The sequence below is a fragment of the Mustela lutreola genome, chromosome 8, assembly GCF_030435805.1.
Source record: "Mustela lutreola isolate mMusLut2 chromosome 8, mMusLut2.pri, whole genome shotgun sequence".
NCBI classification, from domain to species: Eukaryota; Metazoa; Chordata; class Mammalia; order Carnivora; family Mustelidae; genus Mustela; species Mustela lutreola.
Window position 1 is genome coordinate 64,090,349 of NC_081297.1, and position 1,004,057 is coordinate 65,094,405.

Below are 1,004,057 nucleotides of genomic sequence, written 5' to 3' on the forward strand. Positions count from 1 at the left end.
AATTTTTTAAAAATAAAATAAATAAATAAAAATAAAATAAAATAAAAATAAAAATAAAATTGCAGTCTGTACTCTAATAGTCTCTTTTGGTGGTGGGAACTGAATTCCAGTTGCCTTAAGTGATCCAAGCTGGACAAAAGACAAGAAAGTACTTGTAGTAATTCCTGCCTAATTAGAAATACATACCTAAAGAGTAATTAAGATATTCTTTTTGAAGTGAAAAACAAGAACTTGCTGCCAATGTATTTTAGAAGAGTTCCTTAATATTAACATTCAGGGCTATCAAGTGAATCTGAATGGTACTCAGGTGGTATAAATAGGAAAAGACTAACACATTATGCTGATTGCTATGCAAGCATTACTAAGTAATTCCTTATAAGACTTTGTTAATGGATAACCTGGGTCTCTTTTAAGAAAGAACAGTCAGTATCCCAGCGGTGTTGCTTATAAGCCTGTAAAAACCACAGTCTTCGACCTCCTGAGCATTAAACCAGTAGTGATCCCTAAGAGAAAATTTTTTTTTTTTTTTTTTGGGAGGGAGAGAGAGTACATGAACTTAGCTGTGTGTGTGCACGTGCCCGTGAGCACAAATAGGGAGGGGAGAGACCAAGGGAGAGGGAAAGAAAGACTCTCAAGCAGCCTCCACATTGAGCATGGAGCCCAATGTGGAAGAACTCAGTCTCACGACCCTGAGATTATGACCTGAGCCGAAATCAAGAGTTGGATGCTTAACCCACTGAGCTATCCAGGTACCCCTGCCAAGAGAATTAATAGAGGGAAAACTCAGGTTTACTTTCAGTTAAACCTTGAAATTGGGCTAAAGCAAAACAAAAGGACAACAACAAAAACAAAGTGCTTGATTTTAGCTAGTTGAATATAACCAGTGGACCCACCCAGATGACTCTTACTAGTTAAATATAAAAACAAGGATAAGGGGCACCTGGGTGACTCAGTGGGTTAAGCCTCTGCCTTTGGCTCAGGTCATGATCTTAGGGTCCTGGGATGGAGCCCCGCATTGGGCTCTCTGCTCAGCAGGGAGCCTGCTTCCCCCCTCTCTCTCTGCCTGCCTTTCTGCATACTTGTGATCTCTCTGTCAAATAAATTAATTTTAAAAAAAGGATGAGAAAATAATTTCTCTTTTAGTACATGGGTTCCCAAAGTTCAAAGGAGAAGTGAATTTATTAATAGTAGATACTAATTCAATCAACTTGTTCTTTTGTTTTAATAATTTAATTTATAGGTTAGTCATCATAAAATTTAGCCCAGGTTGGATTCCCTCTTTTACCCAGCAGCATTTTAGCCACCTTCCCTCACAGTTCAAAGAGCCCAAGGAATATAAAATTCAAGCACAGGATTCAAGAAAATAGGTTTAGAAAGTAGGTGAAAGCTCTAAGAAAGTCACATTATAAATTTTTTAAAAAGAAGTGAATTATTCGGGAGGGTATGTGCTTTGGTGAGTGCTGTGAAGTGTGTAAACCTGGCAATTCACAGACCTGTACCCCTGGGGATAAAAATATATTATATGTTTATAAAAAATTAAAAATTAAAAAAAAAAGAAGTAAATTATTGGGGTTGTCTAAATCATCATTCTTTTTTGGCCTAAGGAGGGAAGTATTAATATTTTAAAAATTGTTTCAATTAGAATTTTTTAAATAGGCAAATACTTTCTCCAAGTATACCTTAGAACCAGAACCAAGATGATAATTAAAAAATATATATCAAATAAATGGCTTTAAATAAAATCTAACTTAAAAGGAAATGGTTTTAATTTAACAAAAGAACAGCTTTTATTTTAATTATAAACTCTTTATTATTTGACATTTATATACATAAGGTATCTATTTAATAACTGAAAATTCTATACAAACTCTAGGAAAGTATTCCAAATGTGAAATTATGATTATAACATAAAAAAATAATCAGAATACATCAAAGAAGCATGTGATTCAGTGCCAGATTTATAATTACATATTTAATATGTCACAATCCTTTTGTTCCAAAAAATATTCACATGAGAACTGTAAAATGGGCAATTACTTGCCAAAAGAATAAGTGATATTCATTATATAGTACATGGAGAAAGACAAAATGCAAAATAAAGATTCTTCAGAATTTCATTATGGAATTGCTAGTAACACAACAGAACCTGAGGCTACAAGGACCTGTCCAAGTAGAATATTTATGTTAAATATGCCTTTATTGCTTGCCTGGTAGAGGTGATCTGTCAGCCACTTTTGGTAGAAGGATGGCCCACAGTAGACACCAGGAAAATTTTTTCGACCACAGCCATATCCGTAACTGGTAATTCCCATTACAAAAAATCGTTTATGTTCTGGTAAGTAGCACATTAATGGTCCACCACTATCACCCTATTAAAAAAGTCCCAAAATAGTGTTAGTTGCTTCTAGTAGTCTTTATATGACAGCAAAGCTAGAATAAATTAATCACATTAACCATACACTTATATGAATACACATCTTTAATATACCTTCAAGTTATAAAGATCCATAGGTTTTCAGTCTTATATTCCAACTCAGGCAGGAGGATTTCAGGCTGGCCTGATATTTAGAGGAGCCCTAAAGCTGGTGAATTAACTTCCTGTCTGCATGGTTTTGAACCAGAATTGTACAAATCACATTGTTTGGATTTTTTTTAGTACAATTACTTGGCAGAAATATAATTTAGGAAATGTGCAAAATACTGTAACTACCAGTAGAATACTTCTGTTGCTTAATGCTGAGTGGGAGAAGTGTAACTTTAAGATGGGTAAAAGAATCTTTAAGGTGCGTGCGTGGTTCGCTAACTAGAGGAGAGGAGGAAACTGGCGCTTGTAAGAGGGGCCGTCTTTCTACGTGTTCACGTTGGCTGGTGCAGGGTAACAGGAACAAATGGCTAAGGCTCTCAGTTCTACTACAAATCAGATTGTGTCCTGGTTTCTGCACGGCTGTCAAGGTGCCAAACACTATCGCTGAGGACTCTTCTTAATCACCGAAAACATCAAGGATGCTGAGATAACGATTTCAGCACCAAAGATTAAAGACTGTATTTCTAAGGTGTTTTCAGTTCTCTGTAGAAGGCATTGTATTTTTGGAGAATGAGGAAGTTTTGCTTATGAAGACAATTCAATGCTACAAATGGTAACATCAGGGAAATGAAAAGAGAGACCACAGAATGGGAGAAAATATTTGCTAACTGCCTATCTGGTAAGGGACTGGTATCTAGAATATATAAAAAAATGCTTATGACTCAATAATAAAAAGATAATTTTAAAGTGGGCAAAGAATCTGAATAGACATTTGTCCAAAGATCTACAAATGGCTGGCCCATAATTACATGAAAAAATGATCCACATCACTAGTCACCATGGAAACACAAATTAAAGCCATGATGAAATACCACTTCGTACCCAGGATGGCTGTGATCAAGAAGACAAGTGCAGACTAGTATGTGGAGACACTGAAGCCTTCATACTGCTAGTGGGAATGTGGAATAGTGTGGCTGCTTTGGAATAGAGTTTTGCAGTTCTTCAAAATGTTCAACATGGACCCAGCAATTCCAGTCCCAGGTGGAACTTCCAAGAGAAACAAGAACCTACTTACACATAAAAAACGTATACTCCAGTGAGTAGAGCGACATTATTCATAATAGCCAGAAAGTGGAAATAGCTCCAATATCCATCAGCTATGAATGGATAAAATGAAGCACATCCATACAATGGAATATTATCTGGCAATAAAATGAATAAAGTATCAATACATGCTGGATGAAACTGGGAAACATGTTAAGTGAAAGGAGCCAATCACAAAAGACCACACGTTGAATGATTGTATTCATACGAAATTTCCAGGATAGGCACATCTCTAGGGATTAGTGATTGGCTAGGTCTAGGGGTAGGTGGGAGGAGAATGGAGAGTGATTTGTAATGGGTAGAGGCCTCTTTTTGGGGTGATAAAAGTGTTCTGAAATTAGATTATGATGATGGTTGCACTGGTCTATAAATTTATGATAGACCCATTGAGTTGTACATGTTAAATGGGTGAATTGCATATATGTAAATTATACCTCAATAAAGGTAGTAATAAAAAAAAAATCCAAAGCAAATTTTGTCTAAAGTGGACCATGAAACCAAGAAAGCAAGAAGATTTGGATTGTTGGTCTGTAGTTAAAAAGGAAAAAAAAAAGAGTTCAGTACTTGTAAACTTGATAATTAAGACTTCACCAGAAAGTGATCAAAGGCCTTGATGAAGTTTCCTTCTGGCTTTAGAAAAGATTTCAAAGGAAAATTATTTGGTCTTACCCTGCAAGTATCAAAAATCCCATCTTCATGACCTGCACAAAATGAAGTGTCAGGAATCATTTTCCCATAACTCCACTCAGAGCCACAAATCTTTCGAGAGATATAATGCACTTCCGCTTCCTGTAACACATCTGTAGCATTACCTGTTAACAACAACAAAAGTACAGTAAATGATTTCAGAGAGCAGGCATTTGACAGTTAAAATATAAATATATGATATTTATAATATATATGAATATATAGCATTTATTATATAAAATATAAAAATATAAAACGTTCGTGTTGAATAGGTTTTCTTTCCCAAGTGGCTCAACAATTGTGTAAGACTGTCTCCGTACACGCATGTATATGCCTGAGGAGACTGTGGAAGAATGGTCGACAAACTTGTTCATGGCCGTTATCGCTAGACAAAATTAGAATTTCAGGTCATTTTTTTTTATCTTTGTTTTTCTCTATTACTTGAAGGTCTCTTAGAAGGATCTATATTTTTTTTAAGATATATTTATTTACTTTGGGGGAAAGGGGAGAGAGAGTCTCAAGCACACTTCCCACTTAGCCCTTGTGGGGCTCAATCCCACAGCCTTAAGATCATGAGCCCAGTGGGAACCAAGAGTTGGATATCCAGACAACTGCTCCACCAGGCGCCCCAGGGACTTAAACATTTTACAAAATAGAACTATGTAAAAATTTTCAAGGGGGGCACCTGGGTGGCTCAGTCAGTTAAGCATCTACCTTCAGCTCAGGTCATGATTCCAGGGTCCTGGGATTGAGCCCCGCAGCCGGCTCACTGCTGGGCAGGAAGCCTGCTTCTCTCTCTCCCACTCTCCCTGCTTGTGTTCCCTCTCTCGCTGTGTCTCTCTCTGCCAAATAAATAAATAAAATCTTAAAAAAAAAAAAACTGTCAAGGGCCAATGCTGAAATCTATCTTAGGTTCTAAGTTGTGAGCAATTTTTATTAAGTTTTCTAAGAATGGGAAGTTTTGAAGATGGTCTACATGAAAACAAAACATTTTTAATTCATATACTCCCTTCAGTTCTCTGCTAATCCCTGAACATAAGTGGTTCTCTGCTACTAAAAAGATAGGAAAATACAGGGCAACACTTCAGGAACTATTAAAGGACAGATTATTATAAGATTTATCCACAGAAAAGCTTCTGTAACAGCAGCATCTGATCTTATGAGCCTCAGAGTTGCAGTGGTCATATGTGGTAGCTGAGTATTTTGTTGGCCCTGCATCCTTCCCCATTGTCTGTAGGTGGGCTGATGACCTAACCATTCCATTTTCCTGGGACACTGATTGGTCTGGAAGTATGTATTATATTGTATTAAGTGCAAGTCTAACCAGCTGGAATACTTCTCTAGCACTGTTTTTTTTTTTTTTTTTAAAGATTTTATTTATTTGACAGAGAGAGAGCACAAGCAGGCAGAGTGGCAGGCAGAGGGAGAGAAAGAGGCTCCCCACCAAGCAAGGAGCCCGATGTGGGACTCGATCCCAGGACCTTGTGATCATGACCCGAGCTGAAGGCAGCCGGTTAACCCACTGAGCCACCCAGACATCCCTTCTCTAGCACTGTTTTAACTGGAGCTGCCAGAGGAAAACCTTTTTTCACAGTAGTCACATGATTGCTTAGTTATAAGTTCAAAGCCACTGCAGCCAAATTTGAACTTTTTAACGACAGGCAGCCTGAGAAAATAGTCTATATGCAGAAAGAACAGGCACAGGAAATTGAAATGAAGTATGTCCTAATGACATTCAGATTCCTAGATAGAGGCTTCTTAAAGGCCAGCCACATGTTTGCCCTTTATTTAAAAATAATTAAAATGATACTGGCTGGGGGCACCTGGGTGGCTCAGTGGGTTGAGCCTCTGCCTTCAGCACAGGTCATGATCTCAGGGTCCTGGGATTGAGCCCCACATCGGGCTCTCTGCTCAGCAGGAAGCCCGCTTCCTCCCTCTCTCTCTGCCTGCCTCTCTGCCTACTTGTGATCTCTGTCAAATAAATTAAATAAATCTTTAAAAAAATAATGCTGTATATAAAAGCATATTTGTAACATAGAAGTTATAGAATATAATAATGAAATGAACACCTGCAAACCTACCACCCAGTTTGTGAGTCTGAACAATATTAACACAAGTATGGTACTGGTGCAGTACTATTAAAAGTAACTAGAGATTTTCAAAGTGAGTAAGACAGCTGAGAAACAGACGTCTGGTTTTCTATTCTGTTTGCCACTTAGAATATCCTTGTGCAAATATAACAGACACTAATTACTGCAGCTTTAAAATAAACTTTGATTTCTGGATGGCAACTCCTCTAACATATTTTTCTTCTGGAGGAGTAACTTGGCTATTCTTAGGTCTTTTAGAATGAGCTTCTTAATTGTCTCAAAACTCATGTTAGGGTTTTTCATTCCCTGTTTTTGTTTTGTTTTCAGTTTTTCGGATAGAACTGACATCTTCATGTCAACATTGATTTGTCCTCTTCAAGCATAAAGTATACCATTCCACTTACTTAAGTATTTTTTTTTTTTATGTCTTAAAAACATTTTAGAATCTTTTCTGTAAAAGGCCTGCAGTCTTTTGTTAGATTGTTTTAAACTGCCTAATCAGTTCGGTATTACTGCACATGTTAACTTCTGTTAACTTTCTTCTCCAACATTTTTTTTTTATAAGATTTTATTTATTTGTCAGAGAGAGAGAGAGCACAAGCACAGGCAGAGAGAGTGGCAGGCAGAGTCAGAGGGAGAAGCAGGCTCCCTGCGGAGCAAGGAGCCCGATGTGGGACTCCATCCCAGGACGCTGGGATCATGACCTGAGCCGAAGGCAGCTGCTTAACCAACTGAGCCACCCAGGCGTCCCTCTCCAACATTTTATTATGAGAAATTGCAAACATAAGGCAAAGATGAAAGAATTTCTCCATAAACAACCATTTGCCCGCCTCTTATAGATTCTTCAATATTTTTGTTTGATCTGTTAACTTTTTTTTTTTTAAGTTTTGTTTGTTTATTTATTTTAGGGGGGTTGGAGGAGAGACAGAGGGAGAGGGCAGAGAGAGTCTCAAGCAGACTCCATGCTGAATGTGGAGCCTGACCTGGGGCTTAACTTAACAACCCTGAGATTATAACCTGAGTTGAAATCAAGAGTCAGATGCTTAGGGCACCTGGGTGGCTCAGTGGGTTGAGCCTCTGCCTTCGGCTCAGGTCATGATCCCAGGATCCTGGGATGGAGGCCGTATCAGGCTCTCTGCTCAGCGGGGAGCCTGCTTCCCCCTCTCTCTGCCTGCCTCTCTGCTACTTGTGATTTCTCTCTCTGTCAAATAAATAAATCTTAAAAAAAAAATAAAAAGAGACGCTTAACTAACTGAGCTACCCAGGTTCCCCTGTTAGCTTTTTAAAAAAATTCTGTAATTATTTTGGCAACTTTTTATTTAGATTTAATTTCAAAATTAAAGAGAAGTAGTAAGAATAGTACAAGGAAGTGTAAAATGGCTTTTACCCAGATTCAGCAATTACTGACTCTTGTCACTCTTGCATTATCATTAGTACTCTGTATATAAATTTTTCTGAATCATTTGAGAGTAAATGGCAGACCCTATACTCCTATATTCTTAAATACTGTAGTGTGTATTTCTTAAGAGCAAGGGCAGGGGCACCTGGGTGGCTCAGTGGGTTAAACCTCTGCCTTCAGCTCAGGTCATGATCTCGGGGTCCTGGAACCAAGTCCTGCATCAGGCTCTCCGCTTAGCAGGAAGCCTGCTTCCCCCTCCCCCTCTGCCAGCCCCTCTGCCTACTTGTGATCTCTCTCTCTCTGTCAAATAAATAAAATCTTAAAAAAAAAAAAAAAAAAGAGCAAGGACATTTTCGGGGCACCTGGGTGGCTCAGTTGTTGAGTGTCTGGCTTCGGCTCATATCATGATCACAGGGTCCTGGGATTGAGCCCTTCATTGGGCTCCCTGATCAGTGGGAAGCTTACTTCTCAGACCTCTCCTGCTCCCCTTGCTTGTATTCCCTCTCTCCCTGTGTCTCTGTCAAATAAATAAATAAAATCTTTTAAAAAAATTTTTTTTCTTACATAACCACATTTTCTTACATAACCATGGTACATTTATCAAGATCAGGAAATTGAACACCGGTACAATACTATTAGCCAATTCATGTTTAATCTCTAAGTATTCTTGGATTTTCCAGCTATCTTTCAGTTATAGATTCATAGTTTAATTCATTGTTTATAGTTTAATTCCTTTAAGTTACATCTCTATGATTTGTCCATTCTGGGCATTTCATCATATAAATGGGATCATACAGTATGTGGGCTGTTAGGTCAAGCTTATTTCCCTTAACATAATGTTGTAGCATGTATTAGTACATTGTTCCTTTTAATGGCTAGATGATATTCCATTGTATGAATATACTACATTTTGTATATCCATTTATCAGTTGATGGAGCTTTAGGTTGTTTTGTTTTGTTTTGTTTTTTTGCTCTTTTGAATACTGCTGCTATGAGCATTTGAGTACAGGTACTTGTGTGGACATGTGTTTTCATTTCTCTTGGGTATATACCTAGGAGTGGAATTTCTGAGTTATATGGTAACTATAGATTTAATTTTTGAGGAACTACCAAACTGTATTCCAAAACCCCTGTGCCATTTTATATTCCTACCAGCAATGCATGAGGGTTCCAATTTCTCTGCATCCTTGTCTACACTTGTTCCTAAAGTTTTGATCATAGACATCCCCATGGGTGTGACATCTGTTAACTTTGAAAAAATTACATTTTCTAACTATTGATAGTGTATCAGAACGAAATAGATTGTGGTAGTTTGGCTGTATATCTGGACATTTTACGAGACTCTCTTAATTTGGTGTGTTTTAGATTCTTTATTGTAGGTAGTTGTATCACCTGTGAATAATGAGCGCTTTGTGTTTACCTAAGACCTATGTGTTTTTCCATCTTTTCCCGGTGTTACTGCACTTGGTAGAACCTCTACCACAACACTGATGGAAGTAGTGATGGTGGGGGAAACTGTTCCGGACTTTAAAAGAAATGTTTATCTGTAATAATGATATTTTCTGTAGCCTGGAGGCAGATGACCTAATCAGGCTGAGGAAGTTCACTTCGTGTCTCAATTGTTACGTTTTTAACAGGGCTTCTTCTGCGCCCACTCAGATAATTTTAAAAAGAACCCTTTAATCAATCAGTTAATGAGGGAAACTACCTTAAGAGACTTCTAACATTAAACCACCCTTACATTCCTTAAACTCATCTTGATTATGTTGAATTCTATTTACACTATTCTTGATAGATTCGGTGTGCTAATAATGTGTTTGGGATGTCTGCATTTATAATACTGGCCTTCCTTGTACTCTGCTCCCCTGACATGGGAATCATATACTGAGTTGGGGTGTGTTCTTTTTGGATTCTTTGGAGGTATTCAAAGGAAATTTAAACAACCTATCTCTGGTAATTAAGGTAGGGCTCACTTGTTCTGAATTCTGGTGTTTTATTTTTGAAAACCATAATGACTGATTCAGGGGTGCCTGGGTGGTTTCGTCACTTAAACATCTGATTCTTGATTTTGGCTCAGGTCATGATCTCAGGGTCATAAGATGAGCCCCGCCTCGGGCTCTGTGCTGGCCATGGAGCCTGCGTAGGATTCTCTCTCTCCCTCCGTCTCTCCTCTTTCTCGCTCTCTTAGAAAAAAAAAGAAAAATGACTGATGATTTCTGTCACTATGGGTTTACCTGTTCTAGAAATTTTGTCTTAATAAACCAGTTGGCCATAAATATAAGGTGGGTGGTCTCCCTCCTCGTCCTCTCTTTTTTGGATTCTATTGTGTCATGTTGATCTCTGTGCTCTCATTAAAGTAAACAAACCAGTACCGTACCGCCTTGATGGCTATAGTTTTATAGTATATTTTGAAATAAGAGTAACTCCCTCAGCTTTGTTGTTTTTCAAAACAATTTTGGCCACTCTAGGTCTTTTGCCTTTTCATATAAGCTTGTCAATTTGTATGAAAAGTCTTGCTGGGATTTTGATAGGGATTGCATTGAATATATAGGTCAGTCTGGAGAGAACTGTCATATTAACAATATTGAATCTTCCAATACATAAATGTAGTATGGCATTGATTTCTTAGGTGGTCTTTAATTTCTCTATGTCATGTTTTGTAGTCTTCAGTGTTTAGACCTTGCCCATATTTTGTTGACTACAATAAGTGTAGGTGTGGATCTCTCTCATTTTAAAAAAAAATATTTATTCATTAGAGAGAGAGAGAGAGAGAGTACAAGTGGGGGGAGGGGCAGAGGGAGAGGAAGAAACAGACTCCCTGCTGAGCTGGGAGCCTGACGCAGGGCTCAGTCCCAGGACCCCATGGGTCATGACCTTGAGCCCAAGGCAGGGACGCAGCTGACTGAGCCACCTTTTTTTAAACCTTAACTGGGTATTTATTGAGCTCCTATAAACTGTTTTTCATAAAATTTAGGAGTTTGGGGCCATATTTTCTTTGAATATTTTTTCTTCTCCACTTTCTCTCTTTACCCTTTGCAGAAATGCCATTACACATATCTTGGTCTACTTGATGTTGTGCAACAGGTCTCTGAGTGTGCATTCATTTTTCTTCAGTATTTTTTTCTACATTCTTCAGAGTAGGTCACTTCTATTGCTGTGTTTTAGTTCACTGATTCTTTCTTGTGCCATTTCAAATATCTAGAATTTCTATTCAGTTCTTTTATAAAATTGACTTTCTCCATAGATAGTCCCTATTTGGTAAATCAATTTCATTACATTTCCCCCTTTAATGATTTGAACAATAGTTACTTTACCTTATTGTGCATATTTAAAGAGCTTCTTTGAAGTCTTTAACTGCAAAATTCAATATCTGAGTCTATTCAGAGTCCATTTCTATTGGCCGCCCCTCCCCATAGGTGACACTTTTGGGTGTTTTTTTTTTTTTTTTTTAAAGATTTTATTTATTTATTTGACAGAGATCACAAGTAGGCAGAGAGAGAGAGACAGAGGAGGAGGCAGGCTTCCTGCTGAGCAGAGAGCCCGATGCGGGGGCTCGATTCCAGGACCTTGGGACATGACCCGAGCTGAAGGCAGGCGCCTTAACCCACCGAGCCACCCAGGTGCCCCTGTTTTTGTTTTTTGTGTTTTTTTTTTTAATGCATGTCTTATATTTTTGTTGAAAATTGGGTGGTTTAGATAATATAACAACTCTGGATTTTTATTCCCTCCTCAACAATGCTGTTGTCATTCTTAAAATGATTTACCTGGGCTGAAACTGTACAATCTGTCTTCCCTACAGTGTGTGACTGTTGATGTCTCTGCTCAGTGTTTTTAATTCTGATTTTTACCTTTAGTTTAGCTTCATTGGGCTTGGCTCTATATCTGCAGAGTTTAATGGTCAGTGCATGATTTGGGCTGTTGGTGAATGAATCTGTGTGTGGGTTGGGGAATGTGTTAAAAAAAAAGTTCAGTCAGCTTTTTGTTTAATTTTTAGAAGTGAGGAGTGGCAGAGGAGAGGGAGAGAGAGAATCTCAAGCAGGCTCCAAGCCCAGTACACACCCTACTCGGGGCTCTATCTCACAACCCCGAGATCATGACCTGAACTGAAATCCAAAGTCAGATGCTTAACCGACTCAGCCATCCAAGGCCTCTTCAGTCAGTTTTCAAATCTACTTTGACTTTCACTTTATTGTGAGTTCTCTCAGATTTTCCCCACACATGTATGGTTTTCCAGTAAGCCAAAAATATTTGGAGAGCTTATTGAGTCATTCTATAGCTCTCTCATTTGGGGGATTTTTCTGTCAAATTTCTGACTGTCTTACTGCTGGCTCTATCTAGGTCTATATTCCCAGGCCAGTAGAGCTGTGGATTTTCCCTATTCATCTCTTGCTGCTGAGTCCACTATTTTTTTTTTTAAGATTTTATTTATTTGACAGAGAGAACAAGCAGGAGGAACAACAGAGAGAGAGGGAGAAACAGCCTCTCCACTGAGCAGGGAGTCCAATGTGGGGGTTCAATCCCAGGACCCTGGGATCATCACCTGAGCCAAAGGCAGATGCTTAACCAGGCACCCATGGGTTCACTACTTTCATTAGTAATGCTGCTAGCCTGGATTTTCAACTACTTTTCCAAATAGAGTTCACCTTCTGTGGCAACAAGGCTCTTCATAGCCTTGGTAAAACTACTGTACTGACTAATCTGAGAGGGGAGCTGGGAGAACCCACAAGCAAGAAAGCTACAAATTCCTCTTTTTACCCAAATGTATAGCTGTTATAAATATTCCTCAACTTGTTGTGTACTTTGGTTGATTTTCAGGACCCTAAAGTAGTCACTTTTGATGATTTTGTCTAATTTATATTTATTTGGGGGAAGAGGATTTGCCAACCTCCCCATACCATCACAGCCAAAATTTCTGTTCCTTTTATTTGTAAATTTATCATAATCAGAGTTCACAGTTTGTACATTAGCTATCTTTGAACTTGGAGTTTTGCTTTATGGCCTGATAAGTGGTCAGTTTTTTTTTTTTTTTTTTTTTTTTTTTAAGATTTTATTTATTTATTTGACAGAGAGAAATCACAAGCAGATGGAGAGGCAGGCAGAGAGAGAGAGATAGAGAGAAGCAGGCTCCCCGCTGAGCAGAGAGCCCGATGCGGGACTCGATCCCAGGACCCTGAGATCATGACCTGAGCCGAAGGCAGTGGCTTAACCCACTGAGCCACCCAGGCGCCCCAGTGGTCAGTTTTTTTAAAAGATTGATTTATTAGTTTGAGAGCAAGTGTGTGCCTGTGCAAGTGGGGGGAGGGGCAGAAGGACGAATCTTCAGGTGACTCCTGCTGAGCGAGGAGCTGGACTCAGGACTTGATCTCATAACCCACGGGATGATGACCTGAGCTGAAAACCAAGGGTTGGATGCTTAACCAACTGAGCCACCCAGGTGCCCCAAGTGGTCATTTTTTTTATAAAGATTCCACCTACACTTGAAAAGATAAAAGCCTCTAAATTTTTGAATGTACTGATTTGTCTATTAAATCAAGCTGGCTAATTATGTTGTTCAAATATTCCAAATCTTTACTAAGTTTGATAAAAAAACAGATTTTATATTGTTAAATAAAAAGAGTTCTATCATAGAGGAGTTACAACATTTGCTGTAAATTCTATTTTTTCTTAATATTATCTGAGTCCTGTTTATTGGCTCAGAAGTCTAGAATTATTCTATCTTGGTGAGTTGAACCTTTTCTAAATAAAAATGATCTTTTTTCTCCTTTTGTCTTAAAGTCTATTTTGACTGTAATTTGCATAGTGATACTAGCTTTCTTTTCATTTTAATTTACTTGATATATTTCTTTACTGTTGTTTTACTTCAGTCCTTCCATATCCTTACATTTTAGGTATTCCCTTAGATAAGGTGGATTTCCTACTCCCCAATCCAATTTTATGTCTTTTAACTAGTGGTTTGGTCCGCTAACATTTATTGTGATTATGGATATATTTGGGCTTGTTTCTACTGTCTTATTTTATACTTTCTATTTTTCTCAGTTTTCCTAGGCTTATTTATCCCTTCTTGATTTTTTATTAAGATGTTGTCTTTATTTTCTTATTCCTTAGGTTTCTTATTCTATTCCAAGTTATATCCCCTATTTGCTTAAATCTAATGTTAATCAGTATGTTAACACTTCTGAATAATACACAGACCTGAGACTACTTTAACTCCAATTACACCATTTGAAACACAGCTTCCCCCCCTAATATTTAAGTATCGTTTTTTAAAATCCCACAAATTATACATTATTTTCATTGTATTCCAAGGTTTCCCAGTTTCAGCACTATTGACATTGTAGGCCAGATACTTCTTTGTTGTGGAGGGTGAGAGAACTACCCCATGCGTTGAAGGATGATGAGCAGTAATCCTGGCTTCTACCCACTAATATGCCAGTGGCATACTTACACCCTGCCTAGTGGTAACAAAATTTTCTCCAGACAGTACCAAGTGTTCCCTGGGGACAAAATTATCGTTCATTGAGAACCACTGTTGTATACAATATTTACCTATACAGTTATCTATTTTTTGCTCGCTTCTGCATCACGTACCTCCCTTTTGGCATCATTTTTTTTTTCTGATCCATTTCTTATTTACTTTGGTGAAAGACTATTGGTGGTAAAGTCAGTTTTAGTTCCCTTTTATTCCTCAATGATAGCTTAGCTGGGGACACAGTTATGGGTTCATTTATTTTCTCTCAGTACTTTGGCCCTGATATTTCATTGTATTTTGACTGTCATTATTGCTATTGAGATGTTTTCTGAAAGCCAACCAGAGTTATTTTGTAAGGATTTTTCTTTTTTTCTTTTTTTTTTTTTTCTGGCTGTATTCAGACTTCTTTGGGGTTTTTTTTTTCCCCCCCTACAACTTCATTACAGTGTTTGAAAAGGAATTACATTTTGTTCTGGATATCCATTTGCATTGGAATATAAATTTTTACTCATGGATATCTGGATTCATGTTTTCCATCAGTTACAGAAAAATTTCAGCCCAGACCCATTGAATATTGCCTCTCCTCTATTCTCTTCATTTGTTCATTCTTGCACTCTCATTAGATGTATATTTGACTTTCTTATCCCATTTATCTTATATCTTACTTTCTGCCATCATAATCTCTTCTTTTTTCTCTGTGCCACAGTCTAGGCAGTTTCTTCAGATATATCTGCTGGCTCACATATTTTCTCTAGAGCTGAGTCTAATATGCTTAACTACATCGGTGAGTTACAAACTTTAACAGTTACATTTTTTTCATTTTTAAAGATCCTATTTTGGGACGCCTGGGTGGCTCGGTTGGACGACTGCCTTCGGCTCAGGTCATGATCCTGGAGTCCCGGGATCGAGTCCCGCATCGGGCTCCCAGCTCCATGGGGAGTCTGCTTCTCTCTCTGACCTTCTCCTCGCTCATGCTCTCTCTCACTGTCTCTCTCTCAAGTAAATAAATAAAATCTTTTTTAAAAAATCCTATTTTATTCTCTCTCACTCTCTCTCTCTTTTTTAGTGGTGGGGGAGGGCCAGAAAGAGAGGGAGAGAGAGAATCCCAAGTATGCTCCATACCCAACATGGGCCCCAACACAGGGCTGGATCTCACAATCCTGAGATCATGACCTGAGCTGAAATCAGACTTACCCACTGAGCCACCCAGGCACTCCTGGTTCTCTTTTAAATCTGCCTGGTCATTCTAGATAGTCTATTGCTTATTTCTAATTCTGTTTTTTAATTTCTTCAAACAATTTACATATACTTATTTTGTATTCTACACCTAAAATATTAATATCTGAAATCCTTGGGGGAGCTGTTGTTTTATTTCTGTTGACTTTCATTATTATGGCTTTTCTCCTAACGTGTTTGGTGATCTTTGATTGTAAGTGGATATTTGGTTGATTTTAATCTGTGGGAATCCTAAGTATTTTCAGACCTGGTACTAATTTAGTCCATTGAGTTTATTTAAATTATTGTATTTTTTATTAATTTTTTTTTTTTTTTTTTAGAGAGAGCGATGGAGAGCACACACATGAGCTGAGGGGGAGGGGCAAAGGAAGAGAGAGAATCTTAAGGAGGCTCCACACCCAGTGCAGACCCTGATGTGGGGCATGATCTCACAACTTTGAGATCATGACCTGAGCTGAAATCAAGAGTCAAACACTTAACTGACTGAGCCAACCAGGTGCCCCTCAATTATTTTATTTTTAAATTATCATTGTTTGGTTCTTTTTATAGCTCCTTTTTATTCATATTTTTAAGTACATCTTTTATTTTTTGTACTATATTAAACACCTTTTTATTATTTGATCCCATTATCTGACATTTTTGCAGGTCTTCTTTTAATGTCTATTGTTCCTGCTGACTCTTACTCATAATACCTTATTTGCTTTGATGTTTAGTGATTTTTAATTATAATCCATTTTCATTTAAACTTTATCAGGTGAAATTCTTTTGAGGTCTTAGATGAAATTCAGTTTCTTTACAAATGATGTGCATTTGATTCTCTCAGCCATCTAGAGACCTTAACAGTCTATGACCTATTTAACCTAAATCCTAAGCCCGAGTCTTTCTATTCAGAGTGATTTGGGGCAGCAACTCCACATGAGTGGTATTTGCAATTACATGTTTTCTGGGAAAATTCCTACATTTTTCCCTTTAATGAAGCAGTTTTCCTAGAAATCCTGGGGGTGGGGGTGGAGGTTGAGGATGCTTTGGTTTTATCTTGTTCTTAAAAAAAATAAACTTTATTTCATAATAATTAGAGTCACAGGAAGTTGCAAAAGTAGTACAGTGAGGACAGGGTGCTCTTTATCCTAAAATGGTTGCATCTGTGTAACTGACATTGGTACAATGTGTGTCATTCCACCCCACTTAATTGTATGTGTTAATTCTTACCATTACCTCCATAATTAAGATATGGAACTATTTCACCATCACAAAGATCTCCTTTAGGCTACCTAGCCTGCTTACACCTAGCAACCAGTAATTAGTTCTCCATCTCTATAATTTTGTCATTTTAGGAATGGTATATAAATGGAATCATATAGAATGTGTCTTTTAAAAATGGCTTTTGTTTTCACCTAGCATGATGCCATCTAAGTTGATGCACATATCAATAGCTAATTCCTGTTAATTGTTTATTATCATTCCCAGTTAAGGATATACAACAATTTGTTTAATCATTCCCCTAATTAAGTACGTTTACTTTTTCCCAGTTTTGGGATACTACCAATAAAGCTTTTGTGAATATTTGTGACCAGGTTTTTGTGTGGAAATACGTTTTCACTTCTCTGGGATAAATGCCCAGGAGTGTGATTGCTGGGTCATATCATAAATGTATGTACGTGTGTGTGTGTGTGTGTTTTTAAGGATTTTATTTATTTATTGGACAGACAGAGATCACAAGTAGGCAGAGAGGCAGGCAGAGAGACAGGAAGGGAAGCAGGCTCCCCGCTGAGCAGAGCCTGATGTGGGGCTCCGTCCCAGGATCACGACCCAAGCGAAGGCAGAGGCTTTAACCCGCTGAGCCACCCAGGCGTTTTTAAGAATTATATCTCTGGGGGTGCCTGCAGAGCACAGTTGGTTAAGTGACCTACTCTTGGTTTCGGCTCCGGTCATGATCTCAGAGTCCTGGAACTGAGCCCTGTGTCAGGCTCGGTGCTCAGCTTGAAGCCTGCTTGGGATTCTCTCTCTCTCTCTCTCTCTCAAAAGGAAGGAAGGAAGGAGGAAATGATATCTCTGGTGTTTGGTGCATACACATTTAAGATTTCTATGCCTCTTTTGTGGATTTACCTTTATATCATTGTTAAGTTCCTCATTGTCCCTAGTAGTTTTATTTGCTCTTAAATCTACTTTATCTCATGTTAATGTAGTCATTCTTGGCTTTTTCTTTTTTTTCTATTCCAGTTTTCTTTTGATTAATGTTGCCATGATATATCTTTTCCCATCCTTTTATTTTCAAGCTGCCTGTATTGTATTTAAAGCGAACTATGTATAGATGAACCAGACACTGGGTCATGAGTCTGACTGATTCTTGTTGTGTAGCCCTCTGGCTCCAGCTTGATGAGAATCTCCCCTCACACACTTGAGCGGCTTTGTTCTTCAACACTCTCAGGCCCCATGAGACCACAGAAATTCATATTCAGTGTTACTACTGGAAAATACCCTCAAGATAAAAGCCAACTTCACTGCTTCAGTTACCTAAGTTCCCATCTTCACATTCAGTCCTTGACCTGTGTATTTTCTCCGTTAATAGTTTTCACAGGGGGACGCCTGGGTGGCTCAGTCGGTTAAGCGTCTGCCTTCAGCTCAGGTCATGATCCCAGGGTCCTGGAATCCAGTTCTGCATTGGGCTCCTTGCTCGGCAGGGAGCTTGCTTCTCCCTCTGCCTGCTACTCTCACTGCTTGCATGCGTTCTCTGACAAATAAAATCTTTAAAAAATTAAAATAGTTTTCACTGGGAAGGTTGGTGTGTGCATGTAATTGACTGTGTTGCTGGAGAGCCAACTCAGTCCTTAAAACAGCTCTCTGACAGGTGTTATTGCTCTCCCTTACAGATCATGACAGTGTATGACAGTGTGAAAGATGGTATAATAGAGTGGAAGCAAGAGTTTTGAGGCAGACCAACCTGGGATTGAATTTTTACTCCTCACTTAGCTATGTAACTTTGGACAGCTTGCTTAACTTCTTTATTTTATTTTATTTATTCATTTATTTATTTATTAAGATTTTATTTACTTGTCAGAGAGAGACAGTGTGTGTGTGAGCACAAGCATGGGGAGCATCGGGGAGAGGGAGAAGCAGGCTCCCTGCTGAGCAAAGTTCCCAATATGAGACTTGATACCAGGACCCTGACATCATGACCTGAGCCAAAGGCAGATGCTTAACCAACTGAGCTACCTAGGCATCCCTCATTTAACCTCTTTAAATCTGTTTATTTATCCATGTCATAGTACTTCTCATAGTGTTATTGAGGGCATTAAATGAGAAATGCATTAAGGCGCTTAGCATTTTATTAAGTACCTAGCCCTGAATTAATGGAAGCTACTTGGATCACTGTTGTTCTAACTGTTGTTAAAGAGTCAATAATTTGCCCATGGTCATTCAGCTAGTATATGGGAGGGCTGAGATTCAGGCTTACGTCTATGATTCTAAAGCCATAGTCTTTTCCCTACACATGTTGCTTTCTTAACTTGTTTAAACAGCATTCACAGAGGAAAAAACAAAGTTCTTCAAAGATCTTTCATACATTTATCTATATCATATCTAAATAATCTACACTTATTTAACTATTTTAAAGTTGAGGGTTTTTTTTTTTTTAAGATTTTATTTATTTATTTGAGAGAGAGAGACAGTGAGAGAGAGCATGAGCGAGGAGAAGGTCAGAGGGAGAAGCAGACTCCCCGTGGAGCGGGGAGCCCGATGCGGGACTCGATCCCAGGACTCCGGGATCATGACCTGAGCCAAAGGCAGTCGTCCAACCACTTGAGCCACCCAGGTGTCCCGAGGGTTTTTTTTTTTTTAAGTTTATGTATATATGTATGTATGTAATACCTATACCTAACATAGGTCTCGAATTCACAACTCCATGATCAAGAGTTGCATGCTCTTTGGACTGAGCCAGCCAGGTGTTTCTAATCTACACATATTTTTTTTAAAGATTTATTGATCCATTATAGAGAGAGAAGAGGGAGTGTCAGAGGGAGGTGGGGGGAGAGAGAATCCCAAACAGACTTCCCACTCGGTGGGGAGACTGATGTGGGTTCCATCCCAGAGACCTGAGATCATGACCCAAACCAAAATCAGGAGTCAGACGCCCAATCAACTGAGCCACCCAGGCGCCCCTCTACACATATTTAAATGGATAATTTCCATAAGGAATAGAAAAAATAGTCTCAGCACTTGAACTCATATATTGCTAACTAGACTTTGATTCCATCAAGAACAGTTGGTACTTAATACAGTACTTAGCTATTCAGGCTGTAGAATAAGGAAGACCTTCATTTGTGCCCTAGCTTCTCATCCACTCAGATCCACAACTCCTGGTCTGTTAAATGGGAATAATGACATTAACTTCCTAACAAGAATATTTTGAAGATAAGATAAAATAATATATTTAGAAAAAGGCCTAAAGCATGGCAAATGCTCCCAAATGGTAACTATTTTTAGAACCAAAGGCAGAGACTATTTTCTACATTTATTTGTTCATAGTTCATAGTAGTTCAACCAGTCAATAATTAATGCTCATTTGTGCACTAAAGAAAATATAGGGCACTCAACCTGTTTGATATTAAACAGGGTATTAAATTAAAAGGACACTAAATTTGATTCCTGACAGCCAGAAGCTTATTATTTATGATAAGCAATCCTCTTACAGAGCTGGTTCTATCATCTATGAGTCTCAGAAACCTACAAAAACACTTAGAATCATCATTCTTTCTGAGAATGGTAAAAGGTACAAATATGTTAGCAGGCATAACTGGAGAAAGTCTCTATTTCTGTTTTGGAAGATAACTTTCTCTTTCCTACAAGGAAGAAAAAAAAGACAGGTAAAGAAGACATTTCCTGGGACGCCTGGGTGGCTCAGTTGGTTAAGCAGCTGCCTTCGGCTCAGGTCATGATCCCAGCGTCCTGGGATCGAGTCCCACATCAGGCTCCTTGCTCGGCAGGGAGCCTGCTTCTCCCTCTGCCTCTGCCTGCCATTCTGTCTGCCTGTGCTCGCTCTCTTTCCCTCTCTCTGACAAATAAATAAAATCTTTAAAAAAAAAAAAAAAAAAAAAAAGAAGACATTTCCTTTTCAATGGTTTATAAAGACCTATTGCTCAAACTCATGACATAAAGAGATGAATATACAAAAGGGTTCACCCTCTCCAATAACCAGGAAAAAAATGTATAAATAAAATTCAGACTGTAATTACCTTCTTCTTCTGTTCTTCCCCAGCCACTTATAAAACACTTTGTGTTTTGGTCCAGTTTTTGGAAAACATCAAAAGGCAGACAAATAGGCTGAATATACTCAGTATATTTCACTGCTTTTTTTAAGTGAAATAGTGCAATATCATTTACGTAATTTTCCAAATTGAAGTCTGGATGGATAATGATTGCTTTAACTTTTATCTTCTTGGAGTGTGGATGATGATACCCTTTTATATTATTAGTTCCAATCACAGCTCTCCACATTAAAGGATCTCTGAAAGAGAATAAATGTTATTATAAACATGTTATTTAACAAGGTAACTATTCTCAATCTCCTAGTTTTTCATTTTTCTTATGTTAGATTAGAATAGAATCCTACTTTCATGTACATGAGGTCACACCAAATAAAAACCAATATATCGTGATGTAGGAAAGGAGAAAAAGATCGGTAGAACAGAGGGTCCCCAGGTTTGAGTATATGACATTTTAATATATGATTAAGGTAGCACCTCTTATTTGTGGACAAAAGAATGAATGACTTGATAAATGGTATTGGGACACCTAGCTAACTAACTAGTTTGAAAATTGAAATAAAATTAAATCTCTGAAAAACACTAAACAGTAAAATAAACTTGATATTGATTAAATGTTTAAATATAAGAAATTTTTTTAATATAAAAGTCTTTAAGTCTTCTTTTAGAAATACATAAGGTGGTATGTCTGAGAGTTGCTTCAAAATAATGGGAGGAAGGGGTTGGTGAGGATAAAGATGAAATAAGTTCAGGGATGTGTTGATAACTTGAAGCTGGGTGATAGGCTTATGGAAGTTCATGAAACTATTCCCTTTACTTTTGTAAATTTTGAAGTTTTAGAATGAAACATTTGGATATTAAATTAGCATAAGAATTATAAAAATTAAACCAGAAAGAAAATGTAGATGAATACATAACAATGGTAGCACTGATATAAAACAGGAAGCAACTAATGGATCATGACAATCTTAAAAAAAAAAAAAAATAAAGAACAAGTAAAAAACCAAACTGAAAAATCTTTTGCAAGTCAAAATCAACAATTAAAACCTTAAGCATTTAATAGTTGTTACATTTGGAAGTGGATTGGGAAGGAGGACTTTTTTTACTTTATACATTGTTTATAGATGCTGAAATTCCTTTTCATCCTTCAAATTGGCAAAGTTTATGAGTGTGTGTGTGTGTGTCTGATAACACTCAGGACAAACAACAGTCATAAAAACAAAGGAATACTTATTCATGTGGAATGTATAAACAGGTATCTTGTCAGCATGTACCAATAGTCTATAAAAGTTGCATTGTATTTTGTTTTAAGATTTTATTTATCTGAGAGACAGAGCAGAGAGAGGGGCAGGGGAAGAGGGAGAGAGAGAATCACTAGCAGACTCCTCCCTGAGCACAGAGTCCAACTCAGGATTCAATCCCAGGACCCTGATCATGACCTGAGCCAAAACCAAGAGTTGGAAGCTCAACTGACTGAGCCACTTAGGCACTCCAAATTGCACTGTAGATATTTAGCTATCTTAAAAATGGTTTAGGCGACCTCTAGAAAGTTTACCAAAAAAATTTAAAGCCCTAGTTATATTTTGTATAAAAACAAATCACTGCTTTAAGCTACTTTGAAATAATCATTGTTCTTTTCTTTTCCAAACTTATTCAACTTATATTCCTTATTCACTTCAATTTATATCAGACCATAAGATTCAAAAACAGGCTGTGTACACTGAACACTGCAAAACATTGCTGTAATTAAAGAAGACCTGAATTGGGATGCCTGGGTGGCTCAGTTGGTTAAGGGGCTGCCTTCAGCTCAGGAGCTCAGGTCATGATCCCAGGGTCCTGGGATCGAGTCCCACATCGGGCTCCTTGCTTGGCAGGGAGCCTGCTTCTCCCTCTGCCTCTGCCTGCCTCTCTGTCTGCCTGTGCTCACTCGTTCTCTCTTCCTCTGTCTCTGACAAATAAATAAAATCTTAAAAAAAAAAAAGAAGACCTGAATAAATGGAAAGACATCCTATGTTCATGGATTGGAAGGCTTAATATTATTAAGATGACAGTACTATCCAAGGAGCACTACAGATTCAATGCAATCCCTATAAAAATCTCGATATTTTTTGAAGAAATAGAAAAACCCATCTTAAATTCATACAGAATGTCAAAGGACCCAAATAGCCAAAATAATCTTGAAAAAGAAGAATGCAGTTGGAGGACTCACATTTCCAGACTTCAAAACTATAGCAAAGTTACAGTAATCCAAACAGTATAGTACTGGCAGATATATACACAGCCCAATGAAAAAGGGTAGAGAGCCCAGAAATACAGCCCTGCATATGGGCTCAAGTGATTTTCAACAAAAGTGTTGAGAAAATTCAGTGGGGGAAAGGACAGGCTTTTTCAACAAATCGTGCTGGCAAAATTGTATATATACATGCAAAAGAATGAATTTGAACACTGACCTTATACCATATGCAAAAAATAACTCAAATAGATAAAGGCCTAAATATAAAAGTAAAACAAGGGACTCCTCAGTGGCTCAGTTGTTTAAACGTCTGCCTTTGACTCAGTGTGAGGGGAGGTCCTTGCTCAGCAGGCATCCTGCTTCTCCCTCTACCTGCCACTCTCCCTGCTTGTGTTCTCTCTCTCTCTCTGACGAATAAATAAATAAAGTCTTTAAAAAAAAAAAACCACTGGAGAAAACCTTCATGATATTGGATTTGGCAATGATTTCTTAGATATATCACCCAAAACACAGGTAACCCAAAAAATCAAATAAATAAATGGAACTTCTTCAAAAGTAAAAACTTTTGTGTGTCAAAGGACATTTTCCAGGGGCGCCTGGGTGGCTCAGTGGGTTAAACCTCTGCCTTCAGCTCAGGTCATGATTCCGGGGTCCTGGCATCGAGCCCTGCATCAGGCTCTCTGCTCAGCGGGGAGCCTGCTTTCTCCCCCTCTCTCCCTGCCTGCCTCTCTGCCAACTTGTGACCTCTCTCTCTGTGTGTTAAAACAATAAATAAAATCTTGGGCACCTGGGTGGCTCAGTGGGTTAAGCCGCTGCCTTCGGCTCAGGTCATGATCTCAGGGTCCTGGGATCGAGTCCCGCATCGGGCTCTCTGCTCAGCAGGGAGCCTGCTTCCTCCTCTCTCTCTCTGCCTACTTGTAATCTCTCTCTGTCAAATAAATAAATAAAATCTTTAAAAAAAAAAAAAAAAGGACATTTTCCAAGAGAGTAAAAAGACAACCCACAGAATGAGAGAAAAACTTTTCAGATTATATATTTGATAAGGGATTGATATGAAGAATATAAAAAGCACTCTTACATCTCAACAAAAATCCCAATTAAAATGGGCAAAGGATTTATTTATTTATTTTTAAAGATTTTATTTATTTATTTGCCAGAGACAGAGGGAGAGAGAGCGAGTGAGCCCAGGCAGACAAAGAGGCAGGCAGAGGCAGAGGGAGAAGCAGGCTCCCTGCCGAGCAAGCAGCCCGATGTGGGACTTGATCCCAGGACCCTGGGATCATGACCTGAGCCGAAGGCAGCTGCTTAACCTACTGAGCCACTCAGGCATCCCGAGGGCAAAGGGTTTAAATAGATACTTCCTTTTTTTTTTTTTTTTTAAGATTTTATTTATTTATTTGACAGAGAAATCACAAGTAGGCAGAGAGGCAGGCGGCGGGGGGGGGGGGGGCCGCGGGAAAGCAGGCTCCCTGCTGAGCAGAGAGCCCCATGCAGGGCTCAATCCCAGGACCCTGAGATCATGACCTGAGCGGAAGGCAGAGGCTTAACCCACTGAGCCACCCAGGCGCCCCTAAATAGGTACTTCGGAGAAGATATACAAATAGCCAGTAAGTACATGGAAAGATGTTTAACATCATTAGTCATTAGAGAACTGTAAATCAACCACAGTGAGATACCACTTCACACTCATTAGGACAGTTATGATAGTAGTAGTGTAAGTGTAAGTAGTGTAAGTGTAATTTTTTCTAATCTGTGTGGAGCACTGGGAAACAGAAGAAACAAATTTAAGAGATACTGTGTAGAGAAAGCAAATTCCCTGGGTCACAGAGCTGTTGTTGATGCCATTATCTGAAAGAGTAGAGAAGGAACAGGATTGGAGGAGAGATTTTATTCATTTTCCAACTTACCCAGACAGTGACTCCAGTAAAAACATATATCGTAGGGAGCTGGAAATAGAACTCAGCTGGAAAGACTTGGAGTTTCCAGCACATGGTGATTGCTGGATGAGACATCTCTAGAGATTGCTGGATGAGACATCTCTAGAAGAGCATACAGATAAGGCAGGAGGATAAGAGTGGAAATTTTGCCATTTAGATGATGACAAAGACTCATCAAGGAAAAGGAGAAAATTAGAGGGGACTTAGAAATCAAGAAAAGAGATAGTTTCTAGGAGAACAGGGGTCAGCTTTGCCACATTATGAAGATCAAATAGGATGGGGACTGAGAAGAGGTCATTGGATTTGGCATGGAGGGGGATCTCTAATAGTGTGTTCAGAGCACAGAAATAAGACTGCAATTGGCATTTTATGTCAGTGCAGATGAAGCAAAAGGGAGTCTCTCAAATAGAAGAGAAGGGTTCGTCGATAGGTTGCTTGGGTTTTTAAAATAATGATGGAGTGACCTAAACATGCTTGAGGATTGTAGGGAAGAAACCATGGAGAAGACTGGAAAGTACTAGAGACAGTGAGGTATAATGCTACAGCACAGGTTGAAGAACCTTTGGGTTGGAGGGCTGTTATTTAACAGCAGTGTGAGCGTGGGCAAGTTACCACATCTCCCTCACCTCTGGATCCCTCAAGTGTAAAACAGAAATGATAACAGCTATCTCAGAGTTACTGGGAGGGCTTTTTTTTTTTTTTTTTTTTAAAGATTTTGATTTTATTTGAGAGCGAGCACAAGCAGGTGGAGGGGAAAAGGAGAGGGAGAAGCAGACTCACTGCTGAGCAGGGAGCCCGACTCGGGACTCAATCCCAGGACCCTGGAATCATGACTTGAGCCCAAGGCAGACACTTAACTGACTGAGCCCCCCAGGCTCTCCAGGGCTTTTTTTTTTTTTTTTTCCACACAGAATTATACGTAACATCCTTAGTACCTAATCTCAGAGCAAGTCTTTGATAAATGCTTGTTCTAAGAAGGAAAAAGGGATAGTTGATGGTGCAAGGTTTAGGAAATGAGGGGGACTGGAACAGAATGTAGCAGTTAGTCCTCTGAAAAGTAGAGAATATGCCTCAGTAATGTCTATTGCCTCAACAGCTAGACCAGTCCCTAGCATATAACATACATTCAGTCAATGTTGAATAAAGGAGTAAAAACATCAATAAAATTTAGTCTTGAGAATTGTTAAGTGGAATATGACAGTATCTTCAAATGCTTGGAGGAGGATTTGGGTTAAATATATATGGCTTCAGAAAGCAGATTTTTTTTAAAAACCAAGACATTTACTTCAACATAAAAACTTCCTAAGAATTAAAGCTGTCCAAAAATGAAATTATATTCTTCCCAAGGTAGCATTCCATCATCACAAGAGATGTCTCAAATAGAGAGCCATAGGGAATAGTTATGGTTATGTGTGTGGGTTTTCATTCTGGCAAACCTGGAGTTGATCCTTGATTTTGTTGCTCTCCAGCCATGAGCAAGGTACATGAGAATGTCTAAATCTGGGATGTATGGGAGGCTCAGTCGATTAAGCATCTACCTTTGGCTCAGGTCATGATCCCAGGGTTCCAGTATCAAGTCTCACACTGGGTTCCTTGTTCAGTGGGCAGCCTGCTTCTACCTCTGCTTTCTTTCAAATAAATAAATTTAAAAAAAAATCTTAAAATAAAGATAGCATTTTAAGGGTGCCTGGCTGGCTCAGTCAGTGGAGCATAGGACTCTTGATCTTGGGGTCATGAGTTCAAGCCCCATGCTGGGTAGGGACTCCACCTAAAATAAATAAATAAATAATAGCATGCTGTACAAGCATTGTAAAACACCCCTGAAAGAAGAGAATCGATTCCAAACTCTGAAACTCTTCTTCTAGATCTCTTTCTGTACCCTTAATTTATACCTTAGTATCTTATTATTTTTCTGCCTCTATTCCTAAAACTGAAATGTATGTTTGAAAAATGTAGTATACGGGGGCGCCTGGTGGCTCAGTCAGTTAAAGTGGCTGCCTTCAGCTCAGGTCATGATCTTGGGATCCTGGGATCAAGCCCTGTGTCTAGCTCCCTGCTCAGCGGGGAGTCTGCCTGCCTCTCCCTCTGCTCCTCCCCCATTCATGGGTGCATGTGTGTGTGCTCTCTCTCAAATAAATAAAATCGTAAAAAAAAAAAAAAGCTATGATCCAATGGTGAGAAACAAAAACACATGGTTATCATATAATAATTTTAAAAGCTAAAGACAATTGTCATTATTTAAAGCACAGTCTGACAAATTCCCATAGGCCAAATCTGACTGTCTCCTATTTTTTAATAGTCCATGAGGGGAAAAAAAAATATTTTTTATACTCTTAGACAGCTGGAAAACAAAAACAAAATACTATTTTATTCAAATTTCAGTGTTCATTAATTAAGTTGTATTGGATCCCAGCACACTTATTCAATTTTGTTATTGTATTGTCTCTGGCCACTTTGGTCCCATAGTGGCAGAGCTGAGTCATTGTGACCGAGTCCTTAACATTTTTACTATTTTACAGAAAGCATAAACTTCTGATTTATAGAATTCATTTCAACAAACAGTGTACTAGTGTAAAGCATTATGGCTACTTGTAAACACACAGCTTAACTGAACATGGCTGAAATCAAATGGTCCTCTACTACTACAAAGTATCCCCCAAGAGAATAAAATAGAGGAGTTGTGCTCCGAATACATACCTAGTGTCCTTAGTGCAGTGGGCAGCTGTGAGGACCCACTTACTTTTCACTAAGCTTCCCCCACATATATGAGCAAGAATTTTGCCTGATTGAATCTGCAGGCTAACTACCCATGGCCACGCGCCAGTTTGAGCTGCTGTGCCCCCTACTATCCTGGACCCTTCCAATACATCCGCAAGCGGTGCTGTCCCACAATCTAAAAATAAAAATCATATATTATTTGTTATGAACATCTGATGATAGTATTCCTAATCTTAACATACTGACAGAATCTTTTAGATTCCTATTCAAAAAACAGATAAAGCAATCTGGATACCTAAGGCATTCCCATATTTTGAGGAAAAAAAGAAACTTGAAGGAGTGTTAAGACAAATATGCCTTAAATGATCACTACAAATAGAAAAGCATTAAATCAACACAGTTCGTTAAAACTATTCCCCCAAAATCTAAAAAGAAAGTAAGTGTCTCTGACCAGGTGTCACGTTGCTTCTGGGACAAAATGGCAATTAAAGAGCCTGGGACTGGTGAAGCAACTTCTAATATTTGCTATTTGACTTGTTGGGTGAATTTTTCTCAAGTGTAGTAGGGCAAGGTCACCCACCAGCCTTTTCAACTTTGAATTCCTAACCTTTAAAGTGGGAATGACAAACCTCAGAATGTTTAGAGCATAAACAGCAGCAGTCTACAAGCATATGGCATTTTTGCTACGATGACTACTACACTGTCATAATTAACCAGACTGCGTAGGTCTGTACATTTTAAAGGCAGCTGGGCAAGCAGAAAAGGAGGGAGCCAAATTCACAAACTACAGAAGCGGGGAGCACGCACAGGAGGCTGTTCAAAGAGGGGAATGAACGGATACTACCCTCTGCGGCCCCCGCCTCCTTCGGGGCCTGGAGCGCCTTCCGCCCTCCTTGCGTGGCCTCCCGCCACCCAGGGGCACCGGCCTGCTCCCACCAGGAGCTGCGCCCAGCCCTTCGGGGCAGTGAGTGGAGTCCCGAGTCGGGGAGAGCGCTCCCCACGAACAGCAGTGCGGCGCTCAGGAGCCCCAGCCCCATTTGGGAACTCCTAGTGGGCAAGATGGCGGCAGGCATGGGCTGCCTGCGTGGGCCGCGAGCTGCAGGCTTAGAAGACAGGAGCGCCGGCCGGCAGGCTGGCGCGTGGGGTGGGAGGGCCAAGCCTGCGGAGGAAGCTAGGGGCGTGGGGGCGGGAGGCCTGGGAGATTGGTGCGGTTGCTGGGATGCGTGAGTCCTTTGGGCGGTATCCCAGTTGGCGTCTACTCATTGGACAGATGCCGGGGAGGAGCCTGCGCCCCGTCGGCCTCTAAGTGCTCATTAACGGGCTAGACCCTCTGGCTCCTGCCATACAGCCGGGCTTTTGTGCTGGGAGAGGAGTGGATAACAACTGGGTCCTGCTAACTCAGACTTGTAGGGCCCAGAAGGCTTCCAGAAGTAAGGGCAGCTACACGGAGGCAGGTAGGCTGGGGAGGGGAGACAGAAAGCAGAAGACAAAGCAAGTGCAGAGGTTGGGATCTGATAGGAGACAGACACCAAAGAACCCAGATTCTGTGATAGATATCTGTCTCCTTATTGTTCCGTAGTAGTTTTCTTCATCCCATCACTTCAGGGTGAGCTGATAAAATCAAATGGAAGAACCTGCAAAGTTAAGGACAGAAGCTGACTGATGGTAACTACGTGCACTCTGGCTCTCCCACTCGCTCGCTCGCTCGCTCTCTTTCTCCCCTCTCTCCCCCTGCAGTCCCTAGCCTGAGAGATTATTCCTGGCCCCTCTCAGAACCCCTGAGATGCCCTCTGACATTCTAAACTATGGGGAGAGGACGCGGGTAAGTGGCTCCAGTTAACTGAACCACTGAACAAGCAGGCATCAGCCTCACACTGTGCACGCATGCTGAGATATCACATCACAGGAGGGCTGCTAAGACCTGGCCCTCCTGGGGCACCTGGGTGGCTCAGTCAGTTAAGCAGCCAACCCATTTTCTGAGTGGGTCATGATCTCAGGGTCGTGAGACAGAGCCCCGAGTTGGGCCCTGGGCTGGGAGTAGAGTCTGCTTAAGATTCTCTCTCTCCCTCATTCTCTGCCCAAACCCCTCCTCTAAAAAAAAAGAGAGAGAGAGACTTGGCCCTCTAACCCAGAGAACATTATAACTTGGCCAGCAGAGAAATCACATGGAAGACAAGTAAGTGGTGACACCTAAACCAAATACAGATTCAGACACAAGGGATTGGTGTGGGCTGTGACAGTCTGGGAAGGATCCCCGAAGGTGGGGGGTATGAGTTGGCCTAGATTGAGGGGAAAGATCAAGAGGAGGAAGGAGATGTAGTGAAGACCAGTCCCATGTCAATGTGAAAGGGAGAGTTTACCCGTCCTCTGGGCCCTCACTGGATTGTATTGAATGACACATGTGTACATTGGTGAGGACAGATACTCTTTCCCCCCATCTGTGGATTTAATGCTAAACTCTTACAGAAACACTCTCACAGACACACCCAGAAATAGTGTTTCAGCAGCTATCTGGGCATACTTTAGTCAAGTTGATACATAAAATTGACGTTCACAGTAATAATAATGTAGTGCGTAAGTATGACTTTACTATTGTTTTTACTGTTTGCTATTGTAAAGACAAAAGAGAGAAGCCATGCCTCAAAATTTTCCACCAGGATATGTAAGAGAAAAAATAAAGTTAAAGACTTCTTCCAGATTTTGTATTTGATTTCATTCTGTTTTGAGTCCAGAATCAACATGTTTGGCCCTTCTTCCCTTTCACGAAGTCATTTAATTTGTTTTTTAGATATGCAAGAGTAAGCCCGGAACTTGCTTCTTCCTTAGGGGTAAGGGCATTTATTGCTCAGTGTAATCGAAGAGAAATTTTTCAGTGTGCAGCCCGAGGCCCGGGGAAGAGGGAGGAAAGAAGCAGGCAGTGCAACAATGTGGCAGAAAACCAGGCCTGAGCTAAAAGAGACATCTATGAGAGTTCCACGGGGTTAGGTTGGCATTAGCAACAGTGATATCTAATGTCTGGGGTTTTGTTTTGTTTTGGTTTTTTAAGATTTTATTTATTTGACAGAGATAACAAGTAGGCAGAGAGTCAGGGAGGAAGCAGGTTCCCTGCTGAGCAGAGAGCCCGATGTTGGGCTCCATCCCAGGACCCTGAGATCATGACCTGAGCTGAAGGCAGAGGCTTAACCCACAGAGCCACCCAGGTGCACCTAATGTTTGGTTTTAAATAGTGTTATTGTTGCTATCTTGAGCTGTGCTGAAGGTTGCTTCTGTTAACGCCACACCTTCAGTAACAAGGGAACAGTGTGGGCTGTAGTAGTCTAGGTGGTTGGTCACATGATGGGGAATTAAAGTAGGGGTCAGCAACAGGACAGCTGCCTTGCTCATATTATCTCCCTAAGGTCGTCCTGGTTGGCAGCACTAAATCAAAGGTGGCTATTAGTTGGGGCTTACAGGTGGTAACACATGGGAGAGGGAACAGATCAGGACAGGGCTTCATGGGAATCAGTGGTTGAGGGGTAGGTGATATTGAAGGAAACAAGGTGCAGCTTGGACTGACCCATGAAAGATTTCCTGTTCCCTAGATATTTCAGTGGAAGGTGATACTTGAAAGGGAAGAAACACAGTTGAGGTGTGTTTCTCTGCGGGGGGGGGATGTGATCAGATCGAGTATGGATGTGAAAAGTCAAATGACAAGTCTTGCTGTGACAGATAACAGAGACTTAACCAATTTCTTTGACATATTCTGATCAAAGACAGGTGCATGTAGCCAAATCATGAAAAGACATTGGAAAATCAGTGGACCAGGAACTGCAGAGGTCCTGTGCCTGGATTTCCTCTGCATTTTCTAGATCTTCACTCTTCTCTCCTGTACTGTCACCTCCCTTCTTTGTGGGGTCACTCCTATCAGCAGACAAATGTCTGGAGGTGCAGGCAGCCTTCCAGATTACCTCCAATTAGCCCTCTTCTGGTATTCACACCCTCATTAAACCGCCGCTCCCCACTGCCATTAGTGTTAGCTGGACTTAGTGACATGTTTCTAGCAAATGGAAAATGGCAGAAGTGATGGGCTATCGCTTCCAAGATTAGGTTACAAAAAGACTGTGACTTATTCTTGATGGTCTCCCTACCTCTCTCAGTCGGAGGGAAGCTGGCTGCCTTGTTCTGATTTGCTCTGTGGAGCAGCCTGTAGCAGTAGCCAGTGAGGGACAGAGTCCTCTCTCTTACTGCCCAAGAAGAACCCAATCACTTAGCACACTGCATGAGTGGGATGGGAAGCAGGTTCCCCCTGGGTCAAACCTTCAGATGAAACCACAGTTGTGGCTAACACCATAATTTCAACCTCATGAGAGACCTTAAGCCAGAGGCACCCCACTAAAGATTCTCTCTCCCACAGAAACTGTAAGCTAAGTTCCTAACTCATTTTATGAGGCTAGCATTACCCTAAGCCAAAACCAGACAAAGATATTACAAGAAAACTATAGACCAATGTTTTTCATGAACAAATGCAGACATTCTCAATATATTAGCAAATAAAATCCAACAGTGTATAAAAAGAATTGTACACCATGACTAAGTGCCATTTATCCCAGGTATGCAAGGCTGGTTCAACATTTTATCTTTGAGAAAAAAAGAGGGAGGGAGGGAAGATGGGGGAGGGGCAGAAGGAGGAGAGAGATTCTTTGTTTCTTTCTCTTTTTAATTTGTCAGAGAGAGAGAGAGTGAGTACAGGCAGAGAGAGAAGCAAGCTCCCTGCTGAGCAGGAAGCCCGATACAGGATAGAGGACTCAATTGCAACACCCTGGGATCATGACCTGAGCCGGAGGCACACATTTAACCAACTGAGCCACCCAGGCGCCCAAGGAAGAGAGAATCTTCAGCAGACTCCATGCTGGGGTTTGGGACCTGGGATTGGCTGGGGGTTTGGGGGGCCGGTGTCAGGGCTGACTAGGTCTGGAGTTGTACTCCACTTGGGGCACATCTGAGTTAGTCCTAGAAATCTTTTTAATACACATATTTTATTATGCAGACTTTAAATATTAACAACAATGTGCATATCCAAAAAAAAAAAAAGAAAAAAGAAAAAGGAAAAAACATTGATGTTACTCTTGAAATCCCCTGTATACCCCTTCCTGATTCTCTTCCTTTCTCTTTCCTTCAGAAGTAACCAGGATTCTAAATTTTGTATTCATTATTCCACTGATTCTTTTTTTTTTTTTTTTTAAAGATTTTTTCTTTATTTATCTGACAGAGATCACAAGTAGGCAGAGAGGCAGGCAGAGAGAGAGGAGGAAGCAGGCTACCTGCAGAGCAGAAAGCCCGATGTGGGGCTCGATCCCAGGACCCTGGGATCATGACCTGAGCCGAAGGCAGAGGCTTAACCCACTGAGCCACCCAGGTGCCCCTCCACTGATTCTTTTTATAACCCTGAGAGTATAGTATGGTAGCCACTAGCCACAGGTGACAATTAAGTTTATTTATTTACAAATATTTATTTGAGAGAGAGAGAGGGCGTGCAAGCAGGGCAGCAGCAGGCAGAGGGGGAAGCAGGCTCCCCACTGAGCAGGGAGCCTAATGTGGGGCCCAGTCCCAGAAACCTGAGGCCATGACCCAAGCCAAAGGCAGATGCTCAGCCGACAGAGCCACCGAGGTGCCCCGACAATTTAGTTTAAATATAAATAAAATAAATATTCAGTTCCTCAGTCATGTTAGCCGTATCTCAAGTGCTTCATAGCCACATATGTCTGGTGGTTACCATACTGGACAACAAAGTTATAGAATATTTGTATCATTTCAGAGAGTCCCATTGGATAGCTCTGCTCTGTGCAATATATTGTCTAATTTTGCATGTTTCTGAACTTTATAGAAGTCGAATCATACGGTGAGCTTTCTCTTGCAGCTAGCTCTGTTTCATTCAGTATTAGGTTCTTGATGTTCATCCATGTGGTTATTTATAGCTTTAATTAATTTACTTTACCATGTACATACTGAGAATAGGACACAATGTATTTATCTATTTTGGAATCTATTGGTGATGGACATTTGAGTTATTTGCAGATTTTTGCTATTATATCTAATACTGTGGTACCTGTGAGCATGGGTTTCTCTGGAAGGTATACCAAGTTGAGGTTGCTGGGTCACAGAGAAATACCATAACCTTCTCTAAATAACATCAAACTATTTTCCAAAATGTTATAAAACCTACTCTCCAACTAGCAATGTATAAATGTTCCCATTGTTCAGATTATCACCAACTCTAACTTTTTACAAATCTTGTGGGTATGAATTGAGAATTCATGGTTTCAATCTGCACTTTTCCTGATTTTGAATGAGTTTGAGTATTGGAATATTTTTTCATATACATATGGGACATTCATTGATTATTGCACAGTAAGTGTCTGTTCAGGTCTTTTATTTCTTTATCTTTGTCTTAACTGATTTCATTAACCAGTAGCCCCTGATCTTTCTACTGTCTCCATGGTTTGCCTTTTCCAGAATGTGATGTGATTGGACTCATACAGTAGGTACCCTTTTCAGATGGGCTTCTCTCACTTAGAAATATGCATTTAACGTTCCTTCATGTCTTTTCATGACTTGATAGCTCATTCCTTTTCAGTGCTGAATAATATTTCATCATCCGGATGCACCATGGTTTACCCATTCACCTTCTAAAGGACATCTTGTTTGCTTCCAGGCAATTTGGTAATTCATGATTTAGCAATTATCCACGCTTTTTAAAAAAAATAGGCTCCACACCCAGTGCAGAGCCCAATGCAGGGCTCAGTCTCACAGCTCTGAGATCATGACCTGAGCTAAGATCAAGAGTTGGACGCTTAACCCACTGAGCCATCCAAGTGCCCACGTAATTTGGCAATTATGAATAAAGCTGCTGTAAACATCCATATGCAGGTTTTTGTGTGAACATAAGTTTTTAGGTCCTTTGGATATATACTAAGGAGTGCAATTGCTGGATCATATGGTAAGAGTTTGGTTAATTTTGTAAGAAACTGCCAAACTGTCTTCCACAGTGGCTGGACTGATTTGTATTCCCACCCACAGTGAATGGTGTTGCTCCCCATCCTTGTTAGCATTTGGTGTTATCAGTATTCTGGATTTGGACCTGTCTTTTTCTTTTCCTTTTTCTTTTTCCTTTCCTTTTTTTTTTTTTTTTTAAGAGGGAGCAGGGGAAGGGGAACCAGAGGCAGAGGGAGAAGAGAATCTTAAGCAGGCTCCGTGCTCAGCACAGACCCTGATGCAGGGCTCGATCTCATGACTCTGAGATCCTGACCCAAGCTGAAATCAAGAGTCAGATGCTTAACCAACTGAGCCTTCCAGGCAACCCAGGATTTGGGCCATTCTAATAGGTGTCCAGTAGTATCTTGTTTTAACTTGCATTTCTCTGATGACATAGTATATGAAACATCTTTTCGTATGTTTATCTGCCATCTGTAGATCTGCTTTGATCAGATTAAAGTCCATTAAATTCTTTGGCTTTAAAAAAAATTTTTTTTATTATTAATTTTTTTACTATCAAGTTTTAAGCGTTCTTTGTATTTGGGTAACATTCCTTTATCAGATACGTCTCTTGCAAATACAGCTGACCCCAAAACACTGTGGGGGTTAGGAGTGCTAATCCCTACACCCAGTAAAAAGTCTGCATATAAATTTTGACTCCCCCCAAATTTACTAACAGACTGCTATTGACCAGAAGCCTTACTGTTAACATAAACAATTGATTAATACATATTTTGTATGTTATATATTTTATATGCTATATTCTTACAGTAAAGTGAGCTATAGAAAAGAAAAGTGTTATTAAGAAAATCATGAAGAGGGGCACCTGGGTGGTTCAGTGGGTTCAAGCCTCTGCCTTGGGCTCAGGTCATGATCTCAGGGTCCTGGGATGGAGCCCCACATCAGGCTCCCTGCTCAGTGGACAGCCTGCTTCTACCTCTCTGCCCCGGCCCCCCTCCCCACTCCTGCACTCTTCCTCCCTCATAAATAAAAATTAAAAAAAAAATTGTGAAAAGAAGGCGATACACTTTAAGAAAAAAAGCAAACTTATAAAAGAGTAAGAAAACGAACATTATTAATTTTAAATATGCTTGTGTAAGGATCGGCCCTCCATCTCCACGCAAGGTTTGCACATGCTGAGCCCCGGGTTGGATGTTGAGACAGCGACGACGACGATGACGACGACGGGGACAGGGAAGCGCCTGCGAGTCCTTGCCCTACGGGTATTTGCCCATGAAGACCGCACACGACTGACACGCTTATTACCTGTATTTACCTCTCGCTGCGTGCAAGTGGGTCATCCTAACGCTCTTCATCCTCGTGTCTTCGTGTGGCGCAGGCTCAGGAGCCCGGGGCGGCCTCGGGTGACGGCAGCGAACAGGCGGAGAGGGGGCAGGGCAGGCGAGAGGCAGGCGCGCCGCTGGTGACATTTGCGGGAAATACCTGGCAGTTTCTGCCTGGTTTGCTTTTGCATTTCTCTGAAAAGGTTTCCACGCGCTGCCAATCCTTCTCCTGCCGTCTGCTTTTAGTTTCGGGCCGGTCTCTTGGAAGGGTCCCCGGCGGAACTGTAGCGCAAGCAGCGTGACTCAGGGGAGCCCTTCTGTCAGGTTCTCAGGCGTCCGGTTGCTTCCCCGCGCGTGGCCGCTGCTCCGGCTTCTCACTGACGGCCGGGGCCGAAGCCGAAGCACTCGCCTCCGTCAAGTCCTCTGCTGTTAATTCCTCCGGCGTGGTGTCTGTTAGCCCCTGAATTACTCCAAAATTCGTCTCCTGATACCCTTCCCCACCTACCTTTCTTGCCAGATCCATATGCGCCATGATTTGATCGGCTCTGTCGTAAATCCAGGGTCCGACATCTGGACACAGTTCTCCCCAGCAGGAATCGGTTGTTTCGGGCTTCGTGGCTTTCATGACTTTGTCTGTGACAATGATGGCCTCTTCCAAGGCGTGATCCTTCTAGATCTTTCATCATGTTCTGTCAGGGTTCTCTTCCATAGTGCTGACCATCCTTTCCCTCGAGTACCACAGTAATGATACTTAAAGTTTCTTCTCCCCTGATCCACAGGCTGAAACAGAGACATTGTGTTTTAGGGGCAAGTAGACCACTTGGATGTCTTGGGCATTGAACTCATGGGGTTCTGGGTGGTCAGCGGCATTGTCTGTTATCAAAAGAGCTTTAAAAGGCAGTCTCTCACTGGCACAGTACTCCCTGACTTTAGGGACACAATCAAGAAAATCCAGTTCTTGTCCACGCCTTTTTGTTGTACAACCAAGATGGCAGCGGTGTGCTTTTCCCTTTAAGCCTGGGGTTTATTGCTTTATAGATAAGGGTGGTCCAGATCGCAGATCTGACTACATTTGCATGAGAATGTAAAGCTAGCCTCTTCTTCCAGCCTTGAATCCTGGTGCTTGCTTCTCTTCCTTACCGATAAATACCCTTTGTGACATTTCCCCCCCAAGAATAGGGCACTTTAAGCTGCATAAAAAACCTGTTCAGGCAGCTATCCTTTCTCCTCAGTAATTTAAGATTTTATTTTACTTGACAGAGAGAGAGAGAGAGATCACAAGTAGGCTAAGAAGCAGGCAGAGAGGGGTGGGGGGGGGGTTGGGGGGTGGAAGCAGACTCCCTGCCAAGCAGAGAGCCAGATGCTGGGTTTGATCCCAGGACCCTGGGATTATGACCTGAGCCAAAGGCAGAGGCTTTAACCCACTGAGCCGCCCAGGCGCCCCTGGGTGTGCCTTTCTTACAGCAGTCCTGCAACAAGATGGAAAGGTATTTCACAAAAAGTGCAAGGTTTTCTGTGCCTGCCACTGTAGCACAGCGATGTCTTCATGAAATTCAGTGCTCCTTACACTGGTTCATTTATCTTGAAAAGGGGCATTATAATCAGCCACAGACCTCAACGTCTGCTACCTACCAAGCAATTAAACGTTTTCTTGTCATGTCATGACTTTTCTCTGCTTCTTGGGAGCACTGCCAGCGTCACTCGTGGCATTTGTGCAGATCCCATGGTGTCCTGCAAATGGCTTAGAGTACTGCCCTAAATATGGCGAAAAAGACCAAGAATCAGGAGAGATCACTTTTACTCTGATACGCAGTTTACAGAAAAGATGAGCTGCTCATGGGGTGATGGTGATCAGCATCACGTGCTGGCTTAGGTTGATCCTTGCCACATTTGCGCTCACTGCAATAGCAACAGGAGGTGGCTACGAAATTAACAGTAGTGCCGGATATAAGGGATATATGGATATACAGCTGTTAACCTGCAGTCAGGATTTAATGTTGCATCTTTGTTTACATTTCTTGGCTGAATGGCACAAGGACAGCCTGTGTGTACATTGTGCCCTATTTGCAGTATGTACATGGTAAAGTAAATTAATTACAGCTATAAACACGTGGATGAACATCAAGAACCTAATACTGAATGAAACAGAGCTAGCTACAAGAGAAAGCTTACCATATGATTCGACTTCTAGAAAGTTCAGAAACATGCAAAATTAGACAATATATTGCACAGAGCAGAGCTATCCAATGGGACACTCTGAAATGATACAAATATTCTATAACTTTGTTGTCCAGTATGGTAACCACCAGACATATGTGGCTATGAAGCACTTGAGATACAGCTAACATGACTGAGGAACTGAATATTTATTTATATTTAAACTAAATTGTCGGGGCACCTCAGTGGCTCAGTCGGCTGAGCATCTGCCTTTGGCTTGGGTCATGGCCCCAGGTTTCTGGGACTGGGCCCCGCATTAGGCTCCCTGCTCAGTGGGGAGCCTGCTTCCCCCTCTGCCTGCTGCTGCCCTGCTTGCACGCCCTCTCTCTCTCTCTCAAATAAATATATGTAAATAAATAAACTTAATTGTCACCTGTGGCTAGTAGCTACCATACTATACTCTCAGGGTTATAAAAAGAATCAGTGGGGCGCCTGGGTGGCTCAGTGGGTTAAGCCACTGCCTTCGGCTTGGGTCATGATCTCAGGGTCCTGGGATCGAGTCCCGCATTGGGCTCTCTGCTCAACAGGGGCCTGCTTCCCTTCCTCTCTCTCTGCCTACTTGTGATCTCTGTCAAATAAATAAATAAAATTCTAAAAAAAAAAAAAAAAGAATCAGTGGAATAATGAATACAAAATTTAGAATCCTGGTTACTTCTGAAGGAAAGAGAAAGGGAGAGAATCAGGGAGGGGTATACAGGGGATTTCAAGAGTAACATCAATGTTTTTTCCTTTTTTTTTTTTTTTTAAAGATTTTTATTTATTTATGTGACAGATCACAAATAGGCAGAGAGGCAGGTAGAGAGAGGGGAGGAAGCAGGCTCACTGTGGAGCAGAGAGCCCAATTCGGGGCTCGATCCCAGGACCCTGGGATCATGACCTGAGCCAAAGGCAGAGGCTTTAACCCACTGAGCCACCCAGGCGCCCCTGAGCCACTTTTTCTTAAGTGAGTATTATTCTATTGTCATTCTTTAAACTGCACATACACTGGGGCAACCCCCTAGGGTTTCTTCCCTCCTTGGGAGTTTTGTACTATCACTTTGCTGTCGCTCACTAGACCTCGCTTTGCTGTCCACCAAAAATAAACAAACTGTGCACACACTGTACTGTATTCTTTGACACGGTTTAAACATTCAGTAAAACCAAAGTAGTGAATGAGGTGGTGGGTATGTGGATATGCACATCGTTGTTAATATTTAAAGTCTGCATAATAAAATATGTGTATTAAAAAGATTTCTAGGACTAATTCAGATGTGCCCCAAGTGGAGTACAACTCCAGACCTAGTCAGCCCTGACACCGGCCCCCCAAACCCCCAGCCAATCCCAGGTCCCAAACCCCAGCATGGAGTCTGCTGAAGATTCTCTCTTCCTTGGGCGCCTGGGTGGCTCAGTTGGTTAAATGTGTGCCTCCGGCTCAGGTCATGATCCCAGGGTGTTGCAATTGAGTCCTCTATCCTGTATCGGGCTTCCTGCTCAGCAGGGAGCTTGCTTCTCTCTCTGCCTGTACTCACTCTCTCTCTTTCTCTCTGACAAATAAAATTAAAAAGAGAAAGAAAGAAAGAAACAAAGAATCTCTCTCCTCCTTCTGCCCCTCCCCCATCTTCCCTCCCTCGCTCTTTCTCAAAGATAAAATGTTGAACCAGCCTTGCATACCTGGGATAAATGGCACTTAGTCATGGTGTACAATTCTTTTTATACACTGTTGGATTTTATTTGCTAATATATTGAGAATGTCTGCATTTGTTCATGAAAAACATTGGTCCATAGTTTTCTTATAATATCTTTGTCTGGTTTTGGTTTTAGGGTAATGTGAGTTAGGAAATATTTCTTCTGTTTATATTTTCGGAAAGAGTTTGTGGAGAATTGGTGTAATTTAATTAGTGTAACTATCATTCCTTAAGTGTTTGGTAGAATTTACCAGTGAATCCATTTGGATCTAGTGCTCTTTACTTTGGAAGGTTATTCATTATTGATTTCAATTTCTTTAATAAATATAGATCTATTCAGATTGTCTATTTCTGTTCATGTGAGTTTAGATTGTGTCTTATTTTATCTGGTTGTCCCATCTGTTGGCAGAGTTGTTCAGACAACTCTTTATTCTTTTAGTGTCTGTAGAATCAGTAATGATGTTCCTTCTTCCAATTTTAATATCAATTTTTGTCTACTTTTTTTTCTTAACCTATTTAGAGGCTTATCAATTGTATTGATTTTTTCAGGGAACTAGCTTTCTGTTTTGTTGCTTTTTCTCCATTGATTTCCTGTTTTCAATTTCATAGATTTCTGTTCTAATTTTATTATTTTTCTCTTATGCTCACTTCTAACTGAATCTAATAATGTTTCCCTGTGTTTCGGGTTTTTTTGGTGACTTGTTTAGGGTGTACTTCTTGTGATCCACTTAAGAAATCCTTCCCTAAGTTGAGGTCTTAAAGGTAGTCATTACATTACCTTCTAAAGGTTTTTATAATAGGTTTTGTCTCTCATATTTAAATCTTCCATTCACCCAGAATTGCTTTTTGTGTATGGTATTTGGTAGGAATCCAATTTCCATTTTTCCTATGTGAACAACCAGTACTTCCAGCACCATTATTAGTTTCTAAACTTTTGATATGGAAAAATAACATAAAGATAGAAGAATAAACTCCATGACAATTATCATTTCATGGCCAATCTTGATACATTTATATCCCTATCTATTTTCCCCCACCACCAAAATTATTTTGAAGTGAATTACAAAAGTTAAGTAGTTTTAAAATAAGGTATTTTAAAACATAATTGCAGGGCCTCCTGGATGGCCCAGGGGGTTAAGCCTCTCCCTTCAGCTCAGGTCATGATCTCAGGGTCCTGGGATTGAGCCCCAGATAGGGCTATCTGTTCAGTGGGGAGCCTGCTTCCTTCTCTCGTGCTCGCTCTCTGCCTGCCTCTCTGTCTACTTGTTCTCTCTGTCAAATAAATAAATAAATAATCTTAAAAAAAACATAATTGCAACACCATTATCATACTTAAAATAATTATAATTCTTTAATAGCAATTCATTAAATAAATACAGCACTACCCAGATACCCACAAAAGACATTACAAGAACACAATAGTGCAGACCAATATCTCTCATGAACAGAACACAAAAATCTTCAATAAACATTAGTGGATCAAGTCCAGAATTAATAAAAAAGATTATACATCATGACCAAGTGGTAGTTCTCCTGAGAATGCAAGACTGGTTCAATATTAGCAAATCAGTTAATAAAACCTATCATGTACACAAACTAATAAAAGCTACATGATTATATCAGTGGGTATAGAAAAGCATTTGATAAAATTCAACATCTGTCCTTGATAAAAAAAAAAAAAATACATACATATATCATGCACTAGGAACAGAATGAAACTCCCATAACCTGAGAAGTGGCTTCTATAGACAGAACAAAACAAAAATCCTACAGCTAATATCATACTTAATGTTAAAACTGAGTGGTTTTGCCCCTTAAGACTGACAGAAATTAAGAATGAAGTAAGTCCATTCTTATCAATCTTATTTAACATTGTGCTACAAATCTTAGAAAGTAAAATAAAGCAGGATAAACTAAAAGCATACAGGGTTTTTTTTTTTTTTTAAGATTATTTATTTATTTATTTATTTGACAGAGATCACAAGTAGATGAAGAGGCAGGCAGAGAGAGAGGGAAGCAGGCCCCTTGCTGAGCAGAGAGCCCAATGCGGGACTCGATCCCAGGACCCTGAGATCATGACCGGAGCCGAAGGCAGCGGCTTAACCCACTGAGCCACCCAGGCGCCCCCAGGTTTTAAAGATAAAATTTTGTCTATTCACAGATGGCATTATGGACATTAAACTCCCCTGCCCCACTCCCAGGGCTATAAATAGCTGTAAGAAAAAAAGTAATAATTAGGTATAAATCTGAGAAAATATATGCATGGTCCCTACGCCAGAAAGAAAAAGAACAAGAGAAAAAAATCTGAGGAAAAATATTTATAAAACGATCTGGGACGCCTGGGTGGCTCAGTGGGTTAAGCGGCTGCCTTCGGCTCAGGTCATGATCCCAGTGTCCTGGGATCGAGTCCCACATCCGGCTCCTTGCTCGGCAGGGAGCCTGCTTCTCCCTCTGCCTCTCCAGGCCTCTCTGCCTGTGCTCGCTCGCTCTCTCTCTTCCTCTACCCCTGACAAATAAATAAAATCTTAAAAAATAAATTTTTTTAAAGATCTGAATAAAGGAGATGTGTTTATGGATTAGGAGCCTAAGTATTGTTAAGATGTCAGTATTTCCCCAGTTGATCTATAAGTAGGTTTAATGCAACCCAGTAAAAATCCAGCAGGCATACACACACACACACACACACACACACACACACACAGAGGCAGGTTGTAGTATTTATTTATTTTAAAGGTTTTATTTATTTGACAGACAGAGATCACAAGTAGGCAGAGAGGCAGGGAGAGAGAGAGAGAGGAGGAAGCAGGCTCCCCGCCAAGCAGAGAGCCCAACTCAGGGCTCGATCCCAGGACCGTGGGACCATGACCCAAGCCGAAGGCAGAGGCTTTAACCCACTGAGCCACCCAGGCACCCCAAGTTGTAGTATTTATATAGAAAGGCAAGGGAACTAGAACAGCTGAAACAATTTTAATGGGGAAAAAAAAAAACCCAAAAACAAAATATAAGACTTAATAAGAATTCGTACTACTTGATTTCAAGACTCACTATAAAGCTACAGTAATCAAGACTGTGGTTTTGGGTGAGAGGATAGACACATCTAGATCAATGGAACATGGTAATATGAAACCAGTCCTTTGAAGAACTTGTTGAGACTTACTGCTCAATATCTGGTTATTTTTATAAACACTCTTACGTGTTTGAAAAGAATGACTTCTGGTTTGTACTCTACGTTGAATTTCACTGATTTTAAGATATATGTTTTCATGTTTAAACATCTCTGATATATTCCTCCTCTCTCTCTCTGCCTGCCTCTCTGCCTACTTGTGATTTCTCTCTGTCAAATAAATAAATAAAATCTTTAAAAAAAAAAAAAAAAAAAAAAAAGGGGCACCTGGGTGGCTCAGTGGTTAAGCCGCTGCCTTCGGCTCAGGTCATGATCTCAGGGTCCTGGGATCGAGTCCCGCATCGGGCTCTCTGCTCGGCAGGGAGCCTGCTTCCTCCTCTCTCTCTCTGCCTGCCTCTCTGCCTACTTGTGATTTCTCTCTGTCAAATAAATAAATAAAATCTTAAAAAAAAAAACAAAAAACATCTCTGATATCAGTATGCATCTGGCCATCAATGGCCTGTCACACTTTTATGAGCGGTGGTTTTCACTTCTTCCTGGTACTTAAGGGGCGTGCCTGTGACTGTCGGTTAAGTCTCCAACTCTTGATCTCAGCTCAGGTCTTGATCTCAGGGTCTTTCTTACTTGTACTTAAAATAATAGTATGCCTGACAATCAATGGTGATTTACAGCTGATGAAGTTCAGTATATTAGGTCAAGTTTTTTACTTGTTCAAATCAATGTCTTTACTGATTGTTTTCCTGGTTTTTGCATTGATCATGAGAGAGAGATGTTATAAACCTACTAAGATTGTTCCTTTTTCTTTCTCATTGTATTTCTGCATTTTGCTTCACATCCTGACCCTGTATTATTATGATCATTTAAGTTTAGATGTTTTATCTTCCAGATGAATTGAATCTTATTTTAGAGTGATGGTCTTGTCCCCAAGTAATGTTTTCTTTAAAGTCTATTTTGTTGGGGTGCCTGGGTGGTGCAGTTGATTAAGCTTCCTACTCTTGGTTTTGGCTCAAGTCATGATCTCAGGGTTGGGAGATCGAGCCCTGTGTTGGGCTCCAGGCGCTCAGCCTGGAGTATAAGATTCTCTCTCCCTCTCCTTCTGCCTCTCCCACTTGGTTCACTCTCTCTCAAATATTTTTAAAAAGTCTATTTTGCTCAATATAAACATAGCTATACCAGTGCTTTCCTTTGTCTAGTATTTGGTATAAATTTTTCTATGTTTTTCCTTTTAACCCTTCTGTATTGTTAACTCATAGAAATTGCATTTGATTACTTATGAAGATAATGAGTAGTGGGCCAAGAAGTAATGTGGTCTTCTCATTTTCCTTTTTGAAATTCATTGCTCTAAGTCCATTTTTGTTTAGTTTTTTTGTAAACTTAACCTAAGTGTTATCTGCAGAATGCTTCAGGAATTAAGAAACATTTAGAGGGGAAGGAAGCATTTTTTTCCAGCTGTGATATTAAATATCTAATTATTGTCGGTAGAAAATGAAAAGCTTTGATGTTCATTTATTTTCCCCAAAACAAAGTACTGTTGCCATAGATAAAATCCCAAGTCTTGTATGGTCTTCTTGACCTTTTATTTAGAGAATGGCACATTATTAAGATACCATTTATGGACTTATGAAAAAGACAATTATCAAATCTGTTATTTATGGATTCATGTAGTTAATATAAAAACACGAATTTGGGGGCATCTGGCTGGCTCAGTGGGTAGACAATGTGACTCTTATCTTGGGGTTTTAAGTCCCAACCCCATGCTGGGTATAGAGATTACTTAAGAAAAAATTTTAAAAAAAGGGCTGGACCCACACTAAACTCAAAGTAGTGGTCTCCTTTAGGAAGAGAAATTGGACTAGGGATCGGAAAGTGGTCAGAAATAAAGATAACAGAATGTTAACATTTGTTATTCTGAATGATGGGTATATAAGGATTTGATATGTTAAACTTGTGAAAGTTTGTAAAACTTTCCTGATTTTAAAATGAAGGCTGCCATCTAGTGGACACATTTAAATAGAACTTTAAAAATCTTTGCTAATGGGTCAATACAATGAACAAAGCTTTTCAGACACTTCAACACAGATCAGAATGTACATAATGAAGGTTAAGACCACAGACTTTTGGAGTTGATCACACCTAGCTCTGAAGCCTAGTTTTGTTATTTACTGTGTGATTTGGGCGAAGTATCAAACTTCTCTATGCCTTCGGGAATTAAAACCCCAGACCTTTTTTCCTTTAAACATTACGGTGCAGCCCTATGACCCAGATAAGCACTGCTCTGGACTGTGGGGATATGGGAAAGCACAAGAGAGCCTCCCCCGTAGGGTCTAGTAAGGAGGAGAGACTACTATTTTACTTTTTAAATGGAATTAGTGCCCTTTTCTTTATCTTTCAAGTTAAGCCCCTACCAAAAAATAAATTTCAAGCTCTAACCCAACATGGGGCTTGAACTCACAACCCTGAGATCAAGAGCTGCATACTCTACTGACTGAGCCAGCCAGGCACCTCAAAACTACTAGGATTGAATAGTTAGATACTAGCTTTAAGTCCCAGATCCCTGGTTACTAAAGACTCGATCTCTAATGCCTAATGTTTGCTATAAAGAAACTTACACTAGGGGATAGAATTAACAGAATGTGTCTCTTTAAAAAAAAAGAAAAAAAAAGTTTAACTGGCCTAAACCTCCTCCAAATAACTGTCCTTGGAAAGATTCTTGCCAAACTTCCTAGCACAGGCTTCTGAACTCTATAACCTGAATACAAGCATTCCTTTACTTTGTTTTACAGTAAAAACAAGCAGTATTTATTAAAAATAAAAACCTACTTTGTGTAACAAAGTAATATAACTAATTAGATTTTCATATACTTTGACATTATTCTGTTTTACTCTAATCTGTGACTTTCCTTTAAATCACGCCTAGTCCAATTACATTGATTTTATATCATTTTTACAGCATCTTTTCTGAAATTAGAACTGCCATTACAACTATATAATTATAAGCCATAAATACTTATTTTTCTGTCATTCCTATGTCCGTGTGTTTTCATTGGAGAAAAACACATTTAACCAAGAACTTCAATAACTGAATGAACAAGTATACAGCTGACCCTTGAGCAACACAGGTTTGAATTGTGCAGGTCCATTTAAACATGATTTTTTTTTCAATACAGTACTAGAAATGTATTTTCCTTGTGATTTTAATATTTTCTTTTCTCTAGCTTTCTTTTGAGAACAGTTTATAATACATGGAACATACAAAATATGTGTTAATTGACTGTTACGGGTAAAGCTTCCGGTCAACAGCAGGTTCGTAGGAGTTTTGGGGGAGTTAAAAGTTGTGCGTGGATTTCTGACTGCATGGGAGTCCATGCCCCTGACCCCTGCATTGTTCAAGGGTTAACTGTAGTAAGATTTCCAAAGCTCTAATACATGCCACTCAAGCTCTGCACAATAAAATTAAAAGCGACAACTTATATATACAAGCTTTGTTCATGGGCAGTAATTATTTCCATCAACATATAAATAAACTGATAATAAATTTATGTAGAACAGTAAATTGAACTAAGGAAATAATATGTCTATTGAACTTCTGGAGCCTAATTTAGGTTTAGACTGTAATCACTTTCAAAATTTCATAAACCCCTCATTGGATTCAAGTTAGAAAAACATCTTGAGAGATAATTTGGTACATATTTATGGAATCATTGGTATGCTTGCTCATGCCCATTACACACTGCTAGCCTAGGTAACTTGATTTAGTGAGAGCAAGGCCCTACACCCGAAGTCTGCAGACAGTGTTAAGTTTATAAATATTTATGATGTCCAGCTGTTAAGGCATTAAGAACTAAATAATCCCTGGGACAGCCAAGCATTACATCTACCCTATATTATCTTTTAAAATTCTCTTGATATAACACATTGAGCCTGGACCTCCTCTTGGCTTTATACCAAATAGTAAGTGATATAAGTAATCCCACGGGTGATCAAACTTTTTTTTACAAACTGCTGCCAAATCAACAGAGTCCCAATTTCTTAAAATACCGTTAATAAAATTTTTCATTTAAGATTGCACAAATTTGGGGGTGCCTGGGTGGCTCAGTTGGTTGAGCCGGCTGCCTTTGGCTCGGGTCATGATCCCAGCATCCTGGGATGGAGTCCCACCATCAGGCTACTTGCTCGGCGGGGAGCCTGCTTCTCCTTCTGCTTCTGCCTGCCACTCTGCCTGTGCTCGCCCTCTCTCTCTCTCTGACAAGTAAATCTTAAAAAAAAAAAAAAATTGCACAAATTTGTCAATTAAGGTTTCTACATAATAGGCTCGTTAACCATGTCCTAATAAACACTTGCAGAACAAAAAATTTAGTCACTGTTAGAACTGGTTCTGACTGAATCAAATATATAAAGATATCCTCTCTTAAAACAAGTTGTATGGACCAGAATTTTAAATTTATTCTCATTTTAAAACTAGAAAGGTACTATAGTTAGTGTCATTAACAGAATGGCTATCAGGAAGCTTGTTGTTCACATATCAAGCAATGTATTTTACATTCAGCAAACTTAATTTTATCAAATATCCTTTAATTTCACAGACAACAATATGATACATATTGTGTAAGAAGCGCACAATAGTTTTGCATTACAATTTCAAAGTGTATACAAACTGGAATACAGAGGTTAAACACTGGTGTACTGATGGACATTCTTGAGCTTTGGATAAATCTGCATACAAAACTTGCAATTCAAATGTTAGCCAATCTGGAAACTTTTCATTATATAAAAATGATACTTTGAGATGCAAAATATTTTTTTTTTACTAAACAAACTATATAAACATTTAAAATAATCATTAAAAACTCAACTTTAGAATTTATAAAGATTAGCTATAAAAATATATTGGCAGTCACTTTTCTTAGAAATGTACCATTCACTACATTACAAAATAGACTCTAACATAAAATTGCCTTAATAATTATACTTTTTAGAATCTGATAAACCTTACATTAAATTGGTTATAAAATCCTCTTGGAAAACTTTGGTATGCATCTTCAGAAGGTTTTTAAAAAATACTCTAATATCATCTTAAGGGCCTGTAAACATTCCATTCTATTAAAGCACAACAGAATAAGTAATGTATATTCAACTGCATACTGAATACAGAATCAAAAAACAATTTATTATATATTTGTAGAAAATCTCCATTCCCAGAGTAACCAAAAAAAACAAGCTATTTAAAAGTATCAAACTTTTAAACAGAAGTTCACTTTCCAATCTGATAAAAAAAAAAAGTTACAAAATCACCACACTCCATTCATGTACCTTAGATGCCTTTTAGGACAAAGCCTCAAAAATAGTTCACCCAAGCAACTCTCAAAACCCCTCTCAAGTCCAAAAAACAAACTTTAAAAAACCCATTTAAAAGATTGGACAATAGAACAAGTATACATAATCAGAAAACATAATTTATATATTTAGTTATGTATTAGCTTTTCTATTTGTAATTTAGAATTTATTGGCAGAAATAAAACAGATACACACACACACACACAATTGAAAAGAAATTTAAGAAACAATAAGAAAGGCAAACCTACAGGGTAAACTGATTTATTTTAAAAAACCAGTTTACCAGATTTCATCTTATCTGCCATTTCTGGATTCTTGGTATTTAGAAGATTCAAACTGGTGAAGTTCATTTCCTGCTTGTTGAGTAGGTTTAATTTTTAGAGTTTCCAGTTGTGCCAGTAACTTTCTTGAGGTCATTTTCCATTTTATCTTCTGTCACCACATCTCTTGCATAAGATATTTATCTTTGAGTTGCAAAAGCCTAAATAAAAAGCTTCATTTTTGACCTTTTAATTTATAAACTCCACTAAAAAGAAAAGAAATCCATCTAATTTTTAGGCAAGTCTGCAAAAATATTTTCTTTCTTAATCAAACACTTTTATGGGAATAAAGATCCTTCAAAGTTTTTAACTCTTCTATTAGAGTTTTGTTTTGATTTTCCAAGACCGCGACTCGATTTTCCAGGCATTTCACATATTCTTTCTTCTTTCTGCGACATTCTCGAGCAGCTTCTCTAAATATAAGCATTAAAAACCAGTGTTAGAAAAGAAGTTCACATTCTTTAACTGGTAAATGCACCTCGGTAGTCCTCCCTGGTCATCTACAGACACCGAAATACACTGATCTTAGGTGCAGAATTCATTCCGTTTGGCCAAGGCATGTACCTGTATAACCCACACACTTATCAAGACAGAACATCTATGTTGTCCCAGAAAGCTCCCACAGGCCCATTCCTGGTCAGTCCTCTCCCCAAACAACTACTGTTTTGATTTTTATCACCCCAGATGAAGCTTTTCCTATTCTACAGCCTCCTACAGAATATAGTCTTGTTGTCTGGTCCTTTTTTTTTTTTTTTAAATATTTTATTTACTTGTTGGAGCGAGCACTCACAAGGAGGGGAGCTGCAGGCAGAGAAGCAGGCTTCCCACTGAGCAGGGAGCCCGATGCAGGGCTCAATTCCCAGGACCCTGGAATCATGACCTGAGGGGAAGGCAGACGCTTAACCAGCTGAGCCACCCAGGTGTCCCTGGTGTTCTTCACTCATATTTTTGAGGCTCATCGATGTTGCTGCACAGTGGTTTTTACCTTACTGTTGCTGGTGTATTCCACTGTGTGACCATCACCACAGTTTATCGATTATTTGGGCTATTTCTAGTTTTAAGCTGCTATGCTTATGTCTGTCTCTTTGTGAATAGATGTCCCATTTTTCCTGGATAAATACCAAGGAGCAAAATTTATGGGTCCTCCAGTTAGCTTTTACACAGTTTCTTTAATTTTTATTTGGGTTTGTTTGTTTTTTTTTTAAAGATTTTATTTATTTATTTGACAGAGAGAAATCACAAGTAGATGGAGAGGCAGGCAGAGAGAGAGAGAGAGGGAAGCAGGCTCCCCACTGAGCAGAGAGCCGGACGTGGGACTCGATCCCAGGACCCTGAGATCATGACCCGAGCAGAAGGCAGCGGCTTAACCCACTGAGCCACCCAGGCTCCCCTTTATTTGGGTTTTAATTACAAACAGTGCTTTACACTCAGCTTTGTACATGTCCTCTTAGAATATTTTTTTAAAAAATATTTTATTTATTTGAGACAGAGAGCACGTGCAGGGGAATGGGGAAGAAGCAGACTCCCTGCTCAGCAGGGAGCCTGACACGGGGCTCCATCCCAGGACTCTGGAATCATGACCTGAGCTGAAGGCAGACGCTTAACTGACTGAGCCACCAGGCCCCCCCTAGAATATTACATACATATAGTATTAAAAAAGTATTTTGATTATTTTTCTATACTATATAATGCAGGTATTATTTGAAACTTGCTTTTTTACACATACAGTTTTAATGATACTTCTATGTTGGTAGAGATCTCTGCCGTGTCAGTATTTCATTGTTAATTCATTTTCATTTCCCTAATTAGTACTAGTGAGACTGAACATTTTTTGGATTACATATGTAACCTGTGTATTCATACCCCTTTTTCCATTCATGCTTTGTTTTACGATGAGAAATTACAAACAACCTAACACTCTCTCTGTGCATTATACATATTAATCCTTTATCTTTTTTAGAAAGGATTTATGGGGCGCCTGGGTGGCTCAGTGGGTTAGAGCCTCCGCCTTCGGCTTGGGTCCTCCCGGGGTCCTGGGATCGAGCCCCGCATCGGGTTCTCTGCTTAGTGGGGAGCCTGCTCTCTCTGCTGACTTGTGATCTTTGTCATGTAAATAAAATCTTTAAAATAATAATAATAAATAGATAGATAGATAAATAAATAAATGGGATTTATTTGTTTGAGAGAGTGAGACCATGCCTGCCCATGTGTCTGCACATGTGGGGAGGGGGCAGAGGGAGAGAGGGTCTTAAGCAGACTCAGAACTGAGTGCAGAGCTCAACCTCAGGCTTGATCTCGCACCTTGTGATCAAGTCCCAGGCTGAAACCAAGAATCAGACGCTTAACCAACTGCCCAGGCACCCCCCTGTTATCTGTTCTTCTAATCTGCCCCTTGATTTCTCACATTTTTAAATCTTAAACCATAAATGTTTCTTTTTTAGTCTTTTTCTTGGCTTAGATTAAAATTCCATACATTGTATCTTCTTCTCTTAATTTTGAAGATTCTATAGCTTAATTTTTTCACAATGAAATCTTTAATCCATCTGGAATGACTTTTGTATGTGATATAAGATAGGAGTCCAGTTTACTTTTCTTTCAGATGTGGAGCTTTGTCAGCTAACATTTATTAAACTATCCTTAAGAAGTGTTGTACTTAACTAACACAAAAAGCTATTTCTGGGCTCTACCCTGTTTGCTAATATTACTGTCTGTCCCTTTGTTTATGTAAATTTGTGGTTTGTGGGGGGTTTTGGGTTTTGTTTTGTTTTTTTTTCCACCCAGGTGCCCCACTTATACCAAGTTTTGATTATGGTGGCTTTAGAAAGTATGTTTCAATGCCTAACAGGACAAGTAACCTCTTTCTTTTCTCTCTTTTTTTTTTCTTTTTTTTAAAGATTTTATTTCACAGACAGAGATCACAAGTAGGCAAAGGCGTGGGCAGAGAGAGAGGGGAAAGCAGGCTCTCCGCCGAGCAGAGAGCCCGATGTGGGGCTCTATCCCAGGACCCTGGGACCATGACCTGAGCCGAAGGCAGAGGCTTTAACCCACTGAGCCACCCAGGCGCTCCAATGTTCTTGACCATTCTTTTTTTTTTCCCCAAAGATTTTATTTATTTGACACAGAGTACAGGAGTGGCAGGCAGAAGGAGAAGCAGGCTCCTCACTGAGCAGAAAGCCCAATGTGGGGCTTGATCCTAGGACCCTGGGATCATGACCTGAGCTGAAGGCAGATGCTTAACTGACGGAGCCACCCAGGCGCCCCCGTTCTTGACCTTTCTTGCATACTTTTTTCTTCATGTAAACTTTCATCTTATTTTGTCCAATTCCATGGAGATCTACAGATTCTAATTTGAATCACAATAAAATTATATGTGAATTTTGGAAGAACTGATATTTTATATTAATAGTCCTCATCGAAGAACACTGATATTTTCTCTATGTTCCAACGGTTTTAGCTCTAAATACATTTTAAAAATGTGGATCCTATGCCTTTCCTATTGAATTTACTAAGTAATTTATGATTTGTCACTAATGTGAATATTACTTCCTATTATATTTTAAGATGTTAATTCACAAAAAAACTTAGTAATTTCCTTATAATCCCTGTGGTTTTACAATTTATTATGGATTGGTATACATACAAAAGACTGTATGTGTTGTAAGTTATAGAGCATAATGACAAAATGATTATGTAAACCCAACACCAAACTTAACCAAGAGAAAATATGATCTATACTGTTGAAGAACCCGCTGTGCTTATTTTCTAAACTTATTTTAAGAAACTTAATTTAGAAAACTGCTTATTTTCTAAAACTACAACTTGTTTTCCCTCAATTTTATCTTTCTAATATTTATTCATGTTAAAGTGATCGTTCACTCAGTCAATACAAATGAACACTATCCCACTGTATAAACATAACCACAGTTAAGGCAGCCCTTCTGTTACTGATGAGTATTCTGGTGGTTTCCTGATTTTTGCTGTGTGAACTTTTTTTTTTTTTTAAAGATTTTATTTATTTATTTGTCAGGGATAGAGGGAGAGCGAGTGAGCGAGCACAGGCAGACAGAGAGGCAGGCAGAGGCAGAGGGAGAAACAGGCTCCCTGCCAAGCAAGGAGCCCAATGTGGGACTCGATCCCAGGACACTGGGATCATGACCTGAGCCGAAGGCAGCTGCTTAATCAACCAAGCCACCCAGGCGTCCCCTGTGTGAACATTCTTATGCACACTTCCCACAACAGTTTCTCACAGTCACATGTGCAGAGTAAAACAGCTAAATCGCAGAGCATATCCAGGTCAACCATACAAGGTAAAGCCAATTAATTTCAAAGTGGCCATACTAATTCTCACTCCATAAGCAGTCTCCGAGTTCCATTGTTCCAATACCTTGCCAATTTCTGGTTAGACTTTAAGATTTTTGTCAGTTGGGTGGGGATAAATGATATTTAAGTACATAGTACTAATTTGAGCTTCTTTGCTGATAAGGGCAAGCAATCTTTCATATGATTAACCACTGTGTTTTCTGAGAAAGGCCTATTCATCTTCTACTGGGTTGTACTTACTAATTTAGAAGATATTTTTATTTTTTCAAAGAAAATCTTTTTGGGGGTTAGATCTGCTACATGTATGCTCTATAAGGTTGAAGCTTATATTTTCACCCCATCTTCTAATGAACAGATATTATCAATGAAGATTCACTAATCTTTTATGTTAATGATGTTTGGGTATGGGAGGGGTTCTGAGGTGTTTTAGGCATCTTTCCCTATTCCTGAAACCATTAAAATTATATATTCTCACTGAAAATTTTCAAAATGTCACCTTTCATATTTGCGTTGTTAATCCATTTGCAGTGATTTTTGTGTATGGTGTGAGAAAGAAATCCAGTATTTTTTCATGTATCAATAATTATCCTAGTACCACTTACTGAGGAGTCCCTCCTTCCCCTGATAATCTGTCCTGTCATATCAGGGCTTCATGTGTCCATGTACCTATTTTTGAGCTATTTCTTTGGTCATTTTGTTTTTCTCAATGCCAGTATCACATTGTTTCAATTACTACAGCTTTAAATAAAACTTGGTATCTCCTCACCTTATTCTTGCCTGGAAATATTTTGGCTGTTCTTGGCCCTCTACTCTTCTACAAATTTTAGTATCTCTTGTAAAGTTCTTCAAACAACTTGTCTGGGTTTTGAGTGCAACTGCATTGCATCTATGGATCAACTGGGGGAAAAACAGTCATCTTCATAATACTGAGTTTCCACATCTATGGACACAGTCTTTACTTCTACATTTATTTAAATCTTCCTTAATGTATTTCAGAAACACTATACAGTGTTTTTCATAAACATCCTGGACATCTTCTGTTAGATTTATTCTCGGGAATTTTATTTGTTGATAACATAAATTATATCTTTTTAATAATTATTTATCAAGCCACTGCTGATGTAAAGAAATATGGTTTTTGAAAATGGGCTTTACATCTAGCAATCTTACAAATTTATTACTTCTAATAATTTTTTTTCTAAGTCCATTTTAAAAAATAGGCAATTAGGGGCACCTGGGTGGCTCAGTGGGTTAAGCCTCTGCCTTTGGCTCAGGTCATGATCCCAGGGTCCTGGGATTGAGCCCCACATTGGGCTCTCTGCTCTGCAGGGAGCCTGCTTCCTCCTCTCTCTCTGCTTGCCTCTCTGCCTACTTGTGATCTCTGTCAGATTAAAAAAAAAAAAAAATCTTTAATAAAAAAATAGGCAATTATATAAAAAAGAGGTTTCATTTCTTTCATTTAAATCTTTGTAGCTCCCCCCACCAATCCTTTTACGGTTTTACTAAGCTGTCAAAGATTTCCAAGACAATGCTGAAGAGAATCATTTCTTCTTCTTCTTGTGGATGACTGTCCTCGATATTCTAAGCAGATGAATATGTATTTGCTAATAAGTTTTATCTTTCCCAATTTTTATCATTTTTATAGCCTCTCAATTTTTGATGATTTTCAATGACATCCCTTTTTTCCGCTTCAAATATAATAGATAACTGAATACTTTATATAACTCATTCTTCTGTCTCTCTTTCTGCTGACTCTAGCTCCTGAAAGGTAGGTAGTGTGTGGTATCTAAGTCTTTGGACTCTGGAACTTGGAGCATGTGTTCATGAAATCCTACCTCTACCACTTATTAAGTAGTTTAACCTTGGGCAAATAAAGTAACCTAAGCCTCCGCTTCCCCATCTCAAAAAACACTGAAGTAATACACACACCTCAAAAATTTCTGTGAAAATTACATAAAGGTGTTGGCACATATAATGATGGAGGCCTAATTAATTCCTTGGGTAGTCTGTGGTTTTTCAACTTGTATTTGTTGGAACTCAATGTGCGGGAATTTGTTAAAGCCTGTGTTGAGAATGCCTTTTTCCAAAACGTTGGGGGCACTATGGACCCATCTTTATATGACAGCTGACTCTTGAACAACACAGATTTCAACTATGTGAGGCTATTTATATGCAAATTTTCCCAATAAATATAGAACCAAAAATGTATTTTCCTTATGTTTTAATAACACTTTTTCTCTAGTTTATGTTAAGAATACAGCATATAGTACATACAACATATAAAATACGTGTTGACTATTTCAGTAAGGATTCTGGTCAACAGGAGGCTAAGCTTTGGGGGAGTCAAAAGTTATATATGAATTTTCAACTGTGAGGGGTCAGTGCCCCAATCCCTATGTTGTTCAAGGGTCAATTTTAGAACCCCTGTGTTTGGTAGAACACTTCTTGGGTGCTGACTTCATGAAGAAAAATCTCTGATCCAGTGTCGTAGCCTACACAGACCACAGGCTTTATCCCTGGTCCCCTCTGAGTACCAAAGCTGTAGCAATCACAAAGATTTGAATTTATCACAGAATTTACAGAGGCTACTTCAGTACTTATTAACCTCATGGTCTTGTGCTTCTGGTTCACTCCTAACCTCAACAGATATTTTACTTTCCTGTAGGCTCATTCAATCATTTAAAAGGGTGATTTTTATGTTTCACCAAGCTTTTAAAAATATTACATAACCTAGGTCATATTGTCAGAAAGAGAATTCTCATTCTAATAATTTTTTAAAAGTCTTTTGGGTTTCCTAGGTACACAATCATATCAACAAAAAAACCCACAATTTCTTCTAATATTTACATAACTTACTTCAGTTCCTTGTCTTAGGGCATTTGTTGGAACCTCCAAAAACAAAGTCCCTGCTATGTCAACAAGTTCATTTATGATGATGCCTTAGTTTTTAGTAAAGAAACTTTTATCCTGAAGTAATTAAATGCGTCTCTCCAGTCCTTTTATGATCATTTTTATTGCTTTAGAAAATCATCCTTTTATTCTAGCTGTCTTAACTGGTGAGGAGCTGAAAACAGAATCCTACTGTAATTTTTCTTTTCTTTCTTTTTTTTTTTTTTTAAGATTTATTTATTTGACAGAGATCACAAGTAGGCAGAGAGGCAGTCAGAGAGAGAGGGGGAAGCAGGCTCCCTGCTGAGCAGAGAGCCTGACATGGGGCTCGATCCCAGGACCCTGGGATCATGACCTGAGCCAAAGGCAGAGGCTTTAACCCACTGAGCCACCCAGGCGCCCCCTTACTGTAATTTTTTAAAAACTGTTTTATTCCTGGGTATTTACCCTTTTTGGTTCCTAATACAGTTAGTTTACTGGTATTCTTTTTCTCCCCCCCCACCTTGTACTCACTGCAGAAGGCTACCCATTATCCCCTTTTCTCAAAGACTGGTGGTTTTTCACGGGTGATGTACATATAGCTCATAAAGCTATGTTTAAAATACATTTAAAATGAGCGGTGCCTGCAGGGCTCAGTCATTAAGAATCTGCCTTCAGCTCAGGTAACGATCCCAGAATCCTGGGATCAAGCCCCACATCCCGCATGCACCCCAGTGTGCACCCCGTGTCTACCTCCCTGCTCAGCAGGGAGCCTGCTTCTCCCTCTCCTCCCTGCTCATGCTCTCTTGCTATCTCTCTCTCAAATAAATAAAAAACCTTAAAAATAAAATATGTTTAAAAAGAAAGTAAATATTTCTGGAGGTTAAATCACTTCTATATATTCATGGGTGAATTTCATTTTTTAGGAGCATTTCTGTGTTCATCAGTTTTTGTAGGAATTCTTCCCTCTTCTTGCTGTCAATGGCAAGCAGTGAATTATTACTTTCATTTAAGTTCTGTCAGCCCAACAAGAACAAAGTTATTGTTTGAAAAGTTTGCTTAGGGACGCCTGGGTGGCTCAGTTGGTTAAGCAGCTGCCTTCGGCTCGGGTCATGATCCCAGCGTCCTGGGATCGAGTCCCACATCGGGCTCCTTGCTCGGCGGGGAGCCTGCTTCACCCTCTGCCTCTGCCTGCCATTCTGTCTGCCTGTGCTCGCTCTCTCCCCTTCTCTCTCTGATAAATAAATAAAATCTTAAAAAAAAAAAAAAATGCTGAAAAGTTTGCTTAACAGTACTATTTAAAAAAACAATATATTAAATAAAGAGACAGCAATGGGACATACCAATCCACTGGAAATAAACTAGACATAATAAACTGGAGATAAACTAGACATAAAACTCAGTTAAAAAAAAAAAGCTGATACAAATCTCTCTTTTTTAAGTAAGCTCTATGTCCAACGTGGGGCTCAAACTCACAACCCCAAGATTAAGAGTCAGGTGATCCACCGACTGAGCCAGTCAGGCACCCCACACCTCTCTCATTTTTAATACACACTTGCATTTAACCCATGGTTATGTTTTGAGATTTACAGAAACATTACCTATTCTGGCAGTACAATTTTACCACCTACCTGTTTTTCATCAATCTTATTTCTCTTTTCAGCTGGGGGTCATCCGTCTTGGTTGTCTGAGACGTAAGAGTCACAGGAGACGTCATCACCACAGTCTGCGGCAGTGAAGTGGCTGAAGGCGTGGTTCGGATCTGGTACGTCTGCATATCTCCCGTTGCAGCTGTGCGGTCAGAAGAATGAATGAATGCCTAGGTGTCTTTGAAAGGATGTCGGGAAGTTCTCCACAGACACTTAAGCATACTTACTTTGTACAACTACCTGGTTGCTGGGCACAAGTATCTGCTGTCCATCAGAGGTCTGTGCATACTGGAGAATTGTTGTACCTTGCTGAGTACTGCCTGAATTTGTCATGGTTAATGTCTGAAGTCCCTGTACTCCATCTGTGCCTGGACTGGCCAGCTGTAAGGCTCCATTTGGGGCAATGGCAACTTTAACCAAAGAGAGAACATAGCTATTGTAAGGCTAGACAACACACTAATTGCAAAGGATTGGTGAAAAAACACCCAAACACCACTACTTATTAAAACAGGTTTGCATGCAGTTCCACTTGCTACCTGTTGACTACTCTGAGTGAACTATATGTAAAGGAAATAAAATGGCATTTCTCCATAAAATGTTATAGTTCAGATGCACTAATCTTAAATTTAGTCTCAAACTATACAATATAACTGATTAGTCAAAACACATCTTGGTCTCCATGAAGCACTGCACACTAATTCCCACTGTGGTCACAGCAGTTGTGGCGCATTAGGAGAGGGTACCAATGGCTAACTTTCAAAGGAAAAATAAGTAGAAAGAAACATTAACATAGCTTGTGATTTTTATTCAAATAAGCTCAAAAATATTTTTGAATAGATTAAACTGTGCCTATGGAAAAATTTTAAATAGCATTAAAGTTACACAATGAAAACAAAAATCTTCATACTGTTTCTGAGCTCTGCTGTCCTGTGTAACCACTGTTTAAAAAGTACTGTTATTTACATAAGTGATATTTTAAAAATGTAATCTATTCAAGTCATTTCCTAGTGAACCAGGAAGGTGGTCATGAGAAAGCCCATATACAGACCACATTTCTTTGTGCCCCCCAGGCATTTTTCAATAAATTTTACTTATGTTAATGCTTTCCTCTCAAACCTTAAATGAAATACCAAAAGGTTTGACCGAATAGAAAACATTTCAGCATTATACAATTCCACACAATAAATCCCCTTTAGAGGGCGCCTGGGTGGCTCAGCTGGTTAAGTGTCTGCTTTCAGCTCAGGTCATAATCCCAGGGTCTTGGGACAGAGTCCTGCATAGAGCTCTCTGCTCAGCGGGGAGCTTGCTTCTCCCCGGCCTGCTGCTCCCCTGCTTTGCTCGCTTTCTGACAAACAAATCTTTAAAAAAAAAAATCCCTTTTAGAATTTAATGCCTCATCTCTGTACCCCCTTATCAGACTATTATTGGATTTTTTCTTTTACACTTTGGCTATCAGAAAGCCAAAGCACACTTGTCTGTATTTGTGCGTTTTAGGTGAAACTAATTTCTTTCAGGAGTTTTTTTTTTTTTTTTTTTTTTTTTAAAGATTTTTTTTTTTTTATTTATTTATTTGACAGAGAGAGATCACAAGTAGGCAGAGAGGCAGACAGAGAGAGGAGGAAGCAGGCTCCCCACTGAGCAGAGAGCCCGATGCGGGACTCGATCCCAGGACCCTGAGATCATGACCTGAGCCGAAGGCAGCGGCTTAATCCACTGAGCCACCCAGGCGCCCTCTTTCAGGAGTTTTTAAGTATCCCTCACCCACAGGCACACAACCAATACTCCCATATACTTTAATTTATATGACTAGAAGTAATGGCAGTGTTTAGATACAGAGGTTTAAATTTATATTAGCAATTATTTGCAATCTCCACTTCTGTAACACACATTATAAATAAAAAATAAAACCCCCATTCTCTATTTATTCCACTGGCCACCCCATACCCTCTTCCAGAGGTAACCATTATTTTTGGTATACATCCTTCCTAATCTTTTCCTAGGTTCACATAGACTGATATATTAATACATACCAAAATATGTGTATCCATACACATACACGTATAGACCTACATCTTGTGATGTTAAGTATATGCAATGATACAGAACTGTAACATTTTTGTAACATATCTTCCTATTTTTTAAAAAGATTTATTTCAGAGACAGCACGCATGAGTGGGGGGAGGGGCAAAGGGACAGCGAGAAGCAGACTCCCCACAAGCACAAAGCCCAACGTGGCCCGATCCCAGGACCCCAAGACCATGACCTGAGTGGAAGGCAGATGCTTAACTGACTGAGCCCCCACAAGGCGTCCCCTTCCTGTTTTTGTTTAACCTATGTATTTACCTGGTTGAGTTTACTCTAAATCTGCACTGATACAGTAGCCATCAATGACTTAAATTAACTAAAAAAACAAGATAAAAAAATTCAGTTCCTCAGTCTCACCAGCCACATTTCAAGTGCTCAGTAGTTACACTAGCTTAGCGGCTACTGTACTGGCCAGTGCAGATACAGAACACGTTCATCATCAAGGAAGTTCTATTGGATCATGCTGTCTTAAATACTAGTTGGTATTGTACTTATTTCAATCATATATACAATATTAGCCTAAGTTTCTATATAGTTTTCATAATTTCTAATTTTGTTTTAGAATAAGTCATATTAACATATAATTTTGCTAATATGCTGCTTTAAGAAAAATTTTTTTGAAAACCATAATGCATGTATACAGTTAAAAAAAAAAAGTTTTATTTAAAAGTGAACTTCTGTTTGAAAGTAAACTTCTCAACCGCCTCTGATCTTGCTCCCAGGTATCCTTCCTTGCAACCACTGTTCTCAGTTTCTTATGTGTCCTTACTGCGGTCTTCTTTTAATATAATCTTTAAGTATTTATTCATAACAAACATCACTGAAAGCCTACTGTGCCCCAGGCGTTCTATGCCTGGTGTTCACAGTTGTGAACAAGACAAAATTCTTGCCCCTCAAGAATTTATCCTTAAGAACAGATCATAAATGAGCTAATAATTCTATATAATCTAGGATTAAAAAACTAATATATACTTTTTTATGATTATTTTAAAAATGCTATAAAAATGCTAAGAAAGCTAACCAAAAAGTGTGTGTTAAAAAGAGTGGTCTCTGAGGAAGTGACACTTAAGTGGAGCAGGGGTGAGGATGCAAGTCCTGTGAGGCTCTGAGAGAAGAATGTGCCAGGCAGCAGGGAGGACGAGCCTGAACAGCCTGAGGCAGAAACAAGCTGCATGTGCTGGAGAAACAGCAAGAAAGTCTGTGGCGCCAGATGCCATCCAATGGCAGATGAGAGCGGAGCTGGGTAAGTAAGGCCAGGTCCTGGATATAACCTCCCCATACAGAACTTATCCAAGGTGTGATGGAGCGCCACTGGAGGATCTGGAGCAAAAGTGTTGTGATCTAAGTGACATTTTAAATAAATGGCTTTGGCTGCAGTATGGGAAACAGTGAGAGCAAGAATGGAAGCAAATGACCACCACAGTACTGAGACCAGGGTATAAAGCAAAGGGGGTGGCAGTGACTGGAGAGGTGAGAGGGGGTCAGATGGGACACAGATTTTGAGGCAAGAGTCAACTAGACTTGAAGAACAGGAGTTAGGAATGGAAGGAGACATCATCCACAAATGAACAGAACAAAGAATTCGGTGGGCGTGACAAAATTATATCTTGACTGTGGTAGTGGTTAGACAACTCCATGAATTTGTCAAAAATCCAAAGTAAGTGTATCACTTATAAGCTATGTGACTGTAGGGACATTATCTAACCTCTCTTAAGGCTCTATCAGTTTCCTCATAATTGAGTAACTGCCTATCTGACGAATTATTGTAAGAAGCAAATGTGATCATGCAGAAAAAGTACTTCGCATTATTTTTGGCTCAAAATGCTATTCTTAAGTTATCCTCACTATTAAAGCATGACTGTCTTTCTATATACCACTTCTTTATCGAAGTTAGTTTTTGTGTGCCCATCATGTAAAAATTCATTCCTATACGTACTGTACTGTCCACTGCTAGTTTGATAGATGGGAGTTGGAACAGACATAGAAGTGACAGCAGAAACTCCAGGGTTTTCTCCGTCTCCTTTTCTGCCCCGTGTATCTTCAGAAGATAGATCTTTCAAAATTTTTCTGTGAAAAATAAAACTCTATTAATTGGTAATGAGGACAGCTTTACAAAAACAAATTGCTACAACCTTTTCAGTCTCAGGTTAGAAGTTTACTCATCTACTAGACATCTGAACTGTTGTGTCAAGGAACCGTTTTAGTTTAGCACAGACTACTGTATGATGTGTACTGCAGACTCGTTACGCCTTATCTATTGGCTACCTGAAAAGAGACACTGAATAAATACCCCTTACAGAGGTAGGAAAGGTCTCTTTCCCCTACAAAACAGAAGACTCCATTGTAAGGTATTTCATTAACTAACAAGAATAGTATTCATTTTCTAAATAGTGACCTTCATTTAAAAAGACCAAATTAAAAAAAAAATTTTTCAACCTTCAACTCTATAGTGAGAAGCCCACAGTTCTAAGAAACAACAAGAAAATTTAAAATGCTACTATAAAAAAGCACACAGTATTAGTGATAAGTGAAATTATTTATGAATGATTTTTTAAAAAGTAATCTCTATATCCAATGTGGGGCTCGAATTCACAACCCCGAGATCACGAGTTGCGTGCTCCACTGACTAAGCCGGCCACATGCCCCAATAAAATTGTTCATATCAACAAGAAGTAAATATAATTCCACCGATATCCTCAGACTTGGTAAAATGAGACTTAAGCAGGAATACAAGGATGGAGAAGGATTCCCTTCTGAATCTGAAAGGAAAGATCTTCAAAACACAACTGGGAGTGCAGGGACAAATAAGAATTATTTGTTTCTAAGGGAAAAAAGAAAAAAGAAAAAAGAGAAGAGAAAAAAAATCTTTCCTTAAGAATTCTATGTTCATTGTAGAAAAATCAGAAAACTGAAATACTTGTATGGAAGCAACAAAAAATAGTCACAAAAGGGGAAAAAAGCCCTTAGCACTAAAAAGGATCTTCCATTTATGTATGCCAACTTTCCAGCCTATGCAGGAATTCCCTAACATTCCTAACAGCCTCTATTTCCAGGAATAAGGCACCCACAACTTCCAAACAGCAAACCATTCAATTACTTATCCCTTTCTTACTTAGATCCAAAGCTGATTCCACCCAGTGAATGAAGCTAAGAAACTAAGCTTAACTCTAACTATATATCCATGCCCTAACTGCAGTATTTGACAATTGCTACAGTTCTTTCTTTGAGGCCAAATAATTTTAGTTCCTTCAGCTCTTCTATAACATGCTGAAAATTGGTTCTCCAATGTGGTCTCCTTACCAATCTTCCCAATAAGAGCTAATACAACCAAAGAGTATATCAACAGATGTCCACACGGAGAATAAGAGAAGTGGCAGTCCTATAGGTCTCCGTGTTAGGCATCTGTAAAATGAGCATGCTGGCTCCTAAACCTGCTTACGTATCAGAATCTTCTGGAGAGGTTTACTGAATCCACATTCCCATCTGGTGTCCCTAAGGGCTGAGGGGGTGGGTCAGGACAGAGCTCCAGAATCCCTTTCACAGATGCCCACATGGCATTCTGCAGCCAGCCTTACCAGAGACTGTGGAATACTGTGCCAGTTTCTTTTCACTTTTAAGTTATGAAACATTTTGAGCATAAAGAAAAGTACAGAAATTAAAACACCTATGTACCATATACCAAGAATCGACAGATGGTAATCTATCCTGCCACCTTGATGAATTCGTTAACTACCTCTACTACAGTGGATTCTTTAACATTTTCTTCTATATATGTAATCATGTCATCTCATCCTTTCCAATCTGGATGCCTTTTATTTCATTCTCTTGCCTAACTGCCTGAATACAATGTTAAACAGAAGTCACGAGAGCAGATGTCCACAGCATTGTTGGGTTTATGACCCTAGGAAGAAAACTTTCAGTCTTCCACGATAACATATGCCTTTGGTTACAGGCTTTTGCAGAGGGGCTTTATTAGGCTGAAGCGCTCCCTTCTATTTGTTTGATGAGCATTTTTATCATTAAAGGGTACTCAATTTGTCAAATTTTGGGGGGTGTCTATTGAGATGACCATATATTCTTCATTCTTATTCTATAAATATCTATAACACTAATTGATTTTCAGGTATTGAGCCAATCTTGCATTCCTGGCATAAAATCCTACTTGATAATCATGTATAATGCCTTTTATATATTGTTGGATTTGGTCTGCTTAGCTCGTATTTTGCTAGGGATCTCTGTGTTTATATTCATGAGGAATATGGGTTTATAATTTTATAAAATCTTTGAATTGGTTAAATTCATGTCTTAATATAAATATTGGTATCACCTGATCTACCTATTATTTGCTTTCTGTTTTTTAAAAAGTCTTCTGGGGATGCCTAGCACTCTCGACTTTCAGGGTTGTGAGTTCAAGCCCCACGTTGGGCACAGAGCTTACTTAAAAACAAGAAGTCTTCTGTATTCTTCTGGGTTATCTGAAGGTTTTTCAGAAGTCCATTTTAATTAATCATATTTGACTAAATCTCCTAATATTTAGTAATTGCTCTAAGCAGTTATAATATAGATACCCTGTCTACTTAGAAAAATCTTGTCAAGATTTTTTATTTATTTGCCAGAGGGTACGAGCACAAGCCGGGGGAGGGGTGGCAGGCAGAGGGAGAAGCATGCTCCCCTCGGAACAAGGAGCCCAGTGAGGGGTTCATCCCAGGACCCTGGGATCATGACCTGAGCTGAAGGCAGATGCTTAACCACCTGAGCCACCCAGGCGCCCCCGTAGTTGTCTTGTATGTTACATCTGCATACACTGAAAGCCACAAGACAATGCCATCTTTTCTTGTCAACCAAACACAGTTTAAAGAATTCAATAGAAGGAGAACAGTTCATTATACTTGCCCAGGTCGTGCTGTTGCTGTTTCTTCATTCCTAACCTTCCAGATTTCTGTCTTCAGAGCTTTCTTAGCAGTTACGTTAGAGCAGGTCTGCTGTCAGTGATTGCTCTAAGTTTTCTTTCACCCAAGAATAATGACCTCACCTACCATTTCTGACAGATATTTTCACTAGATACAGAATTCTGGATCCATTTTTTTTCTTTCAACACTTTAGAAATATATTTCACTTTCTTCTAGCCTCCTTGGTTTTGATGAGAAATCTCTAATGAATCACAATGTTCCCTTTTAAGTAATGTGTCATTTTTCTCTGGCTGCTCACGAAAGTGTGCTTCATCTTTACTTTTCAGCAGTTTGATCATGACCTGTCTGGGTAGGGGTTTCTTTGTGTTTATATATGGCTTAGCATTTGTGGAGCCTTTTTAAAAAAAAGATTTATTTGAGAGAGAGAATGAATGAGCACCAGGGAAGTGAGGGAGTCTCAAGTAGACTTCATGCTAGGCCTAACACAGGGCACAACCCCACGACCCTGAGATCATGAACCGAAACTGAGAGTCTTGACACTTAACCGACTGTGCCACCCAGGTATCCCTGCTAAGCTTTTTCAATCTGTGGGTTTCATCAAATATGGGAACGTTCTGGCTATTGTTTTCTTTAAAGATTTTTTTCTGCAACACACTCTTCCTTCTCCTATGACCCATAAATGTTAGAACTTTTGGTATTGCCTCACAAATTCCTGGGACTTAGTGAATTTCTGTAATCTTTATTGAAATTAGTGAGCTTGTCTAATCTCTTTTGTTTAGACTGGATTGTCTCCAAAGAACTATCTTTGAAACTGGCTACCTCCTTATCCTTAGTCTCCTATAGAATTCATCCAGTGAAGTTTTATTTGTTACTACATTTCTCGGCTCTAAAATTTCTATCTGGTTCTCTTTATATCTTGTACTTTTTTGTTAGGAGTTACTATCTTTCCATTCATTTCAGGAGAATTCACGCTTCTTAGAACGTTTTAATAATAGCTCCTTTGAAGTTCTTGTCACATAATTCCAATATCTATGGCATCTGCTGACAGTCTTCATAAGCAGTTAGGATTTTTCCACGTTCTCTTGTATGCCAAGTTATTGGGGACATTTTCAATATTATATGATATGGTTCCTGTTTAAATTCTCTGGAGAGTATCTGATATTCTTGTTTCAGCAGGCTCAACCTAGTTGGATCAAACTAGTTGTGTCCAGGTCACAAATTCTGACAAGCATTCAGTGGACTGTGATTCCAACATTAGTTCAGTTTTCTAAGCCTTTTTTTGCAGTGTTATTCAGATCTGGTCCCTATGTGCACCATGAATTACTGGTCAGTCTGGGACGTGAGCCATTATCTGTCCTATGTATAGTTCAGTTGCCCAAATGCTAGGGATGCCCATTTCACTTATCTGCTGAACATTTATGAATGGGTGCTGAATTTTATCACTTTCCCTGCATTTACTTGTATGTTTGATGATTTTTCACTGTGAATTCGTATCCGGTTGATCCTAATCTAGAGTAATCCAGAAAGCTTAACTTGGGGAAGCTTCCTTTCAGAGGCCTACTGCAGGGATCCCAGCATAAAACAGAAATCTCAGGGGCGCCTTGGTGGCTCAGTGGGTTGGGGCCTCTGCTTTTGGCTTGGGTCGTAAACTCAGGGTCCTGGGATCGAGTCCTGCATCAGGCTCTCTGCTCGGTGGAGAGCCTGCTTCCTCCTCTCTCTCTGCCTGCCTCTCTGCTACTTGTAATCTTTGTCAAATAAATAAATAAAAATAAAATCTTAAAACAAAACAGAAATCTCAGGTTCAGGGTTCCTTCCTGCAGGAGACCCAAAGTAATGGGTGTACCTTGGTTTTCATGCTTGCTTCTGCTTCCCAATCTGGTTTTGGCTCATGTACCTGTATTGTTAAAAAGAAAACCAGGGGCCCAAAATGGCATCACTTAGGCCGAGTCCCCAACCCAGGACTTAATACCTAATCTAACTGCAGTTTCAACTTCCCTCAGAAATGTGGTGTTAACTAATTAGCCAGAAGTTTTCAAATCAGTGCCAGTGAGTACTACATGGGCCCTTTCCATACGCCAAATGAAGGAAGGGTAGTCTGCATCATAACCCATGCTCCAGGCCACCTGGGTGGCTCAGTCCATTATGCCTCTGCCTTTGGCTTAAGTCATGATCCAAGGTCCTGGGATCAGACCCTGAAATGGGACTCTGCTCACTGGGGAGCATGCTTCTCCCTTTTCCTCTACTGTGCTCTCTATCAAATAAATAAAATCTTAAGGGAAAAACAAACCAACAAAAACCCAGGTTCTTCCCACAAAGAGAAAGAGACCTTGCCTGGGACAGTCCATTTCATTTGCTAAAAATTTCTTGGAAGAAGAGTGCCCCACTCTTCTTCCCATAAAAGCCTTCCATTTTGTAAAGCTCCTCAAAGCTCCCCTCAATTCAATTATTTATTTAAGTCCATCAGACCTTCAAATTTACGCGGCTGAATTCTGTTTAACAGATTTGGTGGTGTCAGGATCAAAAGCGAACTTCTGGCAGCATCTGGGGACAACAAAAAAAACAGGTGTGGAGCCCCACAAACCCTTCAGAGTTCACGGTCTTTCTCACCGTATCTGGGGACCCTTGGTAAGTCCCTTTCAGTTTTAGCTCTGTTCTTTTTGTATCCAGCTGCCAATATGAATTTCTAGTAAAGTGTTAGCGGGTCAGGCTAGACCAATGAGGTTCTAAGGGAGTACCAGTCCTTAACCCCTGATTCAGCCCACACTTCCACCTTGGAATCCTTCCCTAGTTCCAGTCCATAGGCTGGCTTAGTTCACACTGGGAATTGCTGTTAGTAAACAAAGAATTCTCTTGGCTGTGACCATTCCACAGTGACTTGTTTTACGTAAATAAAGGTTAGCTAGTGGGGATTTCAGAAAATGGAAAGCCCCAAGAATTGGTGGGCACTGGTCAAAGCATTCAAGAGCTGTTAGAGCACTTGCCATCTAACTCAAAGACTCCCAGTGTTCGTATAAGCTGGTCAAAGAATAGGTTAGACTGACGGTAGTTCACCCACCGACCTCACAAAAACTTGCACGCAATGAGGTACACTGTAAAGCAACCTGTGAATCTCAACCCCACGCAAGTCCCTCTTAGGTATCAGTTTGGGGAAAAGGTCTAGTTAAAACAGATGGGGTCCTTTCTCTCTACAGAGCTGAGTGTGCTGCCTTACAGCACACCTGCTTATTTTACGTCTAAGCACTATAGTCCCAAAGTTACAGCTGCTACCTAGGAGGCTTAAATTTTTTTTTTTTTTCACTAAAACAACATGGAATTACTATGACTGTTATGAGGAAGGTTGAATTAGACAAGATCATCCATCCATTTAAGAACCTTTGCACTTGAAAGTTTAATTGGTAAGAAGCCGCCTCCGAAAGATTTCAAAATTCCAAAATAGTCTCATTTAATAAGATTCATGATTCAAGATTCATGGCAAAAAGGTATCTAAACCAAGACTGTAAGACTGATGTAAATCCTACTGTTCCCGTCTGTCCTTTAGTTACTCCTCTTAGTGAGCTTCTGTTTGAACTGCCTTTCCATTCTCCTGAAGAGATTGAGACCTTTGGAAATAAGACCACTTGGGGCTACTGGTGAGTCTCTTAGTCCTTGCGCTAAGGCTGAACTGAAAGCCATGGGTGAAGATTTTCTTAAAACTCAGGAGGACCCTCAAGAGTTTTTTTTTAAATAAAGAGATTATCTCCTGAGACCAACTGAAAGAGGGGAAATAAAACTTAATCTTGTCCTTCTGTTTCCAAATCCAGACCCGGTGGAAAATGATCCTTTGTCTTTCTTGTTACCTCCTAAGAACATGGCTTAGCTTTCTGCCTGTCTGGGACATGAGACTGAGTGTTCTTTCTTTGGCTATCTTTGGGAGTGACTCTAGATCTTCCTAAGATAATGTCTTTTACTCTCCCATTGTAGAGGCATTTGGGTCCATAAGGTTACCAGAAATATTTACTCTTTTCCAAGCTGACACCTGATGAGATATTTGAAAGGATTTAGTAACTCTATAATCAGAAATGTGGCCAAATTGGAAGCTGATATGGAAAAGCTTTTTTTTTTTCCTTTAAATTTTATTTATTTTATTTATTTGTCAGAGAGAGAGAGAAAACACGGGTGAGTGAGTACAAGCTGGGGAGTGGCAGGCAGAGGGAGAAAGCAGGCTCCCTGGTAAGTAAGGACCTAATACAGAACTCAATCCCAGGACCCTGGGATTATCATCATGACCTGAGTCCAAGGCAGATGCTTAACCTACTGAGCCACCCAGGCATCCCTGAGTGGAATTTTTTTTTTTTAAAGGCCTTATCCCCTAAGCTTACCCAGAGGGAAAGAAGACATTTCCCTAAATGGGATGGGAAGGTCAGTCCTTTGGTGTCCTTCAATCGCCAATCCAATTCTTTTGAGGAATTAGAAAGAGCTGTCCTTATTCTAAGAATGTAGTCTTTACAGGATCAGAGATGTCATTCCAAGAACAATTCAAAGACCAAAGTCCCAAGCCTCCCCTATTTATCTCAAAAGGCTTACAAACGTAAAAATTCTGGTGTGGGGAAACAGAAGTTCTTGTATTTTTCTCCTGTGTCTTTAAAATGTAAGTATCTGGCGCACCTGGTGGCTCAGTGGCTTAAAGGCTCTGCTTTTGGCTCAGGTCATGATCCCAGGGTCTTGGGACTGAGCCCCGAATAGGGCTCTCTGCTCAGCGGGGAGCCTGCTTCTCCCCTCCCCTCTCTCTGCCTACCTCTTTGCCAGCTTGTGATTTCTGTCTGTCAAATAAATAAAATCTTTAAAATGTAAATATCTGCACTTGGTTGGCTCCTTTGGTAAAGCAATTCTTTTTTTTTTTTTTTTTTTAAGATTTTTAATTTATTTATTTGACAGAAAGAGATCACAAGTAGGCAGAGAGGCAGGCAGAGAGAGAGAGAGGAGGAAGCTGGCTCCCCGCTGAGCAGAGAGCCCGATGCGGGGCTCAATCCCAGGACCCTGGGATCATGACCTGAGCTGAAGGCAGAGGCTTTAACCCACTGAGCCACCCAGATGCCCCGGGTAAAGCAATTCTTGATGCTGGGGTTATAAATTCAAGCCCCACACTGGGTATAGAGATTACTTAAAAACAAAACAAAATAAAAACATAAAAATGTTCAGTGCTAAATCTGGTCTTCTCTAGAAACTCGTATCTAGTCCACTCTTTAAAATACAAATTTAGGGGTGCCTGGGTGGCTCAACTGTCTTTTTTTTTTTTTTTTTAAAGATTTTATTTATTCGACAGAGAGAGATCACAAGTAGGCAGAGAGGCAGGCAGAGAGAGAGGAGGAAGCAGGCTCCCTACCGAGCAGAGAGCCCGATGCAGGGCTCGATCCCAGGACCCTGAGATCATGACCTGAGCCGAAAGCAGAGGCTTTAACCCACTGAGCCACCCAGGCGCCCCGGCTCAACTGTCTTGATCCCAGGGTTCTGGGATCAAGTCCCACATCAGGCTCCTGCTCCACGGGAAGCCTGCTTCTCCCTCTTCCATTCCCCCTGCTTGTGTTCCCTCTCTCACTGTGTCTTTCTCTGTCAAATAAATAAAATATTTAAAAATAAAATAAAATACAAATTTAATGGAGGTAATTCTTATTTGAGAGAGAAAGTGAGAAAAGATACCGACAGGAAGCATGAGCAAGACGAGCGAACATGGGGCATGGGGTGGGTGTGGGGGAGAAGCAGGCTCCCTGCTGAACAGGGAACCCAATGCGGGGCTTGATTCCAGGACCTCGGGATCATGACCTGAACCAAAAGCAGATGCTTAATGGACTGAGCCACCCCGGCTCCCCTTAATGGAGGTAATTCTTATCAAGAAAAAAAAACAGAAGGGGGAAAGGCTGTGTGGACAGACAGGTCATTAGAATCATCCACATTAATTAGGAAACTTACTCTGTGTAGGTCCCTGATATCTCTTATTGTGTCAAGAAAAAAATAATAGCTTAGGATAATGGCTGGCTTTGTCTAATGTTTAATGAAATTTTTGTAGATAATCTATACATAATTATAAAGACAAATTAAATAGATGTATGCAAGATAAAAATTTATAATTGAACTTTTCAGTAATATTAGGTCAATTTAAATAGTTTTCCCCATTTATTGGGGGGGAGTTAATCTTAAACTTTCAAAGTTTTACTGAATTAGATTAAATGAGTTAAACCTAAACTCAGTAAATATCTGAATCATTCCAAGTAAGACAAAATATAGCAACATTAATCAAGGTTTATCTACTTCTGGCTTATTACAGAGAGACTAAAAGATACTTAGATATGATAATGCTACACTGGAAAGATTTTAAAGATATGCTTTTGAAAATTCTGAAATGTATTAAATTATAAATTTAAAGAATGCTTATAAACAGTTCACAGTTAAGAATTAAGGCTTCTAAAGGTTAAGAATTCTAATTAATATGTGTAACTAAAACTAATAATAAGGAAAACATTTCCATATACCAGGAAGTAGGATATGCTTTCAGTGAAGGAGAAATACACTTTTTTTTTTTTGGTCCTAAAATGAGGCTGGTTGTCTAAAGAAGAAAAACACAGGACAAAATCATAATGAAGAAAAAAAAGTTCTAGAAGTTTTGTGGCAGAGGAATCTTTGAAAAGGAATGTGTGGTCCAGCTCGTTAAGATTAAAATACATTTTTTTTTTAAATGAGTTTTAATATCAAAAGTAACGGTGCAAAATTAGAATTTGGTTTTCTCTCTGGTCTGACATTGGTAAAATTGTGAAAATTTCTTTACCTTTTAAAGTTTCATAATGATCTATGTTTCTGTTTAGGCAAGTGCTTTAAAACCTATTTTTGAGGGGCACCTGGGGGACTCAGTCTGTTGAACGTCCAACTCTTGCTTTTGGCTCAGGTCACAGTCTTGGGTTGGTGGGATGGAGCTGTTGGGCTCTGCTCGGCGGGAACCTGCTAGAGACTCTCTCTCTCTCTGCCCCTCCCCCTGCGTGTTTGCTCTAACTAAAAAAATAAAAAATAAAAAACCTTTCAAAAATAGGGTTTTCCTTCTCTCTCAAATAAATAAAAAATCTTTTAAAGAAATAGGGTTTTCTTTTCCTTTTCGAATGTTTCTATATATATATATATTTAAGATTTTGTTTATTTGAGAGAGTGAGCTGAGACTGTGTGTGCATGGCAGTGGGGTAAGCAGGAAGAGCAGAGATAAAGGGAGAAACAGGCTTCCAGACAGCCCTATGTGGGACTCAGTCCTGGGACTTCGGGATCATGACCTGAGCCCAAGGCAGACGCTTAACTGACTGAGCCACCCAGGTGCCCCAAAAGTTTTCATATTTTTGACAAACTTCCCAAAATTAAAGTGTTTTTTTTTTTAAAGATTTTATTTATTTATTTGACAGAGAGAGATTACAAGTAGGCAGAGAGAGAGGGAAGGAAGCAGGCTCCCTGCTGAGCAGAGAGCCCGAGGCGGGAAGGCAGCGGCTTAACCCACTGAGCCACCCAGGCGCCCCCCAAAATTAAAGTTTTTAAAAAAGATTTTATTTTTAAGAATCTCTACATCCAACATGGGACTTGAATTTATGATCCGGAGATCAAGAATCACAAGCTCTACTGACTGAGCCAGCCAGGAATCCCCCAAATTAAGTTTGAAAAAAAGTCTTTTTGACCTGGAATATCAAAGAAAAATTTGTTAAACTAATTAGGTTTATTTGATATGTCAAGTACATGGTAAGCACTGTTAAATTAAGTAATTTTAAGCCGCCTTTCTACTGTAAGACTGTGGGCACATGTGGATAAAGTTTATTCTGCTTCTGCAAAAATGGCCCTTCAGTGCCAGACTTCTGCTGTCATGATGTCCTTAAACATGGCCCACAGCCTACTCCTACATCAGAGAAATTAAGATGGAGTAATTAAGGCTATGAGAAACCCAAGATGGGCCACTGGGTTCTTTTCCACTTTCTGGCAAATCTATTCTTTCGTTTTTACATTTCTTCACCCACCATGTTATCTTTAAGACTCAAATTATAAATAGACATTATGGTGTGGAGACTTCTCTAAGACTGCAGAAACAGTTTACCATCAATGTCTAACCTGGAGATTTTCCATAATCCTAGAAAAACTTTGTTTCCAGAGGCTTCAAGCCTCCTCCTTCCAATGACTCTGAACACCTGCCGCTGGACTTCATTGCCACATACTACGAGTCATCAATATACTCTTATTATTGTGTGTATGTTTTCTGGAGACAGACTGAAGTTTGCCAATGTGAGGGCATTAGTCTTGCAGCAGGGGAAAACGAACAAAACCTTTAGAAAACATGTTTCCCGCTTGGGCTATACATTCCTTTGAGGCACCTACTTCACCAGGCAAATCACTCAAGCCTTGATAAAGGCCTTACAAGCATCTTGGAATTTATCACAGTCCCTGTCACCCTCAATCATCAGGCAAGGTTGAAAGAACTAATGAAATTCTCAAAGGCTCTAAGCTTGAGAAAACTGCTGGACTCCCTTGGCCTAAGGTGCTGCCACGGGCTCTGCTCAAACTCCCTCCAGAGACAGTCGCTGGGACACTGGGGTTATCGGCATACGACTTTCTGCTGATTCCTGGTTGTCTCGTGCTAGTATGACCAGTTCCTGTGAAGTCTTCAATGTCTTATACTAAAGCCAATCATCAACAGATTAAAGGAACTTTCCCTCACCTTATTGAAGGATCCTGTTGGTCACAGTCTGGAGCCTGGTGACCAGTATTTTGGAAAGATTATAAAATAAATAATCAAAACAAAACAGAAACACGCAGCTGTAAAGCCCTGCTGGAAAGTACCTTACCAAGTGCTCCTGACTACTGACACCGCTGCAAAACCAGAAAGCAGCTGTGGGGACACAACACCCAGGGGGTGCCTGCGTGGCTCAGTTGGTTAAGCCTCTGCCTTTGGCTCAGGTCATGATCTCAGGGTTCTGGGATTGAGTCCGACATCTGGCTCCTGGCTCAACGGGGAGTCTGCTTCTTCCTCTACCTCCTCACCCTTGCTCGTGCTCACACTCTCTCTCTAATAAATAAATAAAATCTTAAAAAAAAAAAAAACCCTTCAGGGCGCCTGGGTGGCTCAGTGGGTTAAGCCACTGCCTTCGGCTCAGGTCATGATCTCAGGGTCCTGGGATCGAGTCCCACATCGGGCTCTCTGCTCAGCAGGGAGTCTGCTTCCTCCTCTCTCTCTCTCTCTGCCTGCCTCTGCCTACTTGTGATCTCTCTCTGTCAAATAAATAAATAAAATCTTAAAAAAAAAAAAAAACCCTTCATACTTTAATTGCATTATCTGTTGCTAAAGCAATAGCAAACCCTCTAGCCAAAGTTATCCTCGATAACAGAATAGCTCTTGATACATCTTTTAGCTGAGCAAGGTGTCGTCTATGCTGTAGCCAGTACGACCTGCTGCTGGGCCTGGATTAACACTTTTGAAGAAGCTGAAAGTCAATTACAAAACACCACAGAACAAGACAGTTGCCTTAAAAGGTGACTCCTTCCATAAAGTTCTTTCTTTGACTTATTTTTGATTGGTTTAGGTCTATGGGGACCATAGCTCTAAGATGCACTTCAAATATTGACAATTATTCTACTTAGAGTAATCACAACAATCTACTGTGTGCACTGTATTCTCTAAAAAGCTATTTATTTATTTGACAGGGACAGTGAGACAGGGAGAAGCAGGCTTCCTGTGGAGCAGGGAGCCTGATGCAGAGCTCGATCCCAGGACTCCAGCATCATGACCTGAGCCCAAGGCAGATGCTTAACGACTGAGCCACCCAAGGTGCCCTTTCAAAAGCTCTGAAGGGATGTTCATAGCTGCTAACCACCAAACAAATGCTCTCACTTAAGACTGAAATGTAATGGGCACCTGGGTTCAGGTTCAGTTAACCATTTGCCTTTTTTTTTTTTTAAGATTTTATTTATTTATTTGAGAGAGTGAGTGAGAGACAGCATGAGAGGGGAGAAGGTCAGAGGGAGAAGCAGACCCCACGGAGCTGGGAGCCCAATGCAGGACTTGATCCTGGGACTCTAGGATCATGACCTGAGCCAAAGGCAGTCGCTTAACCAACTGAGCCACCCAGGTGCCCAATTGTTTGCCTTTGGCTCAGGTTTTGATCTCAGAACTCTGAGATCAAGCCCCACATCAGGCTCCCTGCTCAGCAGGGACCTTATTTCTCTTGCTCCTCCCAAATGAATAAATTTTTTTTTTTTTAATCAGAGAGGGGGGGGGGGGAGAGAGCGAGCACAGGCAGACAGAATGGCAGGCAGAGGCAGAGGGAGAAGCAGGCTCCTGCTGAGCAAGGAGCCCGATGTGGGACTCGATCCCAGGACGCTGGGATCATGACCTGAGCCGAAGGCAGCTGCTTAACCAACTGAGCCACCCAGGCATCCCGCAAATGAATAAATTTTTAAAAAAAGAAAAAAAGACTGAAACACAAAGCAATGTGAATCTGAAGCTGTGACCTGTGAATATCACAAAGATTAAAAAGAAGAAGAAAAGGGGCGCCTGGGTGGCTCAGTGGTTTGGGCTGCTGCCTTCGGCTCGGATCATGATCTCAGGGTCCTGGGATCGAGCCCCGCATCGGGCTCTCTGCTCCGCAGGAAGCCTGCTTCCCCCTCTCTCTCTCTGCCTGCCTCTCTGCCTACTTGTGATCTCTGTCTGTCAGATAAATAAATAAAATCTTAAAAAAAAAAAAAAGAAGAAGAAGAAGAAGAAAAAAAGAAGTCTGGATATCACACAAAGGGAAAACAAAAACTGTAAGAACGTTCCAGTGCTGAGAGCAGAACTAATGCCTTAAAATTTGATCACATCTCAGTTAAGCTGAGACTGATCAAAAGAAAGGAGCCGTTAAAAAGAAAACCAAAGGCCCAAAATGGCATCACTTGGCCAAGTGCCCAAACTTGGACTTAATACTTAATCTAACTGCAGTCTCAGCCTCCTCCCACAGAAATGTAGTCACGACTAGTCAGTCAGAAATTTTCAGATGAGGACCAGTGAAGTAATTTGTCATATGGGCCCTCTCCATCCCCCCAAGAAAGATTCTAGAATCTGCATGCTAAGAACCCCTAGCAGTTCCCCCTAAGGGAAAGAGACCTTGACTGGAACAATCCTTTCACTTCTAACTCTTGCCCCACCCTCCTTCCTATATAGAAAACTTCCATTTTGCTCCCCAGTCTCCTTTTGTAAGTAGGCTCCATGCCCAGCGTGGGGACAATGCGGGGGGCAGGGGGACAGCCCTGAAATCAAGAGCTAAGCTGAAATCAAGAATTATATGCTTAGGGGTGCCTGGGTGGCTCAGTGGGTTAAAGCCTCTGCCTTCAGCTCAGGTCATGATCTCAGGGTCCTGGGATCGAGCCCCGCATCGGGCTCTCTGCTCGGCAGATAGCCTGCTTCCTCCACTCTCTCTCTCTGCCTGCTTCTCTGCCTGCTTGTGATCTCTGTCTTATTTATTTATTTATAAATAAATAAATAGAATTTAAAAAAAAAAGAATTGTATGCTTAACTGATTGAGCTGTCCAGGCATCCTGAAGCCTTCCATTTTGTATAGCTCCTCAAAGCTCCCTTATACTTGCTAAATGGGATGCTGCCCAATTCATGAATTATTTAATAAAGCCAATTAAACTAAATTTTATATTATGAATACGATTTTTATGTTTACTGCGGGCAGTGATATTTTTATTATTTCCTATAAATGCAAAATGTATTACCAAGCATTTTATCCAGGAGTTGTTTTGTGCTGGGAAAGCCCCCTCGTTTGGAGACTGCACCCAATAATCTAAGGTTAAGTCTAATCAATACCATATAAGTAAGCACATGTTTCTGCCTGGTAAAAGTCCTTGCATTAAGAAATAATAATAATAAAATAAAATAAATTAAAATTATTATTTATTTATTTATTTATTTGAGAGCGCGAACACAAGGAATGGGAGGAACAGAGGGAGAGAGACTCCCAAGCAGACTCAGCGCTGAGCAGGGGTCAACCTCATGACCCTGGTATCACGACCGGAGCCGAAAACCAAAAGTCGCATGCTCAACAGACTGTACCACCAAGGTGCCCCTGTATTTTGTTTTTAAGCTACCAAAATTGATTATTCTTATCGTTCTAAAAAATCAACGGTTCTTATAAAAGTCAAAAGTCAGTGCATCTGTTAGCTCACCATTTTCCCTTATATTCACATTCCTTCCATTTGGATGGAATTTTCTTCTTCCTGAGGTTATACCCTTTAGTAATTTCTTACATTTGTTTGAAATGATTTTTATTTCACCATTATTTAAGAGTGATTTTTCAGTTGGGTATAAAGTTCCAGACTGAGAGTTACTTTCTCTTGTCATTTAAATATTTTCTAGGGGCACCTCGGTGGCTCTCAGTTAAGCATCTGCCTTAGCTCAGGTCATGATCCCAGGGCCTTCGAATCAAGCCCCATGCTGGGCTCCTTGCTCAGGGGGCATCTGTTTTTCCCTCTATCCCTCCCCTTGCCTGTGCATGCACACATGTGTACTCTCTCTCAAATAAATGGAAAATCTTAAAAAAATAAAGATTTCCTAAGCCCACTGTCTTCTAATACTACCATTCAAAACCTGTTGTCAGTCTAATGGTCATTCTTTTCTAGGTAATCTTTTTTTTTCCAAAAGCTTTTAAGATCTTGTTATCTTTGGTGTTCTCCAGTTTTACTTAATAAGTTACATCTAGGTTTATTTATCTTGTTTGGGACCTTGCTTTTTTGAAGCTGACAGATTCATGTTTTAGAAACTTCAGTCATTAGAGAAAAGCCGCTGGCAATGGTCTTCAACACTCTAGGTCACTTACTTGGAGGATAACTCCCAGGTCCCTAATTCTCTTAATTATGCTTAATCTGTTGTATAACACTTAGAATTCCTCAATAGTTTTTAGCAATTGTGCTTTACTCTCTGAAGTTCTTTGGTAGTTTCATTCTATTTATGTATCTCTTGCTACTTGCTAAAAATGGATTTGTTTCAACTTTTTATAATTTCAGGTTATAAGCTCATTTTAAGTAGGGTTTCTTTTTCAACACCCCCCCCCAAATTCAGAGATAAAATTTGTCTGTTCATTAACCGTTTATTCAACAGATTCCAAATTCCTTAACATGGTAATAAGGTTCCAAGAAATTTGGCTCTTGTTTACCTTTTCTTGCTAAACATCCTCTTCCTTAAGTTCCCAATTTCCAAAACAGGCCAATCTCTTTCATATCATACTGTGATTACACTGTCCCCTCAGCCGAAGCCCTTCTCCTGCTACAAAACTCTTCCCCATCCCTAAATTTTTCAGATTGCTGGTGATCCAAACGACATCTTTTATGAAATCTTTCTTATTTATTCTACCAGGCAGGAATGACTATACCCTAAAACAGTGTTCTTTTATATCTAAAATCTTAACTGCATTTGTTTATATGCTTTCAAAGACAACATTTCATCTCATCTTTTCCTGTCTCCCTTTCTTCCTACCTTCTAGCTGTTTTCATTCAACAAGTAATCACTGAGCATCTACTCTTACATGGTCACTCTACAATGCAAAAAATTATTTAAGAGCATGGCCCATGTATTTTTTTTTAGTTTATTTCTTTTTAATAATCTCTTTATCCAACATGGGGTTTGAACTCGTGACCCCCAAGATCAAGAGTCGCATGCTGTTCTGACTGAGCCAGCAATGGCACCTCTGGCCCATGTATTATTAGCTGGTATTCCAACAGGAGGAGCTAAATATTCTAACAGGGGTCAGTAAAAGAAACGCCACCGAAGAAAGGCCTAACTTGGTCTAAGGAACTGGAAAGAAGGTACTCAGAAGACTTCCAGGAAAAAATAAGGATTAAAGTATTTGCAGGAGTTACAAAGAATGCAGAAAAATGTATTTCAGCAATGGGACAAAGGCCCAGAGTTAGGAAGCTAAGAAAGGGAATAGAAGCTAGTTCGGTTCCTTAAGTCTACAGTCCTCCTTTCACACAACTCTTAAAGTTAACTATCTAAAAGTAAATACTGCAATCTAGTACTCTGCCAGAAGATAAGACTAAATTCCTCTTCAGGACAGGCCCTTCATAATCTGGCTCAAATCTCTCTCTCAACATTTCCCACTTGACACAGACAAATGCTCCCTCTTTATATACTTCGCTTTGCACAGCACCACTCCAACTTGCTGGTGTGGTATCACATGTGCAGGCTCTGAAACATGGAGCACTCACCTGTAAGACGGGCGCCGTGCTAGGATCCCGTGAGCCTTCTGTGAGGAGCCTATACTGTCTGATGAGTCCTGAGACTCCTCACTCTCTGATAAAGATGATACCTGAAAAACAGAACTGGTTTTACGGTGATGAACAATGCAGGTGGAAAACAATTTAATTTTTACTCTCAGAAAATATGATCTGTCTCCTGCCAAACAAATTCATTTGTCATTAAATCTAAGGTCTGAAAGAAAAAGCAACATTTATTTCAGAGACCCAAACTAGTTAAAGGAACATACAGTACAGCATGCTCAGAACTAAGAAGAAAATCTATCCCTAAAATAAAGCAATGCTATTTTACTAGAGTTATAAAGACCAGTCTCTGATCTCCACCTCTTCTAAACTGATACACATTACTCCGTTTTTTAAAAAATCAATAATCTGATTTGGATTCTGGACATGCCAACTTTGAAGTGCTATTAGAAATCCAACAATTTTCAAATTATTAATTAATAACATTGCAGATACTGCCAAATATACAAGCCTTTGAGTCAGGGAGAGGTCTTAGGCTAGACATATAAACTTGGGAGAGCTCTTTAGAAATCGTTAAAGCCATAAGATTGGATGAGCTCAATATACAGAGAAGAGAACCAAGGACAAAACCCAGGAACACATTAATAGTGGGGAGGAAGGGGAGGAACCTGTAAGTAAGACCAAGAATAAGCCACCACTGAGACAGAAGAATACCAGATAAGCGACATGTCCTAGAGAGCTAGCAAAACCAGCCTATTAAAAAGAATGATCAACTATGTCAAGTGATGCTAACAGGTAAAGTGAAACATGGACTGAGAACAGCTCATTAGGGTTAGCAAGATGGCGGTCACTGGCAAGGGTGGATATAAACATGCAATTTAGAAATCTGTACTAATTATTAGGCATTATTTCACTTGATAATTAAATGAGTTAATACATGTAGAGGACTTAGTGCCTGGCATGTAGCAAGCACATATTAAATGGTAACTATTAATAAGCCCTTTAAAAATGTGTCAGCACAGCAGCCACATGCAAATTTGTTACAACATTCTTACTATTAACAAGTTATTTTCAACTTCTAAAATATACTGAAAGTCCCCAACATTAATCCAAAGTTGCACTGTGACACCTGACTTCATCTTTATTTTAAAAAATAAAATAACCCAAACAGGCTTCTAGAAAGGACACTAACAAATCAGTGTTCTACATTACTATCTACAGAAAGCCTTCCCCTAAAGGAATCAGACTTACATCTTAAGTTTCCAGGGAAATTTGTTTTATATTATATAATCTTTTCAAAAACAAGTTTAGGGGCACCTGGGTGGTTCAGTGGGTTGGGCCACTGCCTTCGACTCAGGTCATGATCTCAGGGTCCTGGGATCGAGTCCCGCATCGGGCTCTCTGCTCAGCAGGGAGCCTACGTGTGTCTCTCTCTCTCTCTCTCTCTGCCTCTCCGTCTACTTGTGATCTCTCTCTGTCAAATAAATAAAATCTTTTAAATAAATAAATAACAAGTTCTAGTGTGCAACTGTTTATATCTTATTTGTATCTTATATTAAATCTGTATCTTTTGGTACAAAAGCATGAACTGGTCATGACCTGTAATAATTAACCAATAGTAACGATATTATAGTATTTCCTCAAGCATCATGGATATACCAATCTAATCTAAACCTTTAACTCTTCTCACTGTCCCTAAATTTACTCCAAAGTCTCCTACTGAACTCAAGAAAATAATTTTTGGAACTAAGAGATTACTTATATAACTAAGATCAAGTATTTCTTTTTAATGAGAGCACTGGCAAGCAAGAGTAAAATCTTCATATGAAATTCAAAAATCCATGCAGTAGCCACCTTTTGTACAGGAAAACTACATTCAAGACACAGCTGTAGAGCAGACCACAGAGCCAGGTACTTTATAAATAGTCAGCAGGAAAAAATGAGGGATGACCAAACGCATCAGAGACCCAGGGAGCCAGAAGATAAAATGAGGAGAAAGAGTAGAAAGAACGAAGAACCCGGGATCGCTTTCCTTTCTACTGCTCTCAACTGGTAATATGAAGGCAGAGAGACCTAATTAAGAACTTGCCTCTACTAGAGAGAACTCTCCTATCTGACCTCCACAAAACATAAGGGACGCATTTTTCTTACTTTGCTGACACTAACACCATCGCCCTTGCTTCAGAATTCTCCTTTTCATGAAAGATACCACTGGGACAAAAAGGTGTTTTCCCTTAAGGAGGTCTCATTTCTGAGCAGTAACTTCTCCCCAAACTGTCTTACTTTTTCACTGCGCAGTCTATACATGAAAATAGAAATTCGCAAACTTTTCTATTTGCCTCATTTGTCCTACCATCTAATTTCTAAGACAACTTTATTATCCTGGTTTATAATATTGCAATACAGCAACTTCACTGTGTCCAGAGACTCAGGGTATAAAAGTCTCCTCTCTCAACCACTAAGTCTTTGAATTTTTGTACCGTTTGTGTGTGTGGTGGATGAATTACAGAAGACTGAGCTGTCTGGATGACCCCCTGAACCTGTACTTGCTCTCCAGGAAGAGGTATAACTGTCACTGGCACAGATCCTCTTAATGCCATCTAAGAACAAATAAAAATTCAGTTAACAAATACGTATTATACCTATGCACGTAAGATAGCTGAGTTTTTAAACACTGGAAAACACATTTCAGAGCTTACTATTTAACCACATCTATTAATTAAACATTAGGTATCTTCTAGGGGCCAGACGCTATACTAGGGGGTGGACATTACAAACAAATTACAACAAACTAAGAGCTATAATAGGAGAGAAAAAAACAGAAAATACTGTACTACAGGAGCAAAGAAAGGGCACTACTTCATCTGTGTCTCGAAGGATAAACAATTCCCTGAAGGTGCATAATGCGGTTGGGGGTTGGAAGATTTTAGGCAGAGAAATGATTGTGCAAAAATGTGGAGGCTCTTTAAAACATGTTAATCTGAAGCGATCTGGCTGAAAACCAATCCAGAAATCTAGAGTCAAAAAAGTAAGAGAAATACCTACTTTGAGCCATGTTTTTAAAGAAAAATATTTAAAAAAAACTAATCCAATTATGAGATTGTAATTTATTTTTATGGAAATCTGATGGGGTTTCACAGATATACCATAATAAAATGCTAAACCAAGAAAAGCCTACCCATCATTCTTCAAGGTTCAGCTCAAGTTCTTCCTCTTCCAAGAAGCTTTTTCATATTTTACACTTAACAGTGACCTCTCACTTTCCTGTGGATTACACTGGTTCATACTATTCATCTTGGAGTTAAATAACAAAATAAAATCCAAGGCAGCTTTCTCAGGTCCTGTAAGTCCACTTCCTGACAGCTCCCCAAACAATGCCTTATTCCCTTCACTGAAGGTTCTTTTCCCCCTCCCAAGAAGGGATTAAATTCCAGCCTCATCATTCCCCAAAATGTCCAGGTCATGAAATTTTGTATATAAAATGTTATCCAGGTACTGAGAACTGCAAACTCTCAGGACAAACAACTCCATCAACTTCTCCCATCACAAAGCTTTTATCAGCTTAAGGCCATGTCCCTAGGATCACCCTTACCCCCTTAAAATGCCTGCCTGAGAAGGCTGAATGTTCCCCTCAAAACTTACTGTTTGTTCTCCCGTAAACCTGACTATAGGTCCCTGACTTCACTTTGCTTAGAGCATTTACTTTAGAAAACCTGCAGTTATAAATCTCTTCTCTGATCCTTCAGATATAGATCTTCTACAACCCAGAAATCTCTTTTCTCAAGAACTGGGGAGCCATCCCTTTGAAATGTAATCAGGAAGAATAGGGCCCTTGTCTCCCAGTCTCTGTGGGACAGTAGAAGTCTTAACTTTGATAAACATCAATTAGCAAACACAGATGGCCCAATCACATTGACCAACCAAACATCTTCAGTACTTTTCCTTTAGTACATCCCAGCATTTAAAAAAGTTCTTGGGGTGCCTGGATGGCTCAGTCCTTAAGCATCTGCCTTTGGCTCAGGTCATGATCCCAGTGTCCTGGGATTCAGCATCGGGCTCCCTACTTGGCAGGAAGCCTGTCCTCTCCCAATCCCCCTGCTTGTATTCCCTCTTTTGCTGTCTCTCCATCAAATAAAAAAATAAAATCTTTGAAAAATAAATAAAAAGATTCTTACCTTTTGTTTCAGTACATCTGAACTCAATTTCTGCTGCAGTCTCTCTAAATGAAATCTGTCTTGCTACCTCTAACATATGTCTGGCTCTCTTTCTCTTTGACAGCACCCCAGTAAGGGGATACAAAAATTAAAGAGTTGAAATAGAATTCACAAATCTTAAGAGTCAAGCTCTAGAGTTACCATTATACTCAGAAAAAAATAAATGAATGCCCCTCACCTTTTAGACCCAAATTGAAACCAGTCACTCAACGAACAGGGAGAGCTTGTGGGAAGATTAATCTACATTTCTACAAAGATAAAAGCAATCATTCATCCAGGATTTCTGGCAATCGTTGTGATTTTTGTGTGGACTGTGGGTCTGGCAGGTGGGAAAAAGGCACCAGGTTTTGTTGTAGCTATTAAGAATCCCTCCCCCTTATTTTCACTGTTCTAACCTCACAAAATGCTCATTATTCAGGGTCCCAAGACCTGGCATTTTCCCACCCCCTACTCTCAAACTTCATAATTTAAATCTGGGATCACTCTGAAAGCTGCCCCCACAATTTTAACATAAGGCTGAAACACACATGACTACCTCCACACACTACGTTTCAGGACTAACCACTTTCCGCAATGGTAGAAGTGTTCTATATTGCAGGATCCAATACAGCTGTCACTGGCCGGCCACATGTGAATACTAAGCATTTGAAATGTGGGCAGTGTGACTGAGGGACTGATTTTCAATTTTACATAATTTAAATTAAAATGGAAATATCTACCTGTGCCTAGTGGTTATCGCAGTGAACAGTGCCCTTCAGTACACTATGGCTGCAACCTCGAACTTCCCTTAGGAGAGAGGTTAGAAAGAAAAGGACTTTTCTGGAGTTGCTCTGGTTAAACTGGGAGCTGTTGGACGAACACCCCTTGATTTCCTCTCACTCCCTGGGGTAGATGAGCCCTAAGTTCCTCTTATATATAGGCAACTAGACAAAAATTAGTATGCTCCTTAGCCACCTGATTCCATTCAGGAATCCTTGGACTATAAACACTTGGGTGAGGGAGGGCAGACAGCTAGTAAAATGTCATGGCAAAGACTCCTCTGTTTCGTCAAAGTTTGAATCCAAAGTCTTTTTTTTTTTTTTTTGGAAGGGTAGGGGAGGCAGAAGGGGAAAGAGAATCTTAAGCAGGCTCCATGCCCAGTGCAGAGCCTGACACAGGGCTCTATCTCATACCCTGAGATCATGACCTGAGCTGAAATCAAGAGCTGGGACACTTAACCAAATGACAAATCTAGGTGCCCAAATTCAGTCTTTTAACTCCATAAAGGCACACAGGCTTCGGAGACAGATAAGCTTGGGCTGATTTTCAGCTAAAGGCACTCACTAACTCTGTGATGCTAAGAAAATTCCTTAACCTCTCAGGACCTCAGCTTCCTCCTTTGTAAACAGAACTAATACTATCTTTTTCACAGTTACAGAGAAGATTAAATAATAAGGTAAAAACAACAGATGGGGGTAAAGGTAAAGAGAAAGAGCCTACATATATGTCTCTTACTTGGATCCTGGCTCAACAAACGGCTGAAAAGTGTATGTGTGTGCACTGTGAGAAAGATGGCAGAGTAGAAGGACCCTGAGCTCATCTCATCCGTCAGACACACGAAGCTAACAGCTTCATCTGTGCAACCAACTCTGAACACGACCTGAAGACTGGCAGAACAGACCATCCTGGAGAGGAGGCCACCTTGAAAGGGGTAGGAGGAGCAGAGACGTGGGTGAAAACCAACACCCCGGGGGAGAGTGACAAATGGCAGAGACACTGAGAAGCACAGACAGCAAGAGGATTGGAACCTACTCGAGACACCCCATGCACAGGGGACCCACATTGGGAAGACAAGTCTCCATAACATCTGGCTTTGAAAACCAGTGGGGCTTAACTTCAGGAGCTCCAAAGTGACTCCTACCCTGGGGAGAGGGGAAGATAACCACATAAATCAGTATGCACACTTCCAGCACCAAACCTTGTAGCGGGCCATGCAGGGAGAAACAGACAAATCACAGACCAAAACCTCTCGGGTGGCAGAGGACAAACAAAACCTTTGGTGGGCCTGAAGCTGGGGAGACAGACTAAGTGCAGACAGCTAGCATGACTGCGGACCCCGTCTATCTGGAGAGGCTTCAGACAGACTCCTCAACAACGCATGGACAGAACTCTGTCCAGCAAGCCCACAGCAGGAAAACGGAGTCACTGCAGTCAAGCGGGGTTGAAAGCAAACAGACGTCAGCCACAATAGCTCTAAAAGAAAATTTGTAACAAAACAGGCCTCTCTTAGGGAAAAATGAAAACAAAACAACCACAATCTAACCTTACACCTGAAAGCTTGAAAAAGAACAGAGCCCAAAGCTAAGAGCTACAAGGAAATAATGAAGACTAGATCAGAAATAAATGAAATAGAGACTTAAAAAAACAAAGCAAAACAGAAAAGATTAATGAAACCAGGAACTGATTATTTGAAAAGATAAAACAAAACTGATAAATGTTTAGCGGGACTCATCAGGACAAAAAAGAGGACTCAAAATCAGAAATGAATGAAGAGAAATAACCAACACCACAGAAATACAAAGGATTTTAAGAGAATATTATGAATATGTATATGCCAACAAATCAGACAACCTGGAAAGTGGATAAATTCCTAGAAACATAAAATCTTCCAAAATAATCAGAAACAAATAGTAAATTTGAACAGACTGATTACTACTACTGATATTCAGTCAGTAGTTAAAAAAAAAAACCTCCCAACAAACAAAAGTCATGGACCAACTTCACAGGTCTATTCTACCAAACATTTAAAGAAGAGCTAGGCACCTGGGTGGCTCAGTTGTTAAGCGCCTGCCTTCGTCTCAGATCATGATCCCAGGGTCCTAGGATTCAGCCCTGCATCAGGCTCCCGAAAGCCTGCTTCTCCCTCTCCCACTCTCCCTGCTTGTATTCCCTCTCTCAGTGTCTCTATCCGTGTCAAATAAATAAATACAATCTTCGGGGCGCCTGGGTGGCTCAGTGGGTTAAGCCGCTGCCTTCGGCTCAGGTCATGATCTCAGGGTCCTGGGATCGAGTCCCACATCGGGCTCTCTGCTCAGCAGGGTGCCTGCTTCCTCCTCTCTCTCTGCCTGCCTCTCTGCCTACTTGTGATCTCTCTCTGTCAAATAAATAAAATCTTTAAAAAAAAAAATAAATAAATAAATAAATAAATACAATCTTTAAAAAAATTTTTTTAAATAAAGAAGAGTTAACATCTATTTTTCTCAATTCCAAATTCACTATACGAGGCCGGCATTATCCTGATACCAAAACCAGACAACCAGACAAAGACACTACCAAAAAAGACAACTACAGGTCGTATCTCTGATGAGCACAGATGGAAAAATCAAGATATGAGCAAGATATGAGCAAACTGAATTCAGCAATATATTAAAAAAAAGTCATTTACCATAAGCAAGTAGGATTTATTCCAGGGATGCCAGGGTATTCAATATTTGTAATTCAGTCAGTATGATACATCACTTTAACATGAGAAAGGATAAAAGCCGTATTACCATCTCAGCAAATGCCACTGTATTTGACAAAATACAATATCCATTCATGGCAGAAACTCTCAACGAAGGGGATTTACAGGGCACACACCTCAACACAATAAAAGACACATATGAAAAGCCTACAGCTAACATCACACTCAATACTGAAAAAGTGAGCCTTTTCTCTAAGATTGGGAGCAAGACAAAGATGACCATTCTTGCTACTTTTATTCAGCATAGTACTGGAAGTTCTAGTCACAGTAATCAGACAAGAAAAAGCGATAAAAGGCATCCAAATTCATAAGAAAGAAGTAAAAATGGCACAATTTGCAGATGACATACCATATTTGGCTAAAAAAAAACCCACCAAAAAACTATGAGAACTGATAAATTCATTAAAGCTGTAGGATATAAATTAATATACAGAAATCTGTTGCACTGCTATACACTGATGATAAAGTAGCAGAAAGACAAGAAATCAATCCTATTTACAACTGCATCAGTAATAAGCACTGGGGTACATGTTAGTAGAGCATTCAATTCTTGATCTTGTGGTTGTGGGTTCAAGCCCCACACTGGTTGTAGAGATTACTTAAATGCTCCCTTCCCACAAAATAACAACTCTGTACCCATTAAGCAGTAACTTCCTATTCCCCTCTCTCTGGCTCTTTGGTAACCCCTTGGCAATCACCATTTAAAAAAAAGGGGGATCCTGGTGGGCACAGTCAGTTAAGCATCTGCCTTCAGCTCAGGTCATGACCCCAAGGTCCTGGGATCCAGCCCCACATCGGGCTCCTTGCTCGGCACAGAGTCTGCTTCTCCCTTCTACCTGCTCTGCCTGTTCTGCCTGCAGCTCTCCATGCTTCTGCTTTCTCTCTGACAAATAAATAAAATCTTAAAAAAAAAAACCTCTGAAACACCTAGGAATAAGCTTAAACAAGGAGATGAAAGACCCATAATCTGAAAACTATGAAACACTGATGGAAGAAATTCAAACGACACAAACAAATGGAAAAATAGGCCATGTTTATGGATTGGGAAGAATCAATACTGTTAAAATTTTCATACTACCTGAAGTAATCTACAGATTCAGTGCACTCTCTAACAAAATACCAACAGCATTTACCACTCTACTAGAAAAAATAATCCTAAAATTTGTATGGAAACACAAGAGACCCCAAATATCCAAAGTGATCTTTAAGAAAGAGTAACAAAGTTGAAGTTATCTCAGATTTGAAAAGATACTACAAACCTACAGTATTCAAAAACAGTATGATACTGGCATAAAAACAGACACATAGATCAATACAAAAGAACAGCCCAGAAACAAACCTATGCTTAGATGGTCAATTAACCTACTACCAAGTAAGAATATACAATGGTGAAAAGACACTTTCTTCAACAAATAGGTTGGAAAAACAGGACGACTACATGCAAAAAAATGAAATTGGACCGCTTTCTTACAGTACACATAAAAATAAACTCACAGTGGGGCACCTGGGTGGTTAAGCCTCTGCCTTCAGCTCAGGTCATGATCTCAAGGTCCTGGGATCAAGCCCCGCATTGGGCTGTCTGCTCGATGGCGAGCCTGCTCCCCCCCACCCTGCCTGCCTCTCTGCCTACTTGTGATCTCTGTCAAATTTAAAATAAATAAATAAATAAATAAATAAATAAATAAATAAAATTAACTCACAGTGAATTAAATACCTCAATTTGAGACCTGAAGCCATAAAACTCCTAGGGGCACCTGGGGGGCTCAGGTCATGATCCTGGAATCCTGGGATTAAGTCCCATATCAGGCTCCCTGCTCAGCGGGGAGTCTGCTTCTCCCTCTGACCTCTCCCCTCTCATGTTCTCTCTCTCTCTCTCAAATAAATAAGTAAAAATAAATCTTAAAAATAATTAACTTTAATAAAAGAAAAAAACCTAGGTAATAATTTTCTTGACATCAGCCTTAGCAACATTTTTCTAGGTATGTCTCCTCAGCTGGGTGCAGTGGAGCCCGCCCGAAGTCCCAGCCACTCGGGAGGCTGAGGGAGGAGGATTGCTTGAGCCCAGGAGTTCTGTAGTGCGCTATGCCGACTCGATATCCGCACTAAGTTTGGCATCAGTATGGTGACCACCCAGGAGCAGGGGACCACCAGGTTGCCCAAGGAGGGGTGAACCGGCCCAGGTCAGAAACAGAGCAGATCAAAACTCCCATGTTGATCAGATGTGTCTCCTCAGACAAGGGAAACAAAAGCAAAAATAAACTGTTGGGACCATACAAAAATAAAAAGCTTTTGCACAGCAAAGGAATCATCAAGAAAACAAAAAGGCAACCTGCTGAATAGAAGATATTTGCAAATATATATTTGATAAGTGTTAATATCCAAAATCTACAAAGAACTTATATAATTCAAAACCACGAATAATTCAAGTAAAAAAATGAGCAGAGGACCTGAATAAACATTTTCCAAAGACATACAAGTAGCCAACAGATATATTAAAAGATGCTCAGAAATCACTAATAATCAGAGAAACAAACACAAACCATAATGAGATACCATTTTACACCTGGCAGGTGGCTACAATCAAAAAGACAAGAAGTAACAAACACTGGTGAGGATAAGAATAAAAATGAACCCTCACGCTCTGCTGGTACAGCCACTGTGGGAAACAGTATGGAAGTTCCCAAAAGATTAAAAAGTAGAACTATTTTATGATCCAGTAATTCCACTACTGGGTATTTACCCAAAGAAAACAAAGACACTAATTCAAAAAGATATATGCACCTCTATGTTTACTGCAGCCTTATTTATGACAGCTAAGGTATGGAAGCAACTCAAGTGTCCACAGGCAGATGAATGTTAAGAGTTCTGCATCCGGCTCCCTGCTCAGTGGAGAGCCTGCTTCTCCCTCTCCCTGCTGCTCTGGCTACTTGTTATCTCTCTTTCTCAAAAATAAATAAAATCTTTAAAATACATAAATATTGTATTTTTAATTTAAAAACCAAACAATAATAATTTTTAAAAACCTACTAAAAAACTCTTTACCATGATCTACAAAGCCCTGCACAGGCTGGCTCTTTCCTGCTTCATCTCTTTTTGTTTTTGTTTTTTTTTTTAAGATTTTATTTATTTATTTGACAGAGAGAGATCACAAGTAGACAGAGAGGCAGGCAAAGAGAGAGAGAGGGAAGCAGGCTCAACCCTGAGCAGAGAGCCCGACTCGGGACTCGATCCCAGGACCCCGAGATCATGACCCAAGCCGGAGGCAGCTTAACCCACTGAGCCACCCAGGCACCCTCTCCTGCTTCATCTTAAACCATGTTCTCCTAGTTCTGCCCACAGTGGAACCTGACAGTTCCTTTCACTTCTGCTCCTTCTCAAGATATTCCCCCACGTGCCTAGAAAGGTCTTTCCTTCCTTCCTGCAAAGTTAACACCTATTCATCCTTCAAATCTCAAATAAAGCATCATTTCCTTAGAGCTGTCTATTCCCCACACGCTCAAATCACTATTTTATTTAAAGATTTTATTTATTTATTTGACAGACAGAGACCACAAGTAGGCTGAGAGGCGGGCAGAGAGAGAGAGGAAGGGAAACAGGCTCCCCACTGAGCAGAGAGCCTGATGCGGGGCTTGATTCCAGGACCCTGGGATCATGACCTGAGCCGAAGGCAGAGGCTTTAACCCACTGAGCCACCCAGGTGCCCCTCAAATCACTATTATATAGGCTCTCATTAATCCTCTGTACTTCTCAGGGTTACACCTGTACATCTGGCTGAATATTTGGTCCATGTGTTCTCTCTTCCACTGGACAGCAAGTGCTGTGAAGAAAAGGAACTTTCTTCTTTTTCGCTCCACAATGTATTCTCAAGCTAGGGTCTGAACCCCCAACTGGCACATCTGACACTAAACGAATGAAGTTTTGCGAACTGATGAAATATTTTCTGATTCTGGACATTACAACTTCGTGAACTTATTACTACACTTTCTTCTGGCTGTATCTTTGACTATTCTAACTTAAATTCTATCTACATCTCCTCACTTCAGGGCACTTGGAACAGTATTTTTATTTCCAACCAAGCAATATAAAGGGTGGGGAACACAAAATGATGCTAACTTTCCCATCTTTCTCAGGTCAACATAGCCAGGGAGAAATGTTTTGTGCCCTAAAATATAGCAGGACCATTTTCATTGTTGACAATCCATTTTGTCCCAACCAATGTCCTAACTTTCAAAATAAGCAATCTGGTATCTTTGAATTCAACACATTAAAATAAAAATGTCCACCCATGCACCACTTAAAGAGAGCTCCAGAGTACCCCAGTGGTGGTATGTATACTGTATTTATTTTTATTTTTATTTTTTAAATTTATCTATTTGACAGACAGAGATCACAAGTAGGCAGAGAGCCAGGCAGAGAGAGAGGGGGGGAGCAGGCTCCCCGCTGAGCAGAGACCCGGATGGATGCCGGGCTCAATCCTAAGACCCTGAGATCATGACCTGAGCCGAAGGCAGTGGCTTTAACCCACTGAGCCACCCAGGTGCCCCTCTATACTGTATTTTGAGAAACACTGCACTAGAGAATTGGAGTATGGGTGGGGGTGGTTAGATAAGCAAACCTAGGCAACACTGTTGGGAATATAAGGGCTAAGAGTTTGGATTAAACAGATAAGGACCCAGTGAGTGTCACCTCCACGTCAGGTGCTGTGCTACACCTTCGAAATAAAAAGGACAACCAAGATAGTCATTGCCTTCAAGTCAGTAACAAAGCAACCAATGAAAATTTTAAATACGTTGTTTCAGTACACATATGCCTCAACATATGGCATTTATTTGTTCTTAAAAGTCTGCCTGGGATAGCTGCATGGCTCAGTTGATTGAGTGAAAAAGTCTGCCTGGGATAGCTGCATGGCTCAGTTGATTGAGTGACTGCCTTCAGCTCATGAATTCATGAACTCCATGATCCTGGAGTTCTCAGATGGAGCCCGGCAACCAGTTCCCTGCTCAGCAGGGGGTCTGCTGCTCCCTCTGCCCTTCCCCCTCTCATGCTCTCTTTCTCTCACATTCTCTCTGTTAAATAAATAAGTAAAATATTAAAAAACAAAAAAAGCCTTAAAAAATAGAAAAGTATGCCTGAAAAAGAAAAATTTCACACACACACCTACCTCCTACCATCCTCAAAAAGTATGACAGAGTATATGGGGTATGTGTGGGAAGAGAGATATGCGTGACAAAGAAGAGTAAAATCATCTAGTTTTCTGTCATCTAGGAAAAAAAATGCTGGGAAGACTGGAACAAGTCGAAGGCAGGACAAAAAGGATATATTCTTCTATCCTTCTGGTTGAAACCCAATTCTCTTTTGGTCTCTTGTGTTTCTACATGTCTTCCAAACAGAGGCAACTTTTGTTCTAGACTATCTCTTCAATGATGTCTGTATGGTACACAGCTTTCGAAGACAAGTACGTATTTTCCTTCAGGACAAAGGGCAGAGATGTTTGCTGTCCAGAGTAATAAAGGTAATGTCTTCTCCAGGGCAAAGTTTGCACAGCCATGCTAGCAGCTTTCCTTAAAAGCTTGGGGTTTGGGGCGCCTGGGTGGCTCAGTGGGTTAAGGCCTCTGCCTTCGGCTCGCATCATGATCCCAGGGTCCTGGGATCAGGCCCCGCATTGGGCTCTTCACTCAGCCAGAGGTCTGCTTCCCTTCCTCTCTCTCTGCCTGCCTCTCTGCCTGCTTGTGATCTCTGCCAAATAAATAAATAAAATCTTAAAAAAAAAAAAAAAAAAAAAAAAGCTTGGGGTTTCAGGGCATGTGCGCCTGGGTGGCTCAGTAGATTAAGCCTCTGCCTTCAACTCAGGTCATGATCTCAGGGTCCTGGGATCGAGCTCTACATCGGGCTCTCTGCTCAGCAGGGAGCCTGCTTCCCGCTCTCTCTGCCTATCTGTGATCTATCAAATAAATAAAAAAAATCTTTAAAAAAAAAAAGTCTGGGGTTTCTGGACAGAGAGAGGCAAGATGGCAGAGGAGTAGTGGACTAAAATAACATCAGGTTGCAGGAGTTCAGCTAGATAGTTATCAAACCATTCCGAACACCTACAAACTCAACAAGAGATCAAAGACAAGAGGAGCAGCAATTCTAGGAACATAAAATCGACCACTTTCTGAAAGAGCTCTACTGACAGCGTTCAGTGAACAAAAACTCCTGAGAGCAAACTCCAGCAGATTTCTTAGCCTGGCCCCTGGCAAGGGAGGTGCAATTCTGCTTGGGGAGACATTTGAGAATCACTGCAACAGGCCCCTCCTGCAGAAGATCAGCAAACACATCCAGCCAAGACCAAGCTCACTGCTCAATAAGAACAGCAGAACTCCAGAGAAAGGGGAAAACAATGCATGGAATTCATGGCTTTCGCCCCATGATCCTTTAGTCTTGCAAAGTTAAATTTTTTTAATTTTACTTTTTTCTTATTCTAATTTTTTAAAACTTTTCCTCTTTCCTCTTTTAACGTTAACTGTTTATCTTAACAATACCTTTCTAAAAAAAAAATCTTTTTAAACCTTCATTATTATAGTCATATTATACACTTCATTGTATCTTAACTTTATTTTTTGTATACATATAGAGATTTTTCTTCTAAAAAATTTTGGGATACAATTTCTTCTAACAGATCAAAATATACCCTAAATCTAGCATAGGGCTTTGCTCTAGTCTCTAGCCTGAGCACATTCTCCCCCACACCTTTTTTTTTCTTTTTCTTCTTATTCCAACCAACTTATCCTATCAATTCCTTTTTTAGAACTTTCTATTTTCATCTTAACAGTGATATTCCATCCCTTCATCGTGTTTATCCTTACTTTTGTATATATATGTTTTCCTTTCTTTAAAATTTTGGGAGGTAGTTTCTTCTAAAAGACCAAAATACACCCAAAATCAAGTGCGTGGCTCTGTTCTATTCACCAGTCTAATATATATATATATATATATATATATATATATTCCCCCTTTCTTAAAATTTTTTAAAAAATATTTTATTTGTTTATTTGACAGAGAGAGAGAGAGAGAGCGCACGCGATCACAAGTAGGCAGAGAGAGAAGAGGACGCAGGCTCCCTGCTGGGCAGAAAGCCCGATGTGGGGCTCAATCCCAGGACCCTGGGATCATGACCTAAGCCGAAGGCAGAGGCTTAACCCACTGAGCAACCCAGGCGCCCCTTAAAATTTCTTTTTACCCACTCCTTCTCCCCCAAGTTTGGGGTCTCTTCTGATTTGGTTAGCGGCATATATTTTTCTGGGGTCTTTGCCACCCTTTTAGTATTTTATTTTCTCATTCATATATTCTTATCTGGATAAAATGACAAGGCAGAAAAACTCACCACAAAAAGAAAAACAAGAGGCAGTACTGACAGCTAGGGACCTAATCAGTAAAGACATTGACGATTCCCAAGGTGCTGGCTGGGCTTGAAAAAGGCATGGAAGATATCAGTGAAACCCCATCTGAAGAAATAAAAATCCCTTTCTGGAGAAGTAAAAGAAAATCTAACCAAGCTGATATTAAAAAAGGAATTAATGAGGTACAATCAAGAATGGAGGCTCTTACTGCTAGGATAAATGAGGCAGAAGAGAGAATTAGTGATATAGAAGACCAAATGAAGGGGAATAAAGCAGCTGAGCAAAAGAGAGACAAATAACTACTGGACCACATGGCGAGAATTTGAGAGATAAGCGATACCATAAGACGAAACAATATTAGAATAATTGGGATTCCAGAAGAAGAAGAAAGAGAGGGGCAGAAGGTATACTGAAGCAAATTATAATAGAGAATTTCCCCAATATGGCAAAGGGAACAAGCACCAAAATCCAGGAGGCACAGAGAACACCCCTTCAAAATCAATAAAAATAGGTCCACACCCCATCATCTAACAGTAGAACTTACTAGTCTAAGTGGCAAAGAGAAAATGCTGAAAGCAGCTCAGGACAAGAAGTCTGTAACATACAAAAGTAGAAATATTAGATTGGCAGCAGATTTATCCACAGAGACCTGGCAGGCCAGAAAGAACTGGCGTGATATATTCAGAGCACTAAATGAGAAAAAATATGCAGCCACAAATATTATATCCAGCTAGGCTATCATTGGAAATGGAAGGAGAGATAAAAAGTTTCCAGCACGGGGCACCTGCGTGGCTCAGGTCATGATCTCAGGGTCCTGGGAGCGAGCCCCGCATTGGGCTCTCTGCTCAGCGGGGAGCCTGCTTCCCTCTGCCTACTTGTGATCTCTCTCTCTCTGTGTCAAATAAATAAATAAATAAATAAAATTTAAAAATAAAAAAAAAGTTTCCAGCACAAACAAAAATTAAAAGAATTTGCAAACACCAAATCAGCCCTACAGGAAATATTGAAAGGGGTCCTCTAAGCAAAGAGAGAGCCTAAAAGTAATAGACCAGAAAGGAACAGAGACAATATACAGTAACAGTTACCTAATAGGCAATACAATGGCACTAAATTCATATCTTTCAATAGTTACCCTGAATGTAAATAGACTAAATGACCCAATCAAAAGACACAGGGTATCAGAATGGATAAAAAATCAAAACCCATCAATATGATATCTGCAAGAAACTAATTTTAGACCCAAAGACACCGCCAGTGAGAGTGGAAAACAATTTACTATGCTAAAGGAAATCAAAAGAAAGCTGGGATGGCAATCCTCACATCAGATAAATTGGATTTTAAGCCAAAGACTATAATAAAAGATGAGGAAGGACACTATATCATACTTAAAGGGTCTGTCCAACAAGAAGATCTAATAATTTTAAATATCTAGGTCCCTAACATGGGAGCAGCCAACTATATAAACCAATTAATAACAAAATCAAAGAAACACATTGACGATAATACAATAATAGTAGGGGACTTTAACACCCCCCTCACTGAAATGGACAGATCATCAAAGTGAAAGATCAACAAGGAAATAAAGACCTTAAGTGACACACTGGACCAGATGGACATCACAGATATATTCAGAACATTGCATCCCAAAGCAACAGAATACACATTCTTCTCTAGTGCACATGGAACATTCTCTAGAACAGATCCCATCCTGGGTCACAAATCAGGTCTCAACCAGTACCAAAAGTTTGGGATCATTCCCTGCATATTTTCAGACCACAATGCTCTGGAACTATAACTCATTCACAAGAGGAAAAGTTGGAAAGAACTCAAATACATGGAGGCTGAAGAGCATCCTACTAAAGAATGAATGGGTCAGCCAGGAAATTAAAGAATTGAAAAAATTCATGAAAACACAACTATTCAAAATCTGTGGGATATGAGGAAGTACAGAGCAATACAAGCCTTTCTCAAGAAACAAGAAAGGTCTCAAGTATACAACCTAACCCTACACCTAAAGGAGCTAGAGAAAGAACAGCAAAGAAAGCCTAAACCCAGCAGGAGAAGAGAAATCCTAAAGATGAGAGCAGAAACCAATGAACTGGAAACCAAAAGAACCGTAGAACAAATCAACGAAACTAGGAGCTTTTTCTTTGAAAGAATTAATAAGGTTGATAAACCCTTGGCCAGACTTATCAAAAAGCAAGGAGAAAGGACCTAAATAAATAAAATCATGAATTATAGATAAATCACTACCAACACCAAAGAACTTATGAGCAACAATACGCCAGCAAATTCGACAACCTGGAAGAAATGGATGCATTCCTAGAGACGTATAAAACTTCCAAAACTGAACCAGGAAGAAATAGGAAACCTGAACAGACTCAGAACCAGCAAGGAGTTTGAAGCAGTCATCAAAAATCTCCCAACAGGGTGCCTGGGTGGTTCAGTGGGTTGGGCCTCTGCCTTCAGCTCGGGTCATGACCCCAGAGTCCTGAGATCGAGTCCTGCATTGGGCTCTCTTCTTGGCGGGGAGCCTGCTTCCCCCTCTCTGCCTGCCTCTCTGCCTACTTGTGATCTGTCAAATAAATAAGTGAAATCTTAAAAAAAAAAAAAAAAAAGAAAAGAAAATCTCCCAACAAACAGGAGCCCAGGGACAGATGGCTTGCCAGGGGAATTCTACCAAACATTTCAAGAAGAATTAATATCTATTCTCCTGAAACTGTTCCAAAAAATAGAAATAGAAGGGAAACTGCCAAACTCACTTTATGAGGCCAGCATTACCTTAATCCCCAAAACAGACAAAGATCCCCATCAAAAAAGAGAATTACAGACCAATACCTTTGATGAACACAGATGGGAAAATTCTCACCAAAATACTAGCCATTGGGATCCAACAGTACATTAAAAGGATGACTCACCATGACCAAGTGGGATTTATTCCTGGGCTGCAAGGTTGGTTCAACATCCGCAAATCAATCACTGCGATACAATACATTAATAAAAGAAAAAGAACCATATGATACTCTCAATAGATGCTAAAAAAGCATTTGACAAGTTCTTGATCAAAACTCTTCAAAGTGTAGGGATAGAGGGCACATACCTCAATATCATCAAAGCCATCTATGAAAAACCCACAGCAACTATCATTCTCAATGGGGAAAAACTGAGAGCTTTTCTGCTAAGATCAGGAACACATCAGGGATGTCCGCTATCACTACTGCTATTCAACATAGTATGAGAAGTCCTAGCCTCAGCAATCAGACAACAAAAAGAAATTAAAGGCATCAGAATCGGCAAAGAAGAAGTCAAACTACCACTCTTTGCAGATGATATGATATTTTATGTGGAAAACCCAAAAGATTCCACTCCAGAACTTCTAGAACTTATACAGGAATTCAGCAAAATGTCAGGATATAAAATCAACGCACAGAAATCAGTTGCATTTCTATACACCAACAAGACAGAAGAAAGCGAAATTAAGGAGTCAATCCCATTTACAACTGCACCCCAAACCATAAGATACCTAGGAATAAACCTAACCAAAGAGGCAAAGAATTTGTACTCAGAAAACCACAAAGTACTCATGAAAGAAACTGAGGAAGACAAAAAGAAATAGAAAAACGTTCTATGTTCATGGATTGGAAGAAGAAATATTGTGAAAATGTCTATGGTACCTAAAGTAATCCATGCATTTAATGCAATCCCTATCAAAATACCATCAATTTTTTTTTTAGGAAATGGAACAAATAATGCTAAAATTTATATGGAACCAGAAAAGACCCCGAATAGCCAGAGGAAGGTTGAAAAAGAAAGCCAAAGTTGGTAGTATCACAATTCCAGACTTCAAGCTCTATTGCAAAGCTGTAATCCTCAAGACAGTATGGTACTGGCACAAAAACAGAAACACAGATCAATGGAACAGAATAGAGAGCCCAGAAATAGACCCTCAACTCTATGGCCAACTAATCTTTGACAAAGCAGGAAAGAATGTCCAATGAAAAAAGACAGTCTTCAACAAATGGTGTTGGGAAAACTGGACAGTCACATGCAGAAAAATTAAATTGAACCATTTCCTTACACCACACACAAAAATAGACTCAAAATGGATGAAAGACCTCGATGTGAGACAGGAATCCATCAAAATCCTTGAGGAGAACACAGGCAGCAACCTCTTTTACCTCAGCCACAGCAACTTCTTCCTAGAAATATCACCAAAAGCAAGGGAAGCAAGGGCAAAAATGAACTACTGAGACTTCATCAAGATCAAAAGCTTTTGCACAGCAAAGGAAATAGTCAACAAAACCAAAAGACAGCTGACAGAATAGGCAAAGATATCTGCAAATGACATCAGATACAGGGCTAGTATCTAAAATCTATAAAGAACTTATCAAACTCAACACCCAAAGAACAAATAATCCAATCAAGAAATGGGTAGAGGACATGAAGAGACACTTCTGCAAAGAAGACATCCAGATGGCCAACAGACACATGAAAAAATGCTCAACATCACTTGGCATCAGGGAAATACAAATCAAAACCACAATGAGATACCACCTCACACCAGTCAGAATGGCTAAAATTAACAAGTCAGGAAACGACAGATGTTGGAGAGGATGCAGAAAAAGGGGAACCCATCTACACTGTTGGTGGGAATGCAAGCTGGTGCAGTGACTCTTGGAAAACAGCATGGAGGTTCCTCAAAAAATGGAAAATAGAGCTACCCTACGACCCAGCAATCGTACTACTATTTACCCTAAAGATACAAATGTAGTGATCCGAAGGGGCACATGCACCTGAATGTTTATAGCAACAATATCCACAATAGCCATATGGAAAGAACCTAGATGTCCATCAACAGATGAACGTATAAAGAAGATGCAAGACACACACACACACACACACACACACACACACACACAGGGATACTATCCTGCCATCAAAGGAAATGAAATCTTGCCATTTGCAACAACATTAATGGAACTAGAGGATATTATGCTGAGCGAAGTAAGTCAATCAGAGAAAGACAATTATCATATGATCTCCCTGATATGAGGAATTTGAGAGGCAGAGTGGAGGGTTTGAGGGGTAGGGAAGGAAAAAATGAAACAAGATGGGATTGGAAGGAAGACAAACCATAAGACACTCTTAATTAAAACAAACTTGAGGGTTTGATTAATCACTCTTAAAACAAACTGAGGTTTGCTGGGGTGAGTGGGGATATGGAGAGGGTGGTTGTGTTATGGACGTTGGGGAGGGTATGTGATATGGTGAGTGCTGTGAAGTGTGTAAGCCTGACGATTCACAGACCTGTACCCCTGGGGCAAATAATACATTGTATGTTAATAAAAATAATAACAAATTTTTTTTAAAGATTAAAAAAAAAAGTTTGGGGTTTCTTAAGCTTGGAGTCCCCCTCAGCAATGATGCAAACTCTACAGTACTCTCTGCAATTTGGAGAGCAAGGGAGACTGAGCAAACATGAAATTCACGCTATTTGCTATACCATGAGTTATAAAACCCCTTTTCTCTGAACCAGGATTCTCATGTCTTCTGTCAACAACCATGAAATTGAGGCACTCTACCTTATTAGCTTGCACTCATATTTCTTGACACTTCTCTGTCCTTCACTTATATTAAGACTCTAGATTCCAAACGACCAGGGTAAAATTTGAGCTAGTGCAAGATCGAAGAGTAAACAGAATTGCTTATCAAGATAGATCTGAACTGCTCTCAAAGGATAGGGGGATATGAAAGACCAGGGGTTTTTTTCTAGGTAAAGATAGGAGACCCTCTTCCCCCTATTAAGCTGGGACTTCCAAAGGGCCTTACTGCTTTCAGAGTAAGGTAATAGAAGGAAAGTTGCATGGATATGGGGAAGGAAGGGCTGAAGCCTGAAACCCTTAAAATGGTTCCCCAGAGACCTGATAACTCTAAGTTCTTTCCAGAGAAAGGCACTCTGGGCCACAAAGAATTTCCATAAACAATTTTTCAATCATTACACAGCAAAGAATAAAAAATAACTAATCACACAAAGTACCATGAGCAAGAAGCAAAAACAAAAGATAGCAGAATCAGACATATTATAAAAGAATTATGCTTACCGTGTTTTAAAGAAGATTATGCTTCAAGATAAGCTTGAAAATATCTTCAGGAAAGACAAAACTACAGTAGACTGAAAAATGAACCACATACAACACATTAGACAGAGCTAGAAGAAAAATCAGTGTACTGGATGACAGGAAAGAGACTGTATAAACTGAAACAGAGAGACAGATGCAAAACATAAAATGCTAAGACATGAAGGATAGAGTGAGAAAGACAAAGAGAGTTGTTCAGAGGCAAAATGTGAAGAGATAATGGCTGAAATGTTCTATAACCAATGATAGACACTGATCCATAGATACAAGAAACTTACTAACTGCCATGTGGAATAAATAAAAAGAATTCTAATAAAAACACAACATAATGGAAGCTGCAGAACACCTGAAGATAAGGACTTTATAAAAGCCACTGAAGGAAAAAAACCTGACTGATTATATTTAAAATAGCAGTAGTCAGAGGACTTCTCAAGGGCAACAGTGAAAGAACCCAGCACAATGTGGAGGGAAAAAAATAAAAAGTAGAATTCTATGCCCAATTAAAGTCCTTTTCAAAAAGAGCTAGGTATTTTTAACAAAGAAAAACAGGCACCACTATCTGCTGAGTTACATCAAATGAAATTTTAAAGCGGTAGTTCTCAAATAGGAAAAATTTTCACCCTCACTGACATCTGGGTTGTCAAAATGTGGGGTGCTGCTGTCATCTAGTGGGCAGAGGCCAGGAATGTTGCTAGCCATCTTATAATGCATAGTCCTTTACAACTAAACTACCCAGCCCCAAGTACCTACAGTGCTAAAGTTTTTCTAAAGCATATTCTTAAGATTTTAAAAAAAAAGTAATCTCAAATGAAATTTTAGACATGTATGAAAGAATGAAGAGCAAAGAAAGAAATATGTGGAAAAAAATCAAATAATTTGACTGCATGAAATAACTATGTCTTATGGGGTTAAAAGAGAAAAAGATAAAATTAAATCTGAACAATGACAGTAAATTAGAAAGAGAATAAATGAAAATAAGTGTTCTAAGATTACTAGATTATCTGAGAGTAAAGGTATAACTTTATACCTTGCTAAGGAAATGTTCTATAATTAGGATAATCACTACATCAGTGGGAATCAAGTCTACGTGCAGTCCAAACTGATGTAAGTAATGATGAGACAGAATGAGAAGAAATGATTCAAAAGAAGATAAGAAGTTAAAGAAAAAGAAAAATGGAATCTGTGGGTCAAAAAGCACAAAGAAAGATGGTAGGTCTAAACTTCTATGTGTCAGTAATTACATTAAATGTACATGGACCAAAGTTCTGTTAAAAATCTAGGAGACTACAGGGGCACTGGGGCGGCTCCGTCAGTTAATCATCTGCCTTTGGCTCATGTCATGATCCCAAGAACCTGGGATAGAGAGAGTCCTGAGTGGGGCTCCCTGCTGAGGTTCTCCCTCTCCCCCCAATCCACTCATGCTCTCTCACTCTCTCTCTCTCTCAAATAAATAAAATCTTTAAAAAAAAAAAAAAAATCCAGGAGACTACAACGGCATTACTATCTGTAGTAACATGAATGTACCTTTAGGGCATTATGCTAAGTGAAATTAAGTCAGAGAAAGACAAATAACCTATGATCTCACTTATATGTGGAATCTAAAACAAACAAAAAAACCTAAACTCACAAAGAGAACAGACTGGTGGTTATCAGAGGTAGGGGGTGGGAATAAGTGAAATGGTGAATGTGGTCAAAAGGTACAAACTTCCAGTTATAAAATAAATTAAGTCAGGGGATACAATGTACAGCATAATGACTACAGTTAATAATACTGTATTACATATTTGAAAGTTTCAGAGACTAAATCTTAAAAGTCCTCATCACAAGGAAAAAAAATGTAACTATTATGGTGATGCAATGAATTTTTTTTTAACATTTGATTTATTTATTTGACAGAGAGAGAGAGAGATCACAAGCAGGCAGAGAGGCAGTCAGAAAGAGCGGGGAAGCAGGCTCCTCGCCAGAGCAGAGAGCCCCGCTCGATCCCAGAACCCTGAGATTGTAACCTGAGCCGAAGGCAGAGGCCCAACCCACTGAGCCACCCAGGTGCCCCTATGGTGATGAAAGTTAACAAGACTTACTGTGATGATCATCTGGCAGTGTATACAAATACTGAATCACTATGTTGTACACTTGTAACTAATATAATGTTATATCTCAAAAAAAAAAACAAAACACCAAACCCAAACACACCAAAACCACAATGAGATACACATATCCACTAAATGGTATAACTTAAAGAAATAAGAAACAGTACCAATTTGGGCACTTAAGTGGATCAACAATTCTCATACACTTTTTTTTTTTTTTTAAAGATTTATTTGAGAGCGAGAGCAGGCACATGCAGGGGTGGGGTGGGGAAGCACAGAGCCCGATAGCAGGGCTCCATTCTTGAACTTGAGATCATGACCTCAGCCAAAATCAAAGAATCAGAAGCTTAATGGACTAAGCCACCCTCGCACTCCAGTTCTCATGCACTTCTGATGGTGTTAAAAACTGGCACAAGATTTTAAAACTGTTGGCAGTATCTTCTGTAATTAAACATTTGCATACCCTATGACCAAACAATTATGTGTAGCACAGACATATACAAGAACGTGCAATAAGCACAATTCAGGGCAGCTGGGTGGCTCAGGCATTAAGCATCTGTCTTGAGCTCAGGTCATGATCCCAGAGTCCTCGGGTAGAGCCCTGGAAAGGGCTCCCTGCTCAGCGGGAACCCTGCTTCTTCCTCTCTCACTCCCCCTGCTTGTGTTCTTCTCTTGCTGTGTCTCTCTTTGTCAAATAAATACATAAAATCTTTTTTTAAAAAGCACAATTCACAATATCTAATAACTGGGGGAGGGAGGGAAATGGGTAGTCCAGGAGACTAGATTTTTTTTTTTATATGTAGCTTCAGGTGCTAACAAGAGATACATTTAAAATATAAGGACACAGGAAATTTGAAAGTGAAAGCACAGGAAAAAAAGATGCCATTAAGATACTACCAAATTAAAGCCAAGTAGTATCAGATTAGACTTTAAAAAAGTATTTCTGGAAATAAAGATACAAAAAAAAGGACAATTCTCCTGGAATATTCAATAATTTAAAAACCTATTAATCAAGTGCCTTCTTAGTCCAGTAGGCAGCACATCATCGGTCTCATAATGTGAAAGTCCTAAAAACCTACAGTCATAGAATAACATGGCCTTGTATGATATACTCAATCGCACAGCAAAAACTAAAGAACCCACTAGAAGAAATCAGTCCACAATTATACTGGAAGATTAATACATTTCTCTCAGCCTTTGAACAAGCAGACAAAAAGTGATAAAGATACAGAAGATTTTAGAAGATTTATTTGTTAGAGAGCAGTAGAGAGAGCAAGTTAGCAAAAGCAAGGGGAGTGTCAGACAGAGCAAGAAGCAGGCTCTCCACTGAACAGGGAGCCCAATTCACGACTCGATCCTAGGACCCTGGGATCATGATCTGAACTGAAGGTGGATGCTCAATGACTGAGCCACCCAGGCATCCCAAGATACATAAATTTTTTTTTTATTTAATTTTTTATTTTTTATAAACATATATTTTTATCCCCAGGGGTACAGGTCTGTGAATCACCAGGTTTACACACTTCATAGCACTCACCAAAGCACATACCCTCCCCAATGTCCTTAACCCCACCCCCCTTCTCCTAACCCCCCTCCCCCCAGCAACCCTCAGTTTGTTTTGTGAGATTAAGAGTCACTTATGGTTTGTCTCCCTCCCAATTCTATCTTGTTTCATTGATTCTTCTCCTACCCACTTAAGCCCCCATGTTGCATCACCACTTCCTCATATCAGGGAGATCATATGATAGCTGTCTTTCTCTGCTTGACTTATTTCACTAAGCATGATATGCTCTAGTTCCATCCATGTTGTCGCAAATGGCAAGATTTCATTTCTTTTGATGGCTGCATAGTATTCCATTGTGTATACATACCACATCTTCTTGATCCATTCATCTGTTGATGGACATCTAGGTTCTTTCCATAGTTTGGCTATTGTGGACATTGCTGCTATAAACATTCGGGTGCACGTGCCCCTTTGGATCACTACGTTTGTATCTTTAGGGTAAATACCCAATAGGGCAATTGCTGGGTCATAGGGCAGTTCTATTTTCAACATTTTGAGGAACCTCCATGCTGTTTTTCAGAGTGGTTGCACCAGCTTGCATTCCCACCAACAGTGGAGGAGGGTTCCCCTTTCTCCGCATCCTCGCCAGCATCTGTCATTTCCTGACTTGTTGATTTTAGCCATTCTGACTGGTGTGAGGTGGTATCTCATTGTGGTTTTGAATTGTATTTCCCTGATGCCGAGTGATATGGAGCACTTTTTCATGTGTCTGTTGGCCATCTGGATGTCTTCTTTGCAGAAATGTCTGTTCATGTCTTCTGCCCATTTCTTGATTGGATTATTTGTTCTTTGGGTGTTGAGTTTGCTAAGTTCTTTATAGATTTTGGACACTAGTCCTTTATCTGATATGTCGTTTACAAATATCTTCTCCCATTCTGTCAGTTGTCTTTTGATTTTGTTAACTGTTTCCTTTGCTGTGCAAAAGCTTTTGATCTTGTAAATTAGTTCTTAGTTTATTAATTTTGGAATCAAAATTGCACATATTCTACTACTTCAAAGGAAGAGGCATTAAGGAACCACAAAATTGGGGCACCTGGGTGGCTCAGTCAGTTAAGTGTCTTGACTCTTGATTTCAGCTCAGGTCATGGGACAGAGCTCTGTGTCAGGCTCTGTCCGTACCAGATTCTTCACCTCCACCCCCACTTATGTACTCTCAAAACAAATACAATCTTTAAAAAAGAGAACCACAAAATTGCTTCTCAGATAAAATACTCAAACTTATATCATTATTTAGAAAAATGCACTGAATATGAAAAATCTGAGATATAAACTTAGTATTTTTTTAATGAACACACCAAGGGTGGGAGTCTTAACCTTAGGAACAGAAACTTTCTGATTACAGTGCCTCTGAACTGTTGTAGGTGATACAATGTGGTAAACTTTCTTCTAAGGCCCAACTGTTCATAGTTCTATTATCACAAAGCCTCTTTTATCAACAGAATGCTACCATGTATACTCATATTTCCTTTGAAGAAACTCACATATAATCAAGATCTCCTGGGTTTCCAACATCCACACATTTTCAGTAAACTCACCAACTCTACCTTACCACATTATAATACTACTATCACACTTCAGTTGTGGATGAGAATATTCATTCTGTATTTGGGGAAATATTCACCTCTTACCACAGATTTTTAAGATGAGATCTCTCATGTCAAATTCTTCCATATACATTAAACTTAAATTATGAACCTGTCTACTCTATTAGTTCAAACATATTACTTTACATAATTTGGGGCAGTTATCTAATATATTTACAGGCCAGCTCCAGAATATTTTAACACTACAGATACAACTACTACTATAAGATGATGTATCTAAATTATCCAAAAATGTCTAGAATGGGAAAAATTTCATTAAAGCATGATACCTGCAAATTGTATCTACTCTCACATCCCTCCAAAGAAATCAAATATTCTTTATAAATATATTTTCTCACACTTTCCCAAGCTAAGAGTCATCCATTCAATAAATAACTCATTTCATCCTATCTGCAAAATAAACAGATAGATGATGAGAACAACTGAGCTGTTTATAACTCTTAATCTGCTTTCAAAATGAAAGACCTTTTCAAGCATCCATGGAATATTCAAAATACCATAACCCAGATAAAAAAACTTTAACAAATTTTGGGGCGCCTGGGTGGCTCAGTGGGTTAAGCCGCTGCCTTCGGCTCAGGTCATGATCTCAGGGTCCTGGGATCGAGTCCCGCATCGGGCTCTCTGCTCAGCGGGGAGCCTGCTTCCTCCTCTCTCTCTCTGCCTGCCTCTCTGCCTACTTGTGATCTCCCTCTGTCAAATAAATAAATAAAATCTTTAAAAAAAAAAAAAAAAAAAACTTTAACAAATTTTAAAGAATTGTATTGGGTGAGACTGGTGGTGGGTATTATGGAAGGCACGTATTGCATGGAGCACTAGAGTAGTACATAAACAATGAATTCTAGTACACTGAAAAGAAATTTAAAAAATAAAAAATTAATTAAAAAAAGAAAAGAGGGCGCCTGGATGGCTCAGTGGGTTAAGCCGCTGCCTTCAGCTCAGGTCATGATCTCAGGGTCCTGGGATCGAGTCCCGCATCGGGCTCTCTGCTCAGCAGGGAGCCTGCTTCCTCCTCTCTCTCTCTGCCTGCCTCTCTGCCTACTTGTAATCTCTCTGTCAAATAAATAAATAAAAATCTTTAAAAAAAAAAATAAATATTAAAAAAAAATAAAAAAAGAAAAGAATTGTAATCACGCAGAATATGTTTTCTGACCATAATGGACTCAAACTAGAAATCATTACAGAATTACAACAGAACATCATTAAACACATGGACACTAAACAACACACTCCTCACTAAGCAACTGTCAAAGAGGAAGTCTAAAAAGAAATTTAAAATATACACAGAAGTGAATAAAAATGGAACTGCAATATACTAAAATTAATATAGCATTAAACGTTTTCAATAACAAAGACAAAAGATCTCAAATCCTTAATGTAAATTCTGGGAGCACCTGGCTGCTTCAGTCAGAAGAGCATGCAACTCTTGATCTCGGGACTGAGAATTCAGGCCCCAAGCGGGGCACAGAAATTCCTAGACAACAACAACAACAACAACAGAACACAAAACAAACAAAAAATATGTTCCTTAGTCAAGAAACCAGAAAAAAAAGTAGAAAAAGATGAACAAAATAAGCTCAAATTGAGCGAATGGAAGAGAATAATAAAGATTAACAGAAATCAATAAACTGAAAACAGGAAAAAAGAGAAAATCAATAAAACAAAAAGCTAGTTTTCTGGGTGGGGGTGGTGGTCAATGAAATCTATAAACCCTGGAAAGACTGACAAAAATTAAAAAAAAAAAAAAGAGAGAGAGAAGACACAAATCACCAATACGAGTAAGGAAACAGGGGTATCATTATAGACCTGTGAAAATTAATTAAAGGAAACCTTACTAAACTGGAGTGGGAGGCCAGATTTTGGGGAGGGGGGTGTATTACCCACTCAATGTCAATTACAGGAAGCATTACCAATTATAGGCTCCAACAGGGAAACACACTACACTGCATTTCCTAGAAGAAACTATCCCTGCATTTCAGCTAAGGAGAAACTATCATTACCCTGAACTCATGCTTTTCTCCAATGAACTTTCTTTCAAAACAACCCTTTCCAATTTCCTCCTCCTGCTCCATAAAACAATGTTCTTCTCCTGTGTTTGTGAGATGTGTTTATGGTTTTGCCACAACTCTGCATGTCTCAAATTGCAATTTTCTGTTATTCCCAAATAAACCCACGTTTGCTGATAAAGTAAATATTTTAAGGTTAATTTTTTAAAAAAGATTTATTACTTGAGAGAGAGAGAGAGAGAGCGCGCACATGCAAGCTAGCAGAGGAGAGGGAGAAGGAATCACAAGCAGACTCCCTGCCTGGCAGAGCACGAGCCCAACACTGGGGTCAATCCCATGACCCTGAGATCATGACCTGAGCTGAAATCAAGAGTCAGATGCCTAAACAAATGAGCCACTCAGCCACCCCTAAGGTTAATTTTTAATAATTTTTAATATCATTTGGTGAAGAGAAGTGAGGTCAAGGGAAGATCCCCAATAACCGTTTGGTAAGCAAACAGGCACCCAGTAACCACAGAGATAATTGAGTTCAGTACTTTCTTACATACACTAGAGTTTGAAGGTTAAGTTTCCCCCTATATTCAAATTCTGCTTTGTGTGTTTGGTCTCTCTAGGGTTTCTTAAAGATCTACATTAAGGCTTTGTCTTTTCTGAGAATACTCCTTTGGCCTTCAGTCCATCTCCTTTTTAGAACCAGAGTTTTCCCACTAAACTGTACTAAATTTCAGTCTGATTCCTTTGGAACTGGGCTGTTCCTATTGGAATGTACTGGCCTTTGGTCTGATTCCTTTTGGAACCAGGCTGTTCCTCTTTAAACAGTTCTGTTTAGGAATTGGTTTTTTCCTCTAGAAAACAAAGAAAACCCTAAAAAATGGGATCTCTATCATCAAATTGCTTTGCGGAACCCCCCCTTACTGGGACCCCAGCCTGATTTTATATTTATTTTAATTTTTTATTAAATTTTTTTAAAGTTTTATAGATTTATAGGTAATCTGTAAACCCAACATGGGGCTGATACAACTCTGAGATCAAGAGTTATATGCTCTTCCAGGGCACCTGGGTGGCTCCGTGGGTTAAAGCCTCTGCCTTCGGCTCCGGTCACTCCCAGGGTCCTGGGATCGAGCCCCACATTGGGCTCTCTGCTCAGCGGGGAGCCTGCTTCTTCCCCTCTCTCTCTCTACCTGCCTCTCTGCCTACTTGTGATCTTGATCTGTCAAATAAATAAATAAAATCTTAAAAAAAAAAAAAAAAGTTATATGCTCTTCCAACTGAGCCAGCCAGCTGCCCCCATTTTATATCTCAGTATTATAGTCCTTCCTCGTGCACATTTCTAATAAACAGACCAATTTAATCAAAAGTAACTCAGGGGGTACCTGGGTAGCTCAGCTGGTTAAGCGGCTACCTTTGACTCCAGTCATGATCCCGGAGTCCTGGGATCGAGTCCTGCATCAGGCTCCTGGCTCCATGGGGAGTCTGCTTCTCCCACTCTGAACACCCCTCTCATGCTCTCTCACTCACTCAAATAAATAAATAAAACCTTTAAAAAAAAAAAAAAAAGTAACTTAGAACCTCAAATGACCATCAGAGGGAACTTCCAATCCTTCCAAACATACTTTCCTCAAAACTGAATTGAATAGTTAAGGCTCTAAAATTGTGGAAACTGAATGGGATGTTTTGATTCAGATTTTGAAGCTTCCAAATGTTATCAGGAATCTAAAATTGCCTCTCCACGGGGTGCCTGGGTGGCTCAGCCCTTAGGAGGCTGCCTTCAGCTCAGGTCATGGTCCCGGGGCCCTGGGATCAAGCCCCACATTGGGCTCCCTGCTCAACAGGCAACCTGCTTATCCCTCTCACTCTCCCCCTGCTTGTCTTCCCTCTCTTGCTGCATCTCTGTCAAATAGATAAATAAAACCTATAAAAAAATTTTAAAATAAGTAAAAAATAAAATTGCCTCGCCACAAAATAGAATGTCTAGACTAACTGAGGCAAACCTTTAAAAAAAGACAAGAAGGCTTGTGAGGCCGCTGTTCCCCCCTCCCTTGTCTTCTATGCCTCAGGGCTGCAGCAGCCAGAGCTGAGGCCGCACTTCCACCACCATCCACAATCCTGACCTCTTCTCTGTGCCCCCTTCTCCCCCATGCTAATTCTTTCACCAAACTTCCTTTTTGCCCTGAACCTCTCTCCCCACTCCCTTCCCCTGAGCCTATCAGAATCTGTCCCTTTAAAGTTATCTTTTGAGGATCCAAATGAACCCCCAATTTCTTAGGTTCTCTGGACAAAGGCCAAATTGAGAGTCACAGTTAGAGTTTTGCTAAAGCGATGAAGGACCACCCCTACAATAGCTTTGCTAGAGAATTTAATAAAGCTATTCAAATTCATAGTTTCTCAGATTTTTTAAAAAATATTTTATTTATTCATTTGACAGACAGAGATCACAAGTAGGCAGAGAGGCAGGCAGAGAGAGAAGAGAAAACAGGCTCCGTGCTGAGCAGAGAGCCCGATGCAAGGCTCAAACCCAGGACCCTGAGATCACGACTGAGCCAAAGGCAGAGGCAAAGGCAGAGGCTTTAACCCACTGAGCCACCCAGGCGCCCAGTTTTTCAGATTTTTATCAATTAGTCCACATGCTTCTGGTAAGGACCAGGCTAAAACTGCATGAAGCCAGCCTGATGGGAATATCCTGAAGGGGATTTAGAGAAACAAACTCCCAACTTTTGGCAGGATGCTAGAACACTTACTGTACATCTCCACTGAGCCACGGCAGTAGACTTTTCTAAGCCGGTTGACTAGAACAAGATTCAGACTTGCACACAAAAGCCTGATGAACCTGTTTTTTGGTTTGGTTTTTTTTTTAAGATTTTATTTATTTATTTGACAGGCAGAGATTACAAGTTGGCAAAGAGGTGGCAGAGAGAGAGAGAGAGAGGAGGAAACAGGCTCCCTGCTGAGCAGAGAGCAAGATGCGGGGCTCAATCCCAGGACCCTGGGATCATGACCCGAACCAAAGGCAGAGGCTTTAACCCACTGAGCCACCCAGGCGCCCCATATTTTTGACCACTGCAATCAACTCCAAATTGTCTTAAAAAACTTCTAGTCCTCCTTTAGATGTTCAATCTGCCTAGGTAGCTTTTAACCATGTTTATTAATGGGCTGAACCAGTTCTCCTGGGATGGGAAACTATGCCTACTCCAGATTTAGTCTAAATTTAGCAAACCAGCTTGCTAGTACCCCACAGGAGTCACCTAAAATAAAGACTGCTAAAATTCTCAACTTTTAACTCTGGCAAATGAAGGATGTTCATCAAAGCCCCCTAGTTTCTGCTATTATCGCAAAGGATCATGACACTGGAAAAAAGACTATTACCAACTTAAGTGCTCCAGGAGCTTCAGCCATTGAGTCAGCCTAACGAATGCCCTCCTAACTCCCAATGAAGGAGCTCCAAGAAACTACTGAGTCTCTTCCTAATCTTCCCTCTTAACTGGCTTGGAGCAACCACTCTCCATACTGGGAATGAATCTCTTTCTGTCCTTACTGACATGGGAGCTACACTCTTGGTGCTCAAGCCCACTGCTGTAAAGCAGCCTCTGTCTCAGAGTACTAAAACAGTTCAAATAGTGGCGTCTCTAATGAACCTCAACATGTTCCTGTCTTTGAACCTATTCCCCCTTGTTTAGGGCTTTTGAGAGATACACATCCTTTTCTCTCTTAGTTCCTCTACCCTTTTCATTTGTCAAGTTGAGATTTCTTAGAAAAATATCATGTGAAATTTCTCCCAAAAGGGGAAAGTAATTCTAGAATTTGACAGCAGTAATCAAGATAGCTAACAAGGGGATTAGATTACCCCTGCCATCTTTTATTTGCTCTGTCTCTGATGGTACTACAACTGTCTGGGAACACTGTCATTTGTTCCTATTGGATCAACTACTTTCCTCTTTATGAGCACAATCTTCAATTTTTATTGGCAGCATCCACAGTACACCTCCCATCAATATTCAGATCCCTCAAAACCTCTCCCCAGAATGAATCAATACCCTATAAATAAAAAAAACCTTTCAAGGCATCAAGCTCATATAGAAGATTACAAAGCTCAGGGCTTCAATATCCCCTGAACGTACTAGTTGATACCTTGGTTTTGCCCGTGAGAAAACCCAATGGCTAAAGATCAAGGCTTGTCCAGGACCTGTGGGCAATCGATATCATCATTATTCCTTGGGACCCTGTTGTTCCTAATTCCCATATGTTACTGACATTCTTTCCCACTGAAATTGTTCACTATGTGGTGATCTATTGATCTACGTGATGAACTGATCTATGTGGTGAATTTTCTGGTAGTCCAGTTGATAAGGGTAGCTGTTTTTCTTTCACTTGGGAAAAACAGGCATACATTGGGACAGTAATGCCCCAGGGTTACATACACAGTCCTCTGACTTTTCACAATCCCTGAAAGCTGATTTGGATGATATGAAGTTTTCTGTAGGCCCTGCTTGGTCACAATAAGGAGATGATTAGCTTCTCTGCTGTCTTCTCCAATCTCTTCACAGGAGACAGCATCACTAGTCAAAACTTCCAGCTGTAAGGGGATATAAAGTCTCCAAAATAACCAAAAGCAAAAACAAGAAAACCCGGGGACGCCTGGGTCGCTCAGTGGGTTAAGCCTCTGCCTTCGGCTCAGGTCATGAGCCCAGAGTCCTGGGATCGAGCCCCACTTTGGGTTCTCTGCTCAGCAGGGAGCCTGCTTCCCTTCCTCTCTCTCTGCCTACCTCTCTGCCTACTTGTGATCTCTGTCAAATAAATAAATAAAATCTTTTAAAAAATTAAAAAAAAACAACAAACAAAAAACAACTCTGCAGTTTGCTCCAATTCAGGTTCGATACATAGGGCACCTGATCTTGAAACAAGGTGCACATTTGGATCCAGGAAGGCTTCATGGCACCCTAAACTTTCCAAAACCTAAAACTACACCAATTATAAGTTTTTCTTGGACTGGCTGTCTACCATTGAAAGTGGATTCCAAACTTATTTTTTATGGCTCAATCTCTATATGCTTTACCAAAAAAATGACCAACCTGATGCTACTATTTAAAAGGTCAGGAGGAAGGCACCTGGGTGGCTCAGTCAGTTGGGCCTCTGCCTTTGGCTCGGGTCATGATCTCGGGGTCCTGGGATCAAGTCCCGCATCCGGCTCTCTGCTCAGCAGGAAGCCTGCTTCCCCTTCTCTCTCTGCCTACTTGTGATCTCTCTCTCTCTGTCAAATAAATAAATAAAATCTTAAAAAAAAAAAAAAAGAAAGGTCAGGAGGATATAGATTTTGAGACTTTTATAGATTTTTAAAGAAGATTTACTTATCTATTTGAAAGAGAGAGAGCATGCATGCAAAAGAGCATGCAGGGGTGAGAGGGGGCAGAAGGAGAGGAAGAGAATCCTAAGCAGTTCTGCACTAAGCGTGGATGCCAACATGGGGCTCTATCTCATGACCCGGAGATCACAACCCAAGACGAAACCAAGAGTCAGATGTTCAACTGACCGTGCCACTCAGGTACCCAGCTTTTGAGACTTTAAAGAAAAGCCTAATAAAGCCCTCGGCCCTCAGACATCCTAATTATCAACTTCCTTTCTCCTCTTTTTATGTGAGAGGGAAGGGAATGTCTTAGAGTAGTCATCCAAAACATGGGAACCATCATTGACCCATGGGTAATATGACCAACAACTGGAGCCTGGGGCTCTGAGCCCCTCTGCCTCAGAGCCATTCTGCCACTTTCCTTTTAGTTAAAGCCACCGAAGAAATAATCCCAGGGCAATCCCTTTAACCTTCTGTGCCCCATGCAGTAATTCCTGAATTCTACTCATGCTCAGCACTTCTCAGTCTTCTCACCTCCTAGGACATCCTGCTGCCAACAGCTCCTCACAGAACTCTTCCTTGCTGCAATAACCTTAACCCTGCTAGTCCTCTCCCCTCCTTCACTGACGAAACCCCTCATGACTGCTTAATGCTGACAGACCATCTTCTGACTCCGTGTGACAATTTACACAAAACTCCTCTAGTCACTGCAGATTTTTAACGATTTACTGATGGTTCTATTTAAAGGATGAAAATGCAAGGTGACTGGGTGGCTCTGTTGGTTAAGTATCTGCCTTCAACTCCAGTCATGATCTTAGGGTCCTGGGATTGAACCCTGCATCAGGCTTCCTGCTCAGGGGATAGTCTGCTTCTCCCTCTGCCCCTTCCCCCTATTAGTGCTCTCTCTCTCTCTCTCTCTCAAATAAACAAAATCTTTAGGGGAAAAAAAGGATGAAAATGCTGAACATCATGCTAGGTATGCTATTACAACTTCCTTTGAAGTCACTGAGGCAGCACCTTTATCTCTGGCTATTCAACAGGCTGAATTTTATGCCCTCCCTCTGGCTTGTACAATGGCCAAGGGTATAAATGCAAACACTTATACCCATTGTCAGTATGGCTTTGGGACGTTATGGGAACTAAGGTTTCCTTACCTGTAATGGGAATAAAATTAAAAATGGCTCCTATGTCCAAAATTTACTAGATGCCATACTTTTATTGCTTCTCTGGCTATTAACTGCTCTGGCTTTATTGCTGCTCTGGCTACTGAACCTCTGAGAGGGAGGTTCCTGGGCATTCCAGACTTGACTTCCTGGGTCAGAGTAAACCTTGCTGATATAGTCATCAAAAACACTGCTCTCAAGGAAACCAATAGCCAAACCTCTGTCATGGTCCAAAGGGATGTTCTCCCCAATTATCATTTGAGAAAACTAAAAAGAGATACCCAGCAATTAGTCCCAGAGAGGGAAAAACAATACTAGAAATCTAGTAATTGTTGTTTCAATAAAAAGAGAATGCTGGTTTGGACCAAATGATAATCCAGTCCTACCCAAAATTCCAATGTTCCCACTTTCTACTTTGTGTGCATTAAACTATTCGTCTACAAAATGATAAGATATCATTCATGAACCAGTATCAGTAGAGAAATACTAATAAGGTTACAAAAAGTGCCTATCCTCATGTTCTGCCAGGCCAAAGAACAACTAAGAGGAACTGGTTTGCATAAAAGAATTTCATATGCTTCCCTGTCTCATGGATATGTGAGTATGATTTAGTTATGGTTTGCATACTTTCTCAGTGGACTGAAGCTCTTCCTCATAGAGGAGCCAGTATTTCTGATGGAAAAGATTATCCCTACTTGGAGAACTTTTCTCTGAACTTCAGTGATTGGGAAACCCATTTTTCTAGTCAAGGGCTTCAACAAGTCTTCAACAAATGCTGTTCGGCCATTTTTATACCCCTTTCATTGTACATACCACCTTCAATCCTCAGGGTCAGTCAAACACATATATGGCACTATTAACTGGCAAAATTTGTAGAAAACCTCCAAACACCCTGGCTAACAGTACTGTTAGTCCTTCCAAATTTCAGATTCACCCCCTTTGGAATTCACAGATTCTCATTTCTTGAGATAGTCACAGGACATTAATACACTTGGCCCCTGACTCCTCTGAACCACAGTTGATAAAAAAGATATACTCCAATGTCTAAAGGCCTAACCGTTTCTATTAAAAATAACCATGCATTGGGATGCCTACGTGGCTCAGTCGGTTAAATGTCTGCCTTCGGCTCAGGCCATGATCCCAGTGTCCTGGGATCAAGTCCCACATCGTGATCTTTGCTGGAAATGGCCTTAGAGTTACTGCTAACCACTATGTGCCACCAAACTCTAAGAAACAGATTCTTGGACTCGTGTGACACATGTGAGGAAAGCACCAAGCCCTGACTGGTCCTGCACGCCACCTGGAGGAAACTGAAGCAGGCGACATCTGACAAGACAGATTTCCCAAGAGGTTTGGACGAGGCCTGTGTACCTTTTTCTCACTACTGCTTCTTCTCATTTGTGGAAAGACAATGAATGCCCTTGTCTGCATTTCCCAAACCCTTGTTTGAAGGGAGGGAAACCTCTTGTTTTGATATGGCCTTTCAGAAACAGCCTCACTGTGATCCCATGACAAATTAATTTTTCACTAGCTTCTTCTAAAAGGTTCGGAATTCACAAAAGTCTTTCTTTCATCTGAACTACTAAGTGACTCTGGATTCTTATCCAAATTCATGGTTCTCTGAATTTGCAACCTCACCAACTGCATGCAACACGTTGGGTTCCAAACAGTTCTTTCAAGATAACAATGCTGTGTTAAAATGTCTTTGATAGGGTACCTGGGTGGTTCAGTCCTAAAGCATCTGCCTTCAGCTCAGGTTATGGTTGCAGGGTCCTGGGATGGAGCCCCACTCGGGTTCCCTGCCTAGCAGGGAACCAGCTTCTCCCTCTCCCACTCCCCCTGCTTTTGTTCCCTCTCTCGCTGTGTCTGTCTCTGTCAAAAAAAAAAAAACTTAAAAAAAAATAATAATAAAATAAAATGTCTTTGAGGTTTTGCTGTTCTGCAAAAAGTTTTTCAGCTTTTGCTTCATGTTTATACCTGCACTGTATCTTCTAAAATGCACTGTTAATTCCTTCAGTGTGCTCTTGCTATATTCACTATTATGCTTTCATAGCAGCTTGAAGTGGAGACTTCCAAGAAGCATCAACAACTTCAGGTTTACTTCCACAGGGGTAACTTTTCTCCCTTATGCTGGAAAAAGTGTCAATAAATGTTTTTAGTTGGCTACTTTCAGATCTAGGATTCCAGTTTAAAACCACTACACAATTTGGAATCGTCATGTTACTTTCTTCTGTATTTGCTGCCTATCGAGCTTTTGTAAAAATGATGTTCCCAATAAGGATATGATCTTCGGAGCTTACGATCTTCGTAAATAAGGACTATAAGGTGGGCAGTGCCTGAGAGTTCTTTCGCCTAACCTTCCTAGTTACTCAAATGTGACCTTAACTGGTTTCTAATTCGATGCTCTTTGCGTCTGATACCGGCCATGACAACCAGGAAAACATCTTTCCTGGCACTGAGGGTCAAAAGGTCACTGAATTAAGAAAACCTGACTTTTTTTTTTTTTTTTTTTTTTTGGAAAACCTGACTTTTGATCAGCTATGCTTTCAGGAAAGATCTTGATCAAAGGGGGTAAATATGAAAATTAACAAAGGGAAACCTCATTAAAGTGGAGCTGGGAAGCCAGAAGGGGGAGCCCTTCCACTCAGCGGCAATTACTCCAAAAGAATGTTTAACAGGAAGGAATTCGATTAGAGGCCCCCAAAGGCAAGATGCACACTACACCTCCTACAAGAAACTGACTAGCAGGGCAATTCAGTCAATGAGAAACAATTATCACCCTGAACTGGTGCTTTTCTTCAAAGGACTTTCTTTCAAAATAACCACTCTGTGTGGTGGGGGAGGATGGGGGGGGAGAGACACCTGAGTAGCTCAGTCAGTTAAGCATCTGCCTTCAGCTCAGGTCATGGTCCTGAGATAGGGCCCCACATTGGGCTCTGGGCTCCCTGGGAGCCTGGTTCTCCCTCTCCTCCCAGACTGTGCTCTCTCTCACTATCTCTGTCACTCTCTCTTTCTCTCAAATAAATAAATAAAATCTTAAAAAAAAATAAACAACCACTGCCAACTCTCTCCTCTTCCTTCTCCATAAAATAATGTTCCTCTCCTTTGTTTATGGGACCTTTTTGTCTATGGTTTTGCTAGAGCCTGCATGTCCTGGATTGCAATTTTCTGTTATTCCTGAATAAACTTATTTTTGCTGGTAAATTAACTGACAGATTTTTAAGGTCAACAGACCCTATAGCCATTAAGCAGGAAAGGGTAATACTACGAACAACTCTACATTCATAAATTTGACAACTCAGAAGTAATGCATCAATTTCTTGAAAACCACAAACTACCAAAATTCAGTCATGATAAAATAGCCTGAATAGTCCTGTAAAGAAATTCCAGGCTCTAGTTTCACTGGAGAGTTTTATCAAACATTTAAAGGACAATTAATGCCAATTTTATACAATCTCTTCCAGAAGAGAGAATAGGAAGGAATATTTCCCAACTTGTTTTATGAGGCCCAAGGCATTACAAAAAAAAAGAAAACCACAGACTCATGAATTTAGTTGCAAAATCCTCAACAAAGTATTAGCAAACAGAATCTAGCAACATATAAAAAGAATATACCATCATGACCCAAATGCTATTTATTTCAGGTATGCAAGGTATTTCAGGTATTGATATTTAAAAATCAATCAATGTAAAAAAAAAAAAAAAGTAAATAAAATAAAATAAAAATCAATCAATGTAATCCACCACATGAACAGGCCAAACAAGAAAAAAGTCATCACTGCACACCAGCTGATGCAGAAGAATCTCATTTCAAAAAATTTAATCTCATTTCATGGGGAAAAAAAAACACATTTTAAAAACTAGGAATAAAAAAAAGGGGGGGGGGCACCTGGGTGGTTCAGTGGATTAAGCCGCTGCCTTCAGCTCAGGTCATGATCCCAGGGTCCTGGGATGGAGCCCCGCCTCGGGCTTTCTGCTCAGCGGGGAGCTTGCTTCCTCCTCTCTCTGCCTGCCTCTCTGTCAAATAAATAAATAAAATCTTTAAAAAAAAAAAACAAAAAAACCTACAGCTAACATCAGACTTAGTGATGAGAGAATGTACGTTTTCCCTTTAAGACGGGTACGAAGAAAACATATCCATTCTCACACTTTATTCAGCATAGTTCTCGGAGTTCTAGAGAGTGCAACAGGGCAAAAAAAAAATAATACATACTGTTAATAACTGGAATAAATCAGAATAACTGGAATAAAATTGGAAAAAAAAAGTTTTAAGACCATCTCTATCTTTAGATGACATTACTCTCTACATAGAACATCACAAGAAATATTAAAAACAAAAACAATCATCACTCCTAAAACTAATGTTCCAAGATGTAAGATCAATAAACAAGAATCAATTACATTTCTATATCCTAGTAGTAAAACCAAAATCAACACAGTATCACTTACAACAGCTCCAAAGAAAATAAGCATTATTTACAAAGTGTCCCTAAGAAAATGAAATGCTTAGGTATAAGTCTAACAAAACACATACAGGATCTGTATGCTGAAAAAGACAAATGCTATGGAAAGAAATCAAAGGAAATTAAACAATTGGAGAGATTCAAGGGCTGAAAGATTCAATCAGATATTAGTTCTTCCCTAACTGATCTGTAGGTCTGTAGAAACGGACAAGCTTACTGCAAAAATTTATATGGAAAGGGAAAGTCCCTAAAGCAACTTTGAAAAAGAAGAATAAAATGGGAGTAGTCTTTCTTCTGGATGTTAAGGGTTACTATCCATAGTTATCAAGACAGCACAGTACTGACAGAGGGACACCACATAGATCAATTGAACATAATAGAGAAGGAGGAGGAGATAAATATGCTCAAATAATTTCTGATAAAGGCACAAAAGGAATGCAGTGGTACTGTAGCAATTGTACATCCAGAGGCAAAATAAAACAAAACAAAAACAACCCAAAACTCTCAAATCTATACAAAAGTTAACTTAAAATGAATCATGGACTTACATGTAAAACATAAATCTCTAAAATTTCTAGGAAGAAACAAAAAATCTTTGAAATTTAGGACTAGCAAAGAATTCTTAGACACCAAAAGCACAATCCATAAAAGGAAAACTTGATAAATTGGACCTAGTCAAAATTTAAAACCTTTGGCTCTATTAAAGACCCTGTTAAGCAAATGAAAACGAAAAATCATTCTTCCACTCTCCCAAGCCATCCATGCTGGAAACATCCAAATAAACTTACCCAAATTTCTAAGTTACTCTATAGGAGAATCTTTCTCTATCAGAAAGTGAAACCAAGATGACCTAGAATATCCAAATGTTAAATAGAGTATCTCCAGGTAAGAAAGGATTATCAAAGGCACTGATGCACCCACATTCTTAGCTTCTCCCTAGATGAACCTTGAGTTAAGTCCTCATGTCAAAAATATGAACAGCAGGGCACCTGGGTGGCTCTCCTCTGCCTTCGGCTCGGGTCATGATCCCAGGTCCTGGGATGGAGCCCTGAGTTGGGCTCTCTGCTCAGCAGGGAGCCTGCTTCCTCTTTCTTTCTGCCTGCCTCTCTGCCTACTTGTGATCTCTATCTGTCAAATAAATAAATAAAATCTTTAAAAAAATAAAAGTACAAATGGCTTGGGGTTACCTGACTGCCTCAGTCCTTAGAGCACGTGACCCCTGATCTTGGGTTTGTCAGTTCAAGCCCCACAGGGGTGCAAAGATTACTTAAAAATAAAATCTTTAGTGCTCGCTTCAGCAGCAAATACACTAAAAAAAAAAATAAAATCTTTAAAAAAAAAAAACGCATGATGATCAAGCTGGTTTTTGGTTTTGTTTTTAAGATTTTATTTATTTATTTGACAGAGAGAGATAGCAAGAGCAGGAACACAAGCAGGGCGAGTGAGAGAGGGAGAAGCATTCCCACCTAGCAGGGAGCCCGATGCACAGGTCTATCCCAGGATCCTGGATCATGACCGAAGCCAAAGGTAGATGCTTAAGGACTGAGCCACCCAGGTGCCCAGATCAAGCTGTTTTTTAAGTGTTTTGGAGCCAAGCCTCTGTGTAATTTCTTCCACTATTCTCATTTATCCTCATACTCTCCCTGGAGGCAACAAAGGACTGGGGACTACAGATGTTGGTGTTGTGGTGGGCACTATGATCCAACTCAAAAATCCCATTTCACTAGTAAAAGATTTATTCCCCAGCTGCTGGAGTATAGCAGCTGGCAGTGTCCAGTTGTCAGCCCTCTTTGGAATAGACTTGGCTGATGAGTCACCTCATTTAAGGTCATATACACCCCCTTCCCAGGTCACTCAAGATCCAATGACAGGTGCATGCTGGGATATGAAGGCCTGGCTGGCCCCTTCCCCCCATTTTGAAGAGCCATCTCATTTTCAAAGCTCTCTATGGGGTCAGCTGAGGCCCTCCCTGAGACTGAATGGCAGTTCCACTTCTCCCTCTGCCCAATCCTGCTTCCTTCTTTTCTTTACTTTTCACAGGTGGTAATCCCAAAAGGACTCCCTAATAAACCTCCCGCATGCTAACCTCCATCTCACAGTCCACTTCCCAGGAAACCCCAACTGTGACAGAGGTCAAACTGCTGGAATTCAAATCACTGTCTCCAGGCTTACTAGTTGTGTGGCAGTTACAAAAGCACAGTAGGAGACACAAGGTTTGAAGGCATTAAAACACGTAAAATGCTCAGAAATGCACCTAGCACACAGTGGACACTCAACTGTTACTATCATCTTCGTTTTGCCTATTCACACTTGATACACCTATTCTCACCTGGTAATTTAATACAAATTTCTCTACAATATGAGAATTACTGAAAGTTATGAGCTGGAAAAGACCTTAGAGATCACCAAGTCTGACACACAATTTCCAGATGATGAACATCAAGTCTTCTTAAATAAGTGACTTAGTCAAAGTTCTAGAGTCACTAAGTGACAAAATCCAGGTTCCAACCCAGTCTTCTGACGGCTTCCATCATTCTTTTCATTAAGCAAGACTACTTGCCTCTCAATCTACATATAATGTGTCATTAAATGAAATTCAACAGTACTAAGTCCCTCCCTTTCACCTTCCTGCCATAACTGAACCTCAGCTCTCTTCTCAAGAAAACTGTCTCTCCTACAGCTCTTTCCTGCACTCATACAATGAGCCCACAAATAAGGTGCATGTTTCCTTTGCTTTTCATCAGTACTTCCAGACCACTGTCCTTTCAAAGTCCTCCCCTAAAAGCTCCCAACTTCAAGGCTCATAGCAGCAGACTGTCCTTACAGCAGTCATGTCCCCTCATTTCTTTAAGACATTAGCAGCCAAACCAACCAGTCCTGATATGATTTGCGGTGATTCCCATATGCAACATTCAGTAACCTTCCATACCCAGGCCTTTGTCTTTTATTCTTCTCCAAAGCCCTGTGTTCCACCCTCCTCAGCTACCTGCTCCTGCTGTCATACCCTATAAGGTTTCTAAACAGGCACCTGGGGCAGGATGATTCCTCCCTGTGTAGGAATATCCTGCTCAGCGCAAACCATTTAGCACTTTTGGTCCCCACCCACTGAATATCAATGGCACCCTCCCCACCCCCAAACACACATTTCCAGACATCTCAGTGGGGAAGCAGTACACTCCAGTTGAGAACTACTTACTTAATTAAATCTTATCACTGTCAATAAATGCACCCCTTCATAATATCAAATTCAAGCATCCCTCTGAGTCATCCAACTCATTACCTCTACTATTTGGACTCTCAACAATTCCTGGACTCCACAGGAACCCATAATCCATGAAGCCCACTATGTTTTTTCCCTGCTCTTGATCCCATCAAGTCCCCACTTCCTTCCCTATTCAGCTTAAATTTTGTGACCCAGCATCATAATCACCCTATCACACACATCACCAATGTTGTCTTTTCTTGCTTCATTATAGACCCTTAACTTGCTTCATTATAGACCCTGTTAGTTCCCCTACTCTATGCCTGTAACCTGAATACAAACCTTGGGTCCTATACACACACACAGACATATACACACATGTACACACACAGAGGCACATATACACACACTTGGACACGTGCTCACGCACACTTGTTCTTAGACATACACTCATCCACACACACACTGGAGAAAAACACATAACTTAACAGTCTCACTTTAACGACACCTGAGTGGCTCAGATGGTTGAGCGTCTGTCTTCAGCTCAAGTCCATCTCCAGGTCCTGGGATCCAGCCCCATGTCGGGCTCCCAGTTCAGTGGGGAGTCCGCCTCTTCCTCTCCCTCTGCCTCTCCACCTGTTTGCCTGTGCTTCCTTCCTCTGCTCCTCTTTCTCTCAAATGAACAAATAAATCCTTAAAACAAAAACAGAAACAGTCTCACTTTAAACTCATGATCAAACCTCAAGTGGACTGTTCATGAATCCCATCAATCCTATTACAGATCCCGAAGTCCACTTCCATTCTCCTACTGTCCCGGCTGACTATTTCATACTTTCTCCTCCTTCCTTATCTTCTTAAAGCATTTTATTTCACTGAAAAACAAAGAAATTATCAAAAGAGGGGTGCTTGGGTGGCTCAGCTGGGTAAGCATCTGCCTTGATCCCCAGTCATGATCTCAAGGTCCTGGTATCAAGCCCCACACTGGGCTCCCTGCTAGGCAGGAAGCCTGCCACTCCCTTGCTTGTTCGTGTTCTCTCTCTCAATCTCTGTCAAATAAACAAATGAATAAATAAATCATGTTTTTTAAAAAGTTATCAAAAGAAAATTTTCAGAGTCTATCATCCCCAATCTACCCACCTAACCTGTATTTACTTTCTTACTGTGAATAATGTACCTCTGGTCATACAAAATAAATTTTTCCACTTAAAGACTAAATCTTGTTCCTGGCCCTCCTCAAAGATGTAATCCCAGGACTGACCTCTCCCCTTCCTGTATCATCCAGTTTTCCCCCTCTATTTAATCAATCCCACTGGTATACCAACAGACTGTTAATTCCTCCTATCTTAAAAATAATAAAGTAAAGCTTTGGAGTTTTGACCTACAACCCTCTCCAGCAACTTCATTTCTTAGCTCCCTTTGTAACAAAATACCTTAAATGAGTTGTCTTTTCATTCTGTTCAATGAATGTCTACTCTTCTCCCCCAGCCCATCTCTTTTTCCATGCTCTCTTGGATCTAATTATTTAGATTTTTTTATCCCCACTCCCATGGAAATAGTTTTTGTCAAGGCTGTCAATAAACTTTATGTTGCTAAATAGTCAATTCTTGCTATTTGTGGTTATTATATTCTATAAAGTTGCATGTACATGGAATTAGCAAATACTGAATCATTGCTCTGGGGAGGGGGGAATATGCAGGTAGGCTCCTGCAGGCTTCTGGGCACATTATTTTCATCAACTGGTCAATATATAACCTTGTTTTAAGTGTTTCTGTTTAAAGACACCTTTTTTAGTATATATATTGCTAATTCACTAATACTGAACTCACAGGGGCGCCTGGGTGGCTTGGTGGGTTAAAGCCTCTGCCTTTGGCTCAGGTTATGATCCCAGGGTTCTGGAATCAAGCCCCGTATCAGGCTCTCTGCTCAGCAGGGAGCCTGCTTCCTCCTCTCTCTCTGCCTGCCTCTATGAACTGAACTCACAGACAGCATCACTATAACCCATATTTCAATAAAACTTACCTAACACATGTATTCTTTCCTCCTGGCACTCAATACTACACCTCGGAGGCCATTTTAAACAACAAAATCACTAACAAAAATGCAAAAAATATGCCACTAATCAGACCACCAAAAGAACTATTTAAAGCATGAGAGATAAAATAGGACGACAAAGCCCTGGTGCCTTGGTTCACGGTCAGCTGGAAGCTGTGCATCAAGTGACTCCAATCTGTCACCACTCTGGGCAAGGACCACAGAAGTACTGAGCTGATTCTGGGCTTACATATAAATTTTATCAAGTAGGCAAATCTGCAAAAACAGAATCCTTCAATAATGAAGACCAACTGTGGTAGCAGCTAATTTTTATTCCTTATTTGACCTGCCAGCAGCAATATACAGTTGACCATCACGTTATTCTTCATTTCCAAGATTCTTTCTCTAGAGTCTCCTCTTAACTTCACTGACTATCCCTTGTCAATCTTCCCCAAATCCAACAAATGCTGGAGAGCCCTAGTCAAATCCACAGACTCATCTCTAAGTATGTAAGACCCCCAAAAACTCATGTAGTTCCAGGACTTTAATTATACTTGTGTTAAATAGTTACTGTAAATAGTTACTGTCCCCCACAGCTCTGAGATGCTCTGTTCTGTTTTCCTCCTACTTGTTTTCTCTTTGTTTTCAATTTGGATATTTTCTGTTGATCTTCAAAGTCACTGAATTGTCTCCTTGGCTATGTTCAGTCTACTAATAAGCCCCAAAACATACTTCTTCTATATCAAATTTTTCATTTCTAGCATATTCATTTGACTTTCATATACTTTCCATTCCTCTGGTGAAATTTACCATCATACATGTCCACCTTTTCCGCTAGAACCTTTAATATATTATTCATTATTATTTTATTTTTTAAAAAGATTTCTTTATTTGACAGAGAAAAAGAAAGGAGCGCATGCTCACAAGTGGGGGGGAAGGGCAGAGGAAGAGGGACAGAAAGAAACAGACCCCCAGGAGTGTGAACCCAACAAGGAGCACTCCCGGGTGGGCTCAATCGGTTAAGTATCTGTCTTCACCTCAGGTCATGAGGGATTGAGCCCCACATTCGTCTCTTTGTTCCGTGGGGAGCCTGCTTCTCCCTCTCCTTCAGCTACCGCTCCCCCTGCTTGTGTGTTGTCAAGCAAATAAATAAAATCTTTAAAAAAATAAATTCAGGGGTGCCTGGGTGGCTCAGTTGGTTAACCCGCTGCCTTTAGCTCAGGTGATGATCCTGGAGTCCTAGGATCAAGTCCCACACCTGGCTTCCTGCTCAGCAGGGAGCCTGCTTCTACCTCTCCCTCTACTGCCACTCCTGCTCGTTCTCTCTCTCTGTGTCAAATAAATAAATACAATCCTTAAAAATTAATTAATTGTCTGATAATTCTCACAACTGTGAAATCCTCAGTCTATCGGTTATTGTGATTTTTATTTTGATTTTTGAACAGTAGGCTATTTTTATCTTGGATTATGGATATCGTGTATAACACAGGAGACTGAGGAAACAGTATAAAAATGGCTCTTTTTCTGCAAGCTATTAGTGGGAGCTGAGGGGAGAGGCTGAGTCAATCTCTTTAGGAATTAGGCTGGGTCTGGGTTCTATTGTTATGATTAACTTAAGTGTACTACCTACTTCAAATTCCTCTAGGGCAACCTTCTGCTTAGGGTGGAAGCTGGTTTGCCTGAGGGTTTTTCTCAGGGTTCTTCCTCCACCCTCCACTTCTGGTTTTCCCTGCCTCCCCTCCCAGGCTAGTCCCCAGGGGCGGAATGCGGTTGTTTTACTTGAGTCTGAGTCTCAGGCAAGCCATTATCCCTGGATCTCCAGGCACAGGGCTTTCTCCCAGCAGTAGGAAAACAAAAGGTCTGAACCCAGAAGTTTCCTCACCTTCCCTCAGGTTGTACGTGTTTTTGTCTTTTCACTCCTCCCAGCCACAATGTAAAATGGAATTTATTCCCTTCCCCCCAGTGACTTAAAGCTCCTCCTTACCGGAAGGACTGTACCACCTAGTGGGCCTTACCCCATCTCCCTTGCTTCCCCCAATCTTCCTCACAACAAACTGCTAGGAGACCTTGAAGAAAAAGCCTAGAGGTAGGTGTTCCCTACGCTGTGTCCGCAGCTCTCAAGGATTCTACAGTCTCCTGCTAGCCCACACTTAGACTTCAGCAATCCATTAAAAACTTAGCCAAATTCTTCTCTATCCTTGTACCACAGTGCTGCCTTCTTCCTGTGCTGTTACAGATGAGCCAGATCCCACCTCTGATGAATCAAGAGAATTTATAACTTTGTATATTACAGCTCATTCTTATTTCAAGATGGGAACAATACTCTTTGCAGCTTTCTATATCCCAAGTGGAAGTCAGAAATCACTTTGTGAGTTTACCACCTATAAAGCCACAATTCCTACATTTACATTTCTAGTCTGGACTTCTCCTCTGGACTCCAGATCATATATCTCCAGCTGCCTACTGGACAAACCTATTTTTATGGTTTGGCAGACAAACTTTAAGGTGGCCCCCATGACCCCCACCTCCTGGTATTCATGCCCTTGGGTAATCCTTTCCATTGAGTGTGGGAAGGACCTGCAACTTTCTTCTAATCAGTAAGGCAAAGATGATGGGATGGCATTCCCATGATTACATTTTTTTTTTTAAGATTTTATTTATTTATTTGACAAGAGAGACATCACAAGTAGGCAAACAGGCAGGCAGAGAGAGAGAAGGAAGCGGGCTCCCTGCTGAGCTGAGAGCCTGATGTGGGACTCGATCCCAGGACCCTGAGATCATGACCTGAGCAGCTTAACCCACTGAGCCACCCAGGCGCCCCCCATGATTACATTTTATAGCAAAGGAATGGCATATCATTTCCTTGATTAGGTCATATGGTATTATACAACACTCTGTCTTGCTAGCCAATTCACTCTCATCCTCTTGCCAGACAAAATGGAGCAGACTGCCATGCTGTGAACTGCTTATGAAGAGGGCCACATGGCAGCAAACTGCAGATGACCTGTAAGATCTGAGGGTAGCCTCCAGCCAACAAAAAACTCAAGCTCTCAGTCTCACAGCTGCAACAAAATGAAGTCTGCCAATAACCTGAGTCAAGTTGGAAGTGGATTCTTCTCCAGTTCAACCCACAGGTGAGAACCCAGCCCCAGCCAATACCTTGACTGCAACTTGAAGCACCAAAGCAGAGAACCTAGCAAAGAAGTTTCTGCCCTCACAGAAACTGTGTTAACATGTGTTGTGAGCAATTAAGTTTGCGGTAATTTTAGTACAGAAAAGTAATACAGATAGCATCACCAACTTTTTTTTTCTTTTTAAAGATTTTTATTTATTTGTTAGAGAGAGAGAGAGATACAGAGCGCAAGCACAGGCAGACAGAGTGGCAGGCTGGAGGCAGAGGGAGAAGCAGGCTCCCTGCCAAGCAAGGAGCCCTTTGTGGGACTCGATCCCAGGATGCTGGGATCATGACCTGAGCCGAAGGCAGCCGCTTAACCAACTGAGCCACCCAGGCGTCCCAGCATCACAAACTTAATATGCCTAAAAGCCGAATTCCTGACTGCCAAAATTACCCCACAAAACTAAAGAAAAATATGCTCGTGTGTCCATCTTATTAAGTGGCAACTCCATTCCTACAGTTATTCAAGCCAAAAACTAGGGTCTATCTTAACCTCTTTTTTTCTCTAAAACCCACATCTAATCTGAAAGTAAACACTGTTGGCTTTAAAACCAAATTATATCCAGAATCTAAATTTTATCCACTACCACCTTGGTCCAAGCCACTATCACCTCTCAAGCACATTATTCTAAACGCTTCCTAACTGGTTTCCCTGCATCTACTCTACAAAGCAGCCAAAATGATCCTATTAAAACATCAGGTAGGGGCGCCTGGCTGGCTCAGTGGGTTAAGGCCTCCGCCTTTGGCTCAGGTCATGATCCCAGGGTCCTGGGATCGAACCCCACATCGGGCTCCCTGCTCTGTGGGGAGCCTGTTTCCTCCTCTCTCTCTGGCTTGCCTCTCTGCCTACTTGTGATCTCCCTCGGTCAAATAAATAAATAAATAAAATCTTAAAAAAAAAAAAATCAGGTAAGTTTTTACTCAAAACACTCCAAAGGATTCCCATCTAACCCAGCTTAAAAGTCAAAAGCCTTACAGTGGCCTACAAGGCCTACCTTACCCGGCACTCTCCCTTCCCACCCCAAACCTCTCCGCCTCATCCTGTATCATTCTCCCCTCATTCACCTGTCTCCCACGACACCAGTCTCTGTGCTGTTCCTTAACTATGCCAAGTATCTACCAGTCTCAGCGTTTTACAATTGTTAGTTCGTGTAAATGAAGAGTTCTTTCCACTAATGGGACTTCTCTGACCACTTTATATACAAAGACAAGTCCACCTGTCCCCACCAATCCCCATCCCTCCCGCCCTGCTTTGTTAGTCCCCAGAGTACACACTATGAACTGATACCTGTTTTATTGCCTGTCTCCCCAAAATTAGAAGGAAAGTCCGTAAGAGCTGAGGCTTCTGTTTATTCCTATGTCCTCAGCTTATACTGAATGACTAAATAAATATCACTGCTGTAGATACGGTTTCCTTACAGTATTTAGAGTCTAATGAAGTAAGTAATCGTGCCACAAGAATTTGGACATGAAGTCAGTGAAATTATTTTTCAAAATCACTACAAAATTACTTACCACTTAGAAATATACTCATTCTAGGGACGCCTGGGTGGCTCAGTTGGTTAAGCAGCTGCCTTCGGCTCAGGTCATGATCCCAGCGTTCTGGGATCGAGTCCCACATCGGGCTCCTTGCTCTGCAGGGAGCCTGTTTCTCCCTCTGCCTCTGCCTGCCACTTTGTCTGCTTGTGCTTGCGCTCACTCTACCTCTCTCTCTGACAAATAAATAAATAAAAATAAAATCTTAAAAAAAAAAAAAAAAGAAATATACTCATTCTACATCTCACTGTAAATATGCTTCTAAGAAAACGTGGAGAACATTCACATCTAACCAAAATAACTGAAGTATACAAGCCAAGTGAATTTGAACATTTCTGTGAAGGGCTTTATTAATACAAAGATAGCTGAAAGTCTCTATAATTGTTTTTCCAGCATCATCTGGAGACAATACCATTATTCTACACAGATATAGCCAAACAATAAAGAAGGATGCATGAAGTTTGAAGGATTAACCCTTTTGGACCTCGCTTCTCAAATTTTCTGATCTCAAGACTCTTTACACTCTTAAAAATTACTGAGGACCCCAAAGAATTCTTACATATGTGGGCTTTTAATCTACTAACACGTTTAAAATTAAAACAGAAATCTTAAAAATATTTAACAGTTCAGGGCGCCTGGGTGGCTCAGTGGGTTAAGCCGCTGCCTTCGGCTCAGGTCATGATCTCAGGGTCCTGGGATCGAGTCCCGCGTCGGGCTCTCTGCTCAGCAGGGAGCCTGCTTCCTCCTCTCTCTCTCTGCCTGCCTCTCTGCCTACTTGTAATCTCTCTGTCAAATAAATAAATAAAAAATCTTAAAAAAAAAAAAAAAATTGCAAAATCATAAAAAAAAAAAAAAAAAAAAAAAAAAAAATTTAACAGTTCATTTTGAAGTAATATAAATCTATTACGAATCTAATTTTCATTTATGTAACTAAACTTCCCTCTCCCAAATTAGTATAAGAGAATGACATTTTAGATTTCTGCAAATTAATGTTTGAGTTAATAGAATATGGCTGAATTCTCTTACCTTCTTTTACATTAAATATTTTGCCATATGTTGTTCTGGCTGAGGTATATAAATGAAGCCTGGCCTCACATATATATGAAATTGGAAAAGGGAGGACTGTTTTTAATAGTATTTTCAGATAATTGTGGATATTCTTCTTTGATACAACTTTAAAACTTAAACAGATTGTAGTTTCTTAAAGGTTGTTTGCAATATACAATCTTAATGTTATGTTTTTTTTTTTTTTTGAAGATTTTTATTTACTTGAGAGAAGAGAGAGGGAAAGAAAATACATACAAGCAAGCACAAGAAGGGGTGGGGAGTGGCGGAGAAGAGGGAGAGGGAGAACAGACTACCTGCTGAGCAGAGTCCAACACGGGACTTGATCCCAGGGCCACCTGATAATGACTTGAGCTGAAGGCAGACACCCAGCCAACTGAGCCACCAGGCACCCCGTAGCGTTATATATTCTATTAACATCAACATCCATTGGTCTGCGGTGCCTGGGTGGCTCAGTCAGTTAAGCCTCTGCCTTGGGCTCAAGTCATGATCCCAGGGTCTTAGGACTGAGCTCCATCCACATCAGGCTCCCTGCTCAGTGGAGGGTCTACTTCTCCCTCTCCCTCTGCCCCTCCTCCATGCTTCTGCTCTCTCTCTCAAGTAAATAAAGAGATCTTTAAAAAAATAAAATAAAATAAAATCCATTGTTTACCTTGCACTCTGAATGAATCTTATACCCGAGCATGATTTTGTAACACAACTTTGTAACTAAAAAGTCTGTCAAGTACTGGGAAACAGTCAAGCTCACAATGGTGAATACAAGTCTTCCAAAATTCTCATTTTTGCTTGAAAGTTCAAGTCTTATCACAGGCAACAAACACCTGTCCATTGTTTTCCTTGAAGTGGGTGACGTGCATGGATCAGACCATTTGAAATTTTAAAATATCAGTTCTGCAATATGCATGCCTATCAATTTAAATTCTCTAATGTATAGGCCTATTTTCCAGTTCAGCAAAAAGATTTCCTATGTACCCACAATAAATGTACTGAACTGAAGATGGTTTGCCTCTTGAAACTGTCAGTCTGTTTCAAGTTAGCACAAAGAGATAAATAATTTTTCATTTTTCTTATGCAAAAACAAAATCCATCTGGAAAAAATCAAAATAATCATGCACCACAAAAAATGAAATCTACTTCAAGTTTTGTAAAGTATATACCTATTTAAAACAACACTAAAGGTACTTTGTATAGAGGAAAATAAAACTGAAATAACCTTGCCAGGATGTTTAAATCAAATCTACCTTCCTTTCTTACACTTCAACATTTACGGCTCTTTTTCCTTGGTTCTTTTTCATAAAACATTCCTATTTAGCTCAGTATTTTGGCTGGATCCTGCCTTACCTGTTGAGCAATATGAGAAATATGAGTTCCCTGAACCGCTGAACCAGGCTGCGGCGCTGCCTCTGCAGTGTTACTCTTGTGGGAATCTTCCATAATCAACTATAAGCGGGAAAAAAGTCAGTTAGAAGATGCTTTTCAAGAAATCCTAAGACATTTCTATCCTTAACATGTGTACGTTTTCAGAGGAGCAAGATGAAGTTTCTCTATGCTATGAGCTAGCTCATTTTATCCAGACTCATTGTCTTCTCATGTTCTGTTCTGTGCAGAGATCTAATTACAAGATCTCAAGAAATGGCAAATAAAAAGCACTACAGAATATGTATAATATGCTGCACAGTTGTATAAAAATTGGCAACCTGGTTGCTTCTGTAGAAGAGAACTGGCAGTTATGGAACAGAGATACAGAGATAGAAAAGACTATTCCTTGCATATTCCTTTACATTTTAAAATTTTTGATCCACATGAACCTGTTAAAATTTAATAAGTGGCAAATACATACATAAATATTGTGACTAAATTTTCAAGTGTTATCCCACTCACGAAGTATGGTAGTCTTCCTGTCCATGGACACAAGAATTCTTCTTCATCTAGGGAACAGTTTCTAATTGCACAGATAGTGCTACATAGAGAATTCATTAAACAGACGCTGAATTAAATAAATAAGCACAACCACACCTAAAGAGATTCTAAAGATCTAGATGATCTATAGAAAGAAGCAAGTGCAGGATATGCAGGCTAGGTAAAAATGAGAATAAATGGCTTTTGAGAGATGGAATACGCCAAGAGGGAAGACAACCACTTAGACTGCTAAAAGATTTGGGCAGAATTTAAGGTTTTTTAATGATTACAAAGAAGAAAGAAGAGTTGACCAGCAAACATGAAAAGATGTTCATATCACTAACCATTAGGGAAATCTAAATCACAACTACAATGAGATATCATCCCAACATCCCATCATTAGGATGGGTATTATTTTTTTTTAAGATTTTATTTATTTATTTGACAGAAAGAGATCACAAGTAGGCAGAGAGGCAGGCGGGGGGGGGGGGGTGTAGGGAGGAGGCTGCCTGCTGAGCAGAGCACCTGATGTGGGGCTCCATCCCAGGACCTGAGACCATGACCTGAACCGAAGGCAGAGGTTTAACCCTCTGAGCCACCCAGGAGCCCCTAGGATGGTTAATGTTTTTTTAAAAATTAAAAATAAAATAAGTGCTGGTGAGGATATGGAGAAACTGGGACATTTGTGCACTGCTGTTGGGGATGCAAAAAAGGTGTAGCCACTATGGGAAACACTATGGTAGTTACTAAAAAATTTAAAGATAGAATCACTGTGTGATCCAGAAATCCCTCATCTAGGTATATACCCAAAGGAATTAGAAAGCAAGGTCTTTAAGATATATTTATACACCCATGTGCACAGCAACATTATTTACAATAGTCAAAAGATACAATCAACCCAGTTATGCATAGAGATGAATGAATAAACAATATGGTATATTCAAAGTCTACATTAATATTCCAACCAGGGAACATACGTAATTCTTTTTTTCTTTTTAACCAAACAAGATAATACTGTGATTAATATCTTTGGTACATAAAACTCTTCCAGTTTTTATTAAATTTATTAAATTAAATTTATTAAATAAATTTATTAAATTAAATTTATTAAATAAATTTATTAAATTAAAATTATCTCCACAGAACATTTCCCAAAAGGATTATTACTTGATCAAGGAGTATGATTATCTAAGGTTTTCTGGGGAAACCTGGGTGGCTCAGTCATTAAATGTCTGACTTCGGCTCAGGTCACAACCCCTGGGTCCTGGGATCAAGCCCCACATCGGGCTCCCTGCTCCTCCCTCTCTCCCACTCCCCCTGCATCTGCTCCCTTTCTCGCTGTGTCTCTCTCTGTCAAATAAATAAATTAAATAAATAAAATCTTTTAAACAAACAAATAATAAAAATAAAATTTTCTGAAGGAGTTACAGTCCATCGGAAGTACATGAGAAAGCAATGATAAGTGAAAAATGACATACTGTTTTACATTTCTTTAATTCTCTATTAGTTGTGTGAACTATATGTTCGTATTACTTATTCATCCATTTATCACCAAATCTTAGTGTTTTTCTTATTCGCCTCTTTCTTTTTTTAAAGTATTTTTAAAGGTTTTATTTAGGGGCGCCTGGGTGGCTCAGTCATTAAATACCTGCCTTTGGTTCAGGTCATGGTCCAGAGTCCTGGGATTGAGCCCTACATCAGGCTCCTGCTCAGCAGGGAGCCTGTTTCTCCTCCTGCTTGTGTTCCCTCTCTGACTGTCTGTGTCAAATAAATAAATAAAATCTTAACAACAAAAAAAGGTTTATTTATTAATTTAAAGAAAGTGACAGAGGGGAAGAGGGTGTGCTTGAGCCGGTGGAGGGGCAGAGAGAGAAGGGGTGAGAATCTTTGAGTACAGAACCCAAAGTGGGGCTTGACATGGGTCTCAGGACCCTGAGAGCATGACCTGAGCTAAAATTAAGAGTCAGATGCTCAACAGACAGCCACCCAGGCATCCCAGTCTGTATCTTTTAAAATTTTATTTGCCAGAAAGCGAGCACATGTGCACACACAAGTGGGGTAGCAGGAGAGGGAGAAGCAGGCTCCCCACTGAGCAAGGAGCAGATGTGAGACTCAACCCCAGGACCCTCAAATCATGACCTGAGCAGCAGGCAGACACTTAACCGAGCCACCCAGGCATCCCTAATATTTCTTTCTTTCTTTCTTTCTTTTTTTTAAAGATTTTATTTATTTATTTGACAGACAGAGGTCACAAGTAGGCAGAGAGGCAGGCAGAGAGAGAGGGGGAAGCAGGCTCCCTGCTGAGCAGAGAGCCCAATATGGGGCTCGATCTCAAGAGCCTGAGATCATGACCCGAGCTGAAGGCAGAGGCTCAACCCTCTAGGCCACCCAGGTGCCCCCCTAATATTTCTTAATACAAATTTCATTTCTATCATGTGGATACAAATACCTTAACAATGACTTAACTATGATTATTTTTAAACTTTTAATTTTGCCAAATTCATCTAATGCTTCCTATGTTGTTTCTTCAACTGCTCTGAATCTCATACATAGTCCCTTCTTTAGGAAGAGCCGTGATTTTTCATCTCCACTAATACAAGTATAATATCACAGACTAAACACAGAAATAGCACCAAACCTGCAATTCTGTATTTTCCCCATACTATCTGTATTGAAAATGCCTTTAAAAAAAAAAAAAAAGATTTTGGGGCACCTGGGTGGCTCAGTGGGTTAAAACCTCTGCCTTCAGGTCAGGTCATGATCCCAGGGTCCTGGGATGGAGCCCTTTGTTGGGCTCTCTGCTCAGCAGGGAGCCTGCCGCACCCCCCTCCCCCTTACTTGTGATCTCTGTTTGTGAAATAAATAAATAAAATCTTAAAAAAAAAAAAAAAGATTTTAAGCAATCTCTATACCCAATGTGGGGCTCAAATTTACAACTCCAAAATCCAGAGTCACACGCTCTACTGAGACAGCCAGGCAGCTAAAACGCCTTTTTTTAACACTCCCCATTTCAGAAGACATAAGTTAGAATGTAGAAAAGAAAAAAATATATATAGTGCTAAAGCACTGAAAGAAACTATAAAAGACTTTTCAAAACCTTATTAAATTACTGGAAATGATACTTTTCTATTTCACTGTGACTCACTGATTTCTGCTCCGTAACAGTATTACGAAGAAATCCTAAATCTAATGGAAACTAACACAATCAACACAACAATACACATTTCCTAGTAAAAGCCACTACAGTCAGCAAGTAAGATTTTTGGCTAATTATTACAACCACATTTCCTACAGAAAATAAGCCCATTTTCTATAACTTTTTAAAGAGAAATCAACTAGGGGCACCTGGGTGGCTCAGTGGGCTGGGCCTCTGCCTTCAGCTCAGGTCGTGATCCCAGGGTCCTGGGATCGAGCCCCACATCGGGCTCTCTCTGCTCAGCAGGGAGCCTGCTTCCTCCTCTCTCTCCGCCTGCTTCTCTGCCTACTTGTGATCTCTCTGTCAAATAAATAAATAAAATCTTTAAAAAAAATTAAAAAAAAAATAAAGAGAAATCAACTAATCAGCTTTTTTCCCAAAATGAAGACAGCTTTATAGTTGTATCTCACTGTAAACTATACTATATATTTTTTATGTTGGCGTACAATCTTCATTTGCTCACTCTTTTCAGCTATTACTCTTAAAACTGAGGTTAAGATGAATGATCTGTTAAAAATTGGCTCAACACAGAATATGCTGTCAGTATACAAAAGCATTCTCAATGAAAATAATATAGCTCCCTGCAGCAGATGGAAGCTTAACACTAGACACCAGTAAGTAGGCCAGAATCACAGGGGTTAGTGAAACACAGCTTCAAAAGTGCCATCAACGAGATGGAATTTGGGAGACGGATAAAATGCAGCAGGCTGTGATCTTGCTGACATATAAAGAATGTAAGTAAAAGACATGGTGCTTCTAAGAAAACTTGCAAAGAAAGGAATATTATATCCTAGGCACTAAATGAAGAGCTTTTTTGTATCATTTCCTAGATTCCCTATTTGAGAGATTTATAAGTGAGGCTCAAGGAAATTGCCATTTTCTATGAATCTCACAGTAAGATGTGAATACAAGACCTGAAGGCAGAACTATTTTAACTCAAAATCCATGTTTTTTTCTTCCCCCCATGCTGCCCCTCTTCCTCTAATATTGCCAACTTGTTCATCTGGCAAACTGCTACTCTTCAAGTTTCATCCTAAACATTAAGTTCGCAACTGCTCCAGGTCCTTTCTTCCTTCCTACTTTGTGTCCTCTACGTATTTTTAATGAGGTCACTTAACACTTGGAACTGTGTTTATTAGCATGTCTGGTTCCCCCAGTCTTTTTTGGGGGTGGGGTGTTGTTTCCCCCAGTCTTAAGGTACCTAAGGACAGTGCCTATAGCAGCCCAATAGAGACACTCATCTATGCTGTAAATAAACATCAACAAATACAGTTAGTATTCTCATTTGACGAATGAAGGTCTTAGTTTCCTCACCTACAGAGAATACAGAACTATGATAAGCTTGAGGGCAAGGAATCTCTTGCTTGACACTTCCATACTGAACTCATGATCTTCCCTCAAAATTGTTCGTTTGCCATGCTGAATTTCTTCCAGAACTTCCCATGTGCCTACCTTGCTTTCTCTCACCTTTAGGCTTTCACATATGCCATTCCCTCTGCCAGAAACACTACTCCCCTCCTCTTCGTGTGGCCTATTCCTATGAGTTATTTATTCTTCCAGGCAATCTTTCATGAATCCCTCAGATTAGTCGAGAAGCTCTGGCTGTATCCCCAAAGCACATGTTACCCCCTCTTCACCCAGTATTGTAATGGCCAGTTTTCTGTCTTGCCACCAGAATGCAAGCTTTAGGGAGCCAAAGACCATATCCAGTTCCCAACAGAGCACTAATACCTTGCACATTCATTAATGCTGACTAGATCAATGTGTTTAGTAAGGTTTGTCTAGCTACAGAAAGAAGTAATGGTTAAAGAAATATATTTAGACAATTACTTCAATTCGGCTTTGGAATCAAGACGCCACAAGCACACAAAAATCCTACTTTAGAGAGATAAATTCATTATACTTAAGTAGGATATGTGAGGAAAAAGCATTTTTGGGCGGGACTACCACCTACTGGTGATATAGTAGTACTGTACAGATTTATCACAGACCAAACATAACCTTAAAGGATAACAAAATTAACACATTCAGTGATAGGACAAATGTACTGATTCTATTTGGGACACCGAGGTACATGCATATTACAAAATCTACCGGAAAAACAGCATTTTAATAAAAATGCTTAGATATGCTGGTAACAAAATTCTCAAGATGCATTTTGCAAACAAACACAGCAACACAAACTCTCATCACAAACCATGCCAGTTTGACAAAGATGCTTGCCAAATCTATGCTGAAAAAGCCTCAGAAGGGCACTCTCAATGAGTATCACAAGTATCCCCACTTCTCAAAAATTCGTGTTGCATCACTGCAGTTTGACAAAAAACACCTGAGTTCACTAACAGAAAGAAATCTCAAGGGGATTTTCAGTTTCAGGAAACAAGTGAAGGGTTTGTTTGTTTCACACCCAGCCATTACAGAGGCAGCCTGGACCACAACAGCAAGAGGGGCCTGCCAAGCTCCTTCCCGTAGAACTATACTCAGCATCTCAGCATCAAGTCTCCATAGCTTTGAACTGCGTCGGTGGACATCAGAGCATCAGGGACTTTATCTCGATTTATTTGGTTAGTTAAGATGGGTCCGTATGAAAAGCCCGAGAGATTATTTGGGGGGTCTGAGAACACAGAAAAAAATTTCCCTATAAATTAATGGTAATCTCTTCTTCGCTTTAGGTCATTTCTCTTAAGGTTTCACAAGAATGCCCTTTCCGATGGCTGAGGAAACCAGTACTAGCCCACAGCTCCTCAAAAGCTAATAAAACCACAATTATTCAACACCTACAAAGATTTTTAAAGCAGATTAAAGGGCACGCTCCAACGTACACCTGATACAGGAAACCTGCATGCTGGGAATGACCATGCTTAGTTTCTCGATGTAGGAGAAAATCAGTTTCCTCGCCTTGATCCATGGTCCAGGAGCGTCTATCTTCCCACACGCTCCTTCTCCTTCACCAGCTACACCTTTCCATTACTGTTTCGTGCGTCTGTGGCTTTACTGTCTATCTCCCCACTGGACTGTGAGCTCCCTGCGGGTAAGGACTGTTCTGCCCTCCACCGACAGCCGGCCAGGGCCTCGCACGCCCAGGCGCCCGGTGTGCTCTGCGGGATCCCTGGCGGACATAACCGGTCTCGGGCAGCTGGGCGGAAAACGCGCGGAGGCCAAGGCCACGCCGCCCTCCCCGCCCCGCCCTCTCCGCCCAATTCCGAGACCTTCGACTGAGGGCGCTCGCCGACGGCCGCACAGGGGCCGCTTCAGAGGCGAAAGCCACCCCCGGCGGGAGGTCTCCGGTTTTATTTTGGTTGGTGGAGGCGCAGTTGGGAGGCAGGGGAGACCGACGACTGCGGGAGAACAGCCGGGCCAGGCACGAGAACCGGAAGGGCGCCCGGCGGAGGGACAGCAAGCAGCCCCTCCCCCTTCCGCCGCGCGCCCTCCGCGCCCCTCCCCCACCGCTGCCGCCGCGCGCGACCCCCACCCGGCGCGAGACTTGACTCAGCGTCCCGGATGGCGCCGAGTCCCCACTCCCTCCCTCTGCCCGGGAACACGGGGACACAGGAGCACGTCCCACCCCCGCCCCCTGCTTACCTGTGGCTGCAGCTCGCCGCTCTCCGGGGCGGGAACTTACACTCCCCCCCTCCCAGGTGGATCCGAATTCTCTGCCCACTTCCACCACCCCCTCACACGGCGGGGGACGTCCCTCTGTCTCAGGGGTCAGGCGGAGCGGGGAGAATTAATGTCACTTAATAGCCAGCTGTCCTAAGATACCGTTTCCTCGGCAGTCAGGGCCGCCACTGGCGGCATGATCTACACCAGGCCGGGGGCGGGGGAGGAGAGGGGGGCAAAACTGAGTAAAGTGAGCGTGGGGGGTGAGGTTAAGGCGGTCCGTCCGTGCGGGCCGCCGTCCTACGTCACCACGTTGCTCACGTGATGTGCCGCCATCTTGTGCCGGGTCTCCTGGGATGGAAAAGTATTACTTCGGAGGGGAAGGTTACCTGTAGTCGTTTTTCTCTTCTGGAACTCTGTCCGCTCTCCTCCTACACTTCTGTTTTGGGAGGCCCCACCTGGCTTGGTGGTGTCAGGAGGCCTCTCGGTGTGAGGCTCTTTTCATGAGTTAGTGGCGTCGCTCTCAGCTCAGCTCCTACTTTCTCCGGGTTGGGTGATGAGACCCAGAACCGTCGATCCTGGCCTTGACTCACGCCTCACCTGTCCGGACCTGGTCGAGAGAAGGGACTGACGCATCTTCTCTTGGTTTCCCCAGCCTATTTTTAACCGCATAAAACTGCGTGGAGTTGCATCCTTTCTCCCCCGCCAAAGGATTTTCTCCAAAGACCTATCAGTACAGGCAGGGTGTTTTGAGCGCCACTACGGGTGTCCCGCTGAAACAGATTTACCTCAGCTGTTACAGTGGAGCGTTGTCAAAATGTTACACGCCGTCATTATAATACATTGCAAAAACTTTTTTAAAAAATTAACATTTTGTTTATTTATTTGACAGAGATCACAAGTAGGCAGAGAGAGAGGATGAAGCAGGAACTACAGCCATACTATTTCAGATAACTCAGCTCTGAAATTGCTTGGGGCTCCATGTTAACTATGCTTGAATTGAACATATAGAACTAGTCTGTGGGCCCTGAGAGTAGTGGACAACTATCTTTCTCTAGGTGAATGGACCTAAAGCTCAGGAGGTTTGTGATGAGCCTCGTCCATCTGTGAACAGTGCAGATGAGCTGAGGGAGCAAACAAGTGGCTTTCTAGGCCCTAGTTTTAGACCCTGAGATGCAGCTGCCTGCCACAGCTCATAGGTTCCACAAGCCATCCTCTGTCCTTGAAATGAATAGGACTTTTTAAATTTAAGCTAGCTTACTTTGGTTGCTGTTATTTCTAGAGTCCTACCTACTACACCTGGATACAGGAGAAATAATTTCCTTTTGACTACCTCCCCTTCTCTGTATCCCATCACCTTAGTCCAAGCGGTCATTACTTCTTGCCTTGTATATTGTGGTAGCCTCCTAGTTGGTCCCATTAATAAAACCCTAAAATGAGTAAGTATTGGTTACAGTTGTGTGGTTGGATTGTATAAGCAAACAAATTATTTACCTTCAAGATTATTATTATTATTAGCAAGACAGCTTGGAACTAATATTCAGCTTACTGGAAGGAACCTTCTTTATGATGGTCAGAGCAGCCTGCAGGTGTCCTGTACCTTTGTAACCCCCAGGTAGGGACACTGAGTGGTGCTCTGAGGGCAGGAGAGTCAAATCCTTACACCAAAAACATAAATCTGTTCACATGAGAACAAATCACTGGTCCTTCTAGGATGTGAAGAAGCCCAGTGTTGTCCCCTATCAAGTGGCCACTTCGTCTCCTGCAGAAATAGTGTCATTTGGGAGTTCAGTATTGGTTTGTGTCAATGTTTAATGGAAGATTCAGAGATAGCTGTAGCTAAATATGCCTTGGTAAATGGAAGTCCATGCTTCTGAGCCCTGACATAGTCTCCATTTTTGCTACAGTGGCTACTCCATACACGTGCTCATTGTGTCAATTCTGAGATCCTTGGGGGCTGGCTGACATCAACCAGTCAAGTCGTTTTGTTTATATGGATGTTCAATGTCTCTCCCGTAGTGGATGCTTTATAGTGGGCATTGACATGTGAAGCAAAGATCTTCATACTTTGTTCTCCCTCCTCTGTATCTATCCATATACTTCTACTCCAGACCTTGTTGTATCCAGTCTTCCAGTCTTTTTCAAGACACTGATCAACTGGTTAGGCCATTTGCCACTGCCCACGAGTCCATTTATATACCCACTTTGAGCTACTTCTTGCACAGAATGGGTGATCATTTTAATATTTGCCTGTTGGGGGCACGTGGGTGGCTCAGTTGGTTGGCCATCTGCCTTCGGCTCAGGTCATGACCCTGGAGTCCCAGGGTTAAGTCCTGCATTGGGCTCCCAACTCCATGCTCCTTCTGACCATCTCCTCTCTCATGCTCTCTGTCACTCTCTCTCTTGAATAAAAAGAAATAAAATATTTTTTAAAAATCTGCCTGTTGGGAAGATTTCCCTTGAAACAGAATGGCCATAATTCACTCATGGACCCAAACCATAACTTACCTATATACTAAACTTGGGCTTTTTCCAACTGCTTCAGTAGGACTCTTCTCCCATGCTCCATTACAGCCATAGGTATGAGCTGAGTGAAGAACACTGGTGCAACAGTAGTAGGTAACATGGGTTTCTGGTGGCCCTGCTCATACAGATTGTTTGTGTCCTCTGACGCTGCTTAGGTTTGATCCCAGGTGTAACATTTCCATCTTATGATGGATTGGTGCTGGGTCCATCTGACTTTATGATTTGGTGTGTCTGACACCAGCCAGCCAGTGATGGAAAATTTCAGATGCATGGTCACTTGGTGTCCCCTGGTCAAGTTTTCCATCTCCCTTGTGGCCCAGTGGCACATGAGAAGCTGCTTTTCAAAAGCCATATAATTTCGTGCTACAACTCCCATGTATCTTTTTTTTTTTTTTTAAGATTTATTTATTTATTTATTTATTTGACAGAGAGATCACAAGTAGACAGAGAGGCAGGCAGAGAGAGAGAGAGAGAAGCAGGCTCCCTGCTGAGCAGAGAGCCCGACATGGGACTCGATCCCAGGACCCCGAGATCATGACCCAAGCCGAAGTCAGCGGCTTAACCCACTGAGCCACCCAGGCGCCCTCTTTTTTTTTTTTTTTTTTTTTTTTTTAAGATTTTATTTATTTATCAGAGAGAGAGAGGGGGAGAGAGCGAGCACAGGCAGACAGAATGGCAGGCAGAGGCAGAGGGAGAAGAAGGCTCCCTACTGAGCAAGGAGCCCGATGTGGGACTCGATCCCAGGACGCTGGGATCATGACCTGAGCCGAAGGCAGCTGCTTAACCAACTGAGCCACCCAGGCATCCCAATTCCCATGTATCTTGTTCCGGAATTTTAATAGTTTGCATTGTGATTCTTCCACTGGATCTTGCCATAAACGTCACACTTTTCTTTTTTCCACAACTATCACCTCCACCACCATGGGTCTGCCATATCCTATGTCTCCAAGCCTTACTTAAAGCTGTCATCTGGTATACTGTGCTGAGCAGTATTACCAGGGGTGGAACATGTTGTCTTTACCACTTAAGAGGCCTATTAAGGACTGTTGCCTTCTTAGAGAAAGAGGATGTAAGATGCATTAACTTGTTGTTGTCATTGTCGAAGTAAGCTATGCCTAACATGGGGCTTCAACTTATGACCCAGAGATCAAGAATCGCATGCTCTACTTACTGAGCCAGCCAAGTGCCTCAGTAATTTGCTTTTTATGTCAGGAGCTATGTCAGCCTGCTCCTCTGACTCTTCAGTTTCCCATCCTCTGCACTGCATGCAGCTTACCAAGACCTTCCGTGTACTAGTTCTTGTTCCATCTGTCTCACCAAAGTGATGTCATATAACTCGGGGACAATACTATAAATGTATATTCTTATCCTTTCTATGTGAATGTGAAATAATTCTGATTCTCTTATTTAAAGACTTAAAAATTTGGGGCACCTGGGTGGCTCAGTCATTAAGCATGTCTTCAACTCAGGTCATGATCCCAGAGTCCTGGGGCCCAGTCCCACACTGGGCTCCCTGCTCAGCAGAGTCTGCTTCTCCCTCGGCCCCTTACCCCACTCTCATGCTCTCACTCTCTCTCCCTCAAATAAATAAATAAAATCTTTAAAATAAGTAAAAACTGTCTTAGTTTGACTTTGATATCAAGAGGAGTTGGATGGCTTTTTCTTTTGTATGTGAAACCAGAATTCTCTTCCTTGTGGGTTTGGTAATATCCAGATTTTCTCTTTCTTTCTTTCTTTTTTTTTTTTTTTAAAGATTTTATTTATTTCCCAGAGATAGAGAGTACACACAAGCAGGCAGAGAGGCAGGCAGAGGCAGCGAGAGAAGCAGGCTCCCCGCCAAGCAAGGAGCCCGATGTGGGACTCGATCCCAGGACCCCGGAATCATGACCCGAGCCGAACCAACTGAGCCACCCAGGCGTCCCCAGATTTTCTCTCTTTTTTTTTTTTTTTTTTTTTTTTAAAGATTTTATTTATTGGGGCGCCTGGGTGGCTCAGAGGGTTAAGCCTCTGCCTTCAGCTCAGGTCATGATCTCAGGGTCCTGGGATCGAGTCCCACATCGGGCTCTCTGCTCAGCAGGGAGCCTGCTTCTCTCTCTATCTCTGCCTGCCTCTCCGACTACTTGTGATTTCTCTCTGTCAAATAAATAAATAAAATCTTTAAAAAAAAAAAGATTTTATTTATTTATTTGACAGAGAGAAATCACAAGTAGATGGAGAGGCAGGCAGAGAGAGAGAGAGGGAAGCAGGCTCCCCGCTGAGCAGAGAGCCCGATGCGGGACTCGATCCCAGGACCCTGAGATCATGACCTGAGCCGAAGGCAGCGGCCCAACCCACTGAGCCACCCAGGCGCCCCTAGATTTTCTCTTTCTTGTATGAATTTTCAAATTGCATAGTTTACAGAAAATTATCCATTTCATTTAAAATTCAAGTTTACTGCAAAATGACAATAATCCCCTTAGATTAAAAAAAATACCATGGCTGTAGTTATATCTTTGTGTTTCCTACTAGGTGTGTGTGTCTATACACACAAGAATTTTACTACAGATTTTATTGGTTTAATAAATTAGCCTTTGTTGAACCATTTCTGTTTTCTATTTATTAATTTCTGTTTCCCTTATTTCCTTGCTTCTATTTTCTCAGAGGATTTTTTTCCTTTGCTTAGTTGAATCCAATTTTTTAGTTTTTATTTTGTAATAAATGCATTTAATAAAAATTTCCCTTATATCTGCTTCTTAGGAATTCCCATTATTTGCAGGTTCCATGTTGTATTTTGTCAGCATATTTATTTACAGAAATTATCTCAGAAATGAGTATTCATCTTCATAAATCGAAAACAGAGCTTCAGAGAAGAGAATGAAATCATCAGGTGACCTCTATTAGCTTCCTGCTTTCAGGATCTTGCCTCTACCCAATTTTACTTAAGAAAAAAAAATGCTTCCTCCCCTCAAAGGCTAATCCTTCTACCTGTTCTCTGAATCTCTGCCTCTCCTGCTTCCTCAACAATCTTTTTGGGTCAGTTACCCCTTACTGCTATATTTGGATGTTTTCCCTTTCTTTCTTTCGAAGATGTTTTCCCTTTCTTTCTTTCTTCCCTTTCTTTTCTTTCTTTCTTTTGAAGAAATGCAACTCTTTCTTCGGACACGAATATTTAATTTCTTTCATCTTTTTAAAAAACAGCCTCCCCGGATTCTACACCCCTCATTTAACTACAGTACCACCTCTTTCCCATGTGCAGAAACTTCTGGAAAGAGTAGCTGTTCAGTCTTCAGTCACATTTCCCATCACTCTTCTCTTGAACCAATTTCCTGGCTTCTGCCCTCATAGCTGCAACTGCCACTGCCCTGACCAAAGTCACCAGTGACTACCCCATTACCAGACACAGCAGAGGCTAGCCAATCTGTATACCCAGCTTCACTGTAGACTTTGGCATTGTTGACCACTCCCTCCTTTAAACTCCTATGATTTCTTTGCCCATGTTCTTTCTTGATTTTCCCCCTACCTCTCCAGGCATTCCCTTTCCTTCCTCCACCAGTCTTCATATACTGTTGTTTCCCATAGTTCCAGTATTGATCCTTTTCTCACTCTACAGGATCTTCCTTGGCAATGTCATATCATCCCTACTGAGCTTCATCTGCTTCATGGGCTTCAACTACCAGTTTAAAAAGGATGTCTCCCAAATATCTAGTTCATGGCCAGCAGCTGCCTGTTGCCCTTCTTCACTTGCATGTGCCACAGCACCTCAAATTAACATGACCAAAATGGAACATCTTTTTTCCCCACATTTGTTCCTCTTCTTTTGCTCCCTGCCTTGGTAAATGGCCCCAGGTCTACCTAACTCCCCAAGGAGTTATTTTGGATTCCTCCTTCCTTAGCCTGAATACCCAGCCATTGAAATCTCACTTGTCTCCTCAGTTTGCAGGCATTGCCTTGTCTCCATCCTGTCACTGCCTTGGCTGAAGTGTTCTTGTTCTATCCCTGCATTTTCTGCAAAGGCCTCCCGACCCCCGCCTTGGGTTTTATCATTCTCCCTACCGACACCAATCCACTTCCTATACCACCGGCGTAGTTTCCTAGGTTGCAAATTTGAGTATATCATTCCCTTGCTATAAGGGAATCATTCCCTTCTCTCACTGGCTTTCTCTAACCCTCTGGATAAAAGTTCAAAATTCCTAGCAAGATACACAAGGCCCTTGGCAATCTGTGCTTGCTTCAAGCCTCCACAGACAACTAGCTTTAACTTTTCTCCCTTCAAACCCTCCATCCTAATAACGAATTGTTAGTTTGCAGAAAATGCAACTCTGTCTTTCTGCTTGTTGCTTTATCTGGCTGTCTCATCCTTCAAAACTCAGTTCAGGGGCACCTCAGTGGCTCAGTCAGTTTACGCGTCTGCCTTCAGCTCAGGTCATGATCTCGGGGTGCTAGAATTGAATCCCATGTCGGGCTCCCACCTTAGCAGGGAGCCTGCTTCACCCTCTTCCTCTGCCCCTCCCCCACCTCATGCTCTCTCTCAAATAAATAAAATCTTTAAAAACAAAACTCGGTTCTGATGTTACCTCCTCCAGTATTTCTCATTATTCCCCCTCATCATTGGATTGGGTGCCTGTCCTAGGTGCTGCCACTGTCCACCCCTACTCATAACCCTTAATATACTATACTGTTTTCCTGGATCTCCTTGAAAGCAATGACTTAATTTTCTCTCTCTAGCCTCAGTTCTGTTGCAGTGCCTTGGGCCTAATGCAGACATTCAATAAATGTATGGTGAAAAAAGTGTTCTCGGCTCCCTAAATAGGTTGGACAGCAGTAGTTTAAGGGCCAGTTTTAGCGTCGGAGAACACGCACAACGTGATGGGCTCCCATCAAATTTCTTGAAACCAAGACGTGAAGAGCAAATGACATCACTTTAGTGAAGGCTGAAATCCAGTCCAATCACAGATTAGGAAAAAAAAAATTATGATCCATAGTTTAAACCTACCACATGCCACATGGGCAGGAGGAAAACGAAACTTTAATTGTTCCTGACAAAGTCTTCTTAGTTTTCATCATGACCCTCTTGTGTTCCTTGATTTGTCTTCCTGTCACAGCACTGATTAACTATAACTTTGGATCTCTGTGTTCATTTTCCTTAGACTACTCTGGCTATCTTTGGGTCTTACCATCTGAAGTTAAATTTAAAATTTATCAGTTCCGGGGTACCTAGGTGACTCAGTTATTAAGTGCCTGCCTTTGGCTCAGGTCACAATCTCATTGTCCTGCGATCGAGCCTCACACTGGGCTCCCTGCTCAGCGGGAAACCTGCTTCTCCCTTTCCCACTCCCCTTGCCTGTGTTCCACTCTCACTGTCTCTGTCAAATAAATAAATATAAAATCTTAAAAAAAATAATATTTATCAGTTCCAATTTATCAATCTCCCAATGTGTGAAGCATTAAACACAATCAGGCATCAATATTTATTAACACAAGACAAAGGAAACACATTCAATGAGTTAATAGAACACTGTCCAGCCAGATGTTAAATTTAAAAATGTATATCTAGTCTAATTTCAAATAAATAAAAAAAAACTTTATACATAATTACACAGTACTATAGTCTGAATTTGACACTGGTAAATATCTTGACAGAAAGTAAACAAAACATCATTTAGGACTAAAAAATTATTCTTATATCTTTACACTCTCTTCCTGTGGACAAATAACATGGCCCATCTACATACACCTAGACCAGAAATGTTGTATGAATGATAAAGAAAAGGCCTATTGTGTATTTGGAGTACTGCAGCTTTTTGCTCCAAATACTCTTGCTTTTACATCAAAGCACACAACAAAAACAACACTAAGGCATAGGTCATGTTGGAGTTTGAGGGTGAGGTGATAACTCCTCATTGCTTTAGTCTAAAAGATTGCTGGATATTCAAGGAAAGTAATTTATTTGGCCAAGATATTGAGCACCATGCCTGGGGCAGAGACCTTACAAAAGAAAACTAAGGCCTCAGGCCCTTTGTTGATTCAACAGAAGCATTAAGCAAGCACTGCCCAGGGACTAAAGAAAGGAGATACACTTATATTACCAACAGACAGGCAATGGTCCCTAAACAGCCTGAGGCAGCACAACTTCATGAGGAAAGAACTTGATGGTGGCGGTGGTCCTCAACCGGGCCCCCTTTTTGAGGCAGCAAGTAAATAAAGGCTGTGGATTCACACGGATGCCTGTTAGCATGCCGGTCATTCCCAGGGTCTCACTGACGCAGGAGAGGACATTTGTGCAGCTCTAAGAATCCCTTGGGCTTAGGAATTTTCCTGAGGCAGCCCCTTCCTGATCTACCTCAGTTACTTCTGCTGAGAGGCAGAAAGAGGTTCAAAAGCAGTTAGATGCATGGATTTCTCTTACCTGAAATGGGGGCTTGCTATTAATCTCGTTGTCTTTTTCACAGGCATAGAAGAAAAACCCAGACAGAATGTGTTCCAGAGTTTTGGCTAGGCTGTTTCTATTGGTAATGGCCTTCTGGGTCTGTCCTAAGAGTCCATTCTACCACAAAGGTCCTACTTAATGTGGAAAGGGCAAGAGCACTGTGTCATCAAGAGAAAGTTCTCTTCCAAGTCTGTAACAGACGAGGCATTAAAACTACAGATGACCCCTCAAACACCCACAGGCTAACGACTGGGCTCTCTCCCTCTTCCAGAGGCTCCTTTACCACAGTTACTGAGAAGTTCAGAAAGACACAGCTCAGCTCTCCTCCACTAGCACATTTTGGCTTTGGGGAATATGCAGAAGATCCACAGAGCAGCCACAAGGTAGAGAGCAAAAGCTAAAGCTAAATCAGAGGCCTGAGGAACTACACATCCAGATAATCAGACCCTAAGTAAATGGGAGTTGACCATACTCTGAGACTAATGGAATATCTTATTTGAAAGAATGAGTGCCCATTATTGTAGCTACTAGCCACATGTGGCTACTGAAAACTTGAAATGTGGGTAGTCCGAATTGAAATGTGCTTAATACACACTGGATCTCCAAGACTTCGTACGAAAAAAAGAAAAGATCTCGATCACTTTTCATATTGATTCCACATGGAAATTATAGTATTTTTGATATACTGGGCTAAATACAAGATATTAAATTCAATTTCATTAGTTTCTTCTTACTTTTTGAAATGTGGTTACCAGAAAATTTAAAATGACCAATGTGGCTCACACTATATTTCTAGCAGACTCCCTAACTTGTGTAGTGAGCATTTTCAAAACAACCCATAGGATAAGACTCTGCCTATATTTCTTCCTTAGAACTCGTGGATTATGGAGATAGAACTATTGAATCCTCAGGATCCCTTGCTTTGTTTAGTGAGTCACTAAAAACTATTGTAAGAAAATTACTTTCCAAATAAGCAGGCTATTTCTTTCTGCAAACTGAACCGTAGCTAGTCACTGGGATTTCCTGCCCCAATGTAAGTGCTTTTTTTCTGAACATCTTAGAACCTCTTCCATCATGTGTAAATTAATTTCATCCAAAATGTCAAAAAAGAGATCTGGAACTGGAAAATGTCTTGAGGTCTGCTCTCAACGGAGAAAAAACCGGGAGGAAAAAAGGCTTATGTAAAAGGGAGGCAAGAAAAGTGGCTTAGGAGCCACAGACTGAAGGGCAGCCCCCGAGAGTGATGAAGGGCCTGGCCTTTGCATTATAAACCTTATTTTCAGGGTAATTACAAGTCTTAAAAATTGTTTAAAAACATATTTAGTTTACATGATGTTACAGCGGGGTAAATAATATGTATTATTAAAATAGTCTAAATAAATATTTACACAATAGTGCAGAGTGGGTCAAAGAGAACCATTCTGATTTGACAAGTTAACTCTGTTCACTTGGAGCTTTTTTTTTTTTTTAATTTTTAAAAATATTTCTGTAAGAAAAAAATAATAAAATTCAACTATATTCAAATACATGAAGTATCAGACCAAAGAAAGGAAACCGAGCCAGAGGCCAAACTCAGTCCCACGCTCAGTCCACTTGGCCTGGGCACCACAGTTATTTCAAAAGAGTTTCTTGCATACATCAGACTTCCCCTATTTCAGCATAAGCCTACCTATTTTGGCAACCCAAATCGGTCAGTTTTGAGATCTGTAGTTATATTGCCTTTACAGTTTCCCGTGACTGCTGATCCCACTGCCTTCCCAGCCTGTCATTCTTGTTCTTAAAATCCCTGCCCTCATGAACTGGAAGAACAGAGGACCCTTCAGTTTTCCAAAAAGAGAAGATGTATATATAAACCGGAGACGCAGTTGACAATGAGCCTGGAAAAAGAGGAAATCCTAAATTCTTATGCAGTCACTCTAAATTTGAAACATAGTTTCAACACTGGGGGCCAGAGTGAGTTATTGTGGTTCCTTAGGATAGGGTGGGATCTAATGAAGCTTAGCCTTTTCATAACAGTTTGATTTTTAAACTGAGATTTCCAGCCTGTAGACATAGGCTGAATTCCTAAAAGCTTAAGCTGATTTTGGGAACGCAAGCTTTAAGAACAAACATAGGCAGCTTTAGTTTATAAAATACATCAGCCAACAGAGACATAGTACAATGTGCAGCGGAACCTGCAAACAATTTGCACTTTTTAGTTACCTATTCAATTACACTGCAGTAAGAGAATATTGAAATTCTCCCAAAGTAGGAAGGTTTCTACTTCACTTGTCATGACTACACACACCAGTTCTTCAATTGTTTAGCTGAATTGCGTGTACTCTTATTTACACATTTAAAAACACTGGTCAGAATGTGTTACTCTCAAGAATTATATATATAACGTAACTCTCATATTCATGGATTATTTGATTTGCTTACAGGTCAGCGGAAAATAAGCTGAGTAGTTCCACGTTAACAAAACCTGCAGAAAGTCCAGCTATGGCAAAATGGCAGAATACAGTACAGAGCGGGGAACTGGAGAACTCCGTCTACCCCCTTCATGTGAATTCATTTAACTCCCTTACAAAATTCTAGAACAGCATTAGATAAAAATACAAGTATATACAACAGATGAAAAAAATGCAACATGCATGTAATTGCTTTAGTAACGTGCTGCTCACGCTATGTCAAAGCTCATGACTAATGGACTGTTAACATTTTTTTCATTTGCTACCATATGATTCCCCTTTCCTGTGTGTCCTGTGATTGCAGAATCCCACAGGATGAGATGAAGGATATAATGTAACCATCTCAGCTTATTTCACATCATTGGAAAACTTGCTCCTAGTCACTGGTCTTTGGTCCTTGTGGTTTTTCAGGATGCACCCCCGCCCCCAGGATCCCCACAAGGCTGGTTACATGTTATAAGCCACATAGATGGGGTCCAACTGGTCAGCCAGGAAGCTGTCTCGGAGGTGCATCCTCTGCTTCTCTCCTCTGGAGTTGATGGGGATAACGCCTGGGTCCACCACCACCACGACGCCGACGATGAGGTAATGCTCTTCCAGGACCACGTTTGTCACTAAAGGAACCAGATCGAGGGCTTCCTGTTCAGAGCCACACAGTTCCACAACCACCACGAGCAAGTTGGTCCATGTGAACACGGCACTGAAATTGCAATGACAGTCAGTTAACATGTCATCACATTTACCAGGTAACTTTCATAGTACGCACTCAAGACTTATCCCAGTTTCCCGGACAACCGCCTTCTCTCTTGGATGCAACCAGAAGGCTAGCAGCCATGTGTGCAATGACCTTGCCCCTGTGATCACAGCTGATGAGCTGAGCCACCCAGAGTCAGCAGGGGTTTGGCAATGGGGTTGAAAGATGTTAGCTGGCCACATGAACTAAGCACATGTCAAAGTTTGGGGGTGGCCGGCTGCCCAGAGCAGCACAGGTAATGGCTCTTCACGGACAAGAGAAGAATGAAGTGGATGCCCTTATGGCTCTAGAAGGTGAGAAGACAGTGGTTCTTTTTTTTCTTTAATTTTTTAAAAAAAGATTTTATTTATTTATTTGACAGAGAGAGAGCACAAGCAGGCAGAGAGGCAGGCAGAGAGAGAGGAGGAAGCAGGCTCCCTCCTGAGCAGAGAGCCCGATGCGGGGCTCGATCCCAGGACCCTGAGATCATGACCTGAGCCGAAGGCAGCGGCTTAACCCACTGAGCCACCCAGGTGCCCCAAGACAGTGGTTCTGATGGCCTTCCCATCCCTTATTTCTACGTTTCTTGAGATTTATAGAGACTCTTAGGAACCTCTGAGGTAGCCAGGTATTCTTTTCATTAACTCTCTCTTTTGCTTAGGTTTTTTTGAAGAGAATTTCTGTTATTTGCAACCGAAGAACTTTGACAAAATAGTATTCTTAGGCCCAAGAGGAAGGGAGTGGACCTTTCCTCATATGGACTTAGTGCCCCATACAGGTGACTCTCCCATTATGCCATAAAAGTGACATAAGGTAGAAACTTGCCTTACGTGGAGTGGGACTGCTGGGTTAGAAAGTATGACCTGACCTGTGATATGAAGTGTTAAATAGCTTTAAAAAACATATTCCAATCATTAAAAAAAATGTATACAATATTTGCTTGCATAAAAAGTCAGAGGTCTAAAATTAGAGGGTAACCATGGCACTCTACTTCTCTGTATTGTTCTGATAATTCATGGGCATTGTTCGGGTCTGGGGAGAGACTCTGACCAAACTGAGTTGAAGATGCTGATAAGGAGGCATCTAGAAAGCGTGAGCAAGCATGGAAAGAACTGTGGCTATTTGGCATGGTTTAAAAAAAAGAAAAGGAAAAAAACCCAACAACAAGGAAGGACCTACTGCATTAAAAATGTAGAAAAGAAACCGGGTGGATTCTGTATTGTCAGGAATCCAGAATGAAAGCCACTAGGTAAGAACTATCAAGTTTTAATTTTAAAGAAGTTTTAGTCCATGTGAGGCTGGATATTCTTTCATCAGGGACGATGTGGAGGGCGTTCTTACACTGAGAGGGAAACTGGATGAGGTAATAATGACCTTTCTCATCCGCTTACCATTTGACAGCGTGCAAAGAGGCACATTCCCATTTGTTTCTCCCCATGATTAGGAAATAGCAGAACAAGTACATGAGAAAAACCGCCAATGTGGGAGGCCTGGGCCTTCAAGTTGGGCCTTTTGAACTTAAAGTCATGGTTCTTCCCACCATATTACACTGACTTTCTAGAGACAGATAATCAGATCTCTTCCAATGGTAAGAATCGATCAGTAGCGAGGACTTGACTCTACAGTGGTTCCACGGAGCCTGTTCTGGTGTCCCCACGGCCTTATCTGCCACAGTGGACAGCCCGCCAAGACAAGAAACAATCAGTCCATTTACTTTCTTACTCCCCCTGGATTCTAGGTCTGTAGGGGGTATTTGGTACAGACAGCTGACTACTTAGATTGGTTTTAACTGACACTACGGCTGCAGCGGGAAGCCTATTCTGTACAAGGGTGGTTACCATTCAGCAATGCTCCTGTGGATCCGGGACACGGAGGTCTCAATGTCTATCGGGTGGTATCGTAATCCTCGCAGCTCCAGTGTCTCATCCAGCGCTCCCACTACATACAATGCATCATGACGCTCTGATGGAAAGAAAAAGAGAAATCTGGTTCATCACACATGATGAGCGCAATGCAATGTTGTGTGAAAAGCACCCTGTTGGACTGCCTGCCACGTCACTTGACCCCACCACTCACCAGCCATGTAACTTTGAGCCAATTACTTAAGTGTCTGAGTCCTGCTCCCCACTCTGTGAGACAGCGAGAATACTAAATGGCTGCTGTGACTATTCAATGAGATAATCCCTGTGGGGAGTTCATTTGATGCCTGGTATACCGTAAGTGCTAAAAAAAAAATTAGCTATGATTATTATTATTATTACTACGATGTCCCAGGAACTGTGTCCAGTGCTGGGAAGATGATAAAACACAAGTCCCGTTCTAAAGACACTTACTGTGTAATGGGGGGAGAAGGACACACGATAGGTGCTCCATTGTCCACTGCAACATGGTAAGCCCTGTGCTGGGAGCATGCATGAAGTGTGTGTGATGTGACCGGGGGACACCCCCATACCGGGAGCTCAGCTCAAGGGTTCAGAGAAGGAAAAGCGGAAACCAGGCTGAGCTTTTACGGATAAACAGGAATTAGCCAGATGACAGCTGGGGGAGGGGTGGAGTGGGGAGAGAGGGTTTGCGAGGGAGAAGAAATGAGCATGTGTTGTTATTCCTAGACATCTGTAAGGAGTCCAGATATAAGGAGTAGGATTACAGAAAATGGAGAGACAGTTCTGGTTATTAACAGGCTTGTAATCCAGCTAGAACATGGCAGAAATCTTTTTTGTTTGTTTAAATTATATGTACACACCATATACATAAGGCTATATAGACATGGTTTATGTCTATATAGATACTGCATTTTAAAGAAAGACATAATTTTACTAGGCCTACTAAATAAAATAGTCTCAGGAAAGGGTAAATTTCTGAAAAATCGAATAAAGCAAAGTGCTAGAAGCTGCTGGAGAGAGGATGAAGAGGTCTAGCAGATTCCCACCATATAAGAAGAGCTCATAAAGACTGTAATAATGAACATGACAGAAACACAGCAGTTAATCTCACATCATTTCCACCAGCCAGGGAACATTATCATTCCCGCTGTTCAGGTAGGAAACTAAGAGGCTCAGTGATTGCTCAAGGTCACAAAGCAAATGGCAGAGGTAGGTTTCAACACCAGGGCACCCGGTGAGGGATACCTCCCTTTTCCAGTTTGTTATCCTGCCTCCCCGTGAAACTTGGAGAAACTATGGATGCTGGTCACTATGGAACAGATGCTAGGAGCTCAGGAGAAATGATATGGCTCTAATTCAGGCCTTTAAAGCCCAGTGAGTTATTTGTAGCTGTTCTTTGAAGTGATGATACAGCTAGTGTTGGGTATTTTAACATGGCCATTAATGCCACGGGGCAGAAAAGCTGAAGGCAGGCATCAGTGAAGGCATGACAGTCAATGGAGCAGCAGGTAATGGGAGGGGACTGCTCACACCAGAGCCTTGCCCAGCAGTCTCGCATCTAACATGAGACGCCGAAGGGACACAGTGCTTCAGTGACATGGCTCCCCGCACCGATCCCCTGCTCTCAGGGGTCAGGTTTATTCCTCTTGAACCCAAAATGGTGTGTGGGTGTAGAAGGGCTACAAGATGACACCGACACCCCCATCCCAGGAGCTTGTGCAGGAGCTGGGAGTCAGCCAGGGGCACAGTGAGCATCAGGCACGTCTCCGTGACCATTGGCTGTGCTCACCCACAGTTCAGAGATGCAGACGTGGTACCCTGGGTGCCTGCCTCCTGGTTACTCCTCATGGGGCAAAATATCTTACTTTAAATGAATACAAATTCATGCATGGGTTCAGGAACCGCAGAAGGGAGTAATTAAATACACACACATTTGACAACGCAAAGGCAGGCTGAGGAAGGTGAGCCAGAGCTCCTGGCTGAAAGACAAAAGCAGGCAGAAGGGGAAGCGCTGGTGAGGAAACTACCTCCAGTGGCCGCTGTGAGCTCCGTCCGGCGGACAAAACCAAGGTATCCTGTCCGAGCCCAGAGTGTCTGAGCAGCATCCCCGAAGCTGAGGCGGGTATTGAAATGATCCGCTTGAAGAGTCTCACTGTCATAGATGGTGTAATAGCCACTGGCTGTGTGGGGACTGTTCACCCAAATCTGCAACAAGAAAAGGGCATCGGTCACATTCCGGCAGGGACACAGAACTGTATCAATTCAATTCTCTCTGGATGGATTAACATTACTATTTTTTAATTCTCATTGCTACAGTAACAATAATAAACCACAACAATAAAGGCTGCTGACATTTATCATGTGCTAAATGTGCTAAACAGAGAATTAAGTACTTTATACGCCTTATCCCCATAGGAATCGACATACATGGCAATGCGGTTCTGTAGTATTGTTACTCCCATTTCACCGATGAAAAAAACAAGGAGTTAAGTAACTTGTCTAAGAAACTGGGAGACCCACAGCCAAGCCTGTGCAGCTGCAGAGCCCATGCTCTTAACCACTAAGCTACTGTCTCCTGGGCTCAGTCCTCTGCCTCTTCCTGAGCCCTGCAAATACATCGAGGGGTCACTTCTGTGCTTCTGGGCTAAGGTGTAAGCCCTCAGGAAAGCACTACCAGGTTATCTGAATTTGCCCTGCCAACACAATAATACCTAACAACAGCAAGAACACTTGTATTTATTGAGAACTCATTAGGTCACAGGCACTGTCCCATGTGCATTACAGATACGGTATTAGTGTAGTTAGCTGGCGCACCATTTCATCAGGTGAAATTAGGTGGGTGCAGTTATTATTTACGGATGAGAAAACTGAGACCCAGAGAAAGGAAGTAACTTGCTCACTAGTTAGAGGCTGGGAAGTAGCAGAGTGCAGGCCCTCTGACTCCCGCACCTATGACCTTCGCCTCCTGGTAAACCACGGGGTGAAACCTCAGTACTCCTCAAATATTTGAGGGAAGAAACATGAAGTCTTCTTAAAAAAAAAAAATCTGGGACGCCTGGGTGGCTCAGTTGGTTAAGCAGCTGCCTTCGGCTCAGGTCATGATCCCAGCGTCCTGGGATCGAGTCCCACATCGGGCTCCTTGCTCTGCGGGGAGCCTGCTTCTCCCTCTGACTCTTCCTGCCCTTCTGTCTGCCTGTGTTCGCTCTCACTCTCTCTCTCTCTTACAAATAAATAAATAAAATCTTAAAAAAAAAAAAAAAAAAAAAAAAAAAAAATCTTGATACGAATTCCAATATACACACATTTTAGAATAAGAATAGAAAATTTCCATGAATTTAAAAAATTTAGTATTTGGGGATCCTATCAGTTCCACCCCTTAACAGGTGGAAACAGGTAGGACTGGCTCATTTCCTTTCTCAGCTAAGGGAATGTGGGTGGACAATTCTGGCACTAGTTCTAATCTGCATGCTGAAATCTTTCCTCCATCCTGGCCTCAATGTCTCTCGTTTTAGTTTTGGGCCTTACAGAGAAAGATTAAACTCTTTAAAAAAAATTTTATTTGTCAGAGAGAGCACAAGCAGCGGAAGCAGCAGTCAGAAGGGAAGAGAGAAGCAGTCTCCCCTGCTGAGCAGGGAGCCCGACACAGGGCTCGATCCCAGGACCCCGGTGAGCCAAAAGCAGACACTTAATGACTGAGCCACCCAGGTGACCCAGATTAAAACTCTTTTAAAAGAGGACAACTCGGGCGCCTGGGTGGCTCAGTGGGTTGAGCCGCTGCCTTCGGCTCGGGTCATGATCTCAGGGTCCTGGGATCGAGTCCCGCATCGGGCTCTCCGCTCAGCGGGGAGCCTGCTTCCTCCTCTCTCTCTCTGCCTGCCTCTCTGCCTACTTGTGATCCCCCTCTGTCAAATAAATAAAATCTTTAAAAAAAATAAATAAATAAAATAAAAGAGGACAACTCACAATGGGGGAAAAGTTAAATCCACCGTTTCACTGACTTCTCAAATGTGAACCCCAAAGTCTTTATTGCCGACTTTTCAGAGTAAAGATAAAAATTATACATACCTCTCCAAGATGAGAGTCTCCAACAGGCCCTTTGGTCTCAGGATTAACAATAACCACTTTCACTCCAGGTAAAATCTGAGCATCAAAGGGAAAACACAAAGACTCAATCAACTCTAATAACCCCTCGGAAATGCAGTCCCCCGCCACCCCTCCTTCAGAGAGGTAAGCGAGTGTACAAAGGCAGGAGCTAATTGACACGCTGTTCACTGGACTGTCCTTCGTGGAGACCAGAGGTATAATAATATTCATCCTCAAAAATAAACCAGAGAGCCAACCAGCCTACCTTCCCTTCAAAAGGATGAGAAACTGCAGCCCAGAACCGTTAACAGTAGGAATCTGTAATGTGACTGCCCTTTCTCATTTTCTTTCTCCATCCTGTTCACTGCAGTGATGGCAGGAAGACCCCTTAGTGCAGAAAGGACAGCAGGAAGGGACCGCCTGAGTGGCTCCACTCCCGTCTGCAGCAATAGCTAAGTGAGAGGAACTTGAAGAGCAAGAGAGGATGATAGAGGCTTTGCAGGAGAATGAATCCTGCCCCTGGGATCACGAAATACATCACGCTTGCTTGGGATCTCCCTGAGGAGAGAAAAGGAATGTGAAGAATGTGGGGAGAAAAGGAAGAAGAGGTGCTGGCTATAAGAACGGCTCACGCCTTCTCTGGTTAGCCCTATTCTGGGTTTCTAGAGTATGAGGTTAGTTGAGAAGCGCTACAGTGATTATCCAGGGTCATACATCTAAGACTTCAAGGAAGGAGAGAAAAGACCATTCGCGCCCCAGACGGGTTGGGCACTGGGTGAAAGCTTCTGAGGCGCCCAACCACAAGCTGAGGCAGAGGGAGATCTGACGATGCGCTAAGATGATCAGCCCAACTCCACTCGAAAGTGTTTAAATGGAAGAGACAAACTACAATAAGTGCCCCATGGACTCGATCTGCTTGATAGGTTAGACAGGATCCCCTTTTATCTATATAATTTCCCCCTCTGCTTTCAGAATTACTAGAAGGAATTCTGAGGCATCACTGTTACCTCTTCAAAAGAATGGGAAACTCACTAACTTATGCTGATATTCTATCACCCTTAGTAAATGTTCAAAACTGCTACAGACTTATGTCGTGTCTCCCGAAACTCGCATGTTGGATATAATCTACCTAAATCCCCGATGAGATGGTATTAGGAGCTGGGGCCTTCCACCGTGTGAGAATACAGTAATAGGACGCCATCTATGAACCAAAAATCGTCCAACGGAATCTGCTGATGCCATGATCTTGGACTTCCCAGTGCCCAGAACTGTGAGAAGTAAGCTTCCCGGTCTATGGTATTCTGTGATAGCAGCCCAAAGGGACTAAGACAGTAACTGTGTCTCTTCTGGAACATTTTTTTTTTTTTTTTTAAAGATTTTATTTATTTGTCAGAGACAGAGAGAGCGAGCGAGCACAGGCAGACAGAGAGGCAGGCAGAGGCAGAGGGAGAAGCAGGCTCTCTGCCGAGCAAGGAGCCTGATGTGGGACTCGATCCCAGGACCCTGGGATCATGACCTGAGCCGAAGGCAGCTGCTTAACCAACTGAGCCACCCAGGCGTCCCTCTTCTGGAACATTTTAAAGCCTCCATCTCACCTAAGAAATCTTATTCCTACAGACACAAACTCTATATATCCGTAGTTTCTTCCCCGTTTTGATTTCTCTCTCAGCTTTAAACACATGTACGCCTTCCCTGATCTTCAACCACACCTCCCCACTGCCACCCTGTTTTTCTCCTTACAATATTTAAAGATTTTATTTATTTATTTGACAGACAGAGATCACAAGTAGGCAGAGAAACAGGCAGAGAGAGAGGGAAGGAAGCAGGCTCCCGCTGAGCAGAGAGCCCGATGCGGGGCTCGATCCCAGGACCCTGAGACCACGACCTGAGTGGAAGGCAAAGGCTTAACCCACTGAGTCACCCAGGCGCCCCTCCTTACAATATTTATAAAGATAGAATTGCCTCTAAGTGCTGTTTACCTCTCCACCTTGAATATAATGAATACTGGATTTTGCTGATTTTTCAAATAAGAATAACATATCAGTGGGATTTTTTTGGAAAAAAAAAATCTGTGAGAATTAAGAAAGTTCAAATCTAGAATTCTTCTTCTCTATGTACCCATACGAATTTGAAAGTATTAGATAAGGTGAAACTGCTGAATTATCTCCAGATTTCAATTAAGGCTTGCCCTGGGTACTAACACATTACATGGCTTCAAGTTTTAAAATGAAACATTTAAAAAATAAAATAAATAAAAATAAATAAAATGAATAATTTCCCAGGCAGACCAACTTCCAATGGTTAACAGACAAATTACCTTTCCAGACTCTGAGAGGAGCAAACTCTGGGGGGCACCCCGTTCCACAAGACGAACCCTGAAGAAGAAGAATATTTACTATATACGTATAGGAATGTATACATATTTGAAAAAATGGCCGCACATCTACTACAGCTATATACTGCCCTCTTGAGACCTCTATTTTGTCTCTCCTTCTCTTACCAGAGCAGTTTCTCAGACTTGGGCACTACTGACATTTTGGGTCGGAATATGTTCTTTTATAATTTTTTATGAGGGACTGTCTATCTTGTGCATTGCAGGATGTTTAACAACATCCTAGGCCTCTACCCCACTAGATGTCAGTAGCAACCCTCTTGTTGTGACAACCCAAACCGCCTATGGACATTGTCCAGTGTCCTCTGGAGGGCAAATTCTCCCCGGGATAAGATGATGAAATTCTCCCTGGGCGCTAGAGAGATGCTCTACCTGTGCCAGCTGGGTCAGTGCCATGGGGCACATCGATGCACACCACCGAGGTCACTGGGACCTGGCAAAGGTCCCAGAGCCCTAGGGCTAGGTGCTCACCTTGGGACATAGCTAAAATTCCCCTCTAAGCTGATGCAGAGGAGGGCTTTTATTCCTGGGGTTTAGATAAAGTGTTGTTTCAAAAACCCTACTCTGCCTCATTTATCTTGTCTGTTCTATCTTTTATTTTTAAACTCCCAGAGGAAACAGTCTATCCATTTTAGTTCACTTTATATCAAATGTCACAAAATATTTTTACACAGGCAGGAACTACGTATTAGATTTTAACCCGCTGAGCCACCCAGGCACCCCTTAAGTATTAGATTTTAATGTTAAAGAACAGCATAGCAACTCTGAGAATTAAAGCTTCCTTGTTACAAACACAAATCTTATCACATATTAATAAAACAAATTCCTTCCCTCTTCCTATCCCTCCCTGGAAGACACAAACAAAAGGAATGAGGGAAAGTGACAGCTTTCCTGGGGCTTAGAAATTTTTATGCTTAGAAACCCAAATAGGGAGAGAGCATAATAAATCTATTGTACCTGTCATGTCTCAGTGATTTCAGATCTACATATACAGTAGTTGGATCAGGCCCTGAGGTTCCCTAAAGAAAGAGAAATCAATGCATTGTTTATTTAAAATTTAAATGAATTATATTTCCATATTTCATATTCTCAAATCAAGAAATAGGTAATTTAGCCATATACATGAAAAATTCACACTCTATTTTGAAAGTTCACTCTCTCTTCAACTAGATGAGGCAGGGTTGCAGGGAACACCCGAAAGAGACTCATGGCCTCGTGTTTCTTGCCCTCAACCCCTGGGAGAGCAAGCCAGGGGCCTCGTCACAGGGGCTGATGCAGCCTTGGAAGGTTGCCAGGCTGAGGAGGGTTCTCATCCCTGGACTTGAGGCACAGGTGAGACAGGCCAATATCCACAGGATTTTCAAAACCATCACTGGCCTAAGTGGACAGCAAGGAGCCTGTGATGGGGCTCCAAGGTTAAATCATCATGATGCTACTTGAACGTCCCAGAAGGCCTGAAAGTACCCATCCATGTATGCCATATTCTCTTACTCTCTCTTGTCTATGCCTGTATTTACCGTATTAAGCCTCCAAGCTCCCTAAAACCAGACTTAGTTCTTTACTATTATTTACCCACCAACAATAACATGGCAAAGTTGCCATCTGGCTAAAGAAAAGAATACAGGCTTATTGGTGCTTCTTTTGTTTAAAAAAAAAAAAAGGGGGAGACAGAAAAACAGAAGGTAAGATACTAATAGAATTCAAATAGGACTCAAAAATCTTGATTCATCATCATGTACCATTCAACTACTAGAGTAAACTTTTAATTGGGGGCTCAACTGCTAGGCATGGCTCCAAATATATCTACCTAGTAATGCCCCTGTGAAGAACAAGTCTATTATCTTCACCCTACAGGGGAGCAAAACGAGGCCCCATGAAAACCAAATGAAGAGCCCGCGGTCCCAGAGCAAGTGGGTGGAACTGGGCTCCTGCCAGGCTGCCTGGCTCTGACGCCTCTGCTGTCAAGTACCACATACTCTGCTGTCATTCATTACCCAGCAAGATTTCATGACAGTCACCTGTAAACATATCGCGACATTGACTCTCGATCCGAAAGTGGTGCTGACAGCCCGAGGGGACAGCCCGATGTCTTTGAAGAGCTTGGAGAAGGACTGCTGGAGGGCAATGCGGGGTCGTTCCTCGGCCACCACCACACATGTCCGGATGCAGGAGAGGTTGATTCCTCTGGTCTGTAAGACACCAATGGCCCGGGAGCTGAAGTTAGCAGGAACTTAGAAAGAACTGAATAGTAGGGCCATAGTTCTATCTCTTGGGTCAGGAAGAGCCAAGGAACTGTGTATTGTCATCTCAGACATCAAAGCAAAAGGCAAAAGTTTTCAGAAATGCCAAGGCATTCCACTAACATCACTAATCACTGGTAAGTCTGCTCATTCTCTATTTCTTTCCTCTTTTATCTAAAATCTTAGATTCTTCAGACACCTATTTTTATACCTCTCCATTTCTTTTTTTTTTTTTAAGGGAGGGACGGGACGTCTCTTCCCTTCTTTTTTTTTTTTTAGATTTTTTAAAATTTTTAAATTTTTATTTATTTGACAGAGAGAGAGAGAGAGATCACAAGTAGGCAGAGAAACAAGCAGAGATAGAGGGGGAAGCAGGCTCCCTGCTGAGCAGAGAGCCTGATGTGGGGCTCGATCCCAGGACCCTGGGACCATGACCTGAGCCGAAGGCAGAGGCTTAACCCACTGAGCCACCCAGGTGCCCCATATACCTCTCCATTTCTGTACTTCCTATTTCAAAATGGAGAGAAGGAACTGAGAGAAAAAGGGATCTAGCACTCTAGAGATAGAATCTTCTCTCTTTTCATCTTGGGGTCATAATTCTCTTAGGGTCATAATTCTCTAGTTTTATTTATTTATTTATTCTTATTTAAATTCAATTAACATACAGTGTATTATTGGTTTCAGTGGTCATAATTCTTAGGGTCATAATTCTCTAGTTTTATTTATTTATTTATTTATTCTTTAAATTCAATTAACATACAGTGTATTATTAGCTTCAGCGGTAGAGGTCAGTGATTCACTAGTCTTAGATACGATCCAGGGCTCATTACATCCCGTGCCCTCCTTACTGTCCCTCACCCAGTTACCTCATCCCTCCACTCCCTTCCCCTCCAGCAACCCTCAGTTTGTTTCCTATGATTAAGAGTCTCCTATGGCTTATCTCCCTCTGTGATTTCATCTCGTTTTATTTTTCCCTCCTTTCCCCTATGCTCCCGTTTTATTTCTTAAATCCCACAGAATTCTCTGTTAAAGAAAATCAGTGTCAGGGCACCTGGGTGGCTCAGTGGGTTAAGCCTCTGCCTTCGGCTCGGGTCATGATCCCAGGGTCCTGGGATCGAGCCCCACATCGGGCTCTCTGCTCTGCAGGGAGCCTGCTTCCTCCTCTCTCTCTGCCTACTTGTGATCTCTGTCAGATAAATAAAGAAAAAATCTTAAAAAAAAAAAAGAAAATCAGTGTCTTCTGACTCTCTCCTACGCCAGTCACACATGACATCACAGTTCTCTTTCATCTTTCCATGAAGTCTTTTCCATTCCATCTCCCAACTAGTTTCACCCTCCTCTCCACAAAGTAAGACTCAGACTAAATTCTGAAAGAGCGCAGTAAACTAGAGAGTGGAGGAAATAAAAATTCAAAGGTTTACAAAATGTTGACTGGCTAGAAAGAAAAAGGCAGACACACCTGTCCAGCCCTAGTCCGGTATCAGCACACTTGGCCCATTTCTTTCAAATCTCCCGGGACCAGCTACTTGTGTAGCTGTTTCTTACCTTCAGCACCTCCACTTGGTTTCCGAGCCCTTTGGTGCAGAGCTCCATTACTGAATAGGAGCAGAAAGTGTCCCTTATTTTGTACTGGTTGACAGTGGAAAGCCAGAGGAAAAGGTTGTTTTCTAACTCCATAGGAGGAATTAATATGGACTGGTGACCTGAATAGACACTGCAATGAAGAAAGGTGAGAGCTGACATTATTAATTCATTCTAGACATCCTGATGTTTTAGAATACCATCCACTCAACTACTATTTGCTGCACATGAAGGTTATATGAGATACAAAGCTCTAAGCATCAACTCTGTTCCCATCTAACTCATAAGACACAATAACTAAAATAAAGTAGACTGTGGTACATACCGTAACTGAGGTGTGAAGATCATAAAATCAAGATCATAAAAGAAGGAGCAAGTCACTCAAATTAGGAAAGCTGGGGCCAGGGGAGAGCAGTGTTTCACTGAGTAGGTATCACTTGAGCCGGGGCTTAAAGAATAAGCAGGAGTTTGATAATGGCTAGAGGAAATGAGGGTGATGGTGAGAGCATTCCAGGCGGAGGAACAGTGTATGCAAAGGAAAAGAAATGTAGAAGTATACGTTGTGTTTAAAGTTGTCAGAGATAGCATCCTAATATGAAATCCTATAGCACAGGATGCATGGGGGAGTGGTGAGATGTGAGGCCAGAAGGGTTGGGGCCAAACTGTAAAAGAGAGAAACTATGGTCTGAAGGAGTTTGGGCTTTAGCAACAGGCAGTCGCTGCAGCTTTAAGGTGGGGTGAACCCAGCACCATGGAGAGGGACTGTAGACACAGACACTGGCGAGGGAGGGACAGGACAGGTGAGAGATGATGATGGCTTGGATCTCGACAGTGCAGTCAGGATAAAAAGAAAGGAATGACAGTAGAGTCCCATCCTATATGTAGTTCACAGCCCAGGAATCCTCAGTTTCTTAAACCGAGGACAGATCTGAATGATGAGGAGCCCAAGAACCCTGTATTTAAAGAATACTGGAATTGTGGTCACCAACTCTGGAGATCTAAGTTATTAGTAAGTCTGAGGAAGGCTCATTATTTTGCTTTTTTAAAGACCCCGAGGTGACAGGTTTAGGAACAACTGAACCACAAAAGACAAGACACTTAATTGGCTGTGAGACACACACATAGAGAAGTTGAAGCTAATGCTCAAGTTCCTAGTTTGGGCCCCTCAGGTGAATGGTCCCAACAAAGATGAGGAGAATGCTGAGTTGTAGGTGTCTCTGAAGCATTCACGGGGACATCTACTAGGGAGGTGAAAATGCAGGGCTGAGAGAAGGTTCCCTGGGAGGAGTGGGGATCTGCCATTCCAGTAGACACAATCTGGACAGGACAGGCATGCTACTTTCCAGCCACATGCTGTCATCCAATCTCATTATACTCCTTCCTGCCAAACCTAGGGGGTACGTTCTGGCTGTCAAAGCCTGACATATTTCACCCAACTATCATCCTTCTACTTGGCTCTGCTTCTACAATAAGGATTACAGGATGAAGCAGAGAGCAATAGTAAGATCACTCACTTTATGTACGAGGCATAAAACTAACAGACAAGGAAAAAAGGGAATATAAACAAAACTAAATGAACTTCAGAGATATATCAGGCACCCACATTTAGGAAACATCAGCATTTTATTGAAACATAACCAAATTAAGGAAGCAAAGGTAAGGATGAGATGGTTATAGCCCCAAAGACATCCTGTTTCTTTGTTTTTCCATTCCTACCTGCAGAGACACCAGAGTGCAAAGCCAAGTCCACAGTAAGGGTCAAGGCAGATGGCGATCTGCCGAGAAGAATACAACTCACACTGGAGCTTGATGGCTCTACAAAGAGCATTGACTGCAGAGTGGGACATCTGGAAAGTAGGGAACATGGAACAGGATGGAATTGGCATCCTCACAGGCAGAAAAAGCTCTAATGACAGTTTTGAAAAGTTTAAATTTCCCCCAAACTCTTCAAAATGATGTCTGTTTTTCATTGTTTCAAAAAGCCTATCTAAGTCTGGAGTGCCTGGGTGCTTAATGAGTTAAGCATCTGACTTTTGGTTTCAGTTCGGGTCATGATCTCAGGGTCGTGAGATCGAGCCCCATGTCAGCTCCAGCCTCAGTGGGGTGTCCTGCTTGAGATTCTGTCTCTCCCTCTACCACTCCCCACCCTCTAAAATAAATAAATAGACCTTAAAAAATAAAAAAAGCCTACCTAAGTCTAACATAAGGTAACATACTTTTGTTCATTAATTAACACGGAGTTCTATGAAATATGAATCTCTGGTTTCTTACTGGCTTTAACTGTGACTCAATTATTACCTAGTAGCTTCTAGGCCAGGTTCAGAACACTTCATAACACACATTCCTTGGGATAACTTATTCCGGAAGAGCCAATGCTTTTACTTAAATATAGCAGGGACCTCTGATCCCCCGCCTACTGGTCTCTAGTACAAGCAGCTGGCATCCACATCTCAAGTCCCTGGGGCAGTGGTCATCTCTATTTTTTGCAGACCTGGCATTTTACCAGCATCCAGAGACAGTCAATATCTCCAGCCCACTCTACCTTCACTCCCGTCAGCATGCCTGTTGTGGAGACACTAAAATCAAGATACGCCAACATCTCAGGAGTGGGCGGTTTATACAGCTGAGGTAACCTTTTCCTGGGTAAATCATCTGCAATGAAAGGAAAAAAACCTGATATTAATCAGACAAACTGGAACACAAAAATCATGGCTTTTCAATTGGTTTTCTATGGCTTTGCCATGGACAAATAGAGGTCCTGGGATTTGCAAAGCTTAGGCTTCTCCTATTTAACCAAACAGCTCATGTAATGTCACTCTGGGAAGTGGGTTGGGGCTGAGGACACCAGTGGGTAATATAAACAAAGCAACTCTACATCAGGCAAATGTATTTTCTAGAAGGTTGGTGAGAGTAACGTAACACAACAGTAGAAGACATGAACATGAAGCAGATCACTGGTGTTCAAATCCTGCTCAGCCATTTACCATCAAAGTGCCTTTGGAGTTATACCTCTTTGTGTCTGTTTCCTTATCTATAAAATGGGAATAATACCTACCCTCACAGGATTGTTAGTTAATTCACATAAAGCACTTTTCAAACAACTCAAAAAGCTTGAAAAAGCCTTAGTTGTTATCATGCTGGTTCCAAGTTAAGGTTCGTTATTTACAGTTTAGTAAATGCAATATTAGACGTGGACAGCTTTAAAAGTTGTTTTTCTTCAAGATAATATGTTAGATTTTTAAGATGGAAAACCTAGAATTAGGGATTATTTTCCTTTGCTCGTTTATATACCTCTCCTTTCCTCCCATATTTGTTTTGTAAGTGAAGTGTGTCAAAACCAAGGATGTCGGGGCACCTGGGTGGCTCAGTGGGTTAAGCCTCTACCTTCAGCTCAGGTCATGATCTCTGGGTACTGGGATTGAGCCCTCCATCGGGCTCTCTGCTCGGCGGGGAGCCTGCTTCCCCCTCTCTCTCTGCCTCTCTGCCTACTTGTTATCTCGCTCTGTCAAATAAATAAATAAATAAATAAATAAAATCTTTTAAAAAACAAACAAACAAAACTCCTGTGGCTTCCTGGATCAGGAAACAATTCTGACTCTGACTTTTAAGTCTCTATATTGTTGGGCACCCATCTCTGGTCAAACCAAAGACTTTATCTATCACTTTTTTTTTTTTTTTAAGATTTTATTTATTTATTTGTCAGAGAGAGAGAGAGAGCGAGAGAGAGCGAGAGCGAGCACTGGTAGATGGAGGCAGAGGGAGAAGCAGGCTCCCCGCCGAGCAAGGAGCCTGATGTGGGACTCGATCCCAGGATGCTGGGATCATGACCTGAGCCGAAGGTAGCTGCTTAACCAACTGAGCCACCCAGGCATCCCTATCTATCACTTTCAACCTGGTTTTGTATAGGGGAGGGTCACTTATGTCCCAAAAGAAACCTTTCTGTTGTCTTTATCACAGCCCACAGGTTCAGGTCTTCCTGAAATGTGACTGAGTCTAATAACCACAGTAGATCTAACTGCATCATTAACACCAACACAATCCATTTTTGTTATACAGAACTGTGCTTCTGTACTTAAGCAACATACGTAAAAACATCTAGCTCAGCACCTGGCACAAAACCACCACAAATATCTACCATCCCTGAATTTAAACCCACATAAATGTTCCTGAGTTGGATAGACACCATGTGGTACTTACTGAAAACAGGGAGAAAGCACATGAATGGTTATGAGTCTAGGAATGTAGCCAAATCGACTGGGTTTGAATTTTAATTCTGCTACTTATTTAGCTTCTCTATACCTCAGTTTTCCTATCTATAAAATGAGGACAAAACTCACACCTATCTAATATGGTTGATGTGAGGATAGAATTGGGCAATATACATTAGATGACTGGCACATAGCAAGGGCTTGATAAAAGATTTTATTTTTATGATCATGTGCAAGGTGCTTTATGTCATTTAATCTTTACAGCTCCATGACGTGGTTTTTGCAACTCCCACTTTATGGACAGTTTTGGCCCAGTTAGCAGGGATACAGGAGAGGAACAGAGTATCAGGATTTAAACATCGTCACCTGATTCTAAAATCCACTCCCGTTCCTCTACCATTCACCAGGTATCCCCACGTCTTCTCCCCCATGCTTTTTTAGCACGGATAACACTTAAATGAATGTCCTTTATGGACTTTTTTAAAAAAAAGATTTTATTTATTTACTTGACACAGAGAGAGATCATAAACAGGCAGAGAGGCAGGCAGAGAGAGAGAGAGGGAAGTAGGCTCGCTGCTAGGCACAGAGCCTGATGTGGGGCTCGATCCCAGGACCCTGACATTATGACCTGAGCTGAAGGCAGAGGCTTAACCCACTGGGCCACCCTGGTGCCGCTACTTTATGGTTTTTAAAGTACCTTGCTATTATGCTGTACTTGATATTCTCAAAAAGTATGTGAGTCAGGTAAGGGTAGGTAACATTTGAGGGAAGGGTAATCTCAGAGAAGATTATATAAAAAAAAGTACTTGAGCTTGAAATAGAACTAGGTCTTCTGACTCCTAGTCCAATGCTGCTTTAACTAGATCATATCTGGAAGTCAAGGATCAGAGTGTGTCAAGCTTTTACATGGCCTTATGTGTATACGGTTATATTCTGCATAAAAACCTAACCATTGTTTGAGGATGTCAGGAGTAAGAGTAAGACACTTTTTGGTTTCAAGAGCTCTTAGCAGCCTGTGATCTGCATCTTTGGATCTGGTTGTTGCAGTACCCAGTCCTTCAGTAACACAAGTGAATGGACAGGAGGTTCTGCCTCTCTCAGTAGGTGGAATGTGTTGCAACCTAAGAGTTGTATAAACATCTTTGGCATGAGAATCTAGAGAGCTCGGGGCATGAATGTTCTTGTTCCTTCAAGAGGTCTGGAGAAATCTCACTTTTACCTGTGTCAATGATGGTTGGCCAGGTTTTCACATCCACAGCTGCTGCCGCCTCTCGGGACCTCAGCAACCTCATTAGGGTCTGTGTGGTGAGAACACAGGCTGCTTTGCTGACCTAGAAAACAAATGGACAGAAATAAGCACCAGGACGTTTAGTCCCCATGTAGTCCCACAGGCTCTGGCTGCTGCTAAAAGCAACTCATACTGGACTAAAAGCACACCATACCGGCAGGACAGTATTCATTGTTTAAACAACATACAATAGTACAATGGATGTTGGTGTGTCCCCTCCATTTGTCCTTCTGGGACTGTGTAACACTGACTTATCTCAGAAGAATGGACCTGTTCACAACACAAGTTATTGTTTTTAACAGTGTGGATGCCCACATCCCTTGATTTCATGAAGACCATGATAAAGTAAAAACGTGGATTTTTTTTTTTTGCTCAGGGAATGGGAGGAGTCAGAGTATCACTGCCGCAGGAGTTAGTGTTTGCCACAGCCTAGTGAATGGAGAAATTCACTAGACCCAGAACATATCCTGAATTTGAGGGATGCAGAGCTGTCAAGAAAACTAAGCTCTCCCTCACACCTACACAAAGCGATCAACTTCCCCTTAAACCATCAACAGAAGGAGACTCCCGTCCCTGCTGCTCTGGCCTACTTTGCAGACTGTAAAAAGGGCATTTTGCTGAACTGAACTTTGTGATAAAATCATCTTTGGTGAACATGGCTTTTATACCCCAGGCTCTATTTGCTGACAGAACAGCAGTCCTTAGAGAAACAATGTTACACAAGTTAGAATTCTGCCTCTTTGTTGTAACATGAATTAGGATACAATGCAATACAGATTTATGTTACTTCCTTTGATTCTCATATCCCCTAGAAACTTCCATTACTTCCAGGGCAGGATCTGGATACCTCTTAGTGCTATACCAAGTGAATTTATAAAACTAACCCAAATAAAAATGACCAACACTGGGGAGAATTCAGTTTGGCATATAAAATTACCTTGGCTACTGTGCAGAAAAAATGAGAACATTTTTTAAGAAGGGAGATAAAACAACAACAACAACAAAAAGTTTTATAGAGAATTACTAATGTCAGCCTCACCTCCTTAGTGTTCATGATAAAAACACAATTCTGTACCTCACCAATAATCACTTTCCCACATTCCTTCACTGAAAAATGCTAGTCATTTTAGTCAGGTAAGTGAAAAGAAGACGGCTTTTAGGGGACAGATTTCACTTCCTGACTCAACAAAACCGGAAATTTAGCAAGGATCTGAAGTTGTCTGACTCTGGGTTTTATGAGATGGGGACAAGGCAAGATATACTCGGTACTTACATCAACAATCATGCGGACAGTGGGCAAGGTGGCCGTAAGGTTCTGAGCATGAGGAGGTCGGACAGTGACAGGTATGCACCCGGCATAGAGGCAACCATAGAATGCAGCTATTAACTCGATGCCTGCAAGACAGAGTCACTTAGCTGACCACTATCACTGAGAAACTAAATGGCAGATCTTCTAAAGCCAGTTAATTAAATCATGTGCCAGACAGTTTACTGAGATCATAATTTAACATAGATAATAACAGAAGAAGTTTTTTAAATCAAGAAGAGTTTGAACGTAAAGAAGGAAGCATATAAAACAACTTAAAAAATAAAGAGAAGCAAAATATAAATAACAAGAAAGGAAGTCAGAAGTAAAGAAAACTCTTGAAAGACACCCAGGGAAGGTATTCTGAGATCATTACTTGATACTTAGTAGAAATAAAAGAATGGGGAAAGGTGGGATGAGGAACACCTGAGGCTTAAAAAAAATATTTAGAAGTCTGCTGTGTGACAAGCAATTAGACTACTGAGATGTCCCTTCACCTGTAGGTACAAGTTTTAGTGAGGCAAAGTGTGACTCAATTTGATGAAGACTCTCCCCTGTCAGGACACGGAGAGCGGCCCTCTCCGGAAGTGCTCTGGTCTACCACCAGGTCATTCACTGGTGAATGCAAGACAGTCTCACAGGAACACCACAGGAGGGATTCTTTTACCAGATGACCTTTTAAGGAATCTTAGTATCAGTGTAAATAAAACAGAACAAAATGAACTAAGGGGGATAAGAGATCAGAGAAAGCCAGAGGTATGTGCGGGTAGTGTGACAGAATAAAAAAATGAACAACTCAACTATTTCACTTAACATTTTGAATATTTACACCAAACTGTCATCAAAGAATTCTGAGTCCCTCTTACTGTGAAGAGAACATTTTTAAATTAAATGAAAGCACAGAAGATAAAATCAGCAATAATGAAGACTACACATCAATCAGGATATAAAAAATGCAAAGTCAAAAGAGTTCACACACAATATTCTTTAGGAACTGGGTGAAATGGTCCTATTCCTGAACACTCCTAGAAACAAAGCACCTCGGGGCACCTGGGTGGTTCAGTGGGTTAAAGCCTCTGCCTTCAGCTCAGGTCATGATCCCAGGGTCCTGGGATGGAGCCCCACATCAGGCTCTCTGCTCTGCAGGGAGCCTGCTTCCTCCTCTCTCTCTGCCTGCTTCTCTGCCTACTTGTGATCTCTGTCTAATAAATAAATAAAATCTTAAAAAAAAAAAAAAAAAAAAAAGCACCTCTTTTGAGGGTTTCCAAAAAGTCAGAAAGTCTTATTCATTTGATATTTACCATAGTGCCAGGAACTATGCTAGATAGGGGTAATACAAGAGTAAATACAACAGACACAGTCCCAGCAGAGCCATGGCACTGCTCAACTCCAGGGTGTGAAGCTTGGTTCCTACCTTAGCCTGGGTGCCTGGGACTCCCAGAGCTGGGAGCTGCATAGCCTACATGGGCAAAGATGGCGGCTCTCACTTCCTGTCCTCTCATACTCTGTAGTCTGGTAATGGAGCTTGAGTCTAGTTTACCAACACAAAACCTACCAGGTGGATAGAGCAACACCACGTTGTCTCCTGCATTTAGATGCCCCTTATCACCAAGAACTGACGCAATCCTCTCTGCTCGCTTATGAAGCTGAAGGCAACTGGCTGTGCACACAGTAGTTCCCTTTAAAGAGAAGAAAGTGTAAAAGGGTCAAAATTCAGGAAATAAAACAGTGACAAGTACAAGCCAATTCCATGTTATACTGAAAAGGCTGGTGCCTTGGTAGATTCTCTGTAGCAAGTTATCAATTCAGGCAAAAATTCCCCTAGTACTTAAAGACCTGTGGTAGTCCTTTCTTTTTCAATGCCTGAAGGTATTTAGGGAATAGCAACATTAACTTAAATCGAACAATGTATCTATAGTCTTTCCTGTTTAAGACAGCTTCAAAAATATATTCGAGTTTTTTATTTAAACGAGGAAGTAAGAGTGGAAGGAAAATAAAGGAAATAAAAGAAGAATGAGGGCGGGAGTAAGGTCGGGACAGTCACTGCAGGCCGTGTGGCCATGGGCATTGCGTGCATTTTCTGTGCGTCACACGAATTTGGCTCTGAGTATTCCAACAGCAAAGATGTAAACAAAACAGTAACACCGAATCAGAGTCCACTAGCTGATAATAAAGATTAGCAGATCAGAAGATGGCCAACTACTCTTGATCCTGAGAATAATTTCTCCTTGTGGTCTTCATCAATTCCTGAGTGTCAATCCAAGTTTCACTGAGCTGGGCTTTTTGAAACCCTTTTGTGTGTAAGATAAACCACACAAATATGAAAAGCACATAAAAAAATGAATGTATTACGTAACAGAAAAATCACGAAGCAAGCATCAGCATAAGAACCAGCATGGCATGAAAAACACCACTGCCAGCAGCACAAAAGCACCCTTAGGGGTCCCTCCACCCTGGCCTACTCTCATCTTTTCCTTTCCTCTGTATGTAACCACTATTTTGAGTTTTTAATCTTAATCACTGATTTCCTTCTCTTCATAATGTTACCACCCATGGAAGGTTTCGTTTTATAGAAATGTAACCATATGGTATAAATTTCTGTGTTTTGCTTCTTTCTCTCAACATTAATAGTCACCTCTGCTGTAGTGCCCGGGTGTAGTTCTCGTATTTATTGCTGCGTAGTATTTAACTGTATAAACACACAACAATTTATTCATCCATTCTGCTGCTGATGGACAATAGCATTTTTGTATATGTACCCTCATGCATAAACACATGAGTTTTGGTGGAGGGCAGACCTAGAGATGGAATTGTGGGGTCACCGCATATGCCTATCTCCCACTTCACTAAATAAAACCGAATTATTCTCTGCCTATTGTGCTAATACCACCCTATCTTAATTATTGCAACTCTATAACTCAAAAAGTCTCACAAGAAAAACAAATTTTATTGAGCTATTTTTAAAATAACTTTTAAGTTTCACTAATATAAAATAGTACATGTTCAATATGGAAAATAGAGACAAGTAAAATATAATTCAGATGTAACCACTATCAACATTTTGCAATGTATTTTCCTGGCTTTTAAAAATTGAGTATAGGGACACCTGGGTGGCTCAGTGGGTTAAGCCTCTGCCTTCGGCTCAGGTCATGATCCCAGAGTCCTGGGATCGAGCCCCACATCGGGCTCTCTGCTCTGCAGGGAGCCTGCTTCCTCCTCTCTCTCTGCCTGCCTCTCTGCCTACTTGTGATCTCTGTCAGATAAATAAAGAAAAATAAATAAAAATTGAGTATATATTATATATAAATTCACATGCGACATTAAAAAAATTACCATATTTTACTATCTGCCTGAAGCTGTGTATTGCATTGGTAAAGAATGTGGGCTCAGAAGTCAGCTTTGAGTTCAAATGAAAGAGCTTATTTCCTAGTCCTACCACTTGCTAGTTCTCAGGCAAGTAATTTTATGTCTCTGGGCCTCAGTTTCCTCAATCTTAAAATGAACTATGAAATATACAGCCTCCAGAAAAGGGTCTAGTAGGTACTTGATTATTGACTATTTTTTAAAGGTTTATTTATTTATCTCAGAAAGAGAGAGCAAGTGAACGAGCATAAGTGGGAGGGGTAGGGGAGAAAGAGAGAGAATCTCAAGTAGACTCTGCAGGGAGCATGGAGGCCAGCGCAGGGCTTGATCTCACGACCCTGAAATCATGATCTGAGCCAAAATCAAGAGTCAGATGCTTAACCAACTGAGCCACACAGGTGCTCCTAGGTAGTAGATTATTTTGCTGAAGTCTGACATGCTATTTTTTACCACTTACACATTATGACTATTTTCTGCATAATCAAATATTCTATAATACTCTTTTGAATGGCTGTATAGTATTTCATGCTATAATTTTATATGCCATGATTTACTTAGTCAATTGTCTATTGTTGGACAATAAGGTTATAACACTAAAGTGGATATCCCTTTGGCTAAAATCAGGGTTAATCTGTATGGCCATTTCTTATATTTTACAATATTTCTCTTTTTGATCCATGGTACGGCAGTAAACTAAATCTTAAAAAAAAAAAAACCAAAACCAATTTTTGAGAGGGTGCCTGAATGGCACAGATAAGTGTCCGACTCTGGGTTTCAGCTCAGGTTATGATCCCAGGGTCATGATGAGCCCCACACTGGGCTCCACACTGGGTGTGGTACCTACTTAAGAGTCTCTCTCTCCCTCTTCCTCTGCTCCCCCAACTCCTGCATTCTTTCTCTCTCTCTTAAATAAATGAATAAATCTTTAATTTTCTTTCCCCCTGGGCATGAGGGAACAATGTGATATGGTCACCAACCTTTCTGACCTTCTGGGCTAATCCAAGGTAAAATACTAGAATATGCAGAAGAATAAATGGACTAAATGTCTTTGAGTCAGCACATATATTATTTCTCTAACCAAGAAGCAAATTTAAAAGTATGCCTTCTAACCTTCTAACAAATACCTGGGGTACAGGTTTCACAGGGCTATAGCTTTAACTATAGCCCAGCCTGGAAGTGGAGTAGGGATGTAAGCTGGACTGACAACTTCTTACTGAAATGGAAGGACCCTAATGAATTCACGAGCTTGGAGAGAAACCCACTTCATTTAGAGGTAGAACAAGGAAGTCAAAAAGTTTTCTACTGGATAATAATGGTTCTTTAGATTTTTAATGACTTTTCACTAAAATGTGCAGCATACTCCCCTCATGAAGTTCTATTACTACATAAACTCTCAAAGGTGGGGGCGCCTGGGTGGCTCAGTGGGTTAAAGCCTCTGCCTTCAGCTCAGGTTATGATCCCAGGGTCCTGGGATCGAGCCCCGCATCTGGCTCTCTGCTCAGCGGGGAGACTGCTTCCCCCTCTTTCTCTGCCTGCCTCTCTGCCTACTTATGATCTCTGTCTAATAAATAAATAAAATCTTAAAAAAAAAAAACACACACCTCTCAAAGGTGTGTTTGAATAAAATACATCAGAATCTGGGGGCACTGGGCAAGGAGACAGGTTGGGTGGCCCAGGAAATTTCAATAGGCCCTATAGTCCTCTACCTGATGACAGGAAATAATGCTACGCGCCATCATCACAATACTTTTAGCCTCTGATTCAGCCATTAAAACAGATCCCAGCATATGCCTACAAAACGCCTAACTTAAAAAAATATTACATTCTGATAAAACCATCCATTAGGAAGCACCACTTAATAAGGTTTGAGTAATTTTCAATTTGTTTTTTATGGGTTAGCAATAAATCATTTAAGTATATAGTAAAAATAACTTTGTTTCAAAAAATATTTATCTATTGGGCACCTGAGTGGCTCAGTCCATTAAGCGTCTTGCCTTCATTTCAGGTCATGACCTCAGGGTCCTGGGATCGAGTCCTGGACTCCCTGTTCAGCGCCCTCCTTCCCTCCTTCTGCCACTCCCCCTGTTTATGTTCTCTCGTGCTCTCTCTCTCAAATAAATAGTAAATAAAATGTTAAAAAATAAGTATTTATCTAAAGTCATTTTCTTCCTGGTGGAAATCCAAGAATTAAAGCTGGGTAAAAAATGACATGCATGCCATAATACGTCCTACATATGTGTAGGTCTATGGAATTGCACCGTTGGCCCCACTGTTCCTATCAGTGTTCCTATCACTGTTCCTATCAGTTATAGTTAGGACTGTAACGCGAGGAGAGCTAGCATTAGATAACACTCCAGGAGGTCTCCTTTCAACCTTGAAGTGACTGCACAATCTATCCTCATCTGTCAAAGCAGGGAGAAAGCAGTAACTCTGCCCTCCGAGTTGACAACGGAAATTTTCTGATGAAAGGGATTGAGAGTGCCTAAGATCCTCCCATAATGTTCATCTGATTAGATATATACAATTGGATTTTCAGTACCTTGGCATTTAACAGCATGAAGAGTACATGATCAGGAGTTGCCTGGGCTCGCCACTGTAAAATCTCTGCCAGAAACTGGTGCTGAAGTCAAAGCAGAAAAAAGAATCAGGGTCAGTAACTTCGGAAAAGTTGAATAATGCGTCTCCCATCTACTTCTGGATGTAGAAGTTCTGTTCTTGACTTGCTTATAAAAATCAACACATTTGAACTCGTACCTTCCTCACTAAGTCATTCTCTTCAATTTGCCCAAGATCTCTTCCTGCAGCTTGCGCTATGCGTTTTCCAGCAACCAGATTTCCAACCATCACAGAAGCAGGGCCCACACCTGTAAGTAAAGGCCAGAATCAACTCTCTAGTGGTGATAATTCAAACTATATCCCTGAAATATTTCCAGACTGACCCAAACTAGTTCACATATTCACTCAGCAATTCAGACAGCGCATTCTTCTAGGCACTAGGGACACAACAGTGAACAAGACAAACCGCCTGCACTCTATTGAGGAAAGGCAACCAGTAAGTACATGCACAAATAAATCACGTCAGGTAGTAGAAACTGCTAGAAAAAAACAACACGGGGCGCCTGGGTGGCTCAGTGGTTTAAGCCTCTGCATTCAGTTCAGGTCATGATCTCAGGGCCCTGGGATCGAGCACCGCATCTGGCTCTCTGCTCACCAGGGAGCCTGCTTCCCCTCTCTCTGCTGCCTCTCTGCCTACTTGTGAACTCTCTCTGTCAAATAAATAAATAAAATCTTAAAAAAAAAAAAAGAAAGAAAGAAAGAAAAGAGAAGGAAAAAACAACACAGAGCTAGAGAAGAGACCGGAATCTGGAGGGAGGAGAGGAGCGGGTGTTCCTATAGCTTGGGTATAAGGGATTTTTCACTCCTAGGAGGGGACAGTTGGTTGTACTAATTCCTACCGATAAATAATTTCATTAGCTCCAATCACAGTATAACCCTAAAAATGGACTTAACAGTAAGGAATATCTGGTCTGGAAAGAAATCTGCCATCTTTGAGAACTGAGAGTAGGTTCATGAGGAATCTCAGAAGTACTTTATTAAACGAGTAATGACATCCACATTGTGGGACATTCTATAAGACAACTAGCCTGGACTCTTCAAAAACCATGTCTTTAAGAGAAAATAAGGCTAGGAGCTTCTAAATTAAAGGACATGGCAGCCAAATGCAATGCATAACCTTGACTGGATACTAAATTTTAAAAAATGAGTTGTAATAAACAGGTGAAGAAATCTGAATACAGACTGTATATTACTAGATGATAGCATTATATTAAGGTTAAATTTCTTTTTTTCTTTTCTTTTCTTTTTTTTTTTTTTTAAGATTTTATTTGTTTGACAGAGAGAGATCATAAATAGGCAGTGAGCCAGGAAGAGAGAGGGGGGAAGCAGGCTCCCTGCTGAGCAGAAAGCCGGATGTGGGGCTCCATCTCAGGACCCTGAGATCATGACCTGGGCGGAAGGAAGAGTCTTAACACACTGAGCCACCCAGGTGCCCCCCCCTTTTTTAAAGAGATTGCGTGTACAGGAGCAGGGGTGGGGGAGGGGTGGGGGTTGGGCAAAGGGGGAAAGAGAGAATCCCAAGCAGGGTCCACACCCAGTGTGGAGCCTGAGAGGGCTCGACCTCTTGACCCTGAGTTCATGACCTGAGCTGAAATCAAGAGTCAGAGCCTTAACTAACTTAGCCACCCAGACGTCCCAAGGCTAAATTTCATAATAGAATAATGGCATTGTTGTTGATTAGGAAAACTTTAGAAGCTTTTTTTTTTTTGTCTTTGGAGATACACTACAGAATATTTAGGGGTGAAATGTGATGTCTGCAATTTATTTCCAAAGAGTTCCGTAAAACAATGTCAACTACTAATCTAGTAACTACATTAGTAAATAAACTAAATCTAGGGGAAGGTGTGCAGGTTATTCACTGTGGTATTCTTTCAACGTTTCCATGGGTTTGACACTTCCAAATAAAAAGGGAGAACTCACTGAACTCTACCTCTGAAACTAATAATACACAATATGTTAATTAATTGGATTTGAATTAAAAAATAAAATAAAAAGGGAGAACTCTCCCTTTCTTCAAGAAAAAAAGCGCTAGGGTGCTGAATGCCTTTCTTGACAGTCACTTGAAGACTCTATGGTATCAAACAAGGCAGATGGCTAAAAGATAACTAAACTTAGTACCAGCCAAATTTTTAATAAGGCTGATGCTACTGCATTTGAATTAATATTAAATATCTTTTATTGCCAAAATCTGTTGATCCTAAATATGCTGGAACAAAATCACTTAAATGATAAGACTCTAAATAATGGGGGAAGTATGGGTAGAGGGTATAAGGGAATTCTCTGTAATACTTGGCAAACTGAAGTGTGAAATTATTTCAAAATGAAGAGTTTAACTTTTTTTTCAAATTGAATAAAAAACCCAAGAAGTATAAAGTACCTCAACACTGTGCTGAACAATTTTAGTCTACAAAGAGTCTACTGCAATTTTAAGTGTAATATGCAAAACTCTTTCCTAAGAAACTGTGTAACAAGTTACATACAAGATATGTCATACTGGAGACAGCCTTTTATACAGGGAAGGGAGTCAGAGTATATCTGTGTTAGCTACCCAATCTCAAATTATACTGTAAAATTAATAAAGGTGGTGCATCGTTAAAAGTGAATTTTTTTTAAAGATTTTATTTATTTATTTATGTGACAGACAGAGATCACATAATAGGCATAGAATCAGGCAGAGAGAGAGAGAGGGGAATGACACTTCTGCTGAGCAGAAAGCCCGACGCGGGGCTTGATCCCAGGACCCTGAGATCATGACCTGAGCTGAAGGCAGAGGCTTAACTCACTGAGCCACCCAGGCGCCCCAAAAGTGAATTTTTCAGACTAGTTTTAAACAGCAAAAATAATTAAGCAGCAATTTCTTGAGGTCCTTCTGTGTGTATTCTTTAAGTCTAAGGATCATAGAAAGTGAAAAATAATTGGAAGCAGTAACATCTGGAAGGCTAACTGCTGATACCTTGCTGTACCTGTAAATACCCCTTCCTGTTTTCCCCCACAAGTTATGCAAGTTTCCTATGGCAAAGAATACCAGTCATCAATCCCAATATCTGGTCTCCTCTTCCTCCTTAATAAAAGACCCCCCAGTTTAAGGCTGGGCAAATAAATACCTGGAATTAAGATTATATTCTTTTAGTGTGGGAGACTAATATGTAAGAGAAAGTAATATGTGCAATTTCTAGAAAATATGTTTAAACGGCAACAAATATTTAAACAAATATGTTTAAAGGACATTTCCTTCCTTGTCTTTTTTCCCACTTAGCTGGAATGTAAAAATGATGGCTGGAGGTCAGGGGGCCTAACTGGGCCCTGAGGCAATACGCTAGGATGGCCATGGCAGATTGTTTTATTTTCTTATAATCCTTCCTTTCCTTCCTGTTGTTGCTATGATTATATGACAGGAGTATACCTCTCCACTCCACTGACTCTGGGCATGGTCTGAACTTGTTTTGGACAATGACATGTTAGGAGCCATGACACAAACAGAAGCTTGAAATATGCTTGTGTGGTTTGGCTTGCTTTCTTGCTTTTGCCATCTGCCTTAAGAATATGGCACAGTAGCTGCTGGTCCCATGATGAGGAGACACACGGAACAATTCTGAACCCAACCTACAACCTGGAGTCAGGCCAAGCCCAGCTGGTCCCAGCCAAGTTCAGCAGAGCCACATCCCGTGAGTGAAAAATAAGTGCTTCTTTGAAGCTATCACATTTTTACAGCTATTTGTTATGTGGCACGGCTGTAATAAAAGGTGACTGATACAATGCCAGAGCAAGAAGATGGGAAGCTGGAACCACAGTGACAGGGGAGCTACCACTCGGGTCCCCCACTGCCCAGCTCTGAATTTCTTTTACCTGAGAAAGAAAAACTTTGCTCTTGTTTTTTAAGCTGCTATTAGGTTTTTCTGAGATTTGCAGCCAAAATCAGTCCTATCACATTTCCCATTCTTTACACAATAGCCCCAACAGGCAGCTCACTAGGACTTTTGTCACTAGGCTGCCTTAACATCTTATCCATCTTCCTTTTCTTCTCCTTTCTTACCTCACTCCTATTCATCACCATTTTCCTGTATTCTTCTTGAATCCCAACCTCTCATGTTATCCCCACATTATGTCCCATGGTTTTCAAACTGCTTTGGTCCAACCCATACCCATCCCACTAAGATCTTAGCAGGCAATTACAACAGATGGCAAAAATACAGAATCCAAACCCAATGCTTTCATTAGACAAGGCAGATGCCATACCTGTGGGGGCTTAGGAATAAGTCTTTTATATATAAGTTTTATCATTTAATAAAATTGAACTCTGGCTAACAAAAGCAATCTCTTAAGCATCTACTATGTCCTAGGTAGCATCTTTTAAGCATCTACTATGACATGAAAGTTTTGTTAAAAGAATCCTAGATTATGGGGCCCCTGGGTGGCTCAGTCATTAAGCATCTGCCTTCGGCCCAGGTCATGGTCTCGGGGTCCTGGGATCGAGCCCCGCCTTGCTCAGCAGGAAGCCTGCTTCTCCCTCTCCCTCTGTCTGCTTACTTGTAATCTCTATCTCTCTGTCAAATAAATAAATAAAATCTTTTAAAAAAAATATCCTAGATTAAATGCTATTTATTATTAAAAGTACACTTACCATTATGAACACTGAATAAGGTTATTCAGAACTGCTGAATCATTACATTGTACACCTGAAACTACTATAACAATGTATGTTGATCATATTTCAATTAAAAAAGATCTTTCACATATTAAAAACTATTTACTAAAATAGGATTTTAGGGATGTTTGGGTGGCTCAGTCAGCTAAGCATCTGCCCTTGGCTCAGGTCATAATTCCAGAGATCTAGGATCGAGTCCCGCATCGGGATCTTTGCTCAGCAGGGAGCCTGCTTCTCCCTCTGCCTGCTGTTCCCTCTCCTTGTGTGCCCCCTCTCTCTGACAAATAAATAAAATCTTTAAAATTAATAATAAAAAAATAAAACAGGATTTCACTCATATGACAAATGAATGTAGGTCTTCAGTAAATCAAGATGTGAGTTGGAGAAGGCGTTGTGTGTTATACACATCTGCCAGATGTGTAGGCAGGCAACAGGAAGACAGTTTTTATATATTTTTTGATGAATTATTCACAGACTTCTTGATTTTGACTGCCCCTTCAGAATATGACTCCATAAACTCTTATTTCCACTAGCAGAAACTGATAAATATCATACATACTTTTAGCTCTATACATGCTGTTATTAAGGCTAATGGATGAGTTGATAATAACATCTATCTAGATAAACTGTGACATCATCTTCAGCCACCAGACCAGGGAAGTAACTTTTGCAAAGCAGAGTATATTAAAATTTCAATAGTGTGAGGATAATGTCTTGAATAAAAATGTCCTAGAAAGTAAGAGGCTAACCTTATATTTTATTGTTGTACATTATGTTTACCTTTCAGCAAAAGCTATCTTACAGAAATATGATTAAATGCCACACTTCGCCTTCCCTTCCTAATCTCCCCAATAACTTGTCTCTTCCCAACACATTTGGAGGCCAGTGTGCTGATGTATACTGTGTGTGTGTGTGTGTGTGTGTGTACACACATGTGTGCATGGTGGTGGCACAATCTATAAAATCCAGATTTTGGATCTCATGTGTTTTCAGGCATTCAGAAAACTAGGAGCTTCTTATTAACTTCTCAATTAAAACAGCATCAAAAAACATAATGATTTTATGTTGGGTTGAACAGATATTTCAACATAATTGACCATCAATTACTCCTCCCTTTAGCCTCTTACTTGGCCTTGTAAACCGTCTGCTCAGAAATAAGGCCAAAAGGTGAAATGGACTATTTGGGTTTTTTTTTTTTTTCCTCTTTTCCATATGGCAATTCACATATACTTACTTGCATCTCAAATTCACCGGAACACGGCAAATGCAAAATATGCTATTTATCTTGTGATTATGACGTAAACAATTTTGAAATTATCTTGCTCCCCAGAGATATTACAGGCCCAAACCAGACCCCTAAAGCTTAGCAGGACTGAGGGATGACTCTCGGTGATTCCCAACAGAAAGGCAGTATAATATAGTGATTCGGAATGTGGATTTTAGCATTACAACCGGTGTGGGTCTCAACTCGGCCACTAACTAGCTATGTGACTTCGAGCACAATTCTTAACTTTTCTGCACTTTATTTTCCACAGCTGGGGGCAACACTTTCAAATCACACACGTACATGTTTAGCTTGTATTTGGCTTTTAGTAAGTACTCAATAAATACTAGCTATTCTATATTATCAGAACCTACTCTTAGAGGACTTGTTTTATTCTAGTTCTAACAAGTGAGATTTTGATCATCTTGACCTCAAACCTTACATGCAGAGGAAATGGAAGCACACTACAGAAGTACTCAGAAGAGGAAGCCGGTAATAAACTCAGAGAAGGCAATTCTGCAGGCTCTAAGTCCTCCCTGCTTTTGGTCATCTCAGGCTACTCTTGTGTTACCCGTCTTTGTAAAATCCAACTCTCGAGAAAGCATTATGCCACCAAAAGTCAGCTTCTTGAAGTTGTAATTTTCACGCAATGTCTTCAAAGATAGCGTATTACCTGGCTGCTTCTGTCGGGGTTTTGGCAAATTGGTCACACATGTATGTGGGCACATGAGGATATTGCAAGGATGCAGAGATCCCTCCAGAAAGAGCTGTTTCGTCTGGGATATGTGGATCCCTCCTAGAGGAGTTTTTGGCAATGTATTGGCAGGCACCAGAGCAAGACAATAAACACCCACTTGATGAATGCTATCGATCGCCTAGAGAAACACAAAGAAAAATATTCAGTAAGATTAATTTTGCTGTCTTTGACATCCTCCTAATGTAATCCATTATTCTACTCTAGGATTTTTCCTTTTTTTTTTTTTTTAATAAAGATTTTATTTATTTATTTGACAGAGAGAAATCACAAGTAGATGGAGAGGCAGGAAGAGAGAGAGAGTGAGAGAGAGGGAAGCAGGCTCCCTGCTGAGCAGAGAGCCCGATGCGGGACTCGATCCCAGGACCCTGAGATCATGACTTGAGCCGAAGGCAGCGGCTTAACCCACTGAGCCACCCAGGCGCCCCAGGATTTTTCCTTTTCTATCCATTCTAGGTCTAGAATCTCCTAGATTATTAAGATCTCATACATGTGAAGTTTCATATTTCTTTAAGCAATGGCAGAGATCAACAGAGGATGGGTAAGATACGATCTAAATGGACAGCGGTGGATACTGATTCATACACCTCAATATGCTCTCTCTTGAATGCTAATGTCCAAAACCCAGAGATTTGTTTTGGTTCTTTTAATATACAACACAGCTCAATTCTGTAGAGGCAAAGTATTTTTATTATGAACACAAGAGAAACCCTGGAAGTGGGTTCTGGCTTAACTGGCTCACTGAGTTACCCAGAATCCCGTCTGCAAAACACTGAGGGGAGGCCCACTGCACACTGAACCCTGGAGGTCACTGGCCCCTTCACTGCACCATCGCTCCCAGCCACGCACCTATGCTCCTGCTGAACACCAGCTGTGCATGCTTCTACACCTTTTGTGCATTTCTTGTGTTCACATAATTTAACTATTACATCAATTGATAAAAACAGAGTGTAAAAGGACAGAGAGAGTTGTGGTTTGTTTGGAAAGACTCGTTAAAAAGCTATTGCTGGTAAACACAAGTTAATTCTAAAAGGTAAGGATTATGTGTTCCAGTCCCTCTGCACATACTTGCATTCTAGTCTAACTTACAGGAAATGAAAATAGAAACCACAGACCATCCAATTAGATGTCGCTTACAGACGCAGGTTAACATGGAATGCAAACTGGTGTACTCCTACACATACTGCTCTATATGAAATGAATGCAGATATTTGTATGCTTCGTGTAAAAGTTTAATACTTGAAGAATTTCTCATTTTTATGATTCTCTGCTTCAACCACCTTTTAAAACTGACTATTAATACTAGTTCCAGGGGCGCCTGGGTGGCTCAGTAGGTTGGGCCGCAGCCTTCGGCTCGGGTCATGATCTCAGGTCCTGGGATCGAGTCCCGCATCGGGCTCTCTGCTCGGCGGGGAGCCTGCTTCCTCCTCTCTCTCTGCCTGCCTCTCTACCTACTTGTGATCTCTGTCTGTCAAATAAATAAATAAAATCTTAAAAAAAAAAAAATACTAGTTCCAAACACACCTGAGAGAGTTCAACTGCATCACCCATAAATCTTACTGAAAAGAAGATACAGCCTTAGAAGAATGGACCAATGGTCATAAAAGACTGACAAGGCTTTTTATTAAAACAACTTAACAGTGCAAAGGAATAAACCTGAACATCACATTCCTCAGACTATCCTACTAATCAACAGAGACAACTGGAAAATAGAAAGTCTGGCAGGGTTCCCAAGTCTCTGGTATTTTAGAATATATAGACAGTTAGTAAATCTATTACCTGTAGCCTGGATTCCCCCATGAAAATACACTACCTGGCAAGTCATCAATCCATCACCTTCTTTAAAAGGTGCTGAGTTAAGTATTTAGTTTATATTATACGTAGATCCTCTGAGCTCTAACCTACCAGAACATGTAGGGTCCTTATTGCACTACTGTAGATCCAAATACTCTAAGCTGAGAAGCTAAATTACTGGGGAAATAATGCCCTCTCATTTCATACCCAAATCAGACTCCAAATGACTTTTACAAGAATTTGGATTAGCAAGTGAGCAGTGCATATAATTCCTATAATTGCTTTCTAGGGAAAAATAAGAAACATGTAGGGAAGTTTCAGTTTCTTTAATAGGGAAAAAAAATGTGCAATTCATCAGAACATTCTACTATCATGCCTCACAATTCATTCCAAATGAAATAAGCATTTTGTTTGTTCGAAAACATGAATGGTATGAACAATATTCTCTGTGCAGGTCTGATTCTTAGCCATCTCCTTTTGGAGATCAGCCCAGTCCCACCTCTTCATAGTCTTTTCTGACCAGCCAATGCTCAGCAGATTATCTTCCTTGTCTTTTTGCTACAAATAGCCCATGTTCTATCAGCTGATAATTCAGAACCACAGGCCCCAAAGATAAAAAGAAATTTTGAAAGGCATCTAGCACTATCACTCATCTCAGGCTTGCATCATTTCTCTAACATTACTACTAAGTGGCATGAATACACCCAAATGCCCCAAGCAGACAAGCAATAATGCTGGGAACACTTCCAATAACTTAGAATCTTCTTTGTCAAAGACAGTCCATGCTTTCTTTGGACCACAAATATTTACTGGGCCTACTATGTGTATTTGCTGACATGACTCTCAGTATACAGTATCCTGTCTACTTCAAATAATGATCTCACTGAATCCCTCCCACAGCTCTTTTATCCCCACTTTACAGGTTGGGAAATAAACTCAGTAAGGTTAAGTAACATCTGGAACTGAGGGGTGCTGCAATTCAAAGGCTGTAATTGCAAATGAAGACCAGACTCTTCTCAATATGCTACCCGTGCTACTAGTGCAACTAGTGACATATCCCTTACACAGAACCCAGGTCTTCCTCCTTCCCTAACAGCTTATCTCACCTAGCTCTCTAACTCCACAGGAAAGCTCCTTCAGAGTAAGAACAACATCTTACATTTGCTTGGACCCCTGCATGCGAGCCACCCATTACAGAACATATGTAGTAGGACTACAGCTGTTGACAAGTGGATTGATTCCTGTCACAGATGTGTTCTGCACACGGTCAGTTTAAACTTTCCTGGTTACCACACACTCGGGCACACAAAAAAAGGGGAAGAATTTGCTGAGGCAGGTCAATTTAATTGTTTTTGGCAACTTGAGCAGAAAAATACTAGGTAGTCCAGAGGGAGAAACGGTACTAATTATATTATTTTGTTAATGGTACCCGGAATGTCTGAGTACTGACTGGCAAGACAAAAATAAGGTGTCACAACTGGCCCAATGAAGAGAAGACTTCCGCAGTGGCTGCCGCCACCTGTGACGGCAAAGCCAACCTGCCCGGACAGGTCCCCTGGGTGTGTGCTCACCTGCAACACTCGGCTCATCCACTGGAAACTGTCCTCCTCGGAGGCGTCGGGTCTTTGTTCCGCAACCACCACAATGCGCTCATCATAAAATACAGACACAGAAAACACAGCAATTCTAAGAGAGACAGATCAAACACATCAGGACTCCCTTCACCACCAGACCTATTTGCTTTGCTCAGTTGGAATAACAGAGAGGAGACATCCCCACCACACTACCCAGAAGTGAGTCGTTTAGAAAAGAAAATGCCACAGTCACTACCATTAAAACGAGGACTCAGAACATGTACTAAAAACCACCACTGGCATGAACAGTGGGACAGAGTGATAAAAGGGACACAGTCCCTGTCTTCATGGAGCTTGCATGTCAGACACAGAACAAATAAATATAAAATAATGTCATGTTGGAGTACACACTGGGAAGGAAAGCAAGGCAGGCCAAGGGGCAGAGCGGTGTGCGGGGCAGCCGCACCACTGAAGGCAGGGTGGTGGGGGAGTGCCTCCCTGAGGAGCGGACACTGGAGCAGAGACCTGAGTGAAGTGAGGACGCGAGCCATGCGAAGATCTGGAGGAAGAGGTTTCCGGGCAGAAGGAACGGAAAGCGAAAAGGTTCTGAGGTAGGAACGAGCTTGGCAGGTTTGAGGAACAGCAAGAAGGCCAGTGTGCCTGGAGCAGAGTAGTGAAGCAGAGAGTGGTGGGGAGAGGTCAGACCCAGGCCAGGGCAGGCAGGGGAACCTGGCAGGCCAAGGGGAGGAGGATGTTCTGAGTGAGGTCTCCGCTCAAACGTCCCCTTACTAGTGAGGCATTCCCAGACCACCCTATACAAACCAGCAAGCACACTCCCACCCAGCCCTGTGTTCTTCCTACATGGCACTTAGCACCAGCCCATGTGTTCTTGACTTCTCTGTCTCTACAGTTACTGTCTGTTTCCCCTAATGAGAAAGTGAGCTTCACAAGGGCAGAAACCTGGCCAGTTTTGTTCACTGCCACATGCGTCCAGAACAGTGGCACACAGCTGGCACCCAATAAATATTTGCTGAATGGATGCATGAAACAATGGAAGTCACTGTAGAGCTAAATATGCCCTTCCTTCATTCCACATGTATTTATTGAACACCTACTGTGTGCCACGTGCTGTGCTGAGTACTGGGAATACAACAGTGACCCGAGAGAGAGTCTAGTGCCCCACTAAGTTTACATCTCAGAGGAAGCCACGTCATCACAAAAACTATGCATTTTAGGAACTGATTCTCTGTGGTTTTATTAATTTTTCCTACTTCCTAAAAATCTAAAGGGACATTGAGTGCTTTAAAGATATATCTATATCTATAGATATAGATATAAAGATATATAGATATATATCCATGATTATAAATTACTAGATAGACATGAACTGCACAAATATGTACCAAGTATCTTTTCTTGTGTTAATAAGCAAAGATAAAAGGATTTGCAATTGACTTTATCCATGGAATTTGTAATTAGCACTTGTGTACTATGTCAATCTCTGTGTTAAAATGTTGTAATAATTTAGTTAGAGAAGAGTAAGAGAAACAATTCTCAGATGTAAAATTCCTACAGCATAGCATCTATCTTAATTAGCCTGAATGGCACCACTTCTAATTTGATGGACTGCAGGAAGTTCAATGTTTTTGTGGAATTCTCCAGAGTCCTCAAAATTCCATAAATAGTAATAATTAAAAACTGAAGTACAGGATATGGTTATATCTTATTCCTCTCAATTCCAACCAAAGAAGTTGCCATGTTCAGATAAATATTCAAAGGCCAATTCTTGCTGTGGTTAGCCAAAAATAATCCAATCACTTAGAGATTCTATAGAATACGACTCAAATCACCCTGTAAAGATACATTTAGATTCCACTGGAAGTGCTAACATATAATTTTTACTACTCACCTTCCTCTATAAACAGTCTTTATTGATTCAACAGCCAATCCAGTAGCAACAATGTCATCAGCATTATGTCTTCGACCACTAACCATCAGTAACCCATCCATTTTTCCAACCACGAACACCAAACTGCCCTGAAAGGTAACAATAATTTACCTTGATTTCCATTATTTAAATACTAAAACATATATTTTACTTGAAATGGAGCACATCAAAAATATAAGAAAACAACACAATATTTTATGGATTCTAAGAGTGTTTTATGCCTCAAAAATCAGGAGAGGGGGAATGAGTAGCATATTACAATTAATTACAGTATAAGAAAAGAATTAATTTATATTTATTCTCGGAGAGGAATTTTATAAGAAAACAACTAGGATTCTGCACAAGTATAGTTTCTTTCCTTACCCATGATGCCAGATTATGTATCTATTCACAACACGGATGCAAAGAAAAAAATTGTGAACCATTTAATACTGGAATTAGGAAAAAATTAAAAGAGCTGAATGTGAGAATGCTTGTTTTAGGTCTATAAGGGTAATGCGGTTCCCATCTGGCAAGATTAGAAACAGGTTATTAAAGGTCTAAGAAACAGTGGAGGAGCCTCTCCTTTCCAAAAAGGTAACACAGCTGCAGGACACGTTGCTGTCAATGCCCTAAAAGCATCACTGTACAAGTAATACTTCTCAGTAATTCTCCTAGACCCATTTGCTATAAATTGATTTTTCCATTCATTACACAAGTCCTAAATTTCCTGGCCAATTCACACATACTCAATTATCTGGTAGTCATCTCCACATGAACGTCAGTCATTGAGTTATCGCACACAATGTAGTGTGACTCACCGATGGGGTTATTTGAATAAAACAGAGCTTCTAGCCTCAGGAAGCTACTGGTTAATCTCAGAAGATGGAAAAGAAATTTCCAACATAGTCTGAAAAGTGCTATGGTGGAATAAGCAGAGAGAAAGACAGACACAGATCTCCACTTCTCCATTTCCTTCACAGCTGAACTTTCAGCTGGGTGTGGCTGACCAAAATAAAGAGCGTATTTCAGTGCCCCCTGACCAATGAGCCATAAGAAGAAGTGCTGCTCAGGATCTTCAGGAAATCTTCCTTAAGAGATGGTAGGACTGTACTCTATTCTGTTTCCTGGAATGCAGATGGGATGCCGCAGCCCCCTCTTGGACCTCAGTCATGAAGAGGTAAACTAAAAGGGTCTGGGTTTTGCAGAACTTTTTGGTGCTGAGAGAAGTCAAGATAGTAGCTCTAGATTTCTCCTTCTAGGACAGCTAGATAGGATACCTCCCCTTAGAGGTAAGCCATCAGGTATGCCCTGCCCCCACAAATGGTGGGGAAGAAATAAAATCAGATCTTTCCTCACGTTAACTTGAGTCGGTAAGAGGATAAGAAAGACTAAGGAGGTCATTAGAGTTGGATGGAGATATATGGACTTAACTATGATCACGAATGTCTGTTCCTCATAAAATACAATCAAACTTCCCACTGTGTCATATAAAACCCTTCATGATCTGCCTCCTCTCTACCTTCCTTGTTGGCTCATGAAGGTAACTGTGAGCTCTCTGAGAAGAGATTTTTGTCTCCTAAATGTCTCTGTAAACTCAGTGCCTGTAAACACCTTTTGCTGGAAAGCACACTGATTTCAAGGTGTAGTGCTTCTAGTTTGTATGAAAATGACTTGTGCACTATTTATGATGGTTTCCCTTTGCTAAGATAACTTTTTTCAGCACTCTTCTAACTTACTGAAACACAGAAATCAAATCAAAGAAATGGAGCAAGAATAAATGAAGAGGCTTTTTTTTTTTTTTCAAGATTTTTTATGTATTTATTTGACAGAGAGAGAGAGAGAGAAAGAGAGGGGCTGGGGGAACACAAGTAAGCGGGAGTGGGAGAGGGAAAAGCAGGCTTCCCATCAGGGAGCCTGATGTAGGCCTCAATCCCAGGACCCTGGGATCACGACCTGAGCCGAAGGCAGATGCTTAACAACTGAGCCACCCACGTGCCCTAAATGAAGAGCTTTTTGAAAGTTAAAAAGTCTTAGTTTGAAGGAGTCAAATTAACTCAGGTAACAAAAGCAATAAATATTAACTCAGTTTATGACATTCTTACAAAAACTGCTCTAAATCTAAGAGAGGCCCTGTAATACTCTTGAATCTAAAGTATTGGATTAATATATATATTTTTTTAAGATTTTATTTGTTTATTTGACAGACAGAGATCACAAGTAGGCAGAGAGGCAGGCAGAGAGGGGGGGGGGGGGAAGCAGGCTCCCTGCTGAGCAGAGAGCCCAATGCGGGACTCAATCCCGGGACCCTGAGATCATGACCTGAGCTGAAGGCAGCGGCTTAACCCACTGAGCCACCCAGGCGCCCTGGATTAATATTCTTTTTTTTTTTTTTTTTTTTAAAGATTTTATTTATTTATTTGACAGAGAGAGATCACAAGTAGGTAGAAAGGCAGGCAGAGAGAGAGAGGAGGAGGAAACAGGCTCCCTGCCGAGTAGAGAGCCCGATGTGGGACTCGATCCCAGGACCCTGAGATCATGACCTGAGCCGAAGGCAGCGGCTTAACCCACTGAGCCACCCAGGCGCCCTGGATTAATATTCTTAATCCACACTTGTTCTGTTCTGTGACAGAAACTTTTGTAAAGTACAAATATCTGGATCAGATACACCAAAACAAACATGAATCTATCACTTACTGGACCCACAAACCCCAAGAGTCCTGACCGGATGAAGGGCACATCCCCAACAGGAGAGCCCGCAGAATTCACTGGAATCACCTAGAAGACAGAAAGCAGTGAAAATATTTGCTTTTTCTTAAAATATGTATTTGATTTTTTTAAAAGTCTTTAAAAAAATTACAGTAGTGATATATACACTTGTTGAAAACTTAAAATTATATAAATAGTGACTTCAGTATTACCACCTTTAAGGGATAAACATTTACAATTTGTTGTGATTCCCTTGGACTTTTCATAAGTACATATATTAACATATTAAGAATTTATATTTGTGAAAGAAATACTGTTTCGCAACCTGCTTTTTCCCATACTATATATTTTTCACATAACATGTCTTTTGGATATCTCTACAAGTTTGTGATTGTTGCTCTAGCTCTGTTTGTTCAATAGTTCCATGATACATCACCACACTGTGGACAGGATAGTGTAGTCCTTGAAGTCAGATGTGAGCTCAATTTTTGGCTCTGCCACTTACTAGTAAGCTCCTGGACTTCCTGAACCCTCGGTTTCTTTGGCCATAAAATAGAACTCCCAATGCCTCTCACACTTTTAGGGTAAAGATTAAGGGAATGTAAACAGATCTGCAGATGTAAGCACAGTGTTTGGCCTAGAGCTGGTCCTCAGGAAACTATGAGAATTTAGTACTATTACAGTGTAAGCAGTCTTTCTGACTAGGGAGGCCATCTAATTTTACTATTATAAATGTGCTTCATGGAATCCTGCTGTATAGATTTCTGTGTATTTGTACTAAAGGCATGAGCCCTTTCAAGTTTTTCTCACCAATAGCTCATTTTTATTTAAAAATAGATTTTATTGGTTTATTTGAGAGAGAGAGAGGGAGAGGGAGAGAGAATCTCAAGCAGACCCTACACCAAATACAGAGCCCAACATGGGGCTCAATCCCGCAACCATGCAATCATACCTGAGCCCAAACCAAGGGTTGGAGGCTGAAAAATCCTTTTAGGATTTTTATTCCACTTCACTATCATCAAATTTATACTGCAAATTTCAAAATCTTCTCATCATTACGGACCTAGCAGTTTGATATTAAAGTCTGAGAATTTTGACTAGGCAGCTGCTCTTGTATGAAAGGCAGCGTAATAAAATATTCAGTATCTTCAAACACTGCTTGAGGATCTTGTTTATAGTAAGGAAAATGCAATAATGAAAAATTCAGATATTGGAAGCCTACGTACTCCAAGCATTTAAAAAGAAGAGAAGTAGCACGAGATTTAAAGTAGTCAAATGTACAGACACTCAGCACAGGTAATTAGTTACCTGTGAGAGCAAATCAAGAGTCTGGCAATAAACCTGTTAAGAATTTATCAATTTCTTGATTAAGGTGAATTGGTCACAACTCTTGAAGGCAGGCCAAGATTGTAGTAGCAATAATGATGATGTGATGCGTGATGGTAATAACAGACATTTCATAATTTATATTCTACTAGGCTATGTAAACACAGATGATGGTCAGCTCAGGAGTTCTTAACCTTTCCTGGCTACTACATCATTCATATAGATAACACTGTCCCATCAGTTACATCTGTTGCTACATAATCTTATAATGGTACGTACCAATAATGGTAGGTAGATAAAGATGTGCCCTGGCATACTGAGACGGAGGAGAATCAATTCTAGAAAAAGGAAGCTCCAAGAACCGAAAATTGGTAGTGCTCATATAATAAGCCCTATCTAATTATAATGGTCCATAGAATGGGCATAGAAAGTTTTCTGTTCCCTAAAAGCTACCCTGAGGCAGGTTAATCCCAATTATGAAATACAGGCAATTTATTATACCTGTTCTGATTTCCAGGCTCACCAGGAAAACTTTCATTACCATTTGTCTTCACATGCGCAACTGTCTGCGGGACAACAATGTGCTGGTTCTACTAGAATATGAGCTATCTGAGGAGCTTTGTTTTCCTGATATACCACAAGCCTCTAGGATACTGCCAGACACCCAGAAGGTGCTCAGTAAGTATTTGCTGACTGAAAGACTGAATAATGGGAGTAGTCAGCCCCTGGCACAGGAGAGTTCTTCATTAGTAACCTGGTATTCTGGTTGCTACCAGTCTTCACAGGCTTAGGTTAACAGAGTCTACTCTGGAGAGAGGAATCCATTGTCAACATATTCTTAAAGTTAAATATATGGGCTTTATACAAAACTCAGATTCACCAGAATGAACTTTAGTGAGGCCTCTTACTCTTCCTTTACTTTACAGATAAACAGTACTTCCCATGTGCCAGGGCTTTTCTAAGCCTTTTTCAAACTCAATTAGTCCAGGACAATCCTGTGAGATAGGTATTATGATTTTTCACATTTTAAAGATAAGGAAATTGAGGCACAGAGAGGTTAAGGAACTCCCCCGAGGTCAGCTATTAAGTGGCAGAATTAGGATTTGAACTCAAGCAACCTAGCTCCAGAGTACCCTCTCTTAGCTGCTCCATTAGGCTACTTCCTGCAGGCCAGCTCATTTGACTTTGTGATACCCTGACCCCATCAAGTAAGTTTCCCCCAAAACTTTCATATCATGTACCTCAAATGTATTTTTGGTCACACCAGCAAGCCCAAAGTACATCATGCCTCCTGTTCTGGAGCTCACACAGATTTCTCCAATTTCATCTGTCCTGCAGAGTTGGGGAGGTCCATCAGGTCTCACAATGCACATCACCCCTAGTGTGTAGAAAATATGGTTAAGGGGCAGAGATTCTGGAAAACCTTTGTAAAGTAACAGCTTCAACCCTGCGAATCCAGGAAAGCTTTGCATTTACTGAGTGGCAGTAATTAGAATACCAAACAGGAATGTCAAAAATAGACCTGATACTATATAGATATATTTCAAATGTCCATCTTTTAGCCCTCGTGATAAACAACTAATTTTTAAAATTCAGCAAATAAAACTACAACAGATGTGGACCAAAGTTTCAAAGACCATATTTTTTTTCTTAAAGATTTTACTTATTTATTTAAAGAAAGAGAGAGAGAGAGAGTGTGTGTGTGTGTGTGTGTGAGTGGGTGGGCAGGAAGAGGGGAAAAGGGAAAGGGATAGAGAGAATCTCAAACAGACTCTGCACAGAGTACAGAGCCCAACATGGGGCTGGATCTTATGACCCCAAGATCATGTCCTGAGCTGAAGTCAAGAGTCAGACGCTTACTGACTGAGCCACTCAGATGCTCTTCAAGACAGTAACCTATTAAAAATGACTACAAAGTCCAAAGAAACAGGTTAAATCAAACTCACTCAAGGAAGCAGTACGCTCTAACTTTCTGCCAGCAGCAATGTCTTGGCAATTAAGTGAAAAACCAGACAACTTTAGCTCAACTCATACTTAAGCTTTCCATATGAAAAATTCTATCAAATCATTCAATTAAATCATACAATACTACTGGAAAGTAAGTACAATTAGAATCACTGAACCAGTAGAGAGGTTTTGAGAACTTAAATGGCTCAGTGCTAAATTCTGTATTCCTGGGTGAGGGTATCATATTTTATCAGGCTTTACTACTATCTCTAATGACAAATCTTTATGGAAAAGCAAAAAATGCTATGGAGTACTCACCACCAGGCATTACGTGGCCCACATCCTGGACTGTCAGTGCTGAATTTTTATCTTCAGTATTGACCCGTATTACCCCATAGCTCAATCCATTCATTGAGAGAATAGCTCTTCCTGGCAAAGGGGCCCCTGGAACTCCAGGCCTGAAATCAAAATAAACTCATCAAATTTGTCAAATTACATATTATCAAGATAAAAGTACAAATATGTAAGAAAGCAAATTTCCTCTAGCTACCACACATCAAAAAATCCTTTTCTCTGCCAAAAACATGTCAAATTAACTAACATCACATGTACAAAGCACAGGCCACATTTATTCAGTCGGAAAAAATAAATTTTAAACCCAATATTAAGAATATATTGGCTCGAGTGTACTTTCCATACTTAAGCTGTAATCAAGAATAGCTTATTTGTAGTCTAAGATGCTAACGAAGGAGTCTGAAGAGCAAAACAGCACAGAAAAAGAACTCATTCACAAACATGAGATGAGAATAATTAAAGTAAATTTTCAGTTTACCAGTTACTCTTAGGGCAAGAGTGGGGAAAATAAACGAGATGCTTCAAACTGCTTTACCAAGTCAGTTTCACTTTTAGGCTGCTGAAGCAGAAATTAGCACCCCTTGTCACTGGCTGGTAAATACTGCACACCTGATTGGAGTTGTAACATACATCAAGGGCACTGACATTCTGGACAATACCTGCGGATTGCAACAGTCATGGCTTCAGCAGAAGTAGCGCACGGACAGATGGCCTCGGGTTTCAGTCCATGGCTTTGGAACAGACTCAGGAAGGCATCACAGGACGACACAGACCCTAAGGAGTTGGAACAGATCAACTTGAAAGCTGAAATTGTGATTTTCATTACTGCGGAAAACTGGTAGAGTGGAGAGCAGACACATTTGCTTTTCATGAGAACTCTCACTGGGCATCATGAATTCCATATGGATATTTCACTTGTCCTGTGAGATGGTGGATATGTTTCAAGGACAAATAAATGTTCATCCAGTCCACAAAATAGGTCACTGATGCTATTCAAAGTCACAATTTGGGATAGGGCTGCTCCTATCAAACGGCCCGATAGATAGCAGAGATGTGCTGCAGCCCACAGGCAGCTCGTTTGGAAGTGAGCAACCCTTCCCATAGTAACTAGTTTAACTAGTATAGTGCTAATATTCTCTTCAATGTGCTATTCTCCAATCTGTTTCTTATTAAGGTCAACCCCACACCTGTATTTATACCAAGATGACTACTATACCACTGTGACTACTGACAGAAATCCATTTATGGCAAAGAACACACTTTCTAATGCTTTACCTAATTCTACTTAGAGTGTTGGTGCTTGTAGGGCAAAGCAGGTAACATGGTAAGATCTCTAAAAGCTTTCCCAAAGTCCTCTGATTTGTTCATAGCAGGAATATACATAAAGTCCTGACACCTGGTCATACCAGGTTACCATCTTATCTCTCCTTGGAGTCACATGATAGAAAAAGGATACAAATGAGTGAGCGAGAAGGGGTGTTTTTGAAAGCTTATAGGAGATGTGGTGTATCTATTCAGTGGAATGTTATATGGCAATGAAAAGGAACAAAGCACGAACACATGTTACAACACAGGTGAATCTTGAAAACATGCTACATGAAAGAAGCCAACTGAAAAAGACCACATGTAGTAGGACTGCATTTATATGAAATGTCCAGAGCAGATAAATCTGTAGAGACAGAAGGCGGATGAGCAGTTGCCTAGGGCTAGGGGACAGAGAGGGAGAAATGGAGAGTGAGTACTGATGGATATGGGAACTTAGTTCACAGCGATAGGTGCATAATTGAGCATCTTCTGAAACCACTGAACTGTACACTTTATTTATTTATTATTTATCTTTAAAAAGATTTTATTTATTTATTTATTTGACAGACAGAGATCACACGTAGGCAGAGAGGCAGGCAGAGAGAGAGGGGGAAGCAGGCTCCCTGCAGAGCAGAGAATCTAATGTGGGGCTCGATCCCAGGACCTTGGGATCATGACCTGAGCTGAAGGCAGAGGCTTAACCCACTGAGCCACCCAGGCACCCCATATTATTTATTTTTTAAAGATTTTACTTATTTATGTGACAGAGAAAGAGAAATCACAAGCACGCAGAGAGGCAGGCAGAGAGAGAGACGGGGAAACAGGCTCCCTACTAAGCAGAGAGCCTGAGGAGGGGCTCGATCCCAAGACCCTGAGACCATAAACTGAGCCGCAGGCAGAGGCTTAACCCAATAAGCCACCTAGGCACCCCCAAACTGTACACTTTAAATGGGTGAGTTTTTTTTTTTTTTTAAAGATTTTATTTATTTATTTGACAGAGAGAGATCACAGTATGCAGAGAGGCAGGCAGAGAGAGGGGAAGGGAAGGAAGCAGGCCCCTGCTGAGCAGAGAGCCCGATGCGGGACTCGATCCCAGGACCCTGAGATCACGACCTGAGCCGAAGGCAGCGGCTTAACCCACTGAGCCACCCAGGCGCCCAAAATGGGTGAGTTTTTCGGTATGTGAATTACATTTCCATGCAGATATTAAAAAAAAAAAAGAGAGAAGCTTATAGAAAGGGGGCAAAAACCTCAACCTACCAAAGGAAAGGATATTCCCAGACCCACAGTCTAGAAATACTCACAGGGATTAGCTCCATCAGTTACAATTAACATTCGGAGGGAACTCAAGCTCACATCTCTTTGGTCCCGATGTGCCATCATAGCCCAGTGCAAGTCTCGACATTTTACTAAAGCTACCTTGGCTATAAATTCAAAAGGGATAAAGTTAACACACACGTACGTGCTAAAATTGGTATATATTTAATATACTACCATAAAAACACTTTTACTTATTTTAGGGATCATGATTCTCACTTACAGAAAATATAAAAGGCTTCAAAGAGATGGTGCCAGGTGCACTGAAGCACTAACAGCTGACAGGACACACAGTTATTTTGTTTACTGGGATCTGTGGGCAGGCCACATAGCTCAGCAAAGGCAGCTTTAAACACTGAAGCACCCAATGAATCTAATTCGGGGCTCAGATTTAAGCAAATTCATCTCAACTCTTAAGAAAGGACGTCGAGTGAGGTGAGACAGCCAACACACCTGATTTTAGAGCGACTGAATTCTAAAACCTGTCAAGCCACCAAGGCATAGAATTATGTCTCTAGAAGAGCAATTTGAAAATCCCTGAAATCTTAGTTCAAACAGGCAAATAATTAAAGCTCATATGCTATGTATAATTACCTTTGTGGGCATGTACTCTTTGGACCCAAGAGAGAGGGCAAGTCTTCATAACAGAGTAGGGTACGCTAATTGTATGCATCTTATTCATTACATTCTGAAAAGAGAAAAAGTAATCAATACCCAATACATACTGAGCATTTTAAAACCGAACAGATTTTTTTAAATGATTTTAATCATACAAATAATACATGCTCTTTGAAAAAAAAAAATCTGAAATATTAACTCTAAGGTTAAAGTCTCCTTCGCTACCCATCCTCAAGCTTGGTTCCCTCCTCTCCACCTCAGAGATAATCGGTTATGAATCTGGCATTAATCCCCCCAGTCCTTTTTCTAAATATTTACAAACATATTTGTCCCCATAGAAAGATTAAATGTATTTATTTTATTTTATTTTTTGATTAAATGTATTTTTAAAAAAGATTTTATTTATTTATTTGACAGATAGAGATCACAAGGAGGCAGAGAGGCAGGCAGAGAGAGAGGAGAGGGGAAGCAAGCTGAGCAGAGAGCCTGATGCGGGGCTCGATCCCAGAACCCTAAGATCATGACCCAAGCTGAAGGCAGAGGCTTTAACCCACTGAGCCACCCAGGCACCCAATTAAATGTACTTTTAACATAAAAGGCATCATATCATCATATGTTGGCAGCTTGCTTTTTTCATTTAAATTGCTTTAGGGTTAAATCTATGCATATCAGTCTAAGAGATCGACAGAATTCTTTTTGAACTGCTGCATACTATTCCACAGTATGACTATATCACAAATTATTTAGGCCATTTCCCTGTTATTGACAACATTTTTGCTATTCTAGACAATGTTTCAAGGGATACGTTTATACTTACTTCTGGGTGCATATGTGCAAGTGTTTGTCTATAGTAGACACAGAAAAGTAGTACTGCTGGGTCATAGGATATGTGCTTTAAACATTCTACAGACACTGCCAAACCGCCCTCTAACCCACGAGGCGCTTTCATCAACCACATGCTCATCACACACCACAAAGAGGTGGGTATTACAAAGCAAGAAATCGGAGTTTCCCTGATTCTTAGAGGAGGCCCTCCTCAGACTTATTATATGTCGCGGAACATTTTACGGCTGAATGAGCTGACAGGGTCATGCAATTTGTGTCTCTCCTGAGCCCCAAACCACACACACCCAGGACTCCCTGTCCCCAAAGAGATCCAGAGCACAGAATAACTAAGTCTTGGTATTTAGACCGGCCATTTTATTTACCACCTAAGTGGCCCCTCAAGAAGATACTGTTGTAAACCTCCCTCCCCCAGTTTCTAGCTATGGTGACAAATTTTTGGATTTCAAGGACAAAATGGTGTTAATACCAATTCTTTAAACATGTCCCTAATTTGCTCTTTGTATCACAAAGAGAAAATTCCCTCTAACTCCTTGAAAGGGTGTTCTAACCTCTGATCAAAAAAAACAAAATGGGGGGCGCCTGGGTGGCTCAGTGGGTTAAGCCGCTGCCTTCGGCTCAGGTCATGATCTCAGGGTCCTGGGATCGAGTCCCGCATCGGGCTCTCTGCTCAGCAGGGAGCCTGCTTCCTCCTCTCTCTCTCTGCCTGCCTCTCTGCCTACTTGTAATCTCTCTCTGTCAAATAAATAAATAAATCTTTAAAAAAAAAAAAAAAAAAAACAAAATGGGAGGGGCTTCAGAAATGAGCTAGAAAGTACGTACACTCAAGGAAGAGGCTCTTACTACTTTCAGGTGTCCTGCGAGAAAGGGAATCCTCCTCCTCTTCCCCCAGGCTTCACTGTCTATTCTTTGTCAGATCCCCGCAATGCGCAGGGAAGCCGGACGAGATGTTCTCTTGAAGGTCCTTTGCAACTCTCAGATCGTTTATCTCTCAACATGCTATATACACGGTAGCTTTTCCCACTTCAGTGGCCCTCTCTACCTCTACCCCCAAAATATCTCTATAATGGCTAAATCTTACCCATTTCTCAAAGTCCAACTCAACTGTCACTATTCTAGAAAATGGTGATCCTAGAGCTGGGAGGAACTCCCCTTGGCCTAATTTCCATAGCATGTTACCTGTTCCTCTATTACAGAAGCAGCCTGATCTACCTTGTTACTCTATTAATTGTTGCATTGAGTCATCCAATATATTTCGCCCAATGGAAAGATCAGATGCCACGTTCTAAATACATTTATGTAATCCTTTCTTCAGAAAAGAGAAGAGGTAAATCTCAAACATACTTTTTTTTTTTTTTTAAAGATTTTATTTATTTATTTGACAGAGAGAAATCACAAGTAGATAGAGAAGCAGGCAAAGAGGGGGGGGGGAAGCAGGCTCCCTGGTGAGCAGAGAGCCCGATGCGGGACTTGATCCCAGGACCCTGAGATCATGACCTGAGCCGAAGGCAGTGGCTTAACCCACTGAGCCACCCAGGCGCCCTCAAACATACTTTTGTTAATCATAAATAAATATATAGTCATTTGCAGGAAAGTGGGACTATGATGGTTGATATTTTAAAAAAATGTTGATCCTAAGTTCTCCCACAAACTGCTGTGTGAAACGTATACCCAACCACACACTGAAGAAAAAACAGAATTACATTCTCCTTGGAAAAAAGTTACCATTTGTATTATAAATCCTTCTAGAAAATGTTACTGATCTCTAGGGAGCTTAAATTTCAAACAAGCACAGTGAGATGCTTTGATTAGATAGCACACACACTGGCCTAAATTATAAGCACAATTTACACTGAAGGCCATAATTCTTTTTTTTTTTTTAAGATTTTATTTATTTATTTGACAGAGAGAGAAATCGCAAGTAGGCAGAGCAGCAGGCAGAGAGAGAGGGGGAAGCGAGCTCCCCGCTGAGCAGAGAGCCTGATGTGGGGCTCTATCCCAGGACCCTGAGATCATGACCTGAGCCAAAGTCAGAGGCTTAACCCACGGAGCCACCCAGGCACCCCTGAAGCCATAATTTTGAGGAGCTTACCGCAAACATGCCATGCCACAACCCGGCATCCTTCTTAAAGTCCAAAACATTTACTACTGTCTCCCCTAAAATTTAAAAAAAAGGAAAAACAAAAGGAAATCATCTTTAGTGTTAATCAGCAAAATTGTCTCACCTGTCTCTATTAAACAACTGATTTGATACTTCTGAAGAAATCACTTAAAGCTCTCACAGTCTTTTAATTACTTGAGGGACCCCCTCACACTGGTGAGGGGACTGAACATTGGTCTCAGAAAAGATAGAGTTTGAAATTCCTTATGATGTAGAGACTGTCTTCCAAGAGATAATATTTTTTTCCTAATGATATAGAGAACACATGATTATTTTAGAAACTTTTCAAGTTTCATAAATATGTGTAAAAAAAATTTACTTCCTAGAGAAAATTTAAAAGTTGGTATGCATGTGTAACAACACACACACACATATACACACAAGCATAATTCTATCTAGACAGATCCCTACCATAATAAAATTGGCATACTGCTCTATATCTAAATTGTTTCCATTTAATGATATATTGAAACAATTTCCCTGTATCTTTAATATTCAAGAACAGGAGTCATAATGCCTCAGGGAATAACACACTACTTGAGCACATTATAATTTAATCAATCCCTATTTTCTGGCATTTTGATTGCTTCCATTATACATACATATATACATTTTACCAAACAAGAATGCTGCTCTTTAATGAACATGTATTCACTTGTTTCCTCTTATGAAAGGAAAATTAAAAAGGTAATATTATAAAGAACATTCTAAGGCAAACAGTCATTACACTAGATCAACATATCTAAAGTTCAACAATACAGAATAGGTTTTTGTGTTATAATTTGTGCCTTTTGGTAGTCAGATTTCTTTGACTCTAACTCCAATGTACAGCTGACGTCAACTCCACATACACAGGAAGACAGGGATATCCAACATTCTGCAGCTAGTAAACACATGGTTTTAATTTGTTTTCTATTTCTACACTCTAGAAATCATGCTTTACATATCTGGTTTGCCCAGAATTTTAGTTCCTTTAAATTATAGCATATTTGTGAAAAAGAAGAAAGCAAAAGCAAGCCAAGAATGTGTCTTAGAGAATTTCACTCTGAATTTGGTCATTAACTGGAAATGAGTCGTTGAGCACTCTGCTCACAGTCACATATATCTGAGGCTCACAATGAGGGCAGTCACGGGATGAAGTCTGACCTTCAGAATAATTGCAGGCCTGGGACAAAGCTTGGCAGTGAGACAACATTGCAAGGCGGGACACTGTAACTCCCATTACACTCCCTTCTTTGCTTGTTTTATACTAGAAAAAAAACACACAAAAAACAACAGCATAAGAAAATACAATAAAATGGGTTATTTCGGATGACAAACCAGAATTCAAATATGAAACCCAGATAAGACATGGTAATGGGCTGAATTTAATATGTTTCATATGAATATCTGAGGCTATACACTAGAGCCCCAAACTCTAATCATGCAAAGACAGGACTGAGGAATGATGAAGCTTGACAAAAGTATGTGTGAAAAATTCTTAAAAGTTTAATTAGTCATCAGTGTGAAGTGGCTGCTAAAGAAGCTGGACAAACAAGGGACTAGAGTTGCCCTGACAGAAGCATCAGGTCTACTCAGCAAGCAGGGCGCCGCAGAGTGAAAGGTGGGGAAGACACGGCTCCTGTCTGTCAGAAGCTCCCACATTGGGAGGGGGAGACCTAGAAATGGCCTATTCCCTCCTACAAATCAATCAACTCTCATTTTGCCTTTTACCTCAATGGTCATCCAAGTTACTTTTTACCCAGATCAGCAACTTCTGTCTGTTAAATCAAAAGGATATATGACATAGTTGATTTTATCCTGCATTTCTGTAACATTTGATAACTCCCTCCTTGACACTCTCTCCTTCCTTGGCTTTGTGATACTCTTTTCTCCTATTCATAGTCTCTCCCCCTTTCTCCCCATTCCATTTCCTCTGCCCATCCCTTTAACGTTGGCATTTCCTGAAAATTCTGTTCTGCTTTCTCTTTTCACTTCATTCCATCGGGTACCACTCGCCTGATGGCTCCCAATTCTCGATCTCCAACCCAGTCCTCCTTCCAGATACCTAGACTTATATAGTCAATTGTTACCCTTGAACGACCTGTAGTCCTATGAAACCCAATGTATCCACCACAGTATTCCTCATCCTCAGCCTGTGCCCATGAACTCTTCTTGCTTTATTTTCTTTTTTCTTTCTTTCTTTTTTTTTTTTTTTAAGATTTTGTTTATTTATCTGACAGACAGAGATCACAAGTAGGCAGAGAGGCAGACAGAGAGAGAGGGGGAAGCAGGCTCCCCGCTGAGCAGAGAGCCCGATGCGGGGCTCGATCCCAGGACCCTGAGATCATGACCTGAGCGAAAGGCAGAGGCTTTAACCCACTGAGCCACCCAGGTGCCCCGCTTTATTTTCTTAATATAGGATGCCATCATCTACCCTGTCACTGAAGTCAGAAACCTGAGAGTCTTTCTTGCTTCCTCCCTCTCCAGATTCAGGCCCCAAATCCTGCCTCTTCTACTTCCTTCCTGTCTCAATTCCACCCTCTTTCCTCTATCCTCATCTCACCCTGAACTTGGGCTTACCCAGATAACTGTAAAAAAGCTGGACTCCCTGTTTACCTTCTTAACCCAACCAAACCAGATACATCTTTTAACAACATATTTATTCTTGTCAAACTCTTCTCACAACCTTTTAATAGCTCCCTATGACTCCTAGGGTACATTAAACTTATTAGAAACGGCCCGTGGGTAATAAGAGGGTCCTAAGTGAAAACTCCAAGTTAATTCGGAATAGCCAAAGCCCAGAAATGTGGAGGGCGGTAGTTCTACATGAGGTCAGAGAGCCAAGCAGGGGACTCAAAATGAAGTGCCCTTCACTTTTTTGGAAGACCCAGTAAAGAAGCCTTAAAAGGAGCTGTGGGTGAAGCAGGAGCACTGATGGAGTGGTCCGGGAAGCCAGTGAACAGAGGTAAGAAGGTTGGTGTGATGAACTATGTCCTCACTGAGAGACGATATGGACTGAGAACTGATGGCTAAGTTTTAATTCCCTGTTTACTTGTCTGTCATTTAAACATACTCCAATCTCTTCCATCTTTCAAACCATCCAACAAAAAACACATCCCCTCTCAGAGCTACTGCCCACTGTCTTCCCTTTTACAGCCAGTTATTACCGCAGGGCTCAAGGCTGGGTGGATTTTTTCCCTCCAACTTTTCTCTTTTCATGAATTTATCGTTAATTTCACCAACAGGTGGTGAGCATTTACTAACATGCCTCCAGCATGATGCAGAGTCATCAACAGCACAGCTTTTAAAGTGAAACAGATGGGAGTGCGAAGTCCCAGCTCTGTCATTTTCGAGTTATATGGACTTTGTACTTCAACCTGAGTTCAAACTAAGTCTTGGTCTCCTTGTCTCTCAAGCAAATTTGGTAACAACCCCAACCACACAGGGTACTTGTGGGGACTGACTGAGATCATGCGCTGGAAGCAGCTCTCAGCCTGGCGCCTACTACACAAGAGGACTTACTCCCTCAAACGGCATGTTGTCGATCACTCGATGTCCTACGCTGACCTTCAATATCAAACCCTCTAGCCGTTTGTTTCTTCTTGTTCTTTACCTTTTATCTGTTAAGTTGTTCTTTTTAAGCACAGCTGTTTGCTTTCCTTGTTTCTCTATTCTCTCGCTTCCCACTCCCCTACCTCCCCAAAAGCAAAGCTGTATCTCTGCCAGTTGATCATTTCTTAAAGCCTTGTACATCTTCAGGTCTTGTTTAACTATCTTCCATGACAAGGATCAAATTATTATTATTATTATTATTATTATTTTGGCTGTCTTTCTCTTGAATGGGTATTTATGTTAAAAACAATTAGAAGGCCCACTACAAGGATTTTACAAGCCAGAAGATGAAACTCTAACAAACCAGGAGGCTTTTCTAAAATTAAAACTGCAAAAGGTTAGTTTTAAATTTTATAAGATGGCAACTGAAGCCACAGGAAGCCAGAATGTATGTTCTAGCCCCAGGACTTACCTCAATGTATGCTGGTTCTGTACCAGCAGGAGAGATGTGGGGCTGCCAGTCTTTCGGTGGCTTTGAAAGGTACTTGGAATCTGTTACAACCCACTTGAGCCGGGGCCAACCTAAATCAAACCCAAAATAAAAATTGAATTGCCTAAGCTATAAGGGAAGGAGTTCACACTGAATTGGTTGTTGTAAGTATCAAGAGACCAAATCAAGATCATTGTAAAATCAATAAAAGACTGTATTTTTTAGTAGTTTTTAGTGATACACCACCAGACAATTATACCTTCTTTCAAAAGTACAATCGTTCCACATGCTATGTTTCAGGCCTTGACATTACCTCAACAATTGGAAGGTCCATTTGGCAGTGGAAGTCCACTGCAGTTAGTGTTCTTTCCTCTGTCTCTACATGTAGCATTTAGCTTTAATGAACAGAGTGGTAGCTTTTTCCAACCATTAGCATAAAGGTTAAGGGTTTGGGCTGTGGAATCAGACAGATTTGGGCTCAAAACACTGCTCTGTCATTTATTAGCTATGACTTTGGGCAAATTACTTAACCTCTCAGTTTCCTCACCTGTAAAATGGGGATAATAATGGTACCTACTTCATAAGAATGTGAGAATTACATAAGAAAATAGATGTTAGGTACTTAGCTATTATTAAATTAAAACACTAATTAAAGTATAAGCTTTAATTTTTAACTGATAATTCAAGTATAAATATTACTAACCTTTAAACTGTACAATTTCTCCATTCTGGGTTTTTGGCAGCCCCTTTAGACAAACTTCACTGGTGAGAGCTAAGGCAATACCACAGCTTCCTAGCAAGAAGCCAATCTGCTGCCCTCCAGCATCCTGTGGAGGAAAGATAATGAGCACAGTAGGGGAGTGAACGTGAGCACACCCGTGCCCCAGCCCTAACACTGAGCAATGCTCTGGCACTTGTGTGATAACACTCATGGAACCCCACTGACACCTGGCAATTGTATGACAATATGTTCTTCCAAACAATTTCTACAATACAATGGCTTTCTGAGTACGAATCAAATATTCTACTAATCTGACATTGCTAATGATGAATCCTACCAGCCAATGTGACCATTTTACTAAAAAATCAGCAATGTTCCCCTTTTAAATTAATTTCAGGCCAGTGAAATGGATGTGATGTGAACATGGTTAAGTTGTCTTGACCTAGCCATATCCCCAAATTCAAAAGCAAAGCAACCCAGGTCAGAAGAAAATAATCTAAATGGACAACCAAATGTCCAAATTTACAATGAAAGTGAATGGATGGTTATACTCAAATCCATATACTCCTTACTATTTTAAAGGAGGTAGGATTTAAGCCTTATGACCACACAAGAGAAAACAACAAACGACATAGTCTGAAGTATTTCTATTAAAACATCACCTTGACAGTATCATTATGAAACCACACAAAAACAGCCGACTTAATAATTTAAGAACAATCCTATGATTTCCTGACTAAAGACACTATACCCCATCGACCAGAGTTTCAGGGATGCTATCAATTCGTTTTTTTTATTCCTTTCCGAAAATAACCATTTTCTTGTAAATCCACAGTCTCTACCATATTTGTCTTTATCATGATCCCTCAATAATAAACTGCAGGAGAAAAGTAGGGTCAGAGAGTTCACAGAGAAATCTTTTTGGTTTAACTTAAAAATCTGTGACATATGCTGCATGGGCTAATGTGTCAGTAAAGTAAAATCTTATTCCTCGGAGTTGTAATATCCTGTCTCTGTATCATCCTCCAACTTCAGGGAAATGCCCGGTTGAATGATATAGTTAAAGGAAATCCCTTCACAAAGGTCTCACCTGTTATAAATGTGGATCATCTATAGTCTCAAGGAAGTAACAGGGATCCTCTTTATAAATGGTAATTGTTGAAAAGTAAGGTATGCCCCAGGGATTTTTAAATTTTATCCATGAAAATTCTAACTTAGTTGAAAGAATACTATTTTCCTGAAACTTATAAATAATAATAACTATTATTTGTCTACAAGTCTCATGGTTTTAGCAAGTGAAGCTGAGTACTTAAGAAAATGATTACACTGTTTCTAATGTCATGAAGGAGTCAATTGATCCAAGAACCAGATGCCCACCATGTCACATCAGGCTACATTCCTCTTAAATTTAGCAATGTTACCTTTCTGGTAAGAGGTACCTCTATAGGCACTGGAATCACTTCTGCCAGGAGACATCCATAAAAAGCCACCATAAACATGACTGGATCATTGTTGGGGTAAACCAGGGCTACCTATAATGCATAATAACATTCAAAAACAGAGGAATAAAACCAGACTAATACTTTCAATGTCATTCTTTAAGATAAACATTTATATGTAACATGTCTCAAGAACACAATAAAACTATGTAAGAGCCTAAATTAAATTAAGTTACTGAGAAAGATGCACACGTCTAAAAGGATCTCTACCATCCCCATGATTATACTAGACACGTTTTGGAAACTATAATGCAATTCATCATCATCATAAGAAAAATTTTTCACTGAATTCTATTGGTGATTGAGCAGTTAACAACTCACCTTAAGTAGTAAGTTAATTACTTGTGAAACCTAAGGCCTTTACTTTAATGCAGGATTAAAGTAATAAAATAAATGTAATGGGTCTCTCTAGATAGGCCAGCATATTTGAGAATAGCCCTTACAACTCTCAGAGAACTCATAACTCGATTGCCACTATAGCACCAACACAACGTTTCTTATTCTTTTATGAGTTCACTGCATTAATCTTTACTCACTTAATCAGCAACGCAAGTACTCTAGCATGAAGGCACAGGTAATGGGTGCAAGTAATACTAGCACAAGCCATCACAGATAAAACGTTAATTCATCTACAAAAGATAAATACTGGAACCCATGTACTATGTTCAAAACTGTGATCTCACCTGTAATGCATCACAGGGATAAATGACCCTTCCTAATTTACTCCAGAAATGCAAAACCATTATCACTGGGGAGCTTGTTACTTGGCTTAGAATTTTATAGATTAACATGTGAAAATTAATTATGTCACCAGACTCTTATTTCCCCTTCTTTTACTTTCAAATTCTTTTTTTTTTTTACTTTCAATTTTTTTTTAACTCACTCCCAAGATAAGGTTAATCCTGAAGCTGCTAATCCTTTCTAGAGTTCTAAAAAATGTTAATTCCAAAAAACATTTAAGACAACCTGTTTCCTTCCTGCACACAAGTGTCCATGGTGTTAGGAAGACACAAAAATTACCTTCTTAGGGTTCAGTGAGGACCAGGGAACCCTCATGTGTCACAGTTTTAAGTAGAAGCCACCCTTTAGGTGCCCTTTGCCACAGTGCAAAAGTATTTTTAAAAGCCTAGTCCAGGAGGTTCTATATCATGAGCCTACTAAAAAGAAGTCTGTTGAATAGGTGCTTCATTCTACAAATACCAAATAGAAAGTAACATCTGATGGTAAGAAGTCATTGTATTTTCTTAGAAAAAGTCATTGGTAGGAAAAAACTCTTCAAAAAGTTAGAAAAAAATTTTGCTTAATGTCACTTTCAATTAAAGAAGAAATTAAATGATGTCATTTTGTTTCTTTATAAAACATGGGTGTCCCTCTCTTTCCATATAATATAGAAACACAGAAAAAGTTTTGAAAAATGTTTATGGGGTAATTTGTAATGAAAAAAAATCAAGAGTCAGCTTTATTGCTATTTTTATTGTCTGGTTATTGAAATATTTATTTCCAGAAAGAGTTAGGTTCCTCTTTCTTTGTGTTAGCACAAGAATTTACTGAGTAGCAGCTACAGAAAGGGACATGTGAATTTCCTTTAATCTATGAATACAAGAATTATCACCTGGTACTGAGCTAACCTGGGTTGGAACCAAACCATTTTCATTTTTTTAAGACTAAGAGTTATATAAATTGTGCTGTTGTGCATTAAAAATCCAGAATGTGCATATTAGAAAACAATGAACCATCACCTCCCTAAAACCAAAAAACCAATTACCCTGTCTCCAGGTTTTAATACAGGTTCATTTTTGGTCCCCAGTTTATTAAGCAGTGTGTAGGCCAACTTTAAACTTCTGCTCCACAACTTTCCTGGAAAAAGAAAAGAATCATATAGAAAAAAAAAACCCACAGGCCTACCTCAGCGAGGCAGCATTCAGTTCATGAGCACATTTAGTAAGACAGTGGCCCTTCCAAATGACTCATTAGACAAGTGTCACCACCCCCTCACCATACAAAGCCCCATACCCACCAAAAAATCCTTTATATTCACTTGAGTTTCAAAAGCCAGTCCTATTTCCAAACAAAAAGAAAACAGTACCAGATGGCTCATTTTGGTATAGATAATATTTCAAATTCTTTTGTGAAGTAATCTGAATATCTTTCTTTTAAAAAAGATTTTATTTATTTGACAGACAGAGATCACAAGTAGGCAGAGAGGCAGGCAGAGAAGAGAGGAGGAAGCAGGCTCCCCGCTGAGCAGAGAGCCCATTGCAGGGCTCAATCCCAGGACCCCGAGATCATGACCTGAGCCGAAGGCAGAGGCTCAACCCACTGAGCCACCTAGGTGCCCCTAATCTGAGTATCTTTAGAAACAATCTGATGTGAGCTGATCACATTTAAAGGGAGGACAACAATTTTTTTAACAGGCTAAAAATCAGAAGACTACTCTGCTCTAAGCTTCCTCTGAAGAAGCACTTACATAAATGGCATCAGATAGTTGAGGTAAACTGCAAAGCAAAAGTATGACTCAAACGATTAAGTATTCCATGCCACTGTACTTCAGTGAAGACAATATGGAAATTAGGTGAAACGTGGATATATTCATAGATGTTAAAAAACATGTAAAGATTTGGTCAGCTAACTGCTTTAAGGGTTACATGAGTGAAATTAATATATAAGTTCTGAAATGAATGCTAAAAGCCACTTTTTGGGGAAAAAAAAGTTTATCTTTATCTTTATCTTCTTCTTTCCCCCTCCTTCTGAACACCCTTAGAAATTCTTATCTTAGACAATGTAGAAAGTGAAAAAGCAATCAATGTTATTCTGAATAAATGTCAGTTTTACGTATAACTCATTCAGAGGGGCAGCTAGAGTTTTAAACTCACATCAAACTGTCCAGTTCTTTAAATAAAAACTTTTTTTTTTCCTAAAATTATTCTGTATCTAGGTCTGTGGACAATGTGGTTCAATTCTGAAGGGAAAAAGGAATATGTCTGAATAAACTAGAACAAAATCTCACAGCCCAGGTTGAATCCATCCTTCTTCTTGTTAAAAATTGAAAAACAGGGGCACCTGGATGACTCGATCGCTTCTGTCTGTCTTTGGCTCAGGTCATCATCTCAGTCAGGGTCCTGGGATCCCTGCTCAGTGGAGAGTCTACTTCTCTCTCTGTTCCTCCTCCCCTTCTGCCCCCACCCCTGCTTGAGCTCTCCCTCTCTCTCTCTCTCAAATAAATAAATAAAATCTTTAAAAAAATTAAAAATTGAAAAATAAAGTTATTTTAGAGGAATTTTTAAAAGAAAAATAAGTTACCCTTAAAAAAAAAAAAAAGATTTATTTATTTATTTGACAGAGATCACAAGCAGGCAGAGAGGCAGGCAGATAGAGAGAGAAGGAAGCAGGCTCCCGGCTGAGCAGAGAGCCCGATGCGGGGCTCCATCCCAGGACCCTGGGATCATGACCTGAGCCAAAGGCAGCGGCTTAACACACTGAGCCACCCAGGCGCCCCCAAGAAAAATAAGTTACTTTTAAAAGTTCTTTAAAAAAGAAAAATCAAACTTCAGTTGGGGTATAAAACTAAATGGAAAAATATCAATTCTTTGGGGGTTTGTTTGTTTTAAATATTTTTTAATTTGTCAGAGACAGAGAGAGAGCGCACACGTGCACATGCAGGGGGAGCAGCACACAGAGGCAGAAGCAGGCTCCCCGCTGAGTGAGGAGCTAGATGCGGAACTTGGATCCCAGGACCCCGGGATCACAAACTGAGCCAAAGGCAGACGCTTAACCGAATGAGCCACCCAGGTGTCCTGAATCCTTTGCTCACTGTAGAATTTTGTGCCTGTTCTAGCAAGAGTAGAATGAAATGGCTAAGATCTAAAAAGAAAAAAGTTTCAATTTTTAGATAAAACTATTGGATTTTGGGGGGCAACTGGGTGACTCAGTCAGTTAAGTGTCTGCCTTCAGCTCAGGTCATGATCTCAGAGTCCTGGGATGGAGCCCCACATCGGGCTGAGCAGGGAACCTGCTTCTTCCTCTTCTCCCAGCTTGTGCTCTCTTTCACTATCCTCTCAATTAAATACATAAAATATATATTTTTAAAGACATTTCTTTAAACACAAAAACAAACAACTATTCTGCCATATATCCTGCCCAAATGTCTTCTCCAAATCCCCTTTAAATATTAAATCATCAGTGGATTTACAAAGCCTCTTTCTTCTTTCTGCTCTTTTAAATATTAGCTGCTTTGCAAATATTTAGCAAATGAAAATATTTGACAACAGCTCTACTTGACAACAGCTCTACTCAGAACTCAAGATCCTATTAAAATAATTTAAAAAAAAATCTGTTGGAGCACAATGACCAGCAATCGCTAAATATCAAGATGAAAATACCACCCCTGATAATCTGCAAAACTATTATGAGAAGAGGGAGCTGGGGCTCTTACAAACTCACCGTATGTGAGGGTGTAAACCGGTTTCCCCGTCACGTCCAAGGCAGTCAGACAGGGGCATTTCGCTTGCGTGGTGCCCCAGCGCTGCAGGGCTGACTCAAGAGCAGGAGGCCAGTTACAGATGACTCCTAATGGCTCCCCCTTGACAGGAGTCATCTGCCGTCCCTCAGGTTTAGGCTGGTTGGGGTCTGGCTGAGGTACTGTACCAAAAAAAACACCCCAGGGGTTATAAAAATATTATCTGAAATATATACAAAGAAGTAACGACTCACACAACTCAGGTCTCTAATCTCAAATATACTTCCCTTTTCATCTTTGCTTGGTTTAAACTCTGAGGAAAGAAATTATATTGCTAGAAATGGCAATCCACAAACTGGGGCTGAATTCACCTTCCCACATAATAGTGAAATCACATTTAATATATTTTATGTAATAAACAAATCTAGACTCTAACAAAGCAAATCACTGAATGTACAGAAAAGCACAGAGCATACATTCCTTTTTAGCCATTTTATAATTCTACTCAACTGGTTTGTATTTTTGTCTGTTTGTTTATTTATTTATTTTTAAGATTTTATTTATTTATTTGACCGACAGAGATCACAAGTAGCCAGAGAGGCAGGCAGAGAGAGAGAGAAGAGGAAGCAGGCTCCCTGCGGAGCAGACAGCCTGATGTGGGGCTCAATCCCAGGACCCTGGAATCATGACCTGAGCCGAAGGCAGAGGCTTTAACCCACTGAGCCACCCAGGCGCCCTCAATTGGTTTTTAAATCTTTAAATCCTTCTAATCCAGAAGTGTCTGATGTTAGAGAGCCAGGTTCCACTGCACTGGATTATATTTAATGAGAAAGCATTAAGCTTTGAGTCAGAAAACCCAAATTTACATTAACGTTTTACCAGTGTGACCTCAGGCAACTTGAGTCACTTGAACCTCATTTTTCCTCATCTGCAAAATGGGGATAGTAACACTTAGACCACAGGGTCATTATTACACTTGATTTTAGCCAAAAGGCCGAGATGGGATCACAGGGTTATTATTAAACTCAAACAGATAATGAGCATGGATGACAGTGTTCCAGGTCTCTGAACCTTTGTATACATCTTATCTGGCCAATCCCTTTGCTCTGGGTACACTTGCACTCATCCTTGTCAGGATGCAGCTCAAACAGCAGGTTCCCTGGGCAGCCATCCCCAGTCATTCCTTCCTTCGTGCTGCCCCACTGTGTGGTAGTCTACCCAAATGAAAGCACTGAGGATCCTCAAAGGCTTCTTTTCCTGTGTAAGTTTTTCTCCCCTTAAGCCTGACACCTTCTAGGAAGAAGGCTTGGTTCTTTGTCTTCTTATTGCCTATGGTACCTATTACATAATGGTAGTTCAAGTGATGTTAACCAATGACATGAATGAAAGTGCTAGATTATTAACAAGGTCATTCCAGAAACTGGAGGTGAATAGTATTTCATATTTTTTCTTTTTTCTTTTTTTTTTTTTAAGATTTTTTTTTTTTTTTTTAAAGATTTTATTTATTTATTTGTCAGAGAGACAGTGAGCGAGAGCGAGCACAGGCAGACAGACAGAGAGGCAGGCAGAGTCAGAGGGAGAAGCAGGCCCCCTGCGGAGCAAGGAGCCCGATGTGGGACTCGATCCCAGGACGCTGGGATCATGACCTGAGCCGAAGGCAGCTGCTTAACCAACTGAGCCACCCAGGCGTCCCTCATATATTTTTTTTTTTCATATAAATAAAAGTCCTCCCAATTTTTCTAATGAACAAATATTATTAAAATAATAAAAAGCAAAAAAATTCTACTTTTTTAAAGATAATTTACAAATGGAACAAAGTCAAGTTATTTACTACCAATGATATACACAGGATTTGATAAACACTGAGGAAATAAATGCTGTACATATCATTCTTTGAGTAAACATTTATTGTTTCTAATAGGTGCTACGTGCAAGGCGCACAGAGGTATCTGTGTCCTCACGAGGTATCTGGAGTGTAAGGGGGATGAAGACACATACTCAGAACTAAGTAGAGAAACATGAGCAGTGCATGACTAGAGACATTATAGGGAGGGCAGAAGGAGGCCACATCCCTTGCTTAGAGCACTGAGACCTCCACGTGAACTGAGTCTTAGAGGAAGGGTAAGAATTAGCCAGGTGAGTGGGAGATAAGAGAAGAGGCACAGAAAGGAAAAGAAACAGAAGAAGCGGCAAGTATTAGATGGATAAATGAAATGAGAAATAAATTTTATTTTAAAGCCCAACTTAATGACAGACTTGGAAAATTTACTTAAAATGTTTTGATTCTTTTTTCTACTAACATAAAACTAATGAAATGGTTTCACTTCCCAATTCACCGCCCGAGGTAAATAATGTTTCAGTTGCCTTTCTGCTTTGTATAGTCCCAGACTCTAAACCACCATATGAATTAAAAAAATAAACATGGGTGATTCTAAATAGTTTTGTTTTTATGGACAGGCTGTATCTATGGTAGGTATAGTCTTCTGGTCATAAAAGTGTGTTTTTTATTGCCATCTACTAGGCCTCGATGCAGACCCTGGGGGACACTCTTTCAAAGGTTTGCAAAGACATGAGGATATTTTTCTTATTTAAATAAGCAATTTAAAAAAGCAAATCTTGCCTATTTATAATAAGCGGAAAGCTGTTAGTGCTATTCTGCCAATGAAAATTGTTCAAGTATGATTCCTTTTAAACCGTGATCTTCATTTGCCTGGTTAGTACACAGTACTAGAAATACTGGGGAGGCTATTACTAGTATGAGTCTCTTGAATATCAATATATGTAGGAAGACATCCATAGTTCAATGAATTTAGTGACTCCTGAAGGAACATAAAGTCATCTTAACCCCATATGTCAGGTGGCTTGTTGGTTCTGGCTGCATAAAGTGGGCTAAGACCAGATCTAGACTCCAGATGTAAAAATGAACTACAAGCTACTAACGCTCGGCTCGGTTCTTTTTTTTTTTTTTTTTAATTGATTTATTTATTTTCAGAAAAACAGTATTCATTATTTTTTCACCATACCCAGTGTTCCATGCAATCCGTGCCCTCTATAATACCCACCACCTGGTACCCCGACCTCCCACCCAGCTCAGTTCTTTTGACAAAACCTTTTGTTAGGAAGATCTGTTCATCATCCAGCTTCAACAATTATCAAATGGCCACCTTCATTTCATCTATACTCCTACTCATCTGCTCCCAATCCCTCCTATTAAATCCTAGACATCACATGACTTCATCCATAAATATCTGTTAAATTATTAAATAAAGAAATCACTATTACCACTTCCTTTATGAAACTTTCCATAACCACAGAGGTGGGACTGATTTCTGCCCTTCTCCCAGCTGTTGTATTACTTGATACATAATTATTGGTTAAACTATGCTTTCATGTGTACATATTTTAGTACCAGTCTAATGTGTAAACAGTATGTAGGAGTGGTTGTATTTTCATAAATCTCTGAACTCCTTTCACCATCCACCACACTATCCTGTAGAAAGCAGACATATGTATGACTAACTCATTTAACAAAAGGATTGTATCAAAAAAGACTGGGCTGCGGGGCACCTGGGTGGCTCAGTGGTTTAGTCTGCTGCCTTTGGCTCGGGTCATGATCTCAGGGTCCTGGGATCGAGCCCTGCATCGGGCTCCCTGCTCCGCGGGAAGCCTGCTTCCCTCTCTCTCTCTCTGCCTGCTTGTGATCTCTGTCTGTCAAATAAATAAATAAAATCTAAAAAAAAAAAAAAAAAAAAAAAAAAAAAAGACTGGGCTGGGGTGTCTGGGTGGCTCAGTTGTTAAAACAGCTGCCTGCGCTCAGGTCGTGGTCCCAGGGTCCTAGGATCGAGCCCTGCATCGAGCTCTCTGCTCGGGAAGAAGCCTGCTTCTCCCTCTTGTGTTCCCCCTCTCATTATGTTTCTCTCTGTCAAATAATAAAATCTTAATTTACTTTTTTTTCAAAGATTTTATTTATTTATTTGACAGACAGAGATCACAAGTAGGCAGAGAGGCAGGCAGAGAGAGAGGAGGAAGCAGGCTCCCTGCTGAGCAGAGAGCCCAATGCGGGACTCGATCCCAGGACCCTGAGATCATGACCTGAGCCGAAGGCAGCGCCCCCAACCCACTGAGCCACCCAGGCGCCCCTAAAATCTTAATTTAAAAAAAAACAAAACCTGGGCAAGTTTTGGGGGGGTGTTAAGGAGAGACTTTATTTGAAAGGATTAAGGCAAAGTGGGAAGGAGGGGAAGGACTGCTACAATAGGGAGAAGTTGGGGCGCCTGGGTGGCTCAGTCGTTAAGCATCCGCCTTCGGCTCAGGTCATGATCCCAGGGTCCTGGGATCAAGCCCCGCATCAGGCTGCTTGCTCAGCAGGAAGCCTGCTTCTCCCTCTCCCACTTACCCTGCCTGTGTTCTCTCCCTCACTGTGTCTCTGTCAAATGAATAAATAAAATTTTTTTTTAAAGATTTTATTTATTTACTTGACAGATAGAGATCACAAGTAGGCAGAGAGGCAGGCAGAGAGAGAGAGGAGGACACAGGCTCCCTGCTGAGCATAGAGCCTGATGCGGGGCTCGATCCCAGGACCCCGGGATCATGGCCCGAGCCAAAGGCAGAGGCTTTAACCTCTGAGCCACCCAGTCACCCCAAATAAATAAAATCTTAAAAAAAAAAAAAAAAGATAGGGAGAACTCTCTGACAGTAAGTCCTGCAAGTGTCTCCAACTGGGCAAATTTTTGCATATTCTAGGATAATGCAAAATGCAAACAATTTAAAAATTTTTGTATTTAGGAAAGTTCCTAACTTCAGAGAGCGTATTTTCCAAGGATAGTTCTATGCTTCCATAGGTATCTCTGCCTTTCTCTTCCCCTTCCTCCCTCTTTCTTTTATGCCTGAGATCTGAAATATAAATGATCTTTAGGGAAAGAGGAGCAGAGAACTACAAATTCTTTCAACAAAAATGCTGCCTTGTTCACCCTTAAATCCTATGGTACCTGACAGGCAGTAATTGCCTAAGACATGTCTGTTGAAGGAATATATATCTTTGGTATTATTAGTGCTACCTTCCACAATTTCTTCTGAGTCATCCACAAAAAATTCTTTCAAGGGAGGTCTTTTGGGTCGTTTCAGAGTGTTGAGAAGCTGCTGAATTTTGGTGGATACTCTGCTACTGACAGGAACACCTAGAAGGGAAAAAACAGTAAGTTACAATTCCATTGATTTTAGGGCTATTTCAGCTTCTCGATCCACTTAGGTGTTTTTATTTCTAATGACATTTGGCTTGGGCCCACAGTCTTACTCTATTTCAACTGGGCCAAATACATATAAAAATGTATGTGACAGGTTTTACGACAACACAGAACAAATATGGTTCTATTATCAACACCTGCTTCCAGATTTCATCTAATCCTCCTCTTGTCTTATAGCATTCCCCCCACCACCACTCATTTTTTGTTCAGAGTATCTTTTGACAATGCAGACTGTCTGAACAAGTACAGTAATGCCACGGGGCAGGCTGTTGAAAAGAGGGGGCTCGAGAGGCCACGCAGACCGTGTTAGCGGGCCAGCTGCCGGGGAGTTCTGCTCAACCACTCAGGCACTGCTACCAGGATGTGAATTTTTTCAGTTTAACTAATATTCCCTATTTAGCTGCCCATAAGAACTCCCTACCATCAGCTGTATCCATAAGGCTGGACCTGTTGGATCCTTTGTGCATGCCTTTAACTATCCCCGAGGGGGGCAGATCAATATTTGCTGGGCGCATTGAGGAAGATGATGAAGAAGAAGAGGTAGTTGTAGTGACATCAGGGGGAGCAGAGAAATTCTCTAAGAGGGGAGAAAACAAAATTTAGAATTATATTACATTAGTAATAAAAAGAATCTTCAAACTTTTGTTGTTTCTTAACAAGAAAAAACTACAGAAACGGCATCAACTGTTATAAAATAACCTTTGATATCAAATTCTACTAGGAAGGTATAATGAGAGAACAAGAGGTTAAGGACAGGCATATCAAAATTACTATTTTCAAAAACTTGAATAGTTTTAGTAAGAGCAAATCACATATCAAATATTCCTGAAAGACATTCTTTCCTACACAGAAAGACAGACTAGTAGAAATTCAATATTAATAATCAGAATAAGATTGTGAGCAACTTCAAAATGAAAACAAAGGGAGTATGGTTGTAATGCTACTAATATTCTAGTCTCAAGCATTTCTTCATGTTTATGTTGGCTTATTATGTTTCTTCTTTCCCTGAACATGGAAGGAACATGGAAGGAGTGGCCAGTACTCTGCTTCAGGTAGGATTCTTAATATTGAGAAACTGAATGACATAAGTTGGAGGAGAGCTATTCAACAGGGATGTGTTGCAAAAAATTTAGGAAAACATCTGGAGAAGAAAAGGAAAATTAGAGGAAGTAAAATATATGATTCACAAGAGTAACAACAAGCCATTCAAAACTATAAAAAAGACAAAAAAGCATTATATAAACAATTTCTAAAATAAATCTGGGGGTAAGGTCTCTATGCCCCAAGAGTCTGTTATTACTAGTTCAACAGTTTTTAAAGTTGCAAATATACTAGCACAATATGTTCATTCCAGAAGTTTTTATTAATAGTAGAAAATTGGATACTACCTAAATGTCCAAAACAGGGGAATGGCTAAATAAACCAAGGCAGGGCCATATAATGGCATACCTGGAAACCATAAAAATATAGTATTCTATATTATTCTATATAGAATATTCTATATAGAATTCTATTCTATATTATTCTATATTAATGACGTAAAAGATGTTTGTGATACAGTGCTAAGAAAAGCAGGTTATGAACATTATGTTTAGTACAATTTCATTTTTGTAAAAACAAGACCAAAACCCTACATATTCAATATGCAAAAAAAAAAAAAAAGTCTAGGAAGATACACATTGAAGTGTTACCCATGGGAAGTGGCTTTATAGATGACTTTATCATTATCTGTATCTTCACATTTTTCTATTGGGAAGATGAATTGCTTCTGTTAGAGCAAACATCCAAAAGGTAATACTGTTAGATAAAATGGTTTCTGCGAGTACCTGAACAAAAAACTTTTCAGAGACTAGTAGAAGCAAGAGAAAAAATATCAGGTCAGATGAAATTATCTTATGAACAAAAATCCAGACAGTTAACTAGGTATTAGAACAATGTTTTTAGTAAGCGAAAATGCTCTCTTTTAGACAAATGGGGAAATAAAACCTGATCCAGCCATGGCTCTGCTGCTTGTCCTTCCTAAGAGAAGAGATGATGAGCAGCGCACCTGTAGTGTGTAGGTTCAGTGAATTACAGGGCAGGGCCAAGAGTGCAAGACAAGGCACCAACTGTTGGCACTTAGCCTGTTAATGTGGGCAATCACACCTTCCAGGTAGCTATATTCCTTACTAATTACAGGCCTGAATTACAAATTTTCTAAGTTTTTCCTTTCAGCAATCAATTAATAGATTAAAGATATATATATAGATAGATAGATAGATAGATAGATATAGATATGAGAAGTCACTGATATGAAACTTAAGACACCACAGACACATGATGTTCAAATACATTACTTAGTGTGATATGTACCAATTTAGCAGAAGCAGAGATCTGAGCTGTCTTTACCTGCAGATGTCACAAACTCTTTAAAAAACACACATGAAAACATAAAGGCAGAGCAAAGCAAAAGCTACACTCCATACAGGAGCATTAGCAGCGGGTAGCAGCTCACAGAGCACTCACATCCTCAGCCTGCACACCCCAGTTGTAGCAATGACACAGCAGCAAGGACAATAAATCCAGTCTTTAAGCTAAAGACAAAGGGCTTCACTATATTGTCTTTGTACAGAATTTGTTCAGTTTTTTGGGGGTTTTGTTTGAGAAAACACAGGTAGCAATACTGGGAAAATATAAGATGTTACATATTTTAATACCTTTTAATACATGGAATATTCTCCAACAGGGATAAACCCTCCCTAAGACTGGTGTTATATCTTGCAGCTTGAGTATTGCTGATGGAAATAGCTATGGCTTCAGGTGGGCAACACTATGCACCAATAATGCAGATGATACCTAACATTCCAAATGTATTGCTGGTGTTTCCTTCTTTGACCCATTAACTGTTATGTTCTTTCTGATTCTCTTAGGCCATTCTAAAAACCTAGTACAAATCATAAACTACTTCCTGAAGGTGGGGAGCCAAATGGAACATAATTTGAGCTTCTAGGGTAGATCCAGCTCCTACCTATTCGAGTATTGGCAAATACATCAGCTAGAGACCCACTGGTTCCTTTGACCTCTCCATGGGACAGCGTAGAAGATGCGGATGAAGAAGTGGACGATCCCTGAATTGAACGGTTGATCCAGGACTCAGCATTCTGTAAGCTCTGTTGCAAGGCAGCAGAGAGCGCAGCTTGGCGTCTCAGAGAGCCCTCATCCTCAGAGGCCGAAGACGTGTCTGTGTGAAATTAGAAAAAAAGAAGTTCTCGATCCTGCCTAGAACAGAGACCTTTCAGTTCGTGCTCATTGATCACACATTCAATTCTGACACCAGCACAATATTTGCATTTTTTTCCCCCCAGAGAGACAGAGAGATTGGGCGGGGGGAACAATGGGGGAGAGAGAATCCTAAGCAGGCTCCATGCCCAGCATGGAGCCCGATGTGGGGCTTGGTATCACAACCCTGAGATCATGACCTGAGCCAAAATCAAGAGTGGGATGCTTAACCAACTAAGCCACCCAGGCATCCCTATTTACATTCTTAAGGTAGATTAGTAGTAAAGTTTCTCAAGAATCTCAAGGAAGTCTATGGACTAGAACCTGCAAAAATAAAACAGCCTAAATCTGTAAGTAATTTTAAGTTCTTAAAAAATCCTTTTTAGAATATTTAAACTTCATTCACTGCTTTTCTGTTCTGAACTTAATCAGGTTCTAAATTCTTCTGGTTTATCTATTTATATTCAAGTAATACTCAAGTGCTTATATAGCTTCCTCAACCTCTTAATTAGAGAACCTTGTGATAGGTTGCTATGCTGATTTTGACAAGTACTTTTTAATTAGAGTCTATTCAAAAGGAAATGATCTTGATAGGGCACTATAAAAATTTACTTTTGTTAACAATGACTTAAGTGTCAAACAGTGAGTTAGGTGCTGGGGAACTAGAAATGGAATTAGAAACAGTGCTTAGCCTGGAGGCATTCATGGTTCTGTGGAAAAGTGGTCACTCAGCACACAGAAGCTTTTCAAACATGACAGGAGACAACCCTGATCTGTATTGCTCTCCTTAATTCTCAGAGAAGAATTGTGAGAAATTTACGATGTCTGTATTTGGCCTGGCTCTGACTTCAGGAAAATAAGGCCTAAATTAGAAAACCATGTTGAGAAAAACAAAAAAGGAAAAGTTCAACCAAATATAGGATAGCCGAGGGAAGCAGAAGTCAGGAATTTATTTCAAGGCTCCCAGCTTAGGAGGCATACCAGTTAAAGGGGCATTTGGTCTGATCTGAGACAGATCTGTGGATTGGATTTCATTCAATTAAAAAAAAAATTAAACACTCTGTGGTTAGTCCTGCTGAACACTCCAACTCAGCGGAAACTGTAGGTACGCGTTCTGCTTTGGTTCAAAAAGCCAAAGAGAGGGGTGCCTGGCCAGGTACGGTGAGGCCTGCAACTCTCAATCTCAGGGTTGTAACCCTCAATCTCAGGGTTGTAATTTTGGACCCCATAGTGGGTATAGAGATTACTTAAAAATAAAATAATTTAAAAAAGAAAAACACAAAGAACCAAAGAGAGAACCAACAGGGCTAAAAGGCTGCTAGCACTTGACAATGGAAATCTCAACCACGAAAGAATAATTTACCCAGAAGCCAAATTTTGCAGATCCAGAGCAAGCAAGGAAGTTAAAATAATGACCATATTGTGGCTTCCTGCTCTGAACCACCTCCACCTTATTATCTCATACTGAAGGAGATAGGAGGCACAAGACAGATTATTTTTATAATCTCCTACATAACTACAATACATGCTGGAAACTATGTTAGGTTCTGGGGATTCTGAGATAGATATGTTCTTGTGAGACAGTGCCCTAAAAAGGCTTACAATCCAGTACAGGAGACACAATTCCATGGACTATCTCACAAGAGTACAAAAGATGTTAAGAAACAGGGGAAGCAAAGGGTTTCCCAAGAGGGGCACCAATCGTAGTCGAGGATTTCAAGAACTTCTATATAAATGGAGTAAAGACTTTGAGGTGTACGGGGCAAAAGAAGACTCTGGAGAGTAAACAGTGGTCAGACCCCAAAGGATACGTTGATGTGGTTCTTTAAAGGGGAAAGAGATCTAAAATGCAAAACGAGAGTGACTTATGGAAAATATAGAGAAAGAAAAGTAACAGCATCTGTAACTTCTTACTTAAGGAAAGAGGTCTGTACCATTTCCAAAAAATATTCCAACATTTCAATGGGACCTTGGGAGGCAGAGATTTCTGTCTTTGTAAACATGCTAAAGAAATAAATGGGAAGGTGGCATGGGACAGGTAAATCTGACCCTAAGAACAAAGTACTTTCAGGGTCATACAACTCAGGATCTCACAAACGCCACTGTTTTTACAGGCTATCTTTATTGGGTAATTATTTTAAACTGTGTTAAGTATAAAATCAGAATAACCCAATTTTCAGAAGATAGTAAAAACAGTATTCTCATGATTAGGTTTATGGAAAATTGGCTTCACTATGTTTCTATATTGGATCAATTATGTAATTAGGTGTATTATTTCAATTCAATTACCTTGCTTGCCTGCCAGTCCTCCTGAGAGTTTAGTGACTATAACTGTGGGCCGGCTTAGTGGGAAAAACATGGCCTTGGTGTCTGTCTTCCATTTGAACTCTGGGGTCCACCCCTCACAAGCTATGTGACTTGGGGATAAAATGATCCATCTGAGAAGGTCTGCTTGTTCATCCCTTCAACAAATACCACTAAGAGCTATACTAGTTGGCAGGAATAAAATGGTGAACAAGGAAGATGTGTCCCTATTCTAATAGGACTTAGAATCTTCGAGTGCAGGAACTCAAGGAAGTGAGCCCTAAACCCAGGCAGACTGCAAGGGTAAGTAACTACTGGTTCTGATGGCTGCTTGGTGGGGGCAGAGCATGGGGGATGGGGGCAAAGAGTCAGGGAGAGGGAACAGCATGTGAGGAAGCTGGGAGGGGACAGAAAACAATGCACATTTGAAGATCTGAAAGAAATGGGACTAACCGAAGCACAGGATGCTATTACTGATGAAAGATGAGGCTGAACAAGTGGATAGCACTGGGCCGCTAAGGGTCTTTGTGCTAACTGTAGCAGGAGGCCATGAAATGAGACAATGTCCAGAAGGCACCCCCAGCAGTACCAGTACATAGCAGTTGGGCAGTAACCTTAGTTCCCCTTCTCCTCCCCAAACGGTCCGCCCTATGTTAGCTCACAGGCACGAACTGGCTATGCAAAGCTTCCAACAGATCACGTATTAAGATCACACAAAATGTAAGCACCACTCAGGGACCGTATCTTTTTAGAAATAAAAACGGGTCCCTTAAATATTTATATGTTTATTTGGTAGTTTTTGGGTTTGTTAAGTAGCTATCACCCAGGAAACTGCTGTGGATTAGTAGAAATCTAGGCAAGATTTAATAGAAATAAAATTATTTTCCCACTGATTCTGCTCTGGCTGAACATGAACTCCTAACTCTTCTTACCATCACAACTCAAGTTACTTGCCTAAACTCTACTCTTATGTAACAGAACAGAAAACAATTTTATTTTTTTTTAAAGATTTTATTTATTTATATGACAGGGAGAGTGCACAAGTAGGCAGAACAGACAGAGGGAGAGGGAGAAGCAGACTCCCCACTGAGCAGGGAGTCTGATGCGGGGCTCCATCCTAGGACCCTGGGATCATGACCTGAGCCGAAGGCAGCTGCTCAACCTGAGTCACCCACGCGCCACCAGAAAACAATTTTAAAAACATGGTTTGCCCTTCGGTTTATAGTTGGTGTGATTTTAACACAGCTACATTTTATACTGATAACCAGAAGCCTAAAATCCATTTATAACCATTACAAAACAATTAGCTTGTCAATTTTAAGGGAAGGAAAGTCCTGAATCTACTGCCTTTAACTGCTGTAGCACTTTTAGTCATTAGCCATGTGTGGAAATGACTTCCCTCTTCTTGGTAGAAAACAGATCTATGATATCTAAAAATGTTTATTTTCTAAAAAAAAATTTATTTATTTATCTGACAGAGAGAGAGAGATCACAAGCAGGCAGAGAGGCAGGCAGAGAGAGAGGGGAGGAAGCAGGCTCCCCACTGAGCAGAGAGCCTGACTCGGGGTTTGATCTCAGGACTCTGGGATCACAACCGGAGCTGAAGGCAGAGGCTCAACCCACTGAGCCACCCAAGTGTCCCTAAAAATGTTTATTTTAAAAATTTAAACACCTACCCACTCTACCTACTAACAGAATAATCTATCCAATCCACTCCTCAGTATCTACCCAAGAGAAAGGAAAATATAGAAGGACTTGTACGTGAATGTTCACAGCAGCTTTATTTGTAACAGGTAAAAACTGGAAAGTACCCAAATGTGCATCAAGAACTGAAAGAATAAACAAATTGTGTGACAGACTGCTATTCAGCAATAAAGAGGAATGAAGCTATGATATACACGACATGGATGAATCTCAAAACAAGTATGCTGAGTGAAATATGACAGACCTCTCCCTGCCCTAAAAAAGTACAATAAAGTATGATTCTATTTATATGAAATCCTAGAAAAAACAAACCACTGTACAGTAGCAGAAAACAGATCATTGGGAGGAAGAGAAGTAGGATTACAAAGGGATTATGAGGAAATTTTGTGGGCGGGGGATGATGGATAAGGTTCATTTTCTTTTTTTTTTTTTTAAAGATTTTATTTATTTATTTGACAGAGAGAAATCACAAGTAGATGGAGAGGCAGGCAGAGAGAGAGAGGGAAGCAGGCTCCCTGCTGAGCAGAGAGCCCGATGCGGGCCTCGATCCCAGGACCCTGAGATCATGACCTGAGCCGAAGGCAGCGGCTTAACCCACTGAGCCACCCAGGCGCCCAAGGTTCATTTTCTTAATTGTGGTGATGGTTTCACAGTTTTGCTATGTCAAAACTTAGCAAAAAATATACTTTGAGAATGTTTATTGTACGTGGATTATAATTCAATAAATTGTAAGAAGAACTGATTTTAAAAGATTTGTGGGGGTGAAAATGGCACCTTGGTGAGAGGATGTAACATCTCAGTCAGTCTACACAACCTGAGGGATACTGTGCAAGCTGGACACACTCCTGGAAAGACAGTGCCTGCCACTGGTTTCTGACAGCTGATGCCAAAATCAGGCCCAGACATCAGCTTAGAATAGTAGCTAGGTCAAGATTCATTGAAAGAAAGATCTTATCCTAACAAAACACACCACATAAGCTAGCCCAAGAAATAGGAGCTTCAAAGAACAAGGAAAGGAAACAATCACTAGGACAGTTAGTGAATGGCTTCTGACTGGCATGAATTGCCTCACCATGAATGTCCAAACTGGAACTCTTCTGAGAGAAGGGGTACTCCCTGTCAATAATTACTCCAGGGGCGCCTGGGTGGCTCAGTTGGTTAGGTGGCTGCCTTCAGCTCTGGTTGTGATCCCAGGGTCCTGGGATCAAGCCCCGAGTCAGGCTCTCTGCTCACCGGGGAGCCTGCTTCCTCCCCTCTCTCTCACATTGGGAGAGCCCCACATTGGGCTCTCTGCTCAGTGGAGAGCCTGCTTCTCCCTCTCCCTCTGCCTACTTGTGCTCTCTCTGTCTAATAAATAAATCTTTAAAAAAATAATAATAATTACTACAGGGTCACTATATCTACAAGGGATCACCAAACACGGTTTTTCTGTGTATTTCCTCATGTCTATGAAAAAACAGTTCATAGAATCAATTAACATTACAAATAATATTGTTATCCTTTGAACAAACACAGGTGTTAGAGGCACTGGCCCCATCATGGTGGAAAGTCCATGTAAAACTTTGACTCACCCAAAACTTAACTACTAACAGCTTATGGATGACCAGAAGCCTTTCTGGTAATATAAACAGTCAACATATGTTTCATATGTTATATGTATTGTATACTATATTCTTAAAGTAAGCTAGAGAAAAGAAAATGTTATTAAGAAAATCATAAGGAGGGCTCCGCGCCTGGGTGACTCATTGGTTAAGCGACTGCCTTTGGCTCACGTCATGATCCCGGAGTCCCAGGACTAAGTCCCACTTTGGGCTCCCTGCTCAGTGGGGAGCCTGCTTTTCCTTCTGACCCTCCCCCCTTCATGCTTGCTCTCTCTCTCTCTCTTGCTCTCTCTCAAAATCTTAAAAAAAAAGAAAATCATAAGGAAGAGAAATACCTTTACAGTACTGTACTATTAAAAAAAAAATCCACATAAAAGTGGACCCACGAAGTTCAAATTGTGTTGTTCATGGGTCAACTATATTGAGGTAAGAAAAGAGATTAAAAAAAAACAAAAAACTTATTGCCTATTTGCAAAGTTTGATCAAACATGTAGCAACTGCTAGAGCTCCAGATTTACCACAAAATATTTACTTGACACTATGGTAGAAGAAGAGGCAATATGCCAAGTAGTTTAGAGAATGGGCTTTTTAGGTCAGACTGCTCTGAATTCTGATCTTAGCTCTGCCACTGAGAGCTCTTGGGCAAATCAGTTCTTAAGAGTCTAATTTTGCTGTTTGCTGTTGTTGTTCTTTTTCTATTCTATTTTTGGACTGTTTGCTCACAAAATGCAGTGGATCTTTATCTCTGAGAATCCTAAGTTCTTGGGTTGAGGTTGTATCCTTGCAGAAACTATTTGTGTCCCAAGGTTATCATCAGCCCAAAGACCTTTTTTTAATGTTAGTTAGTTCTTACCAGGCAGTATAGTGAAACTCAAACCTTGAACCCACTTGACCTCAAATTCTTAGGGAAGATCTGAGTCCCCATTATCCCAAGGTCAGGCACAAGGCGAGCTTTCTTGACAACATCTTTTGCTGGCATGTTAAGTTTTTCTAGTTCACTCTTCTGATGAAGATGTTAAGCCCCTCCAGGGATCTCAGTTCCAACCTCCAACCTTGTTGTTATTATTTTTTAAGTAAGCTCTACATCCAACGTGGGGCTCGAACTCACAACCCCAAATCAAGAGTCACATGCTCTACAGATGGAGCCAGCCAGGCACCCCCAACCTCTAACCTCTTATATAGGTTCAAGGTTTTATCTTTTCTATCCTTATAGTAATTAAATTTAGGCCCCTGTTTCCTGCCTCCCTGCTCCCCAGGACAGGGAAAATGAGCACCATCTCAGCACTCTGATGTTTAGTGATGGTTTTTTCTCTCTCTTGTTCCCATACGTATTTAAAAGGAAACTGGTTATAGTCTATCTAGCACTTCTAAAGGGAAGTTTTCTTTTCCCTGTTCTAAGTGAGAATTTTCAGATTATCTAATTGACTAAACAGCTAGAAAAAGAAGTCTGGGCAAGTAACTGGGCTTCTCTAAACCTGTTTTCTCATTTGTAAATTGGGACGGAGGACTGTCAAGGAAAAAGAAAATGAAAAATATATGCTAAGCACTTAGCCCTTAGACTAGTACACAGAGGGGACTCAAAGAATGGTAACTATGAAATTAGTTTTACTGGAAGCCTTAAATTTTATAATAGGCCATTGAAATAAACAAATTCAGTCTGACAGAGTGGGATTTTATTGTGCTATGGCTTAAAGAATACTGAATATTTACTGCTCTCCCAAGTAACTGCAGACCACTGCTCATAACCCATACCAAAAATTAAAGTATGCTATTAACATGATCCAAGTCTACTAATTAGAACACATTGTATAGGGGTCTGATTTGCCAATTCTGTTTATTTTGCAGTTTTGAATAAAATTGGAATGTTTGGGGAAAACTCCCCAAGCTGTTAATTCACACAAGTGTTCTCCTTTAAGTTTAAATTAACTAACTAGAATATGTTTGGGGTTATAAGCTCTCAGAAGGCAGCAGCTATTCAATTTGCTTAAAATAATATCCATTCTGGTACCAAGGACCCATTGAGTATCAATTAAGTAAAAAATAATCTCCCAAACATGACACTCTGGTAGAGTAAAAAAACAAAATCAAGAAGACTTGAGTCTGATATGTATTTGTGCTGTCTGACCTGAGGCGAATCCCTTAGTGACTATGAACCTGTTTGTCTCTTCGTCTCTAAAGGACTCTGCCTTTCTATGTCACAGAGTACCTATGAGGAACAAATGAGGCAGGGCAGCCATTGTGGAAGCCACATGGAAGTCCCTTACATACCGTAAAGTACCGGAATTCTTACAAGGCATTATTAAAGTATGTTAAAAGTATATAACAATATCCTAAATCTGTCCATGGGCATTGCTATCTTATATAGAAATGCAGAGAGGTAAATTTCTCCTTGCCTGGTCCCAAGAATAACTACTGTAGTCACTTTCAAGAAGGGCCCTGTGTGGGACAGATGTCTAAATTCATTCTACCCAAGCCAGCTGAAATAGCTCACTGTGTTTTGGGGTCATTCTGTGGTCTATTTCGTCATCCAAGTACCCTCAGAATGCAGCACAGGATAAGTCCACAAGGGTGGAGAAAAAAATCAGAGGGGAAAACAATGTATGCTGCATTTTCTGCATTGTGTTTACCCGTATGAATGAGAAACAGCAGTACACAAAGAACCCCTACAAAGAAAGAGCTGAGGTAATTGCCTCACGACATCAGTAAATGATTTCAGCACATAAAGGGAACTGGATGGCAGCAATTCAAGCAGGCTAAAAAAGACTCTGAAAAAGGCCACAGGCACTGAAAGAACCATAGTTTACCACCAACTTGGAGAACTTAAATTTTCCAGTCCATAAGAGAAATCAGTATACATACCAATAAGCAAATCTTAGGTTGACTGACATTTTATTATTTGTGAATGATAGATGAACAAAAGCCAATTTCCCAACCAACTATTTGTCGTATTTTCCATTTCATATAATACTAAGACTACGGCCACAATCTATGGCATATTGTACTTCCTAAATCCTTTTATTAAATCCTTCCCAAAAGAGAGCTAAAATTTCACCGGTTCAGCAATTCCAACAGTTATGTGGTGGATGCCTCCTGAAGAAGCCGAGCAACTAGTGCACTCCCACAGGTATCCCAGGCACCAGGCTCGCAAGGGGACAGCCCGAGGTGCAGCACGACCACTCAGACAGCACCCCAAGGGCAACCCGACTAAATCCCTATGAAACCTGAGGCCAGTTTTGCTCTGCAATGGTAGTACAACTATTCTAGAAAGAGTGCCACAGCACTCATTTTCATAGTTGCCCAGAACTCTTTTTTTTTAAACCACCTATAACCAGCAATAATTAATGTCCATCCTCTTCCTCCTCCCCAACCCTGAGGGTGGTTCAGCATTCTTCTGATCTTCAGTGTTTCAGGGGCTATCAGAGTAAATATGCGAGATGAATGAACCCTACCTGCCGGTCCCTGGGTTAGAGGGAGACAATGATGTCAGATTAAATTGCAATAGAACAGGAGACCGCCCAGTCTCTTAGCCGTGGCTCTCAGAAGCTCAGGAGAGATCCTGACATGGGGACAGCAAATTCCATTCCCTAAAATGAACAGAGCTGATGGGTGCCTTATGATACAATTCTTCCACACTGTCTAATGCTAGACATAGGCATGTGCGTAACTGCAGAATGACAGCATCAAGACCTAGCGCCATGTGGGGGCCATGTGGGGGCCATGTGAGAGATCCCTCTGGGGGTGTGCTCAACGTTGCTTCATGGTGGAAGAATTCCTCTTCTTTTTGACAACATTCAGGTCCCTGACAGTATGTTAAAGTTTCTCGTAAGCTATTCGGAGAAACCTGGATCTGGATGGAGCTAAATGGATAGGAAACCTTTTTGTTACTCTGCTCTGCTGAATAAAGGTCTTAGGAGAAAGGACCGTATTTTAATAATCATGAAATTATTAGGATGCATAAGGTGATCCAGAACATAATGCCACATCTTTAAGGCTGCAGACAGGGGCGCCTGGGTGGCTCAGTGGGTTAAGACTCTTGTCTTCGGCTCAGGTCATGGTCTCAGGGACCTGGGATCGAGCCCCGCATCAGGCTCTCTGCTCAGCGGGGAGCCTGCTTCCCTCTCTCTGTCTGTCTGCCTCTCTGCCTACTTGCGATCTCTGTTTGTCAAATAAATAAATAAAATCTGTAAAAAATATATGTAAAAAAAAATATATATATATGTAAAAAAAAAAAAAGGCTGCAGACAGAGTACAACATTACTGTTTAGAGATCCAGAGGACTGTAGTGAATGCCAAAGGACTGTGGTCTCATTCAGCAATGAATAGCCATGACTTGTTTCTGGAGTTGGTAAATTCCCTTCAGGCAGTGACTTTTGTAAAAGGATAAAAAAAGGTTTCCACTCCTTCCCAGCATTCTCAAGATCCTTTGCTGCTCTCTCACATTTAACTCGAGGCCATGAGAGCAGACTATTTACTCTGAAACTGCGGTTCTTTAATACAGCCATGGAGAGGATTGTTTCTAAGAACTGCACATCACGTTGCTCCCTACCCTTTGTCATTTATTACAACTGACCCCTCAGCTGCGCTGCAGCAGAATCTGCCAACAAGGAATAGCTACTACGCTGAGAGCCCCCTTTGTCCACCAGGACCCAATTGGTGCTATACTGATGTGGAAGGGAAACCATCCAAGATTTTGAATGAATGGGCTGGAAGTACGCACCATTACAGACACAAAATGTCTTATTGTGAAGGTCTGCTAGAGGTATCCTGTGTTACGTTTTGAGAAACACTTGAAGCCACAAAGCTATTTCTCTTTCAAACATATTGACACCACAGATGTAAAGAAAAAAAAAAAGCACACACAGTTAATGAGCCCACAGCACACCCAAATGCTCTGAGAAGTTAGCCAAAACCTAGGACAAAACTATTAATATGAACCCAGACCAGGGAACAGGATCCATGGAAATAGCTCAACTTGACAGCTATGAATCAAAGTTAATCATGAGAATGTGACCTTCTCCCCAAAGATATGGTAAGTCCTTTAGACCAAAGCTCCAGGGAAAATTTTTTTTCCCTAAAGATTTCATTATCAGTACCATGATAGTAGACAGAAACGATACTGAGGCTCTGAAATAGTTATTATGTTTAGTCTCAGAGGCCTAGGTGGAGATCTTGTCTGAGATTTCATTTAAAATTTTTAAGGTTTTTAGAACTTTGGGAAAGATTCTAAATAGACAAGACAACTTAAAGTTGTCTTCTCAAATAGCAAGTTAAAAATCCTAAATTTACTTTAGGGGTAAAGATTCCAAGCCTGGGGAATGAGAATGGGATGGAGCCACTTAATTCTCGCTGACCTCGTGAACCCATTATAAAAAGTGGATTCTTAAAAAATATATAAATGTATATAAAATAGATTAACACATACACAAACACACATATATGTTTTTCAGATCTATTGAAACTGCACTACTCCCATCTTTAATGACACATAAAACTTTGTCCCAAGTCCCAAGTGCACTTACTCTATAGAAACAAAATATCTGATACAGGAGTACAAATATGTTAAAGAAATGTATGACTATGGGTCATATTTTAGATGTCAACAAAAACACCTATTAAACAACAGAAGGAATTTTTTTATACCCTAAGCTTTGGCCTGTGTTTATTTATGATGACATGAGTTCGGGGGTTTCATCAAGGAAATGCTAGAAATTCAGAAGGACATTAAAAAAAAATAGCTTTATTCTTAACGCCTCTTTTTGTATGTCATTTACAACATGACAACTGAAAGCTGCCACCTTCAATGTGTACTCTTATACACCTTGGATGATGAGCAAAGTTCCAGCTCCTACCTCGGAAGAGAAAAAGCCAAGCTTATTTCAGCAACATCAACGGAATAACTGTCAGAGAGAAAGGTTCTGATAAACCTACCAGGAGGTGTGCAGGCATCTGCAGGAGACTGGACGAATGTGGACCGCCTTTTGGTTGGCATGGGCAGAGCCATTTTCTGTTCTTTATGCTTTGCCAGTGCGGCTTGAACTGCTTCTGTATGGATATCTGAAAGATTAAACATTTGCATTTATTAGCTCCCAGTTCTTAAGGTGTTTACTTCTGTGAGCTGAACTATCACCACTGCAGTTGTTGCAAATGGGATGTTTAGGTGATTTTTACCTATAATTTGTGTTGTAACAATTAAAATAAAAATTAAAAAGAGGAGACAAAAGAAGAAGCCAAGCGTTAACTTTTTAAATAATTAAAAAATATATATTTTATTTATTTATTTGACAGAGAGAGAGAGAGAGCACAAGCAGGCAGAGAGAGACATGGAAGCAGGCTACCCGCTGAGCAGAGAGCCTGATGCGGGGCTCGATCCAGGACCCTGAGACCACGACCCGAGCTGAAGGAAGAGGCTCAAACCACTAAGCCACCCACATGCCCCAGTCAAGCGTAACTTTATAGAGAAGGAAAAAGAAGCTCAGAATGACCAGGTGACTGCTTCAGACACTGAAAAAGGGGTTAATGGAGATGGGGTGCAGGGGTGGGGCGAGGGTAAAGGAGTCTAACACGCACCCATGCCAGGCGGGGAATCCTACCCTTGAATGGAATGAGTGTTCTGCAGTTAGCTAGAGGACACTCATTATTTTTCAGGAAAAGAAGCTTATGATCTGCTCAACTATCTGAAAGGGGTTGAGACCCCTCAGTTCTATACCACAGAAAACAGAAGAGCTGATTCTGATCTAGAAAAGAATGTAAGGGCTGATGGTACTTGTTTGCCACTTTGGCCACAAGAAAATTCAGTTCTCCCTTTGAAGTCTAATAGAAGTCTCAAAATTAGCATATCCAGATAGAACTCTTGATTCTCCACTATCACCACAAAATACACTCTACATTTCTGCAAAATCCTATTAAGGTAGGTAACAACTGAAGTAGCTTCTCAGTTCACAAGAAATCTTCTCAGGAATGGGTCCAGTCAGATGACATGCAAGCTATCCTTAGAATACTGTCTGTGCCATGTAAAGGTGCCCCTTATAAAAGCTGAACCAATCAGATCCTTTTACTGGAGTAGGGGGGAATTTAAACTGAATCAAGAAAACACAGGTCCTAGAACTGAGTCATTTTAATGATAATGACCTACAAAGAAGAAAGGTTCATGAACTTCAAGGTTGAGACCCCAAAGCTATCTCTCTTTTTCTAGGGATTTCTCAACTGTTTCCTCGGCTTCTGTGATTTACCCCAGCTATTTAAGGTAGCCTGAGCTAGACTGTTTCATACAACAACAAAAAAACCTTCACTAAGATAAACAGAAACATCTTTCTATGAAAATATAGTCCTACAACATAATTTTAAAGGGCTGCATAGAATTTCACTATATGTCCGTGCCATAATTTATTTAAGCAACTTTGTTTCCAAAGTTTTGCTACTATTCATAGCAACTATTCACAGCAAGACTAATTCAGTATTTTCACCTTAGTACATTATGTCTAATCCTGTATCTGTAGGATTAATTCCAAAAATTGCTGAGATGTATTTCCTAAGAACAAGGATTTTACTCTTATATAAACCACAGTACATTTATCAAAATCCAAAAATTAAAAATTGATACAAACTATTACATAACCCACAACCCTATTCCAACTTAGCCTACTATCTCTCAATAATGCCCTTTATAAGTTTTTCCTCCTTTGTTCCTGATCTGAGACCTGACACAGAATCACACATTACACTTACTTGTCACATCTTTCTACTATCCTATAATCTGGAACAATTCTCAACCTTTATCTTTTATTACCTTGACATTATGGTACAGATTAATTACATTGTAGAATGTTCCTTAATTTTGGCTTACTCATATTCCTCATAATTAGATCCAGGTTATGCATTTTGGCAGGAATATCACAGAAGTAATGTTTTCTTGAAACACAGTACTAGGAAGCATCAGCCCCATGACTCGTGATAGTAACTTGGATTATTTGGTTAAGATAGTGACTGCTAACGTAATCCACTGCAAAGTTACTACTCTTCCCTTTATTTAATTAATTATTATATTTATTTATTTATTATTTATTTATATCAATATAGACCTATTGATTTTTATTTTATTCCATGGCTATTGTTACTATCTTGACTTATTTTGATGGTCCTATTACCCCAAATTTGACCAATTAGGCCAAATATAACTGGTTCTTATAACCTTTTGTTATTCCCATCATTTTGAGCAGTAATTATTTTCTGGTCTAAGATGTTCCAGGTATGTTCCCTGTTCCACCACTAGAATTAGACATTTCTCTAAGGCCCTGGCTCCTCTTAGCAGAAAATGGTATTTAGAAACCAAGTTCTTAAAAGCAGGAGTGCTCAGTGCTATTGGGGTATCTTTCTTCTAAGTCCTTTCATTGGATAAAAGCATATAAATATGAAAATAAATATTTACATGCATATATCTACATCTATATTAAAAACCATAAATTCTTATTAATAACTCTAAATCCATTTCAACACCATAAAATTGATTCTAACCTTCCCCTTTTCCATTCTGTAACTCCCTTCTCTAATAGTAAGAAATCTGGTTCACAAAATCCTCAATACATTTTATTCATTCACTCAATCCTACAACACACATCCTAAAACATATATGAAATCTCAAAGAAACCCAAATATCCAAAACAATCTTAAGAAAGAGGAATAAATCTAGAAGCCTCACACTTCCAGATTTCAAAACATATCAGAAGCCTAAAGATAGTATAATACTGGCATAAAGACAGACATATAAACCAATGTAATAAAGCAGAGAGCCCATTGTATATAGTCAAATGATCCTTTACAAGGGTGCCAAGACTGCACAATAGGTAATGACAGTCTCTTCACAAATGTTGCCAGGGAAATGGAAATATCCACATATAAAAGAATGAAGTTGGATACTTACACCATATATAAAAATTAACTCCAAATAAATTAAACACCTACACTTAATACCTGAAACTACAGAACTCTTAGAAGAAAACATAAGAGGAAAAGCTTCATAACCTTGGAATGGGTAATAATTTCTTGGAAATGACACTATAAGCACAAGCAATAAAGGCAAAAATAGGTGGGACTCCATCAAATGAAAATGCTTCTGCACAACAAAAGAAAACCATCAACAAGGCAAAAGGCAACCTACAGAACAGGAGAAAATATTTACAAACCATATACTGAATAAGGCATTAATGTCCGGACTATATAAAGAATTCCTACAACTCAGTAACAAGTAGCCCAATTTTAAAATGGTCAAGAGACTCGAGTAGACATTTCTCCAAAGATACACAAATGGACAACAATCATATGACAAGATCTGCAACATCACTATTCATCAGGGAAATGCAAATCAAAAGCACAATGGCAAATCACTTCACACCAATTAAGAAAGCCACAGGAAAGGAAAGGAAAAGTAGAGGGGAAAGGGAAGAGGAGGGATTGGAAAAAAGAAAAGAGCAACTCTTGGTGAGGATCTGGAGAAATCAGAACCCCTGTGCACTATTGGTGGGACTGTGAAACAGTGCAGCTGCTATGGAAACAGTTTGGAAGGTTCCTTAAAAAATGAAAAATAGAACTATCATATGATTTAGCAATTTCACTTCTGGGTATATATCCAAAAGAGCTGAAAGCAGGATCTCAAAGAGATATTTGCAGACAAATGCTCAATGCAGCATTATTTATAATACCCAAGACATGGAAGCAACCTAAATGTCCATGAATGGATGAATGTATAAAGAAAATGGTGTATGTATATACAATGGAATATTATTCAACCTTAAAAAAGAAGGAAATCCTATAATATGCTACAACATGGATGAACCTCGAGGACATTATGCTAAGCAGAATAAAACAATCACCAAACAACAAAAAACTGTTTGGTTCTTCTTGCAAAAGATACTTAAAGTACTCAAATTTTTAGATGTAGAAAAGTACAATGGTGGTTGGCAGAGACTGAGGGAGAAGGAAACAGGGAGCTGTCATTAAGTATAAAGTTACCTACAGTCATGTAAGATCAAAGAGGCCTAGACAGTTATTATGTGACAATATGCACATAGTTAATACTGAAATGTACACTAAAAAAATTTTAAGAGGGTAAATTTATGTGTTTTTTACCACAGTAAAAACATTTTGTATGTAGTCTTTAATCACATTGTGATTTTAAGTAGCCTTCCTCCCATAAGGCTTTCTATAAGCCCACATTATAGAAAAACTGTTTTCTCTCAGTACTTACCTTTTTTTTTCCTAAAATGTAGATCTCTGATTCACTTGAAGTTTTTTTTTTTTTTAAAGATTTTATTTATTTATTTGTAAGAGACAGAGGGAGAGAGAGCAAGCGAGCACAGGCAGACAAAGAGGCAGGCAGAGGCAGAGGGAGAAGCAGGCTCCCTGCCGAGCAAGGAGCCCGACGTGGGACTCGATCCCAGGACCCAGGGATCATGACCTGAGCCGAAGGCAGCTGCTCAACCAACTGAGCCACCCAGGCGTCCCCCACTTGGAAGTTTTTGATGGTATATGGTGTGAGGTACAGATTTACTTCGTATTTTTCCAACTGTCCTAGCACCAATTTATTAAAAAGGATATTTCTGACCCAATGATTTACAATGCTATCTTTATTATACACTAAATCCCAGAGGTACTCTGGTCTATTTCTGCACCTGTTATTCTATTTCAATGGTCTGTCTGCCATACTGCACTGTTTTAATTATAGTCTTTAGCATATGCTTTAATATCTAGTTAGTATAATCACTCTTCATAGGTTTTCTTTCTCAGTGTTTACTAGCTATAAGTGTTTATTTTCCCAAATGAATTTCAAAAACATGTTTTTTAACTCCACAGATAAATTTATTAATGTTACTGGGACTGGATTAAATTTATAAACTAATTTAGAGAGTTCTGCATCTTTGTATGCTGAATTACCCTATCAAAGAACAAGGGATGCCTTTTCCATTTACCATGTCTACTTTGTGTTTTTCAGGGTGTTTTAAAGTTTCCTTCATAAAGGTTTTACACATTTCTTATGTTTTTTCCTAAATAGGTCTTATCTTTTCTATTGTTTCTGTAAATGAAGTATGCTCTATCATTATATCTTTTAACTAGTTATTGCTTGCATATATGAAGGCTACTGATTGCTGTACTAATTCTGTATCTTGCTATCTGACTGAATTATTTCATTAGATTTTTGCCACTGACTCTCTTGGTTTTCTAAATAAATATCATATCAAGTGCAAATACAGTTTTCTTTTTTCCTTTCTAATTCTTATACCTCTAGTTGATTTCTCTTATCTACTTGCATTAATATGTCTAGTACAGTTTAAATGTTAGCATCATTAGGATTTAAAAAAAATTTTTTTTAAAGATTTTATTTATTTATTTGACAGAGAGAGAGAGAGAGCACAAGTAAGCAGAGCGGCAGGCAGAAGCAGGCTCCCTGCCAGGGACTCAATTCCAGAATTGAGATTACGGGATTACGATCTGAGCCAAAGGTAGATGCTTAACCATCTGAGCCACCCAGGTGCCCAGGATTAAAAAAAAATTCTTGAAAGTAAATTTTTTAATTTTTTATTATTTTTTAAAGATTTTATTTATTTATTTGACAGAGAGAGAGAGCGCAAATAAGCAGAGTGGCAGGCAGAGGGAGAGAGAGAAGCAGGCTCTCTACTAAGCCGGGAGCCCAATGTGGGGCTCGATCCCAGGACCCTGGAACCATGACCTGAGCTGAAGGCAGCCACTTAACCAACTGAGCCACCCAGGCAGCACGTAAATACATTTTTTTAAAAGATTTTATTTATTTATTTATTTGACAGAGAGAGAGAGAGAGAGAGATCACAAGTAGGCAGAGAGGCAGGCAGAGAGGCAGGCAGAGAGAGAGGGGGAAGCAGGCCCCATCGAGGAGAGTGCCTGATGCAGGGCTCGATCCCAGGACTCTAAGATCATGACCTGAACCGAAGGCAGAGGCTTACCCTACTGAGCCACCCAAGCTCTCCACAAATAAATTTTTTAAAAAATGAACTGCTCAACCTTAATAAAATAGGCTTAGGCCTATTTTAGCCTCTTTAGGAGAGGTAGCTTATAGAAGAAACATAAAGGGTCAATAAACCTTAAAGTCCAATCTCATTAGTAACACTTCTACCAACAAGGTATGAATGTGAGTGTCCATTTCCCTCCATCTATGGACAACACTGAAGCATTTTTTCCATCTTTCCCCCAGAGATAAGTGAAAAATATTACTTTACAGTTTTAAAGTAGCTGCTCCTATTTTTGGCTTGTTTTTATTAAGTGGCTAAGACACGATGTGTAAGTGCCATGGATGGGCTTAAGTACATCTATGGAGCAGAATAGACACCAAATGCCCTTACCTGTTAGGATGGATGGATGGATAGAGAGATGGTCAGATAGACAAGCAGGTAGATAACAGACAGATTGAAAGGCAGACAGATGCATGCGTAGGCGAGGTCAGCAAATAGAGAAGTACAGTTAAGAGTTACCTGCAAGCCATCAAGCAGTCACGCCATTTTTACCAATTTCTAAAGTATGAACCACTTTAATATTTTTAGTCATGGCAGAGGCAGTGACTATTAAGTTCTGGAACATTAGGATATCACATTAATTTTGGCACCATGCTGTGTGCTAGCAGGGATGGAGAGTGAAATATTAATTTAATTTGAATTTAAATGCCTCTATGTAGACAGTCTTCAGCCTGGAATATCCATATAGCAAACAGCCACCCATCCTTCAAAACCTCATGAAATCTGCCCTCAACAGTGCCCAGTTCCCAGGCTCCTTCCCTGTTACCCCCTCATCTCTGCTGCTTCTACCTTCTATAAAGGATTCCTATGTTTAAGAAAAGATTCTTGTATTTCTTTTTTTAAAAAATATTTTATTTATTTATTTATTTATTTTTTTAAAGATTTTATTTATATACTTGACAGAGAGAAATCACAAGTAGGCAGAGAGGCAGGCAGAGAGAGAGAGAGAGAGGAGGAAGCAGGCTCCCTGCCGAGCAGAGAGCCCAATGCGGGACTCGATCCCAGGACCCTGAGATCATGACCTGAGCCGAAGGCAGCGGCTTAACCACTGAGCCACCCAGGCGCCCCAATATTTTATTTATTTATTTATTTGATAGGCAGAGATCACAAAGAGGCAGTGAGGCAGGCAGAGAGAGAGAGAGAGGGAAGCAGGCTCCCTGCTGAGCAGAGAACCCGATGCAGGACTCGATCCCAGGACCCGGAGACCATGACCCGAGCCGAAGGCAGCGGCTCAATCCACTGAGCCACCCAGGCGCCCAAGATTCTTGTATTTCTGCCTCTGTTTCTCTAGCATCTAAATTGTGCTCAACTCCTAGGAGGTCTATAATAAATTCTTCTGAACTGAAATAAACTCAATTTACTTTCCTTGGCACGAGGAAGCCTGCTAATATAAAATGATCCTGGTGTATCTGTGGCAGCTACCTTAGCAAATGCCACCATGTCAGACAGCAGATTTGGACAGAGAAAGTTCTCAATTAGGGTGACAGAGGGAGTTATTGTTCCATTTAGCTCCCGGTATAAAGTCAGAAGAATCCATACTTAGAGTAAAAATCATTAACAACAGTAACTGATTTAAGGCTTTATATCATTTATCCAGGGCTATCATTTTTTTTTTAAAGATTTTATTTATTTATTAATTTGACAGACAGAAATCACAAGTAGGCAGAGAGGCAGGCAGAGAGAGAGGAGGAAGCAGGCTCCCCGCTGAGCAGAGAGCCAGACTCGGGGCTTGATCCCAAGACCCTAGATCATGATCTGAGCTGAAGGTAGAGGCTTTAACCCACTAAGCCACCCAGGTGCCCCTGGGGTTATCATTTTTAAAACTATTTTTTACAAACTTTCAGTTATGAAATAATTAAGTCATGGGGATGCAATATACAGCATGGTGGCTACAATTAGTGATACTGTATTACACATTTGAAAGTTGCTAAGAGAAAAAGTCTTTAAAAAAAAAAAAAAACGATTTTATGGGGCGCCTGGGTGGCTCAGTGGTTTGGGCTGCTGCCTTCGGCTCGGGACATGATCTCAGGGTCCTGGGATCGAGCCCTGCATCGGGCTCTCTGCTCCGCAGGAAGCCTGCTTCTCTCTCTCTCTCTCTCTCTGCCTGCCTCTCTGCCTACTTGTGATCTCTGTCTGTCAAATAAATAAATAAAATCTTAAAAAAAAAAAAAGATTTTATTTATTTATGGAGAGAGAGCAAGGAGAGGGGCAGAAGGAGAGAGAATCTCATGCAGACTCCCCACTGAGCACAGGGCCCAACGCAGGGCTCAGTCCCTCCCACAATCCTGAGATGATGATCTGAGTCAAAATCAAGAATCAGACGCTTAAACAACTGAGCCACCCAGGTGCCCCTAAGAAAACAAATCTTGAGTCTTCACCCCTAGAAAAAAAAATTTTTTTGTAACTATGTGTGGTGTGGATGTTAACCAGACTTACTATGCTGATCATTTTATAATACTCAATCATTATATACCTGACCTGTCAATTATATCTCAATGAAAGAAAGGGAAAAAACTATCTGCTATTTTTTTGTTTAAAAATACCATAAATACATTTTATGTTATACATATTTTATATTTTACCACAATAAGAAAAACTAGAAAATAATTAATATACATATTGGAAAAAGATGCAGGCAGGTGTGCCTAAGTGGCTCAGTCAGTTAAGCATCTGCCTTCAGCTCAGGTCATGATCCCAGAGGCCAAGGATCAAGTCCTGCTTTGGGCTCCCTGCTCAACAGAGAGCCTGCTTCTCCCTCTCCCTCTGCTGCTCTCCCTACTTCACTTCCCCCTCTGTCTCTGTCAAATAAATAAATAAAATCTTAAAAAAAAAAAAAGTAAGCATAAATAATGCTGAAGTGAAAATCTGCCCCAGATCCAGCACTTCTCAGAAGTAATCCTGCCTCTCTCTCTCACACACAAATGAATAAGTAAATCTTAAAATACATATATATACAATACATACATATATATATACACACACATACATCTCTCTGTGTTATGCAAAAAAAAATCTACCTCTGCTTTTCTATGAACCTTCACAGAATCTGAAAATCAACTTTCACACAATTCCATTGTGTGGATCTGTGATAACTTATTTTTTTTTTTAAGATTTTATTTATATATTTGACAGAGAGAGAATGATCACAAGTAGGCAGAGAGGCAGGCAGAGAGAGAGGGGGAAGTAGGCTCCCTGCTGAGCAGAGAGCCCAATGTGGGGCTAAATCCCAGGACCCTGAGATCATGACCTGAGCTGAAGGCAGAGGATTAACCCACTGAGCCACCCAGGTGCCCCTGTGATAACTTATTTAACCACTGTATTATTATGAATGATATTACAACAATTATATTTGCATATATATCTTTGTGCACATACATAGGTATTTGTATAAAATAAATTCCTAGAAGCGGAATTTCTGGGTTAAAAAATGTATGAATATTTAAAGTTTTAAAATATTGCCAAAATGTTGTGCTGTCACCTTTAAGGCCACAGTACCAACGTACTTAATGTACTTATGGCTCTGAAATGTTATACTGCATTTATATTTGTTTTACTACTTTAGTGTTGCAGAGGTTTACTTAGTTGAATCAAGATTACCATATTTTATTGAATCTATGATGCCATCCTATATAAAACATATCCTGATTTCAGACATGTTAAAATGTGAAAAGTGTCCTTGTTATATTAGATGAAATTACAGTTCTTTTTTTTTTTTTTTTTTTAAGATTTTATTTATTTATTTGTCAGAAAGAGAGCAAGCGAGAGCGAGCACAGGCAGACAGAGTGGAAGGCAGAGTCAGAGGAAGAAGCAGGCTCCCTGCGGAGTAAGGAGCCCGATGTGGGACTCGATCCCAGGACGCTGGGATCATGACCTGAGCCGAAGGCAGTTGCTTAACCAACTGAGCCACCCAGGCGTCCCTGAAATTACAGTTCTTAGCTGTTGTGAAAAATAAATGATTAACTGCTTATACTGAGAAATAGTACTTCCTCAACAACAGCAAATCAAATGCTCCCAGTTATTAATAAAAAAATACTACATTTCTGGAAGTATTTTTGCATGAGATACGTAACACATAATAGCAAAATGAGGGAATTATTCATAATAATCAAACTTTACAAGGGCCATAACATTTGGATAATTAACACTTACAGAGCACGTTCTTCTCTACCGTAAGGATTCTAGCATGAGACCACAGAACAAATCTAACCATCCATCTATGTTCTAACATGATAAGCCCTGGTGCATACATCAATGTCAAAAGGAGATATTCACAGTTACTATATTAGTAAAGCTTCTTATTGATTTAAAAAAAAAAAAACAAAAAACAGGCAGCTCTCCTAATTGGGTTTGATTCATTCACCAGCATACAATTCATCCCGATCTTTGATTAAAAAAAAAAAAAAAAAAAAAAAGGCACTTCCAAATATCAGTCCCCAGACAACGGCTGACTTTGAATATCTCTGCCAAAAGCATGTGAGAGCTGGTTATCATTTTCCATCACTACTGTCTGAGCTGAAAAGGTGATACAAACACTTCAAAAGTCCTTTTTTGTTTTTGTTGTTTTGTCTGAGGTAGCTAATTGCTCAAAAATTTAACTTTAAAAGAGCTGTCAGAACGACTTACCATAAGATCACTTTCCATCTAAAGCACCAATAGTTTGTTTTTTACACTTGTGACCTTAACACATGTGTAGAAAGGTGTATCGTGTCTTGACGTGCAGAAAGAAAAGGTATTAGTAAGTGTATTTGAAATGTCAAATAAGTGTAAAGAACAGCATCAGGTCAGATCTAACTCTGAATAAATATAAGCTCTTTACACCATGTCTGAAACAAGAAATACTAAGTCTACTTAGAGTGATTATGATTAGTTGAAATGCCATGGGTATTAATAAGCCTCCACCAAATAATAAAGGAATTTTCAGCTATACTCACTAACATCATTAAATCCTTTCTGTGTACCCACCAGTTTATTCTGAATGTTTGTGACTTTTACAAAACGCACCCTATGTTCTCACACCACTGTCACAAGTGACAGGTAAATGTAACCCTTCCTAAGGATAGAGTGGCAAAGAGAAGTTCAACTTCCAACAATTTCTACCATTTATTTGCTTTACTGCTGCTGCGACTGTTGATTTCTTCTTTTCCACAGAAGCCACAATTTCTTGAGTTTACCTTTGTAATTTGGCTAAGTAATCCCTAATATAATGAAAAGTGTGATTTTCACCCAAAATCCATGCTTGCATGCCCCTTCTTTCATGTGCTCCCTCACAACAGTACTACAGTATTCTCATAGCTTTCAGTAGCTTCATGGTTTGTTTGTTTGTTTAAAAATTTTATTTATTTATTTGACAGACAGAGATCACAAGCAGGCAGAGAGGCAGGCAAAGAGAGAGAAAGGGAAGCAGGCTCCCTGCTGAGCAGCAAGCCCGACTCGGGGCTTGATCCCAGGACCCTGAGATCATGACCTGAGCCGAAGGCAGAGGCTTTAACCCACTAAGCCATCCAGGCGCCCCTCTTCAGGGTTTTTAAATCACCTTTTCTTTCCTACTTTACCTCCTCTCTGGCCTGCTTGCTACTACCTCAAAGAGAAAAAAATCCTTGTAGACAAATATCCAAAATTCTACTCTTAAACCCTTAAAACCCTGTACCTAAGAGACCGCCACCATCTGCTAACCAGTATTTGATTCATAGCCTACACTTTCCAACATTTGCGATAAATCTGAAAGAACTGGCATAAAGAACAGGGGCTGGAGAGGACAGTAACGTTTTAGTTGATGAAGGTCAAAACTTTATACTAAAGGTCACTATCGCCTTTCTCTGTATGTGATCAGCCTGGACATAAGCTGTAGAGAATCACCTTTTCGGTTCTTATTAATCCTTTCATTATATGCTATAAAAACAGATCAAAAAAAGGGGGTGAGGGATCCACAAAACTCCCAGAGTGCCAGGGCTGAGAGTTTAGAGGCCCAAACCCCTCTGGGCTGGGCAGAACCTATTGCTGCTGAACCTGGGCCCCAGCTTAAAAGGCAACAGTGGGTGCTTGGGAAATCGGGCTTGGGTCTTGGAAACAAAGAGGAGCTCCTGAAAGGCTTTTCTACATCCAGCTATACCTCCCTCTAATCCATTTCTTAGCTAGTAACTACTTTTATTCTTTCTTTTCTCCAAAATATCTATTTAGCCCTTATATATACTTGGCACTGTGGCGGGCACGGGGACACGGGAATGGTGGAACATGCGGTCTGCAGCTGGAGCAAACCACTAGAGCAAACACAGATGTACAGCACTGCTCTGCTCAAATCCTTCAGTGCTGTTCAAGAGTCCTCAAGATATGGGGCGCCTGGGTGGCTCAGTGGGTTAAGCCTCTGCCTTCAGCAGACCTCACAAAAGGTCTGACACAACTCTGCAACCATGTCCTTTTCTTCAATTTCTCTAATGCAGTTTCTGAAAGGATGTGATCTACAATCTGCTTTCCAGTTCAAGAAAAGATGAAAGACTGTCTGGTACAGGAGTCCAAATTTTGAAGAAAGTAAAAGAGCACTGCAATTAGTTTGAGGGCTTAATTCTGCTAGTTCTTAAGACAGTGAATGGGATGCAGAGACTGCCTTAGCACATTGGACCACAGATGGGCATGGGATGGGCTTGCTATGCCACAGGTCTTCCTGAGGGTCCCAATTTGTTTCTCTGCTCATCAGTCTTGGCCATGATATATAAGGCAGGGGAACGATCCTGCTGCCAGCCATAGCATGTTGCCTTTTCCCTTCTTCTGGGGACCTCCTGGGTCAGAAGAAATAAAGCTGAAGAGTTCACTAATTTGAAATTCCACTGTGAGCTTTTGTTCCAGCTCCATTATTAGCAAGAAGACTTGATCTATAGCTCTGGCAAACACAGAAAGATCTGCCTCTTCCAACAGTCCACAGAGCTCTCCCAATACCATCCTATGTGACCGTAGCCCTCCACTCTTTATTTATTTACTCATGTTGCCTCTGTACCTGTATGGCTGCCCTTCTGCCCTTGAGTGCAGAAACGTATTTGCTGCTGCAGCCCCAGCAAATATTGAGTTATCTACCATACCCAGCACAGGCTAATAAATGACCAATGAATGAACTAACAGAGACCTGCTGGCCCTTCAGTGGGAAAAAACAAACAAACATTAAAAGCTTTTAAGATATAGAGTTCATACTACAGTCACTAAAAACTCTTCTGCCGGCAACTTTCAGTTCCTTCTCACCTGATCGGTATCTTTCATCCCTGGCTCCCCCAGATCGAGTTCGGTGGTACTTAGAAGGAGCGGAAGCTTGAGCTGCAGATGGAGCAGGTGTCTGGTTTCTATGTTCTTTCTGCACTGCTGAATCGGTTTCTAAAAAAGGAAGTTTGGAATATGGTTATCTGACAACAACAGTTCAAGTTTTCTGAGCACTTTATGAGATTCCCAAAACACCCTGAGGTAGCTATTATTATCCCACCTATAATAAATGATTAGAGAGCATCATATACACACATAAAAATGATGCAAAGACATTCGGGCTAAAAAATATAATCTTAGAGTTGTAACTGTCAACAGGTGCTGGGACAGAAATGGCAAGGAGATAAATGTAAAGTGAAAAGGCCATTCCAGAGATTCTAAGAATTGATGGGGTTGGGGAGGTGGGGGTATAAATGACCCCCTAATCTGCATAATGGTACAAAAGAATAGTTTGGGGAGCTTTAGCCTCCCCACCACAAGTTATTCCAAATAAACGTGTCATTTAAGTAAAACTACGGTGTTTATTACGCAAACAGCTTCAAGTCAAGTCTACTGGCCCCTCTCCTTCAACTGGAGTCACTTCCCATTCCAGTAGCTGGCCTGTCCCCATTCTCTGACCTCTCAACATTGACTATCTGATAAGATATCAGGAAGACGGAGAAGGGGGAAGCAGGTAATATAATCAGAAGAAAAACACTGTAAGTTGGTATTATACTGCTGGTTTTCCCCCCCCTCAAATAGTATGAGCTCCTAAGTCCTATTTTTTAAAGTTATAGTAAGACCTTTTAACATTAAGATATAACCTTTTAATAAATTTACAAGTGTACAATACAGTAAACTCCAAGCATGATGCTGTAAAACAGATCTCTAGAACTTATTCATCTTTGCATAACTAAAACTTTTTAATAAATTCCATTAGCCAACAATATAGTACATCATTAATTTCAGATGCAGAGTTCAATAATTCATCAGTTGTATGTAACACCCAGTGCTCATCCCATCTCATGCCCTCCTTAATGCCCATCACCCAGTTACCCCATCTCCCATCCCCCTCCCCCCTTCCCTCTCTTCCCATCCAGCAACCCTCAGTTTGTTTCCTATGGTTAAGAATCTCTCGGGGCGCCTGGGTGGCTCAGTGGGTTAAGCCGCTGCCTTCGGCTCAGGTCATGATCTCAGGGTCCTGGGATCGAGTCCCGCATTGGGCTCTCTGCTTGGCAGGGAGCCTGCTTCTCTCTCTCTCTCTCTCTGCCTGCCTCTCTGCCTGCTTGTGGTCTTTCTCTGTCAAATAAATAAATAAATAAAATCATTAAAAAAAAAAAAAAAAAAAGAATCTCTCATGGTTTGTTTCCCTCTCTGATGACTTCCCCATAACTCAAACTTTTTACCCACTGGGTAGCAATTCCCCATTTCCTCCCTCCCCCCAGCTTCCCCTCCTTCCTTGGCAACCACCATTCTACTCTGAGTATGATTGTTTTAGATTCCTCATAAAAGTGGAATCATACGGCATTTGTTCTTCTGTGACTGGCCTATTTCACCCAGCATCGTATCCTCCAGATTCACTCACGTTGTCACATATTGCAGGATTTTCTTTTTTTAAGGCATATTTGAAATTTCTTAAATAGCACTTAATTGTGCCCAGCAAGGCATCTCACACATAGGAAAATTACATGCCCACTACAGTAAGATGTCATTTATCCAGCAAATGCACTGCTCCAGATCGCAGGTGAGAATTAATTTATAAAGTCAAGAAATAAAAAAGCAGACTGAAAGCACAGTGGTCTGGGGAGTATAAGCAGTAGTCCCACATACCTTATGAAAGCCAAGGGCATCACAGTACTACAGAAACTGAGCTCATCATGACAATGCCATATCATCTTTTAAAAATGGTTAGCATGCTAGAGAGACCATCTATAAGAGCTCCTGGAGACAGTCCCAGCTGAGCCCAGCCCTGTACCTGTCTTTGCCAAGGCACTAGACATATGAGCGAAACCATCTTGGACCTTCTCAACTGGCCCATGAACCAGGTGAAAAGCACTGAGTGACCCTAAGTGGCAGCATGCGGAGCACAAAAATCACCCAATGGAGCCTGCCTAAAGTCCTGGCCCACAACATTGTAAGATAGAATTTAAAAAGTTTTTATTCTTTTAACGGTTAGCTTGTTTTTCGTATACTGTTCTTAAGAAAGCAAGAAGAATATATTTTAGGATGATCTCCACTAAAGTGCTTTTATGGATCTAGAAATGTTTATTTTTTTATGGTTTCTGGCAGCTGAAAATTTTAATATAAAATATATTAACTGAGCAGAAATTTTTTTAAAAAAATTTTTATTTATTTACTTGACAGAGACAGAGAGATCATAAGTAGTCAGAGAGGCAGGCAGAGAGAGTGGAGGAAGCAGGCTCCCTGCTGAGCAGAGAGCCTGATGCGGGGCTTGATCCCAGGACCCTGAGATCATGACCTAGGCCGAAGGCACTAGCTACTGAGCTACCCAGGTGCCCCAGAACATATTTTAATACTGATATTTTGAAATGTAATATCTGGGATTATAAACCGAAGGCTTTTTTTTTTTTTTTTCCCCAGATTTATTTATTTTAGAAAGAGAGAGAGAGAGAGAGAACATGCACGAGTGGGAGAGGCAGAGGGAGAGGGGGAGAGAATCTTAAGCAAACTCCCCACAGAGCACAGAGCCTGACATGGGGCTTGATCTCAGAACCCTGAGATCATGACCTGAGCTGAAATCAAGAGTTGGGTACTCAGGGGTGTTTGGGTGGCTCAGTCAGTTAAGCGTCTGTCTTCGGCTCAGGTCATGATCCCAGAGTCCTGGGATCAGGCCCCATATTGGGCTCCTTGCTGAAGGGGGAATCTGTTTCTCCCTCTACCCTCCCCACCTTCGCCCCCCACTCATGCGCTCTCTCTCTCACTCACTCTCTCTCTGAAATAAATAAAATCTTTAAAAAAAAAAAAAGTTGGGTGCTCAACCAACTCTACCACCCAGGGGCCCCTGTAAATTGTACCTCAATTCTTTGGATAATACATTTCACAGAGGAGCTATCCTGAACTCTTAGTATTTTCATACCTCATTTTATTCTTAGTATACAAAGGAATTAACAAACTAGAGCCCATGTCTTTTTATTTTTATAAATAGTTTTATCAGAACATACCATGCTCATCTGTTTCTGTGCTGCCTATGGATGTTTTCACACTGTCAAGGCAGCATGGAGTAGCTGGGGCAGATACTTATGGTCCTCAAAGCCTAAAATACCTACTATCTCACCCTCTGCAGAAAAAGCTTACCAACTCTCGGTCTGTAATAACAAAAGCTAGTGGCTCAGTCAGTTAAGTGTCCAACTCTTGATTTGGCTCAGGTCATGATCTTAGGGTCATCAGATTGAGCCCCACACTGGGCTCCATGCTGGGCATGCAGTCTGCTTAAGATTCTCTCTAACTACCCACCCCCACTGCTTGCTCCCTCTAAAAATTTAAAAAAAAAAAAAAATACAGGTTTGTTTTGTGCTAGGCACTGTGCATTCAGAAGTTTTCACATATTATTTATTCCTCACAACAATCCTACAAAGTCAGCAGTCACACTATCAACTTATTACAGAAAGGTGATCAGAGACATGGATTATTTTATGCAAAGTCACAGAGCCAGGGGATGGCAGAGCCAGGATTCAAACACAGATCTAATTCCACTGGTTCTCAACCAGAAAAGTTATGAAAAGTCTCCCTAGACTGTTAGGTGGGAAGTAATCAGAATTAATAATATAGTTTAGGAATATCTAAATGCTTCAGGATTTACAGTCAGCAGCTAGATAATAGTTCTTAAAAAGAAAAATCTTAAAAAAAAAAATCAATTGCCTTCATTTACAAGATTCTGCAAAAAGCCCCTCCAATAAAGTTTTCAGCCATTCATTAGAGAAAGCATTTAAAACATATGCCAATTAACTTCAGAAAACAAAAAATAGAAAGGGACTATTTTTATTTATATTGTCAGATGATCTGTATAGGAAGGAAATCAGGTAAGTACACATGAGCTACTTTGCCTGTAAATATGCACAGAGAAAATGGTTTAGCTTAGAGCACTAAGTTTAAAACACTAGTTTTGTATTACTTTGGGGGGGGGTGTGTCACAGTGAATCTATATATGAATAACCCATCACTGATTACCTTTTAAATTAAATAAGTAGATTTGCTAGGACAGACCAAACCATCCTAAGAAACATGGAGCTTCTGCCTTCAGATAGCTAATAATCCAAAGGATGAAAAGCATGAACAAAATTTCACAAAGGATGGACACCAAAGGTTTATGTATTCTTTACCATTCCTCTCACTTTTGTTTTTATTTTGTATTCTTCAATGTAATTATTTAAGAGAAAGAAAATAATATAGGTTAAAGAATAAAAATTGTTTCAGAGAAAGGACAGGATAGTGATAAGGGAATAGGGAGTTGATACATTTGTTTGAGGAAAAATGCAAGAGAACAAATATTTCTACCCAGGATTATCTAGCATTATCAGAGATCAAACCACAAGGAAATGTAACACAAATACAGACATCTGATGAGAACTGAGAGTCAGATGACACTTAGCAAGAGATCTACTGAGCTGGTACCAAAAAAAAAAAAAAAGCCTCACAATACACCATTTACCAAGCAACATTACTATGATGCTCTGCTATGTTTATTTCAATTCTCCCAAGAATTTAGTCATCTAAGCAGACCAGGTCCCTTTTGGGTCTAAAACCATGACAGTCATCTTGTAGCTTGTAAGAAGTGAAACCAGAAGGTCAATTTGCAGTGTCAATAAGTGGCTAACAGGTTTGTTCAGTGAGCATTCCTCAGATGCCCATGAAACACAATGCCACAGAAACATGGATTTCTGACAAAGTAGCCTGGGCTCAAATGTGCAAAAGAAGCTATAGAAAGAAAGAAAGAAAGAACAAACTAAGAGAAAAGAAAAAAGAAAAGAAAAAGAGTAAAATGAATTTTTAGAAACTGAATCACTTTAAGTATAACAGGGGAGTTTAACAATGAAATTGTAGAAAATCCTTATTTTTCCTTAAGTAATCTCTAATCCAACTTGAACTCACGATCCTAAAATCAAGAGTCACATGACTGTACCAGCCAGGCACCCCTTGAAGATAATCCTTTTGAATATAAATAATTAGTCTCCAATTTATATGAATTTTATAAATTTTTATCCCCATGAACCAGAGTTTATCTTTTAAAATATAATACTTACAAATATATTTATACGTCCACTGAAAAAACTGGAAGCAAATATAGTAAAATGTTAACAGCAATTATCTCTAGAGGATGAGCTTTTTAATGTTTTATGTATTTTTCCATAGGCTTTACTGGGATGCTATAATTTAGAAAAATTATCTTTTTCAAAACATAAAAATAACAAGTGTTCACTACAGAATACCAAGGAAATAGTTAAGTGTAAAGAAGAAAATAAAAATGATACTGGATCTTAATTCAAAGATCATACCACATAGAATAGATTCTGACCAAGATAATTTGAAATAATATTCAGTTTTTAGCTTCTTTAGATAGATTATGACTCTATAAGCAGGATTTTCCAATCTTCTAAAATCAGTTGCCTCAAAAAACAAAATAAGTTGCCTCCTTCTCCAAAAGTAACTGATAAATCAATATAAATTTGGAGGTGAGAGGGAGGAAACTATGACCTGGTTGGATTAAAAGAACTATGGAGGTCTATTCCTACCTTTGCTTACTTGACAGGGCAACACTTTGTCTTGGAAGGAGGCAGAAAACAGTGTACCTCAGGTCTCCTCAAAGACAAGATGGGAGGGTCAGGGAACACAGGAGAACAGCACATCCAACATCAGGGGGACAGGCAAGATGCTGCTTCAAGATGAATCATTCCCAGGGCCAGGGTTTCACACTCTTAAGAGATCTCAGGAAATACCTGGGGCCTGAAAACAGAGGCTTCTACACTTTGAATAAGATGTGTACAGTTTCACTAGCATAGTAAGAAACTAAAAGCAAAGATAGAATTCCTTACATGTATCAACATAATAAGGTATTACACACCACAAAAAGATGAAAAATATGCTGACTCAGCAGACATGTGACTCAGCCGAAATGAAATAATGTCAAGTGATAAAAGAACACAAAATATCATATCCATAAGATGATCAGAACTGTAAAAACTACTTCTATGCAACTTATAAGGACCAAATAGGACATAAAATCCCTTAAGTAATGGTGGGATACTCTAGTTCTTCACCATTTCCTTCTATTGTCTACAGAGTCACATATAAATCAAAGTAATTTTTTTAAAGATTTTATTTATTTATTTGTCAGAGACAGAGGGAGAGAGAGTGAGCGAGCATAGGCAGAGAGGCAGGCAGAGGCAGAGGGAGAAGCAGGCTCCCTGCCGAGCAAAGAGCCCAATGTGGGACTCGATCCCAGGATGCTGGGATCATGACCTGAGCCGAAGGCAGCCACCCAACCAACTGAGCCACCCAGGAGTCCCAAATCAAAGTAATTTTAAAAAACAGCAAATAGGGTGCCTGGGAGGCTCAGTGGTTAAGCCTCTGCCTTCGGCTCATGATCCCAGGATCCTGGGATCAAGCCCCCCATCAGGCTCTATGCTCAGCAGGGAGCCTGCTTCCTCCTCTCTCTCTGTCTGCCTCTCTGCCTACTTGTGATCTCTGTCAAATAAAAATAAAATTTTTTTAAAAAACAGTAAATAAAGATACGTGCTGGAAGAAGAGCTATGGATCTCACAAATCAAGTATTCTGCAAAACTTCTAAATTCAAGTGTGAACCTACTTTAGATACACAGGAAACAGTAACTTGCTGATTATTACACCGCGATTGTCCGTTTGAGTTGCTGACATTTTGGTCAGTTGTACAAAATAGCCACTAGGGGTCGCTATTATGTTTAAATAATGATGTTACCAGACTAATAAACTGAACGACAAATTTTTTATTTCCTCTACAACACTAAGCTTTCCTTCTCAGTGATAAACATGTACACGATTTATTCCTCTTTGACAAAGACAGTCTTCCATAATGCCATTGTCTGAACACAGTAACAGCGATGACTTGAAAAAGCAGCTGATACTTACTAGTATAAAACTACGCAAAACTTCCATTCAGGAAGATGGAAGAAAACCAACCTTAGCTTCTTATCTTCCAGCTCTGCCTATGAGTTAGCAGATATTCTTAGCTGTCAGATAAGAGAGTAAAGCAGGATGGGCTCTGAGAACCAAGTAACAAAATAATTCAACTTTTTAGAGTAAACAGAGCAAACATGCTCACTGGTTTTGGTGCTGGTGTACAGAAAAAAAATTAAATGACTGATCACCACTTCATGTATATCTTTTACACCAGGTATGGGCTGAGAAGGAAAAGAACCAGTCTCTCTCAACCCATAGGATGGGCAATTAGTTTATAATTTCGGGGAAGGTCTGCTAAGAGGAGATACGGATACAGGCTTTTAGTAAGGTAGAGAGAAGGAAAAGCCACTTTCTACAAAAGCATGGTATTTGTCGCAGTCCAGAGAGGGAGAAAAACCTTGACTGTCGGGGAAAGTGAAAGAGATGAAGCGATACAAAACGAGGCTGGAAAAAAAGCTGGGTCAGTTCACTTCTACTAAGTCGAAAGAGTGGTCTTTGAAGGGATTTAAACAGGAAATGACAGAATAACAATGATTATAACATTTCTATGGCTCTTTAAACTTTCATGACACCATCTCATTGTATCTTCCCAATAACATTATCTGATAAGCACCATTAAGGAAGCAGGACGCCCATCACAGATTACATTTATTTTTCTGTACTGAGAGAATGTCAGTAATCCCCTTGAATTATTATAAATAGAGCCTCCACTCCCACATTATGCAAGAAAGGTGGGTGAGGGTACAGTGAATCACTTGGGGAACCTTCCCTTTGGAGCTAAAGTAACCCAATCCCCCCACCCCCACCCAGCCACCTTGCTGAAAGCCTGCCTTAGAAGGATAGGTGATTAACCTTACTGGGTGGGGAAAGGAAGGGAAGAATGAGAAGGTTTGCATTTGGAGTCTTAAAGGGGCCACCTGCCTGATTCCTAGGGGTGGATTCTGGGAGAAAGGGGAGTTAGAGCTTCTGGGTCTGTGAAGTGGCAGGTATCTGCATAGATCCTGACCTAGAGCTTCCCAGGCCACCTGGCTTCAGGAAAGTGGCTGAGCACGGAGCTGGAAGAGTACAACAGCAAGAGTTCTGCCCTGAAACTTCGAGAGGGCTACCTTGGCTGAGCTGAGCAGAGACTGGGCTCCTCCATCCAGGAAGCATGCTTAGCAGCGGGTCGGTACTACTGGTCACCAAGTGAGGACCAGTATTCAAAAGCACCCCATGAGGCATTGAAAAGCAGCAGCTGAGTGTGGGCTCTTCCTTTTTAGGTGTGGAAACTGCACTGACTACCTCTCTGCACTAGCTATATCCCAGGGGGCTCTTGAACAATTCAGAGAAGCCCCCTGAGGAAGATAGTGGACTTCCTTCTGATAAGGAATGTGGGAACAGATACGACTGCAGCACGTGTGTGTGCACTCCAGACTGTAATACTATCCAAATCTAGCAAATGAAAGCTCAGAACTGGGGCTGGAATACAAAATTCCATGTTCTTTCCATTAGGATGCGACCCTCACTTGGGAAGGAACTTTTAAATCAAAATGGAATGGATAAAATAAAATAGATTCCACCCCCGACCCTCAAACACACAAAGAAACATGCTACCTACTTAACATTTATATAGCTAGAAATGTTCTGGAACATTCCAAATGCCATACCTAATTTCAACAGCTGGTTTTAAGTTCACGTCCCTTTGAATTTCCACAGTTTGTTGTTGAGAACTCTCTTACAATGCTTAGTTTACTAAGCTTTTTTTTACAATCCTCATTTGTATACCTGTCTTATCTCTCCTATACAGTATAAATAACTTGAGGTCAGAGTCTAGTCTTAACTCATCTTGTATCTCTTGTAGTAACCAGCTCTGGGTCTCATAGTATGCACACCCACAGTTTTGTCTAAAATAAGTAATTAAGATCTTGTCTGTCTCCTCAGCTCCATCAATGATAGTGAGCGACTGGGAAAAACAAAGACAAAAATGGAGAGATACCAATTTTAAAGCACATGGTCAAATGTTAATCTGAAAGGCCTGCTTATTTGTGTATCTTCAAGCTATACAAGTTTTTTTTTTTTTTTTTTAAGATTTTATTGATTTGACAGGGGGAGAGTCACAAGGAGACAGAGAGGGGGAAGTAGGCTCCCCACTGAGCAGAGAGCCCTATGGATGGCTGGATCCCAGGACCCTGAGATTACGACCTGAGCCGAAGGCAGAAGCTTAACTCACTGAGCCACCCAGGTGCTCCAAGCTATGCAAGTTTTATGCAAAAAAAAAAAAAAAAAAAAAAAGCCTCTCAATTTTCATACTTACACATGGTCATTAAGAAAAACAAGGTCGTAAATTGATGTTTACCAGATGGGAGGTGGGGGGCGGGAAGTGAAATAGGTGACGGGGATTAAGGAGTGCACTTGTCCTGACGGAGAACACTAGGTGATTAAAATAAAAACAAACAAAAAAAAAAAGAGAGAGAAAGAAAGAAAAACAGGGTCACAGACTATCCACAAGAGGGGTTATCAGAGGCTTCAGAGAGACAGCATACAACAAAGGGGTTTTTTTGGTCGTATACAGGCATATACAATCTCAAAGGCAGGACTGAATGGAAAAGAACAGTGATAAAAGGGGTGTGGAGCCGCCAGCAAAGGCAGCATGTGGATACAGACTGGAATACGGGTGAGCAAATACCCTCTAGCAAAATAAGCAGCCATCACAAAAGAAATCCAAGTTTGGGGAAAGCCTCTGGGTTACCAGAGTCTCTCTTTATTTATTTGTTTGTTTGTTTGTTTGTTTGACAGAGAGAGAGATCACAAGTAGGCAGAGAGGCAGGCAGAGAGAGAGGAGGAAACAGCTCCACGCTGAGCAGATAGCCCGATGTGGGGCTTGATCCCAGAGACCTGAGATCATGACCTGAGCCGACGGCAGAGGCCTAACCCACTGAGCCACCCAGGCGCCTCTCACCAGAGTCTCTTATAGGACAAGCTAGAGAATGTCAATACATGACCAATTTCATAAACTGACAGGTTTTATCTTTGAAAGGGCAGTAGGTGAGGGACTGGGGAAAAAATAATATGCAAACCTAGGCCAAGAAGGAACATGGAAAAGGTGAGATTCTACTCTAAAGCAGGAGACAAACACAATTAAATGAAGAGAAAAACAAATACACAAAGGTTGTAGACAATCTCAAATACATGAAGACAACACTGTTTACACCAATGCAACAAAAAACACAGGCTGCAATAATGTCCTAAAACAAGAGACATGGGCCCCAAAGAAGACGCCACTACTGAACTTCAAGAAAATTTACTTATTTATTTTTCAGGGGTTGGGGGGAAGAAGCAGAGAGAGAGAGAGAGAGAGAGAGAGAGAAAGAGAATCTTGAGCAGGCTCCACTCCCAGTGCAGAGCCTCATGTGGAGCCTGACCTCAAAACACGGAGATCAAAACCTGACCTGAAAGCAAGAATCAGATGCTTAACCTACTGAGCCACCCAGGTGAACCTTAAAGGGCTTTTTTTTTTTTTTTTTTTTTTTTGAGAGAGAGAATGAATGTGAGAGTAAGAGCAAGAAAGAAAGAAAAACAGACTCTCCATGGAGCAGCGAGCCAGATGCAGGGCCTGATCCCAGGACCCTGAGATCATGACCTGAGTCGAGGGTAGACATTTAACCGACTGAGCCACCCAGGAGCCTCAAGGGCAATTTTAAATGGTAAAGAGTTGCCAAATATAACTCGGTAGGTCTCTTCTCAGACCCACCTGAAGCAGGGAAGCCTCCCAGTCTGAACACATGAATCAGGTGTTTCAGAGACTCTATGCTCAGCTTGCTCATGAACAGTGAAAATGAGGTACTAAGGTCTTTGAGATCTTTGAGATCTTTCAGTTTTATTATCTTTGTACAAATTCTGAGTAACACTTACATAAAAATGTGAGGATAAAGAATTCTGATTAAACATGGCAAAATGAACATTTCTATCTATCCCTACTCCTTCCCCAAACACCACCAGAATGATGATGAAGGCCTGTAGCAGAACAAGAAAACAAACAGTTCAGATAAGCAGGAGAGACAGCACCAAGAGCTGTTTCTACAAAAAGAATAATAAACTGATGGATTATTCTGAAAAAAAGTAATCCTAGTCAAGCGAACAGCTTAGCTGTGAACAATACTTACATAATCATAATAATACAAGTATTGAGTTTCCTCAGCTGCTGCTAAGGTGCTCAGTCCTTCTGAGGAAGCTTCACTGGGTGACTCGAAGCAGGTCTAGCAGTGCCCCCTCAGCACTCACCCACACCATGGCTTTGGTCTTGGAGCTCATCTGCATCTACTTGGCCCTCGTCCCACACCGTAAGAAGTGATGGTTCATGGAGGATAAGATCAGTGCCCTCATTAAAGCGGCGGATGTAAATGTTGAACCTTTTGGGCTGGGCTTGTTTGGAAGGCCCTGGCCAATGTCAACATCAGGGCCTCGTCTGTAATGTCTGTAACGATGTCTGTAACGCAGGGGCTGGTGGACCTGCGTCAGCAGCCAGGCCTCTGCCAGCAGGAGGTCCTGCTCCCTCCACCAGGGCTGCCCCAGCTGAGGAGAAGAAAGTGGAAGCAAAGAAAGAATCAGAGGAGTCTGATGATGACATGGGCTTTGGTCTTTTTAACTAAACCTCTTCTGTATCCTGTTCAATAAAAAGCTGAACTCTTGAAAAAAAAAAAAAAAAACTGTAAGGGACACCTGGGCGGCTCAGTCACTTAAGCATCTGCCTTTGGCTCGGGACCCCTGGATGGGGCCCTCAATGGGCTCCCTGCTCAGTGGGGAGTCTGCTTCTCCCGCACCCTCTGCCCCTCCCCCCACTTGTATGCATGCTTTTCTCTCTCAAATAGATGTATAAAATCTTTAAAAAAAAAAATGTAGGGGCGCCTGGGTGGCTCAGTGCGTTAAGCCGCTGCCTTCGGCTCAGGTCATGATCTCAGGGTCCTGGGATCGAGTCCCATATCGGGCTCTCTGCTCAGCAGGAAGCCTGCTTCCTCCTCTCTCTCTGCCTGCCTCTCTGCCTACTTGTGATCTCTGTCAAATAAATAAATAAAATCTTTAAAAAAAAAAAAATGTAAGCACTGAATGCTAATTTAACAACGAAAGTAACATATTAAGCATGCAGCCCAGAATGAGTACGAGATGGGAGACGTGAAAGAACAGGGAAAGGGGAAAAGGGAGTGTGTGGTGTCTACGTGGTTGAGGGAGGAATATGCAAGAAAGACTCTAATCTTTTCTAGTAGGAAAGAAATAATGCCTCAAATTGGGGAAAAAAAAAAAAGTCCAGAAATAGTGGGAAAAATGTTACTTAGAAACACAGAGTTTAAATGCCAGAAGAAACAGTTAAAGGAGCTGAAAGAATCCATCTCAGGGAAGAAGACACTGCCCATTTCTGTTGTTGTTACAAACCCAGTAGTCCCATTTGATTATTTAAAATAGGTTCATTAATTTCATTTAAAAATAAAAATTAACTAAAGAGAAATGCCAAATCTCAGATGAGAACCAAAATACTCTACACAGTCTCTTGGAGTTGTAGCACGTCTAAATTAAAGATATACTGAGGGCGGAGACAAGCTGCCAGGATCATCACTCTCCAATCTGTACAGTAATCTGTTCCTTTCATTACCCAACACTTTTTGTCTTCACAGATGTTTACTGAAAGAGATACTGGAAATTCTAAATGTCCTTTCTGTTCAGTTCCACAAACATTTCTAGAACATCTACTATATGTCAGGCCCTAAAGCCAGAAACTGGGGACATGAAGAATAAAAATAATAGTGGAAAACGAATTTTCCTGATTTCAGAGACCTTAGGAGTCTAGTAGGAGAGTGAGACACATGAATAAACTATAATCAATGGGATAGTCAGAGAGAACCTTTTATAGACTCTTTTTTTTTTTTAAGATTTTATTTATTTATTTGACAGAGAGAGATCACAGGTAGGTAGAGAGGCTGGCAGAGAGAGAGAGAGAGAGGGAAGCAGGTACCCCACCGAGCAGAGAGCCCGATGTGGGACTCGATCCCAGGACCCTGAGATCATGACCTGAGCTGAAGGCAGCGGCCTAACCCACTGAGCCACCCAGGCGCCCCCAGAGAGAACCTTTTTAAAAATGCAGCTCAGATAATGGGAGTGGGAGCCTTTAATAAGGCTGATTAAGGAATGCTTCTTTGTGGAAGTCCTAGTTGAACAAACCCCTAGCAGAGTGAGGGAGCAAGCTGGGGGTAGGGGGGTGGGAGGGTGTAGGTCCCAGGCAGACTCATCAGCCTTGTCTTGTCTTGTCTCCTGCTGTCTTGATAGTACCTGGGACCCTGGAAACAATTAGTAAATATGTATCGTCCGGAGGTTTGGTCAGTAACCCCTGCAGCATTAGAATAAACTATGTCCTATTAAAACTAGCCGCTCCTTGTATCCAAAGTATCTTAACTTAAAGATTAGACCTAGGATCAGCAGAGGGAAATTGCCTCCCTACATATAAGCCGTTAGTTCTTCTTCAACTCTAAGAGTAGGGAAGAATGACTAATTTACAGAGGAGTCAAAACACATGTGGTCTGAAATTTTAATTCTTTGGACCATGCCAAAAGAGAGTTAATTTCTGGCCCCTTCCTCTTGAACATCTTGCCAAATGAGGTGTGTGAGAAGCTCTACATCCAGGCCCCAGTAGTTTCCACACTGAAAGATGTGCTACAGGCCATTCCTTTCAAAGAAGCTGTGGCTTAGAATAAGTAGGAGATGTGAACCTGCCAAAACTTCATTTCTCCCAAGACTCTCAGTGTTTGAGCTTCTTGAGTCCCTGAGGATGATTTTAACCTTTATCAAGATACATGTTTTTCACACATCATGGTTCCTCACTTACCAGATAAAAATCTGGTTTGTATTTAACTAAAGAAACAACAATCAATTCCAATGTTGGGAGATTAGAGTAATTTGACATGTCAGATTTTTGTCATATAGTGACTTCAGAACCTAACCCTTGTTACACAATCGGTTAAGCTATGCTTATTATTAACCAATACTGTCTTTACTCAATTTCTGCTACTTAATTTCTAAGTATTATCTTCAAACTTGTGCTCTCTTGCACATTTCTCCATTGTCCTGCTACACTGTTCAATTTTTTAAGTCTTATTTAACATTTGAGGAAAGAAATAAAAAATATACATACATATGCAATCCAAGATAATTTCAACCCCAAATAAATTCCATACAGAAAATCATTCACTAGGGGCGCCTGGCTGGCTCCATCAGTAGAGTGTGTGACTCTTGAACTCAGGGTCATGAGTTCAAGCTCCACAATGGCTGTAAAGACTACTTAAACAAATAAAAATCCTTGGGCGCCTGGGTGGCTCAGTGGGTTAAGCCGCTGCCTTCGGCTCAGGTCATGATCTCGGGGTCCTGGGATTGAGTCCTGCATCAGACTCTCTGCTCAGCAGGGAGTCTGCTACCTCCTCTCCTCTCTCTGCCTGCCTCTCTGCCTACTTGTGATCTCTCTCTCTGTCAAATAAATAAATAAATAATCTTTTAAAAAAATAAATAAAAATAAAAATCCTTAAAAAAATATCATTCACTAAATTTTCAGACAAGTATGTGCACATAATTGTTCTAATACAATGCTGCAAGCAGTATTAATTTTTTATTTCAAAAAAGATTAGTGGGGACGCCTGGGTGGCTCAGTGGGTTAAGCCACTGCCTTCGGCTCAGGTCATGATCCCAGCGTCCTGGGATCGAGTCCCACATCGGGCTCCTTGCTTGGCAGGGAGCCTGCTTCTCCCTCTGCCTCTGTCTGCCATTCTGTCCGCCTGTGCTCGCTCTCTCTCCCTCTCTCTCTGACAAATTTAAAAAAAAAAAAAAAAAAAAAAAGATTAGTGAAGAACGTCACTTTTTAAACACCACATTCAATTAGCTGCCTTCACAGTGAAGCTTCTCACCATTAAATGGATGAAATCTAATAAGAGAAAGAATTCAGAAGTTATCCTTCCGAAAGGAAGATTTAAAAAATTCTTACCAAAAGCATTAAAATGACTTTTACTTCATTTAATTCTGTATCAGACATTATTATAATTTAGTTAAGTTTAAAACCTACCTTCCAATGCCCTTAAAAAAAAATCAAACTAAATACTTTCTTCAAAATCTATAAGAGATACACAGGGTAAATATTTTAAGAGGTGATCTCTTCTTCTGCTACAGAACCTATACCGTATAGATTATCCAGCCCTACAACCAACCCCATTTTGGGAAAGACACAGATTCAAGATCAGAGGTAGGCAAAGTGATAGACACAAATGGAGAGAATACCCCACTAAAAACCCTCACTCATAAATATAACTACTATAGGATGGACTTTAGGAAGAAATAAATTAAACTGAGAGGAAGGACTTAGATGTATGAAGAAATAGGGAGCAAAGAACAGATACTAAGTGCCGTTGGCTACGTAACAATAGTTGATAATGGAGGGGGTATGTGAACAAAGTCGTACTAAAATATAAGATGGAGAATAGTAGTCGTCAATATTGAAGCATTTTTAAAGTACTTGTATTGTTTGGGAGGAGAATTAAGAAGTCTAATAACTGTAGACAGTTTAAATTACTTAAAAAGCCTTAGGATAAAAAAAAAAACCACACGGACAAAGACAGTTATTCATGATAAAAAGGAACAATTTACAAAGAAAGACATAGTAATTCTTATTGGTGTATATCTAGTAACCTCACTTTTTTAAAGATTTTATTTACTCATTTGAGAAAGAAAGAGAGAGAGAGAGAGAGCATGAGAGAGCACAAGCCAGGGTGAGAGGCAGAGAGAGAAGGAGAAGCAGACTCCCCACTGAACACTGAGCCTGACTCGGAGCTGGATCCCAGGACCCTGAGACCATGACCCTGAGCGGAAGGCAGACACTTAACTAACTGACCTACCCAGGCGCCCCTAATATCATTTTGTTTTTTTACTTTTTAAACTTATTTATTTATATTTTACTGTATTTTATAATTTTATCTTACTTTTTTCCTCATAATAAGTGTGTTCTTTTTAACCCATATCCCTTGTTTCTCCCAACCCCCCATCCACCACCCCTCTGGTAACCATCAGTTTGTTCTCTATAGTTAAAAACCTGTTTCTTGCTTTGTGTGTGTGTGTGTCTCTCTCTCTTTTTTTAATCTCTGCTCATTTGTTTTCTTTCTTAAATTCCACACAAGTGAGATCATATGGTATTGGTCTTTCTCTGACTTATTTCACTTAGCAGTATACTCTCTAGCTCCCTCCATGTTGTTGCAAATGGCAAGTTTTCATTCTTTTTATAGCTGAATAATATTTGTGTATATATACCACCTCTTCTTTATCCATTCATCTATTGCTGGACACTTGGGCTACTTCCAAAGTTTGGCTATTGTAAATAATGCTGCAATAAACATAGGAGTGCATGTATCCTTTTGAGTTAGTGTTTTTGTATATTTTGGGTAAATACCCAGGAGTGCAATTCCTGGATCCTAGGGTAGTTCCCCTTTTTATTTTTGCGGAACCCTCATACTGTCTTTCACCATGGCTGCCACAGTTTGCATTCCCACCAACAGTGCAAGAGTGTTCCTTTTTCTCCACATCCTCACCAATGCCTGTTATTTCCTGTGGTTTTGATTTTAGCCATTCTGACAGGTATGAGGTTATAGCTCACTGTAGTTTTGATTTGCATTTCCCTGTTGATGGGTGATGTTGAGCATCTTTTCATGTGTCTGCCAGCCATCTGGATGTCTTCTTTGGAAAAATGTCTGTTCACGTCTTCTGCCCATTTTTAATTGGATTATTTGGGTTTTGGTATTGAGATACAGCAGTTTTTCATATATTTTGGATACTAAACTTTTATCAGGTCATTTACAGATATTTTCTCCCATTCAGAAGACTACCATTTCCTTCACTGGGCAAAACCTTTTTATTTTTATATAATCACAATAGTGATTTTGCTTTTATTTATCTTGCCTCAGGAGACATATCTAGAAAAATGTTGCTATGGCCAAAGTCAGAGAGATTACTGTCTGTGTTCTCTTCGAGGATTTTTTATGGTTTCAGCTCACATTTACCTCTTCAATCCATTTTGAATTTATTTCTAGGTATGGTGAAAGAAAATGGTCCAATTTCATTCTTTTGCATGTTGCTGTCCAGTTTTCCCAACACCATTGTTGAAGAGACTTTTTCCAAAGAAGATCTTTTCAAATCGTATTTTCAGTTCTCATGTGTTGAAGATTAATTGACCATATAATTGAGGGTTTATTTCTGGGTTTTCTATTCCATTCCTTTGATCTATGTGTCTATTTTTATGCCAGTACCATACTGTCTTAATTACTACCGCTTTGTAATATAACTTGAAATCTGAACTGTGATACTTCCACAGTTTCTCTTTTTCGAGATTTCTTTGGTTAATCAAGGTCTTCTGTGTTTCCAAACAAATTTTGGGACTGTTTTCTAGTGCTGTAAAAAATGCTGTTGGTATTTTTAATTGGGGTTCCATTGAATCTGTAGATTGTTTTAACAAAATTTGTTCTTCTGGCCCATAAGCATGGAGTAGCTTTCCATTTCTTTGTATCATCTTGAATTTCTTTCATCAGTTTTATACTTTTCAGAGTACTTTTACCTCTTTGGTTAAGTTTATTCCTAGATATGTTATTGGTTTTAGTGCACTTATAAATGGGACTCCTGGGGTGCCTGGGTGGCTTAGTGGGTTAAAGCCTCTGCCTTCGGCTCAGGTCCTGATCCCAGGGTTCTGGGTTCAAGCCCCACATTGGGCTCTCTGCTCAGCAGGGAGCCTGCTTCTTCCTCTCTCTCTGCCTGCCTCTCTGCCTACTTGTGATCTCTGTCTGTCAAATAAATAAATAAAATCTTAAAAAAAAAATGGGATTCCTAATTTCACATTCTGCTGCTCCATTATTAGTGTATAGAAATGCAACAGATTTATATACACTGATTTTGTATCGTACTCATTTATCGGTTCTAGTAGTTTTTTGGAGGAGTTTTATTTTATTTTATTTATTTTGAGGGTTTTCTGTAGTATGATGTCATCTGTAAGCAGTGAGTTTTACTTCTTCCTTACCAATTTGGATTCCTTTCATTTCTTTTCTATTTTTTTTTCTTTTTGAAGATTTTATTTCTTTATTTGACCGAGATAATAGAGAGTGTACAAGTAGACAGAGTGGCAGGCAGAGGGAGAGGGAGAAGCAGGGAGCCCGATGTGGGGCCCGACCCCAGAACCCCAGGATCATGACCTGAGCTGAAGACAGACGCCCAACCAACTGAGCCACCCAGGCGCCCCTCCTTCTATTTCTTTATGTTGTCTAACTGCTGTGGCTAGGACTTCCAGTATTACGATGAATAAAAGTGGTGGGAGTGGGCATCCTTGTCTTGTTCCTAGTAATACTACTTTGAAACATATAAAATAAAACTTGACAGAACTACAAGGAAAACTGATAAACACATGGTCATGGTACAGATTTTTTTAATATATTTCTATTAGAAATAATAGATCAAATAGTCAAGATGTTACCAAGAATAGAAAAGATCTGAAAAACACAATTAACTTCTTTGAATTAATGGGCCAAATCATCCATTCAAGAAATAAAACACACACAGATGAGTTACAGAGATTTACCAAATCCTAGCCACATCTTAACAATAACAAAGACTTAATTTTGTCAGACATGTTTTCTGACCACAGTGAAATTAAGCAACACTGATCTCAAGAAAGAAGGCAGAAGAAAATCGAAGCATCCAACTCAGAAAATTTAGAAAGAATACAAAAGACTAAACAAAGAGTTTAAGGAAGGAAATACACATAGAAACTGAAAATAATAAACCAGAAAATAAAGACATACTTAAAAAGGTTCAGCCACCTGGGTGGCTCGGTGGGTTGAGCCTCTACCTTTGGCTCGGGTCATGATCTCAGGGTCCTGGGATCATTCCCTGCTGAGCAGAGAGCCTGCTTCCCCCTCTCTCTCTCTTCCTGCCTCTCTGCCTACTTGTGGTATCTCTCTCTGTCAAATAAGTAAATAAAATCTTTAAAAAAGGGGGGGGGCATTCAACAAATAGGGTGCCTGGCTGTGTAGATGGTTGGGCACTGGACTCTGGTTTCAATTCAGAATCAGCTCAGGATCATAAAACAAGCCTCCAGTCAAGCCCCATATCCAGCTCCGTGCTGAGCACAGAGTCTGCCTGAGACTCTCTCTCCCTCTCATCCTGCCCCCTCCCTCCTATGCTCTCTCTCTCAAATAAATAAATCTTTTTTTAAAAAGGGGGAGGGTTCAACAAAATCAAAAGCTTATTCTTTTTTTTTTTTTTTAAAGATTTTATTTATTTATTTGACAGAAGAGATCACAGGTAGGCAGAGAGGCAGGCAGAGAGAGAAAGGGAAATAGGCTTCCTGCTGAGCAGAGAACCCCGATGCGGGGCTCGATCCCAGGACCCTGGGATCATGACCCGAGCCGAAGGCAGAGGCCTCAACCCACTGAGCCACTCAGGCGCCCCGAAAGCTTATTCTTTGATAAGACAAACTTCTGAGAAGGTCATCAAGAGAAAAAAAGAGTTACAAGTAGACAACATAAACAAGCAGAGGCTTTAGAAAGAAAGGGAACATTACGAGTAACTTAGTAAATTTGAAAATGTATACAAAATAGATGATTTCCTAGAAAAAAATTAAACTTGCCAAAAGTGAAGAAAAAGAAAACTGGCAGAACTTGGTGAAAGACAAGAGATGGGGAATGGAGGACATGCTGCGGATGTTTTTTAAGACTCTATATGCGTTGGGTTTTCAGGTGTGGGTTCAATTTACTCAGAAGGAGAAAACTAGAAGAAAAACACAAGAGCAGGCTGATGTCACTATAGCTGGATTTTGTTTTAATTTTTTGTTTTGCACGTGTACATGTTGGCAGTGGGGTGGGGACGGTGTATGGAAGTCACTGATTTAATAGGTATGTTGAAAAGGAGGCTCCTTTAAGTTATGTAAATGGAAATCTTAAGTGCCCAGTTGGATCTGAGTCAGGAGCTTAAGACAGATTTGAGGTGAAGATACATATTTTGGATTTAGCTGTTTCTAAACGATAATTAAAGCCACAGGTATGGCTGAAATGCTGCAGGGCGATACAGCACTGGTTCTCAACATGTGGTATCTGGATCAGTAACCTCAACTTCACCTGGAGGTTTAACAGAAACACAAATTCCCAGTACCCTCCCTGGACTTCTTGAATCAGAAACCCTGAGAATGAGGTCCTTCAATTTGTATACCAACAAGCCTTCCAGTGACCGCGATGCAGGCTGCCATGTGTGAGTTACTGCTATAGAGTGAGACATCAAGAGGGCCTGGGGCCTTGTCTTGAGAACTCCAACACTTAACAGAGGAGAACGAGCCTGCAAGGATGACTAGGAGGCAACAGGAGGAGGAGAGTAAGAAAACGAAGAGAGAGTTTCAAAAGGAGTGTTTCAAGAGGTTAGAGTGGCAACTTCTGTGATGTCACTTAAAATAGTTCTTGAAGGGACTGGAACTGGCTGAGAAGTGAGCGGAGATGACAAAATAGAGACGGCTTAGAGCAGTTTGATGATAAAGGAGAAGCAGACAGAGTTAAGATGGAAGAGGCTGACAAGGGAGGATTTTTTTTTTAACAGAGCAGTTAACAAGCATGATGGACTGCTGAGGAAAGAATCTGGGTGAGAGGGACAGAGCAAGCGTACAAGAGAGACGGGAACTGACAGCAATAGCAATGGCACATTTAAGGGACGGGGCAGCTGTCTCCATCAGCAGGGGGAGCGTCTTATTTACAGTCTTCGGAATTGCTAGCTAGGATAATAAAAGCAGGCCAACTTTTTGTTGGCTTTATTATTGTTTTTGATTTTTTTAAAGGTCTTATTTATTTGACAGGGAGAGAGACTGCATGCACAAGCAGGGGGAGTGGTGGAGGGAGAGGGATGAGCAGGGAGCTTGATGCGGGGCTCCATCTCAGAACTCTGGGATCATGACCTGAGCCGAAGGCAGACTTTTAATTGACTGAGCCACTCAGGCGCCTCCTATTATTGCTTTTTTAATTGTTACAGATACTGCACCCCTTACTGCCTCTACCAGGGCTGGCCTACTTCCACTGTCCTGCCTTTGGATGATAATATAAAGTTTCTGAAAAGTGAAGAGGGAACAGGATCCAAAGCACAGATGGAATAACTGGCCTTGGATAAGGGAAACAGATTACCTTTTTAACCAGAAGGAAGGACGTAAACATGATGGGCATGGATGTGGCAAGTCTCAAGTTTGGTAGCAGGAAGGTGAAGGAGCTACTCTTAAATGGCTCCTATTCTCCCCATGAGGTCATCTGCAAGACCCTTCCTACTGTGAGAAGGCTATAATCCCTTCTCTTGACCTACTGCAGTTAAACGTCTGATTTGTACTCAGTGAACGAATTTCCATTTGTGATTTCGCTCCCCCTGTAGGCCTATCCATGGGGCAAGAATGGGCTGATCACATAGACTTGAGTATGTCTCAATGGTTTCTCATAGTTAACTGATAAACTGTTTTTGTTTTTGTTTTGTTTTGTTTTAAGATTTTATTTATTTGGGTGCCTGAGAGGTTCAGTCAGTTAAGCATCTGGCTTTGGCTAAGGTCATGATCTCAGGCTCCTGGGATGGAGCCCTGCATCAGGCTCTCTGAGGCAGGGGAAAGTCTGTTTCTCCCTCTGGCTCTGCCCTGCCTCTCATCTCATGCTCTCTCTCTTTCTCAAATAAATAAAAACACCTTTTCTAAAAATTTATTTATTTATTTATTTATTTATTAAAAGATTTTATTTATTTATTTGACAGAGAGAGATCACAGGTAGGTAGAGGCTGGCGGGGGGGGGGGGGTAAGCAGGCTCCCCGCCGAGCAGAGAGCCCGATGTGGGATTCGATCCCAGGACCCTGTGATCATGACCTGAGCTGAAGGCAGCGACCCAACCCACTGAGCCACCCAGGCGCCCCACACCTTTAAAAAAAAAAAAAGGTTTTATTTATTTGAGAGACACAGAGAGCATGAGATGAGAGGAAGAATAAGCTTTTGATTTTTTTTGAACCCTTTTTAAAAAAATATTTTATTTATTTGAGAAAGAGAAAGCATGAAAATGGAGGAGGTGCAGAGGAAGAGGAAAAAACAGACTACCTGTTGAGCAGGGGCTCGATCCCAGGATCCAGGAACTATGACCTGAGCCGAAGGCAGATGACATTTAACCCGACTAAGCTACCTGGGTGCCCCGATAAACTGATTTTTGAACATGATTTGGCATCTGTGTAGCCTGACTAAAGATTAACAAAACATAGTCCTTTTTTATATTGAGTCCTATTTCTTGGTTCTATTTCTTATTGAGTTATTGTCTCAGGATCCAACTGCTTTTGCACAAAGTCAATAAAGTAAATCTCTGACCCTACAGAGAGGCATGAGCCAGAGCCACATTTAAGCAGCCAGAGTACTCCTCTTCTCTGTCATGCCTTGCTCAGCAAATGCTGGCTTTTCATTAGCTGTCACTGGCCCAATTTCTACCTCTTCTTTCTCAAGTCCTTTTGACATCTATCTGTTCATTAAGATATTTTAAATTGGCTGTCACTGCACTGACCTACTAGTTTTTGTAGGGAGGAATTTCCAAGAATAATGTAGGAAATAAAATGAGGACCTCAGTGAAATATATTGATATGTCACCACTATTCATTTTCTTATTCTATTATTCATTCAGTATTTACAGACCATATACCCTGTGCAAGGCTTAATGTTAGAACAGTGGGGAATACCAAGTCCTCAAGGTATTTATAACCCAGAAATAAAAGCAATTAGCTCCACAAAGAAGAGGCTTGAGGAAATGGGACTTTGACTGCAAAGGAGAAATTAGAAATAAAGAAAAAATTCTTTATAGTAGAAGTGATTAAAGCAGAAATAGATTATGAAAGGAAATCCTCAAATCTGAGTAAGTTTTAAAAAATATGATGACTTAGAGACAGACAGCCTTGCCTATAGGCAAAGGTTACAGCAAGCTCTCTGGAATTAAGCACACCATGACTCAGGACTTTCTGACATATAAAGAACCTACCATCTCTTTGCAGAAGGAATAAGGGAACCAACAGAGAAGTTTATTAGGGTTCTTACCCCCATATCCTCAAGTATTGCAATCCTTGAGCTTCCCTGCAATACTTAATCTGTCCTTCCTTTTTATCTTTGCTGCCCTTGTTCCTCACCACCAGTTTGTGCTCAGGCATAGGCAAGATGCAGTTTTTCCGTGACCTGGAATTTTCTGCCATTGAATCATGTCAGCTATGCACATACACGCTACCACCCAAGCTCTGTGTAAATGATTTGATGAGTTAGGTATTTTAAAAGTGCCTAGCACACAGCAGATGTTCAATTAAGATTCATTTCCTCCTTTCTTTCCTTCCGTTTTTCTCTCCCTCCTGGCGAGAAAGGGAGGGAAAAAACAGGAACCAACAAAAGACAGATCTTCTGTTAAGATAGCATTCTTTGGGGTAAAAATACTGAAAAGGTTTAAACCACTTCTCATTGCCTACCTTGTGTCTGCGGGATGTAGGGAGACAGGAGTTTTGACCTTTTCTTTTCGTATCCCTTCTGTGTGATGTCCCCTAAAATAGCAAGAAACAGAAATAGGTTATGCATTATTCTTACTCTGTGGTTGTTCACTGTAAAAATAAAATTAATTACAGAGTGTTACAGAATTACCACATAGAGAGTAGAGGAAAAAAAAATGTATAGTTCTTTGCCAAAGATTTTGCTATGTGTGATTTCCCACCGTCTTGGAGCTGACTTCTTGTGGAAAATTGTAGGGCTTGTCTCCACACCAGTCTAGCAGAGCAATATGCTGCATACCATGTCAGAGATTCCCGAGTTCCTAGGCACCCCTCGTTTCCCTGGTATTTACAACAGACCAAAAGGAATGCTGCAAGGCTGGCAGACAAATGGTCTCTCCGAAGTTTCAGTCTGACCACATGAATACAACTGATACAGGAGGTACTCAGCTATATTGCTATATGGAACCACGTAAAATCAAAAATCTAGTTCAGGGGAGAAGTCAAGGTTCAGGCACTGGGATGGGATACCCATAGGCCTTTCTGCATCCTAGTACCTATGCTTGAACCAGGGTTGGAATTCCCATATTCTCTCCCCTTGGTTCACTGGTTTGTATTATTTATGTACCTGGATGTCTTACAAGGTTAAATTTCTAAAAAAGTATACACAAAGGACAAGTATACATGCAACAAATGCAAGAAGAATGAGCTGATTAACAGAGGAAAAAAATGTGGTGGAAGTGCCAAGAACTATGCTAGGTACTAAAGAAAAGGTAGCAAATGAATGGGCAGAGAGCAGGGTGAAAAGGAACAGGAAACACAGGAGAACAAAAGTGCATTCAAGGGAAAATGAGTAATTCAAAGCTGGGGGGATAAATATATGTTGTGAGTTGATATGATAGAGCATTGTTTTCTAAAAAAAGTTTTTTTTTAAATTCAGAGAAAACTTTATTTTAAAGTCAAAATCTAGTATAAAAAGCAATTTATATACTAAAACTTCAACACAGAGACTTGAAACCAAGGGCAGTGATTGTCCTTGGTTGTTGTTAGCCTCAGCAGGGGACTGATGGAGTAGATAGTGGGGAGGTAGCAGTGCTCATTGAGGGGCTTAAGTAGGGAAAGCACCCTCTAAGACTGTGGAGTTCAGCAAGTTAGTTCACTCCTCCTGAGAAGAATGGGACCAAGAGTAGAGGCCAGACCTGTTACCCCAGCTACTACAGTGATCTGGACAAGTTAGCAGTAGCCTGAATTAAAGACAGTGGTAGAAGGGATGGAAAGAAATCAATGGATTAAGAGACACATTTGGGAGAAATACTGGACAGGATCTGGTGACTAGATGGGTACGTGTGAGAAGGTTTCTGGCAGATGGTGGTGCTATTCCATGACAGAGAAATACAGTAAGAAATGCAAGGTCAGTGGGCTGAAGAAGCTGAGTTTAGGGAAAGCCCATGAGACACACAAAAGGACACGTCATCCAACAGCTGGATATGTGTATCTAGAACTCAGGAAAGAGAGAGGATTTTGGAATCATGAGGATATAGCTGAAAAATAAACTGATACAATCTCTTTGAAGTCATTTGGTAATTTCTAACAAAATTTTGATTCAGCATCTGCATTTTTAGGAATTTATTCAATGAAATATTCACAACGGTGCACAAAAATCAGATAAGAATATTGCCCGACCTATTTTTTGAAATAAAAAAACTGGGAGGGGTCTAGATACTTACATTATAGACCATCTATGCCAATGGCTTTCAACTGGGAGTGATTTTGTTCCCAATGGGACACCTGACAACGTCTGGAGATATTTTTATCACAATGAGAAGAAGGGGTACACTACTGGCATCTCAGGGACAGAGGCCAGGGATACTGCTAAGTCTCCGGACATGCACCGGACATGATGAAGAACTATCCAGGCCAAAATGGCAAAAGTGTTAAGGATAAGAAACCCTGGGTCTACCTAATAATAGGCTGGTATTCCAAATATACTGGCACAGGAAGATGTCTAAAATATACAAAGGGTAAAAGGCAAGTTGCAGAACAGTAAGTATTATAGATCTAATTTTGTAAAAAACAAATAGGTAGGTTTCCATATATACAGAAAATAGTCTGGAATATAATGTATATAAACATTAAATTAATGTATACCCTTGGGAAATGGAATTATGAGGGGTTTCACTTGTTTTATATACTTGAACAGAGTTTGATTTTAAAAAGACTAGATGATTTGCATAATCTCAAAAATAAAGATTTCTTTCAATTAAGAATGAATGGTTCTATAGATATGTATTTGTAAGCAGTAAGATGATCACAGTATGTGTGTATAGATATATGCATATATACATGCATATATATACATATATACACACAGATTTATAAATACATATATAAAACAGGGAAAAACACAAGATACTTAACAGTTTACATAGTATTTTTAATTTCTGGAATAACTACTTTTACACACACACACACACACACGTATGCACAGAGAAAATCTGGAGTTTTATACACCAAAATATTAACAGTGGCTAGCTATGGCTTGCAAGGTTATAGATTCATTTTAGCTTCTTTTCCTTTTTGCTATCTGTATTTTCTCATTTTTCTACAAAGAACATCCATTATTTCAAGAAGCAATATTTAAAACTACAATCACAATTACTTACTAGACTGCACAAACTGAATCACGGTGGCCCTTCATCTGGGCTTCTTTAGTGAAAGAAGAGAAACCTACCGTGAATTTTTTTGGAAAAAGAAATCAAACCTTGTCGAATTAGGAAACTGAAGAGTTTAGGTAATCTCCAATAATACACACAACTAACAAGAGATGTGGCAGCCTACCAAGGAAACCCCTCTTAAAAAGAGGAAATCAAGTCTCTTATTACAAAAAGAAATAATAGAGCATTCTCCTGTCCTGTTTGCCACTCCAAAGTTTCCCCACTTCCACTGTACACACATATCCCACTCCCTGAAGGGCAAAAAGACCACTTCGGGCGGCTCAGAACATATCTGATAAAGTGAAAGGCCTTTTTAAGCTTACTTCAGGGTTTAGTGTCTCAATCGTTCACTGTCAGTAACTAATCGTGGGACAAACTGGTAGACTTAGTATCCTGGACATGAATCAACAACTAACCATCTCAGGTTTTGAAAAAAGTCAACCAATGGAGTCCAATTCAGCCAAGACAATCAGCCCCATAAGACCCATAAAAAAGCAAACCCAACTAAGGAGACCTAGAAGATGAACTGCAATGAGAATGTAAGGACTATGGTGATGAGCCTTTAAAATGTCCTCCCCCTTTTCTATGACCAGAAGACCCTGCTCAAAAGGCACCTCCTCTGTGACACTGGCCACCCCTTCATCACTTTAGTACCCCTTCAACTCTGCACACATCAGGACAGCACCTGGCACATCACCGGTACTGTGTTTGTGTCCACATCTGTGTCCCCACTAGACCCCGCACTTGAGAGCAGGGACTGTGTCGTGTTCATCTCTGTAAGCCCACCCACAGACTGGCACAATAGACCCTTGTTGAATGAGTGACTGAATGAATTAGTAAGGTGGAGGCAGTGAGAGAAGAACAAATCAGAGACGTGTGTACTGGGGTGGAAAACAGGAAATAGGAGAAAGAGAGGGCTTTACGTTAGCAAGAGCTGAAAGGCCCAGGGAAAGAAATATATGGAACCAAGTTTACTGAAACTGGACAGCCAGACCTCAAAGGTGACCAGAAAAACGGCTCCTGGCCTGCCTGAAGGGGGTAATGTAGTCCATAAGATCACTGGGCATTAAAAGCTGCAGGAACTGCTCCAGATATCAATGCTTCCCTTAGGCAGAGGGCAAGACTAGACCGAAGGACTTTAGTTAGCCCACCTAACTGAATTTGTTATTCCACATCTCTGTCACTGCCCACTGACAGACTGCGCTCTTACATTCTCACCACTAGTAGTCAACCAGTGTTTGCTACACTAAAGCAACATTTTCCAAACACCCAATTTTTGAGAATCACCGGAGGAACTTGTAAAATACAAATTCCTGGGGCATGTGGGTGGCTCAGTCAGTTAAGCAGCTGACGCTTAGTTTTGGTTCAGTGCATGATCTCTGGGTCCCGGGATGGAGCCCCATGTTAGATTCCCTGCTAATCAGGGAGTCTGTTTCAGGATTCTCTCTCTCCCTCTTCCTGTCCCCCTGCTCTCTCTCTAAAAGAAATAGATAGGGGCACCTGGGTGGCTCAGTGGGTTAAAGCCTCTGCCTTCAGCTCAGGTCATGATCCCAGGGTCCTGGGATCGAGCCCCACATCAGGCTCTCTGCTCAACAGAGAGACTGCTTCCCCTCCTTCTCTCTCTGACTGCCTCTCTGCCTACTTTGATCTCTGTCTGTCAAATAAATAAATAAATATTTTTTTTAATAAAAAATAAAATAAATAAATAAATTTAAAATTTTTTTTAAAAAAAGTTCCCAGCCCCTCCGGCGAAGATTCTGATTCCCTAAGTCTGTATTTCTAATCAATGCCTTCCAATGAGGTTAGTTTGGTTTTTTAAAGTTTTATTTATTTATTTTTAAAGAATTTATTTATTTATTTGTTTGTTTGTTTGTTTGTTTACTTGACAGAGAAAGCACACACACAAGCAAGGGAGGGGCAGAAGGAGGGGGAGAAGTAGACTCCCCAAGGAGCAGTGAGCCCAACACAAGACTCGATCCCAGGACCCTGGGATCATGACCTGAGCGAGAGGCAGACGCCCAACAAACAGAGACACCCAGGCACCCCGCAGTGAGTCTTGAGAATCATGTCTGCAATGTGCTGGGTGACTCTGACTTCATATGAGGAGGGGACAAGAGAAGAGGGGAAGAATGCTGCCTGAGTGAGATACAGCCTCAAGGGACAGCGGGAAGGGGGCTCACAGACAGTCATACCACAGGCATTCTTAGAACAGATTTTTTTTTGCCATCTGGCATATAAAACAAAAAGGAGTGCCATAACCGTACCTGTATAAAATTTGCATTAAAATGGCACAGATCTAAGTTAAACCTGTTGTTCAAGTTTTTTGAGAACTAAACAAAGGATTAGCCTTCCCCTCCCACTAGGGTAACGTATTTCTGGGCCCACAGAGGGACTTTGAGAAGCAGCTGTTTAGGGGGGTCTGCAGCCCCCAGTGGGATGGAGGCTCCCAGCCTGTAAGGAGATACAGGGATCCACATGACTTAGGACTGTCCAGTTCCTAGGTATTACCACAATATACTGAATAGCCAAAACCAGACAAATAGATCCATGTGTGCGGTGGAACCTAAAGGAACTATGTCACCAATTTCCCTCCTCACCTACCTGGAACCAACGAAAGCAGCTTGGCACAGGCAGCCCTGGATCCACCTTTAAGCAGAGTGAAGAGGGGGCTGGGAAGAGGTGCATGTGAGCATGCTGGCCAACCCTAGCCTCTTAGAGGTCAGCAGTGAGAGGAGTAAGAGTCATCTACACTGGCCGGCCTTTTGAGAGTCTACTTACACAGACAAGGAGGCACGGCACTGTGGTCAGCACTTGAAGAGTCAGTGCTAGAAAGAACTACTTCTGGAGCACAGCCTTGCCACTTCCTCTCGATAAGTCTCAGTTTCCATGTCTGTAAAATGGGTAATGATAACAGCTATCTTGCTAAGTTTTTAGGGTGACTGAGACTACTTGGAATGGGGTCTGGGCTATAGAAAGTATCAGTATCAACAAAGTCTTAGTGAAAGCCTCCTGAGGCGTACCCTACTTGCCAGTTCGGGGTAGGAGTGGAGGTGGGCAGCTAAGAGAGAAAAAGGAAGGTAAACAACATGGCGAATACTTGGTAACTGAGCGCTGTGGGAGAGAAGCACAGCAGATACAGCCCAGAACCCAGAGGAAGCAATGTGAGCTCTGCCTGGGTGGAGAAAGGAAAGCCTTACAGAGCAGGTGACATTGTGGCTGGAGTCTGGCCTTTTATTCTAATACCAGAAATAGGACATAAAGTCCTAATGATGCAGTCATTTAGCAGTTTACTCGTTTTCCTCTGCTGCTGACTGGCTCTGTGTGGATATGGCCACGTTTGCGGATTCCTCTAGGATTCTACCACCCAGAGAGAAGCAGAGCAATGTCAAATAATTTTCAGAGATGACCTTGTACAAGCACCCTGAGCAATTAGGTGCTAAATAAACACAGGGCTTGGGAAATTCCAGAGGGTCACCAAGTGGTAGATATGCATAATCTAGATAGAGAGCAAGGATTACAGTTCCAGCCATAAACTCTTTCTGCTCCAGTGGAAATAAAAAGGTATGTGCCACTACAACTCTGCCTTCAAGTCGTACCTATTCAGTCCGGGGTGGCAACGGTTTGCTGGACTTGGGGTGTCACAAAAACATGTTTGAGCAATGAATGGATGACATGCAGAGTGTTAATAAAAAGGTAGCTATGTCTTTAAGAAGCTCCTGGTCTAAATAAAAGTGACAAGTGCTACGCTAGAGATCATGTACAAAATTTTAAGGGAATAAAAAAATAATGGTAATAAAAAAAGAATTATAATACTCCAAGAATAGATAAGTAAGTAACAACTCATCGAGGGCTTACTACATATAACAGTTTCTGTTCCAAGAGCTTCGCAACATCCCTTATAAGGGATGTTCAGTCCCTTTTTATAGGTGAGGCTACTGAGCCACAGCAAGTCTAAGCTCCTTGTCTGGCAGGCATGCCTAGTCGGCACTATGCTGAGGATTTGAACCCAGGCAATCCTGGCTCCGGGACCCCTCCTCTTAAATTCTACTCTGTATTCATTTTACAGACAGAAGCTCTAAATCTGGCCTCCAAAACTGGGAAGACTTCACAGAAGTTACTCTTAGGCTGGGTGCTGAAGGATGACAGGACTGTTCTCAAAACCACAACTGTGTTAGAGGAGCAGACTTGCAGCAACGGAAGGATATAAAAGCTGTAAAGTCAGTCTCTGAAGAATAGACAGCAGCCTGACTGCTGCTCCCCGAGGCCCTGCTGACTGTGGGGACTCCTGTTGGGCCCCAACCTGGATGCTCCAGACACTTACAGTTGAAGGCTGAGCCTCATCTCATGGGTCATCAATTTACTTCTTTCTTAATTAAATGCCTCTATATAACACAACCAGCATTCCACCCTTCTAAAATACTCTGATATTGATTCATCTGATCTGCCTAAAAACCCTCTTCAATAAACAGAAAAGACATTATCTTTACTACAGAATAAGAAACTGAGATGTGAAAAAGATAAAGGGCTTGCTTAAAGATACACAGCAAGACCAGAATCTGGGTCTCTGACCTTTCCTTATTGTTCTTTGTCCATTGTTTATTTGTAGGTGGCCCCCAAATCAGATGCAATAAAAGTATAAAACTAACCTATTGTTCATAAAATGAGCAACATGAGATAAACAATTTTTCTGACTCACTCCAAAATATAGATGACTTTCCAGAAGGCATTAAAAATCCACCCCCACTCCCCACCCCCCCAGCAGGACCCTGCATGAATTGTCTCTTTAATTATCTTTTAAATGAGACAGCCAACTGTGGAAACCGGGTCCAACTGCAGTTAAAAAACAATCAGCAAAAAGTCATTATACATCATTACTAAATATTCAGCTAACAGAGAATGTGGCCTTTCTTTTTTGTTAAGGAGTAATTAGGAAGGAAAGAAATGAGAAACTAAGAAGAAAAACTTCTAGAGTCATTAGCTCCCAATCTATACCTGTATCTAATAACTCCTTCTATCCTCTACTTAACAACTCTTAGACCAGGAAGGTGGTACATGTTGGCTCTTGCTGGAGATGGGGAACTAGGACTGGGGTTATGGACATTTATACACCAGACATGTAAAGAGACACCTATAGACAAAGAGCCAAAAATATAGCTGAGCATGTGAATGAGGTAGATCTTTGCAAAACTTAAAAAAGGCAAAGGATTTGGATCCTATCCCGGAGATGCTGGCTAGAAGACCAAGAACAATTTTTATTATTAAATTTTATCATGTTCTCCTTACAATTCTATTCAATGAATTACATACACCAACCACCCACCCTCCAAATAGCCTCCTTTTAGAGGTAAAGATTCACAACAAATGTGTATTTTTTTTCTTAAAAGCACTGTTTTTATTTACAGTCCTAACCACTTCAGCTGCAGGAGTGGGAGAGGTTTGCAGTGACACAGAACAATGGCCGTACGCCTTAAACCAGCTACAGGGCATTTGGCCTTTGTCTTTCCTTATTTTTCTTGCCATATCTGAACTGAAAGTGGCCAACAGGACTCTAAAGAATTAAAAACCCTGAACTGTTTCTTAAAATTCCTTGTAGTTTCTTTCTACACACAGGTAGAATTAATTCTATGTTGAGAGAAGAGTGAAAGCTACAATATTTTCAGCTTAGCGAGAAATCAATCTCTGTTAAAATACTCCAATCTGCTGAAAGAAAATGAGAATTTTTTTTTTTAAGATTTTATTTATTTATTTGACAGAGAGAGATCTCAAGTAGGCAGAGAGGTGGGTGGGGAAGCAGGCTCCCCACAGAGCAAAGAGCCTGATATGGGCTCAATCCCAAGACCCTGAAATCACCACCTGAGCTGAAGGCAGAGGCTTAACCCACTGAGTCACCCAGACGCCCGATAATTTTTATTTTACTCTAATTTTTCTTTTGAAAACAAAAATCAATGGTTCTAAGTCTTCAACTGGCAGCCTATAAAAGCTATTGTCTTCTTTTTTTTTTTTTTTTTTTTTTTTTTTTTTTTTTTTTTTAAAGATTTATTTATTTATTTATTTGACAGAGAGAAATCACAAGTAGGCAGAGAGGCAGGCAGAGAGAGAGAGAGGAGGAAGCAGGCTCCCCGCCGAGCAGAGAGCCCGATGCGGGACTCGATCCCAGGACCCTGAGATCATGACCTGAGCCGAAGGCAGCGGCCTAACCATTGAGCCACCCAGGCGCCCTATTGTCTTCTTTTAACTCAAATTTGCTAATCTTACAAAAGAATTTCAAGGAAATTAACTTCAAGACATTCAAATTTCCATTCTCAGTATATGTCCTCTCACCTCATTTAGGACAGTAACTAGACATTTTCCACGTCAAGAACTTGAGAATGAGCCCAGATTACTTTCTTCCAAAACTCAAATCATAGAATTGTTTTGGCTGCACAGTTCTGTTTTCTAGGTCAAATATATATGACTTCTTACAGATGGTATTTCACCTAAGGCATCAAGCAAGTTCAAACAAATAAAAAGCAACAGAGTAAAACACTTGAAACACACTGAGAAACTGAACTCAGCCTGACTACATGAGCAGGCAGCTGGCTCAATTAATCCATCTAATGCAAAAGGTATGTTCATCTGTCCATTAGAAAAACTATGTCTGCAAATGAGAAATTTGCTATACAAATGACCTGGATGTTGAAATACAGCAGGAGGAATCCCTGATATGGTCTGGTCCATAGGAAAAGCATGGGTTCTAGCATGAGGCAGGTCTGGGTTTGGACCCTGAGTCGGCCAATTTACTGGCCCCATGACAAGTTCCTGAACAAGTTGGCCTCAGTTTCATAATAGGTGAAACTGGAATAACGCCTACCTTGAGTGCTTATGATGAGTCTTAAATGGGAGAATAAATGCACAAGTCCCTGGCACAGAGCACACATTCAACTAGTTTTAGTTGACACCACTCCAGTCCCAGCCCTACCCATAAATCCCAACAATAGCTTTAGCCTTAAAAGGGTGATCTAGAAAATTCGGGATTAGGTTTTCTTTAACAGCAACAACAACAAAGAGGAGTGACTGCATTACGTGTCTCTAAAGACACATCAGGGTACTAGATCTTTAGCAGTAAGAGCCAACAAAATTAGTTACTTTGGGGGCTAGCAGTCTAAAAGAAGAAAAACTGACATCAAAGGGGAGGTACAAACATCTAAAACAGAAATGAGCAGAGATTAGTTAAAATGAATACATGTAAATTTATGTAAATGAAATAGTGTCACTGTGCACAAAACAGGATCCCATGCATCTAACTATGGGTGTTTTGACAATTTAGGGCTAAAACTGCAAATGCCGAGGGGGAAAAAAAAATCCCAGAAAAAGGGGGTTTAAAAAAAAAAAGTAATATTTTTCTAACTTCTCTACCCGACTTTTATCTTTATGTTTCCTAGAGAAGTCAGGAAACTATTTCTTTTGAGAACAGCTAGGTGTATCACTCTGCCTTTCTTCTGGTATCCATCAGAGTAATTTTTTTAAAAAACTAGGCATAAGTAATAACAACCACACCAATTACTGAATCTGAAGTAAACAGATCACGTGTTAGGCATTGCTTATCCATGATATAGAAAAAATGAACAACTGCTCAAAATCTAAGTATGTCATCTTGCAGGTGCAGAAATAAGTGAAAATTTATAAACAGATGAAGAATTCTGTTGGTAACCAATTCATACCAGAAACCAACGGCATATGGGGTAAAAGTGTAAGTAAGGAGAACACTGCCACGGCTACAGTGTGTGGATCACAAAATGAGCAGCTCCTCTGGGTCAATGGCAAGGGCTTTTCCAGTGAGACAGAAAACAGATTATCTTTATGTGTATGACACAGATTTATGATCTCAGTTTCCAGGTGCCAGGAGACGTGTTTTCTTCCCTAGTTGCTCCAAACCAGCTCTCCGGGTCCTGGACAAGCCACTGTACTTCTCTGTGCCTCACTTTCCACATCTGTAAGAATGAGGATCCAATGAGCTCTACATCTAAGGCTGCTTCTAATCCACGTTTGCTGAATGTCACTTGCCTGGCATTATTATGTATGGCAAGTCAGGGCCAAAGGAAGATATCCAGTAGGCAATAAGATAGATGAGCTCTAGGGCAGACATAGATGGTTCAGCATCAGCGTAGGAGGTGGTAAGTGAAGGCTTGGGTGTGAATGATATCATCAGAAGGAATGCAGTGTGAGAAAAGACAGCAGCCAGAAAAGGAACCTTGGAGAAAACGAATGTGTAAAGAATGAGCAGAGGAAAACTAGATGATATGGGGGCACAGCAGGGACACCAGAAGGGAATGTAGGGAACTGAGGGAGGGAGGAGGAAGAGAGGAGGGAGAGGAAAAGAGAGAAGGAGAAGACCAATACCATACTGTCGCAGATGTAAAGTAAGGACAGAGAACTAGCCACTGGACTTGAGAGCTAGATCAACAGGGCCCTAGACAAGAACAGTCCGAAAGGAACAGTGAAGGAAGAAGACAGAAATATTTATAATACTGAAGAATGGCTAAGAGGTGAAGTGAGAGTAATAGAGTCTTTCTTACAATATGTTTTGTTATAAAGTGAATGAGATACGGGGCAGTCCCTTACAGGAAGCTACAGAGTCAAGGGGAGTGAGTCTTTTTTAATCTTTTTCTTTTTTCTTAAAAAAGATTTTGTTTATTTATTGACACAGGGAGAGAGATCACAAGTAGACAGAGAGGCAGGGAGAGGGGGAAGCAGGCTCCCTGCTAAGGAGAGAGCCTGATGCTGGGCTCGATCCCTGGACCCTGAGATTATGACCTGAGCTGAAGGCAAGGTTTATTAACCCACAGAGCCACCCAGGAGCCACCCTTTTTTTAAAAGAAGGATAAATTTGTATGTTACAGAGAAAGATCTATTAGAAAGAGGTTAAAACACTGACTCAACCAATAAATACTAACATCTTCTTACCTGCAAAGTGCTACTTTAGAGATATGAGACAGAAGAGAGCAGACACGGCCCTGAAACTTAATCACGGTCGTGTAGTTCACAGTCTAGTCTCTTCCAGCATAGAGACATCTAAAAGCTATCATGTAATTAGTGAGCAAATTACAAGTGGGCTAAGGGCTTATGAAGAGGCCGTCCAGGGGGCTGAGAGACCTCCGACAGAGGCAGACATAGTGCTCTGGACCACTGCAGGCAGGTTCAAGCCCCAGTCCCAGCCTAGTCTAGGCAGCTGGGGAAGGCTGCTCTCAGGAAGTGACATTTAAGCTGAAACCTAAGAAAAACAGAGATGTCTAAATATTTTGAAAATGAAACAGGAGCTGGGGGCAGGGGACTATGGTCCCACAGTGGTATGCTTCCATATCCCCTGTGAAGACCGTGAATGGGGTGGGTCTGGGTGGCTGGGAGCACAGCTGAAAGCCAGTTCTATGCAGCAAGGGGAGATGAGATGGGGCTCTGGAGGCAGTGGGAGCCCAGATCCTGCAGGGCTCTGGATACCATTTGAAGGATTCAGGATTTTACTCCAAATAAGAGAGAAAGCCACTGAAGGCCTTAAGCAGGGGAGGCACACGATCAAATACAACAAAGGGACAAGGTAACTGACAAAGACGAAAATTCCTGAAGAAATTAGAAGGAATAAGATCCAGAGCTGGGGGCATGGGCTCCCTCATGGGTTAGCTCCAGGGCTTCCCAACCTATGCTGTGAATGGGGCATGTGTCTTCCATCTGTGAGTGCTCTACAGGTGTGGAAATGTTTATTCTCAGCCCTTGGGTCCCCCAGGCAGAGAGCTTAGAGGATCTGGAAACCCTGGGGCAGTCACCTCAAGTAGGCAAACAGCCTGTTCCATCCCGTTGGACTGAACAAATATTATCATTTTCTGTGTTTGTCAAGATGCATGGAAGACTGGAAATATTGTAGGACTTTAATATCTCTTTCTCTAAGAAAGGAAATGTGTTTTCAGTCCCAGTTTTCGATGACAAAGTGAGACACAGGGAGACTGCGACCCGCACAAGGTCACACTGAGAGAGCCAGCTTCAAACGAGATGGTCTGGTTCCAGGGTCCAAGCCTTAATCACTACTGAAAGGGGCCTCCCTCACGCTCTCTGCTCAGAAGGACTGGAAGGCTGGAAGAAAGGGTTTTAGTAAAGTCACTGAATTGCCACTAGAAGAGTGGGAGGCACGTGCTCTGAAGCTGAGAGAGACTACAGTCTGGGCTCTGCCAGTTAGTTGTCAGCCAGCTGTGTCTGAAAAAGCTAGTTACCTCCCTAAGCTTCAATTATTTCAACCGTAAAACAAAAATAATAGAACCTAACTCTCTGTTATGGGGATTAAAAACACAATACAAGCAAAGTTCTTAGTTCCTGGCACAGAGTAAGCCCCCAATGGCATCTGCTGCTCTAATGGCAGAGGGAGTAAACTAAAGAAATGGACAGTGCGCCAGACAATGCCAAGGGCTCAGGGAGATAGAATTTTTAGTAGCACCAATTTCCAGTTTTGTGACTTTCCCCAGCAGTCCCTGTAAGGCAGCTGCTGGTCTGAATAATTTACAGCTAGAGTTTAAGAGCAAATGAGGATGAAAGAAGGGAGGATGATGGGATCCAGGCTAACAAGTATTTACTGATCAATAACCAATCAACCAACAATACTTGTTGAATAAAATGATTTGCAGTACTATCAACCTAACTTCTATAACTTTTTAAAGCTTCTAGAAGAAATACACTCAGGATCCATCTTGGGATGGCAGAACACATCACCCTCCAAAAGAAATGACAAGATTCCAAACGGAGAGAGCTGAAAGAAATCAGGGAAGGAAAATCGGGAGGGTATATAAAGGTTCCCCACCCAGGCCAGCTCTCCTTTCCTAGTTCCCATACTTGCTTTGCTTTTCTCACTTTGAACCCATTAAAAACAAAACAACAACAACAAAAAAACTATTAAAGACAAGGGGCGCCTAGGTGGCTCAGTAGGTTAAGCCTCGCCTTCGCTCAGGTCATGGTCTCTGAGTCCTGGGATGGAGCTCCACATCGGGGCTCTCTGCTCACCAGAGAGCCTGTTTCCTCCTCTCTCTCTGCCTGCCTCTCTGCCTATTTGTGATTGCTCTCTCTGTCAAATAAACAAATAAAGTCATAAAAAAAGAACTATTAAAGACAAAAATCATGTAAAGGTGATAAAGAATAGAGATGACTGAAGATTATCTTATGTTTGAGAAGAAACACAGAAAATTGAAATTTTCTTGGGCCTCCTAAAGGCCTGGGGAAAGAGCAGAGCCTGTTAATGAAAGGATTATTCCTGGTGCAGGGAGAGGCTTTGGGGGACTTGTTGACAGAAGCTAACGGGGCAGGTCTGTTGGAAGAGTGACCGAAGCGATGGCCTACTAGGGAAAGAGGCCAAGGGAGGAAGATGGAGATGAAGAAAACCATTAGAGGTAGTGGTGGGGAGGAAAAGGGTGTTCTTAAATCCAAGAAGGTCCACCCTAGAACAAACATTCATAAAAGACAGCCAGATGTTGCCATTGGTTCCTCTTTTACCATGGCGAAATTTAAAATAACTAACTGCTGGTCATTATTTTTAAAGATTAAATAAAAACAGCCCATACCCCTCAATGCAGCCTCAGCAAAAGAATACATGTTCAAAGTCAATAATCCTCAGGGATAGAGGCTTTCTGAGCAAGGCTAGAGAAACAAGCAAAAAGAATAAAAACGATCTTGCAGCTACATAATTTGCAACAGAGAGCTGCCAGAGCATTTCAGTAATCCAAGAGCCGATATCCTTAGCAGTTAAAAAAGCAGAGTGAAAGAAAGAAATACAATGAACTGCTTAAGGATTCTTTTTTTTTTTTTTTTTAAGATTTTATTTATTTATTTGACAGAGATCACAAGTAGGCAGAGAGGCAGGCAGATAGAGATAGAGGAGGAAGCAGGCTCCCTGCTGAGCAGAGAGCCCGATATGGGGCTCAATCCCAGGACCCTGGGATCATGACCGGAGCCGAAGGCAGAGGCTTTAACCCACTGAGCCACCCAGGCGCCCCTACTTAAGGATTCTTATAAACTACTTGTAAGTTTATAAAACACCTATCCACCAATGTTTAGGAGCTGTAACTTTTGGTTGGCTGGTAAATGGAGTGTGCGTGTGTGTGTGTCTGTGTGTGTGTCTATTGTTCCCCTAGAGATATTTAAATCTCCAATATCATTACCAAAAAATCTACTTCTTTCCTGTAGTTTCACTTGAAGGGGAAAAAAAAACAATAACAAATTCCTTCCTAAAATAGCAAAGACAACAATGCGAGGAATACTACTTCAGAGTTTGAACAGATATTTCCTGTACTTCACTCAATGTACGAATCACAAGCAAAATTAGGAATTAAAGGGAAAAAAACACCACAACTGCTACATACCCTCAATAACAACAAAAACAAAAACAAGTACACCATTCTTTGTCCACTCTTGCCCCTCAAATAAGATACCACCCTGCATCTGGATATAGTATTAAAAAAAAACAAAAACAAAAAAAAACCTCTGAATACTGTCAATATATGAAATGTGAGGGGCGCCTGGGTGGCTCAGTGGGTTAAGCCGCTGCCTTCGGCTCAGGTCATGATCTCAGGGTCCTGGGATCGAGTCCCGCATCGGGCTCTCTGCTCAGCAGGAAGCCTGCTTCCCCCTCTCTCTCTCTGCCTGCCTCTCCATCTACTTGTAATTTCTCTCTGTCAAATAAATAAATAAAATCTTTAAAAAAAATAAAAAAAAAAAAAAAAAAAAAAAAAAAAAGAAATGTGAATATTAAGCAGGATAGATACTCCTCATGACAGTGGTGGTAGTCATAAGAAAAGCCATTATTCCACAATAAATGCTAGAAATAATCAAATGCCAGTGTTCAATTCTATAGCTATACACGTATAATTTTTAAAAAATTTATTAAAATTCTTGCATTACAAATACTGTCACTAAGAATTTGAAATACTATTTCTTTATTCCCTATCCCACTTGAAATGTGCTTTTGTAATACAGTTTTTTCAGAATGAAGATTTTTTCAGAATGTAATTATGTTTTAACAGAACTTGAAAGATGAAGAAACATCATATCAAAGCCAAGTATAAAAGAAAAAAAAGCCAAGTATAAGCAATTTGTGTGCCAAGGGGTTAAAGGAAAGACAAGTACCGCCATCATCTCTTCTTTTGTCTTACATAATAGAATTTTTAGCTGGGCAAAACAACTACTGGATAAAGACCACATTTCCCAGTCCCCTCACAGTTAGGTGTGGTCAAATAACTAAGTTCTGGGCAATGTGGTATGGACAGAAAAAATGTGTTACAGCACGTCCTCTCCTTTTCTCCTTTCCTGGTGGCTGAACTGGGATGTTGGTAGTTAGCCATCACGAACCATGCGCTGACAGACAAATTCAAGGATGGGAAAGAAACAAGACAGAAAGAGCCCAAAGCCCAAAGACCTCATGAAGCAGAGTTGCCATGCTAATGCAGATGACTATGTGACACAGAAATCAATCTCTAACTAGTTAAATACCTGTTATTTGGGATCTGTCACATACAGTCAAATCCACAATCCAACAAATACATGAGATGATTTCCAGTCAGTGGCAGCAAATAATTGCTGCTACTTGATGTCCTTACCACACCCATTGTAAGCCACAGTACTTAAACTTTTAAAAGTTCATTTAACTGTTATATGGGTGAGATATACCCTTACAAACTTTCCAGTGTTAATCCCCTTGATAAATCTTTTCTCACACCATCTTAAATCATGAGATTTTGAACTATGCTGCATCTTTACAAAGTAAATCTGGTTTACTTATTTGAAAACACAATACTGCAAAGCAACTCTTAAACTAATATAAAATTATCTAAGTACACACATTGAGAGTCTTGGACTGGATTCATCAATACATTGTACCAGCGTTAATAGTTCTAATAGATGCTGTTTCTATGAAAGGTTTTAGCACAACTAAAATTCCTGCATTGTACTGTTATTTTTATTCTTGAAGTTAAAATGGCAAGTATTTGATATGCTAAGAGTTCCCCCATAAAAATGTTATCTCAATAAACTATCAGTTAAAAATAGAAAAAAATCTGTGTGAACACAATTCCAGTTACTAATTTACCAATTGTTGAAGAACTACAGCCTGGAAATAAGCAAGCTGTTTGAGGAATGATGGTCTTCCTCTGTTTCAGACTAAAAGCTTGCTGTACCACAGCCACTAGGAATTCCAGGAAATTCTCCAAGTTTAATCATAGCAACTCTGCTTTTACCAATTACCCTTGATCATGCTTTAGTATAAGACAGTTTCTGAACTTGGGGCACATGGGTGGCTTAAACAGTTAAGAGTCTGACCCCTGGGGCACCTGGGTGGCTCAATGCGTTAAACCTCTGCCTTAGGCTCAGGTCATGATCCCGGGGTCCTGGGATCGAGCCCTACATCGGGCTCTCTGCTTGGAAGGGAGCCTGCTTCCTCCTCTATCTCTCTGCCTGTCTCTGTCTACTTGTGATCTCTGTCTGTCAAATAAATAAATAAAATCTTAAAAAAAAAAAAAGAAAGAAAGAAAGAAAGAAAGGAGCCTGACCCTTGAATTCAGCTCAGGTTATGATCTCAGGGTTGTAAGATCAAGCCCTGAAGATTCTCTTGCCGCTCTTTCTAAAAAAAGAGAAAAGAAAAAACAAGAAAAAAAAGTGTTTAACAAAGACCTTCCCCTTAGTTAACAGATTTTAAAACTACTGAATATATAACTAATAGTCCTAGGGAATAGTCTTCTTTTCAGTAGTTGCAAAGAAATGCTGTCAGGTAAAGGAAGAAAGATAAATCACTGGGGAGCAGTACCCTGACTGGCTCAGTCCACAGAGTGTATGACTCTTGATGTCAGGGTTTTAAGTGGCAGAGAGTTTACTTTAAAAGAAAAACAAAAAACAAAAAAGATAAATCACTGGAAAGAACGGATTTGGTGAAAAGAAGTAATGAGATTATCCTAAAAAGATTTTTAAAGATTTTATTTATTTATTTGTCAGAGAGAGAGCAAGCAGTAAGCAGAGGGAGAAGCAGGCTCCCCGCTGAGCAAGAAGCCTGATGCAGGACTTAATCCCAGAACCCTGGGATCATGACCTGAGCTGAAGGCAGATGCTTAACTGAATGAGCCACCCAGGTGTCCCTTAAAAAATTTTTTTTATTTAAAAATCCCTGGATCTTCCATACCTGTATGATCCTCTAGATGTCAGACAGGTCTAGGTACTGAGCCTGGCTCATCACTTAACAGCGATGTCTCTTTTACCAAGTTACTTAAGGTTACAGATCCTTGCTTTTTCCATACACAGAATGTAGAAAGCCACACTACCTCACAGCATTATTAACAAAGATTAAGGGAGATAATGTAAGTAAAGCTCCTAGTAGAGCGCTTAATCCAGGGCCGACACTCAATAATTGTTAGTTTCCCTCTCTACCCACTCTGACCCTACTACCAACCATCAAAATCTCAGAATGAATTACAAATGAAAGGGTTCTTGATGTGGGTTGAACACTTTTTTGCAATGGATGATACTTATGTCGAAGACTGGCTAAAAACACTTCTCTGGAGAAAAACATGCATTCACAAAAATTTGTATACAAGCATGTTTACAGCAGCATTATTTATAACCAAAAAGTAGAAACAACCCAAATGTTCATCAGCTGATGAATGGATAAACCAAATGTGATATAGCCATACAATGTAACATTTTTTTTAACCAAAAGAAGGAATGAAGTACTGACACATGCTACAACATGAGGAACCTTGAAAGCAATATTCTAAGTGAAAGAAGTCATTCACAGAAGACCATATTCTGTATGATCCAATTTATGTGAACTGTCCAGAATAGGGAAGGATGAGAAGGTACAGGGGTTTCTTTGGGGGTGATGAAAACATTCTAGAATTAGACTGTACTGGAACTTATTTAAAAATGCTGAATTATATACTTAAATGGGTATGTGAACTACATCTCAATGAAGCTTGGAAAAACTAGGAAATGCTCATTCAAAACAATATATGCACCCCTATGTTTACTGCAGCATTAATTATAATAGTCAAGACATGGAAGCAATCTAAGCGTCCAATGACAGATGAATAAAGAAGATGTGAGCTATATGTATGCACACAACAGAATATTATTCAGCCATGAAAAAGAATGAATCAATGGCCATTTGCAGTAACATAAATGGACCTAGAAGGGATTATGCTAAATGAAGTAAGTCAGACAGACAAAGACAGAAGAAAGACAAAGACAAAGATTTAAATGATACATGGAATCTAAAAAAGATAAAACACTTGAACAAACAAGCAGAAACAGACCCATAAATACAAAGAACAAACTGATGGTTGCTGGTGGGGAAAGGAGGGATGCACAAAATGGGTGAAGAGGCATGGGACGTATAAAGACTTTCAGATATGGAATGAGTAAGTCTTGGGGATGATAGGTGTAACGTGGGGATATACAGTCAATGGTATAATAGCATTGTATGGTGGCAGATGGTAGCTACACCTGTGGTGAGCACAGCATAAGGTATCGAGTTGTCAATTCACTATGTTATACACCTGAAATGAATACAATATTATACATCAACTATACTTCAATTAAAAAAAATAAATAGAGGTTGGCTGGCTCAGTTGGTGGAGTACGCAACTCATTGATCCTGGGGTTGTAGGTTTAAGTACCATGTTGGGTGTAGAGATAAGTTAAAAATAAAATCTTTAAAAAACAAACAAACAAAATAAAGGCTGGACATTTTAAAAAAGTAAACAGCAAACAAACTACACTGCATCTAAAATTTAATAAGTCAAATCAAAGCTATTCAGAATATACTCCCATCTAGACAATAAAGTACACTGTGAGTATGTGTATATAAACTTTGATGTCAAGTACAGGAACCTTTAGCAGTTTGTCTTGTTATTTCTTTCTGTTCATTACATACAATGGATGCCTTATCTACTGTGCTTCTAAAACTGTATCAGCTGTGTATCCTACTTGGGAGAAATGAGAAGAGCCACTCAATTTCCCATGCAGCTTAATTCTCTTGTGGAATGTTAACTGATATATGTTCTTTTTAAACAAACAGAATACTTTGAAATTGACCACACATGAGAACATAAAGCAAGTTATAAAATTTTTAAAGAACTGGTATCATACAGACCACTTCATCTGTCAACAATGCAATAAAGTTATAAATCAATAAAAGACAACTCTTTTGGGGGCGCCTGGGTGGCTCAGTTGGTTAAAGCCTTTGCCTTCAGCTCAGGTCATGATCCTGGGGTCCTGGGATCAAGCCCCCATCGGGCTCTCTGCTCAGCAGGGAGCCGGTTTCCTTCTCTCTCTCTCTCTCTCTCTGCCTGCCCCTCTGCCTATCTGTGATCTCTGGAAAATAAATAAATGAAATCTTAAAAAACACACACACACACACACACACAACTTTTTTTTTAACTTTTTTTTTTTTTTAATTTTATTTATTTGTCAGAGAGAGAGAGAGGGAGAGAGAGCGAGCACAGGCAGACAGAATGGCAGGCAGAGGCAGAGGGAGAAGCAGGCTCCCTGCGGAGCAAGGAGCCCGATGTGGGACTCGATCCCAGGACGCTAGGATCATGACCTGAGCCAAAGGCAGCTGCTTAACCAACTGAGCCACCCAGGCGTCCCAAAACGCAACTTTTTTTAAGAGCAGCCATTAAAATGGTCTACTAATGTGTCGTTTTCTGTATGTAGTATGCCATTACTTGATATTAGTACCTAAGGAAATGGGCTGAGGTTGGATATATGTTTGCATACTGTCAACATATTTCCTTGGTAAGTTTAATACATTTGTTCCCAAATAAATAAATAAATGTATATATATATATATATATATATATATATATATATATATAGTCAATCATATTTAGAAGCATTAGAAAATCTGCTATTTAAAGGATTCATGGAGTAAACCTTTTTGTATTATAATTGTTGCCTAATTCATCTGTAGCTAACTCTTTCAAAACTGTATTCTGTATTTAGCAGAGTATTCACTGTTTACTGTACCATCACCATCTGAGAGAGCTTGCATGAGATGCAAAACAATTCAGAGAAAGGAATTTGGTGCTCTGGTCAGTGCCAAGGTCAACATTTCCCCCAGTGTTCTTCTAATTCAGCAAGCCAAGGCCTGGAACCAGTCCATGGCTTTATCATTGTGGATTTATCCTTGGGCAGTTCCTGAGAAAAGACCTCCACTGGGTCCTACCCAGGCAGAAATATGGGACCAGGCTTTAAGTACCTAAGGGGACCAACAAGCTTAAAAACTGAAAAGACAGCCAATAATCTTCCTCATGACTAAAATGGCACATACAGAACTCTCCCTTCTCCTTTCCAGGCTCAATGTCACTGACCAACTTGAGCCTTTTTTTAAAAGACTCAGTTCTCAACTAATATATCTGCTTCTTATTAGACTAGGCACTGGTCAGACAGAGACAAAACTAAGCATCCATTTCTGTGCTGTGATATCCTCTCTTCCCAATCCTCCATTCTGCCTAGGCCTCATTACCAACCTGGATGTATCTTCTGCACACTGTATTTTTCACTAATTTATAAAAAGGCATGACCTTGTCTATTTTTCCCTTTAGACCTACATCACTTGTTTATTTGCTTCGGAAAAACAGTCATTTTAAATATTAAATTAAATATTGAATTTTAACTAGATACCGATTATACAGCTAAGACATGTATTATTAAATTATATAAACTTTAGTACTACCATTCACAAGCATGGAAAGTCCTGCTTTATTTCTGCCTCCTCATAGATTCCTAAGAGGGAAAAAACTGGGAACTACCTCGGTAAATTAATGTAAGAGCTTCAAGTTGGAAATATATGAACCTGCTCAAGGCTGACAAGGGGGATTTCCAGAACCCCAAGAGCTCCTTTGTGATCCAGCCCTGGGTGACTAATAACAAGAGTGAGAGAATTTTTGCTCTCTGATCACAGGATCAGAACGCTAAATTATATAATAGGAGTAATAACTGTGACAAACCAGGATAGGACCGGGCAGAGAACACAGGGTGAAGATGATGCCTAGCATCAAAATTATACGCAGACAGATTTGGGTTATTTAGAGACTGAGGCATGAGACAGGCCAAGATTTAAGTGCTAGAATAAATATGAAGCAAGAGGTGGTAAGAATGCAGAGGAACATTATGAAGACCAACAAAGACAACCTGCAAGATGCAAGAGAAATGGTCACTGAACTGGCTAAGAGGTAAAACCCAAATATACAAAATCATAGAATATTTTAAATAAAATATAAAAAAGCAAACATGATGCTCTGGTGAACCTTTCCCACATATTTTGTACCGTCCACGTAAGGATACAGAAGCATGCACATACGTATGTGTTACTAATCTCAGCTCTCACTCAGCCAACACTGATGGCCTGCTAGTAGTCAGGCACTGGTCTAGGCACTTGGGGAATGACAGAGCAGACAAAGATTCCCTCGTAGAGCTTACACTCGAGGAAGAGACAGACAATAAACCATAAAGATAACAGGGAGACAAGTGACACAGAGTGTCAGTAAGTGGAAAGTGCTACAGAAAAACAAATTAGAAAAAGGAGCGCTGACAGAGGAGGGAGGCTGTAGTATTTGATGGTAATCCAGCACAATTCACATTTGACAATATAAAATCTGAAGGAGGAGTTAGCCATGCAGACATCTTGGGAAAGAGCCTTCCAGGAGACACCTTCCAAGAAGAGGAACTGAGAAATATAAACATGTTTTAAGCTTTAAGACTAGAAGCAAGCATCAGCCTTCTCCTGAACACCTCTCCTTGGAAAATAATTTTCTGAGGCAGCTAAAAAAAATAATAAATTGGAATGCCTGGATTTTATAGAAACATTTTAAAACATTTTAAAAAGCAAGCCACCAATTTAAAATCCAATCAATTAAAATGGTTATCTAAACAGATAAGGTGACTGCTCTCGGGAGCTACTGGGATAGAGGGGCGTGGGGGGGGGGGGGGAGTGGCGAGGTGAGCTGTGAACTGCTAATGCCAGGCCAGGCTTGCAGGGCCTATCCTCCCTGCTCCTCTGTTAAGGCCTGCTCCATGTGGTTCCCAGGGAGAGATCATCACACTGCTATCAGACTGCTCCCCCACAAAGGAAGTACATCTAGTTTGGGACTGGTTACAGGGAAATTTGTTTTCCTCATTTTTAAAGTGTTATTTACACCCACGTTTATGTACACTGTAACGGCGGCTTTTCTGTGTAAAAGAGCCATCAACCTATTCTAATATTAATATCGTTAACAATTCAAACAGTAAATTCTTCATCAAACACTAGCTAGCAGGGGCCACAGGGCGGTTTTGGAAATCCACTGAAATGTCAAAAGATGTCTAAATTAAACTGGCCTGGTCATATGTATGAAAGAGAGGGGCGGAGACGCATTTAATTCAAATATATACCCTTTCAGAATTTACTTGTCTCCTATCCCCCCCCCCCCGAATAAATGTTAATTACTAATCATCATGAAAATAGCTCTTTCTGGTTCTATAAACTGACACCATCTCCCAGCCATTTGAGGTGGCTTACTAATTAAAAACAAAGGTTCCAGGGCGCCTGGCTGGCTCAGTGGGTTAAGCCTCTGCCTTCTGTTCAGGTCATGATCTCAGGGTCCTGGGATCAAGACCCACCTTGGGCTCTCTGCTCAGTGGGAAGCCTGCTTCCCCACTCTCTCTCTGCCTGCCTCTCTGCCTCCTTGTGATCTCTCTCTGTCAAATAAACAAATAAAGTCTTTAAAAAAAAAAAAAGTTCCCAATATTTCAATTTTTTTTTTCCCTGTTCAGTTGAGCTGCAGGAAATGGAAGCAGTTGAATGTGAATGTAAATACGGATGTCCTTACAGAACTGCTGTCATAAATTACATGACCAGGAAAAGAGCAAAACAATACAAAAGATCATAATCTCAAAATCTCCTACTACCATCACAGAAAACAGGTAATTTTTATAGAAATGGTGTTGATGATAACAGTTAAACTAATAAATAACAACCAGTGACTCTAATCTCCCTCAGCAAAGCCTATAATTACACCCTGTCAAGCTTTCTCTGTTATAGTATATGGCTATCTGGTTATATGAAGAAATAACAAAATCAGAACATCCCTTCAGGCAAAAGCAACTGCAGTGTCCAACAGTCTTTAAAATATTTATATGTGTTGACCCAATATGTCTTCTAGGAATCTACCCAAAGGAAAGACAAAAATTTGTCCACTCAATGTTATTTCTATAGAGACAAACAAACTGAAAAATCAAAATGTTCAACAACTGGGAACAGTTTAAAAATTATTTTGGAATGCCAGGTATCCAGCAAAAAAAGGTATTTACCAAGAATTCCGACAGCAAGAAAGAAATATCTTTGTTTAGGGAAAAAAAAAAAACAACTTCTTGAATATACAAGATGGACAATGTAGACAGCACTGGTTTTTGGCATAAAATGACCTGGTTGATGATCTGGGTCCATTCGTCCCTAGCGCCATGACTTTAAGCACATAATTTCTAACCATCTATCCGTGCCCTCATTTATAAAGTAGGGACATAAATATCCAGCGTATCTACCCCACAATGGTGTGTGTGTGTGTGTGTGTGCATGTGTGTGTGAAAGAGAGAGAGAGAAAACCAAAGCAGAGTAATAAATCTAAAAACCTTTTGAAAGATGTTAAGTATCATAGTCATCATCAAAGCCGCTTTTTGAAGGAATGAACAAAAAAAGGAAAGGAGGTATGGTAGTTTATATTCTTGCTAGATAAAGGAGAGAAGGGAAAATGATTTATAAAATTATCTGTTTACAGACAACTAGAGAGATGAAGCAGTGGCATTCATGAAGGATTGGAGCTGTACAAGGATACATTATTGAGCAATGTGAGTGGCAGTTAAAAAGCCAGGTAAAATAATATGGCCCAAAAGTCTCTAAGGAGAGGAGAACGGAAGATGGGTGGTGGAGAAAGGTAGTGTGTGTGAGGGAACCAAAGCAGCCAGATAAAAGTACTCAGGTTTAAGATTTTTCTTACGGGTGGGGGCGCAGGCGTGGCTCAGTCAGTTAAGCTCTCGACTCCGACTCCCCGGATTTCAGCTCGGGATTTCAGCTCGGATCATGCTCTCAGGGTTGTGAGATTGAGATTCTCGCTCCCCCTCTTCCTCTGCCCCTCCCTGCTGCCATGCTTACAGGCATGTGCTTTCTCTCTCTCTTAAAAAAAAAAAGTCTCCTTAAGAGTGTAAGTCCAGGACCAAGACTACTTAACAAAACTATGTACAAGTAGAATATATCATGAGATGCAGGTTGTATCTACTGTTCCCAAGACACTGTCATTACCATTACCTTAATTAAGTGGATTGACCAATTTTTATAAATCAGGATTCTTAGCTCGCCCTTCCTTTAAAGAAAAAAGTCCTTTCCTCATTAATGAAGAAACAGGTAGGTGTGGATGACTTGATGGTATTAAAGAAAGGAAAATAAGTCAAACTCATACTTAGAAATTACTGGGGTTATTTCTGAATCTTACATCAGTTAATCACATGGCTGCTTTGAACCCAACCTGACAGAATTAAGTGTGACCACGTTCCGCAAGAGTGCTCACTTCATGCCAGTGGGAGGCAGAAAAGTATTCTTGTCCAATGTGATAAAGGGAAATCTGAAAGGCTGAAAACAACTAAGCCAATAAGTAAAACCATCAAAAGAACTTTATTGTTGAATTTGCAACCTTTTTCCTTAAATGTTTAGCATTCACTTTAATATAACATATACTTTATACTAAGACTGAAAAGATAATGACACAAGGGATGCTGTAAAATATTATGAAAGCACTCCATTGTTTCAGCTTAAACAGGAGTCGGCATTCATTACACAGATGCCACTCTGTGACATCCATGACAAAGTCCAGGACCATGCAGGAAAGATCCAGGAGCCCTCCTCACCAAGTCCCTGTGTTGAGCTCTCACAACAACCCTCTTCTCAAAACTCCTTCAGTTCAGTCAGATTATCACACATCCCAACACTCAAAGAGGTGATGCTCATTTTTTTCATTACACTCCTGCATGCACAGGAGGCCACAGCACTACTTAATACTCTTATTGTAACATAACGTTCTCACTTTAACCTTTTCCCTCTCCAGAGTAATCAGAATAATGAGTAGCTGTGGTCTTCAAATTCTTAACTATGAGCACAATGGACAAAATAAGAAAATCACTTCTATGAAATACCATAATGCTGACAAAGAAGATCAACATTTCAATAGAAGATGCCCACATTTCAAACACCTTTGCTTAAATTAAAATAACTTTTAAAGTGATTTAAGTTTTGTTGCCAAATGAGTGATGGATTTCCTGTTTCAATTTGCACTATGCAGCCCGTAAAAGAATGAAGTAAATCTGTATGTGCTGAAATGGAAAGTTCTCTAAGATACACTGAGTAAAAAAGTGCAGGAGAGTTTGTAGAGTGGAGCATCTCCTGTACAAAAAGTGTATCTCTGTGTGTCTGTGTTAGAAGGATTCACAAAAGGCTGGAGAGACATGTGAGTTAGAAACCACCTATATGGGACGCCTGGGTGGCTCAGTTGGTTAAGCAGCTGCCTTCGGCTCAGGTCATGATCCCAGCGTCCCACATCGGGCTCCTTGCTCAGCAGGGAGCCTGCTTCTCCCTCTGCCTCTGCCTGCCGTTCTGTCTGCCTGTGCTCGCTCTCTCCCTCTCTCTCTCTGATAAATAAATAAAATCTTAAAAAAAAAAAAAAAAAAAGAAACCGCCTATATAATGAAAAACTAGCTCAGATACTTTTTAAAAGAAGTTAGTGGAAACTTTTACTGATCTTCTATAAATCTCTGACTACATTTCAAGCAAATATTACCTATTCTGTCATAAAAAGTAAAAATAACCAAGCTTCAAAGAAATAAAACTGAGACAAGTAATACCTATTTTTAAAAACATGCAAATCAGATTTAGCTAAATACCTTTGGTTACCAACCTCCTGTTACTGAATCCTCAGTCTATTTTAATTCCAATTGAAAATTGCCTTTTTTTAAGGATCATCCAAATCAGGTCAGCTGGTCTTGGACATGTGTCAAATGGGAAGTCCAGGCTGGCCTGGCACTTACACAGCCATTAGGACTAGATGAGCAGGAAAAGCTCTAAGATTCAATAGCCTCAGACCAGCTATGCATAGTAATGACCATCCTCCAGCTAATCACACACAGTGCTTTTGTTAACCTGTTTAGCCAGCATGAGAAACTTTTAGACACAATCCTATTCACATAGTCAAAACTTCATCAGATCCTCTTGCGATTTTTCACCTTTTCTTTATGTATAGATTTTTAAAGATTTTTATTTATTTATTTGACAGAGAGAGAGATCACAAGTAAGCAGAGAGGCAGGCAGAGAGAGAGGGGGAAGCAGGGAGAGAGGGGGAAGCAGGTTCCCCGCTGAGCAGAGAGCCCAATGTGGGGCTTGATCCTGGGATCCTTAGATCATGACCTGAACTGAAGGCAGAGGCTTAACCCACTGAGCCACCCAGGCACTCCATCTTTTTTTTTTTTTTTTTTTAAGATTTTGTTTATTTATTTGACGGAGAGAGATATGGAAAAGCAGGGAACACAGGCAGGAGGAGTGGGAGAGGGCAAAACAGGCTTCCCGCTGAGCAGGAAGCCCCATGTGGGCTCAATCCCAGGACCCTGATGGATCCCAGGATCCCAATCATGACCTGAGCCAAAGGCAGATGCTTAAATACTGAGCCACCCAGGCGCCCCTGTTCTCTAGTCTAAATGTATTCATCCATACACAAAAGGACAGGAAACCTACCAGTTAAGTGCTCCACTAGCTTGCTAACACCCATTACCAGAGTCTGCATGGTTTTACTCTTGTTACAGCCAACAGCTGCCAAAGTGTTACTCCTTTTAGACCTTGAACCTGAGCTCCCTGATATTTATTATGGCCTATTTAACTTAATGGTACTATGAAAATAATGTTTTAAAGATATCATGTTATTCAAAGCAGAGTTCCTCCCTCTGAACAAGAAGAAAATGTCAAAGCAATTACATTACAGCTAAAAGCTAAAAGGTGGATCATGGATCTGAAAGACAAGGCCTTTAGGATCTGTCACTTAAGACATACTGGGGCTGACCCTGTTAACTTATTTTGTGTTGTTAAAATAAACCAGATAATCTTATCTAAAAACCAGTCAGGCAAAATAAAAACAGCAAAACATTTAAATTGAAATAAGAGGGCGCCTGGGTGGCTCAGTGGGTTAAGCCGCTGCCTTCGGCTCAGGTCATGATCTCAGGGTCCTGGGATCGAGTCCCGCATGGGGCTCTCTGCTCAGCAGGGAGCCTGCTTCCTTCTCTCTCTCTCTGCCTGCCTCTCAGTATACTTGTGATTTCTCTCTGTCAAATAAATAAATAAAATCTTTAAAAAAAAAAAATAAAATAAAAATAAATTGAAATAAGACCAAGATAGACAGGCAAAACATATTTTTATCACACATCAAACTATAAATACCTTTTAATATGTCATATGTGATTTGGGCTAAATTTTAAAATACATTATTTCAACATTTCTGATAGCCTTTACCTATTTGACACAATATTGAGTTCTAGATTAATAATTTGATCATTAAGGTACTGCATACTTAAAGAGTTATATTGATTAAGTATATAATTCTTAATTTATGTCACATGATCAGATAATACACATATAAAGCTACACATTAGTATGTTAACTTTACTTCATAAAATTTCTTAAAATTCTACTAAGTTCTAAATTTGGCCCAAACATCAGCCACGTAAAAAAGGGGAAGAGTTTCTTTCCTTCTAGAGACCTCATCTATTAAAAATGAAACCTAAATTAATTCTTACAAAACCCCCTGAGGTAAACACTATCCTTACAGGTGAGGGTATCAGATCAAAGAGAAAAGCAAAAGCAAAAAGATGTCATGGTTCACATTCAAACTCAGGAAGACATTTGGTTCTGTGCTCTAATTACGAAGGCAGCAGAGAAAGGTTGGTTGGGCTCCAACATCTCATACTTGAAATGGAACAAAGAGGTGTGTTCCCAACAGGAATTACAGATTTCCTGATAATACCCACACATCATCTCCATCTGTGGCCTTAGGTGATTCGCTAATCTCTGATGGGCTCACTATCCTATGCAAACGGATAGAATCATTTGTAAGGTTGGGACCTATCTTTAGTGAGCTGCTCCTGTGTGTTTAACACAGAGTCAACATGTTCTGTATCTCCAGAAGACTAAATTCAGCTCTGGTCTTACACCAGGACATTAAGTCTAGAGCTACACATAAATTCTACTTAGTATATGGGTTTTAATTCCAGCAAATGTGGAAAACTATGAGAAAGGCTGAAGTATAAAATTCAAGTTTAGCTCAGACTGAAATTTAGTTGCCGACCAAAGGAAAAAGAAAGAAAAAGAATTAAAATAACCCTACCAGATGGGATAAACAAAAAGAAAAAGAAATCAATATATTAAAAACTTAAAAGAATTTCAGGTTCAACAACTGGGCATTATTTAGCCCCAGCTTCTTGGCCCTCAAAGTACCTGGGGAAGTGAGACAAACTATTTGATTCCTACTCTTTGAAAAGACAGTATATCTAATTCGTAAAAGTAGATTCCAACGTGGGTTCTGGTCCATAAAAAGGCTAAAATGTTATGACATCAAAATTTGATCAACCTGTAATTTTATATTAAAGTCTAAATTCCTGGAGTTTTTTGTTTGTTTTTTATTTGACAGAGATCACAAGTAGGCAGAAAGGCAGGCAGAGAGAGAGGAGGAAGCAGGCTCCCCGGTGAGCAAAGTGCCTGATGCGGGGCTCGATGCCAGGACCCCGAGACCATGACCGGAACCGAAGGCAGAGGCTCAACCCACTGATCCACCCAGGCGCCCTAAATTCCTGTTTTGTTTTGTTTTGTTTTAACTGCTTTCACTGGAAATGATGATCACAGTAATGACCCTCTAGCAGCTGGTGCTGTAACAATTACAACAATGATTCGCTCCTTGGGCCACAACCACAATCCCTCAATCATTTCTCCAGTGGGGGCCACAAGTGGCATATTTAAAGAGAGAACACCACTATGCTGTCAATGTTACTAAGAAGAAAAGAGAAAGGAAGCAGCTTGAGGATCTTGGAAGATCATTAGCCCCAATCAGCATTTATTTCCACTGTAATATTCAAGTTCCTCCTCTTAACCTCTTCTAATTTTTCTTCTTGATGATCCTAAATCACTCAATTGTTAAAAGTTCAGTAACACAAAGAATCCTCCCATTGGCTCACAAGAGTTTGCCATATCTGACCCGTTTATGCGAATCTAGGGACCCCATCTCCCATCACTCTCCTCCTAAACTACTGGCCTCACATGCTTAGCAGCTGCTCAAATACACTAAGCTTCAGGAATCTTGCACCAATCATTTCCTGTGCCTGAGACACACTCTTCCTAAACTTTCTCAGGAACTGGCTCCCCGCTCATCATTCCAATGGTTTTAGTTCAAATGGTACCTCTTCAGAAAGGCTGTTCCTGACCACCCTGGAGAGAGCAGCACTCTCTTACCTTATTATTGTTGTTGTTGTTGTTATTATTATTATTTTCAAAATGACAAATAACACACAAGACAATTACTTACTAAAGAAAATCAGCCATCTTGAAGTAACTGGCAGGACTGTCACATTTTTAAATTAATAGGACATTTAGCAATCATTTTATTTAATTGAGTGACTTCAAAGGTGAAGGAAATAGAAGTTCTGAACATTGAGAAATTTTCCCTCATACTTCACTTCCCTAGACCGCACCTCCACTCTCCAAACTTATAATGTTCTACAAAAATAGGCACAAAATCCAGTTGGACAGTAGGGGCTATAAACATAGAACCCAGCAGCTGGGTTAAGATGGAATAAGCATTAACATGGTCCTGTTATGGGTGACTGCCCACCACCAGGTAGAGGGAAACAACCTGCAGGATAGAAAGATACCTTGTTCAAAGCATTCCCAAAAAAAGGTCCTTCTGATCTTCAATGAAATGCCTAGCAGGGAAATAACCACTGTACATGCATTTAAAAAATGCACTGGGGAACTCTGAATCTTGTGTGAGTACAGTACAGCAGCAGTACTAACAGAACAATCTCTAAAGCTATTTCACCAGTATATTACTTCAAGATTGGTTTGCTTGGGGCGGGGGCGCACAGGGAGGGTGGGCAGTGTATCTGAACATTTAAGTCTAGCTTTGCTCCGTTGGTATTGTATAGCTATAGCTACAAAAGAAATTCTAAGTCTACAGATTACATTTTTATTAAGCAAAAGATCTCAAGAAACAATTTTCTTTAAAATGTTTTTCCTGGGGACGCCTGGGTGGCTCAGTTGGTTAAGCAGCTGCCTTCGGCTCAGGTCATGATCCCAGCGTCCTGGGATCGAGTCCCACATCGGGCTCCTTGCTCAGCAGGGAGCCTGCTTCTCCCTCTGCCTCTGCCTGCCATTCTGTCTGCCTGTGCTTGCTCTCTCCCCCTCTCTCTCTCTGATAAATAAATAAAATTTAAAAAAAAAAAAAAAATGTTTTTCCTGGGGTGCCTGGGTGGCTCAGTGGGTTAGGCCTCTGCCTTCAGCTCAGGTCATGATCCCACGGTCCTGGGATTGAGCCCCGCATCAGGCTCTCTGCTCCATGGGGAGCCTGCTTCCCCACCCCCACCCCACCCCGTCTGCCTCTCTGCCTACTTGTGATCTCTGTCAAATAAATAGATAAAATCTTTTAAAAATATATATAATTTTCCCATACTGGGGTGGCTGGGTGGCTCAGTCAGTTGAGCATATAACTCTTGGTTTTGGCTCTGGTCTTGATCTCGGGGTTGTGGGATGGAGCCCCAAGTCAGGCTCTGTGCTCAGTGCAGAGTCTGCTTGGGATTCTTTCTCCCTCTATCCCATTCTCTCTCTCTCTCTCTCTCCCTCTCCAAAACAAATAAACCTTTAAAATAAAATAAAAGTTCCTTCCTATATCTACTTTTCAAACACAGCTAGGACTGAGTTTAAAGTATAACACTGCTTGTCCTTTTGTTCTCTGAAGCCACAAAACAGAAATGCAGGCAGACCACCGGCAGTATCTGGCAAGTCAGTGGAAAACTAAAAAGAAGCAGGGAAAAGAGCAGATGAGAGAAGCACGCATGGCACACAGCGTATATGCGGATTTTCAGCTTTCAGAAATGAAATATAAAAGGTTAAAATCTAAGATCTCGAAGCACAGGAGATACTAAAGGGAGGAGGAAAAAGCTAAAAAAAACAGTGAGACTGGGACTAAAGCAAATTTCTAGACCATCCTAACCTGCCGTAAGTCTTTTTTATGCACCTCTATCAACTAAAATGAGGATGTCAGTTTTATTTCAGACAAAACTTAACAAACTGTCTCATGAAAAATCTTCCCTCCCCATGAGATACCTCCACAGCCTCTAAAAGGGCAGGTATCCAGAAGAAGGAGTGGAGAAAAAGTAACTGCATTAATCAGCCATCAAGTAAATATTTGAGCAAGGCCCAGATAGCAAGGGAGAGGCTAAACAAGTGGGGTCTAAAGGCTGGGCAGAGTCGGTAACAGAGTATCCACTGAATCCAAGAGGACAAAGGAATACTTGCATTAAATCATCACACTGTATACCCTAAAAAAAATAAATGAATAAGGGGACAATGGAAAGGGTAAGAGAAGAGACAAGGGGCTACTGATTTGGTATCAAGCTCCAATTTTATCTAGAAGCTTCCTATATACTTCCATCTGGAATGTAGAAAAACACTTGCCTAAAATACCCAGGTGTAAAAACAAAGTAGTTGCATCTGGAAGAGAAAGACACCTAAGAGCAGACCAGTTTATAAGTACTAATTAATGTATACTACTTATTTTATGATATATTCGCCCATGGTTCAAGATCTAAAGATACAAGAAGATATACACATATAGTGAAAATATCATTCTCTCTCCTGTTTTCTAGTCTAGTGCTTTCCTGAGAATCTGCCCAAAGACACATACACAAGCAAACCACAGTTTCATGTGGGCACATTTTGACCTAGATATCTGTTAATAACCTTTTTCCCCAGTAGTCTTTCTTTTAATCAAACTCACTAGCATCACATATCTATAGATCACATCTTTCCTAAGAAGCTGACTCCTTTAAGATGTTAAAAATGTCTTGAGAGGGGCTCCTGGGTGGCTCAGTGGGTTAAAGCCTCTGCCTTCGGCTCGGGTCATGATCCCAGGGTTTTGGGATCAAGCCCCATGTCAGCCTCTCTGCTCACTAGGGGGCCTGCTTCCTCCTCTCTCTCTGCCTGCCTCTCTGCCTACTTGTAATCTCTGTCAAATAAATAAACAAACAAATAAATAAATAATCTTTAAAAAAAAAAAAAAGTCTCAAGAGAAGCGGCAAAATAGAAGTGCTGGACTGGGATGGAAGTCTGGGCTCCAGCCTCAGCTATGCGCAAATTTGGGAAAGTCCCACTACTCTGACATTCTCCCTCATCTTCTTGGCCCCCTCTCAGGTCCAGGTCAATGTCAGCTCCTGCCTGGACTTGCCCCAGTCCCTCTATCTCTTCCAAATAATCCACCCCCTTGCTGTCTCCAAGCCATTCTACTCAAGACTAAGCTGAAATAATTTTTAAAATGCAAACTGTGTTTTTATGTAAACGCTCAGCTCCTTTGCAATTCTTTTTGCCATTTTGGTGAAACCGAGAACAGGTTACATGATCATAACACAGTGAGATTTGCAGAGCCTTCGGAGATCACTTCTGGAGTCAGAGTCCCTCACTGAGACAGGAAGACAGAAGTCCACAGACACGAAGTAAGTGGGCCACATCTAGAATGCAAAGGTTCGCAGAATGCCACCATGTGAGAACTGGAAGGTCATTCCTTCACTTATTCATAAATGCTGACTGAAAGCTGGGCCTTATGCTAGGTGTCAAGAACTGCACTGAACAGACAGATAAGATCCCTGACTTTATAAAGCTTATATTTCCAGACACATTTCTGGAAAAGAAATAAATACTCAAGGTAATTGCAATGGGTCCAGATTATTGTAGTCAATTTCCAGTCAGTGTCTCTGTGTCTTCTCTTGGCCTCTGCCCTATTTTTCCACACACCAGACAGAGTGAGTTTTTTAAAACTGTGAATCAGATCATGCCTATACTTTGTTCAAAACTCAAACTTTGTTCTCACACTCAGAATAAAAACCAAATTCCTTACCATATGGCCGAGTGATCTGGCTCTTTTCCCTCTGCTTTTCCTCATTCACTTCACTCTGGCCCCATAACTGCTGACCAGTCTCCCGAGGACCCTGCTTGTTCTTCCTCTGGGACTCACTTGTTATTTCTTCTGCCTAGAACACTCCTCCCGCCACGGTCTTCACATAATGCTCTCTGACTTCATGGACATCGTTGCTGAAATGTCTCCTCCTCTGGCCATCGTCTAGAATAGCATCTCTCACTTCAGTCTGAACCCTATGCCTGCTTTTTTTATATACACAGCAGAAATGACAGTCAGAATAGGATATATTTGTGGTCTTTCTGTTTCCCCGCTATATGTAAGCTTCCTGAGAGCATTTACCTTGTTCACTATCTCTCCAGTGTCTGGAACAGTGTCAGGGACAGACGAGGCACTTAATAAATATTTGCTGGAAAAGAAAAATAGATGATATGACGAAGAACAGACGGAGGTGACTAAGTGGCCATTTTGGGAAGAGTGATCAGAAAGAGGGCTCTCAGGGACGCCTGGGTGGCTCAGTTGGTTAAGCAGCTGCCTTTGGCTCAGGTCATGATCCCAGTGTCCTGGGGTCGAGTCCCACATCAGGCTCCTTGCTTGGCAGGGAGCCTGCTTCTCCCTCTGCCTCTGCCTGCCTCTCTGTCTGACTATGCTCGCTCGCTCTCTCTCCCTCTATCCCTGACAAATAAATAAATAAAATCTTTAAAAAAAAAAAATTTTTTTAAAAAAAAGAAAGAAAGAGGGCTCTCAGAAGAGGTGACAGTTAAGCTGTAATGTAAAGAACAATAAGGACAAGAGCCAGTCCATGTGGAGGAAGTACAAGTGCCCAGGCCCTGGGGCATGGGAGAGCCTGGTGTGAAAGGGGACAAGTGTAGGCACTGCCCAATGAGGACAGGGGAAAGCAGTAGCGAAGGCTGGAGAAGATGGCAGGACCTTGACAGCTACGGTAATAGAATAAAATGGGGGTTAGTAATGTATTCTACATGAAATGTCATCATTAAGGACCAGGCAAGGAGTTACATGATATGGTTAAATGTTCTTAACAGAGCACTCTACTTGCTTTAAGGAGAACAGTGTATAGGAGACAACTAACAAGCCCAAAGACCAATTAGGAAACTCAAGCAGTTATCAGTTGAGAAATGACTGAATTAGCAGTGGAAGTGCAGACAGAGAAGTGAATGTATTTGAGAGAAGTATTCAGGCAGAATTGATAAACCATGCTAATGGCTGGATGGGGACAGGGAAGGATTTAAAATGATTCCCAAGATTCTGACTTGAGCAACTAGGTATATAAGGCTCCATTTACTAAAATGAAAAAGAATTGGACAGGGGAGCCAGAACTCTCCTGTGCACCCTTAAAGTATGGATCACTTGGTCACTGATCTCCAGGTAGAACTCTGAGGACAGGTCTGGACTACAGATACATATACAGTAGTGACCAGCATAAAGACAAAACTGAAAGCCATAGGAGTGCGTGAAATCACCTAGGGAGAGAGTGCAAAAGAAGCAAGGCCCCAAACTGAGCTCACAGGCAAGCCAGCAACTTAGAGGTCAGGCCAAACAAGGGCAGGCATTAAAAAAAGAAGAAGAAGAGCTGGTTTGTGAGACAGAATGAAAATGATGAGATTCCATCACTAAGGACCTTGGTGCTCTTAGCAAGAATGGCTTCGGTGAAGTCATGAGGAACGAAAGCCAGAGTTAAAAGAGTGAATGGAAGAAAAGAAAAGGTAGGAGAAAGAAGAGACAACGCCTTTTGAAAGGTTCTGCTGTGAAGGGGAGAAAAAAATATCACTAACTACAGAGAGAAGCCGATTTCACAACAGATCATCTCTTTCTAAAGATGGAGCATACCAGAGCACATCTGTATCCAAAAGGGATGCTCGAGCACAGAGAGCCTGAAGAGGGTGGGGAGAGAAGCAGGGTGGGGAGCCACAGAAGTGGCATGGTCTTTGTGGAGAAGATCCGGGATGCTCAGCACAAAGGGACTGAAGCAGTGGCTGGGGGCTAGATGAAATGAATAACTGCTCCACTATAACCAACTGGAGGGACAGGAGAGAAGAGCAGCCTCCGCTGCCCCCAAAATGCATAGATGTGGCGGAGGGCAGGAGAGGGCATCCTCTGGACAGATGTCTGTTGTCTCAGAGAAGCATGAAACAAAGCCATCAGCTGAGAGAATGGAGTCTGTGAGGTTTGAAGAAAAGGTATGAAATAGTCCTCTCAGAATCCAAGAATACAAATTATCAGTGGGGTTTCCTGGCAGTGGTGAGCCCCTTGGAGACTAGTGGTTGTGTCTATGTAGAATTCTAGTAACACTTTCCGCATATAGTAAGTATTTCTTTCAATCAACTTTATTATCGAAATTTATACCAAGAATTAGATTTGTGATACCATCTTTGATCACTGATCTAATATAAGTAAATGTTCCTACCTCCACACATACAATAGAATAACATGGGCTCTCTACACGTTCCCAGAATTTGACTCAGTCATTAGATTATCAGCATCTTTAACAAAGAAACCAGACAAAAAGCCCAGCAGAAAGAAAAAAAATTACATAATCAGGGGAAATGTGACCACAGAGTGAGTACCTTATATTTCTGGATGAAATTATAGACTGATGCTTGAGATAATACTTTAAAATAAAAGGGGCGTGGAGGAGAAAGTGAAAGTGAGTGGAGGGTATTAATGAAATTAGAGTAGCCGCCACGTGTTAGTAATTACTGATACTGGGTGATGGGTACACAAAGATTCCTTATACTGCGCTACGTACTCTGGTATATGTTAGGAAATCTTCATTTAAAAAGGCAAAAACAGGGGCGCCTGGGTGGCTCGGTGGGTTAAAGCCTCTGCCTTCAGCTCGGGTCATAATCCCAGGTCCTGGGATCGAGCCCCACATCAGGCTCTCTGCTCCACGGGAAGCCTGCTTCCCCCCTCTCTCTCTGCCTACTTGTGATCTCTTTCTGTCAAATAAATAAATAAAATCTTTAAAAAAAATAAAATAAAAAGGCAAAAACAATAATAGAAGAAATCCAGAACAATCAATGTAATTATTTTATGCTTCCAATATAAACTAATATTCCAAAGTTTCACAAATTTCTAGTTTGCTTCCTTAACAACTAATCAGGACAAGAAGCTAATCAGCTTTCCAAACAAAATCTGCTTCATTTCCAAAATTCCTACCCTTTTCTTTTGTCTCTTTTGGGAATTAAGCCTGAACCAGTGTGCCATGAGTCTTACTGTGTGAGGCCTGCCTGGAGCCAGCACAGCCTGAGATGAGGGAGGGTACCGTTGCCTGACTTGGGCACTCAGCTGCAGGCTCTCACACTAGACTCTAATTGGATCACTATTAAAAGCAGCATTTTAGGGGCGCCTGGGTGGCTCAGTGGTTAAGCCGCTGCCTTCGGCTCAGGTCATGATCTCAGGGTCCTGGGATCGAGTCCCACATCGGGCTCTCTGCTCGGCAGGGAGCCTGCTTCCCTCTCTCTCTGCACCAGCCTCTCTACCTACCTGTGATCTCTCTCTGTCAAATAAATAAATAAAATCTTTAAAAAAAAAAAAAAAAGCAGCATTTTAGCCTCAAGAAAAGAAGGAGAAAAAAGTAAAGTATCAGTTATCATCTTTTCTTCCCTGCCTCCACAATTTTCTAACCTCCACAGCGCATGGAACCACCGTACAGGCAAGCCTACCTTCATTAATCTCCCTTTTAGCCAACCACAAGTAAAGTTAGAGCCTGCCTAACAGCAGCAATGGAGTGAATAGTCCTGTGTCTCCCAGTGTCCCCAGTGCCTTGGTGAAGTTAATTTATACCAGAAGCAGCTTTTAAGGACACTTACCATTGTGGTGAATGTGGGTAGCAAATGGATGTTATGGAAGAGAAATCAGCACTAGGTAATCCCCCTCCTGGGACAGGGGGTCAAGCATATTTCTTTTCTTCTATTGGCATTCTCCTCCATCCCTCCCACATCTCCTTTTACCCCACCCTCTTCTAAAACAAAACTTGTGGCAAATAAGATGAACTAGACACCGTAAGGCTGGAAACAAGCAAAATCCTATTGGATGCCACTGCTCTAGTTCAGCCTGCCCGTCTGAGGGTAACCTGACTGGTTTTACTGACAGAACTGGTTGCCCAGGAGGGTGTACATGATCTCTGAGAGCCACAAAAAACCATTTTCTTTGCAGTAGCAGTCTTAGAAGTTTTTTAGCTTATGAATACATATCTGTTTCAGCGATTCCCTAATCTGGCTAATTAGAAGAGTTTCTAGAGGCATTTTTCTAAGACTCAGGTGGGGCCCAGAAATTTGTATTTTTAAGTCATAAGACAGTTTACTCAGGTTTAGAAACTAACGATACATTATGACTTAAGGTACAAACATAAGTCACAGTCAAAAGAGTAACCTACCTCTAAAATCTTTAATTGTTCTGAACATAAAGTATTTTCTCCAAAACAAAAACATAATTTTAGATGACATACTAAGTAAAACCAAACCCTTCACTCAGCAAAACACATTAATAAAGAGCTAATAAATAAAAAGGAAGGACTTAGATAAAGCAGGATCTTGGGGCACCTGCATGGCTCAATCATTAATAATCTGCCTTTGGCTCAAGTCACGATTCCAGGGTCCTGGGATCCAGCCCTGAGTCAGGCTCTCTGTTCAGTGGGGAGTCTGCTTCCCCCACTCCCTCTGCTTATGTTCCCTCTCTTGCTGTCTCTGTCAAATAAATAAAATCTTAAAAAAAAAAATCCTCTATTTCATAAAAATAATAATAAAGCAGGATCTTTGATGACTGGTATCATTAACATTTGGAGCTAGACTATGAATTGTAGGATGCTTCTATCCTTTGAACACAAATTCTGTGAAAAACTCAATGTAACAACATAATTAGTGATTTTGTTGAAGTGAAGGCAAGCTCTGAGTTTCTACTAGCCAGTCACATTCCCCCAGGTTATGTCAACCAAAAATGTCTCTAGACCTGGCCAAATGTCCCATGAGGGACAAAATCACTCCAGTCCAAAACTACTGGACTAAAGGAACTTGGCAAAAAATAGAGGAAAGGCTAAAGTAGATTGGGGGTGAAGATAAAGAAAATAAAACTGTCTTCAAAATGTAAAGCAATACCAAGAAGAGCACTGTTCTTAGCTCTTTATTTTTATTAAAAACACAACTGACGGAAATGGACTTAAATTACAAAAGGGAGCATCTAGAGGACTCAAAAGGAAAAACTTAACTCCTGAGGTTTATTACAGCCAGGAAACTGGGAGGCCTTTCCTGGAGATAATTAGAATGAAAAGCCTATGATATGACTCAAAAGGTGTGGGGCTACAGTGTGTAGGTCTGTACACAGACAACCAATGGGGGGCCCTTTTGAGCCTGAGAATCTCTCCAGCCCTGGAGCCTGAAAGACTCCTTTAGAAAAAAAGCACTTGACTCATAGTTAATATCTCCCTGTGGACTCAGGTCCATGTGATATGACCAATTCCTGAACGCACACATAGTAAACCAACAAGGCTAGCAGGTTTGTGGCCCTTCCCTGTGCTTTTGTCCCTCAAGGTCAAGGTAGGACTATGAAGCGGTCTTTTCCTTTGTGCCCAAGGTCACTCCCAGCATTTGCCTAGTACCTCTCAGAGGCCGGCAGGTGGAGTGGGGATTTGACCAGTAATGGTATTCCACCCAGATCTGTGCACCTCCAGGGTGTATGTAGCTAACCAAAAGAAAAAGGCAAAAAGGAGAAATTAGAGAAAAGAAAAAGAACTAAGTCAAGTCAGAAAGTACTTTACTGTAAATCAGCAGTTTCTAAAAATGTGGCCCATGGGGTTCTAGAGGTCCCTCAAGAACTTATGGAGGTCCACAAAGGAAAATAAATATTTTAATAATGATATTAAGACATTACTTGCCTTTTTTACTGTGTAAAAGTCTATTTGGAATTTTTATCTCTCATTCTTTATCCATAACAATGGATTTCAAACTTCATACTCTTAAATTATTTGCACTGATGGTGTAAAAATAATGGTGAGTTAAACTGCTGGAACCTTAGCACAAATCAAGATGGTGGTGACCTAGGCCACGGACTCACAGTGGAAGTTATTGATTTTATTACAACACAACGCCTGAGTGCACATCTTTTTAATAGTCTGTGTTGTCTCAAGGAAAAGCACTTACATAACTGAGTTATGAGCAGAACCAGATGCCCGTTTAACACCATTTCTAGTTGGAGGAACAAATGATGGACAAACTACGGTTATTCAGACTTGAATACCTGGCAGATCTTTTCTCGAAAATGAAGGAAGTGAGTCTGTTACTGGCGACACTGATGACAATGATGAATTTCAGTGAACTAACAGTGATTTCTAGCAAAAGTCAAAATTTTGGAAACTTAAGCTCAACAGCTTCCTAATACTTAGCAGTTTTTCCCTTATGAGATTGAAGGTAATATTAACAAGTAAATTTTGGAACTGTATAATGAAATGTGTCATAATTTACAAGATGTACATAACTGTGATTAAATTAAAATGTTAATTATTATGTTAAAAAAATCACATGTGGGTAATAGCTCCATTCAAAGTACAAGACAGATTGAAGGATTTTAGTATAACATAGTATGAGATATTAATCTACATAGTTGAATATTCTACACTGTAACTAACCTTCAGTAAACTACCACTTGAGTTTGGATATAGTATCAAAGAAGAATATCCACAGTTATATAAGAAGAATATTAAAATATTCCCGATTTTTGGGGGACACCTCACTGGCTCAGTGGGTAAGTGTCTGGCTTCAGTTCAGGTCATGATCCCAGAGTACTTGGATCAAGTCCCACATCCCACTCCTTGTTCAGCGGGAAGCCTGCTTCTCCTAAAGCCTGCCACTTCCCCTGCTTGTGCTCTCTCTCTTCCTGACAAATAAATAAGTAAAATCTTTAAAAATAAATAACTATAAAATATTCCTGATTTTTCCAACTGAGGCCAGATTTTCTTCATATACTTCAACAAAACAATTTATCATAATAAACTAAATGAAGAAGCAGATGTGAGAATCTAGTCATTATAGTCACAAAAATGTAAAACAGTTCTTTTCTTCTCACCAAACTTTTTTTTTGCTTTGGAAAGTGTAATTATTTCTCATAAAAATATATTACTTGTGATAACATACAACAAAGTTGTTATTTTTAATAAATTAAATATTTTTAAAATACTTGTTTTAATTTCTAATATGGTAAATAATAGATATAACACACTTAAAAACTCTCTGAGCCTCAGTAATTTAAGGGTGTAAAGTTTGAAAACTATTCTTATAAAGAACAAAAGGTAAAATTTTTAAATAGTTTTTAAAGAAACTGAAATGATTTATAAATAGGGGGCTGTTTCATCTTTTAAAAGTTATAAAAATTCAAAAAGGAACAAAAAGAACTGATATACAGAGAAGCCTGGATGATCTCTAGAGAACTATGCTGAATGAAAAAAACATCCAGGGGCGCCTGGGTGGCTCAATGGGTTAAACAAATGCCTTTGGCTCTGGTCATGATCCCAGGGTTGTAGGATGGAGTCCTGCATCCGGCTCCCTGATCAGAGGTAAGCCTGCTTCTCCCTGCTTCTCCCTCTGCTATGCTCTCTCTCCTGCTATGCTCTCTCTCTGCCAAATAAATAAAATCTTGAAAAAAATTTTAAAAAGAAAAAAAATCCAATCTCAAAAGATTACATACACTAATTCTACTTTTATACTACTCTTGGAATGATAAAATTACAGAAATGTAAAACAGGTAAGTGGTTGCTGTGGGGGAGGGTGGAGCTAATCTGGGAGGGGAAGCAGGTGTGGTTATAAAAGGACAACAGGAGGGATCCTTGAAGTGACAGAAATGTTTGTATCAATGTCAACATCCTAGTTGTGATACTATACTACAGTTTTGCAATATATTACCACGAGAAGAACTGAGTAAAAGTAAATGAAATCTTTCTATATATTTCTTCATAACCACATGTGAATCTATAATAATCTCAAAATTTTAAATGTAGTATTTAAAGTTATGAAGCAGAAATCAACAGAATGTAGCAGGATTGTATCAAAAATCTAGAAGCTATAAATCCTACCCACCAAAGTCAAAATGATTAATGATACCTTTAAACTATTAATTTTCATATCTTAGGAATAAAAATTATTCTTCAAAGCACCTATCATAAGTATTAATTCATTACAGTTCCTACAACACGGCAGACACTGCCAGGAAAAGAGGACAGAAAAATGAATAGGACATGGAATCTGCCCTCAAGGTGTGCACAGTGTAGCAGGGATGACTGAATGGAAAATGAGTTCTCAGAATGCAATCTGGAATGTGCAGTAACAGAAGTCCAAACAATGTCAGATGGGGACATAACTGCATAGGAGACAGGTGGACTTAATGGAAAAGGTGACAAGTGAGCAGAATCCGAAGGATGAAGAGGCTGTTGCAGGCAGAAAAGTGGGGAGAAAAGGGCAAAATACAATGCAGGATCTTTAACAAGAGAGGACATGATTAGTCTTGTGTTTTATAAAGAAATCTGACAACAGTACGGGAGGAAGAGACAAGTGAGAGGGCTACCAAGTTAATATAAGTGAAAAACAGGACAGGCAAGATCTAGAGGGGCAGTGGAGGACTGAGAGAAGGAAACAATTAAAAGTGATGTTTTGGAGGGAGAAACGACAGGACTTGCTGAGAGCTAGGACTAGGGTTAGCCAAACTTTTTCTGCAAAGGATCAGATAGTACATACTTGAGCTTTGCAGGCCACAGAGGGTCCCTCTGTTTTTGGTTGTTGTTGTTTTTTTTTTTTTAAGATTTTATTTATTTGATAGACGGAGATCACTAGTAGGCAGAGAAGGAGGCAGAGAGAGGGGGGAGGAAGAAGCCTCCCCGCTGAGCAGAGAGCCGATGTGGGGCTCGATCCCAGGACTCCAGGACCATGCGCCCAGCCGAAGGCAGAGGCCTTAACCCACTGAGCCACCCAGGTGCCCTGAGGGTCCCTCTGTTTAAAACAACTTCTTAAAAATACACAAAAACAGGGCACCTGGGTGGCTCAGTCATTAAGTGTCTGCTTTCGGCTTTGGTCAGGATCTCCAGGGTCTCTTTCCATGATTCCAAGCCCATCAGTTATAATATCTATGCCATTTCTTTGCCACTTAGAAGATTTTATCCTGGGAAAAGAAGCAACTGATCTGGTGGGCACATCGGGCCAAAACAAACAGTCCGGTTTTGCCCTGCTTCCTTGTACAAGTGAGCTACCTGTAGGAGCTGGGCTGGGTGGAGGGTCTGTGTACCACATACACCTTCAATTCAGCACCACTGTGACCAGGGGGTAGGACTGCCTAATTTGGGAAGTAGGAAGCTAATTTTAAGCTCTCATACTATGAAAAGCACATCTCCCAAATGCCCTTCAAGTACTTACATAAAATCCATAAATATTTACCTCTGGTCACTTTAAAAATACGTAAGACAAACTATCTGAAGAAATGAATTTAGTGACTTCATGCGAAATACCTCCCACACTATCATACAGTTCACCATGCCATATTTAATAAAAAGAAGAGAAAATGCACATTCTGTAGAACAAGGAAACGTAATCAAAATCAGAATAACCATTTTTAAAGAATGCCTCCCATCTGGGTCCTGCCTCTTTGAACTATGAAAATCATGACACTCCATTAGAAAAACAAAACTGCCCTGAAATAGTACCTCAAGTGGTCAGTGCTACAGTGGCCTTCTCCACCAAATACTGTAAATACTGTCCAGGGCTCAACGCACATCTCCGTTGTTTCTAACACCTATTGTACATCAAGGATAAGGTTATACAGACTGTGCTGGAGTCACCAGATGGAATGAGTAAGAGTCAACATCAAGTTGTAGGTGGCGGAAGACGAGGTAGAGCAGGAAGAAATGGACTAAAAATGGGATGGCAGGTAGGCCAACTAACACAGAGTGTTCTATTAAATCTGCAAGTTACTTGACAGGTACTCAATTTTAATTGTCTCTTTATGCCCTGAAGCACCCAGAAACAGAGGTTTACACAGTAAATGTTCTAGCAGTTATCTGTTTAATGAGCTGGGTGTTTGTGGCTGATGAAGCCAGAATTCTGACTTCCAGATAAATGCTTGTATTTGAAGATTTTATGGAATTCACTTCTCTGGACTATGTGCTAACAGTGGTAATCAGATTTAGAGGAAAGCCTAAAAGGATACTTAACCATTTCGTTATGCCCAAATGAAAGCATGGAACACCCTATGTAGCTTTATTTATTAGAGTTCACATGCAGAATAGCTAAAGTCTAATTAGTTTTGGGGCACCAAGAGTGTTCTTTGTTTCAACAGCACACGCTAGCCAAGATGCTGACACTGGGCATATTCTCAAACTCTCAACTGTCTCCTAGAGCTGCTCAGAACTGATTTAATACTATCAATGAAGAGTCACAGAATGAGAGGGGCTGGATCAAGATGCTTTATGAAAAGCAGCCACTTACATAAATGTTAATTTACAGAAGAAAGCACAAAATGTTTCCTGTTGTTTTAATACTGGCAGCATAATGGGGAAAAAGCCACCAACATTTTAAGCAAACTCATTTAAAAGATTTTCCAGCTTTTAGAGAATTGATAAATTAGAGCTCTAATTTTCACTATCTGGGAAATGGCAAAGATGCATAATGGAAAAGAGGAGATTCAGACAGTGTAGTAAATTGGAGGGTCCTTCAAAATAGAGCCTGTGTTCTGCTCATTTTCTTATCCATCAGAGGGCCCAGGAGCAGTGCCTTAGAGCATCAGTAAATGTTTACTGACTCAAATTGCTACAAAAGCACTCTCACTCAGCACACCACCAATCCAGCTGGCCGCAAGTTTAGCAATCTTTAACTCTGTCTTTAGCAAATGCTTTCAGTTCCACTTAACAGCAAAATATTTTTCGAGAAAACATAACTCCATACTATATAAATGAAAAAACCAAAATCTCCTTTGTGTATTTTTTTTTTAAAGGAACCATATACTACGCTGCAAAGTCTGAGGTAACTGTCTTCTTATTCTGGGAATAATATTTGTGTATCAGCATGGGATGGCCATCTCTGCTTTGAAGAGAAAAGGAAGATAAGAAGGGATGATAAAGTAGAACAATAGATCCAAGTTCGTGATTTTTTTTTAAGTTTTGCTTTGTTTATACAGACTGAATGAAGACAAATGAGAAGTATTTTGTGGTAGAGAGGAAAGGACACCCCAAGCAGAGCAGTATAACTGGAGCTGCGCTGTGAGCGACTCAAAAGAGCCAACGTCTGTAACGTGGCCATACAGCTGCATCCATAAACGTCTTCTCCTAAAGGACCAGTTAAACTGAAGGTTAAACAGAAAGGCAGATGCATTTTTTAAATAAACTCCCAGTCCTGGATGTATGTTTAAGTCATACATAAAAAGCCAAGGCTCACAAGAGAATTTGACTCCCATCTACCTACAGCCAAAATCATTCTTCAAGAGGCTGCCAACAATAATGCATTCTCAGTGCGGCTCTTCCTGGCGGTCCTGTCCTTCCCTAACTCCTCTCCCCCCATGTTGCCATGGCATTTTCTTTTTGGACCTCTACCAAATCACTTACCTTAGCAAGCATAAAATCCAATTTCAATCTCCCCTCCCTTTTTTAAAAAGATTTTATTTATTTATTTATTTGTCAGAGAGAGAGTGTGTGCACAAGCAGGCAGAGTGGCAGCCAGAGGCGACGAGAGAGAAGCAGGCTCCCTACCGAGCAAGAAGCCCAATGTGGGACTCCATCCCAAGATCCTGCGATCACCATCTGAGTGGAAGGCAGCAGCTTAACCGACTGAGCTACCCAGGTGTCCCTTAATTTCCTTATTATCACAGATTGGTTCCTGATTAAACTGGAAGCACTTTGTGGACAGGAACTGGGTCAGAGTCATTTTGCTATTCCCAGTATCTACTAAATAGTAAGCAGTCAGTAAAAGTTTTGCTGAGAATAAAGCCAAAACTTCTGAGAACACTGTTTCACAAATTTAAAGCTGCTCAAGAAATTGTTTATGTATCATATATCTTACTCATTGTCTGCCTATATCTTTACACCTTAGAATGATAGTAACTGTGAATTGTGTAAGACTGATGAATCACAGACCTGTACCCCTGAAATAAATAATATGTTATATGTTAATATAAATAAATAAATAAATAAAATAATTTTTAAAATGTGGGGGAAAAAAAGAATGACACCAACTACCTCATGCAGGCCAATGTCTGCACGCAGTAGGTAATTAATAATTAATTAATACATCTAGAACACTCTTAGTGTTCAAATATACATACATAGGACAGAGAATGAATGTATACAATATACTACAGAATGTAAAAGACAAATTTCCTAGATCTGTTTTTAAGCTATGAAGATGCTCAATGACATATAAAGGAGGAAAAGAAAAACACAATGGAAAATTAGAGAACTTCCTCATTTTCAATCAGGACTTGGAAAATGTTCTAGAGTTGATTTTCAGAAGTGATTAAGGAATCATGACATAGTAAAAATCCAGCCAAACTACTGAATCTCTCATATACAGTATCCTGTAACTTCATTCATAGAACTGATAACTTTCTACAACAAATCACAAAAAAATTCCTGACCTGTAACAACTAGCAGTTAGATGTCAACAGAAAAAACTCAGATATTACTCCTTCTTGGGTATTAGATGATTTTTAAACTTCTTAGTTTCACAATAAACAGAAAAACATGTAAAGAAAATCTTTTAAAAGACCAGTTTATCTGATTATTTAATAACTTTTAAAATAATGATTATAGTTCATTTAAAAGTAGAGTATAGTCTTATAAAAGAGCTGAATCTCAAGCCACTATTTGGTAAAAACTGGTATGTACTGAGAAGTAAAAAAAAAATGTCTGATAGTAAACAATGAGGCTAAGCAATCTTTAATTGCTCTGTATAAAGGGTTTAAGAGCCACATTCTTCCCTTAAAGTCTCACCCTCAACCCACTAGAAATAGCTGTGATAGATCAGGAGGCCAAGAGAAAGGATCCAATAGTTCATATGACGGAATTCACATGCATGGTCTCTCCTACCTCCAAATGTCTAGTAGGGTAAAAGGATATTACCAACCACATATCATGGCCTTGGTTTTCAGTAACAGAATATCATCTGACAAGTCACAATGGAACAAAATTGTCCCCAAAAGTCCAATATACACTAGAGATTTACACTGTAGAGCATGCTGGGGGTGGGGGAAGGAATGGCCCATGATGCAACATCTCCTTTAGGTGACATGTTTATAAGCATTACTATCTCAGTAGTTAACATACCCTCTGAAAAAGCTACAATAAGGACTGAACATTTAGCAGACTCTGGGAGAGAGAAAAACAATGATCACATTCATTGAAAATTAAACTGTCTTCATCACTTGACTTTTCCCCTTGACTAATAAAAAAGGAAAATGCCTTTCAGATACTAGCAACCTTCATTTATAGTCAAGATTTTAAAGATCCATTAAAAGTATAATTATAACAGATCTAACATTCTTTTATTCCTTTTATTAATGGAGTATGACTACTTTTAGTAAAAACATATGCATTTATAGTATACCATGTGTGTTATGGGCTGACATGTGTCCTCCCACAAAATTCATATATCAAAGCCCTAACCCCCAGTACCTCAGAATGTAACTGTCTTTGAATAGAGGGCCTTCAAAGAGGCAAGGAAATTAAAATGAGGCTCTCAGAGTGGGCCCTAAGCCAATCAAACTCATTTTCTTATTACTAGAAGAGAAAGTCTGGACACATAGAGATGTCCACACACAGAGAAAAGACCACATGAAAATGCAGTGAGAAGGCTTGCAAGGAGAGAGACCTGAGAAGAAACCAACTTGGTAACACCTTGATCTTGGACTTCTAGCCTCTAGTACTGTAATAAAATAAATTTCTGTTGTCTAAGCCACCCACTCTATATTTGTTATGACAGTCTACCAAACTAATACAAACAGTAAAAAGATGTTTTCCACATGATCAAGAAGTGGTATGGCAAAGATGGTTAGATTCCTAGCAGAGACTCATGTTTTCCTTCACAACTAGTGCTGGAAAGCAGGTGACAAATACAAACTACATTGTCTGCCTTTTTTGTACCTAGATTCATGCTCATCACCAACCCAATACGCTTAGTCTGGCATGAGATTAAGAAAATGGAGGGGTGCCTGGATGGCTCAGTTGGTTAAGCCTCTGACTTTAGCTCAGGTCATGATCTCGGGGTCCAGAAATCGAGCCCTGCATCAGGCTCCCCACTCAGCCTGTCCCTCTACTCCTCCCCCTGCTTATTCGCACTCTCTCTCTCTCTTTCTCTCAAATAAATAAAACCTTTTAAAAAAAAACATATGGGGCGCCTGGGTGGCTTAGTTGGTTGGGCGACAGCCTTCGGCTCAGGTCATGATCCCGGGGTCCTGGGATCAAAGCCTGTATCGGGCTCCCTGCTCAGTGGGGAGCCTGCTTCTCTCTGTCCCTCTGCTGCTCTGCCTGCTTGTGCTCTCTTGCTTTCTCTGTCAAATAAATAAGGAAAATCTTGTTTTAAATAAATAAATAAAAGAACCACATGGAAAAAGTAAACTATGAGAAAAGTAAAAAAAAGTAAAGAAAAGTAAACTATGTCATATAAAAAGGTCACAGGATGGGTGAATAGCAGAACTGAGATTATAAGAGAAAAAGCCAATGAATATAAAGACAGATAAACAGAATGATTCAATCTGAAGAGGGAAAAAAAATGAAAAAATTTAACAGCCTCAGAAAACTATGAAACACTATCAAAAGCCTTAATATCCATGTCATTAAAATCATAGAAGAAGAGAATTTAAAAAATGGATTGGGGGAAAAAATTGAATAAATAATGGCTATAAACTTCCCAAACTTGAAAGACATAAATTTACAGATTGAAGAGAACTCCCAACAGGATAAACTTAAAGAAAATCACACCCAGACACACCATAATCAAAATGCTAAAAGTCAAAAATTATTCTAAAACGCTTAAAAGTAGCCAGGAAAAAATGTCATTATTATACACAGGGGAACAATAATTAAAAATAAATGCAGATTTCTGATCAGAAACTAAGGAAGCCATAAGACAATGGAACTGTATTTTGAAAGTGTTGAAAGAAAAATACAATCAATAAAGAATTCTAAATTCACTGAAAATATCCTTCAAGAATGAAGGGAAAACAGAGGCACCTGGGTGGCTCAGTGGGTTAAGCCTCTGCCGCCGGCTCAGGTCATGATCCCAGGGTCCTGGGATCGAGCCCCGCATCAGGCTCTCGGCTCAGCAGGGAGCCTGCTTCCCCCCTCTCTCTGCCTGCCTCTCTGCTGACTTGTGATCTCTCTCTCTGTCAAATAAATAAATAAAATCTTCAAAAAAAAAAAAAAAAGAATGAAGGGAAAACAAATATGAGGAAAGGCTAACAGAATTTGTCAAAAGCAGTTGGAACTTTCTGCACTATTTTCACGATTTTTCTGTAAATCTAAACTCATTCTAAAATAAAAATTTTATTCTTAAAAAAAGAGATGAAATGGATAAATTTTTGGAAAAATATGAAATGCCAAAGATGGTACAAGAAAACCAGTGAACTTAGGGATGCCTGGGTGGCATAGTTGGTTGAGTGTCTAACTCTTCATTTCAGCCCAGGTAATGAACTCAGCGTCGTGGGATCAAGCCCCATGTCTGGCTCCACCAGTCTGGTTAAAACTCTCTCTCCCTCTCCCTTTGCCCCACCCCTCATGCTCTCTCTATCTCAAATAAATAAATAAATCTTTAAAACGACTATAACAAAACAAAACTGTGGATTTTTTTTAAAGATTTTATTTAGTTATTTGAGAGAGAGAGATCACAAGTAGGCAGAAAGGCAGGCAGAGAGAGAGAGAGGAGGAAGCAGGCTCCTGGCCAAGCAGAGAGCCCAATGCGGGACTCAATCCCAGGACTCTGAGATCATGACCCGAGCCAAAGGCAGAGGATCAACCCACTGAGCCACCCAGGTGCCCCAAAACTGTGGATTTAAATGACTAAGCATTAAAAGACCTGAAAGAAATAAATCAATTTTGAAAAAGACCTTTATTTTTTCATTCAAATTTTAAAATGTTTGCCAAATCTCTCATGAAAAATACACATGGAATTTAACTGGGACAACACTGTATAGAGTAATTTTTAAGATTTATTTATTTGACAGAGAGAGAGAGATCACAAGTAAGCAAAGAGGCAGAGAGAGAGGGGGAAGTAGGCTCTCCCCGACCAGCAGGGATGCTGAGGCAGATGTAGGGCTCGATCCCAGGACCCTGAGATCATGACCTGAGTCAAAGACAGAGGCTTAATCCACTGAGCCACCCAGGCGCCCCTAGAGTAATTTGAGGAAGAAATTATGTCTTTTAATTTATGTACCCTATGAGTTTTTATAACAGCACAAAGTAGAGTAATGAAAACAGTTAGTACTGATAATAGAATAAGCAAACACACTCAATAAAACAAACTAAAACTCTTAGCCTTGTGAAATATAGAAACATGATATATAAAATATAAGACCAGTGGTACCACCGAGGCACCTCGCTAGCTAATTTGGTGGAGCATGTGACTCTTGATCTCAGGCTTATAAGTTTGAACCCCACACTGGATATAGAGATTAAATTTTTAAAATATTTTTTAAAAAGAAAGAAAGAAACAAAGAGTGGTACCACAGATTAGCTCATGAGATTTGGTAAAGAGTGTCATTACATGGAAAACATAATCAGGTTACTATTCTAAACCATATACAATGATGGACTCAGATGAATCAAAGACTTAATGTGAAAGGCTGAATTATAAAATATTTAATCAAAAATGCAGAATATCTATTATAATTAACAAGTCATAAGGTAAAATATAGATCTACTATATCACAGTTAGCTTCTGCTCAACAAAAAACACCACTGACAAAATTAACATATGACAGACTAGGAAATGACAAATGTCAGGCTAATATTCTAAACTAGGCAACAGACTTCTTTCTGTAAATCAACCAGGAAAGGATAGGAACCCTAATGAAAGATACAACTGAAGAATATGAACAGGTAATTCACTGATGGAGCATTTTAAATGGCCCTTATGGTATACAAAGAGATCTTGCAATTCATTAGTAATTGGAAAATGCAAATTGAAACAACATTAAGGGATGCCTGGGTGGCTCAGTAGGTTAGGCATCTATCTGCCATTGGCTCAGGTCACGATCCCAAGGCCCTGGGATGGAGTCTTATATCAGGCTCCCTGCTCAGCAGGATCTTCCTCCCCCACTGCCTGCCACTCCCCCTGCTTATGCTTGCTCACTCTCTCTGACAAATAAGTAAAATATTTAACTAAAAAACATAAAACAACATTAACACACCATTTTAGCCCTATCAGATATGCAAAAATACTAAGATGGATAAAGCTAAGTGCTGGTAGGAAGACAGAGAAATAAGATCCTTTCTCTCACACACAGAAATAGAGTAAATCTGATAGTACTTCATCAAATGAAGTACAGCAATCTACTCGTGTGCAGATGTCCAGAGAAATTCTCCCACAGAAGCGTAAGAGAATAATGCAAGGCTATGAAGACCACTGTCTGTGGTGGTGGGAAGCTGAAGGTAATCCATGTTTCCATCATTGAGAGAACAAATCATTTTACAAAAAAGTAGATCACAGTTAGAACCAAAGCACTAGATATATATACATAGAAATAGACAGTCCTAAAATAGGTCTTAAACAGTAGGGGGAGGGGAGGCAGACGGGGATAAGAACCACAATAAGACTACACAATAAGTATACACACACACACACATATGTATATGAAATATACTGATCTTATACTATATATAGCACAGTACCATTTAGGTAAATTTAATAACACATACCAAAAATAAAAAACCACTACATATTTATAAAAATACACACAAATACAGGATATATATCAACCATTTTAGAACAGTTAACTATGGGAAACTGGGAACAAAAGTGGAGAGTAGAGATAAAAAGGAAATTAATTATTTTTGCTTAAGATTTTATTTATTTATTTGAGACAGAGAGAGAGATAGGGAGAGCATAAGCAGAGGAGGATCAGAGAAAGGGAGAGACAGACTCCCTGCAGAGAGCCTGACATTGGCCTTGATCCCAGGACCCTGAGATCATGACACAAACTGAAGGCAGACGCTTAACCAAATGAGCCACCCAGGTGCCCCGAATTAATTAATTTTAAAGGTAAAGAGAGAGGACCACATGATGGTATACCATGAACTGAGATGTACGATTAACTCCATCTGTGCCACCTAAGGACTGAAAAATAAACCTAACCACGTGTCATGTCAACATTTCAAGACTTAAGAATCAAAGAAGTTAAGGTACATGAAACAACAGCTTTACACAAATAAAAAGGAAGTAAAGTGGAAGAAATTACATCTCAACATAACATAAGCATGTGTTGAAACCAAACAACCAGCAGTTCCCAAACAAATGAACTGAATGAAAATTGGTACACTGGTCTTCTGTTGGTTACGTGAGCAAATCAAGTTGCGGGTTTTTTTTTTTTTTCAAGATTTTATTTACTGGGGCGCCTGGGTGGCTCAGTGGGTTAAAGCCTCTGCCTTCGGCTCAGGTCATGATCCCAGGATCCTGGGATCGAGCCCTGCATGGGGCTCTCTGCTCAGCGGGGAGCCTGCTTCCTCCTCTCTCTCTGCCAGCCTCTCTGCCTACTTCTGATCTCTGTCTGTCAAATAAATAAATAAAATCCTTTTTTTTTTTTTAATGAATTTGGTGGTCCCTAAGAGTTAAAATTATTCCCCTGGCACCTACATGACTAAGTATTTATTTAGCTTACATTTCAATATTGTTTTATAATCAGTCCTCCCTACAATGGCCATAAAGTCATACTAATGAATCATATTTAGGTGACATGTTAATCTGACCATTTAAAAAAATCTGAGTATATATTTTATTTTATTTTATTTTTTTTTTTTTTTTAAGATTTTATTTATTTATTTGACAGAGAGAAATCACAAGTAGATGGAGAGGCAGGCAGAGAGAGAGAGAGGGAAGCAGGCTCTCCAATGAGCAGAGAGCCCGATGCGGGACTCGATCCCAGGACTCTGAGATCATGACCTGAGCCGAAGGCAGCGGCTTAACCCACTGAGCCACCCAGGCGCCCCTGAGTATATATTTTAAAAGAAAACCAACTCCCTAACTTTCAAATATATAAACAGCATTGCTGAAAGGGATGGGGAAACTCTGCTCTATGCTTTTAAGCACTTGCTCCAACCCTGTGAGCAAAGCGGCCTAAATGATAACTTCCTTCCTAACCTTATCACCATAAACACTCCCCCACGATGCCCCATAATCTTTTGTATTCTGTAATCAGGTATAACCACTATTTAAGACTTGCTCTGAAATCTGGAGGAACAGCTTCTAACACTTTCCCTTCCTCCACCACCTCTTTATTTGAAAGCTTGTTCCTGGCATTCAAGGTCAGTGAGATAACTAAAACAATTCATATGTCAGGTTAGAAAGTGATTCCAAATATTTGAATTATGATACTATATTATTTATTCCCTTTATTTCAGTCTAGAAGTCTTTAATGGCCTAGCAATATAGAAATAAAAAACATAGTCCCTTACTAGATTAAGAACTCCTCAAAGAGAAACTGACCAATAATTACAATAGCAGTTGAACAGTATTATGTTAGAGTCAGTTAATTTCCCTAATTATGTGATAAAAACATTTTTACATATAAAAATTACAGACTACTTCTTAGAAGAGTACCACTTCCATAAATCAAGGTATTTCCATCATCTTAAATGCAATGCATTTATGAGTTTAATTCATGCTACTCTGAGGAATTCTACAGAAGCTATTTGTAGAAAGACATTTGTAGCTCTCTTTAAAAAGAAAACAACAATTTAACTATGTAGAAGTCACAACCTGAGATGGTGATAATAAATAAAGGTCTTTGTATAAAAGCATTAGAAAATGTCCACAGAAAATTCTTCTACCTTCTAATATGCCTGGAGATACTATGAGAAACTGTAGAAATATAATATAAAAACACCCTTGACAGCTTTCATTAAAAACCTGAAATGTCAAAAACAAAACAAAACCAAACCCTGAAATATCTCTGACTCAAAATGATGGCTCCTAAGCATAGTTAATAAAGGGTAACAACAGGAGCGCTGGGGTGGCTCAGTCGTAAAGCAGCTGCCTTCGACTCAGGTCATGGTCCTGGGATTGAGCCCTGCATCTGGCTCCCTGCTCTGCGGGAAACCTGCTTCTCCCTCTCCCACTCCCCATGCTTGTGTTCTCTCTCTTACTGTCTCTCACTTTCTCTCTCTCTGTCAAATAAATAAAATATTTTTTAAAATAAAATAAAAGGTAACAAAAATAAAATCTCAAATACTCACCATTATTAATTGGCTTGGCCGGGAAAAGGAAAGAAAAGGATCTAGGGGTCTCACTTTTCTTAAACAATCTATAGTAAATGGGGGAAACGGCTGATGTTTTAAATATAATTTACCATTAATCTAATTAACATGGGAGTTAGGGGGAACATGATCCTATACAGGTCGCTATTTCCTAAAGTTTTACTCTATGGGATCAAGTTCAGAAATACTGAACCATAAAAATGTTAAAACGGTTTATTTGCCAGAAAATTGCCAAGCATTTAACGTGCTATTGTTTCACGTGACTCTCAAAAAGAGGAAACTAAACCACTGAATCTTTTAGAGATGTAATATCCAACTAAAATTAACAGTCACTAGAATATAATTTGAGAAAGACCATTTCAGACTGAAAATTCTCGAAGGGTAGAGAGTAGGATTTTTCTTTTTGTCTTTTTACGCAGTCTTACACTTATACACAGGTACACAAAGAATGACAGATTAACTTGGTATGCTACACCTTTTCCCTTCTACAAGTGCAAAAAGAATACATTTTAGATTTCTTTGTACTGCACCCCCTACCAGACTCTGGTAGGGTGAAGAAACGGCATTCTTTTGGCTGCATGGAGGGAAGGAGAGAGAATCTGGGAGTCTGACTTGTCTTAAATAGACCTTCAACAAATCCTCCTGTTTGTAACCCACTTTCCCCCCATTTCCATGGGGAACTGATCCAGCCCATTCCTGATTTTGGATTTTCAGTCACCTAGTCCTCCACTGCCACTTACACTCAGGTTTTTTGGGTCTACTGAGTCAGTCAGTTACCAATCATCCACCTGTTTTCCAGTTTCCAAAATTTTGTTGCTGTTGTCTCTTCCCTGGTTTTGTTTTGTCCTTGTGAGTTAATGCTTTCATTTTTTTTTTTTCCTTCACTGTTATTTAGTGAGTGATGGGAAAGAACCAAGGCTGTTAGGCATATTTCTTCTCCATCTCTGACTGCAAGCTCCTGAACTGTTCCTGAGATACTCCTCGACAGCAGAAAACACACTCAGAAACACACTGCTGCCTACTTCATGACCTGGAGCAAACCACTTCACCTCTCAGGACCTCAGTTTCCACATATATAAAAAACATTAGAATAGAAAATTCCTAAGGTTCTTTACAATTCTAGGAATGTATTATTCTCAATTATTACCCTTGGCAGGAGCACAGAAACTTAAATCACCTTGATGTCTTCAAGCAGCACTGCTGTATCTAGAACTATTTCCTTTTTTCTATTATTTGTATTACCCCTAAGGGTAAAGGACATTGATCAAAACAATTTAATATCTAAAAAGTTTTTGAACTAGACTGAGTTAATTTATATAATTTACATACAACATACATAATTCATAATAAACTTCAAAATTTGTGACAATTTACACTCGGCTGTGTTGAAGTTCACCTTTTACTATCTGTAACACTATCACTTATGTACTTAGTTTTCCTTGTTCTTTTTTTTTTTTTTTTAAGGTTTTATCTATTTATTTGACAGACAGAGATCACAAGTGGGCAGAGAAGCAGGCAGTGAGAGAGGAGAAAGCAGGCTCCCCACTGAGCAGAGAGCCTGATGCAGGGATCTATCCCAGGACCCTGGGATCATGACCTGGGCCGATGGCAGAGGCTTTAACCCACTGAGCCACCCAGGTGCCCCAGTTTTCCTTGTTCTTGAAGAGATGGTTACCTAAACAAATCAGCAATGCCAATTATATGGCAGAGGGGCAAAGTCCAATCTGAGGAGACAGAAAAAAGAATACTAGAATCCATTTACTAAGAATCACAAACCTTCCATAACCTAAATTCCTTCAGGGCTAAGCAGTCTATGCACAGAGATGTGGTCACAAAAATGGTAACAAGATTCTTGCTGTCTGTTACCCACTGAGAGCTCTAGCAGATCCCTCGGGGAGTACTTCCCCTGGAACAGCCACTAGCCGTATAGTTCAGCAGGGGTCAGCTACCATCATGCAGTTCTTGCAGATGCTTCTGCCTATAAAGGGCCTGCCACTGTTCTAAGAACACTAGTGTCCTTAGGGAGAATGCAAGAGCTGGTACTTCAGATCCGCCAGACTTAGAGGATAGGAGAAGGATGGCTTCTACCCAAAAGCACAGAGATCACCCATGACATAGCCATTTCCTGAGGATATACTCAATCTCACTGGTGTCCACACACCACACACAGGAAATCAGCTCCCACACCTCAGCCTGGACCATCAGCGGAAGGCAAGATGGGTAGGGCATATAAATTACATATCATTTCAGAGATTTCCACTTTCTGCTCAATCGATCTCATTTCCAAGTCCTGTAAAGTTGGAAAAAATTATTACCCCTATTTTATAGATAAATAATCAATATTTAGTCATTCAGCAAATCTCAAAATATCTAATATCACCTAGGGCACTAAACTCAGTTCTCCTGATGTAATGTTTTCTCTCTTACTCCCTAAGCTTATTCTATTTAAAAAGACAACACCTGTCTTCCTAGGGGCAAAACCCTGCAAAGAACAAGACGTATCAGTAAGTAAGCAAGTAGTATAAAGATGAGAAGTCAAAGAGATACAACATCGGAAAAGGGTAGCCAGAATGGAAGAGAAGCAAAATTAGGACATGGGCTAAATCAACAAAGATTTAACTTCTCAAGATTTTTGTGTAGTTTTGAACAACAAATTTCTGTTGTACAGAAGAGTTTCTTGAACAACTACGAAAACACAGGCTAAAAAGAAAAAAAAAAAAACACCGTAGGCTAGAATCTGTCCTTTGATCAGTGTTTTATATATTGGGAAGCAGGGAAATCGATAAGAAGCAAAGGGAAAGAAGGCTTACTCTGCTTAGTAGAGGCACCTAGAAATAGAGAACATGAGGTACTAGATTAGTATGGGGTAAAAGGAAACAACACATAAAAGGTTCAATAGGCTAGAAAAAAAAATAAGTATTAAAGATGACTGTGGTTGGAACAAGATGAAGTAAAAATCAGAAGTCAGAGAGGCCAAGTAGATAAACATAGACTAGAAAACCAGCTCACAAGGAAGAGGAGAGCCAAAAGACAATCCCAGGAGCTTCCACTCAGCACAGCCTCTGTTCCTTCTCATCCTTCACTTTAGAGCAAAAAAGGAGAAAGAAATCTAAGCATTAGCCCACAAGGACAAAAAAAGGACTGAAAAGAGAGCATCAACAAAATTCTGATATTTGGAAAGCAGGTGGATGACTCAGCAGTCTCAAAAAAGCTGAGTCTAAGTGCGAAGGGGGAGCTAGGCAATTCACACTAAGACAAACAAAAGGCTCAAGAATGGGCTGGACTAGTCCCTGGAAATGGGGGGGAAAGTAGGTTATAAACAGGAAGATTCATTGAACGTCTATTCCAGAAGTCAGACTCCCAGATTCTTTCTCCCTCCCTCCAAAGAGCCAATAGAATACCCTCTCCTCACCCTCCCAGAGACCACAGATTTATGCTCTCAAGAGAGTAAAACAGAACATCTCTAGAAATGATAACATCAGGCACAGCTGAGGGCAAAACCCTATATTGAAAAAAATGAGAGACACATAGTCTTTCAGACACATGCACTTAGCCAAGGTGAGGGGCTGAACCCAAAACAGTAAAAACCAGGACGCAGGGCACAGAGAATGCAGCCAACGAAGCAAAAACAATCCCTAGGAAACTAGAGGGCGGCCCCTTCTTGTGTTGTGCCAAAGACCCAGAGATTAACCTGTCAAAACCAGACAGGGTCTGGGGAGCCTGGCTGGCTCAGTCAGCAGAACTTGCACCTCCTGATCTCAAGGGCGTGAATTTGAACCCTATGCTGGACACAATTTACTTTTTAAAAAATTTTTAAATAAACCAGAGTGGATCAGAAGACTCCAGGACAGACTTTGTTCAAGAAAGCAAGACGGAGAGAATGTGAATGACCATACAGAGGTTAGATTCATGCAACTGAGAGAGTATGAAGACATACCAGTGGTGATAAATATATAGACAATTAGTAAATTAAAGAACTCAAAAAAAAAAAAAAAAAGAACTAACAACTCCAGAAGAAACCAAATTTAAGCAGGAGAGAAAAGAAATAATCATGGTGTACAACATAATTTAACTGTCAATAGCATCTACATGATTATAATAGTGTAAATACTGAATATTGATCTAACATTTAATCAAAATTATGCCTTGACTATATGGAGAGGAAAGTGGTATGGGAATTACAGGTGGGTGCCTAAGGGAGGAAGCCAATAATGCAAAAAAACCTGAAAATCAGGAAGTAATGTATGCATGTTATTTGAAAACATGAAGCTAAAACCTAAAAGAATCCATTAAAAGAGGTTATCTCTGGGGAGAAAGAAATTCGGCCAAAGTGGTGAGCAGAGCACTACTGTTTGTGGTGAAATCTTTTTTTTTTTTTTAAAGATTTTATTTATTTATTTGACAGAGAGAAATCACAAGTAGATGGAGAGGCAGGCAGAGAGAGAGAGAGGGAAGCAGGCTCCCTGCTGAGCAGAGAGCCCGATGCGGGACTCGATCCCAGGACCCCAAGATCATGACCTGAGCTGAAGGCAGCGGCTTAACCCACTGAGCCACCCAGGCGCCCTGTTTGTGGTGAAATCTTATAAAATTATTTAACTCCTTAAAACATGTGCATGTAAAACTTCAATAAAATTTCAGTAAAAATTAAAGGACAAAGGAAAACAAAAATGAACCAAAGCCTTCTTTTAAGAAATTTTTAAAAAGACATTATATTAACTACTAGAATAACATTCCCATTTAGATGAAATGGGTAACGCCATTAGATATATAACTTAGTCCTACCTTACAAAATCCTGGCAATGATTCTCAAACTGCTCTGCAATACATAGTCTCTTGCTACATTTAGGATTGCTTAATGCATTTATTCAATAAATGAATCTATACGAAGTGCCAGGCACTGTGCTAGGTGCTCAGTGGTCAACAAAATAGATACAATCTTTGATACTTCAATATAGTGGGAGAGAGATTTAATCAAATGACCACACAAATAAAATGACAATTTAAAAAACAGCTTGGGTGAGAAGGTACCAAGACCACTCAATGGAGAAAGGGCAGTTTATTCAACAAATGGTGCCAGGAAAACTGGGTATCTGCATAAAAAAAGAATGAAGTTGGACCCTTACCTTACACCATATGCAAAAATTAATTCAAATGGATTAAAGACCTAAACCTTAAGGTCTGAAATCATAAACTCTTAGAAAACATCGGGAAAAGCTTTATGACATGACTATGGGAAATAACTTCTTGTCTATGACACCAAAAGCACAAGAAACAAAAGCAAAGACACATTATATTAAATTTTAGAACTTCTGTGCATCAAAGGACACAATCAAGAGTAAAAAGGCAACCTACAAAACAGGAGAAAATATTTGCACATCTCCATTTGAGACAACACAGACAGACATCATGAGCATTATACTAAGTGAAATAAGCCAGAACAAATACTGAAAAATACCACATGCAGAATCTTAAGTAGAAAAAAAAAAGTCAAATCATAGAAACAGAGCAGAAAAGTGGTTGCTGGGACTGATGGGTGGGAAAAATAGGGAAGGGTTGGTGAAAAGGGTACAACCTTTCAGTTGTAAGATGAACAAGATCTGAATATCTAATGCATAATATGGTAACTGGAGTTGATAACACCGTACTGTACAACTGAAATTAGCTAGGAATAAAGAACTTAAATGTTCTCACACACAAAAAGTATATGAATAAAAATATGTGACATGATAGATGTGTTAATTAACTAGACAGGGTGAATCCTGCCACATCATATATATGTATCAAACCATCATGAGAGGCACCTGGGTGGCTCAGTGGGTTAAGCCTCTACCTTCAGCTCAGGTCATGATCTCAGAGTCCTGGGATAGAGCCCTGCATTGGACTCTCTGCTTGGCGGGGAGCCTGCTTCCCCCCTCCCTCTGCCTCTCTGCCTGCTTGCTTGTGCTTTCTCTCTCTCTCTCTGTTAAATAAATAAATAAAATCTTGGGAAAAAAAAAATCACCATGAGGTACACGTTAAATATCTTACAATTTTATGTCAATTATATCAATAAGACTAAAATTTGAAAAATATTTACTAATCATAAGTCAGATAAGGAGTTAATATCCAGACTATATAAAGAACCCTTACAACTCAAAAACAAAAATATCAATCAAAAAATGGACAGAGGATTGAACAGAATAGACATTTCTCTAAAGATGATACATAAATAGCCAACAAACATCTGAAAAGATACTCAATATCACTAATCAGCAGGAAATACAAATCAGAAACAAGGAGGTATCACCTCAACCTCCTTAGGATGGCTGCTATCAAACAAACAAAATAGCACTTCTGGGTATCTGTTTAAAAGAACTGAAAGCAGAGTCTGGAAGAGATGTCTGCACACCGTGTTGCTAGCAGCATTATGCCACAATGGCCAAGATGCAGAAGCAACCTAAGTGTCCACTGAGGCATGATGGATAAAGAAGATATAGTATATGCATAAATGGAGTATTATTCAGCCTTAAAAAAGAAGGAAATCCTATCACATGCTACAACATGGATGAAATTATGCTAAGTGAAATAAGCCAGTTACAAAAGACAAATACGGAGCTCCTGGGTGGCTCAGTCAGTTGGGCATTCGACTCTTGATTTTGGCCTAGGTCATGATCTCGGGGTCATGAGACAGAATCCCACACTGGGCTCTGCACTCAGAGGGGAGTCTGCTTGGGACTCTCCCTCTCTGTCTGTGTCCCCACTCATGCACATGCATACCCGTTCTCCCTCTCACTCTCAAATAAATAAATAAAATCTCCAAAAGAAAAAAAATTAAAGAAAAAACAAATACTATATGATTCCACCACATGGCATATCTGTAACAGTCAAATTCATAAAGACAGAAAGTAGAATAGTGTTTACCAGTCCCTGGTAACCAGGACCGGGGAGAAAAGGGAAACTGTCCGATGGGTACGGAGTTTTAGATTTGCAAGATGAAAAAGTTCTGGAGATTCATTTCACAGTAATACGAATAGACCTAACACTACTGAACTGTTCACTTAAAATGGTTAAGATGGTAAATTGTGTGTCATGTATTTTCGACCAGGCAACACAAAAAATTGTAAAAAGAAAAAGGCAAACAAGTGGTAAGAGGCAGATGAGTGGGAAGAGAGGCATAATGAATAACACAAGGCCTCTGGGGCATATGAATCAATTCAATGGAAACATTTACGGCTGCTTACAAGATACTGTCCTATGTTCTTCGGGAGTTACAAAGAAAGTAAGACTGCAGCCCTGCCTTAAGAATTGACAGCCTATGACGAGACTTACTCGGCACTGAACTACAATATAATATACTACTGAACCAAGTAGTATATGGTCCCAAGTAATATAGATGTAAGTGCTGTAGAAACATAGAGAAGGTAGATTTTGATTCCAAAAATGAGGATGGGAAAAACACTTGTATAAAAACAGAAAGAAATCCATCACATGCCAGGCAATGTTTCAATGTGGAGACATAGAAGATGCCACCACTGCCCATAATGAGCTCATAGTCCAGAGCTCAAAGTCTAATCGAGAGAAATGTAACAGACCAAAAAATGTGGAAGTGCTATGAGAGAGCTGAGAAAAAGAATTAAGAGGGGAGCATCTGAAAGATACCTAGAACCCAGCCCTGAGGAGTAAGTCATAAGAAAAGGAGTCACCTTAGGGCACCTGGGTGGCTCAGCTGGTTAAGTGGCCAACCCTTGGTTTCAGTTCAGGTCATGATCTCAGGGTCATGAGATGGAGCCTCCACTGGGCTCCACGCTTGGTTGGGGGGGGCGGGTGGTTCTGCCTGAAGATTCTCTCCCTCTGCCCCTCCCCCTACTCACGCATGAGCATGCACCTGTATGTGCGCGCTCTCTCTCTCTAAAATAAATCTTAAAAAAAAAAAAGAAAGAAAGAAAAAAAAGGAGTCACCTAAACTTAGACTTCAAAGATGAGAATCACAAAAGGAGTAAATTACATATAAGAATAGAGATACAAAAATACACAGCTTATTTCAGGACCCAGAGTACTACTGTAGGTCTAAAGAAGCAGGTGGCAGGGCACAGGAATCAATTTCAAAGAAATATTAAGAAAGGACACAGCGCTTAAGGTGCATTGTTTATTATAAAGTTGAAAAACCAGGTGCCCAGGTGGCTCAGTTGCTTAAGCATCTGACTCTTGGTTTTGACTCAGGTCATGATCTCAGGTCATAGGATAGAACCCAGATTGGGCTCCACACTCAGCATAGAATCTGCTAGAGATTCTCTCCCTCCCCCTGTGCATTCTCTCTCTCTCAAATAAAGAACTAAATATTTTTGGGGCGCCTGGGTGGCTCAATGGGTTAGGCCGCTGCCTTCGGCTCGGGTCATGATCTCAGGGTCCTGGGATCGAGTCCCACGCTGAGCTCTCTGCTCAGCGGAGAGTCTGCTTCCTCCTCTCTCTCTGCCTACTTGTGATCTCTCTGTCAAATAAATAAATAAATAAATCTTTAAAAAAAAAAAAAAGAACTAAATATTTTTAAAAATAAAATAATAGGGGGGCGCCTGGGTGGCTCAGTGGGTTAAGCCGCTGCCTTCGGCTCGGGTCATGATCTCAAGGTCCTGGGATCGAGTCCCGCATCGGGCTCTCTGCTCAGCAGGGAGCCTGCTTCCTTCTCTCTCTCTCTGCCTGCCTCTCAGTGTACTTGTAATTTCTCTCTGTCAAATAAATAAATAAAATCTTTAAAAAAAAAAAAAAAAAAAAAAAAAAAAAAAAAAAAAAAAAAAATAAAATAAAATAATAGGGCGCCTGGGTGGCTCAGTGGGTTAAGCCGCTGCCTTCGGCTCAGGTCATGATCTCAGGGTCCTGGGATCGAGGCCCGCATCGGGCTCTCTGCTCAGCAGGGAGCCTGCTTCCCTCTCTCTCTCTCTGCCTGCCTCTCCATCTACTTGTGATTTCTCTCTGTCAAATAAATAAATAAAATCTAAAAAAAAAATAAATAAATAAATAAAAATAAAAATATTTAAAAAAAAAAATAATAAAATAAAATAATAAAGTTGAAGAACAGAAATAGCCTAAATGTTCAAGAATGGGGGAAAGGTTAATAAATATGTAATATTACAAGCATACTAAGAAATAGCATGCAATTATTAAAAATTATTCTGTCGAAAAAAATTACTAGGCACCCTTTTAATAGAATACAGGCACACTCTTTCAGGGTTATCTGATTCCATGGGAGCTTGGGCCTTTCACTGTCACTGCCTGAGCTATTTTACAATAAGCTGTAGAAGATTTATAGCAATGCATATGAGTTTTATCCAGAAGAAATGTAATCACTACTATCTACTTGACTCTCCCCCACCTCTAAAAAAAACACCAGCTTTACATCTACTACTAAATTCATTTCAGCATTCTTTTTTTTTTTTTTTTTTTTTTTTTAAAGGTTTTATTTATTTATTTGACAGAGAGACATCACAAGTAGGCAGAGAGGCAGGCAGAGAGAGAGAGAGGAGGAAGCAGGCTCCCTGCTGAGCAGAGAGCCCGATGCGGGACTTGATCCCAGGACCCTGAGATCACGACCTGAGCCGAAGGCAGTGGCTTAACCCACTGAGCCACCCAGGCGCCCTCATTTCAGCATTCTTGATTGCCTATATTAATATCTGATGTTTGCATTCTCTTTTGAATAGGTTGTAAAAATTCCTTGACATGTGTTCGTTTATTAAAAAAAAAGTAGAGAAAATTTATTTATTGAAATGTAAAGAACAGAATAAATTACAAAATGATATATTTAACAAAGAAAAAAAGGAAAGCAGAAATAGAATTATATTTAGTCCTTCGAAACACATATACATCTTCATACATATAAGAACTATATGTATCAAAAAAAAAAGAACTATATGTATCAAAAAATTAACAATGGTTATCTCTATGGATATATTGGATATGGAAAATTTCTCAAATTGTTTCTGCTTATCTATGATTTTTTACTTTTCTATAGTCAGTATGTATTGCTCAATGTGAGGAAAATTAAGAAAAAATTTTACTCAAATTCAAATAAAAAGTAAATGAACTCATCTCAGAAGTATCAGAAACTGTTAAAGCACAGACAGCAATCAGAGGCCAGTCAGTATGGAGATGAACAGTCTTATATACCTCTAATATCAAGGACAAAATAGTAACATAGCACAGGACACTAAACACTCAAAATAATGAGCCCAATGCTATTAATAAAGGATTAAATTATGTTCTGTTTAAAAAATTAGAGAAATATGTTACACAATTTCAGCTGACTTCCATCAACCAATCCTCAAACTTAAATAGCTTTTGCTCTTTTTAAAATGCACTATGGTTAAAAATCTGTCACGTGGGAGATTCAAGATATCCTATTAGTCAACAATAATTTTAAAAATATATTATTATTGCTTTATTCTTTTGAGTCAACTATTCTGATGTAACATTTGACTGATACTTGAAAAGGCTAAGTAAGGGGCACCTGGGTGGTTCAGTGGGTTAAGCCTCTGCCTTAGGCTTGGGTCATGGTCCCGGGGTCCTGCAGTCAAGCCCCGCCTCAGGCTTTCTGCTCAGCAGGGAGCCTGCTTCCCTCTCTCTCTCTGCCTGCCTCTCTGCCTACTTGTGATCTCTCTCTCTTCAAATAAATAAATAAAATCTTTAAAAATAAAATGAGAGACCACATATTTAATGTATGATTTTATTTCTATGAAAAAATCCAGAATAAGCAAATCCACAGAGACAGAAAGTAATTTAGTGGTTGCTGAGGGCTGGAGAAGAGAGAAATGGGGAGTGACTGGTAATGGGTTTGGAGATTCTTTACAGGATGATGAAAATATTCTAAAATTAGATAGCGGTGATTGTTGCAACTCTGTAAATATAATAAATACAACAAAATTGTACACTTTGTTTAAAAGTGTGAATTTTACGGTATATGTGGATTATATTTCAAAACAGATGTTATTTATTTTTTTTAAAGATTTTATTTATTTATTTGACAGAGAGAAATCACAAGTAGATGGAGAGGCAGGCAGAGAGAGAGAGAGAGGGAAGCAGGCTCCCTGCCGAGCAGAGAGCCCGATGCGGGACTCGATCCCAGGACCCTGAGATCATGACCTGAGCCGAAGGCAGCGGCTTAACCCACTGAGCCACCCAGGCGCCCCAGATGTTATTTTTTTTTTTTAAAAAGAGAGAGATAAAGGAAAGGAAAATGCAAAAGTTGACAGAAAAGAAGTTTGATAAAAGGTCAGTGTGTGATCCTCACATGTAAATGAAAGTAACAATATTTACCTTGCAGGGTTTTTGCAGAATATATGTAAAGCACCCAGCACAGCACTTGGCACAAGTAAGAGCTACTTCAACAAGCAGTAGCTATTATTAATACACATATTACGTAAAGTGCTTTGGACTACAGATTTCAAAACAAATAAATGACAGATTCTGGTCCTCAAAACACTTCATGTTATGAAAACACTACTGATAAATTTCAAATTTTTAGCTAAATGGAATCCCTAGAAAAATAAGTTGCCACCTGCTTGGAGATGGCAGCGGGGTTGCGGGGGGTGTGGGTAGGCAGCGCTTGTTGCTTGCCGGCACTACTACCTGCATAGGAATTGGCTAGTCTGCCTGGACATTCCCAGCCACCACAAGCACTGATGGACAAATCATTCCCTTCCCGCTGAACCAGCACTGTTTGGAATCTGGCTCCACCAGGCCTATTCATTTCCTTCTGTTTAAGATAATTTTTCAATAAGGTAAAATGAATCATGAGAGATGGAAAAGCCTGGTAGGTTACCCAGACCATTCATTCCCCTCAGGAACTCTGGAATATGGGAAACTTTTATAGAGCTATTAATATACCAATGGTTATAAATAATATCTTAGAGGCTACTTGTTCTTTTAAACTGGGTGCCTCTCATTAAATATTCATAGTTAGAAAAAAAAATTCATAGTTAGATTCTGAGTAGTTCAATTTCTCAACTCAGTTGTGAATGCCATGGTCTCAAGAAAAAGAAGAATGAAAAAAAATAAAAATCAATGAAGAAACTGTCCAAAGCTGCAGGAAGCTTCCACTCTTAAAAAGTAAAAATAAGGGACACCTGGGTGGCTCAGTTGGTTAAGCGACTGCCTTCGGCTCAGGTCATGATCCCGGCAACCTGGGATGGAGTCCCACATCCGGCTCCTTGCTCGGCAGGGAGCCTGCTTCACCCTCTGCCTCTGCCTGCCACTCTGTCTGCCTGTAATCGCTCGCTCTCTCTCTAATAAATATAAAATCTTTAAAAAAAAAAAGTAAAAATAAGCTCACCCCATGAGTTTGCTATTGTTATTCCTAAAATTAAAACCTGAGAGTTCTCATAGAAAGTTTTTTTTTTTTTTTTAAGATTTTTTATTTATTTATTTGACAGAGAGAGATCACAAGTAGGCAGAGAGGCAGGCAGAGAGAGAGAGAGGAGGAAGAAGGCTCCCCGCCGAGCAGAGAGCCCGACTCGGGACTCAATCCCAGGACCCCGAGATCATGACCCGAGTCGAAGGCAGCGGCCCAACCCACTGAGCCACCCAGTTTATACTGTGCCTCATTCCACCAAGGTAAATATGTAGCATAAACACCAGTCCTGTAATAAGAGCAGACATCACTGTTCAATGACTTCAGGAATGTACTCAGAATTCTCCAGAACCCACAGGAGGAGGCAACAAAAACTATATGTCATCCCTGTAGCATGCCATCTTGCCTCTCACTGAATACTAGATATTTCGGGAAGGGCAGGACCAAATTTTGCTATACTTGTGTATGTTTGTACATGTGGGCATATACAACAAATTATTTTCATCTTTTTGAGAAGGAAGCATATCTGGTCGGCCAAGCACAGGGTAAGATAATGCAATCAGTGCAGAGTGGAAAAAAGTGGTCAGGCATGGTAGCCCCACTATACTCAACTATACTCCTATCTTTTCTATAGAACTGTAAAAATCAAAAGAAGGAACTCTGCTTTTGTTTCTAACATGCTATACAATTACTCAATAAATCTTACTTTATACGCTGATTTTTCTCTCTGTCAAAAAGATGTTCCATAAGTATGTTCTGCAAGTCCCTTTTAAGGTGTAAGGAAATTCTGAAATCTACATAATTCATTTTTTTAAGGTTTTTTTATTTATTTGACAGAGATCCCAAGTAGACGGGGGGGGGGGGTAGCAGGCTCCCTGCAGAGCAGAGAACCCAATGCTGGGCTCAATCTCTGGACCCCAGGATCATGACCTGAGCCGAAGGCAGAGGCTGTAACGCACTGAGCCACCCAGGCACCCCTACATAATTCATTCTTATAAACAAAATATAACAAGTTAGATAAAGCAAAAAAAAAAAAAAAAAAAAAAAAAAGGCAAGAGATATTATGGTATATTAAAAGTAATTAAATTACAGTTAAAAATATCACTTTGGGGCACCTGGGCGGCTCAGCTGGTTACGCGACGACTGTCTTTGGCCCAGATCATGATCCCAGCATCCAGGGATCGAGTCCCACATTAGGCTCCCAGCTCCATGGGGAGTCTGCTTCCCCCTCTCAAGCTCTCGCTCTCTCTCTCTCTCTCTTTCTCTCTCTCAAATAAATGTTGTTTAATAAAACATTAATTAATGTTGTTAATTAATAAAACATTATTGTTTAATAAATTATTATTGTTTAATAAAACATTATTATTGTTTAATAAGACATTAATTAATGTTATTAATAAAACATTTCAAATAAATGTTGTTTAAATAAAAATCTTTAAAAAAAAATCACTTTGTACCATACTACTCATTCATTCCAACAACAGTCACTAAATCCTTACCATATACCGAATATTTTCCTAGACAACAGGGACAGAAAGATAAAATTCAGTTCTTAACCTTAAAAAGCTCAGTCTAGGGGGTGCCTAGCTGGCTTAGTTAGTAGAACATGCAACTCTCAGTTTCGGGGTCATGAGTTCAAGCCCCTTGTTGGGCAAGGAACCCACATTAAAAAAAAAAAAAAGAGCTAAGTCTAGTATGAGAGACATACAAAACATTATTTATACTTTGTATGACAAATGCAGGGGTCAGCAAACTTTTTCTTAAAGGGCCATACAGTATATATTTTAGGGTTCACTGACCAAAGGCTTAAAACACAACAATCTAAAACTGAAAAACCAGGGGCATCTGGCTGACTCAGTCGGTAAAGCATGTGACCCCTGACATTAAAAAATAATGTGAAAATAAAATAAAATTGAAAATCTGTTCTTTGCTCCTGGGTCATTACCTAAACAAGCAAACAAATAAATAAATGGAATCAATGGAATTTGACTTTCTGACCCAAGTGTGCCCCTTCCTGCACTCAGAAGGACTAAGATAAGTAGTGGCTGAAAGGAGAGAACAATCAGTTTTTCCAAAGTTGTGCTGATCTGGGGCACCTGGATGCCTCAGTTGGCTGAGTGTCTGCCTTCTGCTTGGCTCATGATCCCAGGGTCTTGGGACTGACCCCCATGGTGGGTCCCTGCTCAGCAGGAAGCCTGCTTCTCCCTCTTCCAGCTTGTGTTCTTAGTCACTCTCTCTCTCTCAAATAAATAAAAATATTTTTTAAAAATTAAGGAACCAAAAATAAATAAATAAAAATAAATACTGAGGGACCAAAACAAAAAAACAGCAGGCATGCTTGGAGAACTAAAAGTAGTTTGTTATGATCACGTTGAAATTCATCTCATTTCTCCTCTAGACCACTACAATTCTCTAAGTGGTCTTTGAGCTGAACCAGGGTTACTTCACACAAAAATCTCTTTTTCAAAATTCATCATGTCACTCCTCTGCTTAAAATTTTTGAATGGCTCTCACTGACTATAGAGTAAAATACAAACTCATTAAAATAATTCTTCAGGCTATCTGAGTCTATTCCCCTCTACCTCCCCAGTGCTGAAGCCAAACCTAAGACCTGAAGTTCTATTAACTGCCAATCCCCTCTGCCTTCCTTATATATATATTTTTTAAGATTTTATTTATTTATTTGACAGAAAGAGAGAGATCACAAGTAGGCAGAGAGGCAGGCAGAGGGAGAGGGGGAAAGTAGGCTCTCCACCGAGCAGAGAGCCCAATGAGGGCCTCAATCTCAGGAACCTGAGATCATGACCTGAGCCAAAGGCAGAGTCTTAACCCACTGAACCACCCAGGCGCCCCTACCTTCCTTATCTTATCCTCCTTGCTAATCCTGATGATCTTCAGGTCTTGGTTTCAGCATCACCTTCTCTGAAAGGTAAAGTTTGACACGAGTGGCAGAGACTTAATGGATCTGCAAAATTCATCCTCCCCTTGTCTTAAGTTAGGGAACCCCACCCCTAATGTTTAACTAAGCTCATGGGTCAGTGTGCAGTCATGTGACTAAGCTCTAAGCAGTGTAATGTAAGCACAAGTTCCCATGGACCTTCCTTAACAGACAGCTGTTCTACGCTTCCTCTTCTTCGATCCTTTGACCATCATGAAGGAAGAAACTGCCATCTCAGACCATGAGGCTGAGGCCACACATGGTGAGGCAATGACATGGTCATGCTAACATCATGAAATAGTACACCAGTCCCAATCCACCCGACCAAACATTTACAGAAGAAGGAAACAAACTTCTGTGTCACTTAAACCACTGTTAATTTGGGGGTTCTGTCTATCTCAGCTGAATCTATTACAGAATTTCTTCTCTGGGTTCCCTTACTGCCTTTGGCATATTCTCACAGTGGCACCAGTGATACGCACTGTGACTGGTTTTCATTTTGTTTTTGTTTTTGTTTGTTGTCTCCCTGTAGTCTAGACTGTGAATTCCCAAAGAGGTGCTATCTCATTTATCCCAGTATTACCAGCCAAGCACAATATTTGGGACTCTGTCTTGGCATATTAATAGGTGTTCAAAAGACATTTACTGAATTTAATTATATTGGTGACTAAGTACCAAGTTATTAACCTCAGTTATCTTGCCCTTTCTTCCTTTTCACAGTCCAAATATGAAAGGAATTTCTTTTCTGAACACAGCTCTCAGTATTTCTCCCAAACTTCAGCCCCAAATCTCAAGCTACTTCTTTCATCCTTTTTGAACACTGTTGGTTGAACATAACACGTACTGTTACAAAGTTAGTCTTCTCAGCATCTCTTCCACATTGGCAACTCTAAAGATAAGATAAAATCCGTTATTGACTCAAAAACCTGTATTAAGTATCTACTATGTGTTGGGCACCATGTAAGCAGCCAAGAATATTAATTAGGCATTCCTGGCTCTCATGCTCTGTTCGGTTTAGGGCTTCACTTTGAGGACCCACCCCCAGCCAAGCCACAAACATTCAACTGTGCTTTAAGGGGACTTGTTAAAAGAGCTCCATGTTTGTGAGATTTGATTCCATCCAATTTGGCATGTCTGTACCTTAATCTTCTCTGTTCTCTATCTTTTGCCTCTTCAGCCTCCTATTTGCTCTAGTCCTTCTAGTCTGATGTTTAACTAAGTAGCTTTTTCTGCTTTGACCCTCCCAATTTATTTCCTGGTCTATTTTCTATCTCCCTAGTCCTTTCATGGAAACTTTTTATATAGCCTTCTTGATAACTGACTTCTGATTTGGTTCCGCCCACTGTCCTTGAATACTATCTCCGGAGGCAAAGGCAGTGTGCTAGGTTTCCTATCAGTTTTTCCCCCCACAGACACATCAACCCTGTAGGGAGTGTGGTGTAATGGAAAGTCCACTGGCTTAAAAGCCAGAGACTCACAGACAAGTATGGCCTTCAGAAAACAATTTACCCTCCTGAGCTTCAGTTCCCCAAATATAAAAGGAGATTCCATCTTATTAGGGTTAACAAGGACTAGAGAAAATTCATGTAAAGGGCCAAGGGCTTTTTAGTCATCATGACTTACTTTAATACAAAGAGGTATGTGTTAAAATAGATCCAAAATCTTGTCATCAATTATAACAATTGTTATTAATTTTTAAGAACCTAGTTTAGAATTCCACAACATCTATGGACAACTAACTCTAAGTTGTGCTGGGTGCTAGAACTTTTAGGAAGAAACAAAAAAGAACCTCTCCTCCAGAGGTTTAAGTGCAGATAAGGAAGAAAAGCAAGGAAAAACGTAATGAGGCAAGGAACCAGACAGGAGGAAAAACAAAGGTTTAAAACAAAGGAACATAAAATATTTGAGATGCAGACTGAACACATCCAGGGATGTGGAGGAAGCAAAAGGCACAGAAGGGAGGATGGAGAGGAGGAGAGTGTAAAGGTTAAGTACAGAAGACTCCAATTGTGAAATTTAAGGAAGAACAGCCGCTGTCCAAGGGCCAATGTGCACTGGTAACTTTTCTCCTATTCAAATAATCAGAACCACAAGCTGGCCTACTCCTATACTTATGAAAGATTCTTATACTCCCCAGTAATCCTCTACACATCACTCTTCTCCAAATCCCAAGGTTATAAACTATCCACACAGGAACTACAACATCCAAATACAGCACACTGGGAACAGGAGTCAAGCCCAGCAGCCAAATTAGCACTGATCCACCCAACCGGAACAAACTCTTAAAAAAAGAGAGAGAGAAAGAAATTAATGAGCCAACTGGGAGAATTCTGAACCATGCCCAAATATTTAAAGAAATTAAGATTTTTTTTTTCTTTTGAGAGAGAGAGAGCGAGCGTACACCTGCATGTGAACAAGCAAGCAGGGGAGGAGCAGAAGGAGAGACAATCTCAAGCAGATTCCATGCTGAGGGCCAAGCCCAACTTGGGGCTTAATCTCACCACCCTGAGATCATGACCTGAGCCAAAGTCAAAGCTGGAGGCTTAACCAACTGTGCCAACCAGGTGCTCCAGTCTTTCTTTCGTTTTTTTTTTTTTTAAAGGGCACACAGTTGGGCTGTATAAAATGAATTCCTGGGGTCTACGAACAAATGCTGATTGGAAGACCTACATACAGAGAGCAAAAAACTCAGACAATAGGAGAGGCAACTCGAAACCTAGATATGATTTTGAGCCCAAAAGAAGAAATATGAGATAAAACAGTTTCTGAATATATAAAATTTTAACCTTTTGAAATCACCAATATCTATTTTATTCTTACTCTCTTAAAAAAACCTGCTTCCTGAAAGCACACGTAAATTCAATTTGTCCTTATAAATAAATAAATGTTTTTAATCTTTTTTTAAAAGTTTATTTATTTATTTGACAGAGAGAAATCACAAGTAGACGGAGAGGCAGGCAGAGACACAGAGGGAAGCAGGCTCCCTGCAGAGCAGAGAACCCAATGTGGGACTCGATCTCAGGACCCTGAGATCATGACCAGAGCCGAAGGCAGCGGCCTAACCCGCTGAGCCACCCAGGCGCCCCTAATCTTTTTTTAAATTTACTTCCTAATAACAGTAAACATTTGCTGACCTCTCACTATGGGCCAGACTCTTACCATTAATTACCACAGTTAATCCTCACAAAAACTTTAGAGTGTAAATACACTATTCCAAAGGTAGGGAAACTAAAGCTTTAATTAAGGAGGCTAAACAACATACCTAAATTGCCAAATCAGTAAATCCAAGAGCTAGAATTCCAACTTAACAAAGAATCTGAGTCCTTAGATACTAAATGATACTACCTTTCTATCTTTTTGCCCTTTAGTACCTATATTTTTTTTTTTAAGATTTTATTTATTTATTTATTTGACAGACAGAGATCACAAGTAGGTAGAGAGGCAGGCAGAGAGAGAGAGAGGGAAGCAGGCTCCCTGCTGAGCAGAGAGCCCAATGCTGGGCTGGGACCATGACCTGAGCTGAAGGCAGAGGCTTAACCAACTGAACCACACTGGCGTACCTATATTTTTAACTTTTGACTTGCAGCTCTTACTTTATCCTAACTCTGGAGAAAAATTAAGTCAACTTTTACTTGTTTATATAATCCCTACTTTTAAATGGATAGATTAAAATTTATCAAGATCCACATTGGGGAGCATATGTGATAAGGTGAGCACTGTGAATTGTTAGGACTGACAAATCACAGACCTGCACCTCTGAAACAAATAATACATTATACGTTAGTAAAAAAAAATTTATCAAGATTCTAAGTCATTGTGTGCATTTTAAGCATTAACTTGTACATGCAACACACTTCATATAAAAAATGACTCTATTAGGGCGCCTGGATGGCTCAATTGGTTAAGCATCTGTCTTTGACTCTGTTATCAATAATACCAGGGTCCTGGGGTAGAGTCACACATCAGACTGTTCAGCAGAGAGCCTGCTTCTCCCTCTGCCTATTGCTCCCACTGTTGTGATCTCTTTCTCTCTGTCCAATAACTAAATAAAATCTTTGGGGGGAAAAAAATGACTCTACTGGGGTGCCTGGCTGGCTAAGTCGGTAAAGCATGTGACTTTTTTTTTTTAATGCTTTTATTTATTTATTAATTTTTTAGAGAGAGAGAGAGGGAGGAACAGAGGAAGGAGGACAGGCAGACTGCACTGAGCAGAGAGCCCGACACGGGGCTCGATCCCACAACCCTGAGATCATGACCTGAGTCGAAATCAAGATTTGATCACTTAACCAACTGAGCCACCAAGGTGCCCTGAGCATGTGACTCTTGATTTCGGGGCTATGGATTCAAGCCCCACACTGGGTATGTAGATTACTTAAGAATAAAATCTAAAAAAAAAAAAAAAAAAAAGACTCTACTAAGCCAACATTATCAGGGATTGAGCTTTAGTAGTCTCCTAAGGTTAAAAATGAATTTTTACTTATCTATCCATGTGTTCCACTGGTTTCCCCTGCAACCAAAGGCCCATATTTACTTGTAAGACAGCTGGCACAACTCAAGGGGCAAACCATGGCAATGATGCTGGGCAAAGCTACCAACAACACAACTTTGCTTTTATTATCCTCTCATGCACTGTCTTCCAAGTAAGTGACCTCTAGTTAGATATGAATGTATGTTCGTTTTTACCAAAGTAACAGTCAATTTCTTAAAGTTTATTGTGTGATCAAGAGATACCATTAAGGGTGCCTGCGTGGCTCAGCTGGGTAAGCAACTGCCTTCAGTTCAGGTCATGATTGTGGAGTCCCAGGATAGAGTACTGCATCAGACTCCCAGCTCAGTGGGGAGTCTGCTTCTCCCTCTGACCCTCTCCCCTCTTATACTCTCTCTCTCAAATAAATAGATAAAATCTTTTAAAAAAAAGAGAGATCAGACGAGATCGGGCGCGTTTAGGGTGATATGGCCGTTGGCTCAGTGGGTTAAAGCCTCTGCCTTCGGCTCAGGTCATGATCCCAGGGTCCTGGGATCGAGCCCCACATCGGGCTCTCTGCTCAGCAGGGAGCCTGCTTCCTCCTCTCTCTCTGCCTGCCTCTCTGCCTACTTGTGATCTCTGTCTGTCAAATGAATAAATAAAATCTTTAAAAAAAAAAAAAAGAGAGAGAGAGATACCATTAAGAGAGGAAAGAGTCAAGACACAGAAAAAATATATTTGTACTGCATAAAATCAAAGAACTCACATCCAGGTAAATAAAGAAGGTCTACAAATAAATAAGGAAAAGGCAAACGCAACTTAAAATTGCCAAAACCCTTCAACAAGTACTTTACAAAAGAGAACATCTAAAAGGCAAATGAGCATTAGAGAAGGTATTCAATTCATTAGACATCAAGGAAATGCAAACTAAAATCACTAGGAAATTCTTCTACTACATACTTACTAGAATGGTTAAAAGTAAGAAAATAACAATACTAAGTATTGATAAGTACAGGAGCAAATGGAACTCTCATATTACTGAATGGGAATGTAAATCGGTATAAACACTTTGGAAAACTGTTTGATAAAATATCTGTTAAAGCAAAACATATACATACCTACAGTCAAGCAATTCCACTACTGGGTACATATTCTATTCACATATATATATAAAAGACATATATATATAAAGAAATCCAAAGAGCCAGAACTAGAAGCAAACTAAATGTCCATGAACAGCAGAAGGAATAATAAAGTATAGGACAGTCATATAATTAAATACCGTACAAAATGAAAAAGAATTAACTATTGCTATAAGCAACAACATGGAGGAAATTCATAGATACAATGATGAACAGAAGTCAGACACAAAAGAGAATATATATGAGTCTATTTATGTGAAATTCAAAAACCAACCAAATTGAATTGGCAAACTGTGAAGTGGCAAAAGCAATCAATGATAACAGAAGTTACAGCAGTGGTCAACTTTGGGACTGTAATAACTGGGAAGGGGGATGACTTCTGGATGCCAGTAATTAATGCTCTCTTTCTTGTTCTGGGTGGTAGTTTCATGGGTATGTTCATTTTTGTAAAAATTCACTACAAATTCCCTAAGCCACATATTTATTATTTGGACTCTGTATACGAGTTATACTTCTATTAAAAAGTTTACTTTAGGGGCGCCTGGGTGGCTCAATGGGTTGGGCCACTGCCTTCGGCTCAGGTCATGATCTCAGGGTCCTGGGATCGAGTCCCGCATCAGGCTCTCTGCTCGGCAGGGAGCCTGCTTCCCTCTCTCTCTCTGCCTGCCTCTCCATCTACTTATGAGTTCTCTCTGTCAAATAAATAAATAAAATCTTTAAAAAAAAAAAAAAGTTTACTTTGGGGCGCCTGGGTGGCTCAGTTATTAAGCATCTGCCTTCAGCTCAGGTCATGATCCCAGAGTCCTAGGACCAAGGCCCTCATCAGGCTCCCTGCTCCACAAGAAGCCTGCTTCTCCCTCTCCCACTCCCCCTGCTTGTGTTCCCTCTCTCATGCTGTCTTTCTCTGTCAAATAAATAAATAAAATATTAAAAAAAGAAAACTTTAATTTAGGCACGCCTGGCTGGCTCAGTAGGGAGAGTATGGGACTCTGGATCTTGGGGTTGTAGGTTCAAGCCTCACACTGCGTGCAGAGAGGATTTAAAAATGAAATCTTAAAAAATGAAAGTTTACCAGCACCTGGGCAGCTCAGTTTAGTTAAGCATCAACTCTTGGTTTCAGCTCTAGTCATGATCTCAAGAGTCGGGATCCAGCCCTGCATCAGGCTGTGTGCTCAGTAGGGAGTCTGCTTGAAGATTCTAGCTCTTTGCCCTTCCCCCCACTTATGTACACAAGCATGCATAAGTGCTGTCTCTATAAATAAATAAATAAACATATATACATATACATATAAGTTTAGTAGAAAATTTTAAAATTCCCTATAATTCCAATGGTAGGTGAATATTCAAATATTATGGTATATCCAAAACAATGGAATATCAGTCATGTTTTTAAGGAATAATGGAATAGGAAATGTTCAAAATAGTTTAAAAGTTGATATAACTGGGGCACCTGGGTGGCTCAGTGGGTTAAGCCTCTACCTTCAGCTCAGGTCATGGTCTCAGGGTCCTGGGATCGAGCCCCGCATTAGGCTCTCTGCTCGGCGGGGAGCCTGCTTCCCTTCCTCTCTTTCTGCCTGCCTCTCTGCTTACTTGTGATCTCTCTGTCAAATAAATAAACAAAATATTAAAAAAAAAAAAGTTGATATAACTGACTTTGCCGTATTACTTCAATTTTTTAAAAATTCCATTATAATTAGTATACAGTGTCTGTATTACTTCAATTTTTAAAAGATATCTAAATAGAAAAATGACTGGAAAGAAATCTACTGAAGTAGTATTAGTATTTATATTTCGGGTGTTAGGTGTGAGAAAATACTTTTCTTCAGTTTCCTTTTTGTCCCCTTTTTAATGGGGACATTAAGGATGATTTATTTTTATAATAAGGAAAAAGTTATTTTAAAGCATTAACAACTTGACACATACACTGCAATTATTTTAACCTTGAAGAATTTACCCATGAAAATCTTTCCTGGTGGAGGATCTGTAGCACTGAAACCACTGACCCAGAACCAACAATACAAGAAACAACTAGAAATTTGATTTGGTATGTGTTGCATTTTCTTTGTATGGTCAAAATGAGAAACAGTGTAATCATCAGTCTGATTAAAGCTTTGTAATTGTTCTAGCACCTGTTTAACTTTGCTGACGAACAACACACATGTGACATACTAAAATCCAGACAGGATTTAACAAGTGAAGTACATCAAACACAGGCCTTGTTATTGTCAAGGTTTCTAGGTGTGGTTGCAGCTCAAGTATAATAAGATCATTTACATCTTTCTGAGTCAGTCACCCACTCTCCTGTCTCTGTCTCTTCTTCCATATCAGACGTGGGCAGGAGTACAACCCTCTATACACAGAACAGATCAGAGCAAAATGAGTAGATTTTAAGAAAGTTGTAACTCAGAAATATCAAATCTTCTCCTTTCATGAGGGAATATGAAGAGAGGAAAAATGATACTGAAACACACATCTACAAAGATAAAAAAAAAAAAACAAGTTTTTGAACACATTTATGAATTCTAAGACAACTGCAGCTTTTTACCATTCTATTTATGAGATTTTCTTTAGTTTGCCCAATTTGTGTGTGTGCTTTCCCACACAAGTTAGTAGAAGGAATTAGACTACACAAAGTTTCAAACCTAGAAAGGTCAGACAACTTGCAATCACTCTACCCCTCAAGTTTATAGAATTCTGGTAGAAATCTAATCCAAAATTTTTTTTTTTTTTTTTTAAAGATTTTATTTATTTATTTGACAGAGAGAGATCACAAGTAAGCAGAGAGGCAGGCAGAGAGAGAGAGAGGAGGAAGCAGACTCCCTGCTGAGCAGAGAGCCTGATGCGGGACTCGATCCCAGGACCCTGAGATCATGACCTGAGCCGAAGGCAGTGGCTTAACCCACTGAGCCACCCAGGCGCCCAAATCTAATCCAAAATTTAAAGGAACATGAAACACTAGAGTAAGCCACAACAGAGGATTAACATTTTCCATTCATATTTCTCTTAGTCTGCCTTTCTCTGTTCTCCAAATAGAAGTTGTGACCGTGGATTAAAAAGAATTTCCCCTCCAACTGTTTAAGTACAGCAGTTCAGTTCTCATGCTGCAGCAATGCAAATTTAAAACCAGATTTACAACTATAACTAACACTCTAAACACTTTTAGGGGTTTTGAGTATCATTCAAACCAAGCACCAGTGGTTTCCTTTCACTTACTAACATGTCTTAAAAATAGTAACAAAAATGTAGCATACAACATTTTCAGTCATTTTCTCCACATTTTTTCATCCAGACTCTAAATTTTGTTAGGGATGGGGCTAATCAATACATTACATACTATGTGGGGAAAAACTAACATTGCTCTATAATACACACACAAATATTTTTAGGTTAGCCAGGACCACAATACACCCTCTAAAAGGCTTTCCCACAGTAGGGCACAGAAACATCGTGAGTATTTTGTTTGGTGAAATCTAAAACAGAGATGATATAGCAAATGAAGTATAAACATTTTAGAAGTTAATATGGACATTAAGTGGGTTGTTGCATCAACTCCAATTTTTACTTTCTAATCTCTTGAGCCATACAGTAAATCTAAGCTATTATCAGGAAACTTTCTTCATCCACCCCCACAGTGAAACTTTACTTTCCTGAAGTAAGACTGCCATCATGGCCAAATTTTTCCCAAGTCTACTCAGTACATGTTGCTGCAAGAGATGGGGCAAGTAAGTTTATCTATGGAATCCCTCTAAAATCCCCAAAGTTTACATTCATTCATAAACCCACCTGAGGAAAACTGCTTGTATCTCCTAGTGTTCAACTCACTTCCATTATCCAAATTTACTTACAATGGTGATCATCAGAAAATTTTCAATCAACTCCCATAATATGTTCAAATGAAGGTATTGCCACGATTTATACTCAGGAAACGCTCAAGGATGCCTGTCTCAGAGAAATGCAGATGTTTATACTAGGGTGTGCATCTTTAAATGAGAATCGCACAAAACTCTTCCACAAAGTTTAGAGGTATTTAAAATGGATTTCTCCATGTCTGCGGCCTAGTTTATTAGCTCTATTATCAATCAATCCAAATTTCCTGAGCTCTGAGATCAGTTGTTTTGAATGCCTCTCAATGCTCAATCACCTTCAGCTGAGTCAGTGAGGTACCGAAAAACTGCTACCCCAAACAAACCTACATAATTTAGGCAGAGTATCAAAACTCATTATCAAAAACACAGTATGCTTTAGTCTGAAGAATCTCAGCACTAAAGCAAAAGCAAAATCCCAAAACCTTATAATCCATAAGCCAAATAACGTATAATAAATCTTTTATTCCTTTTCAATATTTTAAAAATACTCCTTATCTTAAGATAGCGTAAGTTTTTGATGGCTCTCCTTTATTCTACAGAATGCTGGCAAGGAAATTTGAGTGAGGTAGTAGATGAAAAGGGAAACAGAAAAGAAATTTAAGAAGTTGCAAACTTGGGGCACCTGCGTGGCTTAGTGGGTTAAAGCCTCTGCCTTCGGCTCAGGTCATGATCCCAGGGTCCTGGGTCCAAGCCCTGCATGCATCAGGCTCTATGCTCTCGGGGGAGCCTGCTTCCCCTCTTCTCTCTCTGCCTGCCTCTCTGCCTACTTGTGATCTCTGCCTGTCAAATAAATAAATAAAATCTTTCAAAAAAAAAAAAAAAAGAAGTTGCAAACTTGATAGAAACTATAATTCAAGACTGGAGGTAGTTACAAATAGACTTATTTGATACAGACACACTGCTAAAGATTCTACAAAATCATTAAGCTTGCAAAAATCACAGTTAACACATGATGGCTGCACTGATTCTTTCTATATTTATTAATGCAACTTTCTCTTACTAACCCTTACCCTTTCTGCATTTCCCAAAGGAAAATAGTGTATATGTTAAATTTTTTAAATTTCGGAACATAAAAGTGAGGGCATGTAAGGAACAATGGAAAATACAAAGAAATTTATTAAGGAATTTTTAATCATTCACAATTTCCTATCCAGAGATTTTAATTTCATTCTAGACTTTAAGATACACATTTGAAAATCCATCACTAAAGGTCATGTGTACGTGTGTATACACACACACATACACAAGTTTAAATATAGAAGATATACAGCAATGATGTCTCAATAGCAAAAATGTGGAAACAACTAAAATATCTGCCAGCTGGTGAGCGGACTAACAAGTTGAGGTGAATTCATGCAATGGAATGCTAGAGCAGCAGGAAAGCAAAAAGAAGTACAATAACTTGCATCAGCAAGAATGAATCTCATAAACAATGTTGAGCAAAAAAAAAAAAGGAAAAGAAAAAGCAAGTCACAGAATATATATAGCATGATTCTGCTAGTAAATTTCAGAAACTTACAAAAGTAAATATTCTGTTGGGATATATACAAACCATAAAGGAAAATGAGGTAATGAGTAACAAAACTCAGAATGATGGCTACATTTGAGAAGGGAGAATAATCAGCCCACAGGCCCCTCAGAGGCCCCCAAACCAGATCATGGACAATTTACTTCTCTTACTTAAACAGTGTATACGTATAATAAATACTCTTTTGTATGTGATACTCCATAAAAACTTATACTCAATAAGACCAATTTAACTCCGGAAGAAAACCATGCCAACTACCTATACTAATCAACCTAGTCACTCACATTAACCATGAACAGCCATGAATTACATGATATTTACAGAAAAAAAAGGACCAAGATGGACCACTGGAAGAACTTGCCCCAAACGAAATATGAGATATTTCAGGAATTAGAAGAGAACTTTAAAAAAAATTCTAATCAGCATACCAAGATTCAAAAGGCTATCATATCCATAAAAATCAAAAATAACCTGCTATTAAAAGAGAGAATAAATTTTTAAAAAGAAAAAGAGAGAGAAAACACAAAACGCTTTAAAAACAAGACCCACAGAAGGAAAGAAATAATAAAACAAAATTCCTCTGAGCTGTAAAAGATGGCCAATAAAGACAGACTGAAAGAAGTCTACCAAGTGCCAAATAGGATGAAAGAAAAGAGAAGATACTCACCTAGACACAACCTAATGAAATTTCACAACTCCAAGGACAAAAAGGAAATCCAAAAAGTCTCCACAATATAAAAATAGGTTATAGTCAAAGAAATGACAAAGAGAGATAAAGCCATTTCTGAAAGGCAAGGACTTAAACTTTAACACTCATGTAGCCATATTAAAAAGACTATTCCAATTTTTAACATTTTTATTTTTTATTTTATTTCTTTATTTGACAGAGACAAAGCAAGAGAGGAAACACAGCAGGGGGAGCAGGAGAGGGAGAAGCAGGCTTCCCGTGGGGCAGGGAGCCTAATGGGAGACTCGATCCCAGGAGCCTGAGATCATGACCTGAGCCAAAGGCAGACGCTTAATGACTGAGCCACCCAGGTGCCCTACAAATTTTTTCAAAAGACAAGAAAAATGACAACTTAAAATATGAGAAACAATAATAGCAGCTGAGTAAGACACAGGAAGTAAAAAGAATTTAAAAGAGGATTCAGTAGATCTAGTTTGTACCATTCTCGTTGAGGCAGGAGTTTCATGATAAAGCATCCGATTTCCTTCTCTGCATGCCCAAAGTACTTCTAGGTTCTAAAGTAATTTTAATTTATAATGATACTGCAAAAGTGGTATTTGTGGAGTATAAATATTTAGGCTTAATTTGCACATGTAGCACAAAGACTACTTCTTGTTATGCAAAACAGCATAAGTATTATTTACTTTGACAATATAAGAACAACAATATAACTGAAAAAACTCAGGAGGAAGAGAGTATTAGGAAGGGGTAAGTTTCTCTTTGTAAGTTGACTTACCATATTATTGAGAGTTACACTCTTAACTTCCAGAATGATAGAAAGTGATTTCATTTAGGAAGCATTTAGGAAGCAGGACTAGAAGAGGAGGAGAATGGAGGCTCTTTTTCTCTTTCACAGAATTTTTCAACAATGTTCCCATGCCTTTTTTTTTTTTTTTTTTTTAATTAAAAGGAAGGAGGAAGCACAGCATTCTTACAGGTATTCTCGTACCTTTTCCCACCTCAATATCTTTTTTTTTTTTCATTTTTTCCCCAATATCCTTTAAATAAATCATCTCTCTTCCTGCTTCATACATATACAGACAAAAACAGTGACACAGGAATAAATGCCCAGTGATCTGATCCACAACATGGGACGGTCTCAACTGCAAAGTCAAAGCCAATGGCACAGTGTTTGTCAAGCCCACGTCTCCTTAGAGCACATTCCCACCTTTACAGCCTACCTTCTTCTGCTTTCCTCCGGACCCAGGGGGTCACTGACATTTGCACTAATGATTTATAGGACATCCTAATCTCATGGTTTTACACAAATATCACGTAACCGTGTCCATTCCAAATCCATACTGACCACACTCGCTCTGGCCTCTTGGGTTCTGGCATGGCTTGCATTGTTTCATTAATTCTTCAACTTCCCTACAGCTGCTGCTCCAGTTCTTTTCACGTTTCTCAAAATTCCAAGCTTCTATCTTTCTGAAGAATCTTTCCCCATTAATCCCACACCAAATTCCCCTCCCCAGTTTTCTTAGCCAAACCCCTCCTACAGTCTCAGAGGGAGAGGTGCCCCTCCCTCCACTCCAGAGGGACTTCAGCCTCACCATCCTGCTCTCAAGGGATCCAGTCTGCACCCAAACCTCCCTAGCCAACTCAATCTATTCTTAGCCTCCTTTCTTAGCCTCCGCAGGGCTAAAAAGATTTTTCAGGACTCTTTATTATTAAAAAAATAATAACAAAGTAAAATAAGTCCTCCTTTGAATCTGCCCTCGTTCTTTCAATCCTTTTGCCCAATTTCCAAAATGAGAAGCCTACACACTCATAGTTTCTATGTCCTCATCACTTTTGAATCTAGCCTCTGATTCAGCCACAGGACCGGAACTGACTAATCCAATCATCTGTGTTCCCTCATCTAATCCTCCTAACCTCTAGAAAGCTTTCACACTGCTGAGTCTCTGCCTCCATACCACCATGGCACCACATACCCCAGTCCTTCTACTTCTGTCATGGCTTCTGGCAACTTTAGATGATTCTTCTTTCTCCTCTATCTTCCTAAAGAAAGGCAGCCTTCCCCATTAGCTTCATTTTTTACTTTCCCTTTCAAAGATCTGATTCACTCTGATAACCCTCATGAAGATGATACCCAACTCCTTCAACTGCTCCAGGAGATAAGTCACATTTCTAACTATCAATGACTAGTCTACCCCAAAGTCCCAACAGTGCCACAGATTCCATCTTGTCCAAAGTTATATTCACCACCTTCTCCTCAAACCAGACCCTCAGGAGTCTCTATAAATAAAAACCATCACTCCCTTGGTTACCCAAACCAAAATCTGGACCATCTTTGACTCGCCCGCTACCTATTTCCTCACATCTCACCATCTTTCTACTCCTCAATGTTTTACAATAAGAAAAGATGAATAAGACCCGGCTTCCAGCCTGGAGAAGGACAGAAAGAGATAAGCATTACAAAAGAAAAATGCACAGGGTGCTGAGGTTGTGAGGGAGAGCAGGGCAAAGGGGAGAGGAGATGGCAGTGAAAGGGAAATTCAACATGCTGAAAATTCTAAGAGTCAAAACTAAAGTCCTATCCCCCAACCCTCACTAGGCCAAAACAGCAAGAGCATATATCCTGAATAATTAAGTGTAGGGGTGTCTGGGTGGCTCGGTCAGTTATGCATCTGCCTTCAGCTCTAGTTATGATCACGGAGTCCTGGGATTGGGCCCCCGCATCAGGCTCCCTACTCAGCGAGGAGCCTGCATCTCCCTCTCCCTCTACTGTTCCCCCTACTTGTGCCCTTTCCTGTCAAATAAATAAAATCTTAAAAATCATAATAATTGTGTACCTTGCTTTAAGAAAACTCAACATGTAAGTTTTGACTGACTGAATACAAATTAGGCAATGATGATTTTTGCGATACATGGGTTTCCTTTAAATAGTAACTGTTCTCATGAATTTAAAAGAGGATTTCCTTTTCATATACTTTCATAAACATGCAGGTCATCACTGGAATTAAAAACTGGAAAGAAGGGGCGCCTGGGTGGCTCAGTGGTTTAGGCTGCTGCCTTCGGCTCGGGTCATGATCTCAGGGTCCTGGGATCGAGCCCCGCATCGGGCTCTCTGCTCCGCAGGAAGCCTGCTTCCCTCTCTCTCTCTCTCTCTCTGCCTGCCTCTCTGCCTACTTGTGATCTCTGTCTGTCAAATAAATAAATAAAAAACCTTTAAAAAAAAAACTGGAAAGAATTGGGACGCCTGGGTGGCTCAGTTGGTTAAGCAGCTGCCTTCAGCTCAGGTCATGATCCCAGCGTCTTGGGATCGAGTCCCACATCGGGCTCCTTGCTCGGCAGGGAGCCTGCTTCTCCCTCTGCCTCTGCCTGCCATTCTGTCTGCCTGTGCTCGCTCTCTCCCCCTCTCTCTCTCTGACAAATAAATAAAATCTTAAAAAAAAAAAAAAAAAAAAAAAAAAAAACCTGTAAAGAACTATATTCACTTATCTAGCCACTCCATCTCCCAGAGACTAGGGGAGGTTAAATGACTTGCCCAAGATCACAGAGCTGGTAAATAGCAGAAATGGGACCTGAACCCAGTAATCTTTTCCATGTTACTTCACTCATTGCCTCTGAGGCGTCTCTCCCCTCAACACGCTTTCCCAGTCGATTCCCAGTAGATTCCCATGAAAGCCAACAGAAATGAGAATCTGGGAAAAAAGGTCCACATGTCAGGTGTCTTTCCAAAGACTTGAATGTGGTCTCTTAGACACACACACAAATAATATAAATTCAGGGAAATATGATCTGGCACAACTCAGTGATTTATAATAATGAGAAATGGGTCCTCAGCTTATTGATGGCAAATTGACCAGATGATTCTATTGTCCCTTAGGTTCTCCCCAAAATGCCAATGAAGTTCTTTTGCTTCCTTCAAATAAAGGCCTAACTGGAGTTCTAATTATTCAACTAATGGTTAAAAAGCTTAGAATGTCGGGGAATGAGGTGAAGGCACACAGGGTTTCCCCCACATCCCCTATAAAATGTTGGATGGCTTAGAAAAAATGAATTCTAAGCACTGAGCTGTGATACCAAATCCCAATTAGCATAGCTTAGCCAACCTGATTTTACCTTCTGTCAAAGAAAAGGAAAAAAACTTACTTCTCTCCACCTCCAAAAAGTGACAGGTGCTTTTCACATTATGAACTTGTTTTCCCTGATAGGGCAGTTAAGTAGGTGATTACAATTGGCAACTTGCTCTAAGCAAAACCCCTTTCACTCTTAGAATCTGATCCCTTTCTGAAAGATCCTGTGCTCACTTTACAGGGAACATGTTATAACATGTGTGAAATGCAAAAACAGAAGCAGCCAGAGCTCAAGGCCAACTCTAGCCTGCCTTGTATAGCTTCACAGTCAGAGGTAGATGTTTAATAATGGCTCGTAAAGATTAGTAGCAGAAGAAAAAAAAAAATCAGCTTGTTTGAGTTATTTAAATTCAACTGAAGTCTAGAAGACCATAAACCCATTCTTACTACTGTATTTTCCCCTGTTAGAAAATTCCTGAGAGGGACGCCTGGGTGGCTCAGTTGGTTGGACGACTGCCTTCGGCTCAGGTCATGATCCTGGATTCCTGGGATCGAGTCCCGCATCAGGCTCCCAGCTCCATGGGGAGTCTGCTTCTCTCTCTGACCTTCTCCTCGCTCATGCTCTCTCTCACTGTCTCTCTCTCAAATAAATAAATAAAATATTTAAAAAAAAAAAAAAAAAGAAAAAAAGAAAATTCCTGAGAAATATGGAGTCTTGAACTTGATTACACCAGAAAGAGGGACTTCTGAACAAGTGAGAAATTACTAAGCAACTGTTAATTAAAATGAAATGGACACTTTAATAGTCTTTAATTCTAGATAAAAGCTGATAAGGGGAACAAATATGGCCATGTCTTACTCCTTATGACTCACTGAGACACTGTCACATCCTCTTTCTCACTACTTACTACCTCTGCTTCTAAACAGACAAATCATTTTAGATAACAGGTTGTCAAAGTTGGGAAAGCAGTTTCCTGTGAAATGAATCAGAAATAAATCACTGGAAAACCAGCCTGGTCAGAATCGGAGGACTTGCTAACAAAAAGTTATTCTACTTCACTCCAGGCTCAAATTTCTGTTCGTTTTATCTCAAAGAGGAAAAAGTGAGCCTTGTGCACTGCCCCTCCTTCCGACTTCCCTGAGAGTCCAAGGACAATCTCCTGCTGGTTGTGCAGAGCAACGAAATGGAGTTCTCACTGGTATGTGTATTCCCTTCTCAGCTCACAACCACTCCCTACATTTACGTCTGAGACTGGAGACCTCTTGTCTCACCTGCTCTTACTCATGCTCCCTGGCACATCCTTACCTCATCTACCCTTTATGTGTGTCTACAATTACATATCCAGAACTTTCCACAGAAGCATAGCTGCTTAAATAGGAGTGGCTTTTTTGTGTGACTTCACAAAGCATTTTCCAAGAATATATACATGATACTCATTTTTACTTTATTTTTAACTCAGAGAATACTCATAAGACCATCAGAAGAGAACTCCCCCAACTTCCTCCTCCACCACCTATAAATATCTGCCCCTGTTCCCATTCTTTCTTCCTTTCCTTCTGTTTCAGCAAGAGTCACTCCTGGTATCCTGGGTAATCACTCCAGCAGTGCTTAGGATCTCACGATACTGACTCATGGTGACCAGGTTCCATCATGTCTTTTCTACTCTACACCTTCAACCACTCCGCTTCAAGACCTCTTACCCTTCCACCCCACAAATGAGCATGCTCAAGTCGCTCCTCTCTTAACATAATTCACTAATATGGCCATCAAATACTTATCGAGCACCTACTACTCTGTGCCGGGAACTCTTTTCTACCTGGACATAAAGTGGTAAATAAAAAGAAAGTTCCACTACTCATGCAATTTACTTTTTTTTTTCTTTTTAAAGATTTGTTTACTTATTTGAGAGAGAGGAGAGGCAGAGGGAGAGAATCTTCAAGCAGACTCCCCACTGAGCATGGACACCCCCCTCCCTTGATGCAGGGCTTGAGCTCACAACCTATGAGATCAGGACCTGAGCCAAAAACCAATAAGTCAGACAGACGCTTAACTGATTGAGCCACCAGGCACCCCTGCAACTTGCTCTCTAGTGGGAGAAAAGAAAGAGAGAAACATATAAGCATCCTAGTTACTATTCTTTCTCTCCTTTGCTTCACATGGTTTGGCTTGAAACAGCAGTGTACACCGCCTGCCTCTACTTCCACTTCCTCTTGGAAGGGAATCACCTTGGATTCCTTACCACACTATTCCCAGCAGATCTGCAGTCCCCTGCCCCCAACACAATTAAAGCAGCTCAAGCAAAGGTCCTCCTCGACTTGCAAATCTCAATGGCATTTCTCAGTCCGCTCTTGGTTGAACTCTCAGCACCAACAGGTACTTCTTAAAATTCCCTGTTGCTCTGCTCGTCTCCCTCTTGGGCCACGTACACCTCTGTGACCACCTTTTCTCAAGTTCCTTTCCTTCAGCTTTCCCCTTAAATGGCAGTGCTTTCAGAGCTCTGTATTTATTTAATCTCTTCTCATTCAGTGTGCTCCCTTTGGACCACCATGGCTTCCATGATTGGTGATGACCACTCAAGAATACTGAATATGTTATCTTTGGGGCAGGGCCTTCTAAAGAGTTAAAAGCACAGAGCCAACTGCCTGCTTTGGATCCACCCGCATGGCCCAAAGACCTCTCAAATTCAGTGATACTGAACTCATCTCTTCCCAGAGCCAAAACTGTTCTTCTTCCTTTATTCCCTGTATTAGGAAATCGTGCCATCTTCCTCTCAAGATGCTAAGTCAGAAACCTTAGAGTCAACTTCAGTTCTTATATCATATGCCCTCCTCTTCCACCCTAATCAATTCTGCCTCCTCAAATACCTCTTTTCATTCCCTCTTCCCTAGTCCTATTAGTAACCACTAGCTCATTTCAGTAGCCTCCTCAGAAGTCTCCCTGTCCTGTCTTATCCTCTTGCTCTGTTATTTATCTATTTAGGACCATTATGCATTGTATGCAATGGGAACAGTGTCCCTTAATTGTAGGACACAGACGCCTGAAACTACCTGCTTCTAGGGTGAGCTCTAACAGATCCCAAGGTCATCCACCCCCCACCCCCACCCCCGCCACTTACAATTCTTCAGTGATTCCGTATCACCTATATGGATGTTCTATAAACTCTCTGACCTGAAGAAAGTGAAGGGGATAGAGGGCCTACAAGAGGCGTAAGACACAGCCTGAAGAAGCCAGCCACCAAAGGAAAATGTACTTAAAAATGTAAAAATAATACAAGATTATAATTTTATCTTAAATGTTTAATTGTGCATCATAATATACTCGTGTTTTAATATAACAATAACTTCCCCCAAGTCCAATGAGATGTATACCCCAAGAGGTACATGTTTATCCTATAGTTTTGAGTACCTCTTGGCACATTCACCCAAACCCCCACTGGGAATCAAGGATCTACACAATAAAATTTAAGATTCTAAGGCCCACCCCTGGCATGCTCTTATTCCTGCTCACCTGTTCAGGCTCACCAAACCTACTGAGCTTACACTTTATGCTCTAGCAGTTACTAAATCATCTTAATTCCTCAAACATGCATCAATGATTCACGAATCCATGCCTTTCTCAAAACACTGAGTATATCCTTCTCCCTTGTCTGTGTGCCCACCAAACTCCAACTCAACTGTTAACTCTGAGCCCCAGCGATAATACTTGGGGGATTCCTTCCCAGAATACTACAGGTACACTAATGCCCTTTGTGTAAGTACCCTCAATATTTATACATGTATTCTTCATGCCATTTATTAGGCAATAAAGATGTCGTTCACAATATCTTATCTCTGCAAATGACTACCAAAAGACTGTCATGTCCCATCCTCCTGACAACAGTAACCTTACTGAAACTTGTCTTGTTTTTGAAATTTTTCTATTTCCTCTCATTCATTCATTAGCCCATTATCATGTGACTTCAGATTCCCACATCACTGCATTAAAATCACTCTCACTAAATTCATAAGCCACCTGGTGGCTAAATCCAATGAATCCATATTAACCCTCACCATTCTCATATTTGCAACATTTAATCATTCCATATTTTGTCCTTCTGACCCCAAACTCTCCTGATTTTCCTTCTCTGGCTTTCTTGCTAAACTTCCAGCAACTTATTCCTACTTGTCTTTGCAGGTTTTTATTTCCTCCCCCCATGTTAGCATTCCTTAGGGTTCTAGCTGAAATACTTCTCTCTGTTCATGCGAAGCCCTCTTTCCTGGGTGAACTCATCTATTCTCATGACTTTAACTATCATCCTGTTTTAGATAAAGCTGGAAACCAAATTTGGGTTCATATACCCAATTCACATACTCTTCACTAATCACAACTTCTGTATGGATGGTATAAAATTACAGCAGCACAGTGGCATAAAAAGACTTACAGGGCTTTACCAGGTTCCAGGCACTGCTGTAATCATATACTTTTATACACTAACTGATTTTGTTCTGACATAAATCCTATAAAGTAGACACTATTATTACCAACATTTTACAGGTAAAGAAACTGAGATAATTGCAACTGACTACAAGGAAAAAAGTAGGAAAGAATTCTCCACCTCTAATGAGTAACTTTTTTGAACAACTGTAAGGAAAAGTTAGAAGGTGATCAGATCAAATTTAGGATTCTGAAAAATTTACTTCTTCTGATAATGACGATCTTCTGTTAGTTAATAATAATCATTGTAGTCATGTTTTCAACCTGATAATCATGTTCATCATGTTTCTTTCAATCGTTACTGGAATAGGGTATCTTAATTATTAAGATGTTTCACAAGGTCTATTTCCCACCATGAAGATAAACTAGAAGCTCATGACAGAACAATAAATAAATGGAATATTTGAGATTTTAGTGTATTCATGCTATGTGCAAAATTATAATAAGCTTAGTGTTTGAACATATCTTGAGCACAGATATTCAAATAGACACCTGAGAAAAAATTGGTAAGACCTAAGATCAAAGTGTTGTGTGCACGGGTGGACATACTATGGGTGGCCCATGAATGTCCTTGAAGTCTAGCTGGCATATACTAGGTTAAACTGACCTACTTCAACACATCTAATATTTACCATACGGCTAAATATGTCACTTACCTGGTTTTCCAACATTTAAAAAAAAATTTTTTTTTCAGTTTTTATTTATTTGAGAGAGAGAGCAGGGGGAGGAACCAAGGGAGCAGCAGACTCCCGGATGAACAGGGAAGCCTGACACAGGGCTTGATTCCAGGATCCTGAGATCACAACCTGAGATGAAGGCAGACGTTTAACCAACTGAGCCACCCTGTCACCCTGTTTTTCCAACATTTTGCAAAAGATATAATGTGACCAAGAAAAGATGTTGGAAAACCAGGCAGACAAAATATTTAGTTTTTCCCAACCAGTTAAACCAAAATGAAGGTTGCTGACAATATCTGTTCTACAGGAAAATGTACCCAGTTAGCTTATGCCCCAGATCAGATCCTGTGGGTGATACATTTGGTTAAGGTAAAAGAAAAAGGGAATCGACTTTGCATAGGCAAAATACAACGAAAGACAAGAGGTGCCGTTCCCTCATCCAGGGAGCAGAGGCACTCTGTGCTGTGGCTCCACTCTCATCGAGCCCTCTACCAGGTGTGGCATTGTATCATCTCTCTAAGTAGCTGTGATAATGAGTATCAGCTGAACTGAATGAGCAAAGTAGTCAGGTAGGCTGATGAAATGGAAAGTGGTCACACATCATCCAACTATAAAAGTCACATGGAAAAATCAGAGGGCACAAACAAGTGAGGAAAATGAAGGAAAAACAAACTTTAGAAACTAACCAAAGGCCAGGAAACATCATGAGTCCCTGACCAGCTCCCACAGGGGCTCCTTTTCCTTCCTGCCAGAGGTCCTTGGGGCCAGAGCCCATACTTCTTTATCCTGTAAAGCTGCACCACCTAAGGAATTCTGGTGGAATCTTCTCCTTGTAAAGTCCATCTGTTGTTCACTGAACAAGTGTCTGCTGACAGTCTTCTATTCTAGGCTCTGGGCATCCAGCAGGGAAACAGAAGAGCAAGGTCTCTGCTCCCACAGAACTAACATTTTACTAGGGGAGATAAGATAAATAAATACAGAAACAAGATCATAGCAAATGGTAGAAAGCATTAATTAAAAAATTTTAAAACAGAAAAAGAAAGTAACAAGAGAGAGTGATAGAGAAAAAATGAGAGGAGTTGCACATTTGAACTCAACCAGGGAAGGCATCTTTAAGAAGATAACTTTTGAGCTGAGACAGAAAGGGGGCAGAGTGGTTGGCCCAGCACAGATCTTAGAGCCGAGCACTCTAGGCAGAAGCAAAACAAGAAACAAGGAGGTGGGGACAAGTACAGTGAGTTCAAGGGGGAGGCAAAAAGCCTCAATGGCCTTAGGTTTTTGTTCAAATGCCATCTAAGGACAAGGTCGTCCCTGACTACCCTATTTTAAATTGTAACCACTGATCCAACTTTAGTATTCTCTATCCCTCTTCACAATAGCTCTCTTTTGAAATTTTTACCATCTGCCAAGCAATATATATTACTTACTAATTTCTGTCTATTCCTACAGAATGTGAGCTCCTTAAAGGCAGGGATTTTTTTATTATAACCACTACTATATTGCCTCTACCTGTGTGGCACATGGTAGGCCACAATAAATAGCCACTAAATAAATAAAAGGGAAAGGGAACAGAAGGAGGGAGGGAAGAGTGAAAAAAGTACGGAGAGAAGGAGACGAGGAAGGAGAGAGGGAGCCAAGGAAGAAGTCAGCCAGTATGGCTGAAACACAGTGGATGCGAGGAACAAACGAGGGTCAAGACTGGGCAGACATTGGAGAGCATGAAATGGAGTTTGAATTTTAAGATACAGAGAAGCCACTGAAGAGTCTTAGGGCAGGGAAGCAACCTGATCAAATTTGTGGTTTAAAAAGTTCACTGTAGGGGTGCCTGGGTGGCTCAGTGGGTTAAGCCGCTGCCTTCGGCTCAGGTCATGGTCTCAGGGTCCTGGGATCGAGTCCCGCATCGGGCTCTCTGCTCAGCAGGGAGCCTGCTTCCCTCACTCTCTCTCTCTCTGCCTGCCTCTCTGTCTACTTGTGATTTCTCTCTGTCAAATAAATAAATAAAATCTTTAAAAAAAAAAAAAAAAAAAAAAAAAGTTCACTGTAGCTTCTACATGGAAATTAGTGAGAGAGAAGAAAGCAAGGACACGAGGAAGGAACCCTAGCAAAGCTGGAGAGGAGCATGTCAGGCAAGGATTAGCAATGATCAACAGTGGAGAGGAAGAGCTTAAGGATCCATCTCAAGGTGGTACCAAAAAAACTATGGGTGGACTACTTCTCAGCTCCAAATCTACCTTTCATTGCCTGCTCTATGAAAACTGAGAGGGACCCTTTGCCTGATACCTCAATGTTAAGCTTGGTCTGCAGGGAGCACCAGAAAGACACTGCAAGAGGAATGGCCTTTTCTTTCTGGTTCCAGTGTGCTCCCTTGGCAGCATAAGCAGAACATCAAGAAGTTCGGCATTGCTGATATCCTACAGAGTCCTAGCCAACTTTTGTAAGCTATTTTCTAATTTGAGAATTACATAATTTCTAATGATCTAATAGCTCATGAAACTTTCATGTTTTCATAATTATTTTTCCCACATAAAAAAGGACTTGGGGGCGCCTGGGTGGCTCAGTGGGTTAGGCCGCTGCCTTCGGCTCAGGTCATGATCTCAGGGTCCTGGGATCGAGTCCCGCATCGGGCTCTCTGCTCCGCAGGGAGCCTGCTTCCCTCTCTCTCTCTGCCTGCCTCTCCATCTACTTGTGATTTCTCTCTGTCAAATAAATAAATAAAATCTTTAAAAAAAAAAAAAAGGACTTGGGCACTTTATATTGTTCATTCATCTTTATTCAAACACTTTACCATACTGCTTTGAGCATAGTAGTTTTATTTTTTTTTTAAGATTTTATTTATTTGACAGAGAGAAAGAGATCACAAGTAGGCTACAAGCAGAGAGAGAGGGGAAAGGCTCCCCGCCGAGCAAAGGGCCTGATGTGGGGCTCGATCCCAGGACCCTGAGATCATGACCCGAGCTGAAGGCTTAATTAAGAGGCTTAATCCACTGAGCCACCCAGGCGCCCCATGAGCATAGTAACTTTAGACTCTGTTTTAACACATGGTAAAGCAAGGACCATATCACGATTCTGTTTCTAAATTTTCTTGGCTATTCCAAAACATTTATTTTACCACATGCACATTGAGATTATTTTATCTAACTCCCCACCACCCAAAAAACTCTCCAATGGAGCTGTAATTGATTTCCATTATGTTTATATATATTTAGACCTCCCATCTGGGAATACATTATATATTTCCATTTTTCAGATCTTGCTTTTACATCCTTAAGATTTTATAATTTTCCTCATACGGATCCTGTGCCTTCCTTTTGATATTTATCCTTAAGTATTTTGTAATTTTTAACACTATTATGAAGTCTTTTTCTCCTCACCAAGACAGTTCACTCCCATACTTCCCTCTACCAACATCCCAATGATACAAAAAAATACTATTACTTGCCACCCATTCTCATACTACCCTGAGTGAGTATGAGTTTTGCTGAACTCTTAGACTAGTTTATTCAGACAACCAGGCTTTCTGCTGTAAAATCTCTTCTATTTCAAAGATTCTTTTTTTTTTTTTAAGATTTTATTTATTTATTTGACACAGACAGAGATCACAAGTAGGCAGAGAGGCAGGCAGAGAGAGAGGGGATAGCAGGCTCCCCACTGAGCAGAGAGCCCAATGTGGGGCTCGATCCCAGAACCCTGAGATCATGACCCAAGCTGAAGGCAGAGGCTTAACCCACTGAGCCACCCAGGCACCCCTATTTCAAAGATTCTTACTCTCTCTCTCTCTGCCTGCCTCTCTGCCTACTTGTGATCTCTGTCTGTCAAATAAATAAATAAAATCTTTAAAAAAAAAAAAAAGATTTGAGAGACAGAGAGCACATACACATGGTGGGGAAGGTAGAGGGAGAAGGAGAGAGGACAAATGCAAACTCCCCACTGAGTGTGCAACCCATTATGGCACTCGATCTCTCGACCCTAAGATCAAGTCCTGAGCCAAAGCCAAGAGCTGGACGCCCAACCAACTGAGCCCCCCAGACCCCCCATCTTTTTAAAATCTTACCATGTGCATTTTAGGTTTCCTGGATCTAACTTCCAAGTCCCTTACCTTCATAAGTTCCCACTCTAACTCTTGGTGTTCGTGTTTTAAGCTTTGAAATTGTTATATTACTTAAACTATGTTTTAAAAAAGAGGGCAGGGGCGCCTTGGTGGCTCAGTGGGTTAAGCCTCTGCCTTCAGCTCAGGTCATGATCTCAGGGTCCTAGGAACGAGCCCTGCATGGGGCTCTCTGCTCAGAGGGGAGCCTGCTTCCTCCTCTCTCTCTGCCTGCCTCTCTGCCTCCTTGTTATCTCTCTCTCTCTGTCAAATAAATACGTAAAATCTTTTTAATTAATTAATTAATTAATTTTTTAAAAGAGGGCAGTATAGATGTGTGAAAACAGCCATCTTTCTAGAATCATTTCAAATAGGATTTTTAAATGCTACCTTATCACTCAAGCAGAAAACAAAATGCTTCTATGTACTTAAAAGACAATTACTTAAATTAGTATTTTTAAAACCCCAACAGCTATTTGTTGAGAAGTTACTAGATTGAAAGCTCCTTGAAAGCAGGGAATCTGCCTTCTACGCATCCCTTATTCTCTCAATAGATCTTGTAAATAAATGTGCTCAATACACCTTTACTGATATACTAATATATTGAGCACTTTACGAGTTCCAAAAGGTAGAAGGCCATGCCACTACACTCACAAAATGTAAAGTCCAACACAGGAGGCAAAAATAATTGAAACAAATAATAGTGGTCAGTTTAGTGTTAAACTCTGTTACTGAATACAATGGCCTAAAAATAGAAGGGATTAATATGAACGAAAGCAGTCAGCTGGTTTCATGATCAAGGGAACATCAGCCGAGCCCTGGAATTTGGCAACATTTTAATAGGAGAAAAGGCAGTCCTGACAAAGAAAACAGTCACTATAAAGGCAGAGAGATAGGAAAGGGACTGTCAGGAAAAAGAGTGAGGAAACCAATCTGACTATAATAGAAGAGTCAGTCAGAGACTAGAAAGAAAATAAGAACAGACAGGGAGGCTGATGACAGAGTCCAGATTCATCGCTGGTTGAACAGGTATTGAAAATACACATGTCGAAGGACACTGTATGTACACATGTAAGGACACTGTCGAAGCAGCTTACAGAGGGAGGTGAAAACAGGTATGTAAGTGATAACTTCCTAGGTTCAAGATCATTTGAAAAATAAAACACACGGGTAACATGAGAGATCAGAGCTTAGAGAACCAGCAAATGAGGAAGTTGGTGTTTTTAACAGGAAGTTCATCTTCCAGTACTTCCCTTGGTCCTTGAAGAAAAACGAGAACTATGGGAGGAAAATTCAGACAGATGCTTTTTCTACACATTCAATTTAAGAATGAAAGTTTCTCCAAACCAGAAAGGAAATCTGATAATGTAAGAAAGGAGACACTTTAAATTTTTATGGAAAAAAAAAATTTTTTTGTAACTACATATGGCGACAAAAATTAATAGACTTGTTATGGTAATCATTTTACAATATATACAAATATCAAAGCCTTACGTTGCACACCTGAAACTAATATAATGCTGTATGTCAATTACACCTCAATAAAGAAAACTGAAGACGGCCTGTTTGCTTCAGTCACAGATTTATGGAACAGGAAACTATCAGAAGCTTCTACCTAATAATTCCTGCTGGGTTCATTTTTAAAACGTAGAGTATGACAAGACTGATCAACACCATAACATACACATGCCTGACCTGAGTTAAAAACCACAAGTTCCAGACTGATGAATCAAGACCCGTACTTTTGAAAAAAATAATACATTATATGCTAACAAAAATAACTTTTTTAATTAAAAAATAAATGTTTGGTAGAATTAAAATAAAACAAAACCCACAAGTTCCAGGTTAAGAGTAACCTGAAACAACATAATCCAAAGTTCTTAGAAAGAAAGAAACAAATCCTATAGGTGCTTTAAATTATCCATAAAAGCAACAGTCCTCTAAAAATAGAGAGATATTAGAGCACTGTTCCTTCAAAAAACAAGAAATAACACCAAGAAAAAAATCAATTAAAGTACATGTCATTTACAGAAATATCTACACTGGGGCGCCTGTATGGCTCAGTCATTAAGCGTCTGTCTTCAGCTCAGGTCATGATCCCAGGGTTCTGGGATGTAGCCCCACATCAGGCTCCCTGCTCAGCAGGAAGCCTACTTCTCCCTCTCCCACTCCCCCTGCTTATGTTCCCTCTCTCACTGTGTCTCTCGCTATCAAATAAACAAATAAAATCTTAAAAAAAAAAGAGAAATATTTACATTAAGTTATAAATTAACTTTAAACTTAAACATTAAATATCCTAAGGGGGAAAAAAAAAGCACTAAAAACTCTTTCTGAATCAGAATGTAACGACAATCCTCTCTACAGTCCAGAAGCTCAAGTCCAGTGCAAACCAAGGATCTTTCTAAGACATCAGACCTTCAGATTCTCATTTAGGACTGCCCTGTGAAGCATCCAAAATATTTTCCTCCTGGGTTTCCCCTTTACAGCTTCTGATCATGCTCATCTCAATTCAAGGAAGAAAAATTAATTTCACATCTATTCTCTGAGAATAGGACAGAACATTCCCATCCTTTTCCCTCCAGCCCCACCTCTAAAACTCCAAAGACAGAAGCTGTATTCTAAGAAAAGTGAGGCCCAGTAGTTAGGATGGGAAAGAATTTTGCAGAAACAACTTGAAACATGATTCAGGGAGACAGAGGCAGATGGCAGTGTGGAAACCCATGAGGTCTGGAGCCAAGCAGACTTGGGTTCCCACCCAGCACACTATAGTCTCAGACTGTACGTTCTTTAACAAGTCTCTACAAAATGGAAATCACACACCTATCTCCAGGAGTTATAAGATTAGAAACACATTTCAAAGACCTGCCTGAGGTCCCACAGCAAGCAACAAACACAGGACTTAATCCAGCTCTAAATGACTGTTAAGTCCACTGTTCTGATCCCTTCGCCATTCATTTCAGAATGTAACTGTCATGGGCAAGGAGAAAGGGAAAGATCAGGGTATAGGGCCAGATCGGGCACACACAACATTCTTCTCCATTGCAGGTGTTTTTTGTGTTTGTTTGTTTTTTAAGATTTTATTTATTTATTTGACACACAGAGAAAGATCACAAGTAGGCAGAGAGGCAGGCAGAGAGAGAAGGGGAAGCAGACTCCCTGCTGAGCAGAGCCAGATGTGGGACTCGATCCCAGGACCCTGAGATCATAACCTGAGCTGAAGGCAGAGGCTTAACCCACTGAGCCACCCAGGCACCCTCCATTTCAGGGGCTTTCTGTTAGCCCAGTTCTCTCATCATGATAATAGGAGCTTTTTATTCAGCATCTACTTCCCCACCAGCTAGGGTATATGAAGAGCCAAGCACAGGGTTTGCTATACAGCAAGTACTCAATAACTGGTAGCTCCTTATACAGAGATCTTAACCTCTAAACAGAGCTTAGGAAAGGCTGGCTTCTTACAGGAATTTGAATGGAACAGAAGTAAACCAGGAAGAAAAGGGGGAAGAGGGGTGCCTGGGTGGCTCAGTGGGTTGAAGCCTCTGCCTTCGGCTCGGGTCATGATCTCGGGGTCCTGGGATCGACCCCCGCATCGGGCTCTCTGCTCAGCGGGGAGCCTGCTTCTTCCCCTCCTCTCTCTCTACCTGCCTCTCTGACTACTTGTGATCTCTGTCAAATAAATAAATAAAATCTTAAAAAAAAAAAAAAAAGAAAGAAAAAAGAAAAGGGGGAAGAATGTGCCTGCCAGAGTGGGCATCTCTCAGAGGAAGGCAACATGTACAAAGGCATGGAAGTGAAAAAGCACAGAGGCGCATGCAGCTAGGCATGGCTAGAGAGGGGAGAAAACCATAGAAGGCATGGGAAATGAGGCTACAAAGGCAAGCAGGTCTTGCTACGTAAAGGATGCCTGAATTTTATCCTGTGGATGGGGCAAGCCAATGAATAATTTTTAAACAGGGGAGAGGTCACTTTTAGATCTCTATTTCAGAATGATCATTCCATCACAGAATAGAGAAGAATGGACTGGAGGGAAAAGGGTCTGGGAAGGCACTGGAGGCAGGTGGATGAGTTAGAGGAGACGACTACAATAATCTCAGTGAGAGGTTGATAAGGGCTGAACAAAGACCAGGGGCGCCCGGTGGCTCAGTCGGTTAAGTGTCTGCCTTCGGTTCAGGTCATGATCCTGGGGCTGAGATAAAGCCCCACCATCCAGCTCCACACTCAGCAGGGAGTCTGTTTTTCCCTCTCCCTCTGCCCCTCCTTCCCCCAGCTTGTGCTCACCTCTCTCTCTCTCAAAACAAATAAATGGAATCTTAAACAAACAAACAAAAAAAAAAACAAAAAAACGAGCCTGAACTAAAACCAAAATGGCATGAGTGGAAGGGAGGAAGAAGAATCAACTGGACTTAGTGACCCATGAGATGGATGACTCCCAAGCATTTGACCCAAGAAAGTGGACATTTGGAAGGAGGCTGTGGAGCAGGCTGAAATAAGGAATACAGTGTTGGACTTGCTAAGTTACCATTGTCGGGGAGCCAATGGGATGTGTGGAGCAGACAGCTCTGAGTCAGGTCTACAGATAGGGACCAGGAAGCCACCTCACCTCCAAGACAGCTCATGTCCTGGGCATGGATGAGATTACTCAGCAAGCTTATGTGAAGGGAGATGAAGGCTCATGACAGATAGCAGGAACACCTGTATCAGAAGGAAGACGCTCAGAGAGAGAGCATAAGAAGAAATAGGCTCCAGAAGGAAATGCGGCCGTTAAAAGCTAAGGAAGGAAAGGGTTTTATAAAGCTAACTATTCACCATATCCAACGCTGCATAAAAGACACTACAGCCAGTGGGTGCTTTTCAGTCTGAAATTAGAAGTCACTGATGGGGGACGCCTGAGTGGCTCAGCTGGTTGGACGACTGCCTTCGGCTCAGGTCATGATCCTGGAGTCCCGAGATTGAGTCCCGCATCGGGCTCCCAGCTCCATGGGGAGTCTGCTTCTCTCTCTGACCTTCTCCTCGTTCATGCTCTCTCTCACTGTCTCTCTCTCAAGTAAATAAATAAAATCTTTAAAAAAAAAAAAAAGAAGTCACTGATGGGGGCACCTAGGTGGCCCAGTTGGTTAAGTGACTGCCTTAGGATCAGGTCATGATCCCAGAGTCTTGGGATCAAGTCCCACATCAGGCTCCCTGCTCCATGGGCAGTCTGCTTCTCCCTCTGACCTTCTCCTCTCTCATGCTCTCTCTCACTGTCTCTCTCTCAAATAAATAAATAAAATCTTTAAAAAAAAAAGTCACTGATGGCCTTGGAGATAGCTGTTTTGGAGATTTGATAAGCAAAAGCAATGGACCAAGAGAAGTGAGCCAAGGAAAGACAGGAAAGGAAGTGTAAGCTACACCTTCTAGGATCTGTGAGAGGACGAGAATGCAAGCACACAAGAGCACGCGGACTCCAACACAAGACTGCCGGAAGCTGCTTTTTTTGGATGGGAGAAAATTCAGCATATTTATAGGCTGAAGGGAAGGAACTGAGAGCCAAGCGTTAAGTGAGAAGCTGAAGATGAGAGAACGAGACAAAGGCAAAAAGACCATGAATGAAGACATGAATGAATAGATCAATCAATGAAGTAAGACGCCAAGATCACAGAGGAAAAAGGATGGGAGTGAGAACAGTGAGAGGGATATACCTTAGAACAGGAAAGGGGATACTTCTTCCTCTGAGAAAAGGAGGAAAGTGGATAAAGGTGGGAACTGATACAGATAAGGCTTAGAGTGCTGAGGAGGGAAGCGGAGGGAGTTTGGCTTTCTTACAAGCTAGTAAGAATGGTTCTGAGCTTTGTTTCATAGTCCTCTTTAAGAAACTGATGAAAGGTATAGATTCTGCTCCCTAAAAAGACACGTAAGCACTCACACTCCAAGTTCTGCACATGATTTCAGAGTTTTCAGGTACACTGAAGCCAAGTCATGAATCCAAAGAAATTGCCTTTCAGAAGGGATCTTGTTTATCGATAAGCATCCACAGGGAAAGCATGCAACCAACTCACTAAAAACACAAAGATAGGAAAAACTCTCACTTAAACCCCTAGAGTATTATCAATCACCAAAACAGATGGGACTATTTGAGGTGTACAATAGCACTAACTTAGACTCTAGTGATACAAGAGGAGACCATCACAGCTTTTGGGAAACTCAGAATTTAAAGACAATGAATGATAAGAGTCCTGGATTTAGCAAAGGCTTTAGAAAGCAGCATAATCTTTAAAAGACGGGAAAGATCAATCTAGAGCTCAAGGGAGACAAAAATCAGACCCTTGGGTCTAAAGATAGAGAACCAGACAAGGCTGGTAGTAAACAGAACTCAAAAGAAAAGTGGATGCAAAAAAACTTTTGAAGGAGGAACTGAAAGGATGTGTTCACTAGAGACAAATGGAGGACTAAGAAAAGGAAGAGACAAAAACTATTTGAAGATTCTAAGCACCCACATGTGCCTTTCCGTAACTGGTAGATGCCTAACTGGTAGAGTCTCAGAAACCACGCTTAAATTTCACAGCCATTTGCCAGAACTTACCAGCTCGGAAATGTACACACACCAGATGTCTGTATGAAACAAACCAGCTACTCTTTTCTGCTCTAGTCAACTGCCTGCAGTGACCTAACATATGTTACACTAAGGGTAGAGGGTGCCGACAGGAGCAACTGATGGTGGAGTAAGGTCTTTTAAAAAAATATGTGCACAAATTGATTTCATTCATCACTTCATATATAACCATATTCTGCCAAGTAACACAAGATACTAAAAACAGCCAAGTCACGAAGCAGCCCTTCACTATCAGAAACAATAAAGATTACACACACCAAGCAATCACTGCATGCCACACAGTACAGTCAGCTCCTTTTCAACCCTACAGCTCCAATGAGATTGTCATTCCTTTAAGAATCGAAGAAACTAAAATGAGGGAGGGTAGCCAGTCTGTCCAGGGTCACACAGCTACTAAGTGACAGTCCAGGAATGGTTACCCAGGCCTACCAGATGCCAAAGCCTATACTCAAATGATTCTACAACTCTGGTTCACACCAAAATCAAATCCCAAGACAGTGACTTTATGGTTTCACTTTACATCACATTGAAGTGAGCAAAAACTCACTGCACTCCTAACACAATATAAGAAAGAGTTGGGGAGCTACTTAAAAAAGTTTAAGATAGGGGCACCTAGGTGGCTCAGTGGATTAAGCCTCTGCCTTCAGCTCAAGTCATGATCCAGGATCCTGGGATCGACCCCCGCAGGGACTGAGCCCCAGATCGGGCTCTCTGCTCAGCCAGGAGCCTGCTTTTCCTCCTCTTTCTCTGCCTGCCTCTCTGCCTACTTGTGATCTCTCTCTCTCTGTCAAATAATAAATCTTAAAAAAAAAAAAAAAAAAAAAAGTTTAAGATATAATACAGGGGCACCTGGGTGGCTCAGTGGGTTAAGCCTCTGCCTTCAGCTCAGGTCATGGTCTCAGGGTCCTGGGATTGAGCCTGCATCAGCTCTCTGCTCAGCAGGGAGCCTGCTTCCCCCTCTCCCTCTGCCTGCCTCTCTGCCTACTTGTGATCTCTCTGTCAAATAAATAAATAAATAAATTTTTTTTAAAAATTACTTCCAAACTGTTTAAGATAGGAATGACCTCTGTAGGAGCTTACACTCATGTAAAATGAAAAACAATTTAAATAATTAAAGAATGTATCAGTTGGCAAAAATGACATATACACTGTAAATGCTGTAAGGTTTGAAGCTAGGGAGCTGACAATGGTCAGGGTTCGGTTATAAAAAAAAAGCTAGCACTTCAGCTGAACTCTTAAAGAGCAGTGGGACAGTAAGCAGGAAGGAGTGCTTTCAAAGAGCATTCCTGAGAGGGGGGGAGAACTGTAGTAATTCTGATACAAATATAGTGTGAGGGCCTTTTTTAGCCAATCATCTGAACTTTTCACCCTGAGGTGCTAATCCTCACACAGGCTAGGAAAGAAAGCAGCCACCAGGGGCCAGGCTAAGAGTGAAGGGTTAACGATTTCTTTTTTTTTTCTTTTTTTTAAGATTTTATTTATTTATTTATTTATTTATTTGAGAGAAAGGGAGAGTGAGTAGGAAGGGAGAGGGAGAGAAAACCTGAAGCAGACTCTGCACCAAGCAAAAAGTCCAACGCAGGGCTCAAGCCCATGACGGCAACACCATGACCAGAGCAGAAACCAAGAGTCGGACACTTAACCCACTGAGCCATGCAGGTGCCCCTTAATGATTTCCTTCATTCAAAAATCCAGTTCAATGATATGGGGCTGTCAAATGATGATTTTTCAAAATAAACATCAGAACAAGGGTGTCCACACCCGCGCTATCCTTTATAGTAAGACTAAATCATTCTATCAATAAATTGGTCACTTGTCTTCTCAACTACCCTCAAAAACAAGTTTACATCATTCTACTTTTTTGACAGTCACAATGCAAATCAGTTTAGAATTACTCTAATTTTTTCAATGACATCTAGTCTGGACTCCAAAAGAACATCACCAGATTTTCTCTATTTGACTCCAAGTAACCTATAAAATGAAATTCCACCCTCAAAATCTGCCACCATGAAGATTTTCAAAGGAATGTGCCACAGACTCTGACCATAATTCCTAAAGATGTGTTCCAATGTAAGAGAGGATATATGCAAAACACAAATGCAAAAATATACATATTCAAGTTTTAGGGAGAGCGCATAGATTAACACCCAGTTTGGGTTATGTAAAAATCGATAACCCCTGCTTTCCTTCCTCCTCTTAACATCAGGTATAACAACTACTGAGACATGCTTTTCTGATAAATGTATATCCCATGAATTCACAACTATGTGTTGTATTTGAGGGAAAGTGGACAACTTTTCCATTGTAGATACAATAGGAGGGACTTGTCAGTTTCCTGGCTCCTTACTTTTACTTGCCCACTAGGGAACCCGTGAAATATGATCTCTAGCCAGCACCTATTCCATTCCCTCAACAACTCCCCCACTGCTTCCCCACTCCTCAAGAGGTTTCCCATCAACTCCTAGCAAGGAGCCCTCTCTTATACCTCTGCCTTCAAGGTGGGCCCTACCGGCCTTGCAGGGCTGCCAGGATGAGTGATGAAAGAGGAGAAAGGGAGGATGTGACTGTGTTTGTTGTGTTTGTGCTCAGAGAAGTGTTCAAACAAGAAAAGGGAGGATCCCTTCCTGTGTTATTTTGTCTTAAATACCTTCCCAGTTGTCATCTTTAGACACTGAAAGACTTGAGCTCTTCCAACAAGCCACAGAAGTATGGGATTTATGTCCTTTCCTTCATGCTTAGGACTGAACTGCACATGCTCAATCTCAGCCATCTCTACTGGCCACCCTGTCCAATCTTCTCTTTATAGTTCTCTGCTGTTTCTTTTCCACAACAACAACAAATCAGATACCTTCCTCTTTTCTTAGAAGGCAGCCTTGGACAAAACTCTACCACGGTCTCCTGTACTGTCTGGTTGGTATCTAAGTGACTTCCATTCCAGACTCAGGTCTCCTTGAAAGCTGACACACTGCTCTGCATTCCCAGCACACAGGAGGCATAAAATAACTATCTGTTGAATCATATAAGTGAATGATAGACTTGAAAGAGATTTCAGAAAGAGAATCAAGGGACTATCTAGAATTGTGGCAAACAACTGTTACACAGCATTTCCTTAGAGTAAAAATTAGAATACCTTGTGCCATAACAAGAAAGATATTTAAATCATTTGATGGTAACAGATGCCATAATTACATGGCAGCTTAGGATAATGGCACTTCCTAGATGAGCGACTTTAGATAAAACACTTACCCTCTTAACCTTTCTAAGTTTTCCCTTCTGTTAAAACAAAACAAAGAAGAAAAAGAAAAGGTGAGAGATGGTTATAATATCTATCTATTCTACCTAATCACAAAGTTGTAATGAAGCCCACATAACATAACATATAAGATTATACAAATATAATGTATTATATGACAGATTTAAACAAATAAGTCTCATTAGTGTTATTTAATATGCATACACTTGAGTAAAAACAGAGTTTTTGACAAAAGACTTTATTGTCAAACACATAACAGATATAATAATAATACAATAAAATATGTGGATCATGAAAAACATATCCACCATCAAAATATTTGTAGAAACCTCCACCTATTCAATTCACTGAAAGAAGAGCTCAGGATTATGTGCAACTTCAACTTTAAGTGATTCTCTGGATAGCTGCAGCCTATTCTTTTTGGTGCAGAAGCAGGAGCTTCCCAGCCAAGTCCATGGTGACCTGCGTGAAGCACTAGACACAGCCCTGGGCTCTGCAACACGCTCTGCGGCAAACAGCCCACAGGGGCACAAACCTGCATTTCTGTACAGAAGTGGCTGAGCTATGACCAAAGCCTGCAGCCAAAAATACAGACAAGCACAACGAAATTTCTTTAACAGCACACAGCTCAGACTATCACTGTAATTAAGACCAACTATGGCCTGCATGAAAAAAAAAAAAAAAAGAATAAAATAAAGGAATGAGTATACCAAAGACCCATGATAAACAAACACATAGTTAAAAGTACATTTTTTTTTTTGAAAGGAAAGAAAGTACTTTCCTCAACAGAGCAGCAGCTATAGAGAAAATGTACAATAAACAAACAAACAAGCAAAGACTCATTCAAAATATACTACAGACATTTCCAGTAATACCACGCCAGAGATCTGGGGGTTAGAGGGCTATCTTAACTTCACTTGAATTCCTAAAAACGTCTATCTACTTCTTCAGTCAAACATCCTCTGTACTTTATTTTTAAGCAAGAGAAAAAGACAGATGGCCAAGATGCTGACACTGCAGTCCCCAGATTTTTCAACTGTTATTTCTTCCAGTTGTCCGTTGCTAAAAGAGATGAAATACAGGACAACATGGCATATATCTATAAGAAACTAATTCAAAATAAGTATTTGTGAACCAAAGCAATCCTTCATGGGAAAGCAAATCATGCATTTGTCCTTAATGATGCTGAAGTCCTAACATCCACAGTTTGTAGGAGTTTCACACCCTTCTAAGGGAGAGAAAGGTGAGCTAATCAGTGTGAGTCCTAGAAACAGTTCCTCAGAATCATTTCTAGAAACACTCAGAGAAGTAAACAATAATCAGCTGGAAGCCGATATACCAAGAATAAGGAGCTTCCAGGATTTCCCTCTGTGTAAAAGCAATCAACTCCTATTTTTAATCTCATTCTGACACAAACATCCAGCCAAACGTCTCTCTTGCTGGCTAATCAAATAGAGCTCATTTGTTACTACAGAGTAACTGTTTTAAAAGGCAGATTTGAATGGAAGTCATTACAGATTTAAGGACAATGCTTTAGTATAAGAGAAGAATGATATTATCTTGAGAGGCAGGACCAATGGTAATATCTTAAATACATCACAGAAACCAACTCATCCACCACCTCGGATTCTGGGAATGGGCCAAAAAATAACTTCTCAACTGATTAACTGAAAAATAATATGCTGGTAATTAAGTGCAAATTAAAATAACACTTCCCTATACATTGGGAAAACCTAACAGGGTTATTAAAAATAATTATTTCCTTGTATGCCCAACAGAATTTATAACACTCATATCTACTTCTGGCTTTTCATTGTAAAGGATAAGGGGGTGGGGGAATGGGGAAGAGAATGCCCCATAAGTAAACAAAAAGTCTGAACTCTCCTGAGAACTTGTCACATTCTTCTCTTCCAATCAACAATATTTAATCCACTTGAAAAATGCTGGCAAAGAGGGCCTTTGGCAAGGAACTCAGTTAAAAATATGCAACTCTGGGGACACCGCCACAATACTGACATCAAGCTTGTAGAAAATGCTGCTTTTGTCTTAGAGTCAGCCCCTGATAAAAACAGGAACTTTATGGAGAACTGATCACAACTGCACATGAAGCCTGATCACATGCCCACAACAGAGCAACGTTTCTCTCATTGTTGTCCAAGGGACTTCTCTAATAACAGAGGCTTGATTTATTCTATTCTTTTAATTCTCAAATTCAACCCTCCCTGTACCAATCCATTGTCAAAAGAAAGAGGGTGCCGGCCAGGATTTGCATGTAACCGGTAGCCACCCCTCCTCCTCTCTTGAAAGACTCTAAAAGGTGATCAGATGCGGAAAATTCACCCCGAATAGAGGCACCAGGAAAAAACCCTTATGACAAAGGTGATCTGAAAGCAGCACAGTGTATGTCTCTCTGGGTTAATGCCACTGCTTCTAATCTGCCTAGGACCCTAAATGGCCCATTCTGCTTCTCGCTCACTCCTGTCACTGGGGAGACATCTCGTATTGTTAAAGAAGGAGGAAGAAGAAATGCGGATTTCCCATGTATCTTTCTCTTTTTCTGAAGGGGGGAGGGGAGCTGAAACAGACGTGAGGCCCTCCCCGCGAAAAGGGTAGAGGAGGACAGGAGAAAGCTGTCAGCCACCCTGCTCGCAGCCTCACCGCCCCCCCACCGTGCCCAGACGCCCGGGAAGAGCGCGAGGGCGCAGCTTTGTCTTGGGTTTTGAGGGGCAGGGAGTGCAGAAACAGCCCGGGCCAGGGGAGGACTTCTCCCCTAAGCCCCAGCTTCACCCTTTCCCCGAGAACACAATGAACGCCAGGGGAAACCCACTTCATAGGATGCGAGCGCAGGGAAGACGACCCCTTCAAAGCACGGGCCAGATTTCCGGCACCCTCCTCCCGTCTCGCCCGCACGGCCAGCAGGGCGCGCGGCGGGGACCTGTTCTCCCTGTCGCCGCGATCCGCAGCGGTGCCCGGGCGCTCGCTCCCCCGCCCGGCTCCTACCCTCTGAGAGCTCCAGCTCCAGCTCCGCCAGCTGCGCCCGCACTTCGGGCGGCAGCGCCGCCACGGCGGCGGGCGCGGGCTCCAGGCCTCGCTCTGCCATCCGGGCTCCGCCAGCCACACTCCGGAAGACAAGAGATGGGGCCGAAGGAGGGACGGACTGACGCGGGCCCACACCCCGGCTACAGGATCCGGCTCCGGCCGCCGAGCTCCGCCGCTGCCGCTGCCTCTGCCGCCGCCATGAGCGAAAGTCACGTGAGCACGGCGGCCCCGCCCCCGGGCCGAGGACGCACCACCTCCGCGGCCCTATCAGCCCGAGGACTCGCGAGCTTACGGCGCCCTCTACTGGGCATCTCCTGAGACGACGACCCCAACCCCGACACCCGGAACTCTCCTGGGCGACGTGAGCTGGAGGTGTTGATGGCCGGACCCCACGTAGCGTTTACCTTTTACAAGATCGCAACCGAGTTTTCAGGGGACCCAGGCCTCACTTTTTCCGGTTCTCTTAGTGTGTATGCCTTTGTTTTGTGCCCTCCTCCATTTTCCCAGAATTGACATCTACCCATTTAAGAGGACCTGAACTCAAGCCACTTTTTGACCGATTAATGATTTTTTTTTTAAATTTGTATCATTATATCACAGACCACTTCTTTCACGGGGGCTTCCTCGTCCCTCTTGCCAGGAGCTCCTTGTTTCTAGTTCAGTTCTCGTATTTAAGGCAATAGCGGGAGAATCTCCTTCCTCCCACCTAGAATTCTAACTACTTGAAAGTGGAGAACTTAGTCTTCTTGATCTTTTTATATCCTCTTCAATGGATGACTTAATAGGTGTTCCCAAATGTTAACATTTTAATGCAATATAAGGAGGATTCATTTGTGTATTTTTACTAGGAGTTACTGGGGCAGACGCTTTAATCGTTCATATTCTCTCTCTCTCTCTCTCTCTCTCTCTCTCTTTTTTTAATGCCAAAGCTCCCCTTCACAATTTGAGGGATTTCAGTGTTTTCGCTTCCCTTCTATGCTGATCCAAAATTGGTCTCTTGAGAGAAAACGCCTCAACTTCTATTCAACAGTAAGAGTTTCTGGACAATAGTATACCAGTTAGGGGCTGAAAGAAAATTGTTTTTTAGTTGAGAAAAGAATTTCAGCTTGAAAAAAAGAAATGTGACATCGTGGTTGATTGAGGGGTAAACCGAAATTTCCTTTCAACTGCAAAAATGTAAGGAGAGGGACACCTGGGTGGCTCAGTGGGTTAAGCCGCTGCCTTCGGCTCAGGTCATGATCTCAGGGTCCTGGAATCGAGTCCCGCATCGGGCTCTCTGCTCAGCAGGGAGCCTGCTTCCCTCTCTCTCTCTCTGCCTGCCTCTCTGTCTACTGTGATCTCTCTCTGTCAAATAAATAAATAAAATCTTAAAAAAAAAAATGTAAGGAGAATCTTGGGAATATATATGTATGTATGTCTTTCGGTTTACATGAAGACTGTTGCAGGTTTTATGGCTGCAAATTCCTCCCGTCAAAAAGTGAGGTCCCTCCGCTGAATTTGGATGGGCTTCTCATTGCTTTGACCAATAAAATATGGCGCAGGTGATACTATGTAACTTCGCTGGTTAGGTCCTAGAAGGCCATGCAGCAGAATTCTTTATCTCCAGAGAGCCCCTCTGAGGAGCCTCCCTCCGAGGGCATTCACTCTGAGAACCCAGCAGCCATGCAGAGAGCTGGCCACACAGAAGACCATGTGAGGTGCTCTGCCCAACCGCCCAGTTTAGCCCAGCCTTTTAGTCATCCTAGCCCAGGAAGCCTCCAGATGACTTCAGCCCCCAGGTATTTGAGTCTTCCCAGCTGAGGTCCCAAACAATGGGGAGCAAAGACAGCCCACCCTTGTGCCCTGTCCAAATTCCCATGAACAAAATAAAATGACCACCCTTTTATGCATCGAAGCTCAGGGTGGTTTGTTACACAATAGACTCCATAAGAAGGATCTTAGCAGGTGGTGTTGTTTTACCCTCCCAGTAGCCCTGACTCCCTTTTTCCCTTGTCACTAGACCACACCTACCCTGTTGAGGCTGAATATGCCAAATACACACTTTTCTGAACTCCTTGGCATGTATGTGACCCACTGGGGGAACTACTGGAAGGGGAACATCTGTGGAGGATTTTCCTTTCTGATGAGAGAGATATGCAAGGAGAAAATGACCTTTCATTTCCTTCCCATCTTTGGATGTTGTCCAGTTTAGGGCACCAGCAGTCATGCTGCAACCACAGGGGGAAACTAAGAAAAGTACAGAGAAGTCACCTAGAACTTGACTGAATTGTTCTGCTAAAATAAATTCTTGGGGCACCTGGGTGGCTCAGTGGATTAAAGCCTCTGCCTTTGGCTCAGGTCATGATCCCAGGGTCCCCACATTGGGCTCTCTGCTCCCTTCCTCTCTCTGCCTGTCTTTCTGCCTATTTCCCTTCCTCTCTCTCTGCCTGCCTCTCTGCCTACTTGTGATCTCTGTCTGTCAAATAAATAAATAAAATCTTTTTTAAAAATAAAATAAAATAAATTCTGGAACCACCTATACAGTGCTTGTCCTTCTTATATGAGAAAATGGATTTAAACCTATTTTAGTTGAATATTCTGCTATTCGCTGTCCAGTAAAAAATGGATATTACAAGTGAGCAAAAATAAGGAATGACTGAGGGCAGTTGCACAATGTCTAGTAAACTATTATGACATAGATCACATGTAGACTGGGGCTGTTTTGCTAGGAAAATAATGGGAAATTTTCGAGGTTTAAGGAGTGAGTGGACTACTTGGTATGGCTTTCAGTAAATTCACACAAGAGATAAACAGTATGGAGTCATCCCAGCGGAGGATAGGCAGGGAAAGTCGGCTTCACTAAGAAGCTCTTCTGGCTACAATCCAAATTGACCAGGGCGACAGGGTGGAGCTTTGCTGACTTGGGGAAGCCAAGGTCTCCCAAGTTAAAGTGAGGTAAACAGAAGCAAGGGATTTAACAGTGATAAAATTGAAAAGATTGAGGCTTCAGATCTCTGAAGGATCTTAAGACCTTTTATTAAACAGTCTTTGTCAGATGAAGGAGGTCAACTTAGTAGTGAATACAAAAAGCCTAGCAGGAAAGATTACTTTAAGGGTACTCCTCCTCCTTTAGGTCATTCATTTCAAATTGTCTCTAGGAACAGACCTTTAAACTAAAGAAGAAGGAGGTGTTTGCAGAGTATAGAAATAAAAACTATGAGGCTGAAATTCTCAGGCTTAATGACTGATCAGTGCTGTCTAATTGAAAATACAATGTGGGGGCGCCTGGGTGGCTCAGTGGGTTAAGGTTCTGCCTTCGGCTCAGGTCATAATTAGGGTCCTGGGATGGAGCACCAAATCAAGCTCTCTGCTCAGCAGGGAGCCTGCTTCCCCTCCACCCCTGCCTGCCTCTCTGCCTGCTTGTGATCTCTCTTTGTCAAATAAATAAATAAATAAATAAAATCTTTTTTTTTTTTTTTTTTTTTTTTTTTTAAAGATTTTATTTATTTGTTAGAGAGAGAGCACAAGCACAGGCAGACAGAGTGGCAGGCTAGAGGCAGAGGGAGAAGCAGGCTCCCTGCCGAGCAAGGAGCCCGATGTGGGACTCGATCCCAGGACGCTGGGATCATGACCTGAGTCAAAGGCAGCCGCTTAACCAACTGAGCCACCCAGGCATCCCTAAATAAAATCATTTAAAAAAGAAAGAAAGAAAATACAATGTGAGCTACCTGTGTAATGTTAAATTCTACTATATTAAAAAGTGAAAAGATGGGGCGCCTGCTCGGCTCGGTGGATTAAAGCCTCTGCCTTCAGCTCAGGTCATGATCTCAGGGTTCTGGGATGGAGTTCTGCATCGGGCTCTCTGCTCTGCAGGGAGCCTGCTTACTCCTCTCTCTTTCTCTCTGCTTGCCTCTCTGCCTACTTGTGATCTCTCTCTGTCAAATAAATAAAATCTTAAAAAAAAAAAAAAAAAGTGAGAAGAAACCGCATAGCTCAACCCAGACTAGCTGTACTTCAAGTATCTTATAATTACACGTCACTAGTGGCTGCTGTGTTGCTCAGCGCTGGTGTAGAACTTTACCTACTTTATTAGCACATGGAATTCACTGGATAAAACAGACCAGAACCCCACTAAGTTTTTGCAGTATATGCCAAAGATATTCCAAACTTGGTTTTAGCTGCAGCTAATTACTCAACACTAAAAGCAGTTCCTAAACTTCCAACTCCCACCCACAGGAAAATGGCTGCTGAAGTTCTGCAGGAAGGGCATATACCCAATGCCCATATTAGGTATGCCCGTGAAGGACAATGGCACTTTCAGAGATCAGAACCAGAGACTACCAGACTAACACATTCATTCCATTCAAAGTCTGCCTGTCAGGCAGCATGGTAGATTGCAAAAAGGGCGGCAATAACCCTTTTGAACCACCCCACCCCCCACTGCATTCACTATCCTTGTAAATCCCCTTTATACATTGGGTTTGACGTATGAATTCCTTTGGCTAATGAGACCATAGTAAGCATAACCTACAGACTTGGAAAGTGCTTGTGCATTGGGCTTGCCCCCCTCTCTTTCTGCTTTCAAGACCACTGCCTTGTGAAGGAGCAGGAGCTGGGCTGCTAGATGAGAGTCATGGCCTAGCCACCTTCATTGCTCTAGGTAAAATCCAACCTGCCGCAAAGTATGAGTCAGGCCATACATAGACAGCTGGCTGATCGCAAGTCCATGACTGAGCCCTGCTGAACCCAGCTCAAATGACCAATGCATAAGACAAAAAATGGTTGTCATTTCAACCTACTAAATTGTGAGGGTTTGTTACACAGCAAAAACTGATAGAAACAGGTATGGTATGTGCTCAGGAACCGTGTCTGTTGCGTATTTCCTTTTCTGAACGGAGGTATTATTGTACTTACAATTCCTTGTCTGGCATCATTTGTTGCAGTAGTTCTCAAACTTTAACATACATCAGAATCACAAGGATGGCTTATAGAACACAAATTGTGATGTCCGACCCAGACTTCCTGATTTCATAGGTTTGGGATGTGGCCCAATGATTGACATTTCTACCACCTTCTGTGATGACACTGCTGTTGCTGGTATGAAGGCCACATTTGGAGAACCAGTGGTCTATTGGTTGTGTTGGAGACCAGTACAACTCCAGGTTCCTGGTCCATGAGGAATCATCTCCAGACATGAAGATTACATACCCCCAGAGGTCTGAACTTGGAGCTGGAGGAGGTAGCTGCATGATATTGGGATTCTCTTCCTTAAAGGAAGGGAATGAAATTTCATGTGAGTGAAGTACACACATTTTTAGTCTCATGTGTCATTCAAAGACAGTGTTTCTTTCTTTTTTTTTTTTTTTTAAAGATTTTATTTATTTATTTGACAGAGAGAGATCACAAGTAGGCAGAGAGGCAGGCAGAGAGAGAGAGAGGAGGAAACAGGCTCCCTGCTGAGCAGAGAGCCCGATGCGGGACTCGATCCCAGGACCCTGAGATCATGACCTGAGCTGAAGGCAGCGGCTTAACCCACTGAGCCACCCAGGCGCCCCGGACAGTGTTTCTTTATCGATTCTCTGCCTGGATGAGATACCCATTGACATAACTGCAGTGTTCAAGTTCCCTACTATTATTGTATTATCATCAGTTTCTCTCCTTATGTCAATTAATATTTGCTCTATGTACTGAGGTGCTCTGATGTTGGGTACATATTTCTAATTGTTCTAGCTTCTTGTTAGATTGAACAATACACTTTTTAATTGTGTATAATGGAATAAAAGTGCCACAAATGAGTGGGTTTTGGCAGAGGCAGTGAGCCATCTACCCAGAGTTCATTTCCCCTCTTCTCTACTTTGTCTGGAGAGCCCACCTACCTCCACAGAGGCTTAAAATGCCAGATACTCAGCCTTCCTTACTGCTAGGTAACAAATCACCCTATTCTGGCCAAGGGACCTGGATGGAAGTCAGCTAAGGGTCAGGGGACAGAATTCTGGGAAAGATATTCCTCCCTGATAAGGGAGACATCTGAGAAAATCCTGAGAACTGTTAGGTTCTTGGATAATTATACCCCCAGAAGAGAGTGTGGCAGAGGCAAGGCTGGCAAACAAAAGCTTGGAACAGAGGGACAGCTACCAACTCCTGAAGGTGGTAGCAGAAAGCAGGAACCTGGAATGCCTCATGATCTACCTCCAGGGAGCACCCAAAGGTCCCTGAGTTAGATGAAGAACAGGCAAAGGATCCTGTTAGGGAGTATCTCCCCTGTAGGCAGAAGCAACCAAATTTTTGCATTCATGTTAATAGGTTTTCCCTCGTACACCTCAGCTGAAAACTGGGAATATTTAGGTGATGTAAAACCTTCCTATAATTGAAACTCTAAAATAAAGCCCTGTAGAAACTGGAAAGCATTCCATGAAGAAACAGGTTCGGGCACCTGGGTTAACCCTCTGCCTTTGGCTCAGGTCATGATCTCAGGGTCCTGGGATCAAACCCGCATCAGGCTCTCTGCTCAGCAGGGAGCCTGCTCCCCCCCCCCCCTTTCTCTGCCTGCCTTTCTGCCTACTTGTGATCTCTCTCTGTCATATAAATAAATAAAATATTAAAAAAAAAAAAACAGGTTCTGTGAGATGCGCCAACATGTCATGATTAACATGGGAATTTTTATGTTCTTAAGTCCCTATGAAACCACTGGGAAAACAGAAGAAACATACAGTAGACTCTCTTCAACTTAGAAGGGTTTAGAAAAATGTTAGGGAGGGGTGCCTGGGTGGCTCAGAGGGTTAAGCCTCTGCCTTCAGCGCAGGTCATGATCTCAGGGTCCTGGGATCAAGCCCCGCATCAGGCTCTCTGCTTAGTGAGAGCCTGCTTCCTCCTCTCTCTCTCTGCCTGCCTCTCTGCCTACTTGTGATCTCTGTCTGTCAAATAAATAAATAAAATCTTAAAAAAAAAAAAAGAAAAATGTTAGGGAAAAGATTTTTTTTTTTTTTTAAAGATTTTTATTTACTTAGAGAGAGAGAGTGGGAAAGAGTATGATCAGGGAGAGGGGCAGACAGAGAGGAAGAAGCAGATTCCCCACTGAGCAGGGAACTTAATGTGGGGCTCCATCCCGGGCCCCTGGGATCCTGAATAGAGTCAAAAACAGATATTAAACCAACTGAGCCACCCAGGTGCCCCAGGGAAAAGATTCTCTTCTTGTGTTGTGACATGTCATTGGGGAAGGCTGAGGTGTGCTTTAAAGAAAAGGCATTTTGGGGCACCTGGGTGGCTCAGTGGGTTAAGTGTCTGCCTTTGGCTTAGGTCATGATCCCAGGGTCTTGGGATCAAATCCCAGACTCCCTGCTCAGCAGGAGTCTGTTTCTCCCTCTTTTTCTGTCCCTCCCCATGCTCCTTCTCTTTCTCCATCTTGCTCATTCGTCAAATAAATAAATAAAATCTTTGGGGGAGAAAAGGGCATCTTTCCTCAATATGATCTTTTTTTTTAATTAATTAATTTATTTATTTGACAGAGAGTGAGAAGGAGAGAGGGAACACAAGCAGGGAGAGTGGGAGAGGGAGAAGCAGGCTCCCCACCGAGCAGGGACCCTGATGTGGGGATATAAATGTAAATATTCCTTATCCATTCAACTATCAGTGGACACTCAGGTTGCTTCCATATCTTGGCTATTATGAATAATGAAGCAATAAACATAGGGGTGCATATCTTTTTAAATTAGTAGCTTCATTGGGGGGTGGAATCCAGTAATACAATCACTGGATCATATGGTATTTCTTTCTTTTTTTTTTTTTTAAGATTTATTTATTTATTTGACAGACAGAGATCACAAGTAGGCAGAGAGGCAGACAGAGAGAGAGGAGGAAGCAGGCTCCCTGCTGAGCCGAGAGCCCGATGTGGGGCTCGATCCCAGGACCCTGGGATCATGACCTGAGCCGAAAGCAGAGGCTTTAACCCACTGAGCCACCCAGGCGCCCCTCATATGGTCTTTCTATTTTTAATTTTTTCAGGAACTTCTGTACTGTTTTCCACAGCGGTTGCACCAATTTGCATTCCCACCAACAGTGCATGAGAGGTTCCTTTTCTCCATATCCTCCCCAACACTTATTTCTTGTCATTTGATTTTAGGCATTCTGACAGGTGTGAGGTGATATTTCATTGTGGTTTTGATTTGTATTTCCATGATGATGAGAGATGTTGAGCATCTCCTCATGTGTCTCCTAGCCATCTGGATGTCTTCTTTGGAAAAATGTCTGTTGGACCACTTCTTTATACCACACACAAAAGTAAACTCAAAATGGATGAAAGACCTAAATGTGAGACAGAAACCCATCAAACTCCTAGAGGAGAACAAAGGCAGCAACCTCCTTGACCTTAGCTGCAACAAGACAAGTCACCAGAGGCAAAAAAAAACAAAAGCAAAAATGAGCTGTTGGGACTTCATCAAGATAAAAATCTTTTGCACAGCAAACAAACAAACAAACAAACAAAAACAAAGGAAAGGAGAATTAAAAGGAAGTTTCCTTTTTATTTTTTAAGATTTTATTTATTTATTTGACAGATCACATAGGCAGAGAGGCAGGCAGAGAGAGGAGGAAGCAGGCTCCCCGCTGAGCAGAGAGCCTGATGCCGGCTGGATCCCAGTACCCTGGGATCATGACCCGAGCTGAAGGCAGAGGCTTTAACCCACTGAGCCACCCAGGCACCCAAAAAATGTCTATTTTGTTCTGAATATATCTGTTAAATCTATCTGGTGCAGTACATCATTCAAAGCCATTATTACCTTATTGATTTTCTGTATAGATGACCTGTCCATTGATGTAAGTGGAGTGTTCAAGTCCCCTATGATTATTCTATTTAATTGTTCCCTTGCGTTTGTTATTGTTTTATTTATTTGGGTGCTCCCATGTTGGGTGCTGAAATACTTACAATTGTTATATATATGTTATTGTTGGATTGCCCCCTTTATTATTCTATAGTGCCATTCTTTGTGTTTTGTTAGTCTTTTTTTTTTTTTTTAAGATTTATTTATTTATTTAATTGAGAGAGAGACAGTGAGAGAGAGCACGAGAGAGGAGAAGGTCAAAGGGAGACACAGACTCCCCATGGAGCTGGGAGCCCGACGCAGGCCTCGATCCTGGGACTCCAGGATCATGACCTGAGCCAAAGGCAGTTGCTTAACCAACTGAACCACCCAGGCGCCCCAGTCTTTTTTTTTTTTTTTTAATTTTATTTTTGCATCTCGCATCCCCATGCGTATACACCTAATCTCAGCTGGTCCACCTGAGACCACCTGAGCACCAACCTTAGTCTCCACATTGTCCTATTTCCACTCCCAAAAGAAACTATGGTGAACCAGGTGAAACTCACAAAACTGCAAGCACAAGTGGGCATTGGAGGGAAAGAAACTGTTCGCTGAAAAAAGGTGGTTCATAGGATGGCTACAGCAGATGATAAAAAACTTTAGTTCTCCTCAAATAAGTTAGGTATCTCTGGCATTGAAAAAGTGAAAATGTTCACAAACCAAGGAACATGATCCATTTTAACAACCCTAAAGTCCAGGCATCCCTGGCAGCAAACACTTTCACCATCATGGGCAACGCTGAGTAGCTGATGGAAATGCTACCCAGTATCTTAAACCAACTTGATGCAGACAGTTTGACTAGTTGAAGAAGACTGGCTGAAGCTCCCCAAACAATCTGTAGATGGAAAAGCACCACTAGCTACCAGAGAAGATGAAAAGGAAGTTCAGATCTTGTGGAGAATTTTGATGACTCTTCCAAGAATGAAGCAAGCTGAATTGAGTCAAATTCTGAAGAAGGTAATAACTTGGAGAAGTTACTGGGAGCTTCTATTTTATAATAGGACTGTTTTTGAAAATTTTGGTCATTGATTTGAGAAAACCTAGATCTCTATTATTTTTTAAGCCCAAACCCCTTGGACACTGCAGCTCTTTTCAGTTTTTGCTTATACACAATTCATTCTTTGCAGCTAATTAAGCTGAAGAAGCCTGAGAATAAAGTTTGAAACAAGGTTAATAAAACTCTTTGCCTAGAAGGAAGGAAGGAAGAAAGGAAGGAAGGGAGTGGAGGAGGGAGGGAGGGAAGAGGGAATATTTTAAAGTAATCTCTGTACTCATTGTGGGGCTTGAACTCACGACCCTGAGATCAAGAGTTGCATGTTCTACTGAGCCAGCTGGGCTCCCCTATGATCTTGTTCTAAAGTCTACTTTGTCCAGTGTCAGTGTTGCTACGTTGGATTTTTTTTTTTTTTTACATCCATTGCATGATAAATGTTTCTTCATCCCCTTACTTTTAATCTGCAGATGTATTTAGGTCTAACATAACTCTCTTGTAGGCAGTGTATAGATGAATCTTATTTATCCATTATGTCACCTTATATGATTGGAGTGTTTCAAATTAATTATTGAAAGATATGTATTTATTGCCACTTTATTACTTGTTTTGTGGTTGTTTCTGAAATTTTTTTTTTTTCTGGTTTGTTTGTTCTTGCATGGTTTGCTGGTTTTCCTTAGTGTTATACTTGTATTTCTTACTCTTTACTCTTTGCATAATTATTAGTGTATTTTAAAAAAGATTTTATTTAAATACAGATATGTGTGTATGCAAGCACATGCCTGCCTGCATGTGTTTGTGGCAATGAGCAGACCTGGTAATCAGATCTTGGTTTTTATTTTTAAAACTTTTTTTTTTTGGTTAAAATTTTAATTCCAGTATAATTAACATACCTTGTTAAATCAGTTTTAGATAAGAGATTTTTTAAAACAGAAAAAATTTGAGGACCACAAAAATTCCAACATTAGATAATAAGGAATGATTGTTATGTTTTATATATGGCAATGGCATTATGATTATGTAACTACAAGACTACTTTTTATGGGGAAAACATACTCAAATATTTATGGGTGAAATGGTATGCCTGAAATTTGCTTCATAAAAACCCACTGGAAGGTGGGTTGAGAAGAAAGCAGAGGTATATATGAGATAATAGTGGCTGAGATCATAATAAAGTTGAGTGATAAGAATATGCAGGTTGAGGGGCGCCTGGGTGGCTCAGTGGGTTAAGCCGCTGCCTTCGGCTCAGGTCATGATCTCAGGCTCCTGGGATCGAGTCCCGCATCGGGCTCTCTGCTCGGCAGGGAGCCTGCTTCCCTCTCTCTCTCTCTCTGCCTGCCTCTCCGTCTACTTGTGATTTCTCTCTGTCAAATAAATAAATAAAATCTTTAAAAAAAAAAAAAAAAAAAAAGAATATGCAGGTTGATTATACTATTCTATTTTTGTATATACTAAAAATTTTTCATATCCAAACACTTTTAAGGACAGAGAAATATTATTTCTGCATAAGGCCATTGCTTTATAATTTTATCTTGTTCTATTTTATCTAATATTGATGCCTATGTAAGAGAAAGGGTACTTCAAAACAAATTAGAAATATTGTCTACCCAGAAATCCAAGAGAATCATCTAACATACCATCATTCATTCATTCATTCATTCAAACATACTGAGTTAATGTAACATGTTAGGCACTGTCTAGGCAGTAGGGAATACAGTGTTTGAATAAGGTCCATCCTCTTAGAGCCCTTACAGTGTGGTTTTATCAGACTTACTATAAAAAACTTTAAAGTGGCTTAAGATTAAAGTCAACATATAAAAATAACCTTCCTGTATTAGAGCAACAATGAATTGAAAAAAAAAAATCCATTCACAGAGCAAAACACAAGTAGGCACAAACCCAATAAGAAATGTACAAGACTTTGGGCGCCTGGATGGCTCAGTGGGTTAAGCCACTGCCTTCGGCTCAGGTCATGATCTCAGGGTCCTGGGATCGAGTCCCGCATCGGACTCTCTGCTCAGCAGGGAGCCTGCTTCCCCTTCCTCTCTCTCTCTGCCTGCCTCTCAGCCTACTTGTGATCTCTGTCTGTCAAATAAATAAATAAAATCTTAAAAAAAAAAAAAAAGAAATGTACAAGACTTAGATGAAGAAAAAGCAAACTGAATGTTCTAAAAGAAGACCTAAATGGGAAAAAAAAACCCCACCCAAACTCAACATATCAATGCTTCAAAAATTAATCTACATGAATCAGTGCAATTTTTATGAAAATCCTATTGTGATTTTCTAAATTCTAACTTGAGAAGCTCACTCAAAAAAAAGTTTCAGTAAAAGATAAAATGTTCAAGGAAAGTCAAGAAAAATTAAAAGTAAAAAATTTAAAAGGAGGATTTGCCTGAACAGAGATCAAAGCATACTAAAAAGCTATAGGCCTTAAAACCATAAAGTCACTTCTCCCAAAATTTCCTGTAAATATAATATCTATAGAAATCTTTAAAATTTTTTAAAATAGATTTTAAAACAAAATTTGTTAGCTGATTCTAAAATTCATATTACAGAAAAAACAATCACAAGAATAGCCAGACATTTTAACAAAAACCACCATGGATGCAATTCGCCCTTTAGAACAAAATACACTAAAAAGCTACAGGGCTTAAAAAGATTTGCTATATGGACACTGGGTGAGAGAATTCTTTACCTGGAAGTTGCTGCAAGGACCATGTAAATATATAACTGTTACTGTAACCTTTCCTGTCACATGGAGAAAGCCCACTTGAGAAAGAAGCCAACGCACAGCTAGTAGACTGGGCATGGGAGAGAAAGGCGAGGGAGAGGAGAGAGAGGGAAGATGGGAGAGATGGAGAGATAGGGGCTAGGGTGAGATTATGCACTTGGATCCAGTTCTACCACATTTAAAATAGACAACTGGGTATTTGCTGAAGGTTTCAAAACAGATGGAAAATAGCCATACATCTACAGGAAAATAAGATAGTGGTTAAGACACAACAAATTTTTAGGAAAATTTTAGTAAGTTTACATTTGGAAACTTTGAAGAGTATTAATTATTACTCCATAATTTAACCGATGAGTAAACAAGCAGAGAGAATTAAATGATTTGCCTAAATACACTAGTATTAGTAGCAGAGATGGCTATAGCTAAGGGAAGCCTTTAACTAAAGAAAAGGGCCAAGTTTGATAGGTATTTAAATTCTACAACCTTTGACCCATGTTTATGGCTATTACATGATTTCTAGGACACAACTGGTTTTGCTGAGGCAGACATGAATTATGTCTTTTAAGAATCTACACCCAGAAAAATGGCACATTGATTGTGAAGAAAATGTTTAGTTATAACAGACACGACGAGCTTAATGCTTTCACAAGCTTAATGCTTTTTATTCCTATCCAATACATGACAGACCTTATTGATGAGAACTGGGAACATTGTCTTTATTTTTTTTTAAAAGATTTTATTTATTTATTTGACAGACAGAGATCACAAGTAGGCAGAGAGGCAGGCAGTGAGAGAGGAAGAGAAGCAGGTCTCCTGCTGAGCGGAGAGCTGATGCAGGGCTTGATCCCAGAACCCTGGGATCATGACCTGAGGTGAAAGCAGAGGCTTTAACCCACTGAGTCACCCAGGTGCCCCGGAACATTAAGTCTTGAATGAAATCACATATTAAGTAGTTAGCACAATAGTTGGTAGCCTGGAAACTGTCCAAGGGGATAGAGGATGATTGGGATTAAGGTACCGATAATTAAGACAGAGAAGTAGGGACAGATATAAACCAAACATTTTTTATTTAGGCTACATTAAAATGTAGCCTAATAGTCACATTTTAAATTAGCTGAAAGGGGACTGGAGGTGGGGCGGGGTGCGGGGGTGGGGGGTGAGGTGGGAAGGCAAGAATAAAATTAGCTGAAAGAAAATGCAATCTAGGGGCACCTGGGTGGCTCAGTGGGTTAAAGCCTCTGCCTTCGGCTCAGGTCATGATCTCAGGGTCCTGGGATCGAGCCCCACATCGGGCTCTCTGCTCAGCGGGGAGCCTGCTTCCTCCTCTCTCTCTGCCTGCCTCTCTGCCTATTGTGATCTCTGTCTGTCAAATAAATAAAATGTCTAAAAAATAAATAAATAAATAAATAAATAATAATAAAAAAAAAAAGAAAATGCAATCTAATGAAAACCACCTTATGTTGGAGATGAACTATTGTCTTTTGGACTTAAAAGGAATGATTTTTAGTTTAGTATTATTTTTGTTCCCCCAGGTCTCCACTGTTAGTATTATTAGAAACCCTGCAGAAGGAGAAAGCCTAACTATTTCAAAACTGTACTCATAATATATTTCCCTTCCTGCAAAATGTTTTTTGCCAACGTATCCCTCCAATCATGGCGAATGGCACAAACTTCCATCCCGTTCCAGAGCCACAAATTCATGAGTAATTTTTTTTTTAAGATTTTTAAAATTTATTTTCTTGCCAGAGAGAGAGAGAGAGAGAGAGAGCGTGCCAGCAGCAGAGGCAGAGGAAGAAGCAGGCTCCCTGCCGAGCAAGGAGGCTGATGTGGGACTCGATCCCAGGACCCTGAGATCATGATCCCAGCTGAAGGCAGAGGCTTTAACCCACTGAGCCACCCAGGCACCCCTCATGAGTAATTTTTGATGCTTACTTCGCTCTTCTTCCCTCAATAGATCTTATCCATTTAAGTCTTGTTCCCAGAAATTTCTCAAATCTTCCACTTTGTTCCAACCTATCATCATGAGGTACAATCTAACTGGTCTCCCATCTATTGTCCAGAGTGCACAAGTTTCAAATCTTGGGAGTCTGGCTCTTCCCTCTTTCTTCAGCCTCAGCTTGAAAGATCAAACAATGGCACCCATGATTTTATGTGCAGGACCCTCTAATTCTTCCAGTGCATGGTAAAATGCTAATGCACAAATTGTTCCTAATCTGAACACCCTCCTGCCCACCTATTTTTTTGCTCTTTCAGATATGTCCCCTTTCTCGGAGAAATATCTATCCCTGCACCATCCCTCACTCCTAATCACACAGATTCTGACTCCAGCTTTCATATTTTGCCATTACTTAGGACTATTTCAAGCTAAGCACAATAAGGGCAGGAAGCATATTTCTGTTGCCTAACACACTGTCTGGAACATAGCATGCAATAAATATTAGCTGACAATATATATAATACATAGCATGCAATAAATATTAGCTGACAATATATAATATTCTACCCATTATGATGAACTCTAATGGTAAGGTAATGCCATTAGTTTTGATAGATCAGTGTCGGTTACTTGTACAGGCAGAATTGGGAATGCAAAACTAGAACTTAGATGCATCATTGAAAATACAAGTGTGTAAAGATAAAAGCCACATACATATTTTAGAGAGGTTGGAGTAGTACTATGTTAAGTCTTATACAGTAAACATAATACAAAAGGAACAAGAAAGATCTGCAGAGCAGCTACCAAAAATGAATTTAAAAAGATGTTTAGGGGTGTCTGGCTGGCTCAGTCAGAAGAGCATGTGACTCTTTGATTTCAGAGTCATGAGTTCAAGCCCCAAACTGGGTGTAGAAATAAAATATATACATTAAAAAGTATTTAGGTAGCCTGTTCCTTTGTTTCCCACAACACCAGAAGAAGGAGGTCCCAATGTGGGATCATTATAAAGAAAGCAAAAACATCCCAGTTCCTTTAAACTCACACAAATTTAAAAAAAAAAACAAAAAACAAAAAAACCTCACACAAATTAGAACACCCTTGATAATTTTGTCAGACTTTTAAGGAAATTCACCATCCTTTAGCAGTAACTGCTAAACTTTGTAAAAACCTTCCTGAAATAGAAAACTGAAACTGAGGGGCGCCTGGATGGTTCAGTTGTTAAGCGTCTGCCTTTGGCTCGGGTCATGATCCCAGCGTCCTGGGATTCAGCCCCTCATCTAGCTTCCTGCTCCACAGGAAGCCTCTGCCTTCAGCTCAGGTCATGATCCCAGAGTCCTGGGATCAAGCCCCACATCGGGCTCTCTGCTCACCAGGGAGCCTGCTTTCCTTCCTCTCTCTGCCTGCCTCTCTGCCTACTTGTGACCTCTGTCAAATAAGTAAGTAAAATCTTAAAAAAAAAAAAAAAAAAAAAAAGCTCCCAAATCCTTTAGCTTTAGATACAACAAAACAACGATGTGGTGAAAAGCTAAAAATAACCTAATGGTTTTCTCTTGGAAATAAAAGTTTAAAAGCCTAGAATTTACACTCAGGTCAGACCATAACCTACCCCAGAAAACCAAAATCCATAAGCTGCACATTGCCTTATGGTTTTTTTCTCCATCACCACTTCTCCAGACACTAAAAGATTTTGAGAAAAGCCTAGGACCATAACTGCTGAATTTTCTGGTTCTCTTCCCTCACTTTATAGAGGAAATCTCACACATCCTGTATCCCATTCCCCCAAATCAAACCAAACCAAACCAAAAAAAGACCTGAGACCAGAATAATGATAGAACTCAGGGAATAGGCAACACACAGAATTATGGAAAAATAAATACAAGTAGTCATTAGACATAAACCACCTGGAGAAAAGGAAACCAGTCCTGCTTTTAAATAATTTTATTTTTTCTAATTTTGTGTTACTTTAATTTCCCATAGCACCTTGGCAATGTTGAAAACAGAAATACAAATACAAGGATGTACTCATTTTAACATAATATGCATGAGCATGTGTCACACCATCTTTTTTTGGGGGAGGGGGCAGTTTGGACAACAGGAACAAACTTAAGAAATGGACAAAATAGAAGCTGGGTAACTGGTTCTGATCCCTGACCCCAAACATTTAATAGGGGTCACTCAAAAGACAAGTAAATCAGGCAAAAACAAAACAAAACAACCCACCATCGATGTAGATGTTTCTTTATCTACACTAATCAGTGTTTTGTACTACAAAACTGAAAATAAAACCATTTTATTTTATACACAGCCTGTTGACATCTGAGTTGTATTTTTAGGAACTGTCTACTCAATTCATAAAAAACTGTTAGTTTTTAAAAAATAAAATTATTTAATAATCAGGTGATTTCGAAAGAGAATTTACTTTCAACTTGAACACAAATTCTCTTTCAACTTCTTAAAATGTCTCATTCAGTTAATAAAAACTGAAATGTCTATGTATCTTCTTGGAAGCTCAGACTAGCTAAGTTAGCATACACCAGAAAAGCCTCAAGTTAAATTAGTGGCCACCACATTGTAAGGAAATATAAAAAATTAGGAAAAAAACCTCATCATACGTTAATTTATAAAAACCTTCAAAAAGAATACACTGTCCTCTTGCATTTTACCTTTTCTATAAAAACAAACAAAATGGTACTTTTAAAATAGGGTTAATATACCCGCCCAACACAAATATCAAGAGACTTATCCCCAGTGCTGTTTAATTGTGTCAAAGTAAAACCAGTGGACATTTAAGCCAAAAGACTAACTATTAAGGCCATAACTAATAAAGCTTAAAAAAAGTATTCAGTAACTTTTAAATACTATTTTCTGCACCAGCAGATCAAATACTCCATCATTAAGCCTTTTGCAAAGCCAACCTGGTTATTTAAAAAGGAATGTAAAGCAATATTCAAATTACCTTAATTTTAGGAACTACCTTAATTTTAGGAACCACAAATAAATTAAAAATCAGCATGTCATTTGAGACCACATGCAAATCGAGCACATAAGATGACAACAATAAATCCTGATTACTAAAAGATCTTCTCTTCTTCCAAAATTCAAGTGAGTAAAATTTAGATGGATCACTCTTTTGAATGCCAGTCTATACTTGCAAAAATGGAATCACTCAAGTAGAGACAGGCCCTAGATATCCTGAAAAGCTCAATTATCAGGATAGAAAATGGAGAGAGGTCTTGCAGTGATCTCCAAATACCTTCTCTATGAAGTGCTAAGTGATGAACTTGTGTGACTCTTATTCTCTTCATGCAATAAGAACTATGACAGAAAACCACCAAACTATACACTCATTATCATTTGCATCTACTTTTAGCCTCCAACAATCCAAGGAAATGTTAAGTCATAAGGATGAAGAGAAAAATTTGACATTTAAATTCCTCCCTCTACAGAACCAAATAAATAGCTGAACTACAGTAAGCGCCCAACCTGCATCAGTTACAGAGAACTGCTGGAAAAAAATCCAAACAGTTTCACACAACTCACAGGCATCATTTTCATACAAACCTTAAATCTGCTGTAATAAAATAAATGCTAAATACATACTGTGAAAAAAAATATATTACACACACACACACACACACACACTCTTCCCTATACATCCCACCAAACTGGGAACTATTAACTGTAATGAGGCAAATTAAATTAAAACACTATGTATTTTATAAGAAATTTAAAAATGATCATGTCTTCAAATTTCTACTTCCAATAACATTTTGGGTAAAAAGGCAAGAACACAGTTGCTTTCTTCAAAAAGAAGACTCTTTTCTTCTGTTTCAATTAGAACATTTAGTTTTTAGAAGTTGGGTGGACTAAAAGTCACACAAGCATACAAGTAATACAAGCCTATTTCTGTGACATTGTAAAAAAGTAATGTTTCATTCTTAAGTGCAATAATTAAGTTTATAATCCTTACCAAGTGATTTTTATAAAATGTTTATTCTCTTAAATCCAATGCATTCACAGAGTGTTAACACTTTAAATGTTTATCATTTCCACCAACTGCAGCATTATCTAAGTAAACCAAAATAAGCACTTTTATCATAGATGTAGTCAATGATTATTAATACTTTTTTTTTAAAGGACCTAAACTTCCCCCAAATTTCAGCACAGGTAGTTTTATTGTATGTTTCATCTAGTAGATGATTTTTAAAAATAGTGTGTAGAAATGAATAGTTTCAAACTGCTTAAATATATTATACCATGTTATCAATCCACCAAATCAAAAGCAATTGCCAAGCTGAATAAGTTACAAAGAAATGATAATCCTGGCTTGTACAGAAATGTGCAGTGTTTAGTTACCTACTAATACAAATCTCCAAAGATTAACTTAGAGTTGGAAGATGAGTTTCACAGTAATGTAATTTTAACCTCCATTTACATTCATTTTAATATATTACTAAGATGTTTACTCTATGTCACAATGGTTCTTTCCAGTGTTCACAATTTACAGTTTCAATTTGTACATATGTAATTCACTAACATAAGGGATAGTTATGACTATTACAAACTATCCCTAAAAAGAAAACAAAACCCCACCTTACATGGAACTCTGAAAATAGTAGGACTTAAAACAGATTAATGCAAAATGGTTTTTAATATTTTAGCCATTTTCTAAACACCAGCATGTAAACGTGCCTACTTAATATGACAGCTACAACTTTATTCACTGAGAAAGTATGTACTATTAATTTTCTTCAACTATCTTTCTCACTTTAAGTCAAAAAGTACCATGACTTGCTGGTTCTGTTTCTGTGAATTCCAAACTGTTTTTTTGTTTTTTTGTTTTTTGGGAGAAAAGGAAGATGATGATAAAATACATTGTAAACAGAAAAAAGTCACCCCCAAATTAAGCCTTTAATATATATATATATATATTTTTTTTTTTTTACTTCTACACTACTTAACACTTAAAGAAATCAGTTACAATGTTTCATCTTTAACACGAACACAAATAAATTACTGTAGGGTCAGTCTGACCTACCATTCTGGGATCTAAAGTTCTAAATACATGAACAGAAGAGTAAACTACTTCAATGTTCAATCGGAGATTAGAACAGTTATATGATTTGACTAAACTGTCAAGGCAATTAGAAACATACAATTCTGTAAGATGTTGGTTATTTTGCTTTTGGGGGTGGGTAGTCAAAGAACAGAGAATGACAATGAAGCAACAAAAAAACCTGTCTCTTATTTTAGGGGTGGGGTGGGGCAGGAAATCACAAAGCAGTTTAAACCTCTGAAGTCCATTTGACCTATCCACTCAGACCTAAAACAAATTTTTGATTTTTTGAATAACCCCCTTTCTTTCCTTGAGTATCAAACTGATTGATAGTCACATCTCCAAGTACAATCAGCGCTTAAAAGTTTGTTGAATGAAATATTAAGGTCAAAAAGACAGACTGAATTTCAAAATGGAAAAAAAAATCTACTCAAGTATTACATTCAGTTTTCAAATCATTTACTAACATGACAACAGATTTGGCTTCAATCACTCTTGCACACACTCACACAACAGGCACCCTAGCCACTGATCTGCTTTGCAACACAAGGCCATATAGGCAGAGATGGCATTCTCCAAGCCAAACTTTAAATAGATTAAAAAAAGTAATTTCTAATTTTACAGAAATGTTTCTTCAAAAAATATTTTCTCTCACTCCCTCATCTCCTGTACTGAAGGATGTGTAATATGTTTTTTTTTTTTTCAAGCTAAATCTGAACCCTCAAAATTGATTCTAGGCAGAAGAGCTCTGCAAATTAAAACCAAAAACAAAAATAGAAAAATTATATTTTTATATATGTATACATATATATATATTTATACTGATTGGAATCCTCCAGCATTTTAAAATCACTTTAGAGATGAATTTTGGGATTCTACTGCTCACAACTCCAAAATCCATAATGATTTAAGGACAGACACTTTTCTCCTGTTTCCTTCCTGGCTACCCCTTCCCCTCCAGAACAGTTCAATATAGCCACGGCTCAAGTTTAATGGGAAGAGAGAGAAGTTTTTGAATAGTTTTTTTGTTTGTTTGTTTCTTTACTTTGGTGATCTGGGTGGCACATATTGCTCTTTGCCATTACGTCGAGTCACTCCCTGAGGTATAGCCCTATGGCCAAACTGGCGTCTCTGTTCCCTGATTTTTCCAGCTGCTCCCCTGGGAATGGTATTGCCTCGGAAGCTAGAATACTCCTTACTAGCCCTTACTTCTGGCTTCTCATGTGATTTCTCAATGGACTTCTCAGGAGCTCCATTCTCTTCATTTTTGGTGGGAGAGGCTACATTGGAGCGAAGTTCTCGCAGTGGCTGCACAGGAACTGGAGATGGCTCTTTAGGGGGCTTCTGGCACACTTCAGCATAACTTAGCTTTCGGGGTTCCTTTGAAGTGAAGATAAAAAAAATTTATGGTACATTCTTTAAATAAAGTACAAAAAGGATAATGTGATCCACAAGAAAATCAGTAAGCTATCTTCTAGAAAAGGGAAACAGGCATTCTCATATACACTATTATTAAAGTGTATTATAGTAATCTTAAACATTTTTTTTGCTGAAATAATAAAAAGCCTTGGCAATTTATATATGATACAATAATGTCACCTGAGGAATTAATCTAGAAGATGCTCATGTCAGCATTGCTTATGGTGATGAAAAAACTGCAAACAACCTAAATGTCTAATAAGGAAGGACAGATTAAGTAAATAATGTACATTCATCTGATGAAATAAAATGATTCTATTCTCTCTTCCATGGCTACAAAGAACCCTGAGATGGATTTCATAAGACTCTCAACAGAGCAGCTGGGAACAAATGATATATATATATATTTCTTTTTTTTTTTTAAAGATTTTATTTATTTATTTGACAGAGAGAGAGATCATAAGTAGGCAGAGAGTCAGGCAGAGAGAGAGAAGCAGGCTCCTCGCCGAGCAAAGAGCTCGATGCGGGGCTCGATCCCAGGACACTGAGATCATGACCTGAGCTGAAGGCAGCGGCTTAATCCACTAAGCCACCCAGGCGCCCTATGGGAACAAATAATATATTAATAGAAGACTATTTAAAAGTTTTAATTAACCTCATGTGGAAAAAAGGACAATAGGGGCCTTATGTGAATGGGATAAAGCAAGTGAAAAGTATTTAGCACTGGTCTTAACATATAGCAGGCATTCAGTAATCGGTAGCTGCCATTGTACTAGTATTAAATAAGAAAATAAAATGTCCTTAACCTAGAAAAAAGAAACTATACCAAAATGCAATTAGTTATATTAATGAATGAAAAGATTATTAAATGTTGTGTTTTTGCCCTGCTTTTCTGTATTTCCCTAATTATAAAAATGATTTCTGTAAACTGATTAATAACGGAAGTAGCCCTAAGACTTGTTAAACATTATTAAAAAAGGAATTTCAAAAGGGCTCAGAGTCCCTTTAGCCCAAAAATAATACCTCATCATAACCTGAGTAAGAAAGAAGTTTCACTTAGCTAGAAGGTAATCAGAAAAAAAGCCATTAATGGGGCACCTGGGTGGCTCTGTCAGTTAAGCAGCTGCCTTTGGCTCAGGTTATGATTGCAGGGTCCTGTGACCAAGTACTGCATTGGGCTCCCTTCTCAGCAGAGAGCCTGCTTCTCCCTCTCCCTCTGCCTACTGCTTTGCCTACTTGTACTCTCTATTGTTCTGTCAAATAAATAAATAAAATCTTAAAAAAAAAAAAAAGGGCCATTAAAAAAACAAAACAGAACAGAATTGGGGCTACCTGGGTGGCTCAGTTGGTTGGGCATCTGCCTCTGGCTCAGGTCATGACCCAGAGTTGTGGGATGGAGTGCTGCATGGGGTTTCCTACTCAGCTGAAGCAAGGAGTCTGCTTCTCCCTCTTCCCAACTCATACTCTCTCTTGCTCAAATAAAGTCTTAAAACAACAACAACAACAAAACCCCAGAATGAACAGTTACTTCCTCACTATCTCAACATGGCTAAAATTTCCCATTTCTTCACAGTGACTTTAAACTTCCTGAGTTTCATTTGAGGCTGGCAGCCTCAATTTGGGCTATTTCCAAATGACTCTGCTCTATAAAGACTTATGCAAAAACAAAACAAAATAAAAAACAAACCACTTATTATTTAGCCAATTACTTTTCCCCCCCCCACATACTAAATTCCTCAAGTTACCTGTAGGGCCACAGCTACAGGTGCATTTATGTTACTATTACATGGTGAAGTACTATTTGTCCTTGATGGCTTTGCAGTACTTGGGGAAGAAACTGGTATAGTTGTCTGGTTGAGAACATCCTTTTGAACAGTGGAATCCTCTACTGGATCCTTTTCTTGCTGAGTTGTGCTAAGGAAAAGAGAGCTTGACATTAGACTTAGTACAGCACAAACAAAGAGCTGAGCAAATAATCAGAAGAGAAAGTAATCTTTTTTTTTTTTTTTTTTAAAGATTTTATTTATTTACTTGACAGAGAGAGAAAGAGAGAGAAGCCCAATTCGGGGCTTGTTCCCAGGACTCTGAGATCATGACCTGAGCCCAAGGCATAGGCTTACCCTACTGAGACACCCAGGCACCCCGAAAAAGTAATTAATAATGTAGAAGATTTTCTATACTGAACCTGTACCTTAATGCAGGAAGCTCAGCTGTACATGGAGGACTGGTACTCATACTGAGTTGCTGAGCAGAGGTGCAGTCTGTCTGTTCATCCTCTGCAGGCACTGGGCAACTAACTCTCAACTCTTCATTATCCTTAAAGTAAAAACATACTTCAAAATTAACTCATATAGACACTTCTCCAAAGAAGATGTCCAAATGGCCAATAAGCGCTTGTAAAGATGTTTAACCATCATCAGTCATTAGGGAAATGCAAATTCAAACCACAATGAGAAATCACTTTGCACTCATTAGGGTGGCTATAACCAATAAGAAACAAATGTTTGTGATGATATGGAGACATCAGAACTCTCATACACTGAAAGCAGTAATGCAAAATGGTGCATTTTGGAAAACAGTCTGATAGTTCTTCAAAAAGTTAAACAGTTACCGTATGACCCAACAGTATATACCCAAGAGAAGATATGTCTACACACAGATTTTCACAGTAGCCTTATTCATAGTAGCCAAAAAACCGTGAACAACCTAAACAGTCATCAACTGGTGAACAGATAAACAAAATGTGGTATATCCATATAATGGAATGTTACTGTGCAATAAAAGGAACGAAGTACTAGTACACACTACCATAATGAATGAACCTTGAGAACATCATGCTGCCAGTCACAAAAAGACAAATACTACATCATTTCACTTATGCAAGTTACCCAGAGTACTCACATTTATATAGACAAAGTAGAATGGTGGCTGCCAGTGGCTGAGGGAAGAGGTAATGGGTAATGGGAGTCACCGTGTAATGGGTATACCATTTTACTTTATTATTATTTTTTTTTTTAAAGAGTTTTTATTTATTTATTTGACAGAGAAAGACATAGCAAGAGAGGGAACATGAGCAGGGAGAGTGAGTGAGGGAGAAGCAGGCTGCCCACAGAGCATGGAACCCTATGTGGGGCTCGATCCCAGGACCCCAGGATCATGACCCGAGCTGAAGACGGACGCTTAACGACTGAGCCACCCAAGTGCCCTGACTTTATTATTATTTTTTAAAGATCTTGTGTTTTAAGGAATCTCTACACCCAATGTGGGGTCTGAACTTGCAACCCAGAGACCAAGAGTTGCATGCTCTACCAAATGAGCTAGCCAGGTGTGCCCTACTGCATTTTATATTTATAAGATAAAAAGTTCTGGAGATTAGATGCACAACATTGTGAATGTATTTAGCACAACTGAACTGCACACAATGAACAATGTTTAAGATGGTAAATTTTTTAGAAGGGGCAGAGGGAGAGAATCTCAAACAGACACCACACTGTTTTACCACCCTGAGGGATCAGGACAAAAGCTGAAATCAAGAGTTGGATGCTTAATTGACTAAACCACCCAGGCATCCTTTAAGTTGGTATATTTTATATTACGTGCAATTTACCATACTTAAAAATATATATTTTTATTTATTTCAGATAGAGCGAGAGAGAGAGCTTAAGGTTGGGGGGGGCGGGTGGCACAGAGGAGAGGGAGAAGCAGGCTCACCACTAAGCAGGGAGTCCAATGCGGGGCTTGATCCCAGGACCCCAAGATCATAACCTGAGCTGAAGGCAGATGCTTTACTGACTGAGCCACCCAGGCACCCCTTAACACAATTTTAAAAATTAAAAATACCCAACAACAATAGCAAAGGATGCCTGAGTAGCTCAGTCGGTTAAGCATTTGCCTTAGCTTGTGTCATGACCCCAGAATCCTGGGATAAGAGTCCCGCACTGAGATCCTTGCTCAGTAGGAGGCTGCTTTTCCCTCTCTCCCTCCCCCTTGCTCACACTCTCTCTCTCAAACACACACACACACACACCCCCATTAAAAAAACAGAAACAAAAACTAATAGCAAGCCCTGGATATTAAAGTCAATTGATGAAATACATATTTCACTAGGTTTGTTTCTTATTTAAAAGATTTTATTTATTTGACAGACAGAGATCCCAAGGAGGCAGAGAGGCAGCAGAGAGAAAGAGAGGGGGAAGCAGGCTCCCCACTGAGCAGAGCACCCAATGTGGGGCTTGATATCCCAGGACTCTGGGATCACAACCCAAGCTGAAGGCAGAGGCCTTAACCCACTGAGCCACCCAGGTGGCCCCCCGCTTTTTAAGATTTTATTTGAGAGAGTGAGTGAGCAAGCATGAGTGGGGGAGGGGAGGGGTGCAGATGGGCAGAAGGAGAGGGCGAGATAGATGTCCCACTGAGCAGGGAGCTTGATCCCAGGACCCCAGGATCATGATCTGAGCCAAAGGCAGACATTTAACCAACTAAGCCTCCCAAGCAGCCCCAAATTTCAGTAGGTTTAAAGGTAATATTCAGAAAAACTTTGTGGAATTATATATAGACAAGTATAAAAATAAAAATTAGGAAGGCCAGAACAAAATCAGAGGTTCGACCTATAAGGTGCCATATCAAATTAAGAGTTCAAGGAAGGGGGCACCTGGGTGGCTCAGTGGGTTGACCTTCTGCCTTCGGCTCAGGTCATGATCTCAGGGTCCTGGGATAGAGTCCTGCATCGGCCTCTCTGCTCAGTGGGGAGGCTGCTTCCCCCTCACTCTCTGTCTGCCTCTCTGCCTACTTGTGAGCTCTCTGTCAAATAAATTAAAAAACAAACAAACAAACAAACAAACCCCACAAGAGTTTAAGGGAAGTGAAGAATTTATCAAAGAGATAATATAGGAAAATTTCCTAGCATGTAAGGATGAGTTTCCAGACTGAAAAGGTCTACCAAGTATCCAGTGCAATGAATTAATAAAGAGCCAAAGCAAGATACACCTTCATGACATTTCACAGAATACCAGGGATAAATAAAGATCCTACAAGCCCTCAGAGAGGGGGGTAAAAAGAGGTTATAGAAGGATCAGAACGAGGTTTCTTTTTTTATTTTTTTAAAAAAATATTTTATTTATTTATTTGACAGACAGAGACCACAAGTAGGCAGAGAGGCAGACAGAGAGAGAGGAGGAAGCAGGCTCCCCGCTGAGCAGAGAGCCCGATGTGGGGCTCGATCACAGGACCCTGGGATCATGACCCGAGCCGAAGGCAGAGGCTTTAACCCACTGAGCCACCCGGGCGCCCCGAACGAGAGGTTTCTAAAAAGGATCTCTGGAAGCCAGACTGTTTCCTGAGCAAGATACAAAAAAGAACAAATCATGAAAAAAAGACTGATAAATAGGACCATACTAAAATATGAACTTGTTTTCACTCGCAAATACTAAACGCTGAAAACAAACCATAATTAGTAATATATGTCATTGACAAAGGATTAGTATCCAAAATAAATTTAAAAATTCCACGAATCTGTAAGATAAGTGATAACCTGGGGCGCCTGGGTGGCTCAGTGGGTTAAGCCTCTGCCTCAGGCTCGGGTCGTGGTCTCAGGGTCCTGGGATGGAGCCCCGCATGGGGCTCTCTGCTCAGCAGGGAGCCTGCTTCCCCCCTCTCTCTCTGCCTGCCTCTCTACCTACTTGTGATCTCTCTCTCTCGTTTTCTGTAAGATAAATAAATAAAATATTAAAAAAAAAAAAGTTAAGTGATAACCAACAGGAAAAAAAGGTGCCAAATACTTAAAGAGAAACGCAAATGGCCAATACAACATGAAAAGGTAAGTTGACCTCAACTGTAATTAAATTTTAGATGCCCTATCCCTCCGCAATTCCACTATGTATATACCTAAAAACAAGGTGTATGTGTAGTTTGAACACACACAGCAGAACTGCTTATAATGTCAAAAACAAACAAACAAAACAAAAAAACCCACAACAGATCAAGTGCCCATCAACAGTAAAATAAGGATATTCTTTCTTTCTTTCTTTGACAGAGATCACAAGTAGGCAGAAAAGCCAGTATAGAGAGAGAGGGGGAAGCAGGCTCTCAGATGAGCAGAGATCCCGATGCGGGGCTCAATCCCAGGACCCTGAGGATCATGACCTGAGCCGAAGGCAGAGGCTTAACCCACTGAGCCACCCAGGCGCCCCAAAATAAGGATATTCTTACAAAAGAATACACAGTGTAAAATGAACTACTTGTATCAACACAGATGAATTTCACACAATATAGAATGAAAGAAATAAGAGAATACGTATTTCATTTATGTTGTATTCAAGAACAGGCACACTGAACAGTATACTCTCTATACTGAACAGTATACTCTCAAGGCCTGCTGGCCAAATCCAGCCTCTGAGTTTTGTTGGTATGGCCTATGTGCTAAGAGTGGTTTTTAAGTTTTTAGCATGTGGCCCACAAGCCTAAAATATTTACGTTCTAGACCTACTTTACAGAAAAAGTTTCCCAAGCAAGAATGGTAAAATTATAAAGAAAAGCAAGAAAATTATTATTGCCAAGTCAGGATGTTTCCTCTGACGGGGAGGAAGGGAAGAAATAGGAGGAATTGTAAAAAGGAAGGGGAGACACATGGCATTGTTCAGATATTTGTGATGTTTACTGTCCACAACCGTGAGTTGAGATCACAAGGGGAGATACACTTTATTCTTTTTTTTTTTTTTTTAAGATTTTATTTATTTATTTGACAGATAGAGATCACAAGTAGGCAGAGAGGCAGGCAGAGAGAGAGGAGGAAGCAGGCTCCCCGCTGAGCAGAGAGCCCCACGCGGGACTCGATCCCAGGACCCTGGGATCATGACCCGAGCCGAAGGCAGCGGCCCAACCCACTGAGCCACCCAGGCGCTCCGACTTTATTCTTCTTTAAAAAGCCATCAACTGTAAAACACACCATTATTTTATGTATTACTAAGAAAAAACACTGCCACTTAAACAAGGGTAATGTTTAATCACAGATTTTCAAAGGTGGAAAAATGTCTATCTTAAGGCTGATGAAATAACTACAACATTGCACAATTTTGTAAACAGGGGAAGACAAAGAAATACCTTCAAAATTCCGTGGGAAAATGATTTCTATTGCAGATCTCTACAGAAATAAGCTATTGATCCAATGTGAAAACAAAAACATTTTTGGAATGCAAGATCTCAAGAAATTTATACTAAAAACCACTAATTCAGGAAGCTCAGGAAGATGTGACATACCATAAAAAAGGAAAGTAAAACAAGAGTAAGAAAGAGAGAGGATTCAACAAAAGAAAGTAAGGAAAATTCTCAGGATGATGGTAAAGTCAAGTCCCAGCTACACAACTGTGCAACAAGCCACTGAGAGTATAAGGAGAAATAAGTGCAGTATAATGTGAGGTTCAGTTTGGTGGGGGGGGGGGGGGAGGATCAAGATGTGACTTACAAATGGTGGTATATCCTAATCTAACTGGCAATACTTTTTACCTTTTTTTAAAAAGGCTTTATTTATTTGAGAGAAAGAGAGAGAGAGAGAGAGAGAATGAGGAAGGAGGAGTGGCAGGGAGGAGTGCTCCCTGTCTGAGCAGGGAGCCTAACTTGGGGGAGGGTGGTACAGCTGGATCCCAGGAACCTGAGATCATGACCTGAGCTGAAGGCTTAACCTATTGAGCCATCCAGGCACCCCTGCTTTTGTTTTGTTTTAAGATTTTATTTATTTATTTGAGAGAGAGAAAGTGAGAGAGAGCACGAGAGGGGAGAAGGTCAGAGGGAGAAGCAGGCTCTCTGTGGAGCCGGGAGCCCACTGTGGGACTCAATCCCAGGACTCTGGGATCATGACCTGAGCCGAAGGCAGTTGCTTAACCAACTGCACCACCTAGGCACCCAGCCCTGCTTTTTACTTTCTTAATGATACTAAATCTAGGGAACCTTATAATGGATGGTATTCTAGAAACAATGGAGTAAAATATACAGGGAGGGTAAGAAAAGTATGCTGGCTTAAGAGAGCTAAATCCTTAGGTTCTAAATGGAAAGTTAATAGATAATGTTGAAACTTGTAAAGTCCAAGAAATAAAGTATACTGTGAACATGCAACTCGATCTCGGGGTTGTGAGTTCAAGCCCTACCTTGGGTGCAGAGATTACTTAAAAAAAAGAAAAAAAGAGAAAGAGAAAGGGAAAGAAAAAGAAAAAAAATAAAGAAAAAGAAATAGCAGATAACCATTTATTTAGAAATATAGGGGGAAAACGAGAAAAAGCTAGTCAAAATGGCTGCACAGGTCTACTATTTTTCACTATGAACCTAATTGTACCATGTGTATGTCCTATAAAATTAAAATAAAAATTGAATTAAGAAAAAAAGAGAAGAAAATGAGAAAAATATGTTGGGTGTGAAGACTTCGTACAGGAAGAGGTCTACACTCAAAACTATTTTAGGAGGGGGACCTATCCTAAAGGTTGATTTCCTATGTCTTCGATATCAACTCTCCATTACTTGAAAGCCTGAATTTTACCAAACTTGGAATTTATTTACATCACTAATTACAGGCTTCAGCGCAAATAACACTTTCCACCAGTTTGCATTAATTGGTTCTACCAAGATGAGTTGCCTGATACCAAAGACCTGCAAAAGTGAAGAAACACTTTACTTTTTTGAACTGGTTTAATTTTTATTTATTTTACTTTTAATTAACATATAATGTATTATTTGTTTCAAGGGTACAGGTCTGTGATTCATCAGTCTTACACAACACCCAGTGCTTTACTGGCCTGTGTAGCTTCATCATAAATCTTTTTATAATACTCAAAGTAAGCTAACAATCCCATGAATAAAAAGCATGATAGAAATACATATTAAGTGCAAATAAAATTTCAAATAATAACTGCAAACAAAGGCTAGCTATGGTCACACAAGTAAAAGATGGATGCCTCAGTATTTACCTTTTCTTTGTAGACACCTTTAACAACATCAGACATCCTACTCTCCAAAACAAGTTCACCTGGAGTTCTCGATGAACTTCCAGGTAAAGGAGGAAAATTTGAGGCTAATAAGTCAAACTTTGGTGTTGGAGCCTTTGCTTCAGCTGATGAAGACGGGGGTCTCTAAAAGACACAAATCATAAAACAGATCACAAGCCAATCTCATTCCCTAATCCTGTACCACAGAAGCTGAGAGCTATAAGGAAACAAACAAAATTAACTCTATACTAATGCACAGAATTGTTTGTTCTCCTATAAATTCCTGGCTTCTCCTCCCAGTTGAGCTTTTATTATTATTATTTTTTTAATCAATCCTGCTTACCTTTCATCAACTGCCTCTCCTTTTTTTTTTTTTTTTTTTTTTTGCAAACTGTGTCACACTCCTTAAGCCTGCTAACCAAATCTCCACTATTTGTTTTCTAACTTGTTACTCCCTTTCCAGAACAAAAATAAAAACCCTTGTGTGACCTAAATTTGCCATTAGCTTTTCTCCTTCCATATAGTCTTCACAAGAATATCCTTCCTTGAAAAAATCTCCTGATCTGCCTTTCTGCTCACCATTCTATTCCCTGACAAGCCTCTCACTTGTACTTCCTCACCTCTGCAATCACCACTAAAACTGCGCTGACCAGTCACTAATGCCTTCCACAATGCAATATCCGACAGACTTTTTTTCCCCCTAACCTCATATAGAAGCTGGCACAGTAAACATTCTTTCCTTTGGGAGCTCATTCCTCCCTTAGCTTCTGTGATACCTCTTTATCTTCACTTTCAGATCTCATAATCAGGTGCTTGCAGCTCTCTACCTACACCCTTCGACAGTTTCAGTTTTTATGTGGTTACTACTCTTTTCATTCCATACTCTCCCTATTGTGATAGCCACTATTCATGCCTTCAACTACTAACCTATATGCAAACAACCTTTACAACTATATTTTTCACTTTTGGTCACTTTCTGGCTACACACCACTGGAAATTTGCCAAAACTCACTGAATTTTACACTTTCAATACTGTCAGCCCAGAACTTTACCTGAAACCTAGACATCCATTTGCCTATCAGCACTCTCTACTCAGATTTTGCTTGGATACAGCAACAACATACTAAGTAATCTCATTCTTCAGCCCAAAGTTACTTTGTTGCCAAAGTTCCATTCTTGACCACTTTATTTAAATCACTTGCTTTACAGAGTCCCTTGAATGATTTCATCTACTTTTATGATTTCAATTACTTTCTGTAAGCTTACAAATACTAAATTTTGTCTCTAGCTAAAATCTCCTTCCTGTACAAAGGCATGTCCACTCTGCCTTTCCTACTTGAAAGCATGCTTATCTCCTTTTTCTTTACTGTTTCAGTCGTCAATCCTCAACGTATTTTCAACATATTATACGGACTTCAAAACTAATCTCTTCTCTCCTCAATTGTTAAAGGCCACTTAGGGATTCATGTGGACTGCTGCAATGGTATCCTAAAAAAGTTGTTGCCATGTCATGGGGGCCCCTGGTACAGAAAGCTATAAATGAAAAACAATACTATTTTAAAAGACTCACAGTTTGCCCTAAGGACCATTCTGTGTGTTACAATACAATATGTTTTCTTCTTTGAAAATGCTTATCTTTTCACTACTTATATATGTAGCCTACATGCTATATGTATACTAATATGCATATATAATCCACTACTTATACATGTAAAAACAAGTTTTATACTATAATTTATTTATTTTATTTTATTTTTTTAAAGATTTTATTTATTTATTTGACAGAGAGAAATCACAAGTAGTCGGAGAGGCAGGCAGAGAGAAAGAGAGAGAGAGAGGGAAGCAGGCTCTCCGCTGAGCAGAGAGCCGGATGCGGGACTCAATCCCAGGACCCTGAGATCATGACCTGAGCCGAAGGCAGCGGCTTAACCCACTGAGCCACCCAGGCGCCCTATAATTTATGATTTATCTGTAAATTCTAGGCAGGGTTTTTCTTGAGACCTCTGTGGGTTCCTTCATCATTCTGATTTCTCAATTCCTTTTGTTTTCAGGTAAGAGATGGCAAACACTCACCATGAACAAACCACAAAAAAATAAAAACATGATTAATTTGAAGCTAGATAAGTCAAAATTCAAATAAAAACATATTTAGAACCATAAAAGTTTTTTTAATCTATAGGCAGTTTTATAAGATTAGTGGATAGAAGAAAATAGTAGGTAGAAAATTGTCTCCACCAAATATCAATAAACAGTTTAAGTTTCCCACACCATCCAGAGAGCTTTGTAAGTAAACGATAAGCTTTATCAGCTTGGCAAAATGTCCTATATTTATAGGGCTGATAAATAGGAACTTTTTTTTTTTTTAAAGATTTTATTTATTTATTTGACAGATCACAAGTAGGCAGAGAGGCAGGCAGAGAGAGAGAGAGAGAGAGAGGAGGAAGCAGGCTCCCTGCCGAGCAGAGAACCCGATGCGGGGCTCGATCCCAGGATCCTGGGATCACGACCTGAGCCGAAGGCAGAGGCTTTAACCCACTGAGCCACCCAGGCGCCCCTAAATAGGAACTTTTGTTCAATGTCTGACAAGAGTGTAAATTGGCACAACCCCTATAGAAAGCTGTGGGTTGGTAGCAATTTACTGAATTATAACCCAGAAATCCCATTCTAGGGATTCTCCTTCAGGTATTATTAAATATATGGGAAATGATGGTTGTATGAAGTTATTATAGTTACTGTTTGTAAGACTGAAAGACTGAAAGTATTTAAATGTCCATTAATAACGTAATAAACTTTTCACTAAAAATTTTCATTTTTAAATTTTAATTTATTTTATTTTATTATTTTTTTTTTTAAAGATTTTATTTATTTACTTGAGAGAGAGACAGTGAGAGAGAGCATGAACGAGGAGAAGGTCAGAGAGAGAAGCAGACTCCCCATGGAGCTGGGAGCCCGATGCGGGACTCAATCCCGGGACTCCAGGATCATGACCTGAGCCGAAGGCAGTCGTCCAACCAACGGAGCCACCCAGGCGTCCCTCATTTTTAAATTTTTAAACCATATGATTATATCAGGTATTCAAGTAATTTTTTAAAATACAAGAAACAGGGGCGCCTGGGTGGCTCAGTGGGTTAATCCTCTGCCTTCTGCTCAGGTCCTGATCCCAGGATCCTGGGATCGAACCCCACATCAGGATCTCTGCTCAGCAGGAAGCCTGCTTCCCTGTCTCTCTCTGCCTGCCTCTCTGCCTACTTGTGACCTCTCTCTGTGTCAAATAAATAAATACAATCTAAAAAAAAATAAATAAATAAAAATAAAAGTCAAATCCCTAACTATACATGTGCTTTAAGGGTGGGGAATGGTGGTAGTAGTAGTGGATATTTTAGGGTCAAAGCACAGGTTCTATTTACCTTTGCCTAATACTATAATCAGTAAGACAAAACCCCAGAAAGACCAACCACAAGCCAATGCCATACTAAATCACAAAAGAAAAAAAAAAAAAAAGATGTAATACAGGTAAAAAACACTTACCTGGACTCTTTCATCTTCTCGTCGTCTTCGACCTCTGAAAAGAGTTCTCCTTTTAACAATGATAAAAAAGTTGGGGATGATGGGAGGGACAATTCATAAGTTTCTTCAAATATATAATACACTCTATCAATGATGGGTGAATTTCTAGTTTAGCTAACTATACTTTCTATATCTCCACTATTAAGAGATGAATATATATTCTTCTGAAGGGATCCTAAACTAATCTACCAAAAACTTCATCTGTTACCACCATCACCACTAAGTAAGTTGGGCCCACTTTTACTAAGTAGTGCTCCTTCCACACCAGAAGTATATCAAAGTTTTTTGTTTCATTTCGGCAGAGTAGGCGAGAAGGTATAACACCATTTCCCCATTTTCACAGCTACAAGTTGTAAGAAATTAAACTAGAATGCAGATAGGATCTGATCTTTCTAAGCTATTCTTTCTTCAGTAAACCATAAAGAACTTCAGAGTAACTTTATACACCCGATTCAGCTATATTCTATATGGGCACTATACATTTCTTAATAATTATGAAAAACTATTAACCCAAATTATATGAACACTGTATTCATTTAGCATAACCATACACTAATAGTTTAAACAAAAAATAATCACTAGATCATGTTCTTCAAATATTCACATTATGAGCAAAATATTTTCATATACCTTATCCGTATTTGTTACCATATTTCCTTACCTGCCCCTACCATAGTCCCCATTCTGTTCCATCTGTATAGTAGGAGTTTCTTTTGCAAGGTAGCTTTGCTCCTGATGCCCTGTTACTGTAGGGTTATGCCGCTCAGTTGTAAAGTTCCTTGAACCAGATCTGTTTAATGGTCCATCCCCCAATGACACAGACCCCTCTGCCGAGTGTTCTGAACCACTCGATGACCTGAAATGAGGCTTCACACTATAAGAAATATAAGATCACATACATGAGAGGATAAATGAAGACAGAAAGAAAATCTTTCCCCTTAATGGTAAAAAATACATTTAAAGGGACAAGTTAAAAATTGCGTTCTACTGTATTCTATTTTCCACAAATTAAGGTACACATAGAAGTATCACATTATAAAGATATAAACTCTTTTTGTCTGAGATTTTTACATTTAAAAAAGTTATTTGGAGGGGTGTCTGGGTGGCTCAGTCATTGATCATCTACCTTCGGCTCAGATTATGATCCCAGGGTCCTGGGATTGAGCCCCATATCGGGTTGCCTGCTCAACAGGAAACCTGCTTCTCCCTTGCCCACTCCCCCCGCTCTCTGTCAAATAAATAAATAAAATAAATAAAATTTTTTAAAAATAAAAAAGTTGTTTGGAGATATTTGGGGTAAAATCCAAAGTTCTTCAAGATAAAGCTACCTCTATTTCGATACTCAAAATACAACTAGGATTTTAGCTAATTTAACACCAGTAGCAGTCTTGACACACCTAAATCAACCAGACTTTAAGTTTATTAAAGAATTTATGCCATACATTCTCAATGGGGCAACATCACCCCTAGTGGGAGTGAAAAAGGTTCCTGGGGTGGGGGGTGGGGCTAAGAAGGAACAAAAAAAGTCCCAATCTTACTTTTATGCATAGAGCACAGATATACATATATTATATAAATACATATACCATATCGTCAATACTAAATTTTCATAGGAAAAAATTGGGGTGATGTCTAAAAAAAAAAATGTCACTCTTTAGGGGAGTGACAACCAAAACCAGAGAAACAGTGCAATATATTAAAATCCCACCTTCTTACTAAATTAATTGTTCAAAGAGCCTCTGTAAAAAAAAAAAAGCTAGGAAGGATAATGCAACTAATAGCCTGGCATGGCTTCATGAATTAGGTATAGAATCTAGTTAAAAAAAACTATAAACAAGATGACAGGTATAAGCACCCAATTCTCTAACAATGTGTAAGCAGATAAAGCTAGGGTAGGGGGTTAAGGAGGCTACAGTTTAATCAACAATGAAAACACCTGAAGTAATGAGGACCTTGGCTCCACAGGAGATTATACAGGGAAGTATAAGATTTATATTTGGCCCCTTATTTGTGTTTAAAAATTCCACTTTTACAGTCTATTTTCCAGGTTATAAATTTATATCAACAAACACATTGCCAATTCTCTGAATTTGGATTTAAAACTTCAAAATAATTATAACCCCAACAATTAAACATGAATTTCAACAATATCTACAGCTACCCTATTCTTTACAGAAAATAAAAAAATTAGGTTACTGCCATTAAAACTTAAATATAAAAACCAGGAGACAAAGTTGGGTTGAATTTCATTAAGATTATATGAAATAATTACTTTATGTCACAAAATAGATTTTAGTATTTTTAAGATTTTTGTTTACTTATTTGACAGAGAGAGAGCGCCAGAGAGCACAAATGGAGGCGGGGCGGGGAGGACATGCTACAGCAGAGGGAGAGGGAGAAGCAGGCTCCCTGATGAGCTGGGAGCCTGATATGGGGCTCAATCCCAGGATCCCAGGATTTCAATCTGAGCTGAAGGCACTTAACCAACTGAGCCACCCAAAATCTCCACAAAATAGATTTTTAATAGTGAAAATTATACAACATCAACACGAAGTGATTTTAAAATATTTTTATTATCTATCATATCTGAAAATGACTTCATGAAGGAAAATGCTGTTTATCTGTTCAGAACTATAATTAGCCTAAATTTTCTCACTGCATTTCAATATACCTAACAGATAAGTTACTAGGTTTAAACAGCCCTCAGATCTCATAATCTTACCCTTCACTGAGAGGGACTTACAATCTCAGTCCAGGCAAAAGAAAAAGGAAAGATAAAAGAATAAGTGATAAAAGATGGAAAGGAAGAAGTAAAGTGACAGAAAGAGGAAATATGAAAGGTAGAAAAATGCTCAGACTTCTGAAAGTTAGTCCTAGTCTCTCTAAGTAGGTCTAGTGATCATCACTGGGCTGTTATAAGGTTCATATAATAAACTACAAAAGGGCTTCCTAAAAGTTACTTTCTCCTTGACTGATAACTTCAAATAAATAAATAAATAAATAAATAACAGATAAATAAAGGTCTTGGAGTAGTCACTTTTTAGAAGAAACAAAACAAGGATTAGGGTCTGTCAAAAAAGCTCTCTTAGTTTCATCTGTAATATTTGCAATTTATAAGAAGAAAATACTCATGTATAATTTTTCTAACTAAAAAATTAACAACCTGTACTGCTCAGATATATGAAAAAGGATTGTAGATGAATGGTTTTGAATATCCCACAAAATTATACTAAACCTGCCATGTACCTTCAAAAGCATAGGCATACTTCCTTATAAACAAGGATGACTGGACTGTCATTCTTGGCTTTCTTACTGTGATTTCAATCTTTTCACCAAGAAAGTACCACAAACGAAAACAAGCGACAATAAAGGAACACCATGAACCCATTTTATGTTACTATCATAAAATAATTTTTTTATCTTTAATATTAAAAAATCAGTATGTATTATGTATAATCTTAGTTTAAATCTTTTTTATACAAATTATCCACTATGAGGTCAAAGTATGTTTATTAATTCTACAATAAATTGTTTAAGCTTTTTACTAAGTCTGTAAATAAGCACTGTGATTACCACAGTAATTCTTTAAGAACTACTGGGAATTGTGTACAATAAATTTCATTATGTTTTGTTTTTATGTAGGCTCTATGCTGGGGTAGACCCCATTGTGGGCTTGAATTCATGACCCTGAGGTCAAGACCTGAGCCAAAATTAAGAGGTGAATGCTTAAATGACTGAGCCATCCTGGCGCCCCTATATCACTATTATTTTTAATCTTACCGATTTTTTTGGAATGGTCGAGGCATATTCACAGCAGCAGCATTTGTTTTATAAGATCCTGGTGCATTAAAGCCATTCACAAAACTACCATTGGGAAAGGGAGCCTAAAAGAAAATGTAATGTTTAAAAACAATTAATGAAAAGGGCAAAACCTAGTGTGAAGGCTTTAAGAAACTCCTGATGAACTAACCTAGTATCAAATTTTTTAAAGATTTTTAATTTGTAAGTAATTTCTACACCCAACATGAGGCTTGAACTCAGGACCCTGAACTCAAGAACTGCATGCTCCACTGAGCCAGCCAGGATCCCTCTCAATTTCTTTTACAAGGCAAAATTAATTTTAAGCATTTTACTTATTCACTTTTGTAATACTCACTGCAAATATCAAGGAAATCATTAGGTCATTACTTAATAAAGTACATTCTCTCTGAAAAATTTTAACTGAAAGCATTTTAAACTAATCAGGATTTACCCAATTTCTTATTTTAATTGGGCAAAATCATTCAGCAAAATCTAAAGCATAAAATTATAGGAATCAATAGCTCAAGTCCTAGTCACATGGTGATTTGATACCATTATCACTACTTAAAAGCCAGAAAGAAACCAGTATCAACACAAAACAAATAAACTACTCTAATTTCTTCAAATTTCAGCTTGAGTGAAAAATTTTATAATTCTTTAAGGATCTCACTTACCAGTGGTGTTTCAAAGTAAGGTGCAGGATTTGGTGACCAAGACTGAGGCACAATACTATAGACCGAGTACTGTTGGTGAGGGTTATATACAGGCTGCATAAAAACTGGTGAGGCATACTGTGCTTGAGTTTGAATGGGCTGACTATACATACTAGAATCCATTAATCGATAACCATTCTTAGCAAAAAATGTATTGATGGCTTTTATCCTTGCCTAGAAGCAAAAGGAACACATTATAAAGAGGACTAAGTGTGTATTTTCACAAATATATTTAATTTACATTTTAAACATGTTTTACACAATTATGTTATTCTGCCTGCTATACAGTCAGTAGAGCAAAAGGAAATGATTGATAGCTTTAAATTATTTTAAAAACTTTTGCATGGCTAATGCAACAATAACAAAGTAAAACCACAAAAGTCAAATTGTAAAACTAACTGCAACTTATCAAAGACAAGGGGGTTAATAATCCTAACAAACACATTCTAAAAACAGAGATAAAAAAATGTGTTGGAGAAGTGAACAGAGTTCACAAAGAAAGGCAAATGGCTCTGAGGCTTATGATAAGATGCTAAACCTTGCTTCTAAGAGAAATGCAATTAAAATGGAATTAAATTTCTCACAGAACTGGCAAAAAATCCAAAAATTTGACAATATACTTCGTTGATAAGGTGTGGCAAAATATACTGCTGATGGGAATGTAAAATAGCACAACCCTTATAAACAAAAACTTAGCAATATCTCCCAAAAATTATATAAGCATTTACCACATTCTCATCAATCCCACTTCAAGGAATCTTTTCCAAATACACACTAAACAAAAACAAGTTAAAAAAAAAAAGGATACACACAGCTGTTCACTGACACTAACTGTAATAGGAAGGGGGAAAGAACTATCCCCAACACACACACGCGCGCGCGCGCACAAACTTAATAGTCCACCAACGGTTGAATACACTATATTACATCCACACAATTGAGTATCATGCAGATGTAAAAATAACTGAGGAATCGCTCTAAGTATTATTACGGAGTGACTTCCAGAATATATTATTGTTTTTAAAAAAAGAGGTAAAACAAGGAGAATATGTATAAGTAAGCTATTATTTAGCTAAGTCAGATAGCAATAGAAGATATACTTGCATTCACACATATATAGGAGTATGTATTTAATATACCACTTCATTTTTTTCCCAAAAATTTTATTTATTTGACAGAAAGAAAGAGAGAGAGTGTACAAGGAAGGGGAGCAGTCGGATCCCCATGGAGCAGGGAGCCTGACGTGGGGCTCAATCCCAGGACTCTGGTATCATGGAGCCAAAGGCAGACACTTAATCAACTGAGCCACCCAGGTGCCCCTAACACCCTGTTTTAGATATTCTACTTTAAAACAACACACACACTAGGCGCCTGGGTGGCTCAGTGTGTTAAGCCCTCTGCCTTCCACTCAGGTCATGATCTCAGTGTCCTGAGATCAAGTCCCGCATCGGGCTCTCTGCTCAGTGGGGAGACTGCTTCCTGCCCCCACCCCGCCTGCCTCTCTGCCTACTTGTGATCTCTGTGTGTCAAAGAAATAAATAATACTGTAAAAAACAAAACAACACACACACACACACATTGAAAATAAAAAAAAAAAAAAATCAATTGTGAAAGCTAAAAGCAAAATTAACCTAAATGTGCATCTGTGTTATATTAGTAATGTAACAAAAAAAAAATCTCAAGTGATTTTGAGCCATAATAAAATCAACTGTTATGAATGTTCCTTAGGAATAAATTACAAGCCAAAGTACAGCAAAAAAAGTTTCTTGTTTCCAAAATTATATTCCTATTGGTATTGTTATTCTGATACTTTTGTGTATGATTATGGGAGAAAGCAATCAGTAATTACAGTAAGGTCACTGAGATCTGAGATTTTTCACATGGGAGAAGACATGGATGTGAGACCGAAGAAGTGAAAATCATGTAGCATGAATTTAAATTGGAAGCCTCAGTATAAACTCATGAAATATTTTTGTTAAAAACAAACACATATTTCATAGCTCTGTTCAATGAAAGGCTTTTAAATGACCATACCAATAACTCCAAAAACTCCTTGTGCCTAGCTAGTGGACTGCAAAATATGACCTTCCCCTAAAAGTAAAGTAGGGACTCTGAAGATTTGACTGACCCCAGGCCTTTGACACAAAATATACAAGACACTAGGAACATCTTGTCACACTAGAGAGCAAGCAAACCACTGAAAATTACCAAGGCTGTGACAAAAGGTCTTCTAAGTTAACTCAAAGAGGCCACAATTCATCAATAAGGACAACAAACACACCAAATATGTTTAAATACCCAACAAAAAAAAATCCTTGGTCATTTTTTAAAGTTCCTAGGGAACCAAAACATTATTTTCAAAAACTAATAATAAAAGCTAGAACCAAGCACTTATCATGTATTTTTTAAAAATATTTTATTTATTTATTTGACAGATAGAGATCCCAAGTAGGCAGAGAGGCAGGCAGAGAGAGAGAGAGGGGGAAGTAGGCTCCCCGCTGAGCAGAGAGCCTGATGCAGGGCTCGATCCCAGGACCCTGAGATCATGACCTGAGCAGAAGGCAGAGGCTCAACCCACTGAGCCACCCAGGCGCCCTTATCATGTATTCTATATATGAGCTGTACCTCAAAGTAATAAAGATGATGCTAAGCTCCCCTTTATAGAAGTCTTTCAACTAATAAATGGGAAAAAAGAAATCCAAAAAATAACACCTCTTTGTAGCCTCTAATAGATTAAGTAGCACCTGGCATAAAAGAGGGACAGATACGAAAACAGACATGTTTTTCTCTCTCTGCTGCTCCCAAATCAAACCAAATTTTGATCAAGTCTCTAAATCTAGCTACCAATTTGCATGAAGTACAGGAAACAGAGGATCATACTAAACTACACTAAAAAAATACAATAAGCCAATTCAAAAATAGGCAAAGGACTTAAATAGACACTTCTTCAAAGATGATATATAAGGAAGGAAATACTGCAATATGCTACACATGGATAAACCTAAGACATTATGTTAAGTGACATAAAACAGTCACAAACAAATGTATGATTTCATTTATATGAACTAATTAGAGTAGTCAAAACTCATACACTAAAAGAATAATGGTGGCTGCCAGGGGCTAGAAGTAGGAGAGAATGCAGGAGTTATTGTTTAATAGATACAGAATTTCAGTTTTACAGGATTAAGAAAGTCCACGTGAATGGATGGTGGCGAATGTGTTTAGTACAACTGTATTTTTATACTTAAAGATCATAAATTTTATATACATGTATTTAAAACAATAAAAACTATAGCTGGCAAAATGTATGAGAAACTCCGTAAAACTTAGTTATTTCAACATACTTTCAAAAGAAAAAACAAATAAGAATGAAAACTACAGATAAAAAGACAAAAACAAGAATCAGGAAAATGTGATATTGTAGCTATGATTTTTTAAAAAATCCCCCTTTCAGAGCTACAAAAACTAGTTTATTTACAGATAAAATTAAGTATAAAATTTGCTTAAAATAATTGGGGCATGGAGAAATGGGTGGTAATATGGATGAAGCAAGACTGGCCATGCTCTACAAACTGTTAAAACTAGCTGATGGCTGGGGCTCCTGGATGGCTCAGTGGGTTGAGCCTCTGCCTTTGGCTCAGGTCATGATCTCAGGGTCCTGGGATTGAGCCCCGCATCAGGCTCTCTGCTCAGGAGGGAGCCCGCCTTCTCCCTTTCTCTCTGCCTACTTGTGATCTGTCAAATAAAGAAAGAAAATCTTAAAAAAAAAAAAAAAAAGAAGAAGAAGAAAACTAGCTGATGGGAATTCTCAGTGATTGATTATACTATCTTCTCCACTTTTATGTATGTTTGAAATTTCCTAAGTTTAAAAAAAAAAGGAAAGAAAGCAATGTTCTAAAACTTAATAAATCAGACCATTTGCTTACATATTGCTTATGGCTGCTTTAGTGCTATAATGGCAGAGTTAAGTAGTTACAACAGATTTCATGATTGGCAAAATCTACTATGTTCACTTTCTGATCCGTTAAAGAAAAAGTTTACCGATCTTTGTAAAAGAACTAAATAAAACAGCAGCTCTTTCTGTCCTGTCCCTGTACTATAATGAATCCACCTTTTTGCATTAAAAAGAAAGGAAGGAAGGAAGCATGGTCGGACTATAAAAGCTGTGAGAGGGTTAGATTAGGATCAGCCTCACTAGCTTGTTAGGAATATCAAGTGAAATAATGCATAATGTTAAGCCATAAAAAAGTGACTTTAACAAGTAAATGAAAGGTGTGTTTTACATCCTTATAAGCCAGGAATACTCCTTCTCCCATCAAACAGTAAGAATAAGACCAATCAATCAATTTTAGGATTACTTGTTCCATTTCTTTGAAAAAAACTGATATGCATTAAATGTATAGATTGCTTTAGGTAGCATAGACATTTTCACATTTGTTCTTCCAATCCATAAGCATGCAACGTTTTTCCATTTCTTTTTTTTTTTTTTTTAAAGATTTTATTTATTTATTTGACAGAGGGAGATCACAAGCAGGCAGAGAGGCAGGCAGAGAGAGAGAGGAGGAAGCAGGCTCCCGCTGAGCAGAGAGCCCGATGCGGGACTCGATCCCAGGACCCTGAGATCATGACCTGAGCCGAAGGCAGCGGCTTAACCCACTGAGCCACCCAGGCGCCCCCGTTTTTCCATTTCTTTGTGTCTTCTTCAATTTCTTTCGTGAGTACCTTACAGATTTCAGAGTACAGATTCTTTGCCTCTTTGGTTAGGTTTATTCCTAGGTATCTTAATGGTTTTGGGTGCAACTGTAAATGGGATCAACTCCTTATTTCTTTCTTCTGCCTTGCTGTTAGTGTATAGAAATTTAACTGATTTCTATGCATGATTTTATATCCTGTTACTTTACTGAATTTCTGTAGTTCTAGGAATTTTGGGGTGGAGTTTTTTGGTTTTCCACATAGAGTATCATGTCATCTGGAAAGGGTGAGAGTTTGACAACTTCTTTCCCAATTCAAATGCCTTTTATTTCATTTTGTTGTCTGATTGCTGAGGCTAGGACTTCTAGTACTATGTTGGGCAGTAGTGGTGATAATGGACATCCCTGCCGTGTTCCTGACCTTAGGGGAAAGGCTCTCAGTTCTTCCCCACTGAGAATGGGAAGTTTACTGTGGGCTTTTCAAAGATGGCTTTTATAATATTGAGGTGTGCACCCTCTATCCCTACACGGTGGAAGAGTTTTAATCAAGAAAGGATGCTGTACTTTGTCAAATGCTTTTTCTGAACCTATTTAGAGGATCACATAGTTCTTCTTCTTTTCCTTTCTTTTATTTATGTACTGTATTACATTGATCGATTTGCAGATGTTGAATGAACCCTGCAGCCCAGGAATAAATCCTACTTGGTCGTGGTGAACAATTCTTTTAATGTACTGTTGGATCCTATTGGCTAGTATTTTGGTGAGAATTTTGCATCCACGTTCATCAAGGATATTGGTCTGTAATTCTCCTTTTTAATGGGGTCCTTGTCTGCTTTTGGGATCAAGGTAATGCTGGCCTCATAAAAGGAGTTTGGAAGTTTCCCTCCCATTTCTATTTTTTGGAACAGTTTCAGGAGAATAGGTATTAATTCTTCTTTAAATGTTTGGTAGAATTCCCTTGGAAGCTGTCTGGCCCTGGGTTCTTATTTTTTGGGAGATTTTTGATGACTGCTTCAATCTCCTTACTGGTCTGTTCAGGTTTTCTATTTCTTCCTGGTTACGTTTTGGTAGTTTTTATGTTTCTAGGAATGCATCCTTTTCTTCCGGATTGCAAATTTGCTGGTGTACAGTTGCTCATAATATGTTCTTATAATTGTTTGTATTTCTTTGGTGTTGGTTGTGATCTCTCCTCTTTCATTCATGATTTCATTAATCTGGGTCCTTTCTCTTTTCTTTTTGGTAAGTCTGGCCAGGGGTTTATCAATCTTATTAATTCTTTCAAAGAACCAGCTCCTAGTTTTGTTGATTTGTTCTACTGTTCTTTTGGTTTCTAGTTCATTGATTTCTGCTCTGATCTTTATTATTTCTCTTCTGCTGGGTTTAGGCTTTCTTTGCTATTCTTTCTCCAGCTCCTTTAGGTGTACGGTTAGGTGGTATACTTGAGACCTTTCTTGTCTCTTGAGAAAACCTTGTATTGCTATATACTTTCCTCGCAGGACCGCCTTTGCTGCATCTCAAGGATTTTGAACAGTTGTTTTCTTTTTTTTTCCTTTAAGATTTTATTTATTTGACAGAGATAGAGAGCACAAGTAGGCAGAGCAGCAGGCAGAGGGAGGAGGAGAAGCAGGCACTCTACTGAACAGGGAGCCCAACACAGGGCTTGATCCCAGGACCCTGAGATCGTGAGCTGAGCCAAAGGCAAACGCTTAACAACTGAGCCACCCAGGGACCCCATGAAGTTGTTTTCATTTTCATTTGTTTCCATGAATTTTTTAAAAATTTTCTTTAATTTCCTGGTTGACCCATTTTTTTTTCTTTATTTGACAGACAGAGATCACAAGTAGGCAGAAAGGCAGGCAGAGAGAGAGGAGGAAGCAGGCTCCCCGTGGAGCAGAGAGCCGGATATGGGGCTCGATCCCAAGAACCTGGGATCATGACCTGAGACCTGAGTGGAAGGCAGCGGCTTTAACCCATTGAGCCACCCAGACACCCTGACCCATTCATTCTTTTAAAAAAAAAAAAAAAATTTTTTTTTTAAAGATTTTATTTATTTGACAGACAGAGATCACAAGCAGGCAGAGAGGCAGGCAGAGAGAGAGAGAGAGGGAAGCAGGCTCCCCGCTGAGCAGAGCACCCAATGTGGGACTCAATCCCAGGACCCTGAGATCATGACCTGAGCTGAAGGCAGCGGCTTAACCCACTGAGCCACCCAGGCGCCCCCATTCATTCTTTAGTAGGATGCTCTTTAGTCTCCATGTATTTTGAGTTCTTTCCAACTTTCTTCTTGTGGTCGAGTTCTAGTTTCAGAGCACTGTGGTCTGAAAATATGCAGGAAATGGTACTGGTTGAGACCTGATTTGTGACACAGGATGTGATCTATTCTGGAAAAGGTTCCATGTGCACTAGCGAAGAATGTGTATTGCTGTTTTGGGATGGAATGTTCTAAATGTATCTGTGATGTCCATCTGGTCCAGTGTGTCATTTAAAGCCTTTATTTTCTTGTGATCTTTTGCTTAGATAATCTGCTATTGCAGTGAGGGGGGTGTTAAAGTCCCCTACTATTATTGTATTGTTGTTGTTGTGTTTCTTTGATTTTGTTATTAATTCATTTATATAATTGACTGGTCCCATGTTAGGGGCACAGATATTTAAATTGTTAGATCTTCTTGTTGGACAAAACCTTTAAGTATGATATAGTGTTCCTCCTCATCTATTATGTTCTTTGGCTTAAAATATAATTTATCTGATATAAGGACTGCCACCCCAGCTTTCTTTGGATATCCACTAGCATGGTACATTTTTTTCCACCCCCTCACTTTAAATTTGGAGGTGTCTTTGGGTCTAAAGTGAGTTTCTCATAGACAGCATATCAATGGTTCTTGTTTTTTTTTTTTTTAATCCATTCTAATACCCTGTGTCTTTTGATTAGGGCATATAGCCCATTTACATTCACGGTAACTATTGAAAGATGTGATTTTAGTGCCACTGTATTGCCTGTAAGGTGACTTGTTACTGTATACTGTCTCTGTTCCTTTCTGGTCTGTTACTTTTAGGATCTCTCTTTGCTTAGAGGACTCCTTCCAATATTTCCTGTAGGACTGGTTTAGTGTTTGCAGATTCTTTTAGTTTTTATCTATCCTGGAAGCTTTTTATCTCTTATTTTCAACGACAGCCTAGCTGGACATAGTATTCTTGGCTGCGTATTTTCCTTGTTTAGTGCTCTGAGCATGTCATGTCAGTCCTTTCTGGCCTGCCAAGTCTCTGTGGATAGGTCTGTTGCCAATCTGTATTTCTTTTCTTTTTTTTTTTTTTTTCTTAAAAGATTTTATTTATTTAGCCAATCGGCTATTTCTATAGTTGTATATTATAGACCTCTTGTCGTGAGTTGCTTTCAGGATTTTCTCTGTCACTGAGACTTGTAAGTTTTACTATTAGATGATGGGGTGTGGGCCTATTTTTACTGAGTTTGAGGGGGGGTTCTCTGTGCCTCCTGAATTTTGATGCTTGTCCCCTTCGCCAAATTAAGGAAACTCTATGCTATATTTTGCTCCAATATATCTTCTGACCCGCAGCCTTTCTTCTTCTTCTGGGATCCCAATTATTCTAATATTGTTTCGTCTTATGGTATCACTTATTTTGAATTCTCCCCTCACGGTCCAGTAGTTGTTTGTCTCTCTTTTGCTCACCTTCTTTATTTTCCATCACTTGGTCTTCTATATCACTAATTCTCTGTCTCATTTATCCCAGCAGTAAGAGCCTCCATTTTTTATTGTACCTCATTAATAGATTTTTTTATATTAACTTGGTTATCTTTTGGTTCTTTTATTCCTCCAGAAAGGGATTCTCTAATATCTTCCATGCTTTTTTTCAGCCCAGCTAGCACCTTGATAATCATCATTCTGAAGTCTAATTCGACACATTACTAATGTCTGTATTGATTAGGTCCCTAGTCATCAATACTGCTTCTTGTTCTTCTTTTTGTGGTGAGTTTTTCTGTCTTGTCATTTTATCCAGATAAGAATAGATGAATGAGGGCGCCTGGGTGGCTCAGTGGGTTAAGCCGCTGCCTTCGGCTCAGGTCATGATCTCAGGGTCCTTGGATCGAGTCCCGCATCGGGCTCTCTGCTCAGCGGGGAGCCTGCTTCCTCCTCTGTCTCTCTGCCTGCCTCTCTGCGTACTTGTGATCTCTGTCAAATAAATAAAAATAAATAAAATCTTTAAAAAGAAGAAAAAAAGAATAGATGAGTGAACAAAATACTAAAAGGGTAGCAATGACCCCAGAAAGATATACACTAACCAAATCAGAAGAGACACGAAACTGGGGGGAGAAGAATGGGGGAAAAATATACATATGTATGTATGTATGTATATTTTCTATGTATATGTGTGTGTATATATATATGTATGTATACACACACATACATACATATATTATTAGACTGGTGAATAAAACAGAGTCACACCCTTGATTGTGGGTGTATTCTGGTCTGTTAGAAGAAACTACTTCCCAAAATTTGCAAGAAAAAAAGATATATACACGCAAAAATAAGGGTAAACATGATGAAGGGATGGAATATGACTGTAAAGATGAAAGTTAAAAAATATTCTAAAAAAGGAATTGATAAGAAGTTGCTTGAAAAAAGAAAAAAGAAAAAAAAAAAAAGGAAAGAATGTGATCAGGCTGGAAACTAGAACAAAGCCATGAGCTAGATTTAGGGTATATTTTGATCTATTACAAGAAATTGTATCCCAAAATTTTAAAGGAAAAAAAAAAAACCTATATGTATAAAAAAATAAGGTTAAATACAATGAAGGGATAAAAATATGATTAAAACAATAAACATTTAAAAAGATTTTTTAAAACAGTACTGATAAAATAGTTTTAAAAATGTTAAAATAGGGGGCGCCTGGGTGGCTCAGTGGGTTGGGCCGCTGCCTTCGGCTCAGGTCATGATCTCAGGGTCCTGGGATCGAGTCCCACATCGGGCTCTCTGCTCAGCAGGGAGCCTGCTTCCCTCTCTCTCTCTCTGCCTGCCTCTCCGACTACTTGTGATTTCTCTCTGTCAAATAAATAAATAAAATCTTTAAAAAAAAAAAAAAATGTTAAAATAGGAAAGAGGAGAAATAAAAAAAAATAGAAAAATAAATAAATAAAATTTAAAAAATTCTAACTTTGAAAGACTAAAGGATCATGGGGAGAAAGCCATGAATTCCATGCTTTCCCCTATCTCTGGAGTTCCACTGTTCTCACTGATCAATAAGCTTGGTCTTGGATGGATGTTCTTGCTGATCTTCTGGGGAGGGGCCTGTCGCAGAGATTCTCAAATGTCTTTGCTCAAGGCAGAATTCCACTGCCCCTGCCAGGGGCCAGGTTAAGTAATCTGCTTGGGTTCACTCTCAGGAGCTTTGGTTCCCTGAGCGCTTTCCATACAGCTTTGGAGGACGGGAATGAAAATGGTGGCCTTCAAACCTCCAGCCCAGTAGGAGCCAAGAGCTTGGGGCCCCACTCCTCAGTGCACCTTCAGAGAAAAGGAGTCAATCCCTCCCATTTTCCCTGATCTTTGGCCGCACTCCAAGCTCACCCAGCTGGTGACCGGGTGTTTCTATTTCTGGTGTGCACAGCCCCATTTGGAGTCTCCAAACCCAGCAGACTCATGAAGCACATGCTTGTCTGGGAGGAGGAAGGTGAGCCTCTCTGGATCTGATGCTTGTTGGGTCCCTGCCCGAAAAGCAGTGGCCTGACTGTGCTTTGGATCACGGTTTAAGGTAATCCCGAGCTGAGAGCCCACTCCTTAGCTCTGTCTCTACAACTGACTTCACCACTCTGATACCTGGGAGCTCTGCCATGCTCAGACACACCTGGTCTTTTTGAGACTCCGCAGGTCCTGAGACCACACTGTCCCCATGAGGGCTCCACCCCTTGCTTAGCCTCTGGAGCAACGTCCCTCAGTGGAGCAGACTTCTTAAAAGTTCCAATTTTGTGCTCTGCTGTGCTATCACTTGCTGGGAGCTGGGCCCTCCTCCCACAGTCTTATTGTCCCAAATGTTGGCTTGGACTAACTTCTCCAAACGTCCTACCTTCTGGAAAATGGTCAATCTTCTGTTCCTAGAATTGTTGCTCTTCTTCTCTTCTTTCTCCTGTTAAGTTTGCAGCTGTTCAGTATGGTCTGATAACTATCCAGCTTAACTCCTGGGACCTGATCATATTTAGGTCTCCTACTCTTCCTCCATATTGCTCCTAACCCCATTAAAACATTATTTTTTGAATGTGGTCCATTATCAAGAAAACAGTAGCCCAAAGAAACAGACTCCAAGATAACCAGGTACTGGAAACAGCAGACCAGGATTTTAATTCAGCCATTATGAATATATATGGATTAAGAGGAAACTGTGTTCCTAAAAAGTTGAACAAAAAGAGATATCGAAGTAGAGGGATAATACTTTTAAAAATGGAAACTCCAGGGGCTGGGCACCTGGGTGGCTCAGTTGTTAAGCAGCTGTCTTTGGCTCAGCTCATGATCCCAGGGTCTTGGGATTGAGGCCCACACTGGGCTCCCTGCTAGGTGGGAAGTCTGCTTCTCCCTCTCCTGCTCCCTCTGCTTGTGTTCCCTCCCAGTCAAATAAATAAATAAAATCTTAAAAAAAAAAAAAAAAATAAATTCCAGGGGTGCTGGGTAGCTCAGTGGGTTAAGGCCTCTGTCATGATCTCAGCATCCTGTGATTGAGTCCCGCATTGGGCTCTTTGCTTGGTGGGGAGCCTGCTTTCCCCCCGGCCCCCTGCCTGCCTCTCTGTCTACTTGTGATCTCTGTCAAATAAATAAAATCTTTAAAATAAAATAAATAAAAATGGAAATTCCAGATTACAACTTGAAGATGAATGTAAGCCCACAGAAATTATGCAAAATCCAAAGAAAAAAGAGACTGAAGAAAAATGAACAAAATCTCAGTGACACCAAGCAGTCCAACATATGTGTAATTGTGGAGTCTCAAAAGAAGAGAGGAAGTCAGGCAGAAACTCTGAAAAGTTGGGAGTTGAAAATCCCTCCCAATCCAGCTGAAAAACATCAATGTGCAAACCCAAGAAGTTCAGCATACACCAAGTAGAATATTAAAAAAACTGTACCATGGGACGCCTGGTTGGCTCAGTTGGTTAAGCAGCTGCCTTCGGCTTGGGTCATGATCCCAGCATCCTGGGATCGAGTCCCACATCGGGCTCCTTGCTCGGCAGGGAACCTGCTTCTCCCTCTGCCTCTGCCTGCCATCCTGTCTGCCTGTGCTCGCTCTCTCTCCCTCTGTCAGGCTCTCTGCTCAGTAAGGAGCCTGCTCCCGTCCCCTCCTCTGCCTGCCTCTCTGCTTACTTGTGATCTCACTTTCTCTGTCAAATAAATAAAAAAAATATAAAAAACAAAACAAAACTGTACCTTGAAACACAATAGTCAATCTACTGAAAACCAAACATGAAACAAAAAAATATTTTGACAGCAGGAAAAAAAGACATTATATAAAGAGAATAAAAATAGTGCCTCACCAGAAACAACAGAGGTCAGGAGTCATCAAGATAGAAAAAAATTTAAAACTATCAGCCTAGAATTCCATATCCATGGAAAATACACATTAAAAATGAGTATGGGGACGCCTGTGTGGCTCAGTTGGTTAAGCAGCTGCCTTTGGCTCAGGTCATGATCCTGGGATCGAGTCCCACATCGGGCTCCTTGCTCAGCAGGGAGCCTGCTTCTCCCTCTGCCTCTGCCTGCCATTCTGTCTGCCTGTGCTCGCTCTCCCCCCCACCCGATAAATAAATAAAATCTTAAAAAAAAAAAATGAGTATGAACTCATTTAAGATAAGTAAAAACTAAGAAAATTCATCACTGGTAGGCACTGTAAGGAACATCAAATATTCTTTAGGCTGAAGGGAACTAATACCAGACAGACCTCATCTATAGGAAGAACAGCAATAAAAAAGGTTTCCTGCTTAATTACAAGAGAAAAAAAGATGATGAAATGGAAGCAATTTACCTCAGCTCATAATAAAAGCTCTACAGGACTCTTTCGGAAGTGTTTCTTTAGGCCAAAGTCTGCAAAGATTCTTGACCTTGGATATCCATTGCACAATAGTCTGAATTTTCCCAAATTATCATGGGTAATTTTAGAATCATGGCCATTATAAATAATTTGTCCATTATTTGTGCACAAAGATATTCTAATAAAATATAGCATTATGGTTTCCTATAATAATTTTTTACTATAATAAGTTTTATAAGTATTTAAAATTTTTGTGAAAAATTTAGATAACTGATTCAGAAGAAAACACTAAGAGAGCAGATTCCTTATACATAATAGATAAAACCTAAAAGAGAAAAGTTTAAGATCTAAATTGGAGTTTTATTATTTAAAGGCATTATTTTTTAAAAAAATAGCAATTCAATTCCATGTATTTTAAACTACTTTAAAATAAAAATAACTCTCCATTAAAATAATACTTTTCTTAGGTTAAGAACAGAATTACTAATATTTCTATTTTTCATTTTTTAATGTTTCTTTTTTTTTTAAGATTTTATTTATTTATTTGACAGAGATCACAAGCAGGTAGAGAGGCAGGCAAAGAGAGAGAGAGGAGGAAGCAGGCTCCCCGCTGAGCAGAGAGCCCGATGCGGGACTCGATCCCAGGACCCTAGATTATGACCTGAGCCGAAGGCAGAGGCCCAACCCTCTGAGCCACCCAGGCGCCCTATTTTTCATTTTTTTATACTGTACCTATAAAGCAGAAATCAATACATAGTAAATTAATTTTTTACCTCATCAAAGAATAAGTTGGAAATAAGTCATGTTAATATGCTTCAAGAAGTGTTTGTTATCTGTTTTTGTTTTATTTTACTTTTAATTCAATATGCTTTATAGATTCAAGGAAAAGAATTACAAACATTCTGTATTAGATAAGGTGACTACATTAATACAACAAATACACAAAAAATGTTAAAGGCTCAAACACACAAAAAATGGTATTTCTCTTACTTAATAATAAATTTGACAAAATAGACAAAGCCTTAGACACTGAAAACTAGAAAGCAATGCTGAGAAACCAAAAGCATAAATAAATGAACACCTATCATATTAGAAGATTAAGTATTACAAAAGGTGGAAATTCTCTCCAAAATCAGTCGATTTAGTCCCAATCAAAATCCCAAAAGGCATGTCTGTAAAAATGACGCACTCATTTGAAAATTTATATGGAAATATTAAGGAACTGGAATATCTAAAGTGATTTTGGAAAGACAAAATGAATTTGAGAACTTAGACATTACTTGATCTTACAACTTTCTTATAAAGCTGCAGTGACCAAGACAGTAGGGAGCTGATTTAAAGATAAACGTTCAGACCAATGGGACGGAACAGGGTCCAGAAATAGACCAAAGCATGTAAGTTCAACAAATAGTCAACAAAGTAACCCAGAGTCTTTTTAAAAGGTAATGTTGGAACAAATGTACATTCATTAAAAAAACAAAAACAAAAACAAAAACAAAACTTTGACTCTTCACAACACACAAAAGAAACCTGAAGTCGTTCTTAAAATCTAAATGTTCAATATAATCTAAATGTGAAAGTGTAACACCTCTAGAAGAAATCATAAAAGAAACTATTCATGAACCTAGAAGATGTTGATTTCAGATAAAACAAAAATCATGACCCCTAAAAGAAAAGTGAGATAAAAAAAAAAAAAAAAAGACTTTATTAGGGGCACCTGGGTGGCTCAGTCAGTTCAGTCAGTTAAGTGTTTGCCTTTGGCTCAGGTCATGATCCCAGGGTCCTAGAATCGAGCCCTGCACTGGGTTCCCTGCTCAGCGGGAAGCCTGCTTCTCCCTCTCCCTCTGTCCTTCCCCCGATTGTGCTTGGTCTCTCTCAAGTAAATAAATAAAATCTTAAAAACAGACTTTATTAAAATTAAAAACTTCTAAAAATGTTTTAAAACTTCTGCTCTTGGGGTGCCTGGGTGGCTCAGTGGGTTAAAGCATTCGGGTCCTGGGTCCTGGGATCAAGCCCCGCATCGGGCTCTCTGCTCAGCAGGGAGCCTGCTTCCTCCTCTTTCTCTGTCTGCCTCTCTGCCTACTTGTGATCTCTGTCTGTCAAATAAATAAATAAAATATTAAAAAAAAAATAAAAAATAAAACTTCTGCTCTTTGGTCAATTCATTTTTAACAAAGGAGGCAAGAATATACAATGGGGAACAGATAGTGTCTTCATTAAATAGTGTTGGGAAAACTACATGCAAAAGCATGACACTGGACCATGTTTTTATACTTTATATAAAAATATACTCAAAATGGATAAAAGACTCAAATGTAAGACCAGAAACCATAAACTCCTAGAGGAAAACAAAGGCAATAAGCTCTTTAAATGTTTCTTTTTTTTTTTTTTAAAGATTTTATTTATTTATTTGACAGACAGAGATCACAAGCAGGCAGAGAGGCAGGCAGAGAGAGGAGGAAGCAGGCTCCCTGCTGAGCAGAGGCCAACGGGGGACTCGATCCTAGGACCCTGAGATCATGACCTGAGCCGAAGGCAGAGGCTTAACCCTCTGAGCCACCCAGGCACCCACAAAGGCAATAAGCTCTTTAACATCAGTATTAGCTATGTTTTTTTGGATGTGTCTCCTTAGGGAGGGGAAACAAAAGCAAAAATAAACAAATGGGACTATATCAAACAACAAAATTTTGCACAGTAAAGGAAACCATCAACCAAATGGAGAGGGAACCTACTGAATGGGAGAAGAAATCTGCAAATGATTAAAAAAAAAAAAAGGGATTAATACCCAAAACATATAAGTAGCTCACAAAACTCAGTATCAAGAAAACCAAAACAATTCAAATTAAAACACGGGCAGAGGACCTGAAGAGACATTTCTCCAAAGAAGACATAGAGATGGCCAAAAGACACATGAAAAGATACTCCATACCACTAACCAGCAGGGAAATGCAAATCAAAATCACAATGAAGTATCTCCTCACACTTGTCACAAGGCTATATTTAAAAGCAAAAACACAAACAAGAAATAACAAATGTTGGTGAGGATATGGGAAAAAGGGTACCCCCTGTGCACTTTTGGTGGGAATGCAAAATGATGCAGCACTATGGAAAAAAGTAAGGTTAAGCAGGACACCTGGGTGGCTCAGTTAATTAAGTATCACTTTCAGCTTAGTTCATGATCCCATGGCTAGGATCAAGTCCCGCATCGGGTTCTTTGCTCAGTGGAGAGCCTGGTTCTCCCTCTGCTTGCCACTCCCCTGCTTGTGTTCTGTCTCTGACAAATAAATATATAAAATCTGTATGAAGTATGAAGGTTTCTCAAAAAACTAAAAATACATCTACCATATGATCTAGCAATTCCACTTCTGAGTACTTACTCAAAGAAAACAAAAATGTGGGGCGCCTGGGTGGCTCAGCGGGTTAAAGCCTCTGCCTTCGGCCCAGGTCATGATCCCAGGACCCTGGGATCGAGCCCCGCATCGGGCTCTCTGCTCAGTGCAGAGCCTGCTTCTCTCTCTCTCTCTCTGCCTGCCTCTCTGCTACTTGTGTTCTCTGTCAAATAAATAAATAAAATCTTTAAAAAAAAAAAAAAAAAAAGAAAAGCAAAAATGCTAACTTGATAAAACACACACATTTCTATGTCCACTGTAGCCTTACTTAGACTGACAAGAAATGAAAACAACCTAAGTGTCCTTGAACAGATGAATGGATAAAGATAATGTGGTGTGTGCACACACACACACACACACACACACACACGAATATCAGCTATAAAAAAAGAAAGAAATCTGGTCATTTGCCACAACATCAATATTATGCTAAATGAAATAAGTCAGACAGGGAAAAACAAATACTGGTTGATTTCACTTATATGTGGAATCTAAAAAACAATACAAATAAAACAGAAACAAACTCATGTGTTCAGAGAAAAATCTGGTGGTTGCTGGTGGGGACTGATGGGGGGACAGAGAGGAAGGATGGATGAAATAGTGGAAAATTAAAAGGTTCAAATTTCCAGTTATAAACTAAGTCATAGGGATGTAATGTATACACAGGGAATATAGTTAATAATAATGTAACAACTTTGTATGGTGACAGATGGTAGCTAGATTTATGATGGTAATCACTTCCTATGTATATAAATTTTGAATGACTATGTAGGACACCTGAAACATAATACTGTACACATCATCTACATTTCTACCAAAACAACAGTAACAAAAACCTCTAAAACTTCTGCTCTTCAAATATGCACTGTGAAGAAAACAAGAAGGCAAACCACAGGCTAGGGAAAATAGATGTGGAATACCACACACACATACCTAAAAAAGAACTTATATACAGAATATATAAAGAACTCTTATAATTCAATAATAAGCCCAACAATCAAAAAATTTTTAATAGAAAAAAGATTCAAAAAGTGACTAGATAATCAAACTAAGTACATTCCTACTATTTGGCAATAAAAAAGTATGTATTACCAACCCATGCAACAATATGGTTCACTAAAATAATGGTGAGTGAACGAAGTCCCGCACAAAAGAGAATATACTGTATGGTTTCATTCATATGAAAACTCCAGAAAAGACAAACTACAGCTGTAGAAAGCAGATTAGTGACTGCCTAGATTGGCAGTTGGGGATGGTGGGAGAGACTGACTGAGAAAAAAACCCCAATGCATAACATTCCCAACACTAATAAAAATTTATTTTTAAAACAAATTTATCTTGGGGTGCCTGGGTGGCTCAGTGCGTTAAGCCTCTACCTTTAGCTCAAGTCATGATCTCAGGGTGCTGGGATTGAGCCCTGTGTGGGGCTCTCTGCTCAGCCAGAAGCCAGCTTCCTCCTCTCTCTCTGCCTGCCTCTGCCTACTTGTGATCTGTCTGTCCAATAAATAAACAAAAACAAAAACAACAAAGATTTATCTTGGGATGCCTGGGTGGCTCAATTGGTTAAGCCTCTGCCTTCGGCTCAGGTCATGATTCTAGGGTCCTGGGATTGAGTCCCACATTGGGCTCCTTGCTCAGCAGGGGGCCTGCTTCTCTGCCTCTGCCTGCTACTCTGCCTGTTTGTGCACGTTTTCTCTCTGGCAAATAAATAAATAAAATCTTAAATATATATATCTTATTGTATGCAAATTATACTTCAGTAAAGTTGATTAAAAAACAAACTAGGGGGCGCCTGGGTGGCTCAGTGGGTTAAGCCGCTGCCTTCAGCTCAGGTCATGATCTCAGGTTCCTGGGATCGAGTCCCGCATCGGGCTCTCTGCTCAGCAGGGGGCCTGCTTCCCTTCCTCTCTATCTGACTGCCTCTGTCTACTTGTGTTCTCTGTCTGTCAAATAAATAAATAAAATCTTTAAAAAAAAACAAAACAAAAAAAAAACAAAAAAAAAAAACAAACAAACTAGGAGCACCGGGGTGGCTCAGTGGGTTAAGCCTCTGCCTTTGGCTCAGGTCATGATCTCAGGGTCCTGGGATCGAGCCCCGCATCAGGCTCTCTGCTTCGCAGGGAGCCTGCTTCCCTCTCTCTCTCTGCCTGAAAACCAACAAACAAACTAAAATAACTTTTTCTGGAGAGGACCTGAGCTAAACTAGACTCAAAATCCAAAGGCACAGAGAAAAAGATTCATCAATCTTTTAACCCTGCTACAAAAAATAAATTTCCACAGAAGTACTAACAACACAGTAACAGTCATATCTGATAAGACTAATCTCCTCTAAAAACTTTTGTAATCACAAATCATTAAGAAAATCTTAATAGAAAAACAGCCAGAAACATAAGTAGAAAAATCAGAATCAACCACATTAAAAAAATAAATAAATAAAAAATACTACTATGAATTAAGTTAGTTCCATCTATTAAGTAAAGGCATCATATACTCTTTAACATAGCAATTTCATTTCTCGGAATTTACCCTAAAATTATATTTGCATATATAGACAAAAAAGGTTAAAAAAAATGGCAGAATTGTGTCTAGGGGTAATACTCAGGATGTTTAGCTCTCAACGAAAAATTATAAAACACACGGAAAAATAGAGAAATATGGCCCATTTACAGGAAAAAAAGAATTTGATAGAAACCATCCTAAGTAAGCCCAGACATTGGAATTACTGGTCAAAGACTTAAATCAACTATCTTAAAAGTGATTAATGAGCTAATGCAAACCATGGACACACCTAAGGGTGTGGAAAAAGACATATGAATAAAATAATGTAAAGGATATTTGCAGGCCTATCCTACAAAAAATGCTAATGAGTAATTCAGGGTGAAATAAAGATAGAATTAAGGAACACTGGTAAGGATAATTACATAGGTAAACAAAAAAGAAAATATTATACTTTTGGTATGTAACTCCTCTTTTTTCTTATCAGGTTTAAGAGAGAAATGAATAGAATAGAGAAGTATAGAAGCAAAGTATTTGTATATTATTAGTACTAAACTGGTATTATTCACATGAGATTGTTATAAATTTAATTTTAACCAAGAGAACCCCCCTCACACACAAACTTTAAAAATATATAGGACAGGAAAGAAGGAAATCAAAATTAGAAATAAAAGGGACGCCTGGGTGGCTCAGCTGGTTAAGCAGCTGCCTTTGGCTCACGTCATGATCCCAGCATCCTGGGATCGAGTCCCACATCAGGCTCCTTGCTCAGCAGGGAGCCTACTTCTCCCTCAGCCTCTGCCTGCCATTCTGTCTGCCTGTGTTCGCTCTCTCTCCCTCTCTCTCTGAAGAATAAATAAAATCTTTAAAAAAAAAAAAAAATTAGAAATAAAAGAGGCAGTAACAGGGCGCTTGGGTGGCTCAGTGGGTTAAGCCGCTGCCTTCGGCTCAGGTCATGATCTCAGGGTCCTGGGATCGAGTCCCGCGTTGGGCTCTCTGCTCAGCAGAGAGCCTGCTTCCCTATTTCTCTCTCTCTGCCTGCCTCTCCATCTACTTGTAATTTCTCTCTGTCAAATTAATAAATAAAATCTTAAAAAAAAAAAAGGCAATAACAGAAAAAATTCGCAGGGTGGGGGCACCTGGACAACACAGTCCATTTAGCATCTGCCTTCAGCTCAGGTCACGATCTCGGGGTCCTGGGATCCAGTCTGGCTTAGCAGGGAGTCTGCTTCTCCCTCTCCCTCTGACTCCCCTCCCCCTGCTTGTATTTTCTTTCTGTCATATAAATAAAATCTTAAAAAAAATAAATTAAAATCTTTTTTAAAAAAACGGAAGAAAAAATACCTTTACAATACTGTACTATATTTATTGAAAACGTCTGCATATAAGTAGGTCCATGCTATTCAAACCTGTGTTGTTGAAAGGGTCAACTGTACAGCCATCTTAAATGTATTTTGTTTTGTTTTGTTTTTTTAAAGATTTTATTTATTTGACAGAGATCATAAGCAGGCAGAGAGGCAGCCAGAGAGAGAGAGGAAGGGAAGCAGGCTCTCTGATGACCAGAGAGCCCGATGTGGGACTCGATCCCAGGACCCTGGGATCATGACCTGGGCCGAAGGCAGAGGCTTTAACCCACTGAGCCACCCAGGCACCCCTTAGATGTATTTTGGTTACTATTTATTTGGAACATCCTTTTCCATCCTGTGACTTTCAGTATCTCTGAATTTAAAATGAATCTGTTGGGGCGCCTGGGTGGCTCAGTGGGTTAAGCTGCTGCCTTCGGCTCAGGTCATGATCTCAGGGTCCTGGGATCGAGTCCCACATCGGGCCTTCTGCTCAGCAGGGAGCCTGCTTCCTCCTCTCTCTCTCTCTGCCTACTTGTGATCTTTCTCTGTCAAATAAATAAATAAAATCTTAAAAAAATAAATAAATAAATAAAATGAATCTGTTATAGACAGCATATAGATGGATCTTATTTTTTTAATTCAAACTGCCAGTCTCTGCCTTTTTAAAAAAATTTTTATTTGACAGAGAGAGAGAGAGATCACAAGTAGGCAGAGAGGCAGGCAGGGAGAGGGGGAAGCAGGCTCCCCACTGAGCAGAGAGCTCCATGCAGGGTTCTATCCCAGGACCCTGGGATCATGACCTGAGCTGAAGGCAGAGAGAAAGAGAGAGAGAGAGAGAACAAGAGAGTGAGCACAAGCAGGGAGAACAGCAGGCAGAAGCAGGTTCCCTGCTGAGCAAGGAGCACGATGTGGGATTTGATCCCAGGACCTTGGGATCATGACCTGAGCAGAAAGCAGAAGCTTAACCCACTGAGCCACCTAGGCGTCCCAGTCTCTGCCTTTTATTTATTTATTTTAAAAAATATTTATTTATTTATTTATTTACTTACTTGTTTGTTTGTTTGTTTATTGGACAGACAGAGATCACAAGTAGGCAGAGAGGCAGGCAGAGAGGAGGAAGCAGGCTCCCCGCTGAGCAGAGAGCCCGATGCAGGGCTTGATTCCAGGACCCTGGGATCATGACCTGAGCTGAAGGCAGAGGCTTTAACCCACTGAGCCAACCAGGTGCCCCAAATAAATAAATCAAAAAAATAAAAAAATAAAAAAAAATAAAAGACAAGACGAGACTGAAAGAATAGAGAACCTAAAGCAAATCTGATAGATGCAACATCATACACAAGTTGTAAAAGCACAGACCATTCAACCAATTGTTTGGTGTTGAGACAACTGCCTTTACATATATGGAAAAAAATAGATTCCTATCAGATCCTGTATATCAAATTAATTCCAAATGTATCAAAGACCCAAATCTGACATATAAAATTTTAAAGCTACCAGAAGACCTAGAAGATCTTTATAGCCTCAAGTAGGGGAGGGAGATAATAGGAAGCAGAGGAAATAGATTGACAAATGGCAGGTATCTTCATCTCTAAAGTAGAAAGTAATAATACCACCTATCACACATCAATAATGAGGTTTAAATATGTCCAGTCCTTAGAACAATGCCTGATATACATTCTCCTAATAAATGTAAGCCTCTCTCATCTTGGTTCTTTCAGTTACTAGTTGTGTGAAATTGGGTAGGTAACTTTCATTACCACAAGATGGAGAACAAGAGTAACCACCATATGAAGTTCTTGTAAGAATTAAATGACTCTATACAAATAAAGTGTTTAGAACAGAAACTGATACATGTTAAGAGCTCAAGAGACCAAGAATACTAAAATACATTCACAAATACATCATCACTGCATTACAAATGGAATAAGTAGCATGTAAAAGTAAGCCCAAGTACCAAATTAAGTGAATGCTTGGGATTCTATTTTATGCATTTATTATTTTTTTAAAGTATCTTGGAATCCAATGTGGCGCCTGAACTCATGACCTGAGATCAAGAGCTGAGCTAAAATCAAGAGTTGGATGCTTAAACAACTGAGCCACCAGGTGCCCTATGACTCTGTTTTAGATGGTAGCAACGGGAGAATGAAAAAGTGGGGGGAAAGCTAAAGGCATAACAGTTAAAAGGTACTCTGACCGTTCAAGCCTAAACAAAGCAGTAATAATTGAAACAAGTTATAAAGGTAGATTCCACGGGATCTGAGAAAAGAGAAGACCTGTAAAGACAGTGAGCAAGTATCATCAATAATTTCTAGATTCCCAAACAGATGAACATCAGTGTGGTGATGCAATTAATTTTGAGATGAGAGTGACAATATTGAGAACATTTTCCACCTTTTTTACTAAAAAATTATCCCTAATCCTCATTTTAATTATCTTAAAAGTTATCAATCAGCATCTAACTAAAACTTCATGCTTTCTAAAGGAAGGCCTTTGGAAATAACTGTTACCCTAACAGCTAATTTTCTAGCACATCATATAAAATTTCTTTAAAATCATTGCAGGGAAAAAAAAAATCATTGCAGGTTTTATTATTATCCATTATTATGCATATGTGTTTTAAATTCTCAAACAGACAAGCAACAAAAATTTTCTGGCTTCACACTAGGCTCTATACTTAAAAACATTTTCTTACCATGATTGGCTTGCCCTGAAATGTTTTAACTTCTTCTCTTAAATATTTAAAAGCCTGTTAACAAAGCAGAAAGGAACTTCTATTAGCATTCAAACATTTCATTAACGCCATCTTTACTCTATCAAAAGTTTGGTATTAGCAATCATCTCCAAACTAAACAATAAAAAATTCTGAAGTCAATTCCATTATGCAGGTGATAAGGAATGAGAAAGTAAAAACACCCCAGCATAAGTTCACATTTACTGTAGATTAGCTACTATGGATTAATGCAGGAAAAGATGCACAAAAGTCAAAACAGACCCAAAATTTCACAACATATAATGGTTCAATCAGACAGTTTTCTAAGATGAATAATTAAAAAAAAAAAAAAAAATCAGAGGGGCACCTCGCTGGCTCAGTTGGTGGAGTATGCAATTCTTGATCTTGGGGTCATGATTTCGAGCCCTACACTGGGGGTAGAGTTTACTTTAAAAATCAATCAATCAATTAGTGAGTGGTTTTAAAATGCTATTAGATATATTTTTGGTTTTCTTTTGTTTCAAGGGATTATTACTCTTTAATTGGACATGACAATAAAGTAAAATCATTAATGTCAAAATTCCAAGAATCAGAAAGGAAGTTACATATTTATTGTGGGCCTAGTATGTACGTACTAGAAATTCCAACTACTGAGTACATGGTTCCCAATCTTTAAATTAATTTTAAAATTGTTTTAATTTTTTTACTGATAGGAAATAAACTTCTTAAATCAAAACTGAAAAAGCTTGGGGGTGCCTGGATGGCTCAGGGGGTTAAAGCCTCTACCTTCGGCTCAGGTCACGATCCCAGGGTCCTAAATAAATAAAATCTTAAAAAAAAAAGAAGCAGCAGCAGCACAACCAAAAAGGTGAACAAGGTGCTCAATAGTCTTTACAAATACTGCCGTGAGCACATATTTTCTCAGTTAAAATATACTACTACTTTAACCACCAGGACTTCAAATCAGAAGAAAAGGCTTCTTCTCACCTGTTGTGCATCTGTGTCTGACTGGAAAGTGATATACCAGTTGCTATTGTGTGCAAACTCACAGCTTATCACCTTTGGGCAGTTTTCATTCTTGAACAAAGCTTTAACTTCCTACGAAAGAAAAACTTTAGTGTAAATTTTATATATGATTTAGAAATAGAATCTTATTTTAATATCAGCAAAACTGAAGCATTTCATCACACTCTTAGTGGCAAGCTAAATTTTCCTTAACAGTAAAATCTTTCTAGACCTGCCATTATCCAAAAAATGAAAAGTATGTCCTCCATTAACATTTTCTAGTGCTTAGTATTTATTTGGATGCATTCTCATTCAATCCAGATGCTCTGTCTATACCAGAGTTACAGACACGAACTCTGTGCAAAAGTATCTTCCCTTCTCCATAACTGAAACTGAAATTCAATAACTGAAAACTATAACAAATATATGCATTTAAAAAAAATAGATTACCAAAACTTAGAATTGTGTTTAACACAGTTTAACAGCTTGAAGGAAGTTTATAAAAAGAAAAGAAAGAAAACAACTGGAAGTCAACATTAGTATCTCTAAATGGTTACAGAGAGAAAGAAAACATCTACTGAAATCCCATGCAGGTTAAGACATAGATTTAACCTGAAAACAATCCTGTTTTAAAGATCTTATCATACCAACTTTACAGGTGAGGAAATGGTAGCTCAAACTGTTTAACCTACTCACACTATCACAAACAAGAACTCAAACCCAGATTTGTATGCCTCCGAACTCCATTTTAATACCTATTTGAGTTCAATGAGAAATTCACTAGTAACTAATAATTCCCAAACATAAAGAATCTTACTAGGCTAAAATGCCCATAAAATACCAAAATATCACAAGGTGTCCATTTTCAATGTTCACAATGTTCACAATGAAGTCTAACCTGTATTCTAACTCCTTCAAATTTTTACTACACTGAATTAAAAATAACATCTCTATTTATGATGAAATTTGCTTGGGTCAAATACTACTCGAAATAAGTAGTGTACAACCAGCTGAGTTTTGTGATATTAGTGAAAGTGGTGAAATATCACCAAGTTCAGTTAATAAAATCTCATCCAGTTCAGAATTACATTTCTATAGAACTATCTGTGGAACTGTTAGACTGCCATCCACTGATCTCTACCTTCCAAAAATCCATAGGTATTCTCTAAATATTTCTAATTCTCTGTGAAATGAACTGACTTATTTATTTAGATCTTTTTATTTTTCGCCATTATTATTCTTTAGGAAGAGTTGTATATGTTTACAGATTAACTTTCCCAAGTATAAAAAAAGAAGTCTGGATCTAAAGTAATTTGTTCTACCTGATAGTAATCTTTCATCACCACCCCAAATCTCTCATTTTAATGTGCATTTCAGGGACTACTGCCTAGGCTCTCTCTAGCTACCTTAGTCATCTGCACTTCCTTTACTTTTTTTTTTAATGAACAGTATGTTGCTGCCTTGTTCATTTTCATTTATTGCTCTTCATGTGTGTGACCTGTTTATGTATTCAGAATATAAATTACAATAACTATAAAAATGATAGTACTGGCTAATCTTAGATCTGTTTTACATGCCAAGTACTGCTCTAAGTTTTTTATATACTAATTCACTTATATCTCACAATTTTATGAGTTACTTATTACTACTATCCCATTTAATAGATGGAAAAAAATCAAAGCAAAAGAGGTTAAGTAACTAATGCAAGGTCATAGAGTTATCAAGTAAAAAGCTGGAATTTAAATCCAGGCAGCGTGGCTCTAGAGTTCAGGCTCATATATTCTACACTGTTTCTTAATAATGCAAATATTCTTCCCATTTTGCAATTTTCCTTTCGATTTGTTACTTTTGACATATAGTTCATAATTTTAAATAAAACATCTATCTTGTGACAGTTTCTTTTCTAATTTCTCTCACTGTTTCTAAGTTTAGGAAATCTTCATTCTGGAGAGTTAATACTGAATGAATCTGGGCAATAAGATTAACTACTAATATGCCAAGTTTGTTAGTTGGCAAGTTAAATGACTAACCAATTACCACATATCAGCTACTAATTAGTCTTCTCCATCTTTAACTTATTATCATGAATATGCCAACTTAGTGTGAAGTCCTATGGTTTACTGGTTAAGAAACATGGGCTTTGGAATCACAGAGAGCGAGTTCAAATCAGATTCTGTCATTCAAACAGGTCATGTGACCTTAATCAAGTTATTTAACTATACTAAGGCTCAGTTACTTTATTTGTAAAACAGAGATAACAAAACCTTAGGCTTTATATTACCATAAAGTACATGGCACAATACCTGGTAGAATCTAATTACTGAATAAATGTTATCATAAATTCATTACTAAATCAAAGAGTCTATTTCAGGATTATACTGTTCCATTCAAATGTTATTTTATTCCTGTATCTGTACCACACCACATTTATGACCACAACTCTGCTTTATATTTGCCAGCTAACAGAATTAAGCCTTGACTCTTGTATTTTTTTTTTCTTCATTCCTAAGTGTATTCTTTCAGGTGAATCCTCAAGTTCCCAAAAGAGCCTATTTATATTTTAATTGCCAGTCAAATGAACAAACTGAGAATCAGTAACACGGCAATACTCAGTCTACCATTCTAAGAACATGGAATTATTATCTTCCTTCTCCCTTTCTGCCATTCTTCCAGTGCTTCAGAATTTACAAAACAAAATATATCCCATTCACATAATTGATATGAGGGCACTGACTTACACTTCGTTTATCTTTGATTTAAACAGTTAAAGAACACTTAACTTTAACAATCCTTAATAATTTACCTCAATAGGTGTTGTTTCAGGAATCTCTCTAAGAATCACAATACAACGCTTATGACTTGGTCTCACTTTCTCGCCCTTTTCATCAACTTGTACCATAGGAGAAGCTGAAATTTAAAAAAGTGTTTCATTCAAAAGTGACAAGGTGAGATTTTAATATTACCATTAAAAACTATTCATTTCTATTTCCAAGTGAATAAATTAGCAGAAATTGATATCCTCAATAAATTAAATTGCAGAACCAAAGATTAGTTATAACAAAATATTTTGAAATTAATATACAAGAAACACTGTCAAATGTTATTATTTGAACAAATATATAGAGCACCTACTTTGTGTCTTGGCACTGAAAAACTCTTCAGGAGTATATAATACGTAACTAACAAGGTAAAATTACCCTGTGTACAATTACTGAATTCTGGATTTCTGGAGATAAGAAGTGTATTAATCAGTGTATTTGCATTCCACTCTTGTAACTGGACTACAGTACTGCATTCTGACATACAAAGAAATTGTTCTTAAAATTCAAGTCTAAGAGGCACTTAAAACCAAGAATTGAACTCAAATGATTATAGCTTTCCTTTGATTTTAACAATTTATTCTTTTTTTTTTTTTTTTTTTAAAGATTTTATTTATTCGACAGAGAGAGATCACAAGTAGGCAGAGAGGAAGGCAGAGAGAGAGGAGGAAGCAGGCTCCCTGCCGAGCAGAGAGCCCGATGCGGGACTCGATCCCAGGACCCTGAGATCATGACCTGAGCCGAAGGCAGCGGCTTAACCCACTGAGCCACCCAGGCACCCTTAACAATTTATTCTTAAAGACTATTACAGACACTGAGAAGCCATCCTTGAGATGCTGATTTTGAGGAAATATCTAATGAAGATAGTATTATCTAACCAAAACTTTTATTTCTAGTCCCTTCAGAGATAATATGCCACATCTCTCTGAAGAAGTAAGTAGTGAGAATAAAAGGAACAGGGAAGAAGAGCTGGGTTTAGGTACTAGGTTCTAGCCCTCAGAGGTAGAGGATTCTGCTAGTCTCTTGGCTGATTTTTTTCTGATGCCAAGACTGGGTTTTTTTTAAGAAACCATTACACACAAAGAGATTTCATGAATTTTTTTTAGCCCTCTGAGAATGAAAATCTTCTACTCTCATAAAAGCCTATTACGAGACTTGTTTAAATGCTTTTAAAAATGTTTAAAAGTTAAATATTTTCAACAACATATTTCATATAAAAGTGAAGATCTGCCTTTATTCGATCAAATGGTTAAAACTTTGGTAAGGTTTGGGTGCCTGGGTGGCTCACTGAGTTGAGTATCTGCCCTTGGCTCAGGTCATGATTTCAGGGTCCTGGGATTGAGTCCCACATCGGGCTCTCTGCTCAGCAGGAAGCCTGCTTCCTCCTCTCTCTCTGCCTCTCTGCCTACTTGTGATCTCTATCTATCAAATAAATAAATAGGGCGCCTGGGTGGCTCAGTGGGTTAAGCCGCTGCCTTCGGCTCAGGTCATGATCTCAGAGTCCTGGGATCGAGTCCCGCGTCGGGCTCTCTGCTCGGCGGGGAGCCTGCTTCCTCCTCTCTCTCTCTCTGCCTGCCTCTCTGCCTACTTGTGATCTCTCTCTGTCAAATGAATAAATAAAATCTTAAAAAAAAAAAAAAAACCAACCAAAAAAAACAACCAACTTTGGCAAGGTTCTGCAAAGAAAGGTTAGCAAGAAATTCTGATACAAGACACAAACACCATTAAAAATGCTTAAAACCTCAAATTCTTTACCAAACTTTAGAGCAGTATTTGTCAAACTATAGACTGCAATTCTTTAAATTGTGAAATCAATTTTGAAAAAAGTTAATTCCAAGCATTTAGTATTAATCTGAATAATTAACATTTCAGTTGTGTAGGGATATGTGGTGTGTGTACTGGGCTGTAAGGTAAAATGTACTTCTTACTTGGGTTCACAAGTTTGAAACAATGCTTTAGAAGATGTAGTAATGATACATATAACTTTCTAATAGCCCAGAAAACTGAGATTTAATTGCTTATATTTGAGTAAGTGGGTATCAAGATGAACAACCAAGGTACAGAACTGATACAGAAGCTATATACCAAGTCAGTAAAAATAAAAAGATAAATTATTGGAACAGAATAACAAAAAATAGGGAGTGAACAATTCCCTGCCTAGTGAGCACAGCTTAATGTATAGAATTGTGGAATCACTATGTGGTATACCTGAAAAAATACATTGCATGTCAACTACAACTTAATAAAAATAAATGGCCAATAAAAAAAAAAATTCCCTGCTTGACCAGAAATCAAAAGAAAACTTAGCTTTTTGACTTTAAAAAATAAGCTAAAAGGTATGATTTACATACATCTCAACACTTCAAGAATTAGATCAGGGTCTGTGGTCAGCTTTTTAATTTCTTCCATGTTGGCAACTGTCCAAATTGGTACGAACTGATCACTGTCCATTTGAGATATCAGGTAAAGATCCTTTGACAAATTTTCTCTGAAAGGAATAAACAAAAGCAAGAGTCCCATAAAGCAAAGAATTCTCAAAAATCATCTAAAAAGGCCCTTTATTCACTTCTGTCATTAAGTCTGGTTAAACAAAATTTAGCTACTACAAATAAATAACACTGTGAATTATGAAAATACATAGTACATAACAAAGATACTCTAACAACACTCAGAATGTTTCTGAATCACCAAATGCATCATGACCAAAAGTTTTGAACAAGAGAACCTTAAGGAATTATACTGATATGGAAATAGGCTTAATAAAATATTACATACAGTGTAGCTCCATCTTATAAACACTTTATCATTGATGTTAGAATATGCATATAGAGAAAATTATAGCTTCCACCAGGAGTTTAACTGTAAAGGATTTAAAATTTCTGAATGTTTGTTATTTTTTAAGTATGTTTGACTTTTTACTTACATTTAATAAATTTAAAACATTTAAAATTAAAAGATTCTTTAAGATACATTTCTAAAAAAGATTTAAACATTTCTATCTTACATATAAAATCTTATGTAACAAACTGAAGTAAAATCATATTCATTTGTCTTATTCACATCAGATCTCTGAAGCAGTCTAGTTATAAATAGTTTCAAGTCTTTGCCTAAAAGCCCCTTTTCTCAGTGACCCTATTTAAAACTGAAACCACCCAAGCAGTCTTGATTCCCCTTCTCTTGCTTATAGGGTTCTAAATTTTTTTCCATAGCACTTATCACTTAGCACACTTCTAAACTGTTTATTTCATTTAAAAAAAAAAATTTTGTTTGTTTTGTCTCCCCCAGCCAGAACATAGGTTCCATGAAAAATCTTTGTTGTTCATAATGTATTTCAAGGCCCTAGTGCCTGGCACAGGGTAGGGCCAAAGGTCTCTACACTCAAGTGTTGTTAAAATAAAGTAGCAATTACTTTTTTTAAAAGATTTTATTCATTCACTTGACAGACAGAGGCCACAAGTAGGCAGAGAGGTAGGCAGAGAGAGCGGAGGAAGCAGGCTCCCTGCTGAGCAGAGAGCCTGATGCAGGGCTTGATCCCAGCACCCTGGGATCATGACCTGAGCTGAAGGCAGTGGCTCAACCCCCTGAGCCACCCAGCTGTCCAGCAGCAATTACTTTTTGAAAATTACAATTGTCAACAAGTTGTTTTGGGGGCAAAAAATAGAGAAGATACCAGCAAAGGTTAAACTCACTTTAGCATAAAAGGAGGAACATAGTAATAACACTTTTGCTGTTTATTAGAGAGGGGAGGCGAGGGAGGGGCAAAGGGAGAAGGAGAGACAGAATCTTAGACAGGCTCTATGTCCAAGACCCCAACATGGGTATCACAACCCTGAGATCACAATCTGAGCTGACATCAAGAGCCGGACACTAAACTGACTAAGCCACCCAGGCTTACACAACTAAAAAGTTGTAGCCTGAACCAACTCTTTCAGCATATCTGTTCTTATAAAAACTTGGTGAAACCTTTCTTTTTTTTCTTAAGATTTTATTTGTCTGAAAAAGAGAGCAATCACAAGCACGGAGGAGGAGAGGTAGAGGGAGAAGTAGACTCCCTACTGAGCAGGGAGCCTCACGTGGGACTTGATCCGAGGACCCTAGGATCATGGCCTGAGCCAAATGCAGATGCTTAATGACTGAACCACCCAGGCGTCCCAAACCTTTTTTCAAAAAGTTTTTAACTTCTTTGAGAGAGTGTGGGAGAGTGCATGTATACATCATCATACATGAGCAGGGGTAGGGTCAGAGGGAAAGGGAGAGGCAGACTCCATGCTGAGTGTGGAGCCTGATGTGGGGCTCCATCCCATGATGCTGAGGTCAAAACCTGAGCTGAAGTCAGATGCTTCACTGACTGAACCACCCAGGTGCCCCAACCTTGGTCAAACTCTTAAGAAACTTCATCTCATCAGAATATTAAATCAATGTATCAAAAACATATAAAATTAACGGGCATAAGTCACATTTGTGATTTGACTACTCATGACTAACACCTGATAGGTACTGGTAACAATTTTGTGAAGCCACAAGTGTCAATCGCATAACTGGTTTGAACTGTGGTAGATCGTGACAAACCAGTGTTCCTACTGCAACAATTAAAAAAGCCTGGCTAAATTTAAAAAATCACATTTCTGGAGATGAAGGAAAGAAACTACAAAAACAAAATAAAATTCCAGAAAGATGACCTTTCTTTTCTGAGGGGGTCTGCAGATCCGGGACCAGGGACAAACGAGCAGAGTTTTAGGCAGTTGCACAGGACCAGCACTATGAATTGAAAACTAAAGAAGTGGGGTTGCCACACTTAACTAGCTGAGCCACCCAGGCACTAAAGAAGGGGCAGTGGGTTAAGCCTCTGCTTTCGGCTCAGGTCATGATCTCAGGGTCCTGGGATTGAGCCCCACGTCGGGCTCTCTGCTCAGCGGGGAACCTGCTTCCCCCTCTCTGCCTGCCTACTTGTGATCTCTTCTCTATCAAATAAAAAAAATTAATAAAAAATAATTAAAATAAAAAATTGAAAAAAGAAAACTAAAGAAGCTCCTAACGTACAGGAGATTTACCCCCACATAACATTTCCTGAGCTTTAAGAAGGAAGGTGGGAGACTGGGAACCAGGCTGAAAAGGCAGAGTAACATCTCTGTGGTTTTGTAGAAGTTCCAGTGAAAGGAAGAAACTTGTGTCAAACACAAGAGAGGTCTCCCCCTCCATCTCCCAAGAGATCTGCCAGAATTTGAGGGTTACAGGGGAAGAAACTAAAGAGCTAGTCTCAAACCCCTCAAGAACAGGACTAAATCTCCCTTGGTGTTTCAGGATTGAGGTAACAGAAAACAGACAACTCCTAAATCAAAAAACTAAAGACATCATGCCTAAGGAACAGAGATAAATCAGAAGCAGACTGAGTCTAATTAAAGTGGCTGCTTAGCCCTAACCCAGCTCAATTCCTGACTGGACTGAAACAATCAATCTGCTTCTGCCTATAAGAAAGCTCAAATCTTGTCTAGAGAGAAAAATCTTGTCATTTGCAGCTCTTAACTGCTTTTATATGTAATGTCTAGCATATAATCAAAATCTGTAAGACATGCAAAAAGGCAGGAAATTATGACAGAGAACCAAGAGAAAAAACTCAAATATAAGCAGACATACAAATGATCTAGCAGTAGGCAAAGATTTTTAAATAATTATGACAAGTATATTACAGAAAATGAATTCTATTGCAGGAACAAATGACTAACAACAGAAACTTCCACTTTCATCCTTTTATTCTGTACTAGACTACAAAGACTACGAAGGCAAAAAAGGAGGGGAAGAAGGAGGAGCTATTTAGAACAAAGTATCAATTAAAACTGAGTCAAGAGTATATTATGTGTAAAGAAATTAAGAAGTCTAAGGACACCTGGCTGGCTCAGTAGGTAGAACATGGTATTCGTGACTGCAGGGTCATGAGTTCAAGCCCTATGGTGGGCATAGAGTTTACATAAAAAGTAAATAAATAAAAAAAAAAAAAAAAAAAAAAAGACATAAAGAAAAGTCTGATAAAATCCAGGTTTCTAGCTTGAAAAATTTTTGGTTTACCAGTCCTACCTCTCACCACATATAAGAAAAACTGAAGGCATTACCTTTGCATACATATCCAAACTTGTTTATTTGGGTTCCAATTTTAGTATATGTGCTGCCGAAGCGAGCACAAAACTTCTGTTTATTTTGGAAGGGGCAGTTTTACAATACTGAAGTTTTATGACATCTAGACTATAAATATGCCTACATAATTGTTATCAGTAAGAAAGACATCTCAAGGGGTGCCTAGGTGGCTCAGCTGGTTAAGTGTCTGACTCCTGGTTTTGGCTCAAGTCATAATTTCAGCGTCATGAGACTGAGGCCAATTTTAGGCTTGTACTCAGCACAGAGTTGGCTTCAAACTTCCTTCCTCTCTGCCCTTCCCCTTGCCCCATGCACATACTCTCTCTCGAAAATAAATAAAATCTTAAAAAAAAAAAAAAAAAAAAAAAAAGGAGAGGGGGGGGGACTCCTGGGTGGCTCAGTCAGTTAAGCACCTGCTGCCTTTGGCTCAGGTCATGATCCCAGGGTCCTGGGATCAAGTCCCACATCAGGCTCCCTGCTCTGCACAGAGCCTGGCTCCTTCCTCTGCCTGCTGCTCCCCCTGCTTGTGCATGTTCTCTAACTCGCACAAATAAATAAATAAAATCTTAAAAAAAAAAAAAGGAAAAAGATAACCAATGTTTTGAGAACCCTAAACCTGAATATGTTTATAGGAAAAGTATCCAATAGCCAAAACAAAAGTAATCCAATCCAGTATTTCATTACCTTTCTACTAAGACTAGATCCTTTGCATATCCAATTAGAGACTACATCTTTAAATTTAGTTAGGAAATATAATAAAGAATATACCAAAAAATAAGGAAAGTATTTTACTGAAGGAAATTAAAACCACCATTATTCCATTCTATTTCACAGGTATTTTATATCTACTAACCAAACAATTCAAAAAATGAGAAATCTCGATAAAAAAATATGATTAACATACCGGGAGAAACAGAATTCCAATTGTTTCTTCAGACATTCTTTTAGGTCTTCTGTAGAAATTGCTGAATTACTTTCTCCTGAAGATAGAAAACAGAGGAAAAGCGTTAACAATAAATTACCATAATAGGCAATAAACATTACATATAGTTGTGCTCAGAATATGTCATGAAGTACACACAAATTAAAATTTACAAAACTATTATTTTTAAAGTTCAGCTGAATTCTAACAAAGTCTAACTAATTTTAACCTATCTATTCTTTCTTTAGATAGATTTCAGATCAGTTTAAAATTATTTTATCAAGTAATGAACAAAGCACAATTAATACTAAAGGTACTTGTCTACCTTACTGTAAAACACTACCCTAAAAACTTTTAAAATGTTGTAACTACTTATTCCTTTAATGAAAGCTCAAAGAACAAAAGTAATAGTAATCTAAATAAGAAGGAACTAGCTAAATAAATTGGGATATATGTATCTATATCTATATTCTTGGTACTAAATCTGATGTTAGTCATACTTTAACTTTTATTTCTTAATACTCTTTTCATTCCTTGATTATAGGGCACTCTATCTTCCCAGGAATATTTAAAACACTCAAACATTCAAAGGATTAAAACAACTCTAATGCCCTCTATGCCTTCAATATTTAAACCCAGAACACGAGATTTTTTTTTCAGAACTCAAGCCTAGAAAACCATCACTCTTTAATTAGAATCTTACACAAAACATTACAGACTCAAAGCATGTAATCTGTCCTCTTCTTAAAAAAAGCATTAGTGATTAAGTAGGCTAATTTCCTTTTAATTCAGGCAACAGAATATATATAAAGATAAGTATTTTGTGCATGATTTTACCAATATCCTGTCTTAGTACTCAAGATTCAAAGTGACAGCAGATATTAGATTAACTACAGTAAAAATAAATATAAGAAGCATTCTATGTATATGCAATCCTTCTAATAAAAAATCCAACCACCCAAATGTGCTACCTAAAAATGAGCAATAACTTCATTTAACTTTTCAATGTCATTACAGGAAACTTATTAAAATAACAACTGGTTGCTACATTACTAAAACCAAATACTAAAACCAACTCTATGTTTAAAGTACCCAGTGGTTAGGTATATTAAGACCACAAGTAGAGAGATGAACTACTACATTAAATTAGTATATAGAAATACCACCCATGCCACTTCAGAAATCAACTCACAAGCAGACAAAACTTAGAAATCTAGTCTAAGTATTTATAATAAATAAGGAAACTGAGGATAGAGGTTTATGTATGTGACTGAACTCACAGAACTAAGCAGCAATAGAATAGAGCACCCCCTATTACATTTGTTTTCCAAAGAGATCCCTTAAATCAGAAAAATTAAGTTAGGTAGTTGGGGTCTTTGGTCCATTTTTAGTTTCTTTTAAATCTCATCCATTTTTAATCCAAGCCAACTACTAACCCATGCTACTTAAATAATTGTGAAAAAAATATATATTTCACAGGTTGGACTGAAGTAGAACCATATTTTTAATACAGCCATTTTCTCAAAATTAATCCCTGCAACTTCACATTTGTAAATGCACTCCACAATAAGAAAAGTAATGGGAAATTCACAGAACTTGCACTGATCCCAACTAACAGACTAAGAAACTTGGGCTCTCTGAAAAATTATAATTTAGTTCTCTTTTAACTATATTGACTATTTTTTCCTTTTATCTTTAATTTCATACTTTTAATAGGACCTTTAAACATTCTTTTAAAGTCACGTTCCATGTTTGTCATCTGAAAACAGTATTTATAAAAATAACGAAGCATTTCATTAACATAAAGTTCTTTTCAAATAAGAAAATGGATTGATCAATGCCAAAGTTTTATTAGAACAATGATAGAATGTAAAGGGAAAAACACTAGTGTACTATATGCTCTTTTTACCAATAAAAGCATAAAGTTTACCAGAAATGTCATATATTTGGTAACTCAGATCTTCTGGCCCTAAAATCATTCCATCAGTGGATTCTTCAATGCTTATAGTATTTCTGGTGGTTTCACAAGATGAATACATTACTTCATATTCCTTACACATATCATCAGAAAGCTCTGTATTACCTGTATTAAAGAAAATATACTGAAAGTAAATAGGAATTCTTTAAATCATATCTTTAGGAACTCTGGGCACTAAGTCTTCTATAGTAAGATTTTAAGGATTTCTCCCAATTGAGATAATGTCCACATGGCTGTAGTAAGAGTTCTCTTCCTGAGGAAGATTAAGTTCACCATTATGGACAAGCTAAAATGATTATTAACAGTTTAAACTCATATAGCACTATCTATGTACTATCTATGTGCAGCTTCATGTACAAGAAAATCCTATGCTAAAAGTAATTATTATTCATGTTTTACAGATGAAAGAAACAAGCAGAGATGTTAAGTCATTTACGCAAAGTCAAACAGTGAGTAAACAGCGTTGCCAATGATAATATATCAAAACTAATTTATAACTACCATATCATAAGTGAGTTAAATGCTAGACCCAAAGATAAAGCTACTATGTGAAATAGTGACAATTCATTCATACTAAAAGTAAAAACTGTGTACAAACTACATGTTAAACATTTATAAATATATTTAATCAAATAATCAAAAGAGATACCCCCAAGTTCTATAAACCGATTTGGTCATTATTTAACCAAAACATGATTTGTACTGATGAAACATTAAGGACATACCCTCAGAATGAGACCCTGATGTGGCTGCTGTTTCATGCCAAGAGCTTTCAGTTCCATGAGTTACTTGAGTGGCATCACTATTTCCAGGAGGAATTTCTTGCCATACTTTGGCATTAGGATTTAAACCAGTTCCTTTAGATGTTACCTGCTAAATAATCAAATGATCTATTTATAAACTTTAAAAGTAAATGCATTAAAATTACAAATTTAGATAATAGACTTTGATTTTACTTGAACGTGAAGAAACCCCAATAATATTAAGTAATTTAATAACAAATATAAAATAAAATTATAAAGTTTTGGGCTCATGTTGAAAATAAATCTTTTTTTTAAGGTTTTTTTTTGTTTTTTGTTTTTTTTTTAGAGAGAGACAGTGAGAGGGAACACAAACAGAGGGAGAGGAAGAAACCGGCTTCCCACTGAACAGGAAGCCCGACGTGAGGCTTGATCCCAGGACCCTGGGATCATGACCTGAGCCAAAGGGAGAGCCACCCAGGCACCCTGAAAATAACTTTTTTTAAGGAGATGGACTGAAATGTTCATGTATAAAATTTAGCTACCTATACAATAAAAAGCATATTATCTATAAACAATTAACATAGAAATGCTGCTTTACCCCAATATACTTGCAAATGTCATAAAATGTATTCAAACTATTCAGTGATCTTTGGCATTTTTTTGGTGCATGTGTGTATTTATAGCAAACTGAGTTATCTAGAATGATTTTCCAGAGAATGTAATTTTTATTGCCATTTATCCTGTGACAGAGATCTTTGAGTCTGAATGATTCTATCACTGGAAATTTTTCCCAAATCAAAAACAGCAATCTGGGGTGTCTGACAGACTCAGCTGGTAGATTGAGCACACAGCTCTTGATCTTGGAGTCATGAGTTCGAGCCTCAAGGTGGGTGTATAGATTACTTAAAAATAAATTTTTTTTTTTTTAAAGATTTTATTTATTTATTTGACAGAGATCAAAGTAGGCAGAGAAGCAGGCAGAGAGGAGGAAGCAGCCTCCCTGGAGCAGAGAACCCGATGCAGGGCTTGATCCCAGGACCCTGGAATCATGATCTGAGATGAAGGCAGAGGCTTAACCCACTGAACCAACCAGGCACCCCTTAAAAATAAAATCTTAACATCCCCCCGCGCCCCGGCAAACAGCAATCTGCCTTTTATTAGATTGTATTTTTCCATTTGTCCTGAAAGTGTATATTCTTTTTTTTTTTTTAAGATTATTTATTTATTTGACAGAGAGACATCACAAGTAGGCAGAGAAGCAGGCAGAGAGAGAGGAGGAAGCAGACTCCCTGCTGAGCCGAGAGCCCGATGCAGGACTTGATCCCAGGACCCTTGAGATCATGACCTGAGCCGAAGGCAGAGGCTTAACCCACTGAGCCACCCAGGCGCCCGAAAGTGAATATTCTTAATGTTCACAAAATAACTGACATTTAAAGTAATCTTCTACATACATCATTTAAATCTACTTCTTTTACCTCATTCAACCAAACAAAAGGACTTGATCCTTCTCAAGTGCATTAATGACCTTTCAGAAAGCTTATACCCTGTTCAGAAAATCACTTTTAACAGTCTTCTCAGCCTTAGGCCTCTCCCCTGGATGACAGGCACCAGAAGGTAAATTCAAAGGGCAAATTCAGCTTTCATGAAAAGTAAGTGAATTTATCATTTAAGTTTGTCAGAAATTTTGTCTACCTAGAGGGAGTTCTTACCACTGGCTCTGGCTCATGGGGTGATTTAAAAAAAAAAAAAAAAGCCTTTATGGTATCACCAACACTAAACATGGCAACCAAAGCAGGCCTCTGGGTCGGCAGAACTGCAGAGCTCCCAGACAGAGTTGTTAAGAAGACAGCTTCTGGGAGGCCTGATTGTACTTCTGCAATTAATTATGTCCCATGAAATTCCCCTGTAATCTAGAATCATACCTGAATTAAAAACCCAGCTCTGGGGGTGACTAGGTGGCTAAGAGGGTTAAAGCCTCTGCCTTTGGCTCAGGTCATGATCTCAGGATACTGGGATCAAGCCCCACATCGGGCTCTCTGCTCAGTAGGGAGCCTGCCTCCCCCGCACCCCGCTCTGCACACCTCTCTGCCTACTTGTGATCTCTCTGTCAGATAAATAAAATCTTAAAAAAAAAACAAAAACAAAAACAAAAAAAAACAAAACAGCTCTGACATTAGTGTTTCATTTCTAAAAATACAGTTTTTAAAATTTATTTGACAGAGAGAGTAAGAGAGCACAAGCAGAGGGAACAGCAGAGGCAGAGGGAGAAGCAGAAGGAATCCAATGCAGGGCTCCCAGGACCCCAGGATCATAACCTGAACCACTTAGGCGGCCGGCACACTCATTCTTTAACAGAGACTGTGTAACATGGTACACCTCATATTCTCACATATTCAATTTATAAGAGCCAAAAATGGAAGTAACCCAGTCAAACAGACAAGAAATAAAGGAAACAATGACACACACTCACTAAGTATTACACGGCTATTCAAAATGATAAAGATACATTACCATATTTCATAAAATCTAAAGGGGTACTACTATATTAAAGAAAAAATTGCTGTTAATTAACCTATGACATCAAATATTGTTAAGATGTATTCCAGTTTCCAGAGAAATTACAATGTGCAACTATGTGCGTTGGTAGGGTTGCTGAAATATGAAAACATAAAAATGGAAAATGCTTTCACAAAACGAAGTGAAAAAAACCATAACCATCACCACAACAAATGTAAGAATGTTAAGCAATTCTATGGGCTAGGAATTAGTACTTATATTACTATCTCCCTTTTCCAGATTATTCTATGTGAGAAATAATATATCCAACTAAAGACAAACAAAGATTAAGTATGAAGTTAGCATTAATCACCAATGATTACAGCTCACAGATTATTACAATTGCAAAGAAGTATGTAAGCATGGATATGGGCTAGAAGGGAACATGATCTGCTACAATACTCAGATCAGAGATATTTTTCTCTAATAAAGCATTCCATTGAAATATTACCTTAAATCCCGAGTCATAAAAAATATAAAAATTTAAAAAACTTTTTTCAAATTAGAGCATAATGTACACTGTTTAGTACATTAACATCAAAGATTACTTTATGTATTTTGTGCCTGTATATATTAACATATATTATTTTAGTTTTATACCAGTCAATATTTATTAAATTTAAATAAATGTATCTTTTCTTAAGATTTTATTTATTTATTTGACAGAGAGAGATCACAAGTAGGCAGAGAGGTGGGCAGAGAGGGGGAAGCAAGCTCCCTGCTGGGCAGAGACGCCAATGCAGGGCTCGAACCCAAAACCCTGGGATCATGACCCTAGCCGGACTTAACCGACTGAGCCACCCAGGTGCTGTTGTTGATTTCCTCTGAACATAATTCATTCTCACATCTCATAACTTTCTTCTGGAATCACATTCCTTCTTCTGCAAGGACATTATTCATTATTTTTTTAAGGATTTTATTTATTTATTTGACAGAGGTCACAAGTAGGCAGAGAGGCAGGCAGAGAGGCAGGCAGAGAGAGAGAGAGAGAGAGGAGGAAGCACGCTCCCTGCCGAGCAGAGAGCCCGATGCGGGACTCGATCCCAGGACCCTGAGATCATGACCTGAGCCGAAGGTAGCGGCTTAACCAACCCACTGAGCCACCCAGGCGCCCTATTCATTATTTTTTCAGTCAACTCTTAAGTTGTGCCTTCTCTGAAAATGCCTTTATTTTTTACTTCCTGTCTCTGCTGTGTAAAAAATTCAAAGATTCTCTTTTTTTCTCTTGGTATAAAGAATTCTTACAAGGCACACATTCCCTTTCAGCATATTAGAGATATCCCCACTGGGTGACTGGGTGGCTCAGCTGGTTGAGTGACTGACTGCCTTCACCTCAGGTCGTAATCCAGTCTTGGGATGAGTCCCTTATTAGGGTCCCTGCTCAGCAGGGAGTCTGCTTCTCCCTCTGACCTTCCCCTTCTCATGCTTTCTCTCTTCTCAAATAAAATCTTAAAAAAGAAAAAAAATTGTATTAAAAAAAAAGATATTCCCACTGCCTTGTTTTGTACAGAAGTTGGTGACCAGAAATTTGCCATCATTCTAGCTGTCACTCTTAATCTTTTTCCTTAAATTTTGTCAATGGTGATTTACAGTTTCACAATCACCAGTTTAACTGTGAAATTCTTCTTTATTTATAATCTATTTGGGATTCACTGAGCTCTGAAATCCAACGCATCAATTCTGTAAAATTCTCAGCCGTTAGCTCTTCAAACTCTGCCTCTCCATCAACTAACTGCTCTATTGTTTCCTCCTCGAATGCCAATAAAATATTCATACCTTCTCATGGTATGTTCCACCTCTCTTTGTATCAATCTCCTGTTTTCCATTTCTTTGTCTAAGAAATTATACTCTGAGTAATTTCTTAAGTTCTTTCTTCTAGTTCATCAATTCTCTCTTCATCTGTTTCTAAGATGAATTTAACCTGTCCACTAAATTTCTAAGTTCTTTTTAAATAATTTTCATTTCTTAAAATTCTGTTTGGTTCTATTATCAAATCTATCTGACCAATACTTTCCTTTCCTTTCCTTTTTTTTTTTTTTTTTAAAGATTTTATTTGTTTGACAGAGATCACAAGTAGGCAGAGAGGCAGAGAGAGAGGGGGGAAGCAGGCTCCCTGCTGAGCAGAGAGCCCCATGTGGGGCTCGATCCCAGGAACCTAAGACCATGACCTGAGCTGAAGCAGAGGCTTAACCCACTGAGCCACCCAGGCGCTGCCCTTTCCTTTCTTTTTCTTCTTCTTCTTTTTTTTTTTTGAGAGGGAGAGAGACAATCTTAAGCAGGCTCCACACCCAGCAAAGGGTCTGATGTGGGGCTGGATCTCACACCCTGAGATCATGACCTGAGCTGAAATCAAGAGTTAGATACTTAACCTACTGAGCCACCCAGGCACCCCTGTTTTGTTTCTTGATCATCTTTTCAGTATCTTCTTTCCTTTAAGCATTTTTTTTTTTTTTTAAGATTTTATTTATTTGAGAGAGAGACAAAGTGAGAGCACATGTAGGCAGAGTGGTCAGCAGAGGGGGAGAGTAAGGTTGCTAGAAAGCCTGAGCCAAAGGCAGACACTTAACAACTGAGCCACCCAAGTACCCCTAAGCATATTAAATATTCTAATTTTATAGTCTGTATTTGATAATTACAGTATCTGTTATGTTTGAGGGTTTGCTTTTGTGATCTGTTGTTTCTGCTAAATCATGCTCATGATGACTTACTGCTGTCCGATTTTATACTGTAAGCCCATTTCCTTGGAACTTTATTTGTGGGAATTCTGAAGACTACGTTTAAAATATGCTCTGGAGATATGGAGATATTTGGAGGATTTGTTTTCCGTCTGCTAGATGACTGCATACTAAAACTACCAATCTAGTATTCCTTTAATTTTCGACATGGTTATTTTGGTAACAACATATATTGTGAATTTTCACTCTACTTTGGCAAAAGGAACATCTGTGGTTAGAATTATTAGGAAAGACTGATGCCTCACCAATCCACTTAAAGCTAAAACTGACAAATTCCCTTTTCTCTGGGAAAGTTTGTTTTCCAACTAGTTTACCTTGTGTCCTCTCTCTAAGCACTGCCAATTAAAACCAAAGCTCTGGTTTTCATAAGAACCAACAAATCCATTTAATCTCTGCATTTATGATCTGTTTATCTCTTAGATGAGTGTTTTTTTTTTAATTTAGTCTGAAGATTTCATTTGCTTTCTTGACAGCTTAATGCTCTGCTTAAAAAAAAACTTAAAAAAATTTTTTAACCAACATTTTCAATTGTTTTCCAAAACATATAATTCATAATACTTCTTAAAAAAAGAAGTATCAATATAGTCTCAATGAAGCTAAATTTAGAGTAATTCCAACAACTGAAGGATAAGTATAACAACAAACAGCAACAAAAACTAACTTTATTCTGCCACCCAGTAATTATGCAATTACTGGCACCAGTTTCTTCATTTTTAAAGACATAATGCCTAGTCTACCAAAATTCCCTATAGTTTTTATGCACGTTGGGCACCTAACTTTATTTTGGTCATTACTTCCTCTCTCCTTCTTATTATTTGTACATACCTCTATTTTATTAAACACTGTAACAGTTTATCTAAATAGGAGTTCTAAAGCTGGGCAATGGGCTCAAGGAAGGCAGAAACTAGGTCTTCCCAGTCTATTTCAGCTATTAACACAAACCAGTCAGAGAGCAGATCTTCAACTGTCTACTTGAATGAAATAGCAGAGGTATGTGTACAAAAAAAAGAATTTTTAGCACTTTACTTACTCTTCAGAGGTGCTACAAGATGAGAGCTGATAAAATCTCTCTCTTTTTTTAATGTGGACTGAGTTTAAAATGAAAGTCTAATGTTGAAGTGCTTCTTGGCTTTTGGTTTCAGAGCTGCTAAAGGCTTTTATAAAAATATCAAAACCAATAACAAAACGTTAAATCATGCAGGGGAGCAAAAGCATCTCCGCAAGTATTGCCATTTGAATAATCACAGCAACATCTTAGTTTAGAGATATAAGTTCACAATACCACATCATAACATAATTAATTAGCTCAGGGAGGAAACCAACTCGTTTTCTTATAGCACCAAGCAGCCACCCTCCCATCCCAGGCACTAAAGCATTATTTAAAAAATTTGTGAAGTTGCAATATTAGAAAGCAACTCATCTTTACATTTGCCACTCTATAGATCATGTGAACAATGCCTGCTGTATAAAAAATATCTTACCAAGGATTTTTATCAGTCAGTATTTACTGACTATTTACCTTGACTATTTACTCAAGGTAAATTAACAGAAAAGTAATTTATTAAAGGATAGTATCACTGCTATGTCACTATGTCAATGAAAGGGCTGAAAATGGGTGCAAAGATAACATCACCCAGAATAATGCTGAAGTGATTTACGAGCAAATCATTATCCCTGCCACCATCAAGAGCTGTATTGCAAAATTCAAATCCATTACCACTGCCAGGACCAAAATCACTTCATTACGAACTTAACCTTGAAACCTCCACTTAAAGCTGACCACCTCTGTCACTCCCTCCTGCAAAATTGAAAGTTAAGAATAAAACCCTCAGAGACGCCTGGGTGGCTCAGTTGGTCAAGCTGCCGCCTTTGGCTCGGGTCATGATCCCAGCGTCCTGGGATAGAGTCCTGCATTGGGGCTCCTTGCTCCTCGCTTCTCTCTCTGCCTCTGCCCACTGCTCTGCCCGCTTGTGCATTCGCAAGCATGTGCGCACTCTCTCTCTCTGACAAATAAATAAATAAATAAATAAAATCTTAAAAAATAATAATAATTAAAAAAAAGAATACAACCCTCATTTCCTTACATTGTATAATTTCAAGCAAAAGTGATCTGCAGGTGTGTCTGACTAATGGCTCTTTTTTTTTTTTTTTTTTTAAGATTTTATTTATTTATTTGACAGACAGAGATCACAAGTAGGCAGAGAGGCAGGCAGAGAGAGAGGAGGAAGGAGGCTCCCTGCTGAACAAAGAGCCTGATGCAGGACTTGACCCCAGGACCCTGAGATCATGACCTGAGCCGAAGGCAGAGGCTTTAACCCAACTGAGCCACCCAGGCACCCCTGGCTAGTGGCTCTTAATGTTATTTAAGATGCATCCATCTAGAAACAAAAGCATTGGCTAGTACATATACAGGAGAGGCCTGACTCACAATATGGGTATTTCTGCAAATATAGAAAACTACTCAAAAATTGGGGGAATCAAATATGACAAATATTCACTATAAGAGATTAAGATTAATACTGAAGATACACAATTATGCCATATACACTTAATTTACAAATAATTACCCAAATATTGTGGGATTACGATGAAAATTTGCTTTTACTGATGGGATGCACTACTTTTAAAAATTGTTTTAGTTTTTAATTTTATTATTTTTTAAAGATTTTATTTATTTGGGAAAAGAGAGAGAACTCATGTGCAAGTGAAGTACGCATGCGTGGAGGCAGGTGGAGAATCTTGAGAACAATCCATGCTGAGTGCAAGCCCAACACAGGGCTCAAACTCATGACCCTGAGATCATGACATGAGCTAAAACCAAGAGCCAGATGCTTAATCAACTGAGCCACCCAGGACCCTGAATTTATTATTTTCATTCCAATATAGTTAACATACAATGTTGTATTAGATTCAGGTATACAATATAGTAATTCAATAATTCTATATATTTTCATTGCTCATCATGCTAAGTATCCCCATCACCTACCTATTTCACCCAACCTCCCCAACCCCTACCTTTGGTAAATTACCAGTTTGCTCTCTATATTTAGATTAAATAATGAGAACAGAATTTGTGACCATGAACTTTCAATGTTTCATTATGACCTCTTTATAATCAGAAGTGTTTAAAAATATTCAAACTCATCATTCCTAGGTTAAGAGCAGAAATTGACAAAATCAAAGGAAACAAAAATACAGACTGTCTTACAAATGATTTTAGGTGTTACTATATTTTCTATCAGAGATCAGTTACCCCTTTGGAGATCACACATAATTACTCAAAGCTCAACCTCTATTAAGCTTCCCAATTCAGTCAAATTATTATAATCTCCATCTAGCTAAAGATATAAAGAGTGATGTCCCTATGTGTTTAATACAATTCAAAGAAATTTGCTCCAAAGCAATCAGGTTAGATTTCAAACAGAGTAGAGAATATAAAAACCAAATGCATTTCAGTATAGATGGTGACGGAAAGAGCCCACCTCACTTCAGGGGCAAAAAGAGACTGCAATCATGGGCCAGAGTCAGGAGTGATGGGACTGTTGCTCAGACAGTGCCAAGAAATTCCTCGTAAGATCAAGTGTTATGCCACCACACTGCAATTAATTTTTGATATTAAGAAAGAAAGCTTGTCCTTCTTTTACTGAAATCTAAGTGCCTGGCAAGGCTGTGTTGGCACAATGGCTGTTATGTGCTTTCTACCCACCTCCTGGAATGCCTGAGCTTCCCACCTCAGAAGGCACCAATGGTTTGCCCATGCAAAGTCCATACCCTAAGCATGTGAGGATAGGAAAAAAAAAAAATAAATAAACTCAGTAACTAAAGGACCAGAGCCCATTTCTGCAAACTTGTTGGGTAACCCAGAAGTCAGACAAGAGCCCCCAAATCACCACTGCCTCTACCACTGAAGTAACAAGATAAAAAATTAGAGATAGCTTGATGCCTTCCTGTGCTGTCTGAAGTCAAGATACAGGACTTTGGCACACAGTACTCAAGTATTGCTAATGGGTGTTCCCCCTTTGACTAAGACAAGGGGATGCATTATTTCATTAAGTATCTAATAATAAATCAAGGTAATTAATTAGATGCCTTTCAGCAGCATACTATCCATAAATCTGTGTCCCTTCCTAAAGGTACCAAGAATAATCAAAGTGTAAAGTCTATGGCATATAGACAAGCAGGACTCCTGGGAATATATTTCCACAAAACTAGTTAAAAGTATACACTCTAAAAGCCATTAATGTACACAAGAACACACATATATAAGGATGTATATTGCAGCACTGATTCCATAAGTGAAAGGCTACAAACAAATATAAACTTCTATCTAAACAGTTAAATAAAATGTAGTATACTTTGTAACAGGAATACTATAAAAGTTAAGGAAAAAAAAAGATAGGTCTATATATACTAACAGTGGGAAAAAAATCAAGTTGCAAAACAAGCACTTTGTTTCATCATTTATGTTAACAAACATAAAATCACTGTATAGATAGATACATAAGTATGTAAAAACAGAAAAGGTCTGAAAGGTTACAACACCAACCTTATCAACAACAGAGCTATAAATTACTAAGATACTTACCAAAGAGGGAAAATGTACAAAGAAGAAGCAGGAATAGTTAACTACAAAACATCATTTTACCTATTGAACTACTTAACGTCATTTTGACAAGTATAAAAAGAAACTATCATTGTCGTAATTCATATAATTTTTCCAAGAGTTAGCAACGTTTATCAATAGCCTTAAAAAGACGCATTCTTTTAAACACAGAATTAACCAGGAGTGCCTAGGTGGCTCAGTGAGTTAAGTATCTGCCCTTGGTTCAGGGTGGGATCCCTGCTCAGGGGGGAGTCTCCCTCTGCCCCTACCCCAACTTGTGTGTTGTGCATACTCTCTCTCAAATAAATAAATAAATAAAATCTTTAAAAAATAAATAATGAAAAATGGAATCACCATATGATCCAGTAATTCCACTACTAGATATCTATCCAAAGAAAAAGAAAACACTAATCTGAAAGATGTACTCCTATGTTTACTGCAGCATTACTTGCAATAGCCAAGATATGCAAGCAACCCAAGTGTCCATCCATAAATTAATGCTTAAAGAAGATGTGCCATATACACAATGGAGTACTACTCAGCCATAAAAAAGTATAAAACCTTACTATCTGTGACAACATGGACAGACCTAGGGAATATAATGCTAACTGAAATAAGCCAAGCAAACAAAGATGAATACCATAAAATTTCACTTATATGTGAAATTTAAGAAACAAAACAAACAGACAAAAGAAACAAATTCTTAAATACAGAGAACAAACTAGTAGTTGCAGGAGGGAAGGTAGGTGGGAGGACAGGTGAAATGAAGGGGACTAAGAGTACATTTAATGTGATGAGCACGAAGTAATGTTAGAATTGCTGAATTATACCGTACACCTGAAACTAACAGATCACTGTATGTTAATAATACTTCAATTAAAAAATACTGTAAAAAAATAAATATTCTTTGATCTAGAAATGTACTTGCGAGAGCTACTCAAAAGAAAGATATGCAAAACTATGTAAGTACAAGGATATTCACCACGCTGATTTTGTAAGTGAAAAACTAGAAACATCTAACTGCTATGGTTTAAATGTTTGTGTACCACCCTCCCCCCAAATTCAAATGTTGAAATCCTAAAGCCAATGTGATGGATTTGGAAGGTGGGGCTTTGCAGAAATATTAAGTCCGAAGACTGAAGCCCTCATGAATGGATTAGTGTTCCTCTAAAAGAGATCCCAGTCCCTAGCCCTTTCCACCATTGAAGACATTGGCAAAAAGGCACTATGAACCAGAAAGCCCTACCAACTACCAAATCTGCTGGCTCCATAATCCTGGACTTCCCAGAATTAAATTTCTGAGTTTATAAACTACCCGGTCCATGATACTGTCTGAGTAGCCTGAGTGGACTAAGACACCAACCACAGAGGATTTTTCAGCAACTATAAGTCCAGCCATATAAAGACTATCCCAGAGCCTTAAAAGACTGTATATAAAACTGGTGAAATCTAAGTAAGTTATGTGGATTGTACCAACATCAATCTGTTAGTCTTTTATGTCGTACTACAGTTATGGCAAGGTGTTACTTCTGTGAGAAACTGGGCAAAAAGGTACATGATACCACCCTGTGTAGTTTTGTTTTGCTTTGTTTTGTTTTTGGCAATTTGTGAATCTGTAATATTTCAAAATAAAATCTGTACAAATGGGGGAAAATACTGTAGAAAGCATTGAAAGTATTCAAGGAAATCTGGGGGAAAAAGCAAGTTGCTACCTTATTACAGAAATTTTGAATTTTGTGAAATAATGCACAAGCACAGAAAAGACTGGAGAGACTATAAAAAATCAGTGTTATGACTGGTTATCTCAGAGCAGTAGCATCTTTATTTTCATTTTTATACTTTTATTTTCATACAATTAACATCAATTGCATTTACAAACATTTAAGATCCAAATTAAAAGACCTATCAACTGGGAAAATCATTCCAGGCAAGTGACACAAAAGACTACCATCTTCAAAGAGGGTTAAGCACAAACAAGCAAAAAGTCAATTCGCAGTTAATAAACATGGAGAAACGTTCAATCACACTAGTCACTAAAGAAATGCAAAATAAATTATTTCATTTTAACCAAATGGTAAATTTTTACAAATTAGAATGCTGGATGCCGACAAAGATGCAGTAAACTGGACAACAGTAAAAACTGTCCTAACACTTTTGGAAAGCAATCTGTCAATACTGATGTTGATATGAGTTACTTTTCAAATGTTCACTCTTTGATCTACTGCAGTAAACTTTAACCTAAAAGCTTTATACAAGAGTGTCCTATATTGAATTGCTCCACATAAAGAAAAACTGGAAACCGAAACGCCCAACAAAAAAAATTGTTTTTCTTTGACAAATAGTGTTTATTTATTATTTTTTTAAAAAGATTTTATTTATTTATTTGACAGACAGAGATCACAAGTAGGCAGAGAGGCAGGCAGAGAGAGAGAGAGGAGGAAGCAGGCTCCCCGCTGAGCAGAGAGCCCGATGCGGGACTCGATCCCAGGACCCTAAGATCATGACCTGAGCCGAAGGCAGCGGCCCAACCCACTGAGCCACCCAGGCGCCCCTAATGTGTCATTTTAAAGACTATTTGTCGGGCGCGCCTGGGTGGCTCAGTGGGTTGGGCCGCTGCCTGCGGCTCAGGTCATGATCTCAGGGTGCTGGGATCGAGTCCCGCATCGGGCTCTCTGCTCAGCGGGGAGCCTGCTTCCCTCTCTCTCTCTCCGCCTGCCTCTCTGTCTACTTGTGATTTCTCTCTGTCAAATAAATAAAATCTTAAAAAAAAAAAAATGACACATTAATGAATCTGACAAGACAGTTTAACTACAACAAAGGCTTATTTTTCTCATTTAAATTCTCAATTACCATGTTCGATTCATTCTGTTTAGGATTTAATAATGAATTCCATCAAAATCCTTATCTCTTCCACAAGAGATAAGGCTACAGTTACATAAAACATCTGTTAAAAGATGTAAACTGTCCAAGTGCACTCTGAAACTCTCTGCCAAAACCACCACAAAAATATCCAAATTGTCAGTCCACAAAACTGAGAGATCAATCACCACCTCTACCTAAGCAATATATGTCATCACCAAATAAGCCAAAAGCAGTCTTTATTATTGGTCCATTTTATGCCAGTTCCTACGTGGGGAGTGATATAAATGAAAGGAAAAAAGAAAGACATCATATTCTTGGCAAAATGATACCCTCCGGTCATTAAAAACAGCAGTTTTAAGGTAACAGAAACAGAGTCAGGAAAAAGTCATCATGAATATGGTGAACTATCTCTTCAGTCATATCCAACCACTTGTTTTACTTACCTATTTACGATCAGAAAAAGAAATCCCAAGCCACTTAACCCTACAAATGCTGAAAAACAAAGTGTATAGACTGAATAAAGTTATTTGCCTCATGGCAATTAAAGTTATTTGTCTCATGGCAAATCAATCATCCAGGTTTAATTTTTCCATCTCCAATATTGAGAGGACCACCAAATTACAAGTAATTATTATTAAAAAAAAAAAAAAAGACACAAAACACCTGTCATTTCATCTAGGATAAAACTTTAAGGTTCTAACAGACCATGCTTACGGGAATTTCATGGATAACAAAAATGAAAATTAAACTGGGAAATTTTCACCATTCTGACAGAGAAGAGTAACAGCTAACATTTATGGAACACTTAATTCACCTTCATAACAACTTCAGTTAAATACGACCATCATCCACATTCTGCAGATAAGAAAAATGTTACTTTAGGGGAGCCTGGCTGGCACGGTTGGTGGAACATGTGCTGATCTTGGGATTGTTGAGTTCCAGCCGCAATGGGTGTAGAGATTACCTAAAATCTTAAGCCCCAGCCCCAAAAGTTACTTACCCCAAGGTCATGTGCCCAATGTTGCAAAGCTAATAAGGCAGAGGCAGGATTTGAATCTAGGCAGAAGGAACAGTCTGCCGATACATTTTTACAGTGGTTTTTAACCACTACACTACAGTTACCTTAGAAAAAAAGTTTTAAGACAACTAGTTATTTTAAAAAATATAAAAGACAACCAGTTACATGCCATTTAAGGAATACTATAAATCTCCTCACCAAGCCAAATGGTCCCTGGCGCAGTTCTGTCCAGAGTGACTCATAATCCAGAAAAAAAATGGATATGCCACCCGATAACTAGGGTCCTCAGAGCAGAAGTCAATTCAGCTCTGCACTGATTTCTATCTCAGGGCCAAAGTAGTTTTCTATCCTAGGGCCATAGTTAATTTTCAATTAAATAAAAAAGATAATATTCATGGCAGTTTAGCAATAAAATTACCCTCTATCACAAGCACTTATCTTCAGCTGAATTATTTTGTCAGCAAGCTCCACAACGGCAATGACCTTATGTATGGTTTACTGCTCCCTAGCACCTTGAACAGTGACTGGCACAAAGGAGGCCAACAAATAACATTTGTTAAATGAATCAAGGAATGAACAAATGCTATATGAGTGTTTCTTAGGCTTTACTGTGCTTAAGAATCATCTAGGGAGGGGCACCTGGGTGGCTCAGTGGGTTAAGGCCTCTGCCTTTTGCTCAGGTCATGATCCCAGGGTCCTAGGATCCAACCCCGCATCAGACTCTCTGCTCAGCGGGGAGCCTGCTTCCTCCTCTTTCTCTGCCTGCCTCTCTGCCTACTTGTGATCTCTGTCTGTCAAATAAATAAATAAAATCTTGAAGAAAAAAAAAAAAAAGAATCATCTAGGGATCTTGCTAAAATGCAGATTCTGATTCAGCAGTTCAGGGCTTAGACTAAGAAACCCTTGGGTAACTAAGTTAGCTGCTGGTCTATGGCTCACACTTTTCAGTAGCAAGGTAATTGGACCCCCCCCCCCCCAGGTCATTTCCCCCAATCTCTTCAAGGAGTCAAGAATCAGGATTCACTTACTCTCCAAGGAAGAAAACCTGAAGTTTATTCATCAATAAAGCTATTACTACCGATCCTTATCAGAAGGAAAGACTTATCTCCCCAAATTTTCACTATACCTCAGTCAGATGGCATCTGTTAACTGTTCAAAAACAAAACAGGCTTCCATAGACTAGTGGTTTAGCTTTTTTTTGGCGGGGGCGGCATCAAAGATTACTCTGAAAATATAATCAGAACTACAGAGTTCTCCCCAAAAAGTTTTATAGGAGATTCATGAACCCCTTATTAAGACCAAGATCTCCACTTGTATTTACCATTTAAGTAATTTAAATAGTCCTCAACATACTGAGTCATTTTACTCCAAACTGTTATCTAATAAAGCCAACAGCTAACCATACAAATCAAAATTTTTTTTAAAATTCCAATATTAAATATGATCAACATTAAATACATTAAATACAATCAATATTAAATAAAAAAATAATCCTTTTCAGAAATCTGTATAGTCAAGTCAGCAAACCGTTCTTTTCTTTCTTTCTTTTTTTTTTTTTTTAAAGATTTTATTCATTTATTTGACAGACAGAAATCACAAGTAGGCAGAGAGGCAGGCAGAGAGAGAGAGGAGGAAGCAGGCTCCCCGCTGACCAGAACCCTGGGATCATGACCTGAGCCGAAGGCAGAGGCTTTAACCCACTGAGCCACCCAGGCGCCCCAAACTGTTATTTTCAAATAAAAATGACGAGAAAACTAAGATGAGACTTATCTTTCCCCAGTGTATATGAAAGCTGCAGCTCACATGTAGTGTTTACTATGCACCAGATACTATTTGAAGTACTTTACGTTAACTGTCAATCTTAACAACCTTATGTGACCTATTAATATTATCCTCAAGTTATTAGTATTATCCTCAATTTACACATAAGAAAATTGAGAAAGAGGCGAAACAACTTGCTCGAGGTCATACAAACAGAAAGAGGCTGAGCCTGAACAGTAGCCTTGTACTTGTTTTTAACCACTCTTTTGTGCAACCCTGTATATAAATGTATCTTATAATTATTACTCTATCACTGCCCCCATTTTTTTTCCTTCACCTAACTCAAAAGGCTAGAATAATCCCACATATCTTTTACCTTGCTTAACTGCAAACTTCTGTAAATCCTACAAATTTAATTTCTCATAGCTAATTCAACAACAAATATTTTAGTACCAACTTATGTGCACTGGTAGTGATATGAGGAAAAGTACTGCCAATAAGCATACAGTCTCTTCTGAAGAATTAAAAATAATTATACAAATCAGGAAATTTTTGAACATGAAACAGGATGGGACAACTATTCCAAAAAATAGGTGTACACTGTAACTATCTAGGACAGAATGGGAGGAATGATCACACTAACCGATTTCGTAGTTTGCAGAATCTAGTGTCATGAAGTACTGGCCACCTATGTACAACACAAACCCTGGATTACTCCTAAATTTCTGTTTTGACACAGAAGAGCTTTTCTCTTCCCTCAGTAATATATAAACCAAACAAAACTTAACTTTTCATCCTTGGAGTCTGGCTTTCAGTCTACAGTTCATACTCTACCCCTAGTAATATTCATCTAAAGTATTCCTCTAGAAGAGAACGAAGGGAAACAAGAGAAGGAAGGAAGCGAAGGAAGGAAGGACGAAAGATCCAATGAACTCTTCTGTCTTTGGTTTAGAGTCAGTCATTTATAAATACAGAGATATTTTCTGAACCAAAGTTTGGCTCAAATGTTTGGGTCTATTACAAGAAACAGATGAGAAGACACATGAGTACCTGATACTTAAGTTTCTTTTTCTTACATATACCTATACCTGCATATTAGAAAAAATTTTCTTTACAAAAGAGGAAATATAAATCATCTACTTGCATCTCGTCATTTGGCATTCCTTTAAATCTTGTATACAAATGTCTGTATTTGAACACACTGCAATCTTCATTCCTTTTTTTTTTTTTTAAAGATTTTATTTATTTTTTTGACAGACAGAGATCACAAGTAGGCAGAGAGGCAGGCAGAGAGAGAGGAGAAAGCAGGCTCCCCGCTGAGCAGAGAACCCCACATGGGGCTCGATCCCAGGACCCTGGGATCAGGACCCGAGACGAAGGCAGAGGCTTTAACCCACTGAGCCACCCAGGTGCCCCTGCAATCTTCATTCTTGTTTTGTAAGTTTTATTTGCCCAATTAAAAGTATACTCTTCAGCTATAACAATTTTTAAATAAGGTTAATTACCCAGTTTGGCTTATTCAGAATCAAGGTAAATTCGTAACAACTCAGATTAGAACTCGAAAAGGCATACTTCTCTCTTTTTTTAAAAGGTATTTATCTCTTAAATCAGTGCTGTCTCACAGCAGTTTTTGCAATTACCAGTGCCATTATGATGTAGCTTTAATAATTTTTCCAAAAATGTTCAACAAATCATAAGGCATAAAGTAATAATTTTGGAAAGTTACTATTTATATACTGGACAATTTACAACACAAAAGAGTTGCTATGATAATCAAATCATAGTTGTCAGCTAAGCTCTTCACTAGACTATGTTAAAATGCTTAATACATAAACATCATAAACAGCATTAATATCATGAACACAAACTTTGTCAAAAGAAATTATTATTGCCAAATTAAAGATACGAACTTGATGTTCCAAAAAGTTGTCAATTCTCTAAAGTCATACAACTAACATTTGAACCCAGGATTCCAAAATCCTTGCAGAAAATTATAGTGCATAATGCAAAAGTTTATTATGTTATCAAGACTGGAAACCTTCCTCAAGAACTAAACATTAAAGAAAACAAAATTTAAGCAAAATATAGAATATAGGAATAAAATGCTATGAACACCATCAGAGCTGAAGAGTCATTTTCCATTTTCACTTAAGGATCTTCAGAGAGGTTTAAAATATTTTTAATGACTTCATAGGATTACAGTTTCTCAACTTTCTCTACTTTCCACTCCTCTGCAATATAGACTCAGACCCCATTTCAACTACAGGGTCAAAAATCTCTTCTTAAGCTTCCAGGTAGGAAACCAAAATTACAGATTTGAAGTGTTCATGACTACTGTTGTCAAGGATCATTTCCATTAGCTGGGAAATAATACGGAGCTGCCTGATAACAAACCCAAACTGATACAAAATAACTGAATATCAATACTCCTAGCTTCTGGAAAACTGTAAACCAGTTCACTGTAATTTGAAGCACCAAAAGGTACTTTTACATCTTTATGTTCATTTCTAAGCATTTTATTCTACTTTTCACATTTAAAAGATAATTCCTCCTTCATTCTCAGTCCATTGTATCTGAAAGTATTTCTACCTGAAAATATTTTTATTCATTTTTAAATTCTGCATCTACCTCCAATAAATATTCCAAAATCAAATTGCTCAGAAACCACTATTCACTTATTTATAATTTCTCTTGGCAATCATTCCACAATTTGTTTAGGCACTTTCTAATTCTAAGTCATTTTTTTAAAACAATCATTGTCAGTAAGTGACATCTAATAACTTTTTATAAATAAATTATTTAAATTAATGGGAAAAACCAGTACTGTATTTGGAGTTAAAGGCACAATGTTATGATTACTACAATATAAAATAAATTTCAGATTCTAAGCTTCATCTAAAATTTAAAATGTTATTACCTAAAAAAGCAGAACACTTTAGAAGTCAGATAAATTACTTTAAAAATTATGTAAGACCTGGGGAAAGAAGGGAATGGGCAGTTATTGTTTAATGCGTATCATACAGTTTCAGTTTTGCAAGATGAAGAGTTCTGGATGTGAATAGTGGTGACACTGCAAAACAATGTAAAAGTACTTAATAACCCTGAACCATACACTTAAAATTGGTTAAGATCATTAAATTTTATGTTATCTGTATTTTAAATAATTAAAAATTTAAAAGTTATCTAAGAGTTATTATAGAGTGCATAAAAGTCATTTTTACCTAAATAAGTAGTTACAGGTATTCATTTTCAGGGAAAAACTCTAGAGACAGAAACCCAATTAAAACATGGCCAAACAACTAACGCAGACATAAACTGCTAAAAATATTAGAGGGGGGAAAATGATCTGAAAAACAAACAAAAATGCTAGCAATCACAAAAAATCATTTAAAAAAGTGTAAGCTCTTATTTAAGTAATTTATTAGTAGAAAGCACAATGCTGTTTTGAACTTACAGAATGTGTTTTAAGGGAATTTATGTTGGTAAATATCTGACAACTTTGTGAATTATCCAAACATTTTTCCCTCTTCACAGAGAGCCAGATATTGTATATGTCCCCTTCAGAACACTGAGAAAAAAACCCAATAAACTACTTAAATCAATAGAGCCCTCTGTCTCCAAAACGAAGTTAAAAAAGTTACATCTCACTATTCCTTAAAATAGGATTCCCCGTTTGCCTGTAGCTTCCTATTGCAGTATATCTAGGTAACAGAGTTCTAATTCCAACTTCAATATTCACTAGCTGTGGACAAGTTTCTTAAATTCTATGCTGTAGTTTATCTCTAAAATGGAGATAATAATTCTATCTATCTCACAGATAGGACTGAGTAGATGTATATATATGAACACATGAAAAAACACTGTGTTTTGTACTTACTATACAAAAATGCCTCACGCACAGTAAGTACAATATACAGGTATACCCCTATTATTATAGCACCATTACCATTACTATTATCTGTCCCACTCATTCCAGTTATAAACGAAAAGCTAGGGTCTTACCAGAAAAACACACACAAGTAAAAGATTCTGAATACAACCACAAAGGGCTCAGATTCCAGATTAGAGAAGCCCAACCAAAGATGATTCGCAAGCAACTTGGTTTATAGAAAAGTGGCTCTTAACCTTGTGCCATGGACCTCGTTAGCAGTCCAAGTAATCTACAGATCTCTTCTCAGAATGTTTTTAAAATGCACAGGGGGCATCTAGGTGGCTCAGCCGGTTAAGCAACTGCCTTCAGCTCAGGTCAAGATCCCAGAGTCCTGGGATTGAGCCCCAGATAGGCCTCCCTGCTCAACAGAGAGCCTGCTTCTCCCTCTCCCTCTGATGCTCCTTCTGCTTCTGCTCTCATTCGCACTCTCTAGCAAATAAATAAATAAAATCTTATTAAAAACCTGTAATATGTGAAAATATTTCTCTTGTTGAACCCATTGCAATTTCAAGAATTTTCAGTTCTCTTCAATTCTAGATTTTAATTAGAAGGTAGTCAAAATAAACAAAGAAATATTTTTCTCTCAATGAAGTTCACAGACTTCCTTAATTCTAACCAGAGACCCAGATTAAGAATCCTTGGTTTAGGGGAAAGTGCAAAATAAATTCTGGAGCCAGAGTTGCACCTGAATGACCTCAGGCATCAAACTGAGCTGTGGTTCGCTCCTTTAGAATAATTTCTAAATCCTGTAGGTTATTTCTATAGTTTTAAAAATCAAATATTAGTTAACAAAATGCCACATGACCAGTAGATTGTTTTTTTGTTCTTTGTTTCACTGCTTTTAATACCATATATTTGGCTCCAAACGTGTAGTCACATTGTTAATTTTCAGCAACTCATTATAGGAGAAAAGTTAAAACAATGTACTGATTCACAAAGAAAATGATTAGTGGAAATATTAACAGTTTAATAAGAGCCATGATTTGGCACTAGAATAACCTATATCTAAATCCCAATTCCACTACTTTACTTCTAAGTTCCTTAACCTCTTCCGCTCAGTTTTCTCATCTGTAAAACACTGCAATGTTGTTTTACAAACCAGAGAGGATCTAGCTTAAACACTCAATAAATGGAGCGATTATTAAAGTTCACATTTTAACAAAACCAAAGGAATCAATTGGGAACTCAAAAGTTTATTTTGGAATTCATGTTAATATAAATAAAATTTCAGGGACGCCTGGGTGGCTCAGTTGGTTGAGCAGCTGCCTTCAGCTCAGGTCATGATCCCAGCGTCCTGGGATCGAGTCCCACATCGGGCTCCTTGCTCCGCAGGGAGCCTGCTTCTCCCTCTGACTCTTCCTTCCACTCTGTCTACCTGTGCTCGCTCTCACTCACTCTCTCTCTGACAAATAAATAAATAAAATCTTTAAAAAAAAAAAAAAAATAAAAAAAAAAAATAAAATTTCACATTCTCTTGCCCAGCAAAAACATACACACTTAAAACCTGAAGCATTTGCATGGCATAACGTTCCTAATACAAACTGGCACTGTTTAAAATCGTATCTGATTTCTTATCCTGCCGAAAAAAACCCTACAATGAGGATAAAAAATTGGCAAACAGAATGGGCTCAGTAATCTCAAATCTCTTCATGATTTACTTGGGAGTGTTCCAAGTGAATGTTTATTACCAATGTCGGACATACTCTAAGGTAGCTGCGTCTCTTTAAAACCCAATTTAAAGATCTCAAATTTATCAGCTACACAGTCGGTTAGATTAAAAAAAAATTAAAAGCATGAAATTTACTTTATGTCGTAATATTACGGAATAAAATCCATCACTCCCTCCGAGAGAGAAGAAAAACAGCCATAGACTGGTCCTGGCTTCTCGATCCATTATACAACCTGTAAATTCCTTCCCTCATTGAAAAGATTCTTTTTATGGGCATAGTTAACAAGTGCCAAGTTGCGAAGTTGCAGCTTTGCTGGTTTGACGTTTTCACAATGCAAGAACAATATGATCTGGAATCTACTCAAAGCATTAGCCAGGCAGTCAGCTGATGCTCACTGCACACAAGAGAAATAAGAGAAATTAAACCTCGTATTTCTCTAAATCAGGTATCCACTACCTTTAAAACTAAAATAGGCCAGCAGCGGGCGTTCCAGTTAAAATAAAAGTATTTCTATTGTTAAATAACATAAAAAAAAAAAAAAAAAGCCGGCTTTCCTCGGACTAGGTTTCTCTCATTCTTGGAATTTTCCTCCTGTAAGGGCTTTTATGCGTCCATAAAGCCAAACCCTCATCCCAGAGCCACTGCCTGAGTAACTTTTACAAAAGGTCAAAGCGGTGCCTTTCAAGGCTTCCAAAGCCTACTGGCGTCTCCTCCGTTCACAGTAATTCGCTTTCCACCCACAGAACGTTCCAGAGACTTACGGACGGGGATCAAACAAAATTTGGTGGGGGTTGATAAAAAGCAGCTTTCAACTTTCTCTTCAACATACTTATACCGAATTTCACCTTCCTCCCTCCGCGGCCCCACATGTTGCTTGCTTCCCTCCCAGAGGGCCCCGCGAGACCTCGCTTCTCCACCACCCCCCAACCCCGCCAACGCGCCCACCTGATTACCCTTTTCTCAGTAGACTCCGCCCCGTCCTGCTGCACCCCCCCACCCCGGCCTGTTTGCCTCCTCTAGGAGGTCCATATGGGCCACTTTCCCCTTCCTCTGATTCTCACCTCATACCAGACAAGCCTGGATTCTCCACCTTCAATTCTCCCCCACTACGGCCCTCACTTCCCACAGCTTCCTAAAGTGTTGCGAGAGCGCAGAGTGGAGCCGCAGGCCTGCACGGCCCAGGTGCTGTGTCAGCCTATCTGCCGGTTCCGCGGCGTGTACGGCCTGGAAAGTCACATGGCGGTGGAACCGGCCGGTGCCTCCACACTCCTGCTCTCCTCACAGCAGGACGACATTACCAAGTCCACTCACCTCCACGAAGAGCAACATGTCTTCCTCCGCTCGGCCCAGTCGTTCTCGCCGCCGCGACTCCAACGGGCTTAAAGGCCCGAACCCCAAACGCTAGGTTAAGGACACTCGCCTGGCCCCTCCACCCGGCAGTGGACCCGGCTCCTCCCCCGCCGTCAGCCGCTGCGGCCTGACCCGCCCAGTCCCACCTCCCTTGAAAGAGCAACCGCTTCCGGTTCCAGAGAAAAATTGCTTCCGGGAGAAGAGAAACCCCTCGGCGCGCTCAACTTTTACGCTACCTTTTCCAGCGGCAGCATGGGAGGTACTATCGTCAGTCGTGGGGGGAGGGAAGCGATCAGAGGAAAGCACCATTCTGTACCACGGGGGTGTGTACAGATCTTATTGACGCATTTTATCCCTCGTCAAGCGGAGGGCTACCGCTACTGTAACTACGCAGTTTTCCTAGTTCAAAATCTAGATCTGATGAAAAGCCGAGCTTGTGTGGAGAGTATTGGCAGACGCCCAATCCTTCCGAAAAGGTGGTGGCTCGAAGAAAAAAAGTAGGGAAAAAAAAAAAGGCAGCAGTAATAGTAAATGTATTAATAGCAGCTGCTGTGTATGAAATGCTTAGTATGTGCCTTACTATGTGCCTGGCATTATTCTAAGTATTTTATGAGAATTAATCGTTTAAAAACCTTATGCAATAGATAGTATCCCCATTTTACAGTTGAAGGAACCCTCTCAGAGAGCGGGTTTCCCTTAGAAACGCCTTTAAAGAACTTTGTTCACTTAGATCAGGTAGCCATATCCACGCTACTTAATACTTAGTATGGAAAGCCTCTTCGCTGATGTTCTATCACTGTCACTTCAAATGAAGTACAATAAAATTTTTAAATTATCTTTACACTTTTCTTTTAGATGATCCAAATTCTTTACTATCTTCAGCAATACCTAGTAAGCTTTATTCTTCCCTATCAATCCACTTCTGTATCTTAGGTCCCACACTTAATCTTTTGAAATAATTATGTCTTGATCTTTTCCACTGATTTTTCCCATGCTATTATTTAAAAAATCTTTCTAAATTAAAGGTTTCATTTTCACCAAACTGTTGTTTTCAAGACCTTACCATTCCGATCCCATGTAATCTCCCTTACTTTACCTCTAATGAACGTACTCACTTTTTCATTTAATACCAAAGTCATTTCTCCATCGAATTCCTTATTTTTGTATTCCATCCTCTCCCAAATCTGATCCACAGTAAACTAAGCATTACTTCATCTCAATTAAACCAATCTTACCTTTCCCCTGAAAGATAAACTCAACACTCACCTCCAAAGCCATGGCTCAAGGTGTCTTCACTATCTGGAATGCCTTCATTTGTCAATCAACCTTCTCTCTCCATAGGGTTTTCCCAAAGACAATGCTCCCTACAGATTTCTTCTTCATGTCCCTTATTATCACTTGAATATTCTGTCTTAAGTTATTTTCTTTTTCGTTTTTTACTTTCTTCACCGGTATCGTATATTCTTCACATTCTAGGATAATGGTGGCCACATAGTAGTATCTCTCAACAAGTGCTTACCAAATTGAAGGGGAAGGAGGGAGCTTTAAAATTTTGCTTTAAAAAGCCTTCATTTCCAGTTGCTGATGAAGTCCATGCTGCATAAAAAATATGAGAGAGGGAGAGAGCACAATAATGCTAAATTAGTTTAGTTGACAAGCATGTAAGCTGCTTTGTGAATGCCTACTGAGATAAGCAATATAAAAAAAAAATCAAGAGAAATGAAAGTTGTTTAAGGATCTCACAATCTAATATTATCAACAAAGTACTTAATAAATTAATTGATAAGTTCAAGAAATGCTGGATAATGATGAATATTTTAGTCAAACTTAAACATTTACCAAAATACTTAATTGCAGTCCTTTCAGAAACATTTTTAACTTCCTTGAATGGACTTAAATGTGACTTAAAGGAAAGGAGGGAGTAATTTTTGTGACTGGGTGTTAGGGGAGGCAATCTAACAATAAAAGAAAGTATTCTGGGGCTTAAAAAGTTTCCATATAATTGAGTCTGAAATGATAATAAATATCCAAATTTTAGAAAATTTCTGAGGAGGAACTGAGGAAGAATATGTCAAATGTTTAAAACAAACAAAATCTCTAAAACACAGCCTTTGGTTTTGAGAAGTTCACCAATAATGGACAGAGACAAATAATAGTTACATTCCAAAGAGATAAGTACTATAATAGAAAGTTTACAAAGTATTTGGGAACACAGAGAAGGGGGTAACTTAGACAATGGGATATTAGAAGGGGGAATATTTGCTCTCTTTATATTGATTCATTTCTTAAAAGACAACTACTTTATGTTTCCCTGTCTCCCATTCTCTGAAGGACTGAAATATGTAAATTGTTTAACTTTACAAGTTTATAGCAAGGATGCACCATAGGACAAAGTTTACAATAAGAATTCAACATACAAAGTTCTTGTAGAGAAATTACATTATGTATCCATAATTTGCATAAAGTCTAAAATCTATAAAATGATATATAGTTTATGAATATATCCACCTGTAGTAAAACTATATAAACAGAGACTAGACATAAGTACATCAAATTCATGACTGTCAATGTCTCTGTAAAGGGAAAGAGGGGGAGGAAGAAGTCTAGGGAGAGGACCAAAAGGGACTCCAACTTTATCTCTAATGCTTTATTTAAAAATTTCTGAAGCAGGGGTGCCTGGGTGGCCCAGTCGGTTAAATGGCTGCCTTCGGATGGGGTCATGATCCTGGGATCCTGGGATTAAGCCCTACAGGGGGTGTCCCTGCTCATCGGGGGGTCAGCACTTCCCCTCTCCCTCTGACCCTCCCCCCTGCTCATGCTCTCCTGCATGCTCTCTCTCTCAAGTTAATACATTTTTTAAAAAAACTTTAAAAAACATTTCTGAAGCAAATACGACAAAATGTTAATATTTGTTCATTCTATATGATAGGCACATGACTATTTGTTATATTTATTTCTGTACTGCTTCATATTTTTTAATAAATAAAAAAGCTACACATTTAACAAAACTACCCTGTCCTTTAATTACTCCTTTGTCCTAAATCCTTTCACATCCTCTGCTAACAAAGGAGCTGCCCAGAGTACTCCTCTCAGTTACAAAGCAGCATCCAACGTTCCCTTCACTTTCTCCGGCCAGCTATGGAATTTCAGAAACTTCTTCAGTCACATTCCTTGGAAAAATGAATAACTAGGCAGTGCAGAGAGTTTGACCTTCAGCCAAATAATAGCTTCCAAATTATTACATGTCTAGGACAAGCTGAGGGGCAGCTGAGGATGTTGTAACACAACTAGTCCACTACACGTTTAAAAATTCTTAAGCAGGGTGCCTGGGTGGCTCAGTGGGTTAAGCTGCTGCCTTCGGCTCAGGTCATGATCTCAGGGTCCTGGGATCGAGTCCCGCATCGGGCTCTCTGCTCAGCAGGGAGCCTGCTTCCCTTTCTCTCTCTCTCTCTGCCTGCATCTCCATCTACTTGTGATTTCTCTCTGTCAAATAAATAAATAAGGGGCGCCTGGGTGGCTCAATGGGTTAAGCCTCTGCCTTAGCTCAGGTCATGATCTCAGGGTCCTGGGATCGAGCCCCATATCGGGTTCTCTGCTCAGTGGGGAGCCTGCTTCCTCCTCTCTCTCTCTGCCTACTTCTGATCTAAAAATTTTTAAAATAAATAAATAAATAAATAAAATCTTAAAAAAAAATTCTTAAGCAAAACCTCAGGAAGAGAGAAGAATCAGGAGTTACATTTGATATACTGGATCTTGAATTCTAACACCTAGATTTTAAGCTTATTTAAGCAAGGCTATATCTTCTATTTCCTTTTCAATATTCAGTTCAATATTCTGGTTGTCTATTCTTTCCTACCCTCCCTCCCCGCTATCATGACAGCATATAGATAGAATGCCTAGTTCTCCGCATATAGTAAGCACTCTAGAAATGTTTGAGTCATTGATGTCATGATGGATTTACTATGACATCACCAGGACTGGAATACCATGGTTAGCAACAAATTAGGGTAAACCACAACCTGTGGGAGCAGGAAAGACCTAGCTTCCTTGTGGACACCTTTATAGCATTTGCCTATGTTCGGTGAAAAAAGAAGAAATAAAAGAAAATCACGAACTTTTCAAACTATTTATCAAAATGCAAAGTGGGATAGACAGCGACTCTGAACCAGAAAAAGAAGTTATGGATTCCACCATCATGTCCAGAAAATCCCTTTACAAATCAGGGGTCCCTCAGCTGGAGATCCCATTTGCAGTACAGAATGTCATCTCTAGGATTGAGCAAGCACAGCTTCATCGAGCCAGAGAGGTAGGTCATAAATGAGAAGTTTACAGATTACAACTGTTTTTTAACTTTCAATGATAAGCTGCATTTTTGGAACTCATTTTATTTTCATGATCTTTGACTATATTTGAGGTAACTTTGATTTCAAATGACAATTTCACCTCTCTGCATAACATGCTCCAATTTTGTTAGTCTCTTTTACTTTCCTATGAGAATTAATTACTACTTTTGAGAAATAAATTGCATGTGCTATTGAGTGATTGGGATAGAAAGAAAAATAAAAATCTGTAGCAAATATTGATATCTAATTTCAGTCAGTAGTTTTCCTTTGTTCTCAACTAAACTTTTGTCAAATAACTGTTAGCAAGAAAAAATATAGTTTGGCTTGAATTCCAGCTCATGGAAGGGGGATTTATTGGAAGGTAGAAACCCAACGACAATGAACAGAAGGTTCATGTAACAATCCAATAAACTTCAAACAACTAAGGTTATATACTACATTCTATTCTCTCAAACAGAATACAAAAAAATTCAGTGGGTTTGAAATAAAATTAATTCAAGTAAGTTTTTTCCTATGTTTAAGGAGCGTTAAATATTTGTACTTTCTCATTCTCTGAATAAACGTACTCCTCCACTCCCCACAACTAACAACAATGACCTGGTGTTTGCTTTTAACACCTTTATTGAGGTATAATTGGCACATAATAAGCTGTATATATTTTTTTATCTTTTTTTTTTAAAGATTTTATTTTTTTGACAGACAGGTATCACAAGCAGGCAGAGAGGCAGGCAGAGAGAGAGGAAGCAGGCTCCCCGCCGAGCAGAGCGCCCAATGCGAGGCTCCACCCCAGGACCCCAAGATCACTACCTGAGCGGAAGGCAGAGGCCCAACCCACCGAGCCACCGAGGCACCCCAGCTGTGTGTGTGTGTGTATATATATATATATATATATATACACACACATATATATATATATATTTTTAAAGATTTTATTTATTTAGTTGACAGAGATCACAAGTAGGCAGAGAGGCAGGCAGAGAGAGGAAGCGAGCAGAGAGCCCAATGTGAGGCTCTATCCCAGGACCCTGGAATCATGACCTGAGCTGAAGGCAGAGGCTTTAATCCGCTGAGCCATCCAGGCATCCCTGTATATATTTTTAAGTATATGTTTTGATATATATAAACACCTGTGAAAACCTCATCACAATCAAAATAATGAATTTACCCATCACCCCATAAAGTTTCCTTATGCTCACTTACAATTCCTCCCACATACCCTTCCCAACCCCGCCCCCACTATCTCTCGGCAACTGCCAATCTGCTTTTTGTCTCTACAGATTATTTTGCATTTTAAAAGAATTTTATAAGTGGAATCATACAGCATCTACTTACTCTCAAATAAAATTTTTGTTTCTCTTAATTGATGTTTGATATTTTTATTAACATATAATGTATTATTTATAATTATATGTAATATTATTATAATTAAAATTATTATATATATAATTATAATCATCAGGCTTACACAATTCACAACACTCACCATAGCACATACCCTCCCCAATGTCCATAACCCAACCACCCTATCCCTACTCTCCACCAGCCAGCAACCCTCAGTTGTTTCCTGAGATTAAGAGTCTCTCATGGTTTGTCTCCTGCCTGATCCCATCTTGTTTCATTATTTTCCCTCCCTCCCTCCCAGGACCCCCGGTCCTGTGTCTCAAATTCCTCATATCAGAAAGATCATATGATAATTCTCTTTCTCTGATTGACTTATTTTGCTTAGCATAATATCCTCTAGTTCCATCCACATCATTGCAAATGGCAAGATTTTGTTTCTTTTGATAGCAGCATAGTATTCCATTGTATATATATACCACATCTTCTTTATCCATTCATCTGTTGATGGACATCTAGGTTCTTTCCATAGTTTGGCTGTTGTGGACATTGCTACTATAAACATTTGGGTGCATGTGCCCCCCTCAGATCACTACTCAAATAAATAAAATCTTAAAAAGATTATCTCACTCTCTCTCCCTCTGCCCCCTCCCTCTCTAAAAAAATGAAATTGCTATGAATATCTGTACATTAATTCATGACTTATAGACATATGCTTTCATTTCTTTGGGATAAATACTTAGGTTGGAGTGGCTGGGTCACATGGTATATAAATGTTCAATTTAAAACAAGACTACCGGGGCGCCTGGGTGGCTCAGTGGGTTAAGCCTCTGCCTTCGGCTCAGGTCATGATCTCAGGGTCCTGGGATCGAGCCCCACATCAGGCTCTCTGCTCAGCAGGGAGCCTGCTTCCCTTCCTCTCTCTCTCTCTCTCTCTCTGCCTACTTGTGATCTCTGTCAAATAAATAAATAAAATCTTTAAAAAAAAAATAAATAAAAAAATAAAACAAGACTACCAAACCTTTAAAAAGTGGTTATATATCTGTTCGCCATCTGGATGTCTTCTTTGGAAAAATGTCTACTCTTGTCTTCTGCCCATTTTAAAACTGGATTATTTGTTTTTTGGTTGTGAGTTTTATAAGTTCTTTATATATTTTGGATACTAAACTATCAGATATGTCATTTGCAAATATCTTCTCCCATTCTATAGGTTGCATTTTAGTTGTTTTTTTTATTGTTTACTTTGCTGTACAGAAGCTTTTGATTTTGATAAAGTCCCAATATCTTACTTTTGTTTTTGTTACCCTTAGTTTAGAAGACCAATGTCAAAGTACTAGCTGTGTTCTCCTCTGGGGTTTTAATGGATTTCTGCTTCACATTTAGGTCTTTCATCCATTTTGAATTTATTTTTGTATATAGTATACGAAAGGGTCTGGTTTCATTCCTTTGCATATTGCTGTCCAGTTTTCCCAACACCATTTGTTGAAGAGACTATCTTTTTTCCATTGGATATTCTTCCCTTTTTTGTCAAAATTAGTTGACCATATAGTTGTGGGTTCATTTTTGGGTTTTCTATTCTGTTCCATTGAACAATGTGTCTATTTTGTGCCAATACCATCATCAGGGAAATACAAATGAAAACTACAATGACATATCGCCTCACATCAGTCAGAATGGCTAAAATTAAGAACACAGGAAACAGGTTTTGGTGAGGATGCCAAGAAAGAGGAACCCTCTTACACTGTTGGTGGGAATGCAAACTGGTGCACCAACTCTGGAAAATAGTATGGAAATTCCTCAAAAAGTTAAAAATTGAACTATCCTATGTGCTACTAGGTATTTATCCAAAGGATACAAAAGCACGGATTTGAAGGGATACATGCACCCCTATATTTATAGCAGCATCATCAACAATAACCAAATTAGAAAAGGCCCAAATGTCTATCAACTAATGAATAGATGAAGAAGATATGGTATAATCAGGGAGATTCAAATCAAAACCACATTGAGATACCACCTCACACTAGTTAGAATGGCCCAATTAACAAGACAGTAAACAAGTGTTGGAGAGATGTGGAGAAAGGGGAACCCTCTTACACTGTTGGTGGGAATGCAAGTTGGTGCAGCCACTTTGGAAAACACTGTGGAGATTCCTTAAGAAATTAAAAATAGAGGGCGCCTGGGTTAAGCCTGTGCCTTCAGCTCAGGTCATGATCTCAGGGCCCTGGGATCGAGTCTCGCATTGGGCTCTCTGCTCCGCAGGAAGCCTGCTTCCTCCTCTCTCTCTCTCCCTGCCTGCCTCTCTGCCTATTTGTGATCTCTCTCTCTCTCAAAAAAAATTAAAATTAAAATAAAAAAAAAGAAAATAGAGCGTCCCTATGACCCTGAAATTGCACTACTGGGTATTTACCCCAAAGATACAGATGTAGTGAAAAGAAAAGAAAAGAACATTGGGGTACAGGTGTACCCCAATGGCCACAGTCGCCAAACTGTGGAAAGAGCCAGGATGCCCTTCAACAGACAAATGGATAAAGATGTGGTCCATATATACAATGGAATATTATGCCTCCATCAGAAAGGATGAATACCCAACTTTTGAATCAATATGGACGGGACTGGAGGAGATTATGCTGAGTGAAATAAGTCAAGCAGAGAAAGTTACATATCATATGGTTTCACTTACTTGTGGAGCATAAGGGACAACATGGAAGATATTAGGAAAAGGAAAGAAAAAGTGAATTGGGGAAATTGGAGGGGGAGACGAACCATGAGAGACTGGACTCTGAGAAACGAACTGTGGGTTTTGGAGGGGAGGAGAATGGGGGTTAGGTGAGCCTGGTGGTGGGTATTAAGGAGGGCACGTATTGCATGGTGCACTGGGTGTGGTGCATAAACAATGAATCCTGGAGCACTGAAAAAATGAAATTAAGAAAAAAGATGTAGTATACATATACAATGGAATTTTACTCAGCCATAGAAAAGAATGAAATCTTGCATTTGCAACAATGTGGATGGAGCTAGAGAACAGTATGCTAAGGGATATGTCAGTCAGAGAGAGACAAATACCATTTGATTTCACTCCTATATGGAATTTAAAGAAAGAAAACAAATGAACATGGTTGGAGTTACGGGGGTGGGGAAGAGAGTAAACCAAGTAAACCAAGTAACTGGCTCTTAACTATAGAGCACAAACTGATGGTTATCAGAGGGGAGGTGGGTGGGAGGATGGGTTAAACAGAGGAAGGGATTAAGGAGGGCAATTGTTATGAGGAGTACCAGGTGTTTGTGGAAGTGTGGAATGACAATATGGTACACCTGAAAACAATATTACATTGTATGTTAACTAACTGGAATTTAAATTAAAACTTTTAAAAAAGTGGTTATACTATTTTATATTCCCACAAGCAGTGTATGAGATTTGCAATTGCTCATCTTTATCAACACTTGATGTTGTTGGTCTTTTTAATTTTAACCATTCCAAAAGGTATACAATAGTATCTCATTGTGGTTTTAATTTGCAGTTTTATGACTAATGGTTTTGAGCAACTTTCAACAAGTTTATTTATACTCAATATATCTTCTTTGGTAATTCAAATATTTTGGCCATATTTTAAAAGCTTATTAGTCTATGTTCTTATTATTGAGTTTTGAGTATTTTTATTATTTTGATAGCAACTTTTACCAGATAAGCAATTTGCAAATATTTTCTTTTATTCTGTGGCTTGTCTTTTTCTTCTCCCGTGTCTTTCAAAGAACAAAATTCCTTAGTCCAATTTCTTTCAAAGCAAACTTTGACTAACTCAAGATCACACATTTTCTCCTTCTAGGAACTTTATACTTACAGATTTTACACTTAGGTCTATGGTTCATTTTGTCTTAATCTTTGTATATGATATCAGATATTGATTGAGATGTTGATTTTTTGACAATTATTCTAGACCCACTTGTCGAAAAGACTATCCCTTCTCCATTGCATTGTATTGCATGTTTATTGAAAATTAATTGACCATATATGTATGAATTTATGGGCTCTCTAGTCTGTTCTCTTGGTCTATTTATCTGTGTTTATGCTAATACTACAATGTCTTCATTACTGAGATTTTTGTTTGTTTGTTTTTGATTACAGAGGTTTTATGATAAATAATAAATAAATAATATGATAATTCTTGAAATCATATACTTTTAGTTCTCCAACTTTGTTCTTTTTCATGTATGCCCAACTTCTTCTCTCACATCTTCCTTTTACCCCCACTTCCTCCTCTTGGGCTTCTTTCTCTGAAGTGACACATTCAAACACTCATAACCTAAAAACTGTCTTTATCCACACTGCTTTCTCCCTTTCCATCTCCATATAAAATTTAGAATCAGTCTGTCAAATTCTACTGGGGGGAAAAGCTTGCTGGTATAGATCAATTTGGGAAGAATTGAGAACTTAACAATATTGGGACTTCTGACCTGTGAAAACAACATATCTCTGTTTTTATTTATGTCTAATTTTTCTCAGAAGTGCTAGACCTTGCATATCTTTTGTTAGATTTGTCCCTAAGTATTTCATTTTTTTTTACTACTGTGAATAGTATTGCTTTCTAATTTCCATTCTCATTTGTTCACAACTAATATATAGAAAATACAATAAATTTTTGTGTGTTCATTTTGTATAATAAAACCCAGTTATTAGTCCTCATAGATTTTCTTCATACTTTCCTTGGGATTTTCTACATAGACAACCCTGTTATATGGTAATAGAGGCAGTTTGAGTCCCCTTTTTATATCTGTGTGCATTTCAACTTTGTTTTCAGGGAGAGGGAGGAAAATAAACTCCCTTTTTTAATTACTGAGTAGGCAACTTTGCCCCACTTGCTGATATTTTAATCAGAAGTAGATACTGAGTTTTATCAGAAGGTTTACTGCATCCATTGGGATAATCATGGTGTTTGTTGTTGTTGTTTTTGTCTTTTTGAATCTGTTAAAATAGTGGGTTACATTGATTTATGACTGATAAAACAACCTTTCATTTTTTTTGGATAAATTCTATTTACTCAGAAGTTAGCATTCTTTTTATTACCTTGTATTCAGTTTGCTAAAATTGTGTCAATTTTGTGTCTATTTATAAAACATATTGGTCTGTAGTTTTAATACCTTGGTTTTGGCATCAGACTAATGTTAGCTTTATAGGCTCAGATAGAGTATTCTTTTAAATTTTCTCTAAGTCTTTTGAGAATTGACATTTCCTTTTATGTTTGGTAGAAACCACTAAGTGCTTGGGTGGGGTAGGTAGAAATAATCAATGGAAGCATCTAGACTTGTGGTTTAACTCATGGGAAAGTTTTAAACTACAAATTCAATTTATAAAATTGTACAGCTATTCAGTTTATCTGTCTTCTTTTTTATTTTATTTTATTATTTGAGAAATAGACATAGAGAGCACAAGCAGAGGGAGGGGCAAAGGAAGAGAGAAAAGCAGGCTCCCCACTGAACAGGGAGCCTGATGCAGGGCTTGATCCCAGGACCCTAAGATAGAGACCTGAGCTGAATGAAGTCAGACACTTGACCGACTGAGCCACCCAGGTACCCCTCAGGTTATCTGTCTTCTTAAGTGAACTTTAACATTTTGTGTCTTGTAATTTGCCAATTTTATATCATTTTATTGGCCCAAAGTTCACAATAACCCCTTACTACCTCGTTATTATCTGTAGAATCTGTAATAATATCACTTTTCACTTCTGATATTAGCAATTTGTCTTCTCTCTCTCTTCCCTTATCAAGCTGGCTAGAGGTTTATCAATTTTTATTGTTATTTTCAAAGAACCAAGTTTTTCTTAAAAAAAAGATTTTACTTTCTTGGGGGTGCCTGAGGGGCTCGGTTGGTTACACCTCTGCCTTTGGCTCAGGTTATGATATCAGGGTCTTGGAATTGAACTCCGTACCGGACTCCCTGCTCAGTGGGGAGCCTGCTTCCCCCTCTGCCTCTGCCCCTAAATTATACTCGGTCTCTCTTTCTCTCAAATAAATAAATAAGATCTTTATTAAAATTTTGTTTTACTTTTTATTTATTTATTTTTTAAGATTTTATTTATTTATTTGACAGACAGAGATCACAAGCAGGCAGAGAGGCAGGCAGAGAGAGAGAGGAGGAAGCAGGCTCCCTGCCAAGCAGAGAACCCGATGCGGGGCTTGATCCCAGGACCCTGGGATCCTGACCTGAGCCGAAGGCAGAGGCTTTAACCCACTGAGCCACTCAGGCGCCCCTTGTTTTACTTTTTAAAAGATTTTATTTGGGGCGCCTGGGTGGCTCAGTAGGTTAAGCCTCTACCTTCGGCTCAGGTCATGATCCCAGGGGCCTGGGATGGTGTCCCGCATAGGGCGCTCTGCTCGGCAGGGAGCCTGCTTCTCCTCATCTCTCTCTCTGTCTGTCTCTCTGCCTATTTGTGATCTCTCTCTCAGTCAAATAAATAAATAAAATCTTTAAAAAAAAAAAAAGATTTTATTTATTTATTTTAGAGAGAGCGAGCAGGAGGAGGGGCAGAGGGAGAGGGTGAGAGAATCCTCAAGGAGACTCCCCGCTGAGCGCAGAGCCTCGGGATTATGACTTGAACCAAAATCAAGAGTCCTCAACTGACTGAGCCACCCAGGTGCCCCTAAAGATTTTATTTTTAAGTAATCTCTACACCCAAGGTGGGGCTCGACCTCACAGCCCCAAAATCAAGAGTCACATGCTCCTAAGTGTGGGGTGGAGAGGTGGCTCCACTGGTGAAGCACACTTAGTAGAATTTAGAGGCTCAATGTCTTAAGCTTTATCAGGGCCTTCCTACACATCCTCGTTCCAATTTTCAGAGTTCTGTTCCTTCCCAATTAATACCCTCACTTTAACAGTAGATACCTTGCAAGGCTGGGAATTCAACTTGTATGGTAATTCAACCAGTCAGAGAACGAGATTCTTGGTTTAATTTCCAGCAATCTCAGGACTGCAGTATAGGAGATAAGGGTCTCCTTCGGAACACACACAGGAGCTCACAGGTCATTCCCATGGTGCTTGAGCTAGAAATTCAAATCCCTGAGCTCATCCTCCCCCTGCGCCCCACACTTTATCCAATGACATTAGGAGCAACCAACCAGTCTCATTATATTTATTAGTTTGCCATAAATGTTTGGCATTTATACAGTCATCCGGATTCTTCTTGTAAGCAGTTGATTAGGAGTATCGTCTTAATTGACAGACCATGCCAAGGGCTATCACTGCTCTCTTTAATACTGGAAATGGAGTCATTCATATCTTTGAATCTAATCAAATTAGAAAGCCAATTCTAGAAATCCTAAACCCAATTCAGAAAACTTATCCTTAAGATTCTGTTCCTCCGGAAATACTCTTTCTACAACAGAATCTGTGTTGTTTATCTCTATGTGACAGGAATCAGCCTGCATACATAATGACTTCCTATATTCCTCTGAATATACAGCTGCTTTTGGATGTTCTAATATTTAAATGTCTGGCTCCTGGGGTGCCTGGGTGGCTCAGTTGGTTAAGCGTCTGCCTTCAGCTCAGGTCATGATCCTGGGTTTCTGGGATCAAGCCCCGCATTAAACTCCTTGCTCAGTAGGAAATCTACTCTCCATCTGTTATTCTCTCCCTCCTTCTCTTTCTCTCTCTGTCAAATAGATAAATAAAATAATAAATGTATGTATGTATGTATGTATGTATGTATGTCTTGGTTCCTAAAGGGGAGAAAAAGGAAAACTGAAGGGGAAAGAACAGAGCTATCTCTTTTAATTCCCTGAAAGCTGCTTCACCCAGAGCACACTGCAATAATGGTAGCCTGCCTTTGTATCTGCACTTCTGTGATCTGAAACAGTAGTTCACAATCAGGAGACAGATCCCTTACTTGGAAGACAAGATTCTTATTGCCCACCCTGGCTCTTATAAGCTGTTCTAGGAATGTTTCCCATCACTGGGGTGGAGAGTGGGGAATGGACACCTTCTACTATTGTGAAGGCTAATATTACATTTTACTGGTCAAACCTTCCCTTAAAAGTTGTAAGCCATTAGGACACCTGGGTGGCTCTGTGGGTTAAGCCTCTGCCTTCAGCTCAGGTCATGATCCCAGGGTCCTGGGATAGAGCCCCACATCAGGCTCCTTGCTCAGCAGGGAGCCTGCTTCCCCTCCCCCGACCCCCACCTGCCTCTCTGCCTACTTGTGATCTCTCCTCTCTCTCTGTCAAATAAATAAATAAAATCTTAAAAAAAAAAAAAGTTGTAAGCCATTGAGTAAACCCCAGAATCCCTAATCAGTTAAATCAGATAGAATGCCATATTATGGTTGTTGTTTTTGGTTGGAGAGATGGATTCCTTGCCCTTCTTACTCAGCCATCTCCCCTATGACCTGATTTTTTTTTTAAAGATTTTATTTATTTATTTGACAGAGAGACACAGCGAGAGAGGGAACACAAGCAGGGGGAGTGGGAGGAGAAGCAGGGTTCCCGCAGAGCAGGGAGCCCAACGTGGGACTCGATCCCAAGACCCTGGGATCATGACCTGAGCCGAAGGCAGACTCTTAATGACTGAGCCACCCAGGCGCCCCTTACCTGATATTTTTTATTGGACGTCAGATATTGTGAACTTTGCCTTGTTAAATACTGGTATTTTCCTAATTCTGTAAGTATTTTCAAACTTTTACAACATGGTTATTTAGTAGTAGTGTGATCCTTTTGAGTTTTACTTTTGTTATTGTTAGGTGAGACTATAGGAGCATTTGCTCTCTGGCTAATTTTGCTCCCACTGTGAGGCAAAACCCTTTCTGAGTACTTTATCAGATGTCACATGAACAAAGCTTTTTACTCCACCTGGGAACAGAAAATATTTCTCCTCCCTGTCTGAGCTCTGGGGTTTATTTCTATTAATCATTTTAGGTGGCCTTCTTTTCATTGTATTAGATAAGAGGATGAATCATATCCCTATAACTTCATCTTGGATGGAAACATAGACTGAATTCTTAAAAGTTTGGGGCACCTGGATGGCTCAGTCGTTAAGTGTCTCCCTTCAGGCTCAGGTCATGATCCTCGGGTCCTAGGATCCAGCCCTGCATTGGGCTCCCTGCTCAGCGGCAAGCCTGCTTTCCTTCTCCCACTCCCCCTGCTTGAGTTCCTGCTCTTGCCGTCTCTCTCTCTGTCAAATAAATAAATAAAAATTCAAAAAATTTTTAAAAATAAAAACTTAAAAAAATTACAATAAACACAAGTGAAGACTTCACAATTGGAAAAGCCCTATGAATCATCACAAAATATACGAACCCAGAAATTATATATATAATCTGCACTACAGATACCTCCCTATTTTCCCCAAAGACAATTATTACCCTCATCTTTAACAGTGTAGATTGTTTTTTTTTTTTTTTAATTTAAAGATTTTATTTATTTATTTGTCAGAGAGAGAGTGAGCAAGAGCAAGCACAGGCAGACAGAGAGGCAGGCAGAGTCAGAGGGAGAAGCAGGCTCCCTGCGGAGCAAGGAGCCCGATGTGGGACTCAATCCCAGGACGCTGGGATCATGACCCGAGCTGAAGGCAGCTGCCCAACCAACTGAGCCACCCAGGCATCCCAGTGTAGATTGGTTTTGCCTGAAAAATGGAATCATGCAGTATATATTCTTTAATATATACTTTTTTTGCTTAATACTATGTTCATGAGATTCTTTGTATAAAGCTATAGTTCATTCATTTTCATTACTATCATCCCATTATATGATTTTATCCATTCTCTGTTGTCTACTAGAAATAATATCACTATAAACATTTTTGTGAATATGTTTTGAGTGCATATGTATGCATTTCATCTATGAACGGAATTGCTGGTCAATCAGGTATGCCTAGATTCAATTGTAGTAAGTAATTCAAAATACTTTTTTTTCTTTAAACTTTTTATTACATACCAATTTTAGACTTAAGGAAAAGGCACAAAATACAAGTTTCCATATATTTTTTAACTCCGCTTCCCTTAATGTTAACATTTTACATAACCATAGTACACTGCCAGAACCAGGAAATTGAAATTGATACAATAATTGAAGATCTCATTTGATTTTACCAGTTTTGCCACTAATGTGTTTTTCTGTCCCAGGATCCTACCCAAGGTCTCATATAGTACCTACTTGTTTCTTAGTCTTCTGCAGTCTATATCATTTCCTTAGTCATTCATTGTTTTCATGATCTTGATATTTTCAAAGAATTTTATTTTTGAATGTCTCTTAATTTTGGTTTCTCTAATATTTTTCATGATTGGATTGAAGTTATGCATTTAGGGGACAAAAATACCCCATAAATGATCTGTGTCCTCAGTATATCCTATTATAGGTATTTGTGTTATGACTCAATGTTAACATTGATCACTTGGTTAAAATGGTTTGTTCACCGTGAAGTTACTGTTTTTCCCTCTGCAGTTAATGAATATCTTGGGGAAGATACTTTGAGACTATGCATGTTCTGTCTTTTCCAACTTCTGTCCACTAATTTTGGAATTAATTGGAACTCTATTGCAAGGAAAAGCTACCTCTTCCCTTTATTTATTAACTTACACTGATAGAGACTCATAGATATTTATTCTACCCTGTGGAGGAGGAGGAGGAGGAGGAGGATGATGATGATTATCATTGGCTTCAATTGTTCCAGATTTGGCCATTAGGAGTTCCTTCAGGTTGACGCCTGTGTTCTTTCAACAAATGGCTGTCTATCTATCTATCTATCCATCTATCCCATAAGATGTTCCAGGATCAACTTATACATTCCCTTCCCAACACTGAAATCAATGACTTTTCAAAAAGCCATGGTTCCTTTTATTAGAGATTGATGTTGGAAGCCAAGATCTGGGGCTACATGTGTTCTTTACTACTGGAGTGTCATTTCTTCTCAGCCCTCTTACCAAAGAGAGCTAAGAAGTATATTCACATGTATCAGACCACATATATATACACATCTATATTTATTTATCTATCTGTATATACATTTAAAACATGACTTAATACTGATAGTTCAGATTCCAATCCTATACCATAGGGTTCATTTTAGTCTTTTCCTGTTCCTTATTTGTAACTTCTGTCACAAAAGTGAAAAATTCAGTTCTTTTTATCTACAATATATTTATTCATTCATTTCTGTGTACACATAAAGTAGTTTCAGAGTTAACTCATTCCCCTGCAAAAAACAAACTTAGTGATTAAGTACAGCATTTATGTACCATTCTTTTGTATTTGACCTTATATTATTCAGTCAGGATATTGTTTTCCAAAGTTACTAGCTAGTTCTTTTCTCTCCAATGTGTTATGTTCTTTATTCCTATACATTTAACTTCAGTTGTTAATGTTTGCATCCATATCTTCTCACTATATGTATCGGTTGGTTTTAACAGTTTATTTATTGAGTATGTGAAGGGTATGTAAAACATTACTATAGTGATAAGTCAGGTTATATAAAAACATATACTGAAGGAGAGATTGTTAGGAAGATAGCAGAGTAGGAGGACCCTAAGCTCACCTTGTCTCTTGAATACAACTAGGTAACAATCATATCAGAACCCAGAAAATGGGGGCACCTGGGTGGCTAAGTGGGTTAAAGCCTCTGCCTTCGGCTCGGGTCATGATCCCAGGGTCCTGGGATCGAGCCCTGCATCAGGCTCTCTGCTCTGCTGGGAGCCTGCTTCCTCCTCTCTCTCTGCCTGCTTGTGATCTCTGTCTGTCAAATAAATAATTTTTTTTAAAAACCCAAAACTTAAAAAAAAAAAAAGAACCCAGAAAATGACCTGAAGATTGGCAGAACAAACTCCACAACTAAATGTAGGGAAGAGGCCACACTGAAGAGCGTAGGAAGGGTAGAGACACAGTGGGAAGCCTAACAGATTCACAGGACTCTCCCCTGGAAGAAGGGACCCGTGGGCATGGAGAAGGGAGAGAAACAGACTATTACAGCAGGGAGCCTGCATGGGGAAGATGGTTCCCCATAACATTTGGGCTTGAAAACCTGAGGGGCCAAATTTTATGAGTTCTTCTGACCAGTGGGACTTGAAGCCTGGAAATTTAATTTTTTATTTTATTCTATTATTTTATTTTATTTTTATCATGCTGCAGGAGCATAGCCAAAGCCTAGAATTTAAAAGATCAGTGGGCTCACTCTGGGAGAGCCAGGAGGGCTAGAAGCAACTGAGCTTCCACCCTTAAAGTGACAGAACAACAAATAGGCATGGCAATATAGCACAGAAGTAGCAGTCTGAAAGATGCCTGGGGTATAAGGGAGAGGTTTGTTTACTAAGAGCATGTGCTGGAAGGACAGGGTGCATTGGGAGTCTTCTCCAGGAACAAAGGAGCTGGCAGGCACTATTTCCCTCCCCACCCCCACACAGCTCCCATAAACACATGGCCTCTTGTGGTAACCAGCACTGCCCTGACATTCACTACCTAACTTGCTTACACCAAGCCCCAACCACCCCGCCCCATCCAGGCTTTGGGGACCTGTCCTCTCCAGCTAGGCTTACCTCAGTACTGGTGCTGCAGGTCCCCTCCCCAAGAAGACCAACAACGCCCTGTCAACACTGTGTCTCCTGAAACTGTGTGCTTTGTGGAATCTTGGCCCTGGCAGCAGCCATGGTAAGTCCCCTCGCAAGAAACAAATCTTGATAAAACTGTTCACTCTGTCCTGTGAACTTTGTGGATCCACCCCCACTAATACATCTTGGCTGGAGCACAAACTGGGGTCACAAGCTTGGCAGTGTGCAAGTAGCCTCAACAGGACCAGATCACTCTAAAGTGACTCCTGCCCTAGAGAGAGGGAAAAACAACCACACACACCAGTCAGACTTTTGCCCCAGCAGTGGGCTGTGGGCAGATAGCTGGTCTGATTGTACGCTTCCCCCACCCAAATGAAAGCTGCTCAGGGGACAACACACGGAAGGGACCCTGAAGTCTGGTGCTACTGCATCTATGACAAATACCTGGTCTGACTAAACTCAAGCCCAAGGCAGACTTAGACTGTCCACTGGCACTACAGGGACCAAACACTGCCCACAATAGGCAAAGAGAGCCACCACAGACTACTAGCCTCAAAGAAAACATGGCTCAACCACACAGAGCAGGGTGCATGCAACACAAAGAGGAGATAGTCCCTGAAGCACCAGATTCCGGTAGAGAGGAGACACAGTATTACAGGGCTATACAGGACCTCATCTTCATAAGGACACCACTTTCAAGAGCAGGAGACATGGCTGACTTTCCTAACACAGAGAAACAGACACAGAGAGTTAGACAAAATAGGGAAACAGAGAAATATGTCCCCAAATCACAAGAGGCTTAAGCAAAACAGAGATAAATAAGCCTGACAGAATTTAAAGTAATGATTATAAAATACTCACTGGACTTGAGAAAAGAGTAAAGGACATCAGTGAGACCCTTAACAAAGAGATTAAAAAAAAGAACCAACAAGAGATTAACACAACAAATGAAATTAAAAATAAATACACTAGGTGGAGAAAATAGAAGACTAGAGGAAGTAGAAGAATGGAAAGAAAGAAGTAATGGAAAATAATCAAGCTGAACAGGTGAGAGGAAAAAAATTAAGCAAAATGAGAATAGACTTAGGGAACTCAGTGGCTCCATCAATAATAATATAATAACATCCATATTATAAAGATCCCCAAAGGATGGGATGCCTGGGTGGCTCACTTGGTTAAGCATCTGCCTTCAGGTCAGGTCATGATACCTGAGATCGAGTCTCACGTTGGGCTCCTCACTCGGCATGGAGCCTGCTTCTTTGTCTGCCTGCCACTCCCCCTACTTGTGCTCTCTCTCTCACACACAAATAAATATATTTTTAAAAGTAAAATAATAATAACAATAAAGATCCCAGAAGGAGAAGAGGGAAAAAGGGAGGAGAAAATTTATTTGAAGAATACTTGAAAACTTCCCACATCTGGGGAAAGAAAAAAAATTGATATCCAGGAGGCACAGAAATCCCCCAACAAAATCAACTCAAGGAGGTCCACACAAAGACATATAGTAATTAAAATGGAAAAAAGTAGTGATAAAGAGGGGTGCCTGGGTGGCTCAGTTGGTTGGACGACTGCTTTTGGCTCAGGTCAGGATCCTGGAGTCCCAGGATTGAGTCCAGTATTGGGGGTCTCTGCTCAGCAGGGTGTATGCTTCTCCTTCTAACCCTCTCCCCTCTCATGCTCTCTCTCTCTCTCACTCTATCAAGTAAACAAATAATTTTTTTTTAAAGTAGTGATAAAAAGAAAATTTTAAAAGCAGACAGAGAATAGACAACAGTTGCATACATGGGAAACCCCATGAGGCTATAAGCTTGCTTTTTCAGCAGAAACTTCGAAGGCCAGAAGAAAGTGGCATGATACATTCAAACTGCTGAAAGGGAAGAGTCTGTAGACAAGGATACTGTATGCAACAAGGCTATCATTCAGAATATGAAGAGAGATAAAGAGCTCTCCACACAAACCAAAGTTTAAAAATTATGACCACTAAAAGAAACCTACAACTAATGTGTGTGTGGGGGGGGGTGCCTGGCTGGCACAGTCATTAAGCATTTGCCTTCAGCTCAGGTCATGATCCCAGGGTCCTGGGATTTAGCCCTGCATTGGGCTCCCTGCTCGGCAGGAAGTCTGCTTCTCTCTCTCCCACTCCCTCCACTTGTGTTCCCTCTCTTGCTGTCTCTCTCTATATATCAAATAAATAAATAAAATATGAGAAAAAAAAGAAATGTTAAAAGGGACTCTCTGTATGAAAAGACAATATAAGAGAAAGAAAGTTAGGAAAGTCAAAAGTATTAAAAAAAAGTGTATCTATAAAAATCAGTCAAGAGATTCACAAAATAAAGAGATGTGAAGTATGACCTCATATACCTAACATGTCGGGGGAGTAAAGAATAGGTTCAAACTTAAATGACTATCAACTTAATATAGACTGCTATATGCAAAAGATGTTGTATATAAACCTAATGGTAACCCCATGCAAAAAAATAAAGAGAAAGGAATTCAAGTATATCAATAAAGCCAAATTATCATGGGAAATAAGACCAAGGAAAGGAAGGAAGAGAGAACTACAAATACAATCATAAAACAAGTAAGAAAATGGCAATAAGCATATAGCTATCAAGAATTATTTTGAATGTAAATGGACTAAATGCTCCAATCAAAACACACAGACTGACAGAGTAGATTAAAAAAAACAGGACAGGGACGCCTGGGTGGCTCAGTTGGTTAAGCCGCTGCCTTTGGCTCAGGTCATGATTCCAAGGTCCTGGGATCGAGTCCCACATCGGGCTCCTTGCTCGGCGGGGAGCCTGCTTCTCTCGCTACCTCTGCCTGCCTCTCTGCCTGCTTGTGTGTACTCTCTCTATCTCTGGCAAATAAATAAAATCTTAAAAAAAAAAAAAAAACAGGACACATTTATATGCTGCCTACAAGAGACTCATTTCAGAGTTAAAGACACCTGCAGGGGCGCCTGGGTGGCTCAGTGGGTTGGGCCGCTGCCTTTGGCTCAGGTCATGATCTCAGGGTCCTGGGATCGAGTCCCGCATCGGGCTCTCTGCTCAGCAGGGAGCCTGCTTCCTTCTCTCTCTCTCTGCCTGCCTCTCAGTGTACTTGTAATTTCTCTCTGTCAAATAAATAAATAAAATCTTAAAAAAAAAAAAAAAGACACCTGCAGATTGAAAGTGAGAAGATGGAGACATATTTATCATGCAAACGGATGTCAAAAGCAAGCCCAAGTAGCAAAGCTTATATTGGACAAAATGGTCTTTAAAACACAGACCGTAACAAGAGGCAAAGAAGGACAGTATAATAATCATAAGGGGACAATCCAACAAGAAGGTATAATAAGTATAGATATTTATTCACCCAACATGGGTGAATAAATACAAAACTAAAATACAAAGCACCCAAATACAAAACTAAAACAAAAACAAAACAGTTAATAACAAATATAAAGGAATTAATCTACAGTAATACAATAATAATAGGGGACTTTAACATGCACTTGCATCAATGGACCGATCATCCAAATAGAAAATCAACAAGGAAACAGTGCCTTTGACTGACACACCACACCAGGTGGACTTAACAGATATATTCAGAACATTCCACCCTAAAACAGAATACACATTTGTTTCAAGTGACCACAGAACATTCTCCAGAAGGGATCACATATTAGGCCACAAAACAAACCTTAACAAATTTGAAAAGGCTGAAGTACTACCGTGCATCTTTCCTGACCACAATGCTATAAAACTAGAAATCAACCACAAGAAAAAAATCTGGAAAAAGAAAAATACATGGAGGTTAAATAACATGCTACTAAACAATTAATTGGTCAATGTAGAAACAAGGAGGAGATAAAAAAAATTCATGGAGACAAATGAAAATGAAAACACAATGGTCTAAAACCTTTGGGAAGCACCAAAAGCAGTTCTAAGAGGAAAGTTTATAGCAATACAGGATTACCTCAAGAAGCAAGAACAATCTCAAATAAACAACCTAATCTTACACCTAAAGGAACTAGAAAAGGAACCAAAACCCAAAACCAGTCGAAGGAAGGAAATATTAAGGTTCGAAGCAGAAATAAATGAAATAGACGCTAAAAAAACAGTAGAACAGATTAATGAAACCAGGAGCTGGTTCTTTGACAATATTAACAAAATTGATAAACCTCTACCCAGATTCATAGAAAAGAAAAAAAAGGACACAAATAAGCAAAATCAGATATAGAAGAGAAATAACAACCAATACCACAGAAATGCAAAGGATTGTAAGAAAGTATGAGAAGTTGGACAACCCATGAATATAGATGCACAACTCCAAGTAAAATATTAGCAAACAAAGTGTGTGTCCTGTACCCCACCAAAAAATAAAAAAATAAAAGATATCAGGACCTAAAACTTGGGAACCTGTAAATGTTACCTTATACAGAAATCTTTGCAGGTATGATTAAATTAATGATCTTGAGGTAGATACATACATACATCCTGGATTTTCCAGATAGGCCTTAAATGCAATCACAATTGCCCTTATAAGAGGCAGAGGGAGATATGATACATATAGATAAGAAGACTAGATGAAGACAGAGCAGAGAGAGATTTGATGATACTCAATTTAAAAATTGGAGTGATGAGGGGCGCCTGGGTGGCTCAGTGGGTTGGGGCCTCTGCCTTCGGCTCAGGTCATGGTCCCGAGGTCCTGGGATCGAGCGCCGCGTCAGACTCCCTGCTTGGCGGGGAGCCTACTTCCTCCTCTCTCTCTCTCTCTCTCTCTCTCTGCCTGCCTCTCTGCTTACTTGTGATCTCTGTCAAATAAATAGGTAGAATCTTTAAAAAAAAAAATTGGAGTGATGAGGTCACAGTCAAGTAAAGCTGGCAGCCACTAGAAGCTGCAAGAGACAACGGGTTAATTGTGTCCAAGGGCATTGAGGGAGTGTCGCCTTGTTGACACCTTGATCAGAGCCCAGTGACACAGAATTCAGATATCTGGCTGGCAGAACTGTGAGACAATAAATTTCAGTTTCTTTATATCACCAATTTTGTGGAAATTTGTTATAGCAGCCACAGGAAACTAACAAAGTGAAGCCAAATATGAAGAGGATAATATATTATGTCGAAGTAAGGTCCATTCCAGGAAATTTATGTATGTGTTATTCACCATGTTAACAAATTAAAGGAGAAAATCATAACACAACTCAATAGTTGTAAAACATTTTTTTCTAAACTCAATTAATGCATGATATCTTTTAGAAAACTAGGAATAAAAAGAAATATCCTTAATTTGGTAAACTGTAACTATAAAACACTTATAAGAAACATCATACTTGGGGCACCTGGGTGGCTCAGTTGGTTAAGCATCTGACTCTTGATCTCAGGTGAGGTCTTGATCTCAGGGTTGTGAGTTTAAGACCCACGTTGTGAGTTCAAGCCCAGTATGGAGACTACTTAAAAAAAAAAAAACACATACTTAATGGTTTAATTTTAAAATTATATCCTATAAAATGTGGATAAAGACAAGAACTCCCACCATTAAGACTTGTAGTCTTGGGGCACCTGGGTGGCTCAGTGGGTTAAGCCTCTGCCTTCAGCTGAGGTCTTGATCTTAGGGTCCTGGGATCGAGCCCTGCATTGGACTCTCTGCTCAGTGGGGAGCCTGCTTTCCTTCCTCTCTCTGCCTGACTCTGCCTACTTGTGATCTCTGTCTGTCAAATAAATAAATAAAATCTTAAGAAAAAAAAAAAAAAAAAGACTTGTAGTCTTAGAGTTCTGGAAATTCCAGCCAATGCACTGAGATAAAAAGACACAAAAAGAGGGGCATCTGGGTGGCTCATTTGGTTAAGTACTCAACTCTTGATTTCTTTTTTTTTTTTTAAAGATTTTATTTATTTATTTGACAGAGATCACAAGTATGCAGAGAGGCAGGCAAAGAGACAAGGGAAGCAGGCTCCCTGCTTAGCAGAGAGCCTGATGTGGCACTCGATCCCAAGACCCTGGAATCATGACCTGAGCCGAAGGCAGAGACTTAACCCACTGAGCCACCCAGGCGCCCCTCAACTCTTGATTTCAGCTCAGATCATGATTTCAGGGTGGTGGGACTGAGCCCTGTGTTGGACTCTACTCTTAGTGCAGAGTCAGCTTATCCATCTCTCTCCTCCTCTGCCCTTTCCCCCTGCTTGTGCACACATGGTGGAAAGGAGAGAGTTCTCTATAATCTCTTCTATAATCCCATTCATTAGGGCTCTACTCTCAAGACCTAATCACCTACCAAAGGCCTCACTTCCTAGTTCCTTCATGTCTGGGGTTAGGATTTCAATAAATGAATTTTGAGGGTATACAAACATTCAGGAAACTAGAAATAACATAAATAATGTGTAAGACATTTGTGTAGAAATTATAAAACTTTGGGTGCCTGGGTGGCTCAGTTGGTTGGACGCTGCCTTCAGCTCAGGTCATGATCCTGGAGTCCCGGGATTGAGTCCCACATCAGGCTCCCAGCTCCATGGGGAGTCTGCTTCTCCCTCTAACCTCCTCGCTCATGTTCTCTCTCTCAAATAAATAAATAAAATATTTTAAAAAAAGGAATTATAAAACTTTATTGATAAAAATTACAAAACCTTATTGAAAGACCATATAATTTGTACATATGAAGCTAATGCAACATTGTGTGTCAACTATACTTAAAAAAAAGAAGGAAAAAATAATGAAACTATAAATTGTGAGAAAACCATGTTCATGGAAAGGAAGACTCAAATATGTTAATGATCCCCAAACCAAAGTAGAGATTTAAAGCAAATCCAATCAAAATCCCAAAAAGGTAACTCATGAGACATGACAAGGTGATCCTAAAATTTAATAGAAGTAGTAAATTTCAAGAATAGTGAAGACAATGCTGTAGAAGTAAAACAAGGTATGGTACTATTCCTAAGGGAGATACAGATTTATTATAAAGCAATTCTAGTTAAAACATAAAGCACTGGCCCAGGGATAGATACATAAGGCCATGAAACAGAGAGCTCAGAAATAGACTGTCATGCAGTGACAGAGCTGGCACTGAGTATCTGAGAGGGAAGTGGATAATACCTAATAAATGATGTTGGGACAACTGGTTAAGCTTATTGAAAAATGATTTTATTTCCCTATCTTACACTTAAATGTGAGGAAGAGTCTTTTTAAGACCCTAAGGTAGAAAAAGACTGATGACTTCCTCTACATTAAAAAGGAGATCTTCTATTGATCAAAACACTATAGACAGGAAGAAACAAACCACAAACTGAGAGAAGATATTTAACACCATATAACAAATTAAAAAACAGCATTCAGGATATATAAAGAATTCCTATGAATCAGTAAGAAAAATAACTCAACCGAAAAATTTACAAAATACATAAACAGTCATTTCATAGAATAGGAAATAGTCATTTCATAAACACTTAAAAAGATGATCAAGTTCATTGATTATCATGGAAATTCAAATGAAACCCAATGTGCGGTTTGAACTCACAACGCTGAGTTCACATGCTCTACCAGCTGAGCAAGCCAGACACCCCTTAAAGTGAACTACATATGTAGCTTTAAATTTCCTAAAAACTGGGAGGCAAGGGAAAGATGGCAGAGTATGTGGCAGAGTATGTGGATCCTAAGCTTACCCAGTCACATGTTTATAACTAAATATCACTCAGATCCACGACATTAAACTGGAGAGTGATTTGAAGACTGGCAGAACAAACTTCACAACTAAATATGGAAAAGCTGCACGAGGAGAGTTTAGGAAGGGCAGAAACAGTGGTTGGGAGCTGCCTACAAGGGGAGGGAGCTGTGGTCATGGAGAGGGGAAAGCACCAGAGAGCCCACACAGAAAAAATGAATCCCCATAATGTCTGGCCTTGGAGATCAGAGGGGTTGAATTCCAAGAGTTTGTATACCAAGGGGACTTGGAGCCTGGAGCTTGAAAAGTCAGCTGAGTCAGCACTGAGTGAGCCAGGAGGGCCAGTAAAGCCTGCATCCCCACCCTTAAAGAAACAAGAGCCTGAGGAGAGGCAACATAGAAACTACAGCTTGCACAACTGGAGGGAGATCTGTTTATACTGATTTTGGAGATTGTTGGGGGTACTTCTCTGGGAAAAAGGAGCTGGCAGGCACCATTCCTCCTCCCCCAGCATAAATAAAGAGTCTCCTGCAGGATCCAGCTCAGCACAGACACTTGCAACATAGTCTGCTAGCAGTGCACCCCATCCATGAGTTCTCCTGAGGTCCATCCACTAGAAGTCTGGGGCCTGGGCAGTGGGCTCAGCACAATTTTGTTAATGCTGCATACACCTTGCCCAGCTTTCTCATGCACAGACATCACCCACCCCACACACAGATGCTGCTGTACTTTCATGAAGTCAGTCCAGGACTAGTGGCTCAGTGCAAATTTCATAATGCTGTGCACATGCCCTGCCTAGCCACTGTCCACAAAGATGCCTGGGACCCCAGGCTGCCACAACTATTCCTGTACACTGTAGCCCCAGCAACCACCCAACTCTGGGGGTCCATCTTAGGATTATCCTCAGTGCAAATTTTGCTAACACCACTACCCCAAGCCTTTTTGCTGTCACATCCCCTCAGATCCAGCCTGCCTAGATCTCACTAACATTACAGAGAGCAAACATAGCCCACAATAGACACAAAGTCAGTGCAGTCATGCGAACTACAGGGAAAAGTGACTCAGACACAATGACAGGACACAAACAACACACATAGGAGACTCCGTCTAGGTGCCAGATTTTGGTGAACAGGGCACTGCACTGCTGGGCACTCCAGGACGACCTCTTCAAAAATATTCGACCTTTATAAAATCACTACCCACACTACCTTCAAGAGCAGAAGACACAGCTGACTTAACAGAGAGAAACAGAGAAAAATAAACACAGAGGAAACAGAAATATATCCCAAATAAAAGAACAAGATAAAAATCACAGCAAGAGATCTAAGTGAAAGAGAAATAGGTAATATACCTGACACAGAATTTGAAGTAATGACCATAAAGATACTCACTGGACTTTAGAAAAGGGTAAGGGACATCAGTGAGACCCTTGACAAAGAGATAAAAAAAAATACCAGAGATGAAGAAATCAATAAATGAAATTAAAAATATAACAGATGGAATAAGTAGTAAGCCACAGGAAGTAGCGAAACAAATCAGTGACAGAATAATGGAAAACTATAGAACTGAACAGGTGAAAGACAAACACCACATAGAGATAGAGAACTCTGCGGTTCCATCAAAGTGATAATGTTTGCATTGTAGGAACCCCAAAAGGAGGAGAAAAGAGAAAGGCGGACAGAAAATGTATTTGAAGAAACATATCTGAAACTTCTTGAATCTGAGAGGGAAACAGAGATCCAGATTCAGGAGGCACAGAGAGCCCCCAAAAATTGAACTCAAGGAGGTCCATACCGCAACACAGTATTACAACGGCAAAAGAATGTGATAAAGAATTTCAATGAAGAAAGTAGACAGATACAAAGGGAAACCCCATAAGACTAACAGCTGATTTTTTTCTCCAGAATCTTTGCAGACCAGAAGGGAGTGGCATGATGTGTTTAAAGTGCTGGAAGGGAAAAGTCTACACCCAACAAAGCTATCATTCAGAATAGAAGGAGAGAAAGAATTTCCCAAACTAAAGTTAAAAGAATTCATGACCACTAAATCAGCCCTACAAGAAATGCTAAGGGGGACAATGAATGGAAAACAAAAGCCATAAGTAAGAGTAATAAAAACAGGAAGTACAAAAGAAAAGGATGTATAAGGTGATACCAAATATCTGAAATGTAGAGGGGGGAGGAGGAAAAATGAGTTCAAAAATAAGTGACTATCAATTTAAATAGACTGTATATGTATGTAGATGTTATATATAAACTGAATGGTAACCACAACTCAGAAACAGTAACAGATACGCAAAAAATAGAGTAGAGTACCCCAGTGTATCACTAGAGAAAACCAACAAACTATGAAAGAGAAAGAGAAGGAAGGATCTGAGAAAAATCATAAAAACAACCACAAAGCAAGTAAAGTGACAAAAATACATACCTATCAATAATCAATGGACTAAATACTCCAATAAAAAAATATAGGGTGACAGAATGGATTAAAAAAAAAAAGAACAGGACACATTTATATTCTGCCTACAAGAGACTCATTTCAGTGCTAAAGACTCCCACAGATTGAAAGTGAGGGGATAGAGACATATTTATCATGCAAATAGATGTCAAAACAAAGCCTGAATAGCAATGTTTATATTGGACAAAATGTACTTTAAAACACAGACGAGGGCGCCTGGGTGGCTCAGAGGGTTAAAGCCTCTGCCTTTGGCTCAGGTCATGATCCCAGAGTCCTGGGATTGAGCCCCGCATCAGGCTCTCTGCTCAGTGGGGAGCCTGCTTCCTCCTCTCTCTCTGCCTGCCTCTCTGCCTACTTGTGATCTCTATCAAATAAATAAATAAAATCTTAAAAAAAAATAAAAATAAAACAGACTAATAAGAGGCAAAGAAGGACACTATATAATCATAAGGGGACAATCCAACAAGAAGGTATAACAAGTATAAATACATATACACCCAACATGGGAGCACCCAAATATAAAAACAGTTAATAACAAATATAAAGAAACTATCTACACTAGTACAAAAATAATAGGGGATTTCAACAAACTCATCCATCAATGGACTGATCATCCAAATAGGAAATCATCAAGGAAACAGTGGCCTTTAAAAAAAATTTTTTTTAAAAGATTTTATTTATATATTTGAGAGAGAGACAGAGAGAGCATGAGAGGGGAGAAGGTCAGAGGGAGAAACAGACTCCCCGTGGAGCTGGGAGCTCGATGCGGGACTCCACCCCGGAACTCTGGGATCATGACCTGAGCTGAAGGCAGTCACCTAATCAACTGAGCCACCCAGGCGCCCTGTGGCCTTTTTTTAAAATAAAGATTTTATTTATTTGACAGAGAGAGATCACTGGGCAGAGAGGCAGCAGAGAAAGAGGGGAAGCAGGCTCCTTGCTGAGCAGAGAGCCCGATGCAGGGTTCGATCCCAGGACCCTGAGAATATGACCTGAGCTGAAGGCAGAGGCTGAACCCACTGAGCCACCCAGGTGCCCCGAAACAGTGGCTTTGAATGACACACTGCACCAGACGGATTTAACAAATATATTCAGAAAATTCATCCTACACATGGGACATTCTCCAGAAGAGATCACATATTGGGCCACAAAACAAATCTTAACAAATTAAAAAAGGCTGAAGTAATACTGTGCATCTTTCCTGACCACATTGCTTTGAAATCAGAAATCAACCACAAAAAAATCTGGAAGGAGCAAAATACATGGAGATTAAATAACATTAAATAACAATAAATGGTCAACCAAAAAATTGAAGAAGAAATCATAAAGTATGTGAAAATGGACAAAAATGAAAACACAATGGTCCAAAACCTTTGGGATGCAGCAAGTGAGTCTAAGGGGGAAGTTTGTAGCAATATATACAGGCCTATCTCAAGAAGCAAGAAAAATCTCAAACAACCTAATCTTAACCTAAAGGAACTAGAAAAAGAATAACAAACAAAAACTAACACCAGTAGATGGAAGGAAATAATAAAGATTATAGCAGAAATAAATGATATAGAAACTAAAAAAAAACAAAACAAACCCACAAAAACAACATCAACAAAGAACAGTTCAGTGAAACTAGGAACTGGTTCTTTGCAAAGGTCAACAAAATTGATAAACCTCTAGCCAGACTAAAAAACAACAAAACAAACAAACAAACAAAACATCAAAATGGCCAATTAAATAGGAGAAATAAAGCCAACACCACAGAAATACAAACAATTGTAAGAGAATATTATAAAAAACTATATGCCAACAAATTAAATAACCTAGAAGAAATGGCTAAATTCCTAGAAACATACAACCTCCCAAAACTAAAGCAGGATGACATAGAAAATGTTAACAGACTAATTACCAGTAAGGAGATTGAATCAGTAATTCAAAAAACTCCCAACAAATCGAAGTCCAGGACTAGACGTATTCACAGGCAAATTCTTCAAAGAATTTAAACATTTATTTATTTAAAGATTTTATTTATTTATTTATTTGACAAAGATCACAAGTCGGCAGAGAGGCAGGCAGAGAGAGAAGAGGAAGCAGGCTCCCTGCTGAGCAGAGAGCCTGATGTGGGGCTCAATCCCAGGACCCTGGGATCATGACCTGAGTCTAAGGCAGAGGCTTTAATCCAGTGAGCCACCCAGGCGCCCGAATTTAAACATTTAAAGAAAAGATAATACCTATTCTTCTCAAACCTACTCCAAAAATAGGTAAAGGAAAACTTGCAAATTCATTCTATGAGGCAAGTATCACCCTGATACCAAAACCAGATAAAAAGGAGAACACCATAAAAAAGGAGAACTACAGGCCAATATCTCTGATGAATATACATGCAAAAATTCTCAACAAAATACTAGCAAACAGAATCCAAGACTATGTCAAAAAAAATCATTCACCAGGGCGCCTGGGTGGCTCAGTGGGCTAAAGCCTCTGCCTTTGGCTCAGGTCATGATCCCAGTGTCCTGGGATCAAGCCCCGCATCAGGCTTTCTGCTCAGCGGGGAGCCTGCTTCCTCCTCTCTCTCTGCCTGCCTCTCTGCCTACTTGTGATCTCTGTCTGTCAAATAAATAAATAAAATCTTTAAAAAAAAAATCATTCACCACAATCAAGTGGGATTTATTCCCAGGATGCAAGGGTGGTCAATATTTGCAATCAATCAATGTAATACATCTCATCAATAAGAGAAAGGATAAAAACCATACCATCTCCTCAGTAAATGCAGAAAAAGCATTTGTCAAAGTACAACACCGATTCATGATAAAAGCCCTCAACAAAGTAGGGCTACAGGGAATATATCTCAACATAATAAAGTCCATATATGAAAAACTCACAACTAATATCATACTCAATGGTGAAAAATTGAGAGCTTTTCCCCTAAGGTCCGGAACAAGACAAGGATGTCCACTCTCGCCACTTTTACTCAAAATAGTACTGGAAGCCCTACATTAGCAACCAGACAAGAAAGAAAAATGAAGCATCCATACTGGAAAGGAAGAAATTAGATTGTCACTATTTGCAGGTGACATGGTACTATATATAAAAAAACCTAAAAGAAGGGTGCCTGGGTGGCTCAGTTGGTAGAGTGTCTACTTTCAGCTCAGGTCATGATCCCAGGGTCCTGGGAATTGAGTCCTCCATTAGGCTCCCTGCTTAGTGGGGAGCCTGAGTCTCCCTCACCCTCCGCCTGCTGCTACCCTTGCCTGTGCTCTGTCAAATAAGTAAAATCTTAAAAAGAAAAGAAAACCTTAAAGACTCCACAAACTGCTAGAACCGATAATTTATCAGAACTCAGTAAGGTCGCAGTATATAAAATCAATGTGTAGAAATCTGTTGCATTTCTGTACACCAATAATGAAGCAGGAGAAAGAGAAATTAAGAAAATGATTCCATTTACAATTGCATCAAAAATAAAAGATACCTAGAAATAAATCTAACCAAAGAGGCGAAAGACCTGTACTCTGAAAACTATAAAATACTGATGAAAGAAATTGAAGATGACACAAAGAAATAGAAAGATATTCCTTACTCATGGGTTGGAAAAACAAATATTGTTAAAATGTTTGTATTACCCAAAGCAATCCGCACATCTAATGTGATTCCTACCAAAATACTGAGAGCATTTTTCATAGAACTAGAAGGAAAAATCCTAAAATTTATATGGAACCACAAAAAAAATCCTGACCAGACAAAGCAATCATGGAAAAAACAAAGCAAAATAAAAAAGCAAAGTTGGAGTTATCCAATTCTAGATTTCAAGTTATACTACCAAGCTGTAGTAATCAAGAGTATGGTACTGGCACAAAATACACATAGCTCAATGGAACAGTATAGAAAGCTGAGAAACGAACCCACAATTATGTAGACAATTTATCTTTGACAAAAGAGGCAAGTATATGTAATGGGAAGAAAATAGTCTCTTCAAATGGTATTAGGAATACTGGACAGCTATGGACAATAGAATGATCCTGGACTACTTTCTTACACCATACACAAAAATAAACTCAATGAATTAAAGACCTAAATGTGAGACCTGAAACCATAAACATTTTAGAAGAGAGCACAGGCAGTAATTTCTCTGACATCAGCTGTAGTAACATTTTTCTAGATATAGGGCAAAGGAAATAAAAAATAAGCTATTGGGATTACATCAAAATAAAGAGCTTGTGTACTGAAGGAAACAATCAACAGAACTAAAAGGCAACCTACTGATTGGGAGAAGATACTTTCAAATGACATTTCCAATGAAGGGTTTGAATAAAAAGTATATAAAGAACAGATATGCAATTCTCCAAAACCAAATAATCCAATTACCAAATAGGCAGAAGACATGAAAAGACATTTCTCCAAAGAAGACATCCAGATAGCCAACAGACACATGAAAAGATGCTCAACATCACCCATCATCAGGTAAATACAAATCAAGAAGCTATCACCTCACACCAGTCAGAAAGGCTAAAATCAAAAACACAGGAAATAAGTGTTAGTGAGGATGTGGAGAAAAACGAACCCTCCTGCACTACTGGTGTGAATGCAAACTAGAGTAGCCATTGTGGAAAACAGTATGGGGGTTCCTCAAAAAAATTAAAATAGAGCTACCCTAGGATCCAGGAATTGCACAACTGGGTATTTGCCCTGAAAACACAAAAACACTAATTTGAAGGGTACATGCACCCCTATGTTTATAGCAGCATTATTATTTTTAGTAGTCAAACTATGAAAGCAGCCCAAGTGTCTATCAGCTGATGAATGGATAAAAAAAGATATGAGATATATACATATTATGTGTGTGTATGTATATATATATATACATATATAAGAATATTATTCAGCCATAAAAAATTAAAATTTGCCATTTGCAACAATGGGTGGAGCTAGAGAGTATAATGCTAAGCGAAGTCAGTCAGTCAGAGAGAGACAAATACCACATGATTTCACTCATAAGCGGAAATTAAGAAACAACAAAAAAACAAGCAAAGGAAAAAGAGAGAGAGAGAGATGAACCAAGAAACAGACTCATAGCTATAGAGAAAAAAATGATGGTTACCTGCAAGGAGGTGGGACGCGGGTAAAATAGGTAAAATAGGCTATGGGGATTAAGGAGTGCACTTGTCACGATGAGTAGCAGGTGATGGATGCAATGGTTGAATCACTATATTGTACACCCTAACTAATAAAGAAAACACAATATAAAAACTAAGGAGATAAAAGTGAACTTATTAATTTATTTTATCCCAAATACTATTATTTTAACATTTAATTAACATAAAAATTAGTGATGAGATATACGTTGTTTTCATTACTAAGTCTTTGAAATCCAGCATGTATTTTGCACTTACAGGACATCTCAAATTGCATGATAAATTTTCATTAGAAATACTTGATCTATGGGGCGCCTGGGTGGCTCAGTGGGTTAAAGCCTTTGCCTTCAGCTCAGGTCATGATCCCAGGGTCCTGGGATGGGTCCCATATGGGGCTCCCTGCTTCTCCCTCTCCCATACCCCCTACTTGTGTTTCCTCTCTCGCTGTATCTCTCTGTCAAATAAATAAATAATTAAAATCTTTTAAAAAAAGAGATTTATATTTAGATTTCATAAAATTTGTAGTTGAAAAAGTATATTCACATATCAAGTTCTTCCAAACAAAGTTTTCTAATAATTGTATAACATTATTAGTTTTTAAATTTAAATTAGTTTAGTTTAATTAAAAATGTATTTCCTGTCACACTTGCCTTGTTATAGTTGCTCGGTAGCTCCATGTAGCACAGCTCTAGATAAACTCTTACATATATGCACCAGGAGGAATGTTCAGAAATGTTTGAAAGGCAAAATACTGCTAACAAACCAATACAAGAATGGACACGTAAGGGCGCCTGGGTGGCTCAGTGGGTTAAGCCACTGCCTTCGGCTCAGGTCATGATCCCAGGGTCCTGGGATCGAGTCCCGCATCGGGCTCTCTGCTCAGCGGGGAGCCTGCTTCCTCCTCTTTCTCTGCCTGCCTCTCTGCCTACTTGTGATCTCTGTCTGTCAAATAAACAAATAAAATCTTAAAAAAAAAAAAGAATGGACACGTAAATAAGTGTATTTTCACTATAAAAAACAGATGTTAGTGAAAATGAATGAACTACAGATATACACTTCAATATGGATAAACTGGAAAACTCAATGTTGAGGGGAATAAAGCAAGTCACAGAAGTATATAGAAAATCAAGACAGACAAAACTATGCTCTCTCTATTGTTTAGAGAAATGTGCGTGTGTAGGGGAGGCAAAACTTTATCCATTTTAGATTTTCAGCGAGGACTCTTTAAAAGACTAACTAAAGGGCGCCTGGGTGGCTCAGTGGGTTAAGCCGCTGCCTTCAGCTCAGGTCATGATCTCGGGGTCCTGGGATCGAGTCCCGCATCGGGCTCTCTGCTCAGCAGGGAGCCTGCTTCCCTCTCTCTCTCTCTGCCTGCCTCTCCATCTACTTGTGATTTCTCTCTGTCAAATAAATAAATAAAATCTTTTAAAAAAAAATAAAAAAAAATAAAAGACTAACTAAAGAAAAAGAGTTTATTAACAAGTGTAGTACACAGCATATAGAAGAAACCTTAAAAAAGAGTAACTCAAAGTGCTTATAGTAGCATCTTCAATAAAGAATAACACACTTGTGGAGAAATGACAGGACAAAGCAAAGCAATGGTGGCGAACTGCGGGAAGATATGGGAGAAAACTAATGGAGTGAGGCTTATTTGCCAATTCCTTCGGTAAAAAGAGTTTTATTCTGCCATTAGGCAGAAGAGAAGTAGGGTAGAGAGAACTCTTCCTGGATTTGCTGATGCTTAATTTCCTTCAGTTCAATAGGTTTTATGTCAAAGAGGCGTATTTTGGGGCACCATACTCTAGTTTCTCTCTGCTAAAACAAATTTCGACAACCAGGTGGTATAAACCAACTGACTTTTATTCTCTCACAGTTCGAGAGATCAAATGGCTGAAATGTGGGTCACTGGACTGAAATCAAGATGTCAGCAGGTTGCATTCTCTATGGACTCTCTCTCAGAGAGAACCCATTCCTTGCTCCTTTTAGCTTCTGGTGGCTATCAGCATTCCCTGGCTGTGGCCACTTCACTCCAATCTTCAAGGCCAGCAGCTTCACATCTCTCTTTGCCCCATCTTCACATTGAGCCTTCTCTGTATGATCTCAACTTCTGCCTCCCTCTTAGGAGGACACTTGAGATTACAATAGAGGTCACTGAGATAATTAAAAAACAGTCTCTCCACCTCAAGATCATTAATTTAATCACATCTGCAATGACTCTCTTTCCATATGAAGGAACATTTTGAACATTCCAGGAACTATGACCTGATACTTTTTGGGGACGGTCATCATTAAGTCTATTATAGTATTTAAAGTATAGAGAATAAAATTCAGGATAGTAGTTATCTCTGGGAATTAGGAAAGGGATACAGTTGATACGCGGGCAGGTGCACAGGAGCTTTTAAAAATATTCTGTTTCTCCAGCTGGACAATAGATACACAAGTGTTCATTTGGCTTTCTCCCGCATCTCAGGTTCTAAACTGCTTAGATTAGATGCTCAAATTATAGTGATTCCTCTACCCACTCCCTTACTCTGACTCTTTGACCCCTGTGGCACATAGTAAGTAACAGCCAGTAACACTTACCATAGGTAACACTACTGGATTTCATATAGTTTATCTAGGTATGGATGTCTTTTCCTTTATTCTGCTTGGGATTTAATGAGGCAACCAGGAAGCTCAGTTGGTTAAGCACCTGACTCTTGATTTGGGCTTAGGTCATTATCTCAGGGTCTTGAGAGCAAGCCCTGCATCAGGCTCTGCACTGAGCAGAGTCTGCTTAGGATTCTCCCTCTCCCTGCCTCTCTGGCCCTTCCCACTTGTGCTCTCTGTCTGTCTATAAATCAATCAATGAATCAATCAATATTTATTAATAAATAAATAAATAAAGACAAAACTAAATAGACAAGAAGACAACACTACGTGTGTTATTTGTCAGGGAGAGTGGGAGAGGGAGAAGAAGGCTTGCCGCTGAGCAGGGAGCCTGAAGTGGGGCTGGATCCCAGGACCCTGGAATCATGGCTTGAGCTGAAGGCAGACATTTAACAGGTGACCCACCCAGACACCCCTGAATAGGTACTATTCTTAATCCTATTTCATAGATTAGAAAAATGAGATCTTTGAGGCTTGCCTTAAAGTCATAGTTGTTATATGGTGGATACTTGAATCAAATCCAGATAGTTTGATTTTAATTCCTGTACAGTTTTTAATTGGACAATTTTTAAAAATTAAGAAAAAATTCATGTACAACAAAATTCATCCTTTTGGTGTCTTGTTCTGGGAGCTTTGACTAAGGCATACAGATGTGTAACCACAACCAAAATCCATATTTAAAATAGTTACTTCTCCTCAAAAAATTCTCCTGTGCCTTTTTGTTGTCAACTCCTCCACCACCCCCTGGCAGCCATTAGTTTTCTGTGCCTATAGTTTATAGTTTTCTCTTTCTTGAATGCTTTATAAATCGAATCACCCTATGTAGTCCTTTGAATCTGTTTTAGCATAAAATATTCATTCAGCAGTTGAAGGATATTTGGATTATTTCCAGTTTGGAGCAACTATGAATAAACCACAAACATTCATGCATTAGTTTTGGTATAAACATAAGTTTTCATTCCTCTTGAGTGAATACCTAGGAATGGTATTACTAAATCTTATGGAACCATAAGTTTATAAGAAATGACCAAACTGTTATCTTAAGTGGCTTAACTATTTTACATTCCCATCAGCAATATATGAGAGTTCCAGTTGTTTTATATCCTGTCTGTGCTGGGTATTGTTATCATTTACTTAGATCTTCTTTGATATCTTTCATCAATGTTTTGTATTTTTCAGTGTACAGATCTTTATTTTGTTAGATTTATTCCTACATATATCATGTTTTAGAGTTCTGTTAAATTTCAATTTCCAATTATTGGTAGTTATAGAAATACAGTTTTTATTTCTTTTTAAAGATTTATTTATTTTAGAGAGCACCAGCAGGATTGGCAGAGGGAGAGGGACAGAGAAAATCTCAAGCAGACTCCCTGCTGAGCACAGAGCTCAATTCAGTCAGGGCTCAATCCCACAACCCATGAGATTATGGCCTGAGCTAAAACCAAGAGTCAGATTCTCAACCAACTGCACCACCCAGGCACCCCTACAGTTTTGGTTTTTGTATACTGGTCTCCTAGCCTACGAACATGTTAATGATAGCTTTTTTGTAGACTCTTTGGGAGTTTTTATATAAATATTTTTGTCTATAAATAAAAATCATTTTATTTCTCCCTTTCAATCTTTTTCTTTTCAAAAGATTTTATTTATTTATTTGTCAGAGAGAGCGAGAGAGAGAGAGAGAGCACAGGCAGGTAGAGTGGCAGGAGGCGGAGGGAGAAGCAGGTTCCCCGCCAAGCAAGGAGCCCGATGCGGAACTTGATCCCAGGACACTGGGATCATGACCTGAGCCGAAGGCAGCCACCTAACCAACTGAGCCACCCAGGCATCCCACCCTTGCCAATCTTTATTCTTTTATTTATTTTTCTTATCTTATTGGAATAGGTAAGACCTTTATATAATGTTGAATATGTGATTAGAGCAGAATCCTTAGAGCACTTTTGAATTTCACCATTAAGTATGATGCTAACTATACACTTTTGGTAAATCTTTTTTTTTTTTTTAGAAGATTTTATTTATTTATTTGAGAGAGAGACACACCGTGAGAGAGGGAAACAAGCAGGGGGAGTGGGAGAGGGAGAAGCAGGCTTCCCATTGAGCAGGGAGACTGACGTGGGGCTTGATCCCAGGACCCTGGGATCCATGACCTGAGCTGAAGGCATACGCTCAATGACTGAGCCACCAGGTGCCCCTTTTTGTAAATCTCTTTATCATTGTATGTATATATATCATATTTTGTTTACCCATTCATTAATCACTGAGCCCTTGGGTTGTTTCCACCTCTATGCTATTGTGAGTAATGCTGCTATGAACATAGGAGGACAAACATTTGCTCAAATTCCTGTTTTAAATTCTTTATATATGTAGGGTGGAATTGTTGGATCATATGTAATTTAATTTTTAATGTTTTTGAGGAACCACTATACTGTTTTCCATAATAGCTGCACCATTTTATGTTCCCATTAACAGTGCACAAGAGTTCCAATTTTCTACATCCTCACCAACCTTTATTATTTTGGTTTTTTAAAATAATATCCATCCTAATGGGTACCTAATGGGTATCTCATTGTAGTTTTGATTTGCATTTCCTTAAAGATTATGATGTTAAGCTTCTTTCATATGCTTGTCATCCATTTGTATATCATTTTTGAATGCTTATTTACAGTCTTTGCCCATTTTGGGGGCACTTGCATGGCACATTTGGTTAAACATCCAACTCTTGGGTTCAGCTCAGGTTGTGATTTCAGGATTGTAAGATTTGGGCTCTGTGTCAGGCTCTGGACTCAGTGCAGAGTCAGCTTGAGACTCTCTCTGACCCTTCCCCTTCTCTAAAATAAATAAATCTCTAAATCCTTTGTCCATTTTCAAATTGAGTCATTATTTATTTTAATGTTGAGTTGTAGGAGTTCATTATGTATTATGGATATTAGCTCTTTACCAGAGATATGATTTGAAAATAATCTCTTCTATTCCATAGGTTGCCTTTTCAAACTGTTGATTGTGTCCTTTCATGCACAAAAGTTTTACATTTTATTTAGTCCAATTTATTTTTACTTTTATTGCCTGTGGTTTTGGTATCTAATCCAAGAAATCATTACCAAATCCAATATCATGAAGATTTTCCATCTATGTTTTCTTCTGCTTTATAATTTCAGATATTATGCTTAGGTTTTGTTGTTGTTATTGTTGTTTTGTTTTTTATCCCCTTTGAGTTGATTTTTGTATATGCTGTAAGGTAATTTTCCAACTTCATTCTTTTGCATGGATCTCCAGTTTTACCAACACCATTTGCTGAAAGACTGTTTTTCCCCCCCATTGAATGGTCTTGGCACCCTTATCAAAAATCATTTGAGGGGCATATAGTGGCTCAGTCAGTTGGCTATCCAACTCTTGGTTTTGGCTCCCGAGTCAAGATCTTGGGTTTGGAGGGTGGAGCTCTGTGTCAGGCTCTGAGCTCAGCAGGAAGTCTGATTGGGATTCTCTCTCTCTCTATCTCCCTCTGCCCGTCCCCCTGATCTCTTTCTCTCTCTCCCTCTCAAATGGATAATAAATCTTTTTAAAAACCATATGATCATATATGCAGAAGTCTATTCCCTTGGTCTATATATCTCTCTTTATGTCAATATACTGTTTTAATTACCATTGCTTTTGTACTAGGATTTAAAAATGACAAGTGTGTGCTTTCCAACTTTATTCTTCTTTCTCAAGACTATTTTGGGCATTCAGAGTCCCTTGAGACTCTATACAAATTTTAGAATGGATTTTTCTACCTCTGCAAAAATTACTATTGAAAATTTTTTTCATTTTATTTCTTTTCAGTGTTCCAGCATTCATTGTTTATGTACCATACCCAGTGCTCCATGCAGTATGTGCCCTCCATAATACCCACCACTAGGCTCACCCAATCCCCCACTCCTCTCCCCTCCAATACCCTCAGTTTGTTTCTCAGAGTCCACAGTGTCTCATGGTTTGTCTTCTCCTCTGATTTCTGCACAGCAAAGGAAACAGTCAACAAAACAAAGAGGCAATCCACAGAATGGGAGAAGATATTCACAAATGACACTACAAAGGGTTGATATCCAAGATCTACAAAGAACTCCTCAAACTCAATACACACAAAACAGATAATCACGTCAAAAAATGGGCAGAAGACATGAACAGACCTTCTCCAATGAAGACATACAAATGGCTAACAGACACATGAAAAAATGTTCATCATCATTAGCCATCAGGGAGATTAAAATCAAAACCACATTGAGATACCACCTTACATCAGTTAGAGTGGCCAAAATTAACAAGACAGTAAACAACATGTGTTGGAGAGGATGTGGAGAAAGAGGAACCCTCTTACACTATTGGTGGGAATGCAAGTTGGTGCAACCACTTTGGAAAACAGTGTGGAGATTACTTAAGAAATTAAAAACAGAGCTTCCCTATGACCCTGCAATTGCACTACTATGTATTTACCCCAAAGTTACTGATGGAGTGAAAAGAAGGGCCATCTGTACCCCAATGTTCATAGCAGCAATGGCCACAGTCACCAAACTGTGGAAAGAACCAATATGCCTTTCAACGGACAAATGGATAAAGAAGAATACTATAGGGGCGCCTGGGTGGCTCAGTGGGTTAAGCCTCTGCCTTTGGCTCAGGTCATGATCTCAGGGTCTTGTGATCGAGCCCCGCGTCGGGCTCTCTGCTCAGTGGGAGTCTGCTTCCCCTCTCAATCTCTCTCTGCCTGCCTCTCTGCCTACCTGTGATCTCTGTCTGTCAAAATAAATAATAAATAAAAAATATAAAAAAAAAAAAAAAAAAGAAGAATACTATAGAAATTTTAATAGGGATTGCATTAAATATGTCAGTTTTGGTAGTATTGATGTCTTATATTAAGTCTTTTAACCCATGAACACAGAATGTCTTTCCACTTATTTGTGTTTCCTTTAATTTCTTCTGAACATTTTGTGGTGAAAATTATAAGGGTACAAGTTTTCCATCTCCTTGATTAAGTTTATTAAGTATTTTATTCTTTTGATACTATTGTAAATGGATTTGTTTTCTTAATTTCCTTTTCAGATTGTTCATTGTTGGTGTTTTTTTTTTTTTAAAGATTTTATTTATTTATTTATTTGACAGAGAGAAATCACAAGTAGATGGAGAGGCAGACAGAGAGAGACAGAGGGAAGCAGGCTCCCCACTGAGCAGAGAGCCCGATGCGGGACTTGATCCCAGCACCCTGAGATCATGACCCGAGCCGAAGGCAGCGGCTTAAACCACTGAGCCACCCAGGCGCCCCTCATTGTTGGTGTTTAACAACACAATTGATTTTTGCATGTGATTTCATATCCCACAACTTTGGCTGAATTCATTTACCAGTTCTAACAGTTTTCTTCCCCCTCCAGATAATTTGCATTTTATTTTTTAAATTTTATTTTATTTAAATCCAATTAATTAACATATAGTGTATTATTAGTTTCAGAGGTAGAGTTCAGTGATTCGTTGGTTGCATATAACACTCAGTGTTCTTTACATCACATGCCCTCCTTAATACCCATCACCCAGTTACCCCATCCCCTCCAACTACCTCTCCTTCTGCAACCCTCAGTTTGTGTCCTATAGTTAAGAGTCTCTTATGGTTTGTCTCCCTCTGATTTCATCTAATTTTATTTTTCCCTCCCTTCCCCTATGATTCTGTTTTGTTCCTTAAATTCCACATATGAGTGAAATCATATGATAATTGTCTTTCTCTCACTAGAGGGTACCATAATACCATCTAGTTCCATCCACATAATTTCAAATGGTAAGATATCATTTTTTCTGATGTCTAATATCCCATTTTATATATATATATAGAAAGAAAGAGAGAGAGATATCTCACATCTTTATCCATTCTTCTGTTGATGGACATTTGACAAAATACAGCATTATTTCTTGATTAAAACTCTCTGCAGTGTAGGGATAGAAGGAATATACCTCAATATCATAAAACCCATATACAAAAAGCCCACAGCAAACATCACTCTCAATGGGAACAAACTGAGGGCTTTTCTGCTAAGGTCAGGAATATGACAGGGATGTCAACTCTCACCACTGCTGTTCAATATAGTACTCAGCAATCAGACAACAAAAAGAAATAAAAGGCATCCAAATCAGCAAAGACGTAGTCAAACTCTCACTCTTCACAGATGACATGATACTCTATGTGGAAAACCCAAAGACTCCACGCAAAAATTGCTAGATCTCATTCAGGAATTCAGCAAAGTGGCAAGATATAAAATCAATGCATAGAAATCAGCTGCATTTCTATACACTGAGACAGAAGAAAGAAAAATTAAGGAATTGATCCCATTTACAATTGCTCCAAAAATGATATCTAGAAATAAATCTAAAAAGAGGTAAAGGATCTGTACTCTGCAAACCATAAAACACTTATGAAAGAAGTTGAGAAAAGTTGAGATAGAATTGCAATTGTAAATGGGATCAATTCCTTAATTTTTCTTTCTTCTGTCTCAGTGTATAGAAATGCAGCTGATTTCTATGCATTGATTTTATATCTTGCCACTTTGCTGAATTCCTGAATGAGATCTAGCAATTTTTGCGTGGAGTCTTTGGGTTTTCCACATAGAGTATGATAGAAGTTGAGATGGAAAAACATTCCATGCTCATGGATTGGAAGAACAAATATTGTTAAAATGTCTATGTTACCCAGAGCAATCTACACATTCAATGCACTCCCTAACAGTTTTTTTCATGTGTGTCATCTTTAGGGTTTTCTACATATAAGAGCCTATCATCTGAAAACAGATATAATTTTATTTTCTCCTTTCCAATTTGGATGTCTTTTATTAATTTTTTTCTTGCCTAATTGTTCTGGCTAACTTGGAGTAATATGTTGACTAGAAGTGGTGAAAGTGGGCATCCTTGCCTTGTTCCTGACTTCAGAGAAAACCTTTCAGTCTCTCACTATTGAGACTCTTACCTCTGGGTTTTTCTTTATCTTTATTTAAAGAAAGATTTATTTATTTTAGAGAAAGACTGCATAAGCAGGGGGAGGGGCAGAGAGAGAGGAAGACAAGCAGATTCCCTGCTGAGCAGGGACACCCCCCCACACACACAACGTGGGGCTCAATCCCAGGACCCTGAGATCATGACCAGAGCTGAAACCAAGAGGTACATAACTGATCTAGCCACTCAGGTGTGCCTCTGGATTTTTCATATATATTCTTTATCATATTCAGGAAGTTTCTATCGATTCCTAGTTTTTTTTCTATGTTTTTATCATGAAAAGGTGTTGAATTTTGTAAATGCTTTTTCTGCATCAAGTGAAATGATCACGTGGTGTTGTTCCTAGCATTCTGTTAATTTGGTATATTTCATTGATTGGCTTTCATATGTTGAACCATTCTTGCATTCCAGGAATAAATCCCAATTACCCATAATATATAATTCTTTTAATGTGCTGTTGAATTCTGTTTGAGAGTATTTTGTTGAGGATTTTTGCATCAATATTCATCAGGTATGTTGATCTATAGCTTTCTTTTCTCCTCTCTCTTTCTTCTTTCCTTCTCTTCCTTTTCTCCTTTCCTTCCATCCTTCTCTCTTCCTTCCCTCCCTCCATTTCCTTTCCTTTCCCTCCCTTCCCTTCCCTTCCTTTTCTTCATTTGTTCTTTTTGTAGTGTCTTTATCTGGCCATGGTATCAGGCCTTCAAAGAATGAGTTCAGAATTGCTACTGCCTTTTTAGTTTTCTGGAAGAATTTTTGAGGACTTGGTATTTTTTTCCCCTTCATCACTGTGCTATGGGTTAGCTTGTAGTGTTATTTTTCATCACTTGGCTTATCCAACTTTGTGTCCACCCTTCTGTGCTCTTGACAAATTATTTGCTGCAATTACACCTCCCTCCCTTGATCCCTCCCTTCCTTCCTATCTTTTGCATCATCTCTGTTTCTAATTGCAATATTTCCAGCACCTAAATACCTGATTATTTCTTTTCTATGATGGGTTTGCAAAATCCAAATCTTACTCTTTTTAAAAAAGATTTATTTATTTATTTTGACAGAGAGAGATCACAAATAGGCAGAGAGGCAGGCAGATAAAGAAGGGGAAGCAGGCTCCCCGCTGAGCAGAGAGCCGGATGCTGGCCGATCCCATGACCTTGAGACCATGACCTGAGCTGAAGGCAGACGCTTTAACCCACTGAGCCACCCAGGCGCCCCCCAAATCTCACTCTTATTGTAACCAAACTGAAAGGGTAATAGAGTTGGAAAAGGTGGGAGTGGTGGTTCATCATCTATCAGATTCACTGTTTCCTTTTGAAATATTTTAACATCCGTTTCATTCCTGAGGAAAAATTCATAGATAAAATATCTATACTCATACTTTAAATAATTAATATTAGTGTGAGGGTAAATAAAATGAGAGTAATTTCTTTCTTTTTTTAGGGAAGTAATTTCTTTTTTTTAAAATTTTTTATTTCTTTTCTGCATAACAGTATTCGTTGTTTTTGCACCACACCCAGTGCTCCATGTAATATGTGCCCTCCCTAACACCCACCACCTGGTTCCCCCAACCTCCCACCCCCGCCCCTTCAAAACCCTCAGATTGTTTTTCAGAGTCCGTAGCTCTCATGGTTCACCTCCCCTTCCAATTTCCCTCAACTCCCTTCTCCTCTCCATCTCCCCTTGTCCTCCATGCTATTTGTTATGCTCCACAAATAAGTGAAACCATATGATAATTGACTCTCTCTGCTTGACTTATTTCACTCAGCATAATCTCTTCCAGTCCCGTCCATGTTGCTACAAAAGTTGGGTATTCATCCTTTCTGATGGAGGCATAGTGTATATGGACCACATCTTCCTTATCCATTCATCCGTTGAAGGGCATCTTGGTTCTTTCCACAGTTTGGCGACCGTGGCCATTGCTGCTATAAACATTGGGGTAAAGATGGCCCTTCTTTTCACTACATCTGTATCTTGGAGGGAAGTAATTTCTAATAACAGGCAATTTAGGTCAAACTTCACTGGAAGACATAATAAGGAAATAAACAGAGGCTTATACCTACATGTAGAATAAACCAAAGTGAAAGCTACAAATGTGGGTTGATACAAATCCATTTGTTGAAGAGACTGTCTTTTCCCATTGCATATTCTTTCCCACTTTGTTAAAGATAATCGACCATATATTTGTGGGTTTATTTCTGGGCTTTCTATACTGTTCCATTGACCCATGTGTCTATTTTTATTCCAGCATCATACCATTTTTATTACTACAGCTTTATTTTTTAAAAGATCTTATTTACTTTTCTGAGAGAGAGAGCTAGAGAGCACAAACAGGGGGAGCAGCAGAGGAAGAGGGAGAAGCAGGCTCCCTGCTCAGGACCCTGGGATCACAACTTGAGCTATAGTCAGACACTTAACTGACTGAGTCACCCAGGCACCCCACTATAGCTTTATAGTGTAACTTAAAATCTGAACTTTTACTCCCTGCTTTGTTCTTCTTTCTCAAGTTTGCTTTGGTTAGGTAGGGTCTTTTGTGGTTGCATACAAATTTTAGTATTATTTATTCTGGTTCTGTGAAAAATGCTATTGTTTTAAAAGAATTAATAAAATTGATAAACCCCTGGCCAGACTTATCAAAAAGAAAAGAGAAAGGACCCAAATAAATAAAATCATGAATGAAAGTGGAGAGATTACAACCAACACCAAAGAAATACAAACAATTATAAGAACATATTATGAGCAACTCTACGCCAACAAATTTGACAATCTGGAAGAAATGGATGCATTCCTAGAGACATATAAACTACCACAACTGAACCAAGAAGAAATAGAAAACCTGAACAGACCCGTAACCAGTAAGGAGATTGAAACAGTCATCAAAAATCTCCAAAAAAAAAAAAAAAAAAAAAAAAAAAAAAGCTATTGTTATTTGATAGGGACTGAACTGACTCTGTAGACTGCTTGTGTAGTATGGACATTTCAACAATATTAATTCTTCCAATACATGAACATGAAATATCTTTCCATTTATTTGTGCCATCAATTTATTTCATGAATGTTTTAAAGTATTCAGAATGGGGGTGCCTGGGTGGCTCAGTGTGTTGGGCCTCTGCCTTAGGCTCTGGTTGTGGTCTCAGGGTCCTGGGATTGAGCCCCGCATTGGGCTCTCTGCTGGGCAGGGAGCCTGCTTCCTCCCCTCTCTCTCTGCCTGCCTCTCTGCCTACTGGTGATCTCTTTGTCAAATAAATAAATAAGATCTTTAAAAAAAATAAAGTTTTCAGAATAAAAACTTCTTTCACCTCTTTGATTAAGTTTATTCATAGGTATTTTATTCTTTTCCACAATTGTAAAATGGGACTGTTTTCTTATCTCTTTTTCTGCTACTTCATTATTAGTCTATAAAAATGTTACCATTTTCTGGGTATTAATTTTGTATCCTGCAAATTACTCAGTTCATTTAGTACTTCTAATAGATTTTCTAATAGAGTCTTTAAGGTTTTCTATAAATAGTTTCATGTCATCTGTAAATGTGACAGTCTAATTTCTTCCTTACCAATATAGGTACCTCGTTTCTTTTTCTTGTCTGATTGCTGTGGCTAAGACTTCCAGTACTATGTTGAATAAAAGTGGTGAGAGCGAACTCCCTTAGAGGAAAAGCCCTCAGTTTTTCACTTTTGAATATAATGTTGACTGTGGGTTTTCATATATGGTTTTTATTATATTGAGGTTTGTTCCCGCTAATCCCACTTTGTTGAGAGTTTTTAATAAACAGATGTTCAATTAAGTCAACAAATTGAGAATTTATTAATATATCCCCCTTCTGATTCTTATAGGCCATTAACATGCAGCTGGCTGACATAATGCTTAATGTACAGCGGATAATAAATCGCTACACTCTTGATGAGAATGTGCACTCTGGAAGAAAAATATCCATTACAGAATATAAGAAACGGAGAGTAAATTTCATGGAAAAAATAGTTACTTGTGCTAAGAATGTTGAAATTAGAGAAAAGACTCTTGTGTACATACTGGCCTGGTTGGAAGAATGGAGTAAGTTTCCAGAGGTGGCTCAAAGGAAAACCATGAAGTTAATGAAAAAGCTAGAGAAAAGGATCTATAAATTATAAAGGGTTAATCAGACTAAAGACTAAGGAGGTTATTGAGAAAACAGTTATCCACTGTTTCAGTAAGCATAAAATAAGAAAAATATAGTCCTGTTCACTTAATGCCAGCTATTCTGGACTCTTTGCTTTTTCCTTCAAGCATGCCAGCATGCCCCTGCCCAGTGTCTTTATGCTTACTATTCCTTTGCCTGGAACACTATCTACAAGTAGGCATGTGGCTCATCCTCTGCTTATATCTCACTTTAAAATGGTATGTTCTCTGACCATCTCCATTTCCTACTCCTTGACACTGTACATTACTCTTTACTCTTTATTTTCATCTGTAGCATTTCTTACCATCTGACAACCTATATAACTAATTTTTGTCTCTCTCCTTCCACTAGCATGCAAGCAGTATGAAGTCAGGAAATTTCATTTAGTGCAGTACTCTCAGCATCTAGAACAATACATGACAAAAGAGATATTGGTTGAATGAAAGAATGAATAACCTTAGAATATAAAAAAGGAAATGTCATTTAGTTGCAAGAAATATCGTGTAATGAGGGTCTTAAAATACTAAATAACTTATGAAAGGAGTTAATTGGGTTTAGTTACTCAATATTAAAGCACATGTTCACATTTTTAGATACCAGAGTATTTTCATGTCCAAGATTTACTGTTCAGGTTTCTATTCCAAGTCTCTTTATTTCATAGAGATCCAAGATTTACTGTTCAGGTTTCTATTCCAAGTCTCTTTTTCATTTCTTCATAGAGAAAAGCTTCAGAATAGCAATAAGTGGGCGCCTGGGTGGCTCAGTGGGTTAAGCCGCTGCCTTCGGCTCAGGTCATGATCTCAGGGTCCTGGGATCGAGTCCCGCATCGGGCTCTCTGCTCAGCGGGGAGCCTGCTTCCTCCTCTCTCTCTGCCTGCCTCTCTGCCTACTTGTGATCTCTCTCTGTCAAATAAATAAATAAAATCTTTAAAAAAAAAAAAAAAAAAGAATAGCAATAAGTATGAGATACCTACATTCCCTAATACTATAATATGGAGTAGTTAGCCAATATTATAAACTTATATAGTTATAATTATTTTTCTGCACAAAAGCTTTTTTTTTTTTTTACTCTCTTCAAGATGCAATTTTGTCTGAGATGACTGCAACTGATATTGAGGAACACCACCACTGGATAGCACAAATGGAGTTTTTACCAGAAATGTTCAAAGCTATTGAGAACAATGTCAAGTTACTGTGTAGAATTAGTGTATTTTTGTTTGAAGAAAAGAAGAGACAAAAGAGAAAAACAGGTAAGGGTGCTTGAAGACATTGGAAACATATTTGACTTTTTCTAAAAAATGGGTTTATTAAGGTACAATTTATATACCATAAAACTCACATATGTTAAGTGTACAATTCAATGACTTTTAGTAAATTTAGAGTTGTATAACTCTCACTACAATTCAATTTTAGAACATTTCCTTCATCTCATAAATATCCCTCACACCAAGTTGCAGTCAATCCTCATTCCCACTTCAATCCCAGACATGCACCAACCTATTTCATTTCAATAGGTTTGCCTTTTTTGGATGTTTCATAAGATGGAATCATATTATATGTATTTTTTAAAAATATCTGGTTTCGGGGCACCTGGGTGGCTCAGTGGGTTAAGCTTCTGCCTTCAGCTCAGGTCATGATCTCAAGGTCCTGGGATTGAGCCCCGCATTGGGCTTTCTGCTTAGCAGGGAGCCTGTTTCCCATCTCTCTCTGCCTGCCTCTCTGCCTGGTTATGATCTCTCTCTCTCTCTGTCAAATAAATAAATAAAATATAAAAAAATAAAATATATGGTTTCTTTTACTTAACATAATGGTTTTGAAATTCAGCCATGTTAAAGGATACCTTTGTGGTATCCTATTCTTTCTATTACCAATTGTATCTCACTATTTGCATACACATTTTGCTTACCTACTCACCAGTTCATGGACACTGGAATGTTTCTACATTTGACTTTTATGAATGCTGCTATGAAAACACTTGTATAAGTCTTTGTGTGGATGTATGTTTTCATTTCTTTTGGGTCGATACCCAGGAGTAGAATTTCTGGGTCATTTATCAATTGCTGGTAAACTTATGCTTAACGTTTTAAGAAATTGTTAACTTATTGCCCAAGTGACAACGCCATTTTACATTCCCATTAGCAATGTATTAAAGTTCTGGTTTCTCCACATCTTCAATAACATTTGCGATGGTTTTTTTAGTATAACCTTTCTAAGAGGTGTGAAGTGGTATCCCATTGTGGTTTTAAATTGCATTTCCCTAAAGACTAATGATGTTGAGCATCTTTTCAGGTGCTTATTAGCCATTCTTATATTTATTTTGATGAAATGATTATTCAAATATTTACCTGTTTTTTTGTTGAATTTTAAGAGTCCTTTATATATTCTGGATACAAGTCCTTTATCAGACATGTGACTTTTCAGCGGGCCTAGGTGGCTCAGTTTGTTAAGCATCTGCCTTTGGCTTGGGTCATGATCCTAGGATCCTGGGAATGAGCACTGTATTGGGCTCCCTGCTCAGTGGGGAGTCTGCTTCTCCCTCTCCCTCTGCTCCTCCCACTGCTTGTGTTCTCACTTTCTTGCTCTCTCAAATAAATAGATAAAATCCTTTCAAAAATGTGATTTTCAAATATTGTCTCTCAATTTGTGGTTTGTCTTTTCACTTTCTTAATGGGGTCTTTGAAGCTCAGTGGTGTTTGATTTTGATGACGTCAAATCAATATATCAATGTTTTCTTTTATGGATCAGGGTTTTAGTGTTGTATTAAAAACTTGTATCAGTCAGTGTTCAACCAGAGAAGCAGAACCACTAGGAAATTATATATTATCTATCTACCCATTACAAGGTATTTTGGGGAATGTACTTTGCATTCTTTCAGTCCTTTTAAATTTATCATTACTTGCTTTATAACATACCATATAGTCTATCCTAGAGAATGTTCTGTGTGTGCTTGAAAAGAATATATATTTAGCTGTTGTTGGGTGGAGTTTCTATAGTTTATTTATACTGTTATTTTAGTCTTCAAATACATCCTTGCTGATTTTCTGTCTAGCTGTTCTATTGTAGAGAGTGGGATATCGAACTTTCCAACTATTATTATTGAGTTGTCTACTTCTCCCTTAATTCTGTCAGTTTTTGCTTCTTGTATTTTAAGGCTCTGTTATTGGGTGTATATTATCTTTATAATTGTGATAGCTTCCTGATGAACTGAACTGCTTCTTCTTCTTCTTCTTCTTCTTATTGTTATTATTATAAAATGTCCCTCATTGTCTCTAGAAACATTTTTTGTCTTAAGTCTATTGTGTTTGATATAAGCATATTCTCTCCAGCTCCCCTGTGGTTACTGTTTGTAAGGTTGACTCCAAGATGTGTTGCTTATGTGTTGCTTATAGTTAGATCCTGTCAGCTTCGAAATATATATATATATATATACACACAAATACATATATATATTATAGTAAATTTAGTAAATTGAGTTTATAGCAAATTTGACAAAAGTTAAGCATATATTATATAGTAAATAAATAAATATACACACACACATATACACACATAAAATTTGGCAATCTTGGGGTGCCTGGGTGGCTCAGTGGGTTAAGCCTCTGCCTTCGGCTCAGGTCATGATCCCAGGATCCTGGGATCAAGCCCCACATTGGGCTCTCTGCTCAGCGGGGAGCCTGCTTCTCTCTCTGCCTGCCTCTCTGCCTGTCAAATAAATAGATAAAATCTTAAAAAAAAATTTGGCAATCTTTCACTTATGATTGGAATGTTTGATTCATTCAAATTTAATGTAATTATTGATATGGTTGGATTTACACCCACCAAGTTCCTGTTTGTTTTTCATGTCTCATCTCTTCTGTTCCCCTGTTGTTCTTTTACTACCTTCTGTGTTAAATATTTTTTATTGTTCCATTTTATTTATTTTTTAAAAATTTTATTTATTTATTTGACAGACAGAGATCACAAGTAGGCAGAGAGGCAGGTAGAGGGAGAGAGGAGGAAGCAGGCTCCCTGCTCAGTAGAGAGCCTGATGTGGGGCTCCATCCCAGGACCCTGGGATCATGACCTGAGCTGAAGGCAGAGGCTTTAACTCACTGTGCCACCCAGGCACCCCTATTGTACCATTTTAATTCCATTTTCCTCCTATATTGTTGGAGTAATTTCCTTGTAGTTGCTCTAAGGGATTGCTGTATACATCATAAATTATCACAATTATCACTAAGATTAGTACTAACTTAATACAGGCAAAATATAGAATCTTTGCTCCAATAGCTCCATTCTCTTCCCCTCCTTTGTGCTTTGTCATATATATTACATGTATGTATCATAAGCCCAACAATATATATACCATAAGCCCAACAATATAGTTTCATAATCATTGGCTTTAAAAAAAATTTTTAAGAAGATTTTACTTATTTATTTGACAGGCAGAAGTCACAAGTAGGCAGAGAGGCAGGCAGAGAGAGAGAGGAGGAAGCAGGCTTTTTGATGGCTGAGTAATATTCCATTGTATACATATATACCACACCTTCTTTATCCATTCATCAGTTGACAGAAATTTGGGCACTCTCCATAATTTGGCTATTGTCAATAATGCTGCAATAAGCATCATGGTGCATGCGCCCCTTCAAATCACTATTTTTGTATCCTTTGGGTAAGTGCCTAGTAGTACAGTTGCTGGATAGTGGGGTAGTTCTATTTTTAAGTTTTTGAGGAACTTCTATACTGTTTTCCAGAGTGGCTTAACCAGTTTGCAATTCTCTAATGATAGACAACACTGAGTATCTTTTCATATCCTTAGTTGTCATCTGTATGTCTTATTTCTTATCTTCATTTAAAAAGTTAATTGTACATTCATGGTACTTTGAAAAAAAATTATTTCAGGGAATGGATGTAATAGACATTTCATAACACATTTAGAGAAGTGCTGAAAACACATGCATTAACTATGGATATGTAAGTGTTCACTTGCAAGTTACTTTGACAGGAGCGTGTTATTTCCATGAATAATGTAATATATTTAGAGAACTATTTAAAAACATATGTAATGGGGGCCTGGGTGGCTCAGTGGGTTAAAGCCTCTGCCTTTGGCTCAGGTCCTGGGATTGAGCCCTATATCGGGCTCTCTGCTCAGCGGGGAGCCTGCTTCCCTTTCTCTCTCTCTGCCTGCCTCTCTGCCTGCTTGTGATCTCTGTCAGTTGAATAAATAAATAAAATCTTAAAAAAAAAAAAAAGAAAACATATGCAATAAGAATGGTTACAAGAGGGGCACCTGGGTGGCTCAGTGGGTTAGGCCTCTGCCTTTGGCTCAGGTCATGATCTCAGGGTCCTGGGATTGAGCCCTGCATCAGGCTCTCTGCTCTCTGCTTCCCCCCCCCCCGCCCGCCACCTGCCTTTCTGCCTACTTGCAATCTCTCTCTGTCAAATAAATAAATAAATAAAATCTTTCTTTAAAAAAAAGAGCTGTATATGCATACTACTTTGAGAAGGGTGTTATTTCAGGGAATGGGTGTAATAGAAATCTGTAATGCATTTAGGGAAGTGTTAAAAGACACATGCAATGTGGATGGTTATGAGAGTTGCATGTGCATGCTACTTTGGGAAAAGTGTTATTTCAGGGAATGGATGTCTTACCTTTATTTTTTGAAGAGTAGTTATCCTGGATATAGAACTCTTGGTTAGCAGAATTATTCTTTCAGCACTTTGAATCTGTCATCTCACTGTTTTCTGGCCTCTATTGTTTCTAATAAGTAGTAAGCTGTTAAATTGACTATGGTTCCCCTGTACTTTGATGTTTGAGTCTCCTTTGATTGTGATAAGTCTTTTTTTTTTTTTTTTTTTGCTTTAAAGACTCTTTGTGTAGCTTTCAATAATTTGACTATGATGTATCTAGGTATGGATCTTTTTAATGTTTATCTTACAGTTCAATGAGCCACTTGAATGTGAGGATTAATTTGAGATGATTTGGCCATTATTTTTTCCCCAATATATTTTTTAAGATTGGGGGTTAGAGTGAGAGGAAGAAGCAAATGCTCCCCCTGAATGCGGAGTCTGATGCAGGGCTCAACCCTAGGATTCTGAGATCATGACCTGAGCTGAACTCAGATGCTTAACAGACAGAGCCACCCAGAAGCCCATACTTCCTCAATATTTTTAATGCCCCCCGCTCTTCTTCTGGGACTTCTATCACTTGTACAATAGTATGTTTGATGGTGTCCCATAGGTCTTTGAGGCTTTGTTCATTTTTTAAAAATTCTTTTTCCTCCCTGGTCTTCCGATTAGACAATCTTTACTAATCTGGTGTCAAATTTGCTGGTTATTTTCTTCTGCCATTTCAAATCTACTATTGAGCCCTTTTGGTAAATTTTTCATTTCAATTATTGCACTTTGCAAGTCTAAATTTTCCATTTGGTTTTTCTAATTTCCATCTCTTTACTGATGTGCTCTATTTGATGATAATTGCCACTGTATTTTTCCTTTATTTTAAAATTTGCCTTCCTTTAGTTCTTTGAACATAGTTATAATTCTTCTTTCAAAGTCTTTTCAAAGTCTTTTTCAAAGCAACATCTGCTCCCCTCCCAATCCCTGAGAAAATTTCTACTAACTGCTTTTATCCTCTGTGTATAGGTTGCACTTTTGTTTCTCTGCATGCTCCTTTTATGTTAAAAACTGAGCATTTTAGGGGCACCTGGGTGGCTCAGTCAATTGAGTGCCTGACTCTTTGATTTCACCTCAAATCATGATCTCAGGGTTGTGAGACCAAGCACCATGTCGGGCTCCTCACTGGGCAGAGAGCCTGCCTGAGAGTCTCTCCGTTTGACCCTCCCCACCTCTAAAAAAACGTGGACATTTTAGATAACATATTATAGCAACTTTACTTTTTAAATTTTTTTAGATTTTATTTGTTTATTTGAGAGAGAGAGAGAGCATGAGCAGGAGGTGGGGGCAGAGGGAGAAGCAGGCTCCCCACTGATCAGGGAGCCCAATGCAGGGCTTGATCTCAGCACACTGAGATCATGACCAGGGCTGAAGGCAGACAGACATTACACTGACTGAGCATTATAGCAACTTTAGATTCTGATTTTCCCTATAACCTCCAGGGTTTCTTTTTGTCACTTTTTTGGTTTTTTAGTGACTTCCCTAGACTAATTCAGTGGAGTCTGTCTCCCCAACAATGTGCAGTCACTGATATCACTGCTCAGTTGTTCTTTTATTCTTTTTGTTTTTATTTTAAGGCCTGAATTCCTAGGGGTCACTTTTGGGTCAGCATAGGTTAGTGGTCAATAACTGGCCAATGATTAGGGATCCTGACTGATTCAGTAAGTCTTCTATTCTTTGCTAATGGGTCTGTGTATGGGTTAAGGAAGTATTGTTTTAGATGCCCCTAAGCATGATTTTTTTCCCTGCTTTATTCCACAACAAATCAGTCCCCTTAGGTAGTAGAGCTGTCAATCTGTTCAGCCTGCCTTGCTTTAGTAGGACACACGGGCTACTGGCTGGGGGAGTTAGAGACAGAAGAAGCTCCAGGCTAAAAACATCACAGACTTCCCCCATTCTTACTTAAGTTTAGTAATTTTTCTTGACTAAATTCTTACCGAATTGTTGTATGCCTTTGGTCAATTTCCAAAGTCCTAAAATGGTTGGTTTTGGCTGCTTTGCCAAGCTTTATCATTGCTTTTTTTTGGAGGAGACAATGTTTGGAGTTTCTCATTTAGCCATTCTGGAAACCCCTTCAAAGGTTTGACTTTTGTCTGCTCTTTTTTGACTCTTCTGAAAGAATCAAGATTAAGTGTGGTTCAGAAAAGTGAGGAAAGACAGAAACCCAAGAAAGAAAATGGAAAGCACCAAGCATAATCAAAGCCAAAGGAAAGTTTTGTTACAGCTAACCCCAAACTTGTAACTGAAGGTAAATTGAGATTACAAATAAAGAATAAAGACTAAACTTTGGAAGCAAAAGTTTTAGGTGATTGTGGGGAAAGAGTTATTCTTTTAAAAATAATACTATTTATTTTGGAGGCAAAGCTTTTTTTTTTTTTTTTTTTAAGATTTTATTTTTAAGTGATTTCTACACCCAATGTGGGGCTCAAACTCGCAGCTCCAAGATCAAGTCACACTCTCTATAGACTGGACCAGTCAGGTGCCCCAGGGGAACCAAGGCTTTCTGACGAATCTTTATCTTATAGCTAACTATTATTTTGGCTAAATTCCTTAGGTTTTAGCAAAGATAGAGCACAACACAGAACAAGAAATGCAATCTTATTATTTTATGTTTTATGGGTTTTTTTTTTTCCTTTAGCATCTAGAAGTACTCTATGGAAATCTTGGAAAGAAAGAGTTATAAAGCGACCTGCAACAGCTCATGCTTTAAGACCAGATCAGATGATCAGTGATAAATTTGCAACAAATACAAAGGTTTCAGAAATCCAAGATATGCTACAGGAACTCATAAACACTATGATGTTCAATAAATTGGAAAACAATGCTATTAAATATATATCATCAACAATAATAAACCTTTCTAAGGCTTTGGGTTTAATAAATGATGAACTAAAAATTTTTAACCTCCAGAGTGCCAATATGTATATAAGTGAGACAAGTGAAAAGGAAAAAGAGCTCTCCCTGAAGATAATGCGAGAGCTCAGTGAAAAAAATGAAATGCTTCAGCAGAAACTTCAAGAAGCAGAAGAAAAATATGAACAATTTATTCGGTTCAAAATTGTTGTAGAACCCCAAGTAGGTATAGCATTACCCACATCAACCTTGAAAGTGTTGCCTGAGCTTTCTTCACAATCAACCACTAGCAAAGCTGACATAGAAGACAATATGGATGATATGTTGGTTAAAGAACTTGAAGATATTACAGATGAGGCCCAAACAAAAGGGACCAAAGGCTTGGGGATCAAGTGGGACTCAACTATTTCATATAGAGCCCCAGCTGAAATGACTCCAGATTTAACTGAAGAGCAATATCCTTCACTTAAAAAAAAGCAAAGAGAGTCTTCTGAAGGTATCACTGAAGATAAGATATCACAGAAGAAAGGTGATGTCTATAGGAAAGATGGGACTGACCAGTATCAATCACAGAAAAAAAAGCAAACTAAAGGCCCATATATGCATGAGACTTCTGGATTTAATGTGAGTGATGATAAAGGTAAAGAAAAAGACTCAGAGACCAAACTTGATTACCATTTGGAGCTACAGTCACTGGAAAAGAAGAGAAAAGAAATAAAATCCTTTTCTGAGGACAAATCAAAGTCATCCACTGAATCAAGAAAACCAAGAAGTGAACATGTCCCTGCTGATTACCCTTCTACTGACACAAAAAGCCAAGTTGGCAGAAATGGAACAAGTGGTTTATGGGAACAACTCAGGAAGCTCAAACCTGAGTATTCACATTACAAAAGCCAGATTTCTTCAGAGAGTAAAGAGGAATCCACCACTGAGTCAATGGACAAAGAGAGCAAAAGTGAGACGAGCAGCCAGGCAGAGCAATTTGGGTCTACCCAACTTGGTAATTCCTCTGAGAAAGTGAAAACAAAAGGAAAGAAACACCATGTCTCTCCAGGAACCACCACAAGCAAAGAGGGAAAACTTGAAGAGGACATATTAGTAACTAAGAAAGTCAAGTCTCATAGACCTGTGAAGCCCAAATCTAGGGTAACAGAAGAGATTTCAGAATCTACCAGAGTTCCAGGAAGTCTAGACGGCAGAAGTGAAGAGAGTAACCTAGAAGAATTTCAAAAAGCTGTAATGGCTTTCCTAAAAGAGAAAATTGATAACGTAGGAAAGCCTTTGGATAAAAAGACTGTGCCAAAAGAGGAATTATTAAAAACACCAGAGGCTGAAAAATTAGGAATCATAAGGGAAAAAATAGAGGAATATTTCCAAAGCGTAGGTGAAACTGTGACAAAAACCTTGAGGAAGTACAAAGATATAAAAAGTGCAGGACAGGTTGGAGAGAAACCTTTGAAACAAAAAAAAGAAGTCTCATTTATTCCAGGATTACATTTTCAGAAGTCCACTAGTGCAAAGTCTGAAATTAGAACCTTACTGTTATCTAAGAGCAAGGATCCACTAACTGACAATTTAATACAAACGATCTTGGCTGAACTAGAAGGGAAAAGAGATGCTCTAGTGGCCTCAACGGTAGGGAGAGACGGCATGGAAAGGCAAAAACAAAGGCGGGAGAAACATTTGCAAGAAGGTCCAGAAAAAATAGTTGGTAAGCGTCTCAAACACCAGTTGCAAGAAGGGAGTTTCTGGAAGAAACTGCAGGAGGAAGAGTCATGGCTCCAGAGGAAGGGAGGAAAGCAAGGACAACGGAAGCAGTGGCAGAAAATGTGGAAGGAACAGCAAAAACAGAGCATGCAAAAGCAGACTGAGCAAGATGAGGAGCAAACGCAAAGAGAAGAGGAAGATTATCAGAAGCCAAAACAGCAGCAGCTGGAAGCATGGGATAAAAAAATGGAAAAACAAATGGTGCCCTTGGAGAAGGAGAAGGGACAGCAGAAGAGGGATGCTCAGAAGGTAGTGAGGTATCAAGAGCTGGAAATAAATTGGGAGAAAGAGGAGAAGCAGGAGCCATGGAGAAATGTAGAGGACCATGAAAGACAGAGGCAGAAAGAAACAAAGGATCAGATGAAGATTAAGGAGATAAACTCTGAAGAAGAAGAAAAGATGTTCGGCCAAACTTCAATGACATTTTCTCCCCCGTGGAAGAGCATACAGAAACTAGCACCCCAGTTACATCAAAGAAAAGAGTTCCAGAGTCATCTTAAGGCCTTAGACATTCTTGCTGATGGGAAGCACCCTATACCAATCACTCCTCCTTCCACACAATCGCCCTCACCCGAGGCCATTCCAGTTTCTGGACAGTCTCCCACAAAGTTCCTCACTCTAACTCCTAAACAGGCCCAGGCACTGGGGATCAGTCTCACCACTGAGGAGGCCAAGGCACAGGGCATCACTGTCACCTCTCAGCAGGCCCAAGAAATGGGGATCACCTTCATTGATGAGCAGGCACAGACACAGGGGATAACTCTCACCCCTCAACAGGCCCAAGAACTGGGGTTCACTTTAACTGATGAGCAGGCACAGGGGATCACTCTCACCCCTGAACAGGCCCAGGCACTAGGGATCACACTCATTCCCCAGCAGGCACCGAAACTGGGATTCACCCTCACTGATGAGCAGGCACAGACACAGGGGATAACTCTCACCCCTCAACAGGCCCAAGAACTGGGGTTCACCCTAACCGATGAGCAGGCACAGGGGATCACTCTCACCCCTGAACAGGCCCAGGCACTAGGGATCACACTCATTCCCCAGCAGGCACAGAAATTGGGATTCACTCTCACTGATGAGCAGGCACAGACACAGGGGATAACTCTCACCCCTCAACAGGCCCAAGAACTGGGGTTCACCCTAACCGATGAGCAGGCACAGGGGATCACTCTCACCCCTGAACAGGCCCAGGCACTAGGGATCACACTCATTCCCCAGCAGGCACCGAAACTGGGATTCACCCTCATTGATGAGCAGGCACAGACAAAGGGGATGACACTCACCCCTCAGCAGGCCCAGGCACTGGGGATCACTCTCACCCCTGAACAGGCCCAGGCACAGGGGATTACTCTTACCCATAAACAGGCCCAAGAACTAGGGTTCACCCTCACTGATGAGCAGGCACAGGGGATCACTCTCACTCCACAGCAGGTCCAGGCAATGGGGATGACTCTCACCCCTGAGCAGGCCCAGACATGGGGGACCACACTTACCCCTCCACAGGTCCAGGCACTGGGGATCACGCTCACCCCTGAACAGGCCCAAGTACAGGGAATCACTCTCACCCCCCAGAAAGCCCAGGCACTGGGGATGACTCTCACCCCTGAGCAGGCCCAAGCACAGGGGATCACTCTAACCCCTCAGCAGGCCCAGGCCCTGGGGATCACACACACACCTGAGCAGGCCCAGGCACAGGGGATCACACTCACCCCTCCACAGGCCCAGGCATTGGGGATCACACTCACACCTGAGCAGGCCCAAGCACAGGGGATCACTCTCACTCCCCAGCAGACTCAGGCACTGGGGATCACTCTCACCCCTCCACAGGCCCAGGCACTAGGGATCACACTCACACCTGAACAGGTCCAAGCACGGGAGATCGCTCTCACCCCCCAGCAGACTCAGGCACTGGAGATCACACTCACCCCTGAGCAGGCCCAGGCAGAGGGGATCATACTCACACCTGAGCAAGCCCAGGCACGGGGGATCACACTCACACCTGAACAGGCCCAGGCACTGGGGATCACGCTCACTCCTGAACAGGCCCAAGCACAGGGGATCACTCTCACTCCCCAGCAAGCCCAGGCACTGGGGATGACTCTCACCCCTGAGCAGGCCCAGGCACGGGCGATCATACTCACACCTGAGCAGGTCCAGGCACAAGGGATCACACTCACACCTCCACAGGCCCAAGCACAGGGGATCCCTCTCACCCCCCAGCAGGCCCAGGCACAGGGGATCCCTATTACTTCTGAGCAGGCCCAGGCCCTGGGGCTCACACTCACTCCTGAACAGGCCCAAGCACAGGGGATCACACTCACACCTCCACAGGCCCAGGCATTGGGGATCACACTCACCCCCGAACAGGTCCAAGCACAGGGGATCACTCTCACCCCCCAGCAGGCCCAGGCACTGGGGATCACTCTCAGCCCGGAGCAGGCCCAGGCACAGGGGATCACACTCACACCTCCACAGGCCCAGGCATTGGGGATCATGCTCACCCCTGAACAGGCCCAAGCACAGGGGATCACACTCACACCTCCACAGGCCCAGGCATTGGGGATCACGCTCACCCCCGAACAGGCCCAAGCACAGGGGATCACTCTCACCCCCCAGCAGGCCCAGGCACTGGGGATCACTCTCAGCCCGGAGCAGGCCCAGGCACAGGGGATCACACTCACACCTCCACAGGCCCAGGCATTGGGGATCACGCTCACCCCCGAACAGGCCCAAGCACAGGGGATCACACTCACACCTCCACAGGCCCAGGCATTGGGGATCACGCTCACCCCCGAACAGGCCCAAGCACAGGGGATCACTCTCACCCCCCAGCAGGCCCAGGCACTGGGGAGGACTCTCACCCCTGAGCAGGCCCAGGCACTGGGGATCACGCTCACACCTGAGCAGGCCCCGGCATGGGGGACCACATTCACTCCTCCACAGGCCCAAGCACCGGGGATCCCTCTCACCCCCCAGCAGGCCCAGGCACTGGGATTCACCCTCATTGATGAGCAGGCACAGACACAAGGGATAATTCTCACCCCTCAGCAGGCCCAAGAACTGGGGTTCGCCCTCACTGAGAAGCAGGCACAGGGGATCACTCTCACCCCTGAACAGGCCCAGGCACTGGGGATGACTCTCATCTCCCAGCAGGCCCAGGCACAGGGGATCCCTATCACTTCTAAGCAGACCCAGGCACAGGGGATGCCCCTCACACCTCAGCAGGCCCAGGCACTGGGGGTCACTCTCACCCACCAGCAGGCCCAGGCCCAGGCCCAGGGGATCGCTCTCACCCCTGAGCAGACCCAGGCACAGGGGATCCCTCTTACCCCCCAGCAGACCCAGGCACAGGGGATCACTCTCACCCCCCAGCAGGCACAGGCACAGGGGATCCCTCTCACACTTCAGCAAGCCCAGGCACTGGGGGTCACTCTCACCCCTCCACAGGCCCAAGCACAGGGGATCCCTCTCACCCCCCAGCAGGCCCAGGCACAGGGGATCCCTATTACTTCTGAGCAGGCCCAGGCCCTGGGGCTCACACTCACTCCTGAACAGGCCCAAGCACAGGGGATCACACTCACACCTCCACAGGCCCAGGCATTGGGGATCACACTCACCCCCGAACAGGTCCAAGCACAGGGGATCACTCTCACCCCCCAGCAGGCCCAGGCACTGGGGATCACTCTCAGCCCGGAGCAGGCCCAGGCACAGGGGATCACACTCACACCTCCACAGGCCCAGGCATTGGGGATCACGCTCACCCCCGAACAGGCCCAAGCACAGGGGATCACTCTCACCCCCCAGCAGGCCCAGGCACTGGGTATCACTCTCAGCCCGGAGCAGGCCCAGGCACAGGAAATCACACTCACACCTCCACAGGCCCAGGCATTGGGGATCACGCTCACCCCTGAACAGGCCCAAGCACAGGGGATCACACTCACACCTCCACAGGCCCAAGCATTGGGGATCACGCTCACCCCTGAACAGGCCCACACACAGGGGATCACTCTCACCCCAAAACAGGCCCAGGCACTGGGGATCACTCTTACCCCTGAGCAGGCCCAGGCACAGGGGATCACACTCACCCCTTCACAGGCCCAGGCATTGAGGATCATGCTCACCCCCGAACAGGCCCAAGCACAGGGGATCACTCTCATCCCCCAGCAAGCCCAGGTACTGGGGATGACTCTCACCCCCCAGCAGGCACAGGCACTGAGGATCCCTCTCACCCCGCAGCAGGCCCAAGCCCAGGGGATCCCTCTCTCACTCCAGCAGGCCCAGGCACACGGGATCACTCTCACACCCCAGCTGGCTGAGGCACTAGGGATGGCTCTCACCCCTGAACAGGCTCAGGCACTGGGGATGACACACGACCCCCTGCAAGCCCAGGGACTAAGGGCCACACTCATTCCGGACCACGCCCAGGCACAAGGGATGACTCTCACTCCCCCACAGGCCCAGGCACTGGGGATCACGCTCACCCCTGAGGAGGCTCAGGCACTGGGGATTACTCTCATCCCCCTGCAGGTCCAGGCATCGGGGATCACTCTCACTCCTAAACAGACCCAGGCCTTGGGGATCACTCTCACCCCACAGCAAGCCCAGGCACTAGGGATCCCTCTCACCCCTCAGCAGGCCCAGGCACAGGGGATGACTTTTACTCCTCAGCAGGCCCAGGCACTGGGGATCACACTCACACCTCCACAGGCCCAGGCATTGGGGATCACGCTCACCCCCGAACAGGCCCAAGCACAGGGGATCACACTCACACCTCCACAGGCCCAGGCATTGGGGATCACGCTCACCCCCGAACAGGCCCAAGCACAGGGGCTCACACTTACACCTCCACAGGCCCAGGCATTGGGGATCACGCTCACCCCCGAACAGGCCCAAGCACAGGGGATCACACTCACACCTCCACAGGCCCAGGCATTGGGGATCACGCTCACCCCCGAACAGGCCCAAGCACAGGGGATCACACTCACACCTCCACAGGCCCAGGCATTGGGGATCATGCTCACCCCCGAACAGGCCCAAGCACAGGGGATCACACTCACACCTCCACAGGCCCAGGCATTGGGGATCATGCTCACCCCTGAACAGGCCCAAGCACAGGGGATCACACTCACACCTCTACAGGCCCAGGCATTGGGGATCACGCTCACCCCCGAACAGGCCCAAGCACAGGGGATCACTCTTATCCCTGAGCAGGCTCAGGCACAGGGGATCACACTCACCCCTCAGCAGGCCCAGGCCCTGGGGCTCACTCTCACCCCTCAACAGATCCAGGCAAATGGCATCACTCTTACCCCTGACCAGTTTAAAGCACTGGCAGTCACCCTCACTCCTGAGAAATGCCAGAGCTTGGGTTTCACACTCACTCCTATGAATTTTCAGGCATGGGGGTCTCCTTTCACTGTAGCACAGGCCTGGGAATCGGGGGTCTCTATTACTCCAGAAAGTCCCTGGTTGTCAGCTGTCCCTCGTACCCCTGAACAAACCCAAGGTTTAGGTGCCCCTCTCTCCTTAGAACAGGCTCAAGCATTAGGGGTTTCTTTCTCTCCAGAACACTTCCGGAAATCTGGGGTCCCTCTCACCTCAGATAAATTCTGTGCTATAGAATCTCCCCTTGAGCAAGTGCAAACTTTGGGAGCTCCCTTCATCCCAGGACAATCCCATCCCATGGGTATTACTTTCATGTCTGAGGAGGACCAACAATCAAGGGAACAGCCCTCACCGCTTGGGCCCCAACCTACTTTAGAACATACCCTGGAAGCTGGGATCATTCCTGTTACTGATAAACCCATTACACCAGGTGGTCCTCACATTTCTAAGCAGTTCCCTACATTGGCTCCTTCTGGTCTTAGATCTTTTCAAAGATTGAAGGCTTCTGTCCTCCCTGGGGAATCCTTTACATCAAGTCCTAGGCAGGCCCCAGCATCTGCTCCTATTGCTGAGAAGTCCTCTGTATTTGAGGTCTCTCCTACTCCTTTGCAGGTATCAGGGTCTCCTCTTTCCCAAGCCCCTGGGAAATTGCTAGGAATGAGAATTCCTTCTGACTCTGGGAAACTTCTGGTAACACAGACTTTTCCTTCCTCTAAACAGACCCTGGTTTCTGAAGGGCAAACTGTTCAGTTTGTAGCACCAGAGGTCCCTCTGGCCTCTGGGAAGCTTGCACCGGAGACCCTTCTTAGTTCTAGAAAGTTCTTAAGAGACTCTTGGACTCCTCAGCTACCGCTGATATCAGAGGCCCCCAGGAAGCCCCTTATATCTGGAGTTCCACTCTCCTCCCCTCAGTTTTCTACTCTTTTGGCTCCTCTTTCCCCTAGGAAGCCCTTGGTTCCTGGGACTTCTTCCGTCCTGGAACCTAGACCCTTAACACTTTCTGAGAAGCCCCAGGCATTCCAGCTCCCTGCTGTCTATGAGCAATCTCTCTATCCACAAATCCCTTCTACTCTTGAACAGCATCAAACTTTCCCCCTGGGGATCCCTCCTACCCCTGGGCATCCTCCAACACTATGGACCTCCTTAACCCCTGGAAAGCCCCAGAAAGATATGTCCTCTTCTATAGCTAAGGAAAGTAAGGAAAGATTGGCAATTATTTCTTCTCTGAAATCTAAATCAGTCCCTTTTACTGCTAAGAACTTCCAAATATCAGGGATCTCTGATACTTCTGAAGAATTCCAGACATGCCATGATCCTATTGCCACAGAACAATATAAAACATTTCAGTCCTATCTCACCGATTACAGGACACCAATATCACAAACCCCTTACATTGGTGGGAGGGCCCTTCCCCCTCTCGTGAAGTCTCTTTTTACTAAACTGCCCAAAACGTCACAGATCTCATCTTCTGAATGGGACCAGAAAACCCAGTTCCCCCCTATAGACAAGTCCTGGATACTGACTTCAGATTCAGTTACCAAGAAACCCAAGATGATGCCTCCTTCCTCTCCCCAAGAACTCAAAGAGCAGAGGTATTTTGTTGATGTGGAAGCTCAGAGAAAGAACCTGGTACTCTTAAATCAGGCCACAAAATCTTCTGGACTCCCTTCACAGCTACACACAACAGCTAGGAATCTCATAATTGAGACACTTCATACAGACACAGTTCGGCTGGGATACCTATTCCGCAAGTACATTGCTTACAGGCTGATCCAGCGTGCAAGGTAGATGTAAATATTGAATGTCCAGTTTTCTGGTTTAGTCCTGATTTCAAATATCCTCCCTTCCCTCTCCTATAAGTATATACATATCTGTCATATTAGATGTTCTAGAATATTATAGGTCTGTGGGATGAAGTCTATTTAAGATACCAAAAGGAGATATACTTTTTTTGGAAATAAAAACGTCATGGTCATGTAACATGATCTATTTCATCCATTTATATCTCTAGCAGAGATACTAAGATATATTTTGTGGATCAGGGTTGATCTCCAAAATACCAACTTTAAAAGCTCGGTCCCAATTATTCTAAAATTATAAGTATTCTAAATTTCTTTCATCTTCTTGGGTTCACCAGAAGTTGTATGATTCTTGAAATAGGAAATGGCAGGTTATATACAAGTTGTTGCCACGGCAACTTTGCTGCTGAAGTGACATGGAAGGTCCTGGTCCTGATTTTTAAAAACTGCAGAAATAGGGAAAGTGACTATTGTCTTGTTATCCTTAGAATTTAGGTTTGAGGTTACCAAATTATTGTTTTGGGGATATCTTTTACCTAAAATTATAAGATGCCAAACTAAATCTGTACTGGAAAAGGTTATTAATATTATTATTATTTATATATAAATTATAGGAAAAATTATATCATTTATTTAACAGATATTTGTTAAATATGGCAAGTATTATATTAGGGGTTAGGGATACAGCAGTGAATAACAGGCAAATATATAACAGGCAAAGTACCCTGTTCTCATGAAATTTACATTTTTTGAGGACTGAACTGATTTGGGAACTAAGGAATAGAACAAGGTATAAAACCAGACTTCTTCAAGATATAATCAGAACATTTATTTCATTTATGTATTAATTAATTCATTCATTTTTCATTCTTTCAAAATTTTATTTAAATTCAAGTTAGTTCACATATAGTGTAGTATTAGTTTCAGGATTAGAATTTGGTCATTCATCAGTTGCATACAACACCCAGTGCTCATTACATCAAGTGCTCTCCTTAATGCCCATCAATTACTCCATCCTCCCAGCCTCATCCCCACAGTTTGTTCCCTATATTTAAGCCTCTCTTATAGTTTGCCTCCCTCTCTGCATCTTATTTTTCCTTCCCTTCTCCTATGTTCATCTGTTTTGTTTCTTCAATTCCACATTTGAATGAAATCATACGTTATTTGCCTTTCTCTGACTGACTTGTTTTTTTTTTTAAGATTTTATTTATTTGACAGAGAGAGATCACAAGTAGGCAGAGAGGCAGGCAGAGAGAGAGAGGAGGAAGCAGATTCCCTGCTGAGCAGAGAGCCCGATGCAGGGCTCGATCCCAGGACCCTGAGACCATGACCCGAGCTGAAGGCAGAGGCTTAACCCACTGAGCCACCCAGGGGCCCTGACTTGTTTTGCTTAGCATAATACACTCTAGTTCCATCCACATAGTTGCAAATGGCAGGATTTCATTATTTTTGATGACTGAGTAATATTCCATCACACACACACACACACACACACACACACACATCTTCTTTATCCATTCATCAGTTGAGGGACAATTGGGTTCTTGCCATAATTTGGCTATTTTGATAATGCTGCAATAAACATAGTGGATGTGCCCCTTTGAATTACTATTGTTTTATCCTTTGGGTCAGCGCCTTCTAGTGCAATTGCTGGGTGGCAGGGTTGTTCTATTTTTAACTTTTTGAGTTAAACTCAAACTTCTACACTGTCTTCCAGCGTGGCTACACCAGTTTGCATTCCCACCAACAGTGCGAGAAGATTCCCCTTTCTCCACATCCTTGCTAACATCTATTGTTTCCTGAATTGCTAAATTTTACCCATTCAGGCAGGCATGAGGTGATATTTCATTGTAGTTTTGATTTGTATTTCCCTGCTGATGAGTGATGTTGAGCATCTTGTCATGTGTCTGTTAGCTATTTGGATATCTTCTTTGGAAAAATGTCTGCTCATATCTTCAGCCCATTTTTTAAAAAAAGATTTCATTTATTTATTTATTTGACAGACAGAGATCACAAGTAGGCAGAGAGGCAGGCAGAGAGGGAGAGAGGAGGAAGCAGGCTCACCGCTAAGCAGTGAGCCCAATGTGGGGCTCAATGCCAGGACCCTGAGATCATGACCTGAGCCAAAGGCAGAGGCTTTAACCCACTGAACCACCCAGGCACCCCTTCAGCCCATTTTTTAATGGGATTATTTATTCTGGGGGGCTGTTATTTTTTTTTTTTAAGTGGATTGCATGCTCAACGTGGGGCTTGAACTCACAGTCCTGAGATTGAGAGTCACATGCTCTACCAATGAGCCAGTTAGGCACCCCAGGTTCACTATTTTCAAAAATATTTTTTACCTTATTTAGAAAGGCACACTCCACTCTGAGAAATACAAAAAATTCTTTCTAGGTTTCTTCTGAAACTTTTATAGTTGGTTATTAGCTATTTTTTTTTTTTACATTTAAGTCTCTGATTCACAACTTTCTCTTGAGAGATATGAATGTGACTTTTTCCTACATGGCTACCAGTAGCTCCATCACTACTTACAAAATAATCTTACCTTTTCCCCTATAGATTTGAATGTACCTTCATCATACATTCTTGTATCATTTAGATCCATATAGAGACTTTTCATTATTTTTTGTTGGTTGCATATAGATGAGTCACTTCTATTTTTTATTATTCACTGTAGTTTTATTATTATGATGCTGAATATTTGTGATAGTCATTAGTGCTGTTTGCCAGGACTTTTCAATGAAATGTAAGCAGTATTGGAATATGTCATTTCTGTGCTGAGCTTGTCATTATTAGTTTGAGACCCTCCCAAGTCTCCTTTTCCTCTGACATAACCCACGTTGTTCAAGGTGATGGCTCTTCAGATAGCCTGTGTCCTTGAAAGTATACAATGAAGCTTGCTCCCTGATGAACCATGATGGATTTGTAGTATGAGCAACAAGTAAAATTTTGTTTTTAGCCACTGAGATTTACATTCTTCTTTTGGAGAAACTTGCACTTTCACTGGAATCCTCCTTTTCAGTAAGCATCACCACCACCCCATCACCTCTGCCTAAGTGATTCATTCAGTCCAGATGATCACGGTCCACATTTTGAGAAATACTGGTATTGTAGGAATAGAGATGATTTGGGTTTGCTTCCCAAATCTGATATTTACTAATTATATAACTTCAGAAAATTACTTAACTTTGCTCAGATTCCTTTTCCTCTCCTGTAGAACAGAGATGGCAAAACACTATCTATTCAGAAGGCTCAAACGTGGTGGTACCTGTTATTGTCAAGAGAGAGAGTATAGGGCGCCTGGGTGGCTCAGTGGGTTAAGCCGCTGCCTTCGGCTCAGGTCATGATCTCAGGGTCCTGGGATCGAGTCCCGCATCGGGCTCTCTGCTCAGCAGGGAGCCTGCTTCCTCCTCTCTCTGCCTGCCTCTCTGCTTACTTGTAATTTCTCTCTGTCAAATAAATAAATAAAATCTTTAAAAAAAAAAAAAAAAAGAGAGAGAGTATATTTTTATCACTGTTCCTCAAGATCCTATGCAACATCTTCCTATGAGGCCTTTTTTATTTCTCTTGTATGAATTATGCTCTCTTTTTTGCTCCAACAGCATGTTTATATGTCTATTTAGCATTTGTTTCATTGTCTTTGACACAGTTAACTTATTAGTCTCCCATTCTGGCTTGTAAGTGCTTTGAAGGCAAGGACAATGACTTTTCCACAACTGTATTAACTACCTTCTATATATCTTATACATATCAATACCAAAATTTTAATATTAAAACAATATATTAAATATGTTTGTATTATATTAATATATTAAAATATAAAACTATTAAAATAATAGTAAGATAATAAGCAACACTATTATAACACTAAAAAACTCAAGTTAATGAAAACTTGACAATCATATAGATTTTTAAAAATAAAGTCATATAAGAAACTAGATTAAGGTCTCATTAAGCAAGTCTCCCACTCCTATCACATCCCCCTTTACTTACTAAGGATGAGAACTGAAAATAACTAGGCCCAGGTTAGCTGAGTTAGGGTCAGTCGTTATATCAATCTCATTCTTGTTAAATTTTTTTCAAGAAACAACATAATCAGACGATTACAAGCCCTCCAAAACACTGGGAAAGGTTATGAGACCCAGAACCTCTTCATACTGCTAAACAGAATTGATGACTACCAGAAAAAGATTATGCAGGTCTGGACCAACAAACAGAAGTCTTTAGAGCAGAAACGGAATCAGTGCCTGAGGAAAATGATGTTCTTATTTAGCCAGGTAACTTGTTTTCTATTTCCTCTCCCCAGTGTGTTGTAAGAAAAATGAAAAGTGGTAAGCTTGGGAAAATAACATTTACCTGGAGATACCATGTATATTAGTCTCCTCGGGCAGCTGTAATGAATTGCCACAAACCTGATGGCTTAAGACATCTGAGATAATCATTAGTATGCTTTTGAGAGTGATAGTGTCCTTCCAAAAAGTTATAAAACTGAGATTAGAGTTCTTTGCTCTGGGATTACATGCTCCCACTACATGCTCCAGCATGGAGTTTTAGAACATTCTTGGTATTCTAGGAGTATTTTATATCTATATATCCTTTTCTTTCACTAAATTAATGTATAAAATTACTTGATGCTTTAGAAGGTACAAAGACATTTCTTACCATAGTTGGTCCAAGTCAGACATAGTCTGAATTTTCTAGAACAGTGATATTTCAAATATTAAAGCTCTTTGACCAAACAAACAAAAAAAAGATACTTTTGAAGTTTTGGTTTGGAAAATATGGTCAATGTAGGTGGAATAAAGCAAGCTGAGTTGGCAGTGTCATGAACTATCTAACAGAAATCATGTATCTAGGACATTTCAGGGGATGAATAAGGGTCTGGGGTCAGGGGATCCACAATCTAGATGATGAAGTGGTTATCAAGGCATAAGATGGGAGAGAAAAAAGCAAAAGGGAGAAGAGGGTAGAAATGAATAAATACCTTACACGCAAGAGGTTGGTTCTCCTACCAGATTGTGTGGGTTCAAATCAGCTTTGCCACATGTTAGCTAAGAGACCTTGCGCCAAGGTATAAATTTTCTGAGCTTCAGATCTCCAAAGGTAAGATGAGGATAATAACATTACTCACTTCATAAGATTGTTGGAAATACCAAATGAATTAATATATAAAAAGCATGTTACATTCAGCAAGTGTTAGCTATCATTAGATTTGCATAGTGCTTCACAATTTATTATGTGTATTTGTATATATTATCTTATACAACACCTACATCAACCCTGTGTTATTATCCTTGTTTTAGAAATGAGGAGAAAGGTGCAGATAAAATTAGCAACTAACCCAAAGTCACACAGCTAGGAAATGAGAGGACCAGGACTACAGGTTATGCAGGATCGAGGGGTTTTTGTTTGTTCGTTTTGTTTTTTTTAAAGATTTATTTATCTATTTGAGAGAGAATGTGAGCAAGCAGGAGAGTGTGGGGGAGAGGGGTAAAGGAAGAGGGCATCTTAAGCAGACTTCATGCTGAGTGCAGAGCAAGCAGACTTCATGCTGAGCGCAGAGCCCTACTTGGGGCTCGATCCTACATCCTGAGATCGTGACCTGAGCCCAAACCAAGAGTCAGATGGTTAACCTACTGTGCCACTGAGGCTCCTCAGACAAAGGTTTGTTTGTTTGACAGACAGAGATCACAAGTAGGCAGAGAGGCAAGCAGAGAGGGAGGGGAAGCAGGCTCCCCGCCAAGCAGAGAGCCCGATGTGGGGCTCCATCCCAGGACCCTGGGATCATGACCCGAGCTGAAGGCAGAGGCTTTAACCTACTGAGCCACCCAGGCGCCTAGGACAAAGGTTTTTTTTTTTTTTTTTTTTTTAAAGATTTTACTTATTTATTTGACAGACAGAGATCACAAGTAGGCAGAGAGGCAGGCAGAGAGAGAGAGAAGGAAGCAGGCTCCCTGCTGAGCAGAGCGCCCGATGCGGGACTCGATCCCAGGACCCTGAGATCATGACCTGAGCCGAAGGCAGCGGCTTAACCCACTGAGCCACCCAGGCGCCCCAGGACAAAGGTTTTTATATAACATAGCGCCACCTCTGAAATTGTGTGTTGGAAGTGGAGGTGTGATTGGAGGAAGAGAGAAAGAGGATGGAGAAAAAGGATTTGCAAGTCCATGGAAAAGAAAGAGTCACAGTTTAGCTAGGGCCAGCTCAGAACTTCTTAAAGACTCTGACTTTTTTTTTTTACCTTCACTGATTTGTTTTTAGCTTCAAGAGATGTATAAATTGAATCTTAGTCGGCCCATACCTTTGATCACTGACAAAAAGGAGATACCTGTCTCTGCCAAATTTGTTCAGCAGCCATTCCTAGAGCTGCTAATAGAAGAAGATAGAAAGTATGACACATTCAAGAAATTACGGTATGTGCTTGAAAAAGACTGACATTAAACTGTATTTGAATGATATGTGGGACCTAATACTTTTTTTTTCCTGCCCAAGAGCTTCTCTTTCACCAATTATGAGGTGCAGTAGAAAGTCTAAGGTAGTATTGACTTTCTTAGCCAATTTAATAAGAAGCTTATTTACATATATTTCTACTTAAATATTTAACATCTAATTTTGAGTTCCTATTTATTTATTTATTTTAGTTCTTTTTAAAAAATATGATGCTGGTCTGCTCTTTGTCTGTTCTTTTCCAAGAATGATTAAGTCCAGTTTTCCCTTTAGTGGCCCTCCTTTATAACAATCCCAAGACAGGGGCTCTCTTATTCCCACAGGTGACATGAAAATTATGGTCCTGGAGGGATATAAGCTGTGACATCCCTTCCTTATAATGTGTTTTGGATGTCTCATCTCACATGCACGGGCTTACCCCAAAGATTCAGCTAGGTGTCTATATTTTCCATGTCATTAACTAGGAATGCTAAAGACTTTAAATAAATGGTTGGACCAGACAGAACTTATTGAATGAAGTGTTAGAATACTTTGTCTATACTTTTGAACCTATATCTAACTGAATCATAACTTAGTCTCAATAGATTTTTCCAGATGAAAGCTCCATTTCAGTAATCATATGAGGATATACATTTATAGATTTGTGGAACATTTGTTATTTGAATTCTATTTGAATTTGAATTGTTTTACTTTTGCTCAGTTAATAAATTAGTTCAACTTCAAAAAATTAAATAGATTAAATAAATTTAAAAATAAAGCTGGTCTTATAAAAAATGACACTAATTTTCCTTACCATGAAACAAATTAGTTTAACAGAATAAAGAAACTTAGAAACATTACTCTTTCCTTTTTTTTAAAAAAAAAAAAAGAAGGTAGGAGCTTTGGTAAGGAATGGAAAAGAACACTGCTGGGGGAAAAAAATCTGGATATGGTTTATATACCCCACGAAACTAAGAAGATAGTTTTAAAATAGATTACTAGGTGAAGTCATGAAAATGAACTTTCAGGGAAGAAAAAAAAGCTCTTTCAGCAAATTCTGCTATTTTAATCCATCGCTCAGTCAAAGTGGACATAGCTAATGTTCTTTGGTGCCAGACAGGACATTATAGGATAAGACGGTGAGGAAGAGAAAAGGGGAAAATAAGATTCATACATTTTAATTGGATATAGAGTTCAGGAAAGTTTGGCGCTTTCAATTAGTGTCTCTGATTCTCTAGACAAGAAGACCAAATGAGAGCTATCTGGAATGCTGATCTGTCAACTTCAAGCTACCCAATAGCAGAGAAGACATCAATACATTCGCTCTGGGCCCAGCTGGGTGGGTACCCAGATATTCCTATGCTACTCCAGTTAGATGTTCAGTCTACCTTCAGAAAATCTCTCGCATCCGTTAAATCACAGTAAGTTAAGGAATGGGAGCACTTTGGAAATTGGGCCTTTGGTCATATACCTTCTGTTTCCCTAACTTGACCTTATCTTCTAGCACCAGGGAGTGACCAAAAGCTGGTGTTTGTTGTGAAGTTAGACATTACCTTTTCCAGAATGCAGTATAAGTAGAGATATACAGTATGTAACCTTTTGAATCTAGCTTTTTTCACTTAGTGTGACTCCTATGAGACTCATCCACATTATATATATCATTAATTCATTCCTTTTTATTTACTGACTGATATTATTCCATTGTATCGCTGTATCACATATTTTTATCCATTTACCAAGTGAAAGACATTTGAGCTGGGGCGCCTGGGTGGCTCAGTGGGTTAAAGCCTCTGCCTTCGGCTCAGGTCATGATCCCAAGGTCCTGGGATCGAGCCCTGCATCGGGTTCTCTGCTCAGCAAGGAGCCTCCTTCCTCCTCTCTCTCTCTCTGCCTGCCTCTCTGCCTACTTGTGATCTCTGTCAAATAAATAAATAAATAAAATCTTTAAAAAAAAAAAAAAGAAAGACATTTGAGCTGATTTCAGATTTGGGCAATTATAAATAGAACTGCTATAAAATTCATAAACAGGTTTTTTTTTTTTAAAGATTTATTTACTTATTTATTTATTTGAGAGAGAGAGAGCAATTGAGGGAGAGAGCAAAAGCAAGGGAACAGCAGGCACAGGGAGAGGGAGAAGCCCAATGTGGAGCTCAGTCCCAGGACCCTGAGATCATGACCTGAACTGAAGGCAGATGCTTAACCGACCAACTGAGCCACCCAAGCACCCTATAATCAGGTTTTGGGTTGAAGGTAAGTTTTCACTTCTCTTAGGTAAATGCCCAGGAGTGAGACTGATGGGTTAGATAAGTGTTATGTTTAACTTTTATAAGAAATTTCCAAGCTATTTTCCAAAGTGACATTTTATCTCTACATTCATTCAGCAGGCCTCTGGATAAAAACTGAGATTGTTCTGTGACATTTCTGATAATGTCTCAGTAATATGTTTATCTGGTTGGTAAAATGTCCAGAATTATATATAAGTAAATCTTTGTTTTGTTTTAAAGTTGAGGCTTCTCTCTTCCAGCTAAGACTATTACAACTTACAGTTGGAGAATATTAACAGCTGCTTTTTTCTGGCCTACTACTTCTCTTCCTACTTTTCTAGCTTGCTACTAGGGGACCCTTTAGAGATTAGAGCTCTAGAGAGGAGAGAGAGGAAATGGAAAGTTCTGATTGACTATTACTATTGTGTTCTAACATCAGTGCTTCCTGGATCTGGGAGATTTCTAAAGCTGACTCTTTCATAAGGTACTTTGGTCAGTTCCTTGGAGATTACCATCACTGGAAATCTCATCCGCAGATTTCTTGATCTTGTCAAATATATTCCAATTCTGGGGCCTTTGGGTGGTTCAGTCCGTTAAGCATCCAACTCCTGATTTCAGCTCAGGTCATGAACTCAGAGTTGTGAGATTGAGCCCCATGTCAGGCTCTATGCTCAGTGCAGAGTCTGCTGGACATTCTTTCTCCCTTCCCTCTGCTCCTCGCCCCAGCTGCACACTTTCTCTCAAATATATATTTCTGTTCTAACTGGTTGTTGACATTTGTGATACCTCCAGCTTTTCTATACTCAGATGTGTTTGCATATTTATGCAGCCCTTCTGGACAGAATCCATGACAACTCTATGCCATCTTTCTTGGTTAGGTGTATATATATATGACCCATGCCTAGTCTATAGGAAACAGTGGAGCTTACTTTGTCCAGGTAAACTCTGAGGCCGAAGGCTTATCCCAGTGCAGCAGCAGCTTCTTCTTTGCTTCTACTATTAGTGCATCTAGCCAATCAATCATAGCCTCAACCTTTTTTCATAGATTGAACCAGGCCCCATTCTATGGGCCTCCAAAATGTGGGGGCCTGTGATAAGTTCTTAGAGTGGAGAAAGGTTAGGAGTGCTCTCAAAATCCTCTTCTCCTTGACCATTTCATACTGAGAGTGAGTTAGTAAGAGTCAATTACTTTGTAAATCCTGGTTTAGCATTCCTCTATGAAATCTCGTATCTATTGTTAGGCTTTCCAGATTTAGCAAATAAAAATATAGGATATCTAGGTAAATCTGAATTGCAAATAAACAAAAATGATTTAGGGGCACCTAAGTGGCTCAGTTGGTTAAGTGTCTAATTTCAGCTCCGGTCATGATTTCAGGGTCCTGGGATTAAGCCCCGTGCGAGGGTCTCCACTTGGCAGAGAGTCTGCTTGTCCCTCTGTCCCTCCCCCAACTTATGCACGTGCATGCTCTCAAATAAATAAAATTAAAAAAAACACACAAGTGTTTTAGGGTAAGTATGGTCCATGCAATTTTATACTTACACTAAAAAATTATTTTTGTTTATCTAATGTTTAAATCTAACCAGGCATCCTGTATTTAATTTGGCAACCTGTCCATTGCGCTTTGTCAAAACTTCTGCTTTCATGTGCTACTATATATAAAATATGTATTAGGAGTTTCTAACTTGATTAGATAGACACCTGAAAACTTTCAGAGTAGCAGATGGTTACAACAGTAAAAAAAAAAAAATTAAAACATTATAGGAAAGAGAACTGAAGTCTTGGATTTTCTTTCTTTTTTTTTTTTTTTTCACTAAAAACAGAAACAAGCCATACAGCTTTAAGACATTGCCCAATTTTAGTAAAATTGGGCAATATATGATCAATTACTATTTGTGATCCTCCCCTTTTTTCTCACTAGAATTTCTTCAAGGTCTTCCTCCCTCAAAAAGGATTATATTTGTTTCACTTTGTGGAAGTTAATGTACAAACTAAGAGACTTTCTTTCCCTTTGGGTTCGGTTATTTCTACTATTCTTTAGATCTCAGTTAAAACAATTGTTCTTTCTGAGCTGTCTTCTCTAACTCCTCCTATGTGTTCCCACAGCATCTTGTAATTAAGAGTATCCTAGCATTTACCATTCTATATTGTGATTGCTGCATTACTTACTTTCCCTGATATTAGACAACATGTTTTGGAGAGATGAGTTTTAAACTGACTCTACTTTTGCTATGCCTGCTTTCCTTACAAAAATATTTACTGACTATTTACTATGTATCAGTTACTATAACTAGGTACTGAGATACAATTGTGGGAAGGATTCAAGAGATCATAAATGGCAGGCAGAAGGAAAAAAAAATATATGTAAAGATCCAGGGCCAATAGCATATTGCTTTATTTGCTTTATCTCCTAAAATAAACCTTAAAAACAAAACTAAAATAAACAATACCTCCCCCTACTGCTCAGTTCCCCTTCTCCCTATTTCCAACAGAGGTGAATGGAACTAAAATTTCTCTTCCTGCCTGGATGGGATGCTTGGAGCTACTACAATCTTTGGTAATCCTAAGGTGATAACCACAGGATAAGACAATAAACCAGGAATACAGAGAAGGAAAATAAATAAAACCGTGCCCTTGATGACATCTAGTTACTAGAACAACCCTGAGTACACCTGTCTCTGGGATTTCGTTAAGTGAGCAATAAATGGCCTTAACAACCATTCTTAGTCAGGGATTCTGCTTCCTATAGTCATGTGAGCTTGAAAAGAATGTGTAATCTGCTATTTTTTTTTTTTTTTTTTTTTTTTTAAAGATTTATTTATTTATTTGACAGGGAGAGAGAGGAGGAAGCAGGCTCCCCGCTGAGCAGAGAGCCCGATGCGGGACTCGATCCCAGGACCCTGAGATCATGACCTGAGCTGAAGGCAGCGGCCTAACCCACTGAGCCACCCAGGCGCCCTGCTATTTTTTTTTTTAAAGATTTTTTATTTATTCACTTGGGAGAGAGAGACAGGAAGAGAGAGGGAGAGTAGGAGCAGGGAAGGGGCAGAGGGAGAGGAAGAAGTAAAAGTAGACTCCCTGCTAAGCAGGGAGCCTGATTTGGGACTCGATCTGGGACTTGATCTGGGATTGCAGCATCATGATCTGAGCTGAAGGCAGACGCTTAACCGACTGAGCCACCCAGGTGCCCCATAACCTGCTACTGTTGGATAAAATAGTCCAGAGATGTCAATTATACCCAGTTGACTGATGGTGCTGTTGAGTTCAACTATATCCTTAACAGTCTTCTGCCTGCTGTATCAGTCCATTTCTGAAAGAGGACTGTTATAGCCTCCGATACAACAGAGGATTCACCTGTTTCTCCTTGCAGTTCTACCAGTTTTTGCCTCCTGTAGTTTGATGCTCTGTTAGACAAACCATTAAGGATTATTATGTCATCTTAGAGTATTGACACCTTTATTTTTTAAGATTTTATTTATTTGACAGAGAGAGATCACAAGTAGATGGAGAGAGAGGCAGGCAGAGAGAGAGAGAGGGAAGCAGGCTCCCTGCTGAGCAGAGAGCCCGATATGGGACTTGATCCCAGGACCCTGAGATCGTGACCTGAGCCGAAGGCAGCGGCTTAACCCACTGAGCCACCCAGGCGCCCATATTGACACCTTTATTATTAGATGCCCTACTTTATCCCTGATAAATTTCCCTGCTCTGAAGTCTACTCTGTCTGAAATTAATATAACTACTACTTTCCTTTGATTAGTGTTATCATGGTATTTTTTCTACCCATTTAATCTATGTGTCTTTATTTATTTTTAAGATTTTATTTATTTATGAGAGAGAGAAAGCACATGAGTGGGAGGGTGGGGCAGAGGAGAGAATCTTTAAGCAGACTCTAAATGTTGAATTTTGAGCTGAATGTTGAGCCCACTTTGGGGCTCCATCCCACAACTCACAAGACCATGACCTGAGCCAAAACCGAAAGTCAGATGCTCAACCAAATGAGCCACCCAGGCACCCCTTTTTATATTTAAAGTCAGTTTCCTGTAGACAACATATATTTGGGTCTTGTTTCTGGATCCACTCTGATAATCATTATCTTTTAATTAGTGTATTTAGATCATAAACATTTAAGGTGACTATTGATATATTTGGGTTAATATCTACCATATTTGCTACTCTTTTCTATTTACTGCCCTTGTTCTTTTATCTTTCACAATTTTTCTACATTTTGTAGTTTTGAGATTTTATAATTCCATTTTCTCTCCTTTCTTCATTTATACTTCTTTCATTATTTTTTAAAGTTGATGCCCTAGAGTTTGCACTATATATTTATAACAAACCCATTTTCAAATAACACTACACTGCTTCATGGATAGTGCAAGTACCTTATAATAACAAAATAGTCCTAATTCTGCCCCCACTCTATCCCTTGTATCATTTCTTCATCCATTTAACCTGTACATAAGCACGCATACATCATTGAATACATTGTTGCTATTATTATTATTTTGAACAACTATTAGGTTAGACCAGTTAAGAAAAATAAAATTTTATCTCTATTTATTCCTTCCAGTGTTCTTCCTATCTTTATATAGAGCCAAATTTCTGATTTACATCATGTCCCTTCTCTCTGAAGAATGTTTTTTTTTTTTACGATTTTTATTTATTTATTTGACAGATCACAAGTAGGCAGAGAGGCAGGCAGAGAAGGAGAGGAGGAAGCAGGCTCCCCACTGAGTAGAGAACCCGATGTGAGGCTCCATCCCAGGACCCTGGGATCATGACCTGAGCCAAAGGCAGAGGCTTTAACCCACTGAGCCACCCAGGTGACCCTGAAGAACGACTTTTAACACTTTGTGCGAAGCAGATTTACTGGCTATAAATTCCCTCAATTTTTATTTGTCTGAAAAAGTCTGTATTTCTCCTTCATTTAAAAATTTTTGCAGGGCACAGAATTCTGAGTTGGTAGTTTTTCTTTCAACTCTTTATATATGCTCCTCTCTCTTGCTTATGTTCTTTCTGAGAAGCTGGATGTAATTCCTATCTTTGCTCCTCTATAGGTAAGGTGTTTTTTCCTTCTGATTCCTTTCAAGACTCTTTACCTTGAATATGGTATGTTTTAGTGTGGTTTTGGGGGGGCATCTATCCTGCTTGGTGTTATATGAGTGTCTAGTTCTGTGGTTTGGTGTCTGACATTCATTTGAAGAAATTTTCCATCATTATTGCTTCAAATATGTCCCCCTTTTGGGCACCTGGGTAACTCAATTGGTTAAGTGTCTGCCTTTGGCTCAGGTCATGATCCCAGGGTCCTGGAATTGGGCTCCTAGCTCAGCGGGGAGTCTGCTTTTCTCTCTGCCTGCTGCTCCCCCTGCTTGTGCTCTCTCTCTCTCGACAAATACATAAAATCCTAAAGTAATAAATAAAACAAATATGTCCCTTTCTTTCTTCTTCTGTTATTCCCATTACACATATGTTACACCTTTTGCAGCTGTCCTATAAATGTTGGTTGTCTGTTTTCTTCAGTTCTTTTTTTTTTTTTCTTCTTTGCTTTTCAGTTTTGGAAGTTTTTATTACCATATCCTCAAACTCAGAAATTCTTTTCTCAGCCATACCCAGCCTACTAATGAGGCCATCAAAGGCATTCTTCATTTTTTAGTGTTTTTGATCTCTATTATTTCTTTTTGCTTGCTTTTTAGAATATCCATCTCTCTGCTTACATTATCTATCTGTTCCTATATATTTTTTCCATCAAAGTCCTAAGCCTATTAATCATAGTCATTTTAAATTTCCAGCATGATAATTCCAACATCCCTACCATATCTGACTCTGGTCCAAAGCTTATGCAGTCTCCTCAAACTATGTTTTCTGCCTTTTAGTATGCTGGTAATTTTTGTTAAAATCCAGACGTGACATACTAGGTGAAAGGAACTCTGGCAAATTAGCCTTTAATGGTGTGGTGTAAGGTACAGGAGAAGGGGAAACACTGTATAGTCCTATGATTAGGTCTCAGTTCTTTGAAGAGCATATGCATCTGATCTGTGAACTTCACCAGTGCTTCTCAAGATCCCTTATTCCCACCTTTGGTGGCAAAGGATGGCTAGAGGGAGCTGGAATTCGGTATTTCTCTTTTCTTACATAGAAGACTAGAGTTAGGTATTTACCTTCCTCCAAATAAGTTAGGCCCTAACGAAACCCCATAGGTTAGGTTTTGGTAAAATAGTTTCTCTTGAGGGCAGAATTTAAGAAGAATGGTATGCTTTGGTACTTTTCAAAATGGTTACTTTCCCCCCTTCTCCTGAGAGAAACATGAGGGAATTTTTCTCCAATCTTCACTGTGAGGACCTGGTAGATTCTAGAGATCTCTTTGACTGGGGCCTCTGGAGTCTGATACTCTCTCATCCATACTGAGCCTCCTGCAATTCATCAATTAAAGCTTAAGTTTTCAGGGCTCCTGGGTGGCTCAGTTGGTTCGACTCAGGTCATGACCCAAGAGTCCTGGGATTGAGCCCCCTACTAAGCTCCCTGCTCAGCGGGGAACCTCCTGCTCCTTCTCTCCCCTGGTTGTCTTCTCTCTCAAATAAATAAATAAAATCTTAAAAAGAAAAAAGTGTAAGTTTTCTACCAGGCACTCATTCCTGCAGAAGTGTCTGCTCATGGATTTTTACTCCAGTAAGTTGTGATTCTCTGTATTTCCTGTCTTTCCACTTTGGGGGCATTGGTTTGTCCTGTGGCCTCACTTCTCTGAAGGATCCAAGAAGAGTTGCTAGTTTTCAGTTTGTTCAACTTTTTACATGTTGTTAGGATGGAGCAGCAACTTCTTGCATATATTTTTCAAATGATTTCTGTGCACTTGCTTTTTGGTTGCAAAAAATGTGCTCCTATTGAACATGTTTTTTAACCTGCTTAAGGGGTTCACTTGACAGTATATCTTTAAATTTTTTCTATGATACTATAGACTTACATCATCATTCTTATTGATTGCTTGATATTCATTCAATGGTTCTATCACAATTTATTGAACTGTCCTACTGACAGAAGTTTTATATTTTTCAACATTACAAACAATGCTGCAGCAAATATCCTTGCATAAGTTTGTATACCTATAAGGGGATTCCCCATGAAAATTCCACTAAAATAATATTTGTTTTTTTCCAATTACAAAAGTAAGGCACATTAATCATAGAAAATTTGAAAAATACAGAGAATACATGGTTATTTCCATGCCCAGAAATAACCATTGTCAATATTTGGTCATGCTCTAACATATAAGAGGACTGGTTAACAAATAATAAACTATTGCCAAGCTCTGCTCTTCCTGGGAAACATTCTCTCCTGTTAATGTGACTTTTATAAATAGGGATCACGTACCAATTTTACTAGTTTAACTTTGTGAGTTCTGGAAGCACTCTTATTTTCCCTATGAATCATCTATATGATGATTAAATACAAATGTATTTAAGATCAATTTGTAATAAGATTAATTTTCTTGTCTTATTTCCAGGTTTAAGAAGATTCCCAAGTGACTGTAAAATTAAACACAAGCAAGTAAATTCCAGTGCTGCAGTAAAATTCCTACTTTGCTCTTTCATGTATATGCATTGATTTGCCTATTCTTTTTTTATTTTTATATTTTATTTATTTATTTGAGAGAGAAAGAGAGAGCAGGAACAGGAAGAGAGTCAAAGGAAGAGGAAGACTCACCGCTGAGCAGGGAGTCTGATGCAGGGCTCAATCCCAAGACCCCAAGACCATCACCCCCACTGAAGTCAGAAGCCAGAGGCTTGACCAACTGAGTCACCCAGGCACTTCCACTGCTTTGCCCATTTTGTGCTCTTACATTCGCCTATTGTTCTTTAGGTTCTTCATTTCCAAACTATTAATATGACCACTCAAGAAAGAAAATCCTTTGCTCTAGATTACTAGAAACACAAAACTTCAACAAACACTGTGGTAGGCCCTCATTAAAGGGACATTATATGGCCACTGACATGATGGCAAAGTGGCACAGTCTACCTCCCAGAACCTAAACCCAAAGATGCCTCAGAAGTAAGAAATGAATGGACATTTAAAAAAAAAGAAAGAAAGAAAGAAAGACAAACCAGCAGAAACCCCTGGAGGGTCAGAAGGTGTCTGTGATTTGGTAAAGAAGGGAAATAGTAGCCTTGTACAGAGGAAAGCCAGGCTCCAAACATGGGGAGTGAATTTGCAAAGAAATTTTGATTGGGCTCTTTTATTAAAAAAAAAATTTTTTTTTAAAGATTTTATTTAGTCATTGACAGAGAAAGAGACAGCGAGAGAGGGAATACAAGCAAAGAAAGCAGGAGAGGGAGAAGCAGGCTTCCTGCTGAGCAGGGATCCCGATGCAGAGCTCAATCCCAGGATCCTGGGATCATGACCTGAGCTGAAGGCAGACGCTTAACGACTGAGCCACCCCAAGCTGGACTCTTTCCTACCCCCCTCAACATTGCCCAGACTCAGATCACTGTTTTCCCTTTCAGCCCTACCCCAATGCTGGAAAGCAGATTCACAGCAGAACACTATTTGGGTGTAGAGTAAAACAAGCAAAGTAAATGTTGACTTAACCAATAAGCATCAAAGTGTTTCCTCCTACCTCCCGCAACCCACAGACCTTCTTTTCATCTGGACTAGACAATACATTCTTAGAAAACAAAAGGCCTAGGGTAAGATACAGATAGATTCGCTAAAGGGCAAAGCCTCCTGATGAAAATGAGGATTTGAACCCTGCTCACCAGGGGTGGCACAACTAAGGCTTGGGTTTTGATTCTTCCCACCCACTTCATTCATTACCTACCAAGACGACCGATAATTGATACCCATGAGAGAAAATGATCTCACAGGGAAAAATAACTAGAAAATTAGAAAGGCGATAAGCTAAATAGCCTACTCTAGATGACAAGAATTAATAGAATACATGCCAACTAAATGTCCCTAAAAAGGATACTGATAATGAAGCCGAAACAATTATAAAGAAACAAGTAGGATTACTGAATATTCAAAACACAGTTGAAATAAACTCATTAGAAGATATAAACAGCAAAATAGACATAGCCCACGATCGGGTCAAGAAATGTTTCTAGAAGACATCAAGAAGGGATTAGTGATGAAAAATATAAAAATTAAGAAATATGGAGGCTAGACATAGAAATATCAGCATTTATATATTAGGAGTGCTAACAGGAGAGAAAAAAGTAAATGGAGGGAAGAGCATACATGAAAAAAAGTAAGGACTTCCAAAGAAATATTGATACTGAAAGCGTATACAGGGTGATAAATAGGGTTGATATGGGAAAATGAATACTTACTGATATTTTAATGAAATTTAAGAACTCCAAAGACAAAGAGAAAATTCTAAAACCTTTCTAAGAAGAGCAGCTCACCAATAAATAAAATGAATCAGAATGGTGCCAGACTTCTCAAGAGCAACATTAGGAGCAGGAAAGCAATGAAGAAATATTTCCAAAATATCAAAACCAGAAACTTTTAAAAAAAGATTTTATTTATGTATTTGTGTGAAAGAGAGAGAGAGACTGAGAGCACAAGCTTGGGGAGTGGCAGGCAGAGGGAGAAGCAGGCTACCTGCTGAGCAAGAAGTCCAATTCAGGATTTGATCCCAGGACTCTTGCCTCATGACCTGAGCCAAAAGCAGACACTTAAGCAACTGAGCCACCCAGGTACCCCTAAAAACAGAAACTCTGACTCCAAAATTTAATATTCAGCTAAGTTATCAATTAAATGTGAGGGTACAAGAAATACATTCTCAGACCTTTAAGGTCTCAGCAGATTATCATAAAGACCCTATGAAAATATTCCTGGAGGAAAGAAGATATCAAACAAAAATTTTAGGAAATGCTATAAAATACAAGATAGTAAGAATGAGAAAATAACCTTCTGAAGTTTATTGTCTACAAAAAGCATTGTACAGGGTGTCTGGGTGGCTCAGACAGTTGAACGTTGGACCCTTGTTTTCAGCTCATTTGTGATTTTGGGGTTATGGGATTGAGCCCCACATTGGGCTCCATGCTCAGCAGGGGGTCTGCTTGAGATTCTCTCTCCCCCTTTCTCTCTGCTCCTCCCCTGACTTGTGTTCTTTCTCTCTCTGGAATGGATGAATAAATCTTAAAAAAAACAATAAAAAAAAATCATGGATCTCCTGGGTGGCTCAGTCGGTTAGGCTGCTGACTCTTGATTTTGGCTCAGGTCATGATCTCAGGGTTCTGGGATTGAGCCCCACATCAGGCTCTACCCTTAGTGGGGAGTTGGTTTGGAACTTGCCCACTCCCTCATCCTCTGCCCATCTTCCTGCTGGTTCTCTCTCTCTCTCTCACATAAATAATAAATAAGTAAATAAACAAACCTTTTTTTTTTTTTTTTAAAGGCATTTTAGGGGCACTTGGGTGACTGAGTAGGCCCCACATCAGGCTCCCTGCTCTTTGGGCAGTCTTCCTCTCCCTCTGTCCCTCCTCTCCCCTGCCCATGTGCTCACTCTCTCTCAAATAAATAAAATCTTAAAAAATAAGGCATTTTATACACATACATACACACCCCAGATTTAACAAATTAGGGCACAGAATGCAATATCCAGAGATAGGGAAGAGTGCATGTGTTAAAGTATTTATCCTACTAAGGGGGAAGATACAGATAGGTATTGATAAATTTCATAAATTAGGGGAAAAATACAAGTAAATCCCTTAACAGATTAGGGATAACCAATAAAGAACAAATATAAAATGCACACCTTTCAAATCCATAGATAAAATTGATTTATCCAAGGAAATGAGCAAGAAACAAAAGAAAAAAAAGAGAGAAAACTTAAATACTTCTAACATAGAAGTAATTTAATATATTAGTTAAACTCAGCAAAGAAAAGATAAAATTCTTAGATTGAATTAAAAAAACAAAATCTAGCAGTATAATGTCTACATGAGACACACTGAAAAGAAACACTGGACAAATTAAAACAAAAAGATGGAAAAAGGCAGCTATGAACCAAAAGAAAGCCAAGCAGATTTCTAATATCAGATCAAAAATAGAATTCAAAGCAAAAAGCATCATTAAGGGCAAAGGAAAACTATAGATAAAGAACATGTAATATACAGAAAATATAATACATCTATATTAACACAGATGCTTATTACAATTTAACTTCAAAATATTCAAAATAGGGCCTGACCCCTGGCTCTCCCTGTACCCCTCTAAAATGATGTCTGTTTTTAGAGCTTGGGGAGGGGCGGAGGGAGAAGAAGAAAGAGAATCTTAAGCAGACTCCATACCCAACGCAGGGCTTGATCTCACAACCCTGAGATCATGACCTGACTGGAAATCAAGATTCAGATGCTAAACCGACTGAACCACCCAGGTGGATGTCCCTAAAAATCATGTCTATTTTAACTCCTATACCACCCGCCCCCCACCATCAGTTGGCCTGGAAATGAGGTGCAGGTCTTCCTCACTCCTCAATGCTACTTCTAGATCATTCTTCTCTCCTCTCTAATAATACTCAACCTTAAGTCTCCTGTCATTACACTATCTACCACCCACTGCCTTCTCTGCTGCAGTCCTTTACTTCCTCCTTTCTCACTGCCATGCTATCCAGTATTTCTGTCATAATCCCCAGCAATTTTAATACTATTTAGTTCTTTCCAACACCTGGTCTTGTAATGTTTTGATCTGTTCTCCCTCGGTGACTTCATCCTCTAGCCATTTAATCATACCCTTGACCTTTTCATTGCAAAAACCAAACCAAAACAAAACAAACCCTGCAACCATTCCATAATACTGCTTCAAATGACTCATTCTCCAAACATCACCTCTCTACAGCTCACCCGAGCTAGTACCCTTACTCTACCAATCCTTTGATCTCCACAGAGATCTTTTACTTCATTGATTCTACCATCTTCATAGCATCCCTTACCCTTTCATGTCCTCAATTCCTTTGTAATCTACTTTAAATTCCATGATAGGCAATTATAATCAGTCCTTTGCATATGCTCTCAACTCAGACTCACTTGCTCCTTACTCCCTGGTTGTCCACAGCCCAGCTTAAACCAAATTTTCTCAGCCTACTCCCTTCCTGTACCCTGGAAGCTGAATGTATCTTCAGAAAAACATTAAAACTTGCTGACTAGTATTACATTAAATAATCATTGAGCTCAACTGGCCCCATAATGCTGCTTGGTGAACATACTGTATTTCCCTAATCCATTTACTCTGACTTCCCGAGACAGCAATTTTATATTTTCTCCTATCTCCTCAAATTTCTCAGGCCTTCTCTTTAATCTTCTTTCTTGGCTGATGACTAAGTAACTTATTACACTGAGAAAATGGAAGCAATCATTATTAACTCCAAATACTTTTACCACCACATCTCCTTAATTATCTGCTTTTGTACCCATATATGTTGTTACCTGTGGATAAAGTGTCTGATTCCTATCTAATGCTAGCCCTCCCTTGAACACTAGATCCTCTCTCTTCTCTTCTATTCAAGAACATTGCTTCAGTAATTCTCCCATCTCGCTCTGTGTCATCATTTTTTCACTCTCTAACATGATGTTATTTTTCTCAACTTTGAAAAAAACACGAGCAAACAATTCTCTTAGGCCCACTTCCTCCACCACTTACTGCTCCACTTCTCCCCCTTCCATTCATACCAAAATTCCTTTTAAAAATGGTGTTAACTATGTTTGTATCTTTAGGGTAAATACCCAGTAGTGCAATTGCTGGGTCATAGGGCAGTTCTATTTTCAACATTCTGAGGAACCTCCATGCTGTTTTCTAGAGTGGTTGCACCAGCTTGCATTCCCACCAACAGTGTAGGAGGGTTCCCCTTTCTCCGCATCCTCGCCAGCATCTGTCATTTCCTGACTTGTTGATTTTAGCCATTCTGACTGGTGTGAGGTGATATCTCATTGTAGTTTTGATTTGTATTTCCCTGATGCTGAGTGATATGGAGCACTTTTTCATGTGTCTGTTGGCCATCTGGATGTCTTCTTTGCAGAAATGTCTGTTCATGTCCTCTGCCCATTTCTTGATTGTATTATTTGTTCTTTGGGTGTCGAGTTTGCTAAGTTCTTTATAGATTTTGGACACTAGTCCTTTATCTGATATGTCCTCTGCAAATATCTTCTCCCATTCTGTCAGTTGTCTTTTGATTTTGTTAACTGTTTCCTTTGTTGTGCAAAAGCTTTTGATCTTGATGAAATCCCAATAGTTCATTTTTGCCCTTGCTTCCCTTGCCTTTGGCGATGTTCCTAGGAAGATGTTGCTGCGGCTGAGGTCGAAGAGGTTGCTGCCTGTGTTCTCCTCAAGGATTTTGATGGATTCCTTTCTCACATTGAGGTCCTTCATCCATTTTGAGTCTATTTTTGTGTGTGGTGTAAGGAAATGGTCCAATTTCATTTTTCTGCATGTGGCTGTCCAATTTTCCCAACACCATTTATTGCACTACTGGGTATTTACCCTAAAGATACAAACATAGTGATCCGAAGGGGCACATGCACCCAAATGTTTATAGCAGCAATGTCCACAATGGAAAGAACCTAGATGTTCATCAGCAGATGAATGGATAAAGAAGATGTGGTATATATACACAATGGAATACTATGCAGCCATCAAAAGAAATGAAATGTTGCCATTTGCGACAACATGGATGGAACTAGAGCGTATCATGCTTAGTGAAATAAGTCAAGCAGAGAAAGACAACTATCATATGATCTCCCTGATATGAGGAAGTGGTGATGCAACATGGGGGCTTAAGTGGGTAGGAGAAGAATAAATGAAACAAGATGGGATTGGGAGGGAGACAAACCATAAATGACTCTTAATCTCACAAAACAAACTGAGGGTTGTTGGGGGGGAGGGGGCTTGGGAGAAGGGCGGTGGGGTTATGGACATTGTGGGGGGTGTGCTTTGGTGAGTGCTGTGGGGTGTGTGGACCTGGCGATTCACGGACCTGTACCCCTGGGGATAAAAATATATGTTTATAAAAAATACAAAATAAATAAATAAATAAATAAATAAAAATGGTATTAACTGTCTCTAATTTCTCTCCTCTCCTGAACCTACTCTAATCAGGTCTTGATTACTTTGTTACTCCATCATCAAACTTGGTCCTGGCAAGGTCACCAACAGTCTCCATACTGTTAAATCCAATGTTCAGTTTTGTATATCAGCTAACCTTTGAAAATATCATTCACTCTGTTTCTTTGAAATAATTGTTTCACATGGGTTCCAGGACATTATACTCTCCTGGTTTGCCTCCTAACTTTCTGGCCACCTCTATATCTTTTTTGCTGGTTCTTTTTCATCTCCCTGCCCAAAAATGTTGGAGGAATTCAGTTTACTTCTTGGATCTCTTGTCCCGTCTATACACCCTTAATGGTCTCACTCAGTCTTATGGCTTTAAATACCATATATATGCTGATGATTCCAAATACATATCGCAGCATCCGCTTTTCTCCAAACTTTGCCCCTGAGTATTAGTCCTATATACACAACTATCACTGGATATTTCTACTTAGCTGAGCTCCTGATAGCACTAGCCCTGTTATGCTTTGCCTATGATGATACTTTTGCCTTGAATTTGTAGCTTCGATTTAGCTTATATAATATAGTTACCTGTTTTTATTTCCATGTTTCACTTTGTTTGTTTTTGGTGTTTCTGTTCATATTAGCCTGGAAGACCTACTTAAATCTCTTTTAACTTGTCCACAGTTTTTCCTTTTAAGTGTGTCTCTTATAGACAATATATTCCTAGACCTTAATTTTGAAATCTAATCTGAGATTCAACCTGAGTTTCTGCCTTCTCATTGATAGAGTTAACTGATTAATATTTATTGTTAATTTAAGCTATATTGGGAATGATTTTTGTCATCTTATAAAGATGAATAAGATGGATAATTCTCTAATGAGCTAATTAGAAAAAAGAAGATTCAAATAATCAAATCACATAATGAAATCATGAGAACTAGCTACAGAAACAACAGAGATAGAAAAGAGTATGATAGGATACCTGGGTGGCTCAGTTGGTTAAGCATTTGCCTTCAGCTCAGGTTATGATCTTGGGGTCTTGGGATAGTGCCCCATATCAGGCTCCCTGCTCAGTGGAGAGCCTGCTTCTCTTTCTCCTTCTGCCCCTCTCCATGCTCTTGCTCTCTCTCTCAAATAAATAAATAAAATCCTTTAAAAAAGAAGAAAAGAATATGATGGTCGATTACAAGCTAACACACTAAATAACTTAGATGAAATAGATGATTTTTGGAAAATTATAAAATTCCAAAATTGGCAGAAGAAATTTAAATACGAACAGACCAAATATCTACAAATAAACTGAATAGCAATTAAAGCCCTTTCCCCCAGAAAAAAAGCCTTAGGCTTAGGTGGTTTTACAGTGAGTTTCACCAACCTTTCAAGGGACAGATAATCCCTTTATCAATTAAATTATTAGAAAACAGGAAAAGAGAAAAAGCTGCCTAATGATTTATTCCAAATCAGATAGTACAAGAAGAGAGAATCATAATCTATGTCACTGATGAAAACAGATTTTAAGAAATAGATGCAAAGAAATATTATCCAACCAAATTCAACAGCCAAGGTGTTCTGCCAGGAACACAAGAATGGTTTCACATGAGAAAACTATAAATGTTATTGACTATATTTATGGATTAAAGGACAAAAATCACATAGACTTTCCAAGAGTTGCAATATAAAGCACTTAACAAGATTACACATTTATATTTATAATGTCTTCAGAAAACAGGAATATTAATCTCTATATTAGCAATAATGAACCAGAAGCAATCCCATGCACACTAACACCAAAAATTGTAAGATATTTAACAATTAATTTACAAATATGGCATAACATCTTTACCCCGAAAAATTTTAAACTCTAATAAGACATAAAAGATCTGAAAAAACAGATAAAGCATGGTCTTAGATAAGATAACTTAGCTTAGTAAAGATGTCAGTTCTTCAAAAGTTAATCTATATGTTCAAATCTTATTTTAAAATGTTAGCAGGAACTTTTTTTAGAAACTCGAGAAACTTATTCTAAAATGTATATGGAATAGTAGCTCATGAAAAGATGAATCAATTTTGAAAGAAGAAGATGAAAAGGGGACTAATACTACAACTATTAAGAGCTGGCACACTACAGAGATTAAAAAAAACAACAACAGCAGCAGAAGAAAGATACAGACATGAGGACAAATCAACAAATGGAACAAAAAGAAAGCCCACAAATAGACCCATCATACACAGAACTTGACATATGTTAAAGGTAGCATCACAAATGTGGCAAAGTTATCTTTATGAGGAAAGAACAGATTGGTTAGAAATTATGTTGATATATGAAGAAAAATTAACTTAGATCCCTACCTTAACACTGAATACAAAGGAGAACTTCAGGTGGGTTGAAGAGATTAATAAAAAAATAAAACTATCAAACTAATGGAAGAAAATGTAGGAAAATATCTTTGTAACTTATTCTTCAATTATATCTCAATAAAGCTGAAATTAAAACAAAAACAACAAAAAAAAATGAAACTTAAGGCCAAAACTTGATGGATTATTTGCCGGCATGGCAAAATTTAATTAGAGTACCAGATCTTGACAAAATGTGCAACTAAAAGCAACAAACTAGGTATAAACAAGGCACAGAGATAGATTTTAAACACATAATATTAAGTTAGAAGAGAAAAACAAGGCCAAATATTATTTGTGGGTATTAAAAACAAATACACAACTTTGTATGTATGTATATACCTCTTCCCATAGCTCTTCCTAAATACTACACACAGGAAAAAAAGAAAGCAATGAAAATTCCTACAACTGATACTAAAATGTGGGGAGAAAATCTTACAGTCTCTAATTTATTTTTTTAAGATTTTATTTATTTATTTGAGAGAGAGAGAGAGAGAGAGCACAGAGAGTGAGAGGGAAAAGCAGACACCCTGCTGAGCAGAGAGGCAGACATGGGGTGGATCCCAGGACCCTAAGGTCATGACCTTAGCTGAAGGCAGACACTTAACAGACTTGAACCTCTCAGGCTACCCCCTCCACAGTCTGTAATTTAAAAGCAGTTGGGAAAGATAAAGTAGAGACCATCCAGAACCCCCCAAGTGTATCAAGGTCATAGAAACTGTTTGAAAAGGGTAGAGAACATGTAGTCTTAGTGTTGGTTGAACCTGATAACATCAACAAGGGTTTGCTACCAAAGTAGCCATTAGTGGGAACAGCTGAGAGCTGGTGTGAAACCTGGCAGATCAGTACTGTTAACAGGAGTAAAAACATACGGGTTTTAAAATTCAGGAGGAACATGTATAGTCTTGGTTAAACGTGACTTTCAGGAGAAAGAGAAAGAGACTACTTTTGAAAGCAGTCATTGTTCCTTGAAGACAGCAGCCAGTGGTAAATGGAAGAAAGAAAAGAAGTAACTAGTAATAAGTACCCCAGTGAAAAAACAAACAGGAGAATCAGAAATCTGACCACCCAAAAAAAAGTACTTAAGAAAACTGCTTTTCACCATAGCAACAGAAGAGGGAGCCCTTGAGCTGAAAAAAAAAACCCCAAAACAGGGAGGCCCTTGAAACCCTGTCCATTTTCCCTTTAAAGATCTGTTAAAAGCTGACTCAGAAAAATCCAGCATATTTAAAGATGAGTAACAATAACAAAAATTCAGTATCCACACAAAATTACTATAAGAAAACATGCACACACAATCACAGTTTCAACAGATGAAAGCATACCAGAAAAAATTATGTCTCGAAGCAGAAACCAAGACTAAACTACAAGATACATATGTGTAGTGGGTCCTGTAGAATCATCTCCATATATCCTCTTCAGTACTGAGGCACTCATAATTCAGGTTGCTAGAAAGCTGGTGGCTGAGTTCTTCTCTGGGAATTATCTTTGGCCAAAAAAAAAAAAATTCCTTTACCCAAGGCCAAATCCTCTTCCCAATGTCTACCTGTATCCAATGACTGGTTCAGGCCAAGATATCTAAGGGCCTTATCTCAAGGTGGGGCAACTTTTTTTTTTTAAGGGTAGGAAGGGCCTTTATTGTTTACAACAGGAAGTGAAAGAGGAGGGGACCTGACAGCTCTGGCTGGGGTGTGGAGGTGGGGACTCCAAAGATGTCTTCCATCGTTGTGCCTCCAAAGCAAGGTGGGACAATTCTGAAGGGCCATCCCAACTTCAAAACTCCTCATGGGATGAGCTGAGACCTGTTGTGACTGATCGTGGTCAATGGTATACTGGAGCTGGTTCTTACAGGTCCATGAGAGCCAACTGCTAACATTTTAAAAAATTTTGCAAGCAGGGTGACTCAGTTAAGCTTTTGACTCGTGGTCTGACTCAGATCATGATCTCAGGGTTATGGGAATGAGCCCTGTGTCAGGCTTTATGCTCAGTGGGAAGTCTGTTTGAGTTTTTCTCTCTCTCCCTCTCCTGCTGTCCCTCTCCCTGCTTGTGCTCTCTCTCTCTCTCATAAATGAATAAATCTTAAAAAAATTTTTTTTGCAAGTAAACACAGCTACTACGAGAACTTAAATTCTATAAACTCAAAATTAAATTCTATTCAAAACCAAGGCAACAGGGGCACCTGGGCGGCTCAGTGGGTTGGGCCTCTGCCTTTGGCTTAGGTCATGATTTCAGGGTCCTGGGATCGAGCCCCGCATCAGGCTCTTTGCTCGGCGGGGAGCCTGCTTCCTCCTCTCTCTCTGCCTGCTTCTCTGCCTGCTTGTGATCTCTGTCTGTCCAATAAATAAATAAAATCTTTAAAAAAAAAAAAAAACAAGGCAACAAATACTCATCACTTCCTAATTATTTTACTACATTTATTATTATCTATGCCCTTGAGGTAACATCTGTTGTTTTTGAATGGGTGTTACTATGTATGCATTTCTTTCCAGATCCATGTTCAGTGATGTCATGTTTCTAGCTTAAAATTGGCCATGATGGAAGTACTTATATGCTGGAAAATGTTACAAATCAGAGCTTTTTCTTCCTCTGAGAATTGGTTATTAAAAAGTTAGCAGCACACCACTAATTACAGCTCAGCATCTCCTTCTATCCAATCCTCCTTCCTTCACATCATCATAAGTGTTGATCCCAAGGGTAATCGCTAAGAAACCTCATGCACACAATTCTCTGTCTCAGAGTCTGTGTCCCAGAGAATGCAACCTAAAACAACAAAGAAGAATAGGTAGGATCAAACATATCATATAGGACATAGGGGATGAAAATAAGAAAAGTTAAGAAAAACAGATTAAAACAATTGAGGAGGAAATAATATAAAAATCAGACACCAAACATCCACGTACATACTTCTGGATACATTAGAGAAGACAATCAAAATAATAAAGTAGAATTAATATTTACAACTATAATTCAATAATATTTCCTTCATAAGGGTGGAGGGAAAGAAGACATGAATCTTCATACTGAAAGAACACATGATGCACTAAGTTAAACAGACCCAGATTAGTCAACACTTAGATTTTTTTTAATTTTTATTTTATTTCACTTTTTTATTAACATGTAATGTATTATTTGCTTCAGGGGTACAGGTCTGTGAATCGTCAGTCTTACACAATTCACAGGACTCACCATAGTAGTCAACACTTAGATTTATCCTAGAAAATTACACTGTAATACAAAGGGAAAAAATTACCTACGCTGGCCAAAAGATCAAGTCACTTTCTAAGGATAGAAAATCAGTTTGGCATCAGAGTTCCCAGCTATTTTCAAAGTCAGAAAATAGTAAAACAACATCTATAATATAATCAAGGGAAGAGAATTCTAAAGGCAGAAAAACCATCCTGCAAGTAGCAATTTTTCAGTATGATAAACACCTGGGATTATTGTACTCATGAGTCCTTCCTGAGGACAAACTATACCCAACTAAGAGAGGACCTAGAAAACTTCACCAAAGATACTGGTGGTGTGCACTGAATACACCTAGCTATACACCTAAGACTAAAACAAAAGTGGGAGTAGGAATAGCATATAAATTTTCTATGCTCTGACAGTGTAGTAATAACTAAAAAAAATGTGAGAAGTGGGGAGAGAGAAACAGGTGGAACAGCTCACTAACAGGTAAAAAGTGAGAGTTAAAGGAGTCATTTAAAGCCAACACACTATAATCCAAAACATTCAGGACAAGAACCAACATTAAGAAAAAGAATACTGTTGACTAAAATTGAATGGTAGAGGGTACAGAAGAAAAGAGACAGGAGGCAGTGTATTGCTCTGAGTAGGAAACTAATAGTCAATGTACAAAGAAAAAAAGGACCAAAGTATTATGTGAGTATTGTTATAAAGGGGATTTAAAACAAAAATAGAAATTTCTGTAATCATTAAAATACACACACATACACACAAAGAAAAATACAAATAAAGCAACAAAGAGCAAAGAAAACTGAACACATAGTTATTGGAAAACTATGCATTGTTTTGGATATATAAAGATGACGTAATTGAGATCAAATATAGCAGTTCTATAAATATACACATATTAAGTGGTCATAAAATCACTTATTAAGAGATTTTCAGGCTCACTCACAAAATGAAATCCAACTCTGGACTGTATATAGGAGAGCCTAAAATAAAAGAATGAACAAAGATGTATTGGGCAAATGAAAATTTTAAAAAGGGCAGTATCAAGCAAAGTAACATTCAAGCAAAAACGTATTAAATGAGACAAAGAATGACACTTTATAACACAAAAAACTATAATTCACTATGAAGACATAAGACTCATGAATATCTGTGCAATAAATAATATAGCAACAACTTTTATAAAGTAGTAACTATAGAAGATTAGAGAAATGGAAAATTTAGTAATGACTTTAACACATCTCTCTCAGTCCAAGACAATCCAAGAAATAACAGCAACAAAAAAAAAGTATGAATTAGGAGAACTAAACAATGTTGGTCTGTAAGACAATCTTATAAGACAGATAAAAAGTTTATCAAATTTACTATAAAATATTACATCATGGTATATCAGTTATCTATTGCTGCAAAACAAATTACCTCCAAAATCTGGTGGCTTAAAACAACACACATATATAATCTCACAATTTCTGTGGGTCAGGAGTTCAGTACCGGCTTGAATGGCTGGTTCTGGCTTAAGGTCTCTCATGAGGTTGTAGTCAAGAGTTTGGCTGGGGCTGCAGTCATCTGAGGGCTTGACTGTGGCTGGAGGATCTGCTTCTAAATTGGCTCAGGCACATAGTTTTTGGTTAAAGGCCATAAAGACATCTCCAAAGAGCCTCTTAATATGTGATACGCAAGGGAGTAACACAAATGAGCCGAGAGAAACAGAAAGGATGAAGCCACAATGCTTTTTTATGACCTAGACTCAAAAAGTGCCACACTGTCATTTTTGCCACATTCTGTTTATTAGCAGCAAGTCCCTAAGTACTGTCCATGTTCAAGGACACCTTTTTTTTTTTTTTAAAGATTTTATATATTTATGTGACAGAGAGAGATCACAAGTAGGCAGAGAGAGAGGAGGAAGCAGGCTCTCTGCTGAGCAGAGAGCCCGATGTGGGACTTGATCCCAGGACCCTGAGATCATGACCTGAGCCAAAGGCAGAGGCTTTAACCCACTGAGCCACCCAGGCGCCCCTCAAGGACACCTTTTGAAGAGAGGAATACCGAAGAATTCATCAATTATGTTTTAAAACCACCACAGAGGGGCACCTGTCATTAAGCATCTGCCTTTGGCTTGGGTCATGATCCCAGGGTCCTGGGATTAAGCCCAACACCAGGTTCCCTGCTCAGCAGGAAGCCTGCTTCTCCTCCCCCACTCCCCTCCACCCCCAGCTTGTGTTCCCTCTCACTCTGTCTCTCTCTCTTTCAAATAAATAAATAAACCCACAGATGATATACCTACCAAAAGTAAAAATTTGAATTTTATTCTATCAAGATAAAAAATTGATCTTTGGGGCACTCGAGTGGCTCAGTGGGTTAAGCTTCTGCCTTCGGCTCAGGTCATGATCTCAGGGTCCTGGGATTGAGCCCCACATCAGGCTCTCTGCTTAGCAGGGAGTCTGCTTCCCTCTCTCTCTGCCTACTTGTGATCTCTCTCTCTGTCAAATAAATAAGATCTTAAAAAAAATTGGTCTTTGGATATATAGTCTACTATCAATACTGAGATAACAGAAGTTTCTTTTTTTTTTTTTAAGATTTTTATTTATTTATTTGACAGAGAGAAATCACAAGTAGACGGAGAGGAAGGCAGAGAGAGAGGAAGGGAAGCAGGCTCCCTGCTGAGCAGAGAGCCCGATATGGGACTCGATCCCAGGACCCCGAGATCATGACCTGAGCCAAAGGCAGCGGCTTAACACACTGAGCCACCCAGGCACCCCATAACAGAAGTTTCTTAAATCACAAAAATACTCTACCACAAAAGCCTGTTAACTTAAAATAAAAACAAAAACAAAAAAAACCTGTTCATTTTTGAGTCCTGCATTCACAGTAGTCATTCAACAGGTATAAAGAAGGAAGAGTGGGAAGATAAAAAGTTACAACAAGAAATAAACAGAAACTATATATGGTCAGCATGACTCACTAACAGGAATGCTCCAACATTATCTGATTTGTTTGGAAGACAAAGACCTTGTAAAAATAGTGCAGTTTAAGGATTTGGACCTTGCTTGAGTTTAAAGGGCTTTGCCTTGATCAAGAGCCTCAAGCAGAGGACAGAATATGAGGATAAATATAAAATATTAAGTTTTTTTTTGTATGTATGTGGTGATCATTTCCAACTAGGATAAAAGCTACTTATGAAAGACCTTATCATTCTTTTCTATCTAGTTTACCTGTTCAATAAATGAGCTATCTAACAGATAATCAAGATAAAGAAACATGGTCAGCCTTCATTTCAAGAACCAATTTATAATTCCAAGTGCTGAACTAAAGCCCTAGCTTCCAATTCTGTTAGGTGAATGAGCTACTAGAGTTCATAGTTCTTTTTTTTTTTTTTTAAGATTTTATTTATTTATTTGACACAAGCAGACAGAGAGGGGGAAGCAGGGAGCCTGATGCAGGGCTTGATCCCAGGACCCTGAGATCATGACCCAAGCTGAAGGCAGAGGCTTAACCATCTGAGCCACCCAGACACCCCTGGAGTTCATAGTTCTAATTCTATCGACATTCTATTTAAAAAGTTCACATTGGGGCACCTGGATGGCTCAGTCATTTAAGTGACCGATCCTTGATTTCCACTCATATCATTATCTCAGGGCCATGGGATTGAGACTCCAGTTGGGCTCCTCACTTAGCAGGGAGTCTGTTTCTCTCTCCCTCTGCCCTTCCCCCTGCTTACACTCTGTCTCCAAAATAAATCAATCTTTAAAAAAAAAAAAAAAAAAAAGAGCAAACAAGCTCAGGTTTACCAGATCCTGGCATTCTCTAATACTTAAAAGAGTAAAATCAATCAAACAACCCTAAAACACAATTCTATTCTTCTCTAATAAATCAAATGAAAAAGTCTCCCAGAGAGAGGAGATAAATTGAGCACATCTGGGACTTTTTTCATGGTGAAGAATCTGTGAATTACTATTTAGATCTTATGTAAGTCATCTAACCTCTTTTTGTTTCAATTTCCAATGTCTAAAATGTCAGTTGTAATATCACCAGATTATAATAAGCAATTAATGACTTAATGTTGGCTCAGCTCGTTTCAACAAAATCTAAAGAACTCAAATTGCATGTTTTATTGCAGGAGCTGGCAATGTATAGCCTGTAGGCCAAATCTGGCCCATGGCATATTCTATATGGTTCACAAGCTAAAATAGTTTTTACGTTTTTAAAGAATTCTACAGGTAAGAAGAGGAGAAGATGCAGCAACAAAGACAGTACACAGTCCACAGAGCCAAAAATATTTACTGTAAGTTGTCCCTTTACATAAATAGCTGACACCTATGTTCTACTGGATTCAGCTATCATGAAAACATAATATTTTAAGACAAATACTGTATGATTTCACTCACACGTGAAATTTAAGAAACAAAACAGGTGAACATAGGGGAAGGAAGAAGAAAAAAAAGGGTACCTGAGTGGCTCAGTTGGTTGACCGCCTTTGGCTCAGGTCAAGATAACTAGAGTCCCAGGATCAAGTCCCATATTGAGCTCCCTGAGCAGCAGGGAGTCTGCTTCTCCCTTTGACCTCCCCCTCCATGTTCTCTCTCTCTCAAATAAATGAATAAAATCTTTTAGAAAAAGAAAGAAAAGAGAGGGAAACAAACCATAAGAGACGATTAACTATAGAGAACAAACTGAGGGTTGCTGGAGGGGAAGTAGGTATGTGATGGGCTAAATGGGTGAAGGCTATTAAGGAAAGCACTTGCTGTGATGAGCCCTGTGCATTATAAATAAGTGATAAATCACAGAATTCTACTTCTAAAACCAATATTACACTATATATTATTAGAATTTAAATAAAAACCTGAAACATAAAACAAATAAAAATGTGTGTGTGTGTGTGTGTGTGTGTGTGTATGTGTCTATAGATAGATAGATAGGTGTATATAATTCAAAGTCATACCATACTATGGACAGTTATGGGAGAAAGAAAGAGGAAATTGTATTTGAGATAATTCATTCAATAAATATTTGAGTATCTACACATGTGCTAAGCACTGGTGATACAATAGTGAACAATCAGATAATCCCTGCTGTCATGGGCTGGAAGAAAGCAGTAGGGAGACAAATAAGAAATTACTATATTTTAAAAAATTTATTTCAATTCTAATTAGTTATCATACAATAAGACATTGGTTTCAGGAGAATTCAGTGATTCATCACTTACATACAATACCTAGTGCTCATCATAACAAGTGCCCTCCTTAATCCCCATCACCCATCAAGTCCATCCCCCACCCACCTCCCTCCATCACTCCTCAGTTTGTTCTTTATCATTAAAAGTCCCTTATGGTTTGTTTCCCTCTCTCTTTCTTTCTTCCTCCTCCCATATGTTCATCTGCTTTGTTTCTTAAATTCCTCAAATGAGTGAAATCATATGGTATTTGTCTCTCTTACTTTGCAATTATAAGGTTTCTTGATAAATTCAATAATAATGGGTACATTTACAGATTAACAAGAGATTGTAGAAGGGGTGTCAAAGGAAGATTTCCAAAGGAATGAACACCAGGATGGTGAATGAGGAAAAGGAATTAATCACGTGAAATAGGGGAAGAAAACAGTATTACAGTTTAAGAGACCTTCAGGCAAAGATTCAAAGGCCATGTACAGCACTGTGTATTTGACAACCTAAAGGTCAGGAGTGCTGGGAACTGCCTTGTAGGAAAGTGGGAGTGAAGGTAGTGAACTAAGAAATGAGGCTAGAGATGTATACAGGCATCAGGTCGTATTAAGGGTTTTACATTTTATACTGAGAATAATGAGAAGCAGTGGATAGATTCTAAGCTGAGGAATAACAATAAAGTTTTCATTTTAGAGCACATACTCTGGTGGCATAAAGAATGGATTGGAGGGGACAAGACACAGAAAAACTAGCTAATGGGGGCGCTTGGGTGGCTCAGTGGGTTAAAGCCTCTGCCTTTAGCTCAGGTCATGATCCCAGGGTCCTGGGATCGAGCCCCACATCGGACTCTCTGCTCAGCAGGGAGCCTGCTTCCTCCTCTCTCTCTGCCTGCCTCTCTGTCTATCTGTGATCTCTGTCAAATAAGTAAATAAAATCTTAAAAAAAAAAAAGAAAGAAAAACTAGCTAATGAAGCTGTGCATGCCTAATCCATGAGAAAAATGGAATGTACTGGTACTAGCTGGTACCAGATAGAGTATACCATACCAACTACTAGTTATTCTCGCTCAGCTCCAAATCCTTCCCCCTCCCCCACCAAATCCTTCTATACTTTGCTTTTTGGTGCTGTCTGTAGAACCTTACTAAATCTGGAATTTATTTGATATGAGATACGGATGGTATTACTATTTTGCTATTTGAACACCCAATTGTTCAAACACTCCTTACTGAATAACTCATCAGCCAGTGATCTGAAATGCCATCTTTAATCATATATCAAATTAATCCTTAAAGGTAGAGAAAGCCCTATTTTCTATTTCACTGATTTATCCACATAAGTACCAATAATACCATATTATGTATTACTATGACTTTTATTTATTTTATAACTGAATCCTTTATTGATTTTTTTCTGATTTTTTTCAATTTAAAATTAATTACCATACAATGTATTATTTGTTTCAGGGGTACAGATCTGTGATTCATCAGTCTTATATAATACCCAGTGCTTGTTACAACACATACCCTCCACAATGTCTATCACTCAGTTACCCCATCCCTCCACACACCTCCCCTCCAACAACCTTCAGTTTGTTTCCTCTGATTAAGAGTCTCTTATGGTTTGTCTCCCTCTCTGGTTTCATCTTGTTTCATTCTTTCCTCTATGATACTCTGCCTTCTTTCTTAAATTCCACATATCATTGACATGAAAATTATCTTTCTTTGATTTATTATGCTTAGCATAATGTGTTCTAATTCTATCCACATCATTGCAAATGGCAAGATTTCATTTTTTATAGCTGCATAATATTCCATTGTGTGTGTGTGTGTGTGTGTGTGTGTGTGTGTGTGTGTGTATTGGCATATATACACACCATATCTTCTTTTTTTTTAAAGATTTTATTTATTTATTTGACAGAGAGAGAGAGATCACAAGTAGGCAGAGAAGCAGGCAGAGAGAGGAGGAAGCAAGCTCCCTGCTGAGCAGAGAGCCCGATGCGGGCCTCGATCCCAGGACCCTGAGACCATGACCTGAGCTGAAGGCAGAGGCTTAACCCACTGAGCCACCCAGGTGCCCACACACCATATCTTCTTTATCCATTCACCTGTTGATGGACACCTGGGCTCTTTCCATAGTTTGGCTATTGTGGGCACTGCTGCTATAAACATTGGGGTGCAGGTATCCCTTTGGATCACTACATTTATATCTTTGGGGTAAATCCCTATAGTGAAATTGCTGGGTTGTAGGGTAGCTCTATTTTCAATTTTTTGAGGAAACTTCATACTGTTTTCCAGAGTGGCTGCACCAGCTTGCATTCCCCCAAACAGTATATAAGGGTTCCTCTTTCTCCACATCCTTGCCAACATCTTTTGTATACTGATTTGTTAATTTCAGCCAATCTGACTGGTGTGAGGTTTGATTTGTGGTTTTGATTTGTATTTCCTTGATGCCAAGTGATGTTGAGCATATTTTCATGTATCTGTTGGCCATTTGAATATCTTCTTTGGAGAAAAGTCTGTTCATGTCTTCTGCCCATATCTACATTGGATTATTTGTTCTTTGGGTGTTGAGTTTGATAAGTTCTTTACAGATTTCAGATACTAGCCCTTTATCTGATAAGACATTTGCAAATATCTTCTACCATACTATGGGTTGCCTTTTAGTTTTATTGACTATTTCCTTTGCTGTACAAAAGCTTTTTATCTTTATGAAGTCCCAATAGTTCACTTTTACCTTTCTTTCCCTTGCCTTTGGAGACATGTCTAGCAAGAAGCTGCTGTGGCCAAGGTCACAGAGATTGCTGCCTGTGTTATCCACAAGGATTTTGATGGATTCCTTTCTCACACTGAGGTCTTTCATCCATTTTGAGTCTATTTTTGTGTAGAGTATAAGGAAATGGTCCAGTTTCATTCTTTTGCATGTGGCTGTCCAATTTTCCCAACACCATTTGTTGATGAGATTGTCTTTTTTCCATTGGATATTCTTTCCTGCTTTGATGAAGTTTAGTTGACCATAGAGTTGAGGATCGATTTCTGGTTTCTCTATTCTGTTCCATTGAGCTATGTCTGGTTTTATGCCAGTACCATACTGTCTTGATGATTACAGCTTTGTAATAGAGCTTGAAGTCTGGAATTGTGATGCTGCCAGTTTTCATTTTCTTTTTCAACATTCTTCTGGCTATTTAGGGTCTTTTCTGGTTCCATACAAATTTTAGGATTATTTGTTCCAGTTCTGTAAAAAAAAAAGTTGATGGTATTTTGATAGGGATTGCATTGTGTAGATTGCTCTAGGTAACAGACATTTTAACAATATTTGTTCTTCCAGTCCATGAGCAATTCTTTGTGTCTTCTTCAATTTCTTTCATAAGTGTTCTATAGTTTTCTGAGTACAGATCCTTTGCCTTTTTGGTTAGGTTTATTCCTAGGTATCTTATGGTTTCGGGTACAGTTGTAAATGGGATGATTCCTCATTTCTCTTTCTTTTGTCTTGCTGTTGTTATATAGAAATGTAACTGACTTCTGTGCATTTTTTATGTCCTGCCACTTTACTGAATTCCTGTATGAGTTCTAGGAATTTTGGGGTGGAGTCTTTTAGTTTTCCACATAGAGTATCATGTCATCTAGAAAGGGTGAGAGTTTTGACTTCTTCTATGCCAATTCAAATGCCTTTTACTTCTTTTTGTTGTCTGGTTGCTGAGGCTAGGACTTCTAGTACCATATTTGGCAGTTGTGGTGATAGTGGACATCCCTGCCATGTTCCTGGCCTTAGGGGAAAAGATCTCAGTTCTCCATTGAGAATGATATTTACTGTGGGCTTTTCAAAGATGGCTTTTATGATACTGAGATATGTATGCTCAATCCCTACACTGTGGAAGGTTTTAATTGAGAAAGGATGCTGTACATTGTCAAATGCTTTTTCTGAACCTATTGAGAAGATCATATGGTTCTTGTCTTTTATTTATGTACTGTATCACACTGATCAATTTGCAGATGTTGAATGAACCCTGCAGCCCAGGAATAAATCCCACTTGGTTGTGGTGAACAATCCTTTCAAAGTACCATTGGATCCTATTGGCTAGTATTATGGTAAGAATTTTTGTATCCATGTTCATCAAGGATATTGGTCTATAACTCTCCTTTTCGGTGGGGTCTTCTTCTAGTTTTGGAATCAAGGTAATCCTGGCCTCAGAGAGTTTGGACGTTTTCTGTCCATTTTGATCTTTTGAAACAGCTTCAGAAAAATAGGTATTAATTCTTCTTTAAATGTTTGGTAGAATTACCCTGGGAAGCTATCTGGTCCTGGGCTCGTTTGTTGGGAGATTTTTTATTACTGCTTCAATTTCCTTGCTGGTTATGGGTCTGTTCAGGTTTTCTACTTCTTCCTGGTTCAGTTTTGGTAGTTTATACATTTCTAGGAATGCATCCATTTCTTCCAGATTGCCTAATTTGTTGGCATATAGTTGCTCACAATATTTTCTTATAATTGTCTTTCTTCAGTGTTGTTTGTGATCTTTCCTCTTTCACTAATGATTTTCTTAATTTGGGTCACTTCTCTTTTCTTTTTGGTAAGTCTGGCCAGGAGTTTACCAATCCTATTAATTTTTTCAAAGAACCAGCTCCTAGTTTTGTTGATCTGTTCTACTGTTCTTTTGTTTTCTATTTCATTGATTTCTGTTCTAATTTTTATTATTTCTCCTCTCCTGCAGGGTTTAGGCTTTATTTGCTGTTTTTTTTTTTTTTTCCAGCTCCTTTAAGTGTAGGGTTAGGTTGTGTAATTGAGACCTTTCTTGTTTCTTGAGAAAGGCTTGTATCCTATATATTTTCCTGCCTTTGCTGTGTCCCACAGATTTTGAACCATTGTGTTTTCATTATCATTTGTTTCCATGAATTTTTTCAATTCTTCTTTAATTTCCTGGTTGACCCATTCATTCTTTAATAGGATGTTCTTTAGCCTCCACGTATTTGAGTTTCCAACTTTCCTCTTGTGATTGAGTTCAAGTTTCAAAGCATTGTGGTCTGAAAATATGCAGGGAATGATCTCAGTCTTTTGGTGATGGCTGAGACCAGTGTGTAACCCAAGATGTGACCTATTCGGGAGAATGTTCCATGTGCACTCAAGAAGAATGTGTATCCTGATCTTATGGAATGTTCTGAATATATCTTTGATATCCATCTTCTGCTTAGATGATCTGTCCATTGCAGTGAGGGGGGGTGTTAAAGTCCTCTACTGTTATTGTATTATTATTGATGCATTTCTTTGATTTTGTTATTAATTGGCTTATATAATTGGCTGTTCTCATGTTAGGGGTATAAATATTTATAATTATTAGATCTTCTAGGGGTGCCTGGGTGGCTCAGTCATTAAGCATCTGCCTTCAGCTTGATCCAAGAGTCCAGTTATCAAGACCTGCATTGGGTTTCCTGCTCAGCAGGAAGCCTGCTTCTCCCTCTCCCTCCATCCCTGCTTGTGTTACCTCTCTCACTGTGTCTCTCTCTGTCAAATAAAGTCTTTTTTAAAAAAAGATCTTCTTGTTGGAAAGACCCTTTAATTATGATATAGTGTCCTTCCTCATTTCTTATTACAGTCTGGTTTACAATCTAATTTGTCTGATATAAAGATTGCCATCCCAGCTTTCTTTTGGTGTCCATTAGAATGATAAATGGTTTTCCATCTGCTCACTTTAACCCACTGAGCCACCCAGGCGCCCCTCATCTGCTCACTTTAAATCTGGAGGTAACTTTAGGTCTAAAATGAATCTCTTAAAGACAGAATATCAATGGCTCTTGCTTTTTTATTCAACCCGATACCCTTGCTTTTTTATTCAATCTGATACAAGTCCAGCTAGTATCTTTTGATTGGGGCATTTAGCCCACTTACATTCAGAGTAACTACTGAAAGATATGAATTTACTGCCATTGTATTACCTATAAAGCGACTGTTATTGTATATTGTCTCTGTTCCTTTCTGGTCTATGTTACTTTGGGGCTCACTCTCTGCTTAGAGAGCCCCTTTTAACATTTCTTATAGGGCTGGTTTGGTGATCACAAATTCTTTTACTTTGTTTGTCCTGGAGCTTTTTATCACTCCTTCTATTTTGAATGACATCCTAACTGGATAAAGTATTCTTGGCTGCATATTTTTCTCATTTAGCACCCTGAATATATCTTGCCAATCCTTTCTGGCCTTCCAGGTCTCTGTGAATAGGTCTGCTGCCAGGCTAATGTTTCTACCTTTGTAGGTTATAGACTTCTTGTCCCAAGATGCTTTTGGAATTTTCTCTTTGTCTCTGAGATTTGTAAGTTTCACTATTATATGTCAGGATGTTGATCCATTTTTATTGATTTTGGGGGGGTTCTCTGGGCCTACTGGATTTTGATGTGTGTTTCCTTCTCCAGACTAGGGGAGTTCTCAGTTATAATTATTATCTTCTGCTTCCTTTCTCTTTCCTCCTCTTCTGGGATCCCAATTATTTTAATATTGTTTCATTTTATGGTATCACTTTGTCTCTCAAATTCTCCCCTCATGATTGAATAGTTGTTTATCTCTCTTTTGCTCAGCTTCTTTATTCTCTCTTCTACCTCATTTATCCTAGCAGTTATAACCTCCATTTTTTATTGCCTCTCATTAATTGTCTTTTTATTTTGACTAGGTTAGATTTTAGTTCTTCTATTTCTCCAGAAAGGGATTTTCTAGCATCTTATATTCTTTTTTCAAGCCCAGCTAATATCTTTATAATTGTTATTCTGAACTTTAGCTCTGACATCTTACTAATGTCCATATTGATTAGGTCCCTGGCAGGCAGTACTGCTTCTTGTTCTCTTTTTTGAGGTGAGTTTTTCTGTCTTGTCATTCTTGCAGAAAGTGGTGGCTTTTCTATTTGTAGAGTTACATCTATTCTTTTCTTCAATCTCCAGTTGAGTTCAGAGGTGTTCAGAATAATTTGATAGCAATCTAGTTGAATTCCTGGGACCAGAGGAAATTAAGGTCTGCTCCTCTGCCATTTTGGGTTCTCATCTTACTGACTTTTTAAAAAATCACTTAAGTTCTTGGAAAAATACTGTTGGGATTTTGATTGGATTGCATTGAACTTATAGATCAATTTGGGAAAACAGGTTTTTTAAAAATTTTTTAATTTTTTAATAAATATATAATGTATTTTTAGCCCCAGAGGTACAGGTCTGTGAATTGCCAGGTTTACACACTTCATAGCACTCACCACAGCACATATCCCCGCCCAATGTCTATAACCCCATCACCCTCTCCCAATTCCCCTCCCCCCAGCAACCCTCAGTTTTGTGAGATTAAGAGTCTTTTATGGTTTGTCTCCCTCCTGATCCCATCTTGTTTCATTTATTCTTTTCCTACCCCACAAACCCCCACATTGCATCTCCACTTCCTCGTATCAGGGAGATCATATGATAGTTGTCTTTCTCCAATTGACTTATTTCACTAAGCATAATACCTTCTAGTTCCATCCATGTCGTTGTTAATGGCAAGATTTCATTTCTTTTTTTTTTTTTTAAGATTTTATTTATTTATTTGACAGAGAGAGATCACAAGTAGGCAGAGAGGCAGGCAGAGAGAGAGGAGGAAGCAGGCTCCCTGCTGAGCAGAGAGCCTGATGTGGGACTCGATCCCAGGACCTTGAGATCATGACCTGAGCCGAAGGCTTAACCCACTGAGCCAAATCTAAAATCTTTGGGATGCAGCAAAAGTGGTTCTAAGAGGGAGGTTTATAGCAATACAGGTCTACCTCAAGAAGCAAGAAAAATCTCACATTTAACCTCACATTTAAAGAAACCAGAAAAAGAACAACAAATAAAACCTAAAACCAGCAGAAGGAAGGAAATGATAAAGATCAGAGTAGAAATAAATGACATAGAAATCAAAAACACAACAGAATAGATCGATGAAACTAGGAGCTGGTTCTTTGAAAAGAGGAACAAAATTGATTAACCTTTAGCCAGACTCATCCAAAAAGTGTGTGCATGAGAGAAAGGGAACACAAATAAGCAAAATCACAAATGAAAGAGGACAAATAACAACCAATACCACAGAAATACAAATGTCTGTAAGAGAGAATTATGAAAAATTATTTGCCAACAAATTGGAAAACATAGGAGAAATGGATAAACTCCTAGAAACATTTAACCTTCCAAAATGGAAACAAATAGAAATAGAAAATTTGAACAGACCAATTACCACCAATGAAATTGAATCAGTAATTACAAAATTCCCAACAAACAGAAGTCCAGGACCAGAAAGGTTCACAGGCGAATTATACCAAACATTTAAAGAAGAGTTAATACCTATTCTTCTCAAACTATTCCCCCCCAAAAAAAAAGAAGAAGGAGAAAAGCTTCCAAATTCATTCTATGATGCCAGCATTACCCTGATACTAAAACCAGTTGAAGACACTATGAAAGACAACTACAGGCCCTATCGCTGATGAACAAAGATGCACAAATCCTCAATGAAATATTAGCAAACTGAATCTAAGAATACATTATAAAAATCATTCACCACAATCAAGTGGGATTTATTCTTGGGATGCTAGCATGGTTCAATATTCATAAATCAATCAAGATGATACATCACATCAATAAGAGAAAGGATAAAAACCATATCATTCTAATAGATGGAGGAAAACGTATATGACAAAGTACAACATCCATTCATGATAAAAACATGCAACAAAGTAGGTCTAGCAGGAACATACCTCAACATAATAAAGGTTTGGTTTTTTTTTTAAGATTTTTATATATTTATTTGACAGAGAGAGACAGCGAGAGAGGGAACACTAGCAGGCGGAGTGGGAGAGGGAGAAGCAGGCTTCCCACTAAGAGGGGAGCCCGATACAGGGCCTGATCCCAGGACTCCGGGATCATGATCTGAGCCAAAGGCAGACTGAGCCAGCTATGCGCCCCAACATAATAAAGGTTTTATATGAAAAATTCCCAGCAAATATCATAATCAATGGTAAAGAAGTGAAAGCTTCCCCCCTAAGAAAAGGAGGATGTCCACTTTCACCACTTTTATTCAACATAGTACTAGAAGTCCTACCCATGGCAATCAGAGAATAAAAGGCATCCAAATTGGTAAGGAAGAAGTAAAAACGGCACTATTTGCAGATGACATGATACTATATAGAGAGAACCCTAAAGATTCCACCAAAAAACTACTAAAACTGATAAACGGATTCAGTTAAGTCACAGGATATAAAATCAACGTACAGAAATCTGTTGCGTTTGTATACACTAATAATGAAGCAATCAAAAAGAGAAATTAAGAAAAGTTTCATTTACAATTGCACTAAAACCAATAAAATATCAGAAATAAACTTAACCAAGGAGATGAAAGACCTGTACTCTGAAAACTATAAAACATTTATGAAAGAATTTGAAGATGACGCAAAGAAAGAAAAAGACCACCCATTCTCAGCAGTTGTATGTACTACCCAAAGAAATCTACACATTTAAGCAATCCCTATGAAAATACCAACAGCATTTTATTATTTTTTTAAGAGATCAGAGAGAGAGATCACAAGTGGCAGAGAGTCATGGGGAAGCAGGCTCCCTGCTGAGCAGAGAGCCCGATGTGGGGCTCGATCCCAGGACCCTGAGATCATGACCTGAGCTGAAGGCAATGGCTTAATCCACGGCGCCACCCAGGCACCCCACCAACAGCATTTTAAACAGAACTAGAACAAACAATCCTAAAATTTGTATGGAATCATAAAAGATCCTGAGTAGCCAAAGCAGTCTTGAGAAAGAAAAAACAAAATCGATGTATCACATTTCTAGATCTCAAGTTATATTACAAAGCTGTAGTAGTCAAAAGAAGATGGTGCTGGCACAAAAATAGAAACATATATCAACAGAGAAGAATAGAAAACCCAGAAATAAAGCCATAATTATATGGTCAATTAATTTTTGACAAAGGAGAAAAGACTACACAATGAAAAAAAAGACAGGTCTTCAAAAAGTGGTGTTAGATGGGATATCTGGGTGCCTCAGTCAGTTGGGTGTCTGACTCTTGGTTTCCACTCAGGTCATGATCTCAGGGTCCTGGGATCAGACCCTGCACCTAGCTCCATGCTGAGCATGGAGTCTGCTTGTCCCTCTCCCTCCTACTCTGTTCCTCCCCCAACTCACGTGCTCTCTCCCTCTTTCTCTCAAATGAATGGATGAAAAATTAAAAAAAAAAGTGGTATTGGGAAAACTGGACAGCTACATGCAAAAGAACGTAACTGGACCACTTTGTTATACCATACACAAAAATAAACTCAAAATGGATTAAAGACCTAAAGGTGAAACCTGAAACCATAAATATCCTTGAAGGCAGTAATTTCTCTGACATTGGCCATAGCAACATTTTTCTATATATGTCTCCTGAGGCAAAGGAAATAAAAGCAAAAATAAACTATTAGGACTATATCAAAATAAAAACTTTGGAATAGCAGAGGGAACAGTCAACAAAACTAAAAGGCAAGTTACTGAATGGGAGAAGATATTTGTAAATAACATTATCTGATAAAGGGTTGGTGTCCAAAATATATAAAGAAGTTATAAAACTCAACACCCAAAAAAACAAATAATCTAACTAAAAAATGGGTGGAAGACATGAACATGAACATGAATTTTTCCCAAAGAAGACATCCAGATGGACAACAGACATGAAAAGACATTCATCATCACTGATCATCAGAGATATGTGAAATCAAAATTATAATGAGCTATCACCTCACACCTGTCAGAATGGCTAAAATCAAAAACATAAGAAAAAAGTGTTGGCAAAGATGTGAAGAAAAAGGAGCCCTTGTGCACTGGTGGTGGGAATAAACACTGGTCCATCCACTGTGGAAAAGAGTATGGAAGTTCCTCAATAAGTTAAAAATAGAACTATTCTGGGGATGCCTGAGTGGCTCAGTCAGTTGAGCATCCAACTCTGGTTTTGGCTCAGGTTACAATCTCACGGTTGTGGGATTAAGCCCTGAGATGGGGTCTGCACTCAATGCAAAGTCTCCTTCAGATTCTTAACTCCCTCCCCCTCTCTTTGCCCCTCTTCACTCATGCACGCACTCTCTCTGAAATGAACAAATAAAATTTTAAAAAGAAAAGAGAACTACTCTATGATCCATTAATCACACTACTGGGTATTTTTTTTAAGATTTTATTTTATTTATTTATTTATTTATTTATTTGAGAGAGAGAGAGAGCTCACACAAGCAGGAGGTGTGGTAGGCAGAGGGAGGAGGGAAGAAGAGGGAAAGCAGGCTCCCCACTGAGCAGAGAGCCTGATGAGGAGCTCAATCCCAGGACCCTGAGATCATGACCCGAGCTGAAGGTAGAGGCTTAACCAACTGATCCATCCAGGCACCCCACAGTACTGGGTATTGACCCAAGGAATACAGAAAAACGAATTCAACGGAACACATGCACTACTATGTTTATTGCAGCATTATTTACAATAGCCAAATTATGGAAGCATTCCAAGTGTCCATCCATAGATGAATGGACGGGTGCCTAGGTGGCTTGGTTGATTAAGCATCTGCCTTTGGCTCCGATCATGATCAGGGTCCTGGGAACCCAATCCCGTATCAGAGCAGGGCGTCTGCTTCTTCCTCTCCCTCTGCCTGCTGCTCCTGCTGCTTGTAGTCTCTCTGTCAAATAAATAAATAAAATCTTTTTTTTTTTCTTAAAAATTTTATTCATGTATGACAGAGATAGATAGTGAGAGAAGGAACACAAGCACAGGGGAGCTGGAGAGGTAGAAGTAGGCTCCCCACTGAGCAGGGAGCCTGATGTGGGGCTTGATACCAGGACCCTGGGATCATGATCCGAGCCGAAGGCAGACGCTTAATGACTGAGCCACCCAGGTGCTCCAAAATAAATAAAATCTTTTTTAAAAAATTGGATGAATGGATAAAGGAGATGTGCTGTGTGCATACATACACACACACACACACAGGGAAATATTATTAAGCCATAAAAAGGAATGAAATTTTGCCATTTGCAATGACATGGATGGAGGTAGAGAGTATAATACTAAGTGAGATATCAATCAGGGAAAGACAAATACCATATGATTTCACTCATAGGTGGAATTTAAGAAACAAAAAAATTAGCAAAGAAAAAAAGAGGCAGAGAGAGACAAACCCTTAACTATAGAGAGCAAACAGATGGTTATCAGAGGGAATGAAGGTAGTGGAGATGGGTGAAAGAGGTGATGGGGATTAAAGAGTATAACTATCATGATAAGCACTGAATAATGTATAGAATTATTAAATCACTAAATTGTACACCTTAAACTAATTTAACACTGTATGTTAACTATGCTCAAACAAAAACTTAAAAATACTGGAAAAGAACCAGTAAGAAAAAAAGATAATGGGGGATGGAATGGATAAAAATGTAAGACCCGTCTATATATGGTTCCTATAAAAGACTCACTTCATACCTAAATACACATACAGACTGAAAGTGAAGAAACAGAAAAAGATATGCCATACAAATGCAAAAAAAAACCAACAAAAAGCCAGGGTTTTGAATGTTAAACCCCCCTTGCATTTCCGGAATAAACCCAACTAGACCCTGTATATTATCTATTTAATACACTGTTGGATTCAGTTTCTAATAATTTACTTATAATTTTTGTGTCTGTGATAATGATACTGGCCTGTAATTTTCTTTCTTCCCCTATTTGGTTTTGGTATCAAGGCTATCATGGTCTTATGTAAAGACTGGTGAATATTTCTACTTTTTCTAAGTTCTAGAAAAGTTTATATAAGATTTAACCAAGCTATGGGGCGCCTGGGTGGCTCAGTGGGTTAAACCTCTGCCTTCGGCTCAGGGCTCTCTGCTCAGCAGGGAGCCTGCTTCCTCCTCTCTGTTTGCCTCTCTGCCTACTTGTGATCTCTGTCTGTTAAGTAAATAAATAGAATCTTTTAAAAAAAATTTAACTAAGCTAGTTTTTTAAAGCAAATAAATAAATAAATAGTAAGAAGTTAGTCTTTGAAAATATGGATGAACATCTAACTAAAGCTATCTAAGTCGGGGGCTTTAATCACTGGCTGAATTTATTTAATGGTGCTTTCAGCAGCAAATACTGGAATATCCATGAAACAATGGCTTAAACAATAAAGATATTTAATTATTTCTTCTAACTAGAACACTCACCAGAAAAAAGTGTTAACAATTGTTTTTCTCACTCTTGAGGGTATTGCCTATGAACGATACTATAACAGAAAATGTAAAAAATTTGTATATACATCTGAGCAAGCTCAAGTTTATACATGAACCAAAGGAAAATAAGGAATGAGCTTTTGGAAATCAAACAATAAAATCTTATTTGATAGGTGTTACAGTCTAAGTTAAACATACATACATACGTGGGAATATATTTTACACATAGAATCAGAGAAAGAGTTCTGGTTTTTGTTTGTTTGTTTGTTTGTTTGTTTTGACAGAGAGAAATCACAAGTAGATGGAAAGGCAGGCAGAGAGAGAGAGGGAAGCAGGCTCCCTGCTGAGCAGAGAGCCCGATTCGGGACTCAATCCCAGGACCCTGAGATCATGACCTGAGCCGAAGGCAGTGGCTTAACCCACTGAGCCACCCAGGCGCCCCAAGTTCTGTATATTTTTGTGCCTGAGATAGAACCAATGCACTATACAATTAAATTTTTGTACATGTGAAAAAACAGAATTAGTGACTTTGAGTTCTAATCCTAGCTTGCTTTCTTTATGGCTAAAGTATTAATGTCCAAATCTTATACTTTTGAATTCTCAGGGCCTAATACAGTACAAACAGTTTATAGAAAGTCTGTTCTTCATTAGAATAGGAATACCAATACACACATAATAAAGTTGGTATGATTGGTCTGATTGATTGAGAGTATTTTGTGTTTCAGCAGATGGTTTCAAAATAGGAACTGGTAATTTTTCTGCAATACCCCAAACATACATTAAGATAATTGTACACTTAACTGAGAATCTGTTGTTTGCTAATAGTGATGTTCAGATCTTCCCAATAAATAGCTAGGGCATTTTGAAAAGTTTTTCTGCCTTTAGGAATAAAAGTGATTGTGAAAGGGCAGGTGTGTTGGGGAGCAGGGAGGAGGAGCCAGAAGCACTGGTTAAATTAAGTAGTACCACTATCTCTTTCACAGGATAAAGGTGGGAGAAGGTAAAGAGGGCCAGAATCTGGTAATTTAAGGTGACAGACACTAATAAAAGTGTCTTTGAATTTAAAAGCTACAGCACGAGAGGACATAATTAAATTACACAAGGACAAAGAAGGATAGAGAAAGTCTAAAGGGTGTTCTCAGGTCAGCCTTCCACTACAGCCGAGTACTGTTCTCACAGAGTTCCCTAGAGAGTCTTCTACCAGTAAGTGACATTTGAGGTATGTGAGATAGGATTGGACACCTTGAGCATATGATCCTTAAGGGGCTGACAGCGCATACTTCCTGCTGAACTAGTTTCTTATCCTAGGGTCTGATCCCTGAGCTCAGATGTTCTCCTATTTTCCAGTACTCTACAAACTTCTAACATTTTGTTTCTAAAAGAATGAGGAATAACTAACAGATCAGCTTCTGCTATGGGGTATGCAAGTTACCTCCAGAAAATTAAGCCTATATGAGGAAGGATGGGGTGAAATGGAAAAGGAACCTAATATTTACTCAGTGTATTATATGCTAAGAAGAGTACTAGGTGTCATTTAACTTAATCTTCACGACAACACTGTCACCCAAGTATTATTATTGCCAAGGAAGGAGCTGAGATTTAGAGAAGCTAAGAAACTTGCCCCTTGATTCATATGAAGAAGTCAAAGAGATGAAATGCAAATGGATTCTGACTCCAAAGTCTATGCTTATTCCAGCAAAGCAAGGAATTCCTCCTACCCAAGTGTTAATGCATGGGTGTTCCCCCCCCCCTTTTTTTTAAAGATTTTTATTTATTTATTTGACAGACAGAGATCACAAGTAGGCAGAGAGGCAGGCAGAGAGAGAGGCGGAAGCAGGCTCCCTGCTGAGCAGAGAGCCCGACGGGGGACTTGATCCCATGGACCCTGGGATCATGACCTGAGCCGAAGGCAGAGGCTTTAACCCACTGAACCACCCAGGCTTCCCTCCCTCCCCTTAATAATGCATCATCTCCCTGGTTCTGTAACATTTCTACAACAGAGCAACTTTTTACTGAAACGATTTAACATTCTGCAAACTAAGAATGTGACAAAAACCCAGAGGCTTATGAAGTTCAGGAATATCAGTATACATGTATTTAAAATCCAGAAGATTGAAAGGAAGTATATTAATCTGCCAACAATAAGTTTTTCAAAAAGGAAAATCACTTCCTCCTTCATTTATTGGAATTGCTTGGAAGCAGAAGTCAGGAAATCCCCTTCCTTGATTTGTGGTACTTATGGTTGTTATTCCCAAAGAACAGAATTTATTTTGCTTTATCCCCTGAAAATTTCAGTATTTTTTTCATTCTTCATTAATAGAACATAGTTTTGGTTGCTTTAAAGATTTCTGCATGACAAGAGTTTATTTTATTCCCTTTTCGACATTCTGAGAAAATGAAGCTATAAGCAAAGGATGCCTAATTACTTCTTATACTTTAAAAAAAGGTATATTCCGGGACACCTGTCTGGCTTAATCTGTAGAGCATGTGACTCTTGAGCCTGGGGTTTTGAGTTCAAACCCCACCTTGTGTGTAGAGATTACTTTAAAAAAAAAATGTATATTCCCTATAATGATAACTTACTATCCTAGGAATTACTTATGGGAAAATACCTTAATACACATGTACATTTCTGGCTTAAATAATAGTTGGGAAGAATGCAAATTGTTCACATGTTTAGGATTCAGCCCTTTTCCATAAAACCCAAGAATAACTTCAGAATACTTTTTACAAAAGTAAAATAAATTATTTTCATTACTGAAAGATTATTGTTAACATACAGTTTATTTATTTATTTATTTTTAAAGATTTTATTTATTTATTTGACAGAGATCACAAGTAGGCAGAGAGGCAGGCAGAGAGAGTGAGGAGGAAGCAGGCTCCCTCTGAGCAGAGAGCCGGATACGGGACTCGATCCCAGGACCCTGAGATCATGACCTGAGCCGGAGGCAGCGGCTTAACCCACTGAGCCACCCAGGAGCCCAAGTTGACATACAGTTTAAAAGAATAGAATAAAATGTCCAAAAATAGATCAGCACAGGAGTGCCTCGCTGGCTCAGTCAGTAGAGCATGTGATGCATGATCTCAGGATTGTGAGTTCAAGCCCCACATTGGGTGTAGAGTCTCCTTAAAAAAATTAAAAAATAAAATAAAACAGACCAACACAAAATATTAATTTATACAAATGAATTACAAAAGTAATTTAATGGGGGAGCAGATAGTCTTTTCAATAAATGGTGCTAGAACAACTAGGTGTCCATATGAAAAAAAGCCTTGACCCTGACCTCACACTGTATGCCAAAATATTAACTTGAAATGGATCAGAGACCTATAAGTAAAAGCTAAAACTATAAAACTTCTGAAACTATAAAACATAGGTGAAAATCTTCACAACCTTGGGTTGGACAAAGATTTCTTAGAATGCAAAAAGTGTAAGTCATAAAAGAAAAAACTGATACAGCATACTTCATCAAAACTTAAAACTATTTTTTGAAAGATACTCTTAAGAAAAATTAAGAAAAAGACCATACATAATCACAGGGTCCTGGGATAGAGCCCTGCATTGGGCTTCCTGCTCAGTGGGGAATCTTTTTCTCCCTCTGCCTCCTCCCCACTGCTCATGCTCTGTCTCTCACTCTCTCTCAAGTAAATAAATAAAACCTTAAAAAAAAATAAAAGAAAAAGAAAAAAGAAACAGACCATAGACTGGAAGAAAATACTTTCAAAGCAGATATCTAATTAAAAAAACCTATATCCAGAGTATGTAAATAATTTTTACAACTCAATAATAAAAACAATCCACTTAATAAATAGGCAAAAGACTTCAACAGATACGCCACCAAAAAAGACACTTGAAAGACAAATAAGCACAAGAAAAGATGTGCAACTTCATTAGTTGTTAGGGAAATGCAAATTAACAACAATGAGATATCACAGCACCCACTAGAATGGCTAATATTTATTTATTTATTTATTTTTAAAAGATTTTATTTATTTATTTGACAGACAGAGATCACAAGTAGGCAGAGAGGCAGGCAGAGAGAGGGGGGGAGCAGGCTTCCCTGCTGAGCAGAGAGCCGGATGCGGGACTTGATCCCAGGACTCTGGGATCATGACCTGAGCCAAAGGCAGCGGCTTAACCACTGAGCCACCCAGGCGCCCCTAAAATGGCTAATATTTAAAAGACCAACAATATTAAGTACAGTGGAAAATGGGGAAAAAATAGAACTCTTATACATTGCTGGTAGGAATACAAAACAGTACACTCACTTTGTAAAAGTCTGGCAGTTTTAAAAAAAAAGTTAAAATGCCTGTTACAGTGCAACACACTCCTAAGTATTTACTCCAGAGAAATGAAAACAGATGTCCATATTAAGACTGGTGTATGTAAATGATCACAGCAGCTTTGTTAATAATAGTCCTAAACTAGAAATGTCCTTCAACTGCTGAACTGATAAATTATGGCATGTCCACATAAAGGAATATACAACTTATAATTGAAAAGGAATGAACCATTGCTACATAAAACAACCTGGATAATCTCAAAAGGATTATATTAAGTGAAAGAAGCCAGAATTAGACACAAAGAACTATAAACATTTATATGAAATTCTAGTAAAGTCAAAATTGTGACAACATAAAGTAGATCAGTCGATGCCTGAGGCAGGAGAGATTGGGGGAGGGTACTGATGAAAAAGGGGCACTAGTGAAAATTTGGGGGTGACAGAAATATTGTACATCTGAATTGTCCTGGTGGTTACACTGCTATACACGTTTGTCAAAAACATACAAAAATGTATACTTAAAAACTGATGAATCTTATTGTATGTAAAGCAAACCTCAAAAAAGTTTAATTTTTAAAAATGGTTCTCTTCCTTTGTGAGAATCAGAGATTTAGAATAGACATATTTCTAATCATGTTACACTATTAAAGATTCAATAATGTCCTTTCCTTCACAGTTTTAAAGATAAAGATGGGAAGGCCATTTTTTGAGGCAAAGTGTCTGATAAATGCATTATATATATATATGTCATATATATATCATGTAATATATAGTAAATAGGCAATTCTAAAAGAATTTAGATAAGAACCACAAAACTTCTCAAATTAAATTTTCATCCCTCTATTAAGATTTGAAAAAAATAGGGGCACCTGGGTGGCTCAGTCAATTAAGCGTCCAACTCTTGGTCTCAGCTCAGGTCTTGATCTCAGGATCGTGAATTCAAGCCCTGTATTGGGTTCTACACTGGGCACAGAACCTACTTTATAAAAAAAAAATTTGGGGGGGGGGCACCTGGGTGGCTCAGTGGGTTAAGCCGCTGCCTTCGGCTCAGGTCATGATCTCAGGGTCCTGGGGTCGAGTCCCGCATCGGGCTCTCTGCTCAGCAGGGAGCCTGCTTCCCCTCTCTCTCTCTGTCTGCCTCTTCGTCTACTTGTGATTTCTCTCTATCAAATAAATAAAATCTTTAAAAAAAAAAAAATTTTTTTTTAAATACACAGACTTTAATTTTTTCATACATACATATCAAAATGATTCCTTATGGACCAACCCAAAAAGGCAAATTAACCTAATAGTTTACTATAAATATATAACACTTTTAAGTTCAATTAAACTATAGTGTATTTTTGTGGTCACAAACTCTTACCTTTCTTTTTACATGTTTTCCCCTGATTTTTCTCTCTACTTAACTTAAAATAATAGTGATGGTTGGAAGATAATGTATTACATAATAAAACCTCTATTGTTTTTTGTTCTATGCATTCTCCTAAGGCAATCTCATCCTTTCCAGGGCCTTTTGTTACGATTTTTATGCTGATGATTTTGACGTAGCTCAGAAGCAAATCCAAAGTTTTCTGTAGGCCTGAAGCTTACACAATTAGAGAGACCTTCTTTATTTTTTTTTTTTTTTTTTTTTAAAGATTTTATTTATTTATTTGACAGAGAGAGATCACAAGTAGACAGAGAGGCAGGCAGAGAGAGAGAGAGGGAAGCAGGCTCCCTGCTGAGCAGAGAGCCCGATGCGGGACTCGATCCCAGGACTCCGAGATCATGACCTGAGCCGAAGGCAGCGGCCTAACCCACTGAGCCACCCAGGTGCCCGAGACCTTCTTTAAAAAATTAATATAGCTTGGGGTGCCTGGGTGACTCAGTTGTTAAGCATCCGCTTTTGGCTCAGGTCATGATTCCAGGGTCCTGGGATCCAGCCCCGCATGGAGCCTTGCATTGAACCAGGCATGGAACCCCACATCAGGCTCCCTGCTCAGCGGGAAGCCTGCTTCTTCCTCTCCCATTCCCCCATCTTATGTTCCCTCTCTCACTGTCTTTCTATCAAAGAAATAAATAAAATCTTTTAAAAAAAGAAAATTAATATAGCTCTTCAAATATAGAGTTGTTAGGGCCTGTCTCAGGGCTTGTTTTTTTTTTTTTTTTTTTTTAGATTTTATTTATTTATTTCACATATGAGGGCGAGAGAGCACAAGCAAGGGAACACCAGAGGGAGAAGGAGAAGGCTCCCTGCTTCAATGCAGGACTTGATCCCAGGACCCCAGGATCATGACCTGAGCCAAAGGCAGATGCTTAGTCAACTGAACCACCCAGGTGCCCCCAAAATCAATTTTTCTGTTAAAGATTTTATTTATTTATTTGTCAGAGAGAGAGAGAGAGAGAGAGAGCACAAGCAGGGGGTGTGGCACATAGAGGGAGAAGCAGGCCCCCCATGGAGAAAGGAGCCCAATCCATGTCTCAGAGCCTTGAAAAGGACATTCACAAGAGAGGCCTGAAGGTTAATTTCATCAGTTTCACAGCAAATCTACCTCTGCTATAACTGTATCTTAAACTCAGATATTTCTTTTTCTTTTTTTAAGATGTATTTATTTGGGAAAGAGAGCATGTATGCACATGCATAAGTGAGTGGGAAGAGGGACAGAGGGAGAGAGAGAGAATCTCAAGCAGATTCCTCACTGAGCATGGAGCCTGATGTGGGTCTTGATTCCACAACCCTGAGATCATGAGCTGAGCCAAAATTAAGAGTTGGACACTCAACCGAATGAGCCACCCAGGTGCCCCTGCCATCCTCTCCCATCCGATATTTCTTTTAGTGACTAGAACTATCCTCCATCTGCCTACTGGATATCTCTACTTTTAAGTTCCCCTTAAAACTAATAGGCCACAGTTGAGCTTGGTGTCTCTTCTTCCTACCCCCACACTACCCCCAGGAAGTGGCTAGTTTTCCTACATTCTATTTTCCAGATTAGGAAATAGCATCATCACCCATCCAGTTGTAAAAGTTACCACCATATTGAAGCAAAGCATCAATTCTTGACAATTTCTCTTCCAAATAAATTGACTTTTACCTCTCTCTAGTTCATCTACTTCTCCCCAACTCCAATCCTACTCCAGTTCAGGCCATCAACTTCTCTCATCCAGTTATTCCAATAGCCACTTAATGGGATGCCTGGCCTCCAGTTTAACCACCTTCCAAACTATTCATATTGCAACCAAAGTTAGTTCTAGAATACAATTCTGATCACATTATTCCCTAACTCAAATACTTTACTGTAGAAACTTCAATACACGTAAGATATTACTTAGCAGTATTGTTAAAAGATACAGATTTGAGGACTTTACCCTAGTGATTTTGATTCAATAGGTATGAGATAGAATACAGGAATGGGCATTTTAAACAAAATTTCTAGGTGTCTCTGTTATAGGTAATCCATACCTTAAGGTACAATGTTTAATGTTTCCCCGGTTGTCCTATAATAGAATTCAAACTCCTTAACATGCCTTCCAATGTCTTGTAAAATCTGGCCCCTGCTTACCTTTCCAGTTTTATCAGTAACTATCACCTTTTATTCCCTAGGCTAAACCATACTGAACCCCCTCTTTTTAAAGTAATCATAGCCCTATCATGCACAGTTTTCCCCTGTTGATCACACCCCATCCACCTCCTCCAGCGAACCAACCACACAAATATACCCTTCTCCCTTGCTAATTCCTATTTACTATTCAGTTTAGACATCAATTCCTCTAGAAGATTTCTGATTTCCAAGTCTGAGTTAAGTACCCCTTCTAAGAGCTACTGTAGCCTCCTACATTTTCCTCTATCATAGCATTTATCTAAAGCATTCTACTAACTCAATTATTTATCCCACTGAATCACTATCTTGTTCTCCACTGAATATCCCAGTGCTTGGCAATCCACCTGGCATTCATTAATTGAATAACAAAATTAATGACTTTTACTTAGAAGTATGAATGAAGTTAAGGGAAAGATGATGAAGAACCATATTTATGCATCGTAAAATATGTATACCAATGAACAAGTACCAGGAGAGACTATAGAAATATAACAGCAAAAGAACAAGGAGGAAAATAAAGGATTTGAATAAGTAATTCAAACAAAGAAATCCAAATGGCCAAGAAATATCAAAAAAGAATATTTATTCTCATTTTTAATTAAACAAATGCAAATTAAAACAATGATATTCTCATTCCATACCTATCAAACTTATAAATATTTGAGTTCATAATTCCAATTTTTGGCAAAGATGTAGAGAAATGAGATCTCACACTGTAGATAAAAGGGTAAGCTGGAGGTATGTACCTAGAAACTCCAGCATACAGGGATGCCAGCATACAGTGGCTCAGTCGGTTAGGCTGCTGCCTTTGGCTCAGGTCATGATCCCAGGGTCCTGGGATCAAGTCCTGCATTGGGCTCCTTGTTCAGAGGGGAGCCTGCTTCTCTCTCTGCCTCTGCCTGCCACTCTGCCTACTTGTGCTCTCTCTCAATCTGACAAATAAACAAATACAATCTTTAAAAAAAAAAAAAACAACAACACATCCAGCATACAAATATAAGAATGCCTTTTTTTAACATTGTTTATAATAGTAAAAAAATGGAAATAATCTGAATATCCATCAGCAGTGGCAGATATGTCAATAAGACATTTCAAAGCATGAACTAGAGTCACACGTATGAATATGGGTGGTCCCCCACAACAAAGAATAAAGCATTAGAAGATCTGAGGAAAATTACAAAATTCTGATAATCAAAATCAAAGAACTAAAATGGAAAAAACATTGCATGTTCACAGATAAGAAGAGTCACTACTGTCAATATGCCAGTTCTTGGGCACCTGGGTGGCTCAGTGGGTTAAGCCTCTGCCTTCGGTTCAGGTCATGCTCTCTGCTCAGCGGGGAGCCTGCTTCCCTTTCTCTCTCTGCCTGCCTCTCTGCCTACTTGTGATCTCTCTCTCTCTGTCAAATAAATAAATAAAATCTTAAAAAAAAAAAAAAAGATGCCAGTTCTTTCCAAATTGATCTGTAGATTCAATGCAATTCCAACAAAAATCCCAGCAAGTTATTTTGTGGATACAAACTGATTCTAAAATTTATATGGAGAAGCAAAAGACCAAAATTAGCCAACATAATACTGAAAGAGATGAACAAATTTGGTGAACTGACACTAATCAAGACAGTGTTGTATTGATGAAAAACAGATGGATTGATCAGTGGAACTGAATAGAAAGTCCAGAAATAGACCCACACAAATATAGTTAACTGAACTCTGACAAAGGAGAAAAGGCACTACAATGGAGCAAAGACAGTCTTTTCAACCAATGGTGCTGGAACTGAACATTCATAATGAAAATAATGAATCTAGACACAGACACTATACACTTCACAAAAATTAACTTAAAAAGGATCATAAACCTAAGTGCAAAATGTACAACTATAAAACTCCAAGAAAATGACATAGGAGAAAACCTAGATGACGCTGGGTATGGCAGTGATGTTTTAGACACAATACCAAAAGCACAACCCATAAAAGAAATATGGATAATCTGGGGGCGCTTGGGTGGCTCAGTGGATTAAGCTGCTGCCTTCGGCGCAGGTCATGATCTCAGTGTCCTGGAATCAAGCCCCGAATCGGGCTCTCTGCTCAGCAGGGAGCCTGCTTCCCCTTCTCTCTCTGCCTGACTCTCTGCCTACTTGTGATCTCTCTCTGTCAAATAAATAATAAAAAAATAAAATCTTTAAAAAAAAAGAAATATGGATAATCTGGACTTCAGTAAATTTTAAAATTTCTGTTATGTGAAAGACAATGTCAAGAAAATGAGAAGATAAACTACAGACCGGGAGAAGGTATTTGTAAAAGACACAACCAATAAAGGAGTATTATCTAAAATATTTTTAAGAATTCTTAAAACTCCACAATAAGAAAGCAATCTAATTACAAAATGGGCCAAAGACCTGAACAGGCATCTCACCAAAGACATACAGATACTGAGTAAGCATATGACAAGACGTTCCATATCATATGTCAGAAAAGAGATATAAATTAAGATGAGATGCCACTACATCCGTATTAGAACAGCCAAAATCTGGGACAATGACAATACCAAATGCTGATGAGGATGTGGAACAACAGGAATTCTCATTCTTTGCTGGTAGGAATAAAAATGGTACAGCCATTTTTTAAAGTAGTTTGGCAATTTCTTATAAAATTTAGAACCTATGAGAAGACATGAAGGAAATGTAAATGCATATTACTGAGTACAAGAAGCCAATCTGAAAGCGCTACATATTGTATGAGCCCAAGAACATGATATTCTTAGAAAAAGGCAAAACTATGGACACAACAAAAAGATCGGCAGTTGGGGGCACCAGGGTGGCTCACTTGGTTAAGCAACTGACGTCTTCCAACACCATGACTGCAGGGCCATGGGATTGAGCCCTGCATCAGGCTCTGTGCTCAGCAGGGAGTCTACTCAAAATTCTCTCTCTCCCTCTATCTTTGCCCCCCCACCTCTCTCTCAAATAAAAAAATAAATCTTAAAAAAAATCATCAGGGGTTGCCAGGGTTTCAGTGGAAGGAGGAATAAATAGGTGGTGGAGCACAGAGGATTTTAGGGCAGTAAAAACCCTCTGAATGATGCTGTAGTAATGTATTTTGGTATAAACTAAAAATAAAAACACCAAAAGTGAACCCTAGTGTAAACTATAGACTGGATGATTGTGGCATGCTTACTTAAGTTCATCCTTGGTAAAAAAAAATGAAAAAAAAAAAAAAGTACCATTCCATTTACCTGAAGGTAATGTAACATTATGTGTCAACTATACTTAAATTTTAAAAAGTTCTTTTTAAGATTTTTTTATTTATTTGACACGGAGAGAGAAACAGAAGAGAGAATACAAGCAGGCGAAGCAGGAGAGGGAGAAGCAGGCTCCCTGCTGAGCAGGGAGCCCAATGTGGGGCTCGATCCCAGGACGCTGGGATCATGATGTGACCAAAGGCAGATGCTTAATGACTGAGCCACCCAGGCACCCCCCACCAATTTTTTTAATATACCATTCTGGTGGGGGATGTCAATAGGGCAGGCTATGCCTATACGGTGGCAAGGAATATATAAGAAATTTCTGCACTGTCCTCTCAATTTTGTGTGAAGCAAAAACTGCTCTTAAAAAAAAAAATCTTACAGGGGCGCCTGGGTGGCTCAGTGGATTAAGCCGCTGCCTTCAGCTCAGGTCATGATCTCAGTGTACTAGGATAGAGCCCTGCAACAGGCTCTCTGCTCAGCAAGGAGCCTGCTTCCCCGCCCTCCCCTCTGCCTGCCTCTCTGCCTACCTGTGATATCTCTCTGTGAAATAAATAAATAAAATCTTAAAAAAAAAAAATCTTTAATAAATAAATAAACAAATAAAACACCAAAAAACTCAAGAAAAAGTGCCAATGTTGAGAAACCAGGAGTAAAGAAATATAGGACCCAACAAAGGAGAAAAGCAAAGCAATGACATAACCATCATCTGATGATCTCAATCTGTGAATTCTTTTTCCAGTAAATTGTGTGTAATTTTGATATGTGATCTATTAAACTACCATTTCTCACCTCGTGCTAATGCCATTAAAATAAAACTTATTTCAGCTTTATCACTTCTGACTGCAATAGTGCTGTTTTTAAAAACTTTTTGTATTGTTGTAGGGGTTGTAATTCCACATTATTATCTATACATTTTTGAGAAGCACTGAAATTATGTCATGTTTTAAAATTTTATTTTAATGGTATAATTTTCCTCTACCAACTATTCATGGTGAAGTCAATGCTCCATAAATCTAAGGAGATAGTCCTAATAAATCAAAATAATTAAGATGTTTTGTTTCTGGAGCACCTGACTGGCTCAATCAATAAAGCATGGAACTCCTGATCTCAGGGTTTTGAGTTCCAGCTCCATGCTGGGTGTGGAGACTACTTAAACAAATAAATAAAAGATGATTTGTTTCTAATAAAAAGACATACATTTATTACTTTTTAGTAATATATTCCTAGACAGCGCTTCGAATTTATTAGTTGAATGTCTTTAAACATATTTGATTAAAATCTTTAACACAAGATTCATGCTTTCTTTTTTCTTTTTTTTAAAAAAGATTTTATTTATTTATTTGACACAGAGAAAGAGATCACAAGCAGGCAGAGAGGCAGGCAGACAGAGTGGGAAGTAGGGTCCCTGCCGAGCAGAGAGCCCAACGTGGGGCTCGATCCCAGCACCCTGAGATCATGACCTGAGCCGAAGGCAGAGGCTTAACCCTCTGAACCACCCAGGTGCCCTGAGATTCATGCTTTCTAATACCAGTGTAAAATCCTACAAATCTCTTATAGTATACCTAATTTTTTAACTTTCTGAATGTTATTTGATCTTGACTGCAATGCAAGAGAAAATAATGAAAATTCTTCAAGAATGTCAATCACTAAAGCAAGGTCTTACAAGAAATTAATGTTAACTAATTTCTTCACTAAATCAAAATAAAAAGAATGAAAAAAATGCACATGTAGTTAAGGATATGTCTGATATACAGCCCGGCAGTTTGTAAACTACATGCTACCCATCTCAACCTCAATATTTGACTAGTTTTAATAATTTCACGTTCTTTACAGTTTTAACTCAATTTTAATTGGATTGGATTGGTGATAAAAAGACTAAATTTTTTTAATAAAATATTTTTAATTTGACTAACTTATTTTGTTTCAGATATTGAATTATAATTGATGACTTAGTGCCAAATGATGACTTCAAGAAAATTTTCTAATAAATTTGCAGCTTGACTCCAGACTTCCTTCCCACCATTGTACAAATGCCATTAGAACAAAACGCAATTACATTCCTTTTCAAACATTCATTACCAAAGCAACAGTCATTTAAAGCAGGAAATAATGTATCAGAAATATACTCCTTTGTGACTGATACCAATTCTTATAAAGCAAGAAATATTAGCAGTACAAAACCTGATTCAATTGTATACTGCAGATAATTCACTAGGTGCTTTTCTTCAGAAGTGTAGATGCCTAATCAATTACAGCACATATCTGAAATTCTCTTCTACAATATTGCTAAATATCTTCATATAATTTCTTTTGCTATATGTCTTGTTCTTGTTGCACTGTATTGGGTATGTAAACAATTGCTTATATCCATTTTTTTTCTCTTAATTTTATTGCCTCCCTATCAGATAAAGGTCTATTATGTTTTACTAACCTGAAAGTCTATTAAAAACTTCTATGATAGTATTAATATCTTTATTATTTAGTTTTACACTAGATTAGAAACTGAGCCGATTCTAACAAATCTTGGATTTTAGTACAGTCATTGGAAAAATGCTGTTTTCTTTTTTTTCCCTACTTTTTTCTTTCTTTCTCCCCGCCCTCCCCACCCCCAGGAAAGTCTGTCTATTTTTATTAGTACCATTGGGATTACTAAATATGCCCCGTATTCCCTGGATCGTGGACATACTTTTCTGCTGTCACTACTAAATGTTGAACTATCAAACCATCCATACATCCTACTTAATCTTCTTTTGCTTCAAACATTTGTACTGTTCCAAAAACAAACACTTGTTTTTCATTTCAATAATCTGGAAGCATAAGGTTATTTATTTCTTCTTTTGATGAACATGATGGTGTTTCTTCAATGAATGGTCACTCAATAATTTTGAAATTTTCCATTAGCTTAGGTATCCCACAGTTTTCACTCCTATCATTTTCTGTGTCTATTTTAAACTTCATTAAAAAATAAATATATATTCTTCAGATTTAAAAAAATAAGTCACTGCTACCTTGGCATTTTAGGGATCAGAATCTGAAAAATAATTTTGCTATCTTAGTAAAATTCAGAATATAACTTGGGAGTTAATACAAAATTTTTGTTAATAATTTTAATATGCCTTTGGAAAAAGCATAAATTTCACTTTTTAAGTGGAAAAAAAACTTTACTACATTGTAATTAGTTAAACCAGTAATTTTTTACCTTGCTTATTTACGGAGATCTGGTTAAAAATAAGTCATAGATGATTTGCTTGGCTTTTGGTTTTAAGTGTTTTAATGCAAATTTCTAAGAATATGCTAATATTTAGTTTCATCTTAAAGATTTAGAATCTTTATTTTCATTATTTTATTATTTTGAAATAGGTATACAGAAATAGGTATATAGAAATAATAGGTATATAATAGGAATAATAGGTATGCAGCAGTGTTTTAATATATTACATATATCTGTTATATATATTAGCATACACATAAACATATATACATATATATAAAGTCAACATTTTGAGTACAGTTCAAAATTTCTATGTCTCTTCTATATCAACTATATTTTCTTTCCCCAAGAGTCTCTATGCCCAATATGGGGCTTGAACTCATGTCCTTAAGATCCAGTCACATACTCTACCAACTGAGCCAGCCAGGCACCCCTCAACTACTACATTATTTTAACCTTTGATCCCCCCTTCACCCATTTCTCTTACTTCCCACCTCTAGCAATCACCAATTTCTTTTCTGTATCCATGAGCTTATTTTGTTATTATTTTTAAGATTCTGTATAAGAAATCATACTGTAGGGTGGCCTGGGTGGCTCAGTTGGTTAACTGCCTTCAGCTCAGACCATGATCCTGGAGTTCCAAGATCGAGTCCCACATCTAGCTCCCAGCTCCTCAGGAAGTCTGCTTCTCCCTCTAACCTTCTCCCCATTCATGCTCTCTCTCACTGTCTCTCTCTCAAATAAATAAATAAAATCTTAAAGAACAAAAAAGAAATCATACTGTATTTGTCATTCTCTGACTTATTTCCCTTAGCCTAATCACCTCAAGATCCGCCCATGTTGTCTCAAATGGCAAGATTTTATTTTTTTATGTCTGAATAATAATATCCTAGTATATAAAATATACCATATTTCATATTTTAATGATTTCTTTATCCATTAATCCATTGGTGGACACTTAGGTTGTTTCCACATCTTAGCTATTGCAAATAATGGTGCAGTGAACATGGGAATCTTTCTGAGCTAATGTTCTTGTCTTCTTTGGATACATATGCAGAAGTGGAATTACTGGATCATATGGTAGTTCTATTTTTAATATTTTGAAGAACATCATACTATTTGCCAGAGCAGCCACACTGATTTACCTCCCATCAACAGAGCACAATAGTTTCCTTCTCTCCACATCCTTGCCAACTCTTGTTATTTCCTGTATTTTTATAATACCCATTCTAACAGGTGTGAAATGACATCTCATTGGGTTTTGATTTGCATTTCCTATGATTAATGACATTAAGTATCTTTTCAAGCATGTCCTTTTGGGAAAATGTTTATTCAGATCTTCTGCCTATTTTTTATACATTTTTAAAAAGCTTTTATTTATTTGAGATATGGGGTCAGGGGCAGAGGGAGAGGAAGAGACAGAATCTCAAACAGACCCCTCACTGAGCAGATCTGATGTGGGGCTCAATCCCAGGACCCCAAGATCATGACCTGAGCCCAAATCAAGAGTTGGACATTTAACCGACTGAGGCACTCAGGCACCCCATACTACCTATTTTTAAATTGGATTGTTTGCTATTTTGTTCTATGAGTTCTTAATATATTTTGGATATTAGCTCTTCTCACATACTTAATTTGCAAATATTTTCTCCCATTCAGTAGGCTGACTTTCCATTTCATTGATGGTTTCCCATGCTTTGCAGATTTTAATATGATGTAGTCGCATTTATTTTTGCTTTTGGTATTATATTAAAAAAAAATATTGCCAAGGGGCACCTGGGTGGTTCAGTGAGTTAAGCATATGCCTTCAGCTCAGGTCGTGATCCCAGGGTCCTGGGACTGAGCCCCATTTTGGGCTTCCTGATCAGTGAGGAGTCTGCTTCTCCCAATTCCTCTGCTCCCACCCCTCCCCTTCATCTTGTGCTCTTTCACATACACTCTCTCTCTCACATAAATAAATAAAATCTTTTTAAAAAATATTGCCAAGATCTATGTCAGGGAGCTTACTGCCTATGTTTTTTCCTCTGAGTTTTATGGTTTCAGGTCTTACATTCAAGTCTTTAATCCATTTTGACTTAATTTTGGTATGGTGTAAAATAGTGGTAGAGTTTCATTCATTCCTTCACATGTAGCTGTCCAGTTTTCTAACACCATTTATTGAAGAGACCATCCTTTGCTCATTATGTATTTTTTACTCCTTTGTTGTAAATTTGTTGGCTTGGGTTTATTCCTGGGCTCTCCATTTTGTTCCATTGGTCTATGGGTCTGTTTTTATACCAATACCATATTATTTTAAATATAATATAGTAAATGTTATATACTTTAAAATCAGGGTGCATCCTTTCACCTTTGTTCTTTCTCAAGATTGCTTTGGCTATTTAGGGGTTTTCATGGTTCCATACAAATTTTAGGATTATTTGTTCTATTTCGTTGAGAAATGCCATTTAAACTTTGATAGGGATTGCACTGAAACTGTAGATTGCTTTGGGTAGTAAGAACGTTTTAATAATATTGATTTTTCCAGTCCATAAGCCCAAAATATCTATTTGTGTCCTTTTCAATTTCTTTCATTATTGTCTTAAATAGTTTTCAATATACAGATCTTTTGGGATGCCTGGGTGGCTCAGTTGGTTAAGCAGCTGCCTTTGGCTCGAGTCATGATCCCAGCGTCCTGGGATCGAGTCCCACATTGGGCACCAAGCTTGGCAGGGAGCCTGCTTCTCCCTCTGCCTCTGTTTGCCAGTGTGTGCTCTCTCTCTCTGACAAATAAATAAATAAAATCTTAAAACAAAACAAAACAAAACAAATATATAGATCTTTCACCTCCTTGGTTTAATTTATTCATAGGTATTTTATTCCTTTTGATGCAACTGTAAATGGGATTCTTTTATTTCTCTGTAAGTTTGTTATTAGTGTTGAGAACAGATTTTTGTGTATTGATTTTGTATTCTATAACTTTATTGAGTTCATATATTGGTTCTCACAGTTTTTTGATGGAGTCCTTGGCAGGATTTTAAACTAAAATAGTAACTTTGCTTTTTGGCCTATGTTTATATTTTGTGTGACCTGGTATTTCTTGAAAATTCATCAGTTTTGATTCACTCTTTTTCCAACAATACTTCACAAAATCAGACTATGAACAAATGCTTAATTACAATTTGATTCAGCAAAAAAGATGCTCACAACACTGTGAAAGAAGTGTAGTTCAAACAAACAAACAAACAAAGTGTAGTTCAGACATGAATGTTGGTTGATATTTTCACCTAAGTTAACCAGTAAGACAGAAATAAAATAGCAAAGAGGTATGTTGGAACTTCACTCATTTATCAAAGACATTAGCAACTTCTTTGCTGAATTGGACAACTACCTCAATTTTTTGTGCTGTTCACAATGTCAAGGCCAGGAATATGATACATTATTAAGTCTAATTCTGCATTATCAACATTCTCTCTACCAGACAGACTGTTTTTTTAACTAAAGATTTACTGAAACATGGCCACACTCATTTTTTAATGTAAGTGTTGAGTAGTTGTGACAAAGACCATATGTACTAGAAAGCCTAAAACATTTACTATTTGTTTACAGAAAAAAGTTGCAGATACTTGGGCCTGGAAAATCAACAAAAGAATAAACTAAGTCGTTATTTGTAGCATTTGCCAACTTCCATGATGTAAATGTTCCTATTGCAGCCAATTTCAAAGTACAAATATGAACTCTCTGACCAGAGTTGGGAAAAGATGTATATATTCCCACCATACAGATAAAGTACACACCCTCAGGGGCAGAGTTCTAAGTAAAACTAAGTTAAAAAAAAAAAAAAAGTGATGAGTTTTGAGTATTTATTATCTGATTTTAACATATTTAATTGTAAATTTATACAATTCGATTTTATAACAGTGGTTATGTTTAACAACTGGCTCATAAAATCCCCCCAAATTTAGCAAACAGCCTTGAAAACTGGTAAAAGTCACCTGTGAGGTACTACTAGTTCTATGTTCAAAAGGTCACTAAGGGAGAATTTTGGGAGTAATTTGCCTCGTTGGTTAAGTGGCTATGACAAGATTCAAAGGTAGGTCTAAATAATCCAGGTTAGGCTTCTTAGCCTTCTTGGTGAATAAGGGCCCTTAGTGGCTTGAGTTTTTACAAATTGAGTGTGTGTTTGTGACATCTATTGTGGGAACTAAGTCTGCAGGGGAATGCATTTTCCAGAGTACCATCTTAAAGTGATACTCTTTTACATTTCCACGCTTCCTGCCAGTTTTGCTAGACTTGAAGCCTTGTACCTATCCAGAAATCAGTCTAGGCTGCATATCTGAAGGAAGAAGGGAATGGATTGGTCTATCCATCTGTTGTTGGAAATTTCTCTTATTAAATATATTCCTTAACTGCTTCAGGAAGTGTAAGTATAGGCATTTAGTAACACAAGCCCCTTGAAATACTCGTCAAGCTATATGAATTCCAAAAATCTTCAGAAAACTTGTGATCCGAAACCTTACCTTACGTGCGGTGCAGGAAAAGGAAGGACACTATCAGAGGGTACTCAACGCTGCTCACCGAACTGGGGCAAGAACTTGGGGACGGGAATGCCAACTGGTGGGCCTCCTGACGTACTCAATTTTTCACACAGCTCCAATTCTAAGTGTACAATAATAACGGTTAGAGCTGTTGAAGAACTAGATCCGCCCTGTCCAACCACTTAATTTTTACAAGAAAACACAGCCCTAGTGAGGTAAAGCGACTTGATGAACGGCAGGCGGGGCAGTCAGGGCTCATGTGCAGCTCTTTCCACTACACCACACGGCCTCCTCCAAATAACCCTCTCTGCACAAAACTTACCCCGAAAGCACCAGGAACCTGGTTGGGGACTGACCTACAGTTGAACCTAGGTCAAACCGCCCAGTCGTTATTGATTCAAACTGCAGAAACTCTGGGTCAGAGTTAAGGCCAAAGCACAGAAGCACACTAAAGGAACGCGGCTCCCTCACAGAGAAGTCCGGAGCTTTAGCAGCAACCCTTGGAAAAGCAGCCACGCCTCTCACGACGCCAAACGTTGCGCGCAGCGGAGCATCCCAAGCAGCCGGGAACGCAGGGTACGCACCCGGTGGCGCGCACGCCCGCCTAGAGGCCGCACGGGAGGCCGGCGGGCGTGCGCGCGCGCCCCCGCAGCGGGGGGCGGGGCGGGGCGGGGCTCTGAGCCGGACCGGGGCGGGGCCGCAGGAGCTGTAGGTGTTGCAGCTGGGTCGCGACAGGTGCGCAAGGCAGAGCGCCTGGGACCTGTGGCAGGGCTGGTAGCAGCACGGAGGAAAGACCGATTTTAGCCAGGTAAGCGCCTTCTCACTCCACATCCTCTATAACCGGGGAGTGCGCGAGACCACGGCTTCCCTCCACAGTCTCTTTCTCCAGCGACTTCTGGGGCAGGGGGAGCACAAGGAGCGTGAACCGCCTCCCCCTTCCCCCGGAGAGAAAGAGTGGAGGAACCACTGATCATCTGCTCTTTCCTCACTTCTGGGTACTGCGCTGGGCTTGGGAGTAAGTATGTAGGGCCGAACCTTTGCTGCTTGAGAGCGGGGAGCTGATGGGACCACCTCTTCCATCGGAAACACTCCTTTCTAAGTATGTACATTTTTGGTGTAGTGGTGGAAGGCGACATAAAATTCAAAACAGTCTCCTAGGGAAGTATTCTGGTATTCAGCTGCTCTTTTCCCATCTTCATTTAAAGCCATTCCCTCCCTCTTCGATTTCCCCCTCTTCCAATCTGCCAACTGAACTCTAAGACACTTAGAGCCCTTTGAGGCATATTGAGAATATAGCTGTCCTTGCAGCTGGGTGTGCCATCCTCGAATCGCTATCGTGTATATATCACTGGCACCTGTCACCAACATACGTAGGTGTTAATATAAGGTAACTGTACACCCGTGGCTGCACCTACTAAGGTTGAATTTGTAGGTGCTAGGAGCCAACCATCTGGCGTCCCTCCTTGCCTTCTTACTGGTGCTTACAACAACGAGTTTAGCTGATCCTGGTAAGAGATATTTGAACTACTATTGTCTTTCACCTAATTCCAGCTTTCAAAAGTCTGCCTAATCCAGATGGTTCTACTGACTTGGCTTGTCGAGTTAGTCCAAAGTACTTAGAGAGTTATCAGCCTTAAGACAATACCCCTTTAGGGAAGAGGTCTTTTGCATTAAATATTCTTTCTTTTGCCGTTGATTTAAGTGATTAAACAGAATACTTTTTATCCACATGGTTACTTATACTCTTCACAAATGATAAATATTTTAGGAACCATAAAATAACACTTTCTTCTGAGGTCTGATGGAGACACAAAAGATGACCCTCAACAAGCATTTTCTAAGTTTCTGTGGTGTTAGCCTGAATGAAGGATGATTCTGTCTTAGGTAGACCTTCAAAAAGTTATCAAATTAGCAGGAAAGAAGGTTAAAAAAAAGTTTTGCATGCACATATATTTTCTTGTTTTGAATTGACAGAATAGTACATAACATGGTATTAGGTAATTACTTTAGGAACATATTTCATTTTTTTTGGACAAAGCATTTATTGAGTACCTCTTGTTTTGTCAGTCCTATTCTGGATTGAAAGTTCTGAACATACCTACTCTAAAAAAGCTTATTTAAAATCAAATGGGTTAGGGGCACCTGGGTGGCTCAGTGGGTAAAGCCTCTGCCTTCGGCTTGGGTCAGGATCCCAGGATCTGGGATCGAGCCCCACATCGGGCTCTCTGCTTGGCAGGGAGCCTGCTTCCTCCTCTCTCTCTCTCTCTCTCTCTCTCTGCCTGCTTGTCATCTCTGTCTGTCAAATAAACAAATAAAATCTTAAAAAATAAAATGGGTTAGACAGAATCAGCAGCTACAACTTACAAGTTTGGTGAGATGAGTGCTGTACTAGACATCAGCCCAGAGTGCTGTAGAAGCATAGAAAATACAGTTTTAAAAAATGTCCCTCTTTGGCGTGCCTGGTTGGCACAGTTGGTTGAGCCCCCAACTCTTGATCTCTGCCGTGGTCTTGCTCTCGGGGTCGGGTTTGGGCCCTACACTGGGCTCTTATCTACTGGGCATAGAGCCTACTTGGGGGAAAAAAAAAAAGAGGAACTTTTCTTCTACTTTTCCTTAATAGTAAAACAAAATAAACAACAATAACAAAAAACTTTGAGTAATAGTGAATTATTTTCTTCATATATTTGTATTGCTCATATTTCTTATGGGGTGTTTCGCCAATGGTATGACCTTTTTAAGGTGGGATAAGGACCTGTCCCTAATTCTGTATCAGTTCAGTAAATGGTGGAGCTGTTTTTCACTGTTCTGTATTGGGCCTCAAAGTTGTTATCATGTAGTTCCTGAACTGTAGAGCTTCTGAGAATAGAATAGTGTATTGGCAACATTAGGAAAACAGTGCCATTTTATAAAATTGCTTCATTGTGCAACTTTGTTTAACTTGGTACATTCAAGTTTTGTTCCAGATTCTGGTTAAAAGTGGACTAACTTTCAATCTTCTGATAATTCTAAGAAGAGAAAGCTTTAGAAGTGAAAACAGTTCTTTAACAGCCCTTCTTGATGGCTGGCAGAGGATATTTTTTCTTGCTAAGGTGCCTTCAAAATGTCTCTTTTTTTTTTTTGAAGAGGGAACAGGATGGGTAAATGAGTGAAGGAGGAAGGGGTCAGAAGTGTTTGAAAGATTCTTTGCAGTTTTGATGATCTGAAGTCTATGGTAGTTTAAATCACTCTTCATGTAACTGCAGGTTTTTATTAATTGCCTACTATGTGCCAGTGATCCAGTATATAGAGGATGAACATGACACAGTCCCTTCTATGTGATGATGGTTTTCATTTTTCTTATTTGCTTGCTTGTTTGTTTATGCATAGGCTCCATGCCCAGCATGGAGCCCAGTGCCGGGCTCAAATTCACAACCCTGAGATCAAGACCTGAGCTGAGACCAAGAGTTGGACTCTCAACTGACTAAGCCACATAGATGCCCCTGTTTTTCATTGTTTAAATGGAGATTCTGAGTTAATAAAACAGATGGTGGTCATCTGATTTGGTGATATGAGCCATGGTACTTGGTGAACACATTTCTTTGACATTATTTACCTCTTTTCTTTCTGTTTGCATCTTAGGAAAGTGGTCTCCACTGGAAATTTTTGGAAAGGCAGTCAGTATTTGCATGTATTTGGGTATCTACAATGATTATGTTGTTTCCTTAAATGTTTTCAAGTACAATTTTAATGATTGTTCTTCTTAGGGTTTCAAATTTTGACTTTCCTCTGATATTTTTCAACAATCAACTATAATTAACCTAGGGCTTCTGTACCAGAAAGGTTTATCAAAGACATATACACTCAGACACAAAAGAAGGTTGAGAGTATAGGAGATCATTAGACATCTTTGCCAAAAAAGGCCACCTGACCACAAATTGGGAGAATTTGTCCCTGTTTATGTTAACAGTGAAACTAGTTTTCAGGAGTTCTTAATTCTGTACTCTCAGAAATAGGTGAATTTTATTTAGATTGGAACTGTACTCTTTCTGAAGATAGGCAAATTTGTGACTTGTCAGGAATTTCCGTAAGAAAAGATTTGTTTTTTCTTAAGGTTACTATGGTCTTTCACTGTGTTTTGTGATAGGAAGTTAAAGCACTTTACTTTGGATTGTGTACAGTAATCTTCAGATGATGTTAAATTACTTAACACAGACTCTCAAGGTTCTTTAGTAACGAATGAATGGTTATAAATTGAATAGTTTCTTACTTAATGATTGTGGAATTGAGATTCTATGGTAAATGGTACTCTTGGTAGGAACATACTGCTATGTTTATTGTGTGGCTGGATGCAAAGTCCCTGAGGCTCAAATTTTTGTGCAAAAGCAGATCTCTTTTTATTAAAAGGACAAGATTTGACCCAAAAGCAATCCATTATTTAGCATGTCTAATGATTTCTTTATACTTGGAAATGTTTCTAGAGACTTCACATGTGCAGTCATGAGAAGTTACCAAGATACTATGGTATATTACATTCATTTTATTTTCTTTTTAAAAATGTCTTCATAATGCTACAATGAAACTAAGAACTTACATCTTTAAGAGGAAAAAAAGCAAACTTTTTGTGTTCTTTTAAAATACTTTATTTTTAAGTAATCTCTCCACTGAACCTGGGGCTCAAATTCATGACCCTGAGATCAAGCTTTGCATGACCTCCCAACTGATCCAGCCAGAAGCCCCCCACCCTTTTAGAAAGATTTACTTTTTGTACTTCTGATGACAAGTGTGGAACTATTTTTTTTCTCTTATTTATCCTATAACAGAGCTTACTATATGAAAAACTTTACAATCCCTCAAACATGGTTTTTCATGCCAGTTTTTGGTTCATTACCCATAGATTAGTAATCCTGATATACTTTTACTTGGTTTTAGATTTCCACAATCTTTTTCCCCCCATAAACTGAAATTTAAGCAAATGGCCCAGGACTTCTTTTCCTCATAGTCAGTTTCACTGAATAGATAAATTTCAGATTTGGCTTCCACCTCCAGCGCTGGAGGAAACCTGTCTGCCCTTGCATTGTACCCAGTGATTTCCCTGTAAGGATCCTGCCACTGCCCTCCTTCTAACCACTTGGCAACATTTGACAAAGTGAGCAACTGTTTTGGTTCTTTCTTTTATTTGACTTTCTCAGCATGACTTCACCTGGTTGTCCATCTTCTAATCTAACACTGCCCCCCATGCCCCTTCACTAACTCATTGTCTTTTTGACCCCAAGTGTGGGTATGTGCCATGGTCCAGCATCCTGCTTTTATTATACTCTTTCTCTGTGCAGTCTGATCTATTTCCATGGCTTCAACTAACATCTCCATGTGACTGATTTGCAGATTATTTTTTATTTTATTTATTTATTTATTTATTTTTAAAGAAATTTATTTTTTTAAGGTTTTATTTATTTATTTGCCAGACAGAAATCACAAGTAGGCAGAGAGGCAGGCAGAGAGAGGGGGGGAAGCAGGCCCCCTGCTAAGCAGAAAGCCCGATGCGGGGCTCGATCCCAGGACCCTGAGATCATGACCTGAGCCGAAGGCAGAGGCTTTAACCCACTGAGCCACCCAGGCGCCCCTGCAGATTATTTTTTAAACCTCTTTTCTCATTATATAGATAATTCTTGTTTTATTTTCACATATACAAACATGTAAACCCATTTAGAGGAGAAGAATTACATATGCTTATTATGAAAAACTTGAGGAAAAATAAATTATAAAGAAGACAGAATAGGGGCCCCTGGGTGGCTCAGTGGGTTAAGCCTCTGCCTTCGGCTCAGGTCCTGATCTCAGAGTCCTGAGATTAAGCCCCAAATTGGGCTCTCTGCTCAGCAGGGAGCCTGCTTCTCCCCCTCTCTCTGCCTGCCTCTCTGCCTACTTGTGATCTCTGTCAAATAAATAAATAAAATCTTAAAAAAAAAAAAAAGACAAAATATTCCACAATCTGTTCCAGAGAGAATTATTTGGTGTATATTCTTTCAGTTTTTTTCCCCACTTTGATACACACACACACACACACACACACAAGGTAATTGGGCTCATCCTATTAGTAGTAGGAGATACAGTTTTGTATTTGCTTTTTCACTCTATGTCATAATTTTCCATGGTATCAAAATTATTTGCAAACAATTATAATGGATGTTCAATATCCTATTGTATTGATATTGCATAATTTATCTGGGTATTTCGATTGTTACAACATTATTAACAAGTGAAAAAATTGAGAATAAATTAATGCATAAATCTTAGTACAAATCACTATTTCCTTAGGTTAGCTTCCCAGAAATTGAATTACCGGGTCATAGGGAATAAAAATTAAAAAACAATAAACCTGCTGTCAAGTTGCTTTTCTTAAAGGTTAGACTAATTAAATTAACATTCTCACCTGTAGTGATTGTGAGTGTCCATCTGAGGTCATCCTTCATAATACTGGATCTTATGTTTTTATCTTTAGTAATTTGTTAAGCAAAAATGATTTAATTTGTGTTTTATTACTAGTGAGAGCGGACATTTTTCATATGTTCATTTCCATTTCAGTTTCCTCTGTGCATTGTCTTTTGGTTAATCCATTCCCATTTTGGGGCCTTAACATTTTAATTATGTTGCTTTTTGTTTGGGGTTCTTTTATTTATTTGGGGCTTTTGGGGAGGGAGTACAGATTTTTATTAGGCCAAACTGAAGGAGTGGAGTAATGAAGTAGAAACTGTACACAAGTTGAAATTGTAGCATCTTATTTTATTTCTTTTTTAAGATTTTATTTATTTATTAGAGAGAGAGTGTGCATGAGAGGGGGAAGGTCAGAGGGAGAAGCAGACTCCTTGCTGAGCAGGGAGCCCAATACCAGACTTGATTCCGGGACTCCAGGATCACGACCTGAGCCAAAGGCAGTTGCTTAACCAACTGAGTCACCCAATCACCTGAAATTATAGCATTTTAAATGCCCATTGGTGTGAGAACTTATAATTGCTGGAGCAGCACTGCCAAGTAGAAAGGGTATTGACCTGAAAGTCAGGATTCCCAACTTGGTATTGGGAAGCAACCACTTAGGTGATCTTAGGCAAGTCATTCATCCTCTCTGAGCCTTTTTTGTAAAATGGGAGGGTTGGGTTATTGATCCCAAAGTCCATACAACCTCTGCGCTGAAAGCATGCTTTCAAGCCACCACTCTCTAGATGTTATGAAATTATTTTTTGTTCCATCCCTAACCCTTCACCAAATTTAGAAATATAGAGCCCAAGGAAAAAGACTAGATGCAGTAAAGGCAATTTTCATAGGGATAGCAAGGCTTAATGGAATCTAGAGGCACTTTAATGTGTTTGTGCCCTCGGAACAGTAGAACTTGCAAAGACTGGCATTTTTGAAGCACTCCCATAGATTGACACTTGGCAACCTAGTTACATAAATCATAAAAGCCCTGCTGATCTATGCCACAAAACCCCATCATCTCTAATGGTTGTAAAGCAAATCTCATTTTATGACAAGAGGTTTAAGTTGCCAAGCCAAATTACTTAACAACTTCCAATGTTTCCTATAGAAGCTATACTTAGTAGGCTTTTTTCTTTGTCATTTGTATAAGCTCTTCATTTTTTTTAAAAGATTTTATTTATTTATTTATTTGAGAGAGTGTGAGAGGGTGAAAGAGCATGAGCTGGAATGGGGGGCAGAAGGAGAGGGAGGAGCAGACTCCCCATGGGGCAGGGAACCCAACAAGGGGCTCTATCCCAGGACCCCAAGATCATGACCTGAGCTGAAGGCAGACACTTAATCAACTGAGCCACCCAGGTGCCCAGCTCTTCATTTTAAGAATATTAATTCTTTGCCCTGTGGTCAAATGTTTAACTAGTTATTTGCCTTTTAATTTTATATATGATATATTATTACTTATCTATAGATCTTTTTCTCCGGGAGTTCTTTGGTTGCCTTTACCTTGTGAAGTCTTTTGCCATCTGCAGCTAGGTTAAGTATTCACTTTGATGGCCTTCTAATTTTTTTTTAAAAGATTTTGTTTATTTATTTGACAGAGAGAGATCACAAGTAGGTAGAGAAGCAGACAGAGAGAGAGGGGGAAGCAGGCTCCCCGCTGAGCAGAGAGCCCTACGTGGAGCTCAATCTCAGGACCCTGAGATCACAACCTGAGCTGAAGGCAGAGGCCCAAACCACTGAGCCAGCCAGGCATCCCTGCCTTCTAAATTTTTATTTTTACTTTTTATAACTAATTTTTTAATTTGTCTTGAATTTACTTAGGAGTATCAAAGCAGTATGTTTAGTTCCTTTGCATCTCTTCTGAGCTCCACATCCGTATTTCCAACTACCTGGCAGACTGTGTAGATATTTCCTGTGTACTAGGCACTTGTGTCCACGTCGTTTCCCTAAGGAGAAAACTTGAAGTTGTCTTGAACGCTTCGGTCCTTTTATTTTCTTTCTTTCTTTCTCTTTCTTTCTTTCTTTCTTTCTTTCTTCCTTTCTTTCTTTTTAAGATTTTATTTATTTATTTGAGAGAGAGTGTGTGTGTGTGTGCACAAGCAGGAAAGAGGGGGGGAATGGCAGAGGGAGAGGGAGAAGCAGACTCCCCACTGAGCAGGGAGCCCAAGGTGGGACTCCATCCCAGGACCCTGAGACCATGACCTCACCTGAAGGCAGACACTTAACTGACAGAGCCACCCAGACTTCCCAGTCCTTCTCTTTTCCCACATTTGGGAGATGTTGCCATGTTTGGTTGATTCTACCCCAACAGTGATAGTGGCTCTTTGTTGTTGTTCTAATTCATACACCCCTTTTTTGCTAAAGTCCTTAGAATTGGCTACAGTTTTCCCCTTTTAGTACAAAGTGGTCACACACACACACACACACACACACAATACTGGTTTTCAAAGTATGGTTCCCTTGATAACCTGTTTAGAATCACCTGTAGTATTAGTGTAAAAGGTAGATTTTCCAGGTCCCAACAGACTTACAAATCACTATATTTGGAGGAATGGGGCCTGGGAATCTGCAGTTTTAACAAAGTACCACAGAAGATTCATTTACACACTTAAGGGGAAGCAAAGCCCAAGTAAATTAAATCTAAATTTCTCTGGATGCCATTCAAGACCCTTACTCCCCCACCCTGACAGCCTATTTTTCCAGGCTTATCTCCCCCATCACCACCCACCCACCTGGCATTGTAGCCACACAGTGATTCACGGTTTCCTGGACCCACCCTGTCCCTTCCTGCCTCTGTGCCTTTGCTCATGCAGTTCCCACAGCCTCAGGCTCCTCTCCCTCCTCCCACTCCTGCTTAAATCCTTTTCCTTAGGAGCTCAAATAAAATGGTCCTTTTAAAAATAAAGCCTTTTCTAATTTCTTCTATTTAATCAGTGGCTCCCTCCCCAGTTTTCACTTAGCACTTTATTTTTACTTCATTTTTTTAACCTCAGTACTGTCATTATTTGTGAATTATTGCTTCCTTGAAAGACTATAAGTCTTCTGAGTTTGAGAACTCTGCTCTTCCTTTTTATTGAGTTGTCATTATACATATAATAGGTAATTAAATATCATAAAGAATATGAAATATATCTCTTCTTGTGAGCACTATTACATGAAAATGTTTGGCTTTCCCTCACACTTAGAGTAAAATTAAGATCTTTTACCACTGCTTATAAATCTTTATTAAATCTGGCTGCTACTCAGCTTTGTCATCATTTCATACTTTTCATTCACTCCCCAGCCATATTATTCCTACCTCAGGGCCTTTGCATTCGCTATTTCTTCCATCTTGAAAACTCCCACATCTCTTCTCGTCCCCTGGCTGGCTGCCTATGTCCTCCCCATCATTCAGGTTTCAGCTCAAATGTCATTCTCCCAAGGAGGCCTTCCCCAGATGGCTATCTAAAGCATCTGGCCCTTTTCCTACCACCACTCCAGTTACTCTCTTTGTATTTGCTTCACTGCACTAGTCACCATATTTAATTGTCCTGTTTCCCCCAGTAGAATGGAAGCTTCATGAGAGCAGAGGCCTTGCCTGTCACTTTTAACTATACCTTTACCAGGTAGAGCACTGCTTGACACATGCTAAGTCCTCAATAAGCGTTTGTTGAATGCGTGAATAAACCTTTGAAGATAGACTTCTTATTTTAACAAGTCTTGTTTTGGTTTGTAATCCAAAGTTTTGTTGTTGTTTAACAGACAACAGTTCCATCTGGGGTCAAAGCAGGTAGCAGCCTTAGAGGATTTCTGAAGGGAGCAGGAGAAATGGAGGCTGGGATCGCCAGGATTCAATTCTGAGTGCAGGTTTTCCAAGGTGTTCCCAGGATCCAGGCCACTATTTCACTCCCACTGTCAGCATCCATTTCCAGGGTTGTTACTGCTGCCCAGCACTAATCCTTTAGCTCTCACTGCATTTATTTTTAATATTTTATTTATTTATTTGAGAGACAAAGAAAGAGTGAGAGAGAGTATGAGAGGGGAGAAGGTCAGAGGGAGAAGCAGACTCCCCATGGAGTTGGGAGACCAATGTGGGACTCGATCCCAATGTGGGACTCGATCCCGGGACTCCGGGATCAAGACCTAAGCTGAAGCAAGTTGTTTAACCAACTGAACCACCCAGGTGCCCTCTCACTGCATTTTTTTAAAGCAAGCAAAACTGGAATCCAACTGACAAAACAACTTACTGCAAAACTAGAATCCAACTAACTGGAATCTTGAAGCAACCAAAAGTTTTCTTAAGCTTTTCTTTTCTAGAAGAAAAATAAGAAAACTACCTAGAATCCTCACGGAAAAATGAAATTATGTTCAGTATTCTTACTACATACCTATTGATTTGAAAGATTTTTAGCAACAGCTTCAGACAAGGGGTTTCTTGTTAATGTCTGGTTAAATCAGACAATTGAAATCATCAGTTCTAGTTTCTTCTAGTTTCTCTTCATTGGGTAAACTTCTCTTTTTTAAACAAATATTTTATTTATTTATTTATTTGAGGGAGAGAGAGAGCACAAGCTGTGGGGGAGGGAGCAGAGAGAGAGGGAAAAGCAGATCCCCTGCTGAGCACAGAGCCTAATTCAGGGCTCAGTCCCAGGACCCTGAGAACATGCCCTGAAGTGAAGGTAGACGTTTAACTGACTGAGCCACCGAGGCACCCCAGACAGACTTATTCTTTAATTCTGGGGGTTTTTTTCTTGAAACTGACTTGAAATTTTATTAAAAATTACAATAGTTTTTATAGTAACTTATAGTTTCCAAAGTACTTTAGTTTTATTCTCTCATTTAATCTTCACAACCATCCCAGGGCACCTGGGTGGCTCAGTCAGTGAAGTGTCCAACTCTTGATTTCGGCTCAGGTCATGATCTCAATGTTGTGAGACTGAGTCCCGCATCAGCAGGCCCTGCACGGGGGGGGGGGGGGGGGGGGTATAGAGTCTGCTTGAGATTCTCTCTCTCCCTCTCTAAATAAAACAAAACAACAAAAAACTGGTAATCCTCACAACCATCCCTTGTAAATATATTTCTGAGTTGAAGAAACTGAGACCCAAAGAAGTTGATTGACTTCCCCCATGTCAACTAAAAGACCACTACTCAATAAAAGCGTCTCAAAAACTTTAAAACAGCATCATCATTTGATGTAATTTTTAGAAGCTAAACATTGAAGTGTAGTTAAAACACTAACATTACGGCACTTGGGTGGCTTAGTCGTTAAGCATCTGCCTTCAGCTTAGGTCCTGATCTCAGGGGTCCTGGGATAGAGCCTGGCATCGGGCTCCCTGCTTACAGGAATCCTGCTTCTCCCTCTCCCACTCCCCCTGCTTGTGTTCCCTCTCTCGCTGTGTCTTAAATAATTAAAACTTTTTAAAAAACCCACTAATATTAAGATGTTTATGACCAGTCTCTAAGACATAAACTGCATAGCATTGGTTGAAGTAAGTAGCAAAATTGTGGCTCTGTGGTTTGTCTGTTTAATCAGCTTCAGCTATGCTCGTCCTTGATGAAAGCATTGTTCTAGGTTAGCTTCTCAGATTTGTACAGAAAGGAGAGATTAGAGAACTTGCCTAGAGAAGAGTCACTTTTCAGTAAACTCGTTTTAATTCTCCTCCTGCTTGAAGGGATTGGTTAAATTGATCTGAACTGGCTTTTCAGATTAAGCAAGTCCTGAAAAAAAACACATCATCTAAAATTTCAGCTAAGAAGAATGGAAGCCAGGCCCTTCCTGGAAATGGCCAGGCATGAAACTAAGAAGCCCTGTAATTAATGGAGAAAACTCAATTAATTATTAAGCATAAAGGACTTGAATAAGGGGGTTATATCCTTAACTGGAAGCAGCCTTCTTAAAATAAGTGTACATATTTCTTCTGATTTGACATTGTAAAGAAGACTCTTTAATTAGCTACTTTGTGTTAATTAAGCATGTAATTGACAAGACTTGTGAGCATGTGGTTTATAGACATTCAGTTATATAAGTGGGCCTTTGTTGAGATATGTGGCAACTGAGAACTAATATAAAACTGTTTTTTATTCATATGACAGATTTTTATTGAGCTTCTACACTGTACCAGGCACTGATACATGACTCATCTGATTTTAAAAGCATGGAATGGTGCAAAGGTTGAAGAAGAAACAGGCTATTCAGAGTAAAACTATGCTTTCTGTAACAGTCTTAGTTGATTATAAATTTCCACATTCATTTTCCAGTTAACTATGCCTTTCTCTTCTCTTCACTTTAAATATGAAGTTACTGATATAATTATCTGGTTTTCTACTTACCGAGAGATTTTTCTTATATGTGTGAATAATTCTGAAAAACAAACAAACAACAACAAAAAAACCTCAATCCACTGGATTATGTTTGCCCTTACAATAAGTTAATTATCAACTGGGGAGGGGAAGGAGGAAGAAGATAAATAACAAATTAGATTTGAGAGGTAGAATCAAACTTGGAGTATATTGGGTGATTTTTAATTTAAAGAAAAAGAAAAAGATTAGGAAGGTTCTTGGGTAGCTCTTTGTGACCTAAAAATTTTAGAGCAAAGTCAGTTTTTAAAGGCTGTAATTGGAGGTTACTCTTTTACCTGTCCAAATAGGATACATGAAGGCTACCACAATTATGTAAAAAGCTAATTTGGGTTTCAAAAGTACAAGAAGATAAGATATTCAAACTGCTGAATAAAGTAATAAAGTAATAGAAGCCATGTAGGATAGTTATATATCATTTTCTATTTAGAATTTTCACAGAGGTATTAAGAACACCTATAATTTGGTCCTTACACAGTGAGAGGGAGAGATTTTGAGAGAGATTCAGACTTTTAGGTACAGAGAAATGGTACAGATTTTAAGCAGATCTGGTGCTCCCAGTCGTCATTGTCGCTTTCTCAGAGTTAACAGTAGAGATCCTCTTTTCTTATTGCTGATTAAACAAAAATAAGTTGCCTGAAATATAGTGTACACTAGAATGGAATTTCTGGCTTATTCTCTGTGCTAGAGGTCATTTTATTTTCATCCCAGCCTCCTAAAAAATTAATAAGTTAACATTTATTTGACCTTTCTGGGCCTCGGTTTCTTCATCTATAAAGTGGGACAATAGTATTTCTAGTGTGCTACTCTAAGGATTAAGAAACTTATTTTTTAAAAGATTTTATTTATTTATTTGACAGACAGAGATCACAAGTAGGCAGTGGGGGTGGGGAGCAGGCTCCCTCTGACCCTGAAATCATGACCTGAGCAGAAGGCAGGCACCACTGAGCCTCCCAGGCACCCCAGGATTAAGAAACCTATATATGCAAAACAATTACAATAGTACCTGACACATGATAAGTGTTCAGTAAGTGTTCTCTATTTTTTTAAAGATTTTCCTGTTTTTTTACTTTGTCAGAGAGAGAGAGAGAAAGCATAAGCAGGGGGAGTGGCAGGCAGAGGGAGAAGAAGGCTCCCTGCTCAGCAAGGAGCCTGATGTGGGACTCGATCCTAGGACTCTGGGATCATGACCTGAGCTGAAGGCAGCCAGGTGTCCCAGTGTTCGATGTTTTTGTTAGCGCTACCACTATCACTTTATTAAGCACTTATTTTAGCACTGAGCTAAAGGAATATTTGAGAGATGTAGGACTAAGGCTTAAAGTAATTTTCCTAGTGTTACCCAATAAGTTAGCGGTAGACTGAAGATGTCAACTTGAGCAGAAAAGAACCAGGGGCAGAATGGGTTTGATGTGGAACAGGCTGGGGCATTTGAACTAGCCTGTCTAGTTTCAAGACACTTAGGATGAGCCTGGCCCAGACCACCTGCAAATACCAGGAACATGTGTTTTTGCAGTAAGTCAGTAGACATTGACATCTGTCATACTATCTAACTAGTTATGTGATCTTGAGCAAGTTATTTAACCTTTCTGGGCCTCAGTTTCTTTCTATGTAAGATGAGAATAATAGTCTTTTCATGGTATCATAAAGATTAGGGGAGTAAAGTCAAATGGGATGGCTTACCTTGCGTATGACCAGTGCCAAATAACAAATTCCCAGGCTTATGCTAAGGTGGCCCAGATTTTTTACCTGATTTTGACACAGTCCATCTAGACAGTGGGGGATTAGAGCCAGTGTCTACCTCCTTGCTGAGGCCCAATAACTCTGGGATTAAACCAAATCTAAATTCCCAATGCTGTTTTTACTTTGGAATCATAGGGAACTGTTTTAAGAAAAATTAGAAGTGTTTGGACTCTGCATGAGAGATTGAGATTCCAAAGATGATCAAATATTCATAGCATCCTCCCCAACTCCTTCATCACCACCCCTTCCAACTACCCCCTCAGCCCCCCACAACTGAGAAGCATTAGATTGGCTAGTTGAGGGTAGCAGCTGAAGTACAACCCCGAACAGTGATCTTAATGCTTGGATTATTGGTGTCAGTCAGGCTTCTTGAAGGACTGTGCACTGGTGACCCATCAAGGGGTGGGTGCCCTACAGAAGGGAACTCTACGGAAACCATCTCATCTGTAAAGTTAAGCAACCTTTCTGTTGGGAAAGAATGTTAATGAGATCTGGATAGGAATCAGACACCAGGAAAGGACAGCTGCTGTGAGAGGCAATTTGAATTGTCCAAGGAGTTACACATGATATTAAGAAAGTCCTTGTGCAACTTTAAAAAGTAATTAAGTTGTAGAGATAATAATTTATAAACAATGTTTAAGAAGTGAATGTAGTTTCAAAAATTAAATGTGTTCAGGGGCCAGCACACATTTGAAAATAATGTTCAACGTTCCCCATGATTAAAGGAATGAAAACTAAAACAATAATGTACCATTTTTCACACATCTAGCAGATTGGAAAAAAATAAAAAGTATTAAGCATGCTCAGTATTCACAAGAGTGTGGAAAATAGTTTTTTTCAGGTAGCTAGTGGTTCAAATATAAATTGAGGCAAAAAATATATATATATGTATATATAAATTGATGCAACTTTTTTGGAGGAAAATTTGGGAATGTATATTAAAATTTTTTTACTGCATAGGCCTTTTATTTTATTTTATTTAAGATTTTATTTATTTGACGGAGAGAGAGGAATCACAAGTAGGCAGAGAGGCAGGCAGAGAGAGAGAGGGGAGGAAGCAGGCTTCCCGAGGAGCAGAGAGCCCGATGCAGGGCTCGATCCCAGGACCCTGGGATCATGACCTGAGCCGAAGGCAGAGGCCCCAACCCACTGAGCCACCCAGGCGCCCCTGCATAGGCCTTTTAAACTAGAAATGCTGCTCCCAGGAATTTACATCATAGATGCACACACCTCCAAGTAGATAATAGTAGAAATGTTCACTGCAGTCTTGTTCTTAATTATGAAGAACCTACAGCAACCTGTGTTTTCATTGACAGGGACCAGGTTATATAAGTTATAGAAGATTGCAGAGTGAGATAGTATTTGTTACTGAAAGGCTGAGGTAGATCTATGTGGCCTTCCCTATAGGTCCTCCTCTCCTTTGTGGGAAGATGTCCAAGAGGAAATAAATAATTGCTGAATAGCACATTAACATAAAATCACTAATTTTTAAAAAAATGTATGTGTTTATATGTTGGTGTTAACATCTCTGTGCCTCACAGTTTCCTCATTTGTAAACTAGGCATCACTGTAGGATCTTATGAGTTGTTGTGAGAATAAAATAATATATGTAGAATGCTTAGGACAGTGACTGACCTGTTGTGCTGTGCATTTGCTATTACTGTCACGTATAGGTAATATAAGAAAGTTTATACTCCAAAGTGTGACAGAGGTTACCTTTGGCAAGTCAGATTGTGCTGGGGAAAAGAGTATACAAGAGGAGGCAGAGACTTTGGTTTCTTACATTGTATGTTTCCACATAATCTTTTATGCTAGGCAGGCCCATTTTTTTTTTTAAGATTTTATTTATTTACTTGAGAGAGAGACAATGAGAGAGAGCATGAACAAGGAGAAGGTCAGAGAGAGAAGCAGACTCCCCATGGAGCTGGGAGCCCGATGCGGGACTCGATCCCGGGACTCCAGGATCATGACCTGAGCCGAAGGCAGTCGTCCAACCAACTGAGCCACCCAGGCGTCCCAAGGCAGGCCCATTTCTTGACCAATCACTCTGATAAGGAAGATAGGCAGTGAACAATGGGCAGCCCCAGTTTGGGGTGCTTGTGGAGAACTGTGGAGGTGAGGGTCCCCAAAGGAAAGGAGAGGATGAAGGAGGCTGGTGGTGTGGGGAGATTTGAGGGATGCTTGGGAATTCCACCTTGGCTGCTGAAACACTTTTTGAAAACCTCTGACTTAATCAAAGATTGAAAACTTTTATATTGCAACAAGAACCTTATTAAGTGCCCACATTTATATCTGGAGTTTTCCTTTTTGCAATTTGGTTACATTTATACTAAAAAAAAAAAAAAAAAAAGTGATTCCTGTTTAATTTGACTTGTGGGCAAAAGCTCCAAAAACTAATTTCTCACGTGTCTAAAACAGACATTTAAGAGGAGATAGGTAATTTTCCTAGTCATTATGAAATAAAAATTTCATGCTTTAAAGAGACCACTAATTCCTTAACTAGTATTACTACCTCCATTAGATAATAATAGAGTAAATTTAGCACTAAAAAAAGTCAAACGGCTGAAGACTATGTTAAGTTTATGAGTTACTTTAATCAGAGCCTTATGACATAGGCCTTGTTAAAATGACATATAAACTAAACTAAGCCCAATTATATAATCTATTAACCTTTAGAATAATATTTATTCAGTTTCTTAGACACAGAAGCATCCAAAAAGACAGACAAGATTTGGCTCTTACCTCAAGCAATGTGCCAGATACTGTTTTGCCTTTATTTTTTCCTTTTATTTTTAGAACCACCCCGTAGCTTAGGTGTGCCAGCCTCATTTTACACAGTAGGAAAGTGTAGCACAGAGAGGTTGCCGTGCATCTGGTTAGCCCTGGACTCTGGACTGGAATCAGCAGGTGTTCCCATGGCACTGCTCTGGCTCCAAATAACCAGGATATAAAGATAGGTGATGTGAGCCCTGGGTCGGGGCACCCTGAGAATTCCCAGGGGCCACAGTGATCATCGATCATCTAATCTCGTGGCTTTCAATCTATAATTTTTAAAATAACAGTTTTATTGAAATATATACCATATGATTTACTATTTAAGGTGTGCGGGTTACTGGTTTTTTATCTATTCGAAGTGTTGTGCAGCCATCATCACAGTCAATTTTATAACACTTTCATCACCTCCCAGAAAAACTCCATACACTTTAGCAGTCAGACCAGTCCCCTTCAACTCTCCCGCCAGGGCTCAACCACGATCTCCTTTCTGTTTCCATAGGTATGCCCATTCTAGACATTTGATATAAATGGAATCATATGCTATAGGATCTTGGTGACGGATTTCTTTTACTTGACATAATTTTCTCAAGGTTCATTCATGTTGAAGAATGTATCAGTACTTCATTCTGTTTCATGGCCAAATTTTATACCTTTATATGGTTAGACCACATTTTGTTGATCTGCTTATCAGTTGATGAACATTTGGAATGTTTCCACTTGGGGCTATTGTGAATAGCATGGCATCATGCACAGTCTTGTACAACTTTTTGTTTAGACATGTGTTCTTTTTTCACTTCTGTGTGTGTGTGTGTGTGTACTGTCCCCCCACCCCCGCCCAGGAGTGGAGTGGCAGGATCAGATGATAATGATGTGTTTAACCCTCTGAGGAGCTGCCAACTATTTTCCAAAGCAACTGCATCATTTTACATTCTCGTCAGCAGCGTCTATGAGAGTTTCAATTTCTCTACATCCTTGCCAACACTTGTCAAACTATAATTTTTTTAAACCACATCCCACAGTAAGAAATACTTTACATTCTTACCCAGTTATACACACACAAATAACTGAAACAAAAGCTTTATAAAAGAATACTTAAACTCTGTGTGATGCAGCCTGACATTTTGTGTTTCATTCTATTCTTTTCTTTAGCGCAAACATCTTGGTTCCGACCTGTTAAAATTGATTTCACAACTCACTAATTGTGACCTGCAATTAGAAAAATACTAGGCTATTTTAACCCCTTCATTTTACACTAGAGGAAATTGAGGCCCTGAGATATGTCTTCTTAGCAGATGATACTGCTAATTAGTTGCAGATGAAAGATTAGAGCCCAAGTCTGTTGGCTTCCTTCTTTAACTTTTGACATCTCAAATTTTGCTGCCCTCATATGTAGTAGGTAAAAATAAACTGGAATTTCTGCTCAGATACCATTTTAAAAATTGTGCATACTTCTCTTAAGCAGCGCTTTAAATTCAGCAATAAATCAAGCTAGAGACCAAAAGAATGGAAAAAACACAATTTTGTTATCACAAGTCATTAGTCTACAGAGTAATTTTGTGCCTGCTGGACAGGCAGGCTTTTCTGTTTGCTTCATTTTGTTTTTGGTTTTTGTTTTTCTTTAAACTTTAGTTCTTTGTGAGAGGGAGGGAGGGAGGGAACACACATGTGAGTGGAGGGAGAGGAAGAGGGAGAGAATCTTTAAGCAGACTCCCCACTGAGCAGGGCTCCATCTCACAACCCTGAGATCACAGCTTGAGCTGAAATCAAGAATCAGATGCTCAACCCACTGAGCCACCCAGGCGCCTCTTGAATGGCAATATTTGAAAGTGAGCAATATAAAAATCTTTTATGCTTCTGTTTTTCTTTTTTTCTTGGAACACATCTGGGTCTTAAACCCTTTTATTTCAGTGTTTTCCAACCTGTGATAGGGAAACCACTGACACTAGAATCACTTCAAGATTCTTGTTAAAATGTGGTCTTCCCAGGCCCTACTCCAAACCTAATGAGTCAGAATTGTGGGATGGGACCCGGAAATCAGTATTTAAAACAAACTTCCCTGGAGAGTGGAAAATCACGAATGTTTCCAACCTGGTGGCTGATGACACAGAGATGAAACAGGTGGCTTACATGTACAAGTGTCAATACGACATTGCAAATCGAGGGCAAAATTAACTCCATTATATTAGGTAACTGTCAGAAACTCAGTTTGGTGTTCAGTGACATGGTGGGCATTGTGAAGATCATCAACAGCAGGGATGTCAAAGTTTAGGTCATGGGTTAAGGGTCAAGCCTTTTCCATCAACAAAACAGAGGGCTGCCACATTTCCCTGAGCAAGAATTCCCTGGGTTATGAGACAGCCAGAGCCAAATCTGAGATGAAAGTCTTCTTTCCTACAGAAGGTGATGACTTTAATGAATTCCCAGTCCCTGAGAGGTTCAAGACCCTTTGAAATGGGCAGAAGTTGGTAACCACAGTGACAGAAATTGCTGGATAAGCAAAGGGCCACTGAGTTGCCCTCTCCTTCATACCATGGGATAAATCTCTATCAAGATGGTTCTTTTTGGGGGCACCTGGGTAGCTCAGTTGTTGAGCAGCTGCCTTAAGCTCGTATCTTCAGGTCATGATCCCAGGGTCCTGTGATCGAGCCCCACGTCAGGCTCCCTGCTTGGCAGGAAGCCTGCTTCTCCCTCTCCCACTCCCTCTGCTGTGTTCCCTCTCTCACTGTGTCTCTGTCAAATAAATAAATTAAAAAAAAAAAAAAGGTCGTTCTTTTTTAGGGTGCCTAGGTGGCTCAGTTGGTTAAGTGATTGCCTTTGGCTGGGGTCATGATTCTGGAGTCCAGGGGTCGTGTCCTACATCAGTTTCCCTGCTTGGCAGGGAGTCTACTTCTCCCTCTGACCCTCCCCCTTCTCATGCTCTCGATCTCTCATTCTCTCAAATAAAATCTTAAAAAAAAGATGGTTATGGTTCTTTTTTAGATTTCTTTTACCTTTCTTCTCTTAAACTATTTCTCTGCTTTGAGAAGCACAGCTACCTGCCCTCACTAAAATATACCTCAGGCTGAAATTTAGGGCGGGACAGCAGGGTGGCTGATCTTCTGCAGGAAGGTTCCCCGTCAGCTCAACCACACCCTCAGTCCATTCTTTTTTTTTTTTTTTTAATATTTTCTTTATTTATTTGACAGAGAGAGACCACAAGTAGGCAGAGAGGCAAGCAGAGAGAGAGAGGGGGAAGCAGGCTCCCCAATGAGCAGAGACCTGAGCAGAAGGCAGAGGCTTTAACCCATTGAGCCACCCAGGTGCCCCACCCTCAGTCCATTCTTAAGGAAACTACACCAGACTGGTGTGTTTCGGCTTTCAGCCTTTGGGGGTTATTTGAGCCACAAACAGTGTTTGGGGAAGAATTAAGCAATCCCCAGGAATCAGCAGATCAGAATAGTCACACAAGTTCATCTTTTTCTAACAATTAGCTTTAAGGTAGCAGAGGCTGGTGTGATTCTAGTTGGTTCTTCTAACCAAACGGACTTTTCACTGTGGACAAGTGAGGCAGGGGTTGCACTGGACCAAAGACTGAAGCCTGGCCATCCAGCATTCTAAGAAAAATTGTTTCTTTATAAGCATTCCTTTTATTTTGCATTCCATTCTGGATCTGCCTGAAACTGAGAGAGGAGATTCTCCTGCATCAGGTGCTGTGGCAGTGCCCTGCACCCAGGCCAGTGAAAAGAGTCTTGGACCTTTTCTTTCTCTGGGATCCCTGCCCAGCACCTTCCTACAAAGATGACTTAAACAAGGAAAAAAAAAAAAAAAAAAAAAAGAAGAAAAAGAAAGAAAGAAAAGAAATGAAAAAGAAAACACACCAATCCAAGGATTCTGGAATTCCTTCCTCCTCCCATGCCTATCCTCCATCTTCACTGCCTCCTTTGCCCTGTCATACTCAACTGCTTTTGATTTCTGTCTAGGGAGCTGAACAGAGGACTAAAATCTTCATTGCAGCCTGGTTTTAAGTTTTATATAAGAATCTTGCATAGTGGAGTGCATGGGTGGCTCAATCAGTTAAGTATCTGCCTTCCGCTCAGGTCATGATCTCAGGGTCCTGGGATTGAGCCTCAGCAGAGAGCCTGGTTTTCCCTCTCCCTCTGCCTGCCACTCTCCCTGCTTGTGTTCTCTCTTTCTCTGTCAGATAAATGAATAAGGAATGCCTGGGTAGCTCAGTCAGTTAAGAGTTTACTTTTAGCTCAGGTCATGATCCCAGGGTCCTGGGATCAAGTCCCACATCGGAGTCACTGCTCAGTGGGGAGTCTGCTTCTCCCTCTCGCTCTGCCTGCTTTTCCCCCTACTTGTGTTCTCTCTTTCTCCGTCAAATAAATAAATAAAATCTTAAAAAAAAAAAAAAAAGAATCTTGCATAGCATTGCTAATGTAAATTACAGTTTTTTTTCTCCCTAGGACACTTATCAAAATATGCAACATTTTTGGTGGGATGAGAAATTGTCCTGTGACTTCTTCCCATTTCCTGAGGCCTGTGGAAATACACCTTTATGTACTTAAAGTTATACAGAAAATAGAATAAAATTAATATCATACTTGAAAAACAATAAAACAAACTCCCTAGGTGATTCTCATTTTACTCAAGGTTGTGACCTACTAAATTAAGGGTTCGAAAGCCAAATAGATATAATAGAAAATAAACATTTGTAAGAAAACACCTGAATTATAGCAACAGAGGGAATTAACTAAAACAGTCTGTATTGATAAGGTTCAGTATTATTCTACCTGAGTTGGGTGCTAGAAACCATTTTTTGATGGCTATATCCACTGATTTATTATAATCTCAAATAATTTGTCTTGGAATAAATAAATGCAGCCTGCTGTTCACTTTCCCCCCCCAAAGTATTAGCCTATAAGAACAGTTGAATCCAACAAACAATTTCAAGCACCTGGTATTCCTCCCTTTATTTTACAAATACTTGAGTACCCAACAGGCACTGTTCTGAGAGTAAAATAGAGTGTGATTTTAAAAAAATACGGTGTAATCAGTGTCAGGAGTAGATCTGTACTTTGGGGACTTAAGAGGAACCTCCTAGGCTTGGGGCTCAAGGAGGGTATCTGGAAGGAAGTGTCATTTCTAGCTGGGAATGGTAGCGAAGGCCAGGAGGGTCTAAAGCATTTTTAGACAGCAGGGAATATGTCTGAAGAAAGACAAGGGATCAAGAGAGATAAGCTGAGCCTGCCTAAAGATATGAGAAAAAGTTTGTGCAAAGTCCACATGTCAAAGAAAGTATGCATGTAAAATAATGCTTACTGATTAATAATAGCATTAAAACATTTTGAGGATTTATTAGGTGCTAGGTAGTGTTGTTCATACTTGACATATAGGAACTTGTTTTAATGCTCAAAACAAAGCTGTGGAGTAGTTTCTTTTATTCCCAGTTTGCAGATGAGGAAACTGAGACAGAGTACAACTCGCCCAAGATCACATACCTAGTAAGTGGTGTGAGATTTCAACAGCTAGATTCTACTCAATTTTCTATACTCTTAGCTTCTCTGCCTTTTTCTCTCCTCTGTATGTCACTATGTTTGACATCTTATGTAGAACTTTTGATGAGCTAAGGTAGGTGGTGTGATACTAAAGGTGACTAAATTGCCAGTGGTCTCCACAATTAGAAAGAGGCAGAGTAAGAGCTTGTAAGTCTTTTTTTTTCTTTTGTTATATCATACTATACTTCATTTTATTTAATAAAAGCAAAAATGTATATGCCAGCTCATCTTGGGTGAAAAATTATTTGTAGTGAAATAAACTTAATTCTAGGAGTGGAGATAAGAGAGGGTGACACATGTGATTTGGACTCTGTTATGTTATTGATTTATGGGACATATGAAGCTGTTCTTCATGCAGTAGAAATTCTAGGGCTGGAAGTCAAAAAGCTTTGAATATCATCTGGTAAGTGACCTTTGATGACTCAAGAGTGGCTAAGCTCACCCAAAGAGAGAAGAGAAACTGACCCTTCATAATGTCTAGGAACAGAGGTGACCAGCAGAGGGAGAGTGAAATTGAAATTGGTTGGAAAGATAGGAATGGAAACAGGAGAGTTCCAGTTAAAAACAAAACAAAACAAAACAAAACAAAACAAAAAACAAGGGAAATACAGCCTCAAATGAGAGACTATTCAATTCAAATGGCAACAGAGAATGATTAAAACTGAGACATAGTCCTTGGGTTTGACAGCAGGAGGTCTTTAGGAGAGGAACATTGGTAGGATGGTAGAAGTAGAACCCAGACCCAAGTGATCAGAGGGATGAATGGAAGATGAGGAAAAGGAAACAATGAACATCTGGAGACTAAGGTTTGTCTGTGAAGGTAGGAGCAAGGTTGAGGTGATAGATTGAGGAGAAAAAAGGATTATTTATTTAATCTATATACATATACAAATTTCAGATGTGTGTACACAAACACACATGTCAGAAATGTGAGCATGAAAGTGCCTGGGTGGCTCAGTAGGTTAAGCATCTGACTGTTGATACGGCTGGGGAAGATCTCAGGGTTGTGAGATGGAGCCCTGCCCTGTCGGGCTCACATGCTGGGTGTGTAGCCTTCTTAAGATTCTCCCTCCCCCTCCATGCCCACCTCTTAAAAAAAAAAAAAAAAAAAGCAAGCAAGCAAGCAAGCAAGCAGGGATGTTTTAGATAGAGACAAAGTCCGAGGTAGAGGTGAAATGGAAGTTTTGTAAAGACAGAAGGGAAAGGTTGGAAGCTCAGGTAGACTGTCATTGACAGTTATTTTTTCCCAGACATAGGTGAAGGGGGAGGGATAGGGGATATATCTAAGTGTGCTTTCTTTTCTTCTCTCTGGAGTGGTAAAGCGTGAATCACTAAGGGTAAATTTCGTAAGCGCCCAATGAAAGTGGCTCTGATTCTTTGGTGAACAGTTTCCAGAAGTAAAATTGCTTCTCAGAATTATGCAACCTCCTTTTCATTACTCTGGCTCTGTATCATAGTGTTTTTTAAGAACAAAATATCCTTAAAAGGAGATTTTAAAAAGAGACAAGATGTTACTGATGTGATTTTGTCTTGATGCAAACATCTACATGCTTGTTGACCCTTGGGAATTTGATCATTGTTACATTTCTTTTTAATTTTATTTATTTATTTGAGAGAGAGAGACCATGAGAGGGGAGACGGTCAGAGGAAGAAACAGACTCCCCATGGAGATTGGAGCCTGATGTGGTACTCGGTCCTGGGACTCTGGGATCATGCCCTGAGCTGAAAGCAGTCACCCAACCAACTGAGCCACCCAGGCATCCTATTACAATTTTCTTATTGTCTTGGATACATGTTTCTACAGAGACCTGGCTTAAACTCTTCCAAGAACAGTGGCAATGATAATTCTAACAGACTTCTTAGACTTGCCTAACACAGTGTTGCTGAATAATTGAGTAGTGAGGCTTTTATGTACAGTATTTGAAGTTATTTACTGGTTCCATTTTTTTTTCATTCCCTTAAGTTTATCTCAAAGTTTGAATAAGGTAAAATTGCTAATTCACAGTTCGGAAAAATGATACATACTTTCTCAACAGCTAGACTTAAGACTGTTTAATAAGCATTCATTCTGTTGTATTGATAGTGTTTTGGATAAATTTTAAACCTTCATGCAATTTCATTAAAAATAGGTATAAAGTTCCTTCTATTTAGAAAGCAATATATTAGATGCCAAGAGTGTAAAAGGCAAATTAGACCTGTCCTCTGATCTCAAGAATCTTTCTAACAAGTAGAGTTTATAAATTATGGTAAGATAAAGGGACTGACCTATACTGATTGGGAACAGGACTAGGGCAGTTCAGGAAAGGGTTCTTTGAGGAGGTAGTCTTTCCTGGAGTATTGAAAGATGAATAGATTGAGGAAGGGATAACATTCGAGGGAGAGTAAAAAATTATATGGTATATCAAAGAATAGGAACTGGCATAATTTTGGAAATTCTTTTCTCGTGTCAAAATTCTATGGAGTTAGGCTTCTCCCTTTCAGAGAAAGAAGTTACAAATAAAAGGAATGCTAGATGGCACCTGGGTGGCTCAGTGGGTTAAGCTCCTGCCTTCCGCTCAGGTTGTGATCTCAGAGTCCTGAGATTGAGCCCCGCATCTAGCTCTTTCCTCAGCAGGAAGCCTGCTTCCCCCTCTCTCTCTGCCTGCCTCTCTGCTTACTTGTAATCTCTCTCTGTCTGTCAAATAAATAAATAAATGATCTTTCAAAGTAAATAAATAAATAAAAATAAAAGGAATGCTAGAATGAATCTTGTGATGCTAGATTATGTGTGTGTGTATCCATATATATATACACATACATACCAACACAGAGATATAGAGATGAATATAAAAATATATATGTGTATTATATATGTGAGTTAATATACATACATATATTCCTCGTTCTGTCCCCCAAGACAGGCTAGAAGCAGTGACATCTCAGTACCAGTGAGCACATGTAATGCCCAGATTTGGTTTCTCCAATAAAGGGAATCAGGACTCTTTGGAGAAGTGGTTGATTTCAGGGCCGGGGATGTGCAAATAAAAGACGAGTTTAGAACATCTTATAGGGCTAAAAAGTAAGAATGTGCATTTAAAAAAAAAAAGTAATGGCACGTTGAATGGACACTAGAGCCAAGCTGAAAGTGCTCCAAGTGACCAAAGCTGGGAACAATTTGAGCAACAAAATAAAATTAGCCAGGGAATAAAACAATCCAAGAATTGTTATAACTCAGAAAATAAAATAAATATCCACAGGTCTATCCTAATATAAATAAATGACTGAATAAATAAACAAGAGGGAAAGGACAATTTTTCCTTATAGAAGAATTCCAATTAATAAATGCAAAAGAAATGAGGGCAATAGAAAATCCCCTTTAAAACATCATAATAATTGCTGAAGGCAAGATCAGCCCATGAATGCTAAAATTAGAGAGTAAACGTTTAAGAAGGAATAGGATTAAAGTATCTCCCCCCCAATATTTGTGAATTCTAAAGGTAAGCATAGTAACTTTACAAAGGTGAAACCTGGCAGACAGCACCTTAATGCATCCAGTAACAAGATGCCAACATCATGTGCCTTTTGACAGGATATACTGAGGAAGAAGGCACATCAGCTCTGTAGTAGTCTCCCCAAAATTCTGTAACTTCAGTCTAGTCTGAGAAAGCATCAGATTTTAAAAAGGAAAAACTTTTTTTTTTTTTTTTTTTTGGAGTGTTGCCAGATGTCCCAGGCTCATTTGGTATCTGCCCTGCCCCAGCTCTGGAATCAACTACTTGTTCAAGGAGTATAGGTTCTTACTACTGGGGGAACAAAGAAACCCGAATTGAGGGTCGTTCTACATAATACCTAAACAGTACTCTTCAAAAGTATCCTGCTCATGAAAGGCAAGGAAAAACCAAGGAGCTGTCATAGAGATTGGAATAGACTTAAGACATGACCATTAAATGTTGTGTAGAATCCTGGAACAGAAAGAAGGAAACACTTTAGTGGAAAGTCTTTTTTTTTTTTTTTTTTAAGATTTTATTTATTTATGTGACAGAGAGATCACAGAGAGGCAGGCAGAGAGAGAGAGAAGCAGGCTCTGCGCTGAGCAGAGAGCGCGATGCGGGACTCGATCCAGGACCCTGAGATCATGACCTGAGCCGAAGGCAGAGGCTTAACCCACTAAGCCACCCAGGTGCCCCTTTAGTGGAAAGTCTTAATTTTGATAGTTGTGCTGTAGTAATACAAGATAAAGCTATGTGAACGTTACATGGGAACTTTCGTACTATCTTTGCAACTTGTGTATATCTAAAAATTATAAATAAGTTAAAAAGAACTAGTAACTGTCAAGCTTTTCCAAGTGTGTGAATTTAGTCACTGTTTTTATTAAAAACAATAAATTAAATAAAATACATATATATATGGGGCCCCTGTGTGGCTCAGTGGGTTAAAGCTTCTGCCTTCGGCTCAGGTCATGATCCCAGGGTCCTTGGATGGAGCCCCACATTGGGCTCTTTGCTCAGCAGGATGCCTGCTTCCTCCTCTCTCTCTGTCTCTGCCTGCCTCTCTGCCTACTTGTGATCTCTGTCAAATAAATAAATAAAATCTTTAAAAAAATTTTTAAATATATATATACATATATATATATATATGTATATATATATATATATATATGGCCTCAGAAATAAATGTAGGGGTGTCTGGGTGGCTTAGTTGGTTAAGCATCTGACGCTTGACTCGGTTCTTGATTTCAGGGTCATGAATTCAAACCCCATATTGGGCTCCATGCAGGGTGTGGAGCCTACTTAGGAAGGAAGGAAGGAGAAAGAGAAAGAAAAAGAAATGTAGTTTATATTCTGAAAATACATTATGTGGGAACATATTTCATGTGCTTTTGTTTAAAGTTTCCCTTTGCACCTTGAAGTTCTTTTGGGTTGGTTTTTTCCTTTTGGTTTAGTTGCTCCCTGACATTCAAATCACAAAGAATTTTTGATTAAAAAAGAAAAGAGGGATGCCTGGGTGGCTCAGTTGGTTAAGCGGTTGCCTTCGGCTCAGGTCATGATCCCAGCGTCCTGGGATCGAGTCCCACATCCGGCTCCTTGCTTGGCGGGGAGCCTGTTTCTCCCTCTGCCTTCTGCCACTCTGCCTGCCTGTGCTCGCTCGCTCACTCTCTCTCTCTCTCTCTCTCTCTGGCAAATAAATAAATAAAAAATCTTTAAAAAAAAATTGAAACACTACAATATGTTTCTAAAATACATTTTCTTTTAACAAGTGAGTTTATACTTTGTTCTATTTTTTTTGAGGCTGTGTTCAGGCAACCTCTTACACAATTAACTATCTCCTGGGAGTGGGGGGTAGTAGAGAGGGAGAGGGAGAGAGAAAGATATGATGAGATTAGGAGATTATATTTATAAGAACAGGATTGTATTAGTGGCAGCTCATTTGCTTTCTTCCAAGCATGAATTCTGCACGACAATTTGCTTAGTTAGGTTAAGTCTGTAAATGAATTTATTATAAAGTGGGTTTCCTGGAGCAGCTATAGGCTTCACCCTCAGCAGTAGCTCAGGGAAGCAGATACCTGGGACCAAATTCCCCAGTGAGTCATCGCCCAACCCTTAAACTTTAAAGAACCTTTGTTTAAAGGATTTTTATCTCCAGGCTACCACTCAGCCATAGGACCTTTAGCTATCCTACCTCAAGCTATCAAGTGTGATAAAAGAACTTTGAACTGGGAATTAGAACCCTGGCTCTCATACTAACTAGCTGGTGAGTTGGGGAAAATTATTGGACCTTTATGTGGCTCAGTTCTCTTGCTGTAAAAAGGGGGACTTGGTTACTTGATTCCTAAGGTTCCCTCTTGATGTTAAAATCTGTCCTATGTATCTAAAACTGAAGGTATTTTCCTTCTTAGAAAACAGTTATCTTTTATCCCATTATTGTTTGTTAAACCACTGTTCTTGTAATCTCTGAGGCTAAAAATCTTAGTTATTTGTGTTTTACCCATTTCCTTTAACTCTTGCACACAATTGACAACCAGTCCAGCAATTCCTCCATCACAACTGAAGTGGCAGTAGAATACATTTGGCCTAAGAGGTTGGGTTTTGGAGTCTGAATACTAACTTCTGCCTGAGCCATGTATTAACTATGGGACCTCTGCCAAATTACTTAACCTCAATGGACCAGTTTTTTGTTTGTTTGTTTTTGACTAGAAATAACACTAACTCCAGGTTGTAGTAAGGATTAAATGGGTTAGTAAGTGTCCACTAAGTGACAGTGCTTTTTATTATTAGTACGTAGTAATGCAATGGGTTGGATCTTAAAGTCAAATGGGCCTCTGGAAAAAAAAATGTTAAAAGATTTTGCAGCCCAAATTGAATACCTCCTTCTAGATAGGTCTTTCCAGTACATGCTTTTCTTATTTATTTATTTATTTAGAGAGAAGGAAGGAAGATGGGGAGGGACGGAGGGGTGGGATAGAGAGAACCTTATCTTAAACAGGCTCCACACCCAGCACGAATCAAGTGTTGGGCACGATCTCACAACCCCAAGATCATGACCTGAGCTGAAATCAAGAGTTGGACACTTAAGTGACTGAACCACCCAGGCACCACCATCCCCCTTTTTACCCCTCTCACTCCTAACAAGATTTCTAGAATTAACAAAATTGTTCTAAAGTCCGAGAATGGGATTTCCATCTATGAGAGTGTGGGTATGTAAGGAGAGCTATCACACCTTTAATTCAAGCCCACAAAAATAAAAATATTGATAATGGAGAGTATTTCGGGTAGGCCCAACATAACTCTAAGTTTCACCGAAAGAACCAATTGTTATCTTTGATGCTGACCATTCTGAAAAGATCTGTGCTACTATACTCTTACCTAGAGATAGTTTGTATGTGTTTGCAGCTAGGTGGTTCAAAAATTTTGCTACCCAATTTTCTACTGTAGCTAAAATGATGGTTTTAATCATTTTTCATTACTAGTAGTGGAAGGAATATTGACTTTGGAAATCAAAGAGAATATGGATTTGAATCCCAGATCTGCTACTTTATAACTAAGAGATCATTGTAAAGTTATTTACTATCTCTGAATTTTAGTTTTTCATCATATATATAAGACAATAAAGCCAATCTTATAAAGTGGTTCAGAGAATTAAGTGAGATATATACTTTGTATAAGTAGAAGTTACAATCTGTTCATTTCTTTCCAAAAGTCTGACCTTTTTTTCAAGATTTTTTTACTTATTTATTTATTTGACAGACAGAGATCACAAGCAGGCAGAGAGGGAGGCAGAGAGAAAAGAGAAGGAAGCAGGCTCCCTGCTGAGCAGAGAACCTAATGCAGGACTGGATCCCAGGACCCTGAGATTAAGACCTGAGCCGAAGGCAGAGGCTTAACCCACTGAGCCACCCAGGCGCCCCCAAGAGTCTGATTTGTAATCTTAGCCTTGAATTTTTGGCTTCCTGTAGTGCATCACTAGGATTTTTTTTTTTTTGGTGGATGTATATATTTCAACACATGTAAAGCAAAACTCATCGTTCTCCCACTTCTTCCTATATTTACTGTCTCTAGTAAGACATCAACATCTAAGGGTGCCTGGGTGGTTCAGTGGTTTAAAGCCTCTGCCTTCAGCTCAGGTCATGATCCCAGGGTCCTGGGATCAAGCCCCATATCAGGCTCTCTGCTCAGCAGGAAGTCTGCTTCCTCCTCTCTCTCTCTGCCTGCCTCTCTGCCTACTTGTGATCTCTGTCTGTCAAATAAATAAATAAAATCTTTTTAAAGAAAAAAAAAGACATCAACATCTAATCATTTAAGTTTAATAACGCTGGTGTGGATTTCTTCTCTACCCCTAAAACCATTTTATTCTAAGAATTGTCAGTTCTGGGGCGCCTGGGTGGCTCAGTGGGTTAAAGCCTCTGCCTTAAGCTCAGGTCATGATCCCAGGGTCCTGGGATCGAGCCCCGCGATGGGCTCTCTGCTCTGCGGGGAGCCTGCTTCCTCCTCTCTCTGCCTGCCTCTCTGCCTACTTGTTATCTCTGTCTGTCAAATAAATAAAATCTTTGTGGGAGGCCTGGGTGGCTCAGTTGGTTAAGCGGCTGCCTTCAGCTCAGGTCATGATCCCAGCGTCCTGGGATCGAGTCCCACATTGGGCTCCTTGCTTGGCAGGGAGCCTGCTTCTCCCTCTGCCTCTGCCTGCCACTCTGTCTGCCTGTGCTTGCTCTCGCTTCTCTCTCTATGACAAATAAATAAAATAAAAAATCTTTTAAAAAAATAAATAAATAAAAATAAATAAATAAATAAAATCTTTGTGATCTCTGTCAAAAAAAAAAAAAAAAGAATTGTCAGTTCTCTTTCCCACCTTACTATTCCCCCCATCCTAATGTAAACCTCGATTACATTGACAGTTTTAGTATCTTTTTTTTTTTTTTTAAGATACTAAAAAGGGGGAGGGAGCAGGCTGCCCAATGAGCAGAGAGACCGATGCAGGGCTTGATCCCAGGACCCAGAGATCATGACCTGAGCTGAAGGTAGAGGCTTAACCCACTGAGCCACCCAGGCGCTCCCAGAATCAGCTTTTAAAACATGTTTCCCATTATGTTACTTCCTTTTTCAGAAACTTGCTGTGTTCCACCATAGAGACTCTGCATGATCCACCCTAAAACTCTTATCTTAGAGATGTAGGTGTGGGGCGCAGGGAAATTATTTTTTTGATTTGCCATGAAGGTCCCCTGTGCTAGGGAGTGGCGTGTTAAGACTAGTCCTTATCTCTGCTCACTCACAGATTAGTTCTTTCTACCATTGGAATATGGCCCCAACTCCTTAACATGGTTTCCAAGGCTCTTCCCATTCTAGCCCCATTATTTCCCTATCTTATCTTCAACTACCCATGTTCCTACAGTCAACTACTTTGAAGTGTTCTATGCTATTTCAACTCCCTGACAGTGTAATGCTATTCTCTCTACCTGGGATATACTTTCCTCTTCCTGCCCTCAGTTGATGAAATTCTATCCATCTGTAAGTCCCAAGTCAATCTGATGTCTCTTCCCTTCCCTTCCATCAAGCCAGAAAATCAGATCCCCTACTCCTAGATCTCGCATTACCTCTAACCACATTCAGCTTTGTGCTATGATTATTTGTGTATATGTCAGCAAGCCAACAGATTTTTTATAAAGATTTTATTATTTGAGAGAGAGAGAGAGAGAGAGCATGAACAGGGAGAGGAGCAGAGAGAGAGGGAGAAGCACACTCCCTGCTGAGCAGGGAACCCGCCCCCAGTCAATAGATTTTACTCTATTTGGGCCAGGCCATCTCCCTATATCTTATAGAAAGTAGCTAGTTACTCATTAACCTGATACCAGAGTCTATCAAAAATCGTATTCTGATTCTTACCTTTATCTGTTTTGTGGGGTGCTAATCACATTGTTAAGAAATTAACAATATTGCTTCTGTAAAGGGAAGTATGGTCAGGGTGTGAGCTATCTCATTCCTTGAATATAAAGCATGCTTACCCTAGCCATATACCAAGATAGATATTCTAACTTTTCTTGGATTTCTGGCCGAGATTAATTAAAACCATGGAATTAGACTTGGGAATTAAACTCCTTTTTTTTTTTTTTTTAAAGGTACACTCAGTCCCTCAAATAATGATTTTTCCTTTTAATAAATAAATTTGAGAACATATCTTTTATATTTTTTCCTTTGATCCAGAATTGATTGCTGTAGAAGCACTGCCGTTTATATCCACATCTGCATCGGAAGCACAGTTGTACCAAACAGTGTCTTTTTTTTTTTTTTTTTTAAATTTTTTATTTTTTATAAACATATATTTTTTATAAACATATATTTTTATCCCCAGGTCTGTGAATCACCAGGTTTACACACTTCACAGCACTCACCAAATCACATACCCTCCCCAATGTCCATAATCCCACCCCCTTCTCCCCAACCCCCTCCCCCCGGCAACCCTCAGTTTGTTTTGTGAGATTAAGAGTCACTTATGGTTTGTCTCCCTCCCAATCCCATCTTGTTTCATTTATTCTTCTACCCACTTAAGCCTCCATGTTGCATCACCACGTCCTCATATCAGGGAGATCATATGATAGTTGTCTTTCTCTGCTTGACTTATTTCGCTAAGCATGATATGCTCTAGTTCCATCCACGTTGTTGCAAATGGCAAGATTTCATTTCTTTTGATGGCTGCATAGTATTCCATTGTGTATATATACCACATCTTCTTGATCCATTCATCTGTTGATGGACATCTAGGTTCTTTCCATAGTTTGGCTATTGTGGACATTGCTGCTATAAACATTCGGGTGCATGTGTCCCTTTGGATCACTACATTTGTATCTTTAGGGTAAATACCCAATAGTGCAATTGCTGGGTCATAGGGCAGTTCTATTTTCAACTTAGCAAACTCAACACCCAAAGAACAAATAATCCAAACAGTGTCTTAAAGTGTTGTTCGGTATTTCCTAAACTTGGCCCAAAGGGTCATTATTGTAGTTTTACATGACTAGGTTTAGCTGAACTGTTTGTTGCTTTTGTGTCTTTCTCTCATTAGAATAAGGGCTGACAATGTTTGATGAATCAGATACAAACTGGAAAACAGGTAGACAAATAAATATATATTATTTGTACATTCAAGTTTATTTCAAAGAACATACATAGAGGGGCCTCTGGGCGGCTCAATTGGTTGAGCATCTATCTGACTTTTGATTTTGGCTCAGGTAGTGATCTCAGGCTCATGAGATTGAGCCCCAAACTGGGCTTTGGACTCAGCATGGAGTCTGCTTGAGATTTTTCTCCCTGTCTCACTCCCTGCTTTCATGTCCTCTCTTTCTCAAATAAATAAAATAATTTTTTAAAAATGTGTAAAATTAAGATTATTTTATCTAGGAAAATAGATATTATTAAAACCAACACTTGTGACTTATTCTGTGTCAGGGTCTTTTCTTCTTTATCTTATTTATTCCTCATAAGGGTATTATGAAGGAATTTCTTTTGTTATGGATGAGAAATCTAAGTTTTAGGAATGGCGCAAACTCCCACTTAGATGCATCTATCTCTAATGTCAGACCTCCTTACCATGAGAGGCTTCTATGTTACCTTCCAATATGGGGACTAACAAGTAAACAAAAACAATAAAATTAGCATTATTTTCAGACAATGCTTGAATTGGAAGAACAAGTACTACAGGTGGGAAAGTGGTGTGGACTTTTAGGGTGGCTGATTACTTAGTTCACATCACAGGACTTTTAGTGTGAAATGGCAGCCCAAGCTGATTGGTCAAGCACACCGTGTTCCATTGTTGTCAAGGTTGTTAGAAGCAGTACCTGATGAACCGTGCACTCTGTCAGATCAGTTATGTTTTGTGGTAGTCAAGAGACCGGTGAGTAGTAGTTTTCACTCTTCAAATAAGGAAACTATTGGCTCATTTCTAATCTTACCTCTTCTGGACAAAGGTTGGAACTCCTTTGGTAATTACTAGGGCAAAAACTCCTTTGGTAATTTCTGGGACAAAAACAACCCAGATTAATGGGTAGAGACTGGATGATTTCAGGAGCATGGCTTTATGTATTCTTTGACTCTAAGGGATTTTAGAAAAGAATTTCAGAATAGGGGTTTTGTCCTCTGAATTTAAAGTACATTATACTGGGATGCCTGCGTGGCTCAGTCAGTTAAGCATCTGCCTTTGTTCAGGTTATGATCCCAGGTTCCTGGGATTGAGCCCTGCGTCAGGCTTCCTGCTCAGCAGAGTCTGCTTCTCTCTCCCTCCCTCTGCCCCCCACCCCCACTCATACTCCCCCACCTCAAATGAATAAATTTAAAAATCTTTTAAAAAAATAAAGTGCATTATACTTCCCCCAGTTGTTAAGATGGTTAAAATGTAAAAATAATAAGAATTCTAACAAGGGGCACCTGGGTGGCTCAGTGGGTTAAGCCGCTGCCTTCGGCTCAGGTCATGATCTCAGGGTCCTGGGGTCGAGTCCCGCATCGGGCTCTCTGCTCAGCAGGGAGCCTGCTTCCCCTCTCTCTCTCTGTCTGCCTCTCCATCTACTTGTGATTTCTCTCTATCAAATAAATAAAATCTTTAAAAAAAAAAAAAAAAAGAATTCTAACAAAAGCCAATTCTAATATATTATACTTAAAATGTTCTTAATCCTATTAAAATGTACTTAGTATTTAAAGCATATCATCTCCTTAAATCCATATCAAAACACCTATAATGGTAGGTATTATTCTCCTTTTTAAGCAGAAGAAACTAAAACTGAAAAGATTATACTGTTCATTCAGGTGAAAAAAAGTTATGATTTCAAGTAAAATCTATCTTGACTTAAAGCCCTTGCTCTTTATATGATACCATGAGGTATACCCAGCTCTCTCTCCAAACCAAGTGGTCAGTGCCTCAGAGTTTGGGGGGAGAGAGCAGCCAGAAGAAACTTGGATGTAGGTAGAACCTAATTTGGACCTGAATCTACAGAGATGCCAGTTGTACTTCACCTGGGATGTAACTCAGAAGAGTGAAATATTTCACTCCAAATGTGACTTTGGAACAGACTTAAGTTCAGGGAAAGGCCAACTGATGTTTGCACAGTGAGGTCAGTCATAAAATGATGGAACTGGAAGAGACCTTAGAGATCATCTGGTCTAACCTTCTCATTTTATAGGAAACTACAACCCAGATATTGAGTCATTTGACCAAGGTTATAGTTTTTGAGAGAACCAGTAGAGGAGTGTGGTTCTGGTGGTCTGGGGCTTTCTATTCTCTCAAGGCTCACTACTGCCAGTCCTTGGATGCTAGAGAATCCTATTCTGTGTCTAATATTCTGACTTTCTTTATTGCATAGGTATTTCAGTATCTGTAGACGAGATGGAATCAGCTCCATTTAATAGACGGCAGTGGACTTCAGTATCATTGAGGGTAACAGCCAAAGAACTTTCCCTTGTCAACAAGAACAAGTCATCGGCTATTGTAGAAATATTCTCCAAGTAAGTGCTGATCCTGGTCCAAAAGGACCATCTGTCTTGAGCAAACATTACCACCTGTCAGGGAAATCAGTAAAGGAAGTACATGGTGTAAAATGGCCTTATTGAGCACATTCTGAAATTTAAGCATCATACAAGGCACTGTGGAGAAGGATGATAATAATCAGGAGACACATTCTCTATCCTGGAATTTTTTTTTTTAGTTGCGAAAAGAAAGTTACAAACACAAAAGGTAATTATAAAACACATAGCTCTTAAGCAAAGTGTCAGCAAATCCAAAATGAATGGGAGTAGGGACCAGAACAGAGTAAGGAAGAGAAAGTGACACTCATGGGCAGAAGCAAGTGAGGAAGGTTCTCCAGTTGAGATGAGTTCTGAGGCAAGTTTTGATTTAGTTGAAGGGAGTGTTAGGCATACTCTGTATCTGCATTATCCAATATAATAGCCACTACATATATACCTATTTAAATTTAAATTAGTTAAATTTGAATTCAGTTCATCAGCTGTACTAACCACATTCCAGTGTAGCTGGTGGCTACCATATTGGAGATCACGGAAACATTTCCCCATTGCATAACATTCTGCTGAACAGTGCAAACTGTGTGGCCAAATTGTGGCCTGCTGGCTGCCCATTTTAGTAAATAAAGGTTTATTGGAACATGGCCATATCCATTTGTGCATTGTCTATGGCTGCTTCCATGCTACAGGAGCAAAGTTGCAGCAGAGACCAGAGACCATATGGCCTCAAAGTCTAGAATATTTATTATCTGATCCTTTAAGAAAAAGTTTGCTGACCCCCCCGCCCCCGCTTGGGCCATGAGTTCTTTGATATGAGGGTCCCTTTCCTGCTGATTTTATATGCCTAGCACGTGTATGGCAATGTACAGCACGGTGACTGGAACAGAGTAGGCACCCAACAGATGTAGAAGGGATAGGATATGTAAATAATATTCCAGGGATGGCAAACACATTGACTTTACTGAAACAGAGGAGGAGCTTAGGACAGGTGGTAGGTTTACCTCATGAGTAGAGTTTGTTAATTAATAGGAAGCTCTTACACATTCAAGGGAAAAAAGATGGTCAAGATTTGAAGAAAATGATTCTGGGAGCTCTATCTAGCATACAGCTAAATACCAGTAGGAGGTTTCTGTAATCTACAATGTCACCTTTTCTTCAGTTAACAAATGCATCACGCACTTGCTCTGTGGAAAACATTGCCCTTCCAAGCTCTTGACCTTGGTTGCTGCTTAAGGTAGAGTGAAGGTGGAGGGAGACTGCATGGTCCTTTTACCTTCCACTTTATTCATTTTGTATTACTATAATTTTATAACACATGTGTTGTTCATATCAAAACAAGAAAATCAATGAAGATATTTCAGATAGAGATATGGAAAGCTCTTAAGATTTAATCCCTGACCTCGAGGAAATTAATAGTATAGGTTAGGATAATTTATATAGTAGATGAAGTCCCCTAACTTCCTTCATCTTCTCACATGGCGTGCCTGTTAATAATATGGTGTTCCAATTATCTGTTGTCGCATAAGGAAAAAAAATCCCCCAAATTTAATGGCTTGAAATATGAACACTTATTTTGCTTGTGAATCTCCAGTTTGGGTAGGGCTTGCCTCTTCTTCCCTTGGCATTGGCCAGGGTGGCTCAACGATGGGCTGAAAATTATCTAAAGGCTCATCACTCACAAGGCGGGTTGTTGCTGCTGACAGTCCACTGGGATCTCAGCTAGAGCCCTGGTCAGAATACCTACACATGGCTTTTCCATGTGGCTGCTTGGCTTAGTTAGCTAGGTTCCCAGGGCAAGCATCCAGAGGTAGAGGGAGCGAGGAAACAAAGGAAGAAGGGAGCCAGGGTCAGGGGTTGTGTGGCCTTTTATGACCTAGCCTCAGATGTTACACAGGATTACTGTTGCCACATTGTCCTCATTAGAAGCCAGCCCCTAAGGCTGGCCCATTTTCGGAGGGAGGGGACTTTGACTGTACTTTTTTTTTTGCTTTTAAGATTTTATTTCTTCATTTGAAAGGGAGAGTGAGAGAGAGCACAAGCAGGGGGAGAAGCAGAGGGAGAGGGAGAAGCAGACTCTCCGCCAAGCTGGGAGCCGGACGTGAGGCTCCATCCCAGCAGCCAGAAGTCACGACCTGAGGGGAAGGCAAACACTTAACCAACTGACCCACCTAGGCGCCCCTGGCTGTACTTTTTAATGGAGGGATGTGAAAGGTTTTTTTTGGACATGTTTTAAAAACCATCCTATATGGCTTTCCTGGCCCCTCCCCTAAAGATTCAGAGTCCATGTTACAACAATGCAAGATGCTATTTTAGAAATAATTTCTTCTTTTCTAGAGAAGTCCATCCAGCGATCTGGGGCATTATCAAATATTTTATACAGGTAGTGCTCTGGTCTTACTTAGCAGGGTCTGGCAACCCAAGATTCCAAAAGAAGTTTGATAAATACCCACACTTATTCACAGTAACAAGGAGCAGTTATGTAGGTGACTAACACTAAGAAATTTCATAGGCACATTTCAGCCTTAACCATCTAGCAGCATATCAGCTTTACATTCAGGTGCGTCTTTAATCTGACCACTGCTCAGCACCTGCACAGCCCTAATGCTGAGTCCAAGCTACCTCCGTCTCCCCTTAGTTTTCTGCAGTAGCTCCCTGAATGGCCTCACTATTTCCACTTTTGCTGTTATACAGCCAATTATCCACACTACAGACAAGGTGACCTTCAAGACCATAAAACAGATCACATCCATCGTTTTTCGAAACTCTCTAGTGGCTGTCCTAATGGATGATAAAAGGAAAGTCCTTGCACTAATCTAACTGGAAAAAAAAAAAAGATTCTGATTCCATGTGTCTGGGATGGGGCCTAGGAATTTGTGTTTTCAGCAAGTATCTCAGGTGAATTTTATCTTCAGGGATGTGTAGTTTACCTTCCGTTGAATAGACAGACTTGTGAACTCGCAGCGGTGAGCTTGAACATAAAACAGAATGAATATGGTTTCTGCTTGGTTCCAACAGAGGATCGTGGAAACCTTGAATAAAGGAAGTAGGAAGGCAAGAAGTCTGACATGGAGAAATATAAAAGGGAGAAGCGACTGGTACAGGTCAGGTTATCCAGGTGATAGAAGGCCTTGGATGCCATCCTAAGTTTGGGATTTAGTTAGATGAACAATGGGAACAGTTGAAGGTTTTCATGCAGAGAATGACATGATCAGACTTGTATTTTAGAAGGATGTTTCTGGCAACAGTATAAAAGGTAGACTGGCAAGGTGAGAGATTGATAGCATAGAGAAGAGCAGTAAGGCTCTCTCAAGAACCCAAGTGAAAGCTCTTGAGGGCGGAGGGCAGCAGGGATGGAAAGGAAGACAAGGAATTGAGACTTTGTTGAGATGTGATTAATGGGACTTGGAAACTCCCTCTTCTGCAGAAAGACTTCTTCACATTCTTACCCTTTTCACCCTGGCTAGCCCCACCTCTTTGTAGCTGAACTTGGCTTTCCCTCCTCTTGCATTCTGTCTCAGAGTTGTGGCCGCCTACTCTTTCTGCACATGCTTCCCTGAAATATCCTGGGGCCAGGAGTCAAGGTTGCCGCTCTCCTACATCTCTCCTACCGGTTCCCATCCATTGTGTTTCACTCCTTGTTCTGAAGCTCTGAACCTGCGCTTTGAGGCTTACATCTAACTGGACTCTTTTTATCCTCCCCCTCATTGCAGTGGTGTGCCAGCTGCCTGGCCAAGCTCCTCACCTTTACTGGGGACACTAGCTTCCAGCTTCATTCTCTTCTCAGTGTCTCTCAGCGAAAATGCTGTGGGCATTTTCCATGAGGCAGACCTTCCTTCTGCAGGATGGTCATCATCTTGCCTTTCTCCAAATGCTAATAGTGCCCCTTGACATTGTGGCATCCAAGAAAAGGGGAGGGGAGGGAAACCCCGGTAAGATTCCCTCACACATTTTCAAAAGTCGCCCAGGGCCAGTAGGGCCCCCAGTGAAGAATCACTGGTCCACTGAACCTGTTTCCTACTCTGGACTCTTAACTTCTTGATCTTCCCTATTTCTTCAACCTGCACATTGTCTGTCAGGGCCTTTTATCCAGTCCCAGCCTTATCATCACGCAGAATCCATCTTTGGAATGTACACTGGGAATGCCCTCTCTGATTGCAGCCTCCTGTCCTAATACTGTTCCACTCTTTTATTCCCACTGATGCTGCTCTTGGGCCAAAACAGGACCCTCAGGCCCTGGATTTCGATCTCCTTCCTGGTTTCACTTCCTTTCCTGCCTAGGAAAGGTACAGTTGGTCGCTTCAGTGCAACTCGCACGCCTTCCTCAGATCCCTTCCCACCACTTTCTTCTGTCATTCACCCCCTGCCCGGGCCAGTTCTCAAGATAGAGGAATCACGTCTTGTAGCACTGATGAGAGTTAGGAAGTTGGAAAAAGCAGTTCATCTTCGGGGCCTTCTTAATCTTGCAGAGAGAAAGCAAAAAGCAATCTTAGAGGTCACCTTTTTTTTTTGGAGGTCACCTTTTCATAGCATAGCAGGGTGACTGTCTTTTCTCCCTGAAGGTTATAAGGGCAAAGGACAGCTGTGCAAAACTGTAAGCCCCAAACCCATTAACAGAATCAGTGTGCCAGGCACCCTGCTAGATTCTTAATAGAAACAGATACTATTTCTAATCCTAACAAAAACTGTATGAGGGAGGGATCTTAGGCCTGTTTCATAGCTGAGAACACAGTGAGCGTACAGTAATTGGATTTGTTTCTATCTAGTATTTTTCATCTGATTCGCATATTCTGATGTACTAAACAGGTTTTGAGGAATGAACAGAATTGTATTTGGTAGGCTGAGAGGACGGTGATGACATTGCAGAGAACCACAGGACATATAAGGCACAGAAGTACTACAGGGTGACAGGGTGTGATGTGTACTTAGGACAGTAAAGATTAGAGACTCGGCCTGGACTTCTTTTCCATCTCACGCTCAGCAGAGACTCTGAATCGACATTGCTGATACTGCTTATGGCTTTTAGAGTTCACTCACCATAGGTTCCCAAAGCAGATTGCCAGACTAGGTTCCACAAAGCAACTACTTACCTGGTGACCTGATTTTCCCTTATTTTCAAACACCCCCAATTATGGGGTTTAGAATTCATAAATCCTCCACAAGACTACTTAAGAGACTGTAGGAAACCTTGGGAGGTTTCTGATCAGTAATTAATGTAAAAGTGGTATTTGGGGGAAACTTAATCTGGCTAATGTTTATAGAATTAGCTGGGCTTTACTTTCTCATTTTTAGCACATTTTACATTTATTTGTACAGAAGTTTTTCTAGCATCAGAGCTTGTATCTTATGAGTCCTCTGTAGCTCCAGACTTGTTTCTTTTACTGAACCTCTATACTATATAAATCATTAAATTTGAGGTAAGAAAGATCCTATTAATGAGTCCATTCAAGCGGCTAGCTTTGGTTTTACTCACCGTTGACTTCAGCATGACATAATCCTTTGCTTGATTAAAATGTTACTCTTTTGGTGGAATTTGGTTTCTTGGCAGCAGACTCCTCTTTGACTCTTATATTTTTGGAAGTAAAGGGAATCTAGCTCAGTGGTTTCCAACCTATCTTAATTGAGTTCTTCAGAGGAACCTCAGGGGCCAGTTCTGGGACAACGGGAAGATGTGAAGGGCTGAGCCTGAGACCTTCCACACCAGCCATCCTGCTTTGATCTCTTTCATATGTTAGGTTCTGAAGATATCATTTGAAGAGAGAATTCTGCAGTGAAAAGAGTTTTAAAATCCCTGATCTGGCTAACCTTTGCCTCATTCCTCTCACAGACAAGGAACTTGATATCCAGCAATTAGGATGCAGTACACACCCCAAGATAGTGGCAAAGCTGAATAGAGCCCATAGATCCCTGCCCCCCATCAGCCTCCCCTCATGTCACAGTTCCTCCCGCTCTTGTGATAACTTTCCCCATAACATCGTCTGAAGAAAGAACATGCTTTATATTTAGTCTTCTCTGACTGTTCTTCCTTCATTAAGAAAAAATTGACCCCCATATCTCTCTGGCTAACTTCCTCTCCCCCACACGCACACACACCCCCACGACCATTTTTGCTTCTCTGTAATATTTTAGTGGTGAAATAGTTCCAGAGGAAAATACATTGCCTAAAACTTGGGAGTTTCCATTATCCTTTGCTCTATTTGAGGGCATACAAGCAAGAGTCATAGCTCAGGAACTCTATTCTGGCCTTAGAAAAGTTTGAGGCACTGTTATTACTGCCAAGATAATTTTAGCGTCCTCCATCAGCTGCCTGCCCCACAGCTGAGCATTAATGAGCAGTTGCAAGATTAAATTCTGTGTGTGAAGAAGAGGAGACTGGAGGACAATCTGGAGAGGGAAGAGGGATGAGATTTTAATTATAGAAATGTCACTGCAAATATTTTTTACCTCAAACTTGGGTCTTCACAATGCCTTTCCCCTCCCCAGCCCCACAACATCAGCAACCTTCAGGTTTTATCATCAGAATAATGCTAGTTGCTCTGAGTTCCTTTGAGGAAAGTCTGAGGCCTGAATCCTAGTCTCACACTGAATTCAGCAGTATGTCAACTAAGCCTTTCTTAGCATCCTGAGAGTGCAAAATGGAAAAAACCCCAAGGCAATGACTTGGAGGAAAGCAGAGGTATGCAGCCTTTCCTCCCTGTGTATCTACTATTTAGCAATAGCTCAGAAATGAGGGGTGGGGAGATTGGAGAGGGAGTTTTAAAACATAATTCAAGACAGCCACCAGCATATATACCTGTGTCTTGCAGATGGCCTCAGTGCTAAAAGAACAGGATTGAAGATGAAAACTATTCTGGGCTTCTTACTTTAAATCTATGTTTCTGTTAAGACAGTAAAGGGAAGGGAACCTTTGAGCTTATTTACTCAACTAACCACAGTAAATACTTTGCCTTGGAGAACAATTGACTGAAAATAAACCTGTCTGCTAATTGGCTCTGCCTCTCATAGATAGTATTATTGCTGTAGTATATACTGTAGATGATTACCCAGGGGGGTGTGGAAACAAGATTCAAGGCCAATTGTAAGTTCCTTTCCTTCTGTAATCCACTTTTCCCCTTGCATTTCCATTTTTAGAGACTGTCAAACAGATATATTAGTGCAAGTGGGGAAAATATATGTACAGGAACATTCATCAAAGTGCTATTTGTAATGGTAAAAACTGGAAACAACCCAAATGCGCGTTAAAGGGTATGGGTGAATTAATTATATTTATAATGGAAGAGGACTGCCAGGGTTCCCTGAGCCTTCTGTCCTTGTAGCCTTTGTCTCGCATGACTTCTCAGCACTTTGTCCTTCCTACATTTTTCCTTCTCTTGGCTTCTCTGGCAGTTTCCTTGTTTTCTACCACCTCTCTGTCTTTCCCTTGTCATTCTCTCTTATCACCTCTTTCTTCTCTTCTGAATTCTAAATGTTAGAGTCTCTAGGACCTCTTCTCGCACTACACACTCTTTGTAGATTATATCATTCATATACTCCCATGGCTTTACCATCTGTGGACAGACAATTCCTAAATTTATATTGCTAGCTCAGATCTCTCTTCTGAGCTCTAGACACATGTATCTAATCACTGCTACCACCAAATAGCTAACACTGAACTCCTTATCTCCCCCCTCCCCAAATTTGCTCCTCCTCCAGAATTCCCCATCTTAATAAACAGTGATTCCATTGACTCAGCTGCCAGAAACGGGGGAATCGTTCTTAACTGCATCTACGCCCTCCCTCATGGCCAATCCTGTTGATTCCACCTCTGAAATACATCTCAAGTCTATTCACTCTCTCTTCAAGACCACCAACCTGGATCATAGCCAGCATCACCTCCCACTAATGCCACATCCTTTCTCAGCCCCTCCAGTCAATTTTCCAGACAGTCTCTGGAGCACTATTTTATTTTAGGCTACTTTTTAACTTTTTTAATTATCAGTTTCAGAGGAGGAACTTAGTGATTCATCAGTTGCATATAACACCCAGTGTTCATTACATCAAATCCCCTCCTTAATGCTCATCACCCTATTATCCCTCCCCCCTACCCCTGCCTCCAGCAACACTCAGTTTGTTTCCTATGATTAAGAGTCTCTATGGTTTACCCCCATCTCAATTTTCATCTTATTTTATTTTTTCTTCCCATCCCTTATGTTCATCTGTTTTGTTTCTTAAATTCAACATATCAGTGAAATCATGTGGTATTTGTCTTTCTTTAATTGACTTATTTCAGTTATTTAGTTCCATCCACATTGTTGCAAACGGCAAGATTTCATTCTTTTTTATGGCTGAGAAATATTCCATTGTGTATGTATACTACATCTTCTTTATCTACTCGTCTGTGGATGGATATCTGGGCTCTTTCCATAGTTTGGCTATTGTGGACATTGCTGCTATACACATTGGGATCCATGTGCCTCTTTGAATCACTATGTTTGTATCCTTTGGATAAATCCCTCATAGTATAGGGTAGCAGGGTAGTGAACTGTAGAGTAGCTCTATTTTTAATTTTTTGAGGAACCTCCACACTGTTTTCCACCAACAGTGTAAGAGGGTTCCCTTTTCTCTGTATCCTTGCCAACATTTGTTGTTTCCTGACTTATTAATTTTAGCCATTCTGACTGGTGTGAAGTGGTATCTCATTGTGGTTTTTTTTTTTTTTTTTTTTTTTTTTAAAGATTTTATTTATTTATTTGACAGACAGAGATCACAAGTAGGCAGAGAGGCAGGCAGAGAGAGAGAGAGGAGGAAGCAGGCTCCTTGCCAAGCAGAGAGCCCGATGCGGGGCTCGATCCCAGGACCCTGGGATCATGACCTGAGCTGAAGGCAGAGGCTTTAACCCACTGAGCCACCCAGGCGCCCCTCATTGTGGTTTTGATTTGTATTTCCTTGATGCTGAGTAATGGGGAGCATTTTTTCATGTGTCTGTTGGCCATTTGTACGTCTTCCTTGGAGAAATGTCAGTTTATGTCTTCTACCAATTTCTTGACAGGATATTTTGTTTCTTGGGTGTTGAGTTTGATAAGTTCTTTATAGATTTTGGATACTAGCTCTTTACCTGATAAGACACTTGCAAATATCATCTCCCATTTGTTAAGTTGCCTTTTACTTTTGTTAACTATTTCCTTTGCTGTGCAGAAGCTTTTTATCTTGATGAAGTCCAAATAGTTCATTTTCGTTTTTGTTTCTCTTGCTTTGGAGATGTGTCTAACAAGAAGTTGCTGTGACTGAGGTCATAGAGGTTGCTGCCTGTGTTCTCCTCTAGGATTTTTATGGATTCCTGTCTCATGTTTAGGTCTTTAAGTCATTTTGAGTTTATTTTTATGGAGCATACTTTAAAAAACATGAATTGGATCAGCGCCTGTTCCTTGTACCTAGGATGATGTTCAAAACGCTCACCATGGCCAACAAAGACTCTGCCTCCCCACACCATTCCTTGCCCTCTCCCCTTCTCACTGTGCTCCAGCAACACTGGAGTTCTTTGTGTGACTTATACACCTGACACTTTCTTGCCTCGGGGCCTTTGCATGTGCTAGTTTTCTGCCTGGAATGCTTCTCCCACCACACCCAACCCCAACCCGGGCCTTGTTTTGCCTGGTTAACTCCTCTGGTCAAACTTCAGATCTCAGTCTAAAGGTCATTTTTTTCAACAAGACTTTCCTTCATACATGCAACACACACGCGCACACACACCACCCACTGCCTTCTCAATTTGGTTCTTTTGTTAGGTTGTTTCATAATACTGTGTTCTTTTTCTTTGAAGGATTTATTGTTATATGTGTGTGTGTATATATGTGTATGTGTGTGTGTGTGTGTATATTCATGTGCTTGTGTGTTTAACCTGTAAGCTGTCTGAGAGCAGGAACTGTATCTCTTTGGGTTATTTCTTTTCCTACTTTTCTCTAGTGCTTGGAACATATTGCTTAAATGAAAATTCAGCTGTTCTGAAATGGAGAAAGGGAGATGCCAAATAGTATGTACAGGGCTGCCTGGGTGGCTCATTCAGTTAAGTGTTGGACTCTTGGTTTTGGGTCAGGTCACGATCTCGGGGTCCGTCCCGGGTTTGAGCCCTGCGCTGGGCTCCATGCTTAGCAGGGCATCTGCTTGAGGTTCTTTCCCTCTTCCCCTGCCTCCCCTCACAGTAAATAAATCTCAAAAGAAAAAGAATAGTATGTGTGATATTATCCCACATTTGTTATTTTTTAAAAAAAATATGTATTTTGGATGCTAATCCCTTATCAGATATATGATTCACAAATATTTTCTTTCATTCCATGGATTGCCATTTCATTCTATTGGTGATTTCCTTTGAAGCACAGACTTTGTTACAGTTCAGTTTGTCTACTTTTTCTTTTATTGCCTCTGCTTTTATTCCAAGAAATCATTGCCAAAGTCAATCTCATGAAGCTTGGTCCCTATTTTCTTCTAAGAGTAATTTTATAGTTTTAGTTCTTACACTTAGTTTAAGTCTTGAGTCCATTTGACTTAATTTTATATGTGGTGTTAGGTAAGGGTCCAACTTCTATTGTTTTTGCCCATGTATATCCAGATTTCCCAGTATCACTTGTTGAAAAGACTGTCCTTTCCCTGTTAGATGGTCTTAGCACCTTTGTTGAGAAGCCTTGGACTACATATGTGAGGGTTTATTTCCACGCTGTATTCCATTCCATTGATCTATATGTCTGTCTTTATGCCAATATCACACCGTTTTGTTGTTGTTTTTTAATTGTGGTAAAATGTATATAACACATAATTTATCATTTTAACCACCTTTAAGTATACAATTCAGTGCATTAAGAACATTTACATTGTTGTGCAGCCATCAGCACCATCCCTTTTTCTTTTATATAGCTGCATAGTATTCTAAACAGGAACAGGTTGTATTTTCTTTACCAGTCCTCTGCTAATGGACATTCAGCTTGTTTTCAGTATTTTGTTGTTACAATTAATGCTATGACAAATAGTCTAACATAAAAGTCATTTTTGCTTTTGTGAATATATCTATAGGACAAATTCTGAAACAAAATTGATGAATCACAGCACTTGTAATTTTGTGATTTTTGTAAAATTGACAAAATGCCTTCCATAAAGGTTTTATTAATTTACCCTCAGTATTTAGCTTTTTAAAAAAAATTTGTTTATTTGCTAGAGAGAGAGAGAGCACAAGCAGGGGGAGCAGCAGGCAGAGGGAGAAAAAGACTCCCCACTGAGCGAGGAGCCTGATGGGGAACTCAGTCTCAGGAACCTGGGATCATGACCTGAGCTGAAGGCAGATGCCTAACCAACTGAGCCACCCAGGTATCCCAGTATATTAGCTTTTTTTTAAAAGAAATCTTTTCCTACTTCATAGGTGAAGAATTTTAGTGTAGTTGGAATTTTCTTTTTGAAATTGAACATCCTTTTTGTTTAAGAACCATTTGATATCCTTTTGTGTGAACTGTAGATTTGTATCTGGGCCCATTTTTCTACTAAGTTGTTTGTGGTTTTCTTATTGATTTGTAAGGGTTCTTTTTAATATATGAAAATTAGTCATCAGTCTGTAATATAAGTTGCCAGGTATCTTTCCAGCTTGTCACTTGCCCATTATCTTCCATAACCTATTTTGGCCAATGAAATACCAGAGATTTTTGGAAGCCTTTCATCCTACTTTGTTAGAAAGCTCTGGTCAGTTGCGGAGTAATTCCCAGCCTGGTGAATGAGATGCTTATTAATATCTGATTGTTAAAATTCAAACAGTGTCAGAACTGGAAGAGACCTCAGAAATCTTCTCACATAGTTATTTAATTTTATAGATGAGGCCCAAGTAAATGGAGTGATTTAACCCAGGTTTTATAGCAGCAGGTAAGCATATATATATATAGAGAGAGAGAGAGGGAGAGAAACCTTTGACTATATTTGAATTATTATGTGCCAGAACCAGGGCATTTTTCTGGTCCTCATTTTGAACGAGTTATTCTGCGGAACACACACTAAGAGAGTTCTGAACTTACGAAGGTATTTTTGAATTGAAAGTTGTTTTTGGCAGAGATAAGGGCCTTTCCCCATTCTGCTTTTTATCTTTTTCTCTTACTTCCTTTTCCTTCTCCAAATGTCTTGTGAATTCAGAAATTCTACCTTAAGACAGAGAACAAGTGGGCCTTTTCTAAGGTGTGTTGATGCTGAACTGTAGGCATGTAAGCTCAAGGGAGTCACGGGGTGGGGATTCTCTGGGTAATAGCCCTTTCCATGTTTGACTTGGAGCCCCTGAGGAAGCCAAGTGAGGTGGTTCTGGGTGGTCTGGGGATTTGCTGCAGCCTAGACCCCCCAGCCCATCTTTGTCTTCAAAAGGAGAAAACCTAATCATCCCTGAAAAGTCCTGGGACTTTAGTTGTTTCTCAGAGATCTTCTGGTCCAAGTAATAAAGATGATTAAAGTAATAATAAAATTAAAATAGTTAAACCATACATGCCTGTTTATCAAATCTAAGACGCCATCCACTGTAGCCTGGCCACTATTTTATGCATCACCAAGAAAAAATACTACTAATTAAAAGGACCGATGCTTTCTTAGCACATAAACTTTTCTCACGTATCACCCTTATACATACCTAAAACAGTAATTTTTCTTTCAATACCAAATTATAGTATAATTTCTTTAAAGACATTTAAGCAACATTTAAAACATGTGCAATACCATCAAATACATTGAGCTAAAGTGACAATACTAAAAGCTTAGATTAAATTCACACATGACCAGGAAGTATAAATACCTCTGCATCATTTGGCAAGAATTAGAAGATCTGAGAGGCATTAGTGTGGGGGAAATGTGCATCCTCGGGTCAATGCAGTGTTCTATCCTTTGACTAATTCCAAAGCCTTATTACACGTGTGATCTCAGTCTTCACAGCAACATGGAAAGTAGATCTATAAAGCCATTTTCTAGGTAAGGAAGCTGAGACTTGCCAGAGATCACAGTTAATGAGTGATTAAAGTAGGACTTAAACCCCAGACTTTCTGCTCTACCTAGTCATTTGCCGGCATTTGACCTCCTCGCGTTGGATCTTTCTGTTAGACCAGACTAGATGACTGGAACAGTGCCAGAAGTGAGGGCCACTCTGATTTTGTGTTTCTTCTGATAGAGTTGATTAAAGACACTTGCTAGCAGAAATAGATAGGCAGAAGTCATTTCATAAAAGATTTAAAAAGTAAAAATATAATTTAATTGAGGACATTCTCTTTCTCCCCCTTTTCTCTGAAGGTACCAGAAAGCGGCTGAAGAAGCAAACATGGAAAAGAGGAGAAGTGTAAGTACTGAGAAGCCCCGGGGCCTGTGGAGCTTCCCGAATGGAGCCTGGGTGGTCGAGCCACCTGCAGCCTCTGTGGGGCTTGGGCTCCACGTCAGCTGAGCAGGGCCTGAGGCCAGCTGGTCTGAACATGTGCCACTTAACGGGAGAATGTGGCTCGGGTGCAGGGAATCTTATTTTTCCACTGAAATTCTCCTTTTGAACCCTTTTTTTTTCTTCCCTGAGTTGAGTGAAAGATAGAAGACTAAGTGCTTTGCCTGAGGTTAGGAAAACGACTTACTACTTCTGCTCACATTAGAATACAGGGTCCCTCGCCTTCAGCCCTTGTTACAAATTACACCACCAGAATTTCTATATTTCTGCATTTAAATGGTAGCAGCTGTGCAGCTGTTGTCGTCCTCTGGGTTCTTTGTTTAAAGCACACTTCTTGACCCACTCTAGTTAGCAAATTTCTCAGCTGCAGGATCCATCAAAGGCAAAAACCTCAGAACAAGCTCTCTGCTTGTAACCATTCTGTGCTCTCCCTGCTGGCTAGCCTCCGGCTGGGCTGGAGCATGTATTTCTTTTGAAATCTTACTTGGTTTAGTCTTATGAGGGAAAAACCTCACATATTTGGGTAAGAATTCTTTAATTTGACTGGCATTGCAAAAAATATCCTCCTGGCAGTTTTTAGTATCCAACCTATTTAAATTAGTATGTAACGTGCCCCTGTCAATTTGTTCTCTCTAAGGGGGTAATGCTGACCACGACTTTGGCTTAATTTTACTATAATTAAAAATTGGATCCCTCTGGTGCACTGTAAGCAAAAGCTACCATCATTTCACTCAACTGTTGATTTCTTTTCTTTCCTCCTCCTCTCTCCTGCCTGTTACTTTTCCTCTCCCTCCTTTCCTTCTTCCTTCTTCCCTTTCATTTATTCATTTAGCGAGTATTCACAAATCACCTACAACATGCCAAGCACTGTTTTAGGAATGCATACAGACCACATGACAACCATCATGGAGTTTTACATGATAGTGGGAGAGATGAACAATAAAGAATTTGTGGTGATTAGTGCTAAGAAACAACGCAAAGCAGGTAAGAGGGATAGAATGTAGGCTGGTTCAGGAAAGCCTCTGATGAGGGGACATTGGAGCAGAGATCTGAGGATATGAACCGGGGAGAAGAATGATTCGGGTGACAAAGAATATATGCAAATGCCCCGAAGCAGGAACATTCTCAATATGTTTGAGGAGTAGGAAAACGAGTCTTAGAGAGCCACTATAAAGACCTGGGCTTTAACTCTGATTACATGGGGCCTTTGGAGGGTTTGTATGCAAAGGAGTGATTTGATCTGACTTAAATTAAAAAAGAGGAGGGACTGCCTGGGTAGCTCCGTCAGTTAAGCATCTGCCTTCAGCTCAGGTCATTATCCCAGGGTCCTAGGATCATCTTGCACCAGACACCTTGCTCAGTGGGGAGCCTGCTTCTCCCTCTGCCTGCCACTCCCCCTGCTGTGCTCTCTCACTCTCTGACAAATAAATAAGATTAAAAAAAAAAGAGAGAGGAGAAAGAGACTATAGGAATATTGGCAGAAGCATGGAGACAAATTATAAGACAATTTCAGTGATTTAGGCAAGAGAGGATAACAGATTGGACTGGAGTGGTAGCTCTATAGATAATGAAAAGTAGTTAGGATTTATACTGAAAGAGAAAGAGAAGGATCATGCATGGCAACAGTGGCTTGGGCTCAAACACCTGGAAAAATATTATTAATAGAAATGGAGAAGACTATAGTAAAAGCAGGTTTAGAGACGGGAAGATGGTAGCAGCTCAATTTGGGGATTGTTAAATAGGAAATTCCTTAAAGACATCCAAGTAGAGATGTTATGTAAGAACTTGTATATATAAATCTGCAACCAAAAGAGATGAAGGCTGAAGATAAGATGTGAGTGTATCAAAGGATCAGTCGTATTTAAAGACATGAGATGTATGTGATCACTTAGGGAGTGAATAGAGACAGAAGAGAAGAGGTCTGAAGATGGAGCTCAGGAGCACCTTGATGTTTCAAAGTTAGAGAGATAAGGAGGAAACAGCAAAAGAGATGGGGCAAGAGCAACTGGTGAAACAGCAGTAGAAACTAGAGAATGGATGCCAGAAGCCAAGTGAAGAAAAGGCTTCTTAAAGGAGAATTATTAGCAGACACACAGAGGAGCTGGGAACTGACCATTGGATTTGGCAACATGAAGGTCATTGGTCACTTTGTGCTCTTTGGGAGTGATGGGATAAAGGCCTGACTGGAGTAGGTTCTAGACAGTATAGATAGATTTCTGTGAGTGTAGACAAACATTTATGGGGCATCTCATAGGTGCCAGATGCTGAAGACACAAAGAGGAATAAGATGCAGTCCTTGCCTTCAAGGGACTGTCTAGTTTGGAAAGTAGAGTTTATAATCCCAGAGCAATAAGTACCATGTTAGAGAAATACTCATGGTGGTGGGGGAGAATTTAGGAGGAACTCATAACCTGGACTGTGCCATGTAAGGAAGACTTCCCAGAAGTGGTGCCTGTCTAAACCCAAGGGACAGATAGGAATTAACTAAGCACAAGGGGCAAAGAAGTGGCAGAGGAAGTGACACATGCACAGCATGGAGACATGAGGACAGGACATTTGGCATTTGAAAAGATAATTGTCACATTCACCAAGATGGAGGACTCAGGAAAAGAAACAGATCAAAGGGTGAGGGGTAAAGAGAGGAGAAGGGAAACTTCAGGCTTAGACAAGGATGAGTTTAAGATGCCTATAGAATTCCCTGGTGGAATTCTAGGTAAGGAGATATCTGGCTAGAGTTATAGGGTAGGAGTCACTGGTGGGTAAAACCAGAAGGTAGATGACATCATCTGCAGGGAATAGGTAAGTGAAAAAAGAGGACCTAAGATGGAACCTTCAGGAACCCCAGCAAGTGGTGGGTTGGGGGAGGAAAGGGAACAGAGGAAGAGAAACCTGTAAAGACGACTGAGGAGTGGCCAGAGAAATGGGAAGAAATCCAGACAAAAAAAAGTGAGGGTATCTCACAGTAACCATGAAAGGATGGGGTTATTAAAAGGGGGAATGGTCAGTAATGTCAAATGTTATAAAAAGATCAAATAAAATAAAGCAGAAGTGTCCATTGCATTTGGCAGTGATGTAAACAGATAATTAAGGAATAAAAAATAAACATATGAAGAAATGCTTAGGGGTGCCTGGGTGGCTCAGTGAGTTAAGCCTCTGCCTTCGACTCAGGTCATGATCCCAGGGTCTTGGGATCAAGCCCGCATCGGGCTCTCTGCTCAGCGGGGAGCCTGCCTGCCCCAACCCCACCACCTGCCTCTCTGCCTACTTGTGATCTCTATCTGTCAAATAAATAACTAAAATCTTTTTTTTTAATAACTAAAATCTTAAAAGAAGAAAAAATGCTTAGTCTCACTAATAATAAAAAATGTAAATTAAAGTAACCATGAGATGTAAGGTTGTAATCTAAACAGTTGGCAAAATTTTTTTTTATCAGCTAATATTCAGTATGTGAGGAAATAAGAATGCTCATACACTGGTAGTGATAGTACAGTAACCATACTCTACTGTTCTGTATCTTGCTTTTAAACACATAATGTGCTTTTTTATATCTTCCCATATAAATATATATATTTATAATACCTAAAAAATATATATAGTATATAGAAATGGAGGGGGTTGAGAACATATGTGCCACACTGTTGGCAATGGGTATCTTGATGGGAAAGGGTAGGGAAGTCAAATAAGGAAAATGAGAGTACATAGCCAAGGCATGTATACATTCCTATATTGATTGTGACTTTTCTCCGCCCCCCAGTAAGTTTTTTTATTACTTTATTTTCTTTCAGACTGAGAGTGATTAGGTGGGGGGAGGGAGGCGTGGTGAAGGTCAGAGGGAACAGGAGAGAGAGAATTGAAGCAGGCTCCATGTCCATCTCAGGGCCTGACTTGATCCCACAACCTTGAGATCATGACCCGGAACCAAAATCAGGAGTCGGATGATTAACGGACTGAGCCACCCAGGCACCCCTCTTACTACTTTTGTAGTTGAGAAAATAGTAAGTTAAAAATAAGTAAAATGAAAATGTTAAAGAGGTCATGGGTAATCTTGACTGGAGCAACTTCAGAAGTGTTTGGGTGGTAGAGGAAGCAGGAGCGGAGAGAGCACATAAGTGCAAACAGCAAATACAGACAGTGCTTTCAAAATCCTTAACTTTAAAAATGCAAGAGACAGCAGTCACTAGAGGAACATAGAAAGCTGAGGAAGTGTTACTTTTTTTTAAGAAACTTTTTATTTTGAAATATTTTCAGATTTACAGTAGAGTTCTTAAGATAGTACAGAGAGTTCCCATATATCTCCACCTACCTCCCCCTAATGTTAACATCTTGCATAACTCTCAAACATTTATCGAAACTAAGAAATTAACTAATGCAATGCTATTAACTAAACTATGGAATTTATTCAGATGCACCAGTTTTTCCACTAATGACAGAGGGTTGCTTTTAAGATCCACCAGAAGCCTGAATTTTCTCCTGAAAACAGGGACAAATATCCATATGCATTTATAGAAGTGACTGACCAGATGAAATACTTATATTCTGCCATGGAAAGCAAGTTAGAGAAACATTCAGAAGCAACTGGGTACATTTATTCCTTCAATAGACAGTGGGATCAGGTTACATGATAGCCTAGTTTTCCAGAAATTTACTTTTTCCTTTTTCTTCCTCTTCCACTTACATCTAGGAAACACAAACATAGACCATTAATAGTGCCATCAGTTATATTTTCAGGTTCCTTTCAAACATGTAATATGCCGCTTCTTGAAATCTGTAAAGTTGGGCACTCATCTCCATAATGACTGGCTACCACTTTTCTGAGAAGCTCTCAGCTTAAGAATTTCTTCCCTTTCTTGGGGGCTGTATGTCCCGGTAGTCTGTGTTTGCAGCTGCACTGCTGTCTTCTACCCAACATCCTCAGCTTTTAAGATGAAGCTACCCCTGGCAAGAGTTCAGCACTAAAGTTTATTTGACCCAGCCTCTTCATTTGAATAGTGGAATAACAGAGACCCAAAGAGAGGAGAGGACTTACTTCACAGTCATACATCTCAGATGGGCAGTGCTGGGACACATCCCAATTCCAAGTCAAATGCTCCAGCAGAAAATGCATTGTGTTGCATTTCCAGGTTGTATCTAATCTGGATTCAGGAAGCCAGTTATGGTCCAGGGGCAAATCTACCAAGGTTCCCAGCCTTGCTGGGTAGAATGAACAGCGTGCTGGATGTCACACTTGAGAAAGGAGGCTATCGTCATGTAGTAACCCATAGGACCTTTGAAAACTTGCAGCCTCCATGGCTTCCCACTGCCTCTTCTAGGAAAATATTTGGGGAAAAGTTAAAACCAACTGGAATTTTGCCTTACTGTGTGCCCCACACCCCCACTCTGGAACAGTGGAGACTAGATAGAGAATAGAAAGAACAGTAAGAGACTGTAATCCAAGTACAGGACTTGGGAGTCAACTGGATACTGTGGTTGATCATTATAAGGTGTGGCTGGAGGAGTAGGAAGGACCACCCACTAGATCTTAATTGTCACCACTTACTGGGCACCTATTTATGTCCAATACTACACTACATGCTTTAATATAGACACATCTGTTCTCCACAATAGCCCAGTATGGTAGGTTCCAGAAATTAAACTTGCCCAAGGTCACTTGTCTGGGTGGGGCTGGAATAGACTTAGTAACACGTGTTCTTTGTAGAACGTGGAAGTGTGTTATAATCCCTTCTCCAGTGGTAACCCAGGCCATCTCAATACAACGCTCTTGCCATTGTGCAGTCCAGACTGCTTTCAGCTATTGCTTTTATTCTGTATCTTCTTGCTTCTTTTCCTTCCCCAGAAGGACTGGAGTCACTGCTTCTTCCCTGTTTTTGCTCTCCTCGGGTCCTAAAGACTGGCATCCTGGTATTGCCTGGGTATGCTGCCAGAAGGGATTTTTAGGGTGTGGGGCCTTTCATGCTCTCAGACTGCACAGCCTCTTTTGTCCCCACTTAAAGACTTCTGAATGTGTACCCTTAAGAACTCCTTTTAATAAAAGAGCACACTTACTCCTTGTTACAATGCCCCCAAGGGATGTCCTCCACCCAGGCCCTTTTTGGGACACTGTCTATACCCTATTCCATAGATCCCTCTCTTCCTGGTCATCCCAAGTAAAGTAGAAGTGGTCATTTTTGAGCTGCTTATAGTAACATCAAAGCGTTCTAATATTCTGTCGATTTTTGTGATAGGATGAAGATGTATAGTTCTATTTTATATTCATTTGTGTTACATAATGAATACAGATGCCCATAATCCACATCTGTTAACATCCTGATGTCTTTTCTTCCAGACTACTTTTCTATGCTTATAAATATACATTTATATTATAAAATAGGATTATGTGGTCTTAAAATTTTTTTTTTTAAGATTTTATTTATTTGTCAGAGAAAGAGCACAAGCAGGGGGAGCAGCAAGCAGAGAGAGAAACAGACACCTGCTGAGCAGGGAGTCCAACTCAGGGCTTGATCCTGGGACCCTAGGATGATGACCTGAGCTGAAGATAGGTGCTTAACCAACGGAGCCACCCAGGCGTCCTTGTGGTCTTAAAATTTGCTTTTTTCCACTCAAAAGTATCTTTATGAGCATCTTTCCATGTCAGTAAATATACTTGGATCACATGATTGCTGAGAAAAGTAGAGTCTAGTTACCAAGGCAAAATGCCACTTAGAGTGTCAGGGCTCCTGTTTGGTCTGGACATGGGCACGGCAGGTGCAGCTGGAGACCCAGATGACTCATCCATTGTGTGGCAGGAGGTAACATCCAGCAAAGCAGGCTACAGGCGATAAGGCAGCACCAGCATCCAGTTTAATTCTTTTCCAACAAGAAGACTCTTCACACTTTCTGTATTTCTAATCCATTCATTCTTCCACCAGTGAATCATCTTGTCAGTAAAGATTTAAACACTAAAATCAAGCAGTTTTCCTCTGTAAGTTTTTTTTTTTCAGACCTGGGTACTATTTGATGAAGCAGTTCCTGCAGTGTCTTCAGGAGAGTAATAGGGTGAGAGATTTAATTCCCAATATAGCTGCTAATCCTGTTTAATTCCCGGAAGTCTTTCAGTCCTAGGTGGTTTGTCCTTTCTTTCTTAGTTGAAAGACCGGTGAGTCACAGACCACAGGAACAGAGGGCACAAAGGTACTGGAGTTCGTGGCTTATTGGGAGGTAGTGCTGCTCTGTTTATTTATAGGAACGCTTTCAGAGTATGGGACATTGGATTTTACTTCGTCAAGCATGTTTCCTCTGTTATCCTGGTACAGCCCTGGCAGTTTCAAGGTTGTTTGCAATCTTACATGTATCAATTAATTCCATTTTGACCCAGGTGAAAGTGACCTCTCTCAGATGTGTAAGTGTGTGTCTTTCAATCCAGAAAGTGAGTGGTAGTGTTTTCATATGCAGCCTGGATATTTGTCTACCAGAGGATCTGTGAAACAGTAAATTTTCTGACAACTGAGAATTTACACATGGACAGACAGAGAGAGAAGAGCAGAGGGGGAAAAAGAGGATTAGGTTCTTATGTAAAAATAAAATTTGTTCTATGCATGTAGATTATGTCAGATATGATGAAATACCATTTATGCAAATACATGTAAAAGTTTGGTGAGTTCTCTCAATTTCTACCAATACTTTCAATCCTTGATGATACTATCCACAATTACAGTACTATATAGTTTCAGTTATACTGCGCCTTTGTCATATTTAAAAGAAAGAAAACCCCAGCAGGATTCCCCATGTAATTTTGTGACATGCAATGATGAACTTGTATTAATGTATATCTGCGGGGTTTAAAGTGTCCAGTATTTTGCTTCCTCTTTCTTGTTTTCCTTATTAATCTTTGGATAAAAATCCCTTGTTTCCCATGTAACTATCATTAGATTTGGGCTCTCCTTTCTTCTCATTTTGTCCTTATAAGGCTATCCTGTTTTATCACTTCCTGCTTCAGCTCCTGACTTTTTCTCTCTTCCCCTCTCCGTCTCCCCGACTCCCGGGCTGGATGCTTTCTCCATGTGGCAGGGCTGTAACTGTTCACAGCTGTCTGAAACGCCAGTGGACCAGGAGCTGCTTAGAGTTCTAACTTTCATTTTACAAAGAACAACATGTTTGAATGTTTCACCAGGCAAGTTATAACTAGCACTGACTTCTTGTTCTTCTAGAACACTGAAAATCTTCCCCAGCACTGCAGGAGGGGAATCCTGACTGTGTTAAAGAAGAAGTGGGAGAACCCAGCCCAGGGCACAGAGTCTCACACAGACGCCCTGCGGGACGGCAGCGCCGAGGTCAGACACGGAGGCAGCGGTCCTGCCGGTGACTTGTCTAGAAGCTCTGCCTCTGAGGCCGAAGCTGACCAGGAAGGAAGAGCCCACCCCAGACCTAGACTTGGATCTCCTCCTGAAGCCCTTACTCAGTGTCTGTATCCCCGCACTGAGGCCAGTGAGCGTCTTAAAGACCACTCGAAAGAAAGTAAAAAAATGGAAAATTGTCTAGGAGAATCCAGGCATGAAGTAGGAAAACCTGAAATCAGTGAAAACACAGAAGCCTCAAACAAAATAGAGAAATACAATGTTCCGCTGAACAGGCTTAAGATGATGTTTGAGAAGGGTGAACCAGCTCCCACCAAGGTAAGGACTGGGCCGGTGGCAGGCTTGAGAAAGTCAATTCACGTGATTTAAACAAAGCTGTTTTTCTGATCTAGACAGTTCGATTGGTGTGGTCAGTATGTCTTTTGATTCAGAATTAAATGAATTAATGAAAAGTCTCGAATTATTTACGTAGATGCTAAGGTTTGCCAATCTTTGACCCAGTTTCAAGTGAAACTTACACACTGGGATTCAGGTTAATATCTAGAAACAAAGAGTTTGATGCCGATTGAATCTTGTGTTTTTGTACGCGTGCCCTTTTAATTTGTATTCCTGTGCCTTTTGTCATTTGTAGCTTTGGGGGGTGGAATTACTGCTGAATATCTCTCCGCGTGGACACAGCTGCAGGCTGAGTGTTAAGGCCAGAGTTTAACATTAAGACTGAGGCTCAGTTGTCTCTTTGCTAGCTGCCTCCTTCTCTTCTCAACTTCCTCATCTGTGCCTCCCAACAAATGTTTTCTATCAGCTAAAATCCTCTCCCAGGAAAAATCAATGAGGATAGCCAGACTAGCTGTAGCCTTCAGGAGTTTTGACTTGCAAATGCACAGGGTTGCATTTTCCTACAACTGCTAATGAAATTTGAGCCTTCATGTGGATTACAGACCGGGTACCCAGAGGGAATTACTTAACTAGAAAATGAGTTACATATGCGGGTGACTTATAACACAATCCAGGGACTGCAGAACTGGTAAATTTTTCCAGTTTTCTCATACTTTCCTGCATATCTGGCTTTGTACTTGGGTATGGTTTGTTACAACAGTCATTATAATGAAATAAACAGATCTGACAGGAAGCAAAGCCCTCATTTTCTCTAGATTCCATCTAGATGGGAAAGCTGAAATTTTTTAAGCTAAATATTTGGCCCAAATCCCTACATGTGTGAAGTAATGGTATAAGACCTGCTTTCTGAGACAAAAAACTCTCTAACTCATCCTCTAATCTTCAGTTTTGTTTGACGTGACTTCGTTTCTCTCTTCCCATGACTTGCAGTGCCTGTAGCTTTCCTGCCTAGGAAAGTTCTTGGGAGTTTAAAGGATTGTCTACTTTGAGGATATAGTAAGAATTTTTAAAGGGTTGCAAACCTAGAACCCTTTCCTGTGCATGAGTTTTAGCTCTATTTTAACATTAAAACCAGTTGGCAAAAGATGGAGCCACAAAGTGGTTTTATGACTTTCCTTAAAACTCTCATCCCTCTCAATTTTTAGTCCTCTAGGCCTGCCAACTCCCTCTTTCTCCTTTATGGTCTTAATAAAATAAATAAATAAATAAATAAATTTTAAATTTAAATGGGAAGAAGAATTTTAAGTGGAAGGAAAAAAATGTCAGAACTCCTAAATAGAGAGGAAGGGGTTTTGTTGTGACTCAAAGCACCATTGTAAGCCTCCTCAGAGACCCTGTTAGGGGCAGGACGGCTGATGTCATGCCAGAACACACAATGTCGATTCAGTGCAAAAGCCTGGTGCGTGTCGAAACTGGCCTAAGGTAGGAAATGACTGGGATTGCAGCAAACAAAAATGCTGATTATGTGTAAGGATCTGGTGAGAGACTTTTTTCTCATAAATGTCTGGTGAAAGATGGGTCAGAACAAGCCTATCACTTTGTGGCTGGTCAGAATAGAGAAAGACTCCTCATGTAAGAAAAGATCCTTCTAGATTTCTACTAGCACAGAGCAGGTAACTTGATTGTTAATGGTATAGGAAGATGGGGGCGTGGAGGGAGCGTGTCTTAAGATTGACCTGGGCTTTCTTAGGTGCCCTTTAAAACTTCCTGATTAAACAGTCATTTGCCACTTAATGGACTTCTTAGTAAAAGAGAGCTGCCCTTGGTTTTATAGCTATTTCTAAATAAGCATCCTTATCCACGTTAGACCCATGGGTAGTTTACTTTAAAAAGTATTGTCTAATATTTTCAAAAAATGTTTAAAAAGAAGTTTTGTCTACTTTAGCCTAAGGAATGACTCATTAGTTTGAAACTATGTTATGGCTATTATTAATATAATTTCAGCTTTAATATGGATAAGGCTTTAATCGGTAAGTTACATAATTGGCTCTTTGGAAGAAAGCTCTGAGAAATATGGTAGGGACACTAGAAATCTCTTTAGGAGTAAGAGTCTGTAAGAGAGAATGTATACCTCAGAGCTAACAAATGAGTACCTCTGTGAGACAAGTAAGTAAATATGGTAGGTACAAATTGTGTGACTCTTTGGTTCCTGGTTCCGTAATTAAATTTTAGAGAACTGGACTGAATCTCAACTAACTAACTGGGCAGGGTCAGGGAGCACATAGATAATGGAAATAATGTTCTAATGTTGTGTCCTCCTAAATCTTTTTCTCAGTTATTTACAGGAAACAAAGTTAATTGGCTTGAGTTCCACTTTTCTTAGTCTCTCTTGTTCCCTTTTGCCTGAGCTGGTTCTGTTCTTGTCCACTTTTCTTCCTGGTCTCTGCCCTCCTGTTTTTTTCTCTCTCCTTGTGAAATCTCATCTCTTTCCTTGACTCCAAGAGGTGAATCCCCAAACTAGATTCTAATCCTTAGTTCTTAACCCAAGCTTCAGCCTCATATTTCTGGTTGCCTGCCAAATCAGACATCTCTCCTTGAATATCCCTTAGGCAGCCACATTCAAAAAGGCTAAAAAAGAATCCATTGTCTTTCCAAAAAAACTTGCTTTACCCCGGTGTTCCTTCATGTATTACCATGCACCAAATCTCTTTGTCCTTAAAATTTGAAATCAGTTCTCCCTTCTGCCTGCCTCCTCTTCCCAATCAGTCACTTACTAAGCCATCTAAATAAGCCTACCCTTGGGATGCCTGGATGGCTCAGTCAGCTGGGCATCTGCCTTCAGTTCAGGTCTTGGAATCGAATCCCCACATTAGGCTCCCCACTCAGCAGGGAGTCTGCCTCTCCCTCCACCCCCCCCACTTGTGTTCTCTGTGTCTCTCAAATAAATAAATAAAATCATTAGGTAAATAAATCAATAAATAAGGCTACTCTCCACACATCTCTCAAATATGGGCCATTCTATCTGGTATCATAGTATTGCTCTGACCTTCCCTATCAGCCTCTTCTCTTTCTTCCCATGCATCCTCTACACTGTTGCTATTTATTTTTCTAAATAGAATTGTACATTACTTTACTCCCTCAGTCAGAAACTTTTGATGACCCGGGATACCACCCAGGCAGTCGGTTAAGTGCATCTGACTCTTGATTTCTGTTCGGGTCATGATCTCAGGATCACGAGATCGAGCCCCATGTAGGGTTCCATACTCAGTGCAGAGTCTGCATAAGATCCTATCTCCCTCTGCCCCTCCCACTCATTCTCTCTCTCTCTCACACAAATAAAGAAATAAATAAACCTTTTAAAAATCTGAAGACTCGAACCCATATTCAATATTTGGGTCTTCCACAGTCTGAGCTCAACCTATCTTTCAGTCTCAGAGCCAGTCTTACACTTAAACCCTGGATCACTCCTCGCTCTCTAAATCAGTCATGCCTAGCCCCCATTACGGCCTTCTGAAATCTTTCTCCTCAAGGTCAGTCAAAATTGGGAGACCTTGGGGCGCCTGGGTGGCTCAGTAGGTTAAAGCCTCTGCTTCGGCTCCGGTCCTGATCCCAGAGTCCTGGGATCGAGCCTCTCATCAGGCTCTCTGCTCAGCGGGGAGCCTGCTTCCTCCTCTCTCTCTGCCTGCTTCTCTGCCTACTTGTGATCTCTGTCAAATAAATAAACAAAATTAAAAAACAAAAACAAAAACAAAACAAAACAAAACCTGGGAGACCTTACCTTGGTTTCTCTCAGATAAATTAACCCTTCTATAACCTATAGAATTTTCTTTTTACTTATGTTTGGGCATTTATATCATGCTTTCCTTTAATAATCATGTGTAAATTTGTATACTCCTGGGGCACCTGGGTGGCTCAGTCAGTTAAGCGTCTGACTCGATTTCAGCTCAGGTCATGATCTCAGGGTGGTGGGATTGAGCCCCCTATTGACCTCTGCACTGAGGCAGGAGGGGATTGTGCTTGTACCTCCCACCCTGCTCTTCCTTCCCTCCACTACCTCTCCTCTATCTCTAAAAAATAAAATCTTCTTGGGGCATCTGGGTGGCTCAGTGGGTTAAGGGATTGAGCCCTGCATTGGGCTCTCTGCTCAGCAGCAAGCCTGCTTCTCCCTCTCCCCTCTCTCTGCCTGCCTGTCTGCCTACTTGTGATTTCAGTCTGTCAAATAAATAAAAATAAAAATATTTTAAAAAATAAAATAAAATATTTTAAAAAATAAAAATAAAAAAATAAAATCTTCTTAAAAAATTTGTATACTCAAAAAAAAAATTTGTATACTCCCGAAGTCTGTAATTTCTTTCAAAAAAGTAATGATGTTTTTCTTCCCCAATGGTTAGTACAATGACTTAGCTCTTAGTGCTTACTTAATAAAAGGAAGAAACAAATCTTAGAGTTCAGACAGCTTATAAATAGTAAGAACTGATTAAGTGTTCTTCCTTACTTATTCTCTACTTTTAGTGAATGGATACATCATTCAGGTCAGATAGTTTAGTTGAACGTGATGGCTCTAATTCCTAAGAGCAAATGAGCAGTGGGTGGATTAACCTACCGTCATTACTAGGAAGAAGAAACACCCCCACCCCAAGCCCGGTGGCTTATACTGAGGTGGTCTAGCAATCCTAACTTCATGTATATGTTAATCTGGATTTTATTTTATTTTTTTAAAGATTTTATTTATTTATTTGACAGAGAGAGAGATCACAAATAGGCAGAGAGACAGAGAGAGAGATGAGGAGAAGCAGGCTCCCTGCTGAGCAGAGAGCCCCACGCGGGACTCGATCCCAGGCCCCTGGGATCACGACCCGAGCCGAAGGCAGAGGCCTAACCCACTGAGCCACCCAGGCGCCCCTATTTTTTTTTTTTTTAAAGATTTTATTTATTTATCAGAGAGAGAGAGAGCACAGGCAGACAGAACGGCAGGCAGAGGCAGAGGGAGAGGGAGAAGCAGGCTCCCTGCTGAGCAAGGAGCAGGATGTGGGACTCGATCCCAGGAAGGCAGCTGCTCAACCAACTGAGCCACCCATGCGTCCCTGATCTGGATTTTAGATAGCTGAGATAACTATCCTGGACATCCTTTTATGAAAAAGATAGCTGATTAAGTAGCCATTAACCAACATTTGCTTATCCTCATGTTGATATTTGAATTCATCATCTTTAGAAATCAGGATGTGGGGGCACCTGGGTGGCTCAGTGGGTTAAAGCCTCTGCCTTCAGCTCACTGTCATGATCCCAGGGTCCTGGGATTGAGCCCTGCATCGGGCTCTCTGCTCAGCGGGGAGCCTGCTTCCTCCTCTCTCTCTCTCTGCCTGTGTCTCTACCTACTTGTGATCCTTGTCAAATAAATAAATAAAATCTTTTAAAAAAAAAAAAAGAAAGAAAGAAAGAAAGAAACCAGGATGTGGTTATTAAAAAAAATTAAGTACCTCTTCTTTTATGCTCTGGAATGACCAGGAGCACGTAAGGAGCATGTGACAGGCTCATTCAGTATCACTTCTTTCTGTTTGGTTCCTAATATATTTGGTTCACACAATCCTTGGATAGGAAAGACCAAATATTTGGGTGACCTTTTTCTGCCTTCATCACCTATTTAAATTATTATCTTCTGCTTTGGTCAAGATCGAACCACTTAGGTGTAATGCAAGAAAATGAGACTACACTGTGAATATCTGTTGATACTTTCATACAGATGTGGAATACTTCTTCTTCCATGAAATATTTCCATTTTCTAGGAGAGAAGTTTGATAAAGGAAGAAAGGAGAGGAGAGGAAAGAGTACCTCCTCACCAAAAATCACTATTCCTAAAACACGTAATCTCACTCATTTGCTCACTCTTTGGAGACTAACCATGGATGGGAAGTCACAATGAGGAAATAATGATGTTTGTCCATAAGTGAAAAGAATTAAACTATTTAGACATTTTTTCTTTCTCCTTTCCCCCCATTATTCATGATATATTTTAATGCTACCAGTTAGTCATATTTTAATTGTGTTAACTTGTTTTACACTACAAAGGCAAAACAGTACATTCAGCTAAAATAAAAGTATCTAAAATAAAAATGGAAGTTTCCCGTGTCCCAGCCCCTTGTTCACTTGTTTGCTGCTTTTTTCACTTTGGAGTTCTAAGCCCTTAAACTTCCCTTAGAATTTCTGTTCCTCCAGGCACTTGGGTGGCTTAGTGGGTTGGGCCTCTGCCTTCTGGGCTCAGGTCATGATCTCAGAGTCCTGGGATTGAGCTCGTGGGGGGGGGGGCTGCTTCCCTCCCTGCCCACCTGCCTCTGCCTACTTGTGATCTCTCTCTAAATAAATAAATAAATCTTAAAAAAAAAAAAAAAAAAAAGAATTTCTGTTCTCTTATCACCAGGCTCATTGTATGAATGGCTAGCACCAAAACACCAACAAAATCAGCACTTGTTAATATGAGAGTAAAACCATCCTTCTTCAAACAGTCCAAAATTTTTCTGATTTTCTTCATGTAATTTCCTGGAAGTGACATTTGGTATTTGGTTTAGTTTTCTGTGACTCATACAGAACAGTGTGTACATGCTGGTGTCCTGGAGTAAGCCCTTGAGAAAGGAAGGTAACCAAGCTGAAGTCTGATCTATGTTCATTAGATATTTTGTCCATAGCCAACCAATCTGTAATCTACATCAAGGAAACAGTTTTTATTTGCCTTCTTGAAGAATGGGTAGGTGTCTGTAGGGAATCTGTACATTGTTATAAAATTATCCATGACATTTTATTTTCTTCTTTCTTGGTTAACAACTACATGTGTTCTCTTACCCACTTAATGTTATCTTAGTAACATTTTTCTTCTGTGTCTTTAATGGCTTAAATAAGTTATTTGAAATTATATTCCAAGAAGAATAAAATTCCGAGGATATTCATAATTGCTATTAATTGCATACTTTTAAGCTATAATTTTAAGATGGACTTAAGGAGGAAAGGGACTTGAATAACTGTCAATATCACTGTAGGGTGTTTCTTTTGAGAGAAAGCATGAGCACAAGCAGGGGTGGGGAGTGGGGAGGGGCAGAGGGAAAAGCAGACTCCCCGCTGAGCAGGGAGCCCTAGGTGTGCTCATACCAGGACTCCGAGATCACGACCTAAACCAAAGTTAGATGCTCAACAAACTGAACCACCCAGGCACCCCTAATATAGTCATCTTAATGTAGGGGGGAGTATATCTTTAGTTTGCTTATCAGCATATCATAAATCTTATATTGACCCCAAATTAGACCTCTAATAGATACATTGCTAGAGCTTTAAATATGGATACAGTAACTGGTTTTGTTAAATAAACATAAGAATTATCTTTGTTTTTTTCTACCAATGCCATCTTTCTCATATGTCCTACTAAAAGTAATTTTTTTTGCTGATTTATTATATTCATCCATGATTTATAAACTTCTATAATTTCAAAATGTAAGTTCACTGTTCTCAGTGTTATTTTGACTGGCCTTTCTCTAGCAGATCATTTCTGGTAAAGATACCATACCAGTGTAAATTAAATTTTATTTACCCTTAATTAGTAACTGAGTAATTCTTCCATCTTTCGTGGTAAGGTAATAATGGGTCTGGGTATAGAGATGCTGATCAAGCAATTCTGATATTTCTCACTGTTTGTTGCTCTAAGTGGCTGTTCTTGATATACCAGCTGGAGTCCAGTTATCTCTTTTCTGTTTACTTTTTTTTTTTTTAATATTTTATTTATTTATTCATTTGTCAGAGAGAGAGAGAAAGCAGGTAGAGGTGGAGGGAGAAGTAGGCTCCCTCGAGCAAGGAGTCTGATGCGGGACTCGATCCCAGGACCCTGGGGTCATGACCTGAGCCTAAGGCAGCTGCTTAACCGACTGAGCCACCCAGGCGCCCCTTCTGTTTACTTTCAAGCCAACTACTTACAGGTTTTTAGCCAATTTCATTACAATAAAACATTTTGAAAAGTTAACAACAATAACAAAAATATTGAAAAAAAATGTCAAAGGGGCACCTGGGTGGCTCAGTCAGTTAAGCCTCTGCATTTGGTTCAGGTCATGATCTCTGGGTCTTGGGATTGAGCCCCACATCGGGCTTCTGCTTCTCTCACTCTCTCTCTACCTCTGTCTCTTCCCACTGCTCATTCTCTCTCTCTCTCATAAATAAAATCTAAAAAGAAAGAAGTAGAAAACAAAAGAAAAGAGGAAAGGAAAGAAAAGAAAAATAGAAAGATAGAAAAAAGAAAGAAAAGGAATGTCAGAGGACTGGAATGTTCTGTAAGCAAAGTTGGCTTCATGAAGTTTGGAGTGGTCAGAAAGACTTCACTTAACCCCTCAAATATGACCTCCTTTATCTTTGTGGAATCAGACTCACTCCTAGATTAGACAATATAGGTATGTATGTCCAGATGGATATTTTAGTCATTTCCTCTAGTCTTCTAATTCATCAGTGAGTTACAATGAGTGAAAAATCCCTATTAATATCTTTGACATAAATCCTAAAACTGTACAGGACTGTAAAGTTCTTTAATCCAGCTCACTGCTCTTAGGATATTAAAATTCCAAATTTGCAGATGGAAACAGTAATCAGAGACATTAACTGACATGCCCAATGTGATTGGCTAATTAATATCGGAACAGGGACTGCAATTGTTTAATAACCTGTCTGTCTCTACCATGTAACAATGTCTTTTTTTTTTTACAATGTCTTCATTAATATTGTAATAACTATTTATTAAGTAAAAACAATTGGCTATGACCTGCCTTATCTGAAATCTAAGAAAATCAGCAAAAATTTAAAACATATCAACAATTGTATTCTCAAAGACTTTAACTCTCTATCTTCCCTCTTCCCACATTTTGCAGTCTTGTAACTGAATTCAAAGCATCAGGGTAATGAAGAGAATACATACGTTGGAATGTAAGAGATTTGTACTAAAACTCTTGAGTCAGAAACTTCTCTGTCCTCCTTCCCCTGCCACACACAGTAAACACAGAAAGGAGGGAAAAAAGCCAAGTAACCCTGGAAAAGCCAGTAACCTTCACCAGGAAAAAAGAATAGAACAGCTGAGTACAATGTTATCCTATTATTGCATAAGTAGTTTTTACATGGTTTTCATCCCTGTGTGCTCACTGTTTCGTGTGCTTTTTCTTTTGTTTGGTCTTTTTTATATAACCTTTCTATGTATTTTCCTAGTTCATGTGATTATCCTTTTATGGCAATGTAGTATTTCATTAGAGTTTAATCATGCCCCAGTAATTAGATATTTTTCTAGTCTAATTTAAAAAATTTAAAGCATCTTGGCAGAAACATTTTGTTTTTAGCTTTTTGGGAGGAGGACAATATTACTGAAGTGATGTTCTCATGATCAAAAGCCATAATTCATTAAGCGTTCTTTTTGGGGCACCTGGGTGGCTCAGTTGGTTAAGTGTCTGCCTTCAGCTCAGGTCATGATCTCAGGGTCCCTGGATTGGCCAGGGTTGGGCTCCCTGCTCAGCGGGGAGTCTGCTTCTCCCTCTCCCTCTGCCTCTACCCCTCCCCCTGCTTATGCTCTCCCTCTCTCTCCCAAGTGAATGAACAAAAAATCTTAAAGAAAAAAAAAAAAGTTCTTATATATTTTCAGCTGGTTCTAAAAAATTAGACTATAACTAGTGCAATCTAAGGACATAGTTAATTCTCCAGCACCTTGTCAGCATTTGGTTTTTATCATTTTTATCTATTTGTATTAATAAATATTGAAGTATTGACTCTCCTTTCTTTTTTTTTTTTTTTTTTAAAGATTTTATTTATTTATTTGAGAGAGAGAGAGAGCACAAGCAGAGGAAGGGGTAGAGGGAGAGGGGGAATCAGATTCCCTGTTGAGCCGGGAGCCTGGACCTGGTGACCCAGGCCTATCCAGAGACCCTGGTATCGTGACCTGAGCTGAAGGCAGACACTTAACCAGCTGAGCCACCCAGACACCCCATCCTTTCTTTTCTTTTTTTCCTAACTGTAAGAGTAACGTATAATTTTTGTAGAATGCTGAGAAATATAGAAAAGATAGAGAAATCCTACAACCTGGATATAAAGAGCTCCTTCTTTATGTATTATTTTACTTAAAAGAGCTCCATTTTTTTCTGTTTTCTTCTGCCTGAAGAAGGAAATGTTTGTCTCTCAGTACTTTGAGAAATTAAGTGTAGGTTTTATCTACACCCTATGCACAGTTCAACAAAGTCCCATTTTCCCTAAAAGTCACCCTCTACCCTTGACTTTGGAGGGATGAGAGTCTGAAAGAAGTCAAAGTTGAAAGTCTGAAGGAAGTGGCTGAGAGAAGTATAAGGAAAATTAAAGTGTTAAGAATCAATTTTTAGGGAGCCTGAGTGGTTCAGTTGGTTGAGCAACTGCCTTCGGCTCAGGTCATGATCCTGGAGTCCTGGGATGGGGTCCCACATAAGGCTCCCTGCTTGGTGGGGAGTCTGCTTCTCCCTCTGACCTTCTCCCCCTCATGCTCTTTCTCTCTCTCATTCTCACTCAGATAAATAAATAAATTCTTAAAAAAAAAAAAAAAGAATCAACTTTTAGAATTTTTCCTAAAAATTAGGGGGATAGGAAATCCTGCTTTTTACTTGATATTTAGGACATCACTTACTTTATTCCCTTAAGAAAATTTTTCCAGAGGACTGCCTGAATGGCTCAGTTGGTTAATAGTCTGCCTTTGGCTCAGGTCATAATCTTGGGGTCCTGGGATCCGAGTTCCACACTGGGCTCCCCGCTGTCCCTCTCCCTGTGGCCCTCCACCCCCACCTCTACCCCTGCCCGTTCCTGCTGTCTGTCTCTCTTTCTCAAATGAAATCTTAGAGAGAAGACAGTTTTCCAGAGGAAAGAAATTCTACAGACTACTGGCTAAAAACCCTAAGCTCTTTTTCTTTTATTGGTATGTGTTGATGCATTTGGTTTATGGATTCTGAGAGTAATTTCAAGGGGCCGTCCCACTAATGAGAGTTACTACAGTCAGCTGACAGGAAGGAGGACTTGTGGGGTGGGGTGAGGCCAAGCCTTAGGAAATTCCAGAAAGTCTTGAAGTATCTTGTCTTTTCTCTCTTCTCTTAAAAGGCTCCCTCAGGCATCTGAATAAACAGGGCTGAAACGTGATAAAAATGTGTTACAGAAGAGTATTTCAGTAACAGAATTGCTGCTTTTTTTTTTTTCTTTTTGTGTTCTTCTACTTCCTTGAGAAATATTAGAGGAAACTCCTCCTTCTTCCTGTACCTCAGATTACCACTTGTAAAATGAGAATCACAAAATTCATTGTAAATGCATTGGAGTTCTTGTTATTCTTAATATTTGAGTGATTTGGAGGTGAACCAGTTTTGAAAGAAATGTTTAGTGCTTCATCTGGGATCTCATTAAAAGCTTTCCTGTCTCAGAGCTATGTTCTTCCTCAGAACCAGTGTCAGTATAACTTTGATTTCCAGAGACATTTCTATTTTCCTTTAAAACCAAATGGCTTTTCACATTCACTTTTTCAGTACTTGGAAAAAAAGAATTAGGAATACTAATACCCTCATGTACCAGAAGGCTTTAAAAAAGGAAAAAGCTCTTAACTTTATTTAACCTGAAGATCTAAACTGAAAGCTAGCAAAGATGGAAAATTTTTATGTATCTAAAACCAAAGTAAGCCTTTGCCCTGGCAAGGCATATGTTCTGGTTCTAAATGGGCTTGTTCCTGGTAACGCCAGTGCAGGGACTCTGTATGCAGCAGAGGGCTTTGAATATGAGTACAGACAGAAATCTGAGCTATCTGCAGGTTGTGACACATAACACATAGTCTTAGAATTGTACTTGAACTTTACCTTTGACAGAATGTAAATATTTGAAATACTGCTTCATTATTAAGGATGCAGAACCCAGTCTCCTTTGGTTTAAAAAAAAAAAAAAAAAAGACGTATTTCCAGGTGTTCTTCCTTTTTTTGAGCCCAGAAAATTTTAATTTTGGTAGTAATCATCTCACAGTGAAGCAGCATGGAATAAGTCTTTGGAATTTCCTTTACTTTAATTGTCTGCAAATGAAAAATACTTTGAAAATTAAAAAAGGTGGATGGGGAGGGTGTCCTGACAAATCTATCTTTTCATTTTGGCTGATGATCTTCATTTCTAGATGGGGGGCTGCTCCCAGAGCAAGAGTGTGTTGTGTTGTATGAGTCAAGTTCATGTGGTTGATGTTGGTGCAGCTAACGTGAGTGTGATGGGGCAAGGTTAGAGCTGCTACAGCATCTTTTATTTCTTATCATGAAAAATGTAATTAGCAAAGCTAACTGGAGACAAATTATATGAAATGTATATCGATTTTGCAAGGAAGTATTGTCATTGGTCAGGGGAGGACTTGAAAAAGTTCACAGTCTTACACTTGACTGTTGAGTTGATTAGTCCATTGAACGTAAACATTTAATAACTATTTACTAATGTTGTGTTCAGAAGGGTACTGCTTTACTCTTCTGTCCTACCAGATTTCAGATATCCTTCCCACTTCAAGTTATCTGGAAATAAATTGAGATTTGAATGATAGGATCTGGTTGAAGGCTGTCATTGCAAGCTGAATAAATGTGACATATTCTCTGTGTACTATTGTCTGGGAACATTCTGTGACACTAAATGGCCTTCTTTTAAGTAACTTTTCCAGTCTTAAAAATTATAATTTGTAACTTTAACTAGAGATCTAATCTAGATATGAGAGAGATAAACTCACAAAATAATTTATTAAAAAAAAAGTCTGTACCATCTACATTTCTTATTTAAAAAACAAAAACATGGTCCCTGCCCTCCTAGGCTTCCAGTCCAGTGGAGGGACACACAATAAGCATTGTAGTGGAAGTGTGACCGGGAACCTTGGAAACAGAGGAAGGACTACTTAGATTTATGTGGGAGAGGGAAGGTGGTCTTCGCTGTTGCTCAGCCTCCACTGAGTCTTGAAAGAACAAAGAGAAGGATAAAAGGGGAATGGGGGAAGGGAACTCATTTACAAGCTCAGAGACCTCCCAGCAGTTTGCTTCTCCTGGAGGGTAAAGGGTGAGAAAGGGAATACTCAGGGGAGGTAGGGACTAGATGTAGAACTGGTCTTCTGTGACATACAAAGCACTTTAGATTTAGTTCAAGGAATGATTACAGGAATTTTTAAAGCATTTTGAACAAGAGAGTAATATACCATTATATTGGGGAATAATTACATGATGTGGGATAATGGCAGCATCATAGAGACTTGCTTAGAAGGTATAGAGGAACCAATTAGCAATGTAATACAGTAGTCCAGGGAAAAGATGAAGATGTGAACCAAAGCAGCAACAGCAGAGATAAAGTGGGAGGAGAAGGGAAACAAACAGCAAATACTGCCATCCGGACTTGACAATTTGGGTCGGCAGCTGCGTGTTGTCTGGGACATGAGGATTCCCCTCCATGGCTGGTTCAAGTGCGTAGTTTTCTGGTGAAGCTGGTTAGGCAGTGATTATTTCCACAGAGAATTACGTATATAGAGTTATTTTATTTCTCCCTGGACACCTGTGAATATGTAGTACTTTGTATTTATAATGCTAAAAACACATTCTGTGGAATATAAAAACTAATACAAAATATAATCTCTTGTGGATTTTATTAATAAAGGAGATTTGAAGGCCTTTTTTTTTTTTTGAACATTCGTCACGATATTCCACCTTCTATTTAAAGCTTATGAATGGGTTTTGTTTTCTAAGCAGGTTCTTCGGTCCCAGAGCCGTGGTGCAGGTGGAAGGAAGATCTCTGAAAACAGCTTTTCTCTGGATGATTTGGAACTGGGCCCCGGTAAGTAGCGTTCCATGTGCGTGGGGTTCTCTAGGAAGTACTCATTAGTAACAATACCTTTTGGCCTTAAAGCCAATGCTTTTAGAGGAAGAATGGCACAAATTAAAAGTAACTGTGTTTGTAAGAGCCGAGGGGCCCCTTGTGGGATAACGAGGGAAGTACTGCTGACCATTTTGGCTCTGCGGTCATCTGGGACTTGAGGCTGCCATGATGGGCTGCAGTGTCCTCTGTCAAGATCGGTAATCCTATATTACCACTGGTAACATAAAACCTCAAGAGCATAGTTATTATATTTGGAAGGCAGCCTTTACAGGCATTACACAAAAGAAGAAAAAGAAATTAACAGGAATATCATCAGCCTCCTGGTAAAGAAATGCAAATTAAAATGGCATTAAGATCTAGTTTTTTCCAGTGTTAAATATGCCAAGATGTTTAAATATATAATACTCATTTATGGAAAGGGTTCTCCTTTTAATGTTGGGAAAGTGAGCAACTATTACCTAGTAAGTAAGTTATATTCCCGATTTTCCTCTTTGTACCCTTCATAGAAGAAATGGATTACATCCAATTCCAATAGCCCCAAATTTAAAATCTTGAAACCATTCAAATCACATATTATCTTCTGATAGAGCACATTCTTCGTGTGCTTCCAGGTCAGTTGTCATCTTCCACATTCAACACAGAGAAAAGCGAGAGCAGGCGAAATCTGGACTTACCACGGCTATCCGAAACCTCCATCAAGGATCGAATGGCCAAGTACCAGGCGGCTGTGTCCAAGCAGACCGGTTCCACCAGCTCCACAGTATGTGCTCCCCATCATCCATTCATTTCATTTCATCCAGCCAGTGGTCAATGAGCACAGAAACTAGACATGTCTCCCAGACCCCGACCAGAGAGCCCTGCTCAATCCCTGGTCCCGAGCCACTCTCCTTCCGTGTAAACCCTACCCTAGCTTCATTCAGAATCCTTATCATGTTCTAATCCTGACTTTGCTTTCCTAGGCCTCATTCCCCCACCCCACTCCTTCATTGGTCCTGTTACCATCTAGTAATTTCATGGAGAGTTTTCCTGCCTGTTCTGCTTAATTTTGTTGTTGTTGCTAAAAAAGTAGTCGTCTGTTAGTTTTAACGAAACACTTGTTTTTGAGGAAAGGAGGAGAGAATATTAGCAAGAAATATAGGATATATGTGACTTTAATGTGGGATGGGGAGGTTTCTTACAGGTTTTATTGATTTAGGGGTCACATGACATAAAATAACCACTTTTACATATAATTCAGTGATTTTTGGTATATTCGCAAAGTCATGCAGCTATCATCACTAATTCCAGAACATTTCCATCACCCCAAAAAGAAACCCTATACCTGTGCAGTTGCTCCCAGTTCCCCCACCCCTCAGTCCTTCACAACCACTAATCTGTTCTCTGTCTTTATGGATTTACCTATTCTGGACATTTTATATAAATGAATCATACAATATATGGCCTACTTAATCCTCGCTTCTTATGATGTAATGATTTTCTAAGGAAATAGAACAGTGATTAGGTAAAGGGGAGGGAGAAGCAACAGGAAGATGACATGCTCTGTAAGCATAAAAATGTGGTATTCTAAACTGAATGGAGGGTCTTTACGTTTTCAGTTTTCCTATCCTTACCTGGCAGGCTGACACTACAGAACTCCTTAAGGAAAGATACCTGTTAAATGCCATTTATTCATACCTACACATTCATAAAAGCCCTCTACATATGCATAGATATGTATCTCAAACATTTGTTCTTTCTGAGATTCAGAATACAAGCCACAAATCTCTTGGTGTCCTATGTTTTTGTTTTTTTCTTTTTAAACAAATTTGGATGATAGTATTAAATTTTATTTGTTCCCAGGCAGACTGAAATGAGTATCTATTAGAAATCATAACTTGTGTTCCAGAAATTGAGTCTTCTTTTCCTCACATTATTAAATATTCCTTCTCCAATAGTACTTATTGGTAGATTGAATCTCTGGGCAATGAATAATTTCATACTGATTTCACTGTGGTTTTTTTAAAGAAGAGATGATGTGTGTATAACTTGGTTGTAAAATGGAACACTTTTATTCACCGACAGCATGAAAGTGAGCAAAGTTAGACTTCTCTTAGAAGGAGGTCAGGAGATCGAACAAACAGGTGATCTCTGGAGCTTATTTCCCTCATCTCAAGATTTTGCTCCTTCTCTGTGCCCTCCTGCTATAAACATTCCAACCAGGTGACTCCCTAAGTGGAAAAACCTGCTCAGTGAGGGTTTTTTTTTTTTTTTTTTTTAAACTCCTAATAAGGTTTCAGCACTGCAGTTCTGCTCTGTAAATTCTAAGAGTTGAAAAGTCTTTAGGAATTCTTGTAAAAAGTACATTTTATCTCATCCCAAAAGAATTTCTCAGGCCCCTTATAGAGGATGGCTGTAACAAGGCGCACATTCCCCGGCATGATTCTGGAAGCAGGGCTTCAAGATGGAGTCAGGAATGAATCCTTCAGCTGTCCTGTTGGGTTCTGAATCATTGGCTCCCAGCTCCCCCTCATGAATGCTCCTCCGGAGGGAGCCTTGTCCCTTAGTCAGGGATTCCACATCTCAACCAGGTCCGGATTGAGGCCACTCACACTGGCCCTGTGGCCATATGTGGCTTGTTTTCTTGCCTGCCTAAAGAATCACGGAGAACAGAAAGGTACCAGACTTTCAGAAAGGTAGCAAACTAAACATAGGAAATGTCCATATTCATCTACCACTCTATTGATTTTAGATCTAGTAGGTAAAGTTAATTTTAATATTTTCCCCAAGTGTTCTTTGCAAGGAAAAGAAATGTGATTATGCTTACTCCTTATGACTATATTAATGCCTGCTTTTTTATGTTGAGGTTCTGTTCTGAGAAGTAGAATAAGGTATGTCTTTAATACAGCGTATGAATTTTATGCCCAAAAGAAGCATGTTTTTGAAAGTCTCGCCAAAAAAGGTTGTTTTATGGTGTCATTAAATATAATTTCAGTTTTTATATGTGTGCATGATCCCTGTCTCTCTTTCCAGGCCGAGCATTTATATATATGGTCAGTATATTTTCTTAATTATTGGCACTTGGCATCTCCTTTCCCCTGCTCCAGAATGGTCTTTTCTGATAAAACTCACAAGCTTTGCATTCCCACAAGCTCTGCTGCTAGAGGAGTGAATCACAAGAACATTGTGTGCTGGGGCTGGTTTCTGTGTGTGTCTTTGTTGATATGTCTGTATTCTAATGAGCACCCAGTTTTAGACTAGTGTACAAATATTTAACTCTGAGGTGTGTGTCCACAAAGCCGCTTTTGTCATTTCACTAGTCAACGGGTTTTGCTTGTGAGAATTAGGGGGTTGATTTGACCCGAGGCTTCTTAAAAGAACTTTTCTTTTACCATTCCAAATTTATTTAATGGATGTGCTATGAAGAGCATGGAATAGGGACCTTTTTTTATTTTCGTTCACAGATTCTTTTTATTTTGTAGAATGACTTGAGAGCCAATGGCGGTGAAATCAGAACTCATAAGTTGGAGCAAAAGGAGAATGTGCCCCCGGATCCTGAGGTCTGCATCTCCCATCAGGTTGGAGAGAAGGTGGGTTAAAAAGTCTGATGTCCAGTTGCCAAGGAAGCATGTGTTCTAAATTAGATGCTTAAAATTAGAAACCACTCTAACTCTAGGCTGCAGAGTGTCTGGGAATTTGGTAACAGCTGCCAGGACAGATTGTCATTTTTGCAGGTCACATAATTTCAGCTGGGGAACTCCACAACTCATAGTGGACCAAATAATGAACCTAACTGGAAAATTCTTTCACTCAGATGCTCAGAGGGTATAGCGCTTAAGTGATTTTTAGAAGTCTGTTTTGATTAGAGGTTATATCTTCAAGAAATTCATGTATTCTTCATTTAACACATTTATGCAAGACAAGTTCATTCTTTCATCAGACTGTTTTGAAAGCAAAGCACTATGCTAAGCATAGGAAATGCTAAGTTTAAAAACTAAATAAGAACGAACCATTCTGTGGGGTCTTTATCTGCAAGGGAACTAACAGAATAGAAGGGAGATGAGTAACAGGTTGGCTATCCTAAAGCAGTGTCTGACTAAGGACATTTAACCAGACTTCCTCAAGAAGGTGATGTCTGAGCCAAGTCCTGAAGAATGTGTGGGAAGAAACCAAGTGAATAGGGAAAGGTTGAGTAAAAAGAAAGAAGGGCATTCCAGGCAGACACAAACAGAGGTTTGGAAACCAGAGGCTAGGACCCAGGGCACATAGAGGTAATGGAGAGAGCCAAGTGGAGGAGAGGGCCAGGCCAGGTCTTGAGAAGCTTTATATGCCATGCTTGAGACTTTGGATAGAGTCCTGCCGAGATGAAAAACCTTAGGAAGATTTTAAGCAAATGATATTTATGTTTTACACACCTATCATTAGATGAATGGCTTGGTTGGTGTACGTAACAACATTTATGACGGGTGAATTTATCATTTTCTTGGCCAGTCCATTACCCAGATTTGGTTTTGTTTTGTTTTTGTCTTTTGATCAATATGATATCCAAATGTTAAGTTAGATGAGAAGAAAGAGCTTTCAAATATGTCACAATGATTAATCTTAGGAGAAGAGTCATTGCTTCTGTTACACATATTGATACCCTTGAGGCCGTTCTTCCAAAAGGTGAGGAGATCATTAGAATGGATTAAGAGCAATAGCTGTCAAATTTACTGGACTATAGGAGACTTTAAAAAGCATGATATAGGGGCACCTGGGTGGCTCAGTCAATTAAGTGTCTGCCTTCAACTCAGGTCATGATCCTGGGATCCTAGGGTCGAGCCCCACATTCTTTCTCTCCCCTTGTTCCTCTCCCCTGCTCATGCTCTCTCTGTCAAATAAATAAATAAAATCTTAAAAAAAAAAAAAGCATGCTGTATTGACAGAACACCAATAAGAACTTATGAAATCCACTACACATTTGGACCAAAGTATGCGCAGAGGAAAATGGCCTCAGATTAATGGCTACAACATTTGAATCTTATGATACAACAGGGAAAAAAAAAATAGAAAAATTTAAATCTCTTTATTTTACAAAAACATATTACAAGTGTATGTTGAAATAATAAGACAAAATACTTGGCAGCTATTTTGTAATCATAAAATCATCCAATAAATTATATATATTCTGGGGCACGTGGGTGGCTCAGATGGTTAAGCATCTGCCCTCAGCTCAGGTCATGATCCCAGAATCCTGGGATTGAGTCCCATTTTGGGCTCCTTGCTCAGTGAGGAGCCTGCTTCTCCCTCTGCCTCTGCCGTTCTGTCTCTCGTGAATAAATAGATAAAATCTTTTTTTAAAATTACATATATCCTTGGAACAGTGGGATCACTCATTAGTCCCAAGAGTCACATGCCATGTATCAAGTGAGTTCTCTTTATTAGACTGCCTGGTTTTCGTATCTTTAAGTGGGAGATCGTGTCTTAAGAATAAACTGAGTTGGGGTGCCTTGCTGGCTCAGTGAGTGGAATGTGCAACTCTTGGTCGCTGGGTTGTGAGTTCAAGCCCCAAGTTGGGTGTACAGATTACTTAAATATAAAATTTTTTTTTTAAAGAATAACTGAGTTAAAATGTTACATATTATAAAAAAGAAACTTGGGGCGCCTGGGTGGCTCAGTGGTTAAGCCGCTGCCTTCGGCTCAGGTCATGATCTCAGGGTCCTGGGATCGAGTCCCGCATCGGGCTCTCTGCTCGGCAGGGAGCCTGCTTCCTCCTCTCTCTCTCTGCCTGCCTCTCTACCTACTTGTGATTTCTCTCTGTCAAATAAATAAATAAAATCTTTAAAAAAAAAAAAAAAAAGAAACTTAAGAAAAAAATACTGCCCGCACTGAAATCTCCCCATCTATCCCAGGAGCATAGTTTGAGAAATGATCATCTAGAAAATAATGCTTGGATTGTTCCTAATCTAATTTTGTGTTTGCTTCTTGAATGTCTTCACACTGATTTGAAACTAGAACTCTGAGTTGAACTGGAGGATTGGAACACTGTAATTATAGCCTAAAAGGGCATCAGTGGAACTAAACCATGAATTGAGGCGTGGGTGGGGAAGAAAGGAGATAAAGACAGAACACAGTCTTCAAGTACATACTGCAGGTTTCTAAAGCTGGGACTGCCTTCAGATTCATAAAATTTTTCAGAGCCTCTTATCCTTTTCAGCTATTTGCCTCGCTTTTGTTAACTGACACCCAAGAACTATTTGAACTCAACTTGTTACAAAGGGACATCACTGCTAGGGTGAACTTTCTGAAATAGAATATTTTGTCAGGGTATTGTTCTTCCCTTTCTCCTCTTGTAAACGAAATTGAGCTTCCCTTTAATAAAATGTTGAAGCAAATCTCACGTGCCCTCTCCTGGTAGTTCCTGCAGTGAGGTCAGCTGGTTGGGCATGTGCAATGATGTCATGATTGGCAGTAAGTTTACCCTGCAGGTTCAAGGTGACCAAAATTAGAGGTGAGAGAGGAACATCCTGGGATGGATGCACCTACTAATTAACAAGAATTGAAGAGCTTATAATTTCTTTCATATCATTAAATGAAAGAATGCATGTAAAGTGATGATTCCAATACTTGGCACATACTAAACACTCAGTAAATGTTGACTATTATTATATTGGTATGCCCTACCAATAGAGAATTACTGTAGTGAAAACAGAGTGGGGGCACCTGGGTGGCCTGATCTCAGTTCAGGATCTTGATCTCAGGGTCCTGAGTTCAAGGATCTTGAATGTCTTCAATTCCAATACTTGGCACATACTAAACACTCAGTAAATGTTGACTATTATTATATTGGTATGCCCTACCAATAGAGAATTACTGTAGTGAAAACAGAGCGGGGGCACCTGGGTGGCCTGATCTCAGTTCAGGATCTTGATCTCAGGGTCCTGAGTTCAAGCCCTGCATTGGGCTCTATGTTGGGTGTGGAGCCTGCTTAAAAAGAAAAAAAAGAGAGAGAGAGAATAATGAGAAAAAACAACCATGCAAAAATTCAGGTGCAGTCAGCCAATGACTTAAACTCCATTGTAAATTTCTTCACTACATTAAACATCCTGACAGAAACACTCAGCATTGCCATAAAATCCCTGACATCTGAATGAAAGACGTTTACACGAAGACTACACATTGGGTCACCTACTGAGCCTTCATGATATTGAGTGTGATGGAAGATACCCAAAAGTTCTAGATCTGCCGTTTTGTTAAGCACTGCCATTTTGAGACTGGGATTAAAAAGAAACACTAACCTTGAAGATGAGACCAGTGGTTGGGGTTTTGGTCAATTTGCCTTTTGGCTATCAAAAGGTCTTCAGTACTTGTAAGCTTGTTTCAGCAGAATGTAACTGATTGGGAAATAAGGAATTACGAAGCTAAAGGAGTAAGAGTAGTTCCTACTTTAAAGACTTCATCTCGCCTTGGAGTGAGTTATAGTTCTATGGTAAGGAGCTCTGTTCTCTGTGATAGAGGGTTTTGTTTTGCCTTTTTTTTTTTTTTTTTTTTTTGACAGTAGAAAGATATGGTTTAGAAGTTCTTTTATAAAGGGAGATGATGCACACTTTTGGCAGCTGAGTGCAGTCTGTTTCTCCCGTTACTCTGTAATTGAGAGGCATGTTAATATCCTCATAAAAGACATTTTGCTGCCTCTTGTTTAAATGCTCAGCTGTTCTGGGGCCCGTTATTTCCCCTAGGCAGCCAGTGACTGACTAGAGTCAGCAGGTTTTTATGGCATTAACAGCAGTTTGCTCTTTTATTTTTAATGTGATTCTTAATCCCTCCCTTTTGTAGGTTTCTGCAACTGAGAATAGCCTGGCAGTCCGTTCCACCCCTGCTGAAGATGACTCCTGTAAGCATTTGTTCTTAGATCTGGAGGATGAGGTTCTTGTTCTGTATTCTGTTCTGTATTTGGTCTAGGAATGTCCCCATTGCTGGCAGTGCTGAGAATGCAACATATTAAACCCAGCAATTTAGCTGATCAAATCTTTCACTTGGTATTAAGGACTTATGCTTGCATACCCTTCACACATTCCATGGCTTAGGGAGAAGTTAAGCTCAATATGATTAACTTGGGGCAAACCGAATAGTTTTGGTCCTTCTCTCATTGAAAGTATCCTGCCTTTTGTATCAAACCTTTTCAGGGTTCAAGCTGTAAAAACCAATTTTGAAGTTTCATTTTAACAGGAGTTTGGCCAAGACGGATTTTATTTATTTACAGGGATAAAGAATTGGCATTCTTTTTTAAAAATATATTTTTCTTGGGGCACCTGGGTAGCTCAGGTGTTAAGCATCTGCCTTCAGCTCAGGTCATGATCCCAGGGTCCTGGAATCAAACCCCAAATCAGGCTCCCTGCTCAGTGGGAAGCCTGCTTCTCCCTCTCATTTTCCCCCTGCTTGGGTTCTCTCTCTCGCTCTGTCTCTCCCTCTGTGTCAAATAAATAAATAAATAAAATCTTAAAAAAATTTTTTTTCTTTTAAAAATCTCTTTCTCTGCTTATCTACATGTGTACCACAGTCCACCTTCTAGCCTGATTCTAGAGATTTTCCTGTTGGTGCTGAATTTTATCACCTTTTTATCCATTTTAAGCCTCACTTCTCCCAAAACCAGAAACCTTTCTGGTTTTTTTTTTTTTTTTTTCCTTTCATTCTTTACTATATCCACTTTTGATTCTGATTTTCAGTGTTTTTTTTTTTTTAAGATATATGTGGATTTCTGGGATGCCTGGGTGGCTCAGTCAGTTAATTGTCTGTCTTCGGGTCAGGTGGTGATCAGGGTCCTGGGATGGAGCCCACATCTGGCTCCCTGCTCAGCAGAGAGTCTGCTTTTCCCTCTGCCCACTGCTCCCCCTGCTTGTGCTCTCTCTCTGTCTCTGTACCTGACAAATAAATGAGTAAAAAAAGTCTTAAAAAATTAAAATATATATATATGTGGATTTCTAGCTTCTCCCCAGGTTTACTTCACTAGACATTGAAAACTCAGCAACTAAAATAGAAATATGAATTCAACAAATATCTATTAAATTGTACCTTAAAATTTTAGAGAGAAATTTGCTGCTTGAATCCAAGAACATTCCTTTTGCAGTCATTTTGCTTGGACTAGAAATTTTTCTGAGTTTTGGCTAGGTTTGCAAAATATTTGAAAAATAAGCCTTAACTTTTTAGTACTTTGTTGACCTAACTCTAGATTTTAAGGAATTCTTTTATTGTTCCTTAGTAGCACTTTTCTGTGTCTGCTCAGTTTTCCACACAATGACTATATTGGCAGAAAATTAACTTATGTAGGTGACACATCAATGATTATGAAAAAAAGCTTCATGAAGCCTTTTTCCATAATCTCTATCCATAGATATTTGTTATAGGACTGACCAAAAAGATTGTGTCAAATTGCACACACACACCCACACATGCACATGTGTGTGTGTGCAGTAGGAAATTTATACCCTCACAATCCATCATTTTTCCAACTTCAGTTGAAGCTTCCCAAAAGGAGTTATTGGGGATGCTAACTACCAAAAAGGTCATTAACATCTACAAACAGCCTTTTTTTTAAAAAAAAATTTAATTCAGTTAATTAACATATGGCATATTATTAGTTTCAGAGGTAGAGTTTAGTGATTCATCAGTCTTACATAATACCCAGTGCTCATTACATCATGTGCTAAAAACAGGCTTTAAAAATGACAAATCAGGGTGGGAGGGGAGGGACAGGGTAGGAGGGAGAGCACGGGCAGAAAGTTCTATAGATCAGGTGATTTGGATTTCTGCAGTGTGTGGCAAAGGGTGAGAAAGCCTCGCAGCTGATAACTTAAGAGCATAGCTTTTAGTATTAGAAGAGCTGTGTTCTCCTGGTATTGAAAAGTTCTCTTTGGTGTCCAACTTCTGTTTTGGGGAGGAATTATTTCTGAGACTTCCCTTGAGGTATTATAAAATGTCTTCCTTTTGTAACTCAAGCAGGTAACTCCCAGTTCAAGAGTGAAGTCCAGCAGCCTGTCCATCCCAAGCCACTAAATCCAGATGCCAGAGCCTCCAGCCTCTCTGAAAATTCCCCTCCCAAAGCAGTGAAGGTATGGTGGCTATTTCTCTCGGAGCCTTTAGACATGATTTACTAGTAAAGCTCGTTGCACCTTATGTCATTATGTTCATTATAACCCGTTTTTGCTTTCCTGGGGATGAAAACATCGAATAAGGGCATACTTAAACCAGTCACTTACCCTGGAAATCTTGCTCTTCTGCTCAGATGTTTGAGCCAGGAGGGGAGAGGTTCACTACTAGCCTTCAGTTTGAAAACTGGAAAATTCATGAAAGTTTTAGGGAAACCCAAAGTTAAAGAAAATGGTGTGGGATCTATTTATTTTTAAAAAAATGGTTTTTTTTTTTTGAGGGAAAAAATGCCCAAGTCCATAAATCTGTGAATGGGCAAAAGACCACAAAATGGGAAATTCAAGAAATCTGTTAAACTAAATCAGCCCATTGGATGGGGATGTGCATGTCAGCTTAGAGAGAGTGGCCCCTTGGTCTGAAGAACTTGACTGTAACATGATTGGTGGTTAGCTTCTTTTAAAAAAGAATGTTGCAGTGGGGGTTGGCCAGCCCATTTGCTATAAAATGGGGCGTTCAATAACATTCATACTAGGATATATAATACTAGATGTTAAGGAATGTATAAAAGTTTTATGCCCTAAGAAAACTTTACTAGGCCACTCAATCTCTGGCCACCTTTTATTCACTGTTTTAAAAACAGTCTTTTCCCATATATTTATATGAATAAATATATACTCTCATAAAAGAAAATTTTAACAAAAAACAACTCAATACCTACTTTAGACTTCATTACCTGACTTGTTATAATGAAATGCTTTGCTGATGTAGTGTGAATTTAGCCTCGTGGATTAATAACCAAACATAGGCATACTTCTTTAGTGTCTTTCTCCTCTGGTGCTCTCTTAAGTAGGTTGGTTTTGTTTAGAAAGTTTTGACATTTCAAAGAAAGGCTACAGTAGGTAGAATTGGTGTGTTGATGGTTTGTAACGGCCCCAGGCCCCAACCTCCTGGACCCATCAGCTGTGCTTGTACCTCTCAATTGTGGGCATGACTGGTGCCTTGAGGAAAGTTCAAGTATACAAAAAGGAGGAAGAGAAGAGGACAGTTTGGAACAAAAGGAGAAAAGGGACAATCTGAGACTGAAAAGGTGAGTTAAAAAAGGGAAAGGGGCAGAGTGGAGAATGTAAATGAGAGCTTTATGGGAAGCTGAGATTCATGAGCAGATTCATGAGATTGAAGAACAGAGGGTGAAGAAAGTAGCAAGAGAAAGCAGGTAAAGGGAGGAAGGATGGAGTTACAGTGATTGAGCTGCCCATTGTATTCAGCGTGACCCCCACTTCTGGCAGCCTTAAAGTCCAGCTCATGCTGTCATCAGCACTGTCTTTGTCCAGTAACTGGAGCCCAACAAAGTAGCAAATGCCAAGGGGTTAATTTCTTCTCCGACAGCGACCCTGCCCAGATGTGAGTCCTTGAGTTGTGGTTGTGGATCAAGAACAAGCCAGTAAATCTGACTTGGCCATGGACTGGGGGCTTAGGGAAATTCCATGGCTTGTCTAAAAATTAAAATCTGTTCTTGAGGATCTGTGAATTCTCAACCTAGGTTTGTTTCCCTCCCTCAACTGCTAGGTCAGACCTCTTGGTACTAGGTTGGAGTTTTGAGGTCTCTCCTTGATTCAGACTCCAGGGTCTCAGCTGCTGAGTGCTGAATGAGAGAGCACCTCACTTAGGTCCTCGCTAGCATATGAGGCATGAGGAGAGGTGGAGATGAAGCTCCCCCTGCACCTGTCTGAGACCCAGCCCTGTTCTTTGGCCCCAGACACTCAGCAGGAGAATGCAGACAGGCCTACGTTCACCAGACAGACACTTCAGGTTTTGAACGTTATGTAAAGACTGGAGTAAATGGGCCTGGCTCCTGTGTTTGCCTGTGGTCCAGAGCTCAAATGATTACAGATGGGACTCCATCATATCTCCGCTTTTATCTAAGGGTAGTTTATTTTCTCCTCCTCACATTTATCCTTTACATTCTGAAGGCAAGTGTGTATATATATATACACTTCAGTGTTTATAGGAAGACCTTCTGGCGTCACTGGTCTCACGGCTATAGACCATGCGACAGAAGTTGTTTCTCCACTTGGGGAAATTACATACAGCCCAGAATAAACTTGTTCACTCAGAATAGATTTCTAGGCCCCACACATACTGGAAAAACTGTTCCTTAGTGCCTATCTGTCTTTTGTTGAAAAATGGGACATCTGAGGTAGAGATTCAATTCGTTTCAAACTTTAGCTTGGTAAAGTAAAAAAAATAAAATAAAATGATACTAGTCTTTCCAAGTAAGAGTTTTATTTGTGTCTTTTGAACACTGGTTAGATGGCTCAGTTGAAGAGATGTAGTGCTAATGAAATTGAAGTTGCAGGTTCATTCTCAAAACAAAACAAAACAAACAACAACAACAACAAAAAAAAAAACAGTCTGGGAGCAGAGCTCAGTGGACCCTATGAGGTAGATCAGGAACTTTCTACTCAAGAGACCCAGAGGTCTCATAGGCTTTAAGTCCTTCTACTGAGAGAAGTTATCCCCTAAATGTTTCCAGAGTTGGAGAATAGGGAGGAAGAAGCTTAAGGAGATGTGGCCAGCTCTGGGAATACCCACTTGCCCTCACTAGGAGAGCCAAGGCTTCCTTGACTGATCCTGCTGAAGGATGTGGAGAGAAAACATGGCAGACTGCATGAGAAGACACACTCTGGCACCCTGTCTGTGCCCTGCTGGCTGTCCCTTCCTCTATGGACAGGGTAGGAGATTTTATGCTATTTTGCAAAGCCATTAAAATTATGCTGGAAGGACATCTAGAATCATTTCTTACTACCTCCATTATTCTTGCTTTATCAGAACACAAACCTTTCCTCCACATGTAGAGTAGTCTGTTTAAGGCGGGAGTATCTCCAAAATGCTGTCAAAAAGAGTTTCACGGAAAGCCATGGGGAAGGGTTAAGGCTGCACAGAGCTGGCCCATCCATTTACTATATATGAAGAATTTCAGTTTAATTACCTAGATATTTTGCACAGATGGGAAAGGAGGGAATGAAAGGCATTTTGTAGTGTTCTGAGGAATGGAAGCCTGACATCAATAGAGAATTTTCTTCTGATTTCACCATGTCCAAAGGCTAGTTAGCTTCACTGACTCTTTCCAGGTCTCCCCCTGTATATATGTATGTTGTTTATATATATAACATATACATATAAATATAAACGTATCTATAATCTCCAAACTAGAGCTTTCATTAGACTGAAATAGGTATAACATAAGGGGGTGAAAGAACATAGGGGAAGCCGTACACATTTATTAGAAAAATAGCTTTGCATAGATGCTGATCAACAGAGGGCCTATAAGATCCCTCATATGGGAAAGACATGACAGTGTTTATGTACATCAGTTATGTAAATATTACTTCCATCCAGAGATACTATCTACATATTTGAATTTGAAACAAAGTGAGGACTATAGTTTGGTTCAAACTGCTAGAGGGAGATTATTTTCATTTGGGTTAGCATCTGCTCTCCTCCCCAGAGAGTTTCCTTTAGATATGGAAAATCAGCATGCCAGGACAATTTAGAAAATGCTCTATTGGTTTGTGAATCAAGAGTTCTGAGTTTTAATTTTAATTCTGTTACTGACCGTGGGAGCTTTGATAAGGAACAGTGCTGTCGTTTCTACACGTGAAAAAGAGTGAGGGAGGAGAGATGAAAAACATCTGACCTAGGGAAAAAATATATTTTAAAGATAAAAAGTAATGTCTAAAATTCTAATACTGGCAGTGTTTTCAATGTGGCCGTGCCAAGTCCGAGCATACCATGAAGGCATGGGCAGGATATTTGCCAGGCCTACCATAATGGTAGAGATTTTTGGGCACTGACTCTGCTTCCTGTCGTCTGAATAGACATGGGGGCAATTACAGAAAAGTGGCTGAGAGCCCGGGACAGAGGAAGTAAAGGGAAGGCACAGACGCCGCCACTCTGATTTGGCATATTACCAGATTGGGATCCTCTTGACTTTATGAAACTGGAAAGCCCTTGGGCAGCTGCGATATAAACATTAAATAATATTGGAAAAGGTCTATGTAAAAATCAGATAGGAATAATGGGCCTCTGCTAGGTCTGGTTAGTTAGAAGCTTGTGGTTAGTCAGGTGTTTGGGCTAGCAGTCAATTAATTTGATGTTAAGGAGGGATGGCTTTTCACACCGATGGGTGAAGGCCCATTGTGGGTCAGGTGTGGGAGGCAGTAAGACACTAAAGAATGGTTAATGAGACACTCCTTGTGTGGGCGAAGGCTCAGAACAGCTCTCTCTCCTGAGCTGGGCCAGGTTCCAGCCTCAGATAGACAGGAGTGAGACTGCTTTTGCCCCCAATTAGCAGAATTACTTGAAAAGTCAAGAAAATGTGGTCTTATTCTTGGATCTGAGTCTGTACCTGAGTTTCAGCTCAGCGGCAGTGAAGCGCCCCAGGGCCCCCCCAATGCTGTGTATTCACTGAAGGTTCCTGTTTGTCTCTTGCAGCTTCTGCTTCCTGCTCCTCGGGTACCTAATCTCTGCTCCTGCCTTCCACTTTCCTCCTAACGTGAGCTCAGCTTTCAGCTTTCTCTCAGGTTCTCCTTTCTGTTCCCGGGGCCGCACCCTCCTTCAGTGTGTCCTCTGTGTGTGTGTGATGGAAGGCGGGCTCCAGATCTCTCCATTCCCCGTGAGCACAGTGACACCCCTCTCCTCTTGGACCCTGGGAGATTCCTGTCTCCTGCTCGGTCTTTACTGCCCAGAAGGAATGCTGTCTTCCTAAATCAAGGACTCAAAATGCGGAACTGCCCTGGAGCTGAAAAAGAGTTTCAATCTGAGAAATAGATACATTTGGCCTCTGACTTTTGCATCATGTGACTTGTGATCTGCACCAGGTCTCTCCCATGCTGTCAACTGTACTGTTACACCCAAATTTTATTTTGCATTTTAATGTATTTCCTGCTTGCTAGACAAGGACCTAGTTCTTTTTAGAGAAAACCTAATTAAAACTATGCAGTGACATCTCCACTGAGTCCTATCTTGTTAGAAGTGTCCATGTAAGAATTCTGAGCTCCAGATAAGGCCCTGATTGCTTCCAACAGCGTTCAGTCATAATAATATTTGATCATATTTAAATACCTCCCTTGTGCTTGATAAACTCAGTTGAACTTGTCTTTGACATTTAAGTTTTTCTTTTTAGGGCTCTAACCTTAGGAATGGAAGGGGGCTGTTGAGGAGCCATTTCCATTCAGTGATTTTCCTTTGTTCTTCAATCCCTTGGTGCTATTTGGGAGTTTACCACTAAACTCTATTAAACTCCCTTTTATAGAGATTTCCCTTTATGGCTTTTTTTTTTTTTTTTTTTTTTTTTTTTTTTGCCCATTTTCTACTTTTGTTTCCTGTCCGGATCCATTTGGGAAATGATTCCTATTTTTTGCTTTACCTCCTGGTGAATCATGTAGCAACTGAACCAGCAGTCTGAATTTTTTACGGAACTATTTTCAGGTTTTTTTTAAATGAAAATTCTATCTTGCCCATAACCTGGTTTATTTTTGGCTTGTCTTAACCATTCAAGTCCTGGACCTTGGGACTAATTTGCATTATTTACCACCATGCAGGTCTTGGCTGCAGAGCACCACCAGCCCCCTTCCCCCACCTCCCACCCAGGTGCCTGTAAGAGCTTCCTGAGACCTTAACAGCAAGCTGCTCCTGCATTTGGTGGAAAGGTGTTTCTGCTGGAGCAAGTCAAGAGTTATTTACATATACCGAGGGTCTTCTTACCCTCAGCCTCTAGTAGCCCAGTAACCATTTCTTAAGTAAAAACTTGCCTTTTGGGAATTCTTAACTTTCATCAGTGCTATAATACGACCTATTTTATTTTCTTTAGGATTGGGATTACCAGCTGAAAGAGCTGTGCTCACCCTGCTCTTATTCCACCCTTCACGGACTTGTGAATTCCCAGTCTGTTACAACCTTTCACTCCCCATTACAATAGTTTTCTCCATTGTTTTTTGGGGGGTTTTGTTTGCTTGTTTTTTAAGTAGGCTCCATGCCCAACATGAGGCTCTAACTCACAACCCGGAGATCAAGAGTTCTCATGCTCTCCCACCTGTGCCAGCCAGATGCCCCTCTCCATTGGTTTCTGAGAAAATTATAGAACCTATAGCTTTTTTTTTTTTTTTTAAAGAACCTATAGCTTTGTTGAGCTATGCTTTCTTCCGGAGTCCTAATGAAATAGTTTGTCTCTTTAAAATTAATTACATTTACATGTCAGTTTTGACTTACTTAAAAATATTGTGCCTAATGGATAAAATATTATGCTAAGTCAAGATTATAAGTGGAGAACACTAAAAGATGCTTTATCAAATTGTCTTTTCCCAATTCCCAAAGTCCTGTGCTTTTCCTCTCCTTTAAATTTATCCCCTTCCGAATTTGTTCTTGTAAAAGTCTGTCCTGCTTTTACCAGGCACTTGAATCAAACAAACTTCTGTGTGTGATGACATTTTCTCCTAATTTCTTGTCCGTGGAACCATTTTGTGTGTACTTCTGTGTGTATGTGGTGGCCTGTCCAAGCCTTCCTCTGCAGTCCTGCCTCAGTGGCTGCTACATGTGGGGTAGCCAGCCAGTCAGGGAAAGGGATGCAGGAGAGCTTCCTGGCCTTAAAGAGTCAGCTGATAGAATCGTAACAGGCTTAGTGTTCCTATGAGAATGGACAGGTAAGGGAGCCCTTAGCTAACAAAGTAAAACCAGGGCGCATCTCAGCAGAGGAAGAACTAACTCATCCCTGCCTGTGCTAACGTTACCCTTTTCCTTCTAGAAGTTTCAGACACCTGCAAGAGAGACTTGTGTGGAATGTCAGAAGACCGTCTATCCGATGGAGCGTCTCTTGGCCAACCAGCAGGTGTTTCATGTCAGCTGCTTCCGTTGTTCCTACTGCAACAACAAACTTAGGTAAGCCAACTAGTGTGTGCTATCTCTCTGTGTCGCTGGACCACAGGAAGGAGTCATTGGCTTTTAGAGCTCTGGTACTAGAAGCTCTTGTACAAGAGTACGCTGTTAAAGGTCCTTGAAGAAAGTAAAAAGTACCATTTAGTAACAAGTATTTCATATCAAATGAGAGTGATGTTTGGAACTTCTTGGTACATTGATATTTAAATTTACATGTTTGATTTATGTGGAGCTTAAATACTATGGGTGGCAGATAAAACCCCCTGTGACTTAATTTAGTAGAATATCCTCCTTTGGTCTTACAGAATCATAAAGTTAGGAAATCTTAAGAGTATACTTGCCTGGGTGGCTCAGTTGGTTGAGCGTCTGCCTTTGGCTCAGGTCATGATCCTGGAATCCCAGGATTGTGCTCCATATCAGGCTCCCAGCTCAACAGAGAGCCTGCTTCTTCTTCTTGCCTGCTCAAGAGTGAGCCTGTCACTCACCCCACTCTTGCTCTCTCTCTTTCTCAAATAAATAAAATCTTTTTAAATTTTTAAATAAAATTTTTAAAATAAAATCTTTTTTTAAAAAAAGTATGCTTGTCTAAGTCCTTACATGTCCCAAACTGTATAAATGGTAATAACAATAATAATAGACCTTAAAGAGCATGTATTTTTCTATATATTGCTTCCTTTGATTTCTGAGAAAATAATTATAATTTCTTCCATGTAACTCAAGATATGGATAGAAATGTTACAAATTGGGGCGCCTGGTGGCTCAGTGAGTTAGGTGTCAAATCTTGATTTCAGCTCAGGTCACGATCTCGGAGTTGTGAGATCGAGCTCCGTGTCGGGCTAGTTGCTCAGCGTGGAGTCTGCTTGTCCCTCTGCCCTCTGCTCCTTTGCCCCCTCACCCCTGCCCGAGCTCACTTTCTCAAATAAATAAATAAAATCTTTCAAAAAAAAAGAGAGATGTGACAAATTGGGGACATACTCCATATTAACTCATTTAAATCAGAGAGTCTTAGAGAAATAAGTAACTAGGATGCCATTTCCCCCAGCTTTCTTTTCAGAGCAAGCATTCCTTCTAAGATACTACCTAGTTCTAGGTACTAGAACTAGTTGTAAGATACTACCTAGTTTCAGAGCAAGCATTCCTTCTGAGATGCTACCTAGTTCCAGTGTAAGATAGCTCTAGCTCCACAACTTTCCCTCCTATTGAGCCAAAATGTGCCTCTGTAACTTCTTCTCGTTGTTTCTTTTTCTGCCCCTGGTATTGTATTTTTTCTCTCCAAAGCATATTTTTCTTTCTTTTTTTTTTTTTTTAAATATTTTATTTATTTATTTATTTGACAGAGAGAGAGAGATCACAGGTAGACAGAGAAAGAGGGGGAAGCAGGCTCCCCGCTGAGCAGAGAGCCCGATATGGGGCTCGACCCCAGAATCCTGAGATCATGACCTGAGCCGAAGGCAGAGGCTTAACCCACTGAGCCACCCAGGTGTCCCCAAAGCATATTTTTCTGTTTCTGAATTTTTAATCTCTTCTGTGGAAATGCTATTATTTTTATATCTCCTTTAAAATGTGTTGCCCTGCGAGAGACACCAAATCTTCTAAAGGCCTGTCCAGTGCTGATATTAGAGTAGATTTCCTTCCTGGCTGCTGCTCACTGGGCTGCTGTTCACCATATCCAGGCACTAGCATCTAGTGAGAACAGACCATTTGCAGGGCATTATACCTACTCCTGTAGAGATGTCCTTTTAAATTATAACACAAAAGGGGAACGAGGAAAATGATCCAACTTTGTACAAAGGGATATCATTGTAAGTAGTTACAGATTATAAATAGGAAATCTGTGAGTGGTCAGAGACAGGTGGGCTTATCTAGGGAAGACTTCTTGGAATAAATAATGTTTTTTGACAGTTTTCACAGAGGGGAGTGAAGCCATTTGAAAATAGGAAGATATACCACATGAAAGAATGTCTTGTGAAAGTTCAGGCCTAGAAATGAGCATGTTTTTATAAGGATAGTAAAACACATGGGCTTGAAAGGGAGTGGGTAAAGAATTCTAGGTGGTCAATGTCCTTTTTTTTTAAAGATTTTATTTATTTATTTGACAGACAGAGATCACAAGTAGGCAGAGAGGCAGGCCGAGAGGAGGAAGCAGGCACCCCACCAAGCAGAGAGTCCGATGTGGGACCCGATCTCAGGACCCCGGGATCACGACCTGAGCCGAAGGCAGGGGCCCAACGCACCAAGCCACCCAGGCGCCCTGATCAATGTCCTTTTAAAGATATTTTCTAAGATATTAGCATCTTCTGAAAATACTGCAGTTGCCAGATTTCAGCCTGCTAGTATAAATAAGAGTATACAGGTCTATTAACTTTATGCTCTTTTTCTTTTAACAACAGTCTAGGAACTTATGCATCTTTACACGGGAGAATCTACTGCAAGCCTCACTTCAATCAGCTCTTTAAAGCTAAAGGCAACTACGATGAAGGCTTTGGGCACAGACCACACAAGGATCTGTGGGCAAGCAAAAATGAAAATGAAGGGGTTTTGGAGAGACCTGCCCAGCTTCCAAATGCAGGCGAGACCCCTCAGAGCCCAGGGGTAGAAGATGCCCCCATTGCTAAGGTGGGTGTGCTGACAGCAACCATGGAAGCCAAGGCCTCCTCTCAGCCAGAGAAAGAAGACAAGCCAGCAGAAACCAAGAAGCTAAAGATTGCCTGGCCGCCTCCCACTGAACTTGGTAGTTCAGGAAGTATCTTGGAGGAAGGGATCAAAGTATCCAAGCCCAAATGGCCTCCTGAGGATGAAATCAGCAAGCCTGACGCTCCTGAGGATGTCGATCTGGATCTGAAGAAGCTAAGACGATCTTCTTCACTGAAAGAAAGAAGCCGCCCATTCACTGTAGCAGCTTCGTTTCGAACCACTTCAGTCAAGAGCCCAAAAATCTTGTCCCCACCTATAAGGAAAGGCTGGAGCATGTCAGAGCAGAGTGAGGAGCTGATAGGAGGAGCGACAGCAGAAAGGAAACAAGTGGAAAATGCCCATACCTCTGAGAAGAATGGTAGTGTGGGAAAAACAACCTGGCAAAACCAGGAATCTAGAGGAGGGGAGATGGGGGGAAGAAGTAAGGAAGATCATAGTTTTGAGATGGGGAGTGAGAATCTTACAGAAAATGGTGCAAACTTAGATGAAGATGAAGGAGGCCTCAAGCAGCAGTCTCCGCTAGAACCCAAGTCTACAAATTGGTCCAGCTTTGCAGATGATACCTCCCCGAAGGAATTCACTACCCCAAGTCAGAAATCCCAGGATGTGGGATTCTGGGAGGAAGAAGTAGTTCAAGAGCTGTCTGTGGAGGAACAGATAAAGAGAAATCGGTACTATGATGAGGATGAGGATGAGGAATGACAGACCACAAGTGGTGCTGGGCCTTAAATTTGTGTTCGTGTTAGTGAGCCTCTGCCCTTTCTCACAGTGATGCACGTACACAGATATCTTAGCATGAACTGTAATTTATATTCAAGTAATTTTGGAAGAGTTCTTAAAAAAAAAAATCCCATACTGCAGCTTAAGTGAACCAATTCTAAGTTCTAGAGATAATATTACTTAAGTCCTCTATTTTAGCAATGAGAATATACATAAGTGCTTTAAGGTCTTATGGTAAGGGGGGCGGAATATGCCAACTGATAAGTCCAGACTCCACTGTATTCCCAAAAGGCATTACAAAAATAGATGATTATAAGCACATTGTTACACTAAAAATTCAACTATGGAATTAGGGAACGTACAGAAGGGGTTTAGAGACCTAAACATTATGACTGAATGCACTTTAGTATAAAGGGCACAGTTTGTATATTTTTAAATGAGTACCAATTTAATTATTTAGTATTCGTCTGTTAAGAGATCCAATATTTAATCTTTAAAACATTTTTTAGGTTAATTTTCTTACTTTGATAGATACGGGGGATTTATTGCTATGCATCCTTTTCTCTAAATAATATCCTGAACTGGATTCTTGAGATATAACACCACCATTCTTTGGGGGCACTTGAGCACATTTGGTGCTTGGGGAGATCCACTGTCTCTCCTATAAGCTCTGGTATTTGCCAGGGAAGTTTGACTAGACCCCAAATGATTGCTTTCTTCTTTGGTAGTCTCTATGCAGCTCCTAATATACTGAAAGCTGCAATATTTTTATAAGATCTTTTGTATTGTTGTTTGCCATGTTGCATGTTAAAGCAAAAGTGAGGAGTTTAAAGGAAATAACAGAAAAAACTGCCTTAAACCGCTTGAGCCCAGACTTCCAGACCTGATATTCCACTTCTTATATCCCCTTTCTGGGACACTAGTTTTTATTTTAATATTTACCAGCTCTGAAATGTATTGATTTTTATGGCAAACAGTATTTCCAGGGTGCAATTAAACCAACTATAGGCCTTTTTCGGGAAGATGGTTTTCTAGTAGTTAAGTTTCAGACCATTATAAACGAGTACATCTGTTGTACATAATTGATATTCGAAATCTATGTGGGGGAGAGAGGTATTTTAAGCTACAGACTTTTCTTTGTACTCCCTTTTTAGAGATTTAGCTCTAATATTTTTTAGAGATGTAAAATATTCTGCTTTCTTACAGTCTTGCTTAGTCTGAAACATTTTTATTCAATAAAGCTTTTAATTTACATTTGAACTTTTCAGTGTTCTTTTCCAATTTTTATTTTACGTTGTGACAGTCTCCCAGGACCTCCTTTTACTTGAGTGGTTTGGAAAGAAAAAGCAAATGGGTCTGGTGCATTTTAAGTGAAGATAAGTGTTATGAGTATATCTCACCGCTAGGTGGTGGTGTTGGGTCGATCATGGGTGCTCATCTGCTCTAAAGGACAAATTTTTCTTAAAAATTGAGGGCAACTTGTCAAGAAAATTCGTGTGTACATTCAAAATGAGCTGTTTGTTTTAGGCATTCAAAATCGGTTAGTGGTTTTTTATTATTCATTGTACTCAACATTTAACAATTCACCTTGCAATTATGCCTAACATGCTAAAGGGAATTTCCAAAGGCCTCTCCTTGAAGATATCTGTGTTTTCCACTCTGGGCAGAGGAATAGTTAGTTGTTTGATTTCCTTTCCACTAGAGGCAACTGCCCCAATAGTTAAAGCACTTTTTTTTTTTTTTTTTTTAGTATCATTTATTTATTCATTTGAAAGAGAGAGAGCACAAACAGGGGGAGCAGACTCCCCACTGAGCAGGGAGCTCAATGTGGGGCTTGATTCCATGACCCGGGGATCATGACCTGAGCTGAAGGCAGACACTTAACTGACTGGGCCACCCAACACTTTTTTTTTTTTTTTTTTTTTTAATGGAAGTATGGGAGTGTGAATTATCTTGGGCATGCTTTTTGAGTCATCTGTGACATTTTTCCATGGTCACTTACTGCATGGTCCAGGGTCTTGCCTGGTCTTCCAAATGGATGGCAAGGTTCTATTTTCTGCTCTTGACCCCATCACAGGCTGAAGTCATTTAGGAAGCCCTGTTTACTCAACATTTAATCCAGGATGACATCCATAAAATATCAAACCCTGGCTTGATTTTAGCTACGTTTACTGTGTGACTCACTGATACTCCAGCCCATCCACATAGTACTCAACGAATCTACTGATTTTATACAAAAAAGTCTATGTGTCTATGGCCAGCACCTATGGGTATTAGCTGAATATGTCACCGTAAATCAGATATGCAGGGACTGAGATTAATTTTAGAAGAACCATTTTCTTTGTCTTTCAAGGGCTAAGATAGACATAGGTACAGAGAGTAGAAACAAGGATTAGCTCCATAACAATATAATAAAAGGCTGTTCTTTTTTTTAATATGTTTTTTAAGATTTTATTTATTTATTTGACAGACAGATCAGAAGTAGGCAGAGAGAGAGGAGAAAGCAGGCTCTCCACCCAGCAGAGAGCCCGATGTGGGGCTCGATCCTAGGACCCCGAGATCATGACCTGAGCCGAAAGCAGAGGCTTTAACCCACTGAGCCATCCAGGCACCCCGATGATGTGCTTTTCTCTTGGTGAAGCAAGTAAAGGGGCCAGCTTGGGACCTGAGATAGTTAAGGAGACTCTTCATGACTACTATAGGGCCAACTTAATTCCTTCCACTAGCTTGCTCGTTGGATCACTGCTGAACGTGAAAGCTGTACAAAGTTTGCTCTCATTACATATTTCGTCAACTATATATTTTCTAACAGCCAAGAGGTTGAGAAATGGTACAAATGTGGTTTTGGGGGGATAGACCTTGAGACCAAGATTACTGTGTGCTAGTTCCTGCATGCCAAGTTAGTATGTTCTTTGTTCCTTGGGACTCTGATTTGAAATCCCATGGGATCAAGGAGAGTTTACTATTTTATTTTAAGATTTATTTATTTGACAAGAGTGTGCACAAGCAGGGGAAACAGCAGGCAGAGGGAGAGGGTGAAGCAGGCCTCCTGCAGAACAGGGAGCCTGATGTGGGGCTCCATCCCAGGACCCTGGGATCACAACCTGAGTCAAAGGCAGACGCTTAACCCACTGAGCCACCCAGGTGCCCCAAGTTTACCTTTTTAAAATGTACCTTGAATAGAGGGTAATTACCAGTAAACTATTGCTGCGTTGAAACAAAAATGGCTCTAGGCAGTGGTTCTCAGACCAGCTGCAGTGGCATTGCCTATGAGTTTATTAGAAATGAGAAATATAAATCATAGGCCCCACCCTGACTCACCTCCTGAATCAGAATTTCTATGGATGGGGTCCAGAAAACTTTTAGCAAACTCTCCATGTGAGAGATGAGACAAGCTAAGATCCAAGCTGTGGTACCTCAAGTTTGAGAACCACTGAGCTAAAGCAAACCTAGTCAACTTTAGGATGGTTCCCTTACCCTCCCGCCACTTTCTTCCTCTCCCCTGAAACTCTTAGCTTCTGGTGTAAGCCTGCCTTACTAGTTACAAAGTTACTTTATCTGTCCTTGAACAAGAGGTAGAGATTCAGTTCTTTTAATCTTCTTTTCAGATCATTCTAGTTAGCCTGTGGTAATTAACCTAACAGCTGGGTTTAGGGTTTAAACAGACTGCACTCAGGGTTCAGGAATCTCCAGCAGTTGAGGGACAATTTTGAATTTTAGCTTTTTGAAGTTTTCTTGTTTATGGCTCCCCTTCTTGTTTATGTGGATCCACAAAAGAGTTAAATATTTAATGCGCAAACCTAATATTAAGAAGGGTTGTAAGACAAGGGCTCAGGGTTCCAGAGTCTAAAAACTCTCTAGATGGGAAGCCCAGGTCTACACGATTCTATCTAACCTTGGGAAAGCTGCTTAACCCCTCTGGACCTCAATTTACCCATCGGTAAAATAGTAAATACTTCATGGGATGATAGCGTTAAATAACTGGTGTAAAATGTTCAGTACCTGGCACAGTGACTCTCCTTAAATATTGGCCATCATTTATTTTTTTTTCCTTTGTATTATTCTTTGGATAATATCCTTTGGATATCTTCAATTTCCTTTTACCCATGAGAAAAATAAAAGGATTTTCAAAAGTCCATTTTAAGAGATAAAACAGGGAAAGGGAATTGAGATCATGGAAAGACACGAAGGAAGGTAAAAAGTTGGGAGCACAAAACGCTACAGGTGGGCAGAGTTTAGGCGGACCTGAGAAGAGATAGGCCCCAGTGATTGGGGCTGGGGGCAGAGATGTAGGTACGGGCTGCCTCGAAGCGGGAACAGCCTTTGGAACGCCTGGGCGGAGACGAAGGAGCGTCCCCTTCAGGGAGCTAGGCCTGAAATAGGGGTGTGGCCATGGCTGGAGGACAGTGAAGAAGGGGAAGAGTGGCCGAAATCCTTGGCAAAAATGGGCGGGGGCAGAGCTCAAGGCCCGCGGGACGGGATGGAGGCGGGGCGGGGAAGTGAGGCGTGGCCAGGCCGGAGGCGGGGTCCTAGGGAGAGGCGGCCCCGGGGGCCGCAGTCAGGGAGGTGGGTGGGTGTGGAGCCGAGATGGGCGGTGAAGAGGCCCTGCCCCACGGAGGAGGCGGGCTGAGACTTGCCGGGGACGAGAAGGGGCCGGAACGGGGTGGCTGCCAGTCGGGCCCCGCCCCGGGGCCGCCTCCTCGCGGGTTCCGTTGGCTGAAGCTGCAGCTGAGGCTGTGGCGGCGGCGGCCGCGGGGCGGGCGGAAGATGGCGACAGCGGCGGCTGGAGCCCTGGGCCTGCTGTGGGGCTGGCTGTGGAGCGAACGCTTCTGGCTGCCTCAGAACGTGAGCTGGGCCGACCTTGAGGGGCCGGGCGACGGCTACGGCTACCCGCGCGCGCGGCACATCTTCTCGGCATTCCCAGTGGCGGCGGGCATATTCTCCGTGCGGCTGCTCTTCGAGCGGTGAGAGTCCGCGAGCGAGCGGCGCGGAGGGCCGGGGCCGGGGCGGGGGCCGCGGTGCGGGCCGGTGGGGCCGGCTCGGGGGAGAGGCCGAGCACCGGAAGCATCAGTGCGGGGAAAGCCCGGAAGCAGGGGCTGGGAAAGCCTGGGCCGCCGCGCGGGATGCTCGGAGGGTGACGGAGGTGGTCGCAGAGCCTAGGTAAAGACCGAGTTTGGAGTGTGGACAGTCAAAGAGCCGGAGTCGGTGGAGGGACGCTGGGGCCTCTCCATCTCCGATCCCGGAGGTCGCCTGGGGGGTCTTCTAGGCCTGCTCCCAGCATCCAAGAATTCTACTGACGGGAAGCAGGTTGTGCGGCCGAAAGCCCGAACAGCCGAAGCGAGAAAAAGGAAAGGGCCACGGGAACCAGCACTAGTTGGGGTGTGGAAGCTCAAGGGTTAACGCAGAGCCAGCCCTTCCAAGAGCAAGGTTGGACTCTTGAGAGTTGAGGGGAACAGAGTTAGGCCCCAAGCCTTGGTCTGTCCGTTCATGGACATGTGTGTGAGACAGAGAGAAAAAAATTATATGTATATATTCTCACTCCCCCCTCCCCCCAAAATGCTGCCCGATACCGCAAGAGAGTAGAAATCTGGTAGGGATAAGGCGTGGTGGAGCCTGAGGCTTCCAACGTATGGAAAGGTGTCAGGTTAGTTGCAGAACAAGCCTTGGAGGCCTGAGATGGAAGGAGGAGTGGTCATTTTGAAAGGATGAGAGCCGGAGGGCTTAAAAGAGGACACCTGTATTGAGGCAGCTTCTGAGTTTAGCACAATCACAGCATCTTTTCCTGACCTTGTGTTCTTGGTAAAAGTGATTTCACTTTTCTTTGACTGAGTGATTAGTATCTGCTAAGATACAATGTTCACAGAGGACTTGATTAGGTTTTATAATGTGGACTTACAGCTGTGGGTGATTTTGATCAAACCTATTCAGACTCCAGGAAAGGAGACTTCTTTCCGCATAGGTCTCAGGTAATGAAGATGGCATTTTTGACATCTCTTGTTCATTTGGCCCTTAAGCAGAGCAGAAATGCTCTTTCTAGGATAGAAGTATATTGCAAATGCTCTTTTACTCTCTGAAAAATTAATGTTATGTGTTTTGGATTACTTTTCAAAACTGCCTACTATCTAATCTTTGATATTTTTTATATGTAGCTAGCTTGCCATTCATCCATTTATTCATAGTGTTTGTGTATTGTTATCAAAGCACTCTGTCAGACATTCACGTACAAAAATGAAGATGCTTTTAACTGAAGCAAATGAAACTGAAAGATCTAAATGCTTTTACTGGGACCTTGGGAACTTATTGTTGCCATTTTAAAAGTATAGTCATTGTATTAAATATTCCTGGTGTAGAGGCAAAAACCACTTATCCCTTTTAGGAATAATCTAGTTCCAAATACTCTCCACCTTGGCAACTGTGTATGAGGGCTGAAAAAAGAGAAAGAATGTAATGACTAAAAAGGAAAATACACAATTCAGGACAGAAAAAATTTAATTGTCCTAGGAAGAGATCCTCTGCTTTTTATATATGCCAACATGGAAATTTCGTCATGTCAGTGGTAAGAGGAAATAGCTTGTTGCTTATAAATACCCATTTCATATAAACTTGCGTGTATCTTCAGATTTCCAAAGAGTTCCCTCAGACGCCTGTGAAGACTTATATATCTCCTGGCAGAGCCGCTGGAAAGGATCCTTTACCTGTGGGAATTCTATCTGAATGTTTCTATGGTGCTCCAGTGTCCAGGGAGTAAGGGTGGATGGGGATACTGAGCTGAAAGCATTCTAGTATGATATTCTTTGGCTAGTAAGGTCAGGTATCTTGTTCATCCCATGATTGACTTTAGGAAAGTTTAACCCTAGAAGCAGTCTTGCTATTTTGTTTCTTTTTATAAAACCTACTAAGCAGTAGAATTGACTGCAGGATTATCAGTTCCTCTCTTGCTACACTGGCCTTCCATAAAAGTAGTAGAATCCACTCTTGGAGTATAGTAACAGATGTATTAGAAATATTGGTACAGTTAATTGTCTTTCCTAGGTTTTCTCATTTCTCAAGTCGGTTTCTAGAAGTGATTCATGTAGTAGTCATAGACTGTAAGAGCTAAAACTCCAGCCTTTTTTTTTTTTTTTTTTTTATAGATAGTAAGCTAAGCCTTAGAAATATCCCGCAGCTTTTCAGAGGTTTCATACTGGGGAACTAAGATCCAGATCATTTTCCTAAGCCTCAAGGTTTAATCCCCCTTTTCCAATATTCTAAGATTTGGAGAACAAACCCATGCTCATCTTATTCTTGGTTATTTAATATAATGTATTTGACTTGAAGACTTTTTTTTTTTTTCCAAATTGTTCTGCATATTTTAATGAGTCTTACACTATGCCCTTGGATAAAATATTACTATTTGTGCTGTTTTAAGAATTTCCCAAAGAGGGACACCTGGGTGGCTCAGTTAGTTAAGTGGCTTTGGCTCAGATCATGATCCCAGGGTCCTAGATCTAGTCCCATGTCAGGCTCCTTGTTTGGTGAGGAGCCTGCTTCTCCCTCTGCCTGTGCTCTTTCTCTGTCCCTCTGACAAAGAAATAAAAATCTTAAAAAAAAAAAAAAAAAAAGAATCTCCCCAAGAATTGGGGCGCTTGGTTGGCTCATTAAGGAGAATATGTGACTCTTAATCTCGGGGTGGTGCGTTCAAGCCCCCAAGTTGGGTGTTGAAAGTATTAAAAGATAAATAAACTTTTTAAAAAAATCTCCCAAAGAATAAACATAGCATTTACAGTTTGGTCTTACTTTCTCATCCTTTTCATCAACTACACTGAGCATTTTTTTTTTTTTTTTTAAGTTCTCACATTCCCTGGAGAACTATATCTGAAAGGGATGACTTGAAAAGGTGCCTGACCATAATAAGTGAAGTGTTTGTATCTAGCTATTTTGCTGAAGAACTGCAGGTAGGATATTATTACCTACCAAAAAATGGAGGTTTTCCTTTGTGGGCCTCTAGTGAGTGGTTGTATTCTGGTGGGCTGCACCTTGCAAAATGCCTCAAGAATAGCATGTGGTCAGTAAATATTTATTGAATGTTTGAGAAGGGTCTATCATCATCTACACAGATGCCCAGAGGAGTGACCAGAATCTAGATCTTCAACCTGAAATAGATGTTTGGCTTAGCTGAGAGAGGCAAAACTAAAATTCCTTTGTTTCTGGTTAAATTTCATCATACTATACATATATGTTGTGCACCTTTCTACACATTTTTCTTTCTCCCCTCCCCATACACATATTCATGCTACCCTGTACTCTATCAAAACCGGGATAAGAAACTCTTCCATGTGTTTTTTTTTTTTTTTCTTTTCAAAAGATTTTATTTATTTATCAGAGAGAGAGAGGGGGAGAGATCGAGCACAGGCAGACAGAATGGCAGGCAGAGGCAGAGGGAGAAGCAGGCTCCCTGCTGAGCAAGGAGCCCGATGTGGGACTCGATCCCAGGACGCTGGGATCATGACCTGAGCCGAAGGCAGCTGCTCAACCAACTGAGCCACCCAGGTGTCCCTTCCATGTGTTTTTTAAAACTTCCTACTAAGTTCATGATAAAATTGTTTGAAACTTAATACCTAGTCACTTGAGCACTTGTTTCTTGGGATTAAGCAGGAACTTGAGACTTAATATTGACACCCATCAGAGCTATATAGTCTCATTTATTTTGAATATGGTATTGCAATAGGAGCTTTGTGTTGCCAGAAGAAAATTATTTTGTGAATTATGCAGGAGATAGATGAAAGCTATCCATGCTGCTCATTCATTATTCCAGTCCCCTCTTCTCTCTTGTTACTTTCAAAGCAACCTCACTGGGGTGTGTAAAGAGCCTTCTCAATACCATTCTCTGTCACAGGAGACTGAACAGACTCACTTGCTGGCCTGTCATGTAACTGGCAACAAGAGTAGTGACTCACTTTTTTTTTTTTTGGTGCACGTTTCTCAACCACTCATTTCATCTTCCTCTTGTAAGCCTTGCTACCTCCGCTACATACTGCCTTTCTTGTTTTCCCCCACTTCCGCTAAGTGGAGGTAGAACTTTTTTTTCTTCTCCCTGATAGGCCTGCTGCCCTCCTCCCAGATCCATGTCGGGTCACAGCATTGTGACCCAGTATTAGTGGGTCCTTCAGACAGGGTAGAGAGGCTTTGGGAAAAATGCACAAAGCTGCTGACTAGGCTGTAAGGGAGACTGCCCCTTTCATTGCATCCCTAAAAGTATTCTTTTGGGCGTTATTGGGTTGTAAATCACAGAATCCAATCAGATTTGCAGATCCAGCAGAGCAAGATTGGAAAGGTCAGTCACATGGTCCTGCCCTTATCTAAGAATTCACTTCTTTTTTTTTTTTTTTAACATTTTTTTTTAAAGATTTTATTTATTTATTTGACAGAGAGAGATCACAAGTAGGTAGAGAGGCAGGCAGAGAGAGAGAGGAGGAAGCAGGCTCCCCGCTGAGCAGAGAGCCCGATGCGGAACTCGATCCCAGGACCCTGAGATCATGACCCGAGCCGAAGGCAGCGGCTTAACCCACTGAGCCACCTAGGCGCCCCAAGAATTCACTTCTTAATAAGCTCCTGACGGTCAGAAGCCTTATGTGTCCATCCTCTCTCTGGGGAAGCTACTTTCCCCAACACTTTGTGTGCAGTGGGTGTTAAGACTCTGCAGAAATCTCTGAATACTGGAATGCTAGAGGTCAGGTTCCTGATTTATCCTTAGAGACAATATATTCATCACAGAAAAGAAACATCAGATTTGCTTTAACCACTTCCTGATTCAGAAAACTAACCCTAGATGGGTTAAGAAGAAATTAATGAAGAACAGGCAAGCAAATGAAATCTGCACCCTTCTTACAGAGTGGAAAGGGAGATATACCTCTTTTTGGCTTCCTCTCCAGAGGTATTTTTAGGCAGATGAAACCTGCTCTTCACTGAGTTTTGGACACTGTGCTTGAACTCACACCTTAATCTTCGGGGAAGTTAATTGAAATGTTACTGCAGGGCACCTGGGTGGCTCAGTTGGTTAAGTGACTACCTTCAGCTCGGATCATGATCCTTGAGTTCGGGGATTGAGTCCCACTTTGGACTCCCTGCTAGGCAGGGAGTCTGCTTCTCTTGCTGACCTCTCGCCTCTCTTTTTTCTCTCTCTCTCAATAAATAAATAAAATCTTTAAAAAAAAAAAAAAAGAAATGTTACTACAAAAGGAGTTAAACAACAACAAAAAATTTTGAAATCAGTTTTCCTAGAAACAAAAACAATTTTCCTAGATGTGAGGAATTCTCTCTGAATTATCTGAAACTGTGCTGTTTAGTACAGTAGCCACTAGCTTTTGTGGATTTCGAATGTGACTAGTCCAAATGTGATGTGTTAGTTAGATGTGTGGCTAAGTGTAAAATACACATCAGATTTTGAAGACTGTGCAGGAAAAAAAAAGAATGTAATATATCTCAAATTTTAACATTGATTATATATTGATGTGATAGCATTTTGGATATATCAGGTTAAACGAAGCATAATATCAATTAATTTTATTTGTTTCTTTTTTCCCTTTCTGAATGTGGCTGTTAGAAAATTTAAAATTATATATGTGGTGTGTATTATATTCCTCCTGACCAGTGTTGATAAGTAATTCAAACAAATATTTATAACTGAAAAGAATTTTAATGTAAATTCACATTTGATTCATTTTTTTTTAGGACGAGAAGGTGATCCATCCTAAGTATATCAGATCCCCACTCTAAAGAACAGGTTTTTCTAAAAATTGTGGTAAAAATGGTTTCTTTGGTTTTTTTTTAATTTAAAGATTTTTATTTATTTATTTGACAGACGGAGATCACAAGTAGGCAGAGAGGCAGGCAGAGAGAGAGGGGGAAGCAGGCTCCCTGCTGAGCAGAAAAACTGATGTGGGGCTTGATCCCAGGACCCTGGGTTCATGACCTGAGCCGAAGGCAGAGCCTTTAACCCACTGAGCCACCCAGGCGCCCCTACTGTAATTATTCTTAATGTCTTATCGGAGCTCTGCAGCACCACATGTACTTTTAACTACTTGACAAACTTGTTTGTTTACAGATCAACTACTCAATAAGAGGCCATATGCAGGAAAGCAAAACTACAGAGCAGTTCTTGGCTAGACTGCTGATCCATCACTAATTACTCAAAATAGCCTGTTACATCATTTATATCATTCAGAAAATGATTTACATTTTAAAACCCCCATTTTTGGGCACCTGGGTGGCTCAGTTGGTTAAGTAACTGCTTACACTATAAGGGACATAAGTCTTGAGATAGTAAGAATTACATACAGTATGCATGTTAAAATGTTTCAGGTAGACACAATTTAAGACTAACTTATAGTATCACTGTATAGTAGCCAGTGAATATTTTACTTGCTGTAGAGCAGCAGTTCTCAAAGTGTGGCTAAAGAACAGCGAGCGGTCCCTAAGACTCTCATTGCTAAAGAATTTCTCCCTTTCCAACTATATACACACATTTCTTTCATTACAGATATTTATCTTTTTAATTTTTTATTAAATTTTTAAGGGAGGGGGCGGGGCAGGGGAAGAGGAAGAAAGAGAATCTTAAGCCAGCTGTAAGCCCAATACTTAACCCAGCCCAGAGCCGGGCAAGGTAGGGCGGGGTGTGGGCGTGCGTGGCCTCAATCTCACAACCCTGAGATCATGACCTGGGCCAAAATCAAGAGGCAGATGCTTAACGGACTGCGCCACCCAGGTACCCCAGCTTTACACATAATTTATCTATTTTAAATGGTTAAGTGAGGGGCGCCTGGGTGGCTCAGTGGGTTAAAGCCTCTGCCTTCGGCTCAGGACATGATCCCAGAGTCCTGGAATGAAGCCCCACATCAGGTTCTCTGCTCAGCGGGGAGCCTGCTTCCCCCTCTCTCTCTGCCTGCCTCTCTGCCTACCTGTGATCTCTCTCTCTCTCTCTGTCAAATAAATAAATAAAATCTTTAAAAAATAATAATAAATGGGCAAGTGCCTATACAACTTAATGTATTTGCTTAAAGTAAAAACATACAATGTGATCCTTCTCATCACACTACCTGGTAGGTTACATCAGATTACACAGGTATTAGTCATCATAATACTCTAAGGCCCTGTTATAGGCGTAAGTGAAGATAACTTTGATGAAAGTGGGAGAAGGAGAGAAGAATAGTCTGCTATTAATCCCAGTGCATGCCTTGCCATGGTTTCGGGTAATATATATCATAGAGGTCTTTTTCTTTTTCATCTGCTCCTGCTTTAAGAACAGATTTGCCAGGGATGCCTGGGTGGCTCAATCGGTTAAGCTTCTGCCTTCAGCTCAGGTCATGATCCCAGATTCCTAGGATAGAGTCCTGTATCAGGCTCCCTGCTCCGTGGGGAGCCTGTTTCTCCCTCTGCCTGCTGCTCCCCCTGCTTGTGCACACTCTCTGATAAATAAAATCTTAAAAAAAAAAAAAAGAACAAACTTGTCAATTAAAAAAAATAGTCATCAAAAGAAACTGCAAAAAATATACATGTAAGTACAACAAATGTGTATAGCACATGTTGTTGGTATACAGCAAATTCTGTCCTCAAGAATTTACTCAGAAGGGTGCCTGGCTGCCTCAGTTGGTTGAGCATGCAACTATTAATCTTGGGCCTGTGAGTTCAAGCCCCATGTTGGGTGTAGACATTACTTAAAAATAAAATCTCTAAAAATATAACAGATAGGGACATCTGGGTGTGCCGGTTGTTAGGGGTCTACCTTCGGCTTAGGTCATGGTCCCAGGGTCCTGAGATTGAGCCCCATGTTGGGCTCCCTGCTTGGCAGGAGGCCTGCTTCTCTCTCACACTCCCCTTGTTTGTATTTTCTCTCTTGCTGTGTCTTTCTCGGTCAAATAAATAAAATCTTCGTGTGTGTGTGTGTGTGTGTGTGTATTAAAGAATTTACTCGGGATGCCTGGGTGGCTCAGTTGGTTAAGCGGCTGCCTTCGGCTCAGGTCGTGATCCCAGCGTCCTGGGATCGAGTCCCACATCGGGCTCCTTGCTCGGCAGGGAGCCTGCTTCTCCCTCTGCCTCTAGCCTGCCACTCTTTGCCTGTGTGCTTGCGCTCTGTATCTCTCTCTCTCTCTAACAAAAAAAAAAAAAAAAAAAAAAAGAATTTACTCAGGAAAATACCCTGACGTGGGTGCATATGTATAAGGGATATACAAAATAATGTATGGTTGGGAGTTATCAGCACACAAATGAATAGTATTAGTATAATTTAGTAATTTTTGCTCTCAGCATTCTTTTTCATTCTTAAAATTTATTGAGCATCCCTTATTCCTATTAGTTTTTCCATATTTGAAAGTAAAGTTGAGGGACACCTGGGTGGTGTCCCAATTAAGCATCTGCCTTCGGCTCAGGTCATGATCCAGGATCCTGGGATCAGTCCAGCATCCAGCTCCTTGCTCAGCAGGAAGTCTGCTCCTGCCTCTGCCTGCTACTCCCCCTGCTTGTGCTCATTCTCTCTCTCTCTGGCAAGTAAGTAAGTAAAATCTAAAGAAAAAAAAAAGAAAGTTGATAAATTTAAGAAATGTACTTTTTATTTCATTAAGAGTAACAGTAATAGGGGCACCTGCGGGGCTCATTCAGTTAGGCATCTGCCTTCGGCTTAGGTCATGATCCCGGGGCCCTAGGATCAAGCTCTGCATCAGGCTACCTGCTTAGTGGGGAGTCTGCTTCTCCCTCTTCCTCTTCCCCTGCTCGTGTGCTTGCTCTCTCTCACTCATTCTATCTCTCAAATAAGCAAAATCTTAAAAAAAAAAAAAAAAAAAAGTAACAGTAAGCCATGTTACATGTTAATGTGGATAACATTTTATAAAAGTAATCATTTTCAAAAATATTTAGAGAAAACAATCTCTTTCATGTCTGGCTTTAATAGAAGATAGTTGGATTCTTTTGGATTCTTCTTTCTGACTTCTGCATTCAATCTCTTGTGATTCAATCTCTTGGTTGAAGTATATAAATAAAAGCTGGGGGGCACCTGGGTGGCTCAGTGGGTTAAAGCCTCTGCCTTCGGCTCAGGTCATGATCCCAGGGTCCGGGGATCGAGCCCCACATCGGGCTCTCTGCTCAGCAGGGAACCTGCTTCCTTCTCTCTCTGCCTACTTGTGATCTCTGTCTGTCAAATAAATAAATAAAATCTTTTTTTTTTTTTTAAATTTATAAAAATAAATAAATAAAAGCTGGCCTCACACAAATATGTCATTGGAAAGGAGAAGTAGTTTTTCTTTGATACAATACCACAACACAAGTAGTAGTTTCTTTTCTCTTTTTTAAAAAATTGGGCTCCACACCCAACGGGGAGCCCAACATAGGGCTTGTATTCACAACCCTAAGATCAAGACCTGAGCTGAGACCAGGAGCCAGATGCTTAACTGACTGAGCCACCCACATGTCTCTAAGTAGTAGTTTCTTAAATGTTGGTTGCATTGTGAAATCTGAAACCCTATCAATGAACTTTTCATTCATGTTAAAATCAATTAGTCTGTCTTAAATTTTGAATGGCTGTCAAGAATTGGTCACTTTGCCTCGTTGCATCCAAGAGAGCAAGATGGGTTACCAGTAGCTCTACTGGAGTCATCTGAGGAAATCTGGCAAGAGTTCTCATCCCTGGGGTACCTGGGTGACTTGGTTAAGTATCTGCCTTCAGCTCAGGTCATGATCCCAGGGTCTTGGGATCAAGCCCCACATAAGGCTCCCTACTCAGTGGAGAGCCTGCTTCTCTCCCTCCATCTCCCTCTGCTGCTGTCTTGCTCTCTCTTAAATAAATAAAAATATTAAAAAAAAAAAAAAAGTTCTCATGCTTGCCACATCTGCTCAAACTAGCGTGGTATGATCTGAAAATACAGTCTTAGTATGTGCCACCATTGTTTCCATCAGTCTGTGAAGGATATAGGCTTAAGTAAGTTGGATTAAGTGAACTTCTTGAATGGGTCTTCTACCTTAACTGCAGATATCTAAGATACTTACTTTCATGCTAACTTTTTTTTTTTAAAGATTTTATTTTTTTGACAGAGATCACAAGTAGATGGAGAGGCAGAGAGAGAGAGAGAGAGAAGCAGGCTCCCTGCTGAGCAGAGAGCCCCATGCGGGACTCGATCCCAGGACCCTGAGATCATGACCTGAGCCGAAGGCAGCGGGCTTAACCCACTGAGCCACCCAGGCGCCCCTCATGCTAACTCTTTGTACATAAAATAAAAGTACTTCAATTAAGAAAAAAGAAAAATACTGATTCATTGTGTTATATAGATCTCCCAAATGTCAGTACATTCCTTTATATAATATTAAAAAATCATATTAGTTAAATCTCATCAGAACCAGTCTTATGAAAGCTTGAAGCACTGGGAAGTTGTCAAGCTCAAAGGTAGATATAAGTTCTCCAAAATTCTAATTTTCACTTGAAAGCTTGAATTTTATCATGGGCACTAGTTGTTTTTGTTTTTGTTTTTCCTAGTTTTTTTGGGGGGGGGGGTCATGAAAAGCTTAATTTTATTCATTTTCAATAAAATGTTTCCTGAAACACAGATCCAAATAACCTTGGTTTGTCTGTTGGCCATTCTTTCAGGTAGAAGTGGTATTCTGTGAAGAAAGTGATTCATTTGAGCACAGAACTCAGTTGAACTAGTGTTTCCTTAAGATAACTGTATACTTTGGTGTCCAGCAAAAGTGCTTTCTGTGTACTTCCCATTTGATCACAGAATGCTTTTTTAAAATACACTCAAAGGCTGATATTTATTAAAATCAATCATTTGTATTGCTTCAACGAGGACATTCTTAAGTGAACTGGCTTAAAAATAAATAACTAAGAGGACATATAGCAAGGAAGAACACAAAAACTACTACTACAGTTTGCTGCCACTGCCTTGATTTATTCTCAAGCACTGTAAATTTTACCTTCCATTGCTGTGCACTATCATTGCAAATTTCAGCACAGTAACAAAGGAAATTTTATTTCAAAAATGGTTTTTGCTTTGTGGGCCTCTAGAGAATATCTCAGGGACCCTGTGGGGTCTATAGACTATACTTTGAGACTTCCTGCTGTAATTGAATAAGATCAAGCAGGGTGAGTGTGTAGAGTAAGAAAAGAACCTGCATAGAACTCTGAGGAAACAGCATGTTTTAGCAAAGGCAGGGGTTGTGGGGGCGGGGGGAGCCCAACAGAAGACAAGAGGTATGACAGCTTTATAGTATTTGATAATATCAGTAGTTAGCATTTAATAAGTACTTACTTGGTCCCAGGCACTGTTCTGAGTGCTAAGCGTTGTTGAGTCCTCATAGTAACTTTATGAAGTAGGTGGATGTTAGTTTATCCTTATTTTACGGGGTGAGAAAATGGGAGCATAGAGAAAGTTAAATAGCATGTCTAGGTGACTCAACTAGCAGTGTATACCAAGCAGTCTAGTTCTGCCAGAGAGATAGAGGAAGAAAACTAGGAAGAGTATGGCAGTAAGGAAGCTAAGAGAAGAGCATTTCAAGAGGAAGGGCAGGGTCAGTAACGTAGAATAATGCCGAGTGGTCAGATAAGATAGAGGACTGAAAAGCATCCTTTTGATTTCACAGTAGGGAGCTTGTTGACAGCTTTGGCAAGAGCAGTGCCAATGGAGTGTAGGGACAGAGACCAGATGAGAGGGGGATGAATGCTAGGAATGAGTGGGAGTTAGAAGAGAAGGCTTGAGGAGAGAACTTTTTCCAAGAACTTCATAGTCAGAGGTGAGAGAGTGCCAGAGGGTATGAGGGGCAGGGAGAGCTGTTTAAAGATGAGAAGAACTTGAGTGTGTTTAAGTTCTGACAAGAAGAAAGAGATAGTGAGGCTGAAGATGATAGAGAGAGAGAAAAAAAAAAGAATAAATAGAATGAAATTTCTGATCAGGAAGAGAATGGATATGAAGCACAGGAATCTTAGTTTATAGAGTGACTCTGATGCCAGAAATTGAAGGGATTCCCTTCTCAGTCAAGATGTTTAAGAATCAGTTATTTCCACTTCCTTCTTCTTCCTTATATACCCTCTCTAGAGTCTTTATTCTTCTGGAATTTCTTTGGTGAAGGTTACCACAGATCTCCAAGTTGCCAAATTAGTGGATATTGAAATCCTTGTCTTGATCTCCGCCTCATTTGATACAACTCCACCCCTGGCCTTCGTGGCCTCTACTGCACCTTTTACGCTAGTATTTCTCAGGATCCTGACCTTGGTTTTCTTCTCAATTTGTGTTCCTTTCTTGTTGCAATCACATGCACCGCCACAATTTTAGCTACCCCCTATATTCTCATTCTCTTGCTCTTTGTTTTTTCTTTCTCAGGTCTGAGAGAGAGAGAGAGAGAGAGAGAGAGTGTGTGTTAAGCCCCTTTCCAAGTTTATTTGCCTACTAGACACTTCCATTTCAATGTTCCCATAGGCACTTCAAATTCAGCATAACACAATTCATCTATTACTCCCAAATTTGCTTTCTTACCTTACGTTCTACTTGGTTGAGACACCATAATCAAGTCTCCCAAGCCAGAAATAGGGAACACTTAACTCTTTATTTTGCCTTCTACATCTCTTCAGTCACCAGGTGCTATTAGTTTTACCTCCTCAGCATCTCTGGAATCAATCCTTTCCTTTCCATTTCTATAGTCTTAGTTCAGTGCTTTATCACTTACAGCATGGAGTTTTTACAGTGGCCTTTAATTGATGACACTCCTTTTTTAATACACAAATCTATCTCTTCTCCACCTCAGCCTAAAACCCTCCAATGACTCTACAGAGGATAAAGTTCACGCTTAGCATAACATACAAGGCACCTGTGATCTGGTGTATAGCTTTTTCTCCTGCCCCTGTTGCCAGCCCCAAATTTGTACATTGCATAGTTCTCTAAGCATATTTTGTTTCTTATCTTTGCTTTAATACATCCTGCTCCAGCTGCCTGAATGTCTTTTTTTACTTTCCCCTCTTTCCATCCTACAGAAGCCACTCAAACTTTTAATGTGATTGGTTTATTAAGAATTCAGTTGCAAAGGGAAGGGAATTTCGGAATCTGTTTTCTGTGGGATTCTGCATTTGCTTCTTGGGGGTACATATGTCTTGGGGCAAGATTTTTGAATGCTGCTTGTGTACCTAAGGATTAAATTCTCTAAACAGGCTTTCTCTGGCCTTAAGAATCTTTATTTAAGGGGTGCCTGGGTGGCTCAGTGGGTTAAAGCCTCTGCCTTCAGCTCAGATCATGACTCCAGCGTCCTGAGATCAAGCCCTCATCTGGCTCTCTGCTCAGTAGGGAGCCTGCTTCCTCTTCTCTTTCTGCCTGTTTCTCTGCCTACTTGTGATCTCTGTCTGTCAAATAAATAAATAAAATCTTAAAAAAAAAAAAGAATATTTAAACATCTTAGTCTCTCTCTAAAATAAATAAAATCTTTAAAAAGGACAGGAGTGGGTGCCTTGTTGGCTGAGTCAGTTAAGCATCTGCCTTAGGCTCAGGTCATGATCCCAGAGTCCTGAAATGAAGCCCCACATCAGGCTCCCTGCTCAGCAGGGAGCCTGCTTCCGCCTCTTCCTTGCCCCCTCCCCCACCCCAACTTGTGCTCTTTAAAATAAATAAGTAAAATCTTTTAAAAAAAAACCTTATCTCTCTTCCCACGTATGTGTGTTGGGGGGTGGGTAACATTCAGGTTCAGATATTGTCACTCATTACCTAATGTATACCATCCTCATCAGTCTGTATAAGACATTTCTCTTTTTATTGTATTTTCCCCTTCATTCCCTATTTTGATTTCTTTGATGGTTATTTTTCTTTTTTTATATATAAATCCTGACACTTTATATTTTTCCAGAAATTTATCTGAGCCACTGCTTCCCAACCTAATAATGTTGCTGCACATATAGAAAATATTTTGTGTATTGCACATTGAGGTATATGAGACCAGAGGCTACAGACTAAGGTTACCCAGCTACCACAGGCCCCATGGATCAGCCTGAGAGCTAAGAGCAGTATCTCGGGGTAAATATAGCCCAAATATATTACTTGCCATGATACACCAGTTAAGAAGCTTGATCTGTACTTTAAAATATATTTGTTTATAGTATATGTCCACCAGTGATGTTGCAGTGAATCAGGAAAATAGAATTGTTAGCAGAGCTCCCGTCTTTGGTATGAAAAAGCAAAGTATTAAGTAACTCATCTTAATAAACTCAGACCTCATTCAGCCACTGCCATGTAGCTGCAGGGCAGGAAAAGGGCAGAATGAAACGATGTCTACAAAGCAGAACAGAAATGTTATAATCAGGTTGGGTCACTAGACTTGTGTTCCTGGAGTGGCAGGTAGATAGGAGTAGCTTACCATTCATTATAGGCCGCTGAATGCCTACTAATTCAGACCTGCAGGCAAGGGGAAGTCTGGTCTTTAAATTATTTTAAAACTTGGGCAACAGATTGATCCTGGGGAGGACAAAAAAAAAAACACAAGGTAAATTTGATTTCTCATTGTCATCCAGCATAGCAATTTTCAAACTATGATGTCAGGGATCTTTTACACTCTGAAAATTAGTAAGGATCTGAGAGAGTTTATGTTTATATGGAGAACAGCTACCAACATGGGCTGCTTTAGAAATTAAAATGGAAATTTAAAACAAATAATTTTTATTAATTCATTTATAAATGACAAATTGAGGGGTGCCTGGGTGGCTCAGTGGGTTAAAGCCTCTGCCTTCGGCTCAGGTCATGATCTCGGGGTCCTGGGATCGAGTCCCGCATCGGGCTCCCCCCTCAGCGGGGAGCCTGCTTCCTCCTCTCTCTCTCTCTGCCTGCCTGCTTGTGATCTCTGTCAAATAAATACATTTTAAAAATAAATAAATAAATAAATAAATGACAAATTGATTATATTGGTAATATAACTGATGTCTCATGAAAAATATTTTCCAAAACAAAGCAAATGTGTGCTTGCTTCAGCAGCATGTATACAAAACAAAACAAAAAATTATGATAAGAATCGTATTATTTTACATTTTTGTAAGTCTCATTTGTACTTGGCAGCTGTATTCCCATGTCAGCCTCTGCATTCAGTCTATTGCAATGTCATGTAACCTGTGGAAAATTCCACTGTACACTCATGAGAGAATGAGAGAGAAAAGAATGATTCTGAAGTTATAGACTTGTTACGAGAGTGTTTGGACCTTATAGACCTCTTGAAAGTATCTCTGAAACCCTAGGAGTCTCTATGTCATGCTTTGATAAGTGCTTATCTAACAGAAATGATGAAGACCTAATTTCAATTTTCTTCATTAAGGTGATTCATTAGGAACCTAAATAAATCTATATATTTAACTTTTATCAGAAAAAAAATTCTTTTGCAATCGTAAGCCCCTATTTATGGTTTTGTGCTTCACACTGTAGCACAATATAGGTGCTCCACAAGTATTTGTCAAATAGATAAATTTTCTTAGGGTATGTAGTTGTATAACTGACTGGATGTCAGTGACTTTATCTTTCATTGCACTCTGTGAACTAATAAGGTCAGGATATGAGCTAATTACAGCTCTAGGATATTAAGTCCACTCCAAGGTCCAGATAATAAAAAAATTATCTTGGCTTCACCCAGGTGAGCAGGGTACAAACCTGTCCCTGTTGTATGAAATAAGATTTCTTAATTCTTCTTGCCTTATGCCAAAGACACCCATCAGTGAGAACCCAGACTGAACTGTTCTGGTAAAAATAATAATAGCTGCCTTAAAAAAATAAGAAGAAGAAGAACAGCAGCTGCCTTTTAATGAATGTTTACTAAATATCAGGTACTGGGTGAGGCATGAAGCATGTCATTTCATTTTTAAAATAACCCTGTGAAGTAGATTTTATCTCCCTCCAATAGGTGAGTAACTCACCAAGTCCTGTAGCTGGTAAACTCTAACTCGAGGCCTTTTAATCACCTGACTGCTTCTGAATTGAGAAAGAGCCCTGGATCAGGGAGCAAGGGTAGGAATTGGAAAGGCTGTTTTTGTTATTGGATGTACCTCTTCTTGTAATTAATGTAGATGAGAGATGACAGTGCTTTCATCTCATATAGCACAAACTCAAAAGCAAAGAATGACTGCCTTAATTACTCCTCTGGAGTTCCAAAAGAGCAGTGGTAGGATTTGTAAGACCTCTCACTTGTCAGTTACAGAGCATTTACTGAGCACAGACACAGAACCTTGGTAAATGCAGAAACAATATTCCCTGTATATTCTGTGTTCATAAGGAGTTTAAACGTGAGTGGGGTGCTAAAATATTTGTACACAGAATAATATACCAGGAAATAGAAATTAAAGTATCTACTAGTGTTGGCCTTCGAATGAAACTTTTGCACCACCTGTGTGAAAGGGGAGAATAGACTACAGATGTGGCTGACTTTGTGCTCTGAATAAATATTTCTCCATGGCTCAGTAACTTTGATGATAAGGGTAAAAAAAAAAGTTCTCACAGAGGAAGATAATAGTTTCTTATTCTCAGTCCCTCCCTTAGAGATAAATTCTGGATTCAAATGCAGATCAAGAAAATAGGTCAAGAGCACTCCATTGTATGCCTCCCAGTCTCATTTTCATCTTCGTACTCCTTAACGTGCTAAGAGAACTTAAAACTGATTTTGACTTATCCTGAAAATGATTACATGAGCCTTTCCTAGAGCTAATGCTCACAGAAGTTTATCGTTGTGAAAAAGAGAGCTCCCACGCGCTCTCTCTCTCTCTCCTCTCTTTCTTTCAGTAGTCTCTATGCCCTGTGTGGAGCCCAACACGGGGCTTGAACTCACAATCTGAGAGCAAGAGTCAGATGCTTAACCGACCAACCCACTGAGACACCCCTCTTTTTTATTTTCCTAAGATTTTTTTTCTTTTTAGAGTAAACTCTGTGCCCAACATGGGTCCTGAGCTAACAACCTTGAGATCAAGAGTGATCAACTGAGCCCTTACAGAGTGCCCTTACAGAGATCTTTCTTGAAGAACCAAAGAACAGTTCCTTAATTTTCAAAGATCTACACGTTAAAAACTAAGTACAATCAGTGATAATACCATGGAATCGTAGATGTAGAAAAAAAATCTTAGGGATCACCTTATTACTTCTTCTAGATGATGAAACCAAGACCCAAGAGTTAAGTGACTTGACTAAGTTTATATGGCTTATTAGTGGTAGATTTGGGAATAGAACTGAATATTAATAGGTAATTTATTTCTCACCCTTCCCAATTTCCTTTCTTCCAGGCTACTGAAAGTTCTAAGTATTTACATAACCTTTTGATTAGCCAGGAAGGTGAGGGAGATGTAGGATATTTGTATTTAGGAAGAGCTCAGTCTCAGTTCTCCAGGGCCCTCCAATTAAGATCTTCTTGATCTTCTGATGTAAGGAAATCTACTGTTTATCAAGAATCTCATTTGTGGGGCGCCTGGGTGGCTCAGTGGGTTAAGGCCTCTGCTTTCGGCTCAGGTCATGGTCTCAGGGTCCTGGGATCGAGCCCCGCATTGGGCTCTCTGCTCAGCAGGGAGCCTGCTTCCTCCTCTCTCTCTCTTTGCCTGCCTCTCTGCCTACTTGTGATCTCTGTCTGTCAAATAAATAAATAAAATTAAAAAAAAAAAAAAGAATCTCATTTGTGCCATGGTCTTCATGATACATTGTCTCATTGAATACCTTACATAGGTTTTATAAAGTAGACCAGTGCTGCTAACATTTTTTATGGGCATATGAAGAACGCCAGACAATCCTGTTACTGCAGATTCTGATTTTGCAGGTCTGGGATGGAGTCTGAGATTCTACATTTCCAAAAGGCTTATAGGAAAAACTAATTGTGTTTTTGGCCTGTGGCCCTTATATCGAGTAGCAAGGATGTTGATGTTGTCTTCATCTTATAGATGAAAAAAAATGGATTTTGAGAGGTTCCTATAGGCAGTAAGTGGTAGACTGGTAGATAAAATGATAGGTTTGGGGCGCCTGGGTGGCTCAGTGGGTTAAAGCCTCTGCCTTCAGCTCAGGTCATGATCCCAGGGTCCTGGGATCGAGCCCCGCATCGGGCTCTCTGCTCAGCAGGGAGCCTGCTTCCTCCTCTCTCTCTGCCTGCCTCTCTGCCTACTTGTGATCTCTGTCTGTCAAATAAATAAATAAAATTTAAAAAAAAAAAAAAGATAGGTTTGACTTAGGTCTTTCTGACTCTAAAGCTCAAGATGTGATTAGGGAAGCCAGAGAATAATGGAAAGAGAGCTTAACATTCTAATATTTCATCAACAGGTCACTTCTCAAGTGAGTCAGTGGCAAGAATCCAGGACCAAATCAACAAGTCCTAGTTCCCAGCCAAGTGTTTTCCCTTTTGCCTCCCATCAGTCCCCTAATCAGGATCTTTCCTTTGTGCTTAGCAAACCATATTTAGAAATGGCTTTGGATTTTTCTTATTACAGGTTTATTGCCAAACCCTGTGCACTTCATGTTGGCATCCAGGACAGTGGTCCCTATCCGGCCCAACCCAATGCCATCCTTGAAAAGGTGTTCATATCTATTACCAAGGTAAGTGGCAAAGAAACAGAAGATGAGTCATGTGAGGGGTTGCTCCACAGGGAAGGGGAGGGTGGAGAGCAGGTATCTCCAAGGGTAGGGATAGGATGGGTAGTCCATATAACTAAAAGGAGAGCTTTATCCTGTCAGGGGGAATATCTTTGGGTCACTATCCCTTAAATAAGTCAAGTCTACATACATTTGAATTTTAGGCCTACTAGCCACCACAGTCCTGCCTTTCCCAGACACATCTTGATTTTATTTATCCCTGCTCCAGCTTCCGTCATTATCCAGTTGCATAATCAAGATAGGAAGGGTACCAATAGCCTGTGCAGCTTGGATTTTTAATAGCTTTTTTCACTCAACTTGGGCTGGAGGGAGATGACCAGAGAAGGAAGTATATAAAGGTAAAGGTCTTTGATCATGTAAAATAGGACTTCTTACTAAAAATGAGTTTGGGGATGAAATCTAGAAAGACAAACATCCCTTAAACTGCTGTAGTTATCACCCCTCTGCCACTCAGCTAGTCAGAGGGATTTAATGAGAGGATCAAAGAAAAAGGGATGTTCTGACTCTGGTCATACATCTACAGTATCCTGATGAGAAGAGGCTGGAAGGCCTGTCAAAGCAACTGGACTGGGATGTCCGAAAGATCCAATGCTGGTTTCGTCATCGGAGGAATCAGGACAAGCCTCCAACGCTCACAAAGTTCTGTGAAAGCATGTAGGTGTGCATAGGGAGGTGGGGAGTGAGGAGAAGGGTAGGGTGTGACCGGACTGAGGTTTTCTTTTGGTAGGACAGTAGTCAGTGGATGTAGAGGCTAACTCAAATTATTATAGGCAGGAAAGAAGAGAACTGGAAGACTGGTCACCATTAGTGTCTTGAATATGCTTACCACTAAGTTAAATGTTGTAGTTCCATTTTGTTCCCTTTTCCCAAACAGACTGGGAGGGCATTCCTCTAACTGCATTCATGTAGGTAGATAGGCACACCCTTGTACACCTTGGCAGAGATAGTACCAGCTTGCTCTAAAATGATATTTTGGTGGGAAACATCCCTTTTCTGGATATACTATACTTTATTTCACTGGGGTTTTACTAATTATCCTCTGGATATAGAATACAATTCATCACTGTCATGCAAAAAAAATATTAGGCACTATCATTAGGGAGTGTATGGAAGAAAAGTTGATTAAAGCCAGTATACACTTGTGGAAGTCTTTTAAACAGAGCTGGAAGATGTCTCTATCATTTTGGCTTTTTAGGTAACAGTATTCATCCCTATTTAGGAACTTCTCTTTTTTATTTTTTTTTTAAGATTTTATTTATTTATTATTACTGTTTTTTTAAAGTAAACTCTATGGCTGATGTGGTGCTCACACTTAAAATTCTGAGATCAAGAGTTGCATGCTGTACTGACTGAGCCAGCCAGATGCCCCTCTGGGAACTAACCTTATTTCTCACCCATAATTGTCTGAGCTCCAAGTCTGCTGTCTTGACTTCCTCAGCCTCAAAAGACTTTCTTTTGAGTGAATATTCATCTAACTTCTCTTCTTTGCCCACCCAGGTGGAGATTCACTTTCTATTTATCTATATTCTGCTACGGAATTAAATTTCTCTGGTCGGTAAGTCTAAACTGTCTGTGGTGTGCTACTGGATTCTAATCATGCCTATGTGTTTAGAGATAGAAGTTAAATACCATTAGCTCTTTATTTTCCTCCTCCCCTTTTATTTTTCCTATAATGCCTATGGCCCAGGTGTATATGCTAGATAGATGGTCTTCTGTCTGGTGTCTGACTTCAATAACTTCTTAACTTTACTGTTTCTCCCCTTATTTAGGGGAGATAATAGTACTAATTGTAATAGTGTAGTATAGGTATAGTATTGATTAATCAGCATAGTCTGTGATGCTCTGTAAATCATTTGACAAAAATCCTGTTCTTCTAAGGAGGAGACAGTTGTAGAAATGGAATCAGTAACCCTTTAAAGTGGATAAAACTGGTAGTATTCCTGCTTTTTAGCTAATTATTAGAGGTGAAGAATTTCAGGGCTTTTTTTTTTTTTTTTTAATATTTTATTTATTTGACAGAGTTACAGTGAGAGAGTGAACACAAGCAGGGGAAGTAGGAGAAGCAGGCTTCCCACCAAGCAGAGAGCCCCATATGGGGCTCCATCCTAGGACCCTGGGATCATGACCTGAGCGGAAGGTAGATGCTTAACGACTGAGCCACCTAGGCACCCCAAATTTCAGGCTTTTTGATTCCCAATTCCATGGTGGTTGGTTTTTGTTTTTTGTTTTTCACTATACCACACTATTTTCCTCTAAATGTTATAACTGAGGCTTCAAAATACATGAAGTAAAAAGAGGCAGAACTGAAGGAATGGACTGGACAAATCCATACCATTGTTGGTGATTTTAATACTCTTCTTTCATAATTGACCAAGTCATTAGATAAAAAATTACTAAGGATGTAAATTTGTACAATACAATCAGTTTGACCTAATTGACATTTAGAGAACACTATGCCAACAGCTGAAGAATATATATAATTTTCAAGTGCACATGGAATGTGAATTAAGACAGACCACATGCTAGGCCATAAAATAAGTCCCAGTAAATTTTAAAGTTTTGAAATCTTATAAGGTATGTTCTCTGCCCATAATGGAATTTAGCTAAAAATCAATAATATTAAGATATCAAGAAAATATTTGCAAGTTAAACTTTTGAAAATGACCCATGAATTAAAGAAGAAATCACAAGGGAAATTAGAAAATATTTAATGGAATTATGCTGAAAACCCAGTCTACCAAAACTTGTGGGATGCAGCTAAAGCATGCTTAGAGGGAAATTTATAGCTTTAAATGCTTATATTGGAAAAGAAGGAAGCTTTAAAATCAATGATATAAGCTTTTAAGATCCGGAGAAAGAGGGCCACCTGGGTGGCTCAGTGGGTTAATAAAGCCTCTGCCTTCAGATTAGGTCATGATCTCAGGGTCCTGGGATCGAGCCCCAAATAGGGCTCTCTGCTTGGCGGGGAGCCTGCTCTCCCCTCCACCCCGCCTGCCTCACTGCCTACTTGTGATCTCTGTCAGATAAATAAACAAAAATCTTTAAAAAAAAAAAAAAAAAAAAAGATCTGGAGAAAGAAGAGCAAAGTAAGTTAAAGGAAAGAAATAACCAAAAAAAGATAAAAAATTAATGAAATATCTATCATAGACCTATACTCCTGTAACAAATAATACATTATATATTAGTTACTTGAATTTAAATTTTTAAAAAATTAATGAAATAGGCATTAAACAAACAATGGAGAAAACTGATAAAGCCAAAAGTTGGTTCTTTTTAAGGTTTAATTAAAGCTGTTAAACTTCTAGAATAAAAAAGAGAAAACAAATGATCGATGTCCGGGAGAAAAAGGGGCTCTCACTATAGATCCTGTTGATGTTGGAAGGATAATGACAATATTATGAACAATTTCATAGTAATAAATTCAACAACTTAGATGAAATAGACAAATTCCTTAAAGAACATAATTGAAACTCCAACAGAGATAATTATTTTTGACTTTTTAATCTTCGGCATGGAGCTCTCTCTCCGTTGTCAGACGGAATTATTGTCTTCCTGCTTCCCTATTTCCCATATCCTAGATGTTGATATTTCCAAAAACTATCCTAGAGCTCTCCGTACTCTCATTTACCTCCAAGTATGGTTTTTCTCTTTGTAATAACACTATCTTGATTTAGAAGAAAAACCTACCCATTTATTGAGCCTTTCAGGACCCATCGGTTCCGTCAAGAATTCCCTTTTCTTCCCCATCTCTCTTGTGCTCCTAGTATAGAGAAAGGGATTTATAGGTAAGCCAGGGTTGAATCCTAAAGGCTAACCTGGATTATCTGTTTTCTCTTAGTCACCTTGGTTCTGGGACATCCAACAGTGCTGGCGTGGCTATCCATATCAGGTATGGTCTGAGCGCTTTCAAGACAGGGGCCTTATCTATGTGTGGAAGGTACAGTAGGCAGGGCAGTCTCAGGGCAGATGGCATGTCTTCTTGGTATTCTGGAGGGATTAGGGGCTGAGTCTCTTTGAGTCATATATTCAGGGTATCTATTTCTGGGGCCCCCCATAACAGTGAAATCCAGCCATCTTTTTGTTCCAGATTCCCTATTATATTCACACTAATTGGGGTGGAAAGAAAAGCAGCTTCCTGGCACTTAATGAGATGCTTTCTGATTCAGGTGATCTTTTTGAATCAAGGGTAACTTGGAGTCCCCTGAAAAGTATCTTGGTTCTAACCTATTACTAGAAAAATGTCAGGGGCTGCTAACAGGATAGAAGAAAAGACTTGAGTGTCTTCAATCCCCTGAAAATCAGCACTAATTGTCCAGAGTTCTAGACATACTGATTTGATCGTGCTATTTTGTGTGTTAACGCTATCTGATCTTTTCTAAAGATGTGAGCTGAAAATGTGTATGTGGAGGGGCAGAGAAGAGGTTTAATTCTCCACACTAATCCAAAGCCTGTCAGCTAGTACAGATCTTAGAAGATGATGGGGAAGAAGGGTGTCTAATAATTTTGGGTATTGGTCCTCTGAAACAGGAAGTTGTGAAGATGGAATGAATTTTTGACTAGCTGGTATTCTAACTACTTTCTCTTTTCCAGCCTCTCACAAGTGGGCTTTATTACTATTACATCATGGAATTGGCCTTCTATTGGTCTCTTATGTTTTCTCAGTTTATAGACATTAAACGGAAGGTAAGGACACTGCCTCCCTCCATGCTAATTTATTGCATCCTCCTCCTTTCTAGCGGCCACCATGATTGCTATTCTGGATTTTCTGGCCTGCCTGGGACCACAAAAGAGGGAGAAAGTAGGTTTGATGAGACTGTTAGGTCTTGATAATGCTCTCAGAAATGAGACTTAACCAAAGATGAAGTAAGTGTATCTGAAGCATTCTGGGCAGCCCAGGATAAGAACAGTTAACCAGCTAAAAAGCATACCCTTTTCCTTAGTTTTCTCTAAGGTTCTTACATGTATAAAGTTCTGGAAACTAGTCAGAACTTGGGGATAGCAAGGCCTCATCCAGGAAGAGGCCTGCTTTCAAAAAAGCAAGATCTGGCTTTTGATTTACATCAGAGATCCTTGCTCTTTCTCTGTTCTTCCTTCTTGGTAACTCCAGCTACTCAAAGAATGTCAACTGGAAGGGGTTTTAGATGACTTAGTTTACTGTTTTCTTGCTCTTGTTTAGGAAACAGAGATTCAGGGAAGTGAGTTGACTTGCCTACACAGTGACAAAGTTAGAAATGACTTAAGTTTTTTATACACAGAAAGGACAGAATCTTCACTTTTTATTGGTATGCACCTGACATAATGTGGTTCCAGCAGCTCTAACGTTAATCTGTCACTAACTCATGATTACCTTTGGTAAGGAAAACCAGGGTTAGTATTTATGGGAATGGATTGACACTAATCTGGGTTCTTAGTTTTTGTATAATCCAGAAGCTCGGTACTCAGTTCAGATGCCCTTCACTCTCCAATGGTCAGGAAACACAGGTCCCTTTATTAAAAATTTATTTTAAAACACGACACATATAAAAAGGTTCATAATATATATGTGGCTTTTAAAACATACTGGAACATATACCTGTTAACCCATCCAGCTCAAGAACTACAACCTACCATTGTATCTATGTGGAGAGAGCACAGACTCCTCATCCCTGTTTCTCTGACCCAAATTCACCTGCCTTCTCCCATCCTCTGTCCCTCAGTGGGTTGAAAAGTATTAGATATGTCTGATAACAGGTATTTAGAGATTTTTTCCAAGTTTAACTTGGCATTTGAACTAGAGCTTTAAATCTGAAAGCAGAAGTTGCTTACAGTTAAGATAGATTATTTAGTATTTCTCTGCAACTTTTTTTTTTTTTTTAAAGATTTTATTTATTTATTTGACAGACAGAGATCACAAGCAGGCAGACAGGCACTGATCCCAGGACCCCGAGATCATGACCTGAGGGACCCGATCCCAGGACCCCGAGATCATGACCTGAGCCGAAGGCAGCAGCTTAACCCACTGAGCCACCCAGGCGCCCCTCTTTGCAACTTTTTAGAACAGTTTAGCTTCACCCCCCACAGACCTCTCCTGTTAGGTCCCTTTGGTTGAAATTTCCTTCATCAGAACAGTCTTAGAATCTCAAAGATACTGCTTATAGGTCTGATTACCACCTGGGAAATTATTTCCAAGTGTCAGGTCAGCATACATGGTCTACATATTCTGCAACTTCCAAACAGAATGGTTATTTTCCATGCTTGGAGCTATATTAACATAGATTATAGGTCAGTTACTGGTGTAGAGTTTTGGGTCGAATGCTAGGGTGCTTCATAAGGGAGTGTTTAAACAAAATAGAACCTCTATGGCCTTGCCTTTACCCGCCTCTGCTGTTTCTGTTCCATCCTAGGACTTCCTGATCATGTTTGTGCATCACTTGGCCACCATTGGGCTCATCACCTTTTCCTACATCAACAACATGGTTCGGGTGGGGACTCTGATCATGTGTTTACATGATGCCTCAGACTTCTTGCTGGAGGTAAACCACCCCCGTCCAACCTCTGTTTCCACATTATTCCTCTTTCTCACCTCCGCCCCCCCACCCTGCCGCCGTGCCGACCAACCCATTTCCTCAATATTCCTCTTTTCCCTCCTTTGTGTCAGAGAACTGGCTTTCTCCCCAGCTCAGTTCTTTTCTTCCCCCACCCCCAACTCAGTTCTTCTCTTCCTTTCTACAGGCAGCCAAACTGGCCAATTATGCCAAATATCAGCGTCTCTGTGACACCCTTTTTGTGATCTTCAGTGCTGTTTTTGTGGTCACTCGTCTAGGAATCTACCCATTCTGGTAAGTGTTAGGGCCATGGAGCTGCGGTCAGTATGTAGCTAATGATACCTTTTGCCAGTTTAGGGAACAGGCCACCAGACACCCTATTGCCCTGCCTTATCCTGGGCCTAACCTGACCGATAGACTCTCCCAGGACCTTACTTCCCTTGCACAGTATTTCTAGGAAGATGTGATCCAGGCTGAGAATATCCAGCTCACTTGCCTGTGGCTTTCCAGACTCCTCTGAGGAATAGCCCTCCTTTTATGCCTAAGTAATTCCTTTGCCATCTTTTGCACTGACTGCAAAATTCTCTTCTTATTTTCCTGTTCTTCTGGCCTCCCGCATTGTAACCAACGCACACACCACTCTCACTTCCACCCTCACTGCTCTGTACAAAGCCAATGACTGTAGGTTGGGGATTCTCTTTCGTCTGAGGGAATCAACTACCAACTGTCCTGTCTGTGCCTAAGGGCCTGAGTAATGGTTACGATTATGATTAAAACTGCTGCCCCAGTTTTGTGAGACGATTCATATTTGAAACGATTAATGATACGACTTAACCCATCAGTTCCTGAGATTTACCTATCTTTCCTTGCCTCCTAAGATCAAAAACTTCATAGGCCCCCTTTCTTTATATTTTTTCACTGTGGATGAATATCCCTGGCATTTCAACTGTTAGAACAGAGAGAGAAAAAGCTTACTGGGTTCTGCTTCCTAGGGAACTGAGCTTCATTCCTGTCCACCTGGCTTTGACTTTAGAATCTCACCACTGGCCTCCTCTTCTAGGATTCTGAACACGACCTTCTTTGAGAGTTGGGAGATGATCGGGCCTTATCCCTCCTGGTGGCTCTTCAATGGCCTTCTCCTGATCCTGCAGGTTCTTCATATCATCTGGTCCTACCTAATTGTACGAATTGCTTTCAAAGCTTTGATCCGAGGAAAGGTGAGGAGGAAAGATGGCTTCTTTCTTTGGGGCTGGATAGCAAGATAGACATTACTTAGTAGACCTTCTCTATCTAGCTTAGTGAGCCGCAGTACTCAAGTAGACCCAAGAAAGCAGAAAGCTTAGGACTCCAGAGTTTTTGACTTTTCTCTAAGTGTTTAACCTGTTAAGACATGACTTGGAGGGGCACCTGACTGGCTTAGTCAGTAGAGCATGTGACTCTTGATCTCTGGGTTGTGAGTTGGGGCCCCACATGGGGTGCAGAGATTATTTAAAAAAAAAAAAAAAAAAAAAGACAGATTTAGGAGAAAGGATCTGCCTTCCTCCTGTCTCTTGGGAATGACTATGGTTAAATAATGAACAGTATTGTGTTTCAAGATGGCCTCAACCCCTTCCTACCCCTCACCTCCCTGCTTCAGTGTATTTCATATTTTTGGTTTTCTAGCATGGAAACCTTTTCTCAAAGGTTTAGAGTTTAGTTTAGAGCTCTAAACTATAAGCTGTTTGAAAGCAGCAATGTTTGACTGCCTAAGAATGGCATGATAATTCACAAGCCATCGCAAGATGACCACACTGTGGTGTTCCGAGATGTGGGGCTAAGTACTTGCTTCATCCCACTGTTGCATCAAGTGGTGATCCTGAATGAGATGGGTAATTAGGATTTCAAATACCCACCTTGTACCGAGAGACCAAGAATACACAGAGGGGTCATTTAATGATCAAACTCATAGCTAGAGTGAGGGGGGTTCGGAAGCAGTCTGGCTGGGATTTGCCAGTGGGCTCAGGATGCAGCCTTCAGCAATACAGAGTGCCGAGGGGGAGGGGCTCTGCCAGGGGAGACACTGAGTCTGGGAAAGGGAGATGGCATGTAACCCAGGCATATATGATCTGTTGTGTCCCTGTTCCTTATGGCTGCAATTGGTTTTAGAACTTGCTCAGCGTGTCTATGCATCCTGCTGTAGCTTCTGGGCTACCAGACATCTCTCTTCTCCCCTGCTTTTCTTTCCTGACCAGGTGACCTATCCAGGAAGGATTAGACCCAGACTCTGTACTCTCCACTCTTTTCTCACCTCCTTCTTTTTTCCTATGCCTGGTGGGAGCTGGACAGTTTCATCTCTTGCATGTAAGTGTATCTGTGCTTCTGGCGTTCAGTAAAGCATGTCGGTTTGAACGTGTCTCTCTTCCTTCCTGCTTTCCTTCCTGTTCCCCGTGTTGTCTCTGAGCATGCCTCTCTCCTGACCCTGTGAGGCCACTGTTGACTGGAGCTCAGTTTGCCAGATTCTTGTTCCTAAATGGAGGCAAGAGTTGAATCTACTCTTATTTTTTCCCTTCTTTGAGCCTCCCTTTACCTCAAATCTAAATAGACTCTGCCCTCTGGTAGAAATTTCCTAAAGGTCAGGTAATCATTTGCTTATGTTCAGAGGTAACAGCTGCAATAAGCCAGTCTTAGAGCTAACCAAAGCAAGTGCCCCACTCCTTGGCAATGGCATTTATAGCTCTGTTTCCTTCTCACTCCCTTCTCTCCTTTAATTTTTCTTCTTTTAACAAACACCTTGAGGTACCCCTGGCTGGCTCAGTCAGTAGAACATGCGACTCTTAATCTCAGGGTCGTGAATTCAAGCCCCACACTGGGTGCAGAGCTTACTTAAATAAAATATAAATCTAAAAACCCCATTATTTATATTATAAAATATAAATTAAAACACCCCAGACTTTCAGTTCTGGAGATCAGAAGTCTGGCAGGTCTCACTGGGTTTGTCTTCTTTACTTTCTATGGTCCATGGTAGAGAACTGGAAATACTTTGGTGTCATAGGGTACTGAGTCCAGTAGAATGACTGAAAAAGGCCTAGTTATGGATCAGCTCTAGGGATAAACAAAAGTCAGGATGACCAATATGAGTAACTCCAGTGGTCACTACCGCCAGAAGATAGAGGCAATGATGACAGCCACCTGTGTTGTTTGTATTGGTCTTTTCTAGTGTTTGAGGTGGGAGAGGCAAAAGAGCGCCTGGAGTCCATGCGGATTCAGTGAATGACTTCAGCTCTCTCTCTCGGGCTGATCCTGAGAGACACCCCTTTCCCAACTTCTTGTCCCATAGGGAACAAAGATGATGAGGGAGAAATCAAGAAAGAGGCAAAGGATATTCACAGCTGTAGCCATGGCCCGGACAGTATTTTGAGTCAGGTGCCACCAGAAAAATGGGCCACGGAGGGAGCAGGGCCAAAATATGGGCTCTGTGGGCTGGAATCTGCCTTACAGTAGCAGATAAGTTCTGTCCTCATCTTCTCTACCTCTGGCCCCATCCCACCCAGGTGTCTAAGGATGACCGCAGTGACGTGGAAAGCAGCTCGGAGGAAGAAGACGTGACCACCAACACAAAAAGCCCCTGTGACAGCAGCTCCAGCAATGGCGCCAATCGGGTGAATGGTCATATGGGAAGCAGCTACTGGGCTGAAGAGTAAGGTGGCTGGTGTGGGGACCACAGCACACATGGACTCATAGGGCCACAGGCAGCCTACTCCTCTCAGGCCTCCCCACGTCTACACACTTGTGACAAGGGGGTCTGCAGGGCACTGAGGAGAATCAAAGAAGCAAATATTTTTCACTTTTTTAAAAAAAACTTTGCCATTTTGTATTTAATAGCCAGGTTCCTTCAGTAATGTTATTTGCTGTGTGTGTGTGTGTGTGTGTGTGTGTGTACATGTGCGTGCGCACCCATGCACGTGTATGTATGTGTGCATATGCATTTGTGCATGTGCACGAGTTTCATTTCCTGGGTTGGGGCACAATTCAAGACTAGGGCCACTGGGCCTCACGCCCCCCCCCTTTGAACCCACCTCAATCCCAGATTTGGCTGCATCTTGATAATGCTGGCTCTGGGCTGTCCCCTCCCTTGTTGTTCATGGCTCTCGAAGCTCTGGCCATCTGAAAGGAACGGTTAAGTTCAGCTCCAGGTTTCTGTACTGTTCCTCCTTGGAGCTGGAATATTTGACATGAAGTTGTACAGAAACACAACTGTGGATGAGATGACTGAGATTTTTCGTGGCCTCTAACTAGATGCTCTTCCTACCACCTGGTAATTACAGGGACAGCTACTGATGCCCTGCTCTTTACTAAATGGTACGCAGGGAGTGGGGTTTGGCAGAGGGTGCGCTGAGGGCTAGCAGAAGGCAACAGCCACTGGGTGAGCCGTTAATGGTTTATACTATTGTTTACTCTTCTGTGATTAAAAGTGCTTCAACCCTCTTCTACTGTCTCAACTTCTTTAGTGACTCTATCCCCAATTCCTGAATTCATAAGCTAAGTAAGGAAATTTTCAGGTCTGATTCTAAAGGTTCTTAGACTCCCAATTTTTCCTTTCTGTGCCTGCTGGGAATGGAGTGCCTATATTTTATGGCTTTATGTGTTAAGAAAAAATTAAATATGCATAATAGTAACAAAAAATACTGAGCAGATAAAAGTATGGATATTACCAAACAAAGGATTTGGTTGAAGACACGTTTAGTGAGATACCTGTATGTCCCATACAGAGACTACCAGTTAACACTTAAAAGATTGTGATAAATGAGTCTGAGACGTTTTCTCTTTTAATTCTATTTTCTTTTAGCCATAGAAAAACAGTCTTCCTAATCCAGACTTCTCTGTAGTTGAGGTCTTGGCAAAATTGCCAATGGTAGTATTCATCTCAGGACAGTTTTCCATTTAGTGAATATTCAGATTATCAAAATATTTCCAGATGTTCTTATGTACATTAAGGCTTATGCAATGCTTCATTGTCAGGGAAATGGATGAAAATTGAGAGAAACAGGTTACTGTTCTAAGAATCAGGTACTCACTTGGTGTTTACTGACATTATTGGGAAATAGACCCAGCTAAAATTACCTTACTGAGTGGCTGGCTTGTTTTTGTTTTTGTTTTTGTTTTAATATTTTATTTATTTAACAGGCAGAGATCACAAGTAGGTGGAGAGGCAGGCAGAGAGAGAGGGGGGAGGAAGCAGGCTCCCTGCTGAGCAGAGAGCCTGATGCGGGGCTCGATCCCAGGACCCTGAGCAGAGAGCCTGATGTGGGGCTCGATCCCAGGACCCTGAGCGGAAGGATAGAGGCTTTAACCCACTGAGCCACCCAGGCGCCCCTTGTTTTGTTTTTTAAGAGAGTATGCATGAGCTGGGGAAGGGGCAGACAGAGGGGGGATAGAAAATCTCAAGCAGGCTCTATATCCAGCTCAATCCCACAACCCTAAGACTGGACCTGAGCAGAAATCAAGAGTCGGATGCTTAACCAGCTGAGCCACCCAGGCGCCCCTGCGTGGCTGGCTTTTTAAAAAACTTACCTTGGGGCATATGAAAATTATTTCTGAAAAATCTTACATAGTTATTTGGTCTGAGCTAGTCTACACTCTTATATTTAGTTCCTCAACTTGCCGTATTATTGAATAGACTAGTAATTTTGAAATATGAATGAAAGGCTTTTAAAAGATATGGTTTTAAGGCTTTTGAAATCTGAGCAACTGCTATGTAAATCTGGGGTTAGTTGTCCCAGTTATTCTGACAAAGATGCAACTGAATGGTATAATAAAAAAAATAGTAATAGATAACACACAGCTCTTCATTACACGCCAGGCACTATATTAAGCACTTCACATGTGATAAAAATGAAACAAAAAGAATGAACTTGCCTAAGGTGGAACAGCTAATAAAGAATCAAACTGGTACTTGATTACTAAAAACAAAAAACCCCAAACCACAAACTCCTTAGATCGCCCATCATGTATCATAAACTTTCATGTTACCTCAACCCTAAAAATAATCACATGAGTTTAGTTAGAGGTGATTCAGTATTGCTGACTATAAACCAAATTCTTCAGACTTTATATCCAATATCAAGCAGGGAAATATTTTCAGTTCAATAAAATATTTAAGTGCCTACTTTACGATACGCACTATGGCAGAAGGTGGGGACACAAAGATGAACAAGATCTGGTTTCTGCTCTCAAAGAGCTCCTATACCCACAATAAGGGGGAAAGGTATTCCAGTGCAAGAAGAACTATCCTAAATTATTCTTGGCAAGGTGGGAGAAAACTTGAAAGTGAAGCTTGGCCATTAACTGAAATGGAAAGGTATGTTTAGAAGAGATGTCCAAGTATGTGAAAGATACCAGTCCTGGCTTAATGCAGGCTAACATAACTTGAGACAAGCATCTAGAAATGGTAGTAAAGGTTTGGTTTTGTTTTCAATGCATAGTTGAGGAAATCCAGGAAAGGGGACACCAAAGACACAACGAAAGGAACTGAAAACTAGTGCAGAAGGTAAAACAGTTGATGCAATTACTGGAGGGATAAGGGAACATAACTGAAGGACTTGGGTTTTAATGCTGACAAGAAACAAGACCATGCAGGAAGCTGGAAATGAGACCTCCAGTTAAAACTGGGATCCTGAGACAGAAACAGCCTTACTGAAAGGGGGGAAACCATGAAAAATTCATCCAGTTGGCAAAAAAAGGAAGGCAGGAAATTTGGAACCATGGAATTTCACTCCATGTGAATTTGAGAATTTAAATATACAATTTCTGTGTGGTCTAGGAAATACCATGACCTTCCTCACCCCATCCCCAGGTAAAAACTTGCATAAAAATGGTCTCCGATCATTTACCCGTGGCACTGCTCTGGAGAGACGGGCGTGATGATGCAGACCACGTGGGATTCTTACACCATTACCACCGCCTCCCAAATGAAAAAGCTCTGAAACACCATCTGGGTCAAACCTGCCAGACCTATAACTAACAAAATAACTAGTATCCAGAATATACATAACTAAAGAAACAACAAAGACAACCAGTACCAAGACAAAGGGGAGGGTCAAGAATATGAATAGGCAATTTCTACAGGAAGAATATGTTAATGGATAACAAGTCAATTAAAGGGTGCATGGGTGGCTCAGTGGGTTAAGCTGCTGACTTTGGCTCAGGTCATGATCTCAGGGTCCTGGGATCAAGTTCAGCATCAGGCTCCCTGCTCAGCGGGGAGTCAGCTTCTCCCTCTGCCCAACCCCCCCCCCCCATGCTTGCTTCTCTGTCTCTCTGAAGTAAATAAATACAATCTTTTAAATTAATTAATTAAAGAGGTGCTCTACCCTACTGGAAATCAGTAATACATAAATTAAAACTAACAGAGGGCGCCTGGGTGGCTCAGTGGGTTAAACCACTACCTTCTGCTCAGGTCATGATCTCAGGGTTCTGGGTTCGAGGCCCGCATCGGGCTCTCTGCACAGCAGGGAGCCTGCTTCCTTTTCTCTCTCTCTCTGCCTGCCTGTCTACTTGTGATCTCTCTCTGTCAAATAAATAAATAAATAAAATCTTTAAAAAAAAAAATTAAAACTAACAGAAAGCACTTAACACCACTTTGGAAAACGTAACAAAAACTAGTAAAGCTAGGGGCGCCTGGGTGGCTCAGTGGGTTAAAGCCTCTGCCTTCAGCTCGGGTCATGATCCCAGGGTCCTGGGATCAAGCCCCGCATTGGGCTCTCTGCTCAGTGGGGAGCCTGCTTCCTCCTGTCTCTCTGCCTGCCTCTCTGCCTACTTGTGATCTCTGTCTGTCAAATAAATAAATAAAATCTTAAAAAAAAAATTAAAAAAAAACTAGTAAAGCTAAATATTAGTAATGATTACTCTTGGAGAAACTAGTAGATGGGCCCAAGAAAACAAGGATACTCATCGGATTGCTATTTATAAGAGGAAAAAAGTGGAGATGACTCAATGAGATTTCTCTAAAGGAATGGAATAAATTGATTTACTCATGCAGTTGGATGAGCAATTAAAAACTAAGGGGTTTTTTCCTTCTTTTTTGTCAATATGGATGTACTAGTCTGAACCAAGAGAATATAAATACATAAATTTTAAAAAGATCTGTTATAAGGAGTTGGCTCACATAATTGTAGAGGCAGAGAAGTTCCTAGGATCTGAAGTCAGCAAGCTAGAGTACCAGTAGAGCTGATGATGGAGTCCCAGTCTGATTCTGAGGCCAGTTGTCTCAGCTCAGACAGGCAAGTGGAGAGAGAATTCTCTTACTCTGCCTATTTTTATTCAAGCTGACAATGAATTGGTTGAGGCCCAACCACACTGGGGAGTGCAACCAGCTTTACTCAGTCTGTGGATTCAAATTTTTATATCTCATTCAGAAACATCCAGACGCATGAGGAATTGTTTAACCAAGTCTCTGGGCCCTCAGTGGGCCAGTCCAATCACCACCTAAAATTAACCAGCACAATGGATAAATAAATGTCAAAAACATGTTGAGTGAAAAGGGCAAGTTTCAAAAGAAAATCTCCCATTTGATGAAATTAACATTACTTTTTTTAACCCCAAATAATATTATGTATTTCTACAGTAAAAGTTTGGAAACATATCAGAAGGATGGATAGTTTTTATCTTTGGGAAGGGAGGATGTGGGTAAGATGAGTAATGGTATCATATTTTATTTTTGGTGCTTTTTACATTTGGAATAGTTCATTTCAAATATTTTTTAATACAAAAAGTATATGGCATTTTCAGGGAACTAATCTGCTAGAGTTGGATCAAAGAGGCAGGAGGTGAGAATAAGGAGACGGCTTGGGACTGTATAGTGAAGAACCCTGACTATCATTTTGAAGTACATTTTATTTTATTTTTTAAGATTTTATTTATTTATTAGAGAGAGCATGAGAAGGGAGAGGTCAGAGGGAGAAGCAGACTCCCTGTTGAGCAGGGAGCCTGATGTGGGACTCGATCCTGGGACTCCAGGATCATGACCTAAGCCAAAAGCAGTTGCTTAACCAACTGAGCCACCCAGGCGCCCCTGAAGTACATTTTAGATGATAGATTATAGGAGCCCTCAAAGGTTTAAAGCAACAAATGAGTCTTTTAAAAAGTATTCATGGGGGGAAAAAGTACTCAGGGGAGGGTATCTTACTAGTTGGGACTAGACATTAGAGGTACAAGAAATGTCTTTATAAAAAAAAAAGGGACAGGGGTCCCTGGGTGGCTCAGTCAGTTAAGCGTCTGCCTTCAGCTCAGATCATGATCTTAGGGTTCTGGGAATCAAGCCCCTTTTGGGCTCCCTGCTCCACGGGGAGTCTGCTTTTCCCTTTCCCTCAATCCCTCCCCACTGCTCATGCTCTCTCTCTCTCTCAAATAAAATCTTTAAAAAAGGGACTGAATCAGCGACTGATAGTAAGGTTACAATCTGTTCCGCCCTCACCTCAGCCATCTGTCTATAGTTGTCTTTTCTTGTTCAGTAAAGTTTCCTGCAGAGCAGGCCTCACCAACAGAGTTCAGTCATAAGCCCTAGGCCTATTAAAAAAAAAAAAAAAAGCAGATTTGGGAATCTTCCTTCGCTCCAATGACTGCTCTGTGACAAACACCTAGGAAACAATACTAAGCTTTTGACAGCAACAGGGTTCTGCTGTCTGATACTAATTTATTTTAGGAAAATGGCTCCCCGTTACAGACCATCCCTTGTTACGGTTCTGTTGTCTGCCTGGCTACTTTCCTTCACTGTCCGCGCCCTACAAATGGTTCGCAGGCAGACTAGAATCTTGCCACCAAAGCTGCCTCTGACTAACACAGGGTGGGGAGAGCCCTGGTGTCCCAGACCTTGCCAATTAGTGCTTCTCTCCCGAGTCTTTGGTTCTGAACAACAGAAGGAACCAGAGAAGAGTCAATCAACATTCACTGCAGATCTTTACGTACCTGTAAACACACTGAAAATGGTCTGGAAAAATACACTGAACTGGTAACACCAGTAATTTTCGAGCAGGGAAATTGTGGGGAATAGAGGGAATGACAAGGGGTACTTTCAGTTATCTCGATTTTTAAAAATTTTACATAGAAAATATATTCATGGGGGCACCTGGGTGGCTCAGTGGGTTAAGCCTCTGCCTTTGGCTCAGGTTATGATCTCAGGATCCTGGGATCGAGTCCTGCATCGGGCTTTCTGCTCGGTGGGGAGTCTGCTTCCCCTTCTCTCTCTGCCTGCTTCTCTGCCTGCTTGTGATCTCTCTGTCAAATAAAGAAATTAAATCTTTAAAATATATATATATATATGCACATATATATATGTGCACATATATATATATGCGCATATATATATTCATGTATTCCTGACCTTAAGAAGCTTACAGACTAACTAGGATAAATGATACAAAAAAACTGTTTTTCCTTAAACAAAAAAGTGTATTTTTAAAGTGTGGCAATAGGTTGATAATAATTAAAACTAAAGGATGGGTATAACAGTCTTATTTCTTTTTTTTTTTAGAAAGTTGATTTCTTTCTTTCTTTTTTTTTTTTTTAAAGATTTTATTTATTTATTTGACAGAGAGAGATCACAAGTAGGCAGAGAAGCAGGAAGAGAGAGAGAGAGGAGGAAGCAGGCTCCCTGCAGAGCAGAGAGCCCGATGTGGGACTCGATCTCAGAACCCTGAGATCATGACCTGAGCCGAAGGCAGCGGCTTAACCCACTGAGCCACCCAGGCGCCCTAAGAGTCTTATTTCTATTCGCTCAGCTTTTGTATATGTTTGAAACCACCAAAATATTTTTTTTTAAGATTTTATTTATTTATTTGACAGAGAGAGAGATCACAAGTAGGCAGAGAAGCAGGCAGAAAGAGAGGAAGAAGCAGGCTCCCTGCTGAGCAGAGAGCCTGATGCGAGGCTCAATCCCAGGACCCTGGAACCATGACCTGAGCTGAAGGCAGAGGCTTACTACCCAGGCGCCCTCCCCCCAAATATTTTTATTATACAAGATATATATGCTCATTGTAAAAAATGCAATTAATGACGTACATGACCTTTCCATTTGCCCAATAACTATTAACACTTGGTATATAGCCTTCCAAAACCACTTATGAGATAACCACATGAATACAAATGTTCCTTTAATTTATTTATATTTTTTTTTATTTGAAAGAGTGTGAGCTGGGGGAGGGGGCAGGGCAAAGGGAGAGAATCTTAAGCAGACTTGTGCTGAGAGCAGAGCACAATCTGGGGCTTGATCTCACAACCTTGAGATCATGACCTGAGCTGAAATCAAGAATCAGATTGTTTGGGGCGCCTGGGTGGCTCAGTGGGTTGAGCCGCTGCCTTCGGCTCGGGTCATGATCTCGGAGTCCTGGGATCGAGCCCCGCATCGGGCTCTCTGCTCGGCGGGGAGCCTGCTTCCTCCTCTCTCTCTGCCTGCCTCTCTGCCTGCTTGTGATCTCTGTCTGTCAAGTAAATAAATAAAATCTTAAAAAAAAAAAAAAAAAAGAATCAGATTGTTTGCTTGGGGTTTTTTTTTTTCCTCAAGATTTTACTTATTTGACAGAAAGAGCACAAGCAAGGAGAGCCAGAGAAGGAGAGGGAGAAGCAGATTCCCTGCTGAGTAGGGAGCCTGATACGGAGCTCGACCCCAGGACCCTGGGATCATGACCTGAGCCAAAGGCAGTCGCTTAACCGAGACACCCAGGAACCCCACAAATGTTCCCTTTAAAACAAAAACGAGGTGTGTCTGAGTGACTCATTCGGTTAAACGGCCAACTCTTCATTTTGGCTTAGGTCATTATCTTGAGGTTCTGGGATCAAGCCCTGAGGGAGGCTCCAACTCAGTGAAGAGTCTTGCTTGCCCCTCCGCCCTCCCTCTTGTTGTGCTCTCTCAAAATCTTTTAAAAATTTTAAAATTTAAAAAATAAAACAAAAATGAGATCATACTATACATATTCTGCTAGTTTTGACAGATTTAACATTCCACTTTATGGGTATACCATTATTCAATTCTTTAATGTATTTAAGATTCTTTATTTTTAAAATATTGCAAACAGGGGCACCTGGGTGGCTCAGCAGGTTAAGCAGTAGGCTCTTGGTTTTGGCTCAGGTCATGTCTGCGGGTTCCTGGGATCAGCCTGTGCTGGGCTCTGCACTGAGCAGGGAGTCTGCTAGAGATTCTCTCCTTCCCTCACCCTTTGCCCCTCTCCCCTGCTTGCTCTCCACTCTCAAAGAAATAGATCTTTTTTTTTTTTTTTTAAGATTTTATTTATTTATTGGGCGCCTGGGTGGCTCAGTGGATTAAGCCGCTGCCTTCGGCTCAGGTCATGATCTCAGGGTCCTGGGATCGAGTCCCGCATCAGGCTCTCTGCTCAGCAGGGAGCCTGCTTCCCTCTCTCTCTCTCTCTCTCTCTCTCTGCCTGCCTCTCTGTCTACTTGTGATTTCTCTCTGTCAAATAAATAAATCTTAAAAAAAAAAAAAAAAGACTTTATTTATTTATTTGTTGGAGAGAGAAAAAGCACAAGCAGGGGCAGTGGCAGGCAGAGAGAGAAGCAGACTCCCCACTGAGCAAGGAGCCCCCTACATTACAGTCTTGATGCAGAATTCCTTCTTTGGGAACTCTCAAGTCTCTGTTCTTAAGGCCTTCAACTGATTGGATGAGCCCCATCCACAATATGGAGGACAATCTGCTTTACTGAAAGTCTGATTTAAATGTTGACTACATGGGGCACCTGGGTGACTGAGTGGGTTAGACTTCTGCCCTCAGCTCAGTTCATGGTCTCAGGGTCCTGGGATTGAGCCCCGCGTCGGGCTCTCTGCTTGGTAGGGAGCCTGCTTCCCCCTCTCTTTCTGCCTGCCTCTCTGCCTACTTGTTCCCTCTCTCTCTCTCTCTCTCTCTGTCAAATAAATAAATAAATAATAAACGTTGACTACATCTAAAAAATACCTTCACAGCAACATCCAGACTGGTGTTTGACCAAACAACTGAGCACCATAGCCTGGCTAAGCTGACACAAAATTAACCATCACCTCAGCACTGTAGTAAAAGATGACCAAATGTGAATGAATTATTTCTAAACCACCTACTTTGTATAACGAGTATTTATAACTCTCTTGGTACTAATCTTAAATACAATGAATAATTGTTTAACATACCAACAGACATAATTTTTAAAAATCAGCATAAGGCTCTAACAGTAACATAAAGGAGAATTTTAAAACAATTTACAGTAACGTGATTTCTGTGTGTAAATATGTGGACTAGCATTTGGGTGGTTGCCCTTCTGTACACCCACCATCAATTCAGTGGCTACAAATGCAGACAGTCACAACTGCATTATGTCACAGACTCAAATACCAAGAACAGGCTTTGCCATCAAAGGCACGGCTTTCTGAAATGGTATACAAAAGTTCTGAATAAGACAAATTACTGCAGTCTTCCCTCCATTTTATATAAAGCTGCATGCTAAGAGAAATCCGAGTACACTAAACCATACAAAAAGTACATTTGTGTTTATATGGAAAAGAGAAATTATAGGCTCAGCTAATTTTAAACTGTCTTTTCTTTTATTTGAGTATTTATAGAGACATCTGATAGTTGTACAGGACTTGGGACTTGTGCAGAGACTATCCTGGGCACTGCAAAAAATCTAGCATCCTTGGCCTCCACCCACCAAATGCCGGACACTCACTGTGACAATCAAAACATTTTCACCTGGGGGCGGGGGGTACTACTTCAGCTAAGAACAATAGTGGTGAACAGGAAGCCATCAAAATTATTTCCCTCCAAGTTCTTCTTTGAGCAATTGGAAAAAAAAAAATGCAGGAAATCAAGGAATAATATATACTTCCATTATTTCCAACACCCAGAATTAACATCTCTAACATTGTCTTATCTCAAATCTTAGTTGTAAAAGAAGTACAAAATTAGAGACCTGTGATATTGTGATAAAAGAAACAGGGGCAGGGGTTCCTGGGTGGCTCAGAGGGTTAAGTCTCTGCCTTCAGCTCAGGTCATGATCTCAGGGTCCTGGGATTGAACCCCACATCAGGCTCTCTGCTCAGCAGGGAGCCTGCTTCCCCCTCTCTCTCTGCCTGCCTCTCTGCCTACTTGTGATCTGTCAAATAAATAAATAAATAAATAAATAAATAAAAGAAACAAAGAAACACAGGTTCAGTTGGTAGAGCCTCTTGATCTTGGTGTTGTTAGAGCCCCATGTTGAGGGCAGAGTTTACTTTAAAAAAAAAAAAGCAATATATACATGTATACATAAATATTTGGTCGTCTTCTCCAGTTATTGGCAATTTCTAAGACCTCCATAATCTCCAGAGTGATGATGTCTGTACGTAAATGAGCTGACTTGGTGGGGCTCTAGCAAGCCACAGGATGGAAGCTGATCACCATAGCAACAGGGCCATGGCAGAATTAGAAGACTGGAATTATCTGCCTCACTCTCCCATCCCCCAGGTTGGGAATAGGGGCTGCAGATTGAGCTAACTACCAGTGACCAATGATTTAATCAATTGTGTTTATGTAACAGGACCTCCAGAAAAACCCTCAACAATGGGGTTCAGAGAGCTTCTGGATGGAGAACACACTAAGGTGTTAATAGGGTGGTATGCCTTTACCCTGCCTTAATCATCTCTTCTATTTGGCTGTTTCTGAGTGGTATTCTTTTTTTTTTTTTTTTTTTTTTTAAAGTTTTCTTTTTTCTTTTTCAAAGATTTTATCTATTCATTTGACAGAGAGAAATCACAAGTAGGCAGAGAGGCAGGCAGAGAGAGAGAGAGGGAAGCAGGCTCCCTGCTGAGCAGAGAGCCCAACGTGGGACTCGATCCCAGGACCCTGAGATCATGACCCGAGCCGAAGGCAGCGGCTTAACCCACTGAGCCACCCAGGCGCCCTGAGTGGTATTCTTTATAATAAACCAAGCAATAAAGTGTTTCTCTAGTTAAGCTTTGTGAGCCATTGTAACAAATTATCAAATCTAAGGAGGTCATGCGATTGGATTTGTAGCCAAGTGAGGCAGAGTGTGGATAACCTAGGGATCTACTACTTGTAACTGGCATCTTAAATGGGAGCCAATCTTGTGAGACTAAGTCTTTAACCTGTGGAGTCTGTGCTGACTCCAGGTAGCTAAGGGCAGAACTGAATTGTAGGATACTCAGCTGCTGTCTGGAGAGGTGGGAGATATTGTTCTGAGTGGGAAAAATACATTTGATGTCAGAAGTCTTGTGACTAGAACAGTTGTCATTTAAGTTCCCTTCTACCTCTGCCCGACTTCACTTCACCTCACCCCCAATATAACTACTACTGTGAGTTCAGTGTGTCCTTTCAATCTATTTTTTTGTACTTTTACAATTATATATGGAGATATATAGATATGTATCTCCATCTTCACAACATAGAGGATAGTTGTCCCCATGGGTTAGATACTCTATCACACTCAATTTCTCACATACATGCTGATCTGTTTGAGTTTATTGTACTAGACCAAGAACCTATTCTCTACTCCTACACTAATGTCACTACATTTGGATTACTCTAAGTGTCCTACTATGTCATGGTATCTGGTAGACTAACGCATCTTATGTTTCTCTTCAAAACTGTCTTAGTTACTTGTGCTTTTAAAGATTTTTAAAAATATTTTATTTATTTATTTGACAGACAGAGATCATATGTAGGCAGAGGCAGGCAGAGAGAGAGGAAGGGAGGCAGGCTCCCCACTGAGCAGAGAGCCCAATGTGGGGCTTGATCCCAGGATCCTGGGACCATGACCTGAGCTGAAGGCAGAGGCTTAACCCACTGAGCCACCCAGGTGCCCCTTTTAAAGATTTTTTAAAAGGAAAAATGGTGTCTTCTACAGATATGTGCCCCAGTATGGGAGGGTGAAAAGTCCAAGAAACTCTATTGGAAGAGAAAAAAGAAGATAAGGGGGTGTGGGGATGGGTACCCAAGATATTCTATTCAGAGAGAAAGCACAAATAGGCATGGAACAAGAAACAGCATGCAAGCATATAGGCAGTTGATATTACCAGAACAAAAAGGATGATGTAGGGACATAAAATGGGTCAGGTCTTAAGGACCTCATACGCCATACTAAGGAGTCTGGACTTGACTCCACAGGTCAAAGATTCTTAACCCATACCCTATGGTTGAGCTTCGGAGGACAGCAAAAGCAAAAGTGCCATAATCATGTTAGTTCCAAATAGAGGTCTCTGATAGCAATGTGGCAGATAAATCTGATGAGGTCAAGAGTGAATCAAGACCTCTAAGTCTTCTGCAAAATTATAAGCAAGAAATGATAAGGAATGAACTGATTAAGTGGATGTTTAAATGGTAAAAATTAAGAAGATAATTACTTGGGGAGGAGTAGGATATAGAAGTCTAATAAAACTCCCACTATTTCTGACTTGATGATAGCATCATTAACTAAAGTAGGAGGGAAAAAATAGGTCCTGGAGACAAGAAGGAATGTGGTTAGTCGTGGACATACCAAGTTAGAGAGGCCTACAGGATATTCAAGTAGATATGTCAAGCAACTGGATATAGCTGAAGCCCAAGGCCAATCTGGAAGATACAGATTTGGAAGTCAGCAGCAGGCATTAATAGCTGACATCTACTGAGTGCTTATTATATGCCAAAGAAATACTGAATTTGAATTATGTCATTTGATCTTTAACCTAATCTCTTAAATTAGGAACTGTTATTTTTTAATCCCCATTAGACAGAGGTAAACTGAGGAGTTAAGTAATTAGCCTTCTGCAATATGGCGAGAATGGTAGAGTTGGGATCCCAACACTAAGCACTTAATTTTCATGTTAAAACCATTGAGTACCTGGAATAATGTAGGAAAAACATACAGAAAAAAAAAAAAAACAGAATGAAGGCAATGGTCTAAGAACAAAACTTTGAAGCACATCAGATCAGTGTTTAAAGTGGGCAGAAATTCCCAAAGGAAATCAAAAGGAAAAGTCAAGGCAGAGAAGGAAACAAGATAGTGGTCCCACCCTGTGGCCGAAGCAGAGCTTCAGTGCAGAGGCTTCAGCCGGGGAAGGACTGTAATCATCAGTGGGTGTGACACGAGAGGCCATGCTAACCAGGAGTTTCAACACAATGGAGGAGGTGGAAGGAATTTCAAGTCCGTGGAAGGAGCATCACGTAGACTTCTTAAATAACCTTGAGAAGTCTGTTTAGATAGGAGGTGGGGGGCCTTAAGCAAGTTTGTATACTGAGAAGAAAGAAGAGTATGAATTAAAGACAACAAATGGAGCAAGGCCTGGGATGGAAAAGGGTAATGAGGGAGGAGGCAAAGATTGCAGTGGAGCTGTTTGAGGGCTCTGCTATGGGCACAGGCTGGACAGGAAATCAAGAAAGGGCTGACAGACTGGAAGAAAATAGAAGGAATCAAAAGACCTGAAGTCTGTAAGCTCTAGAGCAGGAAATGAGAATGCAAGAGAGCATCTTGAAATGGAATGCTGTTAAAGAAAAGGAGAGGGGAGGGGAGAGGCAGAGGAAGGGAGGGGGAAAAAAACCTGGTGTTACACTTTTTGGAAGCGCACAGGCGAGCTGGGAGAATGGCGACCCTACCTACTTTCTGCATTACGTGAGAAAGGAGAGGCAGTGGAATTCTTGGTTAACACACCAAGAGAGGATGGGAGTACAAGGCCTGGTGGCACAGGAAAGCTGAGTGTTTCTAATCACAGTAGAGGACTTTCACGTGAAAGGTTTAGGAGTGAAAGCGTGAGAGATAACAAATATCCAAGGGGATTGTTATCTCTGACGATTATCAAAAATGAGAATGAAGTCAATTAGCAAGCCTCAAGGCTCACAATGGAAGCGTGGCAAGAACAGCTGTCCTCTTAGTTGGGTTTTACCTTGAATGCACTGTTTTCTTTTAAATCCTCTACACAACCCTGCAAAAAGACTGCAGGTAGACTTCTGTGCACTGGCACAGGGAGAAATCAATCCTATGCTAATACGACGCCCACTGAGCCTGAGGAGCTGGACTGCATTACTACAGGCTGCCCAACAACCCTTCCCTTTGGGAACTATGCCTCCTCCACTCCCGGCAATTTTGATAGGGCTGTTACACAAGGGATTCTGCCTTCCTTAACTGAGGCACACGTGTGGCCACGAGCTGTCCGGAGTACCTTTACCTGGACACAGTAATTGGTCTAGGAACGGTCACTGACCAAGAAGAGCTATGGTCTTTAGTCTTTTCAGGGGATGTGTACAGATGCTGGAACAGTCTTTTGTCTGAGATCATGAGCTGACACCACAACTCCTAAAACTGCATACCCCCACTTCACAGGGGCCAAGGGCTCAAAATATGGAAATCCAGTTTGTGACTAGAAAACTGGTAGTCAAGGTCCCACCTCGGCCTTCCGTACCCTATTTAAGTAAACAAAAATACCAAGACACAGACTAACAAGATATTTAATGTCTGTAGGTGTGCTTGATCCTCCCATTCCTGTCATGATTCCACTGCCTCCCCGAACCAGCAGTGCCAGAGGAAACAGGGGCACTTTTTCTCAGCAGGATTTGAAAACCATTAAGGCCCTAGTTCTCTTGACTTGGAAAGGATTGCAGATGAGATCATTCCACAGCATGCCTTAGGCCTCTCTGCTCAAGGAGGAAAACCCCCGGTTCTACAAGGCTCCTGAGGTCTTCTGTTCTTCTGCAGCCTGGCGCCGGGCGCTGCGCAGCTGGAAATAGCGGTAGGCTCGGGCACTGCAGAGGTAGCCCCCGTACACAGTGAGAAGCATCATGGAGGCAGAGAAGGTCTTGTAGCCAATGTCAGCTAGCTGCTTGGCAGTTGGCATGTTGTCCCCTACAAAGACAGACTAGATTTAGACCCAAGAGTAAGGCCTCATCTGCCCAGACCCTTCTCTTTGTAAGGCCACTCCCCACCTTTTGCACCTGCTCAGTCTGTCTGTACTCTACTCTGAAGGGTCCCTCCACATACACAGTGTTCAGGAACACTTAAGATTCAGAAAGACAGGGGCGCCTGGGCAGCTCAGTCAGTTAAACGTCTTTCAGCTTTCCACTCAGGTTGTGATCCCAGGGTCCTGGCATCGAGTGCTGCATCGGGATCCCTGCTCAGGGCGGGGAGTCTGCTTCTCCCTCTCCCTCTGCCATTCCCCTCCGCTTGTGCTCTCTGGCTCTCTCTCTGTCAAATAAACAAACAAAATCTTAAAAAAAAAAAAAAAAGATTCAGAAAGACAGATAAAGTCTGCATATGAGATACAGACAGAGCTGGAAATAGGTGCATCTGAATGACATTACAGGTAAAATCTGGCCCTCTTTTGTTTGTGGAGGTAAAGGACTGGTATGAGCCACCCAGAAATGTCCTTAACTGACATATGACTATAAGCACGCGTCAGTTTTTCTGGCTAGTAGAGAATTAATGGGAGTAGTCAGGGATTAAACATCAGCAGTGAATTACTCTCTCTGGGAGGATCAAATGGGAACCTTCTACAAGTAACCAATTTGTTTTCCCATGAAAACAGTCTTGTTTATGGTGGCTAAGTTCCCATGTTAGCCCTCAAGCATCTGTGTAAGTCCTAACATACCTGAAATAATGTCAACAGTACATTTTTATCAGTTATACTTAAACTTCTATGGCATTAATTCTAAGTTCCAAACATAATACCAAAACTTACTGAGCCCCTAGCAAACTGTTTGCAAAAGGTAAATTACTTCTCATTTAACTGTTCCCTGGATATTCTGAACTAGGGAATAAGATAAAGTTTAGCACGGGACTCTTGCAATCTGAACAAAATACTCTTCAATTTGTAACTATGAATGTGTTCTTAGTCTCCTCACTGTTGAGGGAATTGACATTAAAAGACTGACTGAAATTAGTGAGAATAGGTTTCTTAAAAGTCAAGAATTTGAAGAAGAAAAGCTCAGAATTAGCTGGTTTAAGTGGTTGAGAGTAGGGTGAGACACTTAAGTGCTTCTCAGAGTGAGTCCTACTCGCTACACACTGCCTTTGAGGCAGTCCTTGAGAATGGAACCCAAGTTGAGCTGAGGGACAGCTTCCTTGAATTATAATCCCCAAGGACTATACAAAGTGACAGTAAATGAGGTCAGAGGAAGAAAACCAAATGACACAGGTTGAGTAAGAGTTGTGTTTGGGTTATCTGAGGTTTGAAAGGACCCAAACTCTAGGACGGTGAAGAAAACACACACACACAGAGCAGGACACTAAGGTGGTAAACACGCCCCCAGCAAAGAGACCTGCAACCTTCAGCATCTTCCTCACTTATTCCTTCTCCACCTATCCCCGCCTGGCTAGATACTAACCAGGTATAGGACCACTTCCTCAAGAGGCTGGAGGAAGGAGGCTGGAAGCATTCACCAGCTAACAAAGTGAAAGGATGGTATACCTTGGCTAGGAGAGTGACAAATGACCCACTAACAGATATAATTTTGGGGTCTAGAACTTCACTTTCATCTCTATTCTAATCCAATGAGAGATTTCTATTTTCACATTAACCAAAACTCTCCACAGGCCCTGAACTAAGTAAGGCAGGGCAGTAGAAAAGGAGAGGACAGATGCAGCAGTTATTCTGGAAGTAGAACAAGATTTATTAACGAAATGGATTAGGACATGGCTGAAAGTATCTCCAAGGTAGCAAACCAAGAAACTGTGGATTGGGATACTGTTAATAGGAGTAAGAAACAGGTGTGTGTCACTGTGTGTATGGGGGTAGCAGTGGCAGTAAAGAAGACCGTGAGCTGGGTTTTGGACATGTTAAAATTAAGACGCTCAATCCAACACTCATATGATGATGTCTCTCAGGCAGATGGATATGCACATCTGGACAGATGCTGGAAGAGAGCCTAGGCTACAGATACAAAAGGAGGTAACAAGTAACACTAAAGCAGAGGATAAGACTGGAGAGAGAAGACAAGGAAAGGCAAATCTGAAGGAAAATAGTGAAAGAGAGCAGATGGGAAATTCCAGAAACATCTGGGCGGCTTTTTTATTCAATTACATCTCCCTTCCTGGTTGAAAATCACTGCTGTATCAAGTCACTGCCACTGATGGTGGTGTGCTATAACCTTCCCACCTGTTGAGCCCGAAGGAAAACTGGGTACCATTACTGCAAGTTAAGTTCCGAGAACACTCAAATGGGATCATTGGATGGCAACAGGTGACTAGATCACAGGTAAACATTCCTAAGGTAGAAGTCAACTTAGCACACTAGACTGGAACAGGCATTAAGTAAATGCACACATTCTTTTTTTACTCTTTAAAGTAGGCTCCACACCCAAGGTGTGGCTTGAACTCAGCACCCAAGATCAAGAGTTGCATGCTCTACCGACTGAGCCTGCCAGGCACCCCAACAAAGCACAGATTCTAACTCCAGCAGGCCCACAAACTCTGCCACCGTCCCCCAAGTTCATGCACTTAGGTATTTTCCAGAGACAGAGAGAAATAGATTATTAGAAGGATAACCCCTTCACCTCATAGATAAGAATTCTTGTGATTTTTCTGGTTAAGGGAATAGAAGTGATAGGCAGCAGCCTGAGAAGGCAACAAGACCAAGGAAATTCTAGTATACCCTCCTTATTGATAAGGAAGATCTGAATATGCTTTAGAGAAGAAGCTGGTGGCTAAACAGAGGATAAAAGAAGAGGTGGGTAGGACGGAACAAGATCCAGAATGGCCTGGTAAAGGTGAAATTAGAACCCCAGGTAGAAGTATTTACCTTGGAAATGAAACTTTTGAGGTTAGCAGAACATTCTCACCTGAGCAACATCAATTTTCTTAAAAAAAAAAAAAAAAGTGCTCAATGCTGGGTCTGTTATGGAGTGATGAGGTTAACCTGAAGATTTCAAAAAAAAAAAAAACAGGAAAAACTGCAAGTACAGTATAGAAAATTCCATAGGAGTGCAATCTGCAAAGTTCTTTTTTGCCCCCCCCCCCCCCCCGCAACATGGCGGTACCTCGAGGCTCGGGGGTTAGCCTCTGGAAATCATTTCATTTTTTTTTTTTTAAAGATTTTATTTGAGACAGAGAGACACAGAGAGAAAGCACAAGCAGGGGGAGAGGCGGAGGAGAAGCAGACTCCCCGCTTCACAGGGAGCCCAACTGGGTACCCAATCCCAGGACCTGAAGGTCATGACCTGGACCAAAAGCAGATATTCAGCCGACTGAGCCACCCAGGCGCCCCTGGAAATCACATCCTCAAATGTGTTCCAACCACCTCCGCTTAGATTTACTCATTTATCTGTCTACCTTTTTACTCCTGCTATGAAAGTCACAGAGGGAAAAAAGGCTTCAGTCTCAAAGTAGCTAATGTCTGATGGGGAAAAGCCACAGACCCCAAATCCAGTTATTTAACGTAAAAGATGGGCGGTGACCAGACGAGAAACGAGGTGAGAGCTCAAAGAAAAGTTGGAAGGTGGGGGGTGACTCAAGAAGTCAGCAGCAAGCTGGGGACGGGGGGTGGCTCCGTCCTTTAATATGGAAGACAGGATGCATACCAGTAGGGAAGAGAGAAGGGGAGAGCATTCCGGGAGCTGAACGCGGCAACACCGGGTGCCCGGGAGAGCCGCACACCAAGGTGCAGCTGACTGTTAGGCAAGGGCCAGAGCTACTTAAGTCGGAGCATGGAGGGCCAAGACCCCGGGTGGGAGGAAAAGTCTGACAGGAACCTACGGCTGTCGGGGGTCTGTTGGGCTGGAAGCGGTGCTGGACGCCGGCTCGCGGTGAGGGGGGCGGGGAACGCGGTGATCTCAAGGGCACTGAAGGCCGGGGCATGGGACAATGGGTAAACCAAGGCCGGCCCAAAACGAGGCGCCTCAGCGGACGAGCAGCCCCTACGGGGCTCTCGCAACGGCGTACCTGGGTGCTAGGTGCTGCTGCTTCCTGGCGTCCAGCCGCGGCCTCAGCCAAGGCCGGCAGCGTCTGGCCGCGGCAGTCTGCCAATTTCCTGGAGCAGCCGGACGCAGCACGCCTGGACACGTACGCGAGGGTACCGGCCCGTTCCTGGGGGGGCTATTAGTGCAGGAAGCCACCCGTTCTGCCTCCCACCCGTCCCACTTACCCTCTAGGGACTCGCCTCCGGACGCAAGAGACGTCAGCACGCGCCCGGACCCACGCAAATCCGCCCACAGAGAACAGAGCCGGCGCACGCCGCAGCTCTGCGCGTTGCCGCCTTTGCGCTTCCAGGCCAGTCACCCTTACTACGCATCCTCAGACCAGTCTTCCTCTTGGAGAGGACTGTTGAATTCTGGGGATTGTAGTCTTTCTCCATGGACTGCCGGTCTTTGGTGACTCCAGCTCCAGCCCCGGAACTTGTAGGATACACAATCACCACAGAAAAGACCGTCTAGCTTTCCGACTCGGAGTCAGCCAATCCCCAGCCTGGGCGCGGTGACGCCTCCGGGAGCTGGGTGGATTCTCTCGGGGTCAGCCCTCGGAGGTGGGCCGCGCGCCCCCTAGAGCCTGCACCTGCCCTCTTCCGCGTGGGACAGACCCGCCCGGCACCGCGAGGCCTGGCACCACGAGGCCTGGCTGGCCAAGAAGGCGGCAGGTTTGGTCACGGCGCCCGAGTGGGTACGAGGGACGCATCTGGAGCGCTTCTGGACCTTATTGTGATCTCCCCGCTTGCAGGGACCCGCCGGGATTAGGGGACCCCTAGCGGGGAGAGGGACTGTGTGGGCACCCCTGCCTGCCAGGGGCCCGGAGTGGCTGGGATTATCGAGGAGACATGTCCTTCTTGTCTTCATTTTTCCCTGTGCCGCGAATGGAAACATAAGACGCAGCGATACACCACGGCACTCGCGCTGCCCGCACGCACTGAAGCGCCCTTTCCCAACTCCTTTCTGGAAAAACCACGATTTATTTAGTAGACAAGTAGTAGGCTTGATGGGAAGGCCTTAGATTGTTAACTGTGGCGTGAACAAAAGTAGGCAAAGGTGTGGGACTCTCTAACAAGGTTACAGCAGCAGCCGAAAGAAAAGAGCTGTCTCTTAGCCCTCACTTTGACCTTCTTGGGGAGGCAGCTCTGGATTCAGTCAGAGCCCCAACCTGGGCCCAGCCAAATCTGGGGTGGCTGTGGCCTTCGGTCTCGAAGCCTGTTTCAGGCAGCTCTGCCCTTCACTGGTAAGACAGTGAATCCTCAAGGACTAGGGCTGAGGAGGGGAGCCTGCCTCCCTGATCTGGCAGGGAGTAAGAAAGGGTTAACATAATGCTGGCCAGAGCCACAGTGTGCCAGGTGCTGCCCCATAGGAAGCTGAGATCTGCTGAACATGGCTGGAGCCTGGCAGGCCCCCAGGGCCTATTTGTAGCCAGGGGCCCAGGCTGCTGACCTGTGACATTCCCTGGCTGCCAACCCATCCTGGAATAAGGCCAGTTCAAAGCATATTCCCTCCTCCCCTTCCTGTTCTTCCCTCATCACAGTGGGTAGGGTGGTTTTAATTTTTTCCTCCTTGAGTTTCCCAGCTCCTGAGGTGCTGATGGAGTCAGTACCTCATGAGAAAGCCTTCAGGTGACAACAGAGAGCTGGCCTTGCTTACCCCTCCCTGCTCACAATCCATGAGCAGGCTTTGGGCCACTCTCTGGCCCCTGGCCCCTGATGCAGGTGCTGGTTAGCTGCCCTGGCTGCTCTGGGAGCAGCTGAGAAATAGGCACAGGTTCTGGGAAGAAGAAAGGGCTGAAGCCAGGGAGGTCCTTGAGAAGAAGCAGGAGGGACCCAACTGACACCTCCCCCAGCTAGAGCTTCAGAGAAGGGAGGTGGGGCAAATACAAAGGTCACGGGGAAGCAGAGTGATCTGAGCCTGCTCTGAAAAGGTGTTGCTGTCAGCAGATTAGGTTCCTGCTCTGTGGATGGTGCTGGCCTGGAGCGCGCAAGAGTCGTCTTGGAAAGGTCATGCATGGTGGAGAGGAACTGGCAAGAACTAGGAAGTCCCTGGGGAGAATGACAAGTCCTAGGGCCAGAGACGCCAGCATGGCCGCAACTCTGGTGCCAGGGCAGCCTTGGGGTTGGGTGGGGGAGGGATGGGGAGGGATGACCAGAGGTTTCTGAGGACGCAGATGTTGCTAGGAGAAGCTAGAAGGGGGCAGAGAGCTTTGTATTTTGTTAACAAACACTGAGATCCATTGATGCTGTGTGGGGCCTGGCAGAGGTCAGAGCAATGGGGTCCCTGAGGCCTGTGTCAGCTCAAAAGCCCAGACCCTTCCTTGGCAGCCCTGGCCTCATTCCTCTTGTGGCTGAGGTACTTCTTTAGCCACTTAACTGGGCTTGGGGCTGGGACTCCTGGTCTGTGTGAGGCAGCAGTGGGTAGCCCTTGCCTCCTTCTCCCTTCATCCTCTCCCCAACACACACACCCAAAAAAGCAGGCAGCACTGGGGCTGGAGACTCCCCCTCCCAGAAGACAAGGAGAAAGCCCCACATCTGGAGAGGGACAAGGCAACTCCATTTCTGGTGAGAGGTGGTGGCAAGAGACTGTAGGCTGCTTGATGGTTCAGGATCCCCAGGTAGATAGTTGGGCCGCACAGCCTCCTGTCCTCCAGAAGAGGCTGCTCCATGGAGCGTCCCAGAAATCCTGGTGGCCAGGTACCCCAAGCTGTTGACTTCCTCCACTGGGGCAAAGAAGGTGCCTGGCCTGGGCCCCAGCTCTGCTCACAAATGTTCTGGATGATTCTGCAAGCAATGGATGAATTCGCCCACTGGCTGCCTCTCATAGCATATCCTGTACACAGCCATGAACAGAGGAAACCTAGAATAGGGAAGGAAAGACCCAGCTCAGCCTTCTGGCATACCCCTACCCCACCTACCCCCACCCACTCCCCATCCACCTCCTAGCCCTCCACTCCTCTACTCTCCCACCTTTGAGCTCAGGCAGACTCTGGCTCTCAACTTCCAACTGCTAAGAATTCCAACTTCCTAGTCCTGGGTTTAGGGTAGGTTTTTGATTGCCCTGTTCCATATTGAACTTGCCTGTATGATTCCGTGGCATGAATTATTTGTTCTAGTAGGGCAAGCCACTTAACCTCTCTACTAAGCCTCAGTATCATCAACTGTAAAATGGGATCCATATAACAGAGTAGTGAAGAAGGGATTATTTATTAATGTGAAGGAGCTCAATAAATGTGTTTCCTTCCTCCCATCCTCTTGCACAGGCTGCTTGCTTAATCTGGAGGCATGCCCCTGACCAGCCGTGAGCTGATCTTCTGAACCTAATTCATATTCTTATTCTAGGATTCTTTCTCAGACCAACGGAGCTCTGCTCTGATCAGCCCATCACTCCCACTGTCTTTGTGCTCCCTGAAAAGGAGCACCTTGACTCAGAGACTGTCCTTCTCACACTTCAGCACCCAGGATAGGATTCAGGGTACAGAAGGGTTGGCCTCCAGGGAGTGGCTTAGACTGGGGCTGAGGGATAGAGAAGTGGGGCAGTCAGTTGAGTTTATACCTACTACCCCAGAACCAAGTCCCCATAGCAGAGGACAGGAGAAAAGGGCAGGAAGTGAGGCTGCATGGAGGGGTCCAAGCAATGTGGTTAAAGAACACCAGCCTGGAAGCAGTTCAAAGCCTATGAACTAGCTAGTGGACAGTGAACAGACCAGACTCTCTCCAAGCTCTAGTCCCTTTGTAAACCTAAGTTTCCCTCTCCACCCGCTTTACAGATGGAGGAGGGGTCAGGAAGATGAATGTGAGAGCACTTCTGGCTGTGGTCCCCTTCCCCAGTGTGGCTGGGGCAGACACCTACTTGTCCACCAGGCCCTTGTGCTGGAGGATGCTGTGTAGCTCCCGGGCTGTCGGGGGCCCCTGCAGCTTCTGCCCATTCAGCATCTCCTTCTCCAGCTGCTCAATGGGCTGTAAAGAAAATAGGACGGGTAGATGGAAATGGGAGAGGAGGGTTGTGTGTGAGGTGGAGAGTCTGGGGCTCAGATGGGAGTTGGGGTCTTGGAGGAAAGAAAGGCTCAGAATATTCACAACAGTCTTAATGTTTGTGCTTGAGAGATGCCTCAAGCTAAACCCCTCCACTTGGAACCCGTCAGGCCACCCTCCATTCCCCATTCTCCCAGGGTCCCACCTTTCCTGTGCGGGCGAAGGCTTCCGCCACCTTTCGGTTCCGCCCTCCATAGCAGGTAGTGATGAGGTCAGCAATACCACAGCTCTCCAAGAAGGTGGCACAGGACACAGGGCCACTGCAGAAGAGCTTGGCAAAGGCGATCATCTCCATGAGCCCCAGTCGGATCACCGCAGCCTTGGTGTTGTCACCAAAGCCCAGCCCATCACAGAAGCCGGCGCCCACGGCCACTACATTCTTTGGAGAGGGGAGGTCACAGGTGAGAAAGGGTCCCTCCCAGCAGGCCCCTTGGCACCTGCCTCATGCTCCTTCCATCAGCCAGGACACGCCACTGAATAAGTGAAGTATAGTGTGCCTGGACTCCCCAGCTGCTTCTTTTTTTTTTTTTAAGATTTTATTTATTTATTTGTCAGAGAGAGAGCGAGCGAGAGTGAGCACAGGCAGACAGAGTGGAAGGCAGAGTCAGAGGGAGAAGCAGGCTCCCTGCGGAGCAAGGAGCCCAATGTGGGACTCGATCCCAGGACGCTGGGATCATGACCTGAGCCGAAGGCAGCTACCCAACCAACTGAGCCACCCAGGCGTCCCTCCCCAGCTGTTTCTACCTCTTGATTTTCCTACTTCCTGTAACCCTGGCTCTGTGCTTCCTGCCTCTCCAATGCTGCCCCATACCCCAAACCTTGAGAACTTGAGCTGAAAACCAGTCTCCTGTCCAGCTGACCCTCCTCTCCATGATTATTCTGTTTCATATCCCTGATGTCTTCAGCTCTATCCAAGATCCAGAGTTCTGGCCATCAGTCTACCTGGGTGTCCTGGATGTCTTATCTCCCATGAGCCGGGGTCCTTCCCCAGGACATCTCTTACCCCAGGACCACCCACTGGAGGCAGGGATAGGGATGCCCCCCAAGGAGCTACAGGAAGAAAGGAAGGAGGTGGCCCAATGTTTGATGGTGAATAACTGACAGGCCGGAATGACCCTGACCTTGCTGCTACAGTTCTTCCTGTGTTGGGGGGACTTGGTGGGGAAGAGGAGCTATTACCCAAGAGTGAGAGCCTGGAGTCCCAGCAACATTGTAGAGCTAAGCCAGGCCCTCCTTCAGGGCCTTCTCCCCATCCCCTAGCTGCCTCTGTGCACCTCTCACCTTTAACGCCCCACAGATCTCTACCGTATCCACCTCCTGCACCACTGTGATGCGGAAATTCGGAGTCTGCATCAACATTTTCAGAAGCTGTCCTTGGGTCCGGTCCTTGCAGCCTGAAGTGGGAAGGGGGCAAGGCTTTCAAAGGGGATTCTTTTTTTTTTATTTATTTGACAGAGAGAAATCACAAGTAGGCAGAGAGGCAGGCAGAGAGAGAGAGAGAGGAGGAAGCAGGCTCCCCGCTGAGCAGAGAGCCCGATGCGGGACTCGATCCCAGGACCCTGAGATCATGACCTGAGCCGAAGGCAGCGGCTTAACCACTGAGCCACCCAGGCGCCCCTCAAAGGGGATTCTTGACTCTTCTTCCCACGCCTGCACTAAGCAGGACCTGCAACCCTTTCCCTGGGGATGTCCCAGTCCTCCCTCACCTCTGATGCTTGGGTCTCCTTCCTTTGCCTGATTAATGGGGAGAAGATGGCTTAATGGGGGTGAAGGGAGTACAGAGAGGGGACGTAACAGGCTGTGCTGTGAATGTAGGTGATGATAGGGCTCTCACCGATGGTTGTCTCACAGAACTTCTCATCAGCCACCTCGCTGGCAATGTTGGCCCCCATCAGCACGCTCATGGGGATGCCAAGGTGCTCCCCAATCACTTCAGAGATGAGCTTCAGCCCTTGAGGGCCCTCGTCTACCCCCTGGGCACAGGATGGAGCTCAGGCCAGGTGCCCTTTATTCCCAACTGAGGGCTTCCCACACAGAAATCCTGCCCTTCCAAAACCACTGTCCATCAGTGTCCCTCCCCAAAAGCCCTGTCCCATTCCAACTCAGCCAAAGCTTGCTGTGAGGACGGTAGATTGCACATGGAAACGAATCCATTCGAAAATTCCCCTTCTACACACCTTCAATCACCCTCCCTCTCCAAGGCAATGTATCCCTTCCACATCCCTAAATAAACCCCCTCACCAAGTACCCCAAACCAGCTTCCATCCCAGACACTGCTCCAAACTAGCTTCCCTTTCACATTCCTCAAACCAGCCCACTGCTCATACCCCCAGACATCCCATGTATGCCTCCTAAACTCCTCAAGACATCAGCCTCCAAACCGATCTCTTAACTACTCCCCAACCAGCCTCCCCTTCCCAGAGGCCCCCAGCACCCATTTCTCAGCCTCCCCAAAATAACTCCTCCCCTCTCCAAAAAACTCTTGGCCATCTTCTGCCATTTTCTTTTCTCCTCTCTTCCCCTACCCTGACCCCACAACAGTTAGCTGCACCCCCACCCCCAACCGCAGGAAGTTGTTCCAGCACCTTAATAAGAGATACACCAATGGTGTTTGCCTTGAGGTGGCCCTTGAGCTGACCACAAATCTTGCTGATGAACTGATGAGGCACCACGAAGATGAGGATGTCAGCATCTGCTGCAGCCTGGACCACATCTGGGACAGCCACCTGTGGGGGTGACCAGTGCTCATGGGCCTCACAGACTTCTAGCCCCTGTGGAAGCCCATTCAGGAGATCTAGGAGCTAAAGAGTGAGGCTGGTGGGGGAAAGGAAGGGTAGTTGGGGGATTGAATCTGGAAGGGCTGAACCTGGAGGAATGAAACACCGTCTTCCCTCCCCCTCACCATCATTCCCTTTCGCTCCAGCTGCCCAGGGCTCTTGAGGACTCCTGGGAACCTCCACTCAGTACTCTTCTAGCCCTTGGCTGTGGGACAGCGAGGGAGGCCACAGGAGGCCTAGGCTTGGCAGGAGGAAGAGGCCAAGTAAGATTTCATCACCCTGCTTCTTAGGGCCCCCAAGTGGGAAGGGAGAGCCCTCCCTGTCTTTCCTGCTCTCCCTCTCCAGGTTGAGAGCAAGCCATATGGATTTGACCAGGGACCTTAAGTCCAAGGAGCAGCCTCGAGGTCAGCTAATAGCCCAGTGAATAAGTAACAGGACTAGAGCCTGAGGCAGCCACTACCCAGACCCCCAGTCTTTGATTGCCATGGAAACCAACTTCCTGGTCCTCTTCCCCTCCTTTTACTGCCTGGGAGCCCATAAGTGTATGGGGGTGGAGAGGTGGGTTCAAGTTCTCAGTTCCAGAAAGTCCTGGGAGAGCTCCTTGGGGGCTGGGCGTAGGGGTGCCCTGTGCCGAGAGCAGGTGGCCCAAGATGCTTCCCAAGTCCGAGGAGCAGCTAAAATGGCCCCTCTCAGCAGGAAGCACTACTCCACTTCCCTGTCCCTTCCTTGCAGGGTTTTGGGGCTCACCACGTTGGGAGGCAGCTTGTGCCCTGGCAGGTACTTGACATTCTCATGCTGCGTGTTGATGATCTCTGTCAGCTTTCTCCCCCCGATGTCTTCCTCAAACACCCACATGGTCACCCGTGGGTCAAAGTGTGACAGCTGGGCTGCATTGCCTCCCACAATCTTGGCAATAACTGAGCCCCTGGTGGGAGGGGGAGGACAGAAGGTGGAAGAGTCGGGGCATGAGGAGGGAGCAGTGACAGAGGCGGTGGCACAGGGTGGCAGTGAGGGGACAGCACAGCGGCCCCCCAGATCATTTACTTGCCATTTCCTTGTGACACCCCCCTGCCCCCACCAGCACCAGTAAAGTATGTTCTTGGCAGTAGAAAGGAGACTCAGTCTACCCTACACTTCACAGCCTGAGAAGGGGACCAGCCTTCTGATCTCCCCAACCCCCAACCCCAAGCAGCTTTTCCTGTAGCAAACAGGTGCAGCTGCCCGGGCGGGCAAGGACCTGAGAGGTTTGGGCACCATCTGCTTTGTGGGAGTAGGCACGGAAGATAGCAAGGCTGGAACAGAAATTGGAGGGCACTTCCTACCCACCGGCTGCCTCCTGCTTCTCCCCTAGCCCCGTGCTCTTGGGGGAACCTCCTCCGCCAAGTACTGCTTGACAGAGCCACTTACCAGTTGCCGGAGCCTACAATGCAGACTTTCTTGCCAGCCATGGTGCCACTTCTCTAACTGATTCAGCTCAGTGCTCTGCTCCCCAGCTCCTCTGCCGACTAGGAGCATATAACTTCGCCACACGTGGGTGCAGCCAAGTCCCGCCTTCCAGGGGCGGGTGGGGAGGCGGGCGCCTGGGGAGACAGGGACTCTGGCAAAGCCAGGGAAAGAGAAAAGGGTAGAGACAGGTGGGGAACAGGAATGGGGCAGAGTCCAGGCCCCTCTTCCTTTTAGGTTTTCCAGTGGATGGTGCTAGTGAGTTTCTTCCTTTGGCCCCAGTCCTCCCTCCCTGTAATGGTCTCATTCTGAGGTTTGCCAAGAAACAGCCCAGATGAGGAGCAAGTGACTGCTCCCCTCCTCATTCCCTTCTGTCCCCCAGCACTGGAATAAATTGTATTCAATCCTAGTAGTAGATACAGGAATGCTTTCTTTTCCAAGGTAGCAGTCACCCCACATAGCCTCCCAGGAGCCCAAAATCTCTACAGGTTTGTCCCCTAGCAGTGAGAGACTACCTGTCACTGGCCCCACACTAGCTCTGCTGCAGGGCTGAGTGAGGGGGCCCTGTGTGGGCTCCCGTTTAAAGATCAGACAAAATAAGAGGTAAGGGCCTGCTTTGGTGGCATCTCAGCCCAAGGATAAGAGACCCCAGGAGCCCCGAAGGACAAGTCATCTCAGGGACTTACCCTTTGGCCTCTCTCCTCACCTCAAAGGATCCTCACCTGAATGTCTTTCAGGAAGAGAAAGTGGGAAAGGTCAGTTAGAAGCTCTGATGCCAAGTGGCCTACAATTTCCTTGCCGACTCCGGGCTTAGAGAAGAGGGCAGGAGAGAAAGGACTGCGGCTAAATAAAGCATTCACTGTCTTCAAGAGGCTTTGAGCTTCCTTCAATTCTTTCTTGGGTTTCCCAGCTACCACACTAGGGGCTCCCTCAAGTCAGTGGCTAGTTTGCAAGAAGCCAGAAAGGGGTGGGGGGCAGGACCTGGGGCAGCTGTAACTTCTGGGAGCTTTGTGTTCTCAGATCCCATAACAGAGTAAGTGGAGTGTGTGATTTGGGACATGGGAAGAGGTTGGAAAGAACACACGGAGCAGTCCGGGACGCTATTATCACCCGCAGCCATCTGTTTGACAAACTGGTTTCTAGGCTGATCTGGAGTGGGGCAAATGCCCCTAACATGTCTGCAGTCTGTGCACCTTGGCCTAGAGGGCAAACACCACTGTCTGCTCATGTGCTGACCTCCTGGCTTGGTAGACTGCTGAGTGGGTGTTTCCATCCCTTGGGGCCCCTGCTGGCTGGCAACAGCAATGAGCACTAGGCCAGAGAGGAGTCTGTGTGCAACCACTGAGTCAGGGTAAATGGGCCCAAGGGCAAGACTGTGGAGAAAAAGGTTGTTCTAAGTTCCAGGGACCGCCCAGGAGGGGCCCACCATATTCCCCTCCCATGGCCATGGAGTTCCTATCATAGGGGAGCATACTTGAAGTTGGTAGTGGATGGTTTCCCTTAGGAGTAAAATTGCACCTGCCACAAAGCCAGCCTCCCACAGATCGCTCCATTATTGCACTTGTGCTGAGACAAAGGCACCGGTGCCAAGTGCCAGCTGGGAACACTGATTATGGGTGATGGAAGAGAAAGAATGCTTCTGTCCCTGGCACATATGGTAGGAACCCCGGAGAATGGATGTTTATGCATAATATAATCCCTTGTTTTTTGCCTAAATTCTCCCATCTCTCATTTTGCCCTTAAAATCATTTTCAGGGTATGGAGACCCAGAATTTGTGCACTTATAGGAATAAAGAGTGTGCAGTCTCAGAATTGGCTCATCACAGAAGTTATCTGTACTACTGGAGCTCTTTTCCCAAGAGCGAACTGTAGATTATTTGCTTGAAACTAATAATGGTTCATCAGCCATTCATTACACATGTAATTAGCCTGGGTAAAAACAGATGCCATTTCAACGTCCTTGACATCAATTTTTTCCACTCCCAAGTTATCACCCCCACACATTTCTTTTTCCCTACTCAAGTCCCAACCCCCAAGTTCCAAATTGGGAACAAGTTGTAACCTGGGTGGATTCGATTGCCTGCAAGGCAGTACGTACGTGGGTGTTCCCATCCATGAAGGCAAAGGTTAATTTTTTTAAAACTACAAGTTTGGAATATGGTTGCATTCGTCCTACATTCTAAACCCCCTTCTTGGGTAGAATCAACCTAGATAACAGCACCAAGGAGACAAGTATGAGCTACCAGGTAAGAAGTGAGCGTATTATGCTGGGAACTGCAAAATTTCATGCTTCTGCTAACACACCAGTCCTGAGCGGTATTCCCTACTGTGCCGATGGGCAGTTTTGCTGTAGCACGAGAGTCACACGGTACTTCCATGCTGGTCTTAAGAACTGAAATCTCAGGAAGCCTGGGTGGCTCAGTTGTTAAGCAGCTGCCTTTGGCTCAGGTCATGATCCTAGGATCCTGGGATGGAGCCCTCCCTGAGGCTCCCTGCTCAGTGGGGAACCTGCTTCTCCCTCTCGTGCCTGCTGCTCTGCCTAGTTGTGCTGTCCGTCAAATAAAATCTTTTTTTTTTTTTTTTAAAGATTTTATTTACTTATTTGAGAGAGAGAGAGAGAAAGAGATCACAAGTAGGCAGAGCAGCAGGCAGAGAGAGAAGGGGAAGCAGGCTCCCGGCTGAGCAGAAGGCCCAATGCGGGGCTCCATCCCAGGACTCTGAGATCATGACCTGAGCCGAAGGCAGAGGTCCAACCCACTGAGCCACCCAGGCACCCCCAAATAAAATCCTTTAAAAAAAGAAAGAACTGAAATCGCTCAGGGTGATGAAGTGGAACCTGAAGAGGATTGACAGGCAGAGGCACACAGATGTCTTCAGCTGTGCAGGCCCTCATAGAGGGGAACCCTGCAAGGAACTCGCCAACAGGTGGCTCAGGATTGGCAAGCCTAAGGAATTGTGGGAGCCCCCAGGCCGTGCTCTCAAGCCAGCCAGTGCCACAGGGAGCTCAAGATAAGGGGGACAATGGCAATGCTACTGTCTTGTGGTACCTCCCTACCCTGGGGGCTGGACTGTCAGATCCAGTGAGGAAGCCCAATAATCCCAATAGGACCTGGCCTGCTTGGACTACTGGGCTGACAGAACAAGCTCGAAGGTGAGAACTGGAGGTCCACAGGGTAGAAATCTTGTTTTCCACCATATCCATAGTGCTTAGCACCACAGCTGACACACAGCAGGTGCTCAATAAATAGTTATTTAAATAAAATGAAGAGACACCATGAGTGTGGCTAATAGTATCAGAGAAAGAGCCCAGGGAAGAGCTCTCCCTCAGTAGGTAGGGGGACCCATCCTTCAGAAGATTCTTTTATTAAAACTGGGTGACATCGGTAAGGGGACAGTACAAAAAAAATTTTGGTCCATGAAAAAAACATAATAATTCAGTTAATAAAAAGTTATCTTCAACAGGGACAGTGTAGGAGTGTTGAACTTCCTTCTCATGGTTCCAGCCCCAAGGACAGAGGTTGTCCAGTGTCTGTGGGGAGAACCTTTTAAGGGAGGGATGGGGTAATGGGAGGAGGGGAAAGATGGGGAGAAAATTCTGTCCCCGGTGTGGAAGAGGCGGGGCTATGGGGCTGGAGGATGTGCTCGCAGGAGCCTGAGGAGGGGGTGGGGAAGCAGGGGCTTTGTCAGTTCTGTGGGTTTAGAGCCCAGGCTGAACGGAATTCCCCCTCTGTGCCCAGCTGTCTCCCACCCTGCTATGTTGAATCTGCGAGCCTGGGATATGCTAACTTGGGGTGATACAACCTGGAAGAAGAATCTGAGGCTCTCCTGGAAAGATGCAAAACCATCTCAGTTCCAAGGGGCCAAGATCACAAGGTCCTGCTGCTACCTGAGGGGTCTGAAGCTTTGAGGGCAGGGGCTGGGGAGTCACAATCCTGTGAGGCAGGGAGAGGGAAGAGTCACAAACCCAACTCAGAGCTATTCGCCAGCCCTAGGCGCTTTCACTCCTCAGTGCCCTAGAAGTCACCAGTGGGTGTCAACTGGGCAGACAAGGGACAGGAAGACAGGGACGGCCCAGGGCTTTTACCCGTTTGATTTCAGGCCTGTTTCTCCGTGAAGGGATAGGGAAGGCAGGGCGGAGTGAATAAATGAGTCACGCCTCCAGGCAACACCAGGAAGGAACAGCGTCTGCCGGCAATGATAATACCCCAGGTTAGATCCCTGGGGCTCTGACCGGGAAAGGCAAGGCTCCCCCACCCAAATGCCCTGCGTTAGGACAGATCGATAGCAGGGAATCCTAAAAAGAGCAGCTACAGGGAGTGTGTGCTGGGAGGGAGCACTAGTTAAAGAACAAACTCCAATACTGATGTGGACCCCCTACAAGGGAGTAAGAGAAGCACTGAGACAGCAGGCCGATCCAGAGGGCTGTGGACTGACCTGGGGCTCAGTGGGGCCCAAGAACCAGGGTTCCTTTAGTGCTAGAGGGCAACAAGTAAAGGGAGAGTGTGCTCCAAACCTGTGGAGGGAAGGAAGGGAGGAAATTGGATTCTGTTATCTGGAGAGCCAAGATCAACTAGCTTATTAGAGTGCCCCCAGGCCTGAGTCTCAGAGAAGGGGCTAAAGCTCCCAACTCCTGGGTCTCTGAAGGGCAGGATAAGTATAGCTGGTCCCCTTGAAGACCACCTGGCCTTAGGCCCAATCCAGTCAATGCACTGATTACCGCTACAGGTTCTCTCTCTAACACTACCTAGAGGTCCTATGTAGACCAGGGGAGGGTAGAGGCACATGGGAACTTTGTGGGGCAAAGGGAAGCTGGGGGACAGGAAGGGATGGGGTGGGAGAAGAGGGTGACAGGTGTCTTGTGAGACAGAAATGTGAGACCCTCTTCATTCTGGTGTCCTCGAACCAACAGCATCCCCTGGAAGGCCCCAAGCAAGACCAAGGCAGGTGCTATGAGGCAGGCAGCTCAGGGCCCAAATACGAATCGGTGCAGCCCAATCAGGGCTGTGGGAGAGGCCCTATGTGTTTCGGATTCCCAGGGCCTGCTCTAATTCTTGTCGTCTCTGCTGCACCTAGAGAGCAAACAGTGGAGAGAGTAGAGGATGAGACAAACCCAAAGTTGGCATCTCCTACCACTGGCCCCCATCCGGAGTTCAGACCCTTGGCTTTTCATCAGTTTCCCACGCCCAGGTGCCTACCTTGGAATAGAAGTATCGGCACACAGCCTCCTGAGCCCAAGGCTGGAAGTAAAACTCGGCTCGGCGCTCTTCCTCCGGGTTCCCTACCACATCGGTCATGGTCTGGGGGATATGAGAGGGGGAAGAGAGAGAACAGACTTGTCTCCCCCCTTCACACCTGTTATGGATTGAACTGTATCCCCCCAAAAGTAGTCAAAATCCTAACCCCCAGGACCTAGGAATGCGATCTTACTTGGAAACAGGATCTCTGCGATGATCAAGTTAAGATAAGGTCATTAGGGTGGGCCTAATCCAACACAAGTGGTACCCTTACAAAAAGGGGGAACTTGGACACAGAGACAGACATGCACAGAGGGAAGATGAGCGAAGACACTTGGAGAACACCATCTGCAAATCAAGGAATGTGTGAGGCTACCATAAGCTAGGAGAGAGGCCTGGAACAGATTCTCCCTCACAGCCCTCAGAAGGAACCAACCCTGCCAACACCCTAACTGTAGACTTCCAGCCTCCAGATAAAAATAAATTTTTGTGTAAGGCACTCAGTTTGTGGCACTTTACTACGGTGGCCCTCACAAACTACTAACACACGACTGAAGCCACCCCCTGCTATCAACGAGTCCTTGCTCCGTTCAGGGACCCTTTCTGGCACCCTGATCCCTTGCTCCTCTGCTCAGCCTCTGTAATTAGTCAGTCACCTTGCACAAGACAGGAGAACACCAGGGGCACGTTTCACTCATTCAATGCTCGCCCCTCACCTCCTTGCCTGAGCTTACAGTGCTCCCCTCTCTGAGAAACAGCTCAAATCCCAAATTCACCAGGGGGCATTCCCCAGCTGTTCCAGCCTCACCCATCTCCCTTCTCCCTTGAACGATCTTGGTGGTTAGCGGTGAGTCTGGATAACATCCCACATGATTTACAACTTTTTAAATCAGATCAGTTCAGTTGGTTCCCTTCCCCTAAAAAGAAAATAACCTGGTCTGAAACAATCCTTTCTTTACTTTTGCTAATAACTTCCTTGCTCCGCCCCGCACTCCTGTCTATCAAAACCGTCATGCTGTACAACTCCTCAGAGTGCCTATTTACTAGAAGGGATGCTGCCCAATTCGTGAGTCATTAAATAAGACCAATTACATCTTCACATTTTAACTAACTAACTGCATAAATCTTCACAGCCTAGGGGCACCTGGGTGGCTCAGTGGGTTAAGCCACTGCCTTTGGCTCGGGTCAGGATCTTGGGGTCCTGGGATCCAACCCTGCATCGGGCTCTCTGCTCAGCAGGGAGCCTGCTCCCCCCCCACCCCGTCTGCCTCTCTGCCTACTTGTGAGATATCTCTCTGTCAAATAAATAAATAAATAAATAAATAAATAAATATCTTTAAAAAAATCTTCACAGCCTAGTCTCTCCAAACAGAATGCAGACCACTTTGAAAGCTGAGATCCAGTTTTGCTCTCTGCACCCACTACGATACAGTATACACAGTGATGCCTCCAACTACTAGAGAAACACTTGACGGTTCCACCACCATTTCCCTACTTGATTGTAAAATGGACCCAAGAGCAGGCTAAAGACAATCTGGTCCTTCACCTCCCCCTCTGGCTCTTTGACCAGATGCTACAGAAATAAAGCAAATGTGTGCCTCACCGACCTAAGTCCCTATGCAACTTCCATAGGTTCTTTACCTTGAGGTCCCGGCACTGGGACTGTAGCCAATCATTGATGAAACCCTGAGGGTCCCTGGCGAAGCTCAGCATGAATTCCCGCTGGGTCTTCAGCTGATTGATAGTTTCTATTGTCTCATGGATCTGAAAGGAAGAGAAAGAAAGTCCTCTAACATTTCGGACTGGGAAATGCGAAGTTACAGGGCAGACAGTATCTGCCATCTCCCTGTGCTGCCACTCCCAACCCAGGCCCAGACTGCTGCCCCAAGCCCCAACTGCTCTGGCACTCGGCATTCTCTGAGTAGGTCTGTGCACAGTGTCACACACCCCACGTGGTGAAGTTTTCCTTCTAGTCCCCACAATGTCCACTATAGGGGAAGCCACACGGTGAGTACTTAATCCACAGCACAAATAAAGGCAAAAACACTCGGAGGTAGGAGCAGTGGTAGAGACAGCTGTCTCAAAAGGTATGGCCTGGGGGTCTGTTCCTGGCCTTCTCTCATCATCCGTACTCTTCCGACAGCTTCCTTCACTGACAGATCTCCCGTTATCACTGACAGGTTCGTGAGTCCTCAGTCTAGAGACCAGACCCTTTGCTAAACTCCAACCACTCTAGCTGTCTGACATCTCAAAGCATCTAAACTCTCCAAAATGAACTCCACAACCTCTCCGCCAATACTCACTTCTGCTCTCCTGCTGCCAATCTGGACGAACACTCTCATGCACCCGAGCTAAACCTCTGGGAGTCACAATGCTTCCTTCTTCCTTAAGCTGCTCCCCAACACCCACACCTGAACCGTATCCAGTCTCTTCCGTTCCACTTGGACACCTCTCAGATCTGTCTACTTCTCATCCTCACTGTCAGTACCACAGATTCTGACCTCTGCGCATCTCCCATGCGTTACTGCACTGACCTCCTAACTGGCTTCCTGCCTCCAGATCTGCCCCTCTTACAACTCGCTCTCTGATTTCGGGCCAGCGATCATTCTAAATGCAAAGAGCGTAACTGCCTCCAGGCTTTGGGACAAAAGAGAAACTAGTTTCCCTGTACTGAAGCATCTTTGTGGTTAGGCTCAGTCTCCCTATCAACCTCCCTTTTCCCCAAACTTCCCATCCCGAGCACCCTGAACAGCTCTAGTAAACAGCTTATACTTCTCGAACACACTTCTCTCTCATTTTTCAACTTTTACATACCCTGTTCCCTCTTTCTGGAAAGTCCTCTGCCTTCCACACCCCTTTCATTAACTCTCATTTTGTCCTTTAAGATTTAGTTGGGGCAGCAACTCTTTCAGGAAAGCCTTCCTGTTGTGTTCCTTTGAGTTTTCTGGCTTTACCTGCGTGGACTATGTCTAGGGTAACAGCAGGAATAGCAGCAGTTACCATTTGTTTTCATGTGCCAGATATTGTGTCTTTACGTATACTGCCACACTGAATCCTCCTAACAACCTTATAAAAAAAGCAACAGTCTCTATTTCACAGTTCAAAACTAAGGCTCAAAGCTCTTCAAAGTTACAGACATAATACTAGCATCCAGCTCCAACCAGCATCTGTACAGGCACAGACTAGATGTTAATACCTTCAGAACCAATGCTGAGAATCAAAAGACAGTCTATGAGCTGTGGCAGAGGGCTGCTGGCACCCAAGCTACCCAGGGCAGGGGCCCCTACCTTGTTGTCTAGAGTAGCAATCTCCTGCTGGCTGGCAGTAGATAGCAGGAAAGAATTCATCTGGGTCTTCAAAGTATCATCCACTTCCACATCGATGTCATAACAAGCAGTCTTCTTCTGATCATTTGGGTCAACACTGGGGAGGAAACCAGAGGGGCATGGTAAAGGGCTTATTACATAAGATCCAGAAGAAGGCCCGAGAATGAGGGTAAGGGGTTGACTGCCAAAAGCCACAAGAGAACTTTTGCACATTAACAGAAATTTCCTGTACCCTTCTTGCAATGGTAGCTACATGGTGTTACATTGGACAAAGTCTCAAAACTATACTTCAAGTGTGTGTGACCTATATAACTATATATAACCCCCAACAAAGCTACTGTTTATTTTTTAAATCAATGGTAAAAATTCAAATGGTACAAAAGATATCCAGTGAAAATGAAGTTTCTCCCTTCCCAAATGAAAGTATTACTATAGTAGCTTACATATCTTTATCCTCGTTAAACTAAAATTGACCCTGAAAGTAAATCCAAATAAAACACAAACCATACAAAATAAGTAAAAAAAAAAAAAAAAAAAAAAAGGCTTAACTTTAAGCACAGAATACAGGACACATCAGCTATTAACGATCCAACATATAAGTCGTAGGAGTTACTAGTGGCTGAGTGATGGTGCAGGATAGAAAGGAAAGCCTCTATCGGAATACAGAGGGAAAGAAAGCTGAGACTACAGCCAGCCACCTGCACTCTGAGGAGGAGGACGGGCATTCCTTCACTCCGTATCTAGTGAGACGCATTGCCCATCTATCTTCCGAACAAAACAGTGAAAGGAGATGAAGGAATTGTGGAGTCCCAGGTTGGAATGTTTTACCATCCACAGCGGAGATAGGAGCCCATCCATGCTGGTCTGGTAAATGTCTAACAACTGATTTTCCAAAAGAGGAGGTAAAAAGGCCAATCTGTAGCATGTGCTGATTTCTGTGGTTTAAATACTCCCAACGTAGTTGAGTTCAAGCTGCCAACATTACGTCACTGATCAAGGAGCTGGGATGAGATGTGCAGTAACTCATCCTAACACATTATGCCCCTTTGCTTTTCCAAAAGGCCTAGGTAGTTTTTCCGAGGAGGATTTTCCCAGTTAGGAAGATAGGCGAGAAGCCAAAGCCGCGCGCACCATCAGTGTGGCAGCAGCATCACAGAGGCAGCGCGCACCCCAAGCAGCAGGGGGCGCCCGCAAGCTCCTTCTCTGGGAGAACTATAGCATCTCAGCAGTAAGCAGCCACAGCTGTAGACTTGTGTCTGTGAGCACGTGGACTTTATTTCTATTTGTTTTGAGCAAAAGAGGTCCTTTTGGGGGCCCAGGGGGCCCCAAATGTTTTCATATAAATGAATGGTAATCGCTTTCTTGCTTTACGCCATTTTAGCTTGCAAAAGTCTTCACAGGAACTCTCTATTTTTGGATATCAGGGGAAATGGACTATTTCCATTACACATATGAACAGACAGAAGTAACCCCACAAACACAAATACTAGTAAGATATAATAAAATAATTAAGAAATAATGAGTTTTGGGGTATATGTTACCCTTCTTTTCACTAAACTCTAAGTTTAAATAATTTAAATCACCATTATCTGACAATCTACCTCCTGATAATCGGACAACTGGCTGGTGAGAGCAGGGAGCAGCCCACCCTGGCACACCGCCTCGCCTACACCAACTTACCTGATGACATGATTGATGATGATGGGCTCTGGTGGCATGAGCAAGGCATGCAGCCGTTGAGGGATCTCTGAAAACTTCATCCGTTGAGACTCAAAGATCTGTGTGAAAGAGGAAAGGCAGCTAAGAAGGTAGCATTTTGAGCACAACTAGTGCTCCACTGAACTCTGGCAAAAGCATGGGTCCTTTTCTTACCTGCTGGAGGTACTTGTCACAGATGACAAATTCCCGCTCATGAGGGTCCTGGAGCTTATGTGTCTTAATATATTGCCACAGTGCTTGAATGATCACTGGACGGGTCTGGGTGTGGATGCCCAAGAGCCGAGCCAGTCGAGGATCTAATTTAAACTGGGGAGGCTGTAGAGAACCAAAGAGGATGGGGATGAAGCTAGTGAGCTGGGTCTATATGCACCTTGGGGTGCTCTAGCATGGCCATCCATTCAACAAACATTAATGCACTGCTTTCTCTGGGGCCAAAAATAACACTAGGAGGAACTCAGAGATGACTACGCCCCTCTCCTTATATTTAGGGAGTTTATCGTCTAGTGACAAATTACCCACAACTAGACTTAAACCTCTGAGTATCAGGCTACTGATGGGAGGTGGCTGTGAAAGCTGGGTCCCATGACATCACCCCAGAATACCTGGTAGTCCAGCATCAGGAGGACGGTACACCGTACATTCACGTCTCCTGGCCGCTTCACCTGGAAGCCATCCGTCTCCTGGGTAGTGGCGGTCCTGTGCCACTACAGAGAGGAAGATGTCAGGGGGTGCTCTCCCAGAGGAAGAGCTGGGGTGGGAGGGAAGAGCGTCTGTAATGACTGAATATTCAACTTTGACTACTGAGGCTATTGGGGAAGAGCAACAGCATGAGACATTTCTAAACATTCCATAAAGCTCTGGGATTACTATATGCACATAAACAGATTAACCCTTGATTCCGTTTAGGGTCACATTTAAATCAGCCTAAATACTCCGGGGTAATTTTATCCACAAAATGGATAATATATATGTGCACAGGAAAACAGTATGGCTGCCATTACTTGAATACTTACTATGCTCAAGAGCCTTCTAAGACATTTACCTGGGATTATCTCATTTAATTCCCACAACATCCACATAAGATAGACACAATTAAACCTATTTTACAGATGAGCAAATTAATGCTTAGGAGAGTGGAGTGACTTGCCTAAGGTCAAACAACCACAAAGTGGTGATGCTGTGATTTGAGCTCTGGTGTGTGTGATTCTAAAGCCCATGTTCTTAGCCACTATACTCTACTGCTATAAAGTCAAGTTAAATATATTTACAAATTTCTATTGATTCTATGACTTACTTCCCTTAATAGATGGTAAAGACCTTCCCATGTCTCTTAGTGGTTGAGGTTAAGGGGCTGCGGCTACACTGGCAAAGAAAGGAGCAGGTTAAGTTCACTCAGAGAGCTAGACTGTTGTTTTGACTGTACCCCAAAGAACACTGTCGCTAACATGGTCTTCAGAACACTGTATAACCAGGTTTTATAACAAAGGATTTCTGATGATGTGGGATGTGACTCTAAACAGAACAGGAACCAAAAGAAGTCCCAGATCTATCTATAGAGTAACCTTGCCAGAATTGAACCCTATTAGTTAACTCTCCTAATTACAGCACCTGCTATCAGGAAAAAGTATGAGTAAGGTGTGCATAACCACATCTCACCATTATTAATAAGCAAGATGCAGAGATGACCTGGAATGTTTAAGAGGCCTCCATTAGAATTTCTCTTAGGGCAGCAACCAGGATAATGACATTAAAAAGGTGGGACAAGTCAGACTGCAAGAACTCCTGGATTCAGAAGCGCTTGGGTGGCTCAGTCGTTAAGCATCTGCCTTCAGCTCAGGTCATGATCCCTGGGTCCTGGGATCGAGCCCTGCTGTATCAGGCTCCCTGCTCAGCAGGAGGCCTGCTACTCCCTCTCATTCTCCCCTGCTTGTCTTCCCTCTCTTGCTGATCTCTCTGTTAAATGAATAAATAAAATCTTAAAATCTTAAAAAAAAAAAAAAAAAAAAAAAAAAAGAGCTCTTGGGTTCAAACAGTACCAGAACTAAACAGCTAGTGCCACCCGGAGGTCAATGTGCAAACTGCAAGGGTAGTACTGTATGGGGGTGGTGGGACCCTTTATACCTCCCCATCTCCCTAAACATTAAAGCTTGGCTCACAAGTCCATCATCCTCCAGTCATGGAGTCAAAGCCTACAGGAGAGAACTACTCACTTCCACCAGGTGGTTGTCTGGCCCATACAGGTCTTTGTCCAGTTCGATCACCAAGGACTTAAAAAAGGAAGAGAATTTCCTCTTTTGTTTGGTGGCATCATATTTGGACAAAGCTGACTAGAAGAGAGAGAGGAGGGATCATGTTAGAAAAGGCCAGAAGAAATTCTTCAAGACAAAGTCCCATTAAAAAGGAACCCACAACAGAATGGGAAAAACCTCAAAAATGTCTTCTGGGGGTGCCTGGGTGGCTCAGTGGGTTAAAGCCTCTGCCTTCGGCTCAGGTCATGAACTCAGGGTCCTGGGATTGAGCCCCGCATCGGGCTCTCTGCTCAGTGGGGAGCCTGCTTTCCTTCCTCTCTCTGCCTGACTCTGCCTATTTGTGAACTCTGTCAAATAAATAAATAAAATCTTAAAAAAAAAAAAAATGTCTTCTGAATCTTTCTCAGGAGATGACAAGGTCGGTGTCTGGGGTATTAAACCAATCAGGGTGGCCACAGAACCCTGAAGAAGCAGCCAGTTACATGTACAGGGTCACTGACTTACCCACTCTTACCCTTCCCTAAGGGAAATAAGGCAAGTTTAGTCAAACCATTGCCCGTAACAAAGCGAGTCTGAACAGACAAAAGTCTGACTCTAGAGGGGAAATGAATCACAGGCAATAAGCAGCCAGAACAAAAACAGCTTTATTTGGATGGAATGACACCACCAGCAGATGGACTGGACCTATATAGAGAAGGAAGCTCTGATATGGAGCCCCAGTTCTCCTGCAAAAATGTATTCAAATTAGTTTGCTTATGAACAGCTAAAAATAGAGAGTATAAGGAATGGCAGGTGAGCTTCTGGGGTATGAAGTTTGGGGACTAACATCTATCAGCAGATGTTCCCCATGAAGCAAAGAGAACGACCCCTCTTAAACTGTGAGAGGTCTCCAGTGAAAACTGGGAAGGTGGAGATACCACAGTGGGAATCAAGGACCTCAAAGACTCAAAGAGAAAAGCATGTCTTCAAGTGCTAAGTGCAAACTCACTTGATTTTAAAGAAACAAAAACCAAAAACTGAATAATCTGCAGATGCTAAGTCCAATGGCCAGCGCCATCAGGAGGAAGGTAAACAACAAATCAAATCCCAGAACAATAAGGTTCTCGATATGATACCACAGCAAGGGCCAAGCTGTGGGAGCCAGATACAAAGAACCATTGTCTTTTAGTGCAGGGAACACAGTGACCCTCTCCCTGCTGTTCCCAACAGGAGCTATGAGCACCAGTCAGGCTTCCTGCCAACCAGACAACACTGCTTGCTCCCGGCAGCTCGGCAGCTCCCACCCTAGCCGTCAACCACAGTGGACTTTGAACTCACATCCTCCAAGAGCCGTCCTTCTACCCGAAGTTCCCAGGAAGCCACTGTCCCTTCCCCATCCTCGGCATCTGACTTAGCCGGATTGAAAGTGTTAGAAATGAAAATTCGCAGCTTCCGTTTTTGCTGAGGAAAGCAGAAACAGGATTGATGGTGGTTTGATACTGAAGATATGAATTTCCCTAAACCCCCAAATTACTCCTAAAAGACTGGCTTACTATCTACCCAGTCCCTGGGGTGGGTGAATAGAGTCCATCTAGAATATAGGCCACTGGCCTGAGTGCAAGTGCATACACAAGGACACCAAACAGACAAAGTCACACAAGGTGCCAGGTTCCCAAGGTAGCAGAGCAGTTATGGCAAAAACACAGACAGGGTATATTTCTGGTGCGAGAGATACCAAACGCCCCTCCCCCTTTGCTGTTCAGTTCTAATGTAATTCTCAGTTCGTAGGCGGAAGGGAGATGTAATTTAAATGCCAAAGAGAGCTATGCTGCGCCTTTGATTTCTCATCCTAAGCCTACTGAAGGTTCCGGAGTCCTCGCCTTTGGCTCTCTGCCTAGCACACTTCTGCATTACCTTGATGGGACGTTTCAAGGCCTCCTGGATATCTAGCCGTTTCCTCATGATAGTCTGGTCCAGCTTCCTTTCAAAAGCCAAGAGATCCATATATGCCTGGGATTCTGGTACCAGTTCACGAATCTTGGGAACAAAAAGATACCACTGGGATCTAGAGCTGACCACTTCTATTTTCAATTTCAGCACATCCTCAAGAAGACCTATAGCCTGGACTCACCCTTTGAGGTAGAATTTTGTCAGCCATCTTCTTTTTCTTTGCACTGTTTGGAATAAATACTGTTATCAGGTTGGGATGGAACTAGCCAGAACATGAAGACAGACTGGTCAGCACCTCCGTTTATAGGAAAATGAAGGGACTGCAAAGCATCTCTCAAATCAAAGACACTCCGCCCACCCCCACCCCCACCCATGCGAGGCATTCTGAAGAATGAGCACCCATCTGCTGACACAGCACCACCACTTCTGGGTTCAGGTTCTCCCATCACCTGTGTCCTCATGGGCTGCCTCCCTCCTTCCCTCCCTCCCGCGCCCCAGGGTCATCTTACTTGTGGTTTCGATTTTGGACCGCCTGCTGCTGGACCTGCTGTATCTGCTGAGGTGCAGGTCTCTTGCGGGACTGGTCCATCCCTGACTGGGCCAGGCCAGGTCGGACTGAGGGGTTCCCCCCATAGCCAGGGGGTCCCATGGAAGGTCCCTGAGGTGTCATTCGGCTGCCTGGCAGCATACCTGGTCTCTATAGAGAGGAGAGGACCCAGAGATGTCATGGCTTCCCTACTGACCCCACCAAGAAAAAGTGGGAGATGCCTGAGTTCTTTGAATGAACAAAGCCGGGGGTGGGGTGGAGCACAATGGGAGGAGAGCCCTCTGTCTCTGAAATCCAGGTAACTGAAGCTTGCTGTACTCCAGGTACAATTCCACAGGAGAATATAGCCCCAAAGCTAACAGACAGCCAGATTACACTCAAATGCTCCCCAGTCTATTTTGTATCTGACACATTAGCCATCTTCTTTAAGTCCCACATTTACTCAGATGGTACTGCCGGCTACTGGCTCCTTAGAAGCTGACCTCAATTTGCTAGCTACACCTATGTTCCTCCGGGTATTGGAGCTGCCCCAGCCCTTTTGCATTCCGGTCCTCACATGCCCACCTTTGGCCCCACTTCATCCACGTTGTTTCGTACCCTGACTCCCCAACGGAAACAATGCTCCCAGGAGCAGGTGGGGATGCTAACGCCGCCCTTCCCTCCTCCGCACTGCCTCCCCTCACCCCCACTCAGGGCCCGAATCCCTCCCGAGAGAGTCCCTCCTACTTCTCCCCCACCCCTGTCACTCCCAGGTCCTCGCTCGGCCCCGCCCCCGGCCCGCGCGCCCCTCCTCCTGCCCCACTCACCGGATAGGCCGCTCCGGGCATCGGGGAGCGGTACAGCCCTTGACCCGGCGCCGGGCCCATTCTCACGGGAGGCCCCGGAGTCCCGCCCGGACCCAGGGCAGCCGCAGCGCCCGCCCCTCCTGAGGCTCCGGCGCCGCCGCTCGGAGCCACAGACTGGAAACCCGCCCGGGCCGCCATCTTCCCCGGAGCCGCGGCTGCAGCTGCACAAAGAACCGGAACCGGAACTCCCCCCGCCCCCCGCGCGCCCCCCGCGCGCCTGTCTGTCCGCCCGGCCGGCCGGCCGGCACGGGAGGCTCCGGGCAGCGAGACTGTGGGCTAGAGGGGTGGGGGAGACTAGCGGAAAAGGCGTGCTGACCACTCCCTCCCGTATTCGCTGTCCGGGAGGGAAGACCATAGAGAAGAACTCTGGGATAGAGAGGCTCTGTGAGCGGGCGCCCCCAGGCCGACGGGAGGAAGACAAGGCCCTGGAAAGGGGGACCACACCTCAGCCTCAGCGCTCTGATGACGGAGGTGATGGAATAACTGCTTCATGCAGGCACAGGAGATTTAACTTTCCAAAGTACTTTGTTTTTCGTTTCCTTCTCTTACTGCTATAAGCCTGTGGGGCTGAAGAGGAGAATGCACTGTTTATTCCATTTTACAAACCGGAAAGCTGATCTTAGTGAATGACTTGGCAAAGATCAACCGAAGTTAGCAGTAGAGTCAAAGCCCAGAATCCAGATCTTCAAGCTCAGAGCCCAGGGCTCATTCCACAGATGCAGTGCCTCAATAACTACGCCAAACCAGAATTTGAACCCAGCTTTGTCTCTGACCTCTAAAACCTAACCTGCTTCCAGATTTTATTTTGGATTTTGACCCCGTCCCCTCTCCAAAGAATCCTTTGTACTAGGACTTCTCTTTGGGACTTCTCTTGCTTTTGACCTCTCCCTCTTTCCCCGCCCATTGGTTGAAACCATTCCTGGTGCGGGGGCCAGTCCGCCCCACCCTAGGAGGACCAGGGTCTCCATGCTCAAGCCTCCTCACTTCTCCCTGACTGTTTGGCTCCAAGCTCAGCTCAACTCTAGGCACTTCGTGGGAAGGCCTAAACACTATTAAGCTCTATTTAAATAAGAGAAAAACGACACTGAAGAGATGGTTGAAACCCAGTTTATTAGACCAGAGGCATGCGTCACCCATCGCCCTGCCTGCTGTTCCCCATCTGGCGCACATCCATTGGCCTTGCTCCTGCTTCCCTCTGGAGAGGTCTGATCTCCAAGAAACTTCTAGGAACCAAGAGTTCCCAGAAACCCCATAGTCTTACTCTCCAGCTCCAGGCCAATGCACAGCTGACCTGCAGAAGTCCTGTTCTGGGGTTGGAGACCAAGAGACAGTTGGGCAGAGAAGGCCTGGGAAGGATAGGGCTCTGGCCTAGGAGGAGTGCCTGGGTGAGGGGGCATGGCAGGCCCTCTAGCTCATTCATTTCTCATTAAGATAGGAAGAGAGGGACGGAACAGCAAAGCTTTCAACCACCCTTCTAGGCCTTTACCATTACCAAACTGTACCTCACCAGAAAATATAAGTGGTGGTCTTGGGTATCAGTGGAGGAAAGGAGGCTTGGCACCCATTAGAAAGGAAAGGTCAGTGACTGAGGACCTCAACTTCTGCTTGTCAGCACCCCACTGTTCCAGCTACAAGAGTCACCAATCCACCACTCCCCTGTCTCTGATACCCTTGTTTTACTGTGTAGAGCAGATCTCCATTCCCTGGTTGGGGGCTCTGTCTGTAGCTACCCCTTCCCTGGGGAGGCCATAGTCAGCCAGGCAAAGGGCACTGGGATGGTTGAATAGGGAGGGAATGTTAAGGCTACAGGGACAGCATAGGGGGCCCGGGATTGGCGGGAGACGGTGAGGCCAGAAAGAGGCAGAGCTTGTGATTCACAGCTTCCTTTATGTCGCCACCGAGACAGTGCGAAGGTTACAATGCGCGTGTCGTCTCCTTGTGCTTCTCAGAGGGATGTGTGTACACAGTACAGACACCAGGGGAGAGAGTCCAACTCTTTATACAGGCGAAGGCATTCAGAGACCAGGGAGGGAGTAGAAACACAGAAAGGGGAACTTTGGTGGGAGGATGGTTCTTAGAGACAAGAAGGGATGGGGTAGAGACAGACAGAGTTAGGGGAAAGTATATACAGAGATATAGCAATATAGAGTCTGTATCATATAGAAATAGAAAATGCAGATGAGGTTGTTGAGAGAAGCAAATGAAGTTGGGGAAGAGGATTTGGGAGAGTTCCATAAGAAAATTTATGGATGTGGCCCTCTGCAGGGGCCCCTGGGAGAGGGACCAGTGAGGTTAGGCACCAGTGCCCCTCTCCGTGAGCTGGAAGCCAACCAGCTAGATCTTTCATGGGATGGTAGAGGAGTGCTACCTCTTGGGATTTCTTTCCAGCAGTTCAGGGTTGGGAGTGAACTTAAAGGTATCAGGATGTGGCCTACAGCACCAGGGCCACATCTTCTCCCCATCATCCACTACTTCAGGGGATCCCCCACCCTTAACTCCCCAGAGACTTCACATGTAAGGGGGGGGATGGAGCTTAGGATCTTAGTTCCCTCCTGGAGACTTGGGGTTGGGGGGGGTCACTGGGCTGAGAGGGTCTCTTAAGGCTGGGGAAGCCCCCCCACTAGCCCTCCCCTTCAAGGTACATTCTCTGGTTTGGGGCCAAATTCCAGACCCCAAGGATCTCCTCCACCCCCCACTGGGAGGGGCTTTGGTGACTGGTGGCAGCAGAATGTAGGTGGACACTCAGATGACAGATAGCCAGACAGACAGAATTTAGGCTGGGAGCTGGGGGAGGCAGCATGGAGCAGAGAGGGGCAGCCTGAGGTCACCTGCCCCATTCTCTCTTTTTAGTTTAGTTTAGTTTTTTTAGATTAGTTTCAGTAAAAATAAAAAGAATGGGATAGAGGCAGGGAGAGGACTCTATGGTCAAGATTCCTTCCTCACCACAGACAAGAGGAAAGGACTGCCCAGGAGTGGGGTTCTACCTTGGGAGGGGGAGTGAGTCCCCAGGGCAGATTTTGGAGGGGCATGGCCCAGGGCCCCCTTACTGTCCTAGCCCTCCCCACCTAGGCCTTTGGTACGGTGGCCTGCGGGGCTCAGCAGGTAAAGTCCTCAAAAGTGCCTCGGGCCGGATGGTGAGGTAGGATGTTGGCAGCGTAGGTCATCCCAGCGGGGTGGCCCCGGAGGCTCTCACACGGGTTCTAGGGGACAGGCACAGGACAGGGACTGATTATCAGAAAAGCCACAGGTGGTCCTGGGGCGTGGGGGAGGCAGAAGAGAAAAGGTGGCAAGGGTGGGGGGACCTGGGGTGGGGGGAAAGGGCGGGGCTGGAGGGCACCTCTGTCTCGCTCCCTCACATGTCTTTTGACGTCATCCAGGCTAAGGGCCACGCCCTTGTCGGCGCTGCTCCTTTTGGCCTCCTTCTGGCACTTTCCTCTTCTGCACAGCTTGTGCTTAATGACCTGGGACGGAGGCGGGGCGGTGAGTGGTGCGACTGGCTGGAACCCCGCCCCTACTGTGACCCCACCCAAAGCCCCGCCCCTGCTTACCTCATAGGCGTAGTCAAAGAGCTCCAGTACCGTCAGGATGCTGGCCCCAATGAACAGCCCCATCTGGCCCCCGATGTCACCTGTGGGGGTGGGGAGGCGGAGGGCGGAGGATCATGGGAAGGTCAGTGGTGTGAGGATACCACGGAGCAGCAGAGCTCTCTGGGACAGGGGCAGGCAAGTGGTATTTGCAGAAAGATCTACAGCATTTGTACAGAAGGAGCACAAAGCAATTCTGGTGGGGGTTCTTATTTTCTTCTCTATGTTTGACCGCATTTTCCTACTTTTCTAAAGCGGACAGGTATTATTCAGAAAATGGAAAATACCCCAACATTCATTCTCTGGGTAAATTTTCAAAAGCTTATGAAATAGTCCCCCATTCATGCCCACAGTACTATATCTTCCACTTTTCCCTAAGAGAAGGTTCAGCCCCATCTTCCCACTACATACCAAGACAATAGAGTTGGGGGGGGGGAGGCCCTAGGTGGGGGAGGGGTGGCAGGGGAAGAAGGAACTTGTGGGACAGAGGTGGGCAGCCTCTTTGGGCGGTAGGGTGTCGCACCATGCCCGTGACATGGTAAGGGGACAGTGCCATAAGCAGCTCACCCAGGAGCCCTGCAATTTCATAGGCCTTCTTCTGCTCAATAGTCTCATAGTTGAGGACTTCAAAGAAAATGTCCAGCACCAGGATGTTCTCCCTGCAAAGGGGTTGGGGGAGGAGACCTAGGTTCAAGTCACATCTCTGTCCCTCACTGACTAGGTGACCTTAGCAAGTAACTCTCTGTCTCCGCATCCATAAAGTGAGATGTTGATGGGGGTACCTGCCTTGTAGAATTGTCGTGAGGATCAAATGTGATGACAAAAACAAAAAGACGCCCTGCGCACTGGCGAGCAGTTAGAGCAGTAAGGATGAAGATACAGAATGAAGCAAGGAGGAAAGAGAGGTGCTTCCTTTGCTTGTTCCAGCTTGATCTGCACTCCATACCCATCCCAGACTCTTTGGTTGCCTTCCTCTTGTCATCTGCACCTCCTCCTGTCTACTGGCTCCCCAAAGCCCACTCAGACGCTTTATAGTCCCAGCCCAAGGGCCCTGCCCTGCACAGTCAGAGCCCTTACCCTATGTACTGCTCAGACTTGTTGAACTTCTTGGCCAGGTACTTGGCTGATGCTTTGCTGGGGATCTTGACCATGGACAGCTCCTTGCCATAGCGGGTTAGGTTGCAGGGCATTTCACACACACAGTACTCCTGGTCCTTCTCCACCAGGAAGTCTGTGCCCAATGGGGCGAAAGACACCAGATGAGTGGTGCCTTTCGGCCAGTACCTTCCCAACATGAACATCCTGGCCCCGTCCAAAGGAAGCCTGGGCCCTTTCTCTTTTCTTATCCTGTTCTTCGCCTCAGCTCTTTGCCTGCCCCTATGCCCACCCTGGGCTGATCCTCCTCCAGACTTCCCATGGGTATTTCTCAATCCTTTTATCTCATTGCCTCAGGGCCCTTGAGGGTCAAGCAGCAGAGATGCTGCTAAGAGAGGGGAGGGCCCCTCCCAGGTACTCCTGCCCATTTTTCAGAGGGACTTTTAGGGATGCTGTTTCCAGCCTTGCTAAAGTCAGACATGAGAGGGTTCAAGTGAAGCCTGATCCAGGAGTTACTTGAAGCTTCTGGGGACTTGGTGTGAAATCCCTATGCACGTGGCTCCTACCTTCCCCCAGGCTGCCCTGAGACAGGGGTGCTCACCCAGAGCAGGATCCGCGCACTCCTTGTATTGTTCTGGGGTGCAGTATGGGGCATCCCCTAACAGAGGAGGAAAGACAATGGTGCAGAAGGGACATTAAAGGGTCTTGTGATGATGGTGGGACCAAGAGTCTAGATTCTAGAAGACTCGAGTGGGCGGGAGGGCAGAACTAGCCAGGCCTCAGTGTGTCCCAAAGGTAAGCACCACCCCCCGCCACAGGTCATCCCTCCTAGACCCCTTCCTGCCCATTTCTGTGGGTATAGGCAGGAATTGAGGCAAGAGGGACAAGAGCCATAGGAGTCTGGAACAGGGCTAGAACTGGGGTGGGGAGAAGCCATTTAATCTTGCTTCCATGTTGGCAGGAGGTTGATATGCGTGGGGGAGCTAGTGAGGGGCCTTGAAGGCTTGAGGGGCCCCCAAATCACGTTTGGAGCTTTGGGGCCTGACCTGGCATGTGCACCATACGACAGTTACAGTTCTCCACCAGGTAGCGTGTCTCACAGTCGATGCGGCAGGCAGTAATGCTGTAGGAGTCGAAGAAATCCGAGTCCATGGTGACAGCTTTGCAGGTGCCCCAGGGCGGGGGCAGGTAGATGAGCTGCTGGGAGAGCCAGGGAGCTGGGGGGTGTGGGGACTTCTCCCCTAGTCACCTTGATGGACTTCTCTGACAAGACGCAGGACTTGGGAGTCCTGCTCCCTGTCCCTCTGCAGACTCTGAGGGTCTCAGAGTTTCCAGAGCATTCCTGTCCATTCATGCGGCTCACTCATCAGATCGGCACGCAGGCCCCAGCTCACCCATCCCTCCTGTATTGATTACCCACCACTCCATCTCGACCCCTCAATACCCCACCCCAGGACCAGCCTCCTGTGGCCCTCTCACCCGCTGCTCCTGGCAGGACACAAAGGTCTGGAACCCTGGGGCCACACCAAAGCCCAGCTGGTCGATGAAGGGAGGTTCATCCTGACTGTGGATCTGCACTTTGATGCCCGCTTCGAAGGACGTCTCATCTATGGGAATGAGGGGCATGGGGTGTATTGCGAGGGCCTCTGACTCCCTGACCTCCTTCAGAGCTGGGGCCATGCCACCTCTCCTAGGGATAAGCACAATGCACACTGGGACCCTGGGGGAAGGGTTAGTCTATGGAGGCCCTTGCCCATCCCCAGCCTTCTTTTGGGTTCGATGGCTCCATGCTGCCCCAATGAACCTTGCATCCTACATACTTTTCTTACCTAGCTTCGGCTATGCATCTTGGTGTTTCGAATTCTTTCCCAGACACTCTCTATTTTTCCCCCTCCTTGTCTCCCTTCTCTCTAGATCTCTCAGCCCCAAGGTCCCCGGAGACCAGACGGACGGCAGGCAGCCCAAGTAGAGAGGGAGTTATTTATAGAGCGAGTGGCAGCCACTGATGGATAGGAATGGCTGGTTACCTTGGAGAGTAACTGAGCCAGGAAGGGGGAGCCAGAGAACTGTGAGGGTGGCAGTCAGGTAGAGGCAGAGTTGGAGATGGCAAGATGCTGAGAGGAAGGGAGGAGAGCCCGAGTCCTGCCTCAGGTGCCACAGTGGATCTCGGGAGTCCCCTGGTGGAGGCCAATGGCTAGGGCCATGGGAAGGGGCCCCCAAGAGAAAGGACATACCAGTCTCTCCCCATACAGGCAGGTACTCATCCTGCTGGATGTCCAGCATGATCTCCAGCCCATTGCCAGTCCCACCCTTCATGGTCTTCAGCCGCGGACGCCCGTCTCGGCCCGAGTTGAACGTGTAGCACTTGCCATACCTCGTGAAGACCTGGCAAGGGCAGAGTGGAAAGCCTGAGAGTCCCGCCAGCTCCCTCCTACCTACCAAGCCTTGTCCCCAGATCCCTCCACTGCTGTAAACTCAACACACTTCAGGAACCATCTCTTCTCTGCAACCCATTCTCCATTTGTCCTTCTTCCCGCTCATTCTCTGCCCTTCTTTGCCCAGGACAGCCAATCCCTGGGGGCTGCACTGCCCGTGCTCCTCTGCCACTTGGACAGGCTTCAAGTTGGGTTTGACCAGGGGGAACTCTCAGTGGGGGAGCAGAGGGCAGAAGGAGGGAGAGCTCATTGTATTCATCCTTCCCCACCCTTCACCCCTCTGAGAATGCTCTGGCAGTTGTTTTGAGCCTCTGAGACTGTAGATCCTGCCAGAAAGCCTCCCTGCAAAGCACTGCTGCTTCTCTGTGCCCTTGAGCCTGTTGGTGACAATGCACCACTATCACTAGCTGCCTCAGGCCCCAATAGGCAGATTTTCCTTCCCTCTGCCCACAGCTCTATAAACGGTCCTTTTGTTCTTCTCAGTTAAACTGTCTGAGTGGCAGTCTTCTTCCTGCTGGGCCCCTGAGACATATGCTGGGACCTCCATCACCAGGATCCCGTCACTGCCATACTCCCAGTCCCTCCTGGGGACCTTCTCTTCAGGCCCAAACTCCCAGAGCCTTCTGAGATAGATCTTCTTTTCTCCTGGATTTTGCCTCAGGCATCTGAAATTCTGCTCTCCCCAAGGTCCTTCCCTCCAAACCAAGCTAAAGCTATTTCGTTTTCTCCAGCCATTAGTCCTGTGTCCGTCATTGCCCCTCATCACCAGAACCTGAAAGCAGACCCAGTGGCCATGGCAAGGACCATGCTCACCCAAGCCCTAGCCCTTCCCCTCCCAGGATTTGGTACTGAGCATCCAGATACATGGCATGTTGGGCAGTGTTTGTGCAGAAGTAATAGGGCCTCAGAGGCACTCCCAGCCCTGGGGGCAGTCTTCCCACTCCATGCCTCAGAGCAGCTCTGATCACAGCTCTGAGTACACGGTCACACAGAGAAAAGTGACCCAATTCTTTATGGCCCTCTCCCCACAGTTTTTCTGAGTGTTTTCAGGTTCCCATAAATGGGGCGAGGGCGATTTCCCTCCTGCCTGATGGTGACCGAGTCCACGAAGTGGGTCAGAAGGTAAATACAGACATAGCTCAGAGAAACAGAGAGACAGTGTCAGGCCAGACCAGAGCATGGAGGGGATGGTTTACTAGTCCCCTTCCTCCTTCCTAGAACAGCCTCCTCCCCCATCCAGAAAAGAAACAGCAAAGTCCACAGATGAAGCAAAGAGGGAAGTCCAGGGACTCCTAATCCCCCAGCCCGACACGCGGTTTTGTGGCATTCAGTCACAGGCTCCAGGCAAGTAACTCTTGCCTATCCTCTATCTGGGAATGTGAGGGACCCCAGGTAGCTGAGAACGCAGCCCTCATTCGGGCTGAGCGCTGCGCTGGGAACTCGTGGACTGCTGCTGCCACCTCGTGGTTCTATGTGAGAAGTGTCTGCTCACCCTCTGTTCAGAGGAAGCCTGGTTGACTCCTTCGTTATCCCATGTTCTGTATTTCCTGGCCTGCCTGAGGCTCAGTGGCCAAAACCTCCAGATCCCTGCCTGCAGCTGGTCCATGATGCACTTATATGATGACACCCATCTGGTCCTGTGCCAGGGAGGAGGTGAGGGGCTGAGGGAAGGGTGTGTGGGAAGGGGAGGCGGGGCATCTGGTCCCTGGAGGGGGCAGAAGAGTCGTCAGGCCAGATGGAACTGGAAGCTGAACTGGGGAGGGGGTGGGTTGCCACTTGGTCTCTCAGCAAGGAAAGCCCTAGACTCCAGAGTGGGAGGGCAAGCAGGAGGCCGACTCTCTATCTAGGGCTTCCCCAGGGAAGACGGTCCCTGATCACTTAGAGCCCTGGGGCCGGGGCGGGGTGGGGGGACTGAGAGGAGGACTATTATTCTCCCCCAGATAGACAGACAGACAGACACACACAAACACACACTGTAGGAGGAAAGACCAAGCAAGGCTGCACTGAAGTCCCCACTACCGTCACTACTGAGAAGGGGCGTGGTGGGGTGGAGTCAGTGACTATCCTTACCCCTCCACCACCCTTCCACAGCCTTCTTCCGCACCTCCAGAGACCAGGAGACACCTGCCCCTGCTCCAGTCCAGGGGTACTAGTCAAAACTGTTAGGGCCAAGTATAGGTACCAACCATGAGAACAAAGGTTGACCTCAAAGACCGAATAAGGTCCCAGATCATGCTGGCTCACAGGGAGGTCTGGGGCAGGGCCAGAGATGCTGGAGAATATTGGGGGGGGGGGGCACACCAGTGGCCTCGAGGCAGCCACTAATTACCATCAGCACAGATGGATTTCCAGATTCTAGCTGGAAGAGCAGCACTGGTACAGACCTGAAAATAGTAGCCCAGGCCCAGACCCTAGGGCTCCCAGGGCCAGCTCTCTGGCCAGGCCCTGAGGCCTGTCAGAATGGGGTAGAGAAGGGGTATCCCCGGGGGAGGCAGGGGAAGGGCAGGAGGGCCACAAGCCCCAGCCCTGGGAGGTGATGTTCAGGGTGAGCCGTGTCAGGCACCCTTGGGGGGCTGTGCCAGGTGTGGGCCCCCACTCACCACTGAGAAGTTGTGAGGGCCACAGGGCCCCCCGCAGTAGGAGCAATACAGCAGCATGTCCTCCAGCCGGTGGCAGGAGCGATTATAGAAGCGGTACAGGTTGAAGGGCTCCCCGGAGAAGGCCTCGGGCCCCGGTGGGGCAAGGGGCACCCCAGGGTCATCACTTTCATCCAGCCCCAGCATGGGGGCCAGGTAGAGCAAGTCAGGGTAGCTGAGCTGGGACAGGCGCACGGCATTAGTGTTGCAGAGGGTGACGGCCGGGAAGGCCAGCTCCGTGGTGGCCACCTCGTCTAGCAGAGTCACGTGCGGGTAGCTGAGGTAATAGGCGACGCGGTCCCCCACCTGGCACAAGAAGGCACCCAGAGCGAGGACAAAGGCCACTGCCCACAGGGCCTGCCTCAGCCCCGGACCCCCCTCCACGAAGATGTGGCTGGCGCCGTGCAGGGTGCAGCTGTTGGCAAAGGCCACCAAATCCACGGGCGAATCCCCCTCTCGGGCCTCCTTTGTCACTGCCTCCGTTTCTTTCTCGTCTTCCTCCTCTTCTGATTCTGAGTTGTGCCGCCGCTGCCAGTGGGGACCCCAAACATCTCCCAAGGGCCCTGGGGCCTCCTCTCCAGAGGAGAAGGACACAGAGCAGAAGATCTGGATGGGCATCTTCTCCGGGGGCTTCCTGGCCCCGGGTGGGTGGGTAGGCAGGAGAAGGGAGAAGCAGATGTGGTCTTGGGTAGGATCTGGCAGGGTCAGCCACCCAGCCCCGTCTGCCAGGTCTCTGCAGCCCCACCAGCCAGCCGGCTGTCTTTCCTCGCTGGGGCCTCCGCTGGCTGGTGGTGTGGCTGAGATGGGCGGGGCATGGAGAGGAGGACCTGCGTGCCCTGCTGGGGAGGGCCGGTGGCGTCTGGGCTGATGAATAATGGATGGCAGTGGGAAAGGGAGGCTGATGGAGAGGAGGGGGGCCAGAGCCCCTTTCCGGTCACCAGCTCCAGGAGGACAGAGGGTAGAGGACAGTGGAAACCCTGGAAAAGCCTCGGGGCTCCAGGTGAGATGGGACCTAGCAGATTCCTCCGCTCCACAGCCCACAGCAAAAGTCCGTGCCCCTCCCCATGACATTTAAGCCCCCTGTCACCCTCGCATCTGTTCCTCAGCAACTCCCTTGGTCTTCCTTCCCCAGTGCTGGGTCCTCGCCCCCATTCACCCCCATTCTCACCTGATGCAGCCATTCTCCTGAGACACTGGGGCCTCCCGCACTCTCTCAGACCTCTAATTCCTTTTTGACTCACCCTGACTCATGATCAACCCCCATGTCATTGGCCACACCCCCACCTTGTCCCAATACACTCCAAAGACCCCAGTTCCCTTACAGTCACTGCCATGACCCCAATTTACTCAGTTCCTTCCTAAGCCCTTAACTCCCCTGCAGTCATTGCCTTGACCACCAATTTCCCCACCGTCAGTCTTTGACCCCATTTATCCTCCCCTCGCTCCCCTGACCCTGGCTGAGCTTCAAGTAAAAACCTCCTTCCCCCACCCTGTGCTGAGCTACACTTGGGTCACTCTCCCCTCCTCCACCTTTCCCTTCTGTGGCTTGGGGGGCAGCCCAGGTTCCATTAGCAGAGGTCTCTCACTGACCACAGACTCATTTATGGCCAGTTCCCGGCACCAGTGGGGGGAGGGACCCCATCTCTTGTTGCTGAAAATCTTCCTGGCAGATCACCACTCCCCTCCCCACCACCCAGCTTGCCCACCCCTCACTGGTGCAGAAGAAGAGTTCGAGGAATTCTTTCTGGCAGGTGGAAGAAACAGAACAATCTGCTAGGTAAGGTGGAGAGTGTCAGGAACCAACCTGGGGTGCCCCCCAAACCCTCAGTCCTAGTCCCTCAGAGGTTCCCCATGCCCCCAGTTTACCATTCTCTGACCCCAGGTCCCTGGCCCCTCTGTATGCTCTGGTTACTCAGGGCCACTGAGTGAGGAACTTGAGCCACCAGTCAAGTCTCTAGGGCCTAGAAGGTGACCTGAGGGGAGGAGTGGGAGGGAGGGAGGGAGGTGAAGCATGTTAACCCTTTTTCTGCAGGGCCAGAGACAAAGCAGCAGGAGCCCCATGAGTCTACTTGGACCTTGCCATTCCTTACCATCACATAGCCCCAGACCCCCTCCCCGCCCCTTTTCTCCCCTCCCTCCCTGCTCCTACACCTCTTCCTTTCTCCATTTGCAAGCAGGGACCCTGGAGTATATTAGGGATGTGAGGCAAGGTGCCAAGTTCCAGCAGAACTGACTGATGTGGGACCTTCAGCCTCAGCTTTGCTGCCAGGGACACAGAGGCCCCAAAAGAAGAGCAGCTTTTGAGATCTGACTCCTCGCCCTCCTTTCCCCATTGCACTCGGACTGGGCTCCACCTTTTTTGCCTAAACACTGGCCTCCCCACTGGTCTCCCTAACTCCCTGCCTCCCCAGTTTCTCCCCACCTTATATAATACCGTATGTGATTCTGACTGTTCTCTGGCGCTGAGAACTTCTTCACCCCCTAGTGCCTCTTGGTAAAATCACGCCCATCTTGGGAAAATTTATGTGAGGCCTTTGTAATTTACCTTCCAGCCTCCCTTTCCTATCCACCACCCTCCCCCAAACAGAAGTCTAACGTCCAGCCATGCCCTTCTCCCATTCTGCAGATCCCCTAGCTCCATGTCTTCCTTGGACTCCATCTAGAGAATTTCTTCTCATTTTTCAAGACCTTATTTACATGTTACCTCCTCCAAGAAGGCTTCCCTGACTGCATAGGGCATAGTGAGTACCCATCCAGGAAACAGAATGAAGGGATCAATTCTGCTCAAGTCCCTCCCTTCAGGCATGAGTAGTAACCAACAGATCCTTGAGGACAGACTGTGAGAATGAAAGACCAAGACACAGGGACCATGCGAAGAAACTAGAACCAAGGAAGACCAGGAGCACCCAGGGCAACCAGAGAGGTCACTGCAGAGATGAGACAGTCACTGCAGAGAGAGAGGTCACTGCAGAGATGAGAGAGATAACCCACCACCCCACCTCCAGCTGTTGTCCTCAGGCTTCTTCTGCATGAATTCAGAGGTTCCTTTCCTATTTCCAGTCCTGTGTGCATTTGCCTCCCCGCACCCCTCCCCGTTCCCCCTCAGCTCTCAGAGGGCTCTGCACGTCCTCAGGAAGTATTTCAGAGGTAAGTTGTAGGTCTGGGTTGGGGGTGGGGAGGCTACAGCTGCCCATGCATTCCACACCCACGAGAGGGCGTTGTTCCCCTCCTCAGACTCCCTGGAAGGGCATGTAGATCAGAAGGAAGGGGGAAGAAAGGAAGGCAGGGGGCACTTCCACCACCGGGCTTCACCAGACAGAAGGACAGGCACACACAGAGCAGTTTCACAGGACAGCAAGTCCAGGATGGCACGACCCGTCTTCCCCCACACCAACATAAAGACCCACACTGCACACCTACACATCACCACACACAGCTCCCTTGTGGGGCAACAAACATACACACACCCCAAATGGATTTCCTCTCTCCTCTAAAATCCTCTCCCATCTCACCTTGCTCCAGTAGACCAATCCAAAGTTTGCGCAGTAAGGGGAGGTAAGGAAAGTCTCAAGCAGCGCACATAGACCCGCAAGCACAAAGTCCCAGGAGAAAAGCCCCAGGGGAAGTGGCCAAGCAGAGACCCATGCAGGACAACATCCACTTCTGAACCCTCTGTCCAAGGAGGAAAGCCTTCCCCGTGTCAGTCCCTACCCAGTACCGCTCTGAAATTGTATGTGTTAACTCAGTGGTTTCTGACTTTTTCCACATCTCTTTCTAAACACGATCCCCCCAACCCCCACCCCACTGCAGCCAACATCTGTAGAATGTTTAATGCTTCTCAGTAGATAGTTCATGGAATCCTTATACAACCTAGTGAAATAAACAGGTTTGAGTAACATCGCCCCCATTTGACAAATGGGGAAACTGAGGCACGGTGACCTGTTCAAGATTCATGGAGAGCAAGTGGTGGGCATGAGACTAGTATTAGATCACCCCCTGCAAACCCCTTCCCCCTACATTCTTTCATTTACTCATCAAATATTTACTGAGTATCTATGTGCTGGGGACACATGAAGAATATACAATGGACTGGGTTCCTGCCCTTGTGGAGTTTACGGTCTAACGGGGGAGCAGACACCGTTTCTAAAAATTGTAAAAGTAAATATTTAATTGCAAATCATAATAAGTGCTATGAAAAGGTAATTTGGCTCTATGGGAGCAAGTGCCGGGAGGATCCAACCCAGCCTGGGGAATCAAAGCAAGTTTCTCTGAGGACATGATGCTTGAATTGTGATCTAAACAATAAGGAGGAGTAATTAGGTAAAAGTTTGTATGAGGTGGGGCAGGGGAAGAATATTCTAGAGGGCAGAGTCATGCAAAGGCCCTGAAGATCCTGGGGGTGGAGGCAGGGGGAGAGCTCAGAGGAGAATATAGCTGGAGAGCCAGAGTGGGGTAAGAACAGTCCGGAGAAACAGGCAGGACCCAGACCCCTTGGGGCCTTGAAGGCCACAGCAAAGATTCCTGTTCAAGGACAATGGGAAGGTTTCAAGTGATCAGAGTAGTGTTTTGAAGAGACAACTAGGAAACAGCCAGAGGGGCTGCTGGAAGACCTATCAGGAGACTATCCCAGGGTGTAGGTGAGACAGGAAGTGCACCAGCTTGGAATGGGGTAATACAGGTGGAGATATTTAGGGAGCAAGAGTGGCAGATCCCCTTAAGGGAGGGGAGGGAGATGGAGTGTAGGGATGCTTGCTAGTTTGCGTAAGTGGCTGAATGGTGTGGTGGCTCACTAGGCCAGGAACACAAGGAAAGGACTAGTTCGGGAGATAAGATGATGAATTTGGCTTTGCACATGCTGGGTTTTGTGAGCCTCGGGGACATCCAAGTGGAGGTGTGAGGGGGGAGATTAGCCACCAGCACAGAGGGTGAGAGGAGAAAGCTGGATGGAAGCACATAATCTGGCTGGTCAGGGTCTAGATGCTTACGAGATGGCCCAAGGAGAGAAAGTCGGAAGGAAGGATGGAAAGAAGGAAGGGAGGGAGGGAGGAAGAGAGGAAAAGAGATCAAGCCTGATGTGTCAATATCAACCAAAGCCAAACAGAATACCAACCGGTGACTCAACCACAGCCCCTAGTTACATACCCCAAATATGAGTCCATTGGACAACCAGAGAACATAAACAAGAATGTTCATGGTAGCTTTATTTATAATAGCCAAAAACCTAGTAACCCCCCAAAGGTCTAGCAAGAGTAGGATGGATAAATACATTTTGGTGTAATTATATAATGAGAAGCTACACAGCATTGGCAAAGCGTGAACTACCACCGCACAAAATGGGACAATCTCACAGACAAAATCATAAGCAAAAGAAGACAGGCATGAAAGCGTGCAGCCTGTATGGAGGATACATGTACTCTTAAGAACTTCAAGAACAGGCGGAACATATCTGTACTGACAGAAGTCAGAATAATTGTTGACTCTTGTGGGCTAGTACTGACCAGGAAGAGGCAAAGGAACTTCCTGGGGTGTTGGAAATGTTTTAGACTTTTTTTTTTTTCTTTTTTGAAAGAGAGAGAGAGAGAGTGTGTGTGCGATGAATGGGGTTCAGGGTAGGGGGAGAGGGAGAGAGAGAATCTCAAGCAGACTCCCCACTGAGCACAGGGCCAGATGCGGGGCTCGATTTCACCTCCCTGAGATCATGACCTGAGATGAAATCAAGAGTTGGATGCTTAATCGACTCAGCCACGCGGGTACCCCAGGAAAGAACACTTTAAAAAAGAGGAGGTGGTCGGGCGCCTGGGTGGCTCAGTGGGTAAAGCTGCTGCCTTCGGCTCAGGTCATGATCTCAGGGTCCTGGGATCGAGTCCCGCATCGGGCTCTCTGCTCAGCAGGGAGCCTGCTTCCTCCTCTCTCTGCCTGCCTCTCTGCTTACTTGTAATTTCTCTCTGTCAAATAAATAAATAAAATCTTTAAAAAAAAAAAAAAAGGAGGTGGTCAACCAGTTTGAATGTCATTGAGAGGTTAACATTATCTATAGGATCTGGCCACACGGAGGTCGTGGCTTTATAGCTCTAACTGTTTGGGTGGAGTGCTGGGCGGGGGGAGCCGCGGGGAGAAGGTAGCCTCAAGTGGAGTGGAGAATGAGTCTGAGATGAGAAAATGGAGACAGTGGAATATCGACTTCATATTTCTGAATTATGTCTGGGAAAGGAAGCAGAAAGAGCGAGAGTGGGGGATTGGAGGGAGTTGTGGAGTTGAGAGACCTTTGGTTTTTGGTTTTATTTTAGCCTCGACCCTGATACATAGCGAATGCTCAATAAGTGTTAGCTGTATATTGTAGCTATATATTTCAATATGGGAGAATCTTAAGCGTGTTTCAGTGTCAACAGGTAGATCCCACCGGAGAGGGAAAGACTGTAGACGAGGGAGAGGTGGAATCTTTAGGGTAAAATTCCCCTACAGGTAAAAGGAGATCAGATGGAAAGACTAGGCTGAGATTTCAGCCTAGACAAGAGCGATGCTCCCCTACGGGAAGGGGGAGGGCTTGGCTGAGGCTTTGATCTTCTCCCTGAAGCAGGTAACAAGGTCATTTGTTCAGGGTGTAGGGGGTGCTGGGAAGAGTGGCTCTTTGAGATGAGTGGTGAAGTTTGCAGTAGTCACTAGGACCAGCAAGGTGACCTGGAAAACACAGCGGTGTTGCCAGGGGGCCGTGCCCACCCATTTCAGGATGTCGATCATGAGCACAAGGGGACTGCAAGCTGGCCTGTTGTGTGACCTTCACTGGTCGAGCTTGGCTGTCCTGGAGCCACCTGAGGAAAGCCAGTGGCGGGGCTATCCACTAGGGCTGGGATTTGGCCAAATGGTGCAATGAAAAGACGGGGGAGTCAAAAGACTTTGGTGTGGCCAACCCGAGTCTGCCGTTCCTTCTCCTTTGCACCCTTGTTTATCCTTCCTGCCTCCTGCTTCCTTAGAGAGCGTGGCAAGCTGGGGACCCAGACACCCTCCTCCTCATGCTCCACACACCAGTTCCTACTGGCACACACAAAGACCCTGGCCTTCGAGGATTTCAAGTCAAGGTCCCACTCTGGCATTCACCAGCTATGTTACCTCAGGCAAGTCACCTAACATCTCTGAGCCTCAGTTTCCTCGTCTCTCAAGTGAAGATATTAATATCTGCCTGCCTCCCAGAATTAGGAGGCTCATGAGCTAAAGTAAAGGGAATTTGTAAATTGCAAAGCTCGACTGGAAGAGATGATTAATTTTGCTGGTATGTGCTCTGCATGCGACCAAAGGTTTGCCTGCACACAGGCTCCCTCCCACAACCGCAATAAGTGAGCTATGTGCACCCCCCGAGCTCATCCATACACGTCCACTACACACTCTAACCCCCATCCACATTCTCATCCACAGAGGGGCACACGTGTGCTTACACACTTGGGGCACACCTGCAGGGGGCATGTCACAGGAAGGCTGAGTTGGCTGCTGTCCACCGTCAAGGCCACTGCAGCAGTCTCACCCCAGGGAGGTCCCCAGCCTGCCTCCATGATCTGATGCATCAGTTAGACACGCACAGCCCCACAGCCATGAGCTACAGGGCCCAACCTCCCAGGCCTTGCCCCCCCCCGCCCCCCACAGACACGTCAAGGGGGTGTGGATGAGAGAGGACTGAAAGTGTTTTCTTTCCAAGAAATCACAGTAGCTCAGAAAAACCACCACTTGCCCTCCCTCTCCCTCGGGAGTGGCCCTGGAGAGCCTGGGATGGCAGAGTCTGCCCTTATGGTTTCTTAAGGGAACGTCCCCTCTAGGGAATACACAGCTGTTTCGCGCTCATTTTACAACTTTCCATGAGGAAGATGTGTGATCCACGAGTCCTGGAAAGTCAGTGCCGCACAGCCATTCCAAGCGTAGGCCAGCGTGGACTTAGCCAGAGAGTCCCAGAGGCTGAAGGAGGGGCTGCCCCTTGGCAAAGAATCATTTAGCCATCTATTTGGAGCCTCCTTTCTTCACGAGAAATTGTGCCTAGAAGCTGAGAAATGGAGCCAGATGCAACTCTGCCTAAAACAGAACCCGGGGGGGGGGGGGGTCCCGGGCACAGCCGCACCCCTCGCCAGAACTAGGCACCACTTCTCAGTCTTGCTGTCTGCTTCCCAGTGTTGCCTCCTAGGATCCCCACGCAAGGGTCCTGACTGGAAGGTCCTTTGCTGGAGGGTAGAAGGTGCTGGAGCGCCACCTCAGACCTCCAGTGCAGGCAGGCTTATGCCTCGGTGCCTGCGGGGATGGAGAGGGTGGGGGGGTGGTGAGAGAGGGGGAGTGGAGAGGAGTGGGGGGACTGGCCAATGACCCCTGCTAGACAGCGGTGGGCTGGGCACATGCTGGGGGAGGGCTGCATGGGGGGGGACACCCCACATCCCACAAAACTGGAGATTCTAGATAGCTGATCCGGGCTGGGGAGATGGGAAGGACTCCACCTACATGTCCAGAGTCCAGTACCGCCTGGTACATTACTCCCTGTTCCCTACGGATGCCTTTGTTACCATCCCCACCCCCTCATCGTGGAACCCCCCCTCCCCTTCCCTGTGAATTGCACTTGATTCTAAGCTCCCTGAGGGCAGGGACGGGGTCTGTTCACCCCTACACTCTGGCACCCAGCACAGCACCTGGCACTTTGAAAGGGCTCTGACACAGGAAGGAACCAAGTGGAGCTTCGCACTTCCATCCCCAGCCTCCTGCGTCATTCCCCGCCCCCACCCCCCAGGACTGAAACTGCCTTCCAGAAAGTTGAAGCATGCTCAGAAGCAACCTCCACCCACAGCAGAAATGTGGGACCTCTCAGCAGCCCCCCATCCCCACCCCAGGCTTCTTGGACGCTTGCCGGGTGCAGCAGTGAGGGAAGCTTTGGGTTCTCCCTGGGCTGGGGCAGGAGAAAGGCCCAAGGCTTGGAAGCGCTCCTCCTCCCCACCCCTGCATTTCCCACTCTGCCCCCAGAGGCACTTAGTTACTTACATCAATTCTCTATTACTTTAGCCAGCAGCCGGGAGATCAATTAACTTAGAGTAGCCTCTTAGCTAACTGCAATCTGGGAGAGAGGTGGAGTCCAGAATGGCAGGGGGGGAAGGAAGGAGAGGGAGAGGAGGCGAGAGAGAGGAAACTCCGTTATCCCAAGGATGTTTGTGTGAATATGCGTATGAGAGAGAGACACACAGAAAGACAGAGAGAGAGCGACCCTAACCAGGGTCCCCTGGATTCTTGTAACCGGCTCCGCTCCGAGCTCTCTCTCATCTCCTCCTTCCAAGCTCAGGCACTTCTGAGGGAGGGAGAGAAAGCAAGGATGAGGCTAGAAGCAACGCCCTCCTCCAAAGTTAGCCTCTCCACTCCAGCTCTCTCCTGTCCTGCTGCCGTCTGTGGTTGCTCCCCTTTCTTCCTCCCCCCTCCACACCCCCAAAGACAGCCCAGACTCTGCCCCTGAGCAGGACCCTCCTTCTCTCTAGCAGTCTGGGCAGCCTCTTCCTGCAGCAGCCCCTCCCCTGCCTGCTAGCTGGAGGGAACAGACCCAGGTGGTGAGGCCAGGCCTTCCCCAGGGACTCCTGGTCTTAGCAGTGGGAGGCGAGAGAGACAAGCTAGGGTGTTGTGGGTGTGAGGGGTGTCAGCGAAGGGGCAGAGTTAAGTTGGGGATGAGAAAGCCCCCATGCTAGTCCTGACTCTCTCCGGGACTTGCCATCCCTAGCTCAGCTTGTTTAAGATGGCCTCTCCCTCCCTTCTCCAGGTCCCCGGATCACCCACCTATGCCCACTGCTTCTCTCAGTTTCTCAGCCCTGTAGATACGGAGGAGTCCTGCCCCCCTCCAGAACCTTAAGTAGATTTCTGTGCCCACCACCCCTCACTCCATCTCTCCTCTGGGGAATTTCTGCCTCCACTCCAGGGTCCTGGGGGGACACTCCTGCGGGCCCCCGCAAGGATTCATGTCCCCTATCTCTTGTCCCCCCAGTTCCACCCCCCTCCCGCCACTGCACACCCACCCCCAAGATTTCCATTTTCTACTCTCTCCTTCCTTCTCTTCCAGGGTCCAGAGATGAATTCCCTGCTCTCTCTCCCCCAGGCAATGGCTCTGGGTCTCAGCTGGAGCAGGGGGACGGCATGGGGCTGACTGGGCAGCCATCTGCCAGCCCCCTCCCCTCGGTGCTGTTCAGCATTCCAGCCACACAGGCGCTCCCACTGCCAGGGACAGATAAGGTGCAGCTGGAGGCTGGCACCAGCTGCAACTGTGCTCACTCCCTCCGGCCCCCACCCAGACCCAGGCACACAGCTGCGCCCCTGGTCCCCCTCCATGGAACCCCTGCCCTGCCTTGGTCTGACTGCCCCTGAGGTGGAGTGGCAGAGCAGAGCCTCCAACCCTGTTGCCCTGGCAACCCGACATCCCCCCACCCAAAGGAAAAGAGGTGGCCAGGGAAGAGGGGTCCTTGAGAGTGGGTTCCGTGGTTGCTTTTTTTTTTCTTCTTTTTTTGGTAGCTCAGCAGAGAGCTACTGAGGTTGACCCTCTGCTTCTTCAGTCTGAAACCAGTTTCTCCCAGATTTGGCTCAGGTTCCCCATATTTATCCCCACTCTCCCAAGCGGCCCCAGCTACAGCTGGGGGATGGACCTGGTCAAACACGCTGTGACCACCAGTCCCCTGTGGTTGAGCTGGACTGAAAGTACCTCTGAGGGGAACGCTCGTCCCTGCAGACCACCCTGCCAGAGGAGCTGGAGTCTCTGAGGGACCAGAGTCTGCTCCTTTCTATGCCTCCTGAACTGTCCTCCCTGAGCAGGGATGTCCCAAGTTGAATGAGCTTGGTCCTTGGAAACCTGCAGCGGACTTTACGTGTACCTATGCACATTATATTTTGCAAAAACTGTGAGCCAGGGCTTGGACTTCCAGTCAGAACCTGTTTCAAAGCAGCAGAAGATGCCAAGGAGGTCTCTCCTAAGCTCTGACCCAATAGGCAAATGTTTCCTGTCAGTGCCACATCTGTCCTGGGGCTAGATACACACCTCTTGACCTAGCAGAGAATGGCAAGGATGGAGAGGCAGATGTTAAATATTAGACCAAAGGAGAAGAGAGAGAAGATGGAGTATCAGGCAAGGGATGTCCACACCCCCTTGGAGCCAGGGAGCTGGAGGAGGGGGCCGGAGCCCTTCTTTTCCCCCAGGGACATGTCAGACATGGACTCACAACCCCACTCCCATCTGTGTAGGAACATCCCTAGGGCCAGAAGTGATAGAGTTCCCAACACAGAGACAGTGTGTAGGGAGATCAATGAGAGAGGGTAGAAGGAGGGGCTGAGACCTCGGGTGCAGCCAGATTCAGGGTCAAGTCTTTGACATGGACTGAGAAACATAAAAAACCTAATCTTCTCTGGCAATCCAGAACCCCAAAATGCCTGGGCTGAGGCCACCTATAGGCTACTCTCATCTCTCTCCCCCACCCCAACCTCAAGCAAGGAGAAGAACTCAGATTGCTCCAGAATTCTATAAACCAGTCAAAGCTCCGTCTGAGTACTCGGAATTGTCCCCTCAGATAACACGAACCAGTCACATGTCAGGATCTCCATTTTCATAAACCGAACATGTCCTAGCATCACCACTTGGAATCTTTCTGGATTGCAGGGACAAAGAGAGCCTCAGCTGGACACTTTTGGTGGACTACTGCACCCCCACTTTGTATCTTCTCAGTCTGAGCCAAGTACTCTGCCCTTTATCCAATACTACAAACTATTCAAGCTAATGGGTTTTCTCTTCCTCGCTGCTCCCTTCTGCTGTGTGTTGGCTGTGCTGCCGAGGGGGATGTCTCTGCCTTTCACCTAACTTCTACTACTCATGGGTACATCATTGGTGAGCCTGGGAACCCTTTGGTCTCAGGCTCTGGAGAATCCAGGACTTCCCTGTTTTAAGAAAGGAAAAGAGGGAAGGTTAAGAGCATCACCCTCTGCTCCCCATCAGCTTGGCTCAGCAGGGAGTGTGGCCAGGTAACCTTTGTCTGGCAGGATTAACAAAGGCCCCTGAGACTGGTCTGCAGAGCAGGCCTTAAAGGATTGGGAATTCTTGTGTAACCTCAGCAGGAAAATACAAGCATGACCAGGGCTCCAACATTTCTACACAAACCCGATGCAGTTCACGCTCCCATAGCGCCAGGAGGAAGCAAGCAAGCAGGGGGGAAATGGGCAGGGAGAAAAGGGAGTCTCTGAGAGCAGAGAATTAGGGGCAGGCATGTATAGCGAGGGGGTCCTGGGGGAGACTGCGTTTTCAAAGAGCAAGGAGCAGACTTGGAAGTGGACATGATGGCTCCAGGGCCAGCAATGGTATTAAAAAGAGGACACTAGGTTGGAACTTTACAAGACACAAATTCTCATCCAGAACCTGTCACTAACCAGCTAGTTGAGCTCAGGTAACTTATTCCACCTCTCTGTGTCCCCTTGTGTGCATTTGTAAAATAGAGAGAACGTAGTTACTTATTCAGCCTAGGAGAGCCTACAAAGCCTATAGAGCCTTCTGAAGAGTTAAGAGCATCATTCTCTCATCTGGTGTTATTTTTCGCATCTGGCTTCGGGTCCTCTGTCCCTCTCCAGCCTCTGTCTGGTTGTAAACTCTCAGGATCCTGTGTGACTTGCCAAGGATCACCTGGCACACGAGATCCCAGTCCATTTCCCTAACCCTCTCCAAGATGCTGGCTTTGAGGCAGCCCCATCTTGGAGGGAGTGGGGGGTGGATCTGCGGGACAGCTCCATTAAAAAAAAATTTTTATTTATTTGGCAGAGATAGAGAGCACGCACTCACAAGCAGGGGGAGCAGCAGGCAGAGGGAGCGAGAAGCAGGTTCCCTTGACAAGATGCTGCCGGGCTCAGTCCCAAGACCCTGGGGATCGTGACCTGAGCCCAAGGCAGCTGCTTAACCGACTGAGCCACTCAGGTGCCCCTGGGGCATCTCCATTTTAAGAAATAAAGAGATGGGGGGGGGGGAGAAGCAAAGGGACCCTCCAGTTTGGTCATGACTATGTGCCCCAAATAATCTCTCACTTCCTTAGATCCTGGCTCTTGCTCACCGGGGGGAGCCCAATCAGACAGTATGCATGTGTGTGTGTATGGCAGGGGTGGCCCAGAGAAAATTACCTGTCTAGCTATGTAAGAGAAAGCTTCCCTTACTTCCCATGTGTCACAGTGCTTCTCCAACTTAAATTCAAATCACCCGTTAAAATGCCAGTCCTGAATCAGTAGGTCTGGGAAGTGGGGTGGCTAAGCCCTGCAGTTCTTTTCATCTCCCCGGTGTTGGTCCTCAGACCTCACTTCAAGTAACAAGGCTGTAGCTTCCCCACCCCCATGTCCAGCTCTGACACCTGTGGCCCAGAAGGGAAGCTGGAACTGGCGGGGGCGGGGGGTGGGGTGGTGGTGGCCCACGGTACACCAGGCTCCATGTGTGTCTATGTCTGTGTGCACCTCTGTGTGTTGTGCACTGAGTGCTCACTTTCCTGTCCTCATGGACACGAGGCTGATGCCGAGGCCCTCACACAGAGCAAATGGACCCCTGTACTGAACCAAGTCTCCTCCGGACAGAAGCAAACCCAGGGGACATGCAGCTTCCTCTTCCAGAGCAGCAAGCTTGGTGGAAGGCCCACAGGCTCCTAATCCTCTCCTCCTCCTCCTCCTCCAGGACTGACTCCTGCCCCACACCAGGGGATTCACTCACCACCTTGAAGTCTTCCGCGCTGCAGACCTCCCCCCGGAAGTGGCAGGAGAGCAGCATGTCTCGAATGTCGTGCCCTGCGCGGTCGTAGAACTCACGCATGTTGAAGGGCTTGGGCTTGAAGCTTCGGAAATTGGCCTTGTCCTGCAGGATTTCCAGCTGCTTCTCATCTGCCATCTGCGTGTCTGGTATCTCATACCTGGAGCCCAGGGGTGAGCGGCGAATGGATCAGCATGACTTTCAGGTCTCTGCCTCCATCTGGCTTCCAGGGTCCCATACCCAACCTCGGCAGGGGAGGTGATGGGGGTTGGGCAGGGAGGAGGGCAGCCATTAGCCCCAGGGATCAGGCCTGGGCATAGGCACAGAAGGGCTGGGTATGCCCCATGGGGTCTGAGAAGACAGTATGATCCACAGTGGCTGTGTGGGTTAGGGAGGGATGGGCAGAGTGATCATGGCAGGAGCTGTCTTATATACTCAATCTCCACTCTTTAAAGATGGTCTGCCCCCATCCCTCAAGTGAGATGAGGAGCAAGACATAGTGGGTGGGAGGGTGGCAAAGGTCTCTCGAGAGGCTGCTGATGTCTCACAGCTCAGATTGGGCAGGGGCAGAGCTGTTGGGGACTATGCTGGGATCAGAAAGTGGGTGCCCTTAACTGCTTTGTTCAGTCCCGCAATTCCTTTGCTGTGAGTGGCAGGTTTGGGGTGGGGTGGGAAGACAGGGTCGTCTGGGCTCTAAAGAGTGGGTTTTGAGAGACAAGCACCCTGATGGGGGTCATCAGGAGCTGGAAGGCATGCGCCCTGGGGGCCCTGCAAGCGGCTGGCCGGGTGGGAGCTGCCCACCTGTTGTTGAGCAGGGCCAGCAGCTCCCCGGCGTGGTACAGGTCATTCTTGGAGACTTGGCTAAAGCGGAACTCGTTGAGATTGCACAGCGTGACAGCAGGGAAGGTGAGCTGGGAGGCAGCCACCTCATCGAGCTTGGTGACGTGGTGGTAGTGGAAGTAGTATTGCACTCGCTCGGTGCACACACACAGCAGCACAGCCAGGGAGCCCAGGAAGCACAGGGCCCACAGTGCCCGCTTCAGAGACAGCCGCTCGTAGGAGAAGATGTGGGCCAGGCCGTGCAGCGTGGAGCTGCTGGCGAAGGCCTGGATGCTCACCGGCTGGACGCCACCCACCTCCTCCTCCTCGGCCTTCAGTTCCATCCTGACCGAGGGGATCCTAGGGAAGGAGGGGGTAATCTGTTACCATCCTGAGATAAGGGTCCTCACCAGGGCCCTGCAAACGAATCCAGTCGGAATCCCCATTGCCAGAGGTCACTGCCTCCGGGGCAGGACACTTCCCTTGTATATGAGCCCAGAGGTGGCTGCCCAACTCCTAGAAAAGGCTTCCCCCAAAGGCAGGGGCTCTGGGGTCAGCTCAGGCCAAGAGAATGCTTTCCCAGAAAAGCTTCCCAGGCCATGGGAGACCCCAGAGGTAGTCATCCGAAAGTGAGAGGGAAGTCCCAATATTTTTCCACGGGCAGCACAGGAGTTCCCTCCAGATGTGGGGTCACTCTGGGACAGGGATGTCCACCCCATCCTGGAGACGAAAACTCCCCCAGCCGGACAGAATCCAGGGTCCGGAGCTCCTGGTCAAGGGTGATCCCAGGACTGGGTTTTCACCCGGGTGAGCTAAACCTGGGCTAAAATCCCCCTAGGGAGGTGGGGAGGGGCCCAGCCCGAGACCTCACCTGCGGGCGTCTCCAGTTCTCCTAACCGCGCAGGCTGTGTCTATGTTTGGGGTGGGGGCTGGGGGGTGGAGGGCAGCCCGAGGTGGATGCATGGGGGGGGCGCGGTTCCCTATGACAGCTAGCTGTCCCCGCCCCGGACGCAACCCCCCTCCAGTCCAGCTTCCCGACGCAGCCAGATCCCCTGCTCGGCCCCCGCCCCCCTCCCCAGCCACCGAGCCGCCCCAGCAGCTGGGGATAGCGAGAGGGGAGGAAAAGTCCCGGCTTCGGGGTGCCGGGGAGTCCCGCAGCCAAAGGCGAGGGTTTCGGAGACCCACCTGAGGGGGCTTCGGGAACCCGGCAAGCGGCGGCGGGTCCTGGGGCGCGGGGCCGGACGCGGGCTCAGCGCCGAGGCGCGGAGGGGCTCATGGCCCGGAGCGGGAGCCCGCGGCTGCCGCGGCACGCCGCGCAGAGCCCTGCAGGGAGCGGCCCGCCCGGCCCGGCTCGGCTCGGCTCCGTCCGCTCGCCCGCGCGCGCTCGCTCGCTCGCCTGCCTCGGCTCGGTCCGCCCGGGCTCGGCGCGGTGCAAGGTGCGCGGTGCTCTCAGCCCCGGGATCTGCAGGGATCCATCGTCCGGCCGGGAGGCGGCAGGAGGGAAGGCGGAGGGGGAGGGGAGAAGGTGCGCGTGCGCGCCTACGAGTGTCTGCGAGGGTGTCTCTGGGCCGGTGTGCGTGCGGGGGCCCCGGACGCGGGAGCTGGACCGAGGGCTCCCCGCGCTGCCTCGCCCCCTCCTCCCGGCCGCTCTCGGCGGCTCTGCCTCCCTCCGGTCCCGGAGCTGTCTCACTGCCTGCGAGGCCCTATGGCTTGTGTGTGTGACTATGTGTGTTATGTGTGTGCGCGCGCGTGCGCGCGCCCCCGCGCGCGAGAGGGAGGGAGTCTGCCCCCAGCGTCCCCCTCCCCGCGCTGTCTCCTTCGGATCGATGCTCCTGCCTCTTGCTGCTGCTTCCTCTGGTGGCCCACGCGTGCGCGCGCGTGCGCGTGCACACACACACACACACACACACACACGCAAGCTCCGAGTCACACTTGACTGATTCAAGCACTTGCTCGTGTGGAGACACAGACACACATAAGACCAGAGTCACACCACGTCACTCAGTCACACACACACACACACACACACCACAGACACCACACATTCCAGAGGCCTAGCATACAGGCTAGGCACTCAGGAGCTTACACTTATTCACCTGTTCTTATCCCTGCTCCCATCTATGTGTGACATGTACACACATGCACATACAAAAACAAACATATAGCTTGGCTGTCCAAATCCCATCTTTGTAGCCTTGTGCTTGCCTTTATGGGGTGGCGTGTTTGGAGCCCCTCACTGCTAAACCTCTAAAGAAGGAACATAGAGAAGGACGAAGAGATAGCCAGAGATCAAGGGAATTTGGACAGAAGTCAAGAAGCAAGGAAAGGGAAGGAGGTGGGATGAGGTGGGAAGGTGGAGGGTTAGGAGGGTGGGGATCGACAGGATGAGGAAGGGATGGAAGGAGGAGCTGTACTCAGGAATGGAGCAGAATTCTGGGGCACTAAGCCAAGGTCTGGGGGCTGCTCCTATAGCTCTCACTTCTCTCCTCCTCTTTCTCCCTCCCTTCTCCTCACTGAGAGGCCTTGGGGGGCCGTCCCTATCCAATTAACAGAGAAGGAGCAATCAAAGGGAAGTTGTTAATTTGCTGATGCTCATTAGGAGCTCTTAGCACAGAGACTGTTGAGGTCTGATGGTGTCAGGTGATGAGGAGGGGGGTGTGGGGGGACCAGAATTCTATCTCTAGCAACTCCTCCAATCCACTTGCAGGTTAGCACAGCTCTGGCAGAAGGAAGGTGAGAGGTGTGTTCCCAGGGCTTTAAGTGAGAAAAAAGAACCTGTAATGAGAAGAGTCTGGCACAATGGAAAGAAGTTGGATGAGAAGTTGTAAAGTGTTGGGGGCAAGGAGTACGTGAGAAACGAGAGAAGGGAGCTGGAGATCCCTAGAGGGAGTGTAGGCTTAGACCCCAGGAGGGAGAGTGGGATCCATTTACTAGGGGCCTGCTCTTGGTGCTGCCAAGGGGAAGGGAGGATCTTGGGTTCTGGTCTTGAGTTGGGGAGCTGTCCAGCAGCACCAGACAGTGCTGGAGGGCTGCCATATCCCTGGGCAGCCACTGGGTGGCAGCGCTATTCCAGATACTTAGAATCAACCCAAGGGGGCATTTGAGAGTGGGAATTTGGCCTTGAACAGGGGCACGGGGCGGGGTAGGGGTGGGGGGGTAGGGGGACTTGGGGCTGGATTCTTGAATTCCAAGTGTCTCAGGGGAGGGGAGGACCATCTTGGAGCATCTGCAATTCCCATAAGTCCCCACCCTCGCAGGTTGAGTGACACATGGAGCTTCCTCAAATGGCTGCAAATTGCTTCAGTCACCTGGGATGTTATTGAGGGAGGAGCGGAGGTGGAAGGAAGGTGATGAGGTGAGGTGGAGGCAGACAAGGACTAATCGAGGCCAACAAGCAGCCTCAAGAGTCTGAGGGAAGATAAAAGTTGTGAATCAGGTAATCTCAGCTTCCAGAATGGGCCCTGCCGTTCATTAGGATGGGCAGGTCTCTTGACCTCTCTGAGCTCAGTTTCCTCATCTGTAAGATGGGGATAAGATTTATTTCACGGGAATTTCTAAGGATTATATAAGCTAATACATAAAAAGTGCTTGCACTTTAGCTTGTACCTAGTAAATCTCCAATAAGTAACTATTATTAGTAGTATGAGTGTTTAGATCCATCCACAAAAGCACCAGAGCAGCCAAATGAGGGCAGAATCTGAGAGTGGTTCTCAACCCAGGCTGCACATCTGAATCACCTAGGAAGATTTTAAAGTGGTGCTTTGGCTCCACTTAGTCCAATTAAATCAGAATCTCCGAACGTGGGACTCAGATTTCCCAACTTTTCAAGACCTCTACTATATAGCAGCCAGTCTTGAGAAACCTTGATCCTGAGAATCCACAGGTCTAAATCAAGGCTTCAGTATGGTTCCTTGTATGACAGACCCAGACTTAGAAGTCTTTCTTTCTTTTTTGTTTTTAAATATTTTATTTATTTGAAAGAGCAGGAACCTGGGTGGCTTAGTCAGTTGGGTGTCTGGCTTCAGCTAAGGTCATGATCCCAGGGTCCTAGGCTCTGGCCCTCAATCCTGTGCATTGTGCTTCCTGCTCAGCAGGGAGCCTGCTTCTTCCCCTCCCTGTGCCCCCCAACCCTCCCCCCCCCACTCTCTCTCTGAAATAAATTTTTTAAAATCTTAAAAGAGAGAGAGAGAGAGAGCACACAAGTGGGGGTGGGAGAAGGACAGAGGGAAAAGTAGACTCCCTGCTGAGCAGGGAGCCCAGCCCCCAGCAAAGGGAGCTTCGGAGGCTGAGCTCCATCCTAGGATCCTGAGATCATGACCTGAGCCCAAGGCAGATGCTTAGCCAGCTAAGCCAGCCAGGCACCCTGGAAGTTCTTTCTTATGCACAACCTAAGTACATCACGGTATTGTTTCCTCTTCATTTGGGGCAAGATAGATTCCTGCACAGACCCCCCCCCCCCCCGGGAGGAGTGGCATAGTCACTGTCATCAAAATTTCCCAGTGTCAAGGGAGAGGTGAATGTGTTGACAAGTGACTCTAGCTCCAAGGTCAGAGTAAAAGTGAGGGTTGGGTCAGCATAGAGTGGCAGAGGGGCAAGTCATACTGACAGGGGTTTGGGCTGCAGTGATGAGGAAAAGGAGAAGTTGGCTTCAGCAAGATGAAACTTGAGGGATCCAAGGACTGTGATTAGTGTCCCACTGTTCCTTTCTCCTTCTCTGGACCCACCTACCTCTTATGCAGGATGTGACGGGATCCTAGCTCCTTCAGTCTCCTCCCAATCCCTTGCCCACACTTTCCTCCTCTCTGACTCTGAGTCCCTAGGCCTCAGGGTCTCCCCACTCCCCCAACCCCTCTACCCCTGCCACCAGAGCTATGTCATTCTGCTGACCCGGGATTCAAATCTCACCTCTGTCACACCAGAGCTGTGTGATTATGGACAAGTTACTTAACTTGTCTGAGCCTCACTGTTTCAACAAGCCATAAAATCTGGCTAAAGCTCACAATGGTGAAATAATGTGTGCCTAGTAAACAGGAGGTGTTCCATCAGTAGTAGCAAGTATTATTTTCATCCCTGAGAGGCTGATGGGGGCAAATTCCCCATGGACACTTCTTTTGCAGATGGCCCCATCTGCTCTAGGTACAGAAGCACCCTCCAGCCTCTCAGAGACGAGGGGGAAGGGAGGAAAGCAAAGAGGGGGGCGAAGTCCCCTGGGACTCCCAGGCAGCTCTTCTCTGCTCCCCCATGCGTGAAATCACACAAGCCCCAATCTGTCCGCATCCACTTCATCTGCCGGCTCAGCAAATGCAGAGACAATTAAGGAGTTAATTAGCAGGCGGGTGGGAAGGGGCTGTGGACCTGAGGCTGATGGGACCCATCAACACACCCCTCCCTCACTCCTCTGGGTTCCATGTTGCCCCCCCACACCCCCTTCTTTCTCTTCCCCCTCTGCTTTCTCTTTCTGGTCCGGATGCTTCTCTTACCCTCATCGCTCATTTCTCTGCTACCCTTGCCCTTTCCCCTCAACCCCGTGCTGTCTTCCTTTCTTCTTCCCTGCTCCTATCTCTGATCGCTCCTCCCTCATTTAGCTTGTCCTCCCTTTCCCTTTCTCTTTCCTTTTCTCTTTCCCACCCAAGTCATTGCCTCTTCCATCCTTCAGGGCTCACCCTTCTCCCCATGTCCTCCTCTTACTCTGGTCCCACTTCATTCTCCACCCCTTCTCCCTCTCCTGTCCTCACTCCTCCCTCTCAACTTGAATGTGGGTCTCAGAGAATGTGGCTTGTTCACTCATTCGGAGTGCTGTGGGGCTCCAGGCATCAGGGGGTTCAAGGTCCCCTGCCAGTCTGGGTCCCCACTTTTGTAATTTGAAGGGGTCTCCTCTGGTCCTTACCTTCTCCCAGCACCTCTCACTCCTGGCTCTTGGGGTGGGGAGGTTCAATCTCTATCCTGTGTCACTGCTTCTGGTGGGTGGTGGGGGGTGGGGGGGCTCTCTCCCCAAACTCCTCCTGCTGATATTCTCAGGGTCTTGGAAGTTCTTGCGCACATCCAGGACCTTTCTGGACCCTTCTTTTTTCTCCTTCACCCTCGGGGAAGGGGGCCAGCAGATGGGCACCTTTCTTCCATCATACATTTGTATGTCATCATAACACTTGGGGAGTGGCGGCTTCAGAAGAAAGGGATGATTAAAGAGAAAACAGAGAGATGAAGAGACGGAGGAAGGCAGTACAAGAGAGAGATGGAGAAATTGGGGCCAAGACAGAGATTAAAAGGGCAGACGGGGTGGGGGGAGGAGGGGGAGGGAAGAGAGATTGAGGCGGAGAGAAAGGGTGAGGAGAAGGTGGTAACACAGACTGCCAGATAGGGAAGAGACCGCGAAGGTCCCTTCCCTGCTTTAAAATTCTGGGTCTTTGAAGAGTGAACAAAGGAGAAACAAAAGACCTGCAGAGTACCTGGGCCTTTTCCTCTTCCAGGAAACTTCCCCGGTTAATCCCTCAGAGAGCACAGGGAACACACCCCTTCCTCACTCCTCTGGGTTCCCATTCCCCTGCTGCACCAGCTGCCCCCGTCTCTGTTTCCTGAGCTCCCGCCGTCCTGAGAGCAGGTCCGTCCTGTGCCATCCCCTTGTTCCACCCCCACCAAGGTGAAATGCTTTACTAGAGTGGGTAGTGGCTGTCTAGACCCCACAGAGGGGAAGGGGACAAGGGCTGTAGACAAGGCAGGTGGAAGGGGAGGGGGATGACTGTGCTCCACCTACACTCAGTGGGCGCCCTGGATCCTGGGTACCCTGAGGGCAGCAGGGATGGCCCCGGCAGCTCCAGGATGCCAGACTTGGCCCGAGCCCCGCACTTATATCTGTTCAGAAGTGTTTAGTGAGTTGCATAAATGAGGAGCATCCCTGGGGGCCATAGCTGGGTCTGAGGGTCCCTTTGGCTTGGGGACATCCTCCATCCTCTGCATCAGTTGGTCCCATGGGGCGTTTCTTTCTCTGAACTGTCCCTCAACTGAGCACAGTCCTCCCCCTCCCTGCCCCCCCCCAACCCGGAAGGACCCTCCTGCAGCCCTTGCCTTCCCCCAGACCCTCACTCAGGCCCCTCTGGAAGGCGCAATCTAAGCGCTCAGGGCAGCCTTTGAGCCGGAGGAGGCAGTGCCGGTGAATAATTCATGGCGCTGGGAGGCCCTTATCTCCCAGGCCGGCCCCACCCGGGGCCCCTGCGCCCGGCCGCCATCCCGCGGCTCCCCGCTTTATCTCGACGCCCAGCTTGTAATGCAGCCCGCCATATCACAGGCAGAAGGGGAGATTAATTTTCTGGTTTTGCATGGGCGGGGAGGAGGAGGGGGCATGGGGAGGTGCTGGGGAGCCAAGGCTGGGATCTTTCCGATTTCAGACTCCAGCGGCTTAATCCTCTCCCGGGCCTGCAGGAAGGGGAGGAAGAGGGTGTTGCAAGCCAAATTTCATCATCAGCGGCAGCCCCAACAGAGGGAGGAGGAGGCGAGGGGGCCAACAGAAGGGAGAAGCAGGGCTCTGGCGCAGAAAAGGGAGTTGTTTGGAAACAGGGTAAAAGGCAGCCCTCTCAGCCTGAGCTTACAGACTGCTCGGCTTGTTGGGAGAAGGAAACCCGGGCACGTGGGGTGCACGTGTGGGCACACATACGCATACACCCGGCAGCGGCAGGCACGCGGACATACCTCTTCGGGAAGTGGTACCAGCACTGGTGTCTGTCACACCTCATGCGGGGCCTGGCACACCAGAGTCCAGAAAGAAGGGTTGACTGACTGAGGGGTGAATGAATGTCTGGGGGAATGCTGATGAGCTGAGCAGACATAGCTCTGCGTGCTCCTGGAACGTGGCTCTGCCATTTTCCCATCTGCCCTGGGGGCCCTGGCACCCGCAGACAGCTGGCTCCTTCTGTTTCCTGTGCCTCTATGGTCTATGTGGGTACACTGGCCTGGGGAGCCTGAAGGTCCCTGCTGCTTCTGACACAATCACCCTGAGCTAGAGGAACCTAACATCTGTTCACAGAGCACCTATTATGCACCAGGACCTGGGTCGGGCAGCCATGTGTTCCCCAAGATCTGTATTACAAGTCAGTCTCACCTACTTATGGCCCTACTGGGAGGACCAGACACAGAAGTAACTGACTGGGAGGCATGACAGAATGTGATGCTTGCCAGGAAAGAGCTACCAGTCAAGTGCTCCGAGGAGGACGAGAGTTGAAGATGACCAAGAGAGTGTCCTGGAGGATGGAGCATTTGAGACGGGTTTTGAAGCATGAGTAGGAGTTTGAGGTAGCCATAATGGCATAGGAAGGAGGCAAGGCATTTTAGGAGGAGGAAGAAATGGGAGAAATCATCATAGAGGATGAAAGTGAAGCAAAGAGGTAGTAATTTTGTCTGGTGGGTGAGGGGGAATAGCGAGGGCCAAGGCTGGAAAGCAGACAGAGGTGAGGACATGAAGGTTCTTGATAAGTGGAAGGAGCTTGCATTTGTCAGTGGTCATTAGGGAGCAGTTGCAGGGTTTCGAGCAAGAGGAGGTATGATCAAAGTGGTACCGGGGGAAGATAAAGATAGCCAACATTATTGAGCTGTTGTGCCCTGGGTATTGTTCTAAGTGCTATGGAAGCAATTTTCTCACTTAATCCTCAAAGCTACCCTCTAAGTAGGTAGTAATATTATCCCATTATATAGATGAGCAAATGGGGTCACAGAGGTCTTGGCAAGAGGATGGGAATTAATTGAAGACAGCAGAAATCACAGATGGGAAGTTTAGGATGATAAATTCTTTAATATCTCAAGCATTTTGGGGCATGGAGGGGAATATTCATTATTTTTCCTACATTGATGTCCAATTTATTAATCTTTATTCAATTATTAACATTCTCCTAAATATTCTCATACCACTTATACAACCAATAAATCAAAAACTTATGAATTTGGCAAAATGTATTTCCCCAAATATTTAAACATTGACTGCAAATGGAATTAATTAAACTCTTAAAAACTTTCAACATCTTTTTTTTTTTTAATATTTTATTTATTTATTTGACAGAGAGAGATCACAAGTAGACAGAGAGGCAGGCAGAGAGAGAGAGAGAGAGGGAAGCAGGCTCCCCGCTGAGCAGAGAGCCCGATGCGGGACTCGATCCCAGGACCCTGAGATCATGACCTGAGCCGAAGGCAGCGGCTTAACCCACTGAGCCACCCAGGTGTCCCGAAAAACTTTCAACATCTTAAAGAGCAGACAAAACAAACAATAGTGCTGGGCACCGAAGTGGCTCGGTTAATTAAGCACCTGCCTTTGGCTCATGTGGGGATCCCAGGGTCCTGGGGTTGAGTCCTGAGTCCCACAACAGGCTCCCAGCTCAGCAGCAAGTCTGCTTCTCCCTCTGCCCCTCCCCCCTCCACCTCGAGCTCTCTCTGTCTCTCTCTCTCAAAAATAAATAAAAACCCTAAAAAAAACACACAATATTACAGTGGTTGTGCCCCCCCAAAGCCCACTACAAAAACAGTATCATGAATTTAAATTTCTTTGTTCAATATTTCTAATGTTGTTTTCTTCATTCTTATTCTCTTTTCTTCCTAGGGTGGCATTGTCCTGACTTAACCTAGAGAGTCCAGCAGGCTGAGGGCTGCTCAATGGGCTTTGCAAATTGGTTTGCCTGGAGTTCATCTGGGACCAGACACAGGGTCCTGACGGGGTGGGGTTTCCAGAGAGGTTCTCCTGGATTTCATTATGCAGCCCTTCACTTATTCCATCAGGAACTGTCCTCTTTATGCTTGGACCAATCACAAATGCTGAATTTTTGTGTGTGACCCTAATCTTTTCCCCAGAATGACTCTACTTCTGAGTGTCTTATCTTTACAGTACAGCCCACTGTGTTCTGAGTGGGGCCCGGTGTGGCTCAGCTAAGTCCAAAGCCCTTGGTCAGTTGGTTAACGGGAACTATATCCTTCCCTTCTCCTCTGCCGCTAAGACCCACACTATTGTGAGCTCGGGCGTGGAAGCAAGGGTCTAAGACGAGGCATTGAAGGCTTGAATTAAAGCAGTGGCAATGGAAATAAAAAGGAAAAGACAGTTTTCAGAGAATCCATGAAGGCAAAATTGACTTCTATTGAATGGAAGAGAATAGTTTATCTCAGAGAATCAAATAAAAATACATGTGAAGGTCCTTTGTGGTGCATAAGAACCACTAAATCCAAGTTGTTTTCGCTTTTGTTATCATGTTACCATTATGAGATGGCCTGGGACAAAGCGTTAGGGAGTTCACCCAAATTTAAGGGGCGTGCAGCAGGACAGGCGGCAGGAAAGGAGGCTAGAAGAGAAAGGGAACTAAGAAGATCAGTCAAAGAGAAGAACCAGGAGAGAGAGAGGTGTTGTGCAGCAGAAGAAGCGGGTGGGGCGGGGCAGGGTATCAGGACAGTCAGGTGTGTCATCTGGAGGCCCAGGCGAGAAGAGGCTAAGGTCTGAACCAGGGTGGGGGAAAATATGGGTGTGTTGGGAGGAAGAAAGGAAACAAAAGAGGTGAGTGATATCTTAGAGACAGAAGTGGCAGATGGGGACTGTCTGGACAGGCTGATGAGGGCCAGAGGGGAGCTGGCAATTCTAAGGTCATGTACCTGGGAGTGGTGGGCCTGGGCAGATGCGGGAAAGGAAGGTTGGGGTGGCCTTGGAGCCCGATGGTGCACAGAGCAAAGGCCCCCCACTATGACCAGGTTTAACTATCCTTTGCAAACAGCCACTCTTCGGTCAGCCACATGGCCCTTGGCCTTTCTAGCCTAGCCATCATCCTCCACTCAACCTCTACTATTCTCATGGGACTCAGAGAAGTTCAGAACTGGCCAGGTAGAGGTCATTTGGTCTATCTTCCACATTCAACTACCACCATTAAACAGATGAGGACATTGAGCAGAAATGACATGGTTAGTGAGTGACAAATCTGGGATTAGAATCCTGGTCTCCTTACTCCCAATTGAATATAGTTTACCCCTGTCACTCAACCTGATGCTTCTACAGCAAGACGACTTGGGTCCCTGATACCCAATATCACCTGGCTGCTTAAAGAGACTTCTCCAGATAATAGGCTTTATTTTGGCTTACCAGACCTAAAAACCTTGGCATTGGGGTAGGATTAGGGGACTTAGTGATAGTCATGGAAGGGATGAAACATCAGAAAAGATGAGCTTCTTCTGTGCTTATCAAAGAGCAGAGGTAATATCGGGGGGATTTTAAGAAATAGCAGGTAGTCAGAAGTGGGGAGAGATTAGAGGAAGGAGCTAGAGGCAGGGGGACTGGAGAGAATGAGCTACCCTGAGCTTAGCAAAGCTCTAGACTAAAGCCTATGTGAAAAATTGAGAGAGGGAAGATAAAGTGATGGTGGTGGTGGGCTTTGTCCTACGGGAATGTGGATCCGGAGACCAAGGACATGGGGACTCAGTATAGAATCAGGTGGATGGCTTTGTCCAACTTGTGAGAACTCCAGCCCAGCCCCCAAACCAGCAGTACCTCTCTGTCTCCCCTGGGCCTCTGACCATTCTCTTCTCTTCCTTCCTTTGATTGCTGGTGGTAATTTCTCTCCATTTGGCCATTACTTAGCTCTTTAATTGCCTAAAAGAGAACATCAGCTTAGGGTGGGGGTGATTGGCAAAGAAAGCAATGGGGAGGGAGGACTCTAGGGGAATGGATATGGACCCAGACCGGGATGGGGTGGAGTGCAGTGGAGGAGAGTGCGTCTTGAATCTCTGGCTCTAGCCAGCGACACTCCTCTGCCCAGATCTAGTTCAGAGGATCCACTTTTCCATTCTCATGTGGACACTAACACTTTCACTCTCTGATACGCTACCATCATCCCTGATGCAGTCACACTCTCCATCTTTTCTCCTCCACCATCATCATTATCATCATTGCCATTGTAGAAGGCAGCCTTTAAGGTGACTCCCACTGGCCACTCCCTTCCCGTATTTGTGCCCTTGTGTAATCCTAGCCCCTCAAGTATGGGCTGTGTTAGTGTTGGCGAGGATGTGGAGAAAGAGGAACCCCTGTGCACTGTTGGTGGGAACACCAGCTGGTGCAGCCACTGTGGAAAACAGTATGGAGGTTCCTCACAAAGTTAAGAATAGAGCTACTCCATGATCCAGTAATTGCACTACTGGGTACTCACCCAAAGAGAACAAAAACACTAATTTGAAAAGATAATACGCATGCTGTATTTACTGCAGCATTATTTACAATAGCCAAATTTGGAAGCAACCAAAGTGGCCATCAAGAGACAAATAGATAAAGAAGGTGTGTGTGTGTGTGCGTGTGTGTGTGTGTGTGTTTAAAGAATATTATGCAGCCTTAAAAAAGGATGAGATATGCCATTTGTTACAACATGGATGGGTATTATGCTAAGTGAAATAAGTCAGACTAAGATACTGTATGATTTCACTCATACATGGAATCTGAAACACTAAATGAATAAACAAAATAAATGCAGAATCAGACCTATAAATACAGACAACAAAGTGATGGGTGCCAGAGGCATGGGTGGGGGTGTGGTGGGCAAAATGGGGAGTAGGAGATACAGGCTTCCGGTTATGGAGTGACCAAGTCTTGGGAATAAAAGGCACAGCATAGGGAATAGAGTCAGCAGCACTGTAATTGTGTTGTATGGTGACAGATGGCAGTTACACTGTGGTGAGCACAACACACATATAGAGAAGTTGAATCACTGTGTGTTATACACCTGAAACTAATGTAACAGTGTGTGTCTATATGCAATAATTTTTTTAAAAGTATGGGCCATATTGGGGGCACCTGGGTGGCTCAGTGTATTAAGCCTCTGCCTTCAGCTCAGGTCATCGTCTCAGGGTCCTGGGATCAAGCCCCACATCGGGCTCTCTGCTCCGTGGGAAGCCTGCTTCCCCCACCCCCTGTCTGCCTCTCTGCCTACTTGTGATTTCTGTCTGTCAAATAAATAAATAAAATCTTAAAAAAAAAAGTGTGGGCCATATTTAATGACTCATTTCTAGTGAATAGAACACAGCAGAGGTGATGGGATGTTACGTGAAGATTGGGTTACGACAGGACCGTAGCTTCTGGCCTGGGTACTCTCTCCCTTGCACTGAGGAAAGTCAGCCGCCATGTTGCCAGCTACTCTGCGGTGACAAAGAACTGACGGAGGCCTCGGGCCAACACCCAGCAAGGTCCCCAAGCCCAAGAGGAACAGAATCCTGCCAAATGCCATGAGCGTGAGCTTGGAAGCAGATTCCCCTCTGGTGGAGACTGCACATGAGATTGTAGCCCCTGCCAACACCTTGGGTGCCGTCTTAAGAGAAAGGGAGCCCAAGGCACTCATCTAAATCATGCCCAGACTCCTGACCTGTATAAACTATGAGATAATACATGTGTGTTGTTTTAAAGCATTAAGTTTTGGGCGTAATTTGCTATGCAGCCATAGGTAATTAATACGGCCTCCATCACCATCACCATCACCACCATCGCCATCACCACCGCCATCACCACTGCCATCTTCACACTCATATCATTGAAGTCGCCACCATCCCTACCAACACCACTGTGCTCAACTCGCCGGCCTACCTGCCATTACAGCTATCAGCAAGGTCACCACCATCCCCAGATCTACTTTTTTTTTTTTTTTAAGATTTTATTTATTTATTTGACGCAGAGAGAGAGAGAGAGAGAGCACACACAGGGGGAGTAGCAGAGGGAGAGGGAGAAGCAGACTGCACTGAGCAGGAAACTGGACACAGGGCTCGATCCCAGGACCTTGGGATCAGGACCTGAACCGAAGGTAGACATCTAATTGATGGCACCATCCAAGTGCCCCCCTCACTCACCTCGACTTTAAATTCCACTCTGGATTCTTTCATGCGCACCAGCCCCACAATCATCACCTCCAGCGGTAAATGTTTTCCTAACACCCAATACGTACCAGACTCTATGCAAAGCCCCAAAATTACAAAGAGGGAGGAGATAAGACCACAGTCTGGGCCCTCAGAGAATGAGTCGAGGACTCTCTTGTAGGATCAGGACACGTTAATAAAAAATGAACAGTAAGTCAAGGAAGTCTATCCTTATTGCTACTTTGCATGGTAGGCAAGCCTTCACGGAGGCCTCAAAAGATGGGTGAAATCTGCATAGGCAATGGGGGAGGGAAAGATATGAATCAGTCCGATGTGTCAGGTGGAAAATAAAGTGAGATCTGGCCGGGGTGGGGCGGGGGAGGACCATGCAGGGGGGGCAGTGGGAAATGAAGTTGGAATCAGAAAAGCAGCTCATGAAGGTACAATGCATTTGTCTAAACTTTCCAAAGCAGTCTCTGTGCTCCGTTGGTTAAGCAGTGCCATCCTCTTAAAGCTCTGCCCAGGTTCTCAGCTCCGCCAAAGGAACCAAGCCTGGGGCTGAAGCTTCAGACCTTTTTCTCCAATCAGAGGCAGCATGGGGTAATGCTGTCCAGCCCTCCTGAGTCACAGTTCCTTCCAGCATATAAAAATGGGCATGTTATCCAACCTCATGTTGGTGACACCCCTTTCTCAGGCTGATGTAGAGACATGAAAAACACTGCAGATGTTTCCAGGCAGCCTGGAAATGACTATTACTTCCATTCCCTAGACTCCCTGCGCCCTCTCCTGCCTAGTACCCTGTCCATTTGCAGGAAAGCTGGGCAGAAGTTGCCTCATATGCACCCACTGCACAACTCCAGGGGGCAGTTAGCCTATAAACATGAGGGTAGGAGGTCGGAAAGAGACACTCTTGACCAGCTGCTTCTAAACCCTTCCCCTCCAGAATGTCTTTCAGGATTGGCCCAGGAGAGTCAACTTCTCCTCAGTTCAGGCCTGTTTGATACCCATCCCCCCAAAATCTCATCTCTCCTTTCCAGAGAAACTACTCCCTCTGCCCTCTGGGAGGGTGGGGTCCAGAGCCACATCCTAGGGCTGGAAGGAACTCTCTAGAGCTTCTGGATGAATCTCAGGCCCATCCTCAGCCAAGGAACACACCAGAAATTCCCACAAGGAGACAATATGCCACACTTGTTTACAGTTTTCTTAGTCCGAGGCTTTGTTGACTCTCACCACCGCCCTAGGACATAGATAGGCCTTATTATTTGCTTCATCCTTACTTTACAGATGAACAACTGGGAGCTCAGAGAGGTTAAGTGACGGTGACCCAAGACCACTGATGTGGTGAATGGCTTGAGCTGACCTCAGGATGTCAAATGCCTTGTGGTCCCCCAACCCCACACTGCCCCAGGCTCAGAGATGCCCAGTGACTTGCCTGAAGTCCGCAGACGCAGTACGGGGGTTAGAACCCAGGCCTCCTCTCCAGCCCCTAGAGCAGGGTTCTTTCTGCTCCATCACCCTGCACTGGGTAGGAAAATCTGCTTCGGGGAAGCACAAGGGGAAGCACAAGTTTGGCAGTGGGAAGGGAGAAATGATGGGAGGGGCAGGAGGAGGGAGCCGCAACCCTGCGGGTGACTGCAGAGGATAGGGTCGATATGGAGATGGGAGGGCTGGGACTCTGGGGTCCCCAGTTGGCTGGGGCTGGGACCAGCCCTCCCCACTCCATCAGGCCTGAGGCTGCAGGCTGCCAGTGTTCCTCCGCCAAGACCCCTGGAGAGCCCGAAATCAAATATTCCTCTTCCCCTGTTCAGGCAGCCTTATTGCCATTGACAGCAAATGTATTGCTCTAATCTTTTCTCATTTTGCCAAGATGGGCTCCATTCTGACCTCCCTCCCAGCCTTGAAGGCTTCACAGAGGCGGGAGGGATATGCTGAGGTGGGAGGGAGATACAGGGGCTCGGCTGTAAATGGGGCAGCTGCAGTGATCCCAGATTTGATATGGCCTTGTCTCTAGAAAGCTGGAAGACTCAAAAACTGGGAGATGTCTGGGGGGTACCCATGACTGAGGGTTCCCCTGTGAAAGCAGGTGGGAAAGGCTTGGTGGGCAATGGGAAAACAGGCCCTCGGGGCCCCAGGGAAGCTGACTTCCGCAGAGCAGATAGGCTGCTGCTGCTGCTGTTGGTGGTGGTGGTGGTGGTGGTGGTGATGGTGGTGTGTGTGTGTGTGTGTTTGTGTATACACACGCTTGCGTGTTGGAGCCAAAATTCTAAGCTTGGGAGATGGTCCTGTTGAGATGGGGGGAGGCAGGGTGGGCACAACCTCTCCAGAGTAGCCAGCCTGCCCGCCTGTCCTGCTGTCCATCTGCTGTCCAGAGAAGCCTTGCCAATATGAATGCCCCCTGTGTTTCTGCTTCTCCTTCTGGTCTTCTCTGCTTAGATGAGCACTCAGGCTTGGCAAACCTCAAAAAGTATCGTGGAAGGGCCAGAGGTGTGAGAGGGCAAAAGGAACAAGCCTTGGGAGACTTGCAGACTGGGGGTTGGGGTGGTACCCAAAGGAAGAGGAGCCATGTAGGGCAGAGTGGTTGTGGGAAGGAATTCACTGCTTAGGGCCAGCTGGGATACATAAGAGAGGAACAGCAGATGAATGAAGCTTGGTCAAGGAGGAAAAAGAGGTGGCCCATCTAGAGCAAGAGTAAAGGAGTAATGGGTGAAGGTCCAGTGCTCTGGCCCAAGGGGGCTGGGGTCCCTGGGTCCTTCTTCATTTGTTCTTCTAAGATCAAGCCGGAGAGAGAAAGAGAAAGAGAGCGAGAGAGTCAGTCCTAGGATGGTGTAAAGTCTCTATGTCCCATCACCGTGAGCAAGTGTCTGTGTATACCTTCAGGCTGGGCTGGAAAGTCTTCTGGATCCTGACAGTTTGAGTATGAGTCTCAGACTCTGGGGTTTGTGTGTGGGAGCCCCCTTCCCTCTGGCCCTTCCAGGGAGAAATCTCCGACTGGAGAGGCTGAGCTGGGTCAGAGCTCTGCCCAGGGTTCTGCAGGGCTGGGGTGGGGTGGGGTGGGGGTGTGGTGAGAGAGTGGAGGAGGGTGCTGGCCTCTCCTGTCCTCCCCTCTTGCTGCGAGGTGCTGCCTCCTATTCTCAAGCGATAATTATTTCCCTTTTTATACAGAACTCCCTGCCCGAACTGACCTTCCTGCTCCTCTCTGATTGTCCTCAACGCCACCTTCAGAAAGGCTTCCCTGCCTCCACAGGTCTTTATCAGTTCCCTGCATTCCCGAGCCGTGTGCCAAATTCCAGAGCTGATGGCCACTCAGGATGGTCATCTGTGCCTTGTTTGGTACTTTTTCTCCTCTCAGTCCCTTCCCCTTGCCCGAGGATAGTGGAGGAACATGAGGACCGTTCTATGCGGCAGGCTAGGGACTGGAGCTCAAGGTCCAACCAGATGGGAATTACCACTCACTACCACAGGTGTATGCACCGTGCTAAGTGCCCTGGGTCACAGGTCACTGTCCCCTCTGGGTCCCTTATCTCTCTGAACTCCAGAGATACATCTTTCTTACAGAGCCTATGTGTAACAGGTCTCTGATGTGGTCTATAGACCCAGGACTGGAATCTTGGTCCCACCCTACAGTAGTGGAACAGCCCTCCTGCCCTTGGGTCTCAGTTTCCGCATCGTCCCGGGCTTCAGCGCCTCCTGGTGGTCTAGAGCCCACTCACCAGTTTAGCTGTGTAGGATGGCAGGTCAAAGGGCCTTCGGAGAATATTTAGCCTAGAGGTTTCCAACCTTTTTAATTTCAAAAAAATTTTTTCATGATCCTGACACGTTAACAGCTTTTTAAAAAAATTTATTTATTTATTTATTTGACAGACAGAAATCACAAGTAGGCGAGGAGGAAGCGGGCTCCCTGCTGAGCAGAGAGCCCACCTCATCCCCATCCCTCATCCCCATGGAAGGCAGAGGCTTTAACCCACTGAGCCATCCAGGCACCCCCCCCCCTTTTTTTAAAGTAAACTCTATGCCCAACGTGGGGCTCAAACTCATGACCCAAGATCAAGAGTTGCCCGTTGTCCCGTCTGAGCCAGCCAGGTATCCAAACTGTATTTTGGATGTATGTTGGTTGGGGTGCCTGGATGGCTCAGTGGGTTAAGCCTCTGCCTTCAGCTCGGGTCATGATCTTAGGGTCCTGGGATCACCTCTGCTCAGCTGGAAGCCTGTTCCCCTCCCCGCCCCCCTCTGCCTACTTGTGACCTCTCTCTCTTTCTGTCAAGTAAATAAATAAAATCTTTAAAAAAAATATGGATGTGTGTTGGTTGAAAAAATACATAGTGACTGAATTTTGGACTGCATCATTAAAACTCACGTATATTTTATTCTTCCCCAGCAAGCACACAGTTTACACACAGACCAGTTCCTCAGAGTATTCATGGGGTCAGGAGCTAAACTCCTGTGATCACTCTACGGCTGCTACAGTTTGGGAACCACGGATTTAAACCATTTCTCATGTCACAGATGATGAAACCAGCTAGAAGGGGAGAGATCTGTTTAAATTCACATAGCTAGTGAGGGTGTTGTACCATACTTGCTATGATTTACATAAATCTCTGATCTTTTTAAAGAACCAGCTATTTTCCTCTCTCATTGAATAGCTATTAGAGAGCAGTGGTTCTCAAAGTGTGGTCCCCAGACTAGGAGCAGAAGAAGCATCACCTGGAAATGTGTTAGAAATGCAAATTCTCAAGTCCTGCTGAAGACCCACTGAATCATAAATTCTAAAAGTGGGCAAACCCCCCCCCAAACAAACCAAAAACCTAATGGTAGAACTCAGCAATCTGTGTGTGTGTGTGTTTGTGTGTGTGTGTAAGATTTTTATTTATTTGACAGAGAGGCACAGTGAGAGAGGGACAAGCAGGGGGAGTAGGAGAGGGAGCCCATGCAAGGCTGGATCCCAGGACCCTGGGATCATGACCTGAGCCAAAGGCAGACACTTAACGACTAAGCCACCCAGGTGCCCCATCAAGCAATCTGTGGTTTAACAGTACTCTGGAAGGGATTCTAATGCACACCAACATCTGACAACAACCAGTAGAGCAGACCTCCTGAAGGTCAGGCATGTTGTCAGAGATGGGACAAAGTAGGGTTAAACGAGCTGTGGTCTCTCTTTTTTAAAGACACTGGAATCTGGGTGAGTTGAGTTCAGTACAATAACTACAACCCTCCCTTAAGCAAGGCTCCTGGGTGCTTGGGAAAGGTCCTGGTATTTCTTTTTTTTTTTTTTTTAAGATTTTTATTTATTTATCAGAGAGAGGGGGGCGGGGAGAGAGTGAGCACAGGCAGACAGAATGGCAGGCAGAGGCAGAGGGAGAAGCAGGCTCCCTGCTGAGCAAGGAGCCCGATGTGGGACTCGATCCCAGGACGCTGGGATCATGACCTGAGCCGAAGGCAGCTGCCCAACCAACTGAGCCACCCAGGCGTCCCGGTCCTGGTATTTCTGAACGGGCCTTGGTTTATTATAGTCTGATTTAGTTTGACTCTTTATTCATTTTGAGAGGGTGATTCCTAGGCATGAAATGGGGAAACACGTATTGGGGAATATTTGTTTTTGTTTGATGAGAGGGAGAAGGGACATAAGAAGAAAGAGACAAGGGTCCCTGGGTGACTCAGTCAGTTAAGCATCTGCCCCTCCACTCAGGTCATGATCCCAGGATCCTAGGATAGAGTCCTGCATCGTTGGGGTCCCTGGGATCCCTGCTCAGTGGGGAGTTTGCTTTTTTCCTTTCCCTCCTGTGTGTTCTCTCTCTCTCTCTAATAAATAAATAAAATATTTTAAAAATTGTTTTAAAAAAAAAGAAGAGGGGTGCCTGGGTGGCTCAGTGGGTTAAAGCCTCTGCCTTTGGTTCAGGTCATGATCCCAGGGTCCTGGGATCGAACCCCAAATAGAGCTGTCTGCTCGGTGGGGAGCCTGCTTCGTCCCCCCCACTGCTGCCTACTTGTGAGCTCTCTCTGTCAAATAAATAAATAAAATCATAAAAAATTTTCTCTCTCTCCAAAATAAATAAATAAATAAATAAAAAGAAAGACAAGAGACTGAAAGAAGCAGAGAGGAGGACAGGGAGACACAAAATAGTAACTTATACTTATGAAGCATTAACTCTGTGCCCCACAATGTGCTGAGAGTTTCACAAACACTGTTTCACTGAATCCTCCCAACAGCCCCTCACACTATCATTCTCATCCCCATTTAATAGGCAGGGAAATAGAGGCACAGAGAAGTTGCCTATCACACAGGTGTTAAGTGATGGAAGTAGACTTTGAACCAGGGCCAGTATAACCCCAAGCTCACCCATTTAACCACTATACTTTGCTCCTTCTTTTAGAGAAATTGGAAGAAATAAGGCTGACAGGGCGCCCGGGTGGCTCAGTCAGTTAAGGTTAAGCTCTAACTTCAGCTCAGGTCACGATCTCAAGGTCCTGGGATTGGTGGGGCTCCCCGCTCCGTGGAGAGTCTGCTTCTCCCTCTGCCCCTCCCCCACTCACCAGCTCTCTTGTTCTCAAATAAATAAATAAATAAAATCTTAAAAAAAAAAAAAAAAAAAGCAGTCCTGTCATTTGCTCAGAAACCTTCAATGACTCACTAGCGCCTGGAGGTTGAAACTGAACTTACTTGGCACGGTATTCAAGGTCCCTCACACTGTGAAGTCAAAATTCTATTCAGTTTTACCCCTACTCACCAATCAGGATCCTTGCACTTCCGCCACACTGGATCAACTAACTTCTCCGTTTTCTCCGAAAACTTCCGGAGCCCTTCACTTCCTACTCCCTTCCTCGTTGGGATCCTATCCAAACTTCAAAGCTCAGCTCAAATGCCTCTTCTTCCGGGCAGACTTTCGTGATCCGCATCCAGAAGGGGGGCTGGCTCTCCCTGAACCCCAGAACACGGTCCCCACCTCTGCAGACGGCGCATTTTGTACCCCACCGCACCCCCCCCCCCCCCCGTGCTTAGCGCACGGCCTGGAACGCAAAAGTGCTCACATCTAGGTTTAATTGATAGGGAGAACAACTGTCGAAGGGAGGTAGGGAAAGAGACCCTCTAGAGATGGAGATCAGAGGAGAAGGGACGGGGAGGCAGAAGCCGAGGCGGGCAGGGAGGAAGACGAACACCGGGGTGTGACTAGACGGACCGCAGTCGGGGAGCGGGTCTCCCCTCGCCGCGCCATGCCTCTTCCCACCGCTCAGGGACCCACGTTGACAATTCCTCTGTCGCGACTTCTGGGCAGGCGGCCCGGCCCTGGAGAGGTGGGGCGCGGGGGCGGCGGGGCGCGGCGCGCTCGGGCGGTCACCCGCGTCCTCGTCATTAGCATAAATCCTATTAGCGGCTCCCGGCGCTAGGCGGCTGCTCGGGCGGCGGGGACGGCGGGGGTGGGGGGAGCGGGCTCAGGTGACCGCCCTCCTCCGCCCGATGCTCACGCGTCCTCCGACGGCGCGTTGGGAGAGGCACAAGGCCCTTTTACAGCCATTACCTCGCTGGCACCGCAGAGCAGCCCGGCGAGTGAGACTCAGAGAGGCAGGAGATTAAATAACCAAGCCCAGATCTCGCCTCCAATAAGTGGCAGAGCCGGGAATCAAACCCATGCTTTTTGGCATCAGTTTTCACGCTTATCCCTTAACAGGTGCAGCCCCGGGATGCCTCCCTCACCAGAGAACCGTATTTTGGGAAGAAAGGGGGTTAAGAACGTTCCTACACGCCCCCCCCCCCCAACCTCACCTTTTCTGTGCCTTCTTCTCACCGGGCTTGTGCAACAGGAAAGGGGCTTGAGTGGAACAGGAGGGGCGTGGTAGTGCCTTGGGTGGAGGGAGGAGTAGGCGGGCAGGCAATGTCTCCAAACCTCATGGCTACCACCGTCCTACTGAACTCACTTCTGCTCACTCAGATGGCTACTGGAGCTACGAAAGCTAGCGAATATAGCAGTAAATGAGAGGAATACCATCTTTACTTCGCTGGAAGTTTATCGTTTAGTAGGAAAGGGAATATTTACTGAGCAGTTACTGTGTGCCAGCACTATGCTAAGTGCTTTACATGACATCTCATTTATTCCTCTCAACAACTCTGTAAAATAGGCACTATTATGATTTCCATTTATAGAAGAGTGAGCAAAGGCACAGATGACTTGTGAAAAAGGCCATATAACTGGTAACTGGAAGAACCCCAATATAGATGAAGTGCCCTGTGAAGGAGGGGACAGGTACTAGGGGAGCGTCTAACAAAGGCATGGCTCCAGGCCTCAGAGACCTCAGAAACAGACAGAAAACTTTTAAGCTGCCCTGGAAGGGTGAGTAGAACTTAGCCTGGTGAAAAGGCAGTGGGGGTGGGGAGGAAGAAGTGCAAATAAATGCTAGAGGGGTCGACAAGTGTAGCTCCAGGGGGAAGCCAGGCCAAGTTAGGGGAGCCTTGGTAGGGATTTTGGTCTTTACTGAGGAGGAAGTTGAAATCATTAATTATTTTAAACAAGACAGAGACATGATTAGAGTTGTATTTTTAAAAGATCATGGTGGGGGGCGGAAAAGAATGTGAGAGAGGGGAAATAATTTCATTGGTGGCTAGGACTCCTGAATTGGACTAGGGTGGTGACGATAGGAAGGAGAAAAGGGTGCACACAAAAGACACTTAAAGAGCTGCGCTCAGTAACTAGACAAGAGGTTAAAGGGAGAGGGAGAAAGCTGAGTCATTTTACACCCTCTCCTCTCTTTCCAATCATTAGGTCCAATTGTTTAATAAATGCACTTCATTTCATGAGTATCTTTCCCATCCGCCCCTCCTTTCTGTCCCTCCTGCCATTGGTCTAATTTGGCTCATGTCTTTTTTTTTCCCTAACGACACAGGAAGAGTCTTTCTACTTTCATATTTCCCCCTCTCCAGACAGTCCTCCATGCCAGCTGAGCATATGACCCATGTAAAATGCAAACCTAGTCAAAATCGGTCTGAACCCCACTGTCTTGTCACTGCGTCTATTACAGGACAAAGTCTGATTCCTTCCTCATCTGGTCTCTACATGTTTTGCTAGCTGCTTCTTCCCCTCCTCAAGCCAAAGCTGCCTAAGAAGGCCTCACACTCCCTGAACCCCCGATGTCACCTGAACATTGAGGTCAATGTTCCTTCACAGCCCTAAACCTTCATAAATTGTTTGCTTGTGTATTTATTAAATATACACATGACTCATTCCTGAGAGGTCACAGGATCCTCCCATTGCTAAGAATGTGCCACCCCCTTCTCTCTGGTAAATTCCTGTTCACATTTCAAGTCCTAGCTCAGACATCAAGTCTCTGCAGGCTTTACTAACACTCCCACTCCCCAGATAGGATTAAAACTGCTTCCTCCTCTGTACTTCTAAAGCATTTTACACATATTGTGTCCTCATATTTAATTGTGTGATAGGTATCTAAGGAGGCACAGACTAGTACAATCAATGAGTGCTTCTGATCTTAAAGGCTGTGGGGAGGATTAAGTGGGATAATATGTGTACAGTTAATATTTACTTTCTTCCTATCTTCCCTAGTAATATTAATAACAAGCTGTATTTATAGCTTATAAAGTGTAAACTTTGTTAGTGTCCCACTATTGTTTGATCTGGGACTAAACATGTGAGATAGGGATAGTACTATTATTTCTGTTTTGTAGCTGGAGGACATGAAGTACAGAAGCGTTACACAGTGATAATGCCACTGGTTCAGTGGTATGCCTGCTGCACAGAAGGGCTCCAATGGTATTTGTTTACATGGAGTCAAGTTTTCTGGTTATAAAACCTGTGACCTTTCCTTTAGGCAACATCGTTTCTTGTATGCGTTAGGCAGTATTTTTTCAAATTGCGGGTAGCCGCTCATTATTGAATAAGGAATTCAGTGAGGTAGAGACAATCAACATGGAGGTGGAGGTGGGGAATAGAAAAGTTCAGAGTACAGTGTATTGTAGTGAGGTTGAGCAGAATTCTGTGACGTGGTTGTAACGTAAAATATATTTCTCCCTGTGAGTCTGCATGAAAAAGAAAGCAAGCTCTGTGCTTGGCACATTGCCAAGTTCTAAGTGAACACTTATTAAATGGAATTATAGCACTTTTATTTTGTATTTATTTTTTTCCCCTGGGCTCTCTCTCTTGCATTCTAGGCTGCTAGAAAGCAGAGATCATATAACCTTTTTTTTTTTTTTTTTTAAAGATTTTATTTATTTATTTATTTTAGAGAGAGAGAAAGAGAGCACGATGGGGGAAAGGGGTGAGGGAGAGAGAAAAGCTGACTCCCCACTGAGCAGGGAGCCTGATGTCGGCTCAATACCAGGACCCGGATCCTGACCTGAGCCCAAGGCAGACTCTTAACCAACAGAGCCACCCAGGCGCCCCTCATCTTTATTTTTCTGATACCTAGTAGAGCGCTTGTTACAAATGTAACACACTCAAATAACAAGTTAAGACCTGGATGAATGTACCAACGAATGAAGGTATTACAAGGCTCAATAAACATGGTTACAAATGACTGTTCTAACTCCTTCCGGACTTCCTCCCATTCAACAGTGGGACCTTACACTGTCCAACTGATAATTTCCAAAAGCCCTATTTTCCTGCCTGGGGAAACAGCAAGGCTACGCATAATCTGCATTCAAAGTATCACTTGCCCTTAGTCAACATGGTATCCTGAACGGCTTCAGGAAAGGGATCTGGGGCCGCAGACCCTAAAAGCAAAGAGCGCTCCCACAATTCTTCTGACCTTAGTCAAAATGGCTACTTTTGGCGTCGTTTTATCGGCATGCGCATGCTCAGTTCTGGCCCCGCCCCACCCCGTGGCGGTTTTGCGTGCGTCGCAGCGTAGAGGGACAGCGCGGGAGGAATAAATTTCTCTGTGATTGGTTGGTGCAGGATTTCAAACCCGAGCTGGAAGCGCGGTGCTGCTCTGCCGTTGGGTGAGGCGCGGAGGGAAGTAAGTGGAAGGCGGCTCAAGTGGGTCCAGGCGGACCCGGCCAGGTGGGCGCTAGAGGCTGCGAGAACAGGTGCGTCTGACTCTAGGTGTGTGGTGGGAGGAGAGTGTCCGAGGTGGTGAGCCGCGGCCACCGCGGGTTCAGGGAGAAGATCGGTACCTACAATCTCTCTCCTAGGAGGTCTCCACCGGCCCGGGGAGGCAGCGGCCCGAATGGGCGGTGGCTGGGAGTGGAGGGCTTTCTTCTCCTAGCTGTGTTTTTGAGGTGATGGCTTGGACAGGGCGAGACAGGTGGTTTTGAGGTGATGGCTTGGACAGGTGGTTCCTTCCACCCCCAAGAAGTGACTTTGACTTAAACACAGAGTTTGGGAGTGGGTGGGGTAATGCCCCTATTCTCTTCCGAGGGGCACGGAGTTTTGGAAGGGAGAAACCCCGGTGTTTGAGAGGCCGGGCGGCTTGAAGTGGAGCCTCCCTCCCTTCTGGACTGTGTGTATCCAGGTAGGCTGGCCGAGGCAATGACATCTTGCTCGTCCCATCCGAATTCTTAGCCTTAGGAACAAGGAGGCGTTACTTTTAGAATTTCACGTATGTTTCTCGTCACTGAATTTCGTTCCGTAGGCGGAGAGAGTGTTCAGCAACGTGTGGTGGGTGAGAAGATAAGCTTTTTTTTTTAAATTAAAGAAATGTTATTATCATTCTCTTGAATGTGTGGGGTGAACTTTTCGAGTTATTGAAAGTGTTTAGAGAGAAGGCGCCTTTCCTATAGCTTAATCACTCAACAGGTACTTAGTGCATAATATAAATAAAATACAATCTTTTTTTTTTTTTAAGGTTTTATTTATTTATTTGACAGACGGAGATCACAAGTAGGCAGAGAAGCAGGCAGAGAGAGAGGAGGAAGCAGGCTCCCCGCTGAGCGGAGAGCCCAATGCGGGACTCAATCCTAGGACCCTGGGATCATGACCTGAGCTGAAGGCAGAGGCTTTAACCCACTGAGCCACCCAGGCACCCCAATATAATACAATCTTATTTAGCTGTAAAGGAGCTTGCACTTTTGGGGGGGCTGATAGAACTTAAGATAACTATGGTGAGTCTAGTAGGCCTCTGCACTATTGAGTATAGTGTACATTATTATAGCCCTTTTAGAAAATATTTTGGCTGTATTTATCAAGAACTTTAAGAGGCTTTTACCCTATGATATAGTAATCCCAGCCTTGGAAACCAGTTCTAAGGAATACAGCCACCTAAAGGAAAAACCTGTTTACAGTGATGTTCAATTCATTCATTTGGTGAATGTCTTTTAATCATTTGCCAAATGGCAGGCCTGTTCTGAGTACAGGGGCTCAGCAGTGAACAAAACAGACAAAAATCTGTGCATTCTTGAAACTTAAACTGTTGGGGAGGCAGACAATAAACAAGTTAATATATGGGTATGTTAGGTGAAGACAAGTGCTTTGGAGGAAGATAAAGCAGAGAAGTGTAGGGGGGTAAAGTCTGCAATTGAAAATTGGATAGTTAGGAAAGACATCAATGAGAAAATGACATTTGAATAAATCCCTGAAGGAGATGAGGGAGTGACCATGCAGGAGATTCCAGGTAGATGTAAATGAAAATTACATTAATATCCAAAGAAGACAATGGTTAAATAACTGTTAATTAACTTTCTGTAACTTAATGGAATCATGATGGAGAAAAGCAAAACACAAACATATCAATCTATGATTGCAATATTACAAAGATATCAATATATAATGGGCAAAGATTAGATAATGAGATGCATGTAATTGTTTAGGGTGATGAGATTTTAGTTTCACTATTAAAAAACATTAATTTTTTTGAACTTGGAAAATTGCATAGTATGAAACAATGTTTTATATCTGCCAAATGAATGTTATCGGTAATAGAGATAATTTTGGACTGAAATTGTTAGGGAATGTTTTAGTGAATTGGTAAGACACTAGATCTTGAAGAATGGAACACTGCAGAATGGTAAGAATCCACAGTATAAGAAGGAAAAAAGGAGGACTTAGTATACTAAAACTGGTAATAATTTTTTGAGAAATAATAGTTCAATTCGTCTTTTTATTTTAGTCTTCATTCACGCTGGATTGAGAACATTCTGTTTACTCTTTCTGTAATTCATTTGTTCATAATAGCATTTGGTTTCAGGATATTCCTTCTGTCTGCCAGTTGTATAGAGACTTCTGATACATTAAAGCAAAAGCTGGACATCTGGGAAAAAGAATTGCTCCACAGTGCTTTCATATGAAAGAATCTTATAGTATTGAGACTGTCTTAGGAAATGATTTTCTTTGGCAGTGGAAAACCTGTATTGCTGAATTCTTGGGACTCTCCAGATTTAGTAATGTTCGTGAGAATATTTTTCATTAAAACTCTTTCCATTGCTTTGTCTTACAATATTTAATACCCTTGATGCGTCTAAGGCATGATGTATAGGTCTCTTAATAATGTTGTTTCTAGGAGGAAGAAGAGGATAGAGACTTTTCCCAGGATACTCTGTAGTTAAGATCTGTAATAGTCTGTTATTCTGAAGGACGATGTCTGTCTCTTGGCTGGGTGATTGAAATTAAATTGGGGACTCAGAGCAATCACATCAAGCTGAGACTCTTTCCTGGTGATGTGAAATTGCTCCCTCAGGGATACTCACAGATTGGGAATCTGTAACATAGTGACTTCTCCACCTCTGGGGCTTCTCATCAATAACAGCTGAGATTCTCTAGCACCTTTTTGTTTAAAGTGCTCCACAAACTGATTTCCTTGCTACACACAGGGATCATTTCAGCTTTCCCAAAAGGCAGCTGCCTCCATAGTGAAAAGTGACAGCTGTTTTACAGCTGCAAAGCAATGTACTACAATATGACTTTGTTTTTGTTTCCTTTCACATTAGTGTATCTCCTAGCTCTGGAGCTAAATAATAAAGGGGGAGAAATAAAGGAGTGTTCTTGTGAGTGAAAATGTGACCCAACAGGAAAATTAACATCGTTTTTAATTGACATTGAATAGGATGAGTAAATGTTAGCTTTTTGAGTTACAGTTCGGCTGTGATATCAGAGTTAGTACTGATGTAGAAAGATATTTTTGTCATCTATAAATAATTCCTGAATGTCACTTCTATAGAACATTAATAAAAATACATGGTCCCCTGGTGTATAAAGAGAAGAGGATTATATTTTGCTAGTGCCGTTTTTGGATTACCCTAAGTAAACCTGTGTTAGAGGAAAAGCTATTTTCAGATGCTACAAGCCTCATGTAAGACAGCCTGCTAAAGAGCCTAGACCTGGTCAAATTTTGCTGTCTTCTCCACTCTTCTTGGTCTGGGTTCCAGCTATGATTTGGTAATCACTGTGGTAAAATGTAAATAACAACTATCAGACCAAAACAACAACAACAAAAAAATGTCATACTCTCTATAAGGTTCAATTTTTACATTATAAAACTTTTATCTATGTGAATTGATGCTATTCTGTGAGATCAGTAGGCCAAGTGTTACTGTTCCCATTTATAAATGAGTCTCAGAATCTGACTTACTCCGGGTTATACTAACAAATAGAAGAACTGAAACTTTATCCCAGGGCTTCTGTCCAAGCCACCCCTCCTTTTTTTAAACTGTTGTTTAAGTTTTCATCTATATTATGCACTGATGTTCAAGTAGAATGGAAATTCTTTTTTTTTTTTTTTTTTTTTAAAGATTTTATTTATTTATTTGAGAGAGAGAGACAGTGAGAGAAAGGATGAGCGAGAAGGTCAGAGGGAGAAGCAGACTCCCCATGGAGCTGGGAGCCCGATGCGGGACTCGATCCCGGGACTCCGGGATCATGACCTGAGCCGAAGGCAGTCGTTCAACCAACTGAGCCACTCAGGCGTCCCGAATGGAAATTCTTTTGACAGTAGACTCATTGGTGTGTGTTCTCTGATTTCCATTTATCATTTATTTACTTATTTAGTAAACTCTACGCCCAGTGTGGGGCTCCCACTCATGACCCTGAGATCAAGAGTCACATGCTCTATTGACTGAGCCAGCCAGGCACCCCATCAAATATTTATTTTTAAATATTGAGTGTTTGTGTGCGTGATACAGTTGTGCCAAAGGTAAGATTTCTCTCACATGTACAGCCTACCTGGGATATAGGGTAGAAATGTGAGTGCAAAGTGTATGTGTCTTGAGTGTCAACTGAGCAAAGCAGTGGGGGAAGCATCAGTTGAAGTGAATGATGGCGAGCCTGCCCGTGATTAGGGGCTGGATAGAGAACATGAGAGAAGAGTACGATCACAGGTATGGTGATCGTACTTATCAGAAAGGGAGTAACTGAAGATGATTCTGAGGTTTGGAACTGTGTGAATGATAAGGAAATCAAAATTGGGAGTTGGTAGAGTAGGTTAGTGGGTAGAGTGGTTGCTGATATATGTGATGGGGAGGGATAGAACCAAGTCTCAGGATCAGGCTTCACCTCTAGGGCATCCCAGTCGAATTAAGAGCTTTAAGAGCTGTAGGACGGTGGTTAGGAGGGAGGCTGGAGATGATGGGTGATCATCTGGAGAGCTGTATGGACTAACTTGGGATAGTTTGGTAACTTCTTTGAGAGATTAGAGGATTGAATTTTAGGGAATATCTGGTGTTGAGAGGGAAGCGTAGAAAACCATAAATGCTTCCTAAAACTAAATCTGCAGACTATGATGATCTGACAGTTGAGGGTTACCTCTATTTCATAGCAGAGCACGGAGAGTTAAACAACTGCCCCCTGGGTACCAGGCTTCACATTTGGACAATAACGTAGGTGGAGGTAGTTGTATGAGATAACCGTTGCTACGTTGCTATGATGAGGAAATGTCTCCGGGTAGGTTCTCTGTGTCTTTAGTCTTTTGACGAATCTGGCTGTGTTTTCAAGAGCCTATACCTCCCCACAACCCTCACTCTAGGGAGTGGTACGTACAAAGAGTGGAGAAGAATAGTGGGCTAGAGGAACTTGAGAAAATGTGAAGATTTCTTTTAAAGGGGACAAAGGATCAGGTTGCTGTATTGTCATTTAAAACATTAAACCTTCTTCTTCTTCTTCTTTTTTTAAACAACCAGTTTTTAAAACTCTAGTTGCACTGTGAAATCTTACTTTTCTGCACTCTTGGGCAGTTAGAAATTTTCCTATGTGCGGAGTTCACTGACTTTGAGTCTCAGAATGTATAGATGACTGCTGAGATAAAGGAAATCAGTGCCCTACATTTAACCCGATCAGTCTCTTCCCATTTTTACTGGAGCCAAAGGAAATCATCATTTGAATAAACTACTGAAATCCCTGCTCCTGCCCCTGTAGCATTTGGGTATCTGTGCCTGGTTTGTCATACTGGGAAATCCATGGGCATCTCCACAGCTTCCAGATAGCCTCCTGCCAGTTTTAATGCTATTCTTTTAGTTTTGTTCTTAGTTTAGAGAAAGATCTTTGTAATACATTTGTTAGTCTGGTTGCTTAGCAGCTTGCTGTGATTATGTAGCTTGGAACAGATACATTGCCATTTGAAAATCTTGGTTTCCGGCCCTGATTCAGGTATATATTGCCTCCAAGCTTGGAGGCAATGATTGGCTATTAGGCCAATCATCATTTGAGTACAAATGAATAACTCTGTAGCATTTAGTAGAAAATATCTTATGTTTATATATTCCTTTGTCCTTTGTGGGTTGTTGTTTTTTTTTTTTTTTTAACCCTGTCCCATCCTCATAGCTTATGGTACAATCTTATAAACATTGTAAAATCACTAAACCTTCATAAAGAGTTAATTTTTTAAAAAAATTATTTATTTATTTGACAGAGAGAGAAAGAGAGAAAGAGGACAAGTAGGCAGACGCACAGACAGAGGGAGAGGGAGAAGCAGACTCCCTGCTGAGCAGGGAGCCTGGCCTGGGGCTCAGTCCCAGGACTCTGGGATCATGACCTGAGCCAAAGACAGATACTTAACCGATGGAGCCATCTAGGCGCCCCATAAAAGAGTTCTAAATTTTATTTAGATGCATGAAATAAGGACATAGACTAGAATGTTGAGGGGTGATTTGGAGAAACACAAGAATCCTTAAATGGTATTTTTAAGGACATTCAGTTTTCAAATGAAATTTATTTTTTTATTTCATTTCCTTGATAATTTTTGTAACGTCCAGTTGATGTCTTTTTTTTCTCGCCTGTTAAGTTAAGATCTTATTTCCTCAAAGTGTTCCCAGTTAAAGTCTATTCAGAACACAACTGATTGTAAGGACACTGTTTTTTTTTTTTTTTTTTTTTTTTTTTTTTTTAAAGATTTTATTTATTTATTTGACAGAGAGAAATTACAAGTACATTGAGAGGCAGGCAGAGAGAGAGAGAAGGAAGCAGGCTCCCTGCTGAGCAGAGAGCCCGATGCGGGACTCGATCCCAGGAACCCGAGATCACGACCCGAGCCGAAGGCAGCGGCTCAACCCACTGAGCCACCCAGGCGCCCCAAGGACACTGTTTTTAATGTAATATCAGCAGGGCTTTGGGGGGAATATGAAGTCTGAAATTCACCATACAGAACACAGTAGCAAATGATTTTTTCCTTTGCCCTTCTAACTGTGAAGGTGGTGTATTGTCTCCTTGATGCCAGAATGTGGTACAACATAATCCTTTGCCTATACTTAGTATAAATTTATTAGACATAGTCCCTGCACACAGTCCAGCAGAGAGCCCTGCATTACAGAAATAATTCTTGTGCTGCTGAGCTGGCGATTTCCTCACTTAATCACTCGTGTGACGTCATCTGGGCTGTTGGTAGGAAATGTGCTGACCATGTCCTGCGTTTTAAAAGGCAGTTGCAATAGGGATACTAGCTAAAAATGAAATTAAAAATAAACCTTTTAAGTTACATTGAAGGTCTTCAAAGTCCAGAAGGATTAAAGTGGCAAAAGTATTGTGTTAATCAATAGACTAAGAGCCACATATTATAGTTGGTCACCTAGTAATCAACTGACATGCTTGTCCTTAATTGCTTTCCTCACAGCTCCAGAGTGCCTGCAGACTGGAGGAAAAGAAGTAGGCAGGAAGGGGGTGTTATATTTGGAGGTCTGAAATGCTTTTCTGATTTGCAAATAACATTAAACATTCCAACTTTGTTTTTGTAATAAAGATCATACAAAACACCGATTGTTGGCTTGAGATCCTTATAATGGTAGCTACAAATGGAAGAGTCCAGATGTTAGTCACTGATGGCTGTAATGGATTGCTACTGAATCTTTTGTCTGGGGAAGAAGGCAGGACCCCTAATGTATATTTGATTTCTTGGCAGAAAGATGGATACGACGATGCTGAATTTGCGGAATCTGTTTGAGCAGCTTGTACGCCGGGTGGAGATTCTCAGCGAAGGAAATGAACTCCGTAAGTCATCCTGAGCTGGCCTGTGTGAAAAGAAAAAACAGCTTTCAGATCTGGGTTTTCTGCAAAGCTGACGTGTGTTCCAATCTTAAAATTGTTTTCATTTGGGCTTCCTAAAAAGAAAATGATGGTCACTTATTCATAGTTGGAACTTAATGGACACTCATTGTAGCTGGTCACTTTTTTCCTATAGTTGTTCTTAAGTGGGTATCCCCAGATTTCTTTCATTATCAAGAGTCTCTTTCCATTGACTACTTGGCATTAGTTGCCAATTTCACTTTCACACCAAGAACTGGGCAAAATCTGAAGTTCCAAGGATGTTGCTTCTTTCTTTAGAGTAGTTGTTGTATTTTTTATCCTGGCTTTCCCTCTGTACTATAAAACATTTTCAGTTGAAGAGGAGAAACATGTCATAATTTCTTTTTGAAGAAGGGACTGTTCATCTGCTTTCACCTATTTCATGGATTTGATTTTTAGTAAGAGGGGATTGAAACTGGGTAGAGAGTTGGAGAGAAAAAGGAGGTGGTTGAGAGAATGGTGGAGTGGGAAGTGGAAGCGTGAAGAAGGGGGGGCTGATGGCCCTGACTTAAGTGATCTAAGGATTTATTTTTTCTCAGCTTTTCTTTGAGTTGCCATCGTCTTCCATTTGAGATTTTCATTAATACCTAATTTAGTAAGTGTTGCTCTTAAGTCAGCCTCATTGATATAAAAGTGAAGTAAGAACTGTCTCTCTAAGCTTTATTTATTTATTTAGTTTTTAGATCTTCACAGTACTTAGTGTGGTGTCCTGCTTATGCCATTCAGCATTTTCTTTAATTTGATGTTTTTAATAGCTCTTATCCAGTTACAGGCCTTTTAAGACAATATTCTATTTTCTCTTTCTTAATAGCTGTTGCATGACCTTATCATCTGATGCCAGCTCAGTAACCATGATGGCATGCTAATTAGGCTCCTCTTTGAGGTCACATCATCTCAGAAGATGGATTGCTTTGGAGCCCAGTGCAGGGAAGAGTATTGAATGAGAGATCTTAAAATTCAGGCTCATTCAGCAAAATTTAGCAAGAATCTAATACAGCATCTAGCACATGTTGAGTTGAGGGAAAGGGATGACTGACTAAAATGGCTTCATGGATAAAAGTAGGGTGGCACCATAATGGAGATCCCAACAGACACAGATGAAAGAGGGCATTTAGAGTGGAGGCAAGCGGGGGTGGGGCTGAGAAGGGAGTAGGAATAAGGGGGAAGTGGCATAATCAGAGTTCTTGGAAGATGACCCTGGTGGAGGGGGAGCCTGGGAGACCAATGAGGATGTTGTTAGGCAGCAGGAGCCCTAACTAGAGTGGTGTTTGTGAAGCTGGAAATAAGGGGAAATGGGTAGAAGAGACTGTGATAATGAGAGCTCTACGAGGAGGATAGGATATGGAGGAGAGGGAAGAATCTGAAGTTTGGAGTCTCAGTAACCAGTGTTGGCTTTTAACTTATTTTTGTGTCTGTTTCTCCATCTGTAAAATAGGAATTCAAGTGTCTTTATCTTTGTGGGAGTGCTGTGAGCATTTGGGGATAAAAACGAGATACTAGTTAGTTGTGAAAATACTTTGGAAGTAATTATGCCAAAAGAATTTAGATATTCTTATAGGTATCCTTATTTTATAAATACATTTCTATCTTCCCATTGATTCCCATTATAAAATAGAGGCATGTTTTGCCTTCCTCTCCATATCTCTAACTTGAAATGTTGGCTTTGAGGACATGGAGTAGGTTTATGTTTTCTAGACTGGAATCTCCTTTCTACAACCATCTCAGTCTCTGTCTTCTTCTTTGATCCTAGGAATTCCTTGCATGGTTAAGTATCCTGACTCCTTATTCTAGTCTTTCATCAGTCACTTCATTCTTCTCTCTCCTTTTTGTATAGGTTTGTTCATGTTTTGTTTTTAGCTAAGTCCAGGGTTCCTGAAAGATCAAAATGAAGGTTAATATTAAAATAAAATGACTTTAATAACCTTATCTTTGATTTCCCTGGTCTACATTGTTTTTATCTTCTATTATTTTATTGTGAGCTGCCCAAAACTTTTTTTTATGTTGTTGCTGTGTAAATTGGGAATAAATATAACTTAATATTTATCAGGTATCTGTTGTGTGACAAAACAATGCTGGGTTTGTGTTATGCTGTCTACAGTAGGTGATACTACAGTGTCTATGACTTGATGCCTTTCTTCAAGAAGATCATGATATTTAAGTTTCAGAGATCGATTTCTTATGAAACAAGATAATACAAGTATGAAAATATGTGCTTTTGGGAAGTATAGAAAAATGTAATGTGGAACAAACAGATTAGGAAGGGATTTATAGAACAGATGGGACTAGAAGAATGGATACATAAAGAGGAGTGTAGGTAGAGCATTCTGTTTGGAGTACACAGCTTGATCACAAGGGAGAAGGCAGAAATAAGCATGGGTCTGTTCTGGGAGCAGGGACAAGAAAGAGTATTGTGTAGTGGTGGGAGGTCAAGTTTGAATAGACTGGTGAGGTGGGCTTGGACGCCTGGAGTTTAAATTTGATCTGAACAGCAATTTTTCATTTATTTGTTCAATGGATATTTAAGTGCCTACTGTGTGCTACAAGGCACTGGAGAGAAAAGAGACCCAGTGCCCTTCCCCTTCCCCTTTCTAAGAAGCTTAGAGAGTGGTGGGGAAACAAAAGGAAGAGCCTGTGCAAAGGTCCCAGGAGGAGTGAGCCGAGAAAACCAAGATCTCTGGGATGGTTTTAATCTATTTGCTGAACTATGAACCAAATCCTCCATTTTTGTTGTTGTTGTTTGTTTGCTTGTTTTGTTTTTAATGAATCAGAGATTATCCTCAATTTGTTTTAAGGAAATTTCCCTTAATTCCTTTTTTTTTTTTTTAATTAATATTTTATTTATTTGACAGAGAGAGCGCAAGCAGACAGTCCGGAGTGACAGTCAGGAGAGGGAGAAGCAGGCCTCCCACAGAGCAGAGAGCCAATGTGGGGCTCAATCCCAGGACCCTGGGATCATGACCTGAGCTAAAGGCAGATGCTTAACCAACCGAGACACCCAGGCACCCCCCTTCATTCCTTTTTGATAGATGCATTTCATAGTTTAATATACATAACTTTTTAAAGGAGGTAATTTGAACTTAATTAATCTTTTGAAGGGGCTCCTGGGTGGCTCAGTTGGTTAAGCGTCTGCCTTCGGCTCAGGTCATGATCCTTGAGTCCCGGGATCAAGCCCCACATTGGGTTCCCTGCTCAACGGGGAGTCTGCTTCTCCTTCTCCCTCTCCCCCTACTCATGCTCTCTCTCTCTCAAATAACATCTTTTTAAATTTTATTTTACTTTTTCAGTGTTCCAAGATTCATTGTTTTTGCAACACACCCAGTGCTCCATGTAATACGTGCCCTTCTTAATACCCACCACCAGGCTCACCTAACTCCCCACCCCCTCCCCTAAATAAATAAAATCTTAGAAAAAAAATCTTTTGAATATGTACTTCATGATGGGGGCTAGTACCAAGTTGGAATCATGATTCACAAACTGACCCTGAAAATGCTCTGTTTATTGATCTCCTATATCAGAATTTTTCTGATGATCTAATATGCTGTTTTGACCCATCCTAGCAAACTTAATTCATAACAGAATTATACGTAAGTAATATTTTAGGTATGCAAATATTCTGGTTTTGGTCTAGCATAAAGCAAGTTGAACTAGTAATTGAATCATTCATACTATTAAAATAGGAACTCTTTCCTGGAAATGAACTGATACTTTTTTTGGTTTGAGTTCCATCGTCCAATTCAGTTAGACTTATAATATATACCAATTAACAATGAATAGCGATTAAAACCCAAATTTAATAAGATTTATCAAGAAGGAGTGTCCTTGGAGTGCCTGAGTGGCTCAGGTCCTGGGTCCTGGGTCCTGGGATGGAGCCCCACATTGGGCTCCCTGCTCAGCAGGGAGTCTGCTTCTCCCTCTGCCTCATCCCTCCCTGCTGCTCATGCTCTCTCTTTCAAATAAATAAATAAAATCTTAAAAAAAAAAAAAAAAAAGGAGTGTTTGAAGGAACAAAGAAGTGAGCAAAATTAGGTCCAGTGGAAATCTTTTCATTCTCAAAATTGTTTTTCAATTCAGTAGATATTTGAGTGTATATAAATATAGTGTATACAGCACTATATTTAGAAACATTTAATTGACCACAGTGTGGAGCTAGAAAGTTTTAGATGTGTGGTTGAAAAGTGTATTTCTTGTTCTTTATTTTTTGAAATTGAAGTACTATTACATACGTCAGAAAAGTACACAAATCATAAGTGCAGTATTTGATGAATTGCCAGAGTGAACATGGCAAAGAATCAGCTCTTAAAAAAAAAATGTTGTGACTCTACATTGTTGAAATAGTTAATTTGGCAAAAGGATATGTTGTTTTCTTTTTCTTTAAATTAAGAAGGAAAAAATTGATGTGTTTTAAACAAAACAAACACACTGTTTAGAGCTATTTGAATTGTAGCCATATATACATATATATATATTGTGTGTGTGTGTGTGTGTGTGTGTGTATGTACATTTAGCTTTCAAAGTTGCATTCTCTAAGATAATGAGGTCATAATATCCTGTTCTGCTAAAACCTTTTGTTTGTTACAAACTAAAGTGTCTTTATGTGTAAGACTTGCTTTCTCGAGATTGAATTGGCATTGTAATTTGTAAGTTTGAAGTTTAGTCAAATTATTAAGACTGGAAAGAGCACTATATTCATTGCTTCTATGCTCTTAGGTTAAATTGAAATAAGAAAAGTGCCCTTACTACCCAAGAATCTGCAAGCTTTGTGTGCCTGTGGCCTAGTTTCAGCTGTAAACTGGGTTAGTTTGGCCAGCAGCAGATGTACACCTTGGGAACTTCCTCCGTGAAGGTGGTGTGGAGTGAAGCCTAGAGCTAGATCGAAGGTAACAAGAAAATAGGAAGTGTAGAACAGTCTTTGCCAACAGCAGGTGGCAAGCATGAATGCCGCCAGGGTTATCATGCTTCCGGGCACGGCACTGAAAGTGATGCTCTCTCTGCAGACATGTGGAAAGAGTCCATATTCCGCCATCAGTGACTCACCTTAGCTTAGTATGATCTGTTCTTACTGTGTCTTTCCCATTGAAATGTTTATACACCCTTCAGGGCAGTGTTAAACAACACTAGCAAATTGGCTCTTTACTTTCAAATCAATATTTGTATAATTATATAGTTGAATGGAATTGTAGGCCTGGACATCTATATTATTAATCTACAACTACTGGAGCATATTACAGCAGTTATATTTGAATTTGCTGTTTAACGTCTCTTTGGCGCAGCAGTGTGTGACTCGAAAGGAGGCTGTTTTTGTTTTATAGCTGTAACTGTCCTGGTGCGTGACAGCTGCCCCAGAGGTATCCCCCTTTGATTGCCTTCTGTTCAGGAGCTTTCAGTGTTGGTATTACATCTGGAGCCAGGTGACTAATGAGTTACTTATTCCATAGCAGATGCCACTGGCCAAGCCAAGGGAGGTGGCCTATCGAAACAGGAATTGCTCTCCACAAGGCTGCCATGCAGGGTGATGAACGAATATCCAGGATCTGCTCCTGGTTATTTTCAGCTGGCTTTGCCGAGAGTTTAGCTGGTCCCTTCATTATATACTTGGAGGAAAACTAACTAGAGGACTCGGTCATTAGAGCCTTAGTACTGTGTTTGGTGCTGGAGTTATTGAAGTTTCCCCCTTTCCTCAGAATTCATCCAGTTGGCAAAGGACTTTGAGGATTTCCGTAAAAAGTGGCAGAGAACAGACCACGAGCTGGGGAAGTACAAGGATCTTTTGATGAAAGCAGAGACTGAGCGTAGTGCTCTGGATGTTAAACTGAAGCACGCACGCAATCAGGTGGATGTCGAGATCAAACGGAGACAGCGAGCTGAGGCTGACTGCGAGAAGCTGGTGTGTATTGTTCTCTATGCTAGAGCCGAGCCAGTGAGGGGAGGGCCAGCATCATCTGGTCCTGTTTCCACCCCCCAGATATACTGAATTTCTTCTTCCACATTAAAGAACTAAAAGCAGCCTGACCATTGACAAGTTGGCCTTAATTGAAGCTGAAATTGCAGCATAGGAATCCTGTCCTTCATAGGCTGAAATTTAATATTTTTTCTCTTCTTGACTTAAAACTATGACTTCATAGATTTCAGTTGAGGATTTTTAAAGAATTAAAATTAGGGAATTCCTAGCATGCTTGATCTGTCACAAGATGTTGGCTATCTCTCATGCCACCCAGAACACCCTCATCCTTTTGTCAATAGCTAGTATTTGTTATTTAGACAGACAAGACAACTCTAAGGTTTTCCATCATTACTGCTCCTAATTCAGGGGAAGGGGCGAGATGTAGTCAGCCAGTTGAGCAATGTGACTAACATGGAACACTATCATTTTGTTGTACCAGGGTGGGTCATGGTACAAAGGAAAGCCTTTACGAGGAGCCACTAATCCATCTTGGTACAGTGTTAAATGCCTCAGTAAGCTCAAATTGACTGGTTCCAGTGTGTCACAGCTTTGTATCCATTTTAATGCATTTCGCTCCACCCTTTAGAAAGGTGGGTGGCTGCTTTGATCCATAGAGGAAGCCAATAATTGTCCTGATAAAATGACACTAAATTGTTTTTCCTATGCGAAATTCTGTTTTGGGACTCTCATTTTGCAATACCGTCTGGGATTAGCCCCTTGACCCAAAAGTCTTGTAGCAGAAAGCCCACTGTTCTGGATGGAGTTCATTTTGCCAGTCAGAAATCAGAGACACAATGTGGGCTTGATGTGAATTAATATGCTATCGGTGTAGCAGCCTTCCTGAAGGCTCATTTGCATAATGCTGTATTTTAATGTCTTCTGGTCTGCCCGTCCCATAAATTTGAGGTGAAGCTTTCTCCCCTGGTTAGTTAGGATGTTTTACTCTGCTTTGGTCTGCAGGAAAGACAGATTCAGCTGATTCGAGAGATGCTCATGTGTGACACATCTGGCAGCATTCAACTAAGCGAGGAGCAAAAATCAGCTCTGGCTTTTCTCAACAGAGGCCAGCCGTCCAGCGGCAATGCTGGGAACAAAAGGTGGGGAAGCCGTGTCTGTTGTTATCTGATCACGAGCAGCGCAGCTGTCAGAAGTTCTTGTTATCTGAACTCTTAAATAGACTGCTTCTGGAATGTGTGCTGAATAAAGCAGAAAAAGACTTCGGAGGAAGGGTGGGTGGGAAATAAAGGCATAGGCACAGGGGCCTCCTGATTTCTTTTATCTTCTTTTGTTTTTGATCTTTCCTTAGGATAATTGTTTCACCATGGGTAAAATTTTGATGTTGATGCAAAATTGCACGTCAGTAACTAATCCCACTCATTGCTAAGAAACCTAAAGGTGAAAGTGGCAGTTCAGCAATACTTTCAGCATTTACTCTCCAGAGAGCTCTTGTAGCTCTTGTAGCTCTTCTGGTTTAGAAGGCCTTCTGTGAGTCAAGACCAGACAATAATTTTGGTTCTACTGCATCACTATTTAAAATTGTCTCTACCAGGCTTTAAATTTAACACCCCCAATACAGTATGGAGAGAAAGGTCAGCACTCTTCCAGCTATTTATTTTGTTGCCTGGTTGTTTTATGGGGAATCTTTATAACTGAGAAAATATATGGGCTTAATTTCTTCAAAAGCTGATGCTGGGTAACACTCTTTCTTGTAGAAAGCAACCACAATTGGGATCAGATTAAACTTCAGTCTTGTGCCTGTGAATTTCTAGTAGCCTTTTCTGCGAGGAGTAGCACCCCTGCTCCTGTCTGTAACTTTCAACTGCTGTTAGGAGGTCTTTGCCAAAAAAGCAGCTGTGCTGCGTGTGCCCTCACGCACGCATGGAAACTCTCAGCCGCTCTCTCCCATGGAAACCACTGCAAGCAGCCACCATGGCTAGGCTTTGAACTTGTAGTTGTCTCCATAGGAAGGCACTGCTATGAAATTGCTGGTGTTACGTGACCAATGCGACTCATTCTGGGCATTCGTGCGTTTTACTTGCCACGGTCTTCTGTATCTAATACTGTGTTGTTTCTCTCATCTAGATTATCAACTATTGATGAATCTGGTTCCATTTTATCAGATATCAGCTTTGATAAGACTGACGAATCACTGGTAATAAATGATTGATCTCTGAGGATTGTTTATTTTTCTTACCCCTGCTCCCTCAGGGCTCTCTCTCCTGTCCTGTCTTCTGGAATTCCTTTATTGCTGTTTTGTTTGTTGATGTATTACAGATTCTGAGCTAGCATTTTATTTTATTTTATTAATTAGTTAATTTATTTAAAGATTGTATTTACCGATGAGGGAGAGCAAGAGAGTGCCTGGTGCAGGGGAGTGGCAGAGGGAGAGGAAGTGTCTTCAAGCAGATTCTGCCCTGAGTGTGGAGCCAGATGCAGCCGGGCTGATTGCAGGACCCTGAGGTCACGACCTGAGCCAAAATCAAGAGTCAGACGCCAAACCAACTGTATTGCTCAGGCGCCCCTGAGCTCGCATTTTAAAATAAAAATCCACACAGGCTATAAGAGACTGGCTTATATATTTAGTTTCTGGAAGTGAGAATATAGAACTCAGGATTTGGGATGAGGTTAAATTTATTTAACGGATCTGTGAGCTGCATTTGCTAATTGACTGTATCTTGGCTTATTAAAAAGCCCTAGCTAGCAATAAAAAAAAAAAAAATTAGCAAGATTCTACCCAGGCAGGGTTTATTTGCTGCTCTTGGAGAGAATAGACTTGTGCGTTATTTCAGAATTAGTTTGGTTCTTAAAGAAAACTTAGTCATACTTCATAATTAGAAGGAAACCAGTGCTCTGGAACTTCAGCCAGAAGACTAACAAAGTTTCTAGGCACTCTGTAATGCTTTGTTCAATAATGGTTGACTGGTCTAAACTTCTTGCTACCCCGCTTTTGTGGGGCAGCACCCTTTTCTTAACTTATGGTGGTGTTTCTGTATAAAAGTCATCTCCTGATATCTCAGTCTTTGATGTTCAAACTTTGATGGTTTATTGGTTTGTGTATCTTTCCTGTTTTCCCGGCTGAATGCTAGCAACAAAGCAATAAATCAGGAGGTTATTTGTGGTTGGTTTTCTGATAGTGAAACAAGTGGTGACTACTTGTTACGTAGGCTAGGAGTGTTCTGTCCCAAATCAGTGTTTGGGGAAATCATTGCCATTTTACAGATATAAATAGTAAGTATCCCCTTTTTGAAACAAGGAATGATATGAATAGGTATGGAGTTTATGTATATGATAAAACTAGAATGTTTCAATAGCTGATTTTGGACCTAGACCTACTTATGGTGTATCTGTTGTAACCCAAACTGAATCAAATAATCAGTAGCTAAATTAAATTACTTGACCAGGAATTGTAGAGATTTCAGTTAGCTAAGCTACCATTTGCTCTGTACTACTGTTTCTGGGTTTTGTGTTTTCAGGGATTTTCAGGAGTAAGGAAGTCACATGAATGTAAATGGTTAAAATAGGTGAAATGAAACTAGACTATGGTAAAAAATGGAATTCTTCAGGGGTGAATGTCTTTGTTGGGGCCCAAGGAAGAGGGATGTTTGAGAAATATAAAACCTGGACTAGAACTTTTTAAGCGGTTACATTGTACAGAACATCTGATTAGATAGCAGTCCCTTAAGAGTAAGAAAGACATCTAACCTGATCAGTATAGTGCCTGAGATTCTGTGAGTTCTACAACTAATTACAGAAATAGTCAGAAATAAAGAACCAGGAGCTGGAGATAATCACGACAGAAGTTGATTCTTTAACCTTTTCTTGCCTCTGTGGTATTGACTCCTGACTCTATTATAATAGCTTCAATTTTGGAAAGAAAGCAAGTTAACTTACTGTAGTTCCATAGCTACAGCACCTGAGACCCTCCCTTCACCCTCTCCCCAAATTATAAGTTAGGCAGTCTGACTCAAAAAGCCTTTAAGGTTCTCTGTAAACTTATTTCCACAAAAATTCCTGTCTGGGGTTTTTGCCTCACCACAGAAATTAATACATTATAATTGTCAACAGGATTGGGATTCTTCTTTGGTAAAGACTTTCAAACTGAAGAAGAGAGAAAAGAGGGTATGTATGGTTTTGTTTAGTTTTTGTTGTTTTTACAAAATTACAATAAAGGAGTTTTCTCTAGAAAATTTTCCATGATACAGCATTCCTAACATGTAGCTCTAACCATTGTTAAACACCTATTACAAGTAAATTCCTGCTGCGGGTCATTATGGAGGATCCTCGAGGTAGTAACTCCGGACAGTCTCGTCCTAGTTCACTGTTCTGGCTGCCTCTGGAGTGGAAAAGGATATACTTGAGTTTGTTTTGAGTTGTCATAGGAATTTTTATGCAGGACTTTGTACTCTAATATAATTTTCAGATGAAATGTGTGTATAATGGGATATGCCAAGCTGTGTCTGTGTGTGCTTGTTTAGGGTATTTAATATGTGTCCAAAGACATATTGTCCTTGGATAGGATTATACCTCTACTGTTTCTGGTGCTGTCACCTAAATTTTTCCAAAGCTTGTTTGTTTCTTTAAGGGCACTGAGGGCATTTTTGTGTTGGTACAACTTAAGCTTCATGTGGAAAAAGAATTAGAGAAAGCATATTATTATTTACAATAGCCCTGGTATCCAGGACTTGCACCCAAGTTGTCCAATGGAATAATTTTATCTTCTGTGCTTCAGATCTTCTATGACGCTGAACTTCTTGATCTTTGTCTCCTTTCCAGCGCTCTAGTAGCCGACAGTTCATTGATGGTCCCCCAGGACCTGTAAAGAAGACTCGTTCCATTGGCTCCACAGTAGACCAGGTAAGAATAGGCCAAGAGAATTGTGGTTGTGAACACATCAGAGGTTAGTGGCCCCAACCATTAAAAATGCTAAGTCAAGGGCGCCAGGGTGGCTCAGTCAGTTAAGCATTTGACTTTAGCTCAGGTCATGATGTCAGGGTCCTGGGTTCAGGCCCCGAATTGGGCTCCTTGCTCAGTGGGGAGTCTCCTTGTCCCTTTCCCTCCTCTTCAGTGCCACCCCCAAGCTTTACTCCCCCCAGCTTGTACTCTGTCTGTCTGTCTCTCTCTCAAACAAACAAATAAATAAGAATCCTGAGTCAACGCTGCAATGTTATTTTGAGAGAGAGATTTGGTGAGTTTTTCTATGTAATAATAGGATCCTTATCATCCATATGAATGGAATCACTCTGATTGAGTAAACAACTGTCAGCTTTATATTTGATTCTTATTTTATTGTTGTGTATGCCTCTGTGACCTATATTTCTGTTCTAAAGTATGAGGTTTCAATTGAGTTTTTTTGAGCTTGGGCCATAACCCTTATAGTGGTAGGGATATTATGTTCACTTGTTTGTCCTTCCCTCATTTTTGCTTTTGTTTCAGGGGAATGAATCCATAGTTGCAAAAACTACAGTGACTGTTCCCAATGATGGCGGGCCCATCGAAGCTGTGTCCACAATTGAGACTGTGCCATATTGGACGAGAAGCCGAAGGAAAACAGGTCCACCGAGTTTATAGCTAAATTGCCTATGTAAAACAACTGGTAAAATTCAGGGACACTTGGCTTTTTAGAACCCTTTGAGGCAGGGATTGGATATTGTGGGTAGTTTCTTGCTGTTGCTTACTGGAGGCCAGAACACTGTCATATTCTACCTTTGGATTGCTGGCCTGGTCTGTGCCACTCACACTTAATATGTTATTTATTTGGGAAAGGAGAGGCAGAGGGAGAGGATCTTCAAGCAGACTCCCTGATGAGCATCGAGCCCACGCAGAGCTTGGTATCACGAACCATGAATCATGACCTGAGCCGAAATCAAGAGTCAGATGCTCAACCGACAAAGCCACCCAGGGGCCCCATTATTAACTCATTATTCTTGAACTGATTTTTCTGCATAGCCATTGTAGTTGCTTCTGATTATGGTTACAAATTACTGGTTGTTTACCAGTTACATTAAAATTGGGGTTAAAATTCAAAAGGAACAAAATATTAAGAAGCTTAAAGTTACTTGTTTTCTAGGTACATTACAACCTTGGAATAGTGACTCCACCTTGAGCAACAGGCCTCTGGAGCCAAGGACTGAGACAGAGAGTTCTGGCACTCCACAGAGCAATGGAGGGATGCGCCTGCATGACTTTGTCTCTAAGACGGTAGATCTGTGATCGTTCTGTCTTCTTTCGGGCACACTTAACTTTTTTTTTTTTTTTTTTTTAAAGATTTTATTTATTTATTTGAGAGAGAGACAGTGAGAGAGAGCATGAGAGGCGAGAAGGTCAGAGGGAGAAGCAGACTCCCCATGGAGCTGGGAGCCCCATGCGGGACTCGATCCTGGGACTCCAGGACCGTGACCTGAGCCGAAAGCAGTTGCTTAACCAACTGAGCCACCCAGGCGCCCCCACACTTAACTTTTTGATTGTGAAAGTAATACATACCAGGAACAGATTTAAATAATTTATTGTTAGAAAGTTAAATGTCAGATCTCCTTCTTTCAGTTCCACTCCTCAGAGCTAACTACTGGTTACAGAGGATGTGTATATCTTTGCATTCTGTGAATATATTACGTTAAAGCAGCTTTTAAACAGAAGCAATTGCTTATGCTTTTTAGTGATACATATTTATGTAGTATGGTTGGATATAGCACACTTTACCTTTGTCTCATTGGATTCCCTCATATAAACCCAAGCAACCTGACTGAGGTTCAGAAGAGTTAACTGCCTTGTCTGAGCCACAGAACAGTAAGTGGCACAGTTAACATGTTTTAAGAGTTTTTATGGCTCCTCATCAACAGGTTCTTTCCACCATTGTACACTGCCGCCTTCCAGCTGGGTGACCTTACGCAAATTACACAGCACTTTTGCCTTTCCTTAAAGATCAAAACCCATGTTATAGGATTATTGTGAGAATTACACAAGCATGTGTAAAGGGATTAGGAAGTTGCTTGGCACATACTAAGTGCTTAAAAAATGCTGGTTGTTGATGATGGTAATTTTCTAATTCAGACCCCTCTGTTATTTCTGTCCTCTTGTCCTCAGGTTATTAAACCTGAATCTTGTGTTCCATGTGGAAAACGGATAAAATTTGGCAAGCTATCTCTGAAGTGCCGCGACTGTCGTGTGGTCTCTCATCCAGAATGTCGGGACCGCTGTCCCCTTCCCTGCATTCCTACTCTGATAGGAACACCTGTCAAGATTGGAGAGGTAGGACCTATGGGGTCTGTCCTTGTATTATGACTTCTTTACCTTTTTCAAAGCTTAATGTCAGTTTTTATAATAAAATTAGTGATGTCAAGCATAGTTTTAACACAAATGATGAAGAGAAATGATAAAATGTTAACTCGCAGCCGAGTCCTGCTTGGGTTTGTCTGTTTAGTAACTTTTCTACACCAGATTTCTCTTCCCTTCCCTCCTTTGACCTTCTCCCATCTTCCCTACTCATCCTCTCTCCCTCCTTTCCTTCCTCCTTCTTCCCTCCCCCTTCCCCTTCCTTTCCTCCTCATCTTTTCCTTCCCCTCCACATCCTATTCCTGTTTTATAAAATTCCAAACATGTGCTGAAGTAGAGAGATTAGGATGACTGACCCCTGGTTCCTATCACTCAACTTCTGTGATTACCAGTTCATGTCCAGTCCTGATTTATCAGTACCCCCATGTTGTCCTCCTGGCTCTGTCCAGTGAATTATCTTGACAGAAATTCCATCCATCATGTAATTTCATCTGTGAATGTACTTCCTTTTATGTTAGAAGTATCCTATACTGGGCGCCTGGATGGCTCAGTGGGTTAAGCCTCTGCCTTCGGCTCAGGTCATGGTCTCAGGGTCCTGGGATCGAGCCCCACATCGGGCTCTCTGCTCGGCGGGGAGCCTGCTTCCTCCCTCTCCCTCTACCTGCCTCTCTTCCTACTTGTGATCTCTCTCTGTCAAATAAATAAATAAAATATTAAAAAAAAAAAGAAGTATCCTATACTAAGCTATTAAGATTAGATTGCTTATTTCTAAAAACTGATTCAATCTATTAAGTATTTATTATATGAACAATATTAACAAGATTCAGAATGAATTGATTATGCTGCTGCTTCCGAGCCCCTAGCAAATCAAATGCTACTTTTCTTTAATCTTAATAGTTCTTTTTTTTTTTTTTTTTTTTTTTTTTAAGATTTTATTTATTTATTTGACAGACAGAGATCGTAAGTAGGCAGAGAGGCAGGCAGAGAGAGAGAGGAGGAAGCAGGCTCCCTGCTGAGCAGAGAGCCCGATGCGGGGCTCAATCCCAGGACCCTGGGATCATGACCCGAGCCGAAGGCAGCGGCTTAACCACTGAGCCACCCAGGCGCCCCTAATCTTAATAGTTCTTATTCGTGCACGTAATTGGTTACAGATTTTCTTTACTCTGATAGAGAACCATGGAGTTCTCCCCTACAGATAGTTTGTGTCCCGATCAACTGTGAGTTGTGTTAAATAATTTTTCTTACTAAGAATAATTAAAGGGTTAAAAAAGGGGTTTTTTTTTTGTTGGTTTTTTTTTTTTTTTTTTTTTAAGAATAATTAGTTCATATTAAAGCCCATACCTGTAATCTCATTATTGCTTGCTTTCTGAAGCCCTTGAATAGAGGACAAGCGGGGGCAGAGTTGTAGCTAGTGGTCTTATTACTTGTTCATGCAAGAGTATGTATATGTGACCATAAATCAGTCCTGTTGTGGTTGTAGGAAAAATATAGCTGAGAATCTCTGTTCTAATATATGCTTTGGGAATAGGAATTTAAAAGTAGACATGATGTCCCAGTCTGAGTATTAGTTTGGGGATGGTTCTTCCTACTCACCTTGATTTGCTGGTCTAAGTGGTATAAATAATAATTTAAAACTCTCCCTTTTCAGGGATTGCTAGCAGATTATGTGTCTCAGACTTCTCCAATGATCCCCTCCATTGTTGTCCATTGCGTAAATGAGATTGAGCAGAGAGGGCTGACTGAGGTAAGAGTCAACCTTCAGGGGCGCCTGGGTGGCTCAGTTAAGCCACCCAACTCTTGATACTGGCTCAGGTCCTGATCTCAGGGTTGTGAGCCAGAGCACATGTCCGGCTCTGAGGCCAGCATGGAGACTACTAAAGGTTCTCTCTCCCTCTCCTTTTGCCCTGCTCCTGCCCACCACACTTCGCCCCCAACTCTCCCTTAAAAAAAAAAAAAATATATATATATATATATATATATATATATATACCTTCAGAGAGTGTGGATTTGTTGTTTTTGTTAATAATCAATTTGTAACTGGAAGTGTCCCCTCGATAACAGACAGGCCTATACCGGATCTCTGGCTGTGATCGGACAGTGAGAGAGCTGAAAGAGAAGTTCCTCAGAGTGAAAACCGTACCCCTCCTCAGCAAAGTGGATGACATCCACGCTGTCTGTAGCCTCCTGAAGGACTTCCTCCGAAACCTCAAAGAACCCCTTCTGACTTTTCGGCTAAACAAGACTTTCATGGAAGCAGCAGGTAAGAGTAGATCTTATACTCTAATGTGAGTCCCCCAGGGGCAGGAATGTTTGACTCTTGCGTGTGCCGCCCAGTACAGTGCCTGTGCCTGTGTGGACGCGCACGTGCTCTGAGGGAAGAATGTATCCGTGTTCTTGGTGCTTGTCCTCTTCCTGTCTAAACTATGGGTACTGATGGGGTTTTTTGTTGTTTTAGGTCGAGTTTAGGACTGTCCTTTTGAACTTGGAGCCAATTCCCACACATTTAATCCATTAACAAATCTTGTCAGCAAAGCTCTTGTAAAATTTATCTTAAAATTGAAATTTGCCACTCCTACTATTACCACTCTTGACATCTCTCATCCTGGAATGACGAAAGAACCTACTGATTTTCCTCTTTATATTCTCAGCCCTCTACACTATGATCCTCAAACAGTATCTAGAGGGGTCCTTCTAAAATTTAAATTAGATGAAGTCTCTTCTGTCCTTAGTATTCCCCAGTGACTTCCCATCACACTCAGAATAAAACCCACCAGTCCTTCACATGGCCCCAAAGACCCCACCTGTAGGATTCGGCTCCTGTTACATCTCTAGCATCGTTTCTCTCAACACCCTTCCCTTCTTTGTCTCTTCCCCTGATGCGCTGGAATGCTTGCAGTTCTCAGAGTATAACCAAGCTTACTCCCCACTCAAGACTATTGAATTTGTTATTGTCTCAGCCTTGAATGTATTTGCATGATTTGCTCCTTTATTTCTTTCAGGTTTCTTTTCGGGTACCTTGTCCTCAGAAACACATTTCCTGACCACCTTGTCTAAAATACGTCCACCCATTACTTTCTAGCTTCTACTATGTAGCACTACCTACTACTTGCTTTTTGACTAATTCCTCCAGTAGAATGTGAGTTCCTTGAGGTAAAGTCTTTGTTTAGTTCTGCTTTACCTGAGCCCTTAGAATAGTACCTGGTCCATAGTAGGCCCCTGACCACGGTTTATAAACGAACACCTTCTTGTAATTGCAGCCGCTGCAGTTGTGTGCCTGCCTTCCCGGCACGTGGGTTGCTAGCTGCTTTCCCTAACTGCAGGAGCTGATTTTTTTTTAAAGGTTCTGATTTCTAATATTGAGCTGTGGGCCAGTGTCCTGCTTGTTAATGAAACTGGAGTTTGATGCAGTCATGAACCTCATCAGAAGTTCCAGAAGCTTACTGTATAGATGAGACTCTGTGGTCGATCACTTGGAAGCACGCTGTCAAGGGAAAGAAGTCTAGGCCTCTTGGTGTTTTCTTTTCATTTACAGAAATCACAGATGAGGACAACAGCATAGCTGCCATGTACCAGGCTGTTGGTGAACTGCCCCAGCCCAACAGGGACACATTAGCTTTCCTCATGATTCACTTGCAGAGGTGAGTACAGCAGAAACTCACTTCTGGGAGTTTGGGAATTTGCCATGGGGAACATAATGTGGGTTGGGTGTTAGAGAGGGAATGTGAAGGGTGAAATGTTTTCTGATAGATCTTTTTTTTTTTTTGGTCTATGTTTAAGTGGAAGAGCAAGTCTTCTAATTAAATGCTCTTTATCTTAGAGTGGCTCAGAGTCCAAACACTAAAATGGACGTGGCCAATCTGGCTAAAGTCTTTGGGCCTACCATAGTTGCCCATGCTGTGCCCAATCCAGATCCAGTGGTAATGTTGCAGGACATCAAGCGTCAGCCCAAGGTAGGCAAGTGCCCTTTGTATATATACATACACACAAAAGATCTATATGTGGAGAGAGATACATATATATCTCTCTCATGTGACGTGATAACATGAGAAAGCGCAAAGAGGTAAGCCCTGAGCTTTGGAATGTGCATATATGTATATAAAAGATATATATGTGTATGTGTGTGTGTTTGTGTGTGTGTATATATATGTGGAGATATGGGTGTGGGAAGAGGTAAGCCCTGAGCTTTGGAAGTGCACTAACCTGTTTGGTGGCTGTTTAGGTGGTAGAGCGCCTGCTTTCCCTGCCCCTGGAATACTGGAGTCAGTTCATGATGGTGGAACAAGAGAACATTGACCCCATACATGTCATTGAAAACTCAAATGCCTTTTCAACACCACAGACGCCGGATATTAAAGGTGAGGCCCAAGTTGTGTTTCCTAAGGGACCTGATTCCCTCTCCGGTTTTGGCCATGTACCCTCTCCCTCCCTTTGCTAGAGCTGTTTGGAATTCAAAAATTAAATTCATTATGAGGATTCTAACATTAAAAGAAAATTTATAGCTCTACTATCCTGACTTTTTTTCACTTGAATGGAACGTGGTTCTCCTATTTCTTCTACATACGGGTATTTTAGAAATAGAATAACAATTCAGATATAATTTGATCTTCTTTCACTTAACATACTGCAAGAACTTTTTTTGTTACTATATAATTTTATCATCTTTATGGTTGTAAACAGGAATTTACTTTAACATGTTCTATTAGAAATTGATGTTATTTTTGAATTTTCCATAGTTACTAATAATGCTGATATCAGCATTATAGGAATATATCCTGTTTCCCCCACTGTTAAATTCCCAGGAGTGGGAACTGCTGAATTAAAGGGCTTGAACATTTTTTTGTTTTACCAACTTGATTTCTTAAAGGCTTTGCCAATTTGTATTGCCAGCAAAAATGTTTGAAGTTGGTTTCTTCCAACTTTACTGGCATTGGAGACCAGACCTCTCATATTTGCAAGATCCTTTTTAAGAAAGAATGTTGTTTTTTCCTAATGTAGGTAAGAATCGGGTGGTCAGACATTAGATTTGTGAATGCTGGAGTTTGAGAATGGCTTAAATCAGGAATCATATGTCAGCTGTTCATTGAGCAGTTGCCTGCATAGAAGATGTACTGATCTGTTATAGACGATGACAAAAATGATCTCTGGGACTTTGCTTGGGTCTTTAACCTTAGCTCTTAAGGGCTTCACGGGGTATTTGGCTTAAAAACTGGCCACCCACAAGGGTGCTTTTCTTTTTGCCCTTCCCTTAAAAATATCTCTCAACTTTGATTGAAGTGAGTTTACTGGGGCCGGTGACCACTCCTGAGCATCAGCTCCTCAAGACTCCTTCATCTAGTTCCCTGTCGCAGAGAGTGCGCTCCACCCTCACCAAAAACACGCCCAGGTAAGTGGAACTGCCCGGCCTGGGAACTGAACTCTTTCCAGCATACCGAAGCTTACTGAAGGGGAAATTGGATGAGGCCTTCAGCTAGCAGCTAGCCTTTATTTATTTATTTATTTATTTATTTAAGATTTTATTTATTTATTTGTCAGAGAGAGAGAGAGCACAGGCAGAGTGGCAGGCAGAGTCAGAGGGAGAGGCAGGCTCCCTGCGGGGCAAGGAGCCCGATGTGGGACTCGATCCCAGGATGCTGGGATCATGACCTGAGCCGAAGGCAGCTGCTTAACCAACTGAGCCACCCAGGCGTCCCAAGCCTTTAAAAGTAACCTGGAGCCATAAGGATCCCTTTTTGAAAAGGGTCTAAGGGTTTTGTTTCCCCTCTCTCATCGCAGACGACAAAGAGTAGTTTGCAGAATAGTTGTTGAGGGTTTCCTAATTTTAGCTGATAATACTGAGTAATGTTAGAGTTGTTTATTTACCTACTTTTCATGGAATGCTTTTTCGGTTCATTCTCTGTAGATTTGGGAGCAAAAGCAAATCTGCCACCAACCTAGGACGACAAGGCAACTTCTTTGCTTCTCCAATGCTCAAGTGAAGCCCCGTGTCCTGTTGCTTGCCAGCATTTACTGACTGCAAGGAAGGCCGCACCTTCTCTCCTCAGCCTCTTGTACTCATTACTACTTTTAGCATTCTCCAGGCTTTTAATCAAGCTTAATTGTGCACGGGGGTTTTATTAAAACTATATATATCTCCCTCTCTTTCTCCTCCGGTAATGTAATATCAACACCTTGTGCTGTCGTTGTTGGGAGCTTCTAGATGGGAGATCTTTTATAGTGGTAGAAGGGAGAATTATGGAGTTCATTGTGATTTTGCGGGGGAGGGAGGCTGGAGTGGACCCATCCCTCTGGCTTAAAACCGAATGCTGCTCATGGACTGATCTTTCTCTGGCATTATTTAGAACTAATTTCCTTGAGACAATGACAAGCCACACCTCTTTGGTAAGACTCTGGTATCTCAGGGTGGGAGGTGGGAGGGCAGGGTAAAGAAAAGTGGGACAGAGGATGTAGGACGGCTCCTTCTGAGGACTTGGAGGTCCCCTTCCCCCGTATGAACTAAGCTGTAACGTGGAGCCTTCATAAAAATGGGATAGGACGAGGACAGAACTAGCGATGGGGGTGTGCTTAGCTTTGATTCGGATTGATTAGGTTTAATAGTGTTAAGTGGCATAACCTTGTAAAAGTGATACTACAACTTGAGTTGATCTCTGATGGGCTCCTGGCTGGACTTTGGATTTGGTTGGGGTCAAAGCTGGTTTGCGTTTCAGTTGAATTCGTTCTGTTGCTTGACCCCCCTTCCCCTCGTCCATTGGAGCCCTACTTCTAAAAGTCACATGCCATCTATTTGGCGTCCCAGTTCACAATTAAGAGTAGGCTATAAGGGGAGATTGTCAATATTTTGTGTGGCAAGAAAAGCCACAGTCATGTTGTCTTTGCACTTTGGTTGCTAAAAATCTTCCTATGGAACATAGCCACATCTAGATAAATATGGAATTTTTATTAAAATTATTTCCAGTGTCTATAAAAAATGCTTTCTTCTGTAGAATGTTTTTGATTCATAGTGACCTTTGTCTGTAAAACACATATTTAGAATAATATTTGGAAAAAAGTAAGTCTTTTTTTTTTTTTTTTTTCCAAAAGGACTGTGAGGTTGGTGTTCTTATCATGGGAGGTAACCTTCAGCACCTTTTTAAAGAAAATATTTTCCTCAATGTTTTGGTCTACTGTTCATTTTCATTCTCTCCCCTCCCCCACTGCGGCCACCATCAGGAGTTTGATTCTTCGTTTCTCATTCAGGCCTTTTCATTGTCCAAATTGAAGTCCTAGATTTGTCCTTTGACTGTTTGCCTCTCATTTGAAGAAACTACTTTAAACAAAAACCAAATTTTTAAAAACAAGTCTTTAGGGACCAGAATGGTGCAGTTAAAAAAAAAAAAAAAAAAAGACGACTCTGGCTGGCTGACTGCCTGGAGCATCCTTCACTGCTGAAAGTGCCTCTGGAGCGAGCGGGGTGATTAACTGAGGGCACCTGCGCTGGGAACTCTGAGGCTGGTGAACAGAATGTATCTGAGATTGAGCGTAAACAGTTGCAGGCTTAATATGTAACCGCCGAGAGAGGAGGCAACCTACTGGCTTTTTTCCCAGGAGGTGGCAGCTCTCACAGCAGGGAGATTTTGCCTCAGCAAATTGAGAGAGGACGGGTCCCCTCTCCTCTTACCCCGCTTACTTACTTACTTACTTACTTACTTAGTTACTTACTTACTTACTTACTTACACACACACACACACACACACACACACACACGTCCCCTCTCCTCTTACCCCGCTTACACACACACACGCTTGTTAAGTTTTATTTTTTAACTTTGTCCTAGATGTCATCTCTTTCCTTATGTCTGCGCAAGCCTGGCATTGGCCTGGCTCCGTATTTGCTGTTCTGTAGTATCTCCCCAAGGTGCATTTTAAGTCACTAATGTGGAGGAAGTAAATGGATTGTATAATGTTAGTGAAGGCAAGGCTACCCTATGCAGGAACTGATGGCCCATTAGCGAAAAAGGAAATGGTCCTGTGTGTCAAATGTTGGCAGCCAGTTGCTCAGTTTCAGTCTAGGCCAAGAGACCTCAGCCATGAAAATAATTCTGATACTAGCAAAGGGAAATATGTACCCACCTTCAATTTCTTTAATAGTACTTCATGTGGAACAGCTTGACTTTCGAGGCTTTCTTAATTAAATTGTATTTCCTTGATGAGAGATCTAAGGAAAGGGTTCAGTGCTTTGGAGTAGCAGGAGTAGCTCCTGCCCCTGACCCTTTCTGGTGCTGCCTCTTTCTCTGCCTTTAATGCAGTTTAACTTGACTCTTACTTGCTAATAACCAGAACCTACTTTTTTTTTTTTTTTAAGATTTTATTTATTTATTTGACAGAGATCACAAGTAGGCAGAGAGGCAAGCAGAGAGAGAGGGGGAAGCAGGCTCCCTGCTGAGCAGAGAGCCCGATGTAGGGCTCGATCCCAGGACCCTGAGATCATGACCTGAGCTGAAGGCAGAGTCTTTAACCCACTGAGCCACCCAGGGGCCCCTGAAATCTACATTTTTAAGTCCGTTCTCCATAGGTCTAGGTAAGACTCCTAAGTTTGATGTTTATTTAACTGGGCAAGCATTGCATGGTTTGATTCAGCAGCAACAATTTGCATTTATTACTGGTGTCTAATGATGTCTCTTTCCTTAAGAAGGTGAATTCATTGCAGAAATAGAAAGCATCTGGGTTTCCATCAGAGGACTACAGTGTTTAAGTGATTTACCATGACAAAAATGGCCATTTTTGGCTATGAACTGTACCTATGGCATTGAAAGGGGTTTTGAATTCTTAAAATTCCTGTTTAAATTATTGCAGCACAAAGTGACCAGCAGTGCTGAGTGCAAGGAGGAAAGCCATCAGCCTTGCTGGGTTGGTTTTGTGAACAGCAGGGCTCCCCTGCCCACTGCAAGCTTCAAACAGACACATAGGCATATATATACGGTATATGTATATGTATAAATCATGCACAATGTATGATTTCCTAGGACTTGATTTCTTGGTGGAAGAAGATTTGGGAGACCCACCGTGGTGAGCTTGGGATACTGAGCAGTGGTTTGCTTACTCATGCATCCACTTTTTTGAGGCTCCGCAAGGTGCAGGGAAGGGGCTGTTGAGAGTCTAGATCTGAAAAACAAGGGAGGGCAGAGACTTCAGTGTTTAGGCTGGCACAGTTAATACAATAGGATCCCGGTCCATGTGCATTGATGATAGCCTTACTCATGACTTGGGTTTCAGCCACTGGTGTGAGCAGCTTTCAAGCATGCAGAGTTGGGGCATGTCAGTCATTGTGTTTTTCATATAAACAGGATTTGGAGAATGGTCACTTAACCTAGGAATTTAGTGATTTTTAAAAAAAATCTGCTCCCTGTAGTTGGTCTGTTTGGTAAATAAGTGAAGGCCCCAGGCCAGGGGCCAGGATTCTTAACTTGTATAATTTATTAGACTCTGGTTCTCAGAGGCTCTGTTTGTTGATGGTTCTATTCACGAAGTCAGGCAGAAGGCAGTTTGACGTCACTAGGAATAACCTTGTAGCGTGTGGGAGCCTTGTCCTCCGCAGTTGTGTGGGATGGGAAAGGAGGCCACTTTTCAGGGACTCGGAGTTGGAGCAGGAATTTTCCTTTTGTCTACCTTCTCCCGCTATAACTCTTGCCAGCTTCATTTAGTTGCATTGTTTTGATACAGATTGCTCTCCCATCTCACACAGTTGGACACCATCTGTGTGCTAGGCTCAGACACGTATAAATGGATATTTGGATTTCTAATAAAGCACTTGCCAGTTAATATCTTCTCTGGTCTTCAGTGAAGATGGAATTAACCAATTCCCCATAAAGTCTCTAGGAAATGTAATATGGTGATTGACAGGATACCAAGTGCTTTCATGCACCGTCTTACCTGATGTCACCACATCCATGTGGGGTGGGCAGGTCATCTTATCCCCGTTGAAAAATTCAGAGGGGTGATTTGGCTTAAATTCCCACCAACTAATCTATAGTTTAGCGGGGATAAGAACCTGGGGATTAGAGCTCCTACTGGAGTTCAGCTGTGGTGCTTGCTATTTCAGAGCAGCATCGTGGGCTTGGTTGATATATTATTAGGTACATAAATGATTCCACTCAAGGCTGTATGCAGATGTGCTTATTTACAGATGACCCAGAAGGAGCAGGGAGGGCTAGACTGCTGGGGAAAGCATTTGGGACAGGAGAAAGAAATGTCTTACTGGTTGGGCTTATCGTCTTGTAGATTGGGAGCCCTGGGCTTGGTTGGTGAGCCGGGGCTGCTTTCTGTGTGCAAGGAGGTGGATGAGCTGGTGTAAGTGTTTGGGGTTCCTCCTAGTGGGAGTCCGTGGCTGGGTCACCCATGCCCATCTTGTGTGCTCTGAAGCTCAGAGCCAGGAACAAGCGAGTCTCTGAGCCAAAGCCATCAGCTTGCTTCTAGAAACGTGTCAGCGGATTAGCTTATTGGCTTTCCCCCTGAGTGGCATTAGCTCTCACCCTGTCTCATGTTCACCATCTGGCTTTGAGTAAGAAGTCGTCGAGTGATCTCTCTTCAGCAGCCTGCTCCGTGCCAGGGCTTTCTGATGCCTGTTCAGCTTCTTCCTCAGCAACCCCAGGGCCCAGTGCTCTCCAAGAAGAGGTAGTCGGTCTGTTGTGCCCACACATGATGCACACCTGGGATCAGGAAATACTTTAGACCTCAGAGGGAAAAAAAAAAAAAATCAAGGAGAATGCATCTGTGGGGTTAGTGGCCTTTTGTTGTCAAAACTAACAAGTGGATCTGTCCTTAGGTGAATTTTTAAAATGGAGTTGCCCCTGCCTGTACAATGAGACGGTTTGTCCAGATTTTAGTAGAGCAAGACAGACGAGGGGGCTGGGATTTTTCTTCCTCATTAGGAAGCAAGGCCTCAGGTGGGGTGCTTAAATGAACGGCCTCTCCTCCTCCCTGGGAGCTGGCTGCTCAGTCCTCCTAGGTTAATATACGTTGACTGGGGCTAAATGCCTGACGCTTCTGGACAGAATCCAGCCCCTCGGCGGAGAAGCCGCACTGTGGAGATACAGCTGCTGGCATTACAGGGCTAAGCCCTTTCCAGCTGCTTTGCTTTAACGGGAACTGCCTGCAGTCGGCGGCTTAACGGAGCTGTCTTAGCCCCCTGAGGAGGAAATGACTAATCTCGGCATCTTCTCAGGGCACTGGCCTGGAGGCTCTGGGGAAGATAACCCGGTGGGGTAGGAAATGGCTGGATAAATGGTGTTGGAGTGCTAGGCGATTATCCCCTCCAAAATGGTGGTCCGTGCTTGGCATGGTTTGTGTCTCGTCTCCCGGAAAAAAAGGTGGGGGGTTTTCTTCCCTGGCCTCCTTGGCACTGAGGGAGAAGAGATGTTAAACATGTTCGTGGCCTGGGTATTGAAACACTGCACTGGAGTTGAGAGCATATGAAGGCAATGGTGCCTAACCCCCTTAGAGGAAGAAGATCTGAGACCCTCCAGTGTGGTCCCCACTTTGACTTTACATTCCCCTTCGCTTCATTCATTTATTCATTCATAGTAGGCTCCACATACCCAGCGTGGAGCCTAATTCAGGGCTTGAACTCAAGACCCTGAGATCAAGACTCAGACACTTAACTAACTGAGCCACCCAGGCGCTCTTCCCCCTTCACTTTATTTATTTATTTATTTTTAAAAGATTTTATTTATTTATTTGACAGAGAGAGATCACAAGTAGGCAGAGAGGCAGGCAGAGAGAGAGAGGAGGAAGCAGGCTCCCTGCTGAGCAGAGAGCCCGATGCGGGACTCGATCCCGGGACCCCGAGATCATGACCTGAGCCGAAGGCAGCGGCTTAACCCACTGAGTCACCCAGGTGCCCCCCCCTTCACTTTAAAATCTGATTTAAGGAACCGTGATCTGGGGTGCTTGGGTGGCTCAGTTGGTTAAGTGTCCGACTGTTGGTTTCCACTCAGGTTATGATCTCAGGATTGTGGGATAGAGGCCTGTTGGGCTCTTTGCTCAGCACAGAGCCTGCTTGAGGTTCTTCCCTTTCCCCCTTTTTCCCCTCTTGCCCCTCCCTCCACTTGTGTGCCTGCAAGTTCACTCTCTCTCTCTCTCAAATAAGTAAATCTTAAAAATAAATAAAGAGCAAAGATCTGAAGGAGAAACAATCATTTCCTTGGTTGTAAGATGCACTTAGAAATATGCTTTAATAGTTCTGAGAATTGGAATACCTTATAATCAATGGCATCTTACAAAAACAATGCAGTGTTTTTTCTTATAAAATAGTCAAGCATCTTACTATCCATGTTATTTGGACTGAAAGTGTTTGCTGTTCGCGGGAGATAGGGTGTTGGCTAGAACAGATGAGGTCAGGGAACCTGCTATTTAGCTGTGGTCCAAGATCTTTAAAACAGGGAGTTCTCTGTGTTCTCTGTGTCTGAGGGAAGCTGCAGGATAGGAAAAGGAGAGCTCAGCCCCAGAACATCTGGCACAAAGAGACAGGCAATGTGTAGGATAGAATCAAAATCTGTCCCAGTCATGGCCCCTAGAGCCATTACATGTGACCCCGGAGTCAGGGAAGGGTTAGAAAAAAGTCACTGTGAATCAGTGAGGCTACAACCAAAATACTAGAACTTCCTAGTGGAGTTCTGAAATGAGTGCAGCATTGAAAGCCTAGGGTGCTTGAACACAGAGGAGGTCAGAGGTCTGTTCGGGCAGGGAGCTGGGAGTGTTTACTGCAATCCCTTTTCCGACTTGCTCACCAAATCCAGAGTATCAGAGGTCTTTCCTCCCATGAAACCGGAAGGCCATGGTTTGGGGACCAACAAAAAGGACAGATAGCCAAGTTAAGGAAATTGTTGCCCTGAGATGAGGAGACTAAAAATCTAATTTTGTTTAAGAAGGTCTTTACGTTGTGGTGGAGAGAAGTGTTCAAATAATTGTGAAGTAGCGTGTTCAGTGCCAGGACAGAGGTATGTGTCACATGCTGTGGGGAGCTCTGGAGGGAGGCCCTGGAGGCTTACCAGCCTGAGGCCATGACATTAGGCTGCACGTCAGGCCACACAGGGCAGCCAGAGAGGACCAGGAAGTGTATTCTGGGCAGAGAGGCACCTCCAGCCTCGTGCCTCATAACTGGACACTGAGGACTGTCCAGCCTCTCCTCTGGATCCCAGGCTGGGCCCTGGCCTGGGCGGGCCTTGTTCCATCCATCCACGGAGCTGGGGCGGAGTTGTTAGTCTGTGCCACCATCAGTGGCATACCCTGCTCCCAGTTTTGGCAATAACTGCCCCTTTTTATGTGCTATGGTGAGTGCTGTGAAGTGTGTAAACTTGGCAATTCACAGAACTGTACCCCTGGGGCTAATAATACATTATATGTTAATAAAAAATAAAAAGTTTTAAAAAGGGAAAAAAAATAACTGTCCCTTTCACTGACTTAATCAGAGCTCTGAAACAGTTTGCATTTCCCCCTTCTATGCCCCTTCACTGCAGCCTACTAATTAGTGCTGTCAGACTCCACCAGTCTCATAAGCCCCCTTCCCTAACTGCGCCTCCCCTCTGGCTTTGGCTGACTGCGACTGCTCCTCGGTGTAGCTGCCCCTCCCCAAGAGGTGATTGTACATCTTGGCCATGCAGAACCCCTGCCCCAGCTGCCCCCAGTGACCACTGTTTGGCCAGATTCTTCTTTTTGATTAGCCCTTAGCTTCTCCCCTCCCTTCTTTGCTCCCTGTCTTCCCTCTGACATTGCTTGGGCCTGGCATTGGTCTAGGTCAACATTCCTGTTGATAAGGGGCTCTCTTCTGCTGCTTAGGGTCCTGGAGTGCAGGGCTATGGGCTGGGAGGGACTGAGACTATATCCTCTCCTGACTATGGGCACTCTCCCATCAAGTTGCCAGTCAGCTTGTTCTGGATCACTTGACCTTACTATAGATCAGAGATCCCTGACTTTCATTGGTGCCACCTCTTAAGTACTCAGCTCTGATGGCTGCTTCCCTTTTGATTTCTTAGCTTTCCTATGAAATTCCAGATGCTCAAAGTCCTGCATCTTTGTACCCCTTGGTAGGCACCTGGCCTCCTTACTCTCATTTCCTGGATCTTCCTGCAAACCAGCTTTCAGCCACAATCACTCCAGTGCTCCACCTCTCTGTCCGGGGAGGCCTTTCCTTCCTTCACGAGTTTCATTCGTTTTTTCTTTTTTAAAAAAAATTTATTTTTAGTAATCTCTACAACCAACATATGGCTCGAACTCACAACCCCAAGATCAAGAGTCACATACTGTTCCAACTAAGCCAGCCAGGCGCCCTTTGGGTATGAATCTTGACTCTTCTTTCCTCTGGGATCCTCCTCCCCTAACACACTCATATACACACTATCCTCTGCTTAAGCTAACTAAGGTTGGGGAATGGGGAGGAAGTGGGTCCTTCTTTAGTAATAGCGGGCTGGGCTGCTGAGCTGCCTTAGGAACTTCTGGGAAGCAGCTGAACCATTGGCAAGGGGGAACGGCAGTCAGCAGTCTACTGCCATGATGGCGACAACCCTACCACCAACTGAGATCTGAGTCGGGGGCTGCCTAGCTAATCACATTCTTCCCGTGTGGTTCCTGCCACCCTTACTGAATAGACCCCATTTTCTTTTTTTTCTTTTTTTTAAAGATTTTATTTATTTATTTGACAGAGAGATTACAAGTAGGCAGAGAGGCAGGCAGAGAGAGAGAGAGAGAGGAGGAAGCAGGCTCTCCGCCGAGCAGAGAGCCCGATGCGGGACTCGATCCCAGGACCCTGAGATCACGACCCGAGCCAAGGCAGCAGCTCAACCCACTGAGCCACCCAGGTGCCCCTAGACCCCATTTTCTAGATGAGGATAGTGAGGCTCAGGATGCTTAAGTAACTTGCTTAAGTTCGCCCAGCTGTAACTGCCTGAGCCTGTATTTCAACTTTTTCAACCCTTTCAACACCTATTATACCTTTATGTAGCCTTCTTTCTTTTTCTTTCTTTCTTTCTTTCTTTTTTTTTTTTTTTTTAATATGGTATCCAGAATCCTTTAAGTCAAAGTGATGTTCTTTGGAAAGTGAAAAGCCTTTTCTCCTCCTCTACCTCAGTCCCAGCAGCCCAAATGTGTCCCAGAGCCTGGCCCCTTGGTGGACTCCCCGCACCCCTCCCCTGCCCAGTGTGGTCCCAGTGTGTCCTCTTTCCAGCCAGAGGTAGCAGTGGGGGTGGGAAGTGGAGAGGGGCATCCTGCCAGCCAATTGGGGACACGGCAGCCTAGGCTCTGAGCGGCTCTGAGCTCACATCATCTGCTCCTGCTAAGGCAATCATCAACATAAAAGGCTAATTGTATTAATCACCAAGGCACCCCCCTCCCTTTCGGGAGAATTATGAATTGCAATTGCAGATGGCTCCGCTGATTGAAGGCAGTGCTCAGCGGGGAGAAGGGCCAGATCAGATTACACACCATTAATTAAAAACTTCCCGTGACAACTGGGAGGGAGTGCAGACCGAGGGTCTGCGTGGTTGGGTCTTTGTCCTCCCCATGCTCCCACTGCTGCCACCCTCTCACCCCACCCCAGGCCCAGGGGCTGAGGCTATGACGCCCCGTTGCCCCAGGCTGGTACCTGTGAACTTGGCTCCCCAAGGGCCAGCCCTTCCCTCATCCAAACAGATGGCTGGCTGTCCTATTAAAGGGCGCCAGAGAAGGAGACGCTAACCTTTGGATATTCATTCCTGTGTCTAACTTTGGATGCTCTTCAGATTCTAACCTATTTCCTCACTTTTCATGAAGCTTGTCTCCCCCCTTGCTCTAGCCTCTTCCAACAGAGCACAGCTTTAAAGAACTATTCGTGAAACTAGCCCCTCTCTCTCCAAGCAGTCTGACCCTTTTGGCCCGGAAGTTCCCGAGACAGAGGGTCCAGAGTCTGCTCCCGAGGAGCTCCAGGGAGCTCTCCGAGGCTCCAGGGTGGCTGTGCCCCCTGGTCCCAGCTTTCCCTCCCTGCAAGCACAGGCGCCTCAGCTGCTCTCATCCTGGCACACTGGAAGTTGCACCTCCTGAATTCTCTTGATCAATGACCGCCTCCCCTCCCTCCCCACTTGCCCAGTCTCAGTCATTGGATTCATCAAACTTCCATTGAGTACCCAGTGTGTGCTCAGCTCTGGGGACGCAGAGATAATTTGTCTAGGGGCTTCGGAGCCTACTGCAGGAGCTCTGCCCTCCTGCCTTTGTCAACTTTACAGTCCATCCGTCCTTCTGTCCTTCCTTCCTTCCTTTCTTCCTTCCTCCTGCTAGAGCTTGTATAGACACCCCCCCCCCCCCCAGAGCTCTGTTCTGAAAAATTCTAAGCTGGGAGCTGAGGAGACCTTAGGGGGCTTTGGTACTGAGCTGGGTGACCTTTAGCAAGTCAATCATAGCCCTCCTCCCTCCCCCACACTCAGATCTCCCTGCTCATAAAAGGGCACGGGAAGCCCTGGGCTCTGAGAGATTGTAAGATGGATGAGAGGGGCCTGGCTTGGAGAGATGTAAATAGTACTCCACACTGACAATATCACAGAACTCTGAACGCGGTCACTGTGGCCACAAGCACTTGGGGACTCAGCTCTTGCTCTAGTTACTGGCTGGGCTCTGTCACCCTGCCCATGAAAGACTTTGGGAGCCCCTCCCATGCCTGGTGCCTTTGGAGACATCATGGAAAAGGTCCTATCTTTTTTATGCATTTGGTTGCTGTATCTCAGGGTACCATGGTGATGGGCACCATAGAGATGAGAAGAACTGACTTTTATTGGCTTGTCTCTTTGTTCCAGTGGCCCTCCTCAACCCCTCCACACACACAAAGCCACAAAGGTCAGTGGATCCAGGAGAGAAGGAGGCAGTGCAAGTAAGTGGAACAGATGAAAAGAGAAAAGCCTATTCTCTTTTCCTTCCCTCTCAATCCTCCTCCTCTCACTTCTTCCCTCCACCCTCCCATTACCAACAGCAATTGTATTCAAACCCGATAATTACAGTAACAGTGACAATAATCATCATTTATTGGGTTTGTTTTTCTAACATTTTAACATCCGAAAACATTTTCCAGTCTCTTATTTGTTTTGACAGCGGGCACTAGGGGAGGACTGTGCCCATTTTATAGCTGGGGAAGCTGAGATCCATAGGGCCCCAAGTCATGGGGGGACAGTATTTACAGCAGCTTATAAATACAAACAAACCCACTGAGGCTTGCTGTCCTTCAGAAGCACCCAACTGCAAATTCTGGTTTCTTGGGTCATTCCTAAGTTCTTACCATCCTTGGGACTTCATTAGTAGCTTTTTGAGGATCCTGGCAAAATTGCAAATGAGGCTGGAGACAGTTTATTGCCCAGGTCATGAACAGGGGCCTGGGATAAGGACCTTCTCCTCTCAGGATTGTTCCCATGGATGGGGCTGTGGCATCGAAGGTGGGCAAACATCTGGGGAGAGCCTGCCCTGGAAAAGGCCTGTTTGACCCAAACCTCCCTTGCCTATATCCTGCCCCTCTTCCCCAAGGCAGGGTCCTCTCCTGTGTATTTAGAAGCCTGAGGAATGAAGATCGATTGGAAGGACCGTCTCTGTCCTCAGGGCACAGCCTCAGGCTGAGGGCTGGTCTGTAGCCCCCAAACTATACCCAAGAGCAGAGATATCCCTATGAGGAGCTCAGAGACCATCCCAGGACCTGATTCTTCTGGGAAGTCTCGCTTTCCCTTCAAGGGTAGGTGAGATGTTGAGGTTCCCCAAGGTCTCTATAGCCCTTAGTATCTAAGCTGAATGGCTGTCTGGGCTCTAATACCCAAGACAAGGCGATCTGGAGGCCCACGATGCCCACTAGGATCCAGATGGATGAGAGAAGAGGAGGGCAGTCATGAATTTCCCTGCCTCCTCCTGCTCTGTCCCATTAAGAGATGTAGGAGGAGGAGACTGCACAGATTTGCTTCCCAGATTCTTTCTGTCTAGAAATATAGTGCCAGGGGTAGGGATTGGCATTCCCGGCCCACCCTGTTAGGACAAGAGGCCTAGCCTCCCCATCCTTCCTGCCCTCATCCTCTCCCCCCTCCCCCTCCCCCCACAAAACCTGACATCTGGTCGTACAAGGCAGCCTATCTACCTAAAGGGCTCCTCGCAGAAGCCCAAAGATGAGGGGCCCCGTTCTATACTGTCTGACATATGTTCCCCAATTCTGTGTCCCCTGAACTGGACTGGGATTCTCTCTTCTCGGGCTCTTCTTCTGCCACTTTCTCCACTTCTTCGCTACCCATGAGGATGGCCAGTCGCTGGGCCATGGTCTTGGTGCCAGGGAAGAGGATAAAGTTGTAGATCAGGGAAGCCAGGACAGCTCCTGCCAGGGGTCCCACCCAGAAGATCTGAGGGGGCAGAGAGAAACAGGCATGAGTCATCAGGATCACAGGGTAGATTCGGCATCCTAGGCTGCTTCCCTAGTATTAACTTGGTCTACCAGGACCCCTCAGGCTCTCTACATGGTGACGAAATGGAGAAATGGGCATCCTGCCTGCCGAGTCTCTGCAGGTGAGGTGACCTTGCCTTGCGTGGGGCAGGCCCAGTCTCCTCACCACTCCTGCTTCCCTCCTCTTGGCCTCCCCTATTCCAACCAGGAGGCCTGGCTAAGTGCTGTTCCTGCTTCTGCTGGTGTGTGTGTATCTATTTCTGTTTGTCTTTTTCTTTATCCAAGTTTGGAAACTGGTCCAGCTGGAGGAAGTGAATAAGGAAACAGCCAGGACTTGAGGCCTGGGCCAAGCCTGTGTCTCCCGCCCCGGCCCATTTATTAACAGCCTACTGGGTCCCCTTGGCTCTTGAAGATGGAAAGAAAGGAAGTACAAGCCAGGATACTCGCCTTTGTCTTCCAAGCCAAGGGAAACCTCCACTGGGAGGTCAAGAAGGTCTGTGGTGGAGGTCCCATCTCCCCAAGTCCCAGTGGACTGCCCACTGGTGAGAGCCACAGTCCCTATTGCCCTTGCCCAGGCCCTTCCCATCCCATGGCGGCCAGCAGAGGCTCTCACCCAGTGGACCTCGAACTTCCCAACGATGATAGCAGGGCCGAAGGAGCGGGCCGGGTTCATGGAGCAGCCTGTGAAGTAGACCTGGAGGGCAAGTGCTGGTTTAGGATGTGAGGAGGCTTAAGGCAGGCCCAGGAGGGGACAACCCCCTCTGTCCTGGCTTAGAGCCTTGACCACGACAGCACCATACCCCAGACCTGGATTGTGGGAACACAGCCTCGAACCAACCCAACTAAGGGCTCAGGGAGGGGCACTTCCTGGCCTTCAGGGTCCCAGCAGGCTCCCCGGGGAGTGACCAGTGTGTGCGTGTCCACAGTGTCCACTTTGCCTCTTACCCCAATGAGGTGCCCCAGCGCCAGAGAGATCCCCATCATGGTGGCCGGGGAGCCCGATGCCTGCCGGTTGTCGGTGCAAACAAAAACACAGAGTACCAGCTGCAGGGTCAGAACCAGCTCCACAGCCACGGCCTGGCCCGTTGAGACGCTGCTCCGGACCTGGATGAGGAGGCTGTGCTGGAGGTGATGCTGGTTGGTGACCCGCTCAGGCCTCACTGCCCCACCGTAGGGGGGTGACACTTCACCACCGCAGATTCCAGGACCCAAGGAGATGGGGAGAGCTGTGCAGTGGAGTTCCGGTCAGCCCTGGACTCCTGCTCCCTGCAGAAGGGAGCGGCCCCCACTCCTAGCCTACCAGTTGGCTGGGGCCGGTAGTTGGCAAGGGGCTTCGTTGGCAAGTTCTGATGGGGGAGGGAAGGCTCAGAGCAGGGGAGGGGGTGGCGTACAGGTTTTTGAGCAGACTGGGAGGAGACCGTGGGTAGGAGTAGAAGGAGGAGACTTGGGGAAGTAGGTGGAAGGATAGATGATTAGGGGAATCTGGGGGAGTGAGACAGGCCTCAGGGGAAGGAGGAACATGGGGACGCCGAGGAGCAGGGCTCGTGGGGTAGACTGGGAGAGAAGAAGGGCATACCGGGACTCCTGCCACTACCCGCAGCCCCAAGTATCCCTGGCCACCCTGACCCTTCAATGCCTGGTCCTTTCCTAACTCCTGGCCCTGTTCCACCTGTTCCTGGTGCCATAACCCCATTCCTGCTCTGCCTGCACTGAGGCCACAGTCGGCTTCTCCTGTGTCCCAAGGCTCAGCCCAGAGCAGGTAAGGAGCACATTGCTGAGTTATTACCTCCCCTCCCTGCTCCTCAGGCCTGGCCCTCCACTCTTACCCCCTGCGGGGGCATCCCTTCCTAGGCCTGTCAGGTGCCCCTCCCTGCACCTACCATGTTAACCCCAAGGGTTTCTCGGATGTCTCCTGGGATGACCCCATAAAGCAGAGCAGCCCCCGCAGTGGCCCCTGCCAGCTGGGCAGCCACATAGGCCATGGCACGGGGCAAGGAGATTTGGGAGCCCACGAGGAAGGCCAGAGTCACGGCAGGATTGATGTGGCCCCCGCTGGTCTTCCAGGTGATCTGCACAGCCACAGCTGTGGCCAGGTTGAAGGTGATGGCGATCTGCAGCACGGTGGGGAGCGCCGAGGGCCAGGGCAGGGCTGAGCCCACCCCAAAGAACACGTACAGCCCCGTGGCCAGGAACTCGGCAAACAGCGCCCTGCTGATAGCTCTCCAGAATTGGCAGGCCAACATGCTGGCCCAGCCTCACCTGCCAGGCTGCCCTGGGTCTGGCTCCGGCTGCCTCAGCGGCTGCCTCTACTTCTCCTGAGACCTCTGTTTCTCTAGCCTCTGATGTCGGCTATCTTGGTGGGTCTCTTGTCTCTGGCCTGCTCCTCTCCTAGCTGCTGACCCACAGACCTGCTGGTCAGACTGGCAGGGAGCAGGTTTGTGGTGTTTCTGTGGGTGGGAGGTGTGATGCTGGGATGAGGAGGGGTGCTCCCTGGCTTGTTCCGCCCTAAGCTCACCTCTCAGCTGGAGGGAGGGGGGCAGCCCCCAGGCACTGAGCTGGAACCTTCAGGTTCCTGAGCCTGGACAGAGGTAAGGCTGCCGCAGGCTGGGGCCCAGCCTGCGGGGGGCAGGGGCAGGGCTAGTGGTGGGCATGGGATTCCAGCTTAGATGGAGAAGCTCCTCACATCTCCAAGTCCAAGGCCGGCTTCGAGGGTCCTGGGAGTTCCCAGAGGCTCCTGCTGTCCTGCCTTCCCCCACCTCCGCCTCCAGGCTCTGCCTCCGAATGGGCTCACACTATTCAATGCCCCCAAAACCCACATGTGAAATGAAGCTCTTTCCTCCTTTCCCACCTAAATCCCTACTCACAGAAAGCAGATATGAACAGAGTCAACTATACTAAGGACCTGGGTCTGTGTGGGCGCAGGGGGGACATGGGGAGAACATGGGACATGGGACAGGGGGGACATGTCTTCCACAGCTGATCAGATGACACACATGGCAGTGGAGAGTTTCTCCCCTGTGAGCTGGGAATTTCCACTGGCTTGTCCTTGCCCTGTCCTGTCTCCCTTGCCTGCCCCCTCCCTCTCAGGCCCTCTCCCCCACCACTGCCCTGCTCTCCTTCTCAGGGACCTGAGCAATTCCTCTCAAGCCTCACACAGGGCCACTGAGCCATTTTTGTGGCGATGCTGGCCCTAAGGTCACCCAGGCCCTAGGCTCTGCCCTTTTCACCCCAACAGCATATAAAGATATAAAGATATTTTCTCCAACAAAGGTGTTGCCTCCCTCAGTACAATCTGTGGAGCTGTGGAAACAATGGTCTTCGCTTCTTCATCACTACGGGATGCCCTGACCTCGCCCCTGGCCATAAATTCCTGCTCAGTGGATATGTCCTGGTTGTCTTTAGGCTCCTCAAATGCGACCTGTCTTAAAATGCGACCCTCAGCGCTCTCTGTGCGCACCCCCTCTGCGCCCCCATGCACTCTTCCGGTTTTTTCCAACTCCCTTGGTGGCACCCAGGAATCGTCCTTGAGCCTTCTCTCTTTCCTGCCCCCCACGAATAAAGGCGTTGAATCCTGCTGATTTGGAATCCTAAATATTTCTTGACTGTGCCCTCTTCTTGCCACCCCCGCTGCCCTGTGGCCTTGAACCATTCTCTCTGTCTGCTTCCTCACTCAGCTCCAATCAATTATCCACACTGCAGCCCCAGTGATCTTTCTAAAATGCAAATCTGATTCTGCTGCTCCCTTGCTAAAATCCCTTCAAAGTGCCCTTGTGCCTGGCCTACAGGGTTCTCAGGGATCCTGCTCCTCCCACCTCACCTCTCCCCACTCCTTGCTTTGTCCTTTACCCTGTGGCCTCACCAAATGGCCAGGGGTTCACAACATGCCCTGCTGGTTGCTCCTTGGAGAACCCTCTGTCTTCCCCCTGGATAGCCCTTCCCACGTCTCTTGCTTGGGTAACTTCTAACTCATTCCTAACGCTCAGATTCAGTGTCGCCCCCTCCTTTCCTGGGTGATGAGCCCTCCGTGTGCTCCCACACCATCTGGGCACGTTTGTACACTTGTGTCACCACAGAGTGCTGTCATGGCGTTAGTGTGCCTCCTTAATGGGACAGTGAGTCCCTCAGGGAGCAGGAAAGAAATTTTGCTCATCCCTACATCTAGTGTCTTGCACAAGGATTGGCCAGAGTTGGTGCTTGAGAAATATATTTTTTAAAGATTTTATTTATTGGGGTGCCTGGGTGGCTGAGTGGGTTAAAGCCTCTGCCTTCAGCTCAGGGTCCTGGGATGGAGCCCAGCATCAGGCTCTCTGCCCAGCAGGGAGCCTGCTTCCTTTCCTCTCTCTCTGCCTGCCTCTCTGCCTACTTGTGATCTCTGTCAAATAAATAAATAAAATCTTTAAAAATATATATATTATTTATTTATTTGACGGAGAGACAGAAAGACAGAGAACGTGCACAGAAGCAGGGGGAGCAGCACGCAGAGGCAAAAGGAGGGGCAGACTCCCCGCCAAGTAGGGAGCCTGATGCGGGGCTCCATCCCAGGACCCCAGGATCATGTCCCAAGCCAAAGGCAGACCCTTAACTGACTGAACCACCCGGGTGCCCTGGGCTTGATAAATATTTTTTTTTCTGTTTTTTTTTTTTTTTTTAAGATTTTTATTTATTTATTTATTTGACAGAGAGAGATCATAAGTAGGCAGAGAGGCAGGCAGAGAGAGAGAGAGGAGGAAGCAGGCTCTCCGCCGAGCAGAGAGCCCGATGCGGGACTCGATCCCAGGACCCTGAGATCATGACCTGAACTGAAGGCAGCGGCTTAACCCACTGAGCCACCCAGGCGCCCCGTTTTTTTTTTTTTTAATTGACATATTATGTATTATTTGCCACAAGGGTATAGGTCTGTGAATCATCAGTCTTACACAATTCACAGCACATACCCTCCCCAACGTCCGTCACTCAGCCACAGCCACCCTTCCCTCCTCAGTCCCTCAGTTTGTTTTCTAATATTAAGAGTCTCTTATGGTTTTTCTCCCTCCTGGGTACCATCTTGTTTAATTTTCCCTCCCTTCCCCCTACGAACCCCTACCTTGCCTCTCAAATTCCTCATTTGATAAATATTTGTTGATGAAAGGATGAATGAATAAAAGCTTCTTGACCTCCTGGAGGCAGGCGACTTCCATATCTACTTCCTTCCAGCCAGCTCTTCTACCTATCCCACCTGGGACTGAGCCCTCTGAAATCTTCGAGTGGAATATCCCAGCTCTGGTTACAGGCTCTGTCCGTTTCACCCCCACCCCCCACCCCGGCCCCGGCCCATCCCTTTCCATTCTTCTAGCCTTCCGTGGCCTCACCCTCCCCTCCCCAGCAAGATCCCCCATCCATGCCCCCACTGTCCTAGCTCCCTGTTTTCTCCGCTCCATTCTCCTCCACAGCCCTCTACCCCCATCTGGCAGCCAAGCGCTGCCGGAGAAGCTCGCCCAGCCATGCAGACTGCTGCCATGACGAGTGCATGGTCCCTGGCTTCAGCGGGGGTCACAGCTCTGCTCAGCAATCCTCACACCGTCCTCAGTCAGCTCTCTCTCTCTCCCCCCATTCTTCCAAGGCCGACATCCAACCTTGCCCACGCTTTCCAAGTGCCCTACTCCAGCTTTCTGCCAGCAGCTCAGCTCGCCCCCTGTCCTACCTAGAAAGAGAAACGAGCAGGTAAGACTTCTTCCCATCCTTCTTCCCCAGCCACAAACTCCCCTGCTGCAGTTCCATGCCCTCCCCGTCTTCCCTCTGGACCTGAAGAAGCGACAGCCCTTCTCCTGTCCAGTCAGGAGCCCCTCCTTGGGCTCTTGGCTCCCTGCGAGCGACTGGGATCGTGGTCTCAGTCTCATCTGGGGTTTTCACTTCCCCTTCTCCTGGCTGGTACTTGGTAACGGGGCCTGGGTAATCGCAGAGTACTGGAGAGACCAGTACTTTATTTTATTTATTTATTTATTAAAGACGCTTTAATAAATACTCCAGGAATGAAGGAATATGGCCGTGGGGGCAGTGTGGGTGGGCTGACATGGTGGGCTCTCTGCTTAGGGGCTGGCCCAGGGCACCTCAAGGCATGTCTCTCCTTTACTTCCTGCAGACAGGACCACAGAGGGCTTCCCTATACCCTGCCTAGCCTCGGTAGGGTGCACCTGTACGCCAAGCACCCAGCAGCCCTCACGCTGGGCTGTTGAGGGCCTTTGATACAGCAACACAGGAGAAAGCATTCACTCTGCTGTATATGCTGTACCCCCGACCAGTGGGTAACTTCTGTGAGCTCAGTTTCCCCACTTATAAATGGAGATAATTGCCCTTTCCCCATGTGGCATTAGGGCTAAATGTGCTGATACTTAGGAGAGAGTCTCTGAGCCAAGAAAATTCTGGTTGTTAGGCTTGCCCTCCCTCAACCCTCTGAGGAGACAGGTGTGAGGACTGGGTTCGGGTGGGAAGGGTCCTGATTGCCGTGGCAACTCCTAGACAAGCAGCTCCTGGGAATCCTGCTTTGGGCCCTGGAGGTTGAGAGAATCAAGTTCAGCAGCAGCCCACATCTTCAGCTGGCCCAGAGCAGCGCCTCCTGGGGCCCTGTCTGGCCTGGGGCCAAGGTCATTCAACCCCCACCCCCTCCCAGGCCAGGTGGGCATTGGTCAGGGCCTTGCTCCAGCTCCAGCCGGCACCTCCCTGGACCCTGCCAGTCCTGGGCTCTACTGGTGAGTTCCAAGGTCCCTCACACTCAGAGGCCTTATGCCGAGGCCTCACACCTGGCTGCCTACAGCTGCTGGCCGGTGGCTGTGTGCTTTTAACCTCCTAGAGGCCTGTCTGGCTGCTGTGGTGGCTGTCTGTTGGGGAGTCGAGTGTGGAGGTGTGTGTGCACAAGGGGCAATGTGGGCTCCGACTCCTCTGGCTTGGGGAACAGAGGAGGAGCAGGAGGGAGGGGAAAGAGGGAGGTGCTGGGAAAGAAGAGCCAAGAGAGAATGAAAGCGCGTCAGAAAGGGAAGGAAGGATTCAAGGTAGCTTCTCTCGCATCATCTCAGCAATCCTCCCGAATTGGGGAAGCCTCATCCACCCCTGGCAGAGGAAGCATGAGGCTCCTGTGGGGCTTCGAGAGCTAACACACCTCTCAACCCCAGTTCCCACCCCCCTAGACAGCCAACACTGCGGCCATTTTCTGCCTTTGCCCCCAGCCCCCCTCCATGTCCCCGTGTCCGCCTTCCTACCAGGAGAAAACCAGCAGCCCCTGGGCAGAGAGGGAGGGGGAGGAGTAGGAAACCTCCCATAGGAGAGTCAAGGCTTTTCCTGGGTTCCATTTCCAGGAGGATCAGAGGCTCAGGGGTGACTGCACATGTGTGTCCTTGGGCGTGACACTCATACATCTCTGAGAACATACAGGGCCAGGTTCCTGGGTCTGGTCCCCAGTAGCCCCTTGGCCCTGTGAGAGAATGGGGGAGGGTTGATGTGGCTCTTACACACACACACACACACACACACACACGCGCGCGCGCGCACGCACACACGCATACATACCGCGTGAGCCGTCTACACAGAGTAGACACAGCCCCTTGAGTACAACTGAAGGTCATTGTAGATGTGGCGGGTTACGACTGTGTGCGTGTTCACGTGTGCGCAGGCCCCTTGGGGCTCCGGACCCAGCCGCCTGGAAATTCACCCACCAAGGAACACAGCGCCCCCTGCTGACCTATCAGCCCGCTGCTGCATCTTGTGGGCACAAAGCCCTGTGGGGACCCGCACCCTCTGGCCAGGTCAGGCCTGGAACTCCCTCGAGCTGGGTGCCCCACCCATCCTTGGAGGGTCTGTCACCCATAGACCCACCGTTCACCACCTTATGCTCGCCTTCGGACCCATCAAAAAAGGAAGGCAAGTCGCTGGGCTGGAGGGAGAGGCCAGCCTCCCAGTCAGGTCTGTGCCTGTACCTGAGGCCTGTGGGCGACGACAGAGGGAAGGAATCCTCTCTCTTCTGCACCCCTTCCCGGATAGTGGACTAGGGGTAGCTGCTTCCTGGTGGCTTAGAGGACCCAGACCTGAGAGACTCCCCGTACCCCGACGCGGCTCGGGCCCAGACCCAGTATTTGTGTTAGAGGAAGCCCAGCAGCGGCGGATTCGGTGGACGAGGTCTCCCCCTGCTGGTCGGATCTGGTACTTGCGTTGCCCCGCTCAAGGTTTGGGATGGGGTGGATGAGGCAGGTGAGGGACTACTCCTTTAAGGGGAGCCTGAGGTTCGTTCTCTCTCTCTCTCTCTCTCTCTCTCTCTCTCAAACACACACACACACACAGGTTCGTTTTCTCTCTCTCTCTCAAACACACACACACACACACCCATGTGTTGTTAACTTCAGAAATGAGGCGGGCAGGGCAGGGCAGGGCAGGGGCGGCTGCAGCTCCCATTCACAGATACTAGGCTCAAATTGAAGGAGGGCTAGGAAGTCTGGCTCTCCTCACCCTCCCTCCCTGGGACTGAAGCTGGCCAGACAGGGTCTCTGGCTTCTTCCACCCCATCTCAGTTCCTCTCCTGATGCTACTGGCCCCTCCTCTTCGGAAGCAAAACTGTAAGACCATGGGAGAGGTTCCCATCCCGGAGAAGCAGGAACTCAGGTTCACTCTCAGGAGAGTAGGGGCCCAGAAGTGGAGAGTGGCTGGGGTCACCGATATGTACCTGCTGAGTTCCTGTTGCACTAGTTTACTGAGCACTCACGGAGGTGCCTGGCCCTGTTTACGCAAGCATCTTCCGTCCATCCTCTGTCTTCCTTTATGTTCACAGCAACCCACAAGGTGGGTACAAGTATCCCCATTTTATAGATGAGAGCTCTCTGCTCAGCAGGGAGTCTGCTTCTTCCTCTGCAACCCCCCCCCCCCCCGCTCACATGGTCTGTCTCTCAAATAAATAAATAAAACATCTTGCAAAAATGAAAACCAAAAAACCACAACTCAGAGAAGCTGTGTTACCCAAAGTTGCAAAGTAGGATTTGAGCTCCAAGCTAGACTCCTTAACTATGATGCAGGGCTGTGTTCTGCGCTGCTTTTCTGTGCCACATCCACCATTTTCTCTAAAGAGCAGACTGGTTCCAGGTATCTCACTCCCTTCATCTTAAATTATTCCCACAGCAACCCTGTGAGGGAAGTCTTTTTTATCCTTGTTTCCTAGCTTGAGAGATGGAGGCTCAGAGAGTTTAAGGAGGCTTCCTAAGGAGTGCCAGGGACAAGGGGACAGGGACAGAGCAGAGCAGAGCCACAGGCCCAGAGAGGAAAACAGCGGGAACAGAGGCTGGCAGAGGCAGGAGTGAGGAGAACCAGAAAAAGGCAGGGCTGGCTGTGGCTCCTGGTATGTTAGGGAGTGAGGCAGGGGGTTTCTTCCTCTCACCCCAGGCTCCCAACATGGCATCTTTTCGGACTAGAGAGGGCAGTCCAGGGCTGTGTCTCCTTCCCAATGACAGAGCTGGCTGGTTACCACCTTGGCATCTCAAGGGGCTGCCAGTGGGTTCAGTCCTCCTCCATCCTGCCTGGTACTCCCTGGCACTGGGGCCAAGCCCTCCTCAAGTGGCAGAGACTTACACAGCTGAGGTGGGGGGATGAGCAGGTGGGTGAGTTGGTGAGGACACCTCCTCTACTCCCACTGTCCCCTCCTGACCTCTAGCTCCATTTCTGTGTTTTTGTCTCCTCCTCTCCCTCTCTCTCTTCCTTACCTCATTGCTCTGCCTCTCTAAGCCTCCCCTGGCCTCAGCTTCCCTGTCTTGCCACGGAGAACTATGCAGACTGTGGAGAGCATAGGGGATGACAAAGAGGAGACAGACTGTCCAGAGGGACAGAGGTAATCAGCCAGAGTGCCTTAAGGAGATGCTCTGGGGAGAGATGAGGCAGAACATGAATGTCAGTGGTTTATTGGTACACCCCTGCCCCAAACACCGGCACTACCCTGTGCACCCTTGAGCAGAAATAAATAAGGCAGCATTTAATGAATCAGTCTGTCTCCCTCCCAAGGCAATCTGGGGAGGGGCAGCCTCTTCAGGTCCAAGGGACTGGGACGCCTCTGGCTCTTAAGGTGGGGGCGGGGGGGGGGAAGATAGGGGCATACAGACTGCTGGCCACCCCTTCCTAGCTTGGCCCCCATGCAGCCTGTAAGCTTGGTGCTACTTTCAGTCTCTGAGGTCCGACCTCATGGCAGCAGGCTGCCCTGTCCCAGACAGACCCGCCTCCCCATCAGACACCAACCCCTGGCCCCCACCCAAGAGTCCCATCATGGATTCCGGCTCCCATTCCTTATTGTGAAGCTGGGGGAGCCAGCACCTCCTCCCTAGCCCAGAGGACCCAGCTGTAGGGGAAGGAAGCTTTGCTGTCATATATGTACATATTTTGCCCCTGTGGTTCCGGGGCTAGGGGACTGACCCCTTCCTGACACAGGTCAGCGGGCAGTCAGCTCCATGGTCTTCTTTCGCTCCTCTCGTTGCTCTTCCCAGTCCTCCTCAGGCTCATATGTGCCCTTGATGACGGCCACGCGCTCACTCACGCTCAGGGAGTTGGGGAAGAGCAGGTAGAAGTAGAGGATGGCAGCCAGGATGGCCCCCACGATGGGGCCTACCCAGAACACCTGGCGGGGGACACGGCAGCATCAGGCGGCTGAGTCTCAGAGACCGACAGCCTCCCCTCCAGAGGACAGAACTATGGACCCTCAGGGGAGGTGGACAAACAGACTTCTGGACCTCCAGAAGGAAAGATTCCCTCCTGCCTAAGGAACAGGTATACTGACACTCCATTCCTCTATGACAGGGAGACCTACAGACACTCAGATCTTCAAAAGAGAGAGATACCCAGAAGGACAGGGCCCCCAGCCTCACCCTAAAGAGACACAAATGACCCTTTGAAGGAAACAGGCATGGAGAGACAAAAGAACTCCTCTGCCTCCCACACAGGAAATGAAAGAGACCCTGGAGAGAGAGAACATGAGGAGGCAACAGATAGACTGTCCAGGGGGACAGGCCCACAGGAAGGAAGACTCTCAGCCCCCTCAACGGGGACAGATAAAAAAAAAAAAAATCAGAGACGACAGACACACAGACATGGTGTGATCCCATCATACCCCAGAAGTACTGACACCAAGTCATCAGAGATCTACACAGAGCAACAGATCTCCTTCCCTTCCCTAGGGGTACAGATACACCCCACCCCAGGCTTGAACCAGGGTCCTCTGCCGTTCAGCTACTCTTGTCCTTGTTCTGGCTGCCTTCCATCCCTTTCTATATCGCTTTTTCTCTCCAGCCACTCCTCCCAGGGCCACCCCAAGGGCTGCACCCACAGCCTCCAGATAGTCCAGGGGCTCTTGGCCGGGTTTCCAGGCCCTCATTGCCAGGGAACCAGGGTAGGGCTGAGACTCACCCAGTGAGCAGAGCTGAAGCGATTCATAACCACTGCAGGGCCGAAAGAGCGGGCTGGGTTCATGGAGCAGCCGGTGAAGTAGATCTGGACAGAGGGAGGCAGGTGGCAAGGAGGGCAACACGCTTGTCCAACTCCTAAAGGGCCGGTCTTTCCCAGCATCACCCAGAAGTTTAGGCGCTCAGCCAAGTCTCTGAATCAAGTCTCTCGATTTCTAGGCTGCTGACCTCTCCCTCCATGGGTGCCCGTGCTCCCTTCTTTCTTCTCAAGTCCTGTGCTCAGGCTGGATCTCCATTTTCACCCCAACTCCCACTTCCTGGCATATTCCCTCAGGCTAGAGAAGAGCTGTGGGGAGCCAGCTTGGGACAGAGTACAGCAACCCCCCTCCAGGCCTTAACTGCTGGGTTTCCTGGTTCAGAAGGGTGCTGCTCTAGGGTCCCATTATTTGGCCCGATGGGCTCCCCACAACTCCAGCCAAGTGGCAGCATTGCTCACCCCCACAAGGTGGCCCAGTGTGACGGAAAGGCCAATGGACAGGGCCGGAGAGCCCACAGGACTGGTGCGGCGGGAGTCGGTGGAGGAGAAAATGCAGAGTGCCAGCTGGAAGGTCAGAATCAGCTCCACTACCATAGCCTGGCCCTGGGTTGTGTTGTTGTTGAGCTGCAAGGGGAGGGTGGATTAGAATCCCTGCCTTCCAGCTCTATGGCCGGGTGCTTGGGGAATGGGGCTTTGGGCCTCCAGCGACACCTGGAGCCACTGTACCAGAGGGCCAAGCCTTGCACACGTCAGGAAGGTCATTCGCTGAAATGACCTACCTGAGCGTGTGTGCGAAGCTTGGAGTATAGGCCTGTGGCCAAGGAGCTGAGTGCAAGGGAGCTTTTCCTGGACAAGGTCCTGTCAACGGTTCTGCCCAATACCCCACCCCCACAAGCTGGCATTTACCCTCCCTCCTGTGGGCAGCTGCCCAGTTTGCTTGCTGCACCCCCAGCCTGCCTCCCGCCCGTGTCTGACCCGCTGCCAGTGCCAACCTCAAACCCGTCTCTCCGGTGGGGCTGACTCACGGCTTGACAATGGCCGAGAAAATCCTCCTCTGTGTTTGATTAATGAACCCAGTTTGCATGGGACATGGGGACCGAATCTGGGACTGTGGCGGGGTGGTGAGAGCGGGGAACTGGGAGCAGAAACCAATATTCAACAGACCCTACACACTGGTACCATGGTAAGGGGTTCACATGCATGATTTTTAAATGTCACCCCCTAGACACCTGCTGTGGTAGGTTATGACCATCCCCCCACTCCCCATGGAATGGCGGAGAAAAATGAGACCCAGAGGAGCAAGGTCACCCAAAGCCAGGATTTTAACCCGTCTTTGATGTTTCTATGAAACCACTCCATGAGGAGCAGACAGGAGCAGGGAAGGTCCCAAGAGGAAGGCAAAACTCAGGGTTGAGACAGGAGAAAGCCAGAAGTTTCAGGCACCCATTCTGTGGCACCTATCTTTGAAATGGGGTCCGGGCCTGGTCAGGGAGCCCACTTCAAGGTCATTACCCCACCCCAGGCCCGTAGGCACTCACCGCGTTGATGGCCAGATTGCCTCGGGCATTAAGTGGTGCCAGCCCATAGAGGATGCCCGCCCCGGCGATGGCGCCCACCAGCTGGGCCGCCACGTAGAAGACGGCCCGGAGCAGGGAGATCTGGTTGCCCACCAGGAGAGCCAGCGTGATGGCCGGGTTGATGTGGCCGCCGCTCACCGGCCCCAGGGCCTGGGCCAGGGTACCTATGGCCAGGCCAAAGGCCAGTGAGATCTGGAGGATGCTGGGCAGCGCTGACGGCCACTTGAGGGCCGAGCCGAGGCCAAAGAAGACGAAGATGAGGGTGGCCAGGAACTCGGCGAACACTGCCTTGAGGAAGGCCACGGAGCACACCTCCTTCTTCATGGTGGCCGCGGGGGCCCGGCGGCGCCGGCCACGGCGCGAGGCGCCCGTCGGGGCGGCGGCGCAGGGGGCGGGGGGCTGGCTCCCCGGCGCGGCGCGCTCTGCAGCTCCCCCTGAGTGGCTAGTGGCCTGGCGCGGGCAGTGCAGGGGTGCGCTATATAGAGGCCGGCAGCCTGGCGGGGGGGCAAGCGCGGGGAGGCAGTGGGCGGCTCCCGCGCCCGGGGCGCAGCGCAGCGCGCAGAGAGGGAACCTGGCTGCCGCCACCGGCTCGCCGCGGCCCCGGGCACCGCGCGCCCCCGGCCCGCCGCCCGCCCCCACGCCAGGACAGCAGCGGACGCGCCCGGGCCACGTGACCCAGGCGGCCGCCGTGTAGACCGGCCGGGTGGCCGGGGACCCGCGCATGGTGCGCCCCGGACGGCTCCCGCACTCTGCTCCGCGCTGCTGGTCCCGGACTGCCTGGGAGACTTCGCGGGGTCCGGCCTCGGTCGTCCTATAGTGCTCCGGGCGCCTACCTCCGCTGGCCCTCTATCTCCGTCCCTTGTCTTTCCCTTTTCTTCTCCTCGGGCTCTGGGTCCAGTTCCTCCTTTTCCTCCAACGACCCGGGCATCCTGACCCGGCCTCACCCCCACGGCGGGGCTGGAATGATGCGATTCTCCGAGGACCGCGCCACTCAGCTCCCTGCCGGGCGGTGGCGGGGGCGGGTGGCCGGGCTGGGCCGCGCGGGGCGGTCCGTCCGTCCGTCCGCGGGCCTCTCCCTGGCCGGGCCAGGCTGGCTTCCCCGGTTGGAGCGGGGGCGTTTTGGGAAAAGCAGGCATGGTGCCAACCTGGCCTGCGCTTGGCAATCCTCGAAGCCCAGTAGCCCCGGGAGGGCGCTGTCTACTGGGCGCCCGAACCAGCCCCTCCAGGAACACAGAACTCCCGGGGACCCCAGCGAGCCCCCTACTCTAGATATCCTGGCTTTTTCTTTTCTTCCTGCTGCCGCTCACCTCCTTTTGGAACCTTCTGTCTCCTTAGTCTTCCCTTCCTTCAAACTCTCACTCTTTCTTTCTTTCTCTCTCTCCTCCTCCTTCTTCCTCCTCCTCCTCCTCTTCTTCTTCTTTTAAGATTTTATCTCTAAGTAATCTCTACCCAACATCAGGCTCCCACTTACAATCCTGAGATCAAAAGTTGCAGGCTCTACCTGAGCCAGCCAGGGGCCCCAGACCCTCACGCAGTCTTGATTTCTCTCCTTGTAATCTCTGCCTCTACTCTTTCTCCTTCAGCCTCTCCCTGCAAACTCGTTCTTTTTCAGACTTCTCCTCTCTCTTCGGTCTCCCAGTCTCCCGGGTCTGTCCTCCTCCTTCTTGCAGTCTTTTCCTCTCTCCTCTCTGTCTCAGTCGGCCTCAAAACCTCCCTGTCCCTCTGTCTCATTGCAGTCTGTCTCTCAGCCTATCCCTCTTCTTTCTTTCCAATTTCCCTTCTTTCCTCCCTTGCTTTATGTTTACAGTCTTAGCCTTGGGTTCTGTCTCCAACTCTTCCTCACCTCTGTTTCTGTCTCCAGTCTTACTTCCTCTGCCTCTTAATCTCTGGGACTTTCTTCCTTTCTGTCTGTCTCTACTTCAGTTTCCAGGCCCAACTCTCTTACATGTGGTCTTTTCTAGTGCCCCAATCCCTGGACTGGGTGACACTCGTTTCCAGCTCCCATCCCCCTCCTGCTGTCCTTATCCCTCTGAGCTCCCAGCTGCTCGCCACCGGCCTTCCCAGCCCTCCTTCTTCCCAGCCCCAGGTTAGGCATGTAGGGAATGAGGCCTGAGAGCCCTGGGGTGGAGGTGGGGGGGTTGGAAGATGGGCAGGGACCCACATGCAGGAGTTCCACAAAAGACCCCACCACCTGCTACACCAGGTGTCCTTGGGAAGCACTCAGCACAGTGCCTGCTACACAGTAAGGCTCAGTAAATTTTCCTCATGTCGCGTGTGTGTGTGTGTGTGTGTGTGTGTGTGTGTCTATGATTCTACAGGGCCCCTGAGGGCTCTGTGTGGAGTTACACAGAGGGTGCAGCAGAAGGAGAGAACAGGTGCTCCTTCCGTAGTCTCTCCAGCTGGGGCTCAGGGGAGGGGCCCGGAGGAAAGCCAAGGACCTGGAGAAGTGGGCCCTGAGCTCTGTGGCAGCTTAGAGGCCAAAGAAAACAGGAACCAAAGAAACCCCACTATTGTTCCTTCTCAGTTCCGTGTTTTCTGCTGGAGCAGCTCCTTTCCCTCTCTCTCTCTCTCTCTCTCTCTCTCTTTTTTTTTTTAAATTTTATTTATTTATATATTTATTTGAGAGAGTGAGCACATAGGCGCACATGTGCAAACTCGGGGAGGGGGAGCAGGAGCTGGGTGGGGGAAGAACGGAGGGAGAGGGAGAAGCTGACTTCCTGTTGGGCTTGATCCCAGGACCCCGAGATCGTGACCTGAGCCAAAGGCAGGCACTTAACCAACTGAGCCACCCAGGCACCCCCCACTTCTGTCCTCTTAAGGCAGGAGATCTGTTTATCTTTTCTGCCATGGGTCCTGGAGCCCTGCCCCTGGAAGCACCTGGCAGGTGTATACTGGATTTTCATCTGGGCTTGGGGCTCAGGGCTCCGTGCAGGTCTGTCCCAGACTAGAATAATGACTGATGACACCATAGACTCAGAAGGAGCAGCTGGGTGTTTCCTAGGCCTGCACTTACGGTCCTTCCATCTCTCTCCAACCATCAGGGTCACTCTGTTCCAAGGCTGTCACAAGAAATGACTGCAGCTCCTATGTTCTGAAACTGTCTTTGCCCTGAGCATTTGGGCTCTGCCCTGGCAGTCCCAGGGGAATGCTTTCCTGGGGTCTCTCCAGGCTGGGGGATAGATCTCCCCATCAGTGGCAGGGAGAGTAAAAACCTCTCAGGGAGAACCCCTTCCCTCCTCTCCTGATACAGGGACCCCTGTATTCTCTGGGAGCAGTTGAGGGCTGGAGGCAGAAATTGTAGGGTAATTGGCAGCATGATGTTCCCCTGGGGCTCCACGCATTCCCTGGCATTGGGGAAGAGTCATTATTCCTTCCTCAAAGACTTATCAGGCAGTTGCTATGTGGCAGGCACTGTTCTAAACACTGGGGATAGAGCTGTGAGCTAGAGATGACTTCTCTGCCTTGAGGAGCTAATATTCTAGTGAAAGGAGACAGATAATAAACAATGGGTATGTGTAAATTATACAGTATGTTAGAATCTGGCAAGCGCTATGGAAAAATACAGTATTTTAAGGGGGTCTGGGCATGCTGGGGTGGGAGTGGAGGTCCTTTGAAATTTTAAATGGGGTATCAGTGAGGGTCTTATTAAGAAGGTGACATCTGAGCAAAGACTTGAAAGAGGAGACAGAGAGGTCCATGCCTATATCTGGAGAAAGAACATTCTGGGCAGAGAGAGTGGCCACTGTTGCCGAAACAGACAGAACAAGGAAGAGCAGAAGGAGATGAGGGCAGAGTCGTTGGAGGGGCCACAGGCTTCACTGGGGAGAAGGAAATCAGGGAGCCCAGGACTGGTATGGTCTTGACAGTTTTTAACACCACCCACCTGCTGCTGTGTTGAGAAGAGACCAGAAGGTCAGGGATAAAAGCAGGGAGATGGGTAGGTGCCTACCCAGGGAGAGGTAACAGTGGCCTGGACCTTGCCAGGGATACTGAAGGGGAGAGTGATCAGATTCTGGAATCCTTGTGCACGGAGCACTGACCGGATGGCCTGATGGAAGGCTCGCGGTGTGTGAGAACGAGGGGTCAAGGAGGATTGGAGCTTTTTGGCCCATGCATCTGAAAGACTAAGTTGTATCAGTTGAGATGGGGAGGACATGGGAGGAGCAGGTCTGGGTCTGTCAGTTGTGGACCTGTTGAGTATCAGGGTTTTCCTGTCCTGACTTTCCAACACGGTGCTAAGGCCAGCACGAGGAGACCAAAAGGGACTGTTCTGTTCTTTACTTTCTCTGGAGGCCACACAGCCTTGCCCATGTCTTGGTGCCTTCTCCATGTCGCTTCGTGAGTCACAAAGCCTGGGATGCCCATTTTGGCCAGGTTGGCTCTGGGAATTTGCCATCATGGGCTATTTCAGTTGAGCTACTTATTCAGTATTGAAATTCCTTCTTTGCCATACCCAACAGCAGCTCTGGGGGTGGGGGGCTCAAGACATGTGAGAGACCCCAGTCTGTCTTCTGGCATGTTGGAAGATATCGACCATCTCTAAGTTGTGGAAGAAATAGCACTTACTGGCAAATGAGTGTTTATTGAGGGCTTACTATGTGCAGTGCACTATGCTAGACAAGACAGAGGAAGGAAAATAGATCTGGAACTGGAAGTGGCCCTGCCCCCAGAGGGCTTACAGTCTTGCCTGGGAGGCACTGCAGACATACAGAATCACGGCTGAAAGATACAAAGCCACATGAAAGCCACATTTGCAGGAACAGAGTCATCCGGAACAAAGTGGGGATGTGGGAATGGATGCTGCTGGGACCCAGGAGTCAGCCACCTTTTCCCTTCAGCCCAAAAAGCCTTTTCTGACCCCATCTTGAGGACCTGGAAGCCCAGCCACCTGCCTCCATGCTGCCTTGCCTCTGTCTGGTTTGGGGTGTGTCTGACCTCCATCCTCCACCAGACTGGGAGCTTTTCAAGGACAGAAACCAGTCTGGTATTCTTTGTCCTTTTCTCCCTACTCTGCTGCAACCCTCCCCAAGGGCCTGTGTCCCCCACTAGACAGAGCCCTGGGCTGGACAGTCTCAGTTGTGTGCTCTGGTTTCTGCCAGGGGCTCCCAAGGGGCAACTAGGACTTGCCCCGGATCATACCTGGTTTCTTGTGAGCTCTGAATGGACAGATCATGGGATTTTGCAATCAAATGCTCTACCCCTGAGCTATTCTCCCAGATCATGGGATTTTTGAATAAGAAGGCCTGAGTTCAAGTCTTGAGTTCACTACATACAGTTGTGTGACATTAGATCAGTTTCTGAAATGCAGTTCCTTAATCTGTAAAATGGGAAGACGGTATTTACTCTGCCTTTCTCACAGGGTGGGGAGAAACTCACAGGGCTGGGTGGCTGGGGGTGATAGGGAGTGCATTGGAAATGCTAAAACCCTGAAGAGCTGGAAGCTGCTGTCCTTCCCTAACCTGCCTGAGGTTTTAGCACAGAGTTTGGGACACGAGATGCTCGCTAGGTGTCAGGTCCCCTCCATCCTCACCCTTTTGAATCCTCCTTTGACCTCTAACCTTAGTAACCCCAATCTGGGCGATCTGGGCAGGAAGGTGTGGTGATGTCACATTTGGTTTCAGGTGAGGCGCAATCCAGGAAGTGGAATAGACACAAAGAGAAATTCTTGACAACTTCTAGGGGGATCTGTGGGGGTGAGGTTGGTTGGGGGGAATGAGATGCCTGAGACACATCCAGGCTTGGCTCACAGCTCAATTTGCTGCCTTTGAACTTTGAGAGTATTTCAAAGTGCAGCTCCAGAGGTCACTTTGGTCTCTGATACAAGCTCTCCTCTGTTAGTGAGTCCAGCTGGCAGTCACCAGCTGTTTTGGGACATCTCCTCCATATCACCTATGGCCAAGGCAGGCTTTTCCTGACCCCAGAGGGAACTTTGGTCAAGGAAGACAGAAAAAAGTGTAGATGAGGAGGTGGGCACAATCACAGGGCGGTTCCTCATACATGGTCCATCTTTGAAGGCCGTGGAGAGCAGGAAGGGGATGGAGACTTCCATACACACCGGGTGCTTGGTGCAGTGTAAGACGGACATGGATAGAAGCCTGGAGAGCATGGAGAAGCATGGAGAGCACATGGAGGCCCCGGTGCATGGAGAAGGGAGCTCAAGATGTGATTCTTAGATGAGCTCTGTAGCAGACCCGAGAGGAAGGGAGAGGATGGATGGTGTTTGGGTGGTGGGAGGAGGAAAGTAGGAGAACAGCTAGAGTACACTCAGGGCAGGAGAGGTGAAGAGGCTGGACCAGGATGGGGTCACCCCAAAACCCATCTCCTTCCGCCTGGACTCTCGGGGCTGTCCTTTACACTGACCCCCAGCCAAAGAAGGTAAAAGAGGCTGAGGATTGGGTCCCTTCTGTGCTCTACCTGCAGGAAGCGGAAATAATGAAATAATTCCAATAATGCGTGTTAATGGTATGAGGAATTACAGTTCACACAGCATCTTTACATGCATCATCTCACTTAATCCAACTTAATCTCATTTGAGAACCATTGCACTGGCCTGGAAATTTAGAAGCCCGGGCTCTTGACACAGATCTGCCTCTGCCTGGACAAGTCTTTTCCCTTCTGTGGTCCTGAGAGGGCTAGGTGGCACTCCCCCTGCCCGCCCCCTGACCCCCACCCCTGGGACCCCAGTAGCTGAACTAGGGTGGAAACCTGAAGGGAGGGAGAGGAAGAAAGTTTCCTGGGGAGGAAGACCCACTGCCTGGCGAGTGGGGCCTGGGCCTGCCATGCCTGCCGCCCTGGCCTGGCTGGCCGGCCAGCCAGCCAGCCTCCGGTGCAGGTGCATGCTGGGAGAGAGGCCTCACTTGCGCAATTGCAAACGAGTGTCTCCTTTCACCAAGTGTCCAGTTGCAAATCTCCCCCTGTCCCAAGACAAAGGCCGGGGGCCCACAGCGGGCTTTTGTTTTCTCTGCCACAGGCTAATCTCTGGGTCTGGAGCCTCCTGGAGATGGGGGTCTCATGCACATGTGTAGGGCAGGTATACACACATATACACGCGTGCACACACATACACTGGCTTCCTTCTTGGAAGAGTCTTCCCTCAGGGCAGACAGGAGGTCCTTGGCCACCCAACCCTCCCTTTCCCCAGAGGCCACTTTTGGAGAGGCTGTTCTCTGGCTGATACCTGTCTCTAGCAACAGAAGTTGGCAAATCTTGGGGCCCAGCGTTGCAGCTTGGGGGAATTTTCCAGGAGAGGAGAGTAGGGGTTGGCCATCAGGGCACTCCCTTCCGCCCTCTCAGGGCCCTCCAGACCCTCCGCTTCCCTTCTGGGGAGCACTCTCAGAGCTCCTGCGGGAGGATCGCGCTACAGAGGAAGTAGATTTATTGCACTGATGGGGGCGGGGGCGTCAAGAAGGGGGTGAGAGGTTGCCAGCCGGTGCCCTCGCACCGCCACAGGCACAGCCACTCGCTCGGGAGCCTGCACCACGGTGCACTTGGGGACAGAGGGACGCTGGGGAGGAACACACGCTCACACACTAGCCAAAACTGCCTCACCGTTCCCAGATCCTCCTCCCCCGCCATACCGGTGCCGGGCCTCTCCAGAGCCTTCCTCTGCCTGCTGACCTTCCCTCCCCTAGAGGCCAGCTCCCCGCAAGGAGCCAGAGCGTCGGACTGCTCGCGGCTAGCAGCCTGGGGACAGGGGGACGGCCGGGCTCCCCGCCATCCCACAGCTCCGGCAGCGGCTCTTCGGCGGCGGTGCCCGGGCGGACTTTGGACCTGGGGAGGGGAGGGGCGGGCTGGGCGGCCGGCGGGCAGCCACTCGGAGCTCTCCCCTCACCGAGCCTGGGGTGGGGGTGGGGGATGACCGGGTCCTCGGGGGGCCGGGCGGGCGGCGCGCTCAGGCCTTGCTGCCCCGAGGCGGGCTCTGCGGCGAGTGCAGCTCCACCGACTGCCGGCGCCTCACCTCGCGCTCCTCCCAGTCGGCGTCGGGCTCCTGCCCCTTGAGCACCGCCAGGCGCTCGGCCAGGCTCTTGGCCGGTGGGAACAACACGTAGTTGTAGAGGAGGGAGCCCAGCACGGCGCCCACCAGGGGTCCGATCCAGAAGACCTGGGGCGAGTGGAGAAGCCGGTTGGGGACCGGGATAGTGGCTGGGGGAGAGGGGGCGGGTGGAGCCACGACTACCCGCGCCCCTCACCCTCCAGACGCGCTCCACTGACTTGATGTTGAAAAGGGGGTTTCCCACGTGGTCCATGAACCGGGGTGAGGGGATTGGCAGACTTAGTAATGCCAGCTGCGGCTGGTGGGGTCGTCTGGTTAGTTGGGGGTTAAGAGCGCGAATTCCAAACGGACTGCCCGGGTGACCAGAGGCAATTGGCCCACCCTGTCTGTGCCTCAGTTTCCTTTCATTGTAATAATGCCTACCGCCTAGGGTGGTCTCGAAAATTAAGTGAGGTCATGTTTACAAAGCACTTAGAATAAGGCCTGGCCCATACTGAGGCTAGATGAGCGCTGAATAACACAAATGGATGTATTAGCTAGTACAAACATTACCCTTTTCGGGTTCCAGCCCACCATGTGAGCTGTTTTACACCTCACTTAAGGGAGCGTCACTTAACTCTTCCAAAAAGCCAGTGAGGCAGCCGCTGCTCTGAGGCATGCACTGGCTGGGAAGGTGGAACCCCAGGCTCCCCAGGACAAGTGCTGAGGTTCTCTGAGCTCTGACCCCACTCTATTCCAGCCCTCCTGGAGGTGGGTGTCTGAGGGAGGGGAAGGTAGAAGGAAGGCAGGGAGTTTTCAGTCATTACCCAGTGGTCGTCAAACTTGCCGGTGACCACAGCCGGAGCCAGGGAGCGGGCAGGGTTCATGGAGCAGCCAGTGTAGTGGATCTGTAAGGGGAGGCAGTGGATATGGTGATGACAGAGCAGGGGGTCCTTGTGGCCCTCTCTAGCACTTGACCTTAACCTCAAGGGAATCCTGGGATGGGCAGTTGGTCCCTATATGTTCAGTGTTCTGTATTCATTGGAGGCTGGCGTGAGATCTGTTCCTTTGGGGTACCAGGGATTCAAACCTTCTGGGGTGGCCACATGACTGTTCCTCTGGGGAGTTCTGTGTATCTGTCCCCTGGGGGGGGGGGTATGTGTATCTCTTTCTAGAGTGGTCTGTGTGTCTGCTTCTTTGGGGAAGGTCTGTACATCTGTGTCTCCGGAAAGGCTAGAGCAGTGGCCATGACCTACCCCAAGGAGGTGGCCCAGGGCCACAGAGAAACCGATGGAGAGGGCAGGGGTGCCCAGGTTGTCTCCCCGCCGCTCATCTGTGGAGGCGAAGATGCAGAGCACCAGCTGCAGGGTCAGAAAGAGCTCCACCGTGACAGCCTGGCCCGCTGTTGTGTTGTTGCTGAGCTGGCGAAAGAGATGGGGTGGGTGGGGGCATGCTGAGCAGGCTCCCCACTCTGGCTGCATCTTCAGGCCCATCTGCAGCCAAGGCTCCAGGGAGGCCTCTGGGCTGGGACTGAAACAACTGGGCTCCCCAGCCCTATTAGCTCAAATGAATGATGGCTTCTTCCCGGGCTGTGGCCCAAAGGTAGGGGGATGGACCCCAGGACTGCAGGTGATCCCCAGGCCAGGAAAACGACCCCATAGCCCATTAGATTTTGGGGGGCTGTGACTGTGTGCCCAAGGTGAGAGGAAAAGGATGCTGAGGTCCACAATTTGTTTCCTGAACAATGAGAAGGGAAGAGGTCTTGACTGCAGCAGGAAGATTTCGGGCGGGCAACAGAAAGGCCTTCTTTGCTCTCAAGGGCTTAAGATCTACTGAGGTAACGAGAGGCCTGTAGTCTTTCCTCCTGTAGGCAAAGGGCCCCCAGGGGGGTCTTGGGACTTGGGCCTGAGGACCGTCCTGGTGCATCCCCTTACCCCATCAGCCCAGTGTGCCACTCTTTCCTTTCACCTTTGCCTGACCCCCCAGATCTTGCCTGTTCCACACTGTGTTTCAGGCCTGAGTTTTGCCCTGTGGCTTTGTTCCCTGCATATCCTATGAAGTTAGGGTGGGGGCGCTGGTGCGGAGGGGCCTGTGGACCAGGTGGGGTGCCCATGGTCCTGGCAGACCCCACCTTGGGTAATGAGAGAACTTGGGGCCGAGCAAAGAGGCTATTTCATAACCGGGCCGCACCCAGCACTGGATTTCTCCCTGGGTTTTGTCATCCTGCGTCCTACACCCTGCCCTCAAGCTCTGGGCACTGCACCGGTTGGCACTAGGACAGCTCTCAGCTCCCACGCTTTTTCTCCATGCCCCGAACCCCCACTCTTGGGTCCTAGCCATCAGGCTGGCGCCCTTGGGTCTCTAGGGTCTAACCTCATGCCCCCCACTCCCCTAGTCCAATGTTAGAGCCTCTAGTGGGGTTCGTGAGAGGAGCTTTGAAGGCATACTTTGGAGGCCTGTAACCTGCCATGGGACCCTATTTACTACTTCAGCCTCGGTTTGACCTTCCTTAAAATGGAAATAACAAAACAGATTCCGGAGGGCTCTGTGAGGACTAGAAATGATAAGAGCAGAGCCTCAGCCCCATCCCCACTGGTAAGTGGCTTTCTAAGGGAGAAGTGTGAACGTGGACTTAGTGTCGGACAGCCCTGCCTCCACTTCTAGGTGCTGACACCGGCCGGTTCTGTGATTGGAGACACTGAATGCTGAGCCTCCATTTCCCAATCAGGGTAGAGGGATCACAGAATTCATCTTACAGTGTTGTACTGAGAAGTAGGTGATATCTTGCCGGGCAAAGAGCAGGGGCATGTCAGTGGTAACTTTCTGGTGTCTAGGCCAGCCTTTCCAGTGACCTCAGAGGTGCCTGGAACAGTCTTGGGGATGAGTCTGGAACAGTCTCCTCTAGCTTTCTAGCCTCTAGACAGTTCAGTCCCACTGCTGCCCTATTCCAGCCAGGCAGGGTTCTCCCTAGTTCCTCAAGATGGTAAATGCTGAGCAGGTAAATGCTGAGACCCTCTTGGGCATGGACCCTTCCCTTCTGAGGGCCCCAGTTGACTGTCAGATGATGGGGAAGAAGGAGTGAGTGTCTCCATGACACCTTAACATTCCCACTACTTTGCTGTTAGAGGAGATTCTCCAGCCACTCATTCTGAGACTTTCTGGGCCATACATAGTCTCAGGAAGTTCCTCTGGCAGTTTAACTGGCCCTCTCCTTGCTGGGAACAGAACTCATTTCATTCTCACTGGAATGAGCCTTTTCTCTAGCCTTTTCTCATCCCTGAGCCCCCAGCCTCCTCATATTTTCCATTTTGAAGAAGAAAAAAGTTCCTCAATTGGGACATTTCTGCCCCTTGCAAAGGAGGGGGCGGCCCCAGAAACCGTGTAGGATTCCTCAGAGACATTGGAGCTTTTATCCAGCAGCCTGGGGAAAGGCAGGGCATTGAGGCAGGGATGGGGTGCTTGTGGCCCTGACTTAGGAAGGGGGATGGAGGGAGAGGTGTACTGAGGGGACATAGACTCTGCCGCCGCACCCATGGCCTCAGAGGCCAGAGAGCTGCACAGACCCAGGAGAGAGGGTAGGAGAGGTGAGAACGAAGAAAGGGAGGGATTGCGGCATCCTCCCCAGCTCTCAAAATGCCTAAGGTGTCCAATCATTCATCGTTCATGTAATCAGCAGTTAGTCATGGGCTCTGGGGACCCTCTCCAGGGTCTGCAGAGACCTTGCCTCTTCAGCTTTGCCTTGAGTTCTAGTGCTTTCTCTGGTATTGACAAACTGTAGAACTCTTGGTCCATCCCTCCCCTTCTCTGAGCCCCAGTTTCCTTAACAAGTCTTAGGTGATGGCTCAGAGAGGATACAAGAGTCAGGTGGAAAGATCATGAGTCTTGCCGTCAAGCCTGGGTTTGAAGGCTGGCTTCTGGCACCTTAAGCAATGGATATACCCCTCCCTGCCTCAAAGCTCAGTTGTGAGGTGTCCACGTGTGGCTTGTGAGGAGACTGCTGTGAGGCTCGCACGCGGATGCTGAAAAAACACTGGATCCTTCTTTCCTCGAGAAAACCCTTGGGACTAGCACTCTGAGGTTCCTCCCAGTTCAGAAAGCACATCTGCTTTGGGACTGTGTCTTCGGCTGAGATCTGGCCCAGCCCTCACTGTGATGTGGGCATCAAGTCTGCAACAACCTTGATGCTGCTCTTCCTCCGTGAGGCTCAGGGCAGAAGGTGCCAGAAGACCCACCTGGATCCTGCCTCTGCTCTGACCTCATTGCTCCTTCTACCCTGGCTCCTCACCCAGATCTGGTCCCTCCCATCTCACCCTTTCCAAGGGACTCCCCAGGACCTCCCGTTGTGGAAAGGAGACAACGTTCTGGTTACTCACTGCATTAACAGCCAGGTCCCCTCGAATGTCGGGTGGTGTGATCTCATGGAGCAGAGCGGCCCCTGCCACAGCCCCCAGCAGCTGGGCAGCCACGTAGAAGGCAGCTCGGAGAAAGGAGACGTGGCAGCCCACCAGGCAGGCCACAGTCACAGCAGGGTTGATGTGAGCCCCACTGATGTGGCCCAAAGCTTGGACCAGGGTCCCAATACCCAGGCCGAAGGCCATGGCAATCTGCAGCACGGAGGGCAGGGCCTGTGGCCAGTTGAGGGCCGAACCGAGGCCGAAGAAGACGAAGAGGAGCGTGGCCAGGAACTCTGCAAACACGGCCCTGGAGAAGGCTATGGACCGGAGTTCCCACATGCTGTGGGCTGGCCCTGCAGTTGTGGCGGAAGGAGGTTTGTGGAGCACAGTCTCTCTCGCTCTCTGTCTCTGTCTCTCTCTCAGGGTCTCTGGGGAGGCTGGGCCAGGGGCCTATATAGGTTTCTTCCATCCTGGATTGGGACACGTGAGGTAGAGGTGGAGTCTGGGCCCTTACCTTGTCTCTCCTACGGCTGCCCCTACCCCCCACCCCTGCCCACCCGCATGCCTATCACCCCATCTTGGCCTTCACAGCTGACTAATGTTCCCCATTAATGAGCTCCAGATAAGAACTGACGTCCCCTGGTTTTCCGTGTTTGTGCCCTGGTTCCCCCAGGGCTGAGGCCCCAGGGCTTCCCCTACCCCCACTGATTCTGTGACTGGGGATTCTCTGAGGGGGTGATGCCAAACCCCCTCCCTCTGACTCCAACTATTAGTCAAGGCAGGGACAGCCCCTCACCCAAGACTGACTGTGACAGAGGATGTCCATGCTACCCCTTCTGGTAATTGGAAGTTCTTCCTGTTGTTGACCTTCAGTTAGTCCTTCTTGAAGGGGATGGAAAACAACTGGTTGGCTTGTGACGTGAACCTTCCAAGGCATCAAGGTTTCATCTCTTCTGGGCTCGCTTTCTTGTAGTCAATTACCCAGAAGTTATTAGACTTCACCTCCTCCCTGGAACCCCAGCCTAGATGCAGCTCCCATAGCCTGGAGGGAGGGGACGGCCTCGGTGACAGGGGGACACTGGCCCCCGTGTGTGAGATCAACCTGTGCTTGCCTGAGGAAGCTGCCGGCTTCCATCCCAGCATCACCCAGTCCAGCTCTGTGATTGACCCTTTCTTCTCTGTCTCTGTAAACAGAGGTTAATGCGCTTACATGGGGTCGGGGTTTGGATGAAATGAAATAATATAAATATTTAATTTATTTATTTTGACAGATAGATCACAAGTAGGCAGAGAGACAGGCAGAGAGAGAGGAGGAAGCAGGCTCCCCACCTAGCAGAGAGCCCGACGTGGGACTCGATCCCAGGACCCTGGGATCATGACCTGAACCGAAGGCAGAGGCTTAACCCACTGAGCCACCCAGGCGCCCCGAAATGAAATAATATAAAACGCTCAGAGCCGCACCCAGCCCACAGTCAGCCATCAATGAATATCAGCTATTATTATTCGTGTTATTTATTTATACTCTGAATACTCAGAGGAGGAGAAAAGTTCTCCCAAAACTCACATGGGAGGGTCCCAGGAGCTGTGACAGGCTGTAGGCATCCCCTGGAGCTCAGAGCTACCCAGGCCACAGGGGGAGGACATTTCTGTGAGGCAGTGAGCTATGCAGACTCAGGGAGGCCGTAATGATCCAGAAGCGACTCTGGGGCCCTGCTGTCCCTTCAGCTCAGCCTCTGGGCAGTACCACCTCCCACCATCAGTGCTGCCCTGGGCTGGGATCCAGGAGACACTCGGGTCTGGGGTTCCCCGGGCCCCACTCCCCTTGCTCTCCTGTTATCCCTCTGGCCCTGTTCCCTCTCCTGGGGACCCAAACGCAAGGTGAAGCTCAACGGGCGGTTAGGGGGACTGGCTCCAGACCTGCTCTCCCCAGCAGGACCCCAGGCAAGTCCCAGTCCTAGGAACAGAAGTCTGGGAGGGATCAGAGACTGCAGAGTATGGACCATCCATACTCTTTATGGTCTTGACAGACAGAGAGAGGGAGTGGCCCGCTGACCCCTGATTCTGGGCAGGATCTGCCCTCACCTCATGAAGTGAAAATCTCTTACCTCTCTGTAAACCCAGAAGAAGTGTCGTGGTTTCTCTCTGAAGCCCATTAATTCCCATCTCAAATGTGTGAATGTGTGTGTGTGTGTGTGTGTGTGTGTGTGTGTGGTCGGTCATTCAGTCACAGTCATAAATCTAGAACCCAGTGGAATTTTAGAGGTCATCTAGCCTATGGATCTCACTTTACAGATAAGAATGTGAAGTCCCTAGAGATTAAGACTTACTCACGTTCTGGTCTGGGCTCAGGACTGAGAGGAGGGGAGGGCACCAAACATGACTGGGTCCTGCTTGTGCTGTGCATTCCTTTTGAGCCAGGGAGGAAGAAGCTATACTTGTCAAAGCCAGGGGGTTCAAGCTGTGGGTCCTGGTGGGCAGTGGATCTCCTTGGGGGGCGGACTGCATTTTGTCCACAGTGACCACGACACCATGTCTTGTGAGGTTGGAGGTGCCATCAAGGGTAGGAGGCACCCCTCATTAGAATTGCAAAAATGTTTTCTTGGCGATTGATGTAATAGATGCACAAAAACGTGTATGTACCTCACCCCACTTCGCTGTGCAGTCATAAATGGTTAGAATGGTTTTATGTTATATGTATTTTGCCATAATAAAAAATAATTTTAAAAACCCATGAAGGAAAATGACCCCCCAAAATGCTTTCTTCCCAATTTTGGTTTGTATCTAATGAAAGAAGTCTTTTAGATTGATTCAGATAATCAGGGTTTTTTAAAGTCAAAATCACTCCTCTGCAATTATCAAAAAGGAAATGTAAAACAAAGTGGTGAAGATCACCCCCAAATGTATTCACATTCAGAGTCTACCCTTTTGCAATTTCTTTCTGATTCAGAGTGCTCAGGGTTTTCCTACACATCATCACCCTCTGTGCCATCAAGAGTATAGTGGGGCACCGTTTCCTACAAGAGTGTCCATGATAGGGTCCAGAATTTCCTTCTAAGCTTCAGACATGGCTTCCATAAACTTTGCCTTGTGTGTTTTCTTGCTTTACACATGCCTGGCAATCATGTGGCCCCGGTCTCAGTAATCAGACATAACACTGTTTATCTACCTTGGGGACTCTTCCTTTCCTAGGTCCCATAAGACACCTGGCTGTCGTTTCTTAGGAAAATATGGGTATGTGTGTCATCTACTAGTGGCCTGAAGGAGGGGCTGAGACCCTTGAAAAATGGAGGTGGGAAGAGGGTGTGTGCCGGGAGCTGGGCCAGCGAGGATGTCCCATGGGGAGGACAGGGACAGAATTCAGGACTGATGTTGTCTGACAGATGACATAAGGTGTGTTTCCTGCTCTGAGCTGAGCTGCAAATGCCCTCCATTCTCACAAGGTCAGTAAAAGTGGGTCACACACCACAGCCTATGAGGCTGGGACTTCAGGGACTGAAGGAAAAGGGACAGGGCCGATCCATGGTCAGGTGAAGTGGGACAGAGCAATGAGAGCAGCTCCAGGCAGTGGTGGCAGGAGGGGTGGGAGCCTGGGGCTCAGTGCCTCAGGGGGCCTGAGAAGTATTGTAGGTGTCAAGTCTATGCAGTTGGGGGACAAAGTGTGAGCCGTCGGACTTCTATGTACACAAAGCCTGAGTATGTTTGAATTTCAGATAAATAATGAATACATTTCTTTAAGATTTTATTTATTTATTTGACAGACAGAGATCATAAGTGGGCAGAGAGAGAGAGGAGGAAACATGCTCCCTGCTGAGGAGAGATCCCAACGCAGGGCTCAATCCCAGGACTCTGGGATCATGACCTCAGCCTAAGGCAGAGGCTTTAACCCACTGAGTCACCCAGGTGCCCCAATAATGAATACATTTTTAGCATATATACTTCTAATCAATATTTAGGACATGCTCATACTGAAAAGTTATGTTATCTGTAATTGAAATCTAACTGGTGTCATGTATTTTTATTTGTTAAGTCTGGCAACTCTATTCTATTTGAAAGCAAAGGGGGAACCCAGAGAATTGAAGGCCTGGGGACATCTGGGTTTCAGACTAAGTCCTTACAAGAACTTTTGGGGTTGAGTCTCATGAGCTCCATTTTATATAGGAGGAAGCTGAGGCACAGAGAGGTTGTAAAAGTTGCCTGAGATCACCAGGTTGGTTAAGTGGAGGAAATGAGCTCCACTGGATACAGGTCTGTCTGATACGGAAGCTGGGCTGAAAGAAATGTTGAAAAAGAAAACCAAAGCTGGAGGCATAACAATTATGGACTTCAATCTCTATTACAAAGCTGTCATCATCAAGACAGTATGGTACTGGCACAAAAACAGACATAGATCAATGGAACAGAATAGAGAACACAGAAGTGGACCCTCAACTCTAGGGTCAACTAATCTTCGACAAAACAGGGAAGTATATCCAATGGAAAAAGTCTCTTCAACAAATGACGTTGGGAAAATTGGACAGCCACATGCAGAAGAATGAAACGACCATCTCCTTACTCCACACTAGGCCACACTTGCTTGACATGTCTCCAAAGGCAAGAGAAACAAAGGCAAAAATGAACTATTGGGACTTCATCAAGACAAAAAGCTTTTGGGCACCTGAGTGGCTCAGTTGGCTGAGTGACTGCCTTTGGCTCAGGTCGTGGATCTGGAGTCCTGGGATGGAGTCCAGCTTTGGGCCCCCAGCTCAGCAGGGAGTCTGCTTCTTCGTCTGACTCTCTCCCCTCTCATGCTCTCTCTCACTCCTGCTCTCTCTCAAATAAATAAATAAATAAAATCATTTTTTTAAAAAGGTAAAACTCTTCTACAGAGCAAATGAAACAGTTGACAAAACCAAAAGACAACCAATAGAATGGGAGAAGACATTTGCAAATGTCTTACCAGATAAAAGGCTAGTATCCAAAATCTATAGAGAACTTATCAAACTCAACACCCAAAGAACAAGTAATCCAATCAAAAAAATGGGCAGAAGACATGAACAGATATTTTTCCAAAGAAGACACCCAAATGGCCAATAGACACATGAAAAAATGCTCCACATCACTCAGCATCAAGGAAATACAAATCAAAACCACAATGAGATATCACCTCACACCAGTCAGAATGGCTAAAAATAACAAGTCAGGAAACAATAAATATTGGCAAGGATGGGGAGAAAGGGGAACCTTCTTACACTGTTGGTGGGAATGCAAGGTGGTACGGCCATTCTGGAAAATAGCATGGAGGTTCCTCAAAAAGTTGAAATTAGAGCTCCCTATGACCCTGCAACTGCACTGTTAGGGATTTATCCCAAAGATACAAATGTAGTGATTCAAAGGGGCACCTGCACCCCAATGTTTATAGCAGCAATGTCCGTAATAGGCAAACTATGGAAAAGGCCCAGATGTCCATTGATGGATGAACAGATAAAGAAGATGTGATATATATATATATCACATCTTCATATATATCTGTATCTTCTCATATATATATCTTCATATATATGTATGTATATATATGTATATATATACATACACTGTGTATATATATGTACACATGTACATATATATATGTATATATATATATACATACACTACTCAGCCATCAAAAAATGTAATCTTGCCATTTGCAGCAAAATGGATGGAATTAGAGGGTATTATGTTAAGTGAAGTAAGTCAATCAAAAAGTGGTTTTGATTTGTATTTCCTTGATGCTGAGTGATGTGGAGCATTTTTTCATGTGTCTGTTGGCCATTTGGGTGTCTTCTTCGGAGAAATGATCTCACTCATATGTGGAATTTAAGAAACAAAACAGAAGATCATAAGAGAAGAGAGGAAAATATAAAACAAGATGAAATCAGAGAAGGAGACAAACCATAAGAGACTCTTAATCATAGGAAACAAACTGAAGGTTGCTGGAGAGAAGAGAGATGGGAGATGGGGTAACTGTGTGACAGACATTAAGGAGGTAAGTGATGTAATGAGCACTGGGTGTTTTATAAGACTGATGAATCACTGACCTCTGCCTCTGAAACTGATAATACATTATATATTAATTAATTGAATTTAATTTTTAAAAAATATTTTATTTATTTATTTGACAGACAAAGATCTCAAGTAGGCAGAGAGGCCGGCAGAAAGAGAGAGGGGGAAGCAGGCTCCTTGCTGAGCAAAGAGCCTGATGCAGGGCTCGGAGGATCCTGAGATCATGACCTGAGCCAAAGGCAGAGGCTTAACCCACTGAGCCACCCAGGCACCCCTAAATTTTTTTAAAAAGTAAAAAAAAAGAAAGAAAGAAAGGAAGGAATAAATAAATAAATAAATAAATAAATTCAGGCTTTACCTCCATTGACTGGTACCTTTGTCCTCCAAACCCCACCTCAAAGGCCAGGCAGTCCTAATTGGCATGGGCCCTGGTCAAGGCAAGGATAGTTGCATCTCCAGCTCCTGGAGAAACTCAAAGACAGCTTCCTGCCCTCTGAATCCTTCCCAGGGGTTGGGGCACAGGAATCTCATTTAGCCTCGAAGAGCTCCACTGCCCACAGGACAGGTAAACTTGGCACATCCTTTTTCCAAGCCCTTCATCTTTGGGTCCTGTTACGTTTTGTGCCCACTGCCTGGGACACATGTCACCAGCACTTTCTCATGGCTAACTCTTCCTCAAACTCCAGGCCAGGGGCTCGCCAGTCTTTCTGATGGAGGCCTGCAGGAACACACTTGACACGCTAACCCACAGACAAGATCTCAGCAGGTAGATGGATGATATAGACATAGGTATGGCTATAGATAACTAAAACTTACATTTCCCAAACAATAGTTCCTCACTCTGAGGCTTTAAACTCCTATTCTATTTCACTAAAAAAGCAATTTAGGTCACAACTACTAAATTGATTTCATGACCCACTAATGGGTTGCTGCTCACAGTTTGAAAAATACTGCTTTTGATCCTGGCTCAAAAATCACTTTTTGGGGCACCTGGGTGGCTCAGTGGGTTAAAGCCTCTGCCTTTGGCTCAGGTCATGATCCCAGGGTCCTGGGATCAAACCCAGCATCAGGCCCTCTGCTCAGCAGGGAGCCTGCTTCCCTTCCTCTCTCTCTGCCTGCCTCTCTGCCTACTTGTGATCTCTTTCTGTCAAATAAATAAATAAAATCTTTTTTAAAAAATCACTTTCTCATTGGGGAAGGCTTCCTGTAGCCCCAGTAACACGCGCCCCTAGGACCACCCACCCCATGGTGTGCCTTGCCCTCTCTTATCGCTCAGAGGCTTATAATGATCTGCTCATGTCTGACTCCCCCTGTGGATTATGAACTCCCAGATGCAGGGAGACCCCATCTGGGTTTGCTCTCTGTCATACCCCTGGAACTTAGCACAAGGCCTGGCATATTATGAGTACTTGATAAGTGCTCATCAAGTGAATAAATGAGCAAAAACATCTCTTGTCCATCAAGCACTCCCCCCCATCCCTGTCCCACACCCTCTGTGTTGCAGCCACATGGAATTCTTTAGGAGAGAACTCAGAGCTTGGGTGGGAAAGGGGAGTGTGCATTTGTGCTCTGGTGGGGTAAGGAAGGGTCAGGAACAAGTCTGTTCTCATTTGAAAAGGATCAGGTGTGAGTAGGGGCTGCGGACGGGGAGACCTTTCAGCCACCCTGCCTCATGAAATCAGGAGTTCCCAGTCATTTGAGGGAGTCCCACAGAAGCTGAGCAAACACCGGGGAAGCTGGGGCAGCAAGAGCTGCTGCATGAGGGGGAGGGTTGGACAAACGGTCTAATAGGAACCGATACAGCTAGGTCTGCAGCATGGAGAAGCCCAGGCCCTGGCTAATGGAGCCTCCTTACAGGGGGCAGCTGGGAGCCATTGTGGGTGCTAGCAGCAGGGAGACCAGCTGGGGGCGGGCTGCTGCCAGAGGGCTTACTGCTCTTTCCTTGACTGAATCCCTCCTAGTCCTCAGCTTCATCCTCTATGACATCGGAGGCAGGGCAGGGAGGGAGGGAGGGGGGAGGCGGCCAGGCTTGAGGCCCCAAAGAGCCAAGGGCAGCTTTTTTTTTTTTTTTTTTTGAAGTTTTATTTATTTATTTGAGAGAGAAAGAGTGGGGCACAGAGGGATAGAGGGAGAGGGAGAAACAGACTCTCCGCTGAGCAGGGAACCCAATGTGGGGCTTGATCTCAGGACCTCGGGATCATGACCAGAGCTGAAGGCAGAAGCTTAAGCTATTGAGCCACCCAGGTGCCCCCAAGGGTGCCTGGATGGCCCCATGGTTCCCTGGGGGTCACCTCCACAGGGCTCGAGGGCAGAGTGGGAAAGTATTTGCCAGGTGACCAGGAGAGCTGGTGTCTCTGCCCTACAGGGAGATAGAGGGTCTGTGAATGCCAGGGCACGCTGGGGTCATTGCCAGGGAAGGAGTGGTAATGAGCTGGAAGGGTTATGGGCAGTGCCCCACCACCTTGCTCACAAAGGTCACCCAAACCTGTTTAATTCCCCACTCAAAACAGCCACAGCTAAGCCACCCTGGCTACCGGGTGCCTGCGTCCAATGAGGGCTCTGTGGGCTTCAGGGACTAGGTAACTCGCAGGGCCTGGGTCAGGCTCTGGGCCAGGTCCTTCTCCTCTCCACCGTGCCCTCATGCCCACCTTCCTCCCACCCCGGTGCCTCACCCCTTCGTGTCCTTCCCAGGTTTCAGCCTCTGCCCGCCTCACACCTCCCCTTGAGACCCGCCCTGCAAGTCCATTGTGTGAAATCCTGGGCTCACACTCCTCTCAACCAGTCATTTCAACTATGTGGTGAAGCGGGTACCAACCCCATTTTAAGGATTAGGGTAAAGGACATGAAGATGGCTACCACCGCCTCGGCCCCCAGTCCAGAGCCCCCTGCCTCACCTCCCTGACGGCACAGACTTGGCTGTCCAGGCTGAGTGGCTAAGCTCTGAGGACAGGAACCGTGTCAAATCCACCCGTATAGTCGCAATGCTTAACACGTGACGGGCATAGAGCAGACACTCAAATGAGGGTTTGTAGAATGAACTGTTTACCCAAGGTCAAAATAGCTAGGAAGTAGCTAAGTCATGATTCAAACTCAGATCTTCCTTAATCCAAACCCAGCCCCACACCCTTCACCCTCCTCCAGGAAGCCTTCCTTGAATTGATCCAAGTAGCCTCCTCCACCCCCACTCCCCAGAATCCTGGGTGCTCTGTGTGTTCCTATTCCCCTCTCCATCACAGTCCCTGAAGGCAGAGGGCTGGGATGGCATCCCAGCCTGGTTCTGATCTCCCCCAGCTCTGGCCCCAGAACCTAAGAGGAGCTCGGTGAATGTGGAATGCCCAGACCTGGGTGGGGGACCCTGGACAGGAAGACCTCAGCGGAAACAACTGCGTTTCCTGCTGGTGGCCTCAGCCACCTCCTTGTGACCCCTGTTCATCCAGCCAGATTTCCTCCTGGTACTGGGCCTGCCAGCTTCTCATGAGAGCCAGCCCAGGCCCTGGTATTCTCCGGGGGTGGGTCCAGGTGCGGCACCTAATCCTCCGCTCATTTTGCTGCAATTCAATATTAGCCTCCAATTTTCACGCTCTGCTGCCATCCTACCTTCCTCCTTCTGGCCTCTGCTGGGGGAAGGGAGACCGAGGACTCCCTGCAATGCCTCTGAGAGCCCCCTGGAAGTCTCTTGGGCTGACCCCACCCCTAGGCATACTCAGCTGGAAGAGGAGCATTGACCTTGGGAGGGAGGGACTGCTGTTCCCACTAAAGGAGCAAGGCCTGGGCATCCAGAGGCCTGGGGGTGGATCCTGGTTCCACCTCCTAGGCTGTCTCGCTATGGAATCCAAAGCCGTACAGGTTCTCCCAGCATCCAGGTAAACAAATGTCCGAGTGCCTGCCTGTGGTGAGTGTTCACTTCCCCGGGGGCTGAGGGCCCATGGCTCTGGGAAGTCCTCCCTTTATCTAACTACCCCCCTTCTGGCTGCAATGTTGGCCCATTCTCTCTGGTTCTAGCTGATGAATGTCCATTTTCTTGCGACTTTAGGGCACTTGAAACACTTCATTGTATTTATTTATTCATGCAACAAATAGTTATTGAGCACTAGGCGTGTGCCAACCACTGTTTTAGGCTTGGATACTTCACAGAACAAAACTGGCAAAGATCCCCTGCCCAGCAGGGCCGACTCTGGGGGCTGGTTTCTCAGTGCCAAGGGGGGTTGATTAGATGACCTTTCCCAGCCCTTTATTTATTTATTTGAGCCAGAGAGAGACAGTGAGTGGGGAGAGGGGCAGAGGGAGAAGGATGATCAGACTCCCTACTGAACAGGGAGCCAGATGCAGGCCTCAATCCAAGGACTCTGAGGTCTGACTTGAGCCGAAGGCAGGCGCTTAACCAACTGAGCCACCCAGGAGCCCCTCTCTTCCACGTTAAGCAACGTGAATGACAGGACATGAAAAGAAACTGAAAATATTGGAAAATCACAGTGTCTCCTCTCAGATGTCACCATCACCCTTGTCTTACCGCCACAGCTTGAATTTAAGTCATGTCACACGAACGCAATGATCAGCGTGTCCTGTTCCTCCAAAAGTTCAACAGAGTTCCCATGTGGCCCAGCACGTGCTATGATGTGGATGAACATTTTAGATTATTGCCGAGGGAAAGAAGCCAGACACAAAAGGCCCCGAACAGGTGAGTCCCCTGGTGTGAAATGTCCAGAAGAGGCAAATCCATAGAGATGTACAGCCTGTGAGTGGTTGCCAGGGACTGGGGCGGGGGGAGAGGGATGGGGAGTGAGTGCTTGATGAGTATAGGGTTTCCTCGTGGGGTTAATGAAATATTCTGAAACTGGAGAGCGGTGGTGGTTGCACAACACTGTGAATTTACCCAGCACTACTGAGCTGCACCCTTTGAGATGGTTGAGATGGTGAATTTTGTGTTATGTTATTTTATAGTTAAAGCACAAAAGGGTGCGGTGTGCGGAACTTCTTGTCCCATGTATTGCTTCTACTTCTTCTTCCCCTCCCCACCCCAGGGCCTTTGCACATGCTGGCCCTGCTACCTGGGATACTCATCCCTCCTGTCTTCTTTCAGATCATCCTTCGGATCTCAGTGCTAATGTGACTTCCACAGAGAGGACATGCTTGACCATCATGGGCCACCCTGGTGGAGCACTTGCCTTGGTCATAATTATGACGTTTATATGATGAATGTCTCCCTGACTAAACTGTAAGCTTCTGGAGAGAAAGGGCAACCTATGTGTGGTTGACTTCCTGATGTGTCCCTCGGGCTTAGCACAGTGCCTGGCACACCACTAATAATTAATAAATATTTATTGAGTGCATACATTAATAAATGTTCCTAAAGGAATTCTAGTCTTGCCATTCCCCCTAGCAGCCCCAGCTCAGATGGTTTCCCCATTACTGCTGCTATTGAGCCTTCATACCCATCACAACTCATCTAATTGCCACAGACAGTTAGGATGAGGCCAGCAGAAACCAGACATGGCAGTGAGGAGGAGCAGCCAAACTCCTGGGCAACTTAGGAGGTAAGACAGAGCTGGTCAATAAGGATGGAGTTCAGGTCAATCACTGGTATGAGGATGAGAGAAGTCATGTGTCAGGTGGGGCATCTGAGTGGGACTCTTGAACATGAGTCAATCAGTGCTGCCCAGGATGGGCTTTCCAAGAAATGGTTCTTGAATGAATGCATGAAAGAATGAGCCAGGGGCACCCAGGTGGCTCTGTCGTTACGTGTCTGCCTTTGGCTCAGGTCATGATCCCAGGGACCTGGGATTGAGCCCGGCATCTGCTTCTCCCTCTCGTACGCCCCCTGCTTGTGTTCCCTCTCTTGCTGTGTCCCTCTCTGTCAAATAAATAAATAAAAACCTTAAAAAAAAGAGAGAGAGAGGGAATAAACCAAGAACTTGCTGGTAAGTGCTGGGCACATAACAGCGTGAAGATGGTTTCTGGGCACATTACAGAGGAGACTCCAGGGACCTTTGTGAGTGGTGAGATGTAGGGTTGAGGGAGGGACAAGGGCAGAGTGACTCGAGGTGTGTAGCTGAGCCCTGCTGCCCTTTACTAAGATGAGGAGCCCTGGAAGGGGAGCAGGTTGGGAGAGAAATGATGAGATGGGGTCAGATGTTGAGGTCCTTCTGGGATGGCTCAAAGAATGTTCTGGGGGAGTTGTGGAAGCCAAAAGCAGCGGATAGGAGCGAATGGGAGGGGAGACAGAAGGAGAGGCCAGAGTGGGTTTCAGGGCTCATGGGAGGAGCCAGGGAAGAATGTGCAGGTGGAGAGAGGGACGAGGGATGGGATAACAGATGGTGTTCTGTGCCCAGGGAGGAGGGAGGAGATGGGATCCAGCCTCCAGGAAAGGCAAGCTCCAGGCTGTGGCTACGGGAGGGACTGACTGAGGTGGGGATGGGGAGGCCTTTGGGTTTGAGGAGGTTAATGGACCGAACAGAGGTGGACCTTCCCCACACAGGAGGAGAGATGGGCTTCCAGCAAGTGGAGAGGAGGTTTAAGGACAAAGCTAATGAAATAGGAAGGCTGGGGAGGGACAGAGGGGAAAGAAGCAGAGAGAGGAAAAAGCAAGGAAAAGGGGCGCCTGGGTGGCTCAGTGGGTTAAGCCGCTGCCTTCGGCTCAGGTCATGATCTCAGTGTCCTGGGATCGAGTCCCGCATCGGGCTCTCTGCTCAGCAGGGGCCTGCTTCCTTCCCTTCCCCTCTCTCTGCCTGCCTCTCTACCTACTGTGATCTCTCTCTGTCAAATAAATAAATAAAATATTAAAAAAAAAAAAAAAGGCAAGGAAAACCTGGATGGCCACATGGACATAGCTCGGATGGTGAAGGCTGGATACAAAACTTCCAGAACAAGCCCCCGTGGGAGCCCCTGTTGCATGGGGGAAGCGGGCCTCTCAGGAGGGGTCAGCCACAGCTGGAGTTGTGTTTATGAGGAACCCAGCCCCTCTTCTCTGGCTCCATGGACACTCTTTTTATTTAGGCCCTCAACATCTTTTGCTCCGATGCCCCGAGCAGCCAATGTATCTACCCCCTCACCCTACAGACTTCTCTTTCCAGACCCACCTATTCCCCAGAGCAACCTTGGCCCTGTAGTCTCCCTCAGAACCCTTCCCTGTCTGCACCCCCTCCCCCCACAGGATAAACCCCCCCCCCCCCCCGCCCCAATCCTCTCACACCATGCAAGCTGAGCTTGGGACTACTTGTACTTCCCTGAACAGTTCTGTTCTCACCTCTAGGCTGTGCAGGGTAGCCTCCTCCTGAAAGGCCTTCCCACCCTCCTGGCTGGCTCCTGGCATCATCCTTTTCTTCCCCCAAGAAGCCTTCCTTAATGTTCCAAGACTGCCCCGATTTTAGAGTGTTCTGGGCTTTCCCTATCACAGCACCGTCACCACACTGCACTATCTCTGCTCTGGGCTGCCTTCCCCACCATGGATGGTATGAGAGCTGGGTTTTGGGTCTCTGACATGACCCTAGAGTCCGGCCCAGCATAGAAACTCAGAAGAAAGGTCCTGGATGAGTGTACTAGTTGGTTGAATTGGGCTGGGCTAAGCTCTTGGTGTTCTAATTAATTCAAAGGAATACTGTCTTGTTCCTTTTCCAATAGGCTTCCTGGACAGTTATTCTGGGGGAGAAAGACAGAGTGTCAGGGATGGATTAGAATGACCTGGATGGCTTTTCACCATACCATTGTCAACCTTCCTGGAGGTTGTATTGTCTGAATTACGTCTGGGTGAGAATAGGGAGGGGTAGCGCCTACACCCTGAGAAAGCTCCCTGGGTGACCCTTCACACCTCCCAGCCTTTCCAGAAGCTCCTTGTTCAAGGCTGAGTCCTGGGCCATCTTCGAGGTGATAACAACCAACCCTGGGGTTCAAACCAAGGTGTGCTGAGTTCTGGAACCACTGTCCTTAGCCTCCACACCGTGTTGCCCTCCCCACAACCACCACTACCACTGTCCCCTAGAGAATTTCTGGTTACTTCATTCCTGTAGGGGCAACTACACCCCCATCCTGCCCAGAATCCCGCATGGAGACTGTCTGAGCCAAGTGACCCCCCCACAACACCTCCTTCCATCTAGCTCTGCCTGCACGTCCTCCTTCCACAGTCATGTCTTTGCCAAGAAGCTCTCTTAGACCAGATTCTACTCCTCCCAGCTTCCTCCCTGCTCCCAGCTCTGGATGGGTTCTGATCTCTCCTGGGTGTAGTGCTATACCCAACCAGCCAGCGCAAGGTCTGTCCTCATGGGATGATGGGGCTTCATCCCATCCGTGGGTCAGGGACAGAAATGGGGGCAGGACTGGAAAGTAGAGAGCTCTTAGGGATGCACAAAGAGGAGCAAGGCCCCAGAGCCTGAGCTCTGAGCAGCCACGACTGGAGGGAGGAAGCAGGTCACATTCCTGGAGAGGACACTAGAATCTCTCTCCAGACGGGTGGGGGTGTCTGGAGCTGAGAGGGCAATTAGCACAGTGCTCTGGGGATTCCCTTCCATTAGCACCTTCTTTTTCTTTCTTTCTTTTTTTTTTTTTTTTAAGATTTTATTTATTTATTTGACAGACAGAGATCACAAGTAGGCAGAGAGGCAGGCAGAGAGAGAGAGGGAAGCAGGCTCCCCGCTGAGCAGAGAGCCCGATGCGGGACTCAATCCCAGAACCCCGGGATCATGACCCGAGCCGAAGGCAGGTGCTTAACCCACTGAGCCACCCAGGCGCCCCTCCATTAGCACCTTCTAAACAGTCCCCTGGAACAGCATGAGCGCCGGGACCCTGAGAACTTGTCTAGCTGTGGACACAGAGTGGGGTTGGGGGATGAGGTGACCCTGGGATGGAGGTCCTCCTCAGGGGAGCGGGTCCCCACTCCTCGACTCTGCAGTCCATTCCAGCGTGTTCTGGGCCACGTGCAGTCCCTTGGCTCCTGAGAGCCAGAAGGAAATCTCGTGATGGCCTGTCTCATCTGTGGTTCCTGGGCGCAGGGCTGCACAGAGACTCGGATTACAGTTTTCAACCTAGTCGCTGTAATTGGTCAGACGTGCCAGGCTTTGAACATTTCTCTGACGGGAAGCTGCCATCAAGTAACTCAGCCATAAAGAACCTCTGCTTTTCCCTGGAGTTCCGTCAAGCCGGGGTGGTACCTCTTTCTCGCTGCTACAGATCTGAGTCTGCTCCGTACATCTTCCATTAAGAAAAAGTGAGGAAACAAATGAATCATTAATCATTAATTTATCCTTACTTACATCTGATGTAAGTAATTCCAACCCAATCCGCTGGGTTGGAAACATTTTTCAAAGTATGATATCCATGGCACTAGTGGGGGGTAGGTATAGATAGGAGAAGGTGTCTGTGGTGGTGAAAAGGTCAGGCTTATTATCCCCTCCAACCCTGCAGAGGAGGCAGCTGAGGTCTAGAGAGGGAAAGAGATTTCCCAAGGTGGGATAGCTGATAAATATCAAATTCACATTCAAGTTCCCAACTCCTAGACCAGAGCACATTCCAGCAGGCCACCTGCCCTCTTCCTCCTCCCCGGGAGCGTAGATACTGCTCCCCCAAAATACATGATTGACTCCATTTTACATTTGTGAGTCTCTGTTCCTTATGAGACTCAGTCCTTCAAACACCCTCTTCAGAGTCTTTGACCAATCTATTCATTCAAGCATGGCGCCCCTAATCAATTGCATTGCATTGTGTATTTATTATTTTTTTTAAAGATTTATTTACTTGAGAGAGAGAGAGAGCACAAGCACAGAGAGGGGCAGGGAAAGAGGGAGAGAGAGAATCCCAAGCAGACTCCCGGCTGAGTTGGAAACTTGATGCCAGGACCCTGAGATCAAGACCCAAGCAGAGCCGAAACCAAGAGTCCAGGCTTAACCCACCAAGGGTGGCTTAACAGGCACCCCTATTGTATTGCATATTTAAATGTTGCTAGAATAGTAAGTCTTAAACAATCTCACAAGAAAGCAATGTCTCTATGGTGACAGAGGGTAACTAGGCTTATTGTGGTGATCATTTCACAGTGTATACAAATATCAAAGTGTTTTGCTATACACTTGAAACTAATATAATGTTATATGTCAATTATACCTCAATAAATGAAAAAGAGTATCAGGAAAGTCAGTACTATGGATGAACCTTGAGGGTATTATGCTCAGTAAAGTAAGTCCGAGAAAGACAGATACCATATGATTTCACTTACCTGTGGAATCTAAAAAAGAAAACAAACAAATGGACAAAACCACACAAAACTCACAGACACAGAGAACAGATTGGTTGTTGCCAGTGTGGGTTGGGGGGTCAGGTGAAATGGGTGAAGGGGGCCAAGCAGTGCCAACTTTCAGTTAGAAAATAAATTAAGTCATGGGGTACATCATAGTAACTATAGTTAATAATATTGTGTTGTGTATTTGAAAGTTGCCAAGAGAGCTAATTTTAAAAGTTCCCACTACAAGACAAAAAAATTGTGAGTTGGCATGGTGACAGGTGATAATTAGACTTGTGATTATTTTGCAATACATATATATACACCAAACCATTAAGTTGTACACCTGGAACTAATAGAATGTTACAGGTCAATTATATCTCAATTGAAAAAAAAAGAGTAAGTGCCAAGAGAGCTCATACTATACAATTCCATCTACATAAGGTACAAAATCGGACAAAATGATCTATGCTGTCACCACAGGGGACAATGGTGATACTTGGAGTAGGTGGTGCTGGGGAGGGAACACTGTGGTGCTGGTCACGTTCTGTGTCTTGATCCGGGTTCTGGTTACACAGGTGTGTTCAGCTGGTGAAAATGCATCAGGGCTGTATACTAATGACGTGTGCATCCTAATGTATGTTTGTAATAGGTCAATTAAAAACTTCAAAAGACATGTGATCAAAAAATACTTGTCATTGATCAATGGAAGATAGCACTTTGGGACTGTTGCTAAGCAACAGTATAAATGTTGGATCAAGCCACACATGCCCATGCCCATCAGGGGTCCACAGTGTGATGAAGGCTCTCCCTGCCCCCACAGCTTAGCCGGACAGCCAAAGGCCTCCACAGGGGCAGGTGGAAAAGTCCTCATCTTGCAGCACCCATACTTCATCAGGACCGGTAACCTCTGGCCCAGTTCCCAGGGCCTCCCCGGATAGTGCCAAAGTTTGCAGTGAGTAAGGACTCTGAGGATAATGTCCAGCTGGTAGCAGAGAGGTGTCGATGGGAGGAAGGCAGGGATGGCAGATTGAAAGCCCTTTTGAGGAAAGGATAGCTGGAATCCAGAGCCTGGTGGGAATTGGAGCTGTGTGTGCTGACTCAGGTGGACATAATGACATCTTTCAGACAGTTTCTGACTTGCCCAGGTCTTGGGAGAAGGATGCGTTTGAGCACAAGAGTGTGTATGGGTGCCTGCGCGTGCCCGGGAACACGCCTGTGTTCTAGCCATTCCATCTGCCTAGAACACCTTGTCCGCCCTGCCGGCAACTCTCCCGTTCCAGTCTCCACCTGACAGCATCCTAGGCAGGCGGCCAGAATCAGTTCAAAGGCCAGATGTGGTCTGACACCTCCCTGCCTTCCAGCCAGAATCACTCCCGCCCTCCTGCTCTGGGCCCCCTGTGAGTCAGCCGTTGGCCCCCTGACTCTGAAGAGGGGTGTGTGTGCCAGCTCCAGTCCTGGATCATGTGCTCCTGAGGGCAGGGACTCGAACCCCAGCCCTACAGAGGACCATTTAAGGGACAAATGCATGCATATTGCTCTGGGAGCCTGTATTAGGATTGATCAGGGCTAATCCCTCCAAACAAAGAAAATCATTAGCAGATTAATTAAGAGCCCTGTTTGGAGTACTAATTCAAAGGCTAATAATCTTTTAGCTTAAGCAAGTTCTGATGTTTTGATAAGACCTGTCATTGTTACAGTATTGATTGAAGCCAGGCCCTGGCTGTGGAATGCCTGAGTATGCAATTCACGCATAATTCCTTCAGTAATTTGGGCACATTTTTCTCTTATTGACAAGCATTATAATGACTGTAATAAACTATGGAAACCTCAGGTGAAACAACACATGACTACACTTCTCAATAGAGGTGTAACCGTGAATTTAATGAATGCATTTCCTAAGTCTTTTGTAAAGGGTGTTCGTCCAGGTTCTGATCAGAATAGGAACTATACGAATGACTCAACAGCGTCCATTTATTGTCCACTCATTCATTGATGCATACAGCCTATACTCAACCCCACCACAGTCCTAGGCTCCAAGCCAGGGGCCATCGGAAGTATTTTCAAGTAGATAAGACACCATCTTCACTCTCCATGAGCTTGACTTTTGGTGAGACTGGTGATCCCCAAAACCTCACAATGGTACAGTTGGGGTTGGAATGAGTTAAACATGTAAAATTTTTTTAACAGTATTTTTTTTTTCTTTCTACGAAAGTAATTCATGCTTCAGCAGGGCCGAAACAGTCTTGGAAAAGAACAGAGTCAGAGGAGTCACACTTCCTGATTTGAACTTACTACAAAGCTGCGGTGGCATTCTGCGTCAAGACTATGTGGTTCCATCAATGGATTGGACTTGACAGTCCAGAAATAAGCCCATATATTTATGGGTAAGTGATTTTCAGTGAAAGTGTCAGGACAAATCAATGAGGAAATAATAATCTTTCAACAAATGATGCTGGGACAACTGGATGTCTAACATGCAAAAGAATGAATTTACACCCCTTGACTAAAATTAAGTCAAAATGATCAAAGACCTAATGTAAGAGACTATAAAACTGGCAGAAGAAAACATACGGGTTAGTCTCTTTGAACTTGGAGGAGATGCTTTCTTAGATACGACAGCTAAAGCACAATCAATCAATCAATCAATCAAATTGGATATCATCGAAATTAAAAACTTTTGGGGCACCTGGGTGGCTCAGTGGGTGAGGGTCCTGGAATGGATGGAGCCCTGCATTTGGCTCCCTGCTCGGAGGGGAGTCTGCTTCTCCCTCTGCCCTTCCCCCCAACTCATGCTCTCTCTCAAACATATAAATAAAATCTTTTTAAAAAAATTTAAAACTTTTGTGCTTCAAGGAACATCATCAAGAAAGTGAGAAAATAAAACTGATAGAATGGGAGACAGTACTTGAAATCATCTATCTGGTAAGAGTCTAGTATCCCAAATCCATAAGGAACATTTACAACTCAAAAATAAAAAGACAAATAACCCAATTTAAAAATGAGCAAAAGATTTGAATAGGTATTCTTCTAAAAATATTTATATGTAGAGAGAGGGAAAAATAGGTATTTCTTTATAAAAATATAGAAAAGGGGCAATATGTACTGGAAAACATGCTCAAGGTCATTAGTCATTAGGAAAATGCAAATCAAAACCACAATGAGCTACACTTCACACTCACTAGGATGGCTTAATAAAAAACAACAACAGACAATAAGAAGTGTTAACAACATGTGAAGAAATGGGAACCTTCAGAAATTGTTGGTGAGAATATAAAATAGTGCAGCCACTATAGAAAACAGTGTGGTGGCTTACTAATTAATTAAATTGATTAAATATAGACTATAGGATCTTTTGCATTCCCAAAAGAGCAGAAAACCAGGACTTGAACAGATCATTGTGTGCCAATATTCACAGCAGCATTATTCACAATAGTCAGACATGGAAACCGTCCAAGTATCCAACAATGGCTTCATGGATAAGCTCAGTGATATAGCCACATGATGGAATATTATTCAGCCTTAAAAAGGAAGGAAATCCTGACACCTGCTGCAACATGGTTGGATCTCAAAGATATTGTGCGGGTGAGAGAGGCCAGACACAAAAGGCCACCTATTTCATTGTTCCAATGATATGAAATAACCCAGGAAGCAAATCCACAGAGATAGGAAGTAGATTAGTGGTTGTTGGGGGGCTAGGGAGAGGGAGAATGGGGAGTGACTGCTAACGGGTACAGGGTTTCTTTTTAGGATGATGAAAACGTTCTGGAATTAAGCATGGTGATGGGGGTACAATTGTGAATATACGAAAACCACTGAATTGTGCACTTTTTTTTTTTTTAAGAGAGCGAGCACAGGCAGAGTCAGAGGGAGAAGCAGGCTCCCTGTGGAGCAAAGAGCCCGATGTGGGACTCGATCCCATGACGCTGGGATGATGGCCTGAGCTGAAGGCAGCTGCTTAACCAACTGAGCCACCCAGGCGTCCCTGAATTGTGCACTTTAAAAGGGTGAATTTTATGTTATGTGAATTGTCTGTCAATAAAAAAAAGATAGTTTTGGTTCATAACCTTCCTGGGAATTTCCTGTGTGAAATCTGAAAAAAACAAAAACAAAACAAAACAAAAAACCCGCCCCTGGCCCAGAGGCAGGCCACACTAGGTTGGAAGGTAATGGTTTTAAAAAGCAAAGGGAACTTACAAACAAGGCTTGTTTTGGGCAACAGCAAGATGAATGGATCCCTGCACTTGACCATCAAATCTTAAAAGTTTTTAAAGAGGCCTTAACTGGATTCAGTCACATATATCATGTGGGTGTTTTCAACACCACATCACTTTCTCAAGGCTATGTCCTTGGGGCTGCTTCTGGAAGTGGAAAAGATAAGCAGAACCACATTCCAAAGACAGGGGAGGAGGGAGGAGCTTCTGATCACCCCGGTCCAGATCATGGGTCAACTGGTGATCCCAACTTCTTGATGACCTTCGCCAAAATGCTTATCATAGTAAGTTTGGAAACAAATTATTTTTAAAAAGAAGAAAAAGCACCTCCCAGATTCTCACCTGAATGATATCAAGGCTAGGGGATACAACAGCAAAGGAGGCGGGAAAAGATGGGGGAGTGTAGCTGGTGTTGGGGACGACTGGCACAGACCTTTGGAGGGCCTAATGCCTGCTTAGACGACATGCAGGACAAGAAGGAGCCATGAAGAGCTCTGGAGAGACCAAGATGGCCCCAGTTAAGAGGTCATGCAAGAATCTGGGCCAGATGTAAGCTTCAAGGTGATGGATCCCACTGAATGTTGAAAATATGTTCTTACTGTAAACCAGTGAGTGTTCATTGTGTGTATGCACAGTAAACAAGGAATGGGGATGGCAGCATTATTTATGATAGAGAGAAAATGGAAACCACACCAGTGTCCAACAATAGGATCTCTGCAGTTGGAGGAGAGAATGTTGCATGCGAAGATGTTCAAAATACATTAAGGGAAAAAAGCAAACACAATAAGACCCTGATTTTATTTTTAAAAAGTTATTTATAACCCCCATCTTTATATATGAGTGCAGATAGGTAAGATAAAATGTTACTGGTAGTTCTCTGCTTGGTGGAGTTAGCTTGACTTTCTTTGTCTTGTGTTTTCTGTTTAAAAATTATTTTTCTTTGATGAACATGTATTAATTAAAGGCATAAAGATAAACATTAACTTAGATAAAATGGTAGAGAAAAAAATCCCATTTTGCCAATTTTCTGTTTACTCATGGGAGAATCCAGTGAACCCAGGGGTAAGGGGAGACAATATCAACACATCCCCTAACAACTCAAAAGCAATTTGGTTTTTACTTTCAGCAACCGGGCAGAGCCAGGAGTTCAGAGGACCAAGGAAAGAGTGGAGTTTCTCAGTATTTGGGAGCTGAAGAAGGTAGACAGGTCCACACTGCTAGCAGGCAGAAGATATAACACTTAAGCATAAGAGGGGTGCCTGGGTGGCTTAGTCAGTTAAGCATCTACCTTTGGCTCAGGTCATTATCTCAGGGTCCTGGGATCAAGACCCACATTGAGCTCCTGGCTCTGTGGGGAGTCTGCCTCTCCCTCTGCCTGCCACTCCCTCAGCTTATACTCTCTCTTTTTGGCAAGTAAATAAATAAAATCTAAACAAACAAACAAAAAAACCACTTTAGCATAAGAAAGAACTTTTATCAACTCATATACTTCTTTGTTCATTCATTCCTCCACCTGTTTGGTGAGTAGCTGCTGGGCGTTAGACCCGGGAGCTCAGTTCTGGAGTTCACTTGGACTTGAGAAAAAGTGCTTGCCCTTGCCAAGCTAAGATTTGGTTTATAACAAATCTATCTGCCCCGTACTGAAATTGACTACCTAGTAAAGTAAATAGTTCAAGTGATTTCTATGTGTCATGTGCCAAGTGCTTTAGAATACCCCATTTGCTCCTCTCAACAGCCATATGAGGTAATTGGTACTATTATTACTCCCTTTTATAGATGATGAAACTGAGATTTTGAGAAGTTAGCAGCTTCCCCAAGTTTCTAGGCTTGGAAGTGGTCGGCCTTCCGCCTAGGAATCGGCCTGACTCCAAGATGCACATAAGGGAAGCCTTGGTCGTCAGCCATGAGACATGTGCTCAACTTGACCGTGTTTAGTGAGTTCCTGCTCTAGGCCAGGTGCTGCCTGGGTGCTGGGGACAGAGTGGAGACCAAGGCAGGGCCTGCTGTCAAGCAATCCACAGAACTAGGTGGGAAGCAGAGACGGATACCATCCCCATTCTACAGAAGAGAAAACCGAAACTCTGAGAGGTTGAGAGGCATTTCCGTATTTTGACACATGGCAAAGCACATAAAAACCCTTTTCTTGCCTCTCTTCATGTTCCCCTTCCTGGTTTTTTGCACGTTTTAGTGCAAAATTTACAAATGTTGCACACTGCAGTTGGGGAATGTTTTGTGAAACTACTTTTTTTTTTTTTTAGATTTATTTATATATTTATTTAAAAAATTTTTTTTAAAAAGAATTATTTATTTATTTGACAGAGAGATAAATCACAAGTAGGCAGAGAGGCAGGCAGAGAGAGAAGGGGAAGCAATCTCCCTGCTGAGCAGAGAGCCCGATGTGGGGCTCAATCCCAGGACCCTGGGATCATGACCTGAGCTGAAGGCAGAGGCTTAACCCACTGAGCCACCCAGGTGCCCTATTTGTATATTTATTTGAGAGTGAGAGGGCATGCAGGTGGGGGGAGGGGCAGAGGGAGAGAGAGATCCCGAAGTAGACTCCACACTAAGCGTGGAGCCCCACATCGGCCTCTATCCCAGGACCCTAAGATCATGACCTGAGCAGAAATCAAGATTCAGCGGCATAACCGACTGATCCATCCAGGCGCCCTAGTGAGACTAGTTCTTTAAACTCTTTTATCTGTACAGTTACAGGTCTAGGCATAACATGGAGGCAACATGATTCTAATTCTTTACATTGTTCTACAGGAGTCATTCTCCAAGTGTGGTCAAAGGACTCCTGCAGATCCCTGAGCCCTTCCAGAGGGTCCACAGGTCAAAACCATTTTCATAGTAATTTTAAGACATTATTTGCCCTTTTCACACCTACTCTCTCATGTGCAGACAGTGTTTCCCAGAGGCTGCGTGGCATGTGATGTCATCTCTGCTCTGATGGCAAATGGAATGTGTGCTTATTTTTTTTTTTTTTTTAATTTATTTGACAGACAGAGATCACAAGTAGGCAGAGGCAGGCAGAGAGAGAGAGAGGAGGAAGCAGGCTCCCCGCTGAGCAGAGAGCCCAACTGGGACTCCATCCCAGGACCCTGAGATCATGACCTGAGCTGAAGGCAGAGGCTTTAGCCCACTGAGCCACGCAGGCGCCCCTGTGCTTATGTTTTAAAAACTATCAGTTTTGGGTCATCTGGGTGGTTCAGTTGGTTAAGCACCAGACTCTTTGATCTCAGCTCGGGTCTTGATCTCAGGGTCTTGGTTTCACTGGATGTGGAGCCTACTTAAAACTTTTAAAAAATAATAATAATAATAAAAGTTAACAGTTTTAATTTATAATATGATAAATACTGATAGTTATAATTTACACAAACAAAAGTTTTCTTTGGAACCCTCAATTTTTAAGAATGTAAATGAATTCTGACATAAAAATGTTTGTGGGGGACACCTGGGTGCCTCAGTCAGTTGAGTCTGACTCTTGATTTCCACTCGGGTCATGATCTCGGAGTCAAGGGATTTGTTGGATTCCAAGCTCAGCCTTCAGTCTGCTTGCTCCCCCGCTTGCAATCTCTCTCCCTCTCAAATCAATCAATAAATAAATTGGCTTATTTAAAATTTTTTAAAAAAATAAAACTGTTATTCTATAGATCTAGATTTTACTTTTAGAAAATTTTCACCATATAAGGAATAGCAGTTTCTATAATGAAAAAAATTGTAATTTTGTTATGACAGTGAAAATGTATTATATGCCATCCCATTATTTTGTTTGTACATGAAACATAAAATTTGTGGCTGAATTCTGAATCCAAGTATTGCTTGGAGAAGTATATTGATAATTTCCAGCCTCAGCAGAGTGAAGTTTCTCCAAATTGAAGTTAATAAAAAACTTAAGAACTATAATGACTCAGGGAAGCTTGTCTAATTTGGCATGACCGCCAACAAAACACAAATTATGTGAAAAATCTCAATTGTAACCATGTAATTGGTGATTTTCCTATGACAAAGGCAAGAAAAACAAATTTTATTGAACAAATGTGTCATTGTTTATGAATTCTGTACAATTATGTACACATTTATTACTCAACCAAACGTTACCAGCCCATCAACAACACTCCCAGACAAGCACAATAATAATTAAATTTAAGTTTCCAATGTTCTGTCAATTTTCAGCTCTATAATAACCATAGCTTTACATAGTTTTAAGTCATTTTTTATCATTGTGAAAGTCTATCATCAAGGTAGGCTGATAGAACATGTTTTATTGAACACGTTGACACTATGTCAGCTTAACTGATAATTTTTCGATATTTAAACACACGGTCTGGGAACCTTTCCTGAGCCCTGCAAAACTTAATAACAGGCCTGGTACTTACACGCTGGGTCATCATTTCTTATAGAGGCTGGCAAGAGTTTTCAGAATGTTCAGATCCCAATACCCCAGCCCCAATCAGCCACTTTCCACTCAAGTTGGAAGTTCTGCTATCAACAACAGACAAGAAGGTGTGGAATCCACATTCCGGCTGGAATCATGGTGCTCACCGCCTTTTCCATCTTCCTGGAATTGCCTGAGCCGTGTGTCCATCCAGACAGAGAGAACCTCTTGGAGCATGTGATGTAGGGCAAACGCTTTATGTATGCAGAGACCGGGACCAGCTGGGACACTCTTCACGCTTCCCGTCCCCCAGCACTCTCATGTGGGCTGCAAGGATGAAGTCCAGAATGAGAACAAAGGGCGAGCATCTCCCTTGAGCACAGTCGTCATCCTTGCGTGGGGCTTGGTCTCTGGCCGTGGCTAGTTAGAGCACTCCAGGCTGGAGGCTCCCTGAGTCTTGCCAGGTGTGGCTACCCAAGATCACCCGCACAGTTTCTCAACATGCGTTTCCTGTCAGCTCAGGAAATCTGGGTCCGAAGGACTTTCCCAGACCTTAGCTCTCTCTCTCCACATCTCCATAGGGGCTGCTCAGGAAAAGGGCCAGGTGGGGAGCCGGGGATAGAGGATGTTGGTCGGTGGGCACCCAATGGGAAACCAGTTCAGTGTCTTGCACCATAGGAAATGGCACGGCAGAAGAAGCTCTGTCCCCTTCACCTCATCTTCATGGTGCAGCTTGACCTCCTTGTTTTGTCTCACATTTTTGTCTCCCAGCCCGGAAGGAAGGATAGGAAGTGGCAGAAGAGTAACCCTGTCAACCTCTTGTTCCCTGTGCTCAACATATATCAGTTGAGTGTTGTTAATGACAGAGAAAGCCATGGCCTTGGGTCCTCCTCCTCCTCCTCCTCCTCCTCCTCATCATCATCATCATCATCACCAGTCACCTCTATTGGGTGCTACGCAAGGTTCAAAGGTGATGCCATTTCCTACCTCTCAGGCATCTCAGGGTTAGGAGACCAGGAGGTAAGATACATCAGTCACCACCCAGGGTGAAACTCAAAAAGATTTGGGAGCTGATTGGATCAGGCAAAAGAGCTGAGGGAGAAGGGTGGAGATAAAGGTAAAGCTGGGGTAAGAGGCAGACTGACTGTTCTGGGTCCCAGCCCAAAGAGGCCTGAGTGATGGGGACCCTAGGGTGTGGTGGGGAGGGTCAGAGGCTGCAGCCAAACCTGTTGCTAATTCAGTTCTCATGGGCACCTACTACCTGCCAGACCTTGCTCCATGCAAAAGTGGTCTCTTTCCTCATAGCACTTACGTTGCTTTCAACTAAGATATTTATCTATTGAGCACCTACCATATACCTGGCTTAGACTTGGCCACCAGGGTTTCAAAGATTAAAGACAATTTCAAAGAGCTTACCATAGAGTGTCAGAGTCACCTGTAAACAGAGGTCAGAGCTAAGGAACAGAGTGATTGGAGTAAATCACTTGTTTTCTCATTGATAAAATGAGGGGATTTGACTGTTACTTACATCCACCTGCTTCCAAAAGATTTTGAGATTACTTCCAACTAATTATACATTTACAATAGCTTTGTTAAACTAGAATTAGGAAATTGAAAAGCAGGTGGAAGGAGAGAAACAAACTGAAGGAGAGAGGGGAAAAACAGAGCTAAAATGAGCTCAGACTGGGTTAAGAAGTCAGATGTCAACCTCCCTAGTTAGAGTGTTGCTGTAATGGGCCATAAAATATGACTCTGAGCTTCCTGGTAGCCAAAGCAAAGAGAGAAACAGACAGGGTCTTATATTTGCCATTATCTGGTGAAATAAAACATATCAGGTTTTTGGGAGAGATCTTTTTTCCTGTAGTATATAATAAAGATAATTTGCTGTGTGGGTCCTTCCTTCTAGCAGTAATATGATTACTAGAGTAGATAATGCCTTTAGGATTAGTCTTTCTAGGACATAAATAATGCAGTGATTTTTACATGATCATTTCTTCCACCAAACATCAGTGGATGTTGCGAGTACAACATTAAACTGGAACTGGGTTGAAGGCATCTTTGCATATCGTCAGCTAAGGCATCTTTGCATATGGTCAGCTAAGCTGATGTGGTTCAGTTGTACAGTTTTCTGCTGACAAGAACTGATACCAACATAGAACTCTGAATAGAGGAACGGTTACAGAACAGGATGTTTCCCCAAGCCATCAGAGCTTGAGTATTGACAAATGGTGCAAAAATGGTGCAAAAGTGATGCCTAAACTCTAGTTGGATTTTGTGTTTCTTCAATTATGAGTCATATCAAGCATCCTTCACAATGTTTATTGGCTTTATTTATATTCAGTAAATACATCGATATTTTTATTGATTTATTGATAACTTCTTTTTCTGAAAACTACTTGTCTATACTCCTCAACTATCTTTTTAAACTGCTTTTGGATCCTCATCTATAAAGTGGAGATAATAGGGCCCCTGGGTGTCTCAGTCATATAACCATCTGCCCTTAGCTCGGGTTATGATTCTGGGGTCCTGGAATTGAGCCCCGCATCAGGCTCCCTGCTCAGTGGGGAGTCTGCTTCTCTCTTTGCCTCTACCCCTCCTCCCACTAGTGCTCTCTCTGTCTCCCAAATAAAGACATAATACCTTTATAAAAAGTGGAGATGGGGCGCCTGGGTGGCTCAGTGGATTAAAGCCTCTGCCTTCTGCTCAGGTCATGATCCCAGGGTCCTGGGATCGAACTCCACATCGGGCTCTCTGCTCAGTGGGGAGCCTCCTTCCTCCTCTCTCTCTGCCTGCCTCTCTGCCTACTTGTGATCTCTGTCAAATAAATAAATAAAATATTTTTAAAAAATTAAAAAAAAAAGTGGAGATAATAATAGCACCTGTCTCATAGTGTTAGAAATTATAAATTAATCAATATGGATATTGGGGAGGGTATGTCTATGGTGAGTGCTGTGAAGTGTGTAAACCTGGCGATTCACAGACCTGTACCCCTGGGGATAAAAATACATTGTATGTTTATTAAAAAATTTAAAAATTTAATTAAAAAATTATAAATCAATTCACCCACACTTTGTTGTGGAACTTCTATGTTTTTATTTATTGCACTTAAATCTTTGATTCGAATAGAACTTGTTTTGGCCCTATCTTTATTATCACCCCCAACAATAATTCAGGTACTCCAACACCATTTATGGAATATTCTCTTTTCTCTGTCGATGGAAGTGGAAATGCTTAGACCTCTTACTAGCATTCCCAGCCCTTTCCCTAACCTAAAGCTCCTTTTGGTCCTAGTATGCCGGGATGGATGTCAATGCACAGGAAGAGACAGGCGTGGATGGGAGCACTGGGCTGGGAGGTAGACAATCTGGGTCCTAAGTCTCCCTACCATTACCCGGAGGAGGGATCTTAATAATTCATTTCTGCCTTGTGGCAGAACATATAAAATGAGGTAGTAAGACTAGACAGTTCTTGAGGTCTAATACTCCCAGCTCTAATACTGTTTGATTCCAGGCATTACAGTGAGCACACGTGCTGGAGAGTGCGAGCGAGAGCTGGAGATGGAGGCATTGTGGTGTGCCTCAGTCTCTCCAGTGCCAACCCTACACCACCCTCTTGCCATTCATGCCCCCATCTCCTCTGCTTAAGGCCCACGGGACTGGGAATCCTCTGCTTAAGGCCCAAGGGGCTGGGAACCAACGGCCTGCCATCCCTAGAGATGCTGGCATGGAAGACAAGGCCCAAGAGAAGTTGCTGATTGAGGGTCTGTGGGCAGATGGCACAGCCCCTGAGAGAACCCGCCCCAGGAGAGCACTGCTGGAGTGTGCCTGTCTCCAGGGCCCTAAATCCCATCCAAGATAGGAAGGTCCGTAGAGGCCTGGAAAGCCTTACTCTGGAGGTTAGAGGTGACCACACACACTCGAGCATGTACCCGCTTCATCCCACAACGCACACACACAAAGGAGAGCGAAATTACTTAGGCGTTGAGGTGGGACAGACCTGGGTTCAAATCCCTGCCCCGTCACTTAATCTCTGTGACCTTGGGCAAGACACTTAACTCCCAGAGTGTCCTAGAGAATGAACCTCACGAGATTTTTGTGAGAAAACTCAATGAATTCTCACAGTGCCTGGGACAGAGTGGGAGGCCACTTCAGGATACTCCGTGTCCACTCCTGCTCCTTCCATCACCATCCTGGATGCTCAAGGCTTTGAACAGACCACAGGGTGTTGCCCTGAGGAGGAGGCTGGGCTTTGTCAGCTCACATCCCTTCAGCACCCAGCATGGCGTCTGGCCTTCTGTGAGCATGCGCCGAGAGGTATTCATGTCACCATTCAGTACCTCGTTGGTGAGCCTGGGAGGTCACCCAGGGCAGCGTCCAGGTAGGTGATAGGAGGATGGGGCATCCAGACCTGAAAGGGAGAGAGGCTGACCCCAGCAGGCCTGAGTGTGAGGGGTCCGCTAATGGATAAGGGCCTGAGACAATCGTGCTGAGGTCCCGGCAGACATGTTGGCAACTCATCCTCACATTTGATTCAGGTCTACACAGCCTTGGCAGAGCCATTTCCTGGCCCCACTTCCCTGTCATGCCCAGCCAGCCAATAAACTGTCATCAAAACGGTCTCTAGATAAAACCCAGGATGCACTGCTACATTTGAATTTCAAATAAACAAATCATATATTTGTTTTAGAAACTCACCTTTTAATTTTCTTTTTTTTTTTTTTTAAGATTTTATTTATTTGACAGAGAAAGACAGCAAGAGAGGGAACACAAGCAGGGGGAGTGGGAGGGGAGAAGCAGGCTTCCCACTGAGCAGGGAGCCCCATGCAGGGCTCGCTCCCAGGACCCTGGGATCATGACTTGAGCCGAAGGCAGTCGCTTATAGACTGAGCCACCCAGGAGCCCCAAACAAATCATATTTTTGTATAAATATGTCCTGAAGCGTGGCAGAACACGCCAGTCCCTGAGATGCCATTCTGACGTGAAGACTATTTTGAGCTAAAGGCCCTTGAAAAACAACAGATGCGAGAAGAGCGCCTCACCTCCCTTTCCTTCCCATGTGAGAGATGCCCTCCCTGTACGAGGAAAACAAGAAACATTCTTCAAAGGTGAGTCAAAGCCAAGAGACTTTGCTAAAAATAAGATAACTTCCCTCGCTTCCCGTATTTTGGTTTGTTTACTTTTCCCCATTTGCCTCTCTCTGTTCAACCCAGTATGAAAGCATGTGGTTTCGCCATGTCTTTGGGTCTTCCCTTCCTTAGGAGGCTCCCCGTGTCCTGGAAAATTTACGTACATGTGTGTGCTTTGTTCCCATTCATCTGTCCTATGTCAATCTCATTCTCAGGCCCAGCCAAACACCCCTATGAGGCAAGAAGTAGAATTCTGCCTCCCCTATAGTTCCAAATATTGTGTGGGACACACTTACGCTAAAGAAAAAAAGAGCTCTTTATCTGAAATTCAAATTTAATGAGGTGTCCTGGATTTTTATTTGCTAAAGTTGGCAACCCTAGCCATTGATCAGCCGTCATGATGATGTCTGTTGGGGCCATCACAGCTTACATTTGTAGGATACCTTATTTTATTTATTTATTTATTTTACAGATTTTACTTATTTATTTGAGAGAGAGAGAGAAGCAGTGAGAGAGGGAGCACAGCAGGGGGAGTGGGAGAGGGAAAAGCAGGCTTCCTGCTGAGCAGGGAGCCCAATGCGGAGCTCGATCCTAGGACCCTGAGATCATGACCTGAGCCTATGCTGGAGGCAGACCCTTAATGGCTGAGCCACCCAGGCGTCCCTGTAGGACACTTTAATGACTATTACATCAGCTGTGTGCTGCCCTTTGCAGCCAAGGTCACATCCACCAGCTGGTATGATCCTCCTTTCAGCAGATATGAGCTGGTCACGCTGGACGCCACAGTGGGGGGACATGCAGGCATTGCTGAGGGGGCGGTCAGAGGCTGACGACAGGAGAGTGAGCTGGAAGTGGATGGAGGTTGGCTCTGGGAATCCCTCAGTCCACAGTATTATTACTTCCATTTACATGCAAGGAAACTGCAGTGTATTCATTTAAAAATATGGATAATGGGATGCCTGGGTGGCTCAGTTCATTGAGCAGCTGCCTTTATCTAGGGTCATGATCCCAGGGTCGTGGGATTGAGTCCCACATCGGGCTCCTGGCTCAGTGGGGAGCCTGCTTCTCCCTCCCACTCTGCCTGCTGCTCTTCCTGCTAGTACTCTCCTTCTCTGTTAAATGAATGGATAAAATCTTAATATATGGATAGAGCTCAGTGCTTCTTGAGGCCCTAGAGGAGAGGGATTTGCACAGGTCCTCCCATTGGAAATAACGACTGACTGAACTCTGCAATCTGGGGGTCTCCTACCTCTCCTTCTCACAATGCCAGCCTCTGGAGAAGCCTAAGCAATCCATTAGAATTAGAATTAGAATTTTCTGTCTGTCTCCTTCCCTACCCAACTTCACTCCTCCCACCCCACCTCAGGCTGGGCCCCCAGGGGGCAGGGAAATTCTTACTCCTCTTGAGATTTTTCCAGTCTGGAGCTCAGAGCAGGTGCTTAGTAACTGTGTATTCCAGAAAAAGTTACCTGAAGGGGTTCTCTCTTTCCAGGATGTTATACCCTAAGCCACTGCTTCTCTGGGGGCAGTGAGGCTTCTGCTGGCCACTGCTCTCCAGCTGCTCTGCTCCCTTACCTTCAGGCTGCAGAAGAGTCAGTCGAGGAAGGGCAGATACTTGGGTGGGACAGAAGACTGGGACAGGTTGGAGACACTCAGGATTAAGGAGGTAAAATACCAAAAGCATACCTAGGCACATAACATTATGCTTGATTTAGCTGTTCTGGCAATTAGGGTACGGGTGGGTCCCTAAAATTAAAGTTCAGTGGAAGAGGAGTTAGGGCAGGGCTGGGTTCAAGATCAAGATCGGGGTCAAAATGCTCAGGTAGGGCTAAATATCTTAGAGGGTTGGAGCCACATTCCGTGGCTGTCCCCTTCCCCAGTGCAGTCCCAGCCCTTGCTCACCGGCTCCAGTCACACTGGTTCCCTTGCACGTATGCTGCCACGTGAGGGCCTTTTGCATGGGCTGTTGAGTCTTCAGAACACCCTTCCCCTCAGAAGTCCACCCACCTACTCCTGACCTCCTTCAGATCAGCTTCTCAGTGAGCCAGGCCCTTGCCCACACTGCCAAATGCTGTGACTTCTCCCCAGGCTCACATGCCTCATCACTCTTGCCGGGCACTCCTTTCTTCCTTCCCCAAAATTTTACTTATTTATCTTTTGTTTTGTTGACTAATGTATCCATCCCCAACCTATGGAATAACAGCTGGCATAGTGGGTGCTGAACTTGAACTGGGTTCGGAAGGGACCTTGATAATCTAGATGTTTCTATTTTGGAGTTTCCCATGGAACTCATTAAAATACCCTAACTGGGGACGGCTGGGTGGCTCAGTCGTCTGCCTTCAGCTCAGGTCATGTCCTGGGATTGACCCCTGCTTTGGGCTCCTTGCTCTGCGGGGAGCCTGCTTCTCCCTCTCCCTTTGCCTGCCTGCCGCTCCCCTTTCTTGTGCTCTGTCTTTCTAACAAGTAAATAAATAAAGTCTTTAAAAAAAAAAACAATAAATAAATAAAATAAAATACTCCAAACAGAAACCTTTACCTGGACCTTCTGAGTGAGCTTGAGATGCTTGCTAAGGCTTCTTATATAAAAGCACGTTCTTGGCTGCCGTCCCCACACTTAACAAGGCAGGCTCCCAGAAGGGCATAGTTAGGGCTGAAGCCAGCATTCTGGCAATTCTCTCCTACTGGGGCCCTTTCTAACTCTTCAGGCCGATCTGGGCACCTCCTAATCCAGTGTGGGAACCCTCAGGTCAGAATATTAGTTACTAGACTCCCTGGTGGTACTGATCTCTGTCTAGCTTTCTCTTAACCTGGCCAACCTAGTACATGGTTGGAATTCAGTGAGTTGGTTCTTACTACTTACTGTTACGGTCTTTGTAAGCCGTGATGCCTGGGACCTCGGCATCAACCCAGCTAATCTTCATCTTGCCCTCCCCAAGAAAGCTGAGCAGGAGCAGGGCAGGAAGAATCAGGACCTGAGGATGCCTCTGCCTCTTTCTTTCATTATGTCTGACTTTGGGAGCAAAGTTCTCTAGTGTCTGGAGCACTAGGCTTAGGGTCAGTCATTAATTGCTTTGTGGCCTGAGTATATCCCATAACCATTCCAAGTCTGTTTGCCAATCTGTAAAATGGGCTAACTTCCAGGATCCACTTGAGGCTTCCATGTGACCGTGAACCCTTGGAAATTCCTTGGCAATCCACAGATCATCATACAAACCCACTTATCATGCATCAGCCCTCTAACTCAACGCTTCCCATGGGTCCCCCCAACCCTCCAAGAACAAAGTTGCAGTCCTGAAGGCGAGGTTCTTCTACCCAGCACCTCCCAACCTCCAAAGCCAAGTGCTGCCACTCCTCCCTACACACCCTTCACTCTGGCCAAAGTTAGTCACCGCCCTGAACAGGCCATACCCTTTCTTGCCTCCACACCTTTGCACAGACCGTTCTTCCTGCTGGGAATGCCCCCCTCCCTTTGCATCACCTTCTTCCTTGACTCCCTATACCCAAGGTGGAGTTAGACAGTCTGGGTTAGACTCTGGGCTCTGCCACCTGCCCCCACCAAGTGACCTCGGGCAAAGTTCCTTAACCTCATTTGGCATCAGTTTGCTCATCTGCAAAACAGAGATAATAACAAGACCCAACTCTTCGGGGCACTGTGGGGATGAACTGAGATAACACGGGGCCTGACCCCTGCCTGGCACACGGCAGCTGTTTGGGAAATAACAGCTAAGATTGCTGCTTGGAGTGTGCTTACCGACACCTCTTCCATCCCAGCTGCGCCCAGGATCTCTGCCCTCCCTACCAGCCTGGGAGGTCTGGGCCTATCCTCAAAGACTACCCGAGGGAAGGCTTTGGGAAAGCAGAGGGAACTTTCCTGCCTTTACTGCTTAATAAAACAACTAGGATGAGCGCCAGAATGACAGTGGAAATAGAAGTGGCCAAGGATGGCTGCATTCTTGGAGAGGAGGTCTCCGTCTCAGCAGGTGACAGAAGCTGGGGAGGGAGAGACCACAGCTGCAATAGATTCGCACCCTCCCCCATGTGACTGTCCTCCGTTTTTGAGGGGAAGGGCCAAGAGCCAAGGACAACCGTGCTCAGGCTCTGGACCCTACCCTTTCACCTGTCAGGGCCTGCCTTTTTCCCGGTTAGCTCCTTGCCCAATCTCTCACTCAAATGGGGGTTACTTCTACACCACTGGTAATTCTCACTAATTGTGCAACTACAGGCCAGGACTGTGAACACAGGGTACCAGCTAAGAGCCTGGGCTTTGGTGGAGTCAAGCCGAGTATCTAGAAAGATGTCTGGCATGTAATGGGCCTGTGATGAATGATCACCATCATCATCTCAAACCTTCACAATAACAACGTGCTTTGGAACCAGACTGTACTAAGTTCAAGTCCCTGCTCTACCACTTTCTAGGTGTGTAAACTCTTCTTCTTTTTTTTTTTTTCCAAGATTTTTATTTATTTGAGAGAGAAAGAACAGTGAGAGAGCACAAGCAGGCGGAGAAGGGGAGCCCAATGTGGGGCTCAATCCCAGGACCCTGGGATCAGGGTCATGACCTGAGCAGAAGGCAGATGCCTAACTTACTGAGCCACCCAGGCGCCCCTCTAAGTGTGTAACCTTGGCAAACCGCTCAACCACTGCTTTAGTTTCCTCCGCCTCTCTGAGATAGGATTAAGAATAGCTCCTACCTCTTCAAAGTACTTAGCACAATGCTTGGAAGATGGCAAGCACTCAATAAATGTTAGTGATTATCAACCACTTCTCCATTTGCGGGATGAAGAGATAGAAGAAAAGAGAAATTAATTAAGTAACCGGACCGAGGTCACCCAACTTAAAAGTACTAGAGCCAAGATTCCACCCCGGGCTGTTTGGCTCCAAAGTCAGAATTCTCTTGGCTTTCCCATGTTGTCCCTCCCTTATTTTTCTTGCTTTCCTTCAATAAACTTAAGCCAGAAGACAGTTTAGAAATATATGCTAGCTATAATGACAACGAGTTAAGGCACTCCAAATATATTTAAATACATGCAGTTATGATTTTTTAAAAAATGGATCACTTTTGGAGAGGCTAAGAAAGTAACTCATTATTTTCAAAACCGTAAAGAAAGGGAGAAGAATCAAGCTCTCATCTGCTTTTCCTGGATAGTTTACAAAAGTTAACTCAGGTTAACGAAGTTAGTTGAGAGGGGGAGGTTTCTCTTAGTGAAGGTGTTTCAGCTAGCAGGTGCCAGAGGAATGACAGACCATCACGGTTTTGCAACCCCTAATGAAACCATGGAGCTGAGCGCTGATTATCAACAGCTGCTTACAATGTGTATCTCTTGATAGAAAAACACCCCACCACCTATGGAGTAATCATCCCAGATGTTGAACCTGAATTGCATGAAGTTTCTACAGAGAGAGACACAACCAAACTCCGGACTGTGGGAAACTCCAGCAGACAAATGACCCGGTCTTTTCAACAAATAGAGTGCAAGAGGGGGAGGAAAGAGAAAAAGGGGGTACCTGTCATTTAAAAAAGACTGGAGTAACATCAATCATGTGCATTATATAGACTGTCTTTGGAACCCCAATTTGAGCAGATTCTTTCCGAAATGAGACAACTGGAGAATTTGAACAATCAGATAGTTAAGGACATTGACATGCTGTCGTTTAATCTTTTAGGTATAAGAATGACAGTAGAACTATTTTTAAGTCCTTATCTCTTAGAGATTCATACTGAAATATTTATAGATGAAATGATGTGATAGCTGAGACTTGCTTCAGAAGAACCCTGGGGTAGGGCAGGGCCATAGGTGAAACTCAGCAGGCCAAGCGATGATGATCATTGAAGTGGGGTAATGAGTACATAGGAGTTCACTCTATTATTCTTTCCATTTTTATGTGGTTGAAATCTTCCATAATAAAACCTACAAGAAAAAAACCCAAATGATATAAAATAATTTCGTCTTTATAACAGAGTCTAGTTGTTATTCCTCTCGGGGTTTCATGTCCCCAGTCATGGAGTGAGGGAGCTCGCCTGTTTGGAGCAATGAGTGTCCGTCATGTACCAGGCACAGTGCTAGGCTCTCGTATCTCAGTCAGTGACTCTCAGAACCCCTGGAAGGACAGGAAACCTGTATTGTGCCCATTTCAGAGGTGAGGATGCTAAGGTCTAACTAAATTCCCTTGTTCAGGTCGCACACAGCAAGTGGAGAATGTGAGATCTGAACTCAGGCCTTCCAGTTCTAGAGCCCTGGTGCTCAGTTCTGCTAGAGGTCTCAGCATGCAGTCCTAACCACACGTCCCTCAGAGCCCCTCTGGGCTGCTTTCCAAATTCACAGGCACTCCCTGAGCCTCCTGTACCCAGCTTGCCTGCTGCCAGGCAGAAGGAGGAGGCCGTGATGGGAAGCTGCCAGGGGGACCCCACCTCAAGAGAGGAGGTGTGTGAGAAGCGAGCTTCTGAGAATCCTCAATACTTGCATTGGGCAAGGGTGGGGTCCCGGCTTGAGAGGTGGGGGGGCAGAGACACGCCCAGCAGGAGTAGCTGAGCATTTCCTCCTTCCCCGGGCTGCTATGGCAGCCGTTCCCATCCTGACCCGAGTGTGGGGAGCCTCCATGAGCCTTCATCCAGGTGTGAGCACCTATGGGGAGGACCAGCCCAGCCAGCAGGTTGACTGAAGAAATGAGAAGAGCCTTCCCCTCTGAGGGGGGAGGGAGGCAGGAGGCTGGAGAGGATGACACTGTCATTCTCACTGCCTGTTCCCAGTTGTCTTGAGGGTCTTTTGGCTCTCTGGAGACTACAATCTAAAGGACTGGAGGATTAAAATCTCCAGATATTCTGAGTGCTGTGTCCCCCTCCCCCATGCAGGCCGGCCCCATCTCAGCACAGTTCTCTGCTGTTTGAACCCTCTCCCTCCCCTCCTTCATTAATTCAGTGCCTACTTTCAAGGGCTTACTAGATGGCAGACCCAGCACTGAGGATATAAGTGTGCATCGAACAAGGTTTTCTTTCTCTCGGGGAGCTCACAGTCTGCTAGCCGGCAGACCCAGGAACAGAGAAATAGGAGACTGACAGACAGAATACTGCTCTACACTCCCTTCTCCTGGGGAGCCTATCTGCCTGCAACCTCTCTGGATGGGTAACAGTGCCTCTGTGGGGCTCCCTCCTGCCACACCTCCCTGCCACACACCGGCTTTCCCTTCGAAAGAGCACGGAGAATAGAACCGTGTAGATCGGCTGAGTTCAGTAGAAAGAAATATATGAGACACAAGTGCGAGTCATGTCTGTAATTTAAGTTGCTCTCATATCCACATGAAAAAAAGCAAAAGAACAAGGGGAATTAATTTTAATATATTTTATTGAACCCAATATACCCCAAATATTACCACTTCAACAGGGAGTCAATATAAAAAAAATACGAAGAAGGCAGTTTACGTTGTTAACTTTTCATACTCTCTTGGGAATCCAGTGTGTGATTACACTTAAGGTCCGCCTCTGTTTGGACTGTTCACGTAGTAAGTGCTTGACCGCCCCATGTGGCTCATGGTTTACGAAATCGGACAGCATGGATCTAGATGGTCAGTCTTGGGATTTGGCCCACCTGACTTAATTGCCTCTGGAAACGCATCCCCATTACCCAAGAAACAGGCTCATTCTCCTGTGCCGCGAAGAAGGGTAGCTGCAGCCTCACATTCCTGCCCAGAACACAGCCGCGGGGTACAGGGCAGGAAAATGGGCTGAGGCTGGCCCATTAACCAATCAGAAAGTGCGGGGGGAGGGGGGGAGGGAGGGAACCCAGGACCCCTAGATCAGCCACTTAACCTGCTGAGCCAACCAGACGTCCCTATTTTAACCATGATTTTCTCTGGGTTGTAGAACTCGGTAACTCTTTTTTTCTAACTTTTCTACATTTTCTTTAAAATTTTTAAAATTATGAGCACATTTCAATGACATATATAACTGGAAAAAGAAATCTGTATTAATATATAGATTTTGCCAATCCTGTCTGGTCTTCAAAGACCAGTTAAAATGCCAACTCCCTTGAGGTGTAGCTACCTCACTTTCCTCTGTTATGGTTCTTACTACAGCCTGGCCAGTCCTGAGTGTAACCACCGGCCTTTCTTTCCTGTCCAGCCTCCCAAGGGTGAGGTCCCATCTTAGCATCACCATAGGCCTGCCTCAGTGTCTGCCACCCAGCAGGCCTGTTGTGGGATGGACGATTCATGCAATCTAGAGCCTGGAAGGTTCCGACAGGACTGGACACCTTAGGGCTCGACAGAGTCCTGCTGTTCCTTCTTTGCGGTGACCAGCAAAGCCACTTGGCTCCCTGATTTCTATCACCCAATATATCAAGTCACAAAGCCCACAGGTGCCAGGGACACACCTTGAGAGTTCACACTGTCCCTGGTGTGAACCCGGGGTCATGCTCCTCCCTTCCTCTCTTCTCCCTGTTCCTGGGTAGTTACATGCTTTAGCCAATTGGGTCCAACCTGGGTGAGTTGTGAGCATGTCAGAATTCAAAGTCCCCCAGTGCCAAAAATGCTGGATAACCTAGAAGAAATGGGTGACTTCCTAGAAATGCTCAACCTTTCAAAACTGAATCATAAATAAACAGAAAATATGAACAGACTATAACTCATAAGGAGATTGAATCAGTAATGAAAAACCTCTTAGGGGTGCCTGGGTGGCTTAGTGGGTTAAGCCTCTGCCTTCAGCCCAGGTCATGATCTCAGTGTTTTAGGATTGAGCCCCACATCAGGCTCTCTGCTTCCCTCCTCTCTCTGCCTGCCTCTCTGCCTACTTGTGATCTCTCTCTCATTGTCAAATAAATAAATAAAATCTTAAAAACAAACAAACCAACCAAAAAACCTTCCAAAAGGGGCACCTGGTTGGCTTAGTCGGTTAAGTGTATGACTCTTTTTTTTTTTTTTAAAGATTTTTATTTATTTATTTGACAGAGATCACAAGTAGGCAGAGAGGCAGGCAGAGAGAGAGGGGGAAGCAGGCTCCCTGCTGAGCAGAGAGCCCAATGCAGGGCTCGATCCCAGGACCCTGAGATCAGGGCCTGAGCCGAAGGCAGAGACTTAACCCACTGAGCCACCCAGGTGCCCCAAGTGTACAACTCTTGATTTAGGTTCAGGTCATGATCTCAGGGTCATGAGATCAAGCCACATGTTGGGCTCTGTGCTGGGCATGAAGCCTACCTAAGATGCTCTCTCTCCCTCTGCCCTCCCATTCCCCCACTCTCTCTTAAAGAAAAAAAAAAAAAGAACAAAACAACAACAACAACAACCTCCCAGCAAAGAAAAGCCCAGGACTGTATGGCTTCACTGGTGACTTCTACCAAACTTTTAAAAAAGAATTAACTCCAATCCTTGTCAAAATCTTCCCAAAAAGTCAAGAGAAAGGAACATTTCCAAATTCATTTTATCATGCCAGCATTATTCTATTATCAAAGCCAGACAAAGATATCATGAGAAGAGAAAACCACAGGCCAATATCCCTGATGAACATAGATATTAAAGTCCTAAGTCCTTAAGTCCTTAAGAAAATACTAGCAAACCTAACTAAAAATAAGGATTTTTATTTATATATTCGACACAGAGATCACAAGTGGGCAGAGAGGCAGGCAAGGGGGAGCGGGGAGAAGGCTCCCTGCTGAGCAGAGAGCTGGATTCGGGACTACGATCCAGGACCCTGGGATCATGACCTGAGCCGAAGGCAGAGGCTTAACCCACTGAGCCACCCAGGTGCCCCAGAAGGAAAGATTAAAAAAAAAAAAAAATCCCATGATCATCATCTCGATAGATGTATTTGACAAAATTCAGCATCTTTTCATGATAAAAACTCTCAACAAACTAGGAATGGAAGGAAATTATCTCAACATAATAAAGGGAAGATATGAAAATCTCATCACTATGGGGTGCCTGGCTGGCTCACTGGGTTAAAGCTTCTGCCTTTGGCTCAGATCATGGTTCCAGGGTTCTGGAATCGAGCCCCGCATCGGGCTCTCTGCTCAGCAGGAAGTCTGTTTCCCCTCCTCTCTCTGCTTGCCTCTCTGCTTATTTGTGATCTCTGTCTGTCAAATAAATAAAATCTTTATAAAAAAAAAAAGAAAGAAAGAAAATCTCATACTAATATCATAATCAATGTTGAAACACTGAAAGCTTTTCCTCCAAGATCAGGAATAAGGCAAGGATGCCCAGTCTCCCTGCTTCTATTTAACATGGTACTGGAAGTTTTGGCTAGAACAATTAGCAAGAAAAAGGAATAAAAGTCATCCACACCAAGGGAGAAGCAAAATCATCAGCTTGCAAATGACACGATCTCATAGACAGAAAACCCCCAAAGACCAAAAAAAAAAAAACCTCTGTCAGAACTAAGAAATGAATTCAGTAAAGTTATGAGATACAAAATCAACATACAAACCAGTTGCTTTTCTATACACTAATAATAAAGTGTCTGAAAAGGAAAGTAAGAAGGCAATCTCATTTACAATAACATCAAAAAGAAGACAATGTTTCCAAATAAAGTTAATTTAGGAAGCGAAATGGTCTCAAAGAGATATGTAGACTCTGGGGTCCATTGTGGCGTTGTTCATAATAGCCAAGATGGAGAGACAAGGTCAATGTCCACAAACAGAGGAGTGGATGAAGAAGATGTGGCATGTATGTCGTGGACTAGTACTCAGCCTTCAAAAAGGAGGAAATCCTGCCATTTGCAACATGGACGAAACTTGCAGACATTACGTCGTGAGAAATAAGCCAGCTGTTAAAGGAGCAATGCTGCACGATTCCAGTTTTATGAGGTCTCTAAAGTAGTCAGACTCATAGAAACAGAGTCAAATGCTGGTTGCGGGGGGCTGAGGTGAGGAGGAAATAGAGGGCTGTTGTTTAATGAGTATAAAGTTTCAGTTAAGCAAGATGAATAAGTTCTAGAGATTTGCTGCACACCATCATGCCTATAGTGAACAATATTGTATTGTGGGCTTAAAAACGTTAAGTGGATACATTTCTTGTTAAATGTTCTTATCAAAATAAAACATTTATTTAAAAAAAAAAAAAAAAAGAATTCAAAGGCATTGACCGGGTCAGTTTGCTGTCAATTCTGGCTTCAGTCTGAGATGGAGGGGCACAGCCCGTTTCCCTTGTTTTCTTTCCTGGGCTCCCTGCAGTCCTTTTGGGACCCCTAGTGTGACCAAGCCCTTGCCTGGCCCAGTTAACAGGCCGGGGGTGTGGGAGGTGGTGGTGTGGGGAACCCACGCATGGCTGGCCAGCCTCTGCCATGGCCTCTTTGGTAAGATGAAACTCTCTGTTTGTTCACATCCTGGTCTCTTTCCAGAAAAAGTCTGCAGATCTGTCTCATGCCGGTGACTGTCAACTGTTCTGGGGGAACGCTCTTTTTTTTGAACATGAGGCTGATCAGACACTTGTAACAGGGCCTGAGACACGTCGCAGACCTCACTGTCACAAGTGCTGCGGAGAACAGGCTTCACAGCCTCAGCCGCACAGACACCACTGAAATATTTACAAGGCTCCTGGCTCATGAAATGGAGCTTTCTGCCGAGGAGCCAGGGAAGGGACAAAGTACGTGTGGACTATCCCGCTCCGGGTGGGAGGGTGGTTTGCTTTCATCCTGGAGGACTCATGGCTCTGTGAAGCAGCAGCCATTAACCCCATATAACTGGTGAGGCCACTGAGCACGGCGAGCCTGCATGGTGGTTGAGAGCCTGGCTTTAGGGTCTGCCTGCTGACCGGCAGCTATGGGAGACCTTGGGCAAGTCACATAAGGTCCCGAGTCTCCATTTCCTCGGCTGTCAGAGGAAGACGCTAAGGGGACCTCCCCCTGTTTTCAGGACTGAAAGGAACAGTGCACAAATGTTACCTATTCCTGTCATTGCCCTGCTTCCCTGCTGCTCTCTCCTCCTCCTGGAACCACCCTTTCATGTTATTCCTCTGGGGGTGGTTTGCTTCTGCCAGGGGACTCTTGGAAGCTGATGCTTGCCCTAAGAAATGAATTTCTAATGGTGGAATCCTGAGTCTTGGCCAAGGTAGAGGACGAGGCAGGGGGTCCGTCAAGCCCCACCTCTTAGAGGGTTGCCTCCTGTACTTGTGAATATAAGTGCCTTGCCTGAATCAACTTCCGTCCTTACCCTGGGCTAAACCATGTTGGGATTAAGGACAACATTTGTGCCCCCTGTTTTCCTTCCTCCTAGCCTTGATTTGTGTGCCATTCTGGTCCCCCGAAGGGCCGCCCTTCCTATCTCGCCACCACTTTCTCTTTCTGTGGAATCCTATTCTCTTCTCCCAGATGCAGTTCAAAAAGCCACCTCCCCAAAATCCTTTCTGATCCCCTAACCAAATATAACCTCTCTCCTTTCTCTGAACCTCCCCAAGTACATCAATCATGTATGACTTAGTCTGAAGAATCTTTTCGGGGAATAAACCCCTCCATGCTACACCCGACACTCTAGAATGTTATGGTTCTTTGTCGTTTGCAATACAGGCTGGTGCTTGTCCTAAGCTTCTGAACAATGATGAGGGTAGTGCTGATTCAACAGCCATCGGGGCATTACGCCGTGAGTTCCTTGAGAATGTGGATGGCTGTTCCACATCTTTGTCTCCTAGTACCCGGCACAGAGCTGGCACACTAATAAGTTCTCCAAAATGGGCTCAACAAGGGCTCTCATCTGTGGGGCCTCTCATGTCAGGCACCGTGCTAAGCTCTTCCTAAGTGAGCGCATCGAACCCTCCCAATCACCCTTTGAGACAGGTGCTTCTAGCCCCCACTGAAAAGCAAGCCCCACAGGGAAGGGATTTGTGTCTTTTGTGTTAGTTGCTGGAGATGTGGTAGGCCCTCAATGAATGTTGGCTGAATGGGTGAATTAATTAGTGAATATCCATTTACAGATGAGGAAACTAAGCTTGGAGAGATTTCATGACTTGCCTAAGTGGTAAGGTCAGAATCTACACCCACACAGACCTAATTCCAAAACCTATCTTATCATGGAGCTCGGGACCAGGTGGAGGAGGAGGAGTCAGGGCTGGAAGGATGGAGAGACGCAGTCCTACCTTTAAGGAGCTTTCCATTCGGTGGAGAAGCAGAAATGCTCATGTAGAAATCACACAGCTCAACACTGGATCCTAACAGAACGCATGACCATGCCAGGAATCAGCAAAAGCCCAGGGGTTGGGAGGCGGGGAGGAGAGGGACAGGAATGTGGTTTCACATCTGTAAGCAATCCCTGCGTCTGGGAAGAAGGGTGATTCAGGGTGCTGATGCTTGCAAAAGGTTTCTTGTCCCTGTGCTTTGGGACCATATCTGGGGAGGCAGTGTGTCATGGGGAAGGGGGTCGTGGGGCAGGAATGCAAACCCCAGCACAGGGGAGTGGTACAATCAGGCTACAGCTGGCCATGATAGGAGGGCCACTTCTTTGCTGCTGGGCTGCTGGAGGGGGAGGTAGGAAGGGCCTGTAGGGATAGCAGTAAGAAGGGCAGGGGGCCAGGGCCTTGCAGGACAATGAGAGGCTTTGAAATTTGGTGTGGGCGTGGTTGAGGGGGGCTGGGGGGGACAGCCACAGCTGAGTCTCGGTAAAACCAGGAGGGCGGTTCAGCTCTTCCAGCACCCTGAGATACCTGTCTGTTGTGAGTGACCTGGGCTCTAGCCCCTGCCTCTGCCTTTCCCCCTCACTGGTCTCAAATGCCCTCCTGCCTCCCCCACCCCTCAGGTTCTCTCCATCCTTGAGGGGTCAGGGGCTACTGCAGGTTTGGAAAGACATACTTATGGGTGAGGATCTGGGAAGAAGTGCCTGGATAGTTCTGCTTTTGTCCATGTGAGAACCACCCCCCAAGTCCCCCTACACCCCAAATAAGTGTTATCACTGAAACACTCTTGACGTGATGGCTCCAGAGCTGGGGTGAGGTGCACTCCTCTCATCTTGGCTTGGCCCCCAACATGTCATGTAACTTGAAGTTAGTCACACACCCTCTTTGGCCCTTTGCTGCTATGGCTGTGAAAAGAGAAGCCTCGCCTCTGTCCACACCTTCACACCCACCCCTGCACTTGCTGCAGAGCTGGCTGGTGAGCAGAGCAGAGCAGAGCGAGGGTGGGGGTGGGCTGCGCTGCCCACCATTGTTGGCCTGAAAGGAGGGGGGAGGAGGAAACACAGAGGCCCACACCTTCCCCTGCCCTGAGAGGCAGTCCTGACAACACTGCCTGGGGATCTTTTTTTTTTTTTTTTTTTTTGGTAATTATTCTTTTAGTGTTATATTAGTCACCATAGTCTCTCCCTCTCACCTCATTGGAAACAGTGAGGGGGTTTTGGAGAGAGGGAAGAACTTCCTTCCGACTCCCCACCACCACCCCCTGGTGCTGCTCTGGGCCAGCTCTCCCCTCTTCTCTCCTTGGCCTCACTGTGCCGCAAGGCATGGCGCTGTTCTACCAATGACGGAGGAGTCCCAAACCCCCAAACCCAGACTGGTCGCAACTGCCGCACTGCTCAGCTTGATGGGGCCTGGAGTTGGGCTCCGGGGCAGGAAGGGATGAGGCATTCCCCTAGGATGTGATGCAGGTACCCCCTGAGCTCTGTAAGCCCTGCCTGAACCTCTCTTCTGGGCACCAGGAGCCTCTAGCTAACTGCTTACAGGACATGTCTACCTACGTGTCCCATGGGCACCACAAACTCAACCACCCCACCCAAACACATCAGCTCCTTCCTTCCTTTTATCAAAGCACCACTCTCCCAGGGACTCAGCCTCCAAGCCCCATCTCTTCTGACCCTCCTTCTCCCTTTATCCCACATCCAGCTGCTTCCCAGGTCTGGGCTCCAGGCTGTCACGAGAGCTCACAGAGTCTGCAAGCACCTTTCTGCACCTCAGTCTTGCCCCGCTCCAGGCCCTCCCCACGTTACTCCCAGGCTGATCCTTCTGCCCTTCTTGCTGAAGAAAATGCTTTAATGACAAAAATTGCTACAGCACTTTGGTCCTTCTAAAGCATGATTTTTTTTTTTTTTTAAAGCATGATTTTTGAACCTGCTATTCCCCTGCTCAAAAACCCTTGAAAGTTCTCTCCACCTCCACTTCTCATGTTAACAGAATAAAGCCCATTCCCTGGGCTAGGGATTCAGAGATGTGATCCCAGTAAGCTCCCAACTCCCCTGGAGAACCCCTCCCTATCCCTGGCTCCCCTCAGGCACCTCTTGAGGGGAGGGACTGCCCATGCCTGCTCCCACCCCAGCATGGCACAGGGCTGAGCTCTGAATGGACCTTTCCTCTTTGAAGAAAGACTGCATGTCTGAACCCTCTTTGAACCACTAAAGCTTCTACCGCAGTGTCACAGTCACACAGAGAGAGGTAGGCATGACACACGTGATGAATGAATGTCAGTGGAACTGAGCTGCCTTCTGAGGGTGGAAATTAATTATTTCATTAAACATTTGTGGGGACGCCTGGGTGGTTCAGTCGGTTAAGCCTCTGCCTTTGGCTGAGGCCATGATCCCAGGGTCTTGGAATGGAGTCCCGCATCGGGCTCCTTGCCTTGCAGGGAGACTGCTTCTCTCTCTGCCTCTGCCTGCCACTCTGTCTGCTTATGTGTGATCTCTCTCTCTCTGACAAATAAATAAATAATCTTTAAAAAAATAATAATTTGTGGAGCACCTGGATGTCTCAGTTGGTTAAGCGTCTTCCTTGGGCTCAGGTCATGATCTCAGGGTCCTGGGATCGAGCCCCGCATTGGGCTAACTGCTCTGCGGGGAGCCTGCTTCTCACTCTCCCTCTGCCTGCTGCTCCTGCTTGTACTCTTTCTCTCTCTGTCAAATAAATAAAACAATAAAATCTTTAAATAACATTTGTGGAACCCTTAAGGCTCATGCTAGCTGCTGACACTGAGTTAATCAGGTTCTGGGTACGCGTGGAGAGCTCTCTCTCTATCATGACTTAATCCCCTGTATAATTTTAGGAAGTCCCTATGATCACTATCTCTCATTTCAAAAATGGGGAAACTGAGGCTCTGAGAGCAGGACTGACTTGTCCAGAGTCATACAGCTTTCAAGTCGAGAAGCTGGGAAGGGAGACCCAGGCTGCCTGACTCGGGAGTCTGAGTTCATGACATCACACCCTACCGTCTCTAGGAGCCAGCGGAGTGTGAAACATACATTCCAAACTCCAGGCATTGGCCAAAGACCATGAAATGGGGACATATCAATGATGTCAAGATAATAGAGTCCAACATCTGAGAGCCATCACAGCACAGACAATGTCAAAATGCCTGAGGAATATAGGGATTTTGTATATTGTTGTACTTCGCTCATCCGAACATTTATAGACTCCTGGCACATCCATGCCAGCTAGTATTTCAACTCATCGGCATAGACCAACCCATCAAAGCCCCTCCTTTCATATAGCAGACATTCTAGTAGAAAGAGAGAGAGAGAAAGCAAAAATCTAAACAAAAGGTATGTGTCAGAGGTGACAATTGCCAAGGAAGGAAGAATAAAGCTGGGTCAGGGAAGAGACTGTCCAATGAGCTGGGTGGGGGTGTGTTGGAGCACTGCTACTAATACAGGAACAGGAAGACCTCCGCAACAAGTTAATGTGTGAGCAGCGCCAAAGAGTAGGTGAGGAAGTGAACCATGCAGTAATCTGTAGGTATTCCAGGCAGAGGATAGTAGAGCAAGTGCAAAGGCCCTGAGCTGACAGCCTGCTTAGCCCACAGGAACAGCCTAGAGGCCTGTGTGGCAGGAATGGAGTAAATGGGGCGAGGGGAGCACGTGAGATTCACAAATAAATTCAGGCCTACCTAAATTCAGTCTCTGCGTAACACCATATGTCTGGGTAATAGTCACGGTGAGGATTTATTGAGCTCATTCCGCATGCCTAGCATAGTAGTACTCAGTCCTACTGATGGGAAAACTGCTAGACAGGATCTCTTAGGATGTACCAGGGAGACAGACAAAGAAACTCCACAGTGCCATGTGCCAGGGGCTATGAGACTAGAGGAGAAAACATCTAACCTGGATCAGGGGCAAAGGGGGCTTCCTGGAGGAGGGGGTGCTTGAGCTGTCAAACAGGAGAAGAAAACCACTGCAGAACACATGTTCACATGTTTGGAGAGGGGAAGCATAGGCCATTTAGCCCTTGGGCCACAGTGGTGTCGGGGTTGGGGTGGGGGCTTATGAGGACAGTTTGCAGGAGGAACGGTTTGGGAAAGGGGCTGGGGAGGACAGTGAGGGGACAGTGGGGATGATGGAGAGGGCCTCGGGGTTTCGAGGGCTGAGAGAGCCTCTAAACATGAAGGCCTAGGCTTAAGTAAGCATGCGGGCAGTTGGTAGCTATGGGGTGGGGCACAAAGAGTGAGCAGAGTTGGAATCAAGATTCAGTAATCAACCTGCCCACCTAGGGACCTGTTTTCTCGCCATCATTAAGTGGGTCTAGCTAGGAGGTGACAGAGAAGCAGGAGGTCAGCGGCCACCCCTGCATCAGGTTTGGTTTCCCATCCCATCCAATAAGGTTCCGATCCTTCTAGGCAGATCTCTGAGTCCTCACTCTGGGGCAGCCCAAGACACTCCCGTAGGAGATTTCTCAGTTAATAATAACTCACATACTGACAGCACTCGGTGGCCTTCAGTGTCCTTCTCCTGCCATACCTTATGTGTCTTACGGTCCATCTGGGACGGACAGAGTGCCTCCTTTCCATAGGAGATGCTGCAGCTCAGAAACATTAAGGCCTTGCCAGAGTCACAAGGCCAGTGGGTGATTAAATTGGGAATCCAGCCCAGCTCTGGAGCTTGCGAACTCCACAGTGACGCTGCAGCAGCTTTAGAAAACAGAGCCTGGTGATGGCTGATTCCCAGAGAAGAGAAGCCTGGGAAAGCGGATGGGCCAGGCTCCTGAGTGGGAGGAAGATGGGGGTGATGGAGGCGGAGAATGGAGGCAGAAAGGGAGCAGTTTGGGGGTAGGGATGAAGGTTGGAGAGGCTTTGAGACAGAACTAGATGTCTTTCTGGAAAGGCCTGGTCCAATGGTCTAGCAGGGTTGAAAAAAACAGCAGCTGCATCCTCCTACACCAGGCCTCAGTGACAAGGTGGGGAGAAGCCCATTGCTCCCATTTCACAGGAAGGAACATGGAGGCAAGAGAGATGCCCACATGGCTTGCCCAAAGGCCCCTAGGAACTTAGGGCCCAGGGGCCCTGTTAGAAGCCAGGGAAGGTAGACAAGCCGTGGGAGACTTTCCCACTCTGCGGTGGATGATGAAACAGAGGAGAAGGAAGGTGGAGATGGACAGAGAAATCTGGGGCTGCATCCAGAGGCGGGGAGGGGGGAGGCTGAGGCTTGGAGAGAGCCTGTCAGCAGCAGAGATGGTGGAGGGATAAGGCCCCGACACCCAGCTCCGGTTCCAGGCAGGCAGCATCAGCTGGTAGGGTGTCACGGAGCCCGAGCCTCCTCCCTCCCCGCGGACCCATCCACTTGGGCGGCTCCGCAGCGCGCGCTCCCGGGTCCCGGGACCAGGGGACCGGACGGAGGGGACGGGGGAGGGGAAGGTGCGCCGCCTCCTCCCGCTGGGCTTGTAAATCCGCAGCGGCCTCCGCAGCAACCTCCCAGCCCGCCCCCGGCCCCCTCCCCCTCCCGCGCTGGAATGGTACGTTCCGGTCCGCCTGGCCCGGCTGCAGTGGATGTTGCTAGAACCCACGCGGAGGAGGGAAGAGACGCAGGCAGGCTGCGGTGACCCAAGCGGCCGCCCCTGCCTCAGGGACCCCTTCCCGGAGACACGGCACCATGACCCAAGGAAAGGTATCGGCATCTCCCCCACCTGCACCACCCTCCATCCTCGGGCTTCCAGTTCCCTGTCATCCCGAGCGAACTCTCTGGATCACTCGAGCATCCGCCCCTGGCGCTTGTGCGAAGGTCCTCTGTGGTCCTTGTTCAAGTCAGAGGACCTAAAGGCCCATTTCAAAGAATGGGTTAGGGCTTCTTCCTGCCCAACAGGCCCACCTCCCCTGCCTTCCACCCCCCACCTCCATATCCCCCTCCCCCGTGCGCTTTGGCATCTTAGGACCCTTCACAGGTGCCTTGGTTCCCTTAAGGAATCAGCCTGGGTGTCCGCGGTGTGGTGGGGGGAGTGGTGGAGGGCACCTGGGTTAATGCCCGAGGGGCCATGCCTACCCTGCCCGATCCCCTGCTCCAATCCCAATTCTGATCCCGCTCCGCTCATCTTTCACACCCCTACAGAGACCCCCCCCCCCCCAAATCCCTGTCATGAGTCCCCGTCTGGACACAGCCCTTGTGTTTGGGCCAGAGAGGCATTTACCATGACAATCCTGCCTCAGGATGCTGATTTTTGGTTTTGTTTTTGCTAGGCATGGGACAAGATGGGACCAGATGAAACGTCTCTTTTTCCCCATTTTTAGGTTTGAAATGGAGGGGAGGGGCTGGGGCAGAGACTTGGCTGGCCTAGTACAGTTACATAACGTCAACAGCCTGTGGAATTATACAACAGCCAGGACCTGGGGCAAAGGGGGAGGGTCCTCTGGCCCTCTGTTTTGGGGGTGCTAAGGATTGGGCAGAGGAAACAGAAGAGGACCCTCCCCTACACTCCCCCTTCTTCTCACCAAGATGAGCTTCAGAGCCAATGACATCCTTCCCTGGGCTCTCAGACCCTCCTCTCTCTGTTTTTTGATCTCATGAGACCTCCAAATGATGTCATTGGGTGATACCACCTCCTGCCACTGGGCAGACCTCTCTTGGGAATGCCGGGTGTGTGTGTGTGTGTGTGTGTGTGTGTGTGTGTGTGTGTGTGTTTAGGGGGCAGGGCCCTGGAGGCTCTGGAGCTGATCAGCAGGGTGGGGGCTGGTGAGCAGCACCTGTTCTGGACAGGGCTGAAATCAGAGGTGATAACCCATTTCCTGGATCTGGGCTCCAAGGACTTGGTTCAGTGGGCTGAACTGGATTTTCCTGGATGTGACCCTTCTGGTCTGGGTGATGAAGGGGGATGGGGAGCGGGAGGGCCCCTGGGTGAGCCAGGGCCCCAATCCCACAGGCCTGGGCTCTGCAAGGCCCTTCCCTAGGGGGGGAAATGAAGAGCTGGTGAAAATGAAGAACTTCACCCCCCAGTCCTCCCTCCTCCTCCCCTCCCCCCGCTGATTCCCCCCACCTACTCACAGGCTTTCTGGGGGTGAAAAGGACCCTCCAGTTCAGGGGTCCTTGGGGCTGTGTGCAGGCAGAGATCTTCTGGTGCTCAGTCACCTCTGGGCTGCCTTAGCCAGAAGCATCCTGCGAAGAATGAACTCTGCAGCCTTGCTCTAGGGCCCTTCAGGCTTAACACATTCTTTCTGCAGCCAGACCTGACTCCTATTCATTTTCTCTCTCTTTTTTTAAAGATCTTATTTATTTATTTATTTATTTATTTGACACAGAGAGAGATCAAAAGTAAGCAGAGAGGCAGGCAGAGAGAGAGGGGAAGCAGGTTCCCCACTGAGCAGAGAGCCCGATGTGGGGCTTGATCCCAGGACCCCGAGATCATGACCTGAGCCAAAGGCAGAGGCTTTAACTCACTGAGCCACCCAGGCGCCCTCCCATTCATTTTCTGAGTTTGAATCTTTTTGGTGTTGGTTCAGTTTTCATACCGCCCCTCTCCCACAGTCTTCCCTCTGGTCGGCCTTTAGGCCCTCCCAGCTCACATCCTCTCACCAAAGCTTAAGTGGACACTCTGGGGCAGCGAGCAGAGCTGAGTGTAAATAGACTTAAGTTTTCAACCTGTCATGGAACATTTCCCACTGGGCCTCAGTTTCCTCATCTTTAAGATGAAGGAAGGGGCGGAACTAGGTGACTTCTCAGGTCCATTCTAGCAGTGACACCCTGTGATTCTGTTCTGGTTTGGGAGAGAAGCTAAGATTCCAATACACAAGGCCAAAACAGGATCCTTTACCAGGAACCTCTTGCCCTTCCTCCAGTCCCCCCAACCCCTCTCTGTTTCCCTGCTCGCCCATTCCCACTTTCCTAGTGTCATCTCCAGCCTGACCGAAGGAGACCAGTCCCAATGGAGGGTGCTTGGGCTCTGCAGCCCAGTGGTCTATGTGTCGGTTTGTGACTTTGGACAAGTCATTCTTCCCCTCTGAGCCTCAGTTCCCCCATTTTAAAACCGGGCTCAGAATACAACTAGCAAAAGGTAACAGGGAGATTAAGGAAAAGAAATTTTCACTTCATAATATTCTTGAGTACCTACTCTGTGCCAGGCCCTTCCCTGGACCACAGGGAGACAATGGAACCATTCCGATCCATTCTCTGCCCCAGGGATGATGACCGCCAAGGGTGGGCTCTCCTAAGAATGTCTCCTTCCAAAGTTTTTATTCCAGCTTCGGTGTTTGCCCCAGACCAACCCTGGCTTTCCTGAAGCCCAGTTGAACCATCTATAGAAAAAGGGAGAGCCTTTCCCCCCACCCCAGCATTATTGGGGTGGGGGGAAATAAAAATTGACAAATTGACAAATAAAAATTCTACATATTTAAGGTACACAACTAGATATTTTGATATACATATGTACTGTGAAATGATCACCACAATCAAGCTAGTTAACCTGTCACTTCACATAGTTACCTTTCTTTGTGTGTGAGGAGAACTCTTAAGATCCAGCCTCTCAGCAAATTTCAAATCTACAGTTCAGTATTGTTAACTATAATCACCGTACTGTACATTAGATCTCCAGAACATATTCATCCTGCACAATGGAAACTTTGCGCCCTTTGACCGACATCTTCCCATTCCCCGTGCCCCCCCACCCCCACCCCCTGGCAACCACCATTCTCCTCTGTGCTTCTTTGAGTCTGGCTACTTTTGATTCCCAATATAACCGATATCACGCAGTTTTTGTCCTTCTATGTCTGACTTATTTCACTTAGTGTAACCATCCTCCAGAGTCACCTATGTGGTTGCAAATGAAGGATTTCTTTCTTTCTTTTCTTTTTTTAAAAGAAGATTTTATTTATTTATTTGACAGACAGAGATCACAAGTAGGCAGAGAAGCAGACGTGGGGGTGGGGAGCAGGCTCCCCACCGAGCAGAAAGCCCCATGTGGGGCTCGATTCCAGGACCCTGGGATCATGACCCAAGCTGAAGGCAGAGGCCCAACCCACTGAGCCACCCAGGCGGCCGATTTCTTTCTTTTCTTAAGGCTGAATAACATTTCCTATCCCGCATAAAATAGGGAGATTCTCATCTGTGCCCCCAACCTTCCTAGTGCAGGTGAGAAAGTACCAGAAATTAGGGTTTGTGAGAAGGACTTGGAAGACTCCCTTTCCTTGGTGACTGTCTGTGACTGTCTCTCCTTGCCTCTACTCCACAGATCTCCGTGGCTAACAAAGCCCCCGGGACAGAGGGGCAGCAGCAGGCCAGTGGGGAGAAGAAGGAAACTCCAGCAGTGCCCTCAGCCCCGCCCTCCTATGAGGAGGCCACCTCTGGGGAGGGGCTGAAGGCAGGGGCCTTCCCCCCGGCCCCATCAGCCGTGCCTCTCCATCCCAGCTGGGCCTATGTGGACCCTAGTAAGTCTCTCAGCTCCTGGAGGCAGGAGCATTAAGGGGAGTATTGGGACCAGATGAGAAACCTGGGTAGGAGGAAGTTGCCTGTAAATAGATGCATTGTGTGGTTGTTATATGAGGCTCTGTTGTCAGAGGCTTGGGATTTGGAGGGCTCTTCCAAAGGTAGGTCAAGGAGGACTCCATGGAAAGGGAGAGACACAGTGTCTGCAGTCACAGTACTCTTGGATGGGGAAGAAGGGATTTTTTTTTCGAGTCACCAAGCTAGGGCAAATAAAGGGATCGGAGTGGAGGGGGAGGGAAGAATCAGGGGCTGTTCTAGAAAGCATCTCCTCAAAGAACAGGGTGTATAAAGAGGGCAGGGAGAGTGCCGTGGCTGGCTCCCTGTGAGTGTAGGTGTGGTGTGTTTCCGTGTGGGCTAACCTGAAACCTTAGTGGGGACATGTTCCCATGAAGACCCCAGGACTGTTGTGGGCCAGGGATCTGAGGTTCACTTTACCCTCACTTTCCTTGTCTCTCGTCCCTTTTCCAAGTCCTTGCTGGGGATAGGAGGACACGATGTGAGGGAGGTGTGTGGATGTCAGCCTCTGTGCCTCTCATGGCCAGGCATAATTCGTAGGCAGGCTGACCCAGGCCAATTCCAGCTCTCTGCAGACCAAGAATCACAGCCAGTGGGAGCCCCTCTGTCAAGATGAGCAGACTGTGGGAGCTTTGCCTCAGGGCTGGGAACATACAGTTCCCCACAAGCTATAAGAAAGGACCCCCTTCAAGCTTTCCTCAGCTCCTATGGCCTCCCTCAGCAGCTCCTCAAACTACCCTTCACCCCCATCTTATCAACTCCCACCCTCTCCAGCAGATTCTAGAAGGAACCTCAAGAATAACACCTCAGACAGAGCCTCTACTCACCAGCAGTGGCCACCATGGTCCACACCCCTTACCACAAATCCCTCGGCTCAGAGCTAAGCAGCCCTACACCTGCTGTGACCTGTTGGAAGGCCAATGAAAGTCTGGTGTTTGTGGGAACCTTCTCACTGCCCCAGATACCCACAGGACTGCTTTCTTTCTCCTCTTCTCCCACTCTGTGTCCTGACCATTCAGGCTTTGGCAGGGGCTGTAGACAGAATGTGAAAGAGAAGTGCAACATTAAAGGGTGAGGGCCTCCAGGCCCCAGGTTTGTAGTGGGTTTCCCCTCTCTCCCCCTTCCTCAGTTTCCATTTCCGGGTTGCAGAGATTAGCTGCCTTAAGTAATGTTTTCCAGGGAACTGCTGGGGCAGGAAGGGACCTCATTTTAGTCCACATGTGACAAACATTTAAGTGTGTGCCAAGCACTGTGTCCAGCCCCCATTAAATTTCCAGGGATGCATCTCTTTGCAAGACTTGCCCTTGCAGACCTGACTCCATAGACAAGTATGCAGTGACAGAGGCCTGGGCAGCTGACCTAACCCACCCGGCAGTCGGAGAAGGCTGCCTTGACAAAGGGATATCCGCACTGAGTCCTGAAGGATTACATGAGTTAGCCTGGTGAAGAGACAGGGAAATGAGTGTTCAGGCTGGGAGATGATGATTTGCAGAGGTCCAGAGGCAAGAAAGCACATGGCTGGAAAAATAGAGTCAGCTGGAGAAACGTGTAGGAGGGAGGAATGTGCACCAGGGTTGAGGGCTCAGGGGAGGCTGTGGAGGCTTTGTTAAGGATCTTGAACTTGAGTAAAAGGCAGTGGGGAGCCATCAAAGAGCTTGATGCAGGCTCGGCTTTGAAAGACCAAAACTGATGTTTTTGCTCTGGAGAGTGAGATCATGGAGAAATGGCAGGAAGAGAATGGGAACTGAAATGACAGAGGACGAATACAGAGCCTAGTCTTAGGAGTGGCCCAGCTGAGGGGTGGAAAGGAGAGGGCAGCAGAGTCCCTACCAGGCACAGAGCCATAGGCTTTCACTTTCATCTAGTTTGGTCCCCACGAGGTGAGTATCACTGACCCTAGCAGAGAGAAGACTCAGAGATGGCTGGTGACTTGCTCAAGGTCACACAGCTAGTCAGCCTTAGAGGAAGGATCTGCATGTTGGTCTTTCTGACTGTGGATCCCATGCTCTTCCCCAGGCCTGATACCTAGGCTCTGGGTTCTGGGAGCAGCCCCCAAACTTCATTTCCATCCATACCCTCCTTGCCCTGGCTTTCCTTCCCTCTCTGGTCTTCTCCCTGCCTTGCTTCCAGGCTGGGGTACCAGCAGGTCCTTCCTCCCCAGCTAGTCCCCAGTTCTTACCCCAAGGATCTTAGAGCAAGCTGGGGTAGGACCTTTGACCCTGGGATGTGCTAGGTGACTCCCTCTCTGGTTCTCAGCCTCAAGGGGAGAACAGCCAGCAGGTTCAGGGAAAACAAATGGGGGACGTAAAGGGTGGTTATTTGTTTGCCCGGGCTTGGCCCCAGAGAGCTCCAACCAGCGTGTAGGAATCGGAGAGGAGATGACAGTTTATTCTCGGGACTCAGACAGGAGAAGCAGGTGGGGAGAGTGATCTGGGGATGGGATGGGTTTGGGTGAGATGTTTGAGAACGGGGCTAGAGAGAAAGGCATGCCCAGTCCTGAGAGCCACTTTGACAAAAGTCAACTCTGGACAGGTGGCCACTAGGAGCAGCATTTAAATGATTTAAATGTCTGGGAGCCCTCATGGCCCTCCCCATGTCCATCCAGGCAGCTCTAGTTATGAGAACGGTTTCCCCGCTGGAGACCATGAGCTCTTCACCACCTTCAGCTGGGATGACCAGAAAGTTCGACGAGTCTTCATCAGAAAGGTAACCACCTCTCCCAACTCTCAAGGACTCGGGGTTAGGTGGGGAGAGTCCCTTGGGAAGGCCCTCTCCCCCTCTCCAATGACCCCAGCTGGCAGTACCTACTGGGAAGCATGTCCCTAGGTTTCAGCCTACTTCCTCCTGCTGTGCCTAACCCAGTGTCTCATCCTCTTTCTAAATACTTGGGACCTCTCGTCCTGTAGGGGTGGGCTCTGGAGCATCTTTGCTCTTTTTATACCTTGTCCTTAGTCCATTCTAGTGACCCCCAAGAAGGAGAGTGGAGGGTATGGGATGCAGGTCTAGAGAGGAGACTGAGTCACTGGGAAGCTGGGGTCCCCCTGAGCCTCAGTGGGGGGCCAAGTCTCCGTGGCCACAAATGGGGCTCTCCAAAGCTGAACAGAACTCCCTCCTACCCCTAGGTCTATACAATCTTGCTGATCCAGCTGCTGGTGACCTTGGGTGTCGTGGCTCTTTTTACCTTCTGGTGAGTTGGTGGCATGGACCTGGCACTTTCCAGGGATAGCCGTGGTGAGGCTAGATGGCTCTGGGAATGTTTGGCTAAGTGATTTGGCTAAGCAGATGGCCTCATGCTGGGAAGGAACTTCAGTGAGTGCCCACAAGGAGTCCTCGACTCAGGGGCAGGGGGTGGAGAGGACCTGGTGGTTTCTGGGCCATCAGGTGTCCACAAGGCAGTCATCCTCACAGATCTTCCAGCCCCACAACCTGGTACCTCCCCACCCCAGCCCAGGACTGTGGTGGGGCTCCCTGTGCCCCACAGGGGTCCCTTCCTCCTTTCTCCTCACCAGTCCTGGAGGGTGGATGCAGAGATGGAGCTAGAGGGCACTTTCTGATTCTCCCCTCTCCTTTCTTTGCAGTGACCCTGTTAAGGACTATGTCCAGGCCAACCCAGGATGGTACTGGGCATCCTAGTGAGTATACCCTAGGCCTCCAGGCCCCTTCTCAGAGAACCCTCAGTGGCACAAGGTGGGAAATCTCCCCTGACAGAAGCCAGGCCCATGGCTCCTCCCCACCCTAAAGGGAGACTGTCCTCACAAGAGCATGGCCAGAAGGGCCCTTCTGGTGTTTAGATCTGAGGCGGAGGGAAGAAGCAGACTGAGGTTCTGGTGCTTGCACAAAGAAGGGAGGGTGGGGCTGGGGCCCCAGCTGGAGAGACCCAGACCTTGGCCTTGAGGGGAAGGGGGCCTGGAACACCTTGGCCCACACTAATGATGATGTTGCTACTCTAATTAATGTTGTTATTAATGCCTATGAATTGTTCATCGTAATAGGTACCACTTACGGAGTGCCTAATAAGGGTTGGGCGTTGTTCTGTGTGCTGGATGTACAGTATTGCGTTCGATCCTCGAGTCAATTGGGAAGGGTTACTTCAGAAAACTAAAGGTTCAGAGAGGTTGAGTAATTTGCCCAAGGTCACACAGCTAGTCAGTGGTGGATTGGGGATTCAAATCCAGGGTTCAGGTTGAGGCCTGTGCTCTTCATCACTCTGCTTGGCAGGTTCCCTTCCTCTCGAGCCACTCAGCTCCTGCTTGTCCTCTGGAGCGTGGCAGGTAACTTAAGAGAAGAAGTTTGATGGGGTAGCTGATTCCTGACCCTCTTATCTGGGCAATTAGGGGTCATTCTGGATAATTCTAGGCCAGATCTACCCTGGGCTCAAAGCAGAACTGCTCTCACCTAAGTCTTGTTCAGCCTATGGTCCATTTGGTAAATAAGGTACGAGACTGGCAGAGGACTGGAAGGTGCCATGTAAGGGAATCTGAGACACCTCAGAGAGCCATGAAGGCTTATTGGGCGGAAGTTCTGGATGTCTGGTGAGGAGCTTGCACCCTCCAGCTGTGCTAGGCCTGCTTTTGGGCGGAGATATGGTGGAGAGGTTGGCTTGGCCTCCTGGACCACCCCAAGTCCAGAACAGTCTTAGAGTAGGCTTTGAATTAACACAAGCCAGCCATAAACTGACAAGAAGGAGAGTCGTCCTGGCCTCTACAGCTCTTTAGAGGAGCAGAGGAGTGGAGAGGTAGCTCAGTCAAGTTGGGAGTCCCAGGGGAGGAGACATTCACACCTGGAACCTTACTTAAGGCGTAGGGCAGAGGGCCTGTCTGCAGACCAGACGGAAAGGTATACAACTAGGGGAACGGGGAGGCACTGTGTGGTAAGCTAATGAGACCCCAGGGACTGCCCCCGGGCCAGCCCACATGGCAGGTTGGCATGGTTCCCAGCACGTCAGCACCGCCTGGCAGACTCAGGTGCCCTGAGGACTCAGGAATGGAGTCCCCAGGCCCTTCATCAGGCCTTCTGTGGGAAGGTCGGCAGGACTCCACGTCCTGAGCCGACGGTGGCAGGGACACAGCCCAGGAATGAGCAGACTCGGAAGTGGGGGCAGAGCCCACCCCACTGAGGGCAGGCATGAGAATCTGGCCTATGGATGGCGAGATTGAATGGTCCTTCACCTCCACATCTCTGGACAGAAAGCGGAGATATTCCCCCCAGCTCGGGGGAGGAAGGGGTGGGCGGAGAGACGTTGGGAGTGGGCATGGACCCTGCGCTTTTTATGGGGTGTCACAAAGCCTTGGAAGTACTTGCAAATTCTACCACCAGGATGCTGCCCTCTTCTCCAGAAAGCCAGCCTGTGGCTCTGCCCCACCCCAGCCCCTTCCCTCTTCTCAGCTCTCTCCCCTTTGCCCCCCTGAACCTGCTTCTGGGTCTGAGACCTTATGGGTCTCACCTCCTACCACATACCAAGCCCCTAATAGCAATAAGAATAAGACCACTCTTCCCATGGTGAGGCACCGTGTCAGTGCTTTCCAGGTATTATCATTTGATCCGGAAAACAAGCCTACCAGGCAGATACTGGGATTATCCCCATTCTACAGATGAAGACTTGAGGCTCGTGGAGAAGTTCTTGCTTCCTAAGCCTTGTAGTGTTGTGCACTTCCCCTAAGTGCTGGCTGCCTCCCTGCTGCCCCGGGATTGGCCCTAGAGCGGGACACACCGAGGGAGGACACTGGGTTTGGACGCTTTCCTCCACCTGAGCCTCACTCCCTTGTTCTGACACTCTGTAAACAGACCTTGGCTCCAGCCCAGGCCCTGGGGCCCCAGCACTGACAAGCAAGTTTCTTTCTTTTACTTCTGTGACTCATTCTTTGCCCCCTGGGATGGCGGCCTTCTCGAGGCCCCAGTCATCTCCCTTAGCAGGGCTCCTGCCGTATTGTCTGATTATTGTCTGATTGCTCCCTCAGGGCCCTATGGTGGGAAGGAGTTGGGGCTGTGGGTATGGGGGGTGGGGGTTGACAGGCAGAGGAGGAAACGGTAAGACCAGAGCCAGGAGAGGTGGGTCAGAGCCTCTCTGGGAGATTGTCAATCTAATAGATTGTCAGTCTAAAAGTAATAACAACTCCCACTCTCAAGTCCTTACCCTGTGCCAGGCCCTGTGCTAAATGTTGGGGTGCGTACTCTCTGTCCTGCTACAGCTCCGTGAATCAGTACCAGTATTGCTGTTTCACTAAGGAGGAGACGAGGGGGTTCTGCAATTAAGCAACTTGTTCAAGGTCACACAAAGTGGTAGAGCTAGGCTAAGAAAATGGGTGTTGGGCTCCAAACGGGCGCCGTAACCCCTGGGGGGATGATGTCCCTCTGCCCTTCCTCTGATACCTGGTCTTGAGGGCTGAGGAGCTGTGGGCCAGGAAGAGAAAGAGACCTGGTGGGCTCTTGCCCTTCGGATACTCCCAGTCTGGAAGGAAGGCAGGACTCACACCCAGGACGCACATAGACAAGGGTGTTGTTATTATTATTATTATTATCATCATCATCATCAATATTGCCAACGTGACTGACCAGTGACTCAAGTTGAGACCAGAAGAGAGTAGATCCTGGAGTGTTTCTCAACTGGGGCCGGATAATTCTGCTGTCCCTCACTGGTCCTTGGCGCTAAGAACTCCTCAGTCACTGGGGCAACTGTCCCCCATCACTTGAGAGCAGCTGAAGTAAAGGAGAAGATGATGATGGAAAGGTCCTATTTGCTAAATCCAATAGGCTTTTCTCCGCTTCTACATCCCCTATGCTTTTGGATTTCATCCAGATGTATTTAAAGGTCACCTAACCATTGCCAGGCCCCAGGTTAATCTGAGGAATGCAAAATGAGTAGGTCACACCAGATGCTACGTCTGGGCAGGGGTTCAGGTGAACAGGCCCGTAGGGTGTGGGGCGTGGGCTGCAGTTAAGGAATGTCTATGGTGCACGGAGGGAGCCCCTCTGACCCAAGCCTCGGGCATCCCTGCCGGCTGGTCCTTCCCAGCAGGAGCAGAGGGTGGTGGGCATTTTAAGAGGGTACAGAGGGCAGGGAGGAGGTTGGCAGGGCAGATCAAGCAGGGCTTTGCCAGGTCTTTGGGAATTCTAAACAAGGGAGTCCCAGGGTCGGGTCTATCTGGGGCTTAAAGGGTGAAAGGGAGGGCTGGAGACAACAGGACCAGACAGAGAGAGGCGGTCCCACCTGAAAGGGTGATATTGGGCAGGGAGAGAAGGTGACAGATCTGAACGCAGCCTGGGTAGGAGGATTGGCGGGTCCCCGTGATTAATCAGGCGAGGCCATCAGAGAGTCAAGGATGCAGAGTTCTCTGGTTGGGCGATGTGGATGTGCGTAGTGTCCTCTGCAAGATGAGACTCAGGAGCAGGGGCAGGGAGGAGGACAAGTTCACTCCTGACCTGCTGGGTTTGGCACATTTCCGAATGGCCGTGTCTGCCGAGTTGCCAGTTGCCTGTTCAGGTCTGGGGTTGAGAAGGAACATCTAGATGAGAAGCAAAGGTGTGGGAGCCGTGAGCCTTTGCCTGTTAGAGGGAGTCCTTTGGGGGAGTGAGCCCCCAGGGAGAGCATGAGGGGACATTGCCCGGGTGGGACTGGGACGCTATATCAAAGGAACGGGGACTATTTAGATTCTCTGAAGGCGACTGGGAAGGAGTGGCCTGGGGCACAGGAGGGGCCCCAGGAGTGTGTCATTTTGGAACCAGGGGAACAATGGGAGTGATCAGATGTTGAAAAGTCAGGTTAAGACAGGGACTAACAAGTGTCAGCTGGGACTCAACAAGGTCACAGGGCTGTGGCAAAGCCGGCTCTCATTAAGTGGGGCTGGGTTTGGGTTTGTGGGGTTGGGGAGTAATGCAGGGATGGAGATGGATACTATGAAATGGGGACAGCTGTTTCAAGAAGCTTCTCCAGGAGGCTGGATGAAGTAGCCGTAGCTGGAACTGGGGAAGATGTTGGCCGAAGATGGGAAAGAGCTGAGGAGGGCTGTGTGGGAGGAGAGGCACCAGCAGAAAGGCTGAGGTATTAGAGAGAGAGATGGTGGGACCCCTGAGTGGGTGGGGCCTGGAGCCCAGGCTGGGGCGATGGGCCGGGGATGGAAGGACAGGAAAAAGGGCACACAAATGCACGGTACAGTGTTTGCAGATGGCAGGCGGGGAACCAAGGGAACCCCACGTCATCTTGAATCTTTCTGGGATGCGTCAGGCCAGATATGCAGGAATGAGGCAGCCTGGGATGTCTGTGGGTGGGGGAAAGATGGTTGGAATTGCTGCTGGTGGGATAGGTGATGAACCCAGGAGGAAGAGGGCCCTGTTGAGGGCCCACTGGGGGCTGGAGACCATGCACTGATGCTGGCACCAATCTAGGTAGGCATGGACACACGCCTGGAGTCCTCAGCCCCTCGTCTTCCACCTCCTAGACTGGTCCTCACCTCCACTGCTGTCTAGAAAATTCTCAGTCCTCAGCCCTTCCTGTTGCTGGATGGCACCTGACCTCCCAGCCGGTCATCCACTGGACATGGCCTCCTGATCCGGAAATTCACGTCACTAGTATTTCCTGCCTGGGCCAGGTGCTGGCGGGACAGATGAGGGCCCGTCCCTTGATTCACTTGCAGTCTAGTTGGGGAGACCAACAAGAAAGCAACAAGGTGATGACAAGTAGTGAGCAGGGCGGGAGGGGACTGACCGAGGCAGTGTAGGGCAGTGGTTACAAGCTAAGACTCTGGGGCAAGAAGGTTCGAGGATTACATCAATTATTAGTCCTAAAGCACTTCACACTCTGCCGGGCACACAGAAAACTCCATATGCAAACTTACTATGGAGTATTGAGTGTCTGGGGAGGCCACTTTGGACCGGGTATGAGCTGCCCCATGGCACCCCTGACCCAGAATTTCCTGAAGCTCGTCCAATGCCCATTCCTGTCTTTTGGGATTGGATGGCCCACCTGCCTGTTGCCAGGTTCTAGGACGACTGTAGTCTTCAACCCCCTTCCCCTCGCCCAGTCTTACTGCCTGACACCTGAGGGCAGGGGTGGTGGAGAGGAGAATGAGCAGGGCATTGGCTGGAGGGACCTTGGGGCATGGGCTGACTGGCCCCTCCCTCTCTCTCACAGCGCTGTATTCTTTGCGACCTATCTGACCCTGGCCTGCTGTTCTGGACCTAGGTATGTGATGGCCCGAGGAGCAACTTGTGGGAGCACGAACAGGGTCTTGAAAGTTCAGGCCCTTGTCCTGCCCGCCCCCAGGGTACAGTGCATGTCTGAGAGGGCTCTATCCTCTGCCTCTGTCAAGCCTGCCCCTCTCTCCTTCACTTGGGGCCTCTGAGGTAGCAACAGGAACGCGTGGATCCACTGATGGGGGTGCCTGGGGATGTGGCTGAAGGAAGGGACTCTGAGGAGTGGGGATGGGAGCGAGACCGAGAACCCCTCCCCGTGGCAGTGACCCTGGCCTGTGCCTATTGGTGCCCCCCACCTTCTCCTCTGACCTTGGTGTCTTGCCTTGCAGGAGGCATTTCCCCTGGAACCTGATTCTCTTGACCATCTTCGTAAGTGATGTAGGGGTGACTGGGGACAGAGGCTGAGTGGAGATGGTGGGGGGAGGGAAAGAGGATGGGCTTCGAGGGCCAGGAAATCTGGGCTGGGGATGTCCAATGTGAGGTCACTGGTGGAAGCAAGAGCATCCTCATCCCACTTCTGCCACAAAGACATCCCACCTCTCTTTCCAGATGGGCTTAGTCTCCCCCAACTCTATCCACTGTCTCTCTTCTTTGTGATGTTGTTTTTTTTTTTTTTTAAGATTTTATTTATTTATTTGACAGAGAGATCACAAGTAGATGGAGAGGCAGGTAGAGAGAGAGAGAGAGAGAGAGAGAGAGAAGAGGCTCCCCGCTGAGCAGAGAGCCTGATGCGGGACTCGATCCCAGGACCCCAAGATCATGACCTGAGCCGAAGGCAGCGGCTTAACCCACTGAGCAACCCAGGCGCCCTGTGATGTTGTTTTTAAGAGGTTTGAATGAGGCATCCTAGGAGCTACCGATAATGAACAGTAGGTCATAGAAAGGTGGGGAGGAGGTGGAAACAGGGCTGCCAGAGAACGAAGGGGACAGCTAGTGCTGGCCTGTCAGGACACTCCTCAACCAGGCCTGAGCTGTGGAAGTGAGTGTGGGCAGGGAGGGGGGGGCGGCGAGGCAGACACAGAGCTGAAGGAAGCACACCAGGGGTGGAGACCCAGGCTGGGCCTTGGAGGTGTCTGGTCCCCGAAGGCTGAGTTCTGGAGCATTCCCTCATCCTGCTTTTCCTTCCAGACCCTGTCCATGGCCTACCTCACTGGGATGTTGTCCAGGTAAAGGGAACAGGTGGAGGGGGATGGGCCACACTCTGAGGGGATTTGCTCCTGAACACATCCCTTCAGACAGCAGTCAGATGGGGAGGGGGTTCAGGCAGGCAGGAAACATTGGCCTGGAGCCCTCTTCTCACACATTCCACTCAACAGTGACAGTGGGACCTGGCCAGGTCAGCGAGGCAGAGGTGGGGAATGGAGAGGAGCAAGGTAACCTCTTGCGCTGCAGCTTAGAAGACCCCAGACTGGCTGATCACCCCATTCCCTGTGAGCCACCTCCTGGCGGCAGCACCAAGCCCTCCCCACCCTCCTCCACTCCCACATTCTCAAGATCCTTCTGACAGAAGTTTGAGTCTAAGCAGGCTCTCAGGGAAGAGGCTGGGAAAGCAGGGAGAGGGAGGACACTGGGAAGGGGGCAGGGTGAGGACCTGAGGTCAAGGGATCAGGGACTGAAGGAAGATGGTGGGCCTGGGAGGAGGGCCGGGGAGACCAGAAGGCCCGCCCAAAGCTGAGCTCCTGGCCTTGCATCCTGCAGCTACTACAACACCACATCTGTGCTGCTGTGCCTGGGCATCACGGCTCTCGTCTGCCTCTCTGTCACCGTCTTCAGCTTCCAGACTAAGGTCAGCTTCAGGCTCGCGGGCAGGGCAAGGCCTCTGGGATGGGGGTGGAGGGGAGCTCCAAGTTTGGGTCCCTGGCTAGGGAGAGGTGAAAGGTGGGGTCTGGGGACGCCTCCTGGAAGAGGAATGCAGGCTTCTGCCATGTAGGCCTCCGCCTTCTGGCCAGCACGCTGCCCAGCGGGGGCCCCCAGAAATGCGCAGCCCTCCGGGGCAGGCCCCACAGCTGACGCCTGTCCTGTCCCTGTAGTTCGACTTCACCTCCTGCCAAGGCGTGATCTTCGTGCTGCTCATGACGCTCTTCTTCAGTGGACTCATCCTGGCCGTCCTCCTGCCCTTCCAATATGTGAGTCCTGCCTCCCAGCCAGGCCCGGGGAGGGAGGGAGAGCCCCCCTCGCCCAAGGCTGCTGTTTCCTTCCCCACCCTCCAGGGAAGGCCCCGAGCCAAAGGCCTCCAACTTGCCATCCTGTCCAGCCCTCCTGGCACCTGTCCTGGGCTGGTTGGCAGGATAAGCAAACAAACAAGGAGGCTTTTCTTGGCAGGCCTGGGCACCTGCTTGCACCATGAGCCACATCCGGCTTCACCTTTCTCATTCTCCCCTCTGGGGGGAAGGGGAGGCCGGATGTGTGGGGAGCATAGCACATTTAAACCCTAGACAGAGAAGGGAGCACAGGAGATCCAGAGGACCACGTGGCCCAGAAGGACCCTGGGGAAGGGCCCTGGAGCTCTCAAGGGATCAGCCAAGTACAGAGCGACAGAATCTGGCTGGCCAGGCAGGCAGGAGGTGGGGCAGTGGGGCACTGAGCCTACCTCCTACCCCATTAGAGTGTCATCTCAGCTGTCCAGTTGGGCCTGGGAAATCCAACTAGGCCTGAACAGGTTCCAGTGACTGAGGCAGTTAGGCTGCTGCCGATGGAGAAGGGGGCAGACTGAGGGCATCACAGGAGGGACTGGGGTTTAATCCTGGGAACCCAAGGGATGAGGCTATTAGACTTCTACTAAGGGCTCAGTGCTTCTACCCCCACCCCAGCCCCCACCCAAGGCTCTTCTTAGCCACCTTTGGTGCAAAATTCCACTCACCCCCCGTTGCCCCTTTTCTGCCAGGCTAGGGCCAGCAACCCTCGCTCTCCCCTTCCCCACCCCATCCTGCCCAGCCCCAGCCCCCAGGGTATTGGCTTCAAGTCCAGGACATCAGGATTGATTCTAGCGTTTCCTTGGCACTTTCCAGGATCCTGTTGACGAAGGGAGGAGCCGGAGCTGGTCTGGGGGCCCTCTGTGTATCTAGGATGGGGGTGCGACTACAGGAAGGGGCCTCAGAGCTTCAAAGAACCCTTTATTGACTCAGGGCAGGCTAATGGGATGCTTGTGTTTCCAAGAATATTCTGGGGGAAGGCCCTATGGAGGGGGGCACAACTGAAACTTGCAGGGTTTCCATACCCATCTGGACGCCCCAGAGACCTAGGGGGAGCCAAGGTTGGGCAGGGGTGCTGTTCCTGTCTCTGCAAACAGTCCCATCATGCACAGCTGCCAGGGGCTCCAGAGGACCCTCCCCACCCTCCCACACCCCTCTGAGTCCTTCACCCCTTCAGACAAAGCTAAGGAGTGCTCCTACAGAGGAACAGACAGACCCCGCACAGGACAGGGATGAGTTCACCCTGGGGGAAGTCAGCAGCTTGAGGCCAGGCTCAGGCAGGGAGGATGACAGGGGTCCTCCAGGGTGAGTCTCCCTCATCCAGCCTGAATCTGGGGCTGTGCGTGCAGGGAACAAGTACCATCACCTGGGAACGGCCCTGCCAGTCCCTCCATGATCACCGCTATCCTGGGGTTCCCCAGACCCACCTGGAGCCCACAGAGAATCACGGACCCCTCGGTGTTCTGGGGCTTCTTAGGGACAGCTGAGGGTCAGGAGGTCCTGTGAGAGATGGAATCCACCAGCGAGGTCTGTGCTGTGTCCTTTGGTCTCTGGACAAAGCCCTCCTCCCTGGACCCGTCATCCCCATCCCCCTAAACCCATTTTGTGTCTGCTCCCCAGGTGCCCTGGCTTCACGCAGTGTATGCTGTGCTGGGAGCAGGCGTGTTTACGTTGGTGAGTGTGGCTCCCTGGGGGGGGCCCCGCCTTCTCAGCCTCTGATCACCTCCCCAGGTCCTTCCACTGTCCCTGTCTTCCTCACAGTCCTCCTCCCTGACACCATAGGAAGCTCCTGTGGGCGGGTCAGGGCTCAATGCCACATTCAGGGAACTCTCTCTGGTCTCCAAGACACACCAGCTTAGCTTGGCAGAGGGTGGGTAGGGAGGGAGGTTGTAACAACAGGATTAGAGCTTCGGACAGAGCTGAGAAGACGCACTCCTAGGCCCTGGGGAGGCCAGTGCTGCTTGTGGGGATGGGAGAATGAGGGTGCCCTGGCCACAGGGACTAAGTTAGTCAATGGTCTCCTAGGGGTAATCTGGGAAGGCTTCTTGGAGCCAGGGAGATCCCAAGCGTGAGAGAGGCACTTAGTTCAAGCTCACTTGTGGTGACTCTCACTGAACTGAGAGTGTTGAGGACAATGACAATGACAATAAGAGCAATAGCTAATAATTATTGAGTACGTCCCCCCACCAGCAAGCCCTCTGTGTGCATTTAATCTTCACCGTAACTCTATAAAATGGGATCTATTGCCATCAGATTCAGATGAGGAGCTTGAAACTCAGAGACTAAACGACTTGCCCAAATTCACATCGTTAATCCTCGGAAGTGGAGGGTGGGATTGTGACCCCGGATGGTCTGACTCCAGAGCCCCAGTCTGGGTATAAGGCCACATGGGGGAAGGCTGGCGTGGCTGGAGCAGAGGCCCAGGAGACAGGAGGTCTCCAGGGACAGACAACTGCCTGGAGCAGCCCACCACAGGCCCTTTGCTCAGGTGGGCTCCAAGCACTTGAACGTGATGCTGCCCCGGGACACCCCCTACCACCCGAGGTGGGCAAGCCCATCTTGGTGATTTCTCAGAGAACACACAAGGTAAACATCCCTTGCTAGCACAAGCCACCACCCGAGCCTCCTGTCCCTCCCCCATTGGAATGTTTAGCTCAGCTCAGTCTGGCCAGAGTTCTAGGCTCATTCATAGGGTCCACCGGCTTGTGGGTGACACACTGGAAAAAATGGAGGGTCAGAACCAGGAACAGGGGTTTTGAGGGGTGTGGACAAGGAACGAGGTTTGATAGATTGAATCATTCATCTCCGCGGATCTTTATTGAGCAATTACTATGTGAGATTCAGAGCTCTGTGCCCAGGGCACCGTGGTCAATAGGAAGAGCACAGTGCGTGGCACATTCAGGAACTGTTTTCGGAATGAGGAAATGACCTCTGGCTTGGAAGCCGAGGCTGGAAGGGACTGAAAAGGAATCTAGTGAAACTCCAAGCCCTCCCTTTTATAGAGGAGAAAACTAGACCACAAAGAAGTTAAATGACCCTCTGGTTTCCTAGCAAGATAAGGGCATATCAACTAACCATGGTCTTGGTCATAACTAGGTTAACCCATTCATCCCAATTTACCCAGAACTTGCCCAGTTTGAGTACTGAAAATCCCACTTCTTGAGGGAACCCTTAAATCCTAGGCAAATCGGGAAGGTTGGTCACCCCACCGCGCTAACTTCTCTTGGCTCCTGCACCAACGCTCCCTCCTCCAGGCAGCACCTACTTAAAACAGATTTCAGTGAGGAGGATGGGGTAGGGAATAGGGCCAGGAGGAAAGAGAGAGGCCAGGTCACACTGCGGGGAGTGAGCCTGGAGACCTTCAGAGGGCGCCATTTGCCAGGGACAAATGGAAGAAGCGGGGTCAGTATTGCTGGGTGGAGTGAGAGGTGGGTGAGCCTCGGTGGGGAGTTGGGGAGTTTATGTGGCTTCATGGGGATCGGGGCACAGCTAGTGTGTCTGCTAAGCAGGAAGGCTGTATATACATGTAGGGCTGGATGAACAGTAATCTCTTAAATTTGTTTAATAATCCCCTGTATTATTAGAATAATAAAAATAATCCCAGTCATCTATTCCACCCTTTACATTTTACAAAACACTTTCACACCTGTTGCCTCATTGGATCTCCACCACAACTCAGGGAGGGAGGCAGCGTCTGATGTTACAAGACCTGCTTTCCACATCTGAAGCCCTGGGTGTTACAGGCTGCCACAGATTTCCCACTGCCAATAAGGGGCAGATGTAGGACAGGACCTACAGCCTGGTGCCATTTCCAGCACCCCTGCAGTCCCCCTTCAAGAAGGCAACTCTTAGAAGCTTGGAGTTGGTAAGAAGCTGGAGCGTTCTCTCCAGCCACCCCCCTGCTTCTTCCCCCCAACGGCATTGCCCTCTCTCCTGTGTTATTCCCGTCAGCGTGGGAACAGGCTAGAATTTCTCCCGTCTGGAAACACACACACACAACAACACTCTTGACCCACACCCCCTTCTAGCCACCCCCATTTAGAGCAAAAAGCTCTATTAAGGAATCTACACTGACTATAGGCACCCCCCGCTCCCCCCAGGAAGTAGAGCTTTCCTACGAAACCTTTCGTAAACTGGAAGAACGAAAAGTGAAGAAGCAATCACCATTAATTTCTATGGAAGAGATTCTGAGTGTCCCAGACCCCAAAAATGACCTCTCTTGGGTTTTTCTGCTGCCTTCGGTCACATCTTGCGGACCTTATGCACAAAATAAATAGAGATAAAGCACAGGAGCTCACAGACGCAGCTCAAAGCTGCAGCGGCTTGATGCCAGAGATGCTGGGTACAGTTCCCAGGCAAGGAGCTTGGGGGCGCTGCTCGCTGCTGGGGGTGCGTGCTGTCTCCGTTACAGCTCTCGCTGCAAAGCAAATGCTGGAGATGCTACAGCTGCCTTTTTTTTTTTTTTTTTTTTTTTAATAAAAGTGAAAATCCTCTTTGGATTTCTTTTGGCTAGCGAAATCAGGTGCTACTGCAGGTCTTTTGTAAAAATGAAATGGCATAACTTGAATTTTCGGCCAGAGTGGGGACCTGTATTTCCAATTCTTCTCCTCCCTTCTCTCCTCCCAATCCTTCTCCGGTTCTCTCAACCCTCTTAATGCTCTCACCAGGTCAGCCATGGCCTCCATGTTGCTAAATCCAGAGGTCATCCCCCAGCCCTCACCTTGCCAGACTCAGCCTCTTTGATACAGTTGCTCATTCCTCCGCCCAGAAGCTCCTTCTGCCCCAGGCATCTTGGACACCAACTGTCTGGTCTTCCTCTAGCCTCCCTACTCACACTGAGCACCATGAGGCCATCGGCTCTTCTCTCTCTACCCTCACTGCCTACAGGATCTCAGACTGTCTCAAGACTTTGAATACCATCTTTTAATGCTGATGGCCCTAAACCTTATCTCCAGCCCAGACTTCCAGACTAGAATTTCCGGTTGCCTACTCAGTATCTACATTTGGAAATCTACGCGGCACCCCAAACCTATCATGCAGAAAACTGAGCACCTGCTCTCTCCCTGAACCCCTGTTTCTCCCACAGCTTTCCCATCTCTGTTAATGACAACTCCATCCTTCCCGTCACTCAGGCCAAACGCCCTGCTGACATCCTCCACTCCTCCGCTCTCTTCACACACCATATCTGACCCCGCAGCAAATTCTCTTGGCTCCACCTTCTAGCCAGAATCTGACCACTTGTCTCCACCTACATGGCCACTCCCTGGGCCATGTCCCAAAGTGCTCCCACTGGTGGGGTCCTCACAGTCTGTGCTCAATGGCAAGCAGCTAGAGGGTTCCTGTTAACCGTGAATGAGGTCGGATCATTCCTCTGCTTGGCCTTCAGGGATCGCTTCCCAGTCCTGCCAGCCCCTGCTGACCTCACCTCCTCCCATGGCCCCTTCCCCCACTCTGTCCTTGCTGCCCCTGACCATGGCCGGCTCACACCCAGCCCAGTACCTCTGCACCTGCCTCCGTCCATCCCCTCAGATCCCCTCACAGCTCTCATGTCCCCGCCTTCAAGTGTTCACTTTGTTTACAATCCTGTGTGACTGAGCCTGCACACACGCCCACACGTGAACGCGCGCACACACACGCACACAACTCCCTCCTCCTCTTCCCTGCTTTATTTCTCATAGCACTTCTCATCCTCTGACATATGCTTTGATTTTTCTGGTTGGTTTAGTTGATTGTCTCCCTGCAGCAGAATTGAAGTCCCCTGAGGGCAGGGATTTCCGCATCCCTGGTACCTCGAATAGTGCCTGGCATGCAGGAGGCACCCCCTTGGTGTTTGTGGAGTGAATGGCTACCTGAGAGGCCCAGCTGGCTGAGGGGCCGGGCCGGCTGCGGGGCTGGTCAGAGCAGGGCAAAGAGCCTCAGTTGCATAGTGAGTCACAGGGGAGGAGAAACCACAGCGCCTAATTACAAGTTAATGTCTCATTAGGAGAACAACACACAGAAAGGCCAAGGCCAGGCTCCTCCTGCAGATTATGTAAACAATGGTTAGGAGCACGTTGTGTGACGCCCCCAGATCCATCCCCTGCCCCTCGTTCTCCTGGGTCACCAGGAGGGGAAGCAATCCCTGAAGGCCACAGCTTCCCTGGGTCCCCTGGGAATGGAAAGAACTGAGAAGGGGCCCTGGATTCGTTCTCCTCCTCCCCTGAGTTTCAGGTGGACAGAGGCCATCAGAGGCCCAGCCCCACAAGAACTGTCTTGGGGCCTTTCCATTAACCCCCACTCGGAATCTCCTTGGCCTCAGTCTGACCCTGCTTCCTGCATCCGCTCTGTCCTAAGGAAACTGTGGTCCCCTAGTCTCTTCATCTGCTTACCCTGGCCTCTCCTACCCCAGGAGATGGAGAATTCTCAGCACCATGAGGGGCCCTCCCAGCACTGTGGCTCCAATGAGGAGATAGCACTCAGAGCCTCCCTGCCCAGCTGCCCAAGGAGGGTGTGTGAGAAAGGAGAGTGCTGTCGGAGGAGGGTCCAGACCCCCAGTGAGGAACTCCCTCCCGGACCCAATCCTCCCAGCTGGGGCCTTGGAAGGGTGCTAGAATCTAAGCTTTTCCTCTCCTGGAGACTGTCAGCCCCTCCCTGACAGTCTTTGGCATCTGTGAGCTGCCAGGCTAGACGAAGCTGAGCTTGGGGGTGGGGAGCCTAGGCTTCTTGGAACCGAGGTCCTGCCTTGAGGAACAGGCCCCTCCAACACCTCACCTGTCGAGCCTTGGCGCATTCTCAAGAGGCTTTGGGTTTTCTGCCTCGCCCCTATCTCATACCCCCCACTGGGCACCAGACCCAAATGCCCATAGAAGCAGGTGAGTCAGCCCACAGGTAGGTACTTCAGGGTGGCTTCCTCCTCCTCACCCTTTGCATTCCCTCTTCTCTCATGTAGTGCTTTCATGTAGAAGCTCATGGAAGGTCAGGCAGGGGAGCGTGAGGGCTTGCCTGGGTGGGATGATGGAGCAAGGTAGAGGGGCTGGGACAGAGCAGGAGGGCTGGGGCAGGGAGAAGGAGAGAGCAGGTGGGGCCGAGGGCCTGGCCAGCTGGTTGCCCACTGTGGCTGAGCCTCTGTGCTTATAGGCTCTACCTCAGAGCTGGGCCTCCTCTGGGGAAGCTAAGGTCTCTATGCCACCTGAATGAAGAAGCCAAACCAGGAGACTTAGGAAAGGAACTAGGCACAGGACTTCAGAAATTAGTTGACAAGCCCAGTAGGAACAGAATTCTCCCCTGCCCAGCCTGGCCAGTCTGGGGACCTCAGAAGACATCACAGTCTCTGTTTTAAGAAAGATTATCAAGAAGCAGTGTGGATAGAGGAGAGGCAGAGAGACCAGATAAGAGGCCACTGCAGAGTCCCAGAGTCAGGGACAGGGTGGCAGGAAGAACATATGTTGGTCAGAACTGGATGCTTCAGGGCCCAATGGTGTTCGGATGAGTGAAGCTTAGGTAGGAAGATGCTTTGTTTATAGAGGTGCTGGGTCTCCAAACCTGGGTGTTGGCCCCTGACCATGGGGAAGATGTGCACAGCCATCTGTCCTCAGCCCCTGGAAGAAAGGAGGGCAGAGACTGAGTCCTCAGAGCTGGTGTGGACCTATTTGTGCTGAGGCCTCAAGAGAGCATGCCCCCCACCCCACATACACTCCTACATACCACACGTGCCGCACAACCCCCCATGTACCACACACACCACACATGTACCACACATAAACCAAATACCACACACACCACACAACTCCTCCACATACCACATACCACATGTACCACACAACAACCCCATGTACCACACACACCACACACATACTGCACACCATGTATGTACACACACACACACACACACACACACACACACACACGGGCACACAATGTTAGCTGCCAAGGCTGGATGAAATCCCCATTTTCCTGACTCTCAGCTCAGTATTCTTTCAACTCTACCTCCCTGCCCGTTTCACAGGGAAAACAGAGGCCTCCTGACTAACTCACTCCACAGCAGAAGGACCCAGAGAGGCTTTCTCAACCTCTGAGACCAGGCTTTTAGCAGTTACTTCTATCCAGCCCCAACAGAGAATGTGTCCCCTGTGCCCCATGACTGGCCTAGGTCAGCCCCTACAGCTTCTGAAAGTTTCTAGAAAGAGACTCCTGATTGTCTTCCCACTTCACCCCTCTCCCTGCTTTTCTGGTCAGGGCCACAATATATATCTTATCTTCTTCATGATTAGACAAACACTTTGAAAAGCAAAAAGAGGCTACACAAACCCAAGGCAGGGTATGATATTTTTTTTATTTTAGTCTATTTCATCCAGAGCTTAGAAGCTCTTTTGCATCAGTTTTTTACATGAGCCTGAAAGATCTTTTGAGAACCTTCTCTGTTCTGCCACCCACCCTCAGGCCACTAAAACAGCCTTAACACCTCACCTGAGGCCTCATCTGAAGCCTCTGGAAGCCCAGTTATTATTTCCTCTGAGGGCTACAGGTTGGAGGGTGGAATGCTGGGTAATTGCTCCTTCAGGGGGAAAGTGCTCTTGGTGTCCCCCTCCCAGGACTCTTCTCAGTTTCACTTCCTGAGGCGCAAATCCTCAGCAACCAACCCCCTGCTCAAACCAAGCCCTTGAAACCCACAACTTGACCCAGAGAAGGCAAAAGAAGCCCCTCTCCCAGCCCCCAGGGATGGGGGACTCATGGAGAAGGGTGGCTCAGAGTTCCTGTAGGGAGCAGGAGTATCTAACTGGCATGCTGGGGCAGGGAAGGCACCAGTCGCTGCTCTCTTATCCAATGCAGAGCTGGGAAGAGGTGCTATCAAGATCTAGCTCATCATCTTAACTACTGTGACCCAGGGCAGGTTACTTGACTTCTCTGTGCTTCAGTTGCTTCATCTATAAAATGGGCTAATATGAACTAGTTCACAAAGCTGTGGTAATAATTAAATAAGATACTTTATGAAAGGAAAAATGAAAACAGCCTAGCACCTGGAACTTGGTACTTTTTCAAACTATTTTTTCAAAGTTTTTCAAACTTTTACTCTTTTTTAAAAAGATTTTACTTATTTATTTGACAAAGAGAAAGATCACAAGTAGGCAGAGAGGCAGGCGGGGGGGGGGGGGGAAGCAGGCTCCCTGCTGAGCAGAGAGCCGGATGCAGGGCTCAATCCCAGAACCCTGAGATCATGACTAGAGCCAAACACAGAGGCTTTAACCCACTGAACCACCCAGGCGCCCCTTGGTCACATCGAGCAGAAAGCCCGATTCGATGCAGGGCTTGATCCCAGGACCCTGGGATCATGCATGATCTGAGCCGAAGACAGAGGCGTTAACCCACTGAGCCACCCAGGCGCCCCATAATAGCTTTTACCCTTACCATAAATGTTAACCTTGTACCTCAGAGCACCAAATTTTGGAGCAGAGTACCTGGGGTTCAAATACATTCTCCACCACAATCTAGCCCTGTGGACTGATAATATCATATCACCTCCCTGTGCTTCCGTTTCCTTATCTTTAAAATGCAGATAATAATAGTACCCACCTGTAGGTTGTTGAGACTTGCGAGTGAATTAATATATGCAAAGCACTTGGAAAGCGCCTGGCGGGTCATTAATCAATAATATCACCTGTTAGCATTAGTCAGTTGCAAGATTTGAACCCAGGTCTTCATGACTCCCCAGTCCGTGTTGTTAAGCACTGTATTACTCTCGTGCCCTTCCTCAGAGGACCACACATGGGCTCTTTTACACACTCTCCTACACACTTTCATCCCCTTTATCCTGGGCCAGGCTTTCTGGCTCATGTGCCTGCCAGACCCTGTTCCCTAGTAGCCACCTGGAGGTGCTCAGGCCCACATGCTGATGTTGTCTGTGCCATTGAAACTTTTGACACTCAGTCCAGTGAAGACGAGTATCTTCTATTGGTACCAGCCTCTCCTCCGCTCCCCTACTCCTTCACCTGGTCCTGCATCCCTGCCAAGGGCACAAGGACTTAAGGCTGGCAGCCTCTTCCTATAGACTCCCCCATGCCCAGGCTCACTCTCCAGCCCAGAAAGTGGGGGCAGGGTCAGGTAGGCACAGTACTCACTGCAGCCCTCCCCAGGAAGCCTGCAGCCCTCTTGGCTGTGTGCTCTGTGCTTCTCTTCCCACCTCTTCCAGCCTTTACGCACGCGCGCGTGCGCGCAACCCCCCACCCCCACCCAAAGCAGTGTCACAAGGTGGAAGGAGAATAGGATTTGACAGTCTGTCCTCTTGGCTGTGTAAATCAGGCGAGTCACTTACCCTCTCTGTGCTCCAGACTCCTCAGCTTTACCATGGACAAAATAACAGAACACCCATGCTGGAGGCTTGTGTGACGATTCAGTGAAAACACTCCCCAACTCTTTTTTGTGTGTGTTACTTTAATCCTTCTTTTCAAAATTTCTAATTAAATTATATATGAATACATTCATATAAAATGTATTATAAAATCAAATATAAAACATTTCAGTTTTTAACTCTGACATACTATAGATAAAGCAAATATCACTTGCACGGCCTTCACTACCGTCCTCAGAGGTAAGCAATCTTAGAAAGATCTTTGCATTTTATAGGTATCTGCTAGCTAGACTTCTATGACATGGTTTTGTGCAGGTTTTTGTTGTTGTTGTTACAGAAAGGGGATTTTATGATGTAGATTTTTCTGCAGCTTGTTCTTTTCTCATGAAATCCTATTTCAGAGCTGTTTCTGCCTCAGTACTGCTGCCCACAGTTTATTTAACCAACCCTGGTTGCGTGTTTGGGGTTTCCAGTCCTTCACTGTTAAAACCATGCTGCGCCATGGGGCATGTGCTGCTTTGCACACTAGCACCGCCATTTCTGTAGGATGGATGCCATCCATGTGTTATTTTGTCCTACTGATTCAATACATGGTAACCCCAGCTTTTTGTATTCAGTGCCTGTTTCTTGATGGTTCTGAGAGAGCCTCTGCATGGCATGGCTCCCCATGTCCTCTGGGAGGACAGCAAACATAAGCCTAGGTCCTGGACACAGCAGGCTGAGGCCAGGTGTGTAGCCAGGGGGCCCTGACCAGGCCCAGCTTGGCCAACAGGGTGGATGAGGCAAGTTGAGGCAAGTTGGCCTTTGGCTCCTCTGCCCTCTGTGCCCAGCCCCCTTGGCCAGTCGCCCCCCCCCCACCCCTGACCTGCTTCTCTATCAAAGTGGGAGACAGATGGTCTGGACCCAGCACTAGGGAAATGATCATTAGCTAGCCACTCTCTTACTCAGAGACGCCTTTCCTCGTATGTAAAATAGTGATAATAATACCCACCTCCTAAGAGTGAGCCGAGAGAAAGGATTAGTGTGTGAGAGGGCGACTCAGGGCTAAGTTAGTAGCCTCCTAGTTCCCCTCTGGCTCTTGCCCCCGAGACTGCCCTTCCTTCTTGTGCTCAGCTGGGACCTTTCAGGCGTCAGCAGTCAGCCTGGCTGTTACCGCTCAACTCAGGTCTTAGCCACCAAGACGTTAGCTATGACCAACATAGCTGCTCTCGACCAAGACGTTAGTCAGCACTGCTCACCATCACCCAAGGTCATCAGGTTCCTTTCCCCTGCAATAAGTACATGCTCCTAAAGGAATTTCTGATCATTTGCTTTCATTAGACTTTCGGCTATCTAAAGGCAAACTCCCCAGAACATAGTAGGTGCTCGATAAATATTGTTGGGACTACTGAGTGAAAAGCTGTCAGCTGACTTACAGGTGTGAGGCTGCCGTGCTGGGTGGTACCAGGCAGTGCAGTTGAAATCTGGGGCAGGTTATCCCACGTTGATAAGCATCCATGGCCACAGACCAAGGGCAGGAGTAGAAATAATTTCATTCCTCTTTTCTGCACGAGCAAAGCCTGCTGGCTGCTCTAGGAGGCCTCCTGGGTGGGGGTTCCTTGGAGGAGCACCCTGCACCCCCCGTACCTGGTCAGGTCCAAGCCTTCTAGGTTGAGAGATTCAATTTCATTAGCTCACCCAGGGGTGACCGGGCTCTGAGAAATCAACGAAGCAAGCCACTGATTGATAAGCCAGATCAGCAATTTATTAACTTCTGCTGGCAGCATGACCGCTAAGCAGCCTGCAGCATTCGAGTCGGTCCCTCTCCTTGCTCATTCTCTCTGGAGAGGGCAAACTTTCGTGGGAATCCAATCCCAAATCAGAAGGAGCAGAGCGAAATGAGAATGGTTGAGGCCACACTCAGACATACATCCACCCTGAACACCACACCACAGTGTGGTCACAGCTGCTGTCCCATTTTGCAGACGAAGACACTGAGGTCAGGAGGGGACGGCTACGGAGGGATGGAACCAGAGCTCAAATACAAGAGTTCTGACTCCAGTCCTGGGTTCTCCTGCATCCTCCCCTCAACGCTGCTGAGCTCAGGGAGCCCGACCTGTGCTGCACAAGGTCCCCCCTCGGCCCCTCTTCAGTCGTCACCCCGCCCACCCCATTCCTTCTGTTAAGCCTACACAGCGTCCCCTAGTAACGTTTCCTCCTCCTTGATGGGCCTCCTTGATGGGACATCTGGGACTCGGCAGCTGCCTATGACAAGATGTCAAGGGGGCACCCCTGCTTCTGCAGATAAATACAAACCCACACTAGGAGCTAGTGCATTGGGTTCTAGCCATGTGTCAGCCTCCAGGCTGGGCCCTTTGTGTGCCTCTTCCTCCTCACAACTTCAGGAGGCAAGCCCACTCGTCTCCCCTTTCCTGATATGTGCTCAGAGCTCAGGGACACCGCCTTGCCCAGGCGCTCAGAGCTAGTGAGGAGTGGAGATGAGGCCACAATTCATTTGGAGCTGACTTTCAAGCCCGTGCTCATAACCACCCCCACATCCCCACGTTCCAGGGAGTCATGCCTTGATGTCCCGGATGGGGGAGATGCTCCCTGTAGGAACCTCTGGCCCCAAGGCTCTAGTCCCTCTCCCTCCATCCCCTGCCCCCCTGCCCCCACCATGCGGAATTCCTCACTTTTCACACCATAGCCCGTACCTCCCCAGGCCTTCTCAGTCTAGCAAACTCCTACTCGTCCTTCAAGCTCCAGGTAAAATGTCACCTCTCCTGGCCCACCTTCCTCCTGCTCAGTCTGCCCTAATGATGGCATTTACTGAGTTTTATTGTGATCATCCCACAAAGCAGTGAGCCCCGGAAGGCAGGCACAGCATAGTGAAGGCAGACTCTGCCAGCAAGTGGCCGGCGCCAGCTCTTGCCCCATACCTATTTATTGCATAATGAATGTTCCAGAGGACCCAAGGTACACAGGTCTTCCACACACGAGTGACGGAAGAGCGGGGCACAGCCCAGTTAGCAAGAATGTGAATGGATTTAAAGAATTCCAATCCCAGGTGGGCCAGTTCATGACCTTTGAGACACTGGTGGAACTTTTGGGTTTCCTTCTCCCCGAAAACTACACTATGCCTGTGAAACATCATCTGCTGTTTCTCGGGGGTTCTGCTTCCTGTGCTTGGACCCCAGAGAATCGCCAAGTGGGAAGAGCTTGAGTCAGTGTAGATGGTAGGAAGACCTGGTTGGGGGTGGGGCGGGCAGGGAAGAGCTGTCCTCAACGGAATCAATGTTCATAGTCTGTTAGGCCAAGAAGGTGCCCTGGGGAGAAGGCATTTCCTGTCAGGAGACACAGTGCTATTCCTGAATAGTGGACCTCTGGAGCTGGGCTGCTCAGGTTCAAACCCTAGCTTTGCTGCTTCCCAGCTCTGTGACCTCAGGCAAGAACTTAACATCTCTGGGACATGGTTTCCTCTAGGAATAATCCCTACTTTAGGGATGTTATTAGGACTAAGTGGGCTAATGTCTACACAACACAGAATAAGTGCCTCTGCTCACTGTTAAATGAAGTGTTTGTTCATCTGCTAAAAGGAGGGCCCTGGGGCAATGGCAAGGAAACTAGGCTTCAGCTCAAAGCCTTCCCGAACTCCCTGCCACACTCACATAGGTCAAGTTCCTTATTATTAGCTACCCTCTTGGGACAATTCCCATTTCTCTTTGATTTCACTCATATTAATGATTACTTCCACTCTAGACTCTAAGGCCAGAATCTTGTCTGTCTTTTTATTTGTTTTTCTGTTTTTTTTTTTTTTTAAGACTTTATTTATTTATTTGACAGAGAGAGACACAGCAAGAGAGGGAACACAAGCAGGGGGAGAGGCAGAGGGAGAAGCAGGCTCCTCGCTGAGCGGGAGCCCAGTGTGGTCTCAATCCCAGGACCCTGGGATCATGACCTGAGCTGAAGGCAGATGCTTAATGACTGAGCCACCCAGGCGCCTTTGTCTGTCTTGTTCTTGACTATTTCCTTGTGCTTGGCACATAGTAGGTGCTTGGGGAGATAGGTGTTAATTAGGGATGGAAGGTGTTGGGAAAATTCCAGATTCTGGGCCATTCCAGGAGGGTCACTGAGCAGCCAAGCAGCAGATGATGGTAGCAAAATTGGTTGGGAGGTGGCCCAGATGGGGACACTGGGCCCCCTTGGTCAATGTCACAGCTGCTGGACCTTCTGACTTCTCTCTCTTCCCCCTTCCCTCAGTTCCTGGCATTCGACACCCAGTTGCTGATGGGTAACCGACGCCACTCACTGAGCCCCGAGGAGTATATTTTTGGAGCCCTCAACATTTACCTAGACATCATCTACATCTTCACCTTCTTCCTGCAGCTTTTTGGCACCAACCGGGAATGAGGAGCCCTTCCTTCCTTCCTTCCTTTCAAGAGTGTCCCCCTTGCTGGTCCTCTGTCCCTCCCTGTACTCTCCTGCAAGCCCAGATGTGAAACTAGCTGTCAGCCCATCCTTTGGCCTCCCCTCAGCCCGATGCTTGTCCTCACCCTCTGCAGCCTTGTACCCCAGCATTAGGGGCCCCACAGAACCGAGGTCACACCCTCTCCCTCTGTGCTGCCCCTTCCTCCCACTTACATCTCCTGAAGTGAACAGTCAAGATTGGAGACTCCTCTGGGTTTGAGGACCGAAGGGACGAGTGGGAGGAGTCCAGCAGGATTCCAGAGGTGGAAAAGAGATCTCAGGACCGTAGCTGAAGTCTGCACCCCACTGAGGTTCCTCCTAAGGCTGCCCCAGCTGTGTGGGGTACATTGTCCTGTGTCAAATCCACTCCTCTGTTCTTTCCTTCTAGATCAGGCATTGACACTTATAAGGGGGTGTGAGGAAGCTGGGAGAGAAAGTGAGACTGTTCTGCTGGTGGGGGGATGTGGATCGACCCAATGGTTGTCCCAGGCTGCCCATCCTGGCAACTATAAGACTAGCAGCATATTCTAGGCACTTGAGCACTATGGCCCATGGAAGAGGGGTAGGAAGCCAGAACGAACCATCTGCACTTGCCTTGGTTTAACCTCCCGGGTCATGAAAGAACTCTGTTGGGGCAGGAGGTGGGGACAGGGGACCTGTCCAGGGGCCATAAGGGAGATGGGGGGCAGGTGGTCCTTTGGGAGATATGGGCTTTGTAGTAACACGAAGACACCCAGCCCTGCATCTCACTGTTGGTGGGGGGACGGCATTTGAAATTGGCAGGACTGACTTCCTCTCACCCTCTTCCCTGGACTCCCTGGGCTGTCCCCCAACCTCGGCCTGAGGCTGAGTGGAGTGCGTGGACCCTAGAGGATTGGATGCTCCGATAGAGAGGGAGGGTTATACTAGCTGCTGAACTAGCCCCACTGGGAGGGAATCCTGCCCTGCCCTGAGGCCTTTCCACACTTCTTTCCTAAACTTTCCCCCACCCACTGCTGCCCTGCGCTGGTGGATCCCCAAGCCAGGCCTCCTGAGGCCTCAGTTGGCAGTGCCCATATTCCTCCCCCTGGCTTCTCTGGCCACTCAGCCCAGAAGCCTAAGCCCCCCCCCCCCTTAATTCCTTATCTCCTTATCTCTGGACTCTGGAAGCCGTTCAGCTGATGCTAACAGCCAGAGCCGGTCCTTCCAGCTGGTCCCATGTGATGAGGTTGGGTCTCCTTATCAGCCTCCAGGCCTCTGAGAGCTGAGACTCGATCAGGGTGTACATCAGCCCCCCAGCAGGGCCTGCAGGGGAGGGTATGATGGGGCCATACCAGGGGGAAGTGTGCAGCCAGCACCTCGAAGCCAGCTCTGCGCGGGTGGAAAGTTACCGGGTGGGGTCAGCGAGGTTCATATACCTGGACCTTCCCTTGGGCTTTCCCTCCAGGGCTCACCTCTCTTCCCGGTGCTGGGGGCTCTTTTGCCCTTGGAGAGAGTGACTAGGTATGTTAGCAATCTGTTTTGACTCCTTCCTTCTCCACCCTTCCTGTTTTCAGCTTTCAAGAAATATTGCAGAAGCATTTGAAATTTTGTTCCCCCTTGGGCATTTGAGGAAAGAGGGAAGCAAGAACGGATGGTAGTGTTTGTGCATGAGACAAAGGCAACTGGGAGCATGGCTGGATGCCTACTGTGTGCTGGTCTAAATCCGTCCATTAAAGCAATCCTGTAAAGGCAGTCGTCTGCACATGCTGATCGCAGAGGGCAAAGCTGAAGTGGTCGAGAGGATTGGGAGCAAGACCAAGGGCATACAGCTAACCTACTAGACTGGGGCTGGAATGAGACCGGGTGGTCAGGCCATACATCCTAGGTCTCCGGAGGATTTGTTGTCTTCTGTGTCTCCCCAGCTTCCCCCTTCCCCCCACTACCACCACCAAATTTTGTACTCTGTCGTTTCCATCTTCTAGACACAAGCTGGGAAGCAGGATTCTGGTGGCTGATTCCCAGCCTCACTGCCGACAGGCTCATGGTATTAAGTTGCGAGTAGTTTCCAGATTAACGAGATGGAAGACCTCGGCCTGGGCGGTGCAGGGAGAGGGACCAGAACACATTTCCCCTGACTTCCGGGTCCATTTGCCACCTTTCCTCCAAGGTCTGTTCACTTCCTCTCCAGTTCCAAAAGGGTCATTCAGCCCAGGCCTTGGTCATGCTTCCCAGAATCCTCTTGTCCAAGTTGTCCTCTCCCTAGGACAGTTTATGCAGAAATAGGCTTGAGAAGCTGATCTGGGGCTGAGCTCTGAAAGGTTGAGGGAAGGAGGTAAGCCCTCAGCAACAAACAATGTGACTGGGCAACTTGGCATTCTGGAAGCAGGGGCAGTATGCCACAGACTCTCCTGTGAGAGGCCCCTGAGGGATCCAGAACATGCTGAGCCAGCAGCAGAGCTGGGGCTGGGAGCCCTGCTTATCGCCTCCCCGCCCCCAACTCAGGCCAGGAAGAGCCCAGGAACACCTGGCTGCGCCTTTGAAGGAGGAAGGGCAGAGGAACAGGAATGCAGGATTAGGAGAAACTGAGAAACCAAAGCTAAGCAGGTGCCACAACCTGCCAAGGAAAAGGAGAACCTGTGGGCCCTCACATTTTTGGCAGGGGAGGGGCTGGGCCAAGGAAGGGGTAGGTTGGATTTTATAGAGCTCGAGGCAGCCAGGAATCTGATCATCTGTGATGTCAGGTCGGAGGTTTCCTGCCAGGAGGAAGACAGACAGATCAAGAGATCCTCTCCTGGGGTTGCGTCTGGGGTCCCAGGAGGCACAGGGAATTCCCCGGACTCCTGCCCCAATTCCCAGGCACGTGTGTGGCTCCTGTGTTGTCTGAGGAAGCCCCAGGAATCTTGTTCTTCCTCCCAGGGGAGTCAGGAACCCACAGATACCCTTATTTCAAAAGGTTCTGCCTCTCCTGGGACTAGCCCAAGACCTAGCCTTGCTCCCGAGAGCAGGATTTCACGCCAGGGCTTTGCTGCCCCCCGGTGGTCGCTGGAGGAAAAGCAGGGCCTGGTTCTGCGGGCGAGAAGCAGAAGGGCTGTGTGGCTTGCTGGCTTCAGATAGGATTCATTCACCACCCTTCTCAGACCTCCCCAGACCTCTCTCCTCATCAGCCTCTGATTGTTCCCTTTAGTCCAACCGTTGTCACATCTTTGGGACACTGTTCACCCATCTCCTAGAAACCACCCTGTGCCACCTGGCCCCAGAGCTTTCCCTCAAGAGACTGAGGGCAGACACCTGCCACCACACACAGTCCCTCTGGCCTCAGCCCCTTCAAGCTGCCCAGGGTCCGAGTCTGTTCCATTTCCTGGCATCACCTTCCCAGTCTGTGACTGACAGGAGATAATAATAAAATTATGACATCTGAACCGTTTCCTTCGCCTGCCTTTTGCTTGTCGCCTCAGTTGGCCAGGAGGCCGTTTGTGAGATTTAACTCAGATTTGATGTGAAATGTTCATAACCAGAGCTCTTTGTCCCCACAGAGCTAAGTGTAAATTAAATCTCCACACTTACCTTGATGTGGGAAAAGAAACACTGGGGGCACCTGGGTGACTCAATCAGCTAAGCATCTGTCTTCGGCTCGGGTCCTGATCCCAGGGTCCTGGGATTGAGCCCTGTTCCAGACTCCCTGCTCAGCGGGAAGTCTGCTTCTCCCTCTCCCTCTGCCCCTCTCCCTGCTCATGCTCCCTGCCCCCGCAGGTGAATACAAAATTTAAAAAACACTGGTCCTTCTGTCAATATATACCCCTTGTAGCGGCTCTTAGGATGCTTGTACCTGTCACTGCCTGGCTGGAGGTGACTTCCAATAGCAGGCCTTCCTTCTAGTTCTGTTAAAAGAGTCTTCCTTATATTGACCCCAAACCCATGTCCCTAGAAGGAAAGCCTATGTTGTAGCTGGAAGGATCCTGAAGATGGGCAGCTTTAGGCATTACTTCTCCCATGAAGCCTTTCTCAGCTCCCCTTCCCCCCCCAGTGCTCTGGCCACCCCCTCCTCAGAGCCCCCTTGCCCTGTACCACCCTGGCACATTTTAACCTCTCCTCCTGCCTGCTTGTATGTATGATCCTTTAGATCCTTGAAATCTTGTTCACCCTTGAATTCATGTAACTTAGACAAATAGTCTCAACAGTGTTTTTTGTATAAATGGGGTAATGAATGAACCTGCTCCAATCCTTTTGTTTTACTTGACAGGAAACTGAGGAGCAGAGGTGCCTTGACTTGTCTGAGTTTACACACAAGTTAGTGCCAAGAGTGAGATTAGAAGACACATGGGGGTGATGCTTACATTGCCAAGTTCCTTCAGGGAACTTGGGGCCCAGGGTGCCATGTGGGAGGGGGACACACCACACTGATGCAAAGGGGGAAATTATCTTCACCTGTGACAAGGTTTTGGCATAAATTCAGCTGCAGCAGGGGAAGGAGCAGGGCAATGTTTAGGGGACTCTGCAGAGAGAATAAATAACACTTATTAGGCACCCACTGTGTACAAAGCACTTCCATAGATAAGATAGGGGAAGGAGAAGACAGCGGTGTTGCAGGAGAGAAAACGTAGATGACAGCTCCCGACCACTGAGCTCACGGTCCCAAGTAAATGCTCTTGAAAGCAGGCCTGGCAGGGAAGCAAGTACTGAGGAGATGTGGAACAGTGACGAGGCGGTGGGGGGCCTCCGAGTCAGGGTCTAAAGCGCATGAAAGGCTGAGCCTGGGCACTGGTGGAAGGGGAGGGAAGGCGGTCCCTGCAGGAGGTGGGGGCTGAGTTGGAAACACCAGGCTCCTCACCTCCTCCTGCTTCCAGCCAGCTCTTCTGTCTGCCCATTCATTCTTCATTAGTTTCCTAGGGCTAGGGTCACAAATTTCCACCAACTAGTGGCTTAAGACCGGAGAAATAAATGATTCTCACATAGTTGTGGAGGTTAGAAGCCTGAAATCAAGGGGTCAGTACGGTTGGCTCCTTTCCGAGGCCCTGAGGGAGAAGCCATTCCAGGCCTCTCTTCCAGCTTCTGGCGACTGCCGCTGTCCTTGCTGTTCCCCGGCTTGGGGCGCCCTCCAATCTCCACCTGTCTTCACACAGTCTTTCCCCACTCTGTGTCTTGAGTCTCCCTCTCCTTTCTCTCATAAGGCTGCCTGTCATGGATTTAGGGCCCACCATCAATCCAGGATGAGAATCTTTCCTCAAGGTCTCAAGGTCTCTCCTCAAAGCCCTATTTCTGAAGAAAGTCACATTCGCAGGTAAAAGGGTGATAGCACTTGTACCTCTCTTTTTGCGTATCGCTATAGAACCCACTATACCATCCGTTCCCTTCTGGCAGCTACTGTCTTAAGCGGTGGCCTCCAACCACGTCCCCCCACCCCCATGCCTGGGATGGTCCTCACACCAAGACTCTTCATTCACATTCCCAGGCTCCTAAGTTAAGGCTGGAGAAATTACAGAGCTGAGTGGACTTAATCCAGCTCATAAATATGCCATCTGCTTTCACTCAAGTCCAGCAACTCCCAGCAAATGGGTGTTTGCCCTCTTGCTGATTACATACACACACACACACACACACACACACACACACAGCCAAGATACTTTCTTCCCAGCCTACTATTCCCAAATCCTCTCCAAGTTCTCTGCTTTCCTTTCTGGGAAAACCTTGCCAAGAGAAGTGAGCCTTATCCTGTCCCTCTCTGCCCCTTTGTTAGCTCCCTTTTCTCCATGCTGAGGTGGCCATGTGCTCCAGCCAAGGCACCCAGCTGAGTCCAGTCTTCCAGCCATGCCCATCAAGAGGCAGTCATGGGAGGGAAGAGGCCATTTTGGAAGTAGAGTCCCTCACTTTAGCTGCTTCAACCCCCGGCCATTTGTGTTTTCCTAGTTCTGGCCCAAGATACCATGAAGCATGGTCTAACCATCCTTGTCCACATTCCTAATCCACATAACCCATGAGCATAATCAAATAGTTGCTGTTTTAGGCCACTGAGTTTGAAGTGGCTTGCTTTGCAGCAACAGATAACTGGAACAGAATTTGGTCCCTGGAAGTGAGACACCGCCATAACCAAACTTAAAACATCTGGCAGGAGATGCCTGACAGGCCTCAATGAGTCCAGTAGGGCAGGCTAGAAGGGTTTCAAGGAGATGGCAGGTGAAAGTTCAAAGGAAAGTTGAGGAAAATGTACTTGGAACCTGGAAGAACAAAGACCCTTGTTGCATCATGATAGAGTTTAGCAAAACTCTTCTCTGCGCCAATGTAAAAAAAAAAAAAAACAAACAAAACAAACAAACAACAACAACAACAAAAAAAAAAACAGAGAAAGTACCTAATGAATGGAAGGATCTGGCTAAGATTTCCAGGCACAATGTTGAAGGGGCAATGGCTTATCTTGGCTTTGTATCCTAAGAAACAGGTAGTGAGAGGAATACTAAAGAATGAATTATTCTGTTTTTAAGCAGAATTTAGAGGAGACATAAGAAGCCCCTAGTCTTTTGAGCCAGCAAAGAATTCTCAGAGTAATAAAGGGTCCCATGACAAAAATCAAATCCAAGACACTATCAGGAAAACACAGTCTTCTGGTAAAGATGAGGCCAAAAGTGTGATTACAAAGCCCTTTGTTAAGACCTCAGGAAGATCTAAGATGTTGCCTCATAGAATCTTTCCAACAGATAGAAGTACTCCTAAGAGTCTTAAAGTTGTTTTTTCCACAGCATCTCTGCTAGACAATGGGGTTTCTCCAGAGCTTAAAGATAGTAGTCTTCAGCAGCTTTACTGGGGGTCCAAGACAGAGGAGGCCTTCCCTTAGATTTATGAGTGCGACTTGTCTAATGAAGCTGGTTACGGAGCCCCAGTTAGATTCAGAGAAAAACCACAGAGTTTCTAACTCTGAGTTTTTAACTCAGAGTTTTTTATTCTTTGCGGGGAGGAGGGCACCTGGGTGATGCAGTCAGTTAAGCTTCTGACTGTTGGTTTCTGCTCAGGCCATGATCTCAGGGTCATATAAGGTGGAGCCCCGAATCAGGCTCTGTGCTCAGCACGGAGTCTGCTTGAGATTCTCTTCTCCCTCTGCCCCTTCCTCACCCGCTCTTGGCTTACTCTCCTCCGCACCAATAAATAAATAAATCTTTAAAAAAAAAAAAAAAAAAGACTTGTACTGGTAGAAGCACCACCAGCTCAACCTGAAAGGGAGAGAAATAATACAAAATGAAGAGGCTGTTGGACCTATGCCTGTCTTGCTATTATACGCTGTGTGTGTATGTGTGTAGGTGGGTGCAGGTAAATAACTTGTCTTTAGTTCAGATTGAGAACAGCCTTTCCTAAGGAAGCAAACCTGAGGAGCCTCATATGCACATAGACTTCGTTTAGAAGTGATTCTGGGGGCACCTGGGCGGCTCAGTTGGTTAAGCAACTGCCTTCAGCTCAGGTCATGATCCTGGAGTCCCAGGATTAAGTCCTGCATCGGGCTCCCTGCTCAGCACGGAGTCTGCTTCTCCCACTGACCTCTTTCTTCTCATGCTCTCTCTCTCTCTCACCCTCTGTCTCTCATACACAAATAAATAAATAAAATCTTTTTTTTTTTTTTTTTTTTTTTTTTTTTTTTTTTTAAGAAGTGATTTTGGACCTCGAGCCTAAGCCTGGTGTAGTAGGGGAATGAAACTTCGTGGTATCTTGGGAGAGGCACGAGGCCAGAGGGTGGAATGGAACAGTTCAAAACAATGAGCACAGTTCTTTGACTAATGGAACATGATGGAAGGGCCACTCTGTGTTCCACGAGTTCTCTGGCCCAGCAATTCTGGCAGAAGTCCTGGTTGCCCCTGGTGGGACCTCCTTGATTCAGAAGCTAGTTCTTCACTGAACCGATCTGTCTGGCACTGGAGTGAAATGCACTGAGTGACCAGACCCAGGCCATACATTCAGCCTGGAGCCACCCTCATGGGCAAGGATAGGGAAAATGAGGGGTGTCTCCCCAAAGGAAAACCAGAGTATGGCTCCCAGGAGAATGTTGAATGTCAAGTAGGCGAGAACAGCACAAATCTACCTTCTTAAGACAGGGAGCCTGTCCTCAGGGAACTCAGCATAACAGTATGGAGATGACAGGGAAGTGACTGTCATGGGGGAGGTGCCACATGAATGTGGTTAGACAAAGAGGTAGGAAAGTCTTCTCCGAGAACTTTGAGCTGGATCTTAAAGGAGGAACAAATTTTAGTCAAGTAGGCTAGAGAAAAGAGGGCCATTCAGAGGGAACAGCTCGAACAAAGGCCTGGTGTGTGCGCGGTGCGGGGGGCGATTGGGGGAAGCCAAATAATTGACACTCTGTGCCTCTTCTAGTGCAATGTACTAACAAGGACACATTCTACTCATGCAATTTATACCAAAAATTCTCAAATCCTGAGTCTTATGAGAAAACACTAGACAAAACCAAATGAGGGTTATTCCACAAGCTAACGCTTCTATTCCTTAAAAATGTTCTGAAATGAATAGGTGGTGGGGATTAAAGAGTACACTTATGATGAGCCTGGAATAACACAGAGTTGTTGAATCACTATATTGTATACTTGAAACTAATATAACACTGTATTTAACTATCCTGGAATTAAAATTAAAAACTTAATACAAAAAGGACTGAAATTTTTTTTTAATGTTCCAAAATGTAAGCTTTTGGTGTTATCTCCAAAGGAGTGTGCCCACTGTTGCATTTCAGTGAGTAATTTTTTTAAAAAGATTTTATTTATTTATTTGACAGACAGAGATCACAAGTAGGCAGAGAGAGAGAGAGAGGGAAGCAGGCTCCCCGCGGAGCAGAGAGCCCGATGCGGGGCTCGATCCCAGGACCCCGAGATCATGACCTGAGCCAAAGGCAGCAGCCCAACCCACTGAGCCACCCAGGCACCCCTCAGTGAGTAATATTTTAAAAGTTGACTTGTTGGGACGCCTGGGTGGCTCAGTTGGTTAGACGACTGCCTTCGGCTCAGGTCATGATCCTGGAGTCCCGGGATCGAGTCCCACATAGGGCTCCCAGCTCCACCGGGAGTCTGCTTCTCTCTCTGACCTTCTCCTCACTCATGATCTCTCTCACTGTCTCTCTCTCAAATAAATAAATAAATAATCTTTAAAAAAATTTTAAAAATAAAATAAAATAAAAGTTGACTTGTTTAATGTTAATTAAATATATAGATACACGAATACATTTTACATATACTTAAGAATAAGAAAAAAATCTAGATGGATGGATATACATTAAGAGGTTAATTGTGGTTATCTCCAGGTGGTGAATAAGACTTTAGGTCTTTTCTTGTGGTTTATCTAGATTTGCTAATTTTTATATACTGAAAAATTACAAAATTTGTATAATGAATATACTAAAAAGAAAAATTCAAAGAATAGGGGCACCTGGATGACTCAGTCAGTTAAGTGTCTGACTCTTTTGTGGGTTTTTAAAAGATTTTATTTATTTGAGAGAGAGAGAGAGAAAGAGAGAGCACAAGATGAGTGAGAAGCAGACTCCCTGCTGAGCAAGGAGCCTGATGTGGGGCTCCATCCCAAGACCCTGAGATCATGACCCCAGCTGAAAGCAGACACTTAACCAATGAGCTATCCCAGGCGTCTTGCATCTGACTCTTGATTTTATTTTATTTTTTTAAAAGATATTATTTATTTGAGAGGGAGACAGAGAGAGAGCACACATACATGAGCAGGGGGAGAGAGAAGCAGACTTTCTGCTGAGCAGGGAGCCAATCCCAGGCTCAATCCCAGGACCCTGAGATCATAACCTGAGCCAAAGGCAGACACATAACCGACTGAGCTACCCAGGCATCCTGACTCTTGATTTTAACTCGGGTGGTGACCTCGGGGTAATGAGTTGGAGCCCCAGATCAGACTCCTTGCTGAGGGAAGAGCCTGTCTGAGATTCCCTCTGTCCCTCCCCCACTTCACACTCAGGAGAGCACATGCTCTCTCTCTCTCTCTCTAAAAGAAAAAAACAGAAAAGAAAAGAAAAGAAAGAAAGAAAGAAATAGGAAGAAATAAAGAAAGACAGGAAGAAAGAAAGAAAGATAATGTAAGGGCCTACTTAGCCAGAGCGGCCCCACCTCGGTTGAACAGCCATTTTGTTGTTCATGCAGTAAAACTTAAGTTGACTCTGCCCCCCCACCAAGGGGACTTACTTAAAAAACAGGTCCGGGAAACCAGTCCCATGTAACAAAGTCCAAATACAAGGGTGGGTCAGGTCATAGCCCGAATGCAGGGATGAGTCGGGTCAGGTGGAGACATCCAATCAGTGGGGCACGCATACCGTCTCCCTAGCTACCAAGGAGTGTGGGCCCCACCTTTTGGGCGCCAATTCTGACCAAGGTGATAGGCTAGTTCAAATATCTACTAGGGTAAATTGTAATTCAATTGGCCACCCGTGTGGGCCCTAGCATGACTGTGCAGCTTTCTCTGTGTGTTACAATCTCATTGGCCACCTGTGTGTGGCCAGGCCCAACCACATGGCCTTTGCTCTATAAAAGTTAGTCTGTGAGGCAGGGAGGGGTCGTCCTCTGTAAGGGGCGGCCCGACCAGTCGGTTTGACAGTCGGTTTGATTCTTGATGCTTGGCGCGAAATAAAGCTTTGCTTGACCTTCGCTTTGTATCAGTCTTGCTCCTTTGATCATGGACCCATTACTGGGGGACCCAACAATAGGAAGAGAGAGAGAAAGGCAGGAAGAAAGAAAGAAAGAGAGTGAGAGAGGGAGGGAGGGAGGAAAGGAAGAAAGAGAGAGAGGAGGGAAGGAAGGAATGCAGACCGCAGACCTTCTAAATCATAATCTGCATTTTAACAAAAGGTTAGGGTGACTTATTTGCATATCCATGTTTCAGAAGCCCTATGTAAGGACTTTGGACATCGTTCTATAGGCACCAGCAAGCTGGCCCTCAGATCGGTCTTCCCTTCCTGTCCTCAGTAGGGAGAGTAGGTGGTTCCTCATCTTCTCTTCCTGGTTTCTTCACCAGCTCCTCTCCTCCACCAATGTCAAAGCAGACCAGGCCTCCTGCTCTGTTCCCTTCACAGACCTTGCCTCAGCCACGTTGCCCTAAACACCCCTCACAAAACCCTTGACTCTTGGGAACCCCTTGAATCTGAAAGATGGTAAATGAAAAGGTAGGATTCAATGATTCTATGAAGGAATGCTTTGCACAGCACGGTGACCTTATGAAACTCATTATACCCAAGCAGGGATACATGTTGAAAATGTACGTACATCCAAATAACATTAAGAAAAACATATAGATGCTAAAGTCCACCGTGAATTAAGAAAAGGAGCTGAGGATGCTTAGAGACATCATTCCTGACTTTTTCTTTGTAATAAGCTGTGTTTTTTTTTTTCCCTGACTATAAAAACTAATATGTGTCCATTTTATTTTTAAGATTTTTTTATTTATTTATCGGGGGGGGGGGGAGCGAGCACAGGCAGACAGAATGGCAGGCAGAGGGAGAAGCAGGCTCCCTGCTGAGCAAGGAGCCCGATGTGGGACTCGATCCCAGGACGCTGGGATCATGACCTGAGCTGAAGGCAGCTGCTTAACCAACTGAGCCACCCAGGCGCCCCTATATGTGTCCATTATTGAAAGCATGGGAAATACATTAGTTTAAAGAAGAAAATAAAAGGGCATTCAGAGGGGAAAACAGAAAGTATTCAAAACAAACTGGGAGAGAGAGGTGGAAGTCCAGGCATGAAAACACACACACACACGCACACACACACATTCTTCCTTTTCCACCTACTCCCTGGGCGCTTCTGATTTGGTTATATCAATAATTATGAATTATTGATATATTTAATTTGATAATTATGAATTATCAAATATTTACATATTAAGACTATAAACCCTGTTGACCAGGGACTATGTAGTATATGGTGATTATTTTTCCTTTCTTGCACATTTTGCTTTTCTGGAGATGAATCAGATATCGTTGTTAGTTGTTTGTACATTTACTTTCCTACGTCCTTGTTTTTTTTTTCTTTGCCACCTTAAGTGGGTAAATATCATCCCAATATGTTCAAATATATTGGGTGTTCTATCAGTTTCATCTTGTTGACACTATATAGTCTTTCCAAATCTTCGGACTTCTCTAGCCTGCCCTGGTTGTCATGCAGGGGGTCTGCGGGCATCTCCCCTCATCTCCATCCCCAGGAACCTCCTTCACCACACTCCTCTGTTGGAAACCTGCACTCTAGATTCCGTGAACTTCCCTTTCTTGGGTTTCTACTCGTTTTGGTAGAAAACCTTCCCCAACAACTTCCTGAGAAAGAGTTAATGGGAAATAATAGTGTTGGTTTCTTGAGTGTCTAGAAGCGTCTTCATTTTGTGTTCGCCATTCATCATTTGGCTGTGTGTCAAATGAAAGGCTGGAAAGAATTTTCCTTCAGAATTTCTCTGTCTCCTAAATAAATAAATAACATCCTAAAAAAAAAAAAAAGTTTTATGTTGAAATAATTATATGGGCAGTGAGGTCCCATACAGCCTTCACCAGTTTCCCTCAATGATTCCATCTTCTGTGCTGAGAACGTACTACCCAAACTGGGACATTAACATTGGTATGTGTGTACACAGTTCTGTGACATGTCATCATACATGTAGATTCATGTAACTACCACTGTAGTCAAGACACAGAACCATTCCATCATCACAAACATCTTCCCTGAGCTAACCCTTTATGGTCACATCCACCCTTACCATCCCTAACTAATCAGTTTTCTCTCTTCTATAATTTTTTTACATTTTGCAAATGTTATATAATGGAATTCCATTATATAATGGAATTCCAGTTCTTAACTTGGGGGGGGGGATTTTTTTTTCACACAGCCTAAGGCCTTTAACACCCATTTGAGCTGCTGCATGTGTCGGTAGTGTGTGCTTTTTACTCCTGAGTAAGAGTCCGTACTATGGCTGTGTCACAGTTCACTTAACCATTCACCTACTGAAGGACATTTTGGTTGTTTCCAATTGTTGGCTATTACAAATAAAGCCCTGCGGCGCCTGGTGGCGTAGTCCGTTGGGTATCTGCTTTCAGCTCAGGTCACAATCTCAGGGTCCTAGGATCAAGTCCCTGCATGGGGTTCCCTGCTCGTCAGGAAGTCTGCTTCTCCCTCTCCCTCTCCCTCTGCCCCTTCCCCCTGCTCATTCTCTCTCTCTTTCTCTGTTGTTCTTTTTCAAATAAATAAATAAAATCTTTTTTTAAAATTACAAATAAATTCTATGAACATTCATGTAAAGGTTTTGTGTGGATATAAATTTTCATTTCTCTAGTATAAATGCCCAGGAGTGTGATGGCTTGGGTCGTATGGTGTTTGTTCATATTTTTTCTTTTTTAAACAGATTTATTAAGATACAATTTACATAACATAGAGTTCACCCATTTAAATTATACGATGTAATATTTTTAGTATATTTAGAGTCCTTCCCCTCTTCCCCACTGACCCACAATGGACTGTGACAAAGAGGAAGAAATCAACCTTTATTACGGTAAGGCATTGAGATTTGGGGGTTATTTGCTACAACATTTAGCCTGCCCTGACTAATTTGGCTCCATCTTTGGAGAAACTGCCTTTAACTCCTGGATCTCAGTTTCCTCATCAGATAATGAGGGGTTCAAAATAGGGACTCTCTTAGTTGGGTTTCAACAATAACACTCCATTTATAGAGTCTTGTGTATTGTTTCCAAGTAGTTTCAAACTTTGCAAAAACTAATTATAGAATTTCTAAATTATAATAAGGAGTAAGTTCTCCGTTTACAGATGAGTTGGGTTCCAAAAGTGCAGGTAGGACTCCCTTGTTGGAAGGTTGTTTCTGTGAGAAAATAGATTCAATATTTTAAAATATACACCAACTTCTGCTTAACCCTCAGTTCTAAGGCCCTCTGATCCCCTGGTGGAGGCAGTGAGTGACGTGGAAGAGCAGGGACTGAGCAGAGGCTCTAGGGCATTTGAAAGGGAAAGAAGGGAGGTTAAGATGGACCAGACCACCAGCAAAATACAAATCAAAACCACAATGAGATACCACCTCACACCAGTCAGAATGGCTAAAATGAACAAGTCAGGAAATGACAGATGCTGACGAGGATGTGGAGAAAGGGGAACCCTCCTACACTGTTGGTGGGAATGCAAGCTGGTGCAACCACTCTGGGAAACAGCATGGAGGTTCCTCAAAAAGTTGAAAATGGAGCTTCCCTACGACCCAGCAATCCTACTACTGGGTATTTACCCTAAAGATACAAATGTAGTGATTCAAAGGGGCATGTGCACCCAAATGTTTATAGCAGCAATATCCACAATAGCCAAACCATGGAAAGAACCTAGATGTCCATCATCAGATGAATGGATAAAGAAGATGTGGCATATATATGCCACATCCTATATATGCCACATCATATATATATATATATATATATATATAATGCAGCCATCAAAATAAATAAAACCTTGCCATTTGCAATGATGTGGATGGAACTAGAGGGTATTATGCTGAGCAAAATAAGTCAATCAGAGAAAGACAATTATCATATAATCTCCCTTATATGAGGAATTTGAGAGGCAACATGAGGGGTTTGGGGTGTAGGGAAGGGAAAAAATCAAACAAGATGGGATTGGGAGGGAGACAAACCATAGAGACTCTTAATCTCACAAAACAAACTGAGGGTTGCTGGGGAGAGAGGAGTAGGGAGAGGGTGGTTGGGTTATGGACACTGGGGAGGTTATGTGCTTTGGTGAGTGCTGTGAAGTGTGTAAACCTGGTGATTCACAGACCTGTACCCCTGGGGCAAATAACACATTATATATTAATTAAAAAGAAATGGACCAGACCATGGCCAGGACATCAGCTGCACAAGGTTCCTTAGGAAGCCATGGAAATCATTATACATGTCAATCATTCCTGTCTTGGATATTTCCAATTCTTTATATACACACCTCTGCATTTTAACTATTCTTGTGTATATGTTCTGTGCAGGACAGAGATGAATTTTCCACAGGGCTAATGAAGCTGAAGGTTCAGCAACCTCATTCACACATAGAACACTTCTAAGGCCCTAAAAAATGTGTCTGCGAGGTCATTTGTTTTTGTACAATTTGAAAAAATAAGATATGTTAACTGCAGGTGGTTAAAACTTTGATTTCCCACTTTGATGTCCCTTCCTTCACATTTGCCCTTGTGTTAAATGGCACTGGAATGGTTACAGGCATTTTTGGAATCAGCTAAGGGGAAGCTTAGTTGGAGATACACTCCATGGAAGTCTAAAATTACTTCCATGTATAGCTGAACTTTCACCAGCTGAAGGAATAACTCTAGAAGTCTCTTATCCACCCATGTGCTGACTTACCTCATGTTATAGCCTAAAGATACAAAGCCAGAGTTCAAATCAAGACCTAAACGTGTCCTACATCATGTAGCATCTGGTACCAGAGGTGTGCAGGAGTGGAGGAAAATAAAGTTTAGAAGATGTACAAAGCAGAAGCTAGTCTGAAGAAAATTTTTCCAATTGTCAGCTGTGCAAAAATATGAACAGAGGATTCTGTCCATATTGACATCTAGTCAAAATAAGTTTTGCCCTGGTGGTAATATACTCAATAACACAGTATATTATTATAAATGTACCATGCATTCTTTTCTCTTTTGATGGGAACTGTTCAAAATACAATTTGTCAGAATTCCTATCTTTATATTTTTTTCATGACACAAACTACCAATATCAAAACAGTTAATAAAAAACCCAAAATACACCAATCATAATGAGGTTCTCAAAGGCAAATTGGGTAGTGAATGTAGTCAATTTGAAGAGTATATCTAAGATTAGTCTTTGCATGGGAAAATTTTTTAAAGCTGACAAATTATCACAAAAAATCCTATAATAATTTGATGAATTAAATGAAAGTCATGGGGCGCCTGGGTGGCTCAGTGGGTTAGCCTCTGCCTTCGGCTCCGGTCATGATCCCAGTGTCCTGGGATTGAGCCCCACATTGGGCTTTCTGCTCTTCAGGGAGCCTGTTTCCCTTCCTCTCTCTCTCTGCCTGACTCTCTGCCTATTTGTGATCTCTGTCAAATAAATAAATAAAATCTTTAAATAAATAAATAAAAGAAGGTCGCACTTGAATATTACCTTTTTCTTACATGTTTGGTTACATACTCTTTGGTGGCTTCTTCATATGGCAATTTTTAGAGATGACAAAAAAGATAATTCAGTCTTTTCTTAGCGTGGCAGATTAAATAAATTTATTTATTTATTTATTTATTTGGGGAGCAGGGGCAGAGGGAAAGGGAGAGAGAAATGAAAGCCGACTCTGCACTGAGCATGGAGCCCAACGCAGGGCTCAATCCCAAAACCCTGAGATCATGACCCAAGCTGAAACTAAGAGTCGGATGCTTAACCAGCTTCACTATCCAGGCACCCCCAAATTCGCCTTTTATTATTTGATCGTTTGGAATAGTCTCTTTGGGGTTCACAATTTGTTACTGACAATGTCATGTAAATTTCGTCTGTTAGCAAACTGGGGAAAAACTTGATCAGGTTTCTTTGATCTATGAGCTAAAATCCCAGAGCTTTTAAAAATGTGTTTTGTTGTGATTTATTTTCTCACTGTAAATAAATATTCACTTCTACATGTCTCTATATTTGTAATCTTAAAAGTTTTTATTTAAATTCTAGTTAATAACATACCATGCAACAGTGGTTTCTGGAGTAGAATTCAGTGACTCATCACTTATATGCAACACACAGGGCTCATCACAAGTGCCCTCCTTCATCTCCAGCCCCCACCCAGCCCACCACCCACCCACCAAGCACACCCACTTCCACAACTGTATAAGCATCAGGCTCCACAAAACCTGACCAGCTGCAGTGTAAAACATTTTCTCAGGTGCTGCTACAGCTACTTGAGGTGTTGGGCCTGGTGACTCAGGCCCCAAGCCCAGGAGCTGACTTGTCAGGTCATCCTGGGCCAATCAAAAATTAAAAAATGAACCCAGGTTCAAAAAGTCACCAGAGTGGATCAAATTAAAATGTCTCTTTATGGGCTCATCTCTGAGGTATTTTAGGTCCCCAGTAACATTACCAGACCCACCTCTATCTTTGCTTCTCAAGGATCCCTAGATTAAAAGGAGCCTGACATTCCCTATCTAGGCCTAGAGACTCCCGCACGCCCATCCCCGTGAACAGTGTTTTAAACACGCAGAAATATGCCCATGTCCTTAATGTAATCAAACATTTCACTGGCAATAACATATACTGTGTTTAAACAACAACAACAACAAAAGGGTGTTTAAAAAAGCAAGGTGATTCTGTCTCCTTGAAAATTAAGGGTGGTCAAGGGTTTGTGCTAGCACCATCTAGTGACAAAAAGAGGTAAGTTTGGCTTACCAAAACCTGTCAAAACACTGGGGAGAGAAATGATACCAGTGGTGCTGTCCCACGCTTTTCTGGAAGCTGTTCAGAGTACTGTGGTTTACTCGATTCCACTATGCCTTTTGGTCTTTAATTTATGACCCCAAATAGATCAGGCAGAGATGGAAGTATGAAGTACAACCTGGGAGGGCAAGAGACAGGGTCCATTTTAACCTCTGATACGCTATCTGTAGGGGTCATACCTCTGTCCCTTAGAAGTTCAGCAAGCCACTGGCTTCATGTAGCAGGAGGCCCTTTAAGATGGCAGGCCAGGTGGGGAGAGGTCAACACAACTCTGCTGACCCCTGGCTGAACCTGTTGCATATTCTGGGTCATCCTGATTTCTAACTGGAAACTGCTCCTGGGCTAAACCCTCAGTTTCTCTCCTTACCAGCTCTGTTTTCTTTTCCTGCCTCTGGCTCAGTCCAGGTTTGGCCTAACTCCATTCTACTTCGTTTCAGTTTAGCTCCCTTCTTCCTTCCGTTCTAATTTTCCCAAAACAAACCTGGCTTTAAACATGTACTTGTAGCTTTTATTGAGTTTGTTTTTGTTATCCTAGATTTTACTTCATGTGGTAAGTACATTTAATATGGGATCTACCCTCTTAACAGATTTTTAAGTGTACAGCACGATATTGCTATCTATAGGCACAATATTGTACAACAGATCTCCAGGCCTTATTCATCTTGGATAACTGAAACTTGGCAGTCATTGATTAGCAATTCTCCCTATCCCTCTCCCCTCGTCCCTAGCAGCTACCATTATAGTCCTTGTTTCTGTGAATTTGACTATTTTAGATAACTTACATAAGGGCAATCATACAGTATTTGACTTCCATGACTACCTTATTTCACTTAGCGAAATGTCCTCAAGTTTCATCCATGTTATCACATATGGCAGGATTTCTTTCTTTCTTAGGATGAATAATATTCCACTATATATAATGCTACATTTCTTTTATCTATTGATCTATTCAGTGGACATTTAAGTTGTTTCCACATCTTGACTCTTGTGAATAATGTCGCAATGAACATGGGAGTGCTATTACCTCTTGGAGAACTTTATATAAATGTTTTTGGATAAATACCCAGACATGGAATTGCTGGGTCATATGGTAAGTTCTGTTTTTAATTTTTAGAAGGATTTCCATAGAGGCTGCACCATTTAACATTCCCACCAACAGTGTACAAGGGTTCCACTTTCTCTGCATGTTTGCCAAAACATTTGCCTTGTTTTTGTTCTTCCATAATAGCTATCCTAACATATGTGATGAGATGTCTGACTGTGGTTTTGATTTGCATTTCCTTGATAATTAGTAACATTTGAGTGTCTTTTCATATACCTGTTGGTCATTTATATGCTTTCCTTTGGGGAAATGTCTATTTAAATCCCTTGCCCATGGGCACCTGGGTAGCTCAGTGAGTTAAAGCCTCTGCCTTTAGCTCAGGTCATGATCCCAGGGTCCTGGGATCAAGACCCACATTGGGCTCTCTGCTCATCAGGGAGCCTGCTTCTCTTCCCCACCCCCTTCTCTGCCTGCCTCTCTGCCTACTTGTGAACTGTCAAATAAAGAAATAAAATCCTTAAAAAAAAAAAAAAATCCCTTGCCCAGGGGCCCCCGGGGTGGCTCAGTTGTTAAGTGGCTGCCTTTGGCTCAGGTCATGATCCCAGAGTCCTGGGATAGAGCCCTGCATGGAGCTCCCTGCTCAGCAGAAAGCTTGTTTCTCTCTCTCCCACTCCCCCTGCTTGTGTTCCCTTTCTCACTGTTTCTCTGTCAAATAAATAAATAAAATATTTTAAAAAATAAATCCTTTGCCCATTTTTAAAGTTATGTTATTAGTTCTTCTGCTATTGAGTTATGAGAGTTTGTTATACACTTTGGAAATTAATTCCTTATCAAATCTATGGTTTGCAAACATTTTCTCCCATTCTGTAAGTTGCCTTTTTACTCTATCAATGGATTTCATTGCTGTGAGTAAGTTTCTTAGTTTGATGTAGTCTCACTTGTCTATTGTTGTCTCTGCTTTTCGTGTCACAGCTGTAAAATCATTGCCAAGATCAGTGTTTCCTTTTTTTTCTACCTATCAAACAGTTTCAGGTCTTACATCTAAATTCTTCATCCACTATTTTGCATACGAGTATCCAGTTTTCCCACCCCCATTTCTTGATACTGAGTTTTCATTCAGCAGATACTTATTGAGCATCTTTGGGCCAGGCATTATGGTATGTACAGGGGATTCAAGGCTGAATAACATAATGGTTGCAAGCACATCCTCTGGAACCAGACTGCCTAGGCTCAAATCCTGGTATCATCATTTCTAACTGCATGACCTTGAGCAGGTTACAAATTAGTGGTACCCCAATGTCCTCATATTTATATAAAAAGGGGGGGGGGTAACTACGGTCTTTTCCTCACAAAATTGATGTGATTATTGAAAGAATATATGTAGAGATCCTAGACGGGTGTCTGGCACCCGATAAGCACTCTCAAGTGCTGGCTCTTAAGGCATTGTCCTTGCCTCTCAAGAAGCTTACAACTTATACTCGCCCCTATCCACCTGACCTACTTGGCAGTCAGGGCCATCTTGCTCTTTTGACACTTCAAATGACCCACAGCTCCCAGCTACCTTTTCCTGGAACCATGAGATGAACAGGGTACAAGTTCCTGTATCACAGATTCCTTGCGTGACTCTGGGTAAGTAATATCTACCCTCTGGGTCTCTCTCCCCTAATGCACTTGTAAAGGAAGGTAGCTGGGCCAAAATTGATTTCCAACATCCCAACAAACTCCTTGTTCTGGTTAGCTCAAGGTGAAACTATGTCAGCTTGGGAAGTCGCTTAACCTCTCTGCCTTAGTTTCCTCACCGTAAAATGGGATAATATTAATAACCACCTCCGAGACTGTGCTGATAGTTCAACATGGCAACGCAAACCCGGTTGGCAGCGCTTTCCCAGACAGCCTCAGGTTCAGACCCACCAGCCTCCGCCATTCAACGCATGCGCGCTGGAGTCCCTGCCGCTCGCTAGCCGGTTCCCGACTTCCGGTTCCGCCGGGACCCGGAGGCCAGACCGACTAATGGCGGCGTCCATGGAAAAGACCACCGGGGGCGTTGAAGAGGCCGCGACAGAAGAGGAACCGCGAATTCTGGAACCCGGGGCAGCACCGTTTGGAAACTTCCCTCATTATTCCCGCTTCCATCCTCCAGAAGAACGGCTCCGCCTCCTGCCCCCGGAGCTGCTTCGCCGGCTCTTTCCTCAGAGTTCCGAAACGAGGCCGATCCTGGGGCTCGACGTGGGGTGTAACTCTGGGGTGAGTGACGGGGGCGGGGGCGGGGTCGGAGGTCGGGGAGCTGGGCGGTTGGCTTCCTCCGCTTTCGCTGGGGCTTTGGTTTGGGCGGGGCATTACACCCACCACGACTTTTCCAGAATGAGTTTAAAGGCGTCGCCTGGGCCAACCCCTTGGCTGCAGCTACCGGACCTCCAGGGTCCCACGACTATTTCTCTTAGGAATCGTGGGGAGGAACAATTTTTAACTCCGTTCCAAATTCCTGCGTCCCTCTCTTGAGTTCGCCCCCTCACGGCCAAACCTCATGTGGGTAGGGCCACAGTATTTGGGCTTCTGGCATTTGCCTTCTGTCCAGCGTGGCTGGCGACCTGGCTTCAGAGTGGGGGCTTCCTGAGACCCACCTTTGGGATCACAGGGTTGGGATTGGTTTCTGGGGAGAGGTGAGCCGAGGTGAAAGAATCATGTCTGGAATTTATTTTTATTTTTATTTTTTTAAGATTTTATGTATTTATTTGACACAGAGATCACAAGTAGGCAGAGAGGCAGGCGGGGGCGGGGAAAGCAGGCTCCCCGCTGAGCAGAGAGCTCCATGCCGGGCTTGATCCCAAGACCCTGAGATCATGACCTGAGTTGAAGGCAGAGGCTTTAACCCACTGAGCCACCCACTGAGCCACCCAGGCGCCCCTCATGTCTGGAATTTAGATTCGGGTACCATATAGTGTAGGATAGACACTGGAGCCAAGTGGATATTTATTTAAAAAGCAGTGTGTTGACCGAGTACAGTGGAGAGGATGAGAGGGAGAATACAGCTTCCTGGCGGAGGAAGGCATTGCCACGTCTTCTTACCACAAAGTATTCTTAGGCATAGAGTGATTATAGTGAAATCACGTCCAGAATATCAAAATGTATCTCAGACACCTATCTGTAACTACTAGCATATCCTAAAGGAACAGACTTTCTAACCCTATGATTGCAAATCACAGGCATGTAATAAAAAGTAAGCCTCTATTCCTGACCCTAAATTCTTCTTTCCCCCTACATAGTGGCACCCGCTCTTTATAATTTCTTGGGTATGCATCCAATGTTAACACAAGCATTTATGTATGTATAAATATCCCACCTCTTTTAGCTTTATACATAGTAACACACTTTTTCACCTTGCTTTTCACTTGATAATTTGGAGGTCACCTATGTCACTACATTTTTTTAGCAGCTTCAAAATTGTATGGATGTACCATAATTTATAGGGTGCTTTATTCACATTTCTAAAACTCCCAGGTCCCACTCTGGACTGATTGAGGATCTGGGGTGATTGAGCCCTTGAGTCTTTTTTTTTTTTTTTAAGATTTTGTTTATTTATTTATTTGACAGAGAGAGAGAGCGCACAAGCTAGGGGAGCGACAGGGAGAGGGAGAAGCAGGCTCCCCTATGGACAGAGAGCCTGATGTGAGGCTCCATCCCAGGACCCTGGGATCATGATCTGAGCCTAAGGCAGATGCTTAACTGACTGAGCCACCCAGGCACCCCTGTATTTTCTTTTTTAAGCTTCTTGGGTGTTCTGAGATTGGGGAATTGAGGATGGAGAGGGTGAAGAGATGTGGAGAAGGGACTGATGTGACAAAATGACTAGTCAAATTGGCATACCCAAGATCATAGAGGAAGAGGGAGTAAACAAAGATAGAAGCATACAAATGGGGAGAAAATTAAGCAGCATAGTATAGGACCTTCCTACTCAAAATGTGGTCCTTGATCTGTAGCATCAGTATGACTTGGACACTTACTAGAAATGCAGACTCTCAGGGTGCCTGGGTGACTCTGACAGCTAAGAGTCCGACTCTTGGTCTCAGGTCAGGTCTTGATCTCAGGGTTGTGAATTCAAGCCCCACATTGGGCTGTATGCTAGGTATAGAGCCTACTTAAAAAACAAACAAACAAAAAGACCAAAAAAACCTAGAAATACAGGGGCACCTGGGTGGCTCAGTGGGTTAAGCCTCTGCCTTCGGCTCAGGTCATGATCTCGGGGTCCTGGGATCAAGTCCTACATTGGGCTCTCTGCTCAGCGTGGAGCCTGCTTCCCCTCTCTCTCTGCCTGCCTCTCTGCCTACTTGTGATCTCTGTCAAATAAATAAATAAAATCTTAAAAAGAGTGCTCGCTTCGGCAGCACATATACTAAAATCTTAAAAAGAAAAAACAACTAGAAATACAGAACCTCAGTTCCCCTCCCCCACAGTCTACTAAATCAGCATCTTTAATAAGATCCATAGGTGATATGCATGTCATTAATTATTAATACACATATTAAAATGTGAGTAGCCTGGTATAGAGGAAAGAACCTAATGTAGCCTAAATCATTCCATATACTAACTATGTGACATTGGACAATCATTAGCCTCTGACTCATAATTTTTAAAATGTAGAATTTTTTGTGAACTATGCCACACAAGCAGAAAACATAAATTTATACTTTATGAATCATTATAATGTTGACGCCTTTATGACAGTTGTCCAGATCAAGAATAAAACATTGTCATAGGAATCCCTCATATCACTACCCCTGTTCATAAACCCCCCTCCATCCAGAGGTAAAAACTAGTCTGGCATTTATTATTATTTACTTACTTTTCTTTTCTTTCCTTTTTTTTTTTTTTTAAGATTTTATTTATTCATTTGACAGACAGAAGTCACAAGTAGGCAGCGAGGCGGGCAGAGAGAGAGAGGAGGAAGCAGGCTCCCTGCTGAGCAGAGAGTCTGATGCAGGGCTCAATCCCAGGACCCCAGGATCATGACCTGAACCGAAGGCAGAGGCTTTAACCCACTGAGCCACGCCAGTGCCCCACTTGCTTTTCTTTATAGCTCATTATTTTTGTATCCCTAAGCAATGTAGTTTAATCTTGCCCATTTTTGAACTTCATATAAATGGAAGGTTGCCATGTATTTTATTTTGTGTCTTGCTTTTTCACTCAGCATTGTATATTTGTGAGAGTCATCTATATTGATACACTGAGCTGAATTCCTTCATTTGTAACTGCTATTTAGAGCACCCTAATTAATATACCACATTTATTTATCCATGCTGCTATTATTGGACATTAGGAGTTTTCCCGCCACACTTTCTTCACCTGCAGAAAGGGCATGAATATTTTCTTTACAGAATTGTTGCACAGAGCAAATGAGGTGATACATAAAAATGCCTTGAAAAAGTGGATTAGAACAACACAAATTTGAATTGGTTATAATGGTTATAGAAGTCATCATTAGAGAAGGGAGATGGTGACTTGTTTACAAGTCAGAAAGGTGCTGAGTTGGTGAAAATCACAAATCATTAGACTTGGCTAGAAGGAAGATCAGCAGGGACTTTGGGGAGTAATGGGTGCAGAAGCAAAGGAAATCCCAGAACGGGTGGTGAAGCATAAGCCAGGTAATAATATTGAGGCTGTAGAGTGAAGGCTAAATAAGGAATCTTTGGAATCCAGACTTACCCAACCACAAGTCTGAAAAGCAGATTTTTGTAATACGGTGCTTGCTGTGTTCTTCACCTTCCTGATAAGGAACACTGGTTATTACCTTGGAACTCTTTGTTCTTCCCTGGGATCTGAGATACCAAAAAAGAAAGGAGAAAAAAGTGAGTTTACCAGCATATTACTTAAGCTGGAAAAGACTGCTCTCGGCTCCTTTTTTCACTCATTTGGGTGTAACTTTAAGCCATACAACCCAATGTACCATCAATGTCAGGAAAGTATAGAGAGGATACATTATAGCCGGAGACCCCTGGAGGGTGCTGAGAATCTGCTCTGTGGAAAACTTTCTTGGCAACCTCCTTAGTCTAGTAGCTTCACATCCTATAAAGCCAAGAGTATGTAACAGTCTGATGGGATGATGAGAAATAGAGGTTTTTCTTCTATTCACTGGTTGAGAGCTGCAATGACAAAGCTCTTCTGGATTTCTCTAGGATCTGAGTGTGGCTCTATACAAACACTTCCTTTCCCTACGTGATGGGGAGACCTGCTCAGATGCCTCAAGAGAACTCCACCTACTCTGCTGCGACATAGATCCAGTCCTGGTGGAGCGAGCTGAAAAAGAATGCCCTTTTCCTGATGCCCTGACCTTTATCACCCTGGACTTTATGAATCAAAGGACCCGGAAAGTTCTCTTGAGCTCTTTCTTAAGCCAATTTGGACGTTCAGTTTTTGACATTGGCTTCTGCATGTCAGTAACCATGTGGATTCATCTGAACCACGGGGACCATGGCCTGTGGGAGTTCCTGGCCCACCTTTCCTCCCTTTGCCGCTACCTCCTTGTGGAGCCACAGCCCTGGAAGTGTTACCGGGCAGCTGCACGGCGTCTCCGGAAGCTGGGTCTTCATGATTTTGACCACTTCCGTTCCCTTACCATCCGAGGTGATATGGCCAGTGAGATTGTGCAGATCTTAACCCAGGACCATGGCATGGAATTAGTTTGCTGCTTTGGCAACACCAGCTGGGACCGAAGCCTTCTGCTCTTCAGGGCAAAAGAAACCAGAGACTCATCCAATTCCTGAATTACTGACAGAGGAAGGGAAAGAAAGGAATAGATTAGGCTACTGGAGACAGTGAGATGGGACAGTGGGAAGACCAGGAAAGAGGTATTGAAAGGGCGTTTTACTCAGAATTAAGTTAACTTAATTCATGATTGTGAGGCAGCCTCAAAAGGTGGCAGAAGCTTTTGGCAAATGTGCAGGACATGCATTTGAAAGAATCAGTATCTATTTCCTACTGTTTGAGTTCATCCTGGAAGGATTACTGTGGAGCAATGAGCTGGGCTGTCCAGATTGAGATGGCCTAGAGAAAGTGATCATGGTTCTAGGATATGGAAGGGGCTGCTTTTAATGGTTGGAGACGTAGACCAGGCTAGCCTTAGAATGTGTCAGGTCCATGGGCAACTTGAATCCAATCTGGCTTCTTCAGGCATTTCTGAATTTATTCACCCTGCCTTTAGGCAAAACCTCACAATACAATCTGGAAAGAAGAGTCACTGGCCTGGCTAAAGGAGAGGCTTGGTAAGAAAAACATCTTATCTTTCCAGAGCAGGTCAAGTGTCCAACATGCTCTGGCTCAGCACAGCAGGTAACAGATACTGGCCAAAATGAACTGACTAGCATTTATAAAATGTTTAAAAGATTTAAATTATGAACCCAATATCCAGCTGGTCCAAAAGAAATTAATGAAGTGGGATTGTATAATTATGTATAATAAAAGTGACTTGAGTATGATTGAGAATGTCCTGTGATTCTGGCATTGGTAGGAAACTTCTGCTTTTAACCACTCCCATCCAGGGAAGGTTTCAGCTAAGAAAAAGAACCTCACCCAAGCTCAGAATGGAAAATACGCCAGAGAGTAAGTTAATTCAGGACTTTTTTCGTTAGCATCCTCTGCCAAAGCATACCAGTATAGGGGTGGGAATATGTGCAGGGAAGCAGGCATAAAATGCAGTCTACAGTTGGATGACTTCAGCATAAATGCTGTGGAATTGGTGTCAATGATGTCTGTCAGGTTTTTGACACCTGTGACTTGAGTCCAAGGGAAAGTGGAAGATGGAGAAAGATTTGTTTGGTGGAGAGAAGGTGAGAAAACAAAATATAGCTAAGAAGGGAGACTAGATTGATGAGCTTCAAAATCCTTAAGGTCCTATTATTTTCTGAAGTTATAGAAGGAGGAGTAGGGAATAAGAGAGTCTGAACCACCAGTTCGACATTGGATCTCTTGCTGGAGAAGTTAGAAAAGTTCCTGCTAGAGAATTTGAGCTTTATACATGACAGAGCAACAACTAGTGCAGTCCCTAAACAGCAGAACAGAACCAAAACCTTCATTTAGGAAAACCAGTTTTTCTATTTTGTGCAGGATAATTATGTGGTTGGTGCCATTTCCAATCTCAGACTCCAGTACTACTTTTCAATCTTTTTATATTCCAGTTCCTGATCACTTTCACCCTAGTGACTCTTCTAGACTTTTACCCTTCTACAGGTTCTTGACTATATCCCAGCTCCATTCATCTATGCAGATGACCTTAGCCACCAACCAGCGCCATTCTTGTTTGTTGTGTCAGAAAGTCTTTCTTGCCCTCTATCTTAAACCCCTTCATCTTCCCTCCTTTTCACTTCTGAACTTACCCAGTGAGCTTTTACCCAGATAATCTCGGCCCGAATTCCTGATCCCAACCTCTACTGCCTCTCCCCAACTGTGTTTTTTTGAGGATTCCCTTGGGTGTCTCCTTGGTCTCATTGACTCCTTCTCCTGTCCACCTGCCAGCATGCTCAGTTCTCTCTCATCTTCAAAACCAACTTTTCCTCTGTCCAGTCTCCCTTCAAGTTTATTCAGTCTCTCTCCCTCTATCTCTTTACCACCAAACATGAGCGAAGTCCTTGAAAGAATAAACCCCAGAGCCGCTGCTCTCTGATTTCCCATTCATCAGTGACCCCCTTATTGCCAAATCCTGAGGCCTTGTTCAGTCTTCCCTGGGTCAAGGCAGTAGTCACTACTGACCCCTTCTTCTTTGAACTGCTTTTCCTTGGTTTCTTCACCATGCCCTTAACCATTTTTCTCTTCCTATCTCTTAGTTTTTCTCTACTCTTGAAGGACTTCAAGTTTTAATTGAACTTCAGTTACCTGGAGAGTCCTGGATTCATCTCCAGAAACAGTGATTCTGGTTAGGAATGGGGTCTGGCAATCGGTTTGGCTTGATTAGATTTGGGGTTTTGTTTTTTTTTTTTTGCGTTTTTAAAAAATTGTGCTAAAATGCATATACCATAAAATTTACCATTTTTTAAGTGTGTAATTCCATAGCATTAAATACATTCACAATGAAGAGTCAGCTTTTTGTTAAAAAACCCCAGGTGACTCTGTTGCAAACCAAAATAGACCACACTTTGATTGCTTAGGGTTCCTTAGGGTCCATCCAGTCCACTTCTACTCGGGTGAGTTCCTCCACTCCCCTACCTTTAGCAACCACCTATGTGTTGATCACTCCCAAATATATTGGTGGCCCTACCTCCACAGTTGTAGGTTAATATTTTTCCTGTTTTGTAGTCATACCATCCTAGATAGTTGTTAGTCGCCTCAGAGTCAACATATCCCAAACTCATTACCCTCATTCCAAACCTAATCCTATCTGTGGCCTCCACCCATGCTCAATCTGCAAATTTCAGTTGTCTCTTCACTATACCCCCCCTTCACTGACAAAGTCACAAAGTCCAGTAAATTCTACCCATAACATGTAAATGCCATTTATTCCATCCCAGGTGGCTGGTGCCTACCAGGCATTTCTGTGTTAAGTCATCTACCCTCTAACCCCTACTGCCAGTTTTCCCTTCCTCAGATATCTAGTTATGCCAGTATTTTTTTTTTAAGATTTTATTTATTTGATAGAGAGAGAGATCACAAGTAGCCAGAGAGGCAGGCAGAGAGCCGGGGGGTGGGGGGAGCAGGCTCCCTGCTGAGCAGAGAGCCTCATGCAGGGCTCGATCCAAGGACCCTGGGATCATGACCTGAGCTGAAGGCAGAGGCTTAACCCACTGAGCCACCCAGACACCCCTAGTTATGCCAGTATTATGCTTAAAAACCTTCAGTGGTTTCCTAGTGCCTAGAGTCCTGTCCTTTATCCTGTGCCTGAACCATTGTTGTTCAATAGTAGCCACTTGCTATTTAAAATTTAAATGAAGTAAAATGAAATAAAATTTAAAGTTTAGCTTTTCAGTCATACTAGCCACATTGCAGGTGTTCAGTAGGCGATGTGACTAGTGGCTCCTTCATTAGTACAGATTTAGACCATTTCCATCACTGCAAAAAGGTATATTGAGCAGCACTGGTCTTAATTATTTTCCTCCTCACATCAGTCACACTGAACTCTCATACCACCCTGTCAGACTTGCCATGTCCTTTCATACCTATGAGACGTAGCATAAACTCCCTCTGTTTCCCTTCTTTCTCCCCCAGCTCTGGCACCTTGCAACCTTGTTGAACCATTTGTACTAAAAGATGGCTCAAATGTTATATTTTGTCAGAAATCTTCCCCCCCAATTCCTGTACACTTTGCATTTGTTACTACATTCTAGTGGGGACTTTGTGTGGAAGCCTCTATTATAGTATTTACCTCATTATATTATAATTATTTATATGGCTCTGCCCCCCACATAAGACTGATCTCCTCAAGCCTGACTAATCTTTGCATGTTGAGGCCTAACACAATGGCTGACACATGGCAGGTAGCTGAGAAGTACTTGTTGAATTAATATATGAATGAACAAAAGAGAAATGGACCTGGATTCAAGTACTGAGAAGAAAAGGGAGATCTGTTATTGGGCAGAAAACTGCCCAGGAAACTGAAATGGGGAGAAATTAGAAAATTGAGAGAGAAAGAGATAAGCTTAGCCTTTGGCATGGAAGTTTGAGGTATGTTTTTTCAAACATATCTTTGCAATAAAATGTCCATTTGGGGTCCCTGGTGGCTCAGTCAGTTAATCATCTGACTGGCTCAGGTCATGATCCCAGGGTCCTGGGATTGAGCCCCCATGTTGGGCTCTCTGTGCAGTGGGGAGTTGGCTTCTCCCTCTTCCTCTGCCCTCCCCCACCCCCCGCTCATGTTCTGTCTCTCAACTAAATCTTTAAAAAATAAAAATAAATAAATGTCCATTCCAAGGCCTGGTTTGGGCATCTAGATAGTAAGACTAGATAGAAAAATTTGGAAGTCAGTCATATACAGTGATTGAGGTTTAAAGAGTAGTAAATTCCAAAAATACATGGATATGATGAAAGGACCAGATCCTAAGTCTGAGGGCCGCCAGTAGTTACTGAGTTTGGGGGTGGGGGAGAGGGAAGGAAGAACCAAAAGAGGTCTGGTTAGAAACAGGGGAAAAGAAAAGAAGAGATCATAATATATCACCATGTGCCAAACAGCATCACAAAGCCAAAGCAGAGCTGGGCTTTGAACCTAGGCAGTGCAGTGGCAGAGTCTGGGCCTCGGCTACCATGCCTTGAGATGTCACAGAAATCCAAGACTGGGAAGAGACTCCAGAAAGCCGGTGTAAAAGAGCATGAGCTTTGGAGTTACTGTGCTTCCTTAAGTTAAGTGTTCAAACCTGAGAATAGGAGACCCAAACAGGTAACTCTCAGCTATTCCAGGTAGTCTTTGAAATGCCCTCAGAGAAGTCAGGGCTAATTCTAGGTTGAGCAGTACTCTAGGTTGAGTACCTGAGTAGCACCCCTGCTGCTGGCTACCTTTTAAACAGACTTGGCCCGCCTGAGCGTTTTGGAAAAGCAGTCAGCAGCTACACAGAGCACACACAGACACTGTTCTAATTAGTTCTAATTACGTTCTCACTGTACCTTTGACTCGCCAGCTACCCTGATCTTCCCCTGAATTCCTGAAATTCCCAATCTGCCCCTAACTTTGATCTCTGAGTAGGACCTCCAAAAAGTGGGTTTCAGTCTGTCTCATGCTTAGGAGGTGGGGATTCCAAGGCCAACTTCAGAATGTATTAAGATCCTGATATCAGTCTGTTCCTTCTCAGCCCCACGAGATCAAGTTTGACCCAGGAACAGTGCAGTGGAAAGAAAAATCCGGTTTGGCATCGAGATCTGTCTGTAACTCATTGCATAACCACCCTGTTCAAGTCACTTAACCTCTCTGAACCTCAGTTTACTTATCGGTGCAACCAAAATCACAAGACCTTCCTTTTCCTGTGCCCAAATGAACTGGAGTGTGTACAGGTATTTTACAGAATATAAAGTATTAAAACGAAACAAGGTGCTGTGACACTCTATAAGCATGCCATAAACTACGATACGACTATGTTTGTTGGACTAAAAGCTTATGAGAAAAACATCTCATCTCTGTAGAAAGCGTCTTACTGTCTCTAATAATTTGTTTTTTAGGACAAGGAAGTAATGAGTTCAGCTTTAGCACTACAGAGCATTTTAAAGGAAGCAATGCGGGGCGCCTGGGTGGCTCAGTGGGTTAAGCTGCTGCCTTCGGCTCAGGTCCTGATCTCAGGGTCCTGGGATCGAGTCCCGCATCAGGCTCTCTGCTCAGCAGGGAGCCTGCTTCCCTCTCTCTCTCTCTCTACCAGCCTCTCCATCTACTTGTGATTTCTTTCTGTCAAATAAATAAATAAATAAAGACATTTAAAAAAATAAATAAAAAAAATAAAGGAAGCAATGCTGGGAGGGAATTATTGTTGCTGATGGAAATGAGGCCAATTTATGATGGTCTCAGAGTGATCACAGTGGTTACAGATGCGAATTTACCTACCTGTCTGTACATTTTAAGGATACTTTGGAAACCTTGTGACTCTACAGCTGGTGCTCTTTCCCTTCACCAGGGCAGTGCAAAGAAATGTATATAAAGCTGTGGCAGGTTGAATAATGGTCCCCTAAGATGTTTGCATCCCAATCCCTGGAACTTGTGAATGCTACCTTAGGTAGCAAAAGGGACTTTGTAGATGTGTACAGATGTGTAGATACATAGATTAAGGATTACAGATTTTCCAGTCGAAAGATTAATCTGAATTATCCAGATGGGTCCTAAATGTAATCACATGTGTCTTTATAAGAGGGAGGCAAAGGGAGATTTGACCACAGCAGGAGAGAGAGAATGATAGAAGCAGGAGGTTGGAGTGATGTGAAGAAGGGTTGTGGGCCAAGAAATGCAGGTAAAAAAGGCAAGAAAATGGATTTTCCATTTCCTTGGTAAGGAATGCAGTCCTGCCAACACCTTAATTTTAGACTTCTGATCTCCAGCACTGTAAGAAAATAAATTTGTGTTGTTTTAAACCAGAAAGTTTGTAATGATTTGTTAACAACAGAAACAGGAAACTAATACAGGGGCTCTGACCAGCAGTGAGACTAGACTACAAGCCAAGTGGCACCTGTCCCAAATAACTTCTTAATGGCAGAAAATGGCCCCCGTGACCAAAGCAATAGGCCAGGGCTCCATCTACATGGTTAACTGAGGATCCTCAATCACTTCAGCTTCTGAACCTGACCTCTTCTATTGGCTGAGCAGTTGCCTGACCTATTGAAAGGAACCATTGTATTTCAAGTCTGTAGCAGTTACTTTCAAAGATGTATAGTGTTCATAATCCATGAAGGTACAGATTGTAGACTGGCCCATGAGAGCCTTTGGAGACAATGAGACTGTCTTTGGCTCCAAGAGATCATCTTATTTATGCTCAAACCAGCATAATGTAGGAGCCAACACTAAGCATGATGAGCCTTCTTGAGGACAAGAATCGACAATGGTCCTGGATATTCTTTAACTTAAGAAAATATATATATTTATGTATGTATATATATATATATATGTGTGTGTGTGTGTGTGTACACACACACACATCTCTAACATGTGTATATATATATATATATATATATATCCAATATTTCTAAAAATGGTCATTTCAACATGCGGTCAGTATACAAATTATTAATGAGATACGTTACATTATTTTTTTATTCCATCCTATATGCAGCCAATGCATACATTTATGTGGCAAATCAAGAAGTATTTTATCAAATTCCTTCCATTTACCCAGTGTGCTTTTAGCTGTTTTGGGGGTAGGAAAAAGTAGATGAAAGAACCTGGACTTCCAAAGGTTATATTTGATTCATTCAGCAAATATGTTAAAGTTGAGTAAAGGAGAGTCTCAAACAAGGCAGCATGTGATCTTGTGAGCTTCAGCAAAGGAAAGATCTTTGTGGGCTACAGTGGGCATGGAAGACTTTCTAGCTGATATGGGATTTGAGCTGTTCCTGAAAGGAATATAGCTTTTGCAGTGATGGACAGGAGGGAAAGGCACATGCCATGTGAGCCTGGAGAAAGGAACCTTTCAACAAAGGTACAAAGGAATGGGTACTGTGTACATTGAGAACAGACCAACTGTTCTATAACGGAGATGTCATTCTGAGCAGTAGTGAGAAATGACAGTGGTCTTTGCCATTTAAGTCTATTTTGGATGAAATATTTAAAGTAAAAAGAAAACCCATAAACATACTAGAAAAAAAAAGTTTTAAAAAAAAAAGGTACTTTCTAAACATAAAAAGCCTAAAAGCCATCAGGGAAAAGACCAATAAATATGGCAAAGGAAAAAAAAATACAGTGAAGTCAGAAGACGCACTACCAGCTAGGAAAACACTTGGCCGTACATGTGACAAAGGGTAAATTTCGTTAAAACAACGCTGTTAGAAAAGACATTCACAAAAAACAATAATGGCAGATGAACACCTGAAAACTTGTTTAGTGTTACCAATTATATGCAAATAAAAACAATGCAAGAATATTTCAGCACTTACAACAATATTCACAAACTTTTTAAACAGCGATGGTGAGAATGTGGGGAGGTGGGTATTCTTACACCCTGTTAGTGGGGATGGTAAATTAGCATGACCGTGTGGAAGGCAACTTGTCAATATTTATCAAAACGTACACTGCACAAACCTAGGAATTCCACTGCTAGGAATTTGTTCTGTGGATATGCTCACAGAAATATGCAAGGATGTATGTACAACATTATCCATTACAGTTGTCTGATGAAATTGAGAAGCTGGCAACAATCTAAATGCCCACCAGTAGGAAACAAATAATATGGTACAGCCATAAATGGATTACTATGCAGTTGTTAAAAAGAACAAGATAGATCTATCCAGGTTAAAAATAGAACGGTCTCCAAGGTATTTTAAGTGCAAGATGTGAGGTGCAGAACAGAATGAATGGTAAGATTCCACTTTTGTACCTTTTAAAGAGAATATATACATAGGAGGTAATAAAACATTTAAAAGTGAAAGATCAAAGAATAGCAGTTATGAGCATATTTAGTCATACTGAAGAATCAGCCGGAAAGTTAAAATGGCTCATTACTTGAGGTGGGAAATGCAGCACATAATTGCTCTTGTATTATTTGATTTGTTAACCATATACACATGATGCTTTTTAAAAATAATGAATTTTAGGGGCACCTGAGTGGCTCAGTGGGTTAATTAAGCCTCTGCCTTCGGCTCAGGTCCTGATCCCAGGATCCTGGGATCGAGTCCCACATTGGGCTCTCTGCTCAGCAGGGAGCCTGCTTCCCCCTCTATCTCTCTGCCTGCCTGCCTCTCTGCCGACTTGTGATCTCTCTATCAAATAAATAAATAAAATCTTTTTAAAAATGAATTTTAAATGTTTTAAAATTAAATTAAGCAATATCTTTCTAAAAATAGCTTTCTAAAAGAATTCTCATCCCCTGTTGCCCCACGCACCTGACTGACTTGTCCCTTACAGCATAGTCAAAATTCTTGAAAAAGTTTAAATACTCCCTACTTTGTACATTTTTCTCAACCCTTCAAAATTTGGTTTTGTCAAAGTCACCAATAATGTGGTTAAAGTCAGCAAGTGTGTCTCAGTCCTGATCCCACCTGAGCTTAGTAATATCAGGAACTTCTTTCTTTTTTTTTTTTTTTTTGGAAACCCCTTGGGCTCGGGTGACAGCACTCAACCAGTTGTCTTCCTCGTTCTCTAGAGGCCTCTCTCTAATGTTGCTGTTTTTTAGGGTTCTGCTCCAGTCTCTCTTTCCACACGTGATCTCCACTCCATGGCTCCAGTTACAACCTATGTTCTAATGTTCTCGTGCCATACAAATCTTTTATCTCTAGTCCAGATCTCTCTCCTGAGCTTCAGAATTTCTTATCCAACAAGCTTTATACATTAATACTTTCCAACCTTTTCCATATCGTGGCACACATAAAGAATGATGGTATTTTCATGGCAACACAGTTTACCAAGACCGATGTCTTTTCCGAGGAAGTTCATGCTGCCATGAGGACTAAGAAAATATGTAGCACATCTATACCCTCTTCCTGAGGCACAGCAGTTGGGAAGCTCTTACCTCTTGCACAAACATTTCCACTGGGACATCCCCCAGGCATTTCAGTGTGAACATATTTGGAAGTGAGCATATCATCTCCCAAAACTGCTGTTCCTCCACTGTTTGCCATTTTAGTGAGTGGCCCTCCCATCTGCAAGTTACCCAGTCTGGAAGTCTTGGCTTAGCTCTCTGCTTCCCTCCCCTTCCAAGCCCAAGACCTGCCGACTCTGCTACTCTTTATTTCTTGAAGTGATCTCCTCTCCATCACCACTATCACTTTCCTAGTCCAGAGTACATCATTTCTCATTTTTCCCCTCAATTACTATAAAAACTTTGTCTGTTCTCCGACTTCAATCTTGCTTTCTCTCTAAACCGTTCTCCACATTGCTACCACAGTAATCTTTCTAAAATGCAATTCTGATTCTGTCAACTCCCGGCTTAAAACCATTCAAAGGACTGATGGGAGCAGTGATCTACCGGTCACTCATCAGCACCACATGCACCATTAGGCTACGCTACCAAACTGTTTTACTACTAGCAGCTTCTAGCAACAAGAGGCCTAAGAGACCCAGCCTGTTTTATAACAGACAGCTCAAGTAAAAACCAATATGTGATGGGGTGCCCGAGTGGCTCAGTCAGTTGAGCATCCAACTCTTGGTTTCAGCTCAGATCATGATCTCAGGGTCAGGAAGTTGAACCCCACATGGGATTCCGAGTTCAGCAGGTAGTCTGCTTCAGATTCTGTCCCTCCCCCTCCTTCCCCCCCCCCCCCCGGCTCTCTCTCCCTCTCTAAAATAAATAAATCTTTTTGGAAAACCAACCATGGGACTTCTGTATAATTTTTAATAATTTAAGTGAATACCACTGAGGAATTAAAAGTGTCTTAAGGCCCATCAAAGACAGAAAGTGATCATGGGATAATAGTAGTTCTACCTCATTTACCTCCTGTCAGTGAAAATGAAGGTTTATAAAGTATGGTGAATCTGCCAAAATCTGAACGCCTAAACTTCCAAATGTACAAGAGCCTTTGAATAAGGAGGGCAGATACTTGCTCTGACAAGTGCAGATGTTCTGGCTGTGGTTTTTGTTTTTTTTTTTAAGGGTAAACACCTAAATGAAAAGTTAAAAAATCCAGATGGTCTGTTTATTTCCCAAAATTTAGTTATTTGAAAAGATCCCAAAATAGTTAGAAATGCTTGGCATACTATTAAGGTTTTTCTACACTGTGCTTTTGGAATGCGGTAGATACATGGAGTCTTACAGGCTTTTTAAGCCCTGTGAGGAAAAGTTCATGTCTAAATTTTGGTGTAAACCCAGGACTAGCCCTCTGATCCCTATTCAATAAATATTGGATGATTGAATAAGAATTAATTAATGCTGCAAGTTTCCAAAAATGCCACTATCTATCATCAAGCTCCCTAAAGACTCCACCAAAACACTATTAGAATATAATGGCTCAGTCAGTTATGCGTCTGCCTTCAGTTCAGGTCATGATCCCAGGCTCCTGGGATGGAGCCCTTGCATTGGGCTTCTCACTTAGCAGGGAGACTGCTTCTCCCTGTCACTCTGCCTGCTATTCTGCCTGCTTATGATCTCTCTCTGTCAAATAAATAAAATCTTTAAACAAAAACAAGCAAACAAAAAACTATTAGAATAAATGACTAATAGGGGCACCTGGATGGCTCAGTCAGTTAAGCATCTGACTTTGGCTCTGGAAATGGAGTCAGAGTCTTGGGATCAAGCCCTGTGTCTGGCTCTGCACCCAGTGGGGAGTCTGTTTGTCCTTCTGTCTCTGCCCCTCTTCTACTCATGCTCTCTCCATCTCTCTCTCAAATAAATAAATAAAATCTTTTTTAAAAAGATAAGTGACTAATAAATTCCATAAAGTTTCAGGATATACACTTAATATACAGAAAGATGTTGTGTTTTTATAACACTAATAACAAACTATCAGAAAGAAATTTAGAAAACAGTCCCATTCACAATTACATCAAAAGAATAAAATACCTAGACATAAATTTAACCGACGAAGTAATAAGACTTGTACTCCGAAAACTGTAACACATTGATGAAATTGAAGAAGACACAAATTAATGGAAGGATACACCCTGCTCATGAATTGGAAGAATTAATATTGTTAAAATGTTTATATTAGCCAAAGCAATCTACAGATTCAATGCAATCCAATGACATTTTTCACAGAAATAGAACAATAATCCTAAAATTTGTATGGAACCACAGAAACCACCAAATAGCCAAAGCAATCTTGAGAAAGAACAAAGGTGGGTAACATCACACTCCCTGCTCCCTGATTTCAAACTATACTACAAAGCTGAATGGTACTGTCACAAAACAGATACAAAGGCCAATGGAACAGAACTGAGAACCGAGAAATCAATCCACACATAATACGATTATTAAACTACAACAGAGGAGACAAGAATATACAACAGGGAGGGAAAAGATCATCTCTTCAATAAACAGTGTTGGGAAAATGTACAATAATATGCAAAAAAATGAAACTGAACCCCTATCTTAACATCGTACCAAAAAATCAACTCAAAATGGATTAAAGACTTGAATGTAAGGCCTGAAGCCTTACATGAGCAATTAGTTCCCTGACATCAGTCTTACCAATATTTTGGGGGATCTGACTCCGCAGGCAAGGGCAACAAAAGCAAAAAAATAAACAAATGGGACTATATCAAACTAAAAACCTGTTTGCACAGCAGAGCAAGTTCTCAAGAAAACAGAAAGGCAACTTACTGAATGGAAGAAAATATTTGCAAGTCATATATGTGATAAGGGGCTAATTTCTAAAATATATAAATAGCAGGGGCACCTGGGTGGCTCGGTTGGCTGAGCATCTGCCTTCCATTCATGTTGCGGTCTCAGGGTCCTGGGATTGAGTTCCGCGTGGGGCTCCCTGGTCAGCAGGAAATCTGTTTCTCTCTCTCTCTCTCTTTCTGCAGCTCCCTCTGCTGCTCCCTCTACTTGTGCTCTCTCAAATAAATAGAATTAAAAAAAAAAAATAGAAAAAGCAGGGGCGCCTGAGTGGCTCAGTGGATTAAGCCGCTGCCTTCAGCTCAGGTCATGATCTCAGGGTCCTGGGATCGAGTCCCACATCCGGCTCTCTGCTCAGCAGGGAGCCTGCTTCCCCCTCTCTCTCTGCCTGCCTCTCTGCCTACTTGTGATCTCTCTCTGTCAAATAAGTAAATAAAATATTTTTAAAAAAATAGAAAAAGCAAAAAAAAATCTGATTTAAAATTGGTGGGGGGCAGGGCAAATAAAGTAAAAAATAAAATGGGCGAATGATCTGAGTGGACGTTTTTCCAAAGACATAGTAATGTCCAAGAAGCACATGAAAGATGCTCCGTATCACCTAACCATCACAGAAATGCACATCAAAGCCATAATAAGATACCACTTCACAGAATGGCTAGTTTCAAAAAAAAAAAAAAAAAAAACAAGAAATAACAAGTGTTGGGGCACCTGGGTGGCTCAGTGGGTTAAGCATCTGACTTTGGCTCAGGTCATGATATCAGGGTCCTGCAATCGAGCCCTGCATAGGGCTCTCTGCTCAAATCTACTTGTCCCTCTGCCTCTGCCCTTTCCCCTGATTGTGCTCTTTCTCTCTCAGATAAATAAAATCTTAAAAAAGAAAGAAAGAAAAAGAAAAAAATAACAAGTGATGACAAGGATGTGGAGAAAAACAATCACTTGTGTCCTGTTGGTGAGAATGTAAACTGGTGCAGCCACCATGGAGAACAGTATGGAAGTTACTTAAAAAGTTTAAAAGGGGACACCTGGATGGCTCAGTTGGTTAAGCAGCTGCCTTCGGTTCAGGTCATGATCCCAGTGTCATGGGATCGAGTCCCACATCGGGCTCCTTGCTCGGCAGGGAGCCTGCTTCTCCCTCTGACTCTGCCTGCCACTCTGTCTGCCTGTGCGCTCTCTCTCTCTCTCTCTCTGACAAATAAATAAAATCTTTAAAAAAAAAAAAAAAGTTTAAAAGAACGACCCTATAATCCAGCAATTCCACTCTGGGTTTTTATTCCAAGAAAACCAAACATCCCCATATTCACTGTAGCATTATTTACAAGCCAAGATATGGAACAACCTAAGTATCCATCGATAAATGAGTGAATAAATAAGATGTGGAGGGTGTGTGTGTGTGTGTGTGTGTATAAAATACACACATACACAATGGAATACTACTCTGCCATAAAACAGAATGAAATCTTGCTGCTTGCAGCAATAAGGATGGACCTTGAAGGTATCATGCTAAGTCCAGTAAGTCAAAAAAAGACAAATACCCCATGATTTAACTTACATATGGAATCTGAAAAACAAAACAAACAAAATGGGACATATAGATACAGAGAACAGACTGGTGGTTGCCAGAAAAGAGGATGGTAAGAGGGTGGGCAACATGCTTGAAGGGAATCAAGAGGTTTAAACTCCCAATTATAAAATAAATAAGTAATGGGGACATATTTTATAACATGAGGATTATGGTCAACATTGTATTAACTTTGGTGACACATGATAACTAGACTGGTGATCATTTTGCAGTATATATAAATGAGTCACTATGTTGTATACCTGAAACTAATATGATAATATATTTCAGTCATAATACTTCAATTTTTAAAAAAGATAAGGTGAGCTTTCTCAGAAATGAAAACATGTTCACGAAGAGATCTGCACAAGAACAGCCCTATTCTAATAACCCCCAAACTGGGAAACACCCAAATAAACATCAACTGGAGAATGGATAAACAATTGTGATATATTCATACAATGAAATATTACTCAGTGACAAAAAAAGAAAAGATTCACATTAGTGAAAAACATTACTAAGCTAAAGAATATTGACACAAAAAGAGCGCATACTATTTGATCACACTTATGTGAAATCCAAGAACAGCCAAAACTATGGTGACAGAATTCAGGACTTTGTGGGGGTGGGTGGTGTGGTAGGTGCAGCGAAGTTAACAATACATATAAAGGGGCAGAGGGAATTTTCTGGAGTAACAACTCATTATCTTGTTTTCAGTGTTACATAGGTGTATATTATTGTTGAAATTCACCAATTAGAACACCTGAGATCTGTGCATTTTATTGTATGTTAAGGATAAATCAATCAATAAATTTGTTATAAACCAAAGGTGAGAGAGCTGGTGGGAATAACCGTCATGGCATCTTTTAGGCTCCAGTAATAACTGACCTCAGACACTCACTTCTTTGCTCAAGAACATAAAATAACTTCTTTATCACTTACCCTGTCAAATCCGTACCCTCATTCTGATCTTCTCCATATAAAATCTCCTCCACTAACTTCCACTTCTCACCCAACCAAGGTGATCTGCTCACTGTCCCAGGCAGCTAATTTGCTCTTTGCTACTTGAGTCTCCTTGTGTCCTTACTGTGCCTGAATCTATTCAAGTTATCTATGCCCTTCAAATCCCATTCTAAATTAGGGAGCCTCCTTCAGAGAGGAACTCTTGGTTAATCCTAGCCAATTTAAGCACCCCAAGATCCCTCAGCTTTTATGTTCCTTTATTGGACTAATATGATGCGTTAATACATTCTGTGTACACCCACAACAGAAGCTATTTTAATAAAAATGGGCAGAGACTGTGGCTAGGGATCCCTTTGTATTTCTTTAATAACCCCATCAGAACCTGCATTAACGGGCTGGTCACCACCATGCAAATTGTGAAGACCATACGGTATCGAGACAAGGACAAATCGATATTTAATCAAGGACCAATGAGAATGGTACTGAACGGAGTTCTGAGGCCCTGCCGGGGTCTAAGTGGGCTGTTTACTTTTTTTTTCTTTTAAGCACGTGGTTAGTTCAACAGGACAGGTACCTGTCCCCACCAAGATAGCAAGTCGCTGAGAACAAGGTTTTATCTTTCTTCTGCTCAGCCTTACCTCCTCCTGTGAGGAAACGACCAGCCCTACTCTGAAAGCAACGGAGCCTGTTCCCAGCGCCCCGTTTCCCGAATTACTGGGAGGATCTAGTCCCGATCCGGAGGAGGAAAAGTGAGGAGGGAGCACTTCAGGCCAAGGAGGCACTGAAGCGTCTTCCCATAGATTTACACCCAACACGTAAGCAGGAAGGCAAATTACAAACACCAACGCCCACAACCACATACACACGTGCACGCCCAGCCCCACAGAAGCTGACGCGCATGCCCGTGGCTCGGCGAGCACCTACTTAGTTTTCTCTGCTATAGATGCCCCTCATTCCACCCCCGCTCGGCCCAGCGCTGCTTCTCCAACCCCCGCACCCGGGAG

General features: G+C 42.4%; 17 protein-coding genes, 3 long non-coding RNA genes and 1 pseudogene across 64 annotated transcripts; 9 read left to right on the forward strand and 12 right to left on the reverse strand.

Annotated features, from left to right (window-relative positions):
- Positions 1-1,856: 1,856 nt before the first annotated feature.
- On the reverse strand, positions 1,857-36,706 carry TMPRSS12 (transmembrane serine protease 12). Of its 2 annotated transcripts, XM_059185355.1 has the most exons (5): positions 28,503-28,750; positions 27,638-27,833; positions 20,741-21,012; positions 4,298-4,440; positions 1,857-2,369 (listed from the first exon to the last, which is right to left on the reverse strand). In XM_059185355.1, exons 1-5 carry the CDS (start codon positions 28,729-28,731, stop codon positions 2,118-2,120), a joined length of 1,092 nt encoding a protein of 363 aa, XP_059041338.1. In that variant the 5' UTR covers positions 28,732-28,750; the 3' UTR covers positions 1,857-2,117. The 2 variants fall into 2 exon arrangements, with proteins under 2 accessions (XP_059041338.1, XP_059041339.1); XM_059185356.1 differs by lacking the exons at positions 27,638-27,833; positions 28,503-28,750 and adding an exon at positions 35,936-36,706.
- Positions 36,707-47,508: 10,802 nt separating this feature from the next.
- ATF1 (activating transcription factor 1) lies at positions 47,509-138,113 on the reverse strand. 5 transcript variants are annotated; one of them, XM_059185358.1, is made up of 7 exons: positions 137,831-138,113; positions 130,495-130,593; positions 78,676-78,776; positions 61,470-61,600; positions 57,676-57,858; positions 57,431-57,590; positions 47,509-49,024 (listed from the first exon to the last, which is right to left on the reverse strand). In XM_059185358.1, the coding sequence occupies exons 2-7, from the start codon at positions 130,585-130,587 to the stop codon at positions 48,880-48,882; spliced, it is 813 nt and encodes a 270-aa protein (XP_059041341.1). In that variant the 5' UTR covers positions 130,588-130,593; positions 137,831-138,113; the 3' UTR covers positions 47,509-48,879. The 5 variants fall into 5 exon arrangements, with proteins under 5 accessions (XP_059041341.1, XP_059041342.1, XP_059041343.1 ...); XM_059185359.1 differs by lacking the exon at positions 137,831-138,113 and adding an exon at positions 137,458-137,684; XM_059185360.1 differs by lacking the exon at positions 137,831-138,113 and adding an exon at positions 134,398-134,512.
- Positions 138,114-145,807: 7,694 nt separating this feature from the next.
- Positions 145,808-374,949, reverse strand: DIP2B (disco interacting protein 2 homolog B). Of its 3 annotated transcripts, none has more exons than XM_059185366.1 (38): positions 374,714-374,949; positions 267,229-267,300; positions 243,535-243,663; positions 230,200-230,325; positions 218,412-218,624; positions 215,826-215,981; positions 215,219-215,338; positions 210,146-210,343; positions 207,471-207,562; positions 205,646-205,738; positions 204,189-204,312; positions 203,468-203,577; positions 200,608-200,710; positions 199,393-199,457; positions 196,434-196,527; positions 195,827-195,946; positions 193,877-193,991; positions 193,182-193,321; positions 192,158-192,294; positions 189,579-189,659; positions 186,864-186,991; positions 184,952-185,066; positions 181,506-181,707; positions 175,062-175,171; positions 174,847-174,927; positions 170,500-170,623; positions 168,912-169,033; positions 167,570-167,681; positions 164,685-164,794; positions 163,859-163,989; positions 162,107-162,275; positions 160,340-160,510; positions 159,279-159,340; positions 158,247-158,304; positions 155,912-155,986; positions 153,874-154,051; positions 151,802-151,925; positions 145,808-149,930 (listed from the first exon to the last, which is right to left on the reverse strand). In XM_059185366.1, the coding sequence occupies exons 1-38, from the start codon at positions 374,811-374,813 to the stop codon at positions 149,678-149,680; spliced, it is 4,713 nt and encodes a 1,570-aa protein (XP_059041349.1). In that variant the 5' UTR covers positions 374,814-374,949; the 3' UTR covers positions 145,808-149,677. The 3 variants fall into 3 exon arrangements, with proteins under 3 accessions (XP_059041349.1, XP_059041348.1, XP_059041350.1); XM_059185365.1 differs by having other exon boundaries at positions 205,628-205,738; XM_059185367.1 differs by lacking the exon at positions 218,412-218,624 and having other exon boundaries at positions 205,628-205,738.
- On the forward strand, positions 254,969-255,402 carry LOC131838774 (large ribosomal subunit protein P1-like; annotated as a pseudogene).
- A 16,218-nt stretch (positions 374,950-391,167) lies between the features above and the next one.
- LARP4 (La ribonucleoprotein 4) lies at positions 391,168-602,201 on the reverse strand. Of its 9 annotated transcripts, XM_059185370.1 has the most exons (18): positions 601,994-602,201; positions 601,654-601,792; positions 472,772-473,101; positions 449,002-449,149; positions 448,229-448,381; positions 446,281-446,356; positions 441,599-441,735; positions 439,232-439,335; positions 436,411-436,521; positions 435,406-435,459; positions 412,731-412,943; positions 412,036-412,139; positions 408,917-409,129; positions 408,217-408,265; positions 404,671-404,832; positions 397,911-398,035; positions 397,465-397,633; positions 391,168-395,680 (listed from the first exon to the last, which is right to left on the reverse strand). In XM_059185370.1, the coding sequence occupies exons 3-18, from the start codon at positions 472,781-472,783 to the stop codon at positions 395,342-395,344; spliced, it is 2,169 nt and encodes a 722-aa protein (XP_059041353.1). In that variant the 5' UTR covers positions 472,784-473,101; positions 601,654-601,792; positions 601,994-602,201; the 3' UTR covers positions 391,168-395,341. The 9 variants fall into 9 exon arrangements, with proteins under 9 accessions (XP_059041353.1, XP_059041354.1, XP_059041352.1 ...); XM_059185371.1 differs by lacking the exons at positions 601,654-601,792; positions 601,994-602,201 and adding an exon at positions 475,242-475,369; XM_059185369.1 differs by lacking the exons at positions 472,772-473,101; positions 601,654-601,792; positions 601,994-602,201 and adding an exon at positions 471,467-471,644 and having other exon boundaries at positions 449,002-449,146.
- FAM186A (family with sequence similarity 186 member A) lies at positions 475,211-552,448 on the forward strand. Of its 2 annotated transcripts, XM_059185363.1 has the most exons (8): positions 475,211-475,811; positions 518,395-518,611; positions 519,796-519,966; positions 527,010-536,166; positions 540,266-540,458; positions 542,443-542,594; positions 543,846-544,028; positions 552,368-552,448. In XM_059185363.1, exons 1-8 carry the CDS (start codon positions 475,641-475,643, stop codon positions 552,387-552,389), a joined length of 10,266 nt encoding a protein of 3,421 aa, XP_059041346.1. In that variant the 5' UTR covers positions 475,211-475,640; the 3' UTR covers positions 552,390-552,448. The 2 variants fall into 2 exon arrangements, with proteins under 2 accessions (XP_059041346.1, XP_059041347.1); XM_059185364.1 differs by lacking the exons at positions 518,395-518,611; positions 519,796-519,966 and having other exon boundaries at positions 475,721-475,811.
- Positions 602,202-602,346: 145 nt separating the features above from the next.
- Positions 602,347-695,134, forward strand: LIMA1 (LIM domain and actin binding 1). Of its 5 annotated transcripts, none has more exons than XM_059185377.1 (11): positions 602,347-602,479; positions 637,318-637,459; positions 650,744-650,789; positions 659,066-659,530; positions 673,297-673,384; positions 674,038-674,186; positions 676,885-676,992; positions 681,218-681,275; positions 683,378-683,490; positions 690,330-690,463; positions 692,851-695,134. In XM_059185377.1, the coding sequence occupies exons 2-11, from the start codon at positions 637,341-637,343 to the stop codon at positions 693,854-693,856; spliced, it is 2,286 nt and encodes a 761-aa protein (XP_059041360.1). In that variant the 5' UTR covers positions 602,347-602,479; positions 637,318-637,340; the 3' UTR covers positions 693,857-695,134. The 5 variants fall into 5 exon arrangements, with proteins under 5 accessions (XP_059041360.1, XP_059041363.1, XP_059041361.1 ...); XM_059185380.1 differs by having other exon boundaries at positions 683,381-683,490; XM_059185378.1 differs by having other exon boundaries at positions 673,300-673,384.
- A 3,304-nt stretch (positions 695,135-698,438) lies between these two features.
- CERS5 (ceramide synthase 5) lies at positions 698,439-728,453 on the forward strand. Of its 3 annotated transcripts, XM_059185395.1 has the most exons (11): positions 698,439-698,838; positions 717,303-717,408; positions 717,989-718,119; positions 718,963-719,020; positions 721,304-721,354; positions 722,056-722,148; positions 723,849-723,977; positions 724,177-724,283; positions 725,050-725,206; positions 726,221-726,329; positions 727,520-727,663. In XM_059185395.1, the coding sequence occupies exons 1-11, from the start codon at positions 698,462-698,464 to the stop codon at positions 727,525-727,527; spliced, it is 1,326 nt and encodes a 441-aa protein (XP_059041378.1). In that variant the 5' UTR covers positions 698,439-698,461; the 3' UTR covers positions 727,528-727,663. The 3 variants fall into 3 exon arrangements, with proteins under 3 accessions (XP_059041378.1, XP_059041377.1, XP_059041379.1); XM_059185394.1 differs by lacking the exon at positions 726,221-726,329 and having other exon boundaries at positions 698,443-698,838; positions 727,520-728,453; XM_059185396.1 differs by lacking the exons at positions 717,989-718,119; positions 726,221-726,329 and having other exon boundaries at positions 698,700-698,838; positions 727,520-728,453.
- On the reverse strand, positions 707,158-725,165 carry LOC131838783 (uncharacterized). The gene is made up of 2 exons (XR_009356700.1): positions 725,031-725,165; positions 707,158-707,410 (listed from the first exon to the last, which is right to left on the reverse strand). It is a non-coding gene; the product is annotated as an uncharacterized LOC131838783 (long non-coding RNA).
- A 13,949-nt stretch (positions 728,454-742,402) lies between the features above and the next one.
- LOC131838782 (cytochrome c oxidase assembly protein COX14) lies at positions 742,403-747,310 on the reverse strand. 7 transcript variants are annotated; one of them, XM_059185403.1, is made up of 3 exons: positions 747,046-747,310; positions 745,705-745,821; positions 742,403-742,814 (listed from the first exon to the last, which is right to left on the reverse strand). In XM_059185403.1, the coding sequence occupies exon 3, from the start codon at positions 742,804-742,806 to the stop codon at positions 742,633-742,635; it is 174 nt and encodes a 57-aa protein (XP_059041386.1). In that variant the 5' UTR covers positions 742,807-742,814; positions 745,705-745,821; positions 747,046-747,310; the 3' UTR covers positions 742,403-742,632. The 7 variants fall into 7 exon arrangements, with proteins under 7 accessions (XP_059041386.1, XP_059041388.1, XP_059041382.1 ...); XM_059185405.1 differs by lacking the exons at positions 745,705-745,821; positions 747,046-747,310 and adding exons at positions 742,895-743,153; positions 746,844-747,039; XM_059185399.1 differs by lacking the exon at positions 745,705-745,821 and having other exon boundaries at positions 747,046-747,299.
- A 513-nt stretch (positions 747,311-747,823) lies between these two features.
- Positions 747,824-758,240, reverse strand: GPD1 (glycerol-3-phosphate dehydrogenase 1). Its single transcript, XM_059185397.1, has 8 exons — positions 755,082-758,240; positions 754,422-754,599; positions 753,483-753,623; positions 752,732-752,870; positions 752,179-752,291; positions 751,043-751,276; positions 750,716-750,822; positions 747,824-749,722 (listed from the first exon to the last, which is right to left on the reverse strand). The coding sequence occupies exons 1-8, from the start codon at positions 755,120-755,122 to the stop codon at positions 749,626-749,628; spliced, it is 1,050 nt and encodes a 349-aa protein (XP_059041380.1). The 5' UTR covers positions 755,123-758,240; the 3' UTR covers positions 747,824-749,625.
- A 156-nt stretch (positions 758,241-758,396) lies between these two features.
- Positions 758,397-771,301, reverse strand: SMARCD1 (SWI/SNF related, matrix associated, actin dependent regulator of chromatin, subfamily d, member 1). 4 transcript variants are annotated; one of them, XR_009356699.1, is made up of 15 exons: positions 770,928-771,301; positions 770,084-770,271; positions 769,756-769,798; positions 769,539-769,661; positions 768,963-769,085; positions 767,607-767,723; positions 765,999-766,100; positions 765,550-765,711; positions 765,358-765,455; positions 763,639-763,774; positions 761,993-762,115; positions 760,313-760,414; positions 759,552-760,186; positions 759,202-759,302; positions 758,397-759,049 (listed from the first exon to the last, which is right to left on the reverse strand). XR_009356699.1 is itself a non-coding variant. In XM_059185393.1 (13 exons), exons 1-13 carry the CDS (start codon positions 771,102-771,104, stop codon positions 760,133-760,135), a joined length of 1,548 nt encoding a protein of 515 aa, XP_059041376.1. In that variant the 5' UTR covers positions 771,105-771,301; the 3' UTR covers positions 758,397-760,132. The 4 variants fall into 4 exon arrangements, 1 of the variants encoding a protein (XP_059041376.1); XR_009356698.1 differs by having other exon boundaries at positions 758,397-759,302; XR_009356697.1 differs by having other exon boundaries at positions 759,202-760,186.
- Positions 771,302-772,833: 1,532 nt separating this feature from the next.
- On the reverse strand, positions 772,834-817,117 carry ASIC1 (acid sensing ion channel subunit 1). Of its 9 annotated transcripts, none has more exons than XM_059185384.1 (13): positions 816,881-817,117; positions 806,783-806,884; positions 795,268-795,645; positions 794,431-794,626; positions 777,880-778,030; positions 777,125-777,252; positions 776,692-776,845; positions 776,247-776,303; positions 775,628-775,781; positions 775,118-775,209; positions 774,515-774,594; positions 774,323-774,427; positions 772,834-774,166 (listed from the first exon to the last, which is right to left on the reverse strand). In XM_059185384.1, exons 2-13 carry the CDS (start codon positions 806,863-806,865, stop codon positions 774,062-774,064), a joined length of 1,683 nt encoding a protein of 560 aa, XP_059041367.1. In that variant the 5' UTR covers positions 806,866-806,884; positions 816,881-817,117; the 3' UTR covers positions 772,834-774,061. The 9 variants fall into 9 exon arrangements, with proteins under 9 accessions (XP_059041367.1, XP_059041366.1, XP_059041368.1 ...); XM_059185383.1 differs by lacking the exon at positions 816,881-817,117 and adding an exon at positions 815,847-815,998; XM_059185385.1 differs by lacking the exon at positions 816,881-817,117 and adding an exon at positions 815,847-815,997 and having other exon boundaries at positions 776,692-776,842.
- A 2,879-nt stretch (positions 817,118-819,996) lies between these two features.
- RACGAP1 (Rac GTPase activating protein 1) lies at positions 819,997-847,901 on the forward strand. Of its 4 annotated transcripts, none has more exons than XM_059185408.1 (17): positions 819,997-820,150; positions 827,384-827,468; positions 833,225-833,427; positions 834,445-834,581; positions 835,567-835,636; positions 837,550-837,603; positions 838,258-838,338; positions 838,918-839,035; positions 839,552-839,682; positions 840,565-840,729; positions 842,402-842,497; positions 842,815-843,013; positions 844,286-844,391; positions 844,571-844,703; positions 844,973-845,108; positions 846,028-846,136; positions 846,653-847,901. In XM_059185408.1, exons 2-17 carry the CDS (start codon positions 827,384-827,386, stop codon positions 846,726-846,728), a joined length of 1,899 nt encoding a protein of 632 aa, XP_059041391.1. In that variant the 5' UTR covers positions 819,997-820,150; the 3' UTR covers positions 846,729-847,901. The 4 variants fall into 4 exon arrangements, with proteins under 4 accessions (XP_059041391.1, XP_059041389.1, XP_059041392.1 ...); XM_059185406.1 differs by having other exon boundaries at positions 820,002-820,150; positions 827,380-827,468; XM_059185409.1 differs by having other exon boundaries at positions 820,063-820,080; positions 827,380-827,468.
- Positions 847,902-857,744: 9,843 nt separating this feature from the next.
- AQP6 (aquaporin 6) lies at positions 857,745-861,613 on the reverse strand. Of its 2 annotated transcripts, XM_059185411.1 has the most exons (4): positions 861,034-861,609; positions 860,099-860,257; positions 859,767-859,847; positions 857,745-859,112 (listed from the first exon to the last, which is right to left on the reverse strand). In XM_059185411.1, the coding sequence occupies exons 1-4, from the start codon at positions 861,394-861,396 to the stop codon at positions 858,900-858,902; spliced, it is 816 nt and encodes a 271-aa protein (XP_059041394.1). In that variant the 5' UTR covers positions 861,397-861,609; the 3' UTR covers positions 857,745-858,899. The 2 variants fall into 2 exon arrangements, with proteins under 2 accessions (XP_059041394.1, XP_059041395.1); XM_059185412.1 differs by lacking the exon at positions 860,099-860,257 and having other exon boundaries at positions 861,034-861,613.
- A 7,432-nt stretch (positions 861,614-869,045) lies between these two features.
- On the reverse strand, positions 869,046-873,182 carry AQP5 (aquaporin 5). Its single transcript, XM_059185413.1, has 4 exons — positions 872,125-873,182; positions 871,046-871,210; positions 870,554-870,637; positions 869,046-869,768 (listed from the first exon to the last, which is right to left on the reverse strand). The coding sequence occupies exons 1-4, from the start codon at positions 872,884-872,886 to the stop codon at positions 869,583-869,585; spliced, it is 1,197 nt and encodes a 398-aa protein (XP_059041396.1). The 5' UTR covers positions 872,887-873,182; the 3' UTR covers positions 869,046-869,582.
- Positions 873,183-876,729: 3,547 nt separating this feature from the next.
- On the reverse strand, positions 876,730-884,966 carry AQP2 (aquaporin 2). The gene is made up of 4 exons (XM_059185414.1): positions 884,509-884,966; positions 881,392-881,556; positions 880,963-881,043; positions 876,730-880,264 (listed from the first exon to the last, which is right to left on the reverse strand). The coding sequence occupies exons 1-4, from the start codon at positions 884,866-884,868 to the stop codon at positions 880,055-880,057; spliced, it is 816 nt and encodes a 271-aa protein (XP_059041397.1). The 5' UTR covers positions 884,869-884,966; the 3' UTR covers positions 876,730-880,054.
- A 9,040-nt stretch (positions 884,967-894,006) lies between these two features.
- On the forward strand, positions 894,007-904,474 carry LOC131837926 (uncharacterized). 2 transcript variants are annotated; one of them, XR_009356380.1, is made up of 3 exons: positions 894,007-894,410; positions 895,066-895,225; positions 902,964-904,474. It is a non-coding gene; the product is annotated as an uncharacterized LOC131837926 (long non-coding RNA). The 2 variants fall into 2 exon arrangements; XR_009356381.1 differs by lacking the exon at positions 902,964-904,474 and adding an exon at positions 895,628-896,385.
- A 9,621-nt stretch (positions 904,475-914,095) lies between these two features.
- Positions 914,096-920,399, forward strand: LOC131837927 (uncharacterized). Its single transcript, XR_009356382.1, has 3 exons — positions 914,096-914,444; positions 918,688-918,881; positions 919,794-920,399. It is a non-coding gene; the product is annotated as an uncharacterized LOC131837927 (long non-coding RNA).
- A 12,529-nt stretch (positions 920,400-932,928) lies between these two features.
- Positions 932,929-966,579, forward strand: FAIM2 (Fas apoptotic inhibitory molecule 2). The gene is made up of 12 exons (XM_059185415.1): positions 932,929-933,232; positions 936,780-936,975; positions 939,654-939,754; positions 940,171-940,235; positions 940,627-940,680; positions 946,176-946,226; positions 946,567-946,606; positions 947,366-947,403; positions 947,936-948,023; positions 948,268-948,363; positions 950,050-950,103; positions 962,993-966,579. Exons 1-12 carry the CDS (start codon positions 933,218-933,220, stop codon positions 963,140-963,142), a joined length of 948 nt encoding a protein of 315 aa, XP_059041398.1. The 5' UTR covers positions 932,929-933,217; the 3' UTR covers positions 963,143-966,579.
- A 17,035-nt stretch (positions 966,580-983,614) lies between these two features.
- Positions 983,615-989,129, forward strand: BCDIN3D (BCDIN3 domain containing RNA methyltransferase). Its single transcript, XM_059185417.1, is given in 3 exon segments — positions 983,615-983,904; positions 987,831-988,396; positions 988,398-989,129. Coding segments are annotated over 3 exon segments (876 nt in total). The 5' UTR covers positions 983,615-983,670; the 3' UTR covers positions 988,474-989,129.
- Positions 989,130-1,004,057: the final 14,928 nt, after the last annotated feature.

What these genes read in the sequence shown, in the direction of transcription:
- TMPRSS12 (XM_059185355.1), bottom strand. Translation starts at nt 28,731, where the DNA reads ATGCCTGCCGCCATCTTGCCCACTAGGAGTTCCCAAATGGGGCTGGGG. An exon ending in GGAGGCGGGGGCCGCAGAGG is followed by an intron (nt 27,834 to 28,502) that starts GTAGTATCCGTT and finishes TTTTATTTTTAG; the next exon opens with ATTGTGGGACAGCACCGCTT. An exon ending in CACTGCACTAAGGACACTAG is followed by an intron (nt 21,013 to 27,637) that starts GTATGTATTCGG and finishes ATTCTCTTTCAG; the next exon opens with AGATCCTTTAATGTGGAGAG.
- ATF1 (XM_059185358.1), bottom strand. Translation starts at nt 130,587, where the DNA reads ATGGAAGATTCCCACAAGAGTAACACTGCAGAGGCAGCGCCGCAGCCT. An exon ending in GCACGGCGCCCGTCTTACAG is followed by an intron (nt 61,601 to 78,675) that starts GTGAGTGCTCCA and finishes TATTTTTCACAG; the next exon opens with AAAAATTTTGAAAGATCTAT. An exon ending in AACTAGCAGTGGACAGTACA is followed by an intron (nt 57,859 to 61,469) that starts GTACGTATAGGA and finishes CTTTGGTTAAAG; the next exon opens with TTGCCATTGCCCCAAATGGA.
- DIP2B (XM_059185365.1), bottom strand. Translation starts at nt 374,813, where the DNA reads ATGGCAGAGCGAGGCCTGGAGCCCGCGCCCGCCGCCGTGGCGGCGCTG. An exon ending in TCTTGGGGTTTGTGGGTCCA is followed by an intron (nt 186,992 to 189,578) that starts GTAAGTGATAGA and finishes GTTACCTTTCAG; the next exon opens with GGCAGTTTGGTGTTCGTGGT. An exon ending in TCATGCTGTTAAATGCCAAG is followed by an intron (nt 170,624 to 174,846) that starts GTACTGAAAATC and finishes TTCTCTTTAAAG; the next exon opens with GGAACTACTGTGTGCACAGC.
- LARP4 (XM_059185368.1), bottom strand. An exon ending in AATTCTTGAAGTGTTGAGAT is followed by an intron (nt 439,336 to 441,598) that starts GTATGTAAATCA and finishes TTTAAATTTCAG; the next exon opens with CTTCTCCTATGGTACAAGTT. An exon ending in AAGGTGTCTACAAAGAAAAG is followed by an intron (nt 398,036 to 404,670) that starts GTAAATACTGAG and finishes TTTTACTTTAAG; the next exon opens with GATAATGAAGAGTTGAGAGT.
- FAM186A (XM_059185363.1), top strand. Translation starts at nt 475,641, where the DNA reads ATGCAAAGTGGGATAGACAGCGACTCTGAACCAGAAAAAGAAGTTATG. An exon ending in AGCTTCATCGAGCCAGAGAG is followed by an intron (nt 475,812 to 518,394) that starts GTAGGTCATAAA and finishes TGATTCTTATAG; the next exon opens with GCCATTAACATGCAGCTGGC. An exon ending in CTCGCATCCGTTAAATCACA is followed by an intron (nt 544,029 to 552,367) that starts GTAAGTTAAGGA and finishes TCTTATTTCCAG; the next exon opens with GTTTAAGAAGATTCCCAAGT.
- LIMA1 (XM_059185377.1), top strand. Translation starts at nt 637,341, where the DNA reads ATGGAATCAGCTCCATTTAATAGACGGCAGTGGACTTCAGTATCATTG. An exon ending in TGATTTGGAACTGGGCCCCG is followed by an intron (nt 673,385 to 674,037) that starts GTAAGTAGCGTT and finishes GTGTGCTTCCAG; the next exon opens with GTCAGTTGTCATCTTCCACA. An exon ending in CCCCTCCCAAAGCAGTGAAG is followed by an intron (nt 683,491 to 690,329) that starts GTATGGTGGCTA and finishes TTTTCCTTCTAG; the next exon opens with AAGTTTCAGACACCTGCAAG.
- CERS5 (XM_059185394.1), top strand. Translation starts at nt 698,462, where the DNA reads ATGGGCGGTGAAGAGGCCCTGCCCCACGGAGGAGGCGGGCTGAGACTT. An exon ending in ACAAAGTTCTGTGAAAGCAT is followed by an intron (nt 718,120 to 718,962) that starts GTAGGTGTGCAT and finishes TTGCCCACCCAG; the next exon opens with GTGGAGATTCACTTTCTATT. An exon ending in GGCGTGGCTATCCATATCAG is followed by an intron (nt 721,355 to 722,055) that starts GTATGGTCTGAG and finishes TCTCTTTTCCAG; the next exon opens with CCTCTCACAAGTGGGCTTTA.
- LOC131838782 (XM_059185403.1), bottom strand. Translation starts at nt 742,806, where the DNA reads ATGCCAACTGCCAAGCAGCTAGCTGACATTGGCTACAAGACCTTCTCT.
- GPD1 (XM_059185397.1), bottom strand. Translation starts at nt 755,122, where the DNA reads ATGGCTGGCAAGAAAGTCTGCATTGTAGGCTCCGGCAACTG. An exon ending in ACAAGCTGCCTCCCAACGTG is followed by an intron (nt 753,624 to 754,421) that starts GTGAGCCCCAAA and finishes TCACCCCCACAG; the next exon opens with GTGGCTGTCCCAGATGTGGT. An exon ending in TTGGTGTATCTCTTATTAAG is followed by an intron (nt 752,871 to 753,482) that starts GTGCTGGAACAA and finishes TCCTGTGCCCAG; the next exon opens with GGGGTAGACGAGGGCCCTCA.
- SMARCD1 (XM_059185393.1), bottom strand. Translation starts at nt 771,104, where the DNA reads ATGGCGGCCCGGGCGGGTTTCCAGTCTGTGGCTCCGAGCGGCGGCGCC. An exon ending in TCCTGATGCTGGACTACCAG is followed by an intron (nt 765,712 to 765,998) that starts GTATTCTGGGGT and finishes GGTTCTCTACAG; the next exon opens with CCTCCCCAGTTTAAATTAGA. An exon ending in TTGCTACTCTAGACAACAAG is followed by an intron (nt 762,116 to 763,638) that starts GTAGGGGCCCCT and finishes TCTTCCTTTCAG; the next exon opens with ATCCATGAGACAATAGAAAC.
- ASIC1 (XM_059185391.1), bottom strand. Translation starts at nt 794,597, where the DNA reads ATGAGAAGCAGCTGGAAATCCTGCAGGACAAGGCCAATTTCCGAAGCT. An exon ending in GCCCTCACAACTTCTCAGTG is followed by an intron (nt 778,031 to 780,680) that starts GTGAGTGGGGGC and finishes TGCCCTTGCCAG; the next exon opens with GTCTTCACGAGGTATGGCAA. An exon ending in TGTCCTGCCAGGAGCAGCGG is followed by an intron (nt 776,846 to 777,124) that starts GTGAGAGGGCCA and finishes TGGCTCTCCCAG; the next exon opens with CAGCTCATCTACCTGCCCCC.
- RACGAP1 (XM_059185408.1), top strand. Translation starts at nt 827,384, where the DNA reads ATGGATACGACGATGCTGAATTTGCGGAATCTGTTTGAGCAGCTTGTA. An exon ending in AGCAGAGAGGGCTGACTGAG is followed by an intron (nt 842,498 to 842,814) that starts GTAAGAGTCAAC and finishes CCTCGATAACAG; the next exon opens with ACAGGCCTATACCGGATCTC. An exon ending in CTCACCAAAAACACGCCCAG is followed by an intron (nt 846,137 to 846,652) that starts GTAAGTGGAACT and finishes CATTCTCTGTAG; the next exon opens with ATTTGGGAGCAAAAGCAAAT.
- AQP6 (XM_059185411.1), bottom strand. Translation starts at nt 861,396, where the DNA reads ATGTTGGCCTGCCAATTCTGGAGAGCTATCAGCAGGGCGCTGTTTGCC. An exon ending in AAACCCTTGGGGTTAACATG is followed by an intron (nt 860,258 to 861,033) that starts GTAGGTGCAGGG and finishes CTCCTCATCCAG; the next exon opens with GTCCGGAGCAGCGTCTCAAC. An exon ending in CGCTGGGGCACCTCATTGGG is followed by an intron (nt 859,848 to 860,098) that starts GTAAGAGGCAAA and finishes CTTGCCCTCCAG; the next exon opens with GTCTACTTCACAGGCTGCTC.
- AQP5 (XM_059185413.1), bottom strand. Translation starts at nt 872,886, where the DNA reads ATGCGCGGGTCCCCGGCCACCCGGCCGGTCTACACGGCGGCCGCCTGG. An exon ending in CACTGGGCCACCTTGTGGGG is followed by an intron (nt 870,638 to 871,045) that starts GTGAGCAATGCT and finishes CCCTCTGTCCAG; the next exon opens with ATCTACTTCACCGGCTGCTC. An exon ending in GCTTCAGCTCTGCTCACTGG is followed by an intron (nt 869,769 to 870,553) that starts GTGAGTCTCAGC and finishes GTCCCCCGCCAG; the next exon opens with GTGTTCTGGGTAGGCCCCAT.
- AQP2 (XM_059185414.1), bottom strand. Translation starts at nt 884,868, where the DNA reads ATGTGGGAACTCCGGTCCATAGCCTTCTCCAGGGCCGTGTTTGCAGAG. An exon ending in GGGACCTGGCTGTTAATGCA is followed by an intron (nt 881,557 to 884,508) that starts GTGAGTAACCAG and finishes CTCTTTCGCCAG; the next exon opens with CTCAGCAACAACACAACAGC. An exon ending in GCAAGTTTGACGACCACTGG is followed by an intron (nt 880,265 to 880,962) that starts GTAATGACTGAA and finishes CACTCGCCCCAG; the next exon opens with GTCTTCTGGATCGGACCCCT.
- FAIM2 (XM_059185415.1), top strand. An exon ending in TGATTCTCTTGACCATCTTC is followed by an intron (nt 946,607 to 947,365) that starts GTAAGTGATGTA and finishes TTTTCCTTCCAG; the next exon opens with ACCCTGTCCATGGCCTACCT. An exon ending in TCTTCAGCTTCCAGACTAAG is followed by an intron (nt 948,024 to 948,267) that starts GTCAGCTTCAGG and finishes CTGTCCCTGTAG; the next exon opens with TTCGACTTCACCTCCTGCCA.